General features: G+C 48.0%; 313 protein-coding genes across 313 annotated transcripts; 152 read left to right on the forward strand and 161 right to left on the reverse strand.

Moving 5' to 3' along the window:
* Positions 1-4,701: 4,701 nt before the first annotated feature.
* N7479_005109 (uncharacterized protein) lies at positions 4,702-5,414 on the reverse strand (the record flags this gene model as incomplete). The annotated part of the gene is made up of 2 exons (XM_057252806.1): positions 4,702-4,812; positions 5,169-5,414. The coding sequence occupies 2 exons, from the start codon at positions 5,412-5,414 to the stop codon at positions 4,702-4,704; spliced, it is 357 nt and encodes a 118-aa protein (XP_057106668.1).
* A 1,743-nt stretch (positions 5,415-7,157) lies between these two features.
* N7479_005110 (2-oxoglutarate-dependent dioxygenase) lies at positions 7,158-8,335 on the reverse strand (the record flags this gene model as incomplete). The annotated part of the gene is made up of 3 exons (XM_057252807.1): positions 7,158-7,862; positions 7,909-7,966; positions 8,022-8,335. 3 exons carry the CDS (start codon positions 8,333-8,335, stop codon positions 7,158-7,160), a joined length of 1,077 nt encoding a protein of 358 aa, XP_057106669.1.
* Positions 8,336-9,180: 845 nt separating this feature from the next.
* Positions 9,181-17,264, forward strand: fgnA (polyketide synthase fgnA; the record flags this gene model as incomplete). Its single annotated transcript, XM_057252808.1, has 11 exons — positions 9,181-9,845; positions 9,904-10,324; positions 10,373-10,586; positions 10,640-10,752; positions 10,800-11,232; positions 11,287-11,736; positions 11,797-14,948; positions 15,006-15,374; positions 15,431-15,771; positions 15,829-16,303; positions 16,374-17,264. 11 exons carry the CDS (start codon positions 9,181-9,183, stop codon positions 17,262-17,264), a joined length of 7,524 nt encoding a protein of 2,507 aa, XP_057106670.1.
* A 484-nt stretch (positions 17,265-17,748) lies between these two features.
* N7479_005112 (GMC family oxidoreductase) lies at positions 17,749-20,002 on the reverse strand (the record flags this gene model as incomplete). Its single annotated transcript, XM_057252809.1, has 8 exons — positions 17,749-17,795; positions 17,859-17,996; positions 18,069-18,494; positions 18,554-18,701; positions 18,763-19,435; positions 19,498-19,550; positions 19,612-19,809; positions 19,880-20,002. 8 exons carry the CDS (start codon positions 20,000-20,002, stop codon positions 17,749-17,751), a joined length of 1,806 nt encoding a protein of 601 aa, XP_057106671.1.
* An 831-nt stretch (positions 20,003-20,833) lies between these two features.
* N7479_005113 (Short-chain dehydrogenase/reductase SDR) lies at positions 20,834-21,659 on the forward strand (the record flags this gene model as incomplete). Its single annotated transcript, XM_057252810.1, has 2 exons — positions 20,834-20,870; positions 20,941-21,659. The coding sequence occupies 2 exons, from the start codon at positions 20,834-20,836 to the stop codon at positions 21,657-21,659; spliced, it is 756 nt and encodes a 251-aa protein (XP_057106672.1).
* Positions 21,660-23,425: 1,766 nt separating this feature from the next.
* N7479_005114 (uncharacterized protein) lies at positions 23,426-24,070 on the forward strand (the record flags this gene model as incomplete). The annotated part of the gene is made up of 1 exon (XM_057252811.1): positions 23,426-24,070. One exon carries the CDS (start codon positions 23,426-23,428, stop codon positions 24,068-24,070), a length of 645 nt encoding a protein of 214 aa, XP_057106673.1.
* A 1,498-nt stretch (positions 24,071-25,568) lies between these two features.
* On the reverse strand, positions 25,569-26,362 carry N7479_005115 (HNH endonuclease family protein; the record flags this gene model as incomplete). Its single annotated transcript, XM_057252812.1, has 4 exons — positions 25,569-25,681; positions 25,736-25,874; positions 25,932-26,103; positions 26,163-26,362. 4 exons carry the CDS (start codon positions 26,360-26,362, stop codon positions 25,569-25,571), a joined length of 624 nt encoding a protein of 207 aa, XP_057106674.1.
* Positions 26,363-26,934: 572 nt separating this feature from the next.
* N7479_005116 (NADH:flavin oxidoreductase/NADH oxidase) lies at positions 26,935-28,263 on the reverse strand (the record flags this gene model as incomplete). Its single annotated transcript, XM_057252813.1, has 1 exon — positions 26,935-28,263. The coding sequence occupies one exon, from the start codon at positions 28,261-28,263 to the stop codon at positions 26,935-26,937; it is 1,329 nt and encodes a 442-aa protein (XP_057106675.1).
* A 1,408-nt stretch (positions 28,264-29,671) lies between these two features.
* On the forward strand, positions 29,672-31,190 carry N7479_005117 (amidohydrolase; the record flags this gene model as incomplete). Its single annotated transcript, XM_057252814.1, has 3 exons — positions 29,672-30,198; positions 30,252-30,676; positions 30,745-31,190. The coding sequence occupies 3 exons, from the start codon at positions 29,672-29,674 to the stop codon at positions 31,188-31,190; spliced, it is 1,398 nt and encodes a 465-aa protein (XP_057106676.1).
* Positions 31,191-31,660: 470 nt separating this feature from the next.
* On the reverse strand, positions 31,661-33,381 carry N7479_005118 (putative hexose transporter; the record flags this gene model as incomplete). The annotated part of the gene is made up of 4 exons (XM_057252815.1): positions 31,661-32,018; positions 32,069-32,700; positions 32,754-33,159; positions 33,212-33,381. The coding sequence occupies 4 exons, from the start codon at positions 33,379-33,381 to the stop codon at positions 31,661-31,663; spliced, it is 1,566 nt and encodes a 521-aa protein (XP_057106677.1).
* Positions 33,382-33,733: 352 nt separating this feature from the next.
* N7479_005119 (glycoside hydrolase family 43 protein) lies at positions 33,734-35,304 on the forward strand (the record flags this gene model as incomplete). Its single annotated transcript, XM_057252816.1, has 2 exons — positions 33,734-33,861; positions 33,960-35,304. The coding sequence occupies 2 exons, from the start codon at positions 33,734-33,736 to the stop codon at positions 35,302-35,304; spliced, it is 1,473 nt and encodes a 490-aa protein (XP_057106678.1).
* A 5,500-nt stretch (positions 35,305-40,804) lies between these two features.
* On the reverse strand, positions 40,805-41,687 carry N7479_005120 (DUF1445 domain protein; the record flags this gene model as incomplete). Its single annotated transcript, XM_057252817.1, has 2 exons — positions 40,805-40,948; positions 41,001-41,687. 2 exons carry the CDS (start codon positions 41,685-41,687, stop codon positions 40,805-40,807), a joined length of 831 nt encoding a protein of 276 aa, XP_057106679.1.
* Positions 41,688-42,263: 576 nt separating this feature from the next.
* On the forward strand, positions 42,264-43,925 carry N7479_005121 (uncharacterized protein; the record flags this gene model as incomplete). Its single annotated transcript, XM_057252818.1, has 4 exons — positions 42,264-42,477; positions 42,553-42,976; positions 43,039-43,441; positions 43,494-43,925. 4 exons carry the CDS (start codon positions 42,264-42,266, stop codon positions 43,923-43,925), a joined length of 1,473 nt encoding a protein of 490 aa, XP_057106680.1.
* Positions 43,926-44,220: 295 nt separating this feature from the next.
* On the reverse strand, positions 44,221-46,515 carry N7479_005122 (putative C6 transcription factor; the record flags this gene model as incomplete). Its single annotated transcript, XM_057252819.1, has 4 exons — positions 44,221-45,399; positions 45,453-46,164; positions 46,218-46,337; positions 46,400-46,515. The coding sequence occupies 4 exons, from the start codon at positions 46,513-46,515 to the stop codon at positions 44,221-44,223; spliced, it is 2,127 nt and encodes a 708-aa protein (XP_057106681.1).
* Positions 46,516-46,966: 451 nt separating this feature from the next.
* On the reverse strand, positions 46,967-48,688 carry N7479_005123 (cytochrome P450; the record flags this gene model as incomplete). The annotated part of the gene is made up of 4 exons (XM_057252820.1): positions 46,967-47,341; positions 47,395-47,717; positions 47,774-48,407; positions 48,488-48,688. The coding sequence occupies 4 exons, from the start codon at positions 48,686-48,688 to the stop codon at positions 46,967-46,969; spliced, it is 1,533 nt and encodes a 510-aa protein (XP_057106682.1).
* A 1,005-nt stretch (positions 48,689-49,693) lies between these two features.
* N7479_005124 (cation diffusion facilitator family transporter) lies at positions 49,694-51,417 on the forward strand (the record flags this gene model as incomplete). The annotated part of the gene is made up of 4 exons (XM_057252821.1): positions 49,694-49,941; positions 49,996-50,046; positions 50,125-50,945; positions 51,017-51,417. The coding sequence occupies 4 exons, from the start codon at positions 49,694-49,696 to the stop codon at positions 51,415-51,417; spliced, it is 1,521 nt and encodes a 506-aa protein (XP_057106683.1).
* A 291-nt stretch (positions 51,418-51,708) lies between these two features.
* Positions 51,709-57,945, reverse strand: N7479_005125 (MYB DNA-binding domain protein; the record flags this gene model as incomplete). The annotated part of the gene is made up of 2 exons (XM_057252822.1): positions 51,709-53,676; positions 53,785-57,945. 2 exons carry the CDS (start codon positions 57,943-57,945, stop codon positions 51,709-51,711), a joined length of 6,129 nt encoding a protein of 2,042 aa, XP_057106684.1.
* Positions 57,946-59,059: 1,114 nt separating this feature from the next.
* N7479_005126 (deoxyhypusine synthase) lies at positions 59,060-60,285 on the forward strand (the record flags this gene model as incomplete). The annotated part of the gene is made up of 3 exons (XM_057252823.1): positions 59,060-59,278; positions 59,345-60,145; positions 60,211-60,285. The coding sequence occupies 3 exons, from the start codon at positions 59,060-59,062 to the stop codon at positions 60,283-60,285; spliced, it is 1,095 nt and encodes a 364-aa protein (XP_057106685.1).
* A 1,056-nt stretch (positions 60,286-61,341) lies between these two features.
* On the forward strand, positions 61,342-65,135 carry N7479_005127 (putative MATH and UCH domain protein; the record flags this gene model as incomplete). The annotated part of the gene is made up of 4 exons (XM_057252824.1): positions 61,342-61,582; positions 61,645-63,723; positions 63,779-64,496; positions 64,559-65,135. 4 exons carry the CDS (start codon positions 61,342-61,344, stop codon positions 65,133-65,135), a joined length of 3,615 nt encoding a protein of 1,204 aa, XP_057106686.1.
* Positions 65,136-65,703: 568 nt separating this feature from the next.
* N7479_005128 (rRNA (cytosine-C5-)-methyltransferase NOP2) lies at positions 65,704-67,887 on the reverse strand (the record flags this gene model as incomplete). Its single annotated transcript, XM_057252825.1, has 1 exon — positions 65,704-67,887. One exon carries the CDS (start codon positions 67,885-67,887, stop codon positions 65,704-65,706), a length of 2,184 nt encoding a protein of 727 aa, XP_057106687.1.
* A 303-nt stretch (positions 67,888-68,190) lies between these two features.
* Positions 68,191-68,955, forward strand: N7479_005129 (uncharacterized protein; the record flags this gene model as incomplete). The annotated part of the gene is made up of 2 exons (XM_057252826.1): positions 68,191-68,301; positions 68,374-68,955. 2 exons carry the CDS (start codon positions 68,191-68,193, stop codon positions 68,953-68,955), a joined length of 693 nt encoding a protein of 230 aa, XP_057106688.1.
* A 672-nt stretch (positions 68,956-69,627) lies between these two features.
* Positions 69,628-72,297, reverse strand: N7479_005130 (cell differentiation and development protein Fsr1; the record flags this gene model as incomplete). Its single annotated transcript, XM_057252827.1, has 4 exons — positions 72,171-72,297; positions 71,837-72,115; positions 69,945-71,774; positions 69,628-69,887 (listed from the first exon to the last, which is right to left on the reverse strand). Exons 1-4 carry the CDS (start codon positions 72,268-72,270, stop codon positions 69,628-69,630), a joined length of 2,469 nt encoding a protein of 822 aa, XP_057106689.1. The 5' UTR covers positions 72,271-72,297.
* A 2,809-nt stretch (positions 72,298-75,106) lies between these two features.
* On the reverse strand, positions 75,107-76,331 carry rad14 (DNA repair protein RAD14; the record flags this gene model as incomplete). The annotated part of the gene is made up of 2 exons (XM_057252828.1): positions 75,107-76,171; positions 76,230-76,331. 2 exons carry the CDS (start codon positions 76,329-76,331, stop codon positions 75,107-75,109), a joined length of 1,167 nt encoding a protein of 388 aa, XP_057106690.1.
* Positions 76,332-76,564: 233 nt separating this feature from the next.
* On the reverse strand, positions 76,565-77,621 carry N7479_005132 (uncharacterized protein; the record flags this gene model as incomplete). The annotated part of the gene is made up of 2 exons (XM_057252829.1): positions 76,565-77,004; positions 77,069-77,621. 2 exons carry the CDS (start codon positions 77,619-77,621, stop codon positions 76,565-76,567), a joined length of 993 nt encoding a protein of 330 aa, XP_057106691.1.
* A 566-nt stretch (positions 77,622-78,187) lies between these two features.
* On the forward strand, positions 78,188-78,652 carry N7479_005133 (PaaI family thioesterase; the record flags this gene model as incomplete). The annotated part of the gene is made up of 1 exon (XM_057252830.1): positions 78,188-78,652. One exon carries the CDS (start codon positions 78,188-78,190, stop codon positions 78,650-78,652), a length of 465 nt encoding a protein of 154 aa, XP_057106692.1.
* Positions 78,653-78,758: 106 nt separating this feature from the next.
* On the reverse strand, positions 78,759-79,171 carry N7479_005134 (uncharacterized protein; the record flags this gene model as incomplete). The annotated part of the gene is given in 3 exon segments (XM_057252831.1): positions 78,759-78,953; positions 78,966-79,061; positions 79,097-79,171. 3 exon segments carry the CDS (start codon positions 79,169-79,171, stop codon positions 78,759-78,761), a joined length of 366 nt encoding a protein of 121 aa, XP_057106693.1.
* A 1,834-nt stretch (positions 79,172-81,005) lies between these two features.
* On the forward strand, positions 81,006-83,770 carry N7479_005135 (uncharacterized protein; the record flags this gene model as incomplete). Its single annotated transcript, XM_057252832.1, has 5 exons — positions 81,006-81,020; positions 81,072-81,591; positions 81,641-82,546; positions 82,597-82,995; positions 83,052-83,770. The coding sequence occupies 5 exons, from the start codon at positions 81,006-81,008 to the stop codon at positions 83,768-83,770; spliced, it is 2,559 nt and encodes an 852-aa protein (XP_057106694.1).
* Positions 83,771-83,961: 191 nt separating this feature from the next.
* Positions 83,962-86,243, reverse strand: N7479_005136 (putative extracellular endoglucanase; the record flags this gene model as incomplete). Its single annotated transcript, XM_057252833.1, has 6 exons — positions 83,962-84,123; positions 84,183-84,987; positions 85,042-85,063; positions 85,119-85,469; positions 85,523-85,915; positions 86,168-86,243. The coding sequence occupies 6 exons, from the start codon at positions 86,241-86,243 to the stop codon at positions 83,962-83,964; spliced, it is 1,809 nt and encodes a 602-aa protein (XP_057106695.1).
* A 776-nt stretch (positions 86,244-87,019) lies between these two features.
* On the reverse strand, positions 87,020-89,726 carry N7479_005137 (MINDY family deubiquitinase; the record flags this gene model as incomplete). The annotated part of the gene is made up of 3 exons (XM_057252834.1): positions 87,020-88,111; positions 88,165-89,093; positions 89,153-89,726. The coding sequence occupies 3 exons, from the start codon at positions 89,724-89,726 to the stop codon at positions 87,020-87,022; spliced, it is 2,595 nt and encodes an 864-aa protein (XP_057106696.1).
* Positions 89,727-90,463: 737 nt separating this feature from the next.
* On the forward strand, positions 90,464-92,182 carry trm6 (tRNA 1-methyladenosine methyltransferase subunit GCD10; the record flags this gene model as incomplete). The annotated part of the gene is made up of 2 exons (XM_057252835.1): positions 90,464-90,549; positions 90,607-92,182. 2 exons carry the CDS (start codon positions 90,464-90,466, stop codon positions 92,180-92,182), a joined length of 1,662 nt encoding a protein of 553 aa, XP_057106697.1.
* A 299-nt stretch (positions 92,183-92,481) lies between these two features.
* N7479_005139 (actin-related protein 2/3 complex subunit 3) lies at positions 92,482-93,369 on the reverse strand (the record flags this gene model as incomplete). The annotated part of the gene is made up of 6 exons (XM_057252836.1): positions 92,482-92,529; positions 92,586-92,664; positions 92,727-92,839; positions 92,907-93,178; positions 93,269-93,314; positions 93,364-93,369. The coding sequence occupies 6 exons, from the start codon at positions 93,367-93,369 to the stop codon at positions 92,482-92,484; spliced, it is 564 nt and encodes a 187-aa protein (XP_057106698.1).
* A 248-nt stretch (positions 93,370-93,617) lies between these two features.
* Positions 93,618-95,031, forward strand: N7479_005140 (replication factor C subunit 3; the record flags this gene model as incomplete). The annotated part of the gene is made up of 5 exons (XM_057252837.1): positions 93,618-93,745; positions 93,797-93,884; positions 93,943-94,117; positions 94,174-94,557; positions 94,625-95,031. 5 exons carry the CDS (start codon positions 93,618-93,620, stop codon positions 95,029-95,031), a joined length of 1,182 nt encoding a protein of 393 aa, XP_057106699.1.
* A 563-nt stretch (positions 95,032-95,594) lies between these two features.
* N7479_005141 (Histidine phosphatase superfamily clade-2) lies at positions 95,595-97,043 on the forward strand (the record flags this gene model as incomplete). The annotated part of the gene is made up of 1 exon (XM_057252838.1): positions 95,595-97,043. The coding sequence occupies one exon, from the start codon at positions 95,595-95,597 to the stop codon at positions 97,041-97,043; it is 1,449 nt and encodes a 482-aa protein (XP_057106700.1).
* Positions 97,044-97,433: 390 nt separating this feature from the next.
* N7479_005142 (Clr5 domain-containing protein) lies at positions 97,434-97,898 on the forward strand (the record flags this gene model as incomplete). Its single annotated transcript, XM_057252839.1, has 1 exon — positions 97,434-97,898. One exon carries the CDS (start codon positions 97,434-97,436, stop codon positions 97,896-97,898), a length of 465 nt encoding a protein of 154 aa, XP_057106701.1.
* An 850-nt stretch (positions 97,899-98,748) lies between these two features.
* Positions 98,749-100,385, forward strand: cwc27 (putative peptidyl-prolyl cis-trans isomerase; the record flags this gene model as incomplete). The annotated part of the gene is made up of 2 exons (XM_057252840.1): positions 98,749-99,613; positions 99,673-100,385. 2 exons carry the CDS (start codon positions 98,749-98,751, stop codon positions 100,383-100,385), a joined length of 1,578 nt encoding a protein of 525 aa, XP_057106702.1.
* Positions 100,386-100,934: 549 nt separating this feature from the next.
* On the forward strand, positions 100,935-101,402 carry N7479_005144 (uncharacterized protein; the record flags this gene model as incomplete). The annotated part of the gene is made up of 1 exon (XM_057252841.1): positions 100,935-101,402. One exon carries the CDS (start codon positions 100,935-100,937, stop codon positions 101,400-101,402), a length of 468 nt encoding a protein of 155 aa, XP_057106703.1.
* Positions 101,403-104,266: 2,864 nt separating this feature from the next.
* N7479_005145 (heat shock factor family protein) lies at positions 104,267-106,651 on the reverse strand (the record flags this gene model as incomplete). Its single annotated transcript, XM_057252842.1, has 2 exons — positions 104,267-106,118; positions 106,173-106,651. The coding sequence occupies 2 exons, from the start codon at positions 106,649-106,651 to the stop codon at positions 104,267-104,269; spliced, it is 2,331 nt and encodes a 776-aa protein (XP_057106704.1).
* Positions 106,652-107,543: 892 nt separating this feature from the next.
* N7479_005146 (putative aldo-keto reductase (AKR)) lies at positions 107,544-108,541 on the reverse strand (the record flags this gene model as incomplete). The annotated part of the gene is made up of 2 exons (XM_057252843.1): positions 107,544-108,236; positions 108,284-108,541. The coding sequence occupies 2 exons, from the start codon at positions 108,539-108,541 to the stop codon at positions 107,544-107,546; spliced, it is 951 nt and encodes a 316-aa protein (XP_057106705.1).
* Positions 108,542-109,774: 1,233 nt separating this feature from the next.
* On the forward strand, positions 109,775-110,498 carry N7479_005147 (putative GPI anchored protein; the record flags this gene model as incomplete). Its single annotated transcript, XM_057252844.1, has 2 exons — positions 109,775-110,108; positions 110,164-110,498. The coding sequence occupies 2 exons, from the start codon at positions 109,775-109,777 to the stop codon at positions 110,496-110,498; spliced, it is 669 nt and encodes a 222-aa protein (XP_057106706.1).
* A 383-nt stretch (positions 110,499-110,881) lies between these two features.
* N7479_005148 (DUF3431 domain-containing protein) lies at positions 110,882-112,236 on the reverse strand (the record flags this gene model as incomplete). Its single annotated transcript, XM_057252845.1, has 3 exons — positions 110,882-111,047; positions 111,106-111,657; positions 111,719-112,236. The coding sequence occupies 3 exons, from the start codon at positions 112,234-112,236 to the stop codon at positions 110,882-110,884; spliced, it is 1,236 nt and encodes a 411-aa protein (XP_057106707.1).
* Positions 112,237-115,767: 3,531 nt separating this feature from the next.
* N7479_005149 (uncharacterized protein) lies at positions 115,768-117,739 on the forward strand (the record flags this gene model as incomplete). The annotated part of the gene is made up of 3 exons (XM_057252846.1): positions 115,768-116,097; positions 116,188-116,734; positions 116,817-117,739. The coding sequence occupies 3 exons, from the start codon at positions 115,768-115,770 to the stop codon at positions 117,737-117,739; spliced, it is 1,800 nt and encodes a 599-aa protein (XP_057106708.1).
* A 1,763-nt stretch (positions 117,740-119,502) lies between these two features.
* Positions 119,503-120,257, reverse strand: htz1 (histone H2AZ; the record flags this gene model as incomplete). The annotated part of the gene is made up of 3 exons (XM_057252847.1): positions 119,503-119,753; positions 119,819-119,888; positions 120,159-120,257. The coding sequence occupies 3 exons, from the start codon at positions 120,255-120,257 to the stop codon at positions 119,503-119,505; spliced, it is 420 nt and encodes a 139-aa protein (XP_057106709.1).
* Positions 120,258-121,068: 811 nt separating this feature from the next.
* Positions 121,069-121,759, forward strand: N7479_005151 (PHO88 family protein; the record flags this gene model as incomplete). The annotated part of the gene is made up of 3 exons (XM_057252848.1): positions 121,069-121,085; positions 121,142-121,302; positions 121,374-121,759. 3 exons carry the CDS (start codon positions 121,069-121,071, stop codon positions 121,757-121,759), a joined length of 564 nt encoding a protein of 187 aa, XP_057106710.1.
* A 1,367-nt stretch (positions 121,760-123,126) lies between these two features.
* gpdA (glyceraldehyde 3-phosphate dehydrogenase GpdA) lies at positions 123,127-124,403 on the forward strand (the record flags this gene model as incomplete). The annotated part of the gene is made up of 5 exons (XM_057252849.1): positions 123,127-123,174; positions 123,231-123,244; positions 123,314-123,377; positions 123,441-124,128; positions 124,204-124,403. The coding sequence occupies 5 exons, from the start codon at positions 123,127-123,129 to the stop codon at positions 124,401-124,403; spliced, it is 1,014 nt and encodes a 337-aa protein (XP_057106711.1).
* Positions 124,404-125,814: 1,411 nt separating this feature from the next.
* hdaA (histone deacetylase hdaA) lies at positions 125,815-128,858 on the forward strand (the record flags this gene model as incomplete). The annotated part of the gene is made up of 15 exons (XM_057252850.1): positions 125,815-126,433; positions 126,494-126,782; positions 126,838-126,851; positions 126,907-127,045; positions 127,096-127,208; positions 127,259-127,386; positions 127,440-127,647; positions 127,697-127,808; positions 127,863-127,910; positions 127,960-128,023; positions 128,074-128,166; positions 128,224-128,309; positions 128,366-128,445; positions 128,501-128,607; positions 128,664-128,858. 15 exons carry the CDS (start codon positions 125,815-125,817, stop codon positions 128,856-128,858), a joined length of 2,295 nt encoding a protein of 764 aa, XP_057106712.1.
* Positions 128,859-129,930: 1,072 nt separating this feature from the next.
* Positions 129,931-130,404, forward strand: N7479_005154 (putative BYS1 domain protein; the record flags this gene model as incomplete). The annotated part of the gene is made up of 1 exon (XM_057252851.1): positions 129,931-130,404. The coding sequence occupies one exon, from the start codon at positions 129,931-129,933 to the stop codon at positions 130,402-130,404; it is 474 nt and encodes a 157-aa protein (XP_057106713.1).
* A 496-nt stretch (positions 130,405-130,900) lies between these two features.
* N7479_005155 (uncharacterized protein) lies at positions 130,901-134,502 on the forward strand (the record flags this gene model as incomplete). The annotated part of the gene is made up of 2 exons (XM_057252852.1): positions 130,901-131,344; positions 131,413-134,502. The coding sequence occupies 2 exons, from the start codon at positions 130,901-130,903 to the stop codon at positions 134,500-134,502; spliced, it is 3,534 nt and encodes a 1,177-aa protein (XP_057106714.1).
* A 380-nt stretch (positions 134,503-134,882) lies between these two features.
* On the forward strand, positions 134,883-135,919 carry N7479_005156 (cleavage and polyadenylation specificity factor subunit 5; the record flags this gene model as incomplete). Its single annotated transcript, XM_057252853.1, has 4 exons — positions 134,883-134,926; positions 135,000-135,251; positions 135,309-135,556; positions 135,624-135,919. 4 exons carry the CDS (start codon positions 134,883-134,885, stop codon positions 135,917-135,919), a joined length of 840 nt encoding a protein of 279 aa, XP_057106715.1.
* A 1,030-nt stretch (positions 135,920-136,949) lies between these two features.
* Positions 136,950-138,017, forward strand: N7479_005157 (lipase family protein; the record flags this gene model as incomplete). Its single annotated transcript, XM_057252854.1, has 4 exons — positions 136,950-137,031; positions 137,089-137,254; positions 137,315-137,651; positions 137,718-138,017. The coding sequence occupies 4 exons, from the start codon at positions 136,950-136,952 to the stop codon at positions 138,015-138,017; spliced, it is 885 nt and encodes a 294-aa protein (XP_057106716.1).
* Positions 138,018-138,489: 472 nt separating this feature from the next.
* N7479_005158 (DUF3431 domain-containing protein) lies at positions 138,490-139,639 on the forward strand (the record flags this gene model as incomplete). The annotated part of the gene is made up of 3 exons (XM_057252855.1): positions 138,490-138,866; positions 138,931-139,373; positions 139,431-139,639. 3 exons carry the CDS (start codon positions 138,490-138,492, stop codon positions 139,637-139,639), a joined length of 1,029 nt encoding a protein of 342 aa, XP_057106717.1.
* Positions 139,640-140,045: 406 nt separating this feature from the next.
* Positions 140,046-140,858, forward strand: N7479_005159 (putative dephospho-CoA kinase; the record flags this gene model as incomplete). Its single annotated transcript, XM_057252856.1, has 1 exon — positions 140,046-140,858. One exon carries the CDS (start codon positions 140,046-140,048, stop codon positions 140,856-140,858), a length of 813 nt encoding a protein of 270 aa, XP_057106718.1.
* A 2,426-nt stretch (positions 140,859-143,284) lies between these two features.
* N7479_005160 (uncharacterized protein) lies at positions 143,285-144,068 on the reverse strand (the record flags this gene model as incomplete). The annotated part of the gene is made up of 3 exons (XM_057252857.1): positions 143,285-143,551; positions 143,602-143,946; positions 144,000-144,068. 3 exons carry the CDS (start codon positions 144,066-144,068, stop codon positions 143,285-143,287), a joined length of 681 nt encoding a protein of 226 aa, XP_057106719.1.
* Positions 144,069-144,340: 272 nt separating this feature from the next.
* Positions 144,341-145,132, forward strand: N7479_005161 (zinc-finger domain-containing protein; the record flags this gene model as incomplete). Its single annotated transcript, XM_057252858.1, has 3 exons — positions 144,341-144,685; positions 144,773-144,940; positions 145,004-145,132. 3 exons carry the CDS (start codon positions 144,341-144,343, stop codon positions 145,130-145,132), a joined length of 642 nt encoding a protein of 213 aa, XP_057106720.1.
* Positions 145,133-145,440: 308 nt separating this feature from the next.
* N7479_005162 (YjbQ family protein) lies at positions 145,441-146,017 on the reverse strand (the record flags this gene model as incomplete). Its single annotated transcript, XM_057252859.1, has 2 exons — positions 145,441-145,599; positions 145,742-146,017. The coding sequence occupies 2 exons, from the start codon at positions 146,015-146,017 to the stop codon at positions 145,441-145,443; spliced, it is 435 nt and encodes a 144-aa protein (XP_057106721.1).
* A 211-nt stretch (positions 146,018-146,228) lies between these two features.
* On the reverse strand, positions 146,229-148,159 carry N7479_005163 (beta-lactamase domain-containing protein; the record flags this gene model as incomplete). Its single annotated transcript, XM_057252860.1, has 3 exons — positions 146,229-147,478; positions 147,707-147,982; positions 148,063-148,159. 3 exons carry the CDS (start codon positions 148,157-148,159, stop codon positions 146,229-146,231), a joined length of 1,623 nt encoding a protein of 540 aa, XP_057106722.1.
* Positions 148,160-149,357: 1,198 nt separating this feature from the next.
* Positions 149,358-150,423, reverse strand: N7479_005164 (uncharacterized protein; the record flags this gene model as incomplete). The annotated part of the gene is made up of 3 exons (XM_057252861.1): positions 149,358-149,429; positions 149,482-149,950; positions 150,017-150,423. 3 exons carry the CDS (start codon positions 150,421-150,423, stop codon positions 149,358-149,360), a joined length of 948 nt encoding a protein of 315 aa, XP_057106723.1.
* A 671-nt stretch (positions 150,424-151,094) lies between these two features.
* Positions 151,095-151,663, forward strand: N7479_005165 (uncharacterized protein; the record flags this gene model as incomplete). The annotated part of the gene is made up of 2 exons (XM_057252862.1): positions 151,095-151,377; positions 151,503-151,663. 2 exons carry the CDS (start codon positions 151,095-151,097, stop codon positions 151,661-151,663), a joined length of 444 nt encoding a protein of 147 aa, XP_057106724.1.
* A 682-nt stretch (positions 151,664-152,345) lies between these two features.
* N7479_005166 (N-acyl homoserine lactonase family protein) lies at positions 152,346-153,320 on the forward strand (the record flags this gene model as incomplete). Its single annotated transcript, XM_057252863.1, has 3 exons — positions 152,346-152,464; positions 152,512-152,659; positions 152,712-153,320. 3 exons carry the CDS (start codon positions 152,346-152,348, stop codon positions 153,318-153,320), a joined length of 876 nt encoding a protein of 291 aa, XP_057106725.1.
* Positions 153,321-159,104: 5,784 nt separating this feature from the next.
* Positions 159,105-160,747, reverse strand: N7479_005167 (glycoside hydrolase family 32 protein; the record flags this gene model as incomplete). Its single annotated transcript, XM_057252864.1, has 2 exons — positions 159,105-160,301; positions 160,361-160,747. The coding sequence occupies 2 exons, from the start codon at positions 160,745-160,747 to the stop codon at positions 159,105-159,107; spliced, it is 1,584 nt and encodes a 527-aa protein (XP_057106726.1).
* A 3,346-nt stretch (positions 160,748-164,093) lies between these two features.
* Positions 164,094-164,878, forward strand: N7479_005168 (DUF3237 domain-containing protein; the record flags this gene model as incomplete). The annotated part of the gene is made up of 5 exons (XM_057252865.1): positions 164,094-164,175; positions 164,263-164,297; positions 164,348-164,484; positions 164,549-164,667; positions 164,721-164,878. The coding sequence occupies 5 exons, from the start codon at positions 164,094-164,096 to the stop codon at positions 164,876-164,878; spliced, it is 531 nt and encodes a 176-aa protein (XP_057106727.1).
* A 1,280-nt stretch (positions 164,879-166,158) lies between these two features.
* On the reverse strand, positions 166,159-167,835 carry N7479_005169 (FAD-dependent oxidoreductase; the record flags this gene model as incomplete). The annotated part of the gene is made up of 4 exons (XM_057252866.1): positions 166,159-166,671; positions 166,727-167,094; positions 167,154-167,425; positions 167,513-167,835. 4 exons carry the CDS (start codon positions 167,833-167,835, stop codon positions 166,159-166,161), a joined length of 1,476 nt encoding a protein of 491 aa, XP_057106728.1.
* Positions 167,836-171,089: 3,254 nt separating this feature from the next.
* Positions 171,090-172,139, forward strand: N7479_005170 (Zn(II)2Cys6 transcription factor domain-containing protein; the record flags this gene model as incomplete). Its single annotated transcript, XM_057252867.1, has 2 exons — positions 171,090-171,261; positions 171,322-172,139. 2 exons carry the CDS (start codon positions 171,090-171,092, stop codon positions 172,137-172,139), a joined length of 990 nt encoding a protein of 329 aa, XP_057106729.1.
* A 1,588-nt stretch (positions 172,140-173,727) lies between these two features.
* Positions 173,728-174,878, reverse strand: N7479_005171 (Short-chain dehydrogenase/reductase SDR; the record flags this gene model as incomplete). Its single annotated transcript, XM_057252868.1, has 4 exons — positions 173,728-173,870; positions 173,930-174,043; positions 174,094-174,280; positions 174,339-174,878. The coding sequence occupies 4 exons, from the start codon at positions 174,876-174,878 to the stop codon at positions 173,728-173,730; spliced, it is 984 nt and encodes a 327-aa protein (XP_057106730.1).
* Positions 174,879-176,235: 1,357 nt separating this feature from the next.
* On the reverse strand, positions 176,236-177,475 carry N7479_005172 (uncharacterized protein; the record flags this gene model as incomplete). The annotated part of the gene is made up of 2 exons (XM_057252869.1): positions 176,236-177,040; positions 177,105-177,475. The coding sequence occupies 2 exons, from the start codon at positions 177,473-177,475 to the stop codon at positions 176,236-176,238; spliced, it is 1,176 nt and encodes a 391-aa protein (XP_057106731.1).
* Positions 177,476-177,730: 255 nt separating this feature from the next.
* Positions 177,731-180,139, forward strand: N7479_005173 (GMC family oxidoreductase; the record flags this gene model as incomplete). The annotated part of the gene is made up of 10 exons (XM_057252870.1): positions 177,731-177,871; positions 177,927-178,148; positions 178,208-178,260; positions 178,320-178,887; positions 178,947-179,057; positions 179,112-179,141; positions 179,204-179,327; positions 179,392-179,823; positions 179,891-180,025; positions 180,093-180,139. 10 exons carry the CDS (start codon positions 177,731-177,733, stop codon positions 180,137-180,139), a joined length of 1,863 nt encoding a protein of 620 aa, XP_057106732.1.
* Positions 180,140-181,593: 1,454 nt separating this feature from the next.
* On the reverse strand, positions 181,594-183,564 carry N7479_005174 (uncharacterized protein; the record flags this gene model as incomplete). Its single annotated transcript, XM_057252871.1, has 5 exons — positions 181,594-181,749; positions 181,821-182,469; positions 182,537-183,252; positions 183,317-183,462; positions 183,504-183,564. 5 exons carry the CDS (start codon positions 183,562-183,564, stop codon positions 181,594-181,596), a joined length of 1,728 nt encoding a protein of 575 aa, XP_057106733.1.
* Positions 183,565-184,346: 782 nt separating this feature from the next.
* N7479_005175 (SDR family NAD(P)-dependent oxidoreductase) lies at positions 184,347-185,207 on the reverse strand (the record flags this gene model as incomplete). Its single annotated transcript, XM_057252872.1, has 2 exons — positions 184,347-184,548; positions 184,603-185,207. The coding sequence occupies 2 exons, from the start codon at positions 185,205-185,207 to the stop codon at positions 184,347-184,349; spliced, it is 807 nt and encodes a 268-aa protein (XP_057106734.1).
* Positions 185,208-185,640: 433 nt separating this feature from the next.
* N7479_005176 (uncharacterized protein) lies at positions 185,641-186,783 on the reverse strand (the record flags this gene model as incomplete). The annotated part of the gene is made up of 2 exons (XM_057252873.1): positions 185,641-186,385; positions 186,440-186,783. The coding sequence occupies 2 exons, from the start codon at positions 186,781-186,783 to the stop codon at positions 185,641-185,643; spliced, it is 1,089 nt and encodes a 362-aa protein (XP_057106735.1).
* Positions 186,784-186,828: 45 nt separating this feature from the next.
* Positions 186,829-187,171, forward strand: N7479_005177 (uncharacterized protein; the record flags this gene model as incomplete). Its single annotated transcript, XM_057252874.1, has 2 exons — positions 186,829-186,903; positions 186,929-187,171. 2 exons carry the CDS (start codon positions 186,829-186,831, stop codon positions 187,169-187,171), a joined length of 318 nt encoding a protein of 105 aa, XP_057106736.1.
* Positions 187,172-187,306: 135 nt separating this feature from the next.
* Positions 187,307-194,820, forward strand: N7479_005178 (polyketide synthase-nonribosomal peptide synthetase; the record flags this gene model as incomplete). Its single annotated transcript, XM_057252875.1, has 9 exons — positions 187,307-187,376; positions 187,430-187,792; positions 187,842-188,262; positions 188,329-188,551; positions 188,601-188,724; positions 188,782-189,245; positions 189,311-190,585; positions 190,650-193,550; positions 193,621-194,820. The coding sequence occupies 9 exons, from the start codon at positions 187,307-187,309 to the stop codon at positions 194,818-194,820; spliced, it is 7,041 nt and encodes a 2,346-aa protein (XP_057106737.1).
* Positions 194,821-195,551: 731 nt separating this feature from the next.
* N7479_005179 (Zn(II)2Cys6 transcription factor domain-containing protein) lies at positions 195,552-197,629 on the reverse strand (the record flags this gene model as incomplete). Its single annotated transcript, XM_057252876.1, has 4 exons — positions 195,552-196,141; positions 196,193-196,476; positions 196,591-196,824; positions 196,887-197,629. The coding sequence occupies 4 exons, from the start codon at positions 197,627-197,629 to the stop codon at positions 195,552-195,554; spliced, it is 1,851 nt and encodes a 616-aa protein (XP_057106738.1).
* A 465-nt stretch (positions 197,630-198,094) lies between these two features.
* On the forward strand, positions 198,095-198,754 carry N7479_005180 (uncharacterized protein; the record flags this gene model as incomplete). The annotated part of the gene is made up of 1 exon (XM_057252877.1): positions 198,095-198,754. One exon carries the CDS (start codon positions 198,095-198,097, stop codon positions 198,752-198,754), a length of 660 nt encoding a protein of 219 aa, XP_057106739.1.
* A 1,164-nt stretch (positions 198,755-199,918) lies between these two features.
* Positions 199,919-200,916, forward strand: N7479_005181 (uncharacterized protein; the record flags this gene model as incomplete). The annotated part of the gene is made up of 3 exons (XM_057252878.1): positions 199,919-200,358; positions 200,426-200,753; positions 200,806-200,916. The coding sequence occupies 3 exons, from the start codon at positions 199,919-199,921 to the stop codon at positions 200,914-200,916; spliced, it is 879 nt and encodes a 292-aa protein (XP_057106740.1).
* Positions 200,917-201,994: 1,078 nt separating this feature from the next.
* On the reverse strand, positions 201,995-202,668 carry N7479_005182 (GFA family protein; the record flags this gene model as incomplete). Its single annotated transcript, XM_057252879.1, has 2 exons — positions 201,995-202,118; positions 202,169-202,668. The coding sequence occupies 2 exons, from the start codon at positions 202,666-202,668 to the stop codon at positions 201,995-201,997; spliced, it is 624 nt and encodes a 207-aa protein (XP_057106741.1).
* Positions 202,669-203,221: 553 nt separating this feature from the next.
* N7479_005183 (F-box domain protein) lies at positions 203,222-204,897 on the forward strand (the record flags this gene model as incomplete). Its single annotated transcript, XM_057252880.1, has 2 exons — positions 203,222-203,511; positions 203,571-204,897. The coding sequence occupies 2 exons, from the start codon at positions 203,222-203,224 to the stop codon at positions 204,895-204,897; spliced, it is 1,617 nt and encodes a 538-aa protein (XP_057106742.1).
* A 189-nt stretch (positions 204,898-205,086) lies between these two features.
* Positions 205,087-206,237, reverse strand: N7479_005184 (DUF3431 domain-containing protein; the record flags this gene model as incomplete). The annotated part of the gene is made up of 2 exons (XM_057252881.1): positions 205,087-205,250; positions 205,313-206,237. The coding sequence occupies 2 exons, from the start codon at positions 206,235-206,237 to the stop codon at positions 205,087-205,089; spliced, it is 1,089 nt and encodes a 362-aa protein (XP_057106743.1).
* Positions 206,238-207,251: 1,014 nt separating this feature from the next.
* On the reverse strand, positions 207,252-209,388 carry N7479_005185 (uncharacterized protein; the record flags this gene model as incomplete). Its single annotated transcript, XM_057252882.1, has 2 exons — positions 207,252-209,226; positions 209,282-209,388. 2 exons carry the CDS (start codon positions 209,386-209,388, stop codon positions 207,252-207,254), a joined length of 2,082 nt encoding a protein of 693 aa, XP_057106744.1.
* A 783-nt stretch (positions 209,389-210,171) lies between these two features.
* Positions 210,172-211,836, reverse strand: N7479_005186 (glycoside hydrolase family 27 protein; the record flags this gene model as incomplete). The annotated part of the gene is made up of 7 exons (XM_057252883.1): positions 210,172-210,558; positions 210,621-210,805; positions 210,861-211,154; positions 211,215-211,304; positions 211,363-211,503; positions 211,560-211,692; positions 211,759-211,836. The coding sequence occupies 7 exons, from the start codon at positions 211,834-211,836 to the stop codon at positions 210,172-210,174; spliced, it is 1,308 nt and encodes a 435-aa protein (XP_057106745.1).
* A 570-nt stretch (positions 211,837-212,406) lies between these two features.
* Positions 212,407-212,958, forward strand: N7479_005187 (uncharacterized protein; the record flags this gene model as incomplete). Its single annotated transcript, XM_057252884.1, has 1 exon — positions 212,407-212,958. One exon carries the CDS (start codon positions 212,407-212,409, stop codon positions 212,956-212,958), a length of 552 nt encoding a protein of 183 aa, XP_057106746.1.
* A 1,141-nt stretch (positions 212,959-214,099) lies between these two features.
* On the reverse strand, positions 214,100-214,600 carry N7479_005188 (uncharacterized protein; the record flags this gene model as incomplete). The annotated part of the gene is made up of 1 exon (XM_057252885.1): positions 214,100-214,600. One exon carries the CDS (start codon positions 214,598-214,600, stop codon positions 214,100-214,102), a length of 501 nt encoding a protein of 166 aa, XP_057106747.1.
* A 647-nt stretch (positions 214,601-215,247) lies between these two features.
* N7479_005189 (putative inositol polyphosphate phosphatase) lies at positions 215,248-219,061 on the reverse strand (the record flags this gene model as incomplete). Its single annotated transcript, XM_057252886.1, has 5 exons — positions 215,248-215,988; positions 216,038-216,297; positions 216,356-216,565; positions 216,617-218,957; positions 219,008-219,061. 5 exons carry the CDS (start codon positions 219,059-219,061, stop codon positions 215,248-215,250), a joined length of 3,606 nt encoding a protein of 1,201 aa, XP_057106748.1.
* Positions 219,062-219,465: 404 nt separating this feature from the next.
* N7479_005190 (CHY zinc finger protein) lies at positions 219,466-220,158 on the forward strand (the record flags this gene model as incomplete). Its single annotated transcript, XM_057252887.1, has 6 exons — positions 219,466-219,470; positions 219,576-219,619; positions 219,675-219,748; positions 219,806-219,867; positions 219,923-220,024; positions 220,077-220,158. The coding sequence occupies 6 exons, from the start codon at positions 219,466-219,468 to the stop codon at positions 220,156-220,158; spliced, it is 369 nt and encodes a 122-aa protein (XP_057106749.1).
* A 293-nt stretch (positions 220,159-220,451) lies between these two features.
* pre6 (proteasome core particle subunit alpha 4) lies at positions 220,452-221,552 on the reverse strand (the record flags this gene model as incomplete). The annotated part of the gene is made up of 5 exons (XM_057252888.1): positions 220,452-220,776; positions 220,842-221,229; positions 221,331-221,383; positions 221,443-221,449; positions 221,525-221,552. The coding sequence occupies 5 exons, from the start codon at positions 221,550-221,552 to the stop codon at positions 220,452-220,454; spliced, it is 801 nt and encodes a 266-aa protein (XP_057106750.1).
* A 1,101-nt stretch (positions 221,553-222,653) lies between these two features.
* Positions 222,654-224,775, reverse strand: N7479_005192 (putative RNA binding protein (Arp); the record flags this gene model as incomplete). The annotated part of the gene is made up of 4 exons (XM_057252889.1): positions 222,654-223,595; positions 223,689-224,395; positions 224,471-224,528; positions 224,620-224,775. The coding sequence occupies 4 exons, from the start codon at positions 224,773-224,775 to the stop codon at positions 222,654-222,656; spliced, it is 1,863 nt and encodes a 620-aa protein (XP_057106751.1).
* A 977-nt stretch (positions 224,776-225,752) lies between these two features.
* Positions 225,753-229,236, reverse strand: N7479_005193 (condensin subunit YCG1; the record flags this gene model as incomplete). The annotated part of the gene is made up of 2 exons (XM_057252890.1): positions 225,753-227,129; positions 227,188-229,236. The coding sequence occupies 2 exons, from the start codon at positions 229,234-229,236 to the stop codon at positions 225,753-225,755; spliced, it is 3,426 nt and encodes a 1,141-aa protein (XP_057106752.1).
* Positions 229,237-229,393: 157 nt separating this feature from the next.
* On the forward strand, positions 229,394-230,661 carry N7479_005194 (cysteine synthase A; the record flags this gene model as incomplete). The annotated part of the gene is made up of 2 exons (XM_057252891.1): positions 229,394-229,598; positions 229,664-230,661. 2 exons carry the CDS (start codon positions 229,394-229,396, stop codon positions 230,659-230,661), a joined length of 1,203 nt encoding a protein of 400 aa, XP_057106753.1.
* Positions 230,662-231,303: 642 nt separating this feature from the next.
* N7479_005195 (translocation channel protein TIM22) lies at positions 231,304-231,961 on the reverse strand (the record flags this gene model as incomplete). The annotated part of the gene is made up of 3 exons (XM_057252892.1): positions 231,304-231,639; positions 231,706-231,801; positions 231,857-231,961. The coding sequence occupies 3 exons, from the start codon at positions 231,959-231,961 to the stop codon at positions 231,304-231,306; spliced, it is 537 nt and encodes a 178-aa protein (XP_057106754.1).
* A 608-nt stretch (positions 231,962-232,569) lies between these two features.
* N7479_005196 (DUF4048 domain-containing protein) lies at positions 232,570-234,358 on the reverse strand (the record flags this gene model as incomplete). Its single annotated transcript, XM_057252893.1, has 2 exons — positions 232,570-232,771; positions 232,836-234,358. 2 exons carry the CDS (start codon positions 234,356-234,358, stop codon positions 232,570-232,572), a joined length of 1,725 nt encoding a protein of 574 aa, XP_057106755.1.
* A 1,344-nt stretch (positions 234,359-235,702) lies between these two features.
* Positions 235,703-237,153, forward strand: N7479_005197 (uncharacterized protein; the record flags this gene model as incomplete). Its single annotated transcript, XM_057252894.1, has 4 exons — positions 235,703-236,064; positions 236,120-236,418; positions 236,471-236,703; positions 236,755-237,153. 4 exons carry the CDS (start codon positions 235,703-235,705, stop codon positions 237,151-237,153), a joined length of 1,293 nt encoding a protein of 430 aa, XP_057106756.1.
* A 305-nt stretch (positions 237,154-237,458) lies between these two features.
* N7479_005198 (phosphotransferase family protein) lies at positions 237,459-238,998 on the reverse strand (the record flags this gene model as incomplete). The annotated part of the gene is made up of 2 exons (XM_057252895.1): positions 237,459-238,306; positions 238,362-238,998. The coding sequence occupies 2 exons, from the start codon at positions 238,996-238,998 to the stop codon at positions 237,459-237,461; spliced, it is 1,485 nt and encodes a 494-aa protein (XP_057106757.1).
* Positions 238,999-242,438: 3,440 nt separating this feature from the next.
* Positions 242,439-244,400, reverse strand: N7479_005199 (STE20 family serine/threonine-protein kinase; the record flags this gene model as incomplete). Its single annotated transcript, XM_057252896.1, has 4 exons — positions 242,439-243,923; positions 243,973-244,140; positions 244,216-244,283; positions 244,355-244,400. 4 exons carry the CDS (start codon positions 244,398-244,400, stop codon positions 242,439-242,441), a joined length of 1,767 nt encoding a protein of 588 aa, XP_057106758.1.
* Positions 244,401-244,791: 391 nt separating this feature from the next.
* Positions 244,792-246,468, reverse strand: N7479_005200 (FAD-binding oxidoreductase; the record flags this gene model as incomplete). The annotated part of the gene is made up of 2 exons (XM_057252897.1): positions 244,792-244,824; positions 244,873-246,468. 2 exons carry the CDS (start codon positions 246,466-246,468, stop codon positions 244,792-244,794), a joined length of 1,629 nt encoding a protein of 542 aa, XP_057106759.1.
* A 521-nt stretch (positions 246,469-246,989) lies between these two features.
* On the forward strand, positions 246,990-248,104 carry N7479_005201 (dTDP-4-dehydrorhamnose reductase family protein; the record flags this gene model as incomplete). The annotated part of the gene is made up of 4 exons (XM_057252898.1): positions 246,990-247,171; positions 247,227-247,246; positions 247,298-248,009; positions 248,074-248,104. The coding sequence occupies 4 exons, from the start codon at positions 246,990-246,992 to the stop codon at positions 248,102-248,104; spliced, it is 945 nt and encodes a 314-aa protein (XP_057106760.1).
* An 809-nt stretch (positions 248,105-248,913) lies between these two features.
* N7479_005202 (uncharacterized protein) lies at positions 248,914-251,216 on the forward strand (the record flags this gene model as incomplete). Its single annotated transcript, XM_057252899.1, has 2 exons — positions 248,914-249,780; positions 249,816-251,216. The coding sequence occupies 2 exons, from the start codon at positions 248,914-248,916 to the stop codon at positions 251,214-251,216; spliced, it is 2,268 nt and encodes a 755-aa protein (XP_057106761.1).
* A 548-nt stretch (positions 251,217-251,764) lies between these two features.
* Positions 251,765-252,178, forward strand: N7479_005203 (uncharacterized protein; the record flags this gene model as incomplete). The annotated part of the gene is made up of 1 exon (XM_057252900.1): positions 251,765-252,178. One exon carries the CDS (start codon positions 251,765-251,767, stop codon positions 252,176-252,178), a length of 414 nt encoding a protein of 137 aa, XP_057106762.1.
* A 479-nt stretch (positions 252,179-252,657) lies between these two features.
* On the reverse strand, positions 252,658-253,815 carry N7479_005204 (glycoside hydrolase family 16 protein; the record flags this gene model as incomplete). Its single annotated transcript, XM_057252901.1, has 1 exon — positions 252,658-253,815. One exon carries the CDS (start codon positions 253,813-253,815, stop codon positions 252,658-252,660), a length of 1,158 nt encoding a protein of 385 aa, XP_057106763.1.
* A 606-nt stretch (positions 253,816-254,421) lies between these two features.
* On the reverse strand, positions 254,422-256,956 carry N7479_005205 (potassium ion transporter; the record flags this gene model as incomplete). The annotated part of the gene is made up of 2 exons (XM_057252902.1): positions 254,422-255,237; positions 255,295-256,956. The coding sequence occupies 2 exons, from the start codon at positions 256,954-256,956 to the stop codon at positions 254,422-254,424; spliced, it is 2,478 nt and encodes an 825-aa protein (XP_057106764.1).
* Positions 256,957-260,305: 3,349 nt separating this feature from the next.
* Positions 260,306-261,431, forward strand: N7479_005206 (carbon-nitrogen hydrolase family protein; the record flags this gene model as incomplete). Its single annotated transcript, XM_057252903.1, has 4 exons — positions 260,306-260,350; positions 260,440-260,528; positions 260,631-261,034; positions 261,100-261,431. The coding sequence occupies 4 exons, from the start codon at positions 260,306-260,308 to the stop codon at positions 261,429-261,431; spliced, it is 870 nt and encodes a 289-aa protein (XP_057106765.1).
* A 1,984-nt stretch (positions 261,432-263,415) lies between these two features.
* On the forward strand, positions 263,416-263,784 carry N7479_005207 (uncharacterized protein; the record flags this gene model as incomplete). The annotated part of the gene is made up of 2 exons (XM_057252904.1): positions 263,416-263,491; positions 263,513-263,784. 2 exons carry the CDS (start codon positions 263,416-263,418, stop codon positions 263,782-263,784), a joined length of 348 nt encoding a protein of 115 aa, XP_057106766.1.
* A 1,260-nt stretch (positions 263,785-265,044) lies between these two features.
* N7479_005208 (uncharacterized protein) lies at positions 265,045-265,461 on the forward strand (the record flags this gene model as incomplete). Its single annotated transcript, XM_057252905.1, has 1 exon — positions 265,045-265,461. One exon carries the CDS (start codon positions 265,045-265,047, stop codon positions 265,459-265,461), a length of 417 nt encoding a protein of 138 aa, XP_057106767.1.
* Positions 265,462-267,019: 1,558 nt separating this feature from the next.
* On the reverse strand, positions 267,020-269,531 carry N7479_005209 (dynamin-like GTPase vpsA; the record flags this gene model as incomplete). The annotated part of the gene is made up of 7 exons (XM_057252906.1): positions 267,020-267,188; positions 267,260-267,344; positions 267,400-268,303; positions 268,364-269,099; positions 269,211-269,305; positions 269,385-269,454; positions 269,506-269,531. 7 exons carry the CDS (start codon positions 269,529-269,531, stop codon positions 267,020-267,022), a joined length of 2,085 nt encoding a protein of 694 aa, XP_057106768.1.
* A 496-nt stretch (positions 269,532-270,027) lies between these two features.
* Positions 270,028-272,205, reverse strand: N7479_005210 (H(+)-transporting V1 sector ATPase subunit A; the record flags this gene model as incomplete). Its single annotated transcript, XM_057252907.1, has 5 exons — positions 270,028-270,981; positions 271,041-271,368; positions 271,400-271,709; positions 271,789-271,873; positions 271,927-272,205. The coding sequence occupies 5 exons, from the start codon at positions 272,203-272,205 to the stop codon at positions 270,028-270,030; spliced, it is 1,956 nt and encodes a 651-aa protein (XP_057106769.1).
* A 484-nt stretch (positions 272,206-272,689) lies between these two features.
* On the reverse strand, positions 272,690-273,424 carry N7479_005211 (uncharacterized protein; the record flags this gene model as incomplete). Its single annotated transcript, XM_057252908.1, has 1 exon — positions 272,690-273,424. One exon carries the CDS (start codon positions 273,422-273,424, stop codon positions 272,690-272,692), a length of 735 nt encoding a protein of 244 aa, XP_057106770.1.
* An 810-nt stretch (positions 273,425-274,234) lies between these two features.
* On the forward strand, positions 274,235-275,683 carry N7479_005212 (oxygenase MpaB family protein; the record flags this gene model as incomplete). Its single annotated transcript, XM_057252909.1, has 4 exons — positions 274,235-274,486; positions 274,542-274,570; positions 274,631-275,357; positions 275,417-275,683. 4 exons carry the CDS (start codon positions 274,235-274,237, stop codon positions 275,681-275,683), a joined length of 1,275 nt encoding a protein of 424 aa, XP_057106771.1.
* A 1,052-nt stretch (positions 275,684-276,735) lies between these two features.
* Positions 276,736-278,541, forward strand: N7479_005213 (serine hydrolase domain-containing protein; the record flags this gene model as incomplete). The annotated part of the gene is made up of 1 exon (XM_057252910.1): positions 276,736-278,541. One exon carries the CDS (start codon positions 276,736-276,738, stop codon positions 278,539-278,541), a length of 1,806 nt encoding a protein of 601 aa, XP_057106772.1.
* Positions 278,542-278,645: 104 nt separating this feature from the next.
* N7479_005214 (HpcH/HpaI aldolase family protein) lies at positions 278,646-279,840 on the reverse strand (the record flags this gene model as incomplete). The annotated part of the gene is made up of 6 exons (XM_057252911.1): positions 278,646-278,800; positions 278,859-278,975; positions 279,032-279,254; positions 279,346-279,474; positions 279,533-279,656; positions 279,776-279,840. 6 exons carry the CDS (start codon positions 279,838-279,840, stop codon positions 278,646-278,648), a joined length of 813 nt encoding a protein of 270 aa, XP_057106773.1.
* Positions 279,841-280,408: 568 nt separating this feature from the next.
* Positions 280,409-281,817, forward strand: N7479_005215 (Auxin Efflux Carrier superfamily; the record flags this gene model as incomplete). The annotated part of the gene is made up of 3 exons (XM_057252912.1): positions 280,409-280,640; positions 280,707-281,674; positions 281,731-281,817. 3 exons carry the CDS (start codon positions 280,409-280,411, stop codon positions 281,815-281,817), a joined length of 1,287 nt encoding a protein of 428 aa, XP_057106774.1.
* A 1,129-nt stretch (positions 281,818-282,946) lies between these two features.
* On the reverse strand, positions 282,947-283,807 carry N7479_005216 (uncharacterized protein; the record flags this gene model as incomplete). Its single annotated transcript, XM_057252913.1, has 2 exons — positions 282,947-283,621; positions 283,682-283,807. 2 exons carry the CDS (start codon positions 283,805-283,807, stop codon positions 282,947-282,949), a joined length of 801 nt encoding a protein of 266 aa, XP_057106775.1.
* Positions 283,808-284,510: 703 nt separating this feature from the next.
* On the forward strand, positions 284,511-288,114 carry N7479_005217 (WD40 repeat domain-containing protein; the record flags this gene model as incomplete). Its single annotated transcript, XM_057252914.1, has 8 exons — positions 284,511-284,571; positions 285,528-285,621; positions 285,672-286,589; positions 286,649-286,743; positions 286,802-287,205; positions 287,269-287,749; positions 287,798-287,945; positions 288,003-288,114. 8 exons carry the CDS (start codon positions 284,511-284,513, stop codon positions 288,112-288,114), a joined length of 2,313 nt encoding a protein of 770 aa, XP_057106776.1.
* Positions 288,115-289,271: 1,157 nt separating this feature from the next.
* On the reverse strand, positions 289,272-290,636 carry N7479_005218 (ATP-dependent RNA helicase eIF4A; the record flags this gene model as incomplete). The annotated part of the gene is made up of 4 exons (XM_057252915.1): positions 289,272-289,291; positions 289,345-290,238; positions 290,302-290,556; positions 290,606-290,636. 4 exons carry the CDS (start codon positions 290,634-290,636, stop codon positions 289,272-289,274), a joined length of 1,200 nt encoding a protein of 399 aa, XP_057106777.1.
* A 242-nt stretch (positions 290,637-290,878) lies between these two features.
* N7479_005219 (SF3a splicing factor complex subunit PRP9) lies at positions 290,879-292,442 on the forward strand (the record flags this gene model as incomplete). Its single annotated transcript, XM_057252916.1, has 2 exons — positions 290,879-290,968; positions 291,024-292,442. The coding sequence occupies 2 exons, from the start codon at positions 290,879-290,881 to the stop codon at positions 292,440-292,442; spliced, it is 1,509 nt and encodes a 502-aa protein (XP_057106778.1).
* A 1,196-nt stretch (positions 292,443-293,638) lies between these two features.
* Positions 293,639-295,349, forward strand: N7479_005220 (Glycoside hydrolase superfamily; the record flags this gene model as incomplete). Its single annotated transcript, XM_057252917.1, has 5 exons — positions 293,639-293,708; positions 293,758-294,023; positions 294,076-294,208; positions 294,262-294,664; positions 294,713-295,349. The coding sequence occupies 5 exons, from the start codon at positions 293,639-293,641 to the stop codon at positions 295,347-295,349; spliced, it is 1,509 nt and encodes a 502-aa protein (XP_057106779.1).
* A 664-nt stretch (positions 295,350-296,013) lies between these two features.
* N7479_005221 (uncharacterized protein) lies at positions 296,014-298,485 on the forward strand (the record flags this gene model as incomplete). Its single annotated transcript, XM_057252918.1, has 10 exons — positions 296,014-296,429; positions 296,478-296,804; positions 296,858-296,997; positions 297,043-297,255; positions 297,314-297,422; positions 297,471-297,625; positions 297,679-297,783; positions 297,849-297,945; positions 298,008-298,162; positions 298,232-298,485. 10 exons carry the CDS (start codon positions 296,014-296,016, stop codon positions 298,483-298,485), a joined length of 1,971 nt encoding a protein of 656 aa, XP_057106780.1.
* A 1,651-nt stretch (positions 298,486-300,136) lies between these two features.
* On the forward strand, positions 300,137-303,372 carry N7479_005222 (ATP dependent DNA ligase domain protein; the record flags this gene model as incomplete). The annotated part of the gene is made up of 2 exons (XM_057252919.1): positions 300,137-301,287; positions 301,338-303,372. 2 exons carry the CDS (start codon positions 300,137-300,139, stop codon positions 303,370-303,372), a joined length of 3,186 nt encoding a protein of 1,061 aa, XP_057106781.1.
* Positions 303,373-303,547: 175 nt separating this feature from the next.
* N7479_005223 (anaphase promoting complex subunit CDC23) lies at positions 303,548-305,830 on the reverse strand (the record flags this gene model as incomplete). Its single annotated transcript, XM_057252920.1, has 4 exons — positions 303,548-304,659; positions 304,715-304,898; positions 304,946-305,669; positions 305,730-305,830. The coding sequence occupies 4 exons, from the start codon at positions 305,828-305,830 to the stop codon at positions 303,548-303,550; spliced, it is 2,121 nt and encodes a 706-aa protein (XP_057106782.1).
* Positions 305,831-306,353: 523 nt separating this feature from the next.
* On the forward strand, positions 306,354-307,473 carry erg20 (bifunctional (2E,6E)-farnesyl diphosphate synthase/dimethylallyltranstransferase; the record flags this gene model as incomplete). Its single annotated transcript, XM_057252921.1, has 2 exons — positions 306,354-306,473; positions 306,550-307,473. The coding sequence occupies 2 exons, from the start codon at positions 306,354-306,356 to the stop codon at positions 307,471-307,473; spliced, it is 1,044 nt and encodes a 347-aa protein (XP_057106783.1).
* A 306-nt stretch (positions 307,474-307,779) lies between these two features.
* On the reverse strand, positions 307,780-309,501 carry N7479_005225 (inorganic phosphate transporter; the record flags this gene model as incomplete). The annotated part of the gene is made up of 1 exon (XM_057252922.1): positions 307,780-309,501. One exon carries the CDS (start codon positions 309,499-309,501, stop codon positions 307,780-307,782), a length of 1,722 nt encoding a protein of 573 aa, XP_057106784.1.
* Positions 309,502-310,586: 1,085 nt separating this feature from the next.
* N7479_005226 (Mrp/NBP35 family ATP-binding protein) lies at positions 310,587-311,718 on the reverse strand (the record flags this gene model as incomplete). The annotated part of the gene is made up of 2 exons (XM_057252923.1): positions 310,587-311,525; positions 311,686-311,718. 2 exons carry the CDS (start codon positions 311,716-311,718, stop codon positions 310,587-310,589), a joined length of 972 nt encoding a protein of 323 aa, XP_057106785.1.
* A 377-nt stretch (positions 311,719-312,095) lies between these two features.
* Positions 312,096-313,425, reverse strand: N7479_005227 (protein phosphatase regulator SHP1; the record flags this gene model as incomplete). Its single annotated transcript, XM_057252924.1, has 3 exons — positions 312,096-312,819; positions 312,879-313,288; positions 313,351-313,425. The coding sequence occupies 3 exons, from the start codon at positions 313,423-313,425 to the stop codon at positions 312,096-312,098; spliced, it is 1,209 nt and encodes a 402-aa protein (XP_057106786.1).
* Positions 313,426-316,537: 3,112 nt separating this feature from the next.
* N7479_005228 (uncharacterized protein) lies at positions 316,538-318,308 on the forward strand (the record flags this gene model as incomplete). Its single annotated transcript, XM_057252925.1, has 5 exons — positions 316,538-317,001; positions 317,075-317,185; positions 317,239-317,527; positions 317,593-317,676; positions 317,742-318,308. 5 exons carry the CDS (start codon positions 316,538-316,540, stop codon positions 318,306-318,308), a joined length of 1,515 nt encoding a protein of 504 aa, XP_057106787.1.
* A 1,572-nt stretch (positions 318,309-319,880) lies between these two features.
* Positions 319,881-322,491, forward strand: N7479_005229 (putative C6 transcription factor; the record flags this gene model as incomplete). The annotated part of the gene is made up of 4 exons (XM_057252926.1): positions 319,881-320,743; positions 320,812-321,071; positions 321,127-321,352; positions 321,408-322,491. 4 exons carry the CDS (start codon positions 319,881-319,883, stop codon positions 322,489-322,491), a joined length of 2,433 nt encoding a protein of 810 aa, XP_057106788.1.
* A 2,358-nt stretch (positions 322,492-324,849) lies between these two features.
* On the forward strand, positions 324,850-325,557 carry xanA (isonitrile hydratase-like protein xanA; the record flags this gene model as incomplete). Its single annotated transcript, XM_057252927.1, has 1 exon — positions 324,850-325,557. One exon carries the CDS (start codon positions 324,850-324,852, stop codon positions 325,555-325,557), a length of 708 nt encoding a protein of 235 aa, XP_057106789.1.
* Positions 325,558-326,733: 1,176 nt separating this feature from the next.
* xanB (isocyanide synthase xanB) lies at positions 326,734-328,870 on the forward strand (the record flags this gene model as incomplete). The annotated part of the gene is made up of 2 exons (XM_057252928.1): positions 326,734-327,295; positions 327,348-328,870. The coding sequence occupies 2 exons, from the start codon at positions 326,734-326,736 to the stop codon at positions 328,868-328,870; spliced, it is 2,085 nt and encodes a 694-aa protein (XP_057106790.1).
* A 588-nt stretch (positions 328,871-329,458) lies between these two features.
* Positions 329,459-330,524, reverse strand: xanC (transcription factor xanC; the record flags this gene model as incomplete). Its single annotated transcript, XM_057252929.1, has 3 exons — positions 329,459-329,808; positions 329,878-330,363; positions 330,416-330,524. The coding sequence occupies 3 exons, from the start codon at positions 330,522-330,524 to the stop codon at positions 329,459-329,461; spliced, it is 945 nt and encodes a 314-aa protein (XP_057106791.1).
* A 1,781-nt stretch (positions 330,525-332,305) lies between these two features.
* Positions 332,306-332,941, forward strand: N7479_005233 (DUF4149 domain-containing protein; the record flags this gene model as incomplete). Its single annotated transcript, XM_057252930.1, has 3 exons — positions 332,306-332,392; positions 332,440-332,710; positions 332,778-332,941. The coding sequence occupies 3 exons, from the start codon at positions 332,306-332,308 to the stop codon at positions 332,939-332,941; spliced, it is 522 nt and encodes a 173-aa protein (XP_057106792.1).
* A 1,313-nt stretch (positions 332,942-334,254) lies between these two features.
* On the forward strand, positions 334,255-335,920 carry xanG (cytochrome P450 monooxygenase xanG; the record flags this gene model as incomplete). Its single annotated transcript, XM_057252931.1, has 3 exons — positions 334,255-334,845; positions 334,941-335,813; positions 335,864-335,920. The coding sequence occupies 3 exons, from the start codon at positions 334,255-334,257 to the stop codon at positions 335,918-335,920; spliced, it is 1,521 nt and encodes a 506-aa protein (XP_057106793.1).
* A 313-nt stretch (positions 335,921-336,233) lies between these two features.
* N7479_005235 (uncharacterized protein) lies at positions 336,234-337,691 on the reverse strand (the record flags this gene model as incomplete). The annotated part of the gene is made up of 2 exons (XM_057252932.1): positions 336,234-336,676; positions 336,740-337,691. 2 exons carry the CDS (start codon positions 337,689-337,691, stop codon positions 336,234-336,236), a joined length of 1,395 nt encoding a protein of 464 aa, XP_057106794.1.
* Positions 337,692-338,540: 849 nt separating this feature from the next.
* Positions 338,541-340,930, reverse strand: N7479_005236 (anaphase promoting complex subunit CDC16; the record flags this gene model as incomplete). Its single annotated transcript, XM_057252933.1, has 2 exons — positions 338,541-340,771; positions 340,834-340,930. 2 exons carry the CDS (start codon positions 340,928-340,930, stop codon positions 338,541-338,543), a joined length of 2,328 nt encoding a protein of 775 aa, XP_057106795.1.
* A 1,007-nt stretch (positions 340,931-341,937) lies between these two features.
* N7479_005237 (Saf4/Yju2 family protein) lies at positions 341,938-342,835 on the forward strand (the record flags this gene model as incomplete). The annotated part of the gene is made up of 2 exons (XM_057252934.1): positions 341,938-342,238; positions 342,303-342,835. The coding sequence occupies 2 exons, from the start codon at positions 341,938-341,940 to the stop codon at positions 342,833-342,835; spliced, it is 834 nt and encodes a 277-aa protein (XP_057106796.1).
* Positions 342,836-345,122: 2,287 nt separating this feature from the next.
* On the reverse strand, positions 345,123-356,862 carry N7479_005238 (histone acetyltransferase TRA1; the record flags this gene model as incomplete). Its single annotated transcript, XM_057252935.1, has 4 exons — positions 345,123-345,806; positions 345,855-356,504; positions 356,580-356,737; positions 356,811-356,862. The coding sequence occupies 4 exons, from the start codon at positions 356,860-356,862 to the stop codon at positions 345,123-345,125; spliced, it is 11,544 nt and encodes a 3,847-aa protein (XP_057106797.1).
* Positions 356,863-358,311: 1,449 nt separating this feature from the next.
* On the forward strand, positions 358,312-359,939 carry N7479_005239 (uncharacterized protein; the record flags this gene model as incomplete). The annotated part of the gene is made up of 2 exons (XM_057252936.1): positions 358,312-358,358; positions 358,406-359,939. 2 exons carry the CDS (start codon positions 358,312-358,314, stop codon positions 359,937-359,939), a joined length of 1,581 nt encoding a protein of 526 aa, XP_057106798.1.
* A 160-nt stretch (positions 359,940-360,099) lies between these two features.
* On the reverse strand, positions 360,100-362,558 carry N7479_005240 (Tetratricopeptide-like helical; the record flags this gene model as incomplete). Its single annotated transcript, XM_057252937.1, has 4 exons — positions 360,100-361,187; positions 361,252-361,900; positions 361,955-362,170; positions 362,238-362,558. 4 exons carry the CDS (start codon positions 362,556-362,558, stop codon positions 360,100-360,102), a joined length of 2,274 nt encoding a protein of 757 aa, XP_057106799.1.
* An 886-nt stretch (positions 362,559-363,444) lies between these two features.
* N7479_005241 (MDR family MFS transporter) lies at positions 363,445-365,237 on the forward strand (the record flags this gene model as incomplete). The annotated part of the gene is made up of 4 exons (XM_057252938.1): positions 363,445-363,591; positions 363,657-364,036; positions 364,087-364,513; positions 364,563-365,237. The coding sequence occupies 4 exons, from the start codon at positions 363,445-363,447 to the stop codon at positions 365,235-365,237; spliced, it is 1,629 nt and encodes a 542-aa protein (XP_057106800.1).
* Positions 365,238-365,480: 243 nt separating this feature from the next.
* N7479_005242 (Short-chain dehydrogenase/reductase SDR) lies at positions 365,481-366,336 on the reverse strand (the record flags this gene model as incomplete). Its single annotated transcript, XM_057252939.1, has 3 exons — positions 365,481-365,749; positions 365,839-366,003; positions 366,081-366,336. The coding sequence occupies 3 exons, from the start codon at positions 366,334-366,336 to the stop codon at positions 365,481-365,483; spliced, it is 690 nt and encodes a 229-aa protein (XP_057106801.1).
* Positions 366,337-368,149: 1,813 nt separating this feature from the next.
* Positions 368,150-369,485, forward strand: cdpNPT (putative dimethylallyl tryptophan synthase; the record flags this gene model as incomplete). Its single annotated transcript, XM_057252940.1, has 2 exons — positions 368,150-369,324; positions 369,386-369,485. 2 exons carry the CDS (start codon positions 368,150-368,152, stop codon positions 369,483-369,485), a joined length of 1,275 nt encoding a protein of 424 aa, XP_057106802.1.
* Positions 369,486-369,818: 333 nt separating this feature from the next.
* N7479_005244 (class I SAM-dependent methyltransferase) lies at positions 369,819-370,856 on the reverse strand (the record flags this gene model as incomplete). The annotated part of the gene is made up of 4 exons (XM_057252941.1): positions 369,819-370,207; positions 370,257-370,313; positions 370,368-370,406; positions 370,475-370,856. The coding sequence occupies 4 exons, from the start codon at positions 370,854-370,856 to the stop codon at positions 369,819-369,821; spliced, it is 867 nt and encodes a 288-aa protein (XP_057106803.1).
* A 589-nt stretch (positions 370,857-371,445) lies between these two features.
* ftmG (cytochrome P450 monooxygenase ftmG) lies at positions 371,446-373,277 on the forward strand (the record flags this gene model as incomplete). The annotated part of the gene is made up of 6 exons (XM_057252942.1): positions 371,446-371,655; positions 371,710-371,826; positions 371,888-371,987; positions 372,046-372,114; positions 372,171-372,764; positions 372,856-373,277. The coding sequence occupies 6 exons, from the start codon at positions 371,446-371,448 to the stop codon at positions 373,275-373,277; spliced, it is 1,512 nt and encodes a 503-aa protein (XP_057106804.1).
* A 245-nt stretch (positions 373,278-373,522) lies between these two features.
* On the reverse strand, positions 373,523-375,028 carry fqzB (FAD-dependent monooxygenase fmqB; the record flags this gene model as incomplete). The annotated part of the gene is made up of 3 exons (XM_057252943.1): positions 373,523-374,146; positions 374,206-374,798; positions 374,857-375,028. 3 exons carry the CDS (start codon positions 375,026-375,028, stop codon positions 373,523-373,525), a joined length of 1,389 nt encoding a protein of 462 aa, XP_057106805.1.
* A 1,366-nt stretch (positions 375,029-376,394) lies between these two features.
* On the reverse strand, positions 376,395-378,124 carry N7479_005247 (cytochrome P450; the record flags this gene model as incomplete). Its single annotated transcript, XM_057252944.1, has 3 exons — positions 376,395-377,625; positions 377,675-377,859; positions 377,921-378,124. The coding sequence occupies 3 exons, from the start codon at positions 378,122-378,124 to the stop codon at positions 376,395-376,397; spliced, it is 1,620 nt and encodes a 539-aa protein (XP_057106806.1).
* Positions 378,125-378,609: 485 nt separating this feature from the next.
* On the forward strand, positions 378,610-385,833 carry N7479_005248 (non-ribosomal peptide synthetase; the record flags this gene model as incomplete). The annotated part of the gene is made up of 3 exons (XM_057252945.1): positions 378,610-378,984; positions 379,038-385,595; positions 385,654-385,833. The coding sequence occupies 3 exons, from the start codon at positions 378,610-378,612 to the stop codon at positions 385,831-385,833; spliced, it is 7,113 nt and encodes a 2,370-aa protein (XP_057106807.1).
* Positions 385,834-386,929: 1,096 nt separating this feature from the next.
* On the reverse strand, positions 386,930-389,613 carry N7479_005249 (protein phosphatase 2A regulatory subunit RTS1; the record flags this gene model as incomplete). Its single annotated transcript, XM_057252946.1, has 7 exons — positions 386,930-387,136; positions 387,279-387,615; positions 387,671-387,969; positions 388,029-388,382; positions 388,440-389,039; positions 389,102-389,452; positions 389,590-389,613. 7 exons carry the CDS (start codon positions 389,611-389,613, stop codon positions 386,930-386,932), a joined length of 2,172 nt encoding a protein of 723 aa, XP_057106808.1.
* A 1,817-nt stretch (positions 389,614-391,430) lies between these two features.
* N7479_005250 (uncharacterized protein) lies at positions 391,431-392,324 on the forward strand (the record flags this gene model as incomplete). The annotated part of the gene is made up of 3 exons (XM_057252947.1): positions 391,431-391,664; positions 391,734-391,961; positions 392,019-392,324. The coding sequence occupies 3 exons, from the start codon at positions 391,431-391,433 to the stop codon at positions 392,322-392,324; spliced, it is 768 nt and encodes a 255-aa protein (XP_057106809.1).
* Positions 392,325-392,803: 479 nt separating this feature from the next.
* N7479_005251 (uncharacterized protein) lies at positions 392,804-393,675 on the reverse strand (the record flags this gene model as incomplete). Its single annotated transcript, XM_057252948.1, has 2 exons — positions 392,804-393,105; positions 393,180-393,675. 2 exons carry the CDS (start codon positions 393,673-393,675, stop codon positions 392,804-392,806), a joined length of 798 nt encoding a protein of 265 aa, XP_057106810.1.
* Positions 393,676-394,208: 533 nt separating this feature from the next.
* N7479_005252 (uncharacterized protein) lies at positions 394,209-394,613 on the reverse strand (the record flags this gene model as incomplete). The annotated part of the gene is made up of 2 exons (XM_057252949.1): positions 394,209-394,357; positions 394,424-394,613. 2 exons carry the CDS (start codon positions 394,611-394,613, stop codon positions 394,209-394,211), a joined length of 339 nt encoding a protein of 112 aa, XP_057106811.1.
* Positions 394,614-394,679: 66 nt separating this feature from the next.
* Positions 394,680-395,358, reverse strand: N7479_005253 (uncharacterized protein; the record flags this gene model as incomplete). The annotated part of the gene is given in 3 exon segments (XM_057252950.1): positions 394,680-394,912; positions 394,946-395,189; positions 395,203-395,358. The coding sequence occupies 3 exon segments, from the start codon at positions 395,356-395,358 to the stop codon at positions 394,680-394,682; spliced, it is 633 nt and encodes a 210-aa protein (XP_057106812.1).
* Positions 395,359-396,393: 1,035 nt separating this feature from the next.
* Positions 396,394-398,472, forward strand: N7479_005254 (transcription factor TFIIIC subunit TFC1; the record flags this gene model as incomplete). Its single annotated transcript, XM_057252951.1, has 5 exons — positions 396,394-396,534; positions 396,596-396,905; positions 396,959-397,036; positions 397,087-397,195; positions 397,260-398,472. The coding sequence occupies 5 exons, from the start codon at positions 396,394-396,396 to the stop codon at positions 398,470-398,472; spliced, it is 1,851 nt and encodes a 616-aa protein (XP_057106813.1).
* A 428-nt stretch (positions 398,473-398,900) lies between these two features.
* Positions 398,901-399,972, reverse strand: N7479_005255 (uncharacterized protein; the record flags this gene model as incomplete). Its single annotated transcript, XM_057252952.1, has 2 exons — positions 398,901-399,817; positions 399,873-399,972. The coding sequence occupies 2 exons, from the start codon at positions 399,970-399,972 to the stop codon at positions 398,901-398,903; spliced, it is 1,017 nt and encodes a 338-aa protein (XP_057106814.1).
* Positions 399,973-401,496: 1,524 nt separating this feature from the next.
* On the reverse strand, positions 401,497-402,639 carry N7479_005256 (ribokinase; the record flags this gene model as incomplete). The annotated part of the gene is made up of 1 exon (XM_057252953.1): positions 401,497-402,639. The coding sequence occupies one exon, from the start codon at positions 402,637-402,639 to the stop codon at positions 401,497-401,499; it is 1,143 nt and encodes a 380-aa protein (XP_057106815.1).
* A 3,078-nt stretch (positions 402,640-405,717) lies between these two features.
* Positions 405,718-406,409, forward strand: N7479_005257 (uncharacterized protein; the record flags this gene model as incomplete). The annotated part of the gene is made up of 2 exons (XM_057252954.1): positions 405,718-405,789; positions 406,266-406,409. 2 exons carry the CDS (start codon positions 405,718-405,720, stop codon positions 406,407-406,409), a joined length of 216 nt encoding a protein of 71 aa, XP_057106816.1.
* Positions 406,410-409,482: 3,073 nt separating this feature from the next.
* Positions 409,483-410,256, forward strand: N7479_005258 (alpha/beta fold hydrolase; the record flags this gene model as incomplete). Its single annotated transcript, XM_057252955.1, has 1 exon — positions 409,483-410,256. One exon carries the CDS (start codon positions 409,483-409,485, stop codon positions 410,254-410,256), a length of 774 nt encoding a protein of 257 aa, XP_057106817.1.
* Positions 410,257-412,628: 2,372 nt separating this feature from the next.
* On the reverse strand, positions 412,629-413,039 carry N7479_005259 (CVNH domain-containing protein; the record flags this gene model as incomplete). Its single annotated transcript, XM_057252956.1, has 2 exons — positions 412,629-412,816; positions 412,907-413,039. 2 exons carry the CDS (start codon positions 413,037-413,039, stop codon positions 412,629-412,631), a joined length of 321 nt encoding a protein of 106 aa, XP_057106818.1.
* A 1,998-nt stretch (positions 413,040-415,037) lies between these two features.
* Positions 415,038-417,357, reverse strand: N7479_005260 (MCM DNA helicase complex subunit MCM5; the record flags this gene model as incomplete). Its single annotated transcript, XM_057252957.1, has 4 exons — positions 415,038-415,530; positions 415,590-416,992; positions 417,040-417,166; positions 417,221-417,357. The coding sequence occupies 4 exons, from the start codon at positions 417,355-417,357 to the stop codon at positions 415,038-415,040; spliced, it is 2,160 nt and encodes a 719-aa protein (XP_057106819.1).
* A 476-nt stretch (positions 417,358-417,833) lies between these two features.
* Positions 417,834-421,207, forward strand: N7479_005261 (vacuolar protein sorting-associated protein 54; the record flags this gene model as incomplete). Its single annotated transcript, XM_057252958.1, has 3 exons — positions 417,834-418,050; positions 418,109-420,968; positions 421,021-421,207. 3 exons carry the CDS (start codon positions 417,834-417,836, stop codon positions 421,205-421,207), a joined length of 3,264 nt encoding a protein of 1,087 aa, XP_057106820.1.
* Positions 421,208-421,643: 436 nt separating this feature from the next.
* On the reverse strand, positions 421,644-421,940 carry N7479_005262 (uncharacterized protein; the record flags this gene model as incomplete). Its single annotated transcript, XM_057252959.1, has 1 exon — positions 421,644-421,940. One exon carries the CDS (start codon positions 421,938-421,940, stop codon positions 421,644-421,646), a length of 297 nt encoding a protein of 98 aa, XP_057106821.1.
* A 1,456-nt stretch (positions 421,941-423,396) lies between these two features.
* On the reverse strand, positions 423,397-425,250 carry N7479_005263 (uncharacterized protein; the record flags this gene model as incomplete). The annotated part of the gene is made up of 1 exon (XM_057252960.1): positions 423,397-425,250. The coding sequence occupies one exon, from the start codon at positions 425,248-425,250 to the stop codon at positions 423,397-423,399; it is 1,854 nt and encodes a 617-aa protein (XP_057106822.1).
* A 1,453-nt stretch (positions 425,251-426,703) lies between these two features.
* Positions 426,704-429,041, forward strand: N7479_005264 (Glycogen synthase; the record flags this gene model as incomplete). The annotated part of the gene is made up of 4 exons (XM_057252961.1): positions 426,704-427,159; positions 427,232-428,594; positions 428,651-428,846; positions 428,900-429,041. 4 exons carry the CDS (start codon positions 426,704-426,706, stop codon positions 429,039-429,041), a joined length of 2,157 nt encoding a protein of 718 aa, XP_057106823.1.
* Positions 429,042-429,994: 953 nt separating this feature from the next.
* N7479_005265 (NMT1/THI5 family protein) lies at positions 429,995-431,226 on the forward strand (the record flags this gene model as incomplete). The annotated part of the gene is made up of 4 exons (XM_057252962.1): positions 429,995-430,029; positions 430,123-430,294; positions 430,353-430,502; positions 430,555-431,226. The coding sequence occupies 4 exons, from the start codon at positions 429,995-429,997 to the stop codon at positions 431,224-431,226; spliced, it is 1,029 nt and encodes a 342-aa protein (XP_057106824.1).
* A 445-nt stretch (positions 431,227-431,671) lies between these two features.
* Positions 431,672-432,925, reverse strand: N7479_005266 (uncharacterized protein; the record flags this gene model as incomplete). The annotated part of the gene is made up of 1 exon (XM_057252963.1): positions 431,672-432,925. One exon carries the CDS (start codon positions 432,923-432,925, stop codon positions 431,672-431,674), a length of 1,254 nt encoding a protein of 417 aa, XP_057106825.1.
* Positions 432,926-433,445: 520 nt separating this feature from the next.
* On the forward strand, positions 433,446-434,381 carry N7479_005267 (COG2 family protein; the record flags this gene model as incomplete). Its single annotated transcript, XM_057252964.1, has 2 exons — positions 433,446-433,460; positions 433,509-434,381. 2 exons carry the CDS (start codon positions 433,446-433,448, stop codon positions 434,379-434,381), a joined length of 888 nt encoding a protein of 295 aa, XP_057106826.1.
* A 182-nt stretch (positions 434,382-434,563) lies between these two features.
* On the reverse strand, positions 434,564-435,567 carry N7479_005268 (mitochondrial 54S ribosomal protein uL1m; the record flags this gene model as incomplete). Its single annotated transcript, XM_057252965.1, has 3 exons — positions 434,564-434,644; positions 434,700-435,264; positions 435,329-435,567. 3 exons carry the CDS (start codon positions 435,565-435,567, stop codon positions 434,564-434,566), a joined length of 885 nt encoding a protein of 294 aa, XP_057106827.1.
* A 158-nt stretch (positions 435,568-435,725) lies between these two features.
* Positions 435,726-437,944, forward strand: N7479_005269 (glutamate--tRNA ligase GUS1; the record flags this gene model as incomplete). Its single annotated transcript, XM_057252966.1, has 2 exons — positions 435,726-435,986; positions 436,064-437,944. 2 exons carry the CDS (start codon positions 435,726-435,728, stop codon positions 437,942-437,944), a joined length of 2,142 nt encoding a protein of 713 aa, XP_057106828.1.
* Positions 437,945-439,626: 1,682 nt separating this feature from the next.
* Positions 439,627-442,839, forward strand: N7479_005270 (putative plasma membrane H(+)ATPase; the record flags this gene model as incomplete). Its single annotated transcript, XM_057252967.1, has 4 exons — positions 439,627-440,032; positions 440,082-440,305; positions 440,379-441,080; positions 441,133-442,839. The coding sequence occupies 4 exons, from the start codon at positions 439,627-439,629 to the stop codon at positions 442,837-442,839; spliced, it is 3,039 nt and encodes a 1,012-aa protein (XP_057106829.1).
* A 1,273-nt stretch (positions 442,840-444,112) lies between these two features.
* On the forward strand, positions 444,113-444,624 carry N7479_005271 (uncharacterized protein; the record flags this gene model as incomplete). Its single annotated transcript, XM_057252968.1, has 2 exons — positions 444,113-444,341; positions 444,419-444,624. 2 exons carry the CDS (start codon positions 444,113-444,115, stop codon positions 444,622-444,624), a joined length of 435 nt encoding a protein of 144 aa, XP_057106830.1.
* Positions 444,625-445,029: 405 nt separating this feature from the next.
* N7479_005272 (uncharacterized protein) lies at positions 445,030-445,274 on the forward strand (the record flags this gene model as incomplete). The annotated part of the gene is made up of 2 exons (XM_057252969.1): positions 445,030-445,144; positions 445,180-445,274. 2 exons carry the CDS (start codon positions 445,030-445,032, stop codon positions 445,272-445,274), a joined length of 210 nt encoding a protein of 69 aa, XP_057106831.1.
* Positions 445,275-445,665: 391 nt separating this feature from the next.
* N7479_005273 (glycoside hydrolase family 18 protein) lies at positions 445,666-447,514 on the reverse strand (the record flags this gene model as incomplete). Its single annotated transcript, XM_057252970.1, has 5 exons — positions 445,666-446,977; positions 447,033-447,160; positions 447,220-447,233; positions 447,288-447,350; positions 447,406-447,514. The coding sequence occupies 5 exons, from the start codon at positions 447,512-447,514 to the stop codon at positions 445,666-445,668; spliced, it is 1,626 nt and encodes a 541-aa protein (XP_057106832.1).
* Positions 447,515-449,083: 1,569 nt separating this feature from the next.
* N7479_005274 (uncharacterized protein) lies at positions 449,084-449,434 on the reverse strand (the record flags this gene model as incomplete). The annotated part of the gene is made up of 2 exons (XM_057252971.1): positions 449,084-449,109; positions 449,161-449,434. The coding sequence occupies 2 exons, from the start codon at positions 449,432-449,434 to the stop codon at positions 449,084-449,086; spliced, it is 300 nt and encodes a 99-aa protein (XP_057106833.1).
* Positions 449,435-450,398: 964 nt separating this feature from the next.
* Positions 450,399-451,290, forward strand: N7479_005275 (flavin-containing monooxygenase; the record flags this gene model as incomplete). The annotated part of the gene is made up of 2 exons (XM_057252972.1): positions 450,399-450,778; positions 450,834-451,290. The coding sequence occupies 2 exons, from the start codon at positions 450,399-450,401 to the stop codon at positions 451,288-451,290; spliced, it is 837 nt and encodes a 278-aa protein (XP_057106834.1).
* A 33-nt stretch (positions 451,291-451,323) lies between these two features.
* On the forward strand, positions 451,324-453,824 carry N7479_005276 (uncharacterized protein; the record flags this gene model as incomplete). The annotated part of the gene is made up of 3 exons (XM_057252973.1): positions 451,324-452,148; positions 452,232-452,643; positions 452,701-453,824. The coding sequence occupies 3 exons, from the start codon at positions 451,324-451,326 to the stop codon at positions 453,822-453,824; spliced, it is 2,361 nt and encodes a 786-aa protein (XP_057106835.1).
* A 487-nt stretch (positions 453,825-454,311) lies between these two features.
* On the reverse strand, positions 454,312-455,410 carry N7479_005277 (uncharacterized protein; the record flags this gene model as incomplete). Its single annotated transcript, XM_057252974.1, has 4 exons — positions 454,312-454,824; positions 454,881-454,972; positions 455,023-455,133; positions 455,185-455,410. 4 exons carry the CDS (start codon positions 455,408-455,410, stop codon positions 454,312-454,314), a joined length of 942 nt encoding a protein of 313 aa, XP_057106836.1.
* A 3,166-nt stretch (positions 455,411-458,576) lies between these two features.
* N7479_005278 (uncharacterized protein) lies at positions 458,577-459,775 on the reverse strand (the record flags this gene model as incomplete). Its single annotated transcript, XM_057252975.1, has 3 exons — positions 458,577-459,174; positions 459,239-459,581; positions 459,736-459,775. The coding sequence occupies 3 exons, from the start codon at positions 459,773-459,775 to the stop codon at positions 458,577-458,579; spliced, it is 981 nt and encodes a 326-aa protein (XP_057106837.1).
* A 276-nt stretch (positions 459,776-460,051) lies between these two features.
* N7479_005279 (PQ-loop repeat-containing protein) lies at positions 460,052-461,169 on the reverse strand (the record flags this gene model as incomplete). Its single annotated transcript, XM_057252976.1, has 4 exons — positions 460,052-460,604; positions 460,660-460,875; positions 460,938-461,057; positions 461,126-461,169. The coding sequence occupies 4 exons, from the start codon at positions 461,167-461,169 to the stop codon at positions 460,052-460,054; spliced, it is 933 nt and encodes a 310-aa protein (XP_057106838.1).
* A 556-nt stretch (positions 461,170-461,725) lies between these two features.
* On the forward strand, positions 461,726-462,988 carry N7479_005280 (uncharacterized protein; the record flags this gene model as incomplete). Its single annotated transcript, XM_057252977.1, has 1 exon — positions 461,726-462,988. One exon carries the CDS (start codon positions 461,726-461,728, stop codon positions 462,986-462,988), a length of 1,263 nt encoding a protein of 420 aa, XP_057106839.1.
* Positions 462,989-463,374: 386 nt separating this feature from the next.
* Positions 463,375-464,700, reverse strand: N7479_005281 (FAD-dependent oxidoreductase; the record flags this gene model as incomplete). Its single annotated transcript, XM_057252978.1, has 3 exons — positions 463,375-463,613; positions 463,668-464,238; positions 464,305-464,700. 3 exons carry the CDS (start codon positions 464,698-464,700, stop codon positions 463,375-463,377), a joined length of 1,206 nt encoding a protein of 401 aa, XP_057106840.1.
* A 1,178-nt stretch (positions 464,701-465,878) lies between these two features.
* On the reverse strand, positions 465,879-466,133 carry N7479_005282 (uncharacterized protein; the record flags this gene model as incomplete). Its single annotated transcript, XM_057252979.1, has 1 exon — positions 465,879-466,133. The coding sequence occupies one exon, from the start codon at positions 466,131-466,133 to the stop codon at positions 465,879-465,881; it is 255 nt and encodes an 84-aa protein (XP_057106841.1).
* Positions 466,134-469,860: 3,727 nt separating this feature from the next.
* On the forward strand, positions 469,861-470,652 carry N7479_005283 (GPI anchored serine-threonine rich family protein; the record flags this gene model as incomplete). The annotated part of the gene is made up of 1 exon (XM_057252980.1): positions 469,861-470,652. One exon carries the CDS (start codon positions 469,861-469,863, stop codon positions 470,650-470,652), a length of 792 nt encoding a protein of 263 aa, XP_057106842.1.
* A 1,078-nt stretch (positions 470,653-471,730) lies between these two features.
* N7479_005284 (uncharacterized protein) lies at positions 471,731-472,168 on the forward strand (the record flags this gene model as incomplete). Its single annotated transcript, XM_057252981.1, has 1 exon — positions 471,731-472,168. The coding sequence occupies one exon, from the start codon at positions 471,731-471,733 to the stop codon at positions 472,166-472,168; it is 438 nt and encodes a 145-aa protein (XP_057106843.1).
* Positions 472,169-473,265: 1,097 nt separating this feature from the next.
* N7479_005285 (uncharacterized protein) lies at positions 473,266-475,065 on the reverse strand (the record flags this gene model as incomplete). Its single annotated transcript, XM_057252982.1, has 5 exons — positions 473,266-473,879; positions 473,936-474,372; positions 474,429-474,606; positions 474,684-474,828; positions 474,880-475,065. 5 exons carry the CDS (start codon positions 475,063-475,065, stop codon positions 473,266-473,268), a joined length of 1,560 nt encoding a protein of 519 aa, XP_057106844.1.
* Positions 475,066-476,582: 1,517 nt separating this feature from the next.
* N7479_005286 (glucan 1,3-alpha-glucosidase ROT2) lies at positions 476,583-479,523 on the reverse strand (the record flags this gene model as incomplete). Its single annotated transcript, XM_057252983.1, has 2 exons — positions 476,583-479,380; positions 479,442-479,523. 2 exons carry the CDS (start codon positions 479,521-479,523, stop codon positions 476,583-476,585), a joined length of 2,880 nt encoding a protein of 959 aa, XP_057106845.1.
* Positions 479,524-480,575: 1,052 nt separating this feature from the next.
* N7479_005287 (Nucleoside diphosphate kinase) lies at positions 480,576-481,327 on the forward strand (the record flags this gene model as incomplete). The annotated part of the gene is made up of 5 exons (XM_057252984.1): positions 480,576-480,598; positions 480,690-480,720; positions 480,809-480,956; positions 481,013-481,143; positions 481,199-481,327. The coding sequence occupies 5 exons, from the start codon at positions 480,576-480,578 to the stop codon at positions 481,325-481,327; spliced, it is 462 nt and encodes a 153-aa protein (XP_057106846.1).
* Positions 481,328-481,503: 176 nt separating this feature from the next.
* On the reverse strand, positions 481,504-482,136 carry N7479_005288 (uncharacterized protein; the record flags this gene model as incomplete). The annotated part of the gene is made up of 1 exon (XM_057252985.1): positions 481,504-482,136. The coding sequence occupies one exon, from the start codon at positions 482,134-482,136 to the stop codon at positions 481,504-481,506; it is 633 nt and encodes a 210-aa protein (XP_057106847.1).
* Positions 482,137-482,432: 296 nt separating this feature from the next.
* Positions 482,433-484,692, forward strand: N7479_005289 (methylenetetrahydrofolate reductase (NAD(P)H) MET12; the record flags this gene model as incomplete). Its single annotated transcript, XM_057252986.1, has 2 exons — positions 482,433-482,648; positions 482,710-484,692. 2 exons carry the CDS (start codon positions 482,433-482,435, stop codon positions 484,690-484,692), a joined length of 2,199 nt encoding a protein of 732 aa, XP_057106848.1.
* A 315-nt stretch (positions 484,693-485,007) lies between these two features.
* N7479_005290 (tRNA-ribosyltransferase family protein) lies at positions 485,008-486,533 on the reverse strand (the record flags this gene model as incomplete). Its single annotated transcript, XM_057252987.1, has 3 exons — positions 485,008-485,182; positions 485,237-486,239; positions 486,308-486,533. 3 exons carry the CDS (start codon positions 486,531-486,533, stop codon positions 485,008-485,010), a joined length of 1,404 nt encoding a protein of 467 aa, XP_057106849.1.
* Positions 486,534-486,749: 216 nt separating this feature from the next.
* Positions 486,750-487,474, forward strand: N7479_005291 (bifunctional thymidylate/uridylate kinase; the record flags this gene model as incomplete). The annotated part of the gene is made up of 2 exons (XM_057252988.1): positions 486,750-486,897; positions 486,951-487,474. 2 exons carry the CDS (start codon positions 486,750-486,752, stop codon positions 487,472-487,474), a joined length of 672 nt encoding a protein of 223 aa, XP_057106850.1.
* Positions 487,475-487,513: 39 nt separating this feature from the next.
* Positions 487,514-488,785, reverse strand: N7479_005292 (structure-specific endonuclease subunit SLX1; the record flags this gene model as incomplete). Its single annotated transcript, XM_057252989.1, is given in 3 exon segments — positions 487,514-487,746; positions 487,757-488,478; positions 488,544-488,785. The coding sequence occupies 3 exon segments, from the start codon at positions 488,783-488,785 to the stop codon at positions 487,514-487,516; spliced, it is 1,197 nt and encodes a 398-aa protein (XP_057106851.1).
* A 1,324-nt stretch (positions 488,786-490,109) lies between these two features.
* On the forward strand, positions 490,110-495,565 carry N7479_005293 (uncharacterized protein; the record flags this gene model as incomplete). The annotated part of the gene is made up of 6 exons (XM_057252990.1): positions 490,110-490,463; positions 490,521-490,569; positions 490,654-491,517; positions 491,585-491,676; positions 491,728-494,393; positions 494,449-495,565. The coding sequence occupies 6 exons, from the start codon at positions 490,110-490,112 to the stop codon at positions 495,563-495,565; spliced, it is 5,142 nt and encodes a 1,713-aa protein (XP_057106852.1).
* A 342-nt stretch (positions 495,566-495,907) lies between these two features.
* N7479_005294 (1-aminocyclopropane-1-carboxylate deaminase/D-cysteine desulfhydrase) lies at positions 495,908-497,101 on the reverse strand (the record flags this gene model as incomplete). Its single annotated transcript, XM_057252991.1, has 1 exon — positions 495,908-497,101. One exon carries the CDS (start codon positions 497,099-497,101, stop codon positions 495,908-495,910), a length of 1,194 nt encoding a protein of 397 aa, XP_057106853.1.
* A 633-nt stretch (positions 497,102-497,734) lies between these two features.
* On the forward strand, positions 497,735-499,135 carry N7479_005295 (putative exopolyphosphatase; the record flags this gene model as incomplete). Its single annotated transcript, XM_057252992.1, has 1 exon — positions 497,735-499,135. The coding sequence occupies one exon, from the start codon at positions 497,735-497,737 to the stop codon at positions 499,133-499,135; it is 1,401 nt and encodes a 466-aa protein (XP_057106854.1).
* Positions 499,136-499,449: 314 nt separating this feature from the next.
* N7479_005296 (putative SH3 domain protein (Cyk3)) lies at positions 499,450-503,904 on the reverse strand (the record flags this gene model as incomplete). The annotated part of the gene is made up of 1 exon (XM_057252993.1): positions 499,450-503,904. The coding sequence occupies one exon, from the start codon at positions 503,902-503,904 to the stop codon at positions 499,450-499,452; it is 4,455 nt and encodes a 1,484-aa protein (XP_057106855.1).
* Positions 503,905-506,197: 2,293 nt separating this feature from the next.
* abr2 (laccase abr2) lies at positions 506,198-508,221 on the forward strand (the record flags this gene model as incomplete). The annotated part of the gene is made up of 5 exons (XM_057252994.1): positions 506,198-506,392; positions 506,453-506,679; positions 506,733-506,903; positions 506,956-507,081; positions 507,135-508,221. The coding sequence occupies 5 exons, from the start codon at positions 506,198-506,200 to the stop codon at positions 508,219-508,221; spliced, it is 1,806 nt and encodes a 601-aa protein (XP_057106856.1).
* A 1,651-nt stretch (positions 508,222-509,872) lies between these two features.
* On the forward strand, positions 509,873-516,543 carry pksP (polyketide synthase alb1; the record flags this gene model as incomplete). Its single annotated transcript, XM_057252995.1, has 4 exons — positions 509,873-510,159; positions 510,225-514,005; positions 514,065-514,820; positions 514,879-516,543. The coding sequence occupies 4 exons, from the start codon at positions 509,873-509,875 to the stop codon at positions 516,541-516,543; spliced, it is 6,489 nt and encodes a 2,162-aa protein (XP_057106857.1).
* A 710-nt stretch (positions 516,544-517,253) lies between these two features.
* N7479_005299 (uncharacterized protein) lies at positions 517,254-520,946 on the reverse strand (the record flags this gene model as incomplete). The annotated part of the gene is made up of 5 exons (XM_057252996.1): positions 517,254-518,195; positions 518,248-519,039; positions 519,095-519,819; positions 519,888-520,641; positions 520,734-520,946. 5 exons carry the CDS (start codon positions 520,944-520,946, stop codon positions 517,254-517,256), a joined length of 3,426 nt encoding a protein of 1,141 aa, XP_057106858.1.
* Positions 520,947-521,356: 410 nt separating this feature from the next.
* Positions 521,357-522,867, reverse strand: N7479_005300 (putative flavin dependent monooxygenase; the record flags this gene model as incomplete). Its single annotated transcript, XM_057252997.1, has 2 exons — positions 521,357-522,743; positions 522,797-522,867. 2 exons carry the CDS (start codon positions 522,865-522,867, stop codon positions 521,357-521,359), a joined length of 1,458 nt encoding a protein of 485 aa, XP_057106859.1.
* A 529-nt stretch (positions 522,868-523,396) lies between these two features.
* N7479_005301 (uncharacterized protein) lies at positions 523,397-527,830 on the forward strand (the record flags this gene model as incomplete). Its single annotated transcript, XM_057252998.1, has 2 exons — positions 523,397-523,786; positions 523,844-527,830. The coding sequence occupies 2 exons, from the start codon at positions 523,397-523,399 to the stop codon at positions 527,828-527,830; spliced, it is 4,377 nt and encodes a 1,458-aa protein (XP_057106860.1).
* A 681-nt stretch (positions 527,831-528,511) lies between these two features.
* N7479_005302 (DUF3176 domain-containing protein) lies at positions 528,512-530,480 on the reverse strand (the record flags this gene model as incomplete). Its single annotated transcript, XM_057252999.1, has 3 exons — positions 528,512-529,674; positions 529,731-529,897; positions 529,945-530,480. The coding sequence occupies 3 exons, from the start codon at positions 530,478-530,480 to the stop codon at positions 528,512-528,514; spliced, it is 1,866 nt and encodes a 621-aa protein (XP_057106861.1).
* A 697-nt stretch (positions 530,481-531,177) lies between these two features.
* Positions 531,178-531,427, forward strand: N7479_005303 (uncharacterized protein; the record flags this gene model as incomplete). Its single annotated transcript, XM_057253000.1, has 2 exons — positions 531,178-531,186; positions 531,236-531,427. 2 exons carry the CDS (start codon positions 531,178-531,180, stop codon positions 531,425-531,427), a joined length of 201 nt encoding a protein of 66 aa, XP_057106862.1.
* A 74-nt stretch (positions 531,428-531,501) lies between these two features.
* Positions 531,502-532,864, reverse strand: N7479_005304 (NAD(+) diphosphatase; the record flags this gene model as incomplete). The annotated part of the gene is made up of 3 exons (XM_057253001.1): positions 531,502-532,205; positions 532,266-532,712; positions 532,768-532,864. The coding sequence occupies 3 exons, from the start codon at positions 532,862-532,864 to the stop codon at positions 531,502-531,504; spliced, it is 1,248 nt and encodes a 415-aa protein (XP_057106863.1).
* Positions 532,865-533,253: 389 nt separating this feature from the next.
* N7479_005305 (glutamine-dependent NAD(+) synthetase) lies at positions 533,254-536,043 on the forward strand (the record flags this gene model as incomplete). Its single annotated transcript, XM_057253002.1, has 12 exons — positions 533,254-533,282; positions 533,341-533,610; positions 533,663-533,721; positions 533,783-533,972; positions 534,023-534,048; positions 534,098-534,189; positions 534,246-534,823; positions 534,902-535,236; positions 535,297-535,300; positions 535,356-535,398; positions 535,461-535,878; positions 535,934-536,043. The coding sequence occupies 12 exons, from the start codon at positions 533,254-533,256 to the stop codon at positions 536,041-536,043; spliced, it is 2,154 nt and encodes a 717-aa protein (XP_057106864.1).
* A 386-nt stretch (positions 536,044-536,429) lies between these two features.
* Positions 536,430-537,896, reverse strand: N7479_005306 (uncharacterized protein; the record flags this gene model as incomplete). Its single annotated transcript, XM_057253003.1, has 1 exon — positions 536,430-537,896. The coding sequence occupies one exon, from the start codon at positions 537,894-537,896 to the stop codon at positions 536,430-536,432; it is 1,467 nt and encodes a 488-aa protein (XP_057106865.1).
* Positions 537,897-539,743: 1,847 nt separating this feature from the next.
* On the reverse strand, positions 539,744-541,561 carry N7479_005307 (questin oxidase family protein; the record flags this gene model as incomplete). The annotated part of the gene is made up of 5 exons (XM_057253004.1): positions 539,744-539,829; positions 539,892-540,296; positions 540,377-540,736; positions 540,804-541,112; positions 541,162-541,561. 5 exons carry the CDS (start codon positions 541,559-541,561, stop codon positions 539,744-539,746), a joined length of 1,560 nt encoding a protein of 519 aa, XP_057106866.1.
* A 522-nt stretch (positions 541,562-542,083) lies between these two features.
* Positions 542,084-544,658, reverse strand: N7479_005308 (TFIIH/NER complex ATPase/helicase subunit SSL2; the record flags this gene model as incomplete). Its single annotated transcript, XM_057253005.1, has 3 exons — positions 542,084-544,416; positions 544,467-544,580; positions 544,631-544,658. 3 exons carry the CDS (start codon positions 544,656-544,658, stop codon positions 542,084-542,086), a joined length of 2,475 nt encoding a protein of 824 aa, XP_057106867.1.
* Positions 544,659-545,109: 451 nt separating this feature from the next.
* On the forward strand, positions 545,110-545,736 carry N7479_005309 (uncharacterized protein; the record flags this gene model as incomplete). Its single annotated transcript, XM_057253006.1, has 4 exons — positions 545,110-545,118; positions 545,173-545,186; positions 545,269-545,294; positions 545,387-545,736. The coding sequence occupies 4 exons, from the start codon at positions 545,110-545,112 to the stop codon at positions 545,734-545,736; spliced, it is 399 nt and encodes a 132-aa protein (XP_057106868.1).
* Positions 545,737-546,292: 556 nt separating this feature from the next.
* On the reverse strand, positions 546,293-546,487 carry N7479_005310 (uncharacterized protein; the record flags this gene model as incomplete). Its single annotated transcript, XM_057253007.1, has 1 exon — positions 546,293-546,487. The coding sequence occupies one exon, from the start codon at positions 546,485-546,487 to the stop codon at positions 546,293-546,295; it is 195 nt and encodes a 64-aa protein (XP_057106869.1).
* A 2,849-nt stretch (positions 546,488-549,336) lies between these two features.
* N7479_005311 (RNA polymerase II-binding domain-containing protein) lies at positions 549,337-550,986 on the forward strand (the record flags this gene model as incomplete). The annotated part of the gene is made up of 2 exons (XM_057253008.1): positions 549,337-549,486; positions 549,553-550,986. 2 exons carry the CDS (start codon positions 549,337-549,339, stop codon positions 550,984-550,986), a joined length of 1,584 nt encoding a protein of 527 aa, XP_057106870.1.
* A 653-nt stretch (positions 550,987-551,639) lies between these two features.
* Positions 551,640-552,328, reverse strand: N7479_005312 (uncharacterized protein; the record flags this gene model as incomplete). The annotated part of the gene is made up of 3 exons (XM_057253009.1): positions 551,640-551,756; positions 551,837-551,919; positions 551,998-552,328. The coding sequence occupies 3 exons, from the start codon at positions 552,326-552,328 to the stop codon at positions 551,640-551,642; spliced, it is 531 nt and encodes a 176-aa protein (XP_057106871.1).
* Positions 552,329-554,477: 2,149 nt separating this feature from the next.
* Positions 554,478-554,858, reverse strand: N7479_005313 (uncharacterized protein; the record flags this gene model as incomplete). The annotated part of the gene is made up of 1 exon (XM_057253010.1): positions 554,478-554,858. One exon carries the CDS (start codon positions 554,856-554,858, stop codon positions 554,478-554,480), a length of 381 nt encoding a protein of 126 aa, XP_057106872.1.
* A 4,521-nt stretch (positions 554,859-559,379) lies between these two features.
* N7479_005314 (p24 family protein) lies at positions 559,380-560,324 on the reverse strand (the record flags this gene model as incomplete). The annotated part of the gene is made up of 4 exons (XM_057253011.1): positions 559,380-559,401; positions 559,530-559,809; positions 559,877-560,065; positions 560,178-560,324. 4 exons carry the CDS (start codon positions 560,322-560,324, stop codon positions 559,391-559,393), a joined length of 627 nt encoding a protein of 208 aa, XP_057106873.1. The 3' UTR covers positions 559,380-559,390.
* Positions 560,325-560,701: 377 nt separating this feature from the next.
* N7479_005315 (ubiquitin-specific protease UBP15) lies at positions 560,702-564,676 on the reverse strand (the record flags this gene model as incomplete). The annotated part of the gene is made up of 10 exons (XM_057253012.1): positions 560,702-560,811; positions 560,874-561,309; positions 561,366-562,492; positions 562,551-563,478; positions 563,540-563,648; positions 563,701-563,890; positions 563,947-564,104; positions 564,179-564,323; positions 564,484-564,604; positions 564,668-564,676. 10 exons carry the CDS (start codon positions 564,674-564,676, stop codon positions 560,702-560,704), a joined length of 3,333 nt encoding a protein of 1,110 aa, XP_057106874.1.
* An 837-nt stretch (positions 564,677-565,513) lies between these two features.
* On the forward strand, positions 565,514-566,998 carry N7479_005316 (protein kinase PKP2; the record flags this gene model as incomplete). The annotated part of the gene is made up of 4 exons (XM_057253013.1): positions 565,514-565,626; positions 565,689-565,808; positions 565,869-566,151; positions 566,207-566,998. 4 exons carry the CDS (start codon positions 565,514-565,516, stop codon positions 566,996-566,998), a joined length of 1,308 nt encoding a protein of 435 aa, XP_057106875.1.
* A 125-nt stretch (positions 566,999-567,123) lies between these two features.
* N7479_005317 (Branched-chain alpha-ketoacid dehydrogenase kinase/Pyruvate dehydrogenase kinase N-terminal) lies at positions 567,124-567,408 on the forward strand (the record flags this gene model as incomplete). The annotated part of the gene is made up of 1 exon (XM_057253014.1): positions 567,124-567,408. One exon carries the CDS (start codon positions 567,124-567,126, stop codon positions 567,406-567,408), a length of 285 nt encoding a protein of 94 aa, XP_057106876.1.
* A 47-nt stretch (positions 567,409-567,455) lies between these two features.
* N7479_005318 (YqaE/Pmp3 family membrane protein) lies at positions 567,456-567,957 on the forward strand (the record flags this gene model as incomplete). The annotated part of the gene is made up of 3 exons (XM_057253015.1): positions 567,456-567,504; positions 567,648-567,723; positions 567,783-567,957. 3 exons carry the CDS (start codon positions 567,456-567,458, stop codon positions 567,955-567,957), a joined length of 300 nt encoding a protein of 99 aa, XP_057106877.1.
* Positions 567,958-568,287: 330 nt separating this feature from the next.
* On the reverse strand, positions 568,288-569,207 carry N7479_005319 (signal peptidase complex subunit SPC3; the record flags this gene model as incomplete). The annotated part of the gene is made up of 2 exons (XM_057253016.1): positions 568,288-568,951; positions 569,062-569,207. The coding sequence occupies 2 exons, from the start codon at positions 569,205-569,207 to the stop codon at positions 568,288-568,290; spliced, it is 810 nt and encodes a 269-aa protein (XP_057106878.1).
* A 292-nt stretch (positions 569,208-569,499) lies between these two features.
* Positions 569,500-570,138, forward strand: N7479_005320 (gamma-glutamylcyclotransferase family protein; the record flags this gene model as incomplete). The annotated part of the gene is made up of 2 exons (XM_057253017.1): positions 569,500-569,527; positions 569,576-570,138. The coding sequence occupies 2 exons, from the start codon at positions 569,500-569,502 to the stop codon at positions 570,136-570,138; spliced, it is 591 nt and encodes a 196-aa protein (XP_057106879.1).
* Positions 570,139-570,473: 335 nt separating this feature from the next.
* N7479_005321 (uncharacterized protein) lies at positions 570,474-574,504 on the reverse strand (the record flags this gene model as incomplete). The annotated part of the gene is made up of 3 exons (XM_057253018.1): positions 570,474-572,466; positions 572,522-574,089; positions 574,280-574,504. 3 exons carry the CDS (start codon positions 574,502-574,504, stop codon positions 570,474-570,476), a joined length of 3,786 nt encoding a protein of 1,261 aa, XP_057106880.1.
* Positions 574,505-575,332: 828 nt separating this feature from the next.
* N7479_005322 (eukaryotic translation initiation factor 4E) lies at positions 575,333-576,570 on the reverse strand (the record flags this gene model as incomplete). Its single annotated transcript, XM_057253019.1, has 3 exons — positions 576,407-576,570; positions 575,584-576,333; positions 575,333-575,528 (listed from the first exon to the last, which is right to left on the reverse strand). Exons 1-3 carry the CDS (start codon positions 576,439-576,441, stop codon positions 575,333-575,335), a joined length of 981 nt encoding a protein of 326 aa, XP_057106881.1. The 5' UTR covers positions 576,442-576,570.
* A 1,085-nt stretch (positions 576,571-577,655) lies between these two features.
* N7479_005323 (putative protein kinase) lies at positions 577,656-581,021 on the reverse strand (the record flags this gene model as incomplete). Its single annotated transcript, XM_057253020.1, has 3 exons — positions 577,656-577,842; positions 577,893-579,803; positions 579,865-581,021. 3 exons carry the CDS (start codon positions 581,019-581,021, stop codon positions 577,656-577,658), a joined length of 3,255 nt encoding a protein of 1,084 aa, XP_057106882.1.
* A 2,406-nt stretch (positions 581,022-583,427) lies between these two features.
* On the reverse strand, positions 583,428-585,509 carry N7479_005324 (uncharacterized protein; the record flags this gene model as incomplete). The annotated part of the gene is made up of 1 exon (XM_057253021.1): positions 583,428-585,509. One exon carries the CDS (start codon positions 585,507-585,509, stop codon positions 583,428-583,430), a length of 2,082 nt encoding a protein of 693 aa, XP_057106883.1.
* A 1,738-nt stretch (positions 585,510-587,247) lies between these two features.
* On the reverse strand, positions 587,248-588,461 carry N7479_005325 (GTP cyclohydrolase I; the record flags this gene model as incomplete). The annotated part of the gene is made up of 4 exons (XM_057253022.1): positions 587,248-587,550; positions 587,603-587,907; positions 587,976-588,109; positions 588,181-588,461. The coding sequence occupies 4 exons, from the start codon at positions 588,459-588,461 to the stop codon at positions 587,248-587,250; spliced, it is 1,023 nt and encodes a 340-aa protein (XP_057106884.1).
* Positions 588,462-589,223: 762 nt separating this feature from the next.
* N7479_005326 (WD repeat RBAP46/RBAP48/MSI1 family protein) lies at positions 589,224-590,869 on the reverse strand (the record flags this gene model as incomplete). The annotated part of the gene is made up of 6 exons (XM_057253023.1): positions 589,224-589,398; positions 589,465-589,950; positions 590,014-590,475; positions 590,532-590,637; positions 590,711-590,788; positions 590,845-590,869. The coding sequence occupies 6 exons, from the start codon at positions 590,867-590,869 to the stop codon at positions 589,224-589,226; spliced, it is 1,332 nt and encodes a 443-aa protein (XP_057106885.1).
* A 501-nt stretch (positions 590,870-591,370) lies between these two features.
* N7479_005327 (chromatin-binding exonuclease XRN1) lies at positions 591,371-595,610 on the forward strand (the record flags this gene model as incomplete). Its single annotated transcript, XM_057253024.1, has 2 exons — positions 591,371-593,060; positions 593,125-595,610. 2 exons carry the CDS (start codon positions 591,371-591,373, stop codon positions 595,608-595,610), a joined length of 4,176 nt encoding a protein of 1,391 aa, XP_057106886.1.
* Positions 595,611-595,930: 320 nt separating this feature from the next.
* Positions 595,931-597,886, reverse strand: N7479_005328 (cytochrome P450; the record flags this gene model as incomplete). Its single annotated transcript, XM_057253025.1, has 6 exons — positions 595,931-596,424; positions 596,515-597,174; positions 597,216-597,284; positions 597,355-597,439; positions 597,508-597,633; positions 597,686-597,886. 6 exons carry the CDS (start codon positions 597,884-597,886, stop codon positions 595,931-595,933), a joined length of 1,635 nt encoding a protein of 544 aa, XP_057106887.1.
* Positions 597,887-598,280: 394 nt separating this feature from the next.
* Positions 598,281-601,257, reverse strand: N7479_005329 (snoRNA-binding rRNA-processing protein PWP2; the record flags this gene model as incomplete). The annotated part of the gene is made up of 5 exons (XM_057253026.1): positions 601,228-601,257; positions 601,029-601,141; positions 600,468-600,963; positions 600,163-600,410; positions 598,281-600,102 (listed from the first exon to the last, which is right to left on the reverse strand). Exons 1-5 carry the CDS (start codon positions 601,243-601,245, stop codon positions 598,281-598,283), a joined length of 2,697 nt encoding a protein of 898 aa, XP_057106888.1. The 5' UTR covers positions 601,246-601,257.
* Positions 601,258-601,609: 352 nt separating this feature from the next.
* Positions 601,610-603,130, forward strand: aspC (septin CDC12; the record flags this gene model as incomplete). Its single annotated transcript, XM_057253027.1, has 7 exons — positions 601,610-601,651; positions 601,720-601,733; positions 601,794-601,836; positions 601,899-602,061; positions 602,137-602,447; positions 602,503-603,011; positions 603,061-603,130. 7 exons carry the CDS (start codon positions 601,610-601,612, stop codon positions 603,128-603,130), a joined length of 1,152 nt encoding a protein of 383 aa, XP_057106889.1.
* A 393-nt stretch (positions 603,131-603,523) lies between these two features.
* On the forward strand, positions 603,524-604,757 carry N7479_005331 (uncharacterized protein; the record flags this gene model as incomplete). Its single annotated transcript, XM_057253028.1, has 2 exons — positions 603,524-603,578; positions 603,652-604,757. The coding sequence occupies 2 exons, from the start codon at positions 603,524-603,526 to the stop codon at positions 604,755-604,757; spliced, it is 1,161 nt and encodes a 386-aa protein (XP_057106890.1).
* Positions 604,758-605,708: 951 nt separating this feature from the next.
* N7479_005332 (ACT domain-containing protein) lies at positions 605,709-607,283 on the reverse strand (the record flags this gene model as incomplete). Its single annotated transcript, XM_057253029.1, has 3 exons — positions 605,709-606,717; positions 606,783-607,189; positions 607,239-607,283. The coding sequence occupies 3 exons, from the start codon at positions 607,281-607,283 to the stop codon at positions 605,709-605,711; spliced, it is 1,461 nt and encodes a 486-aa protein (XP_057106891.1).
* Positions 607,284-608,886: 1,603 nt separating this feature from the next.
* Positions 608,887-610,945, forward strand: abr1 (multicopper oxidase abr1; the record flags this gene model as incomplete). The annotated part of the gene is made up of 2 exons (XM_057253030.1): positions 608,887-609,219; positions 609,272-610,945. 2 exons carry the CDS (start codon positions 608,887-608,889, stop codon positions 610,943-610,945), a joined length of 2,007 nt encoding a protein of 668 aa, XP_057106892.1.
* Positions 610,946-611,484: 539 nt separating this feature from the next.
* Positions 611,485-612,552, forward strand: N7479_005334 (uncharacterized protein; the record flags this gene model as incomplete). Its single annotated transcript, XM_057253031.1, has 2 exons — positions 611,485-611,768; positions 611,850-612,552. The coding sequence occupies 2 exons, from the start codon at positions 611,485-611,487 to the stop codon at positions 612,550-612,552; spliced, it is 987 nt and encodes a 328-aa protein (XP_057106893.1).
* A 602-nt stretch (positions 612,553-613,154) lies between these two features.
* Positions 613,155-615,210, reverse strand: N7479_005335 (fungal specific transcription factor domain-containing protein; the record flags this gene model as incomplete). Its single annotated transcript, XM_057253032.1, has 6 exons — positions 613,155-613,506; positions 613,556-613,785; positions 613,841-614,257; positions 614,312-614,628; positions 614,684-614,944; positions 615,195-615,210. The coding sequence occupies 6 exons, from the start codon at positions 615,208-615,210 to the stop codon at positions 613,155-613,157; spliced, it is 1,593 nt and encodes a 530-aa protein (XP_057106894.1).
* A 792-nt stretch (positions 615,211-616,002) lies between these two features.
* N7479_005336 (MDR family MFS transporter) lies at positions 616,003-617,658 on the forward strand (the record flags this gene model as incomplete). Its single annotated transcript, XM_057253033.1, has 4 exons — positions 616,003-616,092; positions 616,145-616,524; positions 616,575-616,938; positions 617,056-617,658. 4 exons carry the CDS (start codon positions 616,003-616,005, stop codon positions 617,656-617,658), a joined length of 1,437 nt encoding a protein of 478 aa, XP_057106895.1.
* A 358-nt stretch (positions 617,659-618,016) lies between these two features.
* On the reverse strand, positions 618,017-618,403 carry N7479_005337 (uncharacterized protein; the record flags this gene model as incomplete). The annotated part of the gene is made up of 1 exon (XM_057253034.1): positions 618,017-618,403. One exon carries the CDS (start codon positions 618,401-618,403, stop codon positions 618,017-618,019), a length of 387 nt encoding a protein of 128 aa, XP_057106896.1.
* Positions 618,404-621,578: 3,175 nt separating this feature from the next.
* Positions 621,579-622,404, forward strand: N7479_005338 (uncharacterized protein; the record flags this gene model as incomplete). Its single annotated transcript, XM_057253035.1, has 4 exons — positions 621,579-621,593; positions 621,660-621,826; positions 621,880-622,033; positions 622,099-622,404. 4 exons carry the CDS (start codon positions 621,579-621,581, stop codon positions 622,402-622,404), a joined length of 642 nt encoding a protein of 213 aa, XP_057106897.1.
* A 239-nt stretch (positions 622,405-622,643) lies between these two features.
* arp1 (scytalone dehydratase arp1) lies at positions 622,644-623,263 on the reverse strand (the record flags this gene model as incomplete). The annotated part of the gene is made up of 2 exons (XM_057253036.1): positions 622,644-623,045; positions 623,102-623,263. 2 exons carry the CDS (start codon positions 623,261-623,263, stop codon positions 622,644-622,646), a joined length of 564 nt encoding a protein of 187 aa, XP_057106898.1.
* Positions 623,264-623,782: 519 nt separating this feature from the next.
* arp2 (hydroxynaphthalene reductase arp2) lies at positions 623,783-624,640 on the forward strand (the record flags this gene model as incomplete). The annotated part of the gene is made up of 2 exons (XM_057253037.1): positions 623,783-624,548; positions 624,603-624,640. The coding sequence occupies 2 exons, from the start codon at positions 623,783-623,785 to the stop codon at positions 624,638-624,640; spliced, it is 804 nt and encodes a 267-aa protein (XP_057106899.1).
* Positions 624,641-625,283: 643 nt separating this feature from the next.
* ayg1 (heptaketide hydrolyase ayg1) lies at positions 625,284-626,727 on the forward strand (the record flags this gene model as incomplete). Its single annotated transcript, XM_057253038.1, has 5 exons — positions 625,284-625,376; positions 625,431-625,505; positions 625,559-626,307; positions 626,359-626,491; positions 626,548-626,727. 5 exons carry the CDS (start codon positions 625,284-625,286, stop codon positions 626,725-626,727), a joined length of 1,230 nt encoding a protein of 409 aa, XP_057106900.1.
* Positions 626,728-627,220: 493 nt separating this feature from the next.
* On the reverse strand, positions 627,221-629,075 carry N7479_005342 (SKIP/SNW domain-containing protein; the record flags this gene model as incomplete). Its single annotated transcript, XM_057253039.1, has 3 exons — positions 627,221-627,379; positions 627,434-628,858; positions 628,926-629,075. 3 exons carry the CDS (start codon positions 629,073-629,075, stop codon positions 627,221-627,223), a joined length of 1,734 nt encoding a protein of 577 aa, XP_057106901.1.
* Positions 629,076-629,469: 394 nt separating this feature from the next.
* On the reverse strand, positions 629,470-631,989 carry N7479_005343 (J domain-containing protein; the record flags this gene model as incomplete). Its single annotated transcript, XM_057253040.1, has 4 exons — positions 629,470-629,622; positions 629,693-631,012; positions 631,064-631,390; positions 631,474-631,989. 4 exons carry the CDS (start codon positions 631,987-631,989, stop codon positions 629,470-629,472), a joined length of 2,316 nt encoding a protein of 771 aa, XP_057106902.1.
* A 1,193-nt stretch (positions 631,990-633,182) lies between these two features.
* On the forward strand, positions 633,183-634,460 carry N7479_005344 (uncharacterized protein; the record flags this gene model as incomplete). The annotated part of the gene is made up of 1 exon (XM_057253041.1): positions 633,183-634,460. One exon carries the CDS (start codon positions 633,183-633,185, stop codon positions 634,458-634,460), a length of 1,278 nt encoding a protein of 425 aa, XP_057106903.1.
* Positions 634,461-634,875: 415 nt separating this feature from the next.
* Positions 634,876-637,927, reverse strand: N7479_005345 (Zn(II)2Cys6 transcription factor; the record flags this gene model as incomplete). The annotated part of the gene is made up of 3 exons (XM_057253042.1): positions 634,876-635,913; positions 635,974-636,898; positions 636,975-637,927. 3 exons carry the CDS (start codon positions 637,925-637,927, stop codon positions 634,876-634,878), a joined length of 2,916 nt encoding a protein of 971 aa, XP_057106904.1.
* Positions 637,928-643,834: 5,907 nt separating this feature from the next.
* On the reverse strand, positions 643,835-645,300 carry N7479_005346 (60S ribosomal protein uL4; the record flags this gene model as incomplete). Its single annotated transcript, XM_057253043.1, has 4 exons — positions 645,108-645,300; positions 644,944-645,038; positions 644,660-644,810; positions 643,835-644,591 (listed from the first exon to the last, which is right to left on the reverse strand). Exons 1-4 carry the CDS (start codon positions 645,215-645,217, stop codon positions 643,835-643,837), a joined length of 1,113 nt encoding a protein of 370 aa, XP_057106905.1. The 5' UTR covers positions 645,218-645,300.
* A 678-nt stretch (positions 645,301-645,978) lies between these two features.
* N7479_005347 (lytic polysaccharide monooxygenase AA11 family protein) lies at positions 645,979-647,220 on the reverse strand (the record flags this gene model as incomplete). Its single annotated transcript, XM_057253044.1, has 1 exon — positions 645,979-647,220. The coding sequence occupies one exon, from the start codon at positions 647,218-647,220 to the stop codon at positions 645,979-645,981; it is 1,242 nt and encodes a 413-aa protein (XP_057106906.1).
* Positions 647,221-649,470: 2,250 nt separating this feature from the next.
* N7479_005348 (sugar O-acetyltransferase) lies at positions 649,471-650,258 on the reverse strand (the record flags this gene model as incomplete). Its single annotated transcript, XM_057253045.1, has 3 exons — positions 649,471-649,777; positions 649,858-650,100; positions 650,155-650,258. 3 exons carry the CDS (start codon positions 650,256-650,258, stop codon positions 649,471-649,473), a joined length of 654 nt encoding a protein of 217 aa, XP_057106907.1.
* Positions 650,259-651,019: 761 nt separating this feature from the next.
* N7479_005349 (IMPACT family protein) lies at positions 651,020-651,985 on the reverse strand (the record flags this gene model as incomplete). The annotated part of the gene is made up of 1 exon (XM_057253046.1): positions 651,020-651,985. The coding sequence occupies one exon, from the start codon at positions 651,983-651,985 to the stop codon at positions 651,020-651,022; it is 966 nt and encodes a 321-aa protein (XP_057106908.1).
* A 3,521-nt stretch (positions 651,986-655,506) lies between these two features.
* N7479_005350 (uncharacterized protein) lies at positions 655,507-655,866 on the forward strand (the record flags this gene model as incomplete). The annotated part of the gene is made up of 1 exon (XM_057253047.1): positions 655,507-655,866. One exon carries the CDS (start codon positions 655,507-655,509, stop codon positions 655,864-655,866), a length of 360 nt encoding a protein of 119 aa, XP_057106909.1.
* A 1,160-nt stretch (positions 655,867-657,026) lies between these two features.
* Positions 657,027-659,157, forward strand: N7479_005351 (LCCL domain-containing protein; the record flags this gene model as incomplete). The annotated part of the gene is made up of 2 exons (XM_057253048.1): positions 657,027-657,490; positions 657,549-659,157. 2 exons carry the CDS (start codon positions 657,027-657,029, stop codon positions 659,155-659,157), a joined length of 2,073 nt encoding a protein of 690 aa, XP_057106910.1.
* A 2,285-nt stretch (positions 659,158-661,442) lies between these two features.
* Positions 661,443-661,997, forward strand: N7479_005352 (uncharacterized protein; the record flags this gene model as incomplete). Its single annotated transcript, XM_057253049.1, has 1 exon — positions 661,443-661,997. One exon carries the CDS (start codon positions 661,443-661,445, stop codon positions 661,995-661,997), a length of 555 nt encoding a protein of 184 aa, XP_057106911.1.
* A 22-nt stretch (positions 661,998-662,019) lies between these two features.
* N7479_005353 (uncharacterized protein) lies at positions 662,020-662,622 on the reverse strand (the record flags this gene model as incomplete). The annotated part of the gene is given in 3 exon segments (XM_057253050.1): positions 662,020-662,289; positions 662,301-662,475; positions 662,534-662,622. Coding segments are annotated over 3 exon segments (534 nt in total), but the record flags the coding sequence as incomplete, so codon positions are not given.
* A 1,859-nt stretch (positions 662,623-664,481) lies between these two features.
* N7479_005354 (uncharacterized protein) lies at positions 664,482-665,557 on the forward strand (the record flags this gene model as incomplete). Its single annotated transcript, XM_057253051.1, has 3 exons — positions 664,482-664,517; positions 664,668-665,003; positions 665,102-665,557. The coding sequence occupies 3 exons, from the start codon at positions 664,482-664,484 to the stop codon at positions 665,555-665,557; spliced, it is 828 nt and encodes a 275-aa protein (XP_057106913.1).
* A 398-nt stretch (positions 665,558-665,955) lies between these two features.
* On the forward strand, positions 665,956-669,052 carry N7479_005355 (uncharacterized protein; the record flags this gene model as incomplete). The annotated part of the gene is made up of 9 exons (XM_057253052.1): positions 665,956-666,018; positions 666,109-666,132; positions 666,191-666,312; positions 666,360-666,889; positions 666,940-667,238; positions 667,309-667,740; positions 667,806-668,053; positions 668,147-668,689; positions 669,019-669,052. 9 exons carry the CDS (start codon positions 665,956-665,958, stop codon positions 669,050-669,052), a joined length of 2,295 nt encoding a protein of 764 aa, XP_057106914.1.
* Positions 669,015-670,448, reverse strand: N7479_005356 (uncharacterized protein; the record flags this gene model as incomplete). Its single annotated transcript, XM_057253053.1, has 4 exons — positions 669,015-669,205; positions 669,391-669,513; positions 669,574-670,314; positions 670,364-670,448. 4 exons carry the CDS (start codon positions 670,446-670,448, stop codon positions 669,015-669,017), a joined length of 1,140 nt encoding a protein of 379 aa, XP_057106915.1.
* A 963-nt stretch (positions 670,449-671,411) lies between these two features.
* N7479_005357 (Tetrapyrrole biosynthesis hydroxymethylbilane synthase) lies at positions 671,412-672,546 on the reverse strand (the record flags this gene model as incomplete). The annotated part of the gene is made up of 2 exons (XM_057253054.1): positions 671,412-671,928; positions 672,005-672,546. 2 exons carry the CDS (start codon positions 672,544-672,546, stop codon positions 671,412-671,414), a joined length of 1,059 nt encoding a protein of 352 aa, XP_057106916.1.
* Positions 672,547-673,113: 567 nt separating this feature from the next.
* On the forward strand, positions 673,114-675,030 carry N7479_005358 (putative lysophospholipase; the record flags this gene model as incomplete). Its single annotated transcript, XM_057253055.1, has 3 exons — positions 673,114-674,125; positions 674,193-674,557; positions 674,701-675,030. 3 exons carry the CDS (start codon positions 673,114-673,116, stop codon positions 675,028-675,030), a joined length of 1,707 nt encoding a protein of 568 aa, XP_057106917.1.
* A 2,064-nt stretch (positions 675,031-677,094) lies between these two features.
* Positions 677,095-678,327, forward strand: N7479_005359 (NmrA family NAD(P)-binding protein; the record flags this gene model as incomplete). The annotated part of the gene is made up of 2 exons (XM_057253056.1): positions 677,095-677,738; positions 677,913-678,327. The coding sequence occupies 2 exons, from the start codon at positions 677,095-677,097 to the stop codon at positions 678,325-678,327; spliced, it is 1,059 nt and encodes a 352-aa protein (XP_057106918.1).
* A 1,927-nt stretch (positions 678,328-680,254) lies between these two features.
* Positions 680,255-681,538, forward strand: N7479_005360 (histone chaperone napB; the record flags this gene model as incomplete). Its single annotated transcript, XM_057253057.1, has 3 exons — positions 680,255-680,369; positions 680,531-681,367; positions 681,426-681,538. The coding sequence occupies 3 exons, from the start codon at positions 680,255-680,257 to the stop codon at positions 681,536-681,538; spliced, it is 1,065 nt and encodes a 354-aa protein (XP_057106919.1).
* A 64-nt stretch (positions 681,539-681,602) lies between these two features.
* Positions 681,603-682,504, reverse strand: N7479_005361 (SNARE domain protein; the record flags this gene model as incomplete). The annotated part of the gene is made up of 3 exons (XM_057253058.1): positions 681,603-681,679; positions 681,798-682,414; positions 682,470-682,504. 3 exons carry the CDS (start codon positions 682,502-682,504, stop codon positions 681,603-681,605), a joined length of 729 nt encoding a protein of 242 aa, XP_057106920.1.
* A 2,622-nt stretch (positions 682,505-685,126) lies between these two features.
* N7479_005362 (CocE/NonD family hydrolase) lies at positions 685,127-687,405 on the reverse strand (the record flags this gene model as incomplete). The annotated part of the gene is made up of 3 exons (XM_057253059.1): positions 685,127-686,271; positions 686,337-687,051; positions 687,106-687,405. The coding sequence occupies 3 exons, from the start codon at positions 687,403-687,405 to the stop codon at positions 685,127-685,129; spliced, it is 2,160 nt and encodes a 719-aa protein (XP_057106921.1).
* A 1,070-nt stretch (positions 687,406-688,475) lies between these two features.
* On the forward strand, positions 688,476-690,092 carry N7479_005363 (uncharacterized protein; the record flags this gene model as incomplete). The annotated part of the gene is made up of 6 exons (XM_057253060.1): positions 688,476-688,543; positions 688,597-689,012; positions 689,079-689,444; positions 689,497-689,537; positions 689,593-689,924; positions 689,990-690,092. 6 exons carry the CDS (start codon positions 688,476-688,478, stop codon positions 690,090-690,092), a joined length of 1,326 nt encoding a protein of 441 aa, XP_057106922.1.
* A 497-nt stretch (positions 690,093-690,589) lies between these two features.
* On the reverse strand, positions 690,590-691,831 carry N7479_005364 (iron-containing alcohol dehydrogenase; the record flags this gene model as incomplete). The annotated part of the gene is made up of 1 exon (XM_057253061.1): positions 690,590-691,831. One exon carries the CDS (start codon positions 691,829-691,831, stop codon positions 690,590-690,592), a length of 1,242 nt encoding a protein of 413 aa, XP_057106923.1.
* An 840-nt stretch (positions 691,832-692,671) lies between these two features.
* On the forward strand, positions 692,672-694,333 carry N7479_005365 (uncharacterized protein; the record flags this gene model as incomplete). The annotated part of the gene is made up of 4 exons (XM_057253062.1): positions 692,672-693,345; positions 693,396-693,572; positions 693,630-693,904; positions 693,957-694,333. 4 exons carry the CDS (start codon positions 692,672-692,674, stop codon positions 694,331-694,333), a joined length of 1,503 nt encoding a protein of 500 aa, XP_057106924.1.
* A 371-nt stretch (positions 694,334-694,704) lies between these two features.
* N7479_005366 (fungal specific transcription factor domain-containing protein) lies at positions 694,705-696,709 on the reverse strand (the record flags this gene model as incomplete). Its single annotated transcript, XM_057253063.1, has 3 exons — positions 694,705-695,643; positions 695,709-696,592; positions 696,700-696,709. The coding sequence occupies 3 exons, from the start codon at positions 696,707-696,709 to the stop codon at positions 694,705-694,707; spliced, it is 1,833 nt and encodes a 610-aa protein (XP_057106925.1).
* A 546-nt stretch (positions 696,710-697,255) lies between these two features.
* Positions 697,256-697,829, forward strand: N7479_005367 (uncharacterized protein; the record flags this gene model as incomplete). Its single annotated transcript, XM_057253064.1, has 3 exons — positions 697,256-697,389; positions 697,446-697,507; positions 697,573-697,829. The coding sequence occupies 3 exons, from the start codon at positions 697,256-697,258 to the stop codon at positions 697,827-697,829; spliced, it is 453 nt and encodes a 150-aa protein (XP_057106926.1).
* Positions 697,830-698,643: 814 nt separating this feature from the next.
* Positions 698,644-699,268, forward strand: N7479_005368 (uncharacterized protein; the record flags this gene model as incomplete). The annotated part of the gene is made up of 2 exons (XM_057253065.1): positions 698,644-699,110; positions 699,160-699,268. 2 exons carry the CDS (start codon positions 698,644-698,646, stop codon positions 699,266-699,268), a joined length of 576 nt encoding a protein of 191 aa, XP_057106927.1.
* A 710-nt stretch (positions 699,269-699,978) lies between these two features.
* On the forward strand, positions 699,979-701,865 carry N7479_005369 (flavin-containing monooxygenase; the record flags this gene model as incomplete). The annotated part of the gene is made up of 2 exons (XM_057253066.1): positions 699,979-700,282; positions 700,340-701,865. The coding sequence occupies 2 exons, from the start codon at positions 699,979-699,981 to the stop codon at positions 701,863-701,865; spliced, it is 1,830 nt and encodes a 609-aa protein (XP_057106928.1).
* Positions 701,866-702,716: 851 nt separating this feature from the next.
* N7479_005370 (NAD(P)-dependent oxidoreductase) lies at positions 702,717-703,750 on the reverse strand (the record flags this gene model as incomplete). The annotated part of the gene is made up of 2 exons (XM_057253067.1): positions 702,717-703,466; positions 703,550-703,750. 2 exons carry the CDS (start codon positions 703,748-703,750, stop codon positions 702,717-702,719), a joined length of 951 nt encoding a protein of 316 aa, XP_057106929.1.
* A 2,052-nt stretch (positions 703,751-705,802) lies between these two features.
* On the forward strand, positions 705,803-706,723 carry N7479_005371 (alpha/beta fold hydrolase; the record flags this gene model as incomplete). The annotated part of the gene is made up of 1 exon (XM_057253068.1): positions 705,803-706,723. One exon carries the CDS (start codon positions 705,803-705,805, stop codon positions 706,721-706,723), a length of 921 nt encoding a protein of 306 aa, XP_057106930.1.
* A 1,152-nt stretch (positions 706,724-707,875) lies between these two features.
* On the reverse strand, positions 707,876-708,433 carry N7479_005372 (uncharacterized protein; the record flags this gene model as incomplete). Its single annotated transcript, XM_057253069.1, has 1 exon — positions 707,876-708,433. The coding sequence occupies one exon, from the start codon at positions 708,431-708,433 to the stop codon at positions 707,876-707,878; it is 558 nt and encodes a 185-aa protein (XP_057106931.1).
* Positions 708,434-709,512: 1,079 nt separating this feature from the next.
* On the forward strand, positions 709,513-710,202 carry N7479_005373 (cupin domain-containing protein; the record flags this gene model as incomplete). The annotated part of the gene is made up of 1 exon (XM_057253070.1): positions 709,513-710,202. The coding sequence occupies one exon, from the start codon at positions 709,513-709,515 to the stop codon at positions 710,200-710,202; it is 690 nt and encodes a 229-aa protein (XP_057106932.1).
* Positions 710,203-710,831: 629 nt separating this feature from the next.
* Positions 710,832-712,793, forward strand: N7479_005374 (uncharacterized protein; the record flags this gene model as incomplete). The annotated part of the gene is made up of 1 exon (XM_057253071.1): positions 710,832-712,793. The coding sequence occupies one exon, from the start codon at positions 710,832-710,834 to the stop codon at positions 712,791-712,793; it is 1,962 nt and encodes a 653-aa protein (XP_057106933.1).
* A 568-nt stretch (positions 712,794-713,361) lies between these two features.
* Positions 713,362-713,802, reverse strand: N7479_005375 (uncharacterized protein; the record flags this gene model as incomplete). The annotated part of the gene is made up of 1 exon (XM_057253072.1): positions 713,362-713,802. The coding sequence occupies one exon, from the start codon at positions 713,800-713,802 to the stop codon at positions 713,362-713,364; it is 441 nt and encodes a 146-aa protein (XP_057106934.1).
* Positions 713,803-714,290: 488 nt separating this feature from the next.
* Positions 714,291-715,064, reverse strand: N7479_005376 (alpha/beta hydrolase; the record flags this gene model as incomplete). The annotated part of the gene is made up of 1 exon (XM_057253073.1): positions 714,291-715,064. The coding sequence occupies one exon, from the start codon at positions 715,062-715,064 to the stop codon at positions 714,291-714,293; it is 774 nt and encodes a 257-aa protein (XP_057106935.1).
* A 1,684-nt stretch (positions 715,065-716,748) lies between these two features.
* On the forward strand, positions 716,749-717,298 carry N7479_005377 (DUF3759 domain-containing protein; the record flags this gene model as incomplete). The annotated part of the gene is made up of 3 exons (XM_057253074.1): positions 716,749-716,764; positions 716,909-717,043; positions 717,120-717,298. 3 exons carry the CDS (start codon positions 716,749-716,751, stop codon positions 717,296-717,298), a joined length of 330 nt encoding a protein of 109 aa, XP_057106936.1.
* A 955-nt stretch (positions 717,299-718,253) lies between these two features.
* N7479_005378 (SPX and EXS domain-containing protein) lies at positions 718,254-721,536 on the forward strand (the record flags this gene model as incomplete). The annotated part of the gene is made up of 6 exons (XM_057253075.1): positions 718,254-718,267; positions 718,329-718,383; positions 718,443-719,975; positions 720,029-720,172; positions 720,220-720,393; positions 720,448-721,536. 6 exons carry the CDS (start codon positions 718,254-718,256, stop codon positions 721,534-721,536), a joined length of 3,009 nt encoding a protein of 1,002 aa, XP_057106937.1.
* Positions 721,537-724,054: 2,518 nt separating this feature from the next.
* N7479_005379 (uncharacterized protein) lies at positions 724,055-725,716 on the forward strand (the record flags this gene model as incomplete). The annotated part of the gene is made up of 5 exons (XM_057253076.1): positions 724,055-724,189; positions 724,264-724,525; positions 724,573-724,764; positions 724,828-725,219; positions 725,294-725,716. The coding sequence occupies 5 exons, from the start codon at positions 724,055-724,057 to the stop codon at positions 725,714-725,716; spliced, it is 1,404 nt and encodes a 467-aa protein (XP_057106938.1).
* Positions 725,717-726,360: 644 nt separating this feature from the next.
* Positions 726,361-727,200, forward strand: N7479_005380 (aminoglycoside phosphotransferase family protein; the record flags this gene model as incomplete). The annotated part of the gene is made up of 1 exon (XM_057253077.1): positions 726,361-727,200. One exon carries the CDS (start codon positions 726,361-726,363, stop codon positions 727,198-727,200), a length of 840 nt encoding a protein of 279 aa, XP_057106939.1.
* Positions 727,201-727,727: 527 nt separating this feature from the next.
* On the forward strand, positions 727,728-728,689 carry N7479_005381 (Bax inhibitor-1 family protein; the record flags this gene model as incomplete). The annotated part of the gene is made up of 3 exons (XM_057253078.1): positions 727,728-727,880; positions 727,944-728,014; positions 728,092-728,689. 3 exons carry the CDS (start codon positions 727,728-727,730, stop codon positions 728,687-728,689), a joined length of 822 nt encoding a protein of 273 aa, XP_057106940.1.
* A 623-nt stretch (positions 728,690-729,312) lies between these two features.
* N7479_005382 (uncharacterized protein) lies at positions 729,313-731,050 on the reverse strand (the record flags this gene model as incomplete). The annotated part of the gene is made up of 5 exons (XM_057253079.1): positions 729,313-730,101; positions 730,152-730,380; positions 730,440-730,794; positions 730,859-730,938; positions 730,995-731,050. The coding sequence occupies 5 exons, from the start codon at positions 731,048-731,050 to the stop codon at positions 729,313-729,315; spliced, it is 1,509 nt and encodes a 502-aa protein (XP_057106941.1).
* A 355-nt stretch (positions 731,051-731,405) lies between these two features.
* Positions 731,406-732,478, reverse strand: N7479_005383 (uncharacterized protein; the record flags this gene model as incomplete). The annotated part of the gene is made up of 3 exons (XM_057253080.1): positions 731,406-732,065; positions 732,126-732,367; positions 732,427-732,478. The coding sequence occupies 3 exons, from the start codon at positions 732,476-732,478 to the stop codon at positions 731,406-731,408; spliced, it is 954 nt and encodes a 317-aa protein (XP_057106942.1).
* Positions 732,479-733,490: 1,012 nt separating this feature from the next.
* N7479_005384 (DUF1479 domain-containing protein) lies at positions 733,491-734,972 on the forward strand (the record flags this gene model as incomplete). The annotated part of the gene is made up of 2 exons (XM_057253081.1): positions 733,491-733,751; positions 733,806-734,972. 2 exons carry the CDS (start codon positions 733,491-733,493, stop codon positions 734,970-734,972), a joined length of 1,428 nt encoding a protein of 475 aa, XP_057106943.1.
* A 417-nt stretch (positions 734,973-735,389) lies between these two features.
* Positions 735,390-735,745, forward strand: N7479_005385 (uncharacterized protein; the record flags this gene model as incomplete). Its single annotated transcript, XM_057253082.1, has 3 exons — positions 735,390-735,489; positions 735,553-735,652; positions 735,715-735,745. 3 exons carry the CDS (start codon positions 735,390-735,392, stop codon positions 735,743-735,745), a joined length of 231 nt encoding a protein of 76 aa, XP_057106944.1.
* A 1,133-nt stretch (positions 735,746-736,878) lies between these two features.
* N7479_005386 (uncharacterized protein) lies at positions 736,879-737,973 on the forward strand (the record flags this gene model as incomplete). Its single annotated transcript, XM_057253083.1, has 1 exon — positions 736,879-737,973. The coding sequence occupies one exon, from the start codon at positions 736,879-736,881 to the stop codon at positions 737,971-737,973; it is 1,095 nt and encodes a 364-aa protein (XP_057106945.1).
* A 1,261-nt stretch (positions 737,974-739,234) lies between these two features.
* Positions 739,235-739,414, forward strand: N7479_005387 (uncharacterized protein; the record flags this gene model as incomplete). The annotated part of the gene is made up of 1 exon (XM_057253084.1): positions 739,235-739,414. The coding sequence occupies one exon, from the start codon at positions 739,235-739,237 to the stop codon at positions 739,412-739,414; it is 180 nt and encodes a 59-aa protein (XP_057106946.1).
* A 143-nt stretch (positions 739,415-739,557) lies between these two features.
* On the reverse strand, positions 739,558-739,833 carry N7479_005388 (uncharacterized protein; the record flags this gene model as incomplete). Its single annotated transcript, XM_057253085.1, has 1 exon — positions 739,558-739,833. The coding sequence occupies one exon, from the start codon at positions 739,831-739,833 to the stop codon at positions 739,558-739,560; it is 276 nt and encodes a 91-aa protein (XP_057106947.1).
* A 2,436-nt stretch (positions 739,834-742,269) lies between these two features.
* N7479_005389 (uncharacterized protein) lies at positions 742,270-742,898 on the forward strand (the record flags this gene model as incomplete). The annotated part of the gene is made up of 2 exons (XM_057253086.1): positions 742,270-742,803; positions 742,887-742,898. 2 exons carry the CDS (start codon positions 742,270-742,272, stop codon positions 742,896-742,898), a joined length of 546 nt encoding a protein of 181 aa, XP_057106948.1.
* Positions 742,899-743,735: 837 nt separating this feature from the next.
* On the forward strand, positions 743,736-746,700 carry N7479_005390 (uncharacterized protein; the record flags this gene model as incomplete). The annotated part of the gene is made up of 3 exons (XM_057253087.1): positions 743,736-744,283; positions 744,342-746,607; positions 746,662-746,700. The coding sequence occupies 3 exons, from the start codon at positions 743,736-743,738 to the stop codon at positions 746,698-746,700; spliced, it is 2,853 nt and encodes a 950-aa protein (XP_057106949.1).
* Positions 746,701-747,065: 365 nt separating this feature from the next.
* N7479_005391 (sterol desaturase family protein) lies at positions 747,066-748,106 on the reverse strand (the record flags this gene model as incomplete). Its single annotated transcript, XM_057253088.1, has 1 exon — positions 747,066-748,106. The coding sequence occupies one exon, from the start codon at positions 748,104-748,106 to the stop codon at positions 747,066-747,068; it is 1,041 nt and encodes a 346-aa protein (XP_057106950.1).
* A 1,912-nt stretch (positions 748,107-750,018) lies between these two features.
* Positions 750,019-750,754, reverse strand: N7479_005392 (uncharacterized protein; the record flags this gene model as incomplete). The annotated part of the gene is made up of 2 exons (XM_057253089.1): positions 750,019-750,445; positions 750,657-750,754. 2 exons carry the CDS (start codon positions 750,752-750,754, stop codon positions 750,019-750,021), a joined length of 525 nt encoding a protein of 174 aa, XP_057106951.1.
* A 735-nt stretch (positions 750,755-751,489) lies between these two features.
* Positions 751,490-753,001, reverse strand: N7479_005393 (SEC14 family lipid-binding protein; the record flags this gene model as incomplete). The annotated part of the gene is made up of 4 exons (XM_057253090.1): positions 751,490-752,005; positions 752,064-752,438; positions 752,503-752,644; positions 752,736-753,001. The coding sequence occupies 4 exons, from the start codon at positions 752,999-753,001 to the stop codon at positions 751,490-751,492; spliced, it is 1,299 nt and encodes a 432-aa protein (XP_057106952.1).
* Positions 753,002-753,529: 528 nt separating this feature from the next.
* Positions 753,530-756,392, reverse strand: N7479_005394 (putative transcription factor (Snd1/p100); the record flags this gene model as incomplete). Its single annotated transcript, XM_057253091.1, has 2 exons — positions 753,530-756,052; positions 756,255-756,392. 2 exons carry the CDS (start codon positions 756,390-756,392, stop codon positions 753,530-753,532), a joined length of 2,661 nt encoding a protein of 886 aa, XP_057106953.1.
* Positions 756,393-756,744: 352 nt separating this feature from the next.
* sod1 (superoxide dismutase SOD1) lies at positions 756,745-757,766 on the reverse strand (the record flags this gene model as incomplete). The annotated part of the gene is made up of 5 exons (XM_057253092.1): positions 756,745-756,767; positions 756,822-756,918; positions 756,978-757,129; positions 757,190-757,369; positions 757,754-757,766. The coding sequence occupies 5 exons, from the start codon at positions 757,764-757,766 to the stop codon at positions 756,745-756,747; spliced, it is 465 nt and encodes a 154-aa protein (XP_057106954.1).
* Positions 757,767-758,710: 944 nt separating this feature from the next.
* Positions 758,711-759,870, reverse strand: N7479_005396 (sedoheptulose-7-phosphate:D-glyceraldehyde-3-phosphate transaldolase TAL1; the record flags this gene model as incomplete). Its single annotated transcript, XM_057253093.1, has 4 exons — positions 758,711-759,331; positions 759,396-759,679; positions 759,746-759,757; positions 759,813-759,870. 4 exons carry the CDS (start codon positions 759,868-759,870, stop codon positions 758,711-758,713), a joined length of 975 nt encoding a protein of 324 aa, XP_057106955.1.
* A 1,131-nt stretch (positions 759,871-761,001) lies between these two features.
* On the reverse strand, positions 761,002-768,810 carry N7479_005397 (Beige/BEACH domain protein; the record flags this gene model as incomplete). Its single annotated transcript, XM_057253094.1, has 6 exons — positions 761,002-761,031; positions 761,086-761,463; positions 761,518-765,332; positions 765,401-765,851; positions 765,908-766,290; positions 766,332-768,810. The coding sequence occupies 6 exons, from the start codon at positions 768,808-768,810 to the stop codon at positions 761,002-761,004; spliced, it is 7,536 nt and encodes a 2,511-aa protein (XP_057106956.1).
* Positions 768,811-769,853: 1,043 nt separating this feature from the next.
* Positions 769,854-771,468, forward strand: N7479_005398 (S8 family peptidase; the record flags this gene model as incomplete). The annotated part of the gene is made up of 3 exons (XM_057253095.1): positions 769,854-770,222; positions 770,294-771,220; positions 771,274-771,468. The coding sequence occupies 3 exons, from the start codon at positions 769,854-769,856 to the stop codon at positions 771,466-771,468; spliced, it is 1,491 nt and encodes a 496-aa protein (XP_057106957.1).
* A 352-nt stretch (positions 771,469-771,820) lies between these two features.
* N7479_005399 (MmgE/PrpD family protein) lies at positions 771,821-773,167 on the reverse strand (the record flags this gene model as incomplete). Its single annotated transcript, XM_057253096.1, has 1 exon — positions 771,821-773,167. One exon carries the CDS (start codon positions 773,165-773,167, stop codon positions 771,821-771,823), a length of 1,347 nt encoding a protein of 448 aa, XP_057106958.1.
* Positions 773,168-773,673: 506 nt separating this feature from the next.
* Positions 773,674-774,523, reverse strand: N7479_005400 (uncharacterized protein; the record flags this gene model as incomplete). The annotated part of the gene is made up of 3 exons (XM_057253097.1): positions 773,674-774,182; positions 774,248-774,374; positions 774,458-774,523. Coding segments are annotated over 3 exons (702 nt in total), but the record flags the coding sequence as incomplete, so codon positions are not given.
* Positions 774,524-776,514: 1,991 nt separating this feature from the next.
* N7479_005401 (uncharacterized protein) lies at positions 776,515-777,256 on the forward strand (the record flags this gene model as incomplete). Its single annotated transcript, XM_057253098.1, has 3 exons — positions 776,515-776,935; positions 776,989-777,075; positions 777,129-777,256. The coding sequence occupies 3 exons, from the start codon at positions 776,515-776,517 to the stop codon at positions 777,254-777,256; spliced, it is 636 nt and encodes a 211-aa protein (XP_057106960.1).
* Positions 777,257-778,016: 760 nt separating this feature from the next.
* Positions 778,017-783,046, forward strand: N7479_005402 (uncharacterized protein; the record flags this gene model as incomplete). The annotated part of the gene is made up of 2 exons (XM_057253099.1): positions 778,017-778,081; positions 778,150-783,046. 2 exons carry the CDS (start codon positions 778,017-778,019, stop codon positions 783,044-783,046), a joined length of 4,962 nt encoding a protein of 1,653 aa, XP_057106961.1.
* Positions 783,047-784,246: 1,200 nt separating this feature from the next.
* On the reverse strand, positions 784,247-784,792 carry N7479_005403 (uncharacterized protein; the record flags this gene model as incomplete). Its single annotated transcript, XM_057253100.1, has 1 exon — positions 784,247-784,792. The coding sequence occupies one exon, from the start codon at positions 784,790-784,792 to the stop codon at positions 784,247-784,249; it is 546 nt and encodes a 181-aa protein (XP_057106962.1).
* Positions 784,793-788,376: 3,584 nt separating this feature from the next.
* N7479_005404 (polysaccharide deacetylase family protein) lies at positions 788,377-789,460 on the reverse strand (the record flags this gene model as incomplete). The annotated part of the gene is made up of 4 exons (XM_057253101.1): positions 788,377-788,515; positions 788,564-788,968; positions 789,027-789,303; positions 789,355-789,460. 4 exons carry the CDS (start codon positions 789,458-789,460, stop codon positions 788,377-788,379), a joined length of 927 nt encoding a protein of 308 aa, XP_057106963.1.
* A 418-nt stretch (positions 789,461-789,878) lies between these two features.
* N7479_005405 (putative amidase) lies at positions 789,879-791,590 on the forward strand (the record flags this gene model as incomplete). The annotated part of the gene is made up of 3 exons (XM_057253102.1): positions 789,879-789,907; positions 789,959-790,611; positions 790,641-791,590. 3 exons carry the CDS (start codon positions 789,879-789,881, stop codon positions 791,588-791,590), a joined length of 1,632 nt encoding a protein of 543 aa, XP_057106964.1.
* A 71-nt stretch (positions 791,591-791,661) lies between these two features.
* N7479_005406 (SDR family NAD(P)-dependent oxidoreductase) lies at positions 791,662-792,560 on the reverse strand (the record flags this gene model as incomplete). Its single annotated transcript, XM_057253103.1, has 3 exons — positions 791,662-791,957; positions 792,007-792,462; positions 792,518-792,560. 3 exons carry the CDS (start codon positions 792,558-792,560, stop codon positions 791,662-791,664), a joined length of 795 nt encoding a protein of 264 aa, XP_057106965.1.
* A 304-nt stretch (positions 792,561-792,864) lies between these two features.
* N7479_005407 (C2H2-type zinc finger protein) lies at positions 792,865-795,704 on the forward strand (the record flags this gene model as incomplete). Its single annotated transcript, XM_057253104.1, has 5 exons — positions 792,865-792,979; positions 793,032-793,445; positions 793,582-793,866; positions 793,920-795,431; positions 795,487-795,704. 5 exons carry the CDS (start codon positions 792,865-792,867, stop codon positions 795,702-795,704), a joined length of 2,544 nt encoding a protein of 847 aa, XP_057106966.1.
* A 432-nt stretch (positions 795,705-796,136) lies between these two features.
* N7479_005408 (uncharacterized protein) lies at positions 796,137-800,653 on the reverse strand (the record flags this gene model as incomplete). Its single annotated transcript, XM_057253105.1, has 5 exons — positions 796,137-797,499; positions 797,561-797,654; positions 797,711-799,734; positions 799,955-800,223; positions 800,300-800,653. 5 exons carry the CDS (start codon positions 800,651-800,653, stop codon positions 796,137-796,139), a joined length of 4,104 nt encoding a protein of 1,367 aa, XP_057106967.1.
* Positions 800,654-803,032: 2,379 nt separating this feature from the next.
* Positions 803,033-805,129, forward strand: N7479_005409 (WD40 repeat domain-containing protein; the record flags this gene model as incomplete). The annotated part of the gene is made up of 3 exons (XM_057253106.1): positions 803,033-803,072; positions 803,175-804,837; positions 804,898-805,129. 3 exons carry the CDS (start codon positions 803,033-803,035, stop codon positions 805,127-805,129), a joined length of 1,935 nt encoding a protein of 644 aa, XP_057106968.1.
* A 274-nt stretch (positions 805,130-805,403) lies between these two features.
* N7479_005410 (uncharacterized protein) lies at positions 805,404-806,459 on the reverse strand (the record flags this gene model as incomplete). The annotated part of the gene is made up of 1 exon (XM_057253107.1): positions 805,404-806,459. One exon carries the CDS (start codon positions 806,457-806,459, stop codon positions 805,404-805,406), a length of 1,056 nt encoding a protein of 351 aa, XP_057106969.1.
* Positions 806,460-806,983: 524 nt separating this feature from the next.
* On the forward strand, positions 806,984-807,637 carry N7479_005411 (PRP38 family protein; the record flags this gene model as incomplete). The annotated part of the gene is made up of 1 exon (XM_057253108.1): positions 806,984-807,637. One exon carries the CDS (start codon positions 806,984-806,986, stop codon positions 807,635-807,637), a length of 654 nt encoding a protein of 217 aa, XP_057106970.1.
* An 894-nt stretch (positions 807,638-808,531) lies between these two features.
* Positions 808,532-810,134, forward strand: N7479_005412 (heme-dependent oxidative N-demethylase family protein; the record flags this gene model as incomplete). Its single annotated transcript, XM_057253109.1, has 3 exons — positions 808,532-809,060; positions 809,124-809,589; positions 809,654-810,134. The coding sequence occupies 3 exons, from the start codon at positions 808,532-808,534 to the stop codon at positions 810,132-810,134; spliced, it is 1,476 nt and encodes a 491-aa protein (XP_057106971.1).
* Positions 810,135-810,674: 540 nt separating this feature from the next.
* Positions 810,675-811,321, reverse strand: N7479_005413 (uncharacterized protein; the record flags this gene model as incomplete). Its single annotated transcript, XM_057253110.1, has 2 exons — positions 810,675-811,213; positions 811,270-811,321. The coding sequence occupies 2 exons, from the start codon at positions 811,319-811,321 to the stop codon at positions 810,675-810,677; spliced, it is 591 nt and encodes a 196-aa protein (XP_057106972.1).
* A 2,364-nt stretch (positions 811,322-813,685) lies between these two features.
* On the reverse strand, positions 813,686-815,130 carry N7479_005414 (ankyrin repeat domain-containing protein; the record flags this gene model as incomplete). The annotated part of the gene is made up of 2 exons (XM_057253111.1): positions 813,686-814,986; positions 815,037-815,130. The coding sequence occupies 2 exons, from the start codon at positions 815,128-815,130 to the stop codon at positions 813,686-813,688; spliced, it is 1,395 nt and encodes a 464-aa protein (XP_057106973.1).
* A 353-nt stretch (positions 815,131-815,483) lies between these two features.
* On the reverse strand, positions 815,484-816,697 carry N7479_005415 (Zn(II)2Cys6 transcription factor domain-containing protein; the record flags this gene model as incomplete). The annotated part of the gene is made up of 2 exons (XM_057253112.1): positions 815,484-816,584; positions 816,632-816,697. The coding sequence occupies 2 exons, from the start codon at positions 816,695-816,697 to the stop codon at positions 815,484-815,486; spliced, it is 1,167 nt and encodes a 388-aa protein (XP_057106974.1).
* A 570-nt stretch (positions 816,698-817,267) lies between these two features.
* N7479_005416 (RTA1 domain-containing protein) lies at positions 817,268-818,173 on the forward strand (the record flags this gene model as incomplete). Its single annotated transcript, XM_057253113.1, has 1 exon — positions 817,268-818,173. One exon carries the CDS (start codon positions 817,268-817,270, stop codon positions 818,171-818,173), a length of 906 nt encoding a protein of 301 aa, XP_057106975.1.
* Positions 818,174-819,644: 1,471 nt separating this feature from the next.
* On the reverse strand, positions 819,645-821,505 carry N7479_005417 (sugar porter family MFS transporter; the record flags this gene model as incomplete). The annotated part of the gene is made up of 3 exons (XM_057253114.1): positions 819,645-820,048; positions 820,106-820,388; positions 820,468-821,505. The coding sequence occupies 3 exons, from the start codon at positions 821,503-821,505 to the stop codon at positions 819,645-819,647; spliced, it is 1,725 nt and encodes a 574-aa protein (XP_057106976.1).
* A 2,007-nt stretch (positions 821,506-823,512) lies between these two features.
* Positions 823,513-824,342, reverse strand: N7479_005418 (uncharacterized protein; the record flags this gene model as incomplete). The annotated part of the gene is made up of 2 exons (XM_057253115.1): positions 823,513-824,160; positions 824,211-824,342. The coding sequence occupies 2 exons, from the start codon at positions 824,340-824,342 to the stop codon at positions 823,513-823,515; spliced, it is 780 nt and encodes a 259-aa protein (XP_057106977.1).
* Positions 824,343-825,400: 1,058 nt separating this feature from the next.
* N7479_005419 (uncharacterized protein) lies at positions 825,401-826,033 on the forward strand (the record flags this gene model as incomplete). The annotated part of the gene is made up of 1 exon (XM_057253116.1): positions 825,401-826,033. One exon carries the CDS (start codon positions 825,401-825,403, stop codon positions 826,031-826,033), a length of 633 nt encoding a protein of 210 aa, XP_057106978.1.
* Positions 826,034-826,799: 766 nt separating this feature from the next.
* Positions 826,800-828,975, forward strand: N7479_005420 (uncharacterized protein; the record flags this gene model as incomplete). Its single annotated transcript, XM_057253117.1, has 4 exons — positions 826,800-827,068; positions 827,303-827,562; positions 827,791-828,350; positions 828,667-828,975. The coding sequence occupies 4 exons, from the start codon at positions 826,800-826,802 to the stop codon at positions 828,973-828,975; spliced, it is 1,398 nt and encodes a 465-aa protein (XP_057106979.1).
* Positions 828,976-829,937: 962 nt separating this feature from the next.
* On the reverse strand, positions 829,938-831,274 carry N7479_005421 (WSC domain-containing protein; the record flags this gene model as incomplete). The annotated part of the gene is made up of 4 exons (XM_057253118.1): positions 829,938-829,955; positions 830,015-830,524; positions 830,794-831,107; positions 831,160-831,274. 4 exons carry the CDS (start codon positions 831,272-831,274, stop codon positions 829,938-829,940), a joined length of 957 nt encoding a protein of 318 aa, XP_057106980.1.
* Positions 831,275-832,348: the final 1,074 nt, after the last annotated feature.

The following is an 832,348-nucleotide window of genomic DNA, read 5'->3' on the forward strand; positions in this document are numbered from 1 at the left end:
ACCCTAAACCCTAAACCCTAAACCCTAAACCCTAAACCCTAAACCCTAAACCCTAAACCCTAAACCCTAAAGGATTTTGAGCAATATTAGAGAAATATATCCTGGTTCAATTATTTGATTTATTCTCTATTTTTTCTAGAAGAGCGCTGTAAGTAAAATACTTAATATTGTAAGCAAAAAATATATTAATTATACAGTTATACGCTAGAAGTCTGTTTGTCTGGTTTACACTATATTAGGGCCCCAATAGGTTACCTAATAGGTTTTGGGTTATAAGCTATAACCCAAAACCTATCGTTGGGTCGAAGCAATAGACCCAAAACCTATTTTAGGTTAGGTTGGGTTAGGTTGGGTCCGGGTTAGAGTGGGTTATGCCGAAGTCTAGATATAAAGACTGTCTAGATATTCCGAAGCGTGAAGGGATACACAATTGTTTAATATAGGTATATCACGATGATCCAGCAGCCGGTCGTTTCGGCTGTGCAAGAACAGAGGATCTGCTGAAGAGACAATTAGACTTCCGCACGACCCAGTTTGGGTCGAAGGTCTCGACCCAGAACCCAACCCAGTCTGGGTCTGGGTCGAAACCTCATAACCTAGGCCCAACCCAGACCCAGTGACTGGGGCCCCAGAAAACCCAGTATAGCCCTAGTTCGACCCAGTTTCTGCATAAATTATAGCATAAATATTTAAATAACATACTGTCATTTTCCCCTATTATAGTTTCTACATCGAAATGCTACACTCTCTACCAATAAGGGAAAGGAAATTTTAAGAAATTACCTCGTTCTTCAAAGCAATATATCTGGTTCAAGATTAATTACTTCTTCAAATACTTTATTTCATATAGAAAGGTGGTATATATTGGCTGCTGGTTTTCTTAAGCGTACGATAGCATTCTATTTAAAATACAAAGTATACCCTAAGTTATAGATATATATATTCAATATACATCAATATAATATATATTTTCATCTATAGAGTAAAATAATTTTTGAATTCATTTATTTCTCTTCTTCTGTTTAATTTTAGAGCTTATATAACTATAGATAGATATCTAGTAAACCTTTATATTCAAAACTACTTACTACCTCTTAATCTACTTGGTATATACGACTTAAAGGGAGGGTAGGAAGAAATATTTTGAGAAGGATTAATGGAACTAGGGTAGGAATTGGGGTTTGACTAGGGTTTTACTAGGTTTACTGGGTTCTTACCGGGTTAAATAGGTTCTTACTAGGTTCTTACTGGGTTAAATAGGTTATAACTAGGTCTTGACTGGGTTATCTCAGGGGTATTTCTTTAGACCTATATAATTTTAGTATAATAGACCAATCAATAAGAGTAGGATGATTTACTATATTTAATATATCAATATTCCTAGACACTTCTACAACTTTAGTGTATTTCTTCCTTTGTACGTTAAAGAATTTCTCCCCTTATATCCCTTTGTATATATTATATATCATTCTTATATTATATCTCAAAGCCAACTTTCCGACTTTATATCGTCGCTCTATAGTGGTAATCTTGACGATCTCTTATATATTTTAACTGGATAAGTCACACCATCCGTAAGTCAACACACAATCGACTTAAACTTCCGAAGACCAGATGATCCCCTCCTAATCCCCCCTTTATTGAAACGCGTTGGACCCAACCGTAGGAAAGGGTTTATTCTATACGATACAATATCATATAACGATTTTGTGGACTGGTAGTTAGAGACTAACTATAGGAGGAAAAGCAAGCTTAAATAGGATTCGAACCGCTATACAGAGATCTGGAATAGCTACTATCAGGTAGCTCAGGGTATTGATAGCGCACCAAAGGTTATATATAAGCGCTGTAGGAAGATCCTAGAGTATCCTTATACACTAAGCCCGAACAGTACAGGCAAAGCGCAGTATTATAGCATATCAACCATCTAGAAACATCGGAAAACGGCTAGTTGTTTACGGTCGGAAAAGGGGAAGAAAGCAGAGATTATAAACTTCCTACAAAGAGAGGTATATTTTATATCATAAAACTAAGTAACTATACTAATTTATTATTATTCTAGGGAGAGGTTTTAGTAAGTATACCCTTCTTACAAGAAGATTGGGAGGAGGATCTCCTCCAATTTCTTACTCTTAACCGGCTCCTATTCTATCTAATCGAGTATCTATCATTCAAACGTATTATTAATAAAGCTCGTTCCACTCTATCCCCTCCAGTGATCCTATCTACCGATACTATCCGTCGCCGATTGGGTAGTCTAGTCAAAGACCGGCAGCAGCGTATCCTTCGTACGCTACCTTCTGGCTCAAAGATATCCATTGCGCTTAACTGCTGGATATCTCTATTCTCGTAGGTATTTATAGCTATTACTAGCTATTTTATTGACAGTGATTGGGTATATCGTAAGGTACTACTTAGGTTTAAGCCGCTTTATAGTATATATACCGGCTCTTACCTAAGTAGTATTCTTATAGAAACCCTAGTGGAGCACAATATTGAAGATAAAGTATTTAGGTTAACAACAGATAATATATTAAATAACAAGACATTAGCTACTGCTCTCCAATAGGCTTTGTTAGATGATACTATTATCACCCGAATACTATATCTTACCTACGTTATCCAGCTCAGCCTAAATCAGCTTCTTACTCGGATCAAGGCAGTTCTATTAAATAAATCAGCCGAGACAAGGTAGACAGAGAAGCAGTTAAGGCTAGCCTAAGAAAATACGAAGCAAAGTCAGATCTCCTCTACACTGAATAAAGTCCGTTATCTTGCGATTTACGTCAATATAAGTCCCCAGCGCAGAGAGACCTTTTACAATCTTCAGACAACTAATATTAAGATCGTTCCAATCTAAGATATAAAGACACGATAGAATTCTACGTTCCTTATACTTCGCCGGGCAAAGAGGCTACGTGCTATCTTCTCTTTATTCTGTACAGAGTATAATTGTGAGGAGATACTACTCAGCGAGCAAGAGTGGCGTCAGATCGACTATCTTCTTTGTATCACCGAGCCCTTCTTTGATTATACAACACAGCTATCAAAGACTCGAGATATCACTGCCCACTATATATTCAAGATCTACAACAAACTATTCGATTATCTTAAGCGATTATAGGCACAGCTACACCGAAAGTGTATCCTATAGAAGAAACAGATACTAGAGGCCCTTAAAGCTGGTCGGTCTAAGCTTAATAAGTATTACTCCTAAGCTGATGATCTTCGAGGGAATATCTATACAATCAGTACAATGCTTACACCGGTGAATAAATTCAAATTCTTCCTCTCCAGTGATTGGGATCAGAAATAGCGAGATACCTATCGACTTACTTTTGAACAAGCCCTTATTCTATATCAAGCACAAGTTAGAACAAGCAGTCGTGATCTACAAAGCTATCTAACGATAGCCTATCTAAGCTCAAGGCTAGAGGAGATACTTAATAGAAGGGATATACAACCACGAGCTATTACTGATAAAATCAGTCAATATCTTGATAGCGGTAAGTAAATACAAAGAGTATATACAATAATAATACTAATATATATATAGATACTGTTTCTGTTAGGCCGCTTACTTTCTGGAAAGAGCACCAGGCTCGCTTTCCGGCCATTGCTGCCCTTACGCGAGATATACTCTTATTTCCAGCAACTGGCGCAGGAGTTAAACGCCTCTTTAATACCGCTCGAGATATTTGTTACTATCGTCGTGGTAGAATAAAGAGTGAGACTGTCGAGGTATTAATGATGTTTCTTTGTACAACGAAATTTGATATAGAGGAGCAGGAAGCAACACTTCTTGAGAAATTCTTCTCCTAGGATAAGCTTGAGGCGGTAAAAGAGGAGAGGGAAGAGAAGCTTAGTGAGATTGAGGTTGATCCAATTAGTGATACAGAGGAGCAGGAGGATAAACCGGAAGATAAACTAGGGGATACAATTGAGGTTGTAATTGAGGATAGACCAGAGGATATACCGGAGGAGAGGCCCTTACCTACAAGTGAACATAGTCGTCCTTGCTCGCTATCATTACCACCAACCTGTACACAGACACGAGCATCAGGGAGAAAACGTAAAAGCAGGGAAGATGATTTATTTGAATACCATTAGCTTGCTTGACAAAGAATCCTCAATTATACGTATCTCTTTTACCCTTTTTACAAATAAAATTAGATATAATCAAGTAAAGCAAATACTCAAAATTACCGCGAATAAATACATAAGTTATACATTTAGAATCCTTAGTATATTTATTTAGTTTATAACCCAGTTTGGGGCCCCAGACCCAGTACTGGGTTACCCAGTCCGACCCAGACCCAGTACTGGGTCGAAGGGTTCGACCCAAAACCCAACCCAGACTGGGTTGGGTCTGGGTTGGGTCTGGGTTTTACTGGGTCGTGCGGAAGACTAGAGACAATTCCACTGGATCAATATACATAGAGACGTTGAATCCTATATACAAACAATGAAAAGAAACTCTCGATCGTCACAATTATAGCTCTACTAGGGGGCGCCGAACGAGGAGCTTGTAAAGGTCGCAGATTCTGTGCCTGTTAATCGAGACACCATAGGTATAGAGGAGGATAACAAAGACGGATCCGCTTCTCGTTTGCTGTCCAGCCTAATCAGCTGCCTATGCCTTCTCCCATCATCATATGTTAGTTGCCTCTGATCTTTGACAAAGCTAACATAAAGGTATCACTAGACTAACCGGCTGCGGGTTGTGTTTGGTGTGCGATGTGGGAAGTATCTTTCGACAATTTCAATCCATCGACGGCCATGGGTATACACTGCCTTGCGAAGCATATCATCCTGTATTTCAAGTATCTAACTGTTAGTAATGCATTCAGAATCACAAGTCGCCCTGCGATCTCAACCAATGTCCCTCACCTCGTATAGTGTCCACCGAGAAGACCGATCAATAAAAGGCTTCAAAACCTCGTGCCATCTACGAGAGCATTCTGCGTTGGATTTGTGTCAGTTCCAATTTTATATAGATCTTTCAAACGGATCAGATGCTCTCTTGGCGATCCAAAACGTACGGTCTGGATTTCTTGTTTGAACAACACGGGCGATGAGCGACCATCTAGATAAGAATGATTCAGTCGGAAACTCAGGTCAACTAATACTAGAGGTTTGATTTCCAACCTAGTACCATGTATGCGTACCCCCTCCTGAAGTAAGTCATTCTCCCTCTCCGTCCAGGTGCCCTTGTTCAATGTTGGAAATAGCGAATAGACCCATCGCTTCCGGCTGTCCTTATTTGTTCGACCTGGCAATTGCGCAGCGACTCGATGCCAATCGATTGTCTCTTCATCCGCTTGATCTAATACAGAGCTTCGTAGGATTTGGTCTTCTGTCTCGGTCCAGAAATTGGTGGCTGGCAAACATGACAGCGAAGTTGGAGAAGACATGGTTGAGAGTGAGATTGTAGTATAAAGATACTTCCGAGGACTCTAAAACTCTACTCCTGTATTAGAATATATATGTGCCTGCTACCGCCATGGAAAAAAAAAAGTAATATACTACAATATTCAAATATAAGACACAGGTAATTGTCATAACACCACGATCTCACTTTTGATAACATACGATTCGGTATAATTCCCCCCAGTCTCCTGCAATGCATCTAAACATTTACCCCTATTTAATTAAAGAAAAGACCACCAATCTTCATTTGTTTCATAGAGCACTAAGCCTTTTATAGGCACTCTTTTGGGTAAGCCTGGGTACGCTCGATACTTTTAGCATAAATGAGGCACGGAAAGCCCTTAATCTACGTATATACATTATGCATGTATACATATATCTATACAGTTTCAATCCGACAAGTGCCCGTAGATGTGCAGGTGGGCCAAAAACCCCGCACTATTCGAACCATAGCTACTTCACTCAAATACCGTGAGATTGCACGTTGTGTTATTATTAAACGATTGAATGAAATAAAAAAATAAGGACAGCGTTTTAGCCCCGAACTTTTGACCATGCTGTGCAAGCAGAGTTGGTTGGTTGGGGTGATCTGCAATTGGGGTGGGTCCAGACTTTTGGAGGCCTATAACAATAATAGCTAAGCAATTTAGTTGCCTTATGCTTGTAAGATTCGCTTGTTTCTTTAGAAGTTGTCATTCCGGCTACTCGGCCCAGTACGGAGATAAGGGCTTATTTCTTGCCATGGTCAGAACAGGAAATTGCTCAAACATGACGCGCGGGCAAATGACATGTGCCCGTGCACAGATTATGCCGCATGGGGCCAAAATCCCCAGGATTCGGGCAGCCTCGTACTTATTCATACTAGAACAGGTATTTACCGCGGGGCTCTCAGAGACCTACTCCGTACTCCGTCCGGAGTCCACGTTCCTTGCTATTATTCAGGATGGAGTACAGGGTTCGAGCAGTTCTGAGTACGTGTTCGAGAGTGAGTTCCCCATTCCCCGCTCCAGCTCCACGGGATCCGAAATTCCGTCTTTCTGTTGGTCAACGGATCGAAAAGTGGATGAGAATATAGGCTGTAATCAGTAGAGCTGACTGTGGACAAAACTGCTCATCACGCTTGGTCCCCTATATAGTGGCAGCTTCCACTGTAGGTAAGTCCCAGTTCTAACCAATCCTAGGTACCAATATATGACAGCTGCCCTGACTTGTTTGTCTAATCTTTTATTAGTTATTACACCCTATGGTTTCCTACAACCCAATGCAAGGCTGCTCGCATAGCCTCATTGAATTCTTACACCTACAGAAGAGTCAACAACCAAAAAAATCGACCCACTGCGCACTGTGACCGAAATTTCAACTGGGGCCAACAAAGCAACATCAATTTATTGCCATCAAGATCCTTGCCAAATCAGATTTAGCAAAGCAAAATCAATTTATTGCTACTAAGATCCTTGCCAAACCAGACTCAGTTCTACAAACACAATTGGTACATTTACAGAGCATGAAGTACAAAAATTTGTCTTTTTATTGTACTGCCTTCTGTCCATTGGGTCGCCGTCAATTCGCACACTAAATTGAAAACCATCTTACAATTTCACAATTTCACAATTTAAACTAAAATCTGTAACAATAACATAAGCCTTGCCATGAAGGGCCTCCACATATATCGATGTGACCAAGCTTATTTGAGGTAACAGAGAGCGATTCTCCAACACAACTAAAGCTTACCTATTTTCCAACACTGTGTACACTTTATGCACTCGCTGCGCCCCCCACTCTTCACACGTCAACACCTGATCCTTCTGCTGTTTAGGAGTAAGAGGTGGGATAACAGAGCTGACGAGTGGAGTCATTTTCGTCACTAGAGCAGGGCGATATCCCAAAAGAACGCTATACTTATCCAAAGGCTGTTGAGCCCCTGGGGCTGTAATCACTCGATGAAATCCCGATTTCAAGACTCCATTCGTCAAGATAGACAGTGCATCGCCTAGGTTCACAATTACATGACCAGGTATGGGTTTAACCCACCGCCAACCTTCAAGGCTACCGCTGCCGTTTGCACCTTCACCCTGGAGCTTGCTCTCAAAGGCAGGATCCAGGATCTGAAGGCCGCCGACCCAGGTAAATAACATGGCAATGCTGACAGAGTCGCGATGAGGAGGGAAATTGGTCTGGGAGATTTGTGTTCCTTCAGGAGTACCAGGGTAGCGTAGTACGCGGAGGAAATCATTGGATGGATCTGTGAACCGGTGGAACTTCATCAAATCTCCCTTCGAAACTTGAAGCTGTCTTTCAAGAACACTAAGAAGAATATCGGAAATATTGTTGCCGTTTTGCAAAAGTGAAATAAAGAGCTCGCGATGCGGAGCCAGCCATGAAGGCAGCTGGAATCCCGATGCGGGATCGATGGCCATTTCGTAAAGGGGAACCTAAGAATTGTTAAAAAAGTGGTAGTAGAAAATTAGGATAACCCACATTGAATGCCTCACTGAATTTGGGCTCTCCGTTAGGTCCAACACTGGGGCATTTGTACCTAAAGATGAATGGCAGACTTAGCAAATCTCCTTCTATTTGGCTTGGTAGCCTACCCCATATCGAAGACGCCCAAACGGTCGCGTGCCTTATAAGCAAGCTTTTCCTCCATCGGAAGCTTGGAAAGTATAGCTTGGCCGACTTCACAAGCGTCCACACCGTCGTTCCACAGTTTTAGGCCCTGAGGATGGTCTACCAGGTTCAAATAGAAGAAGCCTGTAGACCTGCAGATACCCCAAATCTTGTCAATCTCATCTTCATCACTTTCCAAAAGCTTCCTGAGGGAGATTTGGGGGAGCTCGATGATTGGATAACCGTCAGGGAATGGTACGGTCTCAGGCACGTTCCTAGCCATGATATGGGAACCCATTCTGATATTGAACAAGATATTCCCAAGGTATGAGTGCAACTTATCACAAGGACTATAAAGCAGACTGCGATATGTGTGTGATCAGAGAAACGATTAAATATTATCAGAAACCCCCTCATTCATCATCGACCTGTCACATCCCTGCCCACCCCATACTTGTATTCCACGGGCTCGACTGCCAATCGGGATATCACGGTTCTACTGAGACATATTACATGCATTTTCGTTGCCACCATGTTCAAATCATCCAATGGCTGCATATAGGTCTACAAGTGCTCTATCAAGACCGACCACGGCCCAAGTCTGGTCCCGGCGCACAAACGTGATCATCATCGCCCCGAGGGATGGGGCGAGAGCTAATAAGCATCAGGAGCATGATGTTACCGGTTTCTCTGTAACGAGGGCAGCGGCCCAGTGTGGATTTGTCCGAAGGAATCACAGAGGGAATCTCTCTTGCAATCTCCAGGCCACCATTGGGAAATACTCGTAATATATAACCAGATTGTCCCAACGAACTGTTTGCGTGGCTAAAAACAATTAATGATAGTAAAGGTGACAGGGGTTGAACCTTAGGTTTCCGAGCCACATTGAGTTTAGAGATCGTCCCAGATATGGAGTGAGATTGACAATGGTCCGAGTCTGGTCCTGCAGCGGGTAAATCTCAGCGATTTTTGGGGGTACTAGAGATCCTAATTGCAGGATATGTACGGAGTAATGAGGAATATAATTGTAAGCATCTCCGGTGTGAGAAGCGAGCTATCAACAGAATCTCTCGCATTCAACGATATTGCGTTCATATATCACTTAGGATCTGGCGTACGGGGACACCCTCATATCTCAAGAAAATGGCTCCATCTATTGTGGAAAATGTGAGAAAAGTCCCGGCAGTTGGGGTAAGCGGCTATCCTTTCAAGCTCGAGAATACCTCGGTATCCATGGAGCACGAAGCAAAACATCAAATTTCAAATGGAGCTGTCCCCAATGGAATCAACAGAATTGACCCAAAGTCGAGGTTTGAGCCAAAGCCGATCGCAATTTGCGGAATCGCCATGCGTCTTCCAGGCGGGGTTCACGACAGCGATGCGTTTTGGGACGTTCTTATAAACGGAAAGGACACGAGAGGCCCAATCCCGCAAGACCGATACAACGCACAAGGGTTCACAGATCGAGCTGGCCACAAGGGAGCGATCAAGACGCAGTTCGGCTACTTTATAGAGGACGACTTGACTGCCCTGGATACATCCTTTTTTACCCTTACCAAAACCGAGCTGGAGCGGACGGATCCTCAACAGCGTCAGCTCCTTGAGGTTGCACGAGAAGTATTGGAAAATGCTGGCGAGGCTAATTTCAGAGGAGAGTTGATCGGTTGCTATGTTGGTACCTTTGGCGAGGACTGGTTGCAGATGAGCGCCAAAGAGAACCAGCATGCAGGAGGATATATTATGACGGGACATGGCGATCTCATGCTTGCCAATCGCGTCTCTTTCGAGTATGATCTTAAAGGGCCTAGGTAAGCAAGATCATTTGGTTTGTGTTGGGTATCGGAGCTAACGGAAATTGCGCCACAGTCTGGTTGTCAAGACTGGTTGCTCTGCATCATTAGTCGGGCTTCACGAGGCATGCCGAGCCATCCAGTACGGGGACTGTAAGAGCGCCATTGTAGCGGGATCCAATCTAATCATTGGTCCCACTACCACGGCGGCTATGACCCAGGAGGGTATTCTGTCTCCAGAGGGATCTTGCAAGACATTTGACGCGAAGGCCGACGGGTTCGCCCGAGGAGAGGCCGTCAATGCAGTTTACATCAAAGGGCTCGATGATGCTATTCGCGACGGTAACCCAATTCGAGCCATCATTCGCAACACAGGCACAAACAGTGATGGGAAAAGCGAGGGGTTGATGACGCCAAATTCGAAAAGTCACGAAGCGTTGATGCGGAAAGTGTACGCTGACGCGCATCTCGACCCGGCACTGACAGGTTTCATTGAGGTAAGTCAAGGATCTTCAAGTGTTTAGAAATAAACTCACACACTTCAGTGTCACGGGACAGGAACAGCAACCGGCGATCCCCTTGAAACAACCGCGGTGGGCGAAGTGTTTGGTGCTTCGGGTGTTTACATTGGCTCGGTGAAGCCCAATGTGGGTCACTCCGAGGGCGCGTCGGGTATTACAAGTCTGATCAAAGCCGTCTTGGCACTGGAGCACGGCGTCATTCCACCCAATATCAAATTCAACACGCCGAATCCTAAGAGTGAGTCAAGCGCATTTGTCGATTTGTGAAATGCCGAGGCTGATGATTTTTAGTCCCCTTCATTGAAAAGAACTTGAAGGTTCCCACCAAGCCAACAGCCTGGCCCGAGGACCGCGAAAGAAGAATTAGCATCAATTCCTTCGGTATTGGAGGTTCCAACGCTCATGTGAGTGACATGCTCGATAGATTACTCCACAACCTAATTCTTCTTAGGTTATTCTGGATTCCGCGCAACAAGTTCAATCGCAGAACCGAGCGCGCAATGAAGGCGAAGATTGTCAAGTGGTTATCGTCTCTGCAAACACGCAGGAATCCGCTCGACAATACACCGAGCTCATTCATGAGTATATGAAGACGAACCAAAAAGCCATCAATGATTTGGCATACACATTAGCCTTTCACCGAGAACGATTGCCATTTCGCGCATACTTGATCGCCGATAAAAGATCCATTATCGAGATATCTCCGTCCGTCAAGGTCCCTGCCCATACACCAAATATAGTGATGGTATTCAGTGGACAGGGAGCACAATGGCCCCAGATGGGTCACGAGCTGATCCTATCTGACTCGCTATTTAGAGAGGACATTGAAGAAATGGATCAAATTCTTCAATCACTAAAATTCCCACCAAGTTGGTCCTTGAAAGGTAGCGTCGACCCCGAGATTTCTCATAAACCATATAATTAACGACGTAAATCAGAGGAACTACTCGAACCGGCAGAGAGGAGCAAATTAGGCCGTGCAGAGCTTGCCCAACCCTTGACGACCGCCATTCAAATCGCGATGGTCAATCGCCTGCAAAGAACCGGTATTGAACCACAATCTGTCGTCGGTCATTCCAGTGGTGAAATTGCTGCAGCCTATGCAAGTGGCGCTCTGTCATTAACGGAAGCTCTTTTGTGTGCCTACTACCGTGGCTATGTGGCCAAAGAGCATAGCAACGAGGGTGGCATGGCAGCGGTTGGCCTGGGCTCTGAGCAAGCCGCCGCCTACCTCATAGACGGAGTGGTCGTTGCATGTGACAACAGTCCTAGTAGTGTTACACTATCTGGAGACGTGGCCCCATTGCAGACTGTCCTGGAAATCATCAAGCGGGACAATCCAGATGTATTGGCACGACAGCTCAAAGTGGATATGGCGTATCATTCTCGTGAGTTTCGATATTTCTTTTTCAGCTAGGATGTTCAGATTGGGATCTAATACCTCACAGACCACATGAGCAGTATGGGGGACAAGTATAGGAAGTTTCTCGAGATTGAGATCCAACAGCAGAACTTAGTCCGCGAAAACCCTAGAGTCAAGTTTTGGTCCTCTGTGACGGGTCATATTATCGAGGATGGGCAGGAACTCGGGCCAAAATACTTCCAGTCCAACCTGACTTCCCAAGTTCGTTTCAATGCTACCATCCAGCAGATTCTGCGGCATCAGACAAACAATATCTTCTTGGAAATTGGTCCCCATTCCACCCTAGCAGGGCCGCTGCGCCAGATTTGCTCCACGCAAGGATCGGTATGTAGCTACGTTCCAACTATGCTTAGGGGCAAGAATTGTCAAGCCAGCGCTTTGGCTGCCCTTGGCCAGCTCTATCAGAATGGCATATCCATGGACGAACGCGTGGTTTTTCCGGCTGGGAGGGCACTCAAGAATCTTCCTCGTTATGCCTGGAAACACACTGGCCCATACTGGTATGAAGCTCGCGTGTCAAAGGAGTGGCGTCTTCGAGGCACTGGTCACCATGGACTGCTCGGCCTTCGCGTACCAGAAACAACCGAACTTGAACCTGTATGGAGAAACCAGCTCTCCCTTGATGACGAGCCCTGGATCGCTGACCATAAAATCGTTAATGATGTTATTTTCCCATTTGCGGGATACATATCAATGGCGGGTGAAGCTGTGCGACAGCTCACTGGAATAGAAGGAGGCTACCGCATCAAACATGCACTTGCACAATCAGCTCTGGTTCTTTCAGATAGCGCTCCCGTCGAAATTGTCACCACTCTTCGACCACTCAAGATCTCTGATTCTGCGAACTCCGAGTGGTTGGAGTTTACCATCAGCTCCTATTCTGGCTCTACCTGGATCCAGAACTGCCAAGGACAGGTCAAGGCTATCAATGACGTGACTCATAATAACAAACCCCCCGAGGGGGAACTTTCACGACAAATTTCAAGTAGTCGATGGTACCAAGCCATGTCAGATATTGGCATTGTGTACGGATCTCGATTTCAAGGTCTTTCTGAAATCGCATCTTCGACAACACAAAACCTCGCCGCAGCCAGGATCACGAGTCCTACATACAAGGAGGGTCAATTCCCCTTTCATCCTGCATCCATTGATGCCTGCCTTCAACTGCTCCTGGTGGCCATGGCCAAGGGTATAGGGAGGAACTTTGGGGAACTTTGTGTACCGACCATTATCGAAAATCTGACCATCTCCCAGAGCTCGGGAGAAATGCAAGCCATCGCCTGGAGCAATGGACACAACGATGGCGCTGTTGATTGCATGGTTGATGGCATGCCAGCGTTGCAGCTGCGTGGACTACAACTGACTTCAATGGATAACAGCGCCAACACAACTTCTTTAGAGCCACATGCTGCTGCTCGCCTTGAATGGAACCAGGACTTTGACCTTGCCGACCATTCGAAACTATTCAGTGCTCCGCAGAGTATCAAAGCAGAAACTTGGATGCAAGAAGAGATGACACTTCTTTGCATGTTGGAAACCGCAGTCCGACTTCGGCATCTAAAGGCTTGCCAGCCGCATTTCGAGCTGTTTAGAGACTGGCTCGAGATGGAGAACAAACGAGCCGCAGCTGGTACCTACCCATTACTTGGCACAGAAGCCCAGAAGTTTGTCGTGATGTCGTCCCCAACGCGGGCAAAGCTGATCAATGAGCTAGAGGAGAAACTCCTCGGGATCTCTGCCAAAGGTTCTGTGGTCATCGGCATCAAACGCATCTACGACAACTGTGAAAGGATCTTTACGGGCGAAGGCGATACCTTGGATATCCTGATGCAAGACGATGTTTTAACACATATTTACGACGCCGTGAGCTTTGGCAAAGGAGAATTCTTCCGGCTTCTCTGTCACTCTAGACCAACACTGCGTGTTCTCGAGGTTGGCGCAGGAACAGGTGGAACCACAGAGATGATTCTGAGAGAGCTGATCCGACCAGATGCAATGCCTTGCTACTCGCTCTACTCCTTCACGGATATTTCTGCCGGATTCTTCCCACAGGCAAAGGAGCGGTTTGGGTACGCTCCGAACATGGATTATCGGGTCTTCGATATCTCAAAATCGCCTATTGAGCAAGGATTCGAAGCAGGAACCTACGACATCATTGTTGCTCCGAACGTCGTTCACGCTACACCATCACTGAATGAGACCCTGGGTAACTTGCAACCTTTGCTTCGCCCTGGTGGCCTTCTTGTTTTGACAGAGCTCTGTGCCGTCGTACGAACTCCGAACTTTATCTTCGGCAACTTCTCCGGCTGGTGGCTTGGTGGGGCAGATGGGCGGCCCTATGAGCCCTACGTCTCAATCGAACGTTGGGATGATGAACTCAAGAAAGCTGGATTTAGCGGTGTCGATACTGCTATCTGCGATGCCGAAGCGCCTTATCACTACTGCGCCGCCATCGTGTCAAAGAAGCCGCCCACTGATGCACTGGAGCCAATCACATCTCGACCCGTCACTATTCTTTGCGACATGCCCGACAATGGTATTAGCAAACGTTTCATTGATGACCTTGCACTTGCAGGTGTGTCCACGACAGTCTGTCGTTTGGATGAAATACCCCCCGCAGAGCAGGAGGTCATCTCACTTCTCGACCTCGAGGGATATTTCTTCGAAGATTTGTCTTCTGAGCGCCTTGCAGCTTTCCAGAAATTTTTGAAGAGAGGCACGACAAATCGAACCATTCTTTGGGTACTCCGACCAACGCAGATGAAATGTCAAGACCCTCGCTCGGGTCAGGCCATTGGTGTTGCTCGATCTATCCGTGCCGAGTCCGCAGTGCCTTTTTACACCTTGGAGATTAGCCAAGATGAGGGAGATTTCTCGAAGCTGGTACTGGGTGTTTGGAAGAAGATCATCAATTCCAAAGACAATGAACTGCTGACTCCTGACAAAGAATATGTCGTCGACGAAGGGGTAGCCAAAGTCGGTCGTTATCAGTCTTTTTTGGTCGAAAAAGAAATATCTCAATTGCAAGTCGAAGAGGGTGTGCCGGGCATCAACTCGCTCAACATCTTAACGGCTGGTCAACTGGACACCCTGCAGTGGGTTCAAAAGCCACTCAAGCCCGAGGTGCAGAGCGGCGATGTTCTCATCGACACTCGGGCCATTGGTCTCAACTTCAAGGTAAGTCGACTGACCAACTCCCAAGACTCATGAACCGTTTCCTCACAATACGAATAGGACATCCTGTATTCAATGGGAATTTTGCGTCCTGGCAAAAGCGAAGTCCCTTTGGGTCTTGAAGTCGCCGGCGTTGTCCGGCAAATAGGTACAGATGTTAGGAATGTGTCGATTGGAGATCGTGTTCTGGCAATGCCACCATTTCCCTGCGCAAAGACCGCTGTTGCTGTTCCTTCAAATTTGGTTCAGAGGATTCCAGATAGTCTGAGCTTTGAAGACGCGGCTGCGATGCCCGTCTGCTATGCCACAGTGATCGAATCGTTGATCAATATTGGTCAACTAGAGAAGGGCCAGTCAGTTCTGATCCACTCTGCTACTGGAGGCGTGGGTCATGCTGCAATTCAGATTTGTCGAATGCTTGGGGCAGAGGTATTCATTGCAAGATTTTATGGTTCGAGGCGTGTTGAAACTGACAATGTTCACAGATTTATGCCACTGTTGGCAGTGATGTAAAGGTGGAGTATCTCATGTCAAACTTCGATGTTCCTCGCGATCATATTTTCTACTCCAAAGATGCCTCTTTTGCGACCGAGTTGATGAAAGTAACAAAAGCACGAGGCGTTGACATAGTCCTAAATTCACTGTCCGGTGAACTACTACACGCATCATGGGACTGCGTTGCAGAGTTCGGTAAGATGATCGAGCTTGGGAAGAAGGATGGCACAGAATTTGGCAAACTGCAGATGAACAACTTCTTGTTGAATCGCTCCTACTGCTGTGTGGATATGACTCATCTCGCTCAGTTGCGACCGCAGCGCGTGAAAACGTGAGTATTCATTTGTCCCCTCGCTTGACCAAAACAGATATCTGATTAGCTCCGCAGGATTCTGAAGAAACTGGTTGAGCTTTACTCGACTGGCCACATTCAACCTCTTCATCCGCTGACATCATTTGAGGCCGAAAAGGTTCAAGATGCCTTCCGTTATGTCCAAAACCGTGATCACATCGGGAAAACTGTGATCAATGTTCCGTCAGATTTCTCGATCGTTCCAAGTCTTCCCAAAGCCACCAAATTGCAATTGAACCCAGCTTCATCCTATTTACTCACTGGCGGCCTTGGGGGCCTCGGCAAGGTAATCTCGACATGGCTGGTTGAACGAGGTGCGCGCTCTCTCGTTTTCCTGTCTCGAAGCGCTGGATCACCAGAGAATCGGACTTTCCTCCGGGAACTGGAGAGCACCGGTTGCATAGTCACCATTGTGCCTGGTAAAGCAGAGTCGCCAGGCGACATCAATGCGGTAATTTCGAAGGCACCATATCCCATTCGGGGCATCATTCACCTAGCTATGGTGCTCAAGGTAAATAACCTAGCTATCCCATATTTTCCCCTTATTACGTAGCCAGGAAACTGACAGTATATGTTTTCAGGACTCTCCAATCGCTAGTATGACACATTCCGATTGGCTTGCGGCGAATACCCCCAAGGTCACCGGGGCATGGAATATTCACGAAGCGTTCAAGGAAGAAAACTCTCTTGATTTCTTCGTGCTTGCCAGCTCGCTGGTTACCGTCGTTGAGCAGCCCGGTCAAGGAAATTACAGTGCTGCTAACACGTATCTCGAAGCGTTCTGCCAGTGGCGGCGGTCCCTATTCTTGCCAGCCGCAGTCCTAAACATATGTCCCATTAACGGTGTGGGATTTGTCGCAGAAAATAAACTCGCGCGCAAGAACATGAAAGCCCAGGGTCTTTACTTCCTTGGCGAGAGTGAGCTGCTGGACTTCATGGAGTTGTCTATATTGACTTCGCGCCCCACTGCCGTGACTCAGTCAGATGATCTGAAGACAGGCTGGAAGAACCCCGGACAGATTGTAATGGGTCTGAAGTCCGAGGCAGATCTCAACGACATCAACACCCGCACAAACTGGCGCCGCGATCGCCGTATGGGGTTCTATCACAACAGTGTTGAAAAGGTTGAAAGCGACCGAGGAAGCTCGAACGAATTGAAGGAATTCTTGACTAATGTCAGTAACGACCCTGGTATATTGGAGCGCCACGAATCGACGATTTATCTGGCGACTGAGATTGGTAGCAAAATTTACAGCTTTATGCTGAAATCAGAAGAGGACTTGGATATTGCTGTCTCACTGAAGCAAATTGGTTTGGATTCTCTCATGGCTATCGAGCTCCGCCGTTGGTGGAGGTTGGCACTTGGGCTTCAAATCAGCGTCTTGGAGATTATGGCGACTGGTTCGATAGAAGCATTGGGATCGCTGGCTGCGAAACAGTTACGGGCCTTGTACTTTGCTGAGTGCAAGTAGACACGGTCTTTCTTTTGCTTGAGAGATAGATTTAGATTCAGTTTGGTTATTACTATTGGCCTTTTTGCTCTTTAGCAAAGGATTACGCAGCTTTTAGAATAGAAGAGTTCTGTTATGACGCAGTGCCCCATCAAATGCTATTTCCTATCAACCGTCCAAAAAAAGAGGTTCTCTTGCCTTGCCCCGTAAGCATTCCTTGCTGGCTTTTGAAAGACGGGTCATGTCTTCTGAGTATGTACGGAAAGCTCAGACTCTATGCCAAATGAACATTCTTTCACTATCCAGCCAAAGTACAATCTAGAGGATGGGTCTAATGTCAGATATACAAACTATCATGCAGAGATTGTTATCTGTTGTTACTTCGCTTCACATTACATCGAATTCCAGATTCACGAGCATATGTCCTTATCCGCTCAATCCCGAAATGATATTTCCGCTCTATCTGTAACCAGCCACAATTTTCTCTTCTCACGATCGAGTGATCTCAAGCAGAGCTTAAAATGTCATCCGCAAGTTTCTCTGCGAGGCCATCTGTTTCCGAAAATTGATCATTAGCGTAGGCTTGATAGCGCATCTACGGCAATTGCAACTTACAGAGTGTTCCCATAGGCTGACCTGGCGTTAGAATCGGCATGATACTGGCGTCAACGATACGAAGCCGTTGTATACTGCCCCGAACCAGACCCTTCGAGTCAACGACTGCGTCTTTTGCCTTTGAAGAGCCCATTGAGCCTTTGAAAAAATCAACAAGTGTTAGCAAGAAAGAGTCGACGCTGTCAAAAAGACCAGACTGAGGTCACGTACATGTACCAACAGCGTGATGTGATGGACTTGCAACACTCTTAATCCAATTCAATATCTGCTCATCAGTTTGTACCGAAGAACCAGGGGCTTCTTCCAGTTCAGCATTAATGTTGGATGCGCTGACAAACTGACGTGCGCGACGAAGTCCTGCAACCCCCAATTCTTGGTCACCTTTGGTGCTAAACCAATTGACATCGACCAAGGGGTAATCAGCCATGTCGGTTGTGTTAATTGTCACACTCCCTCTAGAGGATGCCTTGAGAACAACGACTCCGACAGAGAGATAGTCACCAGATGTGTTAGTGGCTGCACCTGCGACATTGAAGATGTATTCGACGTCGGGCCAATCAGAAGGGTAGGTCGAGAGGTATTTCCGAGTATCGGCGCTGATATCCAGAAAGCTACTATTGGGAAATTTCTCCCAGACTATTCAATGGAGGATTGTTAGGAGGGTAATCTTCAGGAAGAGGAGCTAGCAGTCTCACGGATATAGTTGCTGCCAAACGCCGTCAAGGGCCCCGATCTAGAATTATAAAACTCCAGATATGCTTCTGCTGCATATGTCGCATTGTTCCATAAACGATGCTGCGAGGTTGCATTGATGGGTTGGAGGGTACCATAGCCAGGGTTATCCTGTTTGTGTCCTGTTATCAGTTCGGTCAATCCCAGCTATCTCCTAGGATTTCATTCTTACCATCATGTTTTGTCCGACCCCTTCGAGGGCACTAACTACCGAAATATTCAACCTCTGCAGAGTTTCACTCGGCCCAACCCCAGAAACCATCAGCAATTGTGGTGTGTGAAATACACCCGCGGCGAGGATCACCTCCTTCCGGGCTGATAACTCATATCTCCATCCAGTCGTCTCCACGAGAACACCCACGGCGGTTTTATTTGAATCAAATAATATCTGCTGGGCCAGGGTATTTGGATACAATTGCAGATTTGAGTTGCTATCGGTTTCGATGGCTGCAACTAGGAACGATGTCTCAGCTGAGTCCCGCACCTGGGTATCTGGCGTCAACGTTGCAGGGTACTGGGCGAATCCCAAAAGGCTACCGCTTTGGATCTGACTTGTTTCCTTGAAGCCCAACTTTCGCAATCCCTTTGCAATTATATCCGAGGCAGGAATGAAATAGTTCCAAAATGAAACGCGAAGGGGGCCGCCGGATGAGCTAAAAGGCTTTGGGTCATACGACACCTGCGGGCCACCACGCAGAGTCAAATTGGGAGCTGTGAAATTGATACTCTTCATAAAATATGGCAGAAGATTATCGAAGGTAAAGCTTGGATCATCTACTTGGTCTGCCCATGTCTGATAGGCTCCCTTGGTGCTGCGATGGTACGCCATGCCATTCCGGGCAGTTCTAAGATGAACCAAGAAATTGAATCAGAATATCTCATCTCAAGATGCGAGATCACCACCTACCCTCCGCCAAATGTCTTGCCTTGGCTGTAGAGGATTGAACGGCCCCCAAGTTGCTAGCATTTAGTGAGCCACACATCTCAATGACCACGGTCTCTGAAGAACCTTTATACGTACCGCCTGGTTTGTAGTATATATCTTCCAGTCGATTGTCGGAGGGCTCTCAAGATAATCCGATTCGTAGGCCGGTATGACAGATGTGTTCCCTGCATCCACCTCGTAAAATCCACCAGCTTCGATTACTGCGACAGAGTACTTCCCACTTTCCGAGAGTCGCATAGCCGTTACTAGGCCAGTCAGACCACCTCCCACGATCTATTGATATCGGAAGTTGCGTTAGTGATACTTTCTTTGCTAGAGGAGCTGAAGAGTAAATGTAACATACGACATAGTCGAAGGTCTGGTTCTGACCTGCTAGCCCGAACGAACTGCTCCTCAATCTTGAGGTTGATTGAGTAGCCGCGAGCCCAGCAGAGAGACAAAAATACAATATATAGCCGAGCTTCATCGTAGACCTGTAGCTCGTTGGCGAAGATTAAGAGATCGTTGGGACTACCCACGAGTAGAACAGAATATGCTTTTATTGTGAGCTACACAAACTTGCATTACCTATTTATAAGTATATATTGTGAACGTAAGTAAGACGGTAACGTATGTATCAGCCATTGAAATCCTCAGGAAGACAACACCTCGTAATTGTGAGATGATTTTTAGGAGCATTACTCGTGTTCCGGAAAGAGGGTAGCTGAGCTAATTCAGGAACCAAGCCACATGAGGAACTGGAGTTTGCGCCTTGTAGGATGGTCCTGCATGGTGCAATATGAAGATCTCTTAGTTTGGGGGCCAAGCCATGCGGACTGTCTGATAGCATATGGTTTGCGATGTAAGACATAAGGCGTTGCTAGTAATAAAAAAAGGGTAAGGCGGCCCGGGACCATCCTAGGATCAACTCAAGAGCGTTTCTGGGAGGCCAGTGGATGTGTAAGAAAGAGGAGTCTGAGGTTAGTTAGTGTACGTGTATGTTGCATGCTGTTTCGGAGTTAACGGATTTAGCCGGGCAGTGCGGTCCTGCGTTGGTCCCAGTGCGGCCCATATGAAACAGCCAATAAGTTTCCTGTCTCGGTGTTGGGATCCTGTGATTTGATCTCAAGTGATAGCATATTTTTGTTTGATGTGATGAGACCTACGCCATCGGTCCGGCACATATACTTATATCCGACGGGCATCTATATTGTATAACGTGTAAACCTTCTTTTAAGCTACCACGGTCTTATTACAACCTCTGTTTGAAGTGTGAGAAACTCAGAATCCACTTCATTCTATCACTTTGTTTATCAAAATGGCAGCCGCATCTCAGAAGATCGCGCTGATTACCGGTAATCTAAGATTCATTTGATCACACCTTTCAAGTCGATATCGAAGCTAATAAGTTGGGTTATCACATAGGTGGAAACCAAGGCATTGGATATGAAACAGCCAAGAACCTCCTGCGTACCTCTGCTACCTACCATGTCATTCTTGGCAGCCGTAAATTAGCAAACGGAGAGGAAGCTGTGAAGGAGCTACAGGCCGAGACGGGTATAAAGGGAACCGTGTCAACCATTGAGCTCGATGTTACTGAGGACAAGTCTGTCGACGCCGCCGCGGAGAAGGTGGCTGCAGACTATGGCCGTCTAGATATCCTCGTCAACAATGCCGGTATAATTTCGCTAGCGAACCCGCCTTCCCGAGAGGAATACCGCAAGGTACTGAACACCAATGTTGTTGGCTCTCTCAGTATGACAGAGAGCTTCCTCAATCTGCTGCGCAAATCTAAAGAGCGCCGCCTGGTCTTCATTTCGTCCAGCGTTGGCTCAGTCTCCCAGGCCGCTGACCCGTCCTCCAAGTACTACAGCGGCAATGGCTTTGAGTACCGATCTAGCAAGGCAGCCTTGAATATGCTCATTGTGCTGTACTGGAACCGTCTGCAAAACGAAGGGTTCAAAGTCCATGGTGCGGACCCCGGTCTCTGTGGGACCAACTTCACTGGTAACGCGCAGTCGTTACTCGATCGTGGTGCTGCCACACCCGCTCAAGGTGGTGAACGTGTTGCAACCGTTATCAAGGGAGAAAAGGATGCTGATGTTGGCCGGGTGTTGGGAGAGTATGGGGTCTCTCCGTGGTAAATTGACATAGTGTCATCGAGATACTAAAAGGTCTAGCTTGTGTTCCGTTATCATTACTCAAGTCAAATGAATCGTTACTAAAAACGAATAGTCAATTCAAAATCCATGTAGTTTCAAGTCTCTAATTTGCTGCAATGACTATACCATTGATGGTCTACATATTGTAGTGGGAAACATGGTCCTCCACTACGTATTCACCCTGTCTAGATTTCCCTTCTTCCCGAGGCCTGTCAGTCTTACTATATAAGCTAGAGATAACGGAGGGTACAAGTAGCAGATAGTTACAGATTGAAGAGAGACACTCCTACACCTCTCTGACCTCGCTTCTTGGACGGGGGTCCCAATTCCCTTTATATGCGTCGGTCGGTACGCCGTGGACTTCGGAGTGCAGAATCGACCCGTATGTCTGGGGCATACAGCCTAGAACCTTCCCCGCTTCAAGATGTATATATCGATATTCCCCGTCACTCTAATGTTGACAGCATTTCTTCTCAAAAATGTTCGATGGATAAAAATAACTGGGCTATACAATTACTACTCATTATTAGAAGTGAAGAGACAAAGGATATTAGTATTGCGTCTTCGAGGGCGCGAGGGGTGTATGACTAGCTTATTAATATATTATTAGAATTGTATGGTGCCCAGGCGTCTACTAGGCGAACCTGGATCTACCCAAGGTGAGAGGCAGCATTTACACAGAAGGCTAAATGGTTTAGCTGGGCACCTGGTCACGTATTGCAAAAGCAATATTGTTGACGCCCTTGAGTAAATTATCCCAGGACAACTACAGCCCATAGTCAACGAATTATCAGACTACCTGTATGAGATGTTTGATTGATGGCTATCGTATTGACTAACAGGCATCACCTTTGAAATCAAGCTTGAGAACAAAAAGGTTCGCGAACTTCGAATCGAATTTAATCGTGCGGGGTAGAGGCAGCAACTTCGATGGACTCCACAGACATACAGACTGCCCATTGGTGCTCAATTAAGCAAAGGCTAAAGAAAACAATAGAAAATCAGGCTGGTTCAATGTACAAGACTCATGCATCTGCCTCGGGATAAAATACCTAGGTAGATTCGTCCTCTCGATTCGTAGCTGAGATAACCAGTGTTTTACTTGGCAGGCTAGCTAACGGGGTATTTTCTCCAATATCTCCTTGCACAAAGACTTGAACTAAAAGCCCACATATGTAGCCATCTGCGGAGTTACCGCTCACCTATCATTAAGCAAGAGAAAACATCAGGCTTTCTCGCTGTCCGTAATGTGGCAGATCCTGGGATGGATAGTTTTCCCCTCTCTCCCCTCTGTTCTTTCTCTCTATCTTCCTCTCTATATTCCTCTCTCTCTCCTTTTTGCTACCATGAATAGAATTCCAATACTGTGTCTCCATAGCGAGTCCCTTGTATGATTCCTAGAGGTTAATTGGACTTTGATTGATTCATTATGGAGAGGGGGCGGCGGATAAGTATTCTGAACTTATTTTTGTTTGCAGTCGGGTATAGTTTCTATAAATGAGGTGCTAGGAAGGAAAAGTTCAGCTATGTCTCAAAACCTGCTGTCTTTACCCAACCCAATTGGTCTTGTTTTGTGGAAAGACTGTCTCTGTTTAGCGAGCTTACATGCAGATGATGGCCCCACCGAGATGAGGTTACGGTCTTTCTTCTACATCTCAATATATAAAGCTCATAGAACTCCAGATATGCTCAAAATCTCCTTGTTTCTCTTCCAACTCATATCCGCCTCGGATTCATACAAAAGGAAAATGGCAACTCTTGTTTTTCTCAGTTTTGCGCTTTTGGTATGCACATCAGCGTCCCAACTCCAACCTCGCTCTATCACCCCTCCCGATGGATGTCCTATTCCCACATGGCGAGTCAACACTTTTCAATGGTATAACGGCTCGCATAGCCTAGATTGTATCCACAACGAAGCCGATATCGATGCTAGAGGGTGTCTCTGCGGTCATGGATGGTGCGAGCCCGATCCCGCGACGTGCAATGGGACCATGGTCAATTTATGCTGGACTGGAATGCCAAGCTATGAGCCATGGGGCTATGGACCGCTGGAAACACTGACCATCGACTTTGATGACGGTCTTGCTTGCCACGATGAATACATCGGATACCGCATTCATGATATGGGTTATGGCGAGACCAACTGTGGATATGCCGACCGTGGCGCTGGGCGCATTGTTGCTTTCTATGGAACCACCAACCTAGAAAGTTCCACAGGACATATGGATTACACTCTCGGTGATGGGCATGCAATGAAGTGCGAGAACGGCAGCAGCATCACCTATTTCGGTAGCACGGATTTCGAGCTGAGCTGCACACATGACGCTTTCTACAACGCCACTTGCACTGCTCCCATCTTTGAAGTCCCAGTCCTTAGCTATAAATGGGTCTAGTGATCCCAGAAGGGCTCATTATGGCCCTTCCGCGATGAGCAGGAATGCGAAGGTACCATGTATGTTGAGATGTTATCAGACCCACAGGTGTGTGGTTGAATTGAAACATTTATTTAAAACTGGATGAATTACCTGTAAGATGCTATCAATAACTCGTTTACTACTACCATGAACGTCTCTGCAGACCAGTGGACTCGATTTTTTGAAGGCTTATTCTTTTCTGATGCCTGAGGCACCCAACATGGGGCTACAAGCTAGCATCCATCATAAAGCCCCCTTCTCCTCCACACTCTCTCACTCCCTTCCCATAACACATCCAACATTATTGGATTATGATCCACATAATATTTCTCCGATATCTCTCTAAAAAGTAGAATGCCTGTCGAAGTGTGGATCCCCAGCTAAAACGGGCCCTATTCTCCAGCGCTGAAGTTATTCCTTCTCAGAATCTAGCAAAAGAGATTAGGACTTGACAAGGACGCTTAACTCATTTAGCCACAATCTGGATAAATTATCTTTAGTAAGAAGGGCAAACAGTTTCCGTCCGCAGATTTCTTTTAATTCATCACATTGTCGGAGTAAATAAATACACTGTCGAAGCCGGATTTTCCAGTCTGGGGAAACGACGAAATGGGCGCCTCGGGACCTCGGAATGCTTAAATGCTGACTCGGCTCATTTTAGAATAGAAATTTCGGAGGTAATATGACAAGATACGATCGTGATGCACCCCGATTGTACGCGAAATACCGATTACAAATGGTCATCGAAAAGGAAGTATCCTCACGGAAGAAAACCCCACATTCAAGCCACACAGTCATTTATGGGAGTCACTCTATCCATCTACAATCTAACCAATTGTTAAATCAGCGCCAGTCGCAATGCTGTCGCCTTTTCAGCTCGAGGAGCACTGTGATCTCTGCCAATACTTTGTTTTTGCTCAAAATACTCACTCCCGTCCCTGCATCTCAGCAACATCTACAAGTTGATTATTCTTGGCCTAACATACTAATCCACTCCCCATGCTCCACCTAAGCCTCCAGTTTCTATTGTGATGGCGCGACCTCATGCCACTATGTGTTGATGCCTCGGGCATTAAACCCGTCAGATGGTAGATAGATAACTGGGAGTTTGCTCGCAGATCCAAAGAAATGAACCCAAAGCCGACTCCTATACCGCGCGGAGTTGTACTTTTACTAGCACATGTGGTATAAAATCACTAACAGGCTTTATACTTGTTTCCTAGTGGTTATTTAACCCCTTTACTCTACACTTAGCAACATAGAAAGAGTTTCAGGAAGACATCAATTGTTCGAGTGCCATTCAAGAAAGCAGGTAGTTGTCAAATCCAGTAAATGTGTATCCATGGAGAGTTCATCCCGATTTACTCTCCAATCTCTAGCTACATGTTCATTTCCACTTCTATGTACAATTCCTCAAAGTATAGCTATCACGTATACTAGCCCCTTGAGGCTTGAATTTTCAAGTGTAATCCACATCTCAGCAAGTAGCTAGCATCTCAACAAGGGCAGCCTTCTCATCAGAAGTGATAGTAAGATCATAGACGGATTTCACCTTCACCCACATTTTAGCATATGTACAGTAATACGAAGCTATTTCGATGTCAGCGAGCTATAGACTGAAGGATATACATGGTTAAGACGTACCCAGTGGAGGCTTCCATTCTTCCGGGCCTTTGTCGCCCTTTGAGGAGTTCACGTTATCGGTGACTGCTAGTAGCTGGGGATTCTTGAGGTCATTGGCGAAGGCTTGACGATCTGCTGTGGTCCAACTGGACGCCCCAGACTGCCAATATTTATTGATATCTCAAGCCGTCAATTTTGTTAGATGATCCAAACTCACCTTCCACGCGTTTGATAGCGGGACGACGTGATCAATATCGACATCACTTGCAGAATTCCAGGTCGCGCCATCATATGGAGAATACCAAGATCCACTGGTAGCAGCACAGCTGGAGCTTTGGACCACGTCGGTTCCATCCCGTTTGAGGATTGTTTCGCGTGTGTTGCAATTTCTATCAGCAACAATTTGAGCTACCAATACTTCAGTATCACAGTGAGTTCATCTACTCACCCGCTAATCGTGATCCAGTGCGGAAATAAGTCACGGTCATATCCATCCTGAGATCCCTGTGCAGCAACGGTCAACCCTGACAGCTCACTCGTGGCAGTAGAGGTAGACGGGATTCCAGGTGGCGACGGGGCAGGCAATGCTCCGATTAAGAACGGCTGGAAAGCAAAGGCCAGAGCCCAGGCAGCGCGAGAGATCCCCATTATAGTTTTCTTTAATCCTACAATCAAGAGCGCAGGATAAATACAGAGTGTGTAATCCGTACTAGGTGGAATTGTAGATTTTATACTCCACGCGCTGGCTTTATCTGCCGAGTCAAGCCAAACGCTGCTCTCTGCAAAAAAAGTGCTAATCCAGTGCCGATCCATCTTCAAATAATGCATTGTAACGTCGGCTCCCGAGTCTTGGCCCGGTGCTTGGCGTTGCACGTTGATCAATAATTGGCTTCTAACTGAACAGCGCGGGAAGTGCGGGAGTTGTCGCTGATAACAGATGCACCATTGACCCCAAATTCATATAAAATAAGTCACCTGGGCCGGACAAGGGACGGGCGAGGACCCTATAGTAGAAAATTGAAACACCAGTCTCCCTGAAAGGTGACGGTGTAATTCTAATCATGGAAACGATCGTCGATGATATTCTCACTTTTTTGCAGATTATAGCTACATTGTACATGCAATGTACAACTTATAGCCCGTGGTAGGATTCAGGACAGGGAAATCAATGGGTTATAATCAGAAATATTAATAATCTATGAATGATACGCGCGTTCACTTTACAACAAGCCTCGAGCAAATTGCCATGGGAGAGATATCTTCACACCCAGTTTCTTGGCCGCCGTGAGCACCCATTCGGGTTCGCGCAGAAATTGACGGGCCATTAAAACTGCATCAGCTTGAGGATTTGGGCCAGACAGCATTGTCTCGGTTGCCTGCGCCTCTTCTTCTGCACCCTGAACAATATCCCGAGCAGACTCAGCCTCGGTAATAAAGCCAACAGCCCCGACCAGTGTCGTTTGGTTAGCGGCGTGGATTTCTTGACGAATTTGACCCGCGAGGTCAATCTGATAGTTTGTATGAGGCTCAATCCGTTGATTTTTGTGATTTCCGCCCGAACTGACATCCAAAAAGTCAATTCCCAGGTCTGGCAACATTTTGGCAAGTTGGATTGAGGATGGTATGTCCCAACTTCCAGTTTCCGCTGCGACAGTTTGGTTTTCGAGCCAATCTGTGGCACTAATACGAAGAAACAAGGGCATTCCACTTGGGATGACAGCACGGATTGCAGCAGCAACCTCGCGTAAGACCCGAGTTCGGTTCTCAAAGCTGCCACCATATTTGTCGGTTCGTCGATTGGTAACAGGGCTGAGGAATTGATGAAGCAGATATCCATGGGCACCATGGATCTCAATTACATCCACTCCTGCTTTTGCCGCGAGCTCTGCACTTCGTGCAAAAGCCCGAACAAGTTCCTCAACCTCGGCGGTTTCAAGCTCGCGAGGGGGCCAGTATTGATCGCCAGATGCCCAAATTTGCTGTTCCCCGCCAGAAGGGCCAACCACATTTAATGGCCAGCCACCAACACTTTCATCGGCTTTGATACCGCGTTGCTTTGCCTGAGATGCTAGCCAGGGCGATACCGTGCTAGCTTTTCGACCGGCGTGAGCAAGTTGGATGCCGACTTTGGCCCCTTGGCTATGAGCAAAATTCACCACGCGGCGGAGTGCCTTGAACTGTTCAGAGTCTGTCCCATCTTGCCAAAGGCCAGAATCATTGGGCGAAATACGACCATTTGGCTGAACTGATGTGGCTTCGATGAGAATTAGACCAACACCCTTCGCGGCTAAATGACCGAGGTGTGCAATGTGAAAGTCCGTGAGCGCGCCCACGGCCGGAGAGGCTGGGTCTGACTCGGCGGAGTACATGCACATCGGTGCCACAATCACGCGATTCTTAAGTCTTACATCTCGAATCTGTAAAGGGCGAAACAACGTTGGGATGTTGGGGTCCTGTGGATTTTTAGCTGCTCCAGCATTGTTGGCGGGAGTGAAATAGGGCAGACCCTCGGCTCGGTGGATTGGAGGGGAACGAAAGGAAGATCCCATTTTTATTTTGTGGATATTAACAATTGATTTATTGGGAGATTTACACATCCAGAGACTGAGAAATTCTCCATCTATATATACACTTGAGATAATCTATCGGCTGACAAATTGACTTATTTCAAGTCCCCGCTACTCGGAGAAAATGCCGAACGCACGAAATTTCAATTTCAAAGTGAATAATCTGCCTACAATGCAAGCCTCCCAATCCACTAATTAATTTTCACGTTATGGGAGACGAGTGTGGATAAAAACTTCAGTAAGGACCTTCCCAACCACCGTTTCCATCTCGACATCCTGTGCAAAGACTTGGAATCCTAGCATATCCCGGTCGAAAGTAGTTGATATATTTCCGCCATTCCTTGGAATGAGGAGCAATCCTTTTTTCAATGGATGAATACAACCAGAAAATTCTCCTAGACACTGAGCTGCAAAACATCTATGGAGGTCGAGAATCCAAAAATGGCCACAACCATAAGGACCTGTATGATCAAGGACTTCTAACAAGCACATCCATATACCATTGTCAGAAAACATGAGATTATCTTATCACAACCAATTCTACCTACCTCCAGGTTTTGTTTTCCCTTAGGTACTATTAACAACCTCGCAACTTTTGTTCAACGGGATATGTAATGCCAGGGCCCAGCTATTATATGAGTATTCCAAGGTTAATGCGATAATTATATCAAATAAGTGTCTTATATATAGGATTATCGGCCTTTGCAATCCTATTGTTTTATTACGCACTTTATCAGTTGGACATTCTTGCTAATACAAAGAATGTTGATACACGAATCATCTTGGCCTGAAACATCGTCAACCGGGGATTGAAATGGCGCTGGAACTCGGTGTATCAGTTCCATTGGCAAAACCATGCGTTGTTTATGTTTTTCGATGCCCAAGGCACCTAGAGGGGGTCGGGGCCAGACAGTATGGGACAGATAGATTTCCCCCTTCTTTTTTCTCTTCTCCTCTTCTTCTATCCACCTTTTCACTCCGAGATAGAAATTAAGACCTTATTTCTTCATAGCAAGCTCCCTGTAGATTACAAGATCTTAAAAGGCAAGTCGCCCCATGGAGTGATGGGATGTCCGAGTTTCTACATAGTATATCAACAAAGCCATCCGAAACAACAAGCGTTTGTTCAAATTAAAACAAGCGCAGTGGTTAAAGAGACACACCACAGAGAGAATCTGACAATAAATATTTGACTCAAAGTCTTTCCATCTCTTGATGTTACACCACTTCTCAATCCCATACGGTATCAACGGAAACAGCCAATGACCATCTCTTCGATGCTACTTGTCCACATCAGCTAAACCCAATCTCAACTTCAACTTTGACATCTCCCCTACCTTCAAAGATTCAACTGATTTTGCTACGTTTATTTTCCTCCAATCAAATCAACATGGTTACCACAGTATTTACTAATGGCCGTATCCTCTGTCCCGGCTCATGGGATGGCTTTGTCTCAACCCTGGTAGTTGAGGATGACCATGTCGCGCACATCGGCTGGGACAATGATGAAGCGGTTGTCAGAATTCAAGCCACAGCATCAATAGTTGACTTGATGAATCGAATAGTCCTCCCGGGGTTTATTGATGGACATGTGCATATCCTCAATTTCGGTATGTCGCTGGAGAAACTCGACCTGCTGCCTTGCAAATTCCTCGCATATATCCGAAATGCCATCACTTCCTATGCAGCAGCTCACCCATCCGATACACGCATTTTGTGCCGAGGCTGGATTCAGTCGGTTACGGAGGGCAAAGCCCTTGCAACCGCCTTAGACGACCTAGATCCACGACCTATCTACATCGAAGCATTGGACCTCCACTCAACGTGGTGCAATTATGCAGCTCTCGAAGAACTCGGGGCTCACTCGAAACCCGATCCTCCAGGAGGAAAGATTCATCGGTGCCTCAACGGCATCCCGTCTGGTTTACTCGAAGAGGCAGCGCAATTCGACATCGTTTGGCCGTTCCTAGACCGAGTCACATCCATGAAGAAAAGCTAGTCGCAATCAATGCTGCTATGGATGCACATCGACGTGCTGGGTACACTGGAGTTGTAGATATGGCTATGGGGGAGAGTGAGTGGAATGCGTTGAACATATACCGAGATCAGCGTGGTGAGCTTTCGATGCATGTGGCGGCACATTGGTTGGTGCCCTACTCAAAATGCGAGGCCGATATCTGCAGTCACATTGATCGCGCCATTTCACTTCACCAACGCTTCAACCGCAAAACCTCCCCTGGGTTTTGCATCAATGGCATCAAGCTCATCTGTGATGGAACAGTCGATGGGTGTACGGCTGGGCTGCAACAGGCGTATGGCGGATGTTCCAACATTGTCGATCCAATCTGGCCTGCTGATTCCCTTGCAGCAGCCATTCGCCGCGCTACCAATGCCGGTTTGCAGTGCGCTATTCACGCAATTAGAGATCGAACGGTGCAGCAGGCTATTGACTGTTTATCCCAGGTCCAGGACTTGCCCGCCTGTCGTCATCGCAACATCTAGAGATAACAACCTCTGAAGACGCGAAAAGACTTGGTCAACTCGGAATAATGGCCTCAGTCCAGTCTTTTCATCTAGATCCAGCGAACTTTGGCGCATGGCCAGAGATGCTTGGTACTCAGCGCTGCAAGCGGGCTTTTGCCTACCAAGAGTTCGTCGATAGCGGTGCTCATTTGGCCTTTGGGACCGATGCCCCCACTGCGGAGCATCAAGCACTGCGTAATCTTTACGTTGCTACTACTCGGCGGTCTTCTATCGACCCTTCCTCGCAGAATACCGTCAATTCTGAGTTTGCTGTTTCTCTTACGACCGCAGTCTCAGCAGCTACTGCAGGGCTGCATATGCTTCTTTTTCAGACACGTGGACAGGGAGTCTCCTTCCGGGATACAAGGCCAATTTCATTGTGTTAAATATGGTCTGGGCCCCAGAATTTCTTCTAGAAGCTCGGGTATGTCAAACCTGGTACAAGGGAAGGAAGGTGTTCGAAGCAGACGCGGATATGTTGTGATTTGATGACTCTCCTTTTCTAAAGATCCTAAAGAAACCTCCTATGGAGAGAGCAATGGCAATTCCTATCAAATAAGACCAAGAGGTCGGAGAGAGGAGTGGAGAAAAAGAGAAGGGAACAAAGTCGAGAGCTATTGATCTATATTAGGATCTCTCACATGCAGCCTAGCCCCTGTCAGCTGCTGAAGGCATTCCAAAACACCTTTCGAACGACAGACCACATGAGAATGGCATCAAAAAAGCAATGATAAAACTTCCATTCTAAGCTGATCAGAACTGGCCCTGTTTCTGTTCCCAGTTACTCTGCTTCCGCTACTATATTCTCCCAGCCTCACATGTTGTCTCCCTCTTGATTCTGCAAAAGAATATTCACTCAAACACTTGTCTCCTCAATATGAATAGCTGTGCTCATTCCTTTTCCGTTCTCTCCAATCTTTTCCATCTCCAGATTCGTAGCTGTCGCGATGTCTTCCCCATCGAAAATTTTGGTTATCTCTTCCAAAGGCATATAACGCGTCTCCACATAAAAGAAATAGATGACCACGACTTCCACCGCCAAGAAGCAGCAATAGAAGATGTAGTAACGCCAGTGTATATTGTCGAGTGCGATTGGATTGACATACTGATTGAAGAACAGCGCAATATACATGGCAAATTCCATGATTGTATATCCTTTGGCACGCATTGAATACGGAAGAATCTCTGTGGTATAACTTGCGATCAAACCGGACCTTCAACCATATCAGCAATTATACTCGCATTTCTAGCATGATGAACTCACTTCAGGTTGTAGAATAGATAGTAGATGAAAATCATCCCCAGAACTCCGGACCCAAGTGCTGAGCTCGCATGGTTGTAATACTTTGCTGACAGGATTGTCCATACCACGAAAGCTACCATCATTCCAGCCGAGCTGACTATCATGATTGGCCGGCGTCCCCATTTGTCGACAAAAAAGCTGAAGAATAGATTGGTGGCGAGATTGAAAGAAGTCAAGGCCCCATTGATTAACAATTGCCGGTTTGGGTCTGTGATTCCGATGCTATCCATGATGAGGTTCAAATAGTACGATACCAAGCCATTGCCTGACCACTGGGCAAAAAATCCAAGAGAGATAATGAGAAGGAGTCTTTTACGATTTCCAGGAGTTCGCAAAAAATCCACGTAGGAGCCCGAATGATCCGCATTCTTCTCCATCGCGATCGCAGTTGTGATTTCCGTGAACTCCAGCTGAACGACCTCATCGCTCTCATTCCCCTCAGCATGATAATAAGCCAGCATTGCCAGGGCTTTTTCCGGTTGGTCTTTAGATACATAATACCGCGGGCTCTCCGGGATCCACCAGACAACTGCCAGCATAATTAAAGTGAACAACGCTTGGATCAAGCTTGGTGCTCTCCAAGACCAATCGCTCTGTGGCATAATTATTACCAGTAGGCTTGCACATCTTAATCTCAATCACTTACTTTGATTTTGAGCGTTCCATATGTCGTCCATGCTGCAATAAAAGCCCCCGAGTGGTATGTCGCGCCAGATATAGTGACCAAAATTGCCCTGTCTTGGGCCGGAGCAATCTCTGTGATAAGCAGCGGAGCGGTGCAAATGACAATGATATCTCCAAATCCAAGAAGAAATCGAGCGCCGACAAACATGGAAAAGTTGATAGAACCTGACTGCAGAGCCACGCCAAGTAACATAAAAAATGAGCCGAAGACCAGGCAAATCCTACGGCCCAGATGATCAAGCATATAAGGTAAAATCACTAACCCGGCCAATGCACCAACACTCATAACGCAGTTGAACAAACCCAGCGTTGGACCTTTGGGGTGGTCGAAATAGTCCTGCCAGTAGGACAATGCCTGCAATCCATTCCTACTCCCAATCAGAATAAGAAGGATAGAGTAAAAGGCTGAAGAAAACTCACATCATCGAGTTGTCAAATCCATTTGCTGTATTAGTGGCGATTAGAACTAGAATGTAGAAGTACAGGATTCGCATATTGCGTTGTTTCCACCATTTCACGCGAGGAAATAATCTTCCTGCTAGGTAGAAATGACCCTTGGGAGGTTTGACTGTCTCATGTGCTTCACTCATGTTGAGTTGACCTTATTCAAAATAAAGTTAAAAGTTGTTTGTTTTAGGAAGAGAGATCCATGATATATATAGTTCTCTACACGCATACTGCCTCATCGCACGATGACAGCTTGGTTCGATATAACCGGGCCAATGAGCAGTCCATTCGGTTCGAAATACCCCAGGAGAAAAAGACCCTTACTTCTCTTGCATCCTTCAATCAGCCTAATAGGAAGATCAAATGCGGGGTGATGCTGGTGGGTGACAAGCCGTGTCCCAACAGGCTAAATCCTGGCGCCACATAAATGCAGACAATACGAGGAATTCCCGTCTTCTCAAACAATCCCCAAACAACAAAAGAAAATCACCCAACATGGATGTTGCTTACCATAACCCGATTATCCCAGGATTTGCTCCTGACCCTTCTATCTGCCTGATCGATGGCATATTCTATCTAGTGAACTCGAGCTTTCATCTCTATCCAGGGCTGCCCATTTATATGTCAAATGATCTGATCTCATGGAAACATATTGGCAAGATATTTCTCTCTCAGCCCACCGATTAAAAGGCTAACATGTGTTAGGAAACGCCATAAACAGACCATCCCAACTGTCACTGTCCCGAGCGACCACATTTATCGCCCCGTGGGATGATGGCACAGCAATGGTGGCAACCGGCGGCCTATACGCGCCAACGATTCGGCATCACAACGGCATCACCTACATCATTTGCACAAATGTCATCCATGGTACCTCCAATGTACCGGGAGATGAGCGAAATGAACAGTTCATCATTCATACGACTAACATTCGCTCGGGGAATTGGTCGGACCCCATAGTCTTCGGATTTCCTGGAATCGACCCGTCTCTGTTGTTTGATGACGATGGCCGGGTATACGTCCAATTGTGCAAAACTGGACCTGAATTCCAAATCTACAACAGCGAAATCGATATCACAACCGGGGCTAGGATTGTGGAACCCACTCTCATCTGGAAGGGATGGAAGAAAGGATATACAGAGGGCCCACATATATATAAAAAGGACGGCTGGTACTACCTTTTATGTGCTGAAGGTGGCACTTTTCGATACCACATGCTGAGCATAGCCCGATCAAGAAGCATATGGGGTCCATATGAGCCCTATGACAAGAACCCATTGTACACGGCCAGTGGCACCACTCGATATGTTCAAAACACTGGACACGGCGATCTTTTTCAAGATAAAAACGGGCAATGGTGGGTGGTCATGCTGGGGACTCGCACGAAGGAGGGACGATCTATCATGGGACGGGAGACATTCTTGACAGCAGTTGATTGGCCTTACGACGGGTGGCCGAAGATTGAGCCAATATCATGCGATGGGAAACTGGGAGAAAATTATAAGGTAGAAGATCAAGACTCACTTGCGGCTCCCCCCTGGGTTTATTTGAGAGACGCCAAACTAGATCGATACCATATGCAAGGCAGGCGCATTACGTTACAAGCGGACCTGGTAGAGTTTACCAGCGCGGACGAGTCAATTACTTTTGTCGGCCAACGACAACGAAGACTTGAAGGTACTGCCACCGTCACTGTTTACAAACCACAGCATTCCACCTCAGTTCGAGCAGGGCTGTCTCTGTACAAAGATGAACACCGATTCTTGACAATTGGATACGACTTCCATTTGCAACAAATCACTTTCAATGGACTGAATCAAGCCAAGTCATTCTCGCAAAGTGAAAGCCAAATGGTGGATTTCCGAAATCACATATCTTTCAAAATTGGCTACGCAGAGACTTCTTTACAATTCTACTTCCGGGTAGATGAAGAAGACTGGCATGGTTTAGCAACACTTGACACAGCAATCCTAACGGATTTCGACTTCACTGGTCCGATCATTGGGATTTTTGCCATTGGGGATGATGTCGTGGAATTTGGAGACTTTGAAGTTGATGTTGTGTAGGGTCTTATCGTCAGGTTGATACTCTCAAAATGTGGCATCGATTCTGTTGTAGTGTTTGTCGGCGCAGATACACCAGGATACCGGAGGATTTATTAATCCTAAGTATGCAGTAATATTTCTTATGTAATCAGGACAGTATAAATTGCCAGGAAGTCAATACAGCAATACGGAGAGTTGAAGACCATTGATTGGACCCATACATTTCCACCATACGGAGTAGTCGGACAGTTATGAGCCCGGTTCGCACTGAATAAGACTACTATATCGGTATATAGTACCTAGCAACTTGCTAGAAACTGTCTTATAAACCTCCACGAAGCCACTCCGCAGAAAGTTATCCCTTGTTTCACATCAAAACAACACAGCATCCAGCAATGGAAACAGCATCGATTCTCTCCGCCATGAAGGGCGATAAACTGAAGGATGCACCGCAATGGCTCACCTGGTTTGCGAAGGTGCAGCTATACGCAATGCAAAAAAATGTCTGGGATCACTGCAACCCGGATACCCCGTTAACTGAACGACCTGATACTCTAAAGGAACCGGTACAACCAGAATATCCTGAAGAGGGTACCGAAACAGATCGAAGGAAATAGAGAGACTAAGCAGACGTATATAAAATGAGCTATACTCGATGGGAGAAGCAAGCAAAGGGACTGAGTGATATAAATGAATATATCCTTACCTATCTTGACCCAGTACACTACCTCGCACTGATTATATATCGTACACCGTATGATAGACTTGTGTATCTGAAGTCTCGGTTCGCTCGATCGACCGCGTATAAGGAGGAAATCCGAATAAGTTAGAAAGTGTTTACAATACAGAAGCCGACTAGAGATATCGACAAGTGGCTTTAAAAGTGGAACTCGCTAAGGGAGTAAGCGGTTAGTCTTGGTATTAAGGACGGAGATACCAATAGGGACTTCCTACACGCCGTGAAAGAAGTTCTACCTATATGGTGGTAAGGTAAATACTAGGAAATAGTGATAGAAAAGAAGGTGTACGATACCCGAGATCTCCTTGAATCATTCCGCGCGATAAATCGCGAGATAGGAGCATAGGTGGTGTTATTAACCACTCCTCTAAAAGGCGCTTTCTCGACCTAGTAAGGTCACTAAGAGGCGAAACCGGAAATAAAGTAAGAGAAGCTTCCGTTTGAGAAGAGACACTACCCTTATAGTAGCTTACACCCGAAGTATAAAGTTGCTACTTACTGGCTCCTAAACGAAGCGATTCGGCTAGAAGGGTATACCCTAAACGAAGGGAAACTAGAGAAAGTAAAGAAGAAGTTAGGAAAGGACTACGCTTAGAAGCAATAGGTGGATAAAGTGATAGCTGAAGCTCAGTAAGCTCAGTAAGCACAGGAAAAACCAGCCGAATCCGCTAACTAAGTCAGCTTTGCAACCACTTTTCGAAGTAAGCTAAGTGAAGCTATACAGATTAGCAAGCACGTACTCTCTGTAGCAAAGGTAGGCGAGCCCTCCCTCCGTGACCGGTGGATTCTTGATACCGGATTAAGTGCGTATATCTGCAATAACCGAGCCCTATTCGTCGACTTCACACCTAATATAATTGACCTAATAACCGGAGATAGTACCACGTAGGTACTAGGGAGAGGTAAAGTCAGACTTTTAGGGAGACACCCGGTAAAGGGAAGGATAGAGATCACCTTAAGCGACGCTCTATACTTACTAAGTTTCTATACGAGTCTTGTGTTGTACGCGATACTAAAGAAGAAAGGCGGCCTCTGGTGCTAACGTACAAACTGTATACGGGACCTAAATGATAGACCTATCGTCTGTGTGAACCTATAGGATCAATTCAATCTCTGGATCTTTGATAAGCTAGGCGAGGCTCCGCTACAACAAGTATATACTGTGCAGTAAGCACAACGGAAATCAGTGAAGCCACAGGAATCAAGGGCTTCCTCTGAAATTTAGCACCGACGCCTAGTATATATTCAACCGCGGACCGTAGCAAAGCTTGCTACTATAGTAGACGGCGTTGTTCTTAACGATAAAGGAGGAGTAAGTATAGAGTAAGAATCTCTATATCAGACCTATAAGACAGGAAGTGCTCCGAGGTAGATTTTAAGACGATAAGTTAGACGTACCTTTGGACGTTTTGGAAGGGTGTATTTCGACCTAATTTAGCTGCAGCCAGCCTACAATAAGCACCGCTGGATATCCCACTTCTACCTAGAAGGACCGAGATTCCACTGGATTATGACTCACGAAGTGAAACCTGAATGTTAATTGGCTATCAACCAGTTTGTACAACTTATAAGAAATCAGTGGAAGCTGCCAATTAAGGCCTTCTACTACGACAATAAAGCAGCAGCTGGCAGAGCAGCGGAGTATAGTCTTATAAGCGATGGTATCCTGATATATCACTCCCCCCTAGGGCACTCAGAGATAAATGGGTATACTGAGAGATTAGGTGGAATGATTATCACCCGGATACGTATACTCGCCCTCGAAGGGAACCTCCTAAAGGAGCTATGGCCGGAGTTCGTAAGCGCCGCCGTATAGTTATTAAATCGTACACCAACGTATATCGCCGCCGAGAATCGGTGGGTAGTACTATAGGAGGAAGTAAGGAAGGAAGTCGCACTATAGGCGCCGAGGATAAACCTATCAAATATTAGGTTATATAGAAGCTTAGCGTACTGTAGGATTAAGAAGTAAGTACAGTCCGATAAGATAAACCTACGTACAGAGATTGGCTTCGTGGTAGGATACCTTACCTCGAATATCTGGAAGATCTGGTTCCTATATAGTGGAAAAGTGAGGTATATTAGGGATGCAGTTATTGACGAGACACGAAAATATACCCCTGATTATAAGAAATATCAGCCTATCCCACTACCAGCTATAACGGGACCATAGGAACTCACCGTTAAGGAGGTCGCACAGGTGATAAACCACTAAATTACTAGTTAAGAGGAGACTAGTACGATAGAAGAGAGGACTCAGGATCTATAGGAAGCACAGGAGCCTCAGTAAGTACAGCAGTAAGAGGAGGTTCCGCAGTAAGCAGAGGTCCAAAAGATAACAGTTAACTAACGAGGGACTACCCTAGTCTAGGGGGTAGGTGATAGGTTATATTAGCCGACCCCAGACCCTCTACCACAAGTACTACTAGGTTCCTTTCCGATTGAACAGCCCCTACCACCACTACTAATCACCCCACCGCAGGAGTAAGAGAGGTATACTGGCTCTGGTTAGGGGGTGGATACCGAGGGAGATTAAAGGGACCAGATCCAGCAAGAAGAAGCGGATCTTAAAACCACTGAAGACGAACTAGAGAAGCAACTTCAGGTAGAGCTACTGGCTCCGAGAAGAGAGATAATCGGAGATATAGATACCAGCAATATACTTAGTGGTAGGCGTAGACACTAAGTAAGGTAGGAAAAAGACTTCGCCTACGCGATAAGCACTACCTAAGAAGTGGAACCGCCGGCGCTACTCTATACTTTTACCGCTGGCTTATACGCTGAGAAACCAGACACTCGCCGCCACCGAGACGACCTCCTACCACCGCTAAAATACTGGAAGGATATAATAAACCACCTATTTCAGGAAGGTTTTCTCGTAGCGATAAGGAAGGAGATCAACTCCCTCTCTGAAAAGGGGACTTTTGAGGTTATTAAGAAACCAAGAGACCGAGGGAAGCAGATTCTCCCTCTTTTATAGGTGTTCTTATACAAATTTGACCAGGACGGGTACCTTTTGAAGCTTAAGGCCCGTATCTGTATGCGCGGAGACCTTGAAACCATCTCTCACGAGGAAAAGAGAGCTGCTACGCTAGCAGTAAGGACAGCGAGGATGATTTTTGCCTTGGTTGCTGCCTTTGATCTTAACCTAAGACAGAGAGATACTGTCACCGCGTTCCTAAACAGCAAGTTAGACTAAGAGACGTATACGTATATACCTGAGGGATTTCAAAACCTAGGTAAATGCTGGAAGTTACGTCGCGCGCTATACGGTCTACGGATTTTACCACGACTTTGGCAGCAAGAAGTAGTAAGCGTGCTCCGTAAGCTAGGTCTACAGCAAGTGCCAGAAGACCTATACGTTTTTATAGGAAAAGGACTACTGGTTTTCTTCTATATAGATGATATCCTAATCGCCAGTTATACCAATGCAAAGGCGTAGGCACAGTAATTAGAGCGAGATCTCGAAGTACACTGGGAACTAACCGATCATAGAGAAGCAGTATAGTTCCTAAATATACGAATCATTCGAGACCGGCAACAAAAGAAGCTCTGGTTATATCAAGATAGCTATATGATAAGTATTGCTACCCGATATCACTTGACAGAAAGGGCACTAGTCTATACTCCACTACCGGTTAAGGAATTGACCCCTTTTCAGGGGGTAGTAACGCCAAAGGAAATCCTGCTATACCAGCAAAAGGTGGGCTCAGCAGGGTATACCACTATTATCACTAGGCCCGACGCTGTAAAGGCGACCGCGAAGCTCGCGCAATTTCTCACGAACCCCGGTCCACAGCACCAGTAAGCAGCTGATCGAGTTATCACCTACCTCTACTCTACCCGGAACCTAGCGATTGAGTACGGAACAGCCAATACTGGGACCGACTCGGTGCAGTTTGTAAGTGACGCTTCGTATAGAGACCACCCGGATAGAAAAAGCTCAGCTGGGTATATCTGTTAAGTATACGGCGGTCCAATTGACTGGAAAGTAAGTAAGCAACCCACAGTGACAACGTTAACCATAGAAGCAGAGCTACTCGGCCTATCGGAGGTAGGAAAGCAGCTCCAATGGTGGCGCCGATTGCTTTAAAACCTCGCCTTTACTCCGTCACACCACCTAACAATCGACTGTGATAACGAGAGGACTATCAGCTTATTGACAAGCGAGGACACAGCTTTTGAAACGAAGCTTCGATATATCGATATTCACCACTATTGGCTCCGCTAGGAAGTCCAACAGGGTCGAATACGGGTGCGCTGGGTGCCTACAGCAAGCATGGTTGCTGATGGCCTCACCAAATTGCTCACTCGGCAAAAGTATGAGAGCTTCGTGCGACTGCTCAATATGGTTGATATAGGCCATCTTATAGACTAGGAATTACAAGATGATACAGCGATCTCAGCAAGCATACTGGGACCGCTGAGGGGGTGTGTCGGCGCAGATACACCAGGATACCGGAGGATTTATTAATCCTAAGTATGCAGTAATATTTCTTATGTAATCAGGACAGTATAAATTGCCAGGAAGTCAATACAGCAATACGGAGAGTTGAAGACCATTGATTGGACCCATACATTTCCACCATACGGAGTAGTCGGACAGTGTTATAGGGCCCGAGGCCACTATTTTTTGCCTCAGGCAGAAAGCCCCTCGGTACTTAGACCGTTCGGGAGCTCCGTCTCCTTTCCTAATACACTCTCTCCCCCCTCTCCTTTGCACTCTAACCTGTAGATTCCAAGATATTCATGTTGAACAAATTGTGACATATATATGTTTTTCTAAATGCTTCCAGGTTTGAGTTTCTGCAAATCCTCTGCTGTCCAATCGGTGATCAGCATGTGACCGGGTTCATGGGCAAATACCAGTCCTTCAATTTTATGACTTGCTGCTTCGACGGCAACTTGAGGTGTAACACCACAGGCCTAGGATGAAGTTAGAACAAGGCAGATTATCATGTGGTGATGTTGAATTTACCCAGAACACAGGAACTTCGCCTTCCTCAAATGTTTGCGGTTCTCCAAAGTCTGGCTTTGCCACATCCAGAATTCCCAATTGCCTCGCACCATCCCATCCCCAGGCCACAGGCTCTCCGTGAGTCGACAGATAGGCCCTAGTGATCTCCCTCACCTTCTCAATGTGCTCCGGGCGATACGGTCGCATCGATACAATACAGTGGCCGCCAGTGAATATCCCAGCGGGCAATAATGGGATGTTCGATCTGTACATTGCAACTATAGTGCCAGTCTTGTGGTGACGCGGTGGCAAGCCTGCCGCCGTCAGGGCATCCTCAAATGAGAACGAGCACCCAATTAAAAAGCCCACATGATCCTTGGACCATACATCCAACAAGTCACGACGACTATCAATCCATTTCCCCCCTGAATATACTCGATATTTGGGGAAATCCGTTCGAATATCAAAATCTTGGGACTGGATACACTCTGCCGGTCGAACGGAGCTTGGATCACCAGGAACAGCGGTCATTCCCAATAGGGGACAAGGAACTGGGTTGCGCAAACACAAATCATGGAAGTCTGCAGCATATTTTGACGGAAGCACCAGAAGATTTGCTTGTAAGTATCCCGGTGCAACACCCGCAGTATTGGTGAGTTGATTATTTCGACAGTGGAGTCTTGCTTCCTGAGCGATGATATTGTCCATTTTGACTAATTTGTCTTTTCTAGGGGGGGAATGGAAAGAAAGATAAGGTATTCATGATATTGCTCACATCTCACCTTCATATTGATATTAATATCATATCATCATTTTCTGACTACAATATATCCCTCGGTTATCATCTTTTTCGGGATCCACATACCGATGGGGTCTGGGGAAAAGGTTGGGGAAAACCCCACGACCAGACAATTAGCCCTATTTTGACGCCTTTTTACGCCTTTTTACACTTCTTTTTACTTCTATTTATGCCTAAATGTCCGTCTATGGAATTGCCTCTTCTGGTTAGGATCTGTTCGGATCATCAGATTGGCTTACATATGTGGATTATCACTTTATATCCCCCTTCCCTATTGGCTCCTTATTGGCTTCAACTTGGCTCAACTTCCGTCTCTTATCACCGTCGGCCCGATACCCCACCACTTAGTCTTGGTTGGTATCACCGTGGCCGAAGATAGGAGTCTCTCCCCCAATGTCATGATCCACTCAACACGTGTATGAGATGTTCTTTAAATCCTTTATTTCTAATCCTGAAAGATTTTGCTGTCTACATCCCCCATAACCATGTCACACGATACAATTCAAGATACTCCATTGGAGCTCAAGGATTCCTTGAAAAAGGAGGATGCTGAAGAAGCAAATGCCATCGACGGCGAGTTTTCAGATGTGGTGCTGGATCCAAAGAAAGAGGCAAAACTCCTCGCCAAGTTGGATGCTGCCTTTATACCCATCATTATGTTAACCTACCTCACTTGCTTCCTAGATAGATCGAGTATTGGTAAGTTTTATTGAAATCTCCATGTGGAAAAAAGAAACAAAAAAAAAAAAGAACACAAGCTCACAAAGATCCCAGGAAATGTCAAGGTTGCCAACATGCCTGAGGATATCAATGCTTCACCAGACGAGTTTTCGACCGCGGTCTCCATCTTCTATGTGACATATGTTCTTTTCGAAGCACCATGGGCAGTCATGATGAAGAAGTTGACACCTCGCAACATCCTGACGGGTCTCTGCATCGTTTGGTCCCTGACCACCATCTTCACCGGATTTATCGAGTCAGTGGGCTCTCTCTACGCCACTCGTCTTATCCTCGGTGCTTGCGAAGCCGGACTATTCCCTTGCCTCAATCTCTACCTAACCATGGTCTATCGTCGGGAAGAGCAAGCAAAGCGTGTTTCCTACTTGATGAGTTGTGCTGCCATTGCAGGGGCTGTAGGTGGTCTATTGGCCTACGGGCTCTTACAAATGGACGGAATTGGTGGCAAAGCAGGATGGAGGTAGGTTCTCTTTTTTTTTACCCCTCTATCTCACTCGAAGCTCTTTTCTTACAAAATTTCAGATGGGTTTATATCATTGAAGGCCTGTTCAGCATCATTTGTGCCCTTCTAATCTGGTTCGGCTTACCAAATAACCCGGCCGAGGCCTACTTCCTTACCGAAGAGGAGAGATGGATGATGCGGGTACGCAACGAGCAGCGTCGCAAGTACATGGGAAGCGAAGAGTTTAGCTGGGAAGAGATGCGTATCGCAATCAGAGATCCCAAGCTCATGTTCAGCAGTGTCATCCAGTTTTGTCAGGATATTCTCTTGTATGGGTTCAGCACTTTCCTACCTACTATCCTGCGTGGCATGGGCTATGACTCCCTGATGAGCAACGTCTTGACTGTCCCAGTCTACATCTGGGCTGCGTTAGTCTTTATCATAATTGCTTGGTGCTCCGACCGATACTCCAAATTTGCTTCGGTGCGTATACTCCCCTTGCAATCTCCAATCATTCCTCACTAACCTTTCACAGTACATTTTCGCAGCAAATCTCTTCGGCCTTGTCGGTTATATCATACTTCTCACGGTAGATAATACCGCCGTCCTATACTTTGCCACTTTCCTCATTGGCATAACTACCTACACGTCCGTTGGTCTCAACGTCGCTTGGCTGAACGTGAATATCGCCCCACAATACCGTCGTGCTCTCGCGATTGGCCTCCAGCAGACACTCGGCAACTGTGCTGGTATCGTTGCCGGCCAGGTGTATCGCACATCACCTTATGTGTTGGGTAATTCGTTCTCCTTGGGGTCCCTTGTCGTGGCCCAATTCACCGTAACTGCATATGGTCTCTACTTGCGCCGGGAGAACAAGGTGAAGGAGCAAATTCTCAGTGGTGAGAAGGAAGAGACTCGACGTGTCCAAACGGGTGATGGAGAACTGGAATTCAAATATATTTACTAGATCAACCTTGATGTTGGCAAGGCGTTAGGTTGAAAAGCAACTATCTGAAGGAATACAATCCTGGAAATTCACAGCTTCATGGATAACCTCACTTCATCTTTGTTTCTTTTTTTTTTGTTTTTGTTTTTCTTCCCCCAACTATGGATCGGAAGTATTTTCCCCAACATACTCCGTACTACTTATTTCATCGTGATATCAGAAACATAACAGAACTCTCAATGTAGAACTGGAAGAAGAATTGACCTGTTCATTCTTCATGCTCGTATATCTATAAACACTCAATCTATCTTATATATCAGAAAAATTCTTTCATTACACTCGACAATTCTTCGCCGTAATCAAATAAAAACCCCCCGTCGGGTATCTGCTGGTAAGGTCCTCCATCTGGCACAGGGCCCGTCCCCATCCCCATGATTTGATGCTCAAGATTTCCCACGGCTTCAAACCATTCCATCAACTCCTGTGTCATTTTCTCCCCGTCCTGCGGTGTCTGAGTCTGGCTGTTGGCAGATTGAGGCAATGCGGGTGAGCCGTGGGCATTTAGATGTTCATTTTCAACTCTAGCTTGGATATCCAGGCGCTTTTTCTGGAATCCCAGGCCCAATTGAGGACCAAGATTACGGAGACTTCGAATAGACTCCCATAGTCTGCGAGAGATATAAGACTGGGCTGAGACTTCTTTGATCAGCTCCAAAGCCCAGTAAAATTCCTCCTTGCATGACCCACTGAACTGTGTTGGAGCCTGGGCTACTGCCAGGAACAAAGCTGCAAGGGCTGAAACGAGGAACCAATTAAAAGCTACCTGCTGTAATCGGTAGATGTCCGATGTATCGTTCAAGCTAGTAATGAAGCGAATTGTATCCTTGGCAATTTCCACCACAGTCTCTGACTCGCCTGGATACCGCATAACATGGGCTGAAGTATGAAGGACGGGACGATGAATGAGCATGCGCAGCTGATTAGCACGAAGATAAAGCAGAGAACGCAGCCTACGCAGACTCCGCGAGCCTTTCATAGCAGTCTCAGACTCCGCAGAACTCGGGTGATCGAGCCGCAACGAGTCTGGAATGGCATGCACCCAACGCAACACCTGCCAATCCAAATAATTCATTTCTTCCTTTTTAATTTCGTTCGTGTTATTAAATGCTGATATAAACTTCCATACCTTCGCTGCGATCCGGCTGTATTGGATCATCACGCACAGATAGGGGCTTTTCTCAGCAGGCTCTGGCAGCCAAGGATCAATATCTGTATCTTCCAGAGCAAATGGCATGCCAGTGCCAAAGCTCCAGCGCATATCCAGAATATATATAGACCAGAAGATTCGCAGAACGCGATCCCTTCCCACAGCTATGATGGCCGGGTGATTCAGAGTTTCCCGTCGATGAAGACCTTTTTCGAGACACATGCGCTCAACAATACCTACGGTACGCCACGCCAAGATTTCCTCGTCTATTTGAAAATAGAACATAGACTATCAGTGCAATTAGCAGGTCGAACATTCACGGTTGGTTAGGCCTGACAAACCACGAGAGTCAAAAATATGATGTTTTTAAAGTCAGGTGGACCCCAGACACAATTGTCCTGGACTTCTCGTACACTGTCAAAAAGAGCAATAGCCTGTTCACTCAGACCACTGGCTTCGGCTGTCAATGCACACGCAAACACTACACGTAGAATGTGGACATCTTCGCGTACCAGTCCATTGTAGCCATCGAGCTGGCGAGTCGGTCCAAGTACACGGTCCGTCGGGCCGTAGAGAAGATGAACCTGGTCCAAAATCTCCGACGGTTCCAGAACCGGATACATGATCCCCATTTCCTCCTCGTAAACTTGACAAAGGCGAAGTGCCTCAGCTTTGGGCAGAGTCCAAAGTGGATCAGGGGTCTGGCGCGTTTCAATTTCCCCATTGGGGGCCAAGGGTGATACCAGTGGGGAAGGTTCCTGGGTCATATCGCCCTCGTCACCAGCCTCGGCACGTTCCACAATCCCGCGCTCCTGCAAGCTGGATTTCGCAAGGTCAAAACTAAAGGCCGATGTCGTCGGGCCTTGGAAGGACGTCTCTCTAGTTGTTGACAGGTGCCTGAGTGAACGTTGGATAGGGAGCTGTCCGTATGTTCCGGTAGCGGAAACACCTGCAGGTGAATGTTCGCTGCTGGCTATTGGCCGAATACTAGCAGATAACTGGGTAATCTGGTCCTGCATGGCTCTCATTTGGTCAAAAAGCCGCTTAAAGTTCCTTGTGGTGCAAAATTAGTTTGTGTTCAACCGCACCAAGCTGGGTGGGCATACTCTTGTTCTCCAGGACTGTCTCGAGAGTTCTCAACGTAAATGCACTCAACATGCTGGCGTCCGCAGCGCTGACAAGGTGACTGGCCATTGCATTTGATTTTGCGACGTTTGCATTCATTGCTTTACAATTCCATCAGTCGCAGATTTCTATCAGTCTCAAATAGGGTCATTTTCAAACTAACCATGCTTTGGCGATGTATTTGCGGCGTTTCTTCCGCGGCCGATCATGATTCGTATCGCCCACCGAGGGGTTATCCCAGCTCTCGGGGGCAGGGTACATCTGCAGAGAATCCATCATTCGACCCGACGCGATTATTGAATGCAATATATTCTCGTTTCAATTCGAGGGGATGATAGGGTGAAGAGGACGGAGAGTGCGGAGTCGAGAAGATGCGGGGAGACTAAGTTGACACCCAGCCTCAGGGAGTTAGTAGGTTCATAGTACTCCGTATATACACAAAATAGGTAGGTATGTATGTAAAGAGATATAAATTTCGAATTTGGATCTCAGAATTATAATATGAGTATGTCTGTGTCTCTGCAATTTTCTTCAATAACCACTCATATTTCGGTCAATCCAGGCTCATCAAAAGTGCCCGCAGAGGTCAAAGTCAGCTTTATAGGTCTTAACCTTGTGGTCTATCTCTATACTTGTCTTTATTTCACACCTATTTTACTTTGTAAATACACAAAATGCATGCGACAGGTAGAGGGATTCACAATAGACATTCACGCCAAAACCATTCTCCTTATATATCTTTGGTGCGCTCATCGCTCTCGGCGATCCACCGGTCAAGCTTCTTACGGTCGCGTGCAGTAAACCCGACCTTGAATGGCTTTGGCTCAGTTGTCAAGGCTGTCGGAATCAAATTGCACTCAATTGCATTAAGAATTGGCCGGTCGGCAGCCTCTTTTGCCGTGTGCATGTGGAAAGCAGTGATGAGCCGAATAAAAGCAGTGAACAGCTCGCGATTGGCGAGATGTGATCCTGCACACATGCGCGATCCTGCTCCATATGCGTAGTGTGGAGTGCCTGCACCCTCATTGAGTTCCAAATAACGCTCCGGGATGAATTTATCGGCATCCTTAAAGTGGTCTTCGTCGTAATCGGCAGCCCAAGCATTCTCACAAGCACTATCAGCAAAGTCCGAATAGAACAAGAGCAAGAGCAACATACCATGAAGAAAGTCGTGCCAGAAGGGATCGTGGCTCCATTCCACTGGATATCCTTGGTGCTCTCGCGTGGCAGACAAATAGGAATGACCGTCCAGAACCGCAAGATCTCCTTTACCAGTGCCGTCACATAGGGGACCTTCTCCTCCACCAAACATTTCTCCCAAGCATCCCCGTCCGGGTAGACCTCCATGATCGAGTCATAGGCCTTTTTCTGGATTCTTTGGCCGTCCTCGGATGCCAGATAGGCGATTCCCATAATCAAGTTACCTGGGACGGTGTCAAGACCAGCCGACACCATGGTCAAACAGATCGATTTCACCTCGGCTAGACAATAGATGAGTACTCACTTTTCAACATTCATGAAGTCATTTGTAACTCACCATCATTCAGCTTCGCCTCGGGATCCTTCAAGATATTACCAGTGATGCATGGCTTATCCGTTCCCTTGGCGATGCGATCCTTGAGCATATCGAGCAAGTATGTCAGATATTTGTCACGGCGGCCCCGGAAGTCTTCGGCCTCGTTGTTCATCTTGGGGAGGATGCGCAACAGGGGAATATAATCCTGCCAGTTGTTCGAAGTGCTGCGGAAGTTGGACACGCCACGCTCCACATCCACAATCTCGTGCAGCAGTGTGTCATCCACGTTGCCATCGATGCGGAACCCATAGTTCAGAGTCAAACTAGTGTTGAGGGCGTATCGCTGAAAGTATGTAGTGGGATTCACGTCACGTTTTCCATTCTGGCTGTCCCGGTATAGCTCTTTAATGCTGGAATTGGATTCGAGATCGATGATGGGCATATATGATTGTACCGCCGGTCGATTCAGCGCAGTGGCAGCTGCCTTTCGGCGTTGCTTGCAGGAGTCATCCCACGGAGAAGTTCCGACAGTGAATCCCTGTGAGCTGGAGACGACGCTGTGGAAGGTGTGGAATGTCGGGCGAGAGATCAAAGCAGACGAGTCCTTAATCCATAATTGGCGGACGGATTCAAAGCTGTTGGCGAACACGATGCGCTAATGAGGGTATTAGATTACAACATTTGTGGTCGCATCCGATTCGAAAGTGAAGCGCTTGCCTTGTTTCCCATACGCACTTGGAAAACTGGGCCGAATTTCTTCGCCCATTTCCCCGCAACTGTTGCATGCTGATCCCCTAATTGCAATAGGTTGCCAAATATGGGTACGCCAGGGATCTCCGGGATGCCTTTGATCTTGGGGACATCGGTGCGATTGAAATAGCGAATAATGAAATAAACCACCGTGATGACGGTGACTGCAAGGGTGTGGATTGCCATGATGGAGTAAAATTGAGAAGAGTTGCACACTTTGCTGACCGGTGAGAGACAGCGCATGCATCTCTTATAGCCCTCTTCATCTCAAGACCGGCATATTTCCGGGTTTGAAAACTCACATGGAGAAACAAAGCTGTAACCTCGATGACATGGCACTTCCATAGGTTAGTTAGCCAGTCGTAAGCCATAGATTCAGTAAAGATAATTTCTCATAGGCCATCAACAACTCATCAGTCCGGGGAAGATGTCTCCACAGTGCGGCGTAGGCGGAATGTTCATTCCGCGCCTTTTCGTCGATCCCCGTTTACTCCTCAAAAAGGCCTCGGGGAATTCAGATGTATGCGGATATTATGTATATTGTATTTCATTTTGAAGCGATAAGAGAGAGTTACTATGTACGATGTATTGACTATTTACATATATCACATCATGTCCAAGTATTGAATCTAACCCTTGCATGCGCTTGAACAATCTCCTCGATGATCTGCAATTCCCCGACATACAAAGAGGTGATTGCGATCGCCATATTGATTTGGGACAGGCAGTAAGTGTAAAAACCCCGAGATGAAGTTAATATTATGTTTACTGTCAAGTTCTATGAGGTAGTGAAGTTATTCCTGAGAGATACCTACACATATATATATATATATATATATATGTGTGTGTAGGCGAAGAGAAAGAGATAAAGAGAGAAGAGCCACTTTCATTGACACCTAATCAGTAAGGCATAAATCAATACAACTCGATGGTCAAAGCTCCTAGTTTGATACATATAAATGCTATACTATGTACATACTATGTAGTAACTGTATCTGCATACTACTAGTAGTATGTAAAGATATATACTGTATAACCTCAAAAATAGTTCTGTGGATAGAATATGTTGAGCAGAGTCTTGGCGGGGGGTGGTCCACGGCTGCCGAAGAGTTCATCTCCTCCCCATAGGTGTCTCTCTTAATTGTTCAATTGTACAAGATTGGCTAATTTTGCTTCGCTTTGAGGTGCTAGATGTCTTCCTATCCGTTTCTTCCGCTTTCCTCCTCTCCCTCACCCGATCCTATTCTACGTCCGCGCCGTCCAAGTCTGGAACCGGAGCGCGAAATCCTTTCCACCAGAGGCCAACGTTTATTCAGCCTTTTACCTTCGCGCACATCTAGCCTTGCTTTGCATGATCTCGATGACGATACATCTGAACGGAGACTCTTTCTGCGACGCGGATCCTTGTTGATTGGACACAGTAACCCTCGATATGAATGGTACTAGCTCTCCTTCCCCCTGTGACGCAACTTCTATCCTAACCCGTGCCGCAGGCAACGCTACTACAAATCATCCGAGTCATTGCAGGGTCTTCCAAAGGCAATGTTAGTTCTCAAACTCATTTTCAAACTCATTTTCAAACTCATTTTCAATGAATTAGAAAACTGACTCCACCACTATAGTCGAAAATATCATGAACGAAACAATGGACTGATCTCCCAATATCTTTACATTGACCGACTACTTGACTCTTCGCTACCCCATAACCTGATTGAGGATTACAACGGATGCAACCATCCTGATTCAGGAAATGGAATTTTTCAGCCTTCATTGGAGGATAATCCAGAGACATCAGAACCCAATCCCAAGACCGGAAGGATCAAACGCACTCCGCATAATCTTTATCGGATTCCCGATGAGACAACACCTTTGGTCCAATCTCCCGGGGCAGAAGATAGTCTATCAGAGCCATTTCCCGATCTTGAATCGCACGGCGGGATGCCCCCAGATGAAGAGGAGCGCGTCATCAACCTGGCCATTCGCATCAATTTCGTCGCCAATGTTGCTCTCCTGGGCTCGAAGATCGCTATTATGGCAATGACAAGCTCCATGTCTATGCTAGCAGGTCTGGTTGATGGAGTTTTGGATTTCCTCAGCACAGTCATTGTCTGGGTAACCACCATTATGATCCGCCGACAAGATCGCAACCGGTATCCCATCAGCCGCCGGCGGTTAGAGCCCGTTAGTGTGTTGATCTTCTCGGTCATCATGGTGACTTCCTTTTTCCAAGTAGCAGTGTCATCTATGAAACAATTGATTGGAGACGACCGCACGGTTGTTGAGCTATCCACCACATCTATCGCGCTGATGGGCGGTACTGTCTTGGTTAAGTTGCTCTGCTGGATCTGGTGCCGGTTGATTCCTAGCCCGAGCGTCCAGGTCTTAGCCCAGGATGCCATGACTGACGTTGTTTTCAACACATTCAGTATCATCTTCCCTCTGAGTGAGTCTTATTCCTGTTTATTGTTGTTTTATCCCATTCGCTACTAGGGAATTAACAGTCAACGATCACAGTTGGCACTGTTGCAAATCTCTGGTACTTGGATCCCTTGGGTGGTCTATTCCTCTCCTTCTATATCATGTGGAACTGGGGTCAGACGGCTGCAGAATACATCCAGCGGTTGACAGGTGCAGCTGCATCTCCCGATGATCATAGCATTTTGCTGTATATGACTATGCGGTTCTCCCGAGTAATTCACAAGATCCAGGACTTGAAAGCCTACTACGCGAGTGACAAGCTGAACGTTGAGGTTGATCTTGTTGTGGACGAAAAGATGAGTTTGCGAGATAGTCATGATGTTGGCGAGAGTTTGCAGTACATCATTGAGAGTGTGCCTACTGTCGACCGTGCCTTTGTGCATTTGGATTATGATGAGTGGAACCTGCCCAGCCATATGAACCAGATGGACCGGTAGGGTAGGACATGCCTGATGAGCGCACCAAGCCAGTTTTCAACTTAACATTGTAGATATTGAATGTTAAGTCACAAGTCTGTACAGATCGATTACATCAAAGGTTTGACACATAAAATCATTCATCTAGTTATACATATAAACCATGATCAAATGAATATCCTCGCTGGTAAAGGCACCAGGACGCTAAACAAGAGAAAAGAAACACAAGGACAACAAATTAATGTACAACCGATCCCATTACGGTCTTACACTCCACATGAAGTTTGTTTAAATCAATCGAACATGGGACCCCTAGCGAGGAGGTTGTGATGGCGGCGGCACTCCACCTTGGGACGACCCATGGCTGTAGACACGGTGATGTGTCGGGGTGGAGACAGTGTCACCCAGGGATGCTAGAGGTCGTTGATGAAGCGGCGGTATCGATCCAGGCGCAGATGACTGAGGAGCATAGCTGCCCATGGTGCCTCCGCTCATAGACGGATGTAGAGCCGAAGGGGGAGTGTAGGAACGACCGAGGCTCGCCAGCGATGCCATTGACCGGCCAGCCTGGGACTGGGGAGGAGGGGTGTTGTGCCCGTACTGTGAAGAAGCACCGGGTAAGTTGACAGGTGTCGAACGGTGGGATTGCGGCTGATGTGACCCACTGACCATTGTTTGCACATGTTGTTGATAGCTGTGTTGCTGTACTGGATTCGGCGTTGCGGACTGGCGCGGATGCATACCATACAGGCTAGCCGAAGACTGCGCTGGCGTTGGTGGATCTTGTCGCGACCCATATGCCATACTGGAACGCGGGCCAGGTGACGCTTGACGATAGGAAGCCGGTTGCGATGCCATGTCTCGGGAGCCAGAGGCCATGGGCGGTTGAGCAGAGGAGGCTTGGGAGAAAACGTTGGGATAAGCCGATCGTTGAGAGGCATTTGTTGGCGGGGGAGTCGGCGCTGGGGATGGCGCGGGAAGATTTGTCAAAGGCACTGAGGATTGGCTCGGGGTTGCCGCGTAAGATGAATAGGAACCCTGACGGCCGCTTTGCTGCTGCTGTGATGGCAGTGATTGGGCTTGAGGCTGCGGCGGAGTTTGTTGCGCCCGTGGATCAAACCGTGCCATCCAGTCATTATTCGCTGACGTGCCCGAGCCACCAGGAGGGGGTCCATATCCAGGATACTCATAACCGCGAGAAGATGGCTGATATTGACTTTGCTGGGGGTAACCAGAAGGCTTTTGCGGCATACCTGACATAATAGTGTCTTCATGGCGAGGGGGTGGTCCACTGGCCTGGTATACGGGCCTTGGGTTCATGCCTGGGGTTGCGCCAGGGACCGATGGAGTCTGCTCGCTAGCAAATCGTTTGCGCGGCTGGGGCTCTTCGGGTTCATCATTGAGAATGCTCATAATGTTAGACCGTTTGGCAGGCACTTGACGAGTTGCGTCGGGGGCGGGAGTAGCACTCGGACGAGGAACATCCTTCACTGGTGACAACCCAGGGCGAGGCGACTGGGCTAGACCCATGGGTTGACCTGTGAGTGAGTAGTAGGGTCTTTGAGCAAAGGGATCGCGGTGAACAGACGAGACGTCGAGTTCTGGTCTGAGCTGCTGGATTGGTGAGCCGGGAGTTTGTGTTAAGCTAGGATGACGTGAGTGGGTCGATGAAAGGAGAGAAGTTGACTGCTGTGCAGGCATATAGGCCTGTGCGGACAAAGGTTCCATTCGTGCCATGTCCGGTGGCATGGAGCTAGGATGACGGGAGGATATTGGTAGTTCTTGCGCACGAGAATTGGCATGGGGCAATACCGAAGAGTCTCGTCTATCCTCTGTAAAATACCCAAGGCGTGGACCCTGGATACGGTGAGATGGTCCTCCTTGCGCGCGAATTGCCCGGGTCGACTCTTCAATCAGAGTTGCAGTAGATGGCACTGGCGAAGCAGCAGAGGCTTGTGCGAGTGGCTGGTAGCGACCAACATTCCGCTCCTTCTCAGACGGAGGTCGCCCATGGAGAGACATGGGCTGGGGTGATAGACCAACAGGCTTGCCTTTAGGGAATCGTATTTCATCGACCTCGGACATGGGATCCCCATGAGGGGCAAGTGGACGAGGGATGATAGAAGACGGAGTGGCCTCATATCGTCGCTTTGGCGCAACACTTGGGACAGGAAGTGGCCCTGTGGGCTCGCCGCGAGCTTTCTTCTCCTCTGCGTCCGTTAGAATCAACTCAAAGTCTTTCTGGCCGGAGTCCAGGCGGCGTTGATAGAAGTTTTTGACCTATATCATGCACGTTAGCCGGCTAATTGACAAATACAAACAGGAACAAGGAATGGTAGGATGAAAAGAAAAAAAAGGAAACATGGGATGAAAAGACCCAATACATACCATCACCGTTGTTTTGGTCTTCATCCAGCTCGAGATACCCTCAAAATCACGACCAAAATGTCCCAGCAAGGCTGGAAAATCGCGCTGCTCCGGGACAGACCAGTAACTCGTTGGCTGCAAAGATCCATACCCCGTCTCGAGCTGTTTGCTTGCTAGAGGCGGTTCAACTTCAGTAGACTCAAAAACATAAACTCCTTCTTTTGCTCGCCCACGCCCCACCCTGCTCCGCGGAATTGGTGGTAAGGATTCCTTTTCGGTGTGCTCTCGTTCCCGGGACTCATACCCTTCTAGGATGTGATCTGGGACCAGTTCCATCTCGTTTCCAGGATGAAGTGGGGTTGGCGGCACACTTGGAGGCAGATTGCCCTGCGGCATTGCTGCCTGCGTCTTCGGATCTATTTGAGCAGTGGTCTTAGCGCGCCGTGCAGCACGAGTACCCCCACCCCGTCCACCACGCCGAGACGATGATCTTTCAACTGGTTCACCATCCTTGCCAAGCTGTCCGCGACGGGTAACTGGCACGCTCTCTATCTCAATGGATTCGTTTCCAAAAGTGGGCGCGGCCGCACGTCGTGGACGACCAGTGTCTGTGACAGCTGGTGGCTCCTCCTCGCCAACAAAGTCAGGTTTCACTACACTCAGGTCTGCGATGAGGGCATTGGACTTCGGTCGTGGACCTTTTCGAGTCCCCTTGCGCTTGCTCCAGCGTTTGCTGAGCTTGGCCTTGTACTTGATCTCTTCCTTGGTGAGATAATAGTGTACGATACACTGCTGGAAATTGCGACCCGGTAAATATTCGGCAATCTTGCCCCACTGTTTTGGGTGTGCCATGAAGGCGTCCGTAAAGATCATATGCTCTTCCGGGGTGAAGTCATTAGGGGGCGGCACGAATCCGAAAACATCCAGAGCCCTATTGCACTCAATGGTGTTGTTCACATCTTTGTAGATGCGGGCCTTTACCTCCCGTGGTTCAAGCATATTTGGAATGATCGCTTCACGGCCCAGATCAGGCCGAGCTGTGGCCATCTTGATTCGTCGACGTTCGAGCTCTTCTTGGGCGGAGATTTCGGAAGCTTTCAGAGCATTGAGAAAATCGAGCTCGCTATTCCCTTTGTAGCGACGACCTTCACGACCTTCCGGCATGGGGGCCGGGGTAGTTGGAACTGTGGACACTGGGGGAGAGGCTGGACCAGGAGTCACGGACTTCTTGTCCTTCATACGATCGAGCTCCCAAATAGCCATTCGCCAGAGCTTATAGTGAGACACGTACTCGGCCCTAAGGAGTGCGTTTTTCTTGAAAACTTTTGCTTGCTCCTTTGAAAGTTCCGTGCTGAACGCGTCTCTGAGACGATTCTGGGTCGCAATGTTCTCATGGTATACATCCATATCTGAAATAGGTGTTGGAGAACCTGAGTGCAAGAACGGAAGGCTTTCGACAGTAACCTCATCAGGAGGTACCACAGGGGGGATAATAGTTTCAGCAATTGGCTCTGTTTCACGCTCAAATAATGTAGGAGCAAAAGAGACTACTCGTTCAGTACTTGGAGAATCGGCTGGCTCTTCATCCTCTACTGAAGGCAAAGGATCCATTGGCCGTTCTGCCACTTGTTCGGCGAGTGACTCGGGGGAAGGTTCAACTCTCTGCTCGTTGGCTATCATGCCCAGTAGCTGGATTTTAAGCAAAAGGGCGACAATGGCGGAATCTTCCAAAGGCGATGGAGGCAATTCAGCTCGGAGTGACTCCATATCTTTTTCAAAAATCCGCTTTCTCTCATCAAGATATTCCTGGGTAAAGACAATATTCTCCCCATCTTCCTCATCACTCGAACCTTCAAAGTCTGGTATCAAGGCAGGTTGATCAGTGCCGCCCTGCTCAGAGAGTTCATTGGCATCGCTTGTTTGAGTGTCGACAGCAGATAAACTACGCCGCAATGGGAGGTTCAATGATGGGGAAACAGACGAGGGTTCCTTCGCAGGTTCGCAGGGGAGAATCTCGCCACTCTCGGGCTCGTCTATAGCAGGTGGTAGTAGAGGGCGCGTGGCTTCATTGGCAGGGGAAACAGCTTCGCTCTCATCGACGGGCTCTTGCTTCGGCAGTGCATTAGGAATAGAAGGTGTTCGACCGTAGCCAGGTCGCACCCATTGCTTGCTGCCTTTGCGACCACGCGGGGAGGGATCCTTCCATTGCAATGCTCGAGGGCCGGTTGGAATGCCAGACGGTTGCATTCGAGGCGACATAGACGGTTCCCGGGATAATGCACGTGGGGCAGGCGGTGGAATTCGTGCAAAAGTAGGGGAAGAGGTGAGTGAATTCGACCTCCCAGCCCCAAATCCTTCATTGGGTCCTATCCCCGGATCTGGCCGACTCATGGCAGCTGGAGCGGTAGGTGGTGATACATCAGGTAAGTTGATAGATGGTTTGGAGAGGCGAGCAGACGCAACTTGCTGCTTGCCAGCCTCCCTGAGTCCTTCGAAGCGGCTGCGAGGCTCAAGAAGCTGTGTGGTCTCGGTTCTTTCTGCCTTGGGTCCTTTAGGGGGTTGGACAGGTTGTCGTTGCCGGGCCTCATAGCGCTCTCTCTCTGTGGAGAAAGTAGAGCTTGTCACCGTGCGTTGGTCTGGAGAATCTTTGTGTGAGGAAGCATTCGTGATTGAGGCAGGCACTGATCCAAAGGCAGGCACCTGTGGGGCGGCTAGAGGTGGTGAGTTCCGAATAATATGTCCAGGGCTCTTCATGGCATCGGGGCGAATAGCTTCCAGACGAGCAGCATCTGGCTGGACAATATCTGGTTCAGCAGCGCCCGGTCGAACAGCCTGCGGGAGAGCAATATCTGGTCGAGCAGCGTCCAGTCGAACAGCATCAGGGCGAGCAATATCTGGTCGAGCAGCGTCCAGTCGAACAGCATCAGGGCGAGCAATATCTGGTCGAACAGCCTGCGGGAGAGCAGCCTCCGGGAGAATAGCCTCTGGGCGAACAGCATCAGCGCGAACAATATCTGGTCGAGCAGCATCCGGTCGAACAGTATCAGGGCGGATAGCATCAGGACGAGCAGCACTAGTTCGAACAGCGACAGTGTCGTTTCGCTCGGGATCTCGCGTAGGTTCCAGAGCCGCCGTGCCAGGAATAGTTGGTTTCCGGCCATGATCCACTTGGGGATGGTCAGACAGGCGATCTGCTAGGGCTGGTCCGGGTCCAGGGCCGGGTGCTGTGGGAGGATGTGAAGAAGTGGTTGAACCGCTAGCTGCGCGGCTATCTGCGCGACTTGGGGGGCGGTCTCGTTTCCAGAAGTCCACTGGGCGATCACGGTCCTCGCGATCAGGTCGTCGGTTGTCCCAATCTTCGCGACGATCAAAGCGATCTCGACGGTCCAAATCACGATCTAATTCTCGATCTCGATCTCTCGGACGTGGAAGGTCTCGTTCACGATCTCGGTCCATCATCCGATCGCGATCTAATGCACGATCTCGGTCCATGTCTCGATCTCTATCGCGATCCACCATCCGATCACGTCCACGCCATGGCTCACGGGATCGACTGCGGCGACGGAAAAGATCACGATCATCGAGGAAGGGTGGACGACCACGACCGCGGCCTCCTTCCCAATCTCCGCGACCACGCCCTCGCATGCCTCCTCGGTGTATATGGCCAACATTGGGAGGGGGACCCTCTGGACCTCCCGAAGATGCGGATATGATACTATCCCTCGAGTTGCGTCGCATCCGAACCAAATCAAAATCGCGCCCCGGAGGCTCCCTTATGTCCCGAAAGTCGCGCGTCGGTGATCTTGAGCGGCCTCGACCAAAGCCAATCCGGTTGTCTCGGGGATCGAAATCGCGGTCGCGGCGAGCCCAGTCCCGGTCCATATCTCGGCGAAACGGCGGGCCATCGCGGTTATCTCGAAAGTCGCGGTCTCGGTCGCGGTCTCGTAGATCTCGGTCACGGTCACGAAAATCACCACGGCCATAACCTCTACCACGACCACCAAAATGGCCACCACGAGGGGAGTCAACAAGGGCCCGAGGACCACGCGGTGGATCTCTACCGAATGGTGCAGGTCCATCGTCAGGACCACGAGGACCGATCGGGGGGCGACGGTCTCCGAATCGCTGCGGAGAACGGTCACGGGAATTGAACCCGGACGATGGGGGGAATCGGGAAGACATTATCGCGTCATGCTATCATGAAGCTATAGTCTGGTTAGCGCTCCAGCACGTCCAATGTACAGTGCAAATTAGCCCAAGGCGGTTGGAATGCAGAATCCATCACATACACAGATAGAGAACGGGCACTTAGGAGGGTCTGCACGTGACAACGAATGCACGGACCATATGAAGGATTGAAGAGTACCCCCGATCGGGTAACGCGTAGTCTTCCCAAGTTGGGAAGGAAAGATCGAATATCCCCACGTTCTTTTCGTGTCCTTTCTGGATTTCTGAGGAATTGGAGTATTAGTCGATCAGAGCAAATAGATAGATATCATTTAAATTGAGATAGACTGACAGATTCCTCGAAGGGGATTCAACGTGGAAAACAGAAAACACACGTTAGAAGATCGACGGAATCATGCGAGCTCCTTACGCCGGATATTATGCAGTACAAGAGTGATATAGATGAATCGACAGAGTGAAATCGAGGGATAGGAATATGTAGAATGTAGAAATATGTAGGAATATGTAGGAATATGTAGGAATATGAGTTCGTGAGACTTCAAGGGGCTCGGCACTAACCCGGTTGAACGCTAGTGTGGTGGATGTGCCTCCTAAACTCTATTCACCTTGAATGCCCTACTTTGTACGGAGTACGGAGTATGTGGCATATATTGTATACAATATATAAAAACATAAGAAGAAGTAGATAGAAAATATAAACAAATCGGTTGAAGTAGCAAAATCATACAAGTAAATGGTCAATATTATATATAGGAGATTCTGTACAATTCAAACCTATATTCTGTATTTTCCAAGGTTGGAGGGTAATAATGCCTTGGACGTTAAGGCACAAAGGCATAAAGGCATCAAGGCATCAAGGCACTAAAGCCCAGACTCCTGTAGTCTCCCCCGCCGAATCAAAAAAAAAAAAAAAAAAGAGAGATCAACTGCCCCTCTACTCCGTGCTCTACTCAAACCTTTCTTTTTTTTTAATTTGGACCTCTTTCTCTCGTCTCGTCTCGTCTCGATAACCCATTTTGAGCGGATTTATTTCACACCTTTTAACTCTCTCCTTTTCTTTTCTTTTCTTTTCTTTTCTTTTCCGCCATTTCCTGACCTCATCGCAAATATGAGCGCCCAGCAGCCTTCAGCAGTCCCCGCATCGGTGACCGAGTCTGTCCTCCAGAGCTCGCAACCAGTTCCAGAAGGATCTCACGTGGTAAGCGGGGTGGATTTCGATAAATTTCAAGGACGAGATATCACGGTCGCCGAGATGGTGGACAGCTTGGCCTATACCGGTTTCCAGGGCAGTGCGGTCGCAAAGGCTGCTCAAATTATCAATGAAATGGTACGAAACCAATTGTAATCTTTGAATTCTGGAATCCTTAAAAAGTCTGATGATATGTTTTCTTAGCGCGCCTTCCGTGATCCCGAAACGGGAAATAAAACTACCATCTTCCTCGGTTATACATCAAACTTGATTTCGTCCGGCCTTCGGGATACCCTACGTTATTTGGTGAAGCATAACCATGTTTCCGCCATTGTGACCACTGCTGGAGGTGTAGAGGAGGATTTGATCAAATGCTTGGCCCCCACATATCTCGGAGCGTTCTCGACTCCCGGTGCTGGACTTCGTGCTAAGGGCCTCAACCGCATTGGCAACCTTCTCGTGCCTAACAATAACTACTGTGCCTTTGAGGATTGGGTGGTGCCAATTTTGGACAAGATGTTGGAGGAGCAAGAGGCTGCCAAGATTAAGGCTCGGGAGACTGGGGATGGGGAAGACGAGCTTCACTGGACGCCAAGTCGCATCACCGAACGACTGGGTCGTGAGATCAACCACGAGGATTCAGTTCTGTACTGGGCAGCCCGGAATGGAATCCCTGTATTCTGTCCCGCCCTCACGGATGGATCTCTGGGTGACATGCTTTACTTTCACACGTTCAAGTCTTCCCCGCAACGGCTCCGGGTGGATATTGTGGACGATGTGCGCCGTATCAACACCATGGCTGTCCGGGCGACACGTGCCGGTATGATCATCCTAGGGGGCGGTATAGTCAAGCACCACATTGCCAATGCATGCCTGATGCGCAATGGGGCTGAGCACGCAGTGTATGTGAATACTGCGCAGGAGTTCGATGGCAGTGATGCGGGTGCGCGGCCGGATGAAGCGGTGAGCTGGGGCAAAATCAAGGCGGATGCCAAGTCTGTCAAGGTGAGTTGATTGCCGTATTTCTTTTTGGGCCAAGGGCCAAGCTGATTTTTCATAATTTTTTTTAGGTATATGCCGAGGCTACAGCGGTATTCCCTATGATTGTGGCTGCTTCATTTGCTCGTACCGAACCACAAAATTGATTCCACTCCCCGAGTCTCGATACGGAACTTATTGCCAAGCAATGCGGGAACCCGCGGTCTAGAAATGGTTTTCATTTCCAAGAACCAATCAGTGTCACTTACCGTCGAAAAGTGGTCCCCCCAGCCGGCCCATTGGATCGCGCAATTCAAGATGAGCAAGATTGATACGATTGACCGAGCATTGTACAATTCGAGCCTCTTACGGAGTACAAAGTACAAGAGGTATAGGTACATTGATCGGCCTGATATGTCTATATGCCTGATGCGCCTGAAAACAGAATAGTTTTCCGAGCCCCAGATAAACCCAGGGATTGAAAATGCCCAGTGGCGAAAGAGGTGGGAAATTCGATAAGCCGAGTTGCCACAAAAAAAAAAAAAAAAAAGTCCAGGGCTTCAAATCGGCAATTAAGGGTTTTTCCCCCTGATTGGATCGACACACCGCTAGACTTCAGAAGTACGAAGTACGGAGTAATATAATAATATATACAAAGATGCATAGGTCGAATATTAGATTACATACATAAGATATCTGATAAAGGGCTCCAACCCTATGTAGGTATAGGTATATATATAGAATGCATATATGCATATACCTAGTCCTAGAGGTTTAGTACTGTGTATATATGTATATTATGTACTCCGTATATTATGTATAATTCCATAGGCCCCATCTAGTACTCTGTAGATACTCCATAGAGCCCTGTCTCTCTGTCTCTCTCCATACTCGGCAACGTCCCCCGGACTCGCCCTTTTTTTTTCCCTTTTATCTTTTTTTTTTTCTTTTTTTCCTTTTTTTTTCTTTTTCGTTTCATTATTTTTCTTCCCAGCTTTTCTTCTTCTCTTCTTCTTTGCTTCTATTCTTTTTCTTCTCTCTATCCTACAATTTATTCATTCTTTTTCTGTCTGTCCTTTTCTTTCTCTCCCCGCATAACCTTCTTATCCGATAAGCCCTTATCAATCTTTATACAAGGAGACCTCGGGAGCCCTGGAGTACCTGTGTTTATATATTCGCTTTCTAAACACATTCGAAACTATTGTTTTTCAATCGGAAGGACCATGGAATCCTTACCAAATTTGGTCTCTGGGACTGAAGACGATACGGCGAGAACCAATCCAGAGAATCAGTCAGACCAATCCCCCGAATCATCACGTTCAACTCCTCAGCCCGCCCCAATCCTTCCCTCGGAAGAACTGGAACATGCGTATTGGGCAGACTACGAGGAGGACACGACCGTCCCAGATGAGGAAGAGATGAAAGAGATCGACGGCGGTGATTCAGATTACAGTGCCAGTGATCGTAGGTGCCAAAATGTTACAAAGATCATGGAACATCCAGGATTTATTGACCCTCCATGACAGACAAGTATTGGGAAACCAACTTCTTTCGGGATTTGGGAGACCCCGAATACATTCCTACCGAGAAGGCCCGTCTCACCTGGACCTTCAAGGGTGTCCGGGGCACCCCTGAGAACCCCAACCGTGACAAAATCATTCGCTCCCCACCAGCGTTTGTGGGAGGGTATTGGTGGCGAATCAAGTTCTATCCTCGGGGAAATAATGTCAATGCATTGAGTGTTTACCTCGAATGCTCCACCACAATGCCCGCTCCAGAGGGTAAGCTTCCTGAGTCGGAATTTACGGTCCGTCGAGGCGCAGCCGATGCCTCACTAGATGACAGCACCCCGGAGGTTCAAATCAAGACTCCAGCCACGGACGATATAGCATCGTGGTTTGAGACCTACAAGTCCCAATATCCTGCAGTCAGGAACAACCCCCACTCGGGTCATGGAACCTCGGACTCGTGGCGTGTGCCTGCACAGGTCGGTGTCATTGTATACAACCCACAAGAGCCACGCACTGGCTGGATGCAATCTTCTTGTCATCAATTCAACACTCACAACCTGGATTGGGGGTGGACATATTTCCATGGCCCATGGGACCAAATCCATTCACGCCGGCGGGGTCAACATCGTGCTCTCCTGAATGACGACACGCTCTCATTCGACGCGTATATTCGTGTAGTGAATGACCCCACCAAGTCCCTCTGGTGGCACCCAAGCGATTCCGAGCCAACCTGGGACAGCATGGCCTTGACCGGTTACCGACCTTTGGGTGATTCGATCATCAATCATAGCCCAGAGGTAGCTGGGCTTGCCTCGTGGCTGCACATTGCTCCGTTTTGCAAGATCATTCAAAGTATTGATGTGTTTGAACATCTTATCAACGCCGATGCTCGGCCAAAGCCTCTATGCGATGCCCTTCAGAGGCTTCTGTGGCAGCTCCGCCGCCAGACACTCTCCCCAAGCTATATTGATACGGACGCTGTGACTACTACCTTGCGCAATCTGCACGAGTTTTCAAGCGATGTGTCCGAATTTTGGGAGCGCCTGCGTCGCAACTTGGAACTAGAGCTGAAGGGGACAGAGGCCGGCAAACAATTCGCCCTCCTATTTGACAGTCCGGTTGTAAATGCTCCGTTTTCTGATGGCGAGATCACCGTGAACATGCTGCCGACTGATTTCAACTCGCGTCTCTACGTGCCAGTAGATCAAGTCAAGTCTACTTCCGAAGCCGTCAGTGGATACTTGAGTGCTAAGCCCGGTCGTTGGTCGCTTCCATCCATCCTTCATATTGAGTTTGGCCGCCATACTCTAGATAAAGCCAAACGCTGGCAGCTGCGGTATGACAAAGTGGAGCTGGACGAGGAACTGGATCTGGCTCCGTGGGTGGTTGATGGGCAGGGTAGCAAGTATGTCCTTTACGGGTATATTGTTCACCGTGGCCGCCGCACTTCGGGAAAATTCTTTAGTATCCTTCGCCCGGCGGGTCCAGGTACTACCTGGCTGGCGTTTGACGATGGCAGTGACAACCGGGTGGAGTGCTTGACCCAGAAAACAGCCATGGGTCCGCACCTTGGTCTTGATCCTTCCCAGACTGTAGATCACAAGAAGGGCCATGATGTACCTGTCGTGGCAATGTACATCCGTGGCGATATGATATTTGACTTTTTGCCTGGTCCCCAGGGACCTTGGGAAGTATCTGAAACCTTGAAACAATACTATGAAATAGGCGTGTACCACACTGGTGACAAGCCTGCGGATGATGTTCAAGTTGAGGTTTATGCGCTTCCCCAATATGACCAGCTGACCAGTCTGTTTGACTCCTACGATCTCATGGCACAGGCCAAAGCGGCAAACAGTGTCATGTACCTGACCTTGCCCCGCTCATCGCGCTTGGTAGAACTGCGCAAAAGAATTGCTATATGGAAGTCCGCGGGCTCTGAACCCATTGATCCCGAGCGGGTTCGCTTCTGGCAGATTGGTAACTCCTTTGCTCAATCCAGGTCATCGTTGGCATTTGAACGCACTACGGATTTGAACGTTCCCCTGGACCCTTCATTGAGCACCATACGGTTCTGGATGGAAACCATCTCCGAGGGTACGTGGTTGCATTCATCTTTATCTCTAATCATTACATCGCTAATTTTTAGCAGAGGACGCTCAATTCTTCGCCATCCCAGACCCTCCTGCGGTCACCACTTCGGAGGATAAGCCGGATGACTCTGCCGTCGAGGACTCGATACACGAAGCTTCTTCTGAAAATGTGCCGTCCGTGGCCGAAGGAGATGCTGTCGCTAGCTCCTCAGGGAATGCTCCCCATGATGGTCCTGCTACTTTAGATACCGTGAACTCTATCATCGATGATGGATCACTGCCTCTCTTAGCCACATTGTCTCTAGAAAATGATGCTTTTGGTACTGAAAGGGCAGAGCATGAAGTGGCGCTTGCTACTGTCACTGCCCATGATCGACAGGCCACGACTGCTGTTACGGGAGCTCTATCAACAGAAGCCACAGGCTTCTCTCCAGTATTATCTTCTGAGGTTCCGTCTTCTGCACCGGAAGTGGCACTTCAAGCACACACCCAATCCGAGGTCAAGTTGCCTGTTGGCCATACATACTACTTTATTCAAATGTTCGATGTGGATAATCAAATGCTTCGTACTGTGGGATCATTCTTCTCCAAGCTTGATGCCAATGTCAAAGCGTCCATCCGACGCCACTTGAAGCGGCCTCTTCGCCAAGACTTCCTCATGTGGAAACGAGTTGATGGTGCTGCCGTTACCACAGTGTCGCCTGCTGACAGCTTCGATGATGTGGTCGCTCCGCACGGAGCATGTTTCATCGTCGGAGATAAGCTGACCAAGGACAAGTAAGTACACACACATCTGATTTATAAAGTTAAGGTTTTTTTGTATTCTAACACGAACACAGGCGAACTCAACTTGCTTCATTGGGACTGTTCACCAGTCCTGACCGTCTGGTTCAGTACCTGTGGGCCGATTCGCGCGGTCATCCAATTCAAGGTTTCACCGGCATTAAAACCATTGAAGCCACCTTCACAAACGACTACTACAGCGGTTATTTCCTCAGGGGTTATTACCATGGTAAAGGCAAGCACATTTCTAGCACGGGCATGATATACGAAGGCGACTTCATCTTCGGCCGACGCCACGGCCAAGGCAAGCTAGATTACCCCACCGGTGACTCATACGACGGTGATTGGGTCGAAGATGTATGCCATGGACAAGGTACTTATATTGAGAAGACGACAGGCAACAAGTATGTCGGTGGCTTCAAGGATGGTAAACGTCATGGCAAGGGCATCAGCTACTGGGAGGTGGCCGACGCAGAGTTGGATCTGTGCCAAATATGCTACACCGAGGAAATGGATGCAGTCTTCGCCGAGTGTGGTCACCTTTGTTCCTGTGTGACTTGTGCGAATCTCGTGGGCCTGTGTCCGATGTGCCGCAAAGAAGTCAAGAAGGTGATCAAGATTTATCGGGCATAAACTGCTATCTGGTATATCTGTGTTGGAGTATAGATGGGATGTCCCCCTTTGTTTTCGGATTTTTTTGAGCACTTACATTCATTTTAGCGAACGGTGGGATATATGGAGTGATGCGATTGGTTTATATACTTTCATTTGGTTATACATACACATACCACCACTGGTGGATTTAGATTGTTGATACGCAAGAACAGTTCTTATATAGCCTCTATACTTGACGATTTAGGACTTGGATAATTTGAAAATCTCTCTAGATTAATCTCTTTTGTCTTTTAGAAATATTCGATCTTACCGAGTAGCTAAAGCAAACTGTTGAATACAACCAAAAAAACAAGGATGTAGCACTACGCAGGGGCATAGTTGCCAGGGTTTAGCACAATCATCTTATATTGAATTGTTTTTTTACTCTTTCTAAAAATTTTTTTTTTCAAAACACAGTTTGATCTTTGATTGAACAAAAGGTATATCCAATGCGCCGGGTCCCGGACCTAATACATGATGCTTTTGACTTTCCCGAGGAACGAAAAACGAAGAATTATACACAAGAGATGAATGATCAAGTCACTGATCATTTGCTGGCCTTCTTGGCCGACTTCTTATCCTTCTTCTCGGCCTTGCCCTTAACCGCGGTCTTCTTCTCTTCCTTCTCCGTGGTCGCCGGCTTCTTCTCTTCCTTGGCCTTGGTGGCGGGCTTCTTTTCTTCCTTGGCCACAGTCTTCTTCTCGCCCTTTAACTCGTTGGTAGACTTCTTTGAGGCAACAGCCGTGGTCTCTTCTTCCTCGCTTGGTGCCACCGTTTCGCTTGTCTTCTCTGACCCCTCTATCTTGCTCTTCTTGGGCTTGTTCAGAACACCCTTGGGGTTGAGACCCTTGCGACGCAGGCGATTGCGCTCAGCACGAGCAATGCGCTCAGCATCCTGAGGGTCCTCGAATGAGCTGAAGGCACCACCCTCGAAATCAGCAGCGTGTCCGTTCTCATCAACAATTGGGGTCCTGTCAATGGACTCGTCGTCTGTGGAGGCAGTCGATGAAGTACTGCGAGCCTTCTTAGCGCCCTTGGAACGGGGCTCGGTGTCTTCCGACTTAGCCACAGGGGTCACTGCAGTCTTCTTGAGCTTGCAAACATAGAAACCGTCGACGTTCTCGCGGTGAGGGAAGTAACGGCGGGTGAGCGCCATCTTGGGATCGAAAGTCTTGCCCATATAGCTGAGGAATCCAGGGCTACCGAAGCCACCGAGACCGGTGTCAACGATCTTGACATTGGGACGCTTGCGCAGAACATACTGCACAACGGCCTCGTTCTCTTCGACTGTCACACTGCAAGTAGAGTAAACAACGTATCCACCGGTCTTGGAGGCGTGGTCGACGGAATCAATTGCAGCCAAAAGAAGCTGGCGCTGCATGTGGGGAATAGCAAGGAAATCACGCTCGTTCTTGGAAGTCTTCACACTGGGATCCTTCGAGATAACACCGGTACCTGTGCAAGGGGCATCGAGCAAAACACGATCGAAGCCACCCATGGCCTTGGGGAAAGCAGTGCGGGCATCCATGTTCGTCACAATGGTGTTCTTGCAGCCGAGACGGTGAATGTTACCAATCAAACCCTTGGCACGGGGCTTGCTGGCATCGTTTGCGACAACACAGCCAGTGTTGCGCATCAGAGCGGACATGTATGTCGTCTTACCACCGGGGGCAGAGGCCATATCGAGCACCCGCTCATTGGGCTGGGGAGCAAGAGCCATGACAGGAAGGAAAGAAGAGGCAGCCTGTAGAATATAGTGACCGGCCAGGTACTCGGGGGTGGCACCCAGGGGAACCGGGGACTCGAAAACTTGCAGTCCAACCTTGGACCATTTGCCAACGGGCTCCAGGACAACACCACGGTTGATGAGGGCCTGGGCGAGGGATCGGCGGTTGGTTCGTAAAGTGTTGGTACGGATAACCACAGGGCGAGGGGTCTCGTTAGCTTCGAAGAAGGCAAAAGCCTCCCTGGGAGTGAACAAGTGGAACAGCTTTTCAGCCAGGAATCGAGTGTAGCCATAGTATGTGCAGATATCGTCGAGCAGAAGATCGACATAGTCAGTACGCGACTTACCGGGCAGACCGAGAGTCTTCAGGTCACCCAGGATTCGAATGGTATCTGTGATTCGCTGGCGAAGCAGCTGCAGATCGGGGGCAAGTCCCTGCTGGGCTTGGTCGCTGAACACATCGGGTGCAGCGATATTGGTCTGCATGGCGGCTTCTTGCATTTCCTGCTCAGCGGCTTCCTCCTCCTCTTGTTGTTCAGCATCCAACTTCCGCGACAGACCCTCGATATTTGCGGCGGTCAATCTCTCTTCGGCCTCGGAGTCCTCGTCGTCAGAGAACATGGCTCCACGGGTGTGGCCTTCATCGTCAGAATCGACAACCGAGTCGCCATCCTCTAGGTCCGATAGTCCTTCAACCTGATCGTCGCTATCCATTGAGCCTTCACTGATCCCATCAAGATCACCAAACTCATCATCCTCCATATCTTCATCATCATCAGACATAGGCACCGGCACAGCCTTGGGAGCAGCACCATTGACCTTCTTCTTCTTTGGGGCTTCCTTCTTCGAAACACCCTCATCGCCATTAGATCTACGACGCTTTGATGGTACAGGCTTCGGAGGTGCCTCAGCCTCGCCAGTCTTGCGTTTCTTGAGCATTGTGATTTTTGACTCGTCGAGCGGGGCCGGAGGGCCCTGCTTCTTCATACGGCGACCAACACCCATTGTGAAAAATTGGTGTATATGGGGGATGTTAATGGTGTTTGCTTTCTGGGGGAGCTTGTAATTTCTTTCCGTTCTTTTTTTTTCTTCTGGCGGTGAATGCCAGCAGTACAGAAGTGATAGAAGGCGGTGTACTTATTTATATTTATGCCTCATAATTTAGGTGTCTGTTATCTCATCAGCATCAAGATCCCAGATATCCACTAGTCACTCCAATAACTATCACCTTGCATTTGGCCTCTCTCTCTCTTTATCTCTCTCTCTTTTACCTACAGAATCCCTACCTCCTGGTTTAAATTGCTCACCATGTCTGAGCTAACGTTTACTAAATCATTCTTGTCCATGCTGGACTCGCGCCCTATCAAGCTTCGCGCTGATCATGTCTTCGACCCCGAACAAATTGGATTACGAGTTCCTGTGAGTGTTGATGCGAACATTCCCTAGCTTGATTAATTAAGATCATTCTAACATATTTCCCCCAAACGATAGTATACCCTCCCCCGCCTTTCAGCCCCGCATCCTCCGATGCCCAAGAAAGTGAGGTCAACACAGGCACCAGGCTCATCTAAATCAATCACTGTTCGCGTCAAGTCTGCCCGAAACCCTGCTCTGGAATTTTTGATATCCAATACCCCTCTCTCGACCACCTCAGTCCAGGACATCCGGGATGCTGTGCGATTGCGCGTCACGGATGCGCATGGGGGCCAAGTTCCGCTAGACAAGATCAAGATCCTATACAAGCGCAAGCCAGTGACTGGAACCGGGAAGACATTGGCCGAAGTATTGGCAGACGAGCCCGTGATTATGGCGGGAGGCAAAGAAGTTGAGATTGGGGTGATGATCATTGGTGGCGCCCAGGTGGTTGAATCTGCTGTGACTCAACCGGAGATTACAGAGAAGCGGGATGAATCACCTCCTAAGGTTGCTATAGGCCCAAGTGGTGAGGAGATTTTGCACACAGAGGCTTTCTGGCATGACTTGCAAGGTTACCTCGAGCAGCGATTGAAGGACGAGGGAGAAGCAAAACGGTTGAAATTGATGTTCAAGGAGGCGTGGAGTTCAACCAAGTAGAGTACATCTACAAGACAGAGCAGTGAAATAATGTCAATATTAAATGATACCTGTAGTTGTTCGAGTCGTTTCATATATGTCTCGTGTCGATGATATCTAACAAAACCAAGTTTTCTCGATGAATGAATGGTATGGATTCAAATTTTATACACAACATGAGCTATCAGTGTCCAAGGCACAAGCTACATAGGCACATTCAAGGAGAATGGAAAAAAAATATCCACAAACAACCAATACGACAAATATTGAGATCATTCAAAAGCCTATCAGGCGCTCCTTGAAACCCAATTCAAGATCCTATCACAAGAGCAAATGGAACAGCAGTATTCGAACAAGATATGTTCTAGTTCCCATAAAAAGTAGAGCACCGAAACAGTTGAAGGGAAGAAAACATCCACGCACGCCAGGGAATCTTTGTCGAACATGTTATCAGCAAAGTAAAAAGTACACATGTTGAAAAACAGAAATGGAAAAGAAAGCAAAATCAAGTAGGAGAGTATCATAGACCGCAGTATTGGCGAACATTGTTGCAAATGCTCGAAAGAACTAGTCCGGCCAGTCGCTCATCCAGTTCATGGGATCATACAGAAAACGACGAGCAAACGTGAAGAAATACACACACAGGTATAACGCAAGAAGAATCATACGCGGGTTTTCATTCCGTCATTTCAATCATCGAGAGAAGACTTTGGCCACGCCGTCTCCACCACCTCCAACGACCCATCGGCCATCATGGCTCCATGCTACGGCACAAACTCCTTCATCGCGCATCAGTCGGTAACTTGTCAACTCCTGGGTACAGCTGCGCTTCTCAAGATTCCAGAATCGCAAGCTCGCATCATGGCCGGCCGAGACAAGCTCACGCCCATCTGGAGATAAAGACAATGAGGCTATCGCAGCAGGATGAGCAAGCATTGTGTATGTACATTGACCTGTATCAAATGTTAACATATTGTGGGGAATAGCAAGGTCCTTTAGATGCCACTTACCACTATTGGCATCAAAGAAGCGAATATACCGGTCCTCGTAGCCACTGATGATTACACCCTCTACGCTGCTAGATCCAGTAGCTCCGTGGACCACTTCTTCTTCGGCCATCGCTCGGTCGGGATTGAGATTGACTGTTCCATCAAAGCCAACAGTGGTGGCAACGACTGAATTCACCCCAGTAGCTGGCGTGCCATCATAAGTCTCGAGGCTGGCCATATTCGCAATTTCTTCGCCGGTCCGTGTGTCGTAGACAATGATAGAGGCATCCGAGTAGGAGACGACAAAGTTGACGCCTGCAAGAGACAAGGGGCTGATGCATGTTGGAGAAGGAGAACCGGTGCGACAGTCGATGCGACGAACAATGGTGTAATGGAGAGCGGTAGTGACGACACTGGGTTGAGGTAAAGGTTGGAAGTTAGAACCAGACATTGACTTTGAGTTCGCCCGCTGACGGCGAGTTGCAGCCGGAGGGGAGGAACTTTGAGGGAGGTCGCTGATAGCCCAAATCAAAACGTAGCCATCTGCTGCACCGGAGGCAAGAAGGATTCGATCGGATCCACCATAGCGACTGCTTGAGTCGCCAAACACAGAGCCCACGGTCCCGGGGAGAACGCAGAGTCCCCAAACAGCATCTGTATGGCCCCCTTCCAAGGTGGCCTTGGGATTAATTCGCTCACGTTCCCATACTCGCACGCTGGTATCTTGGCCACCTGAAAAGATCCATCCATCACCCAAAACACGACCACCAGTGGAGATATTCTGAGAGGGCGAGCACGCGGCAAGAGAAGTCACTGAGCCTTCATGTCCGCGATGAGTAAAGTAGCTCGTAATATCCGAGTCACGGCTAGCAGCAGCTCCAGAACCACCAGAAGCAGACGGGACGAACCATCGCTTGATCGTTCCATCATCGCTGCAAGTGCATATCTCGTGTTTTATTACCTTCTCGTCTTCTTGGATAACCACTCCAGTGAAGATGACAGATCGAATCACATCCAAGTGGCCACGCAATGCAAATCGGCATTGAAAGATAGAATCCCGCTGTTGTCCCAATGCCGCACTAGCTTCCCGGGCAGCAGTTGCACCATCGCTCTTGCGCTTTGATCCCGAACTCGAACTCTTCCTCCGGTGGGGGGAAGACTCGCTCTTGGTCGACTCAGAGCCCATAAAGTTGGCATTTGGGAAAGCATCGGTATCCGGGCGATGAGGCGGGATGGGTTTGATGACCGCGAGTTCCTGCTCCGCTGGTTCGTCAAAATTCCATCCATCCACATCCTCTGTTCTTTCCTCGGTCAAGTTTTGCAGAGTCACATCCTCCTTGACGACCACTTGAGGGCCCTGGGCCTCGTAGGTCGGTTTTGAGCGATCGTCCACTATTCCCTGTTCATATACTTGGGTCCGATTTTCGATTGCTGCGACAGGGCCTTGCTGCGGGTCCATTGACCGTCGATCCATGGCATCCCGAGAAAGATACTGGTTTTGAGCACGAGCCATGGCATTCTCAGAATAGTGATTAGGCATCGGTTGGTGGTTTTGTAGGGCCATTTCACGTGCCATAACGTGGTTCGCCTTCTGACGTTGCTGCTGAAGGTAGGCCTCCTCTAGGTTCTGTTGCGACAGCTGTGGATTGCCATAAAGCTGGCCTGACATGTCGGCATCATTCATGTCAGGAGGCGGGTGGGAGGCGGGTATGACATGGTACGCGATTTCGTGGGAAGCTTTGGACAAGTAACCTCGAACTTTGTCTATGTCCTCAATTTGACCCTCACGCTGGTTTTCGTTGTTTGGTTCTTCGTCATCCTCATGGTCCGTGCTCGGCTTGGGGCGATGCGCTGGTGAATGATCCAGTTAATACTCCACATCGCGTCCTGGCATACAATTGCAAGTCACGTACCTTTCAGAAAGTTGACGCTTTCACGTGCAGCCTCTTTGGCATCCTTAAGCTCTTCAGACTTCTCGTTGTTCGAAAGCTTCTTGATCTTCTCCCTCTCCCTCTTCAGGGCGGTCTCCATCAACCGAACATGCTTCCCAAGGGACTCATGCAGGCGCTTGCTGGTGCGCAAATCACCTTCCAATCGACCAATGCGAGACTTCATCTCTGCCCGTTCAATCTCCCATGCATTGCGGTCGCGCTCGTGTCGGTGCCATTCTGTTTGTAGGAAGCGCATTACACCTAGAGACAGATATCAGTCAATGGCATTCAATAAGTCAGGTGGATTCATGCTCACCCTGTAATGTGTATTCCGTCCCCTGTGGGCCATTCGAACCATCCATGGCGCCAGGCATTCCTCCGATCCCAGCCATGGCTGATGGAGATTGCCAGGACATGAACAAACACAGGACAGGTCGAGACTCAGAGGGGTAAAAAGCACTGCAGGAGGTACCAAATGACGAAATCAGGTCGGTAGTAAATCAAGTGACGTGTAAGGTGTGAGCTTCGGTTTCTCCTGACCCCGGTAAATCGTATCCGCAGTAAGCGAACTAAGTCCCCTAATGGCTACGGCAAGGAACCACGTTCCACGCCGAGTCAGCCTATGAGTGAGGGGTCCTAAGGAGGAAGATCCAAAGGAAGTAGCAAGGTCGGACAATGATAGGAAAGTTATGAAGATGAGAATGTGCCTCCGTTGATCTTTTGTTATGGTGAAGATGGCTTGGCCTCCGGGGCCTACTGACCGCCTTCTAGATGGAGAAGATTGACCTGCACGGTTACTAACAACCTAGGAGATACATGACTGGGCAGGCAATTAGATGAATTGGGATTGTCATTGGATGAAAGGTGTACATGAAAGAAGTTTTTATGTGAAAGAAGATTCAATAGATTTCATAGGAACAATTGGAGGTCGAGTTCTGCAGATATAAGTAGCGAAGTTGAGAGGATTGACATCTTTATTGTCAGGCACTCACTTTATGACCCATGTGTTAACTAACTACATCCTGACTAACTAACTAACTATGTAATAACGTATTTCACCACCGAGTGGCCACAACCACCGAGTGGCCACCCCAACCCTACATATTAAATTTAAATGCATTTTTCTCAACCAAAACTCCATTAAATTAATTCAACTAACTAATTGGTCTATCTGGACATGTTTCTCTTCTATACCCTGGCAATCTGTATATTCCACATCCCCGGGGGGGCTTTGTACGTGGTTGTAAACCCGATTCTCTAGGTATACCGGCGGCGGGGGAAGGTGCTTCAGTTGCTTCCAGTTGCTGTATAATTAATACAGATACTTCTTGAACTGAGAGGCCTTCTTCGGCGGGTATCTACCTTCGGGATCGAGTGCGCTTTTGCTTCTGCTTCTCGTTGGCGGCGCGTAAATCGCTTACTTCTTTCTCAAGAAGTGCGGCGGATTGCATAGTGATCTGGCACGCCTTTAAAACCTGGTTTATAGCGGAATTGAGAGGACTTAGAGGGCTCCTTAATCTTATACGAAGCAATACTTTAATTGACGAAGCTTGTTTTTGTAATTGGACGTAGTTCGAAGGGGTTTTTGGGTCCCAATCACTACCCCGGCTCGGAGGGGGGGTTAGGGTTCGAAGACGAATATCAAGCTTTGAAATCACTCGATCGGGTACAAAAGGTATTAAACCAGCTGCTCCGAAGCTATTTTTAATAGTCTCTGATTTAAAAGCTTCAATTCGTATAAGTGGGTATACTTCGAGGAAGTCAAGTTTATCGATATGATTTATCCCACTCCGCATTTTAAATTCAACAAACCGACCGTACGTACGTTTTAGTACCGCAAAACAGCCGATATCGAGAGGTTATAAAAGGTGAGAGGAATACGGAGGTATACAAATTGGTATAATACCATTTTGTTCGCAGATTTCGTCGAACTTCGGTGTTAAATAGCTTCCGTGACCGTCGAGTACTAGAAGCCGATACCTCCCCTTCGTACGCGAAGAAGTCGAAGGAATAAAGAGCTTTTCGAGCCAACGAAGTCCAATTTCATCCGAAGTCCAACCGTTAGGGCTTACTTCAAAGCGCCAGTTATTCGGGACGCTTTTAAACTAAGATTCGAGGAAGACTTTACCTTTAAAAATCATATACGGAGGAAGCACCCAGCCAGAAGCACCCGTACATTCAATTACTGTCACCCACTCGCGAGTTCTAGGTTGTAAAGTCTTACACCGACCGGTTATATCACTTCTCGTAATAACCTTCGCGGTCGCGGTTAATCCTAACGCGAAACCGGTCTCGTCAAAGTTATAAACGTTATCGGGGTCGATTCCAAATTGAAGGATCGTCTTTTGAACCAGATTAAACTACTCCCCAATGATTTTAGGGTCTTCGCATTTCGCACGCTCGTAATTATACCGTTTCGAGAATCGGGAGGAGAGGAGAGGATATCGTTTCACGAATTTCGTAACCCAATTTTCGCCGACCGAAAGAACCGGGGTAGTTCTACGTTGTTGAAGAAGAAGATCCGCTATTTCTCGTACAGAAGAGGGCCGGGGGCTGCTCCACGAGAATCTATAGAGATAATCCATTTTTCAAGAGATTCCTCTTCAAGTTCTGTCAATTTATGCGAATTAGCGCGAGAAGTCGCGCGGTCTTGGACGCCGCTAAGGCGGCGGCGGAGAGTTGAACGCGGCACATTGAAAGTGCGAGCAGCGAGAGTAATATTACTGATATCTCCATTTTTAAAAGCCTGGATAGCTAATAAAAGCCTACCCTCTTGCTCAATTGAATTTTTCGAGCTTTGAGAGCGAATTGGTGGCATAGTGGGTGGTTGAAGAAGAAGGGATTAAATTAATTAACGCGTTTTGGGTAGGGTGGCCACTCGGTGGTTGTGGCCACTCGGTGGTGAAATACGTTATGTAACTATGTACAACGTAGTTATAGGTTGATTGGGAGATTACAACTTATTCCATGTATGTAGAATTTTGGTATAAAATCCACGTTGATATTGAGCTCGATGATCAGTTTGCTCTTACCATTACAATATATTTTGGCTGTTCAAGTTGTAACTATAGTTGATTATATGACGATTTATACTCCGACTACACGAGAATACATTATGTAGTCAGCGAAATTCTCACAGCTATTTTAATACCGAAAAGTACGATATAGTGTTTAATAGGTTCAAATGCTACATTTATTCGTGGTCTCATACAATAATAATACATAATAAATCATGCTATGATACACTTTGCTCTAGAACTCAAGTTCTTCCACCTCCATCCCACATTCTATACACGTCTTGATACCAATTCCAGTTTCTGGATTCTCAATGGATCGGCCCCATTGATGGACATGCTTCCGCCCAGAACCAAGATCGTCGCCAAACTCTCCACCCGAAGCACCTTGTCGATTGCGTCGGTAAGCCTCCACACGTGTGCGTTTCTTCAGCTCCTGCAGCTTCGTTTTGAATTTGGCCTCCCGTCGCCGTTTCTTATCACTTTCTCGCCGCTCAAACTCAGCATCAAGCGCCTCCGTTGAACCCCATTTCTTCTCGGAAAACGCATATTCTTCGATCTGGTATCGTAGATACAGCATCATGCTATTCCATGTAGATTTGTGTGGATTTGGACGCTCGAGCCGTGGAAGGAGCTCTTCATCTCGAAGTTCAGCTGTGCAAAGAGTGATCAGCACAACTCTCTTTTCATAAACGATAATTAAGTACTCACGATCTGTCAAGAGATAATCTTCCTTGGCTTCCGTCTTGGTCAACAAACTGTATTTCTCCGGGTGCTTCTCCTTGCAGGCATGACAGATGCAACACTTCAGCTCCTCTTCCCATTTCCAATCAATTTCGAGACTGCCACATTCACGACATGTCTTCTGCTTGCTTTTATCATCTAGGACACTTAGACCTGGTTCAAAAGGCCCTTCCCGATTTCGCTTTAGTGATTGGAGTATCTGATGGCGTTCCCACTCCTTCTGGGTCATATGTGCTGGTTTTTGTACTTCTTTCCCATCTGGCACGTGTAGTTGTTTGTTGAACGGGTCATCCTCCTGTGTCAAAAATCCACCTTTCGTGTCGGTCATCTTGCTAAAATCATAGTCGACATAGCTTGCGAAATTTCGGGCTGGCTTTATCGAGTCCAGTGGGCGATTTGAAGAAGATGCATCGCGCATATTAGCAGGTTGATTTGATGCCGCCATCGAGGTGAACGAGCGTTTGGCACCTGCTGTAGGCTGGGAGGTGTTTAAGGCAGCTTGGGATAGTTCGGCTTCACGTCTCTCTCGAAGAGCTTTAGCTTTCATGCGATTAATTTCCTATCAGCAAGACTGGTCAGTTTGGACTGACGATGTCGCAAGGCTGGGAAAAACTTACCATCCTCCGTTGTTGTTCTGGAGTCATAGAAGCACGAGGAAGTTGCCCTGCCCCCGAGCCCTTGGGCTGCGAAGGCGGGGTTGAGGGCCTTTCTGTTGGCATTATGAAATTATTCTCTGGATAACAACGGTCTTTGCCGTTGTTCACAGTTGCAATGATATGAGAGCAAGGCGAAAGGCGGAAGGCGGCCAGATCCTCCCCGATCAATCAATCACGTGATATTAGTGTTTATAAAGCGACGTCATTGGCGCATCCTGGAAACGAACAAGAACACTGAAATCAATATTTTGGAGGCATCAGTTTGAATTGGAAAGCATATCAATTAGACCGAGAAGCTATGAGTCTGCAGCCGGATAATCAAAGTCTTCCTCTCGATCCTGGCCATACAAAACCTCGCACACTCCCCCTACCGGTACGTCCATAACGGCATCGGTTCCCTCACTCCAAATTTCTCGCCAATTGACCTTGCGATTTTGTGGGCCCATGATCTGATAAGAGGTAGCGCCAGGCTTCATCTTGGTAGCACCGCCAGGACGTCTTCGCGCCTTTCCATCAATAACTGATACATTCGCGACCTCATCAACAATATTCTCGATACTGTGCATGGGCAAAGTAAGGTAGCCTGTATTATACGTGGCGAGGGCAGCATAAATGTAGATAAGGAACATCACCAACCATGCGGGGATTGCCAGCGACCACCAACGGTTGGGATAATAGTAGATGCCTAGCTGATGGAGGAATGGTGATGGGAGATAAGACCATAGGAGATAAAACACTAAGTTGGTCCGGTCAGTATGCGGAAGACGAGAGATTGCGCTAGCGACTCCCATGGGACTTACAAAAAGCCAATGATGAAGCTAAGTATAATACAAAGCCATAGTACTCATAGGTAGGAACCTTGGGACTGGCGCGCGGAACGGTGGTTGCGCGACGAGCTGACTTGGCGACTGCCGCCTCGGTATCATTGGGAGTTTCTACATCAGAACTGTCAGGGGTAGTCGGGCGTGATGTAGTAGTTGAGAAGGGCGGCCGAAGAAGAGAAGTGAGTGAGGGGGAGGGCGGTAGAGGGGTGGGCGGGCGGTTGTAGAATGGAGGCGCAAATGCATTGGGGCCATGGAGAGAGCTGGAGGACTGGCGAAATGGATGATTCCGGTCAATATCAGAAGAATCATCGGAGTCTGTATCGGAGAATGATTGATGCTCTAGTGAGTAGTGCGACTGGAAATCTGCATCGTCCTCCACCTCGATCTCATCATAGCCGGGTGAGGTGATGCTCTCGTCTTCATAACTCTCTTGCGGTTCACTCGGGGATATAGGGTCTTCAGCCAACAGGGGAGGGAAGGGCTGCTTGGCCTCAAAGGACGAATTGAACGTCCTTGTCGAGTTCTCCATTTTACAAAATGACAAAGAGTTGGTTGGTGTTGTTGGTATCTCCCTTTTTTCTGCAACCATCACCAGATTCACCGCCCATCTCCATTTCCGCGTCTACGCTTGAGATTCAAATTTGAGGTTTTCGTTATGTTTTTTTTATCTGTGACCTCGCCAAATTACTACTAGGTATAAGAATAAATTCTGTGCGCTGCATTTATCAAATAGCATTGGATTTTTGTGTAGTGATATACCGGTTGATGCAGGTCGAGATCGATAGTTATATCGATATTACATTTAGGCATTTGTTCCAAATTAAGCATACAGTGGTGCTGGAGGTCAAAGCAATATGTATCTATAGGAATGTATCATAGTAAATCTCCTTACTATGTATGTATTTCTAACTATGTTCCCTACCTAGTTCCCTTCCGCATCGACCCCGTTGTAAAGGCGGCACAACTCCGCTCTGGGCCCCTCCGACTCGGACTTCAACGAAAATCCCCGATGCCCCTCCCTATACATCATTTCAATTGTGTTTTTGAGCATATCCTTATTCTTCCAAGTTTCTTTCCTCAAAGTGGTCATTCAATATGAACAACACCGAATTGGAGCATGTCCGCGGGGTTTGGGAGCGAACCAAGAATGAAAGCCCCATCTATCGTCTTCTCCTCTCCGATGTCGATATTATTAGTGCAACTCGTGGCCAGATGCAAGCCCGACTTAAGCTCACAGCGGAGCATGTCAATTCGCGCGGCACCATTCATGGAGCTGTGTCTGCAACCATCATCGATTGGGCGGGGGGCATGTCGATAGCCACACATGGATATGAGAGAACAGGCGCAAGCATTGATATCCACGTTTCGTATCTGTCAACCGCCACCGTTGGAGATACCCTGGATATTTCCGCCGTTGCTGATCGGGTGGGGAAGTCAATGGCCTTTACTACCATCAGAATCTCCCGAGTCGTCGACGATGAAGTGGGCCCCTTGGTTTCAAAGGGTTCACACACCAAGTTCCTGCCTGTCTCTAAGGAGAATCGTGAAACTAAGAGCTGAATCCTCATTCCAAGCATGTTGTCCATAGACGTAAAACATTGTTTCCGATTCTTCAACATCTCCGTGCAATTCTACTAGTTCCGATCCAGGAACCTTCTATTTCCAATCATGTCCTCCCCGTCGCAGATGTTATGCCACCATCCACAATGAGTTCCTGGCCAGTGATATACTGCGCCTCGCCACTAACCAGGAAAAGCGTAGCATGAGTAACATCCCATGCGTCGCCTGTTTTCCTCATCGGAACTTGCGCATGGCGCATCTCCATATGATGTATCTTTCCGCTCGACCATCCGCCGCATATCTAGATATGTACCAAACAGGTTGTGTACGGTGTTTTCATGAGCCCAGGAACAACCGTGTTCAAACGCACACCCTTGGGTGCATAGATCACAGCCGTTGTTTTCATCAACTGAATGATGGCAGCCTTTGTCGCGAATATCCAACCTGAGGCTTTCCAGTGTATCTCAAGCCGGCAATTCCGGCCACGCTCACCACTGTATCACTGCCTTGCTGTTCCATTGTCGGTAGAACGTGTTGGCACATCAAAAACACTCTCTTGAGATTGAGGTCTACCTGGGAATCCCAAACTTCCTCTAAAATTGTAGCGGGATACCCCCGCTCTGACCTCCCGACTTTGTTTATCAGAATATCAACCTGGCCGTGTTTAGCCACACAAGCTTCCACAGGGTTCTTTGTGGATTTAGCTGATGTTACGTCCGTTTCCACGGCGTCTCAGGTCCCACCCTCGATCTCAATAGCCTCTTTGGTAGGAAGAGTCAAAGCGAGCGTGCGGTTGCCACCGAAGATCTTTGCATCTTGTCGAGCTAAGAGAACAGCGATTGTAGCTACAATCCCCTAGTCTTCGGATTAGCTTTGACCTAGGCCAGTGACGAGGACTACTTTCCCGTGGAGAGACAACATGACGAAAGATCGAAGACGATTCATGTTATGAAGTGACAATATATAGCTTTATATAGCTTGATATAAGAAACGTTTAAATATCGAGGTCACCCAAACGGGATTGTCTCGATGGGTTTGCCGCTCCCCGGCATACTCCCGATATAAAACATGGACGTCTATGCCATACCCAGACATACACTACCTAGTGCCTATCTCTGCTGAGGTTAGCTGGAATTTTCCTTTGGTTATCCAGAGCGAAAGGCTTCCTCCAAAAATACGGTTCAAAAAGCAAACCTAGAATGTAGTGCAACACTTTCAAAGTTGGAGATGGACATTAGACCAACTAAGCGCAAGGAGGATCTTGGAAAATGACAAAAAAAAAAAAAAAGGACAAGGTTACAGATGCCAATACCTGTTTCAACACTCCGCACAGAGTGCAGTCTATGTATACGCCCAGGTGGTACAAACTTGGAAGGCATAATCTACATGTGTACGGAGTACCCCGTACGGAGTACATGTATACCATATAGTCATCTACAGGGTACCATTCATATGTATGTGCCATCTACTCCGTACTCCGTACATCTACTTACCATCTACTATCTATCATCTAGAACCCACCTGGGCAGTTCCCACACGATGGGACACATTATTATTCTCGAACAACCCCATGCAATAAGTACCGGTTTCTTTATAGTTTAACACTGAAGTTCACCTTCATAACATTCCTCATGTGTTGTAACGCCAGGTGTCCAGCCTCCACCGCCAGAAGACCCCCCTGCATTCCCGAAAGTCATTGAGGGGAAAAAGAGCCGAGCTGAGTAAGTTTCTCTTTTCAGCCTTGGAAGTCTGGAAAGTGTACAATGATCCATGCGACAAGAGGATTACTATTACCAGGTGAGAGACAGCCTCCCTGTATGAACTTCAAATCTTCAAAAATTCTCATATTCAGGAGGTTTACTGGGGCCAAATAGTTTTTCTTTTTTAGGAGACCCGCATCTACATACTCCGTACTGGATGTGGATTTTCTAGTCTAGTTTTACTAGAATTTCTCTTTATTATTCCTTTTTTCCAACCTTCAGCAAATGAAATATGTGCATTTTCTACTGACATGTTCATGTTCTACATTTCTTGGAATTTCCTCTAAACATATAGAGGTACTCCGTACGGAGTATACAAATGTACATATCGCCAAGGCAAAGACCCACAAACTATCGGATCGACAAGACTAGGCTTTGGATTGATCCTATCAGCTCTTGTAGGCATGGACTTGTCTATCTCTATTGTGGGTGACAGGTCGAGAATGGGGGGACTATGTGTAGAGCATTGCTTTTTTCTTTTTTCTTTTTCTTTTCTTTTCTTTTCTTTTCTTTTCTGTCATTTCCTTGGCTTGTACGGAGTACGGATTATTCCGTATCTCTCCTTGTGTTTCAATTTGGAGACTAAACTCATCATGTCGAGTATAACGGTATGATCACACCCCCAAACTCGTAGATAAATTCTTGCTAATATGATACAGGATAATGACACAAATATTGGATCGGCGCGAGGCGAGGCGTCGACCACCTCCGGTGATATCGTCAGCGGTCTCATCGGCGGAGGGGGCTCATCAGGCTCGGCGCTGATGATGACCCTATTGCCTGCACTCGCATATGCCATGTTTTGGATCTGCCTATTTCTGATATTTCGGCGAACTCAGCGCCGATGGTACGCTCCAAGATCCTACTTACCCGATCTACATGAGCATCAACGGAGTCCCGAGTTGCCTTCTGGCTGGGTTAACTGGCTCGGGACATTTTTGAAAATTGAAGATAATCATGTCCTCCGCCACTCATCGCTAGACGGTTATCTTTTCCTGCGATTTTTGCGCGTCCTTGCTGCCACATGCCTGACGGGCTGTCTGATTACATGGCCCATTCTGTTGCCTTTTCATGCCACTGGGGGCAACGGCAATACTGAGCTCGATATCCTGAGTTTCAGTAACGTCAAGAACCCCAACAGATACTATGCCAATGTTGTAGTAGCATGTGTTTACTTTAGTGAGTTATCGGTATCTTCACTCGCAAAACAGGCCACTCACAAGTATAGCGTTTGTGTTCTATGTTGTGGTCAGAGAAAGTCTGTATTACGCAAACCTCCGCCAGGCCTACCTTAACTCACCTGCCTACGCATCTCGAATGTCGTCCCGTACAGTCCTCTTCATGTCAGTCCCAGACGCTTACAAGAAAGAGAAGAAACTACGACAAATATTTGGAGAATCGATTCGCCGAATCTGGATTACCTCCGACTGCTCAAAATTGGAAAAGATAGTTAATGAACGAGATCGACTAGCCGAGAAGTTGGAAACCGCAGAGACCAAACTCATTCGGCGAGCAAATAAAATCCGCACCCAAGCAATCAAAACAGGCGAATTGAATATCGACATGTGCCTAGACTGCGAGTCAAGCAACCCAGTATGGTCTCACAAGGTCAAACGTCCCATGCATCGACTCAAATTTTTTGGCGAAAAGGTCGACTCTATCCATTGGTATCGGGCTGAGCTTGCAAAGAAAATTGAACAAGTATCAAATCTGCAAGCCAAGCACCAAAATGGTGAAACAAAACAGCTCGGTGCGATTTTTGTCGAATTCGACACCCAGGCCGATGCACAAGTCGCCCTCCAAACCCTGTCACATCATCAGCCATTTCATATGACGCCTCGCTTCATTGGAGTTTCACCTCGCGAGGTTGTATGGTCGGCACTAAATCTTAGTTGGTGGCAAAGAATTGTTAGGAGATTCGCAATCCAGGGATTCCTGGCGGCCATGGTCATCTTTTGGTCATTTCCTGCGGCCATAGTTGGTGCAATTTCGAACGTCACATACATCTGCACGCTGATTCCATTCCTTCACTTCATTCTTGACCTGCCCGATTTCATGAAAGGAGCGATTGAGGGTCTTCTGCCTGCCGCGGCACTAGCGGCGTTGATGTCACTAGTGCCGATAATATGTCGCAGTACGTTCCCCAAATCCGGATTCATCAAATCCCTGCTTACTTTTATATAGTATGCGCCAGACGGGCTGGAGTACCATCGATGGCGCGAGTTGAGCTGTTCACACAAAGCGCTCACTTTGTCTTTCAAGTTGTACAAGTGTTTTTGGTCACGACCTTGACGTCGGCTGCGTCGGCTGCTACAGCACAAATTGTGAAGGATCCTCTCTCGGTCAAAGATTTGCTGGCACAGAACCTACCTAAGGCGACTAATTTCTACATTTCTTACTTCATGCTGCAAGGACTGAGCATGAGTTCCATGGCCCTTGTTCAAATTGTCAGTGCCTTGGTGTTCAAATTTGTGACCACATTCTTTGCTTATTCCCCTCGTCGTCTGTTTCAAGGATGGGCTCAATTTACCAGTCTAGGTTGGGGCAACGTCTTCCCCATTTTCACCAACATGGCTGTAATTGGTAAGCGATGTCCTACTAAAGCCTCTAATAAGGATTAACTGAACTCGATTCCTTAGCTTTGACCTATTCATGCATCGCGCCGCTAATTCTAGGATTTGCCTTTATCGGACTTTATCTTGTATACCAAGCCTACAGATACAATTTCCTCTTTGTATATGATATTCAAGTCGACACAAAGGGATTAGTCTACCCACGAGCCCTGCAACATTTGCTAACAGGTCTCTACCTGGCGGAGATTTGCTTAATTGGTCTTTGCGCCATCAAGGGCGCCATCGGTCCAGTCATCATCATGGCGCTATTCCTGGTCGGCAATATCCTGGCACACATGTCGCTCAACGAAGCACTCGCCCCACTGAATACTTTCCTACCACGATCTCTTGACGCCGAAGAGGAAATGCTCCAAGAGAAAGAAGAAGCAGCAGCAGCGATCAACGAAGAGCGTCGCCCTCGCGCAATGGCCTTCTGGAGATGGTTCCACCCGAACGTATACAAAGATTACGCAGCATTGCGTCAAAAAGTTCGCCGCAATCTTGAGGAAATCTCGTACACACCAGAAGAGATGCGCACAGCATATTTCGAGCCATGTGTATCATCACCGCCACCGACTTTGTGGATCCCACGCGATAAGTGGGGTTTCAGTAACCATGAGGTTATAGAGACTGATTCAATAATCAACATCACAGATGAGGGTGCGCACTTGAATGAGAAGAACAAGATCGTGTGGGATAAATATGATCCTCATCTTCCTTTACGGGAGTTGAAGACCTTGTATTGATCTTGGCTATCGACCATGAAATTCAATGACTTCATGACAGACGATAGATTGGTTTTTTTTTTGTACATAAATGCTAATTTGATGGGCAACATGATATTAGACAACGAGGCTGCAAAGCAAAGCCGGATCAAGCGCACTAAAATGCTTATAATATTGTCAAATTATTTCCCCAGTATTGAGATTTAATTCCATCAGACAGTCAAAGTAAAGTTGACGGCATTCACAGCACCATTATCCCGCGGGTAAAACTCGAAGGTGAAGACGGCTGATTCGCCAGCAGAGATGACAGAGCTAATAGCAGATGAAGTGAGGATCACATGGGAGTCGTCCCAGTTAAACTGGCTGCTGTAGGTCTAGATTGATATATTAGTATTGAAAAATGGCACACAAAGAGGAATTGAGCTCAGCTTACAGTTCTCGCTTGCTGGATAGGACCCAAGTATGATGTCCAGTCATCGACCAGGTATTTTCCACTCTTGGTCAAAGCCTTTACTGCAGCAACAGTTTTTACTCCACCCCAGGTTATTGGAATCAACAGGTCAGAGCCAGAGACAGCAGACGCCACTGCCGATGTTGATGACAGAGTTGGAGTCTTCCATTGAACAATTTGGATAGTAGGGGACGAGTCTCCCCCGGAGAACTTCAAGGTTAGAGTGGCGACGATACCCGGTGCTGTCGTGGACGAAAGATACTTGGATAAGTACGAAGCTGTGAAGATTATGTTTGCACCCGAGACAGAATAGTCTGTACCCGAAGACAACTTCGCACCAGTAGAGTCACTGATTGACGAGAGCGTGTTGCCGTTGAAGAGGAATGGAAGAGTCTGTGCAGTCACAGCGGTTCCATACTGATGGAAAATATAAGCCGACGAGGACTGAGTGGTTGCATAATCATCCACAGTGCTATCAGGCAAACTGTTTGCAGTAGACTCGGTGGACTTTGTGATGATCGAGAGTGAGTTAGAGTCACGCCAGACTGCGGTGGTTCGGTCCAAGTGGTCCAATCCGTTATCCCACAGCACACAGGAGATGTCAAGACTGGCTGCAGTCTTGATCAAGAAGTCAACGTACTTCCATCGAGCAGCGGGCTCGGTGTTGGTGGGTGAAGCATCGTATTCACCCAGAACGATGGGTACATTGGGGAAAGCGTTACGCAGATTCTGGAAGTCAGCCTTTACAGTAGCCTTGTCACTGTCAGAGCCCCAAATAGTCTTTCCCCTGTTTGGAGTCAGTAAATAATGCCGATATGCTGGGCTGGGTCTATGGTCTTACCAAGCGTTGAAGATAAATTCGTCTAAAAGCCACTCAGTCAGTTCAACTCGATTATGTAGACTCATCTTTTGACTCACAAGGACTGTAGTAGTGGAACTGGATAGCATATGGATTCGAGAACCCAGAGGGTGCAACAAACCAGTCTGCAGTTTTTATGCTATCCTCGCCACCTCCGACTAGAGTAACAACTCTTTGCGAGTTGAAGCCACCAGCGTCATTGATAGCCTGGAGGAAGATCTTGTTCAGCTTGTTGAGCTCGGCACCATCAGCTGCTGTATTGCAAGGAGGCTCATTGATAGGCTCAAAGGCAACAAGATTGGATTTGCAGGCCAACTTGGTTCCAATCTGATACCAGAGTCTGTAGAATTTCTCTTCAATCATGGTAAGATTGGCTCCAGATTGGGAAATATCAGCCCAAACCCATGAATCTGTTTTGTGTTAATATATCGCAATCTTGAATACAAGGTCATATATATCATACCATGGTGCACATCGACGATAACGTAGAGTCCACGGGCCACAATCATATCAATCACGTCGGAGACTCGCTGCAACCATGCTGGGTCAACGGTCCAATCCGGTGAGCTTCCGGTAAAATGATAAGCCCAGGTGACTGGGAGTCGGACACTCTTGAATCCGGCAGCCTTCACGGTATCGAATGTCGATGCCACAGCTGGGAGATTATTCCAAGATCCCTCATCGGGAACAGCATCAAGGGTATTTCCCAGATTCCAACCGGGATGTAGATGAGACACAAAATCAGCAGCTGAAATTGCACTAAATTGTCCAGTGCAAACAGCCCCGCTCGCGGTTGTTGTCTGCGTCGTGGACTTGGAGGTCGTTGTCAGCGTGGTGGCCTTGGTAGTGGTCACTGCTGAAGTGGTTGTGGTACTGCTGGTTGTTGTTCCTGTTCCTGGAATACATTGAGCGTACCCTCGAAAAGATATTAGTATGAATTCAACTGAGCTCTAATGTACCTGCTGGTATTCACATACATTCATTCTGCGAAACACAGACAAAGCCTGATGTGCAAGTGGTGCTTCCTGTATACCCACTGCCTCCGCCTATATGTCACCTGTTAGTTCAAGGGCAAATACTAAGAGAAAAGGGGAAAAAAGATTCATACATTGTCCATAGCCTGCTACCTGGGCCTGGGCTATCCCGGCCAGGGCCAGGAGGGCACCAGAAACGATAATCTGCATGGTAAGATCTACTATCAGAAGGAATCTACGGATCTTAATGATTCGCAAAGCTGGATAGACAAAATTCACATGGGAATCTCAAGGATATTTATACTTGCTGGCCAATTTTGTTATAGTAGTTCTTTATAGTACCATGCCCACCCCCCTAGTCCCAGTCGTGAATCTTGTGGGCCGGTGGACCGGTGGATCGTTTCCCTCACGAATACTGCATTGGAGCATGCCGAAACGCCTCCTTTGACTTAAATAGCCGGTAGATGAGGTATTCTTATGCTCGGCATAGATTGCCATTGCATACTTTGTGCCTTTATCCCAGGGGAAGGCTAGCTGGGAAATAACTAGGAAAAGGCGCAATAACTCCTCCAATCAGAAGGCTTCTCCACAAATAGGCTGCAAGTCCTTTAATTTCCCCAATCTCAGAGCAAATTAGATGTAATCCATTCGAGACAAGCCCGAAAATAGCGTGGACATTTCACATGTCACCTGGTTTGTATGTGGTTATTAGCCCCGCTCCTGTAGAAGGCGCGGACAAGGTCCGTCTTGGTTTTAACAAACCCGTGGAGAATGAGGAACAAGAAACTATATGTTGTACGGAGTACATTGTACATGGTATGTAGTAGTCTCACATGGAGTCAGAGTCATACGGATTAATCAAAGACATGTGGTTTCTCTACAATACACATTATAAAAGGCATATCACGTCATATTCATTCCAGTATGGGCATTGGCGTAAAAAAAAAAGAAAAAGTATAGTCTCTCGTCCTCTCCGGTTGCATTGTTCACATCACTATGCAGTCTTTGTTCCGTTCTGTTTCCATTATGTTCTGACCCCCTGTACGCACAGATGGGCGTGGTCGGTGGGAATACTGTGGGGTTCGATTCCGTGAATTCCGGCTCCCAGGGTATTGATTTCCTGGAGTACCGCCGTATGACCTTCTGTCAGGGGGCGAATAGCGCGGCCCACTGGTAGCTTGTTCATAGGGAGGAGGGGGTGCGTTTGGGTCCTCAGCCCCGGGCACATGTTGTGGCTGAGGTCTGGGTTGAGAGCCAATCGCATTGGCAACACTTGAAGACCGAGTAGGTACGTTGCTCAAGCGGGGTGAAGGTGATGGTCGATTGGAAGAATTACTTGGGGCAGACGTACGACGATCGCGAGCCTGCTGATTCCTAGCATTTTCGCGTCGCTCTTCTTCTTGAAACTGAAGTGAGAGCGCATACGCATAGTCTGCATCACTCTGTTCTTGGGTTGGCTCAGGGGATTTTGATGTTTCGTTTGCGCCTGGAGAATGAGTGGGCTCATTCGATGTGCCGGGTGCGGGAGCAGGATCAGATGTGGCCGAGGGACCAGCGCCCACGGGGCGAAAGTCGCCAGAGTAATATTCTGTGTTGAACCCTGTCACGTCGACAAGAGATTCCCAAACTACCTCGGCATGGCCCGCATAACCAGCATCGGTAACCAAAGTGTAGAGTTGGTGGGATTGCGGGTGTTTATATAAAGTCGAGAAATGGTCATTGCGGAAAAGGATGGAGACAGATCCGGGCGTAAGTTTAGTTGACAGCTGTGTCAAGCCAAATGGGCTTAATTGTGTCGCATTCTCAATTTCCACAAATTGCTGGATTATTTGGATATCCGCCATGATATTCTCTTCCTCGGGTTCAAGTGTCTCGCCTCGCCCCACGCGGTCCTCAAGCTCTTGTCTGCGAAAAGGCAGCATTTGGATATCCTCATAATATTGCGCAGTGCGTGACATTGCAGCATGAACAGGACTAGACCAAGGGGCTAGCCAGGCATGAATCAATGGGATACCAAATGTGCTGTATAGTCGAAGGTCACTAGTTTCGAGAAAAGTGCCAAATCCTTCCATAGAATCCTAATACCAAGTAAGTATAGGTAGCCCTCGACGGATACGTTACATGTACTCACCATTGTCAAACGTGGGTTGACATTCATACCTGTATGCAGCATTGTCAGGAATTGAGTGAGGGCCTCGATGTCTGGAAACTCCTCCTCGGGACCCAGACATGTTGTCAGCTCTTCAAACATCGCCTCAATAAGCAGGCCCAGAGATATTTGCTCACGGGTTGACAGAGCTCTAACGATTGGTGGGCGAGTGTTGGGGTTCGCTCGCAGCACTAATGCATTGATAAGGGCTAGCAGCGGGCAGGGTCCGTTTTGATTTTGGACCAAAATCGGGGACTCCACTAGTCGACCACTTTGATCGGTCCATCGGATGTGTCGAATAGTATATGTTTCTGATCTCTGCTCCTTTTGTCGTGCAGCTTCTGAAACAGATAAAATGGGCTTTGTTTTGAGTTGCTGTGGTTGGTGCACCAGGGAAGATGCGAGATCTTGTTTTTTTGACAATGATCTTGCTCCATTCATGGCGGGTTCTGAGCACACTGAAGACGCAGCGTGAGAACCGGTCTCGACTCTCGAATTGTCAGTGGCGCTCGACGCACCCAAATCAATCAGTTCATGGGATGTGGCGGAGGTTCCACTACTAAGAGCAACAGATGGAGTGTTGATGCCAGCGTCCGATCCGAGCATCCCACCAGTGGATGAAGGTTTGTATTGTGCGCGGGAACGGCTTTCCCCGTCAGAGTGGTCAGACAGCTGCACAGCAACTGCCGGGGCATATGGATTAGACTGAACTCCTTGTAGGTATACTTCCTGGGGGGCCAAGAGTTTGATCGACTCTTGAGAACCCCACGGTGACTTATCAGTGATGTGATGGCTGCCTAACACAGCCCGTTGCTCGGAGTGAGAGGGATAAGGAGCCTCGGACCATGGGGATTCTTGGTGGGGCTCATCTAAAAGAGACAGCCGTGCAGTCATCGGAATATATCCGTCGGCTGTAAGTTGTTAACAAATATGATTTTGAGAGAATTTCCAGAAGGAAGTGATGTCATACTTTGGCTCAATGGGTCACTGTTTGAAGTCGTATGTGAATCGCGCCCCCACTCATTACGATCCAAAAGCTCTTGAGTATGTTCTGCTGGCCTGGGCTTCAGGAATGGGTTATTCGACTGTAGCTGAACCGGTAGCTCCCCAGTGGAAGCCTCAGTGGCATCGGGTATTGACCGCCACGCATTCTCGCCCGCTCCTGGTTGTTGACTTGCGATCAACGTGTGTGGACCCCAGTGAGCGTTGGTATTTGCAGGGTCCTGGTATGCTCCCTCATACTGACTATACTGACCGGAGTGGCCATCCTCTGGCCTTCCGTTATTGTCGGGCCATGGGTTTGGCGGTTGGCTGGTGGGAGACCCCATCGGTGAGCGCTGTGCCTCCTCAAGTGGCATCAGGTCAAATGCAGGTGAAGTGTTGAGATCGGGGGAGTAGATAGAGTCCTCAGAAGAAAATCGGTTCAAAGGAGTCGGGCGTTGGGAGGATGCTGAGTTGGGTGATTTGGGCGAACGTGGGTTCGATCGAGGATTTGGCTTGTTAATGTTCTCTAGACGCGGTGGGGGCTGTTTGCGCAGGCCCATGAAGACGTCCGTTGACCTTTGGGGGGGGGGGGGTGCAGGTTTGATTTGCGTATAGTTCTAGAGATGGAAAGGCTAATAAAGCACTTCAAAGTCAATCGAGAGTATGTAGGACACCCAAGAACAGTTTGTATTTTCGATCTGAGAGTGGATTCAGGATGTAGGCTCAAAATAATACCAACAAGCCACTAGGTATAGGGAAAACGCCTTGCGCTGGGGCTGCAGGGGCTGGAATGCCCTGCCCGTATACGTAATAATCGATGGACAATAGCTTATTCTTTAAGCTTGAGCTCTGAAATGCTATACTCTTCCCCGATGAAGAGAAAGCTATGTTGAACAAAGTACAGGGTAATGATAGAGGTGGATAATGATCCTAGACTGTCTCTCGCAAGGCACCCGGATTCTGCAGATCCACTCCGATTGTTGACCTGGGGGTAGCTCCAACGCCAGTATATGTATTACTGTATTATTCACATGCAAGAGTGGCCTCAAAGGCCATCACTAGCGGGATGCGGTTCTGGTACGGTATGGAGGCCGTATGCTGGAGATTATGACGAAATGGAACAGGTCCAGTAATTTAAGGCATCATATGCATCAGTTTAAGGCATCAATAGCCCGGACTATCTATGACCCGGATGTGAGTATCCTCGTCCTCTGATTGGCTATCATTCTATCAGCCATAAAAGTCGCCCAGAACAATTTTGTGGAAGAGCTCGAGGCACAGCTATTCCATCGCCATCATGCATTCCTATATTCGTCCGGGTCAGTTCGTGGCTATCCGGCTCCAGTCGGATCAGTTAAGGCTCATCCAGATCATTCCCGATACGTACGTACTCTCTACTCTATGCGGGGAAAGATCCCACAAGAACTAACATTGGACCAGAGTCGTCAATTTGGGTAGATTTGGTAGCTTTACCGCCAATCAGATTATTGGACGACCATTCTATTTCACCTTTGAGATCCTGGATGCGTGCGACAGCACTGGCCACCAGCTACGTGTCGTGTCAGCAACCGAGTTGCATGCGGAGACCCTCCTAGCGGACGGGGAGGGAGATGTGGAGGGTGACGACGTGGAAACAGGCGAAAATGGAGTACCAATGCGAACAAATCGTCAAATCAATGACGAAAACTCTTCCCAGAAATTGACATTGGAGGAAATTGAAGAATTGAAGAGAGAGGCCGGTGGCGCGGGAAAAGAGATTGTCGCAAAGCTATTGGAGTCGCACAGCGCAATAGACCAAAAGACCGCATTTTCTCTTGCCAAATACACACTGCGGAAACGCAAGAAGTATCTGAAGCGATTCACCATCCTCCCACTGGACGTCGGCCTTCTCGCGAATTATTTGCTAGAAGAACGGGATGCGCAAAAGACGATGGAGCTACGGGACGAACACATTGGTCTCATCGGGTGCTGGGGCAATGTACATCATAGTGGAGACATTGAGGTAGGTGAGGGAATGAAGCCGCATGGACGTTATGCCATTGTTGATGAGACCGGCGGACTTGTGGTCGCCGCGATGGCTGAGCGCATGGGAATTCTATATCCTCACGATGCCGACGAAGACCCAACAGAAGAGCAAGATGCTCCAGCCCACAATGCCGCAGAATTTCAACATACCAATGGTCCCTCAAAGCCCCGACGCATACGTCCACAGCCAATGTCTGCTACCACCAACACCATCACCGTTATCCACCCATACTCACAACCGAACTTGTCACTCTTGAAATTCTTTGGATATGACACCAATAACCCCGATGAATCCCACCCACTCCACACCCACCTCAAGTCAATCTCCTGGATGCAGTTGGCTGACCCCAATTCCGATCCGCTCTACGCCAACGAACCACCCATCATACCCGCAGAGGAATTGGCAGAGCTTAAACAAAGCAAGCGCACTGCGTATTACCACAAACGTAATCGATGGGGGCGAGTTAAAGCAGTTGTGGATGAGGCCCGGGCCGGGAACTTTGACGGTCTAATCGTGGCCACCTTGCTAGAGCCAGCAAGCGTCCTGAAGACAATGGTTCCGCTCCTTTCGGGGTCTGCCCCTGTTGTCGTGTATTCTCCGACAGTCGAGTCTCTGGTCGAATTGACAGACATGTACTCCACTGCTAGAAGGACAGCATTTATCAACAAAAAGCGAGAATTGGAGTCCCAGAGTTCCGAAGGAGAGGCGGCTGTCGATTTGACCTCACTTCATGAAGAATTCGTGGTTGATCCAACGATTCTCCTTCCACCTACCTTGCAAACGTCGCGTGTGCGCCCTTGGCAAGTTCTGCCTGGTCGAACTCACCCTCTCATGACTGGACGTGGTGGCGCAGAGGGATATCTCTTCCATGGCATTCGCGTGTTTCCCACCGCACAGAATATCCAGGCTGCTGGCAACGTTCGCAAGCGACGAAAGGTGGAAACGACATCTACCCCGATCAGTGATCAAGCCGTGGAGATGATATCCTAGGTTTCATGAATGAACGCCCTAAACGCCCTCAAAATAGATCGAATAGCATTCCAATGTACAAGTACCACAACTTACTTCTCATTTTTCGTGTGATCCAACTTATTCTAGCTGCTACCCCTTATTTGGCCAGGCCGTCGAGGTAGGGCTAGTCTGGTGACGGGTTTGACTCCCAGATATGCAAGGATCCACATCCAAGCCTGTCTGATCGCTACGCAAAGCGTTCGGTGTGGCTTTGAACCAAGTATCAAATTCATTCATACGCTGAATTTCATCAAACAATATACAGCAACGCTCGTCATCTAGAGACTCTTTCCCATGAACTTTCTCTTCGTGAAACTCAACCAGAACTAGGATTGATCAGTTATTGGAATAAACCAGGAGCTTGTTGTTTGCTGCGGCTTACCTTCGATGGCCCGACTCCGCCGGTGTATAATCTAGCGTGTAGGCGGATGGCGATCTCCTGTCGCACCTGCGAGATGAATCTAGAATCGCAAGAACCGGTTAGCTAGAATTGCTCGTCAATTTATAGCGGCGAGCATCTCACTGGCGAAGAGTCTCGGCATCCTGGCGGTCACGCGGGGGCTCAAAGGCCTGGTTAAGCGGGAACGACACATCACCGGGAATAGCAAAGTTGTCGAGGGCGGCGTTAGTCAAGGCCTAGAAATGCTATTATCAGTGGTAGTTCTACTATATCAGGCCTTTGATATATCATCTCAAAACTTACTTTTTCCGCTTCACGGGCATTCATAGTTGGCTTGACCTTTCCGAGGCAGTCGCTAATAAACAGAGTTCCATAAATGAGCATGCGGTCCGCGGGGCCGTTGATCTCAAAGTTGCGGAACAAGACATTGGCTCGGAACAGTGATAGGATTTCATCGACGCAATCATATGATTCACTTTCTGGCGACACATCGATGTCGTCGGTGTTGGGAAGCGGGGGCAATGTGTATGCGGGGCCGCGAGTACGAGTTCGGAGAGGAAGAATAGGGAAGTTTCCTAGTTAGGAGATACCCGATGGTTAATTTGGTCCTTTAAATGTCGATTCATAGCCCAGGAACTCCTGCGCTAGACTAGGAGTCCTCCTACCTATCACGGGGACATCGCGGTCCTCCAGGAAGATGGAGTGGTATGCCTGCATTGGTCAATAAGGGGCTTTGAACAGCTAGGGTATCAAAACATACAGGCATTTTGAGTACGTCAGAGAATTAAATTGTAGGAAGTTTCAATCAATGAGACTGGGGGGACAAGTTGACCCGTTGGAGGTTAGGCAGAGGGATGTCATCTGTGGAGTCCCCAAGCTCCATGATTTTCCGCCCCGAGCCTCTTTACGCGCTCAACGCGTCAAACCATTTGGGCATTTTTTTCACGATTCAACTACTCTTCTTGACTATTCATATTGATTTATTAGTCTCTCTACTCTCAAGAGACGCCCGCCATGTCGGACTATGAGGATGAAATGGACGTGGATGCGCCCAAAGACGTGCAATTCAGCTCCGAAAACGCCAGTGGAAAAAAGAGAACTGTCGCTGATCTGCCAGTTGAAGCTCAAGATAATTTGCCTTGGTGAGTTTGAGAATTGTACAGATTGTGTTCCATTACTAACACACTTGTTAGGGTCGAGAAGTACCGACCGAGCAGCCTGGATGATGTCTCTGGCCATCAAGACATTCTCGCTACTATCAACCGATTCGTGGATACAAATGTAACAAATGCCTATAATGATAGATACAAGATAGCCTCTGATTAACATTACCATACAGCGACTGCCCCATCTCCTCCTCTACGGACCTCCAGGAACCGGAAAGACATCCACCATCTTGGCCCTGGCGCGGCGGATCTACGGCACCAAAAACATGCGACAGATGGTATTGGAGCTGAATGCAAGTGATGATCGCGGTATTGATGTTGTTCGAGAACAAATCAAGACCTTTGCAAGTTCGTGGCATAGGACTTTCGGGTTGAACTACAAGCTTACTGTGAACACAAAACAGGCACCAAACAGATCTTCAACATGGCCCCCCAAGCCACCACAGGATCCTCCCTGGCAGGTTACAAGCTTATCATCCTAGACGAAGCCGATGCGATGACTTCGACGGCACAAATGGCCCTCCGCCGTATCATGGAGCGCTACACGGCTAATACCCGATTCTGCGTCATTGCCAACTACACACATAAGCTATCCCCGGCACTCCTGTCCCGGTGTACCAGATTTCGGTTCAGTCCATTGAAGGAAGTAGATATTCGGACCTTGGTCGACAAAGTGATTGAGAAGGAGGGTGTGAGGATACAGCCTGAAGCGGTCGATAGTCTAGTGACCCTGAGCAAAGGTGATATGCGACGAGCCCTAAACGTGCTTCAGGCATGCTTTGCCAGCAGTAAGTTCATTTCCTTTACCTTTCTTCTCGCTCATCTCCAGCCCAACTGACCCATGTTATGTTTTAGGTATCCCGCTGCCGATGAGAGATGCTCCTAAGGCCCCTCGTCCAGAGCCAGAGACTATCACCAATGCGACGATTTACGACTGCATTGCCGCCCCGCATCCGTCCGATATTCAAGAAATCATGACCACTATCCTCTCCACCAGCGATGTCACTTCCTGTCTGAACACCGTGCAAACCCTCAAGTCCAGTAAGGGTCTAGCTTTGGCCGACATCCTCTCCGCACTAGCAAACCAACTCCAACAGCTGGAAGTCCCCGCTCAAACACGTATCACATGGCTCGAGGGACTGGCCGAGATTGAATGGCGACTTGCAGGGGGCGGTTCGGAAGCTATTCAAACTGGAGGGCTCGTCGGCGTTGTAAGGAATGGATGTGAGTTAATGGATGATAAGGGTGTCACAGTGGCATAAGGCCAAGTGATATGTTTCAAACAATCTCTGGTTTTTTTCTTCATGTCATATAAATGTAGCAATCTGGGTAGGCTTTTGGGAGTCTGGAGGCGAAAAGGAGCAAGAATTTGTCTTAAATTTGTTTTTTGAATAAAACCAAGCATTGAGTAATATAGTAACTCGTTTGTTATTTGTTATACGTCATTTTCATCTTCAACCTTCAATCTTCAATCTTCAATCTAGACTTTTCTCCGCTATTCTCTGCTATCGCAGCTCCGCGGTCGACCGCGGAGATGTTTTCAATTAGCTAATTTAACTTGACCAAATGAGTTGATGAAATTCTTCCACTAAACTACTCTCAGACTACTTGCAGACTCATACACTTATCTGTTTCCCCGCTCTAAACTTACGAGGGTTTGAAGAGCCTAAGACCCTGAGGGGGAAGAGTCAAGGGGTCTTGCCCGCAACCTGCATATGCAACTTTCACACTTGTGGACTAGATAAGAAGGCTTCCCCCCCCCCCCCCCCCGGGATTTTACTACTTTGCTAATTTTCGATCTATCCGTTAGCTTTCTTATTTCACTATGTGGTATTCTATCCAGTCCGGCCTTTTGCTGGCTGCTTCTCTATCACCTGTTGTTGATGCTGAGCGTGTGCTCGGTGCGTATATTTTCGCCCGCCATGGAGACCGCACACCGAAGATCTTCGGTAGCACTCAACTGACCGACTTGGGCTATCGGGAGGTTTTTGACTCAGGGTCTTTTTACAACCAGCGATATATCTCGTCGGAATCTTCCAAGCAGATCGAGGGCATTAGTGCCGATGTTGTCAACCCAAAGCAGATCAGTGCCTCTGCTCCCTCCGATACCGTACTGCAAAACTCCGCCACTGGTTTCCTACAAGGTGTATACCCTCCCGTGGGGAAAGTGGCTTCCCAGACCCTGGGCAATGGAAGTGTAGTTGAGGCACCGTTGAACGGCTATCAGCTCATTCAGCTGACGCCTGCCACTACAAGCAAGAACGCTGAGGATTCTACCTGGTTGCAAGGCTCCAGTGGATGCCAGAAGGCAACTGTGAGCAGCAACAACTATTTTTTCTCTGAAATGTACACCTCGCTACTATCCTCAACGAAGGAGTTCTACCAATCACTTTCCCCTATGCTAGACGGCGCGTTTGCCTCGTCTGATATGACCTTCAAGAACGCCTATACCATCTTCGACTACTTGAATGTCGGCAAAATCCATAACTCTACCAGTCAATTCCCTCATAAGTCAGACCTGACTGACGAGGTATATCATCAGCTGATTGCTCTAGCTGGAAGCCATGAATTTAACCTGGCTTACAACTCCTCCGAGAAAGTGCGTGCCATCGACGGTGCCGTCCTGGCGGGCGAAATCTTGGCTGGACTCAACGAGACCATTGCTACCAAGGGCAAGTCCAAGCTAAATATCGGATTCGGCTCTTACGGCACCATCTTCGCTCTCTTCGGTCTTTTGCAGATGCCTGCTGCATCCGTCGACTTCACCGGAATCCCAGACTACGCCTCGTCAATGGTATTCGAACTAGTGACGAACGCCAGTGGCACGGACTTCCCAATTGACAAGTCCGATATTAGCGTACGCTTCCTGTTCCACAACGGTACCATCACTGGCTCATCTGAGCCTACTGCATACCGACTGTACGGCCAGTCAAACGAGCTTCTCTCCTGGGAAGAATTTTCCTCGAAGACCAGGGAGATCGCGATCACTTCCGATGACGAGTGGTGTACCATGTGCGGCAACACAGACGGCAAGTGCGCTAGTTCAGACAGCACTAGCGGCGACTCCGCCTCTGCTAGCACCTCTAGCACTAGTGGCTCGGGGATGTCACTCGCTGTGGCGGGTGTTATTGGTGCAATGGTTACCCTCGCGGTCATCCTTGGCTTGCAGGCCACCTTCTTCCTCCTTGGTGGATTCCGCATTGCAAAGCGGAACAAGGCTAGCCCTGAGATAATGAGCTCGCCTGCCACTGTGGAGGCGGATAAAAAGGTTTAGATTGTTGGTTCCTCTGAATGGATCTGACAAGTGGGTAAATTTTGAGTCTGTGACTTGCCTGATAGGATTCGCAATGCTTGATGAATCTATGAAAATGCAATAATACCTTGAAATTGATTTTGGAACTATACAATCCAACATGATATGTTGCATGTAACTATATCTGAATGTCCCGTACAACCTGTCGGATCCAATTCGTTTCGATTTGCTTCGATTTGCAGGTCAATTATTTGCTCATCCATTCAACATAATAATTCTCAATAACATCTCTTCGTCCAAACCAAAAAACCTCCAGATCAAAACGAGTGACCATCCCGCAGATTCACCGCCTTGAGTCGAGTCCACCACTCGAAATTTCCAAACTCTCTCCCCACCTCTTCTCAACCCAGAATGCCTCGCCAACAAATCGATTTAGAACCCTACCGGGATGAGATCATTGCTCTCTACTACCATGGCATCAGTAGCGACTCTATTAGCCGCACCCTCGAAAGTTATCATAATATCCAAGTCAAGGAGCGAACCATCCAGTCCCGCCTTCGCAAGTGGGGCATTCGCAAGCGACACCGGACGACGACAGGCGACAAGGTTTTGCATGGGCGCATTAAGATGCTTTTCATACAGCATAGGCTGACCGATAAGGCTATGCTCAACACGTTACAGCAAGAAGGTTATGGTATCTCTGAACGCACTTTGCGTCGTCTGCGGTTTAAGTTAGGACTCCATGCCAGGGCTTCGGAACAGGAACAGCACCAAACAGATGCAGATGCAGATGCGGATGCGGATGCGGATGCAGATGATTGTTTCACGGCCTCGTTCAGAGGGACAACCGGTGTGAATCCGGCCTGCTGGAACTGAAGCTCGCCCAGTGTTGATCTTCTGCTGGGCTCCACCAAGCAGCACTCCGTGTTCGACACATCATGACGACGATCAGTAATCTTACCCTACGCGACAACACTGGACTACTCCCAATGCGACTCGCCTGCAGCCCGGACTACTCCCAATGCGATTCACTTGCGGCTGTTCATGTCTCGATCTTTACCAACACCCCGCCGTGATGATCCCAAGACTACATTCTCTTGGATCGTGAATATAAGGTTGGCCTCTGTCTCTCAATCGTGGACTCAAGTCTCGATTTTGCAACCGACACAATGCCAATATCTCCTCGCAAAACAAGATCTCTCGGTGATGATTCGGTGAGCCGGGCGAATTGATATTCCTCAAATCATTCAGCCACCTACCAGCATCCACTACCACCAAAAATCAGGCCCGATGAAGATGCTCAGCATGCGCTCGAAATATCCACCAAAAAGACTTTTAGCTCCCACTGCTATTGATTGTTTCCCAAATGCGACAAAATTCCATGCCCAACGCACAACCTCCCATCTCATATTACCTGGCTAGTCACAAGTCCTTGATCTCCAAGATTGCGAGAGAAATGCGAAATGTGTCACGTAGTGTTAATTTGAAAGGAAATGATGTTCATTCCTTTTTCAATTAATCTTATTTTCCTAAATATTCTTGGACATCAGGTAAACAAGGGCTAGATCGACGTCACGTGCCATGACGTTTCTCTCGCCGAGCTTTTGATCGAAGAAACCCACCCATTGAATCGCAACACTCAAGAGGGATGTCCATATTCCCGAATATACTCCAAATCTGCGCCCTATCTCCTTGTCGTGCGCTGTAAGCTGGTAAATTGTCTATCATGTCCTCCCAATACACCAGCGAGCCCAATCCCACTGCGTCTGCCACCCTCAACACAACGGTTGGCCCTATCCAGATCGCGCTTTTCGCAAACCAGACCCCTCTCACCTGTAAGAACTTCCTCCAGCACTGCAAGGACAACTACTATGCTGGCACAATCTTCCATCGGGTAGCCCCAGATTTTGTGATCCAGGGCGGTGATCCCACTGGCACTGGCTCCGGCGGAACGTCTATCTATGAATACCCGGAATTCGAATTTGACCCTGAAGCTCGGGACCCGGAAGAGCGGGTGGTTCTACGCGATGAATTGCACAGTCGGTTACGTTTCAATCGACGTGGCTTGCTAGGAATGGCCAAGAGCGAGGACGGGACATACGGCAGTCAATTTTTCATCACGCTAGCGAACACGGAGCGTGAAATGAATGGACAATGTACAATTTTCGGGAGATTGGAAGGGGACAGCATCTACAATGTGTTGAAGATTGCAGACGCGGAGCGCATTGCGGGCACCGAGCGTCCTGTTTATCCAGTCAAAGTGACATCCTGCGAGGTTGGAGAACTGGGGCCATTGGAGGGCAAGTTAAAGGACAGACAGTCAGTCTCAACTGCCGGGAAGGCAGAAAAAGGCGCACCCAAAAAGAAGAAGAAGGCGACTAAAGGCGGGAAGACGCTTCTGAGCTTTGGAGACGACGGAGACGAAGAAATGCCCATGCGCCCAGCGAAGCCGAAATTTAACACCAATTTGGTGGTTGATGCGCCAGATGCAAAGCCCGAAATATCAAAAGCAAAACCCCGAGCAGAAGCCCTGTCGCAGCCGCGCAAACGGCCCCGGTCACCGTCCCGAGATCGATCACCATCTACAGAGCGTAAAAAGCGCCCAAAGACACCAGAGCCAGAAGCACAACTCCCCCTGCCTGACCCTGAGTCGCCTGCTCGATCCCCGACCCCGGATGCCCCCCCTCAAAGGAGTCCAAGCTGTCACGGACAAACGCTCAGATTGCCGCTCTAATGGCATCCATGCGCCGTGACGTCGACGTCGGTCCTAAGGAAACAGGCCGAAAAAAATCCGCCCTCGAAGCCATGATCCCCGAGACTTCAATCCGAGGACGGAAACGGCCACCTCCAGGGACTGCAAATGGCTCCAGTCGCAATGGGACAGGGCCTAGTAGTGCCGCTGAGCGAGAAGCACTGCAGCTCTTCAACGCCTTCAAAGCCAAGCTCGAAAGCAATAAACCCGAACCAACTACGACAGCATCACATAGCAAAAGTCACACCGACAAAGAGACCGACAATCAAAATGAAGAAGAAGAAGACAAAGAGACCCAACTCTGCGATCTGCACTTCATTGCAAACTGCCAGTCCTGCAAAGCATGGGACGACCCGGAAGCAGAGGCGGACGACCCCGAACAACAAGAGGGAGGTTGGCTCTCCCACGAACTCCGATTTGGGAAGGATACCCTAGGTAAAGACTTGAACTGGAAGCGCGAGCATGGAGGCGAGGCAGACTCACTTATGGTGATTGACCCTCGTGAGCGAGAGAAGGAGGTGATTGGGAAAAAGCGAGGATTCCAGCGCGATAGAGAGCGTGAGCGTAAACGGGAGCGAGTGGGTGATTTGGAATGGGATAAGGGGCGCTAAATGTTATTATTTTTTTAATGTCAATCATTTACATCTTCATCTATCAATATTCTAACTTTGTATCCAGAGTATATTATGCTACTCGTTGAATACTATTAGCCAGTCGCTCCAGGGTTGTCCTGTAGGTAAGCGCTAGCATCTTAAAAGTTGCAGTTTCAAGACACGCACATATATAGAGACTCTTGGGAGTGACGATTATATATTCGCCTCGCTCTCTCTCGTGCCAGTCTCACTGTATCCTGGAAGATTCTACCAATAATGGCCGAAAGCAACACACCAACCATAATGACTGAGTCTTCGGCCCTGGAAGCTTCCTACCCAAGAAACCCAGAAATATATAAAATCTCATCTCTACCACCTGTCTTCGATCTCATCGTCTAACACATACTCCCTTTCCTTCGCAAAGATGTGTCCGTCGTGACTGAACGGAAGAAGTATCTCAATGCGAAGGATTTCTAAGACGGCGAGTTTCCTAAACATAGATGTAAAACGCAAGTCTAATAACACTAAGTAAACGCTATTTACAGAGTAATAAAAGGCCTTATGGCAATGGATTATGAAATAGGACAGAACATCTGGCTCACTGCATTCGCGCAAATCCGACTGATTACTGGGGGTGGCTTTCTTGCCGTGTCGTATCTCAAGAACCGTGACAGCACAGGTGATGTCGATTACTTAATTGACCCAGAATTTGCCGCAGACAAGAATCTTCAGAATGCCCTTCATAGCACTATGCGCACCGTGGCACGTCAACTACAGTATGACGATGAACTGGATCAACGAAGCTATGGCTATCTTTGTGCCCCAAAAGCTCGACAAACCCTGTTTAAACTAGCTAAGAAACAGAACATCGCGTTATCGTTATTTAAAGGAGAAAGCTTTAAGATCCTAGCCGCTCCGATCGAATGGGCCCTGGAGCGGAAGCTGATGAGGATCTACGCTGCAGATCGCGATCGGGAGGCGGAAATGGATATATCAGATGCAATTGCTTTTTTTGAAGTACCCGAGGGAGCATAATAACATCTCTACGGAGTAGATTTGGAGATATTTCGTAGGATGAATATGAACGGGCTCGATGTAATTCCGGACCAGAGAACAATGCAACAGATAGCCGATGCATACCGTCGCGAGCACAACGAGGTAGAGTTATACAGAGGCTTGCTGGTTTAAGTGGAATTGGTCAGTGAACTTGAAGTGATGACCAGAGAAGCAAATCGCCCTAGATAGTGTAGAACAAGCCTGTATTGGTGATATTGTGCCGGGTAAAGTTGCGGCCTTCACCATTCTTCTCGAGTACCAGATTGCCCTCATCATCCAACATCTCTATTGGGACTGACAGCCTCAACAGACTTTTATCGATAGGTCGACATTCTTTGTCCTGTCAGGCAGTTTTTCCGGGGTGAAGGGGGTAAGGGATCTTCATCCTCCTCCCGAAATACGTGCTTTCGGTTTCTGCGCAGACCCAAACTCAATCTCCAGATGACTGCCTCATGTAATTCCTCCATAATCGGAGCGATCATAGCATAACGCAGAGGGTCTTCATCTTTGGGATCTGGTATATCCCCCAAATTCCAGTCTGATCGAAAGAAAAAGCACTCCATTTCGTACCCCATCAACTCATAACGATCGGCAAGGTGGAGCTCATAGAGCCGGTAGATAGACCGAAGCAGCGTGTTTCGTATTCGCCAGATCAGAATGCAGCGAAGATTATGTACAGCACCGAAATGAGATCGAATTATACCCGTTTTATTTTTTACATCCTCAATAAGTGCGCGGAGAGAGACCGGACTAGGGAATGAAGAGCCGCAATAATTCGAGCACGGGATACCTATACTGGTGCCTGAGTCGGATTATGCTACTGCGTATATGCAAATGTGATTCCTAGTAGCGAAGCCATCTAAAAACGGGCCCAGAGAGAGATCTTTGCCGGGGACGACGTAGAGGCATTTTCACCAAGTCAGTGCAGAGTGGGAGAGTTGGAGAACTTTGGAGAACTTGGGAGGGGCGGTCACCTTGGGTACCTTAGGCCTACGTTTTATGACTGCGCCTCCGATCTACAAAAACCTTCTGTCGAACTGGGGCCTAGTTCATTTAGCTAAGGCATTGGAATGATAGAGAGGAAGCGAGATCAATACTGCTATATTCCGGACGTTTTAGGATTTTCTATATCTCAGCTAGCTGTCTCCGTGGCTAGGTCCCCAAAGGTATCTACTCCATACAGCTAGGGGCCTTTGACTACTATTGAAACTGACAATGCTTTCTTACGGATCCCTTCCCTTGAGTAGCCTAGACTTGGGGTAGCTCGGTGTGAAAGTTGCAAATATTCTGGCTGTGGCACACTGTTGCTCAGATCCTCTATAGTTCAACGTAGAAACCCGCTTTATACTAGACATTTCAGGTACCGTGATCTCAAACAGCAGATCGACAACCCATAGGGTTTACCAAAACAGCTATAAAGTCAATCAAAGCTAGTTCTGTCTATAAACATGCACGCACCCAATCTTCACAAAGCCCTCGCCAAAACAGCCCGATGTGGACATTCCAGCTTGGCGTCTTAGATTTTGGTGCAAAAAGGAGTCGATCCAAACTTAACGAAATCTTGACAAAAGCACATCTCTTCACTTCGCGACGAGGGTAGAACATATCGATGTGGTCAAAGCGCTCCTCTTTGCTAACCAAATCACTATAAAAGTGACCCCCCGAAAGCTTGTCGCCTAATCCACTTGCAGCATAGAAAGGACATGCTGCCAGGGCAAGCTGTTGTTAGACATAGCCGGAATAGAGCCAGACTAGCCCGATGGGTACGGTTGCACACATAAATTTCGCTCATTCCAAGTCACTCAAGGCAATATTGTATTCTTTCCGGCGCTCAGACTTCAATGTTCAGGACTCGGCTGTCAGTCCCAGGTGCTACTACATAAGAAGCCACGCTGATAGTGGCGTCTAGCTTTGACGTGTCAGATATCGCCAACTTACTTTTGAGTATGCCTGGGATAAAACTCAACGAGTATCATCCTTTGAAAAGAGCAGAGATTGGCATGCATTTTGCAGCTGCAATTAGGTCCGAACAGATCGTCGAATGTTTACTTGAGCACAGGGCGCATCCGGATCCAAGAAACCTGCAAAGGAAACCGCCCTCCCCCTCCCTTTTCCAAGCCGCTAGGAAATATTAAGATACTACCGTAGGTAGGTTCTGACAACTAGTGTGTATGGCCACACTGAGATGGTGCACAGTTTACTCGAAAGTGATCGGATTGATTTGAGATCTCTCGAATCATTATTTCCTAATAATCGGTATCAGTCTGGGCTCAAGTTACGGTTTGCATCCTAAACTGACCATCCCCCCTCCCTGATTCTTCCTGATAGGATCCGGCAAATTTGATTCTTAACCTTGGAAATTCTCCAAATGTTTTTGAGTATGTCGGGCCGTACCTAGATCTCGGATCTCGGGTGATCTACGGGTAACCATAGGTAGGCTTCGGTATCCACTCTTATCCCACTTCAAATATGTATCGAGGTTCCGGATTTGGTTGCTGAGAGCGGATATCCTTTCTGCAGTGCAATAACAAGGAAGTGCGGTCACTGTATTATATCCTCAAAAATCAGTAGATTTGAAAATAGTTCAAAATAATGGCTACATATTAAATCTGTGGTCAAGAAATAAGGTAAAGCAAAGGTATCTCATTAAACTTCCAATAATTGGACCATTCATGGATCATCATAGGTTTTTACAGCCCGGTCAAATTTCCCCAGGCACGTGGATAACCCCCATATCAACAGGAAAACGCCTAATTGTACGCCGAGAAGGTTTGTTTCCATCCAAGCTCTAGTCCGTGCTTGTGAATTTGTTCCATCTGGTATTTCTTGCGCCATCGAGAGAATCACGCCTTTCTGCGCCGTTTCGTCGCACTGCCACCATCATCCATAGCTTCGCCTGGATGCTCTGTGGTTGCGGGACTGGTAGCTTCACTATCCGTCAGCTGCTCAATCACACGCCCAGATTCATCGTAGCCGACACCGTCGAAGCCATAGTTGTAGGTGGGATCAACCTGCCCATGATGAGAGGTTTCAAAGAGGTCAGGTTCGGCAGGGATGTGATCGAAATCGAACAGGTCGTTGGTGTCTCCGGCATCGCCTTGCGTAGTCCCCACAGGATCGTGTGTATTCTGGCCTGTCCCTAAGTGACTCATTGGATTCTCGGCCTGTTTCTTCATATCGGAGCCTGCATCTCCAATGTCGGTGAAGTAGTCGTTGTTGAAAATTTGGTCGAGATCAAGTGGTGGGGGAGGTACATTGCCATCAGTCTCGATACCGGGGATAGTACCATTTGGACTCAGCGGCTGGAGAAGACTAGTCAAGTTCTGGACGGAACGATCCTGCTCAGCTTGCATCTTGACTAGGTTGTCGATCTCTTGTCGTGTGCTGGCGAGCCTACCCGAGTAGTTGTGCGGCATGGGTGGTGGAGTCGGCGAGATGAGGGCGTTGTTCGGTGATACACCAGTGTTGGGTTCTGCTGAATTTGTCTCGTTGGCCATGAGTCGAAGCATATCGGCGCGTTGGTTTGCCGTGAGGGGAACATTACCACCATGGTTTTCGAGGGAGGAGAGCACATTGGGGAACTCGGAGAAGTTTGTTGAGAGTCCGTTGCGTGCATTGGAGTTTTGGATTACAGACATAATGTCCCGTTGAGGGGAATTCTCATCTGTCGGCTGTCCCGAAGAAACGTTTGGAGCACTTGGTCGGGGGCTGTGGTCAAAGACCTCCTCCACATGGCCATGCTGGTTGGCGCTAGGTTGCCGAGCATGACCACGAGACCGCGTATCATAAGAGCCACTAGCTGATGGTGAAATTGTGGAGGCCCGGGTATATGTATCCGCTGTAGGTGGAGCCTTCAGAAGCAGCGGCTGCTTCTTCATTGCTCTCTGGGAATTCGGGCTAGTCATTGATCCCAGAGCATTGGTAAGGTAGTCATCATCAACATCTACAATGTTTCCTTGGTCTTGCGAAATCGCCCCCGCAAAAGAATTTGCGAGGTTTTGTGGCCCACCCTCTCCCTGCAAGCTGCGGTTGTATACAGTTGCAAGGAATGTTAGAATGGCATTGATGGAGTTCTCATGGCGAGTGTGTTGCTCTTGGAAGTTGGCTGCCTGGGCATAGAGTTGTTCGTGTTCTTTCCGCAGCCTGGTGATTGTCGTCGAAATGATTGATTGCTGCTGGCGAATCGCCTGAAGTTCGCGATATACCCCAGAAAGTTGATCATTGGGTACAGAGCTATCGGTGACTAATGACAATTGCTGTGGTCGGGGAGCACGGTTATCGCGAGGAGCTGGTGCACGCTCTTCGACATAATCGTCCATCTCGTTATCATCAATATCCTCTGTCTTCACGCGTGTGCCGCCTTTGCTAGGTTTGCTCGTATGACCGCCGCCTCCTGCGTTCTTTGGTTTCTGAATGAGCCATAGCAAATCTGGGTGGCCTCGTTTGAAATAAGGGTTGGCGTATTCACTGGGGCTCTTGTTTTTCCGTTCGCTGGCACGCATTGAATTATCAGAAAGTCCGACCTTCTTGTGAAAGCCATACATGTTCAGCTGCCGGACGAATGAGGCGTAGTTGTTGTGTTTGAAGAGTTCGGGAATCAATGTTCTTGCAAACTCATCTTCATCTAGAACGACGAAGGAATTGCCATCGTCGGACCATCGAATCAATTCCGTATTCTTATCTTCGTCCAAGAAGCTGCGGTCCTCAATTAGCACAGCAGTTGATCAGAAAGCGATAAATATATCATACCTGCTCAATTTCTGTACAAATGGCGGGATTTGCTTTCGTTTTGCTTGTGAGTCTCTCTTTGCAGCCAAGGCTCGCTGGTAGAGCTCGTCTAGAGACTCCCCCCATGCGCCGCTCTCCCCATTTCCATTGCTGCCGCTGTTTTCCACATATGAAGCAGGAGGTTGCTCGTAGCCACGGTTTCGGCTGACCACCTGGCTCGCCTGTCGCCGGGCGAGTTGGTTAGATGCTGTCGCAGCCGGTGCAGATACATCTTGGGGTGGCGCAAAGCCTGCGGGGTTGTATGAGGGATCGGAGAAGGCGGAGGTGTTGATGGCATTAGCGGGCGGGTTTTGGCCCCATTGTAAGAATTGATCGTTCGAAAGCTGAGAGCCAGGGTTCGCGGTGGCGGTCGGGAAGTTGGGTACAGGGTTCACCTGAGGATGAACAGGCGGTACTGTCCCAGGCGCAGGTCTCTTGCGGGTCATTCCTTGAGAACTCATCATGAATATGCTGGCGCAAAGGCGTTGAATCTTATCGTGGTGGAATTTGATATTGAATTGTATCTCGATTTTCTTTGATCTCTGAAAAGGAGACTGAGTTCACCGCAGGGAATTTGCCTATGAGACAAAGGAACCGGATGCAAACTCAGTATGTAGGAAGTTGTTCATCCGAGTCGCTGTCTAATTTTGAGTCAAAAACCACAGAACCGAGAAAAAAAAAAGTGGATGCCACTGATCACGTCGCGAAATCTGTCGTATCGATACCTAAGTAGACACAAGACCACAGGAATCAACAACAGGTGGCAGATCAAGGACCAGCAGTGATCAATACTAGGCAGATGACGCTCAATGGGCGCGTGAATTGTCCAACATCCAGAATAAGGCGGGAGGCTTCAGCAGAAAGTGCTTAGGCGGTGAATTGGTTCCCAAGGTTGATATGCCAAGTATTATATCTGCAACGTTGGAAGACCTACAGAGTAGAGATAATCAAATATAGTACTATAGCCAGCTGTCAATAAGATGAATCAAGTGAGCCCCCCCGATGCCACTCGGCGGCGAGGCCAAGTTGCCCCGGTCCCCGGGGAGGCGTTTACTGAGTCAGCAAGGTGGGTGGTGACGAGTACAAGTACCTCATGTTGCCATGTGATCACGCGTGCTTATCAGGTATCGGTACGTACAGATGAACTGGCCTCTCTATGACATAGAACTGTAAAATTCTAGGTCAACCATTGTCTGTTACAGCTGTGATCCTAGAATTCGCGGCAATATCAATATATCATTTAATGATAATATCTTCTCAATTACTTTGAATTTTTGCAATAACAACTACTTTAAAGCAGGAGCAGTACGCGACTGTCCCTGGTTGAAAAATTAACACGGCTCGCTCAACTTTTCAAGTGAAACCAGATTCCCCTATCAAACCCCGGAAATCCCCCAGAATCTGTTGCCATAACTCAGGTTCCTTCTGCGTGAAATCCTCGACCTGCTTAGGAGCAGACAAGTCCTCCTTCATGCGGGACTCATCCTTGGTCCCATTCAGCACCACCACATCCTTCAAGCCCATAACTAGAGTATAAAACGCAGCAGCCGGTGATATTTTAACATGGTAGGCAAGTTGCTGCACTGGCTCAGAGCGCACAAGGTCTGGATTTGCTGTCAAAGTCCAAAAGCTTTGGTATATGACCTGATTCTCGCGGCAGAACTCGCGTAGGGTGACATCAAACAGAGTGTCCTCGTAGAATCTATTTTGTACCACTGATGGTTTCACAATTGTCTGGGACGAAGTACACAGCTCTCGGAGTATAGGCAATGTACAATTAGAGACACCTAAATTCCGGATGAGGTGAGGGACGTAAGTCTCAAGGGCTTGCCAGGCTTCCAGGGTCTGAGCTAAAGTTGACAGTGGTGAATGGATGATCACGGTGTCAATGTACGTCTCACCCACGGAGGTGGTGTCAGCTTCTGAGCGAAGATTGTACAATGATGATTTGATAGATGCATGGACCTGATCCGTCACGGTCGCTGACGGATCATAGGGCATATTGGCCAGATCCTGTGCCGGGACGGGACTATATTTGGTTTGCACCTAATTATGGTTAGTTACAAGATCCCCAAATAGCAACTTTTACTCACGTATAAGTCTTCTCGGCCGACGATCCCCTCCGCAATTGCTCTACGGAGGCCATCACCAACGAGATGCTCTTGGTAATGGCGGGGTTGGGCCGCTGTGTCCACAGCTCGGAAACCGGTCTTGATTGCATTATAGACTAGATCGGCACTGCGGTCTTTCTTCCAGGCCGTGCCATAGACGAACACCGGGATGGTAGAAGCTGTGCCTTGAGATGAACGTAGGCAGTAATTTTCCCACATCTTGCTGACAGTCCGAGCCATCTTTGTTTATAGATGAACAGAGAAGATATCAACTGACTGACTTTGGTTGAATGTAGGAATTAGGACAGAAGTACGTTCAACTTGGGAATGTTCCTATGATTGCGGGGTCTCCACTCCAACTCTTTCTTACTAAGTAGAAGAGAAGCCCTCACTTGAGCATCTACAGGGCTGTCCAGATGGGAGAGATAATTTCACTGGGTGCAATAGATATACTGGTGAGACTAAATCAGGTCAACTATCTTTTAGTCAAAACACAGCGAATTATCAATAAATAGTCGCGTTAGTATGGATTAGCTGTCTACTACATCAGTTCTAGCGATGTCAATGGTATTCTAAAATCATGGGTATTGAAGTTGATAGACTAACTAGCAATAATTCAACAACTTCAAGAATCCTGAAGCCTGAAGATCAGTCTACTTAACATTTATAGTTGTGTACGGAGTATACGGAGTACTATATCTATATATAGCAGAATGGTGGACGGATGGGCTCGGCTGTCGGCAACCCAGGCAACTTCACTTCGATAGAGATTTAAACATGTTTTTTTTTACTTTCCAGCTCAGAGCTGTATACAGAGTACGGAGTACAGATATAACAAAGAATGTTAAACTATTAATCAATGCTGTAGAATTTCCGAATAATATGCACCGATTGGCCCCACAGTGTGGCTTAGACACTGGACTTGCATATATAGGATCTCCCGGGGTGGAATAAGATCCTTGGCGGAGAGAAACGAGAGTTGGAATTTTATATGATGTATGACTAAAGAATAGATTTCAAAGGTATGTTGTAGGTCAAACTTGGTTCATGGGGCATAGCCACGGTGCCTGCATGTTGATAGAAAGATACGTACATAAAACAGAGCCCAAATGTACGATATTATTAGCACTATCCCGTTGATATTTCTCCATTCAGGCTCTTGGCACAGTCTTGGCTGATGGCATAACCCAGGCAGCTGCTTTTGCACAACCAACATTGGCGGTACTCCGCTGATCGGTGCATCGTAGGTGCCAATGATGCACACATTTTGGGGGCTCAGTTCATTTTCTATTTCAGGACACTGACTATGCGCGGGAAATCCCGACAAAGAAGTCGATCTCCTATATCAATGTAGAGCAGAGCTATACCAACATCAACAATATAAATATGTCTTGAATTCCACTGTTGATTTCAATCAGAATCAGAAACACAACCAAGTTCCTTCTTTACGATCATCCATCAACATCAACAATCATGCGTATCCAGCAATTCCTCTCGGTTTGCGGCCTTCTACTTGCCAGCAACGTTGCTATCGCATCCAAATTGGACCATGACGATGTCCCCAATCGCTGCTGGCCTGCCTGCAGCTCGGTCGTTGAAATCGCCAAGAGTTGTGATGCCAGGCACGAACGGGATTCCGCCGAGATCCAATGCATTTGCGATTGGGATGCTGCCAAAACTCATATCCCGCTTTGTTCTGCTTGCATTACCCAGTATCAAGCTGATCGGCGCAACAACAATATCTCCTATAATGGCCACCATGATGATGACTACGACGACGACAGTGACGACGACGACGACGATAACGGTATGTATAATTTGAATGCCACTAGAATAGAAATTAAATCTAATCCATTGGTCAGAGGCCCTTGACCTTGTTCACTCTTGCTCGTTCACCACGACTACCTACAACTCTGCCGCTGCCACTATTTTGAGTGGCACATCTACTAGCACTGCTAGTTCCAACACTGCCACTACCACCTCGGAATCTTCTAGCACTACTACTTCAAACACAGCTACCGGAACGGGTTCTTCTAGCACCAGCGGAACTAGCAGCCAGGACTCGACTTCGTCTGTCTCCTCAGGATCCTCTGCCTCCTCTGCCACTCCTACTCCTGATGCTGCAGCTGGAATTGCAGCTCCTGGTGCTGCATCCATGGTAGGTGTTATGGGGCTGATGGCTTTTGCTTGGCTGTGAGACTCAACAATAGTCGGATCCCGGCCAAAGACGAGCAAGTGGGGATACACACAATGGTTTTATGAATGTGGGCAATGTTTTTCTTTAAATTTTCAGATGATACCGACGAGTTATGTCCAATTTTGAGTTAATCTATAGTACATGGCAATTGACGATTTGGTGTTTTTGGAAAAGGCTTGAGCGAGAGAAAGTAAAGTTATGGCTGAGTATGCTCAGCGAGAATCTGTCAGTGACTGGCTAGAGTAATCAGAAAGCCCAAGGGAAATAGAGCAACAGAAGTAAAAAGAAACCAAACTGAACATTAACGCAAGTATAGGTATTGATACGTCCCAGAAGTTCTACATATGTTGGATAAATACAATCATATCTCATCCACGGGTATTTCATGCACTAGGTGTTGCATGTGCAGGTGTCGTATGCACAGGTGTTTCATGTGCAGGTGTCTCATCGATCCAATTGCCCCAGAAGTCATCATCAAAGAAATCCCCAGTTGACTCCTCATAATCCATGGCATACACATCCTTGTAGCACTGCGCTTTTGCAGGACAACTGTTCACACTCAAGGGTTAGCATCAATTCCCTAGATATTTATTGTGTTATAGCTTACAACACGGGATCCTGTCCGAAGATAATGTGCCATAGGTACTCAAACACACGGCCACTGGTCTCATCATCCAACTCAGTTGTCATAAGCCAATGATGATACGATTCATAGGCACTCCGTGGGCGTTGGAGGACCTGGCCCCTGGTCACAGCAAATTGAGCACAGCAAGGCGTAGCAACGATCTCAGGCACATCAGTGTTGTTAAAGATACGGATCCAAGCACCCGCAAAGGCAAGCTCAGTAGTGCGACCAGCCATTTGCCGGAATGGCTGGACCTCATCTGGACATCCGGGACTCCAGTCGCAACGCAGGTTCAGATATCCAACTTGTCGAAGGTAGTCGAGTTGCAGTCTTTGGACGGTCAACACATTGTCCTGCTGCCAGAATTCAACATGGCCGCTGTATTGATGAGCGTGAAGAAAGACCATATACTCGGGCAATCCGTCGTAGTTGTCCAGAATATATTGCAAGTAGGCACTGCTTTCTTTGCCTTTGTTCTGTTCGACTTGTAGAGATGCTTCGGGGTCATCGACGAGGTAGACTGCGTGTTGCCATCTAGAATCTTGGATTAGTATTGGCACAGTCTGTGATTAGTGATTGGTCTACGGGGACGTACTCTGGCAATTGATCTTCAAGCCAGTCAGTGTCTTCGTACGACATCTTCCCCAGAACAATTACGCGATCCGATTTCGGAGTGACCTTTGGATGAGAAGGAGCAGTAGCCGAAGGTGCCATCACATTACCATGCTCTACCGGTGCGAGTATTTTGGGATTTCCGAATAAGCTCTCTGAATCATAGAACTTGGGGGCCGCTCTAGATCTGAAAAATAGCTCCCCCGCCCATTCAGCTCCGGGGACGTCGACGGGGATGCGCTTCGGTTCAGAATTATTGGGTATCAGTGGACGAGGAGTTGGTCGGGCCGTGGGGAACCATTTCCTCCGGGTTTGGGTATGTGAAGCGGATGTCGCAGTATGGGCTGAGACCAGCTCGATATGTGCATCGCCATCTAGAACATAGAGGTTGGAAGTGATTGGATCATTTTGCCATTGCAAGATGGAATCGAGGTGAAATTTCACCAAAAATACGGTTATAACCAACGCAACGGCTATCGCTGCTCGTAATGGAGTCCGCATTGCCCAGCATGCGGAGAGCTGAAGAGCAGAAACCAAATCAATCGAATAGATCAAGATCCAAGAAAGCGAAAAGTCCTTTTAAATCAGGTAGTCTCCACTCAAGGCCTTGGCTTTCAGCCCCCCGTCAGCCTAAGTCGCGTGCACGAAATGCCTATTTTGTTAAGGGTACGGAGTATACGTACATCGTATATTCTGTTTTCCTAGGAAAACATTTGAAACATGGAGACTGATATCTGAGCACCTTTTTATTTCCCTCAGGTGAACATTGAAATAATCATCAGCCTCTGTCGAAGTCTCAATCCGGCGACTACAACCTCCGTGTGGGTCTGACACTCGTCACCCATTCGTGTCCAATATCGCATCTTGTTTTCATGAAACTGTCAATCTTGATTTTGGGAATTATTTCGAGAGATGTGATATCTATAACTATGCATGCTGTGCCATAGAATAATAATAATAAGGAGTAAAAAAGTCTCTAAACAATGTTGTATATTGACTTGAGGCGGATTTAAGGTCTGTATAAGCTGCATGCAATCAGTGGTTTAGAATGTAACGTTTCAGATGGGTCTCTGGACCTCCATGGATTACATGTATATTTGAATTAGTCTTACTATGTAAAAGAATAATGTACGTCAGATTTCGATCTGTTCTTGACCTCATTTCTCAGGTTTCTCTTATTTTTGGGCCATTCCTGGTTTCTTCCAAGGAACTGACAGCCCGTCTTTTGAAAGTCTCTCAACTGCGACTCCGCTTTATCTCAGATGGCTGGTTCAGAAAATGACTCGTACGGATTACTCAAGAATCAAAGAAACGGGTCTATTGGTCGAAATATGTCTCATTTTCCAGGGGAGCCTGAACCTCTGCCGTGGCATCTAGTTAAAATATTGCTTTTTACCTGGCACAGCTGTCTCTTCCCCCTCTATTTTCTTCTCTTTTGCAGAGTAATATTTTGGAGTGGTCATCCTCTGTGCTCCGTACAGAGGATACAAATTGCAATTCAGGATCTCGTTAGTCTCTACTCTGTACTTATCCTTCTGTTCTTGGGCTTCCTGAATGAATTCGCACACTTTATTCCAGTGTAGTAGATTTCAAGTTTGCTTGTTCGCCGCAATGGCTGATAGCCTCTGTGCGAAGTCTATAACCTGTTGCGGAGTACTCCATACTTAAACAATATTCCCATAGAGCCAGCTTGCCCTCAAAATCCTAAACTTCTTCTGAAACATCGTGGGTGTCCTTGCGACCCGACCCGAGCCTTTTGCAGATCAATCCACTAGTACCAGATTTCTTCCCTCGATTTTTGGTTGATCAACAGGTTAAGCAGGTTAGTTAGAGAGTAAGCTCGGAAGAACAGTGTCATGTGCAATAATATAATCAATCGCCCTTCAAGAGACATCCCCCAACCATACCTATTACGGGAATGACAACCGAAGCGAATCAGACTCCAGAGGAAAAAATTCCGTAGACTTTTCTAGCGTCAGCCTGAATCCGACCGTACTCCATACGGGAAACGGAGTATGTACTCAATTCCGAGTCCGATTGTCATAGTAACCACGAGGCAGAGCTTCAAAGCTCCACCAGGCCGGGATCTGACACTGCCACTAGGGAGTAGATGTTCTAACCAGCGTCTAGCGTGTTCTAGCTGGGCCATATGGGCCTCTGAGGAGCTTCAATGCATGCGCTAGAAACGGGGGATGTGCGGATCGTGGAGACCAGACGAAAGGTCCAATTTCGTGGAGTGGGACTGGCGCAAGATAGCTTTCATGTATCGTCAATTAGCAGCTGCAAAAGCCGATGGGCGGGAATAAGGTGGCCTATCCGGCTGGGCCGAACCATTAGGAAAATTTATTAATATAACTTGGTGGCTTATTATAAGGTGGCGAGTCACGAACTCTCGCCGTGAGTGGAAGGGGCAAAGTAAAATAGGGGGAAAGAAGCTAACAGGAGTAATAATAGGTAATAAGAAGTAATTATAGAAAATCCCCCTGAAGCAGATGGAAATGATAATACGGAGTACTCCGTACAAAGTACAGTAATTAAAATGAAGCGGAGTCCATGATAAATACCCCATATGTGGTCCAAACCGGTCGTGTGTCAAATATAGAGAATCATATATATATGTGTGTGTATGTATATATATATGTATGTTGTATAAGGTGCCGCAGCACAGTGCACCCCTTGCAAAGCACGAGGCAGGATGTGAACCCCGACTTCTATATGTCAGGTAACCCGTGGAACTCGTGCGCATCATCCATGCGAATAATTACAGTGGGAAATATATTTCCCCAAATTTGCTCAGGGATGAACAGCTCTAAGTAGTGTCCACCACGGCGGGGTCCTCTAAATTGCCTAGTGACGGGTCTAACGAGGCACCGGTGTCTTGGTAAAAGGCTAAGGAGGCATCGGGAACTGGAAGGATAGGGATAACTGGAGCTGTTGACCTCTCGACTCTGATTTGGTGATTTCCTCAGGGGAATCTTTTCAACTTCCAGGGGAAGAGGAAAAAGGGGAGGGGATATACAACATAGCGGGGTGTGTATACATATGATATGATGTAGGATGCAAAAGTTCAGGGTGTATAACGGTTAATGTTATAGGTTTAATGTTATACGTACAAATTTTAAAGCAATATTTGTACTCTTGTACTCTTATCATGCAGTCAAACATGAAATAGTATAATCTCATTGGGTATATGGAGTCCACAGGTGTCCAGGGGGGAACTACGGAGTAGAAGTGCTAGAAGTACTATAAATGTTATGAATGCCTATAAATGCCTATAAATGCCTATGAAGGCTCTATAAGTATGGCTTTTCCCCCCCTTTAATCCTATTTTTTTTACTGGTTTATATCATAAATATTTCCTGCATATCCAACTGATCACCTGTTTTTTCTCTGCCTGAGGACTTGACTTCATCTTCTCTTCTCTCTTCTCTTCCTATCACCTTTTTTTCATCACCTCCTTACTCCCTCCGTTCTTGGCAGATTTGTGGATCAATTTTTTTTGAAATACTTTTGGATTATTTCTCTTTTTTTTTTCTCCCCCGCTCTATCTCTATTTTTTTTATTGTGATCTGTCAACCTTTGAACTTGAGGTTTCATCTTGTTTTTTTTTTTTCATTGGCCTTTATATTGGGAAGTTCCGAAGAGAAATCTCCCCGGACAAGAACACACACACACCTCAAAAACTTCAAGAAAGGAAAAAAGGAAGAAGAAAAGCCTCAAAAAAGCCCCTTGAATGATACGAAGCATTTAAATTCGATTTGAAGATATTATTTTTTTGGGCTTTTTGTCCTTTTTTTTTTTCCCTGGGCGATTTATTTTCCTATTTTTTTTTTCTTGTTCTCCGCCCTGATCTCTCACTCTCCTCCGATCGGCTTTTAGTCCAAACTTTTCCTCCCCCCAAACATCCGCACAATCCCGTCCCTCGACGGTTTCTTTTCAACTTCAACTTGTGTCGCTCTCATGGTGGAGTAGTGACAGTTATTTCTTAAACTGGTTTTGGTGGATTTTCACATTCCTCGCTCGGAATTCTCGATGAGTTATCAACAAGACATGTATCACGATCATTCTGCGCGTTCCCCTGGGTCTCAAAGGCATCAACAACCTCTACACCGTCAACCTTCTCGACAGTTCGACGCATACGGACCTATGCCGACCAACATGTACGAGCAAGATCAAATGCGTTACGAGTCCGCTCGCCTCGAACGCTTGAACCCGTCCCTGCAGAACAACTACGGATATGATATCTCCGGCTCTCAGACTTGGAACCCCAACGGTTTTGCCAATGCACAAACTCTCGGAGGAATTCGCTCGGCTTCCGCCAGTTTGAAGCCTAATGCCCGTGGACGTGCCGGCCTCCCAACGGTATGTTTTGGACTTATTCAACAAATACATCCCCCTATCTTGCTGAGGTAAAAAAAAAATGAAATGAAAAATACTAACAGCCTTCTCAAGACATGGCTGGATCAGCAACCGAACATGCCCCAAGCATTTTCGAACCTGGGCCCTGGTCCCATTCAGAGCAGTGCTATGCGACCGGAAGCCTCGGCCTCATCTGCCGACGACGACGAATTGATTCCAACTGCGATTGTCATCAAGAATATTCCCTTTGCCGTGAAGAAGGAGCAACTGGTGCAGTTGATGACGGAACTCAACCTCCCCCTGCCTTACGCATTCAACTATCACTTTGACAATGGTGTGTTCCGTGGCTTGGCCTTTGCCAACTTCACTTCTGCAGAGGAAACCGCAACCGTAATTGAGGTTCTCAACCACTTTGAGCTTCAGGGTCGGAAACTGCGAGTCGAGTACAAGAAGATGCTTCCCCTGCAAGAACGGGAACGGATCGAGCGCGAGAAGCGGGAACGTCGTGGCCAGCTGGAAGAACAGCACCGCCCGATGGGAGGAGGCCCTCAGCTCCAGACACAGAGCTCAATGTCTTCACTCACCTCGCACATCCCGGCAACCTCCCCGTCGCCCGTGTCCCAGCGTGGTCAAAAAATTGGTGGGTTACACGCTCGTGTTGTTTTTCCAAGGTCATTGAAAATTTAACCCGTTGCTAACAATTCTTTTCGTGCTGTTTATAGATGTTGACTTGAACGACACCCAGACCCTTTCTTATTACTCCCAACTACTTCTGTTCAAGGAAGATACTGTTCGCGATTCCGTGATCTTCCCCCACAACCTCACTCCTTCCCAGCGTCGTACAGTTCACACCCTGGCCCACAACATGGGACTGGGTCATGCTTCGCGTGGCAGCGGCGAACAGCGCCAGGTGCAGGTCTTTAAGATTCCCGCAGGTGCCAATGTCAGTCCCCCAACCTCTTCAATCCCGCCCTCTGGCCAGTCGGACAGTGGTCGTCGCGGCTTGAACCGGGCGGCAACCATCGACTTCAGCGAGGCCCGCCAAGAGGCTGGACCTGGCGCTTTTAACACGCTGCGTGGACAAAACTCGGGCTTTCTGGGTGTGATGGACTCCCCTGGCAATTTCTCTAACGGTCAGAACCTGCGGGCTGCCAAATCCTTCGCAGACCTGCGATCTTACACTCCTTCGCCCGTGCCCTCCTCCGCCAGCTTCCCCGCCGCGTTGCAGTCCAATGGTGCCCGGCTCCAGTATGAGGGTGCGCCCACTGGTACTTCCAACACCCCGACCCTCACCCCTGTCCAGTCTGGTTCCTCTCTTGGCATGCAGCGGGATGACAACCTGCTTGTCAACAGCCTGGGTGGTCTTTCCCTCGGCACCGGTATTGGCGGCCCCAACTCGAGCCCCCGTCGCCTAAGAGGCATGTTCTCTTGGGAACAGGACAACCAACAATCCAACGCTGGTGCCATTGGTAGCAACCGCGGCATGAGCATGGGATATGACAGCCAGCAGGAGCGCATGCCCGTCCGTCAGCCCCGTGGCCCAACCCCCGATAAGGGCACCGGATTTCGCCGTCAGAACGGCCACCAAGCCCGCGGAAGCGATGAGCTCCGCACCAACTCCGGAGTAGAGATCATCGTGGAGTAAAACATTGGACGAATTTATTGAAGATGGCGACTCCCCTTTTTATTGCCAGCATCCGACTGATTTGCCGCGAGACGAATACGACTTGTATTACGAGGCCCTGTTCTGCGAATTACCGGCTTACGATTCGATGAGGGATGACGAGATGACAACAAGAAAAAAAAAAGACCAGAAAATCCTTTGTTTCGCTGATCTAGCCAAGTTTTAGACGTTTCTTTTTTTGGGGGGGCAGCCCAACATGCGGTTTGGATGAATGCTTTTTGAAATTTCCCCGACTCACCAAGAAGACTCTGGACTTGTTCTGGACTGATACTGTTTTTTTTTATTTTATTTCCAACACTTTCTGATATTGCGGGCGCCATGCAAATCCATGGATTTCTATTTATGCTGTGTCGGAACGAACTCCACGACCCCGAAAGCCTTCCTGGTTGGGATGCATACGAAGAATGACACAAAAGACCTTTTGCCCATGGCAGAAGAAACGACAACACCAGCATTTTGCATATTCTTGTCTGTTTTAGTTTGTACATGGGGTGACTCGCATCCGTTTTAATGTTTCTGGCCCGTTTTATCCCGACAACCGCTTTCTCCTAATCTTTCAGGGAAATTCATGTTCGGTTTGTCTAGATAAGACGGTTGTGACATGTTTCTTTTACTTTACTTTTTTTTTGCCTTCTTTTCCGCGTTCTTTGGCTGATTTCCCCTTTGACCTGATGTCCTCTCGAATCGATGGTGATCAGGGTGAATCCACAACTCTGGCTTTTTCTCCCCCAAGGAAGCATAGCCATATTGTGATTCTGTTGCCTTCGATTGTGCCGATTCTACAGATCTACTTTGTGCAGTATGAATGCATCTTTTGCATTCCTGTATCAGTGTTGTTGATACATTTCCATTCTGGAGGGCTCTAATCCCTCTTTATGTCTGGTATCTTGCAGTCTAGGGATCCTTTTTTTTTCCATTGCCTTTGCCTTTGTATTCAGATTCTCACAGTTCAATCCATGTACCTTCTACATTCTATCTTACCAGTAGATAATGGCTGCGTGTAAATATCCCGGCAATAGAATCTCTACACTTCACATCTAGTTCTTAATTGATGGAATTTCCAATAATACAGATCGAGACGAACTTCACTTCTAGTAAGTCATCTAATATAGTGGACAAACGCAAAATATATATATTAGGAACAAATGATACGGATGCCATCGTGTTGTTTATCCCCCGAGTTATGCATGTTTGTCCCTGTCGATCCTCCGTGGAGCCAAGATCCCGATTTTATATGCAAGGTCTTCAAAGTACCTAGGTCGGTATTCAAGTATGCTGACATGAAATGTTTGACTCGTCAGGAATGTGATATGGACATTCGGCCCAATCAAGAAAGCGTGAGTTCGGGAATTCTAGACTGAGAGGGACTTCTATTGTGCGGGAATTATACAAATCAATAATCATACAATTACTACATAGTACACGTAGTGAATGAAGTGAAGCACGTCGAATCAGTAAAATTCCCACTACCAGGATATCCCCATTTTCCCATTACAGCGCCCTATGAACTCGAAATGAAAAGAAACACGATTGAAAGCAAAGACCGGGGAATATCAGAAAAAAAAAAATACATCAAAGTAGAGCGCCGTGAAGAACAAAGACGAGAAGACTGAAAAAATAAGGGCGGCCGGGATTGGTCGTATGTTTAGGAGCCAAGGTGTTAAGGTCTTGACAGTATCTCCCGCGGTCACAGCGCATCTTTTCGGAACTTTTCAGATGTTGATTTAAAGCTCGATCTTGCCACCCTTCTTCTTTTGCTCGACCTTCAGGAGCAACGCACGGTTGATGCGGGGCAGGACACCACCAAAGGCGATGGTTGCGCGAATGAGGGTGTCCAATTCTTCATCACCACGGATAGCGAGCTGGAGGTGGCGAGGTGTAATACGCTTGACCTTGAGATCCTTAGCGGCGTTACCGGCCAGTTCGAGAACTTCGGCAGTCAGGTACTCAAGAACAGCGGTCACGTAGACGGCAGCTAGAGAAGAAAATCAATGTCAGTGACGGGTTGTTCGAGTGATCAGCTCAAGGGACATAGAATACCCTTAGCACCGACACGCATCTTGTTTTGAGTGTTGTTCTTCAAGAAACGCTTGACACGACCACAGGGGAACTTGAGATTAAATTTGTGTTAGCAGTCGCGTTATATTAGATAGCCGGTGATTGGAGGTAAACATGGTGGAGAGAGAAGGCATGCGATATCATGGTATGAGTTCCAGAGATGTCGAAAGAAACCGCCCCTTATCAAGCAGCAACGAGGGACAGAGTCGACGCGTCTCTTGAGGGGCAGTTTTATCGAGTAACTCATCACTCGTATCGCATTACCACTCTCAGACAAGTTGATCCCTAACCCAGCAATTAAACAAGTCGTGATCCCACTAACCTGCAGACCAGCCTTTGCGCTGTGGGATTTCTGGGCCTTCCCCGCAGCATCACCCTTTCCGCCCTTTCCACCGATAGACTTTCCCTTTCCGCCAGGCATTGCGAAATAAATGTGCGAAGACGGTCGCAGAGGTGGATGTAGCAGATAGAAACAGAAATCAATACGATTTGGCAGTGGTGTGGATGTGGAGACGATTCAGAGTGCGGAAGATACGCGCGTTGTTGATGGATGGAGAAGTCAGAATGTGCCAGGCGCCGGCTGTGCCAAAAAGACACTTGGCGCTAGTCCCAAAAGGGAACCGTCCTTTCTCACGGCGTTGGGGTTTCTTGCCTGTATATATGGCCACCTGTAGGGTCATTTGGATAATCTAAAAATCAGTTGCTGTAGGGGGATTTTCAATCCTTTTTCTCTTTCTCAAAAATAGAGGTGAGTCATGATTAGTTTTTTGGCATGTGAGGAGATCATGATGGAAGCCAGTACACCTTCAGTTGTCTGGGTGTCATGGATGTCTTCATCATCTATGGCTAGGATTCATATATGAAACTCCTGTGTTTGCCATAATCCAGACCATTGTACAACTTCAAGTCAAAATGGAAGTCCACTGATGTGGTGGTGGCTGACGTTTTGCAAAATAAGCTGGTCTGGTTTGAAGCTGGACCATCACAGTTACCAGCTATGACCAGCAGTGGGGGAAGTCACATGATATTACAGCCTAATATACCAGGTGGCAAACTAGACTGCCTCAGGCAGACAACAGGTGGCGGATAGATAGTGTCGGGAGAATTGTTCTTCCCGCTCCCTGACCTTCCAGAAATGCCAGGTGGCCCGCGAGTTTGAAGTTTTGTTCGCGTTGTATTCCTCCATACTCAACGATTTAACGATTTCCCCATATCGAAAAGTATCCGGCAAAATGGTGTCTGCTCAAATGTATGACAACTTCTCGATTTTGATTATCTCTATAGAAACTCACAATTGTCGCACAGTACCAACCTCGCCATCATCTTGGTGATGATGCAGCTGTCCAAGAAGGTTCCCTTTGACGATCCTCAAGTCCTGATGCTCGTGCGCGGATGCTACATCTTGTCCAATGTCCTCATCCTGGCTGTCCATTTGTACACCCAGTATCAGATCAACAAAAAGAAGGGTATGTCGACCCTGATACTCTCTGGTCACGCGCTCTCTTCACAAACAAAAACTAACCCGCGATATCCACAGACATGACAACCCTCAAGTATGTTGAGCCCGCCGCGATGGGTAGCACCGAGGAGCCCAAGCCCGTTACCACCACCAACATGGACTACGATAAGGCTCAGCTGCGCCAGCAGCTCCGTAGTCAGCTCATGGGTGTCGGCATGATGGGTGTGATGCACCTGTACATGCAGTACACCAACCCCCTCCTTATCCAATCCATCATCCCCCTCAAGGGTGCCTTCGAGTCCAACCTGGCTAAGATTCACGTCTTCGGAAAGCCCGCTACTGGTGATCTCGCTCGTCCCTTCAAGGCTGCCGGTGGCTTCATGTCCCAGGGTGGACCTAAGAGTGACAAGGCCTCTATTGAGGCTGCCGAGAAGAACTGGCGTGGTGGTGTCAAGGAGGAATAAATGCACATGCCTGTTTCGCTCTAGGTCATTGTTTTGCTCATCCTCCCTTACCTATATGGGTATTCGATGGCCAATTTGAATTATAGCACACTGTTCATTTCTCCCCCATTGTATCATAATCCATAATTCATTCTTATCAAGCTCGGACCCTCCTTTTCTGGATAAGGTCTGGACTATATTGTTAATCTTTTGTGAATCCCCCCTTTGGTCATGCCATTTCCCCTTTATATTGTACGATCTAAATCCTGTACAAAAGGACGTTCATGACACCTGGAGATCCGCGCGATTAGTATATCGGCTCCGAGTTGCATGTCGATATGGCCTGATGAAGTTTCACAGTTAGCATGGCTGCAGGGGTTATCCAGATTGTAGGGTCTCATTTTGTGTTGATAGACCAAAGGGGATTGTTGACAGATATTGGGGACCCCAGTGGTTTAAACCCCTCAAAAAGCTCCAAGCTCAGATAGATTCTTTACAAATCAAAACAAATCAAAAAAATCTGTCTGATCCCGTGGCCCCATGTGTTGTTGTTACCGGTGACTCCTTTTAGGGCGGGGAGCCACCACGTTATATCCTCCATACTCGATCCGTCCACCGCAGGGGTTTGATGGCCCGCATAAGTGGAAAACAGAGCATTTAGAAGTCAGAAATAATCAAATATAAATCCTATTTAATTCCGTGAGTTTAACTGGATCATTTCTTGCTATACATATATCCATATGTACTTTTGGTATGTTTTGCCCCTCAGTCATAGCATCATCCATATTTTGCCCCTCCAAACTGAAACAGCGTCATAACTTCAAACCACCTCGGGAATCTCTTCAAATTTGTACCTAAGATTATCGTGATTAACTCCCTTGTACCCGAGTAGGCTCCGAATAGGCAAAGTATTCTAGAGAAAGCTCCGAAAAGTAACAAGAACCCGAAGAGTATTGGGGATTGCTGCATTCCTATTGGTAGACGGGAGCTACCGAGGGGCAGAGCAAGGCCCCAATATCGTGACTCTTCCTGCTTTGCCCGGTGTATGAAACCGGAAATGGTTGCTGGGCAGATGTACAAGCGGCAACAGTCGGGAAATCTAGTTCAATCCGAGAACTTTGTAGCGTAGAGTCCGTGAGAGTCCATGACAGTCCCCGTCCGTCTGTTCGGTGAGGGGTGTGATCTGTCCATTGCGTCAGTCCTGCATTCATTAATCCCCCTCCCCCAGATCTTTTTTTTTTTCTTCTTCCCTCTTCTCTTCTCCATCCTCAATTCCTCCTTCTTCAATTACTTCACTATTACAGTAAGTTTGATCATTCCCTTATCATCCAGCTCTCTATCTCTCTATCTCTCCACAGAGAGCTAACAGCTTCTAGTAAACCGCAATCATGGTTGTCCAAGTCGGTATCAACGGTTTCGGTCGTATTGGCCGCATTGTAAGTCATTATCTTCAGCTTGACACTTTCAGTTACAGATACTAACAACATCACAGGTCTTCCGCAATGCGTAAGTTGCACACCGGAAGAAGACGAAAAAAAAAAAGACCCGAGAATTTATTCTAACCCATATCTATAGTATCAACAACCCCGATATTGAGGTTGTCGCTGTCAACGACCCCTTCATTGAGACTCACTACGCAGTATGTTTTCTTCAAATCAACCAGTTCTATATCCTGGTATTAACCTTCCAATCCGTGACGTAGGCCTACATGCTCAAGTATGACTCCACCCACGGTCAGTTCAAGGGCGATGTCCAGGCTGCCGATGATGGTCTCATTGTCAATGGCAAGAAGGTCACCTTCTTCGCTGAGCGTGACCCCGCTGCCATCCCCTGGGGCAAGGCCGGTGCCGCCTACATTGTCGAGTCCACCGGTGTCTTCACCACCAAGGAGAAGGCCTCTGCCCACTTGAAGGGTGGTGCCAAGAAGGTCATCATCTCCGCTCCCTCCGCCGATGCCCCCATGTTCGTCATGGGTGTCAACAACAAGAGCTACACCAAGGACGTCGAGGTCCTCTCCAACGCCTCTTGCACTACCAACTGCTTGGCTCCTCTCGCCAAGGTCATCAACGATAACTTCGGCATCGTTGAGGGTCTCATGACCACCGTCCACTCCTACACCGCCACCCAGAAGACCGTCGATGCTCCTTCCTCCAAGGACTGGCGTGGTGGCCGTACTGCGGCCCAGAACATTATCCCCTCCTCCACCGGTGCCGCCAAGGCTGTCGGTAAGGTTATCCCCGAGCTCAACGGCAAGCTCACTGGTATGGCCATGCGTGTCCCCACCGCCAACGTCTCCGTTGTCGATCTTACCTGCCGCATCGAGAAGGGTGCCACTTACGAGGAGATCAAGGCCGTCGTCAAGGCCGCTTCCGAGAACGGCGAGCTCAAGGGTGAGTTTTTTTTCCTTTTTTTTTTCCTTTTCCAATCAAATTCTACCTGTACAGCATATTAACAAGATATCTTAGGAATCCTCGGCTACACTGAGGACGAGGTTGTCTCCACTGATCTTAACGGTGATGAGCGCTCCTCCATCTTCGATGCCAAGGCTGGTATCGCCCTTAACGCCAACTTCATCAAGCTTGTCTCCTGGTACGACAACGAGTGGGGTTACTCCCGCCGTGTTGTTGACCTCATCTCCTACATTGCCGGTGTTGATAGCCAGTAGGAATCAGGACAGCGTCCTGGGGTCAGAAGTGTTCTTTAAGGTGCTGGGCTCCTTGTTGCACAGCCTACGAATATGGGTGCATGAGAGCTCCACCTTGCAGAAAAAAACAAGATGATAACGTCATTTAATGAAACGAAACATTTCCAATTCAAATCTTCTTGAATTTGTTGTAGGCTGTACATACTATAAACTCCTTTTGGTTAGAAGAGCATTACATCTCTACGCATGGATTTACAATCCATCTTGAGGCATTTCTCCACTTTCTCACAGTCTTTCAATCAATAAGCATGGAAAGCCTCGAATTTGGCAAGTATATGTTGTAGGTAGGCATTTAGGTATGTCTTATGTCTTACGAAATGATCTACCTGCATACATAATGTAGGTACATCGCATCCATGTACATGGAAATATCGTTTTGTAGGAAGAGTTTGCAGTCTGCGGTCTATCATCATCCTTCTGGCTATACATTGGGAAGGGAAAAAATATTTAAAAATATGTATCTAGAGAAGATATCCAGAAAGCATCTTATTGGTATCTATGTATATGTATTTCTCTAATATCATCTCGAACCAAACTCAACATCTAGATCGTCAGGTACAGAGAGCCCGCATAAGCGACTGTTCATGTAGATATTCGATATTATCAAAAAATCACCTGCGACTACATTCAAGTCAATAGACTTTTATCTATGTCTTATTTTCATTGAAAATCAAACAAGTTCATCCTCCTTTATATACTTGGAAACCTTTTTAAAACATCCATAGATGATAAGCCCTCTAAACCGTGGAGGTTGATAAGTCAGCACATACTAAATGCTCACCGCCAATTATAATGCATCACGCTAATCCATTCCTAGCGGCGGTCAGTTTAGCGGTGGGCATAATAATGTCTGGCAATAAGAAAGACTGGCCCAAAAGGGATCCAACATGCACATTGATCCATTCCCATTGTCACTCGGTGGACTTGGTTATTTTGTTCTTCATTTCCACTCACTACATCAAGGTCTGCAATTGCATGACTTTCTAGAAATTATTCATTTGAAGATCACTCTTGGTTCATTACATTACAGGTGAATTGCAGTGCCAGTCCAATCTACGACAGGAGACGATTGTATACCACTGTATGCTTGCACAAATCACGCCTTGAGACATTCCTGTAACCTTTGGTGCAAATCAAATATTTGTCCAACAACTGGAACATTTGACCGATTGATCTATTTCACACTCTGCTGTGCAAGGTACATTCGACCAGTGTGGACCAGAAGCATCAACCGAATCACTATTAGTTCGATATCAAGCTCTAAGATTGCCACACAAGCTTACCATCCCTGTTGTGGCAGTGCTTGGTAATGAGCCAATAAGGGCCAAGCTTGAATTTAATCAAAGGGCTTCCAGTGGTTTCCCCTTTCATGATGGAGGAGGACGAGGATACAGTTATGGGTGATTCACATACCTTCTCTAACTTGAGTGCAAACCCATCTTTGACTGAAGTTCCCCTGCCCAAACATCTCAGCAAACATCCCATCACAAATCTCGCTCCTTCTTCCATTCCCCAATCGGTTCCTGCATCCCTGTCACCCGGCTCTGAGCAATCTCAGCCCCAGGAGACCATCGCATCCACTGGAATGGCCCCTCCTGAACGTTTAACCAGAACTAGTGATGGTGATAGTTCTGCTGCCGAACAGTTAAAGCGTGATAGCCTAGTTGAGCCTGATTCTGACTGGTCTGATGATGAGGTCATGGCCAAAGCGGGTCTTCCACTGGCATCGCTTGCCACAGGACTTTGTTATGATCATCGAATGCGTTATCACTGTGAGGTTCGTCCACAGAGTGACGTGCATCCAGAGGACCCCAGACGAATTTACTACATTTACAAGGAGTTATGTCGCGCCGGTCTTGTTGACGATCCAGAATCGTGTCGACCTTTGGCGCCTAAAACCTTGCAACGAATCCACGCTCGCAATGCAACCGAGGAGGAAGTTACTCTCATCCATAATGACGCCCACTATGCATTTGTTCGAAGCACGACAGGTATATCTTTGCTACCACCGGAAAAGCTGGTCTTGGTAGATTCACTGACTTGATGAATAGATCTGCCTAACGAGGTGCTTATTCAGCTGGAGAAAGATCGCGACTCCATCTATTTTAACAATCTGACCTTCGCTTCGGCTATTTTGTCTACTGGAGGCGCTATTGAGACGTGCTTGGCTGTCGCCCAGCGTCAGGTGAGAAATGCCATAGCCGTCATTCGCCCACCTGGCCATCATGCCGAGGATGATGCTGCGATGGGATTCTGTCTATTTAACAATGTGTGTGTTGCAGCACGCGTTTGTCAAAATAGATTAGGTGACGCATGCCGGAAGATCATGATTCTTGACTGGTCAGTACCCCACATCACCATTTGGCCACTGCAGCAGTATACTGACTTGTATTAGGGATGTTCACCATGGTATGCTTAATATTTAGCGCGGCATTCTAAAACGATTCAGGCTCACACATCATAGGAAACGGCATCCAGAAAGCATTTTACGATGACCCTAATGTCCTTTACATTTCTTTGCATGTCTACCAAGATGGTCGTTTTTACCCAGGAGGACCTGCGGGAGACTGGGATCACTGTGGCTCAGGCGCTGGAGTTGGAAAGTGAGTTTAACTTCATGCACCTGAAATGACCAAAGGCTCATGCTTCTCAGAAACGTCAATATTCCATGGCCCGACCAGGGTATGGGTGATGGCGACTACATGTTCGCCTTCCAGGAAGTGGTGATGCCTATCGCCCAAGAATTCGATCCTGACTTGGTGATTGGTGAGAATGCCCTCTGCTTTTCTTAGGTATTAAGTTATTGATCGCAACAGTTGCTGCTGGGTTCGATGCTGCCGCTGGTGATGTACTGGGTGGCTGCTTTGTCTCGCCAGCTTGTTATGCCCAAATGACCCACATGCTCATGACTTTGGCCAATGGAAAGGTCGCTGTCTGCTTAGAGGTTCGTGGATTGCCTCTCCAAATTGTTGTTTGCTTGATCTGACATTGAAACAGGGTGGATACAACTTCAAGTCTATCTCGAAGTCGGCGTTGGCTGTAACTAAGACCCTTATGGGGGAACCTCCGGACCGTATGCTGAGCAGTTCTCCGACGGACTCTGCGGTCGCAGCGGTCCGCCGGGTGAGGAGCATCCAATCCCAGTATTGGAGTCGCCTATACCCCAAAACATCTACTCACCCAGTCTTCGCGGATCGTCTTCACGGTAAGAATTATAAAGTACTTCCCACTGAACAGAACTGATCATATTGTAGATGTTCTCCGCGTTTACCAGTCAAACAAACTTTATGAAAGCTGTAAGCTCACTCCGCTGCACATTTATCGCACTAGCATTTCCAAGTCATTTGACAAACAAGTCTTGGCAAGGTAAGTTACACCACTAGATCTCGAAATTCTATCCTGGAGCTCACTATATGGCAGCCCAAACTATCACCAAAATGTGCCGCTTATTGTCATCTTCCACGATCCGTGAGTATTCCGATACTAAGCCCCAAAACGTATAACTGACAGTATCTAGACCTGAGATTGTGGGACAAGCTCATCCCGTGACCAATAAGTTGGAAGCGCACAATGTTTGGATGGTACGTGACCTAAGATGATTGATTGAGATTGTCTGCTAACATAAGAACAGGCTGATTCGCTCACGGAGTATGTTAAATGGATCGTGGGCAAGGGTTACGCAGTGATCGATGTCAACGTTCCCAAGCACATATCTCGGGAAGAGGTAATTCTAGTTGTGCACTCCTTTCTATAGGCCTTCAACTAATCTGGGTGGTTTTAGCCTGCCGGTCGATACGAGGCAGAGGACAATGACCGTCCATCTGCCACCGAGGAACTTGCCGGATACTTGTGGGACAATTACATTGAGTAAGCTGTGGCCGGCCAAGAACATTTGTTATCATTAAGCTGACAAGTTATCCAAGTGCGAACCAGGCAACCGATATTTTCCTGCTCGGCGTCGGCAACGCTTTCTTAGGCGTGGCGAACTTGCTGATCAACAGGGGTATGTTCAGGCCAACCGAGTACCAGGCTGTACAGCTTTGCTAATAACTGAGTAGAAAACCTTTACAAGCGTGTTAATGGCGTGGTCTCCTTCGTGTCAGAGCACCCAGTCCGCGCGATCGCATCTCACACGCAGACTTGGCTATCTAAGTGGTACCGCGAGGTAAGTTACTCACAAATTATCAATGATATCTTTTACTAACACGATCCTCATTTTAGAACTCCCTCGTATTCGTCTCACACTCTCACGGTGTTTGGACTGCTCTGGACCGACGGCCTTCTAAACGCTACGGACAGCTGGTTCATTCCCCGAAGACCAATCTGAACGAGATGCTTGACGAGCATAAGGAGGAAGTGTATAAGTGGATCTCCGAGCGTGCGGACGGGGAGGAGGAATCGGAAGAAGATTCTTGATTTTTTTTGCTGATTCCTGACTTCGAGGGCGGGCGAATGCGTAGAATCTCAGATGTGCACGGACTTATGCGGTCTATTATCGCAGAATTCCCTTTTCATGCCCTAGTTAATGACATGAACCTATCTTGCTAGTTTACTATGTTGCTTATATTTGCTTAACCGTGTGGGAATTCCCCGCTTATAAAAATAGGTCAGGGGAAAATAAAGTGACATTTCTCTATTCGATCTTTGTCGGCTCTAATACCTTCGTATCATCCACCACTAAGGAATGGGAATGCTAGGAAGATGTCATGTGAGAGACCTCAGCCCTGGAGGGTCTTCTTCAAGAGTGATATTAGCCCAGTATTTGAATTTGAGATTTGAGACATTTGGGACTTCACCGTTGTGACACAACACCAACCATACCTCGAGGTTTTAGTGGTCATGACAAAGAAGCGAGTATGAGCTGATTTCTAGTCACTCTGGGTACATGTACATCGTATAGTTACTTTCTTAGCGTGGCGTTGATCTGCATACCGTCCCTGGGATGTAACAATGTCTCACCTTTTACCCCAGAAAACTATGCTGTGGAACAACACGGCTATGATCACTTCCAAAGTTATACAAGGAAGATCCTTTCTTCTTTTTCTCTCCACACTTGGCAATGCACCACAATCGACTCGGAGCGCTCTGAGACATCGTATTATTTTGTTTCTCGTGTCTTCACTGACCTCAATCGAGAGAAAAAAAAACTTTTTTGACCGTGCGATGCGGGGATTTTGTGAGATTCTGTGAACCATTCCTACTCCAGGTCCTGTGATGGCCTGACCGCTGCCCGAATGGCTAGGACTTCATGTGATGTCTTGGAGTTGGTAGGCATACCATCATGCCGTCCACTAGTAATCCTGTTTTGGGGATCGAGTCTATAATTTTGTTCAAGGGGATCAGGTATAGGCTGGAAATTCGATGCTCCATCTACCAGCAGGGAAACTATATAAAGGGCCTCGAATTCTACCCAAGAAAGATATTCTCACCACTTCAACCAGAGTTCATTACTTGACCTCAAACGAACATAATCAATCTGCCTACCAAAATGCACTTCTCTACTGCAGTCATTGCCTCTGTTGCCGCTCTGGCACCTCTTGCCAGCGCCGTTGGTAACGCTGTCGTAACCAATCATTGCAACTTCCCAGTCTATTTGTGGTCCGTTGGTGGCAGTATTGGCCCCAAGCAAACCATCCCAGCAGGCGGCAGCTACAGCGAAGCATTACACCACGATAGTGCCTCAGGTGGCATCTCGCTAAAGATCACCACTGTCGACAACGGTCTGTACAGCGGCAGCCCCCAAACCAACTTTGCCTACACTCTCGACCCTGGTACAGTCTGGTACGATCTGTCAGATGTCTTCGGCGACCCTTTCTCCGGCAAGACAATTGTCGTGCGGCCCACAGACACCACTTGCTCAAAGATCTGCTGGGCGCAAGGAGTCAACCCTGGTGGTAGCCAGACTAAGAACTGCAATTCGAATACTAGCATCAACCTGAACCTCTGTGCAGCCAATTGCTAAGCGCCCGGCTCTCCAAAGTACATGTGTTAATATAATGGTGGGGGCAGTGTCCACTAACACATGTGGTTTGACCAGCCGAGCTGCGGGGGGAAGGAAGCAAGAGCCTCGACATGGGACCAGTCAAGATCCCTGACATGTATGTAGCTAATATGATTAATGGGAAATATATATTTTTATAAGTCCAATTCTGGCAGACACAGGTCTGCCTTGGATAAAAATACGCTACCGTTAGATGATAAGGGCGCTTGTTAGGGCTGCCAGGGCCTATCACCGCCTCGGCAGGAGCAATCTGGGCAGTATTTCGGCCAGGGCTGGATCAACATTGCCAATCCCTCTCTCAGTTGGCTTTACAACATCCCCCTCATCTGGTGTATAATCCCACATACGATATATATTCCAAAACATATATAAACGCCTCTCATTCTTGGGCTCCCTGAAATTCCTAAGTGCATTGACCTTATCAGTCACGTCATTGGCCTTTCCCCTTGGCAACTGAATGCTGCCTCCAAGGTCCTCTGCAGCAAACCTGTGTCACAAAGGTCTCATTCGCAGCTCAACCCGCCCTTATCCCGATCTGTTGTCACGTATCACTGTGATCTGTCCTCGTTCCGTCCGGCCCGTACCTTTTCCGAATCTCTCTTTCGTGCATTGGACTCGCCGCTCATCCTCCCATTCCACTCCTCCTAACCTCACCGCCACACCCCCAATCATGGCTCAAATCGAGCGTATCACAGAGAACTTGGAGAAACCGGAGCTTGATGATCGCTCTTATCGGGTGATCCGTTTGCCAAACAAGCTTGAGGCCCTTTTAGTCCATGACCCAGACACCGATAAGGCTAGTGCCGCCGTGAATGTCAATGTTGGTAATTTCTCCGATGAAGATGATATGCCAGGGATGGCTCATGCAGTAGAGCATTTGCTGTTCATGGGCACAAAAAAGGTACAATGAAACAACTCACCACTGTCTTCCCAGCCGAGGTCAATGCTAACTTGGATCTCTGTTGTTAGTATCCCAAGGAAAATGCATACAACCAGTACCTAGCGTCCCACTCCGGTTCGTCCAATGCTTACACAGCCGCCACCGAAACAAACTACTTCTTCGAAGTGTCCGCTACGGGTGACTCCAGTGCCCCGAAATCTACTGGAAATAACACCCCTGCCGAGACAAATGATAGCAATGGCCTTGTGTCGAATGGGAATGGCTTAGATGGAAAGTCGCCTCTTTACGGTGCATTGGATCGGTTTGCCCAGTTCTTTGTCGCTCCACTTTTCTTAGAGTCAACCCTAGAACGGGAGCTGCAGGCGGTGGATTCGGAAAATAAAAAGAACCTTCAGAGTGACCTGTGGCGTTTGATGCAACTGAACAAGTCGCTTTCAAACCCTAAGCATCCCTACAGTCACTTCTCAACCGGTAATCTGCAGACCTTGAAAGAAGATCCTCAGAAACGTGGTCTGGAAGTTCGCAGTGAGTTCATTCGGTTCTATGAGAAGCACTACTCGGCCAACCGGGCGAAGTTGGTTGTGCTGGGGCGGGAGTCTCTAGACACGCTAGAGCAGTGGGTCTCCGAGCTCTTTTCCGATGTTGAGAACAAGAACCTTGCCCAGAACCGCTGGGACGATGTTCAACCCTTCACTGAGAAGGACATGTGCACCCAGGTGTTCGTGAAGCCGGTCATGGATACTCGATCCATGGATATGTACTTCCCCTTCCTTGATGAGGAGGATTTGCATGACACCCAGCCTAGCCGGTATATCAGCCATCTGATTGGCCATGAAGGTCCTGGCAGTGTTCTTTCTTACCTCAAGGCCAAGGGGTGGGCCAATGGCTTGTCTGCAGGCGCCATGCCTATCTGCGCCGGGTCGGCCTTTTTCACTATTTCGGTGCGCCTGACCCCTGAAGGTTTGAAGAAGTACCAGGAAGTCGCAAACGTCGTCTTCGAGTATATCGCTATGATCAAGCAACGCGAGCCCGAGAAATGGATCTTCGACGAGATGAAGAACCTTGCCGAGGTCGATTTCCGGTTCAAGCAGAAGACCCCGGCTAGCCGGTTCACCAGTCGTTTGAGCAGTGTTATGCAAAAGTCACTGCCTAGCGAATGGCTGCTGAGTGGGTCTTTGTTGCGACGATTTGACCCAAGCCTGATCAAGAAGGCGCTGAGCTATCTGCGGGCCGATAACTTCCGTCTAGTCGTTGTGTCCCAGGAGTTCCCGGGTACATGGGACCAGAAAGAGAAGTGGTATGGCACCGAATATAAGGTCGAGAAGATCCCACAGGAGTTTTTGGGTGGCCTCCAGAAGGCTCTTGAGTCGACTGAGGCTACCCGCACTTCCAACCTGCACATGCCTCACAAGAACGAATTTGTGCCGACCAGACTCTCGGTGGAAAAGAAGGAGGTTGCTCAGCCAGCCAACACTCCTAAACTGATTCGTCATGACGACCGGGTGCGCCTGTGGTTCAAGAAGGACGACCGTTTCTGGGTGCCCAAGGCCACTGTCGAGGTAACCCTCCGCAATCCTTTGGTGTGGGCTACACCTGCCAATCTCATCAAAACAAAGCTGTACAGCGAGTTGGTGCGAGATTCGCTAGATGAATACTCCTACGACGCTGAGCTTGCTGGCTTGGACTACCATCTCTCGGCGAACATTTTGGGCTTGGACATTTCCGTGAGTGGGTACAACGACAAGATGTCCGCTCTATTGGACAAAGTACTCAATACCATGCGTAACTTGGAAGTCAACCAGGATCGATTCAACATTATCAAAGAGCGCCTGACGCGTGCATTCCGCAACGCTGAGTACCAGCAGCCTTATTATCAGGTTGGAGATTATACTCGCTACCTCCTTGCCGAGCGTAGCTGGATCAATGAGCAGTATCTTGAAGAGCTGGAGCATGTTGAGTGCGCTGACGTGGTCAATTTCTTCCCCCAGTTGCTCGAGCAAACCCACATCGAAGTCCTGACACATGGAAATCTGTACAAGGAGGACGCCCTGCGTATGACGGACTCCATTGAGAAGACCCTGGGGGGCCGTCCGCTGCCTCCATCGCAGTGGTACCTCCGCCGCAATATGACCTTGCCGCCGGGTTCCAACTACGTCTACCCTCGGTCGCTTAAGGATCCAGCCAACGTCAATCACTGCATTGAGTACTACCTCTATATCGGACTATTTTCCGATGAGGTCCTGCGGTCGAAGCTACAGCTGTTCGCTCAACTGACTGATGAACCTGCATTCGACCAGCTGCGCAGCAAGGAACAGCTCGGATATGTGGTGTGGAGCGGCGCACGCTACAACGCTACCACCCTGGGCTACCGGGTCATCATCCAAAGTGAGCGCACGGCACAATATCTCGAATCGCGGATTGAGAATTTCCTCCGCGAGTTCGGCCCTACCCTTGAGAAGATGCCCGAAGAAGAATTCGAGGGTCACAAGCGCAGTGTCGTGAATAAGCGTCTAGAGAAACTTAAGAATCTAGGCTCCGAGACTGGCCGGTACTGGTCACATGTCGGATCTGAGTACTTTGATTTCCTGCAGCATGAGACTGACGCGGCCAATGTGCGCACCTTGACTAAGGCGGATCTCATTGCATTCTACCAGCAATACATCGATCCCTCTTCGACAACACGCGCTAAGCTCGCTATCCATATGAACGCCCAGTCTGGTGCGCAGGTTGAGGCGTCCAGACTAGCCGAACAGAAAACACGCCTTATCGAAGCACTTACCAAGCACTTCGAAGCCGCTGACTTCGCCGTGGATTCTGGCCGCTTCGCAACGGCATTCGATGAGGTTGAGATGGCAGTGGTGGACAAGTCCCAGGTCATCTTTGTTGTGAAGAACTTCCTGGCGACCGAGACGGGCCTGTCACAGCAGAAGATCGAGCCTGTCCTTGAGACGCTGGACGAGAAACTCGCTTCTCAATTAAAGGAGCTGGGTCTTGGCTCTAGTAGTGACATGCAGGGTGCGGCTAATGGCAGTGGCGAAGCTCAAAAGGCCGTTGTTATCACCGACGTGCCGACCTTCAAGGCACGTTTGCCCGTTAGCACTGGCCCCGTTCCTGTGGCGGATTTGAGCGAGTATGAGGAATTCGATGCCAAGCTATGAGTGGTATACATGTGGAGTAGGTTTGGTGTTGGGTTGGATGACTGCATGAATGCGAGAGTTGAGGTGTTTATCAATTGAAGATATATTTCGCTTCCAGAAATGAACAATAATTAAAATACATGCCGATAAAATTTGCTATAGTAGATAGCTAATTCTATATAGTGTTGATCTATACTCTCTATCCTCCGTATACGGAGTACCTATGTAGGTACATACATAGGTAGCCCTGGAGTGTTTGACCGTTAGTTATAGTTATCGTGTTGTTCTAGATATCGAATTTAAGAAGGCGGTCAACGCTGATAAGCGATAAGGTAACATCGTACCCAGTTTGGGGAGCTCTTGCCCTTCTCGACCACAACAACGTCGATTACCTCGTCAGAATGGCTACTACTCCGAGGGACGAAGTCTTTGCCAGCGGTGTTCCGTAAGCATCTTAATAAATACACCATTTGTTAATGCAGTTTTCGAATGGGTCAACCTAACGCGACGACTTCCAGGCCTATTGTCCCCAAGGACTTCACTGCACAGCAGCCGGAGACCGTCCGCCTGTACCCCCTGTCAAACTACACCTTCGGCACCAAGGAGACACAACCAGAAGAGGACCCTTCGGTTCTGGCACGGCTGAAGCGCCTGGAAGAGCACTATGGCCTCCATGGAATGCGTCGGACTTGCGAGGGAATCCTGGTGTGCCACGAACACAACCACCCCCACGTGCTGATGCTCCAGATTGCCAATGCATTCTTTAAGCTGTAAGTACACAATAGGGCTTAGTTGCGCATTCAAAATACATTGCTCATTGTCTTCAGGCCAGGCGATTATCTGCACCACGAGGACGATGAAATTGAAGGTTTCAAGAAACGACTGAATGAGCGCCTCGCACCTGTGGGATCTCAGTTCTCCGGCGAGGGCGTTAATGATGACTGGGAAATCAGCGACACACTTGCGCAATGGTGGCGACCCAACTTCGAGACTTTCATGTACCCGTTTCTTCCTGGACATGTCACGCGCCCCAAGGAATGCAAGAAGCTGTACTTCATTCGCCTCCCGAAGAAGAGTGAGTTACAACCCACCATGAGGTTTTCCTAGTTGAACATTGCTTACATACGATCAACTCACTATAGAGGTTCTCTCCGTCCCAAAGAACATGAAACTTCTCGCTGTGCCGCTATTCGAGCTGTATGATAACACTGCTCGCTATGGCCCTCAGCTCTCTGCCATCCCGCATCTCCTATCGCGATACAACTTCGAGATGGTCGATGAGAACGATAACATTGTTGCTGTGACTCCTGGCACCCCGTTGCCTCCTGGTTACACTATCCCTCGCAGCATTGTTGTTGCCGGTGATGATGCAGATGATGGGGAGGACACTGGTATGACTGGCGTTGAGCAGGGAATGAAGATTGAATCTCACCAGTAGTGAGGAGTGATTTCAAGAACAATGAACGCTAACAAGCCTACTTTGGGCCTGGACACCACGTGTCCCGGGGGGCCAAGGTTTTCTGCTGGCAGCGATGATAAGCAAGATACGCTTCTGACTGGCATCGAGGATGAGCTTCGCCGATGATGGCAATCTTTTTGAGACCTCGAGAGAAAAAAGACAAAAGATTGCAAAAAAAAAAAAAACAAAAAAAACAAAAAAAGGGCTCCATTGACAACGGAATGGATATAGCCAGTCAAATCAATTTTACGCTTCTAATGACCATACATGTTTAATAATACTGTAGTTCAATATTGTTGGATGTTCTCTACAAGATATAGATCCGATCACGGGTGAGAGTGAGTGGCTGGGAGTTCATCTACATTGGACCTCGGGAAAATATGAGATAAGATCGTCGAACTACACCTGGACATCTGGACATTTGGGGCCCGCCAAGCAGAAAACCAATCAACCAACAACAATGAAATTAACCCTGCAAGCTACCTCTACCCCATATGCAAAGAGCCCAAAATGTTCATCGTCACGGAACATTATATCGCATCGAGAAGTAATCACCGCTGAATCAACACGTGGATTCCCATCCTGCACTGCAAGGCACAAACTAGGCGCTTCCCATCACAGCCCTAACTTCGGCTTGCACGGAATACTCTATATTACAATGTAGGCCAGTATATCTCTCAATTATCCGAGATTGATCCAGGGTTACATTGCTGGTGACGGCACTAAACAGTTGCATGGATTCCATGTCGATCCCACCGGAATTCCACCGGTGGTCACGCGTGGAATATGCGCCATGAACGGAGATATAGCTAAGTCTGGAAATAATTTATTCTACGAGAGAATGGTGGTTATACCCCGCTCCTCGAATATGTCCGTGAAGGCTTTTGGGGTCTATACGGATCCATACGGACTCGCCGAGCATACATAAAGAAGTTGTGTCTGCATGGCTACCTCCAGGTGTGTGCATACTTGCCGTTGAGACGGCCTTACTCTGACAGAGATCTTCATGATGCTTCTTCTTGGTCGACTTTGGGGTACCGCTGCTCTTGTGGCGTTGACAGTTGCTGCTCCTTCTCGTCCTGTTCCTCGAGGTACGGATATTCGTTCGCCTTTTGTTCAGATTCTTCCGTGACTCATGCAAGCAACAGATGTGTCGACTGATTTGCTTGGTCAATTAACCCTGTTCTCTCAGTGGGCTGGGGCGTCATACTGCACGAACAATAACAACTCGACTGGCGATGCGCTATCTTGCGCAGAAGGCAACTGTCCCTTAGTGGAGGCTGCTGACACAATTACTCTATACGAGTTTGATGAGTATGAGGCCAACTTCTAAATCCTTTACAAACTGTTCGCTAATACGGTGACACTCATCAGGTCCTGCAGCTATGGTGATGTTGCCGGCTTCCTTGCGGTCGACAAAACAAATAAGCTACTCGTCGTCTCATTCCGAGGTAGTCGCACACTGACTACTTGGATTGCGAACATCAACTTCGGCTTTACCGATGCCAGTGGCATATGCAGCGATTGTGAAGTCCACCGCGGGTTCTGGGAGGCCTGGGAGACTGTCGCAGACGATCTAACATCTAAGATCAAGGCCGCACAGACAAAATACCCGGGTTACACTCTCGTCCTGACAGGCCACAGCTTTGGCGCAGCTCTTGCCACGGTGGGAGGTACTGTACTTCGAAATGCGGGCTATGCATCAAGCGTGGTAAGTACAATGTTTCGAAATCCATGATTACCTTGATAACAACGTATACTCACAATGGGTCTATAGTATTCCTATGGTCAGCCACGAGTGGGAAATGAGGCTCTGGCTAAGTATATCACGGCGCAGGGAAGTCTCTGGCGAGTCACACATGCAGCTGATTTGGTGCCTAAGTTGCCACCTGCATCAGTTGGCTTTAGCCACCCAAGTCCTGAGTACTGGATCACCAGTGACAACGAGGCGACGGTAACCTCGTCCGACATTGAGGTCATTGAAGGCGTGGGCTCTAAGTCTGGAAATGCGGGGACGTTGAAACCGGATACTGAGGCACATAATTGGTATTTGGGACATATTGATGCATGCCAATAGGGTGAATAGGCCCTGTGATGAATACATATGTACTCCGTAGGTAGTGGTATGTCTCGGTGAGACAATATACCTATCAGATAGTTTGATAGTTATATAACATATCATTATATTAAATATGTTAACTTATCCATCCTTGATTACTTTTTAAATGAGCTTGATTTTTTATATATTTTTTAACACAACAATGATGTTATAACTGTAAGTCCCAAGACTGGTGTGCTAAAACACTAGAGCTTGGCTTAAAGATTTTGTGGAGAACTTGGAACTTGCGACACGTTTAACCTCATGTCTTCTTTGAATTGCATTTATTGCCTACACAGTACTACATGAATAGTATCCGATCAGTATCCAAGTATATTTTACGATCTTCCCCGGATTTTTGGGCTCTCGGGCCTTGATTTTCCCGTTAACCCATCAACTTCTCCTCCCCTCGATGACTTGACCACCTGGGCAGAGTGCCCTCACATCCAACATGTTGTTCGCTCCTAGTGGGCCCCAGGGCCCCCGACGTCGCAGTCGCATGAAGGCTATCTTACTTACCATCTTCATCGTCATTGCCCTATACCTTTTATTCTTTTCAACAACGAAGTCCCCCGTGAAGACGAAGACCGAAACAGGCACCTATGCGCAGAAACATGAACATGGATCGGCGAAACAAACAGACGAGCCGGCTCGTCCTGCTATACCGAGACACAAGAATATGATCGTGGCCTGCATGAAAAAGGATGACACGTCATGGTTGTCAGAATACTTTCCCGACTGGACAAAAAGTATCTACGTGGTGGATGACAAGCGTGCGCCATTGACGGTAACGCAGAACAAAGGCCGAGAGTCCATGGTGTATTTGACGTGAGTCCGACACGCAATATGTGTTACCTCTCGTACTCCATACTGACTTGAGCTATTGAACCAGATACATTATTGACAATTACGATAATCTACCGGACACGATGCTCTTCATTCACTCGCAACGCTACCAATGGCATAACGACGACCCCTACTACGACGGCATCCCACCACTCCAAAATTTCCAGATTCCATACCTACAAGAGCAGGGATACGTCAACCTACGATGTGTTTGGACTCTCGGATGTCCAGCGGAAATCCGTCCTCTCACCGACAGGCACAGCAGCAACGTACATGTAGGCGAATACTTCAAAGATGGATTCATGGAGCTATTCCCTGGCACCCCAGTTCCGGAGGAGGTGGGCGTATCGTGCTGCGCGCAATTTGGTGTGTCTCGTGCCAAAGTGCTGGAACGGCCGCGCAGTGACTACGAGCGCTTCCGCAACTGGCTGGTGAAAACGCCGCTAGACGATGATTTGAGTGGACGAATTATGGAATATTCATGGCATAGTAGGTGTTCTCCCTGTAACCCCTTCGGTTTCGATCGAAAGCTGACATTTTCTCTAGTGATATTTGGAAAGGACCCTGTGCATTGCCCCAATGCGAAGGAATGCTACTGTAAAGTGTTTGGGCTGTGCGATCTGTCCTGCCCATGGGAAGGTGGCTGTGATGACCGCTATTCCCTGCCACCATTCTCCTCACTGCCTAAGGGGTGGCCGCATATTGGATGGAAGGGCCAAGTACAAGACCCTTCACACGGATTGCCGGAAACTTGAATTTGGTGATGGATTGAAGAAATCAGCCACATAAGCCGACTCCCCTTTTTGCTGCGTTAGGACAGCCGTCTTGCGCTGCGTACATGCGCTCTCAAATTGCAGTGCTCTAGGATATGCATCTATAAGTGCAAGCCGAGGATATCCGTCGGTCGCAACTGAGCACCTAAGCATATCCCAAAGATTGACAACAATCGAATATATAGCAAATAAAAGCAGTGAATTTGATTGGGGAGTTTTTTTTTTTAAAAGAATCGAATCTCTAAAAATGTACCTGCTTGATGTATAACACAGGTGACGTACATAAAACATTCCCAATGCGGAGCCGAGGCTATGTCTCCCCGCATTGGCAACTTACATCTCTTTTGACAACTCTGGAACTCTTTCTCTCTCTCTTTATAAAGCCAAAATGTTGATCATCGGGCTCACCGGCTCTATAGCAACGGGCAAGTCAACTGTCTCGTCCATCCTCTCCACACCACCCTACTCCCTCCCAATAATCGATGCCGATCTCCTCGCCAGGAAAGTAGTCGAACCTGGTACCGCAGGCTACAAAGCAATCGTCAACTACTTCGGTCCCAGCACACCAGACCTACTCCTGGAAGATACGCCCACAAATCCCAACGGAAAACCACTAAACCGACCGGCGCTGGGCCGGCGCGTCTTCGGCAGCACGGAAGAGCGCAAACGCGACCGACAAGTCCTCAACGGCATCGTCCACCCCGCCGTACGGTGGGAAGTCTACAAATCCCTAATTTACCACTACCTGCGTGGTCAATGGGCAGTTGTCCTAGATGTACCACTCCTCTTTGAGAGCGGCATGGATCTCATCTGCGGAACGGTGATTGTGGTCGGAGTTCACGATCCTGAAATCCAAATGGCACGGTTACGCGCCCGCGATGCGCATCTTACAGCCGAGGATGCAGAGAACCGGGTTCGCAGTCAGGGGGATGTGCGGACGAAAGCAACGCAGGCGGAATTCCGGGGGACGACGACAGGGCGCGGAGTAGTGGTCTGGAATGATGCTGATAAGGCAGAACTGGAGGTTGCTGTTAGGGAGGCTATGGCTAGTATTGCGGCGTTAAGTCCGAAGTGGTGGGCGTGGACGCTGTTGATTGCGCCGCCGGTTGGAGTGGGGGTTGCTGCTTGGAATTTGATTGTGAATTTTGCGACGCAGAAGGGGTGGGAGAAGAAGAAGCAGGAGGAGAAGGCGAAACTCTAAGATTTTTTTTTTTTTGGCTTTTTTTTTTTCGAGAAAAGCCAGTCGCTAGTCAGATACCTCTATGTGGTGCCTTTGCCGGCTTCATGCTTTTATCAGGGCGTAGTCCGCTTAGACTCAAGGAGGTCCTTAGCAGAGCTTAGGGCCTAGTATATACAATGTACATTGATTATTATTATTGTATTGAATCAGCTGGAGATTGTCTAGTCTAACCTATGTATGTTTCGGTGGCAAGCTCCCTTCAAATGCCGTTCTTATGGGATACCCCTGAACATATAGCCCTAGATTAATTTTGATTTTGCTCAAAGGTTCTCTCACACTGAGAGATATATTGTTTTATGCGGAATAACCTGAAATTTTCAGGTGAATCCCTCGAAATTTACCAAGTTCTTTAGTAAGGAGAGACAATGCTAGCTAAGACACGCTCCGCGAACATCTCATTGCACAGTGAGCTTATGCTAGACCAGCGGAGACAGCTATGAACGGCTTTTGCATAATGTGTGCCACTTTCGCAGTGCACATTGTCCATAAGCCTGGATGCGACCCGGAATTTAGTGATCAGTGGTTCCTGATGGTCATCGTCTGGAGTAAAGAATGCACTTAGGGATTTTCTAGGTGACAGCTCCATTAACGTAAGCCCTAAGGGCAACAGAAGATTGCTTCACACATCAGGATATTGCTCTGAGTTAGAAGTCTCTATCCCGATACCAGGAGGGACAAGTGACGATGGGCCATGAGAGATATAGATTGTCCAGTAACACGCTGTAGCCATCGTCCGCAGCAGCCAGGTGTATATCGGAGCTATCTCATGAAGATTTCAGCCAATTGCCACAGAATTGAACCGCACCACATCTATGCTGATAGCAATATGGAGCCGATCTCGCCGACTAGTTATTGCAAGAACTTTGCCAAGAGGCTTTTGTGGAACTTCTTTTGGAACTCTCTTCACTGCATGCATTGTGTATCGGAAAGAAGTATTCATCTTGTTGGAAATGAAACCAATAGTCTTCAATATGAGGAGACGAATAAAAATCTTGAATGGGTGGGATAGAGGAATGCTTAAGAGTTATTTCTGATGTTTCCTCTATGAGAGTAGTAGCGTTGACATGAGCCCTAGATCTCCTTTGAACTTGGTGTAATGCGGAATCGTCATAAAGGGAGAGAGTGGCAAGTTCCACGCCCTCTTCAACCTGTGAACGTCCGAGGACCACTTCTGTCTAGGCCAATACGCAATCTGTATTCATATTACTTGCTGCTGCCGCCTTGCTGAAAAATAGCATCCGGAACTGAGATGGAGAGTTTCCGAGAGGATGATCTTCGGCATCCTTCATAGGATTTGTTTGTAGTTGAAGCTGAACACTTTGTTGCTCTTCACGGCTACAGCGCCAGTAGTTCCCTTCAATGACCATTTGAAATAGCCCTTCAGCAAGCATGCGTTCCTTTTTGTATGGCTGTAGAAGGGGGCTCCAGGGCTGGCGCCTTTTCTTGCTCGCTTCTCGGTAATCGGACTGGTCAATCAGAAACCTCAAAATTGTGGTCTTCGCATTGGACTTTGCAAGGAGATCATTGTAAACTGCTTTGCTAAGGAGCTCACAGAATTTACATATATCGATTTAGGTTCTTAGCAAAATCACATGTGCGCTGTAAATCGAACTCGGCGTTGCATTTTACTCCTAATACTCCACACACTGCGGTCTGTTGTAGATGTTGATATGCGATAGCACACGAGTCGATGCAGGTTCATGAAACTTCTGGATACTTTATGACTCATCTAGCGGAACATCAGCCCTTGGCTTCCATGCTGGGGGTTGTCTTATGGGTATGATATTTTGGGTATATAAAACCACTACAGTAGGGCAGGAAAGCATTATGTCAACTAATTCTATCTGCCTACCTATGTATGCATACCATGAGATATCTGGTATCCGTCTAGATACTAATGCTGTCTCATATAGCACGATCCCAACTACATTATTGTCAAACTATGGATGACCGAGGACATGTAAGAAGATATCTTTTTCTACACTCAGCGCGAGGGAAAAGTCGTCACCAAAACATCCGACTCTACGACCGAACTGAAGGTCAATGACCGCAGCACGGACAACATACACGTAGTCCATAAGAGCCCTAGCAGTCGAATAAGGATATTCGAATGGTGCTGCTAGGTAGATAGTTACCAATCACAATTAGTTTTGACTACATGACTTATAGATATATAGTATAGATGTGTATTTAGTTAGCATGTATTGGATAGAGAGAAGTAACTACCTAGGTAGGTCAAGGATTATAGTGATTGCTAAGCATTTACCACCAGGAGATGATACTGAGAAAGAATTGATTGATAGAACCGAACCCCAAGACGCCGTATATGCTATGCTAAAACGCCAATCAAAACATTCGAGCTGGATATATCGCGGAAGATCATCCGTTTAGTAGCTCTTGCGCTTCTTTTTCTTCTTCTTGTCAGAAGATGGGGCTCCCAGCAAAGACCCCCGGCCAGACCCAGAGATACTAGTGAGTTCAGACAGCTTGGTCTGTCGCGCGTTTCCTCTGGCTTTGGCTTCTGCCTTGAGTTTGGATCTTTCCATCATTTTGGCAACCTCTTGTGGGTTCGACGGGTTGATTATGTCGTCTTCGTAGTCATCCTCACCATCCTCACCATCCTCATTGCCCTCCTTGCTTGGTGTAGTCTGTGGCTAAGAGAGTTCAGTACAAAATATCAAGTCTGAGAGAGGGAAATACTGACCTTGCGCTCTTTGCGCTTGAAATTGCCATACGCCCGTCGTCCACCGGAGTAGTCATCGTCATCTGCATCTAACGAGTCTGCTGCCAATACCATAGGATGCTGAGTGGACTGAGGGGTAGAAGGGACATTCAAGACCCAGTGTGTCTCACCAGCCTCGGCGGCTGCTCGTGCGACAGCTTGCTGCCGCTTTTCTTCCTCGGCAGCAAGTGCAGCGGCGATCGCGTCCATATCGGAGGTGCGAGGGCTCTCAGCCTCGGTAGAGAGACGGGGGCGCTTAGAATTGTGTGGGCTGGCATCAGAAGATGGGCTCTGAGTTTCTTTCGCAGCTGCAGCGCGTCGCATGAACTGGGATATGGTGTAAGTTGACTGGCTGTCAATCAGTATAGTGTCATTCATACCTTCATGGTCAATAAATTTGATGACATGGTCTTCTCAGGCTTTCCAGCCGGGGACGAAGAGCCAGCCATGATGAGTTGAAAATAAAAACCCCAATGGATATAAATCCAATTTTTTAAAAAAAGAAAAAAAAGATGTCAAAACGACCTCACTTGCGAAGCGCAAAATAAAATGACCTGGCAGAAAATCCAAGTGCAGGGTGGAGCTATCTCGAACAAGCAGGCGGTGACCACCCACCAAACCACACCTCGCGGATTATTCACTGCCGGCTTGCACTTGGTCCCTTGCCAACGCTCTTTTTGTCCTCCGTCATAACCAAAAACCCCGGGGAAATTTGCCCAGTATGATGTCCTGTGGCCGCAGACTTGTGACCTTTGCGTCGGTCCGTCCGCGCTTCATTGTCCGCGCATACTCCTCGACTGTGCCCCGTCTGAACGAGAACCCTATCCAAGTCAACGACCCGACCCCGCGGAAGCCCACGCCGAATGTCTCCGCCACCAATGCCGAGCCTACCGACCAGTTTGGACGTCAGCGTAACGACGGTACTCTCCAGGAGGCCCCCGAGGTTGGCGAGCGCATCCGGAGCATGCAGGCCCCGAACCGTGCTACCACCTGGGCTGCCAGTCAGCAGCCGCGTGAGAAGGCCATGGTTGGACCTCGCTTTGAGCAGACAATCATGGAGGCACAGGTGCGAATCCATTGAAAACAGAAGTGGTTATGCAATTGCTGTTGGCAATGTATATTAATGACTTACGACTGACTTGCTACCTTTTAGCCGCAACCATATGCCGCTATCGAGCTCATTCACAGACAGCCTGTCCGCTGGACAAAGTCCAAGGTTGTCAGCTGTGATGGTGGCGGTGGCCCTCTCGGTCACCCCAAGGTCTTCATCAACACTGACAAGCCTGAGATCGCTACCTGCGGATACTGCGGTGTTCCCTTCGTATGTTCACTCATATCCCGCATCTTCCCGGCTACGATTGGATCTTCGCTAACATCTCTCTAGGCCCACGAACAGCACCGCGCTTACTTGAAGTCCCTGCCCGCCACTAGCTACCCCCTCGAGCCCACCGGTGATGTCGCCGAGGTGAACGAGTCCCAGCGTGTCACCGAAGGTGGCTTGGAGCAGCGATAGACGGCTAGCATGAGATTTCCTTTATCGGCGTTGCACAATTTGCGTTTTTCAATTGGTTTTGGGCCTGAGGCCGTGTACAGAAGAATATCGATGAATGGATGCACTGCCCTTCGATCGTGTGTGATGGTATTATCCTCAAAATGTGTGTACCTACTTCCGACAACCTGCATATGATGATATCATATAATCTGGGTCATATGTTGAGACTCTCGCCAACCCAAATCCCTGTTTTTTTATTATCCCGCATCACTCGTAGCTGAGGCATTCTAGATAAATCACAATTGCCCGTGCCCAGCCCCGCTATCCAGTCAAGCCTTCTGGCCCTGGATTGTCGCAACAACCTTGCGACTGTGTCGACTCGTCCGGAACTCGAGGTACCAAATTCCCTGCCATGTTCCTGTTGCCAAGCGGCCGTTTGTGATAGGGATATTGACGGAAGCGCCAATAAGCGCTGATTTGATGTGAGCCTGTGGTAAATTAGTGGCTGGTTTCGTTAGGGAGAATAAAAATAACCGCGTGAAGATAAAGTCAGGCTAGACTCTAAGCTCTTGAAACGAGCATAGCGATCTAATCCAAATTCCAAATTTCCTGCGATCTCTAAAGACATACCGGCATATCATCCTCGCCCTCGGCAGAATGGCGATACAAATTCCCCTTCTTATCCATAGGCGCAATACGGTCCAGCGCATCACTCATATCGGCGCGAACATCGTCATCCCAGTTCTCATTCAGCGAAAGCGCACAGCTGGTATGCTGCACGAACAGATTCAGCATGCCGACTTTGTAGTCGCGAATCTCGGGGACCTCCTGGAGGACATGGTCGGTGATAAGGTAGGAGCCGCGGCTGCGAGAGGGGAGAGTAAAGGTCTTCTGGGACCAAGACATGATAGTATAGAATTGAAAGAGATAGATATGCTGATATGCTGAGAATCAAGCGAAGATATTATAGAGGGGGAAAGAAAATACGAGTGTTGTGATTGGGTGGGTTCTCTGATGTCATTGCGGGTTACTCTGAGGTCCAGCATCTACTATGTCTGTATCCGTTGGGCACGAATATCTTCATTTCTCCTCTGTTAAGCAATTTGACTATCTATCCTCAAGGCGTGACAATATTTAATGCAGGGTTGGGCACTGCGATCAGGGAGGTGATACTATCCCAAGCATCCAAATCCCCAGAAGTAGTCAGTTGGTCGAGACTGGGAGATTTCCCAATCACTGTAGCTCCGACAAGCTCCACGAGTTCCTTATGATTGAGCCAGACAGTCAGGGTAGCAGCTATATTCTCCACAGGCGGAGAGGCTACGTACGGAGCTACTCGCCCAGTCAAAGCAGCATTGCTCAGCCTGAGGTGCCAGCCGGCACCAACCCCTTTGGGCTGTTCCAAGTCCGTGACCATAAAGTTAATGGTGATTTCATTCCCAAGATATTTTTCTGGTTGTTTGAACGCCTCATATCCATCGATACGGACAGCGATTGTGTCAAATAACTCATCCAGACTCAGTGCTATCAGTGACTGGGGTGCCATTACGTTGGTCACTGCCTGGGCCCCATTTTCGAGCTCAAAAGCAGCGGTGAGGTAAATTTTTCGCCAGGTGCCATTCTCTGAGCTGTATCCTAGTTCGGTGTACACAGCTGCCAGCTCCTCCTTTGCCATTCTGGCAACTTCTCCGTCCTTCTCATCGGGGTTGCTTTGAGTTGCAAAGACAAGCTTATTCAAGACAGTAGCGGCGAAGTGGAGATTCTTGTTCGCGCGATACTCCTGGGCCTTTTCAAGAACCGCTTCATTTCCACCCATACATTTGACAAATTCAGTAGATTCATCAACAGGCTTGAGCGGCCAAAGACTGGCAGGATTCCCATCGAACAAGCCTATATATCTGTCATGTACGGCTTTGACGTTGTGGCTGATTGAGCCGTAATAGTCACGCAGGTTCGTGCGCTCTTTCAGATTTGGAAGCATTTGAATCTCTTCCGCGATTTCTACCGGGGTCTTGCCATCATTGAGCTGTCGAAGCGTCTCATTGTGCAGGTAGGCGTAGTAGTCACGCTGTTCGGACAGAAACTTGACCAGTAGCTTTTCGTCATCTTGGTTCCAGGTGGGCCAGTGGTGGGTAGAGAAAACCACGTCACTCTTCTCACCAAACAAAGCAATTGACTCATCTAAGTATCGTGACCAAAGTCGTGCATCACGAACTGGGGCGCCTCGCAGAGTTTGGATATTGCGCAGTGTGTGTGTTGCATTCTCTGCCATACACAAGGCATTGTAGTCGGGGAACAAAAAGTTCACCTCTGCAGGGGCCTCAGTTCCAAGGGTCAATTGGTAGATAATCTGTAAACCTTCAATGCCTGGGTTCAAAATTCCATTTTGAAGAATGATCTAGGTTGGTGCCAGGAGAGAGGAAGCGCCAGTGGATAAGGCCTGTCCAAGTCCACAGCCAATCTGGCCTATCGGGGATTTGTCCAGGGTGGTTCCGTACATGTAGCTAGATCGTCACGCCATTGCTGGACCGGCATAAGCGTTTTCACTGACAGCATGCTCAAGGAAGCCATCGGGACCGATAATTTACAGAGCACCACCGGCTTTGGTGGCGATGTCACTGATTTCCTGGGCACCGCCAAAATGATCCACATGGCAATGCGTATACAAAAGACTTTTGATTTCTGGGTCTTGGCCGTTTCTGTCTCTGTGCTCCTCCTGGTAGAGTTCAAAAGCCTTGCGCGCGGTCTCTATCGAAGTCAAACAGTCGATGATGATGACTCCATTCGACTTTGGGATTTGGACAATGGTCATGTTGGCAAGGTCAAAGCCACGAATTTGATAAATCCCATTGGTCACGAAATAAAGACCAGCTGTTACACTGTAGAGTTGTCCTTGCCTCCATAGTGACTTGTTTGCAGTATCGGGGGAGTCCTCTTGGAGGAACGCATACGCTTCAGCATCCCGGACGAGTTCCCCCGTTGTGTCCGAGGTGATGTAGGGATGTTGAGGTGTTCGCACGAGACCCCGAGAAGCAAATTTGAAGTCATGATTGTCATTTTCGACAACTGAAGACTACGGGATTGCCATGATGAAGAAAGAATAAAGGTGAAAAGTGCGAGTGTTTGCAGGTCGGAGTCTGATAGTTGCTTCGTGGTTCCTGGTTTGACACTTATTATTATATACTAGACTGATATTTGCCTTTTCTTCTTTCTAGTCTGTAAACAAATCAAAACCCCTCATTCTCTGTCTTAACGAATCCCTGCTCTCAGCTCTAGTGTCTACAGCCATACAGCTGTAATATAGATGTGTATCATGCATCTAAATATCTCGTGTAATATGCATACAGCATAGAGGTTGGCCAAGTTTGTCTTCCAATATTATTTAGCAGGAAAGCTCGGATTATCTCGGACCCCTTCAAATAAAGCAACTTTCAGCCAGCCTTGAAGGCTTTCCCGCCAATTTATGATCCATACAATGGCAACCCGCCAAGCCGTCAGCAAAGCTAGCACGACCAACTCCATCAGTTTCGTCCATCAATAATAGGAAAGTAACAATGGTTGGAACGTGTCGAGTTACTGAGACTTATAGGGACTTATACATACTAATAGTATACTCCGCACTCTGCTGTTTATTTTACTCATTCTTTGTTTTTTCAATATGTTTGGCTCTATATCAGCTCAGTATTATATAGCTATCTCTCAGGTTGTACCTACTTCTGTTTCTTCCTGGAGTTACCCCGCTGTGATACATAGTTGCATAAATAGTTCTACCTGGTCGGGGAGAGGGGAGGAATTTAATTGGATTGGTGTGACAGCTGGGGAGGGTAAATCAGGCTAGGCTCAGCTACTTTGCTTTTCTGTGACGAAATATCTTGAGATTGGTTTTGTTGTCGATTAGAAGACACTTCCTCACAATTATCGGATCACATCATCTTTGGAACAAGCAACTCTAAGCCAGCAGGTAAAGCCTAGGGTCTGTTTCACTTATACTCTGTAGATGGAATTTCATTGAAACTTAATGCCATCACTAGTACGGAAGACATACGGAAATCATATCTTTATGTGATACATCCATGTAATTAAGAAGTCCGATCCCATTCACATCAAGATACAACTCGCGCGTTTCTTTGGCAGCAATGTAGTCGAAACACTATGCATCCACACCATAAGGTGGCAAGTATTGCTCATCTGCAAACAATTCCACTAGATGGTATCGACGATGCGCTGTGAAGAGCATGATCATTCCCTAGGTGAAATTTCTAACCAAGGCGAGTAGCGATGGGCTACTCTGAAGGAATTTATAAGCCGACTTTGTAACCTACAATCGATTGTCAGTAATCTAGACGCAATATTAAGAGCTAGAAACCTACAGTAGGAGTATAGCTCGTGAGGTATCGCAAGACATCCAAATGCTGGACATGATGCGTGTTGGCGAAATTCGCCACGAAATTGCCCGTTTCATCGTCGAGACAGAATTCTTTGTAATATGACAATATGTCATTAGTAAAATCAATGAAGAGCACAAGTTCCAGGGTGATAGGGAAGTATTGCATCATGTATTCCTCTTCGGGGAAGATGGAATTGGGATATAGCAAATGGACCATGATCTCTGCACCCCCGACCTTGGTCCTCAAGAACATAAGCATGAGACGGGACTCGGGGGAGAACTTGAAGCTGGACTGTTTGATCTTATGCTCAATGATACGGCCATTGATATAATCAAGCATGGCTTTAATTATTACAGAGTGGCAGTATGGACCATAATAATGCGAGAAGTTGCGAAGGTGGGAATCCAACCCAGCAAGCATAGGATGGCTGTGACGTTGATTCAGAGTAAAGCTATCCAAATCAGCCTACAGTTGAGTACAGTTAAGCACTTGCGATGGAGTCCAGATGTTGACTCACTTTTGACCAAATGCTTGAAGATCGCCCATAAATCCCTCCGCCACATCATCCAGTAAAAACATATAGAGGAACTGAATGGCAGATAGCACCCTCACCTGGAATGGAAGAGACGTATAACCCATATATGCAAAGTTCACCGAAGGATCAAGCGTTTGTTGGACCGATTTCTCAATCTTCTCTCCTAGATCCAGACTTTTGAAGTACTGCCAAACAGCGTTTCTCATCTCATGGTCTTTAATCACGACAATGCTGCGATCGAAGTTGATATTCTCAAGAAAGGTCCTGACCAGCGACTTAATTTGATCGATTTGAGCCTTTCCCGAATTAACACCTGTTCCACCAGTCTCAATTGATGTCATCTGAAGTCCATGATAGACGAGTTTGCTTTCTGCGAGAACAGGGTCCATATTGTCAATTCAACGGCAAAGATGTATCAGCAAAAGAAGTAAAGGAAACTGTTCAAAGTGAAAGTGTCACAGGCTCAGACTAGATGTGATAGAAAGAAGTTTAGGGAAAGGCAAAGATTCTCCCCCAGTTTTGGTCACTTGATGCCGTTACACGGGCAAGATATATATAGCTCAATGAGTAGCTCATGTGGGTAACATATGGAAATATAGGTATACAGTCAGTCTTTAAAATCATCGGTATCTTCGATACACCCGATAGATGATATCAGGTGCAATTCTCGTCCAACTTTACTTAACTGCAATCTCAAATTGCCACCAACATATCAGATCTATGGGAATAGGCCGTTTATTACAACCCTAGGACCTGATCATTAATTGTTAGTTAAATCCTCCAGGGCGTATCGGTACGTTCATCTGATTATTTCATAGCTAAGTGATCCGATGGTGTTGAATCCGACATATTTACGAAGATCACCCGCTTGCCCTAATTTATACCCTTGTATTATCCCAGTACAAGGCAGAAAAGGCATACAAATTGGCCAATATCCCCACTCTACATGAGTAATCTCTGTCCAAGTTACCCCATACTTGAAGTGAAAGAGATCAGCGGCCACTCTCGCTTGCTTCTCCTGGCGTTTCTTTTCAACAACTTCTAAAATCAGCAAAGAGAGATGACTTCTACAACGTATTCTTCTCAAACTTCTCTGGTCAAAATGTTAGCCTCTCCACCGAAGATATCCCTACCAATGCTTGGAACAAATAGCGAAGAGATTGAAGTTGTCGATTTTGATCTTTGGGTTGACTTGTCAAAACGAGCGGAAATCGAATTTGGGGAATTCATAACAACGAACTCAAGTAAGAGTGACTCTTGGAACTACCACATTAGTGAGCCAAGTGGCAGTTTTAAGACGATATCGCCTGGCTGGCCAAATGACTGGTTTGGTGGTGGTAATAGTGAGAGAAGACATAGTCCCTCACCCAAATGTCTCTTTGGCACCATTGCAACAACAATGATAGTTTACGCTGGACAATGCACAAAATTGTTTCCCCAAGCGATGGCAGATAATTCTTTTATAAAGGCCACACGGCGAGGCTAGCACATCAGATTGCATATGGCGGGTGTATCAAGGTTGAAATCGACTCTCCACCCACGGAGTATATTTTGCCCAAGGAGGATATTGCGGTGTTTTGGGTGGAATGGAGCCTTAGGCTGTTAACTTCGGAGAAATCATGGGGCTAGATAGTAATGAACGCTTTTATCGTTGTTAGTAACGCTCTAACACAGTCCTGGTATCTTGCTGTCATTCTAAGCTGCATAGCTCTGATCAGCGCGCTAGCGGTGGAGCATGGCAAGATGAAAAAGAGGACTTGAATTTCGAGCAGTTCCCACTGACTCTGTGGATCCCTTCGAGGATTGATCAACTGGTCAAAATGTTATAAGGCTTTAATTTTGGTGCTCAAAACTATTTATAATATGTATAATATGTATGTTGTTATTTCATATCCTAGATTCCAAGTACCTGGACGTGTTTTCCCAGTGAAACTACGCTCTGGTTTATCATTCGTCAATTCCCTATTTCCCCTTCAGGCTTTTGTCGGATGGTAGATCTACCGAGAAGTCTTCAGGCCCCCCTGGGCCAGTGAGCGGGCTCGGCAGTGCTAGCTCGAATATAGGAATTTTCCAGATGCTATCCTTGTCATAACTGGAGATTTAAAAAAAAACAATACATGGCAAAGACCCAAATAGATCAGAGATCTTACATAGTTATGTAATTATTGTTTATGTGAGACAAACCCCTCATTTAATTAGCGTACTTCTGTCACAAACTGCGGGGAACACTCTGCTATGACTTCGTAAGGTCTTCTAGGAGTCCCTCAATTATTTCCTCTGCATTTGGATGTTTAGATATTCTTCATAAAACATGAGTTCCTCAGATCCCACCTCTCTGCTAGTGGCAGCAGCAGTCCCGGCATTCAAATGTCCTGCTGGGACAAAGATGCACATTCTGAACTTGGGCTCCCTTCAAGCAGATGAATCATGGTTTGTATTTGCTGCCAACTCGTGGATTTCCTGCTAATATTGCACAGGATCTTCAGAGGTGGCAATGCAAGCTCCTTGAGCAACCTTAATCCAGTGAACAAACGTCGAAATTTAGTGCTCCTTTCAGCTCTCATTGAGTACCCTGGAGTTGGCCTTATCCTTTATGAGACGGGCTGTGCTGAGGATCTAGACGTGGTTTGTCACATCGTATCCCTATCTTCATTATGTATCACTAAACGAAATACAGAAATGGCCAGCACCAGTCACAGATGTCTTTCCACGAGTTGAATACTCTGAGAACCATAAGCTCCCTAATGCTATCAAGGCCACTGGGAACGACATCAAGGACGTGAAAGCGGTAGTCATTGGCCATCTGCACCTTGATCATGCCGGAGGACTTGAACATTTTGCGAACACGGATGTCCCAATCTATGTCCATGAAGAAGAGTTCAAGCACGCTTGCTGGGCGGTAGCAACCGGGGCTGACTTAGGTGTCTATCTAGGGCACTATATGTTGCTCGAGGAGCTGAAATGGAACACCTTCAACGAGTCACAACTCGACCTTTGGCAAGGTATAACACTCCACCATTCACCTGGTCACACACCTGGACTCTGCATCATGCAAGTCAATCTTGCCAACGATGGACCCTTTATTTGGACCTCGGACCAGTTTCACGTTGCAGAAAACTATGATCTGGGTCATCCCCACGGAGGCTTAGCTAGGGATCACAATGCGTGGTATCGCAGTCTCAACATGATTCGCAGACTTCAAAGACTGTACAATGCAACGTTGATTTTCGGCCATGACAAGGAGGTTGCATACAAGCTCATAAATGCGAAGCCGTACTATGAGTGAAGATCTACACTTCAAGCTTGCTGTCGGTCTGCTACTCGATCAAATGAAAAATTGTATCCTTTCAGAGCTAATCTCGTTCAACGCTAGTGTGTATATTGGCTTGACCCGGGTTGTTAAAGAAGCGGAAAAGAGCGGGGAATAAATTCGAGGGTATTCTCATAATCATTTTCATTGAACATCCCAGGCCATCGAGGAGAGTAAATTGATCAAATACTGTATGGAATTTTGGAAGTCTTGGGCCCTACGAGTTGTAGGGAACAATGGTGGAAAGAAGCAGAGCTCCCGACTATCTCCCTATGTAGAAATTGTCCGACTACTCCGTATGGTGGAAATGTATGGGTCCAATGAATGGTATTCAACTCTCCGTATTGCTGTATTGACTTCCTGGCAATTTATACTGTCCTGATTACATAAGAAATATTACTGCATACTTAGGATTAATAAATCCTCCGGTATCCTGGTGTATCTGCGCCGACACACCCCCTCAGCGGTCCCAGTATGCTTGCTGAGATCGCTGTATCATCTTGTAATTCCTAGTCTATAAGATGGCCTATATCAACCATGTTGAGCAGTCGCACGAAGTTCTCATGCTTTTGCCGAGTGAGCAATTTGGTGAGGCCATCAGCAACCATGCTTGCTGTAGGCACCCAGCGCACCCGTATTCGACCCTGTTGGACTTCCTGGCGGAGCCAATGGTGGTGAATATCGATATGTCGAAGCTTCGTTTCAAAAGCTGTGTCCTCGCTTGTCAATAAGCTGATAGTCCTCTCGTTATCACAGTCGATTGTTAGGTGGTGTGACGGAGTAAAGGCGAGGTTTTGAAGCAATCGGCGCCACTATTGGAGCTGCTTTCCTGCCTCCGATAGGCCGAGTAGCTCTGCTTCTGTGGTTGACGTTGTCACTGTGGGTTGCTTGCTTACTTTCCAGTCAATTGGACCGCTGTATACTTGATAGATATACCCAGCTGAGCTTTTTCTATCCGGGTGGTCTCTATACGAAGCGTCACTTACAAACTGCACCGAGTCGGTCCCAGTATTGGCTGTTCCGTACTCAATCGCTAGGTTCTGGGTAGAGTAGAGGTAGGTGATAACTCGATCAGCTGCTTACTGGTGCTGTGGACCGGGGTTCGTGAGAAATTGCGCGAGCTTCGCGGTCGCCTTTGCAGCGTCGGGCCTAGTGATAATAGTGGTATACCCTGCTGAGCCTACCTTTTGCTGGTATAGCAGGATTTCCTTTGGCGTTGCCACCCCCTGAAAAGGGGTCAATTCCTTAACCGGCAGTGGAGTATAGACTGGTGCCCTTTCTGTTAAGTGATATCGGGTAGCAATGCTTATTATATAGCTATCTTGATATAACTAGAGCTTCTTTTGTTACCGGTCTCGAATGATTCGTATATTTAGGAACTATACTGCTTCTCTATGATCGGTTAGTTCCCAGTGTGCTTCGAGATCTCGCTCTAATTGCTGTGCCTGCGCCTTTGTATTGGTATAACTGGCGATTAGGATATTATCTATATAGAAGAAAACCAGTAGTCCTTTTCCTATAAAAACGCATAGGTCTTCTGGTACTTGCTGTAGACCTAGCTTGCGGAGTACGCTTACTGCTTCTTGCTGCCAAAGTTGTGGTAAGATCCGTAGACCGTATAGCGCGCGACGTAACTTCCAGTATTTATCTAGGTTTTGAAATCCCTTAGGTATATACGTATACGTCTCTTAGTCTAACTTGCTGTTTAGGAACGCGGTGACAGTATCTCTCTGTCTTAGGTCAAGATCAAAGGCAGCAACCAAGGCAAAAATTATCCTCGCTGTTCTTGCTGCTAGCGTAGCAGCTCTCTTTTCCTCGTGAGAGATGGTTTCAAGGTCTCCGCGTATATAGATACGGGCCTTAAGCTTCAAAAGGTACCCGTCCTGGTCAAATTTGTATAAGAACACCTATAAAAGAGGGAGAATCTGCTTCCCTCGGTCTCTTGGTTTCTTAATAACCTTAAAAGTCCCCTTTTCAGAGAGGGAGTTGATCTCCTTCCTTATCGCTGCGAGAAAACCTTCCTGAAATAGGTGGTTTATTATATCCTTCCAGTATTTTGGCGGTGGTGGGAGGTCGTCTCGGTGGCGGCGAGTGTCTGGTTTCTCAGCGTATAAGCCAGCGGCAAAAGCATAGAGTAGCGCCGGCGGTTCCACTTCTTGGGTGGTGCTTATCGCGTAGGCGAAGTCTTTTTCCTGCCTTACTTGGCGTCTACGCCTACCACTGAGTATATTGCTGGTATCTATATCTCCGATTATCTCTCTTCTCGGAGCTAGTAGCTCTGCCTAAAGTTGCTTCTCTAGTTCGTCTTTAGTGGTTTTAAGATCCGCTTCTTCTTACTGGATCTAGTCCCTTTGATCTCCCTCGGTATCCACCCCCTAACCAGAGCCAGTATACCTCTCTTGCTCCTGCGGTGGGGTGATTGGTAGTGGTGGTAGGGGCTGTTCAATCGGAAAGGAACCTAGTAGTGCTTGTGGTGGAGGGTCTGGGGTCGGCCAATATAACCTATTACCTACCCCCTGGACTGGGGTAGTCCCTCGTTGGTTAACTGTTATCTTTTAGACCTCTGCTTATTGCGGAACCTCCTTTTACTGCTGTACTTGCTGAGGCTCCTGTGCTTCCTATAGATCCTGAGTCCTCTCTTCTATTGTACTAGTCTCCTCTTGACTAGTAATTTAGTGGTTTATCACCTGTACGACCTCCTTAACAGTGAGTTCCTGTGGTCCCGTTATAGCTGGTAGTGGGATAGGCTGATATTTCTTATAATTAGGGGTATATTTTTGTGTCTCGTCAATAACTGTATCCCTGATATACCTCACTTTCCCACTATATAGGAACCAGATCTTCCAGATATTCGAGGTAAGGTATCCCACCACGAAGCCAATCTCTGCACGTAGGTTTATCTTATCGGACTGTACTTGCTTCTCAATCCTGCAGTACACTAAGCTTCTATATAACCTAATATTTGATAGGTTTATCCTCGGCGCCTGTGGTGCGACTTCCTTCCTCACTTCCTCCTATGGTACTACCCACCGATTCTCGGCGGCGATATACGTTGGTGTACGATTTAATAACTATACAGCGGCGCTTGCGAACTCCGGCTATAGCTCCTTTGGGAGGTTCCCTTCGAGGGCGAGTATACGTATCCGGGTGATAATCATTCCACCTAATCTCTCAGTATACCTATTTATCTCTGAGTGCCCTGGGGGGGAGTGATATATCAGGATACTATCTCTTGTGAGACTATACTCCGCTGCTCTGCTAGCTGCTACTTTATTGTTGTAGTGGAAGGCCTTGATTGGCAGCTTCTACTGATTTCTTATAAGTTGTACAAACTGGTTGATAGCCAATTGACATTTAGGTTTCACTTCGTAAGTCATGATCCAGTGGAATCTCGGTCCTTCTAGGTAGAAGTAGGATATCCAGCGGTGCTTATTGTAGGCTGGCTGCAGCTGAATTAGGTCGAAATACACCCTTCTAAAACGTCCAAAGGTACGTCCAACTTATCGTCTTGAAATCTACCTCGGAGCACTTTCTGTCTTATAGGTCTGATATAGAGATTCTTGCTCTGTGCTTGCTCCTCCTTTATCGTCAAGAATAACGCTGTCTACTATAGTAGTAAGCTTTGCTACGGTCCGCGGTTAAATGTGTGCTAGGCGTCGGTGCTAAATTTCAGAGGAAGCCCTTGATTCCTATGGCTTCACTGATTTCCGTTGTGCTTGCTGCACAGTATATACTTGTTGTGGCGGAGCCTCGCCTGGCTTATCAAAGATCTAGAGATTGAATTGATCCTATAGGTTCACACAGACGATAGGTCTATTATTTGGGTCCCGTATACAGTTTGTACGTTAGCACTAGAGGCCGCCTTTCTTCTTTAGTATCGCGTATAACACGAGACTTGTATAGAAACTTGGTGAGTATAGAGCGTCGCTTAAGGTGATCTCTATCCTTCCCTTTACTGGGTGTCTCCCTAAAAGTCTGACTTTGCCTCTCCCTAGCACCTACGTGGTACTATCTCCGGTTATTAGGTCAATTATATCAGGTGTGAAGTCGACGAATAGGGCTCGGTTATTGCAGATATACGCACTTAATCCGGTAGCAAGAATCCACCGGTCACGGAGGGAGGGCTCGCCTACCTTTACTACAGAGAGTACGTGCTTACTAATCTGTATAGCTTCACTTGGCTTGCTTTGAAAAGTGGTTACAAAGCTGACTTAGTTGGCGGATTCGGCTGGTTTTTCCTGTGCTTACTGAGCTTGCTGAGCTTCAGCTATCACTTTATCCACCTATTGCTTCTAAGTGTGGTCCTTTCCTAACTTCTTCTTTGCTTTCTCTAGTTTCCCTTCGTTTAGGGTATACCCTTCTGGCCGAATCGCTTCGTTTAGGAGCCAGTAAGTAGCAACTTTATACTTCGGGTGTGAGCTACTATAAGGGCAGTGTCTCTTCTCAAACGGAAGCTTCTCTTACTTTGTTTCCGGTTTCGCCTTTTAGTGACCTTGCTAGGTCGAGAAAGCGCCTTTTAGAGGAGTGGTTAATAACACCACCTGTGCTCCTATCTCGCGATTTATCGCGCGGAATGATTCAAGGAGATCTCGGGTATCGTACACCTTCTTTTCTATCACTATTTCCTGGTATTTACCTTGCCACTATATAGGTAGAACTTCTTTCACAGCGTGTAGGAAGTCCCTATTGGTATCTCCGTCCTTAATACCAAGACTAACCGCTTACTCCCTTAGCGAGTTCTACTTTTGGAGCCACTTGTCGATATCTCTAGTCGGCTTCTGTATTGCAAACACTTTCCAACTTATTCGGATTTCCTCCTTATACGCGGTCGATCGAGTGAACCGAGACTTCAGATATATAAGTCTATTATACGGTGTACGATATATGATCAGTGCGAGGTGGTGTACTGGGTCAAGATAGGTAAGGATATATTCATTTATATCACTCAGTCCCTTTGCTTGCTTCTCCTATCGAGTATAGCTTATTTTATATACGTCTGCTTGGTCTCTCTATTTCCTTCGATCTGTTTCGGTGCCCTCTTCAGGATATTCTGGTTATACCGGTTCCTTTAGAGTATCAGGTCGTTCAGTTGACGGGGTATCCGGGTTGCAGTGATCCCAGACATTTTTTTGCATTGCGTATAGCTGCACCTTCGCAAACCAGGTGAGCCATTGCGGTGTATCCTTCAGTTTATCGCCCTTTATGGCGGAGAGAATCGATGCTGTTTCTATTGCTGGATACTGTGTTGTTTTGATGTGAAACAAGGGATGACTTTCTGCGGAGTGGCTTCGTGGAGGTTTATAAGACAGTTTCTAGCAAGTTGCTAGGTACTATATGCCGATATAGTAGTCTTATTCAGTGCGAACCGGGCTCATAACTGTCCGACTACTCCGTATGGTGGAAATGTATGGGTCCAATGAATGGTATTCAACTCTCCGTATTGCTGTATTGACTTCCTGGCAATTTATACTGTCCTGATTACATAAGAAATATTACTGCATACTTAGGATTAATAAATCCTCCGGTATCCTGGTGTATCTGCGCCGACAGAAATTGGGTGTCTGAGGCACCAAAACTTGTGGCCTAAGGCCATTACAAGCTTGAAAGTGAGTATTTCCGGAATAGGAAAGTGGATCAATAATTAAAAGATCTGACCAACCACAAGCGTTGTTTTGAACCCTATGTCCTTTGGTTCCATGGTTTTCGGTAAGAGTCACTCTGATGTGCTGAACTCATCTGCTTGATCTGAAGCCTGACGTCCTAGGTTACTCTATCTATCGAGACAAGCCGCGCCTCAGTTGAATTTCCCTCTGGGAAGATCTGAGCCGTCAAAGAAACCTCTCCTTCACCACCCAAGACTTCAACGCTGGACCAATCGACAAAGATCTGCAAGTTGATAGGCTTATCCGCGCGTGATGGCAGTGATCCGTGATACAAGCTTGCAAAGGTCTTGTCGAAAGATACATCTCTCGAATTTCGCCTATCCATGAATACCTCTTTGCTGGTAAAGTTGTACCCGATGAGTGCTTCTTGCTTGAGGTCAGAGCTAGTACGGACAGCTATCGCAAACGTCGATGCCAGAGAATCATCGTAGTCGTGATCGGAAAAGCTCAAATCGATATTGAATGCTCTGCCTGGGGGTTCAAGGCGGGTTGATCCTTTCGGTACAGATTTCCAGGAATGTTTGAAGGTCTGGTGGTTGACAAGGTTGACGACCCTCCGCCAGTTCTGTTGCGGTTGTTGAAGTAAAATCACCTCTTTTTCAACTTTCTTCAGAGACAACTGACAGGGAACAGACATGGCGCTTCGCCAAGCGCTTGTGGGGATCACCTCGCCATACTGCCAATTATTCATCCACGCGATCTGGACTACGTCTCCATCGGGAAGTCCGTTATAACTGGTGGCAGCATAAAAGTCCGGACCCCAATCCATCCAGTTTGCAGAATTATTACCTGGATGGATGCTAGCAGAATCCGGCTTGAAAGTGGTTCCCTTGAAGTCGCCAATGAAGTATTGCGTGCCTGATCCGACCGTGCCAGGTGGTCCACCAGGATTGAGTCCTAAAACTATTACCCATTTCTTAGCTGATGGGTCTCCTTTGATGGGCAATTCAAACATATTGGGACATTCCCACACGCCACCGACAGCATTATATGGTCCGAACTCGCTGGCTAAAGACCACTCTTTGAGATTATCAGAACTCCATATTAAGATTTTGTGGAGTGATGCCAAAACTGTGACGGAGATCCATTTCTGTGTATCGCCATGCCAGAACACAAAGGGATCCCGGAAGTTCTCGAATTCTGCTGCATAAGGAGATGGTGGGTTGTGAATCACGGGGTTCTCGGCATCATATCTTGTCCAAGTCTCGCCCTCATCAAGGCTATAGGCGATTGACTGAGATTGCTGCTCTGCACGGACATACTTCCCGCTTGGCAGTTCTTGGGAGATAGGATACTTCATGAGAAACAGGTGTTAGTCTCCATGACTGATTAAGTGAAAATAGTGATGCATACCGAAGAAGTATACATGGCGACCAAAGGAATCTTTCCCTCGACTCCGAATCCACTAGTGTTGTTCACATCTGCTACCGCACTTCCTGTGAAATACATCTTGGTGACATTTTCGGGATATCCGCGAGCAAGGAGAGCAACAGGCCGCTCATCCCAGTGGGTCAAATCCCTACTCGTTGCATGACCCCACGACATATTCCCCCATTCAATACCAGCGGGATTGTACTGGAAGAAAAGATGATAGGTGCTATTGTGATATAACAGTCCGTTGGGATCATTCATCCAGTTCTTGGCAGGGGAGAAATGGTATTGAGGACGATATGGTTCGGTATAGTTTAGGCCGAATGCCGTCCCGGCGAGAAGACTAAGGGCCGGAAAGAAAATATTCATCTTGGAATTTGAAGAAGCTCTGCAAAGAAAATCTATTTTATTTCATGAGAAGAATTCATACGAAATTTATATCTGAGAAAATTCCTTATCCCACACATGTTATAGTTCTTGGCATACCCCATGGGGATTCCACTTACTCTATAAAACTTCGGGGAAATATATACTAGGGATTCAGCTCGGCGCAGACTCGCAAAAACGCCGAGTAGATCTACAAGGTTGCTCAAATGGAAAGGCTCGCTTGTATAATCAGATAATTTTCAACCTCTATCAACTCGCCAACCTAAGAGAGACCCCAAAGTGCTATATTATTTCTTTAGAGAATCAGTTATTAGTTCCTTTCATACCATTGCGTATACTCTCCAGGATTTATCTTTATTTTTCCTATTCCATATTTATCCTAAGTATATATCCCCTTAGATAATGTCTGAGTATCTTACAATCAGACAGCCAAAGAAGAAATGCGCCAATAGGTGAAAGGATGATGGCCTTATATCCTAGACTAATGCCCTTAGGTCCCAAATATGTCAACAAGGGAGCTAAAAGAAGGTTAGCCAGGCAATAGACTTCCGACTCGGAAAAGGGTCCAAGGTCTCGCGAAATTGGTATAAATTACATGTACTACTAACCAACTATGTAACTAACTAACTAGTAATTAGTTAACGTAATCCACTACCGAGTGACGCACACTACCGAGTGACGCACCCCCTCCCAAAACGCGTCAATTAATATAACCCTCTCTCTTCAACCACCCACTATGCCACCAATTCGTTCTCGATCGTCTAAAGATTCAACCGAGCAAGAGGGTAGGATCTTATTAGCTATCCAAGATTTTAAGAATGAAAAATTCTCTTCAATTCGTGAAGCTGCGCGCTGTTTTAAAGTGCCTGAGGCTACCCTCCGCCGCCGCCTCCGGGGTGTTCAAAACCGCGCGATTTTACGCGCTAACTCACATAAACTGACTGAGCTTGAAGAGCAATCTCTTGAAAAATGGATACTCTCTATGGATCTACGTGGAGCAGCCCCCCGGCCTGCTACTGTACGAGAAATGGCGAATCTTCTTCTTGAAAAGCGCGGATCTAGCCCGGTTCTTTCGGTTGGCGAAAATTGGGTTACAAAATTTGTTAAACGACGTCCTCTTCTCTCCTCTCGTTTCTCGAAACGTTATAACTACGAGCGTGCGAAATGTGAGGATCCAAAAATTATAAAGGAGTGGTTTGATCTTATTCAAAAAACTATCCTACAATTTGGGATCGATCCGGATGACGTTTATAACTTTGATGAGACGGGTTTTGCGATGGGATTAACGGCGACTGCGAAGGTTATTACGAGAAGCGAATACTACGGTCGGCGAGCACTTTTACAACCTGGAAATCGTGAATGGGTGACGGCTATTGAGTGTATAAATGCTACTGGTTGGGCCCTTCCACCGTGTGTGATTTTTAAAGGCAAAGTCTTTATTGAATCCTGGTTTGACGGCCTCCCGGACGATTGGCGATTTGAGGTTAGTCCTAATGGATGGACCTCTGATGAAATTGGACTTCGCTGGTTAAAAAAGCTCTTTATTCCTACCACTTCTATACGTATGAAGGGGGTATATCGGCTTTTGATACTTGACGGCCACGGAAGTCATTTAACCCCGAAGTTCGATGAAATCTGTGAAGAAAACAAAATTATACCGATCTGTATGCCTCCGCATTCCTCTCACCTTTTACAGCCTTTGGATATAGGCTGTTTTGCGGTGTTAAAACGCTCGTACGGCCGGCTGGTTGAAGCAAAAATGCGGGTTGGGATAAATCATATTGATAAACTTGATTTCCTCGAAGCATACCCTCTCGCACGAATTGAAGCTTTTAAATCAGAGACTATTAAAAACAGCTTCGGAGCAGCTGGTTTAGTCCCTTTTACACCGGAGAGAGTGATTTCGAGGCTTGATATTCGTCTTCGAACCCCTACCCCCCCTTCTAGCCGGGGTAGTGATTGGGATCCAAAAACACCTTCGAACTATGTGCAATTGCAAAAGCAAGCCTCCTCAATAAAAGCACTACTTCGTACGAGATCAAGGAGCCCCCTAGCCCGCTCAATTCCGCTATCAACCAGGTTTTAAAAGCCTGCCAGATCACGATGCATTCCGCCGCACTACTAGAGAAAGAAGTGAGCGATTTACGCGCTGAAAACGAGAAGAAAAAGCAAAAGCGAACCCGATCTACAAGGACGATAGTCCACGAAGGGGATCTCTCAGTTCAGGATGTTCGTGAGCTACGTTCAGAGCCATTTGAGGCTCAAGTAGCGCGTATCAACAACTATCGTGAGCAGGTTTCGGAAGGTTTAAGGCCGCCCCCCCAGGCTGGACGAGCATGTGGAATATGTAGGAAGCCAGGACATAGGAGAGAGACATGTCCAGATAGATGATGATTTTAGTTTATTTAATTTAATGGCGTTTTGGTTGAGATAAATGCATTTGAATTCAGGAAGTTGGGTGGGGGTGCGTCACTCGGTAGTGTGCGTCACTCGGTAGTGGATTACGTTAACTAACTACATAGTTACCAGAACAGGATGACATAATAGAATACAACAAGGATTTCAAAACCAAACAGTGGTATTTGGCTGAAAACAAGGGCTTCCTACTGAGGCACATTCCACCGCTTGACCTGTGATCTGTAATTATGTATAAAGAGATCTGAGGCACCAGTGAACGCCTCAGGTTGTAAAAGTAATTTATTCTTTACACATTTCTTCTGAGTCCTTGAACCCTCGAACTTTTATTTACCTCATTGTCTACGGAGTAGACTGATGGCAACCAAACTGGTGGTATGCATCGCATTATATGCTGGAATTGAGCACTGTAGTTATCGCTCTAGCTCATTCATTATATGGGGTACCCAATTGGTGGTCTCTGAATATACAGATGGTACCAACGTGGGAGGATCCTATAATCAATAACTGATCTATAATATTATTTTGGAGGCTATTAACAGTCGACAACTTGGAATGGCAAAAAAAGACCGCTTACCGAGGGTGAAGGACCGGTTCTCCCGGCCCTTTCAATGATGATGCGCAAGTTCGCCCATTTTATGGCCCGAAGGCATAGCGCTCCTGCATATGTATCCTGCCCCGGGCAAAAGACTCCGGGAATCACTAATTGGGCCTTACCTTCGGTCCGGCATGGATGGAATGTTTATGCCGATTGCTCTATTCCTGATATCCTACCAACCCCCACTGTTCTCTCAGGTTCAAATAAGGATGGCTGTTATAAAAGAATGTATCTATCCGCGAATAGAGAGCCCAAGACAGAGATACAGCTTTCAATCGTGATTCATATCAGTACCACCCCGCCAATTTGAGCAGAATGAGTCCTCCTGTTATCAACTTCCCCAGCTTGCAGCCGGCAATCGTATGGAAGGTCCATGCTGGAGCTGTTCACCCCGTTGGTATGCAGACAAAATTTCCCCCAGATACACCACAAAAATAATGAAAAGACCCTCGTCGCTGATCCATACGTCTTCCCATCCCTCTAGGTCAACATCACAGTGGATCAACTATGATACATTTTGTAAGTCGGTATGAATCCTGTGGAACAATAAATGGCTAATTATAAGGAAGGAAACCCCTACGGGCATTATTGAGACAGTTGAGGGATTTGAGCCGAAGTTTACAGCCAAGGTTGTGTTTGGGGCTGACTGGCTCGAGTTTGATCCTGATCAGAAACACGCACGGATCAACATGAAGGCCATTGCGACGTACGTTCCTTTGAATCCCATAGAATCGGTTTATTTACCTTCACCTCTGACATTTGCACTCCAGAACCGAGGAGGGAAAGGATGTCAGTTTTGGATACACTGGGGTTATAGATCTCAACGAGCCCGTGATGAAAATCTTCAACCAGACGCCAGACTCCGTGGGCGTGCCATTTGGATTTAGCAGTGAGTTTTGCCAACTTCAATTAGAGTGGTGATGCTAATTTTGTATTTTTTAGCCGGGGCACACGTATTCTTTAGCGGTGATCCCAGTCTTAAGGAGCTAGAAAATATGACACTGGTTGGCAACGGCCGAATGCTGGTCGATGAGGAGACGCGCCTGATAACAGTGGAGTCTCGGATCTCGAAGGTAGTTGCTGCAACCGGATTTGATTAGTCTGTACCTATCTGAGTCCGAATATACCTCTTGATCACAAAGGAAAAGCTATTTCCATCTTGGGGGGGGGGACGGGGGATTCTCGGTCAATTTTGCCCGAAACTGAGCTAATGAGCGCGTAATAACTCCCTTGTAACCCGGGCTTTTGTTAGCCGCGGCGACTGGGCGGAAGAGGCCATTAAGCCTTCCTGTCTCTTTTATATAACGGATCAGTATGTGAGCCTCGAGTCAATCATCTTCTACGTCGGCCAAAATGTCGAGATATTACATTGAAATACCGGGTGAAAGTATCATACCTGAAGCACCAGACATCGAATACTTTACCATACAAAAGCGTATATTACCATTAGTCATCGTCCACACAGCCCTGGAGATTCCAAGGTTCCAACCAAGGTTGGAAGGTTGTGAAAAACCTCCAGGGCTTGGAACGCGGATTTTGTCATTTTAGTTCAGACTTACTGTATGTATGTAAGTATGTATGCATATATTACTATATAGTAATGTTGACATTACCATACCTTGCTTTACACATTGATTTCTGGCACAACATCGACACGGAGAACGAGAATGACCCACGACCAGTACCACAGCCGCAGAGCTGGCCCTAATTTTTTGGGTGTGGAAATATATAACAAGTGACTTCCCTATGGTCAATCCAAGACAAGCAACATCTTGATAGCTGTTTCTCTGGCCAAAAAATAGGCTCCAAGGGCCTCATGGCGTATAATTCGCATGCAGGAGTTGTTTTCAGCACCATCCTTGCGAGAGACGTCGACTGGACTATTGACCTCCCCAAATTGCGTAACTATATATGCTAGATATGGACTAATCTTACTTGGCTAATTGTCCGCAGATGCTGTCGACATATTTCTAGGGAATGAAAAGTATTGGATGGACTTCAAACGCAAAGGTCACCAGGAAGGAGCAGCCACACATGTGTGTACTGCATTTGAAACTAACCTCCGAGGCGAGTGTGTGCTCCCTTGTTTGATGGGATGCAAATACTGATATCTTCTATCGAAGACCACAACGCTGCATATCTGCAGGATTTTCATGTAGCAGACCCTTGGACGGACACCGTAAGGCCCTGGGCTACGGACAAAGTAGAAGCTGAAAAATTGTCAAAGCTGAGTGAGAAGCTCAATGGGCAGGAATTTGGCTATTGACAGGATACATATTAGGGGCTTAGTATATTCTGGGATAAGAAGGGGCCCCTGGATTACCCACCACGAGAAGACATAATGGAGCTCCAATATATGTATATTTACAGACTTGCCACTTCAAATGACCAAGAGAGATTTAATGTGCCGTGCTGCGACAACGACGAAAGCAATTACCAGAACTGTACTCATCACCCGCAGGATACGAGACGACACAGCTTCGGGGTGTCTTTTAGCCTTCACCAGCGACCCGACCGGGTTCCCATATTTCCATTCAAGTTTTCCAGAGGCAAATTCTCCCAAATCCACATAGTTTAGTTTTGGGGCACCCCGAATGATTTCACCCAGATCATCCGCGATCGCTCGATCTGGCTGTAACGGAAGTACCCAATTGGCCAGGAACCAGTGAATAGGGGAGGACCATGCCTGAACCTTGGTAATCAAGCCAGAGTATTCCATTACCTGCTTCACCCGCCCCTGTCTTTCCGTCTGATATGCGGCAAATGCCTGAGTGAGGGTGGCGAGGCTAGGCTGTGCTCCACACTGTTTAACCATCATAGTTTGAATCTGGTTACATAGGGACACAACCGATTCCATGGCTGAGTTCCCCCCCAATGCAATGTTTGGTGTCATCTAAATGAGCGATGTGAGTTATTTATCTATCAAACACACAGAACGAACTTCTCACCTTGTGGACTGAGTCGCCAGCAAGTACAATTCGGCCATGATACCAATGCTCCAGTACACCCTCCTCTAGGGGAATCAAGGCACCACGATATCGACTTTTCCATAGCTCCCCGAAGACCGTTGTTTCAGATAAATGATGGTTTGCGACACTGGCAGCCAATGACTCCGCATCCGCATCGCTATACCGTTGCCGTTGGGGCCAGGAGGTTGGCTTGCTGAGACGGAAAAAGACGAAGAAAAAGACACGGTCAGGCTGGGAGAGAGTCAAAAATGAGTACTTAGAATCATGAACGACGGTCATATCTCGCTCTCCCAGCCCTGGGTCGGCTGGCGCCATCCCAATCAGGCATTTCCAGTGGGTTTTCATAGCTATAACCGTCGATTAGTACCAACGTATGTTATGAGAGAGAGAGAGATCTTCAGCCTACAGGTCTTTTCTTTTGCAGTTATAAGACCCGGTGAGATCTTTTTCGCATGCTCCCACATAGAACTGCGCGTCATGCTGTTCACCCCGTCACAACCAATAATTAAGTCTCCTGTTTCAATGGTGCCGTCGCTGAGCTTAACTTCAACGCCGCTGACAAACTGTTTTATTTCTTTAGCTGTGCATCCTGTGCGGATATGAGCCTTATCCGGCAGCTCGTTGTATAAAACCTGGAGAAATTGACGTCTTTCCAGGAGAAGGATGTCATGACCATGGCTGTAGAAAAATCACGATTCCCTCATGTTAGCATGGGATATTATGCAAATAAGCTACAAATGTGCCTATTTGGGGAAGAATGCATACTTTTCTTTGACATAGTGGAAAAACCCGTTGTTCATGATAGCCTTTCCATCGGGTCGACGAGACCACCATCGATCACATGGAACACACACTCGTTTTGCCGCCTCCAGAATACCGAGTTGGTGCAGAATGCGTACTCCATGGGGATAGATAGCGATACTAGCGCCCTCTTCAGGTGCAACTTCGGCACGTCTCTCAAGGACGACATGGTCGATGCCTGCCTTCTGGAGGCAGTGGGAGGCTAGCAGGCCAGCCACGCCACCACCTATTATGATGACTCTGAAAGGACGGCTGGTCGGCATGCTTACGCCTTGCACCTGGTGCATTGATCCAGGTGTGCTGTTTTATTTGCTATCTTTGTTTAATAGTTGGTTGCGTGATGGTCCTTTGAGTGGTCGAAGCGACAAGTATATACCTCCGAAATATTACTTACTTTAGAATATTTCAATAATATATCCAATCTAGACCTCTTGCACTCTAGCTCACGGGAACCAAGAGCCCCTAAGCACGGGAGATTTGACCCAAAGCGATACAAAATCCCCGTCTGTCGGTGTGCTCGGGCCGAACGGAGAAAAAGAGCCAGACTACGCGAGGACCAAAAGTAAACACGAAGATGAATTTCTTGTCTTCCTCAAGTAATCCTACGTACGGAAGAGATAAAGTAATTGCATTCACAGCAAGATTTCCGCAGAGCTCAATGCCCAACTTATCTGTCAGCCGGAAATATACTTCCCCGTACATTCGTTTATATCGAATACAGTAAACCCTATTCGTAACGATATATTTCAGATACAGGAAAAATATCATTTAAGCTGGCAGAAAATTCAAATACCTGAATTACTATGACAGGCCTCTTAATAAGCAATGTACCTAACCAACCTTGGTTGGGACCTGCCCAGGTGGAATCCCTTTTATGAAGCTTTTCATATAGTATAAAAGTATACATCACCATTTTGTAGAGTGGTTCACAGGTTTGAAGGTATTCCCACTATACAAAACCCCCAATTTCACCTGAATCTAGGCGTCGAAGCTTTCTACGATCGTACAAATTAGCATATTGTATAATATTGAAGCTATCCCCACCATACAAAACTCCCAATTCTATGTGAATTTAGGCCTTGAAGCCTTTTGCGACTATTATGTAAAACCAAGTATTATAACCGACCTGTATACTTATCCTCCACTACCACTAAATCCTAAGATAAAACTGTAAGGATTCGGACCGGGTTCGCTTCCGCATCCCTCTTATCGGTACACTTCCCTTCGGCTATCGCTTCGAGACACAATATAATCGCGGGAGGAAGATTAGACTTCAATAAAACCCGGACCCGCACCGGACCCAGTCCGGTTTCGGCTTCAAAACCTCCAAATAGGCCTATTTGGGGTTTTTCTTAAATACAAACATCCCCTGTATAAATACAAATACTGGCTGTTATATTGCAGAGTGTCGTTATATTGGGTAACTACGTTACAACTGTAGTATACAGGAGAAAATACGCCTAGAGCGTTCCACTCCTAGATATAGATTGTCCCAACTTCGACGTACAAATTAGAACAAATTAGAATGCGTCATTACTTATTATTAAAGTGGACATATTTTTAGCGTTGCCAAAGGCACTCTTGGCAAGGTGGGTACTGCCAAGAGCTACATACTACAAAGTACAAAGTAGTAGTAGTTATGTACATAAAAAGGCCTAGTGTCCCATGTCGCAATCTATCCCCCTTTTTACCTAAATATCCTCGTATAGAGCTTATATACGTATGCAAAATTTGTACCTTTACGTGTTCGGGATAGCCTTTATAACGAAAGCAAGTTCACTACAATATATAAGAGTGAGTATGTAATAATATTGAATATAAAATACCTATATTGTGAAAGGTACTGGCAAAAATGAGGTATGGCGCACTGGCGTCTACTAGAAACTGCCGTACCCCGCACTACTGAACTCAGTTTCAGTATTATGGACCTCCCGAGGTCGGAACAATAGTATCTTACCTAAGACAACCCGGTGTCCCCCCCACGGACAGGGGTCGGTCTTTTGGCATCTGCATGCAGCCACGTATTTCTCTGCGTTCTTCCAATTATCTCTCATGCCGATAATTGCTCCTAGATGCGGGGATGTGGGGCGTCCTAGATGCCATAACAGCAGGGTTCAAGACCTCGGGATTCTTTCCGGCTGATGTAATGGCATCGTAGATACCTAATATGGCGAAATTTGCGAATGTTTTAGTTGATATGTACCAATTAGAAGAGTCACGCCTTTTGAATTTGTATTGGTCAACTTTTGTAGTCGCAAAGCCCTAGCTATATAGGGTAATAGCGTACTTGGGGAATTGAAACTCAATTCCCCTTCTTACAATTTTGAAATTGTGGACCCTAGCTTGTCCCTGGCCCTTCCGAAACATGCAGGTCATGGTTCTACATAAGCACTAGCTGAGGACAGAATCCGTTACATGTCAGCCACTTGGCCTCCATGCTCTAATCAAGTTATCTAGAAGTGGCCAATTTCATGCTATGGATTTGCAGTTTCCTGCAATTATCTTATCTTACCTCGTATTCAGCAGACGATCCTAGCATCCACATCACCGCATTCGTAGTAGGACATATGTATGCATACTCCCATGCGCTCGGTGGCTTGATTATGCTCTAGCAAGGCTAGTACCAGAAGGCTGGGCCGTCAGCCCCGACCCGAGGGCTGTACTGGAATTGGCGATGTTCGAGGATCCGACCACCAGGCTCAAAATTCTTCGAGGCGCTGCAATAATGGATCTAAGCGGTCCCATAAATACAGAACATCATAAACGAATGAGTGACGATAGCTTATAGACTCTAGATTATTGTGGGGACAACATGCTATCGTCAGACGGAACCTAGTGATAGAAAGCCGGGACACTGGGTGGCAAAAGTCCTTCCCTATGTTGAATTAATCTACTCTGTATTCCGTATGTACTTGCTGTTTGAGGGGGCGTTCGGGCCATATCCCGAGGGTGATTTGGTACGGCGACAACAGTAGGCATCCAATATCGAAAAATGGAAAACCATATGTGAAAGGGTCAAGAGACTGTGTTCGATCGATTTTCAAAAGAAGCCGCTTCTAAGCTTTCTAAGTGACCTGCGAGCTGAGCAGGGGAACACTTCACTAGACTGAATATGTTGAATAGATGTAAGACATGGCATTTACTGTATACTCTAAGCCAAATTTGTTATGATTCGCTCTTCAATGCACATTCATAGCACTTTCCTACTTCGGCGCTTCAATGGTATTTTTTTAAACATTTGCCACACCCCTGCAACTGCATCTATGTAAGGAATCATCAACATATTGTAGAACAGGGGTATTCAGTAGAATAGATTAGAGTGGCGGGTCCCGCGGTTTTCCGACGGCCCCTTCCCCTCAATTGAAGAATGAGGTGACCTCATTCGTCTACATGTGTCCAAAAGCTGAGTGATAACCTGGGTGATAAGCCGACGAAACATTTATACATCTATTGCCAGCCGCCACCTAGCCAGCTGCGCCGGGCCCTGACACAGAACTTATTCAACTCACCCTGCCAACAATTCATGAATATGAATAGAAAAATGAGACATAAAGCCTGCAATCTCTGTCGGGAGCGCAAGGTGCGCTGTGATGGCGACCAGCCTGCTTGTGAGAAATGTCGTGGATCTGGTGATACTTGTGTGTATAGTCCTGTGAGCAAGCTCACCAAAGCCCACTTGGCTGAGACAATCGAAAGTCTACGCGATCGCATAGGTTCGTTGTGGCAGGTATACTGGGATGAGAATTCATCGACTAACAATGTGTTCGGTGTAGATAATGCCGAGACGTTCTTTGTCAAGCAACAAAAATCACATATGACCCCAATTGAACGGCCTGTATCGGAAATACAACCAGTGACAGCCGGAGATCCTCGCCCCTTCTCAGCACCTGCTCCTTCATCATCATCGATCGTCGGCTCTCTTGATCAGTATTTCCCCTCGCCACACCGGCCATATACACGAGAGTGCCTCGCCCCCTTGCGCGAGCTTCTGGATACCGATATATTTACCTGTGATCCAAGCCCCTCCCTAAACCTGGAGACCTGGATGCCCACTAAAGAGGAGAATCTCTTATTTCATCAGAGCAACAACTACCACGCCGGGCAGATGCCCACACTGCAGGAGATTCGTGCCATCAACTCCACTTCCTCCCCGTCTCTCTCCTCTCTCTACCAATCAGAATCGTGTGGGTGTGATCAGGCCAAAGAGGTGGGCCGCATTTTGCAGGAGCTGAAGAATTTCTCCTCTGCGATTTTCCACACGCAGGCAGAAATTGCAGGAATCTCGTCTGTGATTGCCGAATACTTGGCGTGGATACGCAATGTTCCCAGGGGGTCAAAGACTAGCCAGGAAGCAGCAGTACTGTCAACATTAGAGGCACGAGTTCGCGAGCTACATGAGATGGCTGACCAACAGCACTGGGCGGCGTGGCGGCGCATGCTAGAGAGGCTAGAGTTGCATGGGGATGCTTTGGGCGTGTTTGAGGCGGAAGCCCAGAAACGCTCCGCCAAAATTGCCCAGTACTACCAGTCAAATTATGACGCCCAAAAGACGATGAATGAACAGCGACCAGCATGGCCAATCCAAGATTAGAACCTTTCCCTTTTTCATATAACGACCCTTCTTCTTTCGCACCAAATGCCGCTGTTATATATCTTTATGTTTTGTCATCTATTTTATGATATTATTATGAATCCAACGGCGCAATCACATAAAATTGACGGAAAAAAAAAAATCCCACATACCTAGGTATTCGGGCAGAGCAAAGTCGAATACGTCACTCTGTTCGTCTAGGATCAGAATCGTCATATAAAATGTGGACGTGGTGGGGGCTATTCTTCCCGACAGGATTCGGATCCTTGAATATACATGCCTTGCTGCTGGAAAAACAATGCTTTTATTTGATGAACAATGGGGCCTAAATGCTGACATACATCCAGCCTCTAGAACTTCAAGTGCAGAGTGATGAAAGGGGAACAGAATGGGGAAGGTTGATCTGTTCGGTGGTGCCGAGTACAATTCTTTTTTTCAAGGCCGTGGTGAAACCGGATAGCAAAATACAAAAGATTTTCGCCTTCATGACTAACCGGTCTAAATTTTGTGATCCATGGTATGAGGGCTGGGCAGTTGATGCTTTCTCACATTCTGCGTCAGAGTGTCTCACATTCTAGCCCCAGCATCTGTAATAGCTGACAATTCTCAGTCCAGAGTCTGACAGCTGTGAAACTAGCCGAGCCATCAGCAGCGGCATAATGAGGGGCTCCAGTGATCAGGCCCCTAGGAAAGAAGTTCGCTTGGCATACAAACACTTCGCGGCCCTGGCATACATCCGGCATGAAGGGGGCTTATATCAAATCTTGAGCATCAAAAGTATCCGTGGGAAATGCAGCTTTACTGAGGTCGTTTATACATGAGGCCCGGTGGTAGCTCCTTGAATTTCAGCTGGTATGGGGGCTCCCCACTGTGGTCTGCTAGCAGATAGCGAATCTCCAGCTGCTCTGGTTTCCAGTGTGGAGCACTGGTTGAACTGGGTCAGGGATTGCTACTAAGCTAAGGTGAATAAACAAATGTCAGGTGCAGTCCTGGTTGGAGGATAGAGAAACCCTGAATTTGGAGTAGGTAGATGATCTAACCAGGGGATTTGAACCATGAGGGGGGCATATTGCACTAATGCAAGCAGAGGGACAATTCCGGTAGGCTACAGGAAGTGGCTCTCTTATTATTGCAGAAGCGCTAAAACTTGATCGATTTTATCATTTGTTGCATATTGTCCATAGTTGTATGACGTTCCGGTACGGAGTCGTAGTAGACTCCTACTCCTACTTCCTCCTTGTTTACGCAGTGTGCCTGCATGATCTCATCTACTCTGTATACTCTGTAGAATCAGAAATAGAGGATTTGAAGTATTGCGAGAGAAAATTGGCAACCTTTGAAGCTTCCGAATGAGCTTCAAAAACTGGAGGGTATCATACCCGAAAATATCAGACATCCAGTACTCTGCCATACAAATGTGTATATTGAAACAGCGGATTTTGTCATTTTCGTCCAGAGTTATGCACATATATGTATTCATTGATCTTTTACTTCACACCCTGAATTCTGTTGTTATCTATATTCATTGATCTTACCATACCTTGCAATACACCTTGATTTGTGTCATTTTCCATAGTACACTGCAGCCCTAGTATGAAAAATCCTCGCCCACCAGCTTCTCACTCAACCTCCAAAGTCTCTCCGCTTCAAAGCTACTGGTCACCCACGGCTTGACTGTATCAGACAATGGGTCTGCCACGTGGGAGTCGATAAGATAAGCGCCATTGTTAGCTATGTACAGAGTCAGTTTGTTAGTATACTCCTCTCCCATCTATTCCTATGTTACATACCTTTAAGAGCTGGATCAAACGCAGCATAGATATGAGTTGCAACACCCCGCTCCAACGGCTTAGTATCGAACTCTTTCCAGCCCTCCCGGTTACCAAACGCCCTGTCAGCGCTCCCTGTGGTAATGTTAGCGGCCGTGCATTTGATAGTCATCGCTGGTACTTACGAAGTCCATCCATATCCACACTCCAGTCGAGGTGGTTACTCAGATTTGTCCAGATGACACCTGGATGCAGGCTGAATGCGAGGAGGCCGTTTTTCAGGCCGAGCTTCTCCGCCAGGGAGATTGCGAACAATATGTTGGCTGTTTTGCTCTGGCCATAGGCGAACCACTTGTCGTAGCTCTTCCCTTCCTGGACGATATTTAAGTACGGGTGTCTCATAAAAAGTAAAATCCTATGCATCACTTACATCAAAATTGTAATCATCGAAGCGGAAAGGATTTAGACGATGACCATCGCTGCTAACCACGACGATCCGAGGACTCTTGGACGCCAAAATCTTCTTGATAATCAGATTTGTGAACAGAAACGGACCTAGATGGTTGGTTGCCAGGTGGGACTCAAATCCCTCCGGCGAGAGCTGATAATCAACTGCCATGATACCGGCATTGTTAACCATCACGTCGACGACTGGAATGTCATCCCAGGAATTCAACTGGGCAGCCGCATCACGCACACTACTCAGCGAACCCAGATCAACTTTGACCGTGCGGACCTTGACATCCGGGTATGCGGTCGTGATCTCAGTGGCAACTTGTTCGAGTTTGTCGGCGTTGCGGGCGGCCAGGATGAGACAGGCGGGTTTGGCTTTGGCGATGGATTGGACGAAGAAGCCCCCCAGGGAACCGGAAGAAACGCCGGTCGTCAGAACGACCTTGTCCTTGATAATATGTTCGTAATCATTGAGCAGCTCGTCTGCGGTGGTGTTTGTGTCGTACGGGGCTGGCATGATTGCGATGACGATGGTGATGGTAGGAGTTTCAAGCGCAGCGGGTAGGGGGTTAGTGGAAGAGAGAAACTAAAGAAAAAAGAGTTTCAAGCGGACAGGATATAAGAATCCACCCCCCTCCTCTTCCCTATCCCTGTACAGAGTACGGAGTACAAAGTGAGCTGATTCCTAGTACGAGCAATGATGTTGTACCGATGTAGTTGGTGGAAATACCTCTTATGACCGATTGGTCCTTGGTAAACTCCATTTCGGGCCGGACTCTCCGAGATGAAGCAAGAAACCATCCAATTATGTTGGTTTGGGAAACGCGCCCATATGCACACTATAATATGGGGAATTCGTAGCTGTATTGACGTGACCTATTATTCACTCAAGCCAGTGGATCACCCCCAAAACACATAGCAAATCAACTTTCATATCTCAACAACCGTATATGTTTATTTTTAAATGTTATCCCCTAGTTTGCGTGATCCATTTACCAATTATGCTAGTCCTCTGTTACTACGAGAATGATCAGCAAAGGTCTATAGATCTTATTAAATAATAATGTACTGGTCACAACGAAAATGTACTAAAAGGTACGGAGTAGTTTAATTTTAAAACTATATGGCCAAGAGGAAGTCCATTCCCCTGCGATCCAGGAGTACTTCGTACTTTGACACAAAGTACGGGGTACTTTAGCACATGTGCTGAGATCAGTCCACCACGGCACAACCTTGGAACTTGTCTCCACTGTCAAGCCGTTCCCTTTCACGATGATTCATTGCTGACACAAGTACGGAGTACTGTCCAATTATTTCAGCCCCCGGATACGCCACAAAGGTGTGTGCCCCGGCACACCAAAGCAAGTTTAGTTTCGGTCGGCGATAACCGAGGCTAAACAAAATCAGTGGAAGCTCTAGCCAAACAGAACGGCAGCCTTCTACTTTTTCGTAAGAATTTTTGAAAAGTGCTGCCGTACTTGGATTAAAATCATTTATGTCTACTCGTTCTCACTGATAATCATCGATACAGATCGAGCATCCCTCTCCTTTGCTTGTTGCTTTTGCTCGGCCCGAATAAAGAAACAACGGAGATAAGCAGCCCGAGACGGCATTCGCCCCAAGAATCCCGTTAGGTATGTGTTGGTTTTGAGAGTGTGTTTCGGAGTACCTCCGCACTCTTGCTTGAACCAGCTTGTAATTATCACTGCATCTTACGAATCTGTTCAGTATCAAGTGGTTGATACAAACAGTATGTATGTAGACAATGAAATTTTGAATTGGTTGGTAAATATGTAGCTCGGAGAGACTCTCCTTTGATCCTCACTAGTGAACTATCACTCTACTTGACATCCCTGGCATATGTGCTGAACAAACTACGCCCTCTTCTGGTCTGCTCTCTGACTATCTTCTGGATTTAGCAGAATTTCGTCTCGAATCCAATTGATAGCCAGGCAGACACTACCCGGTCCAGCAATTACCGTACCCCCAACAATCCCGACCACCAACTTCATCCACCCCAGCTTATTCCCCCGGGCAACTATAACAGTACGTAGCTGCAGCCAAGCAACTAGAATCGCCACCATGTACCCAAAAATCTGGTCCCAGAGGAAAAAACTGCGCACCCCGTGACCCACCGTGGTTCCCTGCGTAAACGAAACGGGAGGGATTACCAGGGTGGCTGGGAGGAACTCCGAGATGAATCCTGGCTCCCATAGGCTCGGGAAGAGTAAAGTGGTCAGACTCATGCTAGACAGTGCCACATGGACAGTGAAACTGACTAGCATGGATATCGCATTGAGGATACGAATTGCCTTGAGATGCGCGCTAGCCGATATACTAGTATCCCCGGATGAGGGGAAGATCGCCCAAAGGGCCTTGTGGACCAGAAATACACCAAGCGGAAATACATTCCAAGTCACCAGTGCCAGCTGCTGAAAGTCATTGGAGACTATTTTCGGGGATGGTAGGGCCATGGCGACGGCTGGGAGAACATAGCCTACCACAAGGCTGGGCAAGACGAGCAGCAGTGGCCAGGACGCGGCCACCGACCTTCGCTGCAACTCTGGCAATGAAACATTCTCCGCAATCAATGGACTAGCAGCGATATACCAGAGAGCCCAGAAAGAACCGGTACATGCTATTGCCATCATCTGGAAGAGTAATAGCCATAACATGGTTCTACATAGATTAGCAATTTAGCATGGACCAAAAAAAAAAAAAAAAAAAAAAGGCACGCACTCACCGCACCGGGGTTATTGCCCGAGATTGGCCAAGCCGCAAACCATCGACATAGATGCCGGTAAGGATACTGAAGTACTGGGAGAGAAAATAGATGCCAATGGCTGAGGTTGAAGGGTGAGACCCATCCACTGCCTCCCAGAAGAAGACAATCAGAATATCCAGGAGGTAGTCAACTGGCCAGTAGATACCGGTAATAGACGTGCGTAGTGGAGAATCCGTGCCAGGCAGAATGTATTCTTTGCCCCCATGGAGGGCCTGCAAAAGGTGGACTAATGTGCCGTCCACAATAGTGCGGCCCCAAGTGTGGTAAGTACCCAAGAGGCTGAGCACATACAAGGCTGGTTTCAAGAGTGGACGCTGAGGGATCGCCATGGCTGTTGTTTGGAGGAAGTATTGAGTGACTAGACCAAGCGACAGTCAAGCCATCTGCGGGTCAAATCCCGTATTTATGCTGTCTGCCTACCGTCAGTTCGTATCAGCAATAAATGCTCGGGCCGAACACACCGAAGGACCAGCAGGTTGGAGATACCTTGATCTGCGGTATAAAAGCCCCTGGGCAGATGCAGGTACCAGATGTATAGCATGCAAGAGCCCCTTAAAGTGTCTGGCTATTTGTCCGTTTGAATCATGTCAGCCCTGCTGTATACACTATGTCTGGTCCCCGTGGCCCTAGCGACTGTGGGCGTGGGCCGCGATCCTAGCGGCATCACCGAGTTATTTGGGAACTCTTTTGGCCAGCCAGGAGTGAATGCTAGTTATGACTACATTGTCAGTGCTTGTAGCCACTACAGTCTATCGTATGTTATGTTAATTGTTTGTCCAGGTCGTTGGAGGAGGTACTGCAGGCAATGCGATCGCCGCTCGACTCGCCCTCGATCCCGCCAATTACTCAGTCGCGGTGATTGAAGCCGGCTCCTTCTATGAGATTCTCAATTCCAATCGTACACAGGTACCTGGATATGACTTCTACTCGGCGCTGGCCAACTTTGTTGGTGGCTCGTTTGAGTCCTTGACCAATTTCGGTCTGCAGACAGAGCCACAAGCTGTAAGTACCTTTTCTCAACGCCGCTAGGTATAAACGATCAGTGCCAACCAGTATTATAGGGTTACAATGATCGCAACATACTGTATGTCGCAGGACAAACATTTGGAGGCAGGTATGTGAAAACACTCTCTATTAGCTATCAATAGGAAGACGTCGGCTGATGATGACCAGCTCCGCCTCCAATTATATGGGCTATTCTAGAGCCACGGTTGGAACATTCGACGAATGGTCCAAGACAACGGGAGATGATTTCTGGACCTGGGACAACGTGTACCCAGCCTACAAGAAGAGCTGCAATTTCACACCCCCCAACTACAACAAGATAGACCCATCTTTCAATATCTCCTATGACCCCAACGCCTTTGAGAGCACTGGAGGCCCCCTGCATGTCTCGTACGGTAACTACCAGGGCCCCTACGGTCCGCATCTCGAAGAGTCCTTAGACAATCTGGGTTTTACTCGTTTGCCGGGCTTGAACAGCGGGAAGCTGATCGGTTATGCTACAATCACCACCGCCATCGACACGGAACAGGCCACGCGCAGTAGCTCCGAGACTTCCTTCTTGCAGCTCGCCGCCAAGAACTCCAGCATCAAGATCTACCCGCAGACTTTGGGCACGCGCATCCTGTTTGATGAGCAGAAGCGCGCCACGGGGGTGGAGGTGCAGACCAACTCGTTGACGTCGAGCTTCAAGTACCAGCTCTCTGCGACGAAGGAAGTGATCTTGTCTGCTGGCGCGGTAGGTCAACCTATACATATATACTGCGATTGCGACCCTAAAGCTGACATGAGATGTAGTGGCATTCACCACAACTACTTCTGCTTTCTGGCATTGGCCCCGCTGCCACACTCCAAGAGCATAATATCCCGGTTGTGGTAGACCTACCCGGTGTTGGGCAAGGCGAGCGGGTATGATATGACCTGAAATTTGTTGGCAACCCATTGCTAATGTAGTGCGTGCAGGACCAACCGTGGATGGCTCTGTCCTATAAGGTATGTTGTGATCCTGCTCATCAGTAGAGGTCGATGATGGGCCTGCTAACATTTTGGTGCAGGTCAACGTGACAACCGGAACGCAGGTGGCAGCAGGCAATGCTGAATTCTCTGCCGCCCTTGTTAAGGAATATCTTAACAATCAGACCGGCCTTTTATCCAGCATTGGAGGAGGACAAGCACTAGGTTCGTATAGACAAAAGTTAGAGATACCGGCTACAATCTTGCTAATTCAAGTGACCTGTTCTAGCATTCGAGAAGTTCCCCGAATCTTACCGCCAGAAATTCAGCAACTCCACCCGTGAGTTCCTTGATACGTTCCCCGAAGACTGGCCTGAGGTCAACTATCTGTCTCTCGAATATGGCGCCTTCCCCGAAGACGTCGGCCCCAATGACCACTACCTCACGCTTGGCTCCGCATTGCTCACCACCTCCGCTCGTGGTAATGTGACAATTAAAAGTGCCGATATATCGGACCCTCCAGTGATCAGCCCCAACTGGCTGCTCGACGAAGGTGATCAAGAACAGGCCATTGCGGCCCTGGAGCGTATCCGAGAAATCGCCTTCAACAGCGATATAGTGGAGGAGGAATACCTACCTGGTCCTAGCGTTACCACGCGCGAGGAGATTCTGGACTGGTTGAGGAATAACATGAGCTTGATTTACCATGCTGCTTCTTCATGTGAGTAGTGCTATTGGATCATCAATGTATTAGATACTTTGCGACCGCTGCTAAAACTGCTCAACAGGCAAAATGGGAGCTGCTAACGATTCCACCGCCGTTGTCGATTCTCGGGCTCGGGTCCGCGGTGTGACGGGCCTGCGCGTTGTTGATGCCAGCGCTTTCCCTTTCGTGCCACCAGGGTTCCCCATGGCGACTGTTTGTACGTGATACGATCCATTCCCATACCTCCTATAACAAAAGATGTGTTGACTGATATGACCGAACAGACATGTTTGCCGAGAAGATCGCTGCGTCGATTCTCAGCGGTAACTAGTCGGCTGAAAATAACCTGAAATACGCTTTTCAGGACTCGAAAAGCAGCTGTTACTGAAATCGATGGAATGCAATGTACTGCACAGGTAGTATACAAGATTAGTTCAAGATTTGCAAGGGTATATGACAGCAATTGGAGTAGGCTTCCGCAGAGCCAGGCCAACCCACGAATGGGTTGGGCTTTGGGCTCGGTTCTTACGACCACGATGGGCTTTAGGGGGGTTTTTTTTGGGCCGACGGCCTATTGTGGGCCTGTTAAGGGCCTATTCCTGAACAAATAGTGTGAATATACAATTTCCCTGTGACTGTTATCAGCTAGTTCAAAGAAAAAAGTGCATTTCGACCAAAGTACTAAGTACAAGGAAAGAAGAGAGGAAAGGATTGGACTAAAGTTTGCGGGTTACTCTCTACATAGTATAATACAACCTTGGAAACAATACACATGCAGTGATCTTCTCGCGTAACAAACATGTCGAAATACTAGTACGTACTACGTATACATACATACATGTATGTATTGAAATACTGAATGAAAACAAGGTATCATACCTGCAAACATATGACATCCAGTAGTACTCGGTATAACTACACAAGTATATATAAGGATCTGATGAACAAGAAGGATCAATGTGAGCTATATGTATAATACCAAAGGCTTACGGGTACAGAAAAAAAGGGTAAACGAGTGTGTATTTCAAAATGACCAGCTTGCCTAGATAATATGTGTTGAAATGGACATTTTCAAGGGGTAAATATATTCCCGCACTCTGCACGTTCGGTCCGAACCCACCGAGTATATCTAGAGTCTTACCACTGAGGTTGCAAACCTCGCGAGAAGTTTTGACATTCCTGGTATCCACCGCATCTTTTGCGCTAGTAAGTAGTACTATTAGATTGAACTGTGAACCAAACATTGGTATAGTAATCTGCTTGATGTAAGAATGCTACATAAGGACAAAAGTTTATGTATATACAGAAGCATCCTTCCTTGTTTACTTGGTAAATTGTGGGGGTCCGACAGAAAGATGACAAACCGATCGAGGGAAGCAATCCATTCATCAAGTGTGGGTTGGATGTGTTTAATTAATAATAGAAGTTAGTACAGGAACAAGCTCCATAGTATCAAATTATAAATACATCCGGTTCGATATTTAACTAAGAGTGGATATAATTTTTTAGTAAGCTTGTTGATGATGAGGTAGTGCGGGTGGAACTTAGCAACATTTTAATTGTATATACTATAATTCCGAGCGGGGGTGCGGCGTTCAAGGAATCGCTACGCCTATTATTGATTTATTTCAATCGAGACGTGCTGTACTTAAGTATGTATAGGACTGTATAAAAATTTCTATCATAGTGTAGCAGGTTGCGCAGCAATAGCAAGTTGAAAGAAAAGAAAGAAATGACCCTCCTTTCCCCCTCCCACTCCTTCGGCCTGGATCCCTTCTGAGCAGCTCATACGAGCTCTGATTTTCCCACCGTTCCTTTTGCGATATATTCATCAATAAACCCATCAAAGTCCTCGGGCTTGTACGGCTCCAATAGCTCAGCCACTGCGTTAGACTTGCGATGGCTGTTTAGGCCCAGGTCCCGGAATAATGTGTCGACGTACTATCAATGATAAAGAGGATATAAGTTGCGTCATCCCTGCCAAAAGGCCATGGGGTACGAAGAAAGCTTACCGGTAAAAAATCATAAAGCGAATATGGAAACTTGTGTCCTTGAGTCAAATACCTTTTCCGGGTCCAGGCGTTCCACAACGACACTTCCTGCGCCATCTCGTCTATATCAGGGACGTTCAAATCTCCAAGCAGGTACAGGATACTCCAAAAGGACTGCACCTCGGATAACAGAGGAGTCTGCACAGTGTGAATTTGGCCGAGAATTGCGAGGGATCTGTCGCCTTTCTGCGCCAGCGAGACTGGGATCGCACGACGGTAAAGCCGCCAATAGCGGTGAGAATTGAGCTTGGGCGTATATTTGAGGTTTGGCGGGACGGCGAGGAAGGGCAGACGTTGATCGACGGCCTTCTCCGCCTCCGCGTCGTATCGCTCCCATTCAACGCCATCATCATAAGAGGGAACAGCAGAAGAGTCCAGGGGAAGGCCCAGTTCCGCTTTGGTTGTGGTATCAAACATGCCGAAATGATCGCCCCAGCCTGTACATAAGACTAGGTAGTCCGTACGCAAGGTCTGGCCGGACTGAAGGGAGAGCTGGTCTCCCTTGATGGTCTCGATCGCATCACGAAGGACGGTGAGATTCGGACTGTGCAAAGTAGGCCAGAAGTCGGGGAGGGTGACGACTCCCAAACCCGAGTTTGCCCAAAAGACACTAGAGATATAAATAAGCACTGCCTCGGAAAACATGGAAGCAAAGGATCGATTATGTGGATGTTCACCTTTGCCGATCGATTTCGGGTCTCAGGCTCTCAACATGATCGCCTTTTGAGTAACCGGCATGGGCGTTGCTCAGATAGGTGAGAGTATCCCAGAACCGCCCGACACACCAGCGCCCTGGGGAAGTTCGTTGGAGAGCCCAGTACAAGGCGCCATTTGTGTTCAAGATCGAAGGGCTCAGATATGTCATGAGACGTGTCGAGGCCACCGCAATGGAGTTCATGAGACCCAGGACCTTGAATGGCAGAATTGCAAGAGGCCCTGCACCCTCGCGCCGAATGATCCAAGTCACCTTCTTGCCCATCGACAGGAGCAAGTAGACGGCATCGTAGGCAGATTTAGCGGCCCCAACTACTACCACACTTTCCACGGCCTCCTTCTGGAGCATAGGAAAAGAGCTTCCCAAGTCACGCGAGTGAATCACTGGTATCGACACGCTCCCTCCCTGGTACTCTGGCATGCGGGGGATGGAAGTGACGCCGGTGCAGACAAGCAGCTTCTCCGTTTCGATCACGTCATCCGAATCCTTGAACGTCAAACGCCATCCACCAGCACAACGAGCCGCGTGGCTGACGAATGTGTTGAAGCGAATGCGGCGCAACAAGTCGTGGTCCTCTGCGTACCGTTGAAGATAGTTATGGATCATGTCTCCAGTTACACTTTCGTCTTTGGCATTGCCTCCATTGGGTGGCATAGGTGTATCCGTGTAGTTAAACAGCTGTCAATGCATTTCAGATCATTGGTCAGGTACAAAGAAAGCAAAAGAAAGAAAGGCCACCTACCCCGAGCTTAACTTGGGCGACAAGGTTTGGATACACTCTATCTTGGCTCCAGACACCCCCAACGGTGCTATCGCTGTCGATGATGAGCAGGTTGGCCGCGGGCCGCAGACGAAGGTAGGTCCTAGCGGCGACCAGGCCATACCATCCTGTTCGATACCTCAGCCCAAGGCCAGAACTTGAACCTTACCATATACGATACCTGCACCAATGATAGCGACCTCGAAGTTCTCCGCCTTCTTTGGATGCATTTGTTGCGCCATTAAATGGACTATAGTGAAACACAAAGTGACGTGATCATGGGTGAAGCCAGCATGAGCCATCTATATAAGCATCTTTAAAAGACCAAGGATATAGATGGTATGTGGCTTTGAGGAGAGTGGAGACCATTCTCTCCGACCATGTATCACTAGGTAATCGGGATGTTCTAGACGGTCCACGGTGTCGTATATAGTAGCGGGAGGCGATCCCCGTCGGGCTCGGGAGACCCGGTCCGAGCTAGCGAGACCGGACAGTAGATGAGGATGCTACTATGTATACCGGATTCACCCTACAATCATATTCCAGGACTGATCGTGCTGTAAAGGAATGATATGGTGGCAGGGTAAATCTCTCAGTGTAAATTACATAAAGATGTGTGGTGAGATCAATGAATATGTATAGCTCTTGTCTCACGAAATATGACAAAATCCGCTATTTAAACAATCTGTGCGAATTTCCATAACTAATTGTACATACAATTTTGTATGGCATGCCGGAAACTGGTGTTATATGACATTTTCGTGTATGATATGTATCCACCTAGTAGTTCAATGTTGCATTTCGACATCCGGGTTCTTGTCCAACAGATGAAATTTATCGATATCATCGTACACCCTAGGTGCAATTAGGGGAAATGGTTGGTAGGGATATAGAAATTAGAAAGTAGGAGGAAAATTGGTGCGAAAGAAAACGTCGACGGTCTATAATTTCTGTACGTGATGATAGCTTTGAATGAAATTGGACTGTCATGGTATTCTTTCTTATCTGATCATCAACACATCCATCCCCCATCGATGGGAATGACCACTCCATTCACAAAGCTGCTCTGCTGGCTTAGCAAAAAGACCACCACATCGGCCACTTCCTCGGCATCACCCTTTCTTGCCAACGCCCCCGGATCACCCTGACCAAAGAGCTCGGTTGTCCCGGCGCAGGCTTCGATCTGACTGATCATCGGTGTGGTGATGATCCCCCTGTATCCCTCAATTACTTCTAGCCCTTCTCGCTCGGGGGCAGAAAAAACTTACGGAGCGATAGCATTCACACGAATAGCCCTCTTACCCTCTTCCTTGGCCACCGTCCTCGTCAATCCAACCACAGCATGCTTACTTGCCACGTATGGTCCGTTGTGTTCAACGCCCACTATTCCCGCAATACTGGCGGCATTGACAATACTTCCCCCATTCCGACCACTAGAGCCGGTTTGCATAGATGGCAACTCGGCCCGTAGGCAATTAAATGTGCCCCTGCAGTTGACATCCAACACGAATTCAAATTCGGACTCTGTCATGTTGCGCACGGCACCTACTTCTTGCCCAATGCTTTTTCCAAAGACACCCGCGAGATTGGCTGCCCCTGCGAGTGGTTGGTTGAAGTGGGTGGTGGTTCGGGCGACCCAACTCTGGCAGGCTTCTAAGGACCGGACATCGACGACAGTGGTGAGGACAGGGTGCAAGCTAACATCGCTGGGATAGAGTTGACGAATTTCCGTTGCAGCATCTGCCAGCCGGGTCTCGTTAAGATCCGCGAGAGAGAGGGGAGCCCCGTGTTGGGCGAGGAGTTTGGCCGTTGCGAGGCCAATGCCTGACGCCGCGCCAGTGATAGCGATGACTTTTCCTTGCAGGCTAGCCATAATAAATACAGGAATAATAACAAGAGTATACAATAGAACTACTTGTATTTCTCTCACACCCCTTTTCTAGGCAAATGTAGATTCCGTAAAGGATACCTTAGTTATAATATATAGGGGATAAACGGTAAGGATAAACGGTAAGGATACTAGTAAACAAAAGTACGTAGCCTCAGCATCCCTGCTTCTCTCCGGACCGAAAAGAATGCGCCAGTGATTTACGGAGTAGAGGTAATTTATGTAATATATTGCATCTCTATGTTACCGAGCCATTACAAATATTACTGTGTATTGAAAAGACGAAGCAGCTCCTTCCGTATGGATTTCCTCTTAGAGTGAACGCCCCTGTCTCATCGAGCAGTAAACCAGAAATATCCTACCGTTCACACCCTAACCTCCCCAAGACAAGACCCCCTGCTATTGACATCCTTGCAAACTACGAATATTTCTTAGCTCGGGATTGGTGCAGCCTAGCTTCCCTCACAAAAAGCGCCAACGAGACTGTGCCCCCCGGCCCGATGGTGATGGCCCCCGCCAAGAGCAACAGCCCCACCTTCGCACGGGAAACAAAACGGTGCTTGTCAAACGCGTGGCAGATCAGGACAAAGGCCCACGAGAGACTAGATAGTGCGATAATGATAAGATCATACTGCAAAAACAGCCAGGGTCCTCGGACCAGAATGCCGTCCGTTCCGGATGGCCCTGACAAGCCAGATGGCACGTACATGTGCCACAGGCTCATCTTTTCATCGGACAGCGCCTTGAGGATGACATAGGCATGTCCAACAGTGGAAGAGGCGGCGGCCAGCAGATACGAGCCTCGCACCCACAAGTACGACTGTTGCTGTGTCATCTCTCCGGTCCGCCAGAGACGACTAACTACGGCACCGAGACCCAATTGGATCCATGAGACCCACATGGGGTCAAGCTGCCATACGGCCAGGATGTATTGATGTTCAATGGCAGACCGACTCGCGGCACCCGTCCAGGTCGGTAGCATTCCGATCACTACCGGGACGACTGCCCCCAGGAGGAAGCCTATGGGGATGACGACGGCACCACGGATTCTCACCTCGCCCGTCGCGCGTGCTTGCAGGAGCCATTCCACATGGAGAGCATAGTACAGTGGCAGCGAGATGGCTGCCCCAAATGCTTGCCAAAGAAAGCCGAATATGACAGGCCTGGTGTGAATTAGCCTATGTCAAACGGGTGCGATGGACAGGAAAAAAACACACTGGGCAATCCAACGTGGCTTGGTGTCCACACGAAAGCTTTCCACATACAGCCAGATGAAGGCTGATTGCAGTGTCGAGTAGGCATCAAGCAAGAAATACTGATAGCCTGAAGTGTGACCGTTGGTGCCGTAGAAGAAAAAGGCCACGAGGAGAGCGATTGGAAGGTCAACGAGAGGAATCCCTGTGTATTTGGTCTGTAGTGGGATATCGTCGGTCAGCCATCCATGATACACGGCTAGCAAGAGTGCTTTCACCGTGCCATTCCAGACACTGATGCCCCAGAGAAGGAGGGCCGCAAGTAAAGCCAGACCGCGAAAGTAGAGCCGAAGAGCTTGAAGGTCCATAGTCAATTCAGAGCGGGGTAGTTGACTCTCCCATCAGTACTCATGATGCATCTCGCCTCATTTGAAGACCCGACCGATTCGCCACTGCACTCGCAATTGGTGGGCTGGACGGGCCGCGATGTCCGCCAGCAACGATCAAGCTTAGTCTGACGAAGGCAATCCTCTCGGTAAATACGGACCGAATGTCTGTGCGAGATTCACCTTCAAAAACTCCTCAGAGGGCCGTCAGGGCCGATCAGATGCTGGCATCCCGAGGAGATGCCATCGTAATCCGTCAGAGTGCGAATCTTCCGGTGGTGTTGGGATGGAGCCGCTGCAGGGCTTCGCACAGGCACTCCGGAGACAGTTCCATCGTCTAATAGATATGTTGAAGATTTTCTCGATATGAATATACAGTCCATCATCACCCAAAATACCATATCTTGGGTTCATATATCTCCTTTGGCACATTCAATTAGACATATATCGAAAGTTGTGTGATAACATCATCTGCATTGCCCTAACTATACAGATAGTCTTCAAGATGCCTCACCGCACGCAAAGCCCACCTGGCGATGACCCTATGCTGGAGCCGATTGCCATCTGTGGCATGGGTAAGCAGACTCCGAACTCCTTGATGTGCTTTCCAGATCTGACATTATCACAGCGTGTCGCCTGCCCGGTGCAGTTGATTCACCCTCGTCTCTGTGGGAGATGCTCGTTAAGAAAGGATCAGGACAGACTCCCAAAGTTCCCGAGTCTCGTTTCAACATCGATGCACATTTCCACTCCAACCTGGAGCGACCCGGTTCCTTCAATGTCTTGGGGGGTTATTTCTTGGATGGCCGGCCTGAGGATTTCGATCCGACAGCGTTCAACATGACACCGATCGAAGCGCAGTGGCTGGATCCGCAGCAGAGGAAAATTCTCGAAGTTACGTATGAATGTCTGGAGAATGCTGGCATGTCACTGGAATCTGTTTCTGGTTCCAATACCGCGGTGTTTGTGGGATCATTTACCTCAGACTACCGTAAGTGGACTCTCCTTAGATCCCGGAAGACTAGCCTAACCAGTGACAGAACAAATGTCGATCCGTGACCCTGACTTTCGTCACAACTATGCGGCGACGGGCGTTGATCCTGGCATTATCAGCAACCGCGTTGGCAATACCTTCAATTTGAAGGGGCCTAGCTTCACAATCAATACCGCCTGCTCTTCCTCGATCTACGCCATCCATAACGCCAGTAACGCCCTCCGCGCACGCGACTGTGATGCTGCCATTGTAGCTGGTGTCAATCTGATCCTGACGGTCGACCAACATATGAATACCGCCAAACTAGGTATCTTGTCTCCTACCTCGACATGCCACACCTTTGACGCATCTGCCGATGGGTATGGCCGTGCCGAAGGAGCAGGTGCACTCTACCTGAAGCGCCTACGGGATGCCATCCGTGATGGAGACCCTGTGCGTGGGGTGATCCGAGCCACTGCTGTCAACACGTAAACACACACTCCTTCCTACGCAATTGCATGCCCTTCTCAGAGGCTGATATATTTAAAACATAGGAACGGAAAAGTTGAGGGAATGGGCATCACCCATCCCAGTGCCAAGGGTCAGGAGTCGGTCGTCCGCATGGCTTACGAAAAGGCCGGGTTGCATCCCAATCTCACGGCCTATGCGGAGTTGCACGGCACCGGCACGCCAGTGGGCGATCCGATTGAAGTTAAGGCAATTGCAAATGCCATGAATGATACTAGATCCCCAGAGAAGCCGCTTATTGTGGGAGCTGTAAGCGTATTCCAGCAGATGAACCTCATCCTCTACTAATCACCTCTAGGTCAAACCGAATATCGGACACAGTGAAGCGGCAAGTGGAATCTTCGCCGTGATGAAAGCCGCCATGATGACAGAAGCTGGTGTTATCCCGGGCGTTGCCCATTTTGAACGGTTGAACCCAGCTAGTAGGTTTCTCCCGTGGACATTTTCAGTTGATATGGTTTTGCTAATAGATATGGCAGTTCACGAGGAGGAATGGAACGTCAAAGTCAACGCCGATACCAGGCCCTGGCCTGAGGACTTTAACATCCGCAGAGCCAGTGTCTCCTCCTTTGGATACGGTGGCACCAATGGCCACGTTATCGTCGAGTCGGTTGAGACTCTCTACCCGTGGTATCAGCATGCCCACCCCAAGCGAGATGCCCCCTACACCCGATCGCACTCACGGCCCTTCCTGCTGTGCTTTTCTGCCCATGACAAAGCCACTCTCTCGCGCAATTTCTCGGCTATTAGCAAGGTTGCCGGCGATTACTATTTGACTGACCTTGCATACACCCTCAATATGACCCGGACCCGCTGGGGACATCGGGGCTTCGCCATCGGCCGCGAAGACCAAGCACCTGCGGTCTTCGACTCTTCCGCCTTGCAGTCAGGCGTTGCTTTCCCGACAGTTCCAGAGATAGGCTTTCTCTTCACCGGCCAAGGTGTAAGTTATATATTCCATCATTCGTTCTGACTAAGTGGACCTCGTGCTGACGGAAGTTGTCATAGGCGCAATGGGCCGGAATGGGACAGACGGCCCTGAGAGAGTTCCCTTCGTTCCGTCGCACGGTACAGAGGCTAGACGACGTACTTGCACGACTTGACCCACCCCCGTCGTTCAGTCTGGATACTATGCTTCTCGGCGACCTGGAGACAATTTCGAAGACCATTAACGAGGCTGAAGTGGCCCAGCCCCTCTGTACCGCTGTCCAAATTGCTCTGGTAGACTTGTTCGCAGAGTGGAACATTACCCCATCCGTCAGTGTTGGACACTCGTCCGGCGAGATTGCAGCGGCGTACGCAGCAGGCCTCATTTCTGCACCGGAGGCAATGCTTGCCGCCTACTGTCGTGGCCGCTCGGTCAAGGATAATTCTGCGCATGGATCGATGTTGGCTGTTGGGCTAGGTGCGGAAGAGGTGGCAGAGTATCTGGCCTCCTACGCCCCAGAGGAAGTTTGCATTGCCTGCGAAAATTCTCCCAGCAGCGTCACTCTGAGTGGATTACCCGCTTATGTGAACCAGCTCAAAGAGCAGCTCGATGCTTCAAAGGTTTTTGCACGGGAATTGAAGACGGGACGAGCCTATCATTCTCCTCATATGGCGTCCGTGGGTGCCGCCTATGACCAGTTGCTCCCGCAGGCCTTGGCCAGACTCGATGACGATGACCTGTCATGGCGCCGGCCCCGAACTCCCATGGTCTCTTCTGTGACAGGCAGAGTGATTGATGTTGAGACAGACTCTCTTCCTCCTTCGTACTGGAGCGAGAATCTGCGTTCACGAGTTCTATTTAACACAGCCGTCCAGGTGCTTGGCTCGAACCCAGCCTTCAAGGGGGTTAAATCCGTGATAGAAATCGGGCCTCACTCGGCCTTGTCCGGGCCCTTCAAGCAGATCTGCATCGCCAACAAATTCGATCAACACCGCTACGTTCCGTCCCTGGTGCGGAACAAGAATGACGTCGACCAGCTGCTTTCCGTCGCCGGAGCATTGTTCATTGCCAACTATCCTGTCGACCTGGAGGCGGTCAATTTCGTGGAGAACAGCAAGACTGATTTGAGTTTCCGCAAGCCCAAGTCCCACCGATTCTTGGTTGACCTGCCGCCGTATCAGTGGAACTACGAGAAGCGGTACTGGGCGGAACCCAGAGCCAGTGCTGAACAGCGCAGTCTGACACACCCCCGCCATGATCTCTTGGGCAGCAAAATATCAGGTTTATCCAGTCATTCTCGTGTGTGGCGAAATGTGCTACGGGACCGTGACATCCCCTGGCTGAAAGACCACGCGGTAAGCTCTTTTTTTGCTCTTCACCTAAGTATCCCATTCGTTCATCTACTAACATTTTCTCCAGTTGGGAGGTACAACGATTTTCCCTGCTGCTGGTCACATGTCGCTTGCCGTGGAGGCCTTGCGACAGATATCTGAGACCGAAGGCTTGCCCTTCGAAGAAGTCCTTCTGCGGGATGTTGATATCAGCACGGCGCTGGTGGTGCCCGATACGGATTCCGGGGTCGAAGTCCAGCTGCGCCTGGATCTCTTGCCACAACAGGCGTCAGACATCAGCACCTGGTATTCTTTCTCCGTCGAGTCGCTTTCCGAGGGGGATTGGGTCTCTCACTGTCGGGGAAGAATATCCTCAAGCCATAATAGCCAGCTAGGGACCACGAATGATAACAACAGTCCTCAGCCGTCCCCGGTTGATAGTGCCCGACTCACCCAACGTGTCCCTGGCAAACGATGGTACGAGGCGTTCCATCGGGTTGGTTTCAATTACGGCCCAACTTTCCAGCAGCTGGGACAAGTCCGGACCGATCGCGGGTACCATGAAGCAGAGGGAGAGGTGATGGTCCTGGAGCATTCGGGTGTGATGCAGGATGAGTCAAGATACGTGATCCATCCGTCGACCATTGACGCTTGCCTCCAACTGATCATCATCTCCATCCACGGGGGCAAGCACAAGGAGATGCCCTGGGGCGTCGTGCCCATACGCATGGAGGAGGTCACTCTCCGGTTCCCCGGTGGGGACGAGGGATCTCATGGCAGCGCCGTCGCCTGGACGGACAGTTTCGAGGGACGGTATTTCAACACCCACACCCAGTTGATGGGTAAAAGTGGCAAGTTGCTGGTCGATGTCAAAAGCCTGCGCTGTGTCGCGTATGAGGCTGCAGTCCCCGCAGATGCATCAAACAACACCGCCGACCCAGCGCCCTTTTCTACCGTGTCGTGGAAGCCAGACATTCTGACTCTCAGTCCATCGTCTTATTCACAGTTGTGGCCCGGCGATACAACCGAAGCCCAGAAACTTGGTACCGTTGTGGAACTAATCAATCATCGCAAACCCATTGCTGCAGTTCTTCTCTGCGGACAGCCCACGCAGAAAATTATCGACGCTGTCTCATCTGCTGTACCCAAGAGCACCCTAATTGTCGTGGCCAGCCCTGGTGAATCCAAAGCAGAGAACGACGACGACGATCGCGTGATCACCAAAGCATTGCCGGAAAACCCTCAGGACTGGAATGAAGCCGTTGGCGGTCCTTATGAGCTTGTTCTCGCAGATGAAAGTGTGCTTCATGGCCAAACTGCTGTGAATTCCCTAGTCAAGGAAGGGGGATGGCTCATCCACTCCGTGCCAGGTGATTGGTCTACCGCCAATGGCGTGGTTGAAGAGAAAACTCTTCACCGCATCATAGATCTAGCTTTCGTGGATCCAGAGAAAGGAACTCGGCATATTAAGCTTATCTCAACCGACCCCAACCTGGTCGCAGTGCCGGATAACCAGGCGCTAGATATTACAGTACTGCGCGACGCCGGTCAGGCTGAGGATGAATCGCTGGTCGCCTCTCTTGTAGAGGCGGGACATGCAGTGCAGAACAAAACGCTGGACAACTTCGATCGCCAAGCTACTAATGGCGTCGTCCTAATCAACGACAGCACTGGTAGTCTGCTGGATTCTCTTAATGACCGCTCCTTCGAAAACCTCAAGTCCTTGCTGGGCGCCAGCCTGCCCATCGTTTGGTTGACCAAAGGCGTGAGGCAAGGCGCTTCCGTCCACGGAGGAAGTGTCCAAGGGTTCCTGCGCGTTATCCGGTCAGAACAGGCTGCGGCACGAATTGTGCTCTTGGATGCTGACGAGGTGGAGGATGTTAGTGATGCCATTGTAGGTGCTCTCAGAGACGTCCCAACGAAAGACTCGGGCAAGGACACGGAATTCTGGCTACACCAAGGAACGCTGCATATTTCTCGCGTGCGTCCGAACGGCCTCTTAAATACCGAATGGGCGCCCTCTTCCTCCAGCCCTGCGCAAATGAAGCCATTGCCGGAAGGAGTGCACTTGAACTGCACGTTGGTGGATGGCCAACTCACATTCACGCACGAACAGGATCAGCTATCTGAGCTCTACCCTGATGAGGTTTCCATTCAAGTCACGGCTACCGAGCTGCAGGCTGTCCCTGGTGCGCCCATCGTGGTTTCTGGTACGGTTCTCCGACATGGTTCATCGGTCAATGAGAGTCTTGTGGGTCAGCAAGTCATCACATTTGCGACTGAACAATTCCCAACCATTGTGCGGACAGCCATCTATACGCCCCTGGACACGGCTGTTGGCGATCTAGCGACTCTCGCTGCCAACGTGTCAGCACTATCCAAGGTGGTTAACACCTGCCTGGTGACAGCAAGAATCCGCAATGGCGATCGGATTCTAGCTCTTCCTGGTCCAGCCACCACGTTGCATGCCCTTGTCCGAGTGGCCAAGGCTCTACAGTGGGACTTGCGACTCGTCGCAAGGTCCCAATCCGAGCAACGAGAATACATCACGAAGCTCAACTTAGACAGCGACAAGATCTTGCTGTCGACCGACTGGAAGGCCATCAGCGCCAACCTCCGCTCGGAGAACGGAAGATCCATAATTATCGCTCATGATTTCTCCACTCTGAGCCAGGAAGTATGGAGACATGTTCCCTCGCATGCACTGTTTATTTTGAACGAGGCCTCCCTGGGTTCAGCACCAGATGCCCTGCCTTTCACACGTGGTGCTTCCTTCGTCCCGACCAAAATCAATACCTCAGACTCAGTCGCTGCCTCTGAGCTCCTTAAGCAGGCTCTGAATCTTCTCAGGGATCACACTGAGGTCGCAGGCGATATAGCAGCCGTTCACGATATCAGCTATGCGGGTCAAGTCAATGAGCTTGTCCGCGATCTGCCCGCTGGGAAGATCGGTGTCTTCCATTACCGTTACAATGAAAGCCAGGTAAAGGTATGTGATGCGTTCCCCATATGTGTATTTATTTCCCTCTGCAGCTTTGGAACTGACGTCGCGAGTGTAGATAAAACCCGAAGCACAGCGTTTGACGTTCTCCCCCGATGCCAGTTACCTTCTCGTGGGCTGTCTCGGTGGATTAGGTCGAAGTTTGACTCTTTTCATGATGGAGCGCGGCGCCAGGAACTTCGCATTCATCTCCCGCTCCGGCATTGACAAACCGGAAGCCGCACATATTGTCAATTTGCTCAAGACCGCAGGCGCTTCCGTCCAAGTCTTCCGCGCGGATGCGGCTTCTGAGCTAGACGTGGCCCGGATTGTACAAGAGGTGAGCGCGGAGCGTCCGATCCGTGGCGTGGTTCACGCTGCTATGGTTCTCAGGGACGGAGTCTTTGAGAAAATGGATTATCAGGGCTTCCAAGCTGCGATCGAGCCTAAAGTGCGCGGCGCCCTGAGTCTATCCAAGGCCCTTCAGGGTGTCGATCTCGACTTCTTTGTCATGACGAGCTCCATCTCCGCCACGCTAGGCAACCCCGGCCAGAGCAACTACAGTGCTGCGAACAGCTTCCTGGACACCCTAGCATGGCAACATCGACTCCAGAACCGTGCAGGCGTCTCCTTGGTGCTGCCCATGGTGCTGGACGTGGGTGTTGTCGCGGAGAACGCTGCCATCGAGACCTCCCTCTTAAGGAAGGGTATGTACGGCGTTGACGAACAAGAGATGCTTCGTGGGTTTGAGGTCGCCATGTCTCGTCCCATCGCGCGTGATGAGGCTACTCTTCGTGAAATTGGCGATACACAGATCATTCTAGGTCTAGAACCAGCCGAGCTGGCCAAGGCAGTCGACTCCGACCAAACCGCCGACGCATACTGGTATCAGGATGCACGTTTTGCCCACCTTCGAGCTGTAGTTGAGGCAATCAACCAGGCGTCGTCGTCTTCCACCAAGTCCGGGGCGAGCGGCTTGCCCAGCCTCCTGAAGAGTGTCACGTCTGGTTCGCCGGACGATATTATCGCTGTTATCGCGCTGTACATCGCCAAACGTGTAGGCAGTATTTTGCTCATTTCCGTGGAGGACTTCGAGCTGAATGGACCATCGATTGCGAGCTATGGTCTGGATAGTATGATTGGCGCCGAGATGCGAAATTGGCTCTTCAGGGAATTCGGGCTGGATTATTCATTCCAGAACTTATTGTCTCCTTCGCTGACTTTCAATGGGTTAGCAGGTGTCGTTGGAAGGCAATCGGGCATTTTGGCAGAGGAGTGATTTCAACATTCTCCTTTCTCTTATTATTTGATAATTCTATATTAGAACTGTTATAAGAAGGCCGTGGTCCATGCATTGTTGATGATTACTACTCCGTACTACTACCAGCCTTGGAATTGTTAGCTGGCCATATAGTTCATTCATATATATCAGCGTTATCAAGTGTTTTAGGCGTAGAGTAGGCCTCGCCCTTACCTGTACAGAGTACATAAGGGTCGGTTCTCTTTAGATTTTGGCAGAGCCATCCGACCTAGGCCTTAACACGTGCTGCAGCTTAGCCCTATACTGCGGTGCTACAGTATCACTACTACTACACGATAAATAGACTGCGCTAAAGCCTCAAGACTGCAAATAGTATGAACTATCATAATTTGGAGGGCCCTACTAGACTCTAAAGTAGAGTAATATTCGGGTCGGAGTGTGGAGTGTTCGCACCTATATACTATAACGCGGGGACGTGTGCCGGTAAATTATGATAGTCGCAATTTGTGCTTAGCATGGAAATAAGTCTCTCTGATATACCTCTCAAAGCTATCTTTATGCTATAGGTTGGAGCCTGGCAAACTAAGCATTCCGTCTCAACGCTTTTGATGACTACGATACTCGATGGTGTATATAATCACTCATCTTTCTACTTACAAGGGTTCTACCAGGAGGACTGATAATGTAATATTTCTTGTCAGCGGCACTGAGATATTATCCTATCGAATAGTATCCTCTCGGTCCTTCCATTAGGGCCGGAATGCAGCGCACGGATGTGGGTATTCGAGGGTAGAGGTTAAAAAGCTAGTGGCATGAACTGGGCCGGTATCGTCTGCACTAGCATCCTGTGGCAGTTGCTTGAGTCTGCTGTAGGTCTGCTTGATGTTTTCAAAGATTGGGCCCATCACCGAGAATAGATATCCGTCCTCCAATATGGCGGGATCACAAAGCGATACACCGTTGAAACGACTGCAGAGTTCATCTAAAATATAACCAAAGTCAATGGTCTTTCTTGCAACTCGAACATCCCAATCAGGAAGCTGGGAAATCCCGACTGTCAGCCTATAAATGAGGCTGATGGCATATATTATGCCAGACCACTGTATGTAAGAGAGACTGCCGTATTCAGATGTTGGGACGGAGAGAAAATTCTGAGCGAGCTGCCCTGCCGATTTCAAACAGAGAAAGAGCACTTCCAATCGAGTTTGAGACGCAAAAGATGAGCTTGTAGAATCTCTCAAAGAATCCGTCTTTGGTCTCATTTTTGCTGCAGAGATATTGACGAGGTCCATCTCGTACACATGCATTACAGCGACTTCACAAGCCAGGTTCATCTCATCTATGACATATTAGGATCGTTTCCATTAGATTTTCGATCAATTGTACTTACTGTCTTGCTGGCATACGAGTGGAAGCGATTCTTTCCACTGCTTAAATTCAGCCTGAAAGGATTGAACCTTCATTTCAAGATCCAGGCCGTTCATGTGGTCACGTATAGTGTTATCGATAGCTGAAATACTGCAGTGATTCACCTCTGCCATGCTTTGAAGCTGGACTAGTGGTAAAAGCAATGCATCCGTCGGATGCTCCAATTCTTGACCCAACGATCTCGCACATTCAATCATATAGCTTTGGAATTCGACACCATTTGACTTCCTTTTGACCCAGCCGGTACTAATAAAGACAACTGTAATTAGTCATGCAATGTCCGTTTTAAGCGATGAGAATATGGTTGTCAGGGAAATAATATCCAAACATTGAAGAGCTTTTTTCGGGAAAATTACTCACACGCTGGAAAGATAAAAGCATCCCAAGTATGCTCGGCGAGCTTCTGGGCTAAAAAATTCATCGTGGTTCGCTGAAGGTGTCAACACTTTACGATAATGTGTCAATCGAAGTCCTATCTTCGTATTCATTGCCTCGGCAGGTCTGAGGTTCAAGCCCATGTCATCAACCATTCCAATTGCGATATGAAGTAGTTGGTTGAACTGTTCTTTCTTGGGAATATAATAAAACTGGTACCTAAAGTAAGCACTAGTAAGCAGAGTTGAACCAATCATCTCAAATAAGTAAAGTCTACTCACCAGGCCAAGTATACTAGAACTCCATTCAGGAGATCTAGGCTCCTTTCATTGTGAACCATAATAGTGTGGAGAGCGCAGGTTCTAAATTTGTCACCAAGAGACTTTTGTACTTCCTTCTCTGAGGAAGTCGCTGCTGCCAATGCTGCCACTAGGGCAAAAGGCTGTTCTTTACACATTTTCAAAACAGTGGCGTGACTAGGCACCATGAAAAATGGAAAGTAAGAGGACATGGTGCGAAACCGTTCCAGAAATCCATCGGCAGCATCAATAGACAGGCCACACTCAAGCAGTAGTTCAGGGCAGGATATGCCATTGATTTTCGGATAGCTATCCCACTTATAATGAGGCCCATTGAGGGGGTTTAAACTTATGCGGTTGCTATGGCTGCTGCTGGGCGCGGAATCTCCTTCGCCGGTGCTAGATGAACTATAGCTAGACAAGCCATTTTCCAGAGTCCCCGCCTCACGCTGGAGAGATCCTTCCCCCCGTACCAATTGGGACTGATTAGCGAAGGCAAGTAGGTCATCGACCTTCGACTCCAGAGCACAAATTCGGGCTTTTGAGCTACGCTTTGGCTTTTGTTGCCGCGGTGGCCGTGGTCGCCGCTCCAAAAATACACAGATTCTTTTGGAGTTCACACACTTTAGACACGTGTCAGGTTGGGAGCTAGGAAGACAGCGGACCTTCAGCGAGCGGCATGTTTCGCATGCTTGGAGGGCCTTGCTCTTGAGCCCTCCACTCATTGGGTCTATTTCCTAATGGGTCTTGAGAAAAGCAGGGAATGGCAAGGTTGCAACAGATCTGAGCTCAACTCAAAGGGAGGCGGCACAACTGAAAAAAAAAAAAAGAGCAAAAAGGAATCACATACTCATTCGTCCGGGGGTTAAGGGACGGAACGGAACGTTCAGTTTTCTGTCTCCGCTCCGCGATTTTGGGTGACTAAGCTGCAGTTAACGCTCTGACTTGTCCACAGGTGGCTCTGTGATGATCCATGGATTATTCCCGGTTGGTTCATCGAACAAATCCACGGATCGGAACAAAACACAACTCTACTCCGACCCGCGATGGGAGATGTAAGACTCGAAAGGCAAGATTTGGAGATAAATTTCCCGTTGGGGTGCGTATTTAAAGAGTTGGTGTCATGGCCCTTTTTCTAGATGTACAACATTAGTTTTCTTCATCTCTACTACCATCCTCTGTCATCCACCATGGCGCCTATCCAGTTTGGTGTTATCATGATACCATTTCAACTTACGGATGTTACAGGAGCCGTGGATATTATATCCAGCTCTTCAATTCCTTATCTAAGGTCATTCGGTAATCCCGCCATAGCTGAACGTGGTATTGATATCGAATTTCACTACATCGGCGAGGAAATGGACACAGTAGTCCATCCCACAGGTTTCAAATCCTTGCCTACAACCACCTTCTTGGCTTGTCCTAAGCTCGACTATCTCCTCATTGGCGGGCCTTCCCTGGCTTATCTCGAAAAGATCCCGCCAGCGATCGCACGATTTGTGTGCGAACGTGCTGGCGAAGTCAAGAACATATTCACCGTTTGCACTGGTGGAATAGTTTTGTCCACGTTGGGTCTTCTAGATGGCCTGAACGCCACAACAAACCACGAAGCCATGGCGACAGCGTGGAAACTTGGCCCCAATGTCAAGTGGACGAGAGAAAAGAACTGGGTCGTTGACGGCAAATTTTGGACTGCCGGAGGTGCGTGTGCTGGCATGGATATGATCGCTCATTGGGTCATGGAGAATTATGACAAGGACATCGCCGAAGCCGGATTTGCAGCTCTCGCTTATGAGCCCCGTGATGTGGATGGAAAGCAAGTAGTCTTAACAAGACATGCTTTGGAGTGACTGGGGTGTACATAATTATCTGGAGAGCAAGAAAATCAGAGCATCATAGTTGTGGCAAGACTTTGGGAGATCACGACAGGGCCCCCCCAAAGGAGCTTTTGGCCGGACTCCAATACACAACCCTAGGATACTGCTTCCCATCCTAAGACTATATTCAAGCTTCACCCAGAGTACATCAATCATATTTACACTTACCCCGAAGAATCAATAAGATAGAGACGCAGTATCTGCCTCCTTAGCGTGTTTAGCACGGGTAGCTCAACTATGTTACCGACTTTTCTGGGTCTAATGACTATTTAAATAGATTGCCCGGGATCTTCCATGCTAATTTATTGCATGGTTTCCATGGATAGAACTAGTTACAGCATAACCAACTAACTAGTTAGTTATATGGCAATAAATTATATAAGCAGCAAGTGAGGGTTCCTTTAGTTACTTGATTTTTAGGAACCCTGCGTGTGTTCGACAATTATGGGTAATGGCCTGTCGTAATGTAGCGGTTCTTGAGAATATGCACATTATTACGGAGGAAGATGCCGGATCAAGTACACTCATCCTCGTGCAAGTACTTGACATCTTTGGGGCGTCGGTTAGTGCTTACTGCTCTGGTATGCTTTTTGTATATGCAACGCCATACGATCAGCGACAAGTATCCCGTGGGGAAATAGGAGGGTAGAAACTTCTGCACTATATAGTATAATCAATTGTACGTGATAATACGTCGCGTAGTATCTACTACATATATCTCAGTAGATTGTCAGATTATTTGATGAAATTCTTCTCGCAATACCAAAAACATATGTTGTGAGATACAAATTCCCTTTTCTTTGGCTAGAATGTGATATGCTCTAAATTTTTGTTCAAATGCCTCTCGCACTAGGCCCTCATATTAAATTAAACCAGCTAACATACTTCCTGCGTTGTCGGGCGAGTAATATAATGTATAGCATACACGGGATATCTGCGGGGCTGATTATTGATGCAGACCCGCATGCCACGATGTGACCCTCGGCAGTTCATCACCCCATTTGGAAAAAGTTGTCTCGGTAGTCTTGTGCTATTCACCGCTATATTTTCCCCATAGCTAGATATAATAAGTGAGATATTGGCACCAACTCAGATCTTAATCACTGTCGCAATCTCATAGCATTCGAAGAAGCCACCATGCACTTGAAGCTGGGGGCTAGCTTGGCCATCCTGGCTGCCAGCCATGTGACAGCTGTCTCACAGATCACAGATGATGAGATGAGCTCACTGCTCAATGCAGGCGGCGTTGATCTAGCAGACCGCTATGCACCCATATGGTTCTTTGGCCAAGCCCAGAAGCAGCCACCTTGCTATCCAACCTGGGCATATGGCGGCTCACCAAACACAGCAGATGTTTATGATGAGGCCTACAAGACACCGGCTGCACCTCAGTGTGAGTACCCAAATGTGGGATGCAATTGCCGCAATCCTGGTGTTGGTATCGGGAATCCGGGACCTCAATTTCCCGTCTATTATACATACCAAAGATGCAGCGATACCGAGGTGCGCGTAGCGTATAATCTCTTCTATGAGAAGGACGGCGCAAATTTTGGAAGCATCAAGACTGGACATAACTAGTAAGTGGTTCTTTCTTAGGTCTCGTGAAATGACGCTTGTTCGGCCTACCTCTAACATATGTTTCAGCGACTGGGAGCGAGTGATAATTATCCACTCTCGGGATACCAGCAGCATGTGGGCGCCATCACGCGCCCTGCTCTCTGCTCATAGTGGATATCACAACCTGGCCTGGGGTGATATTCAAAACACCCTGACCACTGAGGAGGTCAACGCCGGAAATGCCAACGACCCGAATGGTGTGCGGAATAATGACCATCCCAAGGTGTATGTGTCGTGGTCGAAGCATGCTCACTTCGATACTCGTAATACCGGCTGGAACGACGTGGCGAGTCAATCGCTGGAAAATGCATTCCGGAGCAATGATTGGTGGTACTTTGTCGAGCCACAGTACTATGTAAGTTTCTTCACTTGCAAGTTGGGGAAAAAAAATACTCATACATTCTTAGATCCGAGCCGATGGTAGCACGGAGGCTGGTAGTGTTATTGGGGCTACTGATTGGGGTAGCGCAAGTAGTGACCCAGTGTCAGTACATGCTGGTATTTGCCAGGCTGCATAGGCAACTTGAAACCAAGGACGAAACATACATGTACATAGCTGTATATACCTGACTGTTGGAGTTTCGATACAACTTGTCCGAAACCTTGACTTATATATATCTAGGAGTATTTGGAACCCAACCCGCCAAAATCTACATAGACCATTTCAGCCCCATTTGCACATTACTTGACTTACAATTACCACCTCAACGATTTCCAAAGTTGACTACGTCTAAACTCTGCCAGTCTTTCTAACTGGTCTTTCTATATTCAGATGTTAGCCAGTCCCCAGGCCTCTTCTGATCTGAAGCTATTAATTCGCCAGTTAAGAGTCGAGCTTTCGGTCCACATCCTACTAGGGTAAAGGAGTTTTGGACCTCGATACGGAGGCTCTACGGCTGCAATTTTGGGGCGAAACATCGAGAAAGCTTGATACGGGACCTACAAAAGGATTCACCAGGTATGTCTGATACGGACTTAGGATCTGGGAGGAGTAGCGCCCGATTGATTTTGGGATGTGGTTAAATGATGTATAAAAGGTATTTCAAAGTACTACAGAAGATGGTATGGGTTCTTTGAATCCGAGCACAATGATCGCTATAAGCAAAAGTTCTTATACACTAACTAATAGATTGTTCAAGTTGTCTATGTTGTTGAAATGATTCCAAATATGTCTGATCTCAAGTGAAGCCCGATTTGAACATACATATATCAGCAGACTCACTCACCTCCCTCGCCATTACTACTCTATTACGCGTAGACAAAAACAATGTCTTTCATTTTGGAATTCTCGAGTGGTTTACAAGCTATCCGTTCGGCAGATAACAATCCAAGAACAAGAACGGAAAAAAAAAGAAGTGCATCATCCGTGAATCGAACACGGGCCTCGTCGATGGCAACGACGAATTCTACCACTAGACCAATGATGCTAGGGCAACAGTTGAATCAGATAGATGATTGGCTGTTGATATATTGGACTGCTCTATACATATCCAAGTGTTACTTCGTCCATTTTTCAACTCTCCAGGCCAATTGGCTATTCCTCTTATAGTCATACATACCTTTCCCGGGCTGGCTCATTATTGGAATATCCGGTAATCATGACCCAGTTCCAATCCGGTTACCTTCGTCGTCCATCCGATCACTGGAATTCTCCATTCCGCTCCACTTAGGGAGACCATCGGGAAAGTCCAGCATGCGTGACTCGTAAAAGATATGACATCTAGCAGGATCATTAGTTTGCGCTCATGAAATAGTAGTAGATGAACAAACTTCGGTTTAAAAGCCTCCCTCCTCTCTCTTTGCTCTTCACTAGACCCCTCGATCTCAATCAATTGAGGGAAGATCAAACACATATTCCGGCCTTCATCCATGATAGGTGTCCGGCAATTGGCACAGGACGCCTTGGTAGGCAACATATGTTTCTGATTTTCATGTGTCGAAGAATAAAATACCAGACCGCTTGCGCCACTGGTGAATGACACCTCGTGCTTGTGGAAAATCGCCGCCCACTGAAGAGGAGCTCCGTGGGTCACCTGGCACACACGACAATGACAGTATTTGGCATTAACTGGTTTCTCTCGCTTCAAAAGATAGGTGATCTTTCCACATAGGCATTTCCCACGCCACTTGATTGGACTGAATGGCTCCCCAGGTTGCACCTCATATGGCGGGAGGTGCTTCCAGTGTTCTTCGGGGGTGGATTCTGGGGGCCGATTGGTATGTGCCGGGCAGGGAAGAGGACTGATAAAGTTGCGGCCTATTTCAGCCATGATGTGTGAGTTGGTGAATTGAGCGTATGTGAAGTGGTTGAAGTGGTTGAAGTGGTTGAAGTGGTTGAAGTGTATGTTTTGCTTTTCCCAGTCTCTACCAAAGTCGGCGTTTGCACAAGAACCACAATGATGTCAATGACCGCACCAATCATATATGAATCATATAAGGATTCAAATGAATTTGTATGTGATTCCTATAAATTCCAGAAATTCCAAGGATTCAGGAATTTCTCGAAAATGGACATGTTGGCTCATCAAGTGATGTCATGTGCATTCTCCATCACTTGAATGTCACAACCTTGAATTATCGTTCTCCATAATATTTGAGCTATGAGATGTCATTTCGTGTCACTTTGTTTTCAAGTCTTTTACCCAGGAGATCTTCATGATATACAATGTAGCAAGTGATATGAAACCCCTAGACTGAAACGCCCGTGGGTGTTTCATGTTAGGGGCTGGGGCTGGAGGCGGGGGCTATGGTTGACCTGCATTAACGCGCTTTGTCCCTATCACCTCTCTCCTCTTTACATTCTTCCACATATTTCCAGCCATAATGGGCCTTTTTGACAAGCTGCGTCGAAGCTCACGACGAAGCTCACGGCGAAGTGAAACCGCCGACCCACCATCGCCCCGCGTTAACGTGTCCGGCCGAGATTACACCAAACAGCTACCTCGCCCAGTATTGGCACGCATTTTCTCCTTTGTCTGTCCTCACACTGTCGATAACACATATGGCACCTCCGAGGAATCAGCGAGCGATGGCTGTATGCTATGCGACATGCGTGACCTGGCGCATTGCAGCCTCGTGAGCAAGCGGTGGTTTTTGGATGCGCGGGCGCTTCTGTAAGAGATCCCCGGTGTTTTTGTGACGAGTGTGAAGCTAATACCAGTCTTGCCACTAGTTACACAAACGTTCGAATCGACCCCGTTCATTATTGCGAACTCGAAATTGAATTAGCCGCCAAGCGAAAACGCCGCTCGTTCTTTGATCGCAATGGCGATCCCATCGATGCGCCGCAAGTCCGTCTGGAGATGTTTATGCGTACAGTACGAGAGTCACAGGGATTAGGGAATTTGGTGTTGTCACTCCGAATGCCATACATGACCCGCGAGGCCAACAAAGCCAATGTTGCCCGGACTATCTCCGTCCTTCCTAATCTCCGCTTTGTTGATCTGCCGGTGGGTTTGTACAGCGATGAGGCATCGTGTCTAGCATTGAAACAGGAGTTGATGGCTCGATGCCCCGAGTTGCGTCGGATGGCCTATCGCCGAGGTGCTGAGGGCAGTTTTTCCCGTCTACCGGGATCCCAGCTATGGATGAATTTGGAGGTGCTGGAGCTATCTGGAGTTCAAATGGAGGCTAGTACCCTGCGCAGCGGACTCGCTTCATTTCCCCATCTTCGTGAGCTCACGCTCGAGGATCTCGATTGGCTTGACGACTCTGCGTTTGTAGTGAACGTGCCTCTTCCGCCATTCCCGTCAGTTCAGTCTCTTACACTTCGCGATACCCCTAATGTCACGGCAAGCGGGCTTGCTGCATTCCTTTCCGTTCCAGCGAACCGAGAGACTTTGGGATCTTTGATATTATCCTCTACCGGCGTTGTTCCATCGCAACTACATTATATCCTTGCCGCTGCTCCACGGCTTGAGAGCCTTTCTATCATCCAGGAGGTGTCTCGATCCTTCCCCATGGAGCAGATTCCTCCTCTGGCATCGAAGTCGCTGCATCTTCTGCACTATGAACTCACATCCCAAACCGATAATCACGGAATGCCACCAGTGGTATCCTCATACTATACCTATCTTATTTCATCCTTGGTGTCCCGAACCTTACCAGCCCTTCGAGACTTATATGTCCGTGATTCCTCATTCCCCGACACACTGCTGCTTATGCCCCCACCACGACTCTTCGGCGGTGGTGAAAACGGGCCTCAGATGCGGGGCGGTCTTGCGCAGCCCCTAAATGTGTACAGCAAGGGCCTAGATGAGTTTGAGTGGAATTTCACACCGTATGACCCCAGCCCAGCGCCCGGACGCCGTGACTCAAGTACACGCCCCGTAAGCTTCCACGAGGCGCAGTTGAATCGGTCTTGGGGCGGCGATGCGCGCAAGAGCGTTCTCGTCGGGAACGGATTCGGTGGCTTCCTAGCTGTTCCGGCTGATGAAGAGCGACCCAGGAGTAGTCAGGGACACCACAAGCGGTTGAGTAAACAGGATCTATGGCGGTGAGGCTCTTATATATGGATGGATTCCAATAAATGGAATGGTCAGTATCTTGTGACAGAGGCATTTCGCTTGAGGTCAAAAATGCGTTCAGCGGGACGAGGCACACGCTTCATGAAATGATGATTGAGTACATAGGTGTCTAAGGGAAATTTTCAGTTCATTCAAGCATAATCGGGCGATATACATGCGTGGCTATTCCGCAGTTTCGCTCTCTTCTGGCCATCCTTCTGGCAGCTGTAAGCCGCGCCATACCCACTGCTTCTGGATGTCACTATCGGTCATATTACAATAACCGTATGTCTGGCAATAACATTCACGTTGGTCGATACAATACTGAGCCGGTTTTCCAAAGATCACTGTATAAAATGGCGAGATTAGCAAGAGATCATCAAGAGATCAGCGCGAATGAGAGACCCACTATGCCATGAATACTCCAGAATACGGCCACTGATGCCGGCATCCAAATCCGTGTCCATCAGCCACCGCTGCAAACGAACATAATCCTCCAGACTCTGCTCGTGAATCTTCGTCTTGGACAAAGCAAACTGGCTACAACACGGCGTCCCGACAGCCTCCGGAAGTTCCGCGTGTGGAAATAGCTCCATAAACCGATCGGGATACTCGACTGCGGTGGGATGTGCTTTGTCTTCTGGTCTCTCGCGGAGATAGCGGGCGGGCTCGAGTTCTGCGGGACAACCGACACTCCATGCGCAGCGCAGATTCACATACCCGGCCTCTTTGACGAAGGCGAGGTTGAGATGGGAGATGGAGATCACGGAGTCATAGAGCGGGTTATCGACATGCCATTGGTAGCGGCCGCCATGCAGGAAGATTGATACTTCAGGAAGGGACCAGTAACGATCAATGATATAGCTGGTGAAGAAGGCCATTAGCATGATAACAACTTTGGAGCTTGGGATTGACGATTGAAGGGTTGAGATATCAAAAACGTACGTCAGATAGACCATAGCCTCATTACCCTTATTTACGGGCACGGTCAATCCACCATCTCCGTGTTTCGCATCCGCACGATAGATATTCACCCGCCATTCTGGCAGGTGTTCCTCGACCCAGGACATATTGCTAGCTTGCATAGCCGCGAGAACCAACTCCTTCTCGGCGGGTACAACATCCGGAACGAAGCGATCATCATCGGCCACAATTATACCCTGAATAGTTGTCCAGCTTGTCCCTATACTCGGTGCTCGGTCAAGAATCAGCTGATATGATAAAAGCAGCAATGTCACTACTAAACCGAGGTAAATGAAGACTCGCGACCGTGGTGGGACAGTGGCCTCGCGGGGGGACGCGCAATCCCGAAGCGGGGAAGATAACCACCTCATTGCATGGTTTTTGTATTTATATCGAGGGACAAAGAGTTACAACAGATAATAGAATGGACAATTGATAGACAGCAATGTTCAAGTGAGGAAGAGGTACATATCATAGGGCAGGCACACTGACGTAGTGGACTTGCCGTATTTCCATGGTTACATGGGATATCAACATAGCCCTGGAGCAAATATGAATATTCTCACAAAGGTACCTTAACGGAGTACCAATGGCAAGGATAGTGCTCGAATCCGGTTTCTCCCATTGCCTAAGTGTATCCACAGCTATGTAAAGGGTTAGGGCTGGACTCAGACCGAAAACGGACATCGAATGGTTTCAGTCGATGCATAGTTATATACTGTTACTACATAGTACATATATCGAAGCAAATGCTGACAGAAGTAATTAACTTGCCTACATAATTAAATGTTGAAGACAACTCAATTGGATAAGCTACATTTGTAGACGTCTACGTACGTCGATGTAAGATCTTATGGAACCCGACGGCTTATATACCCGCACCCACTTTTAAGGCGTATTTCTGTAATTAATGTAAATAATCAATCAAGACCATGCAGAATAATCGCGTAGCCTTTAATTGGCTTGTCCTATATTTAGTCCAAGTAGGAAGTATTGGTATTAGAAGGCTAGGCAGAAAATGGATGTACATAGATCATTTCCATCCAAAGTCGGGGTTAACAAAAATATCCCCGGCGCCCGTAAGCAAACGCATGGACACATTGAAAGGTTACTATGCCCTTCAAAGGTTATCGGGTGACTGTAGTATTCTTTGTTCTTTTTTAGGACCTTTTCACTTACACCTATATCTCTTGAATTAAACGTGATGGGATTTATAATTCTTTTTTTTTTCTTTTTTTTTTTCGATAATTTCATTGTAAAAATATCCGAAAAGACAAATCTATATGACTATAAATACATTAAACAAAAGCAAATATATATATAAAAAAAGAATGAATACTACTCAATAGCAGTAAGTAGATGACTCACCTAGGTTCATCCTTCATCTAGAGTTCCTCCTTCGAATCAGCCATGCTGGGGCGACTCCTCAAATTGTACCGGGTTTGAGTAGAGTCTTGTCTCTGACGTGGAACCGATGCACGAGATTTAGCATTGGCTTGAACATGAGTGAACACGGACCGAACTGCCTGTTGGTCAGTTAGGGTTTTTGTAGGTAGGGCTGTCTGGATCGACTGTTGGTTCCTGAAGCTGGATGCAGTAAAGTCCATATCCATCATTGAGTTCAATGGCTGGGGAAGAAAATTCATCTCCTGAGGCACATTGACACATGGATCCATTCCTAGGGGGAAGATCGCATCCATATCCATGGCCTGGTGTTGAGTCAAGAATGCACTGTCCATAGAATTCTGTGAAGTTAGTCCGGAAAGGTCAATGTCAGGTAGACCCGTCATATCAAAAGAGCCCATGTCAGGTAGATCAAAAGAATTCGGCTCTGGGAGCCCTAAGCCCATATCCATATCCATGGGCAAGTCCAGGACAGATGGATCGAGACATTGCAGGTCCAAAGTGTCGTCATTCAAAAGCTGGGTGAAGTCCACATTAGCCAAGTCCTCTCCAGTCCAGTTCATTGCCTGTGTCGAGTCCAATGCATTCGCATTCACATCTGGCTCACCCATAGCATCAGTATTCAAGAACTGAGTCAAGTCCACATTAGTCAAGTCCATATTAGCCAAGTCCTCTCCAGTCCAGTTCATTGCCTGTTGCAAGTCGAATGCATCCGCATTCGTATCTGGCTCGTCCATAGCATCATCACCCAGAAGCTGGCTGAAGTCGATATCCGGTGCATTTGCCCCGCTCCAGTCCATTGTGTTCGTCCAGTCGATATTGTCCGAATCGACTGGCCCTGTGGAATAATCCTGGGGTAGATTCGCGATGATTTGATCCATAGTAGTATCAAATGCAGCATCGTCAAGGAAACCAAGGTCCTCTGTCTGTTCTAGGTCTAATTGAGGTAAGTCTGGAGTTTGCTGCACCGAAGCCTGGTTGCCCTGGTTGAGTGGGGAGCGTGTCTGCATGCGTTGCAGTGAGGTCTGCGGGGTAGTAAAAGACCCAGTGGAGGTGTTTTCAGGTGACGGTGTCCATGTGGGGGTGTTAGATATCTTCTGGTCACTGAACTCCTTGAAAGGCAACGGCTGCAAGTAATTAACATATTGATAGTTTGACCGTTTGGGATCTGCTGCCTGTGGTGCGAGTGGAGTCGTCATATAGGGATGAAGGGATCTGATGGGCTCTGAGTTGCCAGGGAACTGAATCGTCGGCACTGTGATATCAATAGTGTCCAGCCAAATTCCTAGGGCCAGGTCTCCATCAAACTTACGGCTTTTTCGGCGTAGCTCAGTAAACTCCTTCTCGCCAAAAACTCTCACTTTCTTTCCGTGCCTGGTTATCTGCTGAGGATTCATTCGGTAATACCCACAATACCTAAGCACCGCGGGAAGCACCAGCTCAGGGCGATAGTCCGAGACGGATTTCAATCCCGTAATCTGAAAGTTGTTGCTTCCATCGGGGATAGGCTCCCTACTATAGACTGCGTGAACAGCATACTGCAAAACGAAAGCAGGAGCAGTATTCATGAGATCACGGAATCTGCGGAAGGCAAGAGCCTGGAGATCAGTAATTCTAAGAAGAAGAGCAGTTTGAAACATCGACAGGTGAATGCGCAAGAGTTGACAGATCTGGGGACAAGTCACACAGCCACCAGGGCAGGCCCTAACAGAGTAATAACTCAAGTCCGCTTCATCAACGGAATAGTCACCAGTATAAAGGAAATTAACAAGGCTGTTGACCTGCTCAAGACATACCAAATCAGGGAGAACAAGTTTATACTTGTCTCCAGTCTTGTGGATTCGCCAGTCAATCCAACGGGTCGACCTACGAATGACATTCAAGTGCACATCCCAGCCGCGTCGGCGGTTACCTGGGTGTCGCAGCTTGAAATCAGGGGCATTTGTTTTGAAGTATCTAAGAAAAGTTTAGCATATATCCTTTTGATGGGTGAGGTTTTTTTGTCACTTACGCGTTCTGCTCAGCTTGAAGCTGAGCCTTGCGATCCCCCAACTCACCCCAACCCAGCCAAACTCGGGGCAAGCCGGTATGGGCATTGCAATGGTGATGTCCAGGCATGATTGCTATAAAATAGTATCTGAATAAAATATGTCAGTTGGTTTTCAGTCTGTCTGAATAGCTTTGATGGTAGTAAAATCGAAAGTGTGATTGTAGTGAAGTGTGATTGTAGTGAAGTGTGATTGTAGTGAAGTGTGATTGTAGTGAAGTGTGATTGTAGTGAAGTGTGATTGTAGTGAAGTGTGATTGTAGTGAAGTGTGATTGTAGTGAAGTGTGATTGTAGTGAAGTGTGATTGTAGTGAAGTGTGATTGTAGTGAAGTGTGATTGTAGTGAAGTGTGATGAAGAATGAGGATTGTGCGAGGACATCAAGGCTCTTAAATACTAGGAGTTGCTTTTTTTTCACAAAGATATTATTGAACTCGAAATCTGAACAACTGCCAATAAACTCATCAAAGCCAATAAAGAGACTATAAATACTCGGTTAAATATCAAACGCCAACATTCTTTGTTCCTCGGCTATCCTGCGACATACAATCCTTGAACTCGGATCAAACAACGAGCTCTAATTGAGTAGGAAATATCCCTATTCTTGTTATAGGTTGTTTAAGCATGGCCATTGTGTTTTTATGTCTTCATTGTCTAGAATTTCCCCTTGGGCTCTTTGAGTTCTCGCCTGAACAAGAATCATGAACAATCCTCTTTATGTTCTCATATCCTAAGCCTGAAATCTTTAGAAACATGAGCCATGAACATCATTTTTCCTGACTAGAGCATTTGCTGAAAAGTTGTGTGTCTATCTGTTCACTCAGAACACACTCACTGTTATTTCATGATCTTTGACTAGCATTGTCCCTTGACCACCAAAACAGCCACATCATGGCTCTTCAATGAGGCGCTATACTTAGTCTTCACACACCCCAGATCCTTGCCAGTCCAAGCATCAATAACCTTATATGCATCATGACTCTTAAGCTCTGGGATCTCGTTCCATGTTGCAGTGCGAGTAGCAGTTGCATCCTCAGAGTTCAGCATAAGCACCAAAGTTCCTTCTAAAGTGGACGATGCACCAGACCAATATTCTGCCGGATGAACCGGGTCAAAAGTCCAGTCAGAGTTGTATCCCCACTTGTAAGGATGGGCAGGACTGCCGATAACCGGGTCTTGATTGAAGTCAAGAAGATACTTGTTCTTCAAAATGGCCAAGTGGTCATCGTTAATAGAATCAAGCTATGCATTTGTCAGTATATATTACCACCTGTAAGGATAGGACATTGAAACATATCACATACGGCCGTGCCAATAATCAGAGGGGACTTCATAACAGCCCAGAGTGCAAAATGCGCCCTATTTTCTTCGATAGTAAGATCTCCATTACCAACCTCCAACATGTCCGGATCGGGGTAACCCCAGAAATTGGCATAATTCATCAAAAAGCTGTTCTCATTTGCAATCTCCGCAATACGAGCCCAATCCGCTAATACAGAGTTAGCCACTAAAACTCCCATTCTGGTATCAGTCAAACTGCTTACGAGTGATATCGAGAGACATGCGCCACGAGTTGCCAGTTTCATTGCCCCAGGTATTCACATCAGCATAACCCCAGTCACAAAGTGAATAGAAGATCGTCCGATCAACGTTGAGCAGTGCATCACGCATTGTAGTATATCTTGTATATGTCTTGGACTTTCTCCAGTCATATCCTTCTGGAGCTGGGTCGGTGAGATCAGGACAAGTCCCATTAGGGAAGTTCCCCTTATCAGGGACACAGCCATTGTATGTATCTGTCCAGTCATCGGGAACACCGCAATTGTCATATTTGAGGTCTGCGGGTTTCAGTATTTGATAGAGACAGATTAATAGGTATAGAATAGAATAGAACGTACAATCAATACCCCAATCAGCAAAAGACTGTGCGTCGACTGTCTCATATCCTAGACTGGCAGGATATCCAGCGCAGGTAGTCTCACCAGCACCTAACATGTATCAGACATGATTCTCCGATCGGCATAGAGGAGAAGAGAAGGTACGAACTGCTGTAGATTCCGATTTTCAATCCCAAATCATGGACTTGCTTTGCAACACCAGAAATACCATCGGGGAACTTGGATGAATCTGGAATCATGCGACTTGTGCTCTCGTCGCGTTTGTTCTGGATACTCCAGCAGTCATCGACTGGTAACAGTCAGTAATTTGAGTCACCATTTTCTTAGGACTCAGTTCATACATACTGTTCACATATTCATAACCCAGATCCTTCAGTCCAAGATTAATTATCTTATTGGCCGCGGTGAGGACTTTCTCAGAATTGATATCACATCCAAATGCATTCCAAGAATTCCAACCTAGTGCAGGTATTTTGCCCTATTTCAGGTCAGTATGTGATTTCTCCAGAGCTTCAGATGGTCATAAAGTGAGAAGAGAGCATACAACATCATTTTTCCTAACCAGAGCATCTGCTGCTGGTAGCAAAGGCAATGCAACAGCGAGCGTCAATGACCATAACATGATTTTGGCTTGCTTTCCTGATAGCTCAATCCTGTAAATCTGTTCATCTTTTATAACCCCAATCTAGTGCGGGGAATAGTCAATGTCACCATGTCACCCTGATTAGACTGATGTACTAGCAGTGTCGATCATGACAGCGTTTCATTCGCACTGGATAGTCGTATCGATTATGTGCATACATGCGGAGAAATATCAGCCTGATTGTAGAGTGATTCAGTTCGACAATCCTCCGATTATTGCATAGTTACTGTCATCTATTTTGACTTAGGGGCTTACCCCACTCACTGTCAAGCCCAAAGCAATGCAACCTCATTCCCCCTAACGTTCAACTAATATGTACATGCCCATTCAGCTACAATGGACGAATTATCCGATAAACATACAGGCACTCCACCTGGGCCCTTCCCCATCACGTTAGACAACAGCGGCCGCATTCCGCTCCAGGTTCCATAGTTCAAAGACATCTCAATCTATTATGAGCTCCCACTCGAGGGGCACTTCGCACACGGAATACTAGAGTGGCGATAAGCCCATGCAGTGACAGGCCGCGAGTTAGCCATAGTCGCCGTGATGAACCATCTCACCGACCGCCCGGAGTGGTATGCTGATATATTCAACGAGGAGGTTGTCGCGGACTGGTGCAAAGAGGTCTTTGCCACAACCCCTCTGATGGGCGAAATGACGTGGGTCTGGTGCGTAAAGGAACTCCGAGATAAATCTCTCTATTTCCGTGAGAATCAACATGTTCGGGTGCTTGACACAGCATCCTGCGCGTACAAATCGGATACCACAACTCCGACCTCTCTAGACAAGTTGTTCAGGGGGCCAGTTCCTTCCATGCTTGAGCAGGAGCAGGAGCAGGACAATCCGGATTTGCAGTCTAGCCGGATATTCAATCTCATCAATCCGTTGTTATTATCCTTGGTTTACGGACGAAGTCTGGTCTTAGAAGATGGAGGGAAAGTGGACCTACATAGCATGTTTGGCTCCTACGGTAATGCCACAACCACGCCAAAACATTTCGATAGATGGGTGGACTCCCAGGATTTGCGGAAGGAGATAGATACATTTGGCCATCAGAGTACGGGAGTGATGTCTGGTCATTTCAAATCAAAGGAGTAGTTTTATCGCTGGAGCTCAAATTACCAATGCCTTCCGTGCGAGGTAGAGTTTCTTAGGGACTCTGTGACGGAGGTGCAGATCACCACATACATCAATAACCTACATCCGACTCATGATAGGCTATACCAGGCCGTTGAGAAACTTGTGTCCCTAGCAATCAAGCCGTGGAATGATTGCCTGGTTTAGGGGCAGCGTGGCTGGAGGGATGATTTCAATCAAGGACAACTAGGGCCCGTTACAATGCGAATTATCACGTATGGTATTGAATGGGAGAACGAACTCCCTCAATAGGCCGCCGCTTTCTGTATACCTTCAGAAGTCAAGAAGCAGTCGAAGTCCTAGAGATATTAAAAACCAGCGAGGGTGACAAAACAAAAGAAGGAAGGGAGAAGCAGCTCAAGGCGCAGGGAAGTCTGGGGTGATTCGAAGACATTGCAGGCAAAGAACATAGGGAGTTGCCTCACCTAGACTCGGAACTACGACAAAGGGCCAAGGCATATCTTGAACTCCTGGAGGATGGATTAAACACCCCTGTCAAGGTCTCGGATGACCAGGCAGACTCACAGTGGTTCTTTCTGAATATCAAGGTGAAGCGGTTGATTCGCTTCAAGCATCCAGAGCCAGGAACTGCCTTTTCGTACGAGGGCTGGAAGGTTGACCGGCATAGCGATAAAGCAATCGTCGACATCGCCCGCCACCGCAAGAATTACAGGAGGAACTAGGCGTCCCTAGAAGCTTCTCATCCCGCCCCACGCCCCGTATCAAATCACTCTTTTCAACACATTTCGGAAGCAAGGCCTATCCTCATCATCAAGCTCGACCTCGCCGGCCTCGTCGGTCTGGACCCAACTCACTACATCCAGCACAACACTACTGGAAATCCACTAGTCCTCACTAAAACCTTTACCTAACTAGCGGCATGTAGCGGTGGGATGACCCAATTAGCCTCGTGGGGGACATTCACTAAAATTGGAAGATAGCTTTCAGCGATTTCTTCAAAGTATTGTGAAGATCGATTCGTGGTCGATTTTGAAATGATTTCTCCTAGATGAATCAACCGTTCTAGACATTGAACTTAGAGTTTTCCAGCCATAACCTAGCCATCTCAAGCAGAAATGCGGAGAAAATACCCCAAGAGATATCAGGCCCGTAGATAACGTGGAGACTCATACACACGAGGTCCGGTGTAATCGTCAAATAAAGGCAGTAGCCTTTCCCCATGCAAATTGTGCATTTCTGCAAGACTCTCTGTCAGCTTTTGGTCCTGAGGCCCATGTCTGAAAATTTTGGGCTTTTTGGATAACCGAAGAATATAGACAGGGACTTTAGTTAGACACTTATGAGCAGTGGCATAGTCATATCCGACATTGTTGAGGTCGAGGACGAAAAAGGAGCGGCGCCCTTCAAACTTTTTTACAGCAATCCAACGAGTTTTAACGTCTGGGCAGCAGGCAGCAACGGCCTTTTGGACCGGGTCGACAATCGTTCCGATTGATTTCAGAAACTCGGAATGATCAAGAATGCTGTTAGGTGTTTCACCAACGATCCTAATTGCTGGAACTGGTGTCGAAGAGTCAAATGAATTCAGGAAGTCCCTCATAACCCCATGAATCTGCCCAATGATTGAAGCACGATACTCCATGTCGAATTGATAATCCTTGGTACCGATATTAAGCCGAGCGAGCCGGTGTTATCAAGAAGACAAATAAAGTGTCGAGAGTTATATCTGCAACACAAATTGGATACAACAAATGCAAAGGTTTCGAATGAATCCAGGGGCAGAGGGACATACAAAGGGATCTTCATGATACCAAAAGACTGCATCACATGATCATGTTGGTTATATAACTTTCCGTGCTTCCTACCAGGTAGGTAATACTTAGGGCTGACGTATTCCATAGGTTAGTTGTTCAAACTTGTACAGACAGGTAAATTTCACGCTACCTATAGTATGTACCAGATAGCTGTCTATAGCCTGTCTACTCCGTATGTTATACGTACTTAAGGAGGGATAAACTAATACTGTCACATCAGGTCTTTGATAGTCTGACCACTTGACTTCTTTGATGCAGGTCAGTACTAGAAAAGGGCGTAGTATACGCTAAAAGAATACTACTAGTATCATATGAAACGAAATTCTTCGACTCTAACAGCCATCATGATACATATCTATCGTAAATCATTAGTCGTACAATATACACCGCCATGCTTCCACCCAAATACATATTAAAAAGAAGTGCGCCTCACTTGGAAAAGAGAAAGAGGTAAAGGGAGAGGTGATCATGCAGGCTATTGCTTCCCCAAGATCAAGGTACGGGCTTGACGGGGATCTGTTCCGAGCACAGTAATGAGATACTCGATGCTAGTTTCGGAAGCTAGACGACGCTTCTCATCCTGGAACTCCGTGTTGCACGCCTCCCATGTCGCATTTCGTTCTTTACTTAGGACTGTCTTGACGCGAATTTTAAACGCCGCACTGACCGGCCGGTGATCTGAGGCGCGGACCTCGTGTCGTCGATAATCGATCTGCTTGACGCGGCCCAGGCCACGGTAAAGGACGCGGTCGCACCAGGCAGGAGAACGTTTCTTGTCACTGGAGTCGTATTCGTCCGTGCCGACGTCGTACTTGTAGGTCGGGGCGAAGGTGATGGGTGACTCGATGAAGGAGCGTAGGCGGAAACCAGGATTCTTCCGCCGGGAAGCAAGTAGCTGGTCTCGATCCAGGAGTTTTGGTAGGTTGTTCTGGCGAATTGCATCGATGATGACATTGCGAGGGATTGCGTCGATTCGGTAGTTCAGATCTCCGTTCAGGATGCATATTTCATGGTCCATGATCATCGAGCCATCACCACCACTGGCGAACTGATCTGTCCGCAAGGTCATGTTATTTTCCGCAGGCAGGGACTCGGCTTCTAAGATCGCAGCAATATCATTGTTTCGGTTTGTGGTCTGGGTTTGGCCGGCCGCCAAATGGCAGTTCACAAAGCAGATCGAGCTGTCGTCCAGGACGAATCGGAGGACAAGGGCACCCTAGTGCAATTAGATAAAAACCATAGCAAAGACCGCAGATATCACGAACCTTGTTTCCATGTAAACCACCCATCCCGCGCTTTATCTCTGAAGCACTCACGTTTTTGATATTATGGCGTTCCTTATGTTTGACGAAAACGCAAGTAAACAGTCCCACCATGTTCGCACTATGCAAAAGAACGTAGGATTCCTCGAGAGGCATGCATTCGTGAAGAGCACGAGTAAGATGATCGATCCATACTCGATACTGGCGGCTCATGTGTTCCTTCTCGCCGTTCTCTTTCTTTTTACTACCAAGCAGCAAGCTCTCTGCGGCAATATCAGCGAATATTCATTGATATAGAAAAAAAGGGGGGGTATGGCTTACTAGCTGTGATCTTCTTATTCTCAAGATCAACCAACTCCTGGAACCCAAATACCACGATATCGGGCGGATCGTCGGGGGTTACTACATTTCGGATGAAATCTGACGTTCGCAAACTGCCGGGCGTAGAAGCTCCCGCATTCCAAGTCACGACGGCAGCCTTGATTTCTCGGAATTTGCAGAACTCGACGTCTCTGGCTTGCATCCGCGCATCTATTGTATATCAGTGGAAGCCATCAACGGACGAAACAACATTTTACTTACCTAACCAATCGTCCTCGAGCATTCCGTCCCAGAGGCGAATGCAATTATCAGTGCCGAGAGATGTCACCTGCAGGCGGTTCATGGTCCATACGCTGCTCATGTCTAACACGAAGCTGGATACAGGACTGTCGTGGGCACGCCAGTCTTTCTTCACGGTCCAAGGGTTGGTAGACACATCATAGACGTAGATCATGCCGGTTTTATATGCAGCCCAAAGGTAGTCTCCGACAAATGCAAGGCAGTTTATTTTGTAGACACTGACGTTGACCACCGCCAAGCAAGTAAAATCGGTCGATGAGTACACAGTAACCTTGCCATCTGCGTGTCCCAGATACACCCGACCTCCCTCGCGCGTGGTATAGGATCCGGAAGTCACATCGCCTGAGTGCTGAAGACCGAGAGGTCGTTTAAAGACCTTGAATGGAACATCGTCCTGTGCATGGGGGCGATATATATGGACATCTTTCCCTGCTGCCAGCCACAGCTTATCGTCAACTACCATAGAGAACGTGTGGCCTCGGGCTACACGTTCAGAAGGGCTGTGGTAGCTGTATTGCAAATTGGGTGCACCAGTTTCGTCTGGCAACCAAACAAGCAGCCGGCCTTCATCATCTAACGTCCACATTTCTTTCTTGTGTCGCAAGATTTGGATGACTTCACGGCGGGAGGGGTATGCGCGAGTTGCCACGATGGATTGGCTCGGGATATCGACTTCGTGAATATCTCCAGCACTGGTACCGAGCCAGATACGCTCACCTTCATCTTCAAGACCTTTCCCTGGCTTGAAAGCAAGAGATAAACTTTTCACGGTTTCGCCATGGCTGAGACTCATCACTTGGTCACCTGTTGTAAGATCCCACACCCGAGTCAGATATCCAGTCGTACACACATACTTGCCGCACACAGCCAGCAGACGGGTATCGTATTTCGTCAGGATATCTTGCGGTCCAGATTTAAAGCATGGGGGCCGACGGTTTGCTTTTGAGGCATCTGGATAGTCGGTCCGTGAGATAGCCGGCCCTTCGACTTGCTCTTCTTCCTCCGTGTCTGTACGCACCACGCGCCGTTCAGGAAGAGAAGAAGATAGGTGAGATTCCTGGGCTACAGAAGGCTGCCGCTGGATTGGTTTTGGGGCTGAGGATTCGCTAGCACGCGGGAAAGAAGGTGCAGATCTGGCAATCGGTGTCAGCTGCGCAGCGCTGTTTAATCCTAGAGAGTCTCGTGCTGGGGAGACTCCAGATCGGCGGAGAACCCCAGAAGGTCGAGGAGGAAGTCCTGGGCGGTCGTAAGGAATATCACTGGCTCGGAATCTCTGCGCTGAAAGAGGTGGAGCAGTGGCAGCAGACATTGGATCGTCTGGACGCACGGGAATAGATGGAATCTGCACCATCAAGGGCTTGGAGACCCGTGAGGGCTCTGGACCGGGCCGGATCCTTGAGAATCCCATCTCCCTAGCGTCATGCCTAGCGTTTGCAGACGGTATAGGTGATCGCTCATCGAATGAACACCGAGTGGGTGGCTCCGTAGTTGGCCGAGCTGGTATTGGCCTATCACTGATCTTCCCTGTAGATTGCGGCTTAATAGGTTTATCTGGGCTACCGGGAGGAGTTCTAAAAGGTGAGACGCTTCGATCAGGTGATGCTCGTTCCGGTCGAGGAGTCAACGAGCTGGCGCCGTCCCGGTGAGAAAACATAGCCGGTTTCGCTGGGATTTTGGGCTTTGGTGTGCGGTTAGCTGGGGGTGGCAACGAAGCACTTTTTAATTTCCGGTCCGCTGGACTCCCAGTGAGGTTGACGCGGAGAGACCCAGGAGAAGTTCGGGGGATTGTACCCCCTGCATTAATAGGCGGTCCAAACTTTGGAATCGGGGAGAGTGGGCGAGGTGGTGCCGGCGAGACGGACATGGATTCTCGCGGGCGATGGCCTGGACTCCGAGTCTTACGGCCATCACCCTGCGGAGTCCAGACTTCATCACGATCTTGTCCGCGCGGCGGTGATTGGGGCGACTGCACTGTCAAGGTTGGGGGTAGTTGTGGCGATGAACGGTGGAAGTTCATAGAGATGGGCCGGCCATATCGTCTACCAGAGAACCCGCGATCCCGAGAATGCTCAGCATTCAATTGCTGAAGCACGTTTGGTCTCTCCTCATCCGGGGTCCATGGGACATGTGGCCGGGGCAAATCGAGCGAAGCACGGGTGGAGGATCGGAGGTCATCGCTAGGCTCTGGGGTGGCTAGTAAATGTGTTGTGGAAGTGCGCGGGCTGGCAGCTGCAGCAGAGGGAGCTCTGCGGTGAGAAAGATTTTCAAAATGAGACAGCAAAGAAGAGACCGGTCTCTGTGGCTGTGTTCATGTTAATTAGTTGTGTGCCACAAACAGTTACGTATACATACAGTGGGAGGGTCTTCATTGTTGTCCGGCTGCTTTCCTGTGCCCGCCATGGCCATTATCACGGATCCGTCGCCGAGACCAGCTGGAGAAATAGATCATAGACTTGGAGATATCTCCTAGGAATTGAATCGCGGTACGACAGTAGAGTAGGTGTTCGTGTGTATGGAGTTGAAGGTACAGGGATATCGTGGGGCTCGGAATTTGGGGGGAGGTAACGACGTAAGCGGCGCAAAGGCCAAGTAACAGAAGACGAAGCTTGGCCGTCAAGAGTTCGAGGAATTCCGAGAGATATCCAGGGGTTAAAAGGGGGTTGGAAGGTGAAAGTCGATGAAATGGAGTGGCGGGGAGGAAAGTGGAGGGAATCACGGGAGTTGACGATCACTTTGTGTCTGCATTTCTGTCGGACTTGAGCATCGACATCTCGCACTTGGCCGTCACTTTTCTTTCACATTTCATAGCCATGTGGTAAGTCTGTTTCTTGTGATGCTCTGGAGAATGCTCATGCTCGAGATCCCCTCAATCTCCATAGTACAAAATTCTGATAGCTAATACAATATCCCCGCTCCGCAGTAAACACATTCTGAACGCCCAAGTGGCCATCCGCTCGCACTGCTGTATGCTCGAATCGACCTCGCATTTCATCACAGGGGATTGACCGAAGAGATCTAGGTCGAAAATGGTTTGATTGCGCTGAATGCCACCAAGAGAGCGAGTCCCACAATCTCGAGAAGAGCACCGAGATGGTATGCCCCTATTCTCCAGTTAGCGCAAGTCCAGCAGTCTGACATTCCATGTGGTAGATCTTTGCATGCAAGAAGTGCAAGAAGTGTTTCCGCAAAGACGCTGCTGAGTTCGATGAAACGTACGCAAGGAACCTTCCAAAAGCCAAGTGGCAGCGGGCTAATTTTGCTTTTCAGTGACGAATACTGCCCTCACTGTGATAATCACTTTGTCATTGAGGCACGAGAGCCCGAGGCGCGACTACACGTGGAGGGCGAAGATGCTCGTATGGACAACCGGTATGTCGGGCACGCAAGATTTTCTAATTGGCAGGATGCTGACCATATCAAGTATGCTCAAGGACGAGCGTGTTGCGCGCGACAAGGAGCGCTCCCTCTTCAATATCAGAGATGTGTCGGATCGCATGGGTTAAGCTGTGCACTTTGGGGGAGAAAAGACAATTGGCAGGGACGGCGCAATTTCATGATGTTGACGATTTGATGGTTACTGTTTCTTGCAATAATTCAAGGCAGATGAAAATTCTCTTAGCATCAATACCCTTTTCTGCATCGATGTACAATATACAATATACAAGAAAACGGGAGATGTGTTTTAAACTTCATGATTTTGGATTCCCGTCAAGGAAGAGACCCAACGCTACTGTAAATTGAAACAAATCAACGATCCAATCACCTCTCAGGCTCTGAATCCTTCCAAGTCTAGCACTTAATCGGTCGACTCGCCGCCACCCGGCCGGGTGAGGATAGCCGCTGTGGTGGTCCCTGCCCGGATCTTCTTCTTGGCTGCTTCCTCCTGTTTCTCTGTCTCGATGTTCTTCACGTACGCCTCAATCTGGTCATCTGGCAGCATCTCAAGAGCCTTACCGGGTGCCATGATAGCGACTTCGATGTTCTTGGCACCTGTCTGCACAACCTCAAGCAGAGACTTGATGGTCAGCTGGATTGTCTGCTCACGGTCCATATCATCCTGGTGGTTGCGCTCAAGGAATTCACGGACGGTCTTGCTGGAACGACCGATGGCGTTGGCTTTCCTGTAACGAGGGGAGAGAGATTAGTGTACATCCAATATCAAGATATAAGCTCGGAAAACACCTACCAGGCCGAGTAGATTCCAGATGGCTCGGTCTGGTACAGTCGCGGGGTGGAGTCATTCTTGTCAAATCCAACCACCAGCGTACTGATACCAAATGGACGCACACCACCACTCTGTGTGTATCTCTGCTGAACACTAGCAATATATTTCGTAATATACTCGATGCTGGAGGGGTCCTCGACGGTCAACCGGTGAGACTGAGCCTCTAAGCGGGCCTTGTCGATAAGGATGCGGGCATCAGCATTCAGTCCAGCAAAGGCGAGGCAGATGTGGTCATCGACCAGGGCGATCTTGGAGGGAGTGATGCGGGTATCTTGGAGCTTGAGGGCGGAACGCTTTTCGCAACCGAGGACGACAATGTCCTTGCCTTTGACACCAACCGCGCAAGTTCCTAAAATCACCTGCCATCAGCAATTTGCGTCTTTTGATGAAGAAAATGGGAGTGACAGCAGAGGATAGAGCAGATAAAGCTGCAAGTAACGGCGATCTTACCTCGCTTCACAGCCTCCATGGCATATTCAACCTGGAAGACGTGTCCATCGGGACTTGGGAGAGGGTTAGAAAACAAACTCTAGAGCTGAAGGGTAGCTTGAAGGTCTCGTACCTGAATACTGCGATAGGTTAGCATCATACAGCTTTCGTCCTGGTCAGGAGCAAAGGGAGCTGGGCGTGGGGAGCTAGCTTACCTGAAAGAGCTCGGTCGTATCCGGACATTGTGAATCAAGTATGACTGAATGAGTGGTGATCAAAGATTGCTGTAAACAACAAGTTCAAAGGAAGCAAAGAAGTAGAAGTAGAGCAATGCAGGGTGTCAAGCAGCTGAGGTCAATTGGGTTGGAGCAATGACGGGTTCCGGGCGGTGGACGCGAAAGCCTACGGCTGCCTCAAGCGCAACTCTCGAGGTACTTCCGTTAAGTATGGATGCACTATACTAATTTCATGTACCTATCAATCGACTTATTTTTCCCAACGGTCTTCTAATGAAAGTGAATCATTATATTGAAGGATCTTTCCTTGGAAGAAAAAGGCTCGAATCAGCTTTGAATTCAATAAAACCCATCCAAATAGCATACCTAAACAGTACACTTGTAAGACCTTACCACATACATGTTAACATATATATAAACACCAGATGAACTAGAATTTTATATAGTCAAACCACCTAAATAACGAGAGAATATGAAATATAGACACAATATTGTTTTTCTTGTTGCATTCACAGTGCTTTGACCCCGAAGAGATCCTCGATTCGATGCCCAAGCTTCAAAGTAAATCCCCAACACCCCAAACGGAGTCCCAGTATATCCCCACCCAGATCAAGACCGTGAATTCTCCGACGCTTCCCATGACCAAAGAGTGCAGAAAGGGAGCACAAAATATCTAAAATGCAATGCCAAAAAAAGCAGGGCAAACCCAACGTGTGTCCATGCCTGCAAGAAACCAGAGAGGGAACATTCAAAAAAAAAAAAATACATGCACCACACACCCCTAACACGGGCTTAATCCCCCTTGATAAAAAACAACCATATAGCGCAAGATGGAAATCACAAATATGGGGGAAAAAAGAGAACACAAAAACAAAACCAACGATAAAAAAGCACAGGGCGGCGAAGGCGAGAAAAAGAAATCCGAAATCTTCGACAACGCTAACCCGCTCCTTCCAACCCGATGCACCAAAACCGCAGAATCCCTTATACAAATGCGTATCAACGAATATCAACCAACGACCCCAATGTAGGGTTGCAATATGGACAACATAAGTGTGAGCGCCCAGTTCGTGAGTGGGGCGTGAAGTAGGTACAACTATACCCATATTTAAGCGGGCGACTTGTTGGCACCGGAGCCGTTACGACGAGAGTGGGAGTCATCGGACACTGTCAGACCACCGAGGCCACTCGACAAGAAGGCGAAGGGGTCACTGGCACCATCGGAGCCGTAGAAGGCACCGTTTGAAGCACTGGTGGAGGGAACACCGTGGTCCGCACCGGTGAAAGCGGCTTGGGTGGCCGGGTTGGCGAAGGAGGTGGCCGAGTGCGAGGTGCTGGAAGAACCATAGCCTGAGTTCATCTGACCCATGGGAGGATAAGCACCGGGGGTGTTGTTACCCAGACCACCGGAGGGTAGGGCGTAGTTGTTGGGCGGGCCACCAAACTGCTGGCTGAAACCACCGAATCCGCCAGCGGTGGAGGCAAACGGAGCAGGAGCTGGGGTGCTAGCCATCGAGTTTGGCCCCATATTGAATTGCGACGGTGGATCCATTGGGGACGGGAATGCTGAGTCTGCTACGACAGCAGCGCCCGAGCGAGGGGCGCCACAGCGTAGGCAGTTGATGTTCTTCGCAAAGTTGTGGTAGCCACAACCCTCAGAACCACACTTCCAGTCACCAGCACGGAAGGGGACAACTCCACCGTTGCCACCCATGCCACGCGAGTGACCACCACCACCCATACCGTGACCACCGTGACCCATGTGAGGAGGCATCATTGATGGCGGGCCGTAGCCGTAGTTTCCGTAGTTCATTGGGTCTGGTGCAGCTGCCATGGCGGGGAACGAGCAGCGGAAGCATGCTGTGCGGCGCTGGAAGTTAGAGAAGCCGCAAGACGGGCAAGTCCAGTCACCCGGGCGGGGGCGGTTCTTGGAGGGCGGGAAAGGAGTGAGGATCTCGGCGGCCCGGTCCAGAACCCGGCTGGAAGAGGGAGAGACCTCGATCGCCTTTTCGTTGAGTGCGCGACCATTCATGCACAGGCTCTCAGCAGCCTAGTAGACCGTTAGCTGGCAAAACACAAGGATACAACATAGGAAGTTTTGTATCATAGAACAACGAAAAAGAAAATCAGAATGTGAACTCACCTCCTCGTGCGAAGAGAAGACGGCAAAGCCAGTGCCAGTGGGCTTGTGCTGGTCCGGCGTTCGAAGAGTCCAGAAGGCGATGGGACGACCGCCGAACTGAGTGAACCAGCTCTCCAACTCAGACTGAGTGGTATCGTGGGGCAGGCCACTAAGATGTAGCACCTTGCTCCGTTCTGCCAAAAAGGCTCGAACATCGGCATGAGCATCCATGGGACGAGTGAGGATCTCAGGGTGTTCCTGGGGCGGTTGTGACTTGCGAATCAAACCACGAAGCACGCGGGCGAGAGTAACTGATTCCTCCATGGCACGGCGGGGGGAAGCGGGGGCCAAAGCTTGCAAGTGGAAAGGCAGATTGTGTTTAATCGGGGGGGACGACTGAACAGGCTCAACTTCAAGGGCGGCGCAGATGTTGGAGAGAGAACTGGGTCCAAAAGGTAGTGACTCTGGGTGATGGGTCTGCCAGCGTTGATATTCGGTTCGCAGGTCGAACGTGCGGGAATGCTGCAGGTATGCGGGCAGCACGACGGCCTTGTCGCGGGCCTCGCGGGGCAGCTGCACCCGCAGATCCCACGAGTCCAACGTCACAAAAGCAAACTCGAGGTGTTTGCTCGTGAGGTGTTCCTGGGCGAAGGCATCGAATCGAGAGATGGCATCCCGGAAAGTGCCTGCGGAGCGAACGTGTTCCCATGTCAAGGTGGTCAAACTCGCTTTAAAGAATTGTCAGCCACAAATTTATTCCCAAAATCCAATGCAATCTAAGGTTGTTTTCAAGGCGAGCTTACTGCAAAGCGGGGTGATTGGGGTATTGACGGGTTTGACGAGAACACTTTCGCGGTGCAGCTAAACAATTGGGAACAAAAGGTGTCAGCTTTCGGGTTGACCTCGGGAGTAAATTGCATGTTGGGTAGAAGATGTTGGGGGGGGAACGGACTTCCTCGCAGGTCTTGGTGTCCAACAGGATCCATCCTAACTCAATGACCTCAGCCGAGTCCTTGGTGACATATACGCCATGCTCGTCACAGGTAGTTGCAACGTGGATGACGATGTATCGATCCAGCTTGGGGGTTGGTGCTGAAACGGCCGCCATCGCTGACTTGTCCGGTGCCAACGGAGCGGCAAGGGAATCCCGGGAAGATGGGGAGAAAATGTCTCTGCTAGAAAAGCAGAAGACAAGACAATACCGGAGAAGGGAGTGGTAAAAATGGAAGAGAAAGCCCGGGGGAGGAGAGAAGGGAAAGGGGGGGGGGGGAGAAGAAGAAAAGAGCCAACTTTCGGTGGAGTTTTGAGAGAAAATGAAAAGTTTCGGGGGGCTCACACGGGGGAGTCGGAGATTATACAATATACAAAATATGATATTATATAGATGTTTTATGAAATTAACAAATTAATCCTTTATACGGAGTATTCTCTCTTGATTTCGAATCTTCTTATCCTTCAATTCCCCTGGAAATTGTGTGTTCGGACTGGTCTTGACCGTGCAACCCCAACCGGGCCCAGATCCCTGCGGTTTTAACGCCGTCTCTTATTTAGTAGAACGAGTCAGGTAGAAGTAAGTAGATTGATAATATATTAACGTCTCTGTCTTGCTAGATAATGTTTCAATGTGTTCAATGTTGATTGGAGACTTCCAGAACTATCATGGTATATGATATCAAATAAGTATAATACATAAAGAGGCAAAAGCAATTACTGGGTAGGACAAATGTAGATATACAGTGAAACATAGCCAGAACTGAGATAAATATAGACCAATATATATCAATATATATAGACAAAGATAGACAAGATAGACAAGATGGACAATTTACTCCGTACATATGTAAACATTCCAAATGTGAAGTCTCTCTCTGCGGCTGTCAAAAATATACCATCACGTGGCATATCACGTGGATGCATATTGAAACATGTATGGTGCATGGGGGTAGCTCGTGTACTGACATTCAAACATGCAAATGGTATTCGAAGGGGGAAAAAAAATCAAAACTGAAAATATGTACAGAACCCTAACCCAACCCTAAACTTCAACCAACGCCAACCAAAACCTAGGAATGACCTTGGGAATCATCACTCATCACCCATCTCTTCCTTGATTATTGTCCCCCGACTAGTATCATGATCATCTTCTTCATCTTCTTCCATAATACTGGGTTCGATAGAGACAATGGGCCGATTGGCTGTAGCAGAAGCAAAACGGCTGTCACCTTCGCCCTCGTCTTCCTCCATGATACTTGGTTCAACAGAGACATGACGACGACTGTAACCCCCAGTAGGGTCCACCGAGCGACGAACACTACTAGAGCGTACACTAGCCCCATCGTTATCAGGGTCTTCAGTGCCTTCGCGAGGACGAGCGCTAGCAGCGCGACCATCCTGTGCAACGGCAAGGATCTTGAGGATAGCATTCTTGGCCTTGACGAGAGCATTTCGGCTGGAGGCTTCAGCGGCGATACCCTCTTCAATGGTTTGGTCCAATAGCTCCTTGACCTCAGTCGCAAGGGCAGTATTTTCAGGGTCGATCTCGACACCAGTAACACTGCGAATGCTAGTTCGGAATTGATCATCGCCTTCAGGGGCACGGGAGCTGGCTCGTGCGGGTACTGTAGGAGCAGCAAAGTAAAGCTTACTGAGGAGAGAGAAGAGCAGTTTGCGTTCCTCGCGTGAGCAGCGATTTGCAGCAGCGCTGATACCGAGGACACGCTCGAGAATCTCTTTAACCAGGGCGAGGTGAACCCATCCATAAACATTGGAGTTTGCAGCACCGCCAGCCAGAATCCGTTCGCCACCGAGGCCAACGACTCGGCGCTCATCAGTCCACTCAGAAAGCATACCAATGACACCAGTCATGAGAGCCTTGACCTCGCGCTCTCCGACGCTTGGATCGATTTCCCCATCACTGTCCTCCTCGGCCTCGAGCGAGTAGTGCTCCTCCGCGGCATTCATTACGGCACGGACCACTGGTACAGCCACTCGGCGCATATGCTGCGTATTTTCCACGCGAGAATGGCAGTATACAGGGAAGAAATAAGCCAATGACTGTCGTAGTGCCGGATTTCCACGAGTGCGTGGGTGGTAGAAGGAGACCACAAGGGACAGCAACAGAGATTCAACAGCATTCTGATTAAGTTCTTGGATTGCAGGTGAGACATTTGGCCCAGAGGGAGTGAAAGTGCCAGTGAGTAGCAGCTTGCAAAGAGCGGCGGCTGCTCCGGACTGCACGCTGCTAGGAGAGTTAGCACGCAAAGCTCGGGCGAAAACCTTAAGCAAAGGCTTGTGCATGGCGGGTGGCGTGACGGTCTCGCCATCAGCCTGGGTCACGGGGGCGAGTAGGGATGGGTGAGTCGTGATCATATCGCAAAGGATTTGTAAAGCCGTAACCTGCAATGCTTCGTGACCCTTGCTATAACAGTGAATGAAGAGGGTCATGTTTTCTTCGGCCAAATTCTGTAAAAAAATCAATCATTAGCAAGCCTCGTCTTCGATTAAAAGAGAATATACTAACCCTGTCGAGCAGACAGCACAGGCCCAAGCACAAGAGACCACGCTCTCTGATTGGGGCTTCGTGGCTGCGAACAGCAGGCACCACAAGGTTATTGAGCATAGTAACCAAGTTCATGTTTTGTTGCAAGTGACCCTGGACATTCTGCAACATGCACTGAGCAATATACAGACACTTCATATTGATAACAATCTCGCGAACGATCTTGGCCTTGGCTTCTTCCTTATTAAAGGGGGTGACCTCTTCATCCCCCGGAGTTTCGGATCGTCTGCTAGTGTCGTCACTGATTTCAGATCTAGCAGAAACAAAGCTATCCTCGGTCGTGATGGTGTCGTGAACCTCAGCAATAGCTTCGAGAACAACACTGCAAAATTCGGCCTCAGCCGCAGCATCAGGTCCGCAGACAGAGCGAAGTGTCTCAACGACGAGTTTGGTACTCTCTTCCGGGAGTTCTGGTACAGCCAGAGTTTCTCGCAGGAGTGCGAACATCTTTCGTCGACCGACCTCGTCGCTGTAATCTAGAGTGATGGCGATGTGGAGCAATTGTTCCACAACAAATTCGTGCTCGACAGCGTCATCATCGTTCGCTTCACCAGACTCTTTAGAAATTTTCTTCCGCTCCAAGAGATTAGTGATGTATTTGCCTAGGTAATAGGCCATCGCGGTGACCTCGGGCATCTTGTCGTCTGCAAGGCTGTCGTACTTGCCTTCATTCTCTACGCGGCAGAAGTCATTAAAGGACCGGAGTAAGAACGCGGATTCACCGGTTAGATTTTCCCAGAAAGGCTCGTTAAAGACGACAGCTTCACGATAGTCCGCACGGCCCTCCCAGAAGCCGCGCATCGCCTCATGTGCAATTCCGCTTTCCATTCCAGAATTAACAACGTCGATTCTCTCCAGAAGTTCAAGTAGCGCATTGATGTCAGGTTCAGAGCGCTGGCCAGTCGGTCCCTGATTCGGGTCATTGTTCGTGCCAGCGCAATCCTCGACCCATCTGTCATAGAACAGTTTGGCTGTGGCCTTGCGAACACTTTCATCACGATCACGTAAACCCCACCTGAGGAGCTTTTCTCTCATCGATAAAGACAAATGGCGGAAGTCGCCCAAGGTAGGTAGAAGGCGTGAGTACAGTGCGCGTCTGGTAGGGGCATCCAGATCACGGGCGCGCTCAAGAAGATAAGGGAGCGTCATTGGAGCGAGGGGGAGGTTTGTGAGGAGCGTTTTGCGGACGTCGGCGCTTGTATCGTTTTGCATAATTTCGACCAGCTTTTCCAAAAGAGCAGAGTTGTCAGAGTTGTCGTCTTCTCCGTCATCTCCCGCCAGACGTCCTAATCCTAGGACTGCTTGCACCCGCACAGAAGCCTCCTTGTCACGAAGACGTTTTAGAAGACCCTGTCTTATCGTATGATATAACTCGTCGTCGATCGATTCTAGCGAGTTCACAATGTGGGCAGTAATTTGGGTTGCGCGGAAGCGCACCATCTTATCCTTGGCGCCCATGACGGGTGCCATTAGCGCAATAAGGCTAGATGTAAGGCGGGCAGTTGGTGTCTCGGGACTATGGTCCTCATCTTCACCGGAAGCAAAAATCTCATTATCTTTCTCCGAGGCATGGGTGAGGAAAGTACCCAAAAAGCGCAAAACTCGGTCTCCAACAGGTTCGCTCTTCTTAATGGTGAGAATACGAAGCATGCAGCGGCCGACTTCCACGTTGAATTCCTTCTCGGCCTCAGTTTCCTCACCGGGAATCAATGCTTCCTCGGACCCGTGGTCCTTTCCCTTGTTATGCTTCTTTTGTGAGATACCACAAGAGAACTCTTGGAGCTTCCGCAAGCGCACAACAAGCTTTCGATGACCGGTAGTTGAGCGTTGAGCATCCGCAAAGATCAAGCACACATCGCGACGTAAAGTGGGGGATGATGCTGGCTCTGTTGGTTCTTCGGGGATCGCAAACGACGGAGTAACGGACCCAGCACGCCCAGACACAGAGGGCTGTGCTGACGACCTCCGTGTTGTCGCAGATGTCGAACGGGCGGCGACTCTGCCAGGCATTGTTGTGTTGTTGTTGAGTGTTGATTATCCGAAGGCGAAAAGCACCGCAGACTGCGGGACCGATCAAAGGACTGGAGGCCTTGGCGGTAAACAAACAGCCCAAAACGGGTGGCCGATAGCCGATAAGGGTAGTAACCTTGTGCACGTGATCTGACTAATGCCGACCATCGGAGGTGCGGGAGCTCGTCATTTCCCCGGGGTCGATGGGACCATTTGTTCTTGTCTTGTAAGTCAATTCAAGATGTTTCGTCAAAGTGTCCGGCGGTTTGCCACTACGGCGGCTCGTGCTGCTGGCGAGGGGTCTACTGCATACTGCACCCGGGTGTCAACAGCCCAGGGCGTTGTCAATGGATTGACCGAGGGTATGTCTAGCTCCGAGCGCACCGCACCCTTGCATACATTTTTAAGCTAATCTTGGGTACTGCAGCGATTGGCAATACCCCGCTTATCCGACTGAAGAAGCTGTCTGAGCAGACTGGCTGCAATATTCTTGGCAAGGCAGAATTCCAAAACCCCGGAGGTAGCGTGAAGGACCGAGCAGCGCTCTTCGTGGTCAAAGATGCAGAGGAGAAGGGACTCCTGAAACCAGGTGGCACCGTGGTTGAGGGAACGGCCGGAAACACTGGAATTGGACTGGCGCATGTATGCCGGTCCAAGGGCTACAAGCTCGTGATCTATATGCCAAACACCCAGTCGCAGGGCAAGATTGACTTGCTCCGTCTACTGGGCGCAGAGGTATACCCGGTCCCCGCTGTGGCCTTCGACAACCCCCAGAACTACAACCACCAGGCGCGCCGGCACGCCGAGTCATTGGACAATGCAGTCTGGACCAACCAGTTCGACAACATTGCCAACCGTCAAGCACACATTGATACTACCGGACCGGAGATCTGGGCACAGACCGAGGGCAAGATCGACGCCTTTACATGCGCTACCGGAACCGGAGGTACCCTGGCTGGTACTACCCGCTATCTGAAGACTGTCAGTGACGGACGTGTCAAGAGCTTCCTCGCCGATCCTCCGGGCAGTGTTCTCCACAGCTACATCCAAAGTGGTGGTACCCTGATCGACCGCTCTGGCAGCAGTATCACTGAGGGTATCGGCCAGGGCCGTGTGACAGATAACCTTCAGCCCGATATTGACTTGCTGGATGGCTCTGTGAACATCAGTGATGAAAAGACCATCGAGATGGTTTACCGCTGCCTGGATGAGGAGGGTCTGTACCTTGGTGCCAGTTCCGCGATGAACGTGGTGGCCGCTAAGGAGGTTGCCGAGAAGTTGGGCAAGGGTAACACCGTTGTGACCATTCTCTGTGACGGTGCTTATCGTTATGCGGATCGCTTGTTTTCCAGCACCTGGCTGGAGAGCAAGAACCTGCGTGGTTCCATTCCCAAGCACCTGGAGAAGTATATTGTGCTGCCTTAGGACTGTGTATAAATTGAAGAAATCGAACAAACTGTATTCTTGGCCAGACTTTGGACCTATAAAGGAGTAAACTGGGACGTGTCTATAGTGGTCGAGTACTGATCCAGTTCAAGTTTACATTTGGGATGGACATAGTATACGGTCTCGCCCTGCTAGAGAAAGAAGGGGGGGGGGAATTCGACACAAGTCGGATATTTGAATATTAGCCGCCGGATTTTATGAGGTTCTTCAAATTTTGGTTAATAATAATATAGGCATAAAATAATTTGGTATCAATTGTGAGAGGTGAGTCTCAAAAGGCCAGTGGTGTATGTATGTCCACGCTTGGTATTGTACAAAAGAGTAAAGAGTCAGACCCAAAAGGATCTAATATGGAGTGAGCCACCGAGCCGAGGCCATACAATGCAGGTGTCAAACACGACATGCAACGCAAGGGAGACAGGCAAGAAGAACCATACACCCAGAGGAGAATAAATAATAACAACCAAAACGCCCGCAATGCTTCCGTTCTATACCAGAACGCCAGATGCCGTGGAAATGTACAGATTGAAAAGCGCAAGAAGTCAAAAACCGCCTGGCAGCAAAAGAGCTAACCGACGAGATGACGAGGTTGTGCATTCAAGTCGGATCCGAATGGAGCGTTTACTCGTCAGCGGGCATTCTCATGTAGGCATCAATAGCCGCACTGAATGCCGCAAAACCGGCGCAACCGAAGGCAGCAGCCTGGGGACCCGCCTTTGCGCCGAGAATACCACCAGTGACACAACCAGCGGCAACACTGTTGGTAAGATCGTTCTTTGCACGGAGACCTTCGATGCAGCACTCAGTGCCGGAATAGAGCGCACCGACAATACCGAAGTTCTTAGCAGACGACCAGGAGCGGGCGCCCATGTCCTTGAAACCGCGGCGGACTTGTTCGCGCCATGGGAGGTCGGCGATGGCACGGCCCTGGGGTGTGAATGTCGAGTCGTATGACATCTAGAGCGGGTAAATGTTAGATACGGAAATTCAGACATCAATTATGTATTCAATTTCGCAACTTACACTGGCCATGAAGAGACCGAAAGCACCACCAAGACCGAACCCCATGGTACCTGAGATGACTGTCTTGATAGGGCAAGACTCCATACCAGCTTGCATCTATGTCGAGCTTCATTAGCATTGGACGAAATTTACATTAGCATTGAGAACGAACCATCTTAACCATAGCCTGTTCTTGTTCATTCATTCCCTGGGTGCCCGGATTACCTCCCAGGGAGGTCATCGGGATCGTGGTGCCCGTGGTGCCTGGAAAGGCCATAATGAAAGTTGACGCGGGTAGATGTTGGATTGAATATGGTCGTAGATCGTTCTTGTTGGATCAGATCCAAACTGGTCTGAATGATCAATCCACTGGACCTCGGCGAGAAAATAAATCGCGTGAACAAGTAAGATAAAGAACGCGGAGATCTTGCGGAGGCGAGTAACTGAACCGCAAATTTATTTTACGGGCGACTAGAAAAGCCCAAAGCGCATATTTGCACGTGATATCCCGACTCCGTAAAATCATCGTGCCGTTATCGGTATAAGCTGTGGATAGAACAATAAACAAGCTTAGAAGAGCTGATGAATTTTCAAGAGTAAATTTGAAGATAGAATGAAAATTCGTTGTATTCGTGAAGCTAGAGAACCAAAAAAAAAGCATTTATCGTGATCAAACCAACTGGTATTTCAACAGATCTCGACAGATCTCGAAAGCAGATCGAAACCTGCACAAACTTCAAAGGTAGCAAAGAGAAGGCAATGTATCGACAAGAGAAGAAGCAACGCTCTCGTATGGTATAGTTCGAAGGTCGTAGCCCTACGTAATTCCGTAGATAGGGCCGAAGAAGAGGTAGCAAATATATACATGAAAGGAAAGAAAGAACCCTAGTCCTTCTTACTGTCCTTGCGATTGAGTGAAGAGCCAGTTCGCTCTGGAGAAGGCGATAGCGAGCGTTCCCATTCTGCCATCAGATTGGATGCAGTACGCTGAAGCTTCGAGGGAGCCAGCTTGGTAATTGCAGGCCAGGGAATGCCTTCAGAGACACTAGGATCAAGTGCAGAGGAAGCCGGGTTCAAATCGCCAAAGCTAGGAGCGTGGTCAGCGCATAACGAGGTTGTCATAGATAAAATCAGAAAAGGTCGAACGGTACCTAGCGCTGGTTCGGGGGCTGCTACCCTGTGTGGTGGGCGACTGATCACGTTTCGATGCAACCGTTGATCGGCTCGATGAGGGTGTATGCGTCTTCTTTCCGGATGGGGGCGTGTCCCAGTCATCCCAGTTGTCGAGATCTTCATCTTGCGCGTCGGTTGCATTACTGGAGAGGTGATCGCGCTGTTCGGCTTCGGTCGCCTCGTTTCTGCTGGCGGCTTTGTTGCCGGAGGGGGTGCGTGGAGCGTGGGGAGACTTCTGAGCGGGTGTATCAATGCCGAATTCGTTCCAGAAAGACGTGGAAATTTCCGCCGGCTTGGTGTCTTTACCAGTTTTTGTCTCGGCCGCTGGCCCCCTCCCCCGCGAAGACGACGACGATGAGCGTGATAGCTGACCGTCTGCTAATAACCTTTCTCGACTCCGGGATCCCGCCAACGAATCCCGCTTCCGACCATTTGGTGGTGCCAATGAGTTGGATGGTGATTTTCGTGTTTGCGTGCCGTTGATTCCTTCTTCGCCCACTGTAGCTTGTCGGATATCTTCCAAAAATGTCCACAGACCCTCGCGTAGGTCGGATGCCATTTGCTTGCCTGTGCGTACCAAGGCTTCCCGCGAAGGGGGAGGAAGAGTCTTCTGCCACTGTGCGAGTAGATGTTCTGGTACCTGGCTCTCATCTAGTTGTGTACTCATCATAGCTGCATTATTGCGTTCGACAGACGGTAATGTCGCAGACCGCGGACTGCGGCCCACGCGTTCAGGATTTGGGTGACCGAGTTCTCCGCGGGAAGAACTGCTGAGACCTGAGACTGGCGACAAAAGAGACAAAGTCCGTGTATGTGTGCCATGAAACACTCGCCGACCATTAGTCCCAATCTTGGTTCCTGGTGTAGCGGCAGCACGTACGCTAGCCCGTCGGTCTAAATCTCGGCTAATCCGTTCCTGTGACACTGTGGAGCTCGTAACTGAGCTCATGCTCTGTTCCCGGACGTGTGAACTTGAAACCTCGGGTGTCGAGAAATCAGGCGACCGAAGGGGAATCAGTGGTTCCGCGTGGTTAATCTCCGCCCGCTTCCTAGACTTTTCAGACAGTGCCCATTGTTTCTTGATTGTCACTAAGTCTGCTTCGGCCCGAGTGAGCTCCTCGCGAAGCTCCATGACCTTCCGTTCCTGCGAGGCGATGGCCCGCAGGAAGTCATAGCCATCATCTGGGACATCAAATGCCATAGGTGTTCCCGGAGGCTGAGCGGGGGAGGGGCGAGTTGAGGACTGTGTAACTGGGGTTATGGAGCCGGGTGAGGTGATGTTGGAATCGGGTATTTCAGGTTCGTTCGGGTTGATGGGGAAGTTCAAAGTGAGGCGTTTGGCATGACGGGCCGTACGAGGTAGTGAACCTTTTTTCTGAGCGAGAGATGATGAGCGTGAGAGATTGGAATGGGAGAGTTCGGAAGCAGAGTCCGTTGCCGTTGAAATCTGGTCCGGAAATGGACCAGGGATGAGGCTCTCCGCTCCCGGTAGACTCTCCATTGTGGACCAGCCAGTTAGGAGAGATCAAGATATTTCAAAAAGTCATAAGAGAGAAAAAACAACAAAAACCCAAAAAAGACAGAGAATGAGGAGAGTTGAAGAAGGGGGAAAAAATAATAGCTGTGATATTGGTCTCTCCTGAGTCCAGCCCACAGATCCCCACAGTCCACGGGCTGTGTTTCAGGGGGAATTAATTAGCGTATTAAGCCTGTTTCATGCCTAGATGGTCTTGGCATATACATAATTTTGGGTATAAATTGATATTTTGTACTTAACACACTGTTTGAAACAAATGATAGATCATAATTCAATACTCTGTGATTCAGTATACATTATCTTAACTGCAAATATCGCCGTTTCTAGTCTGTTCAAGACTGAAGCATTGTGCTTATTTGATGTCTAGTGCAAGATAAGCCCCCTGCACAGAATAGACTGTACATGTCTGTAATCTTCAAGTAAGCTAATGCTTTGACGAATTATATTGTATACCTCACAACTTACACTGGTAGGGTGTGACTTGACGAATGAACTGGCTGCAACGTAGAAATATACACATGTATGGGGCCAATATTGAGAAGTTACATAGTATAGAGAAGTATGTACATATAAGGAAGTGACATTAGAAAGAACAGGGCTGTTTGTCCTACTTCAAGGCGCGATTGAATTATGAGACAAACTGCATAGGAAAGTATGTGCATATGTACGGAGTATGTAGGCAACATTACCCGAGTTGTAGATCCATACAGATCCTCAAATCACACCGGGCAATTCCTGTGAAAGCTCTTCGGCAAACTCATGGCTGAACATTTGGCCTCTATTTGTCATTTAACAAGTCTCACGGAATACATGGGGAGTGTCCCCTAAGGTGATATCCTCTTTCTTAGATCTTATATGTATTTAGTTAACATATGTAGTTAGCCTAAATACATTCCAACTCCTGGTTGCCTACAATGGCGTATAGATTGAAGCATTAAGAAACCCTGGTGGGTTTGCGTAGCAGACCGAGCCCAAACTCAGCGTATGGGGTCTTCGGGAAGAAGGAGAGGACTTGATGGCTAAGGTTGTTTAAGCTTATTTTTAGCGGCTGCACACTAAGAATTGGGCGTTACAACTATGTGGTACTTATTTCCCCAATTATAGTGAAGATGGCCCTCTTTGCCTCCTAAAAAATGAATAAAAAATTCAAGTCAATGCTCTTCTGGTGATGAGGAAGTGATAAAAGAAAACGACCAGTCCAGATATAAATAGACCTCGGGAATATACAGGGGTGACCTGTCATCCCTCATTCCACCGCACCTACTCCGTAGCCAAACGCGCATTTGCCAACAACTGCGCGTCTTCGTCATGAACTGGAGAGCGAGTACTCTTCGTATTTCTTACCATGCTAGGGTTGTTCACAAATGGGGAATTTCTTCCCGACTTCCTAGTTTTGGGCACAAACTGAGTTCCCCCTTTGATCGAAAAACAGCCTGGTCGCGTCGATGTTCATCGCAATGGACGTCCAATCCGAGAGTCTTCCCAGTCTTTGATCTCGGGCTACTGGATTCATCTCTCAAGATTGAAGAAGAGCTTGCAATGGGGTATGAGCCCAGCGAGACATATACGTATCCCGTTGAGGATGAAAAAATCCTGAACAACAGGTACCAAATTCTACATAAAATCGGCTATGGGCCCACAGCAACTGTTTGGTATGCTGTTGATATAATGTGAGTATTTTATTCGAGCGGGAAGAATACTTCCCTAACCCTTAGTCAACAACAGGGAGCCCAGAATGGTTGTCTTGAAGATCTATGTGGTGGACCATATGCTCAAGACTTATGGGCGGCTCCACCCACCAAAATTATACCAGCAAAGCGAGTGCCCTCTTCACAAAGTTAGCGATCGTTTTTCAATCAAGGGTCCTCGCGGCCCTCATATTTGTGTGGTCCATGAGGGACCCCCGCTAGAACCAGGACAGATGCATTTAGGAGACAAGCTGGATATCGAGTCGATGAGGTCTACAATGAAACAAATGCTAGTCCTGGTGGACTTCCTACACACTGATTGTTATCTCACTGCCCGTATATTCCCTCGCCATCGTTTTTGAGGGACAGATAACTGATACCAGAATAGGCATAATGCCAAACGCAGCATTAAATGTTGGTTCCGACCACAGACGAGTTGCTGGACCTAGCAATGACGAGCTTATCACCCCAATGATACTACCAGGCGACGGCGTTCCCCTCATTCTGAACTTCCCAGATAATGAGATGTCCGGTATTGTCGAAAAACATTGCAGGTCTCCTGAACAGGTCCTGAAATCGAAATGCGACCACAGGGCAGATATTTGGGCTACTGCTATAGCTGTGAGTACATCCACTGGAGGGAAAAGAAGGAACCTTACATAGTCCACCCAGGCATGGAATTACACCAGTTCTCAAGGGCTCATTGATGGACGAAACTCGGATGGAGCCTTTGATGATCGGGTGCACATCGCAGAGCTGGTTGCTCTACTTGGTCCTCCTCCACCAGAGTTTTGCCACAAGATGCGGCTAGGCTCCATGTTCTGGGATGAAGAAGGGAAATGGGCGGGCCAAGCTCCCATACCCGATCGAAGCTTAGAGAGCCTGGCAGCTGATAATATCGACGGCGAGGATGTGGAAGGCTTCCTGCAGTGGATACGAAAAGCGCTACAATGGGATCCTAAAGATCGGCCAACGGCTCTAGGGCTCTTGCGTCATGAGTGGATGTCCCGAAAGACGAAGGATGGGGAAGCAGAAGGTATGGATGTCCCCGAAGACAGCACCGAAGCCTAATCTCTCCCTCTTGTATAAGTATATTTACATAGCATAGAAACTCTACTCAGCTAAACTCCGCTCAATCAGAGGTCTATTGGACTAAATGTTGAAACTGAAAAGATATTTGATAGAATTCTATATCTAGCACTAGAAATCAACTTTAAAAACTATTCAATTGCTCTCAACAAAACCATCCCCTTCAACATACCTCACTCAATAGACCTCCCTTGACCGTATTCTCATGGGGAAAAAAAGACTATTCAACTATTTGGAGCCATTTCATGTGACTCCATTGTGTGTTCCCTGTTCTCGCTTTTCTCGCTTCACCACCAAGGTCGTATCCATTTATCCAAGAGACTGCTTTCGCTGGTATCTCCATTTACCAAGAAATCGCTGACTTTAGTGACAAATTCCTCCTTTGTCATATCACCATTGTCTAGCAGAGCTTTGTAATCAACGACCTTCTCCACCTTCTTGGTATATATCTCCAGCTCGCCTGGCTTCTTTTCCAGGAGTTCTTTTGATTCATCCTGGCCCAAAATCTCATCCATTTGTTTTCTCCATTTTTCAGCCCCCAACTTTTGCTGTAGCTGCTTGAAAGGTAAATTAGAACAGTTAAAGAATGGATTGGAAGCAAGTTCATGGAGCCACATAGCACCTGATTCCTCAGACCATGCAATGAGCTTAGAGAGTTCTTTCTCATGAGGCTCTGATAACTTTCCCTCCTCTTCATCTAAGACGCGCTTGAACATCTCAGCATGTCTGAGATAGTGATTGGATATCTCTAGAGGCTCTCCATTCACAGGTTCTGAAGGTCCGTAGCTTGAATGATCGAAAATACGCCACCAAGGTGCCGATGCGAACAACTGGGCTGGGCCCACATAAACCCATTCTAGATCCACCATCCCAACGATTGTGAGATCGTCTTGGCTCCTTACGATCACGTTTAGCGGGCAAAGGTGGTCGCAGATAAGTTTGAAAGGGCCTTGATCGTAGTCTTTGTTCACCATCTCGGGTATCATGGATTCTAGAATCTTCAGCGAGGCAAAATTTGATTCTCCTTCCTGCTGCTCAATGATTGAGTTAGTTTGATCTCGGATCTGTTGTAGGTCTTGGCGGATAGTATAGTGCAAATACTCGCTAGTTGTCGAAAAGCCCTGGGTTCGGTTACCTAGTAGATTCGTTGAATTAGTAGGAGTGTAGGTATCAAGGATAGAGAAACCAACCAAAGGCATTCACCCCTGCGTCATGTAGAAGATCGTGCACTTTCATCGAAAGTGGACGTGCATGAGCAGGAAACCATGTTATTGGCGTCGGTAGACTTCCAATACGTGGGAAGTCGATCTTGAAGAGCTGTAGCATGAATTTGGCCATCTGTCTGTAGATAGCTTCGATATCACAATCCTGAATCTCTTTCTTGAGTAGCAATGAATCTTCACAAAATCGCTCTCCGAGGGTGACACCCTCAATAACTTCCATTAATATGAACGGACCAAGGCCAAGTGGATTGGCATTAGCAAGACCCCAAGCATAGATCTTTGGAACTGGCATAGTGGTGTTCTTTCGAATCAACTTATAAGCTTCCACTTCCATAGCCACCTTCTCGTCGGCGTAATCAAGAGCAACCCTTCTAACGAGAGGTAAACGAAGCAAATACGCTGTTCCATCCTCCGAGAACAGTTTGTGGCAGAGGTTATGGCATCCTTTCGTAACTTTGGTCTCGAAGTGGCAAGATGGTTCTCCTGGAAGCAACTTTGAAAGCCAAGCGGCAAGCCTGTTATCTGCGACGACCTGATTGAGTCTACGCATCCATATTCCTTCTTCGGCTTCATGAAGGTAATTTAAGCAGTGATCAATCTCCATGATGATGAAAATGGGTTATTAAGCTGACGAGCGCACGATCAAAAGTTGGGAATCAATAATTCACTGAATGTAAAGTATAAGAAACAATTGGTCCACAGGGTATTGGGTTCAATTTGTAGATGCGGTCAAGTCACAGTTCAGACTTCCCGAAATATGAAATCCTACATACCTACTCCGTACTGTGTACCGAGAACATAAACAGTAGTATTACTTCATGGGTTTCGTCCTTTGTCATTTTTGAAAGCCAAGAAGCATGTTGACGACGCCCAAAGTATAAAATCCCACATCTACTACATACCTATGCGCTAATATTCTTTCATGGATTCTTTGTTTTATCTTTTTCATAAGTCAGGAAGCAGGTTGATGCGTTGTATAGGCAACTCTCAGAAATATTGGCAGTCAGTAATAACGTTACACATTTATCCCTCCGAGGCTCTTTACCTTCAAAATAAGCGGCCATTGCTGATGTATATATATATATAAACTCTTTCTCAATCAACATGTCGTCAGGTTTCTTCATTCATATATATAATTTATTCATAAAAATAAGGTTAACAGCAAAAGTAGAACCCCTAGGGTGTATTCAAAAATCACAAGTGCATGCAATATTGTGACTCGGGCATGATCACCCTTTGATGACTGTTCATGTGATTAATTGCCGTCAAAGAGACAAAAGCATCCATATATACAGGGGGTACACTCACTTGCTTATCCTTTCTTTCAACTACAGGTTCGGGTGCAGATCTTGTTGGATGGTTCTGCTGGCGCTTGGTTGTAGCGCAAAAGGCGGTCTTGGTCATTAGATCAACCTCAATCACTGTGGTCCCCCTGCTAATGATAGTGTTATAGAAAGCCGTTGTAGCTTTGTCGCTCTTGTCATTTATGTTCGACATGGTCATGTGGGGGTAAAATATCCGATGAGTGATTACAAGTTGTAAAGATTTTAAGATTTTGAGTTGTACTTCTTCAATTTGGTTATTGCTCAGATCCTTCACTTGAATAGTAGTTACAGTCATTGGATTTTTGTATTAGCAAGAACCGTGTCTTCTCCTCTAGCTTTCAAGACTACTGACATCCTTTGTCTGGTCAGAACCAACGGTTTTGAGTCCGGCCTGGCGTTCCTTTCACCGGGTTAATGCATGAGAGAGGGGATAGCTGCAGGATATTTGAGCCAACACAGCTTTGTATCCCAAGTTATAGGGCATGCCACATTATGTTCCAGCCATTTTCGAAGTTTTGAGGGCTTGGAGTTTGGCATAAGCTTAACAGCATAATTTTGTACTTCTTATATATCCATTAACATATCGGTGGTACTAGGTACCCACCTACTATAGACTATGTACATAATCATTATGCTCGGTACGGGTACAAGATAACTGACAGGACCTATGTAAGTGTCAGCAGCTTAGGGTAATAGATGAAAGGTTATGGATGAATGGCCTGACCATGCAGATCAAAGCATGGGATTCCAAATATAAACTAATACTTTCCCGGTCCGATCTAACTAGCCAATTCTCAAAGAACTTGACCATCATCATGCCACACAGGAGGAAAGACGGATCAATCTTTGCTAGCTTGAATTGGACATGTTTAGTCAACCTGGTGCAAAGGTGGCGCATGATTTTTCTGCAATGGCGTATAGCAGGCCGTTGGAAAAATTAGATACCTAGTATTCCTTCAAAAAAACTTTTTTTGAAAAAAAAAATTCAAGAAGGAAGGACGGTCTTCTTTGGACTCGAATGCCGGTGGGAATTCACCCCACTTTACTTTGCGCGTATTGAGGGCAGAAATTAAGGATGCTTCGCCGCGAAACGAGTGCGCAGCTCGGATGGGCTATTTTTTATGTCAATGGCAAGAAGTGGATTTTTTGGGGGTTCGATTATTTTTTCACTTTTACCTTTTTAAATCCTACTTGGACAGGAACATAGGCATTGGTCTTCTATACGTTTCTGTCTTTGCTCTCTATAGATCTTTATAAGATGTCAGTGATATTCAAAGTGGAGACTATTCTCGGGAAGGATCCACCTTCCTACTTCAGCTATGGAGTGTAAGTCCAGCGCAAATACACACATCCCCAAAGACACCTTCTTATAGCCTAACTGGTATTCTTGAAATTCTAACCCTGCATGCTGTTATCAGGCCATGATGGGGAGAGGCGTTTGCCCAGGTGGTTTGCACATGCACCTAGTTTGACCCAGGTCTCTTTCCCCCCTAAAGTTTATTTATGCTTATTTTACTTTAAATCTATGTATGAAACAACAGAAGATACCTATATCACCACGCTAGTTGCAATAATAATGATCTGACTCATTGTCCTGCATATCCATATTCCGACTAGACCCGTTTCAAGGTCCTAAAATTCCACATCTGTGTGTTTCTCTCCCAGCTTCGCCTGGAGTAAACATGGAATCTCTCAATTAGAAAACAAACATCGAAAACGACAACCATGTACCCGAGATAGACTGGGTCGCTCTCCAGGAATTTGGCATCAACTTGAAGAACAGCAAAAGGGGAGATCAACAACCCAAACTTGTCACATCCTCCCAATATACAACAAGGGTGGCATCCATCTGGCCAAGATTCTCGAATTAGATGGCAGCACAAAATGGGTAGCGCGGATGCAACTACACAGACTCACCAGCAAACTTGAGAAACCACTCCTTCACGAAATCCACACACTCTCTATCCTCCACGAGCAAACAGACGTCCCCGTACCAGAACTCTTCGGCTACAAGATCAAACCAGATGCTATCGGCCGTGCATTTATGATAATGCAGTTTATTCCCGCAAACACAGGAACAGAATTTACGGGGCAGCATAGCTATGATATAACCCCCTCAATTCAAAGTCAAGTTCTGCCACGAAATCGCATGCACCCATGCAAGTATCACAAGGCCCAGAGCCACCGGTATTCAGAGTGCTATCTTACATATAGCAACTCTTATACCCATGTCCAGGTGAACGAGTGTTCAGGTTCTACCTAGTCAGGGACAGATGCCGCATACGTGACTAACTAAACTTGCACGGTGTATATCGAATTACAAAATACCAAGCAATGTAATGAGCAAAAATCAAGACGTTTATCACATTTCAGACGTAGTATGTGCTAGTACTCGTGGAAAATACCCAGACAAAATCACACAAAAGACCCTAAGGACCAATAGACAAAGACAGAAGCACAGGCAGCATTCTGTCAGGGAAAAGAGGGTACAGAAGAAAGCGCAAAAAGATTACACCAGATCATTAGAAACTCCGGGACCAGTCCCACCCGAGTAAGTGACAGTAAACAGAACGAACGAACGGACACCAAAGATGCAGCCAATGGCAAAGAGTTGTACAAGTATCAGAACGCCAGATTGGGTCTATACAGCGAATGGAAGAAGAAGTAGTAAGGTTTGTTGAGGTTGATGTTTGAGACGTGAGGATGGTTGAGGGTGAGACTAGGCCCCACCCCAGCGGTTGCGGAGACCTTCTGACCATCGCTGGTAGAGGACGTCAGATAGTTGTTTAGTGTGTTCCATACCGGGTGCAGCTTGAGCGGGGACGGATGGGGGTGTCTGAGGTTGGGGTTCGGGGACGTATGATTGGCGACGACGGTGGCTTTTGAGGTGTGGGTTATTTTGGGCCAGCACGAGGCGTGGCCGCGAGGGAGAATCGGGCTGTGTGGGTGGAAGAAGAGTAGAGAGGCGAGCGTCTGCTTGAAGCTTCTCGTTCATGATCCGGACGATGTGATAGAGACCTTCGGGGTCGACCATTTCCAGGTCGCTCCAGGCTTCGGCAAGTCTGGAGATCGCCTCACGTTTATCGCCATCTCCTGTGGTTGACAGGACTTCCTGACAGGAGAGCCCCACTGCCTTGCTATATGCACGTCGCCCAAGCTGAGCCTCCTTGCTTGAAGAGTCGATGGGCACCGTCTTCGGGCTTTGATTTTCATCAACACCCTGCTTAACTGGGTTTAGATCGGTAGGGACTTTGTCCGATACCCGGCGGAACTGTCTGACAGTAGACGGGCTGTTGCCGTAGCTTAAGTCCAGGCCAAGAGGTTGTTTGACACCACTTGAGCGACGCTTGGTGTTAGCCCGTCTGACAGACGGAGATCGATCAGTGGGAGCTCGGCGGACGGTGGAATTGGCCTGGTGCTTAGGTGGTGGCGGTGGGCTTATATGCAGCTCTTCGAGCATCTTGGCTGGATCGGGCGTGTTTTCGTCCTCCTCGTCGAATGTCATCCAATCCGTGCCCTTAGGCTTCCACATTGGCGGAGCCTTGACTGTGTCAAAGACCCAATCTTCATCATCAAGATCACCGGGTCTAGTCATGGTGTTGAGAGACTCGGCATAGTATTTCACGTCTCTCCCGTCACCACGGCCACCATCCCAGTCCTGCTTGCGATGAATCAATTCTTGGAGTGACTCAGGCTTACCCGCACTGCGGATAAACTTGTGTCTCAAGAGCTCCTTTGCGCTCGGCCGAAGATCCGGGTCTTTTGTCAGGCATTGTGCAATGAAGTCCTTGAATGTGTTGCTGTACTCATTGCCCTCAAGGCGGGGGGCGGGGTTCTTCGGGATCAGGAATAGAACTTTCATCGGGTGTGTGCTGGCATGTGGGGGCTCTCCGTTAATCATCTCGATTGCCGTGATACCTAAAGACCAAATGTCTGCTTTGAAATCGTATCCAGCCTGCTGGATCACCTCCGGTGCCATCCAGAAAGGAGTTCCGACGAATGTATTGCGCTGCGACTTGATATTGACTAACTGTGCAGCGACACCAAAGTCTGCCAGCTTCACCTTTCCAGTGTGAGAAAGGAGAACATTGGCGGCCTTGACATCACGATGGATTTTGCCTTCGCTGTGCAAGTAATCCAAGCCTAAAAGGAGTTCTCTGCAGACTATGGCCACATGAGCTTCGTTAAAACATCCAGGTTTTAACTGGGACGGTTAGCAATGTACCTCACTGTAAAAATAGCAAGAAACGTACCAAATCCAAACAGGAACCACCTCCGAGGTATTCCATAACAATCCATAGTTTGTGCCCCTTAAGAAAACTTGCTTTGTATTGTGTAACGTAGGGGCTAGCGCAGGTAGCCAAAACAGAAATTTCCTGTTGGATTTCCTGGATATCATCCTCGCTAGACTCGAGATCGATCTGAAAAGGGGGTCAATTATGAAACGAAAAGGCGGGAAATCGAACCCCGAAGATCGAAGAATCATGAACGCGTACGTGTTTAATGGCAACGATTTCACCGTCGGTCTTGTCAATGGCCTTGTAAACAACCCCGAAACTGCCACCTGCAAACGGAGAATACAGTTAGCCGGCGGAAATGCCCGAAAAAAAAAAAACAAGGCTTGGATCAGCTCACTCCCTAGCTCCTCCATCACCTGATAATGGCTTGCCATGTCGTCCATTGTGCAATAATTTAGCCCAGCTAGCTACTCCGGTCTGACAGGGAATGTCGACAGGGCTCATCCAAGTAATGAATGAATAGCTTTGGACCTTTGAAAGAGATCAAGTCAAGAGTAAAGAAGCCATCGGGAATGACGGGCAAGGGGTGGAGCATAAATTCCCAAACAAGCTCCGTCTCACATGGCAACGGGTGGCCTCAGGCAGTAACTGGGGTATTATCTGCAAGGGTCCACTCGTATAGTCTAGAAAAGGACCATCATCTACTTCTTTTGCTTATTTTAATTGGAGATTGTGCATTACACATGCTTGTACATGATGTGATTATTGCTCGCCCTCCGTGGGCGGCTTTTGTTATGGTTTGGACTGGTCGTATATACAGGTACACAACTAGCTCTAAATGTACTTGTATGGGTTCATGATCCCGTTCTAATAAAGTTAGCCATTGAACACATATAACAACGATACTCCACTTACCGGGTCATAGAGGTTCTTCAGCTGCTTCATCAGCTTCACCATTGTCTCATTCTGGCTGTAACCAATGAACTCGCGCTTAGCAACGCCAAGCCCATGCTCAGCACTGATACTGCCCTGGCGCTTCTGAATCCACTCATACACCCATGGCTCGATCGCCTTCTCCACTTCCTTGCTGTATTGTCGCACGGCAACATTCAAGTGCAGGTTGGAGTCACCCATGTGACCGTAACCAACAACAGCACGTACAGGGAAAGAGTCATCGTCACCAACCAGACCCTTCTCCGTGAGGCGGGCCTTGCAGTCCTCGACAAGCAGGTATAAATCCGACAATGGGATCGACACATCGTACTTGTAGGTGCCACCTAAGTGGCTCAAGGACTCCGTGATACCCTCACGCCAGCGCCACAGGGCCTGGAACTGGGTCTCATCCTGGGCTAGTACACCGTCGGCGACAATGCCATCGCCCATCACGCTCTCCAAGAATGATTCCAGCTTCGCCATGTCATGCTCGGCGTTGGAACCGCTGGTCTCCACCAGACAGTAGAAGGGATACTCACCCTCAAGAGGGTGCTTGTTGCCCGTAGATTCAATGACCAATTTCTGACTGCGACCGTCCATCAGCTCGAAGGCAGAGAGAATCTCCGAGAGCTGGCCCTTGGCAGCGAGGTAGGCCTGTTGGACCTGCTCGAAGCTCTCAAGACCGAAGTAAGCGACGTTAACTGCCTTGGGGCGCGGGGGACACTGGATAGCCACAGCTGTCACAATGCCAATGGTACCCTCGGAGCCGATGAACAGCTGCTTGATATCGTAGCCAGTGTTGTTCTTGCGTAGAGTCGACAGTGCGTCCACGATAGTCCCGTCCGGCAGGACCGCCTCGAGGCCGAGCACACTACCGTGCAGACTACCGTAACGGAGAAGACGCAGGCCACCAGCATTGGTGGAGACATTTCCTCCGATGTGGCAGGAACCCTTGGCACCCAGGTCCAGAGGGAAGAGGTGCTCCTGCTCGGCGAGATACTGATCAGCAGCCTCAAGAATAACACCAGCATCAGCGACCAGCACACCGGAGGCAGCATCGAAAGAGCGGATCTGATTCATGCGCGAGGTGTTGATGACGATCTCATCGAAGACCGGGACCGAGCCACCGACAAGACCAGTGTTTCCACCCTGGGGCACGACAGCCAACTTGCGCTCATTGCAGTATTCCAGCACCTTGCTGACCTCCTGTGCATTCTGGGGCTTCAGAACGAGCCGGGTGTGGCCACGGTACTTGCGCATCCAGTCGCTGTTGAAGGGTTCGATATCGTCCGTCGCGTCGGTGGTCACGCCATCGATCACGGCCGACTCGGAGCCCAGAATTTCCTTGAAGTGTGCGACATCATCGGCGGAGATCTCGGCAAAGTTAGGGTTGCGCTTGAGGTTGGGGTAGGCGTCGCTGGTGAACTTGATCTGACGGGAATTGGAGTTGCGAGTAGAACTGACGCTGAAGGCGCGCACAGTCAAAGGTGTGATGGATTGGACAGGACGAATGGCAAGACGAGGGCGAGGCACTCGGGCTCGCCGCAAAGCAGCTGTGATATTCCTGGCACTGGACATGGCTGGGGAATTAAAAGAACAATTTTTGGAATGTCAAAGTGGAGATACTCCTATGCTCCGATCTGCCTCCGAGAGAGCCAGGTCCCGGCCAATTTTGATTCGATCTCGGGGATTTTCGGCGTTCGATGTTCAACGCTTGCAGGATCTTTAAAAAAACAGGTTATATTGTTTGTAGGTTAAACTGATATGTATTTAGTATAGGGATCAAATTTATGCATATATATTCTGTACCTTGTTACGCCACTCGACCTTTCAAGTGCAGGCTGACCTTGATACCATAAGACGTGTATGCTAACGTCATGCATAGAACACAGAAATGGAAGATTTCTACGAGTGGAATTAGTTCAATTCCTATGGGTATAATAGATGAACTTGGTCAATTGTATATATTAACTACTCCGTACTATATCCACACCTCCAGGGCTGGGAGAAGTCAGTTACGTCACAGTGGCTCCCCGCGGGCATCTTCCAAAAAAAAAAAAGACTCCCTCTTTTCCCTCAAACTACAACCACAGCGAAAAATGACATCTACAGTTCTTGTTACTGGCGCCAGTGGCTTCCTTGGCCGTGCTGTTTTTAACACTTTCCAGCACTCGGGCGTGTTAGTTGTTGGCCAGGGATTCTCCCGTACTGCCCCGCCTACTATCTTGAAGGCAGACTTGGAGAAGGAGGAAGACATTCGGATGCTCTTCGATGAAGTCAAGTATGTATTTGAATCTAAAAGTTAATTATAGATATTAATCAGCTTCGGACAATAGGCCTCAGATTGTTATCCATTGTAAGCTAATTAGCTGACTTGATCACTCTGTCATAAACTGACAGCTCACAGGCGCCGCAAACAAGTCCCCAGACCTTTGTGAGAAGAATCCAGATCAAGCCCGCAAGGTCAATGTTGATGCAACTCGCACATTGGCCAGAGAATGCCACTCTCGCGGCGCTTTCCTCGTCTACATCTCGACCGACTACGTCTTCCCCGGTACAGAAGGCGAAGCACCTTACGAAACCGATTCCAAGACCAACCCACCTAATCTGTACGGGCAACTGAAGCGTGATGGCGAGCTAGCCGTACTAGAAGAAACCAGTGGCTCGGGCATGGGCGTAGTGCTGCGCGTGCCGGTACTGTACGGTAATGCCAAGGAGAACTCGGAGAGCGCAATCAACACTCTAGTCGACGCAGTTAAGAAGGCCACGGATGAAAACGCCGGCGTGAAGATGGATGACTGGGCCATGCGGTACCCAACCAACACTGAGGACGTTGCGCGCGTGTGTCGGGACATTGTCATCAAGTATCTGCGCGAGAAGGAGAAGCGCAAGGACTTCCCTCGTATCCTGCAATTCTCATCCGAGGACCGTATGACCAAGTATCAGATTTGCCAGAAGTTGGCTCAGGTGTTGGGTGTCGCCATCCCCGGAATGATCGCCAACAAGCAGGGCAATGATCCTAATGCGGGTGTCACACGGCCTTATGATACACATCTCTCTACCAAGGCACTGACTGAGCTTGGGATTGATGTGCGAACAGTGGATTTCATTGCGTGGTGGTAAGTTCTCTTCATGCGGTGTACCTGGATACCTTGTTTGTAGGACTATGCTGACAACTCACAGGCGCCGGGAACTGGGTGCTTATAGGAAATAAGTTCAACCTGAGCCCATTCATGGTGTAAGAATGATTCAAATATAGAAGGACTAGGGTCCGATTGAAAATCAAAAAGAAGAGTATTTGAGATCAAGGCTACTTTGTATGTTGTATGTTGTAGTATGTGATCGGCTTGTGGGCCCCTGGATCACCCAATAATAGTGTCACATTGTGCATTGAACAATCTAATAGTGGCAATAGTACAAATAGTACCTGTCGATCATATATACTATCAGGTCGAATTTGTACGGAGTACTCCGTACTCCCCGTATATATACTCGCAGGGCGTCAGTCGCGTCAAACCGCATGCAGCGCGGCGGCAGATCCGGAAATGTTAGCCCCCACGAATCTGGGCATATGTTCCAATTGTTCCAATTGTTTTTTTTCCCTTCTCCAACTCATACTCGATGATCCCTTTGTGTGCCAAGTACTTCGGTGAGTTCAATCGACATATGATCTATCCAAGAAAGCGATCCCTATGCAGCCCAAGCCTAGCCCGGTCCAATTGACGATCGGTGCGGGTCACTTTTTGCCCCCGACGAGGTGCGAATGGTCGATTGAAAACACGCCGGTTTGATCGTGAGGACTAGGTGGTATTCTGTTTCCATTCCCATTGTGCCTGTTTCCCACATTTGTGTGTTTTCCACCTCGCCGCAGTACGGAGTACTGGTTTGGAAATTACGGGAAATTGCCGTTTGGTACGAAGGCAGCGCTAATCTTATCCTGGCGATAGAACCTTAGATTCTGAAACGCTCGCGCCTCCGCCCTTCGGGGGTGAATCGAAAGAAAACTTCGTGATTGAGAACAGTATGACAACGGTGCAGTCCGTGTCTCAAAATTTTTCTCGATATCGTGCGCAAGGTATGACAACCGATGTCGAAATGCCCGCGCCTGCGCCTGTGAAAAGCGTCGAACAGAACCCTTCGCTCGCGAGGAGCAGGTCTCGATATCGTCGCAATCGGCCATCGTCAAATGGAAATAGCGCACCTCCCCTTCCCATAATCCCGGGCCATGCGCGAACTCAGCCGGAGCAAAGGGGTGAGTTACGAGAAATTGAGCGGGCCACAATCAATCGCCCTTTGGCAACACAAAATGAAAAGGGATCGTACATGCGCGAGGTGCACCGACAAGGTGCCATGGAACAATTGACTGGAGGGGATAACTCGGCGCAAAGCATTCGGCAGCCTCAGGTGTCCGCATCTGCCTCGTCAAAGCAGGTCCCGCAACAACCCCGATCGCAACCTGCCTCGGAACATGCCCCGCGCAGTTCGCATTCAGGAAATGATGGGAATCGCTTGACTTTCTTTCAGAAAGTCAAACTTTCAAGATCTAAGGACCATGTCAAGAAAACCGAGTCTCTGCCCAAATACATTGGGGTGGGCGGAACCGGAATGGTTCCAGGACTGGACGCTCCTGTCAGTGCTGTCAACGCTGGAGAGCGACGCGCCCTTGTCAAATATGGAGATGTCACTGCGGATCTCACTGTCACTCCGACAACCCAGGTCCGGGATATATTGCTGGATGCCACCAAACACTTATCTCGGGACATTAATGCAGAGAAATTCATTCTCATGGAGTCTTACTCTCAAGTTGGCCTAGAGCGTCCTCTCCGCCGCTACGAGCATGTCCGGGAAGTCATGAACTCCTGGTCACACGATGCGGAAAATCAGTTCATCGTTATTCCCCCTCCAGCGTGGAAGCCCTAACCCAGCTCGAGGCTGGGCATGCCCCCAGCGGGCAACCATCCCCAGTGACTGTCCATATTTACCATTCCCAGCGTCGTCGCAAGTGGGATAAGCGATATGTCACCTTGCGTGCTGATGGACAAGTGACAATCTCAAAAAAAGAGAGCGCTAAAGAGCAGACCAATATCTGCCATATATCGGACTATGACATCTACTTTCCCAGCGCTCGAGCGCTAAACAAGGATATCAAGCCGCCTAAAAAGTTGTGCTTCGCAATTAAGAGCCAGCAGAAGTCGTCCATGTTTCTGTCCACCGAAAACTTCTTGCACTTTTTCTCGACCAGCGACAAGTCTATTGCAGACACATGGTACCAAGCAGTACAGAAGTGGAGAAGTTGGTATCTTATCAACAAGAAGGGAGCAGGTCAGAATTCAGAGACCGAAACACTTCCGAAGCGCGCTGGGACGAAGAAATCAACCCGTCAGCCGAGAGGTGTGCACAACGAAGTCCCACTTCTGAAACGGGAGACGTCGACCGAATCTCCGAAGCGTGAAAGCTCTGATCAGCAAAGGCCGACGAGCTCCAAGGGCTTGTTTACCCGGAAGAAGACCCTTCGTGGACATGGGTCTCCTCCAGCTTCATATCCCCAGCCCCTGACACTCGATACCGATATGGACGGACCTTTCACTGATAAGCATGCATTAATCTCGGGCATCTCTCCTGAAGAAGTAGAAACTTCTACTTTTTCACCATCCGGACTCCTAGGCCGAACTTACACCCAACGACAAACCGCTATGCGGGAACGGGATGATCGCGATAGGAGAGTTAAGCAGGAACCCTTTTCAGGCGGTGGCTTTATGGGCGGGGGATCCATGCACAACCCCGCCTATGATTCAAATCCCAATAGTCGAACCAACACAATGACTCGTGCTCCCGATCCATCCCTTTTCAGTCGAACTCTATCTGTCAGCCAGAAGCCTCTGGTTGATCTCACTCCAGTCTATGCCGAGCCACCACAGCATAGCCGCAAAGGAAAGGGCCACGGCGTCAAAGTCCAACCAGGCATGCAATTGATTGATGGCGCCACTGGCCCAGATCAGACTCCAGGAGGAATCTCTATCCCACCATCGACTTCGTGGCGACGGCCGGCCACAGACCCCATACCTCAGCGGCAAAATACCACCCGCAGCGTGCGCCATCACTCAAATAAGTACGCGACCCCAAGTTCTGCTGAAGGAAGCCCTGCGCTGCCCGCCACCGACTTCACCCCAAACAGCCTGCTGGCACATTCTACCAGCACGGCTAGTCATCGGAATCCGCGTACCGGACATGGTGTTGCAACGGGTGACCGCAATGCCACACGACCGTTGTTGGATGTGTCCCCGGAGAACCCCTTTGTAGATGGCAGTCTCCTCCGACAGTTATAGTTTTGTCTTGCTTTGGTTTTCTTTCTTAGCTTCGTTGTTACGATTATGATGATTGTTTTATTGCGCGGGGGTTTGTTTTGGTATACCTAGGGTTTCTTTCATTCGGGCCACGGCTCCCCACACTGCGACACTGTGAGGTTGATTCCAATATTGTTAGTTTTGACGCATTCCGTGTATTTTGATCTGGAGATGAATTATTGATAGCCGATTGGGCTTGGTGAGCGATTCATCTTCGTTAGAGATACCCATTCCATGTTTATTTAGCAATCAAGTGAAATTGAATATCTATCCTTCATATTTCTTTCGGCATTATTTCTAAACTAATATCTCACTGCGATCTAGGAGTCTTCTAATATCTCTCACCTTTTCTAGCGAAGACTTTAAGAAGGGGTTATCAGACCATCTGACTTGCTGTGAAATCGCCGCGCCGAGAACTATCCATCTAATTAACCCGCTTCACCTTTCAACGCATAAAATAACTATTGAACTGAGCAACTTCCTCGGAGGCCATATTGATTTTACGCACTACCGCACAATTTTCCACGACGATGATCCAAGGAGCTGGTAGCCAACCGCGCGAGGCGCATAAATGTCCAGGCAGTCTCACCTGTGACGAGGGGAGGATACGTGCCCTGATCCAAACCAGTGATGGAGAAAGACACTATTTCTCCGGCACTATCAGCACGGATCTAAATCTCATTGTCAACAATGCGCACGTGGAGTACTTCGATCTCGCTGAGGATAAACCACACTGCCAAGAGTTTAAGGCATTCGTTGGCCCTGTTCACGCTAATTTCTGGTGGCAAGGAGGTGCTATTCACTTCTATGGAACATTGATGCATCGCATTGATGATACTATCGAAGTCTCTGGAGAGGGCTGGTGGGGCGATATTGACGATAGGGAGTACGAAGCGAATGACGAAGAGCGTTACAGTGAGGAGAGCGACGATCCGAAAGCATGAGTTGCAAAGTGAGTTTTACTTGAACAATAGTTGAGTTCTTGCTAACGAAAAGTCCTGTAGATGTCTCCCAAAAGATTGAAACGACCTGATATTCAAATACATATACCTGCATGTACTCCATCGTGGATCTAGCCCCAGAACTCGATTGTCGCTTGGTTTTGCCGCGATTTGCCCGTACAATGCCGTACCGCCAATCAGAAGAGAAATACAAACATCATGAAAGGAAAGATATGTCAAATTTATCCTCTAGTACGCCACCAAGGGCAGCCAACCCCATAGCTTAAGCGAAGTATACATTACATTGACTTCCCACAAGTAAATCCCAACACGAAACTCCTTCAGCAAGGGCCTATCAAACGACTAGAAATGGTTACACGCTGGAACGAGAAAAATCCCTCTTGCTCCAGATCAATCCAATCATATCACCAAGCAAATAGCAAAGAAGGACAAAAACCAACCACCAAACAATTTCCTCAAGCTCAAGAAGCACGATAAACCTTGAAACTCTTAAACTCCCAATAAGCATCAACAAAACTGCCAGGACTGCTAGCAACAAAGTTCGAACAAGTCGCCGGACAATGATACAAAGTATCATAATACTGCGTCTGAGCAGCAAGCTCCCCACAGAGATCGATATTGACAATGATACTGAGATTCTTGAAATGCGACGCAATATCACAATTGGTACTCGGGAAATCCGCCAGCGCAATCCCCCAGCTACTCGGATCAGGATTCCCCGCTGTAATATCAGCAGGGATATTTCCACTCGGGAAGAACCAAGCCCTAATACCAGCGTCACGGAGTTCAAGAGCATAAATACCACCGCCACGGTTATTCATTGCCTCTCCGTAAGTATTCTCATCACCGATGACACCACAGCCTGAATTCCCGTTCGTGACATTATCGCAATTCTTGAAGATAGCCTGACCGGTCTGTTTGCGCTTGACATCCATCTTACACCCCTTTGTAGTATGAATGGTGACTTCATTTCCGTGGCTTCCAATATTGGTAGTCTCAAGGACATCGATCTCGCCATTCACCGGCCAGTTATAACCATCGGTTAACCACAGAGCGGGCCATGTCGCGCAGCCGAAGGGAGTATGAATAATATCGAAGATGAAAAGGCCTGAATCATATGTATTTGTCGATTCAATGCGAACGGAATTTCGACCGGAACGGGCGTTTGGGGTTGATGCGTCGACGCGCAGGATTGCCGAGGACTCAGTTGCATAGGTTAGGTTCAGATGTCTTGCAGTTGATTTGTTGACGTAGACGACGAAACCCTTTGTCGGGTCTTCGTCTGTGAAATAGGTGAATTGTTCGAAGAAAGTCGGGCCGGCATAGGTGTCCGCGATGGTGTAGTTCAAAGGTGTGTAGTTTGGGTATTGGTTTTGGGTTATTTCGACTGGGACTAGGACTGCAGTCAAAATGGCTAATATGACTAGTATCGCGGTTACGCTGGCGATGAGTTTCTTGCGCAGCGACCAGCCTCGTGGGTTATACCAGGGAGCTTGGGATGGGCTGTCTGTCTCTCCTTCTGGTTGGCTGGTTGCGAATGGAGATTTAGTTTCGATAGTGGAGACAGTCGTGTTCGCCCTCCTGTAACGATCTAGATATGGTAGTTGTCGGTTGTCCATGGTGATAGTTGATATATTTGAGATATTGAGATGAAGGATATAGCATGTTGTTGGACTTGGGGATGAACTCTACTCTACGTAGAGTGTACATAACCTTGTAACCTTGTAATGTTTCCGATGTCAAGAACAGTTATCGAGTTTGTCGTCATGGACCATCTACTTTGTCCTAGAATGGACAAGCGCTGATCCTTCCCGTTTGCGGACCCACGGATCATCTTACTATAAATAGCTAGGAGACTAGTAGTCTATTTCATCGTCTTATATCGACTAGTACTAGGTACCATGCAAGGTACAAACATATCAATCAATATCTGCTTGTCCCTGCTTGAACGGAATTCCATTTTACAATCAAAGCAAGGTTATACAAAACGGTTGTATTGGTTAAAAGGGTAAGATTTGTCCCTGCAAACAGGTAAGGAATGTGGCACCACAACCCTCGAGCTTGACGTATTTTACTAAATCAATGGGAGTGGGACGTGGGAAGAAAAGGCAATATTTCCGTAATTATGTGCAATACAATTAAAACTGAACCGCCAGGGCATGTATATAGAACGTAAGCCGTAAGCCTCTATGTATAAAAAAATATCAAAAGATTCCACCCATTTTCTACCGATTAGATCGGATAGTCGAGGAACGGTGCACCAAAGAGTCTCCATTCGGAGCAGGCTGGGTCTGCCAGTCGTGGGTTTCCATACCCGAAGACAGACCAGCATCGTTCCTTGCCTGAGATAAGGTACGCGATTGCGATTGGACGAAAGACCCACCACCACTAAGGTTGGATGTGCGGCGGCGCATGCGGCGCTCCCCCTCTTCGGCCTCGTGTCGATTGAGGGCGTCCGAGGGGAGAAGGACGGCACGGTCAAGCGCGTAAGGCAAGCCACGGTGCCGACCGCGGAGTTGCATGGCAATGATCACCAACTTGGAGACTACATTGAACTGCCCCGAGAAGGAGGTGTTGCTGTTTGTGTATCCAAACGAGAGACCCACAGTGCCGTATGCTGAGACAACTTCAAACAAAACAGTGAACAGCTGGAAGGAATAGTCGGCTGGATCCTGCAATCTTGTTCCTTCCGCAATGGCAATTATAAACAGACCCAAAAAGACATACCACAAATCGAAACTCAGCTGGCGTCGCAAGTGAGCTCCGATGTAGGTGGGGGCATTTGAGTCTTCGTCGTCTTCCTCTTCTGCGGAATCGTAAATACCCAAACTCTTCTCTTCGTAGACATTGGTTCGACGCATGGAGATAGCGATGGGAAAGACAGAGATATACATCATAATCAAATACGAAACCTGGATGGCGGGGTGAAGATCCGAAAGACTGATGATTCCAAACCCGGCTGTTCGTGTCGCAGCAGCTTGGAAGAAGCCGTCCACAACTCGAATCCCGGGCGGTAGTGCAGTGACAGCAGAATCGTTCAGCTACAAAATCATGGTCAGAGAAAGTCGCGTAGAAGACAGAAAACCAAAATAACTCACATCCAGGATGACAAAGAAGATCATATCAATGCCATTCAATGCGACAAGAATCGCAAAAAGCCACCAAGTGGCATTGCGAGGGAATAACAGAGTGAAACATCGACGGGGATGATCCAGAAGAAACTTCAGTTCTTCCCATAGCGCAGTCCCCTGACGAGTCAACTTCGACAGAACCCAAATCATTAGACGAAGCATACATGGGAAGGCAGTATTGCCAATGATGATTAAAAATGCTAGCATCAGCAAAGGAAAAATAGCCCTTTGGAAGGAGTACATCGAGTCAGGTGTCAAGGTGAAACCCAAATCGTTGAAGGCGGACGCAGCGGTAAAGATTCCCCACCACGGCCGCCCAACTCCATCAGCCCGGACGATATCGCCCCATTTGTTATTCTTCATAATCCAGCCGATCATGCTGAGCATACCGATGAGATGGAAACCAAGATAGTAGGTGATAAGAACGACGGCCAGCGTCTTAAGTGCACGGTATTCAATACCACCCAACTCATCACGCTGCTCCTCGGTCAAATCAACGAAGTTGGAGTTACGAGCGACTGTGGCATTCCAGCTGAGATAGGGCTGAGTGGAAATGTCACGCTCTTGTGTCAGAGATCGGAAAAACCCTCTGAAGGTATTCCTCGTGGCAGCAGGAGCAAGAGTGGTAGTCTCATTCCCATCTTTAGTCTCCCGGACAGTGGGGCGAGTCTCCAGACGAGGGAACGTATTACCGCGTGGACGGGACCGTGAAAAATCCGGCTCGTTGATGGTGATGTGTGGCCCTTCAAGTGGACCAAGCTGATCAATCTCCTCGGGGTGTGTACCGGGGCTTACTTGGTCATCTTGGTCATCATGGTCACTGGATTGATGAGCCTGCTCACCCTCCTGGTCCACATCTATTTCCAAAGCCTCAGGCGCACCACCACGGTCATACTCCCGGGGACTCGGAATTCGCAGAGCTCCTTTATCTTTCCGTTGCTTTTCCAAGAAGGCGATGTGGTGTTCAGGGTTCAAATGGGTGGGCACCTTTAAGCTACCGAGGCCGAAACGAGGTTCGCGACTCGAGTCTGTTCCCTCGGAGCTAGAGTCGACACTGCTCTCCCGGGCTTCTGGTGTGTTGATACCGGAATTGATGTTTTTGCTAACCGGATCTGTCAACCGAGTGTCCCGGGCATCCCCTGAATCATCCCGTATCACCGTAATAGGTCGACCACTGACTCCCGCCTCCGCACGGTTGATATTGATATCCTCGCTGTCCCCATCATCGGTCACGGTATCCATGCGGGATCGAGTCCGTCGCATTGCACGAGCGTCTCGGACAACATGTTGGAATCGCTTCTCGAACCAGTATAACCGAATAAACACCAGGGCGCTGTGGATGAAGATCGGCGTGCACAGGCACGTGATCAGGTATAGGACGATTTGCTGATATAGCCAGAGTTTATTCAGATCGACAGTGTTCAACCCGCTCTGGGTGGCAGCGCCGACGGATTGAAAGAGGGCATCGATGTAGCTGATGTTCCCTCCGGGGTAAACGATGATGGAGCCGATGATAGCCCAGGATATGATATAGGTATAGTGGAGGAAAATGAAATTGAGATGCAGTTGATTGAGGAGCGGAATCTTTCCTTTGTAGGATGTCACCCGGTGAAGAACGGCCGAGAACATGTTGAACGGACTGCGGCCAGACCGTTGCCAAGCGGAGACCACTGGCACTGGCCGCGGAGGGGATGTTGAGAAGGGCTGCTCTCGGAATGGGGGAAATTTGTCAATCCTATTGATTATTAGCGCTTCTTTTTTCTTTTTTCTTTTTCAAGATCTCGATTTTGTCGCGGCATACATGTGGTCCCGTCGATCGCTACCGAGCGGAGAGTTTTCGACTCGTGCAGGAAGAGACCACGGACACTCTTAGCCGCGTGGCATTGAGCCACAATTATGCGTAGAGATGATCAAGGGCATAACGGATGGAAGGTGAGAAGAGAGGAATGGAAACAAAGGTAGAGAATCATAGTCCAAATCGAAAAAAGAAAGGAAAAATCTTTTGGTGAAAAGCTCTAAGAAAAATCACGCATGCGGGAATCTTACATTACAGGTATGGTATTGTCAGATGCCACCAAAAACGTGGGTTCTTTGAAGGTTTGTCGATCGTTTTTTTTGTCCCGTGGGGTTTTGGGGGCGAAGTAAAGTGTAATTCCTTTAGGGTTTGATATAAATATAACACCAGATGTCTTAACATCGAATATATGTGTATAAGTATGTATTACCTTGGAATAAATCCACATGTAATATAAAATAAAAGGAGCTTTGGTGGATTCCGGACTCCATTCTAGATAAGCTGACAAGCTTTAATTCGGAAGGATTCGAATCGGGATTCACTACGGAATACGGCGGCGCACGGAGTACATACTCGGCCTTGGCCGATGTAGGTAGGTACATCCCTGCAGTATACATGTATGTATGATTATGCGTCTGGCACGTGAAAATGAAGTACATATATGTACTTAATCTTGGCATCTTATACATCCCAAAAGAAATCTTGAAACTGGCAGATCACCTTAAAAAGTTATATTGTAGCTGCCTAATTACATATTAAAAGGGATGTTCTAGATTGGCCCACTTTTCATTCCGGCTATGTAGTGGCCCGTTCCTAGCTGAATTTTACCCCTATGCTGTTAGGGCTGCCGAAATATACAATATCACTATGTATCCCCTCTAATTGGTCCAATGTGGCTGGGTACATTCTTCATCTTTGATAGGACAGCCACCCTATACGGAGTACTTGGCAGTGGAAAGTTGCTTCTTCTCCAACTATTTGTCGACGTGTCTCACGCCTTCTTACTCCCGTGCATCCGTGCATTCTGACTGAAACCCGAAAATGGTATATCTTGGTCAGCACTGGTAGCCCAACATTCTTTACCTGAAGGGGTGACCATTTTCCAGATACTGAGGCACCTCCCGAGTATCTGAGATCTAGGTCATTCCTGACTCCATAAAAGATGGCACTGTCACCCAAGATAGTGGCATAGCATTCTCTTTTTTTTTTTAATCTCCTAGGGCCAGCATTCTTCCTAGGCTATTCTAGAATTGTGCGAAGATCAGAACATCTAATGCTCTATGGCTAACATTCTTCTTGTCAGGCCATTCTAGAATTTTGTGAAGATCAATGCGAAATCCAGACCAGAAGTGATAAGCAGTATGGAAGATCTAGCCAGATTTTAAATTTAACTTAGATGTTAGTTTACCTCACAACTGCCGTTATTTAACAAGGCTCATCTCAGCCTCACGTCTGAGCTTGGCCCAGTTCTCCTCTGTTGTCCGTGTCTATATCAAGAACACCAAGCCCTCCGTCAACAAGTACATTACCCATTACATCCTGATTTTGTTGATGACAATCTTCAAGGCTGTATATGGATGGGATCTGGGCCTTTCCCCAAGGGCTGTGGTGAACACTCGAGCACAGCTACCCACACCATTTGCAACTGCACCACTACCGCTATCAACTGGGATACGCTCAGGGTGAAATCCGACAACAATGTGGGTGATCACTTTGAGTGCACTCTAGACACAGATCAACTCGGTGGTGACTGTGATATGGTATAAGTTGGTCCGTTTTGAGTCATTTTTATAATAAGAGCTTGGGCGTGACGGGTTTTGCATTGATAAACAATGTTGAAAAGCGACAAAACGACAAAATTCAGTTTTCCTCGTTTCAATCTGTGTTTTTGTGGTATAGATGCGCTCCAATTCAGTTTTAACTTCTTTATTCTCCTTGGTTCTTCACCAAAATATATTCTGAACCCCGCCGCGCCATTCAAAGACGATGCGCCTGCCATGGAAATGGACCCCAGAGGCTCAATGGTCATTTTTTTTACTTTGACTCCGACTCACCAATTTCCAAGCCCGTGAAGGAGACGGAAATGGAATTCGAACAACTTTTCACCCGTTTGAAATACATACAAGGGTCAAATATCGCATTCGCAGCCCAACAAGTCGTAGAAGTTCATCGCGCAACTTTATGAATGGCCTCATGCAATGTGATCATCACTGCGCTAATGGATACTAGTTGTCCCATCTGCTTCCATGGAAGTCTTACATTGACACGAGGGCAGCTGATACACACCTGTCCAACGATCATTTTCCTGTGATCTGCCGCCTGCATCACTATCACATCACCGAAGCAGACCTCTCCATCTGCTACTGTCCTATCACCTTCAACTACAAGTCCGCCTCGCGCTTTACGACCTGGCTGCCTCAATAACCATACTCAACTGTTGTATGAGGCTAATATTTACGACAAAAACTACTCTCAAAGAGTATGATACCGACCATAGAATCATGAAGAGACTCTGCTTCCCGATGTCGGGTACTTTGCGTGGCACCATGCCCACAATGCATACTGTTTTCTCGCATTTCTAGGTTGATCGCTTGGTCTGTCGAGGAAGAATCCGACCTTCAGTCTAAAGGAGTTGGGTATTCTTTAGAAGTCATCTTCCTCGTTTCGACGTGGTATTCTATTATGTTACTTGATCATTGAGAATATATATACTGTTTTTCTGAGGCCATATACAAACTTACCATATTGCATGACATGGAAGTTTTAGTTTGGGAATTCTCAGCACTTTTCTTATCCCAGGTATTCTATTACGTGGGGTGAATTAACATTTCTATCCTTCTAGTTATAAAATGAGACGAGAAACAAGACATTCAAAGAGGCATTGTAGAGGAATCGTACACACTTTCCATTCTCATCTTAAGCCAAATTGATCAAATTATTGAACTACATCAGGGATATAGACGACTAACGGCTGAGTATTATTGTACTGGATATGTTGATTTCCTGGATATGTACATGACGATTTGATCTGAGTGGGGTTGGGGTTACATTGTTCATTGACCCCAAGTTCTCCAACTTCATGTTGGGGTAATCGGTTGATAACCATTGATAGTAATTAATTCCTGATAGTTCTTTCTTCTCCTCGTTATAATCAGCATCTCGTACATGTGAAATTGACATATCATGGCCTCTACACATCGAATTGCCGTTATTCAATGGCAGATCAAGGTGGGTGCATCGCATTTGGCCGAGTCCAGCTGCAAACCAATCGAGGACATGCAGTCTCATCGCGATCGGATTTACTTACATTCCCCCAGGAGCTTGAAATTGATTACAATCATACGACGGCATGCGATTACATCCGTGAGGCTGCTACCCAAGGCGCTGAGCTAGCCGTTCTTCCAGAGTAAGAAACATGAGATCAGACCTTGTCCGATGCGAAATGACAACGCTTGACAACTCCCTAGATATGCCTTGGAAGGATTACCTGTTGACCAACAACAACCAGATACCATCTCAGCGGCATGGTCCCTACAGACCCCCTCTGGGCGATCCAAGCCGGCGAATCCGCCCAGTACCTAGCAAACTACCAAAGCTTGGCCAAGGAACTGCAGATCTGCATCGTACCGGGTACAATCATCGAAAAGGATATAGGGCCCGATCAATCAGACCTGTTCTACAATACAGCCTACTTCATTTCAAACGATGGCACTGTTCTCGGCTCCTACCGTAAAAAGAACATCTGGCACCCGGAACGACCCCACCTCACCTCATCAGGCCCAGAGCTTCATGTGGCGATTGACACCCCGATCGGCCGTGTAGGGATGTTGGTCTGCTGGGACCTGGCATTCCCTGAGGCATTCCGGGAATTGATCATCGACGGGGCGCAGATTGTGATTGTGCCTACATACTGTGCGTTGAGCTCCCTATGGTATATACTTGTATGTGTTCTTTGAACTAACTGGAGCCTTAACCAGGGACACCCCACGACGCCTCCCCCGAAGCCCGCGCGTATAACCCAGATTCTGAAGGCTTGTTCCTCGACTCGACCATTACATCCCGCTGCTTTGAAAATACCTGTGGCATTGTCTTTGTCAATGCTGCCGGGCCGCCGGAGGATTTCTTGGGCCTGTCACAGATTACACTCCCTCTTGTGGGGCCGATTGCTAAGATGGGGAACGAGGAGGGACTCATGGTTGCCGATTTGGATATGGAAGTTATTGAGACGGCGGAGAGGAATTATAAGGTGCGACAGGACTTGAACAAGGAGGATTGGCACTATGTTTATAGACATACCGGGCGGAAGTAGACATCGGTCAATTTTACTGATTCTTCCTTGCTTTTTGAGGCCATTTTAGCTATGCGAGTTTGAACCGCCCTGGTTCCTTTGATGGATTTTTCATTTTGTACTTTCGCCTCTTGCTTTGCATATGATATTCCGATATCCTTATCCTGCCGTTTAAGATACCATAGCAAAAACGGCACCATGAGCACAGTCCTTGGTGCCGGTGAGACCTCGGGACCTCCTAGCTACCTAGTCGCATAACGGGCGGATACGCTATCCCGAACACAGTCTAGCGTCAAAAGCTTATCTCTAACTCTATGACAGCGTTGAAGATCCCAGAATATGTGAATTTACTTCAGATATAGTATATCGTTTAGTTCAAGGTCCATATAGGTATATTTTGGTTTAGTCTTCCTGTATCTGGCATAGAAGATGGTGTCTCCTAGACTTATATCTGTGGCCTCTACACTTCGGAAACCCCAGGAGTCTCAATAATTTGTGCGGGTGATGATATGAGAAATTGAGCCTCTGGAGACGAGACAAGCATGAGCCCATAACTACACATAGCTAAATAACAGCTAGTGATATCAGAAATGGTGACAGCTTCGACTTTCTACTACAACTAGCTTTGATTTATCTCCAATTCTAGTTTTCCAGATACAGTTCTTCATGCCTTCTACAAGGATGCCCACTAGATAACAGTCCCATGTACCTAGCCAATTCTACGTAGATACCCCGATGGGGATGAGTCTGAGAGAGGGAGGGGGTTGACCACATACATATGTACCCATGAAACCACCTGTATCCATTGAGTCGCGCCTTCCAAAATTCGCGCCTTCCTCAATTTCCATTATCACATGTGACAATAAACAATGAACAATAGGCAGGGGTTCTATTGTCCCCCATTGTTCTTTCCAAAGAGGCAGGTCACCTTCCTAAACGGAAAGTCTCTTGATTTCTTCATTTCTTCCTATAAATACCCCCCCTCCTCCCTTTTCTTCCTGAATTTTTCTTTTCTTCTTCAACTCTCCATCCTCCTCATTATACACATCATCAATTCCCCCTCTTCCATCAGGGGTTTCATCGATAACTTGTCCATTGCATCACATCTTCCATCATATCTTGCATCAATGTTCATTGGAAATGCAGTCTGTCACCACCTCTGACTACCAGCAACACGTCGTTGCGATATTTCATGTTTGTCACGTCAACACACATCTATGTGGCCCATGTCCACTATGGTAAGTCTGCTCACCACTCTTCAGTCATCACATGTCATAACATGTCACTACCCTTCAGTCACTAACATGCACTTGTCTCACAGACCCCACAACATATAGGCTTCATCATTCTGGCTTTTCATCTTGTATTGCTACACATTGTAAGTATCTTCTTTCATCCCCATTCCCCCATTACCTTTTCAACGTGTTGTCACCCTACTGGGTCATCAACATTGTCCTATTGTCCTATTGTCCTTCATCATGTGTCATCAATATTTTCCCATCATCACATTACTATCTCTATCATACCTCAAGCCTTTCATTGTATGGAGCTGACTGTATCAGACATGTGAAAAGGTCTCTCATCTGTCCCATCTTTTGGACAGTCTTTCCACTCATGCGTCTCGTTTGGAATGACCTCTTTGCCTCAATGGTCTTCCAATTCTATGTTGCTGCTTCCACCTCCCACCACGAACAGCAATCCAAGTTGTAGGTTGGAGCTTTCTAGGTAAGAACTCTAGCATCAGAACTCTCCCCTCCTCTCTGTTCCTTCTGCTCTGCAATGACGAGTGGAAGATCTTACGTACCAGTCCATTGGCTGATGCGGTTGCACCTCGGTGTCTTCTGCCACAGGAACCATATTTATTATTTTCCTCCATCTACTTGACTCGCATTTTCTTTGATGTGCCTGCCACCACCTCGATTATTTCGACTGTCTATGCAGGTGACCACCACGTTCTACATCCTATCCACGCACCTCTGCACTTCTCTTGAATACCCACAACAACATGCCAGTCTTAGACAAATCTGGCAAGATGCAACCTTGCAAGGCTACAATTCCCATGGATTTGATATTTGACAAACGTATGTCTTTTTTATCTCCAGCTTATGATTTCAGTCCATCAAAGCCACACAAGCCACCTTTCAAAATTCGAACTCTTCTGTCATGTTCAACACAGCCGAAAATGACTGCTTGTATCATCCACCAGAAAATGCCTCTGGGTTGCCATTGCAACATCTCCAGTTTAAGACCAACCACTGGTCTTACCCTCTTGACAACAAACCTCTTTGAATGGAGCCTACCCTCTGACAATTGCCCAACACCGAGCTCCAAAATATCATCCCCCAAAGCCATCATCAACATCATCACCAGATAAAAAAAAGAGGGGGAAATGGGGGGAAATGGGGGGAAAAGGAAATCGAAAATGAAGGAAATGGAAGAAACAAAAAAAGGAAAGGAAAAACGGGTTTGCATTAGATGGAAGAACAGGAAGGAACAAGGAGAAGGAATGGAAAATTGAGTTTGATCTTCGCCAGAGAAAGGGATTTGGTGAGTTCGCAAACATTATCTTTGGAGTTTCCAAGGCTGATTCCCAAAATCAAAGCTCCCTATTGACTCCACTAGAGTCTTTCGGGATCTTCCTTTCAACTATGGCCTAGCCAGCAGAGCTCATGATTCCCCCCTGAATCAAGCGGGATGCAATGATACCACTGTTTGTTTCTCAACTCATGATTTCCTTTTCCCAATGCTAACACTTCCAGTCACTACCATTCACCACTATCCACCTGTGAGATCCTCGAGCATTCGAAAAACTTCCTGCTCAATTCAATCCACCTTGGAGAAACCCCACATCTCACTCGGCATTGCATCCGACCACCCAGTCCAGTGCAATAAACCCACCGACCATCTCTTGCCGGCTCCTCGGTACCTTCCTCGACAGTCACCAAGTGAGCCAAAAATACCATTCTCTGATACCATATCACTCAGCACCAACAGACGGCGTGTTGAGTGTTATGAATCAGGGGATCCATGTTTCTGGTACCTGGGGCTGTGGCAGCATGAAGAACCATTATCCTCGACGGCCACTGGCCTGCGAGTTGATTCTGGTACATCAATGCTGTCCACTGCGAGTTGACCCTGGTATATCAATATTGCCCACCGCGAGGAGACATCAGGTATCGAAGGCTGACAAGAGTGGCCCCGCAGGGTTGCAGCGCACATCGCCCAGTCATTTCTCAGCATTCTACAACCACCAATCTCTCGGTATCTCCAGCTTTGGGTCACATCAAATCCCAACACCGAAGATGACATCAATCCTTCATGGAAAGATACCAAGGATCCCACCCCTGAGACAAAAAACATCAATGCTTGTCACTTTCATTAACGTGACATCAATCAGCATCGACTTTAATCTTAACTGCTGAGCAACTTCCCACTGGACTGGGCTGGCACATTGAGACACGGGGCACCGATCATCGAGCTCCTCTGCCCAAGCTACTTATGACCGACCACCAACTCTCTAACAACCTCAAGACTTCACCAATGCATCAAATACAATGACTCTCTGCTATCCCCAATCTTGCTTCACACGAGACGGTTGTTCCAAGACAAGTTTATCGTGACAAGACTCGTGAGTATGGTACGTGTTCAAAACAATTTCCCTGTCGAAGATATTAAAGCTGACGATTCCAAGCTGAAGGCATATATTGAAAAGAGAGAACAAGAAGAAGAAGAAAAGCCCCCATTAGAGTCACACTATGACCACAAGAGTCTTCGCCATTGGGGACTTGCAACCTCGCTCAACCAGCAAGTTGCAACAGGACAGCCACAACCCACAGCCCACAAAAAACACAAAAAACAACAATACAAGAAAACGAAACAAGGCAAAATGGCACCAAGTCCAAGCATCATACACACGCCTGAAGACACCGTTGGCAAGACGGTCATGGAATCATTGAATGGAAGCACATTACCTCGAAAGACGAACTGGTCCAGTATGGACTTGACTTCACTACAACTTGTGCATCTCACGGCAACACATGTGGCTTGGTGAAGAATATGGGAGGGGGATGGATATGGAAATGTATGAACGACTTTGTTTTGATATGGGAGGATCCAGAGATTGTGTTTGCATTGACCAACATTTGCACCTTGCGCCGGTTCTGCTGAGTCTTCAAATCTCGGCTCAAACCCTTTTATGGACAGCATTAACGTCCATATTTCGATACTTGCTTGGGATGTTGGCTCAGTTTTTGTACTCACTGGAAGTTTCCAGTTTCTATGTATCTAAAGTACCTCTGCCACCTCCAACATGCAGAAGTAAAAAATGAAGAACATCATTATCTTCATGACCATCTAAAAGTTTCCATACATAAGAAAATAGTACGCCGGCCTCTTTATAGTCACTGAGCACGTCGGCCGCCTGGCATATAGGATTCGGTTACCGCTGACTTGGAAGATTAACCTCTCAAGCCAGCTCCCACCCTAGATCCTTATCAGATATTCGAGGACAAGTCATCCGAGGACCAGTTGTCGACCGACAGGAAGATACACATACGAACGAGACACAGGCGGAGTCCAATCCCTCCGGCGAAGACACAGAACTTAACGTTCGCATCATTACCTCCCTGTGAGTGTTACTATCCTTGCTTTTCTGCTGCTTCATTTTGATAATCTCGCACGTTGCCTTTCGCGTAAGACCATCGCCTGCCGACGGTCACATTGTACAAGACCGGCCCAACTATCCTAGACCGCATAAGCCCGCTTACATAGTAGACGGCCGACCTTGCCCTATTGGGGGTCTGCCAGCATTTGCATTTGCATTTATATATTTTGCATCACCCTATGTACTTACATGTGCAGCGAGCGCCGTATTGACCGAGGTCGGCCGACGACTCAGGGCGGCAGAAGTCAGATGGCATCTGCCGCTCTAGTAGGCTGCTGTAGTGATAGGAATACATCATGACTATCTCCCTCTGACTTTTCAGGGCTTACAATTCAAGTCCTACTACATCAAGGCCGCATGGGCGACTATTCTTTCAAGTATATTGACACATGAGCCAATTAAATGCCAAAGGTACTATCTCATAAACAAGCGAACAAATTGAAAAGTCGAAATTTGAATTCTAAGCTAAGTCATAAAGCAGGGACAGAATCATTAATTGATACAATCATCCGGGCGTCCATGGCATGAAGTCCGCGAACACAGACAACAGACCAAGCAATGAGAAAGGAAAACGGTATAAAGCTCTCAAATTGGGGAGGGGGAAAACGAAAAGAAAAAACATAGCAGGACGAAGCAAAGAACTCCCCCCTCTCATCAAAATCAGACGATCACCAAGGACGCGAATCCGAAATCTGAACCCCGAACCCAAACCACCCAGATCAACATCTAAATAAGGACCAACGGAAACAAGTCGCTAACCAAGGGATGGTAAGAACGTCAAAGCAAGTACGGAGTATAGTCAAGATATTCGAAGGGTGTTGCAAAAATCACAAAGAGATGCGAGGAGCCTAACTCCGCCAACGCGATAGCTCAATCATGCAGTGGTCAATGGAATGGTTTTTTTCCTGTGCGAAAAAATCGTCTGGTGACCAAATCCACTCTTTCTTCACTGGACTTGGCTGACGATTTCACTGGCGCGACCCAGGCTCTCAACCATCTGTTGGCATTCCTTTCGTCGGCGGGTCGTGTAATCGCTCTCCTTGAGGAGTTCGTCGAGCTCGTTAGTGCGGTACATGTTCTCGAGTAGTTCACGTTGCATCTCATCCTTGGTGAACCTAGGGAAATAATTCGTTAGTATACTCAAATATTGGGATGATCTTTTTTTTTTTGCAAGGATATGACATACTGGACCAGGGTATACATGACCGCCTTGGGGACCATGTCGATCATTGTGCGCTTGACAATGTTGAAGTAGGAAGTAATCAAGAGTTCTGCGTGAGTGTTAGTCAAGTACCACAAGGAGTTTATATTAGCTGGTTCACTTACTGATAACCTCGACTTCGGTGGCTTCACGCTCAGACAAGCTAGCTGAAGCCTTGAGAGTTGGAGGAGGAGCCTCCATGAGAGCCATCTTCTTCTTGTTCTTGGAAGCCCAGAAGCTGCCGAAGAATCCACTATTGTTGTTGGCCTCACCGCTGGTGTCGAGCGAGGGGCTCTGGGCACGGGCTGGGATGAGAGGCTTGCCAGTCTTGGGGTCAACCTGTGTAGGCTTGGCAGCTGCCTGGCGCTCGTTGACGAGGGCCATGGCGCGGTGTCCGTTCAGGAAATCGGGGTGGCCGGTGTTTACGTAGGTGGATTCCATATTGATCAAGTCCTTGACCAACTTGTTGGTGGGCTCAAGGCACTTCTTGAAGAAGGAGATGACGACAGCATGGAACTTCTCCTTCAGCATAGGGTAGCGGCGGAACAGCTGCTTGGTCAAGAGCTGGGTCAGAATGCGCACCAACTCGTCGTAAACCAGCGCGATACATTTCAAGCTTGGCTCTTCTAAGCGCTTGATCTGTTGCTTGACGATCAACTCAAAGGCGGTAGTACCGACAAATAGGGCAGGGGAGGAACCGGACGAGTTGTAAAGGATTGTCCGGATGTCAATATCTTTCACGATGTCGAAGGGATCGACAGCCTTGATACCATTGGAGTAAAGTTCGTGGAACACAAAGGAAATACGAGCACCACCGGACAGCTCGATGCTGGACAACTCCTGGTTATTTCCCTCCAAGACTGTACGGTACTCGTTGCTGAATTCAGTGATGATGTTCAAGATAATGTTGGCGCTGTTGCCGAGCATAGAGTCACCTAGTTGCCCTAGCTCTGCGGTGTATTTCTGGAGGGAGGCGGAAATTCGGGCCTTGATATCAGGCAGGGTTTGCTTGATGTGCATCATAAGGATCTAAAAAGAGGAAGTCCGTTAGTTCAAATGTCTACTAGACGATTAGGGGTCAATCCGTACCAAGTTCAGTTTCCGCGCCAGATATGGCGTACCACAGTAGGAAGCCTTATTCCGGTACGCCTTGTGGTTCTCGAAGAAGTTCTTCTCGTTCTCCAGGGCGTAGGCAATGAGTTTCTTGTTCTCAATATCACGCTGGCCACGGTTGACCACCGGCACATAACCCAGGCGCAAGGGGATAATTCGTCCAGCGAGAATATCCACCACATCGGTTCCATCGTCCATCAGATCGACCTTACTCAAGACACCGATGGTGCGCTGGCCCTCTGGGTCGACTTCGCGTGCCAGCTTCAGGCCATCGGAGTTGGCAAGATCCTGGTTGGCCGAAGTGACTGCTAGGATGATTGCGTTGGGCTTGCTAATATACTTGAGGACCATGTCACGGATCTGTTTCTCAATATCTTTCGGTTGGTCTCCAACGGGCACCTTGGTCAAACCTGGCAAATCGACGAGGGTCAAGGTCAAGACGTTAGGCGAGTAGATGCGCAGATTTATCGGGGAGGGCGAGATTCCGGCATTCTTTCCGACCTTCGTTTCCGTTTCACGCACGATCTCATCGCGAATCTTGTTGAAATCGTAGAACTTCTCCCCCGGGAGATGCAGGAATTCACCATACTCGTTCACATTGGACTCGCTGTCCGTCGTCTCCAGCTTAGTCTCACCATTTGTGGTAGTGGTTTTGTTGATCAGTTGCAGAATAAGAGGTCTCCGTGTCACGATTCCAGAGCCACGAGGCAAGCTGCAAGAAAAAAAACGTGGTTAGCAATTATTGTTCACATCATGTCGCATGCCCCGCCACCGGAGGCGTTGATTGGGCGGCCGCGCAAGCTCCCCAACACAACCAACATACAAATCCCGGCCGACAATATTCTCTAGAACCGAACTCTTTCCACTAGACTGTGATCCGACAACGGCAATTTGGGGCAAATCGATCGGGTTTTGAACCTAAAGCGGGCGGCGGTCTTAGCAAATGTGGTACCCCTGGAATCACAATTGATTTGTGATCTCTGAGATTTATACATACGCCGACTGTGGAAAAGACATCTTGAAGCTTGTTAACTAGCGAAATCAAGCTGGGGTCATTGACGTTTATGCTACACGGAGATTAGCCAGACCGCATCGGAAAGGGACAGGGGTTTGCGCACGAGTGGCCAGACGTTGGGCTTGCCATGGCTGGCGATACTGGATATGAAAACTGCTTCTAGGCAAGAAAAATTCAAAAAGCAAGAAAGAAAAAAGAGGCACAAGGTAGAAGTTGAATAAAGCGAAATCGGGGGAGACACGATGCAAGTGGATGATTGTTTGGTCGACTCGGAAGGCGGTGATGTAGTGGCGTCCAGAGCGGTCTCTCTCCGGTGTCTACCTAGGCTCCAGGCAAAAGTGGTAGTGATGGTTCACTATAATATATGTTGTAGTATTATAAGATTAGATATTCAAGAGAAATAGTGTATTTCTTCAAATCAAATACCTAATATCTATCATCTCCGGTCATGTGTGCAAATCTTGTGCTGCCTGACGCGTACGGGCCACATGTACATCTAGAAGTTATACTACGTTAAAGAGCACCAAAAGGAAAAAAAACAACTCGAGTTGGACACAATAACTACAGGGGAATGTGCTCAAACAAACATCTAAAGGGAAATACATGCTAAGATAAGATGTCACTTTCACTCATCCGAAACTGAGGCAAATCGCTCAGTCATAGACTGGAGGATCTTCTCGTACTTGGCCGAGATCTCTGCCTCATCTTCCGGAATCTCGAACTTCATGTTTCGCAGAGCACTCTGGAGATCAGCAGTAGCCTCACGGACCTTGTTCCAGTTCTGACCCTGAGCAACGGCCTTTTGAGCCTCGTTGTGGTAGCCCATAAACGCCTTCATCATGTACTCTGTCTTCCACAAGGGGCAGAATTGATCGTAGTCACTGTATCCGTTCTGTTGGAGGAAGTCATCCTTGAGCAAGCTGGCCACGTCCAGCGTGATCTTATCCGAGTCACCCAGCGCCGCCTTACCGACCAGTTGAACGACCTGGTCCAGTTCCTCAGACTTGGCCAAAAGCTCACGAATCTGGTCGCGTAGACGAGGGAATTCGGGGTGGTCCTTCTCGTAGTACTTATCCAAAACTGCGTTGTACTTGCTGTAGGAGATGGAAGTGTTGACTGAAGGGAAGTGCTTGCGCTGCGCCAGCTTCTTATCGAGACCCCAGAACACCTGGACAATACCCAGGGTACTGCTAGTGACGGGATCGGAGAAATCACCACCGGGCGGGCTGACGGCACCGACAATGCTGACACTGCCCACACGCTCGGGGCTACCCAGGGCACTGCTCTTGCCAGCACGCTCGTAGAAGGAGGCCAGCTTGGCTCCCAAATACGCGGGGAAACCCTGATCAGCAGGCATCTCACCCAGACGACCCGAGATCTCACGCAGAGCCTCAGCCCAACGGGAACTGGAGTCTGCCATCATAGCCACGTTCTTGCCCTGATCACGGAAGTATTCGGCGATAGTGATACCGGTATAAATAGAGGCCTCACGGGCGGCGACAGGCATGTTGGAGGTGTTGGCGATCAGACAGGTACGCTTCATGATAGGCTCCTTGCGGCCATCGACAGTAATAGAGAGCTGCGAAAGAAAGCTAGTCAGGAAAATGTTATCGCAGTAATTTTGGGGAGGGCACGTACTTCGGGGAAATCCATCAAGACTTCGGCCATCTCGTTACCACGCTCACCGCAGCCAACGTAGACAATGATATCACTGTTAGAGAACTTGGACACACTCTGGGAAATAACAGTCTTTCCACATCCGAAAGCACCAGGAATACAGACAGTACCACCCTGAACACTAGGGAAGAGAGCATCCAACACTCTCTGGCCGACGATGAAGGGCGCATCGGCGGCCAGCCTGTCGCTAACTGGGCGGGGAACACGGACGGGCCAGGTCTGCATCATACCAAACTCGGACTTCTTACCATCGAACTCCACCTCGAGGAGCTTCTCCTCGACGGTGTAGCTGCCTGCAGGAGAAATCCGAGTAATAGTACCCCCGTGCGCGGGGAGGCAGCAGGATCTTGTGGTCGTTCACCAGACTGTTCTCGAACACAGAACCCCAGATGTCACCACCAGTGATGTGATCGCCGACCTTGAAGTTAGTAGGCTTGTATTCCCACTTTCGCTCGCGGTCCAAGGCATTCACCGAAATACCACGGGGAATGTAGATACTCTTCGATTGGTCGGCGATGGCTTTGAGGGGTCGCTGAATACCGTCGTAGATCGTCTCCATCAGACCGGGCCCAAGCTCGACTGAAAGTGGCTTTCCTGTCCTCGTTACCGGGTCTCCGACAGTCAAACCGGCTATTATTCAAAGTTCACGTCGGTCAGCATAGCTCTTTGGGGGCTAAGATGCGGGTTTAGGGAGGGTGTGGAGCTGTACCTGTTTCCTCGTAGACCTGAATCGTGGCCTTGTCTTGCTCAATGCGAATGACCTCACCGACAAGGTTGTCATGACCGACACGACACTATGCGGTCAGTATCTGGGGTTCTCCACGATCTTGGAGCTGGGGTTGCCTACCAACTCGTACATGGCACAACCGATCATGTTTTCGGCCACGACGACAGGGCCGGAGACCGAAAAGATCGAGCCATTGTTCTCAGAATCGTCCGAAGTCATAATGAAAGAAGCCTGTGTGGAATGGGGGGACACAGAGTGGGTGAAGGTAGTTGAGGAGGGCGAGTCTGGAAGCGGTGGCAGCTCGGCGGGCGGTGATGGCTGTGTCAACGTATGCTTTGTGGTTATCAGATCCAACAACGATGGCCGCGCTTTCAATTGAGGTCGTCCCAAGCCTAGCATTCGCTTTGGATTGCAGATTACAGGTGTTGGAATTGAATTTAGTTTCTCAGACCTCGGTCGTGGAGTCCCCCTGATCTACTCGTCCAATCCTCGGTCTCATCCCCGCGGAGCGAATCGCGGCCATGGAAGCAGATCCATCCCTCAGCTTCAGCTTGGCTTATGCCACCTAATCTTTGTGGCTGGTTTTCGATCATGCAATCTTACAATAGTGGGAATTTGTCTACTTGGTTTTGTCAACCTTGCAGTTTTTGAAAACTACTCGAATCACTAAACATGTAGGCTCATCTTATAAGTCCCATATGATCTACTGTATCTACTCCACAATGACCTTGGGACAGCCATGAAAATCAATCCAATAATGTTTACATTGCAGAAAAATATTTCAAAAAAAAAACTCCCCCCGACGATCTGGAATAACCCATGATATCTAGTACCGAGGACTGTCGATGATGATATCTACCTCGGTCGCAAAAAAAAAAAAGGGTCAATAGCTGTCTTCAAGTTCCTCGATGGTCTCATAAACCATGTGAAGGAGGTTTCGAAACTCGATTGCAAGATGCTCAGCATATCCATTAACCAATATCCAAGGCGAAGCAGAGGGAAAAAAGGTCCGTAGCTTGATCTTGCAACCGCCCTCGGTATCCATGAATTCGTTCATGATATAGAAGAACTTGCTCCCACTGTCAATTTTCGCAAGCAAGATCTCCACCATTTCATACTCTTCCTCTCGCTGCTTCGCCATCCACTTGGGAATCTCTCCACCGTCCATGAGATTAGAAAATTGTACCTTGGCCATATGCTCCCCGATGACCTCCACCCCACAGTCTGGCCCAATGCTGGCGGAAGCTTCGGGCGAATGCATAACCATATAGTTTTCTGGGTGCGTTGGGAATACAAACGATCGCGCCATCTCATCAAGGGGCTGGTAGACCTGCCAGCGACCGCAGATTGTTCTCAGGTCTGTCGCCGAGACCCCGGTTACTTTCATGTATGTTCTGCATTCTCTGAATCCTCCTCGAGAGTCTTGAATCAGCGATTCAAAATAGCGGTTTCCTTCTTCGATTTGGTTTTTCAGGAGATCTAACATCGGCTCTTGAAACAATAAACTCCGCAGGTTGTTGAGAGCGCGGTGGCAAGCTTGGAGTTCCAAGGTATCGACATCAGCACCGGATTTGGATACTCCATTTAGCTTGAACTTAATGGTTGGTCTTAGCTCCATGGCTATTGGGATTCTCTGGTGAGGAGGTTTGAAAATTAGACGGAAAGCATTGTCAACCAGCGAAAGCTGCGGCCTTTATAGTCTAGCCTAAGCAATAATCCATTCCCTCGCTGAGCCATCATTCCAAATGTCTTCTTGTGAAGCACCAATGAAACATAAAAAGATCAAAGGATGTGAAGCGTAGAATGTGAAAGACAAAGCGGCGATCAAAGGTAGCATACAAGGCTATTAGCGCAAATCTATCAAAGGCTGGCAAAGTTTCGATTCACTCCGTGCAAGACAGTATCACCTAGGTATTAGGAGAAAAGTTGAATCCACTACGGGGTATCTCACAGCTCCTTAAAAACATTGAAGTAGCAGGGCCTGTTTCAGAGTCAGATAATGTCTCTCGGTGTTAAAGAACTTAAATTGTGACTACTTGTACGGAGTAGATATTATCCAATCAACGTTTAACTAGCTACATAGGTATCATATATCTAAATCCGTCGATGATCTTATTGGCTGAAATAGCTTCACATGTCATGGATCGATCTCATAACCCCTCTCTCCTTAGGGCCGTGGAGTCTGGACCCCGGCAACCCACGGAAACACCTGCCATTGGATGACTTGAAGAAATATATTAGAAACATGGGCTTTTTCTCATCTCAGGAAGAAATACACAAATAATCTCTGGTCTACTTTTACTCGGAGCTTACCACAATCATGGCTTTGAAGAGTCCCAAGAGCGGAAGTAGTACCGAGTGCCACTACTGGGGTTACTCCTTTCATTAGACTGACCTTCACTCCTCCTCCGATAACCTCAAGCCGTTGATGTACAGCTGGGATTATCTGGCCGACGAATGTGTGGAGCGCTTGAACAAAATTCCATCCGCGGATGACGGCGCCGATAAACGGCCTTTCAAGAAGGACCTTTATGGCTTACTGAGGGACCATGCGGAGGAGGACCCGAAGCTCAACGAGCTATGGACTGAGATCAATACCATTCCGCAGTGGGTTGACTGGGATCAAATTCAACGGGGCCAGGATGTTTTCTTCCGTTATGGCGTTCCGATTCTCAATGTCGTTAGTGTTTGATAGATAGAGTATTTTTGGGGATGTGGACTGATATCATCAATAGCTCGGTTTTGAAAGTTTACTTGGTGGAATGTAAGAGCATGTTTCCACCTCCTGGCAATGAGTGCCAAACTGTGGCTGATTTATAACTAGGGGAGCCATGCGAGTCGTCGAAACCCTTTCACGAACAGGCAGTTTCGGGGCAAAGGTAGTACGCCGGCGATTACTCGAGACTCTTCAGCATGTGCTTCAAGTTAGCAACTCAGCTGAAGGCATGAAGCCAGGTGGCGATGGCCATATCTCCTGCGTTCGAGTCAGACTGCTTCATTCGTCTGTGCGCAAGAGGATTCTAAGTCTAGTAGATCAGAGCCCTGAATACTATGAGATTAATAAATACGGAACACCGGTTAATGACCTAGACTGCATTGGCACAATTAACACATTCTGCACCTCGGTGATATGGCTGGGTCTTCCGCGACAGGGCATCTACCTCAGCCAGCAAGAGACCGAGGATTATATCGCGCTGTGGAGGCTGGTTGCGTATTATATGGGCACACCGACGGATCCGCTTGAGAACACAGCTAAGGCTCGTGCCATAATGGAATCGCTTCTGGTTTCCGAGATTCGTCCCACTGAGACTGGAAAGATCCTGGTGAAGAATATCATTATTGGCCTGGAGAATACAGCGCCGGCTTTTGCATCCAAGGAATTCATGGAGGCGATGAGTCGACTACTCAATGGAGATCAATTAGCCGATGAGCTTGAAATTCCTCGGTCTAATCTATACTATCGGGTATTGATATGGGGGTATTGCTTCTGGGTTATGGCTGTTTCATATTTTGTACCGAAGATATATTTCCTCGACAGGATTATGATTTCGGTACGTGAAAATTATGTTTCCAACATTCTCGTATATTTTCTAATGAAGAAGTTGATCAGCTCCGCCGAAAGCGCTTTTACAAGCTAATTCTCGATGACAAGATGGGTCTTGGAGAGGAGTCGCGCTTCGAGTTCAAATACGTGCCCTCCCTCACTCGCACCACTCACTTGGGCAAACGAGGAAGCACCAAATTTGAGAGACTTGGCATTGAAAGTCTGGCGCATTTAGGTCTTCTGGCAGCTTTTACTGCCGTAGCCACTTTGAGCATGGGATTTGTCTTTGCAGTGAGGATAGTCCCTTCCCAGATTTTTATGGTTCGACTGTAGCTATCGCACAACTACCAGGTGGCTATGCTTGGCTCACTCAAAGGCCAAATTTTGATTTCGACTCGTCCTTCGACAACGTGTATCAATCTTCACGTGGATTCCAATCTATGTATGTATGTAGGATGAATACTTCATATATAGAGCATTGCGTGGCGCATCAGAATACTTAAAATCCATTTTTTTCTTATTTTGAGATATTCATATTGAAATAAAAAAAAGACACCTGTCGATTGACAGGTAGAACCAATATGATAAGAGTGGGATTCGAACCCACGCCTCTTGCGAGACCAGGAAACTATTGCTAGTTGTAGAGTCAAGGTATACCTTAACCTGGCGCCTTAGACCAACTCGGCCATCTTACCATTGGATGATACGTTGCCTTTTTCAACAAATTACTAAGAAGTGGTGAAGGTTGTAGTAGTAAAGCAGGAGACTAGTATTGGAAGCTGAGGAGAAAAATGCCAAGAAAGCGAGCGCTGCATGCCACCCGATCCGGTCTAGTGTCCGTATCACAATGTGGCTTCGGTTGAGCATATGGAGTTCATATTGCTAACATGTCCATATTGAAATCTCATATTCCATAGATCGACAATAATAATAAAATGGCAACACGGACTCGAAGATCATCAAGCATAATTTCCGGAAATGGTTCAATCCAGCGCACTGGAGCTGCGCGTGGCGTCACTGCCCCGACAGCTAACTTGGACCAGAATCAACAGAGCGGTATATCGGATCAAATCAAGCTATCCCCCGAGGCAGCTGCATTAATTATCTCTCGGCAATCCCTGACGAGCCAATTGTTGTTATGTTGCCACGGTCTGTTCGTTAGGCTGATATACACAGAATCCTGCTTGATGGCCCCCAACTCGTACAGCACAGGGCTAACTGGTACGACACAGCCCTGTAACACGGAGAATAAACGTCATGCTTAATTCTATCCCAATTTGAAGGAGGTATAAGACCACGCCGGCATGTAGCTAGTTAAAATCACAGTCCAGTCCATTGACCTTCACTTTCAATTGAATCATTGAATCAATCTTTTCGAAAGCATCATGCGGCTACCCAATTATTTGCTTGCCAGCTTGATTTGCCTCCCGGAATCGTTTGCCAATCTTCTAGGACCGTCATATCCTCCTCCCAGAGACTTGTCTAGCAGCCACAGCCGGGTCGCCACCAGCTGGAAGAATCTGACTTCCCAACTCAGCACCGTCCTCGCCGATAATCAGACCAATAAAACCAGTGGGGTTTATGCATTGAGGAACCTCACATTCTCTGCTGGATTGTTTTCCACGCTTGATCCGAAAGCCAAAGATCTTCAATTCCACCACACCGCTAGCGAAGTCGCAAACTCTCCTGTTGGAGTGAAGAAGGTAGATGGAAACAGCATCTACAAGGTCGCCAGTGTATCGAAACTCTTTACTGTTCTTGCAGGACTCATAGAGCTGAAGCCCCGTGACTGGGATCTTCCACTCACCGAAATCTTCCCATTCTTGGCCGAACATGTTCGTAAGCAACACGATAAGTTCCGGCTCGTCTATGATGTTCAATGGGACAAAATCACACTCAGGTCCCTAGCGGGCCAAATGAGTGGCATACCACACGGTGCTACAGAAGAATTCCTACAAACCTTTGCTCTATACAAGTACCTCGAAGGCTCTCACGATCCTGCCTTGACTGATCCTAACTTCTACGGTCTTCCACCTCTGAACGAGAGTGATTTGTCGCTATGGCCGCCATGCTTGGGTGAACAGACTATAGGCTGTAACCTAGTCTCCTGGGACGTGGGATATGCCACAAGACCTCCGGTTTTCCTTCCCTGGCAAAGCCCCGAGTATGCTAACGGCGGTTATATCTTCCTTGGCCTGGCAATCTCAAATCTCACGGGGAAGACTATGGATGAGTGGTATAGTGATTCTATCTTCGAGCCTCTAGGTTTGAAGTCCACTTACTCGTCTACCCCTGACAACTCCACTCGGTCCCATTCCGTCCTCTCAGAGGTTCTTGATACGCAGTTCACCCCCAATGGAGGTGTTACGAACCCCTCCGGTGGGTTGTTTTCTACAACCAACGACCTCTCTAAGCTTGGTGTTGCCCTCCTAAATTCCACTCTCCTCTCCTCTGAAAAGACACGAGAATGGATGAAGCCCGTCACTCACACCTCGAGTCTACGCTACTCCGTTGGCTCGCCATGGGAGATCCATCGATACGTCCACGCAGGGTCAGGCGTGGTCACCGATCTATACACCAAACTTGGAGACTCGGGATTCTATGGTGGCATCGTGGTCGTGATACCAGACTTCGACGCTGGTTTCACACTCCTCGGAGCCAGCACGCAACCTGGCCGCAGCAGCGAGGTGCTCTTAGCCATCGACCTTATCACTGATGCCATCCTCCCGGCGCTTATAGAGCAAGCCGCAATAGAGGCAGCGCGGAAGTTTGCCGGCACGTACAAAGCCGCGGGTCTGAATTCGTCATTGACACTCACTGTCGTGCCACCTACCCATCCTGCACCTGGTTTGAATATTACTTCATGGATTAGCAATGGCACAGATATCACGGCTTTAGTTCCTAGACTCTTTGGTGATATCGGCTCACGACTTGTGCCGTCTATCGTCTCCGAGCAGGCCAGTGGGGAAATCGCTTTCCGGGGATACACTGCTACTCAAGGCCGGAATCCTGGGGTGGCTTCCTCGTCAAGACTATTCTCTTCGTTCTACGATCTCAATGACTGGACCATGTTGGATCAGCTGACTTGGGGTGGTATTGCTACCTCGCTCTTCGTTTTCGATGTCGATAAAAACGGAACTGTCAAATCAGTGACACCAGGTGCCTACAGACTGAAGATGGCGAAGAATTGATCGAGCCAGCATTTGATGGGAGGGACGAATGAGATACCATATAATGATAAATAGTTGAATTTATTGCGTGACTTATATACACATAATCATAATTCCGAGACATTTTAATAACCATCCCGCTTTCCTTGGACCTTAGAACTGCCCTTAGCCTTCTCTAATTCGTTGAGCATCCCGTCACCGATGACAGCAACATCGGTGGTAATGGAAACCATATCGAAGCCCTGCTGTGTGCGGCGAAGAGCGTCATCGCCATCGGAGCCTAGAAGGTATTCTGTTAGACACAAGGGCAAGTAAGACTAAAAAAACCCAACACATACAGAAGATAGCAGCCTTCTTTCCTGCAGATCTAGCAGCATTTAGAACACGCTGGATAGCAGCCTCGTGCTCCTCGCCACCGCGAGTAACACGCATCTGCTTAGCAAGGTCAAAGGGTCCTAGAAAGGAAGCGTTAGCCAGTTCCATAAATTAAAACAGAAATATCCAATCTCACCAATAAACAAAACATCAAGTCCCTCGACCTTAGCAATCTCCTCTACATTCTCAACACCGGGGCGCGACTCAATCTGCACAATAACCATCACATCGCCGTGGGTCTTCTCATCGTACTCGGCGGGCCTCAGACCCGGGAATGAATGGGGGGTAAACATGGGACCGTATCCACGGACTCCGACAGGCGGGTACTTGCAGTAGCTGACGACCTTGGCAGCGTCCTCCTATTGGAAGCAGAAAAGTGGAGGTTAGCACCTATAGCTCCAAAGAAATCAAGAAATACGCGCGAACACAACGCTCTCGGGTTGTACATACTGCAGAGTGACACATAGGAGTCATAACACCATGGGCACCAGCATCAAGAGCACGCTTGATCATCCACTCTTCGGGCCAGGGCACACGGATAATAGGGCTCGCACCCTCGTGGCCAACGGCATTAGTGAGCTGTATATATCTGTTAATAATTGACTCTCGAGTTCGATTCTCTCGAGGAAGGACGAACGTCGTAATAGTGGCTATCATTAATCAATCCATGTTCGGCGTCAACTAGAACCCAGCTGAATCCACCTTCCGTGAATTCAGGGCTGCGGCGCAGGATGGTCTTTGCGACCGGGGCACTGGGAAGGCTGTACGGAGTATTAGATCAGTTAGCTCTGTTTCTCGTTGGATAGAAAGCTTCGAAGTTCAATTGGAGAACAGTGGGGAGCTGATGCTGCCCCTCTCGAGATGCGGGGGATAAACATACGTCAACCAGAAGCCGTATGCCACTGGGGTGGTTTCCAGGGCCGAGCGAAGTGTGATGGAAGACATTATTTAAGAGTAGAATTTTTGTAACAGATGAAGAGCAGAAGGAGTTTTTCCATGTTCTTTATGTTCTTTACGCTGAAGAGGGGACAACTCGGCTTTCCTCCGACCGATTACCCGAGGACCCCCACATCATTTAAACGACCAATCTATGTTGGAATGCTATTGATATTGATATAGTGTTTGTTTCAATGCTAGAATTCGTGGAATGTAGACTTGAAAGCATTGTATTAGTATAACGTGAAGTAGTTCAAGCTATTTGGGACTAGAGGCAGCCAATTAGGGCTGTCATCACCCGTGTTTATAGCCCCCCACGGGGAATTTCCCGATCTCGGTGGTGAACTCCCCCGAAGCCCGAATATTTTCTAGCAGTGAGAATAATATATATGTGACAAGAACAGTAACTTATATGGCCTTTGTTCTGGAAGATATTGAAGGATCTTGTAATATCACGAAGAACATGGTATTTGTAGCTTTTAACTCGGTCACCATGACGCCACGGCCATTAAAATTAGAAGCAACTCTTTTTTGGAAGACAACATAGGTAGCTAAAATTGTCAGCTATTGGATCAAAATGGCAAACGAAGGCTTAGTCGTACCCTTCCTGGGTGCGTTGCAAGCCTGTGTTTCCGTGCTGTTAACAATGTGCTACGGTTTTGCTGCTCGTCGGTTCCAGTTGATTCACGAGACTACAATCAATGACATGCTGGGGTTAGGCGTAAAACTCCTCCTACCAGCACTAATAATTGTGCATCTAGGCCAGGAGCTTCATCTCGGGACAGCGATGAACTATATTCCAGTTATAAGTATATTATAGCAACCCTTGATGAACCCAGCATAACTGACTTATCGCGTCTATCTGCCGTTACTAGTCTGGTCGACCCTCTACACATCGCTATCAATTGGCCTTGCGCATTTCTTATCGCGTCTGCTTGGCCTACCTCAATGGGTTACACCGGCTTGCTCATTCAACAACACAACATCTCTGCCCTTGTTACTTCTCCACTCCCTCGAGAGCGTAGGAAGTCTGAAACTGATCCTACGCAATGGCGAAACCTCAGCCTCAGCAATCGACCGTGCTCAGAGTTACTTCCTTGTCTGCGGTGTGGTTAGCAAGACCATTGCATATATCGTCGGACCGAAGATGTTACAAGATCGTGGAGATGGTCTTGGTACATCAGAGAGACGAGATCAAACCGCGAGAATCCTAGCAGAAGACGAACAACTCAGCGAAGAAACCTCACTACTTCCGCAGCGCGCCCAAGAAGTCCGAACATCAGCCTGGAACCTGACCCGCTGGCCGATGCGCTGGCTAGGCTCATTATTCCCCCACCGAGTCAAGCAAGAACTCCTCGCACCCTTTGAATCTCCATTCGCGGACGTGGCTATATTCTGCACGATTCTGGGCACGGTGCTGGGATTAGTCCCCTCGTTGCACCGAGCGTTCTTCTTTGACGAGGAAGATGGAGGGATATTCAATGCGTGGCTGACTGCAAGTGTCGGCAACGTCGGCGGGCTATTTACAACCCTGCAAATCTTCATGGTTGGGTGTAAACTTGGAGTAACGTTCGAGCGGATGGTTGCAGAAGGAAATTCGGCCCGGATCCCCGTCAGGGCTATCACGACTATTTTTGTCATTCGTTTGGTGGTCTGGCCGGCGCTGAGCATTTCATTGATTTACGGACTGGCTAAGAGGACTCGATTCCTTGGTGATGATCCGATCCTCTGGTTTAGTATGATGCTTATGCCTGCCGGTCCACCGGCGCTGGTGATTTCGGGGTTGGCAGAATTAGCATCGGCATCTGAGATGGAAAAGATGGTCATTGCGAAGACTTTAACGGCATGTAGCTATGACTTTACGAAAGAAAAAAAAGCCATTTCGCTGACTATATCTAGATCATGTATGCGTTGTCGCCATTTGCATGTTTTAGCATCACGGGAGCGCTTAAAGCTTCCGAGGCGGTATTGAAAGAGAAACGATGAGGTCTACATATCATGTAACAGTCTTGGGAAGTAAAGTTTGGAATTGAGAGATGCAATTTTATTTCCTTTCGTTTTCGATGCTCAAAAACTTCATTGATCTCATCCAATCATCGCCATATTCATCATCCAGCTCGAAGAACGAGTGTTGTAGATTTCGAGGAGTCGGAGTTGTGTGGTGAAATGGTTCATTTCTAAAATTAAGATGTTAGCCTTTGCACTTGAAATATAGTGGGGATATCACATACTCCGCAGCCCTTGCAGTTGCAGTTGTCGCCACAAGAGCAGCTCTGAGAACCGCCAGTGCAGTTGCAAGTAGATCCGCAGCCGCAGCCCATGATGAAAGATGTGGAGTGGGTAGAGTAAGTGGTAGAAATGTAGTTATAGGAGTATTGCTGATACTGAAGAGGACCTTGGAGATTAGAGAGTGCAGAATAAGCGGTTTATATAGGTATGACTGAGAGCATCATCATGGCGTCACATGGAAATCAGCTTTACTGTTTCCCATTGAAATTATGTAATGAAGTGGTAATCTATCTATCTAACGTGGCGATGGACCTCGGGATGTATATGTAGAGTGTAAGCATCATTGACATCGACGTTACTTTATATAATATGACTGACCCCCTAAGACAAATATAAAAATAAGGATGAAAGCGGCGTAGTATACAGGTGGAGAGGAGAAAGAAATAATAGACGAATGAGAAGTGAAAAGAGAAAAAAAAAACATTGCAACATTCCTTAATATGTTGGTTGATTGGTTGAATTGGTTAATGGACGGAGAACTCACCCGGAACATCACTCTCTGGAAGCTGAAACTTGACCTGCACCCCGACAGCCTGTCCTATTAAAACTGATATAGTCACCTACAGGCGAGCTTACAAGTGCTAGAGGAGGCTTCACTTCCACCGGACGACGTGGAATTACGTTGCTGTCCGATGGAAAAGAAAATCAAACAAGGGGTTGATGACAGACATAAGTACTACAACTACATTGGATGAAGGAATCTTCCCCCCATCCGACGGTGATTCCGCTCTTCGACAACCATTCTTCCCACTCCGCCATCTCCATTGATCAGGTCAAAACCTTGAATTCCTCTCTTCAAATTAATTGATCTCCTTAAGATCAGCAATCAAGAGAAATTGACTCCAGTGATGAAACGGAAGTCTTGTACATTAAGCACAACATCTTGCATGTCAGGGGGTCGGACAGGAACGTCGAAGAGAGCACAATATGGTATTGTCACTGGGGCACCAGCAACTGAAGTTTTAGTCAAATCCACTTCAGCACACGAATATGGCTGCTGCATATTGGACGGCTGTTGGAGGAGGGGCGGCACGTTACTGGGATTTTGGCGGAGGCCGTCAATGTAGGCTCTAGTCAAGGGTCGAGGGGCATTGGGTGGAGCAAGCTGCCATTGTTCAAAATGCACAGCGGTCTTCTTGATAGATAGGATAATAACTATGCATACTTCTCCATCAGATGCTCCGAACCACCATTTAGCATCTTGACGTAGCCTTGGAAGGCTGTCAGATACACCCGTTTCAATAACCATGGTGGGCCATGGCAAGCTAGTGCTAGACGGCCAACGTGCAGAGGGGCTGAACACTTGGTCTCCCTCTTTTTGCCGCAAAGGGGATTCATATCGCGTCTTTCCGCCCCAACGATATTGCTCACTTAGTCCCATGTTAATCAGTTGCAGAGTGACTTTCTGCAAGAGTCCCATAGTGGTGTATTCATGGGGACACCCTGGTATCATGCGCAAAATACCTGTACCACCTCCAAACTCAAACCGGTAGTTCACACCCTTCAGGCAATCATGGTCGAAGAGTCACTCGGAGATATAGGGGCTTATGTTGAGTAGAACAAGGAACTGGTTGCCGTTTTCTTCCTCGTCCTTTTCAAGTGTCTCTATGATCTTCTGAGCTTCAAGCTGAACATATTCCAGGCTGCTGAATATGCGAGTTACAGCACCAGGTGGGAGCGCTGTCATGACGTCAGGCATGTGGGGTACGGGTTAAAGAGCTTGGGGGAACATGGCATCAGGGGAAGAAATGGATTTAGGGGGAAAACATCCAGAGTCAGCGTATAAAGTAGAGGAAGAGTAGTAAGAATAGCGGGTTCCATATTTAGGATGACGTCAAAATTTTGTAGGACATGGAGGTAGAGAGAAAACTCTCTATAGCTGACCAGTGACTTGGAGTTTTTCCGACGGATGGAATCTCCCGGGAGACGAGAACACAACACCGAGATAAATAAATCTGGGGAAGCTCCTAGGGGAAGAACAGGGAAGGAATTGACGTTGACCGCAGAGAAGATTTGCAGAAATTCTCGGGGAAGGGATTGACAAAGCAAGCTCACTGAGAGGTGGATATGAACGAGTCTAACAATAACTGAATATAACAGTCAAGATATCTCTATAATATAATTTATTTAGCAATGAAGATCATCAAAACTAGTTATGCGGTGCTCTATATCAACAATTTCAGGGGACAGTCTGAGAGCTTACACAAGGCAGCCAAGGCCCTTGGTATACCAAAATCTTGACACTTGGCATTCAATTGATAGGATGTCGATGCATCAGATTTCCAACAGCATTTGGAGGCCGAAGCTCTGCTTTACTTTGAACTACAAATGACCGCTCCGTGCCAGCGGCGATGGGTCGAAGGTCGGGAATGTAAGATGCGAAACACACTATGGGCGTGCAAAGCGCCCGGGTGCTGTGGGAGAAGATCGCGACTCTTCTTTTGCCGCCGTGTATGCCACGGCCGGTGCAGCGAATCAGAAGTACATAGGTTCCCTAGGCGCGGGTCGCGTCTTCAACTACAAAGATATGCAGGTTGTGGATACGTTTGTTTCAGCAGCCAGAGAGGATGACCTGGTGTTTCAGCACTGCTTTCTTGCCATGGAGCAGCTAGCGCCGTGTCAAGCCGTACTTAAGGCTTTCCTGGGGGATGACCAAGGGAGAGAAAACCAGAAGGTAAAAACTGGGTCGGCCTCGATTATTCCTTCGGATTTCAAGGAGATAAACGAGGTGGAAACCATCTTTGTGCTGGCGTCAATAAATCAAGAGGAGAGGTTGGGTCAGTTCCGATATTGGATGGGGACTTGGCTGAGGAACAACGTAGCCAACGGGACCATCAGGCTGAGTCTAGAGCCGAGGGTCGTGGGCAATGGGTTGAGCGCTATCAATGCTGGATTGGATGTGCTACTCCAGGGGGTGAGTTGTACGAAGTTGGTTGTTGAGGTTGCGGAGTAAAGGATGGTAGTAGATGTACCAACTTCCTCATACGTCATATCTGTCATTTTTGCCATTTGTGTAGATTTCCAAAGTCCACATATTCGTATGCAATAGGAAAATTCTCCTAGGATGTGTGTAGTTAAGGGAACACATAAGAGGTGTTACGATTTAGATCGTGGGGTCCTTCCTACCTGAGCTACGTACATAGACTACCCAACCACCCAATCCTATTTTTTCCCTTTTGTTCTTCGCCATTATACATTTGAAATTTGACATCCAATATTTGACATTTGATATTTAATATTCGGACTATCATTGCCGTCGGAGATTGGCAGTTGTCCATCTCTTTATCGTCTCACTTCTCTCCTCTCCGATAAGCCCCAACAACCACACCCCAGTTCCCAACTCAAAGAGAAACATTACATGATTTCTCATTTACAGATCGATCATTCGTTACATCTGTGACTACTAGCAGCTAGTGACCATCCATTTGACCCTGTGACAACTGCACCCCTCTCAAACGGAGCTTCCGGCGATTACTTATCGGACACCCGCCACCACTTGAGGTCTGCTCACCTGGTTCTTCCAAAGAGCCAGGGGATTGGGCAGATCTAAGAGATATTGTCGAACTGGCTCACAACTCATCACCGCATAATCCCTTTATCACCTCCGACCACCCTGATCCTCCTTTACCCATCAATACAGCTCCCGCCTCGGTAGGGAATCCCGGTTTCCAAACGTCAGAGTTTCTGTCTGCTGCATCTCAACCACAAAGTTCATCTCCCACTCGGCCCAACCGCCGCCGCCGCCTTTCGAGCAGCCCGGATAACCTTGGTCCCTCATCGGCGGGGACCGGACACCTTCTACGAATAGCACGTGAGACTACGTCTCAGAACTACCCCAGCCAACTGCTCGGCCGACCGGGCGGCCGACCTCCTTCCCCCAAGCGCAGGCGCCTGGTAATCATGCGTCCCGATGGAATATCAACAGAAAATGGCTTCTCAGACGCCTCGAACGAATCACCTACATCGGCATCGAGAAAGACGGGTCTGAATGGGCAAGCGACAACCAACGGGAGCTCTCATACAAATGGCTCTAAAAGGCCATCCCAGTCTTCTACTTATTACGGCCACAACCGGGAGGAGGTCACGCGGATTTTGATACAGAGTCTATATGAGTTGGGTTATAGCGGGTCAGCATCGCTATTAAGCTCAGAGAGTGGCTATGAACTGGAAACATCAGGGGTCGCAACCTTCCGGAGTGCGGTGTTGGGCGGAAGATGGCTAGAAGCCGAGAGAATCTTGATTCAGTCGTTTCGGAATGCCGGGTCACAACAGGTCGACCGGAAATCTCCACAAGAGGAGACCCTGGTATTAGCAGAGGAGGCCGATAAGAACGAGATGCTCTTCTATCTCCGACAACAGAAATTCCTCGAGTTGCTAGAAGCGCGTGATCTAGCTGCAGCTCTCAACGTCCTTCGACAGGAACTAACACCCTTGAATTTTGATGTTGAGCGACTTCACGCCCTATCAAGGTATTGCCGATCTATAGATATTTCTAGAAAACGATTTGCTTACCTGTTATTTTGGCTAGTCTTCTTATGTGTTCAACTGAGGTCTTACATGCTCAAACGGGATGGGATGGTTCAGTCACCTCGTCTCGTGAACGATTGCTTGGCGAGCTGTCAAGTGAGCCTGACTACTGTCCAATAACTGTGGTGTAACAGGTATGCTAATTCAGCCGCAGAATCCATTTCTCCTTCCGTGATGATCCCGCAACATCGTTTAGCCGTCTTATTAGATCATGTCAAGCGGACTCAGATCAACAAGTGTTCTTATCATAATACCGCCGACCCTCCGTCGCTCTACTCTGACCACATGTGCGACCGAAACGATTTCCCGCTGGACGTCAGTGTAGACTTGACTCAGCACTCGGATGAAGTATGGTATTGCGAATTTTCTCACGATGGTTCCAAGCTGGTCACTGCAGGCAAAGACCATAATGTGCTCATCTATAACACAACCGACTTCAGTGTTATCCACAGACTAACGGAACACGAGGATGGAGTTGCGTTCGCTAGTTGGAGTCCAGATGACTCCAAAATAATTACTTGCTCGCAAGATAAAAAAGCACGCGTATGGAGTGTTGAGGTAATTATATTCCCTATCTGATGTAAATCCACAGTATGCTAACTCGAGCTGCGTGTGGTTTAGAGCGGCCGCTGCCTACTCACTATCAACCACCACCGTCAACCGGTGACTGCAGCTGCCTGGGCGGCGGATGGAGAATCTTTCGTGACGGCCTCTCTTGATGCTGAATCACAGCTCCGTCACTGGAGTATGCGTGGTCAATCTCTATACACATGGAAAGGCGGATTCCGTGTACAGGACTGTGCTATTAGCCCGGACGGACGACGTCTTGTTGCCGCTGACACAGAGGCGAAGGTCCATGTATACAACATGCTTACATACGAGGAAGACTATTGTCTACCACTGCCGAGCAAACCGACCTCGGTTGCTATTAGCAAAGACTCGCGCCATATGCTTATAAACCTGTCGGAGGGCGAGATCCAATTAGTTGACATGGAAACAACTTCTGTTGTCCGTCAGTTCAAGGGACAGAAGCAAGGCGAGTTCGTGATTCGTAGCACGTTCGGAGGAGCAGCTGAAAACTTTGTCGTCAGCGGAAGTGAAGGTGATATCTCAATGTATCATTTCTGTTATCGTTACTAACTATCTCCAGACTCGAAAGTCTACATCTGGCACAAAGAAAACGGCAACATTGTCGAGACTCTGGAGGGACATATCTCGGGATGCGTGAACTCAATATCATGGAATCCAGCAGACCCGGGAATGTTCGCATCAGCAGGCGATGACAGTGCAGTAAGGATGTAAGAACAACTCTCGTCCTCACCTCTCATTCAACACCGCTAACTCAAGACTTCTAGCTGGTCGAGAGAGAGTAATCGATCCCGTCCAGTAGGACCGCCTTCACGCAGCAGGGTACCCTCAAATGGGTTTACGCGGACTAGCGCATTGAGGACAACATCCACTTTCTGATATTCGTGTACTGCACATCGACGATGACGACCCCAACCCCAGTTTTGTTCATGCTCGTTGCCTATCTTTATTATTTAGTTTCCCTACGATACCGTATCTGATTGAGGAAACATACCCGGAGCTTTGGATCGAAAGACGATAAACCTGCTGTCTTGCAATGTTTTCTTGTTCTTCTTGAATTCTCTTCTGTGTTCTTTTCTTCCCTCATCAACTGATCGACATATCCTCATCATGCTATCTTGCGCATATACATCGTTCGAGTCCCCCTTTCACTCCTTATGCTGTTTACTCTTTGCAGTTAGCATCTATTTCTTTCAATACAGGAAGCTGGCGTTGGTCCCGTATCTTCTTTCTGGGTTCTGAGAAGTATATATGTTCTGTCCATTTTTGTTTGGTCCAGTTCTGAGTTGGGTTTGGTCTTTGGGAGGGGGAGCTTTCTTGGTATCTGATTGAACTGCGTTTTGTTGCAGGTCTCTTTGATTGAATCAAATCTACTATTTATATTCATTGTTCCGATGTAGACCTTCGATCGGGTAGGAATTAGCCAGCGCAGTCATAGATAGATCAATAGACTTGTTGACGTGCAGTTGAACTATTGCACTTCCCCCAAAGTTCTGCGTGGCACTAACTGTCTTTCACTGTCAGCTCATTTTCTCATTACTGGTTCGAATTTATGTCGCCAAACTAGAAGGCTTGGGGCAAAGGATGAAAAAGACACATTATACTGAAGTAAAACCGAGTCCATCATTCATGATTCCTAGTGTCAAAAAAAGTAAATAAAGAAACTCCAAAATAAAGAAAACAATCCCTGCTACTCAGGCCCGAGACCTGAAATTTTGGAAAGAGGCAAAATCGTAAAAACCTCCTGGGGTGTGAAATTGGTTGGCATTCTTGAAAACTACCTCAAATCGTTAGCGCTCAGTGTTGACTTGAAGTGATGGTTGTAGTTTGACTTACTGAAATATGTTATTATCCCCTTCCTCCGCGCTAGAGCTGACCTTGCATTTCCCTCAAACCCATTATGCCGGAGTCCGAGTCATATTCAATCAATAATGCCAGTGCACTCCACTTGTAGAAGCCCCTAGAAGGAATGAAGCCAAATCGCTTTTGGCGTGAGCAAAGATGTTACAGTCACAATACTGAACAGGCAGTGGGGATTATGAAAGCAAGTCCGCAACTAGGATAACATCATTAGCATAGGAATAGAAAAATTATAGTTGATTGGCTTACCGTTCATGGGCATCTCATCAATTTGGGTCGAGTAGTACAACTCGATGTCGCGAAGGATGCGGACATCATCGCTGGTGACAAAGTTGATAGCCACACCCTTGCGGCCGAATCGTCCAGATCGACCAATACGGTGAATGTAATTCTCACGGTTGGTAGGCAAATCGTAGTTGATAACAAGAGAGACTTGCTGGACATCGATACCGCGGGCCCAGACATCAGTAGAAATGAGGACACGAGAATTGCCCTGACGGAAATCTTGCATAATACTATCACGCTCCTTCTGCGGCATCTCGCCGTGCATGCTGGAGACGGTGAAGTTGGCCTCACGCATCTTGTCGGCAAGCCAATCGACCTTTCGGCGGGTGTTGCAGAAGATAACGGCCTGAGTGATAGTCAAGGTGTCGTACAGATCGCAAAGTGTGTCGAACTTCCATTCCTCCTTCTCAACGGCAATGAAATATTGCTTGATACCCTCCAGTGTTAACTCGTCACGCTTGACCAGGACACGGACGGGGTCAGTCATGAACTTTGTGGTCATGTCAAGGACGTCGTATGGGAGGGTGGCAGAAACCACGACGACCTGCGTCGCGGGGGGCAGGTAGCGGTAAACATCGTAAATCTGTTCACGGAAACCACGGTTAAGGAGTTCATCGGCCTCATCGAGAACGAGCAACTTGATATGACGTGTGCGCAGGTTTCGGCGACGGATCATATCAGCCACGCGACCAGGAGTTCCCGAGACAACGTGCTGGCCGTAGTCGAGTTTGCGGATATCTTCGCCAACATTGGTTCCTCCAATGCAAGCGTGGCACTGAACGTTCATGTAATCACCAAGGGCCATAACGACGGATTGAATTTGGGTTGCGAGTTCACGGGTCGGGGACAGGACCAGAGCTGTTATAAACCATATCGTGGTTAGGATTGGATCTGATCAGACTGGACAGGGGAAATGCGTACCTTGGGTCTCGCGCACGACAGTATCAATGATTTGCAAGGTACTGATCGCGAATGTAGCAGTTTTACCCGTACCGGACTGGGCCTGGGCAATTGTGTCACGACCTTTGCAGATTTGAACAATCGCACGGGATTGCACAGCTGAAGGCGATTCGTATCCATAAGCGTAGATTCCACGAAGCAGGCTTTCCTTCAAGTGCATGTCCTCGAAGGTTGGCGCGACCGTCACCTCCTTGGAGGTGCTGAACTCCATGCGCTCTAGTTGCTGTTAGCATGATTCATGTTTCCCAAGGTGGAAACCACATACCTTCGGCGCGTCTGTCGATTCCTTCCGCCATCGTGTAAATATGAGTATTTCAACGGCAGATAAGAAATGATAACAGGATTCACGAAGAGTGAAGCCTTAAGTAAGTGAGGTCAACCGGCCCAACTTTTCGCGGTGGAAAGGTTTGGGTCACATGACCTTCCCGCAAGTTGGAGCTGCCAATTGCCAACGTCTTTTTGCGACGACACGAGATTTTGTCAACACTTTTTGCGCGCCAATAAAAAGAAGCTCTTACGCGGCAGTCATATTGACAATATGTTGCTCGAAGATCAAAGGTTCATCCATGAGGATCTAGAGCGGCTGGAACAGGCTATTGCTGATCGCGTGGCGGAGGAGCCCCGAAATGTGAGTATAGTGCCGAACAATGTCAGTCACGTTTTCTAATATACCAATTCGTCAGGCCCGAGGTCGCTTAGCTCGCGACCATGAAATCGCCCAGTTCCTAGAGAGAATCGAGAGCCAGTCCAAGCGACTTCTAGAGATCTACCAGGATGCCGATGGACTACGGGAGAAGGAAATACAGTCTATCTCAACAGGTGATCAATTTGAGGAGTTCTACAAGCAGCTGGCGGACATCAAAGACCACCACAAGCGTTACCCAAATGAACCGATCGAGAACCTCGAGCAAGCATACAACCGCCGTCAGACCGCTGAAGGAGAGACTCCCCGCACCGCAATTGATAATATGTTCACTGGCGAAGAAGGGTTTGGACAGTACCTGGATCTCACAACTATCCATGAAGATTACCTGAACCTTCCAGGAGTTAAGCGCTTGTCATACGTCCAATATCTCGACATCTTCGATGTCTTCACACCGCCAACTTTACCAATTAAGCGGAAAGACAAGATCTCCGATCGTTACTTCAACTATGTTGGCGAGCTTGCTAGTTATTTGGAAAGTTTTATCAAGAAAGTCCAGCCACTGCAACCCTTGGACGAGCTTTTCGCCAGCTTTGACCGGGAATTCGAAAAGCAATGGGCTGCGAAGGAGGTTCCGGGCTGGACAGAAGAAAAGTCCGACAATGGTACATCTGGCCCAGCAACTCAAGGGACCGGCGAGGGTATTTGGTGCGCAGATTGCGAGAAGGAATTCAAGAACGAGAACGTCCACCGGAGCCACTTGACCGGCAAGAAGCACATTCGAGCGGCAGAAGCCCGCAAAGCCGGCACATCCGACGAGAAGCCATCTGCCTCCCAAGGTCCGTCTTTGGCCCACAGTCTAAAGGAGCGCGCAGTTGCACGACGCGAACACCAAATTCGATCCTTGACGAATGTCCTGCACGAGGAGCGACAAGCAACAAGAATCAATGTTGAACGCCGACAGGGTATGACTGAACGTGAACGCCAAATGGAATGGGAAGCTGTACAAGCTGGGCTGGATCACACGGGTCCCGATACTCGTGCCGGCGAAGAATCGGAGGAAGAGGACGAAGAGATCGTTTACAACCCATTGAAATTGCCACTGGCATGGGATGGAAAACCTATTCCGTTCTGGCTCTACAAGCTTCATGGACTCGGTGTCGAATACCAGTGCGAGATCTGTGGAAACTTCACCTACATGGGTCGACGAGCATTTGACAAACATTTCTCTGAAAACCTTCACATCCACGGATTGAAGTGTCTTGGCATCACATCAAACACCAATCTCTTCCGTGAGATCACTAGCATCAACGAGGCCATGGCGCTTTGGGAGCAGCTTGAGAAGGATCGGAAGAAGGACAGAGAATCACGTGATAATGTCGTTCAGATGGAGGATGCAGAGGGCAACGTTATGCCCGAAAGGATCTACCTGGATTTGCAAAAGCAGGGCATTCTCTAAAGGGAGAGTTATTTATGTTTCTCTCTTTTCTTTTTACCTGGCGTCTTTCATTTCATACAAATGGCTCGGTGTTCGGCGAATGCATACTCTTCAAAGCCATTTTGAGGTTTGAACTGGCTCGTGGGCTTCATGGGGTCAAATCTGTTATTTCAATTCCACAAACTTATTGTCAAAATAAAACGTACCTACAGTGCCTCCAGATTTTCCAGTAAGTTTCGACTGGCCGATGAAGTCAACTATAATTCTTTTTCAATGTAAGGACGCGATGTTTATCCAGCATACAATTATTGAGCGACGGCAAATCTCAAGCTCGCGAAATCATCTGTTGAATATATGAACGGTCCCTTTGACTTGAGGTCGCCCACAAGCTCAATCCCCCGAGACAAACCTCTCGTAGAAACCAACGTCCATGTCATCGACGAGGCGACGTTTTCTGGTAGTCTACCCTAGAGGCACTCTTTAACACTACGCCGATTTTCAAAGCGTCCCTCCGAAGTCCTGCGTATTTGCCGGTTATCTAGTCTGCTTTCCTTCTGTACAGCAGTAAGAATCTCAGCGAGTCCATGACGAGTATGACTAGTATACGAGGGTGACCGGTGTCATTCGGTCCAGTCCCAGACCAACACGTGTGAATAGCGCAGAGTAGTTATATCACTACCATTTTTTTCCATGTGCGCTAGCGATGAATCATCTTCCCCATAGCACTTGTTTTGCTATGGATTGGTCTTATCTGTGCCATAGTATTGTCAAGTAGGGGACTAAAAACAGCCCTGTGGAGGACATTTGTCCTACCGCTGCTTTTTGGACAACTTGAGATAGAAGCGCACCAAGGCAAATGGTCGCCAAACCACTCCTTTGGATGCAATAATGGAAATATCGAAGAAAATTGGGGTTGTGATGGAGAGAATCTGCCTTTGTTGGTTGAACGGCCATCAGTACATCCATAACTTTGTAGATTATTAATAGATGAAACATCTTATGAGAGTATAAATAACCAACTGTCGGTCTTTCTAAAATAAAGGGGTTTGTTATCAATTAGATTATTCACAGCCGCTGGAGGTCAGCACTATACCAGGTTGGGTAAAGTATACGATCCGAGAGGTATAGCGCCCCCAAATTTCTCACTTCTCCCCCGATCGCCTTTCTCGTTCTTACCATCTCGCGCTGACATAGTTGTGTCTTTGCACCGCGGGACAATGTCACTACCTATTATCTCAGTCGCGGGAAACGGATTATTGAGGGTTGGCCATCGATTTCAGATCAAAGGTAAGATCATTTGAACTGTGCTGTTGATCCTCTAACGCGTCTTAAATAGGTGTTGTTTATGTCGAAAAGGCGTCTGGCTCAACTCCAATCGACGTTTTGGCTGATTCAAGGGCCAGCCAATGTGCAGTCGATGCGCCCATCATCAAGGCACTAGGGGCCAACACTATCAATGTGTTCTATACAGATGCGACTCAGAGCCATGATAAATGCATGCAGATTTTCCAGGACAATGGAATATACGTCATGACGAACATGGCAATTCAAAAGGATTCGACCCTTTTGGATCTGACAGGAATGGATGCTAGCTCGAACATAGTGATTATTTCCGATTGCCCGTGTGTTCTCTATAGATACTGACATCTCTAAGGCCAACTCAACATGGCAAATGGACGTTTTCAAACAATACGCGGCTATTCTTGATTCAATGGCCGGGTACAGCAATCTTCTGGCCCTTTTGGTTGGAAATAATATCATTACTGGTGCATCTATTACCGACAAAGGTATGAAACCCCCACTGCTCACGGTCTTTACACAATCTAAATGCATAGACCAGGCCCTACGGTTGACCTAGCCCCGTATCTAAAAGCTGCAGCTCGAGATATGAAAGCTTATGCTGCCGCTAGGCAGTATCGTCCTATACCGATTGGATACGCTACAGACTCGGATTATACCTATATTCAAGCGTTGGGAGAATACTTGGTGTGCGGAGGCAAGAGTGATGAGGCTATCGACTTCTATTCAGTCAATCAATACTCATGGTGTGGCAAATCGTCCATTATCACTTCTGGCTACGATGGATTGACCTCGAAGCTAGAAGGCCTAGGGGTTCCCATGTTCTTCTCTGAAGATGGTTGCAACAGTCCTGCTCCGCGGCTCTTTGAGGATCAGTCCGCGGTTTTTGGGTCTAATATGTCGAGTGTTTGGAGTGGCGCAATTATCTATGAATGGAGGCAAGAGTAAGTTATGTCCCTGGTTCTCCTTTGATATGAATTAACATCAAGTAGAGAGAGTAAATACGGCCTTGTTTCATACACCACTTCCGGGGTCAGCACGCCAACAACTTTGGCCGATTACAATGTTTTGAAAAGCCAATGGGCTAATGTGACTGCAAATACCCACCCCCCATCTACATTTTCTACTCCTTCCTGTCCCACGTCAATCAATTCATACTGGCCTATCAACCCCAGCGCTGCATTGCCAACGATTGCGGGTCTTGACTTTGCAACCATCAAACCAGCGAGTGCCACTAGTACTAGTGATGATACTAGCACGAGTATTAGTATCACTGGTACAAGCACCAGCGCCAGCAATACCACAGAACCTAAACATTCAATCGGAGGTGGTGCAATTGCCGGAATCAGTGTTGGTGTTACGTCAGGCGTGCTCGTTTTCGTTGGGTTATTCCTATTTTTCAAGCGTCGATCGAAAAGGAATGGACCATTCTATTCGATGGCACAGACGTCAGATACTCTCGATGCAGGAGGTTCTAATCATATTGATCCTCTTGCTGAATTAGCTCACACTGCTCGACCGGCTGAATTAGCCCATACTAATTCACCGAGTGAACTTCCAGATTTGGAGAACAGGGTCCAAGAGCTTGACTCTCGTATGATTGACAGGCCTGGCAGGGCGGAGGCGTGATGATTCCGATGGAAGATGAGCAAAATAAGCTCTAACCCAATGGAATATCAAGTTAATGAGAATCTCTAGGTTAGCCTCCAACGTGTTTCTAGTTCTCTATACTTCCAGGTTCAACGCAACAGTTACGTGGCCATAATTCTATCGGATGGCCTATAAAAGGGTACACGATTGCAGAGGCGGATCGAGGCTCACACCCAAGAGAATATAATGACACAGCAAATTGGAAAGCTCGATGGGAAGAATGATGATTACTGGACACCTTTAGCACCATTCCCTCTAAATGTAAAATAGTATTTAGATCTAATCACATAGGCCTGCAATTATCTCTAGATGTCTATTTACAATTGTAAGGCCCCCAGGCATGTCTGCTAAACACTTCCCTTCACAAAATCAAAAATATCCCTACATAGTATGTACGAATTAGCCATATTCGTATTTTCTATTACCTGATAAGCTAATTGGTGGGCTTGACATGCTTATTCGTAAAGAAAACAGGCTAAACACCGTACTCCATCCGTGTTTGTGCATATACGAGGTCGCCAAGGACAGCCTCAAAGTCTAAGTGAGTACTATGTCCCGTCATGGATCCGCGTGCTACGAGTACAAGAAATGAATTGTGCGGTTACTCTGCATTACTATAATTGAAAGATATCTACTCCGTACAATGGATCCTCTTTCTATCGCTGCTTCTTTGGCTGGTCTCATCACCATATCAACCCAGATCGTCAATATACTCCACACCATAAAATCAAAGAACAAGAAAGAGCTAGACTCGCTTTCTAAAGAGGTCCACACTGTGAGGGGTATCCTGTCGCAAATCCAGCAAATTGTTCAGTTCCAGTCCACCAAAGCCGCCAAGAACTCGGAATGGCTCAGTGCACTTAACACTACTTTAGATGACTGTGGTGATACGTATCTACAGCTGCAGAAGTTCTTGCAAGGACTGGTGTCAAACTCGAGACTTGAGGCACTTAAGAAGAATGTGAAGTGGACGCTCAAAGAGAAGGACATCCAGGACTCATTGAGGAAGGTCGAGAGCTATAAGCTTTCGCTAGATTTGTTATTGTCTATTCAAACGAGGTATGTCGTCTAAATGCTCAATATGGAATTTACTAACAAAACTCAAAGTACTACAACGACTAACATTGAAGATGTGCTAGTTCAACTTCAAAAGAAGTTACTACCCAACTCCACCACCGCTTCCCCCACGACTCGGACACCTCTGTCATGGAGGAAGAAGCTAGCGGGCTTTGAGGTAGACCCTTTACCCTTGCAAACAAGCAATTTTGAAGACACACAGTCAGATGCAGGAAATTCTAGAGCCGATGTCTCATACATCATCCCAGGGTCAAATACCATTAACTGGACTGATCCGGGGATTTTTGGAATAAACCGAGACGAAGGCAAAGATGCCCCTGATCTCAACAGCCCAGGGCTTGTGTGTATCTGTGAAATGTGAGATACCTACAGCGTTCCTATTCATTCATTTCTAACTGATCACTGTTCAGATCTGTCGGACAGAAGAAAATCAGCCTCTTCTGTAGCTGGGAGACACATCCAGCGAACGAGATGTTCACGCCTATTCGAGCACATATTTTATTCAAAGGGCCTGCACCTGGAGATTTGTATTTCATACAGCTAGAAGAATGTAAGTCTTTGCCTTCCTCTCACGTTTACTACTAACATTCTGCAGCTTCAATGACACAACCGGTCGAACGCTTTGTTGTCCCAGTAGGGAAATGCAGTCTTATCATCGCGCTATGCAACATTAAGGGCTGCGTGTATCCCCTGAGCGAGCTTGACAAATGTGATGATAATGGGCAGTTCAATCTTGCCCTTGAAGACTTTGCATTGAACTCCAACACAGGTTCTCAACAGGTGCTGGTAAACTTCGATAATTTCCAAGGTAGGAGTATTCTTATGCTCAAGTTGGAAGGTATGGAAGAAAAGCTCATATCGATTAGATCGGGAGAAATTCTTGGACCATCTCTATGGTATCCGATATCTTCAGCGCATGGATTCTGCATTTGTCATTTCCACTCAGTTTTATCATCATTCGCCCTATCAAAAAAGGTATACTTGAAATACTCCGTCGTATTTAAGTTTTGCTAACTCGGGTAGGATTCAAAACGTGCAAATAGGGTATGCGGATGGGACTGAAAAGTCTTATATCTATCCCTATCTATACCTTGATTATCCTATAGAGGGTCAATCTCTTATGCTTGTGTGTGGAACCAAACCAAATAACGAGAAGGCAGTAGTGTTCAAGGAAAACAGTAAGCTACTTCTAAAGATGAAGCGTGAGATGATCCAATCTTACAATTACCAGTCCTTGAACTCGATATTCAGATCGTGGGGTCTGAAGCGCTTGTATTCACAAATCAGGATGGGAAAGCCATACATACCATTTCGGCAACTCTTGGCTCTCTAGATGGTGAGATAACTATCTGTCACTTCCGAGGCCCACGGCTGCATATTGCTTTACTGACTGGATATTAGAACTTCTTCATTTGTATCACCGCCTGCAAGATGTCACTAGAGAATGGAAATCAATCGAGGCGAAAGGAGTGGATAATTTCGAGACTAAAGCCGAATGGTAGGTCTGGCTCCTTGGCTGCGCCTTTCTCTGGCGAATATTAACCCTCTTTAATGATGCAGGCTAGTTGATAATCTTGAGTTTCTAAAAGATTCTTTAGCTACTACAAGTTCCTTTAATAATGTTCTTGTTGCGGTTAAAGCAGATCGTTTCTCAAAACGAATGAAGATGGAAATATCGAGAAAAGATTCACAGGAGAGATTGGCCTCATGTCATGGTACTTTCATTATATCCTTGATAATTGCCTTGTTTTTTATGGAATAATACTGATCTCTCATCTATCTAGTCTTGACTTCTTCTATCCTGTTCTACAAAGAGCACTTCAGAAAAGATTCACCAGACTTCTTTACCGATCCCGTCATGCAGACTAGCTTCTGGGACTTGACACAAGGCTCTGCGACGCCTGACAATTTTCAAGTAGGACAGGTAAAGATTCATGGCGCCAATGCAGGAAAAATATGTGACGAGTTGGAAGAAATCGTGGAAAGTTTGAAAGCAGATACCGAAGAGGCACAGAAGAAATTCTTAAAAACGCTTTAAGTATATGATTATTTTTTGGGAAGGTGTTGATGGATCTCAATTCATATTGATCTCTCTTATCTCCAGTTTATAAAGAAAGCTTGAATAAATGACTGAAACTTAAGAGAGAGGCTATAACATAATTACAATATCACCGAGTAACAAGGGACCGTGAAGCAACAAAGCTTCTAAAAAAGAGAGAGATCACAACTTTTATCTTTACCTCGAGCCTCCATAGGACACTTCCACCTCTCACATCTTCTCTTACTCTTTTGATCATATTTATTTACTTCATTTGACTCCAACTCCTATCTTGCTCTGTTTTCTTCTACAAGCAGTAGATCCCCTGATCTCACGTTAAGCGCCTACCCCAACTGACAAAATGGACTTCCTACCCCCTGACATATATGAAGTGGAATCATATGTCTCCCTAAAAAATCCACTTTCGTATATCTAACAAAAGGGTTCTCTTAGCCTGCTAGTGGAAAAGGCCCAGAGCTCGAAAAATATCCCCTCGATAGCCCTGACATTTCCCTCATTTCAGATGAAACCCTGACCGAACTCTTTGATACGGCACCAATCATTCATAGCTACCAAGGGACACGGATTGTACACCTATCACAGGCATTGATTATGAAAGGAGGGATGAATTCCCGCCCATGCGAAGCCAGTATCCTTGAACTCATTGCCAAGACTGGGGAAGGAGGAGAAATACAATCAATCCCAGTGCCCAAAGTCCATCGAGTGCTGAATTTTGAAACGGAAAATGTCTTCTTCGGGTGTAGGTGCCCGATGATCATGGACTTCGTGAGCGGTAGCACAGTCGAAGATTGCTGGAAAGACCTAAGTCACATCGAACGCAAAGACGTTGTCTCTCAAGTTGCTTCGATTATCAACAATCTACACTCTATCCCCCTACCCGGGGGGCAAGAACAGGTACCAGGCCCAGTAGATTGTCAAATCTGTTTAACCCGTGAGTGCTTTTTTCCAGATGCGGGAGCTGGCCCATTCAGCTCGACGAAGCAACTAGAGGCCTGGTACAATCGACGACTTGAAATCACCCAACTGTTTCATCAAGCACCACCTGATGCTCCACTGTTTTTTTTTTTTCAACAGGCTTACTCTCACACACTACGACATTGCATCTCGCAACCTGATCTTGGATTCTGATGGCAAGGTTTGGCTGATTGACTATGGGCATGCTGGGATATAAGAGGGATTTGAGTTCGCAGCACTCGATTCGTGGGGCTCCGAGGCGCCAGAGTTCACCCAAATGCTTTTTGAAATGATTCCTAGATATGAAGAGCTAGCGCATCAAATGCGCCTGATTGTATTTGCTTTGACTACTGCACAATGGATGGACTCGAAATGGATCAACTGAGGGGTCTCATAATTGTTGGCTGATATCAAGCATACTCATTTGAAACCTTATTCTGAAAATACTCAAAATGATAATGATCCACCTGTCTTTGCACTGTCACTTCGATTTACTCCGTATAGTTGCATAGATGGGACGAAAGTGGTCACGTGCTCACGTGTCATCGCTCTTTCCTCTTTTCGCGTTCGGACGGCCCTCGACCTGAGAGTCTCGAGTTTTGACCGACCTGACTATGCCTCAGATTATTATACAGTTTTAGGCCGAGTTAATAGGCGACTTACGTGGATATGGGCCATGGGATTCAAATTCACTCTCTTGTGTGATCTGCTGTCCAGCTTAGACGACAGCAAAACGGCCAAGGCATCCACGGCGGCCAGAAACGAGAATCCGGACATTAGAACAGTCACCCAATGGTTCTCTCGGCATGAAAGGACCATCCATTATGCCGAGACAGACAGGGTCGCGTTGCTTTCGTGTATGTTCCCCGAAAAGCGAACGGACCGAGTATACTGGCTGCAAGCCACGCAGCTATCGAGAGTCATCGGCCGCTGCTTGGGTTTGGGATCGTCACGACTTTCTGAACTCAATCGATGGCAAATTCCTGGTGGCCTTGATCTCGGAGGATGTGTTGAAATTGTCATGCGGCAAGCCGAGAATTACATTCCGGCTGGCCAGGAGTTATCGGTTGAAGAAATCGATCGCGCCATGGCTATGATTGCATCACGTTGCCGCTTCTCCGGCCCTCTGGCCCGTCGGAATCGTACAGCTGTGGACGTTGATGAAACTCTATCAAAACTGTACCGTCGATCAAGTAGCCGTGATGCCAAATGGCTCACTCGCATGATTCTCAAAAGCTACTCCCCCATCGTGTTTCCAGAAAAGTATACCCTGAAGAAATTTCACTTTCTTCTGCCGCAACTACTCCAGCTTCAGAACTCTTTTGAAGGAGCACTAGAGATGCTCGCTTCCGACCCGATAAATCACTTTCCCCTAAATCCTGATCCCCAAGCAGCTAAAAGCCTCAGCGTCATTGCACTACAACATATGCGCCCTCGCCCTGGTATCAAGGTGGGAAGACCTGATTATTACAAAGCCCGGAGTATCAAACATTGTCACCAAATGGCCAACGGTCGTCGAATGAGCATTGAACGGAAATACGATGGTGAATACTGTCAGATCCACGTTGATCTTTCTAACAAGTATACCCCCATTCAGATCTTCTCCAAAAGTGGCAAGGACTCGACTGCAGATAAAGATAAAATCATACCTGTGATAGAAGAGTCGCTTCGTACCGGATTGCCTGACTGCAAGTTTGCGCACCGCTGTATCGTTGAGGGAGAACTACTTGTATGGAATGACCAGAATTGTGATATTATGGACTTCAACAAAATTCGGAGGTTTATTCCACGATCTGGCGTTTTGATTGGTGTTGATAATGATTCTCCGTAAATGACGCTTCCTTTTAAACTAGTGATCTATTTGCTGATTGATACAGGCCGCAACCGTTCGAGCATTTGATGATAATGTTCTTTGACATTCTTCTCCTTGATAACGACGTATGCCTTGCCAAGCCTCATCGGGAAAGACGACTACTTTTACAGAAAGTGGTGAAACCCATCTCGGGCCGGGCAGATTTGGCCCATCAGGAGGTTTTAGACTTCAACCGGGTCGATAGCTATAACCGGCTCGAAAGGACTTTTGAGAAAGCGATTACTCAACGTTGGGAGGGGTATGTCTTGAAGGCTTCTGATGAGCCTTATTTTCCGATATACTCCACTGGGTTGGATCCCATGTTTGGCCGATGGATCAAACTCAAGAAAGATTATATACCCGGTCTTGGAGATACGTTAGACCTTATGTTGATTGGAGCTAACTACAACACGCGAGACGCTCCTGATCTGAGACAAATAAAAAAGCTGAAATGGACTCACTTTTTTGTTGGCTGTCTTCTGAATAAAGAGCGTGTCACAGAAGACGATGCTTTGCCGCGTTTCCTAGTGGTTGATGTGATCAACCGTCACTGCATGAGCATCCAGACCATGCAAACGCTTAATCAATTAGGCGAGTTCTCTGCACGTCAACCGGAATCATTCGAAGGCTTTCACGTTGAGTATGGGCACAGCAACCTTCCCATTGCAACCACATTGTTCAAGCATCCGTTCATCGTCGAGATGCTGGGCAGTGGATTTGAAAAACCCTCTGGCGCGAGATACTTCACACTTCGATTTCCTCGGATTTTGAAGATACACTCGGACCGGACTCTAGAAGAATGTACGTCTTTCCAGGAACTACAGCTTTCGGCAGAAGATGCCCGGGCTATGCCTGTGGATGAACTGGAAGAACGCGAGAGATGGTCCAAGCGCCTCAAGGCTGCGAGTGGACTTAATCAGTACATTGTGCGGTCTCCGAGCCCAGAAGCGACTTGTTCTGACACCGACGAGGAGACAACTTCCCCACCATCCCAGGTCCCACAAGCCACCACTACTTCTGGAGAAAGTTGTATGGATGCATGTCCATTGATGGAAGGGTTGCGTGGAGATCCAATAGCAAAAGACAGCCATGATCGATCATACAATGACCATTCAATGTCCCCTCTAGTCTATATTGATGAGAAAATACTTCCCATGGAAGATCAAAGCCCTATTCTTGAGACGAATATACTCGTGGACAACGAGAACCTGTCGTCTCGTCAACACTCTTCCAGCCAGAAGGATGGAAAGCTCGCATCGCAGGAATCTTCGGGCTTTTTGCGTCCTATGCGGCCAGCCAGTTTCATCTCCCCACACGAAGACCACTCTCCAAAATTACACGAGGCGCAGAAACGGCTTTCGGGAAAGCTGCTGGCGCCTACATTATCGAAACAGAAACGCAAGATGTCACCCGAATCTCCTTTAACAACTATTCCTATATGGACGCCTGAAACCTCACTGGGAAGCTTTACACTTCCCCAAATTAATGAACAGCCCAACAACGATAGCCAATCTTGTGATTTGGACGAATTTGTTCGGTGTCTCTGCTCTGATGAATCTGCTTCTTCCCTCCAACAATCAAACCCATATGCCGCCTCACAGGGGACACGATTTGGCATTGTCCTGTTTGATCCCAAAACAACTCACCTAGGCAAAGAAATGCATCGTTTCGCCACAACCCTTTCTAGTTTCGCCTATACTGTAACAATTCGAATCCCCTCCACGGGAAGCATATTCTTTTTGGGCTCGAGCATGTTGGAACGGGATCTATGCCCCGATGATCTTCGTTTCTGCCTACGTGATACGTGGACGGGTATTGGACGTGATCACTTTTATGGCTGTCTTTCATGGAGTCTCAGCAAGCGGTCTGATAGTTTCTCCGTCGGAAAGGTCAGCTTCGAATCGAGTCAACCTTGTTATGATATGACAAAGGAGACATCAGAGCCTTGGTGCTCTAAACCAAGGACCCCATGGATTGAGATGACCTTTGATGAAACAGCCATTGCTGTGTTGGGCGAGTATACCTCGATCGAACCACTAGCTCGTGTTTTAAATAGTTGATACCCTTTGCTTTTTACGAATGAACACTTTCAATATATAGAAACAGCAACCCCTAATGCTGGCCTTGCTTTTACAAGGTGATAATAAACGTTACAATCGTAGCTATTATTCATAAAGAGCAGTAAAATGTTTCGTTGTCATGATAATCCATACATATCTCAATTAATCGATGCAATTAGCTCGCACCCTCCCTTCTCGCCCGCACGTCCCTCATCAAAGCCTTGGCCTCTTCTACTTCAATTCCATCCTGGCACAACTCGCTCGCTAGCTGGTCCGCACGGTCAAGATCACCGTTCCGTGACGCATATTGTGCCAACCACAACCGCGCCTTGGATGTAGTTGCCGTAACACCAGTGCCGTTCCATGTATCACTGACAATGGAATCATCATTCTGCATAGCAAATGATTCAGTCTTTGCGCGAGACTTGCGATTACGGCGATGTCGTTGCGATATATCAGGGTCTTCGTCCCCTGAATGCTCGATCTCGGCATCACTTTGGGTACCTCGCTCCGAGGAAGAGTCATCGTCATTGTCAACGCTTTCATTGACAGGGGCACCGGACTCCTGTTGGAGAGTGAGTTCCATGTACGCAGCGGCCTCCTCTTCGTCGCCGAGACGCTCGTACAGTGTCGCGATTTGGTGCAAGGTTTCCGGATCAAGGATCTTGCGACTCCCAGAGCCAGGGCTTGCGCCGGTGCCCGGTTGCCCGCCATCATCTAGCTGTAATGACCCAGCCACCAGTGCACGCTTCAGAGCTTGAATACTCTGTTCCACGCGGCCCATCTTTGCGTAGCATGATCCGACGGCCTGCCACATCTTTGGATCGTACGGTCGTAGTGCTGCGGCGCGCTGGTAGTAAAACAGGGCGTAGAAAGACATATCTAGGACTTCGTAGGCCTGTCCGAGACCATACCAGGCGCGATAGTCCTTGCGATTGACATCGACGGCTCGTCGGTACGACTCAATGGCGGTGTGAGTATTTTTCATCTCGATATATTCATGGCCCATGAGGGTCCATGCAGATAAGAAGTTCCGGTCGAGGGTGAGTGCACGTCGGAAGTACATTACTGCCTTCTCATGCTCGGATTTCAATGAATAGTAGTTACCCACGACACAGCAGGTTTCGGGGCGGAACTTGTCGGTGGCTGTTGCAACCTGCGCAACGAACGCAAGTTGAGGTCGCTGGTCCATCACATAAAGGATGTTTGAATAGTGGTCTAGACTATCTAAGCGGTGGGGCGATGTGGCAAGAATTCCTTCGAAAATATGGGATGCCTCTTCGAAGTCTGAATGATATTAGATCAGATCAATCGCATGTAGCGCTGGAACTGGGATAGTTACCTTTCGAGTGATATAATAACAGTGCGTGCTGTGTTTTTAGGAATGCGCTTTCTGGGAACATTGACTGAAGCTCGGAAAGTGACCTGTATGTGTCTTCCGTGGCCTGGTACAGCTCCTGACTGCAGTATACGTAGAATATTAGGCTCATAACATTCTGCGGCAAAAGTTCGAGGATTTGTTTCAACTGGCAAAGTTAGTACCGACGAAGTAATCTTGATGGGAATTACTTACATCCTCTGTGCTGCCCAAGAGATCGTTCAGTTCCTGCCAGGCACCCCAATGGTAGGGGTTTTGATGCACACAACGGATGAGCCATTTCTTCGCCAGCTCTTCATTCCGTCCTTTTAACAGGACAACAGCATAGAGATACTCTAGCCATCCCTGTCCTCGATCATCCAGCCCCTGTGCAGTTCGTTCAGATAACCATCCATCCAAGCCTCTGGCGAGACCCGACAGCTCTCGATTGACGGCCATCCCACCATCTGCTGGACCTAACACCATCTCCGTTTCCTCTTCCTTGCGCTTCTCTCCGGCTAAATATTTTGCGTACAGAGCGAGGAAGAGCGATTTTTGACTGAGTTTTGGATATGGATTTTGCTGTATTTGGGTCTTTTGGGCCTTGGAGCTTTGGAACGGTGAAGCTTTGTCTTTGCCCTTGTGTGAAGTCCGCGATGATCTCGGCTTGGAATTAGGCGAGGTAACGGACAAAGGAACGGGTGGTGTAGTCGGAGGGAGGAAGACGGCCGCACATCGGTCATATTCCCGGGTATCGAAGTATGATTTGGCCAACACGTATTTGTAGGACTCTTGCCTTTCAAGGGCAGCTTCTGCCGGGTCGCGCTGTTTGATGTAAGGATTTGTCGCCGGCGGAGGAGGATCTGAAATCTCCATTGGAGACTCGAGATCGGTGTCTTCATGATCTAAAGGCCGGATGGAATCAAGCATTTCAGCGGCCCTGAGTTCATTAACATGATTAGCACATCAGGCCTGTACGAATGAAGCGAAGTAGACATACCATTTTGATGATTGATAGAGGCATCGCTCGGAGCATTTAATTGCAGCATTTTCCAGCTGGTACATAAGCTCCTGGATTCCGTCATCTGTAGGTTCTTCCATGGCGGGCGTCCTTGTCGCAAGTATGTAGTAGTCGGAAGTGATCCGAGCAGAACGTTGAAAGACAGCTGTTCTGGCGCCAATGCAGCTCTGAGGGTATCGAATTTTATGGCAAAAATTCTATATCATGCTTCTTTTAGTTAAAAAGAGCTCACCAGGGCGGTTCAATCGTAACTCGCGACGATCCGGTGTAGTTCAAAGGCTTGGGCCTTGTCGCGTTGTTGATACGAATGAAAGAGTAAGACACGTAACTCGGAAGATCGATAAGAAGAGTAGCAAATGTTCTGAAGACGCTACTAACGCTCGCAGATTCTAAAACAAGCTGAAGATCATCCAATGGCCTTGCAGAACCCACGTCGTCCTCGGGTTGCGCCTGGAGAAACAGTAACATGAGAACAAACAAGACAAACAAGACAAACAGGCAAACCTAGCAAACGGTCCCTCCGCGGGGAAATAGTCCTTTTATTGTTGGGCATGTTTTCGTTCTTGTCAGGTTATTGACGTTTTCATCACACACTTTGTCATCATGGCTTCTACTACCAAGCGTGCCGACTTTGAGGCGATTTTCCCCTCGTTGGCTCAGGATATCCTTGCCCACGCAAAGCGCTACAACCTCCCCGACAATGCACTTGAGTGGTTCGAGAAAGTGAGCAACCCTCCACCTCTTGATTGACTGTTCTCAATGAAGTATCATGCCTGACACCATTAATTGTGCTCTATAGTCCCTCAATGTCAATGTTCCCGGCGGTAAGCTCAACCGTGGCCTCTCGGTCCCTGATACCGGCCTTGCTCTCCTGAAGCAGCCCCTGACCGAGGAGCAATTCGAGCACCTCAGCATCCTGGGTTGGTTGACTGAGTTGCTCCAGGCTTTCTTCCTGGTTAGTGACGACATGATGGATTCCTCTATCACCCGCCGTGGCCAGCCTTGTTGGTACCGCCACGAGGGTGTTGGCCAGATCGCCATCAACGATGCCTTCATGCTTGAGGCGTCTATCTACCTTATCCTTAAACAGCGCTTCCGCTCGCACCCCGCCTACATTGACATTGTTGAGCTCTTCCACGAGACCACCTGGCAGACAGAATTGGGTCAGCTTTGTGACCTCATCACCGCCCCTGAGGACGACGTCAACCTCGACAACTTCTCCATGGAGAAGTACATGTTCATTGTCACCTACAAGACGGCCTACTACAGCTTCTACCTGCCCGTCGCTTTGGCTCTTATGTACCTGCAGCTTGCTACCGAGGAAAACCTCAAGCAGGTCCACGACATCCTCATTCCTCTGGGCCAATACTTCCAGATTCAGGATGACTACCTCGACAACTTCGGTGACCCATCCGTCATTGGCAAGATCGGTACCGATATTCAGGACAACAAGTGCTCTTGGCTCGTTAATCAGGCCATCAAGCGCTGCACTCCTGAGCAGCGCAAGCTCCTCGATGCTTCCTACGGCCGCAAGGATGCTGCTGAGGAGGCCAAGGTCAAGGTCCTTTTCAACGAGCTTCAGCTGGAGAAGGTGTACAAGGAGTACGAGGAGAAGGCTGTTGGCGAGCTCCGTGAGAAGATTGCGGCAGTCGATGAGTCTAAGGGTCTGAAGAAGGAAGTCTTCGAGTCATTCCTTAGCAAAATTTACAAGCGCACCAAATAGAGCATCATACTCTGTTGCATGTTTAGAAGGATACCCGTCGTTCGACTGGATCGTGACGATTTAAGATTTCATAACGCCTATGTACACACCTGAACATGTCCGGCGATAAATGGTCTTTTCTTTCTTGGATTTATCTTTTTCGGGTTTAAGTTTCTCGGCTTTAATAATACATAACTTAGAATGAGATAGATATTTTATTTCAACAAGTTCATATATACATATATTTTTACAGGGCATTAAGATATACATTTTCCTGCCTGAATATTCAAGCGTCCTGCCAATGAGGGGTGTTCATCAATCCCCTTTTTACAAGTGAGGAGCATTCAATGCCATCACGCAAAGCAGTCCCGAAACCAATCCGGCACAAGGCAAAGTCAAGACCCAGCCACCGAAGATGAAGCAAAGTTGCTTCCAGTTGACAGCGCCAAGATCATAATTCATGAGAGCAACGCCCAAAGAGGCGCCAGTCAAGCACTGAGTTGTGGAAACGGGCAGGCCAAGTCTTGAAGCCAAAAGTACAGAGATAGCTGCTCCAAGCTCAACACTGAAGCCACGAGTGGGGGACATCTGTGTGATCTTGTTTCCAAGGGCACGAACAATGTGGTAACCGAAGAACCAGAATCCAAGACCGAGCAGGAGACCAGCAACAACCAAGAACCAAGTGGGGGTAGGTGACTTAGTTTCGACAACGCCAGCATGGTAGGTGCTGTAAACAGCAGCCCAGGGTCCAACAGCGTTGGCCACATCATTGGAACCGTGTGCAATTGACATCATCATTGCCGAGACAACCTGGCAGTAGGTCCAGAGATGTTCGACGCGGTCGTCATAGCGGTGGGCACGTGCGTGGATTGCGCGCAGCTCGGGCGAGTCGTGGCTAACCACATCACGGGTCACACCCTGAAAGAGAATGTATTTCAGATAACCATAGGCTTTTTGGGGATTGACCCAGGACAGCTCTCGGACGGGGTCGATGAAACGTTCAGTTGGCTCGAGGTGCTTCTTGCGTGGCTGAGGTACCGGTGCGACCTTCTCCTCATCATCTCCAAACTTTGCTGGATCGGACATTGCTTTGATTTCTGGAGTGGGCATGATAGAGTCTGCGTTTGATGTAACGTTTTCCTTGGCTGCGTCTGCTTGGCCAGCGCGCACTTCGCCGTAAGCATCCTCATAGTAGTTGATCACAGAAACTTCGCCCTTTCCGGGGAAGTAGAGAGGGGGGTTTGGCTTCAGCAGTAAAGGGCCAAGGGGGATGTGGTAGAATCTGACGCGGGCATCGTTATGGACGATACGGCGCTTGAAATAGGGTATGAAGAAAACATAGCCGATGAGGAGGCAGCCGAAGAACACACCGAGGATAATGCCAGCTGCCTTGCCACCGCCAAACTCTTCCAATGAGGGGGCGGTAGGGGCTTCGATGACGATGAAAAGGGCTAGGATGGCACCTGTCAGGGCAAGGTACCATGGAATCAAACGCATACCCCACAAGAAGGGATCTGCGCGTTCAAGGACACTGTACTTGACAGTGCCGAAGATGATAGCCGAGAATCCACCTGCCACGAGAGGGGCAATACCCCAAGATGCAGCAACCTGGGAGACACTGCCCTCAGACCAGGCCCAGTTGATATCAGACTGGGACGCAAAACCAACACCGATGAGGGAGCCGACGATAGTCTGCGTGGTCGAGACAGGCCAGCCCATTTTAGTTGCGAAGATCAACCATGAAGCGCTGCCAATCTCAGCACAGCCCATGGCCAGCATGAGGGCACCAGGCTTGCCATTGTAACGGTTGATGTCGATAATTCCGTTCTTGATTGTATCAGTGACTCGTTTGCCCATGGCTACAGCGCCGATGAATTCGGTGAAGATAGCCAGGACACCGGCCGTGGCCATGTTGAGGGTCCGGGCCGCGACGGAGGTGGCATAGGCGTTGGCGACATCGTTGGCACCGTTACCGAAAGAACTCAAGACGAAAGCGATGGTGGTAATAGCCAGGATCCAGTCATACTTCGCGGTCGCTAGCGGAATCATGGCGGCGAAGGGGTTGTGTTTGACCACACAACAAGGGAGAACTGGAGCACGAGAGATGGAATTGATTCTGCTGTCAATCAATGTCCAGGATTCATGCTCTCCTTATACCAACTGCAAAGTTGCCACAACCGCTGCCAAGTGCAGTTTGTGGTGAGCCATTTCCTTGACTGGGCCTGGTCGTTCCGTGCTGATTGCAATATTAGCCCATAATACAGATATCATTGACAGCGTGCGCTTGAAATCACGTTCATTGGTTGGCCTCAGGACGGTTTTTTCCAATAACCATAGATGGCGGGAGTTGGCGGCAAGTCTTGGGAGCGGGTGCCAAGTGCGCCAAGAGCGGACCAAGGAAGTTTTTCCAGCGATGACAAACTCTCCGTGAATTGCCCTCGCCACTCACGTTGGGTAAATTTGCACGGTCCTAGATACTGAGATACGATTGCACGCTTAATAGACCTTGGCGTGGGTTCAACGTTGCACAGCCTAGCCTTGGCGCCATGTAATGTCTTGGTACAATCTCTAGGCAGCTTGGCCGGTCGCGTGCTCAGTGTGTCGTGTGCCCAGTGGTCGTGTGCCTAGTACCCCGAAAGAGTTTTCGCTCCGGAATTGGCACTGTGAATTGGCATCTAGAATTACTAAGTCCACATACTAGAATACCACGCAGGAGACTTCTGATTGTCCGGATGATCGTATATAGGCACTTTATACTCTATCTTTGGTTAATTAGAAGTCACTATCGCCTTGGCTCTGTGTGCACTCGATACCTTGGGAGGACACCGGTGCGTGGTAAATAACCTGGCTTTAATATCGGTCTCGCTTCTCGAGAGAAAGCGGATATGTTTAACGAGCTTGGCGATTTGGACCTCGGGAGTCAGGGAGAAATCGGATATCTCTTGCAAGAAGACGATTCCCTGAGAGAAAAGCTACTGTACGCTTGGGCCCATTGTATAGACTGATTCATTAATTGAATGGTTTGACATTCAAAAATTGCCAAGACCTTCTATGATGCAATGCAAATAAAAGCAAAGATGAATGTCGCTAGAAAACAGGTAATCAAGGGTAGCTTTTCAGCATGAAAAACATTGCTATACGGCTGTCGGGCCCTCAATGCCGCTTATAAGAGTCTTCGCAAATCTCTCAAATCGAGGATAAGACCAGGTGTCCCGGTATCGTTCGACAAGCGGCCGATCATCGGGCTCAGCGGGAGTATCTTGTGGCTGACTCTGTGGACTCTCGTCATCCTCCTCGTCACTATCCTCAGCCTCCATCTTTCCTTCAACCAATTCTCCGAATTTCACATCAATAGGCACGCTACCCATAAATGGGAGACTTAATTCCTGGGCCATCACCTGTCCTCCTCCACTGGAGAATAGATTACTAACCTCCCCACAGCAGGGGCAAGAATACCCAGACATATTCTCGATAACCCCAAGCACAGGAATATTAGTCTTAACGCAGAAGTTCGCCTCTTTGCGGACGTCCGAGGTCGCCACAGCCTGCGGCGTCGTAACAAGGACTGCACCAGCAAGTCGAGGTAATCCTACCTGCGCAGCTGCCGCAGCGTCTGTGGTGGAGAGGGTGAGAAGCTGCTCAGCCAGCGCAATGTGCTCGTCACTCGTTCCGGGGGGCGTATCGATGAGAAGATAATCTGTCGGGCCCCAGAAGACATCCGAGAGGAATTGGCGGATCATAGCCGTTTTCTTCGGACCACGCCAGATTACGGCGTCTCCACGATCGCGGAGAAGGAAGCCAAGGGACATGCAGCGGAGGGAACCGCGTTGGAGTTGTGTTGAGGGCGCTGAGGCGTCGGCTTCAGCTACAGATTCAGCCCCGTGGACTGGTACTGGCATCCATCCGCCTGGCGCTTGTGTGATCTTTGCATCTTCGAGTCCGACTAGGCGTGGCATTGAGGGTCCCGTAAGGTCGATATCAAGGATTCCGACAGATTTGCCTTGGAGCGAAAGCGCGAGGGCGAGCTGGAGGGTGACGGAGGATTTTCCCACACCTCCTTTGCCGGAAAGGACCTAATATTCAAGAATCTCTTGTCAGTCTTGTCCAAGAAATTGAGGCTTCAATGTTCTAGCTCATGGCTTCTAGCAGTGCCCTCGTTATCGATAAGCTATGAGGGGCATGGCGTTCTTTTTTTCGCGCCGCAGGCTTCTAATGGATTGAACGTGAACATACCAGTACAACATTATTTACCCCAGTGAGAGGCATATTTGGATAGTGTATGCTTAATTTGAGGGGGGAAAAAGATTGTAGCAACTGAAAGCGCAATGACGGATTTCAAGAGTGGGGAGGCCGATATTCGGGCGCTTATCAATCGCCTTCTGACTAACCTTCGGTCTACAGCACGCTGGTAATGACAACCTTGGAATATGAAAGGTCTGATTGGCCACTTATTTTGAATTTGGAGCTTGTTTGGTCAGACGCCATTGCTCTACGTAGCAAATATCCAGGTCATCTTTTGGTATCAGATATGTCATGTAACGTTCGACCATACAAACCTTCCCACTGCCCCTGCTGTTATTCGCTTTTTGGAACCACTCCGTAGAGGAAATTCTCAAGACACAAGAGAATATTATTGGTGCATTTTACTGCCACTTCTGGACAACAACACCTCCACGTTTGAAATCGGGCATGTCGCCGAGAACGGCATCCCAGTCCTTGAGTTCCGTGCTGGGGAAAGTCGTCATCAAGACCCATGCGCGGTTTGCGCCATCCGGGGTAGCAGCAGCAACGAACGCATAGACATCGCCAATGGTGGCAGTTGTGTTGAACCGGGATGTTAACCGCGTACCATCTCCTAGGCGGATTTGTAGAGTAACCGTCGGTTTTGACTCGTCCACGTCAGGCTTCGCTGGCTCCTGGGTCGATGGTCCAGCTATAGAGGATGAAGGTGTGGGAGCCTGGCTCCGTACGCCGGGCGTCGGGCTACCGAGGCGCTGTCCAGAACCCGAGAAAGGCTTGTACTTAGGCTTAGGCTTGGTGTACTTTTCTTCATGCTGCTTGAGTTCCACGTCGACCTCCTGCCCGGGTTGAACATTCATGATGGAAAGAGGAGCGCGGCCCTGGCGGATACCGTCCAGGATCTCTGCATTGCGGGGGTCGTCTGATCGAAACAATTCACCATCATCAACGGAGAATCCATCGGCCCAGAAGTGGAGAGTCCGCTGAACACGCTGAGAACGCTGTTGAGTAGGTGCCGAGGGGTTTTCAATAACCTGACTTGGCGTATCGTCACCACCGAGTGTGCGGGCAGTGCCGGTGAAGTGTGATTCCCTTGGCTCGGGGTCGTCCGAAGGAGGAGGCTGCGCCCTGTTGAAGTTTGAATGTTAGTGGGGTTTAGTATCTCTAGCAATCTCTAAAGAACTTACTTGCGAGCCTTTTCGAGGATCTTTCTTTTCAAATCATCCGGGTTCTGCACAGCTAATCCAGACTTTTCACCGCCTGTAAAGAAATCATGCTCGTCGGTGTCGTTTCCATCGGACGAATCACCACCACCGCCACCTCCTCCCGAAGCAAAGTCTCCTAGTGTCGCAAACTTCTTCTTCTTGGGCGCAGCGCCTCGGGCGGATGATGAGGACTCAGCTGCGGCAGAGGATGAAGCTGGTATGACACCTCCCCCGAGAGTTCTACCTCCCGCAGAAGCTCCAGAACTACCCTCCGTGCCTAGTTGTGGTTTACCACCAGCAGTGGTATCTTGCATAGCTTCGTCCTGTTCTGCAAAGAACTCTGTGACGGCAGCTTCGATGTCCCACCCATTGGCAGCGAGATATTCCTGAGCCTAGACAATAACGCGCTGAAATTTAGCGACAGTAATATTTATAATTACAGCGATAAGCTTACCTCTGAAGCCTGAGTTCCAGTCATAGCACAAAATTGAGACACAGCCTCATCGTGCTCCGCGGGGTTACCCTGCATGGTTAAGCTTGGTTGGCAGACTTTGGTGATCGAATCTGGAAGAGGAGGCCGACAGAAGGGTTAAGAGCAGATCTGATATTAGAATCAGGCGTTTGTCTGAGATGCAGGGAAGCAAAACGATGTGTATCAACGGAGCTGAGTTAGATGAGAGATCTAAACACTGGCAGCTACTCGGGCGGTACGTCACTCTCAATTGGTCAGCCGGGGCTGGGAATCTTCCATCCCGCCCAGGCCTCAGGCCCACTATTAACACCTTAGGCCACAAGATATATTGTTCCATTCTGAATCAACCATTCTGGAATTGATTGTCGACTGTCAATTTCGACATAATTATACATTCTTCGCTCAGCCATCCTCGTCACTACGAAAAAATTACTTATTGATATTGTGGCCGTGCCCCCACGACTCGTCCATTAGTCCGGTGGGGCATCTGGGGAGATGCCCAGTGGCCTGGATATACAAAGTACACAGAAAGCCCAGCAGTTCAGCTGTGCCAGCCCTAGGTGGCTTCGAGTCCCGATCTTTTCGATGTTCGTATTGCTGTCTTACCCTATGGCTCAAAACAATTTCAGGACACAGCTGCTGTCCTCAATTCCCAAGCTTTTGGCCATCTACTGCATTCGCGATATCATACGTAACCTTCCTACGGTTTAACGTATTTCACATGCGAGCGGCCACCACAAGCGAGTGGCCACCCCACCAAAAAACGCGTCAATTAATTAAAGCACTTCCTCTTCAACCACCTACCATGCCACCAATTCGCTCTAAAAGCTCTAGTAATTCAATAGAGCAAGAGGGTAGGCTTTTATTAGCTATCCAGGCTTTTAAAAATGGAGATATCGGCTGTATTGCTCTTGCTGCACGTACATTCAATGTCCCACGTACAACTCTCCGCCGCCGACTTGATAGGATACAACACCGCGCGATTTCACGCGCCAATTGCTCTAAATTGACTGAAATTGAAGAGCAATCTCTTCAAAAATAGATTTTCTCTCTTGATTCTCGTGGAGCGGCTCCCCGGTCTACTACTGTACGAGAAATAGCGAATCTTCTTCTCGAAAAGCGTGGAACTATACCAGTTCCTTCGGTCGGCCACAACTAGGTTACAAACTTCGTGAAAAGATATCCTTCTATCTCCTCTCGATTCTCGAAACGATATAACTACGAGCGCGCGAAATATAAAGATCCTAAAATCATTGGGGAGTGGTTTAATCTGGTTGAAAAAACAATCCTTCAATTCGGAATCGACCCCGATAATATCTATAACTTCGATGAGACTGGTTTTGCAATAGGAGTAATTGCAACTACGAAGGTTATTATAAGGAGTGAATACTACGGTCGGCGATCACTTTTACAACCTGGAAATCGAGAGTGGGTAACTGTTATTGAGTGTATAAATACTTCTGGTTAGGTTCTTCCTCCGTATATGATTTTCAAAGGCAAAGTCTTTATTGAATCTTGGTTCGATAACCTCCCGGAGGATTGGCGCTTTGAAGTTAGTCCTAACGGCTGGACTTCTGATAAAATTGGACTTCGCTGGCTTCAAAAGCTCTTTATTCCTTCTACTTCTTCGCGTACAAAAGGAGTATACCGGCTTTTGATTCTTAACGGCCACGGAAGTCATTTAACACCGAAATTTGATGAAATTTACGAGCAAAACAATATAATACCAATTTGTATACCAGCGTATTCATCTTATATTTTACAACCTCTTGATATTGGTTGTTTTGCGGTGTTAAAACGCTCTTACGGCCGGAGAGTTAAGACAAAAATGCGGAGTGGGACCAACCATATTGATAAACTTGACTTCCTAGAAGTGTACCCCCTTTCACGAATTGAAGCTTTTAAATCGGAGACTATTAAAAATAGCTTCGGAGCAGCTGGTTTAATACCCTTTGCACCCGACCGGGTGATCTCAAAGCTGAATATTCGTCTTCGAACACCTACCCCCCCCCCAAGCCGGGGGAGCGAATCAAGCCGGAATTTCACCCCAAAAACTCCATTTACAGAGAAAGAACTGCGCCGACAAGCTTCTTCAATTAAAGCTTTACTTCGTACAAGATCTCGAAGTCCGCCTAGCCCATCGGATCGTGCATTAAACCAGCTTGTAAAAGGCTTCCGTCTTACAATGCAAGGCGCTATCTTACTAGCGAAAGAAAACAAGGAATTACGCGCGGAAAACGAGAAGAAGAAGCAAAAGCAAACCAGGTCCCGGAGGCAGATACAGGCAGAAGTAGGCCTGTCAGTACAGGAAGCTTCTCAATTGCTTACTACACCGGTAGAAGCAGATGATACACCTCTACCTGGTATCGGTATACATGAAGAACCGGCTTTGGAACCACATACGCGGGCTGCACCAAGGTGTAGTGGATGCAGACAGACTGGACATAGATTTAATAGATGTCCAGCTAGATAGATGATTTTAGTGGATTTAATTTAATGGCGTTTTGGTTGAGATAAATGCATTTAAAATTAATACAATTGGGTGAGGTGGCCACTCGCTTGTGGTGGCCGCTCGCATGTGAAATACGTTACCAGTTTTGTTTTTATCAGCAAGATGATCACAATTTGCATTTTAAAAAGCAAAAAAAAAGAAGCAAAAAACAGATATTGACTAAAAACAAAGGTCAGTTTTGATGAACAAACTCTATGCCAAGCGAATCAAAATAGTATCAAAAGGATTGCATCGTCCAAACAAGCCTCATTTTCCTTATCAGAATATTTCTCGCAAAAAACTTCCCTAAGATTCAAAGCGAATAATCAGGGGCATAGTTTAGCTGAAGCAAGGATCATATTCCTTTGTTTCGTGCTGCAAGAACTATATTTTTCTCTCTCGTTCAAGCTCCAATTTTTTCTTTGATATGTTCTAACCGACCAATACTGTTTTCATGCTATTCCATCTATGGATTTTTCTTTGATTAGCCCCTCTACCTCCTAGCGCGTAGACTCCTCGAAGCTCTTTGTTTTTACATGTTAACCATGTTGCATTTGAGCAATAAGAACAACACGCCGTTCTCCTAATATTTGCTATTTGTCAAACATCAGATCATTCTTTTATATTGTTGTCAAACATTTCCCACAGTCTGGCTGCATCCAGCCTTTCATATTGAATATGGGATCTACCACTACGACAGTGACTAGGTCAAATAGAAAGGATCGTCTAGTTGGAGAAAAACCCACCAGAACCATGCCCCATAGGAAGGCAAAAGAGATTTCAAAATCACCGACGGGGGCCATGTCACAAGGGTCATCATCACAGGGAAGGAAACGCAGAAGGACATCGGACGAGAGACCAAAAGCAAAGAAACGCCAAGACATACAAGGAGAGACCAGCGAAGTAGAAGCCGAGTATGTGCCATCTGCGAGAGATTTGATCAGCGACGCCCCAAGAGACCCCAATATTACAATTGACACATTGCTTCCGGATCTTGCTACATCTTATGTGGGTCAATTTAAATCGTCTGCCGCATCAGTACAGCCGACAAGGAAGGCATGGCCACGACAATCCAATCCCCTTATAGATCCTGATGAATTGCCTTCAGGCTGGAGCATGGCCGAGCCGGATCTTCACCGAAAGTGAGTTGACCATGCCGGTGTATCTATGTCTATCTGTCACCTATTTGGCCCCATACTAATGGATATGGCGTAGTGATATTGACGCACAAATTGAAAGATGCCACATGAGAATCAAAGAGAATATCATGCCTCATATATTTGAGCACCGGCTAAAGGAGTTAGAATTTCGTTTGGCCAAGCGAAAGTAAGAAAAATCGATGCTCTTAATAGGAGAGTTGCTAATTGAATGTCCCACAGTGCATTGGCCGAGTCGGAACCTGGGAACTATAGTTTGGAGGCTCTCAGACGCTTGGAAATTCTAAGGAACATGGAAGTTGAACTACAAAGCTCGGACAGGTTCAATCAACTTCATAATGTCCGGGCATTGCTGCAGGCCTACCGTGGAGGAATGCTTCATTGGAATGAAGGCTTGGTCACGTATTGGTTTGTAGGCGTGCAATTGTGTGAGCCAAGGCCGTTCAATTGGGATGAATTCGAGGTTCTCAATGCGCACCATTCTGGTAAAACCGGATTTTGGATGGAAGGAGTGAGTCGCCCTTGAAGTCCATTTAGAAATAAACAGTCATAATGATACACAAGGTTCGCAAATAGCTAGTTGGACCTGGACCTACATCATCACTAGCAGCCATTGGTCTAATTGGAGCGCCCCCGCCTGATGGATTCTTTAATCGCATGGTATGCACCCCCTTTGCCCCCCCAAAGAAAAGATCCTTGTTTGATGAATGCTGATTCGTTCCTAGTATTTGATTGCCATTCGCATACCCGGTGTAAGGTGGTATGCAGAGCTTGAGTTCCTATACGACACCGGGGCATCCATAATGACACTATATGAGGGTGATATTCAAAATATCATGGGCTCGTCAGCCTTGGAACCCACGGTCATGGGGCTAAACACAGTAGAAATCGCCGATGGGAGCATACAAACTGGCCCAGTTGTTGAACTTGAAGCTACCATACTGGATACTCATAGAAGGCGGATGACGCATTGGGTCAGAGTCCAATGTCAGATAAATCGAGGTTGGAGTGGGGGAGTGAGCAGATTGGATGGCCCATGGCTACGGCAAATGCTATACATAGCGTCAGCTCCGCGCATCGACAATGATACTATGTGGATTGCGAATAGCCACCCTGAAATCATGGCAGCTTTACCTGACACAGGTAACTCTCGAAGCGCTCCACGTCTGGTTCTCGGAAGGCTGCCCTTGGATCCAGGCGGACGGGCCTCTGTGCTGCCTCGTGGACGTCCTGGGCCTAATACAGACGCTCCACCAATCTTACGTCGAAAGATGCCCGGGCCGGCACCATAGGATAAAAGATCATTGTTATCTCAATGTTCTCTGACACTATTGAAACATTATTTGATTTTGTATCCTTTTCATTTTTCCCCCATCAGCTATGAGAATGACAATGGCGTCTTACTACTATAAGCCTGGGGATATTCCCCCAATATCATGGCTTTCGTTCTTTGAAACGGGTTGCCTAACTCGTCGACATAGACCTTTAATTATGTAAATTCACTGCAAAATTCTACTGAGGGCCGGCTAAATGTGGTAGAACATCCCGAGGTCATTCCATGGATCTTCTTACAATAAGCCAATCATATATATGCAAGACCCATATTAATTACTCAAATAGGTATAGTCTGTTGATTATATTAAAACCTTGAAAGAGTCCAATATAAATCTCCTCGGGAGAATGTGCCGTCTTGAATATCTGGTTGAAACGTATCATATATGTCGATAAAGATGTTGTCTCCGCCAAAATAGCTTTGAGGACGGTCTTGTGAGGAGCGTGGATGAAATAAACCGCTAATATTCGGTCTGGGAGTACGAATTTGACCAGTGCACACATCACGGGTTTTGAAAACAGTCTTGGAAAATAGGGACAGTATTAGTGGATATGGAAGTTATATATATGGCGCTAGGGTCCTACCGTGAGGAATAGTAGCCTATCAAGACTAATTATAGGGGGTGAAGAGGCGGTTAATGTTTCGTCAATAGGGGTCGGCTGTAGATCACAATAACCACGACAGGGAATCGCATCGCACAAGTCAGGACAAGCAGTTCTGGGTGCGAAATGAAAATCGCAAATTTTGCAAATTGGGTCACTATCATAACCGAAGAGCAGAGGCTGACGAGAACGGGTCTATAACGCACAAGGAGGACTAGGCGCTATTCGGCTTGCAACTAATCACGAGCTAGCGATGTGCTGCCGATATATATATTTCAAGACAACACTTACTTCCCCGTTGGCTTACTAACAATCCAGCGCGGGGATAAGAATATAAATGATTATAACTGAGTCTTGAAGAGAAAGCAATATTTGAATACTCAGGTACTAGTTATATAACTGTTGGAACTCATCTGCAAGGCCTGATGCATCAGGCATATGGTTCAAACAAGGTACATAACCAATAAGAGCAATCTTTTTTCCTATCAAATTGATGCAAGTAATACATAATAATCAGGTACTCTTTATGTCAAATACCTCATTTGACAAATTATCTTGAGGTTTGGGAGATTCACATGGTTCATAGAATGCTGACGTAGGGCTTAAATTTATTCCGCATTCGGATGCCCCACGTCACGTGATGCTATAGCATTGTCTCGGCGCTTAATCCCAGCTTCCTTGAACAAATCGCGTGGAATTTCAAATCAAGCTTTCATGGCCTGACATGCTGCTCTACTTTAACTAATGAATCTATGGAATTATACCTGTCGCCAATGTGTTGAAACCACAGTCCAACCCCCACATCGCCTCCGATCCTCCACTTCTATGCTGCCAATGATCGAACGAAGCACTGCTGTATAGGCCGACACACGACAATTTCGAGACCGAATAAGGATATATTGTACCAAAGGCAATTTTTTTGAGCCCGAATGACGTCGCCTTACCCACCATCAACTTCATTCTCACCGTCCGTTGCCTCCGACATGGCCGCAGCGCCCAACAGAGCGGTCTCCGATCTACCGCAGGCTCAGGTAGACGCGATCATCCGCACGAAGCGCAAGGCCCGCGAGCCCAAAGCCTGCTATCCATGCCACGCGCGCAAGGTTAAATGCGATCGCAATCTGCCGTGTGACGGGTGTGTTAAGCGCGACCATGCAGATCTTTGCTCCTACGAACGCCCTTCCAAAAAACGATCGCAAGCCTTTCGTGAGAGCGCTGTGCCTAGCGCATCAACGGCACCCGTGCCTGAATATTCAACGACATATGCGTATGAAGAAACCCCAGTGGAAGTGAAACACGAGCCGATCTTGAACCGACCGATCATTCCTGCTACAGGTAGTGGTGGTGGTCGTATCTCAATCGCCCGCGAGGAATGGGATAATGTGCGCAACCGATTGCAAGAAATGGAGTCTACTATTTCCTCCCTTCGAGTTGGGTTGGAGAGGGCGGAAGACGGCCTCCCAACCTCCCTAGAGACCGGCAGCGTGCAGAGTGGCGATGCGAGTTCCCGTTCCAAGTGTGCCTCGCCAGAACGCGAGGGTATCCACGCTGCGAATACTCTAGGGAAAGGCACTGTTCATTTGGGATCTCGCTCTGTTCTCGCTTATATTCTGAACAATCAGTCCGGATCTGATCAACTCCAGGCACTTTTGGAAGGAGGAATACTGCCCAAGCTCGGTTTGGACAATGAGTCTGCGACCTATCCATTTGTTGATCTATGGTCATCCGATATGTCAACATTTGATATCACTGCCGTCTGCAGCGCCCTTCCTAGCGATCAACAGTGCAGAGAGTGAGTAGTCTTTTCAAATCAAACTTTTGATCGAGATTGTTTGCGCTAACTGTGGCTTCTTGCTATAGGTTATTCTACTACTACAAGGACATTTCGGGAGCCATCTATCCCGTTTTAGAGGACATCTATGAGTTTGAGAACACTCTGGAGCTTCTACTGCAGACAAGAACCTCTAGCGGTGGCGAGTACCTGGCCGATGCAGACGAAGCACAAAAGCCTTTCGGGGTGAGCATTGCGTACCTGGGACTACTGTTCGCTATCCTTGCCTCTGGATGTCAGTCGTCCGATTATGGAAGCAAGGAAAGAGAATTGACCTCGCAAGTCTATGGTATGTGATCAACGCTAATAATTGTATTGGAGCCATTGGCTAACACTTCAAACAGTGTGCTGCTCCTACCAGTGCCTCCGCATGACAAATTTCCTCTCCCAGCCCACCATCGAGGCCATTCAAACTCTCCTGGTGATAGGAAACGTTTTGTCATACAACATGAATCCCGGAATTTCTTATGTTTTACTTGGTATGACTCTTCGCATGGGCTTGGCGCTCGGTCTCCATGTGGAGTCAAGTCGATTTTCGTCAGCTGAACGATATCGTCGACGACATGTCTGGTAAGATACTTCTTTCTTTTTATAATCCTAAATTATGTGGCCCTAATATAAATAGGTGGTCCATGGCATGGCAAGACAGCCATTTTTCACTCTCCTACGATCGGCCTTCCACCACTGCAGTGAGCCAGCCAGACATAGCTTATAAGGATGGCGCCAAACCTGGCGATCTATCTTATTTTGAAACTCTCTCCCGTGTCATTTCTCTTGCATTGGAGGTTGTCCGCATTCGCATGCTGAGCCCACACGCGCAGATACGTCTGGAAAGCATACAAACCTATAAGGAACGCATCCAGAAAATTATGGTAGAGGCAAGACCATACTTGCGAGACGCAAGGAATTGTTCCACACCTACGCAACATCTGGAGCGAGTTGTGTTGAAATTACATTCTTCTTATTTCGCTTCTGAGCTATGCCGGCCAGCGCTCAAACCCCTGGCTGATTTGAGCGACGCCAGCGCAGCCAGCATGCGGGAAAATTGCGTGATGAATCTGATGACGACCGTTGAAGCTTACATTGAAATGCACAACATCAGCTCCCACGCAGCTCGTTCCTGGATCGCATTGCAGCGTGCAATCAGCTCCGCATTCCTGCTTGCTGTCATCGATGAAGCAAAAGCGGATCCGAATGTGTGGAATCTTCTCCATTCACTGGAAGGCATCATTGCCCAACGAGCAAGCACGGAGCGAGCCTTTGATTCCAATGAGGCCGCAAATGTGTCCAATATGACCTCGCCGCAAACCCTCGGCACTTACGACCCAATCACGGGCACCACGAACGCCCCAGGCCCCATCGCTCCGGCAGTGGATCCAACCTCTCCGGCTGGGATAACCCCTGATACACAGACGCAATGGGCCAAGTCGCTAGCGAAAACGCATCGTGCTTTGCAAAAACTCCTTACTGCATTTGGGAATCCAAACACTCGTCCCCAAATGGGACGCAATGGTACGCCCGTGTACCATCATAACCTCAACCCAACTTCCACTTCCATGGGGACACTTGCTCCTGGACAGGCAGGCATGACCCCAAGCGTTGGTTCTCTTCCGCCCCCTACGCCAGAAAGTTCTGGTAGTGGTGAATGGACAATGCCCAATATAATGGATCGTGCAGCAGAGTATATTCATCCGCCTCTGTGGGGTTAGCGATCAAAGGCGACCTGTCCCTCGAAAAGCGTTTTGTTTCTATTGTCTTTCTTCAGCGCGGTGTCGGAGTCTTTTCTTGGTCCATCTCATGATTATTGTTATTTTCGGAAATTTATTTTCTTGAATTTGCTAGAGAGGGGGCTTTTTTACGAGTTGAATGTGTTCTTCGGTGTGATATGCGCCGTTGGATATTTAGTATGTGTATAATCTTTTGTACGGAATCTTATATCGCGATACTTCGAATCTAATGTGCTCACTGTAGCTTTCCAATGTACTCGCAAATGTAAACCCAGAGTCCACTCCTCCGACTAGAGCAGTCCTGCGAACCCATCATCGCTTTACTGGAATTTGAGACGTGGTGGAGGCTACACGACAACTATGTACATGAATCCACCAATACGGTCCGTGCATTCATCTCCATCATTCTCCACTGTCTTAATCGCGGGGAGCTCTTGGCGGAGCCCACATCCCCAGAGACCTGACGGAGCGGCCCGGGGGAATTATATCATGACTAATACATATTAGCCCTAACGTATTTCACATACGAGCTGCGCATATAAGCGAGCTGCGCAGTCGAAACACCATAGTAAAATCGATGTATGCTATACTTATATCTCCACAACCAAACGTTTTTTATTAACAGTAGTTTGCCGATAGAGGTTGATAAGAATTTTTAGTAGTATACATCAATTTCGAGTGGATTAAAAACCTGTATTATTATGGTATCGAAAATTACGTCTCTAAATCCTGTGAATTTATATATCTCAGTTATGAATTTCTTAACCTTGCTTAAATTCCCCCAAACTCCTAAAAGGAGCAAGATATTATATGAGAAGCATTAGACTATAAGGAAAAGTTCGCAAAGACAAGCATTGTTGAGATATCTAGTTGTAATTTATCGCATTTACTATGGGTATCGGACTGCGCAGCTCGCTTGTGTGCGCAGCTCGCATGTGAAATACGTTAACGTATTTCACATGCGAGCGGCCACCACAACCGAGTGGCCATCCCAAAAACACATAGTAAATATAATAAATTGCAATTTCATATCTCAACAACAACATTATCATTTTATTTCATTACTTGTCGATAGTCATTGATAAGTCCCATTAGCACCATATAGTTATCAATTTCATAGTTAGTAAACAGCTGTAGTATATTAATTCCAAAAATTACCAAAAATTACGTTACTAAAAGCTAGAAATATATATATCGCAATCACAAATTCATAAAACTTCTCTAAACTTCCTAAAGAGGCTAGATATTATCTAGAAAGGATTAAGCTATAAGGAACACCCCTTACAACCAACCGTTGTTGAGAAATGAAGTTGTAATCTATTATATTTACTATATGTTTTTGGGATGGCCACTCGGTTGTGGTGGCCGCTCGCTTGTGAAATACGTTAACCCTTCTTGGAATATTGAACGTTGACGAGATTGAGACCTCGGTTTTAAATTACAAGGGAGACGATGGATGACACTGACACACTCTGATAGATCCATGATTATTCTTCTTAGATCATGGCAGTTGCAATACGCCATTCCCGTCTTAGCTTCTCTCTACAAAGTACAGTGCTGGTTCATACCTGTGCCCATCTGATCTAGAAAATACAAAGACAGGCCTAGGTTGTCTTAAGTGCCACTCTCTATACGGAGTAGTAGACATTAAAAACCAGGATGTATCATGGATGACAATGAAGTACTTGTTGGGTAGTTGCGTCGTGCAGGGGGCTGGGGCTCCGGGATCTAGGTATATATCAGGATCAGTTGAAGACACAACTAGAGGACTACATGGAACATATTAACGGTCACTTAAAAGTGAGAATTGATGGCATCAAAAAAGTTATTAGTGCTGAGAAGGTAACTGCAGTTTATACAAACTATTTGCAGCCTGAAGCTCATGCCTTCCCCTTACAATTCATAATTCTCTCCATGGGGTTCTTTAAACTCCTATGATTTTACCTAATTATACCTTCCTTAATACCCCAGATCACTGAAACAATTACATCCCCGGGCTCCCTGTACTAACATCCGAGACAGCTTAATTTTTAAGCGCACCACGAACGGACGATATTATTGGACACCTTGCGAGAATCTCCAACCGTCGAATCGGTGAATGCGGAGGGCCCGGAGGGCCGAAGTGGTACAACGTCGGCCAGTTATTTGTACTGGAGTCAGCAGAGTCAGGAATATCCGAGGTAAACCCCACCTCAAGAGTATTTCTAATCTCTTTCAAAGCAAAACCCAAACTCTGCTCTAGGAATCTCACTACTATTATTTATCCTTCCTACACTTCCGCCAAACGACATCTACATCGGTACATCTTGCAAGACCAGATCGCAATTTCCCGTCGCCATTATGTCTTCCGAATCCTCCAACAAGTACTACAAAGTCGGGGTTCTTCTGTTTCCAGATGGAGACATCCTCGACTTTGCAGGCCCCATCGAAGTCCTATCCCATGTCTCGCATAACAGAAATCCAGATAGCCCCGACAGAATGTTCGAAATTAAAACCATCGCTTGCAGCCCCGCAATCCGTGCCGCCAATTCGCTTACAGTCCACGCAGACCTGCTTTTGTCGGACGCACTCGATCAGATTTCAGACTTTCATATCCTAGTCATCCCAGGTGGCGCCCCGTCATTTTTGAAACCATTAATCGAAAACAATACACCGGAGCTTGATTTGATTCGCAAATTTGCAGCCCTACCTGCAGATGTGTCGTCAGAGCCCAGGGTTTTGCTGTCGGTTTGCACCGGCGCCTTTCTACTCGGGGCCGCGGGTGTACTCGGTGGAATGACTGTGACGACCCACCACAGCTCCCTTGATAGACTTCAGGAGATCTGTGCTCATTCCAACACTCCGGGTGAACCTGCTACAACTGTACTGTACAAGCGATATCTTGATGGGGGTCTGATGAAGGGTGGCGGTGTTCGACTCCTCACGGCAGGTGGGGTAAGCTCAGGCCTAGACGCCACATACTACCTTGTTAGTCAATTGACAACATATGACATGGCGGTATTCGTCACTCGAGTTATGGAGTATGATTGGCGTGAGCTCAAAGAGTGAGCTGCAGGCTCGGCGATAGCGGATGATATATTATTATTCATCTGCTATATCGCCAAGCACTAGCGTGGCAGCGAATTTGAACACAACAGAACAAGTATCACGGCAGCAGAGGTATCACAGCACGTGTGCTTGACCATGTCCAATTAGACAATATATGCTTCTACTATTTTCAGCTCTCAGGTTGTCCACTAGTGAACCCACTGTAATATCACGGGTATAGAATTCCTCCAAAAATAAACATGCCTCGATGGCTCAGCCCTGGGGGAATTCTATCTTACTAATGAGATTATTATGCTACACTACTTTCACGGTTCATCAACGGCCAAAATGCCTGTTGGAATCATTTTCTGTTTCCACTTCCCTGTGGATCAGACTGTTTTTGCCGCTCAGATTATGGCGGTGCAAGTCACAATAGGTTACATGTGTCTTGAATGTGCGTAGGGTTACCCAAATGGGTTTATAGTCGCTTCCTAGTATTGGCAGCGGGTTATCGGAGATCCTGAGACCAACTTGGAAAAGTAGTCTCATTGACACATATAGGCCCCAATCATTCTGTTTGTCCAATAGATCTGGAACTTTGATGCACTCCTAGTCACCAGACACAATAGATAATTGAAGCCTTGTTCATTTACTCTGGGAATATCCTTCAAGCCACCTCATTCTTCGGTTCTAAACCAGCTTTGCTGACACTGCTGAAAGGAGCATTAAGTGAAGCTTTATGTGGTTAAGCTTCTCAGACTCAGCTTTAAACCTCAAGCCTTTTACTAAGTTGGAAAAGACTCTCTAGCAAATTTTCCTCCACGCTGACCTTGATGAGGTCAAGTAGAGTAGAAAATCATGCCTCCAAGTTGTACAGGGTGATAGCCTTTCATGCCTGGGATGTCCTGGGTTGAACCTAAGACTCGACTTCTTAGTCCGCATCAGGAGTTACAGTCATCGGAGCGAGGGTTGAACTTTCTACATTTCCTGTCCCGAGGTCAGTGTTTCTGGCTGATGCTGGTTATATAGCACCATCTGGTTCTGGATAAAACAGCAATCTTGTCTATTCCATCAAGACTCAAGGGAGACCAATAAAGTTACTTTCTAATCAGGCTTTCTTCTCATACCTTCTCTAGGTAGAACAGTGACTGGCCCAGAGTATCTTCCTTGGAAACATACATTCCACTTCGAGTCACGATGGTTGCCTTGGCGCCGGGTGCGGACATTGTTCCCGCTACATACCATTCCGAGCTTGTCGAGAATGGAATGTCCAATCACAAAGTCACTATCGAGACTGTGGAGCTGAAGGTTATGTCTCCCGAATATGACAGCGCCGATCCGGTAGCTATTACCTCAAACGGCGATAGTACCAACCAACATGAACATAAGGTGCTCAACAGACCCGTCGCCTCTGAGACCTTGAATGGCATATCTGCAAATGAAGTGATGGCTATGGAGGTATTGAAAATCATCGAAAGTTATGGTGTTGACTTTGAGAAGTCGGGTATTTCCTGGAAGGGATTTGAGTCGTTCGTTCCAATTGTCCTGAAGCAAATCGCCATACAAGAGCCAATTCGCATGATCTTGCCCGCATTTCCTTTCAAATCACCTAATGCGAGCAGTAAGGTTTTGGGCACTATGCCCGATTTTGGTGAAGAATTGGCGTTGGCTCATTTGAATGGACTTTGCCAAAACATCGCTGAAGTATATGCTCCTGGTGCCGATGTCTATATCAGCTCGGACGGGCTTGTATACAATGGTAAAGAAATGATCACAAATGTTTACAAATATTCAATACTAACATCTGCTAGATATCCTGGGGGTCCCCGATGAAACCGTTTGGGACTATGGAGAGACCCTGCGAAAAATGGCTATCGAGAAAGAGCTCCATCATGTCAAATTCATTCGTCTTTTCGAACTTCTCGAACACCCATGGTTTCCATCCTCAACTCCAGAGTCTGCAAAAGCATTCTATCTAGCTCACGCTAGTTGTCTCCGTCGAGAACTGATGTACACGTTTGCCGACCCGAGCTTCGACGCGACGGAAGCTATCAAAACTGACAATGATACATGTCTGACATATCGCGGTTATATAAAATTCCTCACCAAGGATCTAGCTCATCAGGAGGAAACCAAATCTATGTCAAAACGCGCTCGACAAGCACAGATTTCTGAGACGGCACGACATATGATCATTCGGGGCAAAATGTTTGCAGCGGCTATCAAAGCCAACCGTAGAGACTACGTACGACTGTCAATTCACGAGTCCGCGGGCGAGAAAAAGCTTTCTATCTCGCTTATTCCACAAATTCGAGGCACGCTGGGGTATACACCCTGGCACTCTTCTGTGGCTGTCGGACTGGATGGTTCATATCGTACGGTCCATGCTGAAGATGTACGCGACACGCACGACCTCGTCTATAAGAACGGACAACCATATTTCTTCCGTGAAAGATCAAGTATCTTTGACTGGACCGAGAACGGCTTATCTGTGAAATTTGAGCATCTCTATCCCTGCGGACTGATCATCCGTCCGGCGGATATTGATAATGTCAATCCACCGCCGTCAATCCGCTCAATCCCCATGAAAAAGATCCGCCAGCTGTCGAACGGTATGTCACCAATTGTTCTACGTGGATTTTCTGAGACTCTAGAGGAAGATCTCTATGTTAAGAAGGGAGAAGAGCTGGGCACTATTCTCCCGTGGAGCTTCGGCATAATCCAAAAGGTACGGGACAACGGCCGGTCTGACAAGATGGGCAACAACGTGACGTCGAATGAGGCCATGCCGATGCATTTCGATGGGATGTTCAAGTTCGACGAGATCACCGACCCAGAAACGGGCGAGAAGAAGAAAGTCCAACATCCACCGGGTTATCAGTTCTTCACTTGTCCTGCCACTGCGCCAAAGGGAAACGGGTACACCCTGTTTGCGAGCTCACGACTGTTTTTCCGGTACCTTCCTCTTCCGTGGTCTGCTGAGCGTCTTGAAAAGATTACCTGGGCTATGGATAACGATGGATTCTGGGATGCCAAACTGAAGAACCTGCCCTTAATCGTGAAACATCCCGTCTCTGAACTGCCATGTCTACGTTGGCATCAGCCTTGGGACGCAACCAAGACCAAATTCTCGACCTGTGATGTTTCAATCGAGAACGATGATAATAGTCTGGTTAAGGTTGTGGATCGCATCACGTATGACTATAGAGTTTGTCTTCGCTTTGGTTGGGAGAAGGGTGATCTGTTGATCAGTGATAATACTGCCATGCTGCATACTCGCACTGGGTATATCCCTAACTGTGATCGGGAACTATGGCGAATTCACTGTGACTGAGATGATCATGTTTCTTGGCTTCTGATCTTGTGGTCTTTTGTTTTTCTCTGTCGTTCTTTTTCTGTCTGTGTCTGGTCACTCGTTCTTTCACATATCTGGCTTATGTTTGGTGCGAAGTTGCCGAGTATTTTGAAGCAATTATACGAGTCTTCAATGAAATATCCAATAGATTTCGATTCTGGTATCTCCGAGTATCTTCCGTGTTTGATCAGTCGTACTTCCACTAAACTTTGATTCTTCCCCTTTTACCCTTTTAGTCAATCTCTCAGGTACATGGGCACACGAAGCATAAAGATTATTTGTGAGAATTTCAATTTTTGATCTTATTATCTTAATTAGAAGATGTATTCCAATTCAATCTGGTTAGGATTGTTAAGTATGCCTAGTATTCCCATTTATATGCCATTCCAGCCCGCTATTGTCTGAGATCCGCCTATCAATATTCAGTGTCGGTAAAAATAGAAATATAGTTCTTTAGATAGTAAACATCATGATATATGCACAATTTATCCACACCCACTCTTTGTATATGTCCCACTGTCTGCCTCTGTTCTGTCACCTCTATCTTTGTACACAGCTACAACAGACTCACAGCATCCTAACAGGAAAAGCCCCCCTAGGGGCGACTGAATTTGCCTTGTGCAAAGGACACATTTGGGAGTATGAGCCCCCGCCAATCCATGGCCTTGAAGGTGGGTGCACAGGAGGTCCAGAATGCATATTCTGAGGATAACACAAACAACTCAGATTTTGTGAGTTAGGCTGTTGTGCTGGAGGACCATGATCCGACCCATTATGAGCAGCACTATAAGAAGAGGTTGGCGAAGGAAAAGAAGGCATAGAAGCCGACGCCGGAGACTCTGGAGGAACCAGAACAATCACTTTGTACTCGGGAGACATGGTGTTGATGACCTGAATTATTTGAGGCAATGCGGCTTCTGCTTGTTGTCAGTTGATTGGTTCATATGATGACTTCTATACAATGGAGCTGGAAATAGAGTACTTACCAGTCGCAACGTAGTACAGCGGCTGATTGGGCGGCGATGTAGACATGGAGTCTGGTATCAAGGCCTCTGGGGTACCTATCATTTCCTGATATGTATCCCCACCGATACCGGAGCTGGGTGATGAGATGGCGTTGTTTGGTTGTGCTGAAACACTTGTTATAGGAGATATAGGACTTGCTTCGCTGACCCCGTTAAATTGGGATAGATCGCCAGGATACCCATGTTGTGGGAATGTGTTGAAGTCGTTTGGCCATGATTGCGAGAACAGGGGATATGATGGCATGAACGAAGTACATTGGTCTGGGATCAAAGGGGAGACATCTCGTGAGATGAACCTAAAATTATTCTCTGAGGATGATGAGTGAGATCTTTGGAACAGGGAAGGGTTATATGCCTGATCCCATCCGTTAAGCGCAGCTGCAGCTCTGAGTTCGTTGGCGATGACGCGCTCTTGGAGTTTTGCAATGCGCTCTCTGATCTTGCGACCTGGGTTCTGTCAGTCTCACATCTGTCTTCTCTATTTGAGGCAATACCTTACGGTGGTTTCTTTGAGAAAGGCGGTTCTGTAATCTCCTTCTTTCCAACGGATCTTGTGTTTGGCTGAGGATATCCTCGTCCTTGGGACTAGACTGATCTTCCACCTTCATCCTGCAAAAAGTTGTTGTGCTATGACCTTGACAGATATTATCGTGCTCGAAGGTGTTGCATATCTTTCATATATATTTCTCAGGAGGTTTCAAATCTGTAAATGTTCAGTGGGGAAACTCAGAAACAAAAGAGATCCATCGCTGTCAGCCTCTCTTTGCTTTATACAGACCGTGCGCCCACGAGGGGAAATCACGCCTGATCTCACTGTGTCACTCAGCCTGTACAACGAATCATTTGTGATCAGAGAGTCGGTCTGAAAGCCACTGATCCAACCTCCGCCTTTTCAGCCGCGTGATGCTGTTTGGGCTAGCCTTGTCAAAATACCTGCCTTTCTCAGCTTGTCAACTCCTTTGGAACAAAGCTCTTGTGCAGAATTGGGCATTCTGGGAGAAGGTTTCAGGTTGGTCGCACGAGGTGGTGTAATCAGAGGTTATCCCCGGCCTAGACGTGTGGCATTGACATGGCGCTGCCCTGAATTATTTCTATTCCTTCATTCCAACAGCCTGGGATTCAGCAAACCTCATGAAACCCTCCGCTCTGGTCCAGCTTGATGGTTCAGAGACTGTGTCTGAGCCCAACCTTGTTTTAGACCCCTTGGCGTGGCAAGACCGTGCTACCTATTCCTCAGTGGTACTTGCTCCCGGTGCTTCGGATCATTATCTCCGCCTACTTATACTTCAAGTCACATGTGGCGTCACAGTATCTTCTTTGTAGACTCGTCCGTCTCCGAATTCAGCCCGTTATATTTGATTACACGGACCCCACGTGGCAAGGGCAATTGCCATGATCTTGTGCTCAAGCTGAAAATAAACTAGACAATCTCCTATTGGGCTTTATCAATATCCAGATCACCCATGAACAGTTCACAAAAAGACAGGAAGGACAGGGCTATGGTGATAGGCAGTTGCGAGGCTAGTACAGCTAGTACAACTCCAATCTGAAGTCTAAAAATAAGACACGTCGGGGCTTGGCACTTTGATCCTGCAAAAACAATGAGCTCACGTTGGATATACTCCGGAGGTTTGACCTAAACCACCAGTTATTTTATACATTCTTCTTACTCTGGGTTTTGGACAGGTTACGTTATCTTCTCAATGGGTCCAATAGTCCGAAATATGGCGCTAAACACCTCACAAACTAGTCATCTATGCAATGGCGTCATAGATGGTACAGAATTGACACAGAATTGATACAGAATTGACACTCGGGCTGAGTTCCGTCCTCCAGCTCAAAGATTCCAATGAACTTCTTTCATGAACCTAGAGCAATGCCATGTGGTGCCTATGTGACCGCTCATCCATCCTCCCGGGATATATGCATGTGAGATCCAGCCGTAGAGTGTGGCGGAAGATCCGGTTTCGTTTGTTGCTGGATTTGATTTTGGAACGCAAATCTCTGTGTAACTGCGTGATGCAGAGATATTTTATCCCGCAAGTGACTTGAATGATGTCTACCTCTCTTGGAATAGAAAGGAATTCCGACAGTCTATAGGTATACTAGGAAGTAAGTCAGCGTATAGCATCTGCCTTATGGTAGAATGTATAATGCGACTGGCTATACCCAACCAAGTGGTGTATTTTGGATATCAACTATCTAAACAAACAATTAAAACGTCAATCAGCCTTGGGTTCTTTGGTCGACATCTCAACCAGTAAGCCGCCAAGAATTTGGAAGGTTCCATGAGGAGTCAGGTCACCCCAACGTACTGCCACTCTCTCCAACTCCCCCATCTTCCCTCTCAGTCACAGCAAGTGTCATCCCATCAGATTAATTTGACAGAATGGAGCCTTTTCTCAAGACAGTGGGCAACCTCCTCCCATATCATCTTCTCTCTTATGGTGCACTCCTCGGAACAGAGCTCTATCAGGTACGTCTCTTGTCTCTCGAGACAAGCCTGTGACTAACCACATACAGAGCTTTGTCAACACAAGGATATGCTACCAAGCCTTGCCAATGAAGGAGTTTATTGTTCTCCAAAAGCGCCTTTTCCCCATCTATTTTGGAACGCAGGTCGGACTCACAGCGCTGACCGCAGCAACACACCCACCGTACAGTATTTTGTCACTAGTCCAAGACCCATGGAGTGCAGCTCCTCTTGCTGTCGTTGCTTTGACCGGATGTCTGAATTGGTTCATATATGGGCCTCGCACGACCACTACATCGTTGGTCAGGAGGGCTCTACAAGGTGTGTTTACCTTGATACATATCTTAAACAAATTTGAGTAGGCAGCTAACATCCACTCCACATACAGAAAGCGAGAACAATGAGGCTGACTCCGATGGGTCAAAGATACTTCGGGCCAACCGCAACTTCGCGCGAAATCACGCGATGGCCATCCATTTGAATGCCATCGCCATGATAGCCACCGTTGTCTACGGATTCTCGCTATCTGCTACGCTGATGGCAGGAATCTAGACAATACCATCATCCGAAACAGGTTTGAAAGTAATGTGTTCACTCCTTTTCGATATCATTTTACTCTTAGTATACAATACATGTCAACTCTTTGGAATCTCCGATAAAGGTAAACTTCTCCTTTAAATAGCATCCGCCTAAATATCTGAGGTATTCTACTCAATTTTGTATCTCCTTTCTGTTTACTCTCTTACCTATCGGCCAATCATATCCTTTACAATTTGACATCCACATCTGAGCACTTTTCACCAAGTACATTTTCTACTAATATCCATTACTACCACTTAGTGGAATAATTATTTTATCGAATGGCGGTTTGGCCGAGTGGTCTAAGGCGATTGAGTACGTTTCTCTTCATACAACATTCCACAAAAACATTCACTAACAACTCCAACAGCTAGAAATCAATTCCGTTCGCGGGCGCATGTTCGAATCATGCAGCCGTCGTTGCATATATTTTTTTTTTCTTTTTTTTTTTTTGGCTATCTTACAAACACTTCCAAGATAGCTGTCCTAAGCTAGAGTCCAAAGCCTAGTAGTACTCCGTAGTTTTGTTGTTATGTGGGTGGTGATTCGCTTTGCGTAAATCTTCTAGGTGATGAGGACCTCAACGCGTCAGGTAGTTCCACATGGAAACATATCTTTTGGGATATTGATATATATATATCTGGCTTGCTCTAACATACAAAGCAATACATAACGTGTATTCAAGGCCAAGAGAAGATAATTGGATACTTCTGGCAACTGGAACAAGAGTACGTAGATATAGAAAATTGCTATCGTCTAGAGGTAACCTTAGAGACCAGAGGACGCTCCCATTCAGAATGAGGACTGGAAATTGGAACCCACTGGTCAAAGCGACCAAGCCACATCCTATAACCTCCATGTGAGGCGATGTCGCCACTATTTATATATGGGATTGCAACTTACTCGGCCCTCTTAGATTCCGACGCTGAAAGACATCCGGAAGATTGTAGCTGTCTTTACTTTGGTGCTCTGGAATATATATGTCTCTTAGTTCACAGAAACTTCAAGCGAAAGCCACCTTCCGACCCCGATATACCAAGCCCTACTCATCAACAAAGCCATCTAGCAGTAAAACACAGCAGATATACGACGAAAGACAGTCACGGTGGACAGTGTGTCATCAGCGCGGGCGTTTTGACTTCCGCTGACACCAGGTGCATTCGGGCACGGAATGCTAGGTAGACACTAGACACCCCAACTGGTGCTATATAGTACTAGCAAGAGAGTAGCAGATCCCCTTTCCAGTCCTTCCCATTTTAACAAAACCCACCAAACATACACCTGACATGGCCTTACCATTCATACTTCTCTCCACTCTCGTGACCCTCCTCCCACCTCTCCTTTTCCTAACCTGGTACCTCCACGTCCCACGAACCCTCCCGAATCTCCCTCGAATCCCAATCTACGTCTCGATCCTCGGACTATGGTCCCCAATGGGCCAAGATGAGATCTACGAACGCTGGTTCAGGACTCCACTAGAGAAACACGGCGCCGTGTTAGTCTGGTTCGCTGGACGATGGAGTGTTCTAGTTTCACGGCCGGATTGGTTAACTGATATGTTCCGTAATGAACAAATATACGCAAAAGCCGGGAGCCAGATTAAGATCCCTCATGCTGTTATTGCGACTCTTGTGGGTGATAACATTATCAATGCGCATGGCGAGAACTGGAGACTTTATACCGGTATTATGAAGGCCGGGTTGCAGAAGAAGGTTTTCGAGACGACATCTTTGCTGAAGCAGTCGAGGAAGCTGGTGAATGTTCTGATCGACCTGCAGAAGGAGATTGGATCTAAAGAAGGTATTTTGGTCATGGCAGATGTGCAGAAATGGGCTGTGGATGTGATGGGCGAGAACTTCCTGGACTTGGATCTGAAGGTATCAAGTATCGATCTCGTCCTGGCCCTCTCTGCAATAAAATAAACATCCAATATCCAATGTTTCAGCTGAGAACTAACCGACCCCAATCTCAGAGCCTGGGCCAACCAGACGGCGCCGTCCGAATCGAAGCCCTTCAATCCATAATCAAAGCAACTCTCTTTGAACCAATGTACTTCAGCTTCCCAGACCTAGACCACTTCCCCTGGCTCCTCCCATCACGCAAACGCGCATACAATATAATGCATGAATTCGATGACCGCCTCTATGCCAAGATAATGACAATGCTCCACAAACGCAGCGAAAGCAAAGACACACCACAATCCGAAGAAATGGTCTCACATATGCTGGGTGAAGCATATACATCGGGCCGAATAACTGAGAAACAATTCCGGGATAACCTAAAGATAACATTCCTAACCGCGCACGAAAACGCCCAGCAACTCGTCACCTCGATGTTCTGGCAGCTGGGGACTCGAATCGATATCCAGGATCGACTACGGGAGGAGATCCTGGCTACCTCCAAGACCCACCCAAATCCATCCCAGGAAGTCATCAACAATCTCCCGTACCTCACGGCCGTGGTTTTGGAGTTACTTCGTCTCTTCCCGCCTGTTTGCCAGCTTATTAACCGCGTCGCGCTGCAGCCTGCAATGCTAGGTGGGGAACTTCCTATTGCGAAGGGTACGTTTGTGGGATGGAATGCGTGGGCAGTGCATAGTAACCCTGCTGTATGGGGTGAGGATGCGCGCGAGTTCCGGGCGGAGAGGTGGGGGGAGAGTGTTGAGGAGATGCAGGGGAGGTTTCGAAGGGAGACAGTGCGGGGAACGTATATTCCGTTCAATGCGCACAAGCGGAAGTGTCTTGGACAGGGGTTTGCGTTGTTGCAGGTGAAGATTTTGTTGTTTGTTTTGCTGGGGAGGGTGAGTTGGATTGTTGATCCTGAGTATCGATTGAAGATGACCCCGGTATGTTGTGTTTCTCTTTCTGGTTATTGTATATATGCTGATTTGGACAGGGTGGGATTCTGGCACCGCTCGGTTGTCGGGTTATTTTGACCGAGTTGGAGTCGTGAATGGAGAGGTCGGTAGTTGAGGTAAATGGCTTAGTATCAGATGGGTTGGTAATCGACAAGAAATCCTGACAGATGGAATGGATATACGAATAAAGATAAAGGAAGCAGTTAACCAAGGAAAATACGATCAAATGACCGCTAAATTGTTCAACTAAGATAATCGCTCTCGTGGTATCACATGTAGCAAGGGGGAAAGTCGACCCCGAAACGCCTTAAAAAAAATAACTGAGTGCAGTTATGCTGGCTTCGTCGCAAGACATCAGGTATTAAAACATTATTGCAGGTATGTAGTCTGCCGTATCCTGGTGGCGTATTATAATATCGCCTGCCATTGTTCAGTGCTAGCAGCCTCAAATTCGTACATTTTCACGCTCTCCAGAAGCACGAACGATTCGTATCGAAGTCCTCGTTCGCGGTCCTGCCTTTTGGACCATTGCTCGACGGTGCCGTTCCACACACTGGCGTAGCCATCGAACAATGACCGCCAGTAGCAGGCTTCGGCAGCGGGGGTCAGATATCGCTCCCGGAAGGTCGTCACGCTGTTGTTGGCGATACGCTTAGCGGTTTCGGTGTTACTGACAAGAGGCTCCATTTTTTCAGATAAGTCGCTGAAATCGCGCTCGACCTCGACGTAATTTTGGTTGGGACCATCTGCCACTAAAAGATAGTGGTGATGCTGGATGAATTGGAGTTTATGTGCGACAATGACGGAATTACAGGCCTGTCGGTATTTTAATGAAGCCGAATAAGAGCGACCTAGTAAATAGTAAGTTGTCAGCTGGTGTCTCAAGTCCCCCAAAAAAGGAAATTTGATCTTACCTTCAACATGCGCAATAAACATATAGTGGCAATGATCTTCCATCTTTAAAACATTGGAACCGGTATTCCAATTAACTTGCTTGACGTCGCCCCACGATTTGTCTCTAGCGGCCTCCATCAACGCGCGTCGCAATTTGGGCGCGAAACTAGGCTTGCCCCGCCAGACCAACTGAGGCGTTTTCTCTTCCCAAGGGATATCCGTTCGCTTGATTCGTTCCACCACCTGGTCATACGGCCCCATGTAATTATCGCGGTTGTCCCAAGACCAGAAGCTAAAATCTGGCATAAGCCAAACCCCTTCTTCAGTTGGAGTGCGCGAAAAGACCCAAACCGGCCATTCCGAGTTGGTCACATCGTCGACTTTATCTTCCACCGAGAAAACAAATTCAATGTCTGGTCTAAAAGCTTGTTTCGGGTCGGCGGCCAGCGCACGGTGGATTGAGCTCAACGTCCCTAGGATTTTCCGTCGATGATCCTCGCCCTTGGACCGCGCCGTGACCACATATAATTGGCCATTGGAGATATATGCGCGCGCCATACCATGTTTTATGGTGATCGCATCGAGTTCCACCGAAGACAAGCGACCGTGTGAAGACCAGAACCTGCCACCGCGCGCGACATCCTCGAATAATCCGGGGAAGGCAGCTTTGCACTGGCTATTACTCAGCGCCTCATTACGACCGTCACGAGCATATTGAAAGGACCAAGCGGGGGAGGTCTCTTCTTGCACAGCGGGTTCGGGGCAGGTGAGGCATGTCGAGCACTGGAAGGTTGTAGATGATTCGCAGGCGCAGTGTCCGGCGGGGATCAACTGCGTGAGGATGGGGTGGATGTACTCTCTGTCGGAGTTCATGCCAAACCAGATGACGATGATGACACTGAAGCTAAATGCGGTTATGACGCACAGCAGCGACAAGCCGCGTCGCGGACGGATAGGAAATGCAGCTGTCATGGTAAAGAACTGGACTGGCACGGCATGATCTGGAAGCGATCTGAAGTAAACTAAAGAGGGAGTGTATTAAAAAGTATCTAAAGCGAAAAGAACCTTTGAAAGGGAAGACAAGGGGGGGCCGATCAAGGAAACCCCGAGACATCCCTATAAAGGGTAGTGATGCGCAACTAGGTGATTGCCCCAAATACCATAGGGGCATTGGCAAGCCTCAAGCCTGGCCCCCAGTGGGGACAGCGGCGTCATCGCTTTGCTTTTTTCTTTTTTCTATTTCTGTTTTCTTTCTGCATTAGCTTTTTTTTCTGGATTAAATTGGTGTGACATAATTGGACTCTGGTCAGGAACATTCCTCCGAGATGCAGATAGACATACCACATGTAGGTCGATGTAGGTACGGAGTATGGAGAAAGTGAAGTTATGTGGAGTCGGAAACACGGAAATTGCCAAGACAACAAGCGTGAACCCTTTTCTTTCCATGGCGGTCGGCTGTGACGGGGGGCGTTAGAGGCGCCGGGGAAGCTTGGTGATCTATTTGGGGGCCATTATTACATCCACACATAGTAATAAGACAATATAGAATGAGATCAATAGGGATTGATAGGGATTAAATAAAGGTTGGAGAAAAAAAAGGACTCTGTTCGAAGGGTCATCGTATTTTACTACCATTCCAGTCCTTAAGACTAGATACAATGGAAGTATAAGCCATGTCTCTAACAATATCTGCTTGATCTTCTAGTATGAGATGCATAAAAAACCAATTGCCCAAGCCAATTTTCCCTGGAAACGCCCGCTGCAATGCAAGGAAAATAACGCAAAATTTCACCTAGAAGGAGGATTTAAAAGGGTTCCCCGTCATTGTCCAGATTGTACAGATTGCCCAGAGTGACTCCGGCCATGTCGTGTCCCTCGACTACGGCCACTGGATGGAGCAGTCATCTCACTGGCATCTATATCCGGGGTGGCAGGTACTGCTGGTCGACGTTGTCGGCCATGTCGTACACGGCCTAGAGCTCGGCGCAAAAGCCCGTCAGCTTCGATGTCGAGATCCATTTCAACTTTTTCATCTTCAGCCGGGGGCGTGGCGACACGTGGCACCGTCTCTGTCCATTCTTCCACAAATGGCTCCTGACGTCCACGTCGTCGAGACATTTCTTCTGGGGGCACTCGCTCTTTACCCTTCTGTTCACGAGATCGAGTAGATCCACGGCGCTTAGAAGAGGCTGCACTAGATTCCCGCATGCTCTCCTCGAAAGTCGTGCGGTCTTTTTGTCGGCCCTCCAAGGCCCAGAGCTCCAGTGCACGTGAAAGTAATGTACCGGCCACACCTGCACCCCCGGCGGCATCGCCCCCGCCACTCGATCCTAGTACACGCACAGCCTCATGCAATGCAGTCACCGCATCCGTGGTTCGTCCTAACTCCAGTAACACCAGGCCACGAGATGTATGAAGAGAACCCGTGAGCCCCCGATCTTCGTAGCCCCCAACCCCAGATGCGGTTGCGATCGCCGCTGAGCCGCCCGTACCACCACCCAAAAATGGCGAGTAGCCCATGCTGCTCCCTCCTGCCCCCACACGAAGACATTCATCAAATTCACGAAGAGACTCGGACAGACGGCCCATGCGACGGAATGCATGGCCCAGGTTCGCACGTGTAGCCACCCAGGCACTAGGTTCGCAGTGGAGAGAAGTAGCTAGCGCTAGTGCTTGCCCGAACAGTTCTACGGCACCGCCAAGATGATTCTGATGGTAAAAGACAACTCCTAGCTCGTTGAGAACGAGTGGGTCCCCACCGATGGCTGATACAATCCCTGAGGTATTAGGCGTAAGGGAAGGCACAGAGCCCGGAGCAGCTCCAGTCGACATAGCGTGAGCAGCACATAGATACTCGTGCGCCAAAGACATGTTGTTGAGGGCGAGATGCTGCATTCCTAAGAAGAGTTGGGGGAGATGGCTGCCCTGGAACAGTCGAGCAGCAGTGCTATACGCCGCAATAGCCTGGTCATGTTCACCTTCTGCTGCAAAGGTGTGCGCAAATCCAATCCAAGCTGGGGCCGAATGTGGATCTAGCAGTGAGGCTTTCGAAAAGAATCGCCGCGCCTCAGCCACCTTTGATACCGACAAATAGTACACCCCAATTGCCAAATAGGTGTAAGGCTCCTCGGGGGAGTGATCTGCGAGCATGTGGGAGAGTAGGAATAGGGCATTCGTGGCACCGGTTTCGTAGAGACAAGCCAAATGGAGTGGATAAATGGCTGGGGCATGTCCAAGGTTGTTCTGTGCCGGAATGCTGGGATTTGAGGAGGTCAGGTCGGCTGATTGAGATGTGGAGAGGATAGAGGAAGTCAGTTCCAGAGCTTCTGCAAACCGACATTGTGTATACAGAGCTTCAGCGCGGGATAAAAGGATATCTGGATTCTCTGCAAGATTATAATGTGTGGATAGGGTTTCGGTAGCGTCGGAGAGTATGGTGGGAGAGGAGTATTTTGATAGACGAGTCGTGTAAAGCATCTTCGTGAAATGGGCAGCTTCTTGCGCCATCATGGGATCAGGAGATGAGACGGAATCAAAGTCTAGTGATTCAAGGAATTCCAATTCTTCCGTTGGAGACATTAGTGAGTTCTTCATGAGTTGGTCAAACGCTTCAAAACACTGCACGTCGATCCGCACAGCATCCTTGTAACAGTCGCGGGCACGATCAAACGCATTCTGCTTGGCGAAGCAGAGTCCCCGTAAATAACACATGGCAGCTTCAAATCGTACGTTGTTGGCATCCTCACGTTCTCGCTCCTCGGCTCGATCACCGCGCGGTGTCGCGCTCTTCCCATTGCGCAGTGTAACATGGCTTTGGTGTTGGATCTTGCGCCGGGTGTGATTATTGCGGATGAGGTCTGTGGGGTTTTGTTCGCCGAGAATGGAGAGGGCTTGTTCAAATTGGTTTTGTTTTATGTAACAATGCGCAGCAAGGTAGCGACAGGCGGTGCTTCGAGAAACAAGATCTTTGCGGGAGAGAAGGGCTAAGGCGCGCGTGAAGTTGTTATTTGAGAAATGTACTTGAGCCAGCCAAAACGCATCAGAGTCACTATCTTCGGGAGCAAGTCAGTATTTCCTGTAATATTGTATATCCATGGTCCTATGTAGTCCTTACTTGTGAGCGCCAGGACCTTGTCCCCAATGTAGATTGCGGAATCATGCTGGCCACGGTTCAGCGCGTCCTGCCGCCAGGAGCGCAAAAACCTTTCCATATCGACAGATGAGATGCGTCAAGAAAATAGATTTAAAGAGAGAGCAGACATAGAGATCCCTGTTTGAACCCGGAGTTATCCAAGCAATGTGAGTAGACAACTTTCGCATGAGCGGGTCCTTACCCTATTTTGAACCAAACAGTGGCCCGTGCGTATTTCTGATGCCAGAAGGTTTAAGTAGACTGTTAACTAGAGTCCACGGTGGTTGGCCTAGAGCGCATATACTGGGTTCACAGCAGGCTTGATTAAAGACTTCAAATTGATAGCAAATATTCAGCTTGAATATTAAAATAAAAATTGGGGATTGTTATAGCCAATCCCCCTTGGATGCTCGCACTGCCTGAAATTCCAGTACCGCCTTCCTAATAGGGTGCGACTAACAATTCTGCCATATATTCTGCCACCACTGTAGTAATTCTGGTTTATATAGTAAAAAGGCCTTGATTTTAATCAGAAGAAATCGTACAATTTATTCACTTCTGCATTGATCTACTATACAAATCGATTCTACAATCTACTGTATCTTTGACTGGGGCGCACCAATACAGTGAAGGTGTATTCGGTGCTTGGCACAATTAATTAGTTATTAACTACTCCGTATGAGGGAAGGAATTACAGATCTATCACGTGATGAGGGAGTAATTCTGCCGGGAAGAGTGGGACGTGGACCACCGCCTTGGCTACCGCCTTCCTAAACAGGAAAATGTATTATAATTGAGCGTCACTGTATGAGCGCACAGATGGTGAGTTACGTGCAGAAGATTAGAAAATCAACGCCTGTATGTTCTTTGTGTTTCTCGCGCTCCCTCCTAGGTTTCCAACCGCCTGGGGATCAATAGGTACATACCTAATCATCTTATCTTATCGCATTTTGTTGTACACCGCCGAAGTCTAGAACCCACGTGGGTACTAGTCACGTGATGTTACCCTCTCGAGATCAAAGTGTTTGTCTTCACCTCCCCCCAAAGTTTCCCACTCCTAAATTTCTCTCCCCACATAAAGACAATATGGCTGAAAGAAAGGTTCTCTCTAAGTATTATCCGCCGGATTTTGATCCCTCGGCGATCGAGCGCTCGTCCAAGCGCTCTCGCAAGGGTGGCAAAACCGAGCCCAAGCTATCAGCCAGTCGTTTGATGACACCCTTCTCTATGAAATGCACTCACTGCGGCGAGTACATCCCAAAGGGTCGCAAGTTCAACGCGCGCAAGGAGACCCTCGAGGAACGATACTTGTCTGTTCAAATCTTCCGATTTTACATCCGATGCACCCGATGCAGCGGCGAGATCACCTTCCGGACTGACCCCAAGAGTGAGTTTAAAGCAATAACCCCACTAACCAAACTTGCAGTATTTAAATTAACATTTACTTCTAGACAATGACTACCAGTGCGAACGTGGCGCAAAGCGCAACTTCGAAGTTTGGCGAGACGACAAGGATGAGAAGTACAACGATGAGACCGAAGAGCAGACTCTCGACCGACTTGAGAAGGAACACGGCGAGAAAGAGGAGCAGATCGAACGTGACAAGATGGCCGAACTCGAAGACAAGATGCTTGACTCGAAGCGTGAGATGCAAATTGCCGACGCACTTGACGAAATCCGAACTCGCAATGCCCGCATCGAGCGCAACGAGGCCCACGGTGATGAGGCTTTGGCTACTGTTCAGCAAGGACTCGACGAGGAAGCTCTTCGAGCTGAGAGGAAGGCTGCCGAGGATGCAGTGGCTATTCGCAAGGAGTTCTGGGAAAAGAAGCGTGCAGCACAGTCGGCAGCGGTCGACGCAGAGATTGAAGCAAAGCTGGCCGCGCCCTCGATTGCTGATAAATATGGACCTGACTTCTGGAAGCGTCGCAAGCGAACTCCTCGTCCCAAGCTTTTCGCTAAGCCAAAGCCAAGCCTGGTCTAAGCTTCAATCCATTCATGCTAGCGTTTTTATTCCACAGGGGAACGGAGTTTACATGGGAACGGATTTCAAGCGAGCATTCATTTACGCGATCAGGATTTGATGACTGAATTCTGACTCGGAAACGAGAAAGATGATTTGCCAATATGGCACGTAATAGCGGTGAGGGTAATGAAGCATTCCACCCGCCGCAGATATCAATATTGAGAGGGAATAATTTCAGAAAAAAATAATAAAAAAATACCCTCACTGTCTTCTGTTCTGTAGAGTCCATCTAGTTAATTAGGTATCATCCTTGTAGATTTTCAAGGCAGGAATCAGGCAGAATGTACGATTTTTTCTCATTAAAATGCAGTGCTTTTTACTATGTAAACCAGAATTATATGGTGATGGCAGAAAATCATGGCTAGCACCTAATCTGGAAGGCGGTATTATCAATGCCTGGCTTTTCGGGGAGGAGAGGGGTACACGGAAGTCTTGAATGAATTGGCGACGCATACCATGTATATGTTCATTGATATCTGCGGGCCGGAGTAATACGATATCTAGCTCTCTTGGGAGGAGCGGGAGTTCATCGTACACACAATCAATGTCTCTTAGAAAATGGACAATGTGACCTTGGTAGCGATACTGCTGGCCACAGATCAAGCGAACTTCAATAAATACATAGACATGGGATATCAAGATATCTTCCACATGTGTTAGCTCCGGTAAATCTAGAGGTATCTCATCCGGCTATATATTATTCAGCGCACTGAATAACTCTATATCCTGATCTCTGTCGGCCTTTCGGCAGTAGCAATAAACCCCATTGATAAGCTTTATATTGAACCATCGCTGATGACAACGGGAACAGGTCTCTATCGAGTACGTTTGTAGGCGGTTATAGAACGCCTTGACTGAGGCCCACTCTTGAGTCTTGATCAGAGATAGCGGGATTAGACGGTCGAGATTCAGTAGCTGAGAATATTGGATGAGTGTGAAAGTCGGGTTCAGCGGGGGTCTGAGGAACTGGTTGTTTTTAACTTCTGGTAGAGGTACTTGTTCTAGGAGAGGAGGTACGAGGGAATCTCGAGGAAGTGCTTATACTTAGGTTTTAGCTTTGGCTTTTGACCGAATAAAGTGTCACATAACCTGTAGCATAGCTTGAGTTTACCAGAGTGGAACTTAGAGCAAAACTGGTCCAGAGGTAGTACTCGCTTGCACCCTGTATAGGTTTTAGACGAGGGATCCGGCGACAGATATACGTCTGAGTCCTCTATATAGATATCTGCAACTGAAAGCGAGAGTGTAAGAGGATCTGGAGTCGATTCGACAGGACCTGAGACCTGATCAGGGTGAGGATATATATAACGCGACTTGCTTCTGGCCGCGGTATCTCGGCAATATTGACAAAATTGTGTCTCTCGACCTATAGCCGCGGAGAGGAACAGATATAAGGGACATACATACTTGCATTGAGAGCAGAGCTTGGAAACCATAATAAGGGAGAAAGATGGATGCTTTGGCCAAGATATATATATGATCTGCTCTATATAAGAATATTGTCTAACCTTGATTAGGCCTAGTATATATTTATTCTGCCAGCCATGCTATTCTGCCACTTCTCACCGGTTACCTTTTCACCGCATAGCTCTATGGATTTGAGCCTAGTCGCATGACACAAGATCCCTTATGATTTAATTGCTTCGCTTCGCCCAATGAGAGAGTTGTGTCCAAGTGGCACACTTAGTCGCCCGTACTCCGTACATATGTAGCCCACCCTCCGTCGCAATGGGACCTAGAAGGGTCTGGATGTTGGGTGTGACGATACCCGTGACTGCTCACCCCTAAGAGAGGAGGTTGGGTGAGCAATAGCACAACGCAATTTTTTAACAAGTCTTTCCCATTGAAGTCCATATAGCTATCGAATTCCTATAGTATCGATTTCCCCGGGACCTCCGGACCAAACAAGTCTCCAGAACACTCCCGTACAAGACTATATTCAGTCAAGAGAAAGACATATTGGGTTACAGAATGAAACATTGATATCAGATATGTAGCAATCAAATCAAAACATTAATAACTATCAAGGCTAATATTCTGAAGTATCAAAGACAATGTAGAAGGTATTGAAACAAGAAAGAAATCGGTATCACAATCATAGTAACGTGAAGTAAAGCTGCGCCCACGCTTAGAAAAAACAAACCTAGAGACGAAACCACCGCTCCAGAAAGGATAATAGCCAACACAGGAAGTCCCCATCGACAATTGGCTCGACAGAAACACGCAAACCGACGACACTCATAGCTTACAGATACGGCATCCACAACGCATCGCATGATGCCAGATGTTGAGGGTTAACAGCCTTGGAGATCAGATCAATGGTGGTCTGATTGGCAGGCAAGTTGCCCTCCGGCGGGCTGGCAAGACTGACAGCACGGTTGACGATGATTTCGCTGTTGTTGTAGACTAGATCGCGGAGTTGTCCAGGGGGTAGGACACCGCGGTGATGAGCTGTAGCCCAGAACATCATCTCGTCGCGCACGAAGACACTGAGCTGTTGCTCTAGCTCGTGTCGTGGCTCCGTCAGGCAGCGAGCAATTGCCATCATTGCACAGGCGAATACACCCTCCGTCGCAATGGGACCCAGAAGGGTCTGGATGTTGGGTGTGAACCGGAAGGGGACTTGCTCAGGGTTGTAAAAGAACGCCTTGGCTGGGTTGATAGTGGGGATCAATTCGGCACCCCAGATATCGCCTGTTGAACGAGATATCATGATTTTATTTGGGTATCGGTTGCCAATGTGCATGACGTAGGTCATGAAAGCGATCGCTGCGTACTGATAGGCAAATTGACGACGGAAGAGCCAGAAGTCGGAGAAGTTGGGGTATGTTTGCTGGCAGTATTCCAACACCACGGTACTCGGGACCCATTTGTCTTGAATCGCAGTCAGGATTTCTGTGCGAAGGACCTGCTGCTGATCGGGCGTGCGCTGGGAATTGTTAGCTTTTGATACGAAAAAGGTGAACAGCACACTTACGTTCTGCTTTGTTTCTGCTAGCGAGCGCATCTTGTCCATTGTGAAAAGCACCGGGTCGTCTTTGTTAGTGCCCTTGCGGCGGCAGTAATCCTCATAAATCCCCTGCATAGAGATATACGAGGAATCATCGCGCACCAAGCGAATGTGTGGTGCGAGAGGAACCATTAACGGCAGGTGGAAGTACAAGTTGCGGCGACGACTCTCCTTGCGTTTGGCAAGCAAACCATTGAAAATTCGGAAGAGTTGAAGAATGCGTTCTTCCCGCCTACAGTGGCGGGCAGCGGGATGCTGAACTGCGAATGCTTGCACACTGCCATCATGTCCTCGAATCTTCAAGCGGCGGTGACAGACACCAATGCCTCGAATGAGGTCCACATCAGGAAGGAAGCGGTCAATGCGGACAAAGTCTTGGTTCTTATCCTTGTGGAGTAGGTACTGGCCGGGAACCTCGACCTCATCGAACTTGAGGAAGCGGAACTCACTCAAATGAGGTGAAGAGTTCTCGAGGAATGTGTGCTGTGATCTGCGGTCAAGCTTTTCCTCGAACTTGTCACGCCAGCGCCGCAACTTGTGGATGTACTCGTTCATGGTTGGCTTCTTGGTCACAAAGTCCGCCTCGAATGACTTGCGGATGTGAGCTGGGAGAATTGTCTCTGCGAATCGAGTGATGTTGGCTTCTGTTGCGGCAGGTAACTTGAAATCTTGTGCATAAGATCCAGGCATGCGACCCACGTAGGCCAGTCCATCGTTCAAGAGAGCAACGATGAGTCGATAAGCATCCTCGTCGGGGGGACACTTGAAGTTCTTGTGGATCTGGTCAACCATGGTCTCCATAGACAGAGCAAGCAAGGGGAAGGCCGTCTTAAGTCCAGACATGATCTCATCCGAGTACTCCCAGGGCTTCTTCAGAGGTTCCTTCTCGCCTTCCGCGGTTACAACCTGGTTCTGTAGTGGTGTTCCAGTCTGACCTGGAACTTGCAGGTGAATTTGCTGCGCTTGGCCCGGAGTTTGGCCAGCCTGTGGGGAAGGCTGCACGGCGTTTTGTGGCTGTGCGGGAGACTGGCTTTGTGCCAGGGCCGGATTCTGTGTGGCGGGTGAGTTTGCAGGCGGAACTGACGGGGAGGCAGTGGTCGATGCAGCTGCACCCTGGGCTTTCTGGGCAGGAGAGCTATCGGCGCCGGCAACAGAATTTAGCTTTGTATTTGGCGAGGATCCTTGCTGCTGCTGTCTGGCCCGATTCAACTTCTCCTGCTTCTGGTCATGCTGTTTTTTGATGCTCAACATGTCCTCTCTGTTCGTGCGAAGCAAGAAGAAGAGAGCCTGTGGGTACAGCTTGGCGATTTTGACCAGGACAGCCTTGCAGAGGCGCGCCTCCCGATGGGACAAGCTGGTGAGAAGTTGAGGAATGAAAGTGATCCAGTACCACACCGGGGTGTCTCCCTTAAAGTTTTCGAATGCACTTGCGATCTTTCCTTCGTCATTGTCCAAACTGAGAAGCCAGAGAATTCTGCTGAGCAGTTTCCGGGACTTCGCACTCTTGTAGAGACCGGCCGCCTCCAGATAGCAACTAACAGCATTGCTAGCCAGCTCGTAGTCGGTCGGATCAGCCTTGAAGCGCTGGTCACTGTATTGTCCCCATTCAGACCAGGCTTTAGCAAGGCGAAGATCATAGTAAAGAGCAACTCCAAACGCCTCATTGGCCTCATTGACATGATCGAGCTTGGCAAGGAACATGCCCTTGAGTGTGTAGAATTCGGCCTTCTGCTGCGGCCCGAAATAGTTGAGGTTGGTGTTGTTGATCACATCCAACCCGCTGTTCAGCTCCTTCGGATTCTGGTAATGGCACTTCGCCTGTTCCCGAAGCTTGAGGAAGGCCTCTTGAATTTCAATATTGGGAAGAGTATAGATACGGCTGAGTTGGTTGATGCAGACCTCCGGCATCTGGTGCTTTCGGGCTACATGGGCAAATCGATTGATGATCCAGGCTGTTTCGTGATATCCGCGGTAGGCGTAAGAATTGCTGGCCACATTATTCGTCTGTGGGGGCAAAAGACTGAGATAGGTGCCGTTGATGAGCTGGAAGATGTGCTGACGCCAGGTGACGAGATCTTGCCATGTGTTGATGTCATCCCAGAGATTAGGCAAACGGTCCCTCCAGGTTCCAAGAAGCAGCTTGAGCTCGGCAGACTTGGTATCCAAGTTTCTTTCGTTTGTCTGAGCCAAGCTGCTACAGATGTGGCTGGCATCGTGCAGTTCAACTAGCAGTTGGAAATGCTGCAAGATGGGAATATGGGCATTGGTGATGCGCTTCGGCAATTGGAGCCACTTCCGAATGGAAAGCTGGATAGACTCGTCGCAAACGCTGTTGAAGTCCTGAATATTGTCCTTCTTCGTGTGGTATTGGAGAAGCGCCATGAATGCCTGGAAGAATGTACGTCTCGGAGTTGGAGCATCGGATACAGATTTGATCAACGACTCAAGCTGCTCACGGTTACCTTCACTCTGCCAGTTCTCGATGTTCCTCCAAGCAGCTTCGAGCAACAGATCATTCAGGTTCTCGTGCTTGGCGAAGTCGCTCAGAATCTCCCACTGCTGGAGCTTCTGGGCGCAGATCAGCCAATGATCCTCCCACACAAAGTATTCGCCCTGCGAGAATGGCATGGCACCGGAACGGGCCTTGATTTGGGCGTTCTCGTATAGTTGTTGAGACTTGTCCCACATTCCTTGTTGTTCGTACGAAAGCGCAGCATTAGTTTCAACAAACTTGCAACGGCGGCGCCAGGTTCCATAGAAAAAGTCGTCCTCTTGGAGGCCTGCATAGACCTCAACGAGAGCATCAAGGTTGCTTTCGCGTACGGTAGGCGTGTCAATGATGGGGTTAATGGCGGTTTGTTCAAGATAGGTAGCAGCAGTATACCATGCGTCATAGGTGCGGCTGAGGTACTTGATAACATGGGGAGGAATTTTGAACCGGGGACTAGCACGCACAGTACCCTCCAGAAGGGCCTGCACGACGTTGGGCCGCTTGTCCAGTTGTCTGTGGTGATACTCACGAGTGAGCAATGTGACCATGTCCTTCTCTAGATCAATGCAGTCTTTATTGGACAATGTGGACCAGAATAGAGGGAAGATAGTAGTCCACAACTGGTAAGCAACATTTGAATCGGTGTGTTGAAGCTGACATAAAGGTTCGATCAGGTCACGAACTCTGACGTCTCCAATATCTGACATGAATCGCCTCCGCTCTGAGACGAAAGTCTCCAGCTGGTTGTCAACCATGATATCGGCCTTCCTCGGATCTTTATCACCGCTGCCGAAGAGGAATGACACGGGGAACAGTGTGAAATCGTCAGGATGCAAGCGGGCAGTGGTGGTCATGTCCACACATCCAAGCACTAGGTGCGATGCTTGGGCCAGCCAGAAGGAGTCAGCAAGAGTATCCCAGTTCTGGCATGTGAGGACATAGCTGAGACGTGAGCTCGCAAGGCGAGTCAAACTCTTATCGAAGATTTGCATGAACCGGTTCCGCATTTCAACGTCTTGGGCTCTTGCACCAATCAGGAAAGCATGCTCTAGACGAACTGTTAATTCAGTCCGAGTGATTTTCGAATCTTCGTAAATTCGAATGACAAGATCTAGGAACTTCTTTAACATCGTCTGATCAGGCCGGGATTCGAAAAGCAGCATCTTATGCAAAACAGCTGTCTTCTCTTTCAGGGTTGGCCATGACTCGGTAGAATGGAAGATCCACGACTCTGCCATGCCCAAAATCTTGCTGCACAGCTCGATATTTTGTGAGCGCTCCACAATCTGTGCGAGAACGCTCAAGAATGGACGACGTTGGTCACCGAGATGAGACATTCGAACGGAGATAAGCTCAATAGTTTTAAGGATAAGATCAACTCCAATCTCAAACTCTTGTTGATCGGTAGTTGGGGCTCCTTCGGCAGGCTTGGTGCCGTTCGTTAGCTGGGCGCCATTCTGGCTTGAAGCAGCAACATGTTCCTTAGCAAGCTTTGTAGAAAAGGCCTTCATCACCGCGGGAATGTGTGCATCGATCTCTGCGGGCTTTATCTTGGAGAGCGTCCACAAGATGTTTAGGCTTGACACGTAGTTGCTGGCAGAAAGTGTTTCGGTCGCGATGGCAGACAAATATGAACCAAACTCTGAAGGTGTTCCCTCCGTATCCATTGCATCCTCTTCGTCAGGTTGTTCATCTGGAATGGCCTCTAGAACACGGCGAACAGGGGGCGGTAGCTTGTGTAAAACATTCATGTTATCCTCCAGTCCGTGGAGACAATCTTGGATCTCTGGGTTATCCGACTTCAAGGGCTTCTCGAGAAGCTTCTGGATAGTAGGGAGTCGAGCAGCAATCCACTCATTAGGTTTGGCTGCGATAAGCACCCTGACGACCTGTAGCGTGTTCACCATGTAGGTGATTTTATCCTCAACTTTATCACCCTTGTCACCCACTAGGATTGGCTCAGTCACCTTTTGGTAGAGATCAATGTCCAGATCGCCCCAGTACTCTGGAGAGAGGAGGCTGCGAAGCAGGTTAATAGCCTTGTTGATCATTTCACCGGTGGCAACGGGATTTTGTTGCTTTGTCGTGGGTATTTGCCGGATCTGGGCAGCTGGAACCAGGAAACGTTCGGGAATTGTGGTGATGAAAGTAATGAGGTACTTGATCAATGATGCACGCAAATCATTGGGCACAGTGTAGTCCGATCGTTCGCGGCTACTGGGAGGACCAAGAGCGGGGGACGGCGATGGCTCTTGGGCTTCGTCCAATTTGCGTTTCCTGGCAACAGGAGACTCAGATGTCCCATTGGCTAAGTGACCAGCCTCTGCATTGTGGGCCCGTTTTTCCTCCCAGTGCCAAATCAAGCTAATCAAGTTCAATGCTAGCTTCTTACTATCATTGGAGGTGTTTGGTGGACCCGTAATCTTGACTAGCGATGGCACAATGAGAGGCACAAAGTGCTCTCTTGACTCGTAGAAAAGATCAGGCTGCCGAACCAAGAACTGGAAGATACTCATGACCTGCTGGAGGTTGGCAGTTTCCTCGGCTAGGATACGACGGGGCCACTTGGCCCACAAGGGGTACCGGGCCTCTGCCCCAGAGCTGTTGGCTGTTCGTGTGGGGAGGACAGGAGCAAGGACATCAAGAGCTTGCGTAACAAGGGCTCTGCCTTCGTTCTGATGGGCCCTGAGCAATGCGACATAGACCTGGATCACAATCTTGAATGGGGTCTCGTAGTGCGCAATGAAGTAACTGATCAAAACGTAGGCACCATACTTGTTGATGATATCCTCGAGTCGGATGTAGTTCCAGGCAAACTTAATGATGTCTTTTCGGGAATCCTGCACCGTTTGTGAATGATACTTGATCAATAAAGCAGATAGCTGTAGCAACTCCATGCGGGAGTGGTCGACGCCAGCTTGATTAGACTCCTCGCTCAGATCAGCCAGCTGCGGCTTCCACAAACGACTCTGGATAGATTCGGTCATGCTCTTATCCATCAACTTAGGTGTGTTTGGAGGGCTATTCCACGTAATCTGGACGTCCATGGCAAAGATTGGGTTGACCAGGTGGCGGAAGGCGTAAGTCTTGGTCTTCTGCGGGCAGCTCTTCTGGCCATAAAGGTCAAGACAGCGCATAATAACAGAGCGCCGGTAATCAATGGACTCATTGGAGATGATGCTCTTGTAGATGAACTTGGGAAGCGCAAGCGTGCGTTTCAACTCATCAGCAGAAAGTCCATCGATCACTTCGAACAGGAAGTCTAGATCGTGGGTGGCCTCTGCCAAGTACATGGTGAAGATATCCATTAGTTGGTCTTCGGCTTGTTCCACTCGCAGTCGCTCATCTGCCGGCAGACTGTCACCGCGAAGCTTCCTCTCCAAGTCTCTGCCGGAAGTCAGGAGCTTGTTTCTCATCTCTGCATGTGAGACCAACCAGCGCTTGGTTGAACTGTAGGAACAGAGGGAGTGTGCGGCATAGACTCCGTTGATAGCAGCCGTGTTTTTGCCGTCGCCAGCGTCCTGACCAAAGGCGGCAGCGGAAAAGCCATCCGTATCAGCGACGATAGCGTTCCGTAGTGCTTCACTTTCGGGGTCGGCTAGGATCTGTCCGAAGAATCGTCCAGATCGCTCATCGTTGAAGCGCGCAAAGAAGAATGCGAGACTCTCCTTGGGGTAGCGATTGAGATACTTCACAAGTGGCTTTCGGAATGGACTGTGTGACGTTCTTCGAAGCTTCAATTCGAGATCCAAGACCTTGTTGACAAGGTGTTCCATGAAAGAAGTGGCGGCCGGTGGAAGGAGATGGAAGATATTGAAGATAGCAGCAACTATCTTCATGGCCGGGTTTTGCTCAACAAGGCTGAAAGACACCTTCTGCAGTACAGCATCATCTGCGATGACTTTCATATGATCAAGCAGACGAGCACCGATTTCGACTTTGAAATAGTTGGTCAGCAGTGTCAAAAGACGAGCAAGACCATCCAAACCAGCAACACTGAGTCGTTTAGGATCCTGGAGGTTCATGAGGATGGGGCGCAATCCATTCTGCAACAGATCCTTAGGGAGCTTGTTGGTTTGGGTCAGAACGTCGCGGAGACCCGCATTTGCAGCTTCGATTACCTCCTGTGACTTGGAGTAGAGTGACTTGAAGAATACAGAAATTATACGAGCCCTGCTCGTGTTCTGTGGCGTGTTGGCGAACTCAGAGAAGCTCATTGCCATAGATAAGAGGCGAAGACAAGCGACACGGAGGTTCACGATCATATCTGCAGTCTTGAACTCGTTTGGCTTCGACGCTAGAGATTCATCATCAGCGTCAGCGAGCGCGAGGGATTCCAGCATCAGACGGTTCAGCGGTTCATTGAAGGTGACGATATCGTTGTGAAGGCCGAGGCAGTACGTGATGGCATCAATGAACCCGATCTGTGTTGGGAAAGGCAGAGCACGCAAAGGCTTGTTGAAGATCGACTGCAAGAGACGATCTCTAACGGGAAGAATAAGGTCATGCACCTCACAGCCAAGAACATCCTTCAATGTTGTGAAGCAACGACGAGCAGTCTCCCGGACATGCTTATTCATGTGGGCGAGCTCAAAAACGAAGAAGCCACATAGCGCACACAAGCGGCTCTTTTCATTCTTCAAATCTTCTTTGGGAATGAGCTTGCCGCATCGTCGCAGCATTAAGGTCATTGTCTCCTGTGACTGAAGCCGCGTAGCCGCAGGGAGATCTGCAGGCGTGTCCTTGATAACATACATCAGAGCCCGACAAAACTCGATATGCCGTTCATAGAGCCATGTATCTCCCAAGTCCAGCTTGGTTGCGAGCAGGCTGATTCCCAGGCTGCCACCTGCTTTGGTGAACCATTCTTCACTGTAGCAGCTGTGGCAGAAGACACGACCCAGATGGACGAAGAACGGGAGCTTGGCCGCTTTGTCGGGTGATCCGAAGATGACGCCCGCGGCATCCTTGACAACCACCATTGCCTGCTCAGCTGCTTCTCGGACGTGGACCTCATCGGACGACAAACACTCGACTAAAGCTTCGGCGAGAATCCTGGAGTCGAGGTACACAGGACCTTCCCCGTTTGCAACGTCAAAGGCTTTACGACCGTGTCGAACTTGAGCCAGGGCACGGCCGACCTCTACAAGAGCAAAGTGCTTACAAACATCCGCCACAAAGGCTGTGGCTGTTTGCTCGAGCTCGGGGATAGTGGTGGCAAATATACAAGCCTTGATCAGCTTCTTCACTGTTGCTTCCTGCGCAATCTTCTTCGGAATAGAGGCCGACCTTTCAGACTTGTCAAGGATATCTGCCATAGCGCCCGGTTTATTCTCGAAGAGATCATTAGCATGGAGTCTGATCAAGATTGCCAAGTCTTCAGGGATGTTGTCATAACCGATTTGAAGCTTGAGGTGAGAGCTGAGCATCCGATAGGCTTGCTGTTTGTAATATATGTCCGAAGCTTTCGCAGAATCCGTCTTGGGGACCTCCATGAGTTTCCCCGCAGCGAGATCAATGCCAATATCTATAGGGAAAGGACGTTTCTCGTTCGGGCCGATCAACCTGATATCGAAGCTTGGATTGTCATCGGAAAATTGCTGGAACGACAATTCTGGCGGATGGTTGAGGAACTTCCGATTTCGTCCGCCAAGTTTTCCTAGGATACGCATAGTGGTGTGTGCGTGGAAGTGGTTGTAAGGAGATGGGCGCAAGTGATCCCAGAGTGCAGTCATCAGCTCGTCCATTATTGGGCCCATGATTGGATCGAGGTAGTCGGCTGTAAGGTTGTCTACGCAGAGTTCGAGAGTCCGCAAACCCTGACCGACAAGATCAGAGTCAGCACGCAAGGCGACCACGATTGGGCGCATTAAATAGCTGAGATGAGGCAGAAGATGGCTGAGTCTGGCAGGAACGGTGAGGGTGAGTTCCACGTAGAGATCCCGTTCTTGCGGCTTGCGAGCTGCGAGTAATAAGTTATTGAACGTTTCGAGGAGCATCTCTAGAAGCGGAAGGATCTCTTTGTACAGGAGCTCAAATCGTCCACCGCCAATGCTTCGGAAGAGAGACCTCAGAAGAAGGAAGTAGTTCATAGGCTCCTCGGCTGTGACTGAAAGTTCAATGCACTTGGTTACAATCTTTGTCACATGCGGGTGAAGGACCTGTTCATTTTGCACAGAGAACAGGGTTACGGCCATGAAGGAAAGTTTAAACATCCTCAGAAGTATCTTTGCCTTCGTCATGTCTGAGGTCCCGACCTCGTCAATGCGTTCCATAAGATACTGTAACACCATACCAGAGAACGCAGGAGAAGTGGCCTCGCTAGCCAGGAAGAACTGGGGTAGGTGAAGGAGGGCACCATGTTCAAACATGAGTTCATGTAGGTATGGGATTTCCGAATGGAAGACTTCGTGGAAGGTTGCGGTATCAATGCAGTGGAAAACAGTACCGAAACTTTCTAGAAGCTCCTTTTCTTCGCGTGTCATTGGGGCAGTGTACTGGCTTGCAAGGAAGTCAAATGGAGATGCGTAGTTCATCTCAGGGACAGGCTGGTCCACCCCATAATAGCGGAACACACGAGCTCCCTCATGGAATAGCTTCTTAATCACACTAACTTCCTCTGCATTGTAACCGTACGAAACTTCTGACCAGTTGATAGGAACACTGTTGGGATCGATTTGAATATCATCTGGGTTGCAGTTCTTCAATTGCCGGAAGATATTCTTTAACCCATTGATCAAATTTCGGAAAAGGAAGAGGTTGTCCGAAACTGGATCACCTCCACGATCACGCGGACTAGATGTCTTGATAGGAGAAGCCGAGAAAATGTCAATTTCATCCCAGTCCGGTGGCTGGTCCTTCTCAGCAAGGTAGTTTTCGGCGCATGGCTCAGTATCCTGTCGGAAAGCTTTGTACGCTCTGGAAACCTTGACAGCGTTCTTGAACTGGTGGTTCATCGATGCGAACTTGTCACCAATAGCATCTAGAATCATGATTAAGAAATACCGCGCCTCACGCTTGTCTTCTAGTTTGGAGATATTCTCTGCCATGTTCAAAAGAAGCTTTGCACTCATTGTCTGGAAGCTGGTGCCAGGGAAGTCGTCGTGTAGGTTTTTCGTATAGACTTCGACCGTTCGCCGTATCTGGTCTCGACTCAGATGGTCACGAACATGGTGTATTAAATCAGCCAACATGCTGTAAGCCAATGGTCTCATGGTCTCATAAACAGTGAGGCCATCTCCGATGAGAGTCCGTTCATCTAAAAGCTCATCAATCTTCTCAAGGAAGATCTTGCGGTAGTTGAAATTGATGATGTGACGAATGGCTACCAGCAACTCCTTCCTTGCTCCTGACTTCTCTCGTGGACAATCTTGAAGGAGACGCACGACGACGGAAGGAAGCGTGGGAAGAAAGTCCTGTAGCTGATGGGCATAGAGACGCAACAGATACGCCAAGAAGCTCATCGTCTTCACCTGAGCTGTGATGAACTCTCCAAATGCAGCACGGTTCTTGATTTCTTTGCACACACCCGTAAATATTGTGCCTTGGGCTGCTGCTTCTGCATGTGCCTTTTCCTGCGGCTTCGCCTGAAGCAGCAAAATCGTTTTGATGAGCGGAACGAATAGCTTGACGTTGCTCGGAACCGATGTGCGATGTGTCTGGAAGATGGAAACGACAATAATCGGGCATTCTGCGAGGACCTTGAACGATTGCATGCCTTTGAGGAGAACATTGCTCGACTGCTGATCAGGCGCTAGATCTGACACTGAGGCGGCAGGCGAGCTCGGTCGAGGAGACTGGAAGTTCTGTGCTGTTGCGTTGGGTGTAGATGGCATTCCCGAGGGCGTGGCCTGGTTGGGAGTGTCGAAGGTATCCCGAACCACTTGCTCCATGGTCTGAAACATTTCCTGGATAAGGTCCAAGAAAGCTTGCACCCGGTGAGCCGTAGCCTTGGCTTGGTTCCTCTCCAAATCCATGATGGTCTTCATGCATAACACCGCATTGTCTTCGTTCTCGATCCGCGCAAGTTCCATCAACATATCGACCATATCAACGGCGTACGGCTCCACGTCAGGGGAGCCCATCGGTAATCGGTGTAGTGTCTCGAGGATGCAGTTTCGCAATTTCTAATGGATCACCAGATTGGTCAGCTCATTATGCGCAACTTTTATCGAGGGCAAGCTTGTGCCAAAGAATCTCACCTGGTCGTAAGACATGCTGAAGAAGACTGGATCTCCCTTCAGAATATTTTTAAATACCGGCCATAGTTTTGTTAAGAATATGGGGTAGCTTGCGCCCGAGCATAAGGGCTCAATGCTGTCTCGTAATTCGGTAGCGACATTGGCTCGGACTTTGACGTCTATTGAGATAACAAGGTAGTTAGCACAGAAATCGGACAGCAATTCTCGTTACGGCGGACTTCATCAACATACCCAGCTTCTCGTCGCCGAGCTTGCTGGCGTAGATATCGATGTTTCGTTCCATCGCTATGATCTGACCCTTCTCAAGGGCTGGCGACTAAATGAAAAGGAACAGAAATGATGGCCGGGCCGAGAGGCCGGCTGAGGAGAGCGGAGTGTGCGCAGTCTTCCCGGGGGGGGAATTGGGCTCTCATGTGTTGTGTTGTGGTGTCGCGGAAGCTGTGTAGACTCGGTCGATATGCGAAAAGATCGGAGACGGTAGAACTTAAACGAAGGAACTCATCAAGTCATTGGTTCTTCCAAGAAAACAAACTACCTAGTCCATTTGAAAAATATCAAGTCTGGACAGCAAATGAGTGAATCGAATTACCCCGCGGGGGAGGAGAAGCTGAGGGAGATGAGGAGAAAGTTGGGGATTGTATGCGGCGCGATATTCACGAGAGCAGAACAGAGGACGCGGGCTATCGCAGAGACCCCGAAAGAAACACTAGTCCGCATTTGGTAATTCCATCGGCATGAGTTGTTCCGTTCCGAGGCCTCCAAGGTACAGCCCTGAAGAACTAGTACAAAGTACGGCTTCAACTTTTCGACTTGAAATTTTTTTCATATTTTTCTATCCTTAAGTATTGACCTATTCCTTATCTATAATCGCTATTATAAGAACGCATGAAATATACATAGGCATCGCTCCACGGGTAACACATACTTTGGGTCAGTAAGCACAGGCTGCATCCCTGGAGCGCTGAAGATATAATACTGCGCATATAACCTCCAGGGCTGTATATTGTGTCTTTATATAGTTTAGAGACCCAAGAGCAACCCGATTTGTCTATAAACCGTAGGCTTTATATCATGTATCATGACGGACTTATACAACAGAGGATCGAGATCCCTAGTCAACTGGTGACATACATGTATGTAGTCATGCAACTTAGAGTGAATCACCCGTAAACCTCCTGGTGCATAATAAGCTGATTATTCACTCTTGGACTAGCCCTGCTCACGGATAACACAGAGTTTAACTCTCGATTTCAAGAATCAAGAAGCGTGGCCTAAATACCGTGTACTCAAGATATATACCTATACGGGGGGTTCTCAGTACATCCCAACAACCCATGTGATTGAGTAATCTTTACCATATTTCCTCCATGAAATCTCTTTGATGTAGAATCAAGAAATTGTTACAATTATGTACTCAGTGAAGTATACAAAAAGGTCACCGAAAGACCACATCAAACCTCCGCAGGAGGACGGTCGGTAATTACGACTTTTTCTCATATGGTAACATTAATATCTCTAATCAATCTAGATCCTTCGAGCCATGTCTTACATACTATGAAATTTGGGATTGCTATCTAGGTAAACTAACCTTTTGTCAGGTAAACGGCCCCCGGGGCCTGATATCCTGCTCTCGTAATACACATACCCAACTCTGATCAGCCCCGCATTCAGGCGGCCGTGTGATTATTGTCCCACCTTAGGCGAGACTCTGATTTCAAGAAATCTGTTCAATATGGCGGACCCCCTTTCGATTATTTCAGCCGTAGAGCTCTGTTTCAAGTAAGTTACAGGTCATAACCGGACTGTTCAAACTGACCATATGTCAGATATGGCACATATTTGGTTCAATTATGCACTGATGTTGCAAACGCAAAAGGCGATATCGCGGAGAGATTCCTTCGTGTGAAAACCTACTGGATGAGGGTGGAGCTCCAGCTGAATGTGGTAGAAAGTGTTGCTCCCGAGCTCAGTGAGAAGCATCGGAGGATTCAACATGAGACGATTGCAATGCTCACTACCAAGTTGCAGATTGCTATCAATAATCTTGAGTCAGTGATCAAGAGTCATCCTGTCGGGGACCAAGAGTTGGATGTACGTCGGTGGAAGTATGCGCTTGTAAAGGAAAAGATCGACAGGACCATTGAGGATCTCCAAGAATGGCAGTCACTATTCGATCCATCGTGGTATTTGATTATGAAGCTTGCAGACCATAAAGTCGATTCTGGCCTAAGCACATACCGAAAATCTTCCGCTTCTGCTATAGATTTTCAAGACCCGATACGCCCTGCGCAGTCCCTAAGAAGAGCCCTGAATCCGACAGACACAAACGCTCCATCGGTTCGCCTCTCAACGGATTTTCTCATTTCCATTAACCCACAAAAAATCCCATTTTGCTCAGCGCAGGTGGGCCAGAGACCAGAGAATGGTCAATCGCTTATTGTGGAACGAATTGAACCTTTCCCAGGAGCCAATGTTGGGGACATCAGCAAAGATATACGAGATCTCGCCAGGCGATTGACTGGGTCTGATGCCATGGAATTCGGTCTTCTTAGCTGCAAAGGATATATCCCTCACCTCAAGCCCGGCTCTTCGAGATCTGCAGTAGATGCATTTACGATTATCTTCCGAATGCCAACACAGCATGTTCAACCTCGTTCTCTCCGAGGTTGTTTACAGGATATGAACCATACCCATTCACTATCTGATCGGTTCAAGTTAGCGAATGAGCTTGCAAAAGCAGTGCATTCTGTTCACTTGTTTGGATTTGTTCACAAAAACATACGACCAGAGACAATCCTACTTTTGGGAAGTGATGAATCTTCAATTGGATCTGCCTTTCTGATTGGATTTGAAAGCTTCCGCATGGCATCTGGTAAAACTTTGCGCAAAGGCGAAGCATCCTGGGAACGATGCCTTTACCAACACCCTGACCGCATAGGAACGGTTTCGTCTAAAGATTACATTATGCAGCATGATATCTATAGTCTTGGAGTATGCTTATTGGAGCTGGGCTTGTGGGAGTCTTTCGTGTCATGCGATGAGTTGACTCCGGAGGGCAATGACAATGATCCGACCCCCACTCGGGCCTCGATTCTGGGACTGGACCGAGGGTTATATTTCAAACAGCATCTTCTCTCCTTGGCGCAGGGTGAACTGCGGAAGCGAATGGGGACCAGATATTCTGACGTTGTTGTCACTTGTTTGACATGTTTGGACGCTGGAAATGTCGACTTCGGAGAGGAGGCTGATTTTGAAGATGCTGATGGCATTCAAGTAGGTGTGAGGTATATTGAGAAGGTAGGTTTCTTCCACCCAAATCTCATGGAAGATCGATCTCTAACATATCATCGGCACAGGTAACGATGCGACTAAATAGTATGTGCGTCTGAATCAAGAGTTCGAATTCGATAGAACATGCTGGTAGAAACGGGAACAGAATACATGTGTTCCCGACATACAACTGAAACACGAACATGTGCAAGCCTGCATAATTCTGTTCACAAGCTCTTGCATAATCTCACTAGTCATTGAGCAAATATCCTCTCGTATCAGCTCTCCATACACCAATGCTATCTTTGCCGAAGTTGGATGATACGAATAATGTTCCGTCGAGGGAAAATGCCAAATGTGGATGTGAACCAATTTTATATCCTTGATCAAAGTCGCGAGATCTGTGAAGCTCTTCGAGTTTGAAAGTCCCGTTTCCGGATTGAACCACACTCCAGAGGACAATTGTCCAGATCCAGTTGTCCGAGAGTTCTTTGCCGTTGTGTTCTATACAGGCTGCGAGGAAATTTCCGTTGGGAGAAAAAGCCAAAGGGCCGACTATATGATCATCTAGTTGCACTTTGACCCAATGATCTGGACATTCCACCACCCAAGAACCAGTGATGCGACGATATGACTTCGTGCCCACCTTAGGAGGGTCAACTTTCGAGGTCTCCTTCGTTAAATCCAAAACATAAATAACGGCCCCATAGGAGTATGCGAGATATCTTCCGCCCGGGGAAAAGGTCGGCCCTGTCGATCTGAAAGTTGTCGATTTTGAAGAAACGAAAAAGTCCCCAGTATCTAAATCTTGGATCCACACTCGATTATCAACAGAGACATACCGAAGCAGTCGTAGGCCATCGGGAGAGAATGTTAGGGGCACTCCATTGGATTTCGGATGTTCGAACATGAAGAGCTTTTCACTCGACTCAACGTCCCAAACCTCGACTCTAGATGCCGATGAACAAGCCACCAATTTTTTGTCTTGAGAGAATGCAATGCATTGGACACTGTACCACACACCAAAAATTGTGTGAAGGAACCTTAGCCCCGGAGCGACACCCCAGATTATAAGCCACCTCCCATGTGTCGCTAAATATTCGCCATTTGGAGAAAAAGCAGCAATATGAATGCAGTCATCTTCTTCGATGAGCGTGCTAACCGAGGTTCCGTCTAAAGTATTGTAAAGCCTTGTTTGTCTGCCAGCAGGGATGACGAGCCATTCACCATTGGGCGAGAAAGTTACCTTATTATCCACAGAAGAATAAAGGTTCCCGACGTCAAACTTTCGCCACAGCTGGATATCTATATGATGGGGGTCAACCTTGCTGTTTAGAACTGAATATGCTATTGTTAGAAAAATTTAATGCACAGGCGTTACGAGTCGATTGATATTTCTCACCATCATCAACCATCTCTGGCGCTGGATAAGATGGGTTTGTATTCCACGAAATAGAGGTTTCCGTCATTGAACTGATTGTAGACAAGTCTTGCGTGTATGGAGGGGTGATATTCTCCGAACCAGAAAGGCTCAGGTTTGGCTCTACCCATGTGTGCGAAATGGCCGTAGTAGCCGGCACTGAATTAATTGGAGACGATTCTTGTGTGTTTAAAGAGATCATAGTCTCCAGATTGGAAGGGCTCGGCTTTGACTGTATCCATGTGTGTGAAATAGCCATGGCAGCCGTCATTCGGTCGTTTGGTATAGGACACATAAGAGAGTTGATAAATCCAACACTTAGCGCACTGGATTTGGCAAGACGCCCAGTGGGAAACTTATTTGCCTGCATAACATAGCTGGCAAGAGATCCCAGGTGCTCGAATACCATCTCTTTGGTAAGAAGCTGAAACACAATCTGACCAAGGGCCCAGATATCTGAGGCAAAAGGGGTACCACGATTAATCAAACCATACAGCTCGGGAGCTATATAGCTAGATGTTCCACGTAGGGTTGTAGAAGCGCCCGGGGCTTCTTCTATACGCTTGCTGATACCGAAGTCGGAGATTTTGATCCACCATTCATCTGGCGGGTGCGATTGTATTAAAATATTCTACAATATAGATTTTAGAATATGAGTAAGAGTTTCTAGGAGAAATAGACTGACGTTTGGTTTCAAGTCTCGATGAGCAAAGTTATTGTCGTGCATCATATTCAAACCATCCAAAATCTGGTAGGCGAGCTCCTGGGCCTGCCCCTCTGGCAATGGTGGATTCTCATTCAGATATGCCGAAAGGTCGCCAATTTCAAGGTATTCCATTGCGATCAACAGATATTCCGGGCTATCGTACCAACCTAGCGACTTGACGAAGCATCGTTCATACTACCAAGCATATATCAGTGAAAACAAAGTTCTCAGAATCCTTATATAGACTGCTTATTCGACGAACCCTTGAGTGCGAGAACTTGGCAATAGCCTCGAGCTCGCGGTTGTAATCAATAGCTCCGAACCGCCCACTGATCTCAATTTGTTTCACAGCTCGAATTTCCCTATCTGACCGAGCGCCCTGTGTGCACTTCTCTAACCATACGCTTCCGTACGCACCACTTCCGATTTTCTTTTCTCGCCGCCAATGCTCTGTCCTGGTAACAAGCCGGCGTCTTGAGTTTGGGTTAGGTTCATGATACGCATGGACGGTTTCGACGGTACAATCGGGCAGGTAATACGTTTCCAGCTTGGAATCAAGTACCAAATCTGGGGTATTGGCCATCTAGACGTAGTGATTGATACCCCTGACGGTGTTGAAGCATCCACAAATCTACTTAGAAGCAGAGTCAGCCTTGGAGGGTCCAGACAAGCGGGGTACTTTTTGTCAGCTTTATCAGGTGACATCTTTAAAGAGTGGAGGGTCTAATAACTACAAATGTACGGAGTACTGGTAAAAGCGACAGCTACTAACACCTGGTCGGTCCATGGGAGCTGTGTTGGACTATGTTCTATGTTAAAATAAATATCAGTACCATCTGAAATTAACCCTTTGAACATTTGAAACTAATTTGAAAACATTATTCCAATTACTTAGGTACGGAAGTACTCCGTACATGTATGTTTTTAATGTTTTGATAACTCAACAGCGTGGCAACGTTGGAAAAATACGGAGCACGGAGTAGAGTAGATTATAACAAACCTTCCAAATCGTACCTAGTTTATGACCTAAATAAGCATTCAATGTTGTACTGCATACGGAGTCCTCCGTACTCGTATATTTTACCCATGCTACCCCTAACCAGTGAGTTCTGGGTAGCCTGCGACCTTGGCGTTCTTGTCAACTCAATAGCGCGGACCACCTTCGAGTTATGTTTTTGCCCATCCCTTACAACCTTGGAGGCATTCATATGGTAACCTCAGCCATTCAAGCCCGTAGTGTAGCCAATGGGATTTTCAATTCCAAGAATGCATCGCAATTATGGGATCTTGCCAATAACTGGACTGGGCTGCAGCCAGTCGATGGTCCCCTGCAGGACAATGCTTTGATCTCCCTGTTTTCTTTTTTTCGCCCGGAATGCTGATGAAGAAATAAAATATTATTATGAAAAAGCACATGTCCTCTGTTTGCCAACCTTCCCTCAAGCATCGATTTCACCCAACCTACACCAATGGAGAAGATATCAAGTGATCCTCCAGCGCAGGAAATTCAAAGTGACGCACCTGATGAAGGGGAGCTAGATCGCCCCCCGGCCAGCACCTGGACGGTGGTTTCCCTCACTATTGCTCTGTGTCTAGGCATTTTTTGCATGTCGTTGGTAAGTGTAATGCTATAGACAGCAGCCAGCACTAAAAGAACGTCCATTAAAACTGACTGGCCCAGGATGTCACAATCATCACGACTGCAATTCCTCGTATTACCGATCAGTTCGACTCACTAAACGACGTGGGCTGGTATGGTAGTTCCTTTCTCCTTACAAACTGTGCCACTACCCTTGCCTTCGGAAAATTCTACACATTCTACTCGACAAAATGGGTGTACCTATCTGCCCTATTTCTATTCGAAGTCGGCTCTCTTGTTTGTGGAGTTACCCCTACCTCAGTAGGCCTGATTCTGGGTCGATGTATTGCTGGTGTGGGTGCTGGGGGTCTCTTCTCCGGGAGTCTCTTGATCATTGCTCAGACTGTTCCTCTGCACCGTCGCCCAATCTTCACGGCCCTACTTGGTAGCATGTACGGCATTGCCAGTGTTGCTGGTCCTCCGTGAGCTAAATCTTTCCATCCTATTTTTTGTTGTCTTCTAACTGGATCAGACTGGGAGGCGCGTTGACAGATCGTGTCTCTTGGCGTTGGTGCTTCTATATCAACTTGCCTATCGGTGCTGTTACTGCTACATTCGTCCTGTTTTTCTTCCATGCCCCCAAGTCAGTCAAAAGACGTCCCGAGCTACGCAAACTGCTCGGCGAGCTCGATCCTATCGGCTCGTTCTTCTTCCTACCCGCTATCGTCTGTCTTCTTCTGGCCCTCCAGTGGGGCGGCACAGAATACGCTTGGAATAATCCCCGGATAATTGTTCTTTTCGTGCTCACAGGTGTTCTCCTGCTCGTCTTCGTGGCCGTTCAGATCTATGAGAAGGAGAAGGCTACACTTCCGCCACACATCGTGAAGAACCGGAACATCTGGTCATCGGCCTGGTTTGCCATTACACTCAATGGTGCTTACTTCGTCTTCATTTACTACGTATGTTGAGCCTAAAGTAACTCTAAGTTCGCCAAAGCTAACTTTCTAGCTTCCTATTTGGTTTCAAACAATCAAGGCGGCCTCGGCCACAAAATCAGGTGTAATGAACCTGCCTAGTATCATCGCAGTCGTTATCGTCTCTATTCTATCCGGTGTGCTCGTCACCATATCCGGATACTACAACCCCGTCATGATTATGTCCGCGGTCGCATTATCGATTGGCGCCGGCCTACTAAGTACCCTGAAGACAGACTCGGGGAGTGGAGAATGGATCGGTTACCAGATTCTGATGGGCATTGGTGTCGGCCTCGGAATGCAGCAGCCGTTTATAGTGGTGCAGAATGTGCTACCCGATGTGGATATCCCTACCGGTACAGCTGTGGTGACATTTGCTCAGACCCTGGGAGGTGCAATCTTCATTTCTGTGGGTCAAAATATCTTCCAGAACCAATTTGCTCATGCCATGCGCTTGGAAGATCTTTCCGCAGAAATAGCCACAGCCCTCGCGGCTGGCACGACGACCCTGCGCAAGAATCTTCCAGCTGAGTTGCTGCCAGCTGTCCTGAGATCTTACAATTCCGCTATTACTGAGGCATTCTATGTGGGTGTAGCCCTGGCGGCGCTTTCCATTTTTGGAACGATCGGGTTGGAATGGAAGTCCGTCAAGAAGCCGAGGAACACAACACCTAACGATGAGGCCGCCGTGGCAGCTGAGTCTGGATGAGGTTTATGCAAGTATATAGCAGAGCTAATTGATAGATTGGCGTCGTCTTTCATGTTAATTGTTCGGATCACATATATGGATTCCGGGCTGCACTCCATTGATGGCTTTCCCTTTCTATTTTAGTAGACTCACCCCTTGCCGCTTTTTGATCCACCAAATAAAACTGAGCACCGGTGGACGTTCCGGAGTGTTACATAATTATTCAACTCCCTCGGGCCATGAGGTCTTAGCCTCCGCACCGTTTCATATATTTGGCTTCTCTACAATTCGTTCCACTTCATCCAGTCCGGTGAACTTCTTGACCGTGCTATCAAGTGCACCAAACGGTAGCATCCTCCCAATCCGCACTATCCATGCTTGGGCGCCCCTCCAAATAGTAGGAGAGCTGCTTTTTAGAATGTCCATCACGACTTCCTTGGCCCATTGCTGGGACGGCATGCCAGAACCCTCATAAACAGCACCCCGAATCGTCCTCCCTACCACTTCCTCCGCCTCTTTGTAGATGGATCCACCTGGCAAAGAAGTCCTGTTGTTCTTTCGTTGATTTTTTTTGGAAAATTCGACTCGACAATGCCTGTTTTGAGGTCCACGACCCTAATACCAAAAGGTTTGAGCTCTAGTCGCTCCGAGTCCGAAAAAGACGCCATTGCAGCCTTATAGGCATTGTATGCAGATTGCAATGGCACTGTACACAAGGAGGCAAGTGACGTGTGGTTGACAATCATTCCCTTTGATTTCAGCAGCAACGGCAGGAACGCTTGTTTGACTGCCAAGTAGGACTAGACATTAAGATCGAATATTTTTTTTTCGCATCTGGAATCGAAAGGTCCGACACTGGCATACCATAGCCACCCCCGGTATTGTTGACTAGGATGTCTAGTTCGGGTATATCGCCAACGCACTTCGCAATTGAACTATTCGACTGTACGTCCAAGCACAGTGTCTTAATGCCTTGCGATGCTACCTCCAACGTTTTCGAGGGATCTCGGGCCGTGGCGTATACTTCTAGACCAGCTTCATGGAAGGCGAACGCGAGAGCTGCCCCTAGACCGCCATCTGAACAACCGGTTATAAGGACTTTTCGAGTAGACGGCGACATGAGTTAAATCTCAGTAGAATTTGATTGTCTTTAGTTCAAATAGCTATGGGTAGGGGAATTTTTAGGGGATTGATATATTTGCCCCCTTTGGCTATTCCTGCCCCCCCCCCCCCCCCCCCCCCCCACACCCTGCCTTATTCTGCCTGATTGCTCAGGCAATAACTATTCTGCCAGATATTCTGCCCACTATAATAATTCTAGTTTATATGTATCGTAAAAATTGCACCTTTATACTCACAAAAAGAATACTCATTTCTGTATAATAAAAGGTTCTATTCGTACATAACTGGTTATCCTACTTATTCTGTATTAAATTCCCGTCGCACCTCTGGTCTTAGTTTCAGTCTCAGCACTATACCCCTAGCTGTATCCCCAGCCTTAGTCTTATCCTCGACAGCGGTAAAAGTTAAGAGTAGTAGAGGACATATAAAGAAGAGAAGAAGTAGAACTTGATAGAGGGAAAGGTAAGCTGAAAGATATAAAATTGATTTCAAATCAATTTTCATAAAGCTTTACTTTTAACAATAGGCACTTATTTCTGTTAGTGGTTTACATAGTAAGTGGAGGTACCATAAGTAGTACTATAATTGACCAGAGAAAGCGGTGGGTCTAAGAAGAAAGCGGTAAGGAAAGCGGTCAGTGATTGCCTAAATATCCAGGCAGGGGGGGGCAGGAATAGCCAAAAGGGGGCAAATATATCAATCCCCAATTTTTAGGCCATGAAACACCAATATGAGCTATGAGCTTCGGGGGCAATCGGTGCGAAAAGTCGTGACGTCAGTGGAGCTGAATATGTGATGTTGGCACCGTAGTTAATTCATGGTAAACCCTAGAGATGAAATATTTGATAGAGAATCTAAAGATGCTCTCTGGAACAGAATATAGAATGTAAGTGAGTCTATCATTGAATATCAGGTTAATAATTTGAAACCCATATGTATAAAGGGCAGGTGGCCTGACATACTCCTCAACTAGATCAATGGAGAACAACATTGCAAACCAACGTTTTCTGAAAGAACAATGAAATAAGTGAGTAGGACTCTGGGCGTCTTCGTAAAGTGGTGGCACCTCGAAAAATCGCGATCGCTCATAGAGTGACATCTGGTTACGTATTCTCGGAGGGGTGAAGCATAAACAGTAGTACATGTAAATATCCAGCGCTAGCGTTGAATCATCAACCAACTCATCCCACACAACCCTTTCAGACGATCATAAACCCGGGGTCGTTTGCCACTTCCAGACACCAATCGATAGCCTGATATTTTCTTTTTTGTTTAAGCCAAGCCATAAGGATGATTTGTCACAGGGGTCTGTCGTGGCGCTGGGCTAAGGTAGCGGGGCAAGTTGTTTTTTTCACCCTCAAGAAACAATCCTAACAGTGGCCTTCGGATTTTCCTTGGCACACCTTGGCCTCCGACACTGCAGTTCCTCAAAAACCAAACGAGTAACCTGCATTCGTATTTGTTCCGGTGGATTGAGTCATGTGGTAATAGATACAACCCTGCAGATTTGGTTGAAGGATCCCTTGCATAATGTGATATGTCTAATCCGTGCATTCCAACGTAAGACTCGGTACGGAGTTACATAGCACGAGGTCACGGAAGCTATTCAGATGCACCGCATACCAAGCAGGGCGTTTGCTGCATGAGACGCGTCCTCTAGTCTAGCTGAAACCTGCAACCATGAGCTATTGACATTAGCCTGGAATATAGGGCCTAGACCTTGCATTCTGGACGACCTTTAGATGACAGACAACACTAAATATCTCCAATTCACATCTACTCTGGACAAACTCTCAGACCGCGATACGAAAATGACAGTCTCTTCCACAGCTCAGTCTCTCAAGGCCTCTGTGCCAACAGTTGCACACGCGGCAGATATGCCCCATCGGACGCTTAGCAAGTCGATGACATTTGCCAATCTGGACCAATACCGATACTGGCATGCCGTGGGTCCAATGCTGGGGAAAATGCTCTCCAACGGCAACTACAATATCCATCAGCAATATGAATATCTGAGTCTTTTTGCGCATGTCATAATCCCAAAGCTGGGACCATTCCCTGACGGAAGGGACATATACAAATGTCTGCTCGGAGGCACCGGCTCCGTGGAGCTTAGCCAGAATGTCCAGAAATTAGGCCTGACTGCACGGGTTGCGTTCGAGCCCACAAGCTACATTTCTAGCACCGGAGTTGATCCGCTCAACCGACACACGGTGCATGCTACCCTGGCCGAGTTGAGGGCTATCGGGTCGGCCACGGTTGATATGGAGCTGCATCAAATGCTCGTCAACGAGCTGACCTTGACCGACCGCGAAGAAAAACTCATGTCTCCCGAACAAATCTCAGGAACTGCGTGGAAGACGCAGATTCTACTTGCTTTGGACTTGGGACAGACCGGTATCACGGTGAAAGAATATTTCTATCCGGCAATTAAAGCTAGTGTCATAGGGCAAAGCGTGGCCGAGTTGTGCTTTTCTGCTATTCGGAAAGTGGACAAGCAAGGAGTTTTCGAATCTGCGAGCAAATTCATTGAGACATATATGCAAACTCAGAGCCAGACAGACCTTTACTTTTTGTCCTGTGATCTGGTTGATCCAGCAGAAACTCGGATCAAGCTGTATCTGATGGAGCTAGACATGCGGTTGGCAAAGGTCGAGGAGCACTGGACAATGGGTGGCAAGCTCGGTGACGAAGAGACATTGCTTGGACTGGAAATGCTGAAGGAGCTGTGGGTAGACTTCGGTATTATCGAAGGCATGCGGGATGAACCGGAGCGGCCGTCGCAGCCTGGAGACCCAGACACCATTGTTCCCTTTATCATGAACTACGAAATGAATCCCGGCGAGCCGTTGCCCAAGCCCAAATTCTACTTCCCCTTGGTCGGAATTTCCGAGCTGAAAATTGCCAATGTGCTCACTGCGTTCTTCGAACGCCACGAAATGCCCGAGCAGGCCGCAGTCTATCGCGACAATTTGCAAACATACTAGTAAGTTCCTCTCTATACACATGCCCAAATTTCCTTATTAACCGGACTCGTGTGCTATCAGCCCCAGCAAGGACTTGGCTGTCGCGACGGATCATCAGGCATGGATGTCCTTTTCATACACTAAGAAGAAAGGACCGTACCTCACCATGTACTATCACTAGTAACCTACAACAAATTAGCGCATCTTCGATGATGTTTGAAGAGAGGCATGAATTCATGGGCAGTCTTTTTTTGTACGCAATTGAGGACGTATCAGCTAGCCAGAATGAAGAAATTCCATTGTACCATGGGAACATCCTTCCAAGGTTGGCATTGGATAACTTTCTAAGGTCACTTGCAAAAATTATGTAAATATCGGAAGCTGCGCATTATGATTTCTCTTTGGCTACTGAGATACTTTTGAGAATAATCTTCAGCAAAGAAGATAATATTTCAAAGCTATAAACACTATGGGGACTGCGAGCGTCCTACTAGTTGTGATAACCATTTCCCACCTAAGATGACTTCTGACCGGTTGCAAAAACAGCAGTCCACTTCTGCGGCACCAGGCCACTAGCTCCATAAGTCTCATCCAAATACCGCTGAAGTGCTGGCAGGATGTCCTGTTCGTGCTTATCTCTTTGTTCCTGATTCCACCATTTACTGACAATGATAGGAATCACGGGCTGTGCAATTTTGTACAAGTCCTCGATAGTTGTTTCAAACTGCTTCGAGATTGTCGTGACTTGGACTTTCTCGAACCCTGCCTCCTCGAACCTAGAGTGCACATAGTCCTCTGAGTCCCATCCTGGGTTCATGCAGGACATGAACTCCTTGGTGGTTGGGAATGGTAGATCTGCCGGGATTGTGGCAACAGCGGCCTCAAGGACAGGAAGCCATTCGGCTGTAATACGTTAGAATTTGCCCTGGCGATCGAGGGGGGCAAGACATACTTCGCTGCCAAGTTGAAATAGTAAGCGTTCCCCCTGGCTGAAGAATCCGCATGACCTCTATTGATGTACATCAGTTTCCATTTGAGCGGTCTTGGCTGTGGGTGAGCTAACCTTTCATTGCAGCATAGGTATCGGGGAAGGAGGTAAAAGCTAGGCGACGGGAATTTCGATATCAGTATTTTCTGGTCAGAATCAAATTGTTCCCATATATTACATACCAAGGGCCGCAAAAACGTTAGTATAATGTCCGCTAGGAAGCTCGGTGTTTTGCGCATCCACCACCTTGGCGGTCGAATTATCCCATCCTCGCTCCAAAATCTTGTGCTTCACATGGCCGGTGAGCTCAGTTGAGATATCACCACAGGTCAGCTCCCAGCCTTCTTGTGACTGGGAATCTAACATGTCATGGAGGGCATCAGAGACTACACCCGTTCCGCAGGCGAGGTCGAGGATCACCAAAGGCCGTAGGCTAGACTCACTCAGCCCTGAGAGTTCTATCAGATCGTGAGTAAAATAGCGGGTAATCTTTTCCGCGACCATGTAGGTATCCAGAATTCCCTGGCCTGCGTAGAGCTCAGTAAAGTTGGTGGCGCGAGTCATGGTGAGATCGGGATGCTGATGAATTAAATATTTGGAGCAATATGTTGATTATAATTTCGAGAGGTTAATGAAGTGAAATCCTCTTATAGATATGTCGATGTGCTTTCCTAATAGAGCAGTGACAGTTGTTACAGACAGTTCTAGGTACCCTTTTCAGCTCTGTACCTAGGGAGTATTCCATGCAATGCATCAGATACAAAAACAAAATTTAAAGAAACACATGCGCACGATTCTCCTTCATTTCGATCTAGAACTAGATCTAGATTCCTAGCATACCTGTGCATACCTCATTGAATGCAAGGAGTCACGAGGTGGGTCCCACATTCCAAGTGCTCCGTATTGCGTAAATATCTGCAAAAGCACATACATACGAGGTATATAGAGCACAGCTACTAGTGGTTTTGCAGATTTGTTTTTTAGTGGCGCAATCTAGCCTTGTATACGTGTAGATCATTTGCTGTACTTTAAGCGCTGAGGATTCGGATTTATCGGTGTCACTTGGGAGTATCTACTTTCTACTCTTGCGTTGATATATCGTGTATACTCAACAAGTTGGTTTATTGAATCGACGAGTAAACACTAGTCGACAATGGACGTCATTGCTGGGTATCCATTTTCTTCTTCTGGCACAGGCTGTGCAATTTCGTTGTTCATCTTTGGAGCTATTCTGCTTTTTGTATTTCACAAAAACCAGCCATTCGTAACCATAAACTCGCACTCGTGGGATATTTTCCGAAGCAAATCCAAGCGAGAATTTGAATCAAATGCAGAAAGCCTCATCAAGAATGCACTACGAAAGGTCGGTTAAATTAAACGATTATGTGTTTTGAAGGACAATTACTGACACCCACAGGGACTTTCGGCCTTTCAATTGGTAACAAACATGGGTACCTATCTGATCCTTGCGGATCGATACGCCGAGGAATTGAGAAATGATGAAAGATTTAGTGCTTATGATGCTTTGAATGATGTAGGCTTGCTTCTTTCTCAAACCTACTTTGTGCATATTTGCCTGACCCTGTCACTTGCAGGTGATCCTCCTGGAACTCCCAGGATTTGAAACTATGTTTCAGGGCTCATTGCATAATCATGTGTCCCCTACTGCAATTCATGCTATGAACAGGGAGCTAGGTAAGTGGGTGAAGCCCTTGACTATTTGCGTCACGCATGATTAATCGCCACTTCATAGTCCAATTGACTCGTCCACTCTCAAATGAAGCAGACCACTGTCTGCAAGCTCAGTGGACCGAGAATTCCGGTATGCTCTAAATATCCACTGATACCATGCTTACTGTGGAGTCTGATGGATTACAGAATGGCACACTGTTTCAATCCACGACACTGTCTTGGCCTTGGTTGCTCAGATGACCACGCGGGCATTTGTTGGAGCTAAGCTTTGTCGTAATGCTGAATGGCTCGATATTGCCATTAGCTTTACGATCAACCGCGCTATTGCCGTCCAGGCAATCCAGGCTTGGCCGTGGATCTTCCAACCAGTCGTCCACTGGTTCTTGCCCACGTGCAAGGCTGTTCGTCGTCAGATTCAGCGAGCTCGGGAAATTCTGATGCCAGTTTTAGAGCACGACAGGCGGAATATACACAGCAAAGCCTCACTCACCGACCGGGTATTCTCGACATTGACTTTCATTGATCAGTATGCCCAAGGAGCGCGCTACGACGCTACCATGGCCCAGCTAAGACTAACCGCTGTGTCTGTTTTGACCACTTCAGACATGGTGGAGAAGGTACTGGCAAGAATTTGTGAACACCCAGAGCTAATTCAGCCACTCCGTGAGGAGGCAATCTCGGTCTTTGAGAGTAGTGGCTTGCACCACAACTCCCTACTCAAACTAACACTGATGGATAGCGTAATGAAAGAAAGCCAGCGGCTTGAACCTGCCACACTCAGTGCGTCGTCCTTTTTTTTTTTTTTTTTTTTTTTCTCCCATTTTCGGTTCGCGTTGATGGTTCTACTTTGCTGATGAATTTTGATTTTCAGTATCCATGTTCCGTGTGGCCAAAAAGAAGGTCACATTGCAAGATGGCACAACTATTCCTAAGGGTGCCAGCATTGCCTTTGCAAACGATCTTCGGTTAGACCCATTGATGTATCCGGATCCTGAAACCTTCGACGGTTATCGATTTGAAAGAATGAGGAAAGTTCCGGAGCAGGCTAGTCTCGCTCCATTCACCAAAACAAGAACTAGTCACTTGGCTTTCGGTCATGGGAAACATGCTTGTCCTGGCAGGTTCCTTTCTTGTGATGAAGCTAAATTGATTCTTTGTCATATTTTGCTCAAGTATGACTTCAAACCAGCGGATGGACGCGTCCCAGATCTGCGTATTAGTGGCATGTTTATCCAGAGGGATACAGGAGGGATGCTCTCGGTCAGGAGACGCCAGGAAGAAGTCACACTGTGATGATAGTCATGTATAGACTAGGTTCATGAATCCAGATGGTTTGAACAGATCGAAACTATTTGCCTTTACACGTCATCATTCTTTTAGAAGCATCTCGTTTCGTTCAAATAAATTGGCTCCTATTAGATGGCTCTTCTATTATGTTACTATTATGTCTAAAGGGATATCATCCTAATCTTTAACTTAAATGTATATTCTAGCAGGCATTGAAAATAAATTCCAGAAAAACGGTCTAGGACTATAAATCAAGCTTCTACTGACTTCTTGTAATCGAACGCCACCTCGTACTTGCTGTCCGATGGAATGTTCTTTGGTCGGTAGCCCGTCACATCCTGAACCGCACTCATCGCAGCCGGAAACTGCTCGTAAACATCATGGCGGACGTCGTAGCCAAAGATCCACGCAGGACGTGGGAACTTCATAATCGATGGATTCTTCTCAATCGCCTCCCAGTCCGGATCACGCATCTGACTATAAATTGCATTACCGCTCTCCTGAATAATGCTGGTGCGCTGGTATCGAATTTTCTCTACCACTTGGAGAGCGAGTTTTACTCGTTGTTTACCTGCCAGCTCCAGACAAATGGCCAAGGTAGCCGCATCCTCGACAGACTGACCACCCCCCTGGCCTACAATCGCAGACATCGCGTGTGCTGCATCGCCTATGACCATGATACGCCCATTTTGAGAACTCCAGGTCGGCAATGGATCACGAGAGATGATCTTGTAGTCTGCGAGCTTTTCGCTGGGCGTGTGTCGAAGAACAGCAGCCACTCGAGAGTAAGCGGGCCAGTCCTTTAGTAGAGCGAGAGCGTCCTCAACGCGGGCATCGGTGACATTTTCCCAGGATTCATCAGACTTCTCATGGTTCTAATATTATTCCCAAGTCAGTTTTTACACAGGTCTTCAGAGCTGAGAGTAATACGGACCCGGTGCCACACCTGCCAAATCACATTCTGACCGCGCTTTCCAGTTGCCAATGTCAACCCCAGACCTCCGGTCGTTATGTACCTTCGCATCCGGTCCTGCACGCCCGCTTCCTCCAGGATCCACTGAGCCTCAGGATCATCCGCGAGCAAGCTGGCACTGAAGCACGCCCGGAAAGCTGCTAGCCCGGAGGGTTGGGGAGTTATCTGATAACCCAGAACATAATCTCGTGTCTTGCTGTGCACTCCATCCGCGCCAATGACGCAGTCGGCTGCGATCCGTTTCTCACCATTGACAGTCACGCCAGCTTGATGCTCGTCCTCCCAGTACTCGGTGACGGCCGAGCCAAAGCGCAAATCTATTCCCAGGGCCTTGGAATGCTCGTATAATCTATGGATCAATGTTCCACGGTGGATGATCATGCCCTCCCCCACGCCATACCCATCCATGGAATCCAGGGCGTACAGCTTTCCCGCAGGGTCTAGAATCTCAATGGCGGCCACATCGTCGGATTGGGAGACCAGTTGATGCAGGACTTGACCGTCGCTCCAATTTTGTAGAACTTTTGTCGCATTGCTTCCCAAGGCGATACTATCTCCTGTTCTAGTCAATAAACGACGCATAGACATTCAGCTTGATATTACAGAGCTTACCTAGTACCCTAATCTCCGGACTTCTTTCAAGGCCAACTACCACATGTCCCTTGTAATGGCACTCAATGGCAGCGACTAGACCAGCAATCCCGAGCCCGACGATAATCACTTTGATGCCACTGGAACCGGGTGCCGCAGCCTCATTGGGACCAACGCCTTGTGTGACAGTCATCGTAATTTGAGTATACGAGTTCCTTCTTCTGACTTTCTGGCTCTGGATTGATATCTACAACAAGAAGGGTAAAATCTCTCTTTATGGCCACTTGTCCGCCGATCCTCACTATAGAGGCTAGAACCCAACCATAGCATAGACTACCTAGCGATTATGGGCTAGATGGATAGCTCATCCCCACATTCCATCCTCTATCTGCACTTGTCACTAAAATAACTCGCTATACACATCGTCGATTGCGTTTCGATCACGTTGTGCGTATTTCGATACAATGGTTCTGCAGCTATCATTTCATCTGGCATGCCAGCAACTCGCTGAGCAATGAGGTCATGGAATAAATCCCTACGAATGAAATTAGTTCATGCGGACTGTCACCTATGATGTATATGTGACATCCAAGCAAGGGGGCCCGAGAAAGGCTGCAATGCATGGCTGTCGGAAATTACTTTCAGCTGTAAAACAGAAAAGGCTGAAGCTGAGAATGACGCCCGACTATTTCATACTAGTTGCATACTCCGTATAATGTACAATGTAAATGTGATATAGGAATGCGAAACCGTGTTATAGTTTCAATGTAGTCAGATTAAACCCCCTCGAGACGGACAGAAAGGGCTACGGGCAATCCCTACGGGTATCACGGGTCGGACCTAATGTAAGGGACTTTGCCACGGCGCTTGTATATGCAGTGAGAAAATCCCTGCGGATGATCAGATGCTACCTCGTATCTGATTTTTGTGGTGCTTGGCAGTACATTGCAGCCTCGAATTACAGTCACCTCGAGGGTATGGAGAAACTCTCTGCAAATAGGGGTCGAGAACCTTTCCGATTTTCCGCATCCCATTGATTGGGTCATGATAACTCTAGATCAACATCGATCTGCATCCACTAGTGGCAAGTAAAAGGAGATCTTGCTAGGGTGAGGTACATGAACTATTCAGTACTCCGTATCGATCTATGACAATTCCCGACGATCGCTAGTCACGATCTAGATCACCATTCTAATAATTGTGGCAGGGAATTTACCTGTTTCCTCCTCCTTTACTCCGTACCTTGTGCATAAACGAGAACGAGAGACCGAGGCTCGGAATCACGAAAAGATTCATGATTCGAATATGATCATCAATCAATCGGGACATTTTGAAATTCTGAGACAGCTTTTCCTGTCCATTCAATTCATATTATGAAATTTGACTTGTTCGCCAGATGGAAACCCCAGTGCTTAGAAGCACAAACAATCAGCCAAATATGGTGACAAAATTCCACTTTGGGATACAGAAGTTGCGGCACTGAGTTCCAACGATAAACTTATGTATTTCCACTAGCTTAACCTGGTTCTAGCTCACTCAAGTGGAAAGTAGAACACAGATTATAGCGCTTCTAAAATAATCTCTTGCTCAGCAACCTTGAACCATGCTTCGCCTCGTTTCTGAGCATCCTTCTCATTCACAGCAGACTTTCCAGGGGATTTCAACTCATAATTCTCGACAGTGTACGCAACCAAGACCTTGAGGATCGTGTCTGCCAGCGCCTGTGCAATACACTGGCGAGGCCCGAAGCCAAAGCGCCAAAAGCGATACCGAAAGTTTGACCTGGATTCCTCTATAAATCGCTGGGGACGGAAGCTCATTTTATCAGAGCCCCATGCATCATCCCAAATATTCAAGGCGTTCGTGTCAACCACCATGAAGGTACCACTGGGAATGCGGTATCCACCCACATCGCGGTCAGTGGGCATAGATTGCGCGTAGGTGTAGTTAGTGACTGGTTTCAGTCTCGCAGATTCATTGATACAGCTCGCAAGCAGAGTCGAGTTGCTGGCAATGTATTTGACCCAGGAATCTGCGGTTGTGTCAGATCTGGTTTTTGAGATCTCATTTCTAACCTCGCTCTGTAGACCGGCGTTCTCAGCTAGGAATTGCGGAATCCAGGAGAAGCTGCCAATTGTCACATCAATGTTGGCAAATAAAGCCTCGTCCAATGTATGCATCAGTTCGGTTGGTGTAATCTGACCTTGCTCGACGGCCATATACAAGCTAACAATAGCACAAACAGAGGCGTCCTCGCGGTTCTTTGCATCGTGGTACGCTTTCCGATTGAAATCGGCCCAACGAGTGTGGAAAGCGTGCAACTTGTTCCTTATGGCAGGGTAAAATATCTTGCTGATAGAGAACAGTGATAATCCACCCTTGAAGGCATATTGAAACACATCAGTGCGCAGATCAGTGATGAGCAAGAGTTCCTCTGTCATTTCCGGGGACAGGTTTCCATATAAGAGGTCACTAATGACCCAGAAGGGCAGAAGCTTGAGATCCTCGGCGGGCTTGATTCGCAGCGTTTTCCCGCCTTCATAGTCCTTGTAGAGCTCAGAGAAATGCTGAGAAATACGGGATTGGACAAAGGGGACGTATGTCGTGGGCTTCTGGGTAAATGGTGGTGAGACTACAGCATGGACTCGTTTCCAGTGTCCTTGGCTGATGAGTCCGACGCCGTCGCCGACTAGATCGCCCATCACCCATCCACCATTTAGGTTCGAAGCCTTGTAGTGGTTGCCGGAGTCTTTAAAGACCGTCTTGATCTCATCCGCGCGGGTCAAAATGCTGTCCTTTCATTTAGCCTTGTCAGTTCACGTTGGGAGAGGGAACTTACATTTCTGGCGTCAGGCCAACCCATATGCGATAGATCGGGCCATATTTCTCGGCCCACTGACGAGAGACGCTCTCTCCCTCCAAGAACTTGATACTACCCCCACCATCTGGAAATTGGTAGGGGCAAGTTGGGATGGGCGTTGAGCCATCTGTAGAATAAATTGGGTACCACCAGAGCAAAAGTTTCTGGATACAGTAATCAACAAAAGTCAGCAGTGTTTTGATGTTTTCTTTGGATATCACAAACATTTATTATGTAGGAAACTATTTTATTTGACCGAGTGTTCGGCTGAAAGGCGTACCACGACGTGACTAGAAGCGATGCAACTGCCAACTGCAGAATAAGAAGAGTGTAACCTGACATCATGTGAAGCTGACGTTGGAAAGAACCAAAAGTACTAAGAGGAGGATTTGAATGATGAATTGCAATCCAATTTGTAATCGATTCCATGACTGCTCGGGTTCAATTGCCCCAGTGGGTATGTATGCACGTACAACATACATAAGTACATCCAGCGATGGATACGATCTAGTCCAGCTTCGTCAAGTGCGGCTGACGTTCTGAGACACCACTAAATGGCCAGAATCTTACCTAGTATGCGTGGGTCTAATGTTGATCAGCAAGGACCAACCTACACGGTCGCACCGAGTCGATGTGAGAAAGCGCATGTTGCCCATGATATGCAAGGACTAGTGGGGATCGGTGCAGGTGGTCGCCACGCATGAAGAGTCACTAGTGGCCAGACTCAGCTTGGCAAGTATAACGACATTCTTGGTGCTGATAGCCCATTCTTGACCATTTTTAAGGATAGATTGGCAGAAGTCATTTGGGCTGACGAACGAACCTCCCACGTATCCATTACGGTGAAAGAGCTCTCATACATATTTCGGGAGGGACCTTCCTAGTAATCTTTGTAATCCTTGACCACCGTTGCTATGGGCTCTTATCATGATCATCATACTATTTCCCTTCCTTTGAGTGGAGAATTGGAAGCAGGATGGACTGGTAATGGCGAAGCGCTGTTCCAGCCTCATCTTTTCAAGGCATCCTGGGCCTTGTTGCTTTCCAGACTCTCAGAAACACACACAACAATATTTGCAGTGTTGGAACAACTGCCAGTCCCTCCGAGCGAGACGTGTTCAAAATCAGTGTTTTCGCCTCCGCATTTGGAAACATGGGAAATATCAGACAAGCCAGACAGTCTTTTGGTGGATGCAGCGAAGGAAAGGCATTGTGGGCCTCTTTCAGGCACACAGCCGTCGACGGGTGTGGTTATTAGGTGGCATGATGAATTGAATGATCCGATCTCGGTAAGTAGGACTCTATAATGCGTTCTTCACACATTGCCCTAATAGAGTCTCAGTCGCCCTGTGTATGCAATACGATGATTGCTTTGGATTGCAGTAAATCACCTGTCCAAATATCCATGAAATACTTAAGCACATATCTCACAGTGAACCAAGCCTGGTCACAATTAACGGCTACGGTTCATATTCTGAAGCAAATGGTTAGGAGCCCAGGGTTATCACTCCATGAGGTGGATTTCCTGGGTTCTTATAGCACCAGATTGATCCGGCAATGGAACAACCCGTACTCACTTGTACGACCACAAGTGTGCATACATACCTTGATCCTAGAACATTGCCGGAGCCAACCCAATGCCGAGGCACTGTGTGCTTGGGATGGTTCCATCACGTATGCGGAGCTTGATCAATTTTCACTCGCAGTGGGACTCAAGCTGCTGTCGCTTGGTGTTAGCCCAGAGTCAGTGGTGCCGCTCTACTTCGAAAAGTCGCGCTGGACGGCGGTCGCCATGCTGGGAGTTTTAAGAGCGGGGGGGGCTTTTGTTCTTCTCGATCCATCTCACCCTATGACTCGTCTGGCTGAGATTTGTTCAGAGGTGCAGGCAACTGTGGCCATCGCCTCGGAGTCATTACAAGAACTGGGTCGGCAGCTGGGTCCTCGGGTTGTCACTGTCCCAGGAACAAATAAGAGTAACATCAGCACAGATAGGAATGCCTTTAGCACATATGTCAACCCTTCAAATGCCGCATACGTCGCTTTTACTTCTGGCTCTACCGGAAAGCCCAAAGGCATTGTGATTGAACATCAGTGCTTCGTTGCAAATACGCTGGCTCAAAACGCGGTCCAGAATATTAATAGACAAACACGAGCATTTCAATTTGCTTCATATGGGTTTGATAGCAGCATTCTTGAAACACTTATGACTTTGGTGGCGGGTGGTTGCGTCTGTATACCCTCGGAGGAGCAGCGGCTCAACGGCCTTGCAGATGCTATCCGCGGGCTGCGAGCTAACTGGCTCGAATTGACCCCATCTGTGGCACGGTTCATCAATCCTGAAGAGGTACCGGACGTGCGATCCGTCTTGCTTGTCGGTGAGCCCATGTCTCAAGACCACATCACACAATGGTCAGGGTCGGAGAAGGTTCAACTTCTGAACGCATACGGTCCGGCCGAGTGTAGTGTGGTAGCTGCTATCCAGCCTCATGCGAAACTGGAAGATCCCCAAAATATCGGCCGTTCATATAGCAGTCACTGTTGGATCGCGAACCCTCACGATCATAATCAACTTGAGCCCCTGGGCGCGGTAGGGGAATTACTCATCAGCGGGCCAATCGTGGCCCGAGGCTATCTCAACCAGCCCCACCAGCAGTCTTTCATATCCAACCCTCGCTGGGCGACGCGTTTCGGGATTTCTCCAGGCGAACGTGTTTATAAAACTGGAGATCTTGTGCGATATAATGTTGATGATGGCTCGTTGCGCTACGTTGGGCGCAAAGACCGGGAGGTGAAAATCCACGGGCAACGTGTTGACCTACAGGAAATCGAACATCATGCCTCCCAGTTTCAAAAGAGAATACTTGCAGTGGCTGATGTAATTCAAGTCAACGGTAGCAGCGCGAGGAAACTTCTTACTTTGTTCATTGCCGCGGATAATGATGAGACTCGCATGACGAAGCAAAGCTTCGTCGTCCCCATTAATGACACCTTGCTCGATTTGGTGACCGGCGTCAAACAATGGCTTCGTGACCGTCTACCCCCATACATGATTCCAACCAAGTATATATTCGTTAACCGCTTTCCTCTAACGAGAACCGGCAAGCTAGATCGGCGTGCCTTGGTCGAGCTTGGGACAGTATCTGGTCACTCGCCGTCTGGAGAGCACCCGTCGAATCAGCATGATAGAGAAGATTTTGAGCTGGACCCGGAGCTTATCGTCAAGGAAAATACCTTATGTTCAATGTTTGCTGAAGTATTGGGGTGTCTGGAAAGAGACATTAGCGCAGAAGACGGTTTCTACGACATGGGAGGGAATTCATTAGCTGCCATCCAGTTGGTATCCTGTGCACGCAAGCGTGGTATGGACCTTACGGTGGCGGATATCATCCGTCTTCAGAATCCACGAGAGATTGCGCGATGTACTGTGGAAAGCAGAGAAGCTGACGAGATCTCGCCATTCTCTCTTCTCGTGGATATCGAAGACAGTCTATCCGCCGCGACCGTCCATTGTGGCGTTGAGAGAGAGATGGTTGAAGATATTTACCCATGCACCCCACTGCAAGAAGGCCTTATGCATCTCTCGATAAAGAATCCGGGAGCTTTCATGGGCACATACCGATTCTCATTGGCTCCTTCGACGAACCTACAGCGGATCTGGGCTGCATGGGAACAGCTTTGGCTTGTGCACCCTATCCTCCGAACACGCATCATTCAACTTCAGGATGGTCAAATGCTTCAAGTAGTCACCAAGCAGAAGTCCCCATACAAGGATATTTTAGCCATGGATGATTCCCAGCCCATGAACTTGGGGAACCCCCTTGCACGTGTGACATTCCATCCTGGACCAGCTTCCGCTGGAACAGATTCTGGCATATTCCTGCTGACCATGCACCACGCTCTTTTTGATGGATGGTCATATCTGCAGCTGCTTGGAGATCTCCAACTGATGTACAATGGGGACAGACTGCCACCACGCCCTGCCTTCAATCATGTCATTAACTACATCTCCAAGCTGAGCATTGAGGAAGGTCGTTCTTTTTGGACTCAAGAGTTCAATGATTTCCAAGCAACAATGTTCCCTATCTCTCCCCGACGACCCTCTGCCTCGCCACATTGGCAAGTCAGAAGCCAGCAAACTATCCTGGCCAAGTCAGATATGAACTGGACTCTCGCCAATAAAATCAAATTAGCATGGGCTCTTGTGGTCTCTTCCCAAACTCACTCGAATGATGTGGTGTATGGATTGACGGTCTCAGGCCGGAATGCCCCAGTTCCAGAGATCGATCGTATTGTTGGGCCAACTTTTGCAACATTCCCCTTGCGCACGCAGCTTGATGACAAACTAACGGTGGAAGATATATTGATCCAAATGCGACAGCACGATGTCTCTATCATGCCATTTGAGCATATTGGTCTCAGGCGTATCGCGGAGTCAAGCTCAGACGCGGCCTTGGCTTGTGGATTCCAGAATCTTCTTACCATTAGATTGCAATCTCTTCAGATTCCTCAGGGTGCCTTGATTGATTTACCCGAGAACGAAGACCATGATTTCAAGTTTGCGTCGTATCCCCTGTCAATCGTGGCCCAACAGCAAGATAAATCACTAGAGATCAAAGCTATCTTTAATAACCACATTATAGGCACTGATATGGCCGAGGCTCTGCTGGAGAATTTTGATGCGCTGTTGCAGCGAATCCTTCAAGAGCCCGGGGCGAGAATGAGGGACCTGAGGGGCCAACTTCCCGCCAAGTGGCAGCAATTGGTGGCGATCAACAAAAAGACTCTGCCTCACCTGAATTGCCTTCACAATATTATCCAGGGCTTTGGCGTGACCCAACCAAACTCAGAGGCCGTCTGCGCATGGGACGGGTCCCTAACATATGAAGAACTTGTCGTGTTGTCACGAAGGTTAGCAGGCCATCTTCAATCTTCCAGATCTGGGTCAGGACCCGGCGTTTTCATCGGGATTTGCGTGGAAAGGTCGAAATGGTTCCCAGTTGCCATCCTGGGTGTCATGATGTCTGGAGCAGCCATGGTTTTGTTGGAACCCAACTTCCCTGTACAGCGTTTGCAGCATATATTGCGAGACTCTGGGGCACAAACGATGATATGCTCTCCGGCATTCCAAGAGAAGTGCACAGGCATGGTCGATGATATGTTGGTTCTGACTCCCGATATCTTGACACAACTGGACTACGATGCTTGGACTCCATCAGCGGTGTCTCATCAAGATGCAATGTATGTTGCTTTTACATCCGGATCAACCGGTGTTCCAAAGGGCGTTGTGATAGAGCATGGCATGGTATATTCGATGATCCAGGCCCATAAGAACGTCATTGGCGCATCAATTGCCTCCCGGGGCTTGCTTTTCGCCTCGCCCGCCTTTGATATCTGTCTTGCTGAGATTGTACTTGTCCTCGGTGCGGGTGGCTGCGTTTGTGTACCTTCTGAAGCTCAACGCATGAACAGCTTGGCGAAAACGATGACAACTATGCAGGTGAACATGGCCATGCTGACCCCTTCGGTAGCGCGAACACTTTCTCCGGCCACAGTTCCCTGTCTGCACACTCTGATCCTTGGAGGGGAGCCACCATCAGCCTCTGATCTGGCGACATGGGCTTCACAAGTCCAGCTGCATCAATCATATGGGCCGGCCGAGTGCGCTATGTACACAACCACTACAGCGCCATTGACTCTCACCTCAGATTTGGGCAACGTCGGATCTTCGCCAAACGCATCCTGTTGGATCGTTGACCCGGACAACCACGATGAGCTTCAGCCTGTGGGCTCGGTAGGAGAACTACTGATTGGTGGGCCGATTGTTGGAAGAGGGTATATCAACCGGGCCCAAGAGTCTGCAGCGGCCTTCATTCGTGACCCCGTCTGGAGTGAGAAATTCCCCTTCCTGCGAGGAGACCGACTTTACAAGACTGGAGATCTCGCTGTTTTGAACGCAGACGGGTCTTTGGTTTTGATTGGCCGGAAAGATACACAGGTCAAGCTCAATGGGCAGCGGATTGAGCTGCACGAGATTGAGCATTGTGCCGAGAGATACCAACATGGTACCGCGGTCATTGCGGAGTTGATAAAGCCTGCCGGCATCGAGAGACCCAGACTTATCATGTTCGTTTATGATCTTGTAACGGTAGAAACAACGGTGGGCATCACATCAGCTTGTCATGACCATCGGGAGGTGTTTCTCCCTCCTTCAGCACAAAATAAATCTTACCTTGAAGGTGTGAAACACCATCTCAACCAACACCTCCCACCGTACATGGTACCTTCCCTTTTCCTTTCACTATCTCGTCTGCCGCTCAGCCCAAGTGGCAAGGCCGACCGCAAGACGCTACGCCAGATTGCATCGAAAATGGAAAGAGAGGCATTGGAGATGTATCTGGAGAATCCGGTGACGGTGAAAAGGGAACCCATCACAGAGCAAGAGCGATTCGTCCGTGCAAGTTTTGCCACGGCCCTATCATTAAATGAGGAGGCTATTGGTATAGACGATAACTTCTTCGCTCTGGGAGGCGACTCCATCACTGCCATGCGGGTTCTCACTTTGTGTCGGAGAAGAAACATGGCCATCTCGATGCAGGAATTCCTCTCAAACAACACTGTATCCTTATTTTGCACACATTCCATTGTGATTCAGAGCGACGGTGTTGATCCGAAACGCCAGAAGCTCCTGAAGTCACAAGAATCGATTAGAGGGGAAGATCATCTCGTCCAGTTTGAGCACGTCGATTACCAGCTGGATATGGTTCGATCTCAGCTGAATTTGTTAAAATCCGATTCCATCGAGGATATCTACCCCTGCTCTGATGCCCACAGTGGGGTGTTGGAGCTCTATACGTCTAATTACACGAGCACTGCAATTTTCGAAATTTGCCCTACGGGCTCAGTGACTGCGATGCAAGTGAGCAACGCTTGGAGTCAACTAGTGCACCGTCATGTTGCCTTGCGGACGGTTCTCATGAAAGAGCCAAAGGTTCACCCGGATTATCTCCACGTGGTCCTTGACAAGGGACCAGGTCAAATTCTTGTTCTTGCCCGCAGTAAGAATGCTCTTTCGGAACTGAAAAACCTCGAACCAGTCCAATCCTGGGGCCTGTCACCACCACACCGGCTAATCATCGGTCAAGACTACTCTGGAGCGGTCTTCATGAGGTTGGAAACGGGCGGTGCCTTGATTGACGCTTTTTCCATGACTATTCTACTAGAAGACCTCTCTCTCGTGCTTCAGGGTCAGCCTTTGCCAGAGAAAGGGGTCTCGTACCGTCAATACCTGTCCCATTTGCGCGCCCAATCATCTTCAGAAACACTGCAATACTGGAAACAAGCGCTTTATGGAGTTTACCCTTCCCGTTTACCAAGACTACCTGCCAAGGAGACCTCCCCTCTAGCTGAATCTCGCTCGCAGAGCCGCTGCCTTCCATTTGCACAATCGAAGCGCCTAGATTCCTTCTGGCGCTCTAATCATCTGACCATCACCAACATTTTCCAGCTAGCATGGGCCTTGACTCTCACACACTATACCAATTCCCATGATGTATGCTTCGGAACCATCACCTCGGGGCGTGACACTCCCGGTCTTGAAGTGTGGAATATTGTTGGAACGTTTTTCAACGTTCTTCCGTGCCGAATTGCGATTGAACCCACGCGCACGGTGCTGGATGCCCTACGACAAAACCAGGAGGATATTCAGCGTCGAAATGATCACCAGCACTGTTCCATGCCAGATATGATTCGCAAATCAGGAATAAAACGTTTGGACAATGGCCAGGAGTTGTTTAATACAATTCTAACAGTGCAGAACCCATTCTCAGCACAATCATCTACTGGGAAAGGTGGGAGCAACGAGATCGATATCAAACTGATCGATTTGGAGGATGCGACTGAGGTGAGAGTGCCTTTGAAAGTAGAAACCCGATCAAACCGACTAATGATAATTCTTATAGTATGACCTTTGCGTGGCTATTACTCCTTATCCTTCCCACTTTAAGGTGGAATTACGCTACTGGTCGACGACCGTGTCTGAGGAATACGCTTCGGATATTCTCGATCGTCTTTTCGACCAGTTAGAACAGATTGTGAATCATGCGACCCAGCCATTAAGCGTCATCACCAGCGTTGGATAAAAAGCACATCTCTCACAACCTTCGCTAGTATTCTTTTGGTATAAATTCGGACACTGTTTTTGGTTTTTGATATTTCCACGTTTCATACTTTCCGATACTCCTAGGCTCCGCTTTTAATTGTCTTTGGATGTAATCATACAATAATCGTGCCAAGCGCCTAACACACCTTTACTGTGTTGGTGCGCCCCAGTCAACGATAAGTATCTTTTGTATGCGCGTGTCATACAAAAGGGACAAATAGTTCAAAACCCAAAAATTATATTTTTCTCAACCCGCAACATAGGTAGGGAAATCATAGGTCTATATATGTTATCTAGAAGGATTTTAGCTAATTTGGTACTAATATTAACCAGGAATATTGAGTATGAAGTAAACATTCAAGTTACAATCTTGATATATATGCTGTCTTTATAATGTGCTTCTTACACCTCTACATTATTTCGAATTAATCTTAGTTAGAACAGTCTAATAACAGATATCATATACCATGTACCACTCTTGTTTATGTTTATTTTTAACTAGTTTGAGGGTTGAGTAAAATGCAAGTTGAGAATTTGAAACCCTTTGTACCTTTTGTATGACACGCGCATACAAAAGATACTTATCGTTGACTGGGGCGCACCAACACAGTAAAGGTGTGTTGGGCGCTTGTCACGAGTACTACCAAATAATATAAAGCATCAAATAGTAGATAAAGGTTAAGAGGACTAATCAGATTCCAAGGCAATATGATATCCTAGAACTGGTCTAAAATAATAGAAGAGAAACAAGAAAACAAACACATAGACAGCCACCGACATTGTGGTCAATGGATGAAACGCCATTCGCACCCGTTTTCCATACCCGAACACGGTTCTAAGACTGGTTCCAACTCAAAACTTTGAGGGGAGTCCGTCGCGGAAGGGAAAATATCGAAAAAAAAAATCCATGTACACAAAAGAAAAGGGGAAGAAAATGGGAGAAAAAAAGGACAAAAAAAGGCAGGGGCACAGGTTGAGGGCATCAGGTCCGGACTACCGAAAATCAAACAAAAATATCGTTGCCCCATAGTTCGCTATGCCATCGCAGGAGAAAATAAACGGAAATCACATGTCCATCAGCAGTCCATCTCCTCCGAGACGTTATTTGGTGGAATTGCTTCGATGCAAGATCTGTACATTAGTCGCACTAGTACCACTGCCGACCGATCGTCGTCGCGGGCGAACCTCACTGCCGCTTCCGCTCCGTCGCCGTCGGCCAGTGCTGCGAATCGAGCCTCGGCGTCTTGTCTGGAGCAAACGAACGTTCCCACGTTAGAATCACGCTGACTATACATGGGCGGGGTCTCTTAGCAAAAGACAAGTACGAGGGCGATAGGCCAGACAAAAAAAAAAGGAAGTCGTTCGCATAGGAATGCACGTATCTGGGCAGCAAAGCAGCACGGATCAGAGATGCACGGGACTTACCGAGTTAGGGGTGCCTTCCCGGTTGGGACGTTCCTTGGAAATATCAGGATCCTCTTGCAACTTCAGGGAGTTCAATCGCTTTTGGCTCTCGTGGGTCATGGCCTCTATCTCATCGATCGACTCCGGCACGTCAAGAGGTGGCGGTGGTGGTGCGGGAATGCCATTCTTCCGATCTTTGGCCTGTTGTTCAATCACGTCCCACCGGTCCGTGCGAGTCTTTTCGCGTTGATCTGCGTTGTTCTGGTGCTCAGTGTAATCGTGAGAGCATTCATCGAAGAGCTGTGGGTTAATCTCCATGAACATCTTCATGGCATTATAAACCATGCTGTGGATTGTTCTGGATGAAGAGTCAGCTCATATCGAAGTGAGTAACACATACAAATCAAACTCACCTGTTCCAGTGTCCCTTCGAGTTCTCGTAAAGGGGCGCAAACATAAGAGGGAGAATTGTCTCCACATTGTCGCTCACAAGATTACAGAAGTACTCATTGTTCCAGAAGTACAAAGCACGTTCGGCGACCTGGAAATGGGGACTAGCAACAGACTTGGCCAACTGATTGAATAGAGGCTCCTGGACTTTGGCGAACTCGCCCGGATCCATCACCTCGAAGATGTCTTCCACCTCATTCAGGTACATAACTTCCTTGGTACTATTGGTCTTAGGCCAGAAGCGCAGTAAGCCGAGGACGACCTAGACAAAGTGGTTAGTACTCCTCAATATAGATTGGAGCAAGATACATGGGAGCTTACATCTTCAGTCAGTGAGGAGTCCTTCTCCAAAAATTGCACGATGCAGTAGGCCAACTGCGGATGGTACATGCTGAGACTCTTCACCTTGTGCATGGGCAAGAGCACTCTGGTCAAGAAGAGCTTGTGTTCCTCCTTCAGCGGCAAGGCGAATCCATTGATAATGGAGCCCAGAATCTCAAGCAATTCAGCGATTCCGTTATGGCGTTCTGTCTCGTACATAAACTGGAAGAAGACATTGTTGATAGATCGGCGGATATATGACCGCAAGTTCAAGAACTTTCCATAGATGCGATGCAGAGTTGTCTTGAGGAAGTCACGTTCCCGAGGATCTTCCGAGTCAAAGAGGTCCAACAACTAGATGTAGCATTAGCCTGCATTAGACAATAAAAAAACAAGCACCAGGAGACATACTGAAAGCACAAACTGATGGTCGATATAACCCTTTGCGATATTCGTGTTGAAATCCTGGCTTTCGATGAATCTCAAGAAAAATTCATATACAACCTGAATATGAGGCCAAGCGACTTCCAAGACGGGCTCATCCTCCTCCGGGTCAAATGCTTCGCCCTGGGGCGTCATAGGTGGAGGAATAGGACGGAAGAGATTCTTGGCGAACATCTCAACCACGCGGGGGTACATGGACTCTGTAATTACCGACCGATTGTTGGCAACATAATCTAAGAGTTCGTGCAGCGCTAGCCTCTTGATCTCCTTGGACTTCATATCGGCCGTCGGGTCGTTGAAATCGAAGATGATATTGCACTGGTCGATCTTTTGCATGAACAAATCTTGGCGCCGGTTGGGAGGCACTTCGTGGAATCCCGGCAACTTCTCCAATTCTCTCTGGCGCTGATCGGAGATGTCGAATCGCGACGAATGTTGACGTTTGGGAGTCCGGATACCTTCCGACATGTCCTTAGGAGTTGTCTGTAGACGGTCGAAGACATGAGACTTCCTAGGGGGTGCGAGATCTCCGGGCATCGTTTCAGCCGCGCCAGGAGGGGGAACATGCTATAGAGCCCAATCGTTAACAAATGCAAACAGTCACCAAGGTGTGAAACGGCTGAACCTACCGGTGCACTTGGGCTAATGATGACGCTGGGAGCCGCCGGTTGGCCTTGCCTATTCGGAGTTCCCGGTCCATTGCTTACAGGCTGTCCTGCGACGCCCGGTTGAGGTATATAGTGTTGAACCGGGGTACCAGGGTGAGGTGCGCCCGCAGAAGGGGTTCCGGCGGGGGGAGCGTTGTCTGGCGATTTGTTTCGCGAGTCATTGAGAGAGGTTGTGGAGGATGTGGGTGTCCCTTGGTTGGGGGAAGTGGATTGCTGTGTGTTGGAAATTCCGAGGGACTGATTCTGTGGGGTGGAGTTGGAGTCTTTCTTTTTCGAGGACTTGTTGTCTTTCGCCCGCGACAACTGGTCGTGCTAGAAGAAAGATACACCATGTTAGATTATTTGTAAAATGGATAAGAGAGCACCACGTGCATGGCGAGGAAAGGGACAGATGGGCAGGTGGGATCGTGTGGTGAGGTGCACTTGGGCAGGAGACGCAGGTAACTCACCACTCTCTGTCTGAAACCCTTCATTTTGGCGTCTATGTAGATGGCCACATGTACTCGGCTAGGTTTCTTGGTGCCAGTGCAACCAGGCGCCGCACTCTAGCCGGAGTGAATCGAGGAAAGTCGACGGAGATAACCGCTCAGGAAAGCCACGAGGGGGGGAAAGGTGTTTGGATCGACCTAATAGGAGAATCATAAGCGGTCCGAGTCACACAGCATGTAAGACAGGTATTTCGAATGGAAACGGGTCTGAAATGTTGATATCAAGCCCCGGCAATGTGTAGAGGCGAAGCTGAGGTTCAATGGCAACAACACCAGGCGCTCCAAACAATGTGCAGTCGCAGCACGCGCACGGGGCAAGGCAAGTCGATGCTGGGAAGAAAGGGCCAATATGGGAGACAAGTGTCCGCTAAAACGTACCTCCGTAGATCTGAGTTAAACAATTGACAGGTCGAGTGGGAAACTACTTGGGGAGAGTAGGTGTTATAGGACGAGCTTGGTCGGCGCTGGAGGGTCTCCGTGTCGCTTAGTGGCAGGCTGGGAGCGGGGGGTTTGGGAGCACCAGAAGAATGGGGACTTAGGTTGCAGCCCACTGCGAAAGCACGAAAATCGCGATCTGACTAGCAAGATACAAAGTCGACGATGTACCAGAGACCAAATAAAGATGATGGCGTTGGGTTGCGGAGAGGAGGGAGGGAAGTGGATTGTTGTTGAGGTGTAAGGAAAGGCGGGCTGGTTCTCCTGGCTGCGATGGTGATGGGAGGGGGGCATCACGCCCAGTACTATGTGGGCGACTCTACTTTTTTTAAGTGATCTAGACCTCTTCGTGCTTTAATTTGAGAGAATGAATTTACTCGACTATACCATTTTCCCCTTCTATCTCCTAAGACAACTTTCGTATGCTTTTTCCCGCTTGTTTCAAATGGGGCTTATGTCATGATCCACGTGACCTCCAGGGGACTCTGATTTCAGGCACGGACACAACGTCACTAAGGACATTTAGGTATTGAATGCGTGCTGACTGATATTCTAAAACTGGATATATCCCTTTGAGTCCAGCAAGATCAGGCTTCTAGGGATATAGGGAGATATACCTACGGAGTACAGAGTACGGATATGTACATATAGAGAAGGTCTGTGCTCTTTGACCCACCTCGCCACACCTGACCAACAGAGCTGACCACATAAGCTGAGGCACCTGCGGGCATGAGAGTTGAATCCGTCAGGAAATTCCTACTTTGTACTCAGAACAACATATAATAAAAATCAATAATATAGCACATAATATGGCACATAATATTAAAGTCCAGGTGCAAAATCATCTGGGAGATGTGGAAATATATATCCCTACATTTCTTCTGTAATCAATTATATCCTATACACTCAAGCTTGGTGTCCTTTTCTATTTTTTGTGCTTGGTCGATATGATTCTAAATAACAATTGCATGTACAATTAAAGCGAGGTAGCCATAGCCTATATTCATTATACCCTCACTATCAAAACACGCTCAAATTACCATCACTCTCAGATCACTCTAGAAGCATGATCAGCTATATTGTGGGTATAAAAGATCATTCGTAGAGTGATGATAATCATCTCTACGTTGAAAGCAGTTAGATGGGGTTCCAGAGAAAGCAACTTGCTTCTCAAAAAGTATACATAGTCATTCTTCTTTGCAATTGCCATATTTGCTATTCCCTGTAGTTTGTTTGTCTACTGGCGTTTTGTTTCCCACCAGATCTTATTTGTCCACTGTTTTCCACTCTTCCCATTCCTGCCAACCACTCTTTCACACTTGGATCATCATCCAATATTATTGACTCTCCTAAGGGGAAGCACCACCATGCCTCCGAAGACTACCTCTTATGATCCGGACGCTGAATCTTCGGACCCAGAGACACCACGCAGCTTGCTTCTCAAACCCCTTCACCTGGTCACCCCCTGGTGCCTGCAATGTTTTTGTACTTCACTTCGCAACTGGGACTACGGTCTGCCCTTTGAGCCGGATTGCTGGTCTGACACTGTTGTATCCAAGCTATGCAGTCGTTGTAGTTCAACCCACGGCAAACGTGACTCGGTATATTCTAATGCCCCTGGAAATAATCATCACATAATAAATGCTAATATCGCCTGTGTTCTTCCGTAGATTTACCGGGGCATTCGGGGCCATGTTTTCGAGTTGATGGCCTTGCTTGAGTTCGTAAAGCAATACTGGGTCAACAACCATGATGGATTTGGTAAACCAGACATTGCAGATTTTGTGTGGCTAGAACCGTTTATCCGCAGTATTCCCACTGCAGTCCATGACCTCTGTCTTGCATTTGATAACCTGGCCGAGGCGCATGGCAAGGCTCATTTGTTGATAGGAACTAATGTCTCTGATGCAAGTTTTGTTCTATCATTCATATAGTCTTTGCTAACGTGTGGATAGGGTGCCAAAGCTGCCTACTCTGCCTGGTGCAATGCCAGAGAGCATGCAATCTATCCCCACAGACTGATTCCTGAAAACCTGCATCAGAAGTATGCCTTGTATGCCACAGAGCATCTCCGTCTCAGATTGGGGGAAGAAACACAAATCCACTGGGCCGCCGCGCTCTATGCCTTCCATGATACTGTTGAAGAGACTATTAGGAACCATTACACTAACCAGAGCGATGAAGATGGCACAGACACCGATTTATTAAATGTGTTGATCGATTTCCAGGAAGGATTCCCTCTGCAGCTTCTGGAGCTTTAAACTAAATTCCTTGTTTTGCCTAACAATTTGTGATGGGCTTTCATGATTGCATCGCCTGGTATATATCCTGGTGTATATTGATAATTTGCCTTCTTGATGAGGATTCTTGGAAATGGCGTGGTGAGATCCAAACTTTTCTGATGTTTTCTCGTTGAGTACTTTCTACAATCAAACTCAAAGTGATCTGTATTCTTACTAGGCGAAGACATAATGTTTAGTACAAAACCATGTCGATAGTACACAAGTTTGCAACGCTTAGAGGCCAGAATGAAAATACCATACATAGATCTGCGGTATCTCAGGACAGTATGTACGTTGTGCCATTCAAAGGAGCGACTGATAGCAACCTCAGTCCGCCCGCGTGAGTACGATAGATATTATTAATACATTGATATACTCAAGAAATTTTACCCACTCTCCTTATCTGCCGGGTCACTACCGGCGCCTTGGTCTTTGGACTTGTCCAAATCTATACAATCTTATTGAGATAATATTAGAGCTAGCGGCAGCACGGCTATTAGGGCTCTCCTTAAGCTCAAGCGCGTGCTTGCTACAGCACTACTACCGACACTAGTAGCTGTACTTTCTGCAGCGTAGGTATAGTAAAGACTAGCAGCTGTCTGCGTGCCCAAGCTATCAACAGCAGTGGTCGTCGGCACACTGGCCGCCGATTTCTTCGACCACTGTTCTGCGAAAGGATAGAATCCTGTCGTTTGAGGATTGGCGCTACAGTAGGCGCTGGAGACCCCATTCATGTAACTCTCTGGGAACCAGTGGTAGCCTATATAGAATTTAGCCTTTTGATTAAACCAAGAGAAAGGCAGAGTGTCAGGATATGCTGTGGGGAAGACCCACCCTCAATGCCCCCGTGCTTTTTGAAACATTCCTGACAACCAGCCGCCGAGTCAAAGAAAGGATATATGTCACAATAGCATTGCTGCTGAACGTCCCAATCGCCTGAATATTCTTGAAGGCCCGAAAATGTGCCGTTTGTGTCTTGGAAGCGGCAATTAGTATTAATCGCCGCTTGTCGTTTACACGGAGCTTCGTTGATTAGATAGGTGGGCTTGGGGGAGATGGTTGTAGTCGCGTCATCCCGGCGGAGATTGTAGTGCCGTGACGGGTTGAACGGCAGGTAGCATGCATCAAAGAGATCCGTGTCAAGGTCGGTGAGACCAGAGTCCTGGGATGAGACGAGGTAGAACCTGGAGATATAGACACCGTTTGGGAACACAGGGTATTGTTCGGAGCCGGTATATGAAGCGGCCGTGCTTGAAGATGTGCTGGTGCCAAAGAGGGAGTCGTATTCGTAGGATGAAGTGGTTATCGAGGTAGAGGCAGTCATAGCCATAGTTATGGGCGAAAGGGGCAATTTGTTGAGATTACTTCCAACCCTGGAAGAGGACCGCGGGAAGAATGCTTGGCAATAATTGACCAATCAGATCTCTTGGCTTTTAGAGTTGTCCTGCCTAGGTGGTTAGTGTTGGCTTGGCTGATCTGACCACTGTGCAGCAAACATAATTGAAAGCATGGCTGGACTTTGAGACCCCTAGTTTTGTGAAATATTGGTTCAAGCTAGGTCGATAGGCTATTCAATGTTAGGGGGTTCAAATATGGCTGTTTCTTTGTATCTTCTAGAGGGAAAAATCTGCCTGCCAGCTCTCGTTGTATACTAGATACCTCTTCCTCGCCTTGATTGGTGTCGTAGAAGGAAATATTTACCTACCAAGGTAAGCGGCTGGGTTCGATGGATAGAAATTATATCATTGATCTCTAACCCATAGCCCTATATCCAAAAGTGAGAATTTGAGAGCATGTCTTCTAAATTCGCGACTGACTCTGAAATAGCAAAATATAAACTAATCATTTTCTTGGCCGCTAAGTTTACCTAGTAGGGTGTTGAACGGTAACCCACGCCTCCCCGAGTAATTCTTTTGCTGTCTGGCGATCATCAGGGTCGACCTTCATCATGCTCCTCAACAACGTAACGAACTCCGCCTTGTCATTTCCCGTCAGACTCTCAATCCAGTTTTCTAGGAGGGGTTTTGGCCGAGGGATAGGATCAGAATGTTTCCTTGGTCATCGGAATATTCAGCTACGCGCTTTGGGTCCCCTTGCGCTAGCAGATGAGGAGGGAATGGTCCAAAAAGGGCCACTATTTCTTCGAGATGATGCTTGGTTTGGAATATGCGTCCAGTTCGTTTTGCTCGACCATCGAACATTCGCACCGCATCTAGGACCTAGAGTAAGACAGCAACCAGATCCCAGATATCGACGGGTGGTCCCCATGGGGCTCCGATAATGACTTCCGGTGCTCGAAGTAACACAGGTTGTATAACTTCTGTAAGATGATTGTCAATCTAGCTGGCGACCCCAATCGCAAAGAGCAACATCAAGGGTCATCAGATCGGTGGATTCTTGGATATAAAAGTCCCTTAAAGGTTGAGACATAATGACTGAAGGATCAGAGCTAGGGTTGTAAGCCACAGGGTCCGGAGTCGTGTTCCTTAGGTAATCGTCAATGATTGAAAGCTCTGGAATTTGGACCATAATATTCCGCGGTTGGATATCTGTGCTTTTTCTCAGCGCTCAAGTTCGCTTTCAATTTGAGATTGGAATACCTGTATGGATGACGCCCGATCGGTGTGCATGATCTATGGCGAGAAGGAGTTGCTGGCCAAACCGTTGCACGATCGAGCTTGGGACCTGATCATTGGCAAATAACATGCCAAAAGTCCTTAAGCTCTCTCTCATGGGCTCCAGTATAAGACATAGATGGTGGCAATTTGGACCAAGGTGTCTAAATGAATCAAAAAGCGTGGGGATGTGTCGATATCCCTCATGTTTCGGATCCGAGTCGCGTAACTGTTTGAGTGACCCCCAGTTCGAATATATCTTGAGACCCACCGTAACACTCTGCGATGAGGACTTTCAAAGCGTTGTAGCAGCCAGTCCTAAAAGATCCAGATAATCCGAGAGAATCCCATCGAAAGAATAGTGATAGTCGTCTCGCCTTTGATTCTTCACTAGCCATACTGTCGAGTACCGACCGTAACCAAGCTTTCTGAGGACCTCATAGCGACAATGAAAAATATCACCGAGGTGAACAGGATGGGATCCACCGAGTCAGTAAAATTCGCGGTCTTCTTCAGAATGGTACCCAGCCATCACTATGCAAATCTCGACTGGCGGAGGATTTTGCCAAACTTTGGAGAGGCGAGGCAGCAGCGATCGAGATAGTACAGCCCTGGATACTGAGGTAGTGTGACGAAACATCGAGAAAATCTACCAGACGCGACACATTTTCTTTCACATGATATCAATTGAAAATTAGTGTTTATGGGAAACCGGCGAGGAAAGGGGACATAGGGGACATAGGGCACGGAACATGGATGGATGGTTCAATTTCACTCTAGTTTTGTCATTGTGTAGTGGAATTGCAGACAATATGATCGCGGGGTGGGTTCCACCTGTTTTCATAGAGGGTTATGACCTTACTCTCAGAAAGAGAAAGTGCCAGATAGCTTCATTGTCTCCTGTCCTATTTCTTTCGCCACTTCCTAGTTTCTTCAGAGCCTGCAATTTCAGCTCTTGTGAAGATGTATACTTGCTCAACCTATTTTGGGTCTTTTAGATGTCAATGAAACCAATTTTCTTGACATATTTCCAAGAGTGCATCGTCTTGTTGTCAGCCCTTTGTAGTCTCGACATCCAATGGATCGCGGCCAACCTGCCCAGGTGGGGAATCGAGGCGATGAGTCAACGGAATTCCCCCCTGGGCGCACTAACCGCTTGTGGAATGTACACTCGATTCTTTTCCCAAACCTGAGAGATATCACTGAGAGCCTTGAATTGTAGGCCAGGCAAAGAAAAACATAGAATCCCACACTGACAGGTGTATTGAATCAATAGCACTGGAGAAATGTGGCTGCATTGGCTTTGATCGTATTTGCGCAATCCCACCCGATAGCAAACCTGACAACGACAATCAACATCAATTGAGACTGAAAGCTGATACCAACGATATCGCAAACACATTATCCACAAGTCTGATATAAAACCCATCAGTATGGACGACTATCGGGGGTCTAGGACTGCTCCCTTCTACGCAGTGCCATCCCATCGCCTCGTCAGCGTCGAGCACCCTGCTGTGATCCGCAATGTCGATAAGGCGATAGAGACCTTACAAGGCGACACAGGAATAAAAACAGTGAGAAATCTGTTCCCTCTGAGAGAATATCGAATATTGAATACATACTGATATATTACAGATCTTGAACCCGGCCAAAGACGGCACACTAGCTAATCTGGTGTTGCGGCCAGAAGATGCTATGGCTCGATCGGTCCAGTCAACGAGCATCCAATCAAACAACGTTCTTCTCAAAGTCACTGTCCCTAAGCGGACAGGACGGAAGCGCAAGATAGGCTCGAACGAGCCTTTCACATATGTACCGGAGTCTGAAGCATCCGAGCCGCCCCCGCGACGGACCGCTAAGGATCTCTTGCGCAGTCTGAGTGATAACCCTTCCAAGTATCAGATTGAGCCAGTTGGGAGGGTTGAACGGACACATGTGTTCCGAGGTAAGTTCACTACTCCGATAATCCATTGCGAGTTTGCTAACGTCTGATATCAGGAATACCTGATTTCGTCTACTCGACTACAGCGAGTTCCTTTACGAACCGCTTCCGAGACCAAATTCTTCCATTTGACTGTGAGTCCGCCTAACATGCACCTCATTACAAATGTACTAACGAGCGACAGTCGAAAAAATGAAGCAATTTGATATCGACATGGCCAAAGGCACCACTAGTACCGCAGATCTTATCCCGCCGCCATCGTTCAGCCACGGAGACGTCCCATTCCACTATATGTAAGAGCCACCGCACCCAAAACACCAAGCCAAGACCACCAGACCACTAACCTCTCCCTCCCAGCTACCGCCAAAACCCAACAGTAAAACAAGCAATCGGGCGCTCGGGAAAACTAGAAACAGTGAACACCCAAACTGCCAACAAAATCCTAACCCACCTAGTCCCGTACGACGTACCCGTTGTCCCATCAGAGCCACGCCCAAATATGCTCCCAATGAGCGCCCTGGACCCAGGCATGCACCGAACAATCGCGACACTAAACGCCTTGTACGAAAAACAGCCCGCCTGGACCCGCCGCGGTCTCCGCAACAACCTCACAACAGACGAAGACCGTTTGAATCTCCGGCACGCGATTCCGTACGTGGGCTACATCTTCCGCTCCGGACCATGGCGCGATGCAATCATCAAACTCGGTGTCGACCCACGCACCTCACCAGAGTATCGATACTACCAAACATTCATGTTTCGGCTTCTGGCACGAGAAGCCGAGCTCGCGCGCGACGGAGGCGGCGGCCGACGACATAATGTTCCGCGACCCAGCGACCAGCGCGGTGGCGAAGACGAAGGTGCCAATGGGCCGTCGACGGGTCATATATTCACTGGCAAGCAGCCGTTTGCGCAAGACGGACGGATCTGGATGGTGGGCGAGATCAAGGATCCCCAGCTTGTAAATGACTTGTTTCCTGCTGATCCGGGGCCTGGATTCCTGCGCAGCGAGTGCGATATTGTTACTGACGGGTGGTTTGGGAATGGCACTCTTGCGAAGGCGAAGACTGTTATGCGACATAAGATTCAGGCGTTGATGGAAGGGCGGGAGCCGGATGATCAGGATTATGTGAGGGTTATGCAGCTTCCTGCTCATGCGAAATCTGAGGCTGATTTCCCGCTTTTCACGCTTGATCCTGAGGTGGCGACGCAGAAGGAGATCACGCTTGCTACGGAGGTTCGGGCGATCATTCGCAGTTCGCCGGTTTGGAGGAAGTTGTCGGCTAATGCTGGGTTGGTTCGGAGGAATGTTGGGGAGGGGAGAGGGAAGGTAAAGGGGAAACAGGCTTTGAAGGGGAAGAGTGTTGAGCGGGAACCTGAACCTGAGCCTGAGCCCGAGCCTGAGAAGGCCGACGAGGAGAGTGAAGGTGAAGAGGAAGAGATCCAGCGGAGGGAGATGCTGGCAGCTCAGGTTGCAGATGCTGCTGCGGCGAGGGATGCCGATGAAGCCGCTGACGACGATGACGATGATAGTGATGACATGGATGAAGATGAGGATGAGGACGAGTAATCCGGACTCCTAGGTTATTTGAGGATTTGCTACGTCTAGAAAAATTGTACTTTATGCTTAAGATAGTCATCAAAATAAGTCATCAAAATAATCATTGCTAAAGCTATGGGCAGACTTGGAATACCTCGTGCAGCATCGGACATAAAACAGGCAACAACTCATCAATTACGCAGGATAAAGAAAGTCAAACTGAGTGGTCATAATAGTAAAGCAAAAAGGATACATAATTCGTAGCAAGCGTTATACCAAAATACCTAATAGACTGAACACCAGTGTCCAAAAATAAAGAGACAAATACTAGGCAGCGAAAAAAGATAAACGCCAAACAATAAAGCAAATAGGTATACGTATTGGGGCCAAACCCAGGCCAAAGAACAGCGCCAGCGAACCAGATGCAGATGCAATGCACGGAATGACGAGCAGGCAGATCAAAAAGCAGACTTGGTGCTATCAGTTGAGTCCTCGTGATTTTGGTGCCGGGTATCAGCAGCCCGGGAAGTAACGCCATCCAAAACAGAAGCAATGGAGGTAGTGATAAGGGCCTGGTGGCTCTGCGAAAGAGGCAAAGAAGGCTTCTTGAACTCAGGCGCGTTCTCTTCGTCATCATAGACGATTGTGTATGAGAAAGCATTGCAACCCTCGGGATAATATTCAGCAGCATTGAGCTCACCGAGCGGAGCACGGGGCTCATCCATCATGGGTGACTTGCGGGCGGCAGCAGGGACAGTTGTAGTGGAATGGCGAACGCGGGGGAGATCAATGCCCAATTCGTGAGGGGGGATGTTCTCCTTCCCACGGGGGCAGGGGTTGGACTTTCCCTCATCGTCGCTGATATCCAAGACAGTGGTTGAGTGCTGCATCAGATTGGTCATTTCCTCCTGCTCAGTGTCGACGTGAATATCGAAGGCCCACGAGGCAGGGGCCTTAGGAGCGGGCGCAGGCTTAGGAGTTGTGGATTGGGCGAGAGCGGAGGCAAGAGAGAAGGGACGAGCGACGCCGCGCTTGGTATATTGCTCTGGGCGGGGCTTGGCGATAAGCGAACGGCGAGTGGCTGACTTGCTTGACTTTGGTGGTGGGGAGCGACCAGCGGGCTTGAGAATGGGAGCTGATTTGGGAGTTGTAATGGAGATCTTTGAAGGGGTTGAGAGACGAGGGGAGATGTTGATGCGTGCAGAAAGAGCCATGCGGGACGTTTTGATGGGCTTGGACGCGCTGTCCTCGTCGTCTTCGAAGGTACGCTTGCGTTTTGTAGAGAAACTGGCAGGATTGATGTTCTCTGAATTGGTGTCGATGAAGATAGACCTCTTCATTGGGGTGGACTTCATAGACTTCATAGACATGGCACCTGGGATTGTGAGCTAGACCATCTTCGGACGATCAAAACATGGATCGTCACGTACCATTTTGTTGGTTCTGACGATTAAGTTTCGATCGCATCAATGGCATCGTGTTCAAACAGCCCAAAGGCTGACGAGTAGGAGTCATAGTGAGAGTGGCCATGGTGAAGGAGGAAGAAGGGATGTTTTGTTTTGGTCAGCGCTAAGTGGGGGACCTCGGATTGGCGGTCTACAATAGGCACTAGGCAGGCCGATCGCAAGATTCAAAGAGAAAGATGATAGATGTAAGAACAGATGAATCAAAAGAAAATATAATGAATGATTGGAATTGGTCGGATGGAATTCAGATGAATGATGGAATGGGTAGAATATGGTCGACTACACCGTTGAGAGAGAGCACGAGGGATGATTCGTAGAAGACGTGCAGCGATGAGGTAAATATAATAAACTTGGGCGTTATGAGCTTAGTATTAGAGGGCTTTAGAGGTAAGGAGCAATGGAGGACATGAGGAGTCACAAATGGAGGGAGAAGGAAACTATTTCAAGGCCTGCATACTAAAGCGCGTCGCGTTCACGTTGTGGAGGCCGGATGCCAATTTGAAAAAGTGGCGTTTATGCAATTCCCAGCACAATCCAATTGACGGGTTTCATTCTTGTTCCTCGTGTCTCGTGTCGGAACAATGATGCGGATCTCTACGCGCTTTTCCATACAGAGTATGATGTGGTATTCATATCACAGCGCTTCAGTCCTACGACGTTGTACATAATTAATTCCTAATTATTCCTAATTTCCCTAGAATTGCTCATAGAAGTAAATTAGTAAATCCTTACTCAGATCACCGGGGCAAAAGACCAAAACCTCAATTCCCCCTGCTGAACACTACATGGTCGCGTATCCCTTGAACGCGTCGGTCAGCAGCCTAAGTACCCGGTACTCGGAATCCCGGCACTAGCGCATACACCGCGTAAGTACTAAATACCTCCACATCCACGTCTTGCACGTTCCTTCGCGCGCGACTTCGCGTTCATGTCTCTTCCTTGCACATTGTGCCCTCATTCGCGACGAAAAGCGTCTACAATTGCACTAGAATTATGTTGCATGAAATATCTAATAAAACTTTGCCAACGCATCTGTTTCCATTGGCTATCCCCTATCCGGACTCAGGCTACCAGATGAAACCATGCATGCACAGGCCGATCGGGAGTTGCTGGAGTTTGAGGTGAATGTGGAACATTGAACGGAGTACCATCTCAGGGTAAGGTTTGGAGGTGTCTGGATATTTCTGGGGGTGTCGCACATTCAAGGCTGGGGAATGTACTCTGCGCTAGCTATCCAGGTGGTTCAATGTAGGAATTCGCCCTCGAAGACCGTCCCAAGGTTTAAATCTCAATAATGGAGGGATATTAATAGGGATACTATTACACACAGGTTTTCCAAGGTTTGATAGCATCTGCACCCCCCTCCCCCCCTGTTCCTCGTGGGCTCGGATTATTTTCCCTCGGCGTATTAATCCTAAGGTTGTTGCATTCCTTACGAAAGCTGAGAGCCTATCCTTTGTGCCATTGACGTACAATCATGCCAGCATTCTACTACAGGCAGGAAATGCCGACCGGAATAGTCCACATAATTTCTATTCTCTCGTGATATAATATTGTACATGATCGCAGACTTTCCGCGTTAATTACCTCAGATCTCATCCTCAAAAGGAATGCTATCCATAGCACCCTGATGTTCCACAGCCCGAGCCGAGGCACGCGCAGCCAGGCGCATCGCCTCGTCCATGACAGTCTTGTACCGGTATTCTTTCTCATCATCGGCAACCTCCTGCCCAGCCTTGCCTTCCGCGCGACGCTGCTCACGCTCCCGTGCCACCCTGACCGCATAGGCCCCAACAAACGTATCACCTGCGCCAGTAGTATCCAATACCTGAGAGACAGGGGCAGCTGGAATGTCGTTAGTGAAGCGCTGAACTCCATCACTGGGTCCAGATGAGCCGGCATCTGCGGCACTGTACCAAACACCTTTCGCTCCGAAGGTGATGAGAATGTAGGTGACACCCAATTTGTGGAAATACCGAGCGACCTTCTCCTTCCCATCCAAGCCCTCAGCGTCCGGAACTGTGCGAAGCAGTTGCTCCGCAGGGGGAGTCATCAACTCAGCCTCCGTCTCGTTTAGGATTAAATGGTCGACAGCAGCGTATACATCCTCGGGCAAACCGCCGGGCGGCGCAGGTGCCGGGTTGAGCATAACATCCGGACCGCATTCAATGCCTTTTTTGCCAGCAACACGAGTCTTGGCCTTATAAGCTGCGATCTCACGTAGTGTGCCAATAATCGTCTCGACTGGGATCTCGCTCTGCATAACGATAACATCGGGTACGGGCGCTGCTAGCGCCATACCTAGCACATCAGGGGTAGGCTGCATGCCATCGTAATTTGCACCGGGCGAGAAGAGAATGCGATTCTCGCCACCCGCCGAAGAGTCCACGATGATCACTGCCATGCCCGTGTATGCGTTGTCGATGACTTTCACTCGGGATGGATCGACTCCGGATCTCTCGAGGGTCGGTTTAAGTAAAGCGGAGAAGTGGCCGTCTAGGCCACCCACTGCGCCCATCATCTCGACATTGACGTTGCTTGTGGAGTTTGTGGTGCCTGTTGACTTGGCTCGAGACATGCGCCCGCATGCCACGGCTTGGTTTGCGCCCTTGCCGCCCGCACTGGTGAAGTAGGATGAGGAGGTGATTGTCTCGCCTGGGTCTGGGAACCTAGGTGTGACTGAGACCATATCTGCATTGAGGGATCCAATGACTCGGATGAGAGATGCCATGGTGAAGAGGGTGGCTGGGTTCGGTTCATGGATTGCAGGTCGGGGGCTGGCTGTGTCTTTGGGTCGGGCTGGGGAGATGTGAAAAGCATCGGAGTGGTATAAGTCGGAGCTGATGTGGATTTTAGCAGATCCCAAAGTTGCAGATCGCAATAAAGGCGACAAGGTGACTTTTCAGAATCTTCGGACAGGTAATTGAGAGACAGCCGTGTAGGTGAAAAAGAATTGGAATGACGTCTGGGCGGGGCACGCCGGAAGATGTGGGGCCGACGCCACTGTTCCGTGGATCCGATCTACAATGGGCAGCCACGTCTATTTTGACAACATACATACTATACCATCTAGAAAATTGAACAATGGGCCTCTCTTTTTCAAAGGAACTTTTATTCATATTCAATTCACCATTCGACTGTAACAGTCAGGATTTCTCACATTCGTTGCAAATGAAAAGCGAAGATTGGCTGCTCGACGGGACAGATTGGCTGAGGAGGTGAGTGAGTGGTGGTAGATTGGCTGCTAGACTGGGCCTCCCCGCCTTCTTAGTCACTTCAGCTTGAGGCGGCTAGGATTTTAATAACCAGTAGAGCCCATGAATAGGGCCCATGCACAGGAAATCATACTTTTACTGTGTTGTCGGAAGTGGGAGGAATGAAGAAACAAGGAGAAAAAGAAAGAAAACACTCATCGCAAAGGTATCAGGCAGACCCCTACCATTTTACAGACAGTATGAGCTTCTTTGGGAGAATTAGCCACTGAACTATACGGGATGCTTACTAAAGATCTAACTTTGCGTCAAATATGAGGATCCCATTGTTCCCTTTGGAGCGATATTTACGCACTCATAGTATATTGGATCATATTACGCATTTCAGTATATGTATATGTCACTACTAACACCATACTGATACCTACTAGGTAGTCTATCATATACTGGAAGTGAGGACAGTATGATCATTAGTAATTTTATATCGAAACCTTTGAAGCAACTTAATGATTTCATAGAGAAAGTATTTAACTCATGCCAGATGTATTACTACTTTCTCTTTGGCAGGGAATACTGGTTGTCGTGGTAATTTCTAAACCTCTCGTATCTAAGCTAAATAGCTACCCTCACCGTCGATCAGCTACATACTGCAGGACCTATGGCAAGGAATAGACCGCTGAGCTATATAGGAATTTCTGTGCAGAGCTGTATGTTTTGATCAGACTTAATAGACACATCGCCAATAAAGAAGCCTATTAGGTATATTATATTCATCTCCCTATCAAATTTTATAGCCTGTATATTAGCCGTTTAAACCCCTCACTTCTCAGTTCAATCTCACTTCTCAGTTCAATCTCACTTCTCAGTTCAATCTCACTTCTCAGTTCAATCTCACTTCTCAGTTCAATCTCACTTTACAGAGCACAAAAAGAATGAAATGAAAGGAGACCCTCCGACCCTCCGACCCTCCGCTCTTCCCTTGTTTTTATTACTCTCGGGAGGACCGTGTATTCGGTCACCAACTATTCTCTCTACCACAACTTGAATAACTACTGAGAAGACGGCTTATTGTGTATGATAAACTATTGAGCTATACAGGCCTCCCATGGCACACCTTGTGTTCAAGTCAAACACGCAGAACCAATTTAACCATATCGGGAGACATATTTGCTCATAATGTCACATTACATGTAACATTTGAAATAGTATCATTCTACATATATGTATGCTCCTACATACCTATGCCATCTTGAAAAAGATATACCAAGCTACCGAATATTAGAAGTAACTACAATATAATTATGCTTTACTGGTTCTTAAATCAGCACCTGGTCATAGTAATCTCACAACTCAGTTATGATGTCAAACAATCATGTGTACATTATACATTGTGAGGCCATGGATACGCAGTAGCGGAGCATGGGGGGATATGAAAGGCTAGGTGAGGAAAATGTGATCATCAAACAAGGTCATTCTGGTCCCGGCCAGTCTTTGTCTGGTGACCATTGACTTAGTTGGTGTTGACCCAGATGTTGCTGTCTTTAGCATGCGCAAATGTTGCGCCTTTCTCAACATTGCATCTCCTGCTGTTCTTTTGGCAATCGAATCCGTCGCTTCATTACCAGGAACCCCAGAATGATCTGGGCTCAAATGTAGCTCGACGTGGACACCGAGCCTGTAAAGTGTCTCGGAATGCGAGCTGATTTTTTTCATTTGCCTTGCAATCTCTCCCTTTGGGGGATATGCCAGCAATCTATCAATGCATCAGAGTGCATTGAAGTCATCAGTAAATATGAAAAGCTCCTTGGTCTTATTGTGGCAGTGGGAATATGTCTCCGATAGATGCTGCTGGAAAAACACCTTGTCAACTGGGTGGCTTTGCGCGATGGTGGCTCGTCCCTTGTCTATGTTGTTAATGACCATCTCCAGACTACATGAAATTGCAAATAACTCGACTATGGCGCTGTTGTCAGTAGCCTGGCGATAGTGTACGCCCTTTGCTTGCCACTTGGGAGTGCCGGAGCTTTCCTGCTAGACAATGCCGGCTGCACCACATTCTGAACAGATAGATCTATCGCAAAAGTATGTGATTTGTTTGAATACTTGTGTTGGGATTGAGAGCTGGTAATTCTTTTTCACAATATTCTTGGTGGTATCGCCATTCACATGGAAGACAAACCCTGCGAACTCGTGTCCGAGCTGCCTAGAGACCTTGTTATTTTGCTTGTCCTGGAGCCTTTTTCTCTGCCTTTTTTGGGATAGAGGAAGACCAGCTGGTTGGTCATCAACTGAAAGGTGTTTCTGTTTGCGACTGGGCTCGCTATTTACATGTGCAGCCACCTGTGGGTCTTCTCCCAGATTGGGCTTAGGTGAGGGGCTCAAGTATTGGACTTGACGACGCTGAACTCGTTTTTGCATAAATCGTGTAAGCTCTGACTAATGGGAAGGATGACTGGAAATATAATGGCTCGAGAATAGGGCCTCCTCCACCTTCTCGGTAACTTCGATTTGGCTTTCTGGGGATGGCGAAGATTGTAATAAAGAGTAGAGCCCATGGATAGGGCCCGACGCATAGAAAATCATACTTTCACCACGTCATGGGAAGTGGGATGAATGAGAAAACGTGGGAGAAAGAAGGAGAAGAAGAAAGCAAACCACTCGTCGCAAAGGTATCAGAGTCAGATCCTACCATTTTTGGGCTACAAAAATTTGCTCAGTTTGCTGTAGTGGGATCTACGTTGCATTACCGCCCCTTCAACCAGTCCGAGTATTGTCCCTCTTCGTTTATATATCTGTATTTCGAGTGGTCTTTCGAGTGGTCTTTCTGGTTGTCCTTTTGGAAGTTCTTTCTTTGCAGATACCCTTTTTCGGTGGCTATTTCTAGATATCTTCTAAAAACGAAGGTTTTTGAACGTAGGTCCCCCTAAACTAGACCCAGGCGATGAGTTATAGGATCGGATACGCCGGTGATAAACTCAGCCACCTATGGGGTGCCGGTAATTTGGTGGTGTCTGATCAATTACAGCGTTGATGCGAGGCTTCTAGCCAGACCTACCCATAGGTTCACCCAGAGGTTCGGCACTAGGCTAAGTAGCATATTCTATAGTGGACTTAATAAGAGGTTCAACAACGGGCCCTGAAGTAGATTCGGGGGGAGACTCAGGAGGAGACCCAGGAGGAGGCCCAGGAGGAGGCACAGGAGGAGGCACAGGAGGAGGCCCAGGAGGAGGCCCAGGAGGAGGCCCAGGAGGATGCCCAGGAGGAGGCCCAGGAAGAGACTCGGAGATAGACTTACCGAGAACCCCAGCAAGAGACGGGCTGGGTGACTCGCTCCGCGGGAGGCCCAGTGAGCAGCCTAATAGTGTTGCACGGGCTCATCATTTCGGTGTCATTTGCATGACTTGTGATCCATAAAAGGATCAGACAACAAGGCCTCGTCATAAATACTGTGACAAAAGGAAAACCAGGCAAGGGTTCCACATATAACCTTATGTTCTTCAGTATTGTGGGTTGAGACCGACCAACGGACAGATCGGCAGGCAAAAAGCGCTTTTATATGGGGCTAGGCTTAGGGTTTCCCTCAAAGGCTGCTTTGTGGTTTCAAATTTGAGAATTTGGAGGTATAAGTTCTTGAAAAATTGCGTGGGGCCTCCCAGGCTGGGATTGAGGGCCAGGAACGTCAATTTTGGGGTCGTCTGCCCAAGAAGTGTGGGGGCTTCGGTGGAAGGGAAGACTGTAGAGAGTCGGTTCGGCCACAAACTCAGCGAGAGGTTCCACAAAATGCTGGCCAATTGGATCAGCTGTTTGCTCATTAGCAGGTTCAGGGGGAGGGCTTGCAACAAGAAGCATTCTCTCGGCATTCCTTTCCTGCATTCAAGTAGATATTTGGATGACAATGAACACCAAGATGCAAGGAAAGGCAAAACGTGATGGATATGAAACTTCAACTGGAAGAAGGAGGAAGAAACAAGCCCTTGTCGCAACGTTATCAGTCTGACATCCGATACCTTTGAGGTGATGTTGGTTTGTATTCGTACATATGGTGGGCATTATGGGGAATAGGACAGCCCGTAGACAGGACTCATGGTAGATCAGACCATCTTTTTTCTATTTTCAGCCTGCATTGAACTCGGAGGGACGTGCGGTAGGAAGCTTGGGAATTGATTGAGTTGGTCTTCGTTATAATTAGCAGAACTATGTATGCTGCATCGCAGCTCGCCTGTCTCTGTCTATTTTGCAAACTCACTCTATGGATGCGTCTCAAATACCAATCTGTAGATGTATCAATCAAGCCATCACCAGCCATATTCGAAGAAACATATTCTGGAGCACAAGCGAGAATTTACTGAGGACGATTTGAGAGTTGAATGGGTAGCAAAAGACAGTATGTATCATGTGTTTCAATGACTGGTTATGGACATACATTCCTTACACCTTCTATTCTGGAATTTTCTTTTTTGACTTGTTCCTGATAGACCTTGGAGGATCCGCCCCCCACGGGGGTTCCACGATTACCCTCGCTAAAAATGAACCGAGCATGTCTTGTTGCCGCCACTTTGCTTCCGTTTGTCTTCAGGGCCTTTCACATATTCTACTCATCATACCTCGCTGTTTCGTTTAAGTGAGAGGAGTAGGACTCCGAGCCTTACAATATGTTCTGGGCCACTGAACATCGCCTGTTCCGTGGATTCTAAAGACTCTTGATGCAACTAGGTCCTGTTGTCACCTTGAATTTCACTTGAGCATTTCCCTAGTCATACCCCAATCATTGTATTTATCCACACACTGACATCTTCTCTTATTCGACACCGAGCTTGAAAAACTCTCTTCCTCTGCTAAACTGCTCGTATTCTTTTCTCTCAACACAGGATACGGAAGAAAGAGAGAGTAGAAGGGTATGTATATACGTGGGAGATTTGCGTTTCTTCACGAAAAGGGGGTATTAAGATAAACGCGAAGAGGAGATTCTGCTGGGAGCCAGGACACGAGTTTATCGGATTCGTCTTTCATGTCAATGATGAACAAGGCTTGAGATGTTGAAAACAAGATTCCCACCGTGTCCAGGCCTGTAGAACCGGGCAATCTGCATAAGTGGCCGTACTAGCATAGCAGCAAGGCGAAATTGCAGATACCTCGGAGTAGATAGCAGCTGTATCAACTTCAGCAGCTGGATACGACGATGGTCAGACTTCTCTGCTTTGCATTTAAAACGTAGCACTTGATAGGTCACAGAACAATGTAGATAAATTGTAAGCTAGGTCGAGGTCGGGCCGCCGCTTTCCGGCCCCCAGTCTATAACCTCGGACTCGTTGAGTGTTTGAGGCTCCAGAGCCTCGGGGTAAGAGTGTCTGCTTTTGTGGGATTACTAGACTCGATTCTATCTCGCGAGGGATTTGGGTATCAAAGACGAAACGTCAAACTAAGCGACTGCCTAAAACTTTGTAGGATTCTAAAACGCCAAAAAAGCCAACAAAGAAAGAAGGTGAACACCAATATACAGCACCATCAACACTGGTCTGTATATTCAGACCGCTGATGTTGCGTTGCAACAGCTTTTCGTCAGTTGTTTCATTGTGTTTAGCGTGATTTTCCGCCGCCCGTCTAGCTCGCGGATGTGACCCCGAAAAGACAAAGAGCGTTTAACCTCTTCTATACATTCTTTATCTATTTCTGACCCTAATCTCGGTATTAGCCCCAAAATCTCAACTTTTGCTGGATATCAGCTTTCTGATATTTATTAGTTCCGAGTAATCTTTCGCATCATCGAGTTCGCGGGCGATAACACCAGTAAGCTCGCTACGACGATCCGCAACCACGAGATTTTCATGTATATTTTCGATTCCCTACCTATGCTCTTCGCCCCTTGTTATCTTCAATGTGATCCAACCCGGTAAGGTTTGTTGGACCGGAAGCCAACTGGCCGAAACTAAGCAAGCAGGAAAAGAAGGCCACCAAAGAAGCGAAGAAGGAGGCGAAGCAAATGTCCAAGGCAGGTTGCTTGACATCTCCCACGGTCTAGTTTGACGTCTTATGTTTCATTCTCAAGCGTTGAAGTGGCCTTTTATATGAATATGATGATCTATATAAAAATATAGAATGAATGGTCCGTACTACATTAGGCACTAATACTGATCACCTCCTACATGGTTAAATATTTAAATAAACTGCTCCCGGGTTTGGGGAGCTTATAACCATTCACTTTCTAGGCTAGTTGATTTCCACGGTTGTTTACTTCAAACCTCAATTTGGGGAAATCAATTCAGAATCTCGGTAGATCTGCGGGATCGGCGATCGTGCACGGACATCGGTGGACAAACCGTCGGAGAGAAGTCGGAGCCCCCCACTGGTCGTATCACTTCGCTATGTCTCTCGGGCTGTACCACACTGCACACAACGCCGGCCAGACCACCGTCGTACTAATTCATGGCGCCTTGGTATCTGGTCTCTACTGGGATCTGGTGATCCCCTACCTCACGTCTTACCATCTCCTGGTCCCAGATCTTCCAGGCCATGGCAAGTCCGCCAGCGCGCCGTTTTCAGTGGATCTCGCAGCGCAACAGATCGCCCAGCTGATCCGCACACACGCGAATGGCTCAGCACACATTGTCGGCCACAGTCTGGGTGCTCAGGTCGCTATCCGCCTAGCCTGCACCGAACCAGATGTGGTGAACTCTGTCTTCGTCTCGGGTTTTGGAATGTTCCCTCAAACGTCACTTACGCCATATATTCCATATGCAGCGTGGGTGATGCCACGTGTGGAGAACTGCCTTAGCCGGCCTCTTATCAGCTGGGCAATGGATGGTGCCGATATCCCACGTATTGATACCAATGTCTGTACCCTTGACCTGTGTCGCCAGATTGTATCACCGGAGGATCCTACACAGTGGCCATCACCTTGGCCTGCACGCACTCTGATTGTTGTAGCGGGGAAAGGGGGGTTAGTACCTACAAAGGATAGCCCGGGTGATGCTGTGAAGTTGATGGCGATCGGGAGAGAGCTGAATGAAGAGACTATCGCGTATACGCACTTGAAAATGCGACATCCGTGGAATCGTCAGGATCCGCGACTATTTGCAGAGACTGCCGCGGCGTGGTTTGAACATAAGGAGCTTCCCGAGGGCTTTGTCAAGCTTTAGCGTCGGGTAAACGGTAGACGGTGTTTGAAAATAGAAATTTGTCCCAGGACTTGTATCTATAAACTCCATATCAAGGAATAGAATAGTCCCAATTTAAATATATAACAGCTATAGTGCTGTCAAGCTTTGGAATAGTCGGCTTCTCAATCTGGTCGATACGGAGATTGTGGCAACGTCCGACCAAGAAGGTCGCGCTCTACAGACGCATAATCTTTGCGAAATCAGTATTTTGAACTCTCATGAGAGCTTCGGTGATCTGTATGATAACCCTTCTTTAGATACTTTGCACGCTTTTGGTGCTTTTGTATCTAGCATATCTTATCACAGTCGTTACACTGGGTTCGCTCCACGGCGCCGCCCGACATTTCACCATCTGCGCCGCGGCTCTGCAATTTTACTGCTCGGTATTCCTTTAACTGGTGGTGGTGGTCAGCCACGTGTGGGGGATCCGCTCTTCATCTTTCGGGGAACTCTTGGTGACAGCGTAGGGACTCACGGATATCGCACGTATTATACTTCTCGCCGAGTCAGACGAAACGAAGGTATCCTTGACTATCTTATCTTCCATTCTAGGAGTGAAAGTCCTCCTCCTGGTAGTTGAAGAGATCACCAAACAAAATGTCTTGAATACACCCTACAACAAATATCTGCCCGAGGCACTTAGCGGTATCATCAACCGCGTGTAGCAGGGCTTCTAACCTTGGAAGCTTCCAAGCTTTATCAGCCGCTCTTGAACCAAGGTTGCTTTGGATCCACCAAAACCATCATCAGTTCCATGGAATGACTGTATCAGCCCCACATCTGCGTGAGCCTTCGCTCGACGACACTTGGTCAACTCTACCCCCTCGAACAAGCATTCCATAAGCAACGTACAAACAACAGTATCCGTGGCCAGCCCCATTGTACAGTGGTACCACATTTTGGCCTTCGCCGAGATGATCAACAAGACACAGCGATAGTCTTGCCATTGCACAGCAGGATCTTCAGCATTTATCCAATCCGGCAGAGTATGACCCACAACAACCAATTAATGTTCGGGCTCTTATCCTATCGACCTTCGCTCACCAGCGCGTCCTGGTTTCCGATTCAGTCTGTGCAAAACCAGTACGGGCATCTATTTAGTCCCTGTCCACGATGAGGTAAAGCAATCTGCGAGATTAATATCTTGACTACGGTCGAGCAGGTTCATAGCAGGGACGAGAATGGACACGGCGTCTAGGACAGCTTCCTACAATCAATCGGCCAGCTGGCTGGAGCAAACCCCCGTGTCTAGAGCCTTCAAGTGACTTTCGCAAACTTTAGATGCATTGAAAGTGGCTACAAGCAAACACCCGACGTTGCTGCCATGGAAAAGCAAAGATCTTTGAAATTCGTGGAGAGTACCATGACTAGCTGACCCTTGGTTCCATTGGAAAATCCACCACGACAAGAGTAAGGCATTTACTGGCCCGCCCTCTGATCTATATGTCTGAGCTCTAGTACAACTATAGCTTTATAAGCAATCACACTGAGGCTATTTTATTTTTCTCCATCAAGTACTTGTCGATGATGTATGCACAGTCGAAAATGGACTGAGCTTTAGCTTTGGGACATTGCTTCCGCCACAATACCGTTGAGGGAGATTTCTTTCCTTCCCATACCGAACCCCATAGTGGGAGTTTACCATATGTTCATACGTTTCTCTTCCAGTTTGTAGGGCTGAGCCCCCATATCTGCTCAGCTTGGATGTTCATGGTTTGGCTGGAGTGAGGGTGTTGTTGATGGTCTAACAGATATCTGCCTCGCTCGATGGGCCAGAGTTCCATATGGAAGTGTGAAATATTGCAATCCGGAACTGAAATATGATGAGATCGAAAGCCAGCGAGGGATTGCTCATAGGGCTCACATTCGATGGATGGGAACACCAAAAAAGATCAATCAATCCAAGGGTAAATCAGAGACTGAACCTGGGGAACTGGCGATTTCAGATATCGAAATGTTTTCTATATACTGCGACAAGTGGAATGGTAAGAGGAGCAAATAGAAACCCTGGCGCAAATATAGAAGGAAGTTGGGTAAATGCTAGGAACGGGGGAGTTTATATATCAAAAATACGTTCAAAGAGACGTCCCTACACAATCTTGAACTTATTGAACCAGATCATTAGACTACATCATTGATATCTGCAGGTAGATTGGAAGGATGGAAGCTGTATGAACTTAGAAATTGAGATGGAATTGATAACACAGAAAGCAAATAGTCTACCAGAAATCACCGCAACAGCAAGAGCAGTGGGAACATATTCGTGGAGACGTGTCATATGTATTTAATTGTACCAGACAATAGTAACAACGACAAGTATGGCCCCCAGGGCTCAGAGCCGTCTAAACCCGCTAGTTGAAGACCAAATGTCCATTGTCGTTTCCAATGCGCTCCGACAGGTTGATATCCGCATCGTGGTCCTCTCCCTCGGCGTCGCGCAGGACAGCGCGCAGAATAGGGACATTATCGTCTCCCTCGAGATCGAAGCTGATATTGTCGGCACTGGACTGGAAGTCACCGCCTTCCCAGTGGAAGTGTCCTACAGAAATGAGTCAGCATAAATGATGTCAGGATGTTGATGCAGTGGTGCACTGCAAGAGTAACTAGAGTAGCCAGACTACAGACGTACCATTGTCATTGCCGATGTGTTCATTGAGATCAAGGGTGGACTCCTGCTCATCACCATCCTCGTTGCGAAGAAGAGCCTTGAGGATGTGTCCATCCTCAAGCTCGATGTGGGAAGCAGATGCGTGGAAGCTCATTTTGTCGATTTGAGAGAGAAGAATGCAAAGTAGAGTGTAAAGGGTTTCTATCATAAACTTCCTGGGTAGTAAAAGTAGACAGGAAAGGGAAGCTGCCTTATATACCCCATCTAGCCAGGCTAATACACCCCGAATCGCGATCTGGGCTGGGACAGGGAATCGTGCAGCAGCCCCCAGTTCTTGTCCGACACTTGTCCCCGACTAATTCGTCGTGCTGCATCTCCATTGTGCCATGACAGATAGCGCAGGTGGGGCATTAATTGGGAGGGTCGGTATTGGCAAAGCGGGGAGACTGTGCCCCAAATAGACAGTGATGGTTTACCAAGACAAAGAAAGCTAGCGAGTCGGTCTGTATAGGGTGGACAGCTATGGAGAGGTCATCACGGGACCCCCCACTATATCAGTACACGTCAGTGGGTGGATCGTACATCCGAAGCTGTTATCTTGGCTGGATGCCGGGCACGAAGGTATACAGATCACATCATCATGATATCCAGTTATCGTGGCGCATGGTGACACACTTTCCACAGTACCCAGCCACAGGATTCAGAGCGACATCGCCTGATGTCGCACTGCGCATGCATGCCAAGGATGCAAGACTCCGTGACAGCCCTAGGGTACAGCCACAGGGTTGTGGGCCACATATGGCCAATGGGTATCGGGCCGATCGAGGAGAAACGCTGTTGCCTAAGAGAGACAATGTAGTCCACTGGGGCTGATACGGTGCCAAGTCGGTTTGGGGACCTCGGGATGCAGCCTCATGTTGTCAGTTCTTGGCAATTGCGATATTGAGGGGTTTATTCACATTCAGTGGCGTTGAGGGGTCCTGTGGCTGGATAAGGCTAGCCTTGTGACTTGGAGGGGTTTTTTGTTTTGGAGGGGCTGCAAGTCCAAAGTGGAGTGAACAACACTTTGTGATGATTTCCAGTTCCGAGAGTTTTCCGACAGAGTCAAACTACAGTCATTATGATAATACAGATTCTAATGTACAATTGAACGAATTATAAGGCGAAGAGGCTTTGTATTGTTTATATGCAACACACATACAAGGCAGAGAAAACAAAGTGGAGAGCGAAGACAGAGTCAAGCATCATCAAGTTCATAGTATCGGCACACAACAGGAAAGAGAATCATCAAGCTCATAGTATCGGCACACAACAGGAAGACAGAGAGTCAAAGGAACCTTTTGAGTTAAAAAAAAGAAACATCCTCAGAAAATTCTTCACTGGACAACAGAGAGCTATCTCTGTAATAAAGGTTCCAAAAATTGGGGCGAAGGAGATGAGAGCAGAGCCCCTTCTCAGGTTGTTAACCCGCTCCTGGCGACGATCGGGAGTACCCAGACACGTACAGTCTGTTTCCGCAGAGGTCATAGCAAAAGCCCATCAAGCATCCGAAGATAGCTGGTCAGTAGCCCGCGTATACTTGCTTCGTGCCATTCACAGCCTAGCCTGGGCCGCCATCGAAATCCCGCCAGAGTCCTCAGGGTCCCCCGTTTCACTGGACAACAGTAGACATATGTTGAACATGAATCTCAAGCTGAACAACCGGTCAAAAAATTAAAGAATACTCAACAGGAACCACAGAGTGGACCCGGAGTGGTTGAAGAAGGAAGAAGAAAGAAGACAGAGAAATGGGAGGGGGCGGGTATTTATATTTACCTTCTGGCTGAGGGTGACGAGGGTAAGGGACGAGTTGACCAAAAGGGAAGGAGCCCAGTAAAGATTAAGTCAATGGGGGAGAGTGATGGCCGGAAATGGAAACTGCGACACACGAGAAGTTACCACGTCTTAGTGATATAGCTACAAAAAAATGAGAAGATGAATATGTATGCAATTGTTCTTGAGAATACCCTCAACCCCCAATATCAATCACGCCTAACACCAGTTGCAAACTCCCATGTCTTACAAGATCAACAGATGCACAGAATCGACAACCCATCCCACAGCATACCAGGTGTATCAACAGAAACACATTAGAATCATAACAAGTCACAGATTAAACTCCATTGCGGTAGATTTGAGATCCACCAGAGCGGATCTGGATGGTTTCACGTCGTTGCAAGACCACCAATGCACGGTTGAGTGCCTGTTCGCTGTAGTTCTTGCCATCAACAAAGTCGCGGCGCAGAGTTGCCAAGCTAGTGCTCCAACCAATGGGAAGACGACGCTTCAGCTCTTCTTCAATTTTGTTGGTCTGCTCCATAAGTTCCTTGCTGCCTTGGCCCTCACCCTGAGTGATGGCGTCCATAGTGGATGCCAGGAACAGACGGATGGCCTCGTCCACGTGGGCTTCTGTGGCGATGGGAGAGAGAGAAAGTTTGGCAAGGGACTCGGAGATACGGACAATGGCCTCGAGCTGACGGACAGTGATGGGGATGGATGATCGAGTGTTGGATTCCATCTCGGCACGGTGGACTTGCTTTCGGATAGAGACGAAGTGGGACGAAAGTTTTTCCGCTGCTTCAGGTGAGAGACGGGGCGCACAACGACTAGACGATATGTTAGTATGAATGTCATAGTTCAAGATGGGAAATGAGGGTCAACATACCTGCGGCAGTAGCTGATGTAGCGCTTCATCTGCTCAACGGGAATCTCAGCTTCCACCTGCTCCTCCACACCGCGACCACCCATATGCACACCCATGACGTGGCGGGCAATCCTCTCATCACGACCGCGCTCGTGTTCGTCGCGGACGACGAAAATCATATCGAAACGGGACAGGATAGTAGTTTGGAAATCGATGTTCTCGCCGGGGGTCTTGAGATCATCGTATCGACCGAATATAGGGTTGGCTGCGGCCAGTACAGACGTTCTCGAGTTAAGGATTGTCGTGATCCCGGCCTTGGCAATAGAGATGGTCTGCTGTTCCATAGCCTCGTGAATGGCCACTCGGTCCTCGTCACGCATCTTATCAAACTCATCAATACACACAACACCACCATCAGCAAGCACCATGGCACCACCTTCGAGATAGAACTCGCGAGTGTTGTGATCTCGCTGCACAGAGGCTGTCAAACCGGCGGCAGAGGAACCTTTTCCAGATGTGTAGATGGCAATGGGAGCAGCCTTTTCCACGAATTTCAAAAGCTGAGACTTGGCAGTACCGGGATCACCCAACATAAGCACGTTAATATCACCGCGAAGCTTCATTCCATCGGGAAGAATCTTCTTCGAGCCACCCATGAGCAGACACACGATGGATTTCTTAATATCCGCGTTTCCGTAGATCGACGGAGCAATGCTTCGAGCAAGCGCATCATACAAGTCAGGCCTCCGGCTGAGCTCCAGGAACTCTTGTTCTTCCTCCTCGGAGAAAATTGAGGCGCCTTTTGCTGTCTGATCGAGATCGGAGGTGATGCCCACTGCGCGAAGATATGGGTTACGGATAGCCACAGCAGCCTCCTTCTTGACACCCTTCGCTTGGTAGATAGAGAAGATTCCCATAACTGTGCAACGGGAGCCAGGAACAACTCGGTTGGCGAGGTAGCGATCGGCCGAAACAAGGACGTGTCGTGGCATCTCACCCACTGGCACCTGGTCAGGGGCTTCTTGAAGCTTAAGGACTTGCTGGTCTACAAATTGACATTTCTCATGGTAGACGACGTAAGGATCCAAGGGACATTGCTCGTTAGGTTGATCATTGTCGCTCTTGGGCCGACCACAGCGGCGCGGCAGCGATAGGCCGGAGAAGCCACCGTCGATCTGGATGTTCTCGCTGTGATCGCAGCCCTTGCAACGAACGTGAACGACTGTTGATTTGGAAGATATTGTTGAAGCTCCAATTACAATTCCGGGGATGCGAACGAGGTGGGAGATGTTAGTAGCATTGAGATCACGAATTGAGATATGGGATGCCGAGGAGTGTAGAAGCAGTTGGTGGGAGGGTAGTGTGATATCTCGCTGCCCGGGGTAGACAATCCGTACAGTACATTGCTTCAGGGCCAGCTCGAACTGTTTCGAGTTAGTGAGGGCCAAGATCAGCGGGATAAGAAACTTACAAGAGGGATTATCTCGCCAGGCTCGGTGGTGAGTTTGTGGGCTAGCTCCTCGTTGTAAGAAATGAGATGAGCAATGTCAATATCACAGTAGTATTGTTTCACAAGAGCATTTTGTCGTAATTGATCGCTGTTGCATCATATATTAGCCTCCATTGGATCCTGATGGCTGTGGGATGCATACCGGTAGACGAATGCATTATCCAGCTGAAATTCTAGCACGAAATCTCGAAGGCGGTTTTGAGTAGTTGTACGATCTTCATCGGCGCCATTTGTGCTGGGCGCAAGTACGCTCAAAGTATAGGGGGTGCGTCTATCCATGGTGTAAAGGACCGCAAATGTGGTAGGTTGGGGGTTTGATATTTGGCGGAAGGGAGGGCTTCAAGAACTTTTGGTTAGTGTGGCACTGACGCGACCCGCGGACGCGTCGAGAGTTCGCGCGTTAAGTGGTTTCTGACTCAGCTGTGGCCTGAGGCTTTCTGACTTTGGCCTAAGGCTGAACTGATCTGAGTCAGCACGGGGTATCGCCCGGGCGCCCGGCGTTAGCGCACTGGCCGATTGGGGAGCCATGACCAGCTTGATAGAAACAAAGCCACATCACAGGCGTTCTGACTCAAGAAGCTATTTCGGACCGAAATTTTGAATCGCAGAAGCTGGCTTGATCAGCATTGGACCCCGTACCTGAGCCTGCCAGAGCTCTACAGTCAGGAGTTTACCCACTGTCATGATCAGATAACACGGAACATCTCAACGATCGACCCTCCCCCGGTGGCTGTCCGATCCGGCTCGTGGCAGCCATGTCGTCAACCAGTCCACGAAAGTCAATTGATAGCTTAGCATCTGGGGTCTCGTCACCTTCAGTCTCTTATTCGACAAGTCAGCTTGAATCCCCGCGTGCGGCCCCTCAGAGGTTCCCCCTGAGGAGGGGATCAACCGCGAGCTCAATCGTGAGCATTGGAGGTGTCCTAGACTCTTCTCTCTATCATGGCTCAATCGCAGAGTCTGGGCAAAATGGTTTGTGACCTTGAGAATTCCCAATGGCTCGATGATTGACCTGTTAACACCCAATTAGCCATTTCGACCCTCCTCCACCCCCCAATCGTCCGCACCGGTCTGACGACTGCTAGTGCCACCGCATCCCCCGGATTCAAACCCCCATCTACTCGTGATATCCCGCCCGTTACTCTTACGAATATCAAACATGTGGATGCAAAGGTCTTCCAGCCATATCTATCGCAAGTGGGCACTTTGTACGATGTATTTCAACAAGCGAAAGAAGGCGCGGGGGAGGATGCCCAATCCGCACAGGCTGCCAAATCTCCCAAGCCAGATTCTGATCGCGATTCCTTGATGCCTTGGTCCCCCGAAAGGAGGTCTTCGGTCATGTCGATCGCTTCAAGATCATCTTCGCAATATGATACTCGCGGCCGACGCCCCTCGAATGCCCGTGGTCGTGCCCCCGCGGTGACTCCTCTGTCTACCATCCCTCCGGTTTACTTTGAAGAAGACTTCCATCTAGAAAACCCCCGTACATTTGATGTGATATCGGAGAAATCAGATGTGGTTCGGCCGCCGAGGCCGCCAAGCAAAGACGACAAACATGCCAATGGATTCGTTGCGGAACCAGTACAAAGTGGAAGAAAAGCACTAGCAACGAATGCTATTCTGCAAGAAAAGCTCTCGTGGTACATGGATACTGTGGAAATCCATCTTATTTCGTCTATCTCAACGGCATCGAAATCATTCTTCACTGCCCTAGGATCTCTCCGAGAATTGCACGCAGAAGCCGCCGATTCGGTCAACCGGATCCAAGTACTAAGAAGGGACCTGCAGAAAATTGATAAAGAAATGGCTCTGGGTGGGCTCAAGATTGTCAATTTGAGACGGCGAAGAGAGAATGTACGAATGTTGGCAGCTGCCGTGGCTCAGCTTCGCGATGTGGTCGAATCTGTCTCTCGTTGCGAAGGATTAGTAGAGCAGGGCGACATTGAGGAAGCTGCCGATGGACTTGAGGAAGTAGAAAAACTGATGGCCGGTGAACAGGTCTCCGACCGTGCTGCTTCAACTGATGAGGACGGTACCTCCAGACGCATTATCGACTTGCGGGGTATCAAGGCACTCGAGGGAGCATCGGATGATCTGGCACAGCTCCGCCAACGCATTGGCATGGGCTACGAGACCCGGTTCTTAAATGATCTTTTGGGGGATTTACGGCAGCATGTTCAAACTGTTCCGTCGAATGCAACCATGCAGCGCTGGGGAAACTCGTTCCAACGGCAGCGCGGTGGTCAACGGTCCGGAGTATCGGTATCCCCTGTCTACATGAATTTTGATAACGAGTTGCGATCCCAATTGAACACCCAGCTCAATGGACTCGCGCGTGCGCGTTATACGATGTCAGCGGCAACTTCTTTCAAAACCGCTGTTTTACGTGAAATGAAGGGCCTTATTCGCAAACACCTACCCAGTTCTAGTGATGATGATAATGAATCTATGGTGTCGCTATCAACGCATGGCGGTCATCAACTAAGCCAGCAGGAGAAATCATCAATCCTTGCTCGCAATTTGCGCGCTCTCGACCCAAATGATGCTTATGCGATGTTGATAAATATCTACACCGGAATTAGCGAATCGCTCAGGAGACTCAGCGTTCAAGTCAAAATTCTTCTAGATATTGCTAGCGGCTTGGGGAATTCGTCGGCTTCCGGTGTCAAATCACCACCATGGAGCCCCAACCCGCAAAGTATCGACCAAACCATCAAGTCCCCACAAACTGGTCCGACAGCCTCTGACATGGCTCAGGATGAGATCCTGCAGGTTTTGGATATGTCAAGTCTGCTTGGTCAAGCAGTTGACATCGCCCAATCCCAGATAACAAAGGTGTTGAAAGTTCGATCTGAGCAGACCGCCCAGCTTTCCAAGGAGGAATTCCTCGGGTACTTTACTCTCAATCGCCTGTTCGCTGATGAATGTGAGGCCATCTCGGGACGCAGTGGTACTGCTCTGAAGACCATAGTCGGAAATCAAATCCGCGATTTCATTGCCCGCTTCGGTGATGGCCAGCGCCATCAAATTGTCAATGTCATGGATGCCGATCGATGGGATGCACGCGATTTTGGAGATGCCGAGAACACCATTCTTACTAGGATTCTCGATGCAAGCACCAACGATATCGATGCGTGGGTCGAAGTTTCCAAGATCTGGATCCAACCTGCTGGCAACAAGCAAGGCAAGCTTACTGATACTGCCGCTGCAAATGGGATAGACAGGTCCAAGGTTCGCAGTGCTGTCATTGATGAGCAGAAATACATTCTGCCCGACTCTGCTGTCGCCATGATGCGCAGCATTGAGGAGTTTGAGTTCCTCATGTCGAATATCCCCAGCATGATCCAGGATATTGCGCCGCACTTACTAGATATCCTGAAACTGTTCAATTCGCGGTCATCGCAGTTGATTCTTGGGGCCGGCGCTACACGTAGTGCAGGCCTGAAGAACATCACAACTAAGCATCTTGCGCTGTCATCACAAGCATTGAGCTTTGTTATTGCTTTGGTCCCGTATGTACGGGAATTTGTCCGTCGCCACGGACAGGCGAACCCCTTGATGGCCGAGTTCGACAAAGTCAAGCGACTTTGCCAGGAGCATCAGAGCGGTATCCACGAAAAACTGGTGGATATCATGGGCTCGCGCTCTTCGGTCCACGTGAACGCGATGAAGAAGATCGACTGGAATACCAAGGGAACAAATCCTCCTGTAAATCCTTATATGGAAACCTTGGCCAAGGAGACAGGCACTCTCCATCGCGTATTAAGCAAGCATCTTCCAGACATGACAGTTAGCATGATCATGGTGCCCGTATTCAATACCTACCGCGATCAATGGACGAAGGCTTTCCAGGAGGCCGATGTCCAGACGGAGGCTGGAAAGAAAAGGCTAGTTTGAACTACTCGAATCCCTTGCATGGCTTACACTAACCGTATACAGAATGGAAACCGACGTCGAACATTTCCGATCCAAACTGAGCAAAATCGAAGGCGCTAGCGAGGTTGGCGACAAGCTCCTCGAAGTCGTGCGAGCCAAGACCATTTCTATTACTAGCGAACCCGGGAAGTCTGAGACAAATGAGAAGCAACACGATCAGGACAATGGCTCTGATTCCACCAAGTCTTAATTTGCATTCTCCTTGCCTGTTTACCTTTACACATATAATTATCTTTCTGCATGTTGCTTTCCTTGCCGGCATACTCATTTCCCCAGCTGTACACCTCTTGTCATTTACCGCTACTACATAACTGTCTACCTGCATTTATAGAGCTAGCCTGGCGTTTGTGGATATGAATAAGAACAGATGTGATTTTCATTCTACTACAAAGTATATTTTCAACCAATTACGCATTACTCACCGAATCTAAGATTACCTTATGTTCGTATACCTTCGCTCTCCATACTAACCCCAAGAACCGAACCGATGTTTGATTTCCATGAGATGAGAATATCGTGTATCATTCATAATATATGCAATCATCAAACACCAAAGAACTAATACTCATACAGAATAATTGCCATCCACACAAATCACATTAACATCATAGCTGGCATGGGCCAGCTTATTTCCCAGTAGGCTTCGCAGGACCACCATTGGGATGATCCGAGCCAGCGGTAGGCAAGCCAGGGTAGACGTCACGACTGGAGCCAGTCTGTTCAGGCATGGGGGCAGCCTTGTGGGAGCGGCTTAGGTCTGCGGGCTGTTTGATTGTGTTAGAAATTGTAACAGTGAATTCCATTGGATTGGAATTGGAGCGGAAACATACCTCCTTGCCTGTTCCGTGGGCCTTGTTGGGACCGTTTTCGATAGGGTTGTCGCTCTGGGGGACACCGTTGTCGTAATCTGCGCCGCGAACCATTTTGATAGATTTGTGGAAGAGGAGGGTAGTGGGATGTGGTTTTGTGTAGAATTGGTTTTTTGTTTTTTTGGAGTTGTGTAGGAATGAAACGAAGATGAATTAGTGCTTCTACTTATACTTGGTGATGATTGATTCATGTTGGTAGCCGTGACAGCATTCTGAAATCATAGTGGGGAGTATGACTTCATACACGTTTTAGTATCAAGGTCTTGGCCCAATTACCTTGGAACTGGGTCTAGAGATTTATACAGATCAAGAGAACACTTGGTAAATTCATTTATTGGACAATTCATGGATGATTGTAGTTTGTACAAAGTAGGGGAATACTTCATGTTGTGCGTTCATTGCATGGAATATAGAACCTGACCGAACCAATCGTTGTCGACTTTGGTCTTACACTCCCTCATTCTATAGTCTATTTTACATAGCCAAATGGACAATATTTATGACATCATTTAGAAACCTATGCTTTATCATACTAAGATGACCCTCAATGATCTTCAGCGTAGGAATAAGGTAGAATGATATTGATTCACTGCCCATACTAGGGTTATAACACCATCATCATGTGAATTGTTATGGTTTACTATTTCATTAGTATATCGCGCTATATAATGTTTCTCAGAGTAATGCACATCTATTTAACTCGATGTTTGGCCGAATGAATGTGTTATGGAAATAAGCCAGAGGTGGTAAAGGTGATCCTATTCCGATGATGAAGCTACCTAGGATGTGCCCCTCCTTGCTTAGTAATGACTTAGTAACCAGGCCTTGCCGTCACAGAATGAGAGGCAAAATTGTTGGCGAAAACCTTGATATATGTAAGCGAACGACCAAATTATGGATTTCTTCAAGCAGCAAGAGAAGCAGTGTCCGCCGTTTTCTTTAATCTCTTTTATGACTTTATATTTGATAACTATTGTAGGTCAAGATTAGGAATTGGTAAAGTCTGGCACATTTTTTCCTCGAATACATTATGTATACAGGTGACATCGTGCAATATATTCCATGGGTATATGCAGTAGAGATCCGAGGTATCTCCGAGAAATAATCTTTTGGATTTCTCAATAATTGTGTCTATGTATTGTTGATATAAAGCATGACAACGAGGTCTACAAGGAGTTACTGCTCTATTGGATTTTCCAGGGTTTTATACAGCCCAATGACGTCAGTTCCTTTGTCATTCACAGGTTGTCTGGCAGCACCATCCATGGATGGATGCAAGGAGGATAAGTGCGTACTCTTTGTAAAAACAAGGAAAGATATTGAAAAGCCCATGATCCTATGATTTTCGATACTCCTTCTGTTGGAAATTTCAACCATAACTCCAAGACGAGTCGACAAAAGATTGACACACAGACATGAGAAATAAACAGCAACCAACTTAGGAAACCATAACAAAAGAAAGCATCTGTTTCCAATAAAATTCCGCCAAATGAACGTAATAACATATTCCTTAACGGTATCTGCGGTGTTGCGCAGCCGATCCCGCAATTAGACACATTTCGAACCCACATAAATCACCCCTGCGATCAGGTTCAATATGCAAGGGGAAATCCTCTGCAGATCCAGCATAGAACGCCATGTGGCCTACAGGGCCAACCCAAGGAGAATCAGGTGAAGTGTCTGAGAAAGATTCTGAGATGCGACTCAACGGCCGAGGACCAACCAAAACTGGAAGAGAAATGATCCCAGATTGACGGGTTGTGCAGTGCCGGCACTGAGGGCCAGACCTGAGCGAGGCTGGCAAACTGTCACTGCCAGATGGGATTGATTCTCGGGGGCTAAGCGGGTATGGGAGCGGGGCATTTCCAAACTGCAGGCTGCGGCACCGATATGGATGACTGTAGAGAGGACGGTGTCGTCCTGCAAGACAGCTATTGCACATTGAAGTTGGTCGGTCAGGGTACTGTGGGAGATCCACAGGTGTTGCTGACGCAGAGGGAGAATGAGTGGTGGATGAAATGCCGGGTGGCTGAGAGTTGGGGTTTGCTGGCCCAGAAGAACGAGCGGATGAGGTTCTGGGTAGGTGTGATGTGGATGTTGAAGGAGGCAGGGGAGGTAATGGGCCATGTTGGATTTTACGGCGAAGACTGTATGATGGGCGTACTGGTGTTGTCACAACGTGGGATGTCTCTACTGGACTGGGCAGCAGGGCATCATTCTGCGTTTGGTTGAGGGCGACATTGCATGCTTTTCGAACTATGAATGTTCGTGGTACAACATTCAGGGAGATATGACGAGTACTTAGGATGGCATTTTGCTTGTTGTATGTATGGCGGAGGAGGACTTCTTCTGTAGTGATCTTTGGGGGATTGGCCCTCGTGATGGTGGTGGATAGTGACATATCCGATGAGGGCATATGTTGAATCACTGGGTCATCACATTTGGAGGCGTGTGCACATGAGCAGATACCGTCCTCGAAAAGAACTGGTGAGCTGGAATCCCGAAGAGCTGAGGTGACGAGGCAGCATAATGTTGGATCAGGTTGATGGATGAAACACAAATCAGGGATTTGAGGAGCCAGTTCTTCAATCACTGGGAGATTGTCCATCCCATCATTGGGCCTGACTGAAGAAGAACGTGAATTCCCGAGTTGCTGTTCTTCACCACTTAACTCAGCAGGTAAGTCTGGGCTTGCGATTGCGGAAAGCTCGTACACATTGCTATCAACCTCAAATACAGAAATCCGGTCTGACCCCTCAGACTTCTCTTCACCACTACTCAATTCATAAAAGTCCGGATTCATGATTCTCAGCACAGAATTCTCATCCCCTCTCCAGCTTCCACGGGGATCATTAGGAGACTTAGACTGAGCGGTAGCATCAGCGATCTCGACTTTGTTAACTAGAGGGCCGTTGGCCACATCTACATCAAGTCTAGAAGATTTGTCTCGTGGAGACGCTGATTTTGTGGACATAGGAACCAGATTTACCAGAGATTGGTTAGACTCAGTGCTGAATATGGACATCCTCCTTGGGGTCGATCCCTTGAGATCACTGCGATCCCGAAAAGCGCGGCTCGGATATCGATCAGTCAGGGCTCCAGAAACGATCCGATGGAGCTCATAGTCCGGGATACTTCGACGTCTCGTGCGCTCGATCTTGCTGACCAACTTGATCCTCACCTTCCCAAGAGGAGTGAAAACCCAGCTTCTCACCCAACGCTTGACCTTCGCCCGCTTGCGTGCCTTCTTTTTCTCCGACATACCTAATGCAACGGGTGATCGAAGCTCAGATCCCAGTGTGATCAGAAGAGAGGGGAGCTCGAGCGCAGGATGCTGCAGAGGATCTGTTTCGTCAGGTCTCATTTCGCGCAGCTTATTTTATATATTTCTGGTCTGCTATACTGGTATCTCCGAGATTCGACATCAATGACTCTTTCACTTGATCCATTTCGAACAAGTGACATGACATTATCAACATGTATTAGGCAGAGCTCAGTCTCATTTACAATGAGGATGGGAGCAAACATGGATTTGAGACCTTGAAGTTCTTTGTTCATGATTTTGTTAATGATGAGCTCTTTGTTTCCCCAAGTGTCTCTACCTTGATGAGTCAACTGCTGTGGTACTACCCATGTAGTTAGGCCGACATAGGGTAAAGGAGAAGTGGTTTCATTAAGCTGGAGTCCCTGGTGGAATCTACATTTTGGATATAGGTGTATAGTACTGGATAGAGCCGAAGCAGCCTACCTGGGCAGGTGGAAGCATGCTTTAGGTCATGTGTTTCCGAATTTCGGAGATATTTCCCTCTTACTAGGAAGAGGGCGACCTGGTACAAACAAGAGACACAGTGTTGTACCAAAAAAAGTAGTTTGCATCTACAACGTTGTACGGTATAGGCATATTTCAACACCGATGAGGAAGTTGGACTGCCAAGGCGATCATCCCCTCCAACATGGTCCGCGCGTTTTTCCCGCCAATAAATGCCGTTGATTGAAGCCATTCTAAGCCATTTGTAACCATTCATACCCATATTCGTGGCCATATGTAGCGATGATCAAGCTCTTGCGGGGCCTCCGACGTTCAGTGGAGTAGACTGGTAAGATGACATCATGGCATTCAGCTTTCCCCAGATCCGACATTAAACTGCAATTGGATTGGCCCTAAGCTCTGTAGGCTTGCATTGATGGCAAATAAATGAGGATCAGCTGTTCAATAATCGGAAAAAACGGAGAAATTAGACTGTAAGGGAGAGGATATCGCGGAAGACAGAGGAGAGTCAGAGAACCATGGACAGATCAGGACACAACGGGTGATCCCACCTATTGGTACTATTACCACTGGTTCCACTGATACTACAGTTACATACAAAGTACCAGGTACATCATACCATAAATCCAAGACAATTGCCATAAAGAAATGAAATCTCTTCAGACATATATGCACTAAAGGTACCTATTCTCAACAGTCTCGGGTGGAATTTCCCTGGCAGAGACTTTTTTTTAGCCTAAGCGCACGGTAAAAACCCCCTCGGTCACACCCGTAAATCAGTCCGGAGAAAAACTCTTGACACACCGGGATAAGGAACGGGAAAGTCTTGTATTCTCTGAAATATCTATTTGACCTCGACTTCACATATACGATCGACATTCTCCCCCCAACTTCTCCCCCAGCCACCCCAGAAGCTCAAGTCGAGGTCCACTTTCTCCCCGCACAGACCGAGTTGGACAGCTATTCCAAGGTTGTTGCGCTCAACCCCCCCCCTCTCTCCTCGCTTTTCATTTCTCTTCCGCTTTTGTGCGAAATTCCTTTCAGTACAATGGAGGAAAACGGCGAACCCATCAAGCGTGATGTGCGCAACCACATGCTCTTCGAGGTGGCCACTGAAGTGGCTAACCGAGTAGGCGGAATCTACTCGGTCCTCAAGTCCAAAGCTCCTGTGACCACCGCTGAATATGGCGAGCGGTACACCCTGATCGGCCCACTCAACAGGGCTTCAGCTGCAGTGGAGGTTGAGGAGCTAACGCCGACCAACCCGGCCATGCGGGAGACGATCAAGTCTATGAAGGAGCGCGGGATTGATATGATTTACGGTCGCTGGCTCATTGAGGGTGCTCCTCGGGTTCTGCTCATTGACACGGGTACTGGCTATAAGTGGTTGGACGAGTGGAAGGGCGATCTTTGGACCACTTCAGCCATTCCGTCCCCCGCTGGTGACAATGAGACCAATGAGGCCATCGTTTTTGGATACTTGGTTGCTTGGTTCTTGGGAGAGGTACGTTCCAACAATTGTTCTCCAAGTTGGAAATGGTAAAAAAGCAAATGGCTGACTATATTCTTACTGTAGTACATTGCTCACGACCGTCGCCGGGCGGTCATCGCCCATTTCCACGAATGGCTGGCCGGTGTCGCTCTGCCGCTGACCAAAAAGCGCCACATGGACCTTACGACTGTCTTCACCACCCACGCGACATTATTGGGTCGTTACCTCTGTGCTGGCTCGGTTGACTTTTATAATAACCTCCAGTACTTTGACGTGGATGCGGAGGCCGGTAAGCGAGGAATCTACCACCGTTACTGTATTGAGCGGGCTGCCACTCATGCCTGTGATGTCTTTACGACTGTATCGCACATCACTGCATTTGAGAGTGAGCACCTGCTGAAGCGCAAACCCGATGGTGTGCTGCCCAATGGTCTGAATGTTAAGAAGTTCTCTGCCATGCACGAGTTCCAGAACTTGCACTCCCAGGCCAAGGAGAAGATCAACGATTTCGTTCGTGGGCATTTCTACGGCCACAACGACTTTGATCTGGATAATACTCTATATCTCTTCACTGCGGGTCGTTACGAATACCGTAATAAGGGTGTCGATATGTTCATTGAGGGGCTGGCCCGCCTCAATCATCGACTAAAGACCGCTGGGTCGAAAATGACTGTGGTCGCTTTCATCATTATGCCAGCACAGACCTCTTCATTGACAGTGGAAGCGCTCAAGGGCCAGGCCGTCGTCAAGTCTTTGCGCGATACCATTGAGAACATCGAGAAGGGTATCGGCAAGCGCATGTATGAGCGCTGTCTTTCCTGGAAGGAAGGTGACAACATGCCTGACGAGAAGGATCTCATCACCAGTCAAGATCGCGTGATGCTCCGCCGTCGCCTGTTCGGTATGAAGCGTCATGGTCTTCCCCCAATTGTCACTCACAACATGCACAATGACAGTGAGGACCCCATCCTGAACCAGCTGCGTCGTGTCCAGCTGTTCAACCACTCCTCCGATCGGGTCAAGGTTATCTTCCACCCGGAATTCCTCAACTCTGCCAACCCTGTATTGCCGCTTGACTACGACGACTTCGTTCGTGGAACCCATCTGGGTGTCTTCCCCTCCTACTATGAGCCATGGGGATATACTCCGGCCGAATGTACAGTGATGGGCGTGCCTAGCATCACCACCAACCTGTCTGGATTCGGTTGCTATATGGAGGAATTGATTGAAAACTCCTCTGATTACGGAATCTACATCGTGGATCGTCGCGCCAAGGGAGTTGACGACTCGGTCAACCAATTGACCGATTTTATGTTCAACTTCACAGAGAAGAGTCGTCGTCAGCGTATTAACCAGCGTAACCGCACGGAGCGTCTGAGCGATCTGCTCGACTGGAAAAGAATGGGCTTGGAATATGTCAAGGCTCGCCAGCTGGCATTGAGAAGAGGTATGTTGCAATTTGATTGTTTTCTAGGTGATTGTGGCTAATTCTTTGCTGTGTAGCTTACCCATCCTCGTTCGAGGGCCAAGAAGATTACTTCGATATCATTGGAGGAACTGAGCAGAAGCTCTCCCGCCCGCTTTCTGTTCCTGGATCCCCTCGGGATCGTTCCGGAATGATGACCCCCGGTGACTTTGCCTCTCTCCAGGAAGGCCACGAGGGATTGAGCACCGAGGATTATATTGCCTGGAAGCTGCCGTGAGTTCCTGTCTTACCAATTGGTTCTTGTCAAATACTAATACATTCTACAGTGAAGAGGAAGAGCCCGAAGAGCACTTCCCCCTCACCCTGCGAACTCGCAAGATGACCGAGCGGGCTGCATCTGAACTGGACAGTATATCGGTTCACAGCCGCCGAACCAGTGTAGACTCCGAAACTGGATCTCGGACATAATAACCGAGAGCATTGAGAGGGTATTGGAACCCTTTTTGTTCTCTCTCATCTTCACAATTGGCCCCGTATTGGAGTGGGCACTCCCACCAATTGACGTCATGTGTACTTGTTTAACCACTTCCGAGCTGTGCCGTTTTTATGATCATTTTTCTAGTGCATTTGAAGCCTATGTTCGTTTTTAATTATATATGAAATCGAAACTTCTACTTAGGTTTCGAAAGAATATTCCTAATGTTGTAAATCCCTAGCTCTACTCCGTACGGAGGGATGACCTCCGAACTTACCAAGTATATCCACTTGCCCACCTCACTTCGGAGGTACATCGGAGCTTCAGGCATATAAAGTTCAATTTACGGTGAGACCTTTAGCGAATAATGATTCATTATACTTGTCTGTGTGCTTGAACCCTGGAGTATTTCTACCCCTCCTACCCCTCCATCTTCTTTCCTTCTTCCACTCAACTCCAACATCTCAACTCAACGTCTACCATCGGTACGACTCTCCAATGGGGCCGCGCACGTCCAGTACCCTGCGGGGTTGTAGGACTCAGTCCTCGCTACGATGAAGAGATGGATCAAGGTATTTGTTCGTATAACAGTCGTTGCCCACGCATGACAGGTGTTCGGTCCAGCCAGTTGATTTTGGGGAGAACTATAAACCTATCCAAGTTTTCCTGGAGTCTTGGTTTCTTTTTTCCACATCAACTGGCTGGCTGATCTGAGATTATACTGTCAAAACTTGATCTAGACAATACTAGCGAAAGGACATGCGTGACTTTGATTGTTCCCCTGTTTGTGTTTTGTGTCCGGCTCTGCTCATTGCTGTGCTGTTGACCGTTCAATTGAACACATAGATTGAATGGAGACTGCACAAGCGGAGCAGAAGCTGGATACCTTCTCTCTTGGCATGCTGACCCAATTGAAGTATTGAAATAGCTTGATCTATCTGTCATCATGTCTACTGACAAGATTACTTTCCTGACAAACTGGTATGCTGACATCGTCCTAGAATTCGAGTTTACAAGCTCTCCTATGTCTCGATCTTGTAGTTCCATTTGGCTAAGTTTTTTTTGTTTTTCAAGGCACGCCACCCCGTATCACGCCCCCCTTTACCTCGCTCAGGCTAGAGGCTACTTCAAGGATGAAGGTCTCAAGGTCGCTCTCCTCGAGCCCAATGACCCCTCCGATGTTACCGAGATCGTCGGCAGCGGCAAGGTCGACATGGGTTTCAAGGCCATGATCCACACCCTGGCGGTACGTATGCTGTCTCCAGACACAAGAATCATTTCAACCATACTGATACCACATGCAGGCCAAGGCCCGTGACTTCCCTGTCACCTCCATCGGCTCCCTCCTCGACGAGCCCTTCACCGGAGTCGTGTACCTGAATACCAGCGGGATCACCACCGACTTCCGCTCGCTGAAAGGCAAGCGTATCGGCTACGTTGGCGAGTTCGGCAAGGTATGAATATCCCCCTCCCAATTCCAATGAGCAAGCCCTAACCCAATTCAAGATCCAAATCGACGAGCTCACCAAGTACTACGGCATGACCACCGACGACTACACTGCCGTTCGATGCGGAATGAACATTACCAAGGCCATCATCCAAGGCACCATTGATGCCGGTATCGGTCTCGAGAACGTTCAGATGGTCGAGCTTGAGGAATGGCTCGCCGATCAAAACCGCCCCCGCAGCGACGTGCAGATGCTCCGCATCGACCAGCTCGCCGAGCTGGGCTGCTGCTGCTTCTGCTCTATCCTGTACATCGCGAACGACGCCTTCATCGCCGCTAACCCGGAGAAGATTGCTGCGTTCATGCGCGCTGTGAAGCGCGCCACGGACGATGTCCTTGCTGACCCTGCTGGCGCATATGCAGAGTACATTGACGTCAAGCCTATTATGGGCACTGATGTTAACCGCAAGATATTTGAGCGGTCGTTTGCTTACTTCTCGCGTGACTTGAAGAATGTTCAGCGTGACTGGACTAAGGTTACCAACTATGGAAAGAGATTGGGGATCTTGGATGCCAATTTCGTCCCGAACTACACCAACGAGTTCCTTTCTTGGGGTCTTGACGCCGATTCTGTTGATCCTATTGGTGATCAGAAGCGCATGGCTGCTTTGCAGCAGGAGGTTGCTGCTGAGGGTGGTTACAAGCGTCTTGGTGTTCAGGTTTCGGCTTAGATTGGGCTGTTACTCCCGGATGAAACTGCTTGGAGATATTTTTCCTAGGCTTCACTCTTTAGCCTCGGCTGCTTGAGTCAAATTGGAACACTTGCCATATTAGTATCAACTGTGCTGTAAAAGGTTACAGTAGAAATCTGCGTAGTTATTCTCCGGTACTCTGAGCGTGGTGTATAACAACGTTGGAAGAATAGTTGGCAGCTTATGCGGCAATTTCCCCGGGCAGGATGGAATACCCGACAGTGTACTCCGTACCAGTGGACCTTAATAGTCTACAGACCAACATTTCCAGCACGAGCTATTGCAAATAAAATCATATTGATAAAAAAATATTGTGTGCATGGTTTGATGGTTATTGTAAGAATGGTCTGTTTCCAAGGTCGTTAATATCAAAGTCATTATCATGTCTCATAACAGGATACCGTGTTACAGGTCCTAGTGGCCGTTAAGGTATAGTTGGGGGTGTATCCTCATTCCCTGAACGATCGAGCATAGCTCTTAGCCGATCCTCCGCGGACTGCAAAGCAGGGCTAGATTCTGGTCCAGCGATACTCGCCGTCCACTTTAGCCAGCCAAGGAGAGATTGAATGATTTCCGGACCCGCGCTTCCTGTAGTAGGCGAACTATCGGTGCCTAGAGTAGGCGGCGGGAGAGTGTTGAATTCGGCGGAGGACCCATCGTTTGCAATCGCCTCTAGATGAACCTCGGACACCACAGCGGGAGTGGCCATCTGAGATAACTGCTGTTCACCACTGCCAGTAGCAGCATTCTTTGCAAGTAGATCACATCCACTATGCTTGGGCCTTGATGCAAATTCGCGCGTGAAAGGGATCGGGGATATAGGAGTCTCCGGGCCAATAGCCAACACAGGTTCGATCTCGGAGTTTTTGCCAAGAGAGCGCGGAGAATGAGACTGCCCCTGAGTTGTTTGGCTGGGTGTACTATTTTGTTCCAGCATAGACGCAGTCTGCCGCAGATTTTCTAGATACCGATGGAACGAGAATGGATAGATATCACGAGTTGGATCAATCGGACTAGTCTCATCGTCAAGAATGACCGCATTGCTGTCATCCGCATGCCGTTGCTCACTGGGCCTGGCCTCCTCGACTGGTTCAAGCGCACCCGACGGAGCACATATCTCACCCAAAGGTGCGATGTGGCTCGCATACTCGTTCGAAAGACTCAGCTTGCTCCTCCCACAGATCTCAGCAATGGAGTCCAGAGTTCCACGGATATCAGGCTCAATGGCCTGCAGTATACTCTCGATACTGAAATCCTCATCAGACGGAAATATGACATCAGACTGGGACGGGCGAGATGAAGCCGAGATCCTCAAGCCGGAGAATGGGAAGAACCGACGCGTAGACATAGCAGGCGGTCGTGTAGTTCTCTGCTGGGCATCGCCCGAATATTCCCTGACGAGCACAGGGCGCGTAGCGAGTGTCGATGAGCGCCGCGCAGAGGAATTATCAACTCGGACAGGACGGGGCGTATGCCTCGGGGAACCGTTCAGCTGGCGCAGAGCGGTGGCACGATATGCAGCGGCTGGATCTTCGGCAAAGGACTCGTATCGCTGGTGTGTTTGGTGTGAGGGGCCAGCAGTAGGAGACGCATGGGATGGGGACAGTAGTCGGGGCCATCCTTGTTGAGGCAGGGAAGAGGGCAATGGCCGTGTACCGGGCAATGTATCCGACTCCATCTCTGTACTGGTTGCGGTAGCGCACAGCTACGTTGCTGTAATGCAGGAGACAGCGCAGAGACTGACCCCGCTCCGGGATGGCACAGGTCTCTGAGAGGATCGGGTTCGGCTCACGAGGGATTTAGCCACGTCGCATGCGCAACGCATACTCTCCCGCATGCGTTGAGATGTTTTATCTGGGTGGATGTAAATCATCCGAACGGGTAGTGGGGAGATCGAGGGGTGGGTTGCCCTGATACTCATGCACTGAAGCTGTCAATGTTCACGGGTGGTCTAGGTACCTTGTATTGAAATTAGAAGTAGATAACTTAGCAGAGGAGGCCTTAGAGATCTGTCCTGCAAAGGCCAAAATAAAAGAAATGGAATGGCTCTGGGAGTCAAATACAGGACCGTTTGATGCCTTAACTGGCAAAGAGCTAATGCCGAATATCCCAAGCTTGGCGTTCTTACTTAGCACCGAGGCATATGCCACCACGTTTCCCCGTTCCCTTATCTTCTGTCCACATTTTCCCCAGACACCATGAATCGGTTTCAAGTATGAATCCATGCGAATCGCATTGGTACCTCGTCTAACCTCCTATAGTTCGGCGACTCCGACGGGTCTGTTTCCGACTTCGATGAAGATCCATCTGGCCTCCCCTTCCCGGAACCGCTATCCCGCACCTCATTCCTCGCCCCTGACTTCGATCCAGCCACTTTCCTGTCCTCATTGACGAACCGACATCAGAGTCTTGAGGATCTCCGGCAGGAATTGCGGGGGCTAGAGCAATTCTTGAACAAGGAGCTGTTGGATCTTGTCAACGAGAACTACCAGGACTTTCTCTCATTAGGTGGCGCGCTTCGCGGTGGAGAGGAGAAAGTCGAAGGTGTGAAAGTTGGCGTACTTTCTTTCCAGCGCGATGTCAAAGCTATCCGGGACAAGCTCGAGGCGCGACGTCAGGAAGTGGAAGAGCTGTTGAACGAGAAGCGGCGGTTACGAACGAACGCCGACATTGGCAAAGATCTGTTGGACTATGCGGATCGGGTGGAGGAATTGGAACACCGCTTGATGATCGAGGACAAGTCATTGCAAGAAGGTGCCACACAGGACGAATCCGATGCAGAGTCCGATCTATACAGCGGCGAAGGCGATGACAGCGGTGATGACGAGCTATCGGATGGCACACCCGCAGTTTCATTGAAGAGGATGGAACGCCATGCCCAGAAGTTTGTCTATCTGACATCCATAGCTGTCCGAGTCGGAGAGAAGCATCCTTTCCTGCTTGCGCAACAACCACGAGTCGCAAAGATCAAGTCCACAATACTCCTCGATCTCAAAACTGCGCTGGAGCAGGCCACTGCGGCAGGCGGTAAACAGGGCAAAAGTGACGCTAGGACAATGGCAATTCTACGACTCTACGATCTTATGGGTGAGGATGTCAGTGCTGTCGCCGCACTGAAGAACCTCAAGCTGTAAAAACAATGTGCTTCGGCCTAGAAATTGGCAATGTGCACTGGTTTGCATACATAGCGTCGGCGTTTGGTCTTATAAAGTTCTAATTCAACAATGATACCATGATACACCGTGTCCTTTCCTAATAAAACAATAAATTTGTACACGCCAAAGGATATAAGAAAATTGAGTATGTTACATGCCGGTCAAGGCGGAGGTTGGGGGGAGGATTCGGAGCGGAACTCGCCGTTGAGTGAGAATCCGGGGCCGTTCGTCGAGCTCAGTACCTGATCGGGTTGTTAGAGGCTGGGTCCACAAAAAGAACAATATCAAAGTACTCACCACCTCGTAGACCTCCTTGTTAACACGGTCGGTCAGCGCGGAGGCATCCCTCTTAATCTGGTCAAGGGTCACGCGCATGTTGTCGCGCAATTGCTCTGGAGAGAAAGCCAGTTGACCGACAGGCAGACGGATAACGGCATCACGCTCACGGTACACAGTACCACCACGGAGCATTTCCACTCGTGCAGCCACGTCTTCCACAACGGTACCAGTCTTCGCACTGGGCATCAAACCGCGAGGCCCGAGGATACGACCCAGTGCGGCCTTGTTCAGCGCCGGCAAACTGTCCGGGTGGGCGAGACAGCGATCGAACTCAATAGTGCCTGCCTTAACAGCGTCGAACACTTCTTGTTCACCGACAAGAACGGCACCTGCAGCAAGCGCTTCTTTGGCTGCTTTCGAACCGGGGGGACAGATGACACAAATGCGGGATTCGGTCTGGACGGCGTGCGGGAATCGGAGCATGTTACGGATAACGGGACCGTCGCGCTTTGTCCGCAGTCGGATGTGCAGTTCGTATTTTTGAACGGTGGGTTCGCGACCGACTTCGATGGCTCGGATATATCTGCGGAAACGACGGTGTCAATTCCCATTGACCGACGCCTCAGTGTCAGATGCTCAGTACATACCGCATAGCATCACACAGAGAATACTGCGGCATATCCTTCAAATTGATTTGCCGGAACTCCTGGGGTCCTTTGCGGCTCTTGGTAGGCTGCTCTTTCCCCTTCTTTGGCTTGTTCTTGATACCTCGGACCTGCTGGAAAGTCGAGAGAATGGGGGCAATTGAGGTATCCCGCAGCGGATTCCGACATGCTGAGAGGATTCCGCGTGCCGCTGTGGGCAATACCGAGCCGTAGGACGACATGTTGGCAGGCGTTGATTTGAGCTGATCGACTGGGTGAAGCCGTGGAGCAATTGTTTTCTGCCGGAAAGCTGTCGGACTCGGAGAAACGTGGATCCGAACAGACTGTAGATAATGACTCTTACCCCTCCAGAAATTCACTTTGCTTTCCACCCTACGCAATGTCTCAATACGAATTGAAAGTGGCCACTCGTGGCAACCACGCGGCGCTTTTGCCCGTGGTCCTCATCGTCACCTCTATTAACGAGGCCCGTCCCACCCCCGTGATTACTATCACCCTCGAGGACACTGCTCTTCTCCAGGATGGCGACAAGGCCATTGTGCAGCTCACCAGTGGCACCAACTCTGTCTTTGGCACTGCCAATGTTATCCAGGAGCTTACTGTGCACTTCCCTTTCCTGGCTGGCAAGGATACCAAGGTGGTGAGTTACTAACACATTCTACCCCGCGGTCGAGTCATTTTTTGAATCCCGAAATGTCCCTAACACGATCGCAATAGGAGTCCGAATGGATCTCTCAGTTGGATTCCTTGACCACCCTGGACTTCAAGGCCCTCGACCCCGTGCTCCAACGCCTTGATGTTCACCTCCTTATGCGCTCGTTCATTGTCGGATACTCTCTGTCTACTCCCGACATTGCCATCTGGGGTGCTCTCCGCGGCAACCGTGTCGCCGTTGCAGCCCTGAAGAAGGGTTCGTTGGTGAACCTTACCCGCTGGTATCGGTTCTTGGAGGAGCTTTGCCCCTGGACTACCGCCGCTGTGGAATCCATGAACGCAGTTGCCAAGGAGAAGAAGGTGGCCAAGTCCAAGGAAGGTGCCAGTTACGACATTGCTCTCAAGAACACCGAGAACGGTGTCGTCACCCGATTCCCCCCTGAGCCTTCTGGATACCTCCACATTGGTCACGCCAAGGCCGCTCTTCTCAACGACTACTTTGCGCATGAGAAGTACAACGGTACTATGCTTCTTAGATTCGACGATACCAACCCTTCGAACGAGAAGCAAGAGTTCGAGGATGCCATCGTGGAGGACCTTGCACTTATGGGCGTCAAGCCCAACAAGATGACCTATACCAGTGACTACTTCGATGAGCTGTACGATTACTGCATCAAGATCATCAAACAGGGCGATGCCTACGCGGATGATACCGATAAGGAGACCATGGCCGCTCAGAGATGGGACGGCTTGCCCAGTCAGCGTCGCGACTTGTCTCCCGAGGAGAGCTTGTCTCGCCTAGAGGAGATGAAGAACGCCACCCCCGAGGGCCTTCGTTGGTGCATCCGTGCTAAGATCTCCTTCGACTGCCCTAACAAGGCTATGCGTGATCCTGTCATTTACCGCTGCAACCCAGCACCCCACCACCGCACCGGCACTAAGTGGAAGATCTACCCCACTTATGACTTTGCTTGTCCTATCGTTGACTCGATGGAGGGTGTCACCCACGCTCTGCGTACTATTGAGTACCGCGACCGTAACCCCCAGTACCAGTGGATGCTGGATACTATGAAGCTGCGCAACGTGCAGGTGTGGGATTTCGCCCGCATGAACTTCGTCCGCACTCTACTCTCTAAGCGTAAGCTGACCAAGCTGGTTGAGACTGGTCTGGTTTGGGGCTGGGATGATCCTCGCTTCCCCACCATCCGTGGTATCCGTCGCCGCGGTATGACTATCCCTGCTCTCCGTGAGTTCATCCTTAAGCAGGGTCCCTCCAAGGCTGTGACCAACTTCGACTGGGGCCTTATCTGGGCTACCAACAAGAAGTATATTGATCCCATTGCTCCCCGCCACACTACTATCTTCAACAAGAACGTTGTGAAGACTACTGTCATTGGTGGCCCTACCGCTCCTTACTCCGAGGAAAAGCCTAGGCACATCAAGAACGCGGACGTCGGCATGAAGAAGGTTGTTTACAGCAGCTCTATCATCCTCGAGCAGGAGGATGTGAAGCTCTTCAAGCCTGACGAGGAGATCACTCTTATGAACTGGGGTAATGCTATCGTCCGTAAGATCAGCACTCACACTGAGACCGGTATCATCACCGATCTCGAGCTCGAGCTGCACATGGCTGGTGATGTCAAGAAGACCGAGAAGAAGGTCACTTGGCTTGCCACCGAGGGACAGGACCTCGTTCCCGTCGAGTTGGTCGATTTCGACCACCTGCTGACCAAGGATTCTCTCGGTGAGGATGATGTCCTGGAGGACTGCCTCAACATGCACACCGAGTTCCGCGAGGAGGGTCTGGCCGACTGCAACGTCGCTGATCTTAAGGAGAGCGATATCATTCAGTTTGACCGCAAGGGCTACTACCGCGTTGATCGTGCTTACTCTCCTGGTAAGCCTGCAGTGTTCTTCAACATTCCTTCGGGCAAGTCCAAATAGATACTGTGTCAAGTATGAACCATGTTTTATGAGTGTTCCATGAAAAAGAATGAAGATTGTTTATATTTCACTTCGCCTTCAGTAAAATTTTTCAATGAATATGGGTAGGCATATAGCCTCATTTTAATGGAACCATTATTTATTTGATGAAAATCCTAATGGAATTGACGGAGAAGGGCGAAAAAGAAGAAGAGGAAGTTGAATCTGGGACAAAATTTGGGTATATATACCCATTTTCCTTCATCCTAACTTGGTTGTTTGCCTGCAGTTTTACAATGGTGTATCTGATCTTCAGGCATTACACTGCACCTCACATCTACCCACCTGGATAGGTCACAATTTCCTATGCATCTACATAGGGCTGCGTTGAACGCAAGCGCAAATGGTAGCAGTATCTACCATGGCGTATAGGGGTTGCCAGCGGGCATTCTTTCATTTGAGTATTCGCGCAGGATTTACCTATAGGTAGGGCATTGGACCATACTATCATCACTACGCAAATTTATGAGGGCTGTTTTGGGGTTTTAAGTCTGGGCATGACTGTAATGGCCCGTGTAGGGCTGAACAGGGTCACGTGTGGCCGAAGCCAACTGCAACGATCTCTCGCTAGGTATGTTTTTCATCACCATGCTTTTTGTACTTTTCATTTCCCGGACTATTTGGTTCAATTTCCGACTATTTATTTTTAAAACCTATGAAACTAGCGTCCGAATGGATGTAGATTCCGCCGGCCGGCTGTCAGCGGAATGGGCGCGAATGACGTCGAAGACAACCTGCATATATTCGATTGACATCCGGAGAGCCGCTCGCCCTCTGCAGCAGAAATGGGCCTAGCTCATTCGCTAAACCATGCTTGAGTCACTTCCAAGGTTGTACCGGGTTCATGGCCCTCGAACTATATTATCTATAACTGATGGCAAGATTTCGGATATTAAACGCGCCGCATGCACAGATCGATCACCGTTTCTGTATGACATCTTTTGTATCTGGAACAATTCCAGTACAGTGTAAGATCCTGTGCATATAGCCTGAACCAATTTCTCAGTCGAGTTTTCTTCTGGCCCCTACCGAGGGAACACCTCCACAATCCGTGGGTGAAGACCCTGTTGACTTAAAGTCAATTCGGGTACCTGCTTGCACCACCAGCTTATTCTGACCTTAACCCGGAACAGAAGTGTCTAGGCTTCGCCTGGATTGGACCAACCGATTTTCTATACATCGAAACCCAGCGGGACTTCTTCGGGTCGCCCGCGGCTCGTCCCTTTAGAGACCTGGTTCCCCGGCTTCATTCTTTTCCAAGTACCCGAATACAGAGTCCAAAACAATGAGCATACATGCGTGGGCATGGAATGTTTCTTTCCTCCCGAGGGCTTCCTGGCTCGACGTCAGCATGATTTACTTTAGAAGAACAATTTTCGTTACTCCAACAGCTTTCTTCTTTTCTATTCCAGTTAAAATCGCAATCATCTCCGGTTCTTATCCTCCTGTAGGTACTGAGACGCGAATAGAACATTGGAAAAACTCATTGTCTTTAATATCATTTTTTTCTTTCATTTCTATATCCATTTTTGCTTCGTGCATTCGTTCTTATTATTATCAATAATCTTGTCTCCCTTGACAGGTATGTGTTTTCCTGGTTTGTCTATGTTGGAAGAACGGCTATCTGACCTGGACAGTCAAACATGGTCGGCGAAGGCAAAGCCGAGCGTGCTGACGCTCGCCGCCGCAGCTCACGTATCTCTCGCGCATCTCTGAGCGGAGACTGGAACAGTCTGGACGAGTATGGCAAGCTGGTCAAGTATGTGTCGACATTCCGTGATCCCAATGCAATAGATGAAGAGGAAGGCGAAGTGGTTGAGAAACGAGTTTGGTATGCCCCGTGGATGAAGCGAAAGGTCCATGTCAAAAAGGTCGAAACAGAACCAGGCAAATTCCCGGATGAATGGACCATGACGGATATCCGAGAGGGACTTTCTAGCCATGAAGTTCCACTGCGTCGCCGTCGGTCTGGATGGAATGAATTGACAGCCGAGAAGGAGAATCCCATTGCTAAGGTCCTTTCTTACTTCCAGGGTCCAATTCTTTACGGTAAGTGCTTATCGCCCTTACCTTGACTACCACGCTGACCTGAGCATAGTCATGGAGTTGGCTGTTTTGCTTGCTGCTGGTCTAGAAGACTGGATTGACTTTGGTGTTATCATTGGTATCCTGTGTCTGAACGCAGCAGTAGGCTGGTATCAAGAGAAGCAGGCTGCCGATGTAGTTGCGAGCCTCAAGGGTGACATTGCCTTGCGTGCGCAGGTTATTCGTGACAGCACTCAGCAAGAATGTCTCGCTCGAGAGTTGGTACCAGGTGATGTGGTAGGTTTATTTTGGATGCGCCCCAACATTAGTATACAGCAGACTCTTTGGCTGACTCTGATCAATAATTTAGGTCATTATTGGTGAAGGCCAAGTCGTACCTGCAGACTGTCGAGTTATCTGTGACGTCAAGGATGAACACGGCTGGGAAGAATTCAACCAGCTTCAGGAGCAGGGTATGCTCGGCGGAGGGTCCTCTTCTGATGAAGAGGATGATCCAACCAAGAAGACTGACAAGGAAAAGGCCGAAGATGATGGCAAGGCTAAGGAGGCCGACGAACACCAGGCGAAGAAGGCTCGCAGACGTGGCTATCCGATTTTGGCTTGTGATCACTCCGCCATCACGGGCGAGTCACTAGCCGTGGATCGTTATATGGGAGATATGATCTTCTATACAACTGGCTGCAAGCGTGGCAAGGCCTATGCAGTCGTTCAGACGGGTGCAAGCACCTCCTTCGTTGGCCGCACCGCGAGTATGGTGCAATCAGCTAAAGGCGCTGGTCACTTCGAAATTGTCATGGATAACATTGGAACATCTCTCCTGATCCTTGTTATGGCCTGGATCCTCGCTGCGTGGATTGGTGGATTCTTCCGCCATATTCCTATTGCTTCGCCCCCTCAACAGACTCTGCTTCACTACACTCTGTCTTTGTTGATCATTGGTGTACCTGTTGGTCTGCCCGTTGTTACCACTACCACCATGGCTGTTGGTGCTGCCTATCTGGCGAAAAAGAAAGCCATTGTGCAAAAGCTGACCGCAATTGAATCTCTGGCCGTAAGTCTGCATTAACATGGACTTTTACTGTCAAACACTAACAGCAAAATAGGGTGTGGATATTCTCTGCTCCGATAAGACCGGCACCCTGACGGCAAACAAACTGAGTATTCGTGATCCATATGTATCCGAAGGCGTCGATGTTGACTGGATGTTCGCCGTCGCTGCTCTTGCATCCTCACACAATATTGAATCTCTCGATCCGATTGATAAAGTCACAATCTTAACGCTTAGGCAGTACCCAAGAGCACGAGAGATCTTGCGACGGGGTTGGATAACAGAGAAGTTCACGCCGTTTGACCCGGTTTCAAAACGCATTGTCACTGTTGCAACATGTGATGGCATTCGATATACCTGCACCAAAGGTGCTCCGAAAGCGGTGCTTCAATTGGCAAGCTGTTCTAAGGAGACTGCGGACTTATATAAGGCCAAAGCACAAGAATTTGCGCATCGAGGCTTCCGCTCTCTTGGTGTTGCTGTTCAAAAGGAAGGCGAAGATTGGGCTTTGCTTGGAATGCTGCCTATGTTTGATCCGCCCCGAGATGACACCGCTCAAACTATTAGCGAGGCGCAGAATCTGGGTATTAGCGTTAAGATGCTCACTGGCGATGCTATTGCTATTGCGAAAGAAACCTGCAAGATGTTGGCTTTGGGCACTAAAGTGTATAACTCAGACAAGCTAATTCATGGCGGTTTGAGTGGCGCTATGGCTAGTGATCTTGTTGAAAAAGCGGACGGCTTTGCCGAAGTGTTCCCAGAACATAAATACCAAGTCGTACAAATGCTGCAAGAACGAGGCCATTTGACCGCTATGACTGGTGATGGTGTAAATGACGCACCCTCGCTGAAAAAAGCAGATTGTGGAATTGCCGTCGAAGGCGCCTCGGAAGCCGCTCAGTCTGCATCAGATATCGTTTTCCTCGAGCCCGGACTTTCAACCATCATTGACTCAATTAAGGTCGCACGTCAAATCTTCCATCGTATGAAGTCATATATCCAATACCGCATTGCCCTGTGTTTGCATCTTGAGATCTACCTAGTGACTTCTATGATTATCCTCAATGAAAGCATTCGTGTCGAGCTTATTGTCTTTCTGGCATTGTTTGCCGACCTTGCGACCGTTGCTGTGGCATATGACAACGCATCGTTCGAGTTGCGACCTGTTGAATGGCAACTCCCCAAGATCTGGTTCATTTCCTGTCTTCTTGGAGTGCTACTGGCCTTGGGTACGTGGGTTATTCGAGGTAGCATGTTCCTGAAATCGGGAGGAATTATTCAAAACTGGGGATCTATTCAGGAGGTACTCTTTTTGGAAGTTGCGCTCACCGAGAATTGGCTCATTTTTGTCACTCGCGGTATCGACACATGGCCATCTATCCACCTAGTGACCGCAATCCTCGGGGTTGATATTTTGGCTACTATCTTCTGTCTGTTTGGTTGGTTTACAAACCAAAACATGAAGACAAAGCCTGCAGATCATTTTGTCGAGACCCACAATGGTTGGACTGATATCGTCACTGTTGTGCGAATCTGGGGTTATTCGCTTGGCGTGTCAATCGTGATCGCTTTGGTATACTTTATTTTGAACAAGATCGAGTGGCTTGATAATCTGGGTCGTGTCCAGCGTGACAAGGGGCAGATCAAAATTGAGAATGTGCTTGCTCACTTGTCTCGTCTTACAGTTGAGTACGAGGAAGCGGGCAAGCAGAAGGGCAAGTTCTGCTTGACTACAAGCAAGGAGGAGGAGGAAGCCGAGTGAATTGGACGGTGTGATGTCTCAAGTTAACTATGATTGGACATCGAAAGTTGTTTTTTTGTTCTGTTCCTGACCTGATTGACTATTGTCGATGGTGATGAACGTTATTATTATGGCGTGTTCTCGCGGGACAACGTACAAGAGCACGAGGTTGTCTATGTTAATCTCTAATGTGTTGAATCTGCTTGCAAGTATCCTAATAGCGCTCAAATACCTCTAGTTTACGTCTTTTGAATTCAATACTTTATTATCGATGGAAGCCGTGTGATACCACATCAGCTTTTAACGCTCAACGCAGTATGCTCTCTGGCATACGGGTCGATTCAGCAGTCGTAATCCAGCTTCATACCTTGCACAGCCTACAAAGCAAACCGGGAAAGCCAACCAGGAAGTCAATCAAGAGAGGTGTAGCAGTGTGTATTCTCAAGCTGTGACTCTATTACATACCAGTTCTTTATTGAAAAGAGTGTATTTTGCTCAGAATTCTAAGTATAGAGAGGGAAGGGGAAAGAGAAGAAGGAATCGTAGAGGACCTTTAGCAAACAAACACTGCAAACACTGCAAACTTTCCCTTCGCTTAGTCACCAGACTCAAGGTGATGGATATATAGGTATCCATGGATAGATAGAAGAAAGTATTCGGCCAAAATGTTCCCTGCAAGTCTAGATCGTCGCAATTATTAATATACTATACCCCCGCTGAGATCCCAAGCTGGAGTAGCTAGGTAACCTTAGCTCTCTGACAGTATACAGAAGTATATTTATCGAAGTATATCTGCAAATCAACTTTTATTCCAGCGCCTAGAAATTTGTGAGGCTTCTTCGAAGAAGTCTTAAGACAACAAATCGGCTGTTAATACTCCTATAAATTGCAAGTCAATTCTCAATACAGGCACTTTAGTATTGCTGCCGGCTGGAGCTAACAGATTGATACGGAAGAGGCAGGAATCCGAACACAAGAAGCTGTTGAGACTACATCGATTCCTTAGAGCTAGGAATACGGTCTACTCGATAATACTCGGATACTGGTGCTGTAACTGTAGCATTGTTGGTTTGTATTATGTGTGTACCTCTAACAGCATTTCTGGGTATAGATAAAGTTGCCAAACGGTCAAATCGACGATGTGGTAGATATATGTTTTATACCAGGCCAGGGCTGCTGGATGCGACAAGGTTCAAGTTTCAAGTGAGACCGGCCATACCAAACATGTAGGTGATGTGAAGTATTATAACATCTATACCAGTGAGCTGTGACTAAGTCTGAGTGAACAATCAAGATGGGTCCGGTAGAGTATAGGACATCGTCACTTTACTTCTTCTCACAAGTGAAGAACAAGCTTCTCTTTCCAAGTCTATATCAAGTGCTTCGGCTCGCTGATCCATCGTTCGTGAGTTTATTTTATCTGGCAAGTGAAGAACAAGTATCTCTCAGCCCTACAGACCTATTCATCTTCATCCTGCTGGCTTTCAGCCGCGATATTTTTGAAAAAGCCACCGATATACTAGGTATATTGCCCTAAGCCACAGACAGAGAACAAGAGGCTAGTGAATCAAGACTATAGACTAACAAGTCCTAGATATAGCGATTCCAATTGAACCACCGCTCAAAGCTAGTGGCGACCATTCAGTCAGAAATGATTCAAATAGTGAAGCACTCGGCCATTTGAAAGCCCCAATCAGTGGTGATCATTCAGTCAGAGATGATTCAGATGATGAAGCACTCGGCCATTTGAAAGCCCCAATCCTTGGTGGAGATCCGAACCAGAAGCCCGGATACTGGGCTCGGTGAGTCCTTCAGCGCTCCTAGGCAAGGGCCATCCGATATTATACTAAGCAAGTGGAGCTTCTGCATTTCCTGAAATCTCAATCCCCAGTTCGAGAGCCTGTGATTCGACAGACCAAGTCTTGGGATAGGCCAAGGCTAGACGAGATAATCTGTGGGAAGAAAGTCAACATCGAAGCTATTTATACCTAAGTGGTCGGTAGGGATATACCGGGAGATATAAGCTGCAGCTATTGCGCTAGGGGGTATGGTCCTTTCCTAGCCTGCGTCCAGATCCCGAGTGAGTCTGGGGAGGCTACTGAATGCGCTAGCTGCCACTTCGGCGGTATAGTTACACGATGTAGCCTAAAACCAGAATCAGACTCTGCGACCAGCGTACAAATGTGCTACACTCCAAACCAACCTGTTCTAATGCTCAACCAGGAGGAAACCAATACGCCGGATGGCACACAATTATCCTCAACCACAGACTACAGTCTAGTGGAGCCCCTACCTCAAAATGTCAGGTCGGAGGCCATTGAAACCGGTTCGAATAGAATATAGCTAACTATATTTGGATAGGTGGACCTTTGGTTGAACGCGGGCCTTATCGACTTCAGCTTGACATCGGCAGCAAATGGGATCCCGCTCTGTGGAACCTGTCACACGCAATTTGATCGAGATCACGCCCCGGGTATCATATTTATACCGACCGACTTGCAGTACTTTATCGATTTTGAACTTGATGATAGAAAGCGGAGATCTACCACTAGCAGCGTTTAAAACTCGAAAGGGCATGATTAAATGATGGGTATCATATACAGAGGGTAAACAGGAAATTAAATAGGTTGAAAGAAATAGAATCAAGGGTATGAAAGTATGAGAGTAATAAGAGGGTCCAAAAGACAAAATGGAAGTACGCCAGATCAGAAACGAGGTCGAGTACATCGTAGGTATGCTTTATATGCGCTCAAATGTCCAATAATGTGCTTCGGTTGTAGACAAGGTTCCCAATTCGAAGGAGGCTTGTCCATCACGATGTTTGTTTTGGCGAAAAACTTCAAATTCTCAGATACTGTTGCGGTGAGCATGTCGGAGATTGTTGACTATGGCACGAGTCGCGCCGCGAGCAATCTGGTTCGCCTTACGGATGCCATCGAGCAAACTAAGAAGGTCGTTGCCGAGGATGGAGGTAAGATGATTGGTGCCTGATTGATCAGTTGACTCATTGTGATTGCTCTGCAAGTCGTGCTCATTCTGCGGGCTAGCAGTTGATGTGGGAACCACAGTCGTAGGTTTGGAGGCCTGGGGCCGTGTAGTTGTCTCTGCAGCAACAGTCGACTTTGCATCGTTACTTTCAGGCTTTGGTTCTGCGGTTGTAGCGGCGACAGTAGGCGGATGGGGTTTCGTAACGGAAGCGACGGGCGTTTTCTCACTGTCGGCAACGGTGACGGTAATGGTGGTGGTCATAGTAACCGTAACGACTGGCTTGTGTTCCTTGATAGTGATTTCTTCATCCGCCTTGTGCGAAGCAGACACAGATGAGGAGGAGGAAGACGAGTGTGAGGAGTCGGGTACATTGGAAGATGGCGACTTCGTGGTTGTTTTCGTGGTTGGCTTCGTTGAGTCAGTGGACGTAGAATCAGATGCCGAGCTTGACACCGGATCGGACGGCGACGAACCGGAATCATTCGCAGGGCCCAGGCTTTTGCGCACGTCCTTAATAAATCCTTCATTGGCGTAGGCCTGTGTGGCATCCCACATCATAACACCGCCAAAATTCTCAAACTTCTTCGTATATTCGATTACCTTCGCCAACTCGGATGACGGGATATATCCCGTGCTAGCAGCAGTAGTGAATGCTGGCACGCCGACGATAACCTTTACATCTTTGTTCTTTGACACCGTCTTCGCCCAATTATCCCATTCTTCGAAGTTGTACTTGCTGCTTGAGCTGTCGGTGTTGAAGTTGTTGACGCCACAATAATTGTTGTAGAACTGTACCCAGATGGCGTCAATGTAAACAGGGCCGTTGAGGATATCTTTGTCTGCCTGGTCAGGGTAAGGACATTGAGGTGCTGCTGTCAAAAAAAACTTCTGCTCGGTCTTATCTGCCTCCATCAGTGAGCGCAGCTCGTTGGCGAAATCGGCCATATGTTCCACATTGGCCTCAAAGTCAAAGTCGAACCCATCCAGGGCGACATCACCGAAGGGACGAAGCGCGTCGGAACCCTCTTGTTTGGGCCCAAAGGTCTCCCACATCAGTCTCGCACCATCCTTGGCATCTTGTTCTGACTTGAAGCCCCCCTCGCTGTAGGTGGCTCCACCGATTGAAAGAAGAATAGTCTTGTCCTTCTCTTGGCACGTCTTGATGTCCTTGCTAGATATTGTTAGCGCTGGCTAATTGCCAGCACATGGGATTTAAAAATGCTTACGCAATTGAAGGACAATTTTTCAATGAGGTGCCTTCGAACACATCGCAGTCCTTGCTGGTAACAGAGAAATCAATCTCTGGAGCGCCTCCTGGGCCATTGACCATCATATTGAACGCCATTGGGATCACCTATTATACCATTGATTAGCCAAGAATTTTGAAATATTTCCTGATGATCCGGTTCATACATCAATGTCATCATCTGGGGTATCTTGTTAGCTCTAACAACCATATTGAAAATGTATGGTTTACTCACTATCACAATAGTGTGCCAGGGGTTGCTGTGCCTGGTCCCCCTTTCCATTAAACGAATTTTGGCCTTCAGAATATATTATGTAAGTATTGATTAGTCCAAACAATGAACTACCACACACCCCAGTAAACAACGATGTTGCTGGCCGAGTTCAAGTCTAGCTTGGCCTCTGCTCCTCCAAGTGAAGCCAACAAAATAGACCAAGGAAGGAGGCTCCGATAGCGACGCATGGTTGGAAGCACAATCTAGTATGTGCTCGAGCTGTATAATTAGGTATTAAGGGATAAACTAATATATGGGATTAGGGGAGGGATAGGGATAGAAACAACAAGGACGAGCCAAAAACATCGAGCCTCATCCGGCAGAGCATAGCACATCATTAAATAGTATACAATGGACTTTTGCCCTTGTTATTTTGTATCAACAATGGCTGCGTTCCCCATTCAAGTGCCTGACCCAGCGCCCCCGGCGCATGGTATGATCCACATGTTCACACCAGCGATCTCAAGAGAGTTAGTTTCTTTAGTCATCCCTTGGTCCCAAATAGATATAATGCGTATATAACATTTCTAGATGATAATTCCGATTGGATTGTGAAGTTATTTCCGCGTCCTAGTCTGCATTCTCGTGTTGTTGTCAGGGGGCTGTTGTCAGGGGACTGAGGGCAGGCGCAAGAATGTACCGAGGGATGAGCATTTGTTGGTTGGACTATCAGTTTTTGAGAAATAACATTTAGGTAGCCTGTTGTAGAGACTACCTTATCCTATGGCCAGCTGTCAAAATCAGGAGCCATGTCCTTTGTCATCTGGGTGGTGATCGCACACCATTCGGTTGGTCGGAGTATATTCTACTGGCCCATAAAAGACGAACTGTTCACAATTTGGGCATTAATTCTTCAGCGTGCTATTTCTGTAGGACAACGAAGTCATTTTAAAATTCCAAGAACCATAAAAAAGCATTTGAACTAATTTCGAATGTTGAGTGACATTATATAGAAGACAAAAATGGCTGATGCTCCTAAATATATATCAGCAAACCAAATGGCATTACCTCCCTATTATTGATCAGTACATAAATACTCAGTATTCGCCCTATCCAATATTATTTAACCTATATATCACAAATCAGACTCTATTTCCCCTTATGCAGAATGTAGTTCCCTCTGGTATCACATATAGACCTTTAAGTGCGGTTGCACGGGGTTTACCCAATTGGGTTAGCGTCGATGAAGACATTCCCAACATTTATTTCGATCGCCAAACACTTACTGCAAAAATGACGAGGATAATATAAACATCTAGGTAATTCCAAAGAGAAAATATTAACACAAATTCTTTCCAGGAATGCATCGGATAATTCTTACCGAAAATATATTTGGCCATTCGTGCAGATTGGAACGTTGAAGTGGCAGCGAAGAGTTGAGATTGATGTTCCGACATAAAGATGGCAACATATAGATGGAGGGATATTCATTCGGGATCTGAAGTCAGAATTAATGGTTTAAATGCACCCCTTTTGCTCGTTTCTACAAGAGAGAAGACGTTTGTCCGCAAACACATTCACGCTCAATGGGGAAAAGAATACAAGTCATCTACCAAAGGGCCGTACGAAAATATGGTAGGGAATCATTTAATGTCACGATCTGACATGTGAAAACCACTGTTCTACAACCATGTGATGGAATATATGTTGTAGCATCGCTTTCCTGCTCACTCTGCTGTTTTTCTTTCCATCATGTTGAATAACTTTGAGATATCATGCTTCTCGGAGTCTCCGGGATGGCCGGATAAGACCCCAACTTAGCCAGTGGATTGCCGTGGACCATCTGACTAGATGCTTAGTATATACTGCTGGAATAAATCATCTGACCACTTACCACCTGTAACGGAAATGTTGAATAGCGCCTTGAATAGCAGTATTTCATAGTCATTGATGTTCCATGGCAATTGCGTGCCTTTATCTGCCGTCCTTCTCGGTGTAGTGGTACTGGTATGTGGACGGGTTGCAATTGTGGAAGAACCCGCGGATCGCTCAGGAGCAAGGATGGGGTCCTGATGGTTGATTCCACTCTGGGCAAGGAGCGATGTGAGGAATTCTCGTTCATTGCCGGTAATTGTTGTGGTATCGAGTAAGTTAGCGTAAGTTGCCATCTTAGCATTCAGCTGAAATAAAACATAACAGAAGGAAGCTTGATGGAAGATTTATAGGTGAGCCAAAATTATATTTCGTATTCTTAACAGAAGGATTGATAGCACAATTCCTGTTGATTCGTCGTCTTCTTTGTGGAATGGATAGAATTTAGCTCTGACCAATATATCTTCATAAATACTTCTGCCATCGGCCGAGGACCCGAGGAGTATCGCGCTTGCCATTTCTCATTAAAGTTTTATCACAATGGTTATATATTTATTCTCATGATAAAAAAAGTAATGAGGGCACAGAAATCTTTCTAATAGTAGATAAGAAACGGGTTACTTGCTTTCGTCAGAAAATTCTCTATGCAGCCGGCCCATCGGCGGGTGGGAAAGAGGGTTGCGATTCATCATTTGGAGGACGAGATGAAGCTGAGTGAAGAACTACATATATATCTCCCAACATGCTGCAGTATCGACTCCTTTGAATTTTACCGGATAGGACAGTATACTCCGGAGTAGTAGGGGTACCTCCTGGCTTAGATCTGGGCGATTCCAAGGTAAATAAAGACGGACCCTAATCTTTCGGTAGCAAAAGTCCCGAAAAACCCCCCTAAGACTCGAAATCCAGATGGACCAACGGGGTTTGTTCCCGAATAATCGATTTGTACTTATATACATTGGTACCCGGAGGATCCACAAGCGGGATGGCCCGAAAATGTGGTTTTGCGGGGTAAAAGTACCGAGAAATGCTCCAGTTAGTATAGATCAGTTAGAGTCTTCATTCGGTATGTGATGGTAATGGTTATCCTCACTTTATACCGAGTCTTGTCGACATTTTGTATCCGTGATTTCCGATAGACCCCTTTGCAACAAAATATAAATGGGCAGTGCATGTGGTCTTTGGAGCGAAAGAAATATTTCTTCTATTGATCTAACTGAACATTTCCAAAAGAAAACAAACAATTTTCACTCCAACGCCATGGCAATTGCACCAGACGTGGTTTCTCATGAGCAGTCCTATGCGCGAGAAGAAAAGCTCAACGAAGCGACATCTCAATACGGCATGACTATCGACTTCGATCCAGAAGAGATACGAAAGAAATACGAGGCTGAAAAAGCTAAGCGTGACAACAATGGCGGTTTAGGTCAATACATTCGGTCAAAAGACGTCAACATCGTTCACTACGACGAAGACCCGTATGCAAAATTCCCTGTTGAACGACTACCTGTCGACGCAATTTTTGACGTAGTCATCGTCGGTGCAGGATATACTGGCCTTCAGGTTGCTGCTCGTCTGATTGAGAATGGCCTCACTAGCATCTGCATCATCGAGAAAGGAAGCGGGGTTGGAGGGACATGGTAAACAATCTCTCCACCTTATCATGCGTGAAAGAAATTAACCATGGAGATACAGGTACTGGAACCGTTACCCCGGACTCCAATGCGACATTGAATCCTACATATACATGCCTCTGTTGGAGGACGTCGGCTCGAAGCCCAGTCGAAAGTACGCTTCGGGATTCGAGCTGTGGCAGCATGCAGACAGAATCGCCGAGAAATTTGGTCTGAAGGACCGCATCCTTTTCCAGACGATAGTGTCTAAGATGTCTTGGGTCGAGGAAGACGCCCACTGGAAGATCGACACAAACCGTGGTGATAATATTAGAGCCCGGTGGACCATTTCGGCCTCGGGTCCTTTTCATGCACCCAAATTCCCAGGAGTGCCAGGGATTGAGAAATTCCAGGGAAAGAGCTTTCATTCTTGCCGGTGGGATTACGACTACACTGGCGGAAGTTTTGAAAACCCGACACTGGACAAGCTTGCTGACAAGACTGTTGTTATTATTGGCACAGGAGCAACGGCCATTTAGCTCGTTCCACAAGTAGCCAATTGGGCACAGAAAATGTATGTGGCTCAGAGGACTCCGTCGACCGTAGATTTCAGGGGAAACGGACCTACGGACATGGATTGGTTCGAACAGCTACCGAAGGGATGGCAACGGGAGCGCCAAGAAAATTTCAATAAGATCACAACCGGTAGTCCCACTTCGGTTGATATGGTCTCTGATAGTTGGACATCGACCCTGCGAGAAATGCCCGAGCTTTTCGGCGGTGCGACAGGGGACGAGTCATCTGAAGATCATGCCCTAAAAATTCAACTTCAAGATATGAAGAAGATGGAATCTCTGCGCCTACGGATTGAGAACGTTGTCAAAGACAAAAAGACAGCTGAAGCATTGAAGCCGTGGTATAACCTTTACTGTAAACGGCCTTGTTTCCATGACGAGTACTTGGAGGCTTTCAACAAACCCAATGTCGAGCTCATTGACTCTGCGGGAGCAGGTGTCGAAGCAGTCACAGAACGTGGCATCATTGTTCAAGGAAAGGAATATCCTGTCGACTGTATCATCTATGCAACAGGTTACGAATGGGGTGGAAACTACGATGCGGGTAACTCCAAGATTAACATTGAGGGCCGTAATGGACAGACTCTTGTCGAAAAGTTCAAGGACGGTCCACTCCTTGTCCATGGTTGTTGGATTCGCGGATTTCCCAATCTGTCGCTTCTCAGTTGGACTCAAGCAGGGACTACAGCAAATGGGACAACTACGATGATCAAGATGACCGAGCACATGATCTATCTACAAAAGGAGTTCAGAAAGCGACAAATCCGTTCCATCGAGCCTGGTCAGAATATGGAAGACATTTGGGACAAACAGATCACCAAAGTGGGAGCATCTAGGAATGAATATTTGAAAAACTGTGTCTCGGGGTATCTCAACAACGAGGGTGACACATCTGACAAGGCTAGTCTCTCACACCGGAGTCTGCCGATGGGATCGACAGTCTCACAGATGATGATGCCAATGTGTCACTTGAGACAGATTCCCTTCACGTGAGGAGAGCTATTTTGGATATATTCTGGACGTCAAACGAACTTTGGAGCAATATAGTCGACAAAGAACAGTTCCTGGCTTCGAAGGTAGGCGGACAAGCCTCGGAGTACTATTCTCCGTCGCTTGAGGACGCTATGCTCGCATGTGGCTCGCGGAACAGTACCTCAAGTGTTATCCGTAAAGCTGGGAGAATATATGTGAATCGCGCCAAAGAAGGTCTCCTGACCCAAGTGGAAACACTCAGCATTGCCGCCATCCAAAAACTTCTCCTGGTGAGCAACTTCGAGGCTGGAGATGGCTATCATCGGATAGGATGGACCTATTGCGGTACGAACCCCTTTTGAACCCAGAGCATTCACGAGTCTCGACGCTGATGTATGCCAGGAATTGCGCTGCAGATGCTTTTTGACCTTGGTATCCACGAAGATTGTTCAGTCCTGGTAGCGCAGGGGCACCTGACCATCAGGGAGGCAGCCTGTAGGCGGAGGTTATTACTCTCAGCATTTCTTTATGATACGATCTGGGCATGGTTTATGGGCCGTCCACGAAGCGTTCCGGTATCGTCGGTCATATTGGCTCATTCCAACCACAGTGAAGACCTGCAATGCGACACATCGGCACTAATACTGGATGCATGGGTTGACCTATGCATCTTGATGGCTGAAGCTGGGGATATCCTCAACTTGTCAGTGTCCCTTGATGACCCTGTGGTCGAACGACTGTCACAGATCTACACTAGTGTTGATAGGCTCTTGGATACCTTACCGGATGATCTGGCCTGGCACAGCTCGGAAATGTCTCCGCTCCACCCCTCAGCTTATGGCCTTCATACCCAGATATCTGCCTTCAAGATGCTGCTCCTTCGCCTTCCAACACGGAGCCGTCACCCAATGAACTCTTTTGATATTATCGAAAAGAACAGGGTGACATTAAAGGGCTTCACGTCCGAAACTTCTGATGCTGCGATCTATGAGAACGCTGTTCGCATTGTGCGCCTGGTGCACCTCCTGATTCAAGTTCACGGCATCGAGCAGATCGTTCCTACGATATTGGATAATATCTATATTGCTGCCATTATTCTCATTCAGCACATCTCCAACGCTCAGCAGCTACGGACTCAGGAGTCTTTGAGCGCAATTGAAAATGACAAGAATTTGCTTGATATTCTGTCGAAGACATTAGCAGGAGCAGAGAAGCACTACCGAATGACAGCTGTCCTCGGGAAGAATCTGTGTTCAATCGTACGGGGAATGAATCTAGCTGGTCTATTCAGATCGGACAATGGCGACGAAGAAAATGTTACCGACCAGTCAGCTAGTGCTGGTTCGGAGCTTGCTCCCGATCAAACTCAGCATCCTTCCGATGTCGAAAATCCTATCCTTGCATCCGATGATCATTTTATGAACTCTTCTGCGTTTGAATTCACTCCGAATTTGATGACTGGCATCGAACAATACCAAGGTGCAACCACGGACGCGTTCCCGTGGCCCTTGAGTCCTGTGGTTTGACTTTGATAACTATCTAGATTTCCTTGTCTGGGACTAACTCTCAGGTTATGCGGCCCACTTTTGCAATCTGTTGCTTTTCAATTCTGGAAGAATGACGGGTTGAAGGAATGTAACATTGACGGGATCGATCGTCTGCCTCATACTGCGCAAGATTTTAGCTAGATCTAACATGACAGATGCAGATAGAGCATGTAATCAAGCCTACCATCTATACAGACCTCAAATCCATGACTTCATTGTTGATCAAAATTGCCCAGAAACCCTTTTTTTTTGGTCATCGTCGTGTTCAAATTGAAATTCTATTGTCGGTACAGCAATTTAAAGGTTATCATCTCAATAATATTCATCAGTACTATAGATCTCTTACAATTTCCCAACTTGCACGACCGGACTTGCTAGACAAAAGGTCTAGTGAAATCGATGCTCCATGTCAATCCAGTTCCCTGTTTTGAAGAAGGAAACCCGACGATGATCACGCGGGTCGAGTTTAGCTAAGCCCCTCTAGCCACTTCCATGTAGTGATTCCCATAATTCCCGGCTGCATCCCAGTTTGGGCATCAAGAATGCAATCTATGTGCACATGTAGGGGACATGCCACATTTTCGACCCTTAGTTCTGCCTCTTCGAGAGTCCGGCCAAATGTGGCTATGTGATCTCGAAAGAGCTCGTAGGCGCCGAATACATTCAAGATCGACTCGACGGGCATCCCACGCCACCATGAAGAGCTAGCTATAATGGGCTCAGAGTATTCTGTCTTCTGCGCCGGATCGACAAAGTCATCCGCCATTGACTTCATGACTGTCGGGTTAACAATGTCCCGATCTTTGTTTTCCTCATATGAAGCATTATCTCCGTTAAAGCAGACCCAAGGTGAGATAAGGAGTAGGCCCTTAAGGGCTCCTTCGAATTTTACAACCGGTATTCCATCGAGGGGGTGCAGGATATGAGACATGAGGCTGAGAGCAAGATTTGCTCCTGCTGAGTCTCCGGCGACGACAATCTGCACGGTACAAGAGTTAGTGGGCTCAACTAGTGGATGAGGAACTGGGTGCATACACGACTCGGTAAGAAGCCTTTGTTCAACACTAGCTGCAAAGCCTTGGTGGCTTGCAATAGCTGAACAGGGAATCGGCTTCCTTTGGTTAAAGCTAGAGCCGGGCATCAGTCCAGCCCGTGGAAATAGTGGTATATTACTCACTATATTCTAGAAATCCCACAACGGTCTCTTGTTCGGTGGACGAAAGGTGTTTGACACATTGGTCCATAAATTTCACGTGGCTTTCGAGCGCGGGCAAACCATAGCCACCACCTGAACAGAGTAAGATTAGATCGACTCATCGACATTCCTCATTTGAGATACCATGAAAGTAGAGAATAATATTTGCGGCAGAGCGGTCACCAAGCCAATGAAGCTTGGCCCCATCAGATTCAGGAATATCCTCAATCTGGTGTTGGATCTTGAGAGCTGTGCAGCAATCATCAAGCACTTTGGCAGTCGGTGGTGCTACTGCCCGAGCTTCATCTCCATCACCGAACACATTCCGGTAGAAGTCGTTACGGCGTTCATGTTCCACTGAGCGTGACATTGTTCGTCCTATTTTCTTGGCGTTTATAGCTCTTGGGGTAGTGGCGTCCCATCTTCTCCCTATATACCTTTGTAGAAATCTCGGCTGCTGTAATTCCGAGAAATGAAGTTAGCAGTATGCCCTCATATCACACTGGGCGCTTTGTGCCGAAAATTCCTCATTGGCTGCTTCGGAACAAGAGTGACCGAAAATGCAGCCCCGGTGACCATGCTCCAATCAAGCGCGGATGCATGAGTGCATTGGTCCTGTACTGCGGGGGAGAATTGTCCAATTCGAATATTCTTCGGATGCCTCTAGCGACACTCTCGGTATTGATCAGCAGCGACGCGAAAGATCTGGGCGCTGTTTCCGCCACGATCCTACCTATGTATTATGTTCTTTATGTTCTTTATGATATTTGTGTTGACAAGGCTCTGAGAGATTATCTCATTTCAACATCAATCCATGACATTATTCCCACGCCTTAGACAATAAATAGAAGTGCACAAACTATATGCAATAACAATTGGAAAGGGAACGATAATGATAATGGTTGGGTCCACGTATGTTGACTTACCCCCAAGGTGGAAAATAGAGCCGAGTGGGTTCTATCAGATACCTACATCCTGTGTCAACAAGGGTCGGGGGTTGGCCTCCATTGTATGTCAGTAGCGGCTAGAAATGCTCATCACAATCGCGAAGACAGATATTTGAAGAGACCTATATGCGAGAATTGAATGATACAAGTGCCAAAGCTGAACGAGCGATTGCTACAACAGTCGCCCAAGGTCTTCAGTCCGCGCCCGTGATTCTCTTGCGGGGAAGATTCGGGAGTTGTCTCCTCTTGTGCAGAAAAGGTAGATGGAGGATGGCTTCCATACTCAGTGCCTGATAGGTCCCTAAACATCTAAGGTATAACATTGCGAATTTTAATGCAATATTTTCGGAATCTAGGGTTTTGCCAGTATAAATATTGTTGAAATGGTGTCTCCTTCTCCATTTTGAAGCTGTAAGATACTTGCCTGTTCATCCCAATAACGCGCTGGCGAGCGCCAGTATTGGCCATAAATGCACCTGTCAGTACCTGCCCTATGTAGACCTGACTGACAGTCTCATACTTTTCAAAGGGTCCAATATTATTTTCCCACTTCCAACAACCATCTTCCTGTTCAACATGGGCCTCACAGAACTTTCTCTACATCTCCTGTCTCTTTGACTTCCTTCTATTAATCGTCCATTTATTTCCTGCCCTTCATGATCTGCCTTTTGATGTCCGTCTAGGCGACCAAGCTTATGTGGGAAGCTAGGTGACAGATATTCAGGATACTCTTGGTGTGACAATCCAACTCATGGTGCCGATGATTGGCATATTCGTGCTAGCAATGGTTTGAATTGGATAAAGGAATGGGAAGATGTTTTGGTTGGCGTGTCAAAAGAGGTAAGATTCCCTTGCTTCGTTCTCATTTCTGAAAATCTTGAAAACAAAAGCTGACCCATTACTATAGCCTGCCAAACGTCCGGAATGCGACCACTCAATTCTCTACTTTTCCATCGGTACCTTCTGGGATCTTGGGATTTTCTTCTGCCTTTTTAGTTCCACAGTTCAGTTGGGTTAACTAGCCACGAGCCGGATTATACTGTCTATGGCGTAACAGCCGATGACGAGGTCTTTCGCTTCCTGGAGATCGATACCTGCCCCGATGTCGGTTTTCTCAAAGGTGTCGAGCCAATGCATGGCATTGAAAACACCTGGTCTACGATCATACTCTGCCGTTATACATGCAAGCCCCAAAAGAGGAGGGGCAAAGCGAATTATCGCATACAAAAATCGATCGCAAGTGCCATTTAAAACAATTTAACTGCTATCTGGCTTCGAAACAAGAAATTCCACGCAAAGAATGATATGGATGCTTCACTGGAGGCAGTCGAGGAACAGGGGCTGAAAATTCCCGAGTCAAAGGGCAAAATGTCCCAAGAATCTCATACATTCACATCAATTGCCAAGATTTGAGATTACATTGATGTCATATTCAATTACTGAGAGCTCGGTCTGAATCTTCATACCTTAAACCTCCACCAACATAGCGGATCGATCGATGGGGATTTGTTCCATGTAGTCGGTCCACATTCAATTACGCGTCCCAACCCCTGAACGAGTTTCTGCAACCCACAACATCAAAATGATGCTGTGATTGCCCGTGGTATCGCCAAAGCTAGTCGTGGCGCCAGTTCGGATGGCTTTACACATGCACGCAGACTGCCTATACTACTAGATCATAGCTTTCAACAGTCAGTTAACACACTATGGCCGAACCACGATCTTCATTGGACTCCACAAACACCCGCAGAAAGATTTTTTTTCTCATGCGGCGTTTAACATCCAGCCCTCAGAGAGTCAGATCTGGTCGGACTCAACCTCCATGAAGCTTGCGGTTGTGTGATCCTTTCGGCGCCAGGGAACTCATTGGACCACGAGGCACGCACAGGCCGCGGGAAGGAAGGTATTTCACAGTCGTGCATAACTGACGTGTTTTGGCACATCTAACATCGTCTAGACCACAGGAGGGATGTCTGAGTACATGCCTGAAAATTATTGCAGAGTGAGCCTCATCAACTCCCTTTCTTAATTACAATTCTGCGACTTCTGTCGCATCCCCGAGCTCGCTTAGTCTGGCCGATAGCAGCACTTAATATCATGACATGCATGTCCTGTCCGGGGGAGGGGGAATCCTAGCAAGTCAAAACTGGGACTCAAATACTAGCTCAGAGTACATTGTCTCTCCTGAATTAAAGATCATATCGCAATGCCCTTATTTATGTTTATTTTTGCGCCCCCAATACTATATCTCGTACCAAAATTGAAGAATACCTGTAAGAGGCACAACTCCTACAAAACGAATTTTCCACATTTCATCAGTAATAGAGAGGGCTTAGCCGGGTGTATGTGTATCGCTCGAGGTCCAAATAAATATTCTAACACACCAACAGTTTTGACGATCTCTTAAGTTTGTAGAAGGAGGATTTTTGTTGCGTTTCCTTCCCCATATATAAAGCGCCGAGGTGATATATTGAACATCCTATCTAAGAGCATAACATTGTACTCATCAATATGGCATCTTCAGAATCCACTTCTGGAGGGTATTGCGAACATGGTTTATATGTGACTTCTCCATGTTCAAGTGGTAAGCTACCTCTTGATTCCGATGACTCGTTGGATAGCTTCGTCATTGCTCATAGCAGAGTCAATAACACCAGCCACCTTAAGCACATCGACAACACTCCCAATAATTTTATCATCAACGCCGCGGGTGGCATTGGTGAACTTGACATCCTTAAGCCACTCCGTTGCATCCTCCTCAATATAATTGCAACCGAGCTCACCAGTCCCCAAAAGTTTCACAACCTGCGTAGTATTAGCTTCGAAGTCCTTGATTCCCTGGTCAAAGGCCTGGAAAAGACTCTCCAATCGCTGGTCTTGCTCGGGGTTAGGGAACAGCGCCGTGGAAGCGACAATCATCCATGAAGGCCAGGGCGTGAAAATCTCGCCAATCTTCTTAAGCGGTGGGTTCGGCTTCTCGGATGTGGGATGGAAGTATGGCTTGGTGGTAAATTCCTCCCACATGAAGAACTCGGCGGATGGGTTAGCAGCCTGATCAGGCTTTGATTCGTCAAGACCGGAGACACCATCCCGCAAGGGTCCAAAGGGTCCCAGAGGGACAGTGGTCAAAGAGTCAGCTTTCCAGCCTTGCTGCTGGGCAAGGACGAAAGACATAATATGAGATCCGCTGGAGGCCGACGTGTTAGTTCTGAAGCTACTGTGCTCGCCATGATTCCATGTCAATAGCTTACCTTCCCAGCCGGCTGACTCCAACCCTCTTATCTTTCAAATCAGACACTCCGTTGATCTCGTGGCGATTGCGGCCTGTGACAATAGCCCAGCGCAGAGGGTTGTCCACCCAGTGGCCGACAACCTTGTATGCTCCATCTGCGGAGCTCTGGCTTGCTTGCTGCTTTCCGGCCAAGCCGGCAACCCACCCCTCGGTCAAACCGATGGCGAGATCGATTTCATTGCCGCGGAGGGATGTGATCATATGACCCGTTCCCGATGGGAAGGGAGTTAGGGCGAGTTTAAATGGGAGGGATGAAATAGCTGGGGAACGGAGGGCGAGATGAAGCGGGGTTAGGTAGTGCTCTAGAAGGCGGTAGAAGCTTATCGTTAGCTATATTTTATCTGATAGAAAGTAGGGATGATAAGCAGTCTTTGTTGCGGCAAAGCAAGTAGTTTGGGCATGACAGTATTGTCTTGCTGCTGGGGTCGAAGCTCTGGGAGGGGCAAGCCGACGTACCGGGCACGTAGCCAATGCGGATTGTGGGCAGGTCAGTCATTGTGAATGTCCCAGTTGTGTTATTGATGCGAAGAACAAACAGCGAAAGTCTGGGGTTCCGTGGGAAATATGCTGGCGCAGATGTCGAAGCATTCCAAGGCGGGGCAAGCCCCTCACCAACGCGCGCAATCGGAGAAGAACCGAAGAACTTTTTTTGATAAAACACCATAATATTGACATTATCTCATTCAACTTACAGATCTATAATGCTGTTCGCCAATGCTATTTATCTACAAAATAATCGAGTCTAGTCCCAGGTTTCATCAAGCCTAGGTTTTCAGTTCATGCGGATATCCTTCTCATGATGACCCCAACGGGCGTCTTGCTCCTTCAGCTCGCCTGCGGGCTGGGAGATGGAACGGGAATGAGGAGTGGAGAGAGGAGTAGGGAGAGGGTGGGAAAGTGAGTTGGAGTGTGTGTGTGAGTGAGAGTGTGGGTTGGAGAGCGCGGCGGAGACCGAGTTTGAGTGGGAGTGAGACGGAGTTTTAGAGAGGTTTCGAGTGAAGATATAGAACTGCAAGCCCAGGTAGCAGTCGCACACGCACTGGAAGATGCCACATAGCTTGAACGCCCATGGGATGGTCTCGGTGCTGTTGAAAAAGTAGCTCATCTTCATGGCATCACCAAGAATCCATGCCGCAACAACGGAGACTCGGAAGCCCTTGCACGATCCGGATCGGTGGTTGGCGACGATTTGAGGGAGAGGGAGGGTAGCTTCTGTGGCGAGTCCGATGTAGCCAAGGAGGCCGATATAGTATTCCGATTGAGCAATGGGGGTCAGGTGGATGACGGTCAACATTCCCACGAAGTAAGCTAAACACATCCAGTATCTTTGGGAAGCGGTAATTAGCTTTAATCGCTATAGGTGGAGGTGCCGGAACTTACGGCTTGGTAGTCTTCCATTGCCAAAACTCATAAGGTCTTGAGGATGAACCATCTGAGTTACCACCGCTGAAGGGTGTGTGCTCGATTCCATTTCTCCCACCGGTTGAGGGGCGATTATCGAGTGCAACCTTGAGCAGCGCGACCTGCACCACGATCATGACAATTGCTTGTGTCAATAAAGTGCCTGAGTAGTATTCGCCAAACCAATAGAAAACCCTAGTCATGTCAACATTGGACTGCGGGCTCAAAGTTCAACGCGCCGTTGAATGGGATCATACTTCAGGATCGATGAAACCAGCATAATCAAAGGGATGTCCAAGGAGAAGCCCGCGGAGCTTCTGGTGCGATGAATGCTGACGATCTGGTCGGCATAGGACGTGATAGGGGAGCTTATAAGGCTGTGTGCGAGCTTGGTTAGCACTGGAAACGTGCGGGTCGATTTAGGAGCTCGGTCGCGCCCACGTACAAGAAAGGTGCGGCATAGTCAAAGGCGATCTGGAAAAGAGACATGACGGTAATTGAGGGGTATATCCGCGGTCGCTATAATCGACACGATTGCGGGAGAATTCGCGTTCTGGTAAGTAGACCCAGGCAACAAAGGAAAAGCTGTGGACAATCAAGAATAGGTGTCTTTCAAACCAAAGAGAGTAAAAAGGTACACTTCCAACAGGACTGCGTTTTTTGCCGCGTTCGGGCCGGATGCCCTGAATTATGTCAGCATGTCAATCCCCACCTAAACCGGGCGGCTGATGGGGGCGACTTGGCGGAATTGGAGCCAATCAAAGTAGAGGGCTATTATTAAATGCACGAGGTAATTTGCCTATCTTGGACCCCTAAAGTAAATTGTATACAACATAGGTGGCTCATAATGAGATATGCTAAAAGGGATGACTATATGAAACTATGTAGATACCTAGACATATGTAGTTACCTGACTTCACGATGAATCGTCGACAACTTTCAAATAACATGATACCATGACATTCTCCTACCACTCTCCGAAACAATCCAAGTTCGTGCCCTTGCCATCTGATTTCCCCAAGTGTTAGTCTCTCAAATATCCAAAATGAGCAGCCTCAGCGACCAAGCTGCGAAGAAAATTGAGCTCAAAAATCGTGAACTTCAGCTTCAAAAGCGTAAATTGGAGCTTGACCTCGAAAAGCATCAGCTCCAAGTCGAGTGCGACAAAACCGAGCTTGAAAAGCAGAGGTTTAGAATTAAACAGGATGAATATAAACTTAAGGAAAGGATAGACAAGCTGGAAGAGATTGAAACCGAATTCGAGACCAATGGACCCGATATAATCAGGCTGACGATATCCAAGAAGGTCAGACGTGCTATGGCAGGCACAAAAGAGAGCCAACTTAAATGTGATGATGACATGAATGCCCTCCAGCGATTTCGATATGAACGGTACGTCTACGAACAGGACCTCAACGAGAAAGATGATCGCTTAGCCGATTTACTCGACACAGAGACCCGGTTGCGAGAGCTCGCTCAGCGGGAACAATGCCTGATGGAACAACTTGAGCAAGATCCAGCGAGATTCCAACAAGAGATCATTGACGGGCAGAAGGAATATATTCTAACTGAACGGGAGTGGTGGATTATCCGGAATTCCTTCTCTAATGGAGCTTTAGAGCGAGGTTTTGAGTACTGGCGCAGCCATCCTAGATGGTATTTGCATCGCGTTCTTCGGGAGGACTGTGCGGGGAGAGGAGGTTGCTGTGGCCGTGATTGTGGATGTTGCGTTGATCGCAAACTTGGCTCCCATCGTAAGCTCGCAGTTGGGCACTGCACTATTGAATGTGGTTGCTGTCAGAAGGCTCGGGGATTTGAGCTTTCTGAAGATGAAAAGAGATATCTCTCGATACGATACGCGGTCTCGCAGGATGGTACATCTAAGAAGAACTTCGAACTGAAGGATCTCCAACTGAAGAACCTCGAACTTCAACGAATCCATTCTCAAGAACTAATGAAGGACCGTACGATCCGATATGAGTTTCCTGAGGGCGGAGTTGTCGAATACGAACGCTACATAAACCAAGACGATGGTATCCCCGAGGATGAAGCCGAGTTCACTGACAATGAGTGCCCTGTGGAGGAGGATCCGTACTATCATCGGATCTGCCAAGCTTCGATCTGGGGATTGGTAGAAGGCAACTTCGATAAACCGTATGACCTGATCGACACCCATGACTTGATCGAAGAACCGAGATACAAACAAGCCTGTGAGTCAACATGGGGGCTTGGCGGTAGTAACAAAGAGTCATTCAGCCTGGTTAGTCACGAGGACAATAATTCAATGATGACAGAAACGGATTGGTAGTTATCAAACAGCAGCTCTAACTACATGGCTAGGTTCGTCTTTTGGGGGTATTGGTGAGGCTATTTGCTAACATGGCTGGGCATAATGTGGAGGTTACTTGCTAGTTAGTTTTGAAGAACCACTTTGCTCATAAATACCTTTTCACTGCCTTTAGTACAAGTATACTAGGTGATGTGGTATATAAAGTAGCTGTCTCCCTGTATAGAGGACTAAATAACGAGATATCCTTACTCCGTGCAAAGCTACTGGATATCATGGGGAGACGAGAATGAAAAATGTATATATATATATATATTTTTGGGCGCTATGTAATGACAGAAATTCGGGCAGTCAACTCTGCAAAGATACTTTCGAAATTGCGACACATGCCTGAGTATTGAAGTCCATTAGACTGGCTTCTCACCCAGAAGGGCAAAGCTCCCCTCTTTGTCAACCTTAGCGTAGCAATGACCATCGTGTCCAGCCTGTCTGCTAGTCTCAACAGCCTTTCTAGCACGAGGGCGCATCTGCTTCTCATAAGCCCTGACAGCATCACTGATAGACATGTGGCCATCAGCAGCCAACTTGATAGTATCCGCGAGCTGACAGGCGTCCACAATGGCATGATTGACTCCCTCGCCGCGATCTGCTCAAGTTAGTTCGATCCGTGTCCTCACAAACGAATAGACAATAAACTTACAGATCACCATACAATGGGCCGCATCACCGATCAAAGTACAGGTACCGTCCCAGTTGTCCCACTCAACGGAGGGCCAGTCAACCAAGTTGACCTTGGTAATGACGGTGTCCTCGGGCAGTGCCTCTACCATATCCCGCATACGAGGGAAGAATGGTCTGCCTTTCTGTTTGAACACATCAAGCAAGGGCTGCTTCAACAGCTCCTCATCCGCATCGGATGCAATCCATGAGACGTACACTTGGGCACGGTAGGGTTGTCCGGGGACTGTTGGAGTGTCCAACAAAGACCAGAAGACAAAAGTATTTGTTTCTGGGTGCGTACCCATGAAATAGAGTGGATCGACGTGGTCTTTGAAGTAGTTGACTTGTTCCTCACTCATAGCCAGGGCACAGCCAACAGCATTGATGGGAAGGCGATGTAGCTCGTGGGTTGTTGGCGCAAGGAACTTGCGAACAATCGAGGTGGGGCCATCTGCACCCACCAGGGCATCTCCTACAACATTCGAGCCGTCTGTAAACTCAGCTCGGACACCTCCGTCGACCTTCACAATGTTGACTAGACGTTTGCCCCACTATAGTGCAAGTTAGCTGTATGTAATAGTTGAAGATAAACACAACAAGAGGAAATATTGACCAACCTTGATATCCAGACCCTCCATAAGAGCCTTCCGGATTCCATCCCGTCTCAGCCTAAGTCTCTTGCTCTTGGGCACAGACTGCTCAACATTTCCGGTCGCACCGTTAATCCACGGAACACCGCGGACTTCATTACGACCGATAGCAGGATTTACCTGGGCCTCACAAACGCCATCATAGATCTCCGGCAGGATATGAGCTTCCCAGGTAGTCAGGGTTGAGTGAATAGAAACGCCCCATCCCTGGTTGCGCACTTCCGCGGACTCGTCGCGCTCAAAAACCGTACAAGGAACTCCGTGACGACGCAGGGCCTGGGCCAGCGTCAAACCAGCAATGCCTGCTCCGATATACACTTTGTCAGAACGCGATTCCAGTTGATCTTGTTTGATTGGTAGCATACGATGAGGATACCCCCGTTGGGTTCTTTTGTTGCAGTATTGAAAGCCATGGTGTCTCGGCAGCTATCTGAAGGATAGTGAATTGTAGGTTTTTGTCGGGTGCTGTGGTGGGCTTTATATGTGCTTTTCTTCAACTGTGCGCCATTTTTTGTCCTACTAAATAGAGACGCGGCATCATCGGACCACCTAGAATGAAAATATGAAACTGTTGAACAAGCTAGGCGATGTTTTAGCATATATACTGGCTGGTGGACCGACCCACCTCGAGCATAGATCTTCCTGCACGTTTTCCTAATTGGGATATTTGCAGACACTGGGCCCTGGCGTCATCAAATCTCTCGGAGGCCCGACTGGGTCTCAATGCCGCTTACCAAGCGACAACCCAAGTGCCCAAGTGGGAGGGTTGCGTCTATATACCCATTTTGTGCCTCCGAAACGGCTCTTCACTGCAACTAACGCACTAGCATGCCCAATAGCTTTAGACCACGTATCATCCTGCAACTCGAGGCCCTAATATCCCCTCACGTTTGGCAAATACAATACTCTTGGTGTAGCGTACTCAGTAGTGGGTTCGTGATATCATACAGTACATATTGCTATTTCAGATAGCCGTCTTACCTAGATAGTAAATATAATAAATTACAATTTGATATCGTGGCCTATTGGCTCACAATCAATAAAATAAAATCATGGTTATAAAGATATCAAGTTGTAATTTATTGTATTTACTATTATATATTCCGGACTACGTAGCTCGCCCGGGAATACGTTATAGTTAAGCCCAATACGGAGTACTTATTCTAAAATACACACTCGTTTAACCTATTGCTTTGTACCAGTAAGCGTTCGGTATTAGTTTAGCCCTCTATTATATATATAATTGAGTATTTTGATTTATATCAGTCTAAAATAAGACAGAATTCAGCCCTGGGGGTATTCGACTTTTGGGTGAACTAAAATACTGCCTGGCAATATTAACCAGTAATAATTAAGTCCCGGGTGGCATACTTAGTCGCCCGTAGTCTGACCAATCAATTGCTAGCGGTAGATTACCGTTTTAATGCTCCGGACAAAGATCAAAATCCAAAAATAATACCAAACTTTTTCCATGTAGCATCATTAGGGCGCCTAAGGAACTCATTCATTTTGCCCCGTTCCGCTTATATTGTCGCCTCGTCCTAGCGCACTATATCAAATGAAGGTGGCACATTATGGCGTTGGGATTGTCTGAACAACTCAAAGGCAAGTAAAACCATGTCCTTTTTGGCCAGAAGCATAGCGAAAGGACTCGGTGGAGTGCCTTTCACGTATAGAGCAGCGCTGCGAACTTCGTCCTCAGTGAACCAGCAATGCTCGAGATACTCATCACTGATTTCGACGGAGCTTTGGCCGACCGGCTGGTGTATCTCGCTGGACCAGACTCGTTGCGCCATTGTCTTTTCGTTGTCGATTATGATGAATCCGAGCGTGCGTATAAGGACTATATCGCCGGTTCTTCTATCTTCGTGATAGAAAGAACACGTGATAGCATCTTTAGCAAATCTTTCAGGTCAGATTTGCGTCTCCTCCCCGCTTTCTCGGGCCGCAGAATGGATGATAGCCAGGTCCTCTTTGTCTGGAGTTCCTCCTCCTGGCTCCTAGGTATTACTATATAAGCTATTTTTGCCGTTTTGCTCGATCAATAAAACTCTTGGCTCGGATAGGCTACCGGGGTGGTAGGAAAATTTGAGAGCTATAGCTGTGAAGCGTTGAATGCTGGGGTGAAGTTCTTTCAGACTGTCGAGAGGAATATTGACAGTGGCCCTATCGATCCGCTCAGGGATGGACTGGTAACCCAAAGGGGGACTAATGTTGCTTATTGCAGTCGATATAGCTGAGTATAGGGAAAAAAATATTTTAGAAATAGAAGGAGGTTATGCCACTTATATATTGCCACTTATGTCTCTTCTAACCCACAGTCTAATAGATATATGATATTAGGCACCATTAACCCTAAAACTTGACTGGTCCATCTCTCGTACAAAATCATCAGCTAGTTTTTCTAACAAAATTGGAATTCACTACTTCCTTTTTTCATGTAAAGCCGGAACTATCCCGCACATTCTAGTCTCCTATATACCCACTATTCACAGCGGACCACTTCACGATGTCCATCATGATATATCATCTAGAAGAGCATCCCTGAGTTATTAACATATTATAGTGGTATATTATGCTACAAAAGTGCCGGGGGAAATCGCCTTAGTCAATAGCTGATATCAGAGGCTTAGATATCAAGAAGCTATTCAAAATTAAAACGCCTAAGAATAAAGTGAAATCAGAAGATAATATACTAGAAGCTTAGTAAACTAACTAAGACTAAGCACCACGTTCAACGATGATCTTCTTCCTATTGTGTGATTGACTATTTAGAAATCGGTGTATCTCGCTCCCTATCAATAATCCTGCCGTTGACAAGTCGAACGTTTGGAGGCATATAAGGGAGTATAATGATATTGCTATCTGTGTTACCGTCTGATTGTATATAGTCCGTTTCAGATCTATTTTCTGAAAGGTTGCAGAGTGAGAAGGTATTATCAAAAGTTTCGCGTTATAGAGGAAAAACTCACTATAACAGTCTCTAATTAGACTAATTTGCGACGCTTCTCCCTTCTCTGTTTGCTTTGGATTGCAAACTGGTAGCGGCCTTTTAAGGCTAGATATAGATTTGGTATTTTCCGGCTTATATATCGCAGGTTCAGTCAATCTATAGAGGTTGGCAGTATTTGGGATCGTTTGCTTTAGGTCCTCGTCTATTTTCTTCTCGATTTTGGGTCCCCAAAATGCCTGCATACAGTTTGGTAGAAGCAATCGAAGCGAGATAGAAGACAAGCACTCTATGGGGCCAATTTGTCAAACAGATTCAAATTATACAGATGAGTATATGGTAACAGCATCAATGGAAAGGTTTTGAGCTTAAGCTGGTGCTTCTTTATCAACCCAGGAGGCTATAAAGGGACATATTTCTACTGTCCAAGGTGGCCATCAACTGCGCCTGGTCATTACCAAAGATCTAGCTATGGTGAGTACCCGCCCCTCTCCCTAGTGACGATGGTATGCTCACATCAGAGGCCCACCTCGATTCCTACCTAAATCCTCTATGGGCCTGCAAAAATTGCTTTGGGGGCAATGCTCTCCTTGAGAATTGCATCTCTATCACCCTTGAAACGGTGGCCCTCGGAAAACCTCAGCCAAGATACTGAAATGTTGCTAGATATCTGCAACACTCTGAAACGCAGGAGATCCCAGGAACCCTATCTCGAAAATGACTTACACGTCCACGTAGGAAATATATTACCCGATCTCAGTTATGGTACTGTTTTAATTCTTGCGCTGATGACTTGGCATTTTGATGCTTCATCTTCTAAAGCATCGCAGGACTTGATTATTTTCGCTGTAAATCCGGATTTGCTCCGGTTCTCTTCTGTCTTGATCTCGCCCAGGATGACAGGGTTCCCCACTTACTTGATATTTGGCCTGCCCCAACTCGAACCAGATTGATGGCAAGTCTCTATCGGTCGTTTTTCATATAAAGACGGACATTCCTTCCAATTCGCTTTGTTCCATTCTCTCCCATCCCAGGCTAGTTGCCCATTGCAAATTTCATCGAGAGCATACTGATCATCCCCGCTTGTTGTCGGCTTCACGGCTCCACATTACGAGAAGGTATCTAATGTTCTGCTCAATATCACCCAAGCACACCTGGATTTGCCGCTATCGTGGCAGCTAACACCAATAATAAAATAGTGAGACTTCCAATATAATAGCAGTTGCAGTCGAGAATGCCTTCTTAGATACCCTCTCCTTCAATGCAATCCGGACCTTCGAAGAACAGGAAAAGGAGGTGGACAAGGCGACCTTAATTACGATCGCGGATATATTTGTCCGGCATAGTATATATAAGAAGCTAGGAGCCGGGCTCCTCTATCGCCACGATATACTCTAAGACGGAACTGTGATATTCCACGAGGTTCGATCCCGAGCATCTAATATCTGTATCCTAAAAGCTCTCTCGAGTATCGACATAGACAAGATCGCGCCGAACTCGTGGTTCCTTAACCAAAACGGACTATTCCAGATATTTAGGTACAATACCAGCGGCGAGGTAACTCGTATCGACGCAGCTTTTGCCTCGGACCTTACCGGGTTTCTGAAAGCTTATAGCCTAGAGAAACGGCCGGTTAGTAACTACCTAGGTAAAAAATCGGGGTGCATGGATAGGGACCTCGGCATACCTACAAAAAGCCCCCGGGGCCTGTATTTTGAATTAGTTAGCAATGTCCGCACAAATTGGTAAAACGCGGATTTTATGATGTTTTATTAGTTAGAGGTACATAAATTGATTTATCTTACCATACCTTGCTTTGCCTCACATTTTCTGTCAATAAGAGTAAGTAAATTGACGTAGTAGTAAAAGGAAATTAGTATCTTGGCATCTCGGTCTTTTCCGTTCCTCTCTCCTTCCACTTAACCGCGCAACCACACATCTCGCCTGCGAAAAGGGATGAGCTCCGTGATATACTTTACAGTCACCGGACTGGTGCCCATGTGGCTAATTTGAAATTCAGGATCATGTTGCCTGGTAGGGGGAATAGGGGCACGTTCACAGTTTGCGAGCTGTTAAGCGAACCGTGGGCGTTTTGACCCCGTGGCGTTTTAATGGCTGAGGATAATTTCAATCGGTGATTGTCTGCTATCTGGTATCGGACTGAATTCCTCGATGTACAGCGAGTGTTGTGGCCAAAAGCAAAGCCGGGCATCCAAGATGCAAATTGTCTCGAACACTAATCACGAATATCCGAAGCAAAGATTTATATGTACAAAGTATATATAAATTATGAAAATAGGCTTACAGCAAGAATCACTTGAGTCCACCTTAGTCCACTCTAAGACCATTTAGTTTCCGATCATTGGTTCATTCCCAATGGGGCTGTAGAGCAACTCTCCGCAGTTCTCCGCAATCGAGTATTTATATTCTCGTGAGCCCCTATTTCCACCTTTGAACTGACAAACTCTTCCAACTTCTAGTCATTCTTTTGTATATTTTTGTTTTAAATCACTTTCTTTGCATCATCAGTCACTCCTTAAAACTTTTCGATTGAGCAAAAGAAAATGATAAAGATGATGCGCTCCGTGATCCCGCTGATCGTCTCGCTCGCTTCGCTTGTCGCTGCTATTGAAATCACTAGCCCCGCTACGAACACGACCTACGCAGCCGGGTCCACCGTCAACGTCGAGTGGACTAGCGTTGATACCGATCCTACCAATTTCAGTCTTTATCTCTGGAACTTTGTCTCCTGGCCTCCATCTTATGTTCCGCTGGCGATCGACGTCCCCACGTCAGATCTGTCTTACTCTGTCCAAATCCCCTGCGATACCACCCCTGACTTTGGTTACCAAATCAGCGGTATCAACGGCACCAACGTTTACATCATCTACGGGCAGGGTGATAAGTTCACCGTCCACAGTGCCGACGACAGCACCGCCTGCGTGGACACTCCTTTGCCGACTACTTCCACCTGCCCCAACGCTGCGGCGTCTACCGTTTATGTTACGGTGAGCTCTACTCCCAGCTCCCGTCCTTTCCATCATCCATCCCACGCTCATCATCATTCCCACGTCCATCCTTCTCCATCACCCAGCACTGCCAGCACCTTGACCTCTGGATATACAAAGCCTGGAATCGTGCCTAAGACTATAGGTTGGTGCTCAGACTATTCCCACCCTGTAACCTTGGACAAGGTTCCGGCCCCGACTCCGACTCTTTCGGCGCCCAACGATACAAATGGATCTGATGCTTCGCCGGTCGTCACTACGGCACCGAGCCAGGCCACTGGTTCCCCTCGTATCCGCACATTGACTCTCACTAACACTGTGACCGTGCTGGCTTGCCCGAATGTGTGCACAATTTGATGGAAGTTTCTTTATCCGAGCAACCGGTGACCAGTTCTTTATGCTGATGTATTTTATGTAATATTGAACGAGAAGGAAATTATTCAGGATAGATCGAGATCAATTTCCCCCTTGTACTTTTTGATTGTTTCTCGAATTCTTTTCTGTTGTTTTTTTGTTTTTTTGGTGATGCTAGGTGTAATTTAGCCAAACATGGAGGCACGCTCACGCGTTCTGGGATATTTTCGTGTTTGCACTGGTCTCCCTATGATGATGATCAACATGAAGACTGTTTGTTGTTCGGCATACACACAGCTCCACCCAATATGTGGATCACCCTCTCGCCGATCTTGGATCAATAGGGTTAGCTGGACTTGTTGCAGAGCGATCAAAGAACATTCGCCATCAAGTTGCTCGTATAGGTGACGGTTGACCTGAGAGAGACGAGAAATACCAAACTCATCTAGGAACCCACTTATCGATAGAAGCACAATAGACGAAAAGATCTAGTGATTGGGTCCGAGCCTAGTAAGCTCCAGATCCAGTTCCGCGACCTGCTTTCGTGATGTGTGCAACGATGCATATAATATGTCGAATGTACATTTATATTAAAAGAGTTCCTCGTAGTAATGATTGTATGCTTTGCTAGCATCATTCATAACCATGGAGACTTCTTACCTTATCTTTCAAGTGCATTGTGAGGGCCAAGTGGTCTTTTGGGATGGACTTAGCGTGAACTGAGTGCACAATAGAGTAATCAAACACACTCCCGAGGTCAGTGGGCCTCACAAACTGTCACGTGACCACCCTGAGCTTGAGCCCGGACTGAGATTTACCGAGTCGGACTCTGAGCTCATAAGAGCGGCCAAGATCCATAGGAAAGCCCCACAGAGGAAAAACACTAGAGTTAGCTAGCTGGGTACTAGTAGGTATGTAGGCAGACTCAGTGACAAAGTGGATCTCGATCAAATCGGAGCTCAAAACGCGTTCACATGTCACCTTTTACCCATTTTCTTATAAACACTACATCCATTGTACACCAAAGACTCACCTGCCAAAAATAATTCAAACCACTCAAATCACCCAGCAATCTACAAAGATGCACGAAATCCCAAACTACCCACAAAACTTGCTGGACAGAGTCAAAGCGGCCAAGCACGGTCCCTCACTCGATTCCAACGCCAAATACGTCTTCCATGTCATCCACAGGAACGACGACGAGGATATGCAAGCATTTGAGGAGGTAGACTCTGAGGATGAGGAGATGGATGCCGAGGATGATGACACCGAAAGGCAATCAACATTCGACACGCTTGAGGAGGCCAACAATGCCGCTTTGGCCCTTTTCAGAAGCATGTACATGGATTTCTTTGATCAGGAAAATGATATGTCCAACTGGTATGAGGAGGGAACCAGCGAAGAGCAACTGAATGAGGTGGTATGGAAGGTCAATGCCGACGGGGAGGTTTCGTTGAAAGCCCACGAAACCGAGGATGAGATTATATACGAGATTTATGTTTCTGCATCAAAAGTTTAGGACTTCCGAGAGATAAAACAAAAGGAATAGCAGGAGAGGAAAAGCAAAAGTAAATCCTGTTCTCATTGAAATTGTGGTTTCGTTCAAAGTCTCTTCTAAGTATGGGAAATGTCATGCTGAGAATCCAAGTTGCGAAACATGCAACATAACACACCGAACCCGATCCCCCTCATGGTTTACTAGAAGTATCAGTGAGGTTAGAAGTAGATATTTGAATAGAACAAGGCTAACTCACGGCGCGCGGGGCTTCGTCACTCTGCCCGGGGTGACAGTGAGCCCAAGGAATTCATGCGGCTTTCTCTTCTAATGATTATCAGTATGCCGCAATTTGTCCGAGGATGATTGTCTCACCATATGGTCACGTTTGATATGGGCACGGAGCTTCACCACTTGAGGGTCGGTTGTATCGAGATTATCGAATTTTGGGCAGTAGGGACACTTGTAAGCACAGGGAGGAATTGTCTAAGATCAACGGGGATTAGCATCGGATTGCGATGTAATATTTAGGCATTTATACGCACGATGGTTGCATGCTCCATAGGCCATTGGCTTGCCTGATGGTTATCACACGCGCAGAGCTTCTTGTTCTCCTGACTGACAAAATCGGTTAGTCGTACTCAAAAGCCTGATTCAAATTGATGCTTACATCCATTTGGTTGGCGGCACGTCCCTGTTTGACTTCCAATAGTGACCATGCATCCCGTAGTAAGTATCCTCGATATTTTCTTCAGTCGGATGGGGCTCTGGTGTATCGTTGGTCATGGTGGCGGTGGTTGGGTAGATGTGGTTCTGAGGGGAATCTTTGAGCGAGGTGATATCGACGAGAAAGGATAAAGTGCTCCAGCTGAGGATGGCTTACCAGAAGACTTGGAAAGATCAGGTGGGGGATAGCAAAGCTGAAACAAAACGGAAGGAACCGAAAGAGGAAAGTGAAATCGACACAAACAAAATCCTCCATCTGATATGGATCAGCATGTGTCCAGGTGGCTTAGCCTGTATATTTCCACGAGAAGGAAGAGGATAGGAGCCTTTTATAAGACATATCATAACAGGAAGGAAATCATCATTGTAAATTCACAAGGTTCTCGCCCAAGTATTCACAAAACATACTTGAACAGCGGCGACTTGTCTCCCATATCGAACAACTGATCTTCAGTGTAGTTAACTCTGGCATCGTCTGCAAGCCTTTCCTTCTTTGCATTACCAATCTTGTAAGTCCATTCAAGGAACAAAGCAACAAAGAATCCAACCCCACCAAGTGCCAGACTAAGGCCAAATCCAGTTGGGTACTTGGGACTCTCCGTCTCAATATACATGAAGCTGCCCAGTATACCACCAATATTTCCGACACAGTTCACGAGCGCGATCCCCATAGCTCGTCGGGACGCTGGAGCAATGTTGTTTGCATTCCATGATGCAGCTCCGGGCTGGATGGGGTAGATACCTATGACAGACAAGACGACTGCAAAGTAGGCCACTCCTTTCTTTTCCTCGAGGGCTCCATTCAGGGACATTATGATCGAATAAGCCACCACAACAATTAGCATGGGGATGCAGACAAATGGCATTCGCCAATAGAAGCGATCAGAGAACCGTGCAAATATGATAGCAGATATCGCGCCGGCAACATAGGGAGGAGCAGATGTGAGTTGGGCATTTGTAGAGCTGAAGCCCATGGCTTTCGTGATAGTTGGCATGGTGAACTTGGTACCTTAGGGAGAATTGAAGTTAGTCCAGTGTGTTGTACGGAGTTTGAAGGTCTGATACCATAAGACAAGGCCGACTGGCAAAACAAAAGGTACCCTTGCACGTATATTCTCCAGTTAAGGAGGACCACCTTGAGGTCTCTCCACTTGAAGCCTGCCTCCCCCGTACTAGTTCCTCCTTGCTTGATGAACATTGAAAGCTCCAAATAACGAATTTCGTCAGGAGATAACCAGCGTTTGGATAAAGCTGGGGTGTCGATGAGGAGAAAGAAACAGGAAATACCTAGTGCCACACTAGCAAGGCCTTCCAGAATGAAGATCCACCGCCACCCCTCAAGACCACCAATGCCGTCCATCTTGGCAATGGCGGCGGCCAGCAGACCAGAGAAAGCACCGGAGAGTGCACTAGCACAGTAAAAGTATGAGATGCGAAGCGCCAATTCCCTAGGCATGTACCAGTAGGAGCAAAGGTAAATAGCACCAGGGAAGAATCCAGCCCTATAAAGCAAAGTTTTAGCACAAAAAGCAGAAAGTGGTTGATCAGTATCACTGACTCAAAAGCACCAAGTAGAACTCGAGTGGCCATTAGACCAGCAAAGTTTTTAACCAACCCTGTGCATGTCATGACAATACCCCAACTCAAGACAAGAAGGCCGAGATACATCGAAGGGCGCTTGAACTTTTTGAGTAAGATGTTACTAGGAACTTCGAGTAGGACGTAGGGAATGAAGACTATATATAGCACGAACATCAATACATCTCACAAGACACTAGGCTGGCTGAGTGCAGGCTGCTGGAAGCGAACTCACATATAGAAAGGACAGTATTATACTGTAGCCCAGTCATATTGAGATCTTGGACCATGCCTTCGATTTTGGCATTACCGATATTCGCACGATCGATGTGGCACATCAGGTACAGAACTGCGAGCATGGGGATTAAACGCATATCGACCTAGATGAACAAAGCTCAATATAAGTGCATAGGGGTGTCAAGTATGCTCACCTTGTGGAAGACCTTTTTTCGTTTCTCTTCCGGATAGTTGTTATAGAAATCTGCGTCGTCGGGAGTCAAACCGACGACACGAAAGTCTCCAATCTGAGTGACGAGGGAAGGTTTGGGGATGTGCTCAATATGAGAAGCTTGATCAACGATCTCGACATCATCTTTACCGATAGAGCCACGGTTCATATCTGCGGGTTTTGAGTAGTATACGGCCTTCGGATACTTCAAATAAACCAAGCTGGAGGGAATTCCTGTAGATTTAGGGTCTCAGAAGATAAGTACAAGCACATCAACTGAAAGGAAGCCAGGTAGGCTATATAGCGAGGTACGTCATATCGGTTATCTAAATACTAGAATAGCGGAATGGTTTCATTGTTTACCCCAGTCTTGGCCGTCTATGCTCCAATAGCCAAGACATGCGGGGAAGCTTGGCCATTGAAGATGATCAAGTGATTTCCAGAATTAGGCTGAGCGATCTATTGGGGTGACCAATAGTGGTCTCTGCCAAGTTGAGCTTGTTGATAGACATCCAGTCAGAGCCCGACCTACTAGGGAAAGCACAGACAACCACCACGACTAGACATGCGGGATGTATCCTTTCTCCAACAGAACTGTGATGGACCTTTCTCCGATTCTTTATCCGAACCATTCTCCGGGTCATTTTCCGGTACTATCTGTTCCGATCTCATTTTGATATACGGAAAACTGCTATTTCACATGTCTAGTCCGAAAGGATACATTCCAATATCCATCGGATTTTTATGCCTGGAGAACATACGCTAACACGAGACGTTACACTGAGTATCTGGTCTCCTCAAGAGGCATCTCTCAAGCCGCAATCACAAAGATCAACAGCCAGCCGGTGGCATTTCCAAATTTCGTTAGTGGGGAATTTAGTCTTGCACAAGCCGCAGTATAATTGAGATCTTAAATTCGCACGTGGCTTAGACTAATGGCTCGGCAAACTGGCTCGACTAAACCACTTGAAAGGGCATCTAGGAAGATCAAAAGCCTCCTCTTGTACGACAACTCGGCGGCGGTTGACCGTACACGCTGAGGTCTAGGTGGGGCCAGGATATATAACCACTACATACTTTTGGTCTTTCCCTTTTCCCCCTCTTATGCTGTCTGGCTCGATTTCAAGACAAGTTACCGAGTCTGGTGAGTAACTCGCCCGTTAGTCGAGTGACAATATGTAAGTACCCCGCATACCTCTTCTGTGAGTCCTAACAGGCCGGACAACTTCCGCCCGGACAAGAAAAGCGCTGCGCTAGATCTAGGCGGGGTCAGGAAGCAAGCTAAGATGCGCATAGACAAACATTTATGTTCAGGGATATATTGATCCCAAGGGTGATGTTGACTCGCTTAGACAGAGGGCCGAGGCCATAAAGGTACTGTGCGGTACGTTCTCAGACTGGCACATGTTCACTAGCGTGTGGGATGAGAAAAGAAGCTACCTAGGATCCATGTAAATGAGGAAATTTGGGGCGATCTGTGCACATAGTATTCATGCCTAAATGGCCCAAAAGCGTAATCCTCGATATGACCGCGTTAGATTTTGTGAAGGGGCTGTTTCCTTCCCATAGCAATCAATTCTATATAAAAAAACAAAAAAAGTCTGTTCATGACATGCAGCCGTATCAACTTTCAATGATACATATCAATTTGCATACATGTATTATGCACGAAACAAAATATATCACTCAGAACTCGATCCGCCATATCTTTCCAATGGCAACATTTGGCTTCTTCACCACAACATACGATGCCTTCCCGCCATCCTGCTCGTAGAACTCCAACGAGGCTGTAGAGCCGGATTTAGCTCCATCTTCAATGACAGTCACGGTGTCTCTACCCTTCCATTCGGCGGGAGGGTCAACGACCACCACCCGCTCGACAGTCACACCAGACATGGTCTTGAGGTACTCAGCAGTCTTGGGTCCCTTGGTTCCAATGTCCTCCGACGACAACACCGACTCGCGGTAGTTGAAGCGGCGGTGAATGTAGGCGCCACGCTCATAGTCGAATGTCTCGCCATCATCCACGTACAGAGTGCCTTCTGCCTCGCTGTTCTTGTCTAGCGTAATGACCAATGTATACGGATCCCATCGCATGAGACCGGTGCTGCGACGAGGACGGTCCTTGCGGGGAATAATGTGACCACCCTGGATCAGCACAGGCACCTTCTCCTCTGGCGCAGGGACGGTGTGTTTCTTGCCCGCGCCCTGGTAAACGGTGAAGTCAAAGTAGTCATAGTACTTCTCGTCGTCGGAGATATACACGTCCGCACTGTAGGTGTTATCCTGCACAACAGGCTTCACGAGAATACCCGTGGAAGCAAGGTACAGTTGATCATCGATGGCGAAGCCTTGCTCGTCCTCTGGGAACATGTAATACTGAGGTCGCACGATTGGCGTGCCGTTGACTGATGCTTCATGGAAGGCAGTGTACCAAGCAGGCATAAGTTGGTACCTCAGGCGGATTGCCTGAGCGATGTAGGACCGGTGCGGTTCGCTGATCAGATACGGCTCACGACGACGAGTATCAATGTGAGCATGCGCACGGAAGAAGGGATACCAGATACCTGTCTGGTACCACCGGGTCAAGAGGTCCTTATCGGGGTTATGGAAGAATCCTCCGACATCTGCGCCGGCAAAGGGGAAGCCTGCGATACCGTTGTTCAGAACCATGGGGAGAGAAGCTCCCAGGTGGTCCCAGGTGGCCTGGTTGTCTCCAGTCCACATAGCAGACACCCGCTGGGCCCCAGAGTAGTAGGAGCGAGTCAAGATGAATGGCCGGCGCACCTCACCCTTCTTGCGCTCCAGCATTGCTTTGTAGGTGGCGTTCAGAAGGGTAAGACCGTTAAGATTGTGAATATCGCGATGTTCCCAGTTTCCATGGTGCAAGTTATCCTTGGGCATGGTCATGTCCGGCCCGTTGAAAACGGAGGGTTCATTCATGTCATTCCAGATGAAAAGATTTTGAAGAGATCCTTTGAACTTGTCGAATTTGTGCAGGGTGGCCCACCAGGCCTGTGCAGCGGGGTTAAAGCAGTCGACCCAGTTTGAGGAACCTGGCCAGCACCATCCATCATATATCTCGCCATCCTTGTTTAGCACAGCGAGATTTTTGCTTCTAAGCTCCTCGGAAACAAAGTACTTGTCCGAGTTCTTAATGTGAGGATCGATCAAGACCACAAGCTTTCGCTCAGTTTCGTCAAGCTTGTGCTGCATACCCTTGGGATCAGGGAAGGTGAGGGGGTCCCAGGTAAAGTATTTCCGGTCATCGGTATATTCAAGATCAAGCCAAATCACATCGTACGGAATCTGGTACTTGTCAAACTTGGCGTTGACTTCTTTGACATCCTCGTCCGTAACATAGTTCCAACGGCATTGGTGATATCCAATAGCAAACTGCTGGGGCAATTGTGTATATCCCGTCAGTTCACCATATGTTTTACTGATATCATGTGGCGAGGGGCCGAGGAAGACGAAGAGGTCAATCTGACCGGATTCGGACATCCAATGAGTCTGGGTATCTGTCTTGGAGCGGGCACCCAAGGCAAGGGGGTTAGGGGAGGCGGTCGACTTTACAATATCGATCCATGTTTCTGCTGCATTGAGCCAGAAGACACCGACGGTGGAGTTCTTGCGGTGGGCTTGCATCAGCGGGATGGCTCCATACAAGGTCATCGGGCTTTCGAGCTCATACTCGAAGACGTCCGAGTTGTACAGACGGTAAGGGTTCTCATGGTTTCCAGATCCACCTCTGGTCTCCTTGAGCGAGAGCGAATCTGCGTGCTCTGGGATACCGAATACATGACTATAACCGGGGAATGTGACATCAAGAGCAATACTCTCGGGACCACGCGGCTTCGAGTCAGTATTTCCTCCAAACGTCTCCTCCCACCAGGTGCTCTCGTCCTCGCCGGTTTCGCCGTCTTTGCCCTCTACCTTCGGTCGCCAGTGCTCCATGTTCAAGAAGCCTTGGTGGTTCAATTGGACATGGGTCTCTCCGTCTCGCTGAAATTCGACCCCAAATGGAGCGTGGCGAACGATTGCTTGGAATTTATCGCCCGGTCCGTATAAAATGTTGGTGAATCCAGTTTCGCTCTGAGCATTCAACGTGGCCGACTTGCTAACTTCCAAACCACCCACTATCGCCCATTTTTCAGTTTCATCATATCGCTTCTTGTTCGCTTGGCTGCCATGTCGCATTTCAATGTCGCCCTTCAGCCGCTTCTCTTCATCCACCACAATACGGGCGGCTCCCGATTCCAAGAAAGACACCGTGAGAGGTAGCCGGACCTTCTCATTGGCAGTTGTTGTTTTGACAATGACTCCAGTAAGTATTCCATCTTTGAAATGTACGGTGGCAGGGTCGAGCTCGTAGGGTGAGCTCCATGAGGTGCCTTGGGAGGAGGCGTTATCGGCGTAGGCACGGTTTCGTTTGCAGAACCCGGACTGCTCGCAAGTCTTGAAATCCTGGTGTTTGACCGCCACTGTTTATAGCCCGTGAATTAGCTTTCTATAATCTTGCAATTCGGCCGAAGGCAGCCTTACAACTGGGGGCGACAATGCATCCGAGGAGGATTACCAAGGAGAGCAACATTGCCCAACGGGGCACAGGTAGACTCCTGGCCATGGTGAAATAAATAGTATGATCAACCAGAGACCCTCAATCTCCAACAGAATGGCGTTGGTTATCAATGATTGACCTGCATTTAGAGGTGGAGATGCCGTCAACAGAAGCTAGTTAGTTACAAGCTGGCCTGAGCTGGGGTAAGACACCTAAGGCAACAAGGCAGCCACAATAGCTTCTGAACAGCCAATCAGCTTGTTTTGTTTTTAAACCAATCGGTGCCCATGATATGAACATTCTACTCCGTATGGAGTACTGCTCCTACATATACATTATGTACCTACATATGTACGTAGGTAAGTATTATAGGTCAACCATTTAAAGATTAAGGAACTTGATGTGTGATACCAGCTAAGTCTCAGTCTGGATCTCCCCACAACCTCTTCCGGCCTCTATTAACCACTATTCATTCAAATACTTCGAAGAGGTCGGTCCACCCTCGGGTTTACATTTTAGTATCTCCCGTAAGAACTGATAGATCAATGATATCAATAGAAATGTTTCGGGTTTCGGTATTAGATTTCCTCTCCAAGATTTGTATGTACCTAGGTGAACAGGATAGTACCTCCTAACAGTGTAGTGAGCACAATCTCCTCCATCAATCTGCACTGAAAAATCGAATATCCCCAAACTATAAATTGGAAGCCAGTGTGAGAGACTAGGACTAGGATGAAAGTGCAAATTGTTCTGCAGCTGAACTTCAGGGGAAACGATCGGGCACCGGGCTAGATACAAGTTGTTACCCCTGTGTCATTAGAGATCTTGACCGTCAAGGTAGGAATATATGTCCATATTCGTATTGAAACATTTTTTTAGGAATAAATATTGATATCTTTGTAATTGAGTGTTGTGAAGCAAAAGAGTGTATACAACCTTTCAATGGTAAGGTTGACCCCTAATGGCCTTAGAAATATGGCAGCAACACCCCTCCTTGGCCACCAATCATCGGCCCAAGTGGGAAGGCCCGAATTTTTTAAAAGCCTCTATTTAATCTTCCCCTCTTCCCGTTCCCTTCTCCTACTTCATACCTGAATTATTATTCTCATACATTCAAAATGTCCGCCAACCAGGAACAGACGTATGTGCTTCAAAATCACCATTCCCCCATCCTTCCTTTTCTTTCGATTGTCATTACCCCTCATTGCCGGTCAAGCTAATCGATTGCCTAGTTTCATTGCCATCAAGCCCGATGGTGTCCAGGTACGGACACAGCTCCATTCGACTCGAATCTATAACGGATCTGGAAGAATTTACGCAATTGAACAAAATTTACTGACAATTTCGACAGCGTGGACTCATTGGCCCCATCATCTCTCGCTTCGAGAACCGTGGCTTCAAGCTCGTTGCCATGAAGCTCACCTCCCCTAGCCAGGAGCACCTCGAGAAGCACTACGCTGATCTTGCCACCAAGCCCTTCTTCAAGGGTCTCGTCGCCTGTTAGTTGCCTAGCCCGAACTGTTCCGCGAAACACAATACACTAACACAGCTCTAGACATGCTGAGCGGCCCCATCTGCGCTATGGTCTGGGAGGGCAAGGATGCCGTCAAGACCGGCCGTGTCCTCCTCGGTGCCACCAACCCCTTGGCTTCCGCCCCCGGTACCATCCGTGGTGACTTCGCTATCGTAAGGAACTCCCCAATGTTTGAATGTCGCGTCCTTCCATACTGACATTCCCTAGGATGTCGGCCGCAACGTCTGCCACGGTTCCGACTCCGTCGAGAACGCCAAGAAGGAGATCGCCCTCTGGTTCGGCGCCTCCGAGGTTCTCAAGTACACCTCCGCTCAGTCCGCTTGGGTTTACGAATAAATTCCTCGCCTCTAAGTAGACTGGTCAGGCGGACTTCCTTGTCGGATACTTCTAGCATAGAATAAAGCAGCGGTGATGAGGACGAAGTCCACCGGCTTGGAATAATAAACAATATACAAATTCATATGTATGCTCTATGAATACGTTATCTGGTATTACAGTAATGCTCGACCGGCTCATCTTCTACCGAAAAGCCTCCTAGCTAGGTTTGCTGTAGGTGCAAACACCGTCCTTGCAAACCAGGGTGTCGCCCATACACTCGCTGCTAACCGGGCTGGCAGCAAAGCTTTCGTGATCGCATAGGCCGTGGCAAATTCTAGCACCAATCGAACTCCTGCTCGGTCCACTGTTTTCTCCCCAGTGGTTTCGTGTCCCGCAACAGTATTCACATCGGCCTCATCCACCCAACCTTTCTTTTTCAGCCAGCGCCCGAAACGTGCAGCTCCTTCGTCGAAGGAATTGGTCTCGCCTGTCTGCGATGCAAGATCCGGCATCCAGACTCCGTAGTGAAATGCGCCAACCAACCCAAATAGGGGAAGAATGGCAGTAATTTCGTGAAGTATCAGGAATGATGTGATATGGGTGACCGGCGCTCCAAGTAAGGGTGTCGTGTATGTGCGGAGAAAGCGAGGAAGACGGTCATTAAACCGGCGTAGGCGAGAACGAGAGTCATTGGAGCTCGGCTGTAACGGTTTTGGTGGATGTGGAGGAGAGGGAGTGGAAATATTTCGGCGCGACGCATGCGATCTAGTGTTTCGAGCTGTTTGCAGACGGAGATAGCGGAGAAAATTGGGTGGTCGGGAAGCCATGGTTTCGTGGAGGGATTGGCTAACTTGCAGAGATCAAGAAGAGAGAAAAAAATATATATGTCCAATAAAAAATCGTCCTCCGACAGCCAATATACAGGAGTGCAAAGCAGTTAAGTGCTGGTTTTAAGCTCGTCGATCCCGAGATATTGGAATGACGATTATCTCGCTGAGTCAGCTCAAGCGCTGCCACTTTTTGCTCACTCTAGCTCTTAGGGCTCAAGCTAAAGTCACTCATTGCATAGAAACAGTATTTAAGCATTTAGATTAATGTAGCGTATTTGCAATAGACCCTTATAATGCGTGATGGCCACTCGGCAGCTGTAGACATCACCGTTCCCGATACAACTGGATCCACTTTTTCCCGAATCCTCTCTTCTTCATCCAACCCCTCCCATTGCCGACTTATACACTCAAAGGAAGCAATGGAGAAGAAGATCACTGAGAAGATCGCGGCTCTGCCGCCAGATGCCAACTACTTTTCCTTGGAGTTCTTCCCTCCAAAGACCCGGATGGTGGGGGTTACCCCGCGTGCTGAATGCATTCATGAATATTTGCTAATATGATCTACTATAGGGTTTTGCCAACCTGTCCGCGCGTCTGGAGCGGATGGCTCAAGCACTCCGTCCTCTGTTCGTTACGGTTACTTGGGGTGCCGGCGGTAGCACCGCAGCACGATCGCTCGAACTGGCGGAAGTATGCCAGCGCCAACTGCAGTTGACGACCGTCCTTCATCTGACATGTACGAACATGAGCCGCAAACTGGTGGATATGGCTCTAGATGAGGCTAAGGTTCTCGGAATTCGCAACATCCTGGCCCTGCGAGGAGACCCGCCCCGCAGTGAGGAATATAACATGCACGGAGAGGATGATAGCAACAAGGATTTCACTTTTGCCGTTGATCTGGTACGATATATTCGCGAGACACATGGCGACTACTTCTGTATCGGTGTTGCCGCATATCCAGAGGGCCATCCTGCCGACACGTTCCAAGACGTCCAGGATCCGGTTAGAGATATGCCTTATCTGGTCGAGAAGACACTGGCTGGAGCAGATTTCATCATGACTCAACTGACCTACGATATCGAGGGTTACCAGAAGTTCGAGAAAATGCTTCGTAACCATGAGTCTGGTGCTTTCAAGACCATCCCCATCATTCCGGGCTTGATGCCCATCCACAGCTATAAGATTTTGACTCGAGTGACTAAGCTCAGTCATGTCACGATCCCACCTCCTATTGCCAAACGCATGGAAGAATTGAAGCACGACGACGATGCGGTCAAGCGCGCAGGTGTGGATATTGTTAGCGAGATTGTGGGTGGTATGAGGGACATTCCGTCCCCAGGGCCGCGAGGATTCCACTTCTACACCTTGAACTTGGAGAAGACAGTATCATTTATTCTGGAACAATGTGATTTGATCCCGTCGTTTTCAGATGCAGGAGATGCTATTGAAGATGATTCTACATCAATTCCACTCGATTTCCCTGGACGTGTGTTGCGAAGACGCCGTGCATCCTCTATCAACTCGCAACCCCACAACCGCGTCATTGTGGACAAGTTATCTGTCCATGGGTCATCACAGGACTCCATTCACGAGGCCCAAGCAGCCAGTGCAGGCATGCCGGCACCCCCGCCAAACCGCAGCACTACTCTTCTCATCTCTGAGGGTCTTGGTGCTCTTGGCAGAGAAGCAACATGGGATGATTTCCCCAACGGACGATGGGGTGATGCTCGCTCGCCCGCCTTCGGTGAGATCGACGGCTATGGACCCTCGCTTCATGTGACTGCCAATACCGCACGTAGGCTATGGGGCCACCCAGTGGACTCCAAGGACATGAGCACACTTTTCCGACGCCACGTCTCGGGAGAGCTACACATGGTTCCGTGGTCAGAGGGCGGCGCCGAAGAGGATGGTCAGGGTTTGAATGCGGAGACTGAGCTGATTCGACCGGAGTTGTTGAAACTCATTGATGGCCGCGGCTGGTGGACACTGGCCTCGCAGCCCGCAGTGAACGGTGTACGCAATGACCACCCCATCTTCGGCTGGGGTCCTCAGCGAGAAGGGTTCGTCTTTCAGAAGCCATTTGTGGAGTTCTTCTGCTCGAACAACGACTACACCAACATTCTGAAGCCCATATTTGCTAAGCACGGCCACGACAAGCTCACCTGGTTCGCGACAAACGTCAAGGGCGATTTCGAATCCTCGCTCCCAACCCAGCCTGCCGATATGGAGCTCGATGACCTTGGCGACAATCCCGACAGTGTCAATGCTGTTACCTGGGGTGTATTCCGCGGCAAGGAGATTGTCACCCCAACCATCATCGAGGAAGTGAGTTTCCGTGCTTGGGGCGAGGAGGCTTTCCGAATCTGGGACGAATGGCGTCGCATCTACCCTCGCGGCTCTCCCACTGAAACCTATCTGGATACAACCAAGAATGACGCTTGGCTTGTGTGTGTTGTCGGTCAGCAGTTCGGTGCCGGTACCAAGCGAGGCTCCAAGGAGGAGGAAGATGAGGTCAAGTGGATGTGGCGGGTCTTGGCGGGAGAGGAGGTTTAAGAATACGTCTTTCTTCAAATCGGGATAAAGATATACCCTGTATCAAGAAGGGTTCTTACGGTTGATGGTTTAATGAGGGCAAGCCTGGACATATGAACTATGAATGGCATAAAATCTGGATTTCTGTATACTAGTCTTGACCCCATCCCATTGAGATGAATATTACGATTATGCGTACGCTCCTGCTTTTATACATATTTTATGTTGTTGATTGATAGATTTCATACGCCAATTGCTAAGCAAATGCTTCTATAAATACGCACCGTTTCTCATGCAAGGGTTTGCCAGAGGCGATCCTGACAGCTGCGGGTTTGATCACAACTTCTCAGCAAATCCATGTTCCTCAAGTCCGCTCGCATCAGTGTCTGGGGTAGCGACTTCAGACTGGGACTCGGTGAATTTTTGTATAGCATCCTCAAGTTGGCCATATACCTTGGGGAAGCGGCGGGGCTGGTTAGGCCCGTTTGCCGGGAGTTGATATCCACGTAATCTGGGAAGATTATTAGCGATTAGAGATAGAATACCACATTCGAAAATAACATACCTAGGACCTGCTCCACTACTGTCTGGCATCGAAGAGGCATAAACACGAGCAAATGTCTGAACATCCTCATCGAAGGATCCACGTTGGATACTTTCCCGTACTCCTGCGAAGAAATTATCCATAACGTGGAGATTATGGACTTGAAGGAGCGCCCAAGCGGTCATCTCCTTGGCAAGTAGCAGATGGTGGACATAAGCACGATGGTAGTTCTTGCAGGTATAGCATTCACATCCCTCACGCAGTGGAGACACATCAGTAGTGTGATCTTCAGTCCACAGATCGATTCCCAAAGGCCGAGGCTCGGACTTGTCCTCTTGCAGGGCAGCTGGAGCGGGGAAGACGAATTCCATCGCGATACCACTATCTGACGATGCGCCTAGCAGAGGCGTGGTCAGAAGATCTGCTCCAAGGGATACCTCACGCAGAATAGTGTGGGGAGTCTCGGGCTCACTGAAGAGCAACCGAGGAAGATCGGCCAACGATTCTGGGACGAATCCCAATGATGCAGACTGGTATAGCGCTAGGCCAGATATATCCCACCGGAACTCGCTCTCCAGATCATCCAGATAGAGTGACTGCTGCGCATTATCGAGAGGCAACACTGGTGCAAAATATGCGCTCTTTGATTTGTCTTTCTCTGCCACAGATTTCCCATAGAGCTGCTCCAACGCATCGCGAGTCCAGGCATGGGTCCGGTCAACCATCCTTCCCCGCCTCTTGGACCCAGGCTGCTTATTAGCCAGGTCCACCATTCCAACTGCAATATCTGGTCTCAGCTTTTGAACTGCCGTCACGTACTCATGCGCAGATAACTGGGTGAACCCGACTGATGTCAGAAGCGCGATGGAAGTCGATGTGTTCGCGGGCGGGCATGGGATCGGAGGGAATCGCCGTGGACCAAGGATCAAAGGCATATCCTCGGCCACACATATGAATTTCTTCAATGGCGACTCGTGATCTGCGGCGGGTGTCTTGTATACGGGGGCGTCCTTATTCGCGATGACTTGTTGCATGCGCTGTCAGTAATGTTGATGAGAACCAATTGTAATCATCTTGCAGTATTTTGCTTACAATCTTCTAATCCAGCATACAAGCTGCTGATCTCAGTGTGGTCGCGCATCACATCGTGTGCAACATGTGGCACTGTGCCCCGCGAAGTGAGCGGGACATGGTGCGGCGTCGCGAGGGTTTTGCGGCCTGGAATAGCCAATCTGCCTACTCTGGGCGCAAGGACTGGAGCAGAGGATGCCAGGACACTGAAGGTCATCGCTGGGGATGCGGACGTCGCTTGGTCCATCGCGTTTAGTGGTTATTGAAAGGCCATGTTTGGGGCGGCCTGGATCTTGTTCTTATCGGCCAGGAGAAATTGGATTTCCCGATAAACATCGCCCTCACTATCCTCCTTCGGAAACGGTCTTGAATTATTTTGCATATATTCGGTCGGAACTGAGGATCTTGATCTACAATTCTCAAACTTTTTGCATATAATAATTTCCAAGCATATTATTCAATCATGACAGGCACATCAGTGCCGCCGACGCGACGCGGAGCTCTCATTGTTGTCGAAGGGCTTGACCGCGCTGGCAAATCGAGTCAGTGTGAGATGCTACGGGATTCGCTCTCACGGCAAGGGCATGTGGTTAAATACATTCGATTCCCAGGTATTTGATTACTCATTTATTATAGGTGCCATTGGTCTAATAATGTCCTCTAGACAGAACGACGCCGATCGGGAAGTTGATTGATAGCTATCTGCGCGGCACATCACACCAAGACGACCATTCTATTCACCTTCTTTTCTCGGCAAATCGATGGGAGGTTGCAAAGAGCATCGAAGAAGATATTACGAACGGAACAACAGTCATTGTAGACCGCTACTCGTATTCCGGCGTTGTCTACTCCGCTGCGAAAGCGAACCCCACACTGTCATTGGAGTGGGCCTGGCAGCCAGAAATAGGACTGCCGCGTCCGGATATCTGCCTATTCCTTAGCATTTCACCCGAGGAAGCAGCAAAGCGTGGTGGATTCGGTGCCGAGCGATATGAAAATGAGGCGATGCAAACCCGCGTGCGGGAGCTCTTCCGAACGATCTTCGAGAAGCAGCAGGATGTTTCCATTATCAACGCGGGCGAATCCATTGATGAGGTCTCACAGGAGATACAAAGCGCTGTAGCTGGTTGCATTGCCCGTCTGGAAGTGACGGGCGCGTTGAGGAAATTGGAACCTCTTGCGAATTAGCGAATTAGAAATAATACCGGGCTTTGTTTCGCTTGGCTCTCATTCAATGAGTTCTGCGTCATCCCAGTCGCTGTCTTCAATCACAATCTCGAGCTTTGATGGAGGTTGAGTCGAGCGATGCTTCTGTCGGCTCTCAAAATCAGAGTCGGATTCTATATCGACACCCTCAAACCAATTCGGCCCTAGGTCGTCTTGGGTCGGTTCTTCTAGCAGTGACCTTGGTTCAATAGAAGATGACCGAGGTCCCGAAGATGCCTCCATGGCGGCAGACGCTTTGCGAACACGTTTCTCTTTCTCTTTTTAGAACTGCGCGCGCTTCTTTCTCTGCTATGTTGCGCAAGCTTAGCTCACGCATCATTTTCACCCACTGTACGGTGTTACTACACAACGGGCAGGTTCCTTGTGTGGGCACCAGGAGATCTGGTTCGTTGGTGGCGTCAAGAAATTTGGTAGATAGACATAATAAATGACTTGTGCCGCGGCAATTCGGATGTGGACACACTACTATTTGTTCTTCGTCAGGAGAGATCGACGCTTGACAGACCGTGCACTGTAGATCCTCTGGGTCTTCCAGCATGAACATTGACTTTTCGAGATAATCTTCAAGTCTGGTGTAGTCAATTGTTAGGTTGTTAATGCTTCCGACGGGTGCGAGTTCATTGTCTTGCTTGGCATCGGGCACCGTTGCAAGATTGTCGCCATCTAGGATAACCTTGATATTGTCGGGTAAATGACCATCAACACGATCATTCCAGGCTCGCCATACACGATAGACATCGCGACAAAAGAAACGGACTCGTAACGGCCAAGAGGAGAAATAAGTCGAGCGAAGCAGGGAATTGAAGTCCTCCAAATGCGCTATTAGGGATCTCCTGGTCCGAGCCCTGGGTTTTGGTTTTGGCTTTCCCGTCTTTGCATTGGCATTGGCCTTAGCTCGAGGCCTCGGGTCTAAATCATCTTCGGAATCCAGGTGCCGCGACCTTTCTGGATGTTGCCAAGCCCATCTACGCGATATGAGAAATTGAGACGCGATGTATACAAACAACCTTGGAATTCACGTGTGACTTACTCGAATTGCAAAGCACCGACTCTGCTCGTGAAACCCTCTACGACAAGGGTCATTTCCCAGGGGCGTAATTTATCTCTGGCGGTTCGCTTGGCCCCACCTTTGGCGACACCGTTGTGCTGAGGGAGTCGTCTGATCGGGTTTGGCGTCGAGCCAATGTACAGTGAGGCATGTCTAACGGTCGACCGGAGGAGATAACAACAGTAATATGCCGGGATTGGTTTGGGCTTTTCGGAATCTTCCATAATGTTTGATTTGGAGTAGTTTTGAAAAAGGGTTCGAAAATTTTTGTTCACATTGAGACGTTTAATTCAACGTGAGGCTTATCAAGTCCTTGAAATTAGCTCTGCCTATCGAATACGTGCGGGTCCTAAACGGTACCTTAGGTACCTTAGATACCACCGGGGCACATACACTGGGTCACATGATAACGTATTTTTTTTTTCCTTCCCTTTTTGTTTTCCCTCTCAAGGGGAAATAGAATTGGAGTTTAGGGATATTAGAAACATGATAGGAGGTAGTACTACGTATGTATGTAGTTTAAGGGATATGTATATATATATATATATATATATATATAAAGAATGACAACTAAAAGTCTGTATAAATATACTATGAATATACCTCATCTAATGATAATAAACATTTGAACATATCAGAAAGGCAAAAACAAATAATCCCATATACGGAGTACATATCTCCATAGTAAGCCATTGAAATCTACCAAAAATTGTCGAAACAACGTTTAGACCAATATGTATTATAATATGAGTATGATATCAGTACAATAACAGTATAATAGCAGTATAATATTAGTATAATGTCAGTATAATATCAGTATTATCACGCTAAAGAGTATATCCGAGGCTCATCCTCTATCAAATTGATGTGTCACAAGACACTATATCATCCACCACATATATGGCCTTGTAATATTGGGCTCACAAATTACAAAAAAATAATTTGAAGGGACAACGTATGATGTTCCCGTTTGCAGGCATTGCAGTATAATTACCAAAATTTCAGGTGAAACTCAGGGAATAAGCGGTACCTGAGCTCCCGATTAGCTCATTCTTACCGTAAACTCTGTACCGTACGGATCGGTACCATCGCGGCTGGATTCCAGGTCCTCTCAGGGTCACTCATTGGTTCCTTTTTTACTGGCTGGCCACACAAAAGGGACCTGGCAGTACTTCTGGAGTACCACCCCAGTCGATCTGTACTGCACATAATCTTGTTCCTCCACTCAGTAAGGTTTCTATCCCATCTATCCTTCTTTCCTCTCTGCGACTTGGGCCTCTATTTTTTTTTTCTTTGCTCTAACACCCTTTGCCCTAGTCAACTTTTTCTTTCGTTTTTTTTACTTCTCAAAGTCCATTCTCTCATATCTTTTGGTTCGTCACTGATCCTTCACCCTTCGGTCACATTGGCAGGAACCCCGGCAGCCGCCGTTCCTGATATTTATCATCACACCCTACCTTCGTCGCATTATCGTCCTTGTCAATCGGATTCCCTTAAACATACGCGCCCAATCACAAATCTCCCTAATCGCTTGTCCCATTTCGAACAATGGGAGCTCCGGCCTCTGCCGGGGCGACCTCGACGGCCGCGGAAGGCCAGCCGACTCGGTCCTCGAGCACTCATCCGTCGCACTCCCACAACGTGCCACTGAGCGCTCGCAGGTCTGCACCTCTTGACTTGTCCACCGTGGAACGGCGTGGGCAACCTAATAACCCTAGAGAGCCATCCAAGCGCATTCGTCCCCATGGCATCCCAGAAGCCCCGACTTTCCGTCCAACGGAGGAAGAATTCAAGGATCCAGTGGCCTACATTCAGAAGATTGCTCCAGAGGGGAAAAAGTATGGAATTTGCCGAGTGATTCCGCCAGAGGGGTGGCAACCGACTTTCGCAATCGATACAGAGGTAGGAACCCCTCCACCGTCGCTTCCCACGCATGATCACGTCTGACAATGGACACAGCGATTTCACTTCAAAACCCGTCGACAAGAGCTCAATTCGGTTGAAGGAGGTAAGGGCTTGCATCTAGCATATCAGTCAGCCCCAACTGGTAGGATCAAACCGGAATGCGGGTCTGACCCTCATTCAAACATAGGAAACCGCGCGAACATGAACTACGTCGATGGACTGGCTATGTTCCACAAACAGCATGGCACTAATTACAGCCGGTTACCCAGTGTCGACAAGCGACCATTAGATCTCTACAAACTTAAGAAGGCAGTAGAGAGCCGTGGTGGGTTTGAATCCGTGTGTAAGACGAAAAAATGGGCAGAGATTGGTCGTGATCTTGGATATAGCGGCAAGATAATGTCTTCTTTATCCACTTCGCTGAAGAACTCATACCAGCGCTACTTGCAGCCGTACGAGGAGTACCTGGCCCGGGCCAAGCCGGGTGTTCAACAACAGCTTGAGCTTGAGCACGGTGGTCCATACACCCCTTCGCCTCTACAATCTCCCTTGACTCACAAGCCCATGATGGATGAAAATGGCACCCCATCTAAAGTCCGTGATGACACTCCTAGCTTGCCTCGAATGGCTGCTTCACATACCCCAATGGCGTATACTCCAGTGGCACATACTCCAATGGCACATACCCCAATGGAAAAGTCCCCAGAGAAGCCGACACCACCCATCGAACCCACTCCTCCCCCTCCTTCGCGCCCCGCAGCCGCAGTCGCAGCCGCAGGCTTTACTCCTGTCAACACCGGCCTCAGTGGATTTACCGCCGTCAACCACTCCCCTTTCACCCCCATGAACAACGGCCCGGCAATCAAGCGGGAGGGAGACACCGGCGCGTCGACACCCAAAGTCGTTTCCGAGCATGCCTCTGTCTCGACACCTGTAAGCGGTCAAGATGAAGAGTCTTTGAAGCGTGCTATCAGCCGCGAGTACAGTTCTCAGTGCGAAAATGGCGATGATGATGATGGAAGCGGTCGGCGCAGCAAGCGCCTCAAGAAAGGTACACTCCCTTTGTTTTACTCTTTCAATACTCAAAGTAAGCCTCGACTAATCAATCCCCCCTTTAGATTCCCTCCCAACGGTTGCGGGCTCTCATATGTCGCTTCTTCGCCCAGCGCCGGTTAAATCACGCAAGGATGGCTCTCAGCCAGCTGGTGAGGTAGGCAGAGGTTCGTGTCAACATTTGATTTATATACTGATTCGTGAATAGAAGTGCGAGACTTGTGGCAAATCCGACGATCAAGAGTCGATTCTTGTATGCGACGGTTGCGAGCTAGGATATCACAAAGCGTGTCTCGATCCGTCTACTACCACACCATCGGAACACGACTGGCACTGCCCCAAGTGCTTAGTAGGCACAGGGGAATTCGGGTTCGAAGACGGTGGTGTTTACTCACTCAAACAATTCCAAGAGAAGGCCAACGAGTTTAAGAAGAAATACTTTGCTTCCAAAATGCCCTTTGACCCGGTTCTCAACACACATCGCCGCGAAACCGAGGATGATGTGGAGGCCGAATTCTGGAAGCTTGTCGTTGATTTACATGAGACCGTTGAAGTGGAGTATGGCGCAGACATCCATTCGACCACGCATGGAAGTGGATTCCCAACTATCGAGCGGAATCCTCTTGACCCATGTTCGTCAGATCCTTGGAACCTGAATGTGCTTCCATTCTATGGGGACTCTCTCTTCCGTTATATCAAGTCCGATATCTCCGGCATGACTGTTCCCTGGGTTTATGTAGGGATGTGTTTCTCCACTTTCTGCTGGCATAATGAGGATCACTACGCTTATTCTGCCAATTACCAACATTTCGGTGCTACCAAGACCTGGTATGGAATTCCAGGTGCCGATGCAGAAGCGTTTGAGGCAGCTATGCGGGATGCAGTTCCTGAGCTTTTCGAAGGCCAACCCGATCTTCTTTTCCAGCTTGTTACCTTGATGCCGCCAGACAAGCTTCGCAAGGCCGGGGTCAACGTTTATGCGCTAGATCAGCGAGCTGGTCAATTCGTGCTCACTTTCCCTCAAGCTTACCATGCCGGCTTCAACCATGGCTTTAATTTCAATGAAGCAGTCAACTTCGCGCCTGCGGACTGGGAGCCATACGGTGCAGCAGGTGTTGAGCGTCTTCAGAACTTCCGCAGACATCCATGTTTCTCTCACGACGAATTGCTTCTTACCGCTGCTGCACGTGATACCTCTATTGCTACTGCCAAGTGGCTTGCGCCTGCACTAGCAAGGACCTGCGCTCGTGAATTGGGCGAACGGGCTGCTTTCTTATACCGACAAAAGGAAGTCTCTGCTCGTACCCCAGGCTTTGGTCCTGATTCTATGGCAGATGATGCACAGCCAAGATTCGTAGTTGAGAATGAAGACCTTCCTGAGGATGATTATCAGTGTCAACATTGCAAGGCCTACGCTTACCTCACTCAGTTCCGTTGTCACAAATCAGGCAAGACTGTTTGTTTGTTGCACGTGGACACCTATGACTGCTGTGGCGAAACCTTTGCCCAGAAGTTGTGCGGCCCAGGCCACACCCTCCGTTATCGCATGAGTGATGATGAATTGCAGACACTTGTGCAGAAAGTCCAAGAACGGGCAAGAATCCCTGAAGCTTGGTCTGAAAAGCTCGACAAGACCCTGGAGGATGAACCGAAGCCTCAGCTTAAGGCCCTTCATAACTTGCTCAATGAAGGTGAGAAAATCCCATACCACTTGCCAGGCCTTCAAGATCTTGCGGCCTTCGTCCAGCGTTGCGATAAATGGGTTGAAGAAGCCAACAACTACATTACCCGGAAGCAGCAGAACCGGAGAAAAAACGAGAAGGCTTGGCGGAGAGCCAGCACCAAGGCGGCGCAGCTGGACGATCGCGATCGCGAAGTCCGCAGGATTGAACATATCTACGCCCTTCAGGCAGAGGCTGATAAACTTTCGTTCGACTGTCCACAGATGGCGGCGTTGGAAGAGAAAACCCGCGAAATCGAGAAATTCCAACAGGATATTAATAATGCCCTAATGCATCCACATACCCGACCTCTTGAGGAGATTGAAGAACTGATCGAACGCGGCAAAAATTTCAACGTGGAAGTCCCGGAACTGGAACACCTAGAGCAGGTTTCCCGCCAAATCAAATGGATTGAACAAGCTGTGCGCAAACGAGACCAGTATATGACCCTTACCGATTGCCGGGAACTCGTCGCTGGCGCGGAGCAGCTCGGCCTATCCGATACCAATGAACATTTAGTTCATTTCAAGGAGCTTGCTCGTCATGGGGATGCGTGGGAAATGAAGGCCAAGGAATTAATGTCCGTTGAGGCCGTTCATTATCAGCAATTAGAAGCTCTCTCTGCGCAGGCGTCTCGTTTCCCGGTTTCACCTGATACTCTTGCAGCTGTCGATGCTATATTGACCAAGCAGCGTGAGGCGCAAAAACGGATACAGACTCTGTATGAAAAGAGTAAGGACGTGGAAATGAAGAATAGGCCCAAGTACAAGGATATCCGTGACCTCATGGAATCTCTTGAGCATTTGACGAGTCGGCCTATCGGAGCGATCGACTTGGAACGTGAACAAAAGCGTCATGAAGACTGGATGCGAAAAGGGAAGAAATTATTTGGCAAGGCGAATGCTCCTCTTCATATCCTGAGAACCCATATGGAATACGTCGAGAAGCGGAATTCGTACTGCTTCGACCTAGAGGACAGCTATCGACCACCTGTGGAGCCTTCATCTCGAGACAATTCGCCCGAAGGTTTGCTTGAGAATCCTAGCAATCCCAATAACATGTGGGGCCCGAAGTCACGAAAGCGAGATGTGTTCTGTATTTGCAGACACTCTGAAGCAGGAATGATGATTGAATGTGAAGTCTGCCACGAATGGTAAGCCAACAAACTTTCCGGTTCTAGTTACCGTTCAGTTTACTGACCTATGTAGGTACCATGGCAAATGTTTGAAGATTGCTCGCGGTAAAGTGAAGGAATTTGACAAGTACACCTGCCCAATTTGCGATTGGCGTCAAAAGATCCCGCGCGACGCTGCTCGTCCCAAGCTTGAGGATCTGCAAGATTGGCACGCGGAGATCGCAACTTTACCTTTCCAGCCAGAGGAAGAAGAAGTTCTTGAGAGTATCATTAATCAAGCAACAGCCTTCCGTGATTTCCTGCATAGCTTCACTAATGCTGCCTGCACAACGACCGAGGAAGTGCCTACTTTGATATTCTATCTCCGCAAAATCGAGGGCGCTGAAGTTCTTCTCACCTTCGAGACAAATTTCTTCCGGCAGGAGATCCACAAGTGGGCACCCGTCGCACCGGAACCCCCTCCAATTCTAGAGCAATCTCTGTCGACACGAAAGCCACGGCCAACCAAGCAGCAGAAGATAATGGCCCAGCTTGGGGTGAATCGTCCAGAGGATCTCCCGGAGCATCTTCGGCCCAAACACATTGGCGTAACCAAACGGAAATCTATTGATTCTCAATCACAGCCAGGTCCTAATCAACCTGCATCCATGCAACCAGCACCATCGACTTCTAGTAGTGGACAACCTCCCATAACAGGTCCCACGTTGGCTCAGATGGCAGATCCAAACACTGCACCATACCCCTTCTCTGCAAATTATTCTTTGCCTGCGAGCGATTCCACGCCCGCGTTTGCACCTACCTCCTCCTCGGCTTTCCTCCCCCATGCAGCCGCCTCTCAGTCCCCCTCTTTCTTGCCACGCTCTCCTCCTCCCCAGCCAGATTTGGAGCCCTCCCTTTTCAGCCCTCCCCGCTTTGGTCATGAACCTCAGTTCGCGAGCAGCAGCCCTCGTCAGAACCTAGATGACGTATTCGCAGACCTAACCAACCAAGAGATTGACCCCGAAGCTGAGACCCAGCATATGGAAAATACTCATGCGAATGAGGCCCTGGAGGCCCTCGTGGTCAGCAATGGCAGTAGCCGTGCTGCCTCTGTTCAAGAGGACTCGGCTCAAAATGGTGACCCCGGTGAACCGCATGGTGAACCCAAAGTCGATGGCCCCAATGGAGACCTTGAGGACGAGGAACTTTGAGCAAGCCTCGCTTTTTTTTCTTCAATGAATCTGTTGTTTTTATTGAAAACTTGACCACTTCTCTTTTTCGGTCTGTTTGGTATGGTCTGATAGTTTTCCTGCGTCACTTTTAGTCGTTTACTCGCCTCTCCTATGCTTTAATCGTTCTGTTCGGATCAACTTTCAAAAAAGGGTGTACAAGAGACTGGGCTGGCGAGTCCGGGGGTGTTTTCCAGCGATTCCACGCTTTTCTGTTTGTTTTTTCTCCCATACCACAAGACTATGTCTGTCATGACTGCTTTTCTTTGCTGCTACACCATGTAATACTAGTTGAATTGAGCCATTCTTATTCACTGATATATTTTATTTGATATCCGCATAAGCTCCTAGAGCAGCCTGTCCACCTGTATGAACGAACAATACATTGACCTGCTCCAAAGGTTTAGCAGAATCTGCCACTTCTCCCTCGTTCACCCAGTGCATCATGCCTCTGGCAACCTTTGCTGTATAAACTGGGTCCAGCACCATACCCTCCGTCCGCGCCATAGTCTCTAGAGAATTTTTACTCTCGCCGTCAAGCACACCGTATGCAGTCCCAACGAACCGATCATCAAGCCGCACATCCTCAATCGCAATATCCCGCTCCCCATCAAGCCCAATCAATTCGCCCGCCTTCCGCGCAAAGGTAAGCACCCGCCCCTCATGATATGCCCGTGGTTTAGTCGGAGAATTAAGAATTCCAACAATTTTCCTCCGCTCGCCAATCGTCTTTGACACATCCAATCCCCGAATCTTCTCCAGCAGCTTAAACCCAGCGACCAACCCACCAACCGTACTCCCACTTCCACACGCGACAAAGATATAATCAAACCTACCCGAACCGCCAAGCCCCATCTCCTCCTCCTGCGCAGCGATCTCAAATGCCGCTCGCGCATATCCTAGCCCACCAAGTGGATGTAAGCTCGCGCCACCAGGAATCCAATACGGATTCTCTCCCGACGCCCTCAATTCATCAAGAAAAGGTGTCGCATCTTGCGCCAGCGGATCACCTTCTTCGCAGACGCGAACCTCCGCACCGAGAAGGTGATTGATTTGCACATTTCCGCTGCGCTGGAAGGCATCCTTATCACTAGCAGCTGCGAGTCCGCCGCCTGTACCGCGATGTAAGAGAACTAGAGCCTTCAGACCGAGGTTCCGAGCGAGAGCGACGACTTGCACGGTGTGGTTGCTTTGGATTGCGCCCTCTGTAACGAGAGTTGTTGCTGCGCCTTGCAGCGGGCCTGGGGGCGTTGGGTTGTTCTCATGGCTATGATAGAGGGGTGATTGGGAAAGGATGTCTGGGACTATGTATTCTAGTTTGCGATATTTGTTGCCTGCGCAGGCTAGGGGGGAGGAATGGTCTTCTCGTTTGGCGTGGATGGTGATGAGGGGGCGGTGCGGGGAGATTCTTGGGGTTGCAATTGAGGTTAAGGGGTGGATGGGAGAGGGATTGGAGTATAGGATCTTGTAGCGGGGGATTTGGGCGAATGTCTCTGGTAGCTGTAGTGGGAGAGGCATTGTTTTATGTATGGCTTTTGGTGTGATTCCGTTAGGATGTCCCGAGGTCCCCATGGAGGTTGCATCTGAGCTCTAGGATGTGGGGGGCTTAAGGCATCTGCTAGTGTGCCTTATTTTCTTTGTACAGCCTTACTGTAAGTAGTTATCAACCTTTCTCATAGTACTACACTACCCTTTTCTAATAACTTCATATAACCTGAGAGACCTGTGACTACACCTTTTCCTAAACCTCCGACCGGTACTGTTCTTTTAATATGGATGATTTGTCCCATAAATTACAGTAATTTGACGTCGGCGCCCTGGAGGTCAAGGTAATACTTCAAACACCATGAACTGCTGCTTCTCATAACGGTAATAATTGCCTACATTTGACTCGCCTTGATCCTTCTTCTCTTTTCCTCTCTATTCTTCTCCATGGGGACACCAGTGATCACCTTGACCTCTTCTGCCTTCATCAGTATTATTACCAACCAGTGAGAATTAAGTCCAGGGAGTACTTCGTCGCCACAGACGGAATACCCGCGGACCCTCCAGGGCTATCCGGGATCCATTCGATATATGATGTGTCAGCAATTGAATGACGTCGGGTATCTGCCGGCATAGGAGCTTTAGCTACAAATTTATTCAACGAACATGACTCTCCTCCAATTTTTACGGCAAGCCCGCCAAGTACACCTCAAATTCATCTCGGGTGCCCTGTCCGAGCCTCCAATCTACGTAATCGGCAATCCCTCCGCTGACCTCGACTCCATTGTGTCGGCAATCATCTACTCCTACTGCGCGAACAACAGGCTCCCGGTCAAAACCCCCCGACCCCATATCCCACTCCTAAACCTACCCAATTTCCCCGCTGGGACAGAGCTGTATCGACTAAGACCGGAATTTTCAGCTGCACTATGGTCATCAACCAATTTCCCCGCCCTAAACAATGAGGAGCAATTCGAGAATACCCTACATTCTGCTGGTAATTTCCTACGCGACCATGTTATGACCATCGCGGATTTTGCGCAGTCCCTCGAAGACCAAAATGTCCTGAAACAGATTCTCGTGGATGCAACGCTGGTAGATTGGAACGCGTTCCCGCGCCCCTCAAAGACCGATAAGGGCTCGGGATCCCTAACCGGGTTGCCGGGTGTCTCCTTCCGGACTATTGGATGTATCGACCACCACGTGGACGAGCACTCCATGCCAAGCATTGACGAATTACCAGAAGGTCAGCCTATGATTATTCAGCCGGGACCTGGGTCCTGTGTATCGCTCATTACTCGAGAGTTGCAACAACGGAATCTCTGGGACTCGACTCCGGAAATGGTGCAGGTTGCAAAGCTTGCTCTTTCTGCAGTGCTTATTGATACCTCGAACCTCACTGCCGAAGGCAAAGTGACCGATATCGATCGTATGGCTGTCGAATTCCTGCAATCCCAAATCGAGGGCGGATCACAAGCTGCAGTGAATTCTAAAAACAACTGGGAGTTAGAGGCGTTCTACAAAAGCATTCTTTATGCTAAACAGAATAGTCTAGATCTTCTTACGATGGATGAGGTGTTGGATCGCGATTACAAGGACTGGACTGAGACGTCACAGTCCTCGGGGAAGACTGTGAAAATGGGCTTTTGTTCTGCCGTCAGACCTATGCGATGGATTGTACAAAAGGCGGGTAGCCCGGAGAAATTTCTCGATGCTGCGCGCTCATTCGCAACTTCGAAGGAGAAAGACTTGGATGTGCTTGTTATTATGACGGCTTTTACAGGCACTAATGGTAAGTTCTGTCGCGAGCTGTTTGTCAGCGTGATGGGTGACAATGAATCGGCTGTTGAGGGTGTCAAGAAGTTTGTTGAGCACTCCTCCCACCACCTTGGGCTCATAGATTGGTCTCCGCTCGATGGGGAGGATATCCCTGAGCTGACAGGAGATTGTCTTCTTACATTGAACGAGGAATCACCCCTATGGAGAAAATTGTGGGTGCAGACCAATGCGGCTGGTAGTAGGAAGCAGGTCGCCCCGTTGCTACGGGCAGCAGTAGCTAAATTGTAAATGAAATCTATGGAAGAATTTCTATGATCACTTATGTAGACTTGGATTTCTCAAACTTCTGTTAATCCAGACTCTAACACCGAACTCCAGATCTCTGGAATAGAACCTGGACAAATAGAATGCAATATATGCAATGCTCCAAGCTAACCTCATGCAAATTCCAGCATGCCTGAAGGACATTATGACAAAAAGATATGCAACCCGTAATAAAACAAAGCAAAATAACAAGGGGGAAAAATGTAGACAACCACCTCCTCCTGAATCTGGTGTGTCAGAAGGCTTTAGGATAAACGCCATAATATGTAAAAGAGAAATTAAACACACTCCCACTCGCAAAATACACACCAGCGCGCAGCTCGATCAGCCAGCACAAGACCGCGCCACATACCACGCTCGCCGATCTTAATGACAGTCTCCCAAACACTGCCCTCAGCAACAGCATCGGTGAGAGATTCGGTGCCAGTATCACTGCTGATCATGTGTTCAGCTTTACGGGTGAGACGAAGGATCTTGCCGGACGGGGACTGGATGGCTAATTTCGCAGCCTTGTCCCGTCCAGAGGTGGACCTGGTCGATGAAATGGCCGAGGTCGACGCTGAGAATTCGTTAGAAGCACCCGATACAGTCGAGCCGCCCGCTGTGCTGGACACCATGCTCAATGCACTGGACGGACGAGTGAAGACAGATGAGGGCGAGCCGCGGCCATTGGAAGTCTCATCCTTGGCGGACGCGGGAGCAGCAGGGTGTTGCCGGACAGCGAAGACGAAGGTATTGTTGACTGCGAGGCGCGAGCATTGAGGCTGCATAATGTACAAGTCGTGTCGCTGGGCGTGGGGTGTAGGATGGCGCAGCACAAATTCATAAGAAGGATTCTCTCCGGTGTGGAGAATTGGTAGGGCTAAGGCCAAGGGGTGGGGGATGTCTCGGCTTGAGTGCATCAGCCCTTTCTTGCCTGCATAGATTTTCAACACGGCCTGGCCTTCGTCGCCTGGCAGTACAGCCTTGATTGTGATGCGTTTTTGGCCGCGGACCCAATCGGGCTGGACCAAGGCACGCTTGCGGACAATGTCTCCGCTTTCGAAGAAATCGCCATCTGCGTCACGGGCGAATCCCGGTGCTTCGACTTCCGCTGCACATTCAACATCTGCAGGGACTACCATGCGTACTTGCATGACCTCCAATCCGTCGATACGGATCATACTTGTGTCATAATCTGGTATCTGCACGTTAAGCTTGAAGAACGGCGGGCACACGGTGGGCAGGGTGAGCAGAACATCTGGTGAAATTGGCGGGCAGATGTGTTGTTCTTCCGGATACATCGGGACATGGGTGTAGCAGAGATCAAGTGGGCGCGTAAGGAAGTACCAGCTCTCCGCTACGGAAGAGTTGTTAGAAACGAATTTACTGCGTTGAGGGTTCGTGGGGTTTGCAAGTGCGCAATCCATAAAGCGCCATTCACCATCGACTAGGACAGAGTTCCACCAGTGATTGGGACGGGAGAGGCTTTCTAGATCAAGGGAGTCGCCGGGGCTCTTAAGGAATCCATGGATGATTTCTGTATGCAGGCCAACGGCTGCGCACATCTCATGCACCAATAGTGCGATTTCCTCCGGGGTACCTCGTTTGGCCTGTAGAAGTCTCTTCATATCAACTTCAATACCGTCGACAGGTTCTTCCCACGAAATTTTCTCGCTGACCCATGTAAAGATGGCTCGAAGACGCTGAACATCACTCTTGTAGGGTCGACAAATATAGGCTTGTGCGAGGCTCATAGGATTTGTCATCGGAGGTAGGCTGCTGATGAAGCGTGCACTTTTATCAACGAGGGTGAGATTTGCCGCGTGGAAATTGGTTGGCTCAGTGATCGGTTGCCCATCGATGCTTTCATCACCCTCCGCGGTATCGTATAGCTCTTCCACGGAATAGATAACAGGGTGATTCACCATCTGACATCGTTCTGCCCTGTCGATCCTCTCATTTCGACTAGGAGACGACGCTCGGTTAACATCTCGGCGCACCTGGACCCAGTCAACAGTTCCGAGGCCCATATCACGGCCACTATCACGATTTGAGTGAGACGTAAGACCCGGTGACACGGCGTCTATTCCTCTGATGCTTTTAGTTGGAGAATTTGATCTCTCCCCATGGCCGACCGAAATGCTACTCCTTGCGCTGGCTGCACCAGTCTTGGCTGTTTCAAATATCTTCTTGAAAAACCCTTGCTTTTTGCTCTTTGGCGTAGAGAGACCACCAAAGACTCCGCTATGATCCGTTGAGTCTAGACCGGTGGACGACCATGGAATAGCCGACGATGCACCCTGACGAGACGAGTTATGACTAGAGTGGTATGAAACACCAGTGAAAGGCGTCTCCGGGCGTACGTCACTGAACCCTCGAGAGCGGACGGTGTCCATAGCTGTATTCGGCATTTCATGCCCGCCTCGCCTAGCAAAGCTCCCTGCACTCGTAGCACTAAATCCGCCCGCAGAGAAACCGCTCATAACACTTTGGCTCGTCTTGTCTGTGCTCGTCGTCATGGATGTGCCATTACTTTGCACCCCACTAGATGAATTGGTGGCACTAGATTTATTGGTAAATGACCTGTTAAGAATACCGCCCCGAAGGTCATGGCCGGAGCGCCGGGCCTTGAGGGGAGCATATTGTCCTGGTATAGAATTATTTCGTGGGTGGTAAGTGGCGTGTTTTGGAGGAGGGGGAGGAGGTCCGTCGTCGTCGTCTTGGCCAGCTCTTTGACCCTCAGACGGTCGATTCTGACTTTCCAACTGACGTAGACGGCTCTCCATTCTTTGGACATAATTGTTCAGTTGAGGCGGACCATCCATGTGGTCGTGACTGTAAACGCTGTTGCGGTGGGTGAGTCCGCCCTGTGGTTGCTCTTTATCTCCATCAAAGCCCATCGACGTCAAGGGCCGGCGTCTGTTACCTTGGGGAGTCCTTTCGTGTGAGGTGTCAAATGCTTCAGGGGCCCAGGGATTGTTGAAGACTGGAGAGGGTGAAGGCGACTGGGCGTGGCGAGCGAGACCCATGTCTTCCAAGGAAGTCATGACATCTTCCATGGCATCTCGCAGCGGAGATGGTGTGTTTCCATGGATGTCTGATTGTGTCTCAGAAACAGCGGAGTGCATTGAGGCTACAGACGGTGACGGGGTACGATCGAATATGTCGTAGCGATCATTCATAACTAATGGCGTGGGAGATCGTGATGGGTTTGGAGAGTGTGATGGCGGCTGAGGAGAGGGTGTGCGGTACTGGGATGAGTGCATTGGTGGTAGCGGTGAATGACTTCGTGTCTGAGAATGCATTGGCTGCTGAGGAGAGCGGGAGTCCCTACGACCGATGATGACTCGGTGTGGCGGTGGGGGAGGTGGAGGGGGAGAGTCTTCTCTCTCTTCGTGCATATGCACTGGAGACGACTCACGAGACGGAACCCGATAAGATGACATGCCCCCGCGAGAGACCAGCGCGGATGGATATTCCTGGATTGGTAACGGTGATGGATCCCGATAGGAGGACATACTTCCATGTGGCATCGGCGCAGGTGGATGGTCCTGCATGTACAATGGAGAAGGTCCACGTGAAGGAGGCCGGTACATACCACCATGTGAATCCATCATAGAATGCTCCTGCATTGGCAGTGGAGATGGAGCCCGGTAAGATGGGATACGCCCGTAGGGGACCATCGCAGATGAATGATCTTGCATTGGTAACGGCGATGGGGTCCGGTATGATGGCATACTGCCATGCGGCATCGTCGCAGGTGGATGATCCTCCATATACATTGGAGATGGCTCACGCGATGTTGCCTGATAGGATGAGATACTCCCATGAGGAATGGTGGGAGGCGGGTATTCTTGCATTTGTAATGGAGATGGCTCACGCGAGGAGCCCCGGTAGGATGGAATATTGCCATGTGGCATGGTCGAGGGCGAATAATCCTGTATTTGCAATGGAGATGGCTCACGAGATGAAGCCCGATAAGATGAGATACTGCCTTGTGGGACTATTCCGGGGGAATTTTCGTGTATTGGCAAGGGGGACGGATTGCGGGACAGAGGCCGAGTAGATGAGATGCTGCCCTTCGACGACCTCCCATATGAACGTTCCTGGGCTTGTAATGGAGATTGCTCGCGGGATGAAGGCCGAGAAGATGAGGTATTTCCTCTCGGCAGCATCGATGGCGACCGTTCAGGCTCCGCAGACGAACGAGGAGAGACACCGCGTGAAGAAGGCCGCGATGCGGATGATGTGGGCCGAGATAGTGAGCCTTGGTTCTTGACTGCTGTCGCATGCGTGCGCAATGGCTTCGTACTTCGTGGAATGCCGCCATCCCGAGGGGGTGGTTGGGGAATCGGGGGTGCCGCTGGTCTAGAGGCGGTTGCGCGCCGAGCGACGGAAGCTGGCGATACTGCTTCCTTATGCGCCTGGAACGGTTTCCGCCAAACGGTCTTCTGTTTCTTGGGAGCTGATGTGGGATTATTTATCGGAGAAGATCCCGCTAGCACCATTGGACTAGTAGTATCACGGCTGACAGGCACAAAGTCTTCACTCAGAAGCTCAACAAAATTTGACGGGAACAGTCCGACCGCGCGCCTGTCACGGCGCAACCGACCCATCCACCATTGTCCATCGCCTGCATTCAAGCATTCGATTAAGTCACCCTCCACAAATCCCAGATCTCGTGTAGTCTCTCCACCCCAGGAATATACTGCTCGGCACCAGCATGGAAACCGCATTGGAAGCTGAGCCATAGTGGTCACTTAAACACGGTTTCCTCGAGCGCAACACAACGGATCGACCTAATAAGCTGTTTCAATACCCGGCGCACTTCTGACAAGTCCACGTCCAGGCGAAGGCGTGAAAGTAATGTATCAATCGACCAGGTTGTGTTGTTGGTTCGAACCCAATACTAAACAGCTTGGTCAAATGGATGAGTGACAAGGTCCGCACGGCCGCAGGGATAGCAACGATCGCTCAATCAATCAGCATTGTCGATAGAATAAGAAGGTTTCAATTGGGTATTCAAAATAAAAAAGGATTGGCGAATAGAGAACTTCACGTAACGGGGCCAACAAGCTGGTTGTAAAGACGTGGGTGAAAGACAGAGCGATTCCGATCGGTGAGGCCTAAGACGACACTTGGGGCGTAAACCGGGACTGGGGTTGTTTGTTTGTGGCTAAATCGGGACTAGTGGTGGAGACATGCCTTATCGATAAGCTTAATGTACATTATGTAATATCTCATGTTTCCCCGTTGCTCCGAGTCTTGTCAGAAAGCGCGATCGGTATTTCTCTCAAACGTCATCTACTTATATATATGCATGCGAATATATCAAATCAACACCGGGAGTATTCTCATAGCCAAACCTCCGAAGATGCTTCCCCATTTATTGCAACTTTTCTATAGAAAATCTGGAGCCGCAGCCGATCCATGGTTCGGATTCGAACAACCCTGGTACTCACAACCTTGGAACAGCAGAGGGTCTCCGGCAAACTAGAGATGTCTTTATTTTCATTTGTTTCATTTATATTGTACTGACCATTAGTCTTGACAATTGCCTTTGTAACAATGAGATACTCGGCAAGTGTTAGATCTAGATATTTGGGAGAACCTCGGGAAATAAACACCAATGACTAACCCCTACTTTTATAGATGGAATTTCAAGTTTGTTCAAATCAGAAATTAAGAAGTCTAATTTGATTTCCAGCGGAGAGATTTTGCCTAGTATCTCAGTATAGAAAGATCAATGACTTGAGTGCGTAAAATCTTGTACAGCAGATGATATATATATGACTTGGGGTAAAATAATACTTACAAATTTTCATCTTTCATTCCTCTTCTTTCGACCCGAAGCTTACATGACTGTCCTTTCATCCTACGGGTTTGATTTTAATACATTAGTTAATCGATTTCAACTGGCTTCCCAGAAACCCCCTCATTTATTGAATTTTGATGATGACTACGGAACGCCTCTCGAACCTGTAGAGACAACTACCTAGCATTCTCAGGCAGGCAACACTGCAATCATTTTACCAGGATATGTGAGATACAAGCAAGCCGAGACCTGCTTGATACCTCAAAGTTCGTGTTTATAGTATGTCACATATTGTCACATATCACATACTTTGATAAATCGTTCTTCACCCAGTAAGACATTCCAAGATTCTAGATGAGCACTCTTTGATTAAATAAAGTTCTATACATATTGACTTTACTCCATTTCTTCTTGATTATGGAAATGCCCTAGAAACCGGTATCCTTAATTTAGACAGTAAACCTATGTACTAGGTGCTCCCTGAAGACCCAATGGCATAATCCATGCCATGATAGCATCACTTCAGGCGACCAAACCAAGAGCAGAGCCAATTTCGAAGCAAAGCGAAGTTTCTCACATGTTGTGTTACATAAAACTTTGGAAAATCGAATAGCCAAATTCATTTTACACTAGGCTACCGGATCAGGAAATTGCGACATTCTCGCCATGGCCACAGGATTTCCAGCCACGCACCAACATTTGTTTGCGATTTCCGAATCATTCCCCCTTGCATGACATCCGATCGCAAAAACTACTAACTAGGTTTTCAGGAGATGATCTTGCTACATTGCTCAGTTGGATATCAGAACAGTCTTTCACTACGGTCAACTCATCTCGAAACGGAAAGTAGTTTGAAGCTAAAACTTCCCCAGCCACCTCAACAGTCCTTAGAGAGCATCTAGACTGCTTATTCCTTTTGCTAAACTGAGAAATTTTGACAAACACACCGCTTCCTCCCTAGTTTGTCAAAAATGCAAACATGTTTGCGGACATCAAATGCTTCTCTACTCTGTACGGAGTATGCGGGTCAGACATAGAAACATAGGGCTAAGAATTATCAAGAGAATCAAAATTCAAACTATTCAAATACCCCCCTAGTCCATAGATCTAATCTTTATTATTCTAAGGAGTTAGATATACAGAGATCACTTATTCCCTCGCTATCAAGACCCTTGAGCTAAATCTGGAGCATAATATATATATTCTCCGAAACCAATAGGCTCATTACGATGGCACCTTTAAAGGCTCTTGCAGCCTTGACTGCCACTGGAATCATAAAGTTAGCCTGGGCTAAGCATGTTCACTTTGAGCTTGACCTGACTTGGCAAAAGGGTGCGCCAGATGGCAACTTGCGCGAGATGATCTTCATGAACGAGCAATTCCCCGGCCCCGAACTGCGCATAGATCAGGGCGATGATGTCGAGGTGAGTTTTATTGCAGAGGATATGGTGGAGTCAAACATAAAGCGTACTAACTGCCCATAGTTTGTTGTACACAACAATATGCCCTTCAATACCACCATTCACTTCCATGGCATTGAGCAACGGAACACTCCATGGTCTGATGGTGTGCCTGGTCTGACTCAAAAGCCCGTTCAGCCAGGACATAGCTGGACATACCGTTGGACCGCCACCCAGTATGGGACTTACTGGTATCATGCCCATGCTCGGGGTGACATGTCAGATGGGCTCTATGGGCCCATTTGGATCAAGTAAGCTATTTGTTTTCTGAGTTTTCCCAATACAAGGCAACTAACCCATTCAGCCCTGGCCCGGATGTGCCTCAACCTTTTCATCTTATCTCGAACAATACACGGGATATTGAAGCAATGAAAAATGCGGAGAAGAACCCCCAGCTCATCATTCTGTCTGATTGGGACCACTTAACCTCTTCTGAGTACCAAAAAGCAATGGAAGATAGCCGCCTGGGCCTTTCGTAAGTTAGGCTATTGCTCCGATATATATAAAACTGCGCTGATAACCTTCAGCTGTTCTGACAGTGTTCTCATCAATGGCCGCGGAGCGGTCTACTGCCCAGGAGCGAAAAAGATCTCCAGTGTGGAACTCCCTTATCTGAAGTCTTTGATTGGCAACGAGCCACTGACCGACAAGGGGTGGGATATTATCTAGCACTAAATCAGGAGTTCTCTCGCTAACCTCATACCAGATGCCTTCCAAATATCTATGAAACCCAGGGCGACTTCCCTCCAACCCATGAGAACCAGATTCCTCCTGGATTAAATTCTGGCTGTACTACTACCACTGGTTTGCACGAGACCATTGAAGTTGATCCTAATGCCGGCTGGGTCAGTCTCAAGTTCATCAGTGCCGCGTCTATCAAGGCACTTATGTTCTCTATTGATGAGCACCCGATGTATATCTACGAAGTTGATGGGAGTTACATTGAACCTCAGCTTGCTGAGACTGTTAACATCTACAGCGGCGAGCGCTATGCTGCGATGATCAAGCTCGACAAGCCTTGGAAGGAATATACTATTCGAGTTCCAGATACCCAAGCTGATCAGGTCATTTCTGGATTTGCTACAATGAAATACAAGGGTTCTCAAGACACTAGCGTGTCTCAGCCCTACGTGGATTACGGCGGAAGAAACACCTCCGCTTCCATCATTGCCCTGCAAAACAAGGCCATCAAGAATTACCCTCCTGTCACTGTTCCCAAGACCGCTGATCAGCTTGTCAACCTCACCATCGGCCGTCTGGGCTCGTCTTACACATGGACTACTTCTGGCAGTGGCCTGTACGACATGATGGCTAACTGGGACGACCCGATTCTCTACGACATCAATGCAAAGAACAACCTGCAGCCGCAGGTTACCATCCAAACCAAGAACGGGACCTGGGTCGATTTGTTGCTCCAGTTGGGTGAAATGCCCAACAGCCCTGCTATACAGGCCCCACATGTGATGCATAAGCACTCTAATAAGGGTTTTATTCTTGGTGTTGGCCCTGGCTTCTTCAATTGGTCTAGTACCGAAGAAGCTTACGCGGAGCGCCCTGAACTCTTCCAACTGGAAAACCCCCAAATGAGAGATACTTTCGTCACTAATGGCCCCAAGGGACCAACATGGATGATTGTGAGGTACCAGGTTGTCAACCCTGGGCCCTTTCTCTTCCACTGCCATATTCATACCCACATGGCCAACGGAATGGCTGTTGCTCTTCTCGATGGTATTGATGTGTGGCCTCAGGTCCCCAAGGGTGAGGACCAGAGCCCCAGAGCCTCATACTCCTAGCTAGGGTCAATGTGAGACTACTAGTCAACGAGAGGTCTCATATTTGACATCATCCTAACATAGTAATCCATGAGGGTAAGGATATATATATAGTCCCCAGCTGCAGAGAACATGTCTGAGCTCGATTCCCACTTGAGAATATAAGCTTCACCGTGAGGATGTGACTATCCTTAATTTCACTGGGTGACTTCCTCGCATGTCTGCTGAAGGTACGAAGTGCCACGCTCTGTTGATTGGGGTTGATATCGTTTTTGAACTGATATTTTGGATTTTCTTTTATCTGGTCACATATAGAAGTAGCGCGCATAACAGCTAGGATACCACTTAGTTTTACTTTACTTGATATCGCTTCTCTTCCTTTTCGTAAGAAATAGTCCGTTTGCAGTTACATATCGTGGGAACTTGGTCAGCTGCCAATGAAAGATCTGGATCCACTCAATCGATCGATCTTTTGAGAACATTCTGGATTGCCATGGGGCAATCGTCCAATGAGCCACGTGCTTTCTTGGTTCATTCCAGAATACCAATTGAGTGGCTGATATCAAAGGCATTGGAATGTAGAAAAAGGAATTGGGCTTTGCATATCTTATTGTTGGCCTAAATGTCACCATAAAAATGCGAGAAAATTCGCCAAGCTGTGGCAATTGTAAATGAGATGAATGTCTCAGATACAAACGTTTTGAGGCTGGAGTCATGACGTATGGAAATTAGTACGATGATGTCTTCAGATGATGTACACTTTCTTACTGAGTTTGCAAGACATCTACAAATACTTGTTATAACTTTTTTCTTGCACCCGAGACATATATTCTACATCTTGATAATTTTATGTAGCGGAAGACCATGGATTATTTGAAAATTCCTAGTCTAGGGGACTGAGAGGTTGGTCTACATAGGGCAAACACAGTCACGTGACGCGTATATGCAAAGGCTGCAACCTTCCGAATGCAGCGGCATCATCTCTTCTATTGCAACTTCATCGGAATTTTTCGTCGGAACGGGTCTATTGTCTATGATCCTACTGGGCCACGACAGATCTCTTACGGATAGCTCGGCTGGCATACCAATTTTCTTGATTTCTAGATTCATTGCTAGTTTTATCCGCAAACAGCACTCGGGCACTCATAAACTATCATCGGTTCGGCGGTACCTTCGGTAACTCAACCTCATGATTCAAGGACCAATTGGATCACCCAAGGAACATAGATTTTAGTTCGGTCTAGCCCATCCATACCTATTGACTCAGGCAGACATACCGAACTCCTGGAGGCGTTATGGAGTCTACTGCCGTAACGGTACCATTGGTCTATTTTCACATCAATACGAGAACGAGGAAAACAATGGATCTTCGCCGAATACTGGAGTACAAGCCGCAGGACCATACATTTCCCAATAATTCCTTCCTGGTTACCATACCTATATTCCTGATTTACGATAAAAACTCTGTAACCTAAACTCTTCTGCTTCCTATTTAGATATTGCCAAGGTAAAAGGCAACCTGTTGCAATTGTCACTGCCCCACCGCATAGAAAATACGTCCGCCACATCCTCTATCCGTTATAAAGTATGATATCCGTCAGTTTGCGCTGGACTTAAACTTTTCATCTTTTTCCATATATTTTTGAATCATTTATTTGCTGTTGGGGAGATTATGGAAGGCCCCAGTCATGTGTATCTCTTTGGAGACCAGACTGCGGATTTCGACTCGGGCCTTCGCCGTCTGTTGCATGCCAAGAATGACTCGCTGCTGGTAGCATTTTTCCAAAAGTCGTACTATGCGTTGCGCAAGGAGATTACTTCGCTTCCGCAATCCGAGCGTCAGGGGTTCCCCCGCTTTACCAGTATCGTTGATCTTCTTGCGAGGTTCAAGGAGTCAGGGCCGAACCCAGCTTTGGAGAGCGCATTAACGACAATTTACCAATTGGGATGTTTCATTCAGTAAGCATATTGCTAAACTTTTGATAGACGATATTGGAATCAAATTTGCTAACAAAGCCTGATAGCTACTACGGCGATTTGGGCCATGCCTATCCGTCGGGTGATGAGAGCTGCATCATTGGTCTCTGCACAGGTCAGCTTGCATCTGCGGTTGTTAGCTCTTCAAAAACTATCGGAGATCTCATTCCGGCTGGCGTTGAGGCTGTTGTGCTTGCTTTGAGACTCGGGATGTGCGTTTCGAAAGTACAAGCTCTCATAGAATCAAGCAAATCGGCAATTTCGAGCTGGTCTGTGCTAGTTTCTGGCATGCGCGAGCCCGAGGCTCGGGATTTGATTCAACAGTATGCGAAGAAGAATGTAAGTCTCTTCCTCCAAATTGGCCTAGAACAAAATAGGACGATTGTTAATATCTTCAAGGCTTTACCCCGTGTTTCCCAGCCTTATATTAGCGCAGTCAGCCCTAATGGACTCACTATTAGTGGTCCTCCGACTTTCCTGGGCCATTTCATTGAGGACAGTCTCTCTAAGGAGCACAAGCCCACAAGAGTTCCAATCTACGGCCCTTATCATGCCTCGCATCTTTACGATGACAAGGATATTAACCGAATTTTGGAATCTTGGCCGACCGAACAATTCATGACCTATGTGCCTCAGATCCCTATACTGTCAAGTGAAACAGGCAAGGAATTTCAAACTGAAAGTCTTGAGCAGCTCTTGAGGCTCTCTCTTCGGGAGATTTTGCAGAGACAGCTCTGTTGGGACAAGGTCACCGAATCTTGCCAATCAGCCTTGCAATCTGCCACGACATGCACTCTGTTCCCAATTTCCAGCACTGCAACCCAGAGTCTATTCAAATCACTGAAAAACGCTGGAGTATCTAATCTTGAGATTGACAACACAATTGGTGACGTTCAAAAGGATTCAGAGGGAGACAACCGTACCGGTCGTGCCGATCAGTCCAAGATTGCAATCATTGGTCTTTCAGGAAGATTCCCAGAGGCACCTGACACCGAAGCATTCTGGGATCTTTTGAAAAAAGGACTGGACGTTCACCGCGAGGTCCCCCCAGAGCGATGGGATGTCAAGGCTCACGTCGACATGGAAGGAAAAATAAGAAACACCAGCCAAGTTCAATACGGATGCTGGTATAACGATGCCGGAATGTTTGACCCCCGGTTCTTCAATATGTCGCCCCGTGAAGCGCTTCAAGCAGACCCTGCTCAACGCCTGGCACTTCTTACTGCTTACGAGGCTTTGGAGATGGCAGGCTTCATTCCTGATAGCACTCCCTCTACGCAGAAGAATCGTGTGGGTGTCTTCTACGGAATGACTAGTGATGACTACCGTGAGATCAATAGTGGTCAGGATATTGACACCTACTTTATCCCGGGTGGTAACCGTGCTTTTACTCCTGGTCGCATCAATTACTATTTCAAATTCAGCGGCCCTAGTGTTAGCGTGGATACGGCTTGCTCTTCGAGTCTTGCTGCAATTCATGTTGCTTGTAATTCTTTGTGGAGGAATGAAAGCGATTCCGCCGTTGCTGGTGGTGTCAATATCCTGACAAATCCTGACAACCATGCTGGCCTCGACCGTGGACACTTCCTCTCAAGGACTGGAAATTGCACCACCTTCGACGATGCAGCTGATGGTTATTGCAGAGCAGATGGCATTGGCTCCGTGGTCTTGAAGAGACTTGAGGATGCTCAGGCAGACAATGATCCAATCTATGGTATCATCGGAGGAGCTTACACCAACCACTCAGCAGAGGCTGTGTCAATTACCCGGCCTCACGTAGGAGCCCAGTCTTTCATCTTTGACAAGCTTCTTAACGAATCCAACAGCGATCCAAAAGAAATCAGCTATATCGAAATGCACGGAACCGGTACCCAGGCAGGTGATGCAGTAGAGATGCAGTCAGTTCTCGATGTCTTCGCTCCTGACTACCGTCGTGGGCCAACCCAGTCACTTCACCTTGGTTCAGCAAAGGCAAATGTTGGCCACGGAGAGTCTGCCTCTGGTGTCACAGCATTAATTAAGGTCTTAATGATGATGCAGAAGAACATGATTCCACCTCACTGTGGCATCAAGACCAAGATCAACCACAACTTCCCGACAGACTTTCCCCAGCGCAACGTGCACATTGCGTCCGAGCCTACCCCTTGGAACAGGCCAAACGGCGGCGTGCGAAAGACGTTCGTCAACAATTTCTCAGCCGCCGGCGGTAACACTGCTTTGATGGTTGAGGATGGCCCCCTCGATGAGGAGAAAGTGGAAGACCCTCGGTCGGCCCATCCTGTCCTTGTCTCTGCTCGCTCCCAGTCTGCCCTGAAGAACAACATCTCTGCTCTCGTGCAGTACATTGACATAAACAAGAATTCGTTCAATGTCAACGAGGCTAGCCTCCTTGCCAATCTGTCTTACACAACTACGGCGAGGCGCATTCATCATCCCTTCAGAGTCGCCGTCACTGGATCGACTCTGGATGAAGTCAGGAGCGGATTGGCTCCTATTGTCAACCGAGACAGCATTAGCCCGGCTCCTGTTAATCCACCTGGCATCGGCTTTGTCTTTACCGGACAGGGTGCTCAGTATACAGGCATGGGACGTCAATTGTTTGAGAGTTGCTTGCAATTCCGCACTCACATTGAGCACTTGGATTGTATTGGCCAAAGTCAGGGCTTCCCATCTATTGTGTCCCTAATCGATGGGAGTGTGCCAATTGAAGAGCATAGCCCCGTCGTTACCCAGCTCGGAACCACCTGTGTGCAGATGGCATTGACCAAGTACTGGATGTCTTTGGGTGTTGTCCCTACCTTTGTCATGGGCCACAGCCTTGGCGAGTTTGCCGCTCTCAATGCTTCTGGTGTGTTGACAACCAGTGATACCATCTACCTCGCGGGGCGACGAGCCCAACTTCTCACCGAGCAAATCAAGGTTGGAACGCACGCTATGCTTGCTGTCAAGTCTTCAGTAGCACAGATCAAGCAGTTCCTTGATGAGGCTGCTGAGGTGGCTTGTATCAATGCGCCCAGCGAGACTGTTATCAGTGGGGCAAGTGAGAAAATTGACGAGCTTTCACAAATTCTTACCAATGAAGGCTTCAAGGCTACCAAGCTGAATGTACCCTTTGCTTTCCATTCAGCTCAGGTTGAACCTATTCTTGAGAGATTAGCCGAGATTGGAAAGGGGGTCACATTCAATAAGCCCTCTATTCCGTTTGTATCTGCTCTTCTTGGAGACGTTATCAATGAGACCAACAGCGAGCTTCTTGGTCCCAACTACCTCGCGCGCCATTGCCGGGAGACTGTGAATTTCCTGGGTGCTCTGGAAGCTACCCGGCACTCCAACTTGATGAATGACAAGACCATCTGGGTCGAAATTGGCTCTCACCCCGTATGCTCCGGAATGGTCAAGGCAACTTTCGGTCCTCAGGCAACTACTGTGGCCTCTCTCCGTCGTCAGGAAGACTCATGGAAGGTTCTCTCAACCAGTACTGCAGCTCTTTATCTGGCTGGAATTGAGATTCGATGGAAAGAGTATCATCAGGACTTCACCGCCGCACACAAAGTCCTCCCACTTCCTTCCTACAAGTGGGATCTCAAGAACTACTGGATTCCCTACACTAACAACTTCTGTCTTCTCAAGGGTGCACCAGCAGTGGCACCAGTGGCTGCTGAGGCTGAGCCAGTCTCCGTGTTCTTGTCATCAGCAGCCCAGAAAGTTTTGGAGACGAGTGGTGACAATTCATCGGCATTTATCGTCATCGAGAATGACATTGCTGATCCTGAGCTCAATCGTGTCATTGCAGGTCACAAGGTGAACGGTGCCTGTCTTACTCCATCGGTATGTATATTCCCGATTTTTTTTTCACTTGAACGTTCTAATTGCTAATTAAACTTTAGTCCTTGTACGCCGATATTGCACAGACACTTGGTGAATATCTGGTTCAGAATTACAAGCCCGAGTGGAAAGACCGCGGGTTTGATGTTTGCAACGTGGTTGTTCCCAAGCCTCTTATTGCAAAGGGAGGCAAGCAACTATTCCGCGTCTCAGCTACCGCAAATTGGGCCGAGGAAAGTGCCAAAGTGCAGGTGTGGTCTGTGACCCCGGAGGGGAAAAAGATCCTTGACCACGCTAGTTGCAACATCAAGTTCTTTGATCCCATTCCTTACGAACTTGAGTGGAAGCGTAGCTCTTACCTCATCAAGCGGAGTATTGAGCATCTTCAAGAGAGCACTATATCTGGCCAGGCCCATCGTATGAAGCGAGGAATGGTCTACAAGCTCTTTGCTTCTCTAGTGGATTATGACGAGAACTACAAATCCATTCGGGAAGTCATCCTCGACAGTGAACAACACGAGGCCACCGCTCTGGTTAAGTTCGAGGCGCCACCGGGCAACTTCCATCGTAATCCGTTCTGGATTGACAGCATCGGTCACCTGTCTGGCTTCATTATGAACGCTAGTGATAACACCGATTCCAAGAACCAAGTGTTTGTCAATCATGGATGGGACTCGATGCGATGCTTGAAGAAGTTTGATCCCAGTGTTACCTACCGCACCTACGTGAGGATGCAGCCTTGGAAAGACTCTATTTGGGCTGGTGATGTCTATATGTTTGAGGGCGACGACATCGTTGCTGTGTATGGTGGGGTTAAGGTATTTTGAAAGATTGTCTCAGTATTCTCGAATGAAATACTAACAGAACACAATATAGTTCCAAGCTCTGGCACGGAAGGTCCTTGATATGGCTCTCCCTCCTGGTGGAGGAGCCCCAGCACCCAAGCCAGCCGCTGCCAAGCGTGCTCTTGCTCCCGTCAATGTCGAGAAGGCAAAGCCTAGCGCTAACAAAAAGGCTTCCCCGCCAAAATCTACAAAACCAAATCTGGCTACGCGTGCTCTTGCAATCCTCGCCGAAGAGGTTGGACTTTCAACTTCTGATCTGACTGATGATCTCAACTTCGCTGATTACGGAGTTGACTCTCTGCTTTCACTGACTGTCACTGGGCGATACCGTGAGGAAATGGGACTTGATCTCGACTCTTCTATCTTTGTGAATAATCCAACAGTGAACGACTTCAAAATTCTCCTGGCCCAAATGGGTCCTGCTGAAAGTAGTGATGGATCAAGCAGCGAAGGTGACGTGTCTTCGGCTGTATCTTCAAGCGAGATCTCATCTCCAAATACGAGCGGCCTTCCATCCCCTGCAAATGAGAAGTCGATGACACCCGGATTGCAGGAGCAAAGTGATAGCCTGAGACGAATTGCCGCAATCCTGGCTGAGGAGATCGGTGTTGATCCCGGGGAGCTCGGTGGCGATGCAAACCTTGGTGAGATGGGTTTAGACTCATTGATGTCGCTCACAGTTCTCGGTAAGATCCGTGAAGATGTAGATCTTGATCTCCCGGGAGAGTTCTTCATTGAGAACCAAACGCTCGATGAAATCGAAATTACCCTGGATCTCAAGCCCAAATCCGCCCCCGCTCCCGCTCCTGTGGAACGCATCAGACTCCCCGAGCAAATCCCTGTTCAAGTCGCTTCCAGCACTGCCTCCCAGCACCCGCCGGCAACTTCGATCCTCCTGCAAGGAAACCCAAAGACAGCGACTCAGAGCTTGTTTTTATTCCCTGATGGCTCTGGGTCTGCTACCTCCTATTCTACCATTCCTGGAGTTTCTCCTGATGTCTGTGTCTATGGACTGAACTGCCCATATATGCGCACCCCCGAGAACCTCAAGTTCCGCCTGGATGAGCTCACCGCTCCTTACATTGCTGAGATTCGGCGCCGCCAGCCCACTGGGCCTTACAACTTCGGTGGCTGGTCCGCTGGTGGTATCTGTGCCTACGACGCCGCGCGCCAGTTGATCTTTGATGAAGGCGAGCGAGTCGAGCGCCTGCTCCTACTAGACTCACCCTTCCCTATCGGACTGGAGAAGCTGCCTCCCCGTCTGTACAGCTTCTTCGACACGATTGGACTGTTTGGGGAGGGCAAGGCTCCTCCACCCAAATGGCTCCTCCCCCACTTCCTAGCTTTCATCGACTCCTTGGACGCTTATAAGGCAGTTCCATTCCCCCATGCAGACCCGAAGCAGGCCGACAAACTCCCCAAGACATTCATGGTCTGGGCCAAGGATGGTGTCTGCTCTAAGCCCGGTGATACCCGCCCTGCGCCAGCCGCAGATGGTAGCGCAGACCCCCGTGAGATGCTCTGGTTGTTGAACAACCGCACTGATCTGGGTCCAAATGGTTGGGATACCCTTGTTGGACCGAATAATGTTGGCGGCATCACCGTTATGAAGGATGCCAACCATTTCACTATGACTCGTGGCGACAAGGCCCAGGAGCTGGCTGCATTTATTGCTAGCTCTATGGCTTCGGCATAAACTCATTGCATTTTGGGACTGCGGCTTGTCTATTGGTAGGTGTTTTGTACTTAACTAGTCATCTTGTATGCTGTTGTTCAGCACGAAGTTCTCTCTTTGTTCTCTTCTTGTTCCCTTGTCTTACTATATCAGTGTATACATAATCCATAATTTTGCGGCCCTTTCCTACCTACTTCGGGGGCAATTTTGATTACCGAATACGAAATCCAGACTGTCATTTTACATTTAGAACGGTTCCAAGGTTGTTTGTATGTTTTAAGTCATCAATTGAATGGGTAGAGGAAATCCCACACTGCACACCCTCCACCCCTGGGAGGCTAGGAAGAGGTTCTGCCTATAAATCGAACGAAAATAGTTAAGATATTTGGTATTGGAGCTGTGGCGAAAAGAACTACCACAAAAATTGAATGAAGCAGCAGTGCTTGCTTGGAGATAACACAAGATTCAGATGTGGTTGCATCCGAGACTCGCTTTACTCTCGCGAAACAAAAATCGCTCATGGGTAAATGGGAAAGCTGCAATGGAGAAAACGCCAGAAATATGCAATATCGTAACGAGTGAACGAAAGGAATAAAGATCCAGCTAAAGTGATTGTGAAATGCATCGCAAAGCGCAAATGTCCCGTCTGCGTATCGTGTCTAGACGTCATAGAGTGGCCAGGATGAAAAAAAAAGTTGTGCTAAGAAGAAGGGGGAAATTGAGTGATGTTCTCAGAAGGGCATCTCTGAACTGTATCGTAGAGCACTGCCCCTACCCCCAAGACCGCCATTTCCGTTACCATTATGACCAACCCCGGGGCTGGTCGGACGGCTGCCGGCCCATTTGGGGCTTCGTGGTTGAGTGCTAGTCGAGCGAGTCGATGGACGATTCTTCCGGATTTCACGAAGCTCGTCTTCCTTCCTGCGTAGGAATTCGTCGCGCGTAGCGAGTGTTGATTCTAGCTCTTCAATTCGAGCTAGATGGCGAGCCGACTCGTCCTTCATGTGCAATTCACGAAGTTGAACGACGTTGCTTTCGGCCTTGCGCTTTAATTTCTCGTTTTCGGTGGCCAATCGGCGAGTCTCTGTGCCAGACTGAGCGGCCGCTGTAGACGCAGTCTGATATTGTTCTCGGGTGTACTCGGATTGGTTTTTCTCGAACTCAGCCTTGCGTTCAAGGTTCGAATTTTCTTTGGTAAGGCGGCGGATTTCTTCGCGTGCTGTCTCCAGTTCAGCAGAATTGCCCCCGCCGTCTTTGATTGCTTTCCTGGCCTCGTCGAGCTCGCGCTTCAGCTCTGTCCGTTCTTCTTTCAAACTAGATATAGTCTCTTTTTGTTTCTCGAGGCGCTGTTCTAGAGACGACTTATTTTCTGTCACGCGATCACGCTCTTGGCGAGTTGCATGCAGTTCCTTTGTCCGACTCTCGTAACGATGTTGTAGAACACCCAGTGCCTTTTCCATTTCTTGGAATCGAGAATTTGCCTGATCAAGCTCGGCCTGCAAGTGGGCTTTTTCAGTTGCGTGAATGTGTTTCATATGGATAAGATTCTTCTCTAGTGATTGTAAATCGCGGTCCAATGTTTGGCTCGGAGGCTTAGTTGACTCAGTCAATTGGCTGATCTCTTGAGTACCAACCCGTGCGCGTTTCGAGGAGTGTTCCTCGGGTTCATCGTCCTGTTCCAGGGCGTTAGTTGGATAAAGATACATCAACATGTGGTATACTTACCAGTGTACGTTTCTGGGCCGGCTGTGTCGCCTCGTCGGACGAAGAGCTGTAACACTCTAATTCTTCCAGGGATACAAGACTTAAAGGCTCAATGGTAGGCAATGGCCAACCAGCAACACTATCCAAGAGGTACCCGAGAATCTCCTCGGCGTCTTCATGTACACCGAGGGCATCATCCTGGAGATCACCGACCTCATTATGGAAACGGGCAATGTAGTGCACGAGTAAACGCAACCGATCGGGCTCCGGTGACTCGGGCAAACAACGCTCAATATGTTCACTTGTGTTGGCCACAAGAAACCAGATGACGGGCAGTAAGTTCCCGTTCCGGGCGTAAGTCGTTCGAACGTGCTGCATGGATGGACTTTTGGGTCTAAAGTACGAATCCAACGCAAAGATAGCGGACGGCGGCTTGTAAAGTTCACGGGCGGTCTCACTAGAATGAATTCCAAAACTGAGAGGCCCCTTGGCTAGGGAAACTTCCAAGTTGCTACCCATCTCTTCACGGGGTCGGGTGTATGCAAAGCCCTTCCCTTGGAGATAACGCTCAAGAACTGCCCGTTTCTTCTCATCTTGGACAGCAAGAACAAGATGGAGCTCGTGCGTACCCACAATCTCCATGAGATGACCAAGTAGAAGAAACTTCGCACTAGAGTATTCAGCCCAGGATGCCTCTTTCGCAAGATCAGGGTCGGCGTCTTTCAAATGGTCGGAGATGTTCAAGTCTGGATGCATTGAAACATTGCTCAACCGCGCGATGACCTCTCGCATCTGTGAATGTAAAGCCTCTCGCTGTGCATACGATGTAAGCAATACGGATCATGTCTCAGAAAGATTTTCCACCCACCTCAGGTTCGGGAATTTGAGTACTCGACTGAAAGCTCTCGAAAAACTGGCGTATACTCGTGGCTGCATCTGAGAGCACTCGCTCATAGTCATCCTTCACACGAGAATCCATTGGAAGGGTGACAGCAAACTCGGATGGCCCCAGGCGGACTGATCCGGGCGCAACCTCATCCATGCCAGTGACGGTCAATGCGCTGGGATGGATAGTTTGGAGTGAAGGTTGACTCATATGACCCCCGTGAGCTAGTTCTGAGGGGGGCAGTAAAGGTTCAGAATGACCATGGTGGACTGCTGTATGTGAATGGGAGAAGGAATCTGTGTCGGCTCTGACACTAAGTGGTGCAGTTTTTTCGGGGACAGAACCAGGGATTGAAGCCTCGATATCTCCCACGGAAGATGGAGTATCTACAGCATTAGCTGTCTGCGATAGATCGGGTTGATTCTCTTCGCTGAGTTGGGCCCAGGCGTTGCGTATTTTTTCCGTAGGATTGGACCCTGGCAGTTGGCTGTATCGGTCCAAAGGGGCATCGGAGAGAGAAGGATCCGATGGTTTGAGCTCTTTTTCGTCCATGGTTTTGACGGATGGTGCTTCTTCCACAGGATTAAGAAATGAAAGCACTGGTCTGTCGAAAGCTTCGGCACTGAGCTCTTCTGGGTGTTGTGACGGGTGTTGAAAAACTGTCTCTGGAATTGAGCTCAAATAATGGAACTGGTCGAACTCGCAGTCTGTGAAAATGTGAGCAAGATGTAAAACTTGACGTGGCATGTAAGACTACCTCTGACGGTGGACCCACACGAGTCAATAGGTTGAGAAGTCAGGTTGTTGTGAGATGGAGTATTATCAAGAGAGAAAGAGCCAAGATACGAGAAACCAGCTCCTGAACCTGGTAGCTGAGCAGGCGTCTCGGCTATTTCGGAGACCTTGGGGCTCAGTCTAACACCCGGCGTGTTCGGGTGTGATACCCCAAGAATGGTATCGATTTCCGCGGAGTTCTGTTGATGGGATGAGCAACTATCAACTGAATCGGCTTTCGAGTCACAAGTCGGACCACGCTGCTGCGTATCGAACACGGTGCCGTCGTCCCACTCACCTGGTTGCAGGTATTCAGATGGGCTAGATGACTCGGGAATATATTCAAAAATCGAGGTGTTGTCCTGTGAGTGAGATTTTGAGGATACAGCTGCTGGGGGCGGGGAATAATCGGAGAGAAATTGGGAAGCGCTCCTATGAAAGCTGCCCGAGGCTTCAGTGTACTGGGATTGAAGAGAGTCTAGTATCTCTGAAAGGCCTTCTTGTTGCACAAATAGGGACGAGGAAGCTCTTGAATAATTATCAGAACTAGTATCGCTCTGATCAGTCTCGTTGTCGAAGGGCGAGTGGTTCTCTGGACCTATGTTTGCTTCTGAGGATGAGGAAGAGACCTCGATGACACTAGGCGAACGAGTGCTTCTCTCGCGTATCAAATTCCGATGCAGCTCTCTTGATTGCCGGGCTTTCCGTTTGTTCCAAACCAGTATAGCAAGCTCACTCGCGTTTTCTTTGGGTTCCTAGACATTCAAGGCAAGCGCATTTGTTAGTCCAAGCTCGTCAAGCATTTCTTTGATGCCTTTCTATGTTTAATCATACCACGAGTACTCACCCAAGTTGGATCGTAGGGACCCTCCCAATCAATGAGATACTCGGTATCTGTTTCACGAAGGATACACTTTATAGGCCACTCCTGATCGTCCAAATCACTACCGTCTTTGCTTTCGCTGCTATCACTAATAGCCACGGTTATAGCTGGAGGCCGGTCAGTATTTTTTCTGTGGTGACTATTGAGTTTCGGCGGAGGCTGCTCTCGAAACATCATGTGCGGGTGATTGGTGTCGGGGAGATGCTGGATAATATGACGGGGGTGAAATGAGAGTGTAGGTTCAATACTCAAAGAAAAGCTCATTTGAGCTGCATTGATCTGTGACACATACAATTTTCAATTCTGGGCAACATCTAACACTTCCCCAAAACACTGCGACGGTATATGAAAGAGGGTAAAGGCACGGCGCGCGACGGACGGACGGATAGTGAACCCGCTTCACGTGATAGCGCTTATCGTAGACCCACAATAGATACATATGTATTTGGGAATAGTGACATGTGGGTATAAGTTCATGTGTCTAAATAATAACACAAATATACAAAACTGTTCTATTTCTAATTTCGATTTAGACTGACTGTTCATGTTATAGGTACGGGTTGACATATGACCTTATACCATAATCATCAGTGATCATCTTGTTGCCTCTTCCACTCTTCAAAGTTGAAACCAAGTTCTGCTAGATTCTTGACCTCGCCCCGATCGTTGCCTCGCCGTACAAAAGCACGCCTGATATCTGGGAAATGAGCCCGCATCCATCTTTCCCGTTCACCCCACTGAGTACCAAGTTTGCCTTGTCCATTGTTAGACAGTCCAGGTCGTGGCTTGGCCTTTGCAGCCCAGTCGTAGAGAAGGTTGAGGTAGTCGGCATCCATGGGAAATGGAAGTAGGTGGAACCCCTTTCCATCTCCTTTGACATCAATTTCGGAATCCTCCCATGCCTTCATCTCATCTTTTGATGGAAGTGTAAGCCGTCCAGACCACACACGAGCGAAGACAGCTGCATGATTCTCAGCCATAGGGAATGGAATAACCCGCTGCGAAAGCACCGGAAAAACGAGAGTGGGGTGGTTTATATAAAACAACTGCTGGTAGACATCCATTGTTCGCCATCCGTGGGTCACAACTGGTGGGTTGAGTGAAGACAGGAAAGGGTATGAATAGAAGTAGCCGGTGCAGAAAACAACGGCATCAATATGTTCCTCAATGCGACCATCTGCAAATTTTATACCTCTATCATAGCTTGTCGGAGGAAGAAACTCGATTATCTCCGGGCAGATAATTTGATCGCCATTTGGGGGTGCAGCCAAGTAGGATTCAGATTGCTGGGAGACCAACAGTTTGCCTTGGCTCACTTCGTTGATCTGGGCACCGATGTCAAGCCCCGAAGCAGAACTTCCCACCACAACTACTTTCATTCCTTGGAAAGGTTCTGGGGAGTTGTAAAATTTGGAATGAGAGATGGTACCTGGGTGTGATGCATCCCAGGCTTGTATTCCTGGGATGTCTGGTACATAAGGGACCGTGAAATGACCACTTGCAACTACCACAGCATCGTAAGTGTGGGTTGTGTCAATTCCAGTTGGAAGACACTTTGCTTTTAGACTCCAGGTGCTTAGGGCTTCATCCTTGAGTTTCACTTCCAAGACTTGTGTGTCAAATTGAATAAGGCTTTTGACATCTTCGGCATATTCTTCGAGGTATTGTTTCACTATCCAGTGTGTGGGGAAGAGTTGGGCTTCTGATGGGAAGGGCTTGTCCGAATAGCGCATTAAATCCTTAGGGATGTTGGTTTCCAGTCGATCGTATAGCGGAGACACGAATGTTGCCTCACGCCCCTCAGTGTGATCGATCCATACTGGCTTCTCGACTGGCTCATGAGGGGTTAAATGTGGGACAGGTGTTGATACCCCTTTCTTAGAGGAACTTGGACTGTAATTCCAAACTCCTCCTACGGAGCTTCTTTGTTCGAAGACCTCGATTTGATCGAAACATTTCTCGGCGAGCAGGTATCTGAGTCGGTCAGCATGTCGTGTTGGGGGCGAATATGTAACAACCCCGCTTACTTGACTGCAGCAAGGCCAGATGGCCCCGCGCCGATGACAGCTACTCGACGAATAGGATTTGTGATTGTCATGCTTCCAACGAGTTTTTGAGAGTCACAGTAATTTATGTAGTTAGAGATGCGAATTGGGCGAGATAGAAGTGGCCTTGAAAGATGCCAAGCGCTTTCACCATAGTGGAGCTGCGTTATCTACTCTGTAGCTGGTGTCTTATAGTCTTGAAGATGTGAAGAATGCATGTATCCGTGTACAATATAGAGACATTTTTAATCAAGTCACACATTCGAAAGCAGTACCTCCAGCTATCTGCATGGAAAGTTTTCTCTACAATAAATCGACCAATCAGCAAGTTTCAACGAAGGTAATATTGGGTTTCACAATACATAGATTACGCGCTTTTGTTCCTGTTATTACTGTAATGTTACCTCCCGGAGCTGCAGCAGGTTGTTCTTTGTTGCACGAGATAATCCTCTCAATTCCCTTTCAGCCCCTTGGTCTTCTTTACTCGCATTTTTTTTTTCTCTATCTTATCTCAACTATTATTCCAGTTTGAAATGTGGACAGCTTGATAAAACAATAGTCGGGCGTGGGAAAACCGGCGCAATGAATGCAACAGAGCAGTCTCCCGCGCCGAATGCGCTGGCGCATTTGACCAAAGTTCCAATAGCTCAGCTTTCTCCCGACCTTGAGCGATTGGACGAAAGCTCTTTTCTTGCAGCTGTAGCACTTGTGTGGCCATACTCCTCTTCGACCAAGTCTGTGAGTCTTCTATTAGTTGAGCCGGATTTCCGCCTGAGGAGCGCCAAAGGACAAATCAAGGCCACGTTTCATGGACGCGTCGCAGAAAAGGTCGCGGAATCGCATGTCGGAATCGGAGATACCATTTGTGTGGCCTTGAAAGACTCAAAGTTTGTTGGCAATGAAGACACCCAGAAAACCCCGGGAAGGTCTGTCGCGTGGGATGCGCACTTTGAGAATGGCGCGTCTATTGAGGTATGTTGCTCCCAAACTTGATCTGTGTCTCCCAGAGACTGAATATTGCCAATATAGATCTACCGATCTTCCCAGCCCCCATTGATAGTATCGGTTGAGCCGAAAGTGATAGCACATCATGAAACCGAACTCGCACCGCCTACAACTCCTAGTGGGAAGTCGATTAATCCCGATCTCGATTTGTCTTTTAGTGCACGCTCCTGGGGATCGCCGGTATTCCTCAAGTCTGCTCGAACCTCAGTCGGAGGAACAATCCGTACGGCTTTCGACCCTTTTGCGGACGAAGATGGATTTGTGCCAGGGAAAGGAAGAAAAAAACCGAGGTACAGCTTGCACAGGGAAGATTGGCGTGTTATCAATGAACCAGACAGCCCTCGTGAGCAAGAAGCCCCTGTAAATTGGGAACAGGCTTTGAATCAATCTATCGATCAAGAGCTCGACGAGGCAGATTCGGCGAGTGAACCTTCAGCCGACCCAATAACGGATGCTACCCAGGCTCCAACATACACAGAGGATGCACCACAAGAGCCACTTCCGGTGTTTGCAAAGCCTTCCCTTGAATTGACGGGGAACATCCTTGAACGACGTGCCGGCGAGTCAAATGTTTTGCTTCATGAGCAAGTCGATAATGATGGAATTTCTCTTCATCTACCCACAGATACACCGCAGATTCGACCTATCCCTTCTCCAGGCCTCCCAATCCCTTCGCCGCTTATATCTAATCATGCTGGCTCAGCTGGTTATTTCCCGCCACGGACCGCGCTCACGCAGCCTGAAGAGATTCAATCTATCCCTGCAGAAATAGGCGCCATAGCAACACCTGCAGAATCCTCTGATGGGATTCATGCTATCGACGCTATCGATCTCATTCAAACAGAGATTGTGGAACCAGTTATTGATTCAGATATCGAACCCATCCAGCAGGAACATGTCTTGGATGCCGGTTTCATCATCCGCAGTGATTCGGCATCCTATCCAGGCTCAGAAGATTTATCAGAAGAACAAGACGCTGAGATAATCGATTCCTCCAACCCTATTGATGGATTAGATGTCGTTGAACCTGATGTGATCATCAATACTACCGACAACAGACCTCAAATGTCAAACGTGGCAGAGCAGGAGGATGGTTTTGATGATGTTAACCCGCACGGCGACCACCCAGTATCGCTTTCGGGCTCGCAGGCTGAATCAGATGGCCCCCCCAATGTCAAGGATGAACCTACTGTCGCCCAGGCTGGTACTGGTACCGAAAATGCTGCCGACAAAGCTCAAACATCAGATGATGAACGTCTCATTGACGTTAATTCTCTATGGCGCGATACTTCAGCGTTATCCTCGCGCTCGGAGGAATCGGAGAATGAATCACCCGAATCCTTCCAAGCGATCGAAGGATCAGACATTGTTCAAGCTGGTATTGGCATCGAAACTACCAACGACAATGTCAGTTCTCCTTCCAATCTGGATGGATCTCACAATGAGGAGCATCATGAGCCAGCAGCTCAGTCGGTCAATTATCCACCGCCACCATCCACCGTTGATCGGGATGCGATCGATGCCCTCGGAAAAATGCTAGCCGCTCGAGAGAAGGAACTCGAAAGGAAGAGAGACACGAAAGAAGCAGCTGAAAGCAGAGATGACTTCGATGGTTCTTCACTAGCTAAAGAGGCTTTCAATCGTTCACCCAATCAAGGATACAATGAAGAACAAGATGAAGAAATATACTATGCGGAGTCAGTGGAAAATTATGATTCACAAGATGAATATGAAGAGGACGAGGATTTCGATTGTGATCCTCGGTTAGAATCACGATTGGACCAAGATGACTTCAGTGTCATTGAATCCAGCGGTGAAAATTCTGAGCAGGAACAGAACCTGCCTTCGCAGAGTAGAGACCAGGAAGTAATTGTGCTGGACAGTGACAGCGATGATGAGCCTGCCTCCGACTATCGGGCACCATCAGCTTCGCAGTCAGCAGAACGAGATGATCACTCGTACCGCTTTGAATCTAGACATTCATCTATCCCTCCAACTACAGCCGATTTCGCAACGGGTGTACAGGAATATCCAGAGCCATGGTATGTCGATGGAGAGGATGGATATCACGGAGCTGCAGAAGAGGATTCCGATATCGATGAGCGCCAGGAGAACGAAGAAAGTGAAGAGTGCCAATACGATCAACAAGATGATCGAGTTCACGAGAGTGACATGGATGATGATGAGTCGACCAGAGACCACTATGAAACGGACCACCCATCTAAAATCGCATCACCGAACCTTGAGCAGGAGGAAGATAAAGAAATGGAAAATGCGGAACTCATCGACGAAGAAAATGACAACGACCAATTTTATGCTGCGGCCGAATCTGGCGCACAGATAGAAGTGGCAGTCGATCGGGACTCTGAGGAGGAGCAATCGGACAATGTTGATCCAGATTTGCTTGATATGTCTGGACCTCGTCATCAAGGCCCATCCTCGGAAATAGCATTACCCAACCCTAAGCACGATACGAAAAAAGAAACGGAAAACGCAGAGTTCATCGAAGAAGCTGACAAGAAGTCGACCCGAGACCAGTCTGAAACGGATCATCTATCTGAAGTACTACTATCGAACCCTGAGCAGGACGAAGATAAAGAAATGGAAGATGCGGATCTCATCGAAGAAGCTGACAACGACGAATCTTATACTGCGGCCGAATCTGGCGCACAGATAGAAGTGGTAGTCGATCAGGACTTCGATGAGCAGGAATCGGGCAATGCTGATCCAAATTTGCTTGATATGTCCGAGTCTCATCTTCGAGGCCCATCCTCGGAAATAGAAGGTCATTCTAAGCAGTATCTCAGTGGGGACGGACACGCTAGTCTGCATATCCCTTCATCTGCTAAAAATGTTGTGGCCGATTTCCCAAGGGATGAACCAACTGTCGAAGGACCTGAGTCCCTCGGTGGTCGAGTCTCGCCGTCCATTAGGTCTCCATTTGAGCAACAACTCTTGACCCCAGATCCCACCCAGGAAGATGCGTCCACACGTGAACTAATTTATGATATTGAACCTGAAATTCTATTCACGATCGGAGAAAATGAAGCTCCTCCAGGTCTGGATAGAACGTCGCAATCTCCGGAGTCCGACCAAGGGGATGGTATCAGGGCAGAACTCATTACCAATACCCAACAAGGGATCCACGTTGACGGACATGATGATTCCATGGCTCTTTCGGAAGTCACTCAGGCCGTGGAAACCCCAACAACGCCCGAACCTGACCGCTCTGTAGAAGTTGTGATCAGCACTGAATCACCAACATTGCAGGCAGTTCCCGTTGCACAACCCCCAGCCCCTGACCGCAATGCCTCTGGACTACGTAGCAAGCTTTCCTACTTCGCCCCGCTTGCTACACTCATTGATCATTACAATGCTTTAGTCGATACCATCTCAATCGTGCACGAGGCATCGCCGATAACCCGAGCCAAATCCGGTTCAAAGGACTGGTTCGTGACTATTCAACTTACCGATCCCTCCATGGCTGGCACGACTCTGCGAGCTCAGATTTTTCGGCGCTACAAGGCCTCGATGCCATCATTGGCCGATGGTACCGCCATACTCTTACGCGATTTCAAAGTCCAGAGCCTCGATCACACCATGATGCTTGTCAGTGTTGATTCCAGCGCATGGGCCGTATTCGACGGCTCGGGTCCCGATGCCGAGATGAACGGCCCCCCTGTCGAATATGACTCGCAGGAACGTGCCTACGCATCTGGTTTACGTCGATGGTACGATGAAGTTGGTTCGGATAGGGTCGCAGATCATATGCTCCAGGCAGCTATCGAGAGAGACAGCCAGGAGCGCGATATGACACCAAGCAGTCAAGTGGTAAGCGAGTCGGGGAGTCCAGATTCCAAGCGAGGCTCCCACCGCAAGCGCAAAGCCAATCGAAGGGTCACTATCCATGAGCTGCGGGATGGCACCCGGTATACTGAGATCGGATCCCCAAACAGTCGAAACAGCAGCGTTCATGAGTTACGGGATGGCACGTTGTACGCCAATATTTGAAAACGTTTTCTTGACACATTGACGTCACAATTCACATGTACCTACAGAGTAAAACAAAATAATTCAAATTTCTTTCAAGTGTATTCCCCCTAGTATGCTTTGGGTGCGGACCGTCATGGACCTCGACAACATAAGCTCATATTATTATACATAGGCGAGGCACGACCTTCCACGGAGGCTATCCGATGTGGGCTCTAGTGAGAGGGTTAGGGAGAGGGAGAAACATGGGCGAGGGGGGGTTTATACCCTCAGCACACGTTCCTTCCTAGAATGGACGGTCCTTTGCTCTTGCCTTTTTTTTCCACTAGGGATACTAGCTGAGGCAGGTGGGCATACGGAGCCCTTCATGATATACGTAGACTATGAGTCTCTCATATCCACATCTCTATTTTTCTTAGAACAGATACAGCATCTACTTGTTTTTTTTTTTTTTGCCAGTAATTCCGATGCCAATAATTAATGCTAGTATGTAGCTCATACCTTTTTCTATAATTCATCGTACTCCTTTGGAATAATACCATATTTATTACTAGTCGTGTGCATGCAGTAGCGTGAGTTCTCACCCGAGTTGTCGTAGTAGGGCACCTGTCTGCCCTTCTGATTTACTAGCTGTCTCATTTATCATCCATCCGTTATTGGAGAAGAACCTATTTATCACACCGGCTCCTATCTCCTGCAAAACTACTCCGACAGCACCATTTTGCCCTCCCTTTGGTATAACATCACCTTCTCAGTCTCCAACACCTCATCACCTTGTGGCTTCTCATTTTGACTATTCCTATAGACAGATAGGAGTGGCATCGTTTCATTCTTCCATGTGGGAATCATAGCCGTGCGGGTCTTCCAAATGGTGCCTAATAATGTGACAAGGCCCAATAACCACACCAAGACCGGAAGAATGATCCACTGCCAATGTATAGAAACGTGTGTCTTAGCCGTCATTGCCTGGCCAGTTGTAACAGTGGGGTTCGAATATGACGCTGTATCCCGAATGGCCTTAGACATTGCTTCGGCGACATTATCCATAGCACAGTGCATCTTCGTGGCAATTCCACCTGCGCAATTGGTAATGTTCGAAAGCGTGATAAACTGCATCAAATCCGCACTTGCGTATTTATAGTCTGTTCTCCCAGGGATAAAGGTGAAGCCGAAAAGATCGAGTCGCGCTCGACCAGCGAAGAAGTCTGCAAAGAAATATCGCAGCGCTGTAAGCGACAGCGTCGCTATCATAAATTCTTTCTCTGGTTCGACGCCCATTTCCGGTCCCCACGGCGGATGCATGTAGTAGTCCTCACGGGGAGAGTCTCCGTAAGATCCATTCTTCGAGATGGCCAGTGTTTCCTCGTGATAGATACCCTGGGTGACATTTGCGCGGAAGCTGTGCACAACAGGATCAATGCTGCATTCTATCGCCTGCCATTTGAACTGTGCTGAGAACTTATGTTCCCATAATGCTTCACCTCGTGGCGCCTCCTCTGGGGCAATAAGTTGGATAGGAGGTATGATGCCGTTTTTGTAGACCAAAGGATCCACCGATCCTATAGCGACTGGCGTACCCGAGTATGTGTTCAACTGAAAAGCCACAGAGAAATTATTACTGCGACCTTCAAAATACACAGCGCACATCTGCTGGATTGGTTTAGATGTGTGGCCATCACATTCGGTTTTCAGTCGGTCTGTTATGTCTGTGCAACTCGCTCTCATTTCCAGTGTAGCAATTGGATCCCAGGTACAGTTTCCCGAGCTACAGGTGTATCTCGGAGTAGACCATGGCTTAGACGAGTCGCTGTTGAATAGCGAATTGTAAATATTGGCTTTCATTGCCGGATCAACATAGAACATTCCTATGCACTTGGATTAGAGACATTCGGATTAAGAGAATTCCAGCTCGGCCTCTTACCAGCATCCAACGGAGGGCCTAAAGCATCGTATTTAGTGTTGCTCGACACGATTGCTGTCCCTGAAGCATCGGGAACGAGTTTAGGGTAGTAGTGCATTAGATTTTGCACAAAAGGGTCAAAGGCGATCGCAAGGATGATGGCTCCACTGCCTAGGACTGCAAAATGTCTATATCCATGAGTCTCTAGTCAATATGCGACCACGAGAATACATACCTTGCTCGGAGTTTCCAAATCAAGCCTGCGCAACCGTATAGCCCCCGGCTGGCACCATCGAAAGCACTCAGATCAGCTAAGGGTCGGCTCTTTCGCGTGAACCACACCCACTTCAGCTGTCCTATCCCCTCGCTGAGAGAAAATAAGACAGACCCTTTCGAGACGGTGCTTAACCAGGAGATTACCGAATTCAGCGACAATGTCCAGTTCGGTTGAGGACGATCATCATACTGCGTCAAGATCACAACGATCGCGACCAGAAGCCCCGAGGATAAGACCATGGCTAGTACCTCCAAAATAAAAAAATTCGAGATAAGCTTCCATATGGATAGTTTTGCGTTTAGTTTGTACTTTTGATCGGATACAAGAGGTTCGTTTGCTGGTTCGGGATGAGGCTCAACGGGGAGGATCCTGGGCGATTGTGCGGGCGATTGTGCGGGCGATTGGGTGGGCGTGTCCTCCTCTTCAGTACTTCGAGCATTGTCATTTGAATGAACAGACACAAGTAACTGTCCTGATTCTTGATTTGGAGCCATTTCAAAGAAGTACTATGAAATGGCACATGGATATTGACACGTACTAAATGGCAGGCTGGAGGCCATATATTAAGCAACGTTGTGCCTTAACCGCCAGTAATGGTCAAATTCTTCTTGGCAATTGGCCCCCTGTTTGAGTATCCAGCCTGCATGAGGCTATGCGGGGCTGTATAAGCGGGAAAGGGATGATAATCGCTCTGTAAATGGTAAGGATTGTCCATTATTTGGGGGGACATTCTGTCTGAATAAACAAGAACCGGATAAGATACGAATCTTATTGAATTCTCAGTGCTTGAAAGTGCGAAGATAGGATTGGCTGTTGCATTGCCAAAGAGACACGATCTAGGTAGGTGAAACACTTCTAAGTCAGCGTTACCTCCCGTTGGGGAGGCTGGACTTGCCAAGCAACCCCAAATCAGCCCAGCCTCTGAAACAAAAAGATTCATATATCCACAGATCCACATCTAGATCTATGAATTCAAGAACAGGCTTGAGCTAGGTCCAATCGTTAGATGTACCATATACCAAAATATATATTCTACCGCCAAGCGGTCCACAATTTCCCAGCTCTGCAACTTCCACCTAAAATCATGAAGCTTGACAATGTCAACCCGACAAAAATCATTTCAAGGAAAAGCTTTTTACCTCAACCTTTTCAATCATATTTCTCGTTGAGATACGCCAACAGACATGCATCATGAAGGCGGTAAGTCGAGTAAGAAGTCCTATCTAGATAGTCTCGCTAATATACGTAGCACCATGGAAGGGGCCCGCGGCGCTACTACGAACCCGAAGATCGTGAATTGGATATTCACGTACTCGAAACCACTGCCTACACTCGGCTGAAAGAACAGGGACTTTGTGACCGTGGAATTGCGCCAGACTTCCTAGGTTCTATAAGGAATATATATAAGTACTACCAGTGTCGAGAGATAGTGAAGGTCTAAATTCATCAATGGTATATTTGATGGCACAATCACCTGGAGGTGGGCCTGGGGCGGTTATCATAACAAGCATCACTTTACATCTTAGACTGCTTCTCTGCCGCAAAATACTCTGCACTCACAGCAGCCTGGATCAACTGATTGGCAATAGCTGTAGGAGGGGGCAATCGCAGACCACCCTTGTATTCCGGACCGGCCTGAGCGCTCAAGTCACTTGTGCCAATGCGCAGTGCCTCCTCCACCTCCTCAATCTCAAACCACTTCGCATCCTCCAACTCAGGGTCGTGCTGTAAAGAGATCGTCTCGTGAGCGACATCACTGACCTGGGCAATAGCACCAATCATCAAATTGGCTGGATACGGCCAAGGCTGCGAGGAGTGGATAACAACGCGGGACAAAGTGACACCTGATTCCTCCCACACCTCTCTCCGGACAGCATCCTCAATTGACTCGGCTGGCTCAATAAATCCAGCCAAGGTCGAATACCACCCTGGTGGGAACCGCTTGGAGCGCCCAAGCAGAATCCGCTTGCCGTCGGCGGAGACCACTGCCACGATAATAGTTGGATCGGTACGAGGGAAGCAAAGGTTTGACAGTGTAGTACGGGTGTTGCATTCCGGACGCTCTTCCGTCTTGGTTTCGGTTGCTCGCGCAACATCCGTTGGTGGGCAGGCACGCTTGGTACCTGCATTAACGGCCAAAGTGCGGTGGCCGCACGTGCCACAGAAGGTGTTGCGAGTGTTCCAGTCCATCAGCGCACGTGCCTGTGCATAGATAGCAGCTATCCCAAACTGATTAGTTCCCTATTATTGACCCGGGCATTATTATTGCGTCTTCATACCTTCATCTGCGGAGAAGGACATAACAACTCGTGCTTGGAAGAAGGACAGTCCCTTTGCCTCCATGGCACCAATTATATCCTTTGCTGCAGTCTGCTGCTCTTCAGCACCCCTGGGGGTCACATCGACTGCAAAATACGGTGTGCCAGAGTAGATCTTCCACGCCATCCCTCCTTCCTTACGACTTTCGTCCAGCCCGAGGAATATAAGGGTTGGGTGTGTCTTGCGCGAATCATAGCTCTTGATCATGTCTTCCTCGGACATATCGAAGATATCAAGGGGAACAAGCTTACGCACGTCGTCATATTTGGCAAAGTGCAGCTGCGCCGGCGATGGTGTCAAGGGCGCTAGGTTATTCAATAGTACAAACCGGGCCGAAGGGTGCTTCAGAGCCGTAGACAGGAACGGGTGATCGGAGCGCAAGAATGATAGACGGTTGATTGGAGAGCCTAAAAACCTTTGAGCTCTACTGCACCCCATATATAAGAGTTTAAAGGTCCTTACTGGAGAAGTAATTGACCGTCTCCTTGCCGAAGTGTCGGGACAACATGGAATCTGCAAGCATATGCGCCGGGGTGGGGACTTGAGGGGTAGAGCTCATTATGCAAGGGCTAGTTTGCCAACAATGAATGTCTAATGCGGAAAATATATCAACAAGAGAAAGAATAACGAGTCTATGTCTATATAAAATATCAAGAAGAACGTGGAATCCAGGACAGATAGCCCTGGTGCCAAGGAATTGCATTAATCAGCGACTGGGGGGCAGGGCCCACCTCGGCACGTGTGTACAAATGGATAACACGTTTTTTGGTCGGAGTTAAGCCGATGGCGCTAATGAATAATAGATTACAGTAATTTACAGTTATAATATTACCAGTGAAGCGGGGAACCTGAGCTCCCCACACACGTGACCGCATTCTTTTGACTCTTATCGCCGATGAGCCTCTGTGCGAAGCACAAGATACGGACGTCTCAGTCATATTAGGCATCATGGGGCACCTCGTCACTCTAGCAACATGGTAAGGCAGACCCATCTACTATCTGGATATTGGGAAACCCCGCGCTAACCTGTTCTAGCTCTCTTAACCAGTGGGCTCTCGACTTTGAGGGCAATGCGGAGCGCATCATTGAAAGCATTAGGCAAGCTAAGGCTGCTGGCGCCACTTTGCGCGTTGGACCGGAACTCGAGATTACGGGCTATGGAGTTCTGGATGGCTTCCTTGAGGGCGACACCTTCTTGCACTCATGGGAAATGCTTGCCCGCATCATCGACCATCCCGATTGCCAGGATATCGTGGTTGATGTGGGATTGCCGGTTCGCCATCGCAATGTGCGCTACAACTGCCGGTAAGTATTTCCGATGAACCTGGTATCGCATTAGCTGATATATTCTCTTAAGTGTGATTTTCTACAACCGGAAGATCATCCTGATTAGACCGAAGATGTGGCTTGCCAATGGTTCAGTCAATCGCTCTCTATACTTCGGAGAATAGTTGCTAATATAATTTCTTATATATAGATGGCAACTATCGCGAGCACCGACACTTTACGCCCTGGCAGCGTCCACAGGAGGTGGAAGACTATTATTTGGAATCAATTGTTGGAAAGATTACTGGCCAGTACAAGGTTCCATTTGGTGACGCCGTTATCAGCACGAGAGATACATGCCTGGGCCTTGAGACCTGTGAGGAGCTGTTTACCCCTAATGGGTAGGTATCGAACTCTCCATGTGGCTTTAGATGCTAACAGTCAATTTTAGCCCTCATGTTCCATATGGCCTAGCTGGTAAGTCTCAATGTCCAGATCACCGCGCTTATTGTCTAATTTAAATTAGGTGTTGAGATCATCTCCAATTCTTCAGGCAGCCACCACGAACTGAAGAAGCTTGACACTCGGATCAATTTGATCACCCAGGCTACCAAACTGGTGAGTAAAAAAACAACGTTACAATAATTGTATAACACTTTTCTTACACTTCACAGAGCGGCGGAATCTACCTTTATGCCAACCAGCAAGGCTGTGACGGTGATCGTCTGTACTATGACGGATGTGCTATGATTGTCGTCAACGGTGACATCGTGGCCCAAGGCTCGCAGTTCTCTCTGAACGATGTGGAAGTCGTCACTGCAACGGTCGACATTGAAGAAGTCCGCACCTACCGGTGCAGCGCAAGCCGTGGAATGCAAGCGAGCAAGCAGTCGCCCTATGTCCGCCTTGATCTTGACATCAGACTCTCTCGCCGGGATGAAGATGCTGAGCCTAGCCTCGCGACTGCTCAGCCTATCAAGCCTCGGTACCATCCTCCCGAGGAGGAGATTGCTCTGGGACCTGCCTGCTGGCTATGGGATTACCTCCGAAGATGTGGAGCTGCCGGTTTCTTCCTCCCTCTGAGCGGTGGTATTGACAGCTGTGCCACGGCAATCATTGTGCACTCCATGTGTCGCGAAGTGCTCAAAGCAGTGGGAGAAGGAAATGAGCAGGTCATCAAGGATGTCCGCCGGTTGTGTGCACAGCCAGCAGATTCGGACTGGCTTCCTACCACTACCCAGGAAATTTGCAAGTAAGTCTTCCAAGTGTTGAGCCTGCGTCAAGCCAAATTCTTGTCCTGGTCTAGAGCAACATTGACTAATGTTTTCAGATCCATCTTCCATACTAGCTACATGGGCACACAAAATTCAGGCCGGGAGACACGCGACAGAGCGGCACGACTAGCCAGTGATATTGGTTCTTACCACATTGACTTCAATTTCGATACTGTGGTCACTTCTATCATGAATCTCTTCACTGTTATCACCAACTTCCAGCCTCGTTTCAAAATGCACGGTGGATCTCCCGCAGAGAATGCCGCGCTTCAGAATGTGCAGGCTCGGCTCAGAATGGTTCTCTCATATCTGTTTGCCTCGTTATTGCCGACTGTGCGTCAACGCCCTGGCGGTGGTGGCTTGCTCGTTCTCGCATCTTCCAATGTTGATGGTAAGTCTCTCAAATACAACATTCGTACTTATTGAGCATCTTCACTAACCGTTATTGCAGAATGGTACGCCACATAAATACACTAATTCACTTCCTAATGACTGACTCAACCCATCTAGTTTGCGAGGCTACCTCACCAAGTACGATGCCAGCTCCGCCGATGTAAGCATCAATTTCCCCAAGTCCAAGCACCACGTATATTCCCGACTAATCAAAACAACCAGCTCAACCCCATCGGCTCCATAAGCAAAGTAGACCTTAAGAAATTCATTTCCTGGTCCGGCCGAAGCTTCGGCCTCCCAATCCTCGAAGAATTCATCCACGCAACACCCACGGCCGAGTTAGAGCCTATCACGCACGACTACGTTCAATCCGACGAGGCCGACATGGGCGTTACGTACGCGCAGCTGGGCGTTTTCGGATACTTGAGAAAGGTGTCCAAGCTCGGGCCTTACTCTATGTACGAGAAGCTGCTCCACCTGTGGGGCAACGAGTACAGCCCGCGCGAGATCTACGAGAAAACCCGCCATTTCTTCTACTACTACTCTATCAACAGACATAAGATGACTGTTCTTACGCCTAGCTACCATGCTGAGCAGTACTCGCCCGAAGACAATCGTCATGATCTGAGGCAGTTCCTTTGTATGTTTTTCTCATTCTCGGGTTTGTGGGTTGCGTGCTAATTTTGGTTGTGTAGACCCGCCGTTTACCTGGGCGTACCAGAAGATGGAAGAGAATGTTAAGTACTGGGAATCTAAGGGATGGACTACTGGCAAGGGAGCGAAGAAGAGTGTCAAGGCTGATTAGAGGTAGATCGTGTTTGTTTTAAAGTTTTCAAGATGTTCCGTGTACCTGACTTAGGTCTTGCTTGATATTACAATCTCAATAGCAATTAAGAATGGTTAATTTATGGACTTGTATTATCTCCTATAATATATCAAACTAGCTGGTATTTACTTTTCCAAGTAGCATGAGGGGAGAAAGGCAACAATTAAATGTACACAGAGCCAGTGGCTCGAAGGAAAGTTCGGAAGCAATTTGCAAATATAAAAAAGACGCCATCCGAAAACCCTAGAATAGCTAAATGATACATTGAAGAAACGCGCTGAAGTGCCAGACAGGAAATGAGGTCATGTTAAAGGTCATAACCAGGGAACATAGTCGTTCATCGTAGATATTGTTCAAACAGAGTCCTAGTCTTTCCAGAACCAACCACTCTTCGAGTTCTTCGATGTGTCAGACTCTGATTTGAAACCTTCCTGGGGATGAGACACCTCAACAGACTCGTCACTTTCCTCTCGGCCATCTGCGAAACGTCTTGTATTGACAGTCTTGCTCTCAACAGAGCCATCTGGGAGCCGCACGCGTTCTGTTCGAGTCATAGTGGAGATTATGCGAGGCTGCGCTGATTCCGAGACAGCTTCAATTGGCTTTATCTCAATCTCGGTCGGCGAATCCTTGGGTGTTTCAGGAACTGATTTTCTGTTTCCACCAGACACAAGATCGATCCAATTCTCATTGTCATCACGGCTGTGCTCATCCTTGGCCTTTGGAGGGCTGCGTCTATATCTCTCAAGTTCGTCCTGTTGCTGCCGTCGTTCATCGAGGAGGAGACGCAGAAGAGGGCTTTCAGAGACACCGCGGAAGAATTCACGTTCGCGGTTTTCGATATCATGCAAGAAGCGCTCATACAGCTCCAGCTCGCTCTCGGCCTCCTTTGTATCTACAGATTCGTTCGCTTTCTCGGGTAGAGACCGAGACCGAGGGCGGTCCTGCTGTGGGCCTGCAAGGCCAGAGAACGTAATGCCTGACCAAGGCTGGCTATCTCTGCCATTCACATACTTCCACTTATCTCCCAAGCTACCTCTTTTCACAAGCCCTTTTAGCCAGTCCTTTCCGGACTCGGATCTCGTGACGGAGGCATTGCGATCAAGCATCGGCATATCGTTCTCGAGTCGAAGTAAATCCTCGAAGGCTTCTCGCCACTGTGGTTCGGAGGTGTCGCGTTCGGAGTTGAGATGCAAAGTTGACATGATAGATGAGAAAACGCCCCTTTCAGGGTGCGCTCGATATTGTGCTTGGCGTTCTAGATGGAGAGGCGAGTACGGGCTGAACATGATATACGCGATCGGCCATGTTGGCGAGTCGGTGTCCTCAAACATATCCCGGACGAGGAGATTGTGGCCAGAGTGTAGAAGTTGCGATGCAAACGGGAAGAAATGGTCCTCAAGCCAGGAATCGAGGCCAAAAAAGTCGGATGATCCATTACCCCAATTTCCCCACGATTGAGAGTTTTTCGGATCATCATTCTCGGGCCAGCGTGGTCGTGAATGCCTTCCATAGTTGCGCGGATCATCTCCATCTCTGTTGCCCGAATAACCACTTCCATTGTCTCGGTCTGTTGGATAACCGGCACTGCCCGTATTATCACCGGTTCGTTGATGAGCCATCCGACTTGCATAACTATGATCATCTGCAAATATGCCCCAGTTACCATTTTGAGGTTGTGTCATCATCGAAGGGAGGCCCGTGATAGATTGAAGCATGGTGGAGACCTGCTCGTCGGCATAGCGCCGGAAGGCGACGAACGGGTTGTTTTCATCATCAGGCCAGTCCTTCTGGGTCGAAATGTCCTTGCGGTTGGTGTCTCCGTTGCCCATGTTTTATGATAAGATCAGATAATAACAATAGATACTACCCTGATAGGCTGAGGGAAGGAAACGCGAAGAGGCGCAGACTTGAATACATGTTGGGGAGCCCCACTCTATACCACGTGATCCCCAATGTATTTTGGTATTTGCCTTAGTTTTTTTTTCGATATTGTTTTGTTCATATGATTTTCAATGTTCCTCTTTCTCTATGTGACTTTATGATATAACTAATCTCTGTGATTTTCTCATTCTAACTTACTTCAACTTCAGAACTGTTTAACAGGTATACTACTTTACATATACAAACACGACATTGAGCCGCTGGCGTCATTCCAAGGCTAGGCCCCACTACAGATATAGCCTGGAACCATAGTTCAACCTCCAAAGTATGGGGATAAAAGTCCAAGATTATGTGTCTAGTGTTCTCATATGTCTTTGGAAGCGGAATATTCAACTTATACCGCCTCTATACTTAACGATACAGGGGTTAGATGATCCGGATATCCAATTAGTCCAATGTGGTATTCGAGACGTTTCAATTAGTATTCTACTATGATGTCTCCTTCTGATATTCTTCAGATATTCTTACGATTTTCTTTCTAAATGTATTTTTAGATGCCTATAAATCTCTGTTTAGAATAATCAGCCATGAACTGTACGAAGCATGGTGAAAACTGCAATGTACAAAAGAGCTTCTCCATAATTATATAATAAATGCACTCCTAGAGAGCTTGCTCGATTAATCGTGATACGCTATACCATTGTATAGAAGATAGTTTAGAGATTGCTCAGCAGCTATGAAAGGGTGAAATTAATGAACAAAATAAGATTGTGGATAATTCAAAAAAGCACTAAAGTCAAGTTCCTCGGGTACATTTGAAATGTCCGTAGGCTGGTTGAACGAAGAGTAAGCTATTGAATTATAAGCTATGTCACTAGCAAATAGACTGCAATAAGGCTGATGAGTCTTTGGGGCAAAGTATCAAAATGCATTAAATTTTTTAAAAGCTGCAGTTCAAGAATTCTCGAGCTGAGAGTAAGAGAGCCTTATATATAGAAGTCTCTAACATCTACCCAGGTATCCAGGTTCAGTACTAACTTACATGCCACCAGTAATAAATATTGTATTTATTCAAATGCATACAACTAATTAAATACAGAAAAAGCCAGGGTTAGGTGTTTCCAGCAAATGCAGCAGGGTACAATTTACATGTACTACTATGTGCGTATGCAATCCATGGGGACCAACAACCATTAATAAGATCGATAGACTGAATTCAGGATACCGTGTATCCTTATTTGAAGTCAAAAAAGGCATTTTATTCAATCATAAAGAGCAGATGATTGTTTCAACCTGCATATGTCAGTCAAATGTCAGAAAAAGGTCCGGAATCTGACACCAACGTTGGAAGGCGTGTACAAAGTAGGGGCGCAGGACAGCAGCATGAGGGAAGACTCATCTGGCTATTATCCTCCCGTTTTGCATTGTGTATTTATGTATGTACTTCTACAAGAATAGTCCGCTCATGCAGCCACTGTTGTTAACTACATAGGTATGTTTGTCCCATCATATTTAGGACATTGTATGTAATAAAACGCTGACGTGCTTTGAGATGTCTTTTCAGATGCATACAAAGCCAGTGAAATGCATAAAATGTGTAGATGCTGTTTCTATGTATAATCTTTGACATACAGAGTAAATTAACTACTAATTAATCGGAAGGATGCTTTGAAATTTTTTATGTCTTTATATCAATTTAGTACCAGGTGGTAGAAACATTCTGGGAGATGGTAGAAAGAGGGACGGAAAAAAATATCCTAATGAAGATAATGTGTTTCCCAACTCACACAAGTGCCTATCTTTGAGCCTCCCATGCTTCCTTAAATCCAGCAAATCGAATCCACATTGGTTTATCTCCCTCCTCCACAGTGGAATCAACGGCTATCGAGTAGTTAGTAGGGGGGCAAATGTGTATCTAGGTAATATCAGGTCCGGCTGCTTACCTATATTGCCAATCCTAAGCCACATATCTCCCTTGATCGGCATCTCGGGGATTTTGCTCTCATATGTCTGGCAGACTTTCTGACCATGTGCCAGAGCCCGCGCTAGCTTAGCTAGATGTCCATCATCACCGGGATGGGCGATGCTTCGCACGAATATCTGTGGCCAATCTTCCTTTATGGGATAATTGGCTACCTGGTCCAGCAGAAGCTCTGGCGATCCACGTGAAACATACATTAGGAGATCGATGCGTCCTTTCCACTCCATCATGCGCAGCTTGGATTGCTGGGTCATGAATGGGAGATTGATAATCTTGGAAAAGAAGATAGACGCATTGACACAATGCAAGAGGAAGAAATCAAGCTTCATCTCTCTGTTCGGACTCTGGGCGGCACTGGTGTAGTAGGCTGACGGTATATATTTAGCAATAGCTCCTTGCTAGCATCACTCAAACAATACCAGAAAGTACTTCCAAGGCTAAACTTACCGACTGTATTGATCATATCCGCCACCCGTTCCTCCACCTGGTCCTCAGAGACAGTGTATTGAGAAGCATACTTCATCATCTTCTCAGGTGCTCGGTGGAGCACTCCATCCTTAATCTTATTACCGTCAGTCCACTGAACACTCTCAACAAGAGCCTTGTCAGCCCGGATCTCATTAACGAGCTGGAGCAGGGATTTCTGTCCGGGCTTCCCGACCCCGCCAGCCATCTTCTCCGCCGGTAGGAAGAATGCATGACCAATCCAATCATCGTGCACTGCTGTCTGGGCAAGGGCCTGAGCTACAATGGCAGGCTGGTTGAACTCTATACCGAAGCCAAGGTGGATGAGGGGGTGGACGAGGCCTGAATTGATTAGCCCGAAGAACATAAAATACCAATATAACTCAGTATAACTAGAAAAAATACTTACCAGCAAACAGCCGACACATCATACTCTCGGCTCGCTCATCTCCCGCGAAGAGATACTCTCCCAGAACCCCAGTAACGCCCTTGGTATCAATCTCATGCTGGAAGAAAGCGAGATAATGAGGGTAATTTTCTTCCTTCCCAAAGTACTCCTGAAACTTAGCGACATCATGCATAGACTGGACGATGTCTTGGTTCACTGGAAAGGCGGGTCTCTGATAAGTCTTATCTCGCTCATCGCAAGCCTTGATGTCCTCTGGTGCTGCACCAAGAGCATAGATAGTAAGGATATGATGAGGAATGTGGTCTGTCTCTACATTAGAGATAATTAGTGGCGAGGATTTATCCTGAAAAACACATACTGTGGAACCGTTTGTCATTGAAGAAGACATGGTGGCTGGCCATGTCTTGCTGCAAGATCTCGCTCGCTATCTGCGCAGTATCTTCCCTCACATTTGAGTTGTAGATACCTGCGTCTGTCACTGGCGACAGCTGGATCTTAGTGGCAGTAGCCATTCTGGACGAAGTGCCGCGGGAAATGTTCCCGGTACTGGAACTACACGAGATGTGCCGAACGGCTAGTCGCGGGAGGGGTGGAGCAGGTGGAGATATCGAAGCAGAAGAGCAGGTTGTTTGAAACGGTGAGTGTAAACTGAAATAGCAGCGAGTACTATTCAGTGAGAGAAGCCGACTCTTATTTGTAGCTGCGGGTTTTGATCCGAATGAATGATGTTTGTGACACCGAAGAAGGCCGAGAAGCATGTCCTTTATATAGCTTGAGCCATTCGGTCCATGCATAGACTATATTAATAATTTAGACCTGTACAACTGTCAGGGATATGTCGCTAGATAGTTCTCCAAGAAATTGACCTGCAGTTCATCAATAATGGAGCCTATCAGAGTCGTACAATTATACAAGGGTAAAAGGCGGAGAAGTCGGGAGTAGTTACCCATGGCCAACGTCATTTGGTCGGAAGCAGTACAGGCGTTTTCTAGACCGGTCTTGCTGACGTACTTTATGTTACTTCCTTGGGCTATTTCATGATTACAAGAGTTCTAGGTCTGGGTTGCTCTATCATATAAATCTATTTGATGATTACGAGATTTCTGGGTCTAGCCTTAGAGGTTACCTAACATAAAATGATCTTTTTTAACTTGTTTGTTTTGAATAGTATTCTTTGTGAATATCATTGGTGGGGTATATTTCATTCTGGGGTGCAAGATTAAGGTCAAAAGACTACGCGTCCAAGAAAAGGAACCAAAAACAGCAACGAATTTCAGCTTTCAGCCCTCGGTTTCCCTCTCCTTCTTGCGACGTTGTCGGTCTCGTTCCATCTTCTTGAACAGCGGATGGTGCCCCTTATCCTTGAGCTGCTTGTTCCTGCTCTTGTTGTACTCGATATAGGCCATATCATCACCACCAGCCAGACCACTAAGAGTGGCAGCACTCCGTTTAGCCCCGCCTTTCTTGGATGTCACTCGTTTGCCGGAGCGCATCGAGAATAGATCATCGTTGACCTGTTCGACGTCGGCGGACGACTCATTCTGCAACATGACTTCTTGCAAAAGCTCGCGGCGCTCCGCTGGCGTCGAGTAAGAGAGTCCTTCATAATTATCTATGCCTTGGAGATGGGTGATGACCTTGAAAGCATAACCCTGATCGATCAGGAATGCCTGGCGTTTGGCCGAGTAGACCATCTCATTAGTGTCCTTGGATACGAGCGAGTAGAAGAAAGCATTGAAGCCCTCGTCATTTCGACGCTTAGCTCGTAGGATTCGTCCCAGGCGCTGAGCCTCCTGACGACGCGAACCGTAGTGAGACGAGATCTGGATCAGACAGGTGGCCTCAGGTAGATCGAGTGAGGTATCACCAATCTTAGACAGGAAGATAGTGTTGACCTGCTCATTGTGTTGGAAATTCTCCAGGATACGCATGCGCTCATTTTGAGGAGTTCCACCGTAAATGTAAGCCTTGTTCAGCTTGAGCGCATATCGCTCGAGGGCATAGACATTGTCAGAGAACACGATGATCTTATCGCCGCGCTTCTCGTGGAAATCGATCAGGAACTGACACGCTTGGAACTTGCGAGGGTTCATGATGTACAGAAGAGCCTGTTTCCTAGAGCTTTCTCGCAAATATTCAGAGTAGAACTCGGTGGTCATCGGGCACCAGACCTCGGCACATTGGACCTTGGCGATATGGCCCTGTGCAGCAAGTTCCATCCAGTTTGCTTCGTAGAGCTTCGGTCCGATCAAGAAGTTCAAATCTTTGATCTTGTCGTCCTCACGCAGTAGTGTTGCAGTGAGACCAAGCTTACTCTGTGCGGCGATAGCGGATGTGACCTTTCGGAACATCGATGCCGGCACAACGTGCACCTCATCAAGAATCATCATACCCCATTCTCTCGATTGAAGCCAGTCCATCATCTTCTGGGCGTCATAAGACCGGGCACGGGTCTGTGACACCATTGAGTATGTGGACACAATAATACCGGTTGATCGCTTGAATTTTTCTTTATGGTCGGACGTGAAAATGGCGATATCACCTGGATCGATGGTTGTCCACCGCAGGAACTCATTTCGCCACTGAACCACGGACATAGAACTGGTGCAGAGGACAATCGTGCCTTTCTTGATGGTCGCCGCAGCAGTGATACCCACAAGGGTTTTACCCGCACCACAAGGAAGCACAATGATACCACTCTTGGCTCGTCCGTTACCGAACATTTTACTTAAGCTCTTCTCTTGGTAGGACCGAATCCGGGCCGCAGGTTTCAAATCCATATCCAGGTTTGGATTAACTGTGTCTCCTTGGAAATCATATTCTTCCAGGGCAGGACATCCGATCGATTGGCAGCGAGCCTTGACCACTTCGACACCAGCAGCGGGGATTTCGAAACTATACGTGATTGCTTCTTCAGTCTCATCCTCGCCAATGTCGTCGATGCCATAGTTGACAGCCCCTCCTTCTTCGGTTTCATCTCTGACTACGGCTGCGGCAGCCTCCTGTTGAGTGGTCTCTCGTACACCGGCTGCATCTTTCGTTCCAGGAATGACAAGACCGCCCATTTTCGGGGCAGCCCGTTCAATGATTCCTTCGGTGTTATCCATTCTCTGAGGGCCAATCACTTCATCTTTTAGCAACCGCTGAAGCATTTCAGGATCTGTCGTTTCCACATAGTATCGATTATGCCTCAGCACCATCTTGATTTTTCCGTAGGACTTTGTGAACTCGATGATGAATGTCCGAATGCTTTCGGGCAGCGGTGTTTTCGACAAACGGTCCAAGAACTCAACAATATCCTGCGGTTTGAGACCGACCGAAACCGCAGCATATAAACTGTGTCCGGTCAAGCGATATTCGTGGAGATGGGTCGGACGAGAAAGCGGTTCCGCGATGGTGGTCAGGAAATCTTGGGCCTGGGGTGCCAGCGGGGAGAAACTCTCGAGGGTGATTGTGCCCTTCAAAGGCTCGATCCATAATGGCCGGTTGTAGTGGTCGCGCTTCAGTGGGAGCGAAGAAAGATCTTTGTATCCAAATCTGGGGTCCGTCTTCTCCACCTGATTCTTCTTGCCGAACGCCTCGAGAGAAAACTTATTGACGACCGCTTTATGCTCTAATTTTAGTCCCTGGTTCACTTTAGGTGAGCAGACTGCCACACTGTACCTTTCAAGCTAGATTCCTCTGGCAAGTCTTCCTGGTCCGAGTATTCATCGCTGCTGGAAATTTCGATATCGGGGACTGGTGTAGCCCGTTTTGAAGCACCGCTCGACCGACCGGCTGGATATAATCAGTCACCTGTCGTTTAGAGATATGTACCGGAGACTTACTGTCAGCGGCTTTGCGTTTGGGAGGCATGTTTGGACTGCTTCAGCGCGACAAACAAAAAAAAAGCGTGCTGATCAGATAGTATCTTGGTGAGTGAGCCCCCGGTGAGACGGAGCGACGCCTCCGTTGAAGGTATCTCACGCCAGCATGGAACCAAGATGCTGCGCCGGGTGAACAGGCGGCGGAAAAAAAAGGTCAACCGTTTATTGCAAAACAACGGGGTAGATGTCGGTGTTAGAAGAGAAAAAGTGTTCAGCGGGAGTGGGAGATCGCTCTAAGCGACAAGATATATATGATGAAGAGAAGGATCAAGGCAGAAGTCGTCCTTAATTCCAAACCTTAGACGATGCGATGGTTGATAATCATTGGCCTGAGGCACCAATGACAATAATTGGTCCGTGCATAGCCGTTCAACTGACGTAGAGCATCCTCAAACGTTTTCTGTTGCTTCACATATCTAAAAACGACCAGATTGTTCGCCATGAATACGGTAATTTCCTTTGTCTAATGCCTCTTGAACATCGCTAATCATGTGGTACTCTAGATTCGATCAACCTGGTGAGCAATGATACCTCTATCTGAAAAGATGAAATCCGAACAACCCGGAACATGATTACTGATGTGGTTCTCATTTAAACAGGATGGGCTGGGGCACCCTTTGCCTTGGTATGTGACCTATCAATTAACCGCTGGCCAATTACCAGTCACAAATCCAGCGATTCACATGCAAAGGAGTGACTAACCGTTCCCCCATGCAGCCGGTGGCGGAGCGTACTATTTTGCGAAGCAATCAATCAACGCCGACCGACAAGCCCGATTCGAAGCTGAGGTCAAGCGCAAGGCCCAAATGAAGCGTATGGAGGATGAGCACAAGCGCCAAGCGCAATTGCCGCCCACACCAACTCCAGGCAACGACACTAGCTCGAAGCGAGCGAGCATGGCGCGATTCCAGGATGCCGATGAGACCGCCTCGCCCAGTATTGAAGGTTCCCAGGATCCGGCGCCTACCCGACATGAACCCTTAACCGAGACCGACCGTGTGTTGGAAAAGGGGAAGTATGAAGCCTCGCAGCCCTATCGGCCTCCGAGTGGGAACCGGTTTAGCTGAGAGACTGGCCGCGTTGTACATTTCGATTTGGAATACTCCGTACGCAAACTGAAAAATAGAGGATTGTGGAACAAATTGGATAATATGGAGACAGGGATTTCATCGGACTCAATCTACTTCGTACTACATTTGGTTCGTTTCTCAATGGTAGCATCTCACTCGAGCTGCAAGTCAATTCACTAATGGATCAATTCGCGCAAAATTTGACCATCTAATGATCACTGTCATTCATCGCGATGATAGAGAGAGGTCTAATCATCTCCACTCTCAATAGTAACAATGTGTAATAATGTGTAATAATAGCACTATCCCATTGTGCTAGTCAAAAAAAAAAGAACAAAACGCCAAACTTCAAACTCCTTGGGCATAATGCATCATGTCGCAAGCCGGGTGTCTCTTGTCAACGCCTGCACCGACAGTCCCCGTCAAAATTGCGAGTCGTCAAACAGTGTCTAGCGCGCATGAAAGCAAAGTGGGGGGTTCCTGTATGCTCGGTTAGTTTCTCCACACCAGCGCGCATTAACTGCAAGAGTAAAACATGGTAGATTTCCATGACTTACTTGGCGCTGGTGGATATGCCCTTGCTCCGTTGTCGCGAGCTTTCTAGAGCAGGTGGAACAAATGGGAGTACCACACCTGATACAATGCAACCCATGGCGACAGCGCGGACAGCGCGAGAGTCGGGACGAGGTCGGTGGGCTGAAAAGTGACGGATGGAGGGACGGGCGATTTGGGAGGCGATGGAAGCCATAGTGTAGAATGGAAGGTTGGTATACTTTGCAGTATTGGATTTTGATCGGGTTTTGATCTAAGAGGATCGAATTTTGACCTGAGAGGATCGGATTTTAGATCTGAGAGTAACTGTAAATGTAAAAAAAAAGATGATGAAATAGGAAAGACTTTTATAAGCAAATTAGCAGTCAGGCCATTCAATCGCGCAAGTGACCCGGGGGCGGGGCATATGGCCTGATCAACGATGAGAACATTCGTGATCAGACACTTAACACTGCCCAGGTGGCTTTTACGGCTTAGTTATGACTTAGTTATGGCTGATCAACATCTTTTCCCATCAAATAGAATCACTGCATGTCTCATATCGGAGTATAGAGCAACGCCATCGCGGGGGTTCAAGTCGCAAAATTTGTGGGGATTTGGAACGCTTTGGGCTTCACCGTATTAAGAGTACGGGAATATGGATATAGATCGGGAACTTAGTTCCGGAATTATCATGTCTCTCTATACTCTAAGAGTAAAATCTAATAAACATAACATATAGGTAGCTATGGATCTACATTACGAACATATATATTAACTCTGTTATGCTTACTTAGTTTCACTCCAAATACTACTTCATAATTAATCAATCCTCTTAATTTATAGTATTTAATAGCTATAAAAATGAGTGAAGTACGATTATTGCCTTAGGCACTAGGTATAATTCTTGGTGTACGGAGTAACGTAATCCACTACCGAGTGACGCACACTACCGAGTGACGCACCCCCACCCAACTTCCTGAATTCAAATGCATTTATCTCAACCAAAACGCCATTAAATTAAATAAACTAAAATCATCATCTATCTGGACATGTCTCTCTCCTATGTCCTGGCTTCCTACATATTCCACATGCTCGTCCAGCCTGGGGGGGCGGCCTTAAACCTTCCGAAACCTGCTCACGATAGTTGTTGATACGCGCTACTTGAGCCTCAAATGGCTCTGAACGTAGCTCACGAACATCCTGAACTGAGAGATCCCCTTCGTGGACTATCGTCCTTGTAGATCGGGTTCGCTTTTGCTTTTTCTTCTCGTTTTCAGCGCGTAAATCGCTCACTTCTTTCTCTAGTAGTGCGGCGGAATGCATCGTGATCTGGCAGGCTTTTAAAACCTGGTTGATAGCGGAATTGAGCGGGCTAGGGGGGCTCCTTGATCTCGTACGAAGTAGTGCTTTTATTGAGGAGGCTTGCTTTTGCAATTGCACATAGTTCGAAGGTGTTTTTGGATCCCAATCACTACCCCGGCTAGAAGGGGGGTAGGGGTTCGAAGACGAATATCAAGCCTCGAAATCACTCTCTCCGGTGTAAAAGGGACTAAACCAGCTGCTCCGAAGCTGTTTTTAATAGTCTCTGATTTAAAAGCTTCAATTCGTGCGAGAGGGTATGCTTCGAGGAAATCAAGTTTATCAATATGATTTATCCCAACCCGCATTTTTGCTTCAACCAGCCGGCCGTACGAGCGTTTTAACACCGCAAAACAGCCTATATCCAAAGGCTGTAAAAGGTGAGAGGAATGCGGAGGCATACAGATCGGTATAATTTTGTTTTCTTCACAGATTTCATCGAACTTCGGGGTTAAATGACTTCCGTGGCCGTCAAGTATCAAAAGCCGATATACCCCCTTCATACGTATAGAAGTGGTAGGAATAAAGAGCTTTTTTAACCAGCGAAGTCCAATTTCATCAGAGGTCCATCCATTAGGACTAACCTCAAATCGCCAATCGTCCGGGAGGCCGTCAAACCAGGATTCAATAAAGACTTTGCCTTTAAAAATCACACACGGTGGAAGGGCCCAACCAGTAGCATTTATACACTCAATAGCCGTCACCCATTCACGATTTCCAGGTTGTAAAAGTGCTCGCCGACCGTAGTATTCGCTTCTCGTAATAACCTTCGCAGTCGCCGTTAATCCCATCGCAAAACCCGTCTCATCAAAGTTATAAACGTCATCCGGATCGATCCCAAATTGTAGGATAGTTTTTTGAATAAGATCAAACCACTCCTTTATAATTTTTGGATCCTCACATTTCGCACGCTCGTAGTTATAACGTTTCGAGAAACGAGAGGAGAGAAGAGGACGTCGTTTAACAAATTTTGTAACCCAATTTTCGCCAACCGAAAGAACCGGGCTAGATCCGCGCTTTTCAAGAAGAAGATTCGCCATTTCTCGTACAGTAGCAGGCCGGGGGGCTGCTCCACGTAGATCCATAGAGAGTATCCATTTTTCAAGAGATTGCTCTTCAAGCTCAGTCAGTTTATGTGAGTTAGCGCGTAAAATCGCGCGGTTTTGAACACCCCGGAGGCGGCGGCGGAGGGTAGCCTCAGGCACTTTAAAACAGCGCGCAGCTTCACGAATTGAAGAGAATTTTTCATTCTTAAAATCTTGGATAGCTAATAAGATCCTACCCTCTTGCTCGGTTGAATCTTTAGACGATCGAGAACGAATTGGTGGCATAGTGGGTGGTTGAAGAGAGAGGGTTATATTAATTGACGCGTTTTGGGAGGGGGTGCGTCACTCGGTAGTGTGCGTCACTCGGTAGTGGATTACGTTAGTGTACGGAGTATACCTGAGGTACTACAATTCTTGGTACAATGTGTATGTAGTATATACCTGAGGCACTATATTACGTGCCAGTTCTTTATAAAGCAATTAGAAAATGTGGTGCGGGGCGAAAGCCGAAGGGCCGGGTAGACCGCCTTTCTCCGGAGATGTATACATCACGTGCGATAAAAGCTTCGATAACGATCATGAAATGGGGAGACTTCCCAAGGTTGGACCTCGCGAACTTTGGACTTTCTTTTCTTCTTCCAAGAAATCTCTGACCATCATGGCAGCTCATAACGTTGTTATCCTGAAGGCTGCATTCGCAGCTTGTCTATTGCGCCCTGATCCTACTTCGGTTCCTCTAGATGAGATAAGCGCGTTCCACACCTCCCTCGAGCGCGCGCTGTCGCATTGCTCCCCAGTCAACATTCAGGTCTGACCCGTTTTCACCTCTTAACTCTCAACTTCTTGCTTACTAAACAATTCTTTCACCATACAGACCTGTAAAGCCTGGTTGCTGCGCCAGGTTGCCTTTTCATCCAATAGGGTTGGGGGGTTGGTTAACTACCTGGATGCTCTCGCTGCATCCTTCCAACCACAGCCCACTGGATCCAAATTGTCACCGAAGCGCCAACGCCTCCACATCCTTTACTTGCTTAACGATCTGTTACATCATTGCAAGTATCATCTAGGCACCACTACGACCTTCTCCACAGTCAGCGGGTCCCTGCAGTTGCATCTCGTGAACTTGGTCGGTCACGCAGCGACAAGTGATCGTCAAAAGAACCCACGTCACCATCGACGGCTAGATGATCTGCTAGATGTCTGGTCTGAGCACGAATACTTTCATCCCGATCTGGTCAATAAGCTTCGCGAAGTTGTAGCCATGGGTGGCCCCCCACCCTCCAACGATACGGCCGAGCTAAACCCAGCCAAGAAGTCCGGCAAGGATGTACCCTTTATCGTACCATCTACACATGGAGATCTATCCACCCGTTGGCATGAAATTCGTGTGGGCAACATTTATCCTCACATTATTCCCAACTCGACTATTCCCATTCAAACCGATGCCATAAGACCGATACAATTACTAGCAGGTCCCGCCAGCCGAAAGTCGGTGGAAACACTCAAAGCCTTTTTTGCTGATGTGAACAATTCTTTCGACCGGGAAACTCACCGGGATGATAGACATACAGACACCGATCAGGCGGGGCAGAAAGTCACCCGGGGTGAGAACACGTCTGATATCCTCGATGGCGAACATTACTACGGATGGTCTCTTGAATTCTCTCAAGCCACAGACACAGATACCGAGGACTCGCGCAGCCGAAGCCGCAGTCGAACTCGCAGCCGCAGTCATTCGCGGACTAATCACAAGCGCCGACGCTACAGTGACAGCTCCAGCAGCCGGTCCGAGTCGAATTCTCCAAGTGGATCACGATCATACAGAAATGGCTTCCGCCATTACCGTAACAGACGATCGAAAAGCCGCTCTCCACAGCGCTCACGCAGCCGCGAAAGTTCATACACACCTCGTGAACCGCCCACTTCACACTTCCCGCCCCCTCACCATCCTCAACATCCCCCTGCACCTATCAACTCCTTCCCCCCTACCCACCCCCCAACTGGACAATATGCTCATCCTCCCATGGGTCCCAACACCGGCTACGCCCAAGTACCTCCACCCAACTACGGTTCTTGGCCTCCTCCGCCTCCGCATATGCCCTTCCCCCCACCAGGGCCCGGATCCTCATCATCTGCCTTCCCCCCTCCGTACCACCATCATCCCTCTCTGCAACAGGGACAGAACCAGGGACAGCAGCAGGAGTACGGGATGCCCCCTAACCAGCACCACTTCCCCCCTCCTTACTCTGGGGGTCAGCAGGGTGGGCCATGGGGACCACCTCCCCAGGGTGGGCGGGGATGGAAATAGACATATGTATGTGCACATGAATGATGTAAGAGTTACGCGTGAAATGGAGTCGACTCAAATCGAGTCAGAGTGGAAGGCCTTTGGTCTTCCAATGCTGCGGTTGTATGATTACGGCCCCGCCGCAGCGGGCTATTCATGTTCATTTAAAACAATGTGAAAGAGTACATGTAATTGTTGTTCCATTTCAAGTAAGTCCGCTACTAAACAATAATATCCACGGTGTACCTGGGCGCTTAGGTCCAAGGTACATGTGTAATTTCAAACAAGCCATGTCGATGGAAATCTCAGGGAGGATAGTTGCTATCATGGCCATGGCCATGTCCCCGATGACATCAACAACTGATGCGGAGTACAACTTGATAAAGTTCGATGGTCCTCTTGTTAATGGGCCAGCAGACGAAGAAATTTACAAACATGTATAGCATAGCCTGCAAGAATAAAAACAAGTAAGAAAATAGCCACCTACAATTACACACCGTAACGTCCATGAACAAAACCACAACAGGTAAACAGTTTATATAATATCGAATAGAGAAGAAGAAAGAAACTAAAGCACACCACCATTCTCTCCCCTCAATTGCCAGTATACAGCCCCTCAATTGCATGCTGCACTCATCCCATGTCAAAGTTCCAGGCCAGCCAGATAGCCGACATTAAGTGAGAATGTCCATGATCATATCAGCCTGTGTCTCCGGTGTATCCTTCATATTCTTAGCATAGTAAGTCTTCTTAACATCCTCGAAATGCTTGCACGTGTTGAAGCCGTTACCCTAGATGAGAAGCGTACGTCAGGGACCTTCTTTTCCTCGGAAACATGTAAAAAAAAAGCAGGGCAAGATGAGACACATACCGCATTATCACTGTCGCAGCACATGGGGCTATAACCTTGTTTGTTGCATGTATCAGGAGCCTCCTTATCAGCCATTTTCTTGCCTACAAAGGTAAGTTGGATTAGGATACAATGATCAGTTTTTCGAGGTGACCTTGAAGAAGGGATTGGGAGGAACATACACTGGAAAGATATAGCCGAGCTAATCTGTATACCACCGATGAGCGGCACCAACTCGCCGAGCGGTGTAATGATGTCCTTGCTCGTCTGCTGCACTGACATGCAGCAGGACTTGAAATTGCCCTTGGGGCATGTGTAAGCCTCGTAGGCGCTGGGCGAGGGGGTAGGTGAAGCCGAGGCAGACGCTGAGGCAGACGCTGAGGCAGAGCTGGACGGCGAGATGAGAGACTTGGAAATGGAGGGTGTAGGGGTCGGGCTCTCGCTCGTCATTGGGATGGCTGTAGTGACCGACAGCAGTGACAAAATTCCCGTGAGGAGAGCTGTGAGGTGCATTGTTGCTGATTTTGTGCTGTTCGTGCGTGTGGTGTAGGTATGAAAGGTGTAGGATGAGTGTATGTATAGACTTGTAGAACGACTTGACAAGGAGGTATGAGACTTGGATATCCGAGATGAATGTCAACGTTAGAGACAATGGATTAAAGGAGTGTGAGACCAAATGAATGGCTGGAGCTGCGCCGGATCGGCCGTCATGGGAGGTTGTTGGATAAATATCAAAGGAGAAAAAAAACAGGAACCCAATTGATCTTCAATATATGCATTGTTCAATGTTCTGGCTCGGCCCTCGCAGCTTCGACAGGCCCGCTGCATTTCCTTCTGTGTTCCTCCCTTGGACTATTTTGGTTAGCTCATCATCGAATCCCGAGATACCAGGGGTTTCATCCCTCTGTTTGGAAAGGCACGGTATGGCCTTGATTCGCCGGCGAGTTAAATGACATGGAATGTGTAGGCACGGTAATCGTTCCCACTGGTTCTTCTGCACATGTGGGTGCTCATGGTCCAGTATGTGGGGTTCGATCTTGGAATTGTCTGATGTTGATTTCTGCCCAATTGGTACAAAGTATATATATTTTGACTGCGATGTGACGCGAAGTTAATTGGAGCATATAATGATTTAATCTAGTAACAGTAGTAATTTCATTACCTCTCTAAACCACCTCATCTTCGATGACGCAACTCTGGAAGGACAAATTCCCTGTGTATTGGATTCTCCTTCAGAGGTATGCAAGGGGTGCATAAAGCACGCAGCTCTTCATTAGAGCGCGACAATGCCAACTGTTACGAGTGAAGTGTTCTTTGAGGTCAAAGCTAGCACCTTAAGAAGCAATTAGCCAGAGAATTTGATCCATTAACGTCGATAATATAGCAAATTACACACATATGTCAAAGATGTTCTTCGGAAGAGAGAGAAGGTTGCTACTAGTATTAACCGAGGACTAGCCGTATGTCCTACATATGTAGTTAATTTCAAGACTGGAAAATCGAATTCTAAAAAAAGATGTAACAATAAAATTACACTCTTAAACAGATCTAAAAGAGGTCACCTAGCAAAAATATGTATACTCCGTACATATCTTAGTAGCCACAATGGTATTGTGATGACGTCAATATGTTTCAGCCACCAACTCAATCTTAAGACATTAATCTTTGGGGAATATTTGATGCAAATTATTTTGACTACACAGCTAAGCCTCTAGGATCTACTCCGTAGAGAAATACCTCTAAACCCGGGGACGATGTTGCGACAGAAAATAGTAAAAACACCGACCAATAGAAGAGAAACGGATTTCTCCGGTTTGGTTGCGCATAATTGTACAGGTCATAGATAGCCAAAATGGCTATGTGGGATCGTAACAGGGTATTGTTCTCCTGAGGGACAGTCCAGTGTCCACGACTCGAAGAGATGGTTCGTCACAAAAAGACCAAAAAGATAGAAAGAGACAAAAAAAAAAAAAGAGAAAGAATCGCTTGCAAAGAAGTATAAAGACAGATAATGTACAGGCCAATATTCCTTCACAGAAGGAATACTAAGCAGAAGGGGTGAGTTGACCCCTTACCCAGACTTCAGAAGAATGGACAGTATTCGAGAAACGATCGAAACGGGAATGAAATATCGTTTCTAGGCTGCCCTCCAGTCATGAGAAACTCCAAAATGGCCCCGGATGACAAAAGAATGACAATGAAAGGTCACCACCGCGAGTCAAGACTTCTTTGACGGCAGAAAACAGAGTTAAAGAATGCATGATCTGACCCTGAAAGCCAGTGGGCAAGTTGGATAACAGAGAAAGACATGTTCTGAAAACGCTATGCAAAGGTAAAAAGGGTTGGGAAATGAACCATGTCGTAGATGACACCGGCTTGTCTCGAGGGGATAGGGAAATCAAACTCCAAAAGTTCAAAATATCGCTTGAAAGCAGGCACGCTAACTCGCGTGAATCTCATAAAACTGTATAAGCATTGACGAAAAATATACGCGATGGTTGACGATCACAGACGGCCATCCTCGAGAATGCTAAGTACCGTTATAATGCTAGATCACGGACTTGATGGGATGGTACCGCTGAAAACACTTTCGTTAGCTTCCTTAGACATTGGAGTAATCAGGATGAAAGCAAAATACATACCTTGATACAAGGGCACAGCCCTAATATCCAGCAGACTTAGCGTCGGCCATGTCTCGACCACTGAGCTTGTTCCCGGCAAGGGGAGCAGCATTGTTGATGGAAGGGAAAGATTCATTGGCCTGTCGGGACCTACTGCTGCTGCTAGTAGCGATACTAAAACCACTCTTGCCGCTGCTCTGGCTTCCACGGCGAGAGTCATTCATGTCAACAAAGCAAGACATCTGGCGCTGGGTGTACTGCAGCATGGAGCGGTTGTAGTCCTCCAGCGATGAGCTAGAGGGATCCAGCGACCGGTAGGAATCGACATGAGTTTCACTGGCTATGTTGTCAACACCACCAGAGTCTGGGAACATGGAGTTGATGTTTTCAGTTGCTTGTTGCATTTGAGCGGAGTGAGTCATGGTGAAAAATATATCTAGTGATTAAAACGGTCAGCTTAACTTGCAGGACTAGGAATCAGTCAGCACCAGAAGTGCCGGTCAATAGCATGATGGTTGTCTGCATCTCAAATATGCAACGGCATAAAGATAGAGGCTGATAGATAGGACGATCACCATGTGGTGGTGAGTGGGTTGCGGGTGCTGTGGAGAATCTAGATGATACTGGTTTCCCAGTCAATTCAACTTTGCTTACCTGTGATTTTGAAATATTTCAATATCTAACCAGTTTGGTCGGTTGTGTTGAATAGTAATGGTACGGAGGGTCGCGGATAGGCAAAATAATGTCGTTGTACAGCGGAAGTCCAAAGAGTTTGTTGTCCGAGCCGAGTATATAAAATGGTAAGATCAAGTGCTATGGGGCAGAGTCAGGAGTTAGGGCTTAATACGAAGAAAAATTGTATCCAATTTGCGAGCAAGCTTATATATAAGACACTCAAAGCTCCACAAGGGAGTATGAAATCACATCGGCGATGGTCGATGGCAAACTCGCCCAGATTTGCAGCCTCTGATAGGTCAATAAGATGCCTAATTACTCCTCTGAGCACCCATGATAAACACACGACATCTCCACTGATTACACCGAGCGGAGTACGGTGACATAATTGGCCGAAAGAGGGGGGGGAGAGGGGAGCAGGGTATCTCTCCTAGCGACATCATAAGAAGCATCATAAATCCCAACTCTCACAGTATTTGTAAATGACCATTAGCCTATTGTATCTCGTATAGCGCAGTGTGGGGTCGAACTTCCATCAGAGGACGTTATGAGCTAACTAATATCCACATGCGCACGGAGACTGGTGAACTCTGCCTGCGATATCATCAGTCGGTCCACTGTGGATGGGTCACAGTGCTCCGATGAGGTCACTGGAGAATGTTAACCATTGAGAGCCGGAGGCGTTTCTGAGATCGGCACAACCACAGTCCGGTCCCCTGCAGATCTTCGCCTGACATCTAAGACGAATCATAATTGGATTATCATGGGCTTTTGAGGGGCGAGGCCCATCTTGCATTCTGCATGGCTACGGGATAGGGTCTCTTTTAGAGGGAAAATGTGGACATATATGGTGGAGTACCCGGTGTAGGAGTGGTAAACAGCTCCGCGGATCGAGCATAGGGGAGAGAGAGAGACCTTGACACGGAGCATATGGGTTGATTCAAACTAAACCAATACTCAGCTCAGCCTGCATATCAAATCAATGTAGTTGGTGTGACCAAAAGCAGTAAATGCGTCTGTACAAAAGCAAAAAAAAAAAAAAAAACTGTGCCGTAGCTGAGGCTCAGGCCGAATATAGACCTATGCCGTCATACCCCTAGGCAATTGAAGTGACCCGAGCAATCGATTGGCTATCGGTCACATCACATCTTGCAAGAACCATATCGAGCATCGCCGGTTGTGGAAATGGCAAGAAATCGGAGTTACATACGGAATACTCTATACTTGGGACTGATTTGTTTATCAATAGTGGAACATATTTTGAGAGTGGGCTTGAGAAACGGTACAAAGTACAACATACAAAGTATATCGTATCGAAAAGCATGTGAGGCTTGCAGCCATAGTGGGGACATAATTTGGGTAGTAGATGAAGTTTTAATTACTTCTCAGACTGTTTTCATTCGCTCGATATTAGAATTGGAAATGGACAATAAGGGCAATGGAAATGCCGTGTGGAGATGCGCTTGATGAGCTAGTGATTTGGGGAATGTACAGTCTTGGCGCTGGTGCCTGAGGCATAATACCACCTGACGTCAGGGAGCCCTCATCTTCAAATCTACCATCTTCAAATGATACATAGTGACTGAATTGTATATTCACCACCTCTATTCTATATTGTAGATCGTCACAATCTGTTTAATTTTCAATAGAATAATCTCAGACACGTTACTAGAATCAGGAGATCCTATTTATCTATGGAGTCTGACGATAGCCGATGCTCCCGACCAAATTGCGTTCCCATATGGAAATCGGAATACATACAAAGCTCCAGATGTTGTAGTCCAAACTTGTTCCTAGAGAAAAGAGGTTGGCTAGGATTAGTGGTAAGACACATGGGAGTTAGTAACAGGGGTGTTTGCATCGAAAAACGGGTATATGTATTTGCCATCAATGAACCCTGGATGTAGCGATACCACTGGGGGAGGCAAATTGTTGCAAGATCGGCACCGAATATATCAGAGTATTTCACCTGCAATTTTCTTCTACAACGGTTGCACATCATGTTCAACTTGAAGAGGCCGCACTACATAGTATTACATTCTTAGAGTGGCATATTAATGCAAGCCGGGGCTCATATCCAACATATTAGATCTTCTTTGCCACAAGGAATGATCTACGTAGGAGCAACAAGCAACACAGCAACGTCAGGCAAGATTTCGGAATACCTATATTGTTCATTTACAGTTATGATCGGCCATCTGGTTTTTCAGACCAGACCTGCTTTTAAGGAAGAATTGGTCTAATCTAGCTGGCGTCGTTCCAGACCAAAGTCTCTAATCTGTAATATATTGTAGCGGGTTCTTTACGCCACTGATATCGATGCAGACTAGAGAGACGCCTTCTCACAAATTGGACGAAGAGACTATGATACTCTGTGATATCAGAGTTGGCTAAATCTCTGTGCGATGTCGCAAGTACAAAGAAACATGTGGAGTACGACGTATGGCTTGGCCCCCTTTACAATATAGCCTAATGGGGCTTGAACCATACCGCCGTTCCTTCATCGCATGTCCACTTCAAGGGTCTGATCGCAGATATATGACAGCATACGATAACGTACGTTGTATCAACAGCCGAGAGCGTCAAACAAGCATGGAGACCTACCGCAACGTGAATTTGTGGATCCTTTCCTGTACATACCAGTGAATGACAAACATCATAGCCGGGCCTTCACGGTCCACCATTTTCATTATTCCATTCCATCTCGTGCCCGTCTGGTCCTGAGCTACGTACGAACCTATAAGGCTATGACAAGCCTCAGAGTACCGGAGATGAATCACAATACATAGCTTGTTTTGTCTCTGTACTACATGCCGATCAATTTGATAGTCAGATACCCGAGATTGACAATTCGACACCACACCCCAGCCTCTGATGGCGATCCACACGATGTGCTCGCACGAAGGCATACAAAGTATGCTGCACGGAGTACATCTCGCTACAGAGTATATCTTAGCGAGAATATGAGATCACTGTCTGCGTTTTAATTGCATGGGGCTGTTTCTTGCCGACATTGTCTCACGTCATAAGCTCTACCCTGATGCCCCCGGGCGTCCATCGAAAATATCATCTCCACACATTTATTATTAATTATCTCTTGAATTGCTACACGCCCCTCGAATATTGCGGGCCAGCGAGGGATGCCAAAAAAAACCTGATTTGGATCAAATATCAGGTTCGATAGTGCTTATCTAGACAGCACACAACACACTAGCATTTATCGATGCATCTGGACTTGCGTTTACCATCTCTTCTGGCATTATATACAGGGAAGATAACGTCTAACTGACGTATAGAACTATATCAAAAAATTGAAGTATGTGAGCTTTCGCCTCTGCTTTGCGCTCTGGTCTCAAAAGATACGTCCAGCATTGAGTACCCGCTTCCCCGGCTGCGCAGTCATCTGGTATGATAGGTCTCGGCAGAGGTGTGCGAACAAGTCCAGCGGAATGCTGACGCAAGTTTTCATCGGTCTCGACTCAGCATCAGACCATCTAGGCTCGCCGATGGAAACCTTCCTTTAACAGAAACTGGTTCTACTCCTGCGAACGTGCAGCATGCAGCAATGATCACCATTGCCTGACATACTACGCTGGGGCTCAGTGTTCATCGATGTTGTTCAGCGACAGACCATTTGGCCTCGGGGACTTCCTTCGACGAAAACCGGTTATATCCCTGCGAGCGTGGAGCATAGAGCTTGGAGAGTACAACGTATACCGTCAGGAATTTTGAGCATTTGCTTCCCTGGTGTCTTTCAAACCCGTTGACTCTGCGAGCATGGATTATGGAACCGGAGGCATACAACGCATACCATCGGGAATTTTCGAACACGCGATTCCGGTATCTTTTAGTCTTGTCGATGTGTCTATTCATCCTCCCCTGGTAAGATGTAAGTCCCTGCAAGCATGCGGCATAGACACTGAGGCGTACAACGTATACCGTCAGGAACTTTGAGCATGTACTTCTGATCCTGTTGATGTGTCAGTCCATCCTCCGTTGTTCACGGTGATATGTAAGTCCCTCCTACCTAGTAAAACATAGACTTTCAGCTTGAATCCAGGTTGCTTCAAACCCCAAATATTCACCTCAATTGCTCTCCTTTGGTATGCTACGGTCAACAGGCGACCATGACTCTAAGCCAACTACCATACTGGTTATATTTCCTTTTTGTTTGGTCCGAACAGACAAGAACATCATAGATTTTGCAACAGAAATAACTAGGCCAACACGCCAGACATAGAAGGTAGTAAAATGCATCATATTATTGTTCATGCTCACATCACACGTAACCTGTTTCAATAGAATGTTATTACGAATCCTCCAATGGGCATAGACAGCAGCAGCAAAACAGTAGTCCGAATTTGACCATGAATTGCGTCCATATCCAAACCTCAAACAGGGGGAACGAGTGAACATACCTTTCCGGGCGCCCTGGAAGAAGAAGCGCACAACGAAGACCTGTAACGCAGCCATGGAAACCATCATCAAAGACTCAATCACACTGAAGTTGAAAATACGGCGCTCGGTACTCCTCACGGTACTGAAGTTACGGTTCTCACGTGTGCGGAAGTACTTTTGGTTGCGGGAGACGGTGGACAGTTGCGCGGACAGCTTGTAGATGGACTCCTCGAGGCTGGATGTTTGCTCGGGGCTAGCGCCCTGGCGGGAGGGTAGTTGGGCGCGCTGCTCGTTCTCGACCTGCAGGTTCAATGGCTCGATTAGTATTTGTTGACCGCTTCCTCAAGTCGACGGGTATGGAACGTACCGCAATCTCAAAGTCGACCATTTTCTCGGCGAATGTGGACATCTCGTTGTTGAAGCAGAAAGTATATTCGCCTATGCTCTGCGCAGTAAAAACAAAGTCGCCCTGTCGCTCCTTTGTGCCGTCTAGAACGACCTTGCCGCCTGGTGCGGTGACAACATAGTCAACATCGAACGAACCGCCGGATTGGACCTGTATCGTACAATATCAGCATTCGGCGCCACTCCATTTAGCCATAGCTTTGCAACTAAAATTAAATATCACGGAAGCAATGTGCTATAGCTGGATAATCAATTGGACATACCGCGAAGTAGAAGGCCACTTTGGCGTTGCTCTGCTCAACGTGTGTGAAGAAGCATGCTTTCTCGTTCGCTTCAAGTCTGTAGGTGAGGGCGGTCGCGGTGACGGATGAGGCCAGGGAGGCCAGGCCGGCGAAAAGAGCAAACCGCATTATGAGGAAGATATACCGAGAGTTGTCTGTTGAGCTGGGGGATGATATCCACAGGGGATGATGTTCTGGCCAACTTTGTCTTCCGCAGTTTGATTTGTTTGCATCCATCTAAACAAACCTCCCCTAGTATATCGGCTTGGGACTACTCCACGAGTCTATTTTGTAGAGATGCGCGACATATGGAAAAATAGACAATTTGCACCTATCATATAGACGGTATTGTCTTCTACTTCGGCTGGTTACATAAACTAATAGGCAAAAAATAAGAGAAAAAAAGGCATGATCATCGCATCAGGGTGTCCCTGCTCATGTACTGGATTGCAGCATACAGCCCTCCTTCAACTCGTAAACCCCAAGCGCCATGATTTAAAACTTGTTTAACGAATGGAGAATCCATCACTCTTGCCCCAGAAGCTGCGGCTCTTGTTGGGATGATCAAGACCCAGGAAGTCATCGGCGCCAGCCGCTATATCTGACAAGATATCACCTGGGAGAGGTTAGTAAGATTCAGATCATATTTTTCAATAGGGTTAACGCAGAAGCACTTACCATCTTCAAGATACTTAGCATTAGAGAAGGATGCCCGGGGGACCACGGCGAACTTGATCTTCTCGAAGTTCTTGCCCTTGATCTGTGTGCGGGCGGAAAGGCGTTTCTTTGTCTCCGCGAAAAGTTCTCCAGACTTTACAACAAACTTGAAGGGAATGCCGTGAGTCCGACTGGGTTCGCGATCGAAGCTGAACACGCTAATGACGCGGTCCTCAGCGTCCAAATTCAATTCTTCCGATGGGATCTTTTCGGCGTAAAGCGTGGCGTATTCGTTAATAGCAGCCACGTTTTGCTCTCCCCGGAGTTCTTTATAGACCTTTCCACTGTGCGTTTCGGCAACCCGGATTGGCTCATCGCCCAGCTCCAACTTCTGCTGCAACGCAGCTAAAAGATCCGCCACAGTGCCGCTGCGGGAAACCAAGATCTCCACAATCTCCTATTTGAATGTTAGCCAAATCCCATCATCATGAAAAAGGAATGCTTAATACGAACCTCTTTGGTGACGCCATCGGGGAGCCATGTGATCTTGAAGCACTTCTTACTCTCATAGTCACTCAAACTCATGTCCAGTATCTCGTAGTACAAAGCATCTGCCCGGTGCATGGTGTACCCATAGGCACCATATTGACCGTTAAGGATCTGTGAGAGGTTCTGGTTGACGTTGCGCTTCAGGAAAGGCTTGGCCTTGCCAGTACTAGCCATCACGGGTGCGAATCGAAGATGAGTCTCCTCTACCTGGAGATGCTCACCAACCTTTTTGGCGAACTGGTCATATGTCATCTTGCGGCTAAGAGTCAAAGAGAAAGTCTCCCCTTCATTTGTCTTGATCGGGGCGAATTGAACTTCCATGCGGTTCAAAAGGTAATCGTAGAATTGCCGAGCGTCTGTGTAAAGTGCCGAGGATGGCAATTCGGACTCTTTGACTGTGCGCTGGAAGGTGATGATGTCGCCGTCCTGAATTTCAGATTGTTGGAAAGTCTGCTTAGGTTTCATAACGTCGATCATGGTATGTTTGATCTCTTCAAAGAGCATGAACTCTGTACCGGCAGGCCAATCCATCTTAGAAAGGATTGTCGGGGCCAACTCGCTCACCTTCTGGCTTTTATGAACGTAGACAGAGGTAATACCAGTCAAGGTCTGGGCCTTAATGTCGAAATTCTTGAGGAAAATAAGAATCGAGTCATTTTCGGGCCACGGAGTAGGTTGTCCATCTTCGCCAGTCGGCGCCACCTCCATCCACAAGCGGAAGAGCTGGCCTTTAGTGCCGAATTTGTTGTACGCCTCCTCAACGGTCATTTCCTGATCGCGGATCACCTGATCGGGCCGGGTTGTCTTGTTCTGACGGTTGACCATGACCCAGAATCGAATGGCTTCCGGCTTGATATCTCGTTCTTCAGCAATTTCCTGTGCAAACTCGCTGACTTTCTTTGCCCGAAGGATCTTGTATTGCGTGGGAAGGGCCGGATCCTCCGCAGGTAGGTCGGTGCTAGTCAGATCGAAGCCGTGGTGGTTTCGGAATGCATCATCGTTAAGAACGCCGACATTCATGTAAAGATGGGCTTCTTCTCTCTCTTTCTTCCGACGCAGCATCTCCGCTCGGTCCTCAGTCATACGCTTTTCTATTTTATAATTAGCCAACCATTCAATCCCCCAGAGAATATGAATCTCCAGACATACCAATGTGAGAGGGTACATCATCCTTTGTGACTGGGAAGAATACATTATCCTGTCTCGTCTTTCGGACGTAAACCAACATGTAGGCATTGTTTGTGCGGATAGCGGACCGCCCGCCAGTCGCTCCGTTCGTACGCTGCTGAGAGTCTCCGTAGTTCTCATCTAGGACTTCCTTGTCGGTAGCTCGGTTGACTCGGTCATCATCAAAGCGGTACCAATGCCCATCCTTGTTGGGCTTGATGAAGGCATAGTAATGCCCGGCATCGAGGTTGCCGCTATGGACGAGAACACCGTGCAATTGGTAAACCCAGGACTCCGACTTGTCGGCGCTCTCGGAAAGGTAGGGAGCCGCATCAAACTCCATAGGGAATGTGTGATAATCATTGACCTTGGCCATCATGTCGAGGTTGAGGTCGTATTCGAAACGTTTGAGGTGAAGATGCAGAACGGGAGGGAAGCTCTCGAAAATGACGCCCTTCTTAGCGTCTTGCAGACCGTATGGCTGCCCAGCTTCGTACTTGTTCTCCCCCTCCAACGTCTCAACCTGAATGTAATCCCTGAAGCTGTCATCTAAGGTCTTGTTGCCTCGAACATTGAGTTGAATATCCCAGAAGTCTTCCACGCGAGAAGACTCGTAATCGACATTGATGCAAGAAATATACGTTTTTGTTTTCCCGACGAAGAGATCAGGCAGAACTTTTTCTGCAACAGTACCCTTCATCTTGTGCTCCAATCGCTCCATCAACTTTCGTGAGAGCTCCTGTACATCTTGTTGTTCAAAGATCTGGCTGGATTGCCAGCCAAAAGATGCAGTAAGCTCGGTTGTGGAAACAGCAGCATCACTGGTCTGCAGGTTGTAAAATAGTCTCTGGAGGGCCCATGCGCTATTCTCGCGTGTAGCTTCTTGGTCAGTCGGTATTTGGTATACGGCCTGAAGATTTTTTTGTCAGTGTCAATAGTCTGGGTAGCAATCGAAGGGGGGTTTGGCGTACCTTGCGGAAAGCATTTGTGAAATAGAGCGATTGCAAAAGTGAATTCAAGTAGCATGTAGCTCCTTGGTTCCTCAATCCTACCATTCCAGTTTCCTTTTTCGAGTCGTAACTAAAATGAGAAAGTTAGCTACACTCGGTCAAATCTTCCGAAGAGAACGCACTTTTGGAAACTGTGCCACAAGACACCTGTGGGATCTTTCACTACACGGACATAGGCCGTAACAAGTGCCTCATCGTCCTGCACTAAGGGGACAGATTTTCCCTCCCACGCATGGCTAAACAGACCTTTGAGGTCAGCGAACCGAGTGAAACCCCAGTCCCCTTCCTCGGCAGTGAAACGGTGTGTTGCAACTAAAATCCAACTTAGCGTTCTTATCGAGCAATCCTCCCTGTCTTGAATGTCTTACCGTGGTGTGTATAAATGGAAGGATCGTTCACATTTGACAACACCAGCGCGAACTGCACACAAGCGTACCAGTTCTCCGGGGGTCCGTTCTCCCATGCATGTTCGAGATAAAACGAGGCAAATTCGGTCTGGTTGCCGTAGGGGAAAAAGAGGATGCGCCTATTCTCGAGTTAGACTTAATGCTGGGACCAAACCATAGAGCCATATAGGCCAAAGAGATTTCAGGAACTCACCACGGGGAGCCACCGCATTGGAAGACGGGTCCATGTGACTTGCGCTCCATCTTCCTCCAGTCTGACAAGCGCCATGTGTTGTGGGCCTCATCTAGGGTTTCAAGGTCCGAGTTTTGGGGGAGGACCTTTGCCATCATCGCCGCGTCTATATCCATCGAAGCCCTTGATTAGCGACATGTACAAACAAGCAAGCAGGTGGTGTATTTCTCGAGGACGATCTCATCCAGGTGCTTTGTCCAGCTAACCCGTAAAACTACCCTCCAACTTGTGGTTTAGGGAAAAGAGAAGCAACAAAGAACACATACGGTCATCTGCGGTCGGTGCGGATTCAGGCTCGTCGGATCCCGACCGGGAAACGACGACGACATCGGTCTTTTCGGCTGGGTATTGATCATAATCATCGACAAGCATGTCGTTCTCCGCGAGCTGGTAGAACAGGGTTAGTCCAATGACGACACTAGCGAGGGGCACGGTCGGGGGATCTCTCACGTTTTCCATCGCGGAAAGCGCCTTCCCGTCCCGGAAGGCGACAGAGGTTGTATTTTAGGGAAGTTTGGTGAATAAAAAGAAAGGATGTCGTAAAGAAATACACTGTAGAGCTGGTGGTGGAGGAAAATCGCCTGAACCCGCAAAATAATAAGGGCCGGAGCTAGCGGTGGCGGAGCCTCGAGGGCTCGGCAGCGATATTTTGGTATAAGGGTGATGTTTGTGAGATCTGGCTTTGATTAGATGCTTATTTTTGGGTCTAAATGCTTTTCATTGAGCTCTGACTCGTCTCTTTTGAACTGTTGAAATTAAAAGGACATCTGGAGTTTGTTTAATTGGCAGTGCCCAATAATATATGCAAGAGTACGGGGTATACGGTGAAGAAAACCCTATTTTATACCAGTCCAAATTGTCAATGATGTAGATAGGTCTATATATACGTAGCTAGATGTGTTCTAGCTCTGCAGGCCAATCTAACTATCTTGTTTGAGATGCTCTCGTTAAATATGACCAGGTGGCCCTCAGATGATCCAATGGTCCATGAGCTGAGGCGTTAGCCCCAAGTCCGTGCGAGTGCCTTAGATCCGAGGCAATTTCAGATGAGAATCCAAATCGTATGACATTGGCATCTAGAACAATACTCCGTACATACTATATAAATAGAGATATATAGCGATATGACACAGAAAACAAAAACAAATCTTGCTAAACTATACTGTGTCGACCGGTGTCACATGCTTGGCTCACCGCCCGGCAACCCCAAACATTGGAAGTCCCAACTACGCGCATACACAAGACAGTGAGCACTTATATGGTCTCGGTACTTATTGAACGTGTGCTTGGAGCACAATGAGGTTGTCTTATCTAGCTAGAAGCTGTCAGCTCCTCAAGTCTCCCTCAAAGCGCTTATATTCTGGAGCTCACAGCCCGCCACCATGGCGACCAGTTTCTGCAGTAGATGAGTATGGATGACTCATTTGTCTAAAGCTTGAAATGGACGATACTAACTTGGATGTACTGGCAGATGGATAGAGCGGGCCATTCGACCTATCAGTCTTCGCCAGTTGACCTTCTTTGGTCGTACCTTGACCGAACCACGACTCATCAGTTCTGCAAACTACGTGCGGACCGAGCTACCTACTCGGTAAGTTGGGAGCCAATCTGCAATATTGTAGGGGGAAAAAGTCTGATGGCCATTGGATAGCCTTGCGCATCGTCTGCGAGACATCCAGCAGCTGCCATATGTGGTGGTGGCCAACCCTCATCTCACCCTTGTATACGAACTGTACTACAAAGCATTTGAGAGGGTTAGGGTGGTTCCTGAGATCCGGACCCTTGAAGACAATGATCGTTTCTGTGAAATCCTGAAGGAAATGCTACAAGAACATCTGATTGCGATTCCCAACCTAGCGATAGGAGTGCTGCAATGCCGCAATCTCGCCCCGGCGGACGAAATGGACCGATTGATGAACACACTTCTGCGAGCGGTATGTAAGGCCGACCTCTGGTCTGCCTCCTAGCTGACAAGCATCTCTTCGGCAGCGAATCTCCCGCCGAGTCATCGCAGAGCAACACCTAGCCCTGACCGAAACTTTCAACTCGCCATGGCATTTCCCCGATTCCCACGACCGAACCGACATGAACGCAGACTTTGTAGGCGAAGTATTCCTAAAGTGCAAGGCAAAGGAGGTAGTCGAGCGATGTGGCAAGGTCGCACAAGATCTGATGCGGAAGATATCAGATTCGACCCAGATCCCCGCGATCACTGTGAAGGGCCATGCTGACGCGACCTTTCCGTATATTTTGAGCCATCTGGAATATATCATCGGAGAACTTCTCCGCAACTCGGTGCAAGCAGTGATGGAGAAATATCAGCATTCAGACCAGCCCCCACCACCTATCGAAGTGCTCGTGTGCGAGACCCCGCAGCATGTGATAATGCGCATCTCTGATCAAGGAGGAGGAATCCCTCGAGAGATTCTGCCGTACCTGTGGTCCTTCAGCAAGGGCCCTCGCACGCAGACTCGGCTGGAAAATCTTGGACGGGTCCCTGCAATGGCGGCGACGATGCAAGAACTGCAAGTGTCACACGACCGTAAGCACACAGACAGGGATGTATACCATGAAGCATCCCTGGACACATTGACATCACGACCACCAAATCTCCGTCTGGGGATGGGTCTCCCCATGAGCCGAGTTTATGCTGAATACTGGGCAGGCAGTTTAGAACTGCACAGTCTGGAAGGGTATGGAGTGGATGCATTTCTGCAGATCTCAAAGCTTGGCAATAAGAACGAGCAGGTCACAACTCGGGCAGCAATTGATGCAGTGTAGGACTTGATAACTGGGAATATTAAAGGAAATATATTCCCAGTGCCTCTACATCTCCTCCAAGTCTATCCAATGTACCTGCTCGTCAACTGTACTTGCCGTCTAGGTATGTACACAGACACCGCCACATGCCACAGTCTAGACACCGCCACATCTTCACCCTGGCATGTGGCGGTGAGTTCGGGATGACGTCATATCTGTTCCTCCAGCAAATCAGCTTCACAGCTACCTCAGCCCTACAGGTTCCTTTCAGTCTAAGTCGTGACGTCGTGGCCAAGATCACGATGAAACGCATTAATTCTCCTGCAGATGACAATGTCCCTATTTATATCTTCATCCTCCTCTTTGCAATTCTCCTTTTCAGTCTCCTGGCCACCACCGATTTTAAACGTTCTCCCAACCCTGAACAATAACACCGCATACCATCAAATATCGCCAAACATCACCAAACACCAGCATCATGGCCGGCGCTTGCTCAACGCTCTGTTTGATTATCATCACTATATTTAGTAAGTGAATACACCGCTGCCCGACAAGTACACCTACAAAACCCACTAGAAAACCCACTCTTCCCCCACATAGCGATCCCCAGATCATCCCTCAATCTATACAGTCTATCCCCACCAGAATGATATGCTAACAAAAGAAACAGTTCCTCCTCTTGGTGTCTTCATGATTGCAGGCTGTGGAGTTGACTTCTGGATCAACGTCCTGCTCACATGCCTTGGGTAAGTGTGGATATCCTGACTTCCGTCCTATTCGAAAACTAACCAGTGATATCTCCCAGCTACTTCCCCGGACACATCCATGCCTTCTATTTGGAATACATCTACTATGATCGTCGCAATCGCGATCCACTGACTCGTGCCTCCCAACGACCTGCACCAGGCGTCTACTCCGATCGCATCCAGAATGGAGGCCTTCGTCATGTACCCGCAGGCCAGACTTACGGTACCATCTGATTTCCTTTTGATGCCTCCGAAATCTTTTGGTCGACTTGCTTGACCCAGTCTGTCGACACTCGGCTTTCTCCATGACTTTGAACCTAAGCGAGTCTCTACCTTTGATATATCCATAGCATTGATCCTTGTTCTTCTTTCGGGTATAACTGGAACCCCTTTGAGGCAACAAATAAAATGAGAAGTATGGCTTTCCACTCTCCAATGCGATGCGTTTCATATGTATCATTTTCAAAATGCAACAGTAGAAGGTGAGCATTATAGCCCTCCAAAGCTCCCAAAAGTAAACAAAAAAATGTAAAGCCCAACTCCCTATCCTAATAGACCCAAAGTCTAAACGTTCGCCTTCTCTGCCTTGTCTGCCTTCTCCGCCTCCTTAGCCCTCTTCTCAGCAGCAGCCTTCTTAGTATCCTTCACCTCAGGGAAAGCAAAAGGCTCACTGCTAACAATCGTCCCCCCAGTCCTCGGTGCGGCACCGGTACCAGGCGCCCAGAACAAAGCACCAACCCAAGGCTGAACATTCCACCCAACATGAAGGGTAACATTCTGACGCTCAGCCAGATGGCCAGTAATATCACTGATCTGGTACTTGCCCTTCTGACCACGCAGCCTCAGGACACCTGTTGCGAGGGCCTCCTTCTTATTCTTGGCCGACTTAGCCGACTTGGCCGACTTAGCATGGCGCTTAGCATTCCGCTTCGCAGCCGAAACAGCCTCAGAGGTAACCGACGCAGGAAGAAGCGCAATGACCTCGTCTTTGAGGATATCCCATGAATACGGCGATGGGGTCGCGGGGATGATAGTGTCCCAGATGATAGACTCTGAGACGTGGACCTGCGAATCGGGCTTATTGGAGGAGGAGTAGACAGCGTATACGTAGACGAAGAGTTGTTTCGTGTTCCAGTTGAAGAGCGGGCTCAGGTCTGCATCGAGATCGAAGCGGAACTGGGCGTATTCTTCGCGTTTGGTGGAGTAGTAGTGCGGCCGGCCTTTGACACTGTTATACCGCGCAATACGGGGTTAATGAATGGGAGGTTTCTTCTTTGATTGCTAGGTCTCGGTAGAGTGAAGTGTTGGAGGGAGAATGCAAATCGCGATTTCACTTACACCTGCACGTTCTTCAGCTGCACCGAGGCATTGGTCTCGTCTGCTGGGAAGAAGAGGACCGAGACGGCTGCCAGTGCGCTGACAACCAGCGCAACTGTAGTAAAGAAGCCGAATACGGACTGGATGCGGTTCAGGGAGGAATGCATGGTGTGGTGGGAGACGAATAAGAAAGATGAAGCCAGCTGGACCTGTTTGGATGTTTGGGTCTTATCGATAAGCGGGCATCTATAAACCGGGGCTGTCATCTCCACATAGGCAGGCAACCTTCTCTCCCATGAGCCTCGTTCCTCTCTCTTCTTTTGATTTTCTTTATACCCTAAGCTTCTGCCAGTTGCATACACCAGTTATACGTGAAGTCCATAGAATCTATTATCTCGGAGCCTCACTCGACGCTCACACAGCAACCAACAACCAACAATCAACCCCACACCATACACAATGGGCGACCATATCCTCTTCTTCTACGGTAAGTCATTCTCAAATCAAGGCAAATCAAAAACTAAAACCTATCCAGGAACCCTAATGGTCCCGCAAATTCTCCATAAAGTAATCCATGGCTGCGCCAACCCAGAACCCTGGCAAAAAGCCATGCTCCGCTTCCAACCCGCCATTCTACACGGGTATAGACGACATCGTGTGCAAGACGCCGATTACCCAGGGATCGTGGCAGTGCCGGAGGTACAAACCGAGATGGAGAAGCCATCTGTACCGAAAACCCACTTTGGGACATCGGTCATAGGAACTCTCGTGTCGGGACTAACAGAGGGCGACCTCCACCGACTAGATAGGTTCGAGGGCTCCGAGTATGAAAAGAAATGGGTTACTGTGCGCACGCTGCGAGAAGTGCCGGGTGAAGATCAGAGTCATGCTAGTGAGGGGGTGACTGATGAGAGTCAGTTGCGGGAAATGCTGAATGCGATGGGTAGTACTGTTTCTGATGAAGGAGAAGAGGTTCCGGCTGTGACTTATGTATATACCGCTGGGAAGGATATGCTTGAGGATGCGGAGTGGGACTTTGATTCGTTCAAGAGGGATAAGATGGCGTGGTGGGTTGGGGCGGATGAGAGTCAGTGGTAGTTAGATAGTTAGTTAGCTTGTTCACGTGTGACTAAGTAGCTATTTATTATTGGTGCTTTGCCGGAAAAAAAACATTAAATTTGCTTTACGATGCGGACGATGGTATCTGATGCTAAGAGAGTAAAGACACGAAGAAAAAACACCTTCGTTCTCTCATCGAACGCCGAAGTAGGGCCATGTCACCGGACATGCCGTGACGCACACGGATTAAAACGCTAAAAACAACAGTGAACATAGTCATGATGTAGATGGTCAGCCCCGGTCCAGCCGGTACTGCGTTCGGATTCGAGGTTATCTTCAATACATGTAGAATGCTATCACTTGGCTGAACAGACTCATCTCTTTCGCGAAAGCCCTCGTGGACTGTGTCTCTTTCGTTCTTTTCTTGTAGGGGGTGGTGTGCCTGGCATTGCGGGCTCTTCCTGGCTACCGGGCACCTGGATGCTGAATTCTTCCTTTGGTAGAGCAACATGAAAATTTTGCGACTTTGTGTCTGCAGGTGGGTTGGAGGATGCTTTGATTGGTTCTGGGGTGTTTTCGGTAGGTAAGGGATGTATCTGGTCCGCGGTTGACTCTTCACTCGAGTCTTTGGTCTTCGAATTACCGGTCTCTGCAGGGTCCTTTGGAGGGTCTGTATCCTGCTCAGACTCAGATACCACATCAGCACCCGCAATTTCCTGCTGACACGGGAGGGGTGGGCCGAGCAGGAATGAAATGGGTTGTCTGGATGCCATTACAGGTTCATTTGCTTGTACCTGTTCTTCGTACAGTTCGTCTAGGAACTTGCCAAGACGGTATCGCAGGAGACCAGAGCCTAGTGGAGGCCAGTCATCGTTAGAATCCATACTCCGTTGTAGCACCTTTGTGATGAACCAATCAGGGCTTTGGACAAACTTCTCCAAGTATGCCAGTAGGTAAAGACCACAGTCCCAGAAATTGGGCTGAAGGGGGATATCGCGAGCTCGCATGCCCTTGACGTCGTTAGGGTTGAGTTCCACGCCGCGTTTAGACACCGCTTCGCGGCAGATGTACTCGCGTAGTATTTTGATGGTAGGGGAGCGAGGAATGTCGAGGGAGTCAAATGTGATGATGGTTGTTTGGTTGGGATCCAGCTTTAACCCGGTTCTTTTCTTCTTGAATTTGTTGGTCGGTTGTGATGCCGCAGCTTGGTCTTGGGCGAGTTTTTGGGCAGCAAGTTTGGGAAGATTTGGGGGAGGAAGTGGGATTTCGTTGGATGCAGACTGATCCTCTGGGTTCTTCGTATCCCGGGCTGCATGCTTATTCTCAATCCCCAGAGAAATAAAGTCCTCGCAGCCCTCAGATCCATTTCGGATCTCACGAGGCGGACTGGCCTTGGTAGAACCGTTGGACTCTGACTCTGACTTTGACTTTGGTTCTGGCTCAGGCGTCTCTTCAATTTGCTGGATCTCACTCTCAGACGTACTGGATGATTCTTTCTGTAGAGTCGGCGTTTGAACCGGCTCTACGCCATCGGCAGACCCAAGAGACAAACTTGGTAAGTTGCAAATGATTGCAACGTACCAGTGGGCATTCTCGTTGATAGGAACGACGATATAATCGTAACTGAAGAGATCGACGTTCCGAGTCCACTTCTCCACACCACCGTAGTTGATCCCACGGTTCCCCCGTGGGATGTTAGTGAGGGTCGCAAAGAAGTAGGTGTTGAAGAAGTAGATTCGCTTGGCAGCCTCTTTGTTCGTGCGTTCAAGATGTTCCTGGAGGAAACGCATGTAAAGAGCGATCAAGTTGTCATTCAGAAAGTCGTCCCGGAATAAACGTTCACGGTCGCCAAGTGTGACCTCAGCCTTCTTCTTTCCATTTCGTGGATAAACCAACGGTTTCTCCCATTTGTGCCTAAAAGAATCATCTCTGTGAAGTGAGTTGGAGTTTGCTTCTGAAGTATTGTCCTCTTTCGACACTTCTGAATTGTTATCGACACGGCGGGTAGAAGACCGGGTCTCGCGTTCCGGTGGATTGGCGGTATGTCGAACACCAACACTAACATCGGTATCAGTAAGAGGTCGAAGATGCTGTTGCTCTCTGGCAGACGTTCGAGAATCGACATTGCTATTTCGATGTTTTCCTTTTTCCTGAGCGTATTTGATCTCGAACGAATCAACATTGTTGACTTCACCGTGGTCATCTCTCAAGGATTTTGAAAGTTTTTGCCGTCGTGAGGGAGGGGGAGAGCGTGCAGGATCGGCATCTTCCACCAGGGTGTCAAGAAGCCGCTTGTTGGGCCGCCTGTTCTCTTGTTGACGTGGAAATAGCTTCTCATATCTCAAAAACGCCTTGTTCATCCATTTCCTGTTTTAATGTTAGTGAACCGCGAATTGATCTGAAAGATGGCTCGAAAACTTACATCTCTCTGCTCTGACTCTGAACATCGGCTTTCCTTAACACTGCCAAGAACCTTTCGTTTTCCTCGGTGGTCCAAAAGTCAATATCGAGCTGGTCGTCTTCGTTAAGATAAACCTCTCGCATCTTGATTCTTACTTTCCGGCTGGGATTCTCGCCGATGACAACATGCTGGATTTTTTGAAAAGGTATTGATAGTGTTTTGCCCTGGCCCACTGCATCCTCCCGAAGTTCAAGACCATCCTTGTTTGAATACATGTAAACGAATTCCCGTAGATAGCAAGATTTGCAGATGCTGCCGATTCGGAAAGATTGCAATTCATGCTTCTTATCAGAGGATTTTTGAGTGGCCTTGGCCTTTTTCGTGGTTTGTGACGGTGGCAAAAAGTCTGGATTTCGGACATCGGACGGGGAGCGTTTTCGAGTTGGTGCTTCTGTACGCATTGCGGGGTTGAGTGGGCGAGTGGTTTGGGTTTGTTTCTTTGACAAGGATCTCGGTGCTGGATGTGTGGTGATGTCGCCCTGAAGCTCGTCTGGACTTTCCCTGCCATTGGCAGGACGATGGAAGTTTGTCGAAGGAACTGTAGTGCGATTCCGACCAACTTTCTTTGATCCATCCTCAATATTCCCAATGACAATGGGGTCAGGAGGCTGGTATGATTTGCCATTGGCTTGATGCAGCTTAGTATCCGTAGATCTCCCCTGATTTCGCCGTTGTTGAGCGGCGGTTTCAGTAAACCTTTCATCCCGAGCGTCAGCAGAAGAGAATTGGTCATGTTGAGGACGAATAGAGCTTTGCGCTGCTTTGACGCTGCTCTCCGCATCTCGGAAACCATCACGTCGGTTGCGACGATTTGTGGGATGCTCCAATCGATCTATAGCTGAATTTGCTGGGGCCGTAAGGTCGATGGTCTCGCTGGTGTCACTCTGGCGCCGTATCTTGGTAGGCCGATTCGACTCTTCAAACGCATGCTCAAACTGAGGCGACTTTCTCCGTGAAGTTTGTTGGTTTGGTTCTCCATAAGAACGGACCGGTCCGCTGCTTCGCGAATTCTGTAAAATTTTGTCCTGTGGGGAGAACGCAAAGCTAGCCTGTGACTGGGAATCAGATGGGATGTCATAGTCATGGATGTCAAGGCTGGCATTTACCCCTGGCTTCTTGTTCCTAGAATGAAGGGATGCTCCGGGCTTTATCTTGACGGCGTGAGAGTCACTATAGAGCAAAAAAGAAAGCCGACTGGTTAGCATCCATATCTTGAATAACCCAACACACACCCATAGAACTCGTAGAACATACTGGTATCTGGCTCCGAACAAACGGGCCTCATCTTGCCGATTCTGGGAATCCTTTTGTTGGTCCTTGTTCAACATCTGCGGCGAATCACCCGGCCTGGGAATGGGTGGGGGTATCAGCTTTTGCTTGCCGGCAGGGAATGTCTGTGGGTTTCGACGGGACATGTCTAACCGGGTAATGGGATTTAGAAAAGGGTGAGAGAAACGTGTGCGCAATCGTTCGTCTGCGGTTGTAGATCGGGTTGGAGACAAAAAAGTATCGACATAACTGTGAACAACCTGAGAAGATCGATTAGTCCCAAGTCGAAGATCTGAGAATGGCCCGTAACAAGAAAATGGGCAGGGCTAAGAGGTAAGTGACCAAGGCGAGGAGCTTGCGCAGGGTCGAGTTATCAAAAAGGAATATGGACGACCGAATTTAAAAATTGGCGGGACGCGCGCATGGAGATATGAGCAGATAGATACACACCGTTGGAAGAGGAGCGATCTCAGGGTTTCGAAGAGATGTGGGTTCAGACAGGCTAGTGGGAGATCCCAAGGTAAAAGAGTCGCAACCAGGTCCAGCTGGTCGAGAACGAGGAGGGGTTGAGGGCGGTGGTTCACGCCGAACAGCAGATCGTTGATCTTCGGTCTGGCGTTGGTGTCGGGGAGACAAGTTAGAGAAGAGTTCGACTAGGTTTTTAAACACAGGCATGAAGGCAGCCGCAATTTCATGACAATATGCATTGCAAGTATCCCGTTCCAATTGATTGTTATTGTCTTTTTTTTTTTTCGTTCATGGGACGCAACTACGCCGCATCGTCATCTGCGCCCTAGGGCGGTCAGGAATTTGTTGGAGCCTGAAGATTTAGGCACGTATACTTTCAATTCATTGACTTTCAGCTATTTGATATCTACCTTGGAATAGACGGAATGTATCGGTTGTATTGTCTAAATGATTCAGTTTGTTCTTATCTTTTTTTGCATTGACGCTATTCATAACAATAGCTCAGTGTCCCAATACCTGAATAGTGTGAACAATACAACAACCCTACATATGCATACTGATCGGGGTTTTTAGTTTGCACATACATATGTAGTCTGGTGTTGTATCCATACCTCCTGGGCCATTCACTAATGTGTTTGGTTGTCTTCTGTATGCATAAGTTCTAGTTGGAATATCTGGAACCCCAACCTTGAACAGACCAAGTCTATGTGAAAGAGGTCTACTTCACATAAAACAAAACCAATTCACGCAAAACATAGACAATACCCTCACACGAGAAAACCGTTAGCAGCTGGTGCTGCATTCATGTTGCGTACATAAAGGAAAAACATCACGCATGAGCTCGGTAGACACAAAAAGAAAACACACATAGCACAGATGAGTTCAGTCAAGACATAAATCAAATCAAACCGCTGAGTTCGCCTCGATGCCCCACCGCCCCTAAGACCCAAACGCGTCCCAATGATTCGTGATTGAAGTTTTTTTTTTCGGGTTTACTATACAGGGCCCAAGGCCAGGCTGAGATCTTGGATCCGTTCATAGACCCACGGCCGCTTTGACCTTGTCCGAGTCATCTTGACCTGTACGCCGCCGTTCTTGATGATTCGTACCAGTGGCGGTCTTGTCGTGGCGAGCCTGGTCAATGGCAGAACGCTGTGCAATACTGTCGTCGTGGCTCTTCCAGATGATGTTGGTGTCTGCAGGGAAAGCAAGCAGGCGCTTGATCGTTTCTCTGAAGCCACGTTAGATATACAGTGTGACGGTGAACTAAAGCCGGTCGTACATACCTGATCTTGATGTTGCGCCCCCCGTCAATCCTCGTCCAAACACTCAAAACATCTTCGCCGCCTCGAACGCTCAGCACAGCGCCGCAGACTTCATCTCCAGCCTCCGCAAACTGGTCTCCAACCATGGCCAAGAGGAGATCCTCCCAGTATCGATCGGAAACCCCCTTCTTGAAACGTACGATCCACTTACCTCCCCGCTTGTTCGCCTCATCTTCCCAGACAGGGCGAATCCCCTTCTTGAAGATGTGGTAATCGGAAACCGTGGGAAGAAGAGAAGGGCGTTTGAGATGAGAGTACACCGCCCAGAAGCTTTCTACCGAAGATATCGAAGCGAGCGGCACGGTGGACTTTTCGTAGTCTGAGTATTTGGGTGTCGGGGGACGATACCAGACGATCCAGGTAGACTTCAAGGGGTGCTCGCCAGGAGCAACAAGGGAATTGTTCTCAAAGGCCTTGCGTGTAGCCTCATCATGTTCCAAAGGCGCCTCTCGTCCGGGTGTTTTCAACTCGGAGCCACCGGGAGTCTTCGGCGCACCGAATGAAGCGAATGCGCCGGACCCTAGGCCGAATGCGGAGGAGGCATTGGTGGATGGCGAGGAAACACCGCCGGATAATGGGGATATTGCGTTAAATGGATTGGAGCGGCCGTGCGAGCTGTCGGGTCCAAACCGCTTGGATGGGCGGGGAAGTTCGACACGGGCACTGTCTTTCGTGTCCGCTCCGGAGGTTGATAGGGACAATTTGGAGGAGCTAATCAAAGAAGAAACAATGCACCATATAAGTTACAATTGTCACCTGAGTTGAGGAGGGGCACACGACTAACTTTGTCCGGCGGGTCCACAGGTTTGCATTATCCATCGCGGCGGGTGAGAAGACTGCCCGAGACACGAGCGGTCATCAGGGGGAAAGAAAAGGATCCGTAAGGAGCGTTACACAGAGAGATGAGACGCCGGCGCTATTATCTCAGTGACGTAGTATAGTGGCAGAGGCGGGAAATTCTGCAATAAGAAATTCGAAATCTAAGTGGGAATGAAAGAAGGTTAAGAAGGGCGAATAGAGGATATCTGAGGGAGTTAATGGTGAGTTTTAAAAGAAGCAAAAGAAATAGTGAAACAAATGTATAGAGGGGGAATCAAGGTGAAGGGGAAAAGTGTCGATATGAATCGGAGACTCGACAGGCAGTTTGGAGGAGCAGCTCTCCTAACCAATCACAATCAACATAGCCCCATTTTCGCCTGCAGCCCGCACCGTCTTTTTTCCAGTTTTCCCTTTTTCTTTCGTTTTTTTTTTCTTCTTGTTCCTCTTTTCTTTCTTATATCAAGACCACCAAACTCAAATCAACGCTGGCGACTCATTTCTTTTACAGCACTGGCGTTTCCGATGTGTGTGTCGAGATTAATTGTTTCGCATCTAAAACCATCATCACGAGGGCTTACGAGCAACCCATGAAACGTTGATGACCTGATTGACGGCACATACTTTCTTTGTTTTGTTTTTGTTTTTTATGTCTTTTGTTTATTATAGTATAGGGTACGTTTCTCTCAATAGCAATCTTCATTTCCATTTCCATTTCCATCTTTCATGGCCATGAAGAAACTCTTTTGAGCTCTCTGGTAATCCGAGGTCTCAACCGCCCTACTACTTTGGCCTTCGGGCTCACGGGCTGGTCGAGCATGCGGTCAACAGGCAAAGTCTGAGCCTTGGAAATATATTTTGAATTATGAAATAAGATATAGCTATGCTGTATCTTTGAATGACCCAATGGACTGACATACAGTAGGTTATATAGCTTTCCTAGGTAATACCCATCTCTTGAAATGTCATTATAGCCATGTCGATATACAAAGTACACCTGTTATACTTGACCATGCAAATAATAACTTTGATCTAAATTTTTCTTTTGACCAATGGGCAATATGTGACAAAAAAAAAGAAAAACAAGCCCGGAAGAACCCCGAATACTTAGGGTAGTGAATCTCGTGAAAAGTAAATGCAAACCATTCCACCAACCATGTCCGATGCAATAAAACAGCAAAGAGAAAAATAATAATAAGATAATTTGCCAACAGTCATCACTGGGCAGAGACACGATCACTTGAATCTTGCTTGGTTCGCTTAGAATCCCGATCACTGCTGGGCACCGACGCGTCGGCCTTGCGCTTATCACGGTCCTTTTGGTTCTGGTATTCAACGCGCCGAGCTTCCTTACGGAGCGCCTTAGATTCGAATTCATGCCAGTCCCCTTCAACATGCTCCAATCTATAGACAAGGTTAGGGATAAAATGTATGGGGGAGCGTGGGGAACGTACTCAATCGGCGGGTGAGGAGCCGGTTCCTCCGATACGAAATATGGATGCTTAAGAACATCATCAGCACTGGGGCGTCGAGAAGGGTCGTAGCGGAAGATCGAGGAGATAAGATCCATCGCCCCGGTTGTCAGCACATCACGGTACACATCTTCGAAAACGCGCTTCCTTCGTTCCGTTGGCCGCATCAGGTGGAACCAGGGCATCTCCACAAGATCCGGCCACTCAGTCTTGGTAGGAGTACCCAAAGCATTATAGATCTTGTCCATTTGGCTCAATTCGCCACCTTCACCAGGGAAAACTGCCTTTTTGGTGAACATCTCCATGAAAACACACGCAGCGCTCCACATGTCGACAGCAGGGCCATATCGGGTTTCACCCAGCAGGAGTTCCGGGGGTCGGTACCAGATGGTGATGACCCGGTTGGTGTAGTCAAGTTGACGACTTTTGGAGAAGAACCGGGCTAGGCCAAAGTCGGCAAATTTTAACAATCCACGATTGCTGATCAATATGTTGGCTGCTTTGATATCACGATGTAGAACTCCACGATGGTGAAGGTAATTGAGACCTTCAAACATCTGCTTCGCCAGATCCTTCTTGTGTGAGAGAGTGAGAGAGAAAGTGGGATGATTGATGAGCCCGGTCAGATCGTGAGAGAGATATTCAAAGACCATGAAGCATTCGTTTTTTTCAACCATGACCTCTAGGAGGCTGACGACATTATGGTTTCGAAGATGCTGAAGCAGCTTGATCTCTCGAACAGCCGTGACGGGGAAGCCATCCTTCTCGCCCTCCATTCGGATCTTCTTAAGTGCAACTTTACGCTGGGTATAGACGTGGATTCCTTTGAACACTTTTCCATAGGTTCCAGCGCCGATCACAGACTCATTGCCCGGTTTTCGGTAGTACACAGATTCGGCATGAGCGAACTCCTCGGGAAGCGTGGGGCGCGGTTTGGGGCGAGTAAGAATCCGCTTCTGCTTGGGTGGTGGTGCCTCTCTCGGCGGTTCTGGAGAAGGCTCACGGCGGCGATCTTGCCAATTCAAGGGCCTGTCCGGGGGACGTTCTCCTTGTCGTCGATCACGACGTTGATCAAACTGTCGGTCATCCCTTCGATCCCGTGGATCACGGAATTCTCGTGACTCTCGGAAATCTCTGCGGTCTCGATCCCGATTTCGCCCTCCACGATCCCGGTCACGGCGATCGGCCCTCGAATCCGGTTTGAATTTGGGCAATGGCCCATTGGTAAACCGATTGCGAGGTTGTTGGGGTGGTTCAGGTGCACGGGGGGCTGGCTCGCGGATCTGCATCCTCTGAGCAAGGTCAGGCACTGGCTTTGGAGCGGGAGAAGCCGCAGCCTTTGACTTGAAAGCAAAGCTGAATTTCCCGCCCTTGTTTGCCGGCGTCGTTTCATTGGATTCGTGGGTTGGGGGCGGCCTGGACTGGGGGTTTCCGCTAGCAGATTGAGGTTGTGTCTGGTTCTCCTCTTCATCCCTATTAGAGGGTCGGGGGTGATCATCAATTTCAGCAGCTCGGGGGGATTGAGGGTCGTTGTGAGACTGTGGTCGATTGGGAGTTTGTGACCCATGATTGTGTGCCGGGGGAGGGCTATGTTGCCCCCCACGGCCTCGTGATCCCGATGCGGTCCATTGCAAGTTGTTGAAATGTCCTCTCGCGCCGCGTTGTGGGGGTCCATTGTGATATAGATGAGGACCAGAGCCAGAAAATCGCCGATCGGGACCCTGGTTTGAAAAGTTTCCTCGATGGCCACCACCAGAATGGCCACCTCGATGGGGGGGTCCGCTATACGGAGATTGAGGGTGATGATTGCTAGGGCCGTTAAATTGACCTTGGTTGTGATAATAGTTTCCATTTTGCGATGAATAGTCATCATGCCGGTAAGGAGAGGCATGCCTTAGGGAGTGTTAGTATAACTCAGAATGTAACGTGTAAGTGAAAACAATGAAAAGCTCACCCAGTTCCAGAATACGGAGGCGGGCCAGACCACCCTCCTCGTCCTGTGGAGTAAGGTGAGGGTGGTTGGGGTGAGCCGTGGTATGAGCCTGTCGATGTTGCGTTTTGAGAGTTTGCATGGGGCCGGCTATCAAGACGTGGTCGAGATGGCCGACGGCGAGGCTGATTGTTCACATCAGAGCGCATTGAATTCATTGGGAACTCATCTCGAGCGTTAGTAGAGTGTTCTCCGGGAGGACCGAAGTTATTAGAATCAAAACTGGGAATCGGGCGCAGTGGAGATGGAGACCGAGCAGTATCGTCCACAACAGACTGGATTGGTCGGGTCGTATTCATTGCCGAATCACGCCTTGACTTACGAGACGATACGGAGTATCTCGAAGCTGTAGACCGTACGGAGTGCCGTGAGTTTGATCGATAATGAGATCCGTGGTCGCTGTAGTCACCACCAGGGGTACGAGACCGTCGATCGGGCGAAGGATGAAACCCTCGTTCATGGACTGGTGATCTAGATCTTCCTGGACGTGGTATCTCTGGACGGCGACGGTCTTTTCCACGACGGTCACGGCCCCGGCGTGGTGATCTTCGTCTCGGAGCACCACGACCTTGGGTGCGGCCACCTCGTTTCTTGAATGAAGGGCTTCGATCCCGGCCTTCCCCGTGATTGTTGTAGTTTGGACGCGGTGGAGGAAGAGGGACACGGTGGCCACGCGGTGAGTGGCTGCGGGTCCTTTGCCGTTTCAGTGGAGGTCCGGTTGGTGACTCGTCCCTTCGGAGACCGGGGGCTTCTCTGTCAAAAGGTCCAGAAGGGTGGCCGTTCCAATCATCGGCTGATGGCACAGGTTGGGTTGAATCTAGTCGACGGTTATTGTGAAAGTTTGGAGGTGGAGAACCTCGAGGAGGAGATCGATCCGGAGCGAAAGCGCCTAGGTCATGAGAAGAGTCAGGGCCAAAGCGGGACGCGCGTGGTGGCGACCGCCCCGGGCGATCGAAATTGCGGTTATTGGGCCGATATGGACGACCTCGATCACGACCTCTGTTTCTCCCTCGATCGCGGCCTGACCCTCGACCTCTCCGTCTCTCCCTGTCACGGGGATCACGGTCTGGGTCAGCACTCCACTGGTCTCTCAACACCGGACTCGTACGGGACCCAGCCATGTAAACTTCGCCAGCGGCATCTGGCTCAGTCAGGGGAAGTATAGAATGTCAGCGAGGCCAGTCGTTGGAACAAGCCTTGAACTAGAGATAATGATGAGAAAGCACAGTGAGCGATGCCGTCCAAGCGTGTCTGCGATCGCAGGCGGAAGTCTTTCGGGTTTGGGGACACGGAACGATGGTTTTTCCAGCTTCCGAACTGTGTACACTATCATCAATCGTTGGTGAACAACGAGGACATCAGCCAGGGGGAGGTTTGAATGGGGCATACGCACCAATTCAGATTTATCAAATACACTGTCTCACCCTTTCCATATAAAGAAAGAACACTACTTGGCCGTCGAAAGTGGGCTTTCCAAGGTGGAGGACCTCGGGGTTGCTGACTGATCCGGGTTGCGGCTCTACAACTTGATTCGGCGCACTTGATTTGACGCAGGAATGGAAGGTTTGTGTGCAGCTGTCGAAGACAAGTGCAACCTGTACTCCTCCTTTGCTCCTCCAAGTTTCTTTTTGGGTACCGAATGTGTCGAGTCTGTGTCTGCTCAGCACATGATGATCTGATCAGGTGGTGCCCACCTGCAGCTGTTGGAGAAACAGACGTGCTAGCCAGACTTGCTAGCGCATTGTCTCCTTTGTGCTCGCCTTGCCCTTTTGTACAGCAGTTGCCTGTTTTTGGCAGAGCAACATTGAGACTGCGTTGGCTTGTCCCACAGATGAAACTATCTACGTATTGCACAAGGCCAGATGGGCCAACATCCCTGAGACACCATTGTGAACAGGATGATCCCGCGTTGGATTATCAGGTCACACCATAAAATCAATGGCTGGAATCTCTTATCATCCTCCCCAGAATCATGAAACTGTTCGTCAATTCGGAGGGCCGACTCAACATGCTGCGATTCTTCGTTGGAAACAACTCTGATGTTCTGTATCACATCTAGGCGGTCAGTTTTGCGATGTCTTGTAAGTTGTAGATTGATCAATTGTCAAAACTTGGGTCGTCGTGCACTAGAAAAAGAGCGTGTGCTGGAATGAAACTTTGTCGTGATTTACAACAGATAGACTGGTGGTTGACTATCTGGGGACAAATACCAGTGGGATAGAAATGAAATGGGCGGAAACCTTGGTTGCGATGTCGTTTTAAGCCGACCTTATGTGAGTTCTTTGTCTTTAAGGCAAAAGTGCGAATTCATGTTGGTGGTGTCCAGGTGTCCAGGTTGGTTGGCTAGACAGAAGACTGGCGACAATGGTAGGGAGCATATCGAATGAGGGGTCAATGTACGAGACGATAAAGGCAAGAAGGGCCTAAAAGCAATGATAGTTCCACCCCAATCCAATCCAGTAGAATGCGCAAGCCCCCAAAGGCGACCTGTCGGTGAAATGCTAGACACTAGGCCCTGCGCTCAGCCAATCCCGCCTCTCATATTAAATATCGAGATCAATTCCAGGACGAAATCGAAAATTTGTAATCTAACAGAAAGCAACAGCTCATGATGTGGATGTGGTTGCAAGGAACTCAAGGGCGTGGCCTGAAAGTCAGCCCAAGATCAAGCGGGATGGGCTGGAACACAAACCCCCGGCCATTCTCACCCGAAAAAAAGGAATATTCCCCAGAAATACCAGGGAGCTAAATTCAACAGAAGATATTATCGCTTTAAGATCAGAAAAGCACATGCCACGCCGAATCAGCGAGGAACTAAGAAAGCAAAGAGGTAGGTTGATGTCATGGGTAGGTCGAAGTTGTGCCGGAACTGAGCGTGGGGTCACATGGCTATCACGTGACACCACATTATTTATGAAGTACATAAATCATTCCTAGTCCTTGTAACTACCTTTTTTTGAAGGAGATTTTGCTTACAGAATATACTATAAATACCTCATGTTGCTGTTTTGATTCTCTGCTAGACGTTACCACACGACTAGTTCTCCTTTTCGTCCGTCCAAGTTCATGAAGCTACTATTGCTCCCTTGATGGGGAAATGCCCGCGACGGATGTGATGGGCATGTTGAGCACACTGTTTGGACCATATTCTGTACCGGGCTTATTACTATAGGCAGCTGCGACCCGTTGTGGTACATTAATCAGGCGACAAACATCTACTACGCGAGCAAGTCAGAATCTGAGACCCCATATCTAACACAACAGTGCCACCCAGCACCTATCAGTACATAGGCACAAGAGGGACATGTTTCTACATGCCAAACCTTAGATTAAGGAGAGAAGCAATTGGTACTCATACAAGTTCATTTAGTACATATTCTACAATATACTCCATCTTATTTTTCAAAGATTGACAAAGTCCTCACTCTAACAACCGCCTTCGAATCACCCCCAAATCACTTCATGCTTACATAGTAAGCAAGATTTCCCTCAGAAACTACTCATACAAACTTTGAAGTATTCTCAGATCAACCCTCCAAGGAGGATTGATCACCGGAAGCCTTAGCCTCTCCAGACAACCGGCCCACCCCGAGCAAGTCATCAGCCCCGTCGATTACAAAACGACGGAGACGGGGTGAAGCAGGCTCATCGGGGTCCTCAGACTCCGACCAGGTGATTGCGTGAGACACAACCCCATTGCTAGGGGTGGCCTCAGGGGGAGCAGCGTGGCCGGGCTCGGTCCCTTCGTTCGACACAGAAGAGACGGTCGAAGGCTCTTGGTCCTGCCCAAGACCTTCCCGAGAACTGATAGAGTCAGTATCGGTACGGTTTTGCACAGTCAGGCGCATGCTAGCCTGCAACTGTGACTGGGTGGCAGCCACGGGGATTTGGCTGTTCTCGTTGAGAGCAGGCTCGGGTGTGCTTGGTCCTTCTGGGCGTGGATCCGACACGTAAGTGGAGACTGAATCAACAGGTTCGTGAAGCCTAAGAGGTTGGGAGAAGGCTACCACTCGAAGATCTCTGTTCTGACTTTCAGCAACATGCTGACTCGGATATCCCAAAATTTGTTCTGGCACAGAATCTGGATATGAAACCTCAAAGGAGTGTGGAGCGGCGTGCACGGTTGGGGCAGCTCGCAGGTATGGACGAACCGGTGAATTCCATGGAGTAGATGGCAAGTCTGGGACAACCACATCTGGGACAAGAGGCGGGTTAATAGGACTAGCCGAGCTCAATTCTGGAACAAACATGTCTGGGACAGACGGCGGATTAATAGGACTCTCCGAGCTCAATTCTGGGACAACCACGTCTAGCACAGATGGAGGATTGATAGGACTATCCGAGGTTGGGGCAGTCGTGGTGTTTGGAGCGGGAGACGGATTCGAAGCATCAGGTGTATTCGTCGAAACAGGCGCGGTGGACGACTCAGGATTGGGGCGCCGCGGGAACCAAGGAAGGTCTAGCATAGGAAGCATGACACCATCGAATCTGGCAGGCTCGATTCTTAGGATATGAGCACCACTTTGGTTTAAAATGATGTAAGGAGGCGTTCGATGCTGCAATCCCCGAGGGACTGACATAGGTTGAAGATTTTCAGGACGAACACCGACAATTAGCTGCTGCCGGATGAGCCATGCTTGAAGAATGCGTTCTGGAGAACAAGGGACGGCACCCTCAGGAAATGGAGCCCGTTCGCGTCTGAGTGTGTAAGGATTTCCACGGTCTGTGTATCTCGGTGGCTGAGGTGCTGTCACAGGAGGATTTGCCATAGAGCTTGGACCAGTAGAAGGTTGGTGCTGAGTATCCATTGGGTAAGGAGAAGGAGGTCTGTGGTGATGAGAACGGTCCCTGAGATGAGCATCACTCACGGAATCAGGTGCCTCAAAACGAACATGTGACATCGAGTCAAATGGTACGGCTGTGGTGGGAGCCTGAGTTTCATGTCGCTCACGCATGCCCATCGCCGATGACTGCGATCCATGTTCGGCATCGGTATAGGATGAGGGTTGACGACGTTGGCTTGCTTGATCAGGTTCGTTGGCAAATTGCGAACTTCCATGGTGGGATTCATTAAGAATCCGAGAAGCTTGATGCTGGGACTCGTTGAGCATGCGAGAAGCTTGGTTCTGGGAATCGTTGATCATACGAGAAGCTTGATGCTGGGAAGCGTTGAGCATCAGAGAAGCTTCATACTGAGAATTATGGAGCATGCGAGAAGCTAGTTCCTGGGATTCGGTGAGCATGCGGGAAGCTTGATAAGCTTCATACCGGGCTTCAGCCTCTCTGCGCGCATTGACTCGATTGGTTTCGTTGACTCTTCGCAATCTTTCTAGATAGACGAAGAAATCGGGGTGCACCCGTGGTTCAGAAGAGGAGTCGTCAGAGTCAGAGTGAGCGCCAGCATCTAGGTGAGCGCGGAGGATTTCAGCGGTTGCATAAGAGGACCAATGCTGCTGTGTAGGTCTAGATGGGCCAGTGTTGTTGGCTCCGTTAAACTCGTTGGCACTGGTAGGCTGATTGGTCGGCTGGTTGGTAAAGCCAGCGGGATCGTCCTGAGAAGGGGAACTTGAGGAGCCTGGATTGGCTGAACGTCGATTGCGGTTATTCATTATGTTGGAATGAATTCTCTTGTTTTTGGTTGGCAAAAAAAGGCTTGAGATTTTCTTTGATAAATCAACTTTCAATTCCATGTCAGTAAATGTCATGCTGGATTCGATCAGGTACATACGTGGTGGGCAAACCCTTTGAGTGCCTGGAGGTAGGCGACAGGTTTGAATGTGAGAATCCTTTTTAAAACACATTAGTGTCTTATCACATGGCAACCAAACAAGGATCAGATCAGGGGGAATATCAGATGAAAGTGAACAATAGACAAAGAAATATCACATCATATCTTCTTGAAAGAAAAACAATGATGTAGACAGGAGGAAAAGAAGACTGAAACATGCTCAGTTTCCATGTCCAATCAATGTTGGATGTCAAGAAATTCAGGAACACTGGCGGTGTATGCAGTACACATAAAGGAAGTGGGAACAGCTCACACGAGACTTACAAAGATAGATAATACGGATGCGACTCTTCAGTAGCCGTGGATTGGCGTGTGGTGTGTTGCGGTGACCTTGAGATATTGAGAGGCAAGGTTGACCGTGGACGTGACTGGAAGATGCACGTACGTCAAGCGCTGCAGAAAAGGCCCAAAGAGGCGAAAGCAGAGGAAATCAATGATAGATCACCAGGATTGGAGCTGGATGTAGGAGTAGATACGTTCCTGATGGATGAATAGTGCAAGAGTTTGATGGAGAAGATAGGAAGGATAAAGAGTTGGATGGTAGAGATGAGATGAGATGAGATGGAAGAGAGAGTCCGCTAGAGGAAGAGTGATAAAAAAGCACATCAGACGTGTATCTGCGTAGGAGACTATCGTCGGGGGCAACGATTAGTCGTCGTGGGCTTAACTCGTGGGCTGCCATTGGCCGGCGATACCTAGGTATTGAGGCTCGACGATGTAAGCGATGAGTCGTCGGGGGAGGAGGTAGGTAGGTATGATGGATTTCGCTGCCGACAAGGTACTCGGCTATTCCCGTAGTGTTAAGACCCTTGGTGATATCTTCAAGCAGACTAGGCATTCAGTAACTAGAGCTACTTATCTAAACCTCGACACCCAGCTCAGTCGCCCTTGGTCACACTTCGGGAGACTTAAAAGGCTCTTGTAAAAGCCCTAAGAGACACCGAATAACTCTGTCGAAACCAGCTGCAGGCCTTTAACTCAACACTTGTTGATGTCGAAGGTTTACATATCGCTATCAGAACTTTGCTTTTCTGTTCTAGAAAAGGAAACAAAAAATCGGAAAGAAATTGTACATTGATTCTAATACATACATTGTATCTAAGTGGACATGGATTACTAGGATGCCCGTAGGCTTCATGGATCAAGTGTTGAAACAGCCTTGCTAGTTCTATCGAGTGAAATCTCAATAGTACAGCAAAGACATCTTGAGGGGTTGTGTTAGTAAGGCAGGGCATAGGGAATGAGGGAGATTTTTTTTCTTCCTTGGACCCGGCCCATCAGGGGTAGAGGAAGGGGTGTTTACCATTTCCTTCGAAGCCACAAGAAGCAGGCTGTGGGCTTCATGGACGAAGGAATATGACAAGACACCAGGGCAAAGATTGGCCCAAGTATGGGCAAGAGAACAGAGACAAGAGAAGACATGAGAAACACCAATCCACGCTTAACATGTAAAGTAAAAAGCAAGACCACCCAAAACCTGTTGAAAGGTCACCACCAAAACTCCAAGAATTCATAAATCAACAACCAGTGTTTAGGTTGGGGTTTAGCGAGATGGGGCACTATCTCCGGTTCAACAGGGTCAAGAACTCTTCACGAGTCTTGGCGCTGGACCGCATACATCCCAGCATACAGCTGGTAGTAGTAGTGCTGCTAACCTTTTGCACACCGCGCATAACCATGCAAAGGTGGGAAGATTCCATAACGACACCGACGCCGCGAGGCTGAAGGACCTCTGAAATCGCTAACGCAACTTGCTTGGTGAGACGCTCCTGGACCTGGAGTCTGCGAGAGAACATCTCTGCCAGGCGAGCGAGTTTTGACAAACCAAGGACGCGACGGTCGGGAATGTATCCAATATGCATCTGTAAGTGGTTAGAATGATATCATCACGGTATCGGCAACAGCAATCCTTACCTTTCCGGTGAAGGGAACCATGTGGTGCTCGCACATAGAGAAGACGTCAATGTCCTTGACAATGACCAACTCATCGTGGTCCTCGTGGAAGACAGCGTTGTTGACCAAGTCCCGAACATTCTCCTCGTAACCCTTGGTAAAGTAGAGCATAGCCTTGGCATATCGCATGGGGGTCTCGCGAAGTCCTTCTCTTTCCGGATCCTCACCGATACATTCTAGGATTGTTCGGATAGCTCCAGACATCTTCTCAAGACGTTGCTCGGTCTCCTCCGGTGTTGACTCCTTCCGCTGTCTAGTTCCAGGACCTAGATGACAGTAGTTAGAGGAATATACTAATAGAGCGGTGTCCACCGATGGGGTTAATGTCACTAACAAGGCCAGCTGAGACCATCAAAGTCGATGGGTGGGTTCAATGTGTAGGGGCTAGCGGGTCGGCTAACAGTGGTTGAAGGTGTCAATGGGGCGGCCGCATCCCTGGGATCGCGGGGAGGGTCATTCAAGCTAGGACTACAGCCCAGAGATCAGCAATGTAACTTGGATTGTGATGGCCATCGATATTAATATTGATGTATACATACCGCACTGGCGCCACACTGCGAATTGGCACAGAAGCACTAGAAACAGACTGGGTGGGGGCGGCCTCAGTCTCCCCAGTTTCGGCCGTGGTCTCGGTCTTAGCCTCAGGAGATTCAAATTCAATGGGAATTCTGGGTTCAAAAGAGGAGCGAATGGATGTATTGAGACTCTCACGCTCACGAGAATCACGGCTGCTAGTTGTATGTTGCAGCGGGGAGCTACCGTTCAACATGTGGGACGGAATTGCTGAGGGCTTTGGGCTTGTAGGAGAACCAGAACCCATGATGGCGATGTATCAAGAATGAAGTTGATCAAAAGTAGAATGTAACACCTTGCAAGATGATATATAGTAATTATTAAGACGATGTGAACATATAAAGTCAGAGTCAACTTTTTTTTTTTCCATCAAACGACACTAACTTTGTTCTGTCCCCCTCATCCCCCACCAATCACCGCCAATCAAAACTCACCGGAGTGATGACATGCTCCCCGCGGATAACGGGCTCTGGGGCCGAGCACATGCATAGATTTGTTGTATGGTTATATGAATCCTATATATTATTGGGTTATACATATTATTCTTTCTATTACACACCTAGCATCTTGCATTAGCTTTATGTAGTGAAACGTGCGGGAATGCACTTCTAAATGGGCTGGGGAAATATTGATAGCAATGATCATTTAGGAAATACATCCATACTGACATCACTAAGGTATACGAGCGACCTGGGGATCCCGAAGTCTAATATTCCCGATTCCGAAATTCCTAATGTTCTTTGTTCTTTATATCATGGCCTAGGGATGTATTGTGCTTGAGCTATTGTCCAGAGGTACCTTTGCCCTTCTATACATACATAGGTACATACACAGCCTTGAAAATATTTGAATTATGATAACCGTGCCACTAGCATGGGCCCGTATCATGGATATATATTTCAGATAAAATGGCGTTTTTAATGATTACTCATTATACTCCTTGATTCACCTATACCAAAGAAGCACCCACATGGAAAATGACTGGACTACAAGTCCGCTGGAAATAATATCAAGCCTCAATTTCTTCTGTTGGGACATCTTCCAGGTCCTTGCCCACAATTGCATCTGCTACCTTCCATACCTGCAGTAGATTGTCCTCAGCGGCAGAACAGAGAACCCAGGGATCACTTAGGTTCCAGCTGAAGTCCGAGATACGGTTCGTGTGTCCACCGTGCATGAACAAACTAAAGAGCAAGGTCAGCGAATAATTCAAACATATTGTAAGAAGAAAAAGAAACGCGGTCACTTACAGCTCTGGAGGCCCATCTTGAGCATCCTCAGGGGTTTGCTCCTCGCCTGCCCGGCTGAGATCCCAGAACATAATCTTGCGGTCATAACTGGAACTTGCTAGGACTGACTCCTCGAATGGATGCCACGAGATAGATTGCACCGAATCGGTGTGGCCCTCTAGTGAGTGGAGCTTCGATTTTAGGTTACGGAGATCCCAGATACCGATAGTCTTGTCGGCAGAACCTGTGGCTAGAATCGTCTCGGAAGCCGGGTTGAAGGAAATGGAGTTGATGGCATCGCGGTGCTGGCCTTCAGCTGAAGCAGCCGCACGAGTGGAATCATCTTGGCGGGTATCAAGGATTTGAAGCGTGATGTCATCGGAGACGGTTCCGATGAGAGAGGAGTGGAGAGGATGGTGTTGAACGTCGTTGACGATTGAGGAGTGGTGCGTGAAAGTGCGGCTCGGTCGTACTGCCTTGTTACCCTTGGTGTATGTAGTAATGTCCCTGTGGTGAGCTTTATTAGTTGCTAGTCGCTAAACCTCGGGGTTTCATGTTGCGCCTGCTTACCAAAGTCGAACGGTCTTATCCTCACTGCCCGTTGCGAGGTGACCGGCCACATGAGGGTTCCAGCTAAGCCCGAAGCCTTCAGCTTCATGGCCTAGGAGCTCCATTTGAGGGTTCACTGTGCCAGTTGGCAAGCTGGGATGCTTAGAGCGATCCCAGATCATCACTCGGCCATCCGTGCACATTGTCGCAATGATATTCGGGTTCTGGGGCTGATACCGGGCCTTGTTGACCTCGCCCTTGTGATCGATCTTTTGCACAATGTTGAACTTGATTTCCATTTGAGGCTTCTTTGAACCCCCGCCATAGCCTCCAATCTCTCCCTTCTCTTCATCATAGTCTTCTGGGTTTGGCACATTAGGGTTTGGGAGTTGAACTTGGGCAATCTGAAGGTAATTCTGCGCGTCACCAGTGGTGTGTGTGCCGATGAGGAGACGGTGGGTTGAATAGGGCTTGTCTGGGACTCTGAAGATAGACTTGGTTAGGTTGACGATTGGACCAAGTAGGCATTCGGAGCATACTCTTGCTTATCTGGAAGCCACTGGGTTGTAAGAGTTGGCCATTCTAATGCTGTGCTCAGGATCATATCATAGAGGAAGGGCGCATTCTTCTTCCATGTTTTGTACTCTGTTCCCAATGAATACATATAATTAGATATAACGGTAATTGATAGAACCGGAGAGAGATTGAACAAAGCTACCTTCATTGATCGCCTTCTCATCGGCGTGTTCATGATCCTGATCCTGATCTAGGTCTTTCTCGTGCTCGTCACCAACACCTAGATCTTGATTAGATCGAGATTTTTAAGTAGTGCGCAAGGGTATGAACGCTCACCAGTATCGTCTTCATAGGAATCCATAGTTATGGGGGCAGTCTAGACCGAGCAATATATTGAAATCACGAGGCGACGGAACTCGGGTCACTTAGAAAGAATGTGTGAAGCAGACGGGTAGGCGGAAGGAAGCTACGCGCATCACCGCGTTAATGAGTGCTGGGAGACCTGTAATGGCACTAGTCCTAATTAGTAGGCGGTGAATGAGCTGCGTTGACTCTTCAATGTTCACATCGTGGGGACACTGGCTTCTTGCATCATAGACAACTGAAAAGCGTCAGTTTGGCTTTACTATATTTTTCTCTTGCGTATTTTACGTCTGTACCCCTACTTCTTTCGTTGGGTAATACTTTGCTGGCGCAGTATCTTGTCCAAGATTTCTTCATTGGATGATTTCACCTTTCGTCGCAAGTAACTCTATTTCAGTCCTTTACGAGCACCCTTCTACGATCTCTCAACTCTTACGATAAATAACCAACCCGATTCCTTTCTTGACAATTTTGTCGTCGATCTCACCCAATCTTCACTATGGGTGTCCCGAAATTCTTCCGATGGCTGAGTGAGCGGTATCCGTCAATCTCGATGTTGATCGCAGAGAGCCGCATACCTGAATTCGATAGCCTATACCTTGACATGAACGGCATTATTCACAACTGTACGCATAGTGATAGCGATTCCCCGACATTTCGCATGACGGAGGATCAAATGTTCATTGCTATCTTCAATTACATCGAACATCTATTCGGCAAGATCAAGCCTAAGAAGCTGTTCTATATGGCGGTAGATGGTGTTGCACCTCGTGCTAAGATGAATCAACAACGTGCACGTCGATTCCGAACGGCGCTCGATGCAGAGACTGCGAAGGAGAAGGCCATCCAGCAGGGCCTTGAGATGCCAAAGGAAGATGCCTTTGACAGCAATTGCATCACTCCAGGTACTGAGTTCATGCAGAAATTGACGAAACAACTCAAATACTTCATCAACAAGAAAATTTCGGAAGACACAGATTGGCAAGGCGTAGAAATTGTGCTCTCTGGCCATGAGGTTCCGGGAGAAGGCGAGCACAAGATTATGGAATACATTCGCTGCTCGAAAGCGCAGCCTGACTATGAATCCAACGTTCGCCATTGTCTTTACGGTTTGGATGCCGATCTGATCATGCTGGGTCTTCTCAGCCATGACCCTCACTTCTGCCTTCTTCGAGAGGAGGTGACGTTTGGCCGCCAAGTATCCAAGAAGCCCAAAGAACTGGAACATCAAAACTTTTATCTGTTGCATTTGAGCGTGGTTCGGGAGTATTTGGAATTAGAATTCCAAGAACTAAAAGAAGAAGGTGTTTTGGATTTCCCATTCGATATGGAGCGTGTCATCGATGATTTCATTCTCATGGCTTTTTTTGTTGGCAATGATTTCTTGCCCAACCTGCCAAACTTACATATCAACGAGGGTGCCCTTGCCCTTATGTTCAAGCTCTACAAGGAGGTGCTGCCAAAGATGGGCGGCTATATCAACGAGCAAGGTGTTATCAATGTGCAACGGTTGGGAATGCTTGTGACTGCACTTAGCGCAGTGGAATACCGATTCTTTGAGGCAGAAAACTCCGATGCCCAATGGATCAAATCAAGGAAAGACTCAAACATCGATTATTCGAACTCGCAACAGAAGAAAGAGCTTACGCTCACTCCTTCTCAGAAGGAGATCCTTAAGACGGTCAAGAAGTACGTTCTGAACCGGTCTGACAAGGCCTCTGAACCTCTTGACCTCCCTCCTACACTTCCAGCTCGTGACCGTACCTTCGTCGAACGGCTTGCGGATGACCTCCGGTTGTCTTGGTCTTCCATCGAAAATGAGAACGGTGATCGGTTCATGAGGCTCTCGTTGCCTCCAACCCAGGGTGATAGTGATGACGATGAAGAAGACGAGGAAGCCTCCATGGCTGTTCAGCGTATTGTTCGGAAATACGAGAAGGCGAAAGTCCAGGAGATGACGCCCGAGGAAGCGCAGAAGGCTGCGCAAGAAAAGTATGACGCTGAGTTCTTAGAGTGGAAAGATAAGTATTATCGGACCAAGTTCGGCTGGGGCCTCGACAACAAGGAAGAGATGAAGAAGTTGGCCCAAAACTATGTGCAAGGATTGCAATGGGTCTTGTTCTACTATTACCGTGGCATTGCATCGTGGCCTTGGTTCTTCCAGTACCACTATGCCCCTATGATCTCTGGTTAGTAGTACCAAAACCTAATTTTTTTTTTTTTGTATTGGGTTGATTGCTGACGGTGGAACAGATGTGAACGATGGCCTTGATGCAGACATGAATTTCAAATTAGGACAACCTTTCCGGCCGTTCGACCAGCTCATGGGTGTCTTGCCCGACCGCAGCAAGAAGATTGTGCCTACTGCATATTGGGACCTGATGACCTCGGCTGATTCCCCAATCTACGATTTCTACCCTCGCGACTTCGACCTTGATATGAATGGGAAAAAGATGGAATGGGAAGCGGTTGTCAAGATCCCATTCATCGATGAAAAACGGCTGTTATCTGCCCTCAAAACGAAAGAAAACCTACTTTCCGCGGACGAAAAAGCAAGAAACGACTTTGGAGCCTGTCTGAAATTCACATACTCCCCAGAGGTCAACTTCGTTTACCCCTCCTCAATGCCCGGTGTATTCCCGGATCTGCCTAACTGCCGTTGCATTGAAAATCTCTTTGACCTCCCCGTTATGGACGGTTTGGTGCCCTACGCTGGCTTAATGGACGGCGTGCACCTAGGTGAGGCAGCGCTTGCTGGCTTCCCTAGTATCAAGACACTCCCGCACCACGGTCAATTGGGTTTCCATGGCGTTTGCGTGTTCAATCAAGACAGCCGTAACGAGAGCCAGGTTATCACACTCCTTGATCCGGGAAGCCGGTCGAGCATTGAACTGGCTAAGACGAAGCTTGGGAAGCGTGTCCACGTGGGCTATCCCTTTTTGCAAGAAGCTCTTGTGATTCGCGTCTCTGACGAATTATTTGATTATGTTCTCCCCCCAGGAGAACAACACCCTTTAGCTATCCCCCATACTCCCCAGCAAATCGAGCAGTGGAAGAGGAAGGCCAACAAGATCGAGGGCACCTACAGCAAGCGTCTAGCAATTATCATTGGCGATGTCGAATCTTTGGTCCACATTCAACTTCTGAAGGGCATGAGCAAGACAGACGATGGAGCCACGATCAAGGAATTCGCTGATATACCTGGCCAAGAGACGGACTATGCTTTACAAGTTATTGTTGATAATGTGATCAATCCCGATCAACGTTTCATTGAGCGGGAGGCTCTCTCTATCCAAGAAGAATTCCCAGAAGGTTCTCGTGCCTTCTTCTTGGGTGATTTCAACTATGGAAGACCTGTGTATGTTAGCGGGCACGAAGACGGGAAGGTGAATGGATTGGTCGCGGCTGTGAAAGGTCGGGAGCCAGAATTTGGCCGAGACCGTGTTAGGGCATCTGAGCAACTTTGCCCCTACATGCCTTCGTACGCCGTTGCGCGCAGTCTTCGTCTCAATCCTTTGGTCCTGGCTAAGATCACATCTTCTTTTACTGTTGACATCGAAGGCCAACGTGCGAACCTTGGTCTTAACCTGAAGTTCCAGGCAAAGCAACAGAAGGTTCTTGGATACTCTCGTCGCGGAGAATCCGGCTGGGAATTTAGCCAGAAGGCAGTGGAACTGATTCAACAGTACATGATTAATTTCCCTGATTTCATTGCTGGCATCCAGCGCAACCCTCAAAGCGACCGTTATTCTCCAACTGATTTCTATCCTGAGGAAATTGCCGCCCTCAAGATGAAGGAGATTAAAGATTGGCTTAAATCTATAGAAGCTAAGAACTTCGAGAGAGTACCCCTCGATGCTGAGCAGCTTGACTCGGATATTGTGATGCTGATTGAGCAGGATGCCGATACTCTCAATGCGTCCCTGCCAGATATGCAACCGAAAAAGGTTCGGGGTGTACCCCGAAGTGCCCTCCTTCGACCTGCAGATGTTGAACACCGTCTCGGAAACCAAACATTCAAGCTTGGAGATCGGGTTGTATATGCCCAAGATTCTGGTAAAGTGCCGATCGCTACTCGTGGCACTGTCGTCGGTCTCACCAGAACATCGCGAGCACTTCTGCTTGATGTTGTCTTTGATGTGTCGTTCATGAGCGGCACTACATTAGGTGGCCGATGCTCACCATTCCGTGGCCAAACTGTTCTGGCATCTTCCCTCCTCAACATTTCCAACCGACAACTTATCACCAGTTCCCGTGCTACGGCTAGCCAGCAAATCCAGCAGACACAGACTCCTTTGACGGTTGCCGGGTACGGCGCCCCTATGGGTCCTCACGGACAGGGACAACTGAAAAACGCACCTACCCCTGCTCCCCTGAGAGGCTCTTTCCGAGGGGCTGTCGCCGGACAGAGCAATGGAGTCGGGCGTGGAGGTCGCGGTGGCCTCAACAACGGACAACAAACCACCCTCCCCTTCCGCCCCCATACCAATGGTGGTGGTGTTCCCCGTGGTCCCCGTAACGGCCGGGGAGGTGCTCGAGGCGGATATGTTGCAATGGACAACAGTGACCCTAGTGAGGGTATTGTTGAAAACAACCCTGCCTTCCGTCCACAGAACTATTCTCACGTTCCACCGCCGCAAGGATTGGATCGAGGACGTGGCCGTGGTCGTGGTCGTGGTAATGGGTTCCGTGGCAGAGGAGGCCGTGGGCGAGGTGCGCCCCAGCCCAACCCCCAGTAAACGGTGAACGTGATCTTCGAGAGAGGGGGAAGAAGATATGATGGAACGAATGGATTTGAACCCTGTATGTATATGGACGCTTTAGATATCTGTGCCTGTCTAGGCGTTTATGCCTAGACAGTGCTTATATCTATTGAAGATGAATGTACGATGGAATTGAAACCAAAACTCGATTCTCGCATTTCCCAATCTTGAGATCTTTTAAAGATAAAGCAAGAAGCGCAATATGCTAGATAAATAAGTAGGGAATCGCGCATTGACCTTTGGTAGCCCTAAGAAACAACATTCTCCAAAAATCTCTGTAAAGTTTCACCCTCTGCTCAAAGTCCAATTGGCCTTTTCCGAAACAGCATCTCGGTACTCATGTTAGGAAGAATATGCTCCCCAACAACAAGATTAGCGGGTCTCTTCCCCCCCAGGTCTTTAACGAACTTGAACTCATAGTCCATGATGAGGCGACTCAAGATAGCCTTCAAAGTATTCGCGGCGAAGAACCGACCGGGGCACGCCTGGAGCCCAAACCCGAAATGCATGTTAACGTTGTTGATAGAAACGAAATGGGCGGAAGACTGCTTTTCGGCTTGCATCTTCCCATAGCCACCATTCGACATAGCGGGTACTGCAAGCTCAGGAGTCAGGACAAAGCGATCCCGAGGGTTATGACACCAGCGAAACCCATCGAAGGTTATCGGGTTTTTGATGAAAGCATGGTCTTTACTAATGGGACCGGCAGCGAAACAGATGTGTGTTTCTACTGGAAGAATGAGACCATCATGGAGCATGATGGGTTCTTTTACGATGCGATGGAAGTTTACTAGACAAGGCGGTTAAAGCACGGTATTGAATGACAACCCTGCCTCCGATTGATTATAGGGCGCAGCCATAAGAGAAGATTTGCACTCACATTCACCAGGCGGAGCGAACCGCTGGGACTCACGCAAGAAGCTGTCCAGACGGGACTGGTCCTTTAAGGCAGCTTGAGTCGCGTTATACCAGCCATCAGGTAGAGTCCGGCTCATTTCTTCCCGCAGGGGCTCAATGTACTCGGGTCTGGTAACTAGATCGTAGAGACAGTGGCACAAGGCCATGGTGCTGGTGTGCGTGATAGCCAGTGTTACCAAGAGCAGCATGTGATGTGCCAGGGTATCGGGTGTGAGGTGCTCATTCTTTTCCTCACTAAGATCCATCATCCACTGCAAGAAGTCGTCTGGCTTTGCGTAGTTCGGGTCTTTAGTCTGTTGTGCCAGCCTGCGCTCGTGGACCATCGGAATAAAGAGGTTTTTCGCGAAACGTAACTGTTTCTTCATCTTTCGGACGCTAGGGAGGAAGAGCGCTACGATGGGACGGAGGTATTTGGGAACTGGGCGAAGTAGGGTAATGGTGATCCCCACGTTCACGGCGTAGCTGCTTGCAATGCTGAGCCATTCTTCGTTTTCGCGGAGGACGTCGCCGGCCATCATGCGGGAAGTCGAGAGGGCAATTAGTCGGGTGAACATCTGGGATGGGTTGATTCGAATCCAGGTGTCTGTTTTCAGTCCCTCGCTGTCAGTATCCGAGTGTCCATCTATAAGGTTGATGCCACAAAGTAGCGTTCGCATATCTCACCTTCGCATCCTGGAAGAGCGGTATCGAATGCTCCTCGTAGCTCGTCGATGACTCCGGGGACGACCTGGGCTATTCGATATATATTATTTCTCTGGCCTTGCATGAGGTTGAAAACAAGAGAACCAAATGATTTTAGTACCTAGATTGGGCGTCAACTTTTTCCGTACGGTCATGGCAGGTAAAAGAGTATTGATGATGATGTTGGTATACTGGCCCAACGCGTTCTGTGAAGTAGTATATTAGCTCCAACCCCTCATCGTAACGTAGTACAAATAAGCTCATGGGATGATACTTCATATTGGGCATGTAGAGAGCTGAGTCTTTTAGAGGGAAGGTGTCTCAGTTCATCTTGATATTTCACTGGCAAGACGATGACTTCTCCATCACCGGTGAGCAGGCGAAACGGACTATCCTTGTACTAAAGGTTGCAAGCAGATATCAATAGAGCTGAACACTAAATCCAAGTATACTAATATAATGACCTTCTTGTATCCTTCACTGATCATCGAGGCAGCTTTGGGGTAGTAGATGAGTCGATTGATGAAATCTGGTAGATACTCATTATACCTGATGGTTGGGATATGCCTCAAACTGGAAGCTGGCGGCCGTCGAAGGAGATAGAGCACCACAACCAACACCCCAACGAGGGGCCAGAGGGGTAGGCCGGTCATGTTGAGGCTCACTGATGATGAATCCTTGCTTTTACGGCAGAAGAGGAAAGGTACTTAGATAAATGATTCTCCGGAGACTTGGATTGTCCGGGAGATTGGAAACCGGGAGATTAAGAAGATGGTTCGGTGGTAGGAAAGAGTAAAAAAGGTAGAGAGGGTGGCACAGGATACATTCGGATAGTATTAGAAGGTAAGACTTTTTATTTTAAAACAGGAGGGCGTTTGCTAAACGGCGAAGATGGACAAAGGGTCCGTTTGAGGTCTCAGAGAACGGGAACTTGGAGTATATTATTCACACAAGGCCGCAAAGCCTCTGTCTATTTCCCTTTTTAGTCTTTATACAAAACGCCTGGCTCAGATGCAAGTAGACATACACGAAGAAACTACATAGAAATCATTCAAAGCCAACCCAATCACCTTCTCCCTCGTCAGCATCGACCATCTGATCATCAGGAACCTCGGCATCCTCGGTTTCCATGGCCAATAAAGCACTGCTAGTTTTCTTGTTTCCGAGAACAGGCTTCGAGAGCAGGTAGTTGAGATCGTAAAGGTTCTTTTCTGTCAACCGCTTCAGATTTTCGCGGATATCATCGACGGCACGCTGGACGGCACGAAGCTCGGTTGCGAATGTACCTGTGTTATCCTTAAAGTAGCGACCATGGCTGCTGAACAAAGACTCAATCCACATGAGGTTGAACTCAAGATGGGGTGTTTCTTCGGCGGCATGTGCAACGAATCGGAGAAGGCGAGGTAAATAGACGGAGGGCACGGACCGAACCACATGGGGAATATCTGACGGAGGGATCGCTTCATATACGACACGGAGTAGCTTTTGTTCATTCAATCGGAAGGCCATGATAAGAGCTTTGAGGAAGGTGTTATCATCATCCACAGCGTTGGATGCAGCGGCTTCCTTGGCAGCATCTAGTGTGGCAATGATGCTTGACGGTGTGATTGTGATGTCCAGATCATAGGGATCAAAGATGAAGTCGGTATCCAAGCTGTAAACAAGGAGTCCTTCGGTCGAGGCGGCACAGAATGATCGTCCAGTCGGTGCGAAATCCACAGACGTCACGCGGACTTCTGGGCGTGTGGTGCGCGCACCGGCATCACCACGTTTCGCGCCAGGAAGAGTGGTATCAACACGATCTTCGTGATCAGAGGCTTCACCAGTCTCGTCAATAAGAGCACGGGGACCAGCTTCAGTCATATCACGACTGCTCAGGAACTCCTGAGTGCCATCGAGCGAGGTATTAACGGAGACGGTAAACTTCTTAATCAATGACCCTGTTCCAACATCATACAAGCAGATATACTTGCTGTTACCACCAGCCAGAATGCAGCTGCCGTCTGCGCTGTATGTGATTCGGTTGAAAGACTTGGTGCCTGCGGCATTAGCAGCAGTACGGCGTTCGGACACTTTGCGTCCTCCAGAGACGTCACGGCGACCGTCAACTCCTCCTTGCTGCACAGCATCTTCAACCGACCAGAAGGAAAGCTGACCGTCTAGGGTAGATGCGGCGACTTGTTGCCCGTCTGGGCGGAAAGCCACACTGAGAATGTCTGACATGAGCTGGAGAGGTTCGCTGGTTTGTGACCGGCCGAAGATGCTCCAAATGCGAACTGTGTGATCCCAACTTCCACTGACGAGGTGGTTGCCATCGGCAGCGAAAGCAAGACTAGAAACCGGACCCTCGTGGCCGGAGAGCTGGTCAAGCAATTGGCCAGTCTGCACGGACCATACGTGAATGTCGAAGGAGTCTGGTGAACCGGCACAGATCACTTCTCCACTAGGGTCCACGGCCAACGAGGAGAATGACAGTCGGGATGGCGCTGTGAAGGTTCGGAAGTTACGGTAGCGAATAAGATCCCATGCACGGATAGAACCGTCCAAGGATGCTGTGAACAACACATTTCCCTTCTTCGCAAACTGACATGCGGTCACTCCACTGGTGTGTTCTGTGAAAGTGACAATGCAGAAGCCTGACTTGACATCCCAAACCTTGATTTTACCGTCATCGGCGGCCGTAACAATTCTCTGACCGTCCGGTGAATATGCGAGGGCATTCATAGAATCAAGGTGCCCTTGTTGTTTGAGGATATATGACTCGGACTGCCATTCCCACACCAGCAGCTGACCGTGCTTGGACGATCCGAATGCTAGCCACTCGCCTGATTTGTTGATTGTGACAACATCGATGTTGCTCTGAGAGACACTAGAGGGGGATATGTTAGTCACCGTGAAAGGTAGGATAGGGTATCACAGATTGATGTACCTCAATTGATGGATCATATTGAACTCTGGCAGGTCGTAGAGCCCGAATAGACCGTTAGAAAATCCTACAACCAAGAGGTTTGTCGGCGCATGGAACGCAGCACAATTGACCTTAGCGTCGTTCTGCATGAAGAAATCCTTTTTAACGATCCTCCATCGGGCGTCGGAGATATCTTCCATTGTTTCCTCATCTTTTTTCGCAACATACTCCCAGCGGAAGAGTGCGCCATCTTGGCTGACAGTGTAAATCTATGAATAAAATTAGTATGATCTTTCCAGCTGAATCAATTTCTAGTGTGCACATACCACTTCTTGTGTCGCATTGAAATAAGCAGCCACCACACCCTGTCTGTGTCCGGCCAATGTGGTGGGCTCGAAACCTTCCTCCGGATCCATGCTCCATACTCGCGCGGTCAAATCCTTAGCAGCAGTGAGCAAGAAGCGCGAATCGCTAGACCACTCCACACTTTCGATGTTGTCAAAGTGGGCAGCAAGATCCCGGTGTAGAACGAAGGGCGCAAATTCAATTTCGCCATTAGTTTCGGTGCCGGGGGTAGAGGGTGTCTGCCAAATCTGCAGGCGTCTTCCTACGCCAACGGCGAAGTGTCGGCCGGACGGGGAGAACTTGAGTGCGGACACTCGTCCTTTGAAGGAAAAGTGGTGAATGGCGATGCGCCGGTGGAAATTGGTTAAAATTGCGCGACCATTTTCATCCACGGTTAAGAGAAGATTACCCTTAGGCGAAAGATCGAGACGGTCGATGTTTGTACGGTGGGAAAAAGGCAGGGTATAGGAAGTATTTCTATAAGAGCAATTGTGAGTAGGGTGGTTTTCAACTCAAACGAAGAGCCATGGGGCGACACATACTGTACGAGATCAAAGACCGAGACTCGATTGCCTACTGGCGAAAGCAAGCATGTGCCATCGGGAGTAAAGAGAAGATTTCCTTTGCGATATACCGTCCCCAAAAGGTTGGAGAACTAAAATTCAGGACATTAGTATCAAACTTGAAAGGCTAAACTTTCTGAAAATTTCATGCGATCAATAATCCAAACGCAGTACTTACCTTGAAGTCTGTCTTCATTTTGGCTGTCGGCGATCTCAAAGATCAAAAAATTAGAGATAATTCAACCAGCTACCGTGATAAGAGCCTTCGGATCATCCATGCCCCGAACCCGGACCCAATCAGTGCTAGCTCTTCACGCTAAGCCCAGATAGGCAAGGCGAGTGTATACTCCAGAAAACGAAAGGAGATTCAGGGGGAAGCAGCGACGGGCAGTTCGAGAGATCCGATTTCACATTCGTTCCTCCTTTTCCACTTTTTTCTCCTCAGGAGTCTACTGATCTTCTCTTCTCTATTCTGGTCTTATTCTACAGGGGCCTTCTTCTCCATCTTCTTTTTGTTGTGTTGATTCCCAATTGTTTTTAATCCCCCCCTATAACCCACCATGTCGACCTCAGAGACCGCCTCGCCCATTGGCATTGCCAACGTAAGCTCTTTGGAATGCCAGTGTCTACCTTGTGATATCTTGGAGCTAACTTGCTGTCTTTGATATAGCTTCCCAACCAGCGGTGTGTACCTTGGAGTGATCACAGTGGATACGTGGAAAGATTCTAATCAAGCTTGTATAGTCACAAGATTGTCGCGAAGCGGGGTGCAGCCTTCACTATTATGGTATGCTCCGCAGTCCAAGGGAAATAGTCCGCGCATGTCGAGCTAATGGTGTTTTCGATCAGGTTGCTGGAGAGTCAGGATTGGGAAAGACAACATTCATCAACACCCTCTTCTCTACCACCATTAAGAACTATGCCGATCACAAGCGCCGCCACCAGAAGCAGGTCGACCGAACCGTGGAGATTGAGATTACCAAGGCTGAGCTCGAGGAGAAGTTCTTCAAAGGTGCGACCCAAATACGGTCGGCGGAGGGCTTTCGACTTCCGTGTTTCGATAGCTGATAAGTTGTCGATTTTTTAGTCCGCCTTACCGTCATTGATACCCCTGGATTCGGAGACTACGTGAACAACCGTGATTCATGGCAACCCATTATCGAGTTCCTGGATGACCAGCACGAGTCGTACATGCTCCAGGAGCAGCAGCCCCGCCGAACCGACAAGATTGACATGCGTGTTCACGCATGCTTGTACTTCATCCGCCCCACTGGACACACCCTGAAGCCTCTCGATATCGAGGTGATGAAGCGCCTGAGCTCCCGTGTCAACCTGATCCCTGTGGTTGCCAAGGCTGACACCTTGAGCCACGCAGATCTTGTGCGCTACAAGGATAGAGTGAGTGGAACGAGTACACCGGGAGAGTCGAGTATCTCGACTAACAATTGATTAGATCCGCGCTGTGATTGAGGCCCAGGGAATCAAGATTTACACCCCGCCCGTGGAGGAGGACGACGAGCACGCTGCTTCCCACGCCCGCAGCCTCATGGCTGCCATGCCTTTCGCTGTCATTGGTTCCGAGAAGGACGTCAAGGCCAACGACGGTCGTGTCGTAAAGGGTCGTCAGTACTCTTGGGGTGTCGCCGAGGTGGAGAACGAGGACCACTGCGACTTCAAGAAGCTCCGCTCAATCCTGATCCGCACCCACATGCTCGACCTTATTCACACCACAGAAGAATCGCACTACGAGGCTTACCGTGCCCAGCAGATGGAGACCCGCAAGTTTGGCGAGGCCCGACCACGCAAACTCGACAACCCCAAGTTCAAGGAGGAAGAGGAGACTCTGCGCAAGCGCTTCACCGAGCAGGTCAAGGTCGAGGAGCAGCGTTTCCGCCAGTGGGAGCAGAAGCTCATCTCTGAGCGCGACCGCCTCAACAAGGACCTCGAGGCCACCCACGCAGCGTATGTTCCGAACTACTGTTTCAGTAAATCCATTGCTAACGGATCGCAGGATCAAATCCCTCGAGCAGGAGATCGAGGGCCTGCAGGGTCCTGGCACCCGCAGCCACGGACGTCGTTAAGATGTTGCAATTTTACCGGGTATCGACCCAAATCATTCAAAAGGGGAGTAGTCGAACCACGCTCTTGTTTTTTGTTCTCTTTTGAGTATCCTATGTCTTGTCGTTCGCGCTTGGAAGCACCTTTGTCTGGGGGCTTGGTTCGTTTTGTTTGTTATATCCATTTACCGCTGGTAGCTAGCGATGGTGTGTCTACAACCTTGATAATAACTTCTTCTGTATTCCGTATGAAATACAGAGTTAATTCTTGTGAGATCATAGATTCGAAGTAAATTAGTAATTCGTATTCGTTTTAGTTACCTAGTCCTCCAAGTGGGCTTGAAATTGAAGCTCCGAGGGTCCATCCCGCATTTCTCTAAACACCCCCAATTCCTTCCCTCCATCAACTCGACGGCCATGCCCCGGACAATATTCCCAACCAGGCCTATCCACACTCTTAAAACACATAATGGTAAGCTCCCAATATTCAAACGCTATCTCGCCTCCAAACCCCCTCCAAACCCCAAGCGCTAACATCCCTCCAGGCCCCGTCAATGCGGTAACCTTCTCAAGCTCCGGCGGCACCTACGTCCTCACAGGTTCCTCAGACCGAGCAGTACACCTTTCGCGCGCAGTTCCAAACAACTCCAATAATGCGACAGTAGTTGAGACCACGACTCCTATCCAAAAATATGAAGCGCATGGCTACTCCGTCCTGGACATCGCCGTCGCAGCCGACAACGCGCGCTTCGCCAGTGTAGGAGGCGATCGCCAAGTCTTCCTCTGGGATGTCGAACAAGGCATCACGACCAAACGCTGGTCAGGCCACAACAGCCGAGTTGAAGCCGTGCAATTTGCCGGCGATGGCGACTCCGTAGTAGTAACCGGTACACCCGAATCCCCCTCTTCTCTTCTCTTCCGGCATCCAACTAACATCCTCCCTCTCTCCCTAGGTAGCGCAGATACAACAATCAACCTCTGGGACACCCGGTCCACAGGCTACAAACCCATCCAAACGCTCACCGAAGCAACCGACACAGTCTCAACACTACACGTGCACATGGGGAGCTACTCAATAGCCAGCGGCAGCTACGACGGCCACGCACGGATCTACGATGTCCGCACAGGAAAGACGACCGTCGATGTCCTTGCGCACCCTGTGACAAGCGTGCGCTGCTCGTCCGACGGCAACGCGCTGCTGGCTTCGACGCTGGATGGGTATATTCGCTTGCTGGACCGGATGGATGGGAAACTACTTAATGCGTTTTCGGGGGAGAAGACCGTGGGCGGTCTTGGGAAGCCGCAACATTCATATCGGAATTCGGAGCTAAGAGTGCGCTCTGTGTTTGCGATGGGAGATGCGGTTGTGCTTAGTGGCAGTGAGCAGGGGGTGGATGGTGGTGGGGCGGCGGCGTTTGCTTGGGATGTTCTTAAAGGGGAGGTTATTGCTGCTGTGCCTGTTGGGGAGAAGGTTAAGGCTGTTAGCTGTGTGGCGTGGAATGAGGGGGTGGGGGATTGGGCTGCTGGGTGCTCTGATGGTAAGGACTGTGTTGTTTTGAAGGCTAGATTTTGGATATTTGTGCTGACTGTTGTTTTCAAGGTACCGTCAGAGTCTACGGATGAAATTGGGTCCTTTGTTCCAGGTGTCTGAGACAAGGCTATCATGACGGGGCGAATTCCTCCCCTCATGTTGACGTCCAATATCGTGGTTCTTAAAACTACTATACGCTATATTGTGGCACCGCTATCAGAACAAGGATAGGAGACGGAATCCTGTATAGACTAGTGGTGTCTGTGGTGGCCTTTCGATCCTCTAACAATTTCCGTTCGACGTGAGACTTCGATTCTCTTGACGACAGACATATCTCACTTGCAATATGGACAATGCAGCCATTTTAAGCAAGTCTAGGGGCGAGAATAGGTGCATCTTGCAGACCAGCGGATATCACCATTTTGGTTGAAATCCCCCCACCCCCCCCCCCCCCCCCCTGGAGACAGCCAGTCTATAATAGAGGTGTATTTACTAGGGATTGGATCAGCTTTGGGGTCTATTATGTACCATATATAACTAGGACCGTTATATCAATAATGAGATATGAAACTAATAACATAACAATCTTTATTTCTGTTGTTTTCGATCTTTTGTTTTTTGTTTTTTTTTTTCCCCCTCATAAGATGTTAGATTGAATGCGTGAATGGTGGTGCTACTCCAAATATATATAGTGGCGGACTTGTTGACATTTTTTGAACAACTACTCTGTATTTGCATTAAGAATAAAAACAACAAAACTCTTATATAATCTTCAAATTGACAGGTAATATGTCATACTAATAGATAATTGAAGCAAAAGATCGAATTTAGACGAAGGTAGATGTCAACAGTAGATGGAATTATTTAACAGCAAAAGCGAACAAGACAGCCAACTCAAGACCCATAATGCAAATTATTCATACAAAATATCAAAATATCAAAACAAGCCTACCGAAAACAAAAACTTTTTCGCACTCAACACGCCACATCAACACATAAACACATCAAAACATAAGTCATGTCACCCCACGCATAACCCCCAAGCCACAAACCCACACACCTCAACCCCCACTACGGACTATCAGGCGGAGTCACAGACTCCAAATTCATACCCCCAAGTTTAGGCGACTGCATTTTCTCCTCCTCGAGGGCATCGATAGCCCTCCTAAGCTCATGCTCGCCCACAATAATTGTTCCCGCACGCGCCGTACTCAAGAAACTAATCTCGACCGCATCGGCGACATCCATATCAGGCTGGAGGTGATGTGTCGAGTGCAAGGGTTGCAATCCATGAGTCGGCGCAGAGCTCGATATAGATGTTTTATTAAGAGATAGAGCCGCGAGACGAGTACCGAAAGAATCGAACAGTTTCGGCACGGAGCCGACTACGCTGCTCGCACCACTTCCGACAGCGCTTGTCTCTCCGCTGAGTATCGGCGAGAGTGGGGCGTTAGCTGCATTCGCGAGGCGGCCTGCGACGCCGCAGACGATGCCTGATGCCTCGAGAGGGAGGTCGCGGAGGTCGAGGGTGATTGGGACGAGATGATCTTCCTTTGAGCCTAGGAGGAGACCGGAGCCGTCTTCGTAGGAGCGTGTTCCTGTTGAAGAAGTTGATTGGCGGGCGAAGCGGGGCAGGAGACGCTTCTCTATGAGGAGGGAGGCTGCTGGGTCGAGGGATGCGAGGGTTAGGGATAAGAAGCGAGGTTCGTCAACGAGTAGGACTGTTGTTAGGGCTTCGCGGAGGATGCACATTGAGGATTCTTGGGAGTGGTATTCATGGTGGGCTGCGCACTGGACTAGACGTAGGGAGTGGTCTACGGAGGGCGTGATTTTGTGTTTGCGGAGGTTGTTGAAGGTGCGGGTTTGGAGCTCGCCTAGAGTTGAGGGTGGGGGTGTTCCAGGTGGGATGAGGTCGCTGAGTCTTCTTTCAGTTGTTGGGCTGAGTGGGTTGTTGATGAAGGCAGCTGAGGCGTTGTCGAATTGAAAGCCTCTTTTTTCTAGCGCAGACATTACGTTTGCTTTGCTTTTTTGGGGGACTACGATGTAGTCGGAGAAGTAGGTTGAGATGAAGAAGATGGAGCTTTGGGGATGTTAGCTTGGGTATGCTTTTTGGATACATAGAGAAGGTGTTGGGGTTTCACATACATGCCTGCTAGGGCAAGTGGACTGGTTAATTCCAAGACTCGCTTGCCGGCCTCGAGGCCCTGACCGAGAACTTGCATGGCGATGTAGTCATTCTCGCTCACGACCAGACGGGATCGGAGTGAGACATCCAACTTGTCAAGTTGGTCCATGACGGGGACAAAATATTTGTCAATCAGGCGTCTAGGACACATGACAGAGACTTCGACTGGAGTGATGGAGACATTCATGAACGCAGGTGGTTTGTACTCCGAGCCATGCTCAGAGACGGGTTCGAAATCACGAAATGCAGCATCTTCGTCTATCTCATCTTCCAGCGGGGGAGTTTCATCGAAGATGAGTCTTAGAACAGACTTCAAGAAGTAAGGGTACAGTTCCAATGGGATATGTACCAGTACAACACGTTCCTCCTAGCATTTGGTTAGTGAGTATTGTAGACAGATGGGATGTATGACTCACTAGGAAGTGCACTTGTGCATCAATAAGAGCCATTGACTGATCCATCATGGGTTATAGGCTTGGAAGAAAGAGAGAAGATGTGAGGTTTTGGATGAAGGTCCAAGAGTTATTACGCCATGCTGAATGATGCTATTTGGAGAGAAGAAGCGCCATCAAGGTATTGCGTCAGTGGTAGTAGAGATTTGGAATATGAGATGCGTATAAAATATTCTCTAAAGGGGAAAAAAAAAAGAAGTGAAGAAGTCGACCAGTCTCTTTCTCATGTACCCCTCTCTTTTTCTTCAAACTTCCCTTTCCCCCCCCCAATTTTTTTCTCCCACTTATCTTCTTTTCTTTTCACCAAATTGACTAAATCTCTGTTTACTCCACAGCTTATCAGAACATGTTCTTAGCGCTTTAATTAGCTCGCACGGACATGCACCTTGTTCCTGGGCTTTTGTGGGGAGACGCCCTTAGCTCTTCTTTTCAGGCCGAGGTTTTCCGAGCTCTGTTCTCCTATCAGATACCATGATCATCGATCAGTCCTGCAGCTCTATTGGACTTTTATATATATACACGGGAGGCCTAAGCAATATCCATGCTGACGTACAGGGATCTGATTTGTCTAATTTGTCTGATTCTAGTCCTGGTAACCCTGGAGAAAACCCTCGAGAGCTCTTCAGGTGACTGTAAATCCCCCGCTTTCCCGGGGGGTTAATTGGCTTGTTATTTCCGAGGTCGACTACGTCGACGCGTCTGCAAGATAACAGTCTGTGGGAATGCATTGGCCTCTCATCTGCAAAGCTATAGGGAATTTTTTTTTTCCTTTGCCGCTGTAGCAGAGGGCATCGAAAGAAATTTCAGTGCAACGTCACACGCCCTGGGAACATCCGTGATCCTTATCGGGTTGCATCAGGGACCGGAAATTTTCATATGAAATCAAAAAGTGCTAGTAGTGCTAATGTATATGATGTTGTTGGCTTTGTTGACTTTTATATTCAATACATGTTATATTTATATGATGTACGATTGTACCGGGAAGTTGGACTTAGGGCTGTCGATCATCATACAACCTATTAGGCCTAACAAAGATGTTCATCTATGTTGTACTCCCATATAATATCTTTGTCCAAACAGTATGTAGAAATGAAGTTCAAATATCCTGTTTACTCTGAACTCTAAACTACTTTGTAAGCCTGCCGACTCAAGTATGTCCCCCTTGCGCAGTCCAGGAACAATCACCCCATCTAGGTGAATTATCAACATTCCGCCCTTCGAAACCCACTTGGGGCATTCTTTGACGGAAACAAGTACTGCTGCTCTACTATGTGCACGATTATCTCAGTTGAACGTCCTTGAATGAAGGCACGGCCGATACCAGTCTAGTGGGCATGAAAACGGGATCCGATCTGAACATACTCAGGCCCCTGCAGATCGACAGGATCATCTTTGTTTTTGTATCGCCATGGTTAAAGAGGCCCAGTTTCCGGGTTTCTTCCCCTCGACATCCAACACAGCGGCCCACCAGCGCCGATTCGACAACCACGTTCGTTTATATTGGTTTTTTTGCTTTCTAGTTGATTCGGCCTCGTATACACTCGTTTGAGGATTCTACTATCCTACTGCTTCGGGCGTCAATCGTTTTTCGCTCTCTTAACAAACTGCCACAATGGCTAAGTTTAGTTTCTTTGCGCTGGCCACTTGGGTTGGTCTAGCTGCAGCAAAGGACGTCTACCTTAACTGGAACGTCACTTGGGTTAATGCATCCCCCGATGGCTTTGCGCGCCCGGTCATTGGTATCAATGGCCAATGGCCCTGCCCGCAGATTGATGTGAATGTGGGCGATCAACTGATCGTCGATGTCTATAACGGTCTTGGAAATGAGTCCACAGGTATCCACTGGCACGGCATGCGCCAGTTTGGCAGTGCTGTCATGGATGGCGCAGTTGGGGTCACTCAGTGCCCAATTGCCCCCGGTTCCCACATGCAATATCACTTTGATGTAGGTAATCCCCAGTGCAGGAAGATATGAATACCTTCTAATTGCAGTATAGGTTAATCAAACTGGAACGTACTGGTATCACTCGCATGACATGGGCCAGTACCCCGATGGATTCCGTGGTGCTCTGATTGTCCACGATCCTAACCCTCCTTTCCACTATGACGACGAGTTCACCATCACACTGAGCGACTGGTACCACAAGCAAATGCCGGAGCTGCTCAATACCTATCTGTCCGAGGCCGGTTTAGCAGCCCATGGCGCTGAGCCCCTGCCTGACTCGGCATTGATCAATGACTCAACCAACACCAAAATCAAGGTTCTGCCTAACAAGACATACCTGGTTCACATCATCTGTGTTGGAAACTGGCCCGGCCACTTCTGGGTGTTTGATGGCCACGAGATGACAGTCGTGGAAGTCGACGGTGTCTATACCGAGCCCTATCCTGCTGGAGACAAGTTCCTGCGTGTTGCAACTGGCCAGCGGATGAGTGTCTTGATCAAAACCAAGTCCGACACAAGCAGGAACTTTGCTATCTGGGATACTATGGATATCAACATGATGTTTATCTTTGAAAATCGCACTATCCCGGAAAACTTCAACCCCAATGCTACTGCCTGGCTGGTGTATGACGAGGACAAGCCCTTGCCCGAGCCCCCCGTCTTCCATCATATCGACTTCAACACCGACTTTGTAGATGATGTCAATCTGGTACCAGCAGACCACGAGCCTCTGCTCCAGCCCGTGAACCACCAGATCATCCTAGACACCAACACCGCGCTGGTCGACGGTCTCCCTCGCTTCACTGTCAACGGCAAGACCTACATTGCCCCGGAGGTTCCATCCCTATACACAGCCAACACAGTCGGTCCCGAATTCTCCTCCGACCCCGCAGTGTACGGCCAGGTGAACCCCTTCGTTGTGAAGTATGGCGAAGTTGTCGAAATTGTGATCAACAATCACCACAACAACCTGCACCCATGGCACTTGCACGGGCACCAGTTCCAGGTCCTGCAGCGTACACCAGTTGATGGTGGCTACTACACTGGATTATCCGCCAACGTCTCTACGACTCCGATCAGACGCGACACTATCATGGTCCAGAACCACGGCCACGTTGTCATCCGTTTCCGTGCCGATAATCCTGGTGTCTGGATGTTCCACTGTCACATTGAATGGCACGTCGAGTCTGGTCTAATGGCCACCATTATCGAGGCCCCTGAGACCTTCCCGAACACCCTGCACGCTCCCCCGCAGAGCCATTATGATACCTGCAATGCATACCCTAAACGCACCAGCGGTAATGCTGCTGGCAACAGCGGTCTTGACATGACTGGAGCCAATACTAAGGTTTCTGGGGATAACCACGGCGCTCTGTATATCAAAAAGGGTGCCAATATCCATGCTGGCGCACCTCCGGCTCACACATCGGCGCAAGCACCGACGTACGACCAGGCTCCTCAGGCTTCACAGCCCTCATACTCACCCTCTCATCACCCCCACGGGACAGCGGTACCTAGCCCCAACTACAGCCCCCTGAAAGCTGCGATTGAGAAAATCAAGGATAACTTGCCAGTCCCTCTCACGGACAAGACACACTTCCGCGCGGACAGTCCAAACCAACCGCAAGATAACTACGTTCCTGTTCACCAGGAGTCGACCAAGGCCCCGTGGCAGAACCAGAATACCCATAGTACCCAAAACTCTGGGTGTGTACACTCGCAATGAACTCAAATGCATGCATCAGCTAATATATTCTAGTTCTGATGATATCCTCCAGGATTGGTAGTAATACAGGTGTCTAATATTGCACTCTGGTGGAGGTTGTTGTATATCAGTTCTTTTTAATTCGCATGTCTCTGACATCAAAACCGTTGGCAATACTAATTAATTCAAAGACAGCTTTTTTGGCTCCTTTTCTCTCTCTCGTGTATATGAATGACGTATATAACATAGATGTCTGATGTCTTCAACTACCACGGATGCCATATAGTCTGACAAATATATTGAACTCAACATTTCAACCTTGGAAGCAAAATAGAAAACGGCATAGCTCATTCTTTACTGATAATAACCGCAAAGTCAGCCCTGGTACACCAGGTACCTGTGAACATGTACCTGGGAATAACAGCTCCGTTTCCTAATCGAGTAGGAGTCTAATTATCACATCCTGACGACCTCACAGCCTACACAGACACACAATTCTCGCAACGAAATAAACTCCCCATACCTACCCTACAAAAATTTTCTCAGAGCAAACCGTCAAAATGTCCAATCTATTCTGCTGCACCACAATCCAACCAACCAAACTCCCAAATCCTGAACACGAGCAAACCTTTACGGAGTTCACCAAATGGGCCCTGACTACGATCGGAAACCTAACAGGATCCACCAATCCTTCCGAAGCAAGCCTATGCGTCCAGCTCGTGTCGCAAGTGAACAGCGGCTCCGTTGACTCTGTCCGGTACTTTGTCGCCGGTGACAAGCACGGGAATTTCGAAGAAATTTCTGAAGACGATGTTCTGGATGCCAATTTCGTGAAGATTAATGAGTGAGTTGTCTACAAAAACCCAAACCTGGACATCCATTTATCGCCTTATCATATCATCACATGTACTAATCATGTCAAAAGATGCAAATCCTTCATATGCACCAAACACAACCGAGTCTTCGATCTCAACCTCTACGAACCGAGTACGGGAAGCACCCGTCATTGGCGATCCAGTATTACGAAACCACTCAAGCAGATCGAGAATGCCTTGAAACATAGAATGTCGGGATCTGGATCTGGATCTGGATCTGGATCGCGGTCCGTGTCAGGATCAAGATCTGCTCTGAAATCTACGCCGGGATCTGGTGTGGGAAATCAAGCTAGCTCAAGTTACGGCTACGGATCTGGGATGGGATATGGCTCCGGCTGGGGATCTCATTTAGGATCTGGTTGTGGACCTGACTGGGGAACTGGGACAACGGTTTTCGTCAAGGATGGGCCGTCTTCGACTACTGTTGTTGAGACTGGGTCTAGTGATTCTAATTCTAATGGACAAGACCAAGACCCAGACCAAGATAGCGACAAAGATCAGCCTCTTCCATCTTCGCCTACGCTCGGTGATGAGACAGCTCAAGATGATGACACTGACGCATATTCGGCTCGCTTTGGGACCCAGATTACTTCCAACGACGAAGAAGGTACGATTCAGAGCTACTTGGATACCGAGGACCACGGGTGTTATTATTCCGGGGTCTCTTCTCATGACTATGGCAGCTATGACTGCGGTGGAGGGGACTATGATGTTTCGTACGATTGTGGAGATTGTGGAGGTTGTGATGATTGAATAACTGGGTCTTGATATGCTGATGTTTTGCTATGTTGCTTTTATTTAGCTCTTCATATAAGGGGATTTCTGTTGGCTTTGTTGGAGATTGAGACGGGAAAATCTGTCCAGGAATAAATTTCAGAGAATTGGCACACTAATTCTAGTTATACCAGTTTGCCTACCTACTAGCATGATTTTTGATCAAGCACTGGACTCTAGACTCCTCCCTACCTTCTTCCTTTTGCTGAGAATTAATAAGTGCAATGGTCATGTATAAAAGAACTATTAAGATCATGCTCATAGTCTAAGTACAGCCGCAGTTCTCTTGATTTGTCTCATCACTGCTCCCCTAAAACACGTTTCATTTAGGGGAGCTGCAAGGCTTTCTTCGAAACTTGCCCCCTGTGACTTTTAGTATCGTCTAAGGGCCCGCATAGATACATAGCTAGCCATGGTCTTGTTTGGAGATGTAAAGGAGTTTAACTATTGCCAGACAATTGCACTCTTTCTTTTCGGAATACTTCACGCACCGCGATGCTTCTTGTCATCGGATTCGAGCTACTTCATCCTCTAGCATATATTTGACTGTGTGCACCCTAGAGTAAAATCAAACAATCAAATCAAAGGTCCAGATCAAACCATTCCAACGAAGGCTGGGCAGTGAATAAGTCCCACATCAGACTTTCATCTGTGGTTTCCAGGGGTTGCGACGGTAATCTATCATCAGCCGAGGACCCTTCGTGGCCGATGTCGCGTAACTCCTCCGAGCTGATATGTTGCATTAACGGACCACATAAACCGAGGAACATGTTGAAAAGACTATGGACTTTATGGATCCACTTGTTTGCGTGAACAAACCGAGATAGACCTTTCGTGACATCTTGCATCAAGACAAAGTCCCCATCATGAGATGATGATACGACGTTGCAGAAAAGCACAAAGAAAGGAGTCAGTGGGTACAATAACACCGTCCTACTGCATTTAGTCCAGAGAAATTCCAACATTTCATGGTGACACATACCAGGATAGGAATGAAGGACATGGCTCTGCTGTGTCTAGATTCAAGCCAACGGGGTGTAACATGGAGTTCAAGCTTTTCAGTGCTTTCCGCGCAAAATCAAGGCACTCGTTATTAGAAAATGATGTGCATCCAGGTTGACTGTATTTCAGAATACTAGTCATCATAGCGAAATAGCCGAACTCTGCGGCATCAAATTCGTTCTGAAGTTCTTCAGGCACAGACAATCGAGTCTTTGTGGTTAGTTAGTTGACTAACATATTAAGCTGGAAAATGCTCAAAACTTACTTCTTTGATATTTTCAAATAGATAATTGGCAGTCTGAATGAGAGAACCAACCTGGGATATATGCGCAACTCCCTTCGCTCTGCTGAGTTGCATATCCAGTATACCCTCTTGAACCTTCGCCATCTCAACCATTATCTTCACAGTCTTCTGAAGTGGATTTGAAGAATTCAGGGGAATTAATGAGACTGGGTCAAAATACAACTTAGGAAGTGAGGGCTGTCGTGCGAAAAGAGCGCTCAGAACCTTGTCAAGATAGTAGCACCAATAAAGACACAAATCAAAATCTTCGACCAGTTCTGTTGGCAGTAGTCTTCGGGCTTCCACGGTGTGGCCGTTAAGAGACACGAGTATGCGAGCTGCGAAAGCCGTTAACGACCAGCTTCGGGACACGTTTCCAATATATTGCATTAGCATTGCCTGTGAAATCAGTGTCTTTGTTCCCATTTTCGGGTCAATAATTGATATACTTACCCCAGAGAGCAGAGCTTGCACAAGTGAAAGGCTGGGAGGCGAGAGAAAATGAATACGACATAGTGCGGCCAGTGTGGTCGCCTTGTATTGCCGCTGTGACTTTTCCAATCGTTGAAGGACCGTGGGGCTACGGTAGACCTGGGACCATTTGAGGGCGCAGAAAAAGGCTTTTGTGTAAACACATACACGATAATGCAATCGACAATGTTCGTCTCCCTCATTCTCCACCAAGGAAATGATCATTTTCTTCAAAGTCGGACTCGAGATATGATCTGGCCAATGAAGGTGCTTATAATCGCCCTCATTTCCGGTCATTCCTGTCCAAATAATCTTAGTCATTACCATTTATGTATACCAATGAGTGGGATGTACCAGGCAGCATCATGTACAGTAGTTCTGCAGGCGATGACTCTGATCCAATGGCTTCTTCAGTGACCGCATCGTCCAAATCGAGATGCGAGGAAGACGAGGCCGGACAAGACATTTGTTTAACGAGTTCCAAGGCTGTGTGAAGCACTCCTATCCTGTCCTGGGTGACATGGCCTCTCTGTTCGAGCTCTTGTTCAATAAGCCGATGTGCCTCTGTGGCGCGGTGAGCGGACTCATCTGGTGTAGCTCCCACAGAAGTCTCTCCTATTGATTTGGAAGCGCAATCATTTTGCTTGGGCCCTTTTGCTCCAAGGTCCCCCACTCTTATAGCAGTATGTTCGGGGCTTGGTCCTGACTCTCTGCTATCTGTTAATCGCAGCCCGTCAAAAATGGTATGGACTACCTACTCTTCGGAATAGTGGGGAGACTTCTCTAGTCTCTCTAGGCGTTCTTTGAGAGCATCAATCCTTGCAGTGGTATTAGACTAGTTCTCTCTTGCTGAAAAACAGCATACCGTGATAGTCGAGCATAGGATGTTCTTTGAAGGCGAGTCCTGCGACATTCTACCTGCGCAGTGGAACAATTTTTGCACCTTAATTCACGGTCGCATTTGACCTTGAAGAGTCAGTATATATTATATATGCTCTTTTATGGGAGCAAAGCAGGGAATGAAGCACCTTCCTTGCATAGCATAGGTCACACTACAGTGTGTTAGTTCGAACGACTAAGAATTTATAACAACATACTGCTTGATAGTCGTTCTCCTAATTCATCCGAAGCAGTCTTGTGTTATGTTTATCATTGAATACAAACCGGGCTACATGTAGATATACCTCGATTTGATACCCATGTAGGTATTATGTGGATAATATACGCATCTTCCAGACCAAATACAAGAGAATATCCGAGAAAATTGAGAAGCTGCCTGGATGGGCATTGGAAAGCACATGTAAATACACGATAGTCGTCTTAGGTACTATATACCAGCATTGGAAGACCAGTAGTTTTAGAGGATACAACTTACGCTGGACTTCACTTGAACAATATAGGGAATCGATCAAGTCTCAAATGCATATACTCTAGATAAGGAATCCTACGTTGATCTATCCACATGACTCGGGCGTTTTGGGAATTTTTATTATCTCTCGGATTTCGGGTGCGACAGTGATCCGAGATGCCCTACAGCCCCAAAGGGGGTGTAGGCTATCTAGAAATCTATAAATGAGTGATGGACTAAATAGAGTATTTGTTCTTCTCAATTCACTCCGATTAAATCTCGATTGGAAGTCGAATCGCTCTCAAATTATAGTAGAAGAAGAATCATGGAGAACAACCAAGAAAAGCACCCCTCCGCTACCAAGCTGACTTTCGTTATCTTGGCCCTTTGTTTGGCCGTATTCTGCATGGCATTGGTGAATGACCCTTCTATCTGCTTCAATTCACGGCTATGTACTAACAAATTAGGATAATACAATCATCGCTACAGCTATCCCTCACATCACGGAACAATTCCACGCCCTCAACGATGTAGGATGGTATGGAAGTGCATACCTCCTCGCGACCTGTTCTATGCAACTTGTTTTCGGAAAACTCTACACATTCTACCCAGTCAAATGGGTATTTCTATCTGCGCTGGCCATGTTTGAACTCGGATCTCTCATTTGTGGCATCACGCCCAACTCGCTAGGTCTCATCCTTGGCCGAGCAGTTGCAGGAATTGGAGGGGCGGGGTTATTTTCTGGTGCAATTCTAATTATTTCGCATACTGTGCCACTTGAGAAGAGACCAATATATACAGGATTGGTAGGAGGAATGTATGGAATTGCTAGTGTTGCTGGGCCTTTGTATGTTCCATTTGATGGTATCAAGTTGGCATATACTAACTACTGTATAGGTTGGGTGGTGTATTCACCGATCATGTCTCATGGCGATGGTGTTTCTACATTAATCTTCCTTTGGGGGCTCTCACGTTCATCTTTGTGATGCTCTGCTATCATTCACCCCCCAAAGCCCAACCCACCCTTAGTGCTGTGAAGCAGATTAGGGAGTTTGACATTATTGGCACGCTCTTCTTTATCCCATCTATCGTCCGCCTACTGTTGGCCTTACAGTGGGGAGGCTCGTCTTACCTTTGGAGCAGTGGCAGAATTATTACATTGCTTGTGCTCTTCGCCGTCTTTATGATGATTTTCATAGGTGTGCAGGTTTGGAGACAAGAAAATGCCACTCTACCTCCCCGAATCTTCTGTCAGCGCGATGTATGGGGAAGTTCGGTCTTCACGGCTTGTTTAGGCGGGTCTTTTTTGTCTTGGTTTATTACGTGAGTTTATTTTGCCTTGTTGATATTCTATTTCACATCATATTGATTCAAAAAGCTCCCGATTTGGTTTCAAGCAACAAAAGGCGCCTCCGCAGTGGAATCGGGTATCATGAATCTCCCTCTCCTTTTAGCCCAGGTTATCTTTTCAATCGTCGCCGGAATCTTGGTCACCACACTCGGGTACTACACTCCTTTCATGATCCTCTCATCTATCCTCATGGCAATCGGCGCTGGCCTTCTGTCTACATTCCAGCCCGAAACAAGTCCTAGTAAATGGATCGGATACCAGATTATCTTCGGAGCTGGAGTCGGTTTTGGAATGCAACAAGCCTTGATCGCTGTCCAGAATTCTCTTCCTCTGGAAGATATACCCATCGCGACTGCTACGGTGATGTTCTCTCAGACGTTGGGCGGAGCTGTATTTATCTCTGTGGCACAAAATATCTTCACAAATGAGCTTGCAAAGCATTTGCTTGCTATTTCTGAGGTGGACCCGACCAGTATAGTCAACCTTGGGGCTACAGCCTTGCAGAATTCGATTCCCAAGGATATTCTACCGGCTGTGATAACAACATACAACAATGGCCTGGTGAATGCATTCTACGTGTCAGTGGCAATGGGAGCCTGTTCGGTTCAGTGGAAGTCGGTCAAAAACTGAGCTATACTATTACACGTTTATTTATTCACCTAATGGGTTGATACTAGTGCGGAGTGGATATTTACAGATGAAACCAAAAGGGCCTGTGCTCTGTAGATATTGAATATGTGGATTAGAGAGAGAAAATGAATACTTTTGATCACTAGATATGATATCTCATCTCACGAGAAAATCTACAGAGAGAATAGAACAAAATAGAACGAGGTAATTTTTTTTCTAGCTAATCCCTGATACCATATGAACTTCAATTCGTGCAGACAAAACCATCCTGACAATTTTGGATTGGAGAAATGATATGAGACATTAGAACCTTTGATTGGCGGATGTCGAAATGACTTTTTCGGTGAAGGTGACTTGATCACTGGATGAAAATGTTTGACCCAGAAGCTTTGTGTGGCCACTTTGAGTTGCTGGCTTGACCGTGGTATGTTTGTTTGTATGTTTGTTTGTACTCGGTACTGGACATTTGTTTGACCTTGAAGTTTGCCAAGGTCTGGGGTTGTTTGCAGGTTGCACTGTGAATCTTGATGTTGACAAGATAGAGACGAAGAGTTGGTAGGAAAGCCATGGAAATCTTTGTCCCGTTGTGATAGCTGGTAAAACGATGATTATAGCTGTCACAGTAGATTGAAAGTCTCATGTTGGATGGTGACCGAGATAAATGGTCAAGATGGAAACACCCGGGGTGGATAGTGGTCGCAGTGGACGTCAAGATGGAAGAAGACTCGTGGTTGATGGTGATCATGATAGATGGTCAAGATAGGAAGACCCATGATAGATGGTGGCCACAGTTGGCACAGTAGACATAAAGTCTCATGGTGGATGGTGGCCGAGGTAGATCATCAAGGTGGAAAGATCCGTAGTGGATAATGGTCACAATGGAAGGGTCAAGGTGAAGAAACCCATGGTGGATGGTCAAGATGTAAAGTCCCATAGAGGATGGTGGTCATAGTTGTCACAGTAGATCGAAAGTCTCATAGTAGATGTCAAGATGATAAGGTCCGCAGAAGATAGTGTTCACAATGAACTGGTTGTCAGATATGGATGAAAGGCTATGAGGGAAGGCCGTAATATGGTTGTCAAGGGTTGGTTGTCAGAGATTGGTTGTCAGAGATTGTTTGTCAGAGATTGGTTGTTCTTTTGATGGATGGTTGTTCTTTTCATAGATGGTTGTTCTTTTGATGAATGGTTGTTCTTTTGATGAATGGTTGTTCTTTTGATGGATGGCTATTCTTTTGATGAATAGTTGTTCTTTTGATAGATGGCTGTTCTTTTGATGGATGGCTGTTCTTTTCGTAGATGGTGGATTGTTGATGGTGGGCACGGTAGAGATTTGTACTAGTCGAACCTCGAAACTTAGGATCAATGGTGGTCGTAAGGGATGGACAAGGTCATGATTGACTGTTGAACAGCCTTGAAGGAAGATGGCCAAGATCATAGTGGAGAATGGTTATTGTGGATGCTCAAATGGAAAGGTCTAGAGTGGATTGTTATTTGTCGCCATGGATATTCGTCACCGTGGATTGTCCCACCATCAAGGATTTTCTCTAAAAACAAGTTAGAGTGCCCATCGCTCGGAGGGGAAAGAGGAATAATATTGTAAATTTCTCAGTCTCCAACAGCACTGTCCCCAGAAGCCATTATGCATATTCGGCATCGGATTTAAGGATAAACGGGGCGTTGCGGTGGAAAGTGGTCATGCTTGTTGGAAGACCCTGACGGATGGTGGTCACGGTAGAAGGCGTTGGTCAAGACGAGAGGCTGGTCAAGTTGGAAAGGTCGAGAGTGGATAAGAGAGAGTGGATAAGAGAGAGTGGATAAGAGAGAGTGGATAAGAGAGAGTGGATAAGAGAGAGTGGATAAGAGAGAGTGGATAAGAGAGAGTGGATAAGAGTGAGTGGATGATCGTCGCCATAGATAGTAGGTACCACCACCGCATCAGGGTTCCAAGGTTATTGCTAGAAGCAAGTTAGATTGTCGATGACTCAGGGGGATAGAGGGATGTTATTGTAGATTTTTCATAGTGCTCATCAGCACTATCCTCAGAAGCCAATAAGGTTTTCCAACGTCAGATTTGAGAATAAATGGGGTGTGTCGGTGGAGAGTGGTCGTGATTGTTGGAAGGCCCATGATAGATGGTGGTCACAGTGGAAATGTAGCGGTAAAGACAGAATGTTGGTCACGAGAGAAGGTGATGATTAAGCCAGACAAAGGTCAAGACAGTGGTCAAGACAGGCGGATGGGACAGTGGTTGGTCAAGCCAGACGAAGGTCAAGCCAGCTGAAGGTAAGATGTAAACACCGAGAGTGGAATGGATAAGAGCGGATGATCGTCGCCGTGGATAGTAGGTACCACCATCGTATCAGGGTTCCAAGATTGTTTCTAGAAACAAGTTAGAGTGTCCTTGACTCGGAGGGGATAGAGGAATATTATTGTAGGTTGCTCGTAGTCCCCATCAAAACTTTCTCCAGAAGCCACGATGTATGTTCAACATTGGATTCAAGGATGAACAGGCGTTGCAGTGGGTAGTGGCTATGAGTGTTGGAAGACCCATGATTGATGGTGGTCATGACGAAAAGTTGGTCATGATAGCTGGTCAAGACAGGTGGTTGGTTAAGCCAGACGTTGGTCAGATGTAAAGACCAGGAGTGGAGTGGATAAAAGTATATGATCATCACCCTGGAGGGTGCCACCATCGCATCAGGGCCCAAGGTTGTTCCCAGGAAACAGTCCGCATGTATGAGACTGGGGGGAAGGGATGTCTGTTATTGTGGTTGGTCACCACAACGAATGGTCATGGTGGACCAAGTTTGTTCCTAGGAAGCGGTCAACATGTATTAGACTAGGGGGAAGGGATGTCTATGATTGTGGTTGGTTGTCGCAAAGGATGATGGACCAAGATGAAAGGTCAATATAGTTGTCAAGGGTGATGGTGGGCACGGTGGAAGCACAGTGAACTGTCATGACAGGTCATGGTAGATGATGGTTGGTCATGGTGGATGGTAGATGTTCCAGATGACAAGACCCATAGTAGATAATTGTTTGTCACCGTGGATGGTCCCACCATCAAGATATCTAGTACCAAGTCAGTGTGTCTACAATATCTAGGGGAGACAAGGAAATATTATTGTAGGTCATGTTGGAAGGTTCCCAAAGCAAGTAAGCATGTTTGAATTTTGTATGATAGACCATGGTGACTGAAGACCATGGTGAGAGCTGAGAAGCAGAGAGGAGTTGTAGAGGAGAAAAGAAAAAAGAAAAGAAAGTGTGAAGAGGAGATTATTTATATTCTGGCCATGGCTTAGGGTGACGAGGGTCGGTGACAGGATTCCCTAATAGGAAAGAACGTAGGTTTATGGTGTGCTCTTTCCTAATTTACCTGTATCAACACCTCCAGCTACAAGCACTACATACAGTACGTACACACTGTCTCTTTCAAGTCACGATGTATCTTTAAAGATATAGATAGAAGGTTAAATGTACCTTGGATGCCTATTCTACATATCAAACTTGACTGGTGTATCTTCTAACAGTTTACAGCGAGCAATGAACACATTATGATAAGGTTAAAGAATCAAAGTGATCAAAGTTACCCAGACTGCACCCCATCATTCCCCGCATTTCTCTAGCTTGTCAGGTCTACTCTCATCTCCTCCAATCAAAACAATGGTTCCACAGGCGTTTTGTTGTGGTAAGACCAGGTCGACGAGTTTCGACAATGAAGACTACCAACTAGGACTCTCCATCTACTAAGCAAAAGCAAGAAGCAAGAGACCGCCAACCAAAGATGACAATCTAGGACTCAATGTCCCATTCCGCATTCGAGTGTTTCGAAGACTCAACCCGAAGTCAACTCGACACTTTATACCAACAGGCTTGGGAGAATTTGTTGAGGTCAATAGGAAATTGCTTGCGACATCATGGGTGTCACATGGGTATGTCTCCGGAGAATGTGTTGCAGGTTCAAGGGTGACTATACTCATAGACCGTCACGCTACCAGTGCAAGATTCAATGCACGGACTTTCGGGGTACAGTTTACGAAAGAAGTGTCGAATCATCAATCATCTCCCCGACGGCGTCTGCGAAATCCAATGTCGAAATCCCTTATGAACGTGGCTCTGGAGACGCTTCCTCGTCGACGGCATTTGAAGAACTGACCCAGACCCCGTGAGATACTTCAATCCATCAGCAGTAGTAGATGACACAGAAAGACCAGGCAGTGAGGATGTCAACCATGGTTTCGAGGATATTTCCTCACTGGTTTATATGCCTGCAGGCCGAAATGTTCTTGACTTGATTAACTGGGCGAAAAATACGATTTTACTCAACGAAGTCTCCACCAATATGCTCAAATGCATGTGTTTCATGATCTACGTAAGTTGACAGAGTCTATAGACCAAAATGTGACTACCTGGATATGTTTATTCACAGCAGATCAGATTGCTAAGTTCCTAATGAGCTGCAGTCCCTTCAGCGCCTATACCAAAGACGACAGAGAGAAGATACTCGATGCCACCATAGATGCTATTATTGTGGACTCCATTGGTCAGCATGAGGGCCAAGATAACAAATCTCCTAAATTTATTGATATTTTCCGTGAGGTTTGTCGACAACATCCGGATGATGAGTATCTGACTGCACTGGTGAATTGTGTCGTCAAGCAACTACGGGAGGTGACTTACGCAGAAGAGGAAGAGACTAATGCGGCACTGGCTGATTGGAAGCTGTATCTGACAGCCAGCTAACAAAGATGATAACTATGATCACTATGACTTGACGAATTCGGACATGGAATTCTGAAGTGATGGTGTTGATGTTGTTTCTGACATTACGACTGTAGTAGCTAAATATAGCCAATGAAATTCTTGCTATAACATGCCGTACAACAAATTTAGCAAAAGATGGAACGTAGATAAAAGGAATTACGAGAATATATGGAACTATATCAATTCCTCTCCGCAAAAGCCCATTATCCCAAGGACACCTAGTCAAGACCCTTGAAAACCTCATCAAAGCGCAACTCATTCCAGCGCACGTTTGGCTTCAACCCAGCAAACTTCCAGACACCATTGACCTTGCGATAGTAATGCTCATTCGTAGCATGAGAGTGGCCACGCAGCTTGACAGTCGCCAATTCCTCAGTCTCATAGACCTGGTGCGCCGCACGAAGCTGGTGGTGACCGATAACTTCGGTGTCGGAAACCTTCTCCCACCATGTCTGACCAAGCAGATGCTGGGTCTTAATGGTCTTGTCACCCAGGAAGCCAGGATGAGTGACCATGGCCATGTAGTCGTCAGCGGCCATGTTGTCCCATCTTTTTAGACCGATCTGGGTGTAGTCGACGGTCAGGGTTGGAGCAATGATGCTGCGTAGACGGTCCCAGTCCTGGAACACTGTCAGTGCTTCTGTTGAATTGACGCTGGATGCTATAGAATCTGTACCTTGGCATCATAGCTGTCTGCCCAGTCGAAAACGACCTTCGAGAGGATGAGGTAGTCTGTAGATGTTAGTACAGGCAGGTGAATGAGGGTGGATTGAAATAGACCTTGGAAGCTGATGTCCAAGTTGGGCTCAGCTGTGACGTTTGTTACGGCAGGAGACATGGTTATCCAGCAACTATTGACTTCTGTAGATAGTTTGAGCTCGGGTTATAGCTACGAGAATTATCGTACGAGTATATCCGAAGTTCTTCCAGCTCTCTCCTCTAAAAGCGACATTCCCCAGATCTGGGCAGCATATTTCCCATGCACGGGAATACAACAATGCAACCGAGAGCTCCTGATGTGACAGATGGTGGAGCCAAGCCCTCATGGCCTTCTGCATGCGGTAGTAAGTAAAGCCAAAATACTTTTGGTCCTTGTTCGCAAGCGGCTACTCCGTTTTGGGACCTACTGTTGATTGCGGGCCTCTATGACTGCCATTGTAATATGTCACCGACAAATTCGGAAACAATGCCCAGCCTCTGCAATAGGGATGAATGATTCAGCCAAGCCATTTGACTCATTTGCCGGTGTTACTATTCAAAGTAATGGTTTCAATATTAGACTACGACTTCCCAGCGCGATTCCACGCCCCCTTATTACAATACTTCACTCTTCTCCTCCATAAACATCACCACGAAAATGGTCAACCCCAACCCCAATTCCAACCTCGAGCTCTCCGGCAAAGTCGCCCTAGTGACCGGCGGTGGCCGCGGTATCGGAGCCGGCATTGCGCTAGAGCTAGCGAAGAAGGGAGCAAGCGTGGCAATCAACTACGCCAGTAGCTCCAAGACCGCCGATGCCGTGGTACAAGAGATCCAAGCGCAGGGTGTTCACGGTGCCGCATTCCAAGCAAACCTGACGAAAGTCGAAGAGATCGAGAAGCTCTTCAGTCAGGTAGTCTCGCACTTCGGGCAGCTGGACATCGTTGTGTCGAACGCCGGAACAGAGAAGTTCGTGCCATTGTCCGAGACAACCTTGGAGGACTTCAACGCGGTATTTGACCTCAACACTAGAGCGCAGTTCTTCGTCGCGAAGAACGCCTACGATCACATCCAGCCCGGCGGACGTGTGGTACTGATGTCGTCTATTGCAGCGGGCCTGGGTGTTCCCGGCCACTCGCTGTATGCGGGTAGCAAGAGCGCGGTTGAGGGTTTCACTCGTTGCTTTGCTGCAGACTTTGGCAAGAAGAGGGCTACTGTTAATGCGATTGCTCCTGCTGGTGTTAAGAGTGATATGTGGTTAACTAACGCATGGCGCTATGCGCCTGGCTGTGACCAGAACTCTTCTATTGAGGAGATCGAGCAGGCACTTGCTAATGGTAGCCCCCTTGGGCGCTGTGGTGTGCCTGCGGATATTGGCCGCATTGTGGCATTCTTGGCCAGTCCTGCTGGAGAATGGATCAACGGTGAGTACCGGAATGTTGAATGTAAGCCTAGGAATATCACTAATTCTTTTGAAGGTCAAATTTTGCCTTGTAACGGTGGAGCTAACATCTAATTGAATTGATATTGGATGTTTGTTTTGTGTTTTGAGACCATTGATGTGCAGGATCAGGGCCGATTACCATTTGCATCATGTGTTGTCCTCGGTTAAATATATATTTTAGTTTTTATGTTATTTTCCATGTAATCAGAATGAAGGGCACTTCATTAACAACATTCTACCATTTGAGTACAAAATTTCCTTTCGGACCTTTTTCAATAAGGTACATACTTAGGGCTAGATAACGATGAAGCCGAGAAGCCGGGGAGCCGGGAACCAACTTCAGGAGAGAACCTATAGCGTAATCGAGGAGTGAGACACTTGGAAATAAATGTACGTCCCTTTTCTCCCCCACCTTGCTGTTACCCCCCGCATCCGGAAATCATCGAAGCAACCGGATGCCCTGCCAAGATCACCATCGGCAGATGTATGCCAATCAGGCGTCACCTTGGGCATGTGGCAACAGCCACATACTGTTTTCATCTCAAGGACATCATGATGTCTTGGATTTTCTCTCGTAATAGATGCTACCAGTGAATACAGGTGGTAACAAGTTAATTAAAAGAACGCAACGTCTCGAACTGTAGTTCAATAAAGGAATTGAATCCTTGTTAGACAATATCAAACGTCAATCTACCTTATCTATATTCCTCTCAATATGGTACCTTGGATTCTCGGAGACAAGTTCAACACTGTCTACCCTCACCAGGGGTCTATCAAGGTCCTGTGGGAGTCAAAGTGGAAATTCTGCGTACGTCTCTTGCCAACAATCAGCTCCAGAAACCTAACGTAGATGATTGCCTAGGCCTCGAAATCTATTTACCCATTCCACGATGGATCCCTCGAAGACTTCGAGCCCATTTTCCAAAAGTTGATCGCTGTAAGTATCCTAAACACGATACATCTCAGCCATCCCTCGACTAACAACAACAGGAAAACATCAACGACGCAAACGCAGACGCGTACACTGAAGCCTTCCTCCCAACAGCAACAGCTCTCGAAAAGGAAGCCGCGGCAGCCCTGAACAACGGCCAACTCGACCGCGCCGCCGACCTCTACCGCCGCGCAGCAGTCATCCTCCGCATCTCACGCTTCCCCTACGTAAGCCCCTCGACACGCCCAGGGACATCCATCAAGCGCGCCGCCTTCGAGCGCCAGAAGCAGGTCTACCTGAAAGCTGCCTCGCTATGGAAGCCCATCATCACCGAGGAAGTGATTCCACACACGCACCGCGCCGGCCGCGACGGCCCCGAAATCCCACTGTACATCCGACTGCCTGATGAAGCGAGCGCCGCCAACCGCGTCCCTGTCGTGCTGCTCATGACTGGTCTTGACGGTTACAGGCCCGATAACAGCCAGCGCACCCATGAGATCACCAATCGTGGCTGGGCAACTGTTGTCGTAGAGATTCCCGGTACTGCGGACTCGCCTGCGGATCCAGCGGACCCTGAATCGCCTGATAGGCTCTGGTCCAGTGTGCTTGATTACATGGATCGCCGGCCGGAGTTTGACATGTCGCGGGTCGCGGCTTGGGGTCTTAGTGCGGGTGGCTTTTATGCTATTCGCGCGGCTTGCACGCATCGTGAGCGTCTTGCGGGATCTGTGGCTCATGGACCTGGATCGCACTTTGTGTTCAGTCCAGAGTGGTTGGCTAAGGCGAATGATCATGAGTATCCGTTCGAGTGAGTTTTGACCGGGTTTTTAATTTGTGTGGAGTATTAATTGTGATGCAGGCTTACTTCCGCTATGGCGGAGAAGTATGGCTATGCCGATGTTGAGGATTTTGTGAAGAACTCCCAGAAGAAGTTCTCGCTTGTGGAGACTGGTATCCTTGACCAGGATAACTGCCGATTGCTTCTGCTCAACGTATGTATTACTGTCCGGCTGTGTCGAGGAAAGAAAATAAAGCTGATTGTTTCAAGGGCGTGGACGACGGTGTTGTCCCGATTGAAGACTCGATGGTGACTTTCAACCATGGCGGTTTTAAGGAAGGTCGGTTCTTCGAGAACCGGGTGCACATGGGATACCCTGACAGTTTGCCTGTGGCTTACAAGTGGCTGGAGAGTGTGCTAAGTCCCAATCAGAAGGAGGTAAAGAACTGAGTGTAGAGATGTCGATGTAGTCTGCTTCAAGACAATCAGTTTTTGAAATTGAATATTGATCCAACTTGAATGAATTTACTACTTTCGGATATCTCTATTATCAATGCAACGAAACAAACCTTAGCCAAGAATCATATCTAGTGTTAGACGGAGGACAGGAGTGCTGTCTATCAAGGAGACCTAAGGCAGCCAGGCCAGCACGGTCATGCGTTTGTGTAAAGCTGTCTCAATCCTGTACATATTAGAAAAAGAACAAACTACTGTTAATTTGTAGACGTAGATCAACATGGTTTTTATTGGTAGCTGTAGATGAAATGGTAAGCAAGCCCAATTGACTCGGTTCGATTTCGATTTCCCTTTGTGAAGATAGTGGTAGGAATCACACTGCCAGAAACGCCCGCAATGCATTGAAGGATATTTTTCCGATGCCCGTGCAAAGATCACGAGAGAACATAGAGACACACATATGGAAGAGAGATTAAAAAAAGCGGATTTATTCGTCGTCGACCCTCGGGCGTTTCGACTTGCGGTCATCATCTTCAACTTCCTGAATTCCATAACGCTTCTGGCCCGCAGTGACATCGGCAATCATGTTGTCAATGCCAAATGGATCAGCGGTGTCCTTCTCGAATTGAACAGGACCTTGGCGCTCCTATAGAACAACTTATTAGCGATGAAAAAAAATATAAATTAGACAGAAGCTTACCTCAGCTTCAGCAGCGCCGCGGAATCCCTCCTTGGCGCGACCCAGGACCTCGAATCTTTTGGTCTTTTCAAGCTTGCTCATCTCGCCTTCGCCTGCATCTTCGTCATCGGCATCGGCCTGGGCACGTGGACGATAAATGCTGTTGATGGCGTCCTGCGCGGCGAACAGTGGCTTGTCGTAAGGGTTATCTTCGTTGAAACCAGATTGCATGCCGCTGGTCTGGTTGAACAAACGCGAATCCCACATAGATTCAGAGCTCTGTGTAGGCTTGGCGAGACCAAGCGCGACCTTCTCGGAGATATCACGGTTCTGTTCGCGGGCCATGGTTTGAATACGGCGCTCTGTGCCCATGCGAGACTGGCGCAGCTTTCGTTCATCTTCGCGTCGTCGCTCGCGGCGCTGCTCCGCGCGATCTCGGGCGGCTTCGTCCTCATCGCTAGGGGTGGCAGACCGGGAGGAAACCACAGACACACTGCGGCTAGCACTCCGGGAACGGGCCCGTGACACGCGAGCGCTGGGGCCAGCGCGGTCCTCACGAGCCTTCTGTGCCAACATCCGAAGATGCTCCTCCTTCTGTGCCTTCTCCTTCTCTGCCAACTTCTGCTGCATCTGAGCTCGGAGCTGTACCTCTTCACGCGCATGTCGATCCGCCGTGAACAAAGCCTCCGCGAACTGGGCGAATTTGTCGTTAATTGAAACATCTTGCAGTCCGCGACCATCTGCAGCCAAACGCTTGTCCAAAGGCACGGTGTAACCCTTTGGGTTCTTCCAGTTCGACACAGGTGGGGGAATCTTCCAAGCTTCTTGGTCCTCTGCAGTGAGCTTCCTGGGGGGCGAGTGCATAACAGGAGGTGGTGGGGAGGGCGGGCCACGGGGAATCTTCTTGTGCTTAAACTTGGGCGGCTCCATGGGATCCAGCTGCCTCTCGACAATCTTCATAATGCGATCATTCTGGCGGCCAGTGTTGCCCATCTGGTTGGCCGGGGTGTATCGAACGAAAGTTGGCTCTGCTCTTTGTCCGCCCTTAACGTTCTTCGGTTTCTGCGCCGACGAAGCTCCTTCGACCAAGGTTGCAAGCGCGGCCTTTGTCTTCTCCATCTGAGCCTGGATCTCCTCCTCGGACGGCTTATCCAGGGAAATCTCTCCCATATCCACCCGCTGTCGGAGTGGGATCAAATCTTTGAATGAGGCATGGACGGTGCGGTTGTCGGCGTGTCCGCGGCGGGCGATCGCGTCGTATTTGACCTTGCCTTCGGCATCGACCTGAAGAGCAAGCGCATTTGACTTGGACGAATTTCCCTTTCGGCCCATGTCGAGGGGGTATTGGGCAACTAGGATCTCGGGGAACGCGCCTCCGTCACCGAAATCTTCGGGGGCGCGAGGTCGCCATCCTGCACGGTTTCCGTAGGGCGGGGGTCCAGTTCTCTGGAAGTAGGAACCAAAATCAATTAGTTTTTCTGCTAGCATATCAATAGAACAATCTGCAACTTACCCGTAGCACAACCTGTGTTTCATCAATCTGGTCGGCGCCCACCACGCGCGGACCACGGGGTTGCGCATGCTGTGGCAACTCCTCCTCCTCGCCAGTGTATTTTGGTTTGGGGAGGGACTTGAAAAGTCCTGAAGCAATAGAGGTCGACATTTCAAGAGTGAGCAACTCAAGAGCTGTGCACTCGTGGTTGATGAGAAGAGACCATGGAGTGACGCTTCATTTGGCTTTTCTGGACAAAATGCGCGGTTGGTTTCTATGGACTTCCGTATCTTATCATGCCAAGACTCTCTGACGTTGAACAACAGGCTCATTTCACAACCTTGAAAAAGAATAATACGTGTGATTAAAATGATTACAGAGAAAGTCTTCAACTTTCAAAATGCTTGTATTCACAGTAGCTGAAACAAACAACTATCCATATCTAGAGACACAGGAGAGGATAAAACCATCAGAATGGAGTTTTGAAATAGTAGGTCGCTAATAAACGACTAGATGTTATAATTACATGGCAACGAAGGTCTTTCAGCCTTTTATGAGTCTAGATTTACTCATCGGATATAAAGTGTGTACGCATGGGGCATGCGATATCCTCTTTATCGCCTGCCTCGACGAAATGATCGCGCCCCTGGAATCTATACCAGATCTTCAATCGTTTGGGCAGCAATGGCGCAGGGTCATGGAATCCCAAAATTTGGAACTAAATGTATCCAAGTTAGCATTTTGCTCCTAAAAATATTGACGAATAAAAGGCCTATCGCTTGACCTACCTTGATGGTTTTCCCGGGAATCACCAACTGACCCCGGTTGACTAGCGCAGCCACAGGGATAGTGACATCAATTACCCGAGGCTCCGTGAACCCATTTTTGGGTTTCTTGTTTGCTGGCGGTATATAACCATACTCTGCCTTCCAAATGGTCAGACCTTCTTGTGCTTCCTCTCGCGCTTGCCGCCTTTGCACTTGATCTGTCATGAGCTCGATGGCCTGGAGACTCTCTTCGCGTTTCTTAGGGATCAACTTCTTAAGCTCACGGTGGCGTCGAGCAGCCGCCTGCCGACGGAGTTTCCTATCGCGCGGGCGAATATAGCCAAATTCAATCGCGCAGTAGGCCAGCCAGGGGAATATAGCAGTCAGCGCTGCAGCGCCGCTTGTTGACTCATTAGCCGGGCAAACATTAATCGGAAGATTAATGCTTTGGCCAAGTCGACTCCATGAAACTGTCATCATGATACCCTTATCTGCGATGCCAATACCGAGGCCAACACGGGTGTACTCGCCAACCCGACGAACACCCTTGATGGTCCACTGGAGAGACATGTCTAACCCAACAACACTTGAGATCTCGAGTCGTACAGCGCGAGCCTGGTCCATCGTCGGCATCGGGAAGTATCCCTCAGAGCTCCACTCAGTCTTGACCGGGTCATCAGCAGGTTTTCCGGAGAAGAGGTTGCGAGAATAATTCAAGACAAAAGCGGCTCCAGCAGGAGTAGCCTGAAGATAGGTCTGCCATGACTCGGCAGATTGGTCGATTTGGCGTTTTTTCTTGAGAAGATGGCGGACGTCTTCGTCCATTTCTCCACTCTCCTCCTCATCATCATCGAAATCGACTGCAGCTTGGCCCTGCTTGGGAAGCGAGATGAGACCAATTTGTAGGTTACTGGCCTCATTAGCAGATGCAATGGCGCTCTGAACTCCCATTCCAATTGATGGGAACGAGTTGAGAATAAATCCAGGCCAGTGAACAACGCCACTGGTCCATGTAATAACACCGATCTTCCTCTTGGCAATTTCTCTCGAAATTTGAACCTCGAAAGAAGGCGGCGTTTCCCCTAATGAGCGCTTATGTATACTTGTCGCGCTGATCTGGAACGGCTTGGTGCCAGGGATTGGCTGGAAGGCTCGAGCAATGTTTGCTTTCAAAGTCGGGGTAGGGAGAAGAAGAGCATCAAAAGTGACTTGGGAATCCCTGAGGAGCGAGAAAGGATGTCTGGCCCAGATTCCCTTGGTACCCACCAGGCTTTTGAAATTAGGGGTCACAGTGGCCCCAAAATGGAAATTCTGAGCTGCCAGGATCGGTGGCATTTGGAACTAAAAAACGGTTAGCGAAATTTCGAGATGCAAACCTGCAGCACATCATACCTTTTCTTCTCCTTCTGTCCCATCCTCGTACTCAACTGCAATTTTCTTAACCGGGTGAGCCAATCCTCCAGTTACACCCGCATTGAAAGTCAACTGCATATCCTCTGATTCCTCTTCTTGCACATCTTCCTCTGAATCAGTTTCCGCATCCGAGGTTTCTGCTTCTTTCTCTTCTGTGCCCCAAAGCTGTGGTAATGACAGCGGCGTCTTGAAATTATATGAAACACCATATGTGGTCATTTTCGGTGAAGGTATATGGAACTGCACATCTTCGTCCTCATCAACTGAGACCATAGTGGACGCATTAATTCCCAGGGTGATACCGCCCTAAAATCAAAACCAATGAATGTCAGCAACATCCCAACAATTCGCACAACTTCCCGTCATGGAAGATCACAGAAAATACATACCTTGCTGGAAACCAGACTCTCGACGGCCTTCCGCTCCCGTTTCTTCATCGTCTTCAAAAACCAGCGCCGGAACTGATCCGGCGACATGGCCTTAACACCAACATCCTGTCGTTGCGCCTCCCCACCAATCCCCATGGCGCCGAGTTGGCCCCATTCCTGCCGCACACCCGCTGCACCAGATATATCATATACAATGCGCTTCTTCTGATCGATGAGCGTCTCATACGCCTCCTGGATATGTCTAAACTGACTCTCGGCGGCATGGCGGAGATGTGGCGGCTGTTTGTCGGGGTGGAAGCTGAGGGTCAAGTTGCGGTAGGCGGAGCGGATCTCGGCTTCTGTTGGGGGTGGATTGCGCGCGAGGCCCAGAAGGGCATAATAATCGGGTTCCTCTGGGTAGTCGCCGTCGCCCACCATGCTGTAATCGGCGTCGAGTCCGTCATCTTCCACCGTCGCGCGGAACTCCTGCGCTCCGGGGAACTCCTGCGTCCCGTCGGCTTGCTTGAAGGAGGACATGAGAGCTTTCTGCGCACTCGTTTTTTGATATCTATATATATAGCCCCATTTTGGGGTGGTTGGATAAAACGCGACAGGGCAGTGTAGTAGGGTGCTCGAGTGGAGGAAATGGAAATTCCGGAGAAACCTTCCGCATCTCCGTAGGGATCCCCGCTTATATTGTAGACGGGTTATAGTGGAGCAATTGATTGTATGATATAGAGCTATCTTTGCTTATTATCAAGTAGTCAATCCCTATTTTAATTTCGAATGCCGAATCTACTAGTATAGAATATGAAACATTTACCGTTTGAACACAATGTCTTTGTTCTCGGGTACTAGCACTAGCAGGTGACAACCCGCGACTCAATTCCCATTGGTTTAGGGCCAACATTAGTACTATTAGTGATAATATTATTAGCATATTGATGAATCGAAGCTTTACTAAATAACTGTGAAAATAGGCGATACATGAAGAGATGTGTCAGCAAGCTTTCTCTATGTACGGAGTACAAAATACTGCAACAAGAATAGTCTCATCTCCACTAAAATGGGGCTAAGCAAGGTAAAGATATGCAGATCAGCTGGACTGTTCTCAAGCCAGTTGCAGTGGTGATCTCCCTTCCATATCCAATGAATTCCAATCCGATGCATTGAATTTTATATGCAGGCTGGTTTGATATTTCCTGAAATTTGGGATCACCGGTGCATTTAGTATAAGCAGAGAGCAAAGCCACCTAATACGCGGCAAGAGCTCAATTAGCAGAGTGAGGAATAAACCCAAAAAGAAGACATCTCGTAGATCAGCTAAAATACCCAACTGAAGCTAAAAAACTTTGAAACCTCCATTTGGGTACCTGAGTGACAGCCACACGGGTGATCAGCATATAATCTACTTGGCAAAATGTGCCACGTCGGCCTTAGACCTCTTCTTCAAATACTTGTCAGCCTAATAGACTACAAATCAAATTGTAAAAGGTGAAGGATGAGTGTCGATCTATATCTACACGCCCACATACAAGGCAACAGTTGAACATCGTGTAATCCTTAAATAAGGAGTAAGCCACTCTCGTATTCCAAAATTCTTCAATTATTCTGTAAACTCAGATCAAGATCAGCACGCTATCTGACAGCAAGCGCCACTCCTCACTCAGCCTCACATCTTCCACCTCTCTCCAACCTCGAATGGAATTCCAGTCATCAATTGATCAATAATGACCACCCGCTTGAAAGAGCTGGGCGCGCAACAACCCCCAGTATTCAGGATAAACCTCTCCAACCCCCCAGAAGAGCGGTACACAGCTCTTGCCCATCTCTACAAAGACCGAATGCGCTCCGTGACGAGCATATTTGACGACGTGATCCACAATCTCTCCCCAAAAATTCCAACAAAACCAATCCACTGGCTTGCACGACTCTTCCTACGCAGACTCTACACAGACGAAGAAACAGCCGAGATCCGCGGCATCAGTCGGGTAACGGGCATCCCCCTCTACCTTCTAATCTGCCTGAATGTGGTTCTGGATCTATTAATGGGATGCACGAGTGGCGGTGTACGAATGCTTGACGGACTCTGGACACGAATGATCCACTTCCGGACCTTGGACTGGGGAATGGATCCACTACGCTCACTGATCGTGCAGCTTGAATTCGTGCGTGACGATGCGCCGGATAAAGTGCTCGCAACGTGCATCACGTATGTGGGCTTTGTGGGGATTCTCACGGGTGTGCGGAAAGACCTTAGTGTTTCGCTCAATTTCCGAGCTGTGCATGACTCCAGTCGGAATATGGGGTTTTACTTCAATTATTTGCTTGTTTTGCTCGGTTTGCGACAATCTATTACTTCGCTGCTACGGCAGTGTGTTCTTCCCAGTGTGAAGGCGGAGGGATCGACGAGACTCTCGAATACTTCCACTCTTGAGGAAATCCTGGATGAAGTGCCTTGCTTACGTACGACGGCTGCGTACCTGATTTTCTGTGATGGAAGTAGCATTGTTGCGATGGAAAAGGACTATGAGACTGCGTGTTGGCGCAGGTCGAGTTCTTTCCTTATCAAAACCAACCATGACGAGGAACCGAGCTTGGTCATGGATGAGGCTATCGTGAATGACAGAGGATATGCGGGCCTGCGTATGTCAAATGGCATGCAGAGCATGGCGGAGATTATCGAGGAGAGTAAAGAGCGGCAAGCTTCGATGCAGGAAAAATGGGATCGCAGAGTGCGGGATCATGGATTTTTCCAACAACAACTCAAGAAGCGGAGAATTAAAGAGGTTGCTATTCCCCGTTCACAGTCAATTCATTTGAAGTGGAAACGGAATACGAAGATCGGGGAAGATCTTGAGTCTAAGGTGTCGGTTACTCTTGGGACAGTGCTTGGATGGCTTTGCTCGGACCCAATTGTTAATGAGGATACCCATTACGCTGTGTTGATGGATCCTGTCGAAGGCCGGTTTATCTATTCAGGCCAGTTTCCAGCTCAGGTCTCATAATATCATGCTAGATAGCACAAATTTAGTAAATTGCTCCTTTATTAATCTCGACAATTATCTTCCAAGCTTGGTTAATATAATCACATGAGCAGATAGCAGTCTCAGAGGCATTCAAAAACCAGGAATTAAATAGAATACTATAATATACAGATGTAGAAGATATAAAACTCTGCTCAAAGAGAGGTATATGAGCCAAGTCACGTACACAGTCCCGCCTATGCATGGCAACAATATTTCCAAGTCAACCATTCCAGCCCCCATCATTATTAAAATGCATCCATCATATCGTAACAGAATAACAGAGAACAAGATTCCCTCACCGCTGCAAAAAAAACCATCAACATTGCCATGAGACCAGTCACATCCTCCCGCAACTTCTGAACCTCAATCATCGACCAAAAGGAGGAGGCAAATCTCATGGATCTCTAATCCAAGCAATATCACCCTTAGAGATGAGCGTCTCATCAAGCCGTAGAGCATTCAAAAGCACCTCTCTAGGCATCGAACCGGTAAAAAGATCCTCACCCATTGCCATAGGTAGAGGAGAATGCAAAGCGCCAGCATGGACCTTCGTCTCAAGCGGGGTGCCATCGAGAGCAAAACCCTGTTTCTCTGTAAAGACGCCGGGGTCATTCATACAGTTGATCATCAGACCGAGACGTCTGTGAAGAACGGTGACCAGTTTCAAAGAGCTATCCCAATAGCGACCGAGTTCATGAACAGTCTCTAGTGCGCCTCTAATATAAGCAATGCACTCGTTTAGCTGAGATGCCAGACCCGCGGAGCTGAGAACATCTATCGCTGATAGAATGACGTAGCCGAGGAATGGGTTCAGGAGGGTCGAGTGGGACATGGGAGGCTCTGTGCTAAGTCTTGAAGGAATGATTCTTTTGGCGTATTGGTCAAAGGTAAGAGAGATACGGAGGATTTCCACGGCGTGGTATCGAGCGCGGTGGATGTACTGGCCTAGGATTTCGGGTCGGAGGCTCTGGTAGCGGGCGTGTCTATACAGCTTCAACAAGCTGGCGTGGTAGAACAAATGAATTGAGATAAAGGTATCTGCTTTTCTTTGTCGAAGACTTCGCTCTAGGTTTGTGGATGAGAACGCCAGGTATTCGGGGAGTCGGGTCATCCATTGGTTGGATTTTTGGATGATGGTTGTGTGGAATTCTTCAGCGAGTCGGTTATATGCTTCGGCCGGGATGTGTGGTAATCTGGTTATATGTAGGGAGATCTCTCCCCAGATAGCCATGATCTCGATTAAAAAGGCCATTGGGCTTAGGGTGGAACGATCATCGCCCGTGGAGGCCGGGATATGGTTAAGGAATGATTGCAAATAGGGAACCGTCGCGTACTGCTGAGTCTCGTAGATTTCTTCTCGGCAGGGAAGCCTCAGCAAGGCTGCATCTGACGAGATGAAAGTCGACGAAGCAGTATAAAGGCTTGAGAAGCGCTGGTCTTTTGTCAGTAACTATAATTCGGTCTTTAGTCGGAGGATGTGCGTGTTACTCACATCAAGCACAAAGGCAATCCAAAAGGTTCTCCGTCGGCACTCCATCAAGGCCTGTGGATGTAACCCGTAGTCACATATCTGACTTTGATCCACAACAATACCGCCAGATTCCACGTTGTAACGAAGCCCAAACACCGCTCTACCCGCTGCGCCTATTGAGTCCCAAGACCCGACAAGCGACCCTGTAGCATAGTACCAAAGACTCATTATGATATGGCTCTGAGCAAGTTGCAAAGAGAGGATATGCTGGCTTCTGTTAATGGCAAAGCGGGCTATGCGAGCATATCGCTTCATTGCTGCCATTTTATCTGGCCTGTCTGAGAATACAGACCCAAGAGCCATCATAGAATAAAGGAGCATCTTGTCATCCGCAGACTTGGTGGGGTAGGTCTTCAACCACAAGCTGAATCGTGAATGTGGGAATATGTGGTACAGACCGTCATTCATGTGCAAGAAATAACGTTCAGTGTAGTGCATCGCCGCTTCTGGATCGGTTTCATACGGGTCTAGGTGCCATGACGCCGCGAGTGGGTCGTCTGACTTGTTGCTGTCCTTGAGTTCCCCCAAAATGTCAGAGTACTCGGGCGAACGAGTAGACTCGATATGTGCCGACGGTGGTCGTCCGATGGTGTCATCTGCGCCTAGTAAGGACTGTGGGAATCGGTGGAATCGAGATCTTAAAGCCCTGTCCGCCTCAGCCATGTTCTCATATGTGGCTTCTTGGCCTGATGCCGTCAGCAATGAGCCTTCTGAGATCGGTGAATGGCCAGTAGTCCCAGGAAGGGAGGTCGCACTGTCCGAAGCTCGATTATTGTCGTAAAGTGACGGAGAAACGTCCAAAGAACCGTGGCTAGCGCGGCCGTAAGGATCGGGTCTGCTAGATGGCCCTACTGACCCCCTCATCGGAGGACGGTTCCCCCGCGGGCTTTGAGAAGATTAGCAGTGGCTCAACAGGGTAAGTCCGTGGACACATATTCTTCAGAGTTCACGATCACACTTACGCACTTTCGAACCTGCATTCACGTCCAGATTTACGGCATTGGTCACATACGGCCTCGAGAGTTGGGTTAGGATTACACTTGATCTTCTTCTCGCGGCAGGTCAGGCAGGCAAGTCCAAGACGTTTTCTCGGCCTGCCAGCCTTCGTTATGCCCCAATTTGCGTTGACGGGTGTACCATCGATGAATTTGGGGCAGAAGGATCCATCTGCATATAGGAAGCAGAGTTCCCCGTCAATTACTCGCTCATCTACCACATGAGGCCGGAGGGGCTGGTTAAGTAACCGGTTTGAACTTTCCGGTGATGGTTGCTCCCCACTTGGTACTTGACCATGTGAGGATGTGGTGTGAAAGGGTAACTGGCCGTGTGGGAAAGATGCAGAAGATGGATCACTCCTTGTGGGTGTGTGGTTTCTTATACCTCCATGGCCATGCAGAGTCACTTGTGACATTGAAGGCAGGCTAGTATGCGGTTGAGGGAGAGATTCGGCACGGCCTCTATCATGTACAGAGGTTGGCGAAACCTGGAAATTCGGATCATGATGGCGAGGTGGGTATGCAGATGCTCGACGTCCTGTATTGGATGTTGAAATTGCAAATGGTTGAGGATATTGTGGTGAATTGGCGCCCGGTATTGGTGTGAGTATTTGACTCACGGAAGGAAGTTGCTCTGGCTTCTGGTGCTGTGGTCCACCGTCTTTGCCCTGGGGACTGTCTTGTCGCCGCGGAAATGGATCAGATCCAAATTGTAAACTAGCCGGTACACGTGGAGGTGGAAGCTGGTATGGGAGATCCCCGGATACTTGTAAATTAGCTGGAAGCTCGGGTTGCTGCTCCGATGATGGGCCATCTGTGGTGGGTAACATACGGCCGAAGGGTCCAACATAGTATCGTGGGCCTATGCTAGAATGGGAGCCAGATCCTGATCCTGATCCTGATCCTTGGGGGGCTGACATATCGGTTGGATGATATATGAGGTCAGAGTGCTTGACACAATTTGACCATCTACATAACAGACCCACACAAAAGCGAGTGCGACCAGTGTGTTCGGCGTTTCTGTGCCCTTGAATAGGTATAGTGCCAAGGGAAAAAAGACTTGACGTGGAATGCTTTGGGGAGGCTGTCTTTGGCTGATTCTCTCGGCTTTCGGTTGAATTTTCGAAGTCCCAGAAGGACAGTGGACAAAAGGCGTACCTATTGAAAGGAGCCAGATGACTTAGCAATGAGCTCGTTTCTCCGATTTCCCTATGCTGAGACATATACGCATTTCACATACCAATTTAACTTTTTTGGTCTTCAATGAACAATGATAGAATTGAGTAGAAAGTCGAACAAATTTGGATCAGGTGGCAGCAAAGAGAAATAGATTTGATCGTGTACGTTCCGCGCTCACAAGCGAACGACAAACAGGAATGATGAGGGAGAGGAATTTATACAAACGATGCCAGTAAACTTTTGATGGAAATATTGGCACTCGGAATAGTCAACTTTCGGCACTGCGCGTGGTGTGCCGGTGAAGCCGAAAAGGAAACGAATTGAAGCTGGCTTAGAAGGCCACCATCTCGCATTAGTCCCGAGCAGTCACGGTCTCAGGTGCATAGTTTCCGTGCCAGGTAATCTGCAATATCCCAGTAGCTTGTACCAACGTCCAGGGATTGCCAGGTAAGAGACCTTAGACAAGGGCCTATGAAGTTGCAAGCGTCCACCGACCCAAGGAGTCACGGAGAACCGGGCCGAAGTGTTGTCAACGACGAAAGCCCCGCGCTTGGAACCCGGCAGCTTACTACTGTATGCTAGGATCTTTGAGGATCTGGCCGAGTGGGGAGAGCTCAGATGGCAGCGAGATCTTGGTTTAAGATTCTCAAAGACCAGGGAATTAGTGGGGGGGGGAGGGCAACAAGGATATTCCAGAGGATAACGCCGATGGCGTTTTCTGAATCCGAATCCCGAATGGGGTGTGTGAGAGACAAAAAAAAGAACCAAAAGGACCCCGATAGCGATGATAATGGTAACCGAAATGATCAAAGTAAGAGCCGATGGTGGCACACGAGACAAAACAGTCTCGAAGAAAGTGCCCTACCACCTAGTCAGTGGGCACCCTATGAGGGAAAAAAAAAACAACTAGAAGTAGCGACTCGTAGATTCGAGAGACTAGGAATGGAATAGTTCTCTGTACGTTCTCTGTACGTCGAGACTTCCCTATCGAGCTTCGGGTTTTCCCCTCTCCCTCCTGCAGGCTAAGGTTTTCTTCAGGAGATTATAGAAAGTCCCAAAAAAAGATAGAATTGGGGTTAAAGAAACCGAGGCTCAAAATAGAAAGAAAGTGTCAAAGTGTGAAAGTGAAGAGAATGAGAAAGGAGGGGGATTCAGGTATGGTAACTGGAAAAAGGGCCAAAGCAGAGAGAGTATTCCAAGTATTCCGAGTACATTAAAAATTAAAAATTACAGGTACTTTCACCTTTTTTTACAGTTAATTAGATTTAGCTAAGTTAATTCAGTTCAAGGGCTCGGAATAACCGAATCTATAGCTATTTTTTTTCATGAAAATTTTGAAATGAGACAGTTAGAACCCTTTCGGTTTAGGCGGCTCCAAGGGCGCCACATTCGGAATAGGGTGTCTAGGGTGCCCAATGTCTCTACGGTATTAGTTCAAAAAAAGGAAATTAAGTTAAGAAATAGGAATTTTTATGAAGGTCCATATTATTGCAAAGTGGATATATATCATATCGGCATTGGAGTGTTTTCAAACTTTAGAATATCACAAGCATGACGTCTAAAATCAATATATCTAACGGTATAGATCTTTGATTCCACTCGATTCTTCCGAGTGGGGGAAGCTGTACCTTGGAAATCTGGAAAATATAGGGGAAAAATAGGAAATCAACCCGAGTATGCCCCCCGGTTCATCCGTTACTACCGCATCTTTATATTAATGGCCAAATCCACAGGGATCAAGGATGCTACGTTGGTACTTATATTTGTACATATTAGTACTCCATTCACTCTAGTCTTTCTTCGCGTAAAAGGCCAGAGATACCCACTCCGTAGTACTTTCTACAACATGACCAATCTCATGCCCTAGTAAACATTTAAATGAGATATACGGAGTACACCAAGAGAACTTTCGGGGTTTGCCGTCTAGGATATACAATATATACGGATACGGAGTACACATTTATATTTACATGGGTAGCAATACGGCATTGACTCCGTCAACCCAAGTAAGCATAGAGAGATAGTAAGATTTATATTCCAAAGTTAAAATTTTTGCAGAGAAAACAAAGTGAGCTTATACGGATGTACGAATATCCTCACAGTGGGTCCTTTAATCTTCGGCCGGTTGGGTGGATATAAGGCGATTCGATGCCTAGACGGGCAAATCCCCCTTCCCAGGGGCCGCAGGGCTTATCTTACTTTTGGATAACCTCTCTGGTGAGGATCGACCTAGTGGTCCGCAAGTGGAGTGGACTGTTTTTGTAGAAGTCAAACTTGAACTACTATGCTCTATATAGAGCCAAAGCCGAGACCATCTGATGTTATTTTGTGGCTCTATGAGTTTCTATGGATGCTATGGATGCTATTCTTGGGAACGGGTATCTATGCAGAATTTTATTTTTTAATTGAGGAAATTCCATAGTGTTTTATAGGGCATTTCCAAGGTTATCATCTTCTTTATTCACCAAGGAACCCTGGTCGTAAAAGTCATCCAAGGTTCTGTCAAGCTAAACTCCACTTGGACCTCTAACGGCGATGCAACACTAGAAATTGACCACGTCTTCAAATTGAGGGCGATCCGATCTGCAAGCCTTCGGGATCGTTGGACTCAGCCCCTGGAGTGTGCGTTTCCTGTTCTAGGAAAGGCCCGAGATGAAATGACGCGAGTTACCCGGCCTTCGGGATTTCGCCGTTAATACTCCAACTCGGCAGTTTGGAGAAAAGTCAATATATTCCTATATGGAACCTCTTCCCGAGTTCTCCCAAGCCCATTTTAGACCATTTTTCACGGGATCAAGTTTCTCCGAACAAATACCGAGACTCAAATTTTGGATGAGCGGAGGATTAATCCGCATTGAAGTCCAATGAAATCTTCTATATATAACAGCTTGAGACAACCCGTGTCATGATCCACCTAGGATAATTGAGTTTATTCAGATGCTTCTACGTAAACAGTTTCTAGATATATGGCGTGATGAATTAGAAAAAAAAGGGTATCAAAATAATTGAAATAAATGTAGCTAAAAAAATATATATACATATGAAAAAACTTCCCAATTCCATACGGAGTACGGGGAACAAGGAATAATTCCTTCTAAAGCCACCGTGTTATTAATATTCCCTCTATGGAATAGACACTACTGTATTGCAACATTGCGACTGCAACATCCATGGATGTTTTGCACAGAATTAGTGTCGGATTGATTCCCGATAGCTCCAACACGCTTTGATCACCCCTGAACCGATTCGTATTAGGTGTGAGACATGGCTATACTTAGACAGCACCGCTCTGTGATCTACGAATAGAGTCCAGCACGAGGGCGTATACCTAATGTACAAGGTTCCATCTAGATTTTTCTCCTTGCTCGTGCAGCTTATCTGTTCGGTTGATCTTACCGAGACCGCTCTTTGCACGTTTTCTTTTTTTCGTTGCTTTTTCTCTTTTTTCCCTTCGTTTCGTTTTTTTTTTTTTTGTTTACTCCCGCGGGATCGGAGATTTTCACCTCCGATCGCACGATCTCGGTTAATAATGTGTTCCTGAACGATGTTGTATTACAATTTAACTGGATTTGACTGGGTTGGACTAAGACTTCGTATTAGAAGACTACCATACTACTTGATAGAACCACAGGCATATTTTTATGTAATACTTACTATGTGTCTGAGATGCTACATAATCCAAGGCTTGACATGTACACGTGAGACCTCAAACTCAACGTCATTGCAAATGGAGCTCTGACTCTGTATCAACATACAGCCTTGATAAAGGCAGTGACCTCCCAACCAGTCGCTTCATTATCATAACAACGAAAGTGAAAAGAAAAAGAAAGAAAAAAAAACACTCTAACTGACGTAAGTACCTTTGGCTTGGAAGTGCCTCAGACTATCAGCGGCGGACCCTGATGGTACTCTTGGCGATCCGCTCTCGCACGTCCCTGATCTCCGTGCCCGACGTCCAAAACGGTACTCCGTATCTCGCTTAGACAACCTTCGGCACTGACATTAGACCTATTTCCGAGTAGCTTTGTAATCTGTGATAGCATACGGAGTACTATCCGTAACCCTAGAAGGATCGTAGATACTACCTACGGAGTACTCCATAGTAAATTGCATACATAAACTTGGCAAACTCTGTTCTCTATACCATTGTTGATGTTCTAACGCCACACCTATCACCTACTTTGTATGTCTGCCCGAAAGCTATTTCTCAGGAACCGACGGGGCAAAGAAAAACTCAATTAAATTGCATGGCATGTGAATCTACCGGGATAAATATATATTAGAATGCTTCTTTGTCTAATTTAAATCTCCCGTGTCTCGGCTTGAATATAACCTCCGGTATTTAAATTGTTATTTCTCCACGGAGTATAAATGCCGGATTTCAATAACCGATAACCAATACCCCAGGACGCTAACCAATATCTCATGGCTGTCATATCGGAAACTGTCGCACTAGTGCTCCTCAAGCGATGCTGTATGTTTCACCCGGCTTTGTTCGGCTCGCCTAGGATTATATGCTACATATGTAGGACTATACATAGATTAATTAGAATGGCTTCTATGCTTGCATTGGGTTTACACCTGGTATGTATCTCGTATTAGGTCGCGCGCTGAGAGGAAACTCGTAACATGTGATATTTCAATTGATACTCTATCACATGTTCAACTCACTTTTTCCAGGGTCGATTGAAGTGGTATGGATGGAGTTACATACCTAGGTAGACAGTATACAGATTTTCTTTGGAAGAAAACCTTGGAGGGTAGCCGCATCTCTATCCAAGGTTGCGTCCGGCAAATTGACTTATATCTGTGGATACATATGCTGAGCAAACTTCAAGATATCGTTTATTCTGTTGACCATCAAGGAATCAATTGCCAGGAATCATATACTCGAGTATTCGAAGGGATTCATTCCAATAATCAGCATATTCTCTAAAAATGATGGACTGAAATCATGTACGACAAGATGCTCACATATATGTATGAATATATAAATATATATTCTAAATTTCTTTCTATTTATTCATGATCCTACCATCCACAATTATTACTAATTTCCAACAATGACAGTGGAAAAGATCTAGATGCTAGTTTGTTCTATGAGAAAGAAATGATGAGGGCCTTCCCTGTTGTCTGGTATGGAAATAGACACCTGAATTTGCGGCAAGAATGTTCCGAAGACACGAGGAATAACTAGGCAATAACACGGACTCGTAAATAATGGTATAAGAATATCAAGTGTGCGACCGGTAAACTACATGTGACAAGTAATTAGTTTCACTGGATAGACCCTGTAGTGATTCATAAGGGAGTGGCCTGCCTGGACCGTAGTTTGCCGTAATGAGCTTGGGAAAAGGCAGCCATCATATTCAACACTTAATGCGATCAGCGCAAGGAATGCGATATTCATCCATGTAAACCACGATTCACACGGGAAAATACATCTCGACTCTCTACATATACACAACTTACCATGCACGATACAAAGAATTCGAGGGTCACTTAGAAGAACACTGAAACCGATCACATTACTACTCCAAATAGACCCATGGGTATTGCAAAAAAGGCATTGATTCATTTTTGCTGACTACCATTTTGCCAACGAAACAGTTAACAAAGAAATAGCAGGGGGACAAAGAAAGACCCGCTTAGTTCTCATAGAGAGTGCTGAGGAAAGACTCGGCGGGGGCAGTAGGCTTGCCACCCTCGACGGACTGCTGTCCAAGCTTCTGCTTGGAGTAGGCAGCGGCGTAGGGGTTGAGGCGGAGCATGACCTGCTTGTTGCGAAGAGGGTTCTTCTTCTGGACGTTGACACGCTTGGTGCGGGCATCGCCCTTGGGGGCCTTCAGAACGGACTGGATTTCGGAAGAGTTGATGAGGCGGGTCAGGTCGGCGTTGGCAACGACGTTGGAGGGCAGGAGGTAATCCCGCTTGAGGGCCGAGGGGCTGGTGGTGGTACCGTAGACCTGGTCGAGAGCCTGGAAGGCGGAGGAGGTCCAGATAACGAAGCGACCGAGGTGGCCACCGGGGGCGAGCTGGAGGAGGTTGAGGGAGAAGACGGGCGAGGTCTCGACACCGGGGATGTTGCGGAAGGCCTTGATCAGGTCCTTACCATCGGTCTCGGGGTTGTAGACAACCAGGGGTCCACGACGCTGGCGGAAACGACGGTTACGGAGCTTACCCTTACCGGCGCGCATCTTGCGGGACTTCTGGACCTTGATGAGATCGGGTCCGGCACCGACAGCCTGGAGGAGGGCGATGGCGGCCTTGGTCTTGGCAAGGGTCTCGAAAGCCTTGGACTCAACGACGAGGGGAACCTCGGGGACGTTGGCGACACGGTGACCGCGGGCGAAGAGCAGAGCGGGGGAAGCAGAAGCAGCCAGAGCGGAGGCGGTAGCGAAACGACTGTAGGGCGCAAAGATTAGTTCCTCCGCATTCTTTCTCTGCAATTCCTTCAATGGGATTCCACATACCGCTGGCCAACGTTGACCTTCTGGTGCCACTTGCGCCAGACCTTGGTAGGGGCGAACATACGACCGGAACGGCACTGGTTACCGAAGGCAGCCTGGCCGGCACGGTGAGTACCACCACCGGAGACACGGGGGATACGGGCGACAGCACGACCTATTCAATGAGAAGCGATCCAGTCAGTTATTTGTTCTCTCCATAGAGAAGAATTTTGATGATCGCGAATTTTTTTTCTCGCCGATCTTGATCCCATTCTTCCAATCTCGAAAAAATGTGCCAAATAACGTACCGGTACCCCAGGACTCAGCAGAGGTCTGTTCACCAGCCTTCTCGCTCACGGCGTAGGGCTGGCGCTTGTTCTTGGCCATACCAGTGTGAACATGCCTGTAGATCGACGGTCAGCACTTCCCCTCCATCGATTTGTGAATCCTTCAGGTTTTCGGCGAGTCATACTGGACAATATCCGGGCGGATAGGAGCACCGAACACGGTGGGAAGGGGGTGGGAGGCCCCGGAGGGCACGCCGGCAGCCGTGGCGATCGAGACAGTCGGGCGAGAGGCCATTGTTGCTGGTCGGTGTCGAGGTGAGGTTGAAGATCCAATCTCTCCGAGTCGGGGGGCTTCACAACTGGGTGTGGATTTTTTCGCTTAGTGAGAAACTGAAAGTGGGGCGGCGAACCCTAAGCCCTCTCTGCCATATCCGGACTAGTGCAAATACGCAACAATTATCTAATCGGAGCTATCACGTGGGATCCACAAGTGGGTCTTTATGTGGCAGGTGCGATCGTAAACATTCAAGTCTGTCCTCGACCCCGGCAAGTACCTTAAGCTTGGGGAAAACATACTACAGGAGATATGGGCTGTCCATCACTGCAGTTCTTCTTTGTATATACCTCAGCAGACTCCCCATCTGGGAGACAGAAAAGTGGTCATTACTACAGTTGATTTCCTCTCTGCTACCAGGCTAAACACTAGGGTTTGAGCAGCACTAATATCTACAGACTACCGAAAATATAATATCGAGCTACGAATTGTGCAAAAAACTTGTGAGATGTTCTATTTTCCTAGTCTCATCTCTTAAATATACAGGAAAGAAAGGCATCCAATGCTCTGAAGAGTAACAGGACCGGCCAGCAGAAAAGAAGAAGAAGAATAAGAAGTGAAAGAAAAAAAGAACAGAAGAATAAGAAGTGAAAGAAAAAAAGAACAGAAGAATAAGAAGTGAAAGAAAGAATAAGAAGTGAAAGGGGGAAAAAACAGAAAAACATCACCAGATGTGAAAAAGAATTGGGCAACATCCGAAGCCAGCGGATTGTGTTGCGTATCTAACTGAGGTGGAAATGGTGACCACTGAGGGTGCGCTTGCGGAAGCGCATGCTCGAGATATGGCGCGCCTTCCTACTGGCGGTGACAACGAGCTCCTCGCCCTGACCAGCGCTGCACTGCGTGCCAGTCGACATCGGCTGGGCGGCGGACCAGGTGCCAGAAGCACAGCGCTGGAAGGAGGTGCCTGAAATGCAGTTCCACTGGCCCTCGGTGCTGCAGCCACCCGCCAGGGTACCAGAGCTGGAGGCAGACCCAGAGCCGGTAGTCACAGGAGCTGGGGCAGCTTCGGAGGACGAGGACTCGGGCTTGGGCTCGGTGGGTGGGTTTGATGGAGTACCTGCTGGGATTGGGGCGACTGGTGGCGGTGTGCTTTCTGCGGGAGCAGAGGAAGAGCCAGATGAAGCGGAGCCAGTTGAGTTGGTGCTAGAGCCAGTTTCTGAGCTGGGGGAGGCGGAACCAGTTGATTTGGCCCCAGTGTCTAGGCCAGCGCTCGAGGAGCCCGAGGAGGCGGTGTCACCAGAGCCTCCCCAGGTAGGGGTACCGGTGCAAGCCGGGGCGCCCTCCTTAGCGAGGTTGGCAGGTTCACCGTCACGCTCGAGATAGTCACCTGGCTGAGGGAAGCGGATATCGATACCTTCCTGTGTCATACAGCCATTGATGTTTGCGATGAACATGGGCGGGAAGCTAGCAGTGCGTCTCTCGATTTCCGCGGGGGAACGCTTGGAGGCGCCACCTGAGACAGTGATTGGGGCGCAGTTCATGTACATCTCGCGGTTTCCGATGCGGTTGAACCAGGTCCATGCAAGGGTGTATTTGCCAGCGGAGATACCATCAGGAATGGTGAAGTTGAAAGTGAAGGGATTGATGACGTCGGGTCCACCGGACATGTTGCCGTCGACATTGGCGGGGCAGCCACCCTCAAAGGACTTGATGACCTTCCACTCGGAGGACTTGGTGGGAATCAGATCGGTGGTCAGACTGATCTGGCAGGAACCACCACCGTGGGTGGCGCTGCCGATGAAACTGAGAGGGTAGGAATCACCGACGGCGATGGTTGTCTCAGTAGTGGGGGCCTGGAAGGCGTTATCGCGAAGCTTGCATGGGAAGTCACTACCATCTGCCTCTAGAGGCGAGTTGTTGAGATTGGCCTTGCTATAAGGGACGGGGCTGCTCATGATCATGTGGGCGTTGACCATGGAAGCCCCCATCAGGGCAGCGATCACTTTGGAGCTGATGAACATCTTGGATGATTGAACTTCTGAGATTGTTTAAGATCTGGTTCGACAGATAAATGTTGCAAATGGAATCGATTCGTGCCAGACGAATGGGATCAGGTAAGAAGGAGTGGACCTTGTATCGGAATGTTAGCTTGGGATGAGAGACTTGAAGATGCAAGAGCCAAGATGAGGTGCTCAAGAGTATATATATCGACAGTGCCTTCATTGATGGATCTATTGTGGGCAAGGCGTATAGGCGTAACAGTCCATCAACAATAGATCATAGGTCTCCCACAATAGATCAGACGTATATAGATCGGAGGCAACGATGAAACAAAGGCAGAGACACAATACCTTTGTATCAGAGTGAATGAAACAAGTTGACTCAAATTGTGAGGCGTTGTTTCCGATTTCTTTGTTGGTGAACAATAGCGACAGGCTCTTTGTTTTATTTACGTATCAAAGGTGAGGCAGCTTCAGAAAAGGAATGTATATGATATGTTGCCACTGGCAAAAATCAAGATGTGAAAAGGAAAGTGACACAGGTCTAGCCTGTATGTCGAACCGATAGAAGTAATAAAAGAGAAAGTAATGTACTGAATAAGAAAAAAAGAAAAGCCATTCAACATTGGCGTTTAGGATTATTATATACACAGACATGGGGGAACACTCGGGCCCGTCAAAGATCTCGAGAAACCCGAATCCCACCCTATGAATGGCCCGATGCTGTGTGCATGGCAATTAAGCAGACACACACTTGGTGTGATCTTCGAAAGTCCAGAGACATCCGCTTGGTCAATCGATGTAACTTCGCACATCCACCAGACCTGGAGGGTGGGGAAGGCCAAGAGCGAGAGGGGATGTTTCAGGATAAATTTTCTATTTTGTCCATTGACGTTCGGATATTCAGACGGTGAAAAGCTGAAGACTAGTCGGAAAAACAAAAGATGACCAGTAGGAGGATCGGATCGCCACCTTTGCAGATACCCGCTGGACTGGCGGCTGGAAAGGAGCCAACCACCGCACAGACTGGCAAGTACAAGACTTTTCCAACCCCTGGATTTGTCGCACCATCAACCGCTGGCACACAAACTCCCTGGGGATTGGCTGTCGCTGTAGGCGCCCTGGTTTTTTTCTTTCTGGGTAGCTTGCTAATTACCACAGGTGTGTTTCATTTTCGCCGGACTACTCCGTACGGAGTACTACGTACTACCTAGTGCTTATCATTAGCCCTTACGACTTGAACTTGCGACTTCTACCCAAAATGCCTATGACGCAGTGAAACATGAGAATGTAATCCAAGTGGGCACCTTCACCTGGACATGTTCAGCCATCTAACGCCGGCACTTGTGTGTGGGGTATGGAGGCCTTTCCACTTTGCCAAGTCTTGGTGAGGAAATGAGTTCAGGTACTTTTTACTCCGTAAAGTGGTTCACATAACATTCCCAAATGAAATGTGTCAATTTTGATTTCCAAGACCTCTAGAAAAGTCAAGTACATATATCTAGGCATACCCCGTACTTGTTATAGGTGTGCCCAGTCCAGGATCATCAGGGTTATGAAGAGCTCCACCAACTATACTTAGCGGATTCCAACTCCGCTAAAAACCATATGGAAGCCACTAGGGAGTACAAAGCACATTGATTACTCTGCAGTTCCCCAAAAGAGATATTCACAACCCCTAGCCTGCAAATGAGAAGCATTGGGTTGGCAATCCCTGTAATTTCGAACGGACCGTAATACTCGGGTGTTATAGCCTAAAAAATAGAACGAGGATAGGGACCTGCATTCGCGATCTCAAAAACCAATTCTGAGAGGAATCGAGGTTCATACCTGCGCCGCTGTAACTCGTCCATTGGTTTGTTGTATACCATGGTGACATCTGTTGGGCTCAGTTCGCCTTGATATGCAAACTAAGCTGTATAATATATATATATATATTGACCTGGCATATTACAACCCCTCAATGTTGCCCCTGAGGGCTTGGTAGTAATTAAACCCCTAGTCCGTCGCAATCAAATCACCTAGTAATATCTGCTCTTTTCCCGTGAATGACCATTTCGACCCAAGCGCTTAGAGTGGGTATATCTTTAGAATTGGGCATACAGTAACAGTTCGCATGACGGTTCGCATGAGAGCGACCATTCAGCGTACACGGCTTGGTCTTCTGCATACGTCAGTGTCTATTCAAGACCCCATAATCTACAATAGGCGTTGTTGAACCTTCCTAATATTCAATTGAGATCAAGTGAGACAAGTAATCATAGTCCTAACTTAGTTCAATGCACGAATGAACTTGGCAGGTACTCCACCAAACAGACACCCAGGTGCAATATCATGTGTAATTACAGCTCCTGCAGCCACAGTTGAACCTGCACCAATGCGTACACCATCTAGAATGGTTACCCTCGCACCGATCCAGCAATCCGACTCTATGATTATCGGACGAGCAAAGGATGTGCCACTAGCTTCTTTCCTATCACTTGATGCAACCTCATGTGTACCCGTGCAGATACAAACACCTGGCCCGATAAGGACACGGTCACCAATTTGAATGAGTGCATTATCGAAGAGCGAAACTCTGCAGGGGTTTCTCTTCGTAAGACTTACAGAAAAAAGGAGTCTGGCCGGACAAAAGAGTAACCTGAAGTGTGAACTCACTCGCGATTAATGTAAACATTATCTCCAATAAACACATTACAACCCCATCCCACGAAAAAGGGCGGCTCGATTGTAACCTCATCGCCAAGTTGGCCAAGCAAGCTTTTGGCTACAGCCATGCGTCGTGTCTTTAATGACATTAACGTGCTGCCATCAGGAATAGTAAGGTCGTTGAAATCGTTCAGTTTCGTCAAAGTTTGGAGCTTATAATCTTCAAGTTCTATGGACTTAGATGCTGAAAAGCTAGATATATTTGTCAATTCATATACAGCTATAGCGTGCAACTAGTAGACAAACTTCATTCCACTAATCATCCTCTCGTATTCATCGCACCAAGGCACTGGAATGTGGCTTTTTTTGAGCTCTGATATCATCGATGGATTTTTCGCTGAGGATGACATAGTAAATAGCGTGCAACTTTATAATATTAGAATGAATCTAATACATGTTTATAGGAGTGAGTCCACGCGTTGTCCACGGACGGCCCGGGGGTGCTGGCTAACTACATGTAAGCATGCATGCACATGATCAGTTTGTTCTGTTTGCTGAAAACTACATCCATGTCGAAGTACTAAAACTAGTATATTGGACTTGTTGATGCAAACCCTGGGTTTCGACAGCGTGAACTATCAACTCGTTCTTTGTGAGACTTTCAACGCACATTTTCCAAAGTGCCGATTTTCCGTCGCTTGTGGCGGTTGGAAAATTGTCTACTTAGAGTGTGTGCTACACACATGTCATATTGACCAAGTCGTGAGCGCCAAAGCAGACTCGGCAGCCCTGCATGTGAGCTGCAAGCCTGCCTAATGATGGCGCTATGTTTTCCAGCTCGCAGACTCGATTCAAGTGATGTTTTCTTTGCGTTCACGTGAAATCCAGGCACTGCCTGTCGACAGCGTCGCATGGTGGGCCACGCATCATTTTCCCACTGTGGTAAATCGTAGGATAGACGTAAAGCCTCAAAGACTTTCCAAGAAGGAAGGTTGTATCCGCAATTCCAGTGTGATTGATGCCTGCTCAAGGTTTCATCAAGCACCCTGGTCATGTAGACACGGGTGTTTCATGTTGTCCGACTCGCACGGGCCAGATTCGCCCATGTGCATGAATCCTTTGCATTCCAGAACCCCGAGCTTCGAAAATCATCAGGGAAATCACCAGTCCCTCATTTCTTGCCCTTCTTCTTCCCTTTCTCCGCTGCAGCCTCCTCTTTCTCCTTAGTAAAACCGCCCTTAACCAAAGCATCACGACCAACATCATTAATGAGCCGGAACCGCGCCGGACCAAGCTGGATGCCCCCATACCACCGCGTAACAACAACTACAACATTCCACACATCCATCAACTGCATAACATGCAACAGCCGACCCCCAGCAGCAGTCTCCCCATCATCATCATAATCCTGAACAACAGTCTCTCCACCCTCAGCATCTCCAGCCTTCTTCTGCCGAATGCGCCAAGCGCTAATATTATGTGTCGCGGCCGCAACCTTCCGATCCGTAGCCGTAAGATGATCAATAAAAGCCTGCGCCTGCGCAAGACAAGTAACACGGGCAACACGGCCTACGAATACCGATTTTTTCTCGCTGACAACGTCGGAGAGGATCCATTCGGGCGGGGTATCGATGCCGAACGCGTCGCGTAGGGACAGAGCTTCAAAGGCGTCTGTCGCGGTCGACGCGTCGACAATTGGTGTCTGAGTAGACGATTCGACATCGTCCTGCCCGATACTCAGTTCCGGGAATACATCGATGGCTTCGCTGATTACATCGAATAGACACACGGCACCAGCCTGCCAGGTCCGCTGTATGATATCCTCCAATACATCGATGGCGATCTTGCCTTCCCCGCGTGCGGCGGTCGATGCTGTTCCCAGTACGGTGGGTCGGGAGTCTGGGTATGAGGCTTCGAAGCCGAGTATGAAGGATAGATGGTGCTGTTCTGGGATTTGGAGGGTGACCACTGTGGTATGGATGTTGTCATTGGGGTGCGCTGAACTTCCTAGGTCAAGGGTATTGGTTGTCGTGTTTGCGGGCGTTATCCGGGTTACGGTTATTGTGTCAGGGTCGTAGATGGCGTTTACAGCTTCGATTTCTTCGGCAAGGTCTTGGTTCTCAGGGATTAGAGACATTGTGCCTGCTGGAGAGCTTGGAGCTCGTGCGGGGTGAGAGTTGAATTGTTCGTTAGAGTTGACCCCATAGGTTATTCAGGCATTCAGGCATCAAGGCACCTATTTTGATGTAGACTACGAATTTTGACTATAGTTTTCATAATGGAAAGTAACTTATGTAAATATTCAAATAACAGGATTGACTTTGCTTTTTTCTGGTGTGATTCAAGTTGAGCTTCAGAACAGAATGATTTTTTTTTCCTAGTCGGTTGCATCAGGATTTTCACAGTCCTTTGGGACTTGAATGCACACTGAGCGTTGTAACTTGGCTCAAAAGTTCGGGACCTCGGGAGATCCGTTCACATCTGGTCAGCAAAAGCTCTCAAGTTGCTCCAAGAAGACCTGAACTCGTTCTAAGAAACTTCGGACTTGGGATTTGTCAATGCTGGAAGAGAAGTCCCCCCACGAAATAGAGGATTTGAGAAAACTGTGGTATTCGCTGTGTGGTGGTCCACAAAATAAGGAGGCGGAGGTAGCAGAGAAGCTCAGTGTATGTGGCATAGCCCGTGCAAGGGTTGAGAATGCCCGAGGATGGCTTCGCGGGGTGGGTGTGGAGTGTTTCGGGAGGTTTTGGTGACCGGGCTCATAGAGTGGAGGTCTGAAAAGAATAAAAATGAGAAAAAGGAGAGTTGCTTTGGGAAGCCACATAACGTATGTTGTAGAGGTAACGGTTGTTAGATCAACACAAGACAAGAAGAGCCAGTGCCTTCGAGATGAAAGGTTGTTGTCAACACGGAGAGGAGATGAAAAGTGGCCAAGTATGGGAATCGATAGATACCTTCACCTGGGAAGCTGGAGGAGTTTGAAACCTAAGAGTACTGAACGCGCGTGTCTCGGACTAACTTGAATGCAGAAGGTGGAATATTGTGTATAGAGAACAGAACAGAACATTATATCCATGAGTTGCTCTAGGTAGGCCTCTGTACCTTAGTCTGACTTTTTATAATTTACAATGAAAATTAGAAGACTCGAGATGATACTTGTGGACTGTCCTTGATTTTTAACTGGACTCTGCGGTACAGGTAAAATATCTAAATACTTGAAACTGGAAACCCATTGCAGTAGAAACAATAACAAATCCTTTCAAACAGTGGAAGGGCAAGTGCCGACGCATGGATTTTGATGATCTCCATGAAGGTCAAGTTGATGAGAACTGATATTTGAAGACTCAGCAGGGCCAACAAGTGTTGATAGAGTGCACATGCCGGATTTTGATGCCGAAAGTCGATATATTGTGCCCCAATCCTTCATCTTTCGAAGCGCCAAGCCAATCCTCCATACATTGCAATATCCATCCATCCTCATCATCCAATATTTTCCGCGCATCCCCAAGTCTCTCACTCATAGGTGCAGTGGGGTCCATTCCACAATGGACCAAATGTGATATCTTTCCATTCAATGGTTCCATGACCGTTCAAAGATCTCTCAACGGGTGTGCCTGTGGTGCTGGAACATATGTCTTTTCTCTGTTTGCGTGGCTGTGCTGGAGTGTGCTTGTCGAGTAAAGTTGCAGGGACTCTTTTCTTTCTTTTTTGTGGCTGTCCCGCGAGGACTGCAAGGTTCCCCTGTGGTAGAGAGTATTGTGTACCAAGATGTACTTTGTATTTTCTGTTGATTTGATTTGTGTCTTGAGCTGAGAAATATTAGTTTCTTATTCGATATTTAGGAGGAAATTTCTTCTGGAGACTTAACACACTCATGACAAATATGATGTAGTAGGCTTGCATACAATGACAGTCTCCATGAAAGAAGGAGAATTGTGGGCATGGTTGGCTTGGTTAGATAAGCTCAATGATTTTGTGTCCGTTCGTCAGTGTGTCATCCCAGTCCAGTGGGGAATGACTGCTCAACAGTCGATGCCGAATAGTCGATGATGTTCGGTGACGCTGACAAAAGTGACAAGTGTTTGGTTTGTGTGTATGTGTGCCTTGACAGGGAGTGTAGATTGTTTGTTTGGACAGTTTTGTCAGGAGGTGGTGTGGTCTCAAGGTGGGAATTGGATGGGACCGAAAGTTGAAATTGCAGAGGTTGGTGGTTGGACGTGGCTTGAACCGATTTGAATGTTCGAGATTGAAGACCGCCTCTTTTAATTCCTCCTCATGAAAGTCAAAGCATCGTATATGCTTGAAGTTGGATATTTGAAGTGGTGGGTTGCTTGAAGTGGATGGATGGATGTTTGAAGTGGTTGTGTGCTTGAAGTGGATTGATGGATGCTTGAAATGGATGGTTGCTTGGTTGCTTGAAATTGTTGGTTGTATGCTTGAAGTGGTTGTATGCTTTGTTGCTTGAAATTGTTGGTTGGATGCTTGAAGTGGATGGTTGCTTGGAGTGGATGGTTGCTTGATCTAATGGACAGTTAGTGAAGTTGATGGATGGATGATGGATGGATGATGGATGGATGATGGATGGAGGTAACAGGCAGGACAAGGGCAAAGGATGTTGGCACAAGATACTCACAGTTTGCAGTAGAAATAAAACATGTCAAGTCAGATCAGTTAAGTTGATGTGCCCTCAAGGCTGTGAGTCAAGTGTTGGTTAGCCCAGTGTGGTGGCAGGTAGTGAAAGGTAGACTAACCAGTGGGAGTCAAGATCATAGACCGAGCGATAATGGAAGAGATCTATGTGACACATTAGTATTATGGTGTGTCAACACAGTGGATGAATGTAAAAATAATAGAGGATGTCATAAGACCCAAGCTAATGATGGAATGTACTTGGGATTGATGAAATCCCTGATGGAAGAGGGGTGATTGATGAATTGGATAATGAGGAGGATGGGGGGCTGAAGAAGAAATGAAAAATTCAGGAAGAAAAGGGAGGAGGGGGGGTATTTATAGGAAGAAATGAAGAAATCAAGAGACTTCCTGTTTAGGAAGGTGACCTGCCTTCTTGGGAAGGAACAATGGGAGACGACAGGACCCTATGTACCTATTTTTCATTTTTCATTCTCACATTGTCACATGTGATATTGAAAGTTGAGGAAGGTGCGAATTTGGGAAGGCGAGACTCAAATGGCTACATGTGGCTTGCTGGGTCTTGGATATCAGATTCAGGTCCCAACGATGGGAATCTTACATATAGTGGACACGCTCAAGGCTCTAGTCTTGAAGGTTATATAGAGCAAAGGAACCTATAGAGAGTACATGTTCAGGCATTCGAAGACTTTCTGTATGGCAGATCGAGCTACTACTACTAGTAGAGTCGAAGATACACCCGGTCCTGGCATAGCCCTCAAGCCACACTGAAAAGATGTACACCCTGGTCGCCTTATCTATGTATCAAAGCACAGAACTAGTGGAGGAGTATCAATCACGGCCTGTCTCTGCAAACCTGAAAAGAAACATCAATGAACTTGAGCTTGACTAATTTCCTTGAAGCCAAAGGGGATACAATGTTTTGGGTTCACGTTTGTTACTTTGGCTCATTCTCGTCCCGATATTAACATTAACCAGTGTGACAGGGCCCCCCAAAATAATATCAACATGTTTGACTGCGAGCAAGATGCCTTCATTCGCACTGGAAATGCCTGTGGCGGTCATCATTTGCAAGCCAATCACTCAGCTGGTCCCATGCTCTACCGCTACAATGGACTCTTACTGGAACCGCATGTACACGAGCTAATTCAGAAGACGAAGACAGTAACGATGGCTGGCCCAATTGCCGCTTTACATTCATGGAGCATCGAGCAGTCACCTCCTCCCGTGCGACTACCGACGAGAACCGGTCAACAGTTTCATGAAGTCAATATCCGAAGGAATGGGTGGCTGTTCTATACGAGAGGAGACCATAAGCGAGGAGACTGGACGCGTTGTATTTGCTTGGCTGCCATAAACGCTATATAGTCCGACTTCAGAGAGTCTATTTTCTTGGAAAGGGCCTGTTGGCGTCCACGGGTCATATCATACATATGGATGAGTTAGGCAGAATTTTATGCAATTATAATAAACAAACTGCTGTTGGCACTCAATTAAGGTGTTTCAGACACTAGACATAATGGCATTTTTGATATTTGCTTTGATCTCATGTTCAAGTCTTGTCTCGCGTTCTCAATACAGCCCCGAGAGACCTTCTCAAGGCAATTGGAATCAATTCGACCAAGAAGTCTCACCTGTATCTAACTTGGCAGTAGGACCATGCGAGCAAGCAAGCTTTTATGTACATTTAGTTGGCTTGTGTTTCTGTGGGTGCTGATGGTGGTGCCCTTCACCCGTAGATTAGGAAAAGGCTTCCGGTCATTTTGGCAACATTGAACGGCAAGATCAGGATAGCTACGATGAACTCAATACTACGATCAGGGCCCAAGAGTCTAGGGGATGGGTATTGATATAATTGCGCAAGATGTGTCGTCTCAGATAGAACCGGGGTCTTGAATTTCTTAGAAAGGCCCTCGAAAGGCCACCAATCATGTCTTTTCCATTCCCATTCGATATTAGAACTGTAATCCCTGGCCTTATTGTCACACAGTGTAGGACAAACACGGGTGAAACGATATAGTTTGAGAAGCTCAGATCACCCGAGTATTTTCCCTGCATTAATCCAATCTTTGTAAATTTCTCCGAATTGATCATCCAAGACATAGTATGGTCGACGGAAAGATCGTGTTGCCACATGTGGACACCGTCACGCGTGTCATCCACCTGATTGGGTGCCTGGCTGCCTTGCCTCCAGGTCGGCCTGATCCGCTTTCGCTCTCTCTTCCCCAGATCTCATCTCGTATCTCGATCTTTCTTCCCATACTTCAAAGTTTTTCTATTTTGTATTTATTTAAACTATCTATTCATGTTCTAGATCTAGCACGGTTTAACTCTCTCTATTCGCTTCAGGGTCGCGTCCCTGGTGATCTTCCGCCTTACATACCAATCAACGGAGATCTCCACTGCCAATCGCAACACTAGCGCCCATCAGCCACCGACTGCCGTCATACCTTATACCCCATCGTTCGTTACGTTCGTTTTAGTTCTTCCAACTACACCACACTCTCCCATCGAGCCAAACCTTCGCCATGTTTGGAGAGGGCCGAGAGGAGCCCACCAGGCTATACGTTCCCCCACTGCTTGACGATGACGAGCGTCTTCACGATCCCGAAGCTTCCGAAGACCTGCCGCCGCCTGACGTCGAGGCAGGCAGCGCACTTCCCGTCTGGCTACGGGAGTCATCCAAGTCATTTCGCTGGGGATGGGTTCCGCTGCCGCTCCGAAAGGTCGGTCGCGCCACCGCTAATTGGGTGAAGGGTCCCGATCCGCCCCATATGCTTCTGTTGAAGCCGCTATTTCCGCGAGTCCAAGAGCTTCCAGTCCAATATCTCGACCATTTCTTTCCCAAGCGCAAATTTAAGACTGTTCTTTTAGTACTGCTCTATATATCTTGGTTCTTGCCTTGGTTTTTGGTTTTATTACACTCACGTTCTTCCGGTTATATCGAAGGCTACGGTCGGCCTCAGACGCTGTCATGCGCCACAAACTTCTGGTACGTGCCGAAGTGGAACCCCATCTAGTTGCCGCTAACACTTTCGTGACTTCTTTAGGGAGTTCGATAATGGGTGTGGTATTAACGGAAATGACTGCCGTCCATTTTCTTCTTCGACTATTCCCTTCCGGTGTCCTGCGAATTGCCGTGATACCAAATTACTGGAGCCTCACGTTGTGGGAAATCATACATACAACTACCAAGGTCTAGTAATTGGAGGGTCTAAGCTGGATTCCTCCGACCCGGCGCTTTATCGTGCGGATAGCTTCATTTGTCAGGCAGCAATTCATGTCGGTGCAATCTCGAACGATGGCGGCTGCGGTGTTGTCAAGCTCGAAGGTGCAGCACACTCCTTCCCATCGGTCAAGCAACACGGAATTCTCTCTGTTGGGTTCCCATCGACCTTCCCGAAGTCTTTCAGCTTTCTCCAGCTATCCTCGCCGCAAAGGAGCTGCCCGCCAGATCCACGCTGGACGCTCCTTGGAATCACCGCTGCTGCCGTTGGCGTCCTATGGCTCTTCTGTACATCGCCGCCTGTGCTGTTTTTCAGTACATTCTTCATTGTGTTCTGCCATACGGGGCTTGTTGGAGACCCACCCTCGTATCCTTTCTTGACCGACCTTGTCTCTAGTCTTCTATCACGGCTGCTCCCAGCATCATTTGTCGTTTACGTGCTTTACAAGTTCTGTGCAGCGCCGCTTTTACGGCCACTCACCTCGCCTATCTACCAGCTTTCAAAGATGTTCCTTTTCCTACCGCCGCTTTTCATTGGATCTCTAAACAACTACACCTTTGCGCGGTTGATTCCTTTGCAGCGTCTGACCCCAATGGACATTCAGAAACAACCTGGGGCGAAGTTGGCATTGGCTTTTGTCATCCCCATTGTGATTTCGATTATTCTGAGCCAAGCGTGGCAAATTCGCCAGGGAGGTCTGCTCCCACGGTATTTGAAGATATACTGTACCATGGGGCTCATCATCTTGATTTTGCTTCCCCTCCCTGGTCTTCGCCTTCGAATTCATCATTATATCCTTGCAATTCTCCTCATGCCAGGAACCGCCTTTCCTACTCGGCCCTCCCTCATCTACCAAGGTTTGCTGCTGGGTCTTTTTATCAACGGAGTTGCGCGGTGGGGCTTCGCCTCGATTATTGAGACTCCGGCAGCTCTAGGGGAACAAGCACCGCTTGGAGATGGAATCCATGGCTGGTGGGGTGCTACCTATCCCAATATCACGGCCGCATCTGTGAATATTTCCCTTCCAGATTCTGGTTCGCACCACACTTATCGTGGCAACGGTAATATCACATTTTCTCTGTGGGAACACGAGCGTATGACTGATCTAGCGGTGGACGGTATCTCGGTTCTTCTCAACGACGTAGAGCGCTGGCGCGGCTATCTCGATGAAGATAAGAGCGGAGAATTTACCTGGCACCGCCATGGGCATGATGGCCTCGAGCTGCAAACACATCCTCGTCTGATCAATCGTGATTTCGACACTATTGACCCTGTTTCGGTTCTTTTGGCTGATAGTGATCCTGATGATGAGCCCGAAGATCTATTTTTCCGATTCGCATTTTTGAGAGGCTCCGAGGCTGGCACTTACGGACCGACAGGAGTCTGGTTGAGCGATGGCGCATGGTCGCCCCCTGCGCCTCCCAAGAAATAGATCTGCTTTCCCTCTCTACTGTACACTGATGTTATTTTTGCGTTTATATCCCACCAATTGGCAAGATAGATTATATATACACTTTTGGTTCATGTGTGCTGGACGCGCTGTGCTCATTGGAGTAATATAACAGGCACTTTTCCGAGGTTTCGTTCATGACTGGTTATATTAAATGAAGTTTTCACATAGGATTGCTCATATTTGGTGCAGATCTGCCATGCCAGCCCAGCCGAGAAGGGATGCTGCACGCCACGAGTAATAAATATGGTACTATTTCAAACATATACCTTGAATTAAATACAAACAAGACTACATATAGATGAGCTGCACACTAACAAGCGATTAGTAATGATCAAAGGTCAGTTCCAACCTTGGAAGGTTCCAAGGTTAGTACTCCGTACCTAGGTAGGTATTGGTATTACTACAGAGTAGCAAAAAAGCAAGTCCGTACATATATATGCATTAGCGTCCCTTCTGGGCCGGGTTGGCATGGCAGGGTATACTAGTACAAGGAATAGTACAGTGATAGCACCACACCTATCGCCATCAAATATTTACTTTATCTGTGATATGACTAGTTGCGGTATGTCCATTTCGAAAACCGCTGAAGCTGCTGAGTGCAGTAAGCAGGCAGTCAAATATATCCGTTCCAACCTCCGGGTTTTTGGCTCCCCTGGGGCACCGCTAACACAAGCTAGGAGAGCAAGACTAATCACACCAATCATGCTAGAAGCTCTATGTGAACATCTTCTTGAGAAGTCTGGCTTGTACCTAGACGAGGTGGCAGTGTTTCTAAAGCAGAAGAGCAGAATCCCGATCTACGAGACGAATATATCCATGGTATTTCTGAATTCAAATCATACCAACCAACTAGTCTTTGTCGATGAATTTGGATGTGATAGACGGATAGGATTTAGACACACAGGCTGGTCCCCCCATGGTATTGTACCAGTGCAAGTATCCCGATTTCATCGCGATCAACGTTACCAGATACTCCCCACTTATCCGCAGAATGGTGTTGTCCTGTCTAGAGCTCCGCAAAGTCCATAAAGCCCATAGCCCAGCCCAATCCAGCCCGCAAATGGGCTGGGCTTTGGGCCCTACCGTCGGGCCCACCGATAGGCTTTGGGCCCGGGGTGAAAGTCCACTGGGCTTTAATGGGGGCCCAATGGGCCCCAAACAGTACAAATATGCAGTTGAACCCCCGTTTAGGGATTTTTAAAATTACCCTTCGTTTTACCCCCGTTTCCAACCCTTATTCTAAAGGTAATATTTTATTGGTTTATATTATTTAGAATCAATTACTAGTTTTCTCTCTATATCACGTTTAAAAACGCGAGAAAACGCGTTATTTCGATAATTTATAAATTACAGAAGTTCACTCAGAAAGTAGTAGTACTCCCGTCTAGATCCTAGATATATATCCAGGGTTAAAATATTAAGATTACACTTTTTCGTAGTATCTCGACCTCTCCTGATCGGATTTTATTTAAATTTGAAACATAGCTATGAAAATTATAAGTTCCCAAAATTTCACCTCTATATAATACATAAGTAGAAGGTTAGAATACAGTGATTACAAGATGCTAGGTAAACCCCCCTTAATGGGCTTTAATGGGGGCCTTATGGGCCCCACGAATGGGCTGTGGGTTGGGTTGGGCTTCGAAGTTAGGCCCACAGCCCACTGCTGGTTCGGCTTTGGGCCCGGGGTTCGGGCCCATTTATTAGTCCTGTCCCACATCTTAATGGCACAACAGACGCAGTTAGGTATATACCTTAGGGGAAGTGAACTATACCAAGATGAGCTTCAACCATTACCCGGTAGCTTAGCCACAAGAGGAGCGTGGCTTATGTGAGGCTAGACTAGGCGTCACGTGCAATGAGTTTTTCAAGTACTTCGACGATGTTCTCAGCGAGACAAGTTCATCGTCATCGGCCTCAGTCGAGGCCGTCCATATACGGACCCCTTTGTCAATGTTATATCCTGTTTAAAAATACAGATCTCAACGATGTCTTACGCGCAGAACTGCGATGTTCAGTCCTCGAGTCCGATCAATGACAGCACTTTCAATCGGCATTTGACGCTCTCGGCGATTGCGGTCCTTAGAAGGATCCGACCTCTCAAAGGAACTGTTCTTGTGTTGACAGATCGACTTTGTGTCAAGTAAGGGCAACATATAGACCTATCGGAGGCAGCGACCATGCGTTTCATCTCACAGAATACGTCCCTCCCAGTCCCGAAGATCCTTTGCGCTTTCACATATGGAGATTGTTCTTATATAGTAATGGAAAGGATCAAAGGAGATATGATTGGCGTCGGCTGGGTCAATCGAAGTGAAGAATCAAAGACAAAGCTTCTCACGCAGCTGAAGAATATGGTTCAAGAGATGCGAGAACTCCGGCCTTCAGAAGGAATAGGGGTCTCTTCTGTTAGTGGGGGACCTCTGTTCGATTGCCGCTTGCCGGGTACTTCTCTACGTTTTGGGCCCTTTTCCAATGTCCAAAGCTTCCATCGATACTTACGAGGTGGTATGGATTTCGACCCGGGACTTGACTGCGAAATTCAGGATTTGATTAGACAACACGATCGTGGTTGGCCTATCGTGTTCACTCATGGCGACCTCAGCAGCTTGAATATCCTTGTCTGTGGGGATGATATTGTTGGTATAATTGACTGGGAAACTGCCGGTTGGTACCCGTTATATTGGGAATATACTACGGCTTGCCAAGTTAACCCCCAGAATTCTTTCTGGATCAATGAAATCGACAAATATCTCACGCCTATACCAGAGGGACTAAAGATGGAACAAACTCGTCAAAAATACTTTGGAGATATCTAAAAATCAATACCCCGCTTACGCTTTATATTGTGATCTCCTTGCACTCGACTAAGTCATATGTCGAGGCTTTGGTTATATCGGAATTCCCTTGCCTATCGAAGCGATGCTGGTCTTTCTTCCTTTGACAGTAACTTACCGACTCATTGCGGACCGTTTTCCAGTCAATAAAACTTGTACACAAAGCTGTATAATCCGTTTGAAGCGTCTCCAAAGCTGTATCCAAGCAACGCAGTTCCATCCCACTTGGGTTTAACTTATGGGTATTGTACGTAGGATTTGTGGAAGACGATTTCTATCCCCCACCTTACTAATTATAACTCGAACAAGCAACATGTTTGTAGCAGTGAGTGGGTATTCACGCTCCTCAAAAATCCATTCGCTACCCCCTCCCACTTTTGGTTTCTCCTTCGCGTGGTACCGAACACCCATTTTGCCTTGTATCTCGATCTTCAGGCCAATAATCAACGCCCAGTGGTAACTGGATCAAAATCATCCAAGCAATTTATATGGATAGAAATTGGGCATCCTGAACACACGTATCTTCCTTCCCTGGTACGGTAGGGGCTCCTCCGCGCGCGTAGAGGGCAACATATAGTCGGTCTTTATCGGACGGTATTTCAGGGTACCCTAAAGGGAGGAAAACAAATTCTACTCGGTACAGTGGTGTCGTATGCCTCGCAATTCACGAGAAAATTATTTTTTCGGTAGGTGGACTAGAATTCGGGGAGGCCTTTATATCCCAATCACTGACCATCGTTCTGGTTCTCCTCCCACTAGGGTGCTTCGAATAGCCGCCTTGCTAATGCAGTGTGACAAGAAGCACCCAATAGAAATCTAGATGAGTCCAAACGTTTGGCGTATCTCGTAGCCAATAATCGTCTACAGATGGATGATTACGAAGTCGATCGCCAAGAGCGAACTCAACATTCAAATCAAATACTTTCACAGAACCAATCAACGCATGCAAAAAAGTGTCATCAAAAAATTCTGAGCATGCCACGAGGCTGGCGGTGGGGTTTTAGTCAAGGGGTTATCCATATACCATTCGATGAAAGCGAGAGGATCAATGAAAAAGTAACTAACATTGTTATCAGGGGGCGAGAGCTTGTCAACATCCCAGTTAAGTGGATACTTCGGGTGCATAGCAGATCTGGGGACAGGCTTCGTACTGTGAATATTGTATGCATGGAATACGGGTGCATCCGAGCTATACCCATGCGTGGATGTACTCGGCGCTGGACTCGGCTGTGATCTCTTGAAACCGATTCAATCCTAGTTCTTGCCCCTGTAGTCTGACTGTGTGGGCGTTTGGTTACGCTTCCATCAATGATCTGCCTGAACGGCATTGCTTCTCTGTGCCTACAAGAGACACGTAGTCTTCACCCCCTCTATCCACTCGCAGCATACAACTCCCAATGATACGTCCAAGAATTATATGCAGATATCCCAACCACACTCGCTACCACAGCGCAATATAACCAACTCACTCCTCCTGTACCTGAACAATAACCTTCCACCCTTAGCCCTCTTACTCTCCGTCCCCTCATAAGCCTAATCAAAAACCCAGTTAGTCACAACCCAACCCAAACAACCCACCACCAAGTGCAAAAAGAAAGAAAAGAAATACATACCATCCTCAATTCCTCGCTCTCTACCAACCGCATCACCCTCCCCAGTGTCTCCCGATTCGGCCGTGCACTATAGAGCCGATAGCCCCTCGACACGCCTTCCAGCACCACCGGCCGCAGGGGCACCATATGCTGATTCCAGACTAACAACAACAAGCAGAATGTGGACTTGGCCATCATCGCGCCTAAATTAATGAACGGTTTGCCAGACGCAAGATACGGCTCGCAGTGCGTGTAAAGCTCCTTCACACCGACGCAGTCGATGATCGCGTCCAAGGGCTGGTGGGTGACAGATAATTGACGGATATACTCGCCAGAGCCTCACCGGAAGAGAAATTACGCGTAGGATCGCAAATAACACGCCAAAGGGAAAACTAAGCGTCCAGAATCCAGCCAATTCCTACCCACTTGATCCACCTGGGGCCATTTCGGACTCGTCCCGAGCCTAAAAGTACGCCGTTTGATTCAGATACATTCAAAATTAGCGAATCTCCCCACGCTTGTGTTGGTTTTTGGTTTTTGCCTAGCCCAAACTAATTATCATACTAGAAAATAGCCCCATTTGCCTAGAACGATCCACGCCGGCACTAAATGCTGGAAGCTGTGCACGCACCCCTCACATCCCCAATATCGGCCCCAATCTTAGCAGCGCCTCGTAAGGAATTTGTTATGACTCGAATCGGCTTACCAATGTTATCCCAATGGTCTTTCATGTTCTATCCATAGAATTACATGCCTCAGGTTGCAACACCACTTATAACGCAGTCTCTCCCCGGTTGTTTTTCTCATACAACATTGGATTAATTTAACCCTAAACCACCCGCTATCAATACACATATCCACTAAGAATACAAACATGACCACCACTATCCAGAAGGTTGCCATCTTCGGGGTATGTCCAATATTTACTACCCCTATGTGATCAAAAAATCCTCCTCCCTTGAAACTGACCCCCGCATGGGCATCGGGCAACTTTGGCACTCCCATCACCGCTGCCCTCCAACGCGCTGGCTTTAACATCACCATCATCACCCGTACCGAGTCCTCCTCGACATTCCCCGCCGGTCTACCCGTCATCCGCACCAGCTACACCCTCGAGAACCTGACCACTGCCCTCACAGGCCAGGATGCCGCCATCTGCGTGGTCGGCCCTAGTGGCATTGGTGCACAGGTCACTATGATCGAGGCCGCCGAAGCCGCCGGTGTCAAGCGATTTATCGTCGACGACTTCGGCTGGGGCCCCGATTTCCGCAACCTGCCGGAATTCCGCACTATTCACGCTCATCGTCGCACCAGTTGGGAACTGGCTAGAGCGAAGGCCGAGGCGAACCCTAACTTTACGTTCACTGGTATTACCTCGGGGAATCCGATTGATTGGGTAAGCCTTGCCTATTTCTTTCTTTCCGTTTTGTGTGTATGAGAGGAGGGGAATTTTTGTCGTGCTGACTCGTCACTTTTCTTTCCTGTTTGGTGTAGGCAATGAAGCGATTCCCACTGATGGGCTTCGATATCGCCCAGTGTTCGGCCATCATCTACGACTCTGGCACGGAGAAATTCACTGCCACCACCCTCGCAGGCATCGGTCAGTCGGTCGTCGGCGTCCTGCAGCACCCCGACGAGACGGCGAACCGGTTCGTGAAGGTTCTGTCAATCATCACCAACCAAACCGAGCTGCTGGAGGCTTTCCAGCGCGTCACGGGCCGACAATGGCAGGTGCAGCGCTCCTCAGCGCAGACCCTGATCGAGAGCGGACAGCAGAAGTTCCAGGCGGGCATAGGCGGCTGGGTGTTGGAATTAGTGGTCGCGCAGCTGTACGATGAGGGACAGGCCCGATGTGTCATGGCTCCTTCGTGGGAGGCGTCGGATTCCCCCCTGTTGGGAGTGGAGAATGAGAGTGCAGATGAGGTGGTGACCAAGGCTTTGCAGTCGTGAATATTTTGTTGCACAACCGTCTATCCTAGAAGGATTCACCCACCCATAAAATAGCGGTCAAATGATCTGCTAATTACTTTCTAATTTAATTCATGTTTTTGACCTATATTTTAGTATTTATGCTGGGAACTGAATTGTTCTTTCTTCCCCCTCCTCCCTTGGCAATTAAAAGTAGAAAATTGGGTCATATATTAGTGAAAATATGAAGAAGAAATGGAGGAGTGAGAACCCTTCTCAAAATGTCTTATGTATCTTACTAGGAAATTCTACCACGTGATCGTCATGGCACTAGTCACGGCAGCCGACCGAGGCCGAGCTCGGGATTTGAGGCTTCAATGTTCATTCGTACCTAATTTTAGCAATTTCCATGTTACACTACACGCGATATCTTGAAATACATGGAGGCCGAGGGATCCGATTATGAGGGACGCGAGGTGCCAAGCACACTGGTCCGACGTGCGGTAGGTACTCCACCGAAAAAGTCGCAAGCCTAAAAAAAGCAAAGATGTAGTATTGGCTACTGAGTAATCAAATATTAATTATGCATACAGTGTGATCAATGCCGTCTGCGCAAGGTACGCAGCTGCACCTCCGAGTGGCACGATGTCATGACTCGATCTCACGGTGTCACAGATCCGATGCGATAAGCGCACGCCGTGTTCCAATTGCCGAAGCTCCAGCATTGCATGCCGATCTACCGGCGAAGGACAGAAGCCATCGGAACCCCGCCGCCGAGTTTTGATCTCAAATCAATAGTATGATCATATTCTCCTATCATAGGACACTATTGACTTGATCACAGTGAGAAAAAGATCGACTCGATCGAAGAACGCTTGGCAAGCATTGAAAGTACTCTACAACAGCTAGCAAAAAATACATCTCAAGTCCAAGGCTTCACAACATCAAACCCGCGCGAGTCTCATTTCGCCCCTTCGCCTCAGAAGTCGACTCCTACGCAGCCGTCATCCACCACACGGAACCATGCAAAGTCCAAGGGCCCTTTGTATCTAGCGAATCCTACCCTCGAGCAGCACGATTCCAGCTCTGGCTTCGAGGGTAGCTCATCTCTGACTGCCCATGGAGCCTACGCGAGCGCGTTCCTTGAATCCGCTGTGTCCAAAGGCTCGCCGCAGGTTTTGTCCAGTCCGAAGATCAACGCGGCTCTCTCATCGCTGAAGCAGCTTGTCGGCATCCAGAATCAGCGCCGAGAAGCGGACTTGCAGGGGAGTCAATTTCCCACCAAAAATGCGAGGCTAGGTGTGAGACGTGACATCCGTGACCTGGAGATGCCACCTTTATCATTGGTTCTAGACCTCTTGAGAAAGATCCAAGGTACGGTTCATTCTAAATAGATGCCCAGCTTCCTATTCTTACCTACTTAGAAACACCACCGGCCTGCTTTGGTGGCTACGTCCCCTTCCTCAGTGTAAAATATTTCACTGAAAAATGCCGTGAAGTTTACTTCTGCGTAGACGATTACTCCGATGCTGCATTTGTTGTAACCAACTTTTGCCTATACAGTATTCTATATGAATACGGCGCCATGCAGAAGGATGCTACTATGCGAGAAGAAGACCAGCACTACATTGAGATGTGTCGCGAAAACCTGGAGACAGCACTTGCCAATTTGAATATTTTGATGCCCGCAAACCATGAATCAATCATGGCATTAGCTATAGGAGTTAGTCCTCTATTTCCTTTTGTCCTTTTTTCGGATATAACCCACCCAGAATTCTTACTTACAAAAACAGGCTATACATGCACTCGAGATTTCCAAACCATCGGTTGGCTGGACGCTAGCATCAACGGCCATGAATCTGTGCCAGACACTGGGATATCATCGCTTTAGTTCAATGGAGCACGAGCCCATATCAGTCCAACGCCAAAAGCAACATCTATTTTGGTCTGTCTACACAATTTTGAATATGATGTCCCTGCGTCTAGGACGTGCCTCATCCATCCAGACCTACGATATCAGACTACCTATACTCGAAGAAAACCCAGATGTCCCCCACCCATGGGGGCCCGTCTGCATATGGTGGACTAGGTCTGCCATTATCCAAAGCGAGGTTTACCAGTATCTGTATAGCCCGGAGGCACTGCAGAAGCCACAAAATGAAAGAGTCGCACATGCACGCAGATTAGCCGCTGAGATGCAGTCGAAGGTTATGGAGCCATTTGAGGTATACCTCCCCACCACTGCTAGGGAGATGACCAAGTGAAGGAGTTGCTGACATGGAACATGTAGGAATTCATGTCGTCCGATCTTAAAGTATCCGAGATCGACCTCATGTATCTTGCAACTGATAAAGTCAGTCGACTGGCCATCCTGACCTTGATCTACCGAGCAATTCCAGCATCAACAGAGTCAGGCTCTGCCGCCACATTCATACCCGAATGCATCGATACAGCCCGGCAAGCCCTGGAAATCCACCGACAGTGTGTTGCAGCACTTAATGAGACAGACGATCTGCTGAAAATATCCTACATGCACTGGTAAGCATTCCGAAATGATCCCAACGACACCGTCGTCTTTGACGGAATGACCGCCCAATCTTAGACCATCAAATTCTCACAAAATGAATATAGGGGCATCCTCCTATCCCCCTTCGTCCCCTTTATTGTAATATTCTGCAACATAATAACAACCTCGAATGCCGACGACCTCTTCCTACTCGAAGAGTTTATCGCCTCCCTCCAGCCGCTAAGCGCGTTCTCCCAATCTGTCGATAGACTGCACACTCTGTGTTCAGTGCTCGGCACCGTTGCTCGACTCTACTTCGAGGCCAACACCCGGACCCAGACAGCCGCAGACCAAGACCAAGATCTCGCCCAGGTCGGCCAGGAATTCGATGTTTATCTCAGTGCCCTAGGACTAGCGCCTACAAACTATATGAACACTACGAACAGCGATAATTTCCAGATGGGAAACTCGCAGGGATATTTCCAGGCAGATAATCCTGCTATCCATGTTAATGCGGCGGAATTGCCGCAGCAGCATGTGGGTGGGTTCTCGGCGCCGCCTGATGCATCTCAAGTGCAGGGACAGGGTTCGGGGACTGCTGCGCAATTGGGGAATTGGTTCTGGGGGAATCAGTATATGATGGGGCTTTTGGAGGAGGATTTGTCGCAGTTCAATCCAGGATGGTCGGGAAGAGAGTAGCGAGTGATCATCTCGGGTTATATGTACAAGAATAGTCGGTCGCTTATGTGGCCTCTGTTCTCGACGACGTAGGTATATTTGGGACGTTATGTTCTTTTCAGATATTCTTTTCAGACGTCATTTGAGATATATACGAATACAATAAAATGCGTAAACTGTGCACAAGACTTTCTTACGTATAACCTAATCATGCTCGCTATTAGTCTTCATTCTTCCAAATACCGAGTGACTATGATTGCTAATACAAATCTCAACTTCCACATCCCAATAATGTTCAAACTACACATCATCATGTCAGTCCAGCAAAACCTTACATCCATCTGCACTTATAACCACAATTGTCAAAGCTTGTTTCTCCTCACCAGGCGGAACACTAGGTGTTTCAGGCGGTAATCTGATCTCGGGGAACGTTTGAATAATTCGTACGATTGCACACGAAGCTTCTGTCAGTGCAAATTCCTCTGCCAATTCAGTTAGCGTAAGTTCTATACGGACCACTCTTATACCCCGAATCACTTACTGCCTAGACATATCCTTGGCCCTCCGTGGAAAGGCATGAATCCTCAACCAATACTATCTAGCTCTGGACCTAGCCACCTTTCAGGACGGAAACTATTTGCATCTTCACCGTAAAAGCTCTTCAGTCTTTGCATGTGATAGACTGAATAACCGACGCCTGTGCCTTCAGGTATTAGTACCGGGGATCTGCGATCGGGCCCTCCTCCGCTGGGAAGAAATGTCGTTTTAGTGGCCACGCGGACGTTCACTGGAAGTTGTGGATATAGTCGTTGCGCTAGATGCAAAGTCACAGTTAGCATATATCAATGGGAGACTGGGTTGCTGGTGAGCTCACCTTCATTGATCACACATCGGAGATACTGCATCTTGCTGATTTTTGCCCGGCTCAATTCATGCGATCCTCCGGTGATGTGTTGAATCTCGTTGCGAAGTTTTGCGAGAGTTTCAGGGTGTCGCACGAGAAGAAAGAATACCCATGACATTAGACATGCCGTCGTGTCCCTTCCGGCAATAAGTACATGGACCAATTGATCTCTCACAAGAACGGGGTCCTGCATCTCCTTGTAAAGCTCGAGAATAAACGCGTGCTTCTCAGATGCTGCTTCCTCGCCATTTTTCTCCATGTCCTCGAGGGCAAGTCGCACGAAGTGAGACGCATATTCTTTGATGGTATCACAAGCCGCCCTAAATTTGGTAGGCTTCCATATCCATTCTAAATCAGCAAGACGCAGTCTGATCGCACTGATGTAGCTGGCATAGTCAAAAGCTTTCTCAAAAGTATCCGTCTCTGCTCCTGGCAAGGCAAAGATGGATTCTCCGAAGATAAGCGCTGTTGTCGTAGCTAGAGTAAAGCGGAAAAGATGGGGTTGCAGATCTACCACGCCATTTGCAGAGCGGAGCTTGTAAATCAACTCTTCCACGTGTTCGTCGAAAATCTTGGAATCTTGCTGGTAAATTCGTACGAATTGGCGGCGGAGCAACGCTCTCGAATGCCTCCATGGATGACCATCTTGAGTGAAAATACCTTCGCCTAGCATAGCCATAAGACCAGGTCGCCGGGATGCGAGGCCCCAATCTTTGGAGTGTAAGCAAAGCCCTTGCAAATATGAGAACTGGGTAAATACCTTCAAAATTTGTTGAGAGTATGGATTCCACGTTCTTCGGGTCTGCGGTGAGATACCCTTGGTTTCCAAACAGTTTAAATGTCATGTTAGACCCGATTCTGTCAAAGTATTGGGATTGAAATAATAGTAGTCGTTGATCTGGTAACGCATCATATTGCCGTTTGAGAATATCAAGCGCTAATGGCCATTTATAAGGAATCCACGTCTCCATCCGCAAGCAGTCATGCTCATCACCGAATGCTTTGTCGTGCTGACCTGTTCATCACAAGAACTGGACACTAAAGAAAGAGACTCACAACATATCGCCGCCAGCTTTGTAGAACGCGATACAGCATGTAGTTGAGAATGATTAATATGATTGAGACACCCCATTTTGAAACCATTGCGATAGGTCCATGCCGAAAGTGACGGCTTTAGAGCTAACGAATTCTATGTGAGGTGAAGGATCGAAAAGAGATCTCATTATAGGAAAAGTCAGGGTGGCCTTACTCCATAGAAGTACAACAAAGAAAGTGAGCTGGAATTTCAGCCATCGTTCACGCTAGTTTATCTTGGCTAGGGTACGGAGTACGGAGTACGGCTCGCTCGCTCCTAGCCAATTCCCAGGGGCACTATTTCTCCACAGACTGCTTGGGGGAAGGTAATTGGATCAAAATTATGCAGACCTTGGCATATATAACAGATAAGGCCTTCCTACTGGCTGATAAGTTTCATTCATCAAAATGCCTAGCTCTACCAGATGAGGGGCGATCAAACTTGAGCCTCCAAACCCGTCAACGAGTGTTTTGCCCGGAAATTATGAAATGATAAAAGATAAGTGGACGCCCTAGATAATCTTCACAAAGTGAAGTTTCGCTATTTTGAGTATAAAGGGGCAAGCTTATAAGGGGATGAAAAATACATTGGGTCCCATGCACAAGAAGAGCTTAGAGTTCAAAGACAACCTTGCAGGTATCTATGAGTTTACCTATGGGCGAGCAGCTTATTCTCTTGTAATGTCAAATGGGCTTCAACACCGGTTGTACTTTTGTATATCCGAATGACCTCTTTATAAGTGTTCTGGCAATAGATCCCGCACCCCCTTCTCAAGCAGCATATTCGCGACTGAGACACCAAGTTGCTCTGCCTCCTCATCGCACTGGACAGTACCCACATCCTCAGAAGAGAGCTCCGACAATCCTTCTATGTGGATAACCGTAGCTCGCAAGCGAAGGGTGCCGCTACCAGAGCCTTGTTGTTGTGTGTCTGGCTCAAAAGAAGACCAAACACCAACTGAGGACGAACATCCTCCTTGAAGACTTCGAAGCATCGCCCTCTCTGCCATTCCGCGCCATCTCGATGGCTTATGGTCGACATGTTGAACAAGCTGCACGATGCCTTGACGGTCTATGTCTGTGCTAACCTCGATACCGAGTGCGCCTTGTCCAACTGCATAAGGGAAGATGGTAGGTTCCAGTCGTTGCGTTATCCGATGGCCGAGTCCTAGGCGCAATAATCCCGCGGTTGCTAAGAGAATGCATGAAAACGGCGAAGCGGGTGCGTCAAGTTTAGCAAGGCGAGTATCCCTGGTACTTGTTAGATCAAGTTTATGCCAATGAACCCGGCGACTAGTAAAAAAACGCAGAATCAGTCAATACTTACAAATTTCCGCGACATTCTACCACCTCCAAATGAGGCCAGTTCCTCCGAACGAGAGCTCTTCTCCTTGAAGAGCTCGTTCCAACTACAGAGCCAGGTGGTAATTGGTCGATGGATTTAAAACCCGAGTCGGACTTCATTACGACTGCATCAGAACAGTCCTCGCGCTCAGGGATAGCTGCAAGAAGACATTTCGGCGGCAGCGTTGTGGGCATGTCTTTTAAACAATGAATGAGAAATTGGACTTTGCCAGCAAGCAAGTCCGTTTCAAGCCCATTTGTCCAGAGGCTTTTGCCAATATCCGATCCGCCCGTTTGCTTGGAGAGGAGTATAAAGGGCGTTTGCTTATCTGCATCGCCAACGACACTGCTTGTGGCGATTTCAAATGTCGGGGAGGGGTCGAGTGTCTGGTTCAGTGCGGATATAATAGACCGAGTTTGGGTGAGTGCAAGCTCCGATTTCCGACAACCAATGACAATTTTAGAAGAAGTATGAGATGACATGTTTTCTATTTTATGCTGCGGCATATCCACGTTGAGACTCATGGTGACAAAATAGATGCTGCTTCTTCGCGTGGGAAATTGCGACATTTGTGCCCTAATGTCGAACCCCACGTGATTTGAGACATCCCTGCCACCTCGGACACGCTAATAATATCGAAATCGTACTAAACAGAATAATCGAAATATCGAAATATCAAATCACCGGAGTCCGCCAATACTCCGAGATCGCCTATAGTGGAGTCGAAGATAGTCTTAAATTGGCATTGACCAATGAGAGTGGCTGTACGTAATTGGATCGGGGTCGAGTTGGAGTCCTTCCACTTCTTCGGTCAAAAGAGTCAATCATTGACGATCTACGATGTACTTGGGCTTCGGTTGTTTTTAACGTTTAACGGGTTTATTTGAAGGTTTCCAGAGGGGAAATTTTCACATTCTTCAACTCCCTAACATCCTATATTGTTATCGTGGCTCACCCGAGACTGTAAATGAATTGAATCAGGTCGTTGATTCGATATCAATCGATCTTTGATTTATCGATTGAAATTACCACCGTAATCACAAGTCACGGGTCAAACGCTACAAGTCACAATCGGAAATCACCACCTTACCATGGTATCTACCGGCACAAACCTCGATCTCACAGGAACCATCAAAATGGAAACCCCAGAGCTGGACGCAGCCAAAGCCGAAGAAGCAACGCAAGAGTCACGCGTGCTAATCATCATGACCGGCGGCACAATCTGCATGCAACCCTCACCATCCGGCTTCATCCCAGCGCGGGGATTCCAAGAAAAATGCATGGCGCCAGTGCCAACCTTCAACGACGGCTCCGCCAGCGCAACAATGGATGTCGTTGCCAACGCCGCACGCGAAATCCAAGAAAACCCAAGCCTACGCACACCGATGACAGCCTACGGGCGGCAAGTGCGCTACACGGTTTTTGAATTCGAGGAACTGCTCGACAGCAGCTCGATTGACGCAAGGGGCTGGACTCAGATCGCACAGGCGATCGAGCGGAATTACACGCTCTTCGACGGGTTCGTTATCCTGCATGGGACGGATAGTCTGGCGTATACGTGCTCGGCGCTCAGCTTTATGCTTCAGAATCTCGGGAAGCCTGTTGTTCTTACTGGGTCGCAGGCGCCGATGCTTGAGCTCCAGAATGATGCTACGGATAATCTGCTCGGGTCGTTGGTTGTTGCGGGACTTTTTATGATTCCAGAGGTGTGTTTGTATTTTAATAATCGGTTGTTCCGGGGGAACCGGACGACAAAAGTTGCAGCGAGTGATTTTGCCGCATTCGATGCGCCGAACTGTGCACCGTTGGCCGTTACGAATTCCATGCGGACTAATGTTAATTGGGATATGGTGCATCGACCTACGAGCCTGGAGCCGTTTAGCATTCAGACGAATTTGGATACAACCCATGTTGCTTGTCTGCGTATTTTCCCTGGTATCAAGCCGGAGATGGTGGATGCGGTGCTGAAGCTGGATGGCTTGCGCGGGCTGATTCTCGAGACTTTTGGCGCAGGCAATGCGCCATCTGGCCAGGACAATGCCATGATCAATGTCTTGGCCAGCGCCATCAAGCGGGGGATTGTTATCGTGAATGTCACGCAATGTAAGTTTTTGCCCAGTGGCTTGGCATATCGAAAAAAAAAAAGTATATATGGCTGATATGGTTCTAGGCCTCACGGGCAGCGTTAGTCCAGTCTATGCCACAGGCATGAGTCTCTCTCGGGCAGGTGTCGTAGCTGGCCTCGACATGACCACCGAGGGAGCATTGACGAAACTCGCCTATCTCCTCGCCCTACCGGAATCCACACCGGAATCCATCGCCAAACGCATGTCAGTATCTATCCGAGGCGAGCTGACCGAGTCATCATTGCCTATCTTCCGACACCCGGACGGCACACTCCCCGAGCGAATCCAGACACTTACCTCAATGGGCTATGCCATTGCCCACGGCGACCTGGAGAAGGTCCAAGCCATCACAAAAACCGAACACCACTGGCTGCTGAACGACGCCGATTACTCCGGCAACACGCCAATTGTAAGCCTGTCATCCCATCTCACCGGTTCCCGTCCCAATTCGACATCCCTCTTATTCCCTGTCCCTTGTCCCCCCCCCCCCTGTCCCGTCCGACATCCTATCTCTCTCTCCTTATCTCGCAACACAGCACTAACCCAACCCAGCACCTAGCAGCAACATCCCCATCAATCAAAATCCTCCACTTCCTCCTATCTCAAGGCGGCTCCGTGCACCTCCGCAATCGCGCCGGCCGCACCCCGCTCTTCCTGGCCGCCAACGCGGGCCTCTCCGAGCACACGCTCCTCCTCCGCAAATCCGGCGCTCATCTCCATTCGGACGAGCGACCAGCCGCCGAGCTCCTGGCACGGCACCGCCCCTTCGTCTGGGGTATGGCTGGTGTTGGGCCGAAAGAGATAAGACAGCGGGAGATGGAGGAGGAGTGGGAATGGGATGCTGGTGAGAATCGGATGATTTCTGGGTCGGCGCTTTCTTAAGTTTTGGGGTTGTATTTTGTTTTGCCATGGGTTCCAGTTCCATAACCGGTTTTTGGGGTTGGAGTTGGAGTTGGGGGGCTTCGGGTTCGGGTTCAGACTGCCCGGACAGGGTTAGGGTGTTGGGGTTGGGGGCGTTGTGTCGTATGCTTCCTTGCTTTATGTAGTAAGGATGGTGATTTTCTTACCTATAGTTCGTGGCGATATGAATGCCTCCTTTTTTTTTTTTGTTGGGGAGCATTGGCCTCCCGGGGGTAAGCCTGCGGGTGTCTTCTTTTGGGGACAGGGGATTTTTGTGATCAACTGGGATGGCTGAAACAATTCCTGCGTTTTGCGGTGATAGTGACATCAGAGGATGAATATCTCAGAGTAACCTCGGACTTATTACACCATTTTGGTCATGTACATTGTAATCCCTGACTCTACTTCTATTGCCTTCTTTGAGCTGTGGCACCATGACCAGGTTGTAATACGGAATTTCATCCGCGGAGATCGGCCCCTGCCGTGGAATAAACTAAGTGGGGAAGATAAGGGCTGTTTCTTTTCTGCGTTTTTCCTTTTTTCCGGGGTTTGATATATTGTATTTAGGTATACGGAGTACACGGCTATTACTGAAAGGCAATTACTGTTGAGGTTCTAGATTTATATCCATATGGGTAGTTGGAAAAGGGGACGAAATACCCCAACTAGTTTCTCTTCATGGTGGGGTTGTCTGCATGGCTTTTGCTTTTTTTTTTTGCTTTTTTTGCTCTTTTTGCTCTTTTTGCTCTTTTTTTCTTTCTAAACCCACCTCGTACAACCTATAGAAGATAATAAGTATAAGAGCACGGAGTACAACATTTGTGCACATGTCCAGAGTATGATAGGTATCATCCATTGCGCAAATAGTGTCATTTGTGGCTAATGCAATGATGTGATCAAGGCATATTCGGGTTGGGATTTGCGGGGTTCAGGCACATAGTAATTTTCCGTTCTACTAGAAAGGCAAAGAACAAGCCCTGAAGGTACCTAACCTCCAATGGACGTATCGGGTGAAATGGCAAGTCGGACATAGCCAGGTAGCACGTCAACCTGCGCCAAGGCCTCAACATCATTGGAGGAGCACTAGCCGACATAGGAACAGATATATACGATATATACACCACGTGAGGCTGTCCCTGGCAGACAGTGGAACACTACACTAGTATATGAAGTCACCTGCGCGATTTAGATTTGTTAATATTACTTACTATTACTACTATTATTACTATTGTTGTTATTATTACTACTATTATTACTACTATTATTACTACTATTATTACTACTATTATTACTACTATTATTACTACTATTATTACTACTATTATTACTACTATTATTATATTTAACTAATTATTATTTAGGTAGTGTTACGGGAGTGGTTCCGCTATGGGTACGATTTCAAAGGCTTGGCGTTGATATATAGATATATAGATGGTATATAAATGTCGATAAGTATAGGGTATAGGGGTATAGGTATAAGTTATATATAGAGAATATAATCTTCTATAGAGAAAGAAACCGATATAACTTCCCGAATCAGGATCTTCCCGTGCTGCCGAAAATGCGTAGGCCGATTTACGTAAAAATCCTGTGGACGAGACCGCACTGTGGATTTTTTCTTTTTTTTTTTTCTCGTCGGGCATATTTGGTTTGTGAGTGAGATTTGGGATATATCAGGAGAAAAAGGGGATACATGAACAATATAAAGTAGTATATAGTTGTTCTGGGATGTATATAGAATCAAAATTCTTATCTTATCCCTTTCATCTCCGCGTTTTTCAAAGTTCGAGTTGGAATTTTTTTTTTACTTTTTTTTATTTTAATTGCAGATCAGGAGGTCAATTTGGAGAACTCCCTGTACCAATCGCATAATTTAGGTCTGATCGCGATTCTCACAACTTTCCAACCTCTACCCCACCATCGCAAAGCCCTTCTCGCCAAGGCTTACTCCGGATTTCTCTTTTATCTGTCCCTGTCCTCTCGAACCTCTTCCTTCTCTATACATTCCTACCTCCTTTTCCCCCGTCACCCCCTCGATCAACCCGAATGACACAACCCCAGAAGACCATTGCCGTGGTCAACGCGACAGGCCGGCAAGCGGCCTCGCTGATCCGCGTCGCGTCCGCCGTGGGGTATTCAGTGCGCGCGCAAATCCATTCCCTGAAAGGCGTGATTGCACCGGAGCTCCAACAACTGCCCAATGTCACCCTCCTGCAAGGCCCACTCCTCGGCAATATCGCCCTGATGGACGAGCTCTTCAAAGGTGCTCAACTCGCCTTCATCAACACCACATCCCAGTCCGGCGACGAGGTAGCCATCGGCCGCGATCTCGCAGATGCCGCAAAACGCTCCGGTTCAATCCAGCACTACATCTACAGCAGTATGCCGGATCATTCCGTTCATGGTCCCTGGCCCGCTGTCCCGCAGTGGGCTCCCAAGTTCACAGTCGAGAACTATATCCGTCAGCTTGGAATGCCAGCCACTTTCGTCTACGCCGGTATCTACAATAATAACTTCACCAGCTTGCCATACCCGCTCTTCCAGATGGAGCTCCTGGAAGACGGGAGCTTCGAGTGGCGTGCGCCCTTCGATCCGGAAATCCCGTTGCCGTGGCTTGACGCCGAGCATGACGTTGGTCCGACCTTGTTGCAGATTTTCAAGGACGGCACAAAGAAATGGAATGGCCATCGGTGAGTGCAAGAAGCAGAATCAGAATCAATCTAAAAATCGGACCACCCCACCACCCCCGGGGACCACGGACTCCCGTCGGGAGTCCGTGGCTTGGGAGCATATTAGCCAAGAGAAGAAATGGGACGAGAAACAAAGAAAACGGCAAATGAGCTAACACACCGCTTCTCATCTAGTATTGCTCTCACTTTTGAAACACTCTCCCCGCTACAAGTGTGTGCTGCGTTCTCGCGCGCCCTGGACCGTCCATGCCGCTACGTCCGCTCGCCCAAGATCGAAATCAAGGTCAAAATCCCGCCGGGATATCGAGAACAGCTCGAAGCTCTGGAAGAGCTGTTTGGTAGGTGTGGTGCCCCGTACTTCCCGCAGCCGGAGTTCTCACAGCCCGCCGCTGGCTCACCAAAGGGGCTCGGACCGGCGGGTGGAAAGGGCGCTGGTGCAGGTATGATGCAAGGACCTGGCGGTGTCGTCTCGCTGCGGGTGACAGACGAGGCTCGGCATCTGTGGCAGGGCTGGCGCGATATGGAAGAGTATGCGCGTGAGGTGTTCCCTGTGGAAGAAGAGGCTAATGGGCTTGACTGGATGGTTTGAGAGTTTTTGCTTTTTTGTTTTCCTGACTCTAGCTCTCTGGCCTGTTGATGACCTTGCCTTGGATTTGTTTTTTTGTTTTTTTCTTTTCTTACGACAGTTCGATCTGGGCAGAGATGTGCATGGTGATGTGTTCTGTGCATGTTGAGTTGCCCTTGCTGTTTCGTTCTCTTTCTTTTTTAATCATTGCATTCTTGGCGAACGGGCATGGGATATATGGACTTTCATGACTTAACCTCGATTCTTAATCAGAAGATGCTTGGGGTAGCATTTGGACGAGGATTCATTTTGCTTCGTGGTTCGATTTTGATTTGATATCTGATCTGACCGAAAAAAAAGTTGTCTGTTCTTTTTGCTTTTTTTCTGTTTTTGCTTTTTACTTTCCAATATTGCTGTGTCTTTTTACTTGGTTCAATGAACCTCATCCTCAACCCCAAGCTTCGAAAAGGAACAAAAAACAAAATATGGAATAAGATATCTCCCGACTCTGGTTACTTGGCCATGAGATCCACGTGCTCAAATCTACGATCACGAAATATGCCCAATTCCCAATTTCCCACTTTCCATCTCACCTCTATTCCCACTCCCTCTACATCCCATCTTACCACCTCTAGGAATCCCGAACCCCAAATCCCGGAATTCATCCCCCGACAATTTCCGTTAAAAAACATCACACAACGTGCCTCGTGCCCGCTGACCCCAATTGACTAGTCCTGCAGGTCCCGTGCGTCCACGTTGGAGGTTTACACGCTGAACGCGCAGACCGCTCCTCTTATCTAACATCATGCATGAACAAATCAGATGGCGGGGGAAGTTCACGGACTCGGACCCCGGGAAAACAGAATCCAGTTGAAAGAGGGGGGAGTTGGTAAAACATATACGTAGTAGTCCATGCCGACGTGAAAAGTGTCAAGATATAATTTCACCCTCTGTGGATGAATTTATATCCCCTATTAATGGACTCTACTTGAGAATCATGATAGAATGAATTGCAGTCAAAATAAAGTATTCTCTCTTATTTTTAGTTTCTAGGATATGCTTGCTTTTTCCCTCTTTTTTCTTTGTCCCCGCTTCTTTTGTCTAATCAGAGTGGTTAGGATAGGATGCTAGATCTGTTTGTGTGGCTATGTATGTGGCTGTGCGTCTATATGACATTTCAAGATGAGCTGTATGATATAGCAAGGGTGTCTACGACTTGAAGGTAGAGAGGGTATACAAAGTAGAGCCCAAGGGTACATTTACCTAACAGCCAGCTGATTGGTGGAAATGTATTAAGGCTCCATTTAAAAGTTCTTCTAGAGACATACGGTGAGCTTTGTTGTCCAGCTGCACATGTCAAATCAGTCCAAAGTAAGATAGAATATTCTTTTACAGGTTCACAGGTTATAGACACCATATGTGAAATATATAGTATGTTCCATCCCCTGCACCATAAAGCTATTCCTGCCCCTCCTTTTACAATATACTGAGCTAATTACTAGTGCCAACCAGAACGTCCCATAATAGAAGAAAAAAGTACTAGCATTGGACACGTTGAGCTCCACACCAAACAAGATCAGCGTCAGAGTTTTCTCTGAATATTCTGGCCTTATGATGTAGTGGACACCTGAGGCCCATTACCCAGGTAACCCCCCACCATTGCCTGGTGGAACAACCTGGGTACACAGAGATACTTCTGTGCTCCGCTGTGGTACCATGGAAACAGAGGTACCAGCAAGTATCGTCATGTAGCTTCCTAGCTCTTCTCCCGATGCGCGCATAGCTTTTTTTTTTTTTTTTTTTTTTTTTTCTCTGCCGTCCCTTAATTGTTTCTCCCCTCTTCGAAATCTTTTCTCTTCTTCCATTCTTCCATTGCTATATTTTAGAACACTCAGGTCTGCGTGTTTGTCTGCATTACTTTACGACCCATCTTCACGAATAAATACCCGTCATGTCTAACGATCAATCCCTCCTCGAGCGCATCGAGATGCCCAGCATCCCTGAGGCTGCTATGAAGAAGATTGCTGTTTTGGAGGAGCAGTTCTCTCGTGCTGAGGTTGAACAGTGTATGTGATGATTTCCTAGTTCACTTTCTCTTTTGTTATGGTGGACAAGAAAAAAGAAAAGAAAAACAGCTTTGCATAGTCTACTTCTACCATTGGAGCAAGACCATCAATTGAGAACTGTAGTTATTGATGAACCAATCGCTAACATAAACAATCTATAGTGCGCCACTCTGTCAAGCTCATGGCCCCCCTGATCCAGAAGCGCAGCGAGATCATCAACATCCCCGAAGTGCAGGCTGAGTTCTGGATGCGCGTCTTCGCCAGTGCTCCCCAAGAAATCGATGAGTATATTATGTCTCGCGACGCCCAGGTTCTCGGCGAGAGCCTTAAGAACATGACCGTTGAGCGATTCGAGCTTGACGCCCAAGGCAACGGCGAGCCCCGCAGCTTGCGCTTCATTTTCGAGTTCAAGACCGGCGATGAGAACCCATTCTTCACCAACGATAAGCTCGTCAAGGATTTCTACTGGCGCCAGGAGGTGTCCAAGAACGCCGCTGGCAGGTCCCGCACCTGGGAGGGTCTTGTTTCCGAGCCCGTCCGCATCAACTGGAAGAAGGATATGGATTTGACCAAGGGCATGCTCGATGCTGCCTGCGACCTCGCTGAGGCCGAGAAAAAGAAGGGCGGTGACCGCAAGAAGTTGCCCGAATTCGCTGCCCTTGTTAAGAAGGTCGAGGAGGCCGAGGCTGAGGCTGCCAACGCCGATGACGAGGATGACGAGGACCCCAGCCCTGTTGGCATGAGCTTCTTCGGATTCTTCGGATACCGTGGCCGTGATGTCTCTGCTGCTCAGTCCAAGGAGGCTGCTAAGGAGATTGAGGCTCGCTGGGCCAAGATCCAGAAGGGCGAGGATATCGATGAGGCTGGTGACTCTGATGATGAGGATGATGAGGAGGATGACCCTGCGGGTCTTGAGGAAATCGATATTTTCCCCGATGGAGATGACCTTGCTGTTGCCATTGCCGAGGACCTCTGGCCCGATGCTCTGAGCTACTACGGTATGTAGATCCCAGACAGCGAGTGAGATGTTCACCCCACCACTAACTTTGACTGCAGTTCAATCCTTCCAGATGGGCGAAGAGCTCGAAGATATGGACCTCGACATGGAGGAAATGGATGACTCCGATGAAGATAGTGAGTCACGCCCGCGCAAGAAGGCTCGCAACTAAACGCCATGACCCCCCTTTTTGATGTTTTTTTTTGCTTTTTCCTAACCATTTGGTTTATGTATTATCACAGTGCAATGAGGAGGATTAATAATAAGACGAGGACGAAGATGAGTGCCGCGATACAAAATGAGGACCATGTATCTAGACGGAAAAGTTAGCTTGAACTTGAGATTCCCATACCATACCAAATCATCCCAGTAGAGATCCATAGACGAAACAGAGTAAACAGGGCCCAAGAAAAAAGGAGACAGTAACTTACCCTCATTCTTGCGCACGATATGTTTGATACGCGACATGCCATTCGCCAACTTCCCCCCAACCCGGTCCGCCAGCGTATCAACTTCATCAATCATGACAGCCTGGTCCTCCAACTCACGACCCATATCATCAGCCTGCTGGCGCAGATTACCAACAGTTCGAAAAACACCATCAAGCTGTTCATCCTGCTCATGCATAAGCTCCGACTGACGCTGCTGCTCCATAGAAGCATAATAATCGTCCCCGCCGCGACCGCGCTCCTCCTCTTCAAGCGCGGCATCGAACTCCGTAGGATTTGGCAGCGCGTCAACGGCAGAATTGGAAACAGTCTGCTGCAGCTCCTTGTGCATCTTCTCTACCTCGTCACCGACATCGTCAACGAGTTTGCGCCGCCGCTGCACCTCCTCTAGTTCTAATCCATAGCGGTAGGGGTCTTGTTCGATTGCGCGGACGCTTTCGACGAGGTCGTTGAGGTCGGCTGTGAGCTCTGTTAAGGTGCTTTCGAGCTCGGAGCGCGATTGCGTGAGTTCTGGGTTGGATGGGCTTTTGGCTAGCGACCGGATGCGGAGGTATGAGGAGAAGAGTGGTCGGCTGGTTTGTAGGGTTGAGACGACGTCGCTGGGGGGTTTGGTAGTTAGTTGGGGAGTTGCGATTGTGTTGGTGTAGTGCTTACGCTTGGACTTGTAGGAAGGGGTCTGCGTGCTCCATGGCTGTGTTATTGGGTATTGGATATGTGTTGTTGATAGTTCTCGGCCTCGGGTTGGTCCACGGGTGAGCATGGAGTGGAGGCGGGTTGTTGCTGACTGTTTTCTACGGTGGGGGTTTGGGACAATTGTGTAGTTTTGGCCTGGAAAGACGGTTCTGCCTTAAATTCACTTAACCTTCACATGACGACATAGCATTTTGATGGAGACAATGGCAGTGTCGTTATCTCTATTTTTGAGGATAAAATTTACTCCCTATCTGATCTTATTCATGTCTTTGATGAATTGTGATGTGTTTCCCTTTGGAATGCCAAAGAGCTATATGAAGCAGAGGAACTCGATGACTTGCCTATATCACGCCTCGTCGTAAACTTCTCGCAAGGCACAAGGGGTCAAGTACTCCCGAATTGTTTTTATAGTACGCCTCTTAGCCTCCTTTGTCCCGGGGTAGTTGCATAGCCCCAAGATCCTCATTCAACGGGATAGCAAAATAGTGCAATGCATTCTTTCCGTTCACATTCAGGACGCCTGCATTAACAAGTACACGAAGAGCACTCTGATGTGCCCCCTGTTCTATGGGAGCCGGCGGATCCGGCCAATTTATCTGTCGTCTTGGGTTTGGCTTAGCAACCGCGCTTCATGCTTATAATTGTAATTTCATTAATCACACCAATAATTTTCACTTGCTCTTGATAGGTACATAGATCCAAACACCTGCCCGGGTCCGGCACATAATCTTTGGGATCGCTTTGGCGTTTGCCGAACTTGGAATGTTGCTGCAAAAGGCAATAACTATTCGACCAACGCAAAAGCTCGGCACCCAAGACCCAAAATAACTTGCGTTGTGCGCAAGAGCTTATAACAAAAAGCCCAGTCGCTGAAGCCAGTCATAAAATGGAGAGGAACTCAGGCACCGGAACCAAGTCTTGAAGAAGACGAGGAAGAAGTTTGCTGATCGGCATCTCTCATTTGCTGCCTAAATTGTTGAGTCCGCTGATTTCCACCCCATACTGAGGCTCTGGGTATTGGAACCCGCAGCGCTCTCATCATGGGGCTTGGGCCATTGGAGACGGCAGCCCATATTTGTGACCTGCTCCATCACATAGCCCAGCATTCGGTTTGCCATTGGGTGTATGTTTGCATTTGAATCCCAGACAAGTCGCTATTTCCAGCTATAGAAACCAGAGAAGGGGGGTCTGGAGAGAGATAGCGGGCCTTGCGCGCCTGAATCGGTCTGAAGAGGCACTGGTGGGTGATGGAACAGGTAGTGGTGAAGACACTGACCAAGCCACATGCGAGGGACAGAAGGCACTAGGCTGTCTTGTCTGAGACCAGCAGAAAGCCTAGCTTTTTTGTCGATCCGAAGTATTCCCGGGAGAAAAAAATGAACTTCCCGTCGATAGGACTCAAGATCGACCAGAGCCACCCATATATCGACATTTTCCTCTGCTGGCCTAGGATCAAAACCCATACTCCTGAGGACCGATACCCATCGTATTGTATTCTGCGCTTTCCAAATGCCCTTTGCCATCGTTGTATGCTTGTGGCCCAGCCCCACCACTCGCCAAATACCTTTGGCTTCCTTTGCGTTACGTTTCTGTTTCATTCCCATCTCGAGTGGCATGACTTTTGTTCCACCCCTGTTGGATTTCACTCGCTCTTCGAATGATATGGGAAAACTTTCAGTGACTGCCGCACTGGTATTTGCCTCCACGGAATTCCCCTACGGTTCTGAAGTTTGCCGCCGTTGGGGAGGCATCCATGATGGCTGAAATCGGTCATCCAATTGACTGGTCGAAAACTATCAAGCACAATCCGGATTTGGTTCGCAAGAACTGCTATTTCCCGGTGTGCGAGGACGAAGGACCAGATCTAATTCCATAAGTTATTTCTCGGTCAGGCTCGCACATTGGTATAAGGCAAACATACTTTTGATTTGGCTGCGAAGAACCTTATTGGTAGCGGCTGTTTTGAGCCGGAATTGGTCAATAACCCTCTTCTAGTGAACGCCAATTTGCTGTGAGAGGAAGCAACTGTTAGTGACTCATCTTGATGCAAACTTGGAAGCTCAAAAAGCTTGCAGTCACTTACTTGTTTTGACATGGTTTCCACAACTTCTAGGCATGATGGCCAGAGAAACCACACATCCACAAATCTGTGGTGAGTTGGCTTGACCGAACAACTATAAGTCGCGTCCGGCCTTATAAGCTTCAGGGAGTACACAAGGTACCAATATGACCCCTAGCTTGGTGTCTTCAGACACTTTACTGCAACGCGTTGTGATGAAAAGAGTTGAGAGAAGTTCAGTTTCAGCAAGCAATGTGGGACATGAATTTATGTGGGACATGAATTTAAGCGAAATCCATATAGCGTAGGAGCGATGGACTATAGAAGAAGGTACGATAGTCCATATCTTCTAAGGCTATTGCCTACATACATAATGTATGTACATATGTATACTATGCATGTACTCTATAGGTTTGTTTGTCTTACGATGGATCGTTACTGCCTTGAATGTGCAATCCTGGAGTGAAAACACACTTTGGGTATTTCTGGGAAAACATCCTATCTACCAACTATATAACGCTAAAGCAGCCCCAACAGCCATTTCATAACATGAGGGATGTTAAGACAAAAGGGGTGTTTCTTCAGAGTATTTCTGTGGTACCACGGGAATGGAAATGAATGAATCGTAGTGGCCACCAACATGTACAGTGTTCGTTGCACCGTCATGAAACTCCTTTCCCCACGATCGGAGCTTCCGCGGTTCGTATCCTGGGACGTCTGGCTGCTCTTCGGAAGGAGTGATGTCTAGCCTGAGCTTCCACCCACGACGAATGAGAGCCGTAGCAGGGCAAATCTCCACACTGAGCTCAACAGCCTCACCTGGGACCAAAGGCGCATAATCAGCCTCTTTATGGGTGTGCCAGGGCCGCCAGGGAAGGGATTTTTCGATATCCATTTTTCGATGACTTGCCCTTAAGAACCCATTGGCAAGAGGTTGGGCCCGTGGGTCAACGCAAAACCTCACGATATTTCCCGATTCATCCATGGCCCACAAAAGAATAACCACGTCGGCATCATGTGAGGTTGATGATACATTCAGGGTAACCGAAAAGTGGCCAGCAAGCTCTATATCCTCTTTAAACGCGTCCGAGACAAAACTGACGCCTGCCGGACCCTCCTTGGGCTCCGTTTCTGCGGAATACGAGAATTCTTTTCCTGCGCCTGACGTTTTGAAATTTTGGAGACTCCCATCGGCCGCAAGGTGAAATTTAACATATTTAGTTCCAGGAACGGGCCAGTCTTCCTCCGTTCGCCAGTACCAGCGGCCCTCGCCGGTGCGCATCTGCATTCCGACCCGTTCCAAACTTTGATGTTCGATATTTTTCAAATGGCGATCAGCAAAGAGAAGAAGCTTGTCAAACACCTGAGTGTTGGGCCAGCCATAGTAGTTCCCGTCCACAACTTGGAGATATGTATCCTTGCACGATATGCATCTGAACGCCTCATAGCTTCCACGGGTATGTACAAGAGCAACTTGGGAAGCAGCTAGAAAGACAGGAATTGTGATACTTCTTGGATCACGCGCCGTTGACTGTTCATCCCAGTATGAATCGTAAAACGGGTGAGACTCGTATTTTTCAATCAGATTTCCGGTGTCTTTCCATCGTGGAGATGCAGCTCGAACCCCGCCGAACCATTGGGAAAGATAGTTGAGTACTGGGATACCGCCAATATATGACACTTCCCGATAGTTGTCTATATCAGCTGTTGCGTGAACAGACATTAGCAGGTAAGAGAAAAAACCACGGGAAACATAGATGAGCACTTACTTGCGTACGGAATGAATGCCTTGAGACCCCGAGGCTGTTGTTTGACCACTTCCCATTGACAGTTTGCACCGTAAGAGTTTCCCGCTAAGGCAACATTCCCCGTCGACCATGGCTGTTCTGCAGCCCATTCAACAGCGTCAAAAAGATCGTTTGATTCCTGGTGTAGTATTCCTCTCGTTCCAGGGGTCTGGGATATACCCCGAGGATCAATCTTGACCATGGCGTATCCATTAGGAACCCAACGAAACGTATTGAATGTGCCAATAGTCTCGTATCGTCGTTGCTGTGCCCACTTTCCAAACCAGGGGCCGGTATTGGGAACATTCAGTGGAACATGTGCCGGGGTTGTGTGCCAAAGATCCTCCGACCTCTCGAATGCCGCAACATCGTCAGGGTCGTCGGTATTTGGACCAGAGTATACTATTCTCTTGCCATATATTGTGCTGCTGACTAGTACTGGAAACCTTCCAACTTCGTCTCCCAGGGGCAAGTATACATCTCCAAGGACAAAACTTCCGTCTCGGACGGGAATTCGAAGGTCGCGAAGGACCTTGAAACCACTCTTGGCCCGTCGCAGGTGGTTGCGGACATGTGGAATTGATTTTGGAGCGATCTTCAGAGCGTCCCCAACCTGTGACAGGACTATATCCAGCGCTGAAGTGTTATGGTCATCCAAATTCATGGAGGATGCGTACTTGGATACGATCCTTTCGACCTAGAAGCAATTTATGAGGTGGCGCATCATCTGCGAAGAAGGACGCACACTCACCTGATCATCTATCACAATAGGCTTTTCAAACCCTTGGCCATTAGTGAGACTGAAAAGTAGTCTCGCTCGGTTGAGTAAGCTCGGGTCATCGATAGAAGCATCGGAACTAACAAGATCAAGAACGGTGATCATGCGTTTGCCTCTTGTCGTTCCGAGCAGCACATTTCCTATTTTAAAGGATACATCATCACCCTCGTAATACTGAAAATCGCCGCGAGCATTGGTGACGCCTTCAAATGACCCACTGCGATACGCTAGCCCTTGTACATCAATGAATCTGCCCAGCACTGGCGAAGCCATGATATGTTAGAATTATTTATGGAAGATATGTCCGTTATGATTGTGGCGATGAGTTTGGGATCTGTTCATGCTTTTAATGACTGTGGCAGAGTGATCTTTTGAATTGGCGCATGTGTAAGTTGGAGAAATACACCTTTTGCCGTCGGCTACATCGGGTCTCGGTCCATTCTGGCTACATGGCGCCCCGCCACACCGATTTAGCGCCCTGCTCTCCCTATCATGATTTGGGAGGGTAAGCGAATAGCTCATTTAGTGTTTACTCACTACTGCCTTGTTCTTCGGATATCTAGGTCCTTAGCTCGGCTAATCTCGTTTAGCCTAAAGATATGAGAATTTTCTGACTCTAGAGGAATATTCTCTGCCCACCAAAACATGTAGCCAATCGTTCGTAATCAAGCCAAGTTCCTTGAATCAACAGTCGCTTCGAAAAGAATCAAAATTGCTATGGGCCTTGGGGATTTCCTTGACTCAGGTAAAATAGGCCACTATATTCAGGCTCCAGCCTCTTATTCTAGAATCGATATATACATAACTAGGGTATTAGATATGTTAGCCTTTGCCAACTGAGAACTATGTATAACGACTTGAATATGAACATCAATATTCAGTTGGTCGGCTTTCAAGACCTAATTTTATGAAAATGGACTTGTTAGGGCCCACTCTAAAATGAGAGCTTAGGTAGACTGCGCCACCTCCCAGACTCTCCCCGCGGGGTAGTTAGCGCGGTCATACCCCGCCTAAACCATCCCCAGAAAACATGGTATATAAGATCTACTACTACTGGGTGTTCGGACCATTCTGCTTTGATCCTGTTTTGTTCTCAGTTAAACAGAAACAGCAATTTGGAGTATCTAAATATCAATAGCCTTAGGGAGGAATTTGTTATCCTTTAGCCTACCCCAAAACTATACCTTCTGACCTACGGTAATAGAACATCCGAAGCCCGGAGTCTACATTTGTGGGGTATATATCCTGCACTCAATCTTCCCCAGTAAAATGGTTTTGGCTTTCATTATTCCCTGTTAATCCAACACCTTTGTTATTTCAAGAAACTCAAACCGCGTAACGTAATGCCGGTCACAAACTTTTCCCTGGAAGATCCGTTTGAATACCTGGCGGGATTCAACGCTTGGCATCAGTGAGGTTCCCTTGCAATCTAGAACCACGAGGTATTGACTAACATGCTTGCAGGACTGAAACAGCACCTGGAATTATACCCCAAGGAACAACCTTCCTCCAAAAGGGAAAGTATGGAGTATACCCGGAGCGTGTCTCCGGGACCTCTTTCACTGTGCCTCGCAAAGACAGTAAACAGACCTTTCTCTACCGTCTGCTGCCTTCCACCTGCCATGATGAGTTCATAGAGGCCATTGACCACCCATTTAATGCGTCATTCGCTCATGAGGCTCTGAACTTTAAGCCCAATCAATCAATGTGGGCGCCAATCCAGATCACCGAGGAAGATGACTTTGTCACTGGGCTACGCTTAATTGGCGGTGCAGGCGAGCCTACGATGAAAAAGGGGGTTGCGTATTATGCGTACACTGCGGGCAAGTCTATGCCCAAGAACCAGGCATTTGATAGCGCCGACGGAGATATGTGCATCGGTGAGTGTTAATCAGTACTTGATGTGTTCGGCAATTTCTCCAGTTTGGCTTCTAAACGATTTCTAGTGCCGCAAAAGGGGACACTCGATATTCGGACGGAAATGGGAAACCTCCGGGTCCGACCGTACGAGATTTGCGTCGTGCCTCGTGGAATTCGCTTTCATGTCTCTTTACCTGATGGTCCCGCCAGGGGCTTTATCTTAGAGACGTTCGCGGGCCACTTTGAGCTACCAGAACTTGGTCCTATCGGATCCTATGGCCTGGCGAATGTCCGCGACTTCGAAGTGCCAAAAGCGAGCTTCGTTGATACCGACGAGGACACCGAACTCCTCAGCAAATTTGCAGGTACTCTCCACCGAGCTACTTACAGAGGGGGTATCTTTAATGTTGCCGGGTGGCATGGAACTTATTACCCTTTCAAATACGATCTTGGTAAGCGCCTAGTTTGGATGTAATAGATGTAACCATGCTGATAACTCACCAGGGAAATTCAACGCCATGGGTTCCATTTCTTATGATCATCCGGTATGTAATTTGGACCTTCAAAAGTCAGAAGACGATACGCTAATCACCCCACAAGGATCCCTCTATTGCTACCGTTCTCACATGCGCATCAGAGGTTCCAGGACAAGCCGTGGCAGACATAGTTGTCTTTGGGCCCAGGTGGGTAGTCTTCGAAAATAGCTTCAGACCTCCACGCTACCACCGCAACACGATGTCGGAGTTTATCTTCCTTGTCAAGGGAAGTTTCGGACCTGAGCCCATGCCTGCGCACCTGGAAGGCATGTTTGGTCTTTCAAACACCATGAGTGCCCATGGCCCCAGCGCTGCCACGTATGACCATGCAACCTCGGAAGAACTAGTGCCGCAAAGGATTGATGAGAAGAATATGGGATTGATGTTTGAGAGTTGGTAAGTAATATTGAGGCCCGGTGGCTATTGTACCTGGATAAAGACTAATCAATACGTGAACACAGTTACCAAATTGGTACCACCAAGTGGGTCGATACGGTGCCTACTAAGATGGCTGCTTCTCCTGCCGGCACAGCCAATCTCCAAAAGGTTCATATCCCTGAGTGAGATTCGGGTTTCCCTTTCAGTTTCTTCTTCTCTTGAAGCCGCCATAAATCGCCCTAGTGCAAGCTTAGAGCGGATTGAAAGTGGAAGATAATGTTAGTATTGCAGGGCAGAAATGATACAATGTACATACTAGTACTTTCACAATTTGACTATCAACTGGAGTATTTGTTTTCAGAACGGACAAGATAAAAAGCCCTATTATGGAGGATAGCCTGGCAAGATGAGAATCCATGGTTACATATGTTATGATGATTGATGTGGAGATTGGAAGATAGATCTATGGGAACATTGTAAAATTGGAACTATATTGAAGATGGCTGAGATGTTCTGATACGCTCTGAATGGAAGTATACCTATTTTATACTCTTATACGGCGATTATTACGTACTATACAAAATACTGTGGGCCTTTGTTGTAGTGCAATACTTGAGTGTACACGATAATATTTGCGAGAGTCCTTAGCGGCATAATGCTAATTTTCCAACAATGCAGCCGGATTAACCAACAACCATTTCCAATATATCGAGAACTTGATCCTTTTTTGTGATAGGGAACGGGTTTGTTGTGATCCATGGATCGTGGAGACTGTTTTCAGCCAGGAGGTCAAGTTTATCTCGGCCCACACCCACTTCTGCCAGCGTCCGAGGCATCCCCAGCTGTCTGATCACAACATCAAGTATATCACTCAGTTCCAAATTTTCTCGCTGCAGCCCTTTCATTCCAATCAGCTCCTGCACAACACTTAAACCCATGAGCTTCTCGGCGACCGCCTGTTGCTTTTCATGATTGACCCTCTTGATTGCATTGAACTTGCAAACAGCGGGCAATAAGATGCAGCTTGTCTCACCATGACCAATGCTAAGTGGGCCCAATTGATGGCCGATAGCGTGGCTGGCTCCCATTGGCACACCGCTAGTACTAGCCTGCATAGCGTCCACGACACCAAGTTGACACCGATGGTATGCATGCAGGTCTGCTGATCCGGCCTTGCACACGAGTAGTCCTTCGATCAGATTGCACAAGCCGCGTTCAGCGAATTTGTCAACCTCGTCTTTGCTCTCGAGCGAACAGAGAGCTTCGACGCAATGATCAATCGAGCGAACTCCAGAGCTCAACCAGACATGTTGCGGAGTAGTCTGGCAAAGTTCGGGGTCTTGAATAACAAGATCTGGAGTGACACCAGGTTCGAAGATGCGCTTGGCTCGCGACAAGTCATCAGTTGCCCCAGCGATAGATGAATATTCACCACCTGACAGTGAAGTCGGTATCGAGATCAGTGGGATCGTAGGCTGATTTATGTTGGCACGTTTTTCTGGGTTGTGTGAACGACCTCCCCAAAGTGAGTTCACAGCTTCCTGGGTTAGAGCTCCGTTTGCAAGTGCAAAACGGATTAGTTTTGCCCCGTCGGTAATGCTACCCGCCCCTAGGGTAATTATACAGTCGATTTCATGGTCTTCAACCTGGTTGATGATATCGACGCATTCCGAAATAGGTGTATGTGCGCTGATTCCTACTCGTATGCTGACAACGAGAGTGCCCAGCGCATTCTGTAGACGGCCAAGCGCACTGGTATTTGTTGCTATGCTCTTCGACACGATGATAAGGACTCGGGAGGCTTTGAAGGTACTTCCTACATGTTTTGCGCATGCCTCTGGAAAGGGAAGTCCATAGCTGAGCATTGGAGTTTGTTTGTGCTCAAAGGCAGGCTTGCAAACCTCAGCGGTGAAGAATGAAGACATGACCAGTTTCGTGCCCGAGACGACAGAACCTTTGAATGAGCTTTGCTAGAAAATTGCGTAGCTGTATTGTGGCTTGGTTGTTAAGCTGGCTAAGTGATAGACTTGTTTTACGGGTAGACGTACGTTGCAAGATAATGGTTAATACCTATGTCTGTTTGAACCGAGGACCCTTCTTTAGTGGCTGACTTGCTCGGCTGTTCGCTGATGTAAATTTTTCCCGGCAATTATACCCGACAACCGAAGCCTTCATATAGAGTTCTGACAACAGAGTAGAGTAGTCTAAGTGAAGGTATAGAACCGGCTTGAGATTAGACTATATGACCGATTGGACATGGATCCTTTTTTTTTTCGATGGCCTTCACTTTCTAATTGTTAGCCAGGCCACCTTCCTACTCTTCTCATCCACATATGCTGGAACTACTATGCTCATATTGTGTCATTCTTCCCCCAAATCTACTATTATCTCACTGATGAGGATATTGCAATTATTTCCCTACAGAACTTTGTTTCTATGTGTGCCAAGAAAGCATTGCCAGGTTTGATATCACCGACAAGTCAACGGCAATAGATGGCTTGTATTCATGTAATATAAATGTCCCCGCATATAAAAAAACCCTCTCCTTTACCCCGTGTTTACCCCATATTTACCAATTTTAAGCTAGTACTAGTACCGGTGTGGATTCGGTGCTGCAGCCCGCCGGCTACCAGGTCTAGAAATCAACTGTAAATTTATATCTTAACAGCTCTACCTGACTACATTGGAGGGCATATCCAAAATATATAAGCAGGGTCAGCTCCTCACATCCCAGCTGGTATCATCCCCGAAAACGGCTCACAACAATGTCGCAAGCATACCCAGACGAGAAGGTTCTTGATATCGATGAAAGTCATATCGAGGAAATCCAGACTCTGCCTGAGCTTACTCCCGCGGAAAAGAAACGTATCCTACGCAGGGTTGATTGTCGACTGGTCATCCCACTTGGAATTATCTTGTGTGTCAGCTTGCTTGATAGAACCAATGTCAGCTTTGCAATGGTAGCTGGCATGGATAAGGATCTCCATGTGGTCGGTTCTCGATATACCATTATTATTGCGGTTTTCTTTATCACCTACACAATTTTGCAGCCTATAACCACTGTCATTCTACGCAAAGTTGGAACGCGGCGTTTCCTCCCTGCCATCACTCTCGCCTGGGGTATTGTCATGCTCGGCTCAGGGTTTATCCAGCAGTGGTATGAACTTGTTATCGTCCGGATTCTGCTGGGCTGTTTTGAGGCCGGTCTTTTCCCCGGATGCGCTTATCTTCTCTCTTGTTGGTACCCCCGATACGAGCTAAACACGCGCAACGCTGTGTTTTTTATTATTGGAACTACCATTGCGGCCTTTGGTGGGATTCTTTCTTTCGGTCTGGCTGAGATGGAGGGCCTTGGATCAGGACATAATCTTGGGAAAATTAAAAAATCGGGGTCTGGTTGGACTCGATCACAAGGTATCGCAGGGTGGAGGTGGATCTTGTAAGAGTCTTTTCCACTTCAGTTTGCTCATTCTTGCTAATTATAACTAGCATAATTGAAGGGGCCATCACTTGCGCCGTGGCCTTGGTTGCTTACGCCTTCATCGTTGAGTTTCCCGAGGATGCAACCAAAAGAGAGTGGATGAGCTTGCCATTCCTTGATGAAAAAGAGGCGGCTTTTATCAGATCCAGGATCGATGCTGATAGCCAAGATCTTGTGATAGAGCCGTAAGTGGACAAATGCCCTTCCTCCTATGTTCCTCCTGTGTTAACTGATCGGTAAAGATTTTATATTAAAACGTATCTTGGATACGCGCTTGATTTAAAAATCTGGGGATTTGCGACAATATTCTTGTGTTCCTCCGTGCAGACATACGCCATGTCATATTTCCTCCCGATCATCTTGAAGCAAATGGGATTCAGCACCAGTGCCAGTCAATACTTGGTCACGCCACCATACGTGTTCGCAGCCATTTTGATATTTACATCCGGATGGTTGTCGGACAAGTATCGAATTCGATCTCCGTTCATCTTATTCAGTGCTTGTCTAGGCGTCATTGGTAAGTTCCACAGTGCGAATCACAAGGTGTCACAAAGCTGACGGAAATTTAGGGATCCCACTTCTTGGTCTTTCTAAAAATACCGGCGTTCGGTATTTCGGGGCTTTCCTCAGCACAGCTTCTGCAAATTCTATTGTCCCCGCTGTGCTCACATGGCAAGCGAATAATATTCGTGGACAGTGGAAGCGTGCCTTTTGCTCCGCGACCTTGATTGGCGCCGGTGGAATAGGTGGTACCATTGGAGGTACTACTTTTAGGTCGCAAGATGCTCCGAACTACTTGCCAGGTACCTATACTTGTATCATTGCAAGCTCCCTGGTCATTGTTGTCTCCCTCATTCTCGTTCTACATTTCCATATCTCTAACCGACGCGCTGCGAAATTCGGTCAAATCATCGAAGGGCTGGAAGGTTTCAGGTATACACTCTGATATTCTGTTGGAAATGCTATGTCAGATCTTGCTATTATCGTGGACAATTTTTGTACATATCCACGGGTATGTTCAGTGAATTACATATTTTAATTGGTGACTTGTGCTCTACCTCTCATGTAACTTATAACTTTGCCGATACATCAATATATGGCTTCAAATAAAAAAAAATGCATTTGATGGCCGTATCTTCTTTCCGCTTTTCGAGTTTATTGTTCCGAGTCTATCATATGTATGGCCTGGATATGGTAGATATGGTGGATACGAGACTGTTCATGTATTTTGAATTAAGGACAGGTATCTTAGTATTTCAATATTTTCCCCCTAAGGTTTGGCCTCCATTGAATAAAGTGAAAAATTACTAGCTGCCTTCAAAGAGGGAATGCAAAACTATCCATGCCGTAGTTTGGATCAAAAAGCTCTTGAAGCTGTGCTGTGAGATCGACTGGCCACTCGAGGTCTGAAAGGGGCACTGGCTGGTCAGACATCAAAAGAATTGCAACCAATGGACTTGTGTCCTGGGTCGCATAGGGGAAAAACCCCATCCAATCAACTCCAGCATCATTTGGAAGGTCAGTGAGTATTGTTACGGGCTGCTGAGTATCCATCGCCGACAGTGCCACTGAATCAACATCCTTGTTCTGGCCGTGCCCATGGTTCCCTAGCATGCGTTCGAATCCTCTATCGAACATCTTGGCTGAATGCCAAAGTAGTGTCATTTCCTTCAAGGCAAGACGAAGAACGCGAATATGGGCATCCGCACTTTTGGTCAGATTTGGGACTTTCCGTGCATGCAACAAGGCAAGGATAGCGACAGCAGCACTCCACCCTGCCACACCCTGCAGGAATCGAATGGAACCCCGTGCCAAATAGTCCTCAAAGATCCGCGCGACGCAGCCGGACGCCACAACTGCCGCGGTGTAAGCCTCTGGGAGCGACTGAGATGCTGTTCTCAGGTATAGGAGAGTTACTGTGGTGAGGTAAGGGAGGTGAAGTTGATGAACATCGCGGTTAAAATGAAGTGTGCGCTCGGTGGAGATTGGCAGTTGCAAATGCGGTGGTAGTGAATTGACCCATTGAACTAGCTCGGTAGCCAACTGCACTGGGAATGAGGATGATTCGGTCCTCTGGGGGAGATATTTGGTGACCCGACCAAGGATTCTGCACAGGCGCACCCAGTACACAAAGAGGGTACTGTTGGGGTCATGGGGATTGGGGAAGTCATGCACCGTGGGTTCTCCAATATCGCAGTCCTCTGGATCAATGATGCAGGGTCGTCCTTGGCAGATACCTGTCAGACGTTCCCTAGCCTTTTCGTCAAGGTTATGGTAAGCAAGTATAACCCAAAGCCAATGGAAAAATTTTCAATACTCACGAACAGAGTCCACCATATCCTACGTCGAAGGCCCGGTGACATGTTCAATGTCGACTGCTGTCCAGGCTTCAATTCATGATGGAGGCCAATTTGCTGAGCAAGTCGGATTGTAACACCTGTCCACCACCACACGGTATCTGTACTGACTACATTTGGCGCTCCTTTGCCCCACCAGTAAAATAGCATGAGTGCGGAGATACAAACCAGTGGGTTCCTCTCCTGACTGCTGTGGAAAAGAGCCTTGGCGCGTTCGTAGTAAACGTGTGGCGATTCATGGTTTAAAACGGGCGGTCTTATCTGACTCCCCACCAGTGCGAGGGAATTCTGCAGCAGAGGGGACTCGCGGAACGCAGGATCGCCGTATAGACAATCCTTTTCCAGGATCGGACACCATGTGTAGCAGTATTCGTAGTAGGTTTCACCATAACTTTCTTGCAGACCTAGGGACGGTACATCAACAGTTGCGTTGAAGCTTCCTGAGGCGTGAGGCGACCTAGGTACACCATCTTCATTATCCCCTTGGTCCTGACTGAAGATGTATAATAGGCCAGATTCTCCCAGGTAACTAGGGGCTACACCCCCTTGTCTCGACCGGTCCGAAGGTGTAGATGTGTTCAAATCTGGTTGAGGCAATGGGTGACATACAGGAGCGTGATCCGTTGTCAATTGGTTGGGAGATGGGTATGGAGAAGCACGGCCACGAAAAGCACCGACTGGCTGGTTCCCAGAGTCTACCGTGGGGGCAATAGATGGCGGCAATGGCTGCTGCTGTTGTCCGTCGTCGTGGATAGGACGGGGGGATTTACCCACAGTACGACTAAGGATTGTATCCCCTGTGCTTGTAGCAGTTGCGGCAGTATCAATGGCGGGAGTAGTATTGTTGGCTGTTGTAGCAGTAGTATTCGCACGACGTACGCCTCCCCTCCGCTTAGATGGCCGCGGTCGAAAAGCCGGTCAGCTCAGTTTCGGCATTTTTCATCATAGTGCATACCGGCATTCATTTGAGACCTGAGTACAGTTCGTACAGCTATTTGTGGGGTTGTTTTGAATATCACAGCGAATCTACGACAATCAGCACTCAGGCATTGTTCATATCGTGCATAGCTGTAAGCCCCGAGAGATCTGACAGACCTTTCTCTCATGGCAATAGAAGCAAACTACCCCAGCGCGCCTCTTAACCGGTTGGGGAAATTTGACACCATGTGGTGCGGTTTGCATTGTGGTAAGAACGGTTGCAAAATTCGTAGAATTGTCGGCAACCTGGTTATCTCGGTAGTTTTTAGGTACCCGGCTCTTGCCAAGCAACCCCACCTTTTCCGGGTGTAGCATGGGGTAGAGTCACCTGCCCAGGTGGTAAGGGCGGGGTACCTAGGTTCCATGGGTAATGGTCCCCCCCGGGGCCCGAGGGGGTGCTCTCGTCATTATCAGGGTTGCCGATACCCGTAGACCAGGTACCCGTTTGACTGGCATTGCCGTGTCGTCCATTAATAAGACATCACAGAGGTTTCCGAGATCCGTTCGATACTAAAAAATAAGCATTATTCATCATGTCTGCTAGCAAGGATTTGTTTCAGCAGGGGCTGAAAAACCGTCGGGAAGTGGTTGGGGATGAATACGTCAATCGTTCGCTACAGAACGGTTCCAGCGCGTTTGCTTTTGCCGGTCAGCAGTTGACAACAGAGTAACTGGCATTTTTCTGAACGGTGAAGACTTGCACTGACATTGCTTCCTCTGTAGGTGGTGCTGGGGAAATGCCTGGTCGAGGCCGGGCTTATCGCGCCAACAACGGAGTCTGCTCAGTGAGTTTATCCAACCCTCGCTGTAGCAAGGTCTAAACTCCGCTCGGTTACTAATATTTACTCAGATTTAGGCATGCTGATTGCGCTCAAGAGTTGGCCAGAGCTGGGTGTGCACGTTCGCGGTGCCATCCGTAATGGACTAACTGAGGTGGAGATCCGCGAGTCTATTCTGCATGCTACTGTCTACTGCGGTGTCCCAGCCGGTGTGGAGGCCTTCAAAGTGGCATCCAAGGTCTTGGACGAGATGGTTTCTTCAGGAGAGCACCAACGGCAGTTGAAGACACTTGATCCGGAATTCGCATTGTATGCCCAGTCTGAATGACTGGATGGAGGAAGGCGATGAATGATACTGAGGGGATGAGCAGGGCCAGGCCAGTGCCGAATGCCGCAGCAATCAAATGTACATAAAGACAGTCAAATCCAACCCGATATATCCAATACCATAAGCGTAGGCTTCGAATTCTTTGTCAGGCCGCTTGAGATTTCACAAGTACCATGACTTCAACACAAACCAACAATCCTTTCCCGCCCGATTTACTCCCCCGTTTAGATCCGCGGTTTGTAGAATATTATGACAAGAATCTAGCGGGCCGTCTGGGGACGCATCAAGTTCCCTTAGAGGAAGTGCGAGCGAATCCTCAAAAGTGGGCTCGAAAATGGCCTGTGAACACCACTCAATCCAGAGATAGTTTGATTTATGATTGGAAGATTGCGGGGGGAAGGGACTCTGAAGGATTCCGAATCAGAACATATCACCCAAATGAGACCCTAGCTGGCCCCGGGCCTTATGCGGTGCACCTCAACTTTCACGGTATGGAAAGGAGATCAAGAATATCAACGTTAAACTCACTGACAGGTACATTAATTAGGAGGTGGGTGGGTATTTGGAGACCTGACAACCGATGCTACACTCTGTCAACGCCTATCAGATCAACTACCACTTGTAGTGGTGGATGTGGAGTATCGACTCTGTCCTGGCAAGTTTGCTCGTCACAATCACGTTCCTTTAGTTTTCTAATAAACGCAAAAATTAGAGGCACAATTTGGACAAAATTTGAATGACGCCTGGGCTGCCTTACTTTGGGTACGTGTTAGACAGATTCAGTTTCTCCCATGCAATTTAGCTGACAGACTATATGCCTCAGACTCTCGAAAATGCGTTCACTCTCGATATTAACCCTTTATCCGTCTCCATTGGGGGAATTTCTGCCGGTGCCCATCTTGCTTGCGTCCTCCAGCACCGCGCTCGCGACGCCAACATCGCCCTGAAGCTTCTTATTGCAGCCGTGCCTCCACTCGCTGACCATGATCAATATGAAAAGCCCACAGACTCTCCTTGGCCATCCTTTTCCGAGTTCTCTCATATTCCTATGCTAAATTGGGAACGCATGAGTTTTTTCAAGCAACAGGCCTTTCCGACCGAGAAGCTGGCAAACATTCGTCATATGTATCCTGCGTGGTGGATCTCTCCTCTGCGGGCCCCGAACTTTGCAAATCTTTGCGATACTTTCATTGCAACAGCCGAGTGTGATATACTTCGTGACGAGGGCGAGGCATATGGAAAGAAGCTTATAGAAGCGGGAAACAGAGTCACATTCAGAAGGTGAGTAGGTTGAATGTACTGGAAGAGACTCATTCTAACCACTGTAAAGATATCTCAAGGTTCCGCATTCCTTCATGTACATGACTTCGGTCCTTCCTCAGGCGGAGCAATATCAGGAGGACGTTTTCAATGCGCTTAGAGTTGGTCATGGGCTCTGAGTTCACGCTACTAAAGCCTCGAGATAATAGACTCACTCGATCTTTGTTTGATACTTCTATAGAGGAAGCTCGTGTCTATATATCTCATTAAACAAGATCACTGACCAATTCTTTATCTTTGGCAATACTCTATTTGTATCCTATCAGCTTCGCAATCAAGTTAAAATAAGTCCCTCGGCCTACACACGATAAATGGATTACTACAGTCTCGAATGAATGAGATGTGACCGAAATCTGGCAGAGGGCTACCGAATATATATGATATTAGCTATGATATTTAGATTTATATGAGAGCCAATGAGTTGTTACAAAATTAACATGGCTGTGTAAACATATCCGCCAGATGCAAAATAGGACGGTGTTGGAAAAGTGAGTTAACTGGGTAATCGAACAAACGTCAAGTAGATTGTAGCAGAAGAACTAATTTCGACTTATCAAGATACAACAGCTCATTGCTTCAAAGAAACATGAACGTGACACTTGCGATTCCCATGAATTACCGCTCGGGCCTTTGGCGGTTATCCAAATGGCCGAGCGGCTAAAGTCTACAACGAATACCCGGCACTTTCGGCTCAGTGTTGCAGTTCAGTGATATATGTTGCTCTTTTGACAGGTAGTCATATTTAGACTTTGTTATATATGTTTTCGCTAGCAGCAAGTTATCCCTTCAAACAGAAATTGAAAAGCACCGAACTATTCAAGTTAAGATCATGGCGCCAAGTATCAGTTCTACCACAATTGCCAATGGCGAAGATTCCGTTCTCACGGAAATAGCTGCTGTGGGAAATGGAATCAAGACTCACTCTCAACCCCCATATGCAGTGCTGGATCAGCCGCTTGGGACAAAGCGACATGTCCGGATTATATGCATTGGGGCTGGTGCCAGTGGGATCAACATGGCCTACCAGACTAAGAACTTCCTTCAAGACGTGGATCTGGTTATATACGAGAAAAATCCACAAATAGGTGGTACTTGGTACGAAAACCGGTACCCAGGCTGCAAGTGTGATATCCGTCAGTATTCCCCTCTTACAAACTGGTGATAATAGCTAAGACGCCAGTTTCTGATAGCATCCCACAACTATCAATTTACTTGGGAGCCAAACCCAAATTGGTCACAGGTCTTCTCGCCCAGTGAAGAAATCGAAGAATACCTGGAACACTGTGTCAAAAAGCATGGTCTTTCCCGGTATATTCGGTGTAGCCACCGCGTGGTAGGCGCAGTGTGGAATAATGAGAAGTCAATTTGGGGCCTGCAAATTGAGAATACCGAGAGCAAGGTTGTCCATGAAGACTGGTGTGGCTTTCTTCTCAATGCCGGTGGCATCTTGAACAACTGGAAATGGCCCGATATCCCAGGCCTGCACTCTTTTGGAGGAAATCTCATCCACAGCGCCAACTGGCCTGAATCGGCCAATCTAAAAGGAAAAACAGTCGCTGTCATCGGCAATGGATCGACTGGAATCCAGATCGTTCCCGCCATTCAGCCAGAGGTTAAAGAATTGGTACATCTCATTCGGTCGCCGACATGGGTTACCCCTGGAGCAGCCTCTCGATATCCATCGCTAGGAGGGGCCGAAATGCCTGACATATTTTCTGAAAAGCAGAAGGAGATCTTTCGTACCGACGATACGACCTATACAGCTTTCCGCAAGCAGGTTGAGCGCGAGATTAACAGCAAGTTTCGTATGCTGGTCAATGGAGGCGAGCTAGCAGAGAAGGCTAGGAAGAATGCCTATGAAAGTATGATCACCCTACTCGGGGAGCGAGCCGCTGACCTGGGACATAAAATTATCCCGGACTTCGCAGTCGGATGCCGTCGAATTACTCCTGGTGTGGGATACTTAGAGAGCTTCTCAAAGCCCAATGTCCGTGTTGTGACAGGCACGAGCATCAAGCGCATCGAACCTAACGGCTTGGTCATGTCAGATGGAGAACTCATTGAGGTCGATGTCCTGATCTGTGCTACCGGATTCGACGTTTCCTTCGCCCCTCGGTTCCCCATTATCGGCCGCAACGGAGTCAGCTTAGCGGATACTTGGGGAGAGCCAAAAGTGGCACGAGCTTACCTCTCACTTGCGGTCCCCGAGTTTCCCAACTTTTTCAGTATATCCTTCCTTGACATCCTATCATCTAGATTGAAAAAAAAGCTAACTTGTACAGTGTTCCTAGGCCCCAATGCCCCGATCTCCCACGGCAGTGTATTCACCATCACTGAATATGTGTCGAAGTACATCATGCAACTGATTACAAAGGCTCAAGTGGAGATGATCAAGACAATTCATGTCAAGCAGCAAGCAGTAGATGATTTTTCTGCCCACGTGGATTCATTTATGCCCCGGACAGCTTGGGGAGGAAATTGTCGGTCTTGGTTTAAGCGTGGACATGCAGATGGGCCTGTCACGGGCGTCCATCCGGGAAGCCGTGTGCACTGGTTTCACGCCATGGAACGCCCCAAGTTCGAGGATTTTGACTATGAATACCTGAACGGAAATCGCTTCCAGTACCTGGGAAATGGCTTTTCGACGAGAGAAGAGCCTGGGTGTGACAGCACATGGTACCTGGATGAGATGGCGCCGCGATTCTTGTATTATTAGACACGGTTCACACTGACCATGCATCTGGGGGAATAGAAGCAAAGCAGAAGCCATGAAGTACAAATTTCTATCATTGTGAAACATGGTAGATTACTATAGTTATTTTGATATTGATCTTATTCACCTTCCAACACACTTGTGTGTATTCCATTAGGCCTTCGTTTTTGGGTGCAGCCTGTTATAGTCCTAAATCCATTCTCTGAGAGCACGAGGACAAAGCCATTTCTAGATAATGTAGGCATAGAAACCATCAAACACTCTTGCAAACTGGTTGGTAAGAATAAGGGTCATATTATGTATTTTTGTGCATAAGGCCAGATGGGAAAGAGACCATGAATTAATTGAGCTGTGGACTCAAAGAGAAAGTAACACAAATTCAGGTGAGGATTAAAGATCTACGGGGTCACCCTTACTGCCTCGGGCAGGTGGCCCTCTTTCTGCTCCCTCTCTACTAATAATAGTGGCTCAAATCGACATATGGTTTCTTTCCCACACGCAAATCGTGCAAATTTGTCGGATTTTCGACAATACCATATTTCAATGCAAAAAGCGCGTAATTCCATCATGTTCGACATCAGCAATCTTTCTGTGTCTCGAATTTCGCTGTCTTTCAACGAGCCCACTTTCGACATGCTACCCTTTTTGACGTCGCGAGTTTCCAAGAGATACTGCTTTTAACACAGTATCTCGCCCATACAATCATAGTCAGTTCCAGTGCCAGAGCCAGAGCCAACTGTCCGCCTTAGGCCGAAACGCTTCCTCAACAAACTCCTACCAGTTGATTTTCTACGCGAAAATACGTTCGATTCCAGGACTTCGATTGCAATTCTGACTACCAATTAGACAATTTATTAGGCCTGGTCCCAGTTTTCGTTGCCTCCAAGGTATCGATACACGACTCTAGAGTCAAGTCCAGCACACGCCGGGTCCTCACTGGCTAATTTGTATGTTTCCAACCCGATGTCACCCAATACTAACTTGGCACCGACCTGTGCAGCCATTTCCCGGGCCAGTCCCATATCCTTCCTCATCAGACTGACATGGAACCCACCACGATAACCTTTAGATGACGGTGCTTGCGGACAGAGCCCTGGCACAGGATTGAATTTGTCAGCAATGTGATTCTGTCCCGAACCTGCTGTAATCACTTGCGCCAAAATTCGGGCATCCATTCCAGCACGCATTCCCATGTTCATGGCCTCGGCCGTTGCAATAGTTATAGTGCCAGAGAGATAGTTATTGGCCAGCTTTGCGACAAGTCCTAGGGCCGGTCCACCGCAAGCAATAACCTTAGACCCAAGCATGCTGAGGATATCGGTTAAAATCTCAAAATTGGGGTCATTTTTGTCACAGCCAATGAAGATTCCAAGGGTTGCCTTCTCTGCGCCCAGTATTCCCCCGCTGACGGGTGCGTCGTAGAAGGACGCGGTGGGGTAGCTCTGCTGAATGTTGGAGCGAACTTCGAGGCATGTAGCGGTGTCGATTGTAGAGCAGTCAATGAGGATCTTGCCCGCGAGGGTAGTCGAAGAGATACAATTCTCGGACTCCAGGTAAACTTGCTTTAAATGCTGACCTTCGGGGAGCATGGTGAATATAATATCCTAAATAGTGACCTCAATAAGGCTCAATCAGTCATAGCACGATTAATGCATTCAACACGGGATCACTATCCATTTTGACATACCGACTTCTCCGCAACCTCCTTAGCAGTGTTGCACTTGACGATGGACTCAGGATAGCTCAAACACAGCTCGTCAACTGCAGCCTGGTTGACGTCATTGATATATATTTTCGTCTCCGATGGGGTCTTCTGAGCCAAATTTCTGACCATTAGTTTCCCCATGGCACCGACGCCAATGAAACCGAGTGCGTTGTACGATGTCATGGCGACCAAGACAAGATGAGTTGGCAATTCAGAATAACCAAATTGGAACAGCGGGAGGATACCACGAGATATAATGGTAATGGGTAGTCGAACGCGTAGGTCTAATATCGGTTTATAGTGTAGAAATTCACCTACTGCCAATTGATAGTACTTTAGCCGGCTAACCGTAACCACACGGCAGTCAATCAGCCACCGATCGACCATGTAATCTACACTATGCACAATACTCGTAGTACTCGACCCCCGAACCCGTTGTTTACTATACTTCTTTCATTTCTCTTTCTATTTCGCCGGTTCCTTTTGTTTTATGTTCGTACCTCGTGATTTCTACCCCAGTTTTCCCCTTCGATAATTAGTTTTGGGGGTTCAAAAGGCACAAGATAGAAGGAAAATAGACCGACTTCACATCATAGTTTTTCTTAAAACAAAGAAAGGTAGGATTATTAAGGACCAAATAATAATAAAACAACTTCCACCCTCGTTCAGAATGTCTTTTATAGAAATACATATCCAGCTCATCAGTTGCGTTGATTCTTTGGTAACCCCCAGAGTCACGATTGCTCAGCCTATTCGGAAGCGGTAGAAAAGAGCTCCGACAACAGATTATTGGCCCATGCAGCATCCACGATCGAAGTTGCACCTGAAATTCCAGATTCCAGATTCCCCGCATCCTCTGTTTCGGTTTCTTGGAAATATAGCCACTGAGAGCCGACATCATGCATTCTGGTTTCGTCACGGAAACTTCCACATGTAGAAGGTCCACTTGCTATCGGTGAACTAACTGTCTGCTTCAATCATAATAGTCAGAATCTGAAGGTGTCCCGGTAAGATCATGCTAATTTGCCTACCTCGCCATTACTGCTGCCGCTTGATAAATGTGAACTTTCGTTGATCATGGTATCACATAGCTGACTTCGTCGTGTTTCGATACCAGAATCTGACACACTCGGAGTTGGCATAGAATCCTCAACAAAATAGGCATGGAATGGCCTGTCATTGAATTGCTGGATGTCTTGCTGATCAGTCATACAAGGATCGTTTGTTCCGTATTCTATCACAAGAGAAAAATGGAAGGATTAGCCGAATTCTAGCTGAGTTATGAACAAGAAAAGTAACCGTACTTTCCGAAGAGCTCCCTGGGACGAACTGGGCCCGTACATCTGCCTCATAGTAGTTACGGGATGAAAATATCCTCTCAATACGGTTTGCAGTTTGTTTTGCTAGATGCCTCTCCTCTGGAAGGGGATTCAGTGTAGATGCTTGGATACGAAAGTGTTGTCTAGATCCCGTTTTATGGTCAATGTTGGCCGCAAGGTTTGATTATGAGACGGAGAGAAAACACACGCTCGAGTAGGACGAATTACAACACATTTTTCATGGTCCAATAAACAATTGGTACATCCATCGTTGAACGAAACATCACAGCGGATCTTGCGCTTCCGACAGGCAGTGCATGCTACAGAACCCCGTCTTCGATGCCGCACGGGGCCGAAAAATGGTGGATAGAATACCCTCTCAGGAGAATTTCCTGATTGGTATTCTGGAGAATTTGACATCTTCGATAAATTTTTGCCGGTTAGTTACAGCCAGACTTATGGAATACCCAAAGGATTTATTGTATAATTCATTGCCGTGAACAAAAGCGAACAGGCCGTTCGGCTATAATTTCAGCGTGTGAAGAGCAACGATCGGGCGGGTCCTCTGAGTTACGTGCTACTCCATCCAGGGACCTCCCGGCTATATGAACACGGGCACAAGAGGGGCTTCAATAGCCTGTAAATTTTGATAGGCTGTTATTGTATGGCGATCAATATAGGCTGCTTGGTAATTCGGTAGTAATTTAAACCAATCCACCGTCTGTGGAGAAGTGATTTTACTGTCGGTGGGACCTATATCCTCAATTGAAACATTCACAGTTGTACCCCGCGAGGAGTCCAAGATATGGCGCAGTCTACCTACGTACGTTATAAATAGATAGCTGCCTGGATGCCACCGTGATCCTGTTGATTATTGCGTCCAACGTTCCATTTTTATCCTGGTTCCATATTCAAAATGACCGACACCGATAAATTTCCCTTGCAACACGGACAGCATATTTTCAGCGTGTTCGGCGAGAAGCGCGTCATTGAATACATCGTTCATAATACTCAAAATACTCGGTTTACCAAACAACATCCTCTTCTCGTCGTTCAATGTCCTGGGTGGGGATTAGCGTCTCGCTACCTTCAGGCTAGCTTGACATCCCTTGCAGACCACTTCACCCTCGTCTTCCTTCATCCCCGCGGTTCGGGAGCATCATCTCCCCCAGATTCCTACTCAGAAATGAGCTCATGGGCAATGGCAGATGACCTAGAACGACTGAGGGTCCACCTTGGAATTGTCAGTTTCCCAGCACTGTTTGGGCACTCCCACTCAGGCGCTATCGTGCTAAGCTACGCTGAACAATACCCTGAAAAGGTTGAAAGAATTGTTCTGGTCGGTCATCAGCTTATTGGGTCTAACATTCTGCCTCAAATAGCTTCTTTCGTGCATGAGCCATGTTATAAGAGTGCATTTGAGGTAGTTATGTCACCTGATATACTTACCGATGAGGAGTTTACACTGAGTCTAAGAGAGCTTCTACCTCTCTACTTGAAGAACCCAAAGGCGCACTTACCAGTGTTGGCTGAGGCCCTTGGTGAAGACCATCATTCGGCCTGGTGTTACCATGCGCAGAACAAGGCCGATAGGGAGGCCGTGCAATTGGATATGGAGAAGGACGAGATACCGGTTATGATACGGCTGTTGAGTCATGTGAAGGCGAAAGCCCTTATCATATATGATAAGGATGACAATATCTGTCCACTCAAAAATGCGTATACTACTGCAGAGGGTATACCAGGGTCTAAGTTGGTGGTATATGGAGATTGTGGCCATTTCCCTTGGTTGGAAAAGCTAGATGTCCTTCAGGAGGTGAAGACATTCCTTTTGTGATGATTCTGCTAGATATGAATATGTCCACTGCTAAGTCAAACAATCTCCAAGATCTATACTGGAACAACTAAAGCTTTGAATCTGGTGAAATTTTTCATGACAATGAACAGTCCGCGGAGCGTAGAACATTACTTAACTTATAGTTAGCCAAACAAATACGTTGGACAATGAACCACTTTTATTACCCGAGGGCTTATGTATTGCACAGCTTTATATAGACACCTCTACTTCAATATTACTACTACATAATGTACATAGTATATACACATGTAGTTCGGCGGAGAAGTGTAGTTAGTTGTATAGTTTCGTTCAACGATGGATGTACCAATTGTCTACTGGACCATGAAAAATGTGTTGTAATTCAGTTTCTTCTCTACAACAACTTTGTCGTTTACAGTTTAACTATAGTAGATAGACAGATAGGCACCGATTTCATTCCCAAGTTTAGCTAATGATCAAGTGTCAGTGGACACGGGAAAGGGAGCACGAAAGACAAGCCAGCATCACTTTAGAATATCAAGAAAAGATCAAGATCACAAATCCAAAGATTATTTCACAAGAAATAAAATGAACAGAATCTGACAAAGCAAACAAGATTTGAGTATCAAGGGTCAACTGAATCCTAATGAACGGAATATAAGGATAATTCTGTTGCCTCGTCGAGAGTTGTCTGAATACCCTTTTCAAGGTCTCCCAGCTCTATCTTCAGTGGACAAGAATTCCCAGCTTCGCAGCTGTGTTTCAAATCTTTCCTAGCCTGAGATATGCGGTAGGCGATAGCTGAGGGAGGAAATGTCTGGAATGGCGTTAAAGATGGCCACACTCCACCCTCCCGTAAAACCTCGAAGTATTCCGCTACCCTATATTCCCAAGTGCAATATTTGACAGACAGATTGGCATTATTGCAAGGATGGCACTTCTTTGCTTCACTTGGAAGTGTTCGTCCGCATTCCGTACAGACCCGTCCTTGCATAATGTAACATTTTTGATCTTTTCTCAGAAGCTCTTCAACACATTGAAGCCTGCCATGAATGCTGTTGGTTATTTCTTCGACGCTGTCCGACAGCTCCGCTATTGCGTATTAGATAATCTTTTGCGTTTTATCTGAAACAGAAGCTTACATTTGATAGACTTGGGCAATCTCTTCAAAAGTTAAAAACTCTCCCACTCGAGGGCAAACCCAGGAGGTAGGTCCGCCTGAACTTTCGCAGTGAGTTTAGAGAAGTGATCTGAGCTGCGGAATAGATGGGTAGCTAGAATTAAATAGCCAAATTCTTGGTCCATTAGAGTATAGATTGATTCAAACTCATAAATCCAATTCGACACCCATGGTCGAAGTGCCTTCACGCAATCGTACTTGTCACAATGGATGGCGAGCTTAGCCAGCCATTCTGTACTGTTGTAAGGTATCTCTTCTGGCTCCTGGTAATGGAGTAGAGCAAGCAATACACGCATTAGGTCCGGGTCGTCGTCGTACAAAGGGATCTCGGGGCAGGTACAGGTCGCCACTTGCGCTCCTTCATAGAAATTTGGCCCGAAGAATTTTGCAAATACCAGTGAAGCGAGACTGAGTAGCTTGGATGATAAAAGAAAGCGTTTATCGTCATCGAGGGATTTACCCTTGGCAACAATGATAACATCCCCATCTGGGTCAAATGTTTCAACCTCGTGATCTAGCTCTCGACTTTCTTTTGCTGCTTTTCTAGGCATCTGGACCCAAGGTTGTTTCAGAAATTTGTAAGGGGGAGAAAATGAATGTATGAAGAAGAAATCCTTTGTGATATGTGATGCACGTCGTACTCGGTGTCTTAAGGAGCAAGATGTGAGGATAATGATAGACTGAAATGCTCTTTATATAGCTTCATAATAAATAAGTAACAAACGCTTCAATGCTAAGACAAGGGGCAAACAAAGGCCTGACAAACTCCATGCAAGCGAGCAATTCATCAATGCATCAATGCACAACTATGTAGGCATAGACGGCTGCTGCTCTACACTGCATACCGTTCATCGAGAGGTCTGTTGGATTTATGGAAGTCTATACGAGACATGTACAGAACTTGAAGTACCATGTAAAGCTATACAGTATGGCGAATGAATGTCGGTTCATTCAAGCCTTGAAGTATAGGAGATGGGTACTTGGTGGAAATCCTTCTCAGAACAATTTGATCGTAACATTCCTCCTACTAGTATGTTTTTTGATTTATGCATGCTTTTATAGAGCATACTTGTTCATGATAAGCTTGATACTAAACTCAGCGTTACTTCGTACCGACTTCGATCATACCCTATCCGATCCCAATCAGGTAGTACATAGTTTCCTGGATATTTTCAGCCTAGTGTTTATACTGACCCTCTTTCACTGTTATATTGCGGAAGAAATAGCTCAGTTTTGATAAATCGCTCTCGGAAACCCTTCCGTCGTATTGAATTGGCCACTCCATGTATGCAAGTTGGATCTGCCCCGATAACGAACATTCACGACCAATGTAAATAATCCTCTTCAGTTGTATCCGTGTATATTTGAGTCTATCAGATTCTGTATCACCTCCCCTCATACATTAATGTCCAAGGAAATAGCCCCGCGATCTAGAGCCAGTTCGAGTTATTCCAGCGTAGCGAGCACTTTTTAATTCAAGATCGGACCGGGAAGATCAGCACCAAATAGATAAAAACTCCAATTCGGATCTTTTGCCGATCCCCCGCATTTTTATACATATTAAAGTGCACAAGCCGCTAATGTGAGCAACATTATTCACACCTCGAATTAAACAACCCAAACACCCAATATGGTTGATGTTCGACAGTATGAGCTATCTCCAACAGATCTCATCCCAAACTCGCCGAGACCTTTACTGCACTACAAAAATGTCCTCGATATAAAACCCAGCAGCTCCCATTGCGACCCAGCCGAGGTCTGGGACATGTTCAGCCAGAATGGGTGGGCCGTGCATTGGATATTCCGATACGGCGAAACACAACTATCACACTACCACTCCAGAGCACATGAGTGCATGGCCGTTCTCTCCGGTACGGCCAAGATCAGATTTGGCGTAGCCGACACCTCCGATGATCTGTTCGAAAACACACACGGCTCCTCTTGGGAGCAGGGCGGGATTGAACTGGAAGCGGAAGCCGGCGATGTTTTTATCATTCCTGCTGGTGTGGCGCATAAGACATATGACACGAAGCCTGAAGCAGAGTTCAAGCTCTTAACCCCAGGGAACGGACATGGTATTGAGGCTGATGACCCGAAAAAAGCGTTGGATGGTATCCAGCTGACTGGCTATACCATGATGGGAGCTTACAATGGTGGTGACTGGGATTTTGTCAAGAGTGGGGGAGACTATGAGACAGTATGGGCTGTCGCTAAGCCGAGTCATGATCCTGTATTCGGAGAGTCTGAGCGTGGGCTTTGTAGGACATGGCGTGGAAGTGATATTGCGTCTCCCCATCTCCGAGCTATGTTCGGTGCATAGCTAGTGCATATAAAGTAAAGATTTTTTTTTCTCTTTATTATTGTAGAAATGGCCTCTGCATTCGCATAACGGCAGAGGGAAACCTAACTAAATAGGAAAAACCTCAACCAAGACAAGATGGTAATATCATAAATTAAACATCAAGTTCCGCCGCATCTCCACCCGCTGCGTATTCCATAACAGTAACAAGACCATTATAACGATCCTCCCATTTCTCAAATTGATCTTCACCTTCACTATGAGCGGGCGTGTGCCCTGCTATCGCAAAAGTGGCAAAGGCCATGGAAAGGATGGCGAAGAATTTCATGAGGGATGCTTGCTTTCACAGAGAGTATAATAAATGATGAGTTTCGGAAAAGAGTCAACGACTATCATTCAGTGGGTATTATTACATAGCGATATGCTACATTATCTACTCAGAAAACCCCTTCCGGCTTGATGTTTTCGGATGATCTTCCTCAGGGGAGTCCCAGAGTTACCAAATGGATCAACGGCGATTATGACTCAGCAGGTTTAGAGGCGGGGAGGGGAGATTTAAAAAAAACGCGATAACATTCCCCACAGATCGAATGTCCCTCATTTCACGAATTGAAGACTTGTTTTGCGCTTTTGATGACATCTGATCTAGTATGACGATCCGCAACCCCCTTCCACTCTCCGATGAGTGGAAGGATCCCGACGAATATGTCCAAGCCCTCCTCTCCTTCGCAACTGAATCGCTCATGTTCATGAATGTTTGCGGTGGTGTGCATATCCTCGATTTCTTGACGCGCGATCCCGATCTGTATACGTCGCTACTGCCAGAAGATTGGCGATCATTCTTCGAGCACCATGATATCCACAGCATCTTGCAACTGCTACTCCGAGAGGACATTGGTCCGCTATGCGAACCCGCCGAGATAAACGGAGCCTCCGAGAATGGCAGGACGTGGAACGGAGGCGCATTCCCACCCGCAACACTCCTTGAATATATTCGCAACATTCGACGACTGAGCTTGCGCCGCGAGTTCAACCCATCTGAGAAAAGCGAACCTCTCCCGAGCCATATTGCTGTCGGCATGAACAAGAAAAAGAAGCACGAGGTGGAGCAATTCTCTCGCTATGTCGCGTCTTTGTCGGAGACGGTCAATGAGCGTCGTGGAGAGCCCTTGTCTCACATTGTTGATTTTGGGTCGGGACAAAACTACCTGGGGCGCATGCTAGCAAGCTCGCCCTATCATAAGCATATCATTGCCATTGAGCGAAAGCACCAATACATCAGCGGTGCTAATCGTATGGATGTTCATGCTCGACTGGCTGCAGAGGAAAAGAAAAACACAATGCATAATGCAAAGCGAAACAAATTAAAAAAGCAGTGCATCGACTGTATTGACACTCCAGAACTAGCTTCAGAAGTAGCCACTTCGGAAACCCCCAAGGTTCTGGACCCGGAGATGGGAACACCACTGGAACTGATCGATGGAATGCCAACAGAACCTGCTGGGCAGGATGAAGATATGACCTCTAACATGCTAGGTGATATGACCCTGGAAGCCGATGATGTGCTCGGCTCGAACTACATAAAACCAGCCGCACGCGCACCAAAGCCACGACCGGAGATCGACACTAGAGGAACTGTCAGCTACATCGAACATAATATCCAAGATGGCTACCTAGAACCGATCATCGAGCACGTCGTCGACCCAAAGACATCAGTTGAAACCCGGACTAGCACAGAAGAAGTCGTCATTCAACCCACAGAAAAGAGACCGAGTGACGCGCGGGTGATGGTCGTTTCTCTACATTCATGCGGAAACCTCGTTCACCACGGAGTCCGATCACTAGTGCTCAATCCTTCCGTTGTAGCAATCGCCATGATCGGCTGCTGCTATAACCTCCTGACGGAACGATTGGGACCAGCAACATACAAAATCCCCATTCTTCGATCCGCCCACCCCCGCCTCAAACGAACTGGATCTTCATGGGACCCGCACGGATTCCCAATGTCCAAGCTCTATGAGACCTATCAAGCAAAGACCACAACAGGCTTCAAGCTCAATATTACAGCCCGCGCAATGGCCGTTCAGGCACCCTACAACTGGGGCCACGCCGACAGCGAAGGATTCTTCACGCGCCATTTCTACCGCGCTCTGCTGCAGCGCGTTCTTCTAGATCGCGACATCATCCCTAAGCCCGACGTGCCCAATGATCTCTACAAAGACCACACAGACGATCCCGATTCTGGCGGTATAGCGCTAATCGTGGGCTCCCTGCGCAAAACTGCATTCGAGTCTTTCCCTGCGTACGTACGTGCTGCAACGGTCAAATTGAGCCGTGATCCGACCCGCGGCGAGTTGGTCAAGGAGCGCATCTGTACCATGTCTGAAGAAGAGCTACAACGCTATGAAGCTGATTACTTGCACGCGCGGAAGAATCTGAGTATTGTGTGGAGTCTTATGGCGTTCAGTTCTCAGGTTGTTGAGGCTGCCATTGTGGTTGATCGCTGGCAGTTCTTGCGCGAACATGACTCTGTCAAGGAATGTTGGGTTGAGCCTGTGTTTGAGTACGGTCAGAGTCCACGCAATCTGGCTGTTATTGGCATCAAGAAATGATTTCTGTTATGGGTTGGCTTTTGGCTGCATTTAGATATGATTGGGAGTTTGTGCTTTGGGGCTTGGGGCTTAAGGCTTGAGACATCCTGTGTGTTATGGGGTGTCTCAGTACATAGCGGGTGATTCCCTTTTGAACATGATTGCATAGAGCGTACATAGGTTTCCAATGTGGAGGCCGCTACAATGCTTTTTTTTAGATACCTAGCTGGCTATGACATAACATAATGTGTGGCTGACCTGCATATATGCAATTCAAAACTTGATTCGGGCTGTGTCCTACCATTTCCTGCCTGTTTATGAATACAAAATTAGCCCGACATCGGAGCTTGAGAAAACACTTGAAGCCACTTGTTCTCAGCTTTGATTAGGCTTCTGAAGATGGCCGACCCATATTAGCTGGGAAAACACCTAGGAGTTTGAAAAAAAAAAATAGTACTTTGAATGACTAGATCTGCGAGACAATTTCGTACAAAATACCACTCTTTCTTCTCTTCACTAGTATTCCAGCCAGTCCAAATCCAGGTATACCCTCGTCTAGGTCATCAAAACATAACACATCACGCATGCATCAAAAGGCAGTCCACCGCGTGCCACAAGCTGCCGCAACTTCTTGCGCCGGTCTACCAATCATCCCCTTCCAGAACTCAGAAGTACCAGGGGGAACGAACTCTTCAATTTCCAAAGACAACAAAACATCAAAAATCCAATCCTGGCAGCGTCCAATTGCATCTCTAGGGGCAGGCTCCTTCTCAATAACCTTGATCGCGTCGTGCCGTTGTTGAGATGTCAGATCGGCAATCTTGCACATCCCCACAGCTGCCTTATCGATGATCTTCGTCGCGTACCGAGGCGCAAATCCGTACCACAACCTGTCTGAATCGATGACCTCGACTTGAAGGAGATCGCCGAATTCTAGGTTCCCGGGCTTGTTGATCATGAAACCCCAGTGGGATCGGTGTGTGGGGCTATCGCCGGGTCCGAAGACTTCTATTGAGAGGTTGTAGGCCATGTTCTAGTCAGTGTGAGTGGATTTTCATGTATGCCGCATCAGGGATTGAGGTACCTTTCAAGTGAGGGTTTTGTACGTGCAGAGTTTCCGCAGGAGATGATTTCTTGCGAGATGTAGTCACATAGCTTGGCTTAAGCGATGCGCCTATACTGTATTAAGACCAGATGACTAGATGTGATCTAAATTGACGAATGCGAGATCCCGACCAATTGTGCGTTGTCGATAGGCGCCATAACCCCTCTTTGACAGCTCGAATATGCCACTAGTTTAACTTCGAAATATATTAGGATGTTGACAGATCTCACTAAAAATCGATATGTCCATTCATTACAGCAATCGGGGCGATCGAGCACTCATTTTCCAAGCACGGACATGCCAATTGCATCCCTCTAGCTCACCCACGCCTCATGTCTCACATCTAGATATCCAATCCAGCGAAAAGCACATCATTAACAGACATTCAATTTTATGCACGTAATAGCGTATGTTCAACTAATCTCCACACTCCCCTCAGGCACACCCTGCCTACTCCTTAACCTGCGCGCAAAGAACTGCATAACAGGCATCATTTCCTCGCGACTCGACGGCATCCCATCTCCCTTCCTCGCATACCGGCTCACCTCAACGAACTCAAAAACCTGCTTTGTCCTACGCACTGCCTCATCCGAAACAGCCACCGAATCCCTCCCCGCAACTAGCAGCACCGGCGACCGATTCTTATCTCCAGCCCTCGATCCAGATAACGGATATGGTGCCCCGATGGAGATAATCCCGGAGAGAGCGCCGACCTCACCACTGCCCACATTACCATTTCCCTTCAACCCAAGCTCCCGCGCAATAGCAAGCGCTGCCATCCCGCCCTGCCCGAAACCCAGAATCATAATCTCCCGCGACATGTACCCGCATTTCTGCACGAGCGTGCCGCGCACAACGTCGACGAGCGTTTTGGTGCTGCGCGTCAACCCCGCATCCATGTCTAGTACGCCTGTCGCGGAGTCGAAGGAGATATCATCGCCCCAGTGGAAGCCGCCTAGGTCTAGAGGGAGGGGGGATGTTCCTTGAATTGTGACAATGGTTGTTTCGGGGAGGCGGATGGCTTCGGCGAATTTTGTGAAAGATGCGGCTGTGTCGCCGAGGCCGTGCAGCAGGAGCAGGATGTTTGGGGCTGGGGATGTGGATTGGGAGGGGGAGGGCGGTGCGGGGGTGACAGTGACGGTGAGTTCCGACGGGAAATCGGATGGGGTGGGGTTTTTGGTCGGCATTTTAGGACAGTTGTGTCGAGTCAAGTTGAGTTGAGCTGAGTTGGAGCTTGCGGAGCTTGGTCTCGGAGAATCGCGCGAAGTGTGGCTGAAATATGTAAGTGTGGCTTAGAGCTCGGCTTCTACATGTTTCCTGCCCTGGAAGGTACAGGGCAGTACTCCGATGTGTAATGCCAATGGAGTATATTACATATATAATGCTTAGTGATGTAATTACGGAATACTCCGAAAGCGTCTCGCATTAATTGGGATGGATTCACTTTCAGGTGTATTGTGAAGTATTGTGGCTGCCTGGCGCTGATCGAGATCTTATTACTTCGTAAGATCTTCCATCATTTTATTAAAAGAACAAAAAGCTCAGCCTATCGCCTTCAAGCAATGATTTATTCTACTAGTTTAGTTAATCTGACACATGTTGTGTTGTATCTAAGGAACTTGGCCAATACACACTTGTAGTAAACAGTGTTGCTTTCACAATTTGTATATTTCTACAAGTGTGGCTTGTCCGATGTTCCAGTACGTAATTGGTTTGCGGTGAACCCACTCGGCTTCAATTTCACCAATACAGAACACTTCTTATTATCCTCTACAAACTCACTGCTTATTAGGAGATGATTATGGGTGATGCCCGACAGTCCATGTTCGCCGCCACCTTTCCCGTGGCTAGTGTTGCCGAGACTCATAAGGCGATGACAAGCCTTGAAGAGAAGCTTGGTCCAGCTCAACCAGGCTCATGATGTCTTGGCTTTCAACAGACTGCGTAATGAGTACCGTGTAATGGGCCTGCAATGGAGCTAGTATCGTCCGTATCCTGCCCTTATTCGTCTATCCGTAGCGGAGTAGGGCTGAAACGACCCATTCCGGTCCACTAGATGGGCGCATTATTGGACATGGGTAGGACACTTACAAACTCGTAACGCCGAGCGCCGGGGTTGAATACTCTACCGTATGTTCGAGGTGTTGGAAACTATTCTACGGAAAGTAGGATTCGTACTACAGAGTACAGCATACACAGTGTCACACAGTATAAGTTATGCTTTGTTAAGTTGGAGGGTTGGACATGCATATAGAATGCCTCTCAGGGCGACCTCCTGGACCAAAGAGTGGCTCAGCTGGGATCAGGTAAAAGCTAAAAACAACTCGTGGCGGGGATTGTGGTAGAAAGTCCTCCCTGTCCGTCGCTGGAAAGGGCCGAGTGGTCCTCCAATGAAGTCGTAGACTAGCAACATGGTGGTGCCGATGCTTCCACCGCAGCTCCTAATGGAGTTGCCTCATCGCCCGAGATACCCGATAATACAACTACAATGTACACCGTGAGCATCTGGTACCTTCACCAGCCACGCGCCAATACTTTGAAAGCTGCGTCAGATCACTGCGCTGAACGGGCGTCTCGGCTCCATCCCCTGACATATCTATATCATACACCGTACTTGTGTTGTAGGAAGCCTCAGCCACAATTCGCGTATGGTGGGGCAAGTCGACCTGAGACAGAGGGAGAAAGCTACTTCCGAATGTTAGTACAACGTGGACTACGTAGCGCTTCTGGAGTATTCTGCTGTCTCTCCTCCTACAGGGGTATATAAGAGCCCCTCATCCCCTCACTCGCACGTAGTACAATCCTTCTTCCATCACTTGATAACTATACATTCTTCTGTCACTTTCCTCTTTTCATCTATACATATTCATAATGGCTTGGGGCTGGGGTAAGTCCAACCTTCCCTAGACACACACCTAAACCTTACTGCTTGCATGCAGCAGGCAGGGCCCGACCCGACCTGCATAGCCGGCGACACCCCAACATCACTCAATTGGACATCAAAGCGAAAACGATGCTAACGCCAAGCTAGACGAATCCGAGAGGGCACACCAGGAGGTGTACAACGGTGAACAGCACCACGAGGGCAAGTTCTCTCATGAGTTCGCTGCCGGCGCCGCTTCCTTCGCCGCCATGAAGGCATACGAGGACCATGAGCGCAAGTCGGGTACGTGAAACACTAGATTCAATTCCCTATTCAATCCATCATTAGAAAATCTTCTGACTTGGATTCGAATAAACAGGCAAGCCAGTCAGCCATGCCTTCGCCAAGGAGCTCATTGCCGGACTCGTCGGTGGCGAGATCGACAAGCTCGCCGAGACCAAGGGCATGGACTGGGTTGACCGCGAGAAGGTTAAGCACCACGCCAAGAAGAACGCCGAGCACATGTACGAGGAGCGCTACGAGCGCAACAACTACTAAGCCGATTGTCTCGACGATGGTGATGAATGATGAAACTTGTTTATGAACACCCTGTGGTCGCGTGAGCTCGCATGTAGTAAGAGTGAGATGTGATGTATCAAACAATTTGACTATCTCAAAGTTGTACCTGGAAGGAGCGGTGAAGTAAAGCGACCAATGCGATCCAAGATCGATACCGATATCGACGTCGTATGCATGTACTATGCACGGGCTGCATGGCATAGTTCCGACAGACGTACGTGGACGTACGTACGTAGCCCTATGTCTAAAACGCTCGATCCCCTACAGAAAATATGCGCCAAGCTTTCATAGGGGGGTCGGGTGTGTCTTTTGAGCCAGTAACCATTATCAGAACCCGCCGGCCACATTCCGGTTGCATTCCAATACTGTCGTAGTTTAGATAGGAGAGCTGTCGTTGCGTCAATCCCCGATGAATTGCGTCTGTATTGGATATTTTCTTTTTTTATGCATAGGCAGTGATTGCGGGATCCCTGCAAAGTTGAATAATTGCACAGCTGAGTATGGATGAAATGAGGATATCCCCAGTTCTTAGATTCCCGAATTTAGTAGGAATCCGGCCTTGTGGGTCTGATGCAGAGTTGAGGCCAATCACAATACGTTGATGACCTATAGTGGGTTGGAGGCCTGACAATCAAGGCGTCCAGAGATGATGAGCTCATACACGTGCAAAAAGTATAGGGTCAGCTAAAGAGTTTTTGCGGTGTTGCAGTCGCTCTGGGAGATTCTCGAGTTTTATATATCGGCTCGGAATTTCTATTTATTTTATTTCTTTGAGGTCCTTCTTTTCCGATATTGTTCGTCCTCCCTCTCTTCTCAGGTGTGGTGGTTAGGCCTTAGTTTGCTTTCGTTCAAACTTTTGACCCTCGCACGTGTGTATCAAAGTCGGCACTCCAGGTCTAAAACCGTATGAAATGACGGTGGTTCATTGTTCAGGATGAAATTTGCCAAGTTTGTATTCCCCCGTGACAGTGACAGTGTGCGACATTCCAGTGGCTGACTCAATCCGCAGAGAGCTGGAACAGGAACTGGTTCCTGAGTGGCGGGCAAAGTATCTCGACTACAAGGTTGGTCGTTGTCGCCACATTTATTGTACCACAGTTTGTGCTCATCTGGGTTTATCTAGACCGGCAAAAAGAAAGTCAAGGCCATCACTCGAGCACTCCAGAAGGCGCACCGAAGTCCCCATGTCCAGTCCCATAAAAATCCCACTCCCGCCCCGCAAAGTCGCGGCGCAGCCGCCCACTTGGCCCTCACGCCCTCCAACACCGATAAACCGCTCGATGGAGGAGAACATAATGCTACACCTACACAACAGCGAGGCGGCTCCACCTCACCATCAATAACGCGGTCCACGCCGGTGCCCAGAACCGAGCGACAACCGCTTCGCACGCCAGGATCGCGGTTCTCTGAACATGTTGGTAGTTATGGAAGCATACTTGCAACGCCGCCACAACATTATACTGCAGGCTCGGACGTAGGCTCATTTGAACTTCCGGACCCGGCACTTGACCCAGATGAGGAGTATCTGCCACACGAGGATATTGCGGAAAGACCCAGAAATCTCCGGACACCTTCGCCAGTTATAGATCGCCGTAGCATGGCGAACAATTCACCCTCTCACCCTATTTCAGAACCTTTGCCGGCCCAGAGGCCCCAACTGGACCAACGGGCGAGCTATCAAAGTCAGATGGGCGATGCCTTGACAAAGGTGACATCGGGCCGGACATCACAGCTTCTGCGACGTGTATTCACGGCGGAGGGAGATTCTGGCGTGAGACGATCACAGTACGATGCCAGCGCTAGTGCTGAGCTTGATAAACGCCAAGATGAGTTCTTCGAGTTTTTGGATAGCGAGTTGAACAAGATCGATGCGTTTTATGTCATGAAAGAACAAGAGGCCACCGAGAAACTGCGGGTCCTTCGCCAGCAATTACATATTATGCGAGATCAGCGCATCCAAGAGGTTCTAGCTGCTAAGAAAGCTGTCAAATCTGATAACTCACAGACACAGCAACGGCCAAATGGATTCGCCAAAATCAAGAGCGTTCGAATCAAGGATACATTGGTGGGGAAGAACCGTTTTGGCAAGAACACAGAAGCGCTGGCGCAGATGGCGACCCCTGGCATGCATGCTCAGGATCGAGAATTCATCGCCAACCGGAGGGACTTTATGCGGCGACAGGATTCAGCAAGTAACGAAGTGCCCTATCGCTCTGCTAAGCGCAAGCTCAAGCATGCGTTGCAGGAGTTCTACCGCGGAGTGGAACTCCTCAAGGGTTATGCTTATTTGAATCGAACGGCTTTCCGGAAGATTAACAAGAAATACGACAAAGCGGTTAACGCCCGCCCACCGCTCCGGTATATGTCCGAGAAGGTCAATAAAGCGTCCTTCGTGCAGAGTGAAGTGATTGAGAGCCTGATGGTAGCGGTCGAAGACTTGTATTCCCGTTACTTTGAGCGCGGTAATCGCAAAATCGCTGTCTCCAAACTCCGTCACACAATCAACAAATCTGGCGATTACTCACCCAATACGTTCCGCTCTGGTCTGCTGCTGATGGGTGGAACTCTGTTTTCCATCAAGGGCTTGGTTGATGCTACGGCAAATCTCCGCTCGGATGATGTGTCTGAACAAGTTCGGACCAGTTATCTTCTTCAGGTAGGTTTTTCGCTCTCTCATCTGTTGTGTAACATTATTGACGAATTGAGCAGATATATGGTGGGTATTTCCTCATCGTGTTCCACGTCTTGCTCTTTTGCTTAGATTGTATGATCTGGACAAAGTCGAAGATCAATCATGGATTCGTTTTCGAATACGATCCTAGACACACCTTGGAGTGGCGTCAGTTGCTAGAGGTATGTCCAATTTCGCGTTTTCGTATGATCCATTCTGACGATTATAGATCCCTTCTTTCTTCTTGTTCTTGATGGGCCTATTCATGTGGCTCAACTTCTCATGGTACAACCACATGTATATCTACTGGCCTGTCGTGCTTATTGGCTTGACAATAATTATCATTTTCTTGCCGGCCCGTGTTCTTTACCACAGGAGCCGCAAGTGGTTTGCTTTTTCCAATGTGAGTTGATATATCATCATATGACCGTCGATCTAGCATATCTAACCCATCTAGTGGCGGCTTTTGCTTGCCGGAATCTACCCAGTCGAGTTCCGTGATTTCTTCCTCGGCGACATGTACTGTTCTCAGACATATGCCATGGGAAACATCGAGCTCTTCTTCTGTCTATATGCCTCGTACTGGGGCTACCCTCCCAAGTGCAACTCCTCCCATTCTCGACTCTTGGGCTTCTTCCAATGCCTTCCGTCAGTCTGGCGTGCTTTCCAGTGTATTCGCCGTTACCTGGATACGAAGAACGCATTCCCCCATCTCCTGAACTTGGGCAAGTACATATTCGGTGTCCTCTTTTATTCTACTCTCAGTATGTACCGCATCAACCTCCACACGCGGTTCCAAGCCTCGTTCATCACCTTCGCCCTCCTAAACGCTGTCTACACCTCAGTGTGGGATCTAATCATGGACTGGAGTTTGGGTAATCCATACGCAAAGAACCCAATGCTCCGCGAAGTCCTCGCCTTCCGGCGCGTATGGGTATACTACGCCGCAATGCTACTCGATGTAGTCGTCCGTTTCAACTGGATCTTCTACGCAATATTTATCACAAACATCCAGCAGTCAGCCTTGCTCAGCTTCATGGTCTCCCTTTCAGAAGTCTGCCGCCGCGGTGTCTGGTCCATCTTCCGTGTCGAAAACGAGCACTGCACAAACGTGCTCCTCTTCCGTGCTTCACGTGATGTCCCTCTTCCCTACGACATCCCCTCACCAGCTGCACCCCTCGACGGCTCACCGGAAGATGTCCAACTCCAAGAACAGGCCGCCTCAACACCCTTCATGTCGCCCGGCGACGTCGAGCAGGGTACCCCATCGATGTCCAGTATGCGGGCCCGCAACCGCCGCCCCTCGCTTGGTATCGCCCGCGTCGGCACGATCGTGGCCTCAGCCCACGCGCAGGATTTCGAGCGCAGACGTCTACCAAATTACATGTCCAGCGCGAGTGTGGGACGAGATATGGTCAATGCCGCAGACGATAGCACGGACGAAGACGACGAGGCGGATCTGAGCACGGATGAGTCAACGGCTGAGCCTCAACAGTCGAGACCGGCTTTAGAGCGCAGGGATACAATGGGGAGGATTGTTGAGTAGGTTTCAAGAGAGAGGATGTGCTAATGACTAGGGGGGATATTGTCTATCGGCTCTGCCGGGGCGTCGCCCTGTTATGTGATGTGATGAGATGAGAACTTATAGATGTCTTTAGTATTTTGCATATACCTCTTATCTTGCTATGCATACATAAATATTAATATTGCGTTTCGGGTCAGCTCTCCTCTTCCGCCACAATCATACATATTACGAGATATGCTCACGGATACCTGGCCCGAGTCCGGGCTGAGGTATTTGCTTTTTCGGAAGCGTATCCGCGTGGTATGAGCTCCTGCCCCTTCGGTGCACATGGCCGGCCCACGGAGAAAGTGCCTGATAAGATCACACGGTGTGTATCCGCAAAGATAGCAGGAGCAAGGTGCACAGCGATTGCGCGAAGGAAACTGCGGTCGTCTGTGTGTATCTTTGGGCCGAGGCTCTGAGCTCCGAATTTCCCATCTGGAGGGTTGTCTCGAGAACTGGCTGGGCCAGGTCCTGCGCGGTGAACCTAATTATCTTGCGTCGGCCAGCCTCCGGCTGTTTCTAGATCCTGCGTGGCGAGCTTCTTGTCTTGTCTTTATCAACGAACATTGAGCTTAGCCTAGCGGTGTGACTGTCTATCCCTTGCTTGCAACACTAATATCAGCGCCGCTGCCAAAACACTGCCACGATGCGATAGTAGAGCATTGAAGCGACGGTCGTAATTGGTACAGCATGAAAGCACACCGATTCGATATTTTCCGGATATGTGAGGAGCGAGATGGGGGAAATGCTCATGCTGCGAAAGAAGGAGAGAGAACAAGCAAGATCGATTGAAAGGGGTAGGTTGTTGCTATCAGCTCCACCAGCCTCAACAATATATGAGGTCTCTTACCACCTACATAGGCATTGATCTTCTATCAGTAATGTTGGCACCTACCTATAGCGGTTAATCTTGTTTTGTCGTAGCGTAGAACACCCTTATTAGGACACCCTTTTTAGGGCTGTTTCCGGCAAGGTTATTTCTAGAAGGGAACTCCATGCATGGATCCTGCATCCGGGACTCTTCTAGAACAGCAGAAGAAAATCACGCAGACAAGGTTTAGTGAGATTATTTTGAACGGTCAGAGATAGGATGCCATTGGAAGTAATACTAAAGTGGATCGTACTCAGCGAACTAGTATCAGGCTTCTATTTTCTCCGCACAAAGTACGTACTCTACTGTTGTTCGATGTTTCAGCTCGAGGACTAGAGGATGCGATTGGAAGGAATGATCGAGGTGGATCATACTGAATGAACTAATGTTACATTCCTATCTACTCCGTACACAAGTACCGTTGCTCAACGCTTCAGCTGCTCCGTATGATTTAAACGGGAGAAGAAGCCTTATCCTACAGTGGATAGGGCTCGTATTGCAAATTTTGTCTACGGAGAACACCGTGGAGCATAGGTTAATATTCTAGCAGGGCGTAGGATACCCAGTCTCATCCTTTTAATATGTACATACATTATCAGTGCAGTTTGCATGGCAGATTCCTATTGCGGGTGTTCCGGACCGACGATCGCACTCTCGCGTACTCCGTAACAGAGGGGCCAAACTATACGTCAGTCCCACCAATGTCGAAGAAGATAGATATGAAATATGATAGCCACGATAGTGATGATATCTACTCTGTACAAAGTACAATATACGACCGGCTACAGTACCCGGTCAAAGCAAAATGGCTCACGGGAAAAGAACCGGTTGTAAGATGCTTGGCCAAGGCAAAAAAAGCCACCTAAGCCCCCTTTTCATCTTTTCCCCTTAAACCCCTCACAATGGTACGACACTGACGTCGATGCTGGCCTTAGCTTCGATATTCTGCTTCAGCGCTTATCTAGATGAGAAAATATGTGTTCAGGTTTCGATGTTATCTGAGCTGAGATGCAAGTTAACCTTTTTGTAGGGAGTCCTGGAGATAACATACAAATGAAAACGGATGGTTTGTCAGACATCCATGTAACATCAAAATGTTCCCTGCAATTTTTTTCCCCCCAATGCAGGGATTCCCGGGGCGTCCGGAGGCGGAGGAGGAGGCGTTTGGGCGTAACGTAGTTTAGTTAAGGTTGCACATTTGGAACTTCTCCGCCTCTCCCCCATGGGGTAGTTATGGAGTCTCTGAGTCTCCAAATGCAGACTACTCTTTCGAACTCCACATAGTCTCCACGTACTTGTCGTCATCAGCGGGCCGGTCATGGAGGATTTTCTAATTTGTTTCAATTTATTTCTTTTCCCAGTTTCCCGCAGATCTGCGCTTGAGCGCTGCAACTAGGCTAGCGTATGATTCCATTGTAAGAGCGAATATACGCAGTCCCCACAATTGGATATCCTAGACGACTCTCACCATTTACTGCATTGCCTCCAACTGCCCAGCTCTTATCTGTCTCACTCGGCACCCCATCAGTCAGGCAACTGTTGATCGGACGAGGTTATAAGCGGCGTGACATCCACATACTCCCAAGACCCAGTTTTTTTTTTGTATTCGTACATTCTCCCGCAAATATGATGGATATGAAAAAAGAAAAAGATTTAGAGGACGTTGTTCCGTCTAACAGTTATGATACTCACCATAATCCCCCTCAGAACCATGACGATGTGTTTGGAGAAATCACTGACTCCGGCCCCAACTACCGAAATGTATGTGCCTTCTTTACTTCTTCTTTGTTCTCCACAAAAATATGCAATTGACTCAAAACTAACACCCACTTTAGGTAGGATGGGCAGGAACAGTAATTCTCATGATGAAGAGCCAGATCGGCCTCGGTGTCCTTTCAATTCCAGCCGCTTTTGACACATTAGGACTCGTACCAGGTGTCATTTGTCTACTCGTCGTTGCAATCATTACAACATGGTCCGACTATATGGTCGGCGTGTTCAAGCTGAACCATCGTTCAGTATACGGTATCGACGATGCAGGTTTCTTGATGTTTGGTGTGATCGGCCGTGAAGTTTTCGGCTTTGTATTCTGTTTATGTAAGTCTGTACAACAATTATAGACGACTCCCTCCTAACCTATCTAGATTGGATTTTCGTCGCCGGCTCAGGAATGCTCGGTCTATCAATTGCCCTCAACTCCGTCTCAACCCATGCCACATGCACAGCTGTCTATGTTGCCGTTGCAGCCGTGGCAGGAATCACCTTCGCTAGTATTCGCACGCTCGGAAAAATTAGTTGGCTCGCGTGGATCGGACTAGTTTGCATTCTGATCGCAAGTTAGTTCTATCTACCCATCTCGCTGGATATAACATAGTCCTAACCAATGATTTGTACTATAGTCTTCATTGTCACCATCGCTGTCGGCGTTCAGGATCGCCCCGTCTTAGCCCCGCAAGAGGGACCTTGGAAATCCGACTACAAGGTCTTTGCCACTCCCACATTCAGTGAAGCCATCACTGCCGTTGCATCGATTGTCTTCGCCTACGCCGGCACACCCGCTTTCTTCTCTATCGTATCCGAGATGCGCGACCCCATCTACTATACTCGCTCATTGATTATCTGCCAAAGCACCGTCACTGCTGTCTATATTACCATCGGTGTTGTAGTCTACTACTACTGCGGTTCATATGTAGCCTCGCCTGCTCTTGGATCTGCTGGTGACACTATGAAGAAAATCAGTTATGGCTTTGCCATTCCAGGTCTTCTGGTTACTGTGATGCTGTTCATTCACGTAAGCGCTTCCACTCAGATCTGATCTCTTAGACCGCTTTATCTATACCGAGTATGAACTAACAAAACACATAGCTTCCCGCAAAGTTCATCTTCGTTCGCGCCCTTCGAGGCTCCAAGCACCTCGCCTCCAACAGCATGGTGCACTGGGGTTCGTGGGTAGGCTGCACCGCAGGAGTCGGTCTGATTTCCTACATCATCGCAAGCGCCATTCCCGTATTCGACAGCCTTGTGTCGCTTATCGGTGCTTTGCTTGGCACATTCATGTGTTTCCAGCCCATGGGCTGCATGTGGCTGTACGATAACTGGAGCAAGGGCAAGGTCCACCGCTCCCCGAGATGGATGGCTATGGTTTGCTGGAGCGTCTTCGTTATTGTTATTGGTACTTTCATGATGGTCGCTGGTACATATGGATCTGTTGTCAGCATTATTGACAGTTATGCGGCGGACGGCGGTTCGTCTGCTTGGTCTTGTGCAGATAACTCAAATTCGACATAGATTGGTCGGGTCTAGAGGCTGGCACTCTTGGTGCCACTATGTTTGATACAGGGGCATTAGAAATACTTATATTTAAAATGTATTAGAAATTTCATTTAATTCAAATTCTTCAATCTCAGTGCTAGGGGGAATTTGCCTTGTACACTCTACGCGTTTGTTGCTCGTCACAGGTTGTACAGAAATTCCGGCTTTTTATGGGTATTCTCAACAGTGGAATAAAATGATGATGTTCAGAAATGGACCCAAAGGGACATCTAGATGCCGTCTTAATATCACACAAAATCAATATTGACAGGCCAGATGCCAATTTTCTTAGGCTCCCTAGCTGAGGTCAGACCTCATTTGAGACCTATAACCCCAGTCTGTTCAGTTGACCAACAGATGCTCTTCAGTCCCTTTGCTTTCCCTTGATTTCTCAGGTATAGCTGCTTAATTGTGATATACATTAATATCAATTTTTGCCCTAGCATGACTCAAACAGTTCGCTGAGAGTAAGTTTGCTCTCTATTTATGCCTGAAAGCTATGCCTCGGTATCCAGCCTAGCTTGCCAGAGTCAGTCACTGGTTTTGCAATTTTCAAACTTCGCTGCTTTCCATAAGTTTGCCTTTCCTTCCTCATATCTCACTTTTGTGGGCTCCTAAAAATGTCAGACACAATCTACTACAACTCACTTATTCTACCAACTATTGAAGAAATCAAAGCATCCACTGATATTCTCTCAGATGATAATTTAACCACAGTCGTCCGAGTGAAAGAACATTTCGCAGTCAAGTACGGAGACCATCTCCATCTAATCGAGGTCGACAACCTCCAATTTCTCGCCGGCCAAAATATCCCCGTTCCAAGAGTCTATTCAGCCTTCATCGACCCAGAAACAAATATCCGCTACATTATCATGGAATATATCCCCGGCCAAAGCCTAGCAAAGCTCCTTCCATCCTTGCAACCCGCCGAAAAGACCAAAATCTGCAAATTGCTCAAAGACACCTTCACCCGACTACGCGAAATACCCTCACAAGGATACCTCGGCGCCCTAAACCGCCAACCATATCGAAACGGATTCTTCGTGACAGAAGACCAAGAACCCGGGATTTCTGGCCCATTCAGAAACCAACCAGAGATGAATGTCACGATCCTCAACATATTGTCCTACTTCGCGAGACCTGCGTACATTCGATTCATACGGGAGATCATTAATCGTACCTTTATTGGACACCGAACGGTGTTTACACATGGAGAACTGAGATCGAAGCATGTCATCGTTGAGCAAATAGGGCTTTGTGAAGATGGTAGTCCCGACTTCAAGATTACTATCATCGAGTGGGAAACTGCTGGCTGGTATCCTGAGTACTGGGAGTTCTGTGAAGCGATTATTGCCTGTGAACCGGGATTTGACTGGTTAGACCAGCTGAGGGTGATTTTCCCCCCTTATCATAGAGAGCTTTTGATGTTGCAAAGCATTCATAGTACTGTCTGTTCTTAGAGGAATGATGGCTCTCTTGTGTACCATTCTAGTTGGATTTTCTGAGCGAGCTGTCTGCACTCATGCCTTTACTCTTCTCTTTCCTATGTAGTTATCTTTTGTAATTGTTCTTCCATAAATTGTTCTTGATCCCAAAAGATTTACATCATCGTTCCTGCCTTATATATTCCGAGAAGTCGGTTGCTAATATAGCCTTGTCGTGTATTTTTTTAGTAGTCTTTTGGTAGTCTTCTTAGTTATATGCTACATCGATTTCAGATGACTTTTTATTTTACATATTTTCTTCCCTTCTCAGTCTTTTAGGTAGAAATACTGTCAACTTTTCTATGCATAATCTGGGGACATCTCGGGCCCCACAAAAAGTGTATACGTAAGCAGTTCCCGCCCCATATTGGCTTATCACACGTGACCCGTCACATCACTTGAGGCTCCACCTCCATCCAGGCTTCACTCATCTTACTCTTTGTCGATACATTCCAACACTCTATACCAGTACCGAGAGACTAAAGGTATCTCGAACTACCACCATGGCTGCAAATACCAGATACGAGCCCGCTCCTCAGCGGGACTCCATGGACGACCCGTCTTACCCCCAGGCCCCTCCCTCATACCAGGCTACAGCGACGCCAGCGGAGCCAGCGCCTCGCAGCGAGGGCGATAACCTGCCAGATGATTTCAAGGTATGGATTGTGCCATTTGGAGGCCTTGCGCCAGGCTAGAAAGATGAAAACTGACAGACATAGTTCGGAGGCACTGTTGCCGAAGGCACCATTGACATCCGAATGCAATTCGTGCGCAAGGTATACTCTATTCTGTAAGTCCAACACGATCCACGAACGCAGATGCAAGCGCACCGATTCCACAAACACCCTATTAACGCACATCCCCCAGAACCGCCCAACTCCTCCTCACAACGATCCTCAGCTCGATCTCCTTCTTCAACGACTCCTACCGCATCTGGATCCAGTCCAACTTCTGGTTGATGATTATCTCCGTATTCGGAGCTCTGGGCTTCATGCTCGCAACATACTGGAAGCGCAAGTCCTACCCAGCAAACCTGCTTTTCCTATCCGGTTTCACCATCCTCGAAGCATACTCAATCAGCGTGGCGACATCTTTCTACGACGTGAAGGTCGTAGTACAAGCGCTCGTCCTGACACTCGGAATCTTCGTCGCCTTGACGCTCTTCGCATGCCAGACCAAGTACGATTTCACCGACTGGATGCCCTACCTGTTCGGCGCACTGTGGTTCATGATCCTGTTCGGGTTCGTGTTTATGTTCATTCCGTTCAACAGCACCATTGAGATCGTGTATGGTGTGCTTGGCGCGCTTATTTTCTCGGGATATATCCTAGTCGATACGCAGCTGATTATGCGGCACTATCATGTTGAGGAGGAGATTGCTGCTTCGATCTCGCTCTATCTCGATGTGCTTAACTTGTTCATGTCCATTCTGCGGATTCTGAACGGTGCTAACAACAATAATTAATTGCGCTTTGAAATGTTGAATGGTGGAGATGTGGTACGGACAATATTTGCCTGAATTACCTGCTTTCGGCAAGTTTTGGTCATGAGGACAATTGCTGGACATGCAAGCTTGTCTTTTGGTGCTTTCGAAACTGGTTTCGGAGTGAGTGTCTTTTTGCTTTACACCGGGTCTTACTTGAATCGCTTTCTACTATCCACTCTTCTTCATTCATCTCTTGAATTTTTACCAGTCTATTCATTATACGTCTTCCATGAATCCTGTCTTTCCTCTTGTTTCCTTATCCAAACAAAACAAAATATGTAGCCATAGTATACCCGCATAATAGCAGCCAACCAATATAAATTAAGCAACCGAGTCAACTAGATACAATTCTCCAAACGCCCAGCATGGACAACCCAATCAAATGAAATTTAAACTGCGCAAAGAGCAACAGAGCGAACATCTAGAGTAACGCGCAAAGAACAAAGAATATGCAAAAGGAAATGAGCCTGGTGGACGGGCGAGAAAAAAACCAAGGAACAAGGTTCCTCGGACAGTATATGGTAGGCCGAAAGATCATGACAACATCAGGTCCGGGCCAACAAGACGTAGAGGAAGGAATTTTCATGCAGAAATAAAGGAGCTCATTTATGTGAGACTTTAAAGAAGGTGTTCGTAATCAGACACACAATCATAACAAGTAGGCCGTACAGAGCCAGTGCCAGGCTGAGTCGGCGAAGTAGTGCCTTGCGCCAGTGGCGACTACCACGAGGCAAAAGGCCACTCTCGGTTAATGAGCGAGCGAGGGAACCCTCGCCATCATCGCCTTCGTCATCTCCCGAGAGATCATCCTCCGCCTCGTCGTCCTCTTTCATTAAGCCCTGGTGGGTAGGCGAGTTGGGCGAGGAAATTTTGTAGTAGAACAAGCCCGGGAGAATGAAGCTGATGCTCGTGCTGCCAGTGCTCCCGACGTATGCCAGCACGGATTCGAGGGACGACACGGTCATGGCGACTATGTAGCTCAGGACCAAGATGGTGGTTGTGATAATAGAGAAGCGAAGATCGCTCATTGGCTCTGGGGTGCGGTTTCCGCGTGGGCCTAGCAATGGATGTCGGTTTGGAGAGCTCTCCGTGCCGATTACTTGTTGTTTGGGGCGCCATTTTAGGACAGCATCAACTGAGGCCCGGCATGGGTGGCATTGTAGTGGATAGGAGAAGACTACTAGCATGACGATTGCGGCCCGGCCGATCGTTGCATACACGCCGGGTGGGTACATGCCGATGATATTGCCGCCTACATGGTTGCCAAAGGATAAGTACCCGGTTATGGCAACGAGAATGTATGTTGCAGCTGCGCTACCGGTGCTTGCAAAAACAACGGCAGTTGTGCGGAAATGGCTGTTATTGCCGATTTCGTTGAGGATGGAGAACATCTGGAATGCTTGTTAGAAAAGAAAGCAAGGACCACGACTCGGAAACTCACATTTTGATGGCAAGTAAATGCGAAGACAATAACTGGCAGACTGCTGAGAGTCGGAATTGCCCCGGCCCAATGGACCACACGAATCGGACCCCGATCTTCCATTGTGTCTCCCTGGATAAACTTATACACAACCAAGACAACCAAATAGCCCATGGACATCAAGGCTGCGATACTAGTATACTTCAAAGAATCTAAACGGCGCAGGTAGGAAAGAGGAATCACAATCAACCTAAAGTCAAATGGTCAGCACTTCACCCTCGATTAGGCATAACGCACAAGGCGACTCACATAAACGCTGTAACCCAAAAATGGCGATCCACCAGGAAATCGTATCCCGGCTCGCTGCCAACAAAGCCCTGTACCACCCCCGGCATGAGGTCTCCAATGATGATGAGATAGCTCACACCGACTCCGAAACATTTGATCGCAATCGCTGCGTCAAAGACCACGGCCGCGTTGGGGTATGTCAATTGCGATAAGGCAAAAAATGAGGCGCTTCCACGGTCAAGGTATTGCGCGCATAGGGATTGTAGATACAGGCCGAATCCTGCTGTGACTCCGGACCATAAGACCACACAGACGCCGAGGACGATTCCCATACGGGAGATGGCTAGGGGCATCGCAAGCACACCGGCACCAATGACTGTAGTGAGACATTGTATCAGAAATCAGAGCGCTTTATCCATTGTGTGCTTCCTTCCACTTACTCGTATTGACCAAGTTGATCACACTGCTGACCCAACTGGCCTCACCCACAACATCTCCAGGTCTTCCACGGGCTGCACGTCTAAAAACCCCCAAATTAGCCCCTTGTCAACACCAAGTCTTTGTGATACAGCCTACCTCCGCATCGCATTCTGGGATGCCCCAGATGGACTGATGAGGGCGGCCTCTTCCATTTTGATATTGGTTATCTGTTTGCGGAAATGCGGTTATCGGTCGAAGATAGGCACGCAACACATAATTAACGGCCGCTACCAGCGGGGCCGAGATCAAACCAAAAGAGAGAGTGAGAGTAGTTTAGTTTAGAAGAAGCACCGGAAAAAGGAAAAAGGGAGGATTAAGGAGGGAAAGTACCGTGGCCAGTTGAAGGCAAGGCTTTATCGGGATGACACATGACCGGCTCTTCCCCGGGACCTTTTACCTAAAAACGCTTAGCATTCTACATAATTACCTAACTACATCACTCTTGCAGAGCTGGGCATCTAGGCGCCTTGAGTTATTTGAAACATTGTCGGGATAAAGTGATACTAATTATATCTTCGGCAAACCCCATCCCTCCTGCGACAAGAGTTGATAACTCTCTTCCTCGATCGCGTGATAATCGGATGCAGTGTTTCCAGGCCGTCTACCAGGGCCAGGATCATTAAACTGACTGACAGCTCGCACCGTCTTTGACACCTCCAGAATCGTGCCTCCCTCCACCTTCAACTGCGGCCCATGACCCGAGCGGTCCCCGATAATCTCGCTCACCTCTTCCTGCTGCACAAGCGCCAACATCACCTCCGCCACTTCTTCAGGCGTCACCCACTCATCAGCACCCTCATCAACCATCTTCATCTTCTCCGGATTATCAGTCCAGAGCGGAGTTTTGATAACACCTGGAGCCACGGCCGTGACTCGGATTCCAAACTTCTTGTCGAGATTGGCGAGCGACCGCACCAGACCGCTGATGGCGTGCTTCGTGGCGCAGTAAATCGGAGTCCCAAGAGCTGCGTTCTGGCCTGCAATGCTGGAGATATGGACGATATGCTTCGGGCGGTCGCTGGTACGGTTGTTCAGGAAATGAGCAATCGCCAGCTGCGTCGTGCGGATTGGGTGGGTGATGTTGATGTCGATCAAAGCGTATCGGCCACCAGAGGCCGAGTCCTTGCTTTCGGCTGAGCCAGGCGGGCGCCAGAAGTTGCTCCAGCTCTATATTCATTCTAGTTGTAGTTATGCTTGTAGTTTTGTTGGGATTGTCTTTTCTCTTACCGGTTCGTACACTCCTGCGCCCGGGCAAACAATATCAATCTCACCGAACTCTTTTTCCGCAACCTCGAACATCCGTTCGAGCTGGACCCAGTCAATCACATTGGTCTCTTGGAAGACCACTCGTGCAGGCCCTGTCTTGTGCTCATCGACTAGCACTTGTGCCTCAGGACGCAAGGCTAGGTCTGCGATTAGGACATTGCAGCCGTTTTCCGCAAGCAATTTGGCGAAACTGAGATTGATCCCTGGATATACTGTAAGCTAATTGTCTGTTACTGTACTCCGTAGTATACATGAGACATACCGGAGCCAGCTCCAGTTATAATGGCAGATTTTCCTTTCACTGAGATAGACATATTTAGAGTATTAACAATGAAGTGTTTATGGATTCCACAAGGAGGGGAATCCTGCCCTCTTTTATGCAGGAAATGGACTCTGTGGAACCTGCTCGGGGTCTTTTGCAGCGCATTCTAAGGTCTCGCGGGGTAGAAGAGCACTTACCCATCGGGGGCCAGAGGAAATGGACGGAGGCCGGCGTGATGCCCGAGATGTCTGTATATCGTATGCACAAGGGGTCCAATGGCAGTCTATTTCGCCATTTTACTTGGGTGTGTGCTAGGTCATCCGACAGCAATTCCCAGGTTCCCCTCTTGCTGACATTCCTTCAATTTATAATAGTACTTTGTACATTGTTGGGTGTAAAGCTGCTATATGCCGTAGAAGCGAATCAGCAAGGGTGACGCAGAGTAGGGCTTGTCTGTCTTCGGGATTTGAGTCGAAAACTCGGGAATACAAGGTTGACTACCCTCGGGCAATGGCTTGATGCGGTATACTTGTCAAGCATAGGAACGCTCTACGAGATCTAGACTTTCGACAAGGCTGCTCTATATAATCAATCAAACAATAGCCCTTATAGCATTGAATCGTATATTCTTCGAGTAAGATAGCGCAACAGTTCAAGTGCCGGGGTTGGTTTGTGGTATGGCACGTAGTGTTTCAATTCGTATAGTCCATAGAGTTCTCACAATGTAGATCTTCCATGCCCAAAGCCTTCGGCTTGCCGTGTTCTCGAATGATATTATCCCACGGCTAAATCTTCGAGAAAACTTATTGCCAATATTACCATCTTTAGCCCCATGAATGGTGGGTTCTTTGCGGACTGATGTCATGGCGAACAGGAACCGAGCGGGTAGACCTCCCAATAGAGTAATTCCTTGGCACATCGCTCTTTCCGACAGCGGGTCGACTACCTTTTATGGCATATTCCCGCCTCAAGTAAGGCATGCTGTGTTCCCCACGAAAGACATATAAAGCGCCGGCGAAGAACCCCGCAGAGTTAGAATACACACTTGCGAATTCAATTCAGCCATGTCTTTGTCAAAGTTTATCTCAAAATCCGCTATCAGAGCGGCATCTACCTCGGCCCAGACAACCAAGGCCGCCGGTGATATCTCTTCAGTGTTCCCCAGCTTGAGACCTGACTACAAGCCGGAACCTCTCCCTGCACGGTTTCAGGAGTTGAAGGCGAGAATCTTCGAGAAGAATAAAGATGCACTCACAAAAAGTTGGGAACGATTGCTTCCTAGCTTGGATGAAGAAGTGCGAAAGATCAAGGCAAAGGGCAGCGATGTATGTGCATATTCACCCGCATTCTCGAACAAAAGACTGACTTAGAAATACTAGATCATCCCCTCAATTGAGTACTCCGACGTGATATCTGGAAATGTGTCCGAAGCCGCATTCAAAGAGATCCGCCACCGGGGCAGCGTGGTCGTCCGCAATGTGATCCCCCGGGACCAAGCCCTAGAGTATAAGCAGCGGATCCGCGACTATGTAGCCGCAAACAAGGAGAGAGTCAAAGCCTTCCCAGCTGACTCCCCAGCTGTGTATGAGCTGTACTGGACTCCATCGCAGGCCGAAGCCCGCGGCCACGACAACATGCTCACCACCCAGCGTTTCATGCAACAACTGTGGCATTCATCCGACCCTAACAGCAAGATCTCAACAACCAACCCACTCACCTACGCAGACCGTCTGCGCATCCGCGATCCAGGTGACTCAAAATTCACCTTGGGGCCGCACATTGACGGTGGTTCCCTCGAGCGCTGGGAAGACCCCGAGTACTCCCGCGTCTACACCAAGATCCTGGAAGGGAACTGGGAGCAGTACGACGCATGGGATGCGCGACACCGTCTGAACGCCAAAATGGATCTATACAACGGTGCCGGAGCATGCTCAATGCTGCGCTTCTTCCAGGCCTGGCTATCCATGTCGGACACCAAGCCCGGTGAAGGCTCGCTACACGTCTGCCCCATGATCAACCACAGCACAGCGTACACCATCCTGCGTCCTTTCTTTGACGTCGAGAGCTCAAAACCAGCCCTGGATGCTACATTCCCAGGCTCCGTACCTGGCGCTTGCCAGGAGTACAACCCAGTCACACACCCCCATCTCGATCTCGAGTCGACTATGGTGTCAGTACCGCAAGTCGCGCCTGGTGATTTTGTCGCGTGGCACTGTGATTCTCTTCACTCCGTGGACAAGGAGCACCGTGGTACACAGGACTCTAGTGTCCTGTACATCCCTGCTACTCCGTTGTGCGATATGAATGTTGAATACCTCCTTAAGCAGCGCGAGGCTGCGCAGAGCTATTCGCCTCCGTGGGATTTCCCCGGCGCTGGTGGGCCCGGTGAGTCGGGATTCAAGGGTGCTATGAATTGGTCGGCGCTAAGCGCGGAGGGCCAGCGTGCCATGGGCTTAGGTAACACTCCTTGGGAGATCACCGAGGCCATGAGCGAGGGTGAGAAGGAAGCTGTGCGGTCGGCCAATAAGGCCTGTTTCGGTGTTTAAGATGTGTTTGGGTTGGATAGCATTTTTCTGGAGTTTCTGTTTGAGTAGTTTGTTCGAAGCTGTACAACAATTTCAATCTAAAAATAAATAACTAGTTATCGATTATTACCTTTGACGTAAAACTATTTGGAAATGACGGCATATTCCATATTAGGATTCCTTATCCTCGAGGCTGGAGATCCCAACAAACCGCAACTCGGCGCCACAGCAAAAGCGCCACAGCATCACTAGTGCCACAGCATTTCGCCACAGTAACCCCACAGCGACCCAGTCGCCACTCAGGGCAACCCTAGCAGAAGAGGGGCAGGCTTTTACCTAGTTGAACGGATTCCCCGACGCAATTCGTTTTCTTTTTCCTTCATCTCTCTACTAAGAATATTTTTGAACTCGCAAATACTTCATCCAATCACTATCATCATGGATTTCATCAAGCAGGCTGTTTCCAGCGCTAGCGGCCACAAGGAGAATAAGCCTACCGAGAACAACACCCAGCAGAACGACGACTACGTTGACAAGGGTGAGTTTTTTTTTATTGCTTGTTGCACAATACGAATTTTTGACTGACAAGCCTTTACCTTAGCCTTCGCTGCCGGCGTCAAGAAGTCTGGCTACAGCCTTGACCGCAACATGCAGGAGAAGATCACCGACGGTGCTCGCGAGGCCTATGAGAAGGCCACTGGGTAAGTGATGTTTCAAATTCTTTAGGATTGGATACCTGCTAACATTTGCTTCTGCGATACAGCAAGCACGTCAGTGAGAAGATCTCCAACTAAACAAGCTCATTGGAAGGAGCAATAATCATAAATGGGAGGAATGATTGAATGGATACCCAAACAGAATCGCAGATAGGATAAACATGTCAAGACAATGCCTATACCTAATGTCTATACTTCACTAGTTATACAAAGTACGGAGAGTAGTTAATCTAAACACTAAAAGGATCACAAGATTCAAGGTCAACGCGTCCGAGGCTTATCTCACTAAAGCGTCTACAAAACAAGAGGGGTAAGATAGCTAAGCTTAGATGGGATCTTCATTTGTACCGTGGACCTGTCAAAACCCAACCATAGCTCGGAGATAAACGTATGGTATCACGTTACCATAGAAATCGATAGCGCGATCTACTTAGATCTTGCCTAAGTGGGCCCCGGAAAAGCTCGGATCCTCAATTATGATTGGCCCATCTCATTTATATTAGAAGAAAGAGAAAAATAAGGGTACATGTAGGAACCCCCGTGTACTCCGTTATTACATGCGACAGAATAAAACGTCTGGGATCTACTCCGTACTGCGCAGTCTTTTATCTTATATTAAAGTGCCTAGAGCTTGGCTGCATAATATAATACATGATCTATCAAGATAATGAAGATGAGGGGAAATGAACTTTATCCTAGTTCTCCGGCTAAGTCCGGCTCCCAAATAAGGAACTAATTCCACTAGCAAATCAGAGACCCCTGTGGTTTTCTCCATGGTGTGATCTCCTATAGATTGGATAATATCGCCACATAAACTATGGGTCGACTATGGGGTCAGCTCTTAGGCGATGCAAAGCTGAAAAAGCTGAAAAAAGTGGCTCCCAAGGTCCGAGCAATCAATAACAAATAAGCAAGACACTAGTGAGCTCTGAGGAGATGCTAGCATCTCCGTGCCACGATCATTGGCCATACTGATCTCGCTCGCCTAGCTTGTCCGAATGTTGTCATTGAGGGGTTGAGAGAGGGGCAATTCTGTTCTATTGCATTCTGGCGTGCCTGGTGGGGAAATAAATAATGCGCTCACCTTCTGTTGGGATAAACCGTGTACCCCTTAAATAATCACTCGATCCCTCCCGAGATCTTCCTTCTGTGATCAATTCATCCTCTCATCCCAAACCCCAAACCCAATCCCTCAAACAAACCCTTCAAAAATGTCTTACCGCAACGAGTCCGACAGCTACGGCAGTGGCAACCAGAGCTCCGGCTACGGCGGCAACGACTCCTCCAGCTACGGCAACGACAACTCTCGCTCCGGTCGTGACGAGGATAGCTATGGATCCAAGAAGGATAGCTATGGCAGCAACAATGACTCCGACAACTATGGCAGCAAGAAGTCCAGCTACGGCGACAACGACTCTTCCAGCAACACCTACGGTAGCAAGAACGAGTCCGACAGCTACGGATCCAAGAAGGATAGCTATGCCAGCAACAATGACTCCGATAACTACGGATCCAAGAAGTCCAGCTACGGTGACAATGATTCCTCCAGCAACACCTACGGAAGCAAGAATGACTCCGATAGCTACGGATCCAAGAAGGATAGCTATGGCAGCAACAATGACTCCGACAACTATGGCAGCAAGAAGTCCAGCTACGGCGACAATGACTCTTCCAGCAACACCTACGGTAGCAAGAACGACTCCGATAGCTACGGATCCAAGAAGTCCAGCTACGGTGACAATGATTCCTCCAGCAACACCTACGGTAGCAAGAACGACTCCGACAGCTACGGATCCAAGAAGGATAGCTATGGCAGCAACAATGACTCCGACAACTATGGCAGCAAGAAGTCCAGCTACGGCGACAACGACTCTTCTAGCAACACTTACGGAAGCAAGAACGAGTCCGACAGCTATGGCAGCAAGAAGTCTAGCTACGGCGACAATGACTCTTCCAGCAACACCTACGGTAGCAAGAACGACTCCGACAGCTACGGATCCAAGAAGGATAGCTACGGTAGCAACAATGACTCCGACAACTATGGCAGCAAGAAGTCCAGCTACGGCGACAACGACTCCTCCAGCAACACCTACGGTAGCAAGAACGACTCTTCCAGCTACGGTGACAACAACTCCTCTAGCTACGGCAACAAGTCTAGCTCTGGTCGTGACCAGGATAGCTACGGCAGCAACAATAACAACTCCTCCAGCTACGGTGACAACAACAACTCTTCCAGCTACGGTGGCAACGATGACTCCAGCGATAGCTTTGGTAGCAAGCTCCTGAACAAGGCTGAGGGTTCGTGATTCCTTTTTTTCTTTCTAGAAGGCTTGGAGGATTATATGCTGACTCATGTATCATTTTAGGATACCTCAACCGCAACCGTGATGATTAAAGTCGTTCTTCACTGTCAGATAAGGGAACCAGTAGAAATGAGCGATTTTGCTGGGATGTGTAATTCAGAAATTAGTACATACTGAGGAACAATATACTACGTTTTATCTATAACGATTTTTGGATCAAGGATATCTTATGTATTGGTGGCATTGGATCATCGTTTGTTATTTCTCTTCGTAGAGGTTTCTCGACTTAGTCTCAATGCTAAGGGAATTTAGTTCTTCTCTTGGGTGTTACATATACATGAAGAGGTTTTTCTTTATCAGATATTGATCGAGTTGTAGGATTCATTCCAGGTCAACTTTCGCGTTTCTAACCAGTCCTCTTGCATTGTGCAGAGATTTCTAGGCCTGCCGTTCCTTGGGAGGATAACAGTATGTGTGTAAATCTGAAAAGCCCTTCTGCCCAGTTTGGCTGATATGATGGTCTTATCGATTGTGTTCATATACCTAAGAGCAGCCCAATCAGGGAATGCAATTTGGTAGATTTATTGTCGGACGTGTCCCTTCGCATTTCGCACTCTTCCATGATGAATCATGGTCTATTTTCCGCCTGGAATGGTCTTTTGTTCTCAACAAACAAGACGTTGGCCTGCTGGGCCGCAAAAGACCCAGAACAATGTCGACAGTGAAAATCTCGCAGCAATAATATCGGCATGTAAGGTTCTTCGGGAATTCGAATATTCTAGAGTTTCCCCTTTAGCTGAATGAAGCGCCTACATAGCCATACGCAACTAGTTAGACTGCAACTGGTTAATTGAATTTTGATTGATTGATTGGTTGATGAACCATAGACGTCCAACTTTACCCATTGCCCACGCCTATCGAGATGATACACGCATGTCCCGTTGCATTCTTCTCAGAATTTTCTCAATTTCCTTGCAATCCTTATTTGATCTAAATTTTCGCTCGGGATAATGCGGGTCATATCCCTCAAGATTCTGTCTCCCATCTCGGAGCACGAAAGACTTGGTCAAATATCCAATAGCCACAATACCCCAGAGGTCTTTCGTCAACTGTGGCTGGATATCTCTTTGTTTGATCATATAGTTCAGCAGTTGGTATTTGGCGCGATTCCATGATGTTTTGTGTGGACCAGTCCGGGCTTTTGAAGGTCTTTTGTTCTCAACAAACAAGACCTTGGCCTGCTGGGGCGCAAACACCCAGAATAATGTCGACATCAGTCGTTGAGCAAGTACCAAAAGCCGAGAGTCATAAGCTTGTCTTGCAGCTTCATGAAGCTAGTCTCGCTAGCCCATTTTTGGAGAAATGGAATGATCTCTCGGGTTTTATCGAAGAGTTGCAAGTCAAGGGCCGCATCTCTGCTACACATGTCTTGACGTTGGCTTGATCGAGAGCATCATCAACAGAACATTCCTCCCTTATGGATTCATGATTGAGTTCGTAATCACCAATGTGTTCTTCGTCGATGACTAGACCACATGAGAGTGTGACAGACATCCCCGATATCCGAGTCGGACGCGGTCGTGACAATTAAGACTCCACTGCCGGTATAGTAGCAGGGATCTTTTTCTTATTGACATCTGAGTCCCAATCCGATTCCCAGCTATAGTCATTACTCACTCCATGATTGTGGTTGACACCCAAATTCCAGAGATTGTATGCGAATGACTTGTCGCTAGATCGATAATGGGCCACGATCAATGTTGCCAGTGCAATGCACTCTACCTGGCCCCATGGAAAGGTGCGTGCCTCTGGAATTCTTTTCGGTGGGAGAGCACACACATCAGGCACAGTAATGCTAGTCATGGCGCTGCATCAAGTATTGCTGGCCACACCCGCATTTATACGTCTGTGGTAACATAAAAAGTTGATGGGCACTCCATGCGGCCTTTGAAATCCAGGATGTTAACCAGCCTTTTCTGTCACAAATGTAAGATGCTGCACATACCAGGATAGCTCAGCCGACTGGACGAAAGAAAAAAAGGCATTTCCATTGCCGATAGGATTTGGTGAGCGAAATTCGAGGTCCGACTCACAACGTGTATGATCTGTAAGAAAGAATGGTAAGGATGGATATAGGCGAAAGACAGTATCTCTACGCGACACGTCAATAGTGCCGCGGGGAAAGAATAAAGCAAAATTATATAAAAGGAAGAACCAATCAAAGAAGGAAGGTACGAGCATTCCGAGGTTAGGCAGGTACGTATCACGTCATATAGCCCTACTTGCCTAGAGGGGTTAGGCGTGGCCTGTATTCTCTACAAATTCAGACTAGCTGGCTAAATACATAGCCAGTGTAAGTCTAGCAAGCCAAGGCGTACTTGCATTTCCCAGTCATTCATTCTCTGATGCAAATGAGACAAGCTACACTTTGCATCCTCGTGGAGACTGTAGACATACCAATCATCTTCTGCTGTTGGTATAGGGCTTGATTTGCTAGCCTGTTATAACGTCAGTGACAGAGAGCAATTTCGACGGATTGAAGATATTGATGTAAGATAAATCTCCTTGATTTCTCTTAGGTTCCTAATGATCGCTTGCTGTAGACGCGTACTTTTAGTGCATATATATATATTTCAACTGTGGCACTAAACCATGAGTAATACAGATGGACGCGTTAAAAGGCTTTCATGCTTCGGGGTTATCCAATTTCACAGAGGTCAGCGGCATTGATGAGTGTATTCCTAATTCACCTTTAAATTAACCTCAATCACTACCAAATTGTCGAGAAGTGTGCCTGCGACAGTACCTGAGATCTGCCCCTCTGCGACTTGTCAGGACCTGCTTCCTGCTAGATAGCTCTTATATCTCTTTGATGGAAAACCTGTCTGAGACACTTTTTGTACTTCTTTCAGTTCTTATAGAACTCGCTCTCGTCCTTCAGCCACGTTCCGAAATCTAGCAGACGTTACTCCTTGACAAGATCATGTATGTACAGTCCTATTCCGGGATATTATGGGGACTCGCATGAGGACTGGTCCGAAAACAGGGGCTCCAGTAGTCAGGAAATCGTGGGACCGAGTACACAAAGGAATCCCAGGAGCATCGAGTATAGAATGATAATTTTGATTGGGTGGCCGACTAGCAAAAGCTCCGATAGATACCCGTAGACAGCCGTGGACATGCCTCTAAGTAATCCATGGATCAAACTGAGCATCCAATCGAAATGAGTGCCCTCAGTGAGGGTTCCAAGGTTCATCAATCTCGTTGATTTATCACGTGAAGGATATTGAGTACCTGAGCAGCTCACTGGGTCTCCAGGGCTGTTACGTGGAGTTACGTGAGCCTAAAGATCATCAAGAAGCCAGACCTCAAGACACCAAAGATGACCTCAATACTGGCTGATATTTTCTCTCGTCCTTGTGCATCCTGCGGACTGGATATCACATCGACCCCTCGTTTTCTAAGTGCGCCATCCCTTATTCTGTAAATTTGCTGTTAGAAGTACTTGCTAATCAGTGCTTAGTTCATTTGACTGCATCCGGCGTTCAGTTGACGGATATTTCCGGGCATATCAAGGGCCATGAGTTTGAAGGAAGATGGGACGAGGTTGCCAGGTTACTAAAGAGCTCCCCCCGGCAAATCCGCCAGATGAATTTTTGATTCATAGGCGTTGTTGGGTGCTTCTCTCGAAACAGTTCAAAAGTGATGAATTGAACCTAGAGAGGTTGCTTGAAACACTAAGAGAAAAACCCTCTCAAGGGCATGAGGATATGAGATCGGACACCGTGGGTGAGTCCATTTTATCATTTAATTGTATATACATAGCAAAAAAGCAACTTTTGCTAATGTTGACGGCTCATCGTAGGCTTTGCATCCAACCCGCCGAGTTTCCATCAATGCTTCAGGCAAGCGGGCTTCCGCGCAGCCACTCAGGCCCTGCCAGCCACACACGAATCATATGTTCTACGTGAAAGTTCCCTTAATACACACTACTTTGAACAAATTCCACCTGAAATAAGATTGGAAATTGCAACTTATCTACCAACTTTGGACTTTCTCAATCTACGACTCTGTTCAAGGGCAATGGCAGATATATTTGAAAGTCAGCCATTCTGGAAAACAAGGTTCTTCATACATGGCGATAGAGGTTACCTTGCCTTTCTTACTGAAGATACCAAGCAAGCAAAGGACTGGCGACTGATTTACCGTTGTACTAACGATATTTCTAAATTGCACCCCCAGCTTCGCATTAGACGGCAGCATTGGCGATATAACCGATGGCTCAGAGATGTCTGTATCATGACTAGACAACAAAATCTTCTATTTCCTGCTCCAGTTGAAAATGCAGAATCTCTACAGTGGCAAAAGGCTGCTGGAAAGATGAGTTGCCACAGGCCAACGCGGGGATTGCTGAATGGAGCTAATCGGAAATTGTGCTCAGGATGTTTCGCCAAGCATGAAATATTCACTCAATCAGTTCCCTTCTCTAGGGATGTTGTTGGGCTCGCCGTATCAGTTCTCCCGGACCCACGCTCAGACCCAGACTCACAACACACCTTTGTCGCCGGCTTAGAGCTTATCTATCCTGGCAATATGCCAAATGCTGTTCTTGGCTATCGCCTCCCAGGAAATCAAATCATGATTGATCTTCAAGCAAGGCCACTTAAGGGATTTGAGGTGATGATTGGAGAAGGAGGCATTCACGCAATCCTTCCGCTTTTTCATGCGATGAAAGATTGGATTGGTAAGCCCGTCGATGGATTTCATGAAGCTCGCGGGCCCGTACGACTTTCAACGGACAATGAGATACTAGCCATTTCGGCAGATTTTGATGTAAGTCGTGCTAATCGCCAGCCCGCTCAGCTTCTTGTGAATACCATTCTAATAGTACTGCCTACAGTATTGCAAACTAATAGGTCTGGCAATAGGAAATAGGAAACTACATTCCTAGCTGGCTTCGAATTCTAGCAATGAAGGGCTCTGGCTTTAATGGAAATTGGTTGACGTAGTGATCGAACTAGCTATGTGGTGGAATTTGAGTCTGATAGGTCAAGATCTGGATGTTTTTTTTTACTTCATTAGGATAAAGATATTCTTGCTTTCCCATTGTCACGTTTACACTATACAAATGGCCGGTTGCTTAAGCGGCTTATGTTTCTCTCTTTGACGGCATAGTTCGGTTATACTATCCCATATAAAAGGAGGGTATATTCAATATCGTTTTTGAAGGTCTTCCCAGATGTCTTTCTAGCTATGTTCTCGGATGTCCTCCTAGATGGCCATGCAAAACGGCCTTTCCATATATAGATATGACATGGACCTTTGGACTTCTTTACATTCATAGTTGTACAAATTTCGACACCATGCTCGTCATATACGTTTTAGGCATCGGTATAAACGCGGGGACAGGCGTATTAAAACCACGAAAATGTTCTAGTGTGGCTCGAATTTCCTTGTAAATAATGTGATCGGTCTAATGTTGATGCTTATCAGCTTGAGCCAAAGGTATGTAGATGCCATAGGGGAGGTCATATGTAGAGAATAAAGCGTATAAATTACGAGACACAATGATAGCATTAAGTTCAATGGATGAGCGAGAATCGGAAATTGGACGTTGGTGGACGTAGAAGGAAGGGATTGATGGGGATCTGGGATCTGGGGGGTTATCACCGCCCGGACTCCGCTAAGTTTGTATTGACAACATACATTCTCCATCACCTCCCCTCCTCCCCTCTTCAATGCTCCAGTAAGAGCTATTCGTTACAATGCGGCTCCAGGCGGCGCTCTTTTTCGCCGCGTGCCTATCGCCCGCGGCGGCCATCTACTCTGATGAGGTCAACCACATCGACTTCCACCACGCTCTCCTCGGCACCCCATCCCCCGACTCGACCTTCTTCCTCAAGCCATCCCCATCCTCAAATGCCTCCCTTCTCTATACTTTATCCGACAAGCTGCTCGTAGGTGCTGTGAACCCCCGCGACGGCGCGCTGGTATGGCGCCAGAACATCTCGCGGTCGGCCGACTCTCCCGCGCATGCGGCGGGTCTCTTGCGTGGATTGGATGGAAACGATGCCGTTGTAGCTGCGGTGGGTAACTACATCTCCTCTTGGAGTGCCCAGGATGGCAAGGTGGGATGGGAAAATCGAGTCTCCGAAGGTGTGGTTACCGACCTCGAGTTGTTGGAGCTTGAGGATGCTACCGCGACCTCCGGGGTGAGAGATGCTATTGCTGTGGTTACTAGTGAGGGCACCGGGATCGTGAGACGGCTGGATGGCAATACTGGAAAGACCGTGTGGGAATACAAGGATGGAAGGTTGGTTTTGTCTTTGGCTGCTTTTTACAAGTCCCAAGCTAATTCATTGTTCTTCTAGTGGTGACGTTCCGTTCCAAGTGTCATCTTCTTCCACGGAGGTCTTCTACATTTCACTCCAGTCGGCTATATTGAAGGGTTTCAAGATCAAGGTCACTGTTTTGGATCCATTGACTGGGCGACAGACTCGTCAACAGATTCTCAACTCTGAGGCTGATGTGGTTACCCCGGAGTCCGTCCTCTATGTGGGTGCTAATTCTGCCTCGCCTATCATCGTCTGGGCCGACAAATCGCAAAAGTCCCTGAAGGTCAATGTTATTGGTACCAAGGAGATCACCTCTATCGCCATCGACAATACCTCCGGCTCCGAAATTCGACAGATCACAGTCCACGCTCCCCACAAACTTAACGCTCTCCCCCATTTCTTGGTCCACTTTGCAACTGAGGCCGGAGCCTGGTCTGAGGTCTATCATGTGGATTTGATGTCTGCTAAGGTCACTAAGGCTTACTCACTGCCCTATCTTCCTGGCCAATCGCTGGTCGCGGCCAGTGTCATTGATGCTAATGTCTATTTCACTCGAGTCACGGACTCGGAAACCGTGGTCGTATCATCCGCCTCTCATGGAATTCTGGGACGATGGGATCTGCAGAAGCCTTCTTCTGAAAGTGTCCTTCACTCAGTATCCGAGGTCGTTGCTAAAGGGAAATCTGTGGCTGTTAGGTCAGCACTTTTCCGGAAGCACGGAGATTGGCAACTTATCCGAAATGGCCACACTGAGTGGACTCGGCACGAGGGTCTCATTGATGCTGTCGCAGCCACCTGGGCGGAAACTGATGCCCAAGAGGATCTAGCTCATGAGCTGGAGGTCGAGGGTCACGAGACTTTGTACGGCGCGTACCTACACCGGGTGAAGCGTCATATCCGGGACTTGGAACATCTACCTGAATGGCTGAAGCATCTTCCTCAGCGCATTCTGAGCAGTATTTTGAGCGATGAAGTGTCCAACCTCGACAGCTTTGGAGTTGCCAAATCAGTTATTGTCGCCACCAAGAACGGCCGTGTGTACGCCTTGGATACTGGCAACCATGGCGCTGTTTTGTGGGGTGTCCAGGCAGTGGAGACATCGCAGTGGAATGTGAAGGCTATTTTGGCTTCGCCAGGAGTCGCGACCATCTACTCCGACGATGGAAGCTCTGTGACTGTGGATGTATCAACTGGAGAGATCGTTTCCCGCATCGAGCCATCCAATAGTAAACTCCACTCGATTGCTGTCTTTGGGTCGCAGGATGGAAGTTCGCTGGCCACCGTAGGTGTCCGTGAAGACGGTACTCCAGTCACTGCATCTGTTAATGAAGATGGGTTCTTGGTAACCACCAGCATTGATGGCCGAGTCCTCGGCTGGTTCGCAAAGGATAACAAAACTCCTGTGTGGGAGTTTGTTCCTCCGTCCGGACAGAAGGTCGTCAAAGCGACCGCTCGCCCTGCGCATGATCCTGTTGCATCTATCGGCAGGGTTCTTGGAAACCGCTCGGTTCTTTACAAGTACCTCAACCCCAATCTCGCCCTGGTGACTGCAGTGAACGAGCAGACCCACACCGCCAGTTTCTACTTGTTAGACGGAGTCTCAGGCAAGGTCCTTCACGCAACTACCCAAGAAGGCGTGGACTCCACGCAGCCCATCGCATCCGTGATGTCCGAGAACTGGTTCGCCTACTCATTCTGGGGCGATGTTGATGGCAACGAGTCCTCCGCCAAGGGCTACCAACTGGTCATCTCGGAGCTCTACGAATCCCCATTCCCCAACGACCGTGGTCTCCTTGACCCTGCCACCAACTACTCCAGCACTGCGATCCTCCCGTTGCCTCACGTCATCTCCCAGGCCTTCATGATCCCCGAATCCATCTCCCACATGGCTGTAACTCAAACACGCCAGGGCATCACCACCCGCCAGCTTCTCTGCACTCTCCCCTCTTCCAACTCCATCGTCGGCATCCCTCGCCCTGTCCTCGACCCCCGCCGCCCTGTTGGCCGTGATCCCACCCCGGCCGAGGCTGAAGAAGGCCTGTACCGCTACGCGCCCTTCCTCGACTTTGATGGCAAGTGGTACCTCTCGCATACGCGCGATGTAGCTGGCATCAAGGCCGTGCTCTCTCGCCCTACCCTATTGGAAAGTACTAGTCTTATCTTCGCTTATGGAAGCGATATTTACGGAACTCGAGCCACGCCCAGCCAGGCATTCGATATTCTTGGCAAGAACTTCTCCAAGCTGCAGCTCGTCCTTACTGTGGTGGCACTCGGAGTGGGTGTCACAGTTTTGGCTCCGATGGTAAGTTTTTTTCTGCCTAATTTCTCCAGGGACATTTGCTAACATCTTATCTAGACTCGGGCGAAGCAAGTTAATGCCCTGTGGAGGGCTTAGGCCTTTTAGGCTCGTATACCATATGTCATATTGTGCTTTAGACTGTAATACATACGTCGCTTGTCAAATTCTTCACATGTAGCATCTTAAGTACTCGCATATTACTGCGAAGATTAGTCACTACACTGTACTCAAACCAACCTGACCTACTTAAAAGAAACTGTGGTCAGATATATAGAAAGTTATTGGTCATAGTAACATTTCAATCATTCATAAACATGTTATCCAAAGGATTCAACGTCATATTAAATAGTATAACAAAAGAAAACAAGAACACTCAATGTCACCAATCCTCCAAAACTGTGCAGACAATATGAACTAATTTTCCACACCAAGAAGGCGAATCAACAACAAGCCAACCTCACTCAATACAGCGGCATGGGCGTCGAATTGACATAATCGATATTATGCTCAACAGACTCAATGCGATCAGCACAGGTCCCAAAAACCCTATCCCAAAGCCTCGTCTGCTTTCCATAATTATGACTCTTTTTCCACCCCTTCCGATGATGCAAATCATGATCCTCAATAACAAGCTCCGCATCAAACCACCGCAAAGCCCAACTCAACGTCGACGGCGGCGTAGCATGCAACCGCAACCCACTATGACCCGCCAACTCCGCAAACACAACATACTGGTGACAAACCCACCACTCATAGAACCCCATCGGCATCCCCATAGCCCGCATACTGAAATAAGTCATAAGCGGGATCCCGAGGATATCAAAGAATTCCTGCTCAGAGTCCGCATACAGCGTCAACAAAGGGTTCGGATGCTTAGTGAGGTGGTGGGTACGGTGGTATTTCCACAACGCGCCGACATCGTGCATCAGTCGGTGGTACCAGTAGAACCAGAAGTCGAGGATGATCCCGTACAACCCGGCTTCGAGGGGCAGCCAGACGAAGCTCATAGTGGAGGGTGGGTGTGTTGCGTGGTATGCGATGAAGACAGTGAACATCGGCCGGAAGGTCGATGTCGACATGAGCGAGCCGACGACCTTAGCGACGCCGACATCTGGGACGCCGTCGCGGGTGTGCTTGTCGCCGTCTAGGAAGCCGTGCTGGTGACCTAGTCGGCGGAGGACGTGGAGTTCGTGGATAGCGATGGCCTTGAAGGCCATTCCGTATAGGAAGAAGGCGGCCCATGCGCTGAGGTTGTGGCCGGTGAATGAGACGTAGGCGTGGTGGATTAGGAGGGGGATGGCGGCGTGCGTGAGCACCCAGCGGTGCATGGACCAGTCTGGAACGTAAGGCACGGAGTCCTCCTTTAGATGGATGGGGATGTTCTTGTCGAGGTGTTCTGGGTGGATGCCGAGTAGTTCATAGAACCAGTGGAAGAGAGTCCATTCTGAGCGGGCTTGCTGCCGCCAGGTGGACTTCATGGAGTCCTTTGGATTACCACTCATTATGGATGATTCGTAGACAGAATAAGAGATGCCAGGGCACACTTCAACCCACACCAGGTACGGGGCGAGTTGGTGGGGTTTAAGTGCTTGGGGTCATTGTCGATCCCTCCCCAGTCGTTCGGCGATTGGCGACGCTCGGCGCATGTGAAGATAGCCCATTTCCTTCACATTCCCCGCAAAAATGAGCCTCGGACATTTGGCTACATTGGAACATGATGTCGATCGCATCTCATCTTGGACACTTTCCCAACAACATGGCCATCTTAGCGTGTTCGCTGCCGCTTGGGCTCAACATGGTTGCCTCACATGTTTTGGACTCATTCGGGGGATGATATCATAATACGAGGGCATTCATAAGGATTTCACTATTGTTTCTTTGGTTTATCAGGGCCTGATTCTGCCATGTAGTAGTAAATGTTCAATGTAGTTGGCCATATAGATCCGACGTTGTCCCTGGGTCATGTGCTCAACTAAGCCCTTATTCCTGATTTGGTCAACTTATATCTGAGTGAGGTTACGGGATATCTCATGGATTTCTGTTCCATTTTATATCGAAAATAATTTCTATGATAATTGAGCTTCTCCTCGTATTCTGCATTGTGCAAAACGATTTCCGGCGCTCTAGCTATAACATTGAAACGGGGAAAGATACCTAAAAATATATATAAAATGACACGTCGTATAAGGCTTAGGTTTCAATTGAAACACAGTTGCAAGCTAATAGAAATATCATTTAAACATGTTTAAATTTCAATGTAAGGCTTTAACAAAGGTAGAATAACTCTGATGACAACAGCGGACAAAGAGAGGCGATAGGCGTCAACTTGAGGGTTTCATGCTTAAAGCTGATTCCCTTAAATTTCTGCGTCATATCATTCAAATAATAGGTGGTAATTACTGCTAGAGAGGGAACCCCATTCCCTTTATCATAATCTGTTGGCCATTTCAGGTTATATCTAGTCCTCCAAATCTAGCTTCTTATGTCACCGGAATGGGTTTGCGACAGTCTATTCATATGCTGCAGGGCTGAACACAACAAGCTTTTCTGACAGCGGGAACAATAAAAACTGCGTGGCATGCCGCTAAGTATGTCCACACTTGTCTCCGATAATAATGGAGGATACTGTTTGATAGAAAGAGGTGGGTCTCTACAGTTTGGTGATTGGCTTCGGGTTGGGCATCATACCGTTAGTCCTCTATGATGGAACTTAGTGGAAGGATCACCCTTACTTAAGAAGGGGCATAGCGTGAAAATAGCTAAGGGCCGCTAAGATCCAAGGGGGCCTCGCTAGCATATCTCATAGAGGTGAGTGTATCAAGGGTAGGCCTTGGCGAGCACAGCACTATAGTACCTCGTAGTAGTATTGCTAAGGTACCACGAACATATAACTTACCAAGAAATTTCCAGTTTGAATCGACCCCCAGAGCCCGATCTCAAGAAGAAGGATACCTAGTCCGTAGATATCCAGAGCAGAAGTCCACCGTAGTAGGGGTAGCGTTCCTGCTGCTTCTACAACCTCATCACTTGGATCATCGCCCCTCATTCTTGTTACTGACACCGGAAAGCTTTGCTGACTGAATGAAAATTGGTGATTGGGACGATACAGATCGTATTCCGGGTTATCAGTGTCTCACGATAGGTCTTGATGTAGTCTTCTGGACGGCCTGTCGTAAGTGAAGCCTGTCAGGTAGGGGGTACCAGCCATGGGATCGCCACAAAACAGTACATTGTGGCTGCGCAATCCCTTGTGGAGCAAGCCTACCGACACCAGCTTTCCGAGTACACTTGCAAGTCTGTATGCAAGACCAAAGCGGCTCCCAAGTGTAGGCAGATCTCTCTCTTTGTCTCGTGTTTGACGAATTCATTAATTGACGGAGATAATACTAGCCGGTAACTTATGGTCATAGCCAGTCATTGAGGATGAATCTGCATGGGAAGCCGGAGGAACAGTCCGATCCGGTCAAATGATGCTGTAGCTGTCCATCCGGAACATATTAAAATCACATAGTCACCCGCTGTGTTCTTATCAGGATGGCCTTGACCATCCCCGGCCTTGACCATTGTCTGGAGGACCTTGACCAAGTAGTCTAAACAGTATTCGAGTTGTGGCTTGTTTGCCTCGCTTTGAAACAAGTCTCTCCCATCCGCCAGACCGTATCCACCAGCTAGTGCTGAATCATCTTCTGTCCGTGAGGACCGGACCAAATTTCGTTCCTGTTGACATGCTTCGGACAAGCTGATGGGCTGTGAGAATGAGGACTTCGAAAGCAATAGGTACCATTGCAATTCTGCCCCGTTCAACCCGCTCTGTGGACCATCCAGTCGTGCATTTCCTCCTCTGCACAAAGAAGATCAGGTTTCAGCCGGTCAGTTCTCAAGACAAGGTATTAAAGCCACTTCACCGATAAGGAACTGTGAAATCGCAAGGACATGGCCTTCATAGCAGCAGCATGTGAAATGGCGGGTTGCAAATCGACAGTTCCTTGCTGAACGGCTTGTGACACGGCGCAGTCGTGGCTCTGAATGTGACTGTCTCGGCCTTAGCGTACGGAAGCATCTCCTCCAATTCGGCATTCCATATCTTTAGCCAGTTGATGAGGCTAGCAAGCTTCTCTTTATCACCTGCAGCCCACGCCACGAGTTGCATTGGGGTTTAGTCTATTTGACTGTAGATCAAATTAAGCAAGCAATAGTCCTTCCCAGATGGCTGAGTGGGTGAGAGACACTGAAGTCATCTGATTGCTGAATGGAACAATGAGCCCGGGTGATACCGCATTGGGAAGTTCATTTAATGGTGAAACTGGTGAGGGTTTCGATCCTGCGCTGGGAGTAATTGGAGGGATTGTCTTTGTTTTTGATATATCACCACGCATCCACCATTAGAGTCTCTTCTTCTCTTCCCTTGACTTGTCTCAGTGTAGTGGTGGAATGGCTGGATCTGGCAGGAAATTCTGATATCACGGGTTAATCAGGTTGATTCCTCTTATATTGTGCCTGTGTTGGGAAGACAGTACACACATGGTGCTCTTACGGACTTGACACTGGGTCAACTCGCCTGATCACATGTCAAACATGGATCAAGCAAGTATCATAGCAATTTAAAGAGTTCATTCCACATATAGAGAACAAGCCAAAGCAACCCAAAGAGACAGTATATTAATATTGGAAGATCAGGCCACTACATCATGCAATAACAATAGACGCGTGTGTAGACACATATAATTTCCCAGTAATACAAAGATACAGATATTCAACAAAACATAAGGAAAAAAAAACATACCTCGGTATTGAGATCAGCGCTATCTTGTCCTATGTCACATCGCTAATGGTATGTCCAAACACAAAGCCCAACACGATTATTCCTGCTGCCATTCTATGTGCTCTATGCGGCAACAGTATTCTGAGTCTCATGCACGGATAATTGGTTCACCTTAGCCGCCACGTCGTCAACAGCCTTCTCGTTATCGTCTACTTTAGTCTCTGCATCACTAGACCCAGCATTCTCCGCTGGCACGGAGTTAGCCGAAGCCTGTGCCTTCGGGACGGGAATGATTTCTCTGCGGTCCTTTCCATCCACAGTTCCCAGCACCTGGAGGTGATCACCCTCGAACAACACAGGACCCTTGAGGATATCTTTGCGAGTTTTGCCATCGACGAGCGGCTGCTCGATGCCGCGGAGAAGTTCACGGCTGGGCTCGTCCAAGTTCGGCATATCGCCCCACGACCACTCCAGCTCACCGCCGTATGCCTTGGGGATGACGGACGGTTCCATGAAGGAAGTGAGAGTGGGTCCCACCTCTGCGGCGGAGAGAATGAAGATCTTCGAGGTGGTGCCTGGGTCGAACCAACGCTTGATCCAACCCCAGACTGTTGGGAAGAATGAGGGTGCTCCGATAATCTAACAGTGAGTTAATTTCCAGATCTTATCTTCAATCTTCAAAGGAGGGATAGCTTACAAAGATTCGATCCAATGTCTCGGGGTAATGCGCCGTGGCCAAAACACTAGCATCCTGCATATGACTCTTCAAGTTCCAGAACTGCTTCAGCCCGACACCGCTGACATCCACGATATTGGTCGACGTCACGATAGGCGTCTCTGGGTTCGGACGTGGCAGCGCGGAAGAGAGCGGCATCACGAACCGGAGGAGATTCTCATACAAAGCGAAGAGGTTCAACAAGCGCGCAGGGACTGTGGATGATTTGTGAGTTTCGGGTGTACCAGTAGTCATGGTGGAGTTGTAAGCGGCAATTGCCTTGTTATCCAGGTGGCGGATCTGGAAGACATAGACAGGGATTCCGCGACGATCGCGACGGCCTGTCCATTGGGGATACTGTAGGACAGTAGACGTTAGCATGGGATTTGTGCTCTCGTTCGCAAAGTATTATGAAACGTACCATTCGTCGAGCGGCCTCGTATGAGTCCACGCTAATATTCTCGTATAGCTTCTCGATGGCGTTATCTTTGCGCCAGTCTTCGGTGTCCTTAAATTGAGCCCACGCGCCCTCGACATCGAACTTGCGAGCTCGGAGGAATCGCCTGCGCAAATATTCAAAATCAGCACTCGGTCATTCTGTTTGATTTGTCCATCTATAGCTGGGTTGGGGTAAAACGCGGGGACGCCACATACAATAAAGTCGCATCGTCGTGGCTGGCAGGCTTCGCGTCGACGCCATCTGACTGTTCCACAGCAGGCGTGTAGTATTTGCGCTCAGCGCATACTGCCTTGAACTCCTGCAGCTTTTTCTCCTGCTCCGGTGTAAGGTGGTGCAAGTGCCCGACGAGCCATGCTGTACCAGAAGCTTGGGAGGCGGAAGCGGCGGGATCGTTCTTGGCTGAATCAGTGCGCGCCAGGTCTTGTTCGGGTTCCTGTGGAGTTTTGTTGCCCCAAAACATGGTGAACGCTTATTTTCTTAGTTTGTTTACTTTTTTGAAAGAGCGATCGACCATCTAAAATAGATCTCGGAGGTGGCGGAGGGAAAGAGGCGGTGAAATAGATCTGGGTTTGGTCCCGAGGCCGGGTGCTTTGACTCTCATTTGTGATACATCTCATTTCTGTTATCACCTATTTTGAGGTGAGATTTAGGTCTCTTTTGAGAATATTGAACGTCGTTGAGTTAGAATATTCCTCATCTGCCAAAAACACTTCCGCTGAAGTAGATTTATCAGCCAGCAAAGCTAATTGGCAGCATTAACCAAGGTAACCAGCCCTAGTAACGGACCTCCAGATAAAATCAGACTTGCTGTTGTTTTGGGAGGGCATGAAAACAGAAAAATACAATATAATTCCGGCCTAAATTAAACCAAGCACCCCGTATTTCAGTGTACATGGCACAGCCAGATGCTAGTCATAAGGCCAACCCCAACCATATCTGTACAAATCGCCCTCATACAGCTCCAAATTCCAAAAAAAGATACAATAAATTAGTCCTCGGTCAAATCACCATACTCCCACATACCACGGCGCTCAGCCTTGGCCTCCTCCTCGAGGGTGCGTAAGTTGGCGAGGGTCTCAACGGAGGCGCGCTCCCATGCCTTCAACTTGCGGGGCACCATGGCCAAACCCTCGTGAATGATATCGGCGTTGATACTGTTGTCCAGGTTCTTGGAAGCAGTAGGGTCGAGGAGGGTGACGTACAGGGTACCATCCTGGTCAACGTGGTCAACGTTTGCGACAAGCTGGCGGTCGAAGGTCTGGTCGCCGACGAAGCCGACGGCGTCCTCAAGGTAATCCTCGGAGGTGGGGAACTGCAGGAGGGAGAGGACTGCATCGACGGCTTGGGGGCGAAGGGTCTGGCTGGAGAACTGGGGTTGGGTGAGAGGGCGGAGTGATGCCCATGGCAAAATCTCGGAGTTACCGAAGTCGAGGTAGACCACCTCAGCCTGCTCCTTCTCGCGGTCGTTGCGGCGCACCTTGGCGCGGTACCAGTCGCCGTCTTCGGTGAACTGGGCAGCAACCCATTCACCAGCTTTGGGAGGGCCTGGCAGCGGGGTGTCGTTGGCCTTGTTAAGGTGGAATGTGCGGAAAGCGCGCATCAGCTCGGTGAGTGCGTTGGTGCCGGTGCCGATCTGTTGCAGCTTAAGCTTGGCGGAGGTAGGGTCGATGTATGTAACCATAACGTCGCGGTAGTCTTTGCGACGCTGTGCGGGGGCGGCATCGCTCTCGGTCCCAGTGCCGTTGGTAGCGGCCTCGGCTTCCTCGGCCTCAGCTGCCGCCTTGACGGGGTCCCAGTCATGCCACATACCCTTACGGGCATCCTTAGCCCGCTGTTCAGCAGCGAAATACTCGGCGGCGTGACCAGACTGCTCAGCCGAGTATGCGTGGACGGTGGCGAAACCCTCCTCCAGCAGAACGGTTGTGAAGTTCTCCTTGTTGATGTACAAGCTACCGATGAATCCACCAACCTTATCAATGGTCTCAACATCAATCTCAACGTCGCGCTGCATGCAGCGGCGGTTGGCAAGGTCGTGGGCCTCCTGGCCGAAAGGCTCGCCGGCGTCGCCGGGTCCGCGGGAAGAGCGAGGAGCACGGATGCCAGAAAGGACGAGAGTCAATTTAGCATTGTCACGAGGAACGAGAACAGTGAAACGAGAACCAGACTTGACAAAGTCGACAACAGCGGGAACACGCTTTTGACGCTGCAAGATACCAAGCTCGAGCTTGGCCTTTTGCACGCTCTCTGAGTAGTCCACCACCTGCTTCGTCTTGGGAGGCTTGGAAGACCACATTCCACGGCCTTCCTTCTGGGCATCAGCCTCAGCAACGAGCAGCGCATCGTAGTCGGGAGACCGGTCAGTGTCATCCATACGGTGGCGAATCACAGAGGAGTAACCAGCCTCCACAAGGGCCAGACCAATATTGGTGTTGCCCTGCACAACAGTAGCGACCTCGCGCTCCTCGTAGCCTTCGTTTGCGGGCTTCTTGCCGTTCACAGTGACCATGACATGCTTGGCGATCACCCGCTTGCGCAGGAACTCCTTCGCCTCAGCACCAAAGGGAGCCTGGCTGGGATCGGAGGGCTTCGGCTGACGAATACTGGCGAGACTGATCTTCTTCTCCTGGCCAGCCTTATTGCGGATGAAGAGGGTATCTGCATTCAAAACACGAGTGACAACATAGTCCACAGCCGCGGCACCAGCAGCCGTGGATCCTGTGTGGCTAACCCACAATCCCTTGCGGTCAGCCTTCGCTGTGAGTTCCGCTTGGCGGAGAAGAGCCATGTCCGGACCCAAAAGTGTAGAGTGGTGATCCTGGCAGCGGGCCAGACCAGCCTCAAGAAGGAAGCGAGAGATGTTTCCATTGGGGTGGAGGAGGGTGGCAACAATCTGTCCCTGCGGCGTAACACCAAGCAGAGAAACCTTGACCTTGCGCTGCAACAATCGTTCCTCAACAAACTGGTGTGCCTCATCGCCGAACGGCTCAGCCGCGGTCTCTTTGCCATCAGCGGTTGTGCGCTTAGCAGATGGTGCCCGAATACCAGCAATAGCAATGACAGTCTGAATGTGTTCCTGGGGCTTGAGCAGCAAACGCAGCACAACACGGTCACCGTTCAGGACCTTCTCGATAATACCCTCCAACTGTTGTCCCAAGTTACGCTTAACCAAATCCCGAGCGCCAGTCAACTCGTAGGTAGTATCGATATGGGCATCGTCGCCACCAGCCCAAGTTCCCTTTCCTTCTTCCTGGGCGAGGGATTCCAATGCCCGTAGGCGTTCTAGGAGTGCAATGGTCTCCTCAGATTCATCTGAGCGTTTGCCTGCTTCTTCGCGAACCCTTGTCCAGCCCTCCTGCACACTGATATCGGGCAATGAGGCATCGAAGCCGGGCAGCTTGATGGTACCGTAGTCGCGCTTGGCACCGGTGGGAATTGTGTAGACAACGTGGAACTGGACGACTTTGCCGACAAGGAGCTCACGGAGGAATTCACGGGATTGGAAGGCGTATGGCTGTGATTGATTCTTTATATTAGCCTCATTTCGCTTTTCTCACTTCTCCTTTCGCTATGGATATTTCACACAATGCTGTGCATAGCTTATATGAATAAAAAAGATCACACAGTGGAGATCACACAGTGGAGATCACAACAAGCAACGATCTGGCCTTTCAATAGTGCAATCAACGGGCAATTAATCTCAATGATGCACCTACCTCATCACCCTCTCTCCTTAATCTCGGAGCAGAGACATAAGCCAAGCTCAGGATACGTTCTTGTGAAGGGTTGGTGACATGCGACAGCACGACCGTGTCACCAGACAGGACGGCCTTAACCCGGGCTTCAAAAGGCATAGTGAATGAAACAGTCTCCACTACCACACAATTGTGATGAGATTGAAGACAGGACCAGAAGAAAAGAAGGTAAAAGGGAGAGAATAGGAAGTGAGAGCAAGGGGAATGTCCTGAGGGGAAACGTGGCCGGTGTTTAGACTTGTGGGGGAAAGCGGTCAGCCAATCCGAGCTCTACGGAAAGTTCTACGAAGCATCGAAGATCGAAGCTAGTCAATCATCGATAGCTACCCAAAATATACACATGTCAAATTGGCATTCATTCATGTTTCCTAGACGGAGTATCTTGCATTTCTCATCCACCAATTACGGGGATATCCAAATCCAGGTTTCAAAAGGGGATAGAGCTGCACATTTATGCGGCAATACCAATGACACCTAAAACATCTTATTAGCATTCATCTCCACTACAGCACGCCTTCATGAACTTACCGCAAGCAGGGCGGGGACCTGCGTTACCGGTCTTCTTGGACTCCTCGTTACCACCCTTGCCAAGGTCATCAGTACCGGCGTGGACGACAAGAGTGCGCTAAGCAGAATAGGTTAGCAATATGTTAGGGCAATGCCAGGCATCAATTATAAACTCACGCCCAGAACGGACTCGGCGCCAATCAGCTTGACGAGGTTGTCCTCCTTGGAGCCGCGGGCGTTACCCTCAGCATCGGTCTGGAAGTTGCCAAGGTCACCAACGTGACGGTCGGTGTCGGTGGGGGCACCGTGGTTCTTGCCGAAGGGGTTGACTAGAAGCGATCAATATTCGATCCTTCCTCTTTATCTTTGGCTGATCACGAATGACGTACAGTGAGGGCCAGCGGAGGTGCAGCCGTTGGTGTTGTCACCGAACTGGTGAACGTGGAAAGCACGCTCAGCGTTGGCGTCGTGGCCAGTGATGTTCCAAGTGATGGTGGTGGGGGCACTCTCGTTAGCCTGCTCGAAGGTAACGGTGCCGGCGACCTTAGCGTCACCACGGAGGACAGCAACTGCAAGAAAAGAAAAATGGTCAATGAATTGTTCTAGAAGGCTTATGGAAGGCTGCCCGTCATTCTGGCTACTGGATCTTCAGGTCCTTGGGGTCTGGGTCTCAGCCTCAGCAACGGGTGGTGCCGCACTGGCCCAGGATCAGAATTGCGCCCTTCTAGCAAATGAGCAGCGATGATCTCCCAGATCTGTCCCCGGGGCATGGGCAGACATCCAGACAGCAGTGGAGAGCTTGAGCGAGGATGCAAGCCGATAGGCCCGGAGTTGGGCTCAGGGTCACAAGGTGCTCAAATCTGCTCACACCCAAGGTCCCCTTCCCACAGCTCGTGGGGAACTTGGACCTGAAGATCTTAATGGCCCAGAGAGAACCAATGGGAATTACTTACCAGCCTTAACCATTTTGATTATTTAAGATGTTTTAGATTGAAGATTTGAAGATTGAAGAAGATGGGTATTGTGAAAGAAGAGGAGAGGAAGTGGGCGGGCGAAGATAATAAGGCGGATGATGTTGACGTGACTCTACAACTTTGTATCAACAAGGTACCTGGTACATGTATTGTAGTATAAAAAAGGCCATGTCCACCAGTACTTGGTACTTAATACCACACCAAAACATCCCCCACCTTCCCAAGTGGGCGGCGAGTCGGAATTCGGGGGAATGACATAATTATTAATTACAAAGTACATCCATCGTAACTTGAACCCTTCAATTTTCAAGTATGTTTGTATTTGCTGCTATGTACTACAATATGTATGTCGATGTCTATACTACCTCTCTTCATTGTTTTGTCTTCCCCCTAGTGCCTAGAGCAGTGTGTGATGTATATTGTTGCACATATGTTTCACATCCAAAGCTCTATCCTAATAGCAATTGACATAACCTCGGGTAATATCAAATGTATCAATAGTAATAAAATGATACCATAGCTACAATTAGAAGGGCATAGATTAGTCCGATGCGGGGGGTTCTGAATAAGCGGACCTGGCTAGATTCCCCAAGCCCATATCCGTGAAGCTTACCCCTCACCTGTGCAAAAGGTCCTACACTGTTAGTAATCTGAATTTTGCCAGTTCTCTATTCACCAATCAACTACCCAGGATGGTGGGCGGTATATTAAGTTGTGCAGGCGGTATAGCTACTGATAAAGGCGGTAGCAGAAGGGGTGCTAAAACTGAAGTGTCACTCTAATTTATGTTGCAGTATTGTTGTTCTACCGACGTTGGAGAATAATAATAGCACTGAAGCACTTGAGACAAATTCATCAATTCGTATCTACCGATTCCAATTTTGGGGAGATCGCCAATTTACAAAAAATTAAACAATTAAAAGAATGTCAGAACATCTAAGCCTGGATCTTCTTGGCAAGGAGCTCCTTGAGGGTAACGGCATCAGCAGCGAACTTGGAGATACCCTCACGCAGCTTCTCGACACCCATAGCCTCCTCGTTGAAGTCGAAGCGGAAAGCAGCCTCGTTGTTGAGGTACTCGCGCTTCTTGATATCGAGGGTGGTGGCATTGGCAGCATTGAGCTTCTGGGGAACGGCCTCGGTGGAGTTGTAGAGGTCCTCGAGGAGGTTGGGGGAGATGGTCAGGTAGTCGCAACCAGCGAGCTCAGTGATCTCGCCAACGTTGCGGAAAGAGGCACCCATGACAATGGTGTTGTAGCCGAACTTCTTGTAGTAGTTGTAGATGTCCTGGACGGACTTGACACCGGGGTCCTCCTGGGGGGTGTAGTCGCGCTTGTGGGCAGCCTTGTACCAGTCAAGAATGCGACCGACGAAGGGAGAGATGAGGTAGGCACCGGCCTCGGCGGCGGCAATGGCCTGAACCAGAGAGAACATGAGGGTCAGGTTGCAGTTAATGCCGTGCTGGGACTGGAGGATGTGAGCGGCCTTGATGCCCTCGTAGGTGGAGGCAATCTTGATCAGGACACGGTCCTTGGAGATACCGTTGTCGGCGTAGAGCTGAGTCGCAAGGGTTAGCTTGAAATTGTCCAGAAGTTATCCCAAAGTGGACTTGTGAATATACCTTGATGATCTCAAGAGCCTTGTCGACGGAAGCCTGGGTATCGAAGGACAGCTTGGCGTCAACCTCGGTGGAGACCTTGCCGGGAATGATGTTAAGAATCTCCTTGCCGAACTGAACGAGGAGACGGTCGAGAGTGGCCTCAACCTGCTCATCGAGGGTCTTTCCGTTCTGCTTGCCGTAGGCGACGGCAGTGTCGATGAGAGCGGCATACTCGGGCTTCTTAGAAGCAGCCAGAATCAAAGAAGGGTTGGTGGTGGCATCCTGGGGCTTGTACTTGCCAATAGCTGTGGTTTACGTTAGCTAGCCGTCCAATGCTGGAACCGATATTTCAAGTAATCTGGAATACATACTGGCGAAGTCACCTAGAAATTCAGTGTTAGCGTGTTTTTCGATGCAGCCGAGGCAGGAATAGCTTACCAGAGTCGCAAACGACGACGGTGCCGGAGGCCTTGAGCTGTTCGAGAGAAGAAGACATTTTTATGAATTGAAAGTGAGATAGAGAAAGTATGAAGAAGAGAGAAGAAGGGTGGCGGGCGGCACGGTATTTAGGAGGAGGGGTGGTGTCATGGACCAGAACCAGATCAATTGTCGGGTACTTAGGTTTAGTATGTAATTACAATAGTAAACGGAAGTATTTGGTCTGTGCCACGTTTCCTAGGTGGGATGGTGGGGCAAATGACGCTGCGCGATGAAATCAGAGAGCTGCCCTTTTTTTCACACGTATAACTTCTTTCTTTTTGCAATTGCTTCTTAGCTTCTTGACTCCTCTTTTTCAATCTTTTGCGGTCTTTCTATACATATCCTAATGAATCAATTCAAATATAACTTCATACCTATCCTCCTTGAGCAGCTTGAGCAGTTGTGCTACAATCCCAAATCCGGCGCAGAGTGCTCCGCCTTCCCCCAACCGGAGGATGGTAGACCGGACGACGGCCCACTAATGCAGCGGTCTTTGCAATGTTCACCGGGGGCCCGGATAAATACGTCTCGACGGCTAGTTATGGAAAAATATGATTTCCGAACGACTTGGCTACGGGGCATAGTTTTTGAATGAACGCCGGCTGAAATGGAAGTCACAAACGCCGCTTATACAACAGATAGACTTTTACATACATATACATACATATATCTATGCATAAGTCATTTCCTCTGGCCTAAGGTAGGTATATTTTGTGGGGAAGCTTTTCCTACATTGTCTTTCGTGTCGCGTTGTCGATCGAATATCCTCCCGTTAGTGCGGTTGCCCCATGTCCTCGTGCAGCATCGTGCTTTAGTCCGTGGGCTCGACCGCCGGGTGAGCACTAGTTATACTTGTTTTTGTCGTTGACTTAGACTCGACCTCGTTCATGATCGAGGGGCTCTGCGTCTTATATGCCCAAGTGCAGCTTGTACACTACATGTAGAAGCATTTCAAAGAATCCACGGGACTGAGCTCAAATTCACCCTTGGAATGGCAACAGGTGTGAGAGACAGATGCATAGTAGAACGAAAAGGGAAAGGGACCGAGTGCCAGAAATTGGTTGCTAAATATGATTTTTGGCTATGAACGAACATAAGATCAAGGAGAAATGGAGCGTGTTAGAATAGTCTTAGAAGACCGGTAAAATCAACGGCGTTGGATGCAGTTCCATTCATACTACCATCATGTTAGCTTCGTCAATTAAACACGTATCGACGTAATCAAACTCACCACTCGGCCAGCCTCATCCCCCGTATAGACCACGTGGGGTAGAGTCAAAATACAACTGATACCGGCACTGATATTGGCACCAGTGTCACGACTGCTATCAGTATGATGCAACTGTCGAATCAACTCTAGTTCAAAGCGACCATCGCGAATATTTTTGCTCCAGATATTGACCACACCGCGAGTATGGCCTGTCAACACCAATTCACGCTCCAACCATTCATTCTGTACACCCTCATAGAAGACGCAGGACAAGACATGGTCTTCGCTCGAATCGCAGACTGGTTGGTCAACCAACACTACGCCATTGAGGGTATATAATGTCAAGCGACTGCCGCGACAAACCATAATATCTCCAGTGACATCGTTGATTCGAGCGCACTAATTTGATTTGTTAGTAAAGAACAGAAGATGATAAAAAGGAGGGACACATACATCAACTGCACCGCCGGTAGGAAGGGCTCGCACAAAGGATCGTCGATTGAGATCCCATAACATAACCTGCCCGTCATGAGAGGCAGACAATAAAGCACTGAAGGAGCGCGAAACGGCGAGGACAGTGACAGGGGCTCGATGGCCGAAGAGCGACCCGATAGGCTGTAAATCAACAGCCTTAGAGGTTGCAGTGACCGTCCATAATGAAATGGTACAGTCCGTACCGCAGGTGACCAGGGTGCGAGAATCTGCAAAGCTGGCATGAGATAATTGGCCAACATGAAGATGCTCAAAGTGGCCCAGCAGCTTGCGAGTATCGGCGGCGTAGAAACGAACACTGCCATCGAAGAATCCCCATTCCATGTAGTAGTCATAGGCCGGCGGCACGTTGAGCCTCAGGGCCGCGGTACACAACAAACGGTCTTGTTTCATCGATAGGGTGGCTACTCGTTCTTCAATGTCAAGCAGAGACAGAGGCATTTGAGTTAGGGATTCTGCAAGAGTATCTAGCCTGGGTATGCGGTGCCGCTGATTTTCCCTTTGGGCGTGAGATCGTTGGAAGATTTGGTGAGGAGTTTGCCCGAAGTTGTGAATAATGCCTATGGTAGCTAACCGTTCCATTGGGTCATCAATGGCATCCAAGTCTTTGGCACCTTTGTATGAGAGGTGATGGAAAACGTTGACGGCCTCGACAGCTGCCTCGCCCTTTTGCTTGCTGCCGAAAACAAGATCAATCCAGTGATGCAGGTTCTCGGACACATAGGGGCTCTCAAGTGCCTCCCGATGCTTTGCAATGAAGATCTTGGGGTCGCCCTTTGCCCAGGGTGGCAATTCGACCGAGTCAATGGCTGTGGTCATGTTTTGGAGAAGGCCAAAGTCATAATGGTTGGAGTTCACGAGGAATTCCGGAAGATAGAAGAATTCAGGGGTCAGTTCTCTAACATCGGTCATGTTCCCTCGCGATGCCGACTCCCATGCCTTGCGGATTGAATAGAAGAGGCGATCAGCATGATCAAAGGAGCCGCCCTGGAGTAGAAGATATGACTTAACGAATGGTTGCAGCCGAATAAGGTAGGAGCTGACAATCATAGCAGAGGAGTAATGTGTTCCATAATGGAAAGGGGGAGAATCAGCGTCGCCCATCTCAGCAAAAGCATTGTATCGCTCACGGAAGCCCATTTCTCGCTCTGGTGTTTGGCAACCCATAGGCTTGGATAGATCCCGGAATGTGGCCGGGTTGTTAAGGTCAAGTTCCTCGCTTGTATAGTCTGCCAAAACCCATGGGAAAACGGGGTATTGAGTCAAGTCGTTGAACGTACGCCCAGCAAAGGTGTTGATCAACATCAGATAATGGAAGTTCGAAATTTCACCCTTGACCCATTTTCGTGTTGCTGGATTTGCCGGAAGGTGACCGAAGACACTAGCAAACTTAGACCCGAGAGTTTGTGGTGCATCATCTTGACTGCGAAGGGTTTCGAATCGCCAGATGTCTTCTGGTCGTGAGTGTCCGGTGCTTCCCGTCACCTGGGGTGCCTTGATAGCCAATTGGTTGTAGAGGTCGTCTCGAGCCCGTGCAGAGAGTAACGTCAGCAAATAGCTGGTGCCATCTGTAAAGAAGATCTCAAGAGCAACATCACGGAAAAGGAAGCGACGCTTGGAAACGCTGACTAAATCAGACCATTTCCAGCTCCTTGTCTCGTGCTCCTGCGAGCGGGGATCATTTGATTCGCGACCAGAGATCATGCGCACATAGGGATCTCGTTCCTCGTTGGGGGCTTGCCAGACGTTCACAATCTCACCGTCGGCTCTCTGGAAGAAATTGTCCAGGATGTAGATGCAGTCTTTGCCGAGAATTGAGATACCTTCCACTGCTTCTAGGCCAATGATTCGAGACAAGTTACACACGCTTTGAACCTGATCGCCACGTCGAAGAGATCGCATCACCTTCCGGTTTCTATCTTCATAGTCTTCGAAGTCGATTTTAGGGTCGTCAATCATCTCGAAGTTATCCTCCATAAGGCTCTGGTTGTCGGCATCGCCGTTCGGCGACCCGCTTTCCACATTCTCCTCTTCCCCTGTTACCGGATGAGACGCTGTCAACGTTTCACCTTCCGAGAGTGCACGTATGCGAGTGTCGATTTTGATTGCTGGAGGCTCGGAGGCTTTACGCTTAGGCTGATAGTCCTGTCGATCGCCCGACTCGTCTGGAACCAGACGTAGTCGCATACGGCTGCGACCTTCTGTCTGGTCTAGCCACCATCTCCTCTCCTTTTCTTCTGCGAGAAGGCCACCTGGCCGTCGCAAGTCAAGTAGTAAGTCGGAGAAAGCTGACCACATGAAAGTAGAGCTATCCTGAAGATCTTGCAAGAATCGTTGAGACTTCAAGAACTCGGATGCTGCAATGTTCGAGATCCAATGTGGCAAAGTAGCCTCATGCTTTCGCGTCATCTCTTCGTCAAATTTCTCAATCTGAGCCCATTGTCTGAGTTTTTCTTTACGTTTAGATACTCGAGACCTGACGGATTCCTCGGTGCTTGTGTTCTCCTCGTGGACGAATGTATCCCACAACCGAGAAAATACACCGAAGAACAAGGCATCTAGATCGTCGCGCTGGGTATCGATCCATTGCAGGAAAGCTTCGTCTTCCATTCCCGAAAGAGTATCGAAGCCATCAGCCAACCGACGCTGGAGAGAGACAGACCCATGGCTGAGAAGGGTTGTTACCTCATCCGGCGCCTGGACCAATATGATTCTCCATAAGCGGGTAGCAGCTGAGCGAACATCACCATTCGTGCTGATCAATTTGGTGTACAACAGATAGCATAGTAGGTGTAGGTGTTTATATTGGGTCTCAGCCGCCGACAGAAGGACCACCTGCCAATAGTTCAATCGATTTAGCAATGTCACAGTTTCGTTGTCATCCGCTTCTGACAACTGAAATAAGATAACTTTGTACAGAGTTGAGCGAATCGTTGCGGTAGCCTGGCTACATAAACGAATGCTTTTCAGTTGAGATATGTCCGGTCGCTGGAGATATTCCAAAATTGTACCAATAAACTCGAGTGTGGATGACGCTCCGTTCATGAACCAGCCTTCGTATACTGCCTCCATCAAATGTGTCGCGAATCGCCCGAGGTTCGTAAGTGTCCGAGTCTCATGAAGCAGACCTGGTCGGACCAATGGTATATCTTGCAGTTCCGAAAGCATACAACCGAAAATCCAAGAATTGAAGTACGCTTGGTGTTCCAGGAAGCCCGGTGGAGTCTTGAGATAAAGACCAAGGCCGGAAAAGTCTTTGCGCCCCAAAAGCTGATCCTCGAAGACGCCCAACACAAGTCTGAAGACTGCCTTAATGACTGGATGATCTGCGGCAGCCTTATTTCCAGCAAAGGTTGGGTTCACAAAACGCCGTATCCGTGCAGAAGAGGGCTGATACTTGGACTTATCAGGAGAGACCAAAATAAAGGATGAGCCACGTCTCAAAGATCCGGTGCTTTCATCGGGGCCACCCACGGACTCAACCATTGTCGTCTGCAGTGCTGTCAATGGATTGTTAGTGCTCGATCGCGGTCGGAGTACTAGGTTGCTGTCATCAAAACTGAGTCCATTGTGCCGGAAATTCAATTCCGTGTCGGGGCTGACGGTATCAGCACCAACAACAACGGGATAGATCACAGAAAGCAGCTCCTGCACGTAAGTAGATTGTGCAGTGAAATCTTGGAAACTTGGTGATCTGGTGCGTGCTTCTTCCAAAAATTGAACAATCGAATTGACGAGAGCAAACCCATGTATGTTCTGGTCTGAGGAAGTAGCATCTAACAGTAGAAAACAATGTGAGTAAAAAAAAAAGACCAGACAATGGCTATCTGGGGTGAGAACCTACCAAGGAACGTCAGAGAGTTCATTTTGGGTTTGGCGCATTTGGCAGCACGCTCTTCCAGAGCGCCCTTGGTGCGTTCTTGCGGATCGGTTGTCATGGCCAAATTGCGCACTCCGTTCTTCAGCATATTCACAACAACGGGTAGCATATCTGGGAAGACGACCTTCACATCTCCTTCGACTAAGAAAGCCCTAAGCAACTCGGATGGATCGAGGGGTTTGTCGAGATTCAGCAACGCATGATCAACGCCAAAAAAGATAGAAAAGCAAATAGGCCACAATGCAGGAACATCCCACCATCTCTTCAGACGGTGTTCTAGAATGATGTATCCACCACTCTTCTCCGCGAACTTCTTGCTGTATCCACTGCCAATGACCACGACTAAGCGTGCCAAGATCTTTGTTGCAAGTAGTACAATCTCGGGCTCATCCTCGCACATGAGATAAAGAAGCCACTGCATAAATGGTTAGAACAAGAAACTCTATCTAAGGCAAATGATCATCCACATACCTTGTTTGTGACAGCCTTGGCAAATTTCCTCAATGCTGTAGGGTCATGTGGGTTACACAACACAGAAGAGTACAGCCGTAACATTTCAATGCCCAAGGTCACGCTGGGAAGATACTTGGTTTCAGATTTTGCAGATGCAGGTCGAGGCGATGTAGCCAAATACCGAACACTCTTCTTTCTCTGAAGGTTTGTCGAAGTCTTTGGCTTATGGAGTGCATATGTGATGGACAAAGCTAGTGATCGAAGAAGGTCGGGAGAGGGACTGCTCTCCATTAACGAGCGGAAAGCCAACAAGCAAGGTTGAAGAGACTCTTCGGTCAGCTCCCCATCCTTCAAAGTTTCTAGTAACTTCTTGCTGACACCTGGTTTGGTCAGCTTGAATACTAGGAATGGCAGTGTCACGAGGAAGAAAACTCACGCATACGACCAAGACGCCTAGCGTTGAATCGGCGATAGTTGCTATCGGTGGCAAACGTGCGGAATTGAGAGTAATACAACCCAATCACCTGAGATTCTCCGAGTCTCCAGACGTCCATGTCTACGAGCAGGACACGATAGGCGAGCGGGTTCGTGATGATGGAGTGCTTGGGAGTCTCGAAGTCATAACCAACAAACTTAAGAGTCAAACGTAGCACATCAAGCATTAAGGAAGCCAGCTCCTGGGGATCGGAGCTAGCCACGGGGATTTTAAGCGTGGTTGGAGAATTCCCCAAGAATCCAAGCTTCTCCCGTAATAAGGCTGCAAGGATACCATAGCCATTTTCTCTTTCCATGGCCTCGCTGTTTCTCCAGTTATCCTGTACTGCTTCGTAAAGAGCCTCCACGGCCATGCGGGTACTCTCTGTGGTGTTCGCCGCCTTGATCAAACTGAGATGGACGGCGGCGCAGCCACCTAGACACCAACTAGCATCATCCATCGCCTTAGGTACGACAACGACGGGATCACCGGTCAGGATGCCGACACCCTGAGGCTGTGTTAAGCCGTCATTGATAGCTGGAGTGGCGCCGTTAACAGCAACAGCATTGCCTCCCGACTTTGTTAGCTGTTGCAGACTCTTTGCTGCCTGCCGTGAGAGGCATTTTATCAACTGTGATTCGTCGACATTATTGCTATCATCGTCATCAAGAACGGCAACAGAAGAAACGTTGATCAAAATCGAACTTTCACGAATCAACGTACTCGCACGTTTGCGGATGGCAGTAACAATGTCCGAGGCTTCCTCTTTACCTGGATGAAGATGTTCATTCCGTAGGTTGAGAGTCGCAGAGGCCTTGTATGTCTGGAAAGAGCCCAAGCAATCCTGGAAATTTCCATAGTACCGAGGCCCGAGGTTGTAGAAAACAGCTATCATGTCATCGCTGTAGGCCTCGTCGAAAAGCATTCCATTGGCAAGAGACCACCGAGAAGTGGAAACGCCTTTTCCGAGACGCATTGCCAGGTCTTGAGGTGTGCCAAAGAATGCCTGCACGCGGGATGGCTTACTCGAATGATGACTTAGAGGAATGGATGGGTATTCGATCTTCAGTTGTTCAACAAACTCGCCATCTATGAAAAGAGATGCACGGGAAGAAGACATTGGCTTTGGTCTCTTTTGAACAACACAGATATGGTACCAGCGATTTTGTTTGAATTTCGCCAACTTGAACCGAACACTGGGACGGGAGCCTCGAATTGAAGTTTGAAGAATAAAGTGACCAGTATCCTTTTCGAGGTAGGCAAGAATGAAACACGTTTGACTTGCATCGAATGCTCCAAAGATAGTAGTATGCGTGTTGGAATCGAACTCGTCGAAACGTGCCCAGGCTGCAAGGGTGTAGCCGGAGGAATTGATAGGAGGGAATGGTCGACCGAGTGTTGCGAACTCGACTGAACAGTATCCATGACGAGACATATCAAATTGGATTGACGGAGGCTCCTTAGAGGATTTGAGAGCAGATAATAGGACTTTTAGAACTTGTGGGTTTTCATGCGCTCGGCGGTATAAGGTGACAGCATCTTCCAAGCTACTCATGCCCTGGACACTAAGAAATTGGGCGAGGTCTTGGTAGATTGCTTTCTCTTTTTCTGACCGCGCACCATCGAATAAAAGGGGTAGGATCGAGGTGAGCATACCAGTGGCATGCAAGGCTACGACGTTCCTCCGAGACTGCGAGGCCAATTGGCAGAGACATGCGGGCAGGGCAAGGCGTAATATATCATATCCAGATGACAAAGAGGAGTGCATCAGCCACACACGAAGGAATGGTCCAAGTAGTTCCGGCACTTCCACTGTCTCGGCCGATCCAATGCAATGATCCACGGCATCCTGGACGTCTTTCGGAGACGGGAAGTCCATATTCTGGGGAAACTTAGCGCTCAGCGTTACAAAAATACCCGAAACTGTCTCCTGGCATAGAGCTGCGGCCAAAATGGCGCCGTATAGATGTTGCGCGTCACCCTCAGTTGTGCCTATCTTCTTGACCAGCGCGGTCAGACTTCGTTCCAGTGCAGCAATACCTCCCCCTACTATCTTTCGAGCAAAATATCGCTTGTTGCCAAAATGATCTTTCAGGCCCTCTGCCAATACACCGAGGACATCTTTGAAGATATCTAACAGGCCTTTTCGTTCTTCCTTTGATTTGTGTACCGGATCGTAGAGCTCGGCTACCTGGTCCGCCAGAGCCAGCAGTGTTTGAAAGCCCTGGAGATATCGGAATGCATCTTTGGCGGTACGTGGACGTGCATCATCTATGAAGGTGTGGCGCAGGCGAAGAAGGGATTCGGTCGTCGAGAGGGCTTGGGACAGAGTAATCGCAGTGCCTGCACTGACGCTCTTGAGCTGTTCAATCGTTGGGGCTAACTCTTCAGCCAATCGCTCGGTCGAGCCGGAAGGGGAGGGAGGGTGGAGGGCCGGCGGAGCCATAGCCAAATCTTATCCACGTCCGCTCCGATGGCGTGTGACCATCAGAGACCGTGAATGTTCAATAGCGGGTACAGCGGTCTGCATTGGTATGTAACAGTGCTAGTGCCAAGATAGGAAGGCTAGCGGTTAGGAAAACTTGCAGCGCTCTCGTCATCAGAGCCCCATATCAAATATTCAGCCACCTCTGTAATTCGCTATCGGGGAGGGGAAACTTGAATATCAGGTGACTCAGTTTGGGGCTGGAGACATCTGGACACAGCCCTGTTATTGTATTGTATTAGAACGGTAAGATACAAAATTACAATCACTGATAGGACATGATAAGAACGATAAGGCAGCTCTGAGCAATGTGGAGAAGCTTGAAAGGTGATCCTATGATGTGTTGGCTTCTCCGCAGATTGGGACAGCTGTATCCAATAATGGAACTCCCATGCAGGACAAGGGGGCAGATACCAGTTGAGTCACCCGAGCACAAAGCACGCGACTTCGGAGGGTGAGTTGCCTTGGAGAAACTGGGCCGTGCGAAGGGGAGGTTGCCTATAGCCTATAACAAGATGATCAGACTTTCCAGGTACCCGGGGAAGGTGACCAACTGCAACACCTTGCTATAGGTGCTTTATTTTACCTCTTATTTGTTCCCCGAAGGTATTTATGTATAAAATCAAGTTAAAATCATACTTCATATAGTAACATATGGCCATATCATATGCGATGACATGTGAACACTCTTTATCTTCCCCAACTTCCAAGGTTCCTGAAACAAGGGTTACCATACCATACAGTATCGGGTACCCCGTTCTCAGTCGGTTCTCCACCAGATCGACATGGACAGGTCATCCGGCGTCGTAACCGTATGTAATGGCCCGCTTGCATCATCGATCCCCCGTCTCCTCCCTAGATAAGCCTCACCTGCTGCTCTTCTCCTCATCTTCTTCCTTCTCCTCTCCATCCAATCTATCCTTCACCCATCCTTTCCAACCTACAATTATTGTTTACCTATTTACCCTTCTTTTTGCCCAGTTAAACTTTCCACTTTGCCCAGTATGAAAGGCTTCATCAGCCTAACACTCCTCCCGTTGTTGGCAGCTGCTTCACCCGTGGCAGTGGGCTCCATTCACAATGACGCCGCTCCTATCCTCTCCTCCATGACCTCACAAGATATTCCCGATTCCTACATCATTGTATTCAAGAAGCATGTTGACTCGAAATCTGCGTCCGCTCATCAAAGCTGGTTGCAGGAGATGCACACCGCTCAAGCCGGTCGGATGGAGTTGAAGAAGCGCTCTCTGTTCGATTATAACTATGAGGCTTTCATGGGCTTGAAGCACACCTTCCAAATTGGTGACTCACTTATGGGATATGCTGGTCACTTCCATGAGGATGTCATCGAGCAGGTCCGCCGTCATCCTGATGTGAGTAATCCTATTCCCTTCCCTCCTTGCGGGAGTTCCCGAGGTCGGCGGCTAATGTAACTCAAAAACAGGTTGAATACATTGAGAAGGACTCCGAGGTCCGTACTATGGCTGATGGTGTCGTTGAGAAGAACGCCCCTTGGGGTCTTGCCCGTATCTCTCACCGTGAAAGCCTCTCCTTCGGCAACTTCAACAAGTATTTGTATGCCGAGGATGGCGGTGAGGGTGTCGATGCCTATGTTATTGATACCGGTACCAATGTCGCACACGTTGACTTCGAGGGCCGTGCTACTTGGGGCAAGACCATCCCCCAGGGTGATGCCGATGAGGATGGAAATGGTCACGGAACTCACTGCTCTGGTACTATTGCCGGCAAGAAGTTCGGTGTCGCCAAGAAGGCCAATGTCTACGCTGTCAAGGTTCTTCGCTCCAACGGCTCGGGTACTATGTCCGATGTCGTCAAGGGTGTTGAATGGGCGGCCGAGGCTCACATCAAGAAGTCCAAGAAGGGCGATAAGAATTTCAAGGGCAGCGTTGCCAACATGTCTCTCGGTGGTGGTAGCTCCCGCACCCTGGATCTCGCTGTGAATGCCGCTGTTGACGCTGGTATCCACTTCGCTGTTGCTGCCGGTAATGACAACGCTGATGCCTGCAACTACTCCCCCGCTGCTGCCGAGAAGGCCGTCACTGTTGGCGCCTCTACTCTGGCTGATGAGCGTGCTTACTTCTCCAACTACGGAAAGTGCACTGACATCTTCGCCCCTGGTTTGAACATCCTCTCTACCTGGGTTGGTAGCGAGCATGCCACCAACACCATTTCCGGTACCTCCATGGCCTCTCCTCACATCGCCGGTTTGCTAGCCTACTACGTCTCCCTGGCACCCGCCAAGGACTCGGCCTATGCCGTCGCCGATGTCACCCCTAAGCAGCTCAAGGCAGCTCTTATCAGTGTCGCCACCGAGGGCACACTTACTGACATTCCCTCCGACACCCCCAACGTAAGTTTTCCCCTCTGTGTAGACGAATATAGATTAGGCTAACCTTATCTTAGCTTCTGGCCTGGAACGGTGGTGGCTCTGCCAATTACACTCAGATCGTTGCTGAGGGTGGTTACAAGGCTGGTGTCAAGGCTAAGGAGCCCACTGTCGAGGAGCGCATTGGCAGCATCATGAATAACGCTGAGAAGGCCTTCCACAGGGAGCTCGGTGCTATCTACAGCGAGATCAAGGATGCTGTCTCTGCATAGATTAGAAGGTTGTTAGGGTTCTGTCAGTGACAAACACAATAACTTGGGCATATGGACGGATTAACACAGGCGCACATCATATTTTCTTTGGCTTTTTTTTTCCCGGTCTTTTGGATTTTCTAACTCGAGTCTGCGGGTCTATCCCGCCTCTACGTTCCTATACACAGATTGTTTCTTGCTATTTTGCTATTTCGTTGATTGATTCACGTAGTATACTCGTCTACAACCATAAGTTCAGACTGATTTAGAATACGTTTTGATTCATCAAACCAATGATTTCTCCAGCATTGCACACTATAAAATATGTCCCAATAGGCCCTTAGCGATTACATGGTAGTCGTACATTCAGGCTCTACAGCACCTCCTTAATTTGGCTTATGTCGGCTTGTTTCTCCAAGCCCCAACACCACTCACTTGCCTTGTCAGTCCGCTCTTCTCCCAGAATCCCAACACACTGGTCAACGAACTTTGCTGTCAACTGTTCATTCGTCATGGGGCGCTCCAAGCTACCCACGGCATAATCGATATGCTTCTCAATACTAGCCCCTCCCCTGACTTTCACAACAAGATGACACTCATCAGCCCGTAAACTCTCATCAGGAACCGCTCTAAACCGACCCCTCAATGCCACAACCCGCCTATCAAGTACAACATCATCCTCATACTGCGCTGGTGTAGCCTTCCCTAACAACAAACCAACCGCACCACCATGATAAACACTAAACTTAGCCTCCAGTCCATCCCTCGGTGCCGTCTTCCCCGTCAACTCGAGAACAAGCGGATGCACATCCACAACAACCTCCTCAACATCATCAACCTCAACCCCAACCCTCTCCAACTCCCCATGCAACCAAACACACCCATCAATAACAGGATGAACAACAATCCCACAAGGAAACGGCTTAAAAGCATCCCTCACAATCTCCCACCGCTCCCCAAGCCCCGCAATCTCCTCTTCAAGTCTATGATTCCCCCCAGAACAAACAACACTAGCCCACCCCCTCTTCGCCTCCAATGCCTCAACAGAACTCGTAAACCCCTCCCGCGCAAGCAAAGCAGCAACTAGCCCATTCTGCGCCGCCATCCCTGGATGAAAAGACTTCGCATGCGACCCGAACATCTCCCGAAGCCCAGTAACCTGCGTAGCGGCAAGACCAATCGCATGAGCGACCTGTCCAGTCTCTAGCGAAAGTAACTTCGCCGCAGCAACAGCAGCTCCAATTGACCCCGTCGTAGAAGTGATATGCCAGCCGATATCGTAATGCCTTGGCCAAACAGCCAGGCCGATTTTACACTCCGCTTCAATACCAGCGACCAGCGCGGTTATGAATTCCGCTCCGGAAACGGGGCGCGGGAGGGTTGGGATTATCGCGAGAAGGGCACATGCGACTGGCCCTGTTGGGTGGATTATTGTGTCTAGATGCGTGTCGTCGTAGTCGTGGACGTGTGAGGCGATGCCGTTGAAGAGGGCTGCGTGCATGGCGTCGGTGGAAGTGTTGGTGCCCAGGAGGTGGGAGGTTGGGGGTCCTGAGAATGGGGATAGAGCTTTGCGTGCTTTTGTTGTTGCGGGGTGTTCGCTTCCGCCTACTATGCAGCCGGCTATGTTGTAGAAGCTTCGTACTGCGGCATGGATTACTTCTTCTGGGAGGTCGGGGTAGGATAATGAGACTGTCCAGGCGGCGAGGGCTTGAGTTGCCATTTTGGGATTGGTGGTTGGTTTCTGTTTTCAATATATTATTCAGGATCGGTGGTTAGGTTTAGTGAGTAGGTAGATATAGTTGTGGTATTGGGATGGGTGTGTCCGATATAGGAGCTATATGTACTTTGTACATTCTTCGGATTTAAGGGCGGGGACAATGTGGGGGAGGAGAGTCCACTTTTGTTCGGCGGGGGATTTTATGGTTCAAATGAATCGAATAGTGTAGCGCCAATGTGGCTAAAAGTTTGACTAGAACATTAAACATGGATATTAAAATTTGATTTCATTTCGCTAAAATATCTGTGGAACACTAAAAGCAGGGTATTGCATGTTATCATAAACCATAAAAGACCCATAATGCTTGAAAATGATCCCGCTGAACGCCGATCGTATGAAATATCACAAGGGTACGCCGAGAATGCTGGAAATGCGCGGAGAAGCAGACATGGAATGGCTCATCATGCGACAACTCCTTGGACAAAGGTAGGCGAAAGTCGTCCTTACACCTTCGTCTCTGCGGAATCCTCATCGGCCGACTCATGCTCGTCCAGATCTAGCTCACTGCCGCTCGACTGTTCCATGGCGAGTTCGTCGTCAGAGTCACTGCCACCGAACACATCGCTGTCGACATCGCTATCGGCCCAGAAGTCGTCATCTTCCATGTCTTCCTTCTCCACAGGCTCACGGACGGTAGAAGCGTGGGTGGGCATCTCGAAGCCGTCGGGAATATCGAGCTTAGACTTCTGGACATCGGCCTTCGCAATCCGGCGATAGAGGTCAGGATCCTTGCGAAAGATAACGGCGGCGTCGACGTTCGCGGGGGAGGACGGCTCGGCATCGTCAAGCAGGGAAAGAATGGAAATCAGAACCGACTCAACCCGCTGGGCAGGGGACCAGCGCTCCGAGGCAAGCTCACCGGACATCGAATCCTCGCCAGGCGCGTGGAGAATGGAGATGCAAAGCTTGCCATTGCTGTAGATGTTCGGGTGGTGGAGGGGCTTCAGGAAGCGGAACTCTAATGATAAAAAAAAAATCTTGTCAGTCACATTGAAATATCAGGAGAAGAGGAAGATATCATACTGGGAGGAGAGTAGGGATAATTGAACGGGAAGGTCATGGAGGCTTTGAAGTATCCGCCGTAGTACATTGAGTCCGGGTTGATCATGATCAAAGCGACATCCCAGTTGAAAATGTCGTCATCGTGCAACTACGAAAAATATGTCAGGAATTTGCAAATACAAATGCAGAAGTGCCAGAAGACACTCGATAAGGAAAGAAAAATGAACGTACCTGGACGTGAACCCACTTCTCTTTGAGAAGGGTCTTGAATTCGTTCATGAGGATGCGTTCCGCCATGGTGATCACAAACGGAAACGTGCAGACGTTGTGCGTAAGAAGAACTCGCGATAAATTTTGAAGGGATCTATTCTTATATAGATAAAAAAGGGCGAAGGCGGCAACGGTATGCGGATTGAAGCCAAAATCGTATTCAGTCGAAAATGTCAGGTGTTGAAACAATGATGTCGGGATCACGAGGATCTGGGGGCGAGACCTGGGCTACTAGGCCTATTGAGACCAACGGGTGCCTGAAAATTCGGTGGCGACCCTGACTAACAGTCGGCGTCCGATAGGCGCCCGTCGTGGTCCTATTGCGCCACCTCCGATACCACCTGGGCAATATCGAAGTCGATTTCTTGATGTAACAATGCTGAGATTTTCTTTAATTCAATTTTCTATTCCGTTCTCTATACCTTATGTAGCCTTCAATAATATATTTTCCAGGATTTCTTTTGGTTCTCCCAGCTATCAAATTAAAAAAATATCTAAAAAGGCATTAAAAATTACATATAAAACGATTGTTAAAGAAGATTGATCTTCCAAATGAATCAGATTCTTCCAAGGTTGAAATACATCGTTACCTAAGGATAGAGGCAGCGGCCAACTATGTATTCGTATTCTATATACTGAATTCCCCGTACTTATTCAATTCGTGCGACAATTACTCATTAGTCAACGGAGTACTAGTGATGTGATTGATTCATCATCGAACGGCCGTGGTCTTACTATATAAACCACTCGAATAGGTACGGATGTGGACTCTTCTTTGATCCATGCAAGGACATCGAGATGTCAATACATAATAGCCAGTGTTCAGGTGGAAATATCCTTGGGAACTTGAGTGGAAGGTTGAATGAATCATCTCCATTCGGCTCCAGGCTCCGCATGGACGCAACACATTCGAGACTGAATATATTTGGAAGTTGAATATTTTGAGTCTATCATCAATTTACATTCATAAGAAGTTGGGCCAAGACTTCAGTTGTACTTTTCCTCCAGTTGTAAGAAGGTCGAATATGCCGTGTGATTGTATAGGGCCTGGCGTCCTAGCCCTAGAAGACAGCAGAACTTGTTCACACTGTCAACTCTGGCGTTGGTGCCACTATTTATGGATATGCTGTTACGGCTGGTTAATTACCCTAAGGACTTGGAAGACCTCTTCCCTCTATCAAGTTAAGCTACGCAGCTTCCGGGGAATTTCATTCTTGTCCATAAATTTCGCGATCATTACTCACTACAAGCGGAGAAGAAGAAGACAGTGGAAGGCAATATGGTCCTCTAATATGACCCATACAAATACTGTCTAACGACGATGAAAGAATGGAATGCGAAAATCGAGGCTTTTCTAACAGCGAAGGGGCAGCGATGCACCACGGATGAATTATTGCAGCGATACCCCCAGGCGACTGAATGACTTCTTCTTCTTCTTCTAGACGAATGTTTTGCTATGAATCATTAATATGTATGGTCAACAAAAACAATAATGAAATAGTTATGGAGTGTCTCAATTGATGCTTAACTAGTGGTTCTTCTAGGGTTTAGACCTTCGGCCCAACATTCGAGACAAATGATGAACACTGGAACGAATCAGCCTATGACCATTAATGTATAGAAGAGATGCCAAAATTATTATCTCAGTGCCAAGTCTGAGCTTGTGCAACTTTATTTTACAAGGAGCCACCTACGAGCTACCTAGTATATCCACCTTACTTAAACCGTATGATGTGCATTTAAACTAGAAACCATCAATACTTATAGTAACATCTAAAGCTCTCTTTAGGTCATCCCCAAGCATGTAAGTATAAACTGTATTATGATCCATCAAAGGAGTATTGGAACAATTATTCCAAGTTGACTCAGTGGCTACATACTATTACCTATTTATCCCTTCATAGTCATGTGATAAATTTGCCATCGAGCTCTCTGGAGGTTCTGACCAATTTCCATCTCTATTAGTAGTCTTGTGCTTCTGGATTCAATATTAAGACAATAACGTGGTCTGCATAGCGATGTTCCAAAATATACTTCGTCATGTGCAGGCCCCCGCGCTTAGCATCTCACGTCACCCGAATCGCCGTTCTTTCTCATATGTGTCTAGACACTCAGTTTTTCCAGCAAGCTTGTATCGATTTCAAACACACCGCCACTCGAGGCTTTATGACAGAGATTTTAAACAAGGTGACTGGGAATACGAGGATGGAACCGAAGTTGCTGCAGATGGCTTAGTACACCCAAATATAACTGCTGATTGTATGCGAAAACAACTTCACATTAATTGCCTGCTAACCTATTTAGTCTCGAATGGTGCATTATTTATGCCAAATACGCACGATATGCAAAGGGTCACACGGATGTCGAATGATTATTACTTGGAAGACGTAGAAAGTGGTAAACCCGCTGCCGAAGCGCATTATTTATGCATGCCTCAAGGTGATTAAACGCCCTTGTCAAAAATTGCAGAACAAATTTTTCTAACCTGCAAGGCACATCTATTCCAAATTCGTTGATTCTTTTCCGCGAGCATACTTCTCGCTTCTCCCTACAACCTGCGCATCCCATGTCACTGGATAGTATGCTCAAGATAAGTCCTCAAGAGAAAGAGAACTGCTAACATGTAGCAAAGGACTCAACAAGACCCTGACTCGGTTTTACTTCCATTTTGGGCGCACATTTAATCCAGACGCTTGGCTGGATCGGAATCCCTACGATGAGGCGTTTCTTGATAACCAAGAAGAGTGGATGAACCACTAATAATAGTATGCACGGACTGTACATATGTCTTTCGCGATTGAATGACAGGCGCTATACGGAGTACGAGAATCTCATTGTCCATGCGCTTCCGATACCTATACGTATTACAGTCCTCAATTCTATGTAGTTATAACTTTCCAGGATTTAAGTATACTTCGTAAGAACAATTATAAACCGTTTTTCCGCGCGATAAGCAGATTGAAACAGGTCATATAAAATACCCCTCGGGCACCCAAAAGGGTTTAAGTCGATAATAACATTGTGATAGAACTTCCGGGAGTGTATGCAGTGTATGCAGTGTATGCAGAAATTATTAATGGGTATATGGTACCTCGCTCCACCACCAAACTTTGCTGGTGGCTAATGTCACCCTCTACCCGGAGTCCGTCCACCGCCGGTTTTGGAACAATTTGCCATTTTCCTCTCACTTCGAATTTCCCCCACCCCAAGAACCATATATCGACACACACTTGAATATCTTTGGTGGTCCTTGCTTTGCAGAATCCGAGTAGCTCCCGGCCTGCTCTTTTGCTTCAACGGCCCTCGGTCCCGGAACTCTCATCCCAGCGTCACAGTTGATCTCGACTTTGCGATGCCAGCCTTGTCCGGCAATTCAGTAAAATCTTGTTGCTAAAGGGTGGTTCATAATAATCAAATCCCGATCGCATTACCATTTATCAGCGTCGCCAGCTGAAGAGCTGTGTGATCGAGTCGCGCGAGGCCCCGAGAGCTTCAGATCCTGCGAGCTCTGCGGCCAACCATGCTCCCGCATTGTCAAGGCCCCATCTGGGCTATTGACGACCTGTCTCGTTGCTTCCAACGCAGGTTAGTTCACACCAATGGCAATTCCGATCGTTTAATTTTTATGCTGATCACGAAATACCTTTTAATAGCATTCTTCAGGTCGTACTTCCCCTCACCGTCTGCAGCGCTTCGCTGCTGCTGATCCTCATTCGCCTCGCTCATCGACATATCCTCACCCGAAAAGGTGTCGCTTACAAAGTCCTCCCCACCAGTGACTCCGAAGATGATGTCCCCAGCGCGACGCAGGAAAACGAGTCCGATACAATTCTGTCCCAAGCTATACAACACGAACAATCCCAGGTCGAGGTCGATCGCCCGCGTGGAGAGATAGCTGTTGTATTACTCGAAATTGCAGCTTTAATTGGACAGCTTGTGGTATATATCGTCATTTTGTTGACTCATGCCTGGGGCCGACATGGAACCCTTCCCGCCGTGGCTGGGCTTGTATCGTGGGGCTATATTCTTTTCTTGGTGCTGGTCCGGTTCCTCCTATCGAGCATGGATCTTTTCTCCGCGCCGAGACTATGGACACATACAGCATTCCTATACGGCTTCCAGTGGCTGTTCAACATCATGGTCTTCCGATCTACCATTATCTATCCCTTGTCCCAACACGCCCTGATTCTCAGCAGTATTCAGTTCGCTTTGGGTACGGTGCTGCTGATCATCGCACTCACCACTCGCCGAGGCAATAAGCCAGTTCTGGTTGAGCACGAAGATGGATTAGAGCCTCCGACGCATCCCATGGCTAGTTTGTTCTCTCTTGCCACATTTGCCTGGCTCGACCCTTTGGTCATGAAGGGCTATCGCCAACCCCTGGAGCTTCAGGATGTTTGGAACCTGACTCCCTCTCAGAAGGCTGCGAACGTGCTTGCGGAATTCCGCAAGAGACAGATGAAAGGCTCTTTGGCATGGAAGCTGATTCGATTCTTCATGGGGACGATTCTAAAGCAGGGTGCCTGGACAGTCTTCGCCAATCTATTCGTTTTCATGCCTAGTCTACTTCTCAAGGCTATCCTCGAGTACGTCGAAGACCCTCGGTCGACCACGCCCAATGCGGCTTGGTTGTTCGCCATTCTTCTTTTCTGTTGCGCCACAGTCCAGGGTGTGGCAGATGGACAGTCCTTGTTCATTGGTCGCAAGATGGGTGTGAAAATCCGTGCGATCATCATTGGTGAAATCTATGCCAAAGCTCTTCGCCGCAAGGCAGGCGCTTCGGTGGAGGCTCCCCAGAAAGACGTAGAAGACTCAGTTTTGCCTAAGGATAAGAAGAGAAAGCTCTTTTCCTTTGGTCGCAAGAAGAAGGCCGCGGATGGAAATGATACTGAGACTGGCAAAAAGCCAGACCCTATAGCGGAGGAACCCAGTCAAGCCAACGTCGGCACAATCATCAACTTGATGGCAATTGATTCGTTCAAGGTGAGCGAGGTTGGCGCCTATCTCCACTTCCTGTGGGCTAGCGTGCCAGTACAGATCTCAATGGCGATTATTCTGCTCTACCACATCATGGGTTTCAGCTCATTTGCTGGTATCGCCCTGATGGCTCTAATGCTGCCTATCAACCTTTTCATTGCCCGCAAGTTCAACAAGGTCCAGAACCAGATTTTGAAGGGCACTGATGCCCGTATTCATGCCACTAACGAAGTCCTTCAAAACATCCGCATCATCAAGTACTTTGCCTGGGAACAGCGATTCGAAGACATTGTCGGCGAGAAGCGCAGAGGAGAACTAAAAGCCCTGCGCAGGAGATATATCCTCTGGTCCTGTGCTGCAACCGTCTGGTATGGCACGCCTATTCTCATCACGTTCTTGTCCTTCTTCTTGTATACTGTGGTTGAAAAGAAACAATTGACACCGTCTATCGCTTTCCCTGCCTTGTCCATGTTCTCCTTGCTGCGTGTGCCCTTGGACCAGCTCGCAGATATGGTGGCCCACGTTCAGGAATGTAAGGTTTCCCTAGACCGTGTGGACAAGTACCTCAACGAGGAGGAGACGGGCAAATACGATCAAATCATTGATAGTACTGCCGCAGGAACACCTGCCAAGATTGGTCTTGAAAAGGCAACACTATCCTGGAGCACCTCCACTGCCGAGCCCCAAGGTACCGAGTCCGATGCCGATCTGGAAGCTTTCCGTTTAATCAATGTGGACGTCGAATTCATTATCGGCAAGCTTAATATCATTGCTGGCCCCACTGGATCTGGAAAGACGTCCCTTCTCATGGCTATGCTTGGAGAAATGAAACTGCTCGAGGGTCGTGTCCATCTCCCTGGTGGAATGTCCAGCCGGGCAGACCTCCCAGTGGACCCTGAAACTGGCTTGGTTGACAGCATTTCTTACTGTGCCCAGGAAGCGTGGTTGGTCAATGATACCGTAAAGGAAAATATCATCTTCGCTTCTCCCTATGACGAGCGTCGCTACCGCTCAGTGCTGAAGGCATGCGCTCTGGAACGTGACATTGCTATCCTTGATGCTGGTGATCAAACTCTTGTTGGTGAGAAGGGAATTAGTTTGTCTGGTGGCCAGAAGCAGCGAATCTCCCTTGCCCGCGCTATCTACAGCAGTGGTCGCCACTTGCTGCTAGATGACTGTCTCTCTGCTGTGGACTCCCATACCGCTAAGCACATCTTCCGCCAAGCTCTTACTGGTCCTCTGATGTTGAACCGCACATGTATTTTGGTAACACATAACGTTGCTTTGACTGTTCCTGAATCGGATCATGTTGTGATACTTGAGAACGGCAGAATTACCGCCCAGGGCCGTCCCAGCGATGTTGCTGCTACTGGTGCATTGGGCGAAGAGTTCCTCAAGTCTAGACCCGATTCCCGCGCCAGCTCTCGTAGACTCTCTCGTGCCCCGTCGGATCATGAAGCAGAGGACGAAGATCTAAATGGCACCGCGAATGGAAAGGCCCAAGAGGAAAAGGCCAAGCTCTCTGAATCCAAAGCTACCGGTAGTGTCAAGTGGTCGACTGTCAGCATGTACCTCCGCGCCATGGGTCCGTGGTACTATTGGATTGTTGCTGTTCTAGTATTCTGCCTGCAGCAATTGGGTTCTGTTTCGACAAACCTCTGGATCAGACAGTGGGCAAACTCTTACCATACCTCCAAGGCTGGGTCTGAGGATGCCGGCCAGTACGCCATGGTGGCCCACATCAAGTCCCCCACTTTCAACGATGGAAGTGTTGGGCATGTGAGCAGCTGGAGTCTGCCTCAACTTGGCGCAAATTCTACGAGAGAGGCTGATGGCGAGGTGAACGTGGCATATTACTTAGGTGTCTACGCACTCCTGGGATTCCTCTACATCGCAATCTCTTTGTCTCGGGAAGCTGTTCTGTTCTGGGGTTCGCTCCATGCATCATGGAAGATTCATGATCGCCTTCTCAGGGCTGTCATGCACGCCAAGTTCCGATTCTTTGACTCCACGCCTCTTGGACAACTGATGAACCGGTTCTCCAAGGATATTGAGTCCGTTGACCAGGAAGTCGCACCTGTTGCTATCGGCATGCTCCACAGTCTGGCATCTGTGATTATGATTGTCATTCTGATCTCGTGGATCACGCCAGGATTCCTCATTGCTGGTGTGTTCATCACACTGGTGTATACTGCTCTCGGTGCCGTCTATTTGAACTCTTCCCGAGACCTCAAGCGTCTGGAATCTGTGCAGCGCAGTCCGCTGTACCAGCAGTTCGGTGAGACCCTGAACGGTATTGTTACTATTCGTGCCTATGGCGATGGCCCTCGTTTTATGGTCGACAACCACCGCCGTATCAATGCCTACAACCGACCACACATCTACCTTTGGGCTAGCAACCGCTGGCTCGCTCTCCGTGTCGATTGGACCGGTGCTCTTGTCGCCTTCTTCTCCGCCACATTTGTATTGCTGAACGTTGATACGATCGATGCAGGTGCCGCTGGTCTTTCACTCACCTACGCCGTCACATTCACAGAGAACGTCCTCTGGCTTGTGCGTCTGTACTCCGAGGTCCAGCAAAACATGAACTCGGTCGAGCGTGTACGAGAATATCTCGAGGTGGACCAGGAAGCGGCTTCTGTTATCGAAGAATCACGACCTGAGTCCGATTGGCCCAGTCAAGGTGCCGTTGAGTTCGTTAAATACAGTACGCGGTACCGGCCCGATCTAGACCCAGTTCTCAAGGAGGTTTCATTCTCTATCAAGGCTGGCGAGAAGGTCGGCATTGTGGGTCGCACAGGTGCTGGCAAGAGTTCTCTCGCGTTGGCTCTCTTCCGCGGTCTCGAAGCAGAGGCAGGTCAGATCATCATCGACGGCGTTGACATCGGGTCAATCGGACTACGGGACCTGCGCGAGGCAATCACCATTGTCCCCCAGGATCCGACCCTTTTCACCGGAACGCTCCGCAGCAACCTCGATCCATTCGGTCTCTTCAGTGACGAGCAGATTTTCACAGCCCTCCGTCGCGTGCACCTAATCGGCTCCAGCGTCTCAGGCACCGTAACCCCCACAACCTCAAGCACCCTCACCGCGACAGAAATCAACGGCAACACCAACGGTGTGAGCAGCAGCGCAGCAACAGTAGTTGACAATAAAAACATCTTCAACAACCTCGACAGCCAAGTCTCCGAGTCCGGCTCCAACCTCTCCCAAGGCCAGCGCCAGCTCCTCTGCCTCGCCCGAGCCCTGCTGAAGAACCCCCGCGTCTTGATGATGGACGAAGCAACCGCATCCATCGACTACGCCACCGACGCCAAGATCCAAGAGACTCTCCGCGAACTGAGCGATAGCACAATCATCACGATCGCGCACCGTCTGCAGACCATCATCGACTACGACAAGGTCCTCGTCCTCGACCACGGCCGCGTCATCGAGTACGACCACCCCTGGACTCTCATCAACAAAGAAGACGGTCTCTTCCGCGGCATGTGCGAAAACAGCGGACAGATGGATATTCTTCTCGATGGAGCTCAGCGCGCCTGGACCCAGAAGCGTCTTGTTGATGATTCTTAAAGCAACGGCGCTTACTATTGCCCTTTTCTTCTTTATTTCCCTATCTTATAGAATCTCTCGAGTACATATCCATTGTTACCCCACTTTGTCTATTACCTGTTCTTGGTTTCCCCCCGCTCATTCCTCGGAGCGGGGATGCAAAAAAGAGAGAGCGAGAGAGACACATCAATGTAATCATCATTTTCTGGCCCGGAGGGTCGATCATCATTATCATCTATTCCAAGATTATCATGGTTTTCTTCATGGTTACTCCTTACTCTCGCACCGGCGTGGCGTCTTAGTTTGCTTTTTTTTGCGTTCTTTTCTGCTATATTGCCCGTGCACCTGCTATCATATCTTTCCTGCGCTTCTTGTAATCTTACGTCTATTCCATGGTTGGATGGCACATATCGTCAGAATATATGCTTAGAATACAGAATGAGAATGCTTGCGATATTACTTGAGGTTGTGTAGAACTTTGTTTTAAATATATAGTAGCTCAACGAGCTACATGCCGTGTGCTAGGTTTGGCGCTTCCTTACAGTGTAACGATCATCAAAGTATTTGTATCCAGAACAAATGAGCCTACAGTGGCACTTAGATCCGAGAAAACACTGCATTTGGAGATAATCCCAAAGAACAGAATGGAAGGTCTTCAACCTGAACATGCAAGCCCATCTTCATTGCCCAATCTGCTTCTTTACTAGCAAGTTCCAAACACGAAGTGCCTAGGATTTCATTCCGCCCGCATAAACATGTCATCTTCGATATCTCCTCCACTCAAGTGACATCCCCAATGCTTGTCGCGAGTTGCGTGTCGCGAGTTGGGACGGAAAGGTGATTCCAGTTTGATCACGATATTTCAGCCATCACGCAGGATCGACCGTGTCATTCCGGATATACACCGGAGCCCTGATTCCAGAGCTAGCATTTCCCTGTCATTCTCAATGTCCATTGAATCATCGCAATCCCATATCAGGGATGGAGTCGATTCAGTGGGACCGATGCAAGTCCCACAGTAATCAAACAAGCCTCCGACCGAGTGGAGAAAGGGTAGAGACAGAGCTTCCAGGGCTGAATATGAATAACCCAGGGGAAATCACATAGCCCTGGTAGAATTGATGGCTTCTCGTCGTAGAGAAGCAAGAAAAAAAGAAAGAAACGGAGTAAGATAAGCTTCTCAACAAGAAAGTTTTAATCCAACAGCCACATGTCTCACTCTCACTTTTTCGCGCGGATCCCCCTTAGTATGGTAAAGAAGCACACAATCGCAGCCGAGATAACGAAGAATCCAAACGGCGGCCAGTAAATTGGGTAGTCGTCTGATTCGAATGCGTCCACGATAGAGTCTTTCAGATGGGAATGAGAATGAGACTTGGACTTGGACTTCTTCGGCTTTGTGTTTTGGTGTGCGTATCTATCCTGTTTTACCGCTGCATCCGTGCCGATCGCAGGATCCGGATTCGGAAGTGATAGCTGAAGCTCGGTCTCGGTCTCCGTCTCCATTATTTTATGCTTTGATTCGGGCTGCAGCTTGGAAGGAGGGTTTGACGAGGGGACGAAGCCTGCTTCGCGCATGGCGGTCTCCTTCAACATGGCTTCGAGCTCATCTTGATCGGGGAGGGTTTCCGGGAAGTAGTATCGCTTGTTGAGCGTATTGGCCGATGCAAGGGAGTTCGATGCGATGGTGTTTTCGTAGGGAGTAGGAAGGGTCAGGGCGTGGATTAAGTGCATCAATATGAAGACCAGGGCAAGTTTGCCGGCCATCTTGATATGGTGATAACGGATGGGTGGGGATTTGATAAGATCGACACGCTTTTTAGCTCTGGGGGATATGATTATATATAGAATAGGAGTAAGAGAGGAGAGAGGAAGAGAGAAGGTCAAGAATAAAAAGAATAGCTAGGAAGAGGAGCACGTGGAGTCGCATTCGGAGGGTCGCGTGCATAAGACATCAGAGGGAGTTTATGATACATTCATTACCTATATAGTTCCGTAGCTTGTTTAGTATTTAGTGTAGTATCTAGTATTTGGTATTCTTTATGTATTAGGTATAAAAGTCCAGACTCTTATCTTTCGCTCCTCATATATCCGATCAATACTAGAACTATATAGTCCTGGCCAATAGATTATAGCATCATGCACCCGTGTATCTTCCCCTCAGTTAAAATCAGTTCGAAAGCAATTTTTGCCGACCCGAACAAAGCCATGAGTAATTCATGGATACTACAGCCGAATCAAATTAATCTCTCCAATAATCCTCTAATAACTCCGAGAATATCGAGCACGGAGTTTGGTATGAGGAAAGTGCTAGTGGCACAAAAGCACAAGCTTCCCACCAGTGCCAAGACAAAAAGAAAACGCCAAGACAATGCTCCTGTGCCTGTGGTGCAACATCGTAGTTCAAATAACCTTCCAAGATTGCTGGTGTAAGGATTTTGTACTGGAGTTAATTGATACTATTGCAAGTTAAAGAATGCATGAAATTATTCTTCAATACAATCCCATAGCCTGGCTGATATGAATAGCTCCACGTCAGTTTTCCCATGTTTTCTTGGGGAATGGCATTCCGGCCCTTGCTTAGATCATGGTCTGACCGCATAACGCCGTATATGACCGGTTTAACAGCACGCAATTCATGATCCCTGCTGGAGGTTAGGATCGCCGAAGGCTTGGTGTAGTCTGTGTTCTTGCCAATCAAGGACTATCATACGTGGAAAAAGTCGACTGTACAGTTTATGGATTTTTCTGCTTTTTTATCTCACTTTTTCTATTTTCTACCATCTAGCTATAAAACCGAGAGAGGAAAGGAAAATATTTAAAAAGACACCTAGAAAGACATCTAAGAAGAATATCTAACAAGAGTATGACACCATAATGTCACATGCTTAAAGCGGCTAGCTATTCTTATTCTTTGTTAAATGTGCAATGTCTATAAGAGATGTAGCATATACGCTCAATACTAAAGACGGCCACATATGTATACACTTCCAAGCTACGTGGACCACTCGATCTGCAAGAACTTGCGTGATTTGTCCTGATAAACGAGAATATGGCGGTGAGATAGAATGCAGCAACAGGGAATTGAGAATCCTAGGCACTCCAATCATACTCATACAGCTCGTCCTGAATAGAATACTTATAACTTATCGACCTGTTGTCCACGATGAAGTCTGATTGGATGGTTGGATAGCACTTGATTTGGGGTATACATAGTTGGGGTATCTATGTAGGATATAGTACCTGTGTTGGGGTAGACATCCCTGCCAATAAAGACGTGGAGATAGATCTTCACCTGGTCGTTCTATCTTGGCGGCGATAACCATTGATGGGTTAGTCCGCGGTATTGATTTGCCCAAGGTTTAAAAGGTGCTTGACCACAAAAGGCATATAAAATTAACCCGGGTAGATACCATTTTGCGGTCCAATTAAGAAGCCATTAACGTATTCCACTACCGAGTGGGCCACCACTACCGAGTGGGCCACCTATCCAAAACGCGTCAATTAATTTAACCCGTTCTTCTTCAACCACCCACTATGCCACCAATTCGCTCTCAACGCTCTAGAAATTTAATAGAGCAAGAGGGTAGGATCTTACTAGCTATCCAGGCTTTTAAGAATCAAGAAATCTCTTCAATTCGTGAAGTGGCGCGCCGTTTCGAAGTCCCCCGCTCTACCTTATAACGCCGCCTCGCTGGTGATACCTTTCGTCCTGAAACACGCGCCAATAGTCATATATTAACAGAACTCGAGGAGGAATCTCTTCAAAAATGGATACTCTCTATAGATTCTCGTGGAGGGGCCCCCCGGCACTCTATAGTACGAGAAATGGCGGATCTTCTTCTTCAAAAGCGTGGAACTACCCCGGTTCCTTCGGTCGGCGAAAACTGGGTTACGAAATTCGTACAACGGTATCCTCTCCTCTCCTCCCGATTCTCAAAACGGTATAACTACGAGCGTGCGAAATACGAAGACCCAAAAATCATTTAAGGGTGGTTTAATCTGGTTCAAAAGACAATCCTTCAATTTGGAATCGATCCCGACGATATCTATAACTTCGATAAGACTGGTTTCGCTATAGGAGTGATTTCAACTATAAAGGTTATTACGAGAAGTGATTTACCTAGTCGAAGAGGAGTTTTACAACCTGGAAATCGTGAATAGGTGACTACAATTGAGTGTACGAATGCTTCGGGTTGGGCCCTCCCTCTGTGTGTGATTTTTAAAGGCAAAGTCTTTCTTAAATCATGGTTCGAAGGCCTTCCGGAGAACTAGCGTTTCGAAGTAAGCCCTAACGGCTGGACCTCTGATGAAATTGGACTCCGTTAGCTAGAAAAGCTCTTTATTCCTAGTACTTCTTCGCGTACGAAGGGGGGGTATCGGCTTCTAGTACTTAACGGCCACGGAAGTCATTTAACGCCTAAATTTGACGAAATTTGTGAGCAAAATAAGGTAATACCAATCTGTATACCAGCACATTCATCTTATCTTTTACAACCTCTGGATATTGGCTGTTTTGCGGTATTAAAACGATCGTACGGTCGGATAGTTGAAACCAAAATACGGAACGGGATCAACCATATTGACAAGCTTGACTTCCTCGAAGTATACCCCCTCGCACGAATTGAAGCCTTCAAATCGGAGACTATTAAAAATAGCTTCGGAGCAGCCGGTTTAGTCCCCTTTTTACCGGAGAGAGTGATTTCAAAGCTCAATATTCGGCTTCGAACTCCAACCCCCCCAGCTAGCCGGGGTAGTGAATCAAGCCGGAATTTTACACCAAAAACCCCTTTTACAGAGAAAGATCTACGTCGTTAGGCTTCATCAATCAAAGCTTTACTTCGTACAAGATCTCGAAGCCCGCCTAGCCCGTTAGATCGTGCATTAAACCAGCTTGTGAAAGGCTTCCGTCTTACAATACAAGGTACTATCTTACTCGCCAAAGAAAACAAGGAATTACGCGCCGCCAACGAGAAGCAGAAGCAAAAGCGTACTCGATCTCGAAGGCAGATACCCACCGAAGAAGGCCTTTCAGTTCAAGAAGCCTCTGCATTAATTATGCAGCAACAGGAAGCAACTGAAGCACCTCTCCCCGGCCCCGGTATACCTAGAGAATCGGCTATTCAGCCACGTACGCGGCCCCCCGGGGGTGTGGAATATATAGATTGCCAGGGTATAGAAGAGAAACATGTCCAGATAGACCACTTAGTTAGTTCAATTAATTTAATGGCGTTATGGTTGAGATAAATGTATTTAAAATTGGTAGGTTAGATGGGGTGGCCCACTCGGTAGTGGTGGCCCACTCGGTAGTGGAATACGTTATAGTATAGTATACTGCACATTATATCTGTTCACTTCTCCAACATTGAACCAGCCTTCGCAGGCATCAGGGCCCCAGGCGGAGGAGCGTTCTTCTTTTTGAAGTCATCGCAAACCTGCTCCATCGTTACAAATTCAACACCCTCGTGCTTTTTAAAATGTTCAATAAGCCTATCGAGCGTCAGTTATACTCCGCGCAACGTTATCATCACAGCATACCTTTCATGCATCAACAGCACATGGGGTCTTCCCGAAACATCCGGGTGGATAGTAATCGGGAAGATAAACTCATCATACTCGCGATAGAAGTAGTCAAAATGGTCGCGCCAGATATCCTCCACGTCCCGGGGGTTCACAAAGCCATGACTGTTGGGCGCACTCTTGATGAACATCATCGGCGGTAGATCATCAATGTACCAGTTGGACGGGATTTCAACAATGCCTGTCTGGGGTCCATGCTCGAGAGGCTTCATCCAAGTCTCAGCCTTCTGCTTATAATCGATCTTAGTCCAGCTGTCGCCTGTTCGGAGGTAGTAAGCCTGGCAGTCCTCGTGGCTCATGCTGTGGTCATACTCGATGCCATAGTCGAGGAGGAGCTGGGCTCCTTCTTTGCTAGTTTCCCACCTATTTTGTAATTAGCAATGAGCCCCATTTATGAATTTCAAACCAAACACAATCGTACCAGGGTGCCACACTTCCTCGGGGAGGCTTTCCAACAAATTCCGTCAACATCCGATATGTTTTGTCGAGCACATCACGCTGCTGCTCTAGAGTCATGGATGTTGGGTTCTCGTGGGAATATCCATGCAGGCCGATCTCGTGGCCCGCGTCGCGAACTGCGGCCATGTCCTCCGGGAAAGTCTCGAGGGAGTGGCCAGGGATGAACCACGTTGTCTTGATATCATATTTCTTGAACATCTTCAACAACCGTCGGGTTCCAACTGTCCCTGCCCAATATCCTATATGATAATTAGAGAGCGAAATTCCAGAAAGAGGATACTCCAACCTACCCCTGCTGATGTCGTTTGTGGAGTCCTCTCCACCATACGAGCCTAGCCAACCTGCTACAGCATCAACATCCACGCCATAGGTAATTAGAACTCGCTTTGGTGCCATTGTTGGATTGAATAATCAATTGCTGTTCAAACGGATGATCAATTGCTGTTCAAACTTGGAGAGTGGGGTTTTAAACAATTCCCAGTGAATGCGGGGAGGATATGCTTTTCACCCGTCTGGCACATTTCCTACTGGCCCGCAGAGATACGATCCCGCATGACCGTTATCTCTGTTCTTGTGAACTCCCTCCACAATGCTAAGATATCTCCAACAAAATTGGGGTCTGTTAGGTTGGGGTAAGCCGTCATTGTCTCCAGAGTAGACAATGAGACCCAGTTTGATGGACTCCAATATATATACATCGTTGGAGAACCGAAGGATTATAAATGAGGTACAACAACAACGGGGATTTCTCATAAACTGTGACATTCCCCGAGGAAGATATCTGGGGCATATCTAACGGTTTTATAGAGTGATAATGTCGGTCCTTTTCACGAGTATTTCAGAGTGTGTGTTTCGATATTCAGTTATTGCAACATATAATGACAGTTTTTATAGGAGCAACCCTGTCAAGCCGGGCGATGCACAAGCCCTCCTCAAACCATTTGGGCTAACTATCGACCCAGCTGAAGCGCAAGATTTCCAAACCCTTCTTGCAGCAGTCCACGACTGTGCCGAAAGTTTAGCCGCCTTGCCAGACTATCAGCCAGTTTCTGATCAAACTAAGTATCCACGGGAGAATGTGCGTCGACCAAGTGAAAAAGAACAGGTTCTCGGGCAAGCCTGGGCACACCGATTTCTCATCCAGGGTAATCCCCAAGGCGGGCCACTGACAGGTAAATCTGTTAGTTTGAAAGATGTAATTGCGGTTGCAGGCGTGCCGCAACTTCTGGGGAGTGATATCATTCCTTCTTGGACGCCAACTACGGATGCGACGGTTGTAACACGGTTGCTTGAGGCCGGCGCTGATATCCATGGCACGTCGACTTGTGAAAATATGTGCCACTCCACTTCTTCGTACACCAGTGCCCAGGGTACGGTGGAGAACCCGCATGCCAAAGGTTATTCGGCGGGCGGGAGTACCTCTGGCGGTGCAGCGCTGGTCGCTGCTGGTATAGTGGATATTACGATTGGGGGTGACCAGGGAGGCAGTATACGCGTTCCCGCTTCGTTTTGTGGATGTAAGATGTCTCTCTTCCTTGAGGGTTTACGTATGTATCGCGGACTAACCTGCTTGTAGGCGTTGGGCTCAAACCCAGCTATGGACGCGTTCCCTTCACTGGGATTGCTAGCGGCGATGCCATGAATGACCACGCTGGCCCACTATCCCGGACAACATTTGAGACTGCAGTGTGCTTAGATGTTATTAGTGGCTATGATGACATCGATGATCGGGCTGTCGGTAGTTTGAAGCCAGGCTCTACCAGATTCGCAGAGGCTCTTCAGCAGAATCCGAACACACTCGACGGCTTCAAGGTCGGTATTCTTGTTGAAGGATTTGAGCACAGCGCAGTAGACCCATGTGTTAAGGGCGCAGTACTGACTGCAGCCCAGAAATTTAAAGATCTCGGTGCAACAATCGAGGAAATATCTCTTCCTGAGCATATGCAAGGCCCCGCCATCTGGACTATCCAGCAGCGAATTGCCGGGGCGCAGACTCTTTTGGGCCAGAGCACAGGCCGAAGAGGCCTTTACATGACTGAGATGGAACGTGCACGACTTCCATGGACTGATGATGGTTTCCAGAGGGCATTCCCGTCAACAAAGAACGTTATAATCAACGGTCTCTATTTGATGCAAAAATTCCCTAATCTCTATGGCAAGACTGCCAATATCGGTCGACTCCTCAGTGACAAGTACGAAGCGCTGTTTGAGAAGTATGATATCCTGGTAATGCCTACAACGCCGGTCGTTGCCCCTCGACATGGAAAGCGGGAACTCCCGCTCGATTCCCTCAAGCCTAGTATGGGTCTCATGATAAACACTGCCATCTTCAATGTGACGGGTCACCCGGCACTATCCATACCCGTCGGGTTTGCTCCCGCAAGGGGAGATAGCCAGGTTATGCTGCCAGTTGGGATGCAGATTGTTGGTGGATTGTGGCAGGAAGAGAAGATCCTGCGGGCTGGGCATGTTTGGGAGACTCATTTTGACTGGAAGAAGATGCATTACTCTACAGATAAGAACTAGACACCAATTAACATCTGTTTCATCGAAGAATTTAAATCGTGCTCGCTATATCCTGCAATATCAAGATATAGCTACACCGTTATATATCCACCATCAACCACCATAGCATGACCCTGTACAAACGATGCCTGTGTTGAACACAGGAAAAGAATTGCATCAGCAACCTCTGCCGGCTGACCCATCCTCTTCATCGGCGCAGTTTCCACTGCTGGTATAATGTCGTTACGGATCTCGGGCTTCTCCATTACTAGTGGCGTTTCAATAACACCAGGGCAGACACAGTTGACTCGAATCCCATCTGTGGAATAATCGATCGCATCCGAACGTGTCATTCCAATGACAGCAGACTTGGATGCACAATATGCAGCTATCACATAGTCAATACCATGTTTGATAGATATAAAGGCAACACTTACGAGCGCCCGGCCGGCCGACAATGCCAAGTTGGCTGGCAACATTTACCACAGCACCACGCTGAGGTGGACGACTGGTGTCATGGCTAGGAAGTGCACTTTGTGTTACCATCTGCCTAAGCTCTGCGCGAGATGAGAGCCAGCAGCCTCGGTAGTTGACGTTATTGATGCGGTCGAATTCTTCCAGTGATGTCTCTGCCGAGCGTAGAGTTTTGCCAATTATACCAGCACAATTGACGGCATAGTCTACTCGTCCAAATTCTTGTACAACTGCATCGATGAATGAATCTGCGAATTGGTCGTCTGCCACGTTGCCGGCCTTGGCCAACAGTTGTACTTTGGGATATGTTGATATGATTAAATCCGCCACTTGTTGCAGGGACTTTTCATTGAGATCTGTAATAGCAATTTTTGTACACCCAGCTGCAGCAAAGGCTTTTGTGGTTGCAGCGCCGATTCCTATTGTATGTTAGTACTCCATACTAGTGTTGATATTGCGGGGTGCTTGTCGTACCAGTTCCGCCTGCACCAGTGACTACTGCAACACCAGGAAACATATTGAGGAGTGGTTGAGCCATTTAGATAAAAAGAAAACTAGAATGGTCAAAATTTATCTGAATTTGAATAATGCAAGTTCTATACTCCCGGTGGTACTTCCGGCGGTACCCCCGGTGGTCCCGAGGTCTCCCAAGCATCTCCAAATGTACCCCACCTTTATCGCTTATCGCGGGCCGAAAGGTCCCGGCGGGCCCCGATTTGGAGCAGTTGGGGTCAAATCTCCCACCTCGACATCCACTCATTCAACCCCCAGGCTGTGATTCTCCAAACCAGTTCGTTCCCCATACCCCCCCCAATGTTTCAATGTCCCCATCACCCCAGCCGCACAAGGGTGCTCGTGGAGGAAGGGCGCGTATCTGTGTACACTGCGGGCGAAGTTTCCGACGTACCGAACATTTAGAGCGACACATTCGCACCCGTAAGTAATTTCCGAGGAAAACCCCGCAGCCAATGCTAACTTGCCAAACAAGACACCAAAGAAAAGCCGTTCATTTGCTTTTGTGGGGCAGCATTTACTAGAAGGGATCTGTTGAAGCGTCACACGCGCATCTCACATCAAGATGGCCTGACATCACCGACGCCGCCCGAGCCAACGACGAAGCCCGATTTCCAGCCAGTGCATCACCCTGCATCGATCCCGCCCCAATATGATACACCAACTAGCTCCGTACCCGTGGGACCCCTTGCAGGATCATCGGCAGTGCACCAATGGGCTGGGGCACAGACTACGCCTTATTTAGACCAGAACCACAATGTCGGCATGCTTCCTGCTGCTACTGCGGGAGCTCCAAACTCAGCCATCGATCCTCATACGGGTATGGTGCATGATCCGGATATGCTTCAAGCTGCCCAGTTGCTTCTCCCAGGTGATTACCGACCTACAGGTGCGTTTTTTTTATAGTTGCTCAAGTATATACTTCCCAATATACCATGCAATATGCAATGCCCTTGTTCGCTTTCGGGGTGATTCGTTGCTTTCAGCTCCATGCTTGGAAATTTATTGATCTGACACAAAAACAGCACAACCGATGCCATACTTGCCCGAAGATCTGAATCATTTCCAAGAATTCACCCATTTCTTGGATTCAATTGGCTTACCGGGGGAATGGGTTCCCAGCGAAGGCGAAACATCTCAGACACAAGAGGTTCACTTGGAAGATATAAGAGAAACGGGTCGACAGACCCAAGAGCATCATGAGCGGTCACGACGAAGTGGAGAAGGTTCTCGGGGAGACTCGCCATTCAGATCATGGCTTCCATCTGTGCCGAGGGGCGACCAAAGTCTAGGGACTCTGTCCGATTCTGGTATATAACACCTTCTGTTGCTATGCTTTTGTAGATTACTCACAGAATTATAGAACCGCCCCAAAATGCGAAGAGGCCGTCGCGATTCAATGTCACTGAAGACCAAAGGTTTCGGCTTGCGGCATCTCTCGAAGAATTTCGTAATGTCATTCCGGATTTCGTACTGCCGTCTCGTCACACATTGACTCGGTACCTCACTTCCTATTTTGAAGGATTCCACCCACACCTTCCGTTTATGCACATCCCAACTTTTCATATCAATGAGCATGCCCCCGAGGTGGTGCTTGCTATAATGACGATCGGGGCTCAGTATAGATTTGAGCACCGCAACGCAGAAAGAATATTCCACGTTTCCAAGGCAGTTTTATTTGAGCGGATGTCCAGAGAACCCCGTTTCCCAGCTAAGCCAAGCTACAATCCAGCCTCTCAAGTACCATTGGGGATATCTCCTTATTCCAATTTTGGAGATCAATCCCTCACACAGCCACAGGTAGCAGTGGAAAGAACTTCTGCTTGGAAGCAGATCGAAATCACTCGCTGTCTACTCATTCTTATGGGCTACGCCACGTGGGAATGTGCCAGACTGGTACAAGAAGCATTCCACCTTCAGGGCTTGTTGGTTCGCCATCTCCGCGAGGCTGGCCTGACAGAAGATACAACACGCTCCGATCCACGCGCTCCCCTTGACTGGTACGACTGGGCGGACCAAGAATCCGTACGACGCACGAAGTTAATTGCGTTTTGCTTTATCCATGTTCACAGCATCGCATATAATGCTTATCCATCTTTGCGCAGCAATGAGATACACCTGCGCCTTCCATGTTCTACCATCGAATGGACCGCTAGCACTGTTGCGGAATGGGAAGCAGCCCAGCGGGAACGAGGTCCCCAGCAGCTATTCTTCCAAGATGCATTGACTCTCCTCTTGCAAAAGTCTCGATCAGCAATACCACTAGACCCTATCCCGGCTCCACTGGGTAATTATATCCTCTTGCACGGACTCCTGCAACGAATCCACCTTGTGAGCGAGCTATCATTACCAAACGGCAACCACTCCACGACCCTCCCAACGGAGGAACTGAATAAACTAGAGCAAGTCCCCTACCCACAAATCACCCCCAAACCCATCTCTAACCCTTCAAATTATAGACGAGCTTTGCGCTCCTGGACTTCCGTATGGCAACAAGCCCCAGAATCCAGTCTAGACCCACACAACGCAAACGGCCCAATCCCATTCACCTCCAGTGCATTCCTAGGACTCGCCTACGTCCGCCTATCTCTAAATCTCGGTCCCCATCGCCGTCTCGAAACCCGCGACCCAACAATAATAGCCACTGCCCTCCGTCGCTCTCCACGCCCAGAACGAAGCTACCGTCTCATTCCGGCACTCATATATGCCGCTCATGCCCTTAGTATTCCCGTGCGTCTAGGCATAGACCACATTGCTCGCAGCCAAGCCTTCTTCTGGAGCGTGCGACACTCTCTGGCTAGTATTGAATGTGCAGTATTGCTGAGTAAATGGCTGTTTACTATTGCTGAGGCGGGACCGGATCAGTCCTTGAGTGGTATGTCCAAGCCCTGTCTGCTGGATGTGTAGTTTATCATCTAACAATCCCGTAGAAAACGAAAAACGCATTCTACGCTGGACACGCTGTATTATCGAAGAGGCTTATTCGTCTATTGATAGGGTTGATGGTGAGGCGCCGTCAGATCTGGAACCGGCTTCTTTGGGGTTGGCTGTTCTCAAGCTGTGGGCTAGGTTGTTTGGGACGAATACTCAGTGGCCGTTTATTAACGTTCTTGGACAAAGCTTGGAAGAGTATATGACTATGATTTGATGTTGATATCATGTCTTTGGGCTTGTATATATTGAAGCTTAAAAAATAATGTATGTGTTCATGATCTCATGATCCTGGTCGATGACTTTAAATTCTCTAGGAGCCTTAGAATATTTTTTGGAACTGCATTCCCAAATATCCCAAGTGAGTAATCTCAAATGAAAATATAACAGATATCTAAATATTGAGCATCTACAATTGAGTCGAGAGAGTAATATTAACTGACTGTCATTGGACTACAACCACTAACCTTTGATTCAAGAGTATGAACTGACATGTCACATCCCCTTTTTTTGTGCTTTTCCATTTTTCTGTGTCCATTCAGATCTCGTTCCCGAATCCCATTATGCCACTAATGTCCCAGTTCCACCACTGAGCTCACCAGTAACCCGAGCAAAATCAAAGACCAGCAAAGTGACCTCTGCTACCGATCTAGGAGAGCTCGATCAGGTCTCCCTCCACGGGAGAGATCAGAACTTCGTTGACCATAGAAGTGAGCAAGTGGTCAACTAGACCGAAACTGCAGGCCAAAAGATCGTCATTCTCAACCGTAGCAGAAAGCAGATCTCCCTGCTGACTCTTATCTCCAGCCTTGCAGTAGTCACCATCTTCGAATGTTATCAGGGTTTCTTCGAGCGGAGTAGTAAGTGTGTCTACTACTACACCCATAGCTTCGGCTAGACCATCACTAGCTCCGTCATATGTAGCCACGTCTTCCTTGGTCTGGGTAGTAGGCAGGTCTTCCACTGTACGCGGACCTTCAGCCTGGCAATCATCATCGTCGTCGAAATTGATCAGATTTCCTTCGATCGGACCAGGGGCATTGTGCTGAATTAGATCTCCTTCGACGCGAGCCGCCGCGTTCTGCTCGACTGGTGTAGTATCTTTCTGAGGGCACTTCCCTTTGGCTATGAGCCCAGCCTGACGATGCTCATCGATGTTGATCAGGTTTCCTTCAACTGAACCAGCGGCACTTTGCTCGATTGGGTCTTCCTCAACCGGACCAGCGGCATTTTGCTCGACTGATGTAGTATCATTCCGGAGATGTTTCCCCTTAACAAGGAGCTGACGACAATCTTCAAAGCTGATCAGCTCTCCTTCCACCGGTGCAGGGAAATTCTGCTTGACCGACGTCGTATCAGCTTCCCGAAGACGTTTTTCCCTAATAGGGAGTTTAGCCTGATGAGAATCCTGGAAGTCGATCAGATCTTCTTCTACCGGAGTAGGAGCTTTCTGCTTGAGTGGCCTATCAGTTTTTCGGGGACGTTTCCCTCTAATAGGGGGCCGAGCCTGACGAGAATGATCGAGGTTGACCGGACCTCCTGCGACCGGAGCAGGGACATTCTGCTTGACTGGCTCATTCAGCTTGACTGGCTTATTCCCCTCGACTGGCGTATCATATTTCCAAGGATTCTCCCTACTAAGCCTAGCCCGACGAATATCATCCAACATAGCGCCACCCTGTGAAAATTCCCGCCATCGGCGCACACGCTCGTCAAATGCCTGCCATCCAGACAAACTCTCGCCAACCCGCATTGCATGTTCGTTTGCATCGGAGTCAGGGGAAGGGGCTTCAGCTCGGGTGACGGGATCGGTCATTTGGTCACGTTGAACCTCATCGCTGAGATCATCACAGTTGGATTTGGCATCAAAGACCTGGGTCTTGGTTCCCTTGCCCACATCGCAGTCACAATCATGAGTATGTGGTGGAGAGCATACACAAATGCAGGTCGTGTTGCAGCATTCGCGAATTTCACGGCAGCGCTGTTTGCAAGACACCCAATCATGTTCAGAACTAATGACACAAGATATCAGTATTTGAACGCATGGGAGTTGTCGTTATCTTTGAAACTTACCCGTGGCATTTGCGGGGACATGGGTGTCCACATGGCAAATCCTTACCACAAGGCTTGTTGCAGCCGTCGCTGATACTATTCCAGTCCTTGAGAGCTAGACGAAACAATTAGTTTTTCTCATTGGTATTGCTGGACGTGGCGAAGACTTACTTCTGATGAGGGTTTCCTGGTTGTGTCTTGTGCAATACAGAGGCAAGACCGGACCAATACGGGGGTCTTCCTTATTTTCGGACATCGCTTCGGTAACGGCATACCAGAAACCACTATGTTCGCTGACACATTGTGCGTTCCCAAATATGTACAGACCGTATTTAGCGCGGGACAAGGCAACACAGACTCTGTTGTCTTGTTGGAGAAAGCCGATACCTCGATGATCATTGGATCGAACAAGCGAGAGGAGAATGATATCGTTCTCTTCTCCTTGGTATGAGTCGACGGTCAAAATATTGATGTATGAGTGGCTTATGTTGGGATTTTGTGATTTCTTTCGCATGAGCAACTTCTTTTGGCCATTGTAGAACGTCAGGACACTGATACTGGCTGTTGGGACTTTGTTCATCACAAGATAGGCAAGAAAATTAATCACCATTGATGCCTCAAAATCATTCACCTTGGATGACAGACTATCGCTGCTTTCATGCGCGGTGTGGTCAAAGAAAAAAGATCGTTTATTCCCCATCCCAGGAACCAAAGGGTGGTCCACAACAGAGGGATGGTCACGAAGACGATCCCCATAAATAGGGGCCACCAGCTTTCTGATTTCTGGTACCATTCGTCTTTGTTCTTGAAGCATGGCAAATGGCACTTTGTTTATCATCAGACGCTCAAACATGGAGACATCGAGGTAGAAAGGGTGGCCACACAGTTCATGGTCGGCACATTGACCCTTGAGCTGCAGGTGATCACCAACAAGAATGAGATGCTGAAGTGATGGAAGGCAAGCGACGGCAATTGGAGCCTCGAGAACTTCTGCTGCCTCCTCGATCAAGATGACTCGGGGATTCAGGCTCGAGACCAGTCCTCTGTACTTGCTCAAACCAGTGGTGGTCATGCCAATAATACTCGCCTCCTGGAGAATGTAGTAGTCTCGCTCAAATCTGCCGATTTGGAAATTGGCAGAGCAATCTTGGTAAGTTTGAGCGTAGTCACGCAGATGTTCTCCTAGGATCCCAATGAGCTCCTCGCGGAGCCAGCCATAAATATCACCGCGATATTTACCAGAAATGTTACAAAGGTCCTGCTCTTTCAGCAGTTTTTCAACCATTGCACGAGAGAGTGTGGCCTTGCTGGCGTTGCGAAGACCAGGCGACAATGGGAAAAAGCGGGTTTGAAAAGTGGACCAGTCATCTTCGTATCTTCCATGGACAACTTCGATCTCCTTCAGTTGCTCGTATTCCAGGTCAATATCATCATCACTGTATCCGAAGTTACCGTGGTATTTGGAATCGAATTCCCTTACGGAGCCTGCAAGCCAAGCCCTGAAAGGATCAGTGTTTGCAGGGCTATTGCGCCGCCATTTACTTGCGATTCCCTGCAAGGAATCAACCTGCTTTTGGCTCAAAAGCCCGTGCTCTAGAAACAGAGATATCTCGAGGGGCTTGTTCTTGTTTGACGGTGCAAGTGGCTCTAGGAGCTTCCCAATCTCAGCTGCTAGTTTATCCTGTTTCTTTCTCATTGGAGTCATTAGACCTCCCTCAATTTTCAACAAGCCCTGGTTTTGTCTGACCTCATAGGTAGTGCGCTTGCGAATTTCAGGATCGTTAGTTCTTCCACCCAGTCGGACGAAGTTCTTCTCAAACACCGAGATATGCTTGATCAGTTGATCGAGAGCATGGTTCGTTTGAGCAGCGATAATAACAGGAGGATTATTTGGACCCTTGTTTGAGAGCATCATCTTGAGAGCAGCGACGGAGGTAAAGGTCTTTCCTGTTCCAGGAGGACCCTGAATAATGGCCAGCTTTTTAGTTAACATTCTGTTCAGAGCTGACCATTGGGATGCATCTAGCTTCCCCATTGGATCGGAGGGCCATCGCTCGAGGATGTCGTACTTTCTGGTGATATCAAGTGTAGAAACTTCGGACAATGCTGTGAAGTCCATGCATGGTGTGGCGTTGATGTATTCCGGTGTGTCAATGTCTTGCGCCAAGCGGCAGATTTGTTCGTTGAATGGGAAACTAGATAGGGTTAGATGATGAATTTAATAAGAGTCTTGGAATATTGATTTGTAGCCTGACCTTTCCTTTGACAGCTTTTGCAGTGCGGTCAAGGTGTATCTATTTGCCTCAAAATATCCTGCTCGAGCCTCAACCATGATCCATTCTTGTCTAGTAGCATTGAAGATATAATAGTCAGCATTCATATCTTGCAGGTTTACAGGGTTTTGGTATTACTCACTGTGGATCAATCTCAATATCGCTGGGCGAGGCTAAGAAGATATCAATCTCAGGAGGGTCTTTCTCGACCCCTTCGAGCAGCCGACAGGCCACGACGGCGACAACACATTTTTTCTTGAATGCGTCGCGTTTGGGGGTCAGGGCAACGATCGTTCCAGGATTAAGGCGGTTAGAGTATGTCCAGCCAATATTTTTGCGCGCACGACGAGTAGAGAATTGGATGTGCAATGCCAAACCAGAGCGTGCTAGGGTAACACCGACAATGAAGACCTGTGATGTAAAAGAAGATGAATCAGTAATCTGTAAAGGCCAAATCTAGAAAGGCCAATGGCAGTGGAGTATTTACCTTTTCATAGATAGAGACGTCTGGAGTATCGAACATAAAAGGATCGTCGCGAACCTGAGCGACAGCATCTCGGAGTGGTGCAACTGAGTCTTCTCGGAGCAATGCATAATGGACCTCTAGATATTCCTCCTTGGAGACCCAAGGTCCCGAAATACGATTGGGGCTAAGAGCAATAATGTCTCCCGGCACATCTGTTCCAAGGATTTCTTCGCTGGAAGGAAGTTCTGGCTTGGTCTGCCAAGGTTTCCAAGGACCATAGATCGGAAGATCTGAGTCAAAATACTGACGGATATCTGGATTAACAGACCTAACCTGCTCCCTGGGCCGGGGATACTGGAAGTTAAACTGGGACATGATTGCCTAGAGAGTTTGTGGGATTAGACCATACACGTAGGTTCGAGTAGAGCTTCGATTAACCTCACCAAGACACTTTTCTGCAATCGATGACCCCAGTTCCAATAGGGATGTTATCCCTTGAAACAGTCACCTGCTAATGTTCTACCTTTAAGTAGTAGTCTTGAAACGGGTGAATATGTCTCAGAAATGAAAGTGGAACGCGTGTGTGGGATGCAAAACTGTGGAAGAAAGAAAAACAGCATAAAACGTCGAAGGTAAAACGGAAGGCAGAATTTGCGTCAGGCGGACAAAATTGGGCGAAATCAGACGAAAAGTGATCAATGTTTGGGAAAATAAGTGAGTTGCGAGTGGTAAGTGCCCGAATTCGTCCGGAAAGAAGTTGATCGAAGAAGGATAAGAAGCAAATCATGTCGAATGTTTGCTGTATCCGATATTCCACTACTTATCACTTATAATGTATGTATCTATGTACATATATGTGTACTCATTGAATATTATTGCATTGCAATACATTTCGATGCATTTACCGTGTCATATATGTACCTAATGAGGTAAGATTATATTGATATACCTACATAGGTAGTCAAACCTACATGTTACGAATATTCTATATTAACAATACATATATGGATAACACCCTAGCAAGCTTGTCAATTCCCCTATATCAAATTCTAACAACGCAATCGTTTATCAGATCGAATAGGAGTGCCCCTGTCCCCATCATCTTCAACTCCAACCTCCTCAGGAAAAAAGAATTTGTTCTTGTATATTTGAGCTCTGTTCCGCCTAGGTACACATTGTACCACTTCCCATTGAAATACGATCATTTCACATTCTTCTAGTGCCTCCTTGAGGATCTTTATATCCTTATCACGGAATGGATAATTCTGAAATTTGGATGGGATTTGATGGTCCTCGTTGACCCACAGAATCCCCCCTTCTCCGAAGATCCCACCTGTCCTAGGGATCTGGACAAACTGGTTCATCCGGAGCGGATCCGATACAGCCAAAGAGTTTGAAACTGAGTTATTGGGGGGGCTGGTATACGGCCCTGTGAGCCATTTGCCGCCTCGAGACTCTTTTACTATGAAGAAAGCAATACCGACGATCGGGGGTTGTTGAACCAGCATACGACGCCAGCTGGCATTCTTTCCCATGAAAGAAGCATATTGGGAGGGTTGATCAAGGTCCCAGCTGGAGTTTATGCCATGGCGGCCAATTTTAATGCTATCGTCTTTGCACTGTTGCTTGAACGTGGGAAGATCGGAAAACCAGGCCGGAAATGTGCTGGCTAACAGTGGGTTGGGTTGTTTATCCTTTCGATGCCAGTCAGGCCGGAAAAAGAGATGTTTCTGAAGTGAAGGCGATGTGGAAATCAAATCTTGCCATGGGTGGCACACACGTTGGGCAGATGTCAAGATGGACTGTAGATCAAGGTGGAGAAGTATGTTCTCGAGAACTTCCACCGTCCCAAGAGCTACATCTTGGGCGCTCATTCTGCCACTTAATTATACGGAAGCCTGATTCAAAATGAAGAGTCCAGGGTAAAGAAAGATTTAAGGGGGGTTGACACATTTAATGGTAATTTGTAGTCAGATTGAGATTGGTGCATTGACCCCTCGCCTTGGGGCGCGCCCTAGGAGCTATAACACTACATAGTTGATACGGCGGTGGCATATGATATCAATAGAAGCATATCAAAGTACGGAGTAATACCCCTAGACTAGAATTCTGGTTATACTAGCTTGCCAACACTTGGGGAATAATTCGCATAGTAGTTTTCCTTACTGCCGTATGAAGTTTCCTACCTGATCTATAGTTTCAATCGATCACTCATACGGACGTATATGATCATAAATGTCACGGACCAATCATTATAAAGGAGAGGGATATTATTAGGACCCAAGTATCACTACTTAGGGTCAAAGCATATCCTGCGTACATGGCGTTCAGTAAAAAGAGACACTCAACTTCCAAAATAGCCATTTTTGGCAGCAGATTTGCCATCATATCAGATGTAAGATAAAAACAAAAATAAATCCATCCATAGATGGATGTACTGGAATATAACAATTGATCTGATAGGGTACGTTGTGGTAGGTAGTAGTATACAGCTTGAAGCCCTTGACGCTCATTGGTCCGCCGAACACCGGATCCATATCGGATATCGGTCCATTTTAAGCCGCGACGTAACGCGCGACTACTTTGTACGTTGGACTCCGAAGCTGGAGCATATTTCCGATCTCACTGTTATTCGTCTTATTTCCGTTGTGCAGGAGCTCTTTGTTCGGAACTTCTCAATCCCCTGCTTCAATTCCCGTGCGCACACGATAGCTATCCCCACAACTCGGACTGCCACAAGAGCGCCCAGCAATCATGGGTTCACCAGAGGAAGAAGAGGACCGTGACATGGGAGGTATGGCAACTCTTTGTTCCAATGTCCCACTCCAATGATCCACTCCAATAACCCGTTGGCTGATCCATCTCAACCTTGCTAATTACCACCGCGATTTCCCAGGCTCCCAGGACGGAAGCTCCGATAACGAGAACGACAACGACAACGATATGGACGACACTATGCGCGACGTTGATGATGGCGATGGCGATAATGAAAATGACCAAGACGGGGATGGGGATCAAGATGCTGATAGCCCCTCGAATGCGAGTCAGGCGTCGGAGGGCCCGGGCATGCAACAAAACACGAATGGAAATGGCGGCAGCTCCGTGATTGAACCGTTCTCAATTTACCACCCAAGTGTGCGCCCCGAATGCCTCACAGCCCGAACATACGATGTGGTCCCAACCACCGCCGCGCCGCATGCCACTTCGATCAATGCCATTACAGCGACAGCGGATATGCGTTGGGTTTTCACCGGTGGAGCGGATGGATTCGTGCGGAAGTTCAACTGGGCGGACTCAATAAACAGCAAACTCATGCTGACCGTGGCGCAAAGGCATCCCTTCGTGGATAGTGTGGTGAAAGCTGGAGTGCTGATGACATACTGGGAGAACATGGATGGTAGCCACCTGTCACCGGTGTACTCTTTGGCCAGCCATAGCGAAGGATTGTGGTTACTCTCCGGGTTAGAATCTGGGGCAATTCGTCTGCAAACTCTGCGCCACGATGAAGGCAAGGAAATCGCGCTTCTGCGACAACATACCTCAGCAGTGTCTGCGCTGAGTCTCACATCAGATGAGGAATCATTGCTCTCCGGGGGCTGGGATAAACGGGTCTTCGACTGGGATCTGAATACTGGCAAAGCTAGACGAGCTTTTGGTGGCAGCGGCGGACAAATATCTGCTTTGCAAATTCGGCCAGAGTCCAGCCTTCCGGTCCCCAAGGACACAATCGAACCGCAGCAGACCAATGGAACCTATGCATCAAATTACGCTGCCCCTAGTACAGATAACTTCAACTTTATGGATACCTCTCACGACAATGAAGACGAAGGCCCGCCAGAGAACCCGCAGGCGGGATCCCCGGCAGATTCACTCTTTGGCGGAACGGACTCATTATTCGGTGATGCGGACGGTGGAGCTGCGGATGGTGGTGAGCCATCTGCTGGGGTATTTGGGGTAGACGAGGATGATGAGTTTAGCCGCGCCGTAGCCAATGGTGTCATGCAGGATGCTGATGCTCCAGGAGAAGCTGACGATGAAATGCCTACCCAGCCAGACGATGCAGGCGCACAAAGCACCCACAATGCATTGTCGCCGCAAACAAATGTCCATACAGACGTGCCGGCTCAGAAAATGGAAATGAACGATGAGGACATTCCGACTGGTCCAGTGCAACCGGTTGTCAATGGACTCCCTAAAGCAGAGGATCTAGAGACCCCTCCATCAGCCGCAGACTTCTCACAAAATGTGCAAGAAGAGCAAGGTGTGACAACTGATAACACGTTCCTTGCTGCCTCAATCGATGGAACAATCCGAGTCTGGGACCGGCGGCAGCCTGATCCTATTGCTCGTATCACCCCCTATAATTCTCCTCCATGGTGTATGAATGCCTGTTGGTCTCCGGATGGAAATTATATCTATGCCGGACGCCGAAATGGCACTGTCGAAGAATACAGTCTGCACAAGGGTTTGAGAAATGCTGAACGAACATTCAAATTCCCACAGGGGAGTGGGCCAGTGACCGCACTCAAGGCTATGCCCAATGGGCGTCATCTTGTCTGGTGAGTAAATGTCCACTGAGCAACGCAGAAAAAAAGATTTCTGACCTTTCTTAACCACAGTGCCTCTCACGATATCCTTCGTCTTTATGATCTGCAAAATGAGCAGGGCGACCAGACTTCTCGCCATTCGCCAGTTCCGTTCCTGATCATTCCTGGTCATCGCACTGGAACTATCTCTCAATTGTATGTCGACAATGCATGCCGTTACATGATCTCCACCAGTGGTAACCGAGGCTGGGAAGGAAATACCACTGAAGTCCTCCTTGGTTACGAGATCGGCGTACCACAATAGGGAAATCTGTAAATGTTGGACACGCAAAAGCATAATGTATGTACCATGGTGGCAAGTAATTTACGAATATCATGACTTGAAATCTTGCAAGAAATTTATACAATTGAATTTAAACAGACAATAAATATTTGTACCCAAAAGCCCAAACCCTGAAATTGAAACGATTGCCATGTAAAAATATCTACATGGATGCACATAACAAACACTAACGCCAGTTCCCGTCCATATTTACAACGTGACATGGTCATGTCCCATAAAAGAAAAGTTCGAAAGATCATTGCTCATCATGAATGATTTCGTCAAAGTCCAGCCCCTCACAAACTTCAGCTTGCTGAGATCGCCAAGTTCCAAAATAGGGATTGTTAGCCCACTTAACACGTCCATCCCGATCGTTATCGAAATAGACATAGCCAGGCTGGTCGGCATCTGCCAATGTCGCCACTTTAGCAGCTCTCTGAGCCCCAACCACAAGACCCCCAAAGCCGGGCAATGCAACATTGGGAACATGAGTCCTTGCCTCAATATGCCCATTCTCGATATTATTGACAGTAATGAGATAGACAGGTGGGAGATCCGCCTCACGGTTCGCACGAAGAGGCATAGGAATCCACGCCTCATTGTTATACGACTCTGGGCGATTCTTGTCGTGACGGAGGGGCAGGGGCCGATCCAAGAGCATATCATCCAGCTTGCCTGTGTCTAATAATAGACCGGGCGTTTGAACATAGAGGACGCTATCGTACTGCATGAATTGGATTTGCCCTAGGTGAAGCAGCTTGCTGTTTGTTGTTGAGTAGCCTGCAGCTGTGGCTGCTGACATGTCGATTGGGAGGAGCCATATATTATATTTTGCACTGGCGGCACGTAATATTGATAGGGCTTTTGCGGCTGATTGGCCCAATTTCTTGGCTGACATTCTGTCCCATTGCTCTGGATATATGAAGAGGCGGTCCTGGACAGCCGTCCCATTTGTGGAGAGTTGTTTGAAGAAAAGAATTGCGGAGCAGATGTCTGATGGATCTGGCTCAGATAGCATTTGGAGATAGGCATAGTTTCCAGATGCATCGTAGTTGCGCTGACTTCCAATTGGTGTATCTTCATCAGCCCCATAGTCGGTGTCTGATAGACCTCGTTTTAGTGGCTTTTGGAATGCGGGGCTTGTTTTGTGTCTGGCCATTTGGGCGGCTTCTTGGGGCTTCAAAGCATGCTGAATGTTCTTGACAGATTGCTGCTGTAACACATATCCAGAGAAAAATAACAATATGGTGAATATGCAGATCACTCCCATCGACAGAATGGCCGAAACACTGGAGGACGTTAAAAGAACCATGGCCGCAAGGGAGGCTGCATGGGTCGGATAGTGAGAATGTTATAGACAAAATTTAAATTTCAGACATGCATGTCCCCTGGATGTTCAAGATATAATAGCCTTGGTCTGTTAATCTCCAAACAGGTCTCATTGTTAGACCTGTTTCATGACATCAGGTTTGTTTACGTTGTCCACGCGACTATCGATAAGCCCAGCCTTGGCAATGTTACTTTACATGTTGTTAGCTTAGACAGTTATTTTTAGCCGGAGATTTGATCATCGCCTATCTGTATGAATGAATACATCCACATTATTTCTGATGGTGCTTAGAAATTCCAATCAATAATAGGGCAATGCATAGTGAGAAGACAGATGAATACTTTTTTGTGTGCAAACATGGTCAAGCCACGGCGGGTCATAAAGGCGGTGATAAAGGCGGTATCTCCCAAATCCGTATTATCGCGATGGTCTCAAAAAAACTGCCGTAGTCCTTTTTCACTTCTCTTCGATGTCTTGGCACCTCCGCATCCGCCCTCACTCCCAAAATGGCAACTCATCGTGCCGATGCCAGCTCGTTCCTTGATAACCGTGGTTACAAGGGCCCCCTGGTCCGTGGCGTCAACCCCGCCACACTCTTCGAGAAAGCCGTTCGCGACCGCATCACCGACTCATACTACTGGAAGGAACAGTGTTTCGGTTTGAACGCAGCGACTCTGTGTGATCGCGCAGTCGAATTGACCTCCATCGGTGGAACATATGGTGTCTCTGAAAAGCCCACCCCATTCCTTTGCCTCGCATTCAAGCTCCTCCAGCTCGGGCCTGACCGAGACGTCATCCTTGAACTACTCAACTTCACCGACCCCGGCAGTGGCGATGAAGCAGAAAATCCAGATGACTCCCTTGTCAAGGATCGAGGCGACTTCAAATATTTACGCGCACTTGCGGCCTTCTACGTGCGACTGACCTTCGACCCGGTCGATGTCTACAAAACCCTGGAACCATTACTTCTCGATTACCGAAAACTGAAGCGACGGGTGCGCGACACTTTCACGCTTACATATATGGATCAATTCGTCGATGATCTTCTCACGAAAGATCGTGTCTGTGGTACCAGTCTCTGGAAGCTGCCGCCGCGATCACAACTGGAGGACTTGGATTTGCTGGATGAGCGAATCAGTCCCTGTGAGCCAGAAGACTGATGAGCTCAGTATGATTATCAGCATACAAAAACATAACTCCGCGGAAGGGGTAGAGGCTACCAGAAAAGACAAGACTAACACGTCGGGTTATAGTGAGTTTTGTCTAAGTGGCTAGTGCTGTGCACTGTCCACGGGTGCTTCCCCCATAATCAAAGGTCATGTGCCGCCAAGCCTCGGGACATTTTTACCCTTTCGAGTAACACAAGGGCTTCCCTTTCGGTATACTTGTTCCCAGTTCTTATCTCTTCTTGTTTGGTTGCAGAATCAATTCATTCAAGACACTGCTTCTCGAGTTCTATTCTATATCGAACAGCGTAGGGAGTGAGTTGACAGCTAAAACACCACCTCCAAACAATGGCAACCTACTTATCTCAAGTATGTACTGATAGGCCGTAAACTCGACAAACCTGCATAACTGATCTACATACATGCACCTGGTAGCTGTGTACCTTATGTGCATAGGTACAGAGGTAGAAGATATACGATAAGGACATCTGGAAAGAGTAACATGATAAGCATACACTGACTTTCAAATAAACAGCCTGTGACGTCGACACAGCATAGACCAGCATGGACCACCGGCATTTCCTCTCCCAACATGGCAAATGCAATCGAGCCAAACGACAAAAGCAGCTATTGGACGCGTCCCTCTTGTAACTCTCAATGGATGCAAATTCCACCCCCGCTCCGGACATCCCTCATCGAACTGCAACAAGATCCGAACATATTTTGTCCACCGTTAGATCGGAGAGTACTTATTCACTTGGCCCCCATCCGTCCATAGCTCGGTACATACTTCTGTGAACCCATCCCCTACAATCACTCTGACATAATTCCTGTATATTGAATCACTATCCACCCCGGCTTGCCCTAACTCGTATGGATTGAGCCGCTATGAACTTCCTATCGATCTTGGAGAATCCCTGGTTAGTTGGATTCATCCTACTAGCTGCCACTGGAGTCTATGCTATCATTAATTGGGCATTTGGCAGAGATCTCTTGGCTAGAGTTACGCTGCGTGGTCGAAAAACTTCAACTGCCCAAACACCACCGCGATCTTTCTCTCCGGACAAGAAAACTGCAACAAGCCCAACCTCGCCACCTAGCTACGAAAAGGTGCTCCCACCCCAGCGACGAAATACACTTGCAGATCTCAATTGTGAAGCTGCACCCGCACGCGATGTGCACGAAGATGAAGTGCGTCGGAATATTCTACCCATGAGCGTCAACTATATGACTAGCCCGGGCGAAAAATATACACCGATGGGATTCTCAGTGGCGGAAATCAAAGCACTTGGAGACTTCCCAGACTATGCGACTTTAAGTGGAGTTCCACTTCCCAGCCCATATCCCGAATTCAATATCGAAAAGGCACTGCCGAGGCCATATCGTCCATTCCGGTGGGCGTATCACCAGACTATGTGTATGTCTCAATAAAATCGAATAAGCATGATTTGACACTAATCCGCTGCTATGTTCAAAATAGCCTTGACCAAGCTTGAAACAGACTGGTGGATTGAACTTGAAAGTACATACAAAAGCCGCATCGCCCAGCGCAAAGAACTCTACGCCAAGAATGGCAAAGAAGTCCTCGATGCCATGCCAGGCTCTGAGCTTGCATGCAAGGAGTTAATGGAGATGGTCCTGCAATTTACCTGCGCCCGATACCCGCAGTACTTCACACTGGTGGACAAGCGCATACTACAGAACAAGATCCTCGGTACCGAGCAGGACGTCACCGCTAAGCCCCCTCTCGAAGTCCTTTTAGATAATGTCCCAGAAGACTTTGCAGTCATGCTTCGTGACGACACGACGGGATTCTACTTCTTGCGTGCGGCGGTGATCTGCTCGGCGCTGGGGTGGAATGTCGCGTCAAAGGTTGGGAAGCAGCTGCATGAGATCCATGAGCCGATCCCGGATTATAAGGAGAAGATGCAGTTTTCAATGGATCGGTATGTCGGCGCCTTTCCCATGGGACATCGGATATTGAAGTGCTGACGCGAGGGTTTGGTTTAGCTTTTTCACCAAGATGCCGGCTGAAAAGCCAATTCAGCGAGGCTCATGGGGCCTGGAAATTGGACAACCATTGTACATGCCACCCGGGGATCCTCACGAACTGCACCGGCTATCTCAGCGGGATGATTTGAGCATTGACGATTGTAACTTGCGGGTAGACTGGCAGACTCTCAGACGTCTTCCCTTGTCCGGCGCAGTCATTTTCAATTTCAAGGGGCTTTTTACCCCCATTGCAGAATTTCGTGATGAGCCCGGAGTACCGGCTTTGGTGATGAAAGTGGTTACGGAAGGGAAGAAGAACCTCATGGATTACAAGAGTGTTTGGCACGTGCAGCATGTTGTAGTTCCTAAGTTGAAGGAATGGGCTGAGGAGCAGAAGGAGAATGGGTTAGTTTCGAAAGACTGGGAAGTATCTACTTTGGATGACAGTCCATGGTTCAAGGGTTGGCAAGAGAAGTGGCATCGACAGCAGGGGTTCTAAAGGGCTATCTGTGACTGTTCGCTGGTATTATTTCTTTGATTGAATAGTTTCATGATTCCCGAGGTGGCAGCTATTGTTTATCAGTTCTTCTTAATTGAGTTGCCTTAATGACCCAACTCAAGTCTTCCCATTGAGGGGGCGTTATAATTTTGGTGGTGATGTGGTGATAAGTTATCTTGAATATAGAACAAAGATTGCTTGTGTAGGAAAAAGAAGATTTTTTGTTCGATTTTGGTCTTATATAGACGGTTGATAGTCCCTTATTTTGATACTGTATTTCCCTGAAGTTTAGGCCAACGTAGAATTAATGTTATTGTTGGCTATATTTCTATGAGGCTGTTGAATTTCAGACAACTGACCAGGTGCTCTGTCAGTTCAGGCGAAATTGGCCTTTCCCCTACAGTCCTTATTTAATTATTATTATCATTAATATTTTCAATATAACGATACCAAGTTTGCTAAAGGTTTCAATAGCCCCCTTATTTTCAAATCTAGAATTGGATAAAGATGATAGTACATGCAGTCCCACCCTAGAATAACTCATGCTTTATCTTGGATCTTGCTATATTCAGGCAGAGCCCATTTTAGCATCCATTCTGAATCGAGAATTTTCTTAGTAGTAGGGCGATTCTCAGGTCTGAATGAGAGCATCGGCCGTAGGATATCGAAGAAAGCTTCCCTCTCCCTTGCATCAAACGGCGGTATATCACTATCTCGCCTGGGCTGTTGCACGCTATCCTCAAACCGATCGTCCCAAGATCGGAAAGGGTTGCGGTTTATTGGCTTACCATCCTCAGTAAATTTCAGTCGTCGCGCGTCCCACCTCTTCCACCATTCAAGCGGTAAAACACCAAGAGCATCGACATGCTCGCAAGTTATATCGTCCTCCGTCGCGAGAAACCCTTCAAATAATGGCCGTTGGGCTATGATAGACCATATAGTACAGGCGAGAGTCCAAATATCCGATGAAAAAGACAGAGGGTTATTTGCCTCAAACCGCGCCTCGGGGGGACGGATCACAAGGGGGGTGCGAGATTCGTATTTCCGTTCTTTTGAGGGGGAAAAGGCTTCACCAAAATCTGTAAGCAAGATCCTGGTCTCTGAAAGTGTGATTTTCTCACTCGCTTACCCTAACTATATAGGCGCAATACCGTGGGATAGAACACCAGGCGGAAGCGGATTGCCATCTAGACGAGTAACTGGGTCTAGTTCCGGTGCTCTATATATCTCATATAATTGTTTAAGTGGGAGCTGGTCAAAATTGGGCGGAACTTTGAGAAGTATATTGCTAAGGTGAAGGTCTCTATAGACAATTCCTTGGGTATGTATATAGTCCACAACAAGAACGAGTTGTGCAGCCAATGACCGGGCTACGTTAAGCTTGAATAAGCGGATCCATGAGCCATCTTTTACCCCGGAGAGGCTAGCACTCGCCGACGTTGTAACGTAGCAGGTATGATTGCCATTTGGGCCGTGGATAGTGAACCTATCTAGAATCGAAGGGACCATCATCTTTCCTGGATGGTTGACTGAAGGACAATGAGGATGAGTGAGCATAGAAATAATGTCCACTTCCTTTGGATTTGCGTTTGCTGTGCATACTTTTATTGTAACGTATTTATTGAATTGTTTATCACGGGCCAGCCACGCAGTTGAATAAGACCCATATCCCAGCTTATGAACAACTCGATATCGACTGTAAAAGTGATCCCCGATTTGAATAGGGTGATAGCCCCCTGGTCGATAGTTCTCAAGTCTTTCGATTCCCTCCAGGGGCTCGTAGAGGAGACGCGTGTCAAAATCTTCGTTGGTCTCCATTCATTTGAATGCGGATTTATATATATCCTATCAAAAACCCGAAATTCTTAGTGTAAGTATATAAAATATACAAATATAGTTGGAATATTTTGAAATCTGTCAATAAAAAGCACGTGTTAAGCTAATTTTGCTTACTAAAAAGACCCATGGGCAACCTTGGAATGTCGCAGTCTAGTCGAGGTCGTCTCGAGGCGAACGGAACGACGATAAGAGAATAGGAGTTGCAAGGACACAGGAGGGGAGGGAAGGCGAAGTATCTTATAGGCGCTCAAATAGACCGGGCGAAAAGGGAGAGGACTTGAATTCAGCTGAATAGGAGCCATTTTTGGCATCGTTTTGGTCGCCAGGAGTGTACAAGTCGAGCATCAATATCAGGACAGGAGGATGACTGAAAGTGCGGAGCGGGTGCAGAAAAGAGGTGTTACAGAGTAGTGGGCAGTCAAGGGGAGGCTGGACGTCCAAAGTTACAGGTGGAAAGGCAGCCGTTTCTGGCCTCAAAAGCAGTCATTTTCGGCGTCAATCCCATCGGTCCTCATATTCTAGTTGTAAACGGCGGAGCTAAGAACAGGCTGATTGCTATTACGGGCATGCATCGCAAGGGCAGCGAGCGTAGCTGGAATTGTTGCAGTGTACTATAACTCGTCGTTTTGGGTGGTGAGACCGGTATGGTCTCGCATACTTGGATGCAATCGTCTGGATTGCAGGATCTGGTCGAAATTTTCCACACTTGGTAGAAGGAGGATTCGACCTCGCGGGCCTGCGTCGTCTATAAAAGAAACCATAATTCTACCAAAATGGCAAAAATAGAATTCGAATAACTTTCCAGATTCTTCTCTTCGTCGGTTCCCTGTTCTCTGCCAGTTTCCCTATTTTATGAGTGTACCCACAGTCACCACAATCCGAAGAGTCTTTAGCCGTCTCTTTCACACCTAATGTCAAACGTGGGGTTTCCACTGGAACTCTTTCGCTTATGGAGTCCTTTCGGTTATGGAGTCCTTTCCTGAACAAAGCCCACCTTCTACGAGGAACAGTATGCTCTCCCTCCTGAGGAAGCTGAGCCTAAACGGGTGAGCAAGTTCAAAGCTTCCTAAATAGGATAATTTTGTAGGAGTTGTTTTGCTATTTATGTAGGCACCTGTGTATGTATTAGGAAAGAACGACTGTTTAGTTTGCCTCACTTGTTCCTTCCTCCTTCGTCCTTGCTGTCCCCCCGGGTTTCTATAAAAGCCTCCCTCCTCCCCCCTCTTCTCTTCTTCCTCCTCCTCCGTTCTTCTTTCCCCATACCAACGGACTCAACCTTCTTCGGGGTTTACCCTCAAGGAATACCTAAGTACATATCATTCTAGATGAGAAAGTACGGTTTCACGAAACCGACGTCCAAGATCAAAAGAGGGCTTATTTGGCTGCACTCCTTCAATCCAACTACAACCAAGCAGGAGGGGAATTGTATGCTACTCACCAAGAGCAACTACGAAAGTACCGAATGCTTGGGGATTGACAAGTGGAGTCGTGGCTTATTGATTCCCTCTGACATCCCACATACATGGTTTAACCTGTAGTGAATGCACTTATATCTCGACTTTTTCTTTCCACCTGTCTCCTATGTCTCCTGTTTCTGTGCTTTACCTTATCACCAAGGGCTTTTGTGGTAGGGTCGCTGACAGTATTATTGTACATGGGGTTGGCGCGATGGACTCTTAAACCTGCCGTAACTTGAAGCGACATGTTTTCAGTTAATCTAGAATCAAATATTCCTCATTGATGAGCGCCTTGTCAAACCCCATTTCCTCCAGCAGCGTCGCAATGTTCTTCAGCACAGCCGTTTCTTGCCGCACAGTGTATTTCTTTCCCTTAAACTGGTAGCTGGATCGGGCTCCGTGTTCAAACAAACACCGTACCAATGCTGCATGCCCCTGCTGAATGGCCATATGCAAAGGCGGAGTTCTTCTTGCAACAATATTTGGATCGGCACCCCATTTCAACAGCAGCATCGCGATGTCGATGTCTCCGTTTTGGATGGCTCGCTGAAGAGGAGTCTGGGCGATTTCAAGCCTACCCCTTCCACTTGGGTCAACACCATTTTCTAGCAATAATTGAACCATTTCCAGTCTCGTCTGAGAGGGACAATCGTGAAGTGCGATGAACAGCGGTGTCTTATGCCACGGAGAGGTCCATTTCGCGAGAGAAGACCCTTCGCGAGATAGAAGCCATCGGACCACATGCAGCATCCCGCTCTTGATGGCCTCGTTATAACAATAGAACCAAAGCAATTGCATCTCCTCCTTCGGACGTGTCATGTATTTCTCCAACACTCCTACCATCTCCACTTTGCCGATTCGCAAAACTCCTTGCACGGCCCTGTATAATTCCAGCGAGATGTCCCTCCCGGCTTCTATGTTCGGCTTAATCCACGCCTCCAGTCGATCTGGGTCTCCTCGCCTTGCGGCCACAACTAGCCCACAGGAATTATTGTAACTCCACCAAGAGCAACTCTGGTAATAAAGATCATACCGTAGCACCAGCATCTTGATTATCTTAGGCGTGCCCTCTTTGTATGCCAGGTCTACCGGTACCATCCCAAGAGTGCTACTCCACATGATAATACTAACCCCCTGGTCAATTAATGACTGCAGCTCCACATGATTCCCTCGTAGAATTGCGCTGGATGCAAGCCCACTGGTAAGCGTGAGTTCCAAGGATTCGATCCGCGCACCGGACGTGTAGGTGATATTTTCGACGTATGCTCGATAACGGTGGGGGCTAAATAGAGTCTTGGGATTCTCGGTGCTCCGTAACACAGCATCGATCATTTTGTCAATAAGGATATGCTTTTCTTCGCCGCTCATCGGTGCGATGCGTGGCATATCCAGGATATCTTGAATCAATTCTGAGAAGAAACATGGTCGCTCTTTGTGGTCTTCAATCAATTGCCAGATAAATTTCCGCCGGTAGGGAAACTTGGGCCACAACTGGAAAAGAGCTGCCTTGTTCACTAGATTGGCGCTCGCTGGCCACAGGACTTCATTGAAGACGCCTAAACAATCTTAGTATGCCTTGCGGTATATGACTCAATCGGAAACCTACTATTGACGAGTCTGGACCGCAGAATGTCTCGATAGGGTAGAACATCGGTCGCTTCTCGTAGAATGAGCTGGAGAATCTCGAGAGGAAGCCGCATCGCTAAATAGACAAATAGCTGTGAGTGCAGAACCAAGAATGAGACCGGAAAAGCGAGTGTCAAGGAGGCTAGCAGACTAGTAGAAGTGGAGACTAAACGAAATCCAAGCTTTTGTCTGATTGGCCAACACCTCACAGGTATCAACTAGAAGTCTGGCGAAACCAGTATGGCTTGCATTTTTCTAGTTTAACAGAGGACTGAGGTTGTAAATACCTAGCTCACACGAAGAACATATGTATCCCAAGTTTTACTCAAGTGCGAGAATTTCATTTGAACAAGAGCTAATTCAGATGATATGAGACTCACAGCTCCTAAGTATATGTTCCATATATTTCTTAATGGCCATTCTATTACTATTGTACAGAGTTTGTCACTACCAGGGATTGTTGTGGCCAATGAAGCCATTCTTCCCACTGGGGCCCAAGATACTGGCTGATTGATTCAACCAGATACTTTCCACCATCACAGAATATCCATGAGTGTTTGTGGGTATCAACCAGGGCGCCAAAATGCGCCAATATAACCAACGCCTCACCCTTCCTCTGCGCAACCAGATCAATGTATTCGCGAGGAACAAGCACTGGCCATGCAATAAGAACATCTAGGCAGTTGGACCCTGGGATTTGTCTGTCAACCACAGTAATGGCTGACTGCAACGCCTGGATAGCCTGTTGGTATGTCTTTTCAATATTTTCATCGTGACCAAGACCTTTGATACGATCCAAAAGCACCTGGCAAACAGAACCCAGACTTGCATCCGCCGAAGGCATCCTTTCTCCAAGCTCCAAGAGGGGTTTTAATTCTGTTTGTTGCAAAAGTTGCCATCTTCCCCCGCCTGCGATAGTGCGGACCCCATGATGGAGTACAGTGTACTGAACAAACTGGTCAAGAAAGCTCTCAAAGTCATTCTCTCGATATACTAGTGTCTCGCAGAGCATGTGCATCCCGAGAATACCAGCGAATAAAAAGATTGAAACGTAATTTTCGTCATTGATTTGTGTTGAAAAGTTTTTGAATGAGCTCAGCGCATAATTCTGAAGCTGAGTAGAATGGTGTCGGTATAAACTCCGCTGTTCGGGTCTGGTGATGCTAAGATGCAAAGCACTCAGAGATAGAAGCTCGTTCATGAGATAGGGAGCACTGAGGCCATACCGCAGTATTTGCTGGAATGAAATACCAGAGAAATTATTCGGACTATTGAGTGTGGCCATTGTTTCTGAAGAGAGATTGTGAACAAGCTCCACGTGGAGCATATTAACGGGAGCATCTTCGGGACTATTGTTGGGTTCTTGGCCGGGTGAGGAGGTCACGGCTGGTGATCCAACGGCAGATGATGCCGTGGCAGTTTCACTTCTAACGCTGCGAGAGGACTGCTCGATGGGAACAGCCTCTAAAAATTCACAATGTCGCTGTGAGCTGATACAATTGGAGCATATTGGTCGTTGTTCATCACACTGAACAGGGTCAGTGGCTGAATATAAACGGTTATTGAGTGACAAACCTTCATGTGACGGCGCTTGCATTCAATACAGCCATTTCGAGACTTTTTATGTGTTCTTCGGACCATTTTCGCCACGCTGTGATATAGAAAAAGATACTGCTAGGCCGGAAGTCTTGGTTCCGATAAGCGAATAGTAGATTCGAGACCCTCAGGGCCGGTGGAGGTGAATATTGTAGCCTAGCCAGTCTGAATCAAGCTTAATCTCTAGGCGCACACACACTTATTGGGAATCCACTTGGAATTTCTTGAATGACTCCCAAGGTTGAGTGGTGAAGTTGGGAAAATGTGAGGAATACGCGTATGCACAGACCATGTATCCACTTTGATTAAGGTTAAAGGTCTTGGCGCTCGGCGGCTCCGCCTTTTTTGATATCCTCAAGGGCTACTGCGCAAAGTGCATCTGCCCTTCCTGTTCAAGCACCTAATTATATAATATTAACCCCCTTTTCGTGTAAGAATATACGCTTAGCTCATATAATATACCGCCTCTCATAATGTCTGCTATATTTAAATTTTACCATCGCACTCCATCACTTTCATTTTACCACTCTCAAAGTTGTCAGCAACAACCAATAAAAAACTGAAACTTCATCATCTATTCTTTTTTTGAGAAAACAAATTATTGTTTTTCACGATATGGCTGAGCTCAAGCCTTACAGAGGGAGCTACTACCTCTGGAAATACGTCCCCTCCCTTCCAGCTGCAATCATCTTCTTGATACTTTTTGTCGCTGCCACAGCATTCCACTTTTGGAAGCTCCACCGAACAAAAGCTTGGTTCTGTCTTGCATTTTCTCTAGGGGGACTCTGTACGTATACTAGACACCCATTTTATTTGAACATCGCTGACAGGTTTTCGCACGGAGTCGAAGTAATCGGTTACATCGGTCGAGCCGCTGCGCACACCAGCACAGATTCGGTGATAGTTTATGCGATTCAGAACGTGTTCCTCCTCCTCGGGCCCACACTTTTTGCAGCTTCTATCTACATGACTCTCGGGCGAATAACCCGCAGCGTCCACGCTGAAAAACATTCGCTTGTTCGGATCGACTGGCTCACCAAGATATTCGTGATGGGCGATGTGGTATCATTCCTTGTGCAAGGCGGTGCATCAGGCCTGATGGCCACGGGGAATAACGTGAAGCTAGGCTCGAACATTGTGGTTGCTGGTCTCGTCATCCAGGTCATCATGTTCGGTCTATTCATTATCACATCGATTGTCTTCGAGGTTCGCATGCGTCGATCACCCCCGACGGAGGCTTTAGATGAGCGGATCAACTGGACGAGCCGAGTGCGCACGCTGTATGCTGTTAGTGCGCTTATCCTGATTCGGAGTATTTTCCGTGTTGTGGAATATGCAGCTGGAAATGATGGATATCCACTTACCCATGAGTGGATGCTTTATGTGTTTGACGCCGTTCTGATGATAATCTCTATGATTATCTGGGGTATTTGGTATCCAGGAATGCTGCCGAGACTCATAGTTCCAGACCAGGAGATAGTAACAGAGGTGGTGGCCGGCCTGGAGATGAAGGAGCGCTGAGTTATGGGTCTACTTCAATTAAGCACTTGTGCTCATTGCTATCCTACTGGCTTTTAAGATGCAAAATGGGATGAAGAGGGAAGATAGCTTGCTTTTTAAGAGGAAGAGGGTCGATGCTGGAGGCGTGGCTACGTATTGCTTCTCTGAACTGGACTTTGCTCTATCTTGATAATACCAGTCTAGGGATTTCAATCAAAAGTCTGAATACTATATGTAACTTCATCCTATTCATATGGACACAAGTCCCAGACCTATGACGCCCTTTGTGTGTATATACAAACTTTGGAAAGTGCGAGAGAAAAGTAAGTCTTGAGCTAATGTTTGCCAATAATAGCAGGTGGCCTAGTGGTAACACAACAGTCTATACTACGAAGGAAGTGCCTAAGATCTTCCACTACCTGCTGTTCCAATTTGATCTGTCGATGTCGCACTTATACTCTCCTTTTTCCCCCTCCCTTCCATCTTCCTTTATTGCTAGAAAATAAATGTCCTTGAAAATATTCACTCACAACAGTGCCCGAGGCATCCATAGGTGACAAGCCTTTATACCATTTTTCTTTCATTTTCTACACTCTTCTATATCAAGAAGTATGGGCTACCAACAAAGAAGCCATCCTTGAAAAAGCCATAGCGAACATAGCAATACCATACGTTAGCACTTGCCAATGATCTTCCGCAGATTAACAGTGTTATATTAACCAATCATTTTGAATAAAAGCCAATGTACAGATATCACCCATGGGTGGTCTGGGTGCCGTACTTCTAAGTGTAGCTTTTCCTATATACGGCGGACAGGATCTCAACACCTCGCCTATCGAGCTCGGTCTTCGTCCCTTATGATTTTCTTTCCATTATGCTATCTCTATATATGCCCCTGTCATCTATATGAGACTTGATGTTCTATTCTTGAACTAGCTAGGGTACTCTGGCAGCCTTTTATAACAACTATCAATATGATTGAGACTATGTCCCCGACGTCTGCGGAAACATCACCAAGTATCTTGAACGGATTGGAGGACACTGGGGTGGCGGGAAATCTTATATAGATAGATAGAATAGGTATATCTATCTATCTATATATGGATCGACCAATGAATTCGAAATCCGGCAGATCTTTCAAACTCCTGAGATACAGCCTCCACCGCCTAGTTGACCGGAACATCCCTCATCCTTCGAAAACAGACCTCAAGGTTTCTAGAAAATGGCAGCAACTTTCAATCCCAATCACTAACTACATTATCGCTAATATGTTAACCACGCTCATACAAGTGGTAGTTACGTTTGTAGGGTGCAATTCTGAAGGCTACGAATCTCAGCCTACAAGGGTGTGTTAAGACAGACCATCCGATAGACGCTTTGTTTCAAGCTTCAACTAGCTACCTAGCTGGGCTCTCCCCTCTCCGTTCTCTTCCTCATTAAGTACCACTTGAAACCTGCCTCCCAACCTCCATGCACATTATCACACTAGCACTCAAGCCGTAGACTCAACCTCGACGTGGTGGGTATCAACGTTCTTCTCAGTCTTGAGATCCTCCAGCACTTCAACACCGGTAAGACCAAGGCTCTCGTTGATCCGCATCATGCGCAGGCGATCTGCTTCAGCAATGCTGTTCTCATCGCCACCAAAGAAGACATCCAACTCCTCAAGTGTCTTGTCCTTTGTCTCAGGGGCAAACTTCCAAATAAACAGACCACCCAAAGCACTGAAGATGGCGAAGAAGATATAGGTACCATACTTCATGTTGTCCAGCATATCCTTGGTGGTAAGACCGATGATGAAGTTGAACATCCAGTTGGTGGAAGCGACGATCGAGACACCACGAGAACGCTGACTGTTGGGGAAAATTTCCTGAGCCAATACCCAAGCGACCGGTCCTGTTTGATGAAATGTTAGTGTGATGAAACATATGAGCTGATATCGTGATGACATACCCCAAGAGTAAGCAAAGTTAATAGCGAAAAGCCAGATGAAAACAATCGCGACCCAGCCTTGCGCTGTGGCAAGTCCCTCGTGCATGTCCCACTTAGGCTTGTATATACCCTCCACGATAGCAACGACAATATGGCAGATGAACATGCCGACAGCACCGACAATTAGGAAAGTCTTGCGGCCAAACTTGTCGAGGTAAAGAACGGTGGGAAGTGTGAAGAGAATCTGCAGGATACCAGTCACACCAGTGGCGAGGAGAGTTGTCTTCGTGGACGAGAAACCAAACTAAGAAACAGGGAAAGAGTTAATAATCATTCCTAGGAGCAAAATGAAATGGGTCTTTGGGAAAGAACGAATCACTTACCGAAGAGAAAATCTGGGGCGCATAGTAGAGCACGGCGTTGATACCAGTGAACTGCTGGAAGATCATCATACCGGAGCCGAGAATCAGGCGCTTGAACATGTTAGGGGCAAACAGAGCTTTCCAGGGAGCCAAGGCGCCACCGGCTCCGACAGCCTCGCTCTCAGTCTCTTCATCGAACATGACAGCAGCCTTGATCTCCAGGTACTCCGCGCGAACAAGTGGATCGGTGATAGGCAGACGACGCAGCTTAGAGATGGACTCCTGGGCTTCCTGATCGCGGTGCTTCATCATCAACCAACGTGGGGAGAAGGGGAAGAAGAAGAGACCGAAGAACAGAATCCAAGCCGGGATGATCTGCAAAGCCAAAGGAAGTCGCCATGCGATGGTCTTCTGGCCCAAGCAGGTGTGGCCATGGTTCCCGGCAGCATCGTACACACCATCCAGGTAAGGGTCTGCGATACCCTCGGGGCGGCAGGTGTTGCCGCCGACGAACTGCATACCATAGTCGAGCCAGAAAGAAATGGCGGTACCGATAGTGATAGACAGCTGCTGTAGGGAAACGAGCGATCCACGCAGCTCAGGGGGAGCAATCTCGGCTTGGTACAGTGGAATAACCATACTGAACATACCAATACCAACACCACCGACGATTCTGCCGGCGAAGAAGTATGCAGGGTTCTGTGCACCGGTCTGGAGACCAGTGCCCAGGGTGAAGATGACGACGGCAACCATCATGGCGTACTTTCGTGAAATCCGATCAGCGAGGAAACCGTTGAGCAAAGCACCAGCCCAGGCACCAAGCTCAAGGGCCGACACCAACCAACCCTGGATGGTGGATCCAGTGAACGAGGGGAAGTGGTTTTGGAAGTTCTCCATGACCAGAATGGGACCCATCACACCCTGATCGTATCCGTACATGATACATCCCAGCGATGCAAAGAGACAAGTGAAGAAGACATATGGGTTGGAAATGAAACCCTTAAGACCGTGAGGCTTCTCTGCGTTGGTACGACCAACGACTGACTGACTGACTGCCATCTTGAAGACAAAGCTAGGTCGTCAGAGAGAAGAAAGAAGGAAATGTGATTCTAATGGACGAAGTGAAAAAAAAAAAAAGAAAGAATGGAAATGGGTCAGGCGGATTATATATGTACGTTGAGGTGCTGCCATAAGCCGCTAGTCGGGGTACCTCAGCAAGCAAACCCTCAGATAGGTCGTTTGTCTCGTCTCTAACCCAACTTTGCCCCCACCCCTGCCCTCTAGTCCCTGCATTACAGTTCCCACGACATGGTGCTCGTTCCATTTCCAGCTTTGACTTTTTTTTTCTCCGCCCATTCTGGGGTTGGGGCCTTTCCCCGGAAATAACGACAAACCGCGCAGCCAGAACCGAGATTTTTCCATATGGGGCAACGTTGATCATTCGATGCCATATGCCGCTCCAAGGGGTCAGCAGCACGCTAGGACTAAAGTCGCAAATGTTATGCCCGAAAAGACGAGGATGATTATAAACTTGTCGGACGCTAAGGCGCGCCACTCATCAAAAGAAGCATCACGCCAATAGGCTCGGCATTGACTGGGCACCATTGGGTCCGGATTTCTCAGCGAACAAGCCTCCGGGTCCGAGAGCGCCATGGCTTGGCTGCATTGGGCTGTGATTCGTTATCCAAGCGTCAGCCTGAATCATTTCTCAATCTCGGTGTCCTGCTACTGCACCGGGGCATATTTAGTGCTTACTGCACTGACAATTCGGATGCAGTTAGATACAACGTGACCCCCTGCAAATCCGACAATTGACCGATGGCAGTTATCGAAGAAAAAATCATGGTATACAAGCCACATTGGGAGTATTTGGTGTGCCATGTCTACAGCAAAAAAATATTGGCTAATCGCTAAGCATTAACTATGTGGGTACGTTTTACGAATATCGGATAAATATCAAGTCTCACCTCAGACAAAGAAATACATAGTTATGTCAACTGATCTAAGCCGTCTCGGAGGCCAAGAGCATACCACAAGCAAGAGGGCGGGAAAAAGGAGATACAGGGGCCGGAAAATATCCGGATCTTCTGTTTTGGCTATAATCCATGAGCCCTAGTTCTCAAAGGAGGATAGCCTGTTTCAGTTGCTGCAACAGTAGCATCTAGAATGCGTAATCTGCACGCCACGGGGCGCCGTCTCCCCATACATTTTCACGGGTTGACTTGGTACTTCTAGCCCCGGTTTGTAGACGGGAGGGGGGAAAACAAGGCAGCCCTGTCGCCATCGCCAATTTCGGGTTAGCAGACTCTATTTCGGCATTGGCTTGGCTCGGGATTGGCCACAAGACTCGGGGAACCGAGCGGACGTGGCCTTCCCACGGGATTCTCGCTTTGCCAGTTCCAGATGCTCGGTGAGTCGTCGGATTCCGGGGATGAAAGCTGGGGCGTGTATGCACTTATACTTTGCTTGACTTGTGTATCACAAAGTGATGGTTGTCCGAGCTGGCTTTTCTCGGAGTCCCGAGCTTAGCTTCCGACTCTTCCGGTGTGGTATACAATGTCGGGGTATTTGAACGCTAACAACCGTGATGCCCCATGGGGTATCCCGAGGTCGCTATAGAAGGACCAATGAATGTCGCTCGCTTTGAATTGTCTTCAACTCGGGTCGAGCCGAAAGTGCATTGTGGAATGTTCTTCACTTTTTTTTTTTTTGCTTGACACGTGCTATTGCCATTTTTTACTTTTCATTTGATCTTTTTTTAGAAAAAAAGGTCGCCTGCTCACGACAAGCACTAGGTATCTTTTTGGGTGTATTTTCCCCTAGTCGGATTTATAGTGGCAAGAAAGGAGAAGAGAGCGGAACATTCTTAATCCTTTACGAACACATGGAACCTACCGCAGTTCACCAGACTGTTGGGCCAAAAGTTCAGCTGACTGTGCCCCCAAGCGGTTTGCAGGGTTTGCATACTGCTTGGTGCTTGAGGTCTACGGCTTGGCGCCTACGCCAAGCCTTCTCCTCGGGAAGTGATTCAGGGCTTAGTACCGGCCTCCTCAAGCAGTAAACGTATCAGGGGATAGGATTTTCCCTCATGTCTACTGGCATATCTTTTCCAGAACCAAGAAGATTTGAAACCCGGAGGTCCCATTCACCATACTGTTCTTCTCGAATCCGACCAAAGTGCGTGCTATACCATTCTACTGCCCGCTCATCCGCACAGTCATCAAGGATATCATTGTTGACTTCGAGATAGCCCCGCATCATTGATATCCAAGCGTTTAGTAGCAACTCCCACGACGAAAATCCAACCTCTTCGATATCATGAATAACTCCTTTGACAAAGCTCTCAATCAATGCTGCTTCAAGTGGATAGAATAAGTTACCATACACTTCATATTGCTTTAGTTGAGCCTTCTGGTTTGACTGATTTGAAGTCATATCGACATATTCCAGTGGTAATTGCGCGAAGGAGTTGGGGATTAAGAAGATTTGATCCCCGCTGAACGGAAGGTGAGGCGGGAACTGGAATGACGTGCAATAACGGTCTAGGCGTTCGTAGCCCTTGTTAATCTCATCAAGGACGGCTTGCGGATCTGGGAGAGACTCCAGAATTTCAGGTGCGGGCCGGCGATCAGGAGGGGCTTGAGTGAATCCAGAGTCTGTGAGCTTCTGAATCGCCGTCTGATGATGTTCGTCTCGGACAACAAACATATGATACTGCCATGATAGTAAGAATAAGACCAAATAATAAGAAAGTAAATACTCACACCTGCTCCAGTCGGGGCACCCAAATAATACATTGCAAGCTGTCCCCACGATATGACCGGTAGAGGCTCGAGTATTTGACTGAATGCTGAAGATACGGCGTCAGGTGCGACGTCTCGGGGATTCCTGAACATTTCCGCTGCAAATCTTCTTTTGAAATCTTGTGCGCTCTTAGTAAGTTTGCTTGCGATATTTATGTCAAAATTTGACGTAGGTAAGAAGAGGTGAGTTGGGTGAAAAGACGGAAAACCGTTGTGGTTGTAGACGAGTTAAGGGTGACGGTTCGGGCCTCAAAAATTCGTGACGGCACCTCAGTTTATTTTTTATTTTTTTTTTTTTTTCCTTATATAACTAATCAGCTTTTTCCATCATGTTTTTCTAACGCAAGTCAGGCAAAGGCCATCGCGTACAACCCAATAGTCTATGTCATCCGTCAGGGGAGCTACAGCTCCTACAAGGGATGCTCCCGAGAAGGAGGAGATCCCCAAGCTATAGCGCTTGGAAAGGTCGGTGCCGGTGGACCATCAGCGGGACCACCCGCCGGACAATAATTCAACCCAATGTCTATTCCGGGTGTACGAAGACTATGACGGCAAGGACTACATCAAATAACAGGAAAATTCAACATGAGAGCTCAACATTGCAATGAAATTCCGCTATACCTTGGAATCTTCAATCGTAAGGACACGGGTCTTCCTTTGTCGCCCTAAGCTACCATCGCACCGTGGTGATTCTGGAGAAGATGCCACTGTACGCCCAGAAAGGACAAAGAAGCAAACCTATCCTGAGATATTAATTCACAATCCAATTTGTACAAAGAACTCTTGTTATTTTAAGCGATTTACGGGCTTTTTTATCCGAGTCCTACCAGCTAACAAGGGAACAAAGATCTATCAATAAAACGCATTGTGTTTATATATTTCGGTTCTACTCTTGGATAAAGCCAAAGAGCCGTTCCCTTGAGCTCTTTGTCGTCGAATACAATCTCAATCTTGTAAGACTTGATACCTGAATCTCCAAAGCTATATATATAGCTCTCCCTTCCCCCGAAGTAAATATGCATCAAGTTCTCCATCACTCCACGATTCCAGTCTTCTGGCTCTAGGTTTCGTGGATCCCGTATCCCACCGGCCAAGTACAACTTACAAGTCTACCCTTTCCCTCCTTGTTACAAAGAACGATTTTCAGAATCATGGCAGCTAACTACGACTGGCAGGCTGTCCACCCAGTCTACGGGGTACCCATTTCGGTCGTGGAAGCCACCGAGCAGCCCATAATCCGCTGCGACGTTCGCCAAAAGCACAATCTCCCTTCTAGATCATGGGCGGTTTGTATTTCTACATGGATCAACACTAACTATTTCCTATGGTCTTTGTGCTCTGGTCTCGCCAGCTATCGCTCCGACGAGGAGTGGACGAATACCTTCGAGGCCCGTTATCGGAAGACCTGGGATGAAATCCAGGCTAGAGTCCAGGAGATTGATGGCCCTTATAGGTTCGGTGTACCCATTCCGATTCCCCCAGTTATGAAGGCTGTAGTCATCCACCATCCCGAGAGTGGCCCTGCGGAGACATTCACTGTTCGCCCGGAGGCTCGCCCGTCTTATCTTATCCCCCAGGTAACTAGTATGCCTGGGGATGCTGTATGGGGTCTCCTGCGCTTTGTGACTGAACGTCAGTCCTCTGTTCCTGATCAATTTGACGTAGTGCTCGATATTTCGCCGCCGGCGCCGTCCCACCCTGTAGGTGCACAGATTGACCAGAGCGTAGCTGAAGGCGAGTCAGAGGATGACGTGGTCGACATATACTACTATTTTGGAAATTGAGGTCAAATATGAGGCAATTGCTTATTTTATTTCTTCCTGTTTTTCTCATATATTCTCTCTCGGAAAGGAAATCACTATTTGTTCTTATAATCAGTTCTGCAGACATGACATAGTAGCGTAGTAAAATCTTAAAAATCGCGGTACTACATCCATAGGCATGGACTTTACAGGGGGTCAATAAACTTCTAAACATCAGTGCAAAAATCAACATCGGAGCAGTTGAAGAGTTCTATATAGCAGTTCTGCCCAGTTCCGCTGATTTGACTACGCCTACAAGGGGAGATAACGAGTAGAAATATTATAATGCCTTGAGAAGAAATTAAATCCAACTCATACGGCTGGATGCAAACTAAAAACCAAGGCATAGGGGGGAAACACCTAGGCTACGCCCAATTATTTAGTCTATACTTAGGTAAATGGCTAACATTTGTCCACTTGATACAAAAAAACCGCAGATAATGTGCCAGATCAGGGATTTATTCGTAAGGTTGATGTCACGACGGAACTAACAAAGCAAAGCCCAAAATAATCGAAACACGCTTTGTGGCATGTCTCGGAGTCTAAGAAACGACGTCAGCATGAAGAATCCCGACATAAACTGGAATCATCTATATAGGGGCGCTTTGTTCTTGCTGAAGCTGTTTAAAATATTCGAAAATTTTCTTCTTGCACATCAATCGCACCGCCACCATCACAGAGCATCCAGTATTTAAATTCAAAATCCGATAATAGCCCGGTATCACTAAGTCCAGCGCCGGATTCTACCATGCCACAGTGGTCATATCTCACCAAGCCCCTAGGCAGTCTCGATCTGCCTCAGGAGATACTTTTGTTGATTACAAAGGCGATGCCTCTCCAGGACCGCTCTAAGCTCTCGCAGACCTGCATGTCTGCATACTTGCGCCTCGGGGATAGCATTAAAACGGAGAAGGCCCAACTATTTTCCCAATTCCTGCCTTCCAGGCAGGAATTCGATAAACATGGCTGGTCATGGATGGATACCAATGCAGTCATCGGAAGGGACAGACCAAAACAGTACTGGGGTTAAAAAACTGGAATTTCTTGCGTAAGCCCTATAACGGCGAGAAACTGGCTTATGCCGTTATGCACGGAGATGTTGAGACGGCGAAGGAATACTTGCACGCAGGCGTCAGCCCTAACGCATACAGCCTTACCGGTGGACTCCTACTGCACGTGGCAGCTGCCGCTACCCAACCCGAGATGGTAAAATTGCTTCTGAAATACGGAGCTGATTCTTGCATTCGTTAGCGGCTGCAATGATACCAAGATCGATGGCTTCGCCAATTTTGTTGTTGCTTTTGGCATCTTGGATGTCGTGCAGGCCTGTCTAGATGCAGGTGTGGATTTCAATCGAACATATGAGAAGACGAAGGAGTCTGTGGCACATTACCTGGCCCTACACATTCCCACAGAGCTATTCGACCTATTAGCACCGCATCTTACATTTGAGACTATGACGAAGGTCTCAGCTGCTCGCAGGACGCCACTGCAAGTCGCACTGGGACGAGGTGAGTGCATCGCGATGAAACTCATCGAGGCTGGGGCCGATATCAACCCCCTCGATAAATCAATAGATACTGCTCTGTTGGTTGCTATCAAAAAGCACTGCTTTAAAGCTGCAAGGTTGATTCTTGAGAGACACCAACGCTTCCCCGGAAAGCCATATAGAAGAGTGTGAACTTCTGGCTGCAATCCCGGCATTTTCTTTATGCTTCTCGACCGCTGGATGAGCAAAGAACAAGATGATAATGACTATATTTTACCGTTTATCCACGCCATCAAAGAGGGATCTCCAGGTATGGTGGTATTACTCTACAGGAGAGATACGAAGCATCCCACTTTGGAATGGAACCCCGGGAGACTGTTTTCACCTTCGGCATACGCCATGGCTCTTGTCCGCGGGAACCACGGGATCGTGAACTACCTAGAGCGTCTCATTGAGAGCGACAGCAACGACCCTCAAATGCCATACATACCGGAGAATGATATACATTCCGACATGGCACGCAAGATAATGGAGGTTATGTCAAAAACCCAGCACTGGGACGAGCATATTTTTGGTGATAGACTCAAGTTCGACCTCATCAATCAAATCGCGTTGCATATTCCTCCCTTGGCAGGGGCAGATTTAGATTCCCCTTGTATCTGCGAGCTTGTCGAAAAAGCTCAACATATTCGTCCAGACAAACAGGCTATGCTCTCTAGGAGACAGAGACTCATTAAGGCGTTAGAACACTTCCCTCGACATGAATGCGACATTTGTTCGAAGATACGACAATACTGGCGTGTCATACAGGTGGGATGCTGTGTTTTCAGAGTTGACGATAGAAAGATAGACGAGCTCATTCAGCTCATGTCTCTTATTTCTGTCGGGGGAGAAGCCCATACTGATAGAACTGGTGACCTTACCGAGGGTATATCAGATTTCCTTAAGCAGGCTCGGTATCCTTTGATACATTGTTCTGTTCAGAGAGCAGAATACCCCTGGCTTACAAAGGAAGAAGCCAGTGCTGTCCTGCAATACTGTCCCATAGAAATGTCAATAAGGAAAGAGGAAGAAGAAAAAGAAGGAGAAAGAGTATGGTGTGATTCTGACAAGACATTTCCGCTAGGGAAGGCCGTTCTGCGTCTACTGCACACGGTTAGGAGAGGGAGGTGATCCTGAAATAAGGATATTTTTCTTGCAGACCTCGGAGGTGGTCCTTCACCATCACATAACGAACCAAGCACGCATACAGAGGGACCCTTACATCAAGCGACTGAAAAGCTCAAAGTCGAAGCGAGTACCTCCTACCATTAATGATAGAGAAAACCAGCTTAAAGAGACTTTGAGCAAGTTTTGTAGCTTGGTAAGGGAAAATGTTGATAATGATGAGATGGACCGACTCTTTTTGGTCTTCTTGCGTCTTCTTCGATTCTAGCCGTTTTTTCCCTCGCATCGGCATTGTTCTGTCATGGTGTCAGATTTTTCTTCTAATTGTTGTGTTGATTCTGTGGCTTTATGTTTGTTTGGTTTTTCTATTGGGTCATTGTCTTACCTGAGATTATAAGTGTGAGGAGAAAAGGATTTATCATGAACGATGAAATGAAAGGAGGGGGAAAAATCGTTCTAACAGTTTCTCATTTCAAAATCAATCTAAAGACATATGCCCTATAACAGGATTAAGTGATCAGTGAATCTTTATACCAAGCATGGAGTAGTTTCATTGAATCGGCCAGTCTAAGCACAGCACGGGGACGTATCCCCTCAGATCAAAGCCATAGCAAATGCAGAACAATTAAGACGGGAGACAGCGATATCAAAGGCTGAGTAGTACACGGCAAACGAAGATAAAAGCAAAGCTAATAAGCATATTTGGGCAAATAAGAGCAAGAGAAAAGATAGAAGGCCAAGCGATGAGCCCAGAGGCTGACGATGTCAGACGCACCGAAAGACGGTGATGTATGTATGCTTTCCGATCATGTCGACATGGGCTGGCATCGTCGCCGATGTGGCGTGTATGTATGCAGGGTAATGTATGTGTTGCTCGTGAAGGCGTCTCAAGTGGCCGGGGGGATTAACCATAGATTTCAATTCAGGGCTTGGGCTCTTATTTTTCTGTATCCTTCTATTGTGTTCTGACGGGTCAATGCCAATGCATGCACCCCCAGAGCTATTCCTTGGCGACGGAGGAGAGGCCGCCCGGCTTTATGTGCTGCTGTTCTGCGTATTCTTCACAGCTGCACCCGGAAGAATGGAAGGGAAGATGGAGAAGGAAATCGAGCGACGATTGGGTATCATAGTGAGGCTGTTTTGGAATGACGCGGGATTAAAGGAGGTTGAAAGGCGCCGGACGACAGAAGAGAAAGGAAAAGTGGTCGAGTTAAATTGTCATTTCCAAATTTAGTCGGGGTTGGTAAGCTAGAATTCACACAGTTAGCAAGATTGTTTGGCCAGTATCCAAAGTGATATCAACTTACCCGAAGAACAGGACGCGAGTAGTCTTCGTTGTCTTGCAGCGAAACACTGCTGTCCCGAGCACCGTTGGGGTACAGAGCGGTGTTGGTCTTCATTCGCCGATCGGTGAATGTTGTGGCCGACCGTGCGGGAACAGCACCAGCACCGCCGTCTCCATTGCCTCGTGGGAAGAGGCCTCCCATGAAGCTCGATCCTCTGCTGGCTCTGTCGTCGGTCATTTCCTGGCTTGGGATGGGGCTGACGGCACGGGCGCGTTTGCGGTAGAAGAGAATCATGAAGATGAGAGCACCAATCAGGGCGAGTCCGCCAATAACACCAATGACAATGCCTGCAATTGAACCTCCACTCAATTTCGAGCTGCCGGAAGCGCTAGTGCTAGCTGATGTGGAATCAGCGCTAGTGTCGGTCGGACTTGAAGCAGCAACAGTGACTGTCCTGACTTCACCACCAGAGTTGGTCTGCACTGAGACAGTATGAGAGGTAGAGGTTGTTTTATCCTCCGACGAAGTTGACTAGGGACAAAAGTTAGCCAAAGTGCAACATTTGATCAAACCGGTCATGCTGAGTATACAGGTTGTGAAGCCGAGATCGTAGAACCCGAGGCGGTCACAGTGACAGTTTCGGGTTGAACGCTAGTACTTTCCTATCCCTGAGATTAGAGCCACAAGCCAAGAAAGAGTACAGCACCCAATCATGCTACTAAGGCCGGTGGCAGGGTTTATCGGTCCAAAAAAGAAAACCAAGAAAAAGGCCTCCAAAAAAAGGAACAGGGGTAGCTTACCGAGGTTGAGGTTGAGGTTGAGGTTGTTGTTGATGACGATGATGACGAAGTGGTTGTTGAGCTTGTTGAACCACCGGCTGTGCTAGTCACATCGTTGTTGGGAATTTTCACGTAGGCGAACACCCCTTTGGATGCACTTCCACAACTGTCTGAGGGATAACCAGGACAGGAAGCATTACAATCAGAGGTATCGGATTGTGATCCCTTAGATGGAGCAACGTTTGAGCACCAGCATTTCTTCCCTTGTAAGATACCTAGAGCGTAATTGGCGCAAGTAGTTATACATGCTCCATTTGATTGAAATATGTCGGAGACTGTGAAGAGTCAGTGATATGACTAAATCTTTAAAAGTTTGCGATGACTTACCTTCTTTGAAGGAAGACCCTGTGTTGACCGAAGCACAGAACTCGAGGCTAGATTCAGCTGACGCGAATGGCTCAGCCAGGAGAGCAAAAACCGAGACCACCACCGCGACCTTCATGGTGGGTGTGCTCAGTCGATAATTTCTTGTGAAAGCCGATCGCCCGTTCTGGGTATTTGCAGCTTTCTTTTTGTCTCTACCAGGATCTGTCCAGTGTGAGGATAGCGACGGTAGGAAGTTGGCAGGCGCAAGAGGGAAGATTGAAATTGGCTGTGTGGGCCGACCGATGTGAATTGTCGATCACCGATCAGAGTGCGGTAATGTCTGGACAAAGAACTCGATATGTCGATGTGAAGCCGATCGAAAAGGCCCCAATTGTTATTTGTTGATCCCCCACTAAACACTAAAAAGGTCGTAAGATTGTCCCGTGTCAATGACACATTATTTCTGAAGGTCTCCGAGGCTAAAGGGCTAGGTAACAAAATAACAAGAAAAGAAAGTGAAAATGCAAAGTCGAGTGTACACAGGAGAGAGAGGGAAAAGAAGAAGAAGAGGAGAAGGGGGATCTCCACTGTCACGGGCAATCCTACTAATCCTGTTATCCTAATCCTATCCTCATCGGAGTATGTCGAGCCTCTCCCGGCATACCCGGTGGAGACTGGTTTTCCTTTTTTTTATTTTGTGTGGGATTTACATATCAAAGAAATAGTAGTTTATTTACTTTGTACAGCTCTCTTAGGTATTGTTTTTCAGGCCCTTTTGGCGCTTTATAGTAGGTTATCTTGTTATCTCTGGTGAAGTGAGAGCCTATAAAAAGTGATATTATAATCTTATACACATAACTCATCACACCGGACATAAGTGATAAAACAAGCCCCTAACACACCTAACACACCTAACACGGTATTTTATTGACTTTTTTTTCTAGATCTATCGACTCCACTGGAATTGCCCGACTGGCAGACCGGATATCGACCTACCAAGGAAACATTCCACCCTTCATACCTCTGTTTTTACTTCTTTTTTACGTTGTAGACGGAGTAGAGAGAATACAAAAGGAGTAATATCAAACTTCCATCCTGGTCAATTTATTTATCTTTATCCGAAACAGTTGTCCAAGAGATCGCCAATGCATTATGACCGGGGTTATACTCCGTACCTATAGCATAATTCTAGACATACGTAATTGGGTGG

This window comes from Penicillium vulpinum, assembly GCF_028829585.1.
Source record: "Penicillium vulpinum strain IBT 29486 chromosome Unknown utg000003l_segment0_segment0, whole genome shotgun sequence".
NCBI lineage: Eukaryota > Fungi > Ascomycota > Eurotiomycetes > Eurotiales > Aspergillaceae > Penicillium > Penicillium vulpinum.